The sequence below is a fragment of the Stegostoma tigrinum genome, chromosome 21 (genome assembly GCF_030684315.1).
Source record: "Stegostoma tigrinum isolate sSteTig4 chromosome 21, sSteTig4.hap1, whole genome shotgun sequence".
Classification (NCBI taxonomy): domain Eukaryota; kingdom Metazoa; phylum Chordata; class Chondrichthyes; order Orectolobiformes; family Stegostomatidae; genus Stegostoma; species Stegostoma tigrinum.
Window position 1 is genome coordinate 22,367,527 of NC_081374.1, and position 1,153,433 is coordinate 23,520,959.

The following is a 1,153,433-nucleotide window of genomic DNA, read 5'->3' on the forward strand; positions in this document are numbered from 1 at the left end:
TGTACTTGTACACGAATCACAAAACATTGTGGCGCAGGTACAGCAAGTAATTAGAAACGTAAACTGAACTTTGGCCTTTGTTATAAGGGAGTGAAGTACACAGAAGGTTCACTGGACTGATTAATGGGATGAAGGAGTTGACTTATGAGAAAAGGTTAAACAGCTGGACCTATACCCATTGCAGTTTGGAAAAAGGAGAGGTAATCTCATTGAAACATGGGGTTTTCAGTAGATTTTTGAGTAATGATGAGAGAAAAACAAGAAGTAATGGAAAAATTCAAAATCTGGCAGCATCATTGGAGAGAGAAACAAATAATCATTTCATGTTCACATGACCATTTCTTGGAACTGAAAGGGACTGAAATGAGTTTTATGCAGTGGATAAAGGTGCAAGGAGGAGCTAGTGGAACACATGGTCAAGGTGGTCCGGACCAGAAGGCAAAGGGAGTAATGGAGGATGTTTCATCTTCTGGGAGAATCTGGAGCAAAGTGGCACAGTTTAAAAATAAGGGCTCTCCCATTTTAGATGGAGGTGAAAAAGAATTTCTTCTCCCAAACAGCCATTCCATCTTTGGAATTATCTTCCCTTCACAGCAGTGGAAGTCAGACGATTGCCGAATATATTCAAGGCTGTTACACAGATTTTTGATGTGCAAAGCAGTTAAGTATTATGGGGAAGAGGAAGGAAAAGGTCACAATCGGATTTGTCATGATATAGTTGATTGGAGGACAAATTCAGTGGGCCAAATGGTATAGTGCTGGTCCTAACTCTTCTGATTTGAGAGGGCTGCATTTCCATGTTGGGCATGGGAAACAGGACTCATGATTGTTTTGGAGTTCTGAACCTGTTGCCCTCTTGGCCAGATATTTTCATGGAGTCACCCCTGCATTGGCATGGAGGCAGGGTCCCTGTCTTACTCGGGGCTATGGGTGGATTCTTGAAGCTGGCTGGGAATGTGGAGGGTAGAATCAGAGACCTCATAGCTTCAGCAGATCAACAACTTGTAGTAGATAGTCATAGAGACATACAGCATGGAAACAGACCGTTCAGTCCAACTCATTCATGCCAACAAGCCATCCTAAATTAATCTAGCTCCATTTGCCAATTTTTGGCCCATATCCCTCTAAATCCTTCCTATTCAAACACCCCTCCAGATCCTTTTTAAATGTTATAACCAGCCTTCACCACTCCCTCATGCATCACACTCTGTGTGAAAATGTTGCCTGTTAGGTCCTTTTTAGATCCTTCCCCTCGCCTTAAACCTATGCCTTCTAATTTTGGACTCCCCACCCTGGGGGAAAGACCTTGTCTATTTACCCTATCCATGTCCCTCATGTTTTTATAAACCTCGATATGGCCGTCCCTCTGTCTCTGATGATCAGGGAAAATAGCCTCAGCCTATTCAGCCTCTCCCTATAGCTTAAACCCTCCAATCCTGGCAACTGTGTTATAAATCTTTTCTAGACCCTTTCAAGTTTCACAACATCATTTCTATAACAGGGAAGTCAGAATTGCACACAGTTTTTGAAAAGTGGCCTAACCAGTGTCCTGCACAGCAGAAAAATGACGTCCCAACTCCAACACCCAATGCACTGACCAATAAAGGCCTGCATGCCATATGTCTTTTTCATTGTCCTACCTACCTGCAAGTCTATGAAGTAACTGAGTTGACATTTCAAAATAGAGGTGATGTCACCAGGGTTTTCAACAAACACCATAAATTTAAACTAGAAAAAGCCACAAAGACCACCACCACTGGATGGAGGGTAGTCTGCACAGGGCTGTTTATCATTACTGTCAAACCCAGGTAAGGTGCAAGGGGTTCTTGGCCTTCCTGAAGTGTTTCCTTGCATGTTACTGAGCATCTGCCTCCAGGTTGTTAAACTGACTCATTCTGGGTCAAGAAACTAGAAAACTGCAAAATACCGGTTATCCTCTTTCAGTGAGATGAACAAACTTCTTGTTTTACAATTGGCTGCCTGGCCTTGGGGACTGATCATCATGTTAGTCTCGATTTTCAGCAACAGAACCTGGTACACTGCCCAATGCAGATATTTATAGCCCCATCCACCTCTGTTCCTAACTTCATCAGGTCCTAAAATTTCGACCCAGAAAATGTGAAACTTCAAATAACCTGCTCAAAATTACAAAGCACTGTTCATAATGCAGTAGAGATAACAAGGTGTAGAGCTGGATGAACACAGCAGGCCAAGCAGCATCTGAGGAGCAGGAAGACTGACGTTTTGGTAGTGATCTTCTGTGGTAAATAATCGGAAAATCAATAAGGCAATTTTCTTGAAAGACTGTTGAACTCGAAGTTGTTTTAAAGTTGCGAACAATTTATTCCTCAAAATGCAATTGAAAACCTGCTTCACAAGTTGCACACACACAGGAGTAAATGAATGTTTATGTCAAATTATTTAGTATCAAATGATTCAAGCAGACAATTGATCTTGTACGGTTCACGAGAGTTTATTTAATGAACAATTTAGATTTTGGAGTCAAAGACACAATTTCAAAATTTGCAGGTGACACCACATTTTGTGGGACAGTGCATACTGAGGAGGACTGCAACAGCTTACAAGAAGACAGCAATAAACTTGTAGAATGGCATATAATTGAGAAATATTTAAATTGAAATAGTTAAATGTACGATATTACACTCTAAGAAAATAACAATCACGTATTAGTTTCAAAATAAGAATTTTGATGAGGTAGATGAGCAATGGGAGCTGTGAGCACAAACAGATACACCTTCAAGGCTTCAAAAGTCGATAAAGCTTCAGTAAAGCAAACCAAGCACTCAAATTTATTTCAGATGTGATAGAACTGAAAAATAAAGAAGCGACATTAAACTTGTATTGAATATTGATTGGACCTCACTAGGAGTATTCTGTACAGTTTGTTGTCTGTGCTTTGGAGACTTTGACAAAAGTATTAAAGAAACTTAACCCAAGTGTTCCCATTGGTGAGGCAGTCAAAAGGTCACAGAATTCAGTTCGTGGTTCAACTCGATTGTATTAATAGAATATTCCTTATTAAAAATACCATGTGAACATCTCCCAAATTTCAAAAATATTTAGTCTCTATCTGACTGAGAAAGCATATAACCTCCAATGATCCATATTTTTGAGCAGGGTCATTGGGAACTCATTACTCTCTGACATAGGGTAGGGTCTCTTCAACAATGGTGGGTTTTGCATGTCACTGTGGATCTTCTCCTGGGTTTTCTTGGGTTTCTGAATGGTCTTCTGCCACAAATCTTGCTACAAGTCTTTGCTGAGGAAATGGCTTCCAAGTGTGTGTTTTCATCACCCTCTTCCTGGACCTTACTGAGTTATATCTGGCTTTAGGCCAGTGGGGTCATGACTGGGGTTCAAAGCATCCAATAGGGTTGCACCAAAACCCTTGACTGTTGCCATGCTGAGGAGGTTGAAAGTGCACATTCTCAGGCGCTGGTTGGATGTCGAGATTGCACAAAGTTTGACCAATACTTCTCCAATACACAACATTTGGACTACTTGTAACTGGTTTCTCTTGAACCTTTATGACCTCTTTGATCTTGGTTTCCACTGTTCTCTATAACCAATAGTTTTGGTTGCTGTTTAATTTAGTTTGGTCAATTTTCTGTTAGGCCTGATCTCTCTGTCTGTGAGTCAATTTAGAATGTCCAATTTTGGTCCGGTGGTCATTATTGACAAGTTATGTTCGTTATGGAAACAGGTTGAAAATGATATGAAAACAGCTTGAGGCCCTGGAAAGAGTACAAGAAAAATTGTTTTGATATTTACTAGCAATCTTCAGCCAGAGATGCCAAGTGGATGATCCATCTCGACCTCCTCCAGTGGTTCCCAGCATCACTGATGCCAGTCTTCAACCAATTCGATTCATTCCATGTGATTTCAAGAAGGGGCGGCACGGTGGCTCAGCGGTTAGCACTGCAGTCTCACAGCGCCAGGGACCCAGGTTCAATTCCAGCCTCAGGCAACTGCCTGTGTGGAATTTGCACATTCTCCCCATGTTTGCGTGGGTCTTCTCCAGGTGCTCCGGTTTCCTCCCACAGTCCAAAGATGTGCAGATTAGCTGGATTGGCCATGCAAAATTGCCTATAGTGTTCAGGGGTATGTGGGTTATAGGGGGATGGGTGTGGGTGGGATGCTCCAAGGGGCGGTGTGGACTTGTTGGGCCAAAGGGCCTGTTTCCACACTGTAGGGAATCTAATCTAAGTGGGTGGAGGCACTGGTTACAGCAAGGCTACAGGCCCTGACAGCATTCTGGCAATAGTACTGAAGTCTTGTGCTCCAGAACTTGCTGTTACCGTAGCCAAGCTGTTTCAGTATAGTTCAGGTTCAGTATTCGACAATGTGGGAAATTGCCTCAAGTATGTCCTGTAATTATAAAGCAGGACAAGTCCAAACTGGCCAGTTACCACCCCAATTGTCTAATGTTGACCATCAGTAAAACGATGGAAGGCATCATCAACAGTGCTATCAAGGTTAGTGATGCCTACTTTGGGTCCCCCCAGGGACACTCAGCTTCTGGCCTCATTACAACCTTGGTTCAAATATGGACAAGTGAACTGAATTCCAGTGTTGAGATGAGGTGAGAGTGACAGTCCTTGAAATCAAGGCTATATTTGACTGAGTGTGGCATCAAGGAATCCTAGCAAAACTGGAATCAATGGGCATCAGGGGCAAACTCTCTGGTAGTTAGAGTCATACCTGACACTTAAGAAGATGGCCGTGGTTGTTGGAAGTTAGTCACCTCAGCGGCAGGATGCATCTGCAGAAGTTTCACTAATGATTACACAATGTTTAGCAACATTTGTGACTCATCAGGCACAGAAGCAATCCATTTCCAAATGCAACAAGACCTAGACAATATCCAAGCTTGGGCTGAAAAGTGACAAGTAATATTCGCACCACACAAATGCCAAGCTATGACCATCATCACCAAGAGACAATCTAACTACCACCCCTTGACATTCAATGGTGTTACTATCACTAAATCCCCCACTATCAACATCCTGGGAGATAGCATTGATCAGGAACTCAACTGGACTCGCCACATAAACACATTGGCTACAAAAGCAAGTCAGAGGCTAGGAATACTGTGGTGAGTAACTCACTTCCTGACTCCACAAAGCTTGTCCACCAGCTCCAAGGCACAGGTCAGGAATGTGATGGAGTATTCCCCACTTGCCTGGATGGGTGCAGCCCCAACAACACTCAAGAAGTTTGACACCATCCAGGACAAAGCAGTCCTCTTGATTGGCGCTCCATCCACAAGGATCCACTCTCTCCACCGCTGACGCTCAGCAGCAGCATGTCTGCTATCTGCAGATGCACTGAAGAAATTCACCGAAGATCCTCTGACAGCACCTTCCAAACCCATGAACACTTCTGTCTAGGAGGACAAGGGCAGCAGGTGTATGGGAACACCACCACCTTCAAGATCGCCTCCAAGCATCTCACCATCCTGACTTGGAAATATATTGCCATTCCATCAATGTTGCTGGGTCAAAAACATGGAATTCCTGCCCTAAGGCATTGTGGGTCTATTTCTCTCCATCTTCGGTCCGCCTCCCCTTCTCTCCCTATTTATTCCAGAACCCTCACTCCATCCCCCTCTCTGATGAAGGGTCTAGGCCTGAAACGTCAGCTTTTGTGCTCCTGAGATGCTGCTTGGCCTGCTGTGTTCATCCAGCTTCACACTTTATTATCTAAGCAGGTGGGCTGCAGTGGTTTAAGAAGACAGCTCATTGTCACCTTCTCAAGGGCAATGAGTGACAGGCAATAAATGCTTGCCAGCAGTAACACGTCTATCCCACAAAATAAATAAAATACTTGAACTTCATGATTATGCCCATTATGAAGAAATGAACAGGATGGGTATCTTTTCTATTGAAAGAGAGGTTGACAGATGGTAGGTTTCAAAAATTATTAATGGCTTTAACAGAGGAGACCAACATTGTGCTGATTTTTACCAGATCTTGAAGAATAGTTGTGAAGGAGGGGATTGGAAAATGTCAAGGGAAGTCTGGTTGAGGTGGGAGTGCCCACTGTCTTCCTGTGGCATGCCTTGTTTTGCAGCAGCACATAAGGTAGAGGATAACTTCTTACCCAGAGAACAATTGGGCCACTTAACTGACCAATAAGGAGACCATTTCGCCTGCCACTGGTATTTTACTTCTAATGGGTAAGATTCTGTCATTTGATGAGAATGTCTGGCAGCCCTCCAGAGAATCTGGGTGAGAGTGGGGTGGGGACATCTTATTTGGGAACTTGTTGTCTCATGGAGATAGCCTCCAGATAATGCCCTAACTTTGACTTTATCAACCTCCATTGAGATCTGCCTGACTGGTCGCACCATCTCTGGACCTCATTTAACTGCCTGGGAATGTGATATGCTTCCATGGATCCTATTTTGCCAGATACAGTTGCCATTGACACTGCTACGATCATGGAATTCCAATCCTCCAATTGCCTGGAAGCTCCTGTTGTTAGGTGGCAACCCAGGCAGCTGAAATAACTCTACAGAGGCCAGTATCCCATCACTAAGCCACCCTTAATTTACACATGGAAAGCCTTTGACGCTGAGCCAGGTGCCTCAGAATCAGCTCTTAGAGTGTCAGCTTGTCTGTCACTTCTGTTCTTATATGTCAGCCAGGAGTCCCTGATTGACTCAGATTTAACAGCTCCAATCAGGGAACTGATATCCCATGAGGTCGACTTGGCTAATCTTATTACAATCATCACATTCCTCCCCATCTGATTCTGAGAACATAGGCTGGTTTTTTCCTTCTTGTTGCTCCTCCTGATGGTGTTTTAGCACTGAATCAGTTTCCACCAACTTTGCCTCCGATATGAGTCACATGTAACACACAGTAGCTTGTCTCTTGAACCTGGGATGTCTCAGAAGAAATTGAATCTCTTCTTCAGGCGGCAAAGTCATTGAGTGCTAATAACGGCTGGGTTCCCCTCAGATTCTGAGGTCACTTCAACGCTTGATCAAAAGGGAGAACCAATGGATTCCAAAACAGTTGGAGAGACAGTCGAGGAGCCTGGCATGTTTTTCTCCTGCACTGCTTGCCAGTTCCATATTGTCCACGTGCTTGTTCAGGACTGTCGCCCCAACCCAAACCCTATACATCACTGGACCTGACCACATGTCAACGATGCCTCTAGCCCATGGCAGGGCCCCTTCTCCAGTTCCCACACCAAACTTTGTACCCTGAAGTAAACTGTCGCTGTCGCTTAGTGGAGTCGTGTGTCCAACATTAGCGTTCCTGATGCCGTTTCACCCTTGCCCTCCCTCAAGCCTATGAAGATCAGATTTGACTTGGTGTTGAGTCTTCTCCTCATCAGCAACTCTGCTGGAGCTATCCCCGTGGTTGCATGAGGGGTGGTTGGAGAATCAAACAGGAACTAGGACAATTTTCTATCTAATGAAGCTGTAGCCTGTTTCTTTAAGCCTGCCTTCAAAGTTTGGACAGCTCTTTCTGCCAGACCATTGGATGATGGATGATATGGAGCTATCCTTATACATCAAATTTGGGAAATACTCAAATCGCCTGCTGGGAAATGATGGCCCATTATGTGTGACTAACACTTTCAGGAATCCGTGCATTGCAAAAGATGTGAGTAGTTTTTCAATCGTTGTCCTAGTGTTTGACGAATGAATTCTGTGCACATCCAGCCACTTTGCATGGATGTCCACAATGACTAAAAACATTGACCCCAGGAAAGGACCTGCAAAGCTGATGGGTAACTGAGAGAGTTTAAACAGAGTTTACCCAGCTGTTCCTGCAAACGTAGGGGCTGCTGGCAGTAATTTTTGCCCTTGTTGGCAATTTTTTTTGCGCTTTTCAGCACAATTTGCATCTCTTTAGAAATTGAAACCCACCATCTCCAAATGCAACAAGACCTGGATAACATACAGTATTGGCTGGCAAGTGGCAAGAAATATTCATGCCACACAAGTACTTGGTAGTGATTATCTTAATGAGAATTTAATCATCACTTCTTGACAATCAATAGCAAAAGCATTGCCAAATCACCACGATTAACAACATAGGGGTTATTGTTGACCAGAAGCTGGATTGAACTAGCTATACCAATACCGTAGGTATAAAAGCAGAAAAGCAGATCAAAAGCAGTGTGCGGCCTGGTGGCTCAGTGGTCAGCACTGCTGCCTCACAGCACCAGGGATCCTGGTTCGATCCCACCCACAGGTGACTGTCTCTGTGGAGTTTGCACATTCTCATTGTGTCTGCGTGGGTTTCCTCCGGATACTCTGATTTGCTCCCACAGTCCAAAGATATATAGGCTGGGTGGATTGACCTTGGTAAATTGCCTGCAGTGTTCAGGGATGTATAGATTAGGTGGTTAATGTGGGACGAATCTGGGTGGGATGCTCTGAGGGTGTGGACTTGTTAGCTGAAGAGCCTGTTTCCATACCGTAGAGATTCTATGAGGGAAAAAAAATCACTGGGACTGATGGAGAAAAATCTTTCAAAGCCTTCTATGAGGAGGTATTAATCATTCATAAAGTAGCTAGCCTACAGCAAGTAACTCACTCCCTGAATCCCCAAAGCCTGTTCACCATTTATAAAGCCCAAGTCAGGCATGTGGAAGAGTACACTGACTGCTGCCTCATTAACACTACAGAAACTTAAAACTACCCATGACTAATGAGCCTGCTTGATTAGCAGTATATTTACAAACATTCACTCCCACAACTATAAACGTGCAGTAGAACCTGTGTCTACAATCTACAACTTGCAGTGCAGAAATTCACCAAGGCTCTCTAGATCCTGCCAAAACCATGAACAAGGGCAGCAGATAAAAGGGAGCACCACCACCTCAAAGTTCCTGTCCAAGCCACTCACATCCCTAACTTGGAAATACATTGCCATTCCTTCACTGTCGCTAGGTGAAAATCCTGGAACTCACTGCCTAACTGCAGTGTATCTACAACAAAGGAACTGTGGCAGTTCAAGAAAGCAGCTCAGTAACCATTCTCAAGCGCAAATAGTGATGGTAACTAAAGCTGACACAGCCAGTGACACCCACACCCCATGAATGATTTAAAAATATCCATCGGCAGTGGGCTTTTGCTGTCTCATTTCCTTTCCAGTTGCTAAAGGAGCTGAGGCCCAATTGCTGACCTGATTCAGGTCAACTAATTCAGCTTAAGCTGGACGGAAACCTGGGATCTTTTGGTCTTTGTGGGTTGGTATCAATCTGATCCTTATAGTTAATGGGCTGAAGAAGAAACAAAGAGGACTCCTGAAAGATGTCCTCACTTAAAAAAAAAAGTAGATTTCCAGGAATAGCTTTGTGTTGCCACAGTGTGCACCATAGTGTGACAAAATGCACGCTCATATTGGCAGCTGCCCATAGACTGATTCTAAATGAGTGAACGTTTTTGAGGGTAATGGAGGGTGAAAAGCACCAAGAAGGTGTCCTTGTTACTTTAGGATCACAGGGACAATCAAGTGTTAAATCATTTCGCATAGCTTTCTTGTGCCAACAGAGATCATCTCAAGTGTTACACTGACTGAAGATGGTGGGGGCTCAAATTGCCAGCCTTTGGAATCAGGAGATATTATCCAAATCAATCTGTCAACAACATTAATTTGCTTATTCATCACAGCTCTTCCTGTTCCATCCACTCGACTTGCACATCACTGATGAAAAATTGCTGATTTTTTCTTGTCTTCATTGAAGCTGCATAGCCTGGTGAGATTTCTCAGCATTTTCTGCGTTTAGCAGATTTCCAGCATCAGTACATTTGCTTTGGTCCCATTTAAAAACCTTAGTAAAATATCTCAAGGCACTTCACAAGAGTGTGATTAGACAAAATAAAATTCCAGTGCTGTTTCTCACTGTCATTACTATTAACTATAACACATAAACAGCAGCGATTCTTGACATTGACAAGTGAGATTAACTAAATTAGGCAATTCTGTCAATATTCATTTACATGAAGTCTGTGAAAACAATGCCTGATTTATTCAATCAGTAGTAAGAGTTTAATTTAACAAAGATGCAAGAATAGTACTTCCTTTCATTACCACATTTCACAAACCTACAAATGACATTTGCTCCTGTTTTCTAGTCCATGTCACACTCATTACATAAAAGTCCTATCTCTGTAAGGCAATAGAGACCATGTAGGAAAATAGTTTGTTATTTAAGGTAATTCCTTTGAAGAGGTTGATATTGAAATCACTTTGGCTCCATGCATTCTACTTCTGTCACACACAGTCCATGGATGATGGCAATGAGTTCAACTCTAGCTTTTGGAAAGATTAGATGCATCTGTGTTAACTCCCTACCTCTTAGTGATGCTTCATGATATATAATTTTACTTATTTCTATAAAGCTTTTTACACAAAAGTGAAACAGTTGTGATGTATGTTTATATATTATTATAATTTGGGTAAGTTAATTGCTGAATGTTTACAAATTTGAGTGTTGTGATATACAATCACATGATTAAATCTGTTAGTAGGCTGAGTTCAGCAGAATGCAGTCTTCTGGGTGTGAGAGTTGGTAGAAATCTCCAGGAAAGAAATGCCAGGCCACCAGAGCCGAAAAAACGTCTCAGGATCACCAGGACTGAAAAAATGTGATAAGCTGCTTCAGAGTTCAGGGAGAAGGGCTGGAAAAAGTCATTTGATAGCAAAACTAAAGATAAGAGTGATACTTCGCTGGGCTTGGGTGATTGATGGATATTACCAGATAATGGGTTAAATCTTTCTTTATGTTGAGATCTTTCTAAATTGTCTTAATATGGATTTGTTTGTTTTCTTTTTTGTGTAATAAGCATGTGTTTTTCTTTTATAAGGTAGCTTTGTGAAAGTATGTGAGTGACTGACCACCACAGTAACCAAACTGCTCAAATAAAACTGATGTTCCATCGAGCCTGTTGAAGTGTAAGTATGGTGATATAATTCCAGGGAAGAATGCTTGCATAACGTGAAAGAGAACCTGCAAGCAGAGATGTTTCCATGCATCTTCTACTCTATCCTTATAATGTATAAGAACTCAGGTTTGGAATGTGTTGTTGAAGGAGTTTTCATTTGTTGCTGTGGTATATCTTATAAATAGCACAGCACTGCTGCAGTCCACTTGTCATGTAAGGTGTGCTAATCAAGTGGACTACTTTGTTAGGATGTTGTTGAACCCATTCAGTGTTGTTGGAGCTGCACTCATTGAGGCAAGTGAGCAGAGCTCCATCACAAGGAGATAGTAAGAACTGCAGATGCTAGAGTCAGAGATAACACAGTGTGGAGCTGGAGCTACACAGCAGGCCAAGAAGCATCAGAGGAGTAGGAAAGTTGATGTTTCAGGTCAGGACCCTTCTTCAGAGTCCTGCAAAACTTGAACTTTCCTGCACCTCTGATGCTGCCTGGCCTGCTGTGTTTTTCCAGCTCCACACTGTGTAATCCATCACAATTCTAGGTTATGTACGTTGGTGGTGGACAGGGTTTGCAGAATCAGGAGTTGAGCCATTCATTGCAAAATTCCAGTCTGTGAATTGCTGTTGTAGACACAATAATTAAGTGGCTGGTCCAGTTAGGTTACTAGTTATTGAAAACCCCTGCATTTGCCCATTCCTTCAGAGCACATCCAATTTATATTACAACTGAGTTCAACTGAACTGAATATCAGGTAGGTTCTACAATATGTAGACAATGTTCCCTGCCAGTTCACCAACAAATAGGTGAAGAAGAAAAATGTACTTGTTCAGAGACTGAAGCAATTTGCTGTGAAGAACAAAATTATCTAATTTACTCACAATGATGTTTTTTTTCTGTGTTACAGCAGTCCAAACGCTTTACCTTGCATCTTAACTATTCTCAACAGGCCTGGAAAGTGGAGCAAAATTTACACAAAGCCAGCTAATAGAACAACCTGACACCAGCAATAAAAATCATTTTACCCTACATTGCCTGTTTCAAAAGGTCTATCATGATGAGTCTCGAATTTATGTTATTAGTGCACCCTGTGTTTTTTCATGTGTAGAAGGTTATTAATGGAATATTTATTGATATTTCTGTTTCTCTACAATTACTAGCTTACATTGACCTTTCAGTGAAATATCTCATAATTCCAGCTCTCAAATCTGAACATCTTTACTGCAAAACAATGGAAATGGAAGGAGCAGCAGACAACAGAAATCAGTCATTCAAACAAAATATGTAAAACAAAAATTCTTATTGTCTGAAGAAATCTAATTTGCAAGCTTTAAGATGCTTATAGCCTTAGAGACCCCATAACCTACTTATTGCTTTTTTTAAATTTTGCGTTCTTTTAAAACACCTGCTGACAATATTTTAAGTTTACTTGGACTTGCTTTTCACTTTTGAGTGACTCTTATGTTTTGCTGTTAACCTTTTCACAAACATAAGAGAAGTCCTTCAGGTTTCTGTTTCAATCTTTCATCTTTGTGCAATCAGTCAAATGTTGCACTTGAATGAAAGGTATGCAAATTAAATCTATGATGGTGACAAGATAAATAGAAATCTGTTCAGTCAGAGAATTCTAATGAGAAACGAGGAAAATCAAGCAAAATTTGCAATACTGGAAATCTGTATTACATTTTGAGCAGGTTAAGCAGTATCAAAAATAAAAGTTCATATGAACCTAGAAATATATCCAGATAGTGCTAATTGTTTGGTCCGTATAAGCTATCAGCACCTCGCCTGTGATGTTGATGTAGCAATTGGACCATGCTGAAATAGATTTTACATTCTTTGCCAATTTAAATAATAGAGCTAACACTTCTGACCTCGCAAAAAGCTTCTGCTTGTTCTCTGCTCCCATAATTATTGCTGATAACTTGCTAGTTCTGACAGTCTCTCAGTTGTCTTTTCAGTCTCTGCCTTAGTCACCTTTTGCAACCCTCCTGATCACCCCCACTTCAGGTTTAAATGAGGGTCACTGCTGGTGTTGCTGTGTCAAACCTTTGAATCACCTTTTCCAGTGAGTTATCCCAGGGAGACAATGAAGTTTCCACAGCTCACTAGCTGAACAATTGGAACAATTCTGCAGGTCCAATGTTAAAAGTGCCTAACAATTTTCATCTTACCTTTTGCTTGGCCTTTTTAAACGCTATCAAGATTTATTTCATGGAATTCTGATATGCTTTTTCTGTCATACAATGTGAAAGGTACCCAAAGTTCTACAGAGAGGCAGGGACAGATTAGAGATTAGGAGAAAGAATGACCAAAATCTCTATGGATGTGGTGATGAGATTCAGGGCAATTTTAGAAGAAAATGTATCTGAGAGGTAATTTAATGGGAAGTGAAGATAAAACCCTCCACTGATTGGAGTCATATCAAGCAAAAACAAAAGGTTGTTGTGGTTGTTGGATTTCAATCATCTCATATAATGTTGGCTATACTTACAGGAGTTTCTCAGGTCAAAGACTTAGCCCCAAATATCTTCACCTGCTCCATTGACAGCCTCCCATCCATCATAAGGTAGGAAAAGGCATGCAACAACTTGGATAACAATCCACTACGCAATAGTACCTGCTCAGTATGACACTGCTTAGATTTCTAAAGGACCAGGGACTGTGTTATGTCGTCAATCCATCAACACTTCTAGAGCAGGTGACCAATCTGCTCCAACTGGCTGCAGCAATGAGTTGTTTCCAAAGTTTTTTTTTATCACTTTCCTTGCTATGTCTGTGCATTAAAGATTCTCAAGACTACTAAGGAAGGTCATGTGTGAATAAACACAGCCAGTTGTCCATGCTATTATCTCCAACCCTCATACTCTTTATTGCTGGAGTGAAAACGGAAGCATCTTTATAGTGACAAGAACAATGAACTGCCCTCTCTTCAATCTCCAGCAATGATGTTGAAATTACTTTGCAGGCTTTGGTAAACATCATGTAAATAATACATTAGCCTGCAAAGATTCAGCATGTGTGATCGTGTGTATGTGCATATTGTTGCACAGAAGCGGTGACATTTGGTGGTGTTCAGTATCATTTACACTTCTTCAAATGTCAAAACCTCTCAAGTCCAAACACAGCAAGGTCTGGACAATATTCAGGCTTGGGCTGATAAGGGGCAAATAAGTTTCCTGCCATACTATCAGGCAATGACTATCTCCAACAAGTGAGAATCTAACCATTGCCTCTTGACATAATCAGCATTATCATCTCTGAATTTCTTATCGTTGGTATCCTGATTCAACCGGAAACTTAACTGGACTTGTCACCTAAATATTGCTGCTGCAAGATCAGATCAGAGGCTTTGGCAGTTCAACTAGATGGACAAGGGCAGGAGATGCATGGAAACAATGGTACTGTGTGTGTAGCTACACCCTATAGACTGCAGTAGTTAAAGAAAATACAAACTGGGAGCAGGAGGAGGCTCCTCAGTACCTTGCTTTCTTCAGCAATCAATAAGATCATGAATGATTATTTGGATAAAATTAATGTGTAAATGTATCTTGAAAATTAAAACAAACACAGGAAATTGGCACTAGGTAATGATGTTCATTTAAAGAACTAGTGCAAGCGTGATAGACTGAATGGCCTGCTTCTTGCGCTGTAACACTTCTGTGATTCCTTGATTTACCACATCTTTCCAGATTTGATCCCTTGCTCCTAATATTTAGTTTCAAGCTCTTTCTACCTTCCAAGTGAGGCAGCTGGCACAAACAGTGCCCCAGCACATTTCAGACGGAGACTGTTCCAGCTGGAAAGATTATACTTTCCCCTCTCCTAGTGTCAGTGCTCCATGAACTTAAACCCACTTCTCTCACAACAGGTGTATTTCTCTGTGAGGTTATTACTTTAAGGTTCTCAACTTACTTTGGTCCCTATTTGGTTCTATTGACTCTGCAGATCCTTCTCCCTTTTGTACTTATGCTGTTGGTTCCAACATGAACCAGAGATTTATAGAGTCATAGAATGTGCAGCTGACCAGATATCCCAGACAAATTGAATCCCATTTTTCAGCATTTGGCCCATATCCCTCTAAACCCTTTCTATTCACATAGCCCTCCAGATGCCTTTTAAATGTTGTAATTATACCAGCCTTCATCACTTCCTCTAGCAGCTCATTCCATGCACACTCTACCCTCTGCATGAAGAAGTTGCCCCTTAATTCCCTTTTAAACCTATGCCCCCTATTTTTTGACTCCCCACCACAGGGAAAAGATCTTGTCCATTTACCTTATTCATGCCCCTCACGATTTTATAAGCCTCTATAAGGTCACCTCTCAGTTTTCAATGCTCCAGGCTTATTCAGCTTCTCCCAATAGCTTAAATCCTCCAACCTTGGCAACATTCTTGTAAATATTTTCTGAACCCTTTTAAATTTCAGAATATCCTTCCTGTAGCAGGGTGACCAGAATTTCACAAGGTATTCCAAAGTGGCTTACCCAGTGTCCTGTACAGCTGCAACATGACTTCTCAAATCCTATACTCAATTCACTGACCAATAAAGGCAAGCATGCCATATGCCTTCTTCACTTTCCTATCTACTGGCGACTTCACTTTCAGGGAACTATGAAGCTGCACTCCAAGGTCTTTTTGTTCTCCAACACTGACCCTTACAATTAAGTGTCTAACTCCTGCCCTGATTTGCCTTTCCAATATGCAGCACCTCACAATTATCAAAATTAAACTCCAGCAGCTACTCCTTGGCCCTTTGGCCCATCTGACCAAGATCTTGTTGTACTCTGAGGTAACCTTCTTCGCTGTTCACTACACCTCCAATTTTGGTGTCATCTGCAAACGTACTAACCATACCTCCTACGTTCGCATCCAAATTATTTATATAAATGACAAAAAGCAGTGGACCCAGCACCAATCCTTGTGACACACTGCTGGTCTCAGGTCTCCAGTCTGAAAAGCAACCCTCCACGACCACCCTCTGTCTTTGAGCTGGTCCTGGGTCCAGATGGCTAGTTCTCCCTGTAATCCATGTGATCTAACCTTGCTAACCAGTCTGCCATGAGGAACCTTGTCGAAGACCTTACTGAAGTCCATATAGATCACCTCCACTGCTTGGCTCTCATCAATCTTCTTGGTCACTTTTTCAAAAAAACTCAATCAAGTTAGTAAGGCATGACTTCCCACACACAAGGCCGTATTGACTACCCCTAATCAATCCTTGCTTTTCCAAACACATGCAAGTCCTGTCCTTCAGGATTCCCTCCAACAACTTGCCCACCACCGACGTCAGGCTCACCGGTCTACAGTTCCCCAGCTTTTCCTTACCATCTTTCTTAAATAGAGGCACCACATTAGCCAACCTCCAGTCTTTCAGTACCTCACCTGCGACCATCAATGATATAAATATATCTCAGCAAGGGGCCCAGCAATCACTTCCCCAGCTTCCCACAAAGTTCTAGGGCAAGCGCATGGTAAGTTCCTCTTCAGCCCTGAGCAGATGACCCACGTTCTGGCAGCTGGCAGGCAAACACAGCCTCCTGGTCTCTTGCGCTTCGCTGCAGGGATAAGTGTCAATCCACCTCACTATACCATCCCCAACTACTATTACATTGTTACTTCTCAACATTGAATGGTTTTCTGCACCATGGTGCTATGGCCAGTTATCCATCCTGCAGTCTTACTGGTACCTAAGCTAGCTGAAAGAACCCTTGGAGATTTACAAAGGCTAAGGCTCCTGCATTCCTACTCTCGGGTCCTCTTACCTGCCTCACTCACAATCCTGCAGTCCTTCCCCCTAACCACTAACAAAATAAGATGACTCTATCCTAAGGGGTGTGATCAACTTTGGGAATTAAATGTCCAAGTAATGTTACCTCTCCCTGAGCTATTGCAGTGTCTGCAACTCAGTCACGATAAACTCCGAGATGATGTTACACACTGAAGGTGTGTTTTTTAGATTAGATTACCTACAATGTGGAAACAGGCCTTTTGGCCCAAGAAGTCCACACCGCCCCTTGAAGAATCCCACCCAGACTTATCCCCCTATAACCCACACACCCCTGAACACTACGGGCAGTTTAGCATGGCCAATCAGCCTAGCCTGCACATCTTTGGACTGTGGGAGGAAACCGGAGCACCCGGAGGAAACCCACACAGACACAGGGAGAATGTGCAAACTCCACACAGACAGTCACCCGAGGCTGGATTCGAACCCAGGTCCCTGGTGCTGTGAGGCTGCAGTGCTAGCCACTGAGCCACCGTGCCGCCCAGGCAGCTCACTATCACCATACCAAGGGCAACTTGGAATGAGCAAAAATGAATTGCTGTGACACTGACATCCTCTGAATGAATTTAAAAAAACAATAAGTGTGCTGCTGCTGCTAAGTCATTTACCAGGTTACAACCATATAATTTTCTCATCATGTCTTTGTATTTTGTTTTGTATATCAAAAGAACAAATCAACAATATTTGCTGTATTTAACATACTATGTCCATTGTTGGTGCCTGGAATAGGTTAGCTGTCCAATTTTGAAATGATATAAACAATATCTTGCTGTTAGGGCAGCTAATTATTACAGTGAGTAATTTATGCTTGATCTTGCGAATGGACTAAAATATATTTTGTCTAATTAGTAAATTACTAAATTACTTATAATTTTATTCTTAATTCAAGATCAGAATTGCAATTTATAGTGTGGCTTTAAACCCCTATAGATTTTCAACTTTATCTCAACTAACTGACTTTGATAAAATAAAAATAAACAAAAGTAAAAGCTCAGTTTTAGCAAACATTAACTGAAACATAATCCTTGGGGAATTCTATTGTTACAGGATCTACGGTTAAACTTTCCTTAAGGTAATTTCCCAACTGTAGGAACTATACCATATAAACTGAGGATTAATTTTGTATTTGATCTTCCCTTTGCCCAGCTTTGCCTATCAGAGAATTAATGGTGACTGGTTAAATTCCTATTATGTTTTCATTAAGGGAGAAGCTGTGTCATGAATACAAAATTGTAAAATTATCTCACAGAATTGCTAGACTCAATTCCTCAGCAAGTGCACCAACTGATCAGTTGAGATTCTCTAACTAACCTCTGCACACATGTAGTATTTAGGTGAGATTAGATAAAGTGAGTCTGCTTTCAAAGGTTTGATAGGGAGCCCATATGAAATAATGACAAAAGAGTTTAATCACAGGCTAAATTTTAACAGATACAGATTTACCAACCAATTATTAAAACCATTTGAAAAGCTGGCCACTACTGATACACAGTATTAGGTTTCCCTTCTCTTTTACGGGTGGTGCTCTTTGATTACAATGTTGAGGCTTTAAATTAAAATGTGGGAAGAACCTTCAATTTCGAATCTTGTGGTCAAGCATTACAAGCTATGATTGTCGTTTTCACAGCAATATTTCAGGTTAATAATCGTCAAGCAGGTTATTCTTTGTAAGTTGCTTCTGTTTAATTTTGTTTGCTTTCACAATCACACATACATGGCTATTTCAAAATTGAAACTGAATCGAATGAAATGAAACTAACGCAAAGTAATAGGCAATAAATAAAATAAAATTAGACCAAAGAGGTGGCTGGACAGGTGGATTTACGAGGAGCTAAACACAAATAATTATTCTATTGCTATGTGGCCAGTGTGGGATGGGGTGAAGAAACTGTCCATTCTACCATATCTTTCACCTTTTCACTATTTGTAATTTTTCTTTGCTTTTCTTTAGCTAATAACTGAGAAAAAATGTTAAAGAATCAAATCATTCTGACAATGAGCACTTGATCAATTTAGAAGAAGTTCTCTGGTTCTAAGCGATCTCGTAAACAAACACCATATTATAAAATCAATTCAAGTGGTGTGAGTGGTTGATGCAAAACACTCTCAATTCGGCATCAATTCCTGGGAATGAGCTCACAATGTTTTAATCCCTGTGGCATCTAACTGCGGGATAAAACAGCCCTAAATTCAGAACTGGCTGATAGCAGCCTGACAAACCTCAGTCTCAGAGACCATAGATTTAAAATGGGTTGATGGATTGCTGATACAGATAAGGTAATAAACAGAATAACATGTATGATTACCACAATAATCTAGCTAATGATCTTGTATGACAGCTTGAGATCAACAGCAGTTCACAGATTTCTGATTGGGCACAGCAAGTTATTTCTATAAACTGCCCTAAGACTTAAACTATCTCGATAAAAATGTAGTAGCTGTTGGTCATGTCTGGGTGACATGGAAATTCATTGGAAAGTTGATATTCCAAGTTTAAAAAATGACATCTTTTACAAAAAAACGCCACAGGATTTGCAATACAATTTGATCAAATAGATATTAAAATGGAAATAGCTCAAAATACAGCAGGTCTGGAACCATCTGGTGAGGCAGAAACATATTTAACTTTTCAGGTTGATGACCCTTCAGCAGAAAAGATATTGCCCTTGTCCCTGCTCATATCTCTTTCTTTGTGTCAGAATCTATTTCTAATTCCACCTCTATTATAAATGCATTGGGATTCTTTTTTCCTATGTGAAAGACACTATAGAAATAATTATTACTGTTTATCAGAAGTACAGAGGATAATATAATCTCTCCTCTTCAAAAGATAAGAAAGCTATTTTTAGCAGCTGTTAATGTGACACTCACCAGCTTACCTGGCAAACCCAATCGCCAAAAGCAGTCAAAATTTAGGTAAAATCAACAATATCCTTTGCATTATATTCATATTGATGAAACAGTCACGGAATGGTAAAATCAGAAGGTGGTTTCATTTCCCAGTAATTTAATAACTTATAAAAGTGATGACCAAACTTCTTCCCTTTTCAGAAAAAAATACATCTCAAGTATCCCATGGAAAGTTGCATAGCATGATGTACCTAGATATTCAGAAAACTTTTGACAATGTTCTGAATGAAGGATGGCCACCTAAGTTTAATTTGCTAGGAACTGAAAGTAAAATCTGGTAATGGAGCATGAAGTTGGATGAAAGGAAGGAAGCAGTATGCACCATAGACAAACACATGCATGTACACAGGCACAGATGCTTTATATGACAGTAGAGCCATTTATCAACATTCAAGTGTGAGAGTACAGATTGATTTTTCTATTGGTAGCTTTCGAAATGGTGTGGTGTTTGCTTGAGGTGCATTCAGCAAACCATCAAAACAGTCACAAGTTTTCAAAGTTGTCCATAATTTGTAACTGGTAAAATTGTGAATTGTAGCTCCTCAACTTCTAAAGATATAAGGAATGATTGTGTCCATCATGAGATATTCTGAAATGTGAACAATTACTTTGGTAGTAAGTTGAAACCTGGGAGTTTGTTTGAGAAGTTGATAATCAGAAGTTTTCTTGAGGCTTTAGAATGGTTCCAGGATTCTTCCCAGTATATCTCAGGATTAAATGGGGACACTTTTAGAACATTAGATTGATTCCAAAGAGGTTTATGCTGTTTCAGACAAGGAATTAGTAGATTCTGGAGGACTTCACAAATGGCTCAATTCACAATGTTAATAGGTTGATTATATCTATGAGTTACATTTATGCTTCTTTTGATATCCCATAAGGCAATCCAGATTGTGGCAGCCATTTTTCCTCAACAATAAGGGCTGAAACCTATTGTTTCTGTCCTTGACAAGGTCTGCTAGCTTTGCCAAGGGAAGTACTGGAATTATCACCAGATTTTGCTCTGTCCAGAGATTTTCCTCTCTCCACCTTTTGGTTTTATCTTTATTTCGGACACTGTCTTTAACCTCAACTACTTTTTGCTCCTGCTCGCTTCAACAGCCATCAATTCTGAGCAGCAGAAGAATTCTGTTCAGCAACATTCTGCATTCCTGCCTTCTTCATCATGATCAAAAACTCTTGTACTCCTCTTTTATCCTCTTGCTTGGCCCGTGCAATCCACCATCATGTGAAATGTTCAGAGTTGTATACATCATGAGCACCATAGACATGTATATTATTGCCAACATACAAATTTATTCCACCCATATAAACCTAATAATCAGAATACCCAATGGTTTCAAAGACATGTGTGCTATATGTTAGATGTGTTAGCTCTTAGCAAAATGTCTTAGAAAATCCACAGGTATTAAATTTCTTAATCAAGCCAACAAAACCAGGGAAAACAGCAATAACAAGGTGCAGAGCTGGATGAACACAGCAGGCCAAGCAGCATCAGAGCAGGAAGGCTGACGTTTCGGGCTCAGATTCTTCAGCATCTGCAGTTCCTGCTATCTCAAAAACTGCTGATGCTCACTGAACAGAAAAATGAACTCCCTTAACTGCATATATTACCATTTGATTTCAGTATGTCATATAATGTCTTTCTTAAAACAGCATTATTTATCAGGCTAGGGACTATGTATTCGCTGACAGAGTTGGAATTTTTTTTAGTACCTTATTTCATTCCTCATCTTAAAGATTGTGATGATGATTTTGTATTACGATCCAAGGTCAGATATATCTTTTCATGATCAAATGTGTCATATCACTTCTGCCATGCCCAGTGAGATGCCACTACCAGATGCATATTCCCTCTCCTTCCTTATCTGCCTTCCATAGGGATCATTCCCTCTGGGTCACCTGGTCCACTCTTCCTTCACTCCCAACTCCCTCCCCCTGCACTTTACCTGCACTTTGCACAATCTGCTTACAATATGGTCTCCTCTACAAACAAAGTATAGACTGAGTGATCGCTTTGCAGAGCACCTATGTTCTATCTGCAAAAACGACCCTGAATTTTCAGTAGCCTGCTACTTCAACACACCACCCTATTTCCTGGCCAACATCTCGGTCTCAGGCATGCTGCAGTGCTCCAGTGAACCTCAGCACAAGCTGGAAGGACAGATCTCGTTTTCTGTTTGGGGACGCTGCGACCTTCTGGACTCCATATTGAATTCAACAGCTTTAGGACCCGATCCCTCCTATGTCCTTACCCCAAACTCCACACACCAAGGCTAGTTATCACACAGCCTACTATTACACACAACCCATTGTTAGCCACTAACAGTTCCCAGCGTTCGAATTCGCCCTCCTGGCCAGATTATTATCCATGCCTTTGTCTGTCCATCTGTTCTTCTCTCTCTTTGAACTCTCTCCCTACCTATTGTTTACACCTTACTCTCTCCCCATACCCTACCTTCTGCATGTAAACTGCCATTTTCCTACCCACCACCTGTCCTGAGGTAAGGTCACCCGATCTGAAATGGTAACTCTGATTTTTCTCCACGGATGCTACCCCAAGACCTGCTGAGCCTTTACAGCAATTTTTGTTTTTGTTTCAAATATATCTTAACATGTATATGATGGAGGATCTCATGATTGCTCAGTTGAGCTTGTTTCTGTAACAGGATTATTTTCAGAATGAGCTTACATATGCCATTTAGAAAATAACTGTCTTATTTGTCAAGAAATCAAAACTTGTCATATTAGTTCTTCCATGGTTTAAAGTGAGTTAGTTCCCACTGTGTATCAACTTATCCTTGACAGGTAAATTCCCAGATGAAGAAAGGCAGCAAAAGTCACAGTGCCTGGTCTTTAGCTTTGTACTTGATTAGTCGCAAAATTTTCTAATATGGTTAGCCAAGAAAGATGAGATAATTTTGAAAAAGATCTATTCCACACCATTCATGTCATCAGGAGATTCAAATATTATGCTTTAGGTCTAATTCATTTGCCATTGAAGCACAATCCCAGTTGCTTTGCAGATGAATGTGATAAATACTGAATTTTGAACTTTTATCTTTAAGAATTAAAAACACATACATGAGGTTAAACTCCTACAGTCATATACTTTTAAAGTAGACAAAAACCCATTAGCTCAGAAATCAGACATGTTGGCTATGCTCAACAAAACTATTTTATGAAGACAAATGCCTCAAGGTCTTAGACTCTCACTGTAAGTCTTACAGGAAGGCACCAACTCACAAAATATCAGGGATCTGTTTGTGGTTTACCAGTCTGAAAGAGTCCCTTTAGAAATTTGAGCCAATATATTTTCATGCATCAATCTGACATTGCTGGTTCATTTATGTCTTTAAGATTAATAAGCATGTTGTTTTATATTTACACTCCCTTCAATATAATTCCTTTGACAAATACATGCAGTTTTGTATGGGGTTACCATGGGGTAAGTATTCTATAGAGAACCTCTGGAGTCACAACTTGGGCCAAATTTAGGGTCTGTAGGCCTATGCAAATTGGCTACATTTGTAAGCAATACCAAACGTGCACATTGTGGGAGGTAATAGTGTAGTAGAGTTAACAGTGGACCAGAAAGCTAGGTAATGTTCGGGACCTGGGTTTAAACTTCATCAGAGTGGAGTGGAAGATGATTGAAACTGAATTCAGCAAAATCTGGAATTGAAGATCTAATGCTAACTGTGAAGTCTTGTTGTAAAAACCCAACTCATTCACTCATGTCTTTTAGGGATTAAAATTGCCATCCTTATCTTGTCTAGCTACATGTGACTCCACGGCAATGAGGTTGACATTTAATTGTTCTCTGAAATAGCCTAGCAAGCCATTGAGTTATGCCAACCTCTTAAAAAGTCTTAATCAAGAAATGAAATCCCTGATGGACCACCTGCAATTGATTTAGGCATGGAAAATAACAACAGAAAACTCAGGCCTGTCAAGCCTAAAGAATCTCCCTTATTAACATAAAATAGGTGTTACAACACATCACATCTTTTTAACCCAATTAGTCCTTGCTAGCTTTTACCTTCAATGACAGCTAACTGTTCCAATCAGTCACCTAACCTGTTCTCATTCTTTTTACCTCCATCCACTTATACAACCCAATTTTTAATGCTCATGATCATTTCTGCCTCAACTACTAGCCCTGAAAGTGAATTCCAGATTGCCAGAACATCAGATTGACAGCAATCTGAACATAGCATACCCTATCCATTTTTGTTTATGTTCAGCAATTGTCTATTGTTAGCCAAAGCAACTTTTCTTCCTCTGAGGTGAAGGTCTGCAAGACAAGTTTTTTTTTCATTTATCTAGAGTGCTTGCATGTGTCTGTGTGTTTGTTTTGGTTTATAGGGATAGAGATTTATACCTTCATATCACAAACTGTGTGTGATAACCAGTTTTGCTCAATAGTTTTTTTAATGAAAAATCAATAATTTTATTTTTATGAAAGAAAGCTCATTGATAGATTTGTTTTATACTAAGTCTAATTTAGAAAAAAACATGGTTGTGCATATCAGGAACTGGGTAAAACAATTTGATTAATGTTGTGATCCATAGATTAGTGCGACTGGAGAAAGACAATGTATTCCTCTCATCACGGTTGTAACATATTTGAAAGCAAATATGATTGTTCAGGTTTTTCTTTGAATTTGCATATGCTTATTACCATACAGAATTCTGGTGAAAGTGTAATGATCCTTTTCTGGTGCCTTAATATGCCTTCTATACTGTAGAGCCTAATATTGCATACAAGAGGCCTTAATGTTTTGCATAAGCTTTATCATTACCTTTTGGCTTTTATGATCTGTACCTCTGGATATTAAACTAATTTTCCATTAGGTTTTTTTTGTCAGCCTTGTTAACCTGACATACTTCTTTAATGTCATGTGAGCTGGCTTCATGAAAATCCCCTGCTTGTTGACACCACCGACATAGTTTAATTCAAAGTAAGATTACTACTGCAATTTGTTTTCCTAAAATGCATAATTTTTCAGTTACTGATAGTGAGTTTCAGCTGCTAATTTGCAGATCATTTTGTTCCATTTTCTCATTAGTCTTTTGCAGCTTTCTTAGGTCTTCTGAAGATTTATCTATGGGAAGATCTCAGGAGACCTGTGAAGACTGGTTTGTGGGCATGGCTTGGAGGTAAGTAAGAATTGTCCATGACAGCCAACACATTTCCACTTCTGTGTTATCTTGTTGGGACATGATCATCTCAGCAAAGACCATTTACTCTGCTGCAGTAAGTGGTATAGCAATTATAAGAATAATTACAGAAACAAGGAGGATTCCGTTGGGAACTTCCTGACATCAGAAGATGGTTGCTCCTGGAGGCAGCCTCCTGGAGATTGGGCCAGATAGTCATCAGATCAGGAAGCTCCATGCCCCAATGGCAAGTCTGTGAACAGGAAAGGAAGCATCCATGAATCAAACAATCCCACTGGAGCATTTTTCTATCTGCTAGAGGGAGCCTTCCTCATCTTTTTCAAAATTTGAAGCACACATCTATGGGTGCCTCCATTTTGAAATTGTCAAAAAGTATTTAAAATAGTTTATGTGCGCACTTACAGTTAGATTGATTTTTTAAAAACCAAAACAGCCTTGCTTGAATAGGAATGATAAACAGCCCCCTGCTTTGTAACTGTATGATCTTAAGACAATGTGTTTGGTGACTGTCATTTTTAGATTATCACGAGCGTAGTTCGAATGCTAGTGGCAATGCTGCAATTAAATGAGATGCTTCCTGTGACAAGGAGAGATCCTGCTCCAGAGGTGGTTTCTCTCTGCTGCACTGCAGGCAAAGGGCCGTCAGTGTTAAACACAAACAGTCACCACAGATCACCAGTTTTATCACGCTCAAGGCAGCCTCCTGTTCAACTTTTACATTCCTGCCTTGCAGGGACATTCCTCTGCAATTAAATATGTTTCTTTGCAATGCCTTTAATTCCAGGAAAGCATTATTATCAATTGAATCACGTCCTAATGTCTCTAACACCAAATCTGACATCCTGATCCTCTCACAGTCTCAGAGGCCAGTAAAACAGACCAGGCTAATACTGAGATAATAGGAAGTGCAGATGCTGGAGAATCTGAGATAACAAGGTGTAGAGCTGGATGAACACAGCAGGCCAAGCAGCAGAGGTGCAGGAAAGCTGACATTTCAGGTCTGGACCCTTCTTCAGAAAATACCTCTGCTTTTCTTACTCTGGAGTTTTGAAGCCAATGGCTGTGCCACACTGTTGATTTACTGAACAATGCAAACTCTAAACTAGAGCTGTCATGATTGCTGGTTTAAGTCTTATGAGAGAGCAGTCAGTAAATTTACTGAAATAACAACAGGGAGCTGTGGAAGCTGGAAATCTGAAACTAAAACAGAAAGTGCAAGTAAAACACAGCAAGTTGGGCAGCAATGCTTTGAGCCCAGTGCCGTTTCAATAGAACACCATCAGAACATTTATGAAGTGTCTCTGGACTCAAAACATTAACTCTGTTTTTCTCTCAACAGATACTGCCAGACCTGCTATGGTTCTCCAGCAGTCTGTTTTTGCTTCAGCGTATTTATTGCTGAGCTTGTCAAGGTGTCATAGATCTATATTTCAAAAGAAGTATTTGGACAATAATGAAATAATAACATCACACAATAATGAAACTAAGAGTGAGCAGGCCTACCCAACTTGACAGCATTGGAGAGGGGTGGTGTAAGCAATCCTACCAAAGTCTGCAGACATGATAGTAGGATGAGGAGTGAAAGTTTATCTTTGTGCACTGTTGCATAGGATGCTATTTGCAATTTAGATTAGAGAGGTTTTGGTACCGTGAAAAGGTACAGTGGGAAGAGCAGGAATGGAACCTTGGTTGGAAGAATGTAAACACAGAATTTCTGAAAAGATGGCAATGGATTTTGGAGGTACCAATATATTCGAGACCTTTGGAAAGGAAAGGAAGGTTAAAGATGGAACTGTGGTTTGCAAGGGGAGCGAGGTCAAGTATTTTGTTGATGGAGGAAGTGAAGACACCAGACCTAAAGGAGAGACGGAAGGTGACAGAACCAAAAAGAGGGAAGCGCAACCTTTTCGTTGAGAATAACCTCCATCATGTTGTGCACCATCACCATGCTAAATGGGACAGACTTCAAACATAGCGAGCAACTCATTGCTGGACATCAAGAGGCCCTTACAAATGTCACCAGATCCAAAATGTTAACTCTGATTTATCTTCACAGATGCTGCCAGACCTGCTAAGTTTTTCCAGCAACTTCTGTTTTTGTTACGGACACCAGTCTTCAGCCAATTTGATTCACTCCATGTAATATCAAGATATAGATGAAGACGCTGGATATTGCAAAGCCTATGGGCCCTGATAAAGTTCCGAAGACTTGTGCTCCAGAACCTGCCACTCCCTTCACCAAGTTCTTCCAGTGTAGTTACAACACTGGCAATTATCCAAAAATGTGGAAAATTCACAGTTATGTATTGTACGTAAAAATCAGGACAAATCCACCTTGGCCATCTATCACCCCATCAGTCTACTCTTGATCATCAGTAAAGTGATGGAAGGTGTTATCAACAGCGCTACCAAGCAGCACCTGCTCAGCAATAACCTGCTCAGTGACACCTGGTTTGGGTTCCACCAAGACCACTCAGCTCCTCACCTGATTACAGTCTCAGTTCAAACATGGACAACAGAACTGAGAATGACTGTCCTTGACATCAAAGCTGCAATCAACTGAGTGTGGCATCAAGGAGGCTGGAAAAACTGAAATCAACAGGTATCATGGGGAAAACGTTCCACTGGTTATAGTCATACCTGGCTCATACGAAGATGGCCATGGTTACAGAGTTACAGAGTCATACAGCTTGGAAACGGAGCCTTTGGTTAAACTATCCCATGTGTGGGAAGTCAGTCAACTCAGCTCCAGGGCATCTCAGGGCAGTGTCCTTGGCCCAACTATCTTCAGCTGCTCCATCAATGACCTTCCTTCCCTCATACATTCAGAAATGGGGATGGATATTTGCTGATGATTGCACGGTGTCCACCACTATTCACAGCTCCTCAGATTCTGAAACGGTCCATGTTCAAATGCAACAGGATCTGGACAATATCCAGGCATGAGCTGAGAAGTGGCAAGTCACACCACACAAATGCCAGACTATAACCATCACCAATAACAGACAATCTAACCACCACCCCTCATCATTCAACAGTGTTACCACCGTGGAATTCCCCACTATCAATATCCTGGGGATTACCATTGACCAGAAACTCAACTGGACTCAACTTATAAACACATGGCTACAAAAGCAGTCAGAGCTAGGAATACTTCAGTAAGTAACTCAACTTGGAAATATATCACCGAATTTTCACCGTCGCTGGGTCAAAATCCTGGAATTCCGTCCCGGTGTCAACCCACAGCAGGTGGGCTGCAGTGGTTCAAGAAAGCAACTTACCACCTTCTTAAGGGCATCAAGGGACAAGCGATAAACGTTGGCCAACCAGCGATACCCATTGCCCCCAATTAATCCTTAGAAATGTGAATAAGCTGCAAGGGCCTGATGAATTGCTTCCTAAGGCATTGAAGGAGGTCAGGCTGGAAATAATAGATGCTCTCAGAGTTATTTTCCAATTTTCATCAGGCACAAATGAGGTGCTAGAGGACTGGAAAAATGCAAATATGGCTCAGTTGTTTAAAAAGGATACAAAGAAACTGCAAAACAATTGTGGGCGAGTCAGTATTACTTCAGTGGTGGGCAAATTGTTATAATCAACCCTGAGAGATTGGAGAAACTGTCACATAGAAAGGCATGGACTAGTCAGGGAGAGTCAGCATGGCTTTATTTGGGGAAGGTCACACCTTACAAAATTGACTGAATTCTTTGAGGAAGTAATAAGGAGGATTGATGAGGTTAATGCAGTGAATGTTGTCTACATGGATTTTCACAAGGCATTTGACAAGATCCCACATGGCAGACTGGTTAAAAAGTAAAAACCCATGGAATACAGGGTAATGTGTCAAATTGGATCCAAAGTTGGCTTTATAACGGAAATCAAAGCAATATTTGATGGCTGCCCTTGCAAATGGAAATTTATTTCAAGTGGAGTTCCACAGGGCTTGGTGTTGGGACCCCTGCCTATAGTTCTGTACATTAATGATTTGGACTTGAATGGGTGAGGGAACAATTAGGAAATTTGCAAAAATTGGCCATGTACTGGATAGTATAAAGGATAGGTGTAAGCATCAAAATGATATAAGTGGGTTGGTGGGCTGGGCAGGAAAGTAGCAGATTGAGTTCTTAACTTCATAAGTATTTTGGGACGTCAGGCAGTAAAAGGGAATTCACAATAGATGGGAATATGCTGAGATGGGTAGATGAAATGACAGAACTTGGCATTCAATGTACAGGTCCATAAAGGCAGCAGGACAGGTATATAAGGTTGTAAAGAAAGCTGACTGAATGCTCTTCTTCATTGGCAGAGGTATAGAATGCAAAAGTAGGATATATTGATGAAACTACATGAGACACTGATGAGGCAAAACAGGAGTGTTTTGTACAGTTCTAGTCACAGCATCACAGGAATGACATAAGTGCTCTGGAGAGTGCAGAGAAGATTTACTAGAATGTTAACAGGCCTGGAGAATTTGGATACAAGAAAAGATTGGAAAGATTGGGGTTGTATCCCTTGGAACCAAAAGGGCTGGGGCTTGATGTGACTGAGGTACATAAATTATGAAGGGTAGAGATGCAGTAGGCAGGAGGAACCTGTTTCCCTTGGCAGACAATTTAAAAACCAGGTGCCATAGTTTCAAGCTGAGTGGCAGGAGGATGAGAGGGGACGGGAAGAAAACCTATTTTTTACACAGAGGGTGACAGGTGTCTGTAATTTCCTGCCTGAGTTGATACTGGAGGCGGAGACCATAAATTATTTTAAGAAGTATCTAGATCCACACCTTAAGTGCTGTCAGCTACAGGCTATAGCCTGTGTGCAGGAAGATAGGATTAGAAAGGGCATCTGGATGTCGTTGGGTTGGCATGGACAAGGTGGGACAGATAGTCCCTTTCTGTGCTGTATCATTTCTATGGTTCTATGCTTCCATGGAATGAAGTCAGTGTTCTTTCATAGCTGCTGAATAAAAATTCTGGAACCCCCAAAACAGCTTATAGCTATATGTTTAGAACATGGACTGCAGCAGCTCAAGAAGAAAGTTCACCTTGACCTTCTCGTTGGCAGTTGGGATAGACGATAAGTGCAGGCAATTGATTTGATTTGATTTTATAGTCATGGGTATACAAGTACAAAAGTACAGGATTACGGTGAAAAGTGTATAATGTCTCCGAGGCACAGAATCTTAAGAACAAGATAGAAAGAAAAATCAAAGTTAAAAGTTAAACATTGCAGCAATTACAGTGCAACATAAAACATTTGGAATAAGGTTAAAAGGTACACATTGCAGACCCTCTTAAAAGTTCAAACATTACAGTCTTTCTTAGGTGCTTAGCCACAGTGGGACCACACCTTGAAGAATCACCTTGAGACTGGAAGTCCACACGCCACTCCAGGCTTAGGTTCTGACACACCAGGCTAAAAGACCACCATACCAAGTTGAAAGTTCACCACACCAGGCCAAAAGTCTGCTGGGCTGAAAGAGTAGCAATGAGCAGATCCCACAAAATAATCTGAAAAATGAGCAATTTTGCTCAAAGTGTTTGTCAGGAAATGCTGGGAGTATGAAGTAGGCCCATTAGAAAAATGTATGTTTTGACCAGAGAACTTCAAAGAGCTCCAACAAACGTGTTTTCTTAATTTCTCCTTTCAAGTCCTAATGGAGCCAATGAGTATTTTTGTATTGTTTTTAATTCTTCAACATATTTATTTCCAGGAATGACTCAAAACAGTAGAGGAATTTACCCGTGTTTTCTGTTGACTTCAATTTTGCAAGGTGTTCTCTATGCCATTCATGGCCTAATGCTGCCTTGACCTTAATATGGTGATCACTCTAACCTATCTGTAGAATTCATCTCTTTTATTCATAATTGGACCAAAGCTGTAAAGGAGGTCTGGAAACAAGTAGCCTGAGAAATCCATTTTATTTTACCACTCCAATACTTGCATTCATTTTCAAGTGTCATATTCATACAATTCTTTTGTTTGATGCTGCTATATTGACCCATAGTGCTGCTGTCATAATTCTCAGCAAGGAAACTAGAAGGGCTTAGGGTATTCAATTATGGGTGACTCCAATTATACCTTTAAACTTTATCTCAATTTTTTTTCTGGAAAATAATACCACTGTGCAACAATAGTGAAGAACAGAAATAGTTGACCTGTCAATATGTGGTTTGACCTGCCCTTCAACTCACTCAAATTGTTGAATACTGAATAGCATTTACAGCAAATAGATTCCTCCACTGCTGCTTTATTGATGCTACACCCTGCCGAAGGGAAACTAATGTGTTGTGATGCTTCGGTGAGGCTTTCTCTTCAATAGAAACACATCAACTGAGACAAATTTCTTTAAAGATTTAATATGAGAAAAATGTTAGTGAAGTATATGCTTAGCTACTTCTTTAACCAAATGGAATTATCCTGATCTATGCAGAGTGAAGCTTCACTTTAGAATCAAAGTTAGTGACACTGAATATCAACAACTTTCCATGGCTTTGCTAAATCAACAATGCTTAGGATTGGTACATTTTGGAAAGGTGTTACGAACGTTTACTTATTGCTTTTTCTTTGTATTATTGACATTTTCTTGTTTTGTTAGACTACAACTCAAAAGTATTTGCAGACTTTCTTTCACTTTTACTGCCAAAATGTATTTTTTTTATAAGCAAAAGGAGAGGGCTGCGACTGAAAAAAAATGACACATAAATTCAGTGTCTGAATGACTATGAGGCTTATTGATTGTTACTTCTATAAAGTGGCATGAAAGGAATGAACAAGAAGAAATAAAAAGGGTGCTGACTATCTTTATTTTTAGTAGAAAGCCACCTCTTGCAAACATGTCTATTATATCCTTCAGGAATATACAAAAAGGATTAAAAATCAACAGTAACATTGCTCAATCTGTGGTATTGACTGAATGCCTTAGTGTGGGAACTAGAGGTCCGTGAGAACAAAAGCTTCGATAAAAGCTACATTAAACAGCCTGACACTGTAGGTAAAATCAACAGAAAGATCCTCACTCTGATTGGTGGAATTCAGTCATTGCCAAAAGGAATGAGGACTAAAGAATTTTTGCCCACCTGCAAAACCAAGAATCTTAAAATTGACTGTTCAACTGCCAACGTTAACAGTATTTTGTGAGACTGGGAGGGTAAGCTGTGAGTGCTATTGCTCCCATGTGCCTTCGTCTCGTTCTTCCCAGTGATGTGGAGATGCTAGTGTTGGACTGGGATGGACAAGTACAGAAATCACATGACACCAAGTTATAGTCCAACAGGTTCATTTGAAAATACGAACTCACTTCACCTGACAAAGGGGCTCTGCTCTGAAAGCTTTTGTTTTCAAATAAACCTGTTGGGCTATAACCTGGTGTCTTGTGATCTGGAATAGTGATAATGGGAACTGCAGATGCTGGAGAATCCAAGATAATAAAGTGTGGAGCTGGATGAACACAGCAGGCCAAGCAGCATCTTAGGAGCACAAAAGCTGACCTTTCGGGCCTAGACCCTGCATCAGAGAGGGGGATGGGGAGAGTGAGCTGGAATAAATAGGGAGACAGGGGGAGGCAGACCAAAGATGGGGAGAAAAGAAGATAAGTAGAGAGGAGAGTAGAGGTGGGGAGGTAGGGAGGGGATAGGTCAGTCCAGGGAAGATGGACAGGTCGAGGAGGAGGGATGAGGTGGTAGGTAGGAATTGGAGGTGCAGCTTGGGGTGGGAGGAAGGGATGGGTGAGAGGAAGAACAGGTTAGGGAAGCAGAGACAGGCTGGGCTGGTTTTGGGATGCAGTGAGGGAGGGGAGGAGCTGGGCTGGTTTTGTGATGCAGTGGGGGGAGGGGAGATTTTGAAGCTTGTGAAGTCCACATTGATACCATTGGGCTGCAGGGTTCCCAAGCGGAATATGAGTTGCTGTTCCTGCAACATTCGGGTGGCATCATTGTGGCACTGCAGGAGGCCCATGATGGACATGTCATCTGAGGAATGGGAGGGAGAGTGGAAATGGTTCGCGACTGGGAGGTGCAGTTGTTTGTTGCGAACCGAGTGGAGGTGTTCTGCAAAGCGACCCCCAAGCCTCTGCTTGGTTTCCCCAATGTAGAGGAAGCCACACTGGGTGCAATGGATACAATATACAACATTGACAGATGTGCAGGTGAACATCTGCTTGATATGGAAGGTCATCTTGGGGCCTGGGATGGGGGTGAGGGAGGAGGTATGGGGGAAAGTGTAGCATTTCCTGCGGTTGCAGGGGAAGGTGCCGGGTGTGGTGGGGTTGGAGAGGAGTGTGGAGCGGACAAGGGATTCGCGGAGAGAGTGGTCTCTCCGGAATGCAGACAAGGGTGGGGATGGAAAAATGTCTTGAGTGGTGGGGTCTCTTTCGATTCCTCACCCTCAACAACTTCTCTTTCGATTCCTCCCACTTCCTACAGACAAAGGAGTGGCCACGGGTACCCGCATGGGCCCAAGCTGTGCCTGCCTCTTTGTAGGTTACGTGGAACAGTCCCTCTTCTGCACCTACACAGGCCCCAAACCCCACCTCTTCCTCCGTTACATTGATGACTATATTGGCGCCGCCTCTTGCTCCCCAGAGGAGCTCGAACAGTTCATCCACTTTACCAACACCTTCCACCCCAACCTCAAGTTCACCTGGGCATCTCCAACACATCCCTCACCTTCCTGGACCTCTCAGTCTCCATCTCAGGTAACCAGCTAGAAACTGATGTCCTAACCTGTTCTTCCTCTCACCCATCCCTTCTCCCCACCTCAAGCTGCAGCTCCATTTCCTACCTACCACCGCATCCAGCCTCCTCGACCTGTCCATCTTCCCTGGACTGACATATCCCCTCCCTACCTCCCCACCTATACTCTCCTCTCTACCTATCTTGTTTTCTCTCCATCTTCAGTCCGTCTCCCCCTGTCTCCCTGTTTATTCCAGTTCCCTCTCCCCATCCCCCTCTCTGATGAAGGGTCTAGGCCCGAAACATCAGCTTTTGTGCTCCTGAGATGCTGCTTGGCCTGCTGTGTTCATCCAGCTCCACACTTTGTTGTCTTGTGATCTGGATCTTGTTCTTCTCTTTGGCAGAGATTTGCAAGTATGGGAGTTTGTCCTGATGTAAATAATAAAAATAATAAAAATGCTATCATATCCAGAGCTTCAAAAAGTAGGTAATAAAATGTGAGGCTGGATGAACACAGCAGGCCAAGCAGCATCTCAGGAGCACAAAAGCTGACGTTTCGGGCTCTCTGATGAAGGGTCTAGGCCCGAAACGTCAGCTTTTGTGCTCCTGAGATGCTGCTTGGCCTGCTGTGTTCATCCAGCCTCACATTTTATTATCTTGGAATCTCCAGCATCTGCAGTTCCCATTATCTCTTCAAAAAGTAGGGTTTGTTTCATTAAACAGCTGGGTACACATTAGTGATATGCACCTGGGCCCCTAATTTTTGATGATAAACAGGAAGCAGAGAAGTGATTTTATATCTTTTATGCATGATATTCTTTGGCCTTTGCAGGTAAATCAGCAGGAATAATTTCTGCTACAGGCTCAGCCAAGGTTTACTTTTCCTCTCGGGCTTAGCTGTACAACATTTTAAACAAGCATCTGTATTTAATCTGTACAGTGATTGCTTCATTTACAGTTTTTATGGTGAACTTACATTTTGCTGTTTACTAAGGTATGCTACAAAATCTACTGATACCTTTTTCAGTTGTTACCCAATAAAATGAGACTGATCCTTGTCTTGCATTTTGCTGGAGCACAAGCGTTTTCTCTGGCCTGACAAGGTCTGCATTATCTCCAGGAATAGACAACATGTTGAATGGATCTTATAAATATTCTCACCTGTAGAGCAAAAGCAATACTCTCTTTCACACAACATCAGGGATATTAAACCCGTTATACCATATTCAAACCTTTTCATCAATTCTTTCACTTTTGAGGGACTGATGTAATGTTGCTGCTTATATTGAATGGAAGCAAGTAAGGCAAAGCTGATAATATATTACTAACATAGCTATACCGCACTACTTAACACAGGCGAAAATGGCTGCGTTTGCTTGAGGTCATTTGTTTCAGCTCTCGATCAACTCTACAGAAGTTCCTCAGGGTGGTGTCCTAGGCCCAATAATTTTGAGCTGCTTCAGTAATAACTTTCCCTCTTTTTGAGTTGACATGTTTGCTGATGAATGCACAATCGTGTGCACCATATGTGACTCCCCAGACACAAAAGCAACCATGTCCATTGACAGTAAGGTCTGGACAATGTCCAGGCTTGGGCTGATAAGTGTCAAGTGATGTTTGTACTGAAAAAGTACCAGGCAATGACTGTCTCCAACAGTTGAGAGTCTAAAGATCTCCCCTTGAATTTACATGTATTATTTACTTAACAAATAATGTTACAGAGTAAAAATCTCATGACTTGTTGAATTTATGATTCTTAATCTATCAATTTACATGGGCAGAGGGGGCACTTCTTGGAGTGATTTACAGTACTGTTTATAGCTCTCCATGAATACTTAATTGATTTTTACTGAGGAACAAGCAGTAGAGGTTTGTTGCCCAGTAACTCTGGCTTGTTCAGTACCTGCTTGGTAAGAACCATTCTCTCAGTGGTATTTCGAAGCCTGCCATTTCACAGAGAATGAAGTTTGTCACCAGAAACTTGTAGTCATTCCCTCTATTTACCATTCCTTTTTGAAAGGGATTGGAGCTGTATTCCTTGCTTGGGAAGGTTGCTCTCTATTGGGTGTTGAGATGGTAGCTGGGCATTAGACGGATTCAATAGGTAATCATGGAGTGGTAGATAAGGTGCAGAACAAATGATGATATTTACTTTACAAATTTTGATAGTTACTTCTTTTTCATCAATTAGCAGTTGTGTTGGGAATGATACTTGAGACTGGGTTGAGGCTTCCAGTTGTGATGTACATTGATATGTTCTGGGATGACATGTGGCAGTCACATGCAGAGTGCTTTGCTCCAAAGTCTGATAAAGCAAGTGCTAATGTCTAGAGGGCTTTGGCAGCAGAGCCTTATATAGATCTAGCAATTATTCCGATAACTATAGATACATAGAATATACTAGATCTAAAGTTATGGGGAGAGTCCTCTGAGAACCATAACTGAGTCAGCCACTATTGCATTTTCAGGCAGTATACTCCAGAAGATAGGCACTTGCTATAAAAATATAACTTACACATCGTGGCTAAGTGGTTAGAACTGCTGCCTTACAGTGCCAGGGATGCAGGTTTGATTCCAGCCTCAGACGACGGGCTGTGCTTACACATTCTTGGCACATCTGTGTGAGTTTGCTGTGGCTTCCTTCCACAGTACAAAGGGATGTGAATGTTAGGCGGATTGGCCATGCTAAATTGCCCATAATGGTCAGGCTAGATGGGCTAGCCATGGTAAATGCAATGTGGTGGGGGCGTGCGGGTGGGGGCGATGGGTCTGAGAAGGAGGGTCAGAGTGGCTTAATGGTCTGCTTCCACACTGTTGGGATTCTATGACTTTATGATGCAGTTGCTTCTTTTGCTAGTCACCTGGTGTAAAACCATCATCCATTGCAAAATGTTTCTCTCTATTTCCTAGACCAGGCTTGTCAAAATATGGGTCACGACCCCTTGTGGCACAAGGCTGACAAACTCTGTGTTCATAGCTACACTGTTGGTTTCTTAGAACTGGTTATTAACAACTTGATTCGCAAAAGTTCATATTAATTTGAAAAATATGTATAGATTTTAATTCCCTTTTAAAGATTTAATTCATTGTCATGAAAAATGCATCAAATACTTCTGAGCATTTCTTTAAAATATTTCTGAGCATTTCTCTTTTTCATGTCTTACATTTCAATTTATGGACCCATAAACATTTTTACTGGGAGTGACTCATTTTTAGCTATTTAAGGAATATTTGTACAATGAATATCATGAGCTTTCAAAGCATGAACTGCTTATTTGGGACCATAAAGTTGAGTTCACTAACTTGCTTCCCAAAAAGTTCCTATTTGAATATATAGCTTTCATACCCTGACGGTGTTTTGGGTAGATTGTCCAATGCAATATGTATAGTTTTACTAAGGAGCGCAGTGGAATCTTGTTAGGGCACCTGGGGCCTTGCCTTCCACTAGAGAGCCAGAGAGCGATCCTAAATGCCTAATTTCAGAAAGGCCCATCTAATGACACTCCAATCAGACAACAATGAGGCCATTGGCGGGCCTTCCCATGGAATCAAGTCCCCAGGAGAAAAGGAACAAAAACAAAGTTGCTGGAAAATCTCAGCAGGTCTGGCAGCACCTATGGAGGAGAAAACAGAGTTAATGTTCCGGGTCCGGTGACCCCTCCTCAGAACTGATGGTGGCTGGGAAAACATCAGTTTATTTGCAGAAAATAGGGAGGTGGGTGGGATAGGGAGTAAACGATAGGATAGAGCCCAAAGAGAGAGAAAGACAGTTGGACAGACAAAGGAGTCGCTAACGATCAGGCTGGGAGGGTGAATAGTTGTTAACAGGGACTGTTAGTGACTAACAACAGGGGCGTGTAGTGGCAGGCTGTGTGGTAACAAGGCCTGGTGTGACGGGTGGGGGGCTGGGACATGGGAGAGTTTAGGCCCCAAAATTAATGAACTCAATATTGAGTCTGGAGGGCTGTAGGGTCCCCAAATGGAAAATGAGGTGATGTTCCTCCAGATTGCACTGAGCTTCACTGGAACACTGTAGGAAGCCTGAAACAGAGATGTTGGCCATGGAGCAAGGTGGTGCATTGAAGTGAGAAAAGTCCTACCAAGCACAAGGTGCTGACTAATCAGAAGCTTCCAGCTCTTGCACTCAGAAATGCCACTAAGAAAGTCATTGAAAAAGCTCCACAGTATTCTGTCGCCTTTTCTTTACACATGGAGTGTCCTTGACACTGAGCTATTCATGAGCTTTTCAAAGCTCCCTGGAGCCAACTTTCAAAGTGAACAGGATGTCTCTCCTGTTTTTATCTGTCAGCCAGGGCTCCCTGACTGCACCAGATTAGCAGCCACAATCAGGGAACTCAGATTCTATGAGGTCCATCTGTCTGATCTCTTTACAATCACTACCATCATGATTGCTACCTTTACACTTTCTACCATGATGATGTAACAAATAGCGCCAATTTATAATCTCATACTGAAGGTCTTTTTCTCTTTATGTTTAATTTAGTTAATGGCAACAAATTATATTGCTGCACTTACTATACAAAATTGAAACAAATTATTGAAATTGAACTAATTACACAAAATGTATATTTCCACGTGTTATTACATTCATTTGTGAAAAATTTTATAAATGATTTAACTTTATATTTATCACATTTGCAAACATATATATTTACAGTGTTATTGCAATAGTTAAGAGAACATAATATCATACTGTTCATACTAATTATGTCATCTATTCAACTGGTAAGCTGTATCACAAATATTATAAAATGCAATAAATAAATGTGGAATTCAGTAGAATTCTTTGGTATTTAGCTGACTTTTTTATTATTTATTTTCACTTGTGGATTGTAGCCGATGTTGCTTTATAGTACTAGGTACTATCATGTTCATGATTATTATGTAAAGACTGAATGCTCCTCAGAGACTGATTAACTCCATGGAAGTTTATTTTGAATAATAAAGCACATTATAAGTTTTAAAGCAGATATGACAGCAAAGCAACTGGAAGGATAGAAAGTCACACCTGGAAGCCACCTTCTTAGTGAAGACTTGTAGCCAAGCTTGTGATGGAAGACCATATGGGAACCCAAGAAGAAGATCTGCCCTGACCTGCAAGATGCACGTTCATGGGATCGAATCAGCTCTATTTGGAGAGGTAGGATATTGCAATACGCAACTCAAATATATGGATCATCATGGGTAATAATCCCTTATCAGATGGATAGAGCTAGATAGGGAGTAAATATTGTGGGAATTTGGGAGATGCTCACACGGTGTTAATAACAAGGAATAATAATTGAATATTTTGTTCATAAAATTGAGTTGAACCACAAACCAAATTCTGTCACTCTTTGTCCCATCAAGAACAAGACATGGAAATGTTTTAACACATAAACTTTTAAAATGTCCAAAGCATGGACAACAGCATAACAAAATAAAAGGAATAATATTGATACCTAAATGTTTAACTGCATTGTCTTAAATTTTTGAGAAGTATACATTCTCATTTGCATATATACATCATAAACACCTTGTATTATAATTCCAGTAAGTGAATTTAGGAGCATCTATTATGCTTTACCATTTGCTGCAGGGTCACAAAATAGCTACTGAAATTCATCAGAATTTTTTAATAGCTTCTGTTAATATCCGTATATAGTTTTTAGCATTCTCATTGCATTTCCTTGCTCAATTTTTTGATTGTTTTAAAAAATGGGTTATCAAAATTCGGTGCTATATCTCACAGTTAATGTTCTACATATCTTTAGGTGACATGCTTGTGACATTTTCATAGTATGTGCCCTGATGGGAGAAAAGTCTCAATCCAGTTTCTTACTGGAGATACTTGCAGAATGACATGCTCTGAGAAACATATGCCACACTTTGTAACTGAATTACTTAGTACTAGCCCAGACGTGGCAGGCAAATAAGTAGGTAGAGTTGCCATAATCCTACCATACTTAGGGCTGCTCTTCTGTTAGAGAGAGACATTTGGGGTGGGTTAACCTGAGGGCCACCATGCCTCAAGTGAGGGGAGAGATTGAAAAGAGAATCTTTCATGATTACCTCAACCTCAGTGTGGGATTTGAACTACGCTGGTGGCTTCAATCAATATCATGAACCAGCTGTCCAGCCAACTGGACTAATTAACCGCCAAATCAACATTACCTGACTGAGAAGTGCTTATTCTTATATATGTAAACACTAGTAGCTGTGAAGCATTCCCTACTTCAAGTCATGTCTAATTCTTATGTTATGGAAGATGACATAAGTATTACTTCATCGGGTAAAAATACCCTGTTGAAGGTAAAAAATCCCATCACTACATCTATATCAGGTTATGAAGGCAAAACATAGTAGGTTACCACTGGTGCCATTGTGTAAAGACTCTCAGATCATAGATATCACATCATGGTGGCAGCACAGTGCCAGGTAGCAGTAACCAGTTGTAAAAAACTCCAAGATCTAATTGGCAGACCCTTGGAAATCCTAATGAAATTCAGCTGTGTATTTGAAAGCATTTGGAAGACGAACAGCAGCAAGAGTACAGATCTGTAAATTAAAAGCCTGAAGCCCTGTATTACCCTTCCATGTTCAAGTCCTCTCAAACTATAACCTGTAATGCTTTTACCGTAAAAAAATGCTTTCTCAATTAAAAGTAACATACCCCAGACAAAAGGTTTATTACAGGCTTAAAAAATTATTGCCAGCAAATGGATACTGTCAGTTTAAACATAGAGCCCTATTGTATTAAAAAAAAATTACTTTTACCAACTAAAAGATTGTCTTCTGAACTGAAGAAGGATTTTCAGCATTTTGTTTCACCAATCCAGTGCCAAAGCCTCTGTGATATAGTTATTCTTTATTTGGCACAATCTCTCTCCAACGGATGAAACCTACCTTTATAAAATTTTATTTTTTAATAATATAATCCCAAAATAAAAACAACCTTCACTTCTGGGGCTACAACACTAAAAATGGAAGAAATATAGAAAGAAACAAAAGAAGAAAATAAACAGACAGAACAGTATGTCAAGTAAAAGAAAATAATAAATTGACACTGTACTCTACTTCAATACAAAAAAAGGAACTGACTTTCAGCAAGAAATAGAAGGCAAGCATTTTATTATGGATTGGGTAATGAGTGACATCTTCACTGAATTATAGCTATTTAAGCAAAATATACAGGTTTACTTTGTGGATCAAGCCACAAATGATTTTTAGATGAAATCTCTGCAAATCTTATTGGGGCGAATTGGGGCTTCTTAGAATAAATATATCTGGTCTTTCCAGGGATGGTTTAAAAAAAAAAGAAGGGCTCTGAAGAGTACTTGAAGACTAGTTTAAGTTACAGATCAACTTCTGGATTAAATCGGTTTAATTCGTGTAGCCAAAGCCCGAAAGGTTTATTGATGACTTTGATGCCAGATGCTGCAACAAAGGACATAAGTGTGATTTCTCTGATGAAGGACTTACAGACAGGTTATTCAAGTTGGTAATCACCCTAACTTCAAACAAAGCCTACAGGAAAGAATTTCTGAGAAAGAAAAGGGCCGTAACTACTGCCTTTTACTTGAAGATGGACGCCAAGATAGAGCTATAGTGGCAGGCCAACATCAATTATATACTTTAGATCAGGTGAGCACTCTTGCTACAATCAGCAAAATACACAAAACCAGAAAAATCTGGTGCAGATTTTGGTTGTTGCACCTATCCTGAAGCCTTCCAGTGTTTCTTCATATCTGTAAGTCCTACGGTAGTAAAGGGATATTGGGCACCCATTTGCTGAAAAGCCTGGTCTCAAAAAGTCAAGCTGGAGCCTAGAACAAGAACCAGCTGACCAATAACATGGTGCAACATCACCTCAGTACCCACAAAGACAGTCTTAACAGTGCAAGCAAACATAAACAAATTGGCAATGTGCACAACCCATGGAAAAGTAATTTTCAGAAGACAAAACTTCTCATTGCTAACCTCATGTCAAAATTAGGAAGTTAGCAAAAGCTGTCATAACCATTAAAATTATATTCTGTGAAAAGAGTTAACATACTGAAAGCTAAAATCACCCCTAGCGACAACATATTTCCACAATGCATCCTAAAATACATATTCTCCAACAAGTTGCATTCCTTGACATAGCCTACAAGATCTTGAACTGTATAACAATTATCAATTCTGTGCTGTGCCGCAATCACATGGCAATGCCAATTTGGAAGCTCAATTTGTCTCCCAAAATCATTTAGCTGGTTGATGTAAAAATCCAGCAGTGGCAGGACAACCAGCAGCACAGATCTCGGAATGGTAACCATTCATGAGATTTGGCCCACAACCACTATGGTAGAACGGAACAAGCATGACTCAGCTGAATGAGTTAAATCTCAAATGCTTGTACCCAGATGGGTTTAACATGATCAGCAATTTTAAAGGTCATGTAATATTGGAACTCGAGGACAATGCAATCCTATTTGTTAATCCTCAAAGAAATGTTTATACTCAGAAGAAGGGATTATCATCCCCGGGACAAGACATGTTTAGAAAGTAAGTGTAAGTGACTTTGGCTAGCAAGCAATTGTCAATCATTCAGAGACACAGGGCATTCTTCTTTATAGACAAAGGACGATGTGGCCTATCCACAACCAGTGAACAGAAAGAGAACGAGCAACAACAAGGCAGTGGACACAGAGTATGAGTCAGAAATCCAAACAAATGCCCAGATATTTGCAATAATTTTGAAATTAATCAATCAGCCCAGTTGGTGCAACATTGTAAAGGAACTGAAGCCACTCCAGATCAACGTATAATATGCCAAACATGAATGCAGAGAATAAGGAAGAAAGTCACAATGACTTGTGCGATGGTGCTGAGTAACAGTTAGTAGCAGCAAAACAAGTTGTCAGCTAAGAGCAACCAAGAATAATACATACCTCTCCAAGACTGTGTGAAATCACTTGAACTCATTGAGTTGTAAAATCTCCATGACATTATATTGAAGTTTGAATTTTGTTAATTTTACCAGTTTGTATAATTATTGAATTATTGTAAAATCATTTTTTTGGAATAAAGGAGATGATCCATTATGCATAAGAGACATGCTCATGACATGATCATTCTATCATAACTTGTGACATTATCATAGAGAGGTCTCTGTCTCAATCTCATTGAGGCCACTTGCAGCATGACATGCTGAGGAAATACAACTTGTAATTGAATTGTTCAGCACTAGCCCAGGCACAGTAGTGCCTGAGATTGCAGCATATATAAAGACACCAGGAACTATAAAAAAAATCTATTGAATTTTTCATTACTTAAAGACTCATATCTAACTGTTAAGTTTTCACAAGCATAACATCATCAATACTGCTCATCAGTACATCTAAACCAGATGGCAAGAACAGAAAAGATCAGTGTAAACAGCAGTGTCCATGTATATGTAATGACTCCCAGATTACAGATATCACACCACCAAATCTGCTAAAATGTTGAGGAGATACATTTAATGTTTGTGGCTTATACAGAATTATTTTGCATCCTACTGACTAATTTCAGAGTCAAAAGCAGTGAAGCTTTGTAAAAGGGAAGATTTGTGTAAATTTGGAAATTGTGCAGCATGTGCTGCCCGTGAGTATTACTGATGGAGAATCAAGGGCAGCATACTGATCTTTTGCAATCCTTGTAGCCAACATGAAGGGTTTTCATATTCTACATTCTAATGCAGGGCATAACTCAGTAATTTATATACTAATTCCTAGCAAGAATAATTCCCAACTAAGAAATTATTAAACCCCCAATCAACACTTTAAACAGATTTTTATTCTTCAATCAGTTCATCAGATACCATTTTTTGCATTTTCTGTTTCTTGTACCGGCTGTTCAAATCTTAGTTCAGAATGTCAATGGCTAAATCACATGAGAATTTGACAGTAAATCATATCCTCTTTAGTAGCTCATTAGGTTGAGAGACACAGCTAATTGATCCTGAATCCTACCCGACATTTCATTTTTCACTTGTAAACATCAAATCGCGAAAGGGTTTGGATATAATAATGCCAATCACAAGGTGGAAGGGCCAGGTATTTTATATTAACCTCACTTTATATATTTTTGATATAAAGAGAAGTTGATAACCAATCTTTGTGTACTGGCTGTGAACACAATCTTTTAGTCTGTTAATGAGCAATGCCTATCTATGGTTTTGGATCTTTTCTTACTTTGAGAAAGTAACCCAAAAAACAGATTTTCCTGCAAATTAGATTTCACAAACTCCTGCAGCTCTCATTGCATTATGGATTTCTGCTCTTCCATTCACAGATTCGTTTCTTATCTATCTTCTTTTCCCTACCTGAATCATCTAATTAATATAAACAGGGAGGTGGGCAGAGGGGGTGGGGTTGCCTTGTTAGTTAAGAATGAAATTAAATCTACAGCACTGAATGGCAGAGGGTCAGAGGATGTGGAGTTGTGTGGGTGGAGTTGAGGAACCACAAAGGCAAAAAAAAACCATAATGGGAGTTACGTACAGACCTCCTAACAGTGATCAGAACCAGGGGTGCAAGATGCACCGGGAAATAGACAGGGCATGTCAGAAAGGCAAGGTCACGGTGATCATGGGGGACTTCAATATGCAGTTGGATTGGGTGAATAATGTTGCTGGTGGATCCAAAGAAAGGGAATTCGTGGAATGTTTATAAGATGGCTTTTTGGAACAGCTTGTGATGGAGCCCACAAGGGAGCAGGCTATTCTGGACTTAGTGCTGTGTAATGAACCTGACTTTATAAAAGATCTTAAAGTAAGGGAACACTTAGGAGGCAGCGATTATAATATGGTAGAGTTTAGTCTGCAGTTTGAAAGAGAAAAGGCAAAATTGGATGTAATGGTGTTACTGTTAAATAAAGGTAATTACAGGGGCATGAAAGAGGAATTGATGAAAATCGACTGGAAGCAAAGCCTAGCAGGGAAGACAGTAGAGCAACAATGGCAGGAGTTTCTGGGTGTAATTGAGGATACAGTACAGAGGTTCATCTCAAAGAAAAGTAAGATTATCTGGGTTGGGATTAGACAGCCATGGCTGACGAAGTAAGTCAGGAAATGTATCAAAGAAAAAGAGACAGCCTATAAAGTGGCCAATAGCTCTGGGAAATCAGAAGATTGGGAAGGCTACAAAAACAAACAGAGGATAACAAAGAGAGAAATAAGGAAGTAGAGGATCAAATATGAAGGCAGGCTAGCTAGTAATATTAAAAATGATAGTATAAGTTTCTTTCAGTACATAAGAAACAAACGAGAGGCAAAAGTAGATATTCGGCCGCTCCAAATTGATGCTGGAAGGCCAGTGATGGGAGATAAGGGAATAGCTGAGAAACTTAATAAGTACTTTGCGTCAGTCTTCACAGTGGAAGACATGAGTAGTATGCCAACAATTAGGGAGAGCCAGGGGGCAGAGTTGAGTATGGTAGGCATTACAAAAGAGAAAGTGCTAGAAAAGCTTAAAGGTCTAAAAGTTGACAATTCTCCTGCCCCTGATGGGCTACATCCTAGAGCTCTGAGGGAAGTGACTAAGGAAATAGCAGAGGCTTTGTTTGTGATCTTTCAAAAGTCACTGGATTCTGGGTAAGTCCCAGATGATTGGAAAATTGCTGTCGTAACCCCCTTGTTTAAGAAAGAATCAAGGCAAAAGATGGAAAATTATAGGGCAATTAGCCTAATCTTGGTTGTTGGTAAAATTCTAGAATCCATTGTTAAGGGTGAGATTTCTAAATTCCTGGAAGTGCAGGGTCAGACTAGAACAAGTCAGCATGGATTTAGTAAGGGGAGGTCGTGTCTGACAAACCTGTAAAAATTCTTTGAAGTGGTAACAAGTAGGTTGGATCAGGGAAACCGAGTAGATATTATCTATCTAGACTTCCAAAAGGCCTTTGATAAGGTGCTTCACGGGAGACTGCTGAGTAAGGTGAGGGCCCATGGTGTTCGAGGTCAGCTACTGGCTTGGATTGAGGAGGCCCTCTGACAGAAGGCAGAGAGTTGGGATAAAAGGATCTTTTTTGGAATGGCAACCGTGACAATTGGTGTCCCGCAGGGTTCAGTGTTGGGGCTGCAGCTCTTTACTTTATATATTAATGATCTGGATGAAGGGGCTGGGGGCATTCTGGTGAAGTTTGCCGATGATACGAAGTTAGCTGGACAGGTAGATAGTACTGAGGAGGTGGGGAGGCTGCAGAAAGTTTTAACCAGTTTAGGAGAGTGGTCCAGGAAATGGCTGATGAAATTCAACATGAGCAAATGAGAGGCTTTGCACTTTGGAAAAAAGAATACTGGCATGGGCTATTTTCTAAACGGTGAGAAAATTCATAAAGCAGAAGTGTAAAGGGATCTGGGAGTGTTGGTCCAGGATTCTCTAAAGGTTAACTTGCAGGTAGAGTCCGTGATTAAGAAAGCAAATATAATGTTGTTGTTTATCTCAAGAGGGTTGGAATATAAAAGCAGCGATGTGCTTCTGAGACTTTATAAAGCTCTAGTTAGGCCCCATTTAGAACACTGTGTCCACTTTTGGGCCCCACACCTCAGGAAGGTCATACTGGCACTGGAGCGTGTCCAGCGGAGATTCACACGGATGATCCCTGGAATGGTAGTTTTAACATACGATGAACGGATAAGGATCCTGTGATTGTACTCATTAGAGTATAGAAGGTTGAGGAGAGATCTAATAGAAACTTACAAAATAATGTAGGGCTTAGAAAGGGTGGACGCTGGGAAGTCGTTTCCATTAGGCGGAGAGACTAGGATCCATGGGCACAGCCTTAGAATTAGAGGGGGTCAATTTAAAATGGAAATGAGGAGACATTTCTTCAGCCAGAGAGTGGTGGCCCTGTGGAATTCATTGCTACAGAGTGCAGTGGAGGCCAGGATGTTAAATGCCTTCAAGGCAGAGGTCGATAAATTCTTGATCTCACAACAAATCAAGGCCTACGGGGAGAGTGCAGGGAAGTGGAGCTGAAATGCCCATCAGCCATGATTTACACGATGGAGTGGACTCGATGGGCCGAATGGCCTTACTTCCACAACTGTGTCTTATGGTCTTATAAAGTTAATTTACTTAAATAATAATCCATCCACAGATTTAATATAAACCTTATCCTTGAATCATCCAGCACTAGTTTTCGGAAGGAGACATTAATGAGCCCAACTTCTCTGCTGTTTCTCTAAAATCCCGCAATTCAGCTGGCTAGTCAGGTGATTTAGCAGCAACAGCCATTTGAAAATGGTAAGTAAAAGTTGGCACAGAGATTTTTTTCATTGTAGTGTGAACATTGAAATAACTCCCCAATGGTGGATAGCCTGTCACCAAGTTACTCATTATTTCCACGTGAAGTCCTTGACACTGATCCAGCTCCCTCAGAGTCAGCTCTCAGGGTGAACAGAACCTCTAGTACTCCTGTTTACATCTGTCAGCCAAGGCTTCTGAATTGGACAAGATTAACAGCCCCAATCAGGGAACTCACATTATATGAGACCCACCTGGCTGACTTGGTTGCAATCATTGCATCGATCCCTGTTTGTCTCCAAGGATGTAGACCAGTTATTTTTATTGTAGATCCTCCTAGAGGAGGGCTTTAGCACCCACATAGGTTCCTCCAATTCTGCCTCTGATCCGGGTGATGTGTAATGCACTGTAGCTCGCCTTTTGTGCCCAGAGTGCCTTGAAAGAAATTTATGGTCTTCTTCAGGCAGGAAAGGCATTGAGGTGGCAACATCTGCTGTGTCCAACTCAGGTTCTGAGGTATCTTCAATTCTTGATGGTGGGGGAGAACCCATGGGTTCTGACACAGTCAGAACCACTGTCAAGGGGCAGGGCATGATTTGCTCCAGCGCTGTTTGCAAGTTTGCAGCTTTCATATGGTCCACGTGCTTGTTTGGGATCGTTGCTTCTCCCTAAATTTTATATGTCACTGGGCCTGACCTGGCACAACCATTCCTTTTACTCATGCAGGGCCATTCCCCTGGTTCTTACACCAAGCTTCATCCCCTGAAGTAAACTGTCTCTCTCACTTAGCAGAGCCTTGTGTCCAGCATTGGCATTCCTGATGTCATTTCACCCTCCCTTGCAGGTTCGGGAATATCAGGTTTGACCTGGTGGGGTTCTTCTCCCCATGAGCAACTCTGCTGCATTCGGGGTGGTTCTATAATCAAATAGGAATCGGGACAGTTTGGTATCCAGTGGAGCTGTAGGCTATGTGTTTAAGCCTGCCTTCAAAGTCGGGACTGCTCTTTCTGCCTGACCATTGGATGATGGATGGTATAGAGCTGTCCCTTTGTATCGAATACCATTTGACTTTTGGAAATAATTAAATTCCCTGCTGGTATATGATGACCCATCATTTGTGACCAACACTTCTGGGAGTCTGTGTATTGTAAAAGTTGCACACAGCTTTTCTATCATTGTCTCTGTGTTTGATGAATGAACTCTATCCATGTCCAGCTCCTTTAAGTAGATGCTCACGATGACTAAGAACATTGAGCCCATGAAAGGACCTGTATAGTCAACGTGGAACTGAGTCCAGAGTTTACCCAACCATTCCCATGAATGTGGGAGTTGCCGCAGTAATTTTTATCCATGTTGGCACTCCATGCACTGCCCCGTCAATGCAGCTATGTCTGCATCCAATTTTGGTCCCTAGACATAACGTCTTGCCAATGTCATCATCTTGGATACCCCTGGATGACCCATGTGGATTCCAGCCATATCTGGTGGCAACCTTTGCTTGGGACAATCATTCTTGCTGCCCATAGTAATGGGTCATCCTGTACTGTGATCTTGTCCAAAAAGATTTCAGTTCTAGCTTTTGTGCTCCTGAGATGCTGCTTGGCCTGCTGTGTTCATCCAGCCTCACATTTTATTATCTTCAGTTCTGGTTGTGTTGGCCCTTTGGTTTCCCCCGTCACCAATAGCTGTTGCAGTTTTGCCACAACCGGATCTTTCTCCATCCAAAGTCTGATTGTCAGCTGTGACTGAAATTGCATCCAGAACATTTATAAAAGTCTATGGATGCTTCCAGTGGCTGTACCACTGGTGGGGTATCTGCAAGTGGGAGACAGCTCAATGCATCCGCATTTCCTACTTGGCCTCCCAGACAGTGTTCCAACTTGTAATTATACACATTTAGAATTAGAGCTGAAAAAGCTGTGGGTCTACAGGCTCTCAAGAGAATTCCTCATTGTTTTTCATCTGCTCCAATGTCATTTGTTCAGGAAAAATAATTTTTAATGGTAGGATCGACTAAGTCAAGCTTTCTTAATAACAGCACAATACCAGAAATGTTTACCCTAACTCAAAGGTAAATTTTGTGAACAAATATCAGCAGGAGCATACCTTTTTCTTGTTGCCTTCACAGAGGCCAGTGTCCTGCCACCAAATCACCCTTTAGTTACATGTGGAGGGTCCTTGACACAGATCAAGCTCCCTCAGAGCCAGGTCTCAGCGTGAACAAGATGTCTGACACCTCGGTTCTTATCAGGCTCCCTGACTGGACCACATTAACAGCCTCAGTCAGGGAATTCACATTCTATGATGTCCATTTTGCTGACCTCATTCCTATCACAACAAATGTGGCGGCACAGTGAAACCAGCAGCTGCATTTCCAAATGCCAAGCCCTGAATACAGCTCGAGATCTATGTTTAAGAACAGTAATTAGTTGACAACTATGCTCAGCTTGTCTTCGAAAAAGCAATTACATATTCTCAGAAATAAATGGGATTTCACAACTGATTCAGTTTAATTCATTATAGCCATGAGAAGTTAAGGTGAATAGTAGAAAGATTTTGAGAAAGTTAAGCCATGTCATGTAAGGTTACACTCCCTCCAGTTGGCATTAGCTTGATAAGAGACTCCACACATTGGAATGCAGCCCAAGTCCTCTGAGAGATGACAGAATTGAATATGTATGATTAGCAAGAAACCTTTACTCCAAGCAGCACATTCCATATAGGACAGTAACTTTGCTGGCATACTAATCATGGTCTTCTATGACTAGGACTGAGTGCCTGCATTTTAGATTAGATTAGATTCCCTACAGTGTGGAAACAGGCCCTTTGGCCCAACAAGTCCACACCGCCCTTTGCAGCATCCCACCCAGACCTATCCCCCATGGCCCTCACACCCCTGAACACGACGGGCAATTTTAGCATGGCCAATCCACCTAGCCAGCACATCTTTGGACTGTGGGAAGAAACTGGAGCATCCGGAGGAAACCCACACAGACACGGGGAGAATGTGCAAACTCCGCACAGACAGTTCCCCGAGGCTGGAATTGAACCCAGGTCCCTGGTGCTGTGAGGCTGCAGTGCTAACCACTGAGCCACTGTGCCACCCTAAACAACAACTGATCTCAAGAAATTCATCTGACCATCTAAGGAAGGAGGATTAATTGGAGAAGTTTATCCGCACAGCAGGAAGCTAATTTATTTGAACTCATGCCCAACTAATGCATTACAGATTGTACGATACAAATACATCAGGGTAACAGAACAGAGTGCAGGATACCAAAGTGTGAAGCTGGATGCACACAGCAGGCCAAGCAGCATCTCAGGAGCACAAAAGCTAACTTTTCGTATCTAGACCCTTCATCAGAGACGGTTAGGGTTAGGGTAATACAATGTTACAGCTGCTGAGAAGGTGCAGAGGGATCAACATTAACATTGAAGAGGCTGATTCAAAAGTCTGATAACAGCATGGAATAAACTGCTCTCTTGAATCTGCTTGTACATGTGTACAAACTTTACTTCTTCTGCTCCATGGGAGAGGGTGGAATAAAGTATAACCAGGGTGGGAGAAGTCTTTGATTTTGTTGGGAACAAAAACAGAAGTTGCTGGAAAATCTCAGCAGGTCTGGCAGCACCTCTGAAGAAAAGAAATCAGAGTTATTGTTTCCGGTCCAGTGACCTTTGCTCAGAGTTGATAGTAGCTGGGAAACCGTCAGTTTATATGCAGAAAATAGGGAGGGGGATTGGATAAGGAGTAAACGAGATTTGAAGGATAGAGATCAAAGATAGAGAAGAGTAGTTGGATAGACAAAGGAGGTGATAACAATTTTGTGGGAGGGTGAATAGTTGTTAATGGGGATTGTTAGTGACTAACAATAGGAAGTGTATAATGGCAGGCTGTGTGATAACAAGGCCTGGTGTATGGGGTAGGGGCTAGGACTTGGGAGAGTTTAGCCCTAAAATTATTGAACTTGACATTGAGTCTGGAGGGCTGCAGGGTTTCCAAGCAGAAAATGAGGTGCTGTTCTTCCAGCCTACACTGAGCTTCACTGGAACACTGCAGCGGGCCAGAAGCAGAATATTTGGCCAGGGAATACAACTGCGTGCTAAAGTGGCAGGCAACTGGAAGCCTTCATTTCTCTGGTTGCTTTCCATGGAGCGGGAAGTATAGATGAAGTCAATGGATGGAAGGCTCCTTTGTGTGATGGACTGGGCTGTGTTCACAATTCTCTGTAGTTTCTTGTGATCAGAGATAATGGGAACTGCAGATGCTGGAGAATTCAAGATAACAAAGTATGGGGCTGGATGAGCACAGCAGGCCAAGCAGCATCCCAGGACACAAAAGCTGACGCTCCGGGCCCAGACCCCCTTGTTGGGTAACATAGTTTAAATTTTTATTTTGTACAAATCTAATTTTGGTTATGGTGGTGTTAAACTGAAATCTACAGTTTAAATTCTGCAATTGCAGTTAACTAAAAAATAGCTGAAACGGGGTTCTCACTAAATGAGATAACAAGGTGTGGAGCTGGATGAACACAGCAGGCCAAGCAGCATCAGAGGAGCAGGAAAGCTGACGTTTCAGGTCTGGACCCTTCTTCAGAAATGGATCTGAAGAAGGGCGTAGACCTGAAACGTCAGCTTTCTTGCTCCTCTGATGCTGCTTGGCCTGCAGTGTTCATCCAGCTCCACACCTTTTTATCTCGGGCTCCAGCATCAGCAGTTCCTACTATTTCTCACTAAATGAGACGGACAAGCCTTCTGTCTTGGACCATATAAAACTAAGCAATTTATTGTGACTTGGCACTTGAGTGCTGAATTTAGGTGATGAAGGGAGTTAAGGAGAAAAAGGGAAAAATACTTGTGTGGTTTTTACTCTTTCTTTTCTTGAACCTTTTCAGTTCTAGAAATTAATTCTTACTCTGCTACAGCAGAAGAAGCTCGAAATTTAGTAAGTGTCTGGTATGTGGGTCAGGTTTAATCTATTCCTCAGGTTCACTGTAGTTTAGCAGCTAGTGGTAAGGTTGATTAAATATTGGAAAACATAAGCAAATATGTACTTGAAAAAAATAACTTAGTACTGTCTGCCAAATATAAGAATGGCAGGACAGGTGATATGTCACAGGTACAGTATGTAGGGGTTTCTTGATACCAATTTGGATCAGAGCAAGTACTTCTGCATGGAGCTCTTGAAGTTTGAGCAGCTTCAACTCTGAATTTACAAATGAGAGTGTGATCTACAGACACTGTGAAGTATCAGAAAGGGGCAGGTCGCTTGGAATCTTTGTACCAGGACGCAGTAGTACCTTAGATAACAAGTGTAGAACTGGATGAACACAGCGGGCAAAGTAGCATCAGAGGAGCAGGAAGGCTGACGTTTTGGGCCTCGACCCTTCTTCAGAAAACTTTCTGAAGAAGGATCTAGGCCCAAAACGTCAGTCTTCTTGCTCCTCTGATGCTGCTTGGCCTACCGTGTTCATCCAGCTCCACACCTTGTTATCTCAGATTCTCCAGCATCTGCAGTTCCTTCTTTCTCAGAGAGGTGGCTCTGTTACTTAATTATGGCATAAGTTTAAGAAAATTAGATTTGGCTTGTTTTGCTGGAGTTGGGTAATGATAAAAGCAAGAAGTTACTTGTGGGCATGCAATACAGGCTTTCTGATAGTAACCACACAGTAAGATTGAATTAATGAGACCTTGTCAGAAGGGCATGACAATAATCCTGGAAGATGTGAACCTACATATTGAAGAGAAAAATCAAATGGGCAATGGTAACCTAGATGAAGAGCTCATGGAACATTTTTGGTACAGAACAGCCTGTTCTTGAGCCAAAAACAGAGCAACCTAGGGTGGAATAAAATAAAAATACTGCACATAATAAATCTGAAACACATACAGAAAATACAAGCAGCCTGGTAGCATATGTGGAAGGAGGAACAGAATTAACATTCTGAGTCCAATATGACTCTTCTTCAGAACTGAAAGGGGTTGGAAAATAGTGTTTTCAAAAATATTTTTGACAGAGGTGAAGGTGGAGCAAGAGGTGTGGAGGCCCAGTACAAAACACAAAAGGATTGTTATCAGAATTTCCAGGTAACATTACCAGAAGATTAGCCTAGGGCTTGGATTGCTATCTTAGTAAAATCACTTTTACACCTCTGCCTGCCCAAACATGTTGGTGTATTGGTCAGTCTGTTTGAACATTGTCCATGAATTCTGCTCCTGGCATAATTTCCAAATAGTTACTAGTCTCTATTGCTTTTGTTATAACTGTTATCAAGCCCTACTCATTGATCTTTTTTGTCCTTGTGACCTATATTGCCTCACTATTTCTTAACATCTTAAATTTAAAACTCTAACATTTATATTTCAATTCTTATGTGGCTTTATCCCAGCTTCGTTCTAACACTACCTGTTGCCTTATGGTGTTCCTTGTATTTTAGTTGACAGCATCCCCATCTTTGTTCAACAGACTAATTTAAAGGCTGCACCCTCAGCCATATTTGATGTTGGACCAAGACTTTGAGCAATCCTTGGTCCCTCTCTCATCCGTTATCTCACATGATTTTTAATTTTGGCTCTTGAGAAGACAGAATTTTGATACTAAAGGTCTGACAGATCTGTGCTGAGTGAAGCAGGATGAATGAAGCGGAATTAATGGAGAATGCTATAATGTTATAAGCCCGATCAAATCTGCACTCTGCACAGTAGTTGTTTGGGTGTGCCAGCTCGCTGCTGTTCAAGAGGAAAGTTACTGCCACCAAAGGTGCTTTGTAAATGCAGTTAGCTCCAGAATTGTTGATATATAGCTCTAATGCCATTCCTCATTTTGGTTGACGAAATTTTCTCATTCAGACAATGGGGACAACTTTTGAACTATGATGGAAATAAACATGGCTTCTACTGCGTCTTTAAAAGTCATTTATTTTATTGTCTATCAGATTGTCCTGGCAAACAACACTGTCTCAGAAAAACTGTGGCTGCATTTTGTTAGCATAAGGTATTTGCTTCTGAAGGGGTGATGCTGTGGATTGCATTAAGCTTCACCCAGTATGATGATGTCATAAGAACTTAAGTGAGGAATATAGGATTGAGCCTTGAAGAAGGTAGACCTACTATTGAGGCCTGCTCATAGTCTTCATAAAAGTATATATTATACCAGGGTAACTTGTATCTCAATGCAATAGGCAATAAACCACGCCTTTAAAACAAGAGCGTCTTTTTTGTTAGACTGCTATGAGATTTTCCTCTATCACGCTAGACAAAACAGGTCCTCTAGATCCCAACCTAGCTCATTCAACATGAAGAGCAGTGGTGAGGATTATTCACACAACACATACGGGAAAATGTTTCCTTTCATTCATAGAGCAATAGTAGCGCAGGCAAATAAAAATAAACGCAAAAGCTGGAAATATTGAGCAAGTCTGACAGATTGGTGTTGAATGAAGCAGCGTTAATGAGTTGAAATGATTGGATCCCACTGGAGGATTCTGTAGTATGATGAGCAGTCCAATCAATTCTGCACCAACGCTCACTACCTTGTAAGATTGTGCCAGGTCACTGTACTGTAGGCACTGTCACCACCCTCTTTCAGGACAGGAAACAGTAGGGCCTGCTTGGCCTCGAGTGGTAGAGGAAAACCACTTTCTAGTCAAACTAGAAAAGATCTCTTATAGTTAACAACTTATTGCCTGTTAGCAACTTGTTACAGACACTTTGAGTAGGGCCAGATATTATTCCTCACTCCATCTGCCCACAAGTCCGCATCATTTTGAGTGGAGTGCCTCAGTATTAACCTTTTCAACAAAAAGGTACAGGTCTGTATAATTGCAAGGAAGGTTGCACATCCCATTCCCAACTTCAGGAAAATTAATTGAGGGGGCCCATCATCAATCTCAGGTGCATAAATGGCACCATTCCCTCTCCCAGTGATGTTGATGGAGAATGGAGAGTTTCCAGCATCTGATTTGCCTGCAATGCTCAGGGGCTTTGCTGTTGGAGTCCAAAATCACAGGGAAGGCCAAAGCTGGCCAGTTAAGTACCTGACAGAAATTAATTCATTTGGCCTTCCCCCATTACTGCAGCAGGGATCTCCAATTACTTCACTAACTGGCAAGTGGCACCAATGTTGGGGGCACTAAATCCTCCACATATTTCAGGTCTGTGGTCAGGCCAGTGAACTTTCTGTGGTAGTATTGATCAATTACCATACTGAAATGTTAACCTTGTTTCCCTTGCTTTGGAGCTGCTGCTTATTTCCAGAAAGGTATGTTTATTTCAGATTACCAAGCTTCAGCAATATTTTGCTTTGGAACAGCAGGTAAGCTGTGTTCACATGACGGTACAGTAGGTTGGCAGCAATATGAACTGATTTTGTGCATAAGAATCACCAAAGTATCCTCTTCTACCGAGACATTTGCTTTCATTTTGACACCAGAGACCGAGGAGGCTTTTGGACAATCTGTGGATTGTAAATTTGATGGTAGCAGAATGCAAAAATAGATTCACTTTTAAATTTCCATAAATCTGACTTTTTGAGTACTGAATGAGCCTCTATTCTCATTTCCCCATCATCTTTTAGATATATACTTTCACAGCTACAAATTATTTTTCTTTGGGCATCCACAATTATGCAATGCTGTATCATCAGCAGGAGAATCTTAACTAAACAATAATTCCTTCAGACTTACCTCTATTATTAAATAGGTTCACAGAATGAGCTGTAAGCAGAGGCTAGAAAAACTAAGGTTGTTTTCTCTGAAGCAGTGGAGGCTGAGGGGAGATTTGATAGAAGTTTATAAAATTATGAGATGCGCAGACAGGATTGACGATCAGAATTTTTTTCCGGAGTTGAAATGTCTAATACTCAGAGGCATGCATTTAAGGTGAGAAGGGGAAATATCAAAAGAGACGTGAGGGGCAAATTTTTTACAGAGAATGGTAGGTGTCTAGAATGTGCAGCCAGGTGTGGTGGTGGAGGGAAGTACAATACGGGCATTTAAGAGGCACATGAATATGCAAGAAATGGAGGGATATGGGCTAAGGGCAGGCAGAAGGGATTAGTTTAATTTGGCATCATGTTCAGCACAATATAGTGGCCTGAGAGGCCATTTGCTGTTCAATAGTATACAATGTTTTATGTTCTATTCGTAAATACTCAGACTGCAGTACTCTGAATTGGCCCAGTGTTAAAGAAACTGCTACAACGAACACATTCATACTGAGTACAGAGTTCAACAAGTTTAGAATGTTCATTACAGTTCAGATAGATTGAACTATGACCACTAATTGTCAGCATAAATAGGGACCATATATTGTCAGGTTGTAAACACAATTATCATCACGTTCAGGCCAAAAACTGTGGAAGGAAAGTGACAGTGGAGCATTTTACATGCAATTCATTCTGACAGATGCTGTTATAACTGGTAAACAATGCCTCAATAGTTGACCTAGTTATGCTTACGCTATACTTAAAATTTTTCTTCTTTGACTCCATTGTCAAGGTAACATTGACCCGACTCCAGTCCTTTACAGTTTCCACTTCAATGCAACCCCACTGTCAGCCAGCGGTCATGGTTATAACTGCTACAAGACTAAATATAAGACCATAATATGATCCTTTTAAAGAAGTTTGACATTTTGGAATATAGCAAGCCATTTGCTGCAGGAGAAACAATAATATTTGTCAGCCTGATGAGAATACCAATTTAAGGGGAAAAAAAAATCAACATTTATACTGACTTTATTCAGGAATAAATCTACATATGTTCATAAACATAGTCCTTAAGGTCCTATTTTCTTCAGCTAAGAAAAGATTAGTAGATGGTAAGGTTGAAAGTTTGGGAACATGTCTCCCTTATCAAAAGCTATCTCCAGGCCTGCAGCAGCTAGTGATTCCATTGAGATCTTAATCAGGAGCTGACCTGACCAGCTCTATAACCAAACATATAGTCTTAAGTACATTGAGCAATACTTTAGTCTGATTGCTTGATAAAGTGGTTGCTTCCTGGAGTTGTGCCCACTGCTACTGAGTCAGTTTGAGCTGGACATACAGGCTGCTGTGTCTGAGATAAGCTCACTTAAAAGTCCACTTCAATTCTCTGGAACTTTATCCCATTTGTGTTTTAAACATTATTTCCTCTAGCCCTCATTCATCAAATGCCCTCACTCCAACATACTCTCTGTGCCTCCTTAATGCCAATTCATGATAAACCATGCAGTCTCCCCCACACAATTACTTCTCAGGCCTTTCAAACCAATGGCCCCCATGTTAGCTCATGCCCTTCCACTTATCTCCATGACTGTCTTGACTCCATGCCAATTTGATGCATAATTTATAATTACCCATGTCCCAAGCTACTAACCTTTGCCCTTACACCCTCCATACTCAGTCATTCACCACGGTCATAACTCAGGAGGCATACTAAAATGAAACAATAATGTTGTCAGGATCTTTTCCAGATTTCTCAATATAATAAAAGCTCTCACTGATAAAGAAAACTACAGTTCAATACATTTAAATTCTCTCACGACTTCATTCATTCAAATACTTATATTCAAAATTGCCCATCAAAAACAGTTAATCCTTTGCCTCACTGCATTGTCAATGATATTATGTTATTATAGGCAAGTTGTGGATTCAGTTAAGCAGAAATAATACTACAATTATAGCCCCTAGAGCAATAACAACAAACAGCTTTTGAAACTGCAAGCACCGTTTTGTCAACTCATAGGCACAGGCATACTCTTTTATTTCCAAATTTAAAGGGCAGGGTATTTGAATAACTTGACAGCTTGACAGTGCCTACAACATTCCCTGCCTTTTATGCACATTGTTCAAAATAACTACAACTCTCAAACTACGGGGTAAGGCCCTCACTCCAACAATGAGTTCATAAGGTCCTCCTGAGTATGGCTTTCTTCTCCATGTGAGTCACATCCTATCACCATTCCTTTTCTACCAAAGATAGGATCTGTGAGGAATGATGGTGGAACAGCTAGATCCCAGTACAATTAAAAATAAGCTGTGAAGTCTCCATGACATGCAAAAATCTAGGTACATAAGCCTTAGTCTCTGTTTTATTAGATTGGTAACAAAACCATTATATTACCATCTTCCAAATCTTTCATTTGGTTGTGTTTCAAACTTTGCTGACATTGATGTTATGCTCACTTACTGATACAGAAAATGAGATTTAAAAATTAAAGTACAAATTCATAATACAGGTATAATGCTGTAATTGACCTGAAGGAACCCATACCTGAGTAATGTACAATAAGATTTGGTAGTGATGTAACACTGTATGTCATTAAAAGTCTTGCGTATCCAAATTACATCATTCTCGACAGCACTTTTCATAGAATCATAGAGTCATGAAGGACAGAGAGGCCCCTTGTCCTGTCAGACTGCACTGACAAAAAAAACCTACTTTAAATCTGCAGTCATCTGACTTTCAAGCACTTGGTCCACAGCCTTAAAATTATGACATTTCAAATCCTCATCCAAGTACTTTTTGAAGGTTGTGATGTTTCCCATCCTAACTACCCTCCCTGACATTCCATTCCAGATTTCAACTACCCATTGGGTGAAAAGGTTTTCCTCAAATGCCCTCTAATACTCCTGCCTTTCACCTTAAAATATACTCCATGTTAATGACCCTTTAACTAAGGGGAACAGCTACTTTCATAAGGAAGTGACTATAATCCTCATAGAACATAGAACATAGAACATAGAACAGTACAGCACAGAACAGGCCCTTCAGCCCACAATGTTGTGCCGACCATTGATCCTCATGGATGCACCCTCAAATTTCTGTGACCATATGCATGTCCAGCAGTCTCTTAAATGACCCCAATGACCTTGCTTCCACAACTGCTGCTGGCAACGCATTCCATGCTCTCACAACTCTCTGCGTAAAGAACCTGCCTCTGACATCCCCTCTATACTTTCCACCAACCAGCTTAAAACTATGACCCCTCGTGCTAGCCATTTCTGCCCTGGGAATCTTATAATCTTATCACATAATCTTTATCTGCAGACTTGGCTTAGAAGTGTTTGAAGAAATGAAGTGTGGACTGAGAAGGACTAATAACCAAGCAAGCAATGGAAATTTCCCTGAGAGCCATAACTGCTTTGAGAGAAATTCTCAACTGTGAATGTAACACTGTATGTCATTAAATCACATAATCTTATACATCTCAGTCAGGCCACCCCTCAGCCTTCTCTGATCGAAAGAAAATAACCAGAGCTTATCCAGCCTCTCTCCATTGCTAAATTGCTCCATCTCAAGTAACATCCTGGAGAATCTTCTTTTTAACGCCTGCAGTGCAGTCACATCCTTCCTATGATGTGGTGATCAGAACTGCACACAGCACTCCAGCTGTGGCCTAACCAAACGTCAATGTAACCTCCTACCCTGAGAATCTATGTCACAACTGATAAAGGCAAGTGTCCTGTATGTCACTTCAGCGAACCTATTAACCTGTCCTGCCCCCTTCAGGGATCTATGGACATGTACCCCAGACCTCTTTTTGCCTCTGAGCTTCCTGGTTTTCTGTCCATGTTTGCAATTCTAACTACCTTCATAAAGATTTACATGAGAGAATTTCAAAACCTTTTAAAAAAATCTTTCACAGTTGAGAATTTCTCTCAAAGCAGTTATGGCTCTCAGGGAAATTTCCATTGCTTGCTTGGTTATTAGTCCTTCTCAGTCCACACTTCATTTCTTCAAACACTTCTAAGCCAAGTCTGCAGATAAATATATCTTAGTCCATTAAAAGTACAATATCCCAGAATATCTAATTTTCCTCTGACTATTGACTTTCATCCTTGTTGTTTTCCTTAAGCTTCATTTCTTGCTGTCAGCCTCAACTTCATTATTCTTTGGTTAGGAAGAAGATAAAAGCATAGCACAAGATAAAAGAATACGCCCAGGAGCAAAGCTACTAAAAAAAAGGACAAAATACGATGAAATCAAATCATCATGCATATCGAGAATTTATTGCCAAGAATTGCAGGGAGGCCAAGTAGTGATACATCCCAATAAGATATCAAACATAATTTCTGGAATAAACAAATCAACGGTTATTGTAACTCAGCTATAACATTTGACATAAATCAGATGTACAGTGCAAAAAAATTACATTAATAAAAAATCAGCAGCACAAAAACAGATCTTTGAACTGTAAAATATATGAGTTAATACACATTCATCTTTCCATCAAGAATCATGAACATAAAATTAATCCAGAAAATACACCGTAAGCCACAATCATAAGGTACCGATCTCGAAAATTAAAATAAAATATCTGCTTCAGGGCGAAAGCTACTCCCTAATAAAGAAAATCTTCTAGCGATGCTAAGCAGATCTTTCTCAGCATCTGTGCCAGTTGCATTAGTTCACCTGTGCACAGACAACCATATATGGAACAGAAGGAATTCTATTTGATTTTTTAAAAACTCTGTTTATTTAAATGAAGGAGAAATGACTTTTATTTTCACAGAAGAAGACATCCAAAAACCAAAGGCGTCAACATGACCAATTGCTAAGCTTGTGATATGAGATAATTATCTCAAAATAATCTTTATGTTCAGTTGTTCCATGGGCTATAATGAAATAATGAATCTTATGCAATGCTGTAAATTACTTTAACTCATCCATTTTTACCCCTTTCAGGAGGTAAATTTTGTCACTTCCTTCAGACAGATCTGTGCCACCATGGCAAAAATAAACAGTGATGCTCATCCTGTCATGCTTTTTGGCTAGAGGCTGATTCACAGGACAGTTCATCCCTGATATTTTCACTTTTTTCATGTATACAAAATAGATAATTCCACAGTAAGGGGTTTTAGAAACCACATCCGTTGAGATTGGCCCTAAAGCAGACTTTTTAGAACAGATGATAGAAATTATTTCTGTGCCATAACAGATGTTTGATGTTTTCATGATAGATGTTTAAAACAGAAAGTATTTCATTTTTTTTAATAGCAATAATTTTCAACGGAGGAACACAGCACTTTATAAGGAAAAGTTAGAGAAGAATTCCTTTCTCTGACTACATGATTACTAAACAATTGGTCAGGCAGGCTGAGCAATCTATTTCTGTGTTTACATTTGACATAATTAAGGAGAAATAATGGTGAGTTTATACGTATTCTTGTTCCAAATGACCACATACTTGCATCAGCAGTTTTAGAGCTGCATCCTTCAATTCTGTACACCACTGTGTTCACCAGAATTCGATGCCTCTGCTCATTTGCATTGTAGGCATCCAATTATTACTGTGGGAGATGGCAATGTTGGGCCTTAAAACCAGAGCAACGTTAGTCTTTGCACACTTACATAATAGTTGCAGCACTTAAGAAGCAGCACATGTCCACATGCTTCTCTGTCTTCTTAACTCGGGGGGGTGGGGGGGGGCACGTGGCGGGGGGGTTTCAGCTTAGTTTTATAGTTGTACTCCCAGCTTTCCCAGAGTTAGGCACAGCAATGGTGTGGAAGGGAGCAGTAGGCCAATATAGCGGAAAATGATCAAAACGATGTCGATGTGGACAAGACATGGAGTTGTTACTTCACTATGTATCAAGCATGTCAAAGTTTGGTGATGATGATGAAGTCAGAGAGGAAGGTACTGCCAAGGCCACCCAAAATTCTTGACCAAATTCCTTTTCAACTTTTCCCTATCATAACCCCCCAGATCTTATCCTCTCCCTGAAGCAGTGTTTTTCATCATTTTACTCTGACAAAATCAGATAGTAACAGAAAGACTTTAAAATCTAGTCAGCAATACCCAAATCCCCGAAACAAAATTTAAAAAGAACATGTGGATTATCACTGGACCATGAGAACGGGTGAGGCCATGTTGCATTTCCTGCAGAGGCTGAGCAGGAGGATATCAATATCTTTGGGCTTGTGGCACTCAAATTTTAAGTGTTTTCTTCCTGGTTCTGAGTGGACATATGTTCCAGAAACATCAAACCCACATGTAGACTCAAAAGTTAATCTTTAAGGACAAGCAACAAAACAGCTGTAAGTCTGCAGATTACATCAAATCAGGGAAGTTTTTTTTCCTTGCTGTAATGCCACAACAATGGATCATAGATACAAATTATTACAGATAAGTTGAACTTTTAGGTAAGATAGGTTTTAAAAATTAAAATATAAAATGAATGTAGGAGTCAGAGTTGACTAGAAATGTAAAATTCTGAGGATATAATTCAGTAAGTGGTAGAAAAACACATGTATATTGTCACAGCTGGAGGCTTTTAAGGCCCATCAGACAGAAACAATTTGAAGGAAGAAGGTTAAAACTGTGATTGTCCATGGATGCTGGGATAATGGACCCCTATTACTGCTTCAGCTGAAACGATCTCCTGTGGATTATATCACAGACGGTGGATGTCATATGAGGTTTAAAAAAACAGTTCTAGGTAAAAGGCTTGTTTATGCTTCCTCCTTCCAGAAATACACGAGAGGAGTTAAATAACTGCAATCCGGGACTCTGCACTACTGTTACATTGTCGTTATATGGGACTGTGTGTGCTGTGAAAATCGCAGGTGAGGAACATTCACTCGGCACCCCTGCACTTACTGGTAGAGGGAAAAGTTTCTCTCTCTCTCTCTCTCTCTCTCTCTCACTGAGTGCTGGAAACAAGTTCCAAGTCAGTAACACTATCAACAAAAGGAAACAGGACAACTTCCTTCAACTGACTTGAAAAACAAAGAATCTCCCAACCAATTGCCTAACTGCCAGGGTCAGCACTACTGCAACTATTCAACTCAATGGCACAATGTTTCACTAGCTACTCCTCATGGACAAGCCAAAAACTGATTCATATATCTCTTCCAAACTGTTCTCAGTTTCCTTGCTTCTCATTTCTAATATATGTGTATGTGCATTCCCTTTCATTTATTCTTCCTTGCATTTTAACGCCTGGAAGAAATTTCACTCTTTCTTTTGCCAAGAAAGTTTTGTTAAATTGTCTCCTTTAAAAACATAAGTACATTGGAACTGTGAAAAGTATCCACCAGATAAGGAATCCTTTCTATTATCTTAATTTTGCTGTGACCAATGGAGGCAAGGGTTGGGTAGATGGATAAGGAAGGGGAGCCAGTCTCCCACCTTATCTGGGAATACAGTAATTTTGGGGTGACCCATCTGGAATCATGTGAACTGAGCACTTTTTTATCTATGGATTGTTTTTAACAATACTCAGAAAAGGCCAATCAGTTCCTTCATTGTCACATAGGCACAGGCAGTTTTGGTTGGTCATTTGAGACAACATGAACAACCCTTACGTAAATTTAATCATTTCACAGAATAATAGCTTTACTGGTAAGGCCAGTATTTGCTCATTCTTAATAACCCTTGCAAAATAGCAGAGAACCGGCATTCTTGAACCTGCATTCAATGCATGTGGTGTAGTTTCACCCACTACTGGTGAAGGAATTCCAGGAACTTGACCCAGAAGCATTGAAGGAACTGTAATATAGTTTCAGGTCAGGATGGTGTGTATTTGGAGATGAAGCTCAAGTTGGTGGTATTCCAATGTATCCATTGTCCTTCTCCTTTCTGTAGTGGAAGTCATGGGTTTGGAAAGAACTATGGAGTTGCTGTGCCTCATCCTCATTATGGTAAACACTGGTACCAATGTGTGTTAGTGATGCAGAGAATGAATGTTGAAGGTGATGGATGGGGTGCTAATCATGTAGGCTGCTTTTTTTCCTGGTTGGTATCAAGCATCTTGAGTGCTTTGGAGACAGACAGAGAAGGAGGATGAATAAACTGGGTAATTGCAGCCAAATCCGATGCAGAAATAGAAATAAAGAGATGCAAAGGAAGTCTGGATAAAGGTACAGCAAAAAAAACATACACAGGAACAAAAAGTAATGAAAAAAGTCGAAGAAAATAAAATTTTAAATCACTTGTAACATTTTGCTTCATGTAGGATTGAGACTCGTTTGTTCAGCGATATTTTCACATCAACCTATTAAAGAAATGTTACTGCACACCTCCAGAACTGGTACAACATGAACCCAGGCCTCCTGGTCCAGAGGGACAGAGAGAAGGATACTACCACTGTTCTGTAAAAGACCTCACTCATTTCTTTATATTGTTCCCATTCTGGCCAGAGAGATTAATTGGCATTGCATTACAATTACCATGTTACTAAAGGATGAGTTACATTGTTAATTACAAGTGGCAGCTTTCTGTGGTAGGTTTAATGGGTAATTAATGTGTAAACCCAACCATAAGGAGGCTAATGTTGGCAATTCCGTCATGCGAAAGAAACAACAGAGCATGTAAACCAACCAGCTGGAGATTCACATTTCATACTGTTTCTTGTATTTTTTTTCCTGACCTGGCTGACTGTTTTGAATACTAGAAACCATCAACTCTCCATTAATTTTCCAGCAGCATCTGGCTCCTGACAATTTATGCTCGTAAAATAGCTCGGAATGTAACGCATGGATAATGGGATGGGCAAAATGAATGCCGAATCACATTTGGAAAAAGACAACTGTCAATTTTGACATATGTCCCAATTTGTTGGCTATAGTAAGAACTTTATCCTGGATACATTGCAAAAAGGTGTGGAATCTTTATGGCTAGATTCATTAAGAAGTCTATGGTGGACTTTGTGTGCAGTTCTCAATGAATTATGATTAGAAATAAATTGATATCAGGCTGTGCAAATAAATTGCACAGGGACAACAGTTGAAACAAATTATGCAAAACTATGTAGCAATGCCCGTGTGGTGCAATCGTAGTGACCCTATTTCTGAACCTGGAGGTCTAGGTTCAAATCCCATCCAATCCAGAGGCATGTAGCAGCATCTCTGAATAGGTTGATTAGAAAATAAAAATATATGCATTAATGCTTTTCTTATGTGATTACTGACTGAATTCTTTTAAATTGTCATAGCTAGCTCTGAGAATGCTGTTTAGCAACTTAATTTTCTTTTTAGCCCAAAAGGAAATTTAAATATCTACTGAGCCAAATGATTTTTGTGTGAAAATTATACATCTGCACTAAAAATAATCTGATATTTATTGCATAAAATTATTTTCAAATCTTCCATAACCCTGTGGTCACGGCCACAAATTATATTTATGCGTGGGAGATGAAAATGGCTAAATAATGCTTTAATAACGACAATGAAGAACTCACGACACAGTATGTACTGCAAGATTTCAACATTAAGTCAGTATTGAAAAGTTTAACCAAGGCTTAACAAGAAAAAATTTCACAACGCTGAAGACAAAATTTATCTCTTCAGCTCAAATTTGTGGATTGAAGTTCACAGACCTATACAGGCCATGGTACATTGCAGTCATATAATCAACAAGAATCATAAAATATTAACAACACAGAAGGTTATTTGCCCAATTGTGCCTATACCAGCATTCTACAAGAATGAGATACATAGCTCCAATCCTCTGCCTTTTCCCATATTCTGCTAACATTTATATCTGCAGATAATTATCCAATGTATGTTTAGAATTGAATTTGCCTCCACCGGGAGGGATTCCAGACCCTAATCACTCACTCTGTGAAAAAGCTTTTCTTCATGTCACCAACTATTTTAAATCAATTTCCTCTAGTTCTTGACCCTTCCACCAGTGGGAACAGGTTCATAGGATCATCGATTCCCTACAGCATGGAAACAGGCTCTTTGGCCCAACAAGCCCACACCAACCCTCAGACCATCCTACCCAAACCCATTCCCATATAACCCACATAATCAAAAAATCCAATCCACCTAACCTGCTCATCTTTGGACTGTTGGAGGAAACCCACACAAAATGGGGAGAACATGCAAACTCCACACAAACAGGTCCCTGAGGGTGGAATTGAACCCAGGTCCCCATAATCCAGTACTGTGAGGCAGCAGTGCTAATCGCTGAGCTACCATGCCACCCAGGTTCACTCTCATGGTTTTGAGCAGTAATATTGCTGTGGATACTTTTCTTCCTGACTGACTACACAAGCCTACACTGTTGATTAGGAGCTTTTATAAGTTCTTTTCAGATATTTGGGCGTGAACTGTCAATGGCCACAGAAGCACAGACAGCAAGTATCTAAATTTCTGTCATGATGCTGTCAGTAGGTGATATTTCTTGTCAACAGCAATGGATCTTGAAATTATTATTTTGGCATATTCCCTGCTCAAAAGATGAGCAATTAACTTATACCTTTTATTGATTTAATGGCGACTGGTAGACTTAGGTAATTCCAGCATTGCCACTCAACAGCACCATGTCATTATTCAGCACACTTTTGAGTCATGTTTTACTTTGTCAGTTGATCTTTTCCGACGGCTTTTGAGACAGTAACAACCTCCACAGCTTCTGTTGTATCTCATGAAAATGTGTCCTGATTCGATCAGCCTCACAACTTCAATTCACTTGTGTCAGTTCAAAGCTTCATCATTCATCATTCTATCATTACATTCTACAAGACACCCTTTCACAAGAAGCTGTAATTGAATATTACCTTTAATATTACACATAACAAATAGATATATCTCATTATGTAGCTGCATGATATCCAATCATTCAGAGAAACTGCGCAAATTGTGCTTTTCATTTGATACAAGGAAAGATTTGCAATAGCCCAATTCCTTTCATGACCATCAGGTGTCTCAGAGTGGTTCACAGTCAATGGAGTACTTTTGAAGTATTATCATAATTTTAATGTGAGAAATGCAATCGCTAACATTGGCCTGATGATTGGGCATAACTTGCCTGTTGTTATTCAAAACAGTGCCATGGAACCTTTTGAGTCCACCTGAGAATACGCAAAAAAGTTTCAGTTTCTTGTCATCCGAAAGGCAGAACCTCTGACAGTGCAGCGCTCCCTCAGCACTGCATTTTTGCCTTGACCCAGATTTGAGCTTATACCACAAGTGGTACTTAAAACTGCAATCTTTGCTCTCAAAGAAAGTCCCCAACTGAGCAACAGCTGATAAATAATTCAATGGCTTACTATGTTGATTGGTATTCACCCAAAATAATAGTAATTGCCACATTCCCTGTAAAAATTGTTATTTCCTGTGTTACTGGCTCTCAGCTTTCTCTTGAACAACATTTATTGACTTTTTTTTGTCTGAAATGGTATGGCAAATATTCCAGAAACACAGTAAGATTTCTTTGTGGAAACTGATAATAAATATTCATACTATATTAATGAGGATGTTAGGTATACAAAAAAATTGAATTACTGAGTAGTATCTTCAGGGGACGAATATAAAAGTTTTGCAATTATAGGCATTTACATTCTTGAGGGTTATATCATGCTATTCTTGTTGAGTGTTGAACATAATGACATAGCATGATTAATCAAGGGGTGCAACATGATTAGCCAAGCCTTTCAGTTTGTGAGATTAGAACTCTCTGCACATTAGCTGATTGCTATTGAGTATGTCCAATCTGCTTTATTGAAGTCTTTAGAAAGGATGATTTTGAACACAAAGAATGAACATGTCGGTAGATGTTTTGATATCTTGTCCCATCCGGAGTGATTTCCCACATATTGTACAGATTTAAGTCCACCTATTGGGAATACAACTTTCCTGTTAGGTTTCCCTGCCTGGACATCAATCCCATTAACATCTTCAACCTCAAGATGAACTGGACCTGAGCCCAAGCCGGGAAGAGGCTGTTTACACTCAGGGATGAGGGAGTGCAATCACTGGGGAGGTGAGGTTGGAATGTAAGTAGCAGGAAAAGGGAAGGGAGTTGGCAGAGGTTGGAGGCATAAGAGACTTAAAAGAGTGTTGGAGGTGGGCGATAGTTCATAGTTGTGCATAAGAGAAGTTGAAGTTATTGGGGTTTGATTGAGGTTGGATGCATTGTATGTGGTGATCGAGGGAGTACTGCAAGGGTGATATTCAAACATAGGGGCCTGGGGGCAGGGTTGGTGAGGCAGATAACTGGCCCAGCAAGAAACTAGAAATTAACTTATGGAATCCCAGGCCCTAAAAAATGTGTGCTACGGTGAAAACTTTGGGAGAATTGTGTGAGAAGTCGAGTGAAGTTCTTCTCGACTTTGGAGCAACAAGTCAATTTTCACACTGATCAGCACCTGTTCTGTTTCTTCTGCTCCTCACACAGGGTTTTTGCAAATATGCCTAATGGATCCAAACACAAGAGATGTGATCACTGCTTTTGCTACAGTACAATGAAGGCACAGTGTAATGGAACAGGACTAGATGCACAAGTGAGCCCAGCACTAGCATAATCTCTGCATGAAGATGTAGCAGCTGAACATCCCCTTCAGGTGCATAGGAATTGTAACGATCCACAGTCTTTTGTCCTCTGTGCCATTTCATCCAAATGAGTGAGGCACAGTTTCATTGCAGACTGAGGATATCACAGGGCACTGTCACTGATCTGTGCCAACTGTTGAACTGGGACTTGCAACCTTGTCAGGTTAACAACTGCATTGAAATATTGATTCCAGAGTTGAGAGGGTTGGTTTATGAGGAGAGACTGAGTAGGCTGGGATTATACTCATTGCAATTCAGAAGAATGAGGGGAGATCTTATAGAAACATATAAGATTATGAAGGGATAGATAAGGTGGAGGCAGGGAGATCATTTCCACTAGCAGGTGAAACTAGAACTAGGGGGAATAGCCTCAAAATAAAGGGAAACAGATGTAGGACTGAGGTCAGGAGGAGCTTCTTCGCCCAAAGGGCTGTGAATCCATGGAATTTCCTGCCCAGTGAAGCAGTTGAAGCTACCTTGCTGAATGTTTTTAAGGCAAGGCGAGATAAATTTTTGAACAGTAAAGGAATTAAGGGTTATGGCGAGCGGGTGGGTAAGTGGAGTCTCAAAAAGATCAGCCATGATCTTATTAAATGGCAGGGCAGGCTCGAGGGGCTGGATGGCCTCAACCTGCTCCTAGTTCTTCTGTTCTTATGTCCTCATCTTATGTTCTTATGTTATGAGTTTGCCTCCTTGTAGAGACTCATTGAAAACCTGGGATCTCTCAGTTGTGCACCAGAAAATGCATCAAGCTTGTGTCTACTGATATTTGTGCCAGATTACATTGCTTCATCATGTTTCCCCATGATGAGGTCAGTGCTGCAGCCCAGGCAGGATAGCTGGTTTTTCCCAGGCATTTGACTGTGCAGACATGCCACATTGAGAGGGCCATTTCATAACCTAGCTAATTCATCAACAGAAAAGGGTTCCCTTCCATCAATGTATAAGATGTCTCTGGTCATCCTTTCCACTTCTTAGGTGTTTGCACTCAATACCTGAGAGTTGCTACAAAGCCTGCATCTTCGAGAAAATATGTTCATGCTGCATTTGAGGGCAAGATGCCTTACAAGAATGCTTACTAGAGACTAAGGCTAGCCTTCTTGACCACATTCATTGATGTTCATACCATACCCTGATTAAGATAAAATCCACATACGATACAACACATTTTCAATCAGGCCCATGGATGAGCAGATGATAGATCTGCTGAAGATGAGGTTCTGCTACTTAGACTGGCCCAGTGGAGTCTTGCAGCATCCTCCAGGCAGAATATTGCATAATCCTAACAAGCTGTACTCTGCACAATGAGAGCAAGCAATGATGGGGTGACATGGATACTAATGAACTGAGAATGTGGGAGCAATCTTCTGACGGGAAAGATGAGGTCATCAAACAGAAGGACTATCACATTGTCCATGGTAGCAGTGCAGCTACAATCCATACAGAACTTAGTTGACACCCAGTGCTAGTGGATGAGAGCTGGGTGCAGTGATCACTGATTGCTTATAAAATTGATGGTGTGCCACATGCAAACAGTTTGTTTCTGTTCTAAGAAACAAATGTGGGTTCTGTTTGTTTGATTACTGTTTGTTTTTAGCGCTTGTAAATAGAAGTTCATTTTTTGAGATGACTTTGTAAATGATGCTCCCACATTGAACCATGCTAAGATGTTGGTATAGAGATGACATAGGGGAAGAATAGCAGTGACTTTGAAAGGGCATTGGCCGTCCAATATTTATTGCCCATCCCTATTTGCCCTGGAGAAGGTAATAGTAAGCCGCCTTCTTGGATCGCTGCAATCCACCTGCTGTGGGTTGACACACAATACCAAGAGAAAGGGAATTCCAGGATTTTGATCCAGCGACAGTGAAAGAATGGGGATATATTTCAAATTCAGAATGATGAGTGTTTGGAGGGGAACTAAAATGTGGTGGTGATTCCATGTATCTGCTACATTGTCCTTCTAGATGGTTGTGGTTGTAGATTTGGAGGGTATTGTGTTATAGACCAGGCCAGAACCCCTTAAAATATTTTAAGAAGGTCGACTACGCCCAATTTTTTTCTTATTTTAGAGGTAGCTGTGAAGTGGGTGTTCCAGGTGCGATGCAACAGGTCAAGCACTCGGCTTTAAACAAAACAATATTTATTTAAACACCAGAATTGAAACATGAACAAAAGAAAGCTGAGTTTAGAGTAATTTAACCATTGGCAAACCTAACTGACCTGATAGCAACTTAACTAATTTACTGCTCCAAATTAGTAACATCCCATAAACGCATCCCTTGACAGAAAGGTAAATTCAAACGCAGATTCTTACAGGCAGGAGGAATCAACATCCAGAGAGACATTTCGGAGAAAGTCAGAGGAAGCCTTTACTGAAGCTTGCAACGCTTCTGGTACTCGAAATATCTTGTGATCAAGTGGGCTGCATTGTTCTGGATAGCTTCAAGCTTCTGGAATGTTGTTGAGGTCACACCCATCCAGGCAAATGGGGAGCATTTCATCGCACTCCTGACTTGTAGATGATGGGCAGGCTTTAGGGAGGCAGGAAGCGAGATACTCACTACAGTTTTCCTGGCCTCTATACTGCTCTTGCAGCCACTGTGTTTATGTGGCTAGTCCTGTTGAGTTTTTTGTCAATGGCAGCCCTTAAGAAATTGATGGTGAGGGATTCACTGATGGTAACATGGTTGAATGTCAAGGGCAGTTGTAAGATTGTCTCTTACAGTTGATGATCATAGCCTGGTATTTGTGTGGCACAAACATTACTTGCCACTTATCAACTCAAACCCGGATGTTGTCCAGATCTTGTTGCATTTGAACATGGACTACTTCAGTACCTGTGAAGTCGTAACTGTCTGAACATTGTGCAATCATCACCAAATACCTCACTTCTGACCTTGTGAGGGAGTGAAGGTCATTGATGAAGAGGCTGAAGATGCTTAGGCCTAGGACACTGTCCTGAGGAGCTCCTACAGAGATGTATTGGAGCTGAGATGACTGACCTCCAACTACGACCACATTTGTATGCACTAGTTATGACACCAACCAAGGGAGAGTTTACCTTTGACATTCATTGATTCCAGTTTTGCTAGAGCTCCTTGATGCCATACTCGATCAAATGTCAAGGGCTGTCACTCTTGCCTCATTCCTGGAATTCAACTCATTTGTTCATGTTTGTTCATGTTTGAACCAAGGCTATATTGAGGTCAGGAGCGCAAAGTGAGAGCCTGGAGGAACCCAAACTGGGCGATACTGAGCTGGTTATTGCTGAGCAGGTATTGCAGGATAGCACTGTTGATGACACCTTCCATCCTTTTACTGATGATCTAGAGTAGACTGATATTGATAGCCTATAATTGGCTGGGTTGGATTTGTCCTGCTTTTTATGTTCAGGACACACCCGAGTAATTTCCCACATTGTCGAGTAGATGCCAGTGTCGTAACTGTACTGGAACAGGTTGGCTGGGCAGCAGCAACTTCTGGGGCACAAATCTTCAGCACTCTTGTTGGAATGCTGTCAGGGCCCATAGACCTTGTAATATCCTGTGTCACCGTTCATTTTTTGATATCATGCGGAGTGATGCTGGGGACTACTGGAAGAGGCCAAGATGGATCACCCACTTGGCACTTCTGGCTGAAGATTGCTGAGGGTACTTCAGCCTTATCTTTTGCACTGAGTTGTTTAATTGTCCACCACCATCCATGGCTGGATGTGGTAGGGCTACAGAGCTTAGATCTGATCCCGATCTTAGGCCACTTAGCTCTGTCTATCACTTATGGCTTATGCTGCAAGTAGTCCTGTTTGGTGGCTTCACCAGATTGACACCTCATCTTCAGGTATGCCTGGTGCTGCTCCTGGCATGCCCTCCTGAATTCTCCAATGAACCAAGGTTGATCCCCTGGCTGATGGTAATGGTTGAGTGGGGGATATGCTGGGCCATGAGGTTGCAGATTGTGCTGGAGTACAATTCTGCTGCAGTTGATGGCCCACAGTGCCTCATTGATGCCAAGACTTGAGTTGTAAGATCTGCTTGAAGTCTGCCCCATTTACACAGTGAAAGTGCCACGCAACATGATGGAGGCTATTCTTCATGTGAAGGCAGGATTTCTTCTCCATAAGGAATGTGACGTGGTCACTTTTACCAATAATATCTTGGGCAGACTCATCTAGAATGGTAAGAATGAGGTCAAGTATGTTTTACCATCTTGTTTTTTTCCCTCAGTACCTCCTGCAGACCCAGTCAAGCAGATATGCCCTTTAGGACCCAACCAGCTTGATCAAGGGTAAGTTGTGTGCCCTGATAAGATGACAGGTGTAGGAACCATTCTCACTTGGAAATATATCACCTTCCTCTCACTGTTGTTGGGTCAGAAACCTGGAAATCCCTCACAAAGGTCATTACGGGATAACCACGGCATATTGACTGCAACTGTTTAAGAAGGCAGCTCACCATGCGCTTCTCAAGGGCGACTAGGAACAGGCAATAAAATGCTGGCCAGCCGGTGATGTCCGCATCCCATGTGTGAAGTTTAAAAAATGTTGATGGTGTAGCGCAACTCCACACTGCAAATGCTTCACCATCGTGCCCCTTGGGTCTTCTAAGATGTCACTAGCACTCTTGGTGTATTATAGGATATTTGACAATGGCAACTACTTCTGGCTACGGTCTGTGGGTGAATCAAAGAGGGGTGCCTGAGGACTGCGATAGGTAGTTAATGGCATGAATTTAAGTTGGTAGCACATGAAAACTCACTAGACCTAAGGGAAAAATGCCCCAGTGAAACTCAAAGAAAATGAGTTACATCACTTAATTCTTAGAACAAATGGTCCTCACTTTCCTCAGCCAAGAAGCCCAGAGTTAATTAGGAAAGCAGCCATTAAATGCAAGGCCTTCAGCTTCATTTCAATAATGAACCTCCAATTACTCCTAAGAACTGATTGATTACCTATCACCACTGCCCTCCCCCGACTTTAGGCACCATCCCTCTAACATGCCACCTCGCTGAAATAGTGACCTTCAGATCTCTACCACTTTAACTTGCCCTTGTATAAAACGAACCTATCCTATAACCTATGATAACAAGGTGTAGAGCTGGATGAACACAGCAGGCCAAGCAGCATCAGAGCAGCAGGAAAGCTGATGTTTTGAGCCTGGACCCTTCTTCAGAAACCCTTCACTTCTGAAGAAGGGCCCAGACCCGAAACGCCAGCCTTCCCGTTCCTTTGATGCTGCTTGGCCTGCTGTATTCATCCAACTTGTTATCTCAGATTCTACAGCATTGGCTGCTCCCACTATCTCTGAATCAATTTTAACCACTCTATAACCTGCCTGATAATTCCCTTGCCATCATCCATATTTAAATTAGGACTACACACATGGGACAGAATTTTATATTTCCCGCAGGTACAAGCTGAGAAGTTTGTGAAGATGTGGTGTGGAAAGCCTGTCACCTTCCAGGTTCCCCTCCTCACCAATTAAGCCAGATGAAGAGAGGCATGAGGATGGTCTTCCCAACATGTGGTCAATTACTGCTCAACCCAGTTGGAAGTTTGGATACCTTGGCGTCAGAAGTTTCACCTTTAAAGTGACAGGCTTTCTGAAGGCAGGCTGTCAGTTGTCTGACATACTGGCATATCTGAAAATAAGCACAGCCCGAGTTTATCACCGGGTGAGCAGGGTCACAGGGACTAAATTCAACCCATTGACTCTTCAGGTCCATTAGTCAACAGAGACGAAATTGTATTAACATCAGCACTTTGTCAAATTTGCAAGGGAGTTTTTTTTCACATTTATATGCAATGAGATGTTCATTTAAAAAACATATTTACAAAAGCAAAATTTGAAGGTTGATGTGTTGAAGCTGGAAACTGGGACTTTTTTTGAGGAAAGTTGGTCCTCCTGCTGTCAGGAATGTAGGTCAAAAAGCGTGGTCTATTATATTTCAACCCTTTCTCATAAACATGTCTTCATCCATTGAAAAATGCATTGCTTACATATTTGTTTGAACAAATATTAATTAAAATTTATGCAAATGTTTAATGTGAGAGGGACATGTATTACTGAATCAGTTTCTGAGTGCTGAGCCTTATTGTTTATGGCTAGAGGGGAGTTGTATCGGTCCTGAGTCCTAACCCATTCTCTCATTGTTTATCACCCCCAAGTTCATTAACCAACTACCTCACTCCTATGGTGTTCTTCTATTCTGGTTCTGCCTTCAGTGTCCACATGCTGTTCCCTGAATAAGTCGCCATTTAGCAGCTATCCCAGAATTCACCAGCAACCCTTATGCCTGTGCCATCTTTTACAAAGCGATTATGCACCTGGACAAGGTCTCAGCCTGGAGCTGCTCTGCACGACTCCTTACGTTTGGCCCAGACATGGTCGATAAAGGGAAACTGGTGTCTCATTTTACACTCACGGACCTGGAGGTCCTGTTCGATGGGGTGATACAGAGATGGGATCGGCCACGATAGCAGACCATGCCAACATTGCCACACAGTTTAAAGCAGTCTCAGTCACCTGGTGGAATGCCCAACACTGTTAGAAAAAGAGCAATGACCTTCTCCATTCCTTTTGTTACCTCACAAGCACTCTATCTCTGCTACTTTTCCTATCGTATCTCTCCTACTAGTACCTCCCTTTCTTGCCATCGCACCTCCCAACTTCCTTGACATCACTAACCCTGTTGAGTTTTCTCAATGATTATTTCTTTTGGGTGGGTTTTGTAAGACAGAAAGCTGAATATTGTTCAGGAAACGTGAGCTGTCAACAAGGTGTTTAAAATGCTTCAATCACTGACAATTGGCAACTCACCACTGCTTAACAAGAATCTCACCGTGCAGCCTGAGCAAAGTTAGATGCTGGTTCAGATCCACTTAAGATTACATCCTCTAATATTAAAATTGGCTGATGAAAATTTTGTCATTCAACATCTGAACTAATCTCTTTCATTTTCTCTGAAAATTAGTTAGTTAAAAAGCGCACATCAACATAAAGTACTTGCTTCATTGTCTGCAACTGTCTGTTTTGCTCCATTAACTCTCCAAATATCTCCTTGCGTATGACCTTGTCCTCCTGGTGTGAATTTAGCACAAGTTGAAATCACTTTGCATGTCTAGAGGGGGAATTATAAGACTAGTGATGTCTAAGAGCAAGAGACACAACTTCTTAAATATTTATGACAAATTTGGCTGCTTTGGAGGCAGCCTTTTCTAGCTTGCGTTAGAACGTTATAGGCTGTCAGTTCGTTTATCCCATCTGCACTTCTTTTATTGTCAATAGCTATTCACAGGCAGATTTTTAATCTTTCATTCTGTCACACACACACCTTATCTTTAGTCACTTACTCACCCACGCAGAAGTGTCCTTGGCCTTCTGTTTTCTCATGGGACTTTACTTTGTCGCTCCTGAGTGCACAAGACCAATTCCTTATTTTTCTTCCAGTCTTCCTGTGCTTCATAGTTTTCTAAATTAAAAATGACTATCTAAACAAGAAGCTTCTGAAAAAAAAAGTTTTAACTCCCAAGATTGAACTATTTGGAATCTTTCAAGAGTCTCATGAAAATTGTCAGCATGCTTCAGTTATAATGGGAACTGCAGATGCTGGAGAATCCAAGATAATAAAATGTGAGGCTGGATGAACACAGCAGGCCCAGCAGCATCTCAGGAGCACAAAAGCTGACGTTTCGGGCCTAGACCCTTCATCAGAGAGGGGAATGGGGTGAGGGCTCTGGAATAAATAGGGAGAGAGGGGGAGGCGGACCGAAGATGGAGAGAAAAGAAGATAGGTGGAGAGGAGAGTATAGCTGGGGAGGTAGGGAGGGGATAGGTCAGTCCAGGGAAGACGGACATGTCAAGGAGGTGGGATGAGGTTAGTAGGTAGGAGATGGAGGTGTGGCTTGGGGTGGGAGGAAGGGATGGGTGAGCGGAAGTACAGGTTAGGGAGGCAGAGACAGGTTGGACTGCTTTTGGGATGCTGTGGGTGGAGGGGAAGAGCTGGGCTGGTTGTGTGGTGCAGTGGGGGGAGGGGACGAACTGGGCTGGTTTTGGGATGCGGTGGGGGAAGGGGAGATTTTGAAGCTGGTGAAGTCCACATTGATACCATTGGGCTGCAGGGTTCCCAAGCGGAATATGAGTTGCTGTTCCTGCAACCTTCGGGTGGCATCATTGTGGCACTGCAGGAGGCCCATGATGGACATGTCATCTTAAGAATGGGAGGGGCAGTGGAAATGGTTTGCGACTGGGAGGTGCAGTTGTTTGTTGCAAACCGAGCGGAGGTGTTCTGCAAAGTGGTCCCCAAGCCACCAAGTGGAGGCTTGGGGACCGCTTTGCAGAACATCTCCGCTCGGTTCGCAATAAACAACTGCACCTCCCAGTCGCAAACCATTTCCACTCCCCCTCCCATTCTTTAGATGACATGTCCATCATGGGCCTCCTGCAGTGCCACAATGATGCCACCCGAAGGTTGCAGGAACAGCAACTCATATTCCGCTTGGGAACCCTGCAGCCCAATGGTATCAATGTGGACTTCACAAGCTTCAAAATCTCCCTTTCCCCCACCGCATCCCAAAACCAGCCCAGTTCGTCCCCTCCCCCTACTGCATCACACAACCAGCCCAGCTCTTCCCCTCCACCCACTGCATCCCAAAACCAGTCCAACCTGTCTCTGCCTCCCTAACCTGTTCTTCCTCTCACCCATCCCTTCCTCCCACCTCAAGCCGCACCTCCATCTCCTACCTACTAATCTCATCCCTCCTCCTTGACCTGGCCGTCTTCCCTGGACTGACCGATCCCCTCCCTACCTCCCCACCTATACTCTCCTCTCCACCTATCTTCTTTTCTCTCCATCTTCGGTCCACCTCCCCCTCTCTCCCTATTTATTCCAGAACCCTCACCCCATCCTCCTCTCTGATGCAGGGTCTAGGCCCGAAATGTCAGCTTTTGTGCTCCTGAGATGCTGCTGGGCCTGCTGTGTTCATCCAGCCTCATATTTTATTATCTAGCATGTTTCAGTTGTCAGTCCAGCTTCCTATTTGTTCAACAAAATGGAAAACAGTTAAAAATACACCTGTCATTATTCAGTGCTGACTAGACCTGTGATTTTAGATATTGTACATGTTATTTAAAATGCCAGGTATGAAAAATGTAGGAAAAGAATGAGGAGCATTGGAGGCAGGATTTGGCAGCTTGACATTGTCAAGTATAGAGAAATGAAAGTTATTAACAGATAATAAAAATGATAATTTTGGAAACATGCAGTACCTGTGGTGAAATTTAATCAAGCTTTATCTTTAGTTCTTTTTATCTCTGCTGATGCTGTCTCATCTGCTGGTTCCAGCATTTTCAAGATTTCTGACATCTTCAGTATCTTAGTTTCATACTGATAGGCTACAAATGAAGACAGTTCCTTAGCCTTGTGGGGTTAAGCTCTCTTGCTGCTTTCTATCAGAACTGAATGAGAGAGTCAGACAGCTTTTGCAAAATTATGGTATGTGGTTTTGAAATCAATCTGTAAAAAGAGGAGGAACTTCAGGTTCCTTTCTTTTATTCTCATCAAGACGCAAGAAACTACTTTTGATTTTATTTGCATGTTTACCCATGCCCTGATGTCAGATTTATGTTCCAAACTTTGCAGAAATTAGTTTTAAAAATCTGCACCTGTCGTTGGCTGTTAGCTGAGCCACAATGCTACCATAACTTTCTACACTTGATTTTCTTTTGCGCGACCCATTGAAGGAATATGTCAGTGTGAACATTGTGATTTTTTAAATGAGATTGAATGCTAAATACATAATTAAGGAGCTAATTAGAATGTCATGCTTTGTACCATTGTTGAAACCATTTATTTTAGACTTAAATAAATTGAACTTTGAAATATTACAATGCTTGGTTCATGGTTCCAATGTGTTTTATTCTGGTTGACAATGCTATAGTGTGCTATACTGAATATGGGAAAGACTCAGTTAGCTTCATTTTGTCAGAAAGAACTCTGATGACTTTGACCAACAAAAACATACAGGCTACATTTAATTATTTTTTACTGGTTATTTTGGAACATGGGGCTCAGGAACAGGAAGAGGTCATTTGGCCTTTTGAGCCTTCTCCATCAGGCAAAAAGATATTGGTTAACTTGGCTATGGCCTCATCTTCACCTTTCTGTTTGTCCACCATGATCTTTGTCAAGCAAAAATCTATTCAGTTGCCCTGAATGAATTCAATGATCCTGCCTCCACTACTTTCCTAGGAAGAGAAGACCATATGCTGTGAAAGACCACCTGAGAGAAACACATTGTCTTCTCTTTGTCTTAAAGGGCAGGCCTCATTTGACTGGACTGTGTGCTTTAGTCCTAGCGTGTTTCAGGAGAAAATGAGCTCCTTGTATCCACCTTCATCAAATCCCCTCAGGATTGCAAATGTTTCAAGACAGTCACTTCTACTTCTTCTAAATTCCAATGGATAAGGTTCAAACTGTTCAACTTTTCCTCACAATATACGCTGTTCATCCCAGGTATGAATGAAATCAATCTCATTCCAATTGCTTCTAAAGCAATTACATCTTCCGTCAAATTTGTTTTTCACTCACTATTTGAGTGTCACACAATCTTCAATATGCAATTTGGTTAGAGTAGTCTCCATCTAATGTTTAACAGTAGAGCCCTACCCTCCTGGGTTCCCTCTGATCAGAAGCATAATGAAACATGAAAGAATTAATGTGTTTTTCATGATACCTTCATAAGACCTCAGAATATCCAAAAGTGTTTTCTGCCACAGAATTATTTTCGTGTGTAGTCCTTGTCGTAATGTAGTTAAATTGGCACTCTGGAAATTCCCAATATTAATAGCAAATCTGTTTTTGGAGATGTTGATTAGAATGATCTTGGCTAGGTTATTGGAAGAAATTTCTGCTCCATATTAATTCTACTTTTCACACCTGAAAAATAACTTTGGATAGGATGGATTGAGTGAATAATATATCTGTTTATGATTTGGATTTATGGGCTGAATCTTACGCTTTCTTGGCTAAGTGTGAGTCATCTGTATCTTACCACATGACCTATCTACTCTGCCCTTATGGCATCCCTCAAGATGTGCCTGGTACCACTCTTTGCTGGTGGGATATCCCAGAATCAACTGGCATGTCTTGCACTGGTGCCATCTTGAAATGGCTGTTGAGCACAAAGATATAGCCTGTCAGTACGGACCTGCCCTGCAAGGTGCCTGATATTTTCCTGGGGCATTGTAGATAGAGGGAAATTTCAGCCCACTTCTGAGCAGGAATCTGGAGGTCTTGGTGGAGGACGTGGTGCCGAGGCAAGACATCCTCTATTCCCAGGGCCAGCAATGGAGGCCGTAATGCCAGACCTCAGATCATACCAGCCTGGTCTGAGGTTGCTACCTGGGTTAGAGGGGTTTCAGCTATGTGGAGGAATGCACTGCATTGTGGGAAGAAATTCAGTTATCTTTTCCATTCTTTTGACATAAGTGCCGCCATCTTCTCTCTGATATCTCACACTCACTCTATCTCTGGCACTGTACCCACCTTCTACCAAGGTTTATGCTCTACCACTCTCACTGTTGACTGCAACATATACCTGCTGGCTCTCACCCATCTCAAACCCCACCACTAATCCTGCATGTCCTCTGCGTTGCCTACTTAATCTCTCGAGATACTCAGGCAGACCACTATTGATAGAAGGAGTCAAAACTGGTGGTGGGCTGCCGAACATTTGTCTTCTAACCCCTTATGTGGAAAGCATCCTGACTTGGTCTGCCTAGGTGGCTGACTGACGATGTCCAAGCCTTTGGGCTGATATCAAGAGGCTTCCCTTAACTTACCATTCTTGCACTATTTGAAAGAAGGCTATTTCCCCTTTACTTGACTGAGACATGCTGACAGCCATGACAGCTTTCCTGGCTTTATGTCTGTGCTGGACAGTAAGGCAAGATAGAAGTAACATGAGCCTGGTATGTCTGGCTAAGGGGAAATGCACTCAAAAGCAAGGCAAGACAATGCAAAGCAGGGATGTTGTGAGCTTCCAGGCAGGCGAGTGAATAACAGTAAGTGAAAAGCCAAGAGCTGCAGCTTGGACAAGTCCATGAGCTGAGTGCCTGACCCTGAGTACAGAGGGTTATTTTGCAATATTATAACGACTGCTGCCAGTGCAGCCTGAGGTGCAGCATTGAAAGTCAGAAGTGTCCTGTAAAAGAATTGGAGATGTGGCATATGTGTTCTCTGAGGCTGGCACATATTGGATGCCAACTTTTGTGAATATGGTGTTCTTGTATACAGGGCCCTGAGATGTTAGTGCCAGGTATCCAACAATCCTTCAGATTGAATCTATCCAACTGCTCTTGTCTCTCTTCAAGCTCTATCTTATCATTTACCCCTTACCCCAACCCCTCTCTATTTTCTGCACATAAACTGACATTTTCCTAGCTACCATCAGTTCTGAGGAAGGGTCACCTGATTTTTTTTTCATACCTGCTGCCAGACCTACTCAGCTTTTCCAGCAATTTCCATTTTTGTTCCTGATTTGCAGCATCTGCAGTTCTTTCAGTTTTAATACTTATCGGATCCCTCCCACCACCTTAAAAACATTTCCTGTCATTCAGCCAAAAAAAATCAATTATTTTAGTCAAGTACAATCTGCCTCCTCAAATTGGTGCACACTTTCCAGAAACTTAAACCATTCCAAGAGTCTGATGACTTTCTTCCTGACCATTAACCCAAAACTCTTAACCATCACTGATGGCATACTAACCAGGTGGTAGACTCCCCTAGCCATTCTCAAGGAAGGGTACTCTCCAGTACAGCAGCACCTCCCCTACATTCAGGGAAGATTGAATGGCCAAGGATAGCCAATGTCCCTTATCTCCAACCCCAGGTCACCTTGGGGATTCAAACCATACCGAGTCTAAATTTTCTAGCATTTCTGTAGTGGTTACCCACGTAATAGGGAGTTCAACCTGGGCCTGGGCCACATCATCTTCCAATTCATCCTGGCCCTTAAGTCTAATTTGGTGGCAATGGGACAGACTGTTACTTATTGCCCCTTCTCAATGTTCATATTGTTTTGTCACGTTGACACAGCCGACTCTGCTTTATCTTGTTCTCAATCAGGTAATTCACTTTCCCAAGTTTTTTGGCTACTCTACATGGACCACTAACTTGGGTATTTAACATACAAACAAAGAACAAGAGTCGTCCTTCAAGACTCTTCCAACATGATCTGACTTTAACCTCAACTTTATATTTCTGCGCTTCTGCAGTAATCTTTCATTCCCATGGCAATCAATAATCTATCCATCTCTGCCTCAAAATATTTGAAGATTTTGTATCCATTGCTTTTTGAGGAAGGGAATTACAAAGACTCAGAGCCCCTAAAAAAACACATCCAAATCTCTGGCTGAAATGGCTGATGCTTTGTTTTCAAACTCCGACTCATAATTCCAGATTCTTCCACAAGAAGAAATATCTTTTCAACATCCACCCAGTTAAGTTGCCTCAGGATCTTATATGTTTCATTTAAGCCACCTCAAACTCTGTTAAACTCTGGGGGGATACAGACCTAGCCTGTGTAGCTTTTCACCTGAAGGCAATCCACTCATTTCAACTATTAGTCAATTAATCTTCTCTGAACTTCTTCCTACACATTAACATCCTTTCGTAAGTATGGTACACAATACCAATATCTTGTACACTTGAAGCATGACTTTCCTACGATGTGATTAAATTCTCTTTGCAACATACAATAACATTCTATTATCTTTCCTGATTACTTGCTGTACCTGCTTACTAACCTTCTATGATTCATGCAATAACACCCAGCTTTCTCTGCATCATCACACCAATTAGGTAATATTCTTCCTTTTCATTCTTTCTGCCAAAATGGGCAATTTGACACTTTCCCACATTTTATTCCATTTGCCAGACCTTTGCCCACTCAATTCACCATTTGAGTCCCTTTATAGACTTCCTGTGTCCTTTCCACAACAAAAGGATGAACAGTTCCTCTGGTGCCCTAACACATAGTCTCTTGGTTGAAAGGGTTGGTTGTAGAATGTTTGTTTTCCTTTTGTTTCATCATTGTTTAGAAGATTTTAAAGTGTTGTGGGCCACTTCACAGACTTGCAAGTGTTACTCTTGGATCTCTGTTATGTAGCCTAACATTGAGATTTTCTCCATATGGTCCAGTTTCAGAGGTTGTTGCCTGTAAATTAATTCTAACAGAGTAAACCTGGTGGACTCATTGGGTGCGTTCTTGTTGGTGAACTAAAGAAAAACTCTTCCTTTATCTCAGTGATGGGTGTGCTCACAGCAGTATGCCCTGATCATTGTCTTTAGGGTCTGGTGTTAGTATTCCAGTGCCTCATTGACTGTCATTGATAAGCTGAAGATGGCTGCTGGGTCATGCCAAGGCTTCCCATAACTTCCAGCAGTAGTATTGACATGGAATATGAGGCCTGATCCAATTAGATTTCATACCAGGTAAAGAGTTGAATCAGTTTCTGCATCACCGTTTTGCTGGATAATGGTTCTCAGGAGAACCACCCTCTGGGCAACAGGTAGCCAACCAGATGGAGTTTTTTTTTCCACAGGTGACAAACATTTCATGGTCATCAATAGACTCTTAATTACGTATTTTTATTGAATTCAAACTCCACTATTGAACCTGGGTCACCAGAGCATTACCTGGGTCCCTGGATAAATAGGCTAATGATAATACCATGAGGTCATTAGCTCCCCCATTTATCTTATTCAGCAGCTTTAAATGAACCATCTTATTGAATGCTCTTGGGATATCCAAATATATTATACTTGTTTTGATGTATATTGAGATGGTGGAAGCCGAATAATCAGCATTCATGCTCCTGAGCCCATAACTTGTCACCTCTTTCAGCTTTTTCTTTTTATCCTCCTTGGTTTCTTTTTCTTTTTACTTTTTAATTTTATTTGCCTTCTTGTAGAAAGCTCGGTTGCAGTGACATCATCATCTACGGTAGTGGCAAGGACCCAGCACATTGGAGGTCAGTTTGTGTTCCCAGCACCAGTGGAGGGAGGCAGTTTGGCCAAGTACAGGACCCAGCAGCACCTCCAGCTGCTTTTTCAGCCTGGTGAATCCAGCGTCACGTTTGAGACCAGTTTGGGACCCGGCAGCATGAGCGGCACCCGCGTTGCTGAGCTTGGCCCAGCACAGACTCATGGCAACAGCGACATCAGTGGAGTCAAGATGGTGCTGACGATTGGTAACTGTGTTCTAACTGTGGTAGTGCAGCAAAAGGGGCTCAAGGCTGGCTGACTGCTTAGTGCTGGTGTTGGTCTCAGCATTGGAGTGGAAGCACCCAGATCCAGGCCCATGGCTAAGCACTTAACAAGAAGGTCTGTAAAGTTGAACTCAATCTTATTTTCTGCTTTTATAATCTATGTTATAATTTAGAATAGAATCACTACAGTGTGGAAACAGGCCATTTGACCTAACTAGTCCACACCACCCCTCTGAAGAGCATCCCACCCAGACCCATTCCTTACATTTCCCATGTATAATCCAAACATCCCTGGGGACTATGGACAATTTAGCATGGCCAAGCCACTTAGCCTGCACATCTTTGGCTGTGGGAGGAAATCAGAGCACGCAGAGAAAACCCACGCAGACATAGGGAGAATGTGTGAACTCCACACAGTCGCCCAAGGGTGGAATCAAACCTGGGTCGCTGGTTCTGTGAGGCAACAGTGCTAATCACTGAGCCACTGTGTTGCCCAAAATCAACCTCTTCAGAGGTCTTATTACACACGTCCAGGGCAGGTGGGTCTTGAACCCAGGTATCCTTGCTCAGAAGTATGAGCACAATGACTGCACCACAGGACTCCTTGGTTTATTTTCTGTGTTTCAAGATGGGACCGGAGAGTGGCGACATTATTCAATACTTTTCACTGTAAAAAAATCAAATTAGCAGGTTCTCCTTTATTCATATTTTTTGTTAACTCCTTAAATAACTGTAATAAATTTATCAGGCATAATTACCCGTTCATGTAGCTTTGCTGATTCTACGATTCTATTTCTTATGTTTTTCTAAATGCTCTGCTATTACATCCTTTAGAACAGACTCTTAACATTTTCCCAAGAATAGATGTTGAGTGAACAGGCCTATTGCTACTTAGTTTTTGTTACCCTTTTTGAATATGGGTGTCACATAACAGTTTTTCAGTCCTCTAGGACTTTTTAGAATCTAAGTGATCTTGGAAGGTTACTACATCCATTTCTCTGGATGAAGTCCATCATATCCAGGGGACTTATCAACTTTTAGTCCCAAATGTTTACCTAGGGTTAAGTTCTTGAGTTATAATTATTATATTTACTGCCTGCTCCCCCATAGTCCCTTGACTATTTTCTAATTTGGAATACCAATAATGTCTTCTACCCAAGACTAATGCAGAATATTTGTTTAACAACACTATCACTCATGATATATGTCAGATATTTTCTGATATTGGAAGCTGAGCTAGTACACTGAAATTTTACACTGATATGATTAATTTAGAATGCCATATAAACTAAGTCAATGTCAGAATAGTATCAGACATAATGGGAACTGCAGATGCTGGAGAATCCAAGATAATAAAATGTGAGGCTGGATGAACACAGCAGGCCAAGCAGCATCTCAGGGATGCTGCTTGGCCTGCTGTGTTCATCCAGCCTCACATTTTATTATCAATGTCAGAATAGTTTTTTTTGCTAGTCACAGCTTCAATAAATTAGACTGTTTATCAGTAACTTAACTGGCAGTTAACTCTTGTTTGAATTCCATTTCCCGCTAGTTAGTAAATTACACCGTTGTATACCTTTCTGTCTGACGTTGTAATTCTGTTGCATACATTTAAAAAATAATGCTTTAATTATCTGTTCATGCACATGTGTTTGATTTATTTTATTGCTGAACTATTGTGTAGCATAAAAAGGCCCTTAACACCCATTCTACCTGAATGGATTCATTACCAAAGTCTAAACTGGATTTTCTGCATTAACTTGTTTAACTTATTGCCTTAATTCATGTTGTAAGATTTGGAGCAGATGTTAACATTGTTCCTTTTCTTCCTTGGCAGGTTCTTTATGTTCTGGGGCATGTGATAGACGGGCCCATTAGAATTGCTCTGCAGATAAGCTTTTCTTTCATGTTAATCTTCAAATGTGATAGCTCACTTAGGCCACTTGTTCATAATTCAATTCAACATTGTCCCCTCTCCAATGTGAAACTACCTTTGATTTTCTCTGTTTGTGAGACAGTTTCCTCTCACCTACTTGGAGAATAGCCTAATCTTTTCATTCTTGAATTTTTTTTATTTTTCTCTTTCAACAATTTTTTAGTCTGAACATTAATGTTCTGATCATGATGTGGTAAATGCAGCAACTAACAATTCAGTGATTACTTAATTCTCTTTACTGTTGTATCTATTACTATTCAAGGGGAGAAGTGCAAAATTAGTGGGCCTGGGTGTGGCACCAGTGGGACTTTAGTTGAATTTAAGAACTAGGAGCAGCTGGAGGCACTTCAGCCCCTCAGGCCTACTCCATCACTTAATACAATCATGACTGATTTCATCTCAGCCTCAACTCCACTTTGCTGCCAGCTGTCCACAACCCTTCAGCCCTTCACTAACTAAAATATGTAATATCATCCTTAAATTTACTCAGTATTCCAGAGTTCAACAGATTTCACAGATAAGCAATTTCTCCTCATCCTGTCATAAATATACTACCCCTTATCTTAAACCAATGATTTATCATTCTAGATTGCCTCACATGAGGAAATAGCCTTTCTATGTCTACTCTGTCAATTCCGTTTAGCATCATTGTACCTGAGTTAGATCTCCTCTTATTCTTCTAACCTCCGAAGAGGCCTAAGCCACCCAATCTCTCTTCTATAGAGAAACCCCTCACCTGGAATCAATCTAGTGAACCTCCTCCACAACTAGCTCCAATGCAACAACATCCCTCCTAAGGTAAGGGGACTAAAACTGTGCACAATATTCTAGGTGCGCTCTCACCATTGTCTTGCACTGGTGCAGTAACACCGCCCTACTTATATGCTCTATTGTTTTTTTTCTAAAAATGATAAAATTTCATTTGCTGCACTGATTACCTGCTATACCTGAGTATTAGTTTTCTGTGATTCATCTGCAATTGGATCTAGTGATTTTTTAGTATATTGGACCAGATGCCTCACGTTTGTTCCTCTTTTCATGATACGATTCACTGAGAATGCTAAGTGACATTAAGTTGCCTGTAAGGACACCAAAAGAAGACTTTGCCCAAGAACAATATTTGAAGATGTTGACACGTGTCATAAAATGAAATACAGGATTAAAGATTCAACAGTGCATCTGAAGAATTGGCATGCAGACAGGGGTTTTACAAGCTCTCTGTTGTATTCTTTTATCAAACATAAATGTATCTTTCAAAAAACACGAATTGGTGAAATTTTGTTTTCATTCTTAGGTTGTGGTTATCATTGACTCAGCCACCATTAATTGCTCATCTCTAATTGCTTCTTGATCTGAGTGCCTTGCTAGGGCCATTTCAGACAGTGGTGACGGGTCAACCATGTTGCTGTAGGTCTGATCTCACACATGGGCCAGACCAGGTAAGGACAGCAGATTTCTTTCCCTACTGGACACTAGTGAACCAGATGGATTTTACTGACAATCCTGAGATGGTTACTGTTGAGTTAACTTTTCATCCCAGATTTTATTGAATCCAAGTCTCATCATCTGCCATAATGGAAGTGAACCCCGATCCCTAGATTACTACTCTGGTTCTGGATCATTAGCCCAATTACTAGGTCACTCCCTCCTCTTCTTTACTGAAGATGAGGCTACATATATAAAATGTTAACCTGGAGCCTAAATATACATAACTGACTTTTTACCATCCATTGCTGTGGGCTGACTATGAGTGATAGGACTAATAGGTTACATCCTGTTGATGGTAGCAGTGAGTGACAGCAGTACAAGAAACATTCCCTTAAATGTACACAAAAATTCCTTTCTTAGTGGCAGCAGTCCCCAGAATGTTGGCAGCGGTGGGAGCAGTTCCTTCCTGGAGTATCGGCAGCTGCAGCTTTGCTGAAATGACGTTCCCGGGAGGTGGCTTCAGCAGAAGATGCACTGGCTTCTTCGGTGTAGGGGTCTGAGTGTTGAGTCTGAGCCCAGTTCAGGACCTGGCTGCTTCAGTGGCGGTGGCTGCATTGCTGAGATTTGCCCAGCATGGAGTCGTGGCAGTGATGATGTTGGTGGAGGCAAGATGATGCTGACGAATGGGGATGATGGTTTCACTGGCATTCCCAGACCATGGCTGGATTTAGGAACCTGATGGCAGAGGTGGGGGTGTTCCAGCTGCAGTGGCATGCAGGGACTCTGGGTAGCCACATGTTTGCAGACTGAGGGATGGGCTTTGCAGCTTTGTTTTACTCCAGTGAAGACTCACGGCAGAAGAGGGAGAATGATCTGGACGTATCCTTCTCCTTTGTCTGTTTCTTTTATTTCTGCTTCTGCTTCTAATCCTATCTTTAATACACTAAGATGGTGCCGAAGCATGGCAACTTTGCACACTTTTCGCTGCACTCCTGTATTCCTGTACTCGAGTACACATGACAATAAATTCTAAACCTAAAGAAAATATCCCAACATTCTGCAGATGAGCTGGGATGTTGGAGGGCTTTTTAAAAAGGTAGCGTCAGGAGGAAACTCTGATGCCTTCCTCAGAATATCTTGAAATCTGAAAGCATGAATGGCTTGGTTGTCCATCGACCATTGACAGGCAAAAAGTCAGATAATAGTCATTTTATACCTTCGCCAGCATTTTACAGGTATCAGACTGTTCCTTTGCTGCAGGGTAGACCATCATGTGCATCTTGGGTGACTCTGGGAAGTTTCTTGTGTGGAAGCAAGGAGAGGGTTTTCTTTCATGTGGGCATTATGTCTCACACTCTCCTGGATCCAGTGTATTGATTGGATTATTTATCCTTCCAATGACCATGGCCTGCCTTCCTGGCATCAGTGCATGAAAGAAAATTCTCTCCATTCTCATTTTCTCCTTGTCCTTATCGCCTCAGCAGCAGCCACCTCTGTAGGTGGTTCTTTCGAAGCTGTTGAGCTGCTGACCTTCTGTCTGGGTCACCAGTTTGGAAAGCAGGCTGCTATTCTTTCTGCAGCTATGATCCCAATGGTGCTCGTATCTTCGTGGCTGTTGTCAATAAAATCACTTTTGTAATGCTGCACACTTGATCCCAGTAGCAGGATCCACAATATCCCATTAAAATCCTGAGAACAAATGCTAAGTTAATGTGAAAATGAAATAATTAAATTAAGGAATAGAAAATTAGGGAAGGAAAAGATACAGCCAGCGGGAGAAAAAGTGTACATATATTTTTATTAAACCTGTCATAATTTTTCCTTATAATTTCATTTCAGTGGATCCACATCCTAGATTAATGAATTGATTTTAAAACTGTTGCAGCATGAGTAATTCTATTCATGTAACTATCTAAGCAGAGCCTCAGCATCCAAGCACTTAAGTTAAACTCTAATGAACGGATCAATCTAGAGAACCTGGGGTTCCTGGATAAAAAAGTGTGGAGCTGGATGAACACTGCAGGCCAAGCAGCATCTCAGGAGCACACAATCTGATGTTTCGGGTCTAGGCCCTTCATCAGAGCAGGGGATGGGGAGAGGGAACTGGAATAAATAGATAGAGAGGAGGGAGACGGACCGAAGATGGAGAGAAAAGAAGATAAGTAGAGAGGAGAGTATAGGTGAGGAGGTAGGTAGGGAATAGGTCAGTCCAGGGAAGATGGACAGGTCAAGGAGGCGGGATGAGGTGGTAGGTAAGAAATGGAGGTGCGGCTTGAGGTGGGAGGAAGGGATGGGTGAGAGGAAGAACAGGTTAGGGAGGTGGAGACAGGCTGGGCTGGTTTTGTGATACAGTGGGGGGGAGGGGAGATTTTGAAACTTGTGAAGTCCACATTGATAACATTGGGCTGCAGGGTTCCCAAGCGGAATATGAGTTGCTGTTCTTGCAACCTACAGGTGGTATCATTGTGGCACTGCAGGAGGCCCATGATGGACATGTCATCTGAGGAATGGGAGGGGGGAGTTGAAATGGTTTGTGACTGGGAGGTGCAGTTGTTTGTTGCGAACCGAGTGGAGGTGTTCTGCAAGGTGGTCCCCAAGCCTCGGCTTGGTTTCCCCAATGTAGAGGAAGCCACACCGGGTACAATGGATACAATATACCACATTGGCAGATGAACATCTGCTTGATATGGAAGGTCATCTTGGGGCCTGGGATAGTGGTGAGGGAGGAGGTGTGGGGGCAAGTGTAGTACTTCCTGCGGTTGCAGGGGAAGGTGCCGGATGTGGTGGGGTTGGAGGGGAGTGTGGAGCGGACAAGGGAGGCACGGAGAGAGTGGTCTCTCCGGAAGGCAGACAAGGGTGGGGATGGAAAAATGGCTAGGGTGGTGGGGTCAGATTGTAGATGGCGGAAGTGTCGGAGGATGATGCATTGTATATGATGTATATCGTGTATATGATGCATGGGATTTCTTGCAGTTGCTAATGAGTTGAAGATTCATGCATTTTAATGAAGCTGAAGCCAGAATTCTCTGTTTGTCAGTTATTCAGCACTAAAACACAACGTATACCTGAAAATGTGTTTTTTCTAAAAAAACATCTGAGGTGACATCATTGGAATTTAGAAAGCATACATTTAAATAATTGAGGAGGTCTGTATTGGCATACAAGTTGTTGTCATAGACTGGCTAATCACAGCCTGCCTTGCATTTGTATGGATTTGATATTTTTATTGTATTCAGAGTGCACAAAATTAAATCACGAGACTTTTATGACATTACAAGACTCAAAGTAGACTCATTTAAATGTTAAATCTTTGTTTATCCAAAGTTTTGCTTTCCATAAAGTTTATATGTGAAACTTTAGCAGAAATTAATTCTTTATTTGCTAAAATATAATGTTAATCAAACTATAATTTGGTTGTACTAGAGGACTTAAAATTGATTAAGTTGTTTTAATTTTTATTAAAGGTAATTTGTTTTAACATGACACATCCTGGATGTCTCATTAATTTTTATCTGACATGAGTTTTGATGCAGCTACAAGTTTTCCATAATCAGGTTTTGTCAGTACAGTTTTACTGTCCTGATCAGTGTAAGTGGTCTTATCCAACTATTCTGCAAAGCAGAATTTTTAAAAATGCATGAAACGGCAGCATATTTACAATCATTACATATAACCTCAAAATTCTAGCTGGGTAGGTTATAATTTTAATGCAAGCAAATACAAATCAAATTTTGATTCAAATGATTCACAGAACAGGGTGACGTGTCCTTGTAGTGATAAAATGAGAATTGTACTGCCAAGAATAAGAAACATGTTTTGTTAAATTGCTGATGGCTGTATGGTCATGTTCATCTTGTTGCCCTTGATCTTTTGTGATCGGATTGCTGCTTTTATCATAGAGTAATACTTATCACACTTGCTGTAACATGTTTGCAGCTTAGTCATACATTTGATTTAGAATCAGAACCTATATGCATCAAAGATCAAACAAACTTATCATCCAATTTTCACACTTCTGTAAGACAAATAGCTATGGTAGTGGAAGCTTCCTAGCCACTGAACAATGCTTGGCCAGAGACTTGGGAAAATAGGGTGAGACAGACAAGCAAAACATCCAATTACGCAACCAAGTGAGGTAAGCTCTTCACTGGTGTGTGGCAAGAGACTTATTTTCCCACATTAACTTTGTTATTAATTAATCTTGTATAATCTATATAGAGTTTCACTTTCTCCTACCCGTTGTTTAGAAACTTGATGGTGACAAGTAACAATTCCTGACCTTGCAAGTCAAAGTGGTTAACTGGTGATTCCAGCTCACTGCTTGTTCCTCTGCATCACTAATCTGGACACTAGTATCCAACACCCATAAGGCATGCTTCACAGGCAAGAATACTTGCACCCCACATCAATGCAAGCTGGCATCAGACACGTACCTCAATGCATCATTACGGCACTTCAGCAATCCACTTACAATGTAGCTCTTCACCTCAATGTCACATCTTGAAGTAGATTGCAACCTTTCACTGGAATGTTGCAACTCAGCAAATAAGCATGCGAGATAATAGTGCATTTGCAAGCATGGGTTGCTGTAGAAAGAGAGGGTCATCAAGGGTCGCCAACATTCTGGTACTAATGGGAGCACAACTGTTGCTTTTACTAAGCTGTAGGCCCTGGGCTTGGGTTAATGTTGAGAGATTAACTTGTAATTAAATTTGATGTGTGGAAATTCAGTACAGATGGACCTGACAGAGTGCTACGTTGAAAGGAACTTGGAGGTTCAGATGCATTCTTTCTTTACCAGGCTTAATCTGAGACTGCCTGCACCAAGCATGACTTCTGTTGTCTTTCATACACATGTGAATCATAAATGCACACTGGGAATAGAAAATAGTTCCTACCTGGAGTAGGCAGAGTAACTTTTTTTCTTGTCTGAGCTGAAATTGTGTGACCTAAAACCCATCAAGGGACAGTTGCATTAGTAAGGCACTTTCAGAGTGCAGGTTGAAGTCAAATGCATTCATCGCATCCTGCCTGTGAAATACATTTAGAGTTTAACTCTATGGAGTTCAAATTCGAGTCACAAGCAATCTTGATTATAGCGAGTTTTGAGAAGATTTGTAGCTCAGGTTGAGGTTCTGGATGTGAGTTTGCTCGCTGAGCTGGAAGGTTAGTTTTCAGACATTTCGTCACCATTCTAGGTAACATTATCAGTGAGCCTCTGACGAAGACTTTGTCAGAGGCTCACTGACGATGTTACCTAGAATGGTGACGAAATGTCTGAAAACTAACCTTCCAGCTCAGCGAGCAAACTCACATCCAGAATCGTGATTATGTCATTGGTTATTGTAGATTGAACATCATAATCTCTGCAATGCAGAAGTAATCATATGTGATCTTAAAAGTGTTACCTGCAGGCCAGGATTCACAAAGATAATGCAAGATTCCATATGTTGCATAAGGCCACAAATCTGATTTCCCACCTTGAACTGTAAGTATTCATCAACATGCTATTATATGCAATGCTGCCTTTCTTGGATGATATAAGGGTAGGAGGACAACATATTGGCACCTGTACAGCACTTAGAGTTTTCTATTTTAATTGCACGACTTGGCTTGTGCTGCATTCATTAGTGTAAAGTCCCGATTAGAGGTATTCTATGGCCGCCATTGTCAAAATTCTCCTTGTCTCCTCTAAATGGAGGAATCTTCAAAATTATCGTTTGTGAGAGATATGAATGCTGACTGCTCACATTATCAAGGACCTGTTCTACTTATTATAGTCCCTACACAGGTTCAATGAAAGCGTGACCAATGGATCCAGCCGCAGTAGTGTCTGTCATTGCTGCCTTTGCTGTAACAAGGCACAAATAAATGGAAGAGGAACAGATGCACCAGTAAGCTGAAGACCAGGCACAACAGCTTCCACGTGAAGAGGTCACAGCTGCAATTTTCCCTCTGGATGCCATATTCTCCAGTTGAGTGAGGTTCATTGCTGTTGCAGACTGAGGATGTTTCCAGACACTGTCACAGAGCCATGCCAACTACTTGACCGAGACCTGCAACATGAAGGAGTAGGTAGTCATCCTTTCCCAATTGCCGACAATAAACTTTTCATAAACCTTTATGCAGCTGGCCGCTTTCAGAATCCATTAGGGACCTGTGTGAGATCTCACAACTCTTGGCACACAACTATATTGTACCAATGGAATTTGTGCCAGATCACACTGTTTCAATATTTTAGCATGACTGAAGACTTTGTTTCATAACCCAGGTGTCAATAACGGAGGCCGGGCATATATACACAATGCAGTCATTTCTTTGACCACAACCATCATGGAGCTGATATTGGTCTTTGCAGATGTTTGGATCAGCTTGGGCTGGAGGTACTTGTAGTATTTTCCAGATAGAGTGTGCTGCACAATCCTTGTAGGCTGTGTTCTGCACAGCTGGAGCAGGCAATGAGGGAATTTGATGGACTCTGAAAAGCTAAGCTCTTTCCTTCTGAAGAGGAAGTTTGGGATATTGAGCAGAAGAGTTCGCACCTTCTGCAAAGTAGACTATACCAGTCTCAAGCTCAACAAGCCAGGCAGGACTTAATTGCCACCCAATTCTAGTAAATGAAAGCTGGGTATATTGGTCTGCAACTTTGTTGGTGCTTGAAAGGCAAACAGTCCCTACCTGTTCCAAGAGGCACATTGCATGTTCTGCATCCTGTTTGTGATGGCCCCACCTTGAACAGTTAGAAGATTTCAGGTGCTCTGGGCATTGGGGATAGAGTAGTACTTCCTTAGAAATGGATTGAGATTGCATGAGGCTAAGATGGTAGCCTGCGTAGCTTATTTCTTAAACAGCAATAGATTTACATTTGTGCACTTGAAGGTGCAATGAAGTGTCACCCGCACCACATGTGTGCCCTCAAAATAGTTCACTTTTGGTTGCCCTCTCATTCAACATTTCTGCTAATTTTGTTTCTTTCTGGCTGTATGTCTGACATCCATGTGTGGCACTGACATTTGGAACTTGAAGTCAATGCTATGAACAGGCCCGCATGTAGATCATTGTGAACATGAACCTGCAGAGCTGCTGCATGGTATTGTGGGCATGCAGCTTAGAGGGAACACTACCCCCACTACAAGCATCATAAAGGACAGCTCCTGATAGGCAATGCGTTGTCAGTTGCTTGGCTGGGCCAGAGAAATGGCACCAGCAACAGGGATCCCATGAAGTCCCAACAGTAGCAATGACTTCTGAATGTGGATATGAAGACTGTGGTGCCAAAGTGGTGTAGCGTGCAGACACAGTGAGGAAGATATTGTGAGGAAACTAGCTAGGCCTCATGGAGAGAAACCATCCACGAAACCTGGCAAAATTGCTGATTTCTAGTAAAATTCAGCCCACTGAGTTGCTGATCCCCTATATCTGAGAACCAGCTCATGTACAAGGTGTTGCCCTGGATAATAGAATTTCTTTTGGTGATGGTGATTGTCTACCTGCTTTCTTGAATTACTGACCCCGCAACAAGAAATAAAAGAATAAGATTGCAATAAAGTGTCTGCTATAAGTTGGACATTTTTCATATCTTTTGGGGCTACTTCAACGTCATTTTCATTTATCAAAACAATAATGATACCTTGTTTCACACCTTTCCTTGGTCATGATATAATCTGGCTGTAAGACAAGCACTTCTAAAACATCGTGTCACAGTATTATTACTAACAGGCCTCTTGAGAGGAACTGCCATTATGTCATGAGATTCTGTCTTCGGCACAGCAGGCTAATGAGCTTCAGATGGTTTTATTTCAGTTACTAAAGCTACCAATAGGTGTTGCATTGTAGTGATTGATTTTAGATATGTATCTGATCTTTGCTGTATTTCTGTGCTCCTCTATACCTTTTATATGGTAATGCAGGAGTGGAAGTCTGAATATATAAACACTATTGCAGATTTTCATGTACTTTCTGTGTCGCTGAAGCTTTTCCAGTTTCTGACATGTAAAAATCAGGAATACGTTGGAATATACTCTATTTGTCTCGGTGAGTAGTTTCAACAGCACTTAGTAAGTTCACCATCATCTAGGAAAAAGCAATCAGGTTGATTGGCACACTCTCTACCAAGTTAAACATTCACTCCCTTCACTCGAGGTCTTATCCTTCTGTGGAGGTCTTCTTCATCTTCAGCTTCCAAGTATTCCAGTGGCTTGTCAGCCAGTCTCATCCAGAAGTGGTGGTCTTGGCCCATCATGGCTGCCTTTGGTGGAGGCTATTGGCCTAGTTTTCAAACAGCCCGGATTGACGATCTTGTCCCAGAACGGCAGTCTCGTCCCAGCTGCCTCTTCAGGATATCCCATCATTCCTTAATCGGCCTTCCCTGAGCCTGGAAGCCATTAATTGAACTGTTTTGAACTTTCTTAAAAATTATGTATGACTTCTGTCATTAAAAAGGCACCATGGTGGGTGACTTATAAAATATTTTATTATATTTTTCATATAAAAATATAGGTGACAATAAATTCCTGCTGTATTTTATTCTATTCTGTTCTGTTTATAGTATGTGTTATCTCAAGATTGCACTGGTGCAACTCACTAAAGTTTCTTTGACAGTTTAGTCCATAGTTACAACTTCTACCAGCTGGAAGGACAAGGCCACAGGCACATAGAAGCATCATCAGCTCCAAGTTCCCCTCTAAGGCAAACACAATTCTAACTCGGAAATGTATCACTGTATTTTCACTGTTATTAGTTCAAAAACCTTGAACAGCCTATCTAACAACATTATGGAGGACCTTCTTTCCATAGGATATAGCAGCTCAAAGAAGTGGCTCACTACCATTTCCTCAAGGGCAATTAGTGATGTGTAATTGTTATAATCCCAGCTGATATTATGACTAACAAGTCAGATCTCAGTCAGGAACCCAGCTTGACAGACCATAATTTTATTGATTTTGGTTTTAAGAAGTGGTCTCTTAAACATGCAGGGCTGCAGACTTTGGTTTAACACCAGAATGGAAGTTATTACTAAAGGAACAAATATGAATCAACTAATCTAAATGCTCTACTTGTAATACAAGTTCAAAGATTTTAAACACACAGTAAACGTATAATACCATTAATCTCAAAAAAGACCTCTTTATCAATCGAAAGGAAACAAAATAGCTTTGTATAGTGGGATAACAAGGTGTGGAGCTGGATGAACACAACGGGCCAAACAGCATCTTAGGAGCACAAAAGCTGACGTTTCGGGTCAAGATCCTTCATCAGAAATGGGTGGGGGGGGGGAAGAGCGTTCTGAAATAAATAGGGAGAGAGGGGGAGGCAGATTGAAGATAAATAGAGGAGAAGATAGGTGGAGAGGAGACAGACAAGTTAAAGAGGTGGGGATGGAGCCAGTATTACAAGAGAGTTGCAGTGGGAGAGAGATCCCCTGTGGTTTGTCCGGAGGGAGGAGGTTAACTTCTTCAGGTTAGGCATCCTTAGAAGAGGCTTCGCAGTGGGGATAAAATTGTATCGGGGATAATAGGAACTGCAGATGTTGGAGAATCTGAGATAACTTTGTATAGTGCCCAGAACACCTCTCCTGGCACAAGAGCCAAAACACCGCTACTGCTACAGAGCACAGAACACATTATACTCGCACTAGTATCCTTGCATTTAACACCTTCGTATGTTTAAGTCACTCAGGACTTCAAATTTAAATATGAAACAGCAATAACTTTTTCCTGGAACATACACTGTAGCTTTACTGCATTTAGCTTACATAAAACCACTTCTGGACCAGCACTAACTCTGCACTGTAAGGACTCAATTCACTATACTGTTCTTTTCTCTGCAGCACTACTCTGTACACCCATTCTATTCTAAGAACGTCACAGGACTAAAATGTTAGCTAAGTTAACAGTTAAACGAAAAGTTTTCTCATTCAGCGATGGGCGCCTCCTTCCAGCTTAAATGTAATGGATTCCAGAACTCTCTAAAAAACCTTACAGGTCACATTTTTTGCAACCTAGCATGGTAAATAATCTAGGATAAACAAAAGTCTTAGTGCATTAGTGCATTTAGTGTATTTAAAAAAGTGCACTCTACAATGAAGCTTCGAGAACTGCTTTTTTTAAAAGAAATCACTAAGGTTACAGTGTTAATAATTGACTTCAAACACACAGAAAGGTGCACCAATAATGAGCTCACCACCAGAGATAGTTAGGCGGCACGGTGGCTCAGTGGTTAGCAATGCAGCCACACTGCACCAGGGACCTAGGTTCGATTCCTGCCTCGGGTGACTGACTGCGTGGAGTTTGCACATTCTCCCCGTGACTGTGTGGGTTTCCTCTGGGTGCTCCGATTTCCTCCCACAGTCCAAAGATGTGCAGGTTAGGTGGTTTGGCCATGCTAAATTTCCCATAGTGTTCAGGGGTGTGTGGGGTATAGGGGGATGGGTATGGGTGGGATGCTTCAAGGGGTGGTGTGGACTTGTTGGGCCAAAGGGCCTGTTTCCACATTGTAGGGAATCTAATCTAATGTAAAATTGTATACATATAAATTCTCATAGTTTACCCCACATAATAAAGGCTGGCCTTGTCAGCAATGCCCACATCTAATACATGAAGAACAAAACTAAAAGCTTTGGAACTATGCTGGCAGCAACAATAAAATCATCAACCTTATTAAAGGTCTTTGCAACTCAATGTGTGGGTGGATCTAATTGTAATTTTCAAAGGACATAGCAGCTGGCACATGCTTGACCATAAACTGAAAGAATAAATTGAAAGTTGAACATATTTATCAAAGAGAAGAAATGTCAATTCCATGATGACAATCTCCACAGAAATGATAACTAATTAACTAGTACAGTTTTACAATGTTCATGAAAATGGATTTCTTATTTTCCTTAAAATTATCTATTTTCATAAGTTTTTTTACATTAACTGGTATATACGTATGATTTATTTATGTTGAAGGATTGAAACTTCATTTTTTTAAATGGAATTAGAAATAGTGTGGTCATGACTGCTGCTTCAAGTGTCCACCTGGATCTGCGTAAAGCACACCCATTCTGTAAAAATGGTTTGACATGGAGAAAGGTTTTTATCCCAAATTATAACTAAAGCTGAATGTATCATTTAAAAATCCAAGTACTGTAGTACAACATGTAACACCTACTATTAGAATGTGCTAATTCTTATTAAAGAATCAGTCCACTGTCATCTTTAATAAAACTCACTTATCAGAGCAGGCATGAGCTTCACTGTGTATTTTCTACTTACAGATAGGAAAATGAAAGGCACCTGAGGGCTGATATTCCATTCAACTCTAATTATGCTATTTTTAGTAACCTGGTGGATTCATTATCAAACAAACTGGTCTTACTACTTAATTAAAATGGCAAACAGAGAAATGTCAACCTCCCGGGTGTTAATATCCCTTTGAGGAAGTAGAGCTATAAACCCTTGTTATTTTGCAATGCTAACAGTAGCAAATTAGTGGAGCTAGTGTTCAAGTGAACTGACACTAGATACTGGTATTTTGTTTTTAGCTGTCATGTTATACTGACTAGCTCTCCAGGCTTGTCCCTTGTATGGTAATTTGAGCCTTACACCAGCAGTGCTTGGAATTTCAGTCAAATCCAGTGGCTTGCAACATCTAGCTGTAAATTGAATCAGTTCAATCAATCACTTAACCATAGCTCATACTCCGCAGATGATCTCAGTGACAAGGTCAGTAGAATGTGAATAATCAGTAGACACTGATAAAAATTGTGTAATAACTATCGAATTTCACTTGAATTATTTACTTATGAATCAAATAGAATTTTAACTTCTTGGATAATTTATTGAACAAATTATCCCTGCTGAAGGCAACAATATTTAGAGTAAACGGTGTGAAGCTGGATGAATACAGCAGGCCAAGCAGCATCAGAGGAGCAGGAAAGCTTGATGTTTCAGGGCCCCGGCCCGAAATGTCAAGCTTTCCTGCTCCTCTGATGCTGCTTGGCCTGCTGTATTCATCCAGCTTCACACCGTGTTATCTCAGATTCTCCAGCGTCGGCAGTTCCTGTATTCTCTGTAATAATACTTAGAGTAACATTGTTTGTTTTCCACTCTTCATTTCCAGGCAACACTAGCAGCATTTATTGCCTATCCTGAGCTAGCTTTGGGAAAATAATGGTCAATTTCCTTCTTGGCCCACTGCAGTCTGTATTCTAAAGCTGTTCCCACAGTGTTGTTGGATAGGGAATTGTTGCAATTTAGCCATGTAACGATGAAGAATCAGCATTGTCAGTGAGGATGGTGTGTAACTAGTTAATATTCATGTTAAGATGTAAAAAGCTAACTGCGATTCACTGAAAAGAAAATCAACAAATGAATTCAACAGAAAAAAAATCTGTAATAAGAAATGTGATAACTGTTCTGACATTAAATCTTCGAAGGAAGAAAGAGACCTTGATGAAGAGAAGAGTGGGAATGGTAACAACGGACTGAAATAAAAGTTGACAGATATAAGTAAAGAAATGGTGATGACAGCTTAAATGGAAGACAGCTAGCAAAATTGTGCAGTGCAGTAGTAAGAGACAGTCATGAGACATATGCAAGTGATTAGAATATGGTTGCTTAAAATGCAAACTATAGGAGCAAGAAAAGCGAAATCATGCAGACAGATGTAAAGAAGGGTAATTACAAAGACAGGAGAATTTGAATAACGTTAGTACATTTACATTACATCTGTAAAAGCATTTAATTGTTATAACTAACTTTTCAGTATTAAACAATGTAATTGTAAGGTATATATTAAAATATTGGATCTGCTATTTGTAAACAGTGTAATTTATTTCTAAATGCGTTATTTTTGAAGGTGAAATTATACTTTCAGTATCACGTAATGTGGGATAATTACAAGCAATTGAAACTAATTTATTGCAGTGTAAAATACTGAACTAATATGTGGGGTAAAGTCTGCTGCAATTCAATTTCAAACTTGTAAAGGGATTTGAGGTCACTACAAGGTTATTACTCCTGCTGGATGAAGCTAGGATTCAGGGACATGGTCTGATCATTTAGGACTGTTATGAGGAGAAACCTCTTCAGTCAGAGGTAAAGATATTTGAGGATGTGATTGATAGATGTCTGGTCTGTCAAGGACTCAAATGATACGGGGAACACTCAAGAAATTTGATTTGAGGCGGCAGCTAGTGATATTCACATTAAATGGTGGAACAGGCTTCCACCACATGATCTGCTGTTGCTCCTGTTTGCTATGTTCTCATTTCAAACTGGCCAATAGATTGCAGTGCAAAGTACTGAACAAATGCAAGTATTTTTATTAACAGCAAACTTTGCTTGTAGTATTGGGTAACTCAGATACTTTTCAGAAACTGATCTAAAATTGACATGGTTACATGAGTTAACAGGAATAAAAAAGTTTCTTTCATGACTGGCGAGGAGGTTTAATGTGGGCAAGTGTGAGGTCATCCACTTTCAATCCAAACAGGACAATTAAGATCTATTCTTAAAAGTGTCAGACACCGAACAATGCAGGGACAGAAAGATTATTTTGTCAATGTACACGAGAGAATCAAACCTACTAGACAGGTACAAAAAGTAGTCAATCGCAAGGCTAATGGAATGTTGGTCTTTATCTTAAACGAGTTGGAATACAAGAAAATGAAGAAGTGATTCTTCATTCATATGTAGTCTTAGTTTGGCCTCATTTGGAATATAGTGTTCAATGTTCTGCACTGTACCCCAGGAAACATATAATGGCAAGAAACTAAATGGAAGGGCCACATGCTTGAGCACTAAGCCCCTAATAGCTATTGTTAACTCTTGAGATAAAATAATGTGTCACAATGTAAATGTCTTCTTCATATAGGAATTTTCTATTTGAATATACAGATATTCAGTTATTGGTCAGTTAGCAAAACCGAATCAATCCTTTTTGCAGAATATTTTCTTTGCTTTTAAAATGATTTAGCAATGACACTTTATTATGGTTAACCAGCTAATTTGGTATGATCATGTCAAAAGCTACACAGAATTATACCAATGTTATAATCTCAGCCCTTGCTCCTAATGCACAAGGCAGTTCCCAGACTGAAATCTGGCATGATAGTCTTTTATCATTTTATTTATTGTGGCAGTCATTCACAAAAAAGTCAGCACACAAAGCTGAAGGTTTTCTTTTTAAATAAAACAGAAGTTCATTATGCACAAAAGAAATGAAAAATAAAATAAATCAAACGAAAGATTCTAAGTATAACACACAGTTGAATGATTTCAAAGCACACAGCAGAAAAAAAAATCTATTCCCCAACACTATCATTTTATAGTGAATTAAAAGCCAGAAAAATTTCCTTTCCCTGACAAAATTGTAAATTCGATTTACCTGACTCTTCTCTGTTCTAGTCCTGAGCTGGGAATATTCGTTACTTGAATCTTATACAACTGAGGGCTTAGATTTTCTCACCATTTTGATAACCAGAAGAGTTCTGTTCAAAACACACTGTGGAAGTTTCACAAAGTACATCCTTTCACTGCAGTAACGTGTATCCTCAGCTGCTGTGAACAATCTCCTTTTCCAGGAGACACTATGTTTGCTTTTGATCCCTTCGAACGGAAGTCAAAAAGTTTTGAAATGTAAATAATACTGTTGTTTTATAGAGTGCGAACTTAAAAATTGGAAAATATGCTGCTTTGATTCAAGGGACTGAGGAAGATTATGCGTGAGAAAAACAAATAGTGAAAGGAACTTAGTGTCATAGCTGCAATGTTGCCTTGTTAAAACTGTGGAGAGAGACTAGGCACCTGGGCTTTGTGCATGTATCTCCAGGGCAGTTTTGCCCAGTGACAGGCTTTTGACTTATCTTTCAGTAAGGACCAGTTGTGTGTGTATGTTCAGGATGCTCAGCATAGTAACAACTTCTCGAATTGTTTCTGGATGAGTGGCTTCAAATTTGCATTTGGACAAAGCCACAGAAACATCGAGCCTGTGAAGGAGAAAGCATATTACTCTCTTTCCCTTCTTGAAAGGTGGAAAAGTAAAAGAAAATCCCAAGTAGCGCTCCCTCTATCTATGAAAATTCCCTTCTTGGAATGGAAAAGTGGAAAATCAGCTTTAAGGATGCTGAAAGGGTAGAATCCTCAACTAGCAGATTAAAAGTTGAGAATTAGCATATGCACAGTTTTCTGGGAGTTCAGAGTCAAAAGGAATTGGAAGTTCATCAATGCTGGCAATCCAGATGGGTGCCAGAATTTGTTTTACTGGCTTTTGTCTTTGGTTTTACCCCCACCTGTAATATTTTTGACTTCATACAATCCTTACAGTGTGAAACCAGGCCATTCAGCCCATTGAGTCCATACCATCCCACTGAAAAGCATCCCACGCAGACCCATCCCATAACCATACGTTTCCCACAGCTAATCCACTTAACCTACATATTTTTGGACTGTGAGAGGAAACCCATACAAACATGGGGAAGACATCAAACTCTACACAGACAATCATCCAAGGCTGGAATTGAATCCAGATCCCTGGTGTTGTGAAAGGCAGCAGTGCTAACCAGTGTGCCACCAGGCTGACTTGTCTCTCTGTGTGTCTGTTTGTATGTGTTCGGGAATTTTTTGAAAAAGGGGTTGACTTTAATTTTTAGCAAGTTATAAGTTTGCAATTCGTGTTTATTTTCTACCATCAGTTCAAAACAATTTGTTTACAATAAATAACAGTTGTCTTGTTAAGTACATAAATCTAGTGAGTATTTTCTTTTAACCAAGGTTTGCAAGTCAGGTAAATGGGGTACCATGGATAGTTTTGCATTGACTTGGAGAAGAGTAGGGTTTGATTTCAAATTCATAATCCCAGTGGGTCATGACAGTCATAAACTAAGTAAAAGTTTCCTTAACTTTGATTTTGCGACAGCTAATAACAATGTTTTCTGTGTCCTATTGTAAACCACCATAGCATACATAAACTTCAATTAACACTGTGGGAGTCTTTGTAGTCATCTGTTCTCTTTGATACATACAGGTTTATAAGTAATGGTTCTAGAAAGACAAACCTAAATCATTTTGAAGCTCCTTCACAAAATAGACCAGAGTCATTTGACACTAATTTGTAATCTAAACTGTTAAAAATTTATATTATTAAATTACACACCTTTCAGCACATAACATTGGCAATCATTTAGTTTTTTTCCTAATTTCCATAGACTTCATTGTAGGATAAATGAGGATGGATGTAGCACAGGTGCCCCATTTAAACCTACCTTGTTCTCACTGGGTAGCTTGGATAATAACTTTCTCTATCCACTTTTCTATTTTTTTTAAATATAGAAGATATTATGTTTATTTTTGATATTTCTTTACCATCAACATATTTAGTTTAGTCAATGAGAATGTCATCAAATATTCAAATGAATAAAATTTAAAATGCTGTTATTTTGCTCTGAAGTGTAATTATTTTTAACACATATTTTTAAAATATATGGCATAATAGTTTTAAATGTGAAGTACAAAGTGTTAAAATGAATGGTTTGTGACATTTTATTAAAGCATTTTCACTGCGAGACTGATTTATTTTTGGTCAGCTTTGTAACTGACACAATTTGAAGCTCACCACCATACTGAAGAGTTTCCAAAACAAACTGCTAAAAGATTCACACAAGTAGAATTTCTGTTTAGACCAATGTGGAATTCACTTTCTCTCTCTCTCTTTCTCTCTCTCTCTTTCTCTGTCTCTCCCTCCCTACCTCTGGCCATGCACCCCTGCAGCATCTGCTGCAGATACAGACAATCGTGCAAAAAGATGCATAATTCCGGGGTAAAAACCAAAAGAACTGCAGATGCTGTAAATCAAGAACAAAAACAAAGTGGCTGGAAAAGCTCAACAGGTCTGGCAGCATCTGTGAAAGAGAAAACAGAGTTAACGTTTCGGGTTGGGTGACCCTTCCTCAGAACTTCTGAATATTCTGAACCTCAGTACATTCTGAGGAAGGGTCACCAGACCCAAAACGTTAACTCTGTTTTCTCCTTGACTGATGCTGCCAGACCTGCTGAGTTTTTCCAGCAACTTCTGTTTTTGTTCATAATTTGCTCGGCTCCGCTTTGGACTTTCTTCTTGGCTATCTGGGTTTTTAATTTCTACTTGACTCTTCCAAACTATTGCCCTCAAAGGTCATTAATCAATAACTATCATGTGGTCATCAGAATTTGTGTCCACCACCTTCAGACTTTGCTTTGCTTGTAATAGTTTTATCACATGGATGTTCAGCTGTTAGAACCCAGTGGCCAACTCATTGTATAGAAGATCTTGGGTATATAACCTATGTACAAAATTTTGAACATTTTAAAAAATTCATTTCCAGAACTGGTGATCTGGATTGCTAGTCCAGTGACATTACTAACACACCATCACCTCCCCTAATGCACATGATCAAGACACTACAGACAATGTTAACTTAGAAATGAGTGAAGGCTAAAGTCACCATAGTCCCACTCTCCCATGAGAGAGAGATAGCTGGTGGTGAACTTAACCAAAGTGTCACCACACCTCAGGCATAGAGCGAGGTTGAGGAAGAAGGGCCTTCACAGTGCAGGGACTGAATCTACACTGTTGGTAATGATCTGCATCATTAATAACCCACCTAGCCTACTGAGTTAACTCATCTCCAAAGGAGCGTATGCTGATGTAATTAATGTGCTTCAGGCATCTGAGTTGGTGACCTTGTCCTGCCAAGATGTGGTGAGGAGACAGCAAAGGTGCAAACTGTTCAAAATTTTCTTTTATCTAGCTGACACTATCCAAGCCTCAACACTGTAGAGGAGTGCAGTGAAGTTTGCAGGCTTGGTGCATTCACAGTTTGGTGTTCTCAGTCAGCTTGCTGCTGTTCCGTATTTTCTTATTCAATTTGAAAATTATAGCTGCAGCTTCTGTGATGTGCCTGTTGGTTTCAGCACCGAGTACAGAGTTCTGGTATCAATAACCCCCAGCATTACATTGTCAATACTGCCACATCCTGCACCATAACATCTGTCTTTCTGATGCTAATGATCAAATCGCATTCATTAGAGTTGTAAATGATCCTACCCATTTGTTCCTTCATGTGCTCCTGAATATGGAATATTAGTGAGGTTTGTACAGAGTTGATGTTTTGATAAGGTCTTGCACGCCTTTATCTTGAATCTCAAGTGAGCAATGCTGAACAGCTTTCCATCAGCTTCAGTACTCAAGTAGATATCTTTTTGCAATGACTTTAGGCATATGACAGCAACAAGGCCAGGAATGTACCAAAAAGAGTCAGTGCTATAACATAACTCTATGTGAGTTAACATTTCGGGTCTGGTGACACTTCCTCAGAACTGGGTCACGGACCTGAAACGTCAACTCTGTTTTTTCCTTCACAGGCTTTGCCAGACCTGCTGAAATTGTTCCTGATTTACAGCATCCGCAGTTCTTTCATTTTTTTTTATAACTCTAATTATGGTACTAACATTGGCCCTAAGTTATTCCAGTATCATAGCTGGCCTACCAATCATGTTGCCAGCGAAAGAGATGATCACAGTGAACAGCATCAGTGGATAGCCAATTTTCTCAAGCAACTTAAATAGACCACCATCATAATAAAATGTGAGGCTGGATGAACACAGCAGGCCAAACAGCATCTCAGGAGCACAAAAGCTGACGTTTCGGGCCTAGGTCTAGGCCTGCTGTGTTCATCCAGCCTCACATTTTATTATCTTGGATTCTCCAGCATCTGCAGTTCCCATTATCTCTTAAATAGACCACCACCATGGTTGAATGCCTTGGTGAGATCAATGAGACAAAATATAACAACTTTCTTTGTTTGTGGCATTTCCCTTGCTGTTGCAGGCTGAGGAGGTAATTGTAGATCTCCCAGTTCTGAAACCACGCTGTGATTTGGGATTGATGCATTCAATCATGAACAGCAATCTGACCAAGGCAACAATTTATTGTAGATTCTTGTTGTGGTGTGACTTTGCTATAAATCCATCTGCCCATCTGATCCTGTGTTTTGTTCATGGACCAAAAGAAGTATTCCACAAAATGATTATACCAATGAATCATGAAGAGGAATTGCTCAAGACACCTCTATAAAACTGAATGGTTACACTGTTGGAACATGCTGTTTATAATGAAGAGAGAATCAACTAATAAGTTATCATGGTTTGGAAATGATTGTAATTAAGAATCAGTCCTTGGTCAACAGCTTGAATAACACTGTTCTTGTGATCAAAAAAACAACATTTAGTAAAACATTACATTCAATACCAATTTACCACCTGCTAATGGTTTGAGCAACCACAGCTTTCTGCTAAACACTTTCTCTTGCTCAACAACCCCACAACAAGCAGATCAGATCTTGCTCTGTACTCCTTTCACTCCCAGTTGTGAATAGCGGTGGACAATTGAACAACTCATCAGAGGAGGAGATTCCACAAATATCCCTTTCCTCAATGGCACAACAACTCAACCTAAAAGATGAGGTTGAAGCACTCTTAGCAATCCTGAGCCAGAAGTGCTGAGTAAATGATCCATGTTGGCCTCCTCAAATGGTCCCCAGCATTCCAGTTACCAGGCCCCAATCCCCAGTCAACTTAGTTCTCTCCACACGATATCAATAAATGGTTGAAGGCACTGGTTACTTCAAAGACTATGGGCCCTGATTGCATTCTGGCAATAGTACAGATGAGTGGTGGTCCAGAACTTGCCACTTCCCAAGCCAAATCATTTAAGTACAGTTACAACACTAACATCTATCAGAAAATGTGCAAAGTTGCCCAGGCCTGTCTTCTACATAAAAATCAGGACAAATCCAACCTGGCCAATTATCGCCCCATCAGTCTACTCCTTATCATCAGTAAAGTGATGGAAGGTGTCATCAACAGTGCTATCAAGCAGCACCTGCTCAGCAATAACCTGCCCAATTTGGGCTCCACCAGTGCCCCTCAGATCCTAACCTCATTGTGGCCTTGTTTAAACATCGACTGAAGTGCTGTATTCCAGAGGTGAGGTAAGAGTGACTGCCTTGACATCAAAACCTCGTTCAACAGTCTGACTTCAATGAGACTGAACAAAACTGGAATCAACCAGTATTGGGACAAGTTCACTGGTGGTTGGAGTCATGCCTGGCACATAATAAGATGATTGTGGTTGTTGGACGTCAGTCATTTCAACTCCAGGACATCTTTGCAGGAGTACTTTGGGGTAGTGTCCTTAGCCCAACCATCGTCAGGTGCTTCATCAATGACCTGCCCTCCATCTTAAGGTCAGAAGTGGGGATGTTCGCTGATGAACGCACAATATTCAGCAGCATTCATGTCTGATCTGATACTGAAGCAGTACATTTCAAATTTTGGCAAAGATGTGTAGCTTGGGTTGTGGGTGAAGTTATTGACTTGCTCACCGAGCTGGCTTGTTCTCGTTCAGATGTTTCATCACCATGCTAGGTATCATCAGTGGAGCTTCTGATGTTACTGGGACAAAGTAACCATAGTAGCCCAAGCCAAACATAAACACGCACAGGAATTCCTAGAGGCATAGTTCTCCATCCGGAATACAGTCAACAAACACATAGAATTGGACCCCATATACCACGCCATACAGATCAAAACTGGAAATGACACTACTCACCATAACAGAGCAGACAGTATAAATTCCAAGTGGAGTAGAATAACATCACTTCATTGGAGGCTCCACTGATGATATCAGCTAGCATGGTGATGAAATGTCTGAACAAGAAAAGCCAGCTCAGCGAGTAAGTCAACAATCTCACATTTCAAATACCACAAAATCTGGACAATGTGAAAAGTGGCAAGTAACATTTGAACCACTCAAATGCCAGACAATGACAATCTCCAGTAAAAGGCAATCTAACCACCACCCCTTGACATTCAATAGTGTAACCATAACTGAATCCCAATTATCCACATCTTGGAGGCTACCATTGAGCAGAAACTCAATTGGACCCACTACATAAATACCGCTACGAGGGCAGTTCAGTGACTAGAAATACTGTGGCAAATAACTCACTTTCTGACACCTCAAAGCTTATCCATCATCTATAAGGTGCAAATCAGGAGCGTGATAGAATACTCTCCACTTGCCTGGATGGGTGCAGCTCCAACAACACTCAAGGAGCTTGATTATCCAGGACAAAGCAGCCCACTTAATTGACACCATATGTACAAGCAGCCACTCCCTTCACCACTGATGCTCAGTAACAGCAGTGCGTCCCATATACAGGATGCATTGCAGAAATTCACCAAAGATCCTTTGGCGGCACATTCTAAACCCACGTCCACCTTAGCCTAGAGAGATAAGATTCTTGGAAACACCACCATTTGCAAGTTCCCCTCCATGTCACTCAGCATTCTGACTTGGAAAATTATTGTTGTTCCTTTATTGTCACTGAGTCAAAATCCTGGAATTGCTTTCCTAATGGTGTTGTGGCTCGACCTATAGCACATGGGCTACTGGGTTGCAAGAAAGCAGCTCACCATCACCTTCTCAAGAGCAACTAGGGATGGGCAACAAATTCCAGACAGCAGTAATGCTACATCCAATGAATGAATGTGAAAGAAAAATTATGCTTGATTCTCTGAGGAACCTATTTTGTGCCATGCACTCAGATTTAATTCTGCACAACTGACCATACTAGCCTGAAAAGCCTGATAACAATGAATATTATTGTATCCCCTTTCTGCATACTGAAAATCTCAAGGAATACTTATTTTCTCACTAATTGCTTTAATTTAACAACAAGTATGTACACATATGCCAGTTTGAGATGTATGAAGCTATCAATAGGAAGTAGCATTTGGAATGCTCTTCCTCCACATTTTCTTTCACCATTTGGAGCATCATTATTAGGACTTTATTTCTGTATAGAACCTTCATTCTGCTGCTAAAATTTTGTTGCGTAGCTGTGTTGGTGCCCCAGATCAGCCATCAATTATAATTGACATTCAAATCCTATTAAAAGAAAGCACATTAATGACGCACGCAACACTATAAATTGGTGAATTCGTCAACCTGCTGTCAAACTGCAACACTTTAATATAAGAGAAATCCAAGATAGGCAGGGAAATGGAAGATTGCAATGTCAAAGAGCCAGGCATACTTTTTGAAGAGCACTTTATTTGAGAAAGCAAAGCTCCCTGTTCTAAAAAATATCAATTCAGTACAACCAAAAGAGAAACAATTGTTAATATGATGTAGAGTGGGCAGGGGGTCACTGCTGTTGACGCATTTCTGCATCCTTTTTTTAAAAGAAGACTTTACGTAATAGCTAGCATTTATATCATTCCATTTGTGGAGAAAGTCCCCCACAAATAGAAATTAGGTGAATGTCTGATCATTTGATGAGTTTTAAGCTGTCTTTTGTAGGAGAGAAGGGAGTTGGTGAGCCAAGAAGCTCAGAAAGTGAACAGCTTACAGGTGGCAGGGACATGGTCACCGTGATGAAATGAAGGAGAAGTGAGAATACCACAGCAGCAGGAGAAAAAGTTAGCTGAAAAGAAAATGCTGGAAACACTCAGCAGAATAGGCAATATCTGTGAAGAGAAACAAAGTTAATGGGTAGAATTTCCCGTCCCTGATCTGAGTAATCATGAGAAACGTAAGAAACAAAGAAGGAATGATACATTCAGAAACTCAGTGTTAAAAATATTGGTTATTTCCATGTAATTGTGCCTCATTAAAGTCCCACCTCACCTTATTCATACAGCACTTCAAATTCTTCTCTCATTCCCCGAAAAACTGGATGGCACAAATTCTGACAAGTCATTCAGTGCAGGTATGTGTTCTCAGAGTAAGCCCTTCAATGCTTTACTTTTGATCTCAGGAAGACCCACAATTTGCATGCTTCTGTGACATTGTTTTGTGCATGGATAGGCACATGCATTTTCTGCACTGACACAGGATGCATTGTAAGGCTCTCTTATTTTGCTGTCTTTTGCTCACTCACTTTGTGCTTACTTCACATTGCCACCTCTGTATACTTCACATTTCTTTCTTAATAAACTCACATTGACACCAGCACAGAGTCAATGGGCTGCCAAACTCTTAGTGCATAGTGCCTCCAGTGCTCACTTAGAGTCTGCCAGCCTCTGTGGCTTGCATTGTTCCTAGCAAGAAAAGAGAAGGTTGTCACAGCAGGGAGAACAGAACTGCCAGGAGACGGACCTGTTGCTGTTCAGTATCATATTACATCAATGGCAGACCAGCGGCATTTTCCAGCAGTTTACACAGCAAAGGATGTGCTTCAAGCAAATTGTCTGTTGGAAAGCCAATGAAAAGCAGATCTTAATGGGGTGAATAGGGATTATGGTGAGTCAGGGGCACAGTTACAGTCATTCAAGAATCTTGTTGATTTCAACTAAGGGGGTTGCTGATGCTCAATTGGGTATCTCCCAGATTCTGGGGTTTCAGCCTGCGATTAGGCTACAGTCGGTCCAGGAGATAAAATGATTGAGATCGTGGATTGCAGGAAGGCCACTCTGAGTGCTGTGGAGACGCCAATCTGGGGGGTGGGACACTTGAGCCAAATGAGGGATTGAGTATTTTGGAAGTGGATGTAAGAACAGTTAGTGACATGTAGTGAGGTGTCTCTGATGAGTGAGTAGCAAGTGCAGAAGGCAAGAAGGTTATTAATTTAGGTGGGTGATGTGAATGAGAGCCTTCAGTGAACATGAAACATTCAATGGTTAGAGTTGTAGCCCATGAGCTATGGTGAGATACATGTGCAAAGACAAAGTGTGAGTAGATGTTGACTCTGTCAGTGTGAGCGGCATGCCACTGGATGTCTCTGACCTGTCCTAGATGACATTTCTCTTCCTTTTTTGCCCATCTGATTGTGTGGCTACTGACAGTGCATCTGCACATCACTCCCTCAAATGACGTCTTACCATTATTATTTCTTCTCTTTACCTGAACTGTTTCCATATCTAATCTTCTTGAAATTAGATAACCCTCTGTTTTGGAGTATTACAGTCATTACTTAAAACTGTCAATCCTCCATCTTTTCCTAGTTTCCTATCATTTCTAATTGTCTGGCACCCTTCGAGGTTTTGACTTCAATCAATGCCATGCTGCATTCATGTCTGTGGACCATTTGGCACTGACTTCGGCCCCAGAAAAAACAATGGCAGAAAAAGCCAGGTTAATGCTGCTATGCCCTCCTCACTAATATTTGCCAAAAGTGGGAGAGCAGTCTCACAGACCAATCAAGCAGCAGCCTGACTTGGTCATACTTGTAAAATCATACCTCACAGACAATGTCCCATCACCACCCTGAATATGACCTGTCCCACCACAGGACTGACCCAGCAGAGGTGGCAGCACTGTGATGTACAGTCGGTGGGGAGTTGCCCTAGGAGTCCTCAACATTGACTCTGCACATCATGAAGTTTCTTGGCTTCACGTTAAACATGTCCAAGGAAAGATTCCCACTGGTTACCATTTACCATCCCCCCTGACACATTGGTGTCCCTCCATATTGAACCACACTTGGAGGAAGCACTGAGGGTCGCAAGGGCACAAAATGTACTCTGGGTGGGGGATTTCAATGTTTCCCATCCAAGAGTGGCCCGGCAGCAGTGTTACTGATCGAGCTGGTTAGGTCCTAAACGACATAGTTGCTAGGGTGGGTCTGTGGCAGGTGGTGAGGGAATCAACAAGACAGGAAAACATACTTGACCCCATCTTTATCAATCTGCTAGCTGCAGATGCATCTGCCCATGATAGTATCAGTAAGAGTGATCACTACACAGTCCTTGTCAAGATAAAGTCCCGCCTTCACTTTGAAAATAATTTCCATTGTGTTGTGTGGCAGTATCACTGTGCTAAATGAGATAGACTTTGCATAGATCTAGCAACTCAAGACTGGGCACCCATGAGGTGCTGTTGGCCATCAACAGCAGAAGAATTGTACTCCAGCACAATCTGTAACCTCATGGCCCAGCGTATCCTCCACTCAACCATTACCACCAAGCCGGGGGAACAACCGTCAAATAATAGAGTGCAAGAGGGCAAGACAGGAGTTGCACCAGTCATACCTAAAAATGAGGTGGCAACCTGTCAAAGTTACCAAATAGGACTACTTGCATGCCAAACAGCATAAGCAACTATAAGATAGTTCTAAGTGAACCCAAAACCAACAGATCAGATCTAAGCTCTGCAGTCCTGCCACATTCAATCATGAATGGTGGTGTACAATTTAAAAATAAAAGTAGAGGAGGAGGCTCTACAAATATTGCTATCATCAATGATGGAAGAGGCCAACATATCACTATGAAGATAAAGCTGAAGCATTCACAGCAATCTTCAGCCATTAGAGTCAAGTTGATGATCCATCTCAGCATCCTCCAGCATTAAAGGTACATGTCTCTGATTCACTCCACATGATATCAAGAAATGGTAGGAGGCACCAGATAATACAAAGACAAAGGTAACAATCACACCAGACAAATGCCAGGCAACAACCATCTCCAATAGAAACAATTTAACCACCATCGCTTGATATTCAATTGCGCTACTGTTACTGAATTCCCCATTATCAACATCCTTGAGGTTACCATTGATCAGGAACTCAATGGACTGGCCACGTAAACATAGTGGCCACAAGAGCAGATCAGATGCTTGGAATACTACAGTGATCATCCAATCTCCTGAATCCTCAAAGCCTCTGTATAATCTACAAGGCATAAGCCAGGAGTGTGATGGAATACTCCCCATTTGCCTGGATGAGTACAGCTCAAATGACACTCAAGAAATTTGAGATCATTCAGGGCAAAGAAGTCTGCTTTATCGGCACCACATCCACAAGCATCCGTTCCCTCCACCCTTGACACAGTGTGTATCATCTGCAAGAAGCGCTGTAGAAATTCACCAGAGATCTTCAGTCGGCACTTTCCAAGCCCACAACCGCTTCCAGCTGGAAGGATAAGGGCAGCAGATACATGGAAACACTACCATCTGCAAATTTCCCTTCAGGTCACTCACCACCCTGACTTGGAAATATAGCACCTTTTGTTTATTACCACATGGCCAAATCCTGTAATTGCCCCCTTAATGGCATTGCGAGTCAACCCATAGCACATAGACTCCAGCGAGTCATGAAGGCAGCTCACCACCACCTTCTCAAGGGCAATTAGGGATGGGCAATAAGCGCTGGGCAGCCAGAAATTCCGATGTCCAACTAATGGTTTGATAAAAATGGCTGCCAGTTCACACTTATTCATTTCCATTTGCAGTCTCAGTTTATCCATTTTGTTCTGAATGTTCGTTCAGTTCAGATACAGAACCTTTAGTATTATTATTTTACTTTCTTTATAAACTAGGTAAATAAAGGATACAAATTAACAGCTAAAACTGTTAATTAACTCTTAACTTGTACTCTATTCTTGTTATGGTCTGTTCATCTTTTTCCACATTAATAATCTTTCCCTTTGATTTTGACTCGACTCTTTCATTGACTGCATCTTTCTAAATTGGATCCCTTGTCTCCACTACTTAGTTTAAAATTCTCTCTATTTTCCTGGACATGCAATTGGCAAAAAACACCTGGTCCACTATGATTTAGGAGGAGCCTATCCCTTTGGGACAGACCCTACTTTCTCTGCTACCAGTGTCAATGCCCCATGAACTACAATCCATTTCCACCAATATATTCTTTGAGTCACGCATTCATCTCTCTAAACTGATTTGTCAGGTTCCATTTGCATGTTGCTTAGGTAAAAATGCAGTGATTATAACATTTGTGGTTCTGCTTCTTAATTTAGTACCTAGCTTTTCGAATTGATTGAATTTAAACAGTGGATTTCAGTTTAATTCTAACCATAAACTGTAACCTAAATTCAATTAGTACAGAATTAAAATTTAGACTTTCTTATACAACAACTGCATGCATTCAGTCCTCAGCAGCCCACACAATTTTCCTTCCATTTCAATGGAATGAGAATGAAGTGGACCCGACCCAAAACAATAACTTTCCTGCTCCTCTGACGCTGCCTGGCCTGCTGTGTTCCTCCAGCTCCACACTGTGTTAATTCTGATTCCAGCATCGGCAGTTCTTACCACCCCACTTGAAGGGAATTGCTGCTTCTTCTGATGTCCATTAAATAACATCTTAGGGTGTTTTGCGTTTTTTTTTCCAAGCACCCTCTGGCCTATCCCTACAAGCTAGTCATCTGTAGGTCCAGAAATAAGCTTTGGATGTTTGTGTTTATTTCGAAAATGTATTGATCAATTTAAGTGTCCAGGTCTTATTGCAGGCTCAAAGGTTTTGTTCAGCAATTATACTTTATACTTTTGCTTTATTGGGGCAATCCCTGAGAACGCACATAACAAGATGCGCAAGAACTGTCCTTCTTCTTCATCGGAAACATGACCAGAACTTACTTGTCCTTTGCCATTTGGTATACTCATTTGGAACTGTTCCTTACTAGTCAAGCTTGTTTACTTCTGCTGGACTATAGCCATTGTACGGATTGGATGAGATAAATGTTAGGTTAACATTCCTCTGTATACCAGCAAAAAGGCGTTTCCATCGTGACTAAGTCCAGCATATTTACCTAGGTTACCCATGACCTGAGCAGATAATCAAATGAGGTGGGGAGGGAATAAAGCATAAGGTCAACAACACTTTCACACTGATTTTTTTTGCCTAATTCTTTTCCAAGCAACATATTAAATAGTTAGATGCAGGGACACACACTGTGCTCATTTGACTATTGAGATCATGTCCCCAAAAATGGTGTCTGTTGCATATTTTTATTTATCAATTAATTTTTATTTATTTATCGATTAATTTGTGATTAGCGACACATAATTAAGCATTGAATAACACTACCTCGGAGCAGTGGTTCAGCAACGGCTATCACAGTAGAATGTTAAATGGAAATAATTTGATAAAGGTTTATAATATATTCTAATTTAGCAATTTGCTTTTTAAAGTGAAGATAAATGGGCGTTTGGTTTTAGTTCTGAGAAGATTGTTTATTTCTTTCAAAGGTCAGAAGGTAACATTTGAACAGTGAGTTCAAACATAATTTCTTAGAAATCATATGATTCAAGATAAATTACTAGGAAGCAATTACTAGGAAGTACTAGGAATACTGGGAAGTTAATTGAGTCAGTGTTTGCAAAGGTGTGTTTTTATGATTTTTAGAAAAATAGATCAAGGGCTACAGTTGAGAAGAAGTTTCATATCAGCAGAAAAAAATCTCATTTGTGGCAGTCTAGCCTTTCAGAGCTGGAAAGAAGCCTTGAAATCGTTTATCATTTTAAGTGGACACAGCTTGTCTTGTCAAAAAAAGTTAATGAAATAGCTGGTGTCTGTATATCTGGGGTAAAATGCATTTTGACAGATATCACAACAGGTGAATATATAGACGTCACTAAAAGAAAATGCTTGCAACCTTGTCAGTTAGCAAGCAATCAGAGTTAAGATAGGAATAATACTTCACCAGGTTTGAATATCTATAAAGGATATTGCTAGGAAAATTGTTGTTGTTCCTTTTCATTAATGTTAAGATTTTTCTCAATTGCCTTATGCAAAGGCAGATAGTTTTGTTTTTCATTTTGCACAGAAAATTTGTGTTCTTTTGTTAAAACCTTTGTCAGTAAGTGACTATCGAAGTAACCAAAATGTAAAAGTAATACTTAAGGTCTACAAACCATGCTTCAATCTGAGATTTCACTACTTTTATTTTATCATCAGCTGGGATCATAACAGTACAAATTGATGATCTTTATTTCAAAGGGCCATCACTGCGAAGCAGACACAGAATTTGGAAACACATAAAATACAATAATGATCTCAGCAATGTCTCCTTCCTAAATGATTTGCTACTTTGAACAGCTAGGTTCTATATGTGAGGAACAATTCAAAGCATACTGAAGAATTATTCAGAATAAAATGACTGGAAGTCTCCTTTCGTGTATTAATTACATCATGGTTTGTTCAGATCATGACCTGCACAAATAATATTAATAGAACATTATTTCAAAAATGTAAGGAAACAAATTCTGTCAAAAAAAATCTTGGGCTTTTTTTTGGAGTAGCGTCTGCAGGCACATCTGCCTAATGGACCGATTTACATTTGAGCGACCCAGTGATTATCCACATTATGATCATGGTATTTCCTTGCTTTCCAAAACTGCTCTATTGCTAACAAAATGAACCCTCTAAAGATTTTAATTCAGTTTCTTTTGCAGTTTAATATCCCCCTCCTTAGCTTGAGACATTTTTGAAAAAATTCATCAATCAGTACTTTGCGTCAGATCTGCAGATCAGCACTGATCGCAATGTTCTGTCATGCAGGGAGAATCAATGTATTTTATTAGTCTATCAAGTTGTACTGATCTCCTATCATTTATCTTCATCCAGCTACTATTTTCTTGCCAGTAAAACATATGTGTTATGCAATCTTGGCCCCTCCATACAGTTCCTAAATATTTTAAATTAATCATGTTTTAAAGGTGGTAATTTTGACTGTAGAAATATATAGGTTTTATGACAGTTTTAATTATAAATTATTTTACCAAGAAAATTATTAATGTTCTTATCATTCTTGTAGATACTGATCACTTTTTAAAATGAAAAGAATTTCTATGATGCCAACAGAAATTAGTCGCTAGACAAGATTTTATTTCTTAGGATTTTCATTGTGATAAACTAAGTAAAACCTGCGTAATTCAAATATTAATTAATGGGTAACAAACATTTTAATGAAAATGTTAAATGTACATGTTAAATGCAGTATAACATGGATCAATATAAAGTTATCCATTTTAGTAGCAAAAGTGGAAGGCAAATAATTGTGTGAATGGCTGTAAATTGAGAGATGGGCATGTGCAAAAGACCAGGGTCTCCTCATGCACCAATTAATGAAGGTAAGCACATAGGTGCAGTTGGTGAACAAGAAGGCAAATGGTATGTTGCTCTTCATTGCAAAAAGATTTGAGTACTAGAGAAGAGATGTCTTACTGTAATTACTCAAGCCTTGGTAAGACTAAACCCAGAATTTTGCATGCAGTTTTGGCCTCCTTATCTGAGGAAGGATGTTTTGGCTATCAGGGAGTGTCGTGAAGGTTCACCGGACCATTTCCTTTCCTGGATTGGCAGGACTGACAAATGAGGAGAGGTTGAATCAGTTAAGATTATATTCACTGTGGTTCAGAAGAATGAGAGGGCATCTCATAGAAATCTGTGAAATTCTGACAGGACCAGACAGAGGAGGTGCTGCAAAGATGTTTCTAATGGCAGGGAGGCCCAAAACCAGGGGTCACAGGCTAAGGATAATGGATAAATCATTTAGGACTGAGATTAGGAGAAATTTCTTCACCCTGAGAATGGTGAGCCTATGGAGCTTGCTACCACAGAAAGCACCAAAACATTGTATAATTTTAAGAAGGAATTGGATATGCAGATATGAGGGAAAAACAGGAATCGTCTTTTGAGTTGGATGATTAGCCACGATTATGATGAATGGTGAGGCAGGCTTGAAGAGCCAGATGACCTACTCCTGCCTGTATTTTTTTATGTTTCTATGCTGTTTACATGTACAATGATATGGTCTCGCGTAGTTACAAGTACTTGTGTGGCTGCTTGTGAGTGAGTGAGTGAGTGTAAAAATGGTCCTTGCAACTCAGCCCTCGCTGTTCAGGTACTCTCTCACTTTCCACTCAATCAAATCAGCCCCTGAATTGCATTCGTTAGCACCATATTTCATCCGAAGTTACCATCACTAATTACCACCGACTTACACATTTATAAAATCTCTCTCTTTGAGACCAGAACATTCTTGCTGATAAAGGGTCCCCAGAGAATCCCTGCTGTAAATCCTTTATATACTCAGATATATTCTTGCAACACTGATATAACACCAGTTGGTTTTGTCCAATTGACAATCTATTGCTCATCTTGTCTTCAGCTCTCACCTCTTGATATTTAGATATGCACATAAAAACAGAGATGTGGGGCTGACGAACATGCCGTCATGTGTACATTAACATAGACGCACATATCCTTACATTTTCCATAAACTTTGCTTGTTTCCTCCATACAAAAATTCTCAGTGTTTTCTGAGCTGTCAAATAAATGCACTAAAAAGTGCAATGTCATAAACAAACGCAATGTCTTTACCTCTTGAACTTTCCAAAGCTCTGTCAGAAACATTTTCAAAATCTGAAACATAAACAGAAATTTCTGGAGAAACTCAGCTGGTCTGGCAGCATCAGTGAGGAGAATCGAAAGTTAACACTTCAACCCCAGTGAGCCTTCTTTAGAACTGTTCTGACTGCCAGTGCAAATGGCCCTACAAGACATCAACCATCAAGAATTCCTGAACACCATCAAAGACACAAAGATAGAAGAGGATGAAATAATGGTCTCCTTTGACGTGACAGCCCTGTTCACATCCATCAACCTGGCCAAAGAAACACTGACTACACTATTAGAAGAACCGAGGACACATACACCAGACACCACCAATCTCATCAGCAAGGACAACATCATCAAGCTAGTGGACCTATGCCTCACCACCCACTTCACTTTCAATAACAAAACCTACAGACAAACCAACGGTACACCCATGGGATCTCCAATATCAGGGTTCTTAGCAGAGGCAGTAATGCAGAGACTCGAATAAACAGCTCTGCCAATCATCCAACCCAAACTTTGGGTCCGTTACATGGATGACACCTTTGTCATCACGAAACAAAACAAATTAGAGGAAACCTTCAAGACCATCAATAATACCCTTTACTGCCATAACATTCACAAAAGAGGAGGAAAACAACAACAAACTGCCATTCCTAGATGTCACAGTAGAGCGAACTGCCAATGGGGAACTTCAAACCAGCGTCTACAGGAAAACAACACATACGGACCAAATACTGAACTACAGGAGCAACCATCCCAACACCCACAAACGAAGCTGCATTAGAACATTATTCCAATGAGCCACCACACACTGCAGCACAGAGGAACTACGAAGAGCAGAAGAAAATCACTTATACAGCGTATTCAAAAAGAATGGGTACCCAATGAACACAATCCGCCGATTTCTCAGCAACAAACCCAAACGAACAGACAAAACGGGGCCAGAAACCAGAACCACTCTCCTCTACATCAAAGACATTTCCGAAATGACTGACAGACTACTTGGACCTCTTGGCGTCAGGGTAGCCCACAACCTACCAACACACTAAAACAGCAGCTAATGAACTTTAAAGACCCTATACAGACAACAAGCAACATGAACGTCATCTACAAAATACCTTGCAAGAACTGTGACAAACACTACATTGGACAAACAGGCAGAAAGCTAGCCACCAGGATACATGAACATCAACTAGCCACAAAACGACATGACCCACTATCACTCGTATCCTTACATACAGATGAGGAAGGACACCACTTTGATTGAGACAATACATCCATCCTAGGGCAAGCCAAACAGAGACACGCACGAGAATTCCGTGAAGCATGGCATTCCAACCAGAACTCCATCAACAAACACATTGATTTGGAGCCCATCTACAACCCTCTGAGAAAAAGAACAGGAAATTACATCACCAACCCAAGGAAACCTAAACAGGTAAATAGAAAGCGGGACATAACGCCAGCGCTTCGTCGGAGGCTCACTGATGATGTTACCTGGAATGGTGATGAAACGTCTGAAAACTAACCTTCCAGCTCAGCAAGCAAACTCACATCCAGAACATCAACCATTGCACACAGCCTGGACTTTACGCAGATACATTCCTTCACAGTGAGCATCTGAAGCTGATGAGTGATATGGTCAAGCCCTTGGGCTGTTTGCAGGCTGTGCCCTTGAAAATGGTACTGGGACTCCTGCCCCTTCAACCCTAGCTGCTGGTGAATCCTGCAATGCATGTCTGTGTTTCCTAAATGGCCTGCAGCTGAATCCGAAAAATGCCATGTTGGCCATAAGGAATGACAAACTCTGGATACCAAATCCTATGGATGATGGGAGTGTATGTCTAGACACATGGCTCATGAACTGCCATATTATTTGGTGCTCAACACCATGGAGGCTCCTCACAGCCACCAAACAGTTTGCATTAAACCACTCATACCACTCTGATTCTCATGTTGAGATGTCTTGGTACCTCATTTAGTCCATTTGGTAAGATGTAGAGTTGAATATTAATAAGGTGACTTGTGGTATTAATAAGGCATTTAATAAGCTGTAATCAATAAACAGTTGTACCTCCCAGTTGCATACTATTTCATCTCCCCCACCCATTCCACAGACAACATGTCCATTCTGGGTCTCCTGCAGTGCCACAATGATGCCACCCGAAGGTTGCAGGAACAGCAACTCATATTCAGCTTGGGAAACCTGCAGCCCAATGGTATCTATGTGGATTTCACAAGCTTCAAAATCTCCCTCCCCCCACCACATCCCAAAAGCAGCCCAGCTCGTGCCTGCCTCCCTAACCTGTTCTTCCTCTCACATATCCCCTCCTCTCACCTCAAGCTGCACCCTCATTTCCTACCTACTAACCTCATTCCGCCCCCTTGACCGGTCTGTCCACCCTGGACTGACCTATCTCCTCCCTACCTCCCCACCTTTACTCCCCTTTACTGGCTCCATCACTGCCTCTTTAACTTTCTGTCTCCTCTCCACCTATTTTCTCCTCTACCCATCTTCTATCCGCCTCCCCCCTCTCCCTATTTATCTCAGAACCCCCTTCCCCTTCCCCATTTCTGATGAAGTGTCTTGATCCAAAACATCAGCCTTCCTGCTCCTGTGATCCTGCTTGTCCTGCTGTGTTCATCCAGCTCAACACCTTGTTATCTCAGATTCTCCGGCATCTGCAGTTCCTACTATCTCTAAAGTGGAATGGATTCTGCTGATGTTGAGATAGATCTCGCTAGACTTGTCATCTAATTGTGCCACAAATCTCACCATAGACCATGACACTCTGGTTCCTGCCTTATCCGATTTTCCTCTGGTAAATGTACAAAGCATTCTCCAGTCCCATTTGATCATCACCTACCCTCCCCTACCTTTTCTTATCCCATTCTTCCTAATTTCTCAAATTCTATCTGGCCTTTCCATTGTTTTAATTCATTTCTAAGGTCTTTATTTATTATGGCATCCTATAATAACATGCATTGTCCTTTCAAGTGGACTTTGCTGTGCCTTTTGTTGTCTTACTTAAAGAATCTCTCACTGAGACTCTATTGTCTTCTGGAAATTCTCCTAAACATGGTTGTAACTGGAAGTCAGCACTCCATCTGTCTTGTATCAAATGGGTTAAAGTTGTTACTTTAATGTGAAAGTGAATTATTCCAACATTTAATCAACCAAATGTTCGTCCCTTGGAACAGCGTTTCACAGAATCAATAAACTCATCAAATACCAAAGCACTGAATGATCCTTTTTATTCAATGAGTTTCCCATTGCTGATTCAATCATTAGATGTCTGGATGTCTTGTTGGTTAAAGAACTGATGATTGGTCTGCGTACAACAGTTGTTTACATTTTTTGTGCTGATTATCCCATTATTTTAGTGAGTGCTGTTATATGACCCAGGCAACCTGTTAAACTTTTAGTGTGTTTTAGCGTGTTGGTGGGTTTGTGGGCTACCCTGATGCCAAAAGGTCCGAATAGTCTGGCAGTCATTTCCGAAATGTCTTTGTTGTAAGGGAGCATGGTTATGGTTTCTGGGCACGTTTTGTTTGTTTGTTTGGGTTTGTTGCTGAGAAATCGGTGGACTGTGTTCATTGGGTACCCAGCAAACCCACCAACACACTAAAACAGCAGCTAATGAACTTTAAAGACCCTATACAGACAACAAACAAAACGAACGTTATCTACAAAATACCTTGCAAGAACTGTGACAAACACCACATTGGGCAAACTGGCAGGAAGCTAGCCACCAGGATACATGAACATCAACTAGCCACAAAAAGGCATGACTCACTAACACTGGTATCCTTACATACAGATGAGGAAGGACACCACTTTGATTGGGACAACACATCCATCCTAGGACAAGCCAAACAGAGACACGCACGAGAATTCCTAGAAGCATGGCATTCCAACCGGAATTCCATCAACAAACACATTGATTACGAACCCATCTCCAATCCCCTGAGAAAAAGAACAGGAAATGACATCACCAGCACAGGAAATGACATCACCAACCCAAGGAAACCTAACCAGATAAATAGAAAGCGGGACATAACACCAGCGTTTCACCGGAGGCACACTGATGATGTTACCTAGAATGGTGATGAAACATCTGGGAACAAACCTTCAAGCTCAGTGAACCAGCTTACATCTGGAACAAAATAAAGACCCACTCTCTTGTGGACCGAGAGGAGGAGAGTGCAGTCTTGGAGGTGAAAGGAATTCGTTGGGTTGGCTGTGCACCCTTGTGACCAGTGGATCTTAATGCTGGCTTCGGCCTAACGCTGGTTCAGGGGAGTAGCCAACCTGCAACGACGGCTGCGGCAAGTGCTCGTGCCCCAGGTCAGGGGGTCCGGAACACCATCCGTGTTTCCGTAAAGAAGGTGGATGAAGGTGCACCTGTGGACCGCACCTTCTTCGTGAAGAGGGTCCTGTTGGACTGTTGTGGGTTCGCTGCTGCGGACATTTACTGCCTGCAGGATTTCCCCGGAGGAGGTTTTAACGATGTGACCTTCAGGAATGCCAAGCTTTGCAAGCGCTTCCTGGAGGTTTTCAAGGAGAAAGGAGGTGAGGGCCCCCTCTCTGTATTGACTGCTGTCCCGCTGTTTGTGATGCCAGCACAGAGGAGCCGTACGGTGACTGTACACATGTACAACCCGCATGTGCCAGCAGTTGATGTCCTGACCTTCCTTGGAAGGTATGTGAAGGTGGAAGGGGACCTAACTGACATCATGGACCCCTTTGGCATCTGGACCAGTAAGAGGCAGGTCAAGGTGACGCTGAGGATGGGCGTGGACGGGAACGTTGTACACCCACTGTCCAGCTTTGCGATCGGCGGGAGCAAGGGCTACCTGACCGATGCAGGGCAACCTAAAGTCTGCCATGCCTGTGGTAGGTCAGGTCACGTGGCGGCCGACTGCAAAGCCACCATCTGCAGGAACTGCAGGGAGGAGGGACACCTTGCAAAGAATTGCCCACAAGAGAAAAGCTGCAACCTTTGCGGGGAAGCGGCCCACCTCTATAGGGCATGCCCGCAGCGGGGGAACACCTACGCCCAGGTCACTGGCAGGGGCAATGCGGGGCCAGCCCCCCCGGAGGAGAGAAAGGCACCAGGGCCCAGCAAGGACCCCACTAATGTGCAGGAGGGCCAGGCCGTGCAGAAGGGCCCAGCCCTGCAGGATGGGCCCAAGGCCAGCAAAGCGCCCCTGCAGGCTCCGCTCCCACCCCGGACAACTCGGAGTCGATGGAGGCGGCGACAGGCGACCCAGGGGAGTGGACAACGGTCCGGACAGCAAGGAGTAAGGTGCGTCGGCAGGCCCAGGAACCGCAACCATCAGGTGGGAAGAGGCAGCTACAGAGGGGCTATAAAAGCTCCTCTGACGAGGGGGATTTGGAGAAGGCCCACCCGAAGCAGAAGTTAAAGATCTTCAGGGAGAAGGAAAGCAGCACCACGCTTCCAGGTGACGGGAGGCGTCCTGAGGCTCCCTCCGACACCCAGTCACGTGCCGCTGGGGCACTGGAGGGCCCCCCGGAACCTCCAGGCGGGAAGGAGGAAACAGCGCATCCCCAGCCTGACCCAGAGCCGGAGCCTCCTGCCTCCGTACCCCCGATGGGGGGATGCCACCCAGAAGGCAGCACGGACGGTTTCCTCAGCCCGGAGAGCATCCAGCAGTTAGCCCGGGCAATGGGCATGAAGGGACAGATGGAGGGGCTGGACCTGGGACTTGGGGAGGGTACTGCGGTCACTGCCCACAATGGGGGTACGAGTTGCGAGCATCAATGTGCACAGTGTCAAGTCCTCCGCAAGATGTGTATCCATGCTGGCCTACCCGACCACCATCAAGGCGGACCTCCTGTTTCTGCAGGAGTGCGGGATAACACACCTCGGCAGGTAGGGGAAACGGTCCGGCGCCTGGACTTGTGGGCCTTCGATCTGGTCGGGGGGTAACGACTGTCGCTCCTCGGGCCTGGCTATTCTGCTGCGGGGGCGCGACTTCACCATCTCTCAAGTTCAGGAGGTGGTGGGGGGGGGGGCGCCTCCTAGTGGCTGACGTCACCTACAGGAATGCTCCCCTGAGGCTGATCAACGTGTACGCCCCAGCGGTACGGAGTGAGCGGTTGGCCGTCCTGCAGCGGCTTCCACCCCTGCTGGCTACGTCCAGGCTGGTCATCCTGGGCGGAAACTTCAACTGCATCATCGATGCAGATGGAAGATCCGGTGTGGGGACAGCGGGTGGGGGGAGTCAACTGGACGTCACGTCCAGATTCCTGATGGGCAGGGTGAAGGGCGCCAAACTGCTCGACGTCTTCAGCACCCCTGCAGACGGAGTGCAGTACACCTGGTCGCGGCCAGACGGGTCTATTCGCTCAAGGATAGACTTCCTGTTTGTGTCACGGGCGTTCTCGGTTAGGTCCACCGGCATCGAGCCGGTGTTCTTCTCTGACCACTGCCTCCTGCTGGCCTACTGTCACTTACAGGACGACCAGCTGGCCGGCAAGGGGACGTGGAAGCTCAACACGACTCTGTTGACCCCAGAGAACGTCGAGGAGCTTAAGAGGGAGTACGCCGGTTGGAGAACAGTGAAACCCCTCTTTGAGTCTCCGGGCGACTGGTGGGAGACGGTGAAGGAGAACATGAAGAGGTTCTTTGTCCTCAAGGGCGTTCGGAAGGCGAGAGAGAGGCGGGGAAAGCTGTCGCGACTCCAGAAAAGGGTGCAGAACCTGCTCCTTCTGCAGTTGATGGGGATCGATGTCACGGAGGACCTCCGCGAGGTGAGGGTCCAGCAAGCCTCGCTCTTCACCGCGGAGGCCTCCAGGATAATCTTCCGGTCCAGGGTCCGCTCCGTGGAGCAGGACGAGACATGCTCGCGTTTCTTCTTTCAGAAGGTGCACAAAGAGACCTCTGTGCTGAGCCCAGTGAAGGAAGACGACAGCTCAGTGACGTTGTCTCGGCCCAACATTTTGAGGATCAGCAGATCCTTCTATGCCGGACTGTACGACACGAAGCCCACGGACAGCACGGCCTCCGAGTCGTTCCTGTCGTCTATCACGGAGGTCTTAGACAATGGCACAAGGGAGTGGCTGGACCAGCCGATATCCCTGGACGAGCTGACCAGAACCCTCAAGTCCTTGGAGAGGAATAGGACTCCCGGGAGCGACGGCTTACCGGTCGAGCTGTATTCCGCTCTGTGGGACCTGGTCGGCCAGGACCTGCTGGAGGTGTACGATAGTGCGCTTCGGGCAGGGGAAACGTGCAAGTCCATGAGGAAGGGCATCATCACCCTCATTTACAAGAGGAAGGGGGAGAGGGAAGAAATTAAGAATTGGCGTCCCATTTCACTATTGAACGTGGACTACAAAATCCTGGCCAAGGTCATAGCCAACAGGGTCAGGTCTGTCCTGGAGTCAGTGATTCACCCTGACCAAACCTGTGATGTGCCGGGCAGGAAGATCGCTGAGAGCCTCGCGCTCATCAGGGATACGATCGCCTACGTACAGGACAAGCGGGTGGACACCTGCCTCGTCAGCCTGGACCAGGAGAAGGCCTTCGACAGGGTCTCTCATGCTTTCATGAGGGACGTCCTCTCCAAATTGGGGTTCGGGGAGGGCATCCGCAATTGGATCCGGCTGCTCTATGCCAACATCGTTAACGCAGTCTCAATCAACGGGTGGGAATCGGACAGTTTTCCTGTCAGATCTGGAGTCAGGCGGGGCTGCCTGCTCTCTCCTGCCTTGTTCGTGTGCTGTGTGGAGCCCTTCGCCGCATCCATCAGGAAGGACGTGAGCCTGATTGGCGTGACTATCCCAGGCAGCGGAGGCCTTCAGGTCAAGACCTCCCTGTACATGGACGATGTCGCCGTCTTCTGCACTGATCGTTGGTCGGTGAGTAGACATTTGGACATCTGCAGCCAGTTTGAACTGGCCTCGGGTACCAATGTCAATAGGTGTAAGAGCGAGGTCATGTTCTTCGGGAACTGGGACGACCGCTCCTTCATCCCCTTCACCGTCAGGACAGACTACCTGATGGTGCTAGGTGTTTGGTTTGGTGGAGCTGGGGCGTGCACTAAGACTTGGGAGGAGCGTATCACCAAATTGAAGCAGAAGCTGGGCAGGTGGACGCTCCGGTCCCTCTCCATCGCGGGTAAGAACCTGGTTGTCAGGTGTGAGGGGCTTTCGGTACTGTTGTATGTGGCGCAGGCCTGGCCTATTCCCTGGACCTACGCCGCTGCGGTCACCCGGGCCATCTTCCACTTCATTTGGGGGTCGAGGATGGACCGAGTACGCAGGGACACCATGTACAAAGACCTGGAAAATGGGGGAAAGGGCGTACCGAACGCCACCCTCGCCCTGACGGCTACCTTTGTGTGCGGCTGCATCAAGCTGTGCGTAGATCCTCAGTACGCAAGTCACTCCCATTAAACCCAGAGTAAATTATGTAGCTTCCCATGTACTACCCATTTCATATGCTGACCGTTATTCAATCCCTTCAAAAATGTTTGTGAATTTGCAATTTGCATGTTAATGCACATAGCACTTTGTATGTGTGCAGGTTTTGAACATCATGAGATATTCTTCTGCTCCCTGTGCACTGTGTAGGCCTCAGCTGCCAATACAGAGTAGGACTGTAGATGTTAAAGATTGGATTGATTCACAGAACAAAATTTATTTTTACTGATCCTATTTCTCATGACAAGACCATTCTACAGACTCTCACCATGCTTTTTCATAGCGCAGATTAATTCAGAAGCACCATTGGTAATGGTTAGATCATGGAGACTTGGGCATGTATTGTGCTTCATTAGACTGTGTGCTTCATTCACACGGTGCATTTTATGCTTTGGTTTCTTTTATCAAGTTTTCAGTGTACTAGCAGGATAGAGTAAGCTTTCGTAGCTGTAGCCTGAATCAATGAAATTTGAGCTCTAAAATTGTCAGTTGTTAGACAATTGGATAGTTGGGCTTTGCTGAAGGAGAGATCTGTTGCTCAAAATTTTTTGTAATGGTTTCATCAGGACAAACACAACAATGCCAAATTTTGAACAACGACAGCATTTAGCTCCACAGGACAAAAGAGCGCTAATTGTTCAGTGAGTCAACTCCAGTTGGCCCAGGTAATCCTATAAAGAAAGCAACGGGGAACTATAAGTGCCCTGTGTTTCTCGGTAATTCATAAATGGTTCTCACCTCAATTATATTTTCACTGAGAATGTGTTCCTGAAATTGTTATGGACACGGAGAGAGATAACCTGAAACAGCGCATTTCTCTGCCCTCCCACTTGTAATCAATTACATTTTTTTTTGCCAAGGTTGATAAGTGTGTTCCCAAACCCCTGTTAACATGTGGTCAATTTAAAAGTCGCCAGCAGTGGACTTTAATAATGGATTTAAACATGCTGATTATCTCTCATAATCTTATAGATTTTGCTAAGTTTTCTGCTGACCCAAAGGAAACAAATGTAACCCCACCATTTAAGACAGTGGAAGACCTGTTAGCTTGATGTATGTAGTAGGAAAATTATTTAAACCTGTTATAAAGGATGCGACATCTGAATATTTAAATCAAAATGGCATAACTGGGCAGAATCTACTTAGATGTATGAAAGAAAATCACGAGTTTGTTGCTTGTAGTGTATAAAGGAGAACAAAGATATTTTGTATTTGGACTCTCAGAAGACAAATGATAAGGTTCCATACAGGAGGTTAGTTAGTGAAACAAGAGTTTGTAGGATTGGAGAGAATGTACTTATATATTTGAGGATTGACTGATAGACAGAAAGTAGAGAGTAAGAGTAATTGTTCTCAGGATAGCAAGCTGTTACTAAGGTGGTACTATAATGGTCACTGCTAACTCCACAACTGTTCACAATCTACAGAAAAATATTTGGTGTGGGGACCAATTATAAAGTTTCCAAATTTTCTGATGACTCCAAACTGGATGGGAATGTAAATTGTGAGGAGGACCCAAAATGGCTTCAAGAGGTCTTTGACAGCGAAGTGAGTGTGCTAGAACATGGCAGGGGAATTGATTTAAATAACTCTGAAGTTACTCACTTCATTAGAACAGACAGAAAGGAAAATATTTTCTAAGTGGTGAGAAATTGGAAATTACAGGGATGTCCTTTACAATCATTAAAAGCTAGTATGCAGGTATAGCAAGCAATTAGGAAAGTAAAAGTTATGCTGCCATTCATTTCAGGAAGATTTGAATACAGAAATAAAGACGTCAAGGAGATTTGAGTACAGAGGTAAAAATGTCTAGGTGCAGAGGTTTATAGCATTGGTGAGATTGTGCCTGAATTATTGTGTGCAGTTTTGATCACTAGATTTCAGGAATGATATACTGGTCATAGCAGTTTAACAGAGATCCACGAGATTAATTTCAAAGATTTTTATGAGCAAGAATTGAAGAAACTGCATCTGTATACCCTATATATTTGAAAAATAGAATGTGGGATGAAAATTGTAAAATTCAGTTCATTCTGTCTTCAAGATGTCCTTATTTAGCTTTAAAACTAATCTTGGAGTCAGTCTTCTCCCCATCAAATTAATTGTAAAAATTGATCATATTCTAATCTTTTCAAGTGAGGGGCTCCTTCCCTATGAGGTCAGTAATTAATCCTGTCTCATTGCATGATGTTAGGTCTACAATACCTGGTCCTTTATTTGGTCCTAGAATCTGCACTTAGGCTGCCATTGCACTTCTGAATTTTATCGTCTAGATGAAAAACATGCATGCATATCACTGTACCTTTCTGACAAGTTCCTGTTATTATTTTTTTCTTTATACTTCATCCTACTACATTGTTTATGTTCGTGGGTCTATATACCTTTCCAGATTTGGCTTCTTGCCTTTATCATTTCTGATTTCTACCAAAACCAATTCTACATGCTCATTTCTTGAACATTGGCCATCCTTCTCTACAGCGCTGATATTATTAATTAACAGAACCAATCTTTCACCTTTTCCTGGCTTTCTAAGTGAAAATACTCATCACTATTCAGATCCAATCTCTCATACTGCAGCCTTGTCCCTGTAAAGGCTACAAGATTGCACTTTTTCTTTCTATTTGAGTTATCAATTCATCTCATTCTTATTGGATGCTATGCACAATAGTTTTATCGTTTTATTATTTTTGTAAATTCTAGCCATATCTGTGGATTTGCTCTTAAATTTAATTCTCTCTGTTCCTGTCACAACCTGCTGAACACTTTCCATATTATTAGCTTTCTGTTTATTCATACATGTTTATTTACTGCCCATGTCTAGTTGCCCATGAGCGTGAGTTGTAAATTGCCTCTTGAATCGGTCCTGTCCATTTAGCATAGGCACACTCACAATGCTATTAGAGAAGGAATTCCATGATTTTTGACTCAGTGACATTGAAGGAATAATAACACTTTTCTAAATATGGATGGTGAGAGACTTGGTGCAGAACTTGTAGGTGGTGGTATTCCAATGTATCTGATGCCCTTTCACTTCCAAATGGTAGTACAGTTTGGAAAATGCTTTTTAAGGAGCCTTGGTGAATTTCTACAGCACACCTTGTAGATCGTATAAACTTCTGCCACTAAGTGTTGATAGTGGAGGACATGAATATTTGAGGATGTGGCATTACTCAAGTGGGCTGCTTTGATCTGGATGGTGTCAGGCTTCTTGAGTGTTGTTGAAGCAGCACCCACCCAGACAAATGGGGATTATTCAAACACATTCCAGACTTGCACCTTGTAAATGGTTGACAGGCTCTTGGAGTTAAGTTATCCACTGTAGGATTCCTAGCCTCTGACCTGTTCTTGTAGCTGTGGTATTTCTATTACCAATCCAATTCAGTTTCTGGACAATGGTGACCCTGAGAATATTGAGGATACTGCAATGGTAATGCTATTGAACACAAAGGTGTGATGGTTAGAATCTCTTGTGTTGGAGATAATCATTGCCTGGCTATTGTGCGAGATGTGAATGTTGCTTGTAATAGAATCCCAGAATCTCTACAGCGTGGAAACAGGCCATTCAGCTCAACAAGTCCACACCAACCCTCCGAACAGCATCCCACCCAGACCCATCTCCCTACCCTTTCTTTGTCACCCTACATTTCCCATAGCTACTGAACCTAACCTGCATATCCCTGGATGCTATGCACAAATTAGTGTCGCCAATCCTCCTAACCTGCACATCTTTGGACTGTGGAAGAAAACTAGAGCTTTCAATGGAAACCAACGCAGGCATGGGGAGAATGTGCCCAAGGGTAAAATTGTCACTTATCATCCTAAACCTGGATATTGTCCAGGTCTTGCTGCGTTTAGACATGGACAGCTTCTCCCTTGCCCTGACTTGTTTCTATTCAATTTCCCACATTTTCCTGAATTTGATCCCTTACCGACATTATTGAATTTAGAGCCCTCTCTACTTGCCTGGCTATGTGGCTCGCTAGAACACTGGCCCCACACAAATTAGGTGTAGATCATCCCAACAGTACAGATCCCAGAAAAAGTGGCCAATGTGCCTTACAATCAAACCCACTAATAATGTACCAGTTTTTGAGCCCATAATTGTCTAATCTATTTGCCCTATGCCAGTTTGAATGTGGCTCAAGTAACAATTCAGAGTATATTGCCTTTGTAGTTCTGCTTTAGTAATTTTGTGCCTTGTTTCTCATTCTGACAGTACAGAAACTCTTTCCTGACCTGCCTATGTCACTGTTACTTGAATGGACACAAAAACTTGATCCTCTTCCTCTCACTGTTTCCAGCACTGAGCAGACATCTCGAACTTGAGTAACAGGCAGACTACACAGTGGTTGGGCTGGCCTTCCTTGCTGCAGAGAACAGTGTTAATTCCCTTCACTCTGTAAGAGACAATCTAACCACCGCCTCTTTGTATTCTATGGTGTTGCCGACACTGAATCTCCCACTATGGGGTCATCATTGACCAGAAACTCAACTGGACTTGCCACAAAAACACAGTGGCTATAAAAGCAGGTCAGAGTCTAGGAATACTGCAGCGAGTAGCTCACCTCCGGACTCGTCAAACCAGGTATAAGGCACAAGTCTGGCATGTGACGGAAGCATCCACTCCCTCCACTTCTGATGATCTGTAGCAGCAGTGCACTGCAGAAATTCACCAAAGATCCTCAGACAGCACCTTCCAAACCCATGACATTTCCATCTAGTAGGACATGGGCAGCAGATACATGGGAGCATCACCACCTTCAAGTTTCCATCAGTGCCTCTCACCATTCTGACTTGGAAATATATTATGGTTCCTTCGCTGTTGCTGGGTCAAAATCTTGGAATTGCCTCCCTAATGGCTTTGTAAATCAACCTGCAATAGGTGGACTGCAGCTGTTTTAGAAGGCAGCTTACCATCACCTTTTCGTGGGCAACTAAGGATGGGCAATAAATGCTGTTCAGTCATCAAAGTTCACATCCCACAGAGGAATCAAAAAAATGTTTCTTTGTCTAAAATATGTCATGGCTGTGTGAGTAAGCCTGAATATATCAGAGATTTTCACCCAATAATGTTTGTATTGTATAAGGCAAAGACATTTTCAAATTGTTAATCCATTATCTCATTTGTTCTAAATAACAAATAAGATGAGGAAGGAAGATAAAGGAAAAAGCTAGGGAAGAAAATCATTCCTCAAAACAAACTCTAATTATAGCATTTATTTAGTCATATCTGCACCATTCATAAATAACGTGACAAAAATAAATAAGATGTCATGTCCAATGAATAAGCCAGTTAGTCATAATTGGCAGCACATTTAATCCCAGCACGTCTAATTTTCTGGACATTTTGCCTGAACAAATTGCACAATATTAATGAAGCAGAAAATAGGCTGCAAAAGTTCAGTGTAACAAATTTATAAAAAAAGGCAACACTATCCTTAAGCTGAGTACAGCAGAATTAGTTGCACAAATTTACAAATGCTGAACAGAGTTAAGTGTAGCCTAATGCTGATTTAGAGACATCTTGTTTAAATCTGAGATCTCGGTCAGTAGAATGATAAAGGGATAGACAATGTCAAGAATCCCTTACAGTGAATGTACACATTCCTCCAGATGATTTTCGAGTCTTGAAGAAAAATAATGAGACTGAAACCAAATAAAAAAGAAGTGACATCCATTTTTATTTCACTTTCAGCTTTGTATTTTTACATTTCGCGAATATATAGCTAAATCTATATGCACAGAAATGTTGCTTTTTTTTTGTGAATCTGCAAAGAATATTGGAATAAATGATATCTATTGAGCTTTGAAGTCCATTTCACAGTTTAATAAGATGATGGCTGATCTATATCTTAATTTAAACTCTTTGGCTCCACATTTCTTATCACACTGACCTAGTTTAAAAAGTATTTATCTTAGAATAAATTCATTGTGCTGGCATCTGCTGCTTTTTGTGAGAAACTTCTAACTTTCTGATTTTGTGAAGAAGTGCTTCTTAAAAATTTTTTCTCTTGAATAATCTGGCTCTGATTTTCTCTAATCTCTTAGATAATGAAGTTACATTGGCAGGTTTAAAATTGAAAAGAGCAAATACTGAAAAATATGGTTAAAGAAGCTGTAAATTCCTCACATACCTCCTTTGAAGTCTTGGGACGAAAACCGTTGTTAGTTCATGGAGTTTTGTCAATTTTGTGCCATTATGTATACTCTACTGCATCTGAATTTGCATTAACTTTGGTGAATTCCTGTCCTTTGCGCATTTATTGTATCTCCAACATATCAAACATATTATTGTTGACCTCAACTTTGGAGACTAACACAAAATGATTATTTAACAAGTTTACAATTTCCTAAATTTTATTTTCTATGTTACTTGCATTTAATTTAAAGCATTCACAAATTTATTTTCCTATATCCTTTTCACAACATCCACCATTGTCTTTTTTTTTACATTGTTGTGCCTTTTATCTTTCCCAGTTCTCTGAATCTTTGCACCGATGTGTTCCTTTTGCCGAAGATTATCTTTCATCTTTTTTGTTGATCATAGCTATTGTATTTTGTAAATATAGTTCTTGTCCTTCTAGGGCGTGAATTATGGTTCTGTGTTAAGACAAATTATTTTGAGCAATCCTCCCCTTTCCCATTGTCCGCACTGTATCTGATTCCAATTTTGACCATGTTCCTCTTGGACCTTTGTCTCACCCTGCTGTTCTTTAGAAGGGAAGGACAAAGAACTTTAGGGCAGTAATTATAAAAGACTCTAGAGTTAGGGGCACAGATTGGCGCTTCTGTGGATGTAAAAGAGACTCCAGGATGGTGTGATCCCTCCCTGGTGCCAGGGTCCAGGATGTCTCTGAACTCGCAGAAAGCATTCTGAAGGGAGGCCGTGAATAGACAGAGGTCGTGGTACATATTGGTATTATTGATATCGGTAGGATGAGTGATGAGGTCCTGGAGCAGCAGTTCAGGGAGTTAGGTAGAAAGTTAATGAGCAGGACTTCCAAGGACTTCTCAGGATTACTCCCTGTGCCACATGCCAGTGAGGCTAGAAATAGGAGGATAGTACAGCTCAACACTTGGCTAATCAGAAGGTGTAGGAGGGAAGGTTTCAGATATCTGGATCATTGGGATCTCTTCCAGGGCAGGTGGGGCCTGTACAAGAAGGACGGGTTATATCTAAATCGGAGGGGCACAAATTTCTGTTTGGGAGGTTTTCTGGTGTTACTTGAGAGGATTTAAACCAGCTTGGCAGAGGGTGGGAACCAGAGATAAAACGATTGTAATTAGCCTTCCCCCAATTTAACATTTTCACCTGACAACTACACTTATCTTTATTCATCAGTGTTTTAAAGCTTACTGAATTGTGATCACTGTTCTTGAGCTGCTCTCTTACTGAAACATTGGTCACCTGGCCAGGCTCATTCCCAAATACTAGGACCAGGATGGCCCCTTTCCTAGTTGGACTACCTACATACTTGTTACAAGAATCCCTCCTGGATACTCCTTACAAAGAGATCCCAATGGTCCAGATATCTGAAACCTTCCCTCCTACACCTTCTGTTTAGCCACATGTTGAGCTGTACTATCCTCCTATTTCTAGCCTCACTGGCATGTGGCACAGGGAGTAATCCTGAGATTACGTTCCAGGACACAGATGTTTCAGGCGAGATAGAGGCGGATATAAAAGAGGTGGGGAAGTTGCATTACTTGTTAAAGAGAATACCACAGCTGTACTGTAGGAGGACACCTCGGATGGCTCATACAGTGAGGTAATGTGGGTAGAGCTCAGGAACAGGGAGGGTGCAATCACAATGTTTGGGGTTTACTATAGGCCTCCCAACAGCCAGTGGGAGATAGATAAACAGATTTGTAGCCAGATTTTGGCAAGATGTAAAAGTAACAGAGTTGTTGTGGGTGATTTTAACTTCCCAGATATTGACTGGGACTCATTTAGTTCTGAGGGCACAGATGGGGCAGAGTTTGTAAGGAGTATCCAGGAGAGCTTCTTGAAACAAGTATGTAGGTAATCCAACTAGGAAAGGGGCCATACTGGATCTAGTATTTGGGAATGAGCCTGGCCAAGTGGTCAATGTCTCAACAAAAGAGCAGCTCAAGAACAGTGATCACAATTCAGCAAGCTTTAAAATACTGATGAATAAAGATAAGTGTAGTTGTCAGGTGAAAATGCTAAATTGGGGGAAGACTAATTACAACAATATTAGGCAGGAACTGAAGAAGGTAGAATGAAGGCAGATGTTTGAGAGCAAATCAACATCTGGTACATGGAAGGCTTTCAAGTGTAAGTTGCTGGTAACTTAGGACCGGCACATTCCTGTCAGGATGAAGGATAAGCATGGCAAGTTTAGGGAATCTTGGATGCTGAGAAATATTGTAAACTTAATCAAAAAGAAAAAGGAAGCATTTGTCAATGCTAGGAGGCTGGGACAGATGAAGCCAGGGTGGAATGCAAGGAATGTCAAAAGAAACTTAAGCAAGGAGTCAGGAGGACCTAAGGGGCCATGTAAAATCATTGGCCAATAGGATTAAAGAAAATTCCAAGGCTTTTTATACATATATAAAGAGCAAGAGTGTAGCCAGGGAGAGGGTTGGCCCACTCAAGGACAGGAAAGGGAATTTATGTGTGGAGCCAGAGGAAATGGGTGAGGTATTAAGTGAATAGTTTGTATCAGTATTCACTGGAGAGAAGGGCTTGGTGGATGATAAGCCTGGGGAAGGCTGTGTAGATAGTTTGGGTCATGTTGAGATCGAAAGAGAGGATTTATTAGGGGTCTTGAAAAATATTAAGATAGACAAGTCCCCAGGGCCTGATTGGATATACCCCGAATACTGAGAGAGGCAAGGGAAGAAATTGCTGGGGCTTTGAGGGAAATCTTTGTATCCTCACTAGCTACAGGGGAGGTTCCAGAGGATTGGAGAATAGCCAATGTTGTTCCTTTGTTTAAGAAAGGTGGCAGGGATAATCCAGCTAATTACAGGCTGGCGAGCCTTACACCAGTGGTAGGGAAATTATTGTAGAGGATTGTTTGAGACAGAATTTACTCCCACTTGGAAATAAGTGGGCATATTAGCGAGAAGCAACATGGTTTTGCGAAGGAGAGGTCGTGTCTCACTAACTTGGTTGAGTTTTCTGAGGAAGTGACGAAAACGATCAATGAGGGTAGGGCAGTGGATGTTATCTTCATGGACTTCAGTAAGGCCTTTGACAAGGTCCCCCAAGGCAGGCTGATACAGCAGGTAAAATCACACAGCGTCAGAGGTGAGCTTGAAAGATAGATAAAAAACTGGCTCAGTCATAGAAGACCAAGGGTAGCAGCAGAAGGGTGCATTTCTAAATGGAGGACTGTGACTCGTGATGTTCCTCAGGGATCAGTGTTGGGACCTTTGGGCTGTCAGAGGGTGCAGCAGGATGTAGATCGGTTGGTGTCTTGGGCAGAAAGATACAGAAAAATATGAGATAATGCATTTTGGAAGATCTAATCCACATGGAAAATATACAGTAAATGGCAGAACCTTTAAGAGTACTGATTGGCAGAGGGATCTGGTTGTACAGATACACAGGTTACTGAAAGTGGCAACGTAGGTGGAGGAGTTAGTCAGCAAGGCATACAGCATGCTTACCTTCATCTGCTGGGGCATTGAGTTTAAAAATTGGCAGGTAATATTGCAGCTTTATAGAAACTTATTTAGGCCGCATTTGGAATATTGTGTTCAATTCTGGCGGCTACACTACCAGAAGGATGTGGTGGCTTTGGAGAGGGTACAGAAAAGATTTACCAGGATGGTGCCTTGTATGGAGGGCATTAACTATGAGGAGAGGTTAGAGAAACTTAAGAAACTGGAACGATGGAGGTTGAGGGGTGATCTGATAGAGGTCTTCAAGGTTATGAAGGGCATAGTCAGAGTGGACAGTCAGAAGCTTTTTCCCAGGGTGAAAGGGCCAGTTACTAGGGGCCATAGGTTTAGGGTGTGAGGGGCAAGGTTTAAAGGTGATGTACAAGGCAAGTTTTTACTCAGAGGTTGGTGGGTGCCTCGAACATGCTGCCGGGAGATATATCGGAAGCAGTTACAATAGTGACTTTTAAAGGGCATCTTGACAAATAAACGACTAGGATGGGATGAGACGGATACAGTCCTCAGAAGGGTAGGGGTTTTTTGTTGTGATGGGCAGTGTGTAGGTGCAGGCTTGGAGGATTGAAGGGCCTGTTATGTGCTGTAATTTTCTTTGTTCTTTGTATTACATCTTATTCACTATGTTAAGTTGCTCCTTTACAAACTTAGCTCTAAATTTAAACATATTATAATAAGTATTACATGAGTCTTTCTTTGCAGTTCAATTATGAACCAAATATGGCTTATTGTTCATTACTGGATTTTGTATGATCCACCCTCTGGTTATGTATTGAAAATATTATTTCAGGAAACTATCTTGAGTACACTCAAGATACTTTTCTGAAATCAGCTATTCTGCTCTTCTTAAGCTATTTGAAAAATAATTATTTCTGCCACTTCATTGGTGTTATTAGTGGTCTGGAGACATTCCTATTGCATTTTAAAGTCATGTCTTACTCCTCAATACTGACAATGGAATGGCTACTGATGTCTTTTCTGTGACTCTTTCCTCTCCCACTTAAGTTGTAATTGGTTCCACACTTAAAAATGAATTTGCAACTCTCAGTAAGAACTTTATTTAACAGTGTTCCGACAAAAAACATTCATAAAAATAACTTAACTCCCATATCCAGGATATTTTCCAACACAGGAAAACAAACCTAATGCTATGTAAATTCAAAGACATAATATTGAACATTTGTTGTCAGTTTTTCATCCTAATACAATAGGGTAAAACGGTGACACAGTGGTTAGCACTGCTGCCTCACTGCACCAGAGACCTGGGCTAGATTTCATCCTTGGGTGACTGCCTGTGAGGAGTTTACACATTCTCCTTGTGTCTGGGTGGGTCTCAAGCAGGTGCTCTGGTTTCCTCTCACAGCCCAAGTCTGTGCATGTTAGATAGATTGGCCATGCTAAATTGCCTCTGCAGTGTCTAGGGAAGTGCAGGTTAGGTGAGAGAGCCATCATTAAAACTTCATGTGGAGTTATGTGGGGAAATGGTGGGAACGTCTTTAGATAATCAGTGCAGACTCAATTGGCCAAAAGACTTCTTACTGCATTCTAGGAAATCTATGAAAAAAAAGTCAGGAATTATGTATCATAATTACTCTTTTTTAAGAACTTATATTCTGTAATAAACAAATGTAACAACTTGTCTCATGATCTCAGTAGTACTGTGGAAAATAATTTTAGTGTTAACATTGACAGACGTTTTCTCAATGAAATGTGACAAAGTATGGATGAGCTGGTGTTTTGGGCAGATCACTGGCTGGTTGAATATTAATATGACCTGGCTCTTAAAATTAACAAAATCTTCCACTGTATTTCCTGGGCAAGGAGCCCTCAACTTCCATTGGCTTTCCACCCAGAATTTGGAAATTCACTCTGTTGATCTGGGAATTAATTTTAAATCTATTCTGGTCCAGTTCTGTCCAAAGCCTCCATTCTAAACAAACCACAAAATTATGAAGTGAAATTAGTTTCCATAACTTGATTACAGTTACAGACAGTTACAGCACAATACTGAAAAGCACAGCAAAAAGTGGTACTAGGCTGGCTGTTGCATCTTGATGCCACATGTATAAGGGTGTGGAAAAAAGATTGATTGATTTGATTTGATTTATTGTCACATGTAAGTAGCTACAGTGCAAAGTTGTGTTTTGTATGCAGGACAGGCAGATCTTACCATACAAAGTGTATTATGGTAATAGAAGAGAGCAAAAAATACAATGTTATGGCTGCAGAGAAGGTGCACAGAGAATGAGATCAACATTAAATTAAAAATTTGAGAGGTCCATTTCAGAAATCTAATAATAGCAGGGAAAAAGTTGTTCTTGAATCTATTTGTATGCATATACACACTTTTATATATTCTGCCCATTGGAAGAGAGTGGAAGAGAGTATAACTGGGGTGGGAGGGATCTTTGGTTATGTTGGTTGCTTTCCTGAGGCAGCAGGAAGTATAGATGGAGTCAATGGACGGAAGTCTGTTTTGGATAATGGCCTAGGCTGTGTTCACAACTCTGTATTTTCTAACAGTCTTGGGAAGAACAGATGCAAATCACATTGTGATGGATCTAGATAGAATGCTTTCTATCGTGCAGCTGTAAAAATTGGTGAGAATTCTTGTGAACATGCCCACTGAATAGACACAATTAAGAAAGATATATGTCTTTTCAGACTAGAGCCTGTTGTGATGTATAATTACATCACTGTCTTCAAAGTGAAGCATAACTTTAATGCAGTTCAGATAATTATATTGCTTAAAGCGATTTCTGAAATTCACAAAAATTGTTGGAATTCTGTGCTTCAAAGCTTATTATAGGTGGTTTCATCTTCTGTTGTAAATTATATTCATGTTACATTTGGTAATTTTAAGAGCACTTTCATTTCAAAGAACAATGATGTGATAAACCCTCACCAAAAAAGAAACATTATTAATCATGAAATAACACAATTAAAAAAAGTTTTGAGAAGGATCAACAAAAAGATTAAAACATGAATGCCAGAGCCAGTCAGCAGCACAATGCTGAAATGTTAATACATCAATGAAAGAACAGCTAATGAATGCCATCATGAGCTGCCATGCTTCAGGCTCTCTGAAAGAGAGGTGCAGGTCACCAAACAATGAAGAAGAAATAAAATTTCACATCTGTTCAAATCAGTGATGCTATGAAATTCTCTGTTTAATAAATGCTGGAACATAATCACCTATTAATCTGAAAAATTTAAAGGGAATTACAGATAAGCAGACAAATAAAGAAAATTCTTTAGCTAACAGATTCTAACAAATGGCTGCAGAATGAAAAAAAATGAAATTATGAAACCGGAATTTTACCGCACTATTGAACACATGCTGCATCTGATATAGGAGATATGGGTCATCCAGTTCTCATCCACCTCCTTCAGCCATCCATTGACACTTGTTTCCTGCTGATCAAGACCTAAATTTTGGAATGCCTTTCTTACAACCTCTCTGCTTCACCCTTCACCTTTGCGATGCTAGTGAAAATATAATAATTAATTAAGCCCTTTGTCACCCATCCTAATATCTCTTTCTTTGACTTTGTCAATTTTTAACTTATTTCTCCACGTTGAAATCTTTAGAACTTTTTACTATGTTAAAGGTAATGTTTAAAAATACCCTTCAGAAGGTCATTGCCAATAAAATGAAACATATTTAGTTCCCTGTTCTGAGATTCATCATAAGTAAATTAACTTCAGAGTACAACTAATTTTGGTTTTCAAATGAATCATGCTGGCAGATCCCATTTCAAAATATCAGGTGATTTCATGTGCCGTAATACCAGGATAAGCCAATAGTACTGTAAAATACACATATCAGAATTGTATCAGAATTATAACTGAAGATGTAGTGTGAACTTTAATCTACCTATTTTTCCCATATTTGCTACATTTGGGTAATCCAATAGCCCCAGGCAGAGGATTAAGAATATTTGCTCTATTGTCACCTGGTCCTTTTACCCGGTTTGCCTGGTCAATAATGAATTGGTGCAATTGGATATGATCTGCTTGAGTTTATAATTCTGATTTTTAGTGTTTTCATCTCAATTCTTGCAACATGGCATCTTTGCAATATTGATATGGCTTTTCCAAATCTTTTGTATTTACTGATTGCATCCTTGCACACAGTTCAAGAGGTTAATTAGCTCCTTCAAATAAACTAAAGTAGCTTTCACTGAATACTGGTGATTATTATTCACGTTGAGTGCACCACAGTTCTGTGGGAACATGTCTGCTTGATCTGATCCAATATGTTTAGACAGAATTGAATATTGGCTTCCAATGTGACAAACCAGCTTGCAGATTCCAAATAAATCTTAACACGGATGTATTGATTCGTATAAACTAAAAGAGTTAAATCTTTAGGCAAAAGTGCAGTTTTCAACAAATTCAAACATCTTTTACTGATGTTGGACAGTCATAGTTTTGTATTTTGAGCAGTAAAGCAGCATGAGTGAAAATGTTGCCACATTTGTTCAAGAGCTTGTTCATGTGGAAAATTAATGCAATCACAAGCTAATCTATATCCTTCTAGCCTGAACTGTTTAATGCATTTCCTTTTCTTGGTCACTTGGGAGTGGGAGGAATGAAATTACTCTCAATAAAAGCATAAGCACATTTATAGAATACATTAAAGTCTTTGTGAGCTTGTTTACCTTAAGTGATATAATGAACAATAAATTAAACAAAAAGCAAGCAAGGGAACTGAGTATTTGAAACAGAGAAGAGAAAAAGCATGAAGGCTTCAAAGATGCCAATCACAAATATTGTCTAGACAATGTGCCTCTTCCTCCACTCCTCCTGAGGAAACATATCCTTGAGCACAAGGTACCAGTAATCAATTAATTCCATCAATCTATATTTCCCTGCCACTGAATCTAGCAGTGGTACTGAAGGGAGAAATCATATTTTAAAAATTGCACCTATACACAAATCTGTAAATGAAATCTTTAGAAAGCAGTTGGGACTCAGCAGGAATTTTAATAGACTTGTCCGATCATTATCCGCAATAAATGGAAAATGAGAAACATTTAGCGATTAAACAATTTAGTTTGGTCCTAATGTATGATTATCATTGGGCTCATAAGAAAGGTTTAGATTACTTAAAATCATCATAGTGGCAAAGGTTACGATCAAAGTTATGTAATGTATATTACATATAAGCATACCATGCCAATTAACCATTTTTTAAAGATAATTCATTCAAAATGGGATTGATCAAACTTAATAAAGTAATAAAGAGAAATGTTTATGTAGACTAACTATTTAAACTACTTAGGTTATGTTGAATTGAACTTTGAATTTACCTGTACACTGACTTAAGTTGCGGGTGAAGAAGTTATTTTTCCAAAGATTAGAGGGCTTTCTCAGCTCATGCACTGAATTTTTTTTAAATATATTCATTCATGGGATGTAGGCATCAATGATTGCCCACCCCCAATTGCCCTCAGGAAGGTCGTGGTGAGCTTTTGGAAAAGACACAGTCCTTGGGTTAGTGTGGTTGTAGGCACGCCCATAATGCTGTTATTTTCTACTCTTGTCCTCTTAGAGACTGGAAAAAATAACACAAAGAACTGCATGTAGTGGAGATCTGAAACTAAAATGGAAATTGCTGGCAAAAATCAGCAGCAATCGGAGGGCAGAAAGTGGAGTTAACATTTCAAGTACAGTGACTTGGAACTGATAAAGTCCCACACACTATCCTGGCTTGGAACTATATCACTGTTCCTTCACTGTCACTGTGTCAAATTAATGGGACTCCTCTCCTAACCACACTCTAGGTGTACCTCTACCGCACGGATTGCAGCAGCTTGAGAAGGCAGCTAACCACCATCCTTGCAGGGGAATTAGGGATGGGCAATACATACTGTCCTGACCAGCAGTTCCCACATCCATGAATGAATGAACAGAAATGGGAAATGCACAACCTTCACACATCTCCCAAAGGCCATTCCAGTAAGTTGCCCATGTACTTGTAGGCAGTTTCCTCCTTTCCAAACACTCCATGCCCATTCCAGGAATGAGGGAACTAATGAACACCATTGCACTACAGGTGATTCCAAACACTTTTCCACTTAACTGCCTGAAGGACAATTATTACTACTGGCCTTCCCTTTGGAACTGATGGCAGTTCCTATCTAGTCTCTGGCTACTGGTGACAACTCCCATCAGGCTGATTAAATCCAGCCCATGAATCAAAGTCAATATGATCCATCAGACTGGGTTTGATCACCTAAAGACATTGGAGAGAAATTTGCTCATTTGAAAAAAGAATTATTTCTCACTACTGCCCGGATATCATGTGGCTCTGTGTGGGTTTGGAATATCTGCATCATGTTGCATAGCTCACGCCAGTAATAAGGGACAGTCTAGGTAGACCCCACAAAATCCTTCTGGTTGAGAGGTGGGAATGCTACTAGTGAACTAAGGATGACAACTAATACCAGAGTTGTCATTACAACTGATGTATGAATACAAAATAGACACCATGGTTCATAAATTAAGTAAATTAACACATTTGAATTGTAAGTGGTTCATTGCACTAAATAATGTGTGAAATATCAGTTTATATGTGAATGTGATAATTATGTTAACTTGTGTACGAAACATTTTAGTTTCAGAATATATGCATGCATATATATACTCTGAGAATGCAATACACACAAGCTGCTGGTTCCTAGTCTGTAAATGTTTGAAAACCCAATAATCAATCTACATCAATACTTTTCATCTAAAAACTAGTGGATTTGTTAGGCAAGTGATGGCGCTTCATGGTGAAACTATTATATACATCATCCTTGGACTCTAAGTACACATCTCATTACTGCAAAAAGGCTGCTAAAATCAGCAAAGACCCCTCCCACACTGTTAATACACTTTCTCAACTTCTTACATCAGGCAGAAAATACAGAAGCTTAAACACAAGCACTAACAGATTCAAGAACAGATTCTTCCTTGCTGTCATTAGACTGCTGAATGGATCTCTCTAACTTCAAATAGTGTTGATCTCGCTTTGCACACCTCCTTCTCAGTCGTGATCTTGTCTGCCTCACTCTGTCTAAGCGCCCTATGATCTGTGCATCCTTGTTTACTATGATCTACACAAAACAAAGCTTTTCACTGTACTTAGGTATATGTGACAACAATAAATCAAATCAAATCACATTGATCCCTGCAGTGGCGTGATGTGAACTAGCCATTCCTTGTGCAAAAATGAAACATTAGCTCAAGTTTCAAGGTTCCTGAGGATGCATGACAGATGAATAATGTTTCTTTTAGGCATAATGGTCTCAGTTATTTTTTCAATTATACAATTGAAAAACATTGTAGGAACATCACTTCAACACGGTCCTTCAAATTTAAATTTGCTACATCATTGAAGCCAAAGAATTAACTAGCACTGAATCTGTTCAGTCACAGACTGTAGCATGACTCACCTGAAGAGAACTAGTCATAGTGCAGTTGCTTTTTAGCTTAGATTCCTGTAATGTATGGATGTTAGTTTTGTTTTCATTAGATTGCTAATTAAATATGGAAGTTTACTTTATGATACGTTTCCGCCTGAAGATTGGGGCATTTTGAACCACTTGCATTTCAAAGAGTCTGGTATGCCATTCAATCTTATAAAGTGCTTAATTATTATTTCAAAAAAAAAATTTGAGAATGATAAAAGAGTTTGGCATCGATGTACAATGTATGTCTTGAGTACACTTGTATGGGGGACACAGAAATTTAGCGTGTAGGTACAGCAGGCAATTAGAAAGGCAAATGATACGTTGGCCTTCGGTACAAGAATAAGAAAGGTTTGTTACAAGTGTATTGGTCTTTGGTGAGGATATACATGCACTGAAGACAAAGCTTTACAGTCTGCTTCCTGGGCCAAGGGGGTAATCCAATGAGTGCCGGGGTAAATTGGACCTATATATGTAATAAGACGTGGGCCCAATAAAACAAAGATTCCAAAGTATCATTAAATTTTGGACACTGAGACCCTGACATTCACCATGATAGAGTGCCCTCACTGTTGTGAAAACGTTAGAAATTGTTGCAAATCACAGGCCCTGCCCCTCAACTCAATATCTCCAACTTAGACCATAAGACCATAAGACACAGGAGTGGAAGGAAGGCCATTCAGCCCATCGAGTCCAGAGTTAATTATGGCTGATGAGCATTTCAACTCCACTGACCCGCACTCGACCCGTTGTCCTTAATTCCTTGTGAGATGAAGAAATTATCAATGTCTGCCTTGAAGACATTAAACGTTCTGGCCTCCACTGCGCTCCGTGGCAATGAATTCCACAGGCCCACCACTATCTGGCTGAAGAAATGTCTCCTCATTTCCGTTTTAAAATTACCCCCTCCAATTCTAGGCTGTGCCCACGGATCCTCGTCTCCCTGCCTAACAGAAACAACCTCGCAGCGTCCACCCTTTCTAAGCCATGCATTATCTTGTATGTTTCTATTAGATCTCCCCTCAACCTTCTAAACTCTAATGAATACAACCCAAGGATCCTCAGCCATTCATCATATGTTAGGCCTACCATTCCAGGGATCATCCTTGTGAATCTCCACTGGACATGCTCCAGTGCCAGTACGTCCTTCCTGAGGTGTGGGGCCCAGAATTGGAGACAGTATTCTAATTTTTGTGAGAATGGAATTGATGGGTGGTCCATATTTTACTCATGTGTGGTTCCCAGAGACAGCTGGGCCATTTAATGACTAGCTGCCTCCACTGAAATGGGATTTTGAAGTCCTTGATATCTAGATCCCGGATTACTAACATTACACCAGGTAACAGCAGATCTGCTCTCGGTGTATTTCTAACGCATAGCCAGATAAGGGAAGGTACCTGAGAAAACATAGTCCCTGACACCAGTGGAACAGGGGTGGAACTTTTCCTAATATTAGAATTGCTGGCTATCAAGTTCTTTGACATTTGATGGCTGTTGCAAACTTGGGTAGAGTACTTGTGGGTTGGGAGGCAGGAAGTTAGAATTTAACACTGCATGGAACTGGAAGAACACAGCAGGCAGGCGGCTTCAGAGGAGCAGGAAAGCTGATGTTTCGGGTCGGGACCCTTCTTCAGAAATGGGAAGTGGGGAGAGAACTCAGAAATAAACAGAGAGAGGAGGAGTGGGGCTGGGGAAGGTGGGATGGTGATAAGTGAGTGCAGGTAGGGAGTGGTGAGGATTGGTCAGTGGGATGGTAGAGGCAGATAAGTGGGAGAGAAGATGGGCAGTTTTTGTTGGGTCAAGGAGGCGGGATGAGAGGGAGAGTTTGACATGGGATGAGACCGGGATTGGGGAGATTTTAAAATTGGTTTAGGCCATCAGGCTGTAGGCTCCCGAGACAGAATATGAGGTGCTGCTCCTCCAGTTTGCGGGTGTTGTCATTGTGATACTGGAGGAGGCCCAGAATGGGCACATAGCCCAGGGAGTGGGGGTGGGGGGGGGGGGGGGTGGTGGTTAAAGTTGTTGGCGACCAGAAGGTGTTATTGTTTGTCATGTACATAGCACAGATTCTCCACAAAACGGTCTCTGAGTCTTTGCTTGGTCTTACTGATGTAGAGGAGGCCGGAGGCCACATCTGGACCAGCAGTAGACCAAGTTGACAAATGTGCTGGTAAAGAAGAAGATTTAAGGGTAATGATGGGTTTGGTTAAGCGGATGAAGGTATAGGTGGAGGGGGTCTGGTTGAGCCTGCAGGAGAGGAAGAAGCACATGGCTTTTACACCATCCACGGAGAGAATACAAGTGTACAGGGATTTGATGTTCTTTAACTCCTCCCGCTTCCTACAGACTAAGGAGATAGCCATTGGCAACTGCATGGGCCCAAGCTATACCTGCCTCAAAGTCCCTTTTCCGCTGTTACACATGCACTAAACCCCACACCTTCCTCTGCTACATTGATAATTATATCAGCGCTGCCAGTGCTCCCACAAGGAGCTTGAACAGTTCATCAGCTTTACCAATACCTTTCACCCCAACCTCAAATTCACATGGCCCATTTCTGATACCTCTCCCTCCTTCCTGGACCTCTCTGTCTCCATCTCTGGTGATCGCTTCAAAGCTGACATCTGTAACAAACCCACCAACTCTCACAGTGACCTAGACTACACCTTCTCTTACCCACCTTCCTGCAAGAGTTCAGTCTCCTACTCCCAATTCCTCCACCTCCACCACATCTGCTCACAAGATGGGGTGTACCACTCCCCCATATCCCAAATGCCCTCCTATTTCAAGGACCGTAATATCCCCCCTCTGGTGAATGGAAATGTGCTCAACCACGTCTGTTGCATTTACTGCACTTCTGCCCTCACATCCCCTCCCCCCTACAAAAATGAAGACAGAATTTCCTTGTCCTCACATATCACTCCCACCAACCTTTGCATCCAATGTATCATTCTCCGCTACTTCTGCCACCTAAAATCCGACCCCACAACCAAAGGGATATTACCTTCCCCACCCCTATCTGCCTTTCCTAGGGACTGCTCTCTCCGCAACTCCCTCGTCTGCTCCATACTCCCCACTCACCCCATCACCCTGGCACATTTCCCTGCAGCCACAGGAAGTTTTACACCTGCCCCTACACCTCTCCTCTCATCTCCATTCAAGGCACAAAACAAACCTTCCACATTAGACAGAGGTCACCTGCATATCTGTCAAATTGGTCTACTGTATCCGCTGCTCCTGGCGTGGCTTCCTCTACATCGTTGAGGCAAAGCATAGACTCCAAGACCATTTTGTAGAGCATCTGTGCTCTGAACACAACAAACAACAACACTTTCTGGTCGCCAACGATTTTAACTCCTCCTCTCACTCCCTGCGTGACATGTCTATCCTGGGCCTCCTGCAGTGTCACAATGACACCGCCCAGAAACTGAAAGAACAACACCTCATATTCCATCTTGGGAGTCTACAGCTCGATAGCCTAAACATGAAGTTTGCTAGTTTTAAGGCCACCCCCAGCCTCATCCCATGTCCAACCCTCCCTCTCATCCACGACTTCTTGACCTGACACAACTTGTCCATCTTCTTTCCCACCTATCTGCCCCCCCATCCCACTAATCATTCCCCACCACTGCCCATCTGCACTCACCTAAAATCATCCCACCTATATTCCCCAGCCCCACTCCTCCTCTCTCTATTTATTTCAGAGCTCCCTTGCCCCTCCCTAGAAGGACCGTGACCTGAAATGTCAACTTTCCTGCTCCTCTGATGCTGCCTGCCTGCTATGTTCCTTCAGCTCCATTCTGTGTTATCTTTGACTCCAGTATCTGCAGACCTTGCTATCTCTGAGGAAGTTAGAATTTGGTGTTTGTAAAATGCTAAGGGGGAAAACATTGCTTGGTGACTTTAAAAATAAAACATGTGCTTTTTCTATGCTGAGAGATTTAAAATGGATGTCTGAACACCAAATCGAATGTTTGTAAGTACATAGAATACCCAAATTGAAATATTTGTATCAAAAGGTTGTACAGTTAAGCAGGCCAAGCAGCAGAATTTTTTTTCAACCTAGATAACAGGCTTTTGAATTTAGACAATCAATTTGAACCAGGCACTTAGATACCAAAAAACCTATCAAATTTAAATCTGATGGTTTTGACAACATAGGCCCAATCCTATTGTAAGAAATATTGATGTATCATCAAGGGTCTAAAAGAAGGGGAGTTGGACATAGAGCTAACTGCCATCCTCCAAAGCTAACAGCCCTCAGCTCTGAAGAGAGACTCGCAGGCTCTCACAGCCTCCTCTATGTCTTAGAGAAAGCACAATCGAAATAAAAGAGGTACAGACAAGACATTCTTAACAGAAGAATTGACAGGGAAGGCACAGAACATTCCAGCAGACATGTAACCTGGTTGTAATTTCAAGAGACTAAATTCTATTATTTTATTTATAGTGGGAGTTATATTCATTGGAACAGCATATCATGAGAATCTTGTTTTATTCAGGAATAGTTAGTAGTTAGAATGGATTTATTCAGTTTATTCATTGTTTAGTTAATTTGTTCACTGGTAGAATTAGACAAATAAATTGCTATTTGGTGATTGTAAAGTGAATGTCAGGGTTTTTTTTTAACCACTAGAAGTTCCTGAAAGTCAGGCTATACCATTTTCACACTTTTTTTTTTACAGATTATGGGGCAAGGTGCTCCTCTTTGGGTGTTTTGGTGTTAGTTCTCACGGGGTGGGGGTAGTATTCAACCTCCACTTTATAACAATGGCATAATTAGGTAAGCAGTGCAGATGCCTTAGAATCATTCAAAGTTAGCCTGTATTAATTAGGATTGCACAATGAGAGATCCACAGGAATTTAAAACAACTGTTTCTGAGACAAAGCAAAAAATTAACATTGCCCACTATTTGACTATCAGTGCACTTGTATTACATTTCTAGAAATGAAGAAAATATTGATTGCCCATTTTGTAATTTTGAATTCGATCAGTTTTTTTTATTTCACAAAATTCTAGATGCCACTTAATTGCAAAGTCTGGTGATAGATATATTTCTCCAGATCTTGTTCAGGTTGGCTTCATGCGATAAATTCCAAAGCTAATACACTGCACTTTGAAGTAATTTCATTTACCCCTTGTCAGAACCTTTTGAGAACTGAATACATGTTTTTTTTACATTTAAGTGTATGCTAAAGGTGAGTACGTATTCATACCATTTGTGTATTTGAGAGTGCTAAGTTTTCAATGACAATGGGTGGAGCCCTATATGGTACTGAGTGGCTGTGAGATGTGTAGCGGAATAAGGCGAGAAATCCAGTGAAGACAATTCAACATTGGGAGCATCTTGCTCCATGTTTTATCGTTTAGTTGACCAGTGCGCGAAATGCTTCGCTCAGGGGGAATAATTGCTTGTAAAACACTTTATTAATGCCACAACTCTCCTTATTACTATTTACTTTCCACCTTATCAGTGACTTTGAATAATCTGGATATTGAGAATTCTCACTTTGAAACCAGAGTGGGTACTAGGGATTTCAGCTTGCTACTCACTCCAAAAAGGGCCTCCATATTCAACACTGAGCTCCAACATCTGAGGGCATGTTCTGTGGGGCCAGTTGCATGCACTTCACATCCACAGACATAGGCAACTGGCATGTACCAGCTTCTAAGAAAACTCATGTCACATCTCCAATCCACTTACAACATTTCATACTTCTGTACTTCAATGCTACGCATCGAGCCATAACAGCAACTATCACTGTAATCCTGCAGTAAGGACACTGTTCTCTTAAGGACACAAGCCTAGCTGATGAATAGGACTAGGCTGCATCTCTGGGCCAGAGATAATGGGAACTGCAGATGCTGGAGAATCCAAGATAACAAAGTGTGAAGCTGGATGAACACAGCAGACCAAGCAGCATCTCAGGAGCACAAAAGCTGACGTTTCAGGCCTAGACCCTTCATCAGAGAGCTCTCCATTTGCTGTCATTGTGCTCACTCAGCCTGAGCTTATCTAGATGCTGATTGCATCCCTGCCTGGCATTATCTTTTCTTGCTTTTTAAAGCTTTGTGCCTTCAGGCAAATATACAAGGTTCACATTACTTCTTTCTTGGCTTGCTGTTTAGTGCAGACACAAAGCCAGAAATCTTGTTATCATTGTCAGCACTCCTCAATCATCAAGAGAAGTAGCCTTGGTACAGGCATTGCTGGCACAGTAAGCCAAGAGCAGCCTCTAGGATATGTTCCTCATTCAGCTGCCCGAGATGGTTAGAAATTGGATGCTGTCTACATAAGGGGTGAGGAGACTAATGTTGAGCAGCCATCAGCCATTATGAGCTTTTTTGCCCTGTTTTGGGCTCTTTTCCATCTGCAATGAGAGATGCTGGTATTACAGAAGATGAAAGTGTGTGGCATAGTGGTTACTTTTAGTTCAGGTAGGGAGGAGTCCCAAGTGAGTGAGTAGGCAGCATGGAGGACACACAGGGTTTGTGACGTTTGATTGATGAACTGTGAGTGAGTAGGGAATATGCTGCAGGCACTTTGTAGTAAGAGCGGTAGAGCTTTGGCGAAGGATGGGTACAAGAGTGGAGATGGAGTGAGTGTGAGGTATTGAAGGGAGGATAGTGGTACGTATCCTGGCAGAGTGGAAAAGATCATTGATCTACTTTTGATACTGCTGTGCTTTATTCCAGACAGGTCTCACCAGGTGCACAACAGGATTTTAACATTGTTTTCGGAATGGTAGGGAGTAGGAAATAGATGCAGTCAGATGTAAGGGATGTTATAAGGATGGAGCAGGTAGTGAAGCAAGTCTGGTTAGATACAGTGAGAAATCGTCCTGGGTCTCACAGCGAGAGTCCTTCTGAAAATAGCACATCTCACACTTAGCCAAAAAATAGACAGCTTGAGCTCAATTATACAAATATATTGAACTGATAATGCAAATGCTTGTATTGTTCCATGAAGACAAAAAAAAAGACTCTTATTACAAACATAATATCTGGAATGCATGACTCTTCCAAATTATCAATTGTGAATTGTACCTACGTCAGGGACAGAACAGCTCATTGGTAAGAAAGTTATTTGCTAATTATTTTTCCTTTTTAACTTCCTGCAATATTTTTATTCTTGTACGAGTTGCTGCAGTCCTCAGCCACCTGGCCAAAACATCGATGGGAACCCCATCCAAAATCACAATGGCTGCCTGTCAGTGATTTAAAACTGGAGCAGTGTTTCTTACTTTGCAGTGAGAGTTCCCTGTTTTCTCGCAAAGAAATTCAGATGCTCAGCAGCTCTGTTGTCTCAGTAGCATCAGTTGGGAATGTTGTTCATTGTTGGGACTACAGACAACTCCATGGTTAGGAATCTTGGTGTGCAAGCGCGTGTGTGTGGATGTGTGGCAGAGACAGGTAGGGGGCAGGGGAGGCTGGGTTTAAAAGGCCGGGGTAAAACTTAAAGGGGAAATGCTCTGGTAGGTGGGAAAGAAATGTTGTCACTTCCAATGTACCAAACAAACTCAAGCAGGAGCCTCCCGACTTCTTACCTGATACTGGCTTGCAGAGCTGAAGTAAGTGGACTTCCTGCACAGTGTGGGTCTCCCCCTTACACAAACTGAAGCCAGTCATTGGCCTGAAGCTAGTATAGGGCCTAAATATGCTCGAGGCCCACTGATTTCTCCCTACTTCTGGTAACATTTCAGAGTGGTGGGGAAGAACCACTGAGATTTTACGTAAGTACCCTTTATATTCAAACCCATCAGCAGGAAGCGGGGGGTAGGAGGGGTGCGACAGTGGTTGATAGTAAAAGCCAGCCCATTATTAGTCTTTAGTAAGTAACAAACTGCCGAAGACATTTGGAGGCATAATTAGATAGTTCCTGAGAAATTAATCAGTGACTATTGTTCCCGTTACATGTTTACATGCAAAATTTGCACAGGCTGCCAGCACTAGGCATGATGCTGAGTTGCTGCATACCTCAGCGGTGTGTTTTTTTATTACTCATTCACAGGATGAGGGTGTCACTAGCTAGGCCAGCATTTATTGCCCATCCTTAATTGCCCAGAGGAGAGTTAATAGTTAACCGCATTGCTGTGCGTCTAGAGTTGCATGTAGGCCAGATCAGGTAAGTTTCCACCATCAGCTGTGGTCAGATTTGAGTCTCTGTCCCCAGAATGTTACCCGGGTCTCTGGATTAACAGTTCAGTGATAATATCACTGGACCATCATTCTCACAAACCACATCAAGCTAACCTGCATTTCTTAAGGGCATGGAAGCTTCCACAACTGGGTGCAAATGGTCTGAACAGAACTCTTTTAAGGAATCAAGTTTCTCCACATTACACACCACTCCCTTTATCTCCCATAACCTTTAACTTGTACAATCCTCCAAGCACTTCCACTTAACAAGTGCAATCCAATAGAAATTAATGAGCCACCATCTTGAAGGTGGTTGAGGATCTCTTTACATGGTGCCATTGTGAAGTGGTGGGTCATTCCTGTTGCTGAACATACAATCTGAAGTTAACAGAGGGTTTTAGTGTCAAATCAATGTGACATGCTGACTGGCTTCCTATCCAAAACCATATCCAGCACTGTCTGCTCCAAGACTGTTATTTAGGTCGACCATGACGACCACACAGTTTGGAGTATGAAGAATGCAGGCACTAAATACAACACTAAAATTATATGTGCCAAAGTTTGCAGCAAAAGATTCTTGCTATTTTGGCTAAGAGAATGAAGGTTACCTAGGTATCATTAAATATGATGACGATTTCCTTTAGGACAGGAGGTTAATTGTAGAAGAAATAACATCTTTGATTCAAATCACGTATAGATATCTTATCAAAATAACTATTGGATCTTCTCAAGCTTAAAATGATGAGTGCTCAGGGACATGTTCTTTGTATTTAAAGAGAGCACTGACTCAACCTGAGAAGTACAGTAACTGACTCTATCATCCTCCAAAAGATTAGCTCTAAAGCATTAGATCAAAGGCCAAAATGTAGAAGTAAAGATTTTGATTGAATTCGAACAGAACAGCAATATTTTCGTCAATAACTCTGTTCTTAAAATGAATTATTGGTTGATTTTGATTGACAGAGAAACTTGTATTTTTAGTTAAAGGACTGCTTCAGACAGAGTTTTGATTTCAATTAACATACAGTGGAATTGTGCTGAGTCAAATTCAAAATACACCAAATTTCGATTGCATCAAAGTTGCAAGAGATTCCTGCCAACAGAATAGCAAATCCAATAGAACAGCGCCTGTGCTAAGACAGACTTCTAAATTGGTAACTCCAGCTTAGCCAGATGATTGTAAATTTGTTATATAACTGCACCAACAATCAGAGCAGAGGTAGACCACACTACATGTGAAATCATGGCTTGGCAAACTATCATTTGACATCAAGATCTTCCTATGAAAGGATTTTCAAATCCTGTTAAAATGGTTAAATCTGTGAGATTGTTAAAAATGTTGCTGATTAGAGTGAAAGCGAATTTCCTACAATTGGAAAAACCTTTTGTGAACCTAAAAAAAAATGCCACTAAGCAGTGGGGGATTCCACCAGTGGGTTTTTTTAACCATTCTAGAGCAGAGATGCTCTCCAGCTAGGAAGACGATGACAATGGCTGATTATAGCAATGAGAATGTTCTGCTATTGTAATTCAAAGTGATTTCACCAGTGACTATTTCCATCTCTGTCCAATCTGGTCGGAAAGGGAAGTCACCCTTGCAAAGATGCTGGGTCACTAAGAGTTCAGCAGGTGGACCAATTCAAGACAAGGCTGGTGTTATTAAATAACCATGGGCCAGAAAAAATGGACATCTTAAATTGATCCACAGTTGAAAAAAATCAGGCCTGACAGAAAATTGGCCAAGCTAAATTAAACAGTAGTTAGTAGCTATCGGCTACAGAAAACAGTGGAAAACATGATTAAAGAGGTCACAAAGTTTCAAGGGAAACCAATTTCAACCAGCCCGAGATTTGAGTATTGGAGAAGTGTTGATCAGACATTCTGGCATCTTGGCTGCCTGAGTATATACATTTTATACCTCTCAGCATGGCAACAGTACTGGCATGAGCCCATTGTCATAGGAAACTGAAAGAAGTCACATAGCTTTATGAATGCAAAGGAGCTACACATTTAGAATGAGCTAATATACCACCTAGATGACCACCAAAATTTTTGAGGCATAGATCAGGAAAGAGGAGGAAATATATCAAAGGAGGAAAATAATGATATCCTTCATAAATTTACTGCTTTTTTTTCATTTTACTTTGGAATTGAGCACATTTATAGGAAAAGTGGGGACATTGGGGACTCCACGGCCAGTTTGAAGCTCTGCTTAACACAAATTTTTCAAGAAATCCCTTGGGATTCAATTCACTGTGAACTGGCTGTACTTTCCAGATGTGAGAGGAATCTTCTTCTTGAGCACTTCCCACCTCCACCATAGGTAGGTTAAGGAGACCGGTTGTGAATTAAACCAAGCCGGAAGGTGGATCAAACCTTGTGCTGTTGTCACCAATCTGATCTGCATTGGTCTTCCAACTGACTGGGCATACCATCCTACCAAAAAAGCCCATGTTGTTGTGGCAGTATTCATTTTTACATGCATAGCCTGGAGCTATGGATTGTGATGGTAGAGGCACAAATGCCTTTCTATGACTTGACTAACCAGAAATCTCTTCCTCATTTTATCACTTTCTTTTGGTGATTGTTGGAAGGATTTACAAGTTGCTGTATGTTTGGTTGTGCTATGGATTCTCCTTCCTTGGTAATCATGTCCTAAAGTAGGGCTCAAACCACTTAAACTGGAGTTTCTGGCTCAAAGACTGGGACATACTCAATACGCCACAAGTCCTCACAAAGCAAATTACCTTAGGATCCTTTTTGGCTCTATTACTTTTCTTGGTAGCAAATGCAGAAATAACACAACAATTTTTAAACACAATAACTTAATTGAGACATATAAAATAATCAGAGGGTTAGATAGGCTGGATAGGGAGAGCCTTTTTCCTAGGATGGTGACGGCGAGCACGAGGGGGCATAGCTTTAAATTGAGGGGTGAAAGATATAGGACAGATGTCAGAGGTAGTTTCTTTACTCAGAGAGTAGTAAGGAAATGAAACGCTTTGCCTGCAACGGTAGTAGATTCGCAACTTTAAGTACATTTAAGTCGTCATTGGACAAGCATATGGACATACATGGAATAGTGTAGGTTAGATGGGTTTGAGATCGGTATGACAGGTCGGCACAACATCGAGGGCCGAAGGGCCCGTAATGTGCTGTAATGTTCTATGTTCTATAACATCTGGTAAATATAAAATAAAGATCTGAAAATAAAACAGTTATTGCTGGTGAAACCCAGCAGATCTGACAACTTCTGTGGGGAGAAAGCAGAGTTAATGTTGTGAGTCCAGTCATTCTTCATCAGAACACGTGGTATAGGATCGTTTACCATCTGAATGGTTTTGGAAGTAAATAGTCCATAAGATCATAAGACATAGGAGCAGAATTAGCCTGTTCCTGTAACCTTTGGTTGGCATCATTGTGGCACTGCAGGAGGCCCAGGATTGCAGTGTCACAACAATGCCACCTGAAGGTTGCAGGAACAGCATCTCATATTTCGCTTGGGAATCCTGTAGTCCAAAGTTATCAATGTGGACTTCACAACCTTCAGAATCTCCCCTCCTGCGACCGCAACCCAAAACCAGCCCAGCTCATACCCGCCTCTCTAATCTATCCTCCCACCTATCCACTCTTCCCACCTCAAGCCTCACCCACATCTCCTACCTACTAGCCTCATCCCACCTCCTTAAACTGTCCGTCCACTCTGGACTGACCTATTGCCTCCCTAACTCCCCACTTACACTCAACTTGCCTGGCTCCAACCCTGCCTCCTTGACCTGTCTGTCACCTCTCCACCCATCTTCTTCTATCTGCCTCCATCTTTCTCCCTATTCATTTCAGAATCTCCTTCCCCACCACCATTTCTGAAGAAGGGTCTAGACCCGAAATGTCAGCTTTCCTGCTCCTCTGATGCTGCTTGGCCTGCTGTGTTCATCCAGCTCGACACCTTGTTATCTCAGATTCTCTAGCATCTGCAGTTCCTACTATCCTTGTATACATGAGTCTTATACAGTCATTTGTTATCTAGTATTTACAGTGATTCAATGGTGCTGTAGGATAGTAGGGGTAGTAGTCTATTTACTCATCATTCCTGGAACTCCATGATAGAATCCTATCAATCCAATTTCTTCCCGTTCCTCGCTATGTAATAGTAACAAAGATAAACTTTCCTCCACAAGCTTCTCAGTCTGTCCGCAGCCCTCAACATGGTTGACCATAAAACCATAAAACCTATGGTTCTAGGCGCATAATTGGGTCATTTGGCTCATTGAGCCTGCTCTGCCATTTGATCATGACTGAAATGTTTTTCAAACCCATTCTCTTGCTGTTTCTCTTTACCCTTTGATTCCCTTGCTAATCTATCCCTACATCTTACCACCACCTTTCTGAATCATCCATTATTGCTAAGTTATCAGTCTGCTCGTCCAATATTTAGTGTTGGATGTGCAGAAATGTTTCCAAATGAATATTGGGAGGCCATCATTTTCAGTGTCTCTTCTAAATGTTATTCCTTATCTACTGATCCTATTTATGTCCTTGGCAACGGTCTGAGATGAAGACAGTTTTTTTTGGTGTCTTGGTGATACATTAGATCTTGAAATGAGCTTCTGTCCTCATATTTGTACTGTCACTATAAACACTCATTTTCACTTTTGTATCATCACCCACCTTCGCTCCTGTCTGAGCTCACCTGCTGCTGAAAATCTCATTTAGGCCTTTGCTAACTTTAGCCTTGACTACTCAAAAGCACTCATAGCTGGTCACTCATATTTTACCCTCACTAAACTCATGGTCATCCAAAGCTCTGCTGCCCATGCCTTAACTCACAGCAAGTGTTCACAAAACTACACTAGCTCTCATTCAAGCAAGGTCTTAATGAAATTCCTTGCTTTAAAAATTCCTCCATGATGTTGTCCTTCCCTATTGCTATAATCCCTCAGATTCCACAAATCTCTGGGATATCTGTGCTCCTTTAATTCTGGCTTCATACATGTCCCAATTCTGATTGCTCCACCATTGGTTGTCCAGTTGGATCAATTGTCGAGATCCTAAGCTGTAGAATACACTCCCTGAGCCTCTGTGTCTGTACCTTGCTTTCCTCCCTTAAAATACTTCTTAAAATATGCCTCTTTCACAAAGATGTTTTGGGATCTCATTTCATCTGTCCATAAGATAAAGGATATTCTACACATTCTAATCTCTCCATAAATAGCTTAATGATGGATTTTATTTTATAATGCCTTTGTGTTATGTCTTGGGCTATTTAGTATATTAAATGTGTTCAGTAAGTAGAAACTTGCTATTGCTATTCACTGGTTGGGTAAATTTTCTGATGCTTTCTTGGGATATAGCTTTTTGAAAGAAGAATCAGCAGTCTTCCAAATGTTTAGGCCTCAAGTTGATATTTCCTATAACGTTTTGGGTGTGATAGGGTATAAGTTTATTTTTCCTCAGCCTTCTGAGAATGGGATCATTTGTGAATATCATCAATATTTCTGAAACCCAGTCATTGACACAAGTTAGAAACAATAATAGTCGTAAGTATTGATTATGAGACACAATCTCATTTTGAAATAATGAATTTCATGTTCTGTGGAAGTTTAATGTTATCTTCAGCACAAATGATGGTTCATATGATTGAAAAGAAAATAAGTGGATCGCTCTTCTGTGAAAATGTTGCCCCATTCTTTATTGAAACAAATGCATTCTTATTTGATCTTCCATAAAGACCAGTGACCAAGCCCTTCAGAAATTATACACAATTAAAACAACCCAGCTTTTGTAAAATGAGTACTTTAATATTTTTAAGGCAATTTTGCACAATACAAACTGCTTAACATCCAACAAATCACACAATACTGCAGTACAGTGTTTGGTTTAGAAAGTTGCCATGCAGAGAGAAAGTGAAATAAATTAAAAGCACCCATACTTATGGACATAGGTAACTCTCATTATAAATGACTACAAGGTCTGTGAACAAAGTTGTGGGTGCAAAATCACATAACCTGAAAAAAAAACTCGCTGTTGTTTTGCACTGGCATGCAAACTGTCAAAAAAGTAATGACAGTACAACAAAATTATACAATAGGTCACTGTAACAGTTTTTGTCATTTCTAACCCATTAAAATTTCACAGCCACATTGACTACCGTGGTAAAACTAAGAGAAAATGTCCCAAAGAAAGAACGGCTCACTACCTGTGTTATTGAACAAATAGCGCAGAAATCATCGAAATGTTAATGGTCTTTCTAAAGTCTTCAAAACATTTCAATTGAAATTATATCATTGGATCAATGGGATCTTTTACCTTCCTTTTACCAGGGTAAGTTAAGCAAACATGTGAGCCTAAAGAATCTACAATAGTTTGTGATGGCTATAGTCACATACAATAGGTGTACAGGTCTGGATTGAGAACATTTAGGCAATGCCTAACATCGTCATTGTTTCATTTTAGGCAGGTCCATTGACAAAATGCACAGCACAACTTTACATCAACATTGAGAAACATATCTTGGGAAGTATTAATCATTTGAAGATTTGAAAAAAAAAATGACAACAAACCTAAATTGGGGACATTTCTTACAACCACATGAGGCATTCTAAAAAATGTTGCATGATTCTGTTTTATTTTAATACTCTGCATTGAGAAATGCATGTTGTCTCTTTAGATGTTACATAATGTGCAATGTATGTGTTTTGGGAACCTTAATGAAATTTAGTCTTTGAAGATGATCACTTCCTTCAACATGCACAGATTATTAGTTTAAGTATATTCTGATGGACTAAGGAGCTGGATATCACCAGCCCAGTCCATTTTTATACGTTTTGGCAAAATCCAACAAAAGAAGTAGGTAAATAAACAGCACAATTGATTTTCTTTAAAATGGGTTTGCACTGTTTCATAAATTATTTGAGAAGAATCTAAAATAAAGAAGTACCCAACTTGTACTCAATAATCGAAACATCACTTATTTTAAAAAAAGAGATGTTTAATGTAACCATTAACACTTTATTGCAGCCGAGTGACTATTGGGTTTATTTCACCTATGCCAAAAGCAAAGGCATATTACTTTGTTAGCATGTTCAAAGTTTGCTTTAGAAAAAAAAAATCCCCCTTTTTGTAAACCATGAAATAATGGCTTAAAACTATTTAATTCCTACATGCACCAAATCAGGCCTACTATTGCAGCATTTCATTGCTGAAAACCATCAGAGAATGTGCCTGGCACAAAGAGACTGAAGTTGAATGGGAACATGCCTTGAAAAAATTTGTTTGGCTGGAATATGGTGAATAAAAATCACATGACAACAAATTTTATTGCAGCCATTCTTGTTGCTGGACTTTGCTGATGCTCCTTTGAGAGTTTAAACATATGCACTGTTCCTCAGGAAGAATGGATTGGTCTTTGTAGAGGAAGGTACAGATTTGCTTCACAGAATAGTACTGACAGTGAGAGAGCTGAATAATAAAAGAAAGTTGTTTAACCTGGCTTCTATTTCAATGAGAATAAAATAGGGAGAGGTAATCTGAAGGGGATAATATTGAAGCATGCAACACAGGAACGGAGCATTGAACTCACTGTGCCTGTTTGTGCTTAGGCCCAAACCGATGTAATTTCAAATTCCTCATCCTCAAATCTGTTTCCCTTCTAAAATTATTTAGGTAGAGTTCTAGATACTGACCACATGAAAAAAGAGAAGTGCCTCTTTTCCCCACAATGTCAAAGTGTTGCATCATCTAGAAAACCTCTCTTTCCTATTCATGTACCTACCCAAATGTTTTTTAAATGTCGTAACTGTATGTTCCTCTGGCATTTCATTCCACATACAAACCACCCGCTGTGCGAAAAAGTTGTCCCTCAGGTCCCTTTTAAATCTTTCTGCTCTCACCTTAAAATATGCCACCTAGCTTTGAACTCCCCAGCTTAGGGAAAAGACCTTTGCTATCCACGTTATCTATGCCCCAAAGGATTTTATAAACCTTAATAAGGTGACCCCTCAATGTCCAAGTGAAAAAGGTCCCGGCCGATGATAAAACTCAAACCTGCCAGTCCCAGCAACATTCTGGTAAAACCTTCTGAACACTTTCCCAAAAATAATATAATTCCTACATCAGGGCAACCAGAACAATACACAGTACTCTAAAATGGTCTCATTGATATTCTGTACAAAGTGACATCACAACTCCTCTACTCAATGGCCTGAGAAATAAAGGTAAACATGCTAAACGCCTTCTTAACTACCCTGTCTACCTGTGATGCAACTTTAAAGAGCTATGGTCATCATAAACTTACATGGGGATCAGCAAACGTCTCTTAAAATGTTTCAAAGATCTGTTTCAGTAATTACAATATCAAATATGTTGCAGTCTGTTCACATCATGCACGTCAAAAAAATGATAACTTTTGTCCTTATTCATTGTTTTGCAGTTGCAGTGTAACATAGTTGTACAATATGTAATAAAATTTCACTGGATAGTAAGAATCATCTGTAACAATTAGATACCTGGAAGCATGTAAGAAGGCAACATTTAGATTATGAGCTTTTCTATGATGGCAAAATTGTTACAGGAATGTACATGATAATGCTTAAAATTATTGCAAAGGTGAAATGGAAATAAGCTGACAGATCTTGATGTAACATGTTGTAACTTCAAGATTTCCAAAAAGAAATGTTTCTTTTCTAAGATAACAAAGTGTGAAGCTGGATGAACACAGCAGGCCAAACAGCATCTCAGGAGCACAAAAGCTGACGTTTTGGGCCTAGACCCTTCATCAGAGAGGGGGATGGGGAGAGGGTTCTGGAAAAAATAGGGAGAGGGGGGAGGCGGACCAAAGATGGAGAGAAAAGAAGATGCCCTATTCCCAATTCCTCCGCCTCCGCCGCATCTGCTCCCAGGATGAGGCATTCCACTCCCGCACATCCCAGATGTCCACATTCTTCAAGGACTGCAACTTTCCCCCCACAGTGGTTGAGAACGCCCTTGACCGCGTCTCCCGCATTTCCCACAACACATCCCTCACACCCCGCCCCCGCCACAACCGCCCCAAGAGGATCCCCCTCGTCCTCACATACCACTCCAGCAACCTCTGGATACAACGCATCATCCTCCGATACTTCCGCCATCTACAATCCGACCCCACCACCCAAGCCATTTTTCCATCCCCACCCTTGACTGCCTTCCGGAAAGACCACTCTCTCCATGACTCCCTTGTCCGCTTCACACTCCCCTCCAACCCCACCACACCCGGCACCTTCCCCTGCAACTGCAGGAAGTGCTACACTTGCCCCCACACCTCCTCCCTCACCCCCATCCCAGGCCCCAAGATGACCTTCCATATTAAGCAGATGTTCACCTGCACATCTGCCAATGTGGTATACTGTATCCATTGTACCCGGTGTGGCTTCCTCTACATTTTGGAAACCAAGCCGAGGCTTGGGGACCGCTTTGCAGAACACCTCCACTCGGTTCGCAATAAACAACTGCACCTCCCAGTCGAGAGCCATTTCACCTCTCCCTCCCATTCCTCAGGCAGCATGTCCATCATGGGCCTCCTGCAGTGCCACAATGATGCCACCTGAAGGTTGCAAGAACAGCAACTCATATTCCGCTTGGGAACCCTGCAGCCCAATGGTATCAATGTGGACTTCACAAGTTTCAAAATCTCCCCTTCCCCCACTGCATTCCAAAACCAGCCCAGTTCTTCCCCTCCCCCCACTGCACCACACAACCAGCCCAGCTCTTCCCCTCCACCCACTGTATCCCAAAACCAGCCCAGCCTGTCTCCGCTTCCCTAACCTGTTCTTCCTCTCACCATCCCTTCCTCCCACCTCAAGCTGCACCTCCATTTCCTACCTACTGACCTCATCCCACCTCCTTGACCTGTCTGTCTTCCCTGGACTGACCTATCCCCTCCCTACCTCCCCACCTATACTTCCCCTCCACCTATCTTCTTTTCTCTCCATCTTCGGTCTGCCTCCCCCTCTCTCCCTATTTATTCCAGAACCCTCTCCCCATCCCCCTCTCTGATGAAGGGTCTAGGCCCAAAACATCAGCTTTTGTGCTCCTGAGATGCTGCTTGGCCTGCTGTGTTCGTCCAGCTTCACACTTTGTTATCTTGGATTCTCCAGCATCTGCAGTTCCCATTATCACTATACAATGTTTCTTTTCTAGTATGTTTTCTCAAGTGACCTTTGATGCTCATTACTTGGGCAATCACACACCCATCTGAGAGCTATGAGTGCACCTTTTAGGACAAGGGATATTGTATGGCTAAACAGGCCAAAGGAAACAAGCTATGGAAAATAAATGAAATGTATGCAATATTTTGAAGTAAAATTGAGCTTGATGTGGATCAATACATCATATACTCTCAAAACTAGTCAAGGGCTTGAAGAAGGTTCAACATGAGAAAAGTTGCTCAACAGCCAAAGGTTAAAAATGTGGCTATGGCCCCATCTGAAATAAATCAAACAAGTAGAGAAATCTGCTAAAGAAAAGATCAGTCTAATGAAAGTCAGAATCAATTAACTGCTGTCAACTTTGACTACATTGGGAGTAACTGTGTTTACTAAAATTGCTTTTATAACTTTTTCAAATTTTAACTGTTTTATTGCTGGTGAAATCAATTGGGAAGTACTAGAAATTTTCTTGCTCATAAAGGAGGTTGGATTTGGACTAACATTGTATCAATTGTTGTTCTCAAATCTCTCATGGGCTCTAAATACAAAAATAGTGTATAATTTTAAACTAAATTCTGATAAAATTATCAGCTTTAATATCCCTCTTAATAATCTACATTTTGAGTGCACAGGATGATTTAATTCAAATATGTTTATTTTACCTTGAGGAAATTGGTGCTATCTTATATGAATGGCAGAGAGAGTTACACATTGAAAAGCTGTTCAGTGTCAGAGTTTCGATGAAGGTTGTTATCCCTATATTTCTTTAGTTGTTAACGTGAACTAATAAGCTGAGGCAATAATAAAATGGAGGAAGTTAAATTATAGAGGTAATAACTTACCCATTTATATTGGCAACCAAAGGAAAATAGTCGTATACCTAATTGGAATTCCTGAAATAAGACATGGCATTCAGACTCAGGCTGTCTGCTATTTTATAGGAATTGTTCTTTGGATAAGAGAAGTTTGTTGAAGAATGGTTTTATAACTTTTAACTGGTGATTATCAATGAAAAATATTTGATTGGAATGTGGGATGGAACGTAGTATAAACTCAGAAAAGTAACATACCATTACAGTTAATTTCAATTTACAATGCCCACTGTTTTAATTGTTGATTCTGCGAGATGAATGGTCTTTTTATTTTATTTTAAACTTAATATCACATGTTAAATTACGTAAAGGTGTGTACGTATTCCAATTCTTGTAAGCTAAGATCATTTCTTAAATACAAAATTTATCATTGTTAATACTAAAATTGTCATTGCTCTGGTGAGTGATAATGGGAACTGCAGATGCTGGAGAATCCAAGATAATAAAGTGTGAAGCTGGATGAACACAGCAGGCCAAGCAGCAACTCAGGAGCACAAAAGCTGACGTTTCGGGCCTGGACCCTTCATCAGAGATGAACGGTCTCTGATGAAGGGTCCAGGCCCGAAACGTCAGCTTTTGTGCTCCTGAGTTGCTGCTTGGCCTGCTGTGTTCATCCAGCTCCACACTTTGTTATCTTATCATTGTTTTATTGTTTTTTTTTGGTAGTTTAGGCTGTATTCTTCCTTTTGAGCTAATTTCTGTTGCAAAAGTGTGACTGACAAGACAATTGGGAAGGATCTGTTAAGGGCTACTGAATGAAACCTTGCACTGCTTTTGTAAAGACACTTTGAATCTGTATCTCAGAATTCCTTCCTCCTTTCCCCTTGTTTATCTGTATCTCAGAATTCCTTCCTCCTTTCCCCTTGTTTAAAAAAAAATGATAACCACAGAGCTAAACTCCATAGTGTCCACAGATGTAGGTGGTATTTTGGAATTGAAGTGACATCTGCAGCATGCGGAATGCTATCTAGGTGAGGTTACTAGCACAGGCAGTGCAAGTTTGAGGCACAACAGATTGCAACATCAAAACAGCATGGGCAACATTGATCTGATGCTATCACTAACCACAATATTATAAGACATAGAAGTGGGACTAGCCCATTCAGCCAGTTTTTCCTACCAAAGTACACAACCTTACATTTTCTCATGTTATCTGTCACATACTAAGCATTTCCCCACTCACCTAACCTGTCCACATCCCTCTCAGGCTCTTTGCTGACTTGGTTAATTCTTTTCTTGCCATCTATTTTTGAGTCTTCTGCAAACTTAGTGACTGTACTTAGTTCCTTTGTCCAAGTTTTTAAATGTATATTGTATAATTGTGGCCCCAGCACTGATTCTTGCAACTCTTCATTTGGCGAAGGTTGTCATCCCGAAAATGCCCCTTATCCCAATTCTCTGTTTTCTATTAAATAGTCAATCCTCAAACTATGCTAATAAAACATCTCCAACAACATGAGCTCTTACTTTATTACGTGGCCTGATGTGGAGTACCTTATTCAATGCCTTTTGAAAATCCAAATATATTACATCTCCTGCTTCACTTTTATCTATCCGTGTTACGGCCATACAGAATGATGCCAATCGTGGAGGTTTATTTTCCATACCAGCTAAGGTTATCATGAAGAACTCTCTTTCTCAATGTCTCCCCTCATCTGAGGCACAGTGACCCTCGGATTAAGCTACTCCCGGTCATCTTTCTCTGACAAGAGAGCAGTGTATAGTCCTCTAGGACTATGGTACCTTTAAATTGTTATATTCTGAAAGAATTCTTAAAATTTGTCAAGATGATTTCTCTTTCATGAAACAATGATGACTCTGCTTGATTATATTATTGTATTTCTAAACACACTGCTCATTATAAATCTCAACACACAATGAATGGGCACTGTGAACTTGTATATTTGAGCAGCAGAAAAGGAAACCTGCTCCCACTACTTTAAAAGGTTCATCAACAACTTGTAGGTTAATTGCTGAGTAATTTCTCCTGGCAATTTAAGAATTTTTAAAACTCCTGAGCGTCACGTTAATAGTAATGTTAAAATAATCAATCATTCATCAAGGATTGATTAATTCTGTGAATTGCTTTGCTTAAAGCAGTAAAACCCAGTTTAAGTTATGAAGCAGACACTTCAGCAACTAATTAATTTCCAAATGTGTAGCTTGCAAGTTCATAGCAAATTAATGGCTAAGCAACATGTAACACTCTTAACTGCAAGGTACGTATAATCTCCACTTAACATAATGATGAGCTGGGAGTTAAAATTGGTAATATCTGGTCAAACCATCTGCTCTTATTTATGATTCTACAGTTGTATTTCTCTTTGAGTGGGAGCATAATATGTAGATGAAGCAGAGGTAGCAAAGAACAAGGCAAGATTCTTGCAGAGGAAGTCGGAGTGGAAGGGAGAGAGGGGCTCGTTGAGGAGTTCTTATGCACCGAGGAGCTTCTAGAAGCATTTCTCTTATCTTCACACCCAGGAAGTGGTGTAAGCTTCAACTGTGTTTTATGAAGGAGATGATCATAGAACAATGCTGCTTAGTGTAACCAAATCTATAAGGTCAGGGCAAAGATGTCATTGTCAGAGGTTTTGATGTGAGTAAGGTCCAAGCTAGAGCAGGTGACATTTGAAACGTCTCCTCGCTGACAGAACTCTTCATTTGAGGAAAGAAGAATTGAGTGTGACTTTTTCTGAAGGTAGAGAAAAGCAGGCAGAGGGTGAAAACAGCTTTGCCATGATGGTGTACATCTTTGTGATGTTATCAATTGCGCATAAATGACCTTTTATGTATAGGATATCAATGCTGAGGTGTACCATAACTGCAAAGTTTACAATTTGGTGAACATACAGAAAGTGCAATTATACTCTGACAGCAATCTTGATGCTTTTATTCTAAAGCATCCTGATGTTCAGTCAGTCTTTCTTCAGCACATCGAATAAGAGAGGGTGCTGGCTGACAAGGCCTAACTACTTTCCGCCTGGTTAATGATACTACTTCACAAACCATCCACTTGTGGGCAGCATGTGTACAATGGAGTCTAGTCTTCCATGGGAGAACACATTGTCATACAGTAATGGAGTCATAGAGCACAGAAACAGACCCCTTGGTCAAACCAGCCCACACCAAATAAAATCCCATATTCGTCTAGTCCCACCGAATAAAATCCCATACTCGTCTAGTCCCACCGAATAAAATCCCATACTCGTCTAGTCCCTCCAAACCTTTCCTATTTACATATCCATCCAAATGTTTTTTAAATGCTGTATTCAATGCAGCCCACTTCATCAGGAAGTTCATTCCAAATGTGGGCTACCCTCTACGTAAAAAAATTGTCTCTCCTCCCGCCTTAAAAATCTGTCAGTCTTGAAATTCCCCATCTTACGGATAAGAAAACTAGCATTATCTGTATCTGTACTTCTCATTATTTTATCTATCAGGTCATTTCTCAACCTCCTATGCTCCATTGAAAGAAGTCCCAGTCTATCCAGCCTTTCCTTATAATTTAAACCTTCCATACCCGACAACAACCTGGTAAATCACTTCTGAACCCTCTCTAGCTTGGTAATGTCCTTCCCAGAACTTGGCTATCAGAAATTGACACAATATTCTAGAAGAGGCCTCACCAAAGTCCTGTACAAACTCAGTATAATATCCTAATCCTAAATCATACACTCAAGGACTTACCAATGAAGGCAAGCATGCCAAATGCCTTTTTAACCATCCTGTCAAATGTGATGCAAACTTTAAAGAATTAGGTACCTGCACCCCTAGGTCCCTCTGTTTTACAACACTACCCAAGGCCCTACCATTAATTGTATAAGCTCTACCTTTATTCGTTATACCAAAATGCAATACCTTGCATTTATCCAGATTGAACTCCATCTGCCATTTCTCAGTCCATTGACCCATTTGACGAAGATCCCTTTATAATCTTAGAAAGCCTTCTTCACTGTCTACAATGCCACCAGTTTTGGTGTTATCTGCCAACTTGCTAACCATGCCTTCTATGTTCTCATCCAATCATTTATATAAATGACAAACAAAACAGGACCCAGAACTGGGAAACATTTTAAATTCCTGGACTGTCCTCTCTTGGATGTATCCTAATTTATGGTGGAATATTGTACTGTCCACAATATAGCTATCATGACGGCAAAGCCCCTGCAACCAGAGAAATAATGAACAGCTCAGGATTTATAAAGGAGGAGGCTGCCAACACATCTTTATTTCAGCCAGGGTCACCTTATTTGGTGATGGTTCTGTGATCACAAGCCCAAAACCCATTGCATCTCAGTCCCACATCTTCTGATCCTTCTGTTACAAACTATTATAGTGTCCTCTTGGCCATGTTGGCTGTTGTAAAAGCTAGCAAAAAAAATCAATACTGACTTTATCCAAAAATTAATATTTCATACAATGGTTCATTAAGAGGGCAATGTAATCTCTCATTGCCTGTCTTACATGTACCATTGCCTGATTATTACTTCTGTGCAATTCTACACCAGTGGATGCAGCTTGGCTATTGAAAGGCTACCAATGACAGATTATTGAGCTGCTGTGAGACTGTGAAAACCTCTTCCTGCACCAGTATCCCACATTTTTGATTTTGCAGTCTGATTGCAGCACATAGATTTTGGGTTGCTTCCACTGATGCTACAACAGAAGCCAAAGCATTAACTATTAGACACTGAATCATCGTTAAGCCCATAAGACTTTCATAGATTTAGCTATCACTTAGAAACCGGAAAAAGTACACTCCAAATTGTAGAAAATGCTGTGCCAATTGGAACGGGATTCCCTGACAGTGACAACAGGCCTTTTGGTAGATCTGCCAATGCATCAAGCATTTCTTTATGCATGTCCACCAGCTTTTTTCTGTCCTTATCTGAATCCAACACTACATAATCTTTGATAATAAAATGTGAGGCTGGATGAACACAGCAGGCCAAGCAGCATCTCAGGAGCACAAAAGCTGACGTTTCGGGCCTAGACCCTTCATCAGAGAGGGGGATGGGGTGAGGGTTCTGGAATAAATAGGGAGAGAGGGGAGGGCGGACCGAAGATGGAGAGAAAAGAAGATAGGTGGAGAGAGTATAGGTGGGGAGGTAGGGAGGGGATAGGTCAGTCCAGGGAAGACGGACAGGTCAAGGAGGTCGGATGAGGTTAGTAGGTAGATGGGGGTGCGGCTTGGGGTGGGAGGAAGGGATGGGTGAGAGGAAGAACAGGTTAGGGAGGCAGAGACAGGTTGGACTGGTTCTGGGATGCAGTGGGTGGAGGGGATGAGCTGGGCTGGTTGTGTGGTGCAGTGGGGGGAGGGGACGAACTGGGCTGGTTTAGGGATGCGGTGGGGGAAGGGGAGATTTTGAAACTGGTGAAGTCCACATTGATACCATTAGGCTGCAGGGTTCCCAGGCAGAATATGAGTTGCTGTTCCTGCAACCTTCGGGTGGCATCATTGTGGCACTGCAGGAGGCCCATGATGGACATCTCCTTGACCTGTCCGTCTTCCCTGGACTGACCTATCCCCTCCCTACCTCCCCACCTATACTCTCTCCACCTATCTTATTTTGTGTCCATCTTTAGTCCGCCTCCCCCTCTCTCCCTATTTATTCCAGAACCCTCACCCAATCCCCCTCTCTGATGAAGGGTCTAGGCCCGAAACGTCAGCTTTTGTGCTCCTGAGATGCTGCTTGGCCTGCTGTGTTCATCCAGCCTCACATTTTATTATCTTGGATTCTCCAGCATCTGCAGTTCCCATTATCTCTGACACTACATAATCTTTAGGCAAGTTCACTGTCTGGCAGCCTTGCATGCTTCTCCTTTGCCACAGTGACAGCCCACATATGCCCAGAGACCACTTAACTATCTCCAAGTCATTCTACACAAGTTACCTGTCGTGGTGGCTGTAGTGTTAACAGTGTTAATGAATGGAAGTCTTTATTCTTCACCAGTCTCTCGTTCCTCATCTATTTTAGGTTTCCTCACCACTGCCTTGCCATGTGACAGTACTGAGTATCTGAAAAGATCCAGGTACAAAGGTGGCGAGAAAAGTGCCAGGGTTGAGAGGAAGGAATTGGGAAAGATGAAATGCATATTTACACCATCTCTAGAATGTATATCGGACGAGATTGCAGAATAAAGGAGGAAGTAAATGTGACCAAATTGTTTAATATCATCATAGTTCATGGTTGCACTCACTGTTGGTCATATCCTCAGTCATGGTCCCACCAAAGATAACCAGCACCATCTCTTTCAATGAGATGAGGATATGCAGCCACATTAGACCCCATTTGTGTCTCTGAGTTGGTTGCAATATGTTTGGCTGATGTTCTTGTCGTGTTTATGATATAGTACATACCTATGATCAGGCAAACTTGTACTTTTAAGAGCTGATTGATGACATCAGTGTGACATGGTGCCATATGATATTTGTGGAAAAGGTCCACATTTTCAATATCAGCTGCATACCTTTTGTAACAGGGAAGCCTAACATTACTGAGTTAGCAGTTCTCAGCCAGTGTGTGAATGGGATTGTCAGTACTACACTCAATGATTTTCTAGGCAATCTGCCACCAAATCTTCACTTGATTCCACTAATTTAACTTTTAGGAAGAGGAGTGAAACACAAGGAAGATACACATAATTTTATTTCCTCCTCTTGGCTGAAATAGTGGCCATCTTAATTCTAACTGAAGTCAATGAGATTGTAATCCATTTTCAGCACCAATCATCAATTTGCCACTATCTACCCAAAACCAGATGCAAACATCTGTCTCTCTTTCTCTCTCGCAAAAATAAAAAGAAATAGTAACCACAACTGAGAGGCAGTACAGTGAATCTCAGCACTCAGAAATAATGTTGCAGACATTTCTGCAAACACACAGTGAAGTTGCTGCAAATGCATAATATATAAGTCACAATGGAGGTTAAATTTCACAACACGGATGGTAAGCCATGAGCCTTGTAGCAAAATTCCAATTATTCCAACAAAAGACAATACTTTGCTTCACTTACTAACAAATAGTTGACCATGTAAAGAAAGCTGTAAGCCTCCTCACAGCTCTAGAAGATTAAGATTAGAGTTTATTATTTAGGTTTCTCTGACAATGACTGGAAAGACTCCAGAAGTTTTTTAATCTTACAGAGCATAGAACATAGAACATTACAGCACAGTACAGGCCCTTCGGCCCTCGATGTTGTGCCGACCTGTCATACCGATCTCAAGCCCATCTAACCTACACTATTCCATGTACGTCCATATGCTTGTCCAATGACGACTTAAATGTACCTAAAGTTGGCGAATCTACTACCGTTGCAGGCAAAGCGTTCCATTCCCTTACTACTCTCTGAGTAAAGAAACTACCTCTGACATCTGTCCTATATCTTTCACCCTTCAATTTAAAGCTACGCCCCCTCATGCTCGCCGTCGCCATCCTAGGAAAAAGGCTCTCCCTATCCACCCTATCTAACCCTCTGATTATTTTAGATGTTTCAATTAAGTCACCTCTCAACCTTCTTCTCTCTAATGAAAACAGCCTCAAGTCCCTCAGCCTTTCCTCGTAAGACCTTCCCTCCATACCAGGCAACATCCTAGTAAATCTCCTCCGCACCCTTTCCAAAGCTTCCACATCCTTCTTATGATGCGGTGACCAGAACTGTACACAATACTCCAAGTGCGGCCGCACTAGAGTTTTGTACAGCTTCACCATAACCTCTTGGTTCCGGAACTCGATCCCTCTATTAATAAAAGCTAAAACCCTGTATGCCTTCTTAACAGCCCTGTCAACCTGGGTGGCAACTTTCAAGGATCTGTGTACATGGACACCGAGATCTCTCTGCTCATCCACACTGCTAAGAATCTTACCATTAGCCCTGTGCTTTGCCTTCTGGTTACTCCTGCCAAAGTGCATCACCTCACACTTGTCTGCATTAAACTCCATTTGCCACCTCTCAGCCCAGCTCTGCAGCTTATCTATGTCTCTCTGCAACCAACAGCATCCTTCGTCACTATACACAACTCCACCAACCTTAGTGTCGTCTGCAAAATTTACTAACCCATCCTTCTACGCCCTCATCCAGGTCATTTATAAAAATGACAAACAGCAGTGGACCCAACACCGACCCTTGCGGTACACCACGAGTAACTGGTCTCCAGGATGAACATTTCCCATCAACTACCACCCTCTGTCTTCTTTCAACAAGCCAATTTCCGATCCAAACTGCTATATCTCCCACAATTCCATTCCTCCGCATTTTGTACAATAGCCCATTGCAGGGAACCTTATCGAACGCCTTGCTGAAATCCATATACACCACATCAACCGGTTTACTCTCATCTACCTGCTTGGTCACCTTCTCAAAGAACTCAATAAGGTTTGTGAGGCACGACCTTCCCTTCACAAAACCGTGCTGACTACCCCTAATCAATTTATTCTTTGCTAGATGATTATAAATCCTATCCCTTATAACCTTTTCCAACACCTTACCAACAAAGGATTCACTGAAAGTCATATGAAGTTGGTAATAGCTTCAAAATTAATCAAGTTATTCTGAAAAAAAAACACACTCAGACAAAATCAAATGACACACAAATGACATATTGCTGGGAGAATGCTTGAAGCCATTGTTACAGGACAACACCACTTTCGAGCTCTTGATCACGCTTCAACAATAGCAATAGTGAGGAAAGTTAATAAAGCAACTAACTTATGTTTATGTCATTTACCCAGAGCAGCATCCAGCATTCTTCAACACATGCAAAATATGTACTACAAAAGGACACCAGACAAAGATGTGTAAACTAAGATAATAAAATGTGAGGCTGGATGAACACAGCAGGCCAAGCAGCATCTCAGGAGCACAAAAGCTGACGTTTCGGGCCTAGACCCTTCATCTGATGAAGGGTCTAGGCCCGAAACGTCAGCTTTTGTGCTCCTGAGATGCTGCTTGGCCTGCTGTGTTCATCCAGCCTCACATTTTATTATCTTGGAATTCTCCAGCATCTGCAGTTCCCATTATCAAAGATGTGTAAACTGTCCAATCATCAGGAAAAGCAAGGCATTAGAAGGTCAACTCAAGTTCAACACAAAAGACCCTTGGAGCACATTGTCTACATGTACCCAATCATTCGAACATAGCATATTCTTGATCTGAACCATATTATACATTGGTCAATCTGACACATCACATTGACGACATTAGAAAAGCTCAAGAATTCACTACAAGCCAGATTATGTATCCCAGAAAACAACAGCGTGAACTCTGAGCCAATATTAACACAGGTGCAATGCTAACGCTATCCTGTTTCACATCCTGAGTGAAACATATCCACAAAATGGCACAGCGTTGTGAAGATCAGTTATCGCAAAAACATCTGCTGAGATACCAAATATCATGGACAAACTTAATATTGATTCATTCACTTTGTTCATAATCAGGCAGAATATATTCAACATGACGAAGATCAACTACAAGAGTTAAAATGTGTCATTAACAGATACTTGGCACATTAAGGAGGTTGCCAAACATGGGCGTTCATTTTGGCCATATGGAGTGGAGTTATTGATTGAGAAGAAATGTCATTTTTAAGGTAAACAATGTTTATTTCCAAAACCTTTCAACAAGACATGGCCAGCCATCTTCATATTGGCCATGCAGGCTAAGAGAAAACCAAAAGGATTGGCATGCGAATCTATAAATTAGCCTGGCAGCAACAATGATACAGATTGATTGGTACAAAAGTCTGAGTCATTCCAACCTCATCAATTCCATCAGTATAAAAAAACCAGTTGTGCTGCATGCAATTTCCTCTGCACCATGGTTTGAGATTGCTCCAAACCTGTTTTAAGTCCAGGCACAATATGATATATTGATGACAAATCACTTCAGCAAATTTTCTTTCATCAGACAAGTCAAGGATACTTCCAGTACCACAGTTATTGTCACATTAGCTGCTATTTTGAGCAAATCATATCAGACAATGGTACATAGAAAGCCTTTCCAAGATATGTGTAGAAATTGAGGTGTCAGATTGTTACCTCCTTCCTACATTATCCATAACTCAAAGGTCTAGCACAGCATACTGTGCACAGCGAAGGCAAATATCGAGAAGTATAAGGTAACTCGTCAAGATTTCTGCATTGCTATGTTGAATTTGTGAGTTGCATCTCAAGATAAGGGCCTACCTTCATCTCACTCATATGATTTTAAGTTAAGTTTGCAGTGTCTTTCCATCTCATACTCTTCATAACAAACAGTATTGACATAACTCCTTTGATGAAAAGAAGAGAAACAATGGTAAAGGAACATAATTGAACAGCATATTGTCAATTACTTCACTTTTCATCTGGTCAAAATATAAGAGCACAAAACTTGACTCCTCTACTTGGGATCATGGAAGGACACTGAGAAAAGCACAGATTTTATGAGAATGCCATGAGCAATGTTCTAAGATGAAACAGAAGCCACATTCAAACTGCGTACAATAATCCACTGTAACCCAAGACAATAATTCATAAACAAAGTATTGTGTTGACGCCAAATAACAACATATTCACACTGAACAGTTCACATCAATCTACGTTAGCAGGCAACACACAACAGTGCAAAATTGTGCAACAACATTCTGAGAATGGTATAAGAATTTAATCCAGTTATATTACATGCCTACCAAATCATTATTTCAAAGTGGAAAGATAATGCATGTAAATGCATCTCTGCTATTTTGATCTATATCCTTGGATAAGCTTCTCATGGAGAAATCCGACTTCTTGAAGGAAAAAGGGGTTGTTGTGGTAACACATGTATCTTTAAGACAGCACTGACACTATTGTGACATGGTCATGTCATGTGATATTCCATTATAAAGGTATCAGCTCCATCTTGAATAGCCATTGCTGTACTTTGTAATCCATCTGGAATAGCAGTTAGTCAACCAGCTTGAGACCAAACTAGATAAATGCTGCTTGTAGAATGGTGATGTATCTATTTGCCCTCTAAGTAAATCATCCAGAGTCACTGTCAGTAAAACTCAGTCTCAGCATTCATGTTTTGAAAGTTAACATAAAAGCGAAGAACAAAAACCCAATAACAGAATAGCTGGCAGGGTGTACAAGCTGTGAAATGTGACAAAGCAGCTTGCAACAGTGTGTGGGGATGAAGCAGGAAAATAAACATTAGTTTTAAACTGAGCTTGATAGAGGCTGTTGAAAGGTGTGAGGATTGTGGCGGTGAATTACACATTGTGTGAGGCTGGTGGTTCATTTGTAAGAATATAGCATTTTAAGATGCATTCACTGACCTTGATAATCCATGTGAGTCCACTAAACTTCTTGCAGCACTGAACCAAAATCTTCTGAGCTAGACTGATATATTGGCTGCGATGCCTATCTGCTTCACTGCCTTTGTGATGTCTGTCTGCAGTGTTCCCTGATTCCTTAAGGGAGAAGGGGCTTTTTCCTTCTGTCCAGGCTGACTGCAGTACTGAAGAGCTTTGGGGCAGATCTCTGACCTTCTAGTTCCACTTTCACCGCATACTGTTGTCAGACTGCACCTTACACCAATAGGTGCAGACTAGTGGTGTAGGCTGGCATTAAGTGGTATTAGCCTCTCAAGAACTTGGGACTCCTTCTAAGGCATACAGCATTTTTAAAGCCAGGATGTTTACCTATCATTTTAATAGGCAGGCAGCAGCCAACTGGTGAGCTGCCTACATTACTTTATTTGGGCATTGGTTGATTACGTATCACAATGCTTATTCCCACAGTGGACTCAATGACATTTCTCAATTGAAATGTTCTGCCTGTTCCCAAATGAGTTTTCCATGCTAACTTTAAATAGTCACACATACATTAATTATGATTTTGCATTTGGTCTGGCAGATCAATTTCACCGTTGTGCCAAACATTGGTTTAAGTGTTTTTCTTCTCATAGCTGAACCAAAATACGCTAACATTTTGACAGATAATTTAAGCGCCAATTCATATGATTTACACAATAAAATGAAAGGGAAGAAAGAGTTCAGGTAGGCACCATAAAAAATTATAAAGTGGCAACTGGTGAAAGAATTAATTAGATGGCGCAAGAACCATTTTTATACCTTGAATAATATGTTAAAAAAAAGACTGTGGAAATATTTGGTAAGAAAATATAGATCTCCCAATTCCCTTTAAAATATAGGTATGCTGATTTCAAAAAGACCAGACCTAGACTTCCAACCATTGTAAAATGCTTAGAATTCTGTGTAAGACAGATTCGAGTACTGTATAGGTTTCAGATATGGCAATGCAGATGCAAAATAATAAACCACATCCAAAATAGAAAAGGAACACATTAGATGCAGGGAACACAATTTACCTTACATCAGAACATAAGGATGCAACAGCGAGAATAAGTTAATCACTCAATCTAATCAGCCTATTACAGAAACTAGTCTGACTACTCTCATCTCTGAGATGCAACTCCATTTCAATGCTGGACTAGGAAACGAGCATGATGAATGTTTAAGTGCTGTATAAAGCATTTTACACAGAGAAACATTTAGTATATGAAAGAATACTAGTTGAGCACAGATAAATGACGTAGAAGTCATGCAGGGGACAACATGATTTTTTTCACATCTGGCGTACAAGTAATCTGGTCTGGCTTAAGATGAAGCCAATCTTTCTCTTCTAGCTGTCCAGATTCTTGCCTAAATTATATACATTTCTAGATGGTTAAATACTCTGGAAAACTACTTTTTTGCTAGTCTGGGCCAATGTTACAGACTTAGATATGAAATGTCATTCAAGCAGGCTCTTTATTTCATGAAATTGTAACAGAAAAAAAAATCCATGTATATCAAAAGAAAGGCATGATAATCATTCTGATTAAAACACTTTGGCACAGATCTTCAACCCTTCTTCCAAAATGTATTGGCAAAACGGGAGTTGGTAGGAGTAGAAAATGACACTGGAATAAGTCGATGCATAGCAATGATGGATGTCTGGAATGCCTGCCTGTACTTGGCAATAAATATTATTTTGGTGCTAGCAATGCTGCAAGGCCTGCTGCTGCAATCTGTTCACCAACTGCTTATAGTCTCTGGGTTGGAGACTTGGAAATATGTCAAGAATACTTCAATAGAATGGCCAGTAATGAAGCAATGGAATTTGCACAGACCTTGAAGTAATCTACACGTGAAAATAACTAAGATAACAAGAACTGCAGATGCTGGAGTCAGAGACAACGAAGTGTGGAGCTGGAGGAACACAGCAGGCCAGGCAGCATCAGAGGAGCAGGAAAGCTGACGTCTGCTGGCCTGGTGTGTTCCTCCAGGTACACATTTTGTAATCCATGAAAATTAGTTCTTCTCTGACCTGTATTTCCCTTTCCTGAAGGAATTTTGATTCTTTTGCCAATTTAAGGGCTACCTTCACATTCAGGGGCAATGCCATTGTCAAGCACATTAAATATCCAATTATATTGAAGAGTTTTCATCCTGCAAATCAGGAAATAAATACCACTAATAATCTTCCATTTCTTAGTCATAACATTGAAAATTGAGTAAAGACTGAGATGGTAGAAATGCAATTAATTTATAAGTTGAAATGTTAAGTATATATTTTAAAAACGTTTAAGTTTGTGAAACTCTTTATTAATCATTGAGGAATACTTTGGCATTCCACAAATATAAAATTTGATTTTCAGGTCAGTATAGTTGATCAAAAATCATTCGTTTACAATTGAAATTTTAATTACACCTTATCAACAGGGTGCAACATTTTTAAAAGGCTTTTACTAGCAATATTAATACCATAAAAGTGGAAGTTCATCAATCTAAATGCTTTCTGGTGACATGCAGGAATGTCAACTGTATGCCTGTGAAAAGCTAGAAAATTACTGGGAGCAACTTTTGGATTCCACATTTCAAAGCTGTGTTTAGTTGCCAAAAAATTTCTGTTTCTTAGTTATAATGATGATGAAAACTGGCAATTTCACCATCATTACAACCGCAAAACTGGGATCAATAAACCTGAGGCCATTAGATTGGCTGGGACGAGGGGCTCATTTGTATGGAGTGATGTGTAAGCTGAGAAGTCTCGTTAAACAAAATATGTTTTTCAAATTTGGAAAAGAGTAAGACCTGGGCCTTTAAGTGTTGTAAATTCATTATGCATTATTGTATGAACACTGAAAATGAAATTGGTCTGTGATGATAATGTACACCAAGCAATAATGAAACAGCAGCAATTTCACTTTCAAAAGAATTGAATAAAAGTTTAAAGTAGCTGCCAATCCTCTTTGCCATTCCCGTGAAAGACCAAATTTACCCATATTTTATAGTGCAAGTCTTGAAAATATGAGTTATGTTGCAATGGATTGCCATGGCACTGAGAAACATTGCATCAGTGGAAGACTTAGGCAATCAATGGTTAAGAGTTTAGGCTTGGTCTTTCCAAATCAGCACGCACTGCAATGAAAAGTAACCTTCAGACTTGTTCTTACATGGTGCCTTTGCAATAATGTCAACTTTATTCAATGCACAGTTACAGCTCAACATCAAGATGCAAGATGGCTTAATAGGGAACCATTAAATATAAAAACAGAACTTTTCACCTCTGTGTTTCTACTCTGGAAAATATGAAAGCTTTGGAGATTAATAAATCGTGAAGGCGGAGAGATTGCAAAGACAGAAAACTATTAACTTGTGGAGAGAGCAGAGTCTCTTGATGATTTTATTTCACTCTTTTTACCAGTAGAAGCTCGAAGGTCATTAGCAATGCTGATATAGTTTTTCATGGTGATTCAGGTTTCTCAACATTTGTGAAAAAATGGCAGTTAGAATTTTGAAAGCAGAATTGCCAGTACAGCAAAGAAATTACTGCTGTAATGCATCTCTTATGGAAATAAAACTCAAATCAAATGAAGCACTTTCAAGCATCAAAAACTTAGCATTTCTCAAACACAGAGCACAACAGCATTTCATATTGGATTTTACTTTTAACATCAGCAGTTATTACAGCCCTAAGAAGTGGGCATCTTCTTTTTTGCATTCTTAATATAATCTGTCTTATGCATGCTAAGAAAGAATGAAGTCAACTCAAATTTTTGGATTGGCACATTCAGTTAATTGCTGAGGTTAGGAAGTTGAATGATGCAGATTATGCAAGGATTCAGTAAACTTTGAACAGAACCATTTGGCTTTGAATGCAAATAAGTTGACAATTTCTTAAGAGAAAGGTTGCTGCAGAAAGGTGAGAATTACTAATGAGATGAGAACATAATTAACAGAACACTTACTATTTAGTGTAATACACATCCTAAAATCAGACTGTTAATTCAAACTGATGTTTAAAGCAATAATTTGAATTTAACTGGCACTAATACTGCTTAGTTCAATCATGCTGAAGGATAGTCAGGAAACCATTTATGTAATAATATTTATACGGTCACTTAGTAGCACAGAACTTGAATGTTGCTGAAAAAAGAGACACGCTATCAAAGCTTTTCATTTTGCATTCATCAGGACAAACACAAGAATGCCAAATTTCTAAGGGAGCAACAATTTATACTACATGAAACGGGGGCTAGTTGTTTGGTAAATTGACTCTGGTTGGTCGAGGCATTGTCATGTAGAATGCACCAGGGAACTATTATCACAATGTTTTTGCTCAATTCAAAAATATTTCAGAGAGGTTGCTATCCAAGTTAATAATATTGCCTAAAAAGCTATAGTTAATGCCTAGAATAGATATAATTGTAAATTGGAAACAGATATTTAAATTCTGCTGATAAAATCTGTTTGTGCTAATGTTGACGTTTGATGGCCCCAATGTTCTGCAGAGTGATAATCATCATTTGATTGCTGTTCTGCTCTTATTTTTGTCCATCTAAAGTGGCTCCTCATTTCTGGCTGGCTGTTCCTGGCCCTGCTTCTTTAGGAATTTGGTTTTTATCCTGAGTTAAAGAGTTGCCGGAGTGTCAGGAGATGAAAAAGGTACAAGGCCAAGCCATTTTCCCTTCCTGCAGCATGAGCTGCTACACGGTGAATATAAGTGTCCGATATAAAGGTTTCCGAATGGGTGAATGCAGTAGGCTGCTGAGGCTAGTCTGTAAATGGGTAGGGTGGTGAGACAAGTGGTTTTGTGGGAAGTGAGTGAGATGGTACTGGGTAGGATGGACTGTTGGGATATTCAGGTTGAACTAGTGCCAGTCAGGCAGTTGGGGATGTTAATCAGATGGTCAGAGGATAGTCAAGTCAGGGATTGTAAAGGGAGCAGAAAAGTAGTTGGGGTGTCAAGTGGGGAGCTGAAGGATCAGTGTGAGTGATTGGGGAAGTCAGTTGCATTGTTATCCTACAGTTAGACGAGGATTTTTCTAACTGACATTTTCTGGACAATTATTCAAGTAAATATATCAGACTAATCAAATGACTAACTGGCAGAGGAAGTGCTTTGGGGAGGGTTCCAAAATTACCCATTGGAAGTTCAAATTTCTTGGACGATTCCCACCAACATCAGCATATCAAACTTCTACTGGACTCCAGAATACATCTTGGGCCCTATGTCTAGACATCAACAATCCAAAGGCCAGAAAACCTGGAAATTGGACTACAGATATTTGAGATTCCAACTCCTGATGTACGACATTGTTTGGCACACAGACAACCTCATTCTCCTTTCCACAATGGATGAAAAAAATCCTGTTAAATTAATACCCAATTATCATGAAATTCATGTAACAGGTTGAATTCATAAGGTTCGGACTTGCACTTGATTTAACTTGGTACTTCAGGCTGCTATTGAGCCAATGGAAAAATGATACATTCTGAAGGACTAAGTAGTTTGTATTGCTCTACCTAGTTCTGACCAAGGCAATGTCCAGTTACATCATCTAAACTCACCACTCCGAGTCTTTGATATGCGCTTCACCATCAGAATCAAGATCTAACTGTGAGAATTATTCTGATTCTACTCTCTACAGTCAGTCAGCAAAGAACAGATTGATTGAATACGTCATTTGTTTAGGTCTCATCCTGCCAAGAGACTTGGTAATAGAAGCTCTTGGGATCTGAATGCCATCTTTCAGGGCAACAATCTGCTCAGCATTTTTGCTAATGCAACAGACATTTGAGAAGCAGTGTTTTACATTTATAACATTTGCTCTTCCAGAGTAACATTGCTCATCAAGAATTTTGCTGTAGCCTTTTGTACTGCAAGAAAACTGGGTATCTTGAGCATTAGTAAGTATCAGAACATGCAATGTCTTTGTACAGTTGAAGTGGTCTAGCGTTAGATTAGGTAGATTTCTCATTGTTGTCTCATGCAACTAATGCTAGAAATAAGAGAAAAAAAACATTTTTTGTCATTTCAATAGGTCAGTAATTTGTTCCTTCTACAAGAATTGCACATAAAAAGTGCCACAAGTAAACCTATTATCATTCATGCACCTCTGATAAGTCAGATTGTCAAATTGTCTTAAAAATAAAAAAAAACAGCTTTACACTGTCACTTATGCTTTAAGGTTCTGTGTGAAACTATATCGTAAATTTTATATTGAGAACAATATACAAGTGTCAAAAATGTAAAGATCTGATTACGTGATAGATAAAAAGGCAGGCCACAGAACAGGTCTGTCCAAATGAATGGATACACATTTATCTTAAACTAACAAGGCCATATTAAGGATAAAATATGAATTTGCATGCGAATTTAACCCTCACTCTTTAAAGATAATTTTGAATCAAGCTACAAATCAGTGTAATTATGCTGCAGTGTTTATCGTGCAGTAATTGTGCTTCTAACTAGATCTTCATATAAAACGTTTGTTACAATCTAATTGTTGATTGTCAATATAGTATGGAATGATTTCTTTATCCCCACAGGATTAGGATTGGGCTGGAATGCAGAAATTACTGTATTGAGATGAATCTATAACCCATTTTAAAATAAAAAAATGATTTAATACAATCCAAAGTTGAACAGAGAGTTGAACAAAGTTATAGTAAGCACAGTTGAAAATTTACCCAGTTCAAGCAGAATTTTCAACTTGGTGGGGAGCAATTGTGCATCGGTAGTTTGTAGGATACCCTTTTCATCTCCTTTTCCATTGGAGCCAATTGGAAGGACAACAAGGTAAATTGTCCAAGATTTTTCTAAACTCCTTGGGCTATTTAAACTTTAAAACTTGGGTTATGCACATTGATAGAAGGAAACTGTAAACAGCATCTGAAAGAATAATTCGTACAGTTTTTTTAATGTTACTGATATTACCCGTGCTGTCAATATCATGTTCATGATGTTGAAATTAACAGAAAATGGTAACTGTATAATAGAAACTTTGGAATTAAGATTAAACAATGTATCGCAAAAGGTAGAATTCATATTCAGGCTAGAAATGTGAAGTGTTAAGAATTCATGAATATTCTTTAATATGCCATTTGGAGTTTTCCTCTATCATTTAGTTATTAAAGTTATGAGAACCCTCTATTGTAGTTGGCGAAAAGCTGCTCATTTTGCATGCACATAGAAGCTGAAATTTCTGCTCTTTATGTCAAACAGAAAGTATTCTGTTTTGTGCAAAGAAGATCACATAGATCATTCTGTATAATTGTAATTATCACCTTCAATTTCAAATCTATCATTTTTGCATGGTTTGGTGGAGTTCAGGCTACAGAATTTATATTGAGCAGTTGATAATTCTCTTTAACTTATTTGGCCTAAATGAACTCCAAAACTAATCACAAAAGCTACAAAAAACCACTAGTGGATGCAGTAAACAATGAAACATGAGAAATTCCCATTGATTTTCCAAACAATTGACTAAAAGAGTTTCTGCATTATATAAACCATTCAGATTGTACAAAGAATCAATTTGTAAACTTCAAGAGACAAAACAGACAATTTTCAAATGGTACCGATATCATCAAAATATTCAGTAAGTAAACCATCTGCAAGTCCTCAACTTGTTCTGCATTTTCTACTCACTATATTCCACATATTTTATCTGACTTCACTCCTTGGGTGGATTGACATCCAATCCCTTCTGAAACTCCAGCAGAAGTCTTCATAACTTTTTCCAGTATTTCTTTGTTGTTTCATCTTCAAAGAATATGGATCTGGATCCTTTATTTCGGTGAACCTCAATCACTCAACAATATTGTACTTGTAGAACAAATCTTACGATTGAGCACATGAAACTTCCCAAGATGTTCTGCTTTCTTGGCATCTGGCTACAGCAGATGAATAATCAACACATTAAACATCACAAGCCGTTTCTGGCAAGTTTAAGTATCCCAGAAATGATGTTTTTCAGATCTGTGTGTGAACACCAAGGCCTGTAGGTGTGTATGGTGGTGGGGCAGGATTGGGCTTGATGCTTCGGGTTTTCATGTAGGAAATAAACTGGTCTGGAATCTCAGCTAGAACGTCTTTAGCCAGTCGAGCCATACTAAGCACATGATTTCCTGTGCGGTCAATATAATCGCGGAATGGCACAAACTGCAAGGAAATAATATTTAATACCACATTATTTAGTAGGTAAAAAAGATTACATGTAATTAACCTTTCAGCAATTTAAGGAAAATTATTCTCAACAGGAATGAACCCTACCAAAACTACCATAATTTTCTAAATATAAATGAAGACTAAACAAATGAACACAATATCATATAAATCTTTCATTAATCTCACTGCTGTTTGGAAAGACTTAATGCTCTCCATAATGTTTCATCTCTCTATGCCCGATTGTATGTGTTATCACATAATCTCGAAGTACCAGAATACTACTTCCCTTCTTGACAGCCCAAGCTATATTGTGTCTGACTTAGATTATGTTTTTTCTATTACAGCATCTAGTACACTATGGGGCCATCTTCAGCTTCACCTTTATCTTGAAGGGTGGATCATTCACAACCCATTTTAGAACTGAGCCAATTGCATCCTAACACGATGATTTTGTCAGGTCATAACTTAGGTGGGGAAGTTGAAAATTAGGTGAATTATCTGTGCCGTGTGGTATTGGAAATTTGTGCTATGGGTAACTAAACTATTGGCAGCATGGTGGCTCAGTGTTAGCACCTCACAGTGCCTCACAGCACCAGGGACCCAGGTTTGATTCCAGCCTCGGGTGACTGTCTGTGTGGAGTTTGCACATTCTCCCTGTGTCTGCATCGGTTTCCTTCAGGTGTTCCAGTTTCCTCCCACAGTCCAAAGATGTGCAGGTTAGGTGGATTGGCCATGCTAAATTGCCGTAGTGTTCAGGGGTGTGTGGGTCGTAGGGAGATGGGTCTGGGTGGGATGCTTCAAGGGGCGGTGTGGACTTGTTGGGCCAAAGGGCCCGTTTCCACACTGTAGGGAATCTAATGTAATCTAAATGCAATTTAAATTGATTCTTTCACATCTAACATTTATTGTTAATTATGAGGTTTACAGGTTCTATTTTTGTATTGTTTAGTTTTTACAACAGGTTTTTCTTTTAACAGCTTGTAATCTTTTCGTGTCTTTTAAAAATTTTTTTTAGGAAAAATAAAGTGTTTTATCTAAGCTAACTCAAGAAGGAAACCTTCTCTATCTTGATCAGAATCAGGTCAAATATCACACACCAGGTAATAGTCCAAAAGGTTTATTTGAAAATGCAAGCTTTCATTTTCAAATAAACTTGTTAGACTATAATCTGGTGTCATGTGACATTTGACCCTGTCCACCCCCATTCAACAACAGCATCCCTACATCTTGATCAGAATTGAGCACAAAAAAATGGTGCCAAAATTGTGGTACGTTAATCATAAATTTTGTTGCTAAAATGGGAATTTTTCAGTTTTTTGGGGTGAAAGTGACTTGTCGCCTGAATTTGGAATTACCTCAAATTGCTAGACAATTCATGCTATTCTACTTCTTGAGGATGGCATCTTTCCTTTAATGGCCATAGATTTTATAAATTAATTAATTTTCCATTGAGCTTGCCACTGAAAATTATGTCTCCTATAAGCATCCTCAAAATTACGAAATAATTGTTATTCACTGATAATCAACCTTGCTTTCCCAGAAAGTGATTAATGAAAAAGTGTGAAGTCCAATTTATTAGCCTTTTCACAGATTTTAAGTGTCTAATTTTAAATGAAAAAGCTTTTATATTTACTTTTTTCTCTCTTTTGCTTCATCCAATATTTTTTCTGCCTCTTTGGTTCTATAACTATACATGATTTGACATTGATATCACCTTTCACTACGCCCTTGCCCTGTTTTCATTTTTCAATTTTTAAATTTCACCAGTTTTGGAAGCACGCCGTTAGTCTTGTTGATCACTAAGATCTCAGGTGACCTGCTATCACAACCTACAGACCAAATCCCAAAGAGCTGAAGAGTGCAAGATGAAGTTTAACCAACCAGGTGCATTCCAGAAAATCATGGCTCACTTTTGTCTAATGCTTTGAAGACACTCTTTCCACTACTTGCACACAGCAGATGCTAAGTATTTACAACACACAAGCTGGTACTTTGCCGTCCATGGTTGGCTTTGTAATCTTAATGATAAGTGACATATTATCTGACTTCACCGTGCAATACTTACTTACACTGTATTGCTTCTGCATCCACACACATACCTGTACAATATCTCTCTCTGCAAGTTTCCCTCGTGAAGATACTCTGATGTCATCACCATCCAATTCCACCATTGCTGCAAACAATATATAAGTCGTTATAGCAAATGTACTGTTATATGAAAATTACATGATCCCCTGTGGTCTACATTATGTTGTAGTGCAGGTGCACTAATGTGTTGGCAGAAGACTAAATTTCATCTGTTACTAAGCAAGCCTGAAATGCTATAGTGATCAGTTTGATTATAATTAGATTTGCAATAATCTCTGTGTGTTATGGTCAATGAGCATCTCATTGATCAATGTCTGATTCCAGCATAGAATTTTATTTCATTACACTTGCTGGATAAAACACATGTTTTAATATCCAGCAAAATTGGCTAGAATATTTAACACATCTTTTCAATGAAAATAGTATGACTTAAACATGGCCAGATAATGTAGCACGGTAGAGCAGTAGGTACTGTGCCATAGTGATTAACAACAACTTGGTTTTTTATTTGGTGACTTACCTAACAACCCTGGTGATCAATGGTGAGGAAATGTTAGGGAACAGTGCATGTGGTGGGTACTGCAGGGAGTAATTAGAGTGCAAGTCAATCTGTCCTGTTGATCTTTACCTTGTTGACATCGTGACATTTGACTTAAATCACCAACTGGTGATGTGCATGAACACCGTAATGAAGATAGTTAATTTGTACATATTCAGAGCAGGATATAAAGAAAGTCTTTAAGTTGGCATTTCTAGACGTGCCAACTATTGTGGCTTTAAGAAAACAAAGCTGAATTCTTACTAAGGTACATTTGAGGTGAATGAGTCTATTAATGGGTAGTAGTTATGGTGTCAATGCTGAGGTTTAGATGTTTAAGACCCTCCAATCAAAAAGATATAAGCTAAAGTTAAAAACCAAAAGAACTACGGGTGCTGCAGATCAGGAACAAAAACAAAGTTGCTGGAAAAGCTCAGCTGGTCTGGTAGCATCTGTGGAGGAGAAAACACAGTTAATGTTTCTGATCAGTTCTGAGGAAGGGTCACCCGACCTGAAATGTTAACTCCATTTTCTCCTTCACAGATGCTGCCAGACCTGCTGAGCTTTTCCAGAAACTTTGTTTTTGATTGTAAGCTAAAGTTACGTTTTGTGGCGTGTCCACAGCAATCTTCCCATTGATCAAAGATTGAAAATACTGGACACAAGCTAAGTTCGTACTGTTGCAAAGAAACCAAGACTGCTCTCCACATTGGTCAGTAATTACATACATTTGATTAGAAGTTGTTAGTTACATTAACAAAGGTGCACATACATGGGCAGTATGTTGCAAGAGATGATTTTAAAAGAAATATGAAATGAGGTGAGCATTATGGGATCTGTGCATTTTCTAAGGGATCATACACATCATAGAACTCTTGCTAGGGCATTTGTTGGAACAGAAATTTAAGAGTTAGTGATAGGGCACATGAGATTAAGTAATTCGCATTTGCATAGGATATTTTCAATCAATGGTTAATTGTCCTGGTTTGGGGTTTCTATAAGGACCAGAAATGACTAAAGTAGTTTTCAAGGTTAAGGATTACCATAAGAAGCCAGTGTAAAGATTAGCATTTGAATCAAGTATTAGGGCTAATGTAAGAGAAAACAAGATATAGGGCTGGATGAACACAGCAGGCTAAGCAGCATCAGACGAGCAGGAAAGCTGACGTTTCCAGTCTGGACCCTTCTTCAGAAATCGTATTTCTGAAGAAGGGTCCAGGCCCGAAATGTCAGCTTTCCTGCTCTTCTGATGCTGCTTGGCCTGCTGTGTTCATCCAGCCCTATATCTTGTTATCTTAGACTCTCCAGCATCAGCAGTTCCCACTACCTCTTAGGGCTAAAGTAATTGTTTTAGAAGGAAGTAAACAGTCTTTCATTAGAAAACTTATTCCACTGGAGGTGGGGAGACAGGAAGAGTGAGGCACAGAAAGTGATCCCATTAAAGTTGAAGTCTAAAGCTGCAAATGATTTATATGTATGTTTGTGTTATATTAATCAAGTTAAAATCTCAAAGCACATTGTACCTCAAGAGACCAGATTCTAGTAAGTAGGTTAAAAAGTCCCAGAAGTCCCGTGATCCTTGAGAAAGACAGATTGACATCTGTCAAAAAATTGCATTCTAAATTAGTGATTGCTCTTTTTGCTAACAAGTTGATTCCTTGGCAAGAATATTTTTTACTCTGATATTTAATGTATAATCCAAATTGCTAAAATGTAGTTGAGATAAATAACCCTTTGTGGCTATTTTCATTAAGTACATGGGTATTAGTCCTGATGTCTCAACCAATATTTACCCCTCTGTCAACACCACCAAAACACATTATCTGGTCGTTATCACATTGCCCTTCATGGGAACTTACAATGCTCAAATTGGTAGCCACATATTTTACACAACAACATGTGCTTTAAAACAAAAGCTTTATTGACTGTAAAACACTTCCTAGATCCACTATGGTCACACATGTAGTCTATTGAAAGAAGTAACTAATTCTGCAAAATAGCTCCACAGGGACTGGCAGGCCCTTGGTATTTTTCTTTCTGGATAGAATCATGTGGCTTGGAAACAAACCCTCTTGTCCAACTAGTCCACATTGAACGAGTTTCCCAAACTAATCTACTTCCCCTTTCTTGCCTTTGGCTCATATCGTTCTCGACCTTTCCTATTCATGTACTTATCCAAATGTCTTTTCAATGTTGTAATTGTGTCTACATCTAACACTTCCTCTGGCAATTTATTCCACACATGAAGCACCCACTTGTGTGAAAAAGTCGCCCCTCAGGTCCCTTTTAAATCTTTCTCCTCACGACTTAAAAATATAACCCATAGTTTTGAACTCCCCCACCCTGGGAAAAAGACCTTTGCTCTTCACCTTATCTATGCCTCTCATGATTTTCGCAAAACTCTAAAAGGTCACCTCTCAATCTCCTCCCCTTCAATAGCCTATCTCGCCTATCCTTAAAACTCAAACCCTCCAGATAAACATGTATGAAACAAGTCATAATTCATTTTCTAGCAAAAGTATAATGTAGCAGTTTTGTTTCAAGCTTTGCAACTTTGATCAAACGTTGGAATGAAGTACTGAAATTTTGTCAGCCTTTATATTAACCATTGAAGGCAGTGCATCTGCATTTCATTGTAAAATTAAAATGGAATCCCCACATTCCTTTACAAATAACATTTTTTATTACACACAAACGAGGAAAAGTAAAAACAAAATGTTGTGAATGCTGGAAATCTGAAATCAGAAGATATTGAAAGGACTGAACAGACCTGAAGGTGTGTGTGTGGAGAGTGATGTGTTTTGTAATTTTCTACATGTCAGTTTACATAATACATAGCACAGAGTTTTTTTGTTGAGACAGATGCATTTAAGTATATTAGTAACACTAATTGTTTACATGGCTACAATATCACACTGGTGTATATTTAAGCTGGATTGGGGGATTATTGTACATTACATACGCATAGCTGACTCACTGAAGAAATGTCATTGAATCCATGATACAAAAAATGCCTTGTATTGGGGCAGTGGAACATCACGCGTTGTGATGTACTTTAAAGATACAGGCCTGTCACTGGAAGTTATGCCACAATGCTACAGAGAGAGAGGCAGAGTTAATGTTTCAGGTTGATGACCTTTCATCAGGAAGGTTGCAGACCTGTTTCTCTTGACAGGTGCTACCAGACCTGCAAAGTGCTTTCAGTATTTTCTGCTTCATCACAGATGGAAGATACCAAAGATGAATGCCATGTTAAATAGTGCAAAATGGGATCTGAAAGCATTTCCCCTCTTTGAGATCAGGATGTTACAATGTGAACAAACTGTAATCACAATCTCTTTCACTGTCTCACAGTGTCTTTAATTTTTTCCAGATCATTCAACATCAGAAGTTTTTTTTTCTTTAATGTGAAGGACGATAGAAGTGTGGAAGTCTATTTACCATGAAAGCAATTGTTCACTGAATAATTTTAAATCTGAAACTGATGGACAATGGCATTTAGGGCTATAGAATAAAGTTGAGAAGCTTCAGAATAATAATCAGCCACAATCTCTGAACGAGAGAACAGGCTAATTGGCATAATCGTGTCCTCATGTTCCGCATCACAATATGGCTAAAACAGAGACTAGATAACAGGACATTTCTGGGTTGTAACACAAGAATCTTCTTTATCTACGTACCTCAATGTCACATGTGAGGTTTTTAACTGAGTTCCTACCTTGGAGATCATTATTTTAAATTGTTTCAAGTTTTAAACCAGGCACAGATTAATCATATGGTAATGAAACAGTTGGACACATTGATAAGATCATAAATAAAAGTAATGTTGTTTTAAACACTAACTTTTTAATTATTTGCTGATACCTTTGTCAGATCATGGCTAAATACATATAACTTTTCAATATAAGAACTTGAGAAACAGGAGCTATAGTAAAACTACCAGAGCCTTTGAGCATGCTCCACCATTCAACAAGATCATAGCCGATCTTCAGTCTCAACAACACTACTTCTGCAACATTACGTTATTCTTTAATTCATTTGGTATCCATAATTCTATCAACTTCTGTCTTGAATGTACTCACTAACTGAGCATCCATAGCTCTCAGGGGTTGGGAATTCCAAAGACTCACAATGGTATGAGTGAGAGTATTTCTCCTGATTTCAGTCCCAAATATTCAAACCACTTTTCTGAGCCTTTTACCCTATGTTCTAGGTTCCCAGGCAGGATAAATATTTTCTCAGTTTCTACTCTGGTAAACACCTTAAGAATTTCAAGGATAGCCTCCCCTTTTGATAAACTTCGAGAAATGTAGCCATTTAATCAATCTCTCTTCATGAACGTAGTCCTCTATCTGCACAATTTACTCACCAAATGTAAAAGTCTTATAATGGTTAAATGAAAGAAAATCAGTGTGTCCAGCCACCAAAAGAAGTGGAGCAGATTAATTTGGTCTTAGGATGCAAGAGTCCATGGCAAGGCCTGCATATATTTCCCACACTCAATTGCTCTTGAGATGTTGGTGATGGTGACGAGTTATCTTCTTAAATGAATGCAGTCCATATGGTGTAGATATACCCATAATGATGTTATATAGGAAGTGCCAGGATTCTGATCCAGCAATGATGAACAGATCATGACTGCAATTAAGAATAGTACATGGCTTGGAGGGGAATTTCGAGGTGGTGCGCCTAGTGTCTTTCTTCTCCTTAATGGAAGAAATCATGGGTTTGGAAGCCATTGTGAAATGAGCCATAGTGGGTTGGGTTTGCTCCAGTGCATCTGGAATAGTGCACCAGCGGCAAGGCATTGAATGTTTAAGATGGTGAATGGGGTGTAAATCAAGCATTTACCCTGGATGGTGGTGAGTTCTTGAGTGTTGTTGGACCCGCACTCATCCAGCCAACTGGAAAGTATTCCATCATATTCCTAAGTTGTGCTTTGTAGATGGCGAGCAGGCTTGGGGAGTGAGGAGGTGACTTACTAACCACAGAAATCTCAGTTTCTAACACTTTTTAAAAAAATCTTCTGTTACTACTTTGTGAGATGTGGGTGTTGCTGGCAAGGCCAACATTTGTTGCCCTAATTGCTCTTCAATTGGCAACAAATGTTAACTTTGTTATCAATGTACTGACCTCACCAAAATTCTCAGGCTGTATTCCAAAGCCTTTTGCAAGTGAAAGAATGCTAACCATTAAAAAAAACAGAAAATTTTCAATTAAGAAAGGAAATGAATGCTTGATGGGGTCAGTACTTTGATTGTTAACAAGAAACTTCTTGTCTTCCAGAACTTTCCTTCATATGCTTAGATATAGAACTTTACATTCTTGGCAGGAAATGATATAATAAATGATACAAATGATAAAATTTCAATTTCAGTTTGGTTTTATGGTGCATTTCAATAAAAATGTATGACCGCTACTCACCATCAAATTCTGCTTGTCCAACTCCAACAATAATAATTGACATAGGAAGCTTAGCAGCCTATATAATGAGAAAAATGTAACAAATTTAGTGATGTCATGTTATCTATAGAGGGACATGTTAAAGGACATACATATAATAGATTTTAATTGCTCAGGCATTTTCAATTCTGCTTTTGTAATGCTTGCATACTGGCTGATAGTGACATTAAAGAATTGTTTTGAAATCACATAACAGATTTATACTAAGTTAGAGGAAGATCAAAAGATTGAATTGTCTGGTATGTGATTTCCGCATGAATCCGAAATGGTTAGTAATTGATTGAGTGCAGGAAACATCACATCATTTGAAATATCATGGGAACATGGTGAGAAGGTAAAGCAAGAGCTGGTAGGGCACAAACTGGAGGCTGGGTCTCTTAACAGTCCATGTAATGTAGATCATATTCATGTAAATTGTAAATATTTGTGGTAGTGCAATAAGCTTCATTTCATTCGTGAAACAAGATCCTTTTATTCAGGCCAGTAGGGTGGCTATTTTCATCTTCGGTAGACTGCTTCAGGCTTGGTGGAATCGACATACACAACATGAATGTTCCCTGGGTCTTTGATATTCCATGAGCTTCAAACACTGTGTTTTGCTCTGGGGTTATTGTCATGACTTTTTCTCACAATCAATTTTACACAATGACATACTCAGTCATACCATCACTGTACCACAGTCGATAAGATTTTAAAAAGATATTCCTATGATAAAAATCATGAAAGATTTATAAATAATAAATAAAGAGAGAATGCAAATGCAGATTTCAGATGATGGGCAATGGAAGGAGAGGGGAGAGGGAGATAAGGTATAACATTCTTATACAACAATGGTTGGATGCATTGCTCAACAGAATAATGTTTCAATAGTAGTCTTCAGAAAGGGAATTGATAAATACTTGAAGAAAATATTGGAGGGTTTGCAGAAAGAATAGGACTGTAGGACTTTCTGCATTGCCCTTTGAAACAGCGAGCACTCTACTCATTTAGCCACACAATAGGTTTCTGTATAAAGGTAGGATTTAGAGATGAGGCACAACTGTAAGCAAGGGATAACTTAAAACTAAATACATATGAAAATTAAATCATCCACTGGACCGGAGGCACTTAACTGTGTTTTTGAGTTTTAAAGACAACCTCACAAGAGATTAATTTCCCTTTCACAAACAAAACTTACAAACATGCAGCGAGTAATTTTCAACTTACAACGGGTGCATCGAACTAACACTGTAGACCAGATGCTTATTATTGAATCTGCCCAACTGTTCTTCTGTTTGAGATCAATACAAAGGAAGAGTCAGACTGTTTCTATAGTGAGTGTCCAACTCATTTTCTGCTCCAGAGCTAAGTTGAAAATTAGCCCCATAGTTTGTTAATGAGATCAAGTATCACTGGGTAGCATACACTGTCATTTTCCTACTAGTGTGAAACTGTTTCAGTACAAAATATACCAGCAGAATGACCGAGTTAAATCAGTAATTTCACTCCAAAATGAGACTCAAGCTATAAATGATAACCGGGCTGCTTGAAGCTGGCATTCACCTCTGACGTGAATTAACTAAGATCAGCGAAACAGTCCCTTGGACTCCATGGGACTTGCATAATCTTAACTGCAGTGCAAAAACTAACCTCCTGGAAATTGTATCTCCATTTCTTATAACTTACATAGAGCTTCTCCAGCATTGACCTCGGAGCAAGGTACTGCCAACAATATAATGTGAATCTGCAAAGTGAATATTGTGACATGTGACCACAGTTTGATCCAAAATAAGTGCATTCCTTGTGTTGTTTTGCTTCATCTATTCTAAAAATTTTGCGTGTCCTACTTTGGAAAGAGGTTGGATAACCGAACATTTCTTCCCTCTGCAGTTAGTCCCACTGGTATCTCACATGTGACACAGTCTCAAATCAGATGACTACATTACAATTGGTTTAAAGAACTAATTCGAAGATTAAGCAGAAGGACATACTGAAAGAGCCTCAGAAATTATATGGATTAAGACCAAGACAAGTTGAATGCAAGCACACATGTTAGGCCATTAGTAAAATCAAGTTAACACTGAATCTTATTGTTATACTTTCCACAAGCAATGTTCAATATTGAATTATTAAGGGCTACTCAAACAATTAATCTAATGAAAATAAGTTAATGTGTTTCTACATTTTATTAACTTTGGATTTTCTTTGTGTGCCATTTTTTCACTTTTCCTGCAGAAATGCAAAAGTTTGACATTCTCCAAAGGTACCGCGATTAATATAATTTCATTATATATTTGGTAAAATCAAGCCCTCTTACCAACTTTGGAGATGTTCTCTCCTTGAGTCCCTAACAGGTTTTCTCACACAATTTTACACAGTTCACCTAATTATGTACGTATCACATTTCCGGGCACAACCATTCTCACACCATCTTGTACTTGCCAGCATTAAAAATAATCACCACTGCCAGAATCCTCAAGGATTTATTTATTTATGCGCCAATGACATCTTTAAAACTCAATTGTACACAAAAGTAATTACTGCAACCCAGGAACTGCCCTTCACCAGTGCAGTGTCGGAGGAATTTCCCTAGAGACAGCTAATAGAGGCAGATTGACACCCACAGATCCTTGTGGACTCAGGGGTGCAGAGGATGGCCATTCTGTTTCCTCAGGATTGTCAGAGGAGACTATGGCACCAGACCCTGCCAGCCTGGTCTAACGTTGCCACCCAGGTTAGTGCAGTCACCATGAGTCTGGAGGTATGCCCAGCAATTCAGAAAGAAAGTTAATGGCTTTATCCATTATCTTCTCTTTACTATCCCACAGACACTCCAACTCTGCTATGGCACCCTCCTCCCAACTAGAGTCCAAGTCTACTGTTTTCACTAATGCATGCAGCATCTTCCCTTACCTGCTTTCACCTACCAAAGCCTCCACACCATCTCCCCAAGTGCAAAGTTCTTTCAGTTCTTTACTGCAGACACAGGGCAATTGGCATAATTGTGCAATCTCTCAGTCATCGATTGTTTACAGAGCTGGTGGGAGAGAATAGCCAGGCATCTTCCAGGTTTGGTTAATTTACTGCAGGGAGAGAGGTAGATGGATAGATGGAGAGATGGAGAGAAAGAGAGAGATAGAGGAAGAGAGAGGTCTTTTCTCTTTATCAAACTGGAGGCTTCTATCCATATAGTGTTCCCACAGTCTCTGTTCACCTGCGCAGAAGCCAATCAGGGAGTCATTGTCAAGGTGGTGACTTCTAGCCTTCATAACTGGTCTGACTGCACAAATCAAACATCAAACTGGGTGAAGGAGGTATCACTCCCAGGTGGTTGGTATGTTGTGACATCTTAGATGTCTTCCCCCATTGCTTAAATAAAACAGCAATGTAAATACAACTCACAATGAGCTAAAGTAACTTGTTTTTAAATGTGTAGAAACTCCTTGCAGTTTCTTTGGCTTACAGCAGGATCCTCTTCCCATTTCAATCCAAAATCCCAAAGAAAGAAAACTAAAACAATGTGATCTTCACATCACTGTACTATATGTAGACATCATGCATTAACCTAATGAACAAATCTTGAATACGTCATTCAACATTACAAATTAATCCACTAATGGCTATGAAGCATGTGTCATATGGGCTGAAAAAAAAATCTTTAGTTGCCATATTAGCAATCATGTTCCACAACCTGCCTAAGGTGCAGGAGTTGCTGGTCTCACACCTTGAGCTATGAATGTCCATGCAATACTGCCTTTCATTGGTAGAGTAGAGTTTGTTGCAAGAGAGAGGTCGTCATTATTGATGCTGCATGTACAACTTGCTATGTATGTGGGCAAAAGGCTTTAACAATGTACGTCTGATGAGAAAGAGGCAGCTGTACCATACTTTGTTCGGAGTTGGAGATTAAAATTCCATGTCATGCTGTCCAGCATTCTGTAATGCAACACTTCTTTTATTAGGTCTAATGACAGGCGTAAGATGGCCCCTCCACATCCATGTGGGTCATGTCTGAGTACTTATGCTGGCACTGTCCAGCGAGAGAATGGGCTTAGTTTATGAAATCTCTGCTCTGATCAAATGGAAGACCTGCTGATGGACAAAAGGATCCAAGGGAGCTGCATCTCAAGTAATAGTGTATCATGTCAAGTGACTGTGGCAGTGATAGCAATTGTCCTTCACCTATACGGTGTGTGTCTGTTTAATGCTACCAGAACGTGCCCCGAGATATTGAAGACAGCTATCCAAGATGGACCTCTGGACAGACAAGCAGCAAACTGGAACCACCAGGTACTCAAACTGACCGCCACGCCAGCAAGTGTTGCTGCCTAGTTTCTCTTTGCCATATTTGAGAAGAGGAAACTGCATTAAAATGAAGCAACATTAGGTACTAATGAGATATAAATGCAAATGGGCTGCTCACTGTTCATGAATGAGATTTTCATCTAACTGTTCAAACCTTGGTTAGAGTATCAGATTTTTTTTTGACACAGTCTCATTTTTCGAATCTTGTTATGGTCTTGGAAAATTCAGCCCATAGAATTGAAATCATTTGTAATAACACGTCTTCAAAATGTTGGTGACCTTTTGTATCCTGGAGGAAAAGCAATCACAAGTACATTGTTGATAATGTCAGTTTAAGGATTAGAAATTGAACAGCTATTAAAATTAGAATTGGTAATTTTGAATTTGTATAGTACTGTTAAACTGGCAAACTTCAATTTAATAAAAATCTACAGAAATGTAAATAAGGGCTGCTAACTTGTTATCAGCTGTTTCATGCATGATTACACATAAGCTCTTTGCAAAAGACATAGGGTCCGTTCTTTAAATCTCTAAGTTCAAATCATTATAAGAAATAAAATGCATCATCCAATGGTATGAAGATACAGAAATACAGAGTATATAACATTGCGGCAAGTAACTTTACAAAGCAGGCTTGCTTGTTAAAGGAAACAGTCAATTATTCACTTGCACTGTCAAGTCACTCAGAAGATCTCCTTTTAGTTTCATGAGCTCATGTCAAAATTGTCAGATTTGGAATTGATCAAAATCACAATGGCAAGTTTTCAGGCTTTTTTTTGGCGTTTAAGTATGACTTGGTAAGATGATGGGAAAATGTTAGGTATTACTGGCTTGCTGTCATGATCAAACACATAGAATGACCCCTTTGCTGGGCCTGAGGTCCACTCAAACTTCAAACTCAAACCTAAATTTACATTAGACCAGTGAACTGAAGAACATGCTGCACACTCCAGGCAGGTCCACGGTATCGTAGACATTCATTTTGAGCCTCTTTAATGGCAGAAGCTGTCTTTATTTTATTGTGGGATAGGTTTGGGAAAATAGGATGTTGAATGGGATTCGGCCATGGAGGGGGCCAGCAATGTTCTTGAAAATTGTTCCAGAGCTACATGAAAAATTCATGTCGGTTCCACCTTTAACTAAGTGTATTTTTAATTAACAAAACTTACAATGATTTGAGCATCTTCAGCAGTCTCTGTAGGTCGGATGTAAATCTGGTTACTTTGAACATAGCAGGTACAATGTCAATTATATCGACAGCGACCCAATTTTGGGAAGAAGTCATAAAACAAGTGTTCGGCTCTCTATTTGCATATACACTTGTCCTAATGTCAACTTGATATGTGGACCCTGGCACCAATATTGCCCTTTACCAATAGAGCCCATAATAAACTTTCAGAGCAGAATGCCACGTGCACCTATTCTTTGTATTAAGGTCTTAAGGCATCCATTTAATGCCATGAAAGCTAGCACATTACCAACGAAGCAAGAAGAAAAATAAATACATTTCTCATCTTAAATATCTTTGTCCTTCTGTTATTACTGTGCTAAATGCAGTTCCTTTGTCCAAATGACAAATACAAAAACAAATTAAAAACTTTTAAAATGTGCTACTTTTGCATATTCAGTCTCACAATGTGGCCATTATTGGCAAGTCCAGCATTCATTGTGCATTGCTAGTTGCCTTGAGAAGGTGATGAGTCAACTTGAACAACTGTAGTCTGTTTGATGAATATGTTTTCATATTGCTGTTCTGCAGGGAAGTCATGAAATTTGACATGATAATGATAAATGAATGCTGATTATGTATTTAAGTCAGGATATTGAATGACCTGGGAGAGAGAATTTGGAGAACTCTCGTAGTTCACAAAGGAGCAACAATTACAGGGCACATGTTTAGATAGTTGTAGGGAAGTTCCTCAGAAAAATAAAGGTGACTTGTAGATTTTATGTGTTTTACTAAGAGCTCATCCTTGAAATGTTAAGCTTCACCAAATTCAAGGGCTACTGGCTGCATGCTTGTTAGTTATCCTACAGTGTCAGAACTATGGCCCTAACAATAAGGACAGTAATGGAAAAGGGCTCGATGATTAAATAAGTCATTAAGGTAAGGGACTTCAAAGCAAAAAAAATCATACAATGCTTAACACCAGCGAGATTACTGGCTGTTGCTAGAATCACCAGTAACAAGTAATCTGCCTTCGAGGGTGAAAAAAAATCAAGTGAGGTTGTCATCTCAACGTTTTATCAGTGAAGCATGGGTTCAGACCAAATGGAAGGTACATACAAAGACCTGCATAAACCGCTGGGGACTTTCAGAACATTGCAGAGCAAAATCTAAGCATCAAATTAAATGAAGTAAACTTGACATTTGGAATTGGCTTGTTCAAATTATAAATGGTAAAATGAAACTATGGAAACTGTGATGATTTAAAGCAGTCTAATAAGTACTTGTTTAATTTAGAATTTTATGATTTAGTACAGTAAAGCACTGTATTTTAACATCTGTTAGACATTTCTGAACTTAAATGTTTGTTAAGCTTAAAATAAACACCATAACTTGGGGGAGAAGTTTTAGTTTTACTTTGTTTTGGGCAGTTCTGAGAGGTCCTTGCAAGGAAATGTATGTGTAAAGCAACAGTGCTGAGAAAGGAAGTATCCAATAAAACTAGATTACCTTAGAGTAAAGGTGTTAGTGATAGTCCCAGATGAAGGTGTTGGGATAATTCTCTGAAGAGGACTTGAAGCTGAGCTCATGTAATTGCAGATGTGAGAGAGTTCTCGGAATAAGTTATCAGAAGTTCTTGTCTTGGAGCTAAACTTACATTTATAAGTTTAAAGTAATTGTAATAGACTAAGGGCTTCTGATGTGAGTATTGTACATTTGTTGTTGTGTACTGTGCAAGGGATTTATAGACTTACAGACTTGTACAGCATGCAAACAGGCCCTTCGGTTTAACTCCTCCATGCTGAACAGGTATCCTAAATTAATCTAGTCCCATTGCCAGCATTTGGCCCATATCCCAATTAGCTCTTCCTATTCATGTACCTGTCCAGATGCTTTTTAAATGTAATTTTACCAACCTCTGTTATTTTCTCTAGCAGATCATTCATAAATGCAACACCCGCTTCTTGAAAATGTTGTCCCTCAGGTCCTTACTAAATTTTTCTCCTTTCAAGTTAATTTATGTCCTCTTGTTTCCCCTATTGTGAGAAAATAGACCTTGACTATTCACTGTACCCATGCTCCTGATGATTATATAAATGCCTGTGAGGTTACCCCTCAGCCTTTGACAATCCAGGGAAAATAGCCCCAGAGTATTTAGGCATTCCCTACAACTCAAATCCTCCAACCCTGGAAACATCTTTCTGAATCTTTTCTGAATCCTTTCAGGTTTAACAACATTTTTGCTATAGCAGGGAGACCAGAATTGATTGTAGTATTCCAAAAGTTGCCTAACAGATGTCTAATATAGCCACAACATGACCTCCCAAACTCTTATGCACAATGCACTGACCAATAAAAGCAAGCATACCAAATACCTTCTTCACTACCTTGTCTACCTGTGACTTCACTTTCAAGGGTCTAAGAACCTGTACTTCAAAGTCATTTGGTTTGGCAAATGATCATTAAGTGTATAAGTTCTCCCCTGATTTACCTTACCAAAATATCTCTTACTTTTTTTTCTGGAATTGGTGAAGAAGTGTTCTGGGATTAATGGAATCACGTGTTCATGATGTCTTCAAATTTTATTAGAAGTCAATAGTATGGTTTATTCAGTTTTATCTTCATTACTTTTGCTTAATAAACTTCTATCTTATTGTTAAAAATGAATCCGATGACACTGTATACTTGTATTTCAGTCAGAGATCGCGTTGAAACCAAAAAAGTTGTGATCAATCAAAACACCAAAGAACTGCAGGTATTGGAAATCAGAAATTGTTGGAAAAACTCAGCAGGCCTGGCAGCATTTGTGGAGAAAAAGCAGAGTTAACATTTCAGATCCAGTCACCATTTATTTAGAGCCATTTGTTGTAGAATCATACAATCCCTACAGTGTGGAAACAGGCCTTTTGGCCCAACAAGTCCACACCAACCGTCAGAGCATCCCACCAAGATTCATCCCCCTATAATCCACCTAAATGCACACATCACTGAATACAATGAGCAATTTAGTATGGCCAATCCACCCAGCCTGCACATCTTCAGACAGAGGGAGGAAACTGGAGCACCCAGAAGAAACCCACGCAGTCACCGGGAGAATGTGCAAACTTCACACAGTTGCCCGAGGCTGGAATCGAACCCGAGTTCCTGGTGCTATGAGGCAGCAGTGCTTTCTTGTGATCTATCGTGCCATATTTCAGTCTGAAATCTTACTTACGTCAGCTGGAATCATGACAATAAATATATAAAATGAAAGATATGTAATAGATTAAGCTAGGAAACAATGGCAGAGAATGGAGACTAGTCATAGCTGTGAACACATGGAAACTCTTCATTCCTGGGATGTGGGCATATTTAAGCTTACTGCATAGTTTTACTTAGCCTTCTCAAATTCTGCAGACATACCTACAAGGAAGGCTGGAAAAGAAATAATGGAGAGCCTTAAGGAAAAATATAAAATGGATAAAATCAAGTGTTATCAAACTAACTTTGAATGTTAGATTCTTGTGAGATGCAAAGAGATGTTTCTTTTTCAATGATACTTTGTAATAATGTGGGGGTTGTTTGGATTGATATTCTACACTATATAAATATTGACTGAGTAATCTTTTTCTAATTTTTTCAGGGCTTGGAATGGTGTGACAGAACCTAAATTGCCATATGTTCAATGAATGATGCCTTGAATCTTTGGATACTGTGAATATCAAAGGAGCCTCTTGATTGGACATCATTGATGCCAATGACTGCTTACATTTATGTAGCACCTTTAACTTAACAAAATATCCCAAAACAAATCAAATGGAAACAGATGGGACAGTCCTTTGAGGGAGAGCTAGCATTCAAGTTCAGGGTTAGTTACATTAATGGAGCAATGTCTGAGACAATATTTTTCAGCTTCAGTGTAGTTAAAGTGAAGAGTTCACATTGGTGAAAAAGTAAACATTGATTTTCAGTTGATTGTTCAAAGCACTCAATTCTTGGACTAGATACAATGGAAAAATTGACCAAGGATTTTTTGTCTTGGCATGGATTGGATTAGTCTTGAATGTTCAGTTTAGACACAAAAAAAACTAATATTAAAACCAAAGCAACATATGATGTTGAAGGAAGTTTAACATCAGATGTACTTTTAAATCAAAGTTCAATAAGGCTCACAATGTCAAGTTAAGAGACTAACATCGGATCATACAAAAGCTTTAGGCAACAATTCAAAACTTGTCCCTATCCGTACACTCACGTGGGACTGCATGGGCCAATTTAGGAGACAGCATTCTTCCTTGACTGCTACCAGTTTAAACCCACAGCAAAATTCCAAGGGTAGATTCGTGGCATGTACCCTCTTGCTGCTAAATCCATGTGTTGGCAGGTTGATGCCATTATGTAGCTATTTATTGGTGACTTAAAGCCTCAATTTTTCACTGATAGGTAGACATTAGGCATCTCTACCATGGCTGAAAATATTGTGGCAGTGCAAGGGTGGCTAGGAACTGAGCTTGGCATCTATGCTATTTTACAGGCCAGCCTGCCTATAATCTTGCAGCCGGAGGGTCATAATATCCACACCTCTTTATCTCTCTACTCTTTAGTTCAAAGTATTCCTGTCCTAGTGAATTCACACAGGGGCTTGTCTGCACTGTTGTGCAGATATCCTTGTCCTCAGTCTGTCCGTTCTGGTCACCAGCTACCTATCTGCATGCTTGCTTTCTATTCCCTGACTGGACTAGTTCTTGTATTTAACCAATTCTTAACTTCCCCAGTCTGTATCTCTGTTGTTGAGCTGCCTGTCTTACTTTATGTGGGGAATGAGTCAGAATTTTCTTGAACCACATTCTAGTAGGTTAAAGCTATCATTAACTCCCCAGCAAGTACATCCTTAGGTTGCACTTATTTTACACCCTTCATTGCTATTCACTCACACAAACCAGACTGTTATAAAACATTAACTTCCTCAACTACACAGAACAACAGAAACTACAGTCAAAAGAAGGACATTCGATCCAATACGTTTGTACCATTAATAACTAGAGCAACATAAAACTAATCCTACTACCCTGCTGTCTCCCCAAAGCCCGCAATCTTCCATTCCTTCCAATATTCAACTACGTAACCTTTAAGAGATATAATAATGCTTATCTCAACTACTTCCTTTACATCATTTTGTCACAGCAGAGAACATACTGATCTTCTGCTATCATTGCAGAGACAATCAGTTAATGTAAATACTTTAAAATTAAAACAAAAACAAAGGAAGATATATATTAAATGTGAAATTGTGATATAAAATGCATCCAACTGTGGTCAAAGTATCAGTATATATTAATTTGATGAGTGGAAGGGAAACTATATGACTGATGGGATTAAACTTGAACTTTGGTCTCAGCTGGCCAGCTTATTCCCAATTTAACAAGCAGCAGACATGCACATCTTCATTGCTTAAATAGAATTCTGCCTTACTGCTTCCGCTCCTTCCTTTTGTATAAACTTGCTGAAGAGGAAAATGAGCTGTCACATAGATCTGTGTATCAACTGCTCATTCACTGCTAAGCAACATGGTATCTTTGCAGAGAAACTCTGAGCTACAACACACCATGCTAATGCACACCACCTTTAAAATTTAAAGGCTGAGTATAGAATAGACTTCAATTCAATATAAATGGTTTGGGACAGTTAGCTTGGCAGTATGAGAATTGAAAAAATTAATGCTTTCAGAATTCATATTTCCGAGGGAAAACACCTCCTTTGGTTCCATTTGTGTTGGTGATGTTGACAATATAGTTGGAAGACTTTATATACCCACAAGCTTAGAAATCCAAATGTCCTCAAAACAGATGCTCAAGAGATATTTAAATGGGCAAACAGTATTGTTCCAGGCTTAAAAAAAAAGTTCTTAATGCCAATCATGCTATTTAATAGCTGTTGCCTGCTTGTGGAAACAAAACGCTGCCACAATATCTTAAAGGCGAAATACACACCACTGGCTCCAGACATTAGATACAGATGTAGAAGTCAGCCATCGGGCCCTCAAACCTGCTCCACAATTCAACAAGTTCATGGTTGGGAGCCCTTGGCCTAAACTCCTATTTAATGCCAGCTCACCCTAGCCCTCAACTCCCCAATTTTCCAAAAATCTTTCTACCTCCTCTTTAAATACTTACACCGATCTGACCTCAAGATCTCTTCGGGCAGAGAATTCTAACATTTTCTACCATCGCGGAGAAAAAAATTCTTTCAAATCTCATAAGTGTCCCCTTATTTTGTAACTATGTCCCCTCATTTGAGATTCTTTTATTTGTAGAAACATACTCTCAAAATATACCCTATTGTCTCCTTCTCAGAATCTTTTATTTTTCAGAGAGATCACTCTTCACTCTACTCCAAGTATGACCTTACCAACACCTCATACACTTGCGACAAGACTTCCCTACTTTTAAATTTCAACATCCTACCACTAATGGCCAAAATCCCATTTGCCTTCTTAATTATTTGCTGTAACGACATGCAAATTTCTTGTTTCATGCACATGGACACAAACTCCTTCTGCACTGCATCTTTTGGAATCTCTTACCATTTAAATAATATTCAGCCTTTATGTTCTACCCAACAAAGTGCATGGCCTCACACTTTGCTACATTAAAGTCCATCTGCCAAGTTTTTGCCCATCCACTTAATTACTCTATAGCCGTTTGCAGATTCTTTGTATCATCATCACATGTACTCTTACCTATTTTTCTATCATCAGAAAATGTGTATACATTGTACTCTGCTGTCTGCCATGTCATTAATATGGATAATAAATAAATGAGACCCTAGAACTGATCCTGTGCCACTCCACTATGTAAGTCTTTCCAACCTATAAAAGACATACCAATCCTGACTCTTGGGTCTTTGTGTGAAATCCAATCCTTGATCCAAACAAATTCATTACCCCAATACCTCGAGCTCCTATCCTTTTCAATAACCTTTTATATGGCACCTTATAAAATGCCTACTGAAATCCAAATATATTCCTAGTTCACTAATTTTCTTTCGGAAAACAAGTATACCATCCTTTTCTAGTCTTCGTTACATGTGACTCCAGATCCACAGAACTGTAGTGACTTTTAACTGCCTTCACGGCAAATGGATATGGGCAATAAATCCTGCCCTGATCAGTGATGCACACATCCAAGGTGTGAAAAAAGACTGTGTCCCATTATCAACTCTGCTTGTTATAGCCTCAATGACGTAAAGCAAATTTGTCAATCATGATTTTTGTTTCACAAACCATGTTGAGAGTATTTGATTACCTTCAGCTTTTCAAAATATACTGCTATTTCTCCCTTAACAATGGACTCTAGCATTAGACAAAGAAATGAGAGGGAATGAACATGAAGTAGACATTTAAGCAGATATTTTATTGTGCTCAGCAAAGATTTATTCGAGTCAGAAAGATGACTCAATGAGCAGGATGAAGCATTCGTGGTTAACAAAGATAGTCAATGCGAGTACCTAAACAAAAGTTAAGGCTTACAAAGTGGCAAAAAAACTGGCGGTAGGCAAGAAGATAGGGATATTTTTCTTTTTGGGGCCCAGTAGAATGTGCCTGAGAAAGCTAATGAAGTGGAAAAAAAAATGGAAGTGGATTAGTAGCAAATATAAAAACAAATGTTTTATTTTCAGAACTGCATAATGTTCATATGAAGACTTGCGCAGATATTACACCTGTTTATTGATGCTTGCATTTTTCATATTCGAACAATGAATGCTAATCTCTCAACTGGCTTATTAGCCCCAACATTCTCAGACATTGTTAATAATTTCCATTGCATGGGTAACATTCTCTTGTCTTGGAAAACCACAAATCATCTCCCGCCTGAGGAAACTCAGCTTTAAACCCTTTGATCATTATTTTAACTCCTGATTCTGTCAAAACTACCTAAATATATGACTACTGCTAGTTTCAGGCTTGGTTTCTTCTACGATCTCTCACCAAAATCCATTTAGTTCAATTTCAAATGAAAAGCCTTTGTTGAAGTCAATGTTATCCCCTTTGTGTTTGTAGCTGTAATGTATAACCATCCTCCACACCGTAATTTTTAAAATTTAATTCAAGGTGTGTGGGCTTCATTGGCTGGGTCAGCATTTATTGCTCATTCCTAATCACCTTTGAGAAGGTGGTGGTGAGTTGCCTTTTTGAATCATTCTTGTCCATGTTGTGCAGGTAAACTCAACAGTGGAGTCTGATATGGTCAACCTTTGCATTCTCCTGCACTACTGCTCTTTTGTGATCCACTTTACTGTGGCTGCTTTGATCATAATTATCCAAGTGGAGCCGGAACATCTCTATTAGTAGGTTATCTTCTTGCATTGAAAGGATACCAAAGTTCCGTGTCTGACCTGGTCTCATCCTGTCATTGACAGTATTCACAACTAAAAGGTCTAGTCGCAGACTCATACTGAGCACCAGTGTAACTACTTCATTGGGAAGTGTGGGCTGATAATCATGCCCAACTATTCTACCAGCTGTCACAAAATGTATAAAATCTTAATTAAATGATCAAGGTGACCAACTTGCCTGACTGACTGCCATTCGTGAACAAATCAATTCACACCAGGTTTCATCATTAACAGAAAAGAACTATTTATTGTAACACACTTAGAGTTAAGAAACGGAAATAACATAAAGAATTTGGAATCTACCATTAAGCAACTTAGACGGTACCCCTTGTAACATATTTCAAGTACACATACAATCATTCAAATTAAGAGAGACACAAGATAGTCAGTTTGACACAGGTACTATGGGTGGAAAAAAAGTAGATAGTGAACAAAATTCTGAAGTTCAGAAGTTTAGAGCACAAGGGTGCATTATATTGTCTCTCCAAATTTCTTTTGATTTCAACACTGATGATACACTGTTGTCTGTAGAGTAATAGTTATTCTTCACTTCAACAGTTGATTGGGTGGACCTAGGTCTTTTTTTATTAGAATTCTACTTTTTAAACTTTCTTGTTTTTATTTTGTCTTTTTACCTCAGAAGCAAGAGAGAAATGTATTCAGGTTGCAGGCTTTGGCTGTCCCTGGCTACCTTGCAGTCACAGCTTTGTAATAACCTGCATCTCACCAGGCTGTGTTTCTTTAACTCATAGACTCATAGTGGTTCTCCATCTCAAAGTTCTCCCCTCATTGCTTCAAGAAGCAACATTGTTTTGAATGTGTACCAATTGATTTTTTCCAAGCTGCAAAGTTCCCTCGGTATGTCAGCTATATCCAACTTCCATTTCAGCTCGTACTCCAAAAATAAGAATGTAAGATCCCTGCAGAAGCTGCTGCACTTCACCACTGTCATTCTTGAAATCAATACTAGCATTTTGCATTTTAGCATTTCCTCATCTCAGTTCTAAAGGATCATTTCTTCACTCTGAGGCTGTACCATCAGGTCCTGGTCTCTCCTACCAGTGGAAACGTCTTTTCCATGCCCACTCTATCCAGGTCTCTCAGTAATCTGTGAGTTTCAATCAAATCCCCCCTAAATTCTATTGAGTACAGACCCAGAGTTATCAACTGTTCTGTATACAACATGCCCTTCATCACCAGGATCACTTCTGTAAATTTCCTCTGGACCCCCTCCAATGCCAATGCATTTTTCCTTAGATATGGGGCCCAATTGTTCACAATATTCCAACCTTACAAAACTTTCACAGTACATCTCTGTTCTTGTGTTCTAGCCCTCCTGAAATTAGATCATTATCATACAATCCCTATAGTGCGGAAACAAGCCCTTTGGCCTAACAAGCCCCCACTGACGCTCAGACATCCCACCCAGATCCATCCCCCTATAATCCACCTAAACTACACATCCCTGAACACTACGGGCAATTTAGCATGGCCAAATCCCGTTAGCCTGCACGTCTTTGGACGGTGGGAGGAAACTGGAGCACCAGGAGGAAACCCACGCAGATACGGGGAGAATGTGCAAACTCTGCACAGACGGTTGCCTGATCATGGAATTGAACTCAGGTTCCTGGTGCTGTGAGGCAGCAGTGCTAGCCACTGAGCCACCGTACTGCTATTTATACTAACCTTGCATTTGCCTTCCTTACGATCAACCTTAACAGAACCCTGAACTAGAACTCCCAAGTCATTTTGTGTCTCATATTTCTGAAGCCTTTCCCCATTTACAAAATAGTCTATGCCTCTATTCTTTCTACCAAAGTGTGTAACTTCACACTTTCCCACATCGTTTTCCACCTGCTTCCACTTTCTTCACTTAGTGGAGGGGTGGCACGGTGGCTCAGTGGTTAGCACTGCTGCCTCATAGCATCAAGGACCTGGATTCGATTCCATTCTCTATGACTGTCTGTATGCAGTCTGCATATTCTCCCCATGTCTGTGTGAGTTTCTGCTGGGTTCTGGTTTCCTCTCACAGCCCAAAGATGCGTGGGTTAGTTGGGTTGGCCATGCTAAATTGTTCATAGTGTCCAGGGATATACAGGCTAGGTGGATTAGTCATAGAGAATGCAGGGTTACTGGGATGGGATGGTCCTGGGTAGGGTGCATTTAAGGGTGTTAGTGTGGACATGGTGGGCTGAATAGCCTGTTTCTGCACTTTTGGGATTCTGAAAAACAAAAGTCAGTCTACAAGTTCTCTACTTCCTCAGTACTACCCTCCACCTATCTTTGTATCATCTGCAAACTTAGCAACAATGCCCTCAGTTCCTTTATCCATATTGTTAATGTATAATGTGAATAGTTGTGGTCCCCACATGGATCCCTGCCACTGCTGCCATTCTGAAAAAGACCCCTTTACCCCTCTCCTGTCAGTCAGCCAATCCTCAATGCTGTAAATTTCTTGGATTAAACATTTACAATTTAATTGAGTGGCTTGCACTAAACATTTCATACATTACCTCTGACTCCAATCTATCCCTGGAAGCTCACTATGATTATCCTCTTCAAGGTGAGCATCATAATCACAAATCACAGTCTGTCTCTATTCTTATCTGACCTCCATTGTTGCTGAATTGGATACTTACTGCAAGTTTTATTTTTTGTTGGTTGCAAGCCAAATCAAACTCCTAATCATTTAAAATGGCAAATAAAGTAACTCACACTCATACCCAACTGTCCCTCAATCACCAGATATCTTGTCCATCATTCAGCTCTTTGCAGTGACTAGTTTTTTAGGCTGCAGCAACCTTCTCTAGCTCTACATTTCAACCTCGTACATTTGGTCATTCAAATCTGGTTTCACTTCCAATTTTACTGCTTCCTGAACAATGCAAAGTCAGAGTCATCTTTAACAAATTTGCTTGAATTCTCCTCTAAGTCCTTCTGGTTGCTATTTCTCCCCACCTTTGAAGGCTCCTTTAATGGTAATGTCTTTAATCATACTTTTGAATGTTTCTCATAACCTACTCACTCGGGTGAGAGATCTCTTTCTCCTCTGTGAAGTGCCATAGAACCATCACTCCTTTAAAGATGCTCAGTAAATGAAAATTGCTTTTGTCCTGCATTTTCAACAAGGCCCTGACCTTTCTATAAGCTGAGATGTCCATGTTGCACAGACATTTATTTAATCAAACATCCAATTCAATTAATGCCATTGGAATCTCATGATAGAAAAATAACATTTGCTGAAAAGTTTAATGTAGCAGAGACTGTTTTCGAGATGTGCAATGATGGCTGTATTACTCTGTATATTTATTTTGATAGCAAACAGATCAAAAATTCAATTGTAAAAGTACCCATGACATGGAAAGAATCCTAAAGATATTCACAAACATTTTTAAAATTGGCTTGTGATCCAGCTCTGAGATACTTAAGAATATTTCTAAATTCTAATTATTTATAAGATGTAACTTCAAGATAAAATTATGATTTGTTTCAGAACATGGCTGAAAATAAGATCATAGAACGGAAGTTGCCTTGAACAAACAGAGTGAGTAATCATAAGGATGATGATCAAAGATGCATTTCAAAATCTTGCCTCAGGAAAAAATTTCATGCAAAGTAATGTTTTCAGACAAAGAGGGAAAAACATCCTTAATGCTTATGCTGAGAGCAAGTTAGTAGGATTTAGTTACAGGCATTCATGTAACTTTTACAATATTACTTCCAGGGTTTACAGAGAACTAAGTTTAACTCCCAAAAGGAAGGCACTGGGACTAGATTTTAAAAACAAAATCATTCATTGGATGCGGGTGTAAGGTACGAGAGCAAATCCAGTGCTTTGGAACCAGATCTTGTCTGAGTTAAAGTGATGAAGAGAACACTGGAGCATCATACCATAAATATCTGTGGAATTTAACTTTTCATTCATGTACCTTGGAATTGTTATTCCATTATCATATGGTGTCAAGGTATATTTTGTAGAAGGCTCTATTTTTGGGAAGGTCACAGGTGCTTATTAAATAGGGGGCTAGTTCACTGGTACGTGCAGTGGAAGGGATGAGTCTTCTGTGTTGATAAACTAAAATCAGCATCTAACGCTTACAAAACAGTTACGCTACAAACAAAATACAAATTAAACTTACCTGTAATCTGTCTTGGCAATGGCCTATCACACGAAGTTCAGAGTATATCTTATTGCATCAATGAGTAATTTTTCAAATCCTACTGACCATACTTGATTTCCATCATGACCAACACTTGTGATTCTCAGAATACAGACCAAAATGGCAACAATCCATGTACAAACCTTTTGTGTATCTTTGTCAGTAGCAAACAAATGAAATTATTTCACAAAATTGTCCTACATGTATTTTAAATATATCAATTACAGTAGAATGTGTAGTCCTTCTAAAAACATAAAAACACACTGTAACTTGACTTTACGAAGGAATATTGTGTCACATTTCTGTTTATTATCAATATTACTTAAGTTGCAGCTCAATTAAAATGATTAATATTATGATGTGAGATAATTGAGATATTTGGAATGAGAATGTCTAATGTCCTCGTTTGTAGTCATTCAAGTGTTCAAGAGAACCTACTTACCAGAATAATATCTAATATATATTTTGGGTATTTAGTAAATCTTCTTTATCTTCACAATGGATACAAGGTTTGAGGTAATAACAATCTGCACGAATGTGGCCCCGAAAATTAACATTTAACTTCAATTGAACTGGATATGATTTTTATGTGATTGAGCATTGAATGATGAGTCTCATTTATTTGTAATCAAAGTTTTAAAAAATTTTTGTAGATTTTTGTGATAGAACTCAGTGATTCTAGCATTTCTATAAACAAGGTCATGTCTTACTTCACGCTGTACACTATATACAGAGTTATAAAATTCATTATTGCCTATTAAATATTCAGAAAGAAATATTATTATTCTGGATTCTGAAGAATGTCTGCAGTATTTAATTTCAAATAAATAAAGTGTCAACCATGTATGCTTTCCTAGCTTCATCCTTTTCCCTTTGTGCTATTGAGCTCACCTTCCAGCATAAATCATCTAATGAACACTATGCAGTCAAAATTTATTAACCTTTAAAAAAAAGGACTTGGGGTCATGATGTGTGAAATACTCTTATCTCTCCTTTCTCATGCAAGTAGTATGCAACCTTTGTGCTGTTTGATGATATAAATGACAGCAACGTTCAACTGAGCACCAAAAGTGGTGCTGAGTGTCTGCACGTCTACATAAAAGGCTCAAGATTGTGAAAGGGTAGACATCCCTTAAATCCAGTCTGCACAATTTAAAGCCAGCCTAAAGAAAAAAATGCATACTGGTTGTGGCAGGTGATGGAAACAGTTGTGGCGGTGCGGGGCTAGGAAAGAGACTCTGACCTGCAAGAACGCTTACTAATAGGAGGGACTAAACAGAAGGCAGGCTCTATATTTCTGCATTGGAGATTTTAGTGCAAGAGATGGACAGGTGGAGAGATGTTGTCCATTCGCATTAAACCAACTGTACCCTCAGATCCATTTTGAGATAGCAGTGGGAGCAAATTGCTCTCATTATTAATGGAAATGAAATAGCCCTGATAAGCTGGATGTAGTTACTGCAAGAAGTAGATTTGCTTGCATTGTCACAGTTGATTAGTGCATCTTCAAATGTCAGATCCTTAAAACTGCATCTTTAGTCTCAGAAACTGCACTGTTCACTCTCACCCTTAGAGACCCACCTAACAACAATCTGTGGTCACAACTTAGACTTCACATGTGCAACTTCCCCTCAACACCTAGCTCTGCTGCAAGCCTCACACTCACAGTACACAGTCTGCACTCACTGGTGCCATTCCAGCATGGTTGACACACTGAGCAGGCATATTGCGCCACACTCACTGACACATACCTGCTTCTCTTGCTTGAAGGGCAAGGTGTCACATAGCTAAGGAAAGCAGCAACTATTCATATGGAAACATACCAGCATGCATGTCCTTCCACCAGTGGAGGATTTGATTCTCACCATCACTGAAATGGCTATGACTGACACCACAGTCAGTGCTTGGGCTGATGTCATCCATCCTGGAGCATTTTCAGATCTAGTGTTCCTTTACTAGATTCCGCCGCCTCCCGCAAACCCCCCCTCCGCCCCCCCCCCCCCCCCCGTCGCCCCCCCCCCCACCCCCCCCGCCACTTAATCACAGACTGCTCTGGTTTATAAGGTGCTAGTAGTTTCTTGTTTGGTGCCTTGCCCTACATCTCTTGCTTGTCTCCTGTTCACAAGCTATCCTTGTGTCAGTCAATTTTCAGTTATGCCAAAACTTCAAGCTGCCAGCCAGTTGTGGAGGAACAAAGCACAAAGAAGAAGAAAATGCAGTCACTCACTCTCATACTCACTGACATCAACACAGATACTGAAAGTGCACATTTTTCAGAGGATGCTTAGAGCTGAAATCTGCATATGGTGAGGCACTGGGCACATAGGGCACAGGTATGACACAGATGCCACTCACCAGAGACCAAATTAGTACTCAGGTTTTGCTGCAGAAGAGTCAGTTGAGCATTTTCAAGAGTAAAGAAGAGGTTGATAGACATACATACATACACGGTCGGTACCTTAGCAAATGTGTCAGAGATGTTATGCTCACATTATATGCCCATGAATGTATGGAGACCATGGCATTTTACCTTTTAAAAGGAACACAGAATATGGACAATTTACCTGGACAGCGTTCTTTGTTGTGTCAATATCTCTCCCTTAGAAAGTGATTATCCTAGCTGCAGTGGAAATTCATCACACGCAGCTAAGTGGAACTCTTCTTGTACCAGCAAATTATAATTTTGTCAATTTACTATTCTGGGGCTCAGTAACAGCTTTTGGCAAGAAAAATCTAGACACAGGCAGTACCTTAAAGCAAACTATTATGAGCAATTCAGAAACATCTTACCTATTTCCATTCTGTGAACAAAAAAGGATTTTTTAGGCTTGCAATGCTTCCAATGACCATTTTGAAGAAACAACACAATAATGACTTTTGAACTTTCTTTAAAGATGTAAATGCACACTATTTTTCCACTGCCATCATCTTTTCTTGTATCAGTAAGAACTGGGCATTCATTGCAAACACATTTGGGCATTTGGAAAATGAATGTTTATTCTTTCTTTTGATTTCAGCTTCCAAGAAAGCCTTGTTCTGTAACTATTTTAAAAAGTAATAACACCAAAAAGGTCTGAACGCTCCCTGAAAATATATCTAAATGCAGTGAGGAGAGGGGTGAGAGAAAGGGCAGATTATCTCACCTTTCTCTCTCTAACCTTAACAGAATGTCTGTGGTGATTATGAAGGAGCATGGCGGTGTCATAGCAGTCCCGAATCTGTCCTCCAGCACCTACATAAATGCTGTCAAATGTTTGGGATGTCTTAGTCAGTGTGGACTCATTGGACTAAATGGTCTATTTCCACATTGTACAACTCTATTAGTCTATATCAGTAGAATTGCTGTGGTTAGCTCTTGGGACATGACAATGGCTTTCCTCTCTCAGGATGATAACATTTGAACTTGAGTCTGGGAATAAGTGTTTTGACCAGAAACCTTGAAGGGAGAACTGCTTCTCCACTTCGTGTTGACTTTAGCAACTTTAATTAACAGTATAAACCTGAAACATTCCTACAAGCTCAGCAATGGCTATCTGAAATCAATCAGAAACTAACATGAAAGTAATTGATGCAACCTTAACATAGCCCTAATGAAGGGATCTAGTGGCCTAGTGATAGTGTCCTTAACTCAGAGCCAGAAGACCCAGGTCAAAGTCCTACATACTCCAGGGGTCATTGAGGTTTACAGCATGGAAACTTGCCAATGCCCCCAGTTTTCTCAATTAGAATAGCTCCATTTGCCCCATTTGGTCCTTATCTCTCCATACATATCCTATCCATGTACCTGTCTAAATATGTCTTAAATGACAAAATTGTACTTGCTTCCACCATTACCTCTGGCAGCCCATTCTAGACACTCTGTGGAAAAAATTGCCCCTCTGAATCTTTTTATATCTTGCCCCTCTCACCTGAAACTTACGCCCTCTAGTTTTAGAATCTCCTAACATGGGAAAAAGCTGTTGTCTGTCTACCTTATATGTGCCTCTATTGATATTATAGATGTCCATAGGGTCATGCTTCGGTCTCCTCTGCTCCAGGCAAAGAAGCCTCAGCCTGACCAACCTCTTTTTACAGCTCAAACCTTTCAGTCAAGGTAGCATCCTAGTAAATCTTTTCTGCACTCTTTCCAGTTTAGTATTATTCTTTCTATGATAGGGTGACTTGAACTGCACACAGTATTCCAAATGTGCCTTCAACAATTTCTTGTACAGCTGCAACAAGACACCCCAACTCCTATACGCAATTCTCTGACCAACGAAAGCAAGCATGCTGAAAGCAGCCTTCGCCATCCTGCTTACCTGTGACTTTAATTTTAGGGAGCTCTGAACCCAAACTGCTAGGTTGCCCTGTTTGATAACACTCCCCTAGGCACTACCATTGACTGTGTAAATCCTGCTCTGGTTTGACCCACCAAAATGTTACACCTTGCATTCATCTAAATTAAATTCCATCTGCCATTCCTCAGCCCACAGTTGATCAAGATCTCAATGCATTTTCATTGGTTAGCATTGATGCCTTACAGTGCCAGGGACCAGGGTTTGATTCTGGCCTCAGGCGACAGACTATATGAATTTGCGTGTTTTCCCTGAGTCTGTGTGGATTTCTATCGGGTGCTCCGGTTTTCTCCCACAGTCCAAAGATGCGCAGGTTAGGTGACTGACCATGTTAAATTTCCTGTGGTTTCCAGGGATGTTTGGGGTACAAGTCAAGGTGGGATGTTATTTAGAGGAGCGGTGTGGTTTTTTTGGGCCCAATGGCCTGTTTCCACACTGTAGGGATTCTATGATGATGGTTGGTGTGGATTTGTTGGGCTGTACCACTTTCAACTACTTTCTTGGTCATTCCTTCAAAAAAATCAATTAAATTCTTGAAACATAATTTTCAAAGGCAAAGCCATGCTGACTATCCCAAATGAGTCCTTGCAGCTCCAAATTCCTGCAGATCTCATCTCCCAGATACCCTGCTAACAACTTGCCCAGCAGATCGTTAGGTGCAGCATAACATCACTGAACACGTTGATTAGACACACTCTCAGTATTACACTTTCTCACACACACATTCTCACTATTACACTGTCATAAAGACACATTGTCACTATTATACACACACACACACACACACACACACACACACACACACACACACACACACACACACACACACACACATACACATACACAGGCACATCCTTACTGCTGCTGATATCTTGCTCAGCTGTGTGTCTTTACAAGAGAGTATTAGTAGGAGCTTTGAACTCCAAAAAGGTCACTTGGACATTATTGTTGGACACTGATTGATGTCAACAATCTGCTCACTCTGCATGCTCCCTGCCTGTAAGATAATGCCCTCACCAAAACCGCTGTAACATTAGAGTTTCGGACAATGTTAATGCTATTTTGGAACAAGAATGGCAGCTATTGTACCAATGATACAGGCACTAAACGAGAAATATTGTGGGAACTAAATCCAAAGGTTTAAAATTAAATCTGAGTTTTAGTAAATATTAAACCATTCATTTTACAGTACAATCATGACCATTGATGTATCCCTAATACCTTCCATAGGGCACACAATGGATGTTAGTTGAGGCGCATTAGGATAATAATATAGTTCCTTTTCATCTTCATTTCAAAGCACAGTACAGACACTGAATTTAAAATAAAACACATGATTAGCTCTGATGATTAATGGATGTAACATCAAATGTCCAGTTGAATAACTCAGAGTGATTATATAAATGTAATCATAGATTTAATTGCATATCATCACTTTATACATTAGATGAAAGGCATTTTGATATTGATAATACTTTGATATTAAAATCATGGAACAACTATGTTGTTTCCTTTTCAGGTTGTTTGACAGTTTCAAATGAAACCAGCTGGAAACAGGATTGAGTCTTTTGAGGTCATATACTTGTTGACAGGTTTTCACAACCCAACTGTTTACAGCTACTTTCAAGCAGATTAAAAAGCTCCAAAAAAATGCTATTACAATGAAAGTAAGTACTAGGTATTTTATATCATTCATACGGCTGCTGACCCACATACCGAGAAATGCTTTTAGACAAAAAAAAACAGGCAAAGATTTCTTTTGGCATAATAAAGTGTGAAGCTGGATGAACACAGCAGGCCAAGCAGCATCTTAGGAGCAGAAAAGCTGGCGTTTCGGGCCTCGCAAAAGGGGGAGGGGGAGAAGGTTCTGAAATAAATAGGGAGGGGGGGAGGCGGATCAAAGAGGATAGAGGAGAAGATAGGTGGAGAGGAGACAGACAAGTTAAAGGGGCGGGGATTGAGCCAGTAGATGTGAGTGTAGGTGGGGAGGTAGGGAGGGGATAGGTCAGTCCGGGGAGGATGGACAGGTCAAGAGGCCGGGATGAGGTTAGTAGGTAGGAAATGGGGGTACAGCTTGAGGTGGGATGAGGGGATAGGTGGGAGGAAGGACAGATTAGGGAGGTGGGGATGACCTGGGCTGGTTGTGGGATGCGGTAGGGGGAGGGGAGATTTTGAAGGTCGTGAAGTCCTGCACTTGGTTAGCAGCTATTGTCAGAGTACTGGTATATTTAACCATTTACCACTCACTAGCAAAGACAACATAAAAAATAACCTCCTCCAAATTTGCCAAATCTGTTTCTGAATTACTCTTTTTTGCTCTCATACTTGGCGGTTGTGGAATGTTGCTATTCACTTCAAGTTTGTTAACTGGGCCCTCAGTTGGTGCATACCCTACTGTATGCCAGAATATTCTGGCATAAAGAATAGTCATTAGATGCTCCCATAAATCTCCAATCATCTCTAATTCTATTGATTATCAGCCAAACTTAGCCATTTCTTTCACATTTGGGTGAATCTAATTGCATCAAGCTTGTCAGTAACAATATGCCTTAAATCATCAGGTGTGGGGCTGTGATTCCAATGATATTCCTTATGGACAAATGCAAATCATGTTGTATATTATTGAATCTGCTCATAAACTATCTGGTGACCTTTATACTTTGTACGCTGGCTATGCTTTAAAAAGCATGAAAATACTTGCTGAGTCTGCCACTGCTAAATAATAAATTAGCTCTACATGATTTATTACCCTCTGGACAGCAGTTAAATATGGAGTTTTGCAGTTTACTATCTAGAGCAGCTTCTGCGTTGAAATATAGTATGAAAAATGATGTTTGTGGTTTGCATGGTTGTGTCAAACTTTTAGAAGAGTGAAAGAAGGGGTCAATGATAATAACTAGTGATAATGGCAATATGATGTTAATGATTACAATGATTATTTAAGCAAGTAAAAGAAATTTGGAGGAGATTTGGTACAATGAGAATTATGAAAATGACGATCACAGGACTCTGATCTCAGTCAGCAAGAAGAATGAGCATGTGAAGTGAGTGGTCTTGGACACTGCACTAATGAGCTGTATCAGATAACCTATGAAAAGATGTAACCTAAAGTCTGTAAAACAGTGTTTAAGGAATTGAATAGCCTTATTTAGAGATAATGAGCAAACAGCCTCAGGGACAGTGTATGCACAGGCATCTATAGCAGAAGGTGCTGCAGACTGGCATCTAAATGTAAAGCTAGCAGTATTGGCTGAAAGCACAAGATAAAACACACAGCATCAACGATTATCTAGATTTATGTTTGGCTGATGTACAGTGCATAACTTGTGTTTGGAAGTAACACAATGTGCAGGGTGTGGGGCATGAGCCTGGCATTGTTGTGAAGGTGAGTTGGAGTATCTGAATGGTCGCCATTAAGTCCTGAGTGTAAAAGAATGCTGCTCAGTGAATGATGGGGTGCTGAGGATTGAACGGTGTGAGAGGTTCCATGAGATGCCATATGATGATGCATTCACTGACTTTGACCATTCTTGTGAGACCATTACACCTGGAAGCTCAAGGACCACTACCAATTCCTTCGGTCTAAACCTAGGACGCTGACATCCCTTGTTACCTGCTTCCTTCTTGTGTACCTCCTCATCCCTAGTGGAACATATTGTTTCTCTTCATTCCAACTTCAACCTCAAATGTCTCCAGCATCAAATTCATCACCTTAGAAGCTTCCCTCTGCCTTGGCATTCAATGCTCTGATGTTTTAAATGCAGTAATTTTATTTAGTACATTATCACTTTCAGAGGGACAGCCAGCCTTTAAGAAGGGTCAGCAGGCTCCACCATGCACTTTGTGACAATCTCCATGGTTCCTCTGCTCAGTTGACAGGAAGCCAGAGGCATAAAGTGACAGGAGGTAGTGACTTGCTCACTTGGCGCTATGCCTGCATTGTATTATGTAATGGAACTGAAACAGTCAATATTTGATGATGTCTGAGTGAAGAATCAATCAATTGGACTCTTGGATGATTTTCTGATATAGCCACACATCATCTTCAGCTCTTGTTAGTAATAGTCAGTATCAATGTTAATGCAGCCTGTACATTGCTACTGAGACGGAAAAATAACACCTTTTTATCAGCCAATAACCTCTTCTGCTGTGATTTTTTTTAGAATCTCTTCCCCACCACAGACTAGTGAATAGCCCCTTGGACTAGCACAGGGAGGAGGATTAGTGGCAATACAAACCCTAACCACAAGCAACCAGTGGTTTATAGCCAGGTAACACATGTTGGAAGCAATGGGATCTGACACCCCACCAAGAGAAGGAGACCAAGAGGAATGTTGAAGCGCACTGCCATTTTAAGAAAGGCTCAGATAACCAGTCAGCAGCTGAAAACATGTAAACTGATGTCTGCAAAAGCTCGAGAAAATGGTCACTTCTTAGTAGCTGCACTCAGAGGTGATAAGACAGCCAGACTTCAGGGAAAAAGCACAGAGAAGCCAGCCAACCATGCGCCATCTCCGAAATGTAAAATGGGACCAAACTGTCAAGTTATGTTGCAGTAGGGATAATCAGAAACAAAGTTAAATATCATAGTTCTAATGCAGAAGAAGCTTAAGCCCATTCGGGTATACCAGGTAAAAGAAAAGTTCTAAAAAGTTGGAGCATTTAATGGAGGAAAGAGCACAAGCATGCCATTTTGTCAGGGTAAAAAAGTCACAAATCATCGCAAGAAGAATGGAAGAGATCACAAAACGCCATTTTGTTCAAGAAAGAGGGAAACTTCCCAAGAAGCCAAAAAGGTTGGAATTAAAACCAGAAGATTACATTAGTACTTCAGAAAACAAGTTTAGAAATTTTGAAACATTTAGAAGTACCTGAAAAGTTTCATTACAAGAATATTGTGACAACACAAAAATGCAAAACTTCTATTTAATTGTAAAAATACAAGCTTTACAAGATATAAAATTTGGAAGCATTTAACCACTGCAGTACAACCAGTAAATATAATTTAAAGCTTTATTGAAAGAACTTAATGATCAACATCAATAGAGGATTAATAATGTCTGGTAAATAAAGGGAAAGAAAAACAACAAAGACACTAGCAAGCTGAACAGTTAACTTAAAAATAATATTTCTGAGTACAAGACAACAAGATTATAGAGCATTAGGTTCAAAATAATATTGACGTGACACTGATTTATAATACTTCCAAAGTCAGAAGTTTAATCAATATAGTTATGAGAAATGGAAACAGACATGATACATCCTAGCTAACACACGATAAGAGATGGACATATAGAACATAAGATTTGGCTTCATCAAGAAAACAGTTCTTAAGATGTGAAGTTCTTAATTGCTTTAAAGTTGAATACCAAATCAAAAGCTGAACAAGTTAATAGACAACTACATTCAAATGAAAACAGCATTTCTGAGTACAAAGCGACAAGGAACATTCAAATCAGGTTCATCTAGCTTTTGGTGTTATAAATTTCACGAAGACAAAAAAACCTAAATACTTTTGGTGTCAGGACAGTGAAAAAGGGAGATCATCACAAGGATAAGTTAATGAATAGGAACGTTTGGAGGGATATGGGCCAAGCATATGGCAGGTAGGACGGGTTTAGATTAGGAAAACAGTCAGTGTGGACTGGACACATCAAAGGGTCTGTTTCCAAGCTGCATTACTCTTTGATTCTATGACTTGATATGACTGAACTTATTTATGTCAATGGACATCGCACTCAATTTAAGCTTGATACAGGGGGCAGTGCCACTGTCTTAGCTAATAAAATGTGAGGCTGGATGAACACAGCAGGCCAAGCAGCATCTCAGGAGCACAAAAGCTGACGTTTCGGGCCTAGACCCTTCATCAGAGAGGGGGATAGGGGGAGGGAACTGGAATAAATAGGGAGAGAGGGGGAGGCGGACCGAAGATGGAGAGTAAAGAAGATAGGTGGAGAGAGTGTAGGTGGGGAGGTAGGGAGGGGATAGGTCAGTCCAGGGAAGACGGACAGGTCAAGGAGGTGGGATGAGGTTAGTAGGTAGCTGGGGGTGCGGCTTGGGGTGGGAGGAAGGGATGGGTGAGAGGAACAACCGGTTAGGGAAGCAGAGACAGGTTGGACTGGTTTTGGGATGCAGTGGGTGGGGGGGGAAGAGCTGGGCTGGTTGTGTGGTGAAGTGGGGGGAGGGGATGAACTGGGCTGGTTTAGGGATGCAGTAGGGGAAGGGGAGATTTTGAAACTGGTGAAGTCCACATTGATACCATATGGCTGCAGGGTTCCCAGGCGGAATATGAGTTGCTGTTCCTGCAACCTTCGGGTGGCATCATTGTGGCAGTGCAGGAGGCCCATGATGGACATGTCATCAAGAGAATGGGAGGGGGAGTGGAAATGGTTTGCGACTGGGAGGTGCAGTTGTTTGTTGCGAACTGAGCGGAGGTGTTCTGCAAAGCGGTCCCCAAGCCTCCGCTTGGTTTCCCCAATGTAGAGGAAGCCGCACCGGGTACAGTGGATGCAGTATACCACATTGGCAGATGTGCAGGTGAACCTCTGCTTAATGTGGAATGTCACCTTGGGGCCTGGGATGGGGGTGAGGGAGGAGGTGTGGGGACAAGTGTAGCATTTCCTGCGGTTGCAGGGGAAGGTGCCGGGTGTGGTGGGGTTGGAGGGCAGTGTGGAGTGAACAAGGGAGTCACGGAGAGAGTGGTCTCTCCGGAAAGCAGACAGGGGAGGGGATGGAAAAATGTCTTGGGTGGTGGGGTCGGATTGTAAATGGCGAAGTGTCGGAGGATAATGCGTTGTATCCGGAGGTTGGTAGGGTGGTGTGTGAGAACGAGGGGGATCCTCTTGGGGCGGTAGTGGCGGGGGCGGGGTGTGAGGGATGTGTCGCGGGAAATGCGGGAGACGCGGTCAAGGGCGTTCTCGAACACCGTGGGGGGAAAGTTGTGGTCCTTAAAGAACTTGGACATCTGGGATGTGCGGGAGTGGAATGTCTTATCGTGGGAGCAGATGCGGCGGAGGCGGAGGAATTGGGAATAGGGGATGGAATTTTTTTTCCACTCCCCCTCCCATTCTCTTGATGACATGTCCATCATGGGCCTCCTGCACTGCCACAATGATGCCACCCGAAGGTTGCAGGAACAGCAACTCATATTCCGCCTGGGAACCCTGCAGCCATATGGTATCAATGTGGACTTCACCAGTTTCAAAATCTCCCCTTCCCCTACTGCATCCCTAAACCAGCCCAGTTCATCCCCTCCCCCCACTGCACCACACAACCAGCCCAGCTCTTCCCCCCCACCCACTGCATCCCAAAACCAGTCCAACCTGTCTCTGCCTCCCTAACCGGTTCTTCCTCTCACCCATCACTTCCTCCCACCCCAAGCCGCACCCCCAGCTACCTACTAACCTCATCCCACCTCCTTGACCTGTCCGTCTTCCCTGGACTGACCTATCCCCTCCCTACCTCCCCACCTACACTCTCTCCACCTATCTTCTTTACTCTCCATCTTCGGTCCACCTCCCCCTCTCCCTATTTATTCCAGTTCCCTCCCCCCATCCCCCTCTCTGATGAAGGGTCGAGGCCCGAAACGTCAGCTTTTGTGCTCCTGAGATGCTGCTTGGCCTGCTGTGTTCATCCAGCCTCACATTTTATTATCTTGGAATCTCCAGCATTTGCAGTTCCCATTACCACTGTCTTAGCTGACTGAATACCATGAATAGGCAAACTAAGTACTGACATATTATGAAATTGTGGAAAGATGCTTGGCCATTATAGGAAAACTCCATGATCATGAAACAAACTTAGCAATTGTCTAAAATTGTGTGTCATTTCCTGGGTGAAAATACTAACTAGGTGATGCATTGGCATGGTTACTGTACCCAAACCCATGAGTCTATCAGAGTACATGTCAATTAACACAGGTTGGCTAAGTGGCAGGGAATCCATTTGATTCTACTGCCACTGAGAGTTTTATCAAACTCTACATGTAGAACTTTTACCAAAAGTGGGTTCTGGTATGTCCCACTTGATGACTAATAAAGACTGCTTACACATCATTTGGGAGCCAAAACTGTCATTTTGGAATGTGAACAGAGAATCCATGCAGTGTTGAACGCCTATGGGCAGCAGGTTCTCCTCCCATATGAAGTGCGAATTCTCCAAGGAATTTATTTGCTTCTTGGGGCACATTATTGACAATGTTTGGATGAAGCCAGACCAAAGCAGAAGATGACTTTTCCAAGTTTCCTAGTCTAAATTCGGATCTTGACATGCAAAGATTTCCGAGCATGGTGATCAAATTTGCAAAACTTTAGCTTCACTTGGCAATAATAAGTGAATCCTTGAGATAGTTACACAAAAAGGCACAAGAATGATGTTGGGATTCGTATCGCACCAAAAGATCATGCATATCCGCAAATACCTTCACTCATTACAACTCATTACAGCTGCGGATGCTTCAGTATGGGCACAGGGTTAGTTCGCTTTCAGAAGCAACAGATTGGTGTGAGAAACTGGTGTATTATGCTTCCGGAACATCTTCATACAAGGAGATACATTATGCACTGATAGAGAAGGATGCAGTCTCGATCACATGGGCATCCAAGAGGTTCTCAGATTGATTCCTTGGCCTGCGGCTGACCTAGTAGTCTCCCTCTCAGATGAGAACTAGCTGGTAAAAATTTGACCTCCAAGCTATGACATTCATCTACAAGACCAAAATACATGTCAGGGAAGCTGGAAATGATACCGGACTCCGTCTCTAGAATTACTGTCTTATAACGTTTGATGTAGTATTTACGAGTGGATGACTACTCGGGCCAGAGTGATACAGTAGCCAACCACAAAGAACAGGCTCAAACACATCTGACAATCAAAAATAGGCCCAGAATGTGCCACCATTCATCTATATTGTGTCAGAGGCTGACTAGAACAAAGGTCTAGTGAGTTGGCAATGAAAGCATTTCGCCATTCAATATGTCCTGTTGGGTTTTGATGACAAGTTCAGCAATCCAGCAGCCTTCAAATAAAACCTGGAAAAATTACCCCAGAAAAACTTGGGCATTTTTAAGTACAGAGCTAGGAATTCGGAATTGGTTCGGTAGGCAGTGATGTCAAAGGGAACTTGCACTATTTGTAAGCTTGCACTATTTGTAAGCATTCAACTACTGATCCCCAATCCATTCCCCAGTGATGGAAAATAAAAATATAGGGCAGACAAAAGGTTAAATCTTACAGTGATCAGTAGGATGAAGCACTGAAATATGGAATGTTGCAATAATCAATGAAATGCTGTACCTTAATACAATGAGGTGCTTGAACAGGTCAAGGGAGTGGAGAACAATGGTGGTATAACTAGGTTAGCTATTAACGGCAGCTTAATTAGGTTGATTAAAGCATGTAACTTAGAAGCAAGGACTAGTATGATGTAATGGGGTCAACCTGAGGCGAAGGACCATTGTGGCAGATGTAGTAATAAATAATCACTATTTTATAGACTAAGTTTGGAGTAGAAGAGGTCATTGTGGCAGATGTAGTAATAAATAATCATTATCTTAATTTGAAGAAGAAACAGCCATCCTGGCAGAAACGGAAACATAACATAAACTAACAGCACTGACTTACTGCCGAAGTGTAGAAAGATAACCCGTACTGACACCATTGGGCATGCTGGCAACCTGAGAAAGAGCATGACAACTGAAAATGTATAAAGGATAACAAACCCCGAGGATCAGGGGCGATCGGGAAACCACTTTCTGGTTGTCACAGTTTTTGTTTGCAAATAAAAGTTTAACTTCCCGATGAATTCTCCACATCTCCTGGTAGTTTCTCCACTATACCACCAGAACATGGGAATGAGTCGGAACAAATGTATTTATGTTTGACAGGTAGTCTCACCTTAATGCTGAAACAGAGTTGCATTTAAAAAAAAATTGTATTCTACCACCATAGACACAATTGTCAGGATCTTACATGAAATCTTTACTACACATGGGGATCCCTGATGTGATCATATCTGTCAGTGGGCCGTAGATTGCTAACAGATTTTTCAGCCAGCTTGCAGCCATTCCCAGATTTCAGCATATAACCAGCTTGTTGAGATACCGACAGTCAAATAGGGTAGCACTGGGGTAGGATACGGGCTGCACTACAAACGACCAATTCTTTACGAAACAAAATATTGACATTTTTGAAAATTTGTTAATTACCAATCCACTCCATTCCAATGTGTCTTATTTCCATTAGGGTTCTGATGGGGAGGAAACTAATGACTTATCTTTTCATCCTACCTAATTCTAGATTCTGCAGTTGAATCCAAAAAAATGGAAAATTGTCCTCAACAAGGGACAATCTTACTGAGAGCAGCAAGTTGCACACTACAACAGATACCATTGTACATTATGGCTGTACTACTGGGAGCAATGTATGGATAAGGATCTCAGTAAGAATGGGATACTTATCCAAGGGGTCAGCAGAACAGCAACAGTTGTACCTTAGCTATACAGTGCAGAGAGTTGTATGGAAAGAAACACAGAACCTTGTCTCATTTTCAACCATGGTCCTTTAATGTTTCACTGGGATGGCCTCAATGACAAACATCAGGACAGTCATAGTTAATAGGCACTCAAACTAAAGATCAAAATCAAGGTCATTAATCCTCAAACTAATCACCCACTGATCTTTCATGTCTAAAACGAACAAATTCTGGAAGAATTGTGTCATCTCCACTCTGTTGGAATTTGTGAAGTTAGAGATTTGCGGATAGTAGGGGGTAATTGTAATACATATCACCAGAGGACCATTAGTTGCCATTTCCACCACCTCCAGTGAGATGGCACCACTAGGCACTTACTTCCCTCCCCTACCTTGCCATTCTCCTGCAGGGACCATTCCCTTTGGGACACCCAGCTCCAGTCTTCTTTCATTCCTATCACACTCTCCCCCTGTTCATTTACTTCCTCCCTCGTCGGCATTAGAGGGCCCAAACACACCTTCCAGCTGAAGCAGTGATTTACCAGTACTTCACATAATCTAGCCTACAGCACTGGCTGCTCACAATGTGGTCTCCTCTACATTTGGGAAACAAAGTGTAGACTGGGTGACCGCTTTGCAGACCACTTGAGTTCTGTTTGCAACAAAGACTCTGAGCTTCCAGTTGCCTGCCACTTCAACACATACTGTTCACTGGCCAATATCTCTGTACCAGGCTTGCTGCAGTGCTCCGGAGAAGCTCAGCACAAGTTGGAAGAACAATACGTGGGGACCCTGCAGCCTTCTGGACTCCATATTGAGTTCAATAACTTTAGGGCCTGAGCTTTCCCATGTCCTTACCCCAAACCTCACAACCTGGCCTTGGAATCACATAGTCTGCTATTATACACCACCCATTGTTAGCCACTAACAGCTCCTATTACCAGCTATTCACTCTCCTAGCCAGATCATTATCTACTCCTTTATCTGTCTAATTGTTCTTCTCTCTCTTTAGGCTCTACGCCCTCCTATCACTTACTCATTTTCCCCTACCCCCACCCTACCTTCTGCATTTAAATCAACATTTTCCTACCATCCCTCAGTTCTGACGAAGGGTCACTCGCCCCAAAATGTTAACTCTGATTTCTCTCCACAAGTGCTGCCAGACCTGCTACGCTTTTCCAGCAATTTCTATTTTTGACCCTGATTTACAGCACCAGCAGTTCTTTCAGTTTTTACTTATGATAGTATTATGCATTACCCAGCTTGAGGACTGGAGATGTTTTATGAGGTAACAGATTTGAAAGAGAGGTTTTGAGCCACTGTGAGATGACATCACACATCCTCTGGGTGGAGTGTCATTTGGACTCTGCGATTGTCTCCTGGAGGAGGCACACGTTTCTTCTCTGCCTCTTGTTATTAACAAATAATATGCAAAACAGTTAATGTGAATGAGTTACTTCGACCTACATCTTATCATCAAAGATAACAACTTCTCTGCTAACACTTCTTCATGCCGATCTTCCACTGTAGGTGACTGAACAGACCTTTAACCCAGTACAGGAAGGAGGGTTGGTGACAGCGCTCTAAAAATCACTAGCCACCCATGGTTAGTAACCAGGAATCATATAACAGTTCGTACATGTAAGATTTCAAAGTAAGGCATATGAATATTGCTTAGGGGCTAATCCAACAGCAGCAAAATTGATTCTGTTGCATCCAGTGTTATCCTACCTGGGAACAGCACAAGCATCAAAGAGTTAGAATCGAATATGAGACTTTCAGATTCTGCACAGCCCCAGTGCAGGCTATGTAAAGTTACTGAGGCAACAGGGGAGATCAATGTAATTAAATCGCAGAATGCTACTCTCAGTATGATATACAACAGTGGTATTTACAGCATGATAATCAAATGGCAAAGTGCGCCTCCCAGTGTGATGAACAAGGACAAAAATCTGTGGCCTGCATATTAATGATTTCTCCAATATGAAACGTGGAAATCCTTTTTTGAGACAAAGCTAAAATGTGTATTTAGAGAAAAATGAAAATTGGCAGACCAAATTAAAATAGATATAGGATATTTATCTTCTCAAACATCACTAAGATAAATTATAGATTGGAATGTGCAATTGAACAGTTTCACAGATCTGCAAATAAAGGTATCTCTTTCACACAACTATATTTTGAGGTTTGCAGCAAATCTCCAAGACAGTAAATTTAAACCTTAACTGAGGGGTTATTCTACAAATCAAATAAAATAAATCACACAGGATATAATTTAAGGCACAATCTTATTTTCAAATTGGCTTTGCTGTGTGCAAGCATCAGTATGATTTAGAAAGTTGCCCATTGCTCCAGAGGTATCCTCTACAACATTTTAATTCCTAACCCTCGTTTAAGTTCAATTAGATGACATCTCATTGGTCCCATGTGGGAAACAGGTAAAAACCACATTATTCTGCGGTTATCTGCAGGCAGTGGTTGGATGATGAATGCTGGACTGTCCCTGCATGGCCTTTAGGATTTGGGATGGGAATGAGTAACTCCAAGTAATTATTCTTCATTTGGATGCTCTCTTGCACACTATTCAGCCAAGAAGGTGGCAAAACTTAATGCAAACTTTTCTCACCAGATAAACATACACAGCCAGCAATCGTTGCAAGATAAAATCAGAAACGTGAGCTTTGATTGATTTCTGCTCCCTTGCCAGTTCACTGAGGTCAATTCATAAGCTGGTTCAGCACAGCCATTTGAATTGTACCTGGGACACTTCTGCTCTGAGATAATAAAATGTGAGGCTGGATGAACACAGCAGGCCAAGCAGCATCTCAGGAGCTTTTGTGCTCCTGAGATGCTGCTTGGCCTGCTGTGTTCATTCAGCCTCACATTTTATTATCTTGGATTCTCCAGCATCTGCAGTTCCCATTATCACTGATACACTTCTGCTCTGGACTGCTAAGATCTTATTGCATTAATCAGTTGAATCATCAGATACAAATGATTTTTATGAGGACTACACTGCCCTTTTAATCACTTCAAGGTATTAGATTGGGACAGGGCACAAATATTTACTGTGTGACCCAAGCCTTAAGATTTTTTTTCAAATATATTCTGTAATTACTGAGTTTTATGTTCAGGGCAGATGACAAAGTACCGCTATAAGATCCCGTTGTTAATTGTGTTCCAAAAACTTCAACAAAAAAACTATTTTTTGAGCAAACTAAAGAAGAGACGTCTTTGGAAAAGGACAGATTCAATTTTATACATTAGAGCAGCACAGTCGGACAACAATTGCTAAATTAGGAAGTGTGCCATGTGCTTGCTGCCACTATAATACTATTGAAAATTCCAATGTCATGCTAGAAAATGGCCTTGCAAATTACTTCCTGCTAATTGTATTTTTGGCTGGCCCTGGATGCAGAAGATCAAAGATCAAAGTAATACCACAAACAAAGAAGATACACCTATGTTCAATTATATTACAATCAAACTTATTCATTTGCTGAAGCGTTAACATGCAATCTTTCTGAAATTCACATTAATTTTTATCAAGGATGTCACAATGTAATTGGTATTTTAAATATTCCAACATGAGCTTTCTTAGAATAACATTCAAATCTTGTTGCAATTTTACAATATTTTATTTCAACGTTAACTCATATTCTTGTTTACTAATGCAAATCGTATACATAATTCACACTCACATTTAAAGATAATTGACTGTGTTAATATGAAGTTAACACAAGTTAAATCATACTCAAAAATATATAACTTTGAAACCACCGAGTTAGAAACTGACAAGCAGCTTGTTTGTGCTCGCAGCAAAAATCAATCATGTGTAGGTTCAAAGCTCAGCAGGCAAGGTGCCAAAGAATCTACAGGACCAATCATTTCAAGTATCAAGTAAGAAGCATCTGTTTATGCTAAGCTATATTTATGACCATCTTTCACAGTAGCTGCTTCTCTCTTCTTGAAAAGTCACTCAGCAATCTAAAGTTACTTTTGCTTCTCTTATCAGTCAGTGAAATAAGAAATTCAAGTAAGCAGAAAAAACTATTCCCCTAAAACAGATCAAAAATTTTACATGAAAGAAGTCTGCACTGATAGCTTTGAGCATTAAATAACAAACCATTGCTTGCAAATTGAAAGTCAATATGATTTATGCCTCTATTGGACCTGTGATAGAAATGTCCTACACAAAGCTATCAGTCAACAACTTTAAGGGGTGGATAGTTGATTAGGGGGCAAATCATTTTCCAAAATGGTTACTATAAGATATTTTTTTCGCAGTCAACATTCTAGCTGTGCTGCTGCAGTTCCTTGCATTTGAAGGTCTTCAACTTTGCTAACAAGCTTATTAAATGGCATTTTATCATACACATTTCGGAAGCCAATATGCACCACATCAGTTGTATTACCATCACCAACCCTACACCATCTCATCAGAAACTAAGTGTAACTACTTCTGATTTTCCTTCAAGAAATCTATGCTATTTACTTGTTTAATTCACATTTGCCCAAATTACTACTGAATTTATCTCGGTTTACTCTTTCTGAAGACATTCCTGTGAAAGAAACTACATTGCTCTTGAGGTCAAACTGACTGAACATGTATAATTTGGCTTTACTGAAACTCAATTATTCGAACATTTGAAATTGTCTGGTTCTCTGACACCACCCCTGCATATAGGCTTGGAAGATTGAGGTCAATGCCTCGTCACTCTCTACTCTTGCTTCTGTCAGTATCCTGCAATGCATTTTATCCAACTCTGGTGATTTACAAACTCTTTCACAGTGGCTCAGTGGTTAGCACTGCTGCCTCACAATGCCAGGGATCTAGATTCAATTCCACCCTCAGGCAACTGCCTGTGTGGAGTATGCCCATTCTCCCCGTGCTTGCAAGAGTTTCCTCTGGATGCTCTGGTTTCCTCCCACAGTCCAAAAATGTGCAGGTTAGGTGGATTGGCCATTATTCAGGGATGTGTAGGCCAGGTGGATTAGCCATGGGAAATGTAGGATTACAAGGACATAGGGATGGGAGTGGATCTCAGTGGGATGATCAACGGCAGGTTGGTGTGAACCTGATGGGGCAAATAGCCTGCTTCCACCCTATCAGGATTCTATGTTTCTTCTGCCAACCTTTCTAATACCTCCTCTTCATCGATTTAAAGCCCAACAGTATCAGCACTGACTCCTCTTTCGGTATAACATTTGTAGCAATAACTTCCTTCATAATGACAGATGGAAAGTAATCATTTCACACCTCAGAGATACCTTATACCTCCACACATAAATTTGCATTTTTGTTCAATGTTAGTTTTACTCCTTTTCTCACCCTTTTACCAACAATATGACTAAAGAAGATATTGGATTCACTTTTATGCTAGATGTCAGTCTTTTTTGATTCCAAATCCCATCTTCCTGCATCAACATTCCATACAAACATTAACTTGTTCTATTCTCCTCTTTCTATATTCACTAATGTGTGGCACTGGCAGTAATTGGAAAAGTGCTATGTCTATGGCCTGCTTGGTAACTTCTTCCCTTGCTCTTTAAATTCTGCCTGTAGGACATCACCCTTCTTTCCACCTGTGGTGTTAGTACCTGTATGGATCATGACTGCTGGCAGTTCATCCACCTCTTCAGAGTAATCTATCAGTAACATCCTTTACCCTGTCACCAGGGGCAAAACCAGAAGTCACACGACCCCAGATTCTCGTCGAACAGGTTTATTTGAAATCATGAGCCTTTGAAGTGCAGCCCCTTCGTCATTTTCTCAATCATTTTGAGAAAATCTAACAAGTTAGGGCTAACAGTGGTGCTTTGATTCTTTCTACTCAGCTTCAGCAAACCAAACAAGCTTGTTCTGTCATGGAAACCTGGTACTATGTAGAAGCCGACTCAGGTTCTATGTACAGTTTCCCCTTGAGTAGCTTTAGCTGGTTAAATTCCTGAATTACGTCCTAAGTAAATGAACAGGTAATCTTAGTTTCTACAGAAGATAACATGTGTCCTCTATGTTTAGGAACTGAAACTGTACTTGGAGGACATTATTAGTTCTCTGGCTCAGTGAATTTTAAGCATGAGGTTCTCTAGTGCATGTCTGACACCCAGCTGACTGAAACATATCTAGTTCAAGTAACAACTTTTATTTTTCAAATGTAAAAACTAATTTAATACAATTATAAGGCAGTTCAGCAAGACAGGAGTATGAGACTTGAGATTCCTTTCACACTTGGCTGCTTTAGCGTTTCTTGAAATGATAAACATACAGAAAAGCACAGAGTTAAGAATTAAACTTGCAGCATGATAAGCAGAATCACAGCGTTAAATGTTAGAATTGAATAGGATTGCCTGTTGAGGGAGCCTACACCAGATTCGCATTCTAGCTTAACTGGCAATTTATTGTCTGACATGGTGCAAGCAGAATTCTAGTGAGTTCCAATGCGACTTCTTTCCAAATACATTTCTGTTATATGTGATGACAACTGCCATGAGCCATCTTGTGTTTTCTGGTTGAATCGCACAGTTCAACCCTGCAGGTTTATGCCAAGACAGGGAAAGGTCGTCCTTTGACAGGAGTTGCTTTTATCAATGTTCAGAATGAATGTTATGGTACTACTAAAACACCAGATGACGTTCAGTTTCTTTGAACAGAGTAACAACAGTAGAAACTTTAGTTTATCACTAAGAAGCTAAAGCAAAAAGAAGATCTGGTCAGTTTCAGAGATAATGGGAACTGCAGATGCTGGAGATTCCAAGATAATAAAATGTGAGGCTGGATGAACACAGCAGGCCAAGCAGCATCTCAGGAGCACAAAAGCTGACGTTTCGGGCCTAGACCCTTCATCAGAGAGGGGGATGGGGGGAGGGAACTGGAATAAATAGGGAGAGAGGGGGAGGCGGACCGAAGATGGAGAGTAAAGAAGATAGGTGGAGAGGGTGTAGGTGGGGAGGTAGGGAGGGGATAGGTCAGTCCAGGGAAGACGGACAGGTCAAGGAGGTGGGATGAGGTTAGTAGGTAGATGGGGGTGCGGCTTGGGGTGGGAGGAAGGGATGGGTGAGAGGAAGAACCGGTTAGGGAGGCAGAGACAGGTTGGACTGGTTTTGGGATGCAGTGGGTGGGGGGGAAGAGCTGGGCTGGTTGTGTGGTGCAGTGGGGGGAGGGGATGAACTGGGCTGGTTGAGGGATGCAGTGGGGGAAGGGGAGATTTTGAAACTGGTGAAGTCCACATTGATACCATATGGCTGCAGGGTTCCCAGGCGGAATATGAGTTGCTGTTCCTGCAACCTTCGGGTGGCATCATTGTGGCAGTGCAGGAGGCCCATGATGGACATGTCATCAAGAGAATGGGAGGGGGAGTGGAAATGGTTTGCGACTGGGAGGTGCAGTTGTTTGTTGCGAACTGAGCGGAGGTGTTCTGCAAAGCGGTCCCCAAGCCTCCGCTTGGTTTCCCCAATGTAGAGAAAGCCGCACCGGGTACAGTGGATGCAGTATACCACATTGGCAGATGTGCAGGTGAACCTCTGCTTAATGTGGAATGTCATCTTGGGGCCTGGGATGGGGGTGAGGGAGGAGGTGTGGGGACAAGTGTAGCATTTCCTGCGGTTGCAGGGGAAGGTGCCGGGTGTGGTGGGGTTGGAGGGCAGTGTGGAGCGAACAAGGGAGTCACGGAGAGAGTGGTCTCTCCGGAAAGCAGACAGGGGTGGGGATGGAAAAATGTCTTGGGTGGTGGGGTCGGATTGTAAATGGCGGAAGTGTCGGAGGATAATGCGTTGTATCCGAACCTCCGGATACAACGCATTATCCTCCGACACTTCCGCCATTTACAATCCGACCCCACCACCCAAGACATTTTTCCATCCCCACCCTTGTCTGCTTTCCGGAGAGACCACTCTCTCCGTGACTCCCTTGTTCGCTCCACACTGCCCTCCAACCCCACCACACCCGGCACCTTCCCCTGCAACCGCAGGAAATGCTACACTTGTCCCCACACCTCCTCCCTCACCCCCATCCCAGGCCCCAAGATGACATTCCACATTAAGCAGAGGTTCACCTGCACATCTGCCAATGTGGTATACTGCATCCACTGTACCCGGTGCGGCTTTCTCTACATTGGGGAAACCAAGCGGAGGCTTGGGGACCGCTTTGCAGAACACCTCCGCTCAGTTCGCAACAAACAACTGCACCTCCCAGTCGCAAACCATTTCCACTCCCCCTCCCATTCTCTTGATGACATGTCCATCATGGGCCTCCTGCACTGCCACAATGATGCCACCCGAAGGTTGCAGGAACAGCAACTCATATTCCGCCTGGGAACCCTGCAGCCATATGGTATCAATGTGGACTTCACCAGTTTCAAAATCTCCCCTTCCCCCACTGCATCCCTCAACCAGCCCAGTTCATCCCCTCCCCCCACTGCACCACACAACCAGCCCAGCTCTTCCCCCCCACCCACTGCATCCCAAAACCAGTCCAACCTGTCTCTGCCTCCCTAACCGGTTCTTCCTCTCACCCATCCCTTCCTCCCACCCCAAGCCGCACCCCCATCTACCTACTAACCTCATCCCACCTCCTTGACCTGTCCGTCTTCCCTGGACTGACCTATCCCCTCCCTACCTCCCCACCTACACCCTCTCCACCTATCTTCTTTACTCTCCATCTTCGGTCCGCCTCCCCCTCTCTCCCTATTTATTCCAGTTCCCTCCCCCCATCCCCCTCTCTGATGAAGGGTCTAGGCCCGAAACGTCAGCTTTTGTGCTCCTGAGATGCTGCTTGGCCTGCTGTGTTCATCCAGCCTCACATTTTATGATCTGGTCAGTTTGTTGGGTTACCTTTTTCCAAAATGCATATTATTGTGTATTGTTCCCCAGTAAATAATTTTCCCATATACTGCTGTCACTGTTAAATCTACTGAAAACATTCTCATCATGCATATGCCTCAGTTGTTCAAACTTAAATCTTCTCACTAAATTTTCAGAAGGCAGTGCAGTCTAGTCAACAATCATTGGTCATTTTGTTCACTGCAGTCACATCAAAATCTTTTGTGATCACCTTATTTTCAGCAAGTTAACCATTAAGTTGTGTTCAGGAATTTCAAAGTACATTAATTAAGGATTGCAATTGATATATCATTTATAATTTGAGAGGATTAAAGTCACGACCTTTCGTGGGCTAGTCGCAAACTACATGACCATGTTACACAGTGATTTGTGTGAGAAACATTCTTGAATAAACAGCCTGTACCTTCCACTCAACAGTGTTGTTGTAAAACTGATTCTGACTGCAATGATAATTACTGCCCTAACTTTTTTTCATCCTCTTAGCTGACCTGTCCCAGCCACGTCAATGAACATTTGTTGCAGCCATCCATAGACAGCAATGAAGAAGAGTAGTGGAGAGGATTTAATAACTTCCTATGACACCAGCTGCCATGTTCAGCAATGTTTTGTGAAGTCTTAAATGCTTGTGAAGGGGCAGCTGGTGGACTGGACATTGCTATCTAATGTGCCAGATATTAAAAATTCTACGGTGTTGTCTGGGCTAAGTAAGACAAACAGATCTAAGTCTCCAATATTTAAGTCAGTGTTGCAAACCCCCTCCAGAAGAATCAACAAATCCGCCATTGGATGTTTAAACCCAATCAGGGCTTCTGAAGTATCTCAATGTGCGACAATAACAAATGTCTCAGCATTCACTGCTTTTGAAATGAGAAAATCTGGCCTTGGTCATTGCCAAGACTACAACAGAATGGGAATCAGAATTTGGACAAACGAGTTCCTGCACATCATTTGTGGACCTATAACATGGCTGGGAAGAGTACAACTAATACATGAGCTCAAACATTTGGCTAATTGTTTCAATTAATTAAAAAGGCAACACTGTGGCACTCTAGATGGCTGTGCCAATGAACCACAGTATGGCAAGACAAAACCCTATAAAAAAGATTTGTCTAGCAGTCACACAGATGATAACATCTCCAAAGTTTCCAAGACTTGCAGTATATTTTCCAGAGATTTCTTACGGAACAAACAGGTAAATACGTGGAAAGCCTAAGGAGCAGGACATAATGTAAAGAAAAGCTAAAAGGTCAGAAAACAGGTTGAAAACTTGAGGGAATAGAAAAGGAAATGTTGGTTAACTAGAACAAGTTGGATGAGATGGAATGAATGATTGACTGACCTTTGTAACAAGTCAGATTTGGAAGAGAAACAGCAAACCCAGCTCCCTTAATTAGAAATGCCCTATGATGTCTAATAGTTTATCAAATAATTTTAAGGTAATTTTCCTTCATTGCTTTGGTCAAAAGCCACATCAGAAACCATTCTTTGGATGTTCCGACATTGTGCTAATGAGGCTGGGTTCCCAAAGTTGGAATTACGTGCCACAACAGATCCAAAAGAAAACTGCTAGGATTTGCCAAGAGAAGTCGCCCACGTAGCCTGCTCACAATTCACTTTCTCTTCATCTTTTCATGTTTGCTGCTAGTTACATGAGAATCAAATCTGGAGAATCTGGCTGTGCCAATGAGGGTCTCATTACAGAGTGACATCCTGGTGTTCAGTTGCAAATATATTTTTGAATGCGTAACTTCTATGACTAGTCACATTCCATTCAATCAACTGCATGCTCTTGACACAAAAAAACAAGAATACTAAGTGCGTAATCATCTCGTAACAATATAGTAACAATACTTTAAAATTGTCCAAGGTTGTAACTGCTATGTAATTAGGAAAACAATTTGGAAAATAAAAGCTATTTATCTCTGCCATAGAGGTTGGTTTCTTCAATCGTTTTAAATGGTAAATTGTTATAATGATCTGGAACGTTGCAAGGCACTGCTGACAACAATATTTGTTCTTAAAAATGTACATGCTGTTTACCATAGGACAACCATTCTAAATACAGTTATTGAGAGAGTTAAGGCTATTTGATTAGTTAAACAGTCTCTCAGTATCTTCTTGCTTCATAGGTTTTCCTGAAGGTAATTATAGTGATTTATTTTTATACATGGCCTTCTCAGCTGCATGCTGCATTAATGGTGCCTTTGTAACATTATGGGAAGTATTGGTATGGTTAGCTCATCTTGAGTATACTCATCAAAAAGTTTTCAGTACAAAATTTCTGAATTTAAGTAGTCCACTATAAAAGCCCACTTCCAGTTTATTTCTTTTGTATCAATTTCACATTGGGCTGAATCTTGGCAGAAGTTGGCTAAGTTTTTGTCGAGATTTTGTGGTGGTGGTGGTTGGGGGTGGTGCAGTGTCTCCATAAGGCCGAGTACGTTCATTTTTGTGGTCAGCTCAAACTTGCCACTTAAATGTATACTATGCCCCTATGGTGTGCCTCTTTTGTCTGGTGTTAGCTTAATTCTCCCACTCTCTACAGGTGAAAGTACTCACCAGTGCTGGGATATCCTGGGATCCTTGGTGGCAGCACCATATTTAAAAGGCTGTCAGTCTAACAGTTGGTCTTGAGCAGCCCTACATGATTGGAAACATTCATCTCAGAAATGGAAGACAAAGGGAAATCATGCTCATGTTCAGGAACCTGGAAGTCCTGGTGTATGGGATTATGCAGAAGAAAGATGTCCTCTTTTCCCATGACTTTCAGAGGAGGCCAAGACAACAAACCCTGCCAGCCTGCTTTAGATTATTACCTGGGGCAATGTAGTGTCCATGGACTGGCAACATGTCCAGCAGTGCCAAAAGAAGATCAATTATCTTTTCTACTTCACCAGATAAATGCTACCATTTTCTCTTTGCTACCTGTAAGAAAGGCAATGACCTAGTGGTATTATCGATTGACTCTTAATCTAGAGACTCAGCTAATGTTATGGCTACCCAGGTTTGAAGCCCTGATGACAGGGAATTTGAATTCAATTTAAAAATATCCGGAATTAAGAATCTACTGATGACCATGAAATCGTTATCGATTGTCAGAAAATCCCATCTGGTTCACTAATGTCCTTCAGGGAAGAAAATCTGCCATCTTCACCTGGTCTGGCCTACATAGAGTCATAGAATCACAGAATGGAAACAGACCCTCCAGTCCAACTAGTCCATGTTGAACATTATCCCAAACTAAACTAATCCCATCTGCCTACTCCTGGCCCAAACCTTTCATGTGTCCATCCAAATATCTTTTAAACATTGTAATTGTACCCTCATCCCCCACTTCCTCAGGAGGTTCATTCCACACACGAACCACCCTCTGTGTACAAAAATTACCTCTCACATCTTTCTTAAATCTCTCTCCTCTCACCTTAAAAATGTGCCCCCTCGTCTTGAAATTCCCCATCTTAGGGGGAAGACAACTACCATCAACTATCTATAACTCTTGATTCTATAAACTCCAGACCCACAGCAATGCGGTTGACACTCAACTGCACTCAAATGGCTGAGCAAACCATTCAGTTGTACCAGTCATTACAAAGTCTCAAAGAAATGAAACCGGATCGATCACCTGGCATCATCGACCTAGGCACCAGAAAAGACAACAATAGAAACAACCCTGTCAACCCTGCAGGGTCCTCATTACTAACATCTGGTGGTTAGTGCCAAAATTGGGAGAGCTGTCTCACAGACTAGTTAAGCAGCAGCCTGACACAGTCATACTCATAGAATCATGACTTACAGACAATGTCCCAGATACCATCATCACCATTCCCGGATGTGTCCTGTCCCAGAGGTAGGACAGACCCAGAAGAGGGGTAACACAGTGATATACAGTCGGGAAGGAATTTCCCTGGGGATCGTCAACAGTGACTCTGGACCCCAAGAAGTCACATGGCTTCAGGTTAAACATGGACAAAGAAACCTGCTGATTATTACATACCATCCTCCCTCAGTTGATGAATCAATACTCCTCCATGCTGAACAACATTTAGAGGAAGCACTGAGGATGGCAAGGGCACAAAACGTACTCTGGGTGGGGGATTTCAATGTCCCTCACCTCGAGTAGCTCAGCAGCAACACGACTGATCGAGCTGGTCGGGTCCTAAAGGACACAGTTGCTAGGCTGGGTCTGCAGCAGGTGATGAGGGAACCTAAAGAGGGAAAACATACTTGAGCTCATCCTTAGCAATCTACCGACTGCAGTTGCATCTGTCCATGACAGTATCGGTAAGAGTGACCACCTCACAGTTCTTGTGGAGATGAGGTCCTACCTTCACACTGAAAATAAACTTCACCATGCTGTGTGGCACTATCACCATGCTATATGGGATGGACTTCGAACAGATCTGGTAACTCAGGACTTGTCATCAATGAGGCGCTGTGAATCACCAATAGCAGCAGAATTGCACTGCAACACAAACTTCAGCTTCATAGCCTGGCATATCCCCCATTCAACCACTATCATCAAGCCAGAGGATCAACCCTAGTTCAATGGAGAGTGCGGGAGGGCATGTTAGAAGCAGTACTAGTTATACTTGAAGGTGAGGTATCAATCTTGTGAAGTTACCAAACAGGATTACTTGCACGCCAAACTGCGAAAGCAGCAAGTAATAGACAGAGCTAAGCAATCCCACAACCACTGGATCAGATCTAAGCTCTGGCATCCTGCCACATCCAGTCATGAATGGTGGTGGATGATTAAACAACTCACTGGAGGAGGAGCCTCCACACATACCCCCATCCTCAAGAGCCCAGCACATTAGTGCAAAAGATAAGGCTAAAGCATGTACAGCAATCTTCAGTCATCGGTATCAATTACGTGATCCATCTCCTCCAGTGGTCCACAGCATTACAGATACTAGCCTTCAGCCAATTTGATACACTCCATGTGTCATCGAGAAATGTTTGGAGACACTAGATACTGCAAAGAAGCTACGGGCCCTGAAAACATACCTGCAATAGTACTGAAGACTTGTGCTCCAGAACTTGCTATTCCCCTAGCCAAGCTCTTCCAGTAGTTATGACACTGGCATCTATTTGACAATGTGGAAAATTGCTCAGATATGTCCTGTACGTAAAAAGCAGGACAATTCCAACCCAGCCAATTAGCATCAATCGATTCTCGCTCGTCAATAAAGTGATGAGTTCTATCAAACAGCACCTGTTGCTGATGCTCAGTTTAGGTTCTGCAAGGGTCATTAGCTGATGACCTCATTGCAGCTTTGGTTCGAACATCGACAGAACAACTGAAGTGCAGACGCGAGATGACAGTGACAGCCCTTGACATAAAGGCTGCATTCGATTGAATGTGGTGTCAAGGAACCCTAACTAAACTGGAATCAACGGGTGTCAGCGACAAATTCTCTGGTGGTTAGAGCTTTAACTGACACATAGGAAGCTGGTTATCGTAGTTGGAGGTCAGTCATCTCAGCTTTATGACATCTCCACAGGAGATCCTCAAGGAAGTGTCGTAGGCCCAATTATCTTCAGTTGCTTCATCAATGACCTTCCCTAAGTCATAACATTAGAAGTGGGGATGTTCACCAATTATTGCACAATGTTCAGCACTGTTCGTGGCTCCTCCAACACCGAAGCAGTCAATATCTAAATGCAAAAAAATCTGGACAATATCCTGGCTTGGGCTGACAAGTGGCAAGTCACACAAACATCACACTATGATCATCATCAATAAAACACAATCTAACCCTCACCTCTTGACATTCAATGGTGTTACCATCACCTAATTCCCTACTATCAACATCCTGTTAACACTGACCAGAAATTCAACTGGTCTCACCACATCAACACAGTAGCAACAAGGGCAAGTCAGATGCTTGGAATACTGTGGTGAGAAACTCACCTCCTGACACCCCAAAGCCTGTCCAACATCTATAAGGCACAAGTCAGGAGTGTGATGCAATACTCCCCAATTGCCTGGATGGGTACAGCCCCAATAACACTCAATTCATTCCCTCCACTACAGTACACACCGTTGCTACTGAGCGTCTATCTACAAGATGCACTGCAGGAATTGATCCTCAGATAGCACTTTGCAAACCCACAACCACTTCCATTTAGGAGGACAAGGGCAGCAGATACATGGGAACGACACCATATTCAAGTTCCCCTCCAAGCCACTCACCATCCTGACTTGGAAATCTATTGCCATTCTTCACTGGGTGAAAATCCTGGAATTCCCTTCCTAAGGTAATTGTGGGTCAACCCATAGCAGGTGGACTGCAGCGGTTCAAGAAGGCGGATCACCACCACCTTCTCAAGGACAACTAGGAATAGGCAATAAATGCTGGTCAGTCAGTGATGTGCATATCCCACAAATGAATAAATAAAAATAGCTCTCAGTCACTATCTCTGCCTCTGTCTCCAAGTCTCACCAAGGCTTGTGCTCTATCCCTCTCACTATTACAAACAACATTTTCTGATGTTAGCTCCTTCTGCTTTCAAACTCCGCACACCCCACCTCAGTACTAACCCTACATGTTCGTCTGCACTGCTTACTCACTTGGGACATCTTTACCACCACCTCACCACCCCCCTCAACCCTACCTGTACCATCACTAGCTGCTATATCACCCATTTTCATACCATGTCCTTCTATCCTCTCTGAAGAAGGGTCTAGGCCCGAAGCGTCAGCTTTTGTGCTCCTGAGATGCTGCTTGGCCTGCTGTGTTCATCCAGCCTCACATTTTATTATCTTCTATCCCTGCTGTTGTCTTACCACAGGATAAATTGGCCCAACATAGTTTGAAAGAGATAGGACAGATGGTGAACTGCTATATATTTGTCTCCCCAGTCCAATACAAGGCAAGAATCCTGGCCCTCATTGGTGAGGACTGGAACTTCTCGTGTGGAGATACTGAAAATTCCATTCCCTGGCAATCAAGTCAGAAGCATCATTCCTTGTTCTGTCACTCACCCACTGTATTATTATCATACTCCTGGGTCAAGACACTTTCTCTCTTCTGGTGTTTTGTGGTACAAGGGGGATATCCTCGGTCTTTGTAGTCAAAAGGACAGCACTGCAAGACATTTTCTCCTCGACCTCTCAGGAAGACAGCACAGATCCTTCAGAGGAAACACAGACAAAGCTGCCTCCTGCATTGCCTGTATGCACAGATTCTGACACCTTGGTGGGTATGTCATCTTTGTTACAGTCCAGAGGACCTGCTGGTGTGCACTTCGCTGCCATATCTCCACAAGTAGTCAAAAAGAAATGGACTAGGCCACTGGCACTGAAAGACTGCCAGGGAGTGGGTACCTCTTAGCCTTAGGCAGAAGACCCCTTAGTGTCAGCACATGGGGACTTAATTGACATGCTAAAGCTGCCACAGGAGCATCAGTTTATTCGGCAGCACTGGGCAATGCGCACAAAGGTTGCATGACTGTAGCAATGCCATCAGGACCCTGCCGCGTCAGGCAGGTGAGCATTTTGGCGCATCCACAGTCAGGTTGGCAGTTGCCATGCAGAGTAAGGTCCATTAAACTCAGGGTCTGCTGGAAATATGCAGAGTCCTGCACTCATTGCTCTCGCTATTGGTGCTTTGCACCAACGCTAAGGTAAGAGGGGAACAAGGGACCTTGAGCTCATTTCAGGTGTCTCTTCCTCATAAGGAGGTGTGGCAGGGCCAGACTCAGGATGAACCACACAAAGGCACATCCTCCCCAACCCTCGCACGTCTCTTCTCAGAACACTTATTCCACTTCCACCCTACCTGCCACCTTCCTCAGCTCTATGGGAGATCAAGTTGAGGAGGGTGCACCTGACTCTGGGTGGGAATCCGCTCAGCGTGGGCTCAGGGTTCTCTAGAACAGACAAGGCCAACCAAATGGCTGAGACAAATGTGTTTCACACTGAAGGCCCAGTTCCCTTGACCTCAGCTATGGACACGGACTACATTGATGCATACTGGAAGAGAAAGAAAGAAGAAGGCCATCTATGGTCACATAGGCAGTATGGACTTACAAACGTAAATGAGGTTTCACGCTGTAAATATTTTCTAACTTTTCTTCATCAACTATCTGTGAATGTGTCTAATATTGTAGTTGTGGCTAGATACAGACCCCAGACGTGCTCAGTGCTACATGATGTTCGATGTTCCAAGAAGTGAACTGAACAGCTCCTGCACCATGTGGAGGCTATGGGTAAATTACAGATTGCTGCTGCTTTATCATTTTTTCAAGGTATATAAATGTTGCTGTTGCATTATAGCCATTCTTGGGATTCATTCACGATCTTGTATGCGATAGTCAGGAGTGCCGGGGTAAAGACGTGGATTGCACACAGTAAGTTTCTTGCCTAATGTTTATGTAACATTTAGATGTCTCTCAATTTTACTGTATATGTGTCTGTGAAATTATGTTGCCTTTTGAAGGGTCTCATCACTCAAAACCCCTCTTTCTCAGATGGGAACATTAATTTTACCCAATCTGGACGTAACAGCAGCCATTTTCACCAAATGGAACACTTGTCATTGACAGCACCATTGGAGGCAGCAGTGGCTGCCTCTCAAGCAGAGAGGTTCAAGGTCAGCATCTTACCGTTGGTGACCCCCAAACTGTAAACATTGCATTGCTGGTAGACAAACCCATTAACAGCAATAATATTGAACTATCCCATGTCCCCACGAAACATGTCTACCCAAACACACATTTTAGCACTCCCACCACCGTTCCTCCTCCCAAAGTCCCAGGTGTATTAAGTAAACACTGCAGATTGGCTCTTTGTATCAAAGCCACAGCGCTGCTGACTGTTGATGACTTCCTCACCACACTAGTCCTTCTATGCTCTCCTATTGTCTCCTCCTCTTCTCTGACAAATTAACCCCAGTCACTGTTGTAATCCCCTCCACATCACAGCATTCTGACTCTAATCTCCTTAGTAAGTTCCATAGCCTTCCTGCACAGAAGTGTTGGATAACAAGGTGTAGAATTGGATTAACACAGCAGGCCAAGCAGCATCGGAGGAGCAGAAAGGCTGACGTTTCGGGCCTAGACCCTTCTTCAGAAATTTCTGAAGAAGGGTCTAGGCCCGTAACATCAGCCTTCCTGCTCCTCCGATGCTGCCTGGCCTGTTGTGTTCATCCAACTCTACACCTTGTAATCTCAGATTCTCCAGCATCTGCAGTTCCTACTATCTCTGCACAGAAGTATTCTCTGGTTACCCCAACGCCTTGGTTTTTAGAGGACAGACGCCCAGATCGACTATAGTCGACTCCCTTGAGAGACTTGAGAATACCCCAAATGATTCTCAAATGGCGAATGACAAGATCACCGACTGATATCTGTACAGCTGTCCTGATTAGACTGCATTGAATCCACAGAACTGACAGTCACCCACTCTCCAGGCTGCAGAGTTATTGACTCCATAATGCTTACTAATTACACCCATGATGTTAGATTGATATCAAAGGCTGCCCTTGACTTACTGTTTGGTGACCCCCTGACTGAAGGGTGTCTCCTTGGGCTTGACTGAGGTCAACTCTACTCAGGTATATCCATTTGTTTGCAGCACTTACTGTCCAATGTATGTAAGTAGTAGACACATAGTGACATAAGCACTGTGCCATACAGAAATATATCAATTTCCTTGATGTATGACTGACAAGTATTCAAAGTGCCTGGCTTTGTGTCTGTGTTAAACTGCAAGATAAAAAAGGAATGCTTGATCCTTTCAGGGGAAAACTGTAAAAAGGAAAAGCAAGTCAAAGCATTCCGATTGACACAAAGTGAATGAGTGCTGAGATATTTAGCAAGGAGCAGTCCTGTAATTAAATCCGGTCCAGTCATGAGCTGTGTGTCTGTTCAATTGCACAGAATGTCCTTGCAGCAGCTCCATAATGTGCCACACAGACATGCAGAACTGTCCCTTAAGCAGATTGGAGAAGTGATACTATGATGAGCTGGTGTTGGCGCATGTTGGATGGCATGATCTGTGGATGTGGGTGTATGCAGTCACTGGCAATGCAGCGTGCCTTGAGATTCTGGGACTGGATGTCCAGAGCAGCAAATGGCGAGCTGGAGTTGCTAGGTGCCTGCTCAGACCTCCATACCAGGAATTCTTTGTGTCCTGTTACTTTCTGGTGGGTGGTTGAGTGACATTAATGAGGTGAGATTAGATAATAATGACAATGACAATGAGAAATTATCACAGTCAATAGACTTCTTGCCACTCACTCATGAAAAACTCAAAGTCATGTCCTGGACTACTGGTCTCAGTATCAAGAAGGGTCATATTGGTTATCTCCTCTACATTTCCCATTACTTTCCTACAGCCACATTGCTCTAAGGCTGGGAAGATTCCACACGTCATTATTAAAGCTCCAGATCAATTGGCATCAATATCTCTTGTAAATGGTGTCATGCTTTCCAAGCTCAATCCACAGGAACATAGAACATAACAACGGCCCTCGATGTTGTGCCGACCTGTCATACCAATCTGAAGCCCATCTAACCTACACTATTCCATGTATGTCCATATGCTTGTCCAATGATGACTTAAATGTACTTAAAAGTTGGCGAATCTACTACCGTTGCAAGATAGTATCCAGCATGCAAAATATAAGAATCAGGAAGCAAGGCAGAGTAGTTAGCATCATGTAGTTGGCTAAGTTCTACCAGGGGTAGTGGATAGATTAGATTACTTTGTATTGCACTTTGGACATAAAGGTACCAGTTACAAGATTTAATGTGAGCTGGTGTGAGAATTGAATGTTATTTGCTGCATGACTCATAGAATGTTTAATGAAAAATAGGTAAACATGCAGGAATAATAAGCCTCGAGTTAGAAATCTAGATAGAAAAGAAAATGATGCTGTATAAGACAACTGTGGTCACTCAAAGTTTGAAATGTCAGAAGAACAGAGGATTGTAATAAAAGTCTGCAAAGTGGGGAAGCGAGCTACATGACTGTTATACACACACACACACATACACACACACACACACACACACACACACACACACACACACACACACACACTATATTGATGAATACATTAAGAGGGTGCTAATCTTTTAAGTTAATTCTTGCCTTACATAATAAAAAGCACAGGATATTTTAGGAATTTGATCGGTTCTTTCAAAAGGATCCGATGCAAAGTTTGTGGACTCATTTTGTGAACCCTGGTATTGTACTGATATGCTAATCAATGAATATTATTAATCAGATTACATGTGTGTAATAAAAATAATGTGAATGATCTTAAATTGAAAACAAATGGATCTTTTAATAAATGAAGACTCAATTTTACTATTTTTATTATTTCACAGGATGTTGACATCATTGACAAGGGCAGCATTTCCAGCAGATCCCCTTAATTATTCAGGAAATGTGAAGTCTTTTGAATTGTTGCAGTTGACACAGTGGAGGCGCTGTCTCCATACTGCTTAGGTAAAGGGCTCCAGTACTTTTACTCAGCAATGACGATAGAACAGTGATGTAGTTCCATGTTAGCACAGCAATTTATGGCAGTGCATATTGTTGCTGTTTTAGGCAGTGAATATTTGAGAACAAGAGACAGAGAAGCAGGTTTATGTAAAATGGCACATTGAGCCTGGTCTGCCACTCTTGTCTGATATAGCTGGACTTATACCGTCCTTCTACTTTCCCACCTATCCCCATTTGACTTGATTTTCTTTTACTGCCAAGAAATCTAATGATCTCTGTTCTTGAAAACATTCATTGACCTAGAACCTACAGCTCTCTTCCTCCCTTCATCATGGCAATTGGAGCAGATGATGCGGCTGTACATTGCAATCCGATGAGGGTAAACCACAGCAGCAACATCAACAGAAGTGGCACCAGCAGGAATAAAGTGCACCCCAATTGCCTTCTCCTTAACCATATAACCCTCTACAGGCAAAAGGGACAGATACAGATCCACCTCCAAATGACACCTCAGTATATAGTATACCTGCACCTTTACATCAGGGGGGCTTCAGGTCTTCAAATGGGTCATTGATAATATCTCTAGCCTTCTAGAACAGGAGCATCACAGTTTACATGCATTGTCATGGACTAAGGCAAGGACAACACTTGTGGAGGGTGACTGTGAGGCATGATTATGAGATATTAGTAAGGTGAAGGGTGAGGGTGAGTGATGGCTGTTTATTCAGGGATGTGAGGAGCCTGGAGATAGACAGAATAATGATTGTAACTGCATAGCATGTTGTTTTGAGGAGAATTATGTGGGAGAATGCTGGAAAAGTCAGAGTGCAGTGGTTGCGACCAGAAGCTTTTCACTACTCACCTTTCCCATCCTCTTCAGTTCTTGCATCCTCTTTGTGTTCTGTCTCCACTTTGTCATGATCACAATTCTTCTACTGGCATTTGCAGCTACTTCTGTTCCCACCAATTGATGGAAAAGTAGTCAACTTCTTCCTCTCCTTCGGATACAGCAGCTCACTGAAGTTAGTTTAATCTCAAAGCAGAGCCTCCAGATAAGAGTGAGACTTGAGGCCCTTTCCCAGGTCACCTTTCCATTACTTTGGCTGCAGCAATCTCTGAAGTCAATACGGAGTTGAGAGTTGGTTCTGGTCAAAGCCGTGGTCCCTTCAATTCAAAGTCCTTCCTTTGACAGATTCAACATGCGATTTAATCTACCTGTTCTAATTGACCAAGGAGCTAAGAAGTGGGATAGTAATCAAGAGCTCAATTAAAGGTCCAAGACAAAACCCACTGGCCATTTCAATGAATTCCCATCTGCTTGCAGTCCCATGATTTCAATAAAAATTAAGTATTGAAAATTTCACTCATACTTTTTGACTTTTGTTTTCTTTCTTGAATGATGGGATTACATATGCTACTTCTTAGAGCATGGTGACTATTCTAGAATCAAAGTAGTTCTGAATGATAAAACCAATGTATCCTTATCTCTGCAGCCATTCCTGGGATGTCAGCTATCAGATCCAGTCAATTTGTTGTCTTCTTGCCCCAACAAATTCATCCAGCATTTTTAATGTGCAGATTTATTTTTGAAAAGTGATGGAGATGTAACCCAGAAATACATAAAATTCACAGTACAGAAATTAAATAATTCATGGTACCTGCTACCTAAGATTTTCTCACTGATGAGAAATTAATGTAAATTGCCTGTTTAATTTCTTTCCCTTAATAGCCAAGATTGACAGCAGACGTTTACCATTAACAAAGACACCCATTATTACCGTACCAGACATCTCACCAGGAAAGCCCAGATGACTTACAAATATTAGATATTCACGAACCTCCCTATCCCAGCAACCATTCCAGTATAAACAATTCATGTCAGTATAGGTAAGGCGAAGAATCTGTCAGATTATAAAATGGCCCTCAAGGTCAATTCTCCAGAAATGAACAATTAATATCAATTTCTAACTAAGAGAAAACCTCTGGTTATTTTACTGAAAGTTGCATTTTAATTATTCAGCAAATGAATATATCACTGAGGTACATTTAATTCATTTCTTTCTCAAAAGTAAAACAACTAAGCAAAAGCAATGTGAATCTAAAAACATTGTGACGAGCACCATCACTGAGTCATTGTAGCTCTGGGAGAAATAACCAAGTTAATTTATTAGACTTCGAACATTTTCTTTCAGGAAGATATTAAGCCTGTGAATATGCATGTTATGGAACAATTTTTTTTATTGTTTGTTCATGACATATGAACATCAGCATTTGCTGCCTCCATTGCCCTTGTGAGCTACTTCTGGAATCTCAATAGTCCATGTAGTGTTGGTGCTCTCATGCAGCTATTAGGAAGAATGTGAAGGGACAGTGGCAAAATCCAAAATCAAGATGTTGTGTGGCTTGAAATGGAGCTTACAGGCAGTATGTTTCTATCATTGTAACCCTTAAGCACAGGTATTTATAAGTGGCTGCCTCCAATCCAAGGAATAGGGAACAAAATTCTGTTGTGTTCGACCTTTTAAATGTCATAGAATCTGCATATTTCTCAGATTTCCTAATAAGTCAAGCCCTTCATTCTTCATCTACAACTCCCTTAAGTATTTGGGTTTGACTATGATTTATAGTTTGTGTGAAATCAAGTCTAAAGCTTAAACTCTACAGATTTTAAGATTCTTTTGTGAACAGTTAATCTTTGTGCTCATGAAGGAGCGCCAAGTACCGTTTGAATAAAAAATTCAATCACACAAAGAAATACTAGGCTTGAACACATCACAATCAATCTGTTACACGAACTGGACCAGAATCAAGGTATGATAAAGAGTTGTGGTGTATCACAAAATCACAAGGCTGTATCCTTATTTTATATGATGAATTTAGAACATAATTGTTTCAAACATACAAAAACACAAGCATTGACAAGGCATCATCAGGGACTGATGTTCCAGACCTCATTTGGAATCCCTGAAAAAAAGTACAAGACCAAGTGAAGTAGTATAAACGGAATCATAGAATAGTTACAACACAGGAGGAAGCCATTCAGCTTCTTGTAAATGAAGAATTCACTTAGTCCATTCCCTTCTTTCATTCACCCTGCATTTTTTTCTGTTATGATAATTATTAGATTCTCTTTTGAAATATGTCCACTGTACTCAAGCAGTGAATTCTGAAATCTCCTTCCCATTCTGATTCTAAAGTGATTTTATACTGCATATAACACTGTCCAAAGGAAACCTACAGCAACAATTGCATTTATATTGAAAGTTAATGAAGAAAGCATGAGAAAGCAGTTCTCAGGCATGCTACCAGAAATTTTAAAAAATCTGCAGAGAATCAAACGAGGAGCTATAGAAACTACAGCAAAAGCTTAGCCAGAGGGCTTTAAATTTTTTTTTGAAAAAGCAAGTAGAGTATCTGGTATAAAAAAAATCCCACAGTTTATGGGCTTGGCAGCTGAAGACACAGCCAACGATGAAGAGGCTTAACAAATGGGGGATGTACAGAAGATCAGAGATGGAGGAACACAGACATCCAACAGCATAACAGAACTTGAGGAGGTTATGGAGAAAGACAAGGATGAAACCACAAATGAATTTGAAGAAAAGATTGAGAATCTTTAATTGATGATATTTCTGAATGAGGAACTGCCGGTAATCAGCAAGGACAGAAATGAAGGGTGAACAGAACCTTTTACAAGTTTTTATGCAGTTTTTGGACAGGCTTAAAGTTACTGAGGATGAAAGATGGAGACTGGCCAAGGCAGCATTTGATTCATTGAGACTAGAAGTAACAACATCGTGGATGTGGGGTTCAGCAGCTGATGGTCTGATGCAGGAATAGAAATGGACCATTTTCGGTAGACAGTTCTGTAGATATTTCCTGTTCAAAGCAGGATTAGTTTCGTTGGTCATTGTAATGGTTTAAGTAGACATCAGATTCACTTGAGAAGTGATGGAGGTGGAGGTGTTTTGGTGAAAGAGACAATCAGCTGCTCAGCTGAGGGCCACATAGGAATATCACAGACACAAGGGAAATAATATGTAATGGGTTTGCAAGCCAGAGAATTTTAATGGATCACAGCTTCACGTTCAGCCAACAATGAACTGTAGCAAAGCTATCCTTTGAAAACATGTGAGGCTGGATGAACACACCAGCCTCACATTTTATTATCTTGGAATCTCCAGCATCTGCAGTTCCCATTATCTTTGAAAACATGTGTTTGGAGAAGAACAGTTTTAGAAGCTGCAAGAGAAAAAGTACATAGATTCCAAAAATCTCCATCAGTGGTGATCGGGACATCCATTTATGGATGAAAATGACATTGCCCTAATATCATATCATGCTGCTGCTGGTATGATAATCATGCAGACTGACCTTATTTGCATAGGTGCAGAGGTAAAACAGCCAAGAGCTGACTGCAGAATTGATGTTGCTGCCTGGCATTCCAACACGATGAACAAGTCACCTTTGATGAGCAGAAGACTCAAAAGGTATTTGCATTTTTCTTATCTTTGTGGGAAGTAAATTAGAGTTTCTAGAATGATACTAGGCTCATAATAGAAGTCACCGTTCTCAGACTCAGAAAAGAAAAATGGCTGGACTACAACAGAATGACCTTCAAAACAATCTTTAATTAGACAGATTGATTTTCAATTATTTCTCCCTCAACTGAAATCTTGGCCAAATTTTCGATAAAAATGAGAATAAAGAATAAAATATGAACCCAATCCATACTGGATGTTAATATTGCTTTGTCTTGTGAATTTTATTCTGGTTTCTCTCTATATGAGCCTATTTCTTAAACTATAAAATCAATTTTGCAGGCACTTGGTATTTTAATGAAACTTGGCTTTAATTGAAGGTTAATTGGACTTTTTTGTCAAGAGACTGTGAATAGCTTTCATGGGAAAATTAGTAGGCATTCAGTAAAGGCTAGATTCTTGTTCTACATCTGCGATATCTGAATTAGAGCTGAACACGTCTTTTTTTTCTGAGCTCTTTCTGATGCCTTGTTGAGTAACTTGTTAGGTGGTGATGGTGGGAGAGAACATCCTTTTATTTGAAGATGGGTTCTATTGAAATTTGATTGGCGATTCTGTGGAATCGGATTTTCGAAATCAGAATGTCACGCTTGCCACATTATGCAATTTTAATGTTAACAATTGAAAATGCCAACATTTGTCTCTTCTAGGTGAGTCTGGCCTACATTTTGGGTTCCAAAATTCAGTCAATCAGGGCTCATTTGCAGTGAAACTCCCTCCTGCACTTCTCAAGTGAATCTGATGTCTACTTAAACCATTACAATGACCAACAAAACTAATCCTGCATTGAATAGCAGGAAATAAATCAGGCATTGAAATTATACAGCATAATTAACTGATAATAGCATTTGTCCAATATTGAAAGGCAATTTTAATATCTCACATTCTAGAAGCTAAGTATTGACTCTTATCTGTAGTTGATATCGAAGAGTAGACATCAAATACAAAGTTTTAATATTTTATACACTGTATGTATAATTTACTGGTGCATATTACCCTGATTTCCACATGCTTTAAGTTTTCTAACCAGCCTCTTCTGGTGACTTCATCAAAAACCTTTTGAAAGCCTCATTATTTTACGTCCATTGAGGATTGCTTAGATACATGATAGCATACCTGAGCCAGGCCTACATTGAAACCCCATATCTCAGATGTGTCATAACATGGCCAAACAGGTTGATAAAATCAAAATAAATACTATATCCATTTGATCTCCTTTATCAATTTCATGTGTAACATCTCCATAAAACTCCAACAAGCTCATCAACCATGACTTCTTATTCACAAATCCATGCTGACTATATCTAGTTTGATCATCATTATCGAAGTATTATTTATCACAACTTAGGCTCTAGCATTTTCTCTACTTCAGATACAAATGAAACGGATATGCAGTTTCCTGTTTTCTCTTTAGGTTCTTGCCAATGTCCTGGCAAGATGGGTCCTCTGCTTCTTATGTTCTTTATCTCCTCTTTTTGTCCCCCTCTGCCCTCCCTTCTGTCAGCCTCAGCCACTCGGCCACCTGGCCCTGGCCTCTGAAGCAGGATCAAAGGTCGGCAGAAACTCTGGTGGCTGAAACGTGGACACTAGCAACCAGAGGCCCAGCATGGCGGCAGTCAGTGGTCAGGCCACTGCAGGCATCCTGCGCTGGTTTGCTACAGATAGCCTTTGAAGGGAGACTGAGGTTTGTCTTTTAAACTCAGCTTCTCATTTTTCTGGCCAATGATTATACAGTGTATAGCTGTAACATTACTATTTTTTGTTTCATTTCTCTATTCTGTAACTAAGTGATACTGTAAATGGCAACTTATAAACTTTCCACAGTACTCATTTGAGTATGTGACAATGAAGCTAATGCCATTTAATTGAAAAGTGGGATGACATTTGTTACCTTCCAACTTGCAGGAATCATTTTAGAACTGATAGAATTTTGGAACATTACCAGTTCATCTACATCACCTCGTTGACAACTCTGGGATGAAGAATATCAGGTCCTGGTGATATATCATCCTGCAGCCCCATTATTTTCTCCAGCGCAAACTTCTCATTAATATTAATTTCCTTCAAATCCTCATTCTCCCTAGTCACTAGGATCTCTACTTCTGAGAGATTCTTGTACTTTTCTCAGTGAAAAGAAACAAAGTAATCATTTAGTTTCCCTGTCGCTTCTTTATTGTCTACTACAAGTTTTTCTTGCTCTGGCAGTAACAGCCACACATTCATTTCAGCTAAACATTTACTTTCTTCATATCTGTGGAAGTTTTCACAGTTCATTTTTATGTTTTGTGTGAAATTGCATTCTGATTCTACTCTTCCTTTGCTTGCTAGTCTCTTTGTTTTCTTCGCGATATGCTTAAAACCTGCTAATCATCAGATTTTTTGCTATTTCTGGGAACCTTGTAGGCCTTTTTTTTAAACCTATACAGTTCAAAACCTCCTTTGTTAGCCAAGGTTGACTGACCTCTTGAGATTTTCTAGCTTGAAGGAATGTATAATGACTATAATTCATGTAATACTCATTTAAAGTTGTCCATTGCTTACATACAGTCACACCTTTGATGTATAAATCAATTCAGCTAATTTGTGTGTCACGGTTTCATAATTTCCCTTATTCAAATTGAATGCCCTTGCTTCAGACTTAACTACCTCACTTTCAAACATTGTGTAAAATTCACTCATTTCTAAAAGTTCTCATTGCAGTAGGGTTATTAATTAGCCTTTTGACTGTTTTAGCACTAGGTCTAAAACAGCATGTCCTCCAGCTGGCTCCTCAAAACAAGATGTGTTCCTTTCAAAAAGCAGAATTGTGCGAGGCAGGGTGGGATCATGTTCGCTGCCTTGAAAACTCAACCTTTGAGAAACTGGCCAAGCTCATGGAGGTTGTGTGCAGCAACACTTATAATGGCTCAGCACTTTGACGTGAACTGAACAGTTGTAACATTCTGTAGCTTAAACAACTAGATGGTGCTGATGACACAAACATGCATGGAGTGAATGCCAGTTGTGCCCTACCTGCTGGTCCTCTCTAGTAATTCAGTGCACTATCCCATGGCTAAGCAGTTACTAAGGAGGATGAGGATGTCACCTTGCATGGTGTGCTATCACTACAATTGTTTTTCATCATATAATCAAAAGCAATTGAATAATCAAGTATTATAGCCAAATTACAATAATTTGTTGAGTACAGTGTTGAGAAATTAAGATGATGAAATGGTAAATATTGTGTTACCTACACCTTTCAGTCAAAGAACTAATTCCACATTTCAAAACATATGCATAGTTGTGTTACATAGAATCTTACTTAGTATGGACTTATTGCCAGTAAATAATACAGTAATCCTTAATGTGATCCTGACTTTGATTACATTTTTGGATGTAGGTATAATGAAATGTGAAGTGTTTCCAAGAATGATTTGCATTAGAATTCAATTCACACTGAATATGATCTGCTAGATTAACAGGAATAAACCGGGACTTACATTAACAATAGCTTCTTTAGTCTGTGCCATGTCTGAGATAACTCCATCTGTTATAATGAGCAGAACAAAGTACTGTGAGCCATCTTGTACTGCTGTTGCATATCTGTAGAAACCAGACAAAAGTTGAGATTAGAAAATGACACCAATAATTAGAACACAGTGCTGGTTAAAAAAAATTAAGTATCTGACAACTTTGGATGGATCGCATAACGCAAGCTATTGACTGTTCCAGGGGTAACAAAAAAGAAGCACACAGTGAAATATATTATTTATCTCTACACAAAATAAGTGTGTACTTCAGGCAAATGATTCGTTCTTTTGGACCTCAAAAGGTGAGATCCTGACTGAATCAATATATAATGAATCCCTCATAATTTGACATTATACACAGTAATTTCACTGCTGTAAACAGTTTACTTGGAATTTATATTTTTAAAAAATGCTGCATCACTTATTTAAAGAAGAATTCCATATTTAGGAAATTCCTCTCCTGTCTAATTTGCCTCCATGTTGCTCATCACTCAAATATGCTTATCTCCTCTCCAACGTCTCCCAATGGTTATGTAGTAGTATTTTCACAATGCAGTCGCTTCTGCTATAAAGCGTGTTCAGGAAGCACAAATTGGTTGGGGGAATGCTATTTCTATAAAGCAAACTTGTGTTGGCTATAATACGTTTCTATCGGCACGTAGAGTATACATCCTCATCACGTGAATGTTTTGCATGCATGGTCCTGAGCATGCTCAATGTTAGTCCTGAAAGAGTCCCCCCACCAGCATCACATGATCATTTCACAGGCTTTATTTTTAGAAAGTATTGCAGGAAAAATTTGGATTTCAAGATTCTCTTCATCCTGGATAATGCACCAAGCCATCTTCTCACCATTGGTGAGCTTTCTGAAAACATCAAAGTGCTATCTCTACCCCCAAACACTGCCTGTCTCCTTCAATTTAAACACATTTAAAAGGCTGAATGCAGCCACGGAGCAGGGTAAGGCCAGTATCCTTCAATTTTGGAAAATCTTTAACATCAAGAATGCAATTGACATTATTGTGGAGGCCTGGGGTGATGTCAGTAAGGACTGCTTCCATGCAGTTTGGCAGAAGCTTCCCCTAGGATTTTTTCAAGATTTTACAGACTTTGATCTGTCAGAGCAGCTCCCAAGAATCAAAGAACATTGTGTTGATCTTGCAAAGCAGTTAGATTTGAAAAAGGAGAGTGAGGATGTTGAAGGGCTGCTCGAGTCCCACTGAAAAGACCTCTTTTCTATAACGCAGTGCTGTGCAGGAACAAAACTATTGTGTGTTACAGCAGAACCAACTGTGCTGATTAACAACAATTTATCACTGAGGGGCAAGTGGAAGCTGGACATGAAGAAGAAATCCAGGATGTAGCACCACAAGCGCTTTCCATTTCTATTTTGTCTTCTATCCTGTGGGAAATTGAAAAGCAGTTGCAGCTCTTAGAGGACAATAATTACAATGCAGAACGGAGCAGGGTAGCACTTTGTGGAGTAAGGTCTTATTTGGCACTCTATGAACAGCTTCTACATGAAAGAAGCGAAAATTGTATGTATTTTTTTAAGCCAAACCCCAAGAAACAGTTAGAAGTCATGAGCCACAGCCATCCACTTCTGGATTAACTATTTTTCATACTAATGCTGCAACCACAACTACACCTGAAGTGATAATAATGATGGCCCTCAGCCTCTGCATTAACAACACAGCAACAACAAAACCTCCTTCCCCTTCAAGTCACTTTGACATTTTTTCCAAGATGTTAAATTTACTTTTATTTCATTATTAGATATGAATTATACATCTATTTAAACTGTGCTATCTTTAGGATTTTGAGTGGTTTTGAGGGATTTTGGTGGTCTGCCCCAACCCTGCTTTTCCTATAGGCCCTGTTTTTCTATAGGGGGATTTTCTATAATGCAGTGCTGTGCAGGAACAAAACTATTGTGTGTTATAGCAGAACCAACTGTGCTAAGTGAGGAGAAAGAAAGAAAGAAGGGATTTTCTTGGTTAAAAAAATACTGGTTTCTGCTCATCGTTGGAAAGGAACTAATTTTAATTCACAAGGGAGAACAGGATACCTATAGTTTCCAATTACATATTTTGATTGTCAATTTGACAAAGTTGTAACTCCACATTTGATAAGGTAATTGTAAGAATTCAGAGCAGATACATTCTAAAACTGTCAGGGAGAAATAGTGCAAGACATGAAGGTGTTCTGAAGCCCAGAGGTATTTACAATAAGTAACATAAGGGACAGAAGAGTGACTGGCAGAAGCAAATAGATCATTGATTTGCAGTTGCTGTAAGAGTCAAATTCACTGGGATTTCAGTATTTTTGTTGATCTTTTAGATTCTCATTGTCCAATTCCATCCTTTCTTTCTGTGCAAGTCTGAGGTTGTGCATACAAGAAGCATTAAAAGAATAAGAATAAGGAGAATTAAGTGGAAAGAAAAGGAAACAGAAATAGTGAAGACTCTGCAAAGAATTTAAGCAAAAATATGGCACATGTCATGATTCAGGCTAAGACAGATTGTTCAATACCATCTGCTGACTTCTCGGGATCACAGCATAAAAGACAGTCAAGCAGGATTGACTGTAAAAGTTCCAGCATGTTTCTGAAAGGTAAAATGGAGGAACAGTGGGGTCGCAAATATCAATGTTTCATTAGAGGGGCAGAGAAAGAAGACAGCAGATTTGTTTGGTCCATTGTTGAGGTTGTGGGAAACAGGAGCAGAATAAAAGCACAGGACTGAGCAACCCACCCTCTGTGGAGTAGAAAACTAAGAAGGCAAATACAGCAAAAACTGCAGAACGTGGAAAAACCAGGGTCAGAAATTACAACAAAGGGAACAGAATGCAGAGAAGAGAGTCGTAATGCTGAAAAGATATATACATTGTGCAACAAAAGGGTGTAGTTGGGATGTTAGCGAGAGAGAGGGAGACAGAAAGAATGCCGAGAGGTCTGCAATGAGTTTACATACATTTCTAATTTCATAATGGAGGTGCTGGGAGGCCAAGAGAAGAGTGATAAATATAGAGAAGTGGCAGGGAGGAACCCTGCAGTGAAAAAGGTGCTACGTACACTCTTGAGTTGGGATGTCTGCACAGCTGAGAGGTCTAGAAAAGGTCAGTGTAGCATGAGACCAGCCAAGGAAGACCGTATCAACAAATGTAGGCATGTTCAAGACAGATTGCAACAACTAAACAGGTCACAAATGTCTACACAGAATAGGGGAAGTTGTACATGGTTTCATATAGGTCTATAATTAAGGGATCAGGCACACTGAATTATACATATTACTGAAGTGTAAAAAGTTGTGTGACAAAATTCTCCAGTTGGGCATTTAGACTGCAACAAAAGCTTGCTGGAAAATAATCTTGAACTAATTCCTCATGAAGTTATTACTCAATGACATTACTACCATCTATTTCTTGACCTGTTGGTGATAATGTATATTAACAGTCGATACAGTAATAAGTGCATGAACTTGCTGATCTATTGAGTAGGTGTTAAGGTCCCTATCCCAGGTGACTGAACAAATCATTTCAAGAGAAGATTTGTAGCTTAGGTTGGGGTTCCAGATGTGAGTTTGCTCGCTGAGCTGGAAGGTTAGTTTTCAGACGTTTCGTCACCATTTTTTGATTTGAGAAAATATACTTTATTCATAAGATGTACAAAATAAAACATATTTACACACCAACCCAGTCATGCAAGCCGCTCCGGGTTACCCAGGGGGTACATACACCAACTAAAGGAAAAAAACAAACAAAGAAGGAAAAACAAACAAAGCGAAGAAAACACCCCGGCAGTCGTCACCCCGCACAGTCCCAGTTGGCCCCCTGACCAGTTGGGGAAGGCGCCAGCTGGGCCCAGGTATCAGATAGGGCCCTTTTTTCTATTCTGGACGAGGGGTTTCATACCGTGGTCTTTCCCCACCGCGCCTTGGCGGCGACTGCCCCAAGCTTTAGTGCGTCCCTCAGCACGTAGCCCTGGACCTTGGAGTGCGCCAGTCTGCAACACTCGGTCGGGGTCAGTTCTTAGAGCTGGCGGGCAGACCAAAGAGCGTCTTTCACCGCATTGATGGTCCTCCAGGTGCAGTTGATGTTGGTCTCGGTGTGCATCCCCGGAAACAGCCCGTAGAGCACGGAGTCCCGCGTCACGGAGCTGCTCGGGACGAACCTCGACAAATACCACTGCATCCCCCTCCAGACCTCCTGCGCAAAGGCACACTCCAGAAGGAGGTGATCGACAGTCCCGTCCCCGCCTGCAGCCACCTCGAGGGCAGCGTGCGGTGGCGCAGAGATTCCGGGCATGCATAAAGGATCTCACTGGCAGAACCCCTCTCACCGCCAGCCAAGCAAAGTCCTTGTGCTTGTTTGAAAGTTCTGGTGATGAGGCATTCTGCCAAACGACTTTGGCAGTCTGCGTGGGGAACCACACGACGGGATCCACCCTCTCCTTTTCCCAAAGGGTGCCGAGGATACTACGTGCCGACCAGTGCCTGATGGCCTTGTGGTCAAAGGTATTTCCTTTCAAAAATTTCTCCACGAAGGACAGGTGGTACGGAACGGTCCAACTACTCGGAGCGTTCCGCGGCAACGAGGCCAGGCCCATCCTTCGCAACACCGGGGACAGGTAGAACCTCAGTAAGTAGTGACACTTGGTGTTTGCGTACTGAGGATCTACGCACAGCTTGATGCAGCCACACACAAAGGTAGCCGTCAGGGCGAGGGTGGCGTTCGGTATGCCCTTTCCCCCATTTTCCAGGTCTTTGTACATGGTATCCCTGCGGACCCGGTCCATCCTCGACCCCCAAATGAAGTGGAAGATGGCCCGGGCGACTGCAGTGGCGCAGGTCCAGGGAATAGGCCAGGCCTGCGCCACATACAACAGTACTGAAAGCCCCTCGCACCTGACAACCAGGTTCTTACCCGCGATGGAGAGGGACCGGAGCGTCCACCTGCCCAGCTTCTGCTTCAATTTGGTGATACGTTCCTCCCAAGTCTTAGTGCACGCCCCAGCTCCACCAAACCAAACACCCAGCACCTTCAGGTAGTCTGTCCTGATAGTGAAGGGGATGAAGGAGCGGTTGTCCCAGTTCCCGAAGAACATGCGATAATGGGAACTGCAGATGCTGGAGAATCCAAGATCAAAAAACGTGAGGCTGGATGAACACAGCAGGCCAAGCAGCATACCAGTCCAACCTGTCTCTGCCTCCCTAACCTGTTCTTCCTCTCACCCATCCCTTCCTCCCACCCCAAGCCGCACCCCCATCTCCTCATCCCACCTCCTTGACCTGTCCGTCTTCCCTGGACTGACCTATCCCCTCCCTACCTCCCCACCTATACTCTCTCCACCTATCTTCTTTTCTCTCCATCTTCGGTCTGCCTCCCCCTCTCTCCCTATTTATTCCAGAACCCTCACCCCATCCCCCTCTCTGATGAAGCGTCTAGGCCCGAAACGTTAGCTTTTGTGCTCCTGAGATGCTGCTTGGCCTGCTGTGTTCATCCAGCCTCACATTTTATGATCCCAAAGAACATGACCTCGCTCTTACCCCGATTGACTTTGGCACCCGAGGCCAGTTCAAACTGGCCGCAGATGTCCAATAGTCTACTCACTGACCGATGATCGGTGCAGAAGACAGCGACATCGTCCATGTACAGGGAGGTCTTGACCTGAAGGCCTCCGCTGCCTGGGATAGTCACGCCCTTCAGGCTCACGTCCTTCCTAATGGATGCGGCGAAGGGCTCCACACAGCACACGAACAAGGCAGGAGAGAGCGGGCAGCCCTGCCTGACTCCAGATCTAACAGGAAAACTGTCTGATTCCCACCCGTTGATCGAGACTGCGCTAACGATGTTGGCGTAGAGCAGCCAGATCCAATTGCGGATGCCCTCCCCGAACCCCAATTTGGAGAGGACGTCCCTCATGTAAGCATGAGAGACCCTGTCGAAGGCCTTCTCCTGGTCCATGCTGACGAGGCAGGTGTCCACCTGCCTGTCCTGTACGTAGGCGATCGTATCCCTGATGAGCGCGAGGCTCTCCGCAATCTTCCTGCCCGGCACAGCACAGGTTTGGTCAGGGTGAATCACCGACTCCAGGACAGACCTGACCCGGTTGGCTGTGACCTTGGCCAGGGTTTTGTAGTCCACATTCAATAGTGAAATGGGACGCCAATTCTTAATTTCTTCCCTCTCCCCCTTCCTCTTGTAAATGAGGGTGATGATGCCCTTCCTCATGGACTTGCACATTTCCCCTGCCCGAAGCGCACTATCGTACACCTCCAGCAGGTCCTAGCCGACCAGGTCCCACAGAGCGGAATACAGCTCAACCGGTAAGCCGTCGCTTCCGGGAGTCCTATTCCTCTCCAAGGACTTGAGGGCTCTGCTCAGCTCGTCCAGGGATATCGGCCGGTCCAGCCACTCCCTCGTGCCGTCGTCTAAGACCTCCGTAATAGATGACGGGAATGACTCGGAGGCCGTGCTGTCCGTGGGCTTTGTGTCGTACAGTCCGGCATAGAAGGATCTGCTGATCCTCAAAATGTCGGGCCGAGTCGACGCCGGTGGACCTGACCGAGAACACCCGTGACACAAACAGGAAGTCTATCCTTGAGCGGATAGACCCGTCTGGCCGCGACCAGGTGTACCTCCGCTGCGCTCCGTCTGCAGGGGTGCTGAAGACGTCGAGCTGCTTGGTGTCCTTCACCCTGCCCATCAGGAATCTGGACGTGACGTCCAGTTGACTCCCCCCACGCCGGATCTTCAACTGCATCATCGATGCAGATGGAAGTCTCCGCCTAGGATGACCGGCCTGGACGTAGCCAGCAGGGGTGGAAGCCGCTGCAAGACGGCCAACCGCTCATTCCGTACCGCTGGGGCGTACACATTGATCAGCCTCAGGGGAGCGTTGCTGTAGGTGATGTCAGCCACTGGGAGGCGCCCCCCCACCACCACCTGAACTTGAGAGATGGTGAAATCGCGCCCCCGCAGCAGAATAGCCAGGTCCGAGGAACGACAGTCGTTACCCCCCGACCAGATCGAAGGCCCACAGGTCCAGGCACCGGACCATTTCCCATACCTGCCGAGGTGCGGTATCCCGCACTCCTGCAGAAACAGGAGGTCCGCCTTGATGGTGGTCAGGTAGGCCAACGTGGACACACATCTTGTGGTGGACTTGACACTGCGCACATTAATGCTCGCAACTCATACCCCCATTGTGGGCAGTGACTGCAGTACCCTCCCCAAGTCCAAGTTCCAGCCCCTCCATCTGTCCCTTCATGCCCATTTCCCGGGCTAACTGCTGGACGCTCTCCGGGCTGAGAAAACCATCGGTGCTGCCTTCCGGGTGGCATCCCCCCGTCAGGGGTGCGGAGGCAGGAGGGTCCGGCTCTGGGTCAGGCTGGGTACGTGCTGTTTCCTCCTTCCTGCCTGGAAGTTCCGGGGGGCCCTCCAGTGCCCCAGCGGCACTTGACTGGGTGTCGGAGGGAGCCTCAGGACACCTCCCGTCACCTGGAAGCGGGGTGCTGCTTTCCTTCTCCCTCGAGATCTTTAACTTCTGCTTCGGGTGGGCCCTCTCCAAATCCCCCTCGTCAGAGGAGCTCTTATAGCCCCCCTGTAGCTGCCTCTTCCCGCCTGATAGTTGCGGTTCCTGGGCCCGTCGATGCACCTTCCTCCTCGCTTTCCGGACCGTCGTCCACTCCCCTGGGTCGCCTGTCACCGCCACCATCGACTCCGGGTTGTCGGGGGGGAGCGGAGCCTGCAGGGGCGCTTTGCTGGCCTCGGGCCCATCCTGCGGGGCTGGGCCCCCCTGCACGATCTGGCCCTCCTGCACATTAGTGGGGTCCTTGCTGGGTCCTGGTGCCTTTCTCTCCTCCGGGGGGGCTGGCCCCGAATTGCCCCTGCCGGCGACCTGGGCATAGGTGGTCCCCTGCTGCGGGCATGCCCTATAGAGGTGGCCCGCTTCCCCGCAAAGATTGCAGCTTTTCTCTTGTGGACAATCCTTTGCAAGGTGTCCGTCCTCCCTGCAGTTCCTGCAGATGGTGGCTTTGCAGTCGGCCGCCACGTGACCTGACCTACCACAGGCATGGCAGACTTTAGGTTGCCCTGCGTAGGTCAGGTAGCCCTTGCTCCCGCCGATCGCGAAGCTGGATGGTGGGTGTATGACATTCCCGTCCGCGCCCATCCTCAGCGTCACCTTGACCTGCCTCTTACTGGTCCAGATGCCAAAGGGGTCCATGATGTCAGTTAGGTCCCCTTCCACCTTCACGTACCTTCCAAGGAAGGTCAGGACATCAACTGCTGGCACATACGGCTTGTACATGTTTACAGTCACCATACGGCTCCTCTGCGCTGGCATCACAAACAGCGGGACAGCGGTCAATACAGAGAGGGGGCCCTCACCTCCTTTCTCCTTGAAAACCTCCAGGAAGCACTCGCAAAGCTTGGCACTCCTGAAGGTCATATCGTAAAAACCTCCTCCGGGGAAATCCTGCAGGCAGTAAATGTCCGCAGCAGCGAACCCACAACAGTCCAACAGGACCCTCTTCACGAAGAAGGTGCGGTCCACAGGTGCACCTTCATCCACCTTCTTTACGGAAACACGGATGGTGTTCCGGACTCCCTGACCTGGGGCACGAGCGCTTGCCGCAGCCATCGTTGCAGGTTGGCTACTCCCCTGAACCAGCGTTAAGCCAAAGCCAGCATTAAGATCCACTGCTTGCAAGGGTGCACAGCCAACCCGACGTCCTCCTTTCATCTCCAAGACAGCACTCTCCTCCTCTCGGTCCACAAGAGAGTGGGTCTTTATTTTGTTCCAGATGTAAGCTGGTTCACTGAGCTTGAAGGTTTGTTCCCAGATGTTTTGTCACCATTCTAGGTAACATCAACAGTGAGCCTCCGACGAAGCGCTGGTGTTATGTCCCGCTTTCTACTTATCTGTTTAGGTTTCCTTGGGTTGGTGATGTCATTTCCTGCAGTGGTGATGCCATTTCCTGTTCTTTTTCTCAGAGGGTGGTAGATTGGCTCCAAATCAATGTGTTTGTTGATAGAGTTCCGGTTGGAATGCCATGCTTCTAGGAATTCTCGTGCGTGTCTCTGTTTGGCTTGTCCTAGGATGGATGTGTTGTCCCAATCAAAGTGGTATCCTTCCTCATCTGTATGTAAGGATACGAGTGATAGTGGGTCATGTCTTTTTGTGGCTAGTTGATGTTCATGTATCCTGGTGGCTAGCTTTCTGCCTGTTTGACCAATGTAGTGTTTGTCACAGTTATTGCAAGGTATTTTGTACATGATGTTCATGAGATACGCACGAGAATTCCTAGAAGCATGGCATTCCCACCGGAACTCCATCAACAAACACATTGATTTCGAACCCATCTACCACCCTCTGAGAAAAAGAACAGGAAATGACATCACCAATACAGAAAATGACATCACCAACCCAAGGAAACCTAAACAGATAAATAGAAAGCAGGACATAACATCAGTGCTTCACCTGAGGCTCACTGATGATGTTACCGAGAATGGTGACGAAATGTCTGAAAACGAACCTTCTAGCTCAGCGAGCAAACTCACATCCAAATCATTTCAAGTATCATCGCATTACTTTGAAGGATGTCTTTCCCTTGAAAAATGACTTTGCTTTCACAAAGCATATTAGATGAAAGGCAAGTGGAAACATATATTCAATTCTTCTTGGATAGTCTCAAAAACCTGTCGCTAGAGTTTTAAACAGTCAAATTTGGAAAGTATCTTTGAAAATTTTTAAATGGATTCAAATAATGTACAGATTGTTATGATTACCAGGCTGACGAAAAGCCTTGTCTTAGGTGCAACACAGAAATGAACATGTTGAGAATATCTAGTGGAATAGGACTGAATAAAGCACCAACTGTCTATCCCAGCAAGTTCACATGTTCTTTTTGCAAAGACTATGCACAGAGAAATATAAGACTAATCTGTATGGAACACTAAGAAAACCAGGGCCACTCAGACTTCTGGAGATGAATCATCTGGCCAAGCGACTTTAATAATGGAGTTAAAATCAAGACTATCATTATACCTATGTAGGGCATCATTAACTTACCCAGCCCATCACCCTCCCCTCCACCTGCCTGACCAAAGCAGCCAAGATTTCAGTAGTATCCAGGTACACAGTACTCATTCATTTACTTTCGTATACATTGGGATGCAAAATGCAATATTAATAGTTGTACCCTTGAAATTCTACAAGTCTTCAAAGTCCGCTCATACCAGAGACGAGGGCAAGGCTTCTGATTGGCAGCCTCCATTATTAAGTTGATAAGACAACTGTCTGACACACAGCTGAGAAAAGAGTGAAAAGCTAGACTTTTGGCTTTCCTGTCTTATTGAAACATTAGTCACAATGGAATTCAGAAATTGCTAGTCTGTTGGTGAATTTAGTCAGGTAACAGGCATAGCATGGGTTTTTTTTTATAAAATGAGGACTTATATTCATTTGTGAAAATTTCACGAAGAAGTGTACTTCGTGCTTTCATATGCTGGTGTGACATAAAATGGTTGTTGGTTTAAAATCTCAGTGTGTACACAACTAGCAACTTCCTAGGGATTACCATTGACTAGAAACTGAACTAGATTAGTCATATTATGATCTGTCTCCAACAGCAGATAAGTGGCTAGGAATTCCAGGTCAGATAAGTTACCTCCTGACTCCCCAAAAGCCTGTTCACTATCTACAAGGCAAAAGTCAGGAGGGTGGTGGAGTATCCACTGCCTCGCTAAATCCAGCAGCTCTCAAGAAGCATAACACTATTCAGGACAAAGCGGTTTACTACACTGGCACCCTATCGAGCAACTTAAACATCCACTGCTTCCATTAGTAATGCACGTACTGTATACAAAACACACCGCAGCAACTCAGTAATGTTTCTTCCAGACCCAGAACTTATACCACCTAGATGCACAAGATGGGCAGATGTATGGGAACAGCACCATTAACTTGCTCACCAAGCCACAGAACATCCTACAACTACAACAAACTTGGTTTTAACCAACACCTTATCAACCAGACCTCTTGATGAACTGGCAAAAATTATATGCCTCATTTACTGAGATCTACTGCGACGTCCAAGTATTTATGGTGTCAACTGGAATGTCAAACCTGCAGGAGCAAGCTGAGAAAACAAGGATGGCCAACATCAGTGCAATGATGCTGTGGCTTTAAGTGGTAAGTTTTGTCCTGATTTCTTTGAGAAAGATTGGGGTACAGGTTTTGAGTAGTCTATGAGAAGATAAAGAATTTGTGAGGTCTTAGGGTTCTTTTTAAAAGTTGGAGTAATAGGGGCAGCGTGGGTGGGTGATTTTGGGCTCTCAGGTCCAGGTTTTTGGTCAGCTTATGACAGTTGTTGCTGGAGTTTCGGCAGGTTTGGAAGGCAGGCTGCTAAACACGCTCTCTCTCAGGAGTTGCTGTATGTATCTCGTTCTATTTGATAGTTACGGGATGTTGCTTTACTGGAACAGTTACAATTTAGTGGTAAAATAATCTATTATTCTGTGAATTGTTACAATAGAGTTTAAATTATTCCAAGTTTTTTCTTTCCATTAGTGTATTTTAACTACAGTTTTGAATGAATTGTGTTTTGCTTAAATTGACCAGTCTGACTGATCTATTTGCATCTGGAACACAGCACCTCACATTTAACTTTGAAATAAGAAAAAGTTGGGGATTAGCCTGCCTCTTAATTTAACATTACTGACACCACCAAGGCAGTGGAGAAGGCCTTAACCGAGTAGCAGGAAATGGAGGTAATGACTCAGAAAACTAATGAAGTCTACGAGGCCAAGGAGCAAAATGACCAGACCAGGTTAGCGCAGTTTCTGGATGACGAAGTGGTGAAGGAGATGGTAGCCGCAGGCGCACTGACTGGCAGTACCAGAGGGAAGTCTCAATCATGGAGGAGAGATGGCCATGCCACTGGGGTAGTAGGGGAGTGGGGGTTTGCTGCTCAAAACCAAGTGAATACGGTGCATGCAAGCCTTTTGGTGCTACACTTAGTTTGCATGTGTCTATGGGTCGAGGCAGGAGGCGGGGGTGGGGTGGGGTTGCATTGGCTGAACTGATTAATTTCATCTCTGACCAGCTTGAGGTTTGCCTGGCTGAGTACACAGGTATGGAGGGGTCTCTGTATCTTACACACACGCATGTGCACAAGCACATGCACAAACGTGAAAACGCTGCTTTTACATTCACTTTAGGAGCCATGTTGATGTTTTTATATAGATTTTTTTGAGGGACATAGCTGTCTCAAAGCTTTGCTTAGTCAGGATTAACTGCAGTTATGCATACCTCTTGATTATCCAGAATATTTGATTTACCCATACAATCTTAGTCCTATAGGTACCAGTTAATAAAACGCTTGCCGCATATTGATACCTGTTTGCTGTCACTTAGTTAGAATCCTGAGGCTCCTTTCCTTATACAGTGTAGTTATACCTGAACTACAACAATTTGAAAATGTGGTGGCTCAATATTTCTCCTCAAGAACATTGAGGGTCAGGCAACAAATGATGGGCCAAAAACAGAAGTTGCTGGAAAAGTTCAGCAAGTCTGGCAGTATCTGTGATGAGAAAAATCAGAGTTAATGTTTCAGGTCCAGTGACCCTTCCTCAGAATGCTGAGTTCTGAGGAAGGGTCACTGGATCCAAAACATTAACTCTGATTTTCTCTTCACAGATGCTGCCAGACCTGCTGAGCTTTTCCAGCAACTTCTGTTTTTGTTCCTGATTTACAGCATCTGCAGTTCTTCCAGCTTTAACAAACATTGGGCCTTGCTCCTGACACCCATACCCAAAGAATAAAAGAAAGGATCTGTTTTACTGCAGCATTTTTTTTCAGTACCTCCTTTAAAAGATATGAGAAATGTATATATGGGTAATGGAAAGATTATTATAGTCGCGTCTTACTGTTATTGTCCTGAGGATATATTGCAATATACGTGGATATTGGGCAATACAAGAGTATAAATTATAAGGGAGCAACAAGATGCTAACTCAAGGAAATATATAATGTCGGTTCAACATTTGTAATGGCGGTATTACTGTTTTATGACAAAATAACAACTGGAAATTCACCCTTTTTTCCACGTTTTTAAGACTGTGAAAACATTAAAACATTTTCACCAGGCCAAATGCAGAAAACAATTTGCATGACTCTTCATACAAGTAACAGTCACTACCTCATACTGAAAGGTATGTCAAGCATTCTGATGCTTTCAGTAGAAAAAAGACATCTAGACAGATTACATATGCACTTTATAACACTGCTAAATAAAACTCAAACTAAACATGTTGCGTAAAGGACATTTTTGAGATGTTTGGAGGCAGAAATAGTTGCTGTAGAAATAATGGAAAGGGTGTTGTCTCAGCCCATACAATATTTCAATTGCTCTGGATTAAATATTTTTGATTTTATCCAACTATCCAATAATACAATGCCAGAAGATATGTCCATGATTTTTTGAAGTTTGAATTTCAGTGCTAAATGGATTTTTTTCTGAGGCAGATTAATATTAAAGTATAAAACATTTTCTGGTGGGTGATTAACCAGCAATTAAGATTCTTTGGCAATACCCTGCAGCTTCTGTACATAATGTAATTACATCTGAAGAAGCCAACTCAGCAGCGGACCAGTTTGGAGAGGTATTCTATGTGGAAATCAGAGTCTGTCACTGTCTAGAACTTGTGATTGATCAAGCTCTTAATTGTCACTTTTTAAACCATTCCTGGATATGAATAACTGGCTAAGATTTGGGATTTGAGAATAACTCTTTTTTTTAATTTAATGCCCAATAAGGTAATATTCAAAATGGATCTATTGGTATGCACAGGCACTCTCTCTAGAGAGCACACAGCCACATCAGATCAGCAAAATTAGCTCACACTGGTTACAGACCAATGGATACTGTCATTGTGACCATATCCTGATTGTTTAATGCAGAAGATCTCACAACAGATTTTTCAAACTTGCAATTTGAAATATCTGGGACATAAGCATGGACCAATTTAAGTGTATCACAAGTTGCCTTAAAAGTCCGATGTAATTTTCAGGGCTGAGGCTTTTGAAAAGCTTTTTGGGATTGATAAAGGTACAGGACAGTTAGAGCTATTGTCATTAAATGCTTATAAAAAATTTTAAGTCTCAGATCCCAGTATATTTGTACTTGCCACATCCAAATATGAGAAAATTTATTAATTTGCATGTAAATTACTTGGGTGGTATTTCTTTCAGGTATCAGTTTGCATTAGTCAGTTTTTCTTCATAAATGCATATTAATTTGTATTTGGAAGGGAATTACATTTCAAAGTAATATAGCACCTGTATCAATTTAATGAGAATAAATTGTTTCTGCAAATCAACACATCCAAGATTTCTATGATTTTAAAAACCAGAAGAAATGCAGATGTTGTAAATCAGAGACAAATACAGAAATTGCAGGAATAGCTCAGCAGGTCTCACAGCACCTGTGGACAGAAATCAGAGTTAACATTTCGGGTCCAGAGAACCTTTCTCTGAGGAAGGGTCAGTCTACCTGAAACGTTTATTCTGATTTCTCTCCACAGACGCTGCCAGACCTGTTGAGCTTTTCCACCAGTGTCTGCTTTTGAGTTCAATGCTTGTGTTTGGAATGACTACACAGTATTTTGTCATTGTCCTTCATTTTAAGTTCATTTTGCACAAATTGTAACACTTTCACTGCGATGATACATGTTGGGCAACCCAGGGAATTTGAACCTCTTGTCGACTTAATGTTTACAATACATTAAAATGAAATAAGTTAATAAGTTGCTAACATAAACTGTTTGGAAAACTATGCTAAATATTCTCACTGTTACCTCTTTTGCACAATGAAAATGGTAATCTTCAGAAATAGCCTGAATGCCAAGCTCCTGGCACCAATGAATCTTTAACCCTTAAAATTCTTCAATCTTTGTTTTTGAGGCATGTCAAGCTACTGCCATGATTATGCATATAAGATAAATCTTTCATACTGTAGCCTTATTTTACTATATTTTGCTTTTAAATACCTTGGAGGCTTTATCTCCTCTGATCTAAAACTGCTGTTCACAGGAGGAACAGGCAAAATTTGAACTCGAACTGTATTTCTTCTGACAATGAGATTGTTTGGCACATTTGGTAGCAATGGTTGGAGCTTGGTCAATGTAGTTACTCCTTGCTATCCCTCTAACCTGCCCACTATTTTCCAAACACTTAATTTAATGTAACACCAACATTCTTAAGTGCAGCATCATATTACTGGCTTGGATGGGAAGGGGAACCATAGTTATACTGTTTGCTGGAGGCTCTATGGAATCGAAAATGAGGAATCACAATTTATATCTACACAGACTATAGTGCACTGACTTCTAACACTAAAAAGATTTGTTGTGTTTAAAGAAGTCTAAGAAATGTTAACCTTTTATTTTGCGGTTCCTGTGTCACTGCCAGTCAATGAAAAAAAATCATGCTTTGAACTCAGTCCTCTAGAGGGACATTGTAACCTTACTCTCAATGTATAGCATGTCTGCTCAACACAGGCCATCTTTAATGGCTATGAGGGAAATTGTCAGCTCTTATATAAACTGGCCACTGGAAGCTTCTGGCCATGAGCTAGGTTATCAAAAATGGACTGCAAGGAAATACGCTGTTGCCATTCTCATTAATTAAGCAGCCAGCTCTGTGCAATTGTACTGTAGAAGGTTGAGTCAATATTGATGTAGATGCCAATTAAGATTCACACGATATCAATTCAGAGGACTTTTGTTCATCATGTTCCCCGCTAATATCCTCTTAAAATAGAGAGCTGTAGACGCAGGAAATGAATACTTGTCCAGACTAATGGTTTCTGTGGGATTGATCAGAATAGTAGTTTGGGATCCACGTCTAAAAATTTTGACTTATCAAATTACTTCCTGTTCCACATCAGCAGCCTGTGGATGCCTATTACCAGCCATAAAGGAGTAAGGGCTAGCAGACTGCCAAGTACATTTTTCAAAATTTGAAGAATCACTGAACCAGCCTTAATTCTAACCCTGTCTAAAAGATGGAATTCAATGAAACACCCATGACAGACAGAAATGGTTGAAGTAAAGGACAACTAGCTCCAAGTTCTTCAGAGCTAAAGGTAAATCTAGACAATCATATCACAGTAAAGCCAGAAAAATGGGAATTTAACTAATTGGGTAATACCCAAATGAATTGTACTGAAGTTATATTTTTCCATTTCTTTATTCTCAAAGTGGTGAAACAGGGTGGGTACAGTTACTGCAACAAAAGCAGTGTTTGATTGGCTGGTTGAAGTGTAGCAAATTCTGTTTAGTAAGTCAATTATGGTTCAAAACTAAAAATATGAAGTTACATTTAGCACAATTTAAATTTAATTGAAAAAAAACTTTTAAAATTTATATATACTTCACTCAACTGAACTACTGAGATTAATATGCCTGTAGTCTAGCTATACACAAATTTCTATTTGATTGTTTTTTAAAATTTTTAGTATGTTTTTATTTTAGGAGTGGATTTGAAAGATGACATATAGAATAGTCTCCATTTACCCATTGACCATGCCTGAATCAGCCATTAGACTAGTGAAAAGCAGAATCCTCAATATATTAACTCAATAAATGCTGCAAATCAATCGCAAAACAAAATTCTCCACTGTACAAATGAGAATTTCTATTCCTATAGTTTGCTTTTATAGAACTAGAGGATCTATCGTACATGTAGTGTACTGTTTTGGTCAATCAGCACGATTGGATAACTCATCACCATACGTTTCAATATTTATCTGTTGTGCAGGCTCTTTCTTCTTATTTAAACTTTAGATTGGTGATTTGTAATGGTGATGTTATAATTTCAATGTAAGCTACGCCATTTGGATTGATTGTGACCTTCCCTCAGTGATTAGTTATAAAAGGGGAGCAAAGTTTTTGGAATTGTCGACTCACTTGTTTGAAAATTCCTTTGGTTTCAAGTAGAAAATGTTGAAGCTACTAGCAGAACCCCAATGGCGTTGCTAAATGAGTCAAAAGTATGAAGGAGTAGGGATATTAAACTAAACAATTAGCAATGATGATGAGGAGATTGATCTTAAGATCCACTAGTGCAGTGCAGAGTGTCCAAAGTTTCCAAGGTATTTGAAAGGGATTTTGTATGAGATGCTGCTTCTGAAGAAATGTGATGTCTAACCTTTGGTGAGTAATCATTAGCAGGCTATATTAAAATGTTACAAGGAATTATGAAAGAGGACATACTGCTGAAGCTTTATTGACCCTGCTCCAGTCTTACCAGTGATCTGATGTCATGATGATATAGCTCCTTTCGCACCTGCTCACTGGGCATCTTTGGAATAAAGGTATTATAATCATTTACTCTATACTTTAACACCACTGGGAGAGGTAGTCTGGGATGGAGAGCATTTGAAGGTGAGATTCAGAATCTGCCATAATGCTGTTCATCCTCCAGCAATGTAAATATTGTCAAGTTGACCTCGAGAGCTGATAGTCAGTATTAACATGTGGATGGAGAGGTCCCAGAGAAGAGTCATGAGAATCTAGTTTTAATAGGGAGTACATTTCTTGTGAAAAGTATACCAGAATTAGAGCTATTTCAGGTTTATCGAAGTAAATAGCTGAAGGGCCTTACAGCTTTTTGCAGGGAAAGACCCAGCAGAATGTGATACTCATTGACCTTGTCCTTCTAGGATTACCAAACTCCAACTTCAAACACATTTCCATTTGCTAGTCTACTCATACACCAAACGAATGAATGGATATTTCAGAAATTTTTTAAAATGTGTGGTTTGGTTTATTTAAAATCTTACTTTGAGACTATAATTGTCCAAAATCTATTTCAGATATTAATGTTTGAAATAAAATTGGTAAATATTTTGAGTGATTCAATTGGTTCATCAACAAAATGTCAATGTCAGCTATTAATATTCTAAGTTCTTAATTAAATGTGGCCATAATTTGTGTTAAAAGCTCTAGTAAGGGAGATGTAAGTAGGAATTTTTTTGGATATATGGATGTGGTAACCCAAACAACACCAGGAGTTTAAATTGTATCAGAGATAATAGGAACTGCAGATGCTGGAGAATCCGAGATAACAAGGTGTGGAGCTGGATGAACACAGCAGGCCAAGCAGCATCTTAGGAGCACAAAAGCTGATGTTTTGGGCCTGAAACGTCAGCTTTCCTGCTCCGAAGATGCTGCTTGGTCTGTTGTGTTCATCCAGCTCCACACCTTGTTAACACCAGGCGTTTTCCACTTTTACATCGGTTTGAATGCAGGTCTATCAATTGTATTGTGTGTCATGGAAATTTATGATCTTTTCATCATTAGCGTTGTTTAAAGGACTCAAAGCATTGTAACATTTATCAACACAACAATCTGGCATTTTAGCTCAGACTGTGACATTTGCTAGAAAACACGGTTTATTGTAAAACATTAATCATCAACGATTTAATTCCTATGGTGCTCAATAATTCAACAGATTTACAATGTCTTTTTAATCTGTCTATTATCTTGTACCAAAATTTCTAACTGAAGTGAGTCAAATAAATCTCTGATTTACACATATATCAGAATAAAGGATTAAGACTGTAAAAATAGTGTACTAAAGATCTGCTAATATTACCTTGCTACGTGATTAATCACTGGTGCAAAATTTGTTGGTCCATAAAGCTGGACTGTCTTGAGACTCCTGTGATATGCTTCAAGAATTCCTTCGATACCATTACAATATGGGTTGTCAGGGTTGCCATTCTGTAAGATGTTCCGGGGAAATAAAGCACAATTGGAGATTAGCGCGAAACTCAGATTTTTTTCTGGTATTTGTTTCAGATACTGGGATATATTTCTATCATTAAAGTAAAAATATTATTTGTCACTTATTCACCTCTTATTGTCACTGATCTACTTCACAGTTTTGTCCATGTTTCAACTCTAATGCTGTTTCATTATGAAGTTTAACAGAAGTATTTTAATATTATTACTGAAAGGCACTGAACACGCCTAAATAATTTGGCACCGTTATGAATTTTGACCATCAATATTTGTACTTTACTATTAAATTTATGGAAACACAGAATCCCTGTTGTTCCTTTTGGCCGTATCCCTGTTGTGTGAATAAAATTTCAACATGACACTTGCATATCAAGATCCTTGATTTTGTAATACTACTGGAGTCTTACATTTTTGATTGTTATTATGAATGCTATAGTGAAAAGCTGAATGGATTTCCAACAAAAGTACCCCTGAACTTGTCATAATCAAATGAGAAAACTTAATCAGCTGCTAAAATGAACATCAAATTGAATACGATCCCTCTGATGAAACCTTAAGGTTATCAGTTCATTGCATGTTGTTAATCTGAATGTACTTTGCAAGAACAACATCTTGTTATATTAATTGGAAAATGTGAAAACATTATCAAAGGCGCTCTTCAGGTCAACATAAAATAATGGCTGCACGTCCAGGAACTTTGTCAGATATGGAAATATTTGTTTTTACCCAGCCTTATTTGTAATTGAGTTTATTTCCACTTTATATTCTCCACTTGTGCATCTACAAGATTGGGACAAGCTTGAGAGCAAATCAATGTCAATCATGAACATGCAGCTGAACCTGTAAGCAATAGCACAAATCAGTGACAACATTTTCTGATTTTGCTTTCACCCTGTGGAAAAAAAATTTCAACATCCAACCAAATCTTGCAAATGAGCAACTTTTTTTGTTTTCTTTTAGACCCAGAATGAACAATGATATTGAATACAGAAATGTAACTTTTGAAGAAAGAGCTCCCATTTATGCAGCACTTTTTCACAGAATTTCATAGAGGCTATAGCATGAAACAAATCTCTTGAACCAACTTGATTTTGCTGGCATTTGTGCTGCTTTACTTAAGCCAATCAGCATACCCTTTGACACTTTGCTCCTCATATGCATACCTAGATTCCATTTAAATGGTTTGATGTTCTTTTAAGAATTGCTGCTTGTTGTTACAGATTCCACAATCTTACCAATTTTGAGTGAAAGCACTTCTCTTCAATTTTGATGAATGCTATTGCACAATTGAAGGCCTCTAGATCTGACTTTCATACAAGTGGAGACAATTTCTCTCATTTTGAATCACTTTACAATCAATGAAGTACTTTTGAAATGTTGTCACTGCAAGAATGCTGCAGGTAAATACCAGAATATATGCAAAACGAACAAGCATCATATGGTAAAATCTTATGTGACCAACTTTCCAGGAATCCATTCACCCAGAGTTGACAACCCTAAATAAACACAGTGTATCCATGAGTTGGACTGTAGATGTAAATTGACCTCAAGGTTCTTGCAATTACACAGTGGGAAATCAAAGCCCACAAGGAACGGGCATTTTCTATTATTTACTTCACGCAAACATTATCCTTTGTTGGGTTCTTACTTTTTTTCAAGCATTTGTTCTATTAGTTAGCAGGACAGTATATGAAAATGACAGTGAAGCAGAAGATTAGCCAAGATCTGTTTGAATTGTGGGATTTTATGAGACCCAGGCCCTGCTCCAATTTCTTATTTCCCTGTCAAAGTACACTAAAGCTACTATACACACCTGCTCTGTTCCCATCCATACTTCAAATGTCTTTCCTCATATTAGACCTGACATTGCAAAAGCAGCGCATTAAAACATTTTACCAGAGCAAATTCATGTGAAACTCTTCCATCGGGAGGCAGTTTAGCTCCAAATCCCAAAGCTGGAAACATCTTATCACTGTCATAGTCCTGAATGATTTCCCCCACTGCTTTCAGTGCCATTGCATACGCATTCATCTGGTAAGGATTCATATAGTGTAATGAGGTGGACTGAGATGGATTTCCTGGTGAAGCAAATAATAAGAAAAACAATCTATTAAAACAAAATCTTTTAATAATTAAGACAATTATTATGTTTCTGTGGTTGTTAGCTATGTTATTTCAAGATATCAATGAAATTATACTGACTCATATTAATACCAACAACGTAGCAACTTATTTTCACAATAGGACAGATTTCCCTCAGGGGCCATCATCCATATCCCAGGGTTTCACTGCACTACAAGAGTATTGTGCCTGATTCACAGGTTTAGGTGATTTGCTTGACTGCACGAACCTTGACTCTGTAAACTGAAGGTTGGGCAGAAAAGCGCAACCCTAATCAAACATTTAGACTCTTCTAAATGGAGAGGGTCTAAATGAAGGTGTTTATTCCTTCTAGGCTCTCCCAACATAGTTATTCCCAGTTTCAATAGTAGAGCCCACCTTTTCTGTGCCTGGCCACCATGGATCAAGTTTTCCCTCGGCATAATTTGTAAGGGAATTATTAGTCCCATTCAATACAAGTCTATTGTCATTGAGGCAAATAGCAGCCTTTCCATCATTAGGTCAGCGGAATATATTTCTATGAATTCAATCATCAAATAACAATTTTTACTCAAGCTTTTACGTGGCTGTTTCAATTATACTATTTAAATGAAAGACCATTGCTGGGAGTTTCCTCAAGGGTATTCCCAAACAACACTTGCAGCACACTATCGACAATTTATCAAACAAAACATGCTCTTGTCATAAGATAATTAAAAACAGGTTTTGCTAAGCATTTTCAACATTTAATTTTGTAAAACATTAGCATTAAGAAAAGAAGTTCATTCCTGGTAAATGCTGCCTAATGCACTATATGTCCTTTCCATTGACATCAATCCTCTTCGTCTATAATTGCAGAAACATCTTTCCAGTGGAGTACAGTGATTATACAACAAATATAAATAAACTACAGATCAATGACTTAAAATTGTGTAAAGATCTCCATTGTAATTTGAAAGTTTTCTAATACATGATAAAATATTTACTAAAGCTTAATTTTTCTGAGGGTGATGACTTCAGCTTGTACAAGGGGGCATAGTTACAAATTGTGGGGTGATAGATTTAAGACAGATGTCAGAGGCAGGCTCTTTACTCAGAGAGTGGGAAGGGCGTGGAACACCCTGCCTGCCAATGTAGTTAACTCAGCCACATTAGGGGCATTTAAACAGTCCTTGGATAAGCATATGGATAATGATGGGACAGTGTAGGGGGAGGGGCTTAGATTAGTTCACAGGTCGGTGCAACATCAAGGGCCGAAGGGCCTGTTCTGCGCTGTATTGCTCTATGTTCTATGTTCTAATGTCCATTTAACCCATGGAAAAATAATCAAATGTTTGATCTAGACCATAAATCAGTAACTCATAGCCACCTGCATAAGTGAGACAAACTCAATTAGTAGTGGAGAGTTATCAAAAGCTTAAGTACTTACCATTAGAAGCTGTGAAATCGATAGCCACTGTAAAATTTATCTGAGTTCTGCAAGATTAAACAGGAAGACATTATGTTTTATCTCAAATATACTTCTTAGACATGATTCTGTGTTAGTTTTTATTTCAATAATGGTCTACAGAGCTTTTCTTGATATGCTGCAGTGATTTAGGGAGAGTTTAAAGATGTTTTTTATAAATGCAGATACATATTGAGATCTTTATCAACATCCTAGGCTCAAGTAGCACCATAAATGAAATGTTAACCATTTATCAGTACTTGTAAGACCTGAAATAAGCATATTACAGTAGACTTGATTCTCAACACATCTCATAATACAGTGCAGAAATATAAAAAGAAACTATATTCTGGTGTTTTCCCAAAGGGGGTCACGATCAGACTTCATAGCTCTCCAGTCAGATTTAGCCAAAAAATACTGTATACAGTTGTAGTTTCCAACCAGAAGGCATATAAATGCTGAAGACAGTGCAGAGAAAAGACATGACCCAACGCCAAACAATAAGGCTGTAAGATATGACTAGAGAAACAAGACTTTCTATTTTTAGGATGCATTTGTAAAATGATTTTAAAAGGTTCTTTCACTTAAACTGTTGTTATAGCATTATAGAACATGGGCTCAAAATAAAAATACAAGAGATCAGGGAAACACCCTTCATGAAAGTGTTTTGATGTTTGATTTGATGCATACATCTCTGAGTTTGAGTTCATGACAGACTGGTAGAAGCGAAGGCAAGATCAAGAACTGTCTTCAGGCTTGGACTTCTTTATAACACTTTTTAAAAACATATTAAGACTGAAACATGGTATTCTGAGATATATCAGTATCTAATATTACAATTACGTTCCGTAAACAGTTAGTCTATTCCACATGCTTCTCTGCGAGTATTTCAAAACTCACACAACTGGACAGCTGGCTAAAGCCTATCTCCCTGTGTCCTTCTCTCTTCTTCTCTTACTCTATTCACACCGTGCTATTTATGCTCAGCGAGGAGGAGTTCCAGAGCAATGTTGTTCCCGGGCTTTAAAGCCATTAAACAAGACAAAGAGTAATCAATATGGGGAATGAACTTCGAGACAGATTGCTGACCACAAAATTACATTTTAAAAAATTTGTATTTAAAGTAATAAGATGCTCCAACATGATTCACAGTAGATATTTCAAACAAGGCAAAACACTGAACATGGAAGAAGATTACTGGGGTAAGGAATCAAGAGCTTGGCTTAGATTTTGAGGAGCGCTTTGGAGGAGAGTGAGGGATGGACAGGTAGATGGGTGTACATGGAAAGGTTTCCGAAGTTCAAGGCTTGAGTCACTTTTAAGCTAATTGTAAAGCAATTAAAAAGCTGCAATGTTCAAGATGTCTGAACTAAAGAAATGCAGATATTTTAGAAATTGTTCTCAAAATACCTATACACGATCTGAAATAATAACTGACAGGAGACTGAAAGGTACAATAGGGAGGGTGATAGCATAATGGTATTGTTGCTGGACTAGTAATCCAGAGACCCAGTGATACTCAGGAGACTTGTGTTTGAATCCCACTACCATAGACGATGGAATTTGAATTCAAAGAGAAATCTGGAATTTAGTGAAGGAAATCTGCCATTGTTACCTCATCTGACTTACATGTGATTTCAGATGTACAATAATGTGGTTGACTCTGAATGATCTTCTAAAGTGGCCAAGCCAATTCAACTGTATTTTGGGGCTAAAACGTCTTTAAAAAAAAAGGAATGCACTGACTATCTTGCATTGGCCTAGGCACCAGAAACAACAGTGGCAAACTAAATACTGAGCCTGCAAAATCCTTCTTGCTAACATCCCAACTTAGTGCCAAAATTGGTAGCGCTGCCTCACAAATTAGTCAAGCAACAGCCTGACATCACAGAGTCACTCCTTACAATGTCCTCAACAACATCATCACCACCATCAGTCCCAGTATGTCCCACGGGCAGGACAGACCTAGCAGCATTATAGTATGCAGTCAGGAGGGACGTCAAAATTGATGCTGGGAGCCATGAAGTTATATGTCATTTAGTCAAACTTGGGCAAGGAAACCCCCTGTTGATTACCACATACCAATAACCCCTCACTGTGAAATCAGTACTTCTCAATGTTGAGCAGCATTTGGAGAAAGGCCTGAGGGTGGTAAGAGTGTAGAACATACACTACTTGGGGGACTTCACTGTCATTCACCTAAACTGAGTAGCACCATCACTAATGAAACCAGTGGAGTCCTGAACAGTATACCTGCTTGCCTGGGCCTGCTGCAGATGGTGAAAGAACTATCAAAATGAATAAACATACTTGACCTCATCCTTACCAATCTGTCTGCCACAGACACACATGTCCACGTACAGGTAGGAGTGATCATTACACACTGCTTAAGGGGATGGAGTCCCGATTTCACATTGTAAATACTTCCATTTTGTTCAATGGCAGTACTACAGTGCTAAGTGAGATAAACTTTGAACAGATCTAGCAACTCAAAATCAGGGCATCCATGACATGCTGTCACCAACAGCAGCATTATGCTAGTACTCCAATACAATCTGAAATCTCAGGGCCTGACATATCCCCATTCTATCATAATCATCAAGCTGGGGATCCAACTATGGTTCAATAAAAAATCTGGGAAGAATACCACGAGTTGCATTAAGTATACCTAAAAATGAGGTGTCAAACTGGTGAAGCTAAAGCCCAAGTCTACATAGGTGTTAAGCATCAGAAGCAGCAAATGATGGACATAGCTAGGTGACTGCATAAATAACGTGTCAATCAAAGCTCTGAAGTTCTGCCACATTCAGTCATGAATGATGATGGGCAATTAAAAAATTCACTGGAGCAATCAGCTCCACAAATATCCCCATTCCCATTCATGGGGAAGCCCAGCACATCAGTGCAAAAGATAAGTTTGAGACACTTGCAATGATCTTTTGCCAGAAGTGCCAATTGGATGACACATCTTGATCTCCTCCAGAGGTCCCCTGCATCACAGATACCAGTTTTAACCAATTCAGTGTCAGGAAATGCCTGAAGGCAGTGGATTCTGTAAAGTCTATGGGTTCTGACAACATTCTGGCATGACTTTGGAAGATCTATCATCCATATTGCCTCAACCTTAGCCAAGCTGTTCTAGTATAGTTGCAACGCTGGCACCTACCCAGCAATGTGGAAAATTGTCCAGGCATTTCCTGGACACAACAAACAGGATAAATCCAACCTGGCCAATTATTGCCCCATTAGTCTACTCTTAATCATCAGTGTGTGAAAAAGCAACAATTGCTCAGCAATAACCTGTTCAAGGGACAGGCAGTTTGCGTTTCTTATTGCATTTCTAAGTGGTTTGCTTAGTTTCTTATCTCATTAGAGCCTTGAGTTAAACACGGACAAAACTGCATAAGTCCAGCATTGAACTGTGAGTTGACTACTCTTGATAGCAAGGCAGCTTTTATCAAGTGGTTCATAAGGAAGCTCGAGCAAAACTAGAGTCAGTGGGATTAAGGGGCAACTCTCTACTGTGCTGCGTCATACCTAGCACAAAGTTGTGGTAGTTTGAAGCCAGTCAACTCAACTTCAAGGCCATCTCTGCAGGAATTTCTCAAGTTATCCTTAGGTCCAACCATCTTCAGCTGCTTCATCAACAAACTACATGCCATCATGAGATCAAAAGTTGGGCTGTTTGTTGATGATTGTAAAATGTTCAGGACTCCATTCAGGACTCCACAGATAGTGAAGCGGTCCGTGTATAAGTGTAGCAAAACCTGGTTGACATCCAGGCTTGGGCTAACAAGTGGTGAGTAAAATTCATGCTGCAAAAGAACCTGGCATTGACCCATTCCAACAAGAGACAATCTGAGCATTGCCTGCTGACATTCAACAGCATTATCATCCCTGAAACACCCAATGATCGACAACCAGGAGAAACAGCCCATTTGATTAGCATCACATCAACAAACATCTACTGTCATCTAGCCAGTAAAGTGAAAAATTCCTCCAATAGCTGCAGCGTGTACCATCTACAAGATGCACTATGAAATTCATAACGGCTCATTAGACAACACCTTCTAATCCCAAGACCACTATCAATTGGAAGCTAAATTACAGCAAATACATGGGAACACCACTGCCTTTAAGTACCTCGCTAAACCACTCACCATCCTAACTCGGAAATGCATCATTGTCCCTTAACTGTTGCTTGGTCAAGATCGTGATACTTCCTTCCTAACAGCATTGTGGATATACCTGCACTAAACAGACTACAATGGTTTAAGATGGCAGCTCACCATCAGCTTTTCAAAGACAACTTGGGATGGTCAATGAATGTTGATTGAGCCAGCGAAGCCCACATCCCTTGAATGATCCCTTAATTGGATCAACAATAAAGTGTGTTAGGAGTTGGCCTTTCATTTCTTGATTGGGTTTCATCACTGGTAGGATTCCAACTTAGAATTAACTTATGCCAGTTTCAACCATGTTACCGGTAATCCTATACCCTCAAAATAAAATTACTCTTAATTGGATACTTTCACTAGAGCCAGCCATAAGGTTTCCAGCATGTTAAACACAAAATGAGTTATGCAACTGTTAAAAACTTGTGATGTTCAAGTGAAGGAACATTGAGGGGTGAGTGCACAGGCAGCTATATTTAACACAGCAGGAAGTGCCAAAATCTAATACTGGGCATCCAACCTTTTTTGTTTAGAAACATCAGCATTTCTGTCATTTCAACAGGCTTCTTTCTCCTAAATTCAAATAAAATTTTGCAAATAAAACAAGCATGTTGTTTTAACGTCTCAGAATTTCCTAAGAGGTAACTATTAAGTAAGTTTGGCACCATATCATTTTTTCATCATAGATTTGAAACTAAAATAAAATCAGCACATCTTAGTCCAAATTTATCTGACGTCAGGATTTTTGAGATTCATGAAGCATTCCCTACTGATATGTATATTGCATTTCATGAAAATCTTGTCAATCCTGGTGCTCCAAAAAGTGTCTCAGACTCTGAACATCCCTTCATTTGAACTAATTAATCAGTCTTTACAATTAAAGGCCAGCACAGGCTCCAAGAATGATGTAACTGGGCAGAGGATAACAGAATTACCCATATTGGAGATACTGTATTTCTGCTTGTTTTATGTCAATTTCCAAATTTCAGTTAGGGCAAGAAAGTTTACATATATTTTTGGCATAAGTTCTTCGCAGCGAGATTGGCACAGAAACTAGCTTAGATTGTGGCACAATTCCTGTGTAAGTGTGATCCAGGAAACCAGGCACCAATATAAATAGAGTTCATGGCAGCAAAAAAAATCAATTTTTCACAGGATTGTTTCAGCTCAGGAGGCTGCCATTTAGTCCATTCTGCCTGAGCCAACTATCTGAAAGAGCATTATACCTACATCATCATCCCATTGTTCCATTATACCTCTGCAAACTGTTTCTATTTAAATAAGTATCAACTGCCCTCTTGAACAACTTGATGTTACATTCCAGGCATCACACTTGAAGACAATTCATTATAATCTCAAATTGCTCGCTGTGTGAAAAAGCTTTTTCCTCACATTGCCCTTTCTTCTTTTGCAAATTACTTGAAATCTGTGCCCCATTAATTCTTCATCTTCTCACTTTCTCCCTGTCTCCTCTATCCAAACCTCTTCTGATGTGAAAATTGCAACCAAATCTCCTCTTAGTCTTCGCCCATCAAAGGAATAAAAACAAAAAATGCTGGAGAAATTCGATACATCTGGCAGCATCTCTGGAGAAACCATGTTACTGATTCTAGTTCCATGATTCTTACTAGGAACTGCAGAAAATCCAAGGTAAATTGCTCCCAAAGTCTCTAATTTGTTTTCATAACTAAAGTTTTCTCATTGTTGGAAACATTTTTGTAAACCTCTCATGCACTGTCTCCAGTGTTCACATCCTTCCTAAAGCATAGTGTGCTCCAACTGAGTTCTAACTGGTATTTTGTACAGTTAAATGTTTAGAACAGCCTGTTTGAACTTATACTCTATGCACCATTCATAAAAGGTAGATAATTTATGCTTTGTTAACCACCTTTTACCACCTGTCCCGCTACCGTTAATAACTTACATAATTCTACAACCAAAGTTTTTCTACCCTTATACACCCTTTATAACAGTACCATTTATTTTATACTCTCTCAATATTTTTTTTCTACCAAAACGTAGCACATTATACTTGTCCACATGGAACCTGATCATTCACTCCACCAATTTGCTCATATCATTTTGATGTTCTACAATGACCTCCTCACTATTTCTAATGCTTCTAAGCTATGTATCATGCACAAACTTTGAAATCAAACCCTGAGTTCCAAGATCTAGATAATTAATTAATATGAATTAGAAAAATCAAGGTTTTAGTATTGATCCCTGTAGAAATCCACTATAAATCTTACCGTAGCCCAAAAAAATTCCACTGACCAATACTCTGTTTCCCATCATTTAGCCAACATTTTCTCCACATTCCCACTGTCCGTTTTAATTTATGAGCTGTAACTTTCGCACAAGTCTTTTGTGCGGTAGCATATTAAATCCCTTTTGGATGTACACCATATCAACAACATTTACCCTTAAAAACCAAATCTGCTACCTCTTCAATAAATTCCTTTTCTTTCTTCCATATTGTGCTGTCCTGTGTGTCCACTTATATCAGAAAATCATCCTTTTTTTTCTGCTCACAATATTTCTAACTCGGGAACTCTTAGTAAATGAGATTAATTTAAATTAAGATGTTTAAAAAACAAGAGGTTATCAGAAACCTGTTAATGGGGTTGTTGTAAGGCTTTAATTTAATTATGGGGATCAGATAACTCTTAGACAATTACTTGAATTTAGTACATAATTGAAATTTACAATGTCTTGTGAATTGTTTAATTTTAGATTACGGTAAAGCCTTTGTTTTGATTTTATTCAATATAATCAGAACTCAAAATCCTATTTGAAGGCTTAGGTAAAATAACTGATGGTTCGATATACAACTAATGCTGCCTGGCCTGCTGTGTTCCTCCAGCGCCACATTGTGTTAACACAATCTTTCTATAACTCAAATCTATAGATGGAAAAATAAATCTTCAAAATTGAATTATTTAATGGATATAAGTTCTCCAAGAATCATATTTCATGGTTCCAATATTTATAAGACTGTACATTAGAGCAGGAGCAGGAAATATGAACCGGAAATGTTTTCATTTGCTACAAATAAATTATCTGGATCTTGGAGAATAAAGTAAGATTTCAAAATTTGCCAATTATACCAAATTTAAAGGAGTGATATGAATTGTCTGCAACAGGTCAAAGATACACTAGTAGAAGAGACAAAGACAGCAGATGGAACTGCATATGGAAAAGTGTGAGGTGATGCCTTTGGGTAGGAGTGGCAGGAAGAGGCATCGATGTTTGAAGTGAGCAGGGTATGGTATACAAGTATTTTAAAAAAAATTGTGGATGCTAGAAATCAAAAACAAAATCAGAAATTGCTGTAAAAGCTCAGCAGGTCATGCAGCATCTGCAGGGAGAAAGCAGAGTTAACACTTCAGGTCCAGTGACCCTTCTTCAGAACATTCTGATTTTGCTCATGGAAAGCAAGTGCTTTGCATGGCATTTTGGGCTTCATAAATAAAGGCACTGAGTATAAAAGCAGAAAATTATGCTAAAACTTTATAAAGCCTTTAGGTACCAACAAAGTATTATATCCAGTAATTCTAGTCACCATACTTGAGGCCGACTGTGAAGAACTTTGAGAAGGAGCAGTGGAAATTCACCAGGAATGGGAGATTTTAGTTACGGGAGTGGAATTTAACAGAGAAGGTCAACACATTGCATTTACTCATTTTGAGAATGCCCAAAGATAGAAATGCCAATTGGGCACCTTAATAAGAAGCAGCAAGCTTTCTGCATGATTGAAACCTTCCAGACCAAGAGCTATTGGCAAATCATACATCAGCGAATCTTCATTATTCAGCAGGGACACAGGGTATTGAAATTGGTAGCTCCTGCTGGTACTCTACCCATCAGAGGGCCAGGTTCATTGATGAACTCAGACACCTGTGTGCGATAGCGGAAGGGACCGTTGTGGAAGGAGACTGCTGGAGAAGATAGAGGGCATCTGCAAAATGGCAAGAGCAAGGGTTCTGGCATCCAGCATGCCATCTTCTCCCCATGCTGGGTTCCTGAATCAGGTACTTTGAAAAAGTTGAATCGTTAACCACAACTGAAGACAATGATCTTTTGACAAGCTTAAAATAGAAAGAGCTCAAGTGGTTTGCCTTTTGAATTGATAGAAAATGTGGAAAAGATAGCTTTTACCTTGTTGGTTCTAAAATAACTCCATGGGGAGAGTCCTTGGCACTAATCAAGCTCTGAGCGTGTCAGGGCATTTAACACTTCTGTTCTTAACTGTCAGCCAGGGCTCTCTGATTGGACCAGATTAACAAACCTGATCAGAGAACTGATATTCTAGGATGAACAAAAAACAGAAGTTGTTGGAAAAGCTCAGCAGCATCTGTGAAGAAAATGTCAGAGTTAACATTTCGGGTCTGGTGACCCTTCTGCACAACTCTGCAAAGGAACATTCTATGAAGTCCACCTAGCTGTCCTTGTTACAATTACTACAAGATTATTGATTGTTTTCTTGGTGTAAACTGGTTTAACTAGTGCGGAATAAAACTCAGTCAACAAATGTAACTAGGCTGAGGTTAAAAGTCTCTATGAAGTTGGAGTGAGGTTAGCTGTTGTGAACTGCAGAATGAAGGTCACACAGTCACACAGCCAAATCCTCCCAGCAGAGGCTCTGATGAGAGGACTGAGCTGCATTGGGAGACTGCTCCAAATCAATGCTACCACACACCTCTTCCAGGGTCTTCCAGCATCAGCATCATGAAGAGACACTTCACAACATCCCCTGAGGAGCTTCATTGAGGCACAGCGGTGTTTGGAGCAGACAGAATGTGCATTCTCTTTACAGCAATATCTGCCATACAATCAAGTTACAAGGTCCAGTCTTTGAACACTAACGACTAAATGAGTGAATGGATCAGTGGATAGGGTGAGTGCAGTGAGCAGTTGGAGAGGGTCATGTGGGGAAAAGGTGGGTGGCTGGGTTGGAAGGGGCAGTTGGGAATGGGAGTTGGCCAGGTCTTGTCAGGAATTTAATTTGATTAGTTTAGATTGGGTCGGGGATTGAGGGTGTCATTGGGCTGGGTTGGGAGGTGGAATATTGATGGTTAAGAGGGATAATCGGGGTCAGCTTCAATTCCCCGCTACCCCAGTTGATTCCTGGGCTCCATCCCCACTCCCCAAGTCTCAGGCCTAATCCTTACTCACTGTCCTTATTGTCCACCCTCACTGCCGTGCCCAACAGCTTCGCTTAATCCTGTCTTGCTGCCACTCAACCTACTCCTGCAATCTCAGGGTGATTCTCTCTGGCTGCCACTTGTAATTGGAAGAGAAACTCCTCACTATTACTTTCCATTCTCTTTGCAGCTTGGGGATCGGTTAGCTCAGTTGGCTCGACAGCTGTTTAGAGACGTAGAGTGATGCCAACAGCACAAATTCAATTCCTGCACCAGTTGAGATTACCATGAATGTCTGCCTTTTCAATCTCACCCCTCACCTTAGCAATGGTCACCCTTAGCTTAAACTTACCACCAGTCATCTCTTGCTAATGAGGAAGGGTCCTCGAGGAATTAAGGCAATTTTACCTATTTACAACAGTGGATTTTCTCTAGTTGGTCATATTAGGGAGGGAATTTTCCTGGGTGATTTAGGAATTCTATGCCAGCACTGTGTATGACCTTGAAGTTGGTGAATCTCAACGTCTTCCCCTATTCATCCATCCTGCATGTAGCCGTACTAGACAAAATTTCAAATGGGAAATCCTTTAGGATGGAAAGAGGCCATTTGATCATTGAGTTGATGCTGTCCTCCCTGCAAAAGCATCTAACCAATTTCGTTCCCATTGTTGATTATTGTAATCTTATTTCCTTCAACCTCAATCCAGTTTCCTTTTGAAATCAATGATTGTTTATTGGGAGCATATCAACAGTATTGCTTATTGCTTTGATGATTGTCAGAGTTCTTTATTATTTATTAAGTATAGTAAAATTGTGTGTTCTTTAAGTATGTGCTAGTATCTAATCATAAACAAGGAAAAATTTCCTATCCCATATTAAACAGCAATAAGTTTCTTATTAGTTTCTTACATTAATTTAACTTCCATACTCTGGATTATTCTCTGTTTATGTTAACCAGCTAATGAAATGAAACGTGGCGCATTCGCTTTTAGCAATACCTGCAGAATAAGTTGTTGTTGTGTGACATATTCTGATGAGGTGACAAACATAAAATCATTTGATGAACATGACTCTTAATTATCACTTTTTTGCTCTGACAGCTGTCACCAGTGACATAACAAGTGAACTCTTCTGCTGTTAAATTCATTACGAAAGATTTATGGCATCAGTCAGAAACTGAATCCCTTGAATGGTTTAGCACCAGACTAGAACAGCTAACAGAATACTACTTTTCAGTAATCTTTTGCTTAATATTTTTTTCTTATGTACAAACAATTGTTAGAAAAAAACCGGATAGCATGACCAATCACTTTCTCTACTGGTGTCATTATCTGCCATAATTCTGGACTATCCGTTGTCAAACTTGTCTGTGTTAAAGTAGCCTTTTAATGTGGTGCATGGAAGCAGAATGAATTAAGGAAGGCAATAAAAATATATCTAAGTGGAAACAGAACTAATTCCAAATGCTGTTGTGATTGGAGAAGAGGAATAGATGGCTGAGGAGGAAAGGCTAGACACTTTGGAATATGCACTGTGCAGTCAACATCATGAGCTAGAAAGGAGGAGTCTTAGCTTGATGACACTGGTCAAATCAATGAATCTTCTTCAGTGCTGCTGCCAGCAATTTGGTCCAATGATGGTATGTAATATTCTGTGTGGATGCTTCATGCAAGGAAATTGTTTTTTAGCTCAATTCATACAGTGTGGAGCAGTTAGGGGAATGCTGATGAAAAATGGTCCCTCAAAAATATCATTGATGTGCACTGCCAGTTCCTTTCAATATACAATCCCTTTAATTTTATTTCGTGCAGCTGTGCACACAAAGTATTTATTATAGAACAAACGCCGCAGGGAGAACTTCAAGGCTGCAATAAGGCTGTTCACTACAGAGCTTTATACAAACATTTTTGTGGAAATCTATAACTCTATTCAGCACTCAGACCACCTGAAGAAAAGACACAATCCCCCTGAGCAATACTATACTCATACAACTAGTGAAACCAAATAATCTCTGGAAAAATTTGTTCGTGAAATATCATTAGCATTGCACCCAAGACGAACTCCAACAGCGAAGCTTAATCCTACAGGAGCAATCTAAATAATTTTGTTGAAATGAACATCATCATTAATCAATGCAAATATTTTCCTCAATCTTTTCTTGTGGAATAACAAACTGCATTTATAAAAGCGTTATTATGATGATAATGGCACCCATAAATTAACAATAGACAATCTGACTTATACAGTGGACTACTGATTAACAGATGCACAATTCTGTGTCTCTGTGATGTCATGGACATTGCAGTTGTATAGCATTATCCTCTGTACCACTATATTCTGCTCATTAAGGAATGATCACTTGTAATTAGATTTCCTGTGCTATATTCCCAGTGTTCATTGAAAGGGCTTAATTCCTCCTCGTTCCCACTTGCCCCACATTACTCAATCATTCTTTTTCATCTCAGCCCACTCCTTTGCTGTAGTTAATGATTCAGATCAAGCCATGTCAAATTTCTCTCAGTTCTCTAAAGAAATATGCACAGCAAATCACCTGGGCCTGCAGATATAAGGCAATAGATTGTGAGGCTCACAAATATTCACATTCAGTGGGTTGGGATTGATTTTAAAATAAAATGTAAATCACAAAAGCAAAATGTTGAAAAGCTCACAAAAAGGAAGTACTGGCTAAACAAAATGCATTAATGCTGGAGCCAAACAAACTGGATTAAGCCATTGTTTTTGTGTAACCATTGAAAGCACAGCTAGCACTAGGCTCAAAGCCAAAAAGCAGCTATATTATTGGTAATTTCATTCTAATTTTCAGCTCCATATAATTTGCTCTATCCATGATTAGATACTCTGTGCAAGAAGTTGTGAGGGGTAAATATTAAATATTGTAAATCACGATATTGAAAAGTTTTACCCTTCACTTTCAAACAGAAAATATTACAGATAAAGTAATGAAGAAAGAATATTCACAGGCCCAAAAAAGAACAGATTATGATATGATAAAGGAGTCCCTTCTCTTTCATTGTATTATCACAAAGAAATGGCACAGTAACAGGTAATTTGATTCAAACTGTCCAGTCTAGCATTTTTACTTCTCTCTTGCCTTCACTCATCTATATCTACTACCACAACCGTGTATTCCCTTCTCTCTTGTATACTTGTCCAGACTTCCCTTACATTCATCTATACTTTATGCTTCATCCAGTTGCTGTGTTAGCAAGTTTCACATTCTTGCAATAAAACACAACAAAGAACTGCAATGCTAGCAACCTGAAACAAAAATGGACATTGCTGGTGAAACTCAGGTCTGGCAGCATTTGTGAAGAGAAACCAGAATCATTGTTTCAAGTCCAGTGACTCTTCATCAAAGCATCAGCACTTTCTGTTTTTTGTTCCACATGTTCACTACCCTTTATGAAAAGACACTTCTTTAAAATTCACTATTGGATTCCTTCATGACTATCTTATGGCGATGGCATTCAGTGATGCTTTACACACAGAAGGAAACATTCTTTCCACATCAACTCAAAGCTTTTCCTTATTTTGAATACCTGTATAAGGTCAGCTCTGAGCCTTTGTTTTGCAGGAGGGAAGAAAAGAGATTTCATGAACTGGTGATTAAATTATCAATGCGGAACATGTCAACAAATAAAAATCAGTATCCTACCACTTAGGTAGAACTTTGGGGAAATTACAATGGTCCATTCTCCAGCGAATCCAGCATGGTTGCTACGACCATATCCTGAGACCCATATTAAGGAATGTTCATGCCTGGGTTTCCCCCACTTCCATGAAAAAAAATCCAAATTATTTCTTGTTCCCGCAACTTACCCACTTAGCCACTTGCTGCTACACATGGTTTTGGGTGATGAGTTAGCCAATGACATGTTATAAGGGCCTGATCAGTAAAATTGCCCAGAAGTCCTCCAATAGCACCCCTGTGGTTAAGGTCCAGTGTCTTCTGCCTGTGTCCAAAGTGTTAAAATCTCTACTCTAATTTTTTTTTAAACTGGTGATGAGCAGTTTTTCCAGTAAGTTGGATACAAAACCTTTTATCTTTTCCACACAAAAGCACTGTTGGGAAACTTGGGGAAATCAGTGTGATGCAGATAGAACTGGCTGTGACCCTTTGAGACATGACATTGATGCTGTGATAGAAACATTAGGCTCCAAAAGACAATTTACTGATGTGAAAGTCTTCACAACTCCTGGAATATGCTGGAAGCATCAGATATCCATAAAGAAGAGTTCAGCTTATTTACAAATATTGTTCACCGCAGTTATCAAATTTCATTTGTCTAGTGCATAAGGACAAACATTTTCAGAGCTTACAATATCAGTATCCTTTAACTGTTTAATCTGGAGTGGGAACAGGTATTTTTAATCCTTCTGTGGTCTACTCCAGATGACATTATGCTGGGCTATCTTGCTCAACACCATAACTTTCATTCCCATTTCCATAATATATTTTGCAATGTTACAACATTTCAATGGCATTTATGTGGACTACTTCAGGGCAAGCTGGCAAGGCTTTCATGACAAATGTTGAAAGGGTTTGGGGAGATATGGAGAAACTACATCAGCTGCTAGTGGTTGGGGTTTGGTTTTCAAGTGTAGCAGAGGGAGACAATGCTAAAATTAGAATAAGCTTGTTCAGGAATGAAATTTGAAAGTACATTTCACACAAAGGTAGGAGATATTTGGAACTCCATTCCCAAAAAAGCTGTGGGCTTTCATGACATGATTTTGCCAAAATATCAAAAAGGGATGTGAAAGGGGTTAGGAGAAAGTCTGACATAAATTATTTGAAAGGAGGAGCAGGATTGTGGGCTGGATAGGCTATTCTTGTTTGTAAAGTTGCTAATAATCAAACGTTTAAGTTATTGAAATGAGAATTCATTTTTAATTGAAAAACCTTGTCATATTTTATAACTTCGACTTTCATTTAGGAATTCTAACCATGAACATGTTAGATCAGAGGTTCTACCATTTGTTCTAAGGCACTTCCAGTAATGTTAACATTGTTGCAACGCTTTTAGAAACACAGAGCCATAGAACAGATGCAGCACTGAAGACAGTCATTCAGCTCATCAAACCCGTGTTGGCTCCCTGCAAGAGCAACTTAACTAGTTCCCCAGCCACTCCCCCTATATCCGCCTCATTTCCCTGAAATTGGTTTACTTTCAGGTGTTTATCAAATAAAGTCACGACAGAATCTACCTTCATCACACATTCAGGCAGTATGTTTCAGATCATTGCCATCTGGTGCATAAAAAGGTTTTTCTTGTGTTGCTATGGGTTTTTTTTGGCAATCAATTTAAATTTGTATCCCTTGGTTCTCAGCCCTTCAGTTTTTCTCGATCCACACTCCCTTGACTTCTCAGATTCTGAATGCCACAACAGTAGCTCAGTGGTTAGCTCTGCTACTTCACGGTACCAGGGGGACCCAGGTTCAATTCCAGCCTTGGGTGACTGTCTGTATGGAGCTTGCATTTTTTCCCTGTGCCTGCAGGAGTTTCTCTAAGGTCCTCCTGTTTCTTCTCACAGTCCATAGATGTGCAAGTTAGCTGGATTTTCCAGCTAAATTGTCTCATAGTGCCAAGGGATGTACAGGCAAGGTGAATTTGCCCCGGTAAATTCAAGGTTATGGGGATGGGTGGGTTCTGCTCTGTGTGGATGCTCCTCAATGGCCTCTATCTGCACAGTAGGGTTTCGAGATCAAACACTCAACCTTTTAACCAATCATAATCTTTTCTTCTCCAAGGGGAACAACTTTCTCCAACTTATCTGCGGAACTGAATTGCCTCTTAGAAACATTCTCACAGCTTCACTGCATCCTGACATAGCCTTTACGTTCTTCCTGAAGTAGAGTGTACAGGTTTGAAAACAATACTTTTGTTGAAGCCAAACCAATCTCATAAAGGTTGATCACCAACCCATCCCAACATGTACATGGCAACATGATGTCATCCCATGTATAGTACAAGAAACATTTAAATGAAAATTATTTCATGTTTGGTTTCAAAATCCTGTCACAAAACATCAAATGAGAAGAATAAAGTCACCGTAGTCCTGGAGGTCCATACAATGCTTACTCATTATAGAGAGGCAACTGGTGGTGATTTAGCTGAGGGTCATCATGCCTCAGGTGAAGGGAGAGGTTGAAAAGGTTGGATCTTCATGGTAACCTGAGCTGGCATGGAAATTGAACCTATGCTATTCTGCATAGCAAACCAGTTATCCACTCAATCCCATGGTTCCTTGGGACTATGGCAACTTTAGATAAAATGGAGCCATGAAAATGAAGAAACATAAATAAACATATACCGTGTTATCTAATTACTTAACTTTAAAATTGAAAACAACAGTTTTAAACAAAAATGGATGCACCGGTAGTTTGAAATTTTATTTTAAAATGACAGTGCATTTTTGGGTTTCAATCAGGCAATGATTTATTATAAACTACCATGGATTAACTCATCGCTCACACTGACAAATTCTTGGAAATTATAATGTAGGATACTACTTCTGAATCATGCTCTGCTAGTAAACTGTAGAATTTTCAATTCAGAGAGGATCTCAGCTTAAGCTGATCTCAGGTGTTTCACCAGTGTGTTACATTCAGATATGCTGCGTGCATTCCAATGAGATTACTCACAGAATCTCTTTAGATTTTGAAATGACACCCAATAAGAAAGGAAACAAATATATTCACAGCAGAATATCTGACACTTCAGTACAATGCAAAGAAATTAATCAGTTATCTGAATCAGGTGTGATTCTGTTTGATCTGTTTGGTTATATGTTTGTACCTAAATAAAATGATATTATCTATCTGACATGAACATGGAACATGTCTTTTCTGAAACTTTGGATGCGTGTTAGCCTTAATGTTTGTTTTGTTTAGACACATTTCCACATTCCAATTTCATTACAATACAAACTCCCGAAGTCCTTTGCCTACAGCAGTTACTTTACCTGATGCAGCAATGCAGATGTTATCCCTTGTAACGTAAGAAACTAAGCATAGCTAATGTGACATTGCAGAATGCAAAAGACATTTATTATAGCTAAGATAATTTACAAACATTACATTTCACAGTCACTGCATGTCTGGGCCAATATGAAGTTCATAAGTTACAACAGAGCATTCAACTCCACACCCCCTTCCTATACAGGTAGGAAAGTACGTCGTTAGGTAAACATAAGAATGTTGCTGTCAGAAATAGATATATTGAATGAGTCGTCAAAAATCTGGCGGATGGAGCATTATGTGGGAACATAAGAAGTTTTTCACACTGGTAGGAAGAAAATAAAGAATATAACTTAAACAAAGAATGACTTCAGAATTCCAAGGTACAGAGGGATCGAGATGTTCTTGTGCATAAGTCCCAAAATGTTAGCATGCAGGTGTAGCATATAATCAAAGAGACTAATGGCTAACTTTTATTACATGAGAAATTGAACATAAAAATAAGGATACTCTACTTAAACAGGCATTGGTAAAATCACATCTTAAATCCTGTGTGCAATGTTGGCCTTCTTTAATAAAGAATCTAAATGCATCAGTAGCTGTTCAGAGGAAGTAACTTGATTAACAACTAAAATGAGCCGATTGACTTACAACAATAAGTTGGACAGGTTGAAGTTGTTTTCACTGGAGTTTAGTACAATGAGGGATGACTTGATTAAAGCGTATATGTCCTAAACAGTCTTGCAGAGGTAGATGTGGAAAGGATGTTTCCTCTTGTGAGTCAGGCCAGTACTCTAGGGACTATTTTAAAATTAAAGTTTGCCCTTTCAGGCACAGATGGAGAGAATTTATTTTACCCCAAAGAATTATGTAACTTTGGAATTCTGCCTCAGATGGCAGTGGAAGTAGCATCACTGAATATTTTAAGACAGAAGTGGATAGATTCTTGTTATGCAGAGGAATCAAGGATTATTGGGAGTAGATGGAAATGTAGAACTCACAATACAATCTTGGTAATAGAGCAGCAGTGTTGAGGGAGCAAATGGTCCACATCCCATATATTTTATACATTTTCATGCAATCAGAAATCTCATAATAGTATTATAATAGTTGGCTTAGGATCAATACATCAGTTATTGAATTTGGAATAACAATTTCTTTTTACATGGACAAGCACATCTTATTGAGGGGCCGATACATCCAGTACAAAATCCATAGATCTTTGAATGTGACACATTCAAAAAAAATGAAGAACAGAGAGCAAAGCAGGGATGTACTTTTAGCTATGCCTTCCAAAAGCTTAAATACACACACAGTTGAAAAGGCAATAAGGTCTTTTATCAATGGATATAATGAAAGTTCATTGGAATAAAGGAAATAAGCACAATTTCAGTCAGATAACAAGAGCTAAAGAAATTAATGATCCACTTTGGATTAAGCCACCAAATAAAGGTGCAGTAAAGATGGGAGCTATGTTTGAGAAAACTAGGATTGTGAAGAGTTAAAGACAAGAAGCTACCTGGGGTTACCTTGCTACTGGAAATATATTGATTGGGTCCAGAAGACTTAACAAAGGGGGTGTGTTTAAAAATACAGTGGGAGTTTCATCCAGGTGGTCCAAGGAGATATGTTGCTTCTGAAGTCAAAAGGAGCTTGGGATTTTTAAACAAAGGATTCCACTAAACTCTCACTAGAAATGAAGTGTGTAAACATGGCGTGGGGTTTTCATTTGTGTTTCAAAATTAACAAGAAATACATTTTTTTTGCAATTTATTGTATCAACTGCCTATGCAACATTCAGTCCATGTTAATTTGACTCTGCTTGTAACAGTAAAAGTCTTAAAATCTTGTAGTGTGCTTTTTTGAGTTAGCCACTGGAAATTCATGTCTCCTTTGAAAAGATATCAGTCTCTCCAGGATTATAGCAATTACATTTTAAATTTGAACCAAATGGGTCTGAAGCTTTCACAGAAAAAAATACACCTACTTCTTGACTGCTTTAATTAATAAGGCGTCTGATACGGCTCAGGCAAGTAAGGTCCAGCTGCTTTTATAGTGTCAATAGGATGCACTGTCTTGTTTCCAAGGCTTTCTTTTCTGCACTGCAGTGATTATCAATGCTTGACAGGGCTTTAAAGGCCACAGGACATATCGCACTGGGGGACTGTGTTCACAGTTTGCTTGATAGAGGTTATTAAAAAGATCTTCTGTCTTTGTGGTGTAGTTACTGAACAGTTGTTGAATTTGAATGATCATATAAGAGGATTTAAGTTAGTTTCGATGAGTCTGGATTTTTAAGTATATTTGAAAGGTTATATTTTTTAGTTACAGGTGTATTTGTTTCAATAAACAAAGAACTGCAAATGCTGGATATCTGAAATAAAAACAGAAGCTGCTATAGAAACTCAGCAGATCTGGCAGCATCTGTGGAGCTAAAACAGGGACAATATTTTGGGACCAGTGGATCCAACTTCAGAATAGTTTGAAATGCATCAAAAGAGTTGGCTCAGCTTTCTCTCTACAAATGCTGCCAGACCCACTGAGTTTCCCTACCAATTTCTGTTTCAAAGTCCATTTCATAGGATGGCCTTTGCTATTACATTGCTATTGTTCCAGAGAACTGCACATAGTGGATAGTGGGGGAGTGGCTATGGATGATTACATGGGGTCATGGATGGGGCATTGAACTATGAGGAGACATGGATGGAGGGTTGAAGGGGTATGGGGTGTGGCTGGAGGAGAGTGACACAATGGTGGATGAGGGATGAGTAAGAACTATGGCAGAAACCTGGGCTGATAAAAACATTGGTCAGATCTTACATTCAGCTGTGACTCTAATTTACAGAAGTACATAGACTTTCTTTAGGCTCATATACTGGAACTTGCTGATGTTAAGAAATGATTTCAGCACTACAGCTTTTGGATGGAATTAAGGATTTGTGGGAATTCTATATCACGCTTAGCATTCAAACTGAAAGATTCATGGTGACCCACACAGAGTCTAAAACCAGGAGGGATTTGTTTAAACTTTTAAGAATGTGAATTCATAGACAGGAAACATAATAAAGCAAAGAATTTGATTAAGAGTGAAAGATGTAACAGACAAAAAGTAACCTTTTAAAAATTTCCAACAGTTAATTAAAAACAGCAGGAATGAATTTCCAAACTTGTGTAATGTAAATGTCAGTGGCAAGAGATATTATTTGACAGTAATTAATACTTAATACACTGCTAAAATTCTGTTTGTATTAGAACAAATAAACCTAACATTTTTGTTGCAAGTTTATTGTGAAGTTTCTTTTATTTTTAATTCATATGTGAGACATGGATATTTCAGCTGGACCGACATATCTTGCCCACCTCTAGATCTACCACCCCACCAACCTCCAGATACAACGCATCATCCTCCGACACTTTCGCCATCTACAATCCGACCCCACTACCCAAGACATTTTTCCATCCCCACCCTTGTCTGCCTTCCGGAGAGACCACTCTCTCCGTGACTCCCTTGTCCGCTCCACACATCCCTCCAACCCCACCACACCAGGCACCTTCCCCTGAAGCCACAGGAAGTGCTACACTTGCCCCCACACATCCTCCCTCACCCCCATCCCAGGCCCCAAGATGACTTTCCATATTAAGCAGATGTTCACCTGCACATCTGACAATGTGGTATACCGTATCCACTGTACCCGGTGTGGCTCCCTCTACATTGGGGAAACCAAGCCGAGGCTTGGGGACCGCTTTGCAGAACACCTCCACTCGCTTCACAATAAACAACTGCACCTCCCAGTCGTGAACCATTTTAACTCCCCCTCCCATTCTTTAGATGACATGTCCATAATGGGCCTCCTGGAGTGCCACAATGATACCACCCGAAGGTTGCAGGAACAGCAACTCATATTCCACTTGGAAACCCTGCAGCCCAATGGTATCAATGTGGACTTCACAAGCTTCAAAATCTCCCCTTCCCCCACTGCAGCCCAAAACCAGCCCAGCTCGTCCCCTCCCCCCACTGCATCCCATAACCAGCCCAGCTTGTCCCCTCCCCCCACTGCATCCCATAACCAGTCCAGGTTGTCCCCACCTCCCTAACCTGTTCTTCCTCTCACCTATCCCTTCCTCCCACCTCAAGCTGCACCTCCATTTCCCACCTACTAACCTCATCCTGCCTCCTTGACCTGTCCGTCTTCCCTGGACTGACCTATCCCCTCCCTACCTCCCCAGCTATACTCTCCTCTCCACCTATCTTCTTTTCTCTCCATCTTCGGTCCGCCTCTCCCTCTCTCCCTATTTATTCCAGTTCCCTCTCCCCATCCCCGTCTCTGATGAAGGGTCTAGTCCCAAAAGGTCAGCTTTTGTGCTCCTGAGATGTTGCTTGGCCTGCAGTGTTCATCCAGCTTCACACTTGGTTATTTTGCTTTCTTGAATGGTTGGGATCCATGTGCTGTAGGTACACCCCAATGCTGTTAGGAATTTCAGGATTTTGACCCTGTGACTCTGACGGAATGTGTGTGGCTTGGTAAGAAATGTGGTGGTGTTTCCATGTATCCATTGTCATTATCCTTCTAGATAGAAAATAGTCATAGACTTTGGAAGGTGTTGTGTAAGGAGGTGAATTTCAGCAGTGCATCTTTAAGATAGTACACACCGCTGCTATTGCATATCATCAGTACAGGAAGGAATGTCAGCTTGTGGATGTGGTGCCAATCAAGTAGGCTGCTTTGACCTGATGGTCGCAAGCTTCAAGTGTTTTCACAGAATCCCTGCAGTGTGGAAGCAGGCCATTCAACCCATTGCATTCACATCGACACTCCAAAGAGCATCCACCCTATCTCTGTAACCCTGCATTTGCCGTGGCTAACTAACCGAGCCTGTACATCCCTAGATGTTATGGGCAATTTAGCATGGCCAATCCACCTCATATGCACATGTTTGGGCTGTGGGACAAAACAAGAGCACCCCCACATAGACACAGGGGAATGTGCAAACTCCACACAGACAGTTGCCTGAGGCTGGATTTGAACCCAGGTCCCTGGTGCTGTGAGGCAGCAGTGCTAACTATCAAGCCACCATGTTGAAGTTGCACTTGCTCAGGCAAGTGGAGTGTATTCCATTCATGGATAATAAAATGTGAGGCTGGATGAACACAGCAGGCCAAGCAGCATCTCAGGAGCACAAAAGCTGACGTTTCGGGCCTAGACCCTTCATCAGAGAGGATTCCATTCATGTATTCCATTCATTCCTAGTTTATGCCTTGTAGTTGGTGGACAGGCTCTGAGGAGTCAGGAGGTGATTTATTCACTACAGTACTCCTAACTTCTAACCTGCTCTTGTAGCTACTGTACAAGGTGAGTCCAGTTCTGGATAAGAGCAACTCCCAGGATGTTCAGGACTTATGAAGGACATTGAACATTATGCAAATGACGGTGAAAATATCACCACATCTGACGGAGAGAAGCACTGATCCCCAACCTGACTGTGTTGGGTAGAATGAGGGAATACCATGCCTTGACATTACAGTTTGTGGTTGAATACAATTTTGCTGCTGCTGATGGCCCATAGGTGATGGCTAATAAATAGCAATCCTATTTAGGACAGGGGTAATGTTACATAACTTGAATAAACACGTCCTCAGTGTAAAGATTGTCAAGTAGTCACTCTTACTAGTACTGTCATGGACTGATGCATCAGTGGCAGGTAGTTTGGTGAGGGTGCAGTGAAGTAGATTTTTCCCTCTTGTTGGCTCCCTCACCAGCTGTCGCAGATTCAATCTAGCAGCTATGTTATTTAGGTCTCAGTCAGTTTGATCAGTAGCACTGCTACTGAGCTAGTCTTGCTGAAGGGCTTTGAAGAACCACATTCAAGCATCTTCCTATTGGTTTAACATGGATGAGAGCTGACTCAACAACAGTGTGGGGGAGGTGTAGTAAGAAGCAAAGGTTCCTTGTCCAGTTTAACCTTCTACCATGAAAATTCACGGGGTACAACGTTCATGCTGAGGGCACCCAGGAAAATTCCCTCCTGACTGCATACCTTGTTTGAGTGTAGCACTGAGTGCAGCGGGATCCCAGTCTGGTATGTAAGCAGTTCACTGGATTAAGCTCAAAATTTTTTAAGGGCTCTCACGACAGAGTTGTAGTGTTCCTACTCCTACCAGGAGGCCTAAGTTCAAGTCCCAGCTTCTCCAAAGATGTGTAGTAACATCTCTGAATAGGTTATTTGGAAAATATCTACCACAATGCTGCTTGCTGTGGTGGATCTGTCCTGCCAGGGTTGTTGTGTTATGTCTAATAGTCAGTATAATTTTATGAGACATGTTCATGACATCATCACTATATCACAGTGTATGACCAGCGGGTATGAAGATCTCATACTTAACTCATATCACTGGTCGCAAGACGCTTTACTTGAAGCATGCTGTTTTGTTGTAAATTTATAACTTTATGAGCCCAGATCCATATGTGTCTGAGGAATGTCATATTTGTACAGGCTAGTGAGTTGTAATAAATGTCTGTTAGATTTTTCAATGCCATAATAACCAAATCTAATTTCTTACAGGAGATAACATAAACATTGCCACATCAGGAAAAACATCTTGATTGAGGCAAACTCACATCAGGTGTTACAGAACATACATAGAGGTGGCAAAGGTGATCTGTTGAGCATGGTCTATAAGGTAATAATGCAGTGAGCATGACTGTATCAGGTCGTTGCATGACCTTCTGTGGATCGGTCTCCAAGTTTTGGCCCAAGATATTACCGAGGGAGACTTTATACAATTGACATGGCTAGGCTTGCCGTCGGTATTTCGGACATCTGAGTCAATGCTGTACTATCTGTATAATTTCCTTGAAATATAGGGCCAGCAAATGGCCATTCAACCCAATGAGTCTGCCCTGTCATTTTGTGAATCTTGGCTGATCTGACAATCTTCAACTCCACTTTCCTGCCTTTTTCCCTAAGGCTTTGATCTCCTGACTGTAACCATGGGCCTGAGCTGCTTGATTACTAACACTGACATTAACACTAATGTCAATGTCTCCCACACAGCACTGTTAATGACACTTTCCATAACATTAAACTTTGATTGTGTCATCATTATTTTTACCACAAACTCTGACTATTTTAAAAAAGCATCAGTAAGGTGCAAAAAAAATTCACATTACTGCCAGTAATCAGTGTCTCGTTTGCTTTGTCAAATGATACTGATTGTGAGATCCTTTTTGCTGTCAATTTATGTATTGTAGGAAGCCTCGTTATTGTGGAGAAGTTTCCTATGGTCATGAAATTACTCAAATGATTATGGAAAGTTAACATCTTGATTGAAAATTTGCATTCATACAATTTAGAGATGTTTTTAAAACTGGGATATCCTTGGTAGTTCTCAAGAAAAACATTTACTCTGTGTAATTCTGAATGCTTAATTTACATAAAAACTCAGAGGTCATTATTTGTAGCAGCAGGAAATCTAATGTGCTTGTAATTACTTAGACCTGCCCTGACCAGTTGAGGATCCGAGATTGTTTTTGCAGTCGATTAGTGAAATTAACTGATAACGGTGCTGCAAGGCAAAACTAGGCAGCTGGGACCTGCACAATGTGTGTCTCTTTTACAAATCATATTGAAGGATTAAGAAATTTAGAGCAGAAGAAATAAAGAAGGCAATGTATACCACGCTGGGTGAATTCCAGAAAAGGCAGAAATAAAGAAGGAAAGATAGCCTGGATTCAGGAAGAGACAGAAAGAAAAATTCATCCTTTTCTTTTAAAAATATTACATTTTTAAATATGTCACAACTGAAGAAATGAGACTCTACATTTCATTGTTAATTTTCACTGCCAGAGAAGTTCACAGCCAAAAATAATCCCTTACAATATAGTTTAATGGGGACTGGAATGGGTTTGAATCCCACCACTTCAGATGGTGGAATTGATTTGAAATTGAATTGAACAAATGGAATTACCAGTCTAATGATGACCATGAATCCATTGCCAATTGTCGTAAAAACCCATCTGCTTCAATAATGCCCTTTAGGGAAAAATAACTTCCTCATCCTACATGTGATTCCAGACCAACAACATTATAGTTGAATCTTAACTGACCTCTGGGCAATAAATGCTCGCCTAGCCTGTGATGCCTCATCCTTTGAATGAATAATATACAAAATCTACCATTTAAACAAAGCAACAACATGTCACTCAAAGAATTTCAATATTGATCAAGACAGCAAGAAGCTGCTATGTGCAATTAATGGCATTTGGAATAGTAATGCTTAGATTTTGTCACGCAATGGCTCTTACACAAAGTTGTAGTAGCATTACGTATAAGTAATAGTGAGCAACATTAGTGTCATCATGATTCTGACAACAAATTATGGGCTAGCAGTTAGATTCACCATCTAATGCACTCACCAATAAGTTATGGTACATTTCACACAGTTTCTCAATTTCTCAGAAATTAAAGCTCACAAAGGACTATCTGATTTTGTAAAAAATAATTCTTCCTTTACACATCCATGCACAATTTTGTTTCAAATTCGTTTGAGTCTCGTGCCTCAGATCCTTCCGGTCGGAGCACATTCCACAAATTCTGAATTTCTTCATTTCTTTTTGTTTATTCATATTTAACATGATTAGGACATTATTAGCTAGGCCAGCATTTATTGCCCATTTCTAATTGCCCAGAGGGCAGCTAGGAGTCAATCATATTGCTGGAGTCATGAGTATGCAGTTTCCTTCCCCTAAGGATATTAGTGAACCAGATGGATTTTTCCATCAATCAACAGCAGATTAATGATCACATTAGACTCTTAACTCCAGCTTTTAAAAAAAAATTGAATTCAAATTCCACCATCTGTCATGGTGGGATTCAAACCTGGGTGCCCAGAACATGAGATAACATGGTGTGAAGCTGGATGAATACAACAGGCCAAGCAGCATCAGAGGAGCAGGAAACCTCCCCAGAACATGACTTGGGTCTCTGGATTAACAGTTCGCGGATAATACTACTAGGCCCTCACTTTCCTTTTTTCCAATCTCTTCCTTTGAACTTCTAATGATAATCTGATATTCTGAATATTCCCTTTGTTACAGAGCCATTGTGACAGCAGAAACAAGACATCATCTTTCATTCACGCAAAGCCGCTTTTAATCTTGAAAATCTTGGCGAGGATCCCCATTCAAAACTGTGTTATATTTCTACTTTTACATAAGAACTATAATTTTTCACTGCTTGTATCCTTTTCATAACATTTTTCCACACTGTAAGCCAACAAGTGTGATACATTTTCTCAAAACGGCTCAAATAATTCTTATCTAAATTTTTACATGTTACATAAACACTTATTATTAACTACTAATTTGAAAGAAAATAAGCAACTCCAAATTTATATTCCCATTTAAATATGTTTAAGATTGGCCTTGTAATAAATGAATATTTCCTTCATTGAATGTGTTCATCACAGCCATTTATTTTTCTGCAGAGAGATTCATGGATTAAAAAAAACTGGATTTATAAACCACACTCTCTGGCAGTTGCAGAGTGCTTGGAAACCTATTATATTGTGAGTGTAAGATTACAGTAAGTGCAACAATCAATGCACAACTAAGTCTAAAAAAAATATTGAGATTAATGGCTAGTTAATCTATTTATTCAGTGATATAGTTTTTCAAAACTCTACTTCACAAATCAGACTACTTTATGGCTACCTGCCTTGGCAGATCCCCTTAGCTGAATATCTCAACTAATATCTCCATCAAAATTGCACACTGCTACTTTGTTGAAGTATTGCACATTAAAAACCTGTGGTGAGGCTTGAAACTATGACCTGTGATTCTTACACATAAAAGTGTAGAAGATAGGAGCAACAGTATGCCATTTGACCCCTTGAGTCAGCTCCGCCATTCAATAAGATTGTGGCTGATCATCGCACTCAATATCCTGATCTGATCCTCCACTCATATCCGTGAGTCCTTTTAGCTACAAGAGCTATAGCTACCTCCTGCCTGAAAACATAATGTTTGGCTTCAACCATTTTCTGTAGTAGTGAATTTCGCTGATTCACCAAACTCTGGGTGAAAATATTTCTGATCACAGTTCTAAACGTTTTACCCCTCACTTTAAAACTACAACTCCTGATTTTGGACTCCCCCATCATCAGGCACATCCTTCCTGCAATTAGCCTGTCTAATCCTGTTTGAATTTTATAGGGATTCTATGAGATTGTCCCTCATTCTCCTAAACTCAACTGAATACAATCCTAACAAACTCAACCGTGCCTCATATGTCAGTCCTGCCATTGCAACAATCAATTTGGTTATGCAAAGGTGTTAGAAATGAGCCAGGATGACATTACAAAAACCTACGAATGTAACAATGCACACCTAAATATAAATCAAAATAAAAACCGAAAGAACTGCAGATGCTTAAATCAGGAACAAAAACAGAAGTTGCTGGAAAAACTCAGCAGGCCTGGCAGCATCTATGAAGAAAAAAATTACAGTTAATGTTTCGAGTCCGGTGACCCTTCCTCAGAACTGACCCGAAATGTTAACTCTGATGCTTCCTTCATGGATGTTGCCAGACCTGCTGAGTTTTTCCAGCAACTTCTGTTTTATTGAAATAAGTTGACTGATTTCTGATATGCGTAATGTCCTGACAACCAATTGGACTGTGAGAAGCACCAAAATAAATCTTTAGAATATATCTTGGATATCCAAAATATCTTAGGTTTAATTAATTAAACCAAGTTTTACACAAATTGATTTAATTTTGGAGTCTTAGATGGGATTTTAAATTGATTTGTACTGTCGACAATTTTTGTAGAACGTAATAAAAGTCAGTCCTACATGGCTTCATAGAGAATTGAAGCTGTTATCAAGGAATCACGCTTCAAGCGCATCGATTTAACTTCACTGCCTGTTAAGATACTTTAACGTTATTGAGCATCACAGCTTATGCATCACATTATGCTCTTCTGATTCTTCTTCCTCCAGGAACATAAATCAATTTTGCGAGAAAAGCAGGTTTTGACTGACCATAGTATTACATTGCATTTGTGTCCAGCTTTTTTCAAAATTTACTCACCCTCCTTTAATATAATCGAGGAATGTATGCTCAGATTCAACTGTGAAAGATAACAATGTAACCTAAAGGGGAAGGGAAAATATAGTGAATTGAAAAAGACAAAGTTGTTTTGTGAAAAAGTTAGCACAATTACTTATCATTCAGAAGTTCAATTCAGCTGACAGCAGAAAAAGCTCTGCTGCAGTGTAAAAAAGCATGCTTATTTATAAGCTACATAGTAATTTACTTTTGAGTTTCAGAACAGGTTTTGTGGAGGTTTTGGTTGGATCCTGCAGCCACACAAAATCCACAAAGTACATTCATTTCACTTACCCTACAGTTGCATAGTTCTGTAACGTGGCTCTGTCTTTCAACTCAAATAATTAATATAATAAAAGATAGGTACCTATTTCTGAACGTTCATAACCATTGTGTTATGCCTAAATAATTGACTAAACCTGCCATATAAATAGTGGCTCTTTGACCCATAGTAAGTTATTTTAAAGAGCCATCCAAATTATCTTACTTGCCTAATCATACCCCTTAATAGGAAGTTTCGAATTTTTGAATTAAATGAAAATTTTACTATTAAATACTATTTACTATCAAATAATTTTGTTTTCACCATTCTTTTTGTTAGTACATTTAAGATCATCGTAATTGACTTGACTAACAAAATCTTAACCGTCTCCCTGAGTTTATGAGAATCATCTGGAACTTACATCCTCTGGTTACCAAGCTTACTGCTAGTGGAAATGTTTCTTCCTGTCTATATTATCAAAACTCCTCTTAACTTTGAACTTCTCCAAGAAATCTCCCCTTTATTTCTGTTTAGTCCTGCGTAAATTAAAATTGGAACAGATACTTTCTAACCTGTTGTCACATGACAAATAACAAGAATATTATGTTTCCATAGAATTTCTTGAACTAATATTGATTTCTTCATCACTTACCACATACAGTATAAGAAAGTTTTATGACAAGGATCAATGTGTGATATGCTGGGTGTCATACAATCCCTCTAGTATAGAAGCAGGCCATTCAGCTCATCAAGTCTACAAAACTCTCTGAAGAGCATCCTACCAGCACCCCTTACACCATCTCTGTAACCCTGCATTTCCTATAGTTAATCCACCTAACCCGCACACTACGGCATGACCAATCCACCCAAACTACACATCTTTGGATTGTGAGATGAAACTGGAGCACTCAGAGAAAACCCACATAGACATGGGAAGAATGTGTAAACTCAACACAGACAGTCACCCCAGGGTGGAATTGAACCTAAGTCCCTAGCACTGTCAGGTAGCAGTGCTAACCTCTGAACCTCTGTACAACCCCACAGGGCATGTCCTGTTTTGTAAGGTTGTAATGCTGGTAAAAATGCTGCCCATCATTGCACTGTCAAACTGATTCCACATTCTGGTACTTGCACATGTGCAGTTAATTGTGTGAAAAGCTTGTACCTGCTACTACTGATCCAACTCCCTCAACAGCTTCACTGTTGAAGAACCCAGAGACAAAAACATCGATAAAGCACTGCTGATATTATGTCTTTCAAATTTACTTAATATTGCTGTGAGGAGCCAGCGGATGAAAATCTGCCTTGTTCATGAAGGCTTTTAATGGTGTACTAAATCACAACTATTGCTGAACAATCTTTCTGGCCTCTGAAAGCTGACATTACCTTTGTGGTTATCAAATATCTCTTAATAAAAATTCCACAGTCATTGATTGTATGAGTTTTTTTCTGACGTTTGTGACATTAGTCACGAAGTAACCCACACATACCACTGTTGAGAAAAAGCACAGGATGGTGTAAAATCTCAAAGAACACCCACGTGAAATATAGCCCCAGTGACCAAACGTACAAGAATATTACTTACCGTTCCTGAATTAACATACTTCTTCTTCTTTATTTTCTTTTTTTGATTTATTACCTATTTGTAAATAAGAAAGTTAACATTATTTACATAACTATCAAAGGTAGCAGCCACAACAGTGTGTTCAATTAGGATATGACATACAAGAAAATAAACCAGAGTAGCACTGCTACCTCACAGTACAAGGGCCTGGTTCAATTACAGTCTCAGGCAACTGTCTATGTGGAATTTCCAATTTTCCCTGTGTCTGCACAGGGTTCCTCTGGGTGCTCCAGTTTCCTCCCACAGTCCAAAGCTGTGCAGGTTAGGTGGATTGGCTGTGTTAAATTGCCCATAGTATCCAGGATGTATAGGTTAGGTGGATTAGCCACGGGAAATGCAGGGTTACAGCAACAGGGTAGGGAGGTGCGTCGTGTCGGATAATCTTTGGAGAATCGGTGTGGACTTGTTGAATTGAATCGCCTGCTTCCACACTGTAGAGATTCTTTGATTCTAATATGACTCACATGCTAAAATCATACTGGTATTGGTATTAAGTTGACATGAGGTTGTATTTATGAGGTGGCATGGTGGCTCAGTGGTTTGCACTGCTGTCTCACAGCGCCATAGACCAAGGTTTGATCCCACCCTTGAGATCACATCCACTGTGTGTGGAGTTTGCACATTCTCCCAGCGTCTGTGTGTGTTTCCTCCGGGTGCTCCGTTTTCCTCCCACATTTCAAAGATCTGCAGGTTAGGTGGATTGGCCTGGTAAATTGCCCATAGTGTCTAGGATGGGAAATGCAGGGATAGGTTACAGGGTGATTCTGCGTGTGATGTTCTTCAGAGGGGCAGTGTGGACTCCATGGGCCACATGACCTGCTCCCACATCATACGGATTCTTTGTATTGCAGATGCTTGAGAACTACAACAGAAATTTCATGATAAACTCAGCAGGTCTGGTGACATCTGTGGGAAGAATAGTTCGTGTTATGAATCCGATGACTAATGATGAATCACTAGACCGCAAACATTAACTCTACTTTCTTCCCAAGAATGCTCTAGACTTGCTGAGTTTCTCCAGCAATTTTGTTTTTGTTTCGTAGTCACATGGGCCTATGTCATTTCCACAAGTGCATAACTTTGCAACTCACAAAGAAAATCACAAGCAGAATGCATTTAATCTTTTTGAATGAATTATTGCTTATTAAAATGTAATTGGAATAAGTTTGTACTTTGAGCAGGTAGAGACAATGCCACCAATTTTGATTAACCAATTTATACATGTTTACAGAATAAAGCAATATCACATAACTTTCAGCAGGTGAAATTATTTCCATGGTGTAAGCGTAACATTTACATTTCCCATACCAGCTGTTTTCTTTTCACTCTGTGGCAGATACTGCCGTTTATACTTTCAAGTTTGGACAATTTTGGGGTACTTCATTACTGGTAATGGAAAATGGCTTGAGATTGACCAACAAAACTGACTCATAGAATTTAAAGTAAAACAAATGTTTAAAGCACATTCATTCCATCAGTCTAGACCGTATTCAATTTGGATCTTATAAATAAACAGGCAATTTAATAATTCACTGTACCATTCACATCCCCTTTCTATTCGATCATAGGCTTTGAGACTTTGAAATTGACATAATAAAGCACACTATAAAACTAGAATAAATAATTTTGTTTAAAATGTTCTGCCAGTTTTGCTGATGGATGAAAGAAAGAAATCACTCATTTAGCAAAACTGAGTATATAAAGATCACCAATGTGTTTTAGAACAAATTAATAATGTAGAAATGTTATCTTTCCTGTGTAACCAAACACTGTACTCAATAGGTTCACATGAAGATCTCATAAACAATAAATTAGACAACCACCCAGCTAATATATTTCTTGTGCCATGACTTGACACAATGTTGGTCGGAAGAGTGGAGAACACAATGTCCTTTCAACAATCACAACATCTAACACATGAGATTAAAGGGGCTTTGGTTGCATCTGAAGAACTAAATTGTGAATAATGTAATTTAAGTGCCATCTTAGGTTCTATGCTGAGATACCTGAAGTCAAAAAATTCCATATCAAAGGCAAGAATACCACTGACGTGGATGTGCCAGTGTTGAACTGGGGTAGACAAAGGCAGAAGTCATTTAACACTAGGTTATAGTCCAACAGGTTTATTTGAAATCACAAGCTTTCAGTGCATTGCTCCTTCATCAGGTGAAGTGGGGAGAAGCGCTCAGGCACAGAATTTATAGGTGGAGAGATAATTGCAAGATAATTCTAGGTAATTAAGAGTATCAAAAGACAGTAGAAATGGTGTGGGTGGTGTGAGTGGAGTGATGGCAGGCTGAATAACAAGTCTTTACAGGTGATTAGAAGCATCAAATGATGTGAGTGCAGTGTTAACAGCTGAATTGCAAGTGAAAGAATGGCCAATGATCTAATTTATTGAAGAAGAGGTAATTACAGAAAATCAAAAATAAGATGGTGCTAAGACAAATTAAATGGCTGGAATAACAAATAGATATAAGAGTTGCATGACGACAGTCTAACCAAAATGTTTGGAAGGGGACATTGAGCAACTCTGGAAATTAAAATTGAAACACAAGCTCCCAATCTGTAATGGCGGGAGTAGAGGTCCCCTTCTAATAATTAAACCCCCCAAAAAACAGCCTATTCTGTTAAACTGTTAAGGAGAAGTGGAGATTAAATGAATGAAAATCTCTGATATTCCCTTTATAAGTAATAAGTAGCAATTTATTTATTTAACGCTAACAGTGATCAAATTAACAGAATTACTAACAAACTGAACAATTTCCCCTTAACTACAAGCTATTCCCTAACTGAATTAAATTTTACTGGTATGCTGTTTCAATAAACACAAGTCTCACTTATATAACTCAATTAATAAGAGGATACACTAAACCTTAGTCTCTCAAAATCTACATGCCTTTCTTTTGTTCAAAAGTCATAAACACCTGTTTTCCACTGATCCAGCTGTCAGGGATGTTTTCTCTGTGAGGTCTTCTGTGAGGACTCTTTGCTAGAAGTACTCTTAGCTAGAAGATGGTGCTTTCTTAGAGACCTTAGCAATTTCTTGTGAGAGCCAAACACTTATTTCTCAGGTAGCGGTTCACTCTCACACCAATCTTCAAAAACCCTTTCCTTATACATCTCAGATGACATATCACTTTTCTTACAATAGCATTGGTTCGAGATTGCTAAAACTATGAGATTTAAATTCAGTTGGCTTTCATTCATTCAGCACTTGGTTTAAATTTATTGGCTGATTCCAGCTAGTTGCTTAAACATTAAAACAAGCCTAAAGATTTTCAATCTCACAGCCCATTGATATATGTTTCAATTTTAGAAAGGGTTATATATCTTCAGCCACTTATAGACATTTTTTCTGTGTAAATCTTGAAGCTTAGAAAAGCACTTTCCCTCTTAAAGGAACCATAAACTCTTTCTCCCTATCATTTTTACAAACAAATTCGATCTTCCTGCCTTCCAATTCAGTAGTACTCCACACAACTTCTTAACAAAAGTAACAAGTAATGCTAAACTGTACAAACTAATTAAGGAAGGGAGATAATAATAAGTTATCAAGGTGATGGTGCCAAAACAGAACAGTAAGGAAGATTTTGCAAATACAGAACAGTATGTTGGTGTTATATTTAGCACAATATGAACCAAATATAAGGCTGTCCTCATGGGTATGGAACTGGGCTGTCAATTTCAAGGAATACTACTGTCATACCCGAATTAACTGCTACAATATCCTTTGAAAAGACTAAAGACTGGGCTGGTATGACCAGAGTTTAGAAGAATAAGAGATGACTTAATTGAAACACAAAATCCTGAAAGGATTTGACAGGATAGGTATGGAGAGGATGTTTCCGCTTATACGATCACCTTGAACTATGAGCTAATTAATTAAAATCAGATTTTAAAATAGAGATGAGGCAATTTTGTTTTTCACAGAATATCCTGAGTCTTTGGAACTCTCTTCCCAATAAGGTGGAGCAAGCAGATTTCTTGGGTTATATTTAAGGCAGAGTAGATAGGTCTTTGCGAAACAAGGGTGTGAAAGGTTGTCAGGTGCAGGCAGTAATGTGGCTTTGAGCTTTCGGTCACATGAGCCATGATATTTTTGGATAGTGCAGCAGACTTCATTGCTGAATGGCCTACTCTTATTCTACATCATATCTTCTTTTTTAGGTCTGTGTGGGGTCATAAGGCTGGTACAGGGGACCTGAGGGTACATGGGGTGGCAATGATCGAACTGGAGGTAACTGTGACCTGTGGATATTTTTCCCAATGAAGGACTAGCCCAATGTTAAGTAGAGAAAACGTCTTTGAAGGTAAAGAAAGTCAACTCCCATTAAGGATTTTGTTTCAAACAAACAAATGTTTTTGAAAATGGATGAGAGAGGCGAAATAATCCCGGTGGTCCTGTCAGGTTTGTACCTGTCAGGAACGTTTAACAATGTGCTCATAGAGAGTTTGCAAATCAGTGACAGGGCATTTACTTTCCATGTGTCTGTCTGATGTCAACATCATTGTGTTTGCATCTCCAAGGTACACTTGCTTGTCTTACACTGTGGGAAAATCCCCAGGACTTATTATCTTAATTCTGTAGGGTACTTGCCTTTTAAATTGAGTCAGAACATGTTTCCACAAGAAAACCTGTGAACTTCTACTGAGCTGCTTTTCTGGCTTGGGTTTTCCACCAGATCACATGCCCATTTGACACATTCCATCCAGTTAGGCATAGTGGCTTCTGTCCAATACCCTGTTCTTTCTGGATGAGGGAAATGGGAAATTCCAGCCAGTGTGTCTCTGGTCTAGAAAGAGCTAACCACCACTGATAAGGCAAACCAAACATTCCTACAATATCCTTAAAATGGTGGGTAACAAATAGAATGATGAGTCTTGCAGAACCCTTAAGATTATTTAAGTTCATTTTAATTAATAGACAATTTCTCCAATTTCAGCTGAGTTAATTGGAATCTCATTGAAGTGATCCGGTCATATAACTTTGAGTATTTTAGGCAAGACACATTAGATATAAAAAGTTTACCAATGCTTCGTCGTGTAATTACGTAGAAAATATTATGTGAGATGCTTGGTGGTTGAATAGAAGTTTTGTTTGTTGGCTGGTTTGGAAATAGATAAACAATTCAGTGACAATTATTTAAGTCAACTGATCTCCAAGTTTCAGATTTCCTTTGTTACAACAGTGGCAAAACGGATGATCAATTTTTGACTTCTGCGATTTGTTTTAAATACCTGTGACCTTTCATGAACTAAAGACATTTTAATACAAAACAAAACTGTCTTAAGATGATCCCAGTGGTCATGTGATCAGTTTAAGCTACCCTGTGAAATCATCAACTGAAAAAAAAACAAACAGTCGCTCAGATCAACATTTCTTGTTTGATTTACACCTTTCTGGAAGTTTCACGTATTTGGATTAAAGTTGCCTGCAGATTATCCAATCAAGCCATGGAATATATTGTAAGCACCATGTCTTTTTAATGTTGCATTTTCAAAAGCTATGGACTGAAATAAGAAAGAATTGTTATCATAGAACATAGAACATAGAACAGTACAGCACAGAACAGGCCCTTCAGCCCACAATGTTGTGCCGACCATTGATCCTCATGTATGCACCCTCAAATTTCTGTGACCATATACATGTCCAGCAGTCTCTTAAATGACCCCAATGACCTTGCTTCCACAACTGCTGCTGGCAACGCATTCCATGCTCTCACAACTCTCTGCGTAAAGAACCTGCCTCTGACATCCCCTCTATACTTTCCACCAACCAGCTTAAAACTATGACCCCTCGTGCTAGCCATTTCTGCCCTGGGAAATAGTCTCTGGCTATCAACTCTATCTATGCCTCTCATTATCTTGTATACCTCAATTAGGTCCCCTCTCCTCCTCCTTTTCTCCAATGAAAAGAGACCGAGCTCAGTCAACCTCTCTTCATAAGATAAGCCCTCCAGTCCAGGCAGCATCCTGGTAAACCTCCTCTGAACCCTCTCCAAAGCATCCACATCTTTCCTATAATAGGGCGCCCAGAACTGGACGCAGTATTCCAAGTGCGGTCTAACCAAAGTTTTATAGAGCTGCAACAAGATCTCACGACTCTTAAACTCAATCCCCCTGTTAATGAAAGCCAAAACACCATATGCTTTCTTAACAACCCTGTCCACTTGGGTGGCCATTTTAAGGGATCTATGTATCTGCACACCAAGATCCCTCTGTTCCTCCACGCTGCCAAGAATCCTATCGTTAATCCTGTACTCAGCTTTCAAATTCGACCTTCCAAAATGCATCACCTCGCATTTATCCAGGTTGAACTCCACCTGCCACCTCTCAGCCCATCTCTGCATCCTGTCGATGTCCCGCTGCAGCCTACAACAGCCCTCTACACTGTCAACGACACCTCCGACCTTTGTGTCGTCTGCAAACTTGCTGACCCATCCTTCAATCCCCTCATCCAAGTCATTAATAAAAATTACAAACAGTAGAGGCCCAAGGACAGACCCCTGTGGAACCCCACTCACCACTGACTTCCAGGCAGAATATTTTCCTTCTACTACCACTCGCTGTCTTCTGTTGGCCAGCCAATTCTGTATCCAAGCAGCTAAGTTCCCCTGTATCCCATTCCTCCTGACCTTCTGAATGAGCCTACCATGGGGAACCTTATCAAATGCCTTACTGAAATCCATATACACCACATCCACAGCTTGACCCTCATCAACTTTTCTAGTCACATCCTCAAAAAACTCGATAAGGTTTGTAAGGCATGACCTACCCCTCACAAAGCCGTGTTGACTGTATTTGATCAAGCCATGCTCTTCCAGATGGTCATAAATCTTATCCCTCAGAATCCTTTCTAACACCTTGCAGACGACAGACGTGAGACTTACTGGTCTATGATTGCCGGGGATTTCCCTATTTCCTTTCTTGAAGAGAGGAATTACATTTGCCTCTCTCTAGTCCTCAGGTACGACTCCAGTGGAGAGCGAGGATGCAAAGATCTTCGCAAGTGGCGAAGCAATTGCATTTCTCGCTTCCCAAAGCAGCCGAGGACAAATCTGGTCCGGGCCTGGCGACTTGTCAATCTTAATGTTTGACAAAATTTTCAGCACATCAGCTTCCTCTATCTCTATCCATTCCAGCATGCACACCTGCTCTTCAAAGGTTATCAAACCAGATTATAAAAGAGGTTAAAATAGTATCAGAGATAACGGGAACTGCAGATGCTGGAGAATTCCAAGATTATAAAATGTGAGGCTGGATGAACACAGCAGGCCAAGCAGCATCTCAGGAGCACAAAAGCTGACGTTTCGGGCCTAGACCCTTCATCAGAGAGGGGGATGGGGAGAGGGAACTCGAATAAATAGGGAGAGAGGGGGAGGCGGACCGAAGATGGAGAGTAAAGAAGATAGGTGGAGAGAGTATAGGTGGGGAGGTAGGGAGGGGATAGGTCAGTCCAGGGAAGACCGACAGGTCAAGGAGGTGGGATGAGGTTAGTAGGTAGATGGGGGTGCGGCTTGGGGTGGGAGGAAGGGATGGGTGAGAGGGAGAACAGGTTAGGGAGGCAGAGACAGGTTGGACTGGTTTTGGGATGCAGTGGGTGGGGGGGAAGAGCTGGGCTGGTTGTGTGGTGCAGTGGGGGGAGGGGTCGAACTGGGCTGGTTTAGGGATGCAATAGGGGAAGGGGAGATTTTGAAACTGGTGAAGTCCATATTGATGCCATTAGGCTGCAGGGTTCCCAGGCGGAATATGAGTTGCTGTTCCTGCAACCTTCGGGTGGCATCATTGTGGCAGTGCAGGAGGCCCATGCTGGACATATCATCTGAAGAATGGGAGGGGGAGTGGAAATGGTTTGCGACTGGGAGGTGCAGTTGTTTGTTGCGAACTGAGCGGAGGTGTTCTGCAAAGCGGTCTCCAAGCCTCCGCTTGGTTTCCCCAATGTAGAGGAAGCCACACCGGGTACAGTGGATGCAGTATACCACATTGGCAGATGTGCAGGTGAACCTCTGCTTAATGTGGAATGTCATCTTGGGGCCTGGGATAGGGGTGAGGGAGGAGGTGTGGGGGCAAGTGTAGCATTTCCTGCGGTTGCAGGGGAAGGTGCCGGGTGTGGTGGAGTTGGAGGGCAGTGTGGAGTGAACAAGGGAGTCACGGAGAGAGTGGTCTCTCCGGAAAGCAGACAGGGGTGGGGATGGAAAAATGTCTTGGGTGGTGGGGTCGGATTGTAAATGGCGAAAGTGTTGGAGGATGATGCGTTGTATCCGGAGGTTGGTAGGGTGGTGTGTGAGAACGAGGGGGATCCTCTAAGGGCGGTTATGGCGGGGGCGGGGTGTGAGGGATGTGTTGCGGGAAATACGGGAGACACGGTCCAGGGCGTTCTCGATCACTGTGGGGGGAAAGTTGCAGTCCTTGAAGAACTTGGACATCTGGGATGTGCGGGAGTGGAATGTCTTATCGTGGGAGCAGATGCGGCGGAGGCGGAGGAATTGGGAATAGGGAATGGAATTTTTGCAGGAGGGTGGGTGGGAGGAGGTGTATGCTAGGTAGCTGTGGGAGTCGGTGGGCTTGAAATGGACATCAGTTACAAGCTGGTTGCCTGAGATGGAGACTAAGATGTCCAGGAAGGTGAGAGATGTGCTGGAGATGGCCCAGGTGAACTGAAGGTTGGGGTGGAAGGTGTTGGTGAAGTGGATGAACTGTTCGAGCTCCTCTGGGGAGCAAGAGGCGGCGCCGATACAGTCATCAATGTACCGGAGGAAGAGGTGGGGTTTGGGGCCTGTGTAGGTGCGGAAGAGGGACTGTTCCACGTAACCTACAAAGTGGCAGGCATAGCTGGGGCCCATGCGGGTGCCCATGGCCACCCCCTTAGTCTGTAGGAAGTGGGAGGAGTCAAAAGAGAATTTGTTGAGGGTGAGGACGAGTTCAGCTAGGCGGATGAGAGTGTCGGTGGAGGGGGACTGGTCAGGCCTGTGGGACAGGAAGAAGCGGAGGGCCTTGAGGCCATCTGCATGCGGAATGCAGGTGTATAGGGACTGGACGTCCATGGTGAATATGAGGTGTTGGGGGCCAGGGAATTGGAAGTCCTGGAGGAGGTGGAGGGCGTGGGTGGTGTCACGGACGTAGGTGGGGAGTTCCTGGACCAAAGGGGAGAAAATGGAGTCCAGATAGGTGGAGATGAGTTCGGTGGGGCAGGAGCAGGCTGAGACGATGGGTCGACCAGGGCAGGCAGGTTTGTGGATTTTGGGAAGGAGATAGAAACGGGCCGTGCGGGGTTGGGGAACGATGAGGTTGGAGGCTGTGGGTGGGAGTTCCCCTAAGGTGATGAGGTCGTGAATGGTGTTGGAGATGATGGGTTGGTGCTCGGGTGTGGGGTCATGATCGAGGGGGCGGTAGGTGGTGGTGTCGGAGAGTTGGCATCTGGCCTTGGCGATGTAGAGTTCAGTGCGCCATACTACCACTGCGCCACCCTTGTCTGCGGGTTTGATGGTGAGGTTGGGGTTGGAGCGGAGGGAGCGGAGGGCTTCCCGTTCTGCGGACGAGGACGAACGGTCAGTCCTTAGTAAGGGGCTCATCTTTGTCCCCCTACAACCACACATCAACGAATACCAGTCACGGTCGGACATAGAGCAGTTTTTCTGCCGTCTTCGCCTCCATGCCTACTTCTTCAACCGGGAACCTAACCCTCCTTCCACTGACTCCTTCACCCGCTTCCAACACAAGTCCTCCTCCTGGACACCACCCCCAGGCCTCCTACCCTCCCTCGACCTCTTCATCTCCAACTGCCGTCGAGACATTAACCGCCTCAACCTCTCCACCCCTCTCACCCACTCCAACCTCTCCCCCGCAGAACGGCAGAACTCCGCTCCCTCCGCTCCAACCCCAACCTCACCATCAAACCCGCAGACAAGGGTGGCGCAGTGGTAGTATGGCGCACTGACCTCTACATCGCCGAGGCCAGACTCCAACTCTCCGACGCCACCTCCTACCGCCCCCTCGATCATGACCCCACACCCGAGCACCAAACCATCATCTCCAACACCATTCACGACCTCATCACCTCAGGGGACCTCCCACCCACAGCCTCCAACCTCATTGTTCCCCAACCCCGCACGGCCCGTTTCTATCTCCTTCCCAAAATCCACACACCTGCCTGCCCTGGTCGACCCATCGTCTCAGCCTGCTCCTGCCCCACCGAACTCATCTCCACCTATCTGGACTCCATTTTCTCCCCTTTGGTCCAGGAACTCCCCACCTACGTCCGTGACACCACCCACGCCCTCCACCTCCTCCAGGACTTCCAATTCCCTGGCCCCCAACACCTCATATTCACCATGGACGTCCAGTCCCTATACACCTGCATTCCGCATGCAGATGGCCTCAAGGCCCTCCGCTTCTTCCTGTCCCGCAGGCCTGACCAGTCCCCCTCCACCGACACTCTCATCCGCCTAGCTGAACTCGTCCTCACCCTCAACAAATTCTCTTTTGACTCCTCCCACTTCCTACAGACTAAGGGGGTGGCCATGGGCACCCGCATGGGCCCCAGCTATGCCTGCCTCTTTGTAGGTTACGTGGAACAGTCCCTCTTCCGCACCTACACAGGCCCCAAACCCCACCTCTTCTCCGGTACATTGATGACTGTATCGGCGCCGCCTCTTGCTCCCCAGAGGAGCATCCACTTCACCAACACCTTCCACCCCAACCTTCAGTTCACCTGGGCCATCTCCAGCACATCCCTCACCTTCCTGGACCTCTCAGTCTCCATCTCAGGCAACCAGCTTGTAACTGATGTCCATTTCAAGCCCACCGACTCCACAGCTACCTAGAATACACCTCCTCCCACCCACCCTCCTGCAAAAATTCCATTCCCTATTCCCAATTCCTCCGCCTCCGCCGCATCTGCTCCCACGATAAGACATTCCACTCCCGCACATCCCAGATGTCCAAGTTCTTCAAGGACCGCAACTTTCCCCCCACAGTGATCGAGAAACACCCTTGACCGCGTCTCCCGTATTTCCCGCAACACATCCCTCATACCCCGCCCCCGCCACAACCGCCCTAAGAGGATACCCCTCGTTCTCACACACCACCCTACCAACCTCCGGATACAACGCATCATCCTCCGACACTTTCGCCATTTACAATCCGACCCCACCACCCAAGACATTTTTCCATCCCCACCCCTGTCTGCTTTCCGGAGAGACCACTCTCTCCGTGACTCCCTTGTTCACTCCACACTGCCCTCCAACCCCACCACACCCGGCACCTTCCCCTGCGACCGCAGGAAATCCTACACTTGCCCCCACACCTCCTCCCTCACCCCTATCCCAGGCCCCAAGATGACATTCCACATTAAGCAGAGGTTCACCTGCACATCTGCCAATGTGGTATACTGCATCCACTGTACCCGGTGTGGCTCCCTCTACATTGGGGAAACCAAGCGGAGGCTTGGAGACCGCTTTGCAGAACACCTCCGCTCAGTTCGCAACAAACAACTGCACCTCCCAGTCGCAAACCATTTCCACTCCCCCTCCCATTCTCTAGATGACATGTCCATCATGGGCCTCCTGCACTGCCAAAATGATGCCACCTGAAGGTTGCAGGAACAGCAACTCATATTCCGCCTGGGAACCCTGCAGCCTAATGGTATCAATGTGGACTTCACCAGTTTCAAAATCTCCCCTTCCCCTACTGCATCCCTAAACCAGCCCAGTTCGTCCCCTCCCCCCACTGCACCACACAACCAGCCCAGCTCTTCCCCCCCTCCCACTGCATCCCAAAACCAGTCCAACCTGTCTCTGCCTCCCTAATCGGTTCTTCCTCTCACCCATCCCTTCCTCCCACCCCAAGCTGCACCCCCATCTACCTACTAACCTCATCCCACCTCCTTGACCTGTCCGTCTTCCCTGGACTGACCTATCCCCTCCCTACCTATCCCCTCCCCACCTATACTCTCTCCACCTATCTTCTCTACTCTCCATCTTCGGTCCGCCTCCCCCTCTCTCCCTATTTATTCCAGTTCCCTCTCCCCATCCCCCTCTCTGATGAAGGGTCTCAGTCCGAAACGTCAGCTTTTGTGCTCCTGAGATGCTGCTTGGCCTGCTGTGTTCATCCAGCCTCACATTTTATTATCTTATAAAAGAGGTGCCATGTTTTCAAACGCTATTAGCCTGACACCCATTGAAGGCATCATATACAACTGTTTGAACAAGTGGTAGTTGGAGATTTAACCAAAAACAATTTGGATATACAGAGATAATGGGAACTGCAGATGCTGGAGATTCCAAGATAATAAAATGTGAGGCTGGATGAACACAGCAGGCCAAGCAGCATCTCAGGAGCACAAAAGCTGACGTTTCGGGCCTGGACCCTTCATCAGAGAGGGGGATGGGGGGAGGGAACTGGAATAAATAGGGAGAGAGGGGGAGGCGGACCGAAGATGGAGAGAAAAGAAGATAGGTGGAGAGGAGAGTATAGATGGGGAGGTAGGGAGGGGATAGGTCAGTCCAGGGAAGACGGACAGGTCAAAGAGGCAGGATAAGGTAGTAGGTAGGAAATGGAGGTGCGGCTTGAAGTAGGTGAAAGGGATGGGTGAGAGGAAGAACAGGTTAGGGAAGCGGAGACAGGCTGTGCTGGTTTTGGGATGCAGTGGGGAAGGGGAGATTTGGAAGCTTGTGAAGTCCACATCGATACCATTCAGCTGCAGGGTTCCCAAGCGGAATATGAGTTGCTGTTCTTGCAACCTTAGGGTGGCATCATTGTGGCACTGCAGGAGGCCCATGATGGACATGTCGTCTGAGGAATGGGTGGGGTGCACCTCCCAGTCGCGAACCATTTTAACTCCCCCTCCCCATCTCCTCAGACGACATGTCCATCATAGACCTCCTGCAGTGCCATAATGATGCCACCCGAAGGGTGCAGGATCAGCAGCTCATATTCCGCTTGGGAACCCTGCAGCCCAATGGTATCAAAGTGGACTTCACAAGCTTCAAAATCTCCCCTCCCCCCACTGCATCCCAAAACCAGCCCAGTTCGTCCCCGCCTCCCTAACCTGTTCTTCCTCTCACCTATCCCTTCCTCCCACCTCAAGCCGCACCTCCATTTCCTACCTACTAACCTCATCCCGCCTCCTTGACCTGTCCGTCTTCCCTGGACTGACCTATCCCCTCCCTCCTTCCCCACCTTTACTCTCCTCTCCACCTATCTTTTCTTATCCATCTTTGGTCTGCCTCCCCCTCTCTCCCTATTTATTCCAGAACCCTCTCCCCAACCCCCTCTCTGATGAAGGGTCTAGGCCCAAAACATCAGCTTTTGTGCTCCTGAGATGCTGCTTGGCCTGCTGTGTTCATCCAGCTTCACACTTTGTTATGCTGCATATGAATTTAATGTTTATGATTTCTCAATGCAAATTGAGTCATGGCTTACCTTCTTAATAATGAAGAATTTCATTCTTGATTGCAGTATTTTAGGCAAGACTGCAATGATGCATACTTTCATATCAAAAGTTGCAGATATATTGCATTCTTGGAAGAGGCAATCAAGTACGTATGTCACTTTTAATATGCTTCCAATTACATGTGTGAACACATAAAGGGAATGAATAGCTACTGTCAAACCAAGTGTTTTGAAATGCTGAAATGCCATATACATATTTTAAACCAAATTGGGATCATGCATGGAAATACTGTGGTAGCAATTGGAATTTTGTGCCTAAATGTAATATGGTTAAGTGCAGGTCCAGTTTTGGGAACCCACAATCTGTACCTGATCCAGGCCAGAGGTCTGGGTGGGACAGTTAACAGCCAGGTGAAGGAGATAGGCTCAAATCATATCTAACTTGAATGATGCTGCAAGTTAATTCCAAACCTGATATGCTCAAGATTCTTCAGCAGCCTAAACAAAAAGAATAATTCTCATCTGCTTGCAAGAACTGCAGCATTCCTTTCAGAACCATAGCACTCCCAAGGATCTCTCTTGGCTTATGACTACATCCTCCTGCCAACACTATTGTCCTTCAATACCTCTAACGCCTTACTTACTATTGTAAACAGCTCAAAACTGACATTGTTACAAATGGGGAGCTTACAACGGGGATTTAACAGGGATTGACAGCTTACTGAAATTCACGCAAATAGGGTCAATGCCAGGCAAACCATACGCTTCTCAGTCAGTGTGGAATGCATGATGGTGGTTATGGACTAAAAATCAGACAAAACCAATTTTTACTCCTTTAATCTCTGAATACCATGACATTTGAAACATATACTGATGAACAGAGCTTCTGTCAAACAAATGTTAACCGTGCCAGCATAGCATGGAAACAGACAGACATAGAAGATAGGAGCAGGAAGTGGCCATTCAGCCCCTTGAGCCTGCTCAGACACTCATCACGACCATGGTTGATTGTCCAACTCAATAGCGTAATCCTGCTTTCTCCCCATAACAAGTGTGATATCTAGCTGTCTCTTGAATACATTCAATGTTTTGGCATCAACTACTTCCAGTTGTAATGAATTCCATAGGCTAACCATGCTTTGGGTGAAGAAACTCTCCTTAACTCCGTCCCAAATGGTCTATCCCAAATTCTCAGAGTGTGACCCCTGCTTCTGGACACGCCCACCATGCGGAATATCTGCTCTGCATCTACCCCATCTATGTCAGTTAGAATTTTATATGTCTATATGAGATTACCTCTCATTCATCTGAACTACAGCAAAAACACTCCTCACCTTGTCAATCTCTCTCATACGTCAGTCCCACCATCCCTGGAATCAGCCTGGTAAACCTTTGCTGCATTCCTCTGAGAGCAACAGCATCCTTCCTCAGAAAAGGAGACCAAAACTGCGCACAATATGCTAGGTGTAGCCTCACCAAAGCTCTGTATAACTGCAACAACACTTCCCTGCTCCTGCACTTAAAACCTCTCACAATGAAGGCCAACATACCATTTGCCTTCTTTACCACCTGCTGCACCTGCATACTTACCTTCAGAGACTGGTGCACAAGGACACCCAGGTCCCGCTGCACACTCCCCTTCCCCAATTTACAGCCATTCAGTTGGAATGTGCTCTCTTGCTTTTGCATCCAAAGTGAATAATATCACATTTATGCAAACTATACTGCATCTGCCATTGACCTTCCCACTCACCCCAACTGTCCAGATCAAGCTGAAGGATCTCTGCATTCTTGTCACAGTTCACTCTCCAACTCAACTTGGTATTATCTGCAAACTTTGAGATGTTACATTTTGTCCCTCATCCAAATCGTTAATATACATTATGAATTAAACATGTTGTAAATTTGCATTAATGACATTACAACTATTAGTCATGTAAAAGCCATTATCCATACTGAATGGATTATCCTACCTATTAAAAGATTCAAGATGCCCAATTCTAGGAAAAAGGGAACATATACAAAATAAAGACCTGCCTCAATATAATGTACAAATGGATATCTAGAAACAATTTCAAGGGCATAACATCATACTGTGATTTATGTTCTCGTATGAACAAATTCAATTATATTACTGGCTTGTAATCACTAGATAGATTTAGATGAAGATAGTATTTAGATGTGAGCATGTTTTCCATATTCTGGTTGCACCTGCTGAAATACTGATATGTTTCAGAAATCCATCTTGTCACATCCTGAACTTATGTCCTCTGTCCCACCTTCCTACAAAGTATGTTTTACATTTAATTTCTCTGTTTCATCTCAGTTTCTTAAAATAATAATTTTATGTTGCCACTCCTTGCTAAGTTCCATAGCAGACATTGTAAAATTTCACATGTGCATTTCATGATTTTCTATCTCAGGTATAAACAAGTTTATAAGTGTGTATACAAGTCTTGGTTTGTATTAACAGGGTCTTCTCCTGTGTATCAAAAGCATTTGGTAAATCTCTGGAGCGATTACATTTAAGATTAGAAATTAATGAGTTCCAGCTTTTGTTCAATAGACTATGTAGTCTCAAAACCAATATTGTTGTAATTGACTCTACATTGCACAGACAAAAAACTATTTCCTTTAAAATCAGATTATGTCACAGTTCTACATCTATAATGGAAAATAAGCCTTTATCACTTGCCTTAAGGTTCCTTTTTACTGAATACTGAAGTGATTGGCGTTCTGAAATGACTGAAATGACATAGCATGATATTTGAATATAATAATAAACATGAGCTTATGTAGAAATTTAGCAATGATCTATGCAGTAGGAAAAGATAAAGCAAAGAGAAGGTAAAAAATGAGGAGTGAAACATAATTTCATAATGGTATGGTCTTATTATGAAGTTCCAATTGGAAGTACAAAATAATTGACAAAGATTAAGAAAAAAGATGGCAAATGTATTATGTGCAATTATTCGAAGTAAAATATTTTTGTACAGTCCAATAAATTGCATCAGCTTAGAATTTTCTCGAAAGCCCATCATCATTGTCAGAAATTAACAAAAATGAGATTTCTCCTACACTTTTGATGAGATTATAGCACTTTACAGCCATTTTATTAAGCAAAATCTGACACAGGCCCATGAAGAGACATTAAACGAAACAACCAAATATTCACACACGGAAGGAAGATTTTAAGGAGTATCTTAGGAGGACAGATAGGCAAAGAGATAGAGAGTTTTACTGATGAAATTTCAGACAGGAGGGCCTAAACTGCTGTAGGCATGAATGGAGGTCAGAGCTACACAAGAGGGCAGAATTAGAGGAGCATAGAGCTCTAGCCAGTTTGTGAAGGTAGGAAAGGATGAGGCAATGGAAGTATTTGAACACAAGAGCAAAAAAAAATTCATTTGAGGCACACCTTGATTGGGAGATCAAGGCAGCGAAACAAGCAAAGTGGTGTTGGGTGAAGGTGATTTTGTGAAAGGCAATGAAGGTTTGGATGAACTGAAGTTTAAGGTAAGTGGAAACTGGCTATCAAGCTGTATTCGAAAATATTGGATCAGGAGCTCAGTTCAGAACCAAACAGATATGAAAGACGGGAAGCACCCATAAGGTCGTAAGCCATTTTATATCCTGGATTTCATTTAAAGTTGATTGCAATATCTCCCAAGGAAGCTGGCTCGGGTTATATGGAAGATAGCAACTACAAAAGAACGTTAATCTGCAATTAGATTTTCAAAAGGCCATCCAATAATTTATTGGATAACAACAGGCTGATGAATTATGTTAAAGCATGCAAGTCCACTGGCTAAAAGGGCAGAAAGCTGAAAGTAGTGGTAAAGGGTAGCTCTTCAAGTGGCAGAAGGCAAGACGTGAGATCTCATGAAGATTTTGCGCTGGAACCATACTGTTCAATCATGAACAATAGCTGATATTAAACGTGATTGCAAAACTCTGTAAGATGACATAAATAAGCCTGTTGAAGGGTCAAAAAACTTACAAATTAATTAGCACGAAGTATCACATTTCTTAGATGAGGAAGGATGTGGGTAGACTTAAATGGAGTACAATAGCTGGCATCAACTGGCTTGATTCTGTGTATCTTATATGTAAAATATGACCCAGAAACAGTAATAATGGTTTCTATTTACATGCGTGAACAGATTTCTTATCATCATGATCATAGAGGGGCTGAAGACTGTATTCTGAACGTTCATATGCTGTATTGATAATTGAGAATGGATTAATGTCAAAGTAAAACTTCAGAGGATGCATAACAGAGACTTGTAGAAGCCCTACAATGTGGAAACAGGCCAACTGGCAAGTCCACAGTGCCCCTCCGAGGAGCTTCCAACCCACGTCCATTTACCTACCCTTTTTTCTGTAGCCCCGCGTTTTCCATGGCTTATCCACTTAAAATACATACCCCTGAACACTACAAGCAATTTAGCATGGCCAATCCATCCAAACTATAGATCTTTGGACTGTGGGAGGAAACCAGAGCACCCAGAGGAAACCCATGCAGATATGGGGAGAATGTGCACAGATAGTCACGTGAGGCTGGATTCGAATCCGGGTCCCTAGTGCTGTGAGGCAGCAGTGCTAACCACTGAGCCACTGTGCCACACCAAAATTTTTCTTTTTATAAGCGTCCCACCCAGACCCACTCCTGCTACTCTCTTTCTGTAACCTAGCATTCCCCATGGCTAACCCAACTAGCCTGCACCTTCCTGGACACCATGGACAATTTAGTATGGCCAATCCACCTAACCTGCACGTCTTTAGACTGTGGGAAGAAACTGGAACATCTGGAGGAAACCCATGCAGACACGTGGAGAATGTGCAAACTCCCCTCAGAGAGTCGCCCATGGGTGAAATCAATCCTAGGTCCCTGGCACTGTGGGGCTTGGACTACCAGCTGCAAGTGATATCAAATAGTGCATTAAACGTTCATCCTTAGTTATTCTCAGTCACACTGAGAACTGTATTCATCAATGATCTTCACTTGCAATGGGAACGTAATGTTTAAAACATAATAACACTAACTGATTTATTTTAATATTACTGCACTGAAGTTAAAAAAAGCTTGTTTTCTATTTAGAAATATGTTCTTAAATCACATCTATCCACTTTTATACCTTAAAAATATATCAATTTCTCTCCCCTCTAGTCATTTTACTTCTTTTGAAGAAAAAACCTAAAATTGAGTCACAATGATGGTGAAACACTGATGTAAAACACATTGATTTAGATATTTGCAGGGGCCTCTTGTTGAATCATCCAAAATGATGAGTTCTTTAAAAATTGATAAATGGCAGAGGAAACCTATCAAAATATTGGGAATGATTAATCAAGACTCCCAAATGCACAGTATTATCATTATTTTCTGGCTACATAATAAAAAAAGTGATTTGAACTGGAATAAAACATAACATAGAATTTATAATGTGGAAACAGCCAGTCAGTTAGTTCTGCTGGTGCTTATGATTTATATGAATCTCTTCCTAATAAATTTCACCAACACACCCTTCCATTCATTTGTCATAGAAGTTTACCTAGCTTCTCCTTAAATGCATTAATCTTACTTGTCTTAACTATTCCATTCAAATTTTGGCTTGAGCAGCATAGTGGCTCAGTGGTTAGCACTGCAGCCTCACAGCACCAGGGACCCGGGTTCAATTCCAGCCTCAGGTAACTGTCTGTGTGGAGTTTGCACATTCTCCCAGTGTCTGCGTGGGTTTCCTCCCACAATCAAAAGATGTGCAGGCTAGATGGATCGGCCATGCTAAATTGCCTGTAGTGTTCAGGGGTGGATTATAGGGGGATGGTGTAGGGTCTGGGTGGGATGCTCCAAGGGGCAGTGTGGACTTGTTGGGCCGAAGGGCCTGTTTCCACACTGCAGGGAATCTAATCTAATCTGAAACTTCCCTTTGAATAAAGATTATATATGGCATTTTTGACTTTTGCTATAAATTGATGAGTGAGTACATTAATTCCTTATAGTGGTTCTAAGACAAGCTGGAAATCACTGTTAACATGTTTGATCATCACAGAAAATGACCGAATTGAACTGAAACTAAAAACTAAACTTTGCAAATATGGTCTTTAAATTTCTAAATAAACATATGATCACAATTTTTTGAGATTCTGAAGCCAAGTAACATAAAACAAATTCTATATTGTCACTGTCAGTTATAGCAGCATTGCAGCAAACCATGCAATCATAATACTAAATCAGGAGTTAGGAAGCAAGTTAAAAAGTATGGCCTCGAAGGTAGTAATCTTGGATTGCTCCCAGTGCCATGTGTTTATCAAAAATAGATACAGCAGGACATATCAGATAAATATGTTACTGGAGAGATGATGCAAGGGTGAGGATTCAGGTTCCTGGAATATTCTGTGCTGGTGTAACCAGTACAAACTTGTGGGGACCGTACAAACTGGTAGCAAAAGCCTGTATAGGTGTCTGAAGGGAAAAGGATGGCTTAAAACAAACATAGGTTTCTTCCAGTCTTGAAACAGGGAAAATTAAAATAGGGAGGTAAAGAGATAGCAATACTAATAAGCACATAGTTTGGTTCTGCCTGAACAAAGAAGGATGAAAATAATGTACCAAAAGCATTGGGGAACAGAGGGTCCAGCGAGAAGGAGGAAATGATGGAAATCAGTATATGTACGAAAATTGGGGAAATTAATGGGGTTAACAACCAATAAATCCCCAGGACCCGATAATCTACATCCCAGAGTACTTAAGGAAGTGGCCCAAGAAATAGTCAATGCTGGATTGTCATCTTTCAAGATTCTACAGATCCTGGAACAGTTCCTGTGAATTGGAGGGTTGCCAATGTAGCCCCACTATTTAAAAAAGGACATTGGGGAAAACAGGTAATTACAGGCCGATTAGTCTGATATCAACAGTCGTAGTTCCTTAACCACCATCCAGCTGGAAGGCCAACTCTCACTCAACGTGAGAGTAAAAATGTCAGACTGAGTAGGAGCAAGCAGCCCTTAGAACAATTTTTTAATTCATTCACAGAATGTGGCCATCGGGTAAGCATTTACTGTTCATCCCCAGTTGGGTACAGGGCCGTTAAGAATGAATAATATTAATGTGGATCTGGAGTCACTTCTTTTGTGTATCTTCCTTTAAAAAACATTAAAGCAAACAGCTCTGCAAGTAACTGGCTTTATTATTTTCTGCTTACATAATGAAAAAAAATGTGATTTGAGCTGGAATAAAACATAACATAGAACTTATATTGTGGAAACAGCCAGCCAGTTAGTTCTGATGGTGCTTATGCTTCATATGAGTCTCTTCCTAATAAATTTAACCAACATACCCTTCCATTCATTTGTCATAGAAGTTTACCTAGATTCTCCTTAAATGCATTAATCTTACTTGCCTTAACTATTCCATTCAAATTTTGTCTTATTTTTACTGAAACTATGAATCTTACTTTTGAATCAAGATTATAGCTGGCATTTTTGACTTTTGATATAAATTGATGAGTGAGTACATTAATTCCTTGCAAGTTCATGACAGCCAAAAAAATTGGACATTTGTTTCCAAATACAAAAATATAGATATCCTTTCACATCTACTTGTGATGAGATAAGTGATTGCAAACTTACATACAATGCATAAAACCTGGGCAATCACAGTCTCCCATTGGAAGAAATATGAGTGGCTCATGTGACAGTCAACCAAACGGACATTTAAAGCAGAGAGTAGACAGGAAGCCAGCAGTTTCAGGCTTCTAGCCCCAGTGTGTACTATTCCATCCTATATTAGTGAATAATCCATTCAAGAGTACCAGTGTGAAACCAAATGCTGTGACTGGCTGGAAGAAAAAATACTGCTAATAATGCAAGGATGATTATTGAATTGTTTCTATGACATAAATGGAACTGACAGGTTCTGCCATACTTTCAAGAATGGAGAGAATGGAACATTGTAAAAACAAAAAAGTAAGCAAAAAGTCATTCACACTGCAGTTAAGTAATGCTCCAAGGGTGAAGAGCTTCCATTGATGGGGCTGGGAGGGTATTGTTGGGATTCAAAACACCCAGAAGTATCTGATGAAATCAAAACAGAAATGTATTGATGGTTGGAAAAAATTCTGCAGATTGACTCATGAAAGACCAGTAACTGACTAGACAGGAATATAAAGCTCTCTCACAAATTCACAACATTGCAATACTTCCCAAACAGCAAACTTAATTTCAAACCCACACTGTCTATCATCAGAAAATGCAAAAGCTGCTAAACTAAATCAAATTCCCTTTTCAACCTAATAATTCTTTGGAAGTTAATATTTATGTTGAACTTATAATGTTCAAAATCACATTTTAACTATTTTACATTCAATATTTAATGAAGATATATTATCTGGAACCCTGGAAGAGAAATGACTCTCATCAATCAATTTACAATTTGCAACAATATCAGGTAATGCATACATATAGCCTTTAACATAGAAAGCAAAGTTCTTTAAATCTAGCTACTTGTTTCTTTATAATTACACACCACAATCTCCACCTCTGATAAAAAGTGGGCAGAATGGGGAAAAAAGAGAATAGAGATGGGCTGGTAATTTTAAAGACTATAATGCTGCAACCTGCAATATTAATGCCAGGGGACTAGGAGGGTTCTAAATAAGCATTCTCAATGCATTAAGGATCTTGTGGTAGTGCCCTTACCTCTTGGCCAGAAGATCTGATTTCAAGCCCGACCTAACTGGGACACGGATCTTAACAGATCAGTTCAAACCATTTATTTCAAATGACAACATAGTCATGATTTCATGGAAATTATACCATTATCAAACAACAGCATGATAATGACCAACAACTATATTTTTACAATGTTAACTACTGGGTAAATATTAAACAGGACACATGTGATAACTCCCTACTGTCTTTAAATCTACTGCCTTATGATCTTTAATGTCAACCGAGAAGGTGGAGCCTCTGTTTAATATCTCATCCAAAATACAACACCTCCGAAAAAATACTCCCTGTGTAATGTACTGAAACTCTGTATGTGTGTGTATATGCGCGAGGGAGTGAGCGTGTGTGCAAAAGCGAGCGTGTGCAAGTGAGCACAAGCGCACAAGTAAGCGCACAAGTGTATATGTGCCTCTGCCTCTTATTCTGAGACTGCGTCCCCTTGTTCTAAAACCCCTGGCTAGTGGAAACATCCTTTCTACATTTACTGTGAAACATACAACATTCTTACAGAGCTAGACAATGGCATTACCGCTCATTATCTAAATGCTAGAAAGTATAGGCCCAATCTCCTCAATCACTGCTCATAGGATAATCATGCTGTCTCAGTATTCAGTGTGGTGAACCTACACTGCACTCCTATAGCAAGTCTCCATTCTTCATTAGGTCAAGCGATCAAAACTGCACTCAATGCTCTAGGAACGGATCACTTGGGTTCTGTACATTTGAAGGAAGACATTTTTACTCCTGTACTCCTGGGATGGCTCTTTGATTGAATTAGCACAATAAAGAGGGGTGACCTAAATTTGGTAAACCACGATGTGGAAAATGGTTTAGCTTGAGTTGAGAAATGATGGCCAGACAGTTGTGACTCCAGTATAGATAGAACATGAGCACCTTGGGGAAATCCCATCAAAACACACTCAGAACTAAGTGCCCAGAAATTTGAAATTCCTCAGGACAATTCCCAATACTTGATAACTTCCCAAGAAGAGGCCATTTAAATCAGAGAATTCAGAGAGTTCAAACAAAATAAAGTTACAGTAAAGAGAACCCCACTCCAGAATAAACCTACCCTTGTGCTCCTCTGCCCCTGACACCTCCATTCCTGCACTCAAAACCTGATCCCCTCTTCACACCCCTGGGACCTGGCCATCGTTTATAATCCAGGACCCTGTGCAGGACCAGAACCTTTCAGCAGCTCCAGCCCTGAGCCCTCTTCTTGCCCAGTACCTGACCTCACTCACTTTGGACCTCTGTGCTACATGCGACCCTCCACTTTACCCATTTCAGCATCGACTCGTACTTACCTCTTGGAAGCCGACACCCAACCCCCACTCAGGACTTGAACCACTCTCACCTCTACAAGTCAATCCCCCTTTAACCAATAGACAATAGACAGTAGACAATAGACAATCACTACAGATCTGCTGCACCACTCCCTCAGGGCCCCGCCTCCACCCTTCTGATCTGCTTTCCTGCTCACCACTTCTGGTTCTGATGCCATTTCACCGTTCTGAAGAAGCCTTCGTTGGAAAATCCTGTCAGACGTGCAGAGTTTTGTCACTTAATAAAAAGCAGTGGAGTTGGATGTGTTGTGATCCCCTCTGGTTCAGGAAAAGCTTGAAGCCAGACTTTCCAGTTCAAAAGGTAGGGTCTTTACCCTTGTGTCACATCAGCCATTAGTCAACACATCCAAAACATTGAGATCAATTGTGCACAGCTAAGAGCCAAACACTCATCCTTACATAGGCCTCTCATCATAATTTGACAATCCTCAAAAGATTCAACTATTCATACTTAGTTATCTTCTCATCAACAATCGGTGTGTTCTTAGGTTGCACTGGGGAAACCACGGTAACTTAATGGAATCCTTATTCACTTGAGAATATCGAACATCACCTACTCCAAGCAGACAAAGTCCTGGGAATTATGTAGCACACTTAAAAGGGAAGACTGTCAAATGGGCCCCTAACACTTTACACAGACTCTTCCTCTCAAGAAATGGGCAGTAAACTGCCCATTTCATGTTAATTCTGCTCATAAGAATGAAGAAAGCAATTTTGAAATTTTACAAATGTTCTAAAATTATTTCTCTTAACTGAAATTTCACGAGCATTTAAACACAAAGAATCCAACTGTGATCTCTTGGTCACAAATGATGACTGCAATATATTGGATGTAATCTTGAATATTTAGATGAACAGTCATGAAGAGAAGTAGGAATTGATCGCTTCAGAAAGCAGTTAAGAGAAAAGGCAAGATACATGCTATTAACTGTGCAATTGTTCACTCTGCATTTGAGCTTTGGGTGATTCAACATCTTTGACACTTTGATTTATGTTGAAAGATAATGTATTTCTACATTATTTAAGGAAATGGAAGTCACCTGGAATTGATTTAGTGACCCACTCTGGAGTTGCTGACTTTAACACTCTTAATACTGTTGAGGAATCAACAGTTGGCCCTTGCTTTCAGAAACAATGTTCAGTTCACCCTCTTACCTGGGTGCCTTAAACTATTAAAATAACACTGAATGATACAGTGAAATATTTTGTGACTGTGTAGGTACATTATTTTACTGCATTGCCATGTTATTAGCCACTCCTGTTGCTTTTCCCCTGTTTTGTTTCTCTGTGTTGGCTGCATTCATGTTAGCACAGCCAAGGTGGCTGCATTCATGTTAGCACAGCCAAGGTGCCTTCACTCAACTGAGTAAATGGAAAATGGTACTTAACTCTCCTAGCCCCAGCTGACAAATTTATGTTTAGAGGTCTGGCCATAATTATTGAATAAGAAATGGCAAAGCTGGAAAACAAAGTACATCATGTTGGACTAGGAAGAAAGAATACACCTTGGAAATTTAAACAGATGATCACAGATGACAACCATCTAACAAGTGAATGGGCACAGCAATGCAAAATAAGGCTTTAACAACCAGGCATGCCTATCTGCACATAACAGTGCAGTCTCAGAGATTCTCTACTGCAAATACCTTGCATCCATGTCCTGCTGCTGTTACTTTTGATATCTGCAAAACATACTGGAGTCGAATCCTCATTCAGGCCTTGACCGTGTCTGAATTTCATCAAGTGAGCATCATTTATATTTTGTGAGTAACTTTTAGGTCGATATTGGACATGATGCCTGTTAGTCTCAGTGCAGTGGGGAAATCGAGTGAAAGGTGCCAAGAGTTTCTTCAAAATGGTGGTGAATAACATAAAAGCTATACCCCACAAATATGGATAAAGTAATTGTTGACAATTATTAAAGCTGAGCATTATTTTCTATCCTCTGTAAATACGATTTGATTAACAAAAGTACTGAAAAAAAACAAACACTCACTTGAACAGCCTCAATATCTTCTCATTCGCCACCAGCTCACTTCCACTAGCTATGAAAGGGACTGGGTGCATAAGACCCTTCACTACTTGACTGCAACATTTCTGCATTTTTAAAATGGTCTTGCGGGATGTGGGTGAAGATGGATGGTCAACATTTATTACCTATCACAAAATGGCATTGGGAAGGTTGTGGTAAGCCGTCTTCTTGAGGCACTGCAGTCCATGTGCAGTAGACAGACATCTTGTGGACGGTACAGACTGTTGTTATTGTGTATTGTTGAAGATTCCGGATGGATTGCTAATTACACAAGCTGCTTTGTTCTGGAAACAGTCAAGATTCTTAAGCCATGCTGGAGATGCTGACATCCAGGCAAGTGGATTGTACCTTCTACATAACAAAGTGTGAGGCTGGATGAACACAGCAGGCCAAGCAGCATCTCAGGAGCACAAAAGCTGACCTTTTGGGCCTAGACTCTTCATCAGAAAAGGGGGATGGAGAGAGGATTCTGACATAAATAGGAAGAGGGGGGGAGGCGGACTGAAGATAGATAGCGGAGAAGATAGGTGGAGAGGAGAGTATAGGTGGGGAGGTAGGGAAGGGATAGTTCAGTCCAGGGAAGACGGACAGGTCAAGGAGGTGGGATGAGGTGAGTAGGTGGGAAATGGAGGTGTGGCTTGAGGTGGGAGGAAGGGATAGGTGAGAGGAAGAACAGGTTCGGGAGGTGGGGACGAGCTGGGCTGGTTTTGGCATGCAACAGCCCAGCTCATCCCCACCTGCCTAACCTGTTCTTCCTCTCACCTATCCCCTCCTCCCACCTCAAGCCACACCTCCATTTCCTACCTACTAACCTCATCCCACCCCCCCTTGACCTGTCCGTTCGTCCCAGACTGACCTATACCCTCCCTACCTCCCCACCCATACTCTCCTCTCCACCTATCTTCTCCTCTATCTATCTTCAGTCCTGCCTCCCCCTCTCTCCGTATTTATGTCAGAATCCTCTCCCCATCCCCCTTTTCTGATGAAGGGTCTAGGCCCGAAACATCAGCTTTTGTGCTCCTAAGGTGCTGCTTGGCCTGGTGTGTTCATCCAGACCCACACTTTGTTATCTTGGATTCTCCAGCATCTGCAGTTCCCGTTATCTCTGTACCTTCTAGATATTGGACAGGCTTTGAGGAAACGGGAAATGAGTCACTCACCATAACATTCCAGGCTTCTAACCTGTTCTTATACCCACAATATTTATAGAGGTGGCCCAGTTCAGTTTCTGGCTATTTTAACCCCATGATGTTAATAGTGGGGGATTCTGTAATTGTGACTCCGCTGATGATCAAGTGGTGATGGTTGGATTCTCTCTTGATGGAGATAGTTGTTGGGTGGCACTGGTGTGAGACGAATGTTCCTTACCACTTATATGGCTAAATTTGAATGTTGTCCAAGTCTTGCTAAATACGGTCACAGCCACTTCAGTATCTGCAAAATGGTGAACAGCACTGACCATTGTGCAACAATCAGCAGCAGCCCCATCACTGAACTTACGATGGAGGGAAGGTCATTGATAAGGCAAGCAAAGATGGGTGGGCCTCATGAGCTACCCTGAGGAACTCTTGAATTGACGTCCTGCAATTGAAATGATTGATCTCTAACAAGTGCAATCATTCATTGTGCTGGTTGTGAAGTTAACCTGTGTAGAGTTTTCACCCTATTCACATTGGTTTCAGTTTTGTTAGGGCTCTTTAATGCCACATGCCATCAAACACTGTCCTGATGTCACCCTCACTTCCCGTCATGAGCTCAGCTCCTCTGCTCATGTTTGACCAAGGATTTGATGAGGCCATGGGCAGAGCGGGCTTGGCAAAACCCATGCTAATCATCGGTGAGTAGGTTGTTATTGAGTAAATGTTGCCTGGTACGACCTGTATTCCTTTCATCACTTTGCTGATGATTGAAGGTAGACTTATGGGTTGATAATTGGCTGGGTTGGATTTGTCTTGCTTTTTGTGGGAAAAACATATCTGGACAACTTTTCACATTATTGGGTAGATGTCAGTGTTGTAGATGTACTGGAACAATTCTGTCAGGGGCACAGCTTGCTGTGGACCACAAGTCTGCAGTACTATTGCTAGAATGTAGTCAAGGTGCTTAACCACTGCAGTGTCCAGCACCTTCAATATTTCTTAATGTCGTGTTGTGTGAATAGAACTGACTGAATTTGTGATGAAGGAAGAGGCCAAGATGGCTTATTTTTAGGCACTTCTGGCTGAAAATGCTTGTAAATGCTTGTGTTGATGTGCTGAGCTCCCTGGTTGTTGAGGAGAGGACACTTACGGATGACCATCACCAGTGAGTTGTTTCACTGTCCACGAGACTTGAAAGTGACAAGATTCCAGGATCCAAATCTGATCCATCGAATGCAGGATTGTTTATCTTCATCTGTCACACACTACTCACACTGTTCATCCTGTGTTCTAACTTTATCATGGTGACACACCATTTTTCAGCATGAAAGGTGCTCCTCATGAGCCCTGCATTCTTCCTTGAACCAGGGATGACCACGAGCTTGATGGTAATGGGAGAATGAAGGATATGTTTAGCAGCTACGTGGTTTAAGACTTGGCTAGCTTGGTCAGTAGTGGTACCATCTGGTTGAGGGATTTCACCATCCATCATTAAGAGTACATTGTCTCCTTGTCACCTTTGATGCTTCCTCCAAATGGTACTCAATGTTGAGTAGTACTGTTTCATCAGATGATGGATGTCGGTAGATAGTAATCAACATGAGGTTTCTCTGCCCATATTTGACCTGACGGCATGAGACTTCAGGAGGTCCAGAGTCAATGCAGAGGACTCACTCTCTCACAACTGTATACTCCTTTGCCTGGTGCGCCTGAATTGCCAGTAAATCAGGACATATCCAGGTTTGGTGATAGTAGTGTCTGGGACATTGTTTGCAAGGTATAATTCTTGCTATTGCTTGATTAGTTTGTGTGACAGTTCTTGCAATTTTGGCATATGGTTTCAGAGTTAGCAAGGAGGGCTTTGCTGTTTCCCTCCCTCAGTCTATTTGGTTTCAATCCTTTTATGAATGAGACTTTCTAATGGTTATTTTAACTGACTGACTTGCTGGGTACTGCTGTGGATTGGGAGTCAAATGTAGTCAAAGGGAAAATGGTACGTCTTCCTTCCCTAAAAGACATTAGTGACACAGATGAGATTTTACAACAATTGACAAAGGCTTATGATCACCCGTAGACTAGATTTTAGTTCAAAGTTTTTTTTTCTATTTATTTCAAATTTCACTCTCTCTCATAGTGGAATTCACCTCGGCATCTAGATTACAAAACCACTGAAAATACCACACTGCCACTTCCTTCCTTACACTAAACAATAAGTCATTTATGATTTTACCTGGATAATGGACAAAAGACACATTTACAGTGGTGAAACTGATTTTAGGACAGATACAGAAAATGAGTGATCATGTCTGAATATGATTCAACAGGAAAGGACATTTGGACAAAAAGACAACAGGAAATGAAACTATATTTTTAACCTCTCCTTTGGTATTAGTGCCCGAGTAAATTTTGCTTTAAAAAATTCTCCCATCTAGATCCATGAAAAAAGAAGCCCCAGAAAAGTAGTTTCAGAAAAACAAACAACAGTCTGTGGAAAGACTAAGTTCTCTTCTGTGCTATTTCCCAGAATGCAATGGCATTATCAGGAAGCAAGTTGAGAAGATTTGTAGCTCAGGTTGAGGTTCTGGATGTGAGTTTGCTCGCCGAGCTGGAAGGTTAGCTTTCAGACATTTCGTCACCATTCTAGGTAACATCAGTGTGCCTCCGACGAAGCGCTGGTGTTACGTCCCGCTTTCTATTTATCTGGTTAGGTTTCCTTGGGTTGGTGATGTCATTTCCTGTGCTGGTGATGTCATTTCCTGTTCTTTTTCTCAGGGGATGGTAGATTGGCTCCAAATCAATGTGTTTGTTGATGGAGTTCCGGTTGGAATGCCATGCTTCTAGGAACTCTCGCGCGTGTCTCTGTTTGGCTTGTCCTAGGATGGATGTGTTGTCCCAATCAAAGTGGTGTCCTTCCTCATCTGTATGTAAGGATACGAGTGATAGTGGGTCATGTCGTTTTGTGGCTAGTTGATGTTCATGTATCCTGGTTGCTAGCTTTCTGCCAGTTTGTCCAATGTGGTGTTTGTCACAGTTCTTGCAAGGTATTTTGTAGATGACGTTCGTTTTGTTTGTTGTCTGTATAGGGTCTTTTAAGTTCATTAGCTGCTGTGGGTACCCAATGAACACAGTCCGCCGATTCCTCAGCAATAAACCCAAACAAACAGACAAAACAGGCTCAGAAACCATAACCACTCTCCCCTACATCAAAGACATTTCCGAAATGACTGCCAGACTACTCGGACCTCTTGGCATCAGGGTAGCCCACGAACCCACCAACACACTAAAACAGCAGCTAATGAACTTAAAAGACCCTATACAGACAACAAACAAAACAAATGTCATCTACAAAATACCTTGCAAGAACTGTGACAAACACTACATTGGACAAACAGGCAGAAAGCTAGCAACCAGGATACATGAACATCAACTAGCCACAAAATGACATGATCCACTATCACTCGTATCCTTACATACAGATGAGGAAGGATACCACTTTGATTGGACAACACATCCATCCTAGGACAAGCCAAACAGAGACACGCACGAGAATTCCTAGAAGCATGGCATTCCAACCGGAACTCCATCAACAAACACATTGGCTCTAAATCAATCTACCATCCCCTGAGAAAAAGAACAGGAATGACATCACCAGCACACGAAATGACATCACCAACCCAAGGAAACCGAACCAGATAAATAGAGAGCGGGACATAACACCAGCGCTTCGTCAGAGGCTCACTGATGATATTACCTAGAATGGTGACAAAACGTCTGGGAACAGACCTTCAAGCTCAGTGAACCAGCTTACATCTGGAACAAAATAAAGACCCACTCTCTTGTGGACCGAGAGGAGGAGAGTGCAGTCTTGGAGGTGAAAGGAAGACGTCGGGTTGGCTGTGCACCCTTGTGACCAGTGGATCTTAATGCTGGCTTTGGCTTAATGCTGGTTCAGGGGAGCAGCCAACCTGCAACGATGGCTGCAGCAAGTGCTCGTGGCCCAGGTCAGGGGATCCGGAACACCATCTGTGTTTCCGTAAAGAAGGTGGATGAAGGTGCACCTGTGGACCGCACCTTCTTCATGAAGAGGGTCCTGTTGGACTGTTGTGGGTTCGCTGCTGCGGACATTTACTGCCTGCAGGATTTCCCTGGAGGAGGTTTTTACGATGTGACCTTCAGGAATGCCAAGCTTTGCAAGCGCTTCCTGGAGGTTTTCAAGGAGAAAGGAGGTGAGGGCCCCCTCTCTGTATTGACCGCTGTCCCGCTGTTTGCAATGCCAGCGCAGAGGAGCCGTATGGTGACTGTACACATGTACCACCTGCATGTGCCAGCAGTTGATGTCCTGACCTTCCTTGGAAGGTACGTGAAGGTGGAAGGGGACCTAACTGACATCACAGACTCCTTTGGCATCTGGACCAGTAAGAGGCAGGTCCATCTGCAGGGGTGCTGAAGATGTCGAGCAGCTTGGCATCCTTCACCGTGCCCATCAGGAATCTGGAGGTGACGTCCAGTTGACTCCCCCCACCCGCTGTCCCCACACATCAATGATGCGTTGAAGTCTCCGCCAAGGATGACCGGCCTGGACGTAGCCAGCAGGGGTGGAAGCCGCTGCAGGACGGCCAACCGCTCATTCCGTACCACTGGGGTACACGTTGATCAGCCTCAGGGGAGCGTTCCTGTAGGTGACATCAGCCACTAGGAGGCTCCAACACAGCACTCTCCTCCTCTCGGTCCACAAGCTGAGGATGGGCACGGACGGGAACGTCGTACACCCACCGTCCAGCTTCGCGATCGGCGGGAGCAAGGGCTGCCTGACCTATGCAGGGCAACCTAAAGTCTGCCATGCCTGTGGTAGGTCAGGTCACGTGGCGGCCGACTGCAAAACCACCATCTGCAGGAACTGCAGGGAGGATGGACACCTTGCAAAGGATTGCCCACAAGAGAAAAGCTGCAACCTTTGCGGGGAAGTGGGCCATCTCTATAGGGCATGCCCGCAGCAGGGGACCACCTACGCCCAGGTCGCCGGCAGGGGCAATGCGGGGCCAGCTCCCCCAGAGGAGAGGAAGGCACCAGGGCCCAGCAAGGACTCCACATGTGTAGGAGGGCCAGGTCGTGCAGGAGGGCCCAGCCCCGCAGGATGGGTCCGAGGCCAGCAAAGCGCCCCTGCAGGCTATGCTCCCCCCCCGACAACCCAGAGTCGATGGAGGCGGTGACAGGCGACCCAGGGGAGTGGACGACTGTCCAGAAAGCGAGGAGGAAGGTGCGTCAACGGGCCCAGGAACCGCAACCATCAGGCGGGAAGAGGCAGAGGGGCTGTAAGAGCTCCTCTGATGAGGGGGATTCGGAGAGGGCCCGCCCGAAGCAGAAGTTAAAGATCTCCAGGGAGAAGGAAAGCAGCATCACGCTTCCAGGTGACGGGAGGCGTCCTGAGGCTCCCTCCGACACCCAGTCAAGTGCCGCTGGGGCACTGGAGGGCCCCCTGGAACTTCCAGGCAGGAAGGAGGAAACAGCACGTACCCAGCCTGACCCAGAGCCGGACTATCCTGCCTCCGCACCCCTGACGGGGGGATGCCATCCGGAAGGCAGCACGGACGGTTTCCTGAGCCCGGAGAGCGTCCAGCAGTTAGCCCGGGTAATGCGCATGAAGGGACAGATGGAGGGGCTGGACCTTGAACTTGGGGAGGGTACTGCGGTCCTGCCCACAATGAGGGTACGAGTTGCGAGCATTAATGTGCGTGGTGTCAAGTCCACCGCAAGATGTGTGTCCACGTTGGCCTACCTGACCATCGAGGTGGACCTCCTGTTTCTGCAGGAGTGCGGGATACCGCACCTTGGCAGGTACGGGAAATGGTCCGGCGCCTGGACCTGTGGACCTTCGATCTGGTCGGGGGTAACGACTGTCGCTCCATGGACCTGGCTATTCTGCTGCGGGGGCGCGACTCCACCATCTCTCAAGTTCAGGAGGTGGTGGGGGGGCGCCTCCTAGTGGCTGACATCACCGACAGGAACGCTCCCCCGAGGCTGATCAACGTGTACCCCAGTGGAACGGAATGAGCAGTTGGCCGTCTTGCAGCAGCTTCCACCCCTGCTGGCTACGTCCAGGCCGGTCATCCTAGGCGGAGACTTCCATCTGCATCATCGATGCAGATGGAAGATCTGGCATGGGGACATCGGGTGGGGGGAGTCAACTGGACGTCATGTCCAGATTCCTGATGGGCACGGTGAAGGACGCCGAGCTGCTCGACGTCTTCAGCACCCCTGCAGACGGAGCGCAGTGGAGGTATACCTGGTCGCGGCCACACGGGTCTATTCGCTCAAGGATGGACTTCCTGTTTGTGTCACGGGTGTTCTCGGTCAGGTCCACCGGCGTCAAGCCGGTGTTCTTCTCTGACCACTGCCTCCTGCTGGCCGACTGTCACTTACAGGACGACCAGCCGGCCGGCAAGGGGACGTGGAAGCTCAACACGACTCTGTTGACCCCAGAGAACGTCGAGGAGCTTAAAAGTGAGTACGCCGGTTGGAGAACCGTGAAACCCCTCTTTGAGTCTCCGGGCAACTGGTGGGAAACGGTGAAGGAGAACATCGAGAGGTTCTTTGTCCTCAAGGGTGTTCAGAAGGCGAGAGAGAGGCGGGGAAAGCTGTCGCGACTCCAGAAAAGGGTGCAGAACCTGCTCCTTCTGCAGTTGATGGGGGTCAATGTCACGGAGAACCTCCGCGAGGTGAGGGTCCAGCAAGCCTTGCTCTTCGCCGCGGAGGCCTCCAGGATAATCTTCCGGTCCAGGGTCCGCTCCGTGGAGCAGGATGAGACGTGCTCGCGTTTCTTCTTTCAGAAGGTGCACAAAGAGAGCTCTGTGCTTAGCTGGCTGAAGAAGGATAACGGCTCGGTGACGTCGTCTCGGCCCGACGTTTTGAGGATCAGCAGATCCTTCTATGCTGGACTGTACGACACGAAGCCCACGGACAGCACGGCCTCCGAGTCGTTCCTGTCGTCTATCATGGAGGTCTTAGACGCCGGCACGAGGGAGTGGCTGGACCGACCGATTATCCCTGGACGAGCTGACCAGAGCCCTCAAGTCCTTGCAGAGGAATAGGACTCCCGGGAGTGACAGCTTACCGGTCGAGCTGTATTCCGCTCTGTGGGACCTGGTCGGCCAGGACCTGCTGGAGGTGTACGATAGTGCGCTTCGGGCAGGGGAAATGTGCAAGTCCATGAGGAAGGGCATCATCACCCTCATTTACAAGAGGAAGGGGAGAGGGAAGAAATTAAGAATTGGCGTCCCATTTCACTATTGAACGTGGACTACAAAATCCTGGCCAAAGGTCATAGCCAACTGGGTCAGGCCTGTCCTGGAGTCGGTGGTTCACCCTGACCAAACCTGTGCTGTGCCGGGCAGGAAGATCGCTGAGAACCTCGCGCTTATCAGGGATACGACCGCCTACGTACAGGACAGGCAGGTGGATACCTGCCTCGTCGGCCTGGACCAAGAGAAGGCCTTCGACAGGGTCTCTCATGCTTACATGACGGACGTCCTCTCCAAATTGGGGTTCAGGGAGGGCATCCGCAATTGGATCCGGCTGCTCTACGCCAACATCATTTGTGCAGTCTCGATCAACAGGTGGGAATCGGACAGTTTTCCTGTTAGATCTGGAGTCAGGCAGGGCTGCCCGCTCTCTCTTGCCTTGTTCGTGTGCTGTGTGGAGCCCTTCGCCGCATCCTTCAGGAAGGACGTGAGCCTGAAGGGCGTGACTATCCCAGGCAGCAGAGGACTTCAGATCAAGACCTCCCTGTACATGGACGAGGTCGCCGTCTTCTGCACCGATCCTCGGTCAGTGAGTAGACTATTGGACATCTGCGGCCAGTTTGAACTGGCCTCGGGTGCCAAAGTCAATAGGGGTAAGAGCGAGGTCATGTTCTTCGGGAACTGGGACGACCGCTCCTTCATCCCCTTCACCGTCAGGACAGACTACCTGAAGGTGCTGGGTGTTTGGTTCGGTGGAGCTGGGGCGTGCAATAAGACTTGGGAGGAGTGTATCACCAAACTGAAGCAGAAGCTGGGCAGGTGGGCGCTCCGGTCCCTCTCCATCGCGGGTAAGAACCTGGTTGTCAGGTGTGAGGGGCTTTCGGTACTGTTGTATGTGGCGCAGGCCTGGCCTATTCCCTGGACCTGCGCCACTGCAGTCACCCGGGCCATCTTCCACTTCATTTGGGGGTCGAGGATGGACCGGGTCCGCAGGGACACCATGTACAAAGACCTGGAAAATGGGGGAAAGGGCGTACCGAACGCCACCCTCGCCCTGACAGCTACCTTTGTGTGCGGCTGCATCAAGCTGTGCGTAGTTCCTCAGTACGCAAACACCAAGTGTCACTACTTACTGAGGTTCTACCTGTCCCCAGTGTTGCGAAGGATGGGCCTGCCCTCATTGCTGCGGAACGCTCTGAGTAGTTGGACCGTTCCGTACCACCTGTCCTTCGTGGAGAAATTTTTGAAAGGAAACACCTTTGACCACAAGGCCGTCAGGCAGTGGTCAGCACGTAGTATCCTCGAGTCCCTTCGGGAAAAGGAGAGAGTGGATCCCGTCGTGTGGTTCCCCATGCAGACTGCCAAAGTCCTTTGGCAGAATGCCTCATCGCCAGAACTTTCAAACAAACACAAGGACATTGCTTGGCTGGCGGTGAGAGGGGCTCTGCCAGTGAGATCCTTTATGCATGCCCAGAATCTCTGCGCCACCGCACGCTGCCCTCGAGGTGGCTGCGGGGGGGGACGAGACTGTCGACCACCTCCTTCTGGAGTGTGCCTATGCGCAGGAAGTCTGAAGGGGGATGCAGTGGTATTTGTCGAGGTTCGTCCCGAGCAGCTCCGTGACGCGGGATTCCGTGCTCTACGGGCTGTTTCCCGGGACGCACACAGAGACCAACATCAACTGCACCTGGAGGACCATCAATGTGGTGTAAGACGCTCTTTGGTCTGCCCGCAACTTGCTGGTCTGCCAGCTGAAAGAACTGACTCCGACCGAATGTTGCAGACTGGCGCACTCCAAGGTCCAGGACTACATGCTGAGGGACGCACTAAAGCTTGGGGCAGCCGCCGCCAAGGTGAGGTGGAGAAAGACCACGGTATGAAACCCATCGTCCAGAATAGAGAAAAGGGCCCTATCTGGTACCTGGGCCCAGCTGGCGCCTTCCCCAACTAGTCAGGGGCCAACTGGGACTGTGCGGGGTGACAACTGCCGGGGTATTTTCTTTGCTTTGTTTTTTTTTTCTTCTTTGTTTGTTTTTTTCCTTTAGTTGATGTATGTACCCCCTGGGTAACCCGGAGTGGCTTGCATGACTGGGTAGGTGTATAAATATGTTTTAATTTTTGTCCATCTTATGAATAAAGTATATTTTTTCAAATAAAAAAAAGTGACGAAACGTCTGAAAACTAACCTTCCAGCTCAGCGAGCAAACTCACATGCAGATTATCAGGAAGCCTTATAAAGCTCTGTGCTCTGATATATCAGGTACTGAATACAGAATCTAAAAGATTCAGGCAACCCTCAAAAGTACCTATTGTACGCTCTGATATATGAGATGCCCAGCTCCTCCAGTAAGCCTGAGGGCAGACCCAACCAAATCAATTCTCTTTTGTTTTAAAAAGCATGATCCACTGATATGGGGACATTTGCTATTTTATATTATTTAAAGACTAGGTTACATTAATTGACGTAAATTTAGAAAATCACATTAATTGCTCCATATCAAGTCGGGCAAAGTACATTTGGAAAAGGCATGAATACTTAATTTAACCCATAAGAAGACATTATATTTGCAGCTCTGAGACATAAGTACTCATGAGCTTGAATAAAATTCCATTAAAAATGGCTCATATGGCTTAATGACTGTTAATCACTGAACTCAACAAGGTATCCATAGCAGACCAAATTCATAACAATAGATTTGTAGCATTTGGAAGGATGACATGGTGGCTCAGTGGTTAGCACTGCTGCCTCACAGTGCCAGGGACCTGGGTTCAATTCCCCTCACCATTGGGTGACTGTCTGTGTGGTGTTTGCACATTCTCCTTGTGTCTGTGTGGGTTTTCTCCAGGTGCTCTGGTTTCCTCCCACAGTCCAAAAATGTGCAGGGTCGGTGGATTGGCCATGCTAAATTGCCCATAGTGTTCAGGGGTGCATCGAGCAGGTGGGTTAGACATAGGCAAATGCAGGGTTAGGGGGCTGGATGTGGGTGGGATTGTCTTCAGAGGGACTGTGTAGACTTGTTGGGCTGAATGGCCTATCTACACTAAGTATTCTGCATCCATATCACAGATGACTTGAAGAAATAGATACTTGTCCGATGGTGCACATTAGTTGTAGAAATCCTTGTAGAAAATGGTACAGCTCTGCTTTTGGTATTTTATTAACCTACAACCTACATAGTCAGCTCTGTGACAGGCTGGTGTTTTTCATCAAGTGCAAGCAGAAGGGCACTGCCAGACAAACATGTGCTATTTGACATCCCTCTGTTGTTCTTTCTTCTCTTTATCCAAAAATACTTGGAAGACCACCAATGGAAGCCCATTTTTCAAATAAAATGGGTGCACTAAATTGACAATGCCTGAAAATAAAGTCTCCTGATTGACTAAGCAGAAATAGACAATAGAACACAGGATAAAGGTCCATGTTAGAACTGAAACTCAGTATCATCATACTATATCCTCTTCAATGGCACTTAAAACAGTACACCTGAGCTATGCCAAATGGTTGGGTACCTGAGCATTGCGACAACATTGGACAATTGCCTGAATATCTAACTTACATCTCTGGAGCCTAATTTTTATAACCAACTCCAAATTGACATTCACATCAGGGAATCGTAATAAATTTGCCTAATGGTGCAAAAATAGGGTTGAAGTCTGAGCATGACCATTTGGAAAGTTTACAACTTTGTTTGCAGTAGCTATCAACATTTATATTCAGAACTGCAAAGATGCACTTTCCTAGTCAGTTCCATTTAGTTTACACTGACATAACTTAAAAGTAATAAAAGTGAACAGATAAAAGCACTGAAGGGATCTCCTTGCCATCAGGAACAAGATGAAGTGTCACAACCTACACACAATTATTAATCTGAGTGCAAGTCTTTCAAAATGACATTCTTTGATAAAAATTAGCAATTATAGTTTACAGCAATGGCAAATTCATGTAATGCTGCTCTTGTCTGTTGCAATTCTATGTTTAATATAACTCCCAAGGAGATTTGAAAAGAATGCTCACAAATGAAAAATAGCCACTAGTATATAAAACTGGACGATTCCCTGACTGCAATAGCACATGCTAGGCAACATTCTGGGAATAAATTATAGCCATGTTATGATTTGGAATAAATATTTCAAACATGGTACAAACAGATCGCATTTTTCTATAATTAATTATTTATCGGTAGAATATACTGTGGCTGAAAATCATGTTATTACATTAGTCAGATTGTATCTTGAAGAAATATCACTTGACATAACCTGCTTCAATTCTTTCCTCTTCTTGTAATGATGGCCTAGATGTGTCATACAGTATAATGTGCAAAACTCAGCCTTTTCCCCATAGATAGATTAGGAATCTAACATTGAGAAGAATGAAAAAAAGTCAGACTACATTACAATCTATTTTGATTACCTATTTTCATGTACACACAATGCACTCATATATATGCACACATATAATATTTTAACCTTTAAATTTCAGATTTTATTTGTTTCTATGCTGTATAATTAAATTGAAGCTGATCGATATGGGTTAGTACCTGGGACTTCGATGTTGTGGCCATTTCGGAGACTTGGATAGAGCAGGGACAGGAATGGTTGTTGCAGGTTCCGGGATTTAGATGTTTCAGTAAGAACAGAGAAGACGGTAAAAGGGGCGGAGGTGTGGCATTGTTGGTCAAGGACAGTATTACAGTTGCAGAAAGGATGTTTGGGGACTCGTCAACTGAGGTAGTATGGGCTGAGGCTAGAAACAGGAAAGAAGAGGTCACCCTGTTGGGAGTTTTCTATCGGCCTCCGAATAGTTCCAGAGATGTAGAGGAAAGATTAGCAAAGATGATTCTCGATAGGAGTGAGAGAGACAGGGTAGTTGTCATGGGGGACTTCAACTTTCCAAATATTGACTGGGAACACGATAGTTCGAGTACTATAGATGGGTCAGTTTTTGTCCTGTGTGTGCAGGAGGGCTTCCTGACATAATATGTAGATAGGCCAACAAAGGGCGAAGCCACATTAGATTTGGTACTGGGTAATGAGCCCGGCCAGGTGTTAGATTTGGAAGTAGTTGAGCACTTTGGTGGTAGCGATCACAATTCTGTTATGTTTACTTTAGTGATGGAAAGGGATAGGTGTATACCACTGGGCAAGAGTTATAGCTGGGGGAAAGGCAATTACGATGAGATTAGGCAAGATTTAGGGAGCATAGGATAGGGAAGGAAACTGCAGAGGATGGGCACATTAGAAATGTGGAGCTTATTCAAGGAAAAGCTCCTGTGTGTCCGAGATAAGTATGTGCTTGTCAGGAAGGGAGGAAGCTATAGAGTGTGGGAGCCATGGTTTACGAAGGAGGTGGAATCTCTGGTCAAGAGGAAGAAGGCGGCTTATGTTAGGATAAGATGTGAAGGCTCAGTTAGGGCACTTGAGGGCTACAAGGTAGCCAGGAAAGACCTAAAGAGAGCGCTCAGAAGAGCCAGGAGGAGACATGAGAAGTTGTTGGCGGATAGGATCAGGGTAAACTCTAAGGCTTTCTATAGGTATTTAAGGAATAAAAGAATGACGAAAGTAAGATTAGGCCCAATCAAGGATAGTAGTGGTAAGTTGTGTGTGGAGTCAGACGAGATAGGGGAAGTGCTAAATGAATATTTTTCAACAGTATTCACTCTAGAAAACGACAATGTTGTCGAGGAGAATACTGAGATACAGGCTACTAGACTAGGTGGGATTGAGGTTCACAAGGAAGAGGTATTAGAAATCGTTCAGAGGGTGGAGATAGATAAGTCCCCTGGGCTGGATGGGATTTATCCTTGGATCCTCTGGGAAGCCAGGGAGGAGATTGCCGAGCCTTTGGCATTGATCTTTAACTCGTCATTGTCTACTAGAATAGTGCCAGATGACTGGAGGATAGCAAATGTGGTTCCCCTGTTTCAAGAAGGGGAGTAGAGACAACCCTGGTAATTATAGACCAGTGAGCCTTACCTCAGTTGTTGGTAAAGTGTTGGAAAAGGTTATAAGGGATAGGATTTATAATCATCTAGAAAATAATAAATTGATTAGGGATAGTCAGCACGGTTTTGTGAAGGGAAGGTCGTGTCTCACAAACCTTATTGAGTTCTTTGAGAAAGTGACCAAACAGGTAGATGAGAGTAAGCTAGTTGATGTGGTGTATATGGATTTCAGCAAGGCGTTCGATAAGGTTCCCCACAATAGGCTCTTGTACAAAATGCGGAGGAATGGAATTGTGGGAGATATAGCAGTTTGGATCGGAAATTGGCTTGCTGAAAGAAGACAGAGGGTGGTAGTTGATGGGAAATGTTCATCCTGGACAGCAGTTACTAGTGGTGTACCGCAAGGGTCGGTGTGGGGTCCACTGCTGTTCGTCATTCTTATAAATGACCTGGATGAGGGCGTAGAAGGATGGGTTAGTAAATTTGCAGACGACACTAAGGTTGGTGGAGTTGTGGATAGTGACGAAGGATGCTGTAGGTTGCAGAGAAACATAGATAAGTTGAAGAGCTGGGCTGAGAGGTGGCAAATGGAGTTTAATGCAGACAAGTGTGAAGTGTGATGCACTTTGGTAGGAGTAACCAGAAGGCAAAGTACAGGGCTAATGGTAAGATTCTTAGTAGTGTAGATGAGCAGAAAGATCTCAGTGTCCATGTACACAGATCCTTGAAAGTTGCCACCCAGGTTGACACGGCTGTTAAGAAGGCATACAGTGTTTTAGCTTTTATTAATAGAGGGATCGAGTTCCGGAACAAAGAGGTTATGCTGCAGCTGTACAAAACTCTGGTGCAGCCGCACTTGGAGTATTGTGTACAGTTCTGGTCACCGCGTTATAAGGACGTGGAAGCTTTGGAAAGGGTGCAGAGGAGATTTACTAGGATGTTGCCTGGTATGGAGGGAAGGTCTTACGAGGAAAGGCTGAGGGACTTGAGGCTGTTTTCATTAGAGAGAAGGTGGTTCAGAGGTGACTTAATTGAAACATATAAAATAATCAGAGGGTTAGATAGGGTGGATAGGGAGAGCCTTTTTCCTAGGATGGTGACGGCGAGCACGAGGGGGCATAGCTTTAAATTGAGGGGTGAAAGATATAGGACAGATGTCAGAGGTAGTTTCTTTACTCAGAGAGTAGTAAGAAAATGGAATGCTTTGCCTGCAATGGTAGTAGATTCGCCAACTTTAGGTACATTTAAGTCGTCATTGGATAAGCATATGGACGTACACGGAATAGTGTAGGTTAGATAGGCTTGAGATCGGCCTGACAGGTCGGCACAACATCGAGGGCCGAAGGGCCTGTACTGTGCTGTAATGTTCTATGTTCTATGATATTAAGAATGGAATATTTGGGATAGAAGCTATTTTTGCTGCCAGATGCTTTGGTGTAGATCTTGACTCAGTGTCAAGTCTCTCACTGCATCCTCTACCATTGCTGAAAACCCCAATTCAGAGGGTTATGCATTCAACTCCATTCCAGAGATCTGAGCACAGACTCTTAGCTGACACTCCAGTGCAACAATGATTGGGGCTACTGTCTGTCAGTAAACATATGCACCTGTGTGTTCACCTGAATGAATGTGCAAAACTCCTTCGGATCACATGAAGTATCCTCGTCAATGTCCCTTAAAAGAAACAACTTCTGTATTTTTCTTTGTGGGACTTTAGGGTGCATGAATTACTCCCCTATTTGTTTCATGACAACAGTGGCTGCACCACAAATACTTCATTGGTTATAAGGAATTTTAGCACACCTACAGATTCTGAAAAAGTAGTTACATAAAAGCAAGTCTTTGATTTTAATTTGTGAACTAATTTTTATTCACCAACGTCAACTATGCTAAAGATTTAGGGAGACCATACCAGACCATAAAATGCACAAAGAAATAGTAGAATCCTTTCTAAAAAAATGTTGATTTGGCTACAATAATGATTCTGGGGCTCAGTTAGAATTATAACTGGTGACGTGAGTACTGCAATCCTGTGGCTTTAATGCCAGATGAAGCTAAAAGGAATAACTTCTATGGCACATTTACTGTTACAAAAATACTGTTGATACTTCACTGGCATATTATAAAGTAAAAAATATAAAACCACAGAACATGATATTAGGGTAACTTGCCAAAAGCTTGGTCAAATAGATAATTTTAAGGAGTATTATTACTTAGGTAAACACATGGAAAGATTTACACAGAAGTTATTGGCTTGCTCACCAAGCTGGATGGTTATTGTACAGACATTTCATCACCATGCTAGGCGACATCATCAGTGCAGCCTCCGATGAAGCAATGTTGTTCTTCTTCTCCACTTGCAGTTTATATAATACAGTCTGTAAAGTTGGCTTTGTCATTTCCAGTTCTTTTTTGCATGCGCTTGTATATGGGATCTAATTCCATGTGTTTGTTGATTGCATTATGAGTTGAAAACCAGGTCTCTAGGAATTCCTGTGAGTGTCTGTGGTTGGCTTGAGCTAGGATGGTCATGTTGTCCCAGTTAAATTGATGGCCTTCATTGTTCAGGTGCACAGAGCTGATGGAATGGTTGTTGTGTCGTTTTGCTGCTAGCTGGTGTTCGTGTATGCTGATGGCTAGTTTCCTCCTGGTCTGGCAGATATAACGTTTGTTGCAGTCATTGCAAGGTACTTTCTAAATCACACTGGCCCTGCATGTCATGGGAATGGGGTCTTTGGTTCTTGTGAGTGTTTGTTGTAGTGTGGCTGCGTGTGTGCTACTCTGATTCCTAGTGGTTGTAGGAGTCTCATTGTCAGTTGTGATATGTTCTTGATAGAGGGTAGCGTGACCAGTGTCATTATATGAAAGTACTACCGACCTGCAATGGACTACAATCCTGGAACAGGCCATCACTGTTACATAACACAGGACCAGAACAAGAAAAAAACACATTCTACAGGAGAAACTGGCCAAACTGATCTACCACAAAGACAAAGACAATAACACATCGGAATCAAGGATAGAAAGCCTAGCCAGAAGACCATTTACAGAAACTGAGAAAGCTGTCCTAATACTCTCACTAAACTATAACCACAGGGACGTGAACATAAGAGACTTCATGGCCATTCTGGAAACCTCACTAAAAGGTAACAGACTCACAGAAGAAATCCAACAAGCCATCCGACAAACTATAATATCTACACTGAACGGGAGGAATGAATGGGACACCTTCAACACATCAGTAAGAAAAGCACTCAAAGGGCTCAAGAAAGACAAGAACATTATAATCCTACCAGCGGACAAATAGCACATGCCTGTCATTATGAACAAACCGGACAAAATGAAAGCACAGGCACTGTTTGCACTTACACACTCTTACCGACAGTTGGAGATAGGCCCAACATCTCAGCTACCAAACAGGGTCACCCAAAAGCTAAAAAGACTGAAAAATGCTGAACAAATAACCAAGACAGACCATATGAAAACGAAACCGAAGGGCTCGGACACTCCCTGCTTCTATGGACTACCTAAAGTACACAAACCAGGCAAACTTCTCAGACTCACTGTCTCCGTACCAGGCACACCTACACACAAATTGGCCAAGGACCTACAACAGAGGCTGAAACAACTGGTCAACGGATCACCCCATTCCATCCATTCAACCCAGCAATTCCTCAACAAGGTCAAGAACATTAAAATCAATGACAATGAGATTACGGTATCCCTTGTTGTAACAGTACTATTCACGTCCAATAACATGTCACGAGCCAAAGAGACACTTGCCTCATTACTGGATACAGCAGGAACACTGACTCCAAATAGCTCCATCAGCAAGGACAACATTATCAGACTTCAGGACCTACACCTCACCACACACTTCATCTTTAATGGCCAAATATGCAAACAAATCAATGGTACACCTGGGGGTTACCCATCTCAGGACTTATTGTAGAGGCAGTCATACAAAGACTGGAATGCACGATCCTCCCCCTCATATAGCCAAAACTGTGGATCCAGTACGTGGACAACATGTTTGTCATCACTGAATGCACCAAGTTAGAAGTACCATACCATCTCATCAACAATGTTCTCAGGAGGATCAAATGTATGACAGAAAAAGAAGACAACAATCAACTTCCATTCCCAGATGTCACGGTAGAACGAATGACCGACTGAGTTCCAAACCACAGTATACAGCAAGGTAACCGACACTTGCCAAATCCTCAATTTCCACCGAAATCACCCCAACATCTACAAACAAAGCTGTGTTAGGACACAATTCAAATAGGCCACAACACACTACAACATGCCAGAACTATGCAAGAAGGAGGAAGAGCACCGACACAAGGTATTTGCTAACAGCGGGTATTCCAACAACGTCTTCCGCAACTACCTACTAGACGGACAATGCCAAGAGGACACAATATACCCAAAGACACTGGTCACACTACCCTGTACCAAGAACATATCACAACTAACAAGAGACTTTTACGAACACTAGAAATCATGGTAGCACACCCACTCACAGCCACACTACGACAAACATGTACAAGGACCAAGACCCCAAACCCATGACATGCAGGACCAATGTATTTTAGAAAATACCTTGTAATGATTGTAATAAACATTACATTTGCCAAACCAGAAGGAAACCAGCCATCAGGACACAGGAAGACCAGCAGGCAGTAAAACAACATGATAAACTTAGGAGAAAACTCATCACAGTGCACTTGGACAATGAAGGCCATGAATTTGACTGGGACAACGTGACCATCCTAACTCAGGCCAACAACAGACATGCACGGGAATTTCAAGAGGCCTGGTTTTCATCCTGTAATGCAATCAGCAAACATGTGGAATGTAGACCCCATACACAAACCTATGCAAAAAAAACAGCAAATGACACAACTCAACAGACTGGATTATACAAATTCCAACTGGAGTAGAACAACATCACTTCATTGGAGGCCGCACCGGTGATGTTACCTAGCATGGTGGCAAAATGCCTGTACAATATCCAGCCAGCTCAGTGTGCAAACCAACAACCTCAACCATAACCTGAGCTAGAAATCTTCGCAAGAACCTTAAAGCTTTACAAAAAGAATGCCAGACCTTGATGCTTTGGCAGCTAAAGGCATAGACACCAATAGTGTATCAAATAAAATCAAGAATCCTAAGAAACCTGAGGAGTAGTGGGGTTGGAGCAGATTACAGAGATAGGAGAATTGGTATAGTAACATAGCTCACAAAACTTCAGCTTTGTTTAGGTAGGGGGACTCTTTCCAATGAAAGCAAGATTTATATTTATATAGTACCATACACAGCCTCAAGATGTCCCTCACTGCCTTAGGTTGGTAAAATGCTTTTGAAGTGTAGTCAATTATGTGTTGGAGGAAACAAGACAATCAATTTTCCTGCAGCAAGATCCAAGAAATAGATAGGAATAAGAAGATTATAACTAAAAGAAGAACAATCTATACAGCTAATGGCAGAACATGCATTGACATGTTGGAGGTGATTTTTGCATCTGAGCAGCTTAGCAGCGTCAAATGATTAATATTTAAATGTATAATAGGATATCTTTGCATATGTGAGATTACTTGCCGATCTAGTGCTTAGATAATAAACTGTCATACCTTAGGCAGATTCCATGTCCAAATTAACTGTGATAAGTTTAAACACAATATGGCATAAGTGACAAATAAATTGGTTTCAAAGATGATGCATGAAGGATAAGTGATGGCCAGAATACCTATAATAACTTTTCTTCAGGTAGTGCTGTACTATATTCTACATCCACCTGAGAGAGAAAGTGGGGATGAATTTTCACATCTTCTCAAAAAGCCTGCATCTACTGACAATTGGGTATTCTCTCAGAACATCAGTGAAGTACCAGCCTGGATTTTGTATTCACCATACGAATGGGTGAACCAATGATTCTGGTTCAGCTCTTGTGGTCTTCTAGTAGTTGGAGATTAACATGGAAGCTTGTGACATTAGAAGATGAATTGTTTGTCATCCTTCCAGAATAAAACACTACATGGAAACAGTTTGCTTGCAGGTGTGGTTCACATTTCTTAAGAAGGATCATAACAGCTGGCCATGGCTGAGGAAATAAGGAGTAGATTGGAATCTGACGGCAGTAGTTACTGCTCATAGTTTGGGCCATTGGAACAGAATTCGGCAGTCCCTCAAGATTGTTCTGTTGGGCCATGATCTTTATTGCCCTGCAGTAGAGTAACATATTCAGATAGCTACTTATGAATATTTTATTCAATAGCTACTTCAGGGCATCAACATTTCAGCTGCTTCTGCGCTATATTGTGTCAAAGAAGTCGTTTAGATATGAAGCATTGATAACCAAGGAGCACTGAAAATGCTGGCGGCTTTTATGAGAGAAAAAAATACACATTGAAAGCTTGCCGTATCAGTATGATGGATTGTTTTTGAGATTTATGACATTTTAAATAGTGAACTACTCAGCAGAATCTTCTGGCTCCATCAATGGTTGGAGGGTCCGCTCAATTCTCCTGGGGCCTTTCACGCCATCCTCCCACTTACGATCTGTTTACAATTTTACATCAGGCATTCAAAACCTGTCACTCGGTCAGTGAAAAACAGGTGATGATTATTTTCTTTACAACATAGGCTGGAAAATTCTGAGAACAGCACAACCAGACATGCTACTGCTGTGTCTAGTAGTCCAATAGAGTTGACTCCAATGTTTCAAAGAGAGTCCAATGCTTCCTGAGATAACTAAGGTGTAGAGCCGGATAAACACAGCAGGCCATGCAGCATCATTCCTTCAAATTCTGAAGGGGGGTCCGGACCCGAAACGTCAGCCGTTCTGCTCCTCCGATGCTGCTTGGCCTGCTGTGTTCGTCCAGCTCTGCACCTTGTTATCACAGATTCTCCAGCATCAGCAATTCCTCCTATTTCTAGTGCTTTGAGCAGCTTCCTGGTCTGAGACACTGAGAAATGGTGGGTTAATGAGTGGGATTAGAGGCGCATTGGACAGTTTCAGTAACTTCCTGACTGTGCCTTCAGTGCTTCCTTGCTAAAGGGTTGCTCTGAACAATTTTAACAATCTTAGCACAATCGTCTTTGACTTGAGCTATGAATCAAACAGGTCTTCACATCAGATCAGGAAGCTCTTAGACCAAGCCTTTCCAACACATCCCTAAAGTAATAGCAACGGATCACCAGAGGGAATCTTCTGTCCCTCCAATTAAACTTTCTATTATAGCTGAAAAAAGACAGTTTATTAATGCTTTTCATCTTGCACTCAGACCAAATCATGGAGGAACCCAGATGTTTGCTGCAGGATAGAAGTGAGTTGACTGCAAGAAGTTTCTGATTGGTAAAGGCATTACCAAGGAAGATGAACATTGATGCTGATTCAGAGTTATCTGCCACACTTTGTTTCACTTTGAAACAGGGCAGATTGATTCCTATGAATCAGGGCACTGCCTGAGAAAGGGACCAGAAAATGATATTCATATTTTGTTGAGTTGAAATAGCACAGTACATGCATATGTTTCTTTGTCAGCAAAGAATAGGGCTTGTGCATGAATGCATGCAACTTCCTGTATATGAAGTATTCCATTACTGCAATTCTTAATTGCTTTTCAGCATAATTCCACACACATTCAAAATTATTCAGCAAATGTTAACTAACTGAAGCACCATATCTGACGTTGGACACTGTTTTGCAAGTTTGCAAAAGAGAGCAAGAGAGAGAGCGAGAGTCAGGGAGTGAGTAATATAACATTCAGAATCTGGGTGAATTGTAAATAAACAATCTTCTGCATTCAAACCAATGAAATGCTGGTTTTTCAAACTATCTGTACCGTCAGGTTAAAAAGCAGAGACCGGTTCCTTTATAAAAACCTCATTAATTAAAGGCAGTAAGAAAAGCAAACAGGGTTTTCAGTATTCTCTGATCCAATTCGCAGCAGTAAAGGGAGTTAGCATCAAGAGAAACATGATGCTGAGGTCTGTTTAAACACTATACTCTTAGTTTGTACGATCAAGCAATTTCCTGTTATGTGCAAATTCTCAATTTCCACACTCATGCAAATACTAAGCTTCACTCCTGATTAGAAATCTCTACTAAGCTTCACCACTGATTAGAAGTCTCTACTAACAAGTAAGGCAGGCATTTTGTCTAAAAATAGAATTAAGCAGTAAAACAGAAAAAATAGGCTTTTAACGCAAGGAACAGGATGATTGTCAGACAACCTAAATTGAGCAATTTTGAATTCTACTGAATTAAGAGCAGTAGACCACTACAATGTTGCTTGACTTGTTTAGAAATTCAGTGAAGCCCTGAAATGAGTTGGAAACTGCTCAAATGGAGAACAACAACATTGGAAGATGTGGCTAAAAACAGCAACACAATTAATCACAACTGCACAGAAAACCATGTCGGTACAATGATTTTATTCCTTTAGGTCAATAGAACATTGAAAACGAATTCTAGTTATAATGAAAATTGAAAGTACTCGATGTAAAATATTAACTAAATGTGCCAAGCAAGCATAATCTTAAGTGTAGTTATGGCAGAACAGCAAAAGGTGGCTTGAATTATATTGTACATTAATAACTGGTTATCTGCAATTGAGCAGAAACCTTTTTTGCCAGACCATGAGCCAGATCTGTTGTCATCTTCTCTGCTGCAGGGAGCAAAATGTACCAATATAACCATCTCCCTGGAATACCTCTCTTAGAACTATCTATTTTCAATTTTAATTGTACATACCAAAGCAGAACCACGCAAAGGTACAGTGGCACAATTTTTCTACTACCAGCACTGTATAATTTTGACTGCTTTTGGCACGCATCACTGACTGACAGCTTTTTTTTTCTTCATACATCAGTACTGGCTGTATTAAATGTCAATCTAGTTTATGCTATTTTCATGAAATTTGGGCATATTGCATATGCATATAATTTATCCGAGAAAGGTTTTGCTGTCTGTACAAAATTGAAATCAGCATCGAGATAATTAACTTCACTGGATGTTCCAAGTCACTAACATAAATTTTTAGCCCTTTGAAAGATGTTCGACCTGCATTATTAAAATGTAATAAGCTGACAAAACTTATGGTTACTTTTGCTATTAACTTGCTGGACCAAACATCATAGTGCTGACATACAAGAAAGGGGCTGTGTGTGTAAGGCTTTCGTTTAAGTAACAACTTGTATTTATGTTGAATCTTAAGTAGAGAAAACATGTGAAGGTGCTTCACAATGATGTAATTAGACACTAATCAGAACTGTGCCGAAGAGCCTACAAAGAAAGAAATAAAAATTATTGACTTTAAGTTAAAGACACTTTGGGAAGGCAGACTGGTGAAGGAAAAGATTTCCAAAACATCGGGTCAAGGCAGCTGGAAGCATTGCTAGTAATATCGGACCAAAGAGAGCTTGAAGATTCATCTGGGTTTCCTCTGGGTTCTCCGGTTTCCTGCCACAGTCCAAAGATGTGCAGACTAGGTGGATTCACTCTGCTAAATTGCCCATAGTGCCTGGGGATGTTTAGGTTAGGTGGGTTAGACATGGGAAATGCAGAGATAGGAGAATAAGTCTGGGTGGGATGCTCTTCAGAGGGGTGGTGTGGACTTGTTGGGCCAAATGGCCTGTTTCCGCACTGTAGGGATTCTATTAATCTATGATTCACAAGTGGCTAAAGGGAAGGAATGAGGCCTTGAAAAGAAAATCAAAGGTGAGAATGAAAACTAGCACCAAATAACTTCTCTCGCACGAAAAATACATTTTACAATTGTAGAGCCTCACTCCTTCAGATTTTACTTATTGTTAAATATTTATTAAAAAAACATAAAATTTCTTTTATCCCCCCCTTAAACTAATCTTCATTTTTATTTTAGAGATAATGGGAACTGCAGATGCTGGAGAATCTGAGATAACAAAGTGTGGAGCTGGATGAACACAGCAGGCCAAGCAGCATTTTAGGAGCACAAAAGCTGACATTTCAGGCCTGGGGTCTAGGCCCGAAACGTCAGCTTTTGTGCTCCTAAGATGCTGCTTGGCCTGCTGTGTTCTCCAGCTCCACATTTTGTTATCTCTTCATTTTTATTTTACGTTGATTTCTTATGCTTGATGTGACATTATATTAATTATTATATACGTCAGGCTCCTGTTTTAGGATTTACACGTCTCAGTGAGAATTCTTCATTTGAATTGGTTGAAGAGACATACGGCTGCTTAGCCAGTCACACATTCCACAGATTTCTTACAGACCATGAAAACAATTCCAATAACTGTGAATTGTCATTCAAATGTTCACAATAAGTATGGAGGCAGCTGTAACAGTAATGATCAGTGAGTGCCATTCTTTTGCCACAACCAGAGAAATAGTCATGGTGCATATATAGCGTGGAAAGAGGCCTTTTGGCCCATTGTGTCTGCACAGGTCATCAAGCATCTATCTATTCCTATTCCCATCCCATTTCCCAGCGTATGGCTTGTACTCTTGTGTGCAACATTGCTTTTAAGTGCTTAACTAAATACTTCTGAAATGTCTCAAGGGTTCCTGTTCTACCATCCAGTCAGATAGTCACTTCCAGACACTATCACCCTCTGGGTGAAAAAAAAACTTTCCTTAAATTCTTTGTCAACCTTTTGCTCCTTACCTTAGAAATGTGTACACTGGTTATTCACCCTCTGCTAAGAGGAAATATTTATTCCTATTTATTCTGCCTCAATCAGATCTCCCCTCTGCAATCTCTGCTCTAAACACAACAACCATACCATATCTACTCTCTCTTCATAGACAATTTGTTCCAGTCCAGGCAACATCGTTGTGAAAATTCTCGGCATCCACTCTTGTGCAATCACCTGTAGTGTGGCAGTCAAAACTGCAACAGTGCTTTGCCACGCATCCATAATGTGTTCCATTTTTTTTGTGACTTCAAATCATAAATTCTTGTACTATTCCTCACACATAGACACATCATAGCATTTGCTCAGCAACGAAGGCTTCTCTGCTCTATTCACACGACTTTTGGCTTCATTAATTGTTATAGGTACTTGTAATCATCAGTATTTTTCAACTTCACAGAAAAGGATTTGCACTGAATACACATTACTGTGAAACCCAGCTGACAATTCACAGCATGTTTTCATGTCGGACTGTATATTTCAGTGAGTCTCTACCAATCTGTGAAAAATGCTCCAAACACCTGAAGACAGAAAATGAATTTTACAAATGCAAATCTTTTCAACTCCATGCAAAACTTAATCAGCACAGGATAAAAAGTATCCATGGCAATTAAAATATGACCAACAATTACAGAATCTTACCATCCTGCGCACTGAGCTCCAGAGCGGGACAGATTCTTGAGAAATGCCTATATAGGGTTATTGGCTTGACATATTCCTTCTTCTGGGCATTTTTCTCAGAGACAGGTCAGCAGGAGTATAACTTAGAGTCCATCAATAGCAGACAGCCAATCTATCTAATTAACTGTCCACTGTAAGCTGTCTGGTCATGCTTCCGGGATCCTTCGTGTAGTGGTGATAGGAAGGACTGCAGATGCTGCAGTCATTCACAACACAGTGTGGTGCTGGAGGAACACGGCAGGTCAGGCAGCATCAGAGGAGCAGAGAGTTGATGTTTTTGGTCGGGATGCATCTTGAGGACTGGGGAGGGGGAAGGGAGCAAGGAAATAAATAGTGGGAGGAGGGGTGGGCCTGGGGAAAGGTAGGTGGCATGGCGACAGGTGGATGCAGGTAGCAATAGTGGGGATTGGTCAGTTGGAAGGGTAGGGCCAAGTGCAGATTCAGTGACTGATTCTATGACAGACCTGCACTCTATACGCTATAATCAATGACACCTTCTGGTGGCTAACCATTTTAACTCCCCCTCCCACTCCCTGGTGACATCTTGGGCCTCCTCCAGTGCAAAAATGATGTCACACATAAGCTGGAGGAACAACTCATATTCTGCCTTGGGAGCCTGCAGCCCAATGGCGTGAACATAGAATTAAACAGTTTCAAAATCTCTACACCCCCAGCCTTATCCCATATCCAACCCTCCCGCTCATCTTGCCTCCTTGACCTACTTATTCATCTTCTTCCCCACCTATTCATCCCACTCTTCTCATTGACCAATCCCTACTACCCCTATGTGCATCCTATTGCAGTCCCACTACCTTCCCCCAGCCCTGCCCCTCGTCCCTCCATTTACTCCCCAGCTCCCTTCCCCCTCCCTATTTCTGACGAAGGGTCCTGACCCGAAACATCAACTCTCCTGCTCCTCTGATGTTGCCTGAGCTGCAGTGATCCTCCAGCTCCATACTATATTGATTCTTTCCTGTAGTGCCACCGGAGGCATGCTGTGAACTGTCAGAGGTTTTTCACATTAACGTGCAATTCAGTGCAACTCCTTTCCTCTCGATGCTGATCATTGTTGATGGTTAAAAGTGCCCGTAACAGCTAAAAAATAAAGACAATAATATTGTGATCAGGGCACATCAGTTTTTGATTCTGAGTGAATGTTGTCATGAGGCGATGAGGAACTGTTCAAGAATTTTGGCTGACTGAGGACCAGCCAGTGCTTAGAGGTGGTTTGCTGACATTAAGCCTGGGTCCTGCAAAGTCTCCTCTTTTGACGAAAGCGAATTCCTGCAGAAGTGAGACATCTGAAATGAAAACAGGAAGTGCTGGACATACTCAGCAAATCTATAGCATCCCCTGTAGAGAGAGAAACAGTTAACATTCAATATTCAATGCTACTCTTTGGAACTCCTCTTTTAAGCCTCCACTAAAGGCTGTCATCAATGGGCTAGAGCCTGAGCTTGAGGTTATATAGTGGAGGAGATCCCCCTCCACAGTTGCACCTTGCAGCAATAGTCACTAATTATTTTATCAAAATTAATACCTCTTTAGAATGCTCTTCAAAGATCGTATCCCCATCCTACTGTATTCATACACATCTCTTTTGTAGGTGGGAGCTGTTCTGATTGGTCCTGTACCTTCAGGAGTTTACAGCCAATGATAACTGGCAGCCTGTCAACCAATCAACTCCAGATGACCACGCAGGCGGCTGTCTGAGCAGACAAAATTAGGTGGCAATCTGGAAATTACCCCACATCACACTTGCATCCCAACAGCGATAAAATTCTATCTTTGATTGATGAGTTGTTGTATGAGTTATGAAAATGCTCTCAGCAGCACACACCAACTGACAGTTGTTTATTAAAACAAGTAATGAAATACAGGTGGCTTCAAAGAGCTTGGTACATGATGTACTGTACCTTCATACCTACGTACAAAAATGTCTTTTTGCTCCTGCATGTCTACACTGGTGGTTGGCATCTTTAAATTATTGAAAATGGACTTAAAAGCAAAGTAAGTTAAACATTTTCCAGTGCCAGGAATAGACTTGAGCCATCTCATAGGCTCAACCTTGGGAATCCAAGTGCTCCTCAGGCCTGAACCTCTCTCTTGAATGATTCCAGAGGTTTCCCTCCACCATTGAACTGAAAGACTGTCATGGATATTCATGTTATTGAATGAAACAGCGCCTGTAGAAAGACTTTATCTTTTATCAGCTTAGACCATATTCCTCATCTCTGCAGAACAGTGTTTACGTTTTCAGCTACTATCATTTGTGCAATTTTTATTGTATTTGCATGGCACAGATGATCTTGAAATTTTGGATGTAAGTGAGTAACTGTGATCTCAGCTACAATATTATTGCTTTTTTGACAGCTGTCCTTCAAACTATATGTCCCACCAACTCTCAAAAATGAGTATCCTCTAGTTGTAAGAACCAAAAGAACTGCGGATGCTGTAAATCAGGAACAAAAACAAAGTTGCTGGAAAAGCTCAGCAGGTCTGGCAGCATCTGTGGAGGCGAAAAAAAGAGTTAACGTTTTGGGTCCGTGACCCTTCCTCAGAACTGATGGTGGCTGGGAAAACGTCAGATATAAACTGACGTTTTCCCAGGCACCATCAGTTCTGAGGAAGGGTCACCAGACCCAAAACTTTAACTCTTTTTTTCTCCTCCACAGATGCTGCCAGACCTGCTGAGCTTTTCCAGCAACTTTGTTTTTGTATCCTCTAGTTGTGCTTATTCTATGGCCCTTTAAACATTGTGTCCAGAGTTTCAGATGCAGGAGGGAGGACATTATTTTTTCCTGCTGCATCCTTCCAATTTTTGAAGCTTAATACGTCATTGGCAGAGATTTTTAAAGGGCCATATGGTCAGAACCCCTTGTGGGAATGTTTGAAAATTCTGGTTTCAGAGAATGTTTTGGCATCTCGATGCTTCCAGGGCAATTCCAAATATCCAAAGGGCTGGTAGTGTGCCAAAGTGGTGAACAGACTCTCCTCTGATTATTGATAATCAAATTAAACTTTTAAACAAGTATCTGTGGGCTTCACAAACAACAGCACGAGTTCTGTCCCTTACTTGTTGTGCAAGGTCACTGATGACCTCTTCTCCCTTTGAGACACTTCTCAAAGGGTCTAATTGGCAGTGAAATGGCAATCCTCAACATGGCTGCTGCTTGCCTTTGCCTCTGGGACCAGGCAGGCAGTTCCTGCTTTCTGGAGGTGCTCAATGCCTCAAACCAAATCCCAGCTCTTTTATGCCTCATTGTTATAGCCTGGAAACATCATTTGCAAGATGTTCCAGTGAGGGGAACTGGGCTTACATCATTACAACTAGTTTAATAAACTAACATATTGGCCAAGTGTGCATAGAACATAGAACAGTACAGTGCAGAACAGGACATTCGGCCCACGATGTTGTGCTGAGCTTTTACCCTAAACCTAGGGTCAATCTAACCTCCACCCCTACGTATACAATCATACATATGCCTATCTAATAGCTGCTTAAACGCCCCTAATGAGGCTGACTCAACTACCCTCTCCGTTAATGCATTTCACGCTCCTACCGCTCTCTGAGTAAAGAATGTACCTCTGACGTCTCCCCTATATCTACCTCCACTCACTTTAAAACTATGCCCCCTCATAATAGCTACCTCCACCCAAGGAAAATGTCTCTGGCTGTCTAGTCTATCTATACCTTTGATCATTTTGTACACCTCTATCAAGTTACCTCTCATCCTTTGTTGTTCTAAAGAGAAAAGCCCCAACTCTCTCAACCTTTCCTTGCAAGACCTTCCCTCCATTCCGGGCAACATCTTGGCAAATCTCCTCTGCACCTTTTCCAATGCTTCCATATCTACCGCCAATCACCCGAGAAGGTTTTGATAAGAGAATCCTGCCTAAAGGATTAGCTTTACCTATTGTCTTTGCAGCTATTTAGGGAGTTAATCTAGACTGATTCATGGGCTGAGACCTGCACTTGGCTTTATTCATTTACTGGGACAATCACTCTTTCATTAATGAGGCAGGAAATAATCATTTGTCTGTTCTTAGGCATTCTCTTGTTATAACCTTCTCGGATGGTTGGTGGTAGGGCCCTTTTGCTGACCTTGGAGTATTTTTGTTCAAAGGTACCATTGTGTTTCACTTATATGTTAGAGCAGGCTGTCCCATTTTGTTTTAATCCTTGTCGGCCATTTTGTGTCTTTCAAACATGAGCCGCTTTGGTGTAAAGTAGGTGCAGATCACTTTGTACGGAAATGTACAGGTCACCCCCTCCAGGATCCCCCCCCCCCCCATAATGGCATCGTGGTGTTACTAATTGTTATTGCCACTGCTTTATCTTATCCCTTTATATCAACAGGAGTCAAAATATGATGGATTTCCCTCCTGACTTGTTTGTTTAGTTGAATGAGATCTACACACAAACTTAGTTCTTAATTTGTCCTTGGAAACAGTTACTCATACTGAGCAACAGTCAGTTTCCACTTTCAATCATGGTGTCTAACAGAGATTTCACTTTTTCCATCTAAGGGTGAGGAATTTTCCTGGGAATGTATCTACTTGCAGAGTAATGTGATCGCCCTGTTTTAACATGCCTATGACTTTGAATAGCTTTGGAAATTCTTACCAAAAGTCTTTCTGTCTTCATTCTCAAGTACTGGACTAAGCTATCTTTAAGGGACCTAAATGAATAAACATTTCTCCTCAGAAATGAGTTATTCTGATTCCTCATTTTTTATAATGGCTCGAAGTTTCTGATGGATAACTATTTCTGCAAAATAAATGGAAATTGTGCATCAGAACTGTTTGAAATCCCACTTGTAGCAGACTTTGAGGTACTTGCCTGGGAAGTTAAGATTCCACTGGACAACCCGCTGCCACCTGAAAGTGTCCACTTAAACTGGGGCATTCAGACAGTTCCACTGCAGATAGGCAAATAGTTACACAGGAAAGATTAGGCTATTTAAAGCCGATCCTAACTCCTGGGTAGCCACTAAATTGATCCCCACAACTTACCACACATGGCTCTGGTTCCTTGCAACCCCAGGGCTGGGTCCAAAACTCTGTCTCTGCACAGCTCCCTGCCCGCCCCGCTAAATGTGGGAGCCTCCACCCACACACAATACCCGAGCTGGCATGTTCTGGGACCTGAATCCACACCTTTCCTCCTGGAAATCAAACTCCAATTGCTCCCCCCTCCTCTCTGCTAGGAAACCAGCAAATGTAATCAAGAAAACTCACCCGTCCGCTGAGGGTCTGACATTCCAACCCCCTGAATTCACTCAGTATCCTAACACCACTCCGTACCCATTAGAACTAACATCTCACTCCAACACTAGACCTGACAATACAATCCAGTGCCTGGTCCATGTCACAGGGCACAAACCTCCCCTTGCCCTCACCATTTGGCCTGCGTGCAATCTCCAAACACCATAAAACACCACGCTCCTTTCCCACCTTGAGCTCTGGCTTCCCACCCAGCTGACCCCCCGACACTTACACTTACCTCACAAACTTATCTTTACATAACAGGTGTCAACAAAATGGCTGTCTGCGATGCTGGACATTAAAATCACAGAATATAGCTGCTGTGTAAGCAGAGCATGGTTTCCCTTACCTCAGCAGTCCTGGAATAAGAGGGACCCATTACAATTACAGTATGCTCCGCATTTCTGAAAAAAGAAACCGTAATCGGAATCTCCTGCCAGGAATGTAGACCTGCTTCTTAACACATTAAAGAATGCACTGAATGACTATCTGAGTGAGATAACTAATGTTCAGCCGCACCCCCATCTACCTACTAACCTCATCCCACCTCCTTGACCTGTCCGTCTTCCCTGGACTGACCTATCCCCTCCCTACCTCCCCACCTATACTCTCTCCACTTATCTTCTTTTCTCTCCATCTTCGGTCCGCCTCCCCCTCTCTCCCTATTTATTCCAGAGCCCTCACCCCATCCCCCTTTCTGATGAAGGGTCTAGGCCCGAAACGTCAGCTTTTGTGCTCCTGAGATGCTGCTTGGCCTGATGTGTTCATCCAGCCTCACATTTTATTATCTTGGATACTCCAGCATCTGCAGTTCCCATTATTTCAGAAAATCCAGCCCACTGTTTCCCAATAAATAGGGTTCGTGGTGATTTTTCCAAGTATCTGAAGGTCTGTGCCTCCTGGACCTTGGAGGTTTGTGTTTGCTGTTCTGAGCCTCAGACTTCATGGTGAACAGTCTACTGCCATTAAAACACTTGCTTCCCTGTTGGATTTAAATTCTGTTTCAAATCCTTAAGCTTCAGTTCAATGGTCCAGAATCTGTTTTAATTCTTTGATGTCTGCTAGGAATGTTGTCTTCATCTTTTGTTCCTTACCTTTGACATCCTGAACTACTTCCTCATTGTACAATTTACATTTTGCTGGAAATTTTTGCAGGACCTGTGCATTACTTTTGAGGTGACAAAGTAACTATAACTCAACAATATTTTATAGTGTTTTAACTGGAAATACCGAAAATACTTAGCTCTTTGTAAAGTTGAACATAGATTGCACTTACGATTCAGTTTGGAATTATAACTTATATGACAGATGATGACGCTCTTTCCCACAATTTTCGTATTTTGGAGAGTTTGCAGAAGGGTGACTGCTGTTTTGAGTCCTACTTCTACACTTATTATGTCAGAAGAATCCTTGATGTTTCCTTACAATACAGATCAATTTTAAATCAATTCCCTCGAGATTTGGATTGGCCTTTCCAAACTTAAATCCTCCTTGGAATGAAGAAAGTTGTGTAATTTCTCAATACTTACAGCAACTATTGAACTATCTTTAATTACTGCATCCTTCAAATCTGCAACCATCTGCTGGATTAGATGAATCCACAAAAAACCTTCTCCATTGATCCTACTGAAAACGGAGATTGCTGATTCATTCTTACCTGTTCTGTAACTAAATTTCTTCTAGAGTTAATGTTCATAATTTAATCAATTCACCATATTCATTTGTGCTTTCTTGCGAGTTGGTCTTTGTGGAACAACAATTATTGGATCTACAGCATATAATTTATATGTTGCCTTGAAGACACTGCTCCTTTGTGTCTGAGCCTGAAGCTATTAAGTAAGACTCTTCAGCTCCTTGTGTACTAACATAATAACATTCCTTTATTTACTGCTCTACACAGAAGATGATCAAATATAGCTTTCCAGTCTAATGCCTAAAACATGTCTCTTCACATACTTATTCTAGGCTGGAGTCCTTCTCTTACTGATGTTAGAATCAGAAAATCAATTACCATCATTATCATTTAGATCAATCTCAGATACCACAATCACCACTAATTTATTGAGTAAAGTAAATTATTTTTTTTTAAAAAGCACTAATGGCATATGAGATATGTGATGATTGCTGAACTGTAAATTTGTTAAGCAATCAAAGGAGATGTGAGGGGCAAGTTCTTTACACCCAGAAAATGCGGCAGGAGTCTCGAACACGCTGCTGGGGTGGTGGTGGAGACAGATACAATAGAGGTGTTTAAGGGACTTTTAGATAAGCATATGAATACACATGGAATAATATGGACCAAGGACAGGCAAAAGAGATTAATTTGATTTGCCGTCATGTTCGGTACAACATCATGGGCCGAAGGGCCCGCTCCTGTGCTGTACTGTTCTATGTTCAATAACCTATGACATTCAAAAGGCCATTTTTAGGAGTCTTTTAGAAGCAAGACAGCAATTGAACCAGTCCCAAATCATTTTCTGAGACCATTAAGTACGTTCAAAGGTTTGACAACAGCTTCTATGAATTTACTCATTAGTATAATCAATGTTTAAGGAAATTTTTGCTCTGTAGAAATTTTGCATTGATATATAAATGACTTTTAAGCTTATCCATGACTAAATGTTAAGTGGAACTATTTTATTCCACTTCATAACGTGGTATATGATAGTGAAAAAGGGTGTCTGTTTAGACAAAGTAAAACATGGATAGAACAAAAGTAAAACAGGTATTTCTGATATTAATGTAAAATTACATGAAGTTTTAAAAAGTATCGATATTTATATGGTTTAAACCTAATAGACATGTATTATGCTGCACTATACATCAAATCAGCTAATTCATCTCCCATTGCATGGAATCAAAACCAAATAAAATCCCGTGGCCAAGTAAGGTTGGAGGGAGGACATAGGTGAAGGATGTTGACGAGGATGGGGAAAGGAAGGAGTAGGAAATAAAGTGGAGAGTAACAGGGCAAATTACATTGAATTCAGCAAGAAGCATATGCCCAAACAAAAAAGCAAGTCACTGCATATATAGTCTATGACTGGTAGCAATGTTTACAGAGAGTGATAACTTTGGTTGGATTTAGCAGATCAGATTACAGGAGCTGCTATCACGACAACACTCCTTTGTAGGTTAGAGGTCATTTCTGGTTATTTTTGTAAATTAGTTCATTTGCCTCTTATTTTAGATGCCAATATGCTTTTTTAAATTAGTTAACATTTTCATTGAAATAAAGAAATGACATATTCTCACATTAAGCATTTATTCATTAATGCTGGCAACCCTAGTTATTATTTATTCACTCATGGGATGTGTGTGTCGCTGGCTGGCCAGCACTGATTGCCATCCCAGGTTGCCTGTAAGAAGGTGGTGGTGAACTGCCTTTTTGAACCATTGCAGTACATGTGCTGTAGGTAAACCTTCAATACAGGGAATTCCAGGATTTTTGCCCAGCAATAATGAAGTAACAGTGATATATGTCCAAGTCAGGATGTTGACAAGGATGGGGAAAGGACGGAGTGGGAAATAAAGTAGAATGCCTCCAGAATGGCTTGGAGGGTAACTTGCAGGTGGTGGCTCCCATGCCCTTGTCGTTTTAGATGGAAGTGGGTTTGCAAGGTGCAGCATGAGGATCTTTGGTGAAATTCTACAGTGCTTCTTGTAATTAGTACAACCTGCTGATTCTGAGAATTAGTGGTGGAGAGGTAGATGCCCTGGATTTGATGCCAGTTTGTAGACTGATCTTCAGAAATCAGTGAAACATAACTCAAAAGAACCCATGTAATATTAAGTAGTGCTTTGGCCAGACCACACTTCGAACCTTGTATTCACTGCAGCCTTGTCCCAAAAAGTTACGAAGGAATTACTCAAACCTTGAAGATGATACAGAAGACATCCATGATACTAATCCGCCTTATCAAAAGAATGAGCAATGAGGGATAAGTGGGCAAACAGACTTTTACATTTTGAAAGAACAATCTTATAAATGAATGCATAGTAACCTCAAAGGTAATTTATTTAAGGATACATCACAGCAGTAGCACATGACAGCCACATTTCAATTGATGAAAGGTAAATTAGACTTGATGTTGAGTGGAATACCTTCAGATCAAGAGTGGCTAATGTTTGGAATTGACATCTGGATGGTTCATAGAGGTAAAAGCCTCTGAATAATTAAATAACTTCTGGAGGTTTTTAAATTGGAGAATTCTTTGGAAGCCGAATGGAATAATTATATTTTATTCCTCTGTTTTACTGTTGCCTTCTGTGCCCTGTTCCATAATTTGGGATATTCACACCCAGTTTGTTAGAGAGCTGGTAAATGTGGAATGGTTAGAAACAAGCTATTTTGATCTTGATCTTCACTGTTGACTTATGTATCCTGTTTACCTTTGCCATTACGCAATGGAATTCCCATTTCTCTCAGTCCCATTGGCAATTAAAATATATACTCAAAATTCAGATCTGCCTACCACAAACTGTTACCCAATCTGTTGTACTCACTTTTTCATTTCTCCTTCTGTTCCAAAATCTGGCTCGTAATAATCCTTTTAACACTTGGCATTCTTCAGACTTTAATTGCACAAGGCACAGCAATTTATTTCTGTTTATCAATGCAATATCTTCATTGAATTTGTGTTCTCGGTCATTGTCTGCTTTATGTAATAAATTGTTGTGTCCTTCAGCAAGCAATACATCAAAATATCCTGGGAGAAATATTTCCACTATTGGTCCAACATACTGGATTTGTACTGTACAGTTTATTCCCAACACACCCCCACCACCTCCATGGCAATTGTGCTGTGTTGCAAGTGCAGGAGCAAAAATTCAAATTATTTCATTGGGAAAGTGAATTTATTTATAACACAACATGAATATGCAGCTTTTGGACATCTACAAAGAATTGATTTCTAACACTGAACTCAGTTGCATGGAGTTTACCTCATAAACATTGAACTGACTTTGTCCTCTGGCAAGTTCTCGATAGCTTGTTGTAAATTCTCCAATGAAGTCATGGCTGAAATCACAAAGAGGATATCATCAGCTACAATCTATTAAGAACCGTTCCATCTCCAAAGTAAATAACAGTGATACAAACTTAACTTTACAAAGTTTAGCTCGATTCTTAAGTAATAACATCCAATGAGGATAAATATGATTGATAAACATAATTTAATGAATCACAATAAAAAGATGTTCACATCCCTTCAACTAAGTGTTTCTTACATTTGATTAGCTATTTTCTTGCATTTCAACTCACTCATTTTATTTATAACAATGCATTAATAATCAAATTAAGTCAAACTGTATTCACACATACAAACAAAAACTGAAATTGCTGGAAAAACTCAGGTCTAGCAGCGTCTTTGGACAGAAAGCAGAGTTAACGCTTTGGGACCAGTGGCCCTTCTTTGGAACTAATCGAGAAGGTTGGAATATACGCTGAAGATGGAGTAATGGGGGGGGGGGGAGAGGAGAAGTAAACAGTATTTACAGACATCATTCCAGCAACACACAATGCAAGTTATAAAAGGTAAATAAAATGAAACATTAGAAATATTTTAAAAGAGGAGCTTCTGCTGAATTACAATTCCAACTGACATGACGACAAATGACTGCCCGGTCTTGATTCAACAATCCTAACACATACACATGTTTATCTTAGAATCAAATGAAAAAAATGCTTTCAGTGACACCAGCTTAGCCCTGCAATACCACTGGCCAGAATTTAGGGTAGTTAGCAAATGAATAGCATCCACCATTGGTTGTCCCTGCCTCTTTTACTTCCAAGCGACTCTACATTGGAGATTGAAATGTTCTCTCAGTGATGCCTACAAACTTTGTGAACAGGGGAAGTGACTGTGAGGAATCTTCCCAATCAATGATTATTGAAGTAGTATGGAAGGAGCAGTACAGAATCTGAATGAGATAATATAAGTTTAGAATTATGAATTCCAAGGCAAATCAGGTATAGAATGCAAAATAGACTGAAGGGAGGATTGTGTTAGAAGACAGCAAAGAAGTAGAAAAAGAGAAAAAAAAACCGTAAAAGAATGCTTCGACGGCTAAAACATGAAGGACTGAAACACTAGGCTTGTAAAAGTTAATTTTGAATGACGATTATTTGCTAGTAACTAAAGCTTGGCACATCATTAGGAAAGGTACTTACAATGAAATGAAAATATCCTAATTTTCTATGGCAAGTTAACTTTATACCCAACATACAAGTACATGCTGTTCACTGTGTTTTAACAGTGAGGCAGATAGCAAGATGGTGTTTCTAGAGGCACATGGTGAACACCATTGAACATGCAATTTCCCCATATGAAGATTGAAAGTGAAATCTTCTCTGCCACTGCATGATGGAGGCATCAGAAAGAAAATTGAGTAAATACACGGGATGGACTGAGGGTAGCTTTCTGATATCAAGAGCAAAATCTTCCATTTTCCAACCAAGTTTAGATCAGTGAGACAAGATTCTTGCTAGTGAGTGGTGAGGTGCCTATTTGCAGGCATTAGAATCCTGATTATGCTGCCATATCGTTGTTGATATGCAATTTTTCATTCTCCCCACTATGAGATAGAAACTAGATAATGACAATTTATAACATGAAAGTCTCAGAGTGGTAACCTGGTGGCTCCCTAGTCCTGCCTTAATCACCAACATCTCAAAGTATGCGCCATGAAAAGTGACCAAATGTAATCTCCTCCTCTAATCAAGCAGTACCTCCAGGTTCCCAGTAGGCTGCCAGTTGGAGAGACCATTTAGACTTCACATATTCTGAAGCCGAGGATTTTATTATATAATGACCTGCAGGATGCCAACTTCCCTCTGCTCGACATGTTTGGTAGATGCCGACTGACAGTGCTCGACTGGTTTCACTGCTGAGATTTAAAGATGGCACCACTGGTCAATACTGCCACCTGCAATGAGAGGGACAATACGAGCGGGGTGCCACTGGGACCGGGTTCATAGGTAATGAGGTGAGTTTGGGAAAAGAGTGTGAGAAAATGAGGAAATTGACATGAGTTAATTATCTTTATATATGTCAAAAGTAAGGAGGAAAGAAATATCTTTTTACAAAGCTCTCAGTAAAACACAATCTCAAATAATGAAGCCCTGATATATTGGAGCTTGAAGAAATATGTACATTATCCAGCCGATCCCAATAACTGCTCTCATTTTTACAATTTCACCTTGACTAAATCTAATAGTTTTCCAAGTGTATTGGTTATTTGTCCCTGCAGCTGATGGATTATAAAATCCTTGGTTTTGCACTATATAAGGTCTAAAGGTTCACTATAATTGGTGCGGTAATAAATTGCCATTTCATCAGGCAGCTCAAATCAGTTCAAGAGAAGTCATAGGGTAAAGTACGCTAAATATAGACATGTCCAGACATAAACATCCCGATGACTTCCCTCTTCCCGTTACCCCACAAACACTGAATTTACTACTGAGCCAGTCGAACCGGACAACATGCATCTCTGCATTGTCCAAACTATCCCATTGCAGATGGAACTTCCAGGAAACTTAAAGATAGATAGCCATGTCTGAATTTCTGAATCTTAAGTTTGAAGAGGGTGAAAGAAAATTCAGGCTTTGCAAAATATATAATGAGCTTTCTCAGTTTATAGTGAAATGTTGGCATGAAATGTTTGGTTAGTTTTGACTGTTTCTGCACATGTGCTGTTTCGTATAAACATGAAAATCTTGAATATTCACTGTCCAATGTTACAAATGTACAGCTGAGCAGTACGGTGTGATTTTCAACAGTTTACTGCTGAGGTGCTGGTCTGAGATCTGGTTTTGAGTAAGCTGATACAACATTCCTGCTGCAGTCCATCTGCTGAAGCCTTGCCTTTTCTTGACTTTACTATTTCAATGCTTTCCATCCTCCATACACTCAAATTAATTGAAAACTCTGTTCCTTCTATTCCATCTTGCACAATGCCCCATTCACCCTTCATCCTTGCTTTTGTTATTATACATTGATTATTGAACTGGAAATTTCTCATATTTTATCATTTTTATCCTTGTGTTCAAATCCTTCCATATCTGTAATACCTTCTTCAGATCTGCAACCTTCTGAGAACTCTACATTCCTCCAATTCCAGTCTCTTGGACATCTTCGATTGGACATCTCTGCTTCAGCACTGACACTCTGCCACCTCACACTTATTCCCTGGAACTCCTTGCCTAAATCATGCGACTTTGCTTTCCCCCTTTAACCAAATTCCTTGAAACCTACCTCTTTGAGCAAGCTTTTGGTGACCTATCTTAATATCTCCTTATGTGGCTTCATTTTACATTCTGTCTGATAGTGCTCCTGTGAAATGCCTTGGAACATCTTACTGAAATAAAATATTCTTACTGTAAATTATGTTTGTGCTGTTAAATAGCCCCAATCTCAGTCCTTCCTAATGTTTCAAATTATAGTTACTGTAATTCACAGCAATCCATCGTATGCATGACATTCTTTTGTAAGAGAACTGAGAACATTCATTAAGAATAGAAGTTTATTTCCTAACATGCTGTATTTTAATAATGCAATAATTATTTGCTGTCGATATGAAGTATGTCTACATATATGGTAAAGACAAAAGGACATTGTCAGAAAGCATTTTTGGAACATGCTTGACAAGTTTGACAACTCCATCTCCTGTAGAATGGGTCATAATTAAAACTGTACTGGCATGTAATCACATAAAATAAATCAAGAGAAACAAACAAATGTCTGGAACAGGAATGTAACAAGTCACAGACTTTGTGATAATATATTTTGCAGATTTTGCTTCCGTATCAATGCTCAGAAGGTAAAACCATTAGAACTAGCTGGTGAGATGTCCTGGTCTGCCTCATTTTGAATACTTTAAAACAGAAGGCCAGGATAACCAGAATCTTCATTCAAAGTATTTCTTTAAAAAAAACCTCATTTTTCCCTCTGAGCAGGAGCATTGATGTTTGATGATAATAATTTAGTGAATGCTGGTATCTTATTTTTCCTGGATATATCTTAAGGCCTATCTTTTTTCCTGCCTTAAAAGGAATTAAATCTGATTAAGATTTAGCTTGGGAAAGAGAAAGATTAGAAGAACTAATGGGAAATCTGCATCATTTTTCTTGGAGAGGCCCAAACTATTTTAAGTGTACTCACAGATTCATACAGCACGGAAACAGATCATCCACTCCAACTAGTCCATACTGACCTTAATCCCAAACTAAACTAGTCCCTGTGCTTGGCCCGTATACTTCCTAACCTTTCTTTGTCATGTACTGATCCAAATGTCTTTTGAATGTAACTGTACCCACATCCACCATTTCCTCTAGAAATCAATTTCACACACAAACTACTCTTTGTGAAAAAGCTGCCCCATATATCTTTTAAAAGTCTTTCTCCTTCCATCTTAAAAATATGCCCCCACCCTTGTGAAAAGATACCTGCTTTTCACCTCATTTATACCACTCATGATTTTGAAGGCCAAAGCACTACAGTAAGCTAAGAAACAGTGCAGTGCTGTGGAGGAGATGGAGGCCCATACGAAGGGGATGCTGCTGTGAACCTACAAAAAGGTGCCACCAGGCAGTTGCCACACTTGCTCGTAACTTGGGCTGGTGTTTCTATCCTCCAGCAGCCTCAGTCACACGGGGCCCATCGCTGGCCAGAGCTTTTGTTTTTATTCACTTGTGAGACGTGGGTGCTGCTATATGGACAGCATGAATTGCCTTTCCCTAACTGCCCTTAAACTGGGTTTCTTTCTTGACCATTTCAGAGGCCAGTGGTGCCTGGTGGCACTTTTTTGTAGGTTCACAGCAGCATCCCCTTCGTATGGGCCTCCATCTCCTCCACAGCACTGCACTGTTTCTTAGCTTACTGTAGTGCTTTGGCCTTCTTCCCCCTCCTCTTGTCTTGAAATCCCCCACCCTTGTGAAAAGATACCTGCTTTTCACCTCATTTATACCCCTCATGTTTTTTTTAAAAAACTTCCACAAGGTCATCCCTCAAACTCCTACATTCCGGTGAAAAAAGCCCCAGTATATTCAGCCTCTCCATACAACTCAAACCTTCCGTTCCTGGTGAATCTTTTGTGAACCCTCTTCAGCTTAATAGCATCCTTCCTGTAACAGGCTGACAGGAACTGGACACAGTTCTCCAGTAGAACCTCACCAACATCCTGTACAACCTCAACATGACATCCTAACTCATACTCAAATTTCTGAGCAATGAAGGTGAGTGTGCTAAACACTTTCTCAACAACTCTGTCTTCATGTGATGCAAACTTCAAAGAATTCCGTACCTGAATCCCCAGGTCCCTCTGCTCTTCAACAGTGAATAATTATCAGAGTGGAGGCATTGGACTCATGGCATTATCGCTCGACTATTAATCCAGAAACTCAGCTATTATTCAAGGGACCTGGCACTGCAGATAGTGGAATCTGAATTCAATTTTTTAAAAAGGCTGGAATTAAGAATCGACCGATGACCATGAAACCATTGCCAACTGTCAGGAAAAACCCATCTGGGTCCTTCTGCCATCCTTACGTGCACAATGCCTACATGAGACTCCAGACCCAGGGCAATGTGGTTGACTCACCACTGGCCTCTGAAATGGTCAAGAAAGAAACCCAGTTTAAGGGCAGTTAGGGAAAGGCAATTCATGCTGTCCATACAGCAGCACCCACGTCTCACAAGTGAATAAAAACAAAAGCTCTGGCCAGCGATGGGCCCCGTGTGACTGAGGCTGCTGGAGGATAGAAACACCAGCCCAAGTTACGAACAAGTGTGGCAACTGCCTGGTGGCACCTTTTTGTAGGTTCACAGCAGCATCCCCTTCGTATGGGCCTCCATCTCCTCCACAGCACTGCACTGTTTCTTAGCTTACTGTAGTGCTTTGGCCTTCTTCCCTCTCCTCTTGTTTCACCAGTTATGGCCACAGCCTACTACAGAGACACTGTTGCTTCAGATACCACCTCAGGGGGTGTGAATAGTGGGGTTTGGTGGCGGGGTGGTGATGGAGAATTCCTTGCACAATTGTGGCTGGTGTCCCACGAGCCATGGCTGGGGGAGGGAGAGGGGAAGATAACTGCTGAGCTGACAAGTGGACATCAAGTCACAGGCCTGAAGGGCAATTCCAGGCATGTAGTGGGTGAGGGTGGCTCCTTGGAAGGGGATCTTGTCAGGCAGCTATGTGACTGGGATCAGGAGGCAGCTCCAGGTAGCAGACTGGTGTCTGGTGGGTGAGCACTCCCTAATGAAGGCCTTGGGCCGTATTGCAACACCAGGGAACACTGCAAGCCACAAGGTTGGGAGCCACTTCAAGTCTGAGAGAAGAAAAGGTTGTATCAAAATGGTGCAAATTGGATCAAATAAGGTATTACAATAGACAACACAAAATAAATCAGGTGATAGGAAGACCTAGAAACAGTATACTGAAATCTGACAAAGAAGTTCTTGTTGAAATCTTAGCTCATTTCTTTTTTTCAGAAGCTGATGGACTTGTTCAGTAAGCCAACCTTCAGTTTATCTTGAATCCATAAGAATGCTGCCTGGACTGGAGGGCTTATCTTATGAAGAGAGGTTGACTAAGCTCGGTCTCTTTTCATTGGAGAAAAGGAGGAGGAGAGGGGACCTAATTGAGGTATACAAGATAATGAGAGGCATAGATCGAGTTGATAGCCAGAGACTATTTCCCAGGGCAGAAATGGCTAGCACGAGGGGTCATAGTTTTAAGCTGGTTGGAGGAAAGTATAGAGGGGATGGCAGAGGCGAGTTCTTTACGCAGAGAGTTGTGAGAGCATGGAATGAGTTGCCAGCAGCAGTTGTGGAAGCAAGGTCATTGGGGTCATTTAAGAGACTGCTGGACATGCATATGGTCACAGAAATTTGAGGGTGCATACATGAGGATCAATGGTCGGCACAACATTGTGGGCTGAAGGGCCTGTTCTGTGCTGTACTGTTCTATGTTCTATGTTCTATGTTCTAATTGTGGAAATAATTTGCGAAAGTTCAAGATTGGTACATTGTGTAGCTTATAAAAGGGAACAGCTCTAAAAACAGAGTAGATATATGCATTAAAGAGTTACATCTTAAAATGGGACTTGTCAAATGTCAAGTTTATTTCATGATATATTTTGACATCCATACTTGGTAGTGACCCATTGACCAACTAAAATTATACCAGCACTTCCACAAAATTCAAAATGTCCATCCAGCTCAGAAGAAGTTAACTACTAAGTGACATTGAAGATTGAAAGTGCTTCTCTAATATTGGCATTTTATTAACTGAAAACCTTGTTATTGCCCGTTAATTGGTTTATTATACAGCAGAAACAAATTAATCTTCAGGAATGACAATTCTTTTTCACTTAACTGGTCGAACCATGCAATTGTAATAAAAGGTTTGTCACTGCATGATCGCTTGAATTTCACCCTAATAGATGCATTTGAATTGTGAGTAGGAGCATAAAACAATGAAAATATAGTTACGAAGAGCCTTATATTTGCATTGTATTGTCTGCCTGAAAATGCAAATACATCTAGCTAACTGTGACTTACACCTGAGGCAAAAATCTTTTTCCAAATGAACAATTTATGCAAATAATATATGTGAAGTGGGCTTGGAATTAAATAATGGATGAATTGGCATTTTAGAATCCCAATTTAGAATTTAGATTTGGCAATTTACTAGATTAAGTATTTATGCAATTAAAGGGAATTAAATAGAAACCAATTGTTAAATGCCAAAATTGAGAGCACTTTAACAAATTTATATTCAATATTTTATTTCGATATAATTGTATTAAAAAAGTTAGATGACTGGAATCATTGCTAATGTGGACAAAAAACTGACCGTATTGTTGCTAAGTTTGTGATGATACAAAGATACGGGGAGGAACAGGTAGTAGGGAGGGGAAAGAACTTGCACAGGTGAAGAGAGTGGCCAAAAATGTGGCAGATGGAATACAATGTGAGAACGTGTGAGGTTATGCACATTGTTAGGAAGAATAGAGTCACAGATGATTTTCTAAATGGAGAAAGGCTTCAGAAATCTGAATCTGAGTTAACAGTCCTTGTTCAGGATTCTGTTAAGGTTAACATGCAAATTCAGTTGGCAGTAAAGAAGGCAAATGCAATGTTAGCATTCATTTCAAGAAGGCTGGAATACAAGAGTAGAGATTTACAGCTGAGGCTGTATAAAGCTCCGGTTAGACTGTACTTGGAATATTGTGAACAGTTTTGGCCCTGTATTTAATGAAGGATGTGCTGGCATTGGAGAGGGTCCAGAGGAGGTTTACAAGAATGATCCCAGAGATGAAGGGCTCGTCATATTCACAGAATTCCTACAGTGTGGAAACATGCCCTTTGGCCCAACAAGTCCACACTGACCCTCAGAGCATCCCACCCAACCCATTCCCCCTATGAACCTATCTAATTTACACATCCGTGAACACTATGGGCAATTCAGCATGGCCAATCCACATAACCTGCACATTTTTGGACGTGGGAGGAAACCGGAGCACCCGGAGGAAACCCACGCAGTCATGGGGAAAACATCATCAAGGGATGACCCTTTAGATCTGAGATGAGGAGGAATTTCATCAGCCAGAGGGTGGCGAATCTGTGAAGCTCATTGCTGCAAAAGGCTGTGGAAGCCAAGTAATTGAGTGTGTCAAGACAGAGATAGATAGATTCTTGATTAGTAAAGGGATCAAGGGTAATGGGGAGAAGGCAGGAGAATGGAGTTGAGAAACACATTAGCTATGCTTAAATAGGACTAGACTTGATGGGTTGAATGGCGTAAATCTGCTCTTATATTGTACGGTCTTATTGCCTCTAAACACCTACAACTAGAACAATAGAAGCATGGAACCACCTGCCAGTTACCCTCCAGGTCACTCATCATGTCATGTATCATTCTGATTTGCAACTATATCGCAGTTCCTCCATTGTCGATGGGCCAGAATCCTTAAACTCTCTCCCTAACATAATTCTGGCTGAACCTCAATGGCTTAAAAAGGCAGCCTGCCCATTTCTCAAGAGGTTAATGTGAAACTTGTCAGTAACAGCCATGAACAAACCATATGATACTGATTAGCTGTTTGCATTCCACAGCACTGTACTGGAGCATACAACACAGAACCAGGATACTGGGGAATAACGTCAAAGAGGAGCTTCCAGTTCTGTGTTCTGCAGGAAAAGCGACCTTCCTTCAAAGCATTTTACCATATGTGGGGGACAGGCCAGAGACCGCTCTGAATTTGGCTTTCATATGGGGCCCAGTTGCCCCTCTAAATACAGCTCAGATTGTAGGTCAGTGACATTCTATCTTTCCGAATAAGGTACAGATTATTTATACATTCCCTGTTACAATGATTACATGAAACTTTGACATCAGTGCTTGCTACCTCCCTTCTGACTGTTATGCCCCTCCTAGACATTTGCCAGTTGCATCACACTAAGTGGTGCTGTTTCGTATCTTGTGAAGCTGTGATTATTTACTTTCCTGAGGTCATAATGACTATGCTTTGCAAATGCCCCCTTTCAATGCTAAATGTTTTCCACTGTACTTTCACAAGGTTATCTGTTTATACCATTTGTTATACATCATTCAGTCTTTGGTGTTTACACTATTTGTCCTTCAATCCCCTTGCTGATGGGAAGGGGGCTTTTCTCTAATATCTACAATCATTTGTCAAAAAGAATTTAGTTAAATTCCGTAATGTTAATTTTTTAGGTGCATTTATAGTTCCACTATACCTACATGTGTAATTTGTAAAGGCAATTGCTCAAAAAGCTTTTGATTATGGTGGGATCAGACTTTCCCTTTTATACTTTATTAAACAACAAGTTTTCTCTTTCCCACTATGAGGCATTTCATTATTTTGTCTGGTTTCCATAAGCATGAAGGCTACAATTCCAACTGTGGAAACTGTTGGATCAACTAACAATTCTCTTCAGCAATCGGCAAATTCAACACAGGACATTCAGCGTACCAGCCAGCCCATGTCAGCACAGATTCAGTGGGAGTCCCCTACCATCTTTCCTCAGCTAAGGCCATCAGCATGACACTCAATGCCCTTCTTCCTCTTGTGCTTCCCCAACTTCTTGAAAATTCCTCCATAGTATTCACCTCCAATCTTCACTGCAATGAGTTGTATATTCACACCATCTGTATTCTGTGCTTTGAAGCTATTTTTTTCCAATTTTGAAGGAAGGTATCATGATGGATTCTTTCCATTCCAGCAGATTTGCTACTGTACTTGATGACCTCTTTACAATGACTATCACCACTGTGCTTAATTTGGTATCCAGAACATTGGGTTGAGGTTATCAAGCATGAAAGGATGACAGTAATGATGGCATGCGCAGAGGCATATGTTGGAATGACAGATCATCAATTGGAAATCAGGAATTTAGGCACAATTTTGGTTTTCTGAACTTGTGTAAATATTTAAACTTATCATGCTTAGGAAGTGGGGTTGGTGTAGTGGCGGAGCTGACTCCAACTGACTCGGTTGGCACTGGAGGGAGTGAGTGAAGGGTTGGAAGTGAACTTGAGATTTGCTTGACTTGTCAGCAGCAACTATGAATTGGGAACTGAGGAACATGGATGCATCTACTTTAAAGATCAGCTGAAAACCGCACAGATTTTCAAGCTGAAAACCGCACAGATTTTCAAGCTGAGCAGTGGGAACAGATGTTCATGCAAACAAATGGACAATATCAGCAAAACTTAAGTTGAGCATTGTGTTGGAAATTAGAAGAAAGACAGCAGTTGAAGACAGATTTTCTTTGGTATATTGTAAATAAGTGTGGAGTTATTTTGACACCTTCCTATCAGCAATATTTCTTTTAACTGATTGGGTTTTCCCTGAAGAAAAATAAAGGTACACGATTTTTTTAGAATATGGTGTGGCAACAAAACTAGAAAATAAACTGGTTGAGAGCAGAAAACATACAAAGTGAAGCAATGGAAATTTGACAAATGGTTACCCAGACAGTATGCTCATTTGTGTTTCTAGTTGGAAAGAAATGCATCACTTAAATGCTGGTAAGTTCCCTGCAAGGTCATCTGTGATCAGATAATGAACATTCTTTTTATACATAAGATAGAGATAAAGAAACTCAATTCCGAGAGTCGCTTCGGAGTTACAGCCTGAAATTTCAACAGAAATGTTGACATAACAATTTACAATTTGAAACGTTGACATGGCCAACAATCATGACAACAGAAAACATGAATTATGTGTTCTGAACAAGTCTTTTCAAATAACATATTGATATTGCCATTTGTCAATTAGTCAATTCCACACAAGAATAAAAATGTTCTGCACTGATGTAACAAAGTTTTTTCCATACTGTATAATTTTCACAGTAATCAGGAGGTCCTCTACTGGAGAAACAACATGGAGTCAATGCAGTCCAAGGTAGTGGAAGGTTTTATGGTTAGTGCGACCAAGAATAAAAACTGCAACTCTGTGAAATGCAGCAGAGAATCTGTGCAAGAAATAGTAGCTTTCAAAATAATCAATTAAAGGGTCCATGCAAACAATATCTTCCAATTGATTTGGTTAAAGAATCAATGAGGGTAGACCAAGGATAAACTGTTATAATGCTGAAGGTAGAGAATGCCAACAAAACACATAAAACAGAATAAGATTCAGGCTTTCTTTGATTTCCTTCCCCTATTTAGCACAGTTGGTCATCAGATTAATATTAAATTTAGCTGTCAAATTAGGTACAGAGATTGAAATACATTGCCTTAGTAACAAATATGTTTTGACCAGCTAAGTTGTTCGAATGTCTATAGATAAACAATACAAGAATTTACAGCCAATTATGAGAATCCATACATCCCTTTTATTTTTTTTTCCAGTCTCATTAGTACAAACCTAATTAAAACAAATAATCAGTGCACAGGTGAGTGGTATTGAGTTTTTGTTATAATTCCCTCCATTTTATGCATAATGTATTAGGGCTGAGATGAGGGGAAAAAATCTTCACTTAGAAGGTGATAAATCTTGGGAATTCTTTTACGTCAGAGGGTTGTGGAAGCCAATTCACCAAGTATTTTCAAGTCAGAATTAATAGATTTCTAGGCGCAAGACATAAAACATAAATGGATATGTGGATTGTGTGGGAGGATGGCATTGAGGTGGAAGTTCAGCTATGACCATGAATGATGGAGTGGGTTGCAACAAATGGGAGCCTGTTCCTGCACGTACGTTCCTATACATCATTTTTGTGAGAATCTGTGATTGGGAGAGAGTGCTCAGACAGGAGAATGCATGTGCAGGATAATATATATGAGAAGGAGCAAGTTTGTGTTTGAGAAATGGGATTAAGTGTGAAAGAGATAATGAAAGAACGAGTGAGTGGGTGTTCATGAGTATATGTGTATTCCTATGCCAGTGTGAACGGCTGCCTGTGAGAGCATGTGCACAAGAGTGTAAACGAGAGAAAACGCAAAGATGAGTACATGTGTGAGGGTATGTCCGTGAGAGGCTGTACTTAGTGTGAGACAGGTACAGTGTGTTAATGTGCACATTAGAGTGTGTGTGTACAAATGGAGTGCACAGGTGTGGCGCAGACTGTGTGAGTGCAGATGAGTGTGTGTACATGTTCACGTGTCTGTTCGTGTGCAAGTATTGGATGACACCTCAAGAATACTTTCCTAAGGATGGAATAAAGGGTAAAGTTGAACTCTTCTTAACAGAAGCAAAAGATTTTTCAGAATGTACTACATTCTGGAAGTTTGAAAAGGGAGGAAACGGGGAGAAAGGCAGAAAAATAAAATTAAAAGTTAAACAATTCCAAGCAAAGTAAATGAAGTCACTCAACATACATTCATGTGCTGATTAGTAAGTTCAGTTAGCATAAGATAATTTTTTCAGAAACATTACGTAACAGAACAGACATTGATCATTATTTGCTTTAACAATGTTTTCCAAATTTGTTTTTCAATTTGTTTAAACTTGTTTTTATGCACACCAACCATAAGTACTCCCAGTTCTATACTGCCTGGGTGCTCTAATCCTTCATCATCCCAAAACTTCAACCTGTCCAAAACTGTTACACATGTCCCACATCACGCTGCCACTCACCTATCATCCACTTTCTCAGTGACCTACATTGACATGCCATTCCCTAATGCATTGGGTTAATGAAATAACTCCCTGGTGACCAATAGCCCCTCACCAAGTCAACCTTTATTTACACGTGCACGGTACATAGACTGTGACCAGCTAGCTCTGAGCCAGTCCCTAGAGTGAGGAGATTTCCTGTGAATCCTGTTTGTACCTGTCAGCCAGGACTCCCTGGTTGGCCCAAGTTAACAACCCCAATCATGGAACTCACACTCACAAAGATCCATCTGACCAACTTTGTTTCAATCAGTGCAGTTAAAAATACGTCTTCATTTATAAATATTTCCATGGCTCACCTTCTCTAAACCATACAACTTCTTCCAGCTTGCTATTCCCTCATAAGAGCATCAATGGCCTTCTGTACACCACCCTCTCCACAGTGACATTCCTTCCCCATTAATTGGTAGCACAGCCTTCACATCAATTGGTTTGATCCTCTGGACCCTCAGATCTCAAGAACATCATTTTGTCTGTTTGATATTTCCTTTGTATAATCAAAATGATTAGATTATGAAATTATACCTGAAGAAATAAGCAGTTTGAAAACTTTAAAATGGAGACTTAATTTCACATTATGTACATATTTGATTCAGGTCAGTGTACAATGAACTATTATTGATCTCCAGTTATGTGAACAGATCTAAGGCAGATTGTAAAAACTGAAAGAACTGAGGTTGCTGTAAATCAGGAACAAAAAAAAAGTTGCTGGAAAAGCTCAGCAGGTCTGGCAGAATCTGTGAAGATAAAAAACAGAGTTAATGTTTCGGGTCCGATGACCCTTCATCAGAACTCAGTCTGCGGAGTTTTTCCAACGACTTTCTTTTTGCGTCAGTACAAACTTCACATTACTTATTGTTGAAGAAAAATTGTGTGCAGTTGTTAACGATGCTGGACAGGTGTAAATGCTAGGATAATAGCAACAGTTATGCACACATCAGCATTAGGTTTATGCTGGAGAAAACAGTGCAATCTTGACCTAAACGTTCTGACTCTCACACACTTTCCACTCTGTCAAGTCTCATCTATTAAATTGTAGTGTGATGCATTGAGGATCTCTCCTACAAATGTTTTCAGACACAGAAAAAAATAAGACTGCAAAATAAAAACTTTCAGGTCGTCTGATACACTAGGGAAAGCCCAGTCTGTTAGACTACAGTCCCTACCCTCCATCGGTTCCATGTGCCTATCAGGAAGAAATACAGACATAATTTTTCGGCTGTCATTCAAACAATGTGCATGGGAGGGTGGAAATGACGTAGAGGGAAAGAAACCCTTACTTTTCAGTCTTTGGAAATTAAGTGCTCAGGTAATGCAACTAAACAAGCACTAGCAGGAAGGAACAGAGAGCTTAGGTAAAGGCAGACATTGACATTTGGATTTATGAGGAAAGGACCTCGGACATAGCACAATTTAGGATTAAATCCAATCTACTTTTCTAGCAAATTCTAAGTATATCTTTATCTGAAAAGCTAGCAATATGGAACTACGCATAATAGAATATTACTGATAAACAGCTAACGGAAGATGGGCAAGTTTTCAGGAAGGATAGAGCTATATGGGATTTAACAAAGAACACCGAAAATGATTGAGCATAGAGAAGCAACATAGGTACAGGTCTGTCAATACAGTAATCCCAGTCCATCCAGTGAAAAGGGGAAATTAGTACCAGTCTTTGTGTGCAGGCACCTGGACGTGAGGCTGGATGGGGTGGTGCAAGGGCTGGTTGAACAGGGGAGGTAACTACTGCAGTTAGGAACAGATAAGCATTGGGATCACGGCTGATTTCAAAAATAGAATCTGCAGGCAGCTGTAGCTGGCCACTTTAGCCGATTGTATAATCAAGTTACACGAAAACAAAAGAGAACATGGTGAAATAAAACTCAAGCAAGCAAAAAGAAAGGTGTTAAGATATTGGCTAATTTCTCACAGCTAGTTTATCAGTATACATTTAAGAGATGTGCTCAAGATATCATCACTGCACCATTGCATGTGATCTGAGAATCACTTGACTGCTACTCCAAAAACACTCAGGCAGCTTGAGACAATCACGACAAAGTAGCTCAGAGAGTCATACAGTCACAGAGTCATAGAGCTGTACAGCATGGACAAAAGACCCTTTGGTCCAACTTATCCATACTGATCAAATATCCTGTCCCATTTGCCAGCATTTGGTCCATATTCCTCTAAAGCCTTCCTATTCATATCCCATCCAGGTGCCTTTTAAATGTTGTAATTTTACCAGCCACCACCACTTCCTTTGGCAGTTCATTTCATACACGCACCACCATCTGAGTGAAAACGTTGGTCCTTAGGTCCCTTTTAAATCTTTCCCCTCTCACCTTAAGCCTATTATCTCTAGTTTTGGACTCCCCGACCCTGACAAAAAGAATTTGGCTATTCACCCTATTGCTCCTCATGATTTTATACATCCCTATAAGGTCACCCGTCAGTCTCTGATGCTCCAGGAAAAATAGCCTCAGCCTATTCAGCCTCTCCCTATAGCACAAACCCTCCAACCCTGGCAACATCCTCAATCTTTTCTGAGTCTTTTCAAGTTTCACAACATCTTTTCTACAGCAGGGAGACCAGAATTCAACGCAATATTTCAAAAGTGGCCTAGCCAATGTCCTGCACAACCACAACCTGACCTCCCAACTCCTGTACTCAATGCATTGTACCACATCCATAAGTGCACACTCCATCCATCACTGACACACAATAGCAACAGTATGTACCAACGACAAGAGGCACTACTGAAATTCGCCAAGTTTCCACCAATAACATTTCCGAACCCATGACCTCTACCATCTAGAAGGACAGAGCAGCAGATGCATGGATACACCACCACTTGCATTTTTCCTTTCAAGCTGTCCTAACTGGGTCAAAAACATGGAGTTCCCTCCCTTACAGCATTATCAGGATCCCTACAACATTTAGGCTGCAAACCTCAAGAGGCAGCTACAAAAGTTGGTGGAGTGTGGATAGTGAGGAAGGTTTATCAAAAGATACAACAGGGTTTGAAAGTTGGGCAGGGAAATGGCAAACACGATGCATTTCCGGAGGTCCAGTACAAGAGGAATATATACAGTAAATACAGGACCCTAAGGTGCACTGATGTTCAGAGGGATCTTCGGGTGCCACTCTACAGTGCTTGAAAGTGGCAACACGATTGGATAAGGTGGCATAGAAGGCATATGGCATGTTTGCCTTCATCAGTCAGGGCACTGCATTTATAAATTGGCAAGTCATGTTGTAGCTGTATAAGACTTCAGTTAGGACACATTTGGAGTTTTGCATGTAGTTCTGGTTGCCACACTACGGGAAAGCTTTGAAGAGGGTCCAAACAAGTTTTAGCAGGGAGATGACTGGACTGAAGTGTATTAGTTGTAAGGAGAGGTTGGACAAATTTGGATTGTTCTTGAGAGAACACCAGAGGTTGAAGGACAACTTGATAGAAGCATAAATGGGGAAACATTTAAAGCAGATGTGTGTGGAAAGTTTTCTTTCAAACAGAAGGTGGTAGGTGCCTGGAACATGTTTCCAGGTGATGTGGTGCAAGCAGGCACATTAACAAAATTTAAGAGGCACTTAGGCAGACACATGAACAGACAGGTAATAGAGGATATGGACCTTGTGCATGCAGTTGGGATTAATTTAGAATGGACAGACAAGGTCAGATGAAAGGCCTGATCCTGGGTTGTACTGTTCTATATTCACCACATTCTTCCCAAGGTCAACTGGGAATGAACACTAATGCTGACTCAGTATAATATTAAGGTATCTAAGAAATGGTCTTCTGTTGTAAATTAGTGTAAGCCTAGACATGCATATGCCTGACGAATGGAATGTTCATACATAAATGTCGTAAATGTCTGCTGAATTCTTCAATAACATGTTCAATAGCAAAAACTACAATACAGTTTTTGTATTGTAGGGCATATCAGAGGTAACCTTCCAGTTTTGCTGTGTATTCCTCTAGAGTACTGAGACTTGACTGATCCAAATGGCAACCTCAGATCAGGTAGGCATAGTCTGGAACCAAGGTTTCCACTGATGGTCCTGGGGGAAGATGATGGCTAGCCTGTGCACCATGACATTCAACAAGACTTTCAGGTTCTTGCCCACAAAGAGAACCACCAATTTTCCTACCTATGCATGTTCGGCACAAATGTCAGGAACTGTGTTTGGCAGTACTTAACAGGGTGCGTATGGGTTTTTAAAAGGTGGCGCTAGCAAATGGGACGCTGGGATATCCAGTGAGAGGAGGGTTGTTCCATGGGTACAGTGATGAGATGGGGCTAGAATCAGACAAGGGGTTCTCCGCGAGGCAAGGGAGGTAATATACAGCAAGAAAATCTGCTAGGCCTCACTGTGTAAAACCCTCCAGGAAACTCAACACAACTGGCATTTTGCTTAAAAATAATATTAAGATTCAGCCCTAGGTGGCTGAAGAATGTAATATTTGTCTGGAAGTGCAATCAATACCAGTTGCATTCTCCAATACTGTGATATCCACTCCCAATTTCTGTATCATGGGAGATAACAAATATTGTTTGCACAAGGTGAAATACCCTGTTGGAAGTAAACACACACTAATAAGGGAACATTTTAAGCTGATAGAAAATAATTTTTAGAATGGAACCTGTCTAAATTATTTTCATATCTGTCCTCGATTAAAACCCTGCTAGGAAAAGTCAAATGTTATACTGTAAATCTAATGGTGCAAAAGGATTTATAAATGTTAAAAGGTTGGCAAGTGCAGATGTACAAGGGGAGCTAGGTGTCCTTGTCATTCAGTCATACAAGGACAAGACACAGGTGTGGCAAAGTATCAGGAAGTCTGATGGAATATGTACTTTTAATGCAAGGGGATTTGAGTCTGAGAATAGTGAAGACTTGCTTCAATTATACAGGAGCTAGGTGAGTCTGCAACTAGAGTACTGTAAGCAGCTTTGAACTCCTTATCTCGGGAAGAATATTGCTGCCACTGGCAAATTGCAAAGGAGGTTCGGCAGACCAGGTCTCCGTGGTTAGCAGTGCTGCCTCAGTGCCAGGGACTTGGATTTGATTCTAGTCTCGAGTGACTGTCTGTCTAGGATTTGCACATTCTCCCTGTGTCTGTGTGGCTTTCCTCCAGGTGCTCTGGAGTATCTAGGGATGTGTGGTCTAGGTAGATTAGCCATAGGAAATCCAGGATAGAACAGGGGGTTGGGTCTGGGTGGGATACTTATCAGGAGGGTCAGTGTGGACTCAATGGGGTGAATGTCCTGCTTCCACGCTGCAGGGATTCTATGATTCTATTACTTGTTCATATGTTGGAGACAATGTCCTCTGAAGAGAGTGTATGCAAACTGGGCCTGTGCTCTCTGGAGTTTCAAAGAATGAGGGATAATTCCATTGACACCTCTAAAATACATAAAAGGAACAGACAGGGTCGATGCAGGAAAGATGTTCCATTCGTGGAGGAGCCGAAAACCATTTGACAATTCAAAAATAAGGAAGCTCACCATTTAACATAGAAGATTACAGCACAGTACAGGCCCTTTGGCCCTCGATGTTGTGCCGACCTGTCATACCGATCTGAAGCCCATCTAACCTACACTATTCCATGTACGTTCATATGCTTGTCCAATGATGACTTAAATGTACCTAAAGCTGGCGAATCTACTACCGTTGCAGGAAAAGCATTCCATGCCCTTACTACTCTCCAAGTAAAGAAACTACCTCTGACATCTGCCCTATATCTTTCAGCCCTCAATGTAAAGCTATGTCCCCTCGTGCGCGCCATCACCATCCTTGGAAAAAGGCTCTCTCTATCCACCCTATCTAACCCTCTGATTATTTTATATTTAGGACTGAGATGAGGTAAAATAGTTTCAGTTACAGCATTGAGAATCTTTCAAATTCTCTACCCCATAGGGCTGTGGAAGTTTAGTCTTGGAGTACATTTAAAAGGAGAGATTGATAGATTTCTGATTACCAATGAAATAAAGGATGAATGAGGTTATGTACGTAAAAAGCACAAAACATTGGATAAGCCATGACAATACTGAATGTCATGGCAGGTTAATGGTTTGAAAGGCTTACTCCTGTTCCTGTGTTTCTACTTAAAGTCAGAAGAAGATCTTAATGTAGGGTAATGTAGGTTCTCATTGCACTGGGACTGCAATGAGAATCAGGCCCCACAATTCTCGGAGTCATCACAAATGCTAAACATGTTAAAAGTATGCACAATTCCTCAATTTATCTGCCGCTCAGATCTAAGTTGACAGAAAGCAAGGACCAGATTTCTATACTGTTCGTTATATGTAAATTGGCTCTTGCCAAAGGTAAACAACTATGAAATGTCAGCATGTAACGCTTGTAACTAAAACTCATTCTCCTTATAAACTCCACCTCTATTCACATGCAGAGAGACAAAGACAGGAAAAAAAAAGGGTATTTTGGGCAGAGAGAAAAACTGAGAAAGTAGTTCAGCAGTCACTGTTCATAGAGTTGCTGAGATGATCCGTGTTCTGATTGGAACGTTGCTTCTTGATCTTCCTTCTCTAGATGATGCCATTTGTTTGTGTGAGACACAGGGTGACTGTGTATACCTACAAAGGTCTCGGTCTTATTTATGAAAGCCGTGTCTTAAAGGAACCACTGAAGTAAAAATAAAAACTTTATTTCTAGCTTGAGGTACTTTTATACTGTAGAGAGCAGGAACTGCTCCTAAGCTTATGGAGATTTGATTACATCTCTCTACCCTGTTCACAGTCCCAAACAGCTTAGCTGCCTCAAAGCTCTTACATAGCAGTTACATGGCTGTTGGAAGGCAGAAGGCCTCTGTCATTGATATCCGGTCACTCACCCACAGACCAATGATCTACTTGTTTCGTGCTAAATCTCCATTTGTACATGCCTCTCGACTCCAGCTCGTCTGTAAATTTCTCCCGCAATTGCTTGAAAAAGCAGGTCTGAAACAGCACCTAAAAAGATTGTCAGGTTACTGGCTTTCTAAAAAGCAGCAACCCCTCAACAATCCTGGTTGTTTAAAACTGTTCTTTACTGATTTCAGTCCACAAATAAAAAGACAGCACGATATAATCACTACAGCACACTGAAATTAGCAAGAGGCACAGTCAGTAAGTGTCTGCACTCATCCCACCCAACTGTGGTCAGTTTCCTTTCCAGGATGATTCTGGAGGGAAGATTAATTGCGTTCATTAGCTTGTTGGGTGTTATATCACAATTGGGCAAACCATTTTGCAATCCCTCGAGCAAATGCCAAAGATTCTCATTCAAAGCAACTCTTCCAAATGTCCTACCAACATTTATCAGCATCAGTAAAATTGACTAAATCATAATTACTCTTCGTAAAATTTTGTTACAGTGCCTGGCACTTTTTCTTAACAGTGACTGCAATTCTAAAAGTATTTAATTGGTTGCAAAACACAACAGAACATTTGGGAAGGGGAAAGGCGCCACAATGAAGGTTATTGCCTGCTTCGTACTCATGTTTGTTTTCTGTTGGCCTTGTTGCATAGCCTGTATCTTTTTATCCCTTTCAGCTCGCTAATAAATGTTACAGAGTCATAGAGTTGTATAGCATGGAAACAGACCCTTTGGTCCAAGTCATCCATTCTGACCAGATATCTTAAACTGATCTAGTCGCATCTGCCAGCATCTAGCCCAGATTCCTCTAAACCCTTCCTATTCATGTACCCGCCCAGATTCCTTTTAAATGCTGTAATTGTACCCACCTCCACCACTTTCTCTGGCAGCTTGTTCCATACACGCACCATTCTCTGCATGAAGTGTTGCCCCTCACGTTGGTCCCTTTTAAATATTTATTCTTTCACCTTAAACCTATGCCGTCTAGTTTTGGATACCCCCACATTGGGAAAAAGACCTCTATCCATTCACTCCACCCATGTCCCTCATGATTTTATAAACATCGATAAGGTCATCTCTCAGCTCCCAACATTTCTGTGAGTCTTACAGTTTTCTGTAGACTTGCTCCTTCTTTGTTTATTTTTTAAATGCACATGCTGAGAAGATCTTAGACACAAGATAGATAACCTGGAACACTGGTGTTACTTGATGGTCCCAGATCCATAAAAATCAAAAATTGTGCAAAAGAAATTCAATGCAGGTACTGTGGAATATCAAAAATTATTTTCTCTGGTAGCGTCTATGGAAAGAAAAACAGAGTTCCTAGTTCAAATCAAATATGGCTCATTCAAAACTCAAAAGTTCTAATGAAGTATCATATTCAGTTCGGAACATTAACTCTGTTTCTCTTTTCCACAGATGCTGCTGAACCTGGTGAGATTTTCCAGCATTTCCTGGTTTTATTTTGGACTTCCACTACCTGCAGTATTTTGCTGCTATGATAGCATGCTTATCTGGTCCAGCTTTGAAACACCAATTGACTCAACTCTCAACCTATGAGGAACATAGTTTAGTTCCCAAATTAAAACAGAATGCCTGTGTTAACAGAAGTAAATAGCTTAATCTATATAACTGCTCCCTAATTTAGCTAAAGACAGTTAAGTTCTCTTATAAAAACTGTCAAGTCGTTTCACTGCAGTTTTTGAAGGCATTAAAACTGATGTAGTCACTGGTGAGAAGTGACACTGAGCTTAATTCAGATATGCCAAGTAGTGTAATTTGCGTAAAGAGCACAGTTTTTCCAGAGCTGGCATTCACTACAAGTTTGCTTTCTGTCATAGTTGCCTGGGTAGCTATTAGCTGTAGTTCATTTCAGATGTGTTAATTGATTTCCTCAGGCTGGGTAATCAGAATGCTTCAGGTTACATTTCTAATTCCATCAACATTACCATTGCAGAAGTATCAGCTTGCGCACATTTTATTTCTTCTTAACCATTGAGAAATTTGCAGCACTTGCTGTAAAAGTTTCATTTAGCCCACTTATTCTTTTTAATTGGTTAAACTGCATTTTAAGGTTCAATATTATATGGTTTCTTGGAATGCCCAATACAGTTGTGTCTATTCATACAATTTTGTTTTAAGATGTGTTTACTGCTGTAAAACACATTTGGGGATTATTTGAATATTCTTAGAGGTTGGCTAGTTGAGTTGTTCAACAACAATACAAATTGAAGGCAGCTGGGCATTTGTCCCACAAATTTGCATTTGGCACACTTCACACTGCACACAAGTTCCTGCCAGAAGTAGTTTGCTACTATTCTTTCAGGGCTGCCGCTGGAATGCAAGTATTATTGCTGTAATAAGCAAAAATCCACCATCATTTTCCAGATTCAACATGAATGCCAGTCAGACACCTAAATAGCAGCTCCTGTTTTTAAAGTGATTTTCAGAACAAAGAGATAAAACATCAGTAACTTTAACAACAGTATTCCTATAAAAGTTGGGTAATATTTAGGTAGCAGTTAGCAGGGGAGGCAGTAGCATTGTAGTAAGGTCAGTGGGATAGCAATCAAGAGCTCCAGGTTAATGTTCTGAGGACATAGGTGTGAATCCTATGTAGATGGTGACATTTGAATTTAATAAAAGTCTGGAATAAATATCTAGTTTAAAGCAACCATGTTGTTTGTCACAAAAACTTATCTGGTTCACTAATGTCCTTACCAGGTCTGGCCTACATGTGGAGCTAAATACAGAATAATGTGGTTGACGCTTAACTGTCCTTGGGGCACTTAGGGATGGCAATAAATGCTGGACTGGCCAATGACATCCACATCCCCCGAACAAATGGCAAAAAAAACATTCCTGCCATCTTTAATGTACAGGCTCACTTTAGAAACTTTTTTTTTCTAAAGAAGGGTCTAGGCCCGAAACATCAGCTTTCCTGCTCCTCTGATGCTGCTTGTTCATCCGGCTCTACACCTTGTTATCCCACTTTAGGAGCTGTTCATTTTGTGCAGTTAACAACAAACCTGAACAATTACTTTCAATGTAATGGCAAGGAAAGGTTAGCTCCATATCCTTCTTCTGTATGCCAAGCTGAACTCTCACTATCTGGATGCCATTGTGCTTTACCCATTGTTAGGTTATACAATCCTCAAAGCCAGCAAGGAAAGTCCAAGGCCGTAAATGAACAAATCAACTTGTATTTAGATAATAGTAAAATATGGCAGGTGTTGGAAATCTGAAATGAAAACAGAAAATGCTGAAATATTGAATAAATCTAGCACTGGCAGTGGGCAGAGGAACACAGCTAATTGGCCGCCTTGATACCCATACTGCCAGATGTTTCCACCATAGCCTATTTGTAGAAAAAGTAACTTTAATTTTGTATTGTCAACAGCATGACTCATTACTGTCAATAAAGAAGCTTTGAAGTGTGTTCATTAATACTGTGCTCAAAACCTGGCTATTGGTGCCCTTCAGCGATGGCTTCGAGCCAGTCAAGATCCCCATCAGTGTTTAGACTAAGCAGCAGTGCAGGAAATCTCAAATAAGAAATGGATCAATTTTAGAATAAAACATTCAAAGCTATTTCAATTGCTGCTGGTTATGTCTCTCAAGGAACAAAAAGGAGATTCAAGAAATTTATGAAAAAAAAATCACTGGTGGTATAGAGGTGTCAATCTGTGTTAAACAGGAAATTATAAAATAATGAAATAAATGACTGTATCACCTTTTAGATAAATAGTTCACAGTACATACAACATCTAAAAAGCAGCTGGATGGGTATATGAAGGAGGGGTAGAATGGTATGGAGAAAATGCTGCCAAATGGGACTAGGTCAGTTTGGTCAATGCAGAACAGTTGGACTGAAGGGTCTGTTTCTATGCTCCACCTGCCCTTGAAAAAGTATTGTTGCATTGTCATCTTGAATAGCTGCCATCCTTGGGAGTATACACACCACACTGCCTTCAGGAAGGAAGTTCCAGGATTTTGGTCCAGAGAAGAGAAGGAACAGCGGAATTGTTTCAAGTCATGATGCGTGTGACTAAGAGAGCAACTTAAAGGGGATGTTTCTATACATTTTTTGCTTTTGACTTTCTAGCTGGTTGGCCATAAGCCCAAGAGAACTCCCCATCTCTTCAGCGAATTATACTGTTTGATTATGTACATCCACACAAGAGGAGAAACAGCATTTACTTTAATATCTGATCTGAAAGACAGCAAGCTGGATTTCCTGGGAGACCCTGAAATTCTACCTGCTGGGGACAAAAGTGGGATCCAACCTTGCTTCAGCAGTACACAAAATCTTACGTTGGCAGAAGTCAGCCGATTAAAAGGCCTACTTGCAAGATTTGGCACCCAATCAGATGGCTGATAGCTCATCAGCACCATCGATGGTGACAATTGCTGAGGCTGCAGTTCTGGGGAGCAGGTCCCTCAATAACAGGAGTGTTCAAAAACACGTATGTTTGGAGAGGGGAAAGTGAAACCACACAAGAAGATCCCAGTGATTGGAAGTTTGTTGTGATGCAATGATGTGGCATGATTTTTGGTGGGGTGGACGTTTCTGCAAGTGGGCGTTGCTGTGGGCCACAAGCATCCACTGTGTGGGGTGCTGCATGCAACACCTAGAAATCATTTGGTCAAGGTTTACCTAACAGCTTCCCCACACAGACATGGAAGCTCTTGATGCAGGTAAATGTCCACATACGTGCGAAGTTGTCCTTAATTAGCCACTTCATTGAATCAACTGGCAGCACTGTAGACTGTTGTCGCTGGTTTCACTTATAATAGGAACGCTTCAGGCTCCCCTCTTCGAGCTTTCCCTCAGCAGATTCTCAACCCTCTTATTTTTCATTCTATCACCATCCTATGGGCCAGTAACATCCAGTCCAATGTTCCTGACAACGCAGTATCCTCTCAGTAGTGCACTGAAGGGTCAGCCCTGATCATATGTTTGCTCATTCAGGTTGGGTCTTGACCTACAACTTTCTAACTCAGAGAGGTGTGCAGAAAATATGTCATTTAAGTCATAGAACCGCTTCTTCTTAGTTTGCACTGGCTCTCGAAAATTTTACAATCAAGGCAAGTGGAATAGAGTCCATTATAATGGGCACATTATAAAAATGACCACCAAGAAATTGTAAGGAGTTCTGTGCAGAGTATCCTGGAAAACTGAGGGCTTCGTGGTATGAAATCAATAAATCTTAGTTTTTTAATTGTCTTTTTGAATTTTAAAGCATAATCATGATATCCCTGACAATGCAAAACACTTATGGGTTGTGGGGGGGAGAAAGAAAGATTATGAATCTTATGCACTGGGGAAACTTCATGTAAAAGGAACCATATAAGTAATTGTTGTAATTTTTCAAACTGAAGAGCAGACCCAATGATTAAGCTGTATTTCAGTTGCCACAGTTGGGAGGCAAAGTAGCTCGGAACAACTTGCAGATATCTGGAAAGTGTAATATTCTGACTTGTTACGCTGATTTTGAAAGGATCATTTCCCTGCATTATTATTCATCATAACTCTTATTGCGTGCTTTATGTAGGAGGCAACACCAAAGCATATAAACTATTTGATATTTTTCAGTTTAGACAAATGCAGGAAAATGAACAGCTATCATGAAAAGGTTCGAAGAAAATGGGAGTGCAAATATTAAAGGTGATCTCTTCATGTTCATACATTAGTGTGGCAATGATGGCAATGTTAGTTTTGACACATTTACTGTTAAATTGAAAAGGTGAGACTTGTAACTTTAACAATACAGTTTAAACACTATCATAAAATTCAATGTTTCCTAAATCACAATATTTCAGTATAGTGCAAAACAAAAATGTTTATTTATACATGACTGCCAGAGCTCATTCTCCAGATAATAGTCTCATTTTATATTCTTTAATATATTCGTGAAAAACACTTGAAAAAGCACTTGTCAAACCAATGCAGTTATCCTTGGTTTGAGGTTTGTAGGCTGTGTTCAATTGCTGAAACAGTTGCAATCATAAATAGAGACTGAGGGGGAAAAAATAGCTTGTTGTGGCACTCATTACCAGCAGTAATAGGCATTTTCCTGTAATGTGAAATAGTTGCTTATTAATGTTAATTCAGAGTAACTTATTTCATCAGTCTTTCACAAAACAATATTTGGAATTTAGGACATTTTACACAATTAGAATGATGGGCATTATCAAGTTGTGGATCGTATATTAGGGTTGAAAACAACAAATGCTGGAGATCATAACAGATCAGCCAGCATCCACTGAGAGAGAACAAGCTAAGATGACTCTTCATCAGAGTTGAAGTGAAGTGTGGAGGGGACAGCATTTATGCCAAAATTGGGTTGTTGGAATGCTGAGGGAGATTGGAATGTGAGAATGTTACAACAATGGTGTGTCTAACTGCCAGATTTGGAAGAACAGACAGTTTCTCTGGGGTGGGGGGGGGGGGGGGGGGGAGAGAAGTAAAGGCATGGTGACAGAGAATGTAACAAGTAATGCTAAAAGAAAGGGAAGGAATAGGATTTGGTTCACAATTTGAAGGTGTTGAAATCAATATTAAGTCCAGAATGTTGTAAAGTACCTCGTCTGAAGGTGAAATGTTGTTTTTCCAGTTTGCACAATGAGTCACTGGTACACTGCAGTATGTTGAGGACAGACGAGTGGGCATGCGAGCAGGATGCTGTGTTAAAATGATCAGCTATGGGAAGGTGAGGGTCATGTTTTCTCTCACACACACACACTGACACTGATCCTCTCACACACACATACACACACACACATTAAAACCTCAGAGATAACAGGAATTGCAGATCCTGAAGTCAGAGACAACACAATGTGGAGCTGGAGGAACACAGCAGGCAGGGCAGCATCAGAATAGCAGGGAAGTTGACGTTTCAGGTTGGGACCTTTTTTGCTTTGTAGTCAGACATGATTTAACATGACTTAATATCAGATAGTTTAAATCAAAATAACAACTATTATGGAACAATTAAATGTGTAAGTACAATACCAGGACTCTGTCTGTAAAAATGATGTAATGATAAGCTTTTGAAGGAAGCCAATGTGGAAGCAATGGAGAGGATTTTTCAACAGGAGGATACTGACTGATTTCAGACTAATAATTTTGAACAGGTTGAGAAGCCATTAACATTTAAGACACCAGAAAAGGAGAAATAGAAGACAACAATGAGCAGGCCAAGCAGCATCAGAGGAGCAGGAAAGCCGATGTTTTGGGTCTGGACCCTTCTTCAAAGCCTCCAGACCCTTCTTGTGTTCATTCAGCTCTACACCTTGTTATCTCAGATTCTCCAGCATCGGCAGTTCCCACTATCTCTAGAAGGCAACACAGAGCTTGTTGCACAGGCCAGTCCTGACACAGACTCGTTGTTTGTTACAGTTGCGCTATTTAGCTGGGTAACACTTCTCATATTTTAAATCTATATAATCTATATTTATTGCTCCAATTAAATGCAACAAATTTGTAATACTGGTTGCAGCCGATCGATTGGGTTTATTGATAATTATCATGCATAAATTGCTTCATCTAAAAATATCTTCTTTTTTGACAAGGTGTGCCCATGTTTAATGTGTAGTCAATCTTAAAAATAAACTTCCTCATTCCTAAGCCCTCTCTTCCGAACTGAATGTAATATTTACATTGTTCTTTCTCAACTAAAATGAAGAATTGTCATCAATTAAAATCAAGTTAAGAATCAAACCAAACAACAGGAAATTAAATTATTCAAATTATCATTTTACCATTGGGACCATCAGAGTTGGACAGACTGACTCTTATTTGTTGGTTCCAACAAACATACACTGAATGAAAGATTCATCCCAAATGAGAAAATTCTATCTGTTACTTAATCACTGTTTAGAGACTATTTTCATCTGTATATTATTTCTGGCACACAGATTAATTTGTTCCCGTTACACTCAGTTATTTTACATGAATTAGTAAATGCTTAGAAGTAACTCAGACAAGAATTTAATGCAATGATGTTAATTAGGACACAAGAATTAATATACTGAGCCAATCATATTCTGCCACATCTAATTTTGGACAAAAATAGTCACATGAATTTTCAGCTAAATTGAAGCTTTTAGAAATTCAGTTCACTTTTGTTACATGATGAAGACTTCATGTTTAATATTTTTGATGACTTAAGTTTTGCAGGATTGTGGAAAAATTAATTTATTTCATGTTCTGTTGAGATAACTGGATTGGTTTACTTTTAAAGGGGTCACTGAAAGATCATTTTGAGTGTAGGGTTCTTTTTTTAAACAAGGCCATTTTGGATAGTGGATAGTTTCATCTAATTGCTTGAATTTACACCTGGGGAAACAGAGCATTACATCTATGGCTGGGTGTGGAATACTTCTGCTTAGACATTGTTCGGTTTTCAGTTGTGTAAAAACCTGCCTAGCTGATCCCTCAGCTTTTCAGAAATACCCTTATTGTGAGGGTAGTTTGGCACCTGATTGTTCATTTGAAGAGCATCTGGAACTCCTCTCAATAATGTGTTTTTGAGCAAGTTGCCTTTGCAAAGACCCCAAAGACACCTGTCAAGTGACTTACGTGTGCCAGAACACGAGATCGATTACCATTGTAATGGTCCTCGCCTCATCCATTTTTCCTTTCATTGTCCAAAAGTGTTCTTGGCAAAGATTCCCTTTAATATAACAAATCGATTTTCTTTCCTTTATCTGGTGTGTGTGTCTGTCTGTCTGTCTGTCTGTGTGTGTGTCTGTGTGTGCACATGCATGTGTCTGTGTGTGCATGTGTCTGTGTGTATCTGTGTGTGTGCCTCTGTGTGTTTGTGTGTGTGTGTCTGCGTGTTTGTGTGTGCATGTGTGTGTATCTGTATGTGTCTGTTTGTTTATGCGTGTGTGTGTTTGTATTTGTGTGTGCGCGTGTGCATGCGTGCGCTTATGTGAGTACACATTATGGATTATTTCGAACAGAAACCATTTGTAATTTTACATTACAAATTGGAAATTGACCTGCTTTTCATCTTTGATAAGTTTGTATTGATTCAAGAAATCTATTTGACAGATATTTTATTTAAATGTCAAATATAGAGAAACCATATAAGGTCATGGTAGAAACTTAATCAAACAATCACATTTGTGTTCTGATTAATGCAATAATAACACCAAAAGATGTTCCTCTCATCTTGATCATGATATAAAATTAGGCACTTGCAGTGAAGCACCAATATTAACTGTGGTGCTGACAGTGGGGTAATAAGAGCTGGAACATGATAAAAGAAAAAATGCTTGGTTTCTTATGCATTCTTCAACCAAAACATATTTAGCATTTGCTAAGACTTTTGTGGGGATGGAAGACTTATCCCTGACTGGTGTAAAGAAAAAAAACAAAACTAGGATACTAGAATTGGCAGACAAATTGAAGCGAGCTTACGGAAAAGAAAATCAGAAAGTGAAAGGTAAAAAAGAGGAGGGACATAGTGGCTCAGTGCTTAGCATTGCTGCCTCACAGCACCAGCAGATAATGGGAACTGCAGATGCTGGAGAATCCAAGATAACAAAGTGTGGAGCTGGATGAACACAGCAGGCCAAGCAGCATCTCAGGAGCACAATGCTGCTTGGCCTGCTGTGTTCATCCAGCTCCACACTTTGTTATCACAGCACCAGGAACTGTGTTCAGTTCTGCCCTCAGGCAACTGTCTGTGTGGAGTTTCTACATTCTCCCAGTGTCTGCATGGGTTTCTCCCAGATGCTCCAGTTTCCTGCCACAGTCCAAAGATGTGCAGCCTGGGTGGATAAGCCATAGGAAATGCAGGGTTACAAAGATTTTTTGAGTGGGATGCTCCTCAGAGGGTCAGTGTGGACCCAGTGGGCTAAGTGGCCTGATCCCACACTATAGCGATTCTGTGAGTGTTTCAGAAGGATGAAAGGGGGAAAGCATTTAATGGGGTGGAAGTAGAATTGCAAAGGTAAAGAGAGAGTGAGGCAGGAAAGTCAGTAGAAAAGTGAATGCCAGTTTTAAGAGCTAGAACAGGTAAAGAAGGATATTTCAGAGTCTGAGGAAACATTCAACAGGAAAGGATTTGAGTACAAATCAAGGCCCCCCAGGGAAATGTTTAATTTTTTGCAAATTATTCCAAAGTTCTCTTGAGAACAATTAATGTTAAATAGCTGAAATGGTGAAGAAGTTAGCTTGATTCTTTACTTGATGGAGATTACTGGAGATCCAGTCAGCTCTAGCTTTCAATTTTATGGCTAAGCTATTTTCAGGAAATTACACATAAACTGGGTGTAATATAATTAAAAGCCTCAGCATATCACCCACAGATCCAGAGTGTAGAAACTTCAGGTGAGACATTGGGAAGTTCCTGTATTGAGTGCAAATGAGTAAAACTATGAACAAAATGGAGCAAGTTCATTTCTAGGAGCATTCTCTAGGCCTGCAAACAGACAGGGAGAAATAGAATGGCAGTTTGTAGGCAGATTGATTGATTGATTTATTGTTGTCCAATGCACTGAGATACAGTGAAAAGTGTTGTTTTGCATGCTATACAGACAAATCGTACAATACAAAGTGCATCAGGTAGCAGAAGACAATGCAGAACACAGCGTTACAGCCACAGAGATGGTGCAGAGAAAGGTTAGAATTAACATTCAACAAGTCCTTTCAAAAGTCTGATGACACTAGGGAAGATAAGGTTCTTGAATCTATTTGTTTGGGTATTCAAACTTTTATATCTTCTGCCCAACAGAAAAGGGTGGAAGAGAGCATAGCCGGAGAAGGGTCTTGGCTTCTGGTGGTTGCTTTGTTGAAGCAAGGGAAAATAGATAGAGTCAATGGCTTGTGTGATGGACTGGGCTGTTTTCACAACTCTCTGTAGTTTCTGGCAATCTTGGGAAGAACAGTTGCCAAATAATGTTGTATGGATCCAGATAGGATCTCGTAGAAGTGCTAAAGCAAAAGGGTAATAATGGTGGGGCATTGCAACACCTCAGTACTAATGGGGATAGACAAAGTATGCAAGGTGTAGAGGACACAGAATTCTTAAGAGGTAAGTCAGATAGATTTTGAAACCAGCACATAAAAAGGTCCTGCAAGAGAGGGCGTGGGGCTGAACCAAATTTCAGGGAAAAAAGCCAAGCAAGTGGGAGAATGTATCTGTAGGAGAGTTTACTAATAGTGACCTTATCCCATTATAAGTTCTGATAATCATGGAAAAGAACAAAGATAAAAGGTTCTGAGTTGGTGCAAGACTGATTTTAATTTGATAAAGATAGGATCTAGTCAAAGTGAACTGAAATCAGCTACTTCTTGGAAATGCTACATCAGAACAGTGGGTTTTATTCAAAAAGGAAACAGAGAGAGTGCAGGGCCAACATGATCAATTAAAGTGAATGCCAGAACCAGTAATCTGGAGAAATCTGGCTATCAAGGTACATTTAAAATTGGATAAGGAAAAAAAAAGTGATTTATTATAGATATTATGAACTCAAAACAACAGATGTCTGAGAGGAGTAAAGAAGGCGCAACAGGATATTTAAAGAAATCAGGAGAGCAAAGAGACGGCATGAGAAAATACTGATGGATAAAATAAGAGAAAATCTAAAGGTGTTTTTTAAGTAAATTAGGGGTAAAAGGATAACCAGGGAAAGAGTAGCTAGAAGGCATGGCTGAGGTTTTAATTTAGCACTTTGTATCCGTATTCATAATAGAGAATATACATATAGAAATCAGGGACAATAATCACCACGTACTTGAACAGAGTAACATTGAGGGGGAGTTGGTTTTGGCTGTTTGAGCTGGCTTAGATCTGGATAAGTTTCTAAGCCAGTTGAGATGTATCCCAGGCTGCTGTGTGAGGTAAGGGAGGAGACTGAAGGAGATATGAAGAAAGATTAGAGAGACTGAACACCTAAGATTCATTGAATCACTCAAGCAATTTCAATCTTTTTGATTTGTGAATGTGAAATAAGAAGTCATCTGAAACTTAACTGCCAGTGGTAGGATAGATAAAAGGGAAATCAGAAGATGCGGCAAATTTGATTTTCAAAATTCATTTGATAAAGTACCCCACATAGGGCTATGTAATGAGATAAAAGGCAATGGTGATGAAGGTAGTATATTATTTTGAACAGAGCATTAGCTAACTAAAAGAAGACAGAGTTGGAATAAAGGGCTATTTTCTAGATAGCAACTTGGAATGCTGCAGGGATCAGAGCCAGGCCAACTTTATTTACAACAGTCACATAGTGAAGATAATACAGAGGTTACAATGGTTATAGGCAGGCTGTGAGAGTGGGCCAAAACTTGGCAGATTGAATGTAATGTGAAAAAATGTGAGGTAATGTATTTTGGCAAGAAGAATAGAAGAATTGAATATTATTTTAACGTAGAAAGATTGCACAAAGTTGAAGCACAGAGGTATTTGGAAGTCCTGGTGCATGAATCACAAAAATGGTAGACAAATTCACTGTGCAAATAGAAGGCAATGGACTGTTGACCTTTATTTCTAAGGGGATACAGCATAAAAGTAGTATGTTTTACTTAAACTATACAAGGCTAGTCAGACCACACCTGGAATACTGTGAGCAGTTTTGTTCCCTTAACAAAAGATAGGCATATTAGCATTGGAGACAATCTATAATAGTCTCATGAGATTGATTCTTGGTACGGAGGGCTTGTCTTATGTGAAGAAGCTGTTAGGCTTGTACTCATAGGAATTTAAAACAAAATGAGAAGACACTTTATTGGAACATCTAGAATTGTTAAGAGGCTTGACAGAGTAGATACAGAAATGCTGGTGCCCCTTGTGGGAGAATCTAAGACCAAAGGGCATAATCTCAGAGTAAAGGGTTGTCCATTTAAAACAGAGGATTTTTTTCTCTCAGATGGTCAACAGTCTGCAGAATTCTTTCCCACAGACAGCTGGCAAGGCTGGTTCTTTGACATAGTCAATGTTGAGACCGACTTTAATCAGTGAAGGAGTTAAAGGTAATGGGAATACGGTTGGGAAATAGTGTTGAAGATTATCAGATCATGATCTCATCGAATGGCAGAGCAGACTCAATGAGCCAAATACCCTACTTAGTTTTATTGTATGATGAAATCAAGGAAAACCTTTTAGAACAAAGGAATTGGCCCTAGATATTATGGGAGGAAGAGGAATGGTGTTAATGTAACTGGATAAGTCCATGGTAATAGTTTTTGGGCATGAGTTCAAATCCTACCATGAGAGATGGTAAAGGAGATAATGGGAACTGCAGATGCTAGAGAATCCAAGATAATAAAGTGTGAAGCTGGATGAACACAGCAGGTCAAGCAGCATCTCAGGAGCACAAAGGCCGACGTTTCGGGCCTAGACCCTTCATCAGAGGGTGGGGCCTAGGCCCAAAATGTCAGCTTTTGTGCTCCTGAGATGCTGCTTGGCCTGCTGTGTTCATCCAGCTTCACACTTTATTATCTATGAGAGATGATAAAATTTGATTTCGGTGAAATCTGGAATTAAAGCTAGCCTAATGGTGACCAGGCCATTGTTGATTGCTATAAATAGCCATCCAGTTCACTGACGTCCTTCAGGGAAGCAAAATCTGCTATCCTCACCTGGTTTGGCTTAAATGGGACTCCAGATCCACAGCAATGCTTTAAACTTCCCTCAGAAAAGACCTGAAGATCCAACTGGGGGAATTAGGAACAGGCAACAAATGCCAGCCTTGATCACAATATCCACATTCCAGACAGGAATAAAATCCTTTCATCTCCATGTTCAGAAAGCAGTTCAAGGAGCTAACAGCTCAACTTCAAGTTTCACAACCAAGATGAAGGAATGGGCAGAAAACATGCAAAGAACGCAAACGTTTCAACCAGAGGAGAGGTACTTGTATCATTGCCTTTATAGGATGAATCATGGAAAGCAAGGCTCAGCGGGTTATAGGGATAGTCAATAAGATTGGCAAGTATTTGATTGACATTCCAGATTGCTGGGAAGAATTGGCTGTATCAGGTCAATATGCTAAAGCAATACTACTGCTCAGAGAAGTACAAACAAACATGAGTGTGTCAAATAGTAAGGACAGTGGAGAAGAAAGAAATAATTAGAACGAGACAGAAGGAGAACTAAATCAAACCTGCTCCTAATCCGCTGGGTAACACTGAACTATTCTGGAAGCTACGTATCATTCTTTCATATTTAGATGCAAAACGAGAGAGAGATCTCACAAGGCCACTTTAATTCTGAAAGGAGCCTGTTGGGACCAACTAGGGTGTATAAGTTTTGCAAAACATGATGCGAATGTGAGAGAAATTGCTTCTATAAAACAGCAGTCTCAGGTCCACAGAAACAGGCCCACATGAAAACTGAAATCCAATCTTTTTTGGAAAACTGCTGAATTGAAGTCAATCAAAGCAGCTGGAATTCTCTAGAGATAGTAGGAACTGCAGATGCTAGAGAATCTGAGATAACAAGATGTACAGCTGGATGAACACAGCAGGCCAAGCAGCATCATAGGAAAATGAAGAAGGGTCCAGACCTGAATTGTCAGCTTGCCTGCTCCTCTGATGCTGCTTGGCCTGCTGTGTTCATCCAGCCCTAACCCTTGTTAGCTGGAGTTCTCCAGTCATGTTCATGCCTGAGTTTATGATTCAATGAGATTCTGTGTAAACTACACAAAGGTACAATGCATTTACAGACGGAGACTCTTATCTGATTCTTCATTTAGAAAACTGAACAGACAGAGTTGGCAGTGTGATATTTCAAACCATCATAGAATTGTTGCAGTGATCTTCTCAGCTTCCTCTAACATTCTGAGCTGAGAAGATATCAGCCTTTGCCATACCAAATAATCTTTTCTACTAATGATTGATGCCATTGGGGTAGAAAACGTCCCTGTCACATTTCAGAGACTAATTTCATCAAGTGGTAATCAGTGTTTCTACCTGCATATTTTATCTTGACAACGTGCTCGCATACAGCGCACTTGGCAAGGCCACTTGAAATAATTAGAAACTATGAATTGAATCGAATCCCTACCTTGTGGAAACAGGCCCTTTGGCCCAACCAGTCCGCACCGATCCTCAGAGGATCCCACCTAGACCCATCCCCCGAATCTACACATCCCTGAACACTATGGGCCAATTCACCTGACTTGCACAACTTTGGACTGTGGGAGGAAACCAGAGCACCTGAAGGAAAACCGCGCAGACATGAAGAGAATGTGCAACCTCCACACAGACAGTTGCCCAAGTGTGGAATTGAGCCCCGGTCTCTGGCACTGTGAGGCAGCAGTGCTAACCAAAACTTCTCACAAATTTGGAATCGACCAATTTAGTAATAAGCCTAACCAAAAGTGAATTTGAAAAAGTGTGGTAATTTTTCTGGGACACATATCAGGGTAAGGCCAAGTTCTGCCAACAACAATAAAAGTAAAAGCTGTGGTGGAATACTTTGTCTCTAAAATTATATGAACAATCGTGAGGTATTTTGGATGTGTGGTTCTGTTGCAGGCTTGTGCCAAACTTCAGCAATATAGTTGTTCCTCTGATAAATTTATCACAAAAGAGAGCAAAGATAATGTTGTCAGAGGAGTACTAAGTACGAATTTGAGCTGCTGAAAGCAATTTTGATCAACTAACCTGTGTTAGTTGACGTTAATTTCACTACACCCTTCAAAGATAATAATTGGCGCTAGTGATCTTCCATTACAAGAAGATGAGTCAAGAATAGAAAAGCCAGTGAGATACTTTCCGAAAAAGCTCATTTGACATCACAAGAAAATCTTTGCAGGGGAAAGGGGAGCCCTGGGATTGCTATTGCATACTGAACATTTTGAAGTATGTGTACACAGATTTACACAGACTCATGCTGATTGTAACCTTCAGCTTTTGTGTAAAAATTCAGCACGAGAATAGCAGAGAATAACCAGCTCCAATGTAGTTTGCTATTACAGTCTTATTACTCAAAGATTGTTCACATTGACAATGACATTGTTTCAATTGTGATGCTTTGTCAAGAATACAACTGTGTGAATCAATAAGTTCTATGAAAGTTTAAGCTGAGTTTATATGTGACATATAACGAAAGAATGAAAATTTGTACATGTCTGAATTAACTCATTTGAAACATTTTGCTTTCTCCAAGACTGAAGGTGTCATGAAGCCCTCAGGTTTAATATTTTGTTGAAGGCCCGAGAGTCAGTGAGAGCCACACAGCATGGAAACAGATCCTTCAGTCCAACCAGTCCATGTCAACCATAATCCCAAACTGAACTAGTTCCATTTGTCTGCACATGGCCCATATAGCCCCAAATATTTTCTATTCATGTACATATCTAAATGCCTTTTAAATGTTCTAACAACATGAACATGAACACTTTTGGGAAAACATATGACTGATATTATGACTAGGAGAGGGAGAAGGCTAGTTTAGTTGGAAATTGTTCGGCTCTCAGTTGTGGAAAAACCTGTGAAGGAAAATGCTATCCAACTTATCTCTCTACCTTTCTGACACACTCGTGGTGGGAATTCAATACGAAGCCTGATTGTCTGCTCAATAGCATCAGGAAAACGTTTCGATATTGCATTTCCTAAGCAAGTTGCATTCACGAAGACCCCAAAGATAAATGCTCATTTTCTGCATCTTTGATTAATTGGCTTTGCTTGATAATAAATCAAAAATGTTGTGCTTACTACAGAAATTTGGTTGATGGGTCTTTTTATTCTAAGTCTAAGCATGCATATGGCCATATCAAGAATTGAGTAAAACAACTAAATTTATTTTGTGTCCTGTGTAGTTCTGGGATTAGGAGACAGAACATGTCTCTTATCTTGATTGCAGCAATGATATAAATTCTTGGTTCATGCCATTTTGTGAAACTAAAGCAAGAGTCACACTAAAAATTAAGCAAGTTCGTCAACATTGACTTCACTGCAAAGTCATTCATATTGAACATTTCTCAAAAGGATGAGAAACAAACTCTTTTACTCTTTCCTTTGTGAGTACAATGATAGAATAATGCGCATGAAATTCACTTTTTTAAAGCCAAGCAGTGTAAATATACTTCTGGAAGTAAAACTTCTCAGCGAAAGTCTACTTCATGCTAAACATCTGAAACGTGGGTTTTGCTGTGTTTTTTCTTCACAGTGGCAGATGGAGTCATTTTCCTCCCAGCATGTAGGGTGCATCAGAATTAACTTCAGGAAAATGCAAACAGGACTTTAATTTCTTGAATTCAGTGAATTAAGAGACAATACAGATTGAGCTAATAAAAGAGTAACATTGAGAGAAAGCACCAACTAATTATTCAGCTTTACATAATGCTGAGTTAAGGGTTCTTATTACAAAGAAAATAAATAATTACCACAAGGACCATAAAAAAGTGGCAAAAATCAATTTGTTTTTGTTCCTCATTGAAAGCCATCAATGATCATTTTGCGCAATACTCCCAGCAACAAGCCAAACGTACAGGTAAATATTGAACTTCAAGCCAGACATGAAATTGATTATCTTATTGGCATGGGTGTTGACGTTAATAGTGAAAGAATAAATTTCAAAAAGAAAATTCCCTCAAAACCCTAACAACATTTCTAAAAGTTATATTGTGTCTTCCAAGTACAAAAATATGCCAATGTATTTCACTGAAGAAACAGCACACCAAGACAAAGGAGGAGTTGTTAGGAGGTGGCCAACAGCTTGGTCAAAGAGTCAGAATTCAAGATTGGCTCCAAAAGAAGCAAAGGGAAATTGAAAGGGAGAGGAATCTTGGGAGATAATTCCAGAGAACAGGCCTTGATGGCTGACATTGGTGGGCTGAACAGAGAGAGTGTTGCAGAGTTCAATTCCAGGTGTGATTTAAGAACTGACGGTCCATTTTGTTCTTCATAATGCATAATTATCACAGTTAACCACTATAGCTTTCAATCCCGTGCCAATCATATTCTGGTCCAGTTCTTTTTAAATATTATTTAGATCTATATTACCTGTTGTTTTATCTCATGTTCCTTTTGATATTTAAAACCAATGAAAACATAAATGTGAGCAATTTTAAAAGAAGTGAGTACATTGCAGAGCAAGAAAAAGCCAGTGTGCCAAGAGATATTGTACATTAAATTTAACTGAAACTCCTATTAGCACAAGTAGTCAGTACAGACAGTGAGACATATGGTGCTATATGAATTACACTGAACCGTGCAACTGTTAATCAGCAAGTTGCAGTGAGCCAACCATTAAGAAACCGCACGCAGCAAAATTCATGGTAAACGCTTTTATACCCGCCAGCCTGACACACAAACTGCTGCAGACCAGACGGTATCTGATCTTTCCAGAGCTCACAAGATGCTAATTAAGATGCTGAATGTAGCAGGACTTGGCTTTTTGGCTGATCAGATCTAGAGTAATAGTGTTCCAGTGAATTATTCTTATTTCACATGTTATTAAAATTCATAACTCTAAGGCTTACCTCCCATCTCTGTCCCAGTCATATACCTCCACCTTGATCGTTCTGCAAAGAAAGAAGAGAAATTAATTAATACGCTTTGCCAAACTAGAAATGAGTTAATTATTTCAGATGATCACCTGTTACAGTTAACATTCTCTGTAGAATTCCAAAGAAAGACACAGTGATTAAAATTTCTGTATGTTTCATGAATCAGACTGCGAAGCATTGTTGTGGCCTAATTATGAAAGAAGTTTAATCTTCTGATCTGTATTAACACATTTGTGGATTTCAGGCAAGTAACTGCTTACTTATATAGTCAGAAAGCAGGGAAACAGATCCTGGCAAAGTCATCTGATGAAGGGGTAGTGTTTCAAAACCTTGTCATTTCAAATAAACCTGTTGAACTGTAACCTAATGCCATGCACACCCAGTCCAACACCAGAAACTTCACATCATTTTTACATAGACGCATAGAGTATAACAACCAGAAAATTAAATCTACATAAAATACTAGGTTGGATTCAACCAAAGTAGTGTGTAAATTCTGCAGGATTTGGAAAATGTATGGAAAAAATAGTGGAATATTTCCAGAAATGAGGGATGACAGATATGCAGATAGATGGGTGAAGTGAGGTTTCTGTTTCTTATAGCAATGAAGGCTAGGAGTAGATTTGGTAGAAGAATTTTAAATCTGGAATAACTTAAACAGAGTGAAAAAGTACTTGACTGGTTGATAACCTAAATTTAAAAAGTGTTTGGCCACACAGCCAGAGAGGACATGACAAAAACATTTTGATGTAATAATTAGTGTTTCGATTGCACTGTTTGATGGCAACAGAATCAACAGAAGCTGAGGTTGTTCCAATTGGCCACTGTAACTTCAGTGTGGAAGAAGGGGAGAAATTCTGATTTACACCATTTGTTTCTGCCAATCTTCTGCCAAAATAGAGGAGCACAGAGAAATTTTCTGAGAAGGCGATGTGTTCACATAACTCTGCTTCTTGTGTTGCTATGCAGCATTTGTACTATTTCCTCTGAGGGAAGACAGTGGCAAATGTTAGCAGCAGGACAATCTTCATTGACATAACTGAAGAATATACATATGTGTTGCACAGGTAGGGGCACACAGTGCTGACTGACACTCGGGAATCAAAGTAATTCAGTGCTATGTAAACTAATTTCTCGTTTTATATGGGTTAGAAGAGGAAGAAGAAATTTAAAACAAAAACATGCTGAGACAATAAATAGGAATATTAAAAAAAATGTGCTGAAAGCATAGCTGGATTGTTTATACTTTCTTCTGATCTTTAAATTGTATTACTGTTTAGTTTTGCAGTTTGTTGCACTGAAACTACTCCTTATGATTTATTACTGAATTGATGCAGTGAGGTGCTCATTTACAAATGTTTACTACCCCCAGCTAATTTTTTCTTTTTTTGCAGAAAGTGACATTTCATCACATCTACTCTCTCTCCCATATTGATGTCTTATCTCATAGTAACATTCAACTTTATGGTGATATCAAACAGGCAGCCAACGAATAGGGTGCACATTATACACCTCGTCTTAGTTTCCTTTTCAGGGAAAATTGGACAGTCCAATAGACAGCAAATTTTCTATCACATTTCTCTTGTCCTTATTGAAGTGGACTTTACCCTTAAGAATTTGAAATGGAGACATTAAACATCTGTACGCCTACAGTCTTTTTTGTAATGACATAGTTCCAGTAGTTTTGCAGCATCAATATGTTGAAAAGTTGATGATGTACAAACTGCATAAACCTCAAACAAACACATTCATTACACCCTGCCAGTCTATGAGAAGGTCGGGAATGCACAGGAGAAGCAGATCCCAGTTGGGTGTGAAATGTAATGGGAGCACAGCCACTATGATCCTTATGTGAACGCAAGTGAACAAAATTAATTTAATAAAAATATATATCGTGCTTCAAAAATATGATGTTAGGATAGAGTTTCTAATTTGAGTATAATTACCAACCTGGCTGGAAAAATCTTTCAAAGTTGCACTTGATTTCAGAAATATTTTTATGCTCAAATTTCTGCTGATACTTATTTGTACATCAACAAATATAAAACCTTCCATGAGCCAGCACAGTCAGGTTACGTTTTTGAAAATAGTTCTTTACCAAATTAAGAATTATTCCTTAATATATTGATAAAGTATTAATCTTGTTCATATGAAAACAAGATTATCACACAAAAAAATTATTTCAGTCACCATTAATCCACCAACCTGTGATTGAACAGATTTTACATAACTATACAGAACAGTTTACTAGGATCATCCATGTGCACAAATTAGTTTTAGTCTTATTAAAAACATATTTTTAAAAGATTTTTTTCAAACATGTGCCAATCACCATCCTTGCACCTCAAGCTAATTATAATTTTAAAAGCCTCTTGAAAGCCCATATCAGAGCAAAAAGTGAAAACTTGTCATGGCATCTAATTCAGTTTGGGTGCATAGTCGTTTTTTTTGGGTGGGGCTGAATTTCAAAAAAAAGAGAAAAAATATTTTTTTCTCTGTAAATGTAGCTTTGGCCATCTCTTATACCTTTAAGATTTAAGGTGAGCTGAACTGAAAAGAAAGCACAAAATCCCACATTTTTAACTAAAAGTTCTGATTCCTTCAGCTTTGTGTTTATCTTCTCTTTGGCTGCTGTGATAAAATCACCTCTGCCTGATGTTCTAGAATTCCAATAAGCCTCACCTTACTTAAAACACATACCTTGACCAACTTCCTCATTTCTTTCCTCTTTTTTGTTGCTTTGTTATATTTCTATGAAGCATTATAACATAAATGTTGTTTCAAATGGACCAAATGAGTTGAGTTTCAATCTCTTGCATTGATAAATTTGCTTCAGATGGAGTGCAACAAAGGTTGACAAGAGTGTTCGAGATTTTAAAGTTAAGTAACAAGATAAAAGATGCTGAATCTTTGGGCACAAGTGGACGACAATCAGGTCTGGAAACTAGGATAATTCATGAGCCAGCTCGCAGAAATTAGATTAAGGCATATTTTGCAAAGGGGGCTCATACAAGACAGTTTGCAGGATCAATCTGATGGGTTGCACACTGATGTTAGTGGTGTATTGACAAGCCAAACTGACAGCCTGCTGTCATCATAAAACAGCATGGAAAAGTCGGGCCTCTACATGGCACAGGGCATCAGGCACAGGTTGAAGCTTATCTTTGAGTATGCAAGTGGTGACTAATTCCACGTCAGCACTTATGAAGAGCCCTTGTTGCAATGAACAGTCACTATGGTCTTAGCTTCTATTGCAGAACAGGCATATGCCATCCAAACTCTCAGTGCTGCAGTGCAAGTTTAGACAAACATCAGTCAGACAGACATTATGATATCCATCCATGCTGCCGTGCAGATTCAGACTGTTGCCATCATGGCAGGGGATTTCAGTGACTAAAAAACCATGCGGGGGACTTGAGGTAGTCCAACAGTCTACCCGTGAACAGATGGTTAGGATGTGAGGAGCATTCTCTGTGAGGATGGTAGTGACACCAGTGAGTGGTGGATGAGGGAACAGTGTGAGAATGGCATAAACACTCCTACCGCAGAACAGTCAGTTTATTGATTGTAGACAAATGAATAAAGACATCATCCACATTGAACACATCATTAGAGAGATTTCAATGAGAAAACAGAGCTGTAAATCAGGCATAGATTGTAACCTCAAGTGTAGGTAAATTATGTCAGGGACAGATGGAAAACCCCAGTGTAGAGGAGAAGCTATTTCATCCTTGGTCAGTAAATCCAGTCAAATCCATTCACTGGCTCTTCTAAACCATCCCTGCATCTTTTGTTTTCTCCACATTTTTCAAACAAAACAGCATAAATATTATTGAATATGCTTCCCCACCCATCAGCCAGTCCATTCCAAAGCTCAAAAATGAACTGTATGCCCCCTGCTGTCAACGCCATGAAAAGTAAGTTACTTTTTACTAGCAATGCCGCAGGCATGACGGTGGCTTTACAAAGGAGCACCAGAACAAATGTACCGAAAGAGATGGGCACTAAGATAATAGTCAAAGGTGAGAGTGTGTATACCGATCTTGGTGTAATGGTCACCTTATTGCTTTGCTTATATTGCATGATCTTGGCCAAGGCACCATAGCGACATATCCTGGATAGATCAACAGCTAGATATCCTGGATAGATCAGTAGCTAGATAGAAAGAAAGAGAGAGGTGAAGGGAAGTTCTCCTTTGGAAGGAATCTTTAAAACACTCACTCATGGGTCTTGGATATATTCTCTTTGCATCCTCTTCTTCTTCCCAAATGGCTTTTAGAATGCAGCCTCAAGGGAATACAGTTGTCCAGGGCATGGCAGACCACCATAAATCTGAGACAGCACCAGTATGACCTAATGGTCTCCCCCTGACGTGTGCAGGCACATTGATAGACTGCTGCATGATGTCGTTTACAACTCGTTGGCTTTTACTGGGTATATGGTTGGTAGGTCAACAGTATCGTGTCCATTGTTTCCAAAAAGCTGTCCAGGCATGAAGATGGTGTGAATGACAGACTTCCTAAAAACAAATGCATTTTGGCTGCACCCAAGATGGCTGGTCTTCACTGATATTACATTTTGTAGATGGCTACACATCAACTGCAGTTGGAGTGGAAAGCCAGTCCCATTCCTGCATTTTTCTGCTGCCATGTGGGGTCCAGAGTGCCACTTTACATGCAGTCGACAGGTCCCTGCACCAGGAAATAGGCTTTCCAGGAAATGAAGAGTCCTTGTGTTCGTGCCTTCTCTTTCTCTCCTCACTTAGAGGAGAGAGAAAAATAAAGGTGCATTTATATAGCAACTTGCATGAACACCAGTATCTCAAAGAGCTTGATGACAATGAAGTGCATTTGTAGTTTAGCCAAGAGGCATGGTGAACTGAACTCTTCTTATACCAAGCTTGTCAGCTTCCAGATTTCTGATGTGAAACAGACCCCTTATGCAAACCACTGCTAAAAATCAGAACCGGAAATGTCAACATCACTGTGACATCACACTAGAGGACCATGTAAATTCAGAACGGGGCAGAACACCAGTGCTTTGATTAGAGGTTGCACTGATGATGTTGCCTAGAATGGTAATGAAACATCTGCACAACATGGAACAGCCGGCTCTGTGAGCTAATGAACAACTGCATCCACAACTTGAGCAACAAATTTTCACTAAAGGCCTTGAAAGTGAGGCTTTTAGAACTCTATCTGGGTTACAAATGCATGAGCACTTTGCCTGAAGTTTTCAAACCTCCTGTGTCTCAACCCTGAACTCATCTGGGTTCTTCAAGTCTTAATACAAGTTCGGAACAAACTTCTCAGTAGCTGTTAAACCATGGTTACTATTAAACTGTGCTTCTTGGTGAGACTATAGAAAAACATGTTCTGAACTGTGAGGCTCTGATTTTTGAACTGAATGCAATTAAATGACTATCAAGATCACAGATGCATCACAGCTTACCTCAGAGCTTTATCTAAAACTTTGTTAATTCCTGTTTTAACACATTTGGAAGATGAACACACTTTTACCAATTTCCACAAAAGCATCCCTGTTGTCTTCCAATTGAAGAAACAAATTCAAACAGAGCACCAATTCAAAGACAAAATTATTAAAACACACAACATGCATTGATATTGCTGTTGGATCTAGATCACTTTAGCATTTTTCCTCCATGTTGAAAATACATGTTAGTCAAAGACATACGTGTATTTTGTTTCTGAATTGTTGCAATGGTGAGATGGCAAGGACAGAAGGTTAGGCATGGAGCTTCATGTAAGGAAACACTGAATTTCATTATCGCTTTGTCAAGCGAGAGCAGCAGTCAGTCATACACTGAAGGGAGAGGTACACACCAATGTCAGGTGAAATGAGGCACAGTAAAGAACATCAGACATTTACTTGATTTAAGATGCTCAAAAGAATAGGAGGAATAGGCCAAGATATCAAAAACTGCTGTGATTCCTGTTGAACACAGTGGGGTGATGGGAGAGTGTTGCAATAGGAATTGATATTAGTGTGTTTTGTGAAGAACAACTCAATAAAATGTAAAAAAAAAATCAACGACAGCATGCAGAGTAAGTTCACAACTGGTGCACTTGTGGTACAGATGGAAGTTCACATCAACATTACTCTAATATCATGACTGGTATGGCTGAAAATCACATAATTTATGCAAAATGACATAACAGAATTTCTTTTAATTCCTAAATGAAACATGGTTAAGACTGAGAGCAAGAGCTACCGATGCTGGAGTCATAGATAACAAGTGTGGAGCTGGAGGAGCTCAGCAGGCCAGGCGGCAGAGGAGCGGGAAAGTTGACATTTTGGGTCGGGACCATTCTTCAGAAATGGGGACCGGGAAGGAAGCTCAGAAATAAATAAATAGAGAAGAGGAGTGGGGCTGGGGAAGTTAAGTGGGTTGGCGATAGGTGAGTGCAGGTAGGCAGTGGTGGGGATTGGTCAATGAGGTGAAGGGGGAGGCGGCAGATAGGTGGGAGAGAAGATGAACAGGTTCTGCCAGGTCAAGGGGGCAGGGATGAAAGGGAAGTTTGGACATGGGACGAGGCCAGGGTCAGGAAATTTTAAGGCTGGTGAATTCCATGTTTGGGTTGTCGGGTTCTACGCTCCCGAGGTGGAATATGAGGTGCTGCTTCTCCAGGTTCCGGGCAGCGACATTGTCACACTGGAGGAGGCCCAGGATGGACATGTCACCCAGGGAGTGGGAAGGGGAGTTAAAATGGTTGGCAACTAGAAGGTGTTGTAACTGGTCGTGTGCAGAGCACAGATGCTCTCCAAAACAGTCACTGAGTAGAGTAGACTACTGCATCCACTGCACCTGATGTAGCTTCCTCTACATTGGTGAGATCAAGTGGAGACTCAGAAACCATATTGTAGAGCATCTCCTCTCCGTTTGCAACACATGAGAACACCTTCCCGGTTGTGAACCATTTCAACTCCCTCTCCCACTCCCTGGGTAACATGTACATCCTAGGCCTCCTCCAATGTCACAATGACCCCACCCGGAAACTGGAGACACAGCACCTCATATTCTGCCTCAGGAGCCTACGGCCCGATGACTTAAACATGGAATTCACCAGCTTTAAAATCTCACTGCCCCCGACCTCATCCCATGTCCAACCCTCCCCTTCATTCCTGACACAACCTGTCCATCATCTCTCCCACCTATCCACCCCACCCATCCCACTGACCAATCCCCACCAATCCCTACGTGCACTCACCTATCACCATCCCACCTACCTTCTCTACCTCCAACCCGCCTCTCTCTATTTATTTCTGAGCTCCCTTCCCCCTTCCCATTTCTGAAGAAGGGTTCCGTCACAAAACATCAACTTTCCTGCTCCTCCCATGCTGACTGGCCTGCTGTGTTCCTCCAGCTCCACACTTTGTTATCTATGGTTCAGACTGAAATATTTTAGCAGTACCACGGCCTATAGGGAATGATGGCAAAATAACGTAAAAAGTATATTTATGATTCTAGAAAAGATTTACAAACTTAATCCTGAGCCAGGTGACTGCTTTATCAATAAGCTTGGCTTTGAGAAGAGGTGGTTGAGCAGGGTGAATGAGGCCACTATATTTTGAATAGAAAATACAATCCTGAACATTATTACAAAATAAAGCATGAATGTAGGACAAAAGGACATTTCTATGAGGCAGTCAAATACAAGTTCAGGACTGATTTCATGAAATATGTCCTCATGCAAAAAGTGATTAATATCTGGAATGATCATATAGCTAGCAGAGCTGTCAAAACTGTGGAGCCATTCAACAGGTAATGTCAGTGATCATAGGTTTAATGGAAGAACAGGTTGAATAACTCCCCCCACCAATTGTTTTTACGATTGTGATCTCTTTGCTGCATTTATGTTCTCTTCCCATCTCCCCTTTGTAAGTTAATCTCATTGGGTGGAATCTTCACAGGGTCTGAGCCATGTTGGCTATGATGAGATGTATGGCAGAATCAGATGAGAAATCTGGTGAGTTCTATCTTGACGTTGGTAGTGTCTCGCATCACCTTTTAAGCTGATTTAACCTTTACCTTTTCTAATGATATAACATCCAAAAACAAATTACATCTGAGTAACTAGGCACATCAACAGCACCATGAGTCAGTTTCTGCCCTTTTATTTTTTCTGCGTTTTACTACTGAATCATTGTCAAATTTCCTGCTTCAGTAACTCTGAACTCATCTGGAATCTTTTAAGTCTTAATACAAATTCAGGCCAAACTTTTCAGCAGCTGTTCAACTATGCAAATATGGTACTGCACACGATGGTAAGGCTTATAGAGGAACTTGCTCTGAACTATTGTGAGCCAGGATGAGGTCACTAAATTGTGTTATGATCTTAGACCAGATGACTAAATTACAGCATAATTTGGTGAGTGTCCACCAAACTTTATTTTTGAAGTTGACAAAAGGGGAGATCTAGAGAATTTACTAAGAAAATAAAGCCATGAGATACCACAGCTTTGAAAAACAAAAACACTTTATTGCACAAGTTTGCATTGTTATACACAGTCTAGAAGACATGCAAAATTTATTTTAACACCCAAAATTAACATGTCTTATGATCAAGGATGGAGGAGTGCACTGTCACTCAAGACTCATTAATCTACATCAGGGTTTGGTACGTGGATTATTAGGGGATCTTAATCTGAACCCTGGGGTCTAGGAGGTCCTTTGTGCTTGGGTCAGAGGCTTAGCCATGAATTCTGTCCCTGTCCTGCTTCGAAGGTTATCAGATAATAAAAAATATTTTTCCAGCTAGCAAGATGACCAATTATCTGCAGCAGGTTTTTAAAAAGGCATCTATTGAGTGGAGCTCTTAATAAACACAATTATTGATTTACTATCAAAACAAAACATATTCAACAAAGATGCAATAATTAGTTAAAACACAGAGTGCAGTATAGAATGTATAAATGCTTATCCTTATAGACAATATATTCTTTAATAGACAAAAAGTAAAAATGCTGGTAAAGCTCAGCACGTTTGGCAGAATCTGTGGAGAGAAACCAGAGTTAGCATTTTGGGTTGTGTGACCCTTCCTCAGAACTGAGTTCTCTCCACAGATGCTGTCAGATTTGCTGAGCTTTTCAAGCATTTCTATTTTTGTCTCTGATTTAGAGTATCTGCAGTTCTTTCCATTCTTATCCCTGTTATAGCCTTGAAATACTCATTCAAACACATACAGGCACTCTTCTGGAAAATTTCTGGAAAAGATATTCAGTAAAATGCCCCACCACAATCTACAGTCAGCAAGAATTTACCACCAGGCATGTGATTTGTAGGAAATTTTGTTTAAAAAATCTCCAATGCACATTGTAACCTCTCCATTGTCTTTTTAAAAATATACCTTTCCAGGTATTGTCAAAGCACTTGTAAATAAATATTTTTCTACAAACCTTCACAACTGAAGTCCTCAAAGTAATATTAAGCATGAAGTATCTTTGTAACGTGATAAACCAGGGTAATATACTGTGATCAAATACCCACAGCATGCATCAAGTAGCAAATTTAATCAAGATAGATCCCATGGATTTTTCAGAAATTCTTCCCAGAGGTTAACAAGATGACAGGTCATTAAATCTCAAGAAGTTTCACAAGGGATTGCAATTTTCACTTCTGTCAATCTGGCCTCGAAACATCTTGTCAAAAGCCTTTCTATCACGGACTGCCTCAACAACTTCTCCTGTTCCAGTTGATCATCCACTTGCCTTGCATTCCTCCTCCCCTGGGCTTTATAACCAAACTCCAGTACTCTTCACTGGCTGTTAACTTCACCAATATCTCTTAGTTTTCCATGAGCTCTAATCTTATATAAAACAAATATTGCTTTTGGACTCTTTAATCCCCATTCTTTTAGTTACGCTTACAGATGAATGCTTGCAGGTTTGTTCTGAGCTGCTCACTACTCTCCCCAGTACAGAGCCAACAACCTTCCCATTTTGCCACCTCTGCATAGCTTCCTGTGATTCCCTATTCCAACTCGTAAATGCTTATAGGTTCCTAGAACTTCTTTATGAGTTTGTTCTAACGGCACAGAATGATCCAAGTGCTCATCTCCTTCACTGTAAAATCTAAAAATTAGCACTCCTGACAGAGCGCTTCCCTTTGTCTCTGCTTCTTTCTCCAACTCTTTGTCCTACAACTTCCTGATCTTGAATCCCATCTATATTTTTTTCACTACTTTTCTGTGACTCCTGAAGTATCTTGATTGGCCTTTTAAGAATTCAATTTTAACCTCCAAACGATGTTTGTGTTTGGGTCAGGTTAGAAGGAGAAAGTTAATTTCAAATCCAAGCCAGCCCAGTGTCAGGCTTAACCACTTCTGATTTAATTAAGGCAAGATGAATTCAACCTAAGGCAACATCAGGTTAATCTTTTAAAGTTTTTACAGAGGCAGGTATTTGCATTTTAACAAGGTTCAAATTTCTAAACCATCTCTGCTGATTTGTTTCTATCAAGCACTGCTAGTAAGTTCATGCATGTTTCCTTCAGGTTAAACCTGTAATTGCTGATCCATTAAAACAAATCTCTCTCCTAATCTCCCATGATTCTTGAGGTTTTCGAATCCATCTCCTGAACTCTCATAATCATCAATTTCCATATTCCCAAATACTCTCTGCCCCACCTCAGCAATCTTCCTTGCTACCACCATCCACAACATTCCCTCTCACTTCCCCAAAATCTCTCACTATGACACTCAGTTGGCGCCTGGTTGAGTTCTAGGCTATTTTTTGCAGGATCCTACTCTAAAAGGTGAAGACATAACTGAACTTTGCTCATCCACACATGATCACATTTTCAAAAAAATTCTCACAAATTTGTTAGGCACAACCTCCCTCTGACAAAGCCACACTGAAGATTCTCATGGGATTCCTGCAATTTGCTGGTTACTGTGCCCCTCCCAGCTGCTGCTGCACCAAGATAAGTGCCCCATAAAGGCTAGGCCCCAATCTGCACAGAGCTAGATTTATAGGCTTTACAGTTAAGTTGGCAAAGGCACTCATGTTGAAGTTTCAGGCAACCGGAAGCTCAGTGTCATTTTTACAGACAGAATGCAGGTATTCCAAAAAATCAGTTCGCCCATTTTGCAGAAAAAATACAAGTATTTTGCAAAGCAATCACTCAATGTAAGTTTTGTCTCCCCAGCGTAGAGCAGTGAATGCAGTAGACTGGATTGAATGAAGTACAGGTCAAGTGTTATAACACCTGGAAGGTGTGTCTGGAGCTTTGGATCCTGAGGAGGAAGGATGTAAATGGGCAGGTGTTACACCTTCTGTGGTTGCATGGGATGGTGACCTGGAGATGTGGGGAGGTGATGGGAGTGCAGGAAGAGTGGCTAGGGTGTCCCAGAGGAAAGGTCCCTGCAGAAGGCTGACTATGGAGAGGAGGAAAGTATGTGTCTGGTGGCAATATCCCACTGGACTGGCAGAAATGGCAGCTGATAGCTCTTTGGATGTGGATGCTGGTGAGATGTTAAGTGAGGACTGGGGAACCATATCGATGTTGTCGGAAGAAAGCGAGGAGGTGAGGGCTGGAGTGTAGTAGATAGGTTGGACATGACTGAGGGCCCTGTTGACCATAGTGGTGGAGAGTCCTCAGTTGAGGAAGAAGATGGATGTGCTGCCTGCTTGAAACTATCCTGTGTATATTCAGAGTCCTTGTAGAGTGGCTTCCAGGACCTGGCCTGCCAAGCTAGCTTTCCCAGCTTAGTAACAATTTTGCTCCAGTTTTAAAGAGTAACTATTTGTCTTTCTCTTTGTATTTATGATTTCTTACACTTGCACACTCTTAATGACAGTTCAAAGCTCAGTGCTTTCGCTGTGGCTGAAGAGATATGTGTGAAATCTAAAACAGTAAAGGTGTACGTAAATCACAAAAATAGGTTGCCTCAAAAACCTAGAGTGACTCAACTTAATGTTCCTCAAACAGAACATTTGCAGGAATCTGTACTTGATGAGATACAGTGAGAAAAATTGTAACAACGTAACTTCATGCTATTTCATCCTCCAAAAAAAACAAAGAAATAAACCCGAAATGCTGTTTCTTCCGTGCATGGCCTTTTTTGTGATGTTGTACTGACGTGATTCAGTCAACCATTAACCTACAACAACCCTCTGAACTAAAGATGGACTTTCTGTGACAGCCACTCCATCCCTTCAGTGCGACAAACATTAAGCATACGTTTCAACTGAACGGACTGATGGAAATTTATAATAGAACTGACAACTTGCAGGAACACAACAGTGTTTATAATGAGAAATTCTCTCTGTTTAGCTGCCACAAAAGAGGCAGCTGGAACTGTGAATTTCCTGTGGGTCCACCATATTAGGAAACGGAAGGACAGCTGCTTCATACAAGTAGTAATTTAACCGACAGTAAAGCACAATTTACTGCCAGTCGTCTTCAATTAATGAACATCACAATGAGCAACGGCAGCTACACAATGACAGAATGATACAGAAAGAATTGCTAACAAGGAGAGAAGTTACTAAGATTCAGGAATAAGTAAAAGGAAATGTCAACAGGCTCTGAAAAAGGAAAGCTGACAGTTCTTCCTAAATGACTGTTATTTAAACTTGTCCTATTGGCAGCATGTGGCCAGTGCTGCATCATACTTTTATTCAACAATGTGGAATATGGAAATTACCCAGGTGTTTTCTGGCCAGACCCAGGACAATGTTGCAGTTGTTCTTCATTATATTAACCTAAGCCTAACAATCTTCAGCTGCTTCATAAACGACCTTCCCTCCAACATAGTCAGAAGTGGGGACTTATTAACGATGATTGCACATATTCAGCAAGATTCACACCTCCTCAGATGCTGAAAATGGCAACATTCAGACTTGGACTGCTAAGTAACAAGTAATATTTGCATCACACACATTCCAGATGAAGGCCATTGCCAGAAACAAATAATCTATCGATGTCCCTTTGAGATTCAATGGTGTTACCTTTGTTGAACCCTCATCATCAATATCCTAGTGGTTATCATTGACCACAGACTTAATTGGAATAGCCACATAAATGCTGTAGCTGAAAGATTTGTAAGGGGATGGTAATTCTGCAGCAAGCAATCATTCCCTACCTTTCTCAAGACCCTCTTGTTTTTGGTGTGTATACATCACATGGACAATACTGATTCAAGAAGATGGCTCACCTGCACCATCTGAAGGAGTGGGCAACAGACATTGGCCTGACCTATAATGCACACATTCCTTGAATGAATTTTAAAAACTCAAATGAATTGAATTTTTCTCAATTCTTTAATAACCCGTTTTGAAATAATACTCTTAGTTGGGCATTTTAAACGTGTGAAGCATGGTAGAGAAGCTTATGTGTCAGATCACTCGGAATAGCAAAATCAACGAGTGGTTCATCTGTGCCCTGATTTGACCATAAAGTTTGTCATTGTGAAAACACCACATACATGGACCTCTCTGGGTCCATCTCAGGTAACCAGCTAGAAACTGATGTCCATTTCAAGCCTACTGACTTCCACAGCTACCGAGAATACACCTCCTCCCACCCACCCTCCTGCAAAATTTCCATCCCCTATTCCCAATGCCTCCGCCGCATCTGCTCCCAGGATGAGGCATTCCACTCCTGCACATCCCAGATGTCCACGTTCTTCAAGGACCGCAACTTTCCCCCCACGCAGTGGTTGAGAACGCCCTTGACAGCGTCTCCCGCAACACATCCCTCACACCCTGCTCCCGCCACAACCACCCCCAGAGGATCCCCCTCATTCTCACATACCACCCCACCAACCTCCAGATACAACACATTATCCTCCGACACTTCCACCATCTACAATCCGACTCCACCATCCTAGCTATTTTTCCATCCCCACCCTTGTCTACCTTCCGGAGAGACCACTCTCTCCGCGACTCCCTTGTGCGCTCCACACGCCCCTCCAAACCCCACCACACCCGGCACCTTCCCCTGCAACCGCAGGAAGTGCTACACTTGCCCCCACACCTCCTCCCTCACCCCTATCCCAGGCCCCAAGATGACCTTCCATACCAAGCAGATGTTCATCTGCACATCTGCCAATGTGGTATATTGTATCCATTGTACCCGGTGTGGCTTCCTCTACATTGGGGAAACCAAACGGAGGCTTGGGGACCGCTTTGCAGAACACCGCCACTCGGTTCACAACAAACAACTGCACCTCCCAGTCACGAACCATTTTAACTCCCCCTCCCATTCCTCAGACGACATGTCCATCATGGGCCTCCTGCAGTGCCACAATGATGCCACCCGAAGGTTGCAGGAACAGCAAATCGTATTCCGCTTGGGAACCCTGCATCCCAATGGTATCAATGTGGACTTCACAAGCTTCAAAATCTCCCCTTCCCGCACTGCATCCCAAAACCAGCCCAGTTCTTCCCCTCCCCCCACTGCATCACAAAACCAGCCCAGCTCGTCCCCTCCCCCCACTGCATCCCAAAACCAGCCCAGCCTGTCTCCGCTTCCCTAACCTGTTCTTCCTCTCACCCATCCCTTCCTCCCACCTCAAGCCGCACCTCCATTTCCTACCTACCATCTCATCCCGCCTCCTTGACCTGTCCGTCTTCCCTGGACTGACCTATCCCCTCCCTACCTCCTCACCTATACTCACCTCCCCACCTAGCTTCTTTTCTCTCCATCTTCCGCCCGCCTCTCCCTATTTATTCCAGTTCCCTCTCCCCATCCCCCTCTCTGAAGAAGAGTCTAGGCCCAAAACGTCAGCTTTTGTGCTCCTGAGATTCTGCTTGGCCTGCTGTGTTCATCCAGCTTCACACTTTGTTGTTATCTTGGATTCTCCAGGGTCTGCAGTTCCCATTATCACTCACACATACACCCAGCCTGATTTAGTGTCTCGGGTCTGAAGCAGGACATATGTTAGCACAAATGAAATCACTACCACTAGAAGGAGAGAAAGAAAAATAAGGACAAGGAAGGAAAGAAAGAAAAGACTAAGCAAAAGAGAAAAGAAAAGATTGAAAGGAGAAGTTCAAAAGAAGCTTGACATTTAAAATTTTGCCTTTTAGAATCTTTGTCAACAGTTAAACCTAAAGAAATAAAACTCCATACATGTAAAAGGTAAATTTAAAAGTAAGTTTAAAAGTAAAAAGAAAGAGACAAACTCTAACTTTCTGTTGTGAAATTAGTTCACATTTACTGTGCAAAAACACAACTTTCACATTATGAAGTGCATTTGAGGAGGGAACCATAGGGGCTCATCTTTGAAAGAAAAACTCAATTTAGATGTTTCACCACACATTTGCCCTCACTAGCTTGCCATAAAAGTTGTATTTAAATGCTGGTAAACACTACAAGCTTCATAATCATTTTGACACCAACTTCTGAGATATTATCAATTGCCTTTCAGAATTCAGAGATTCCATTTCAAAACCTTTCAAGTAATTTGCATGAATATTTACGCATTTTTACAAATTAATATATACTGTCAGCACTATTGTTTATAAACAATAAACCACACTCCATTTCATGAAATAGAACCTGTCTACATTACAGAACTTTGCAGTTATACAGATCTATCATGCTAGACTTGTTTTTCCTTTGAAACACATTTCATAATAAATTATAGATAACAAAGTGTGAAGCTGGATGAACACAGCAGGCCAAGCAGCATCTCAGGAGCACAAAAGCTGACGTTTCGGGACTAGACCCTTCATCAGAGAGGGGGATGGGGAGAGGGTTCTGGAATAAATAGGGAGAGAGGGGGAGGCAGACCAAAGATGGAGAGAAAAGAAGATAGGTGGACAGGAGAGTATAGGTCGGGAGGTAGGGAGGGGATAGGTCAGTCCGGGGAAGACGGACAGGTCAAGGAGGTGGGATGACGTTAGTAGGCAGGAAATGGAGGTGCGGCTTGAGGTGGGAGGAAGGGATAGGTGACAGAAAAAAAACAGGTTAGGGAGGTGGGGACAGCTGGGCTGGTTTTGGGATGCAGTGGGGGGAGGGGACAAGCTGGGCTGGTTTTGGGATGCGGTGGGGGAAGGGGAGATTTTCAAGCTAGTGAAGTCTACATTGATACCATTGGGCTGCAGGGTTCCCAAGCAGAATATGAGTTGCTGTTTCTGCAACCTTCAGGTGTCATCATTGGTGCTGCAGGATGAATGAGAGGGGGAGTTAAAATGGTTCACCACTGGGAGGTGCAGTTGTTTATTGCGAACCGAGCGGAGGCGTTCTGCAAAGCGGTCCCCAAGCCTCCGCTTGGTTTCCCCAATGTAGAGGAAGCCACAGCGGGTACAGTGGATACAGTATACTACATTGGCAGATGTGCAGGTGAACCTCTGCTTGATATGGAAGGTCATCTTGGGGCCTGCGATGGGGGTGAGGGAGGAGGTGTGGGGGCAAGTGTAGCACTTCTTGCAGTTGCAGGGGAAGGTGCCGGGTGTGGTGGGGTTGGAGGGGAGTGTGGAGCAAACAAGGGCACAAACAACTGCAAACAATGTCTTTCATTGATGCTGATATATGTGGTGTTTGATTTAAGTTTCTCACTCTTATGATTTTTCTTCAAGTATTCAGATAATTCCTCGCTTAAGCCACGGTAACAAAAGCTTTAATAACCAGTTGAAGCAGCACATTCAGACACACTCTCAGGCCTTTCCCTATCTGACTCATGAAAAATGGAGTAAGCATTGAAAAACTGCAGTCAAAAGGGCATGTGAGTTTCCAATTTAGACATCTGTATTACATATTCAGCCTTTTGTATTCTCCGAGACTGGTAGGATGGCACCAGATTGTTGATTGAAGGTCATCGTGCTACATTAAATGTAAGGGATTGGGAGAGGTGTGGGGAGCAGCCTCTCCAAATTTCAGACACAAAATTCGGTCCAAGTTCCACGTTTCCATGGCTCCAATATACTTTCTATAATTGAGTGCTTACACCTGCATAAATTCATCAGCATCTTCCTTTTACCTTCAAAGTTGCAGTTTAAAGTTCAGAATTCAGTGACTCTTTTCACTGCCCAAAATCACTGCTGCGTATCTGCATCAAACTGCAATGATACAGATCTGTGAGTCCCCTAATTTGCTTTTGCCTTTCTGTAGTTTTTCATAATCTTCATCAGTTTGATACACTCCCCCTTCTGTTGTATTTGTGACAAATTTAGCCATTACTTTCTCTACATTCTCATTCAAATTATTTTTGCGCATTAAAACGATAGATGTCTCCAAACAATTTTTTAGTTGCAGGTTGACAATATGGGAACAAATTCACTTATGCTTAATCCTTTTTTCCTAGCTTCAGCTGTCCCACACATCATGCTAGAACTTTACTTTTAATAACTGGTCTATTTAATGAATTTTGAAAACCCATCTTTGTCAATACAATCAGCAACTACCATGAAAAATTCAACTGAACCAATCAAGTGAGACCTGCCCGTTTCAAATATCTATGCAGTGTTTCTGCTTAGCCCGCATCTTTTAAAATGTACATTAGGGCTCTTGTGACACAGTGGTAGTGTTGCTATCTCTGAACCAAGAGGCCCTGGTTCAAGTCCCACAGGCTCCACAGGTGCGTAATAACATCTCTGAAGCGGTCAATTAGAAACAGGCAGTATTTTGCTGACAGAATCTGCTTGGAAGGAAAGAAGATGCTTTTGTGGTTCTCATGCCGCACATAGAGGACAGTTATCTCAGTGGAGATATATTTCCAAACTCAATGAAAAGGTATGGTGGGAGGAAGGTTAAAAATCTCAGTCAGCATTACAGATCCTTTTTATGCAATGACGTTGGCTTTTGATTAAAATTCTCCATTTTGCCTCCCTCAGAACAAACTCCATGGGTAAAGAAAAAAGGACTGAAAAGTTTATTTTGATGGCTTTGTCCTGGCACTGCACACTGTTAAACGTCAGTCCATGTCATTGTACTGCTGTCATGAGTAAAGATTGTGGTCATGCCTTTCGTCTAATACACAACTGTGATATCATCAGCTATGTAAACACGGCGAGGTACATTCTTAAATGATCCTATTCATATAATGCTTAAGTACGTATTGGTTAACTGATAACTCAAAATGGTAACCACCAGAAACAGTACTATCCAAATGGAATCTCAAATATCACGAGCTCTTGGGACTTTTCCTCATATATGGACAGACCGATACCCATGTTTCACAAGTAGCTTGGAAAAGAATTTGGCTCTGGAAAATTTAGGATCAAATTTTTCCAGCACCAGTTACTTTTGTGGACATCTTTTAAGTGAGAGGTTCAGGCACCTTGGATCTAGTCATACTCTTATGTTACCATCTTTCTTTCAGATGCAGGTGATGGAGCTATACAGATTTGGGTGGTGACTGACCTTCTGAATGATGTCATTTCTCTCCAGATCATTCAGTTCCACTTCTGAATGCTTCCCCGAGTGTGCACACTTCATTTCTTTGAAGAAACAATAAATGGGGTTGCATCATCCTTGTGATGAAATTCTGCATCGCCTTTGAAATAGCCAATTGCACCAAAATGCTTTGGGTATAGTTATTTGTCATCATTGATGGATTTGATTGTGTCACATGTGGTCTATGCACTACACAGGGTGTGGTTCGAATCTCATGAATTGTGACTACACAGCAGTGCTGCTATTTCTGCCACTGATGGATGATTGATTTGTATCTTACATATTTCCAGAAGTCAAGATGAGCCTGGATATTGACACTGGAGTGTGACTTTGCCAATGTATGGCATTGATGACACATTGCATGCTGTGAGGAGGTTGCTCATAGGCTGTGCCACAGAGTGCCCCTTGCTCAATGTAGATAGAGGTAATATTTTGGCTCTAGTTCCCATTTTGATTTTCTTCTGATCGCTTTGGTACTGTGAAACGTTTATGTGAGGTTAACAATATAGGAAATCCACTGATTGTCATGGAAAACAGACTAATAATTGATAAATATTAACATTAACCAGACATGTTTCTTCTTCTGTGCATATAATTTTTCAATTCTTTCCTATGCACCACATAAATAATTCAATTCCTTGTAATTCTGCGTGTAGTATGATATGGAGACAGACAATGAAACCAGATCAGCCCATTACTTCTGTATGCACAACATAGTAGTGACATTAAACTGTCAAACCCTCAAACAGTCACTCTAATGGCTCCTAGCCAGACTTTCAAATAACAAATATCAGGATTTGCAAATAATTAATTCCAGACACTGGTTAATGAATTACTGACACTGATTTCGTATCTCACACAAGAGACTCAACTATTTATGAACCACACAATAACTCAGCAGAGGAACAAACAAGGCAAACTGAGGTCAATACATCAAATTCAAAACATTTGTTTTCAGCGCAGTCCCCCCCCCACCCCCCACCAATACACAAGAAAACAGACAGACAAACCCAACTAAGAGATAAATAAAAGAAAATTACAAAACTCACTGAACCACTTAATTGACGTACATGATGCGTTGTTTCACAGGCATCAATGTGGGGTCCTTGGTAACTTTTATGAAATGAGATCGCCTAGGTAATGACAGCAGTACTTCTAACTCAGCTTTCCACTCCTTTGAGCTTTCGGAAGCCGGTGTAGCAGATTAGACAGGGAGCTTTAAAATCTTCACGTTGTCTCAGCAATAGCTGAAAACCGTGTCCCACAAAAAATGGTTCAATAAAACAACTTCACTTCTGGTATCAGTGATAATGGGAACTGCAGATGCTGGAGAATCCAAGCTAACAAAGTGTGAAGCTGGATGAACATAGTAGGCCAAGCAGCATCTCTTTGTGCTCCCGAGATGCTGCTTGGCCTGCTGTGTTCATCCAGCTTCACTTTGTTATCTTCACTTCTGGTAGACTGCTCGATTCCTCTCGAGCCTCAACTACCGTTCAACAACTGCCATCTGTTTGAACACAGAGTCTCTTCCAGACCTACTGGAACCAATTTTCAGGAAATCCCCTTGTCAAACGTAAACTTCTACTATCTGTTTAACCACAATGCTTCTCCCGGGTCACCGTGTCCGTTGGAACCCTTTTAATCAAAAATATCAGTCTGCAATTAGCCTCCACACCTCGCCTCAGAAACAAAGATTCTTTGGTCTGTCATTTTCCTTTTACCACTAGCTGTCGCATAGTCCACAAGTCATTTCCAACTCACAAACCAACACTGATAAGAGAATCTAAACAAAAATAATTAAAAATCATTTGGGGTTCTAACAGCAGCAATTACAAAACAAAGTGGAATGACAATAGTAGAGCATCTTGCTTCTGTAAGATGATTCATCAGACCATGACTCTGCTCCTTTGAGTAGAAGGCTCCACGAAACATGAGTGAACATTCCAATGTTTCTATTTCTTCAAACTGTTTTGGTTACAAAAGAACACAGGAACAGAGGTTAATATTGCAGTTGCCTAAAGATAACAACAAAGACATGAGGGAAGAGCAGGCCAGAGTTGATTGGGTGGGAAACCTAACAGGGAAGACAGTGGAGCAGTAATGGCGGACGTTTCGGGGGGAAATTTGGGAAGCACAGAAGAAATTCAACCCAAGAAAAAGAAGCATCCTGAGGGGAGATGGAAGCAACCATGTGGACAAGGGAAGTCAGGGGCAGCATAAATGCCAAAAGAACACATATAATGCACTGAAGATTAGTGGGAAGCCAAGCAATTGGGAAATCATTAAAACTTGCAGGAAATAACAACAAAAACAATAAGGGGGAGAGGATGAAATGGGAGAGTAAACTAGCTAGTAATATAAAAGATGTTTGTTATAGTTGTTTTAGATAGCGAGTTTTGAGAAGATTCGTAGCTCAGGTGGAGGTTCTGGATGTGAGTTTGCTCGCTGAGCTGGAAGGTTAGTTTTCAGACATTGTCGCCGCCATTCTAGGTAACATCATCAGTGAGCCTCCGACGAAGCGCTGGTATTATGTCCCGCTTTCTATTTATCTGGTTAGGTTTAGGTTATCCTAAACAGATAAATAGAAAGCGGGACATAACACCAGCACTTCGTCGGAGGCTCACTGATAATGTTACCTAGAATGGTGATGAAACGTCTGAAAACTAACCTTCCAGCTCAGCGAGCAAACTCACATCCAGAAGTTGTTTTAGATATCTGAGCAGTAACAAAGAGGTAAGAGTGGACATTGGACTGCTGGAAAATGAGGCTAGAGACGTTGCAATGGGGAACAAAGAAATGACGGAAGATCTGCATACGTACTTTACATCAGTTTTCACTATGAAACTAACAGCAGCATATCAGAACTTCAAGAGAGTCAGGGGACAGAGATGAGTGTAGTGGCCACCACTAAGGAAAAAGTGCTAGGGTAGTTGAAAGTTATGAAGCTGAATAAATACCCAGACCAGATGGTCTGTACCAGAGAGTTCTGAAGGACATAGCTGGGGACATCATAGGGGCGTTGGTAGTGATCTTTTAGTAATTACTGAGGTTAAGAAGGGCACCAGAAGACAGTAAAATGGATAATGTGATACCACTGTTTCAGAAGGGAGCAAGATAGCACTAAGGAAACCAGAGGCCTGTCAGCCTAATCTAAGGTCATTGGTCCTAATTTTAGGGTTCATTGTTAATGATGAGATTGTGAAGTGCTTGCAAGTGCTTGGTAAATCAGGGTCAAATCAATACAGTTTTCTCAAGGGGATGTCACAAGCAAGTTGACCAAGGAGAGCCAGTGGCTGTTGTCTATTTAGATTTTCAGAATGCACTGACAATATGCTGCACAGGAGGCTGCTAACTAAAATAACAGCCCATAGGGCAAGATAATGCATGGATAGAGGATTGGCTGACTGGCAGGACAGACAATATGGATAAAGGGGTCTCCTGAGGATGGCAGTCAATGGCTAATGGAATTCCACAGGGGTCTGTGTTGGAACCAAAACTATTCGCATTATATATTACCAATATGAACAAAGGAACTGAGGGAATTTTTTGCTCAGTTTGCAGATGACATGAAGATAACTGGAGGGAAAGGTTATGCTGACGAAGCAGGGAGGCTGTTGAAGGACTTTGATAAGCTAGGAGCGTGTGTAAAGAAGTGGCCGATGGAATATAATGTGAAAAAGTATGAGGTTATGCACTTTGGTAGGAAGAATAGAAGAGCACACTATTTCCTAAATGGGTAAAGACTTGGGAAAGCTGAAGTACATAGGGGCTTGGGAGCTCTAGCTCAGGATTCTCTTTAGGTTATCATGCAGGTTCAACTGGCTGTTAGAAAGGGAAGTTCAACATTAGTAATCATTTAAGAGGGGTAGAATACAAAAGCAGAATAAGTACTGCTGAGGGTGTTTAAGGGTCTGGTCAGATTGCATTTGGAATATTGCTTAGCAGTTTTGGGCTCCATATCTAAGGAAGGGTATGCTAGCAGTGGAGAGGGTGCTGACGAGGTTTACAAGAATTATCCTGGGGATGAAGGATGTGCCATATGAGAAGTGGTTGAAGAGTCATGGCCTGTACTTGATGGATTTTAGAAGGATGAGAATGGTCTGACTGAAACTTAGACAATAGCGAGAGTTGTGGATGGTGTAGACATGGAGACAAGGTTTCCATTTGTAAGAGAAACAAGGGCACAGCGTCAGAGTGAACAGACAACACTTTAGAAGTGAGATGAGATGAGGAGGAATTAAAGATAACACGGGGTGGAGCTGGGGCAAGACAGCAGGCCAGGCAGCATTAGAGGAGGACATTTTGGGTCGGGACCCTTCTTCTGAATTGGGGAGGGGGAAAGGAGCTCAGAAATAAATAGAGGGAGGAAGGGTGGGGCTGGAGAAGGTAGTTGGGATGGTGATAGGTGAGTGCAGGTAGGCAGTGATGGGGATTGGTCACTGAGATAGGAGGAGCGGATAGGTGGGAGAGAAGATGGACAGGTTGTGTCAGATCAAGGAGGCAGGGGTGAGAAGGAGGGATGAGACCTTGGGATGAGACCAGGTTGGGGAGATTTTGAAACTGATAAATTCCACATTTAGATCATTGGGCTGTAGGCTCCCAATGTGGAATATGAGGTGCTACTCCTCCAGTTTGTGGGTGGACTCCTCCAGTGTTACAGTGACATCACCTGGAAACTGGAGGAGCAGCTCCTCATATTTTAGCTTGGGAGCTTAGAGCTCAAAGGCCTAAACACGAAAGTCACGAGTTTTAAAATCTCCCCATCCCTGGCCTCATCCCATGATCAACTCACCTTCTCATCCCCACCTCCTTGAACTGACACAACCTCTTCGTCTTCTCTCCCACCTATCCGCCCCTCCCACCTCACTGACTACAGCTCACCACTCCTTACCTGCATCTACCTATAACCATCCCACCTACCTTCCCCAGCACCGCCCCTAATCTCTCCATTTATTTCTAAGCTCCCTTCCCCTTGCCCAGTTCTGAAGAAGGGTCCTGGCCTGAAATGGAAACTTTCCTCCTCCTCTGATGCTGCCTGGTCTGCTCAATTTCTAGTCATTTCTGTTCTAAATGATCAGCCCTACACTAAGACCCTGCCTTTGAGTTGAGTTGTTGTTTCCACGGGTTGGGAAACGCCTCTTAGAATTTGCTACATCAAGTCTCTTTAGAATCTCATGTTTCAATGAGGTCACAGCTCATTCTCTTTGAAATTCCAAAGGATATTTGCTCCACTTACTCAGCCTCTCATCATGAGGTGATTAAATTCAGCCCCGTGTGTGTGTGTTCTGAAGTGGTACATTTTTACTGTCACTGTTTCAGTATTACCCAGCACCTACTCCAATTTCAAATTTGGAGGGGGATTGCAGGCCCATGCTGGAGCCTGTGCTTTTTGCATTCCACTCTATTAAATTGCCAATTGGAGATGAACAATCCAATCTGCTGGTTCTCCCATTTTAGCTCTGGCTTCTTCAGGATCCTTTAAGGTCATTTGTAAAGGTGAAGATTACCTATTCTCATTCAGTGCCACTGCTTTTCATCTTGATATGCTTCAGACATAAGGGGAACCAAATGGCATAATAATTTAAGCTATATTCCGCTCATTTTCACTTCCACCCATCTCACATATTTTATTTGCAGTGCATCTCATATTGTCTTAAATTAATATTAGTCTTGAAATGCTTTACCCTTCCTGCAATATTAAAATGTCCAGCCTTTTATTTTTACACAGTCAAATGCTGAGTGATAATTTATTGCAATTTTCTGCAGCATGTTGCATAAAAATACCAACAAAAAATATTTGTTAAGTATTTTACAAACCTGCCTTCTTGTCCTACTCCCTCGATCCAATACGAACAATTTAAGAACCAAATTTGGCAAATCCACTTATGGATTGAATGACATTGAGCTGTGAATCATACCAGTTCTTAGCTGGAAAGTTCAAGGCAGCTGAAATGATTATTGGCAAAGAGGAGATATTGGCTTCCAAGAAAATGTGACAAAACATTAATGACTTTAATATAATGTGTGACACTATCCTGAAACAAATTTCTGAAACTGAGCATGCAAAGGTTCTTCATCAATAATGTGATCTCTTTTGTACTAAAAATTGGCCTGAATCTTAGCCAAAAATGTAAGTATCAGTTTAATCACATTTCATTGAGGGTGTCTCTCCATATCTCTCACCACATCTTACTACTCACTGGCTATCCCCTCAAAGTACAGCATCACTGACACCCACAGCATCTTTCAAAGGCCACTATACATCCATACAAACATATTGCACTGTACACCCACATTAAGCTCTCAATGTAATGGTAATCCAGTCATAAAACCATTCTGCTTCTGCTATGTAGCCACTACAGTTAACACTCCACCAGAAATATAACCCCATTCTCTCACTATAGTCACTGTTGAACAATCAGGCCACAACATTTACCTATAGCTATATCCTCTATAAATACTGCCTTTAAGTCATGACCACTCTGTTCCTAATGCTCACTGTAGATTTGCTTCTTACTATTGCCCCAGTACGGAAAATTGACATGCAGGCAAACAAAGATAATTCCAACGGTGACATTTTTGTTTTACAGTCAGCAAAACAGAAACTAAATGAATAGAGGCTGCAGTTTGCCCCAATCATGCAAACCAAATGTTGGCATGATAACCAACAATTATTTTACTGTCCATGATAGTTTGCTGTGCCCAACTTTCATTGACTGGAACCAGGTTTCAATTAGCTCCCATTTTCTTTGTAACACCTGACGCAGCTGAGCTCTGTCATTCACAAGGAGAATTTTCTCCTTCCTAAAATCAGCAAAATACCATGGATGCAGGGAATCTGAAATAAAAGCAGAAAAAAGCGGCAGAAACTCAGCAGGTCTGGCAGCATCTGTGGAGACAGAAGTACAGTTAATGTTTTGATTCTCATATGTCTCTTCTTGAAAGTAAGCTCATATTGCACTTGAAACATTAACTCTGTTGCCTTCTCCACAGATCTTGCCAGACATATTGAGGTTTTCCATCATTTTCCGTTTTTATTCCTGCTCCCCACTGTCCATATCCTCCGACTCAGAAGTCTGCTCACATTCCCCTAGTTCCCCAGCAACGAGCACAACATCCCACTGTCTGCTCCAAATACACAGAGCTCTGTCCTGAATATACTGGAGACTCCCAACCCAAGACTTGTCCAAGCAGTTGAATAGCATTTTCAGCAGGCCTGTCGTCTGCTCCCACACTGTCCCGGTTGAAGGGTGGCATTGTATCTGCACCCCACATCAGTCAGTGATTGGTGAAGTGTTTCATGAGCCATGTGGGTATCCCTCGCTTCCCCCCCGCACCATAACCAGCCCTGCAAGGCATCTGGACCCTCGATCACTAGAGGTATACAAGTGTGCTCCAGCATGTAGGAATCATCACAGCTGCCAGGGTAGTGGGCAGACACACCTCCATGAAGTAAAAACAGTGATCACAATTGCCTGTACATTAATCAAATGCAAGCCCTTCTGATTATGAATGTTTCGGTATTGAGATATGGCTGTCTTGGTGCACATTGTGAGATTAATGGAACCCTGCATGTGGGGAAGGACAGCTGTATTCCCCAAATCCGATTGCCTGGGCTGTAGCATTTACTGCATTAAGAGGAAATGAACTGAACCAGAATGATCGTGCAGATGATATCATTCATTGTCCTAATACATCGTGGGTACAGGACAGATAAACCCCACACAGGTTACCCTTCACTCCCTGGAAGGAGCCAATTGTATGAATGTTCAACATAATTGTTACCTTCACAATCAGAGAGGGAATGGCCTCCCACTCGAGCACTCAGTATAGTTCTATCACAATGCCTATATCTACACTGCTCCTTGCTCATTCCTAAGAAAGAGTGTCAGGGGCTAAAACATCTGCTCCTCTGGGCACCTGGCATATCCTGAGGGGTCTCTGACTGTGACCTTGGTCCAAACTGAGTGCTCCTCCACCCAGCATACATTCTGATGCTGTTCTGTATACTCCCATCATAACTTTAGAATCTCCCCATCACTGTTCTTGAACCCACCAACAGAAGCCTGTTTCCCCTTCTCTAGCCTTGATTGCCCTTTGACAATGAGTTTCATCTGCTCCCTCTGCCCTGGAGACAGCCATTGCATCCTCCACAAGACTATTCAATGTAGAACTTTGACTGGCTTTGCTGAACAAGACATGACTAACTGTTATATTTTTAGCTCCCCATTGATGTGATGCCATTCGCCTAACCGCTGTGACACTCTATAGGACTGACCATGGCCCGCTTCCTGGAGTGAAGTCAGATATGTTTTCTGACCCTGATCAGCCCAAACAGATGTCTCGATGTGGATAAGCCCCTGGACTGTATGAAGACTGCTGACCAACAGGGCCCCCGCCCGCCGGAGTGGACAATGGGCTACTCCTCACGTAGTATCCTTTGGTTGAATGTATGTGCAATGTATTTGTTATACAATCAGCTGGCATATGCAGAGTGTTAGCTTGACGTCTCAGTGTGGTGTACATCAAGATGTCACCCTCGCACTGCCCAACCACCAGGCAGATCCCACATGACAAGCAGCCTGGTTGAATGTCTGCCCAAACAGCATGTCAATGTGGTAGATGCAATTAGTCGCTCCCAATGTGAAGACAGTCATCTGTGGGATTCTCACATGGTTCTGTCATCGTCCACGTCATTAAGATTCAGTTGTTCGTGTTTATTATGGTTTATGTTATTTAAAACACTAATAATGTTTAAGGTTTTGGTAAGGATCTGTAGCTTGGGTTGTGGGTGAGGTTATTGACTTGCTCGCCAAGCTGGCTTGTTCTTGTTTAGATGTTTTGTCACCATGCTCGGTGACATCATCAGTGGAGCCTCTGATGGAGCGACGTTATTCTACTCCGCTAGGAATTTTTACTGTCTGGTCCGTTATGGTGAGTAGTGTCATTTACGGTTTTGTTCTGTATGGGATGCACAGGAATTCCTATGGCTTCTCCACCCATAGCGCAATCAACAAACATATAGATTGGACCCTATATACAAACCCATACAGAACAAAACCAGAAATGAGACTACTAACCATAACGTACCAGACAGTGTAAATTCCAAGTGGAGTAGAATAACATTGCTTCATCAGAGGCTCCATTGAAGATGTCAACTAGCATGGTGGCAAAACATCTGAACAAGAACAAGCCAGCTCAGCGAACAAGTCAGCAACCTCACACTAATAATAGGAGATAACAAACAGGCCAAGCAGCATCAGAGGAGCAGGAAGGCTGGCGTTTCCGGCCTCGACCCTTCTTCACATTAATAATGTTTTATGAAGTATGCAATATTGTGTAAAATGTTAATATCATTGTGTTTAATAGGGCACTTTATGACAAAAGTATTTCATATATGATTTAATAGAAACAAGTAAGTATTACAAGATTATATGTTGCTTGCATGTATGTTTAATTATTGGCAATTTAGAAGAAACTTTACCCTAATATAGCAGCATTTCTAATGGAGTAGTGAAAATGAATTTACTTCCAAAGTCCATTAGAAACGATCTCACTCATTCTGTAAAACTAGTAAATCTGTTGCAGTAGAATGCAAGTTAATCATGAGTATTCTTACCCTAAATACAATGCTGAGTGGTACACAGTGATGTACCAAAAATGGAAAAACAACAGACAAGTAGAAGCAGTTGGATATTGCTGTCAGAATTTTATTCTTCTGCTGTAGGTAGATGACTCAAAGTTCCAAAACAAATTTAGTTCATTGTTTAGCAAGAAGTACTGAAATATAAAAGACATACTTTGAATAACTGGAATTTGCATCAACAATAATTCCATGTAGCATTCCCTATATTACTTGAAAAATCACTAAAGTTTAATTTCAACAGGCTGTGGTCTGTCATGGTCATAAAATCAGAATGGTTATGGTACAGGAGGCTATTCTGTAAGAGTACTCTCTGTAAGAGTAACTCAAACAGTGCCATTTTCCCATCCTCTTCTGAAAGCCTCTTTCACCAGAAGTTCGGAATATAGTTTTTCTTGACAAGTAAGAAGCAAATTATTAATTTAGCATCTGTGCCATGTCCTTTGACTTCATATGTAAATCCCCTTTTTAGTCACACTCCTCCTCTTACTTTTATTAACTTGCCGATGGAAGACATTATTCCTGTTATGTTAGCTGCCTGTCGCCTCTCTCTTTATATCTCTCATTTCTTTTATCACTTCGCTTCTAACTTATGACATTTGTCATGCACATCTTTCTTTTCTTGCTTCATCTTTCTGTCTCTGATCTTTCCAGGCTCTGGCTTTCGGCGGTCGTCTTCTACCAGCCCCAACCTCCCACACCCCACCCAAGCGAACCATCTCCTCATTAAATGAAGCCCATTGCTACTTTACAGTTTGCCTATCAATATTTGACTCTAATTTAACTTGAACAGATCTGTTCACACTTTACTGAAATTGCTCTTGACCTTCTTAACTATTTTTACTCCAGTTTGCTTCTTATCTTTTTCCATGACGAACTTAAACCTTATGAAATTAATGATTCCTGTTCGCTAAAAGACAACTTCATCCACCTAAACCACTCATTCCTCAGAAACAGATCCAGCAATGCCTGCCTCGTCATTGGGCAGAAAACATACCGATCAAGAACTGCTGAACCCCCTTCAGGAACTCTTTGCCATTTATATTGTTGCTTTCCTAGTCTATATTTGGATAATTGAAACGTCCATTTAACAGTACAATGCTGTCGTTGCAAAGCTTTAATTTCCCTGAAAATTTGCTCCACTATATCATTTGCATTTGCTGGTGCCAACAGAATACACCCAGAGGAATAACTATTTGTCAATTCTTTCTGAACTCTCATCAAATGCAGTGAGTCCTTGATCCATCCAGAATATCTTTCTCTCTTCAGCACTGTGATATTGTCCTAATTTCACACTGTCACTTTTCATTCCTCTTCTTTCATGAATGCAATCCAACCTGTTATCAGTCCTACCCTTCTTTTTGGGCCAGATCTCAGTTATCATCACAATACCTTATTTCCATGCTGCTATATGCACTTTCAAGCCATCAAACTGTGTTTCTTTGAGTCTTCTTATGTCCCAAAAGAAAAGCAAAGAAATTGAAAACATACAAAGGAAAACTAGTGGATTGTTATGTCATTTCCAAGCGTGATACCAAATAACAAGATGTTTCAAGGTAGGAGCACCCAGAGTTTGTGTCATTAATAAATTTATACAAGGATAGCAATTCTATAAAATATTTATATATTTGATATGCAGACTTGAACTGTTTATTTAAACTTTCAGTAAATCAAAAGTAAAATCTTAATTAATTTCTTTCATTTTCAATTGTGACCGTCTGCATTATAAAAGATACCTTTCACTGAACTGACCATGCCCAGTCAATTATTTTCTTAAGCATAGATTCTGTGCATTACCATTCAAAAGCCACAATGCCCTGAACTTACCTATCATAGTCGCCATTGCAGAGGGCCCGCACTGGAATACAGAACTGGAGCCACACAGGATTCAAGGTATTTTTCACCACTTCTGTTTTATGGCAAATTGTGAAGCTAAAAATAGGAACAAATAGATTGTGAAAACAAATACGCTACTTAGAATATTAAAACACAGTAACAGTAATTGTGAAAATTTTCTATGGATTGTTCTGCAAGGTGACAAAATTTTTATAACCATTTTCTTATTTGCCTTAAAGACGCAAGAAGGCATTATGACATACTTTAGAAAGACCAAATGTTTTCCTAGTTTATGAGATCTATTTCAAAGACATGTATTTTTATTCTGATGAAAGGTTAGGTCTCAGTTTGCATTAACGTTGTGACAGAGCTACATATAATTAGTTTGGCTAGTTTATCAGAGATCAATACTGTGGCTCTCCAGAAGGCAAAGCTTTGAAATGCCCAAGCTTCTGATTTGGCAACAGCTAAAGTCAAAAGCATTTGAATATGGGCCTTATCATATACCTGACAGATATGAACTTACTTTGAGCTTGAATAGCTTGGAGAGAGAATGGTGGTGGAAATCAATGATGTCTAATTAGTTTCTTCAAATTGAACAGTTTAAAGAAGTATTTTTGACAGAATAAGCTTAAGCTTTGGTGCTCCTCTGCTTTGGAAAAAAAATGTTCAAAATAAAATTTTACATCAAAAATTGTACTTAATAGCTTAATGAATAATATTTTTGTTTATTAATTGAGTCTCTGGCTTTTTAAGCCAGTATTCAGTTATTCTAAAAGTCTGCAGCCTCAGGCTTCAAAGGCACTGTAAAGTTTTCTACAGTGCAGTATGGAGGGACACTGCATTTTCAACTTCTCAATTATTTAAAAGTAAGAGATTCTCTAGGCCAGTTTGTATGATTCAACTTAGAAACACAGCACTGATCAAAAAGAAAAATAGTTCTTTCTGGGTTACAACCAATACCCTAAGTCAAGATCAGTTTTTAGCTTAAAAGGAAGATGGGCAATGGTGTATGCATGATATTGTTGGACATTTCAGGACTGACAGCTTTATTACTTCCAAAGTGCAGCATCAAGAAATCAATATTTTCTGAACTTAATCTGGTAGTTTGCCAAAGGTGATCTATTTTAATACTAATATACAAATAGCAGTATATAACAGATGGATTATCTCACATTAACAGTTATGATCTTGAACGCATTATCTGAAAGAATGGAAGCAGATTCACTGGTGAAGCTGGAAAGGAAATTGGATATACACTTGAGAAAGAAGTATTTTCATAGCTATGAGGAAAGTGCAGGTGAATGGAACTAATAGCTCTTTTATTGGCACAGTGAGTCGAGCAAAATGTCTTCCAAAAATAAAGTTCAGAGAAAATCCACATATAAAATTATTTATCAATAATAGTATCAAAATAAACACACCAATGTCACACTCTTACATCTGAGCTACATACAGTTCTAAAGGAACTACAAGTATTTGAATGGGAAATGTCTACGTCATATACTCCGATTGAAGATTTCCCATTCCGGTCTACAAACTGTGATGATGATGCGACTTCAAAGAAGTTATTTTGTCTTGCTTTGTTTTTAAGCGAGGTTGAGAAGCAGAGGTTTGAGCTGGCGAGTTAACACCACTTGAGTGAACAGCTTGGTAGGTCTTGGGTTGTATTTTTAAACAGCCTGAATGGATATGGCCAGCGCTCACAGATCAGGATTTCTGGATATTTAGGTTTACTTTTAAGTAGAAGCTCCAGTGGCCTCAATTGAGTTGGAAGCTTCAGTGAATGGCTCCTGGCTGCTACTCTCTCTTAATTTTCTCTTGATGTTTCTTTCTTCATGGATTGGAGAACTGCATGTGAGAATCTGCATCTGAATTTTACTTTTTGTCAAGTCGGGTGTTTATGGGACATTACTATATTGGAACAGTTAATTAGTAATAGTAACTATACTTATCATTCTGTTAAGTTTTCCATTAGAGTTGTTATTCTAAATTTCTTTCTTCAATTGTATTTTAACTACAGTGTTTAAATAAATTATATTTTGCTTAATGTTGAGTTAGTTTGACTAGTCGCAATATATCTGGAAGAGGTACTTTACATTTGCTTCAAAAATTTAAAAATATATATTTTGGGTCTAAGCTACCTACTTAAACTATTTTGAGCGGCTCTTGATCTTGTCTGTAACAAGACTAAACACCAATGGCAATTTTGGTGGATATTGTCTCATGTTGTAGATTTATACAGAGCAAATTGTTTACATTCATGGACTCACTGCCAAATCATTGTTTCAAATACCACAGAGAAACAAACCAGAAGAAAGCATGCAGGAGAACAGGAAACAGTTCTGTTGTCAGAAGTGATGTCAGAAGAGGTGGTCTGCCTGCCACTTCAGTTTGGCAGGAAAGATCCCATGGCATGATGTGAAGTAGAGCAGGCAAATCTGCTCAGTAATTTGGACTGCAATTGACCTTCAACTTGCGTTTCGTAAAGCAGACTTCCTGATGATATACCTCATTGAAGTTTGTGGGACTACTAAACAAATATTTCTCATCTGTTTTCACTCAGGAAAAGGAGAATATTGTAGAGGAGAAGATTGAGTTACGGGCTACTAGAATTGAAAAGGATTGAAGTTAGTAAGGAAGGTGTGAAGGTAGATAAATCCCTTGGGCTGGATGGGATTTTTCAAAGGATTCTCTGGAAGCTAGGGAGGAGGTGGTGGAACCTTTGGCCTTGATTTTTGAGTCATCATTGTCTACAGGTTTAGTTTCAGAGGACGGAGGATTGCAAATGTTGTGCCCTTGTTCAAGAAGGGCAGTAGGAGATGACCCAGGTAATTACAGACCTGTGAGCCTTATGTCTGTTATAGGAAAAGTTTTGGAAAGGATTATAAGAGATAGGATTTTTAATCATCTAGCAAGCAACAATTTGATTGGAGATAGTCAGCATGGATTCGTCGAGGGCAGGTCGTGTCTCACAAACCTCATTCAGTTTTTTCAGAAGGTGACCAAGCATGTGGATGAGGGTAGGGCAGTTGACGTGGTGTACATGGGGTTCAGTAAAGCCTGTGATAAAGTTCCACATGGTAGGTAACTGGAGAAAATACGGAGGCATGGGATTGTGGGATATTTAGCAGTTTAGGTTAGAAACTGGTTTTCTGTAAGAAGGCAACGAGTGCTGGTTGATGGAAAATATTCAGCCTGGAGTCCAGTTACTAGTGGCGTGCCTCAAGGATCCGTTTTGGGACCACTGCTGTTTGTCATGTTTGTAAATGACTTTGACGCAGGCATATGTGGATAGGTTAGTAAGTTTGCAGTTGACACTAAAGTCGGTGGAGTGGTGGACAGTGTGGAAGAATGTTGCAGGTTGAAGGGGCACTTGGATAAACCGCAGAATTGGGCTGAAAGGTGGCAAATGGAGTTTAATGCGGATAAATGTGAGGTGACTCACTTTGGGAAGAATGATAGGAAGGCAGAATACTGGGTCAATGGAAAGATTCTTGGTAGTGTGGATGTGCAGAGGGATCTTGGTGTCCATGTACATAGATCCCTGAAAGTTGCCACCCAGATTGATAGTGCTGTTAAGACGACTTACGGTGTTTTAGGTTTTATTGGTAGAGGGATTGAGTTCCGGAGCCGTGATGTCATGCTACAACTGTACAAAACGCTAGTGTGGCCTCACTTGGAATATTGCATGCAGTTCTGGTCGCCCCATTGCAGGAAGGATGTGGGTGCATTGGAAAAGGTGCAGGGGGATTTACCAGGATGTTGCCTGGTCTGGATCGAAGGCCTTATTAAGAAAGGCTGAGGGACTTGGGTCTGTTCTCATTGGTGAGAAGGAAGCTAAGAGGGGATTTAATAGAGACAAAGATGATCAGGGAATTAGAAAGGGTGGACAGTGAGAGTCCGTTTCCGAGGATGATGACATCAGCTTGTACGAGGGGGCATAGCTACAAATTGATAGGTGATAGATTTAAGACAGATGTCAGAGGCAGGTTCTTCACTCAGAGTGGTAAGAGTGTGGAACACCCTGCCTGCCAATGTAGTTAACTCAGCCACATTATGGGCATTTAAAAGTCCTTGGATAAGCATATGGATGATGATGGGACAGTGTAGGGGGATGGGCTTAGATTAGTTCACAGGTCGGCGCAACATCGAGGGCCAAAGGGCCTGTTCTGCGCTGTAATGTTCTAGGTTCTATGTTATATGAACCTCATTGTGCACAAATTGTCTGGCACATTTCTCTATGTCACAACAGGCATACATCATTCACAGGTAGATATCTGAGAAAAACCTCAAGTTATGAAAGGTGCAAACACTCTATCTATTTCCTTTTTTTATTGGCACCAAGGACATTGAATTCAATTCACCTACAGTTAGGAAAGAAAAAGTAACTGCAAGTTAAAGAATTCAATACCATTTACCAAGTAATTGCTGTCTTAATACAATACAGCTCACATTCAAAAGCCCAAAAACTTATATTCAAGATGGATGAGGAATCTGATCGAGTACAACTTAAATCAGCAGAAAGAATTGGGCTAAGAAATTAAATTCTTTTCCTGTTGTTCTCAATAATGTCAGTTTTCTGGTTCCCCTTGGATCTTGCCATGTTCTATTTCTAGATTCTTCCCAAGTGGTTGAAATAAGTGAAATTACTGGTTGGTAATGGAAGCTTCCTTTTAAAAACTTGTTCATGGAATGTGGGTATAGCTGCCGGGCCAGCATTTATTGCCCATCGCTAATTGCTCCTTGAACTGAGTAGCAGACAGGCAGTTAAAAGTTAACTACATAGCTGTGGGTCTAGTATCACACATTGGTCAGACAAATTTCCCTCTCTAAAGAACATTAGTGAACCAGATGTGTTTTTTTAACAACAATTCACAATGCTAATCAATATTAGGTTAGCTTTTAATTCTAGTTTTTACTTCAAAGAAAAATATTGAGATCAAATTCCATCATCTAATATGACAGGATTCAAACCTATATCCCCAGTGTGTTAGCTGGAGTCTCTGGAGTGTTAGTCGAGTAATGTTATCACTACACCACCTTCTCCCCTATGGAGATGGCTTTCTGTCTGCTTGTGCTTATCCAGTTGTGTTACAATTGAATTCATCATATGGTGCATGCACAGTCTTGCTTGTTTTCTGCCCATCTGCTACTTAATCTTGTGGAGTGCTGGAGGGCCCACATGTGTAATCATACAGAGGCTGCAATCCTCATCTGTATCTACTCCAGACGTGCCCATGATGCTTGTACTCATTTAGCATGTTACTACCGTAAGTGGGAACAGATTGTTGGCAACAATTAAACCAGAAAGGTCACACTTAATGATTCTAACCAATCACACAGCATGTTGTAACTAGAAAAGAAAAGCTGCTGAAGATCGCAACATGAAATTTCTAGAACGCCGCACTGGTCTTTCAAAACTATTCCAACTGAGTCTGTTACTAATTCTACTGTAGAATGGCATGTTGGTATCATTAATTTCTCAAAGAGAAATCTTGCGTACAAGTTCACATGTATAGCAATGAACACTTCAATTTTTGTCATAAATCCTTTGAACAGTCATAATAACTGCATTAAGCATGGTTGCTAGCATAGCATCATTTTTGAAACATTGACCATCTGGATAAGAATACAAGGATCCTGTTGTTGAGAAATATTGAAATCTCCTGTCAAGTATTTGCTGCTCATCTGTGAGTGTTACCTGCTCCTGCTTACTGTACCCTATACCACATCGCATAACCATGTACGCCTTGCATTACTTGTACTTGTGATGTTCAGGGTGAAAGATGCCATGAGGAAAAACAAAATGGCTTTGTACAGGAAACAGTTGTAATTGCATCTTGGGGAATAAAAATGGAATGAAACAAGCTGGGCAATCAAACCTACCCTCACTTACCCAGGCAGAAACAGGCTTGAATCATGTCGGAAAGGCATTTTTGTCACATTATTTACTTAAGAGCTTGAGCATATGCTTGAATGAGGTGCATGTACAGGGACAAGATGGACACTTAAGCAGGGTAGAATTAACAAATCCATAAGGGGAAGATTTAGTCTCAAATTTTCTCTACTCTGTGTATGGCTTCTTAATGATTTACAGGGTAGTCACTTCAAAAAGAATGCACATCATAAGACATATTCTCAAGCATCTCTGCTCCATTCTGTTCTGTGTGCACTCGATTTGCAAATGGAGGAACACAGAGTTGAGCGTGACAGCCAAGTGGTCATGTTGCAACCCATGAGGGTCTAAGCATATGCATGCACCATGCAGCTACATTTTGTTTGATTTGTCTTCTTTAATAAAGAGTGAACATATAACAATGATTATCGTGGCAGTTCTAAACATAGGTTGTCGCTATACACTCCTGCAGAAAGAGCATTACAAACTAGGGCTGCTACCTCTTTCCATGTGTTTTGTAGCACATGCTTGTGAGAAAGGTGCCCAAAAGGACAAACATCATTTATCAGCAGCTGCACTGTTACATTTGAAAACCTTGCGTTATATCCACATCACCTCTCTATTTTCCATATAGTTGCTTTACCAACCAAACACTCATCTTCTAAACTACTGTTGCAGACAATTACATCCATGAAACAGCATTGGGTTGTATCCCTTAAACAGGGAGCTCCCAAGTGCTGATATATAACACATCGGGGACAGTATAAGGATAATCACACTTGACTCCAAATGATTTAGTAGGTCTCATGCCATGTGTAAATCTGATAACATAAAGCTCACTGCGCAAGGTTGAGATGTAAACACAAGTGATATCAGGCGGTCCTTCAAACAAAATCCTTTAACATCAGAACTTGTTTAAAATATGAAAATCAATTGCCAGAATCATAGAGAACAACTTAAGGTCGATGTTTAATTTTAACATGCTAGTTTCTAAAAATAAATATTTGTTTGAAAGACTGTTCATCGCTTCAACAAACCTAAAAACATACTTACGTTCCATCTTCATTACTTCTATAGAAAACCATGAAAGGATCAGACTTTCCAAAGAAATCTTTCTTGTCAAGTTTATTGGCACAGAATTGCATTGTTGCAACATCCTGCAAAAGAAATAAATTGTATTGGGCTTTAATAGGCAAAGTGCTTTTGATACGATCATTTTTGTTTTAAATCTCCAGCATACATACAAAGCTATAAATAAAATGCCTCCTGGACAGCATTAGCCTACATTTCAGTTTGCATCTCCATTTACTCATCCTTGAGTAATCATGAACCTTACATACCGAAATGTCATTCTGAAAGTAAAGCCTCAAAAATACATTATAAAATGTATGAACTAATGCTTGAGAACTAATGACAATATCACAATCAAATGTTAGCCTGACGTTCATTTGAATGTCAGTTCAACTGAGATCATGTTTAGAAAAATCTGAGAACTATTTGATGAAGTTTTGCTTCTGGCAGATATGACATTATTCATGGTAAGTCCACAAACATAAGAAACTAGAATGGATCTTGCAGTCTTAAAGTACCCAACACACATTTATTAGATTTAACTTTTATGTCAAAAATATATTCATATGTGCTTAAAGTCTGAGCCAGTATGAAGATCCTAGTTTACACAGCGGAGGAGTGTGGTTATGTTAGAACATCATGGTTCAAGTCATCTGAAGTAAGACAGAGTACAATACCTTGAAATTCTTAGGTCGCAAGCTTTGATGCAGTTATGATATCATGAATATATATCTGGAAGTGTTCCTGACACATTGACCACAGTATCTATTGATGCACCTTAGCAAGTGCAACTTGTCTTTGATTAATCCAGATTCAATTCCAGAGTTCCTTAAGATTTGACATCAATTTATTCCAAAATAACAAAGTTTCATTTTTGCCCAAGTGAACCAGATAATCATTTATTGTTTTTAGAATAGAGTTGGAGCTCGGATTGTGAATGTCATGTTTGGTTGGCTCGCTGAACTGGTTCGTTGTTCCACAGACGTTTCATTACCCTGCTGGGTAATATCATCAGTGCAGTCTCTGATGAAGCACCATTGTGTTTTCCCAGCTGTTACTTAAACTCTGGTGTCCATTGAGCTGGGTTACCTCACTTCCGGTTTTGCTTTGCAATGGAGTGTATATGGGGTCTAACTCTATGTGTTTATTGATGGTTTCTTTGTGAGAACCAGGTTTCTAGGAATTCCCATGCTTGTCTCTGCTTTGTCTGTCCCAGGATCCTGGTGTTGTCCCAATACAACTGGTGGTTTTCCTTATCCATGTAGATGGACATGAGTGAGTATATAAAAAGGACACCCATTTCCATCCACATTGGTGAAGAAAACCACTAATTTGATTGAGACTTACAGGGTACAGGGTAATGAAACATCTGCAGAACAACAAAGCAGCTCGGCGAGCCAACCGACTACAAATCATTTATTGACTGAACACCCAGTTTAATGCCACTATTGAGATTAGTATTGACAGTAGTAAAACAAAATTACAGTTAACATTCTTGTCAGCATTTTAGATAGCCACTGCAAAATTCACCCGGCTGTAGAAAATCAAAAAGGATCAGGATTCAGGTAGAAATCCTTTCTATGCACACATATTGATACTATTGGTGCAGGTATTCAAAAGGTCAGTTGGTATTCCATTTAAGAGGTACTGTCTGTGCAAGTATGTATTTCTGAGGATTCACACATATTTGAAAACTATTGGGTAAAAATATATCTTTGGATCAGGATACTTCGTAAACAATTCATCAGGCAATAAGCAATTTACCTTGGAAGGTACAAATCTTGCATAAAATTAGAGAAAGACTTCATTGTCACACTCAATAGGTCAGTATGAATTAAACAACATCAATAATCTTCTTAGCAGCACAATAGAACTTTCTTTTATCCTCATTGGTTTTCCACATTATTTTACTCCAAGACACCATCTCGCCCAATTATAGTGACCAGAAGTTTCATGGGTATTGTTCATTCTCGAATAGCTTGCTCAAGTATTAAAATTAGGAATCTCAAAACTATCAGCAGACTGCTGAAAAAATAGGTATCACATTCAGCTAATCTTGTCCTCAGCTGAACCTTCATGATTTGTTCTTCAAACAATGATTCTCATCCATACTTGTAGAATGTGAGTCAATGTACAGAGTTACAGAAAATTTGTGGGACCTTCACACAAAAGTTTATGGGAAACCTCTAAACAGCAGAAAGCAGGGAGAAACCACAGTTTTCTCATATTGTCATGGTTCAGCTAAACCCTGGTAAAATTCAGTCAGCCTTCAGGACAGGAATGATTCATTCTTTTCCTTAAATAAAATCCAATTAAGTAAGCCCTGTGCTTTTTTTGGAAACATGTTTCCACAATTTTATGCAAATACTGACAATATTTTCCTCCGGCAGAGCAGTGGTAACATTTATCTTTGACTAGCTTGACAAGAAAATTATGACAAAGTATGGCTACATGCAGTAAAATTTTATGCAAAAATCATACTGTATAGAATTGGTAACAAGAGAAAAGAGAAACAAAATCAAGTAAAATAATGAATGGAGTCTCTATCAGAAGGATTTACAAAGCTGAAATATTTATGTGCATTATGAGAGGTTAGCCTAACGTTCAGGTTGCATATATTTACGGAAAATAACATTTGGGAAATAACTAAATGATATAACTATGCACTGAAAATCCTTCATACAAAGGTCTGGATAAAGGTATCAGAATTCCTGCAATTCCAATTTCATTGTAAAAATACTGGAAAAAACAGATTGATTCTGAAGTGCCAAGTACTCCATGCAACATAACTCAACAGGCAATGTTCATCTTATGCTTTTTCCTGCACTATTTTCCTCAATGAGTTTTTAGGTAGGCATGAATAAGTTTATTCTTTATGCAAAAATGTCTGCATAAAAATGCAAACATGTTAAATATTGATAACTAACTCTAACATATCAGAAAATGCATCTCTTAGTATAAACAATCTCTCCAGCATTGCTTTATTTCAAAGCTGCAATCTTTGGCAAACCATTTGAGTAACATCCTTCTATTCTTATAATGTTTCTATTATTTTTAAATTTGTTTTTGGATAAATAACAAGAGCTAACATCACCAAGTCATCTTGAAGTTCATAGCACATTAACTCGGCTTCACATAGTAGTCAATGTGCACAGCTGAAATGACACACCAGCTGAAGCATGCTGAGCTAATGGTTGTACCTACTGGTGTTAATTTTATAACTCATCTTAGCCAATACCACTTATGATGCCATCATTCACTGTTAAAAATATAAGTGAACAGCCTACCCAGTACGCCTACCCAACAACTCACTCTTCTGATTTCCTTTCACACAATTACACACAACTTGGTCCCAAAATGTAAGATATTTGTACATGAAACATTCAGTGAACATCATGGAATCAGGAGGCAAATATGATAGTTAAATGTGCACTAAAGCTGAAAAAAGTACAAAGTACAATCTTAAACCGGGATAACTAGCTCTTGTTATGTCGAGTTTTAACAGAACATTATTTATTGGTCTGTACATAAATATACATATATGTGGTCCTGCTTCAAATAATAATATTCTGAGGAACATTCCAAGTTTTAAATGTGTTGTTAATTGTTGAAAAATCACCCAACAACACCGAATATATAAAAACTTCTTTTGCATTTCATTTTAGTTAGCTTTAAGTTAATACACTGAAAATAACCTGCAATACCCATTCACTAAGCCTTTGAATAACTGCAACAAAATGGCATTTGACAAGATTCTGATAAGGTGTCATCAGACTCGAAATGTTAACTCTGCTTTCTTCACACAGACATTACCAGACCTGTTGAGTTTCACAGCAATTTCTGTTTTTGTTTCAGATCTCCAGCACCTGCAGTTTTTTTATTTTCCTTCATTGATCTGGATGATCAGCCCTGATTATACTGAATAGTGGAGCAGAATCTAATGGTCAAATACTTAATACTGTTTTTATTTTCTTTATTTCTTTTGTAATAATCCTGATCTTTCAACTGTTTGAAATGCTTTTGGGATAATTAATTCTGTGCTGTTGCAAACACTGAAATGGCTACTTTCCTGTGAACTAAAGTATCCTCCATGTTCTGATCCAAAGAAAGATAAATTGCCAATAAAAATAATCCAATCAAGAAATTTGAGAAATAAATTGGTTATTTGGGGAAATTTCAACAAACCTGCTCATGTAGAAATATTTTTCCTTACAGTCTACCAAAATTTATTCTCCATTGAAGTCCATTGATGTGGAGTAAGATTGCACAGGGTTCAAAGTTAGTATTCCATCCAATCTGATCATTTCCTAGCAGGTCAGGAAAGCCACATATCTCCAAGAACTGCATTTCTACTGTTAACTGGGTCAAATATCTAATGTGATTCAATACAAAGTTAAACTCAAAGATTGGTGAAAGAACAAGCTGTGGGTTGAATCGCTGCATCCCAATCTCCCAGACTCCGCACTACCCACATCTGCCTGAAGGAGCCAATCTGCCAACTGGAAAATCATTTCCATTAGATCTCGAAAACAATTTCACGTATCAGTAAATAAACTCTCTGGGATAGACTTTAAAAATTTACCGTCTGGGTGCAGGACTTCACAATACTTTCAATGAATGAAACACCGTGCAATGAATTGCTCATTTTCGTGTCTCAATTCCCAAGACGTGACCCTAAACATACACAGCTCGGAGTGTAAATGAATGTAATTTACCATTCCCTGTTAAACAGTGATGAAAATTATGCTTAGTCCCGTAAAATTGGTAAAAGAAAGTGCTTAAAAAAACTATTACAGTGCAATCGATAGATGGTCTGCACAGAGTAAGATGTGGTTACCCTGAAGGTGTTTTTTGTCCCTTTGCTTCACCTACCCAAGTGAACACTTACATTAGTAACAGTTTGTGGGATTTTAATCATTTTGGTGTCTATAGTTGGGCTGAGAGGTTTACGTGCTGACCTGACGCTAAACTTATCCTCTTCCAGCAAATGAATACTGTCTTGCCTCTGCTTGAACCGTCCATGATGGATTGGCTGATTATGTTGGAAACCATAGCACAATCATGTATTCCACAATTTACAGCACAATTGAGTACAATAATACATTGCACAAAGAACCCCTGTAGAACTCATTTCAGCGACTGCTTAAGTTACAGATTTTTTGACTCTGCTGTTCCAGGAACGGAATCTGAAAAACGCTCCAAAATCTTGTTAAGATTTCAAGACCTGCAAAATACTGACCTTGACAGACTCAACTATGAGATGGAGCATCATGCTTGAATTTTGAATTGCAAATGGCATCAAACCTCACAGTCGCTCCATCCTCTGCTGGGGAAGGAAGACTAGGCACAAGCAGTCTAACCGTGCTGCTGAAGCAAACTGCCTGCCAGATCAACCAAAAAATGGCAGTCTGTGGAGAAATTTGACAGCAGGACTGTCTCAAACAATGAAGCAAGAAATGCTGTGTTAATTGCAGAAAGAAAATCTCAAGCAAAATGCACTTCAGCACAACTAACTTAATGTAGAAAATTTCTCCAATTGTGGGTGTTCATTAGAAGCAATGATTGCAGCAGGATTAATGTCAAGCAGATTTAATATAATCCTAAATATTGTTTATTTTCACCTATTCTTGAAGTAAATTCATTCCATTCTTGTCTGACAATGTTCAAGGCTGCAAAGAAACACACTTGCATTTGTAGAGCACCTTTCAAATCCATGGCACGTCAAAGAAATTTTGCAACATTTCAGTTGGTTGATTTTCAGGTGCCTGTAGCATAGATAACAGCAGTGTGAAAGAGTCAGGTTAGCGCATGACTATTCCAGTGGAATGAGTTCAAATCCCATGGTGTCAGCTGGCAAATTGAAATTCAGTTAATAAATCAATCTGGAATCAAAAGCTAACATCAGATCATGTGGCTATCATTTTGTGTTTAAAAGAATCTGATTTTGACCTTTATGGAAGACAATCTCAGGCCTTATCTGGTCCCCTTTAATTCCTACCTTTTGATTTGAATTTTTCACAAGGATCTGACAATGCAAACAGTCAAATATTTACCTGTAATAGCGTATCTCAAATTGACAACTTTGTTAATTCAGCACTCCCACAGTACTGCATTTAACTATTAGTTTAGATCAAGTGCTCAAATCTGGGAACAAGGCACCTAGAGACATGAATGCTATCACTAATCAAAAGCTGGCACTAAAATACAAAATGCAGCAGGAGCAGCAGCAGCAGCAAAATGTTGAGTCAACCTTCCGAAATTTAAAATACAGTGTATCTTTGCTCTGACCAGTAAGTAGCTTTGACACTAAGGGAGAACTAATGTCCACTCCCTTTCAGAGTTTGCCAATACAGACACTTTACTCTTACATCCAGGATTGGGATAATTGGCCCTGAAAGAGAGCACAGAATATCACAAGGTATTTGCAAATCATCATCTGACTTTCCCATTTAACATTTATTTCAATCCTTTAATCATGCCCCTTTTAAAAACTTTATCTGTGTTGGTTTTCCAATATTGAAATGTATTTAGGAGGAGACAATGGACTAGTGGTATTCACGCTGGATAGTTAATCCAGAAACCAAGATAACATTCTGGGTTTGAATCCTGCCATGGCAGTTGGTGGAATTTGAATTCAATTTTAAAAAAATCTAGAATTAAAAATCTAGTGATAACCAAGAATCCACAGCTGATTGTTGGAAAAATGGCATCTAGTTTACGAATGTCCTTTAGGGAAGGAATCTTCCATTTTTGCCTGGTCCGGGCTACATGTGACTCCTGACCTACAGCAATGTGGTTGACTTAGAGATGGGCAATAAATCCTGCCTAAAAGCGATGCCTTCTAGCCACGAATGAATAAAGCAATCAGAGTGTGACACAGCAGTCATTATAAAGCCTTCCACAAACAACCAAACCAACACCACTGGATCTTAATAATTTACCAGTAAGAAAATGTTCATCATTGACAACAATAATGTGGTTGATGATCTGTATGTGGACTTTCAAAGGAGATGTTATAAAGCACCCATGTAATAGATTTGTTAAGGTTCGGAGTTTTAAGGCACAGTAATGACATTGAGACAAACAGCTAAAGAATAGAAAGCGGCAGCAGTGACCAGTTGTCTTCCAGGCTAGATACACATGCACAGCAGCCCAATTCTTAAGCACAAACAAGGCTGTCGTTATATTAAAACCAGCCCCATTGTGTTTACAGACAAGAACTCAAACTGCAAAGCAGGAGTTCTTTCAGGGGCTCCTGAAATGTTACCATTGCAAAATTCACAGTGTGTTCAGCACCATATTGTGATACCGCTGGCATTTTAAACAGCACCCAGACATAACTGGGGAAGCTTTCCAATATTCACAGGAACTTGCATGCTTTCAGAATTTCTAAATCATCAATATTGCTGCTTTGGGGTATTACTAAAGCTCACAAGCAATTACCAGAAAAGAAAGAGCACAAACACTGGCTATGTTATCCAGGCCAAAGAGGAAAATCTCACTGTTGACTCCTTTCCACATTGATTAAGCACATCTGTTGAGTAGAGAGAAGAACAAGACAAATACCATTCATGGGAATCCTACCTTTGTCACTGTTCTTCTGTTTAATTTCCCTTCGTGAATGGTTAACAATACCAAACTTGTTTAATCTGTTCCGTTATCTTCCAAAGGCACTGCTTCGATTGTCAGTCAGGAGTTAGCATGCTAATTGCACTATGGAGTTCTACTTCCAAAGTCACTGCTGTGCATGGACTTCAGAGTCCCTTGCACAGGGAAAACTCAAGGGAACGCTGCTTACAGGGGCCTGAACGATGCACACTATGGTGAGAAATGCGGCAGAATCATGTCGGAAGTCTATCTTGGCCTATATCAATACTGTTGTCTTAAAAAGAATCAAGAAAATCAAGATTCTTGCCAGCCAAGTAGGACCTTTGCCTGTTAACAACTCCAGCTCCAACTGTGAGTAAACCGGACATCAAGAATTGTCAACTTGGAAGTCAGTGCAGGGTACCTGGTGGCTTCAGCTTACCACTGGTTGTGAAATGCCTCCATGCTCCTCACCACATAACAGCATCTCAGAGACTGGTCCTTGGGCACTGGCATCCAATAATAGCCAAACCCTCATTACCTCATCTCACTGATTCACTTACGGAGTGGTTTGGCACCACAGAGCTGCATGCAGGGCATACCGGCAACTAGCACCGAAAAGCTGCTAAAATGTCAACTTACAGCATCCATGCCTTATCTTACATTGCTTGTAGCACCATAACACAACCAGGCAGCTTGCCTCATTGGCCAGCAGTTCTCAGTAAAGTGGTAGGTCATCTTGCTGTACAGCCGTGCACTATTTCAGTCTGAAACCTTGCACCACGAGCCAGCAGCTTACGTGGCAAACACATTACACGTGGAGATAGTAAGTACTGCCGATGCTAGAGTCAGAGATAACACAGGGTGGAGCTGGATGAACACAGCAGGCCAGGCAGCATCAGAGGAGCAGGAGAGTTGACGTTTCGGGTTGGGACCTGAAGCGTGAACTTTCTGAAGAAGGGTAACGACCCAAAACATCAACTTTCCTGTTCCATTCCATGTTATCTATATACTACATGTGGAGAAAGGGAAAAGAAAAAAAGTCACGTCTCAATTTCACAGGGGAGTAGTACTCACCGAAGTCTGTGGAGGCAGTCTTCAGGGGACGGAGGCAGTGGAATGGTTCATGAGAAGTAACACAAATGTAGCCTCTAATTCTAGTCCAAATGGGTGGCAAGGGAAGGTAGGCAAGTACAAGCTCATGCAGACAGATTGCAGGGGTGGGTTGGGGGGCTGGTGGAGCGGTGCAAAGCCTATGGACTTTGTAGAAAGAGCTTTCAGAAAGAGGACCCGGATATTTGAGATTTCACCAACACAGAGGCAGTGGTTGCAAGCCACTGCACTCATTGTCACCTTCTATTGTGCTGGGAATCAAAAAAGTGTACAAATGGGGAAGAAAATGGCTATGATCACACCGCAGTGGATGGTAAGAGTTGTGACCTTTTTGGGGGAGGGAACTGCAAGACATAAAGCGAGGCCCCTGAAAGATCAATATTACGTACAGACATATACAGGATCCCCTGTGAGGTCCCTTCTCCTTGGTCATCCTCAATGCACTGGCTCCCTGCCACACATTATTGACCACTGCTATCACATCAACAATTTTGCACAGAGGCCTTTAAAGGAACAGGCACATTTTACTTGAGTGTTATTAATATCAGCAGAACCCATTGCTCTATCTTGCTTCCATGTGTTGTAACAAGCTCTCAACATAGACATCAAATCATGGTACACCACATACTGATATGAAGATAAGTATCATGCTGGCACTGTCAGGGCTATGAAGAGACTCAAACTTACCTATATACTGAAAAACAAATCATCTTTATGCACCCTTATGCAAATGTGATACTTCATGTACAGTGCATTGCCTCCCATGCCACCAAGGTGCCCTCTGAACAAGGGCCACTGAATCCAAACTGTCAGCTCTGATTTCATAGTTCTTTCGGTTCTTTTTCCCCAAAAAAGAATTTTTTTTCCCTTGCTTTCCTTCTCGCCACATCTTGGTGTTGTCTCAGGTTTCACAGCTGGGACGAAGAGAGTTTGCTCAACAATGAAGCCAATTGGTCTGTAGCCTTGGTCAGGCAAACCCAGCAGGGGCATGGTGTGTGTGCCTGGATGGCCCTGGTAATGTTGCAGGTCTTTCTGCTAGAGGGTTGGAGATGGGGCTGAGGGAGAGTGGAAGTGGAGGATACAGCCACCTTTGGAGTGTTGTGAGAGGATGTTTCTGAGAAGCCTGGATCAGATTCCTGGCACTGCCTTGTCTGCTAGTGATTAAAGGACTCCTGAAGAGCACAGGTTTCCCAGTCCCTGTCACCACGCCTTCAGTCTTGAAAATGAATGATTGGTGTAATGGCGTTTGTGTCTCTCCTGCAGATCCTAAAGATGTCAGACTACGGAGGCAGACCAGATGATTAAATGGGGCCTCATAGCGTAGTGCAGTTCTGCAGCCTCTGAGAGCCATTGCTTCCTACTTACCAGTCCACTACTCCTGTATCTCCTTGTCCATGAGGACAAAGTCCTAGCTAGCCAATACCATTGGGACCTCTCCTGGCTGGTGGTTGGTCTCCGCAGTTCTCAGTGTGCCAATGGCCTAGGGCGATTCTTCCTTGGCTAGCTTTTGCAGTGAGATGCTCACCAGATTGTGTTCCCAAACACTGAGTGTGCTGTTCCCACCAAATTGCTAATATCTGAGCTGCTGGGAGATGCAGGAGGCAGCCTCGTCAATTCTCCACATACTCTTCCTCAGAGATCCAAGAGGTGTCTTCGAGCTGAGCAGGCAGGTTCTCCTCAGAGGTCATGGATATTTTGTTGGCATCTTTGAGAGTGAAGCGACAGGCGGCATTGTGGCCGATGAGCAGAATGTGCAATGATTGACCCTGACTCCAAGGTTAATGTGAGAGTTGCTGTGGAACGAAGAGTGGCACTTACTCGACTGGCAGCTCAATTGACAGATCACGGGTGTCTTGGCATTCCTTAAGGGGTGGTCCTGGTTTTCTCCTGAGGGGTTTAGGAGTCCCTCCCCACAGTGGGTATATAGCTTGACATTGGGCATCCCTGCACCCTTTACAGAACCTTTCTGCCCTATTGTATACTTCCTTCTTCTGGAAAGAGAGAAAAGGAGGGACAGCATACAAGTGGGTGACACAACTGTTAGTGCTTGTACATGTGGTGAGGTGTCCCAGCCAAGTGATGAAGCAGCACAGAAGCCATGCACAGTTGGTTGGTCTGGAAAGTTGCAGGGACAAACAAAGCATGCAAGTAGGCTGTTGAAGAGGATGAGGTACCCCTCTCCTCTGGATCACCCTATCCATCAGACCCTTGATGAAGATTTACAGCATCATCTTCCCCTACTCTGATATCTTCAGATTGAGCATCCATCACAGAGCATGACAATTTCAGAATGCCTGAGCTCATCAGGCCTCACAGCAGCTTTTTAAACATCATGTGGGCAGCAGGGAAACATTCTGGTGAATGCCAAGTTCTCGGGGGAATGGTGCTTGGTAAAACAGGGCTAGAATCAGGCAGGATGGATGCCATAGGAGTGGAGTAGGTAATTAACAAGGCAGGTTTGCTAAAATTTAGTGAGGAATTTTATGAGTCCATGCTGTGAGAAAACTTCAAAAAGAAACTCAATGTAGCTGACACAATTAAAAACACCAAGCTTCAGTCCCCTAGTTATCAACATGCAGTTTCAGCCAAGTGTCACATAAATGCTTTCAAAATGCACCCAGACATAATCAAGTTAGCAATATATGGTTCCTCAGTTAATGGCCATAATTTATCTGGGAACAGTTTAAGGATGCAACAGTGTGCGCATTTTGTGTGTATGTAAAATGCTGAGTGGTGCAGTCTGCTACTGCTTTGCAGTGAATATCGGAGAGGACATTTATACAGATGGTGCAAGCAATATCTCTCATTAATCAATAATACTGCTGGGAGTTACTTGAAGTGAAATTTCACTGGTCTTGGAAAACAAAACACCTCATCCAACTTCAAAGTTGACAGCCTCCAAGTACTCCATTTGCTTTCGGGTTAGAGTTTTAAATTATTTATCAAATAATCGACTGAACAGCTAACAACACATCAGCCACTTTTTGCTATGTTTGGTCTGAATCATCGTGACCATATCATAAATGAAAGGCTCTTGTCAGATGAAGCAACAACCTTTATCTGAAATCATCCATCAACATCAACCTCACTAAGTTGAGCATAATTTTCATAAACAAGAATCAATAATTATTCATTCACTCGTCCCAAAAGAAAGAATATCAAAAAAAGACAGAATTTGTCATAACCCATATACAGAGAAGAATACTAAATAACCTCAGGACTGAGCCATTATTACAGTTCTCAAGATCTTTCTTTTTTTAAAATACATTCGAGGGCATTGTTGGCTAGACAAGCATTTATTGTCTGTCCCTCATTACCCTTGAGTAGGTGGTGGTGAGGTGCCTTCTTCAACCATGTAGTCCAGCTGCTGTCGTTAGATGCACATTGCCATTAGAGTCGAAGTCTGTTGAGTAGGAGAAATATGGACAGAGCTCAATTCTGTGAATGCTTTAAGTTACATCCTTTCCATTGTTTGCCTGCTGACACAAGCCAATATACTCTTATTGAGTGTGTATGGGGAAAGCTGTCTTCAAGAGATTGAACTGTCTCTTTTCTGCAGTTGAACTCAGTTTTTGATATACCCAGAGTCCGAGGGCCAGCATCAGCAAAATATGATATACCCAATCACAGATTTTCTTCCACTTTGAGGAGCCAGACATGCCTCTGTCCAGTCATGTAAAGATTCCTGGTTCGTGCGATTAGCGGCAAGGGTGATATTTTCCGGTGTTCCTATCCTGCTCAAGCCAGCAGGGGGCACTGCATGTAGGGGCGAGATGGAAACGAGATAGTGCGAACTGCAGGTGCTGGAGAATCCGCGATAAAAAAAAGTGTGGAGCTGGATGAACACAGCAGGCCAAGTAGCATCTTAGGAGCACAAAAGCTGACATTTCGGGCCTAGACCCTTCATCACAGAAGGGAATGGGGAGACAATTCTGAAATAAATAGGGAGAGGGGGCGAGGCGGACCAAAGATGGATACATGAGAAGATAGGTGGAGAGGAGAGTATGGGTGGGGAGGTAGGGAGAGGATAGGTCAGTCTGGAGAGGACGGACAGGTCAAGGGGGCACGATGAGGTTAGTAGGTAGGAAATGGAGGTGCGGCTTGAGGTGGGAGGAGGGGAAATAGGTGAGAGGAAGAACAGGTTAGGGAAGCGGGGACAAGCTGGTTTTGGGATGCAGGGGAAGGAGGGGAGATTTTGAAGCTTGTGAAATCCACATTGATACCATTGGGCTACAAGGTTCCCAAGCGGATATGAGTTGCTGTTCCTGCAACCTTCGGGTGGCATCACTGTGGCACTGCAGGAGGCCCAGGATGGACATGTCATCTAAGGAATGGGAGGGGAAATTGAAATGATTCGCGACTGGGAGGTGCAGTTGTTTACTGCGAACCGAGCCTAGGCATTCTGCAAAGCAGTCCCCAAGCCTCCGCTTGGTTTCCCCAATGTAGAGGAAGCCACACCGGGGACAATGGATACAGTATACCACATTGGCAGATGTGCAGATGAATATCTGCTTGATGTGGAAAGTCTTCTTGGGGCCTGGGATGGGGGTGAGGGAGGAGGCGTTGGGGCAAGTGTAGCACTTCCTGCGGTTGCAGGGGAAGGTGCCGGGTGTGATGGGGTTGGTGGGGAGTGTGGAGCAGACAAGGGAGTTGCGGAGAGAGTGGTCTCTCCGGAAGGCAGACAAGGGTGGGGTTGGAAAAATGTCTTGGGTGGTGGGGTCGGATTGTAGATGGCGGAAGTGTTGGAGGATGATGCGTTGTATCCGGAGGTTGGTGGGGTGGTATGTGAGAATGAGGGGTATTCTTTTTTGGCGGTTATTGCAGGGGTGGGGTGTGACGGATGAGGTGCGGTAAATGCAGAAGACACGGTCAAGGGTGTTCTTGATCACTGCGGGGTAATGTTGCGCACCCTGAAGAATGAGGACATCTGGGATGTACGGTAGTGGAATGCCTCATCCTGGAAGCAGATGCAGCGGAGGCAAAGGAATTGGGAATAGGGGATGGAATTTTTGCAGGGGGTGGGTGGGTGGAGGTGTATTCCAGGTAACTGTGGGAGTTGGTGGGCTTGAAATGGACATCAGTTTCTAGATGGTTGCCTGAGATGGAGACAGAGGGGTCCAGGAAGGTGAGGGATGTGTTGGAGATGGTCCACGTGAACTTAAGGTTAGAGTGGAACGTGTTGGTGAAGTGGATGAACTGTTCGAGCTCTTCTTGGGAGCATGAGGCGGTGCCGATACAGTCATCAATGTAACGGAGGAAGTGGTAGGGTGAGAGTAAAGGTCGTTTTGAAACTCTTTGTTACAGCAAGTTATGGGTAAGGACGTCTTTTTTCTATTATCTGAAATAGATTTCCAATAATCTGGTTTCTTGTTGTTAAAGGAACTTGCAAGGAGCCAAGAAGAGATTTACATTTTCCTGCATCCCAAGTAACTGACCTTCCCCCAATATCCTCTTAAGTTCTTCATGCAAACATACAAACCAAGTAACTATAGAAACCATGTACTACAGAAGGAGGCCATTCTTATTCATGCTGACCAAGAACACCAAGATGCCTCTTCTAATCCCATCTTGCTCACATAGCCCATAGCCCTTCAGCTCCCAGCACTTATGGTACGTTTTAAAAGAATTCATGCTCACTGACTCCACCGCCAACACTGGCAGGTAACTCCAAACACTCATCTATCTCTATGTAAAAAATGACCTCTGCATGTCCCCTCTAATCCTTCTGCCACTTAGCTTGAATCTATAACTCCTGGGTTTTTGAACTCTCTGACAAGGGAAGTAGTTTCCTTCTGTCTGTACTATCTCTACTCATCATTTTTGTATACCTGAATCACATTACCCCTCAGCCTTCTCTACCCCAAGGAAAAAAAGCACAACCTCTCCAATCATTCCTTGTAGCTACTGTCTATTCAAGTAAGTCTTCAGTATATTGTGCAGAAAAATGACATCCTTCCTGCCATCTGGTGACCAGAATTACACACAATACTTTGAATGTGACCTCACATACAGATACAGTTTCATCATTATATCCCTACTTTTGTATTCGAATACATCTGCCAATGAGGGATAGCACATTACATCAACAGCAACTGGTCATTACTCTTTCTTTCCTGTTACTAAGCCAATTTTGGATCCAGTTCGCCATGTGACTATGTATCCCATAGACTTTTACTTTTTTGACCAGTCTGCCACATGGGGCCTTGTCAAATACCTTACTAAAATCCATATAAACATCCATGGCACTACCCTCATTGGTCCTCCTTGTCAAGTCCTCAAAGAATTCCATCAAATTTGTAAAGCATGGCCTTCCCTTAACAAAACCATGCTGACTACCCCTGCCTATTCCTTTCTAAGTGACAGTTTATTTAGTCTCTCAGGACTAATTCTAACAATTTATCTACCACCAAAGTCAGACTAACTGGACTACAATTCTTTGACATTTCCTTTGTACCCTTTTTTAAACAACAGAATGACATTTGCACTCTTTCAGTTCTCTGGCACCTCACAACATACAAAAAAATATGCTTGCAACACAATATCCTGTTTCAATTGAATATCTGCTATTTTCTCCCCGACTTTCTTTGGCATCCCAGAGAACAATCAATCTGGACCTACTGAATTATTCACTTTCAAGGATTCCAACTCCTCTTACATTTCCCTCCCATTTTGATTATTTTGCCCAATATTTCATAGTGTTCCTCTCGGATTACTACACCCACATCATCCTGTCCTTTGTGAATACAGAGGCAAAAAAAAATTAAATTCTTCCCATAACCTCTGCATCTTCACACATTCTTTTTTACATCTCTGATAGGTCCCACCTTTTCCTTAACTACCTATTTGCTCTTTATAAACTGATCAAACAACTTTGGGATTTTTTTAATCTCACTTGCTAATATATTTTCATGCACTGTCTTTGATCTCCTTATTATTTGTAAACTTAATCCCTACACTTTCTATTCTCTTCTCGGCTATCTGCAGTGTGGAGTCTTTTTGTCACTACTATAAGGTTTCTTCTTCTGTTTAATCTTCCCCTGTATTTTTCCACGGACAACTATGAGGGGTGAGCAGGGTGGCTCTAGGTTTGGCAGCCCCATTCTTATTTTTGAAGGGAACATGTCTGTTTTGTGCCATAAGTATCTCACTTTTTAGTGCCTCCCATTGGTTTATCACTTATTTATCCTTTAGCAGTCTTATCCAGTCCATCTCAGCCAAATCAATTCTCAGGTTTGTTAAATTTTCCTTTCTACAGAACAAAACATTTACTCTTAATTTATCTCTGTCCTTTTCCAATATCATACCAATATTTAAACTGTGGTCACTATTCCCAATAGGGTCGCTCACAGTCACTTCACCCATTTGCCCATCTCCATTTCCCAAAAATAAATGAAGAATCATCTTCTCTCATTAGGGATGTCATACATTGTTTAAAAAAAATTCCTGGACACATTTCATGAATTTTTCACCCTTAATACTGTTTGAAACCAAGGTGACGTTGGGATATTTAAAGACTTCTCCTATTATTGCCCTCTTATTCTTATAGGAAGAAAGTTGTCTACATATATGTTTTTCTATCTCTCTTTCACTATTTGGGATCTGTAGTATGTTCCTCCTAGTGTGACTGCCCCTTTTTTGTTCCTAAGATCAACTCATAAAGCCTCATTTGGTAACCTGTTGAGTATATCATTCCTTCTCACAACTGTAATTTGTTCCTTAAATGATATTGCTACCACCTTCACAAACCCCACCCTCCCCAATTACCTTACCCTCCTTTTTCTTGTCAGGCACTCTAACCTGCCTGAAAACTCAATATACAGGATACTGAGCTACCAATTTTTTCCCTACCTTTCGCCAGTGGTCCATTATAGCTATGACATTGAGCTGCCATGTGTTTATCTATACCCTTAATTTATCTGTCTGGTTTGTAATACTTCTTGCCTTGAAGTATAAGGAGCTCAACCTCATCAATTCCTTTTGCAGGATGCTTTTTAATAATTGTTTGTTTTGTCTTTCAGAGTTGCTGATTACATCACAAACTCATGTTCTACCTCTCATTTCCTGATCTGAATCTGACTCTAAGCTGACACTTTGTCCCCATCCCCTTGTCATACGAGTTTAAAACCTCATTAAATGTACGAATCAGGACGAGTAGGTAAACCTTGAACCCTCAAAGCGACTCTGTCATTCAATAACATACACCCTTTCAGCGTTCTTCGGTATCTTATTATGTTTCAATCAAGTTGCCTCATCTTCTAAACTTCACTGCAATGCATTGCCTGCACAACTTCCTAGTTACAGAAGAGGAGGTGCTGGACATATTAAAATGTATAAAGGTGAATACATCTCTGGGGCCTAATCAAGTGTGTCTCAGAGCATCGTGGGAAGCTGTGGAACAGATTGCTGGACTCCTTGCTAAGATATTTGTGTCATCAATAGCCACAAGTGAGGTACCAGAAGATTGGAGGTTGGCTAATGTGCGGTGCCTTTATTTAAGAAAGGTGGTAACAAAAAGCCTGGAAACTATACAGCAGTGGGCCTGACATTACTGGTGGGTAAATTGTTGGAAGGGATTCTGAGGGAAAGGATTTACATTCATTTGGAAAGGCAAGGACTGATTAGGGATAATCACGTGGCTTTGTGCGTGGGAAATCATGTCTCACCAACTTGAGTTTTTTTTGAAGAAATAACAAAGAAGACTGATAAAGGCAAAGCAGTAGACATTGTCAATGTGGACTTCAGCAAGGTTTTGGACAAGGTTCCACATGATAGGCTGATTGGCATGGTCAGGATGCATTGAATCCAGGGAGAACAAGCCATCTGGATACATAATTGACTAGAAGGTTGGAGACAGAGGGCGGTGTAGGGTTGTTTTTTGGACTGGAGGTCTGTGACCAGCGGCGTGCCACATAGTTCGGTGCTGGGTTCACGGCATTTTGTTATTTATATAAATGATTTGAATGTGAATATAGAAGGTATGGTAAGTTTGCAGGTGATACCAAGGTTGGTGGTGTAGCGGATAGCAAAAAAGGTTGTGCCAGGTTATACAACAAGACCTTGATCAGATCAGCTGATGGGCTGAGGAGTGGCAAATGAAGTTTTGATTTAGATAAATACGAAGTGTTGCATTTTGGTGAGGCAAATCAGGATATGACTTACACACATAATGGTAGGGCCTAGGAGTGTTATCGAACAAAGAGACCTGGGGATGCAGGTGCATATTTCTTTGAAAATGGAGATACAGGTACACAGGGTCGTGAAGGCGGCCTTTGGCATGCTTGCCTTCATTGGTCAGTGCACTGAATATAGGAGGAGCTATATAGAGGAACACAGCAGTCAGGCAACAGAGCAGCAGGAAAGTCAATGTTTCAGGTTTACACCCTTCATCAATGCTGGGGAGGGAGAGGGAGATCGGAAATAAATGGGGGCGTGGGGCTGGGGGCTGATAGGTGGGTTGGTGATTGGTGGATGCAGGTAGGGAGTGTGGAGATAGGTCATGGGAAGGGGGAGTGGATAGGTGAAAAAGAAGATGGACAGGTCGTGTCAGGTCAAGAAGGCAGGGGATGAGAAGAATGGTTGGACATGGGATGAGACTGGGGCTGGGGAGATTTTGAAACTGGTGAATTCTATGTTGAGGCCATCAGGCTCAAAATCCTTCCCAAAATCCGCAAACCTGACAGCCCCAGTCAACACATTGTCTCTGCCTGCTTCTGCCCCACTGCCTGCTTCTGCCCCACTGAACTCAGCTCCACTTACCTCGAGGCAGTTCCTCAACCCCCACCCCACCCCGGTCCAGGAACTCCTCATCTCCATTCAGGACACTACCCATGCCCTCCATCTCCTCCAAGACTTTCAATTCCCCAGCCCCCAAAATGTCATCTTCACCATGGGCTTCCAATCTCTCTGCACCAGTACTCTCCATGAGGAAGGCCTAAAAGCCCTTCACTTATTCCTCTCCTGCAGGCCCAACCAGTCCACCTCCACTGACAGTCCCTTAACAGAACTTGTCCTTCGCCCCAACAACTTCTCCTTTAACTCCTCACTTCCTACAAAATAAAGGGATGGTTCTGCATGCCCACATTAGTCCGAGCTGTGCCTGCCTCTTCATCGGATACGTGGAACAGTCTCTTCCGCAATTACTCTGGTACTATCTCTCACCTCTGCTATATTGATGACTGTATCAGTGCTGCCTCATGCTCCCATGAGGAGATTGAACAATTCATCAAGCCTACCAACACCTTTCACTCCAATCTCAAATTCACTTGGACCACCTCCAAAACCTCCCTCGCCTTCCTGGACCTCTCCGTCTGCACCTCCGGTAACCATCTCAACTCCAACATCCATTCCAAACTCACTGACTCCCATTGCTATTATTATCACATCTCCTCTCACCGAACCTCCTGCAAGAATGCAATCCCATTCTCCCAATTCTTCTGCCGTTGCCACATCTGCTCCTGAGATGAAGCGTTCTACTCCCAGACATCCCAGATGTCCTCCCACTTCAAGGACAGTAACATTCCCCCTCCAGTGATTCATAATGCCCTCAGCCGTATTTCTTGTGTTTCCTGCACGTCTGCCCTCAAATCCCCCCACCTGCCAAAGTAAGGACAGAGCTCCCCCGGTCCTCACATACCCCCAGCGATCTTTGCATCCAGTGCATCATCCACCACCAGTTCCACCATCTACAATCCAACCCTGTCACAAAAGAGGTATTTCCCTCCCCACCATTATCTGCCTCGTAGATACTGCTCACTCCTCAACTCCCTTGTCTGCTCCACACTCCCCACCGACACCTGGTACCTTTCCCTGCAATCACAGGAGGTGCTACACCTGCCCTGTCTTCCCCACCCAAGGCCACAAACAGTCTTACCAAATTCATCAGGGATTCCCCCAAATGTGCTCCAACCTGGTCTACAATATCTGCTATCCCCAACGGGTTCTCCTCTGTATTGGTGAGACCAAGCACAGACTCGGTGAACAATTTGTAGAACATCTACGCTCAGTATGCTATAAGCAACAGCAGCTTCTGGTTGCCAATCAGTCCTGACTGCTCCTCCCACTCCCTTGGTGACACGTCCATCCTGCGCCTCCTCCAGTGTGACAATGATGCTACACATAGAGTAAAGTATTCTGCCTTGGAAGCCTACAGCCCAATGGCCTAAACACAGAATTCACCAGTTTCAAAATCTCCCCACTCCCAGTTTCATTCCATGTCCAACCATCCCTCTTATCCACATCTCCTTGGCCTGTCCATCTTCTTTCTCAACCCTCAACCTGCATCGACCGATCAACATCCCACATACCTTGCCCTAGACACACCTCCCCATTTATTTCCAAGCTCCCTTGCCCACCTTTCCCCTCCCTGCTCTCCAGTCCTGATGAAGGATGTATACCCAAACCATTGACTTTCCTGCTCCTCTGATGATGCCTGGCCTGCTGTGTTCCTCCATCTCCACAGTGTATTGACTCTGACTCCAGCATTTGTAGTTCTTGCTATGACTGAGTAGAAGAGTTGGGATGTCACGTTGCGGCTATACAGGACATTGATGAGGCTAGGTTTAGAATGTTGCATTCAATTCTGGTTTCCTGCTTTAGAAAAGATGTTGTTAGACTTGAAATGATTCAGAAAAGATTTACAAGGAGGTTGCCAGGATTGAGCAATTGGGAGATGCTGAGGGGAGACCTTATAGAGATTTAGCAAAGCATTATGGGCATGGATAGGGTGAATAGACAAGGTCTTTCTCCAGGTTAGGACAGTCCAAAACTAGAGGGCATAGCTTTAAGGTGAGAGGGGAAAGATTTAAAAGAGACCTTAGGGGCAACGTGTTCACATGGAGGGTGGCGTGTGTATAGAATGAGCTGACAGAGGAAGCAATGGTGGCTGGCACAATTGTGACATTTAAAAAGCATCTGGATGGGTACATGAATAGGAAGGATTTAGAGGGATATGAGGCAAATGTTGGCAAATGGGACTAGATCAGTTTAGCCTACATCTGTCAGCATGGGCGAGTTGGATCAAGAGTCTGTTTGAGAGGTATGTCTCTGACTCTGCCAGAGAACTCACCCATTACAAATATTAGACTAGCAAACCTACACTGTTCTGCTTCAAAAACATTTTCATCCCTCCTTAAATAATGAAACCAATACTGTACACAGCACTCCTGATGTCAAAGTCTTTTTCTTAAATCAAACACAACATTTTTGCTTTGGATCAATTCCCCTCACAAAAAATGATTACATTACATATGAAATATATAAATTATGAGCAGAAGTAGGAAATTCAGCCCATTGAGCTTGCTCTAGTGTTCAACAACATTGTGGCTGATATGTTTACGTTTTGAATTCCATTTTCTCGTCTACCCCCAATATCCTATGAACCCCTTGCCTAAACAAAATTTATCCCCGTCTTAAAAATATTCAATGATCCTTGTTTCCAATACCTTGTAAGGTACAGCTCCAAAGTCACACAAATCCATGAGGGCAAATTTTCCCCTCAGCTCTGTTCTTAAAAGGTTGTCTTCTAATTTTAAAAGGGCCCCATTGTTCTGGACTCACTTACAGGGGAAATATCTACATTTATCCTGTTGAGTTTTTTCAGGATATTATACACTTCATATACATGTCGGTTTTTTCTGTGTGGCTGGGTCACAATCCTAGAATTCTCTCCCTAAACGTCTTGCATCTACAACAAATGAACTGCAGCAGTACCAGAGGCAGTTCACCACTAGCTTCTCAACTGCAACTAGAGATGGGCAAGTCATACACGCATCCTGTGAGTGAATTCAAACTATAATCAAGCCATCCATCACTTTTAGGTTCCAGCAGAAATAAGTCTAATTCATCCAAGCTTTCTTCATAACACGTTCTTTCCCAAGGATCAAGGCTCCTTTGAACCACCTCCAACATGTTTACATCTTTCAGAAAGTAAGGAGGCCAAACCACAAATAGTATTTGAGATATGGCCTCAACAGTGTTCTTCACTTTTATGTTCAATTCTTTTCATAATAATGATAATATTTCATGAGCCTTATGAATTATTTGTTGCTTTCACAAAGTTAATTGGTCACACTCACGCAACATGGAGCTACAAAGTATAAACTTGAAATGCACGCTGTTAAAACAAAATAGGTTTGAGAGGTCAAATGACCTTTTCTTTCCTGCCATCTACATGGAATAAGACCCTCCAGTTAATCTTCTTCATTGGGCAAGATTTGACAAAGTCATTAAAATGCAAGTAATCTTTCTAAATATAGCTACGAGCAGTTATCAGAAGATATTTCCTGTGATGGCTATGTCTCTCCAAATCAAAAGAAAAAAATAGTCTCACAATATTGCTTGAAGACTCTTCAAATCCAGGAAACTGTTGAAAAGTATCCTGCTTTATCTCAATGTTATGAGAGTGGGTGATATTAAACTTCAATGTTGACAATCGCTCCTGGCCATCAAAAAGCAGTTGCAAGGACAATGTAATGAGATGTTCTGATCACATGAGTGAAACTAAGTCTCTGTACAAGAGATTTAATAGTCCACATTTCTGGAGCAAATGGAGGAGAGACATTCAAAGCGAAGGAACGAAAACCTGCCTAAGGAACAACATATTGGTCGAGATTTGGATGGCTGTGACATCTTGCCTAAGGAAATGGACCAGGATTTTACTACAGAACTTTCATACTCTACCTTGTCTGAAGTAAAACAAGAGAAATTTGCCAGTGTAATCAATACACAACAGTGAATCCATCCTTGCAACACTTCCAGACTCTTCATCAGTGAACCAAAAAAAATTACAAGGCCTGTATTACATCAAGCCTTCACACTGGGTAAAATCAATTATGACAAAGAATGCTTGATCACTTAAAACCTAAATTCCTGCTACCTTTTGCAAATGCAATCGTTTCTTGAGTGTATATGAACAAGTGCGCAAGTGGGTGTGGTTCAGTGTGTATTCGGCTGTTGAAAATGAGACATTTATCTTTCTTGTTAAACTTATGAGGAAACTTGTCATTCATCTGTTCCTAGCAATTACAGCATTAGGGATTAAAAGCATTTTCTGAAAATCATGCGATGTTCAGTCAATTGCAAGGTGGATAAAAGGAGGTTCATTCCTTTCCTTTCTCCCCTGTCTGTAACAAACAGAAGAACAGCACAATTTGGATAGCAAATCTCTAATTCCTGACATTTACCAGACATGGCCTCTTGGTTGAGGTTTATGTATCATTTCAACATAAATAATGGCAAATGCCACTAATTCTACTCATTAATTTAATCAGTAAGATATTTAGTCATTGGCCCAAATTTTGATGCTGATGAGTTGCATCCATTATGCCAATGAGAAATGGTTTGACAAGGATTAGTTCTTATGTTTCCTCTCATGTGTACTCATTGGATGCCAGCACCATTTAAACTGTCTATTCAACTGCTAAGGAAATAAAATAGCACTTGGTAGCCCAGGCAGCATCAGAAGAGCAGGAAAGTTCATGTTCCTGTTCCTCTGTTGCTGCCTGGCCTGCTGTGTTCCTCCAGCTCCACACTGTGTTAACTCTGACTCCAGCATCTGCAGTTCTTGCTCTCTGAGCACTTGGTAGTCTCTTGCTTGACTCTCAAATAAATGTTTAGCTGCTTATCTAACAACTTCTTAATCCCTTCATGACATTTTTCAATAATAATAACATAATGTCAGTGTGGTAGAACAATAAACGTCTCTGATTTTATAACCTGGGACTGTTAACTGTAAAATAATTTTTAAAAGGAAAAGCATTGACTTAAGCTGCTTTTAGTGACCATTTGCTCAGAGGCTGAGGCAACTCAGGAGGCCATCAATACGTAAGAGTTGAAATTGACACTGCCTCCTTTGGCCAAGGCTGAAGACGTGCACTGAGACTCCTGTGCCATTACTGCATGAGTCACAACATAAAACAAAAATATTTTCCAAGATGGTCTATTCATTACCTCATCCATATCAGGTTTTACATTTAATGATCTATCAACCAGATTTGTTTAATTATCACAATTATTGGTTTATCAAGACCAATTTATGTAAAAAAGATGGAATAATTTGTTAAAACCAGTGAATAGATTTATCAAATTGTGGAGCTGAATGAACACAGCAGGACAAGCAGCATCGTAGGAGCACAAAAGCTGATGTTTTGGGCCCAGACCCTTCATCAGAAAAGGGGGATGGGGAGAGAGTTGTGAAATAAATAGGGAGAGAGGGGGAGGCGGACAGAAGGTGAATAGAGAAGAAGATAGGTGGAGAGGAGGCAGATATGTTAAAAGGGACGGGGATGGAGCCTGTAGAGGTGAGTATAGGTGGGGAGGTAGGGAGGGGATAGGTCAGTCCGATGAGGACGGACTGGTCAAGGGGGCGGGATGAGGCTAGGAGGTAGGGAATGGAGGTGCGGCTTGAGGCGGGAGAAGGGGATAGGTGAGAGGAAGAACAGGTTAGGGAGGCGGGGACAGGCTGGGCTGGTTTTGGGATGCAGTGGGGGGAGGGGAGATTTTGAAGCTTGTGAAATCCACATTGATACCATTGGGCTGCAGGGTTCCCAAGCATAATACAAGTTGCTGTTCCTGAAACCTTCGGGTGGCATCACTGTGGCACTGCAGGAGGCCCAGGATGGGTATTTCATCTAAGGAACGTGAGGGGGAGTTGAAATGGTTTGCGATTGGGAGGTGCAGTTGTTTGTTGCGAGCCGAGCGTAGGTGTTCTGCAAAGCGGTCCCCAAGCCTCCGCTTGGTTTTCCCAATGTAGAGGGAACCACAACAGGTACAGCGGATGCAATATACCACATTGGCCGATGCACAGGTGAACATATGCTTCGCTTTGCAGAACACCTACGCACAGTTCACAACAAACAACTGCACCTCCCATTTGCGAACCATTTCAACTCCCCCTCGCATTCCTGAGATGAAACACCCATCCTGGGCCTCCCATGGTGCCACAATGATGCCACCCGAAGGTTGCAGGAACTGCAACTCCTCTTCCGCTTGGGAACCCTGTAACCCAATGGTATCAATGTGGATTTCACAAGCTTCAAAATCCCCCCTTGCCCCACTGCATCCCAAAACCAGCCCAGCTCGTCCCAGCTTCCCTAACCTGTTCTTCCTCTCACGTATCCCCTCTTCCCACCTCAAGCCACACCTCCATTCCTTACCTCCTGGCCTCATCCTGCCCCCTTGACCAGTCCGTCCTCCCCGGACTGACCTATCCCCTCCCTACCTATACTCACCTCAACAGGCTCCATCCCTGTCCCTTTAACATGTCTGTCTCCTCTCCACCTATCTTCTCCTCCATCCACCTTCAATCCGCCTCCCCTTCTCTCCCTATTTATTTCAGAAACCTCTCCCCATCCCCCTTTTCTGATGAAGGGTCTGGGCCCAAAACATCAGCTTTTGTGCTCCTAAGATGCTGCTTGGCCTGCTGTGTTCATCCAGCTCCACAATTTGATAAATCTATTAACTGGTTTTAACAAATTATTCCATCTTCCATTCAGATCTCCATCTCAGGTTTGAATTATACCCTTCTGGAAGTTTCACACAATGGGCTGAAAGATCAATAAATCTGTAATAAAAACACTGAAGCCAGACAAGGAAATTCACAAATGAACCACATATTTGGCCTTTGCTTTTAGGCCCAGCAGACAGAAGAATGGTGGGCGCTCCTCCTTCTCAAATAAAAGCAAAAAATGGTGGATTTTGGAAATCTGACATTAAAAGAAAAAGTCCTGGAGGAATTCAGCAGGTCTGGCAGCAGTCTAGCAGTTCTGAAGAGTTGTTTTTGTTCATTTTCCATTTTCTCCCCTTTGGTCCAGGAACTCCCTACCTACGTCCGTGACACCACCCACGCCCTCCACCTCCTCCAGGACTTCGAATTCCCTGGCCCCCAATACCTCATTTACACCATGGACGTCCAGTCCCTATACACCTGCATGCCGCATGCAGATGGCCTCAAGGCCCTCTGCTTCTTCCTGTCCCGCAGGCCCGACCAGTCCCCCTCCACCGACACCCTCATCCACCTAGCCGAACTCGTCCTCACCCTCAACAACTTCTCTTTCGATTCCTCCCACTTCCTACAGACTAAGGGGGTGGCCATGGGCACCCGCATGGGCCCCAGCTATGCCTGCCTCTTTGTAGGTTACGTGGAACAGTCCCTCTTCCGCACCTACACAGGCCGCAAACCCCACCTCTTCCTCCGTTACATTGATGACTGTATCGGCGCCGCCTCTTGCTCCCCAGAGGAGCTCGAACACTTCGTCCACTTCAACACCTTCCACCCCAACCTTCAGTTCACCTGGGCCATCTCCAGCACATCCCTCACCTTCCTGGATCTCTCAGTCTCCATCTCAGGCAACCAGCTAGTAATTGATGTCCATTTTAAGCCCACCGACCTAGAATACACCTCCTCCCACCCACCCTCCTGCAAAAATTCCATCCCCTATTCCCAATTCCTCCGCCTCCGCCACATCTGCTCCCACGATGAGGCATTCCACTCCCGCACATCCCAGATGTCCAAGTTCTTCAAGGACCGCAACTTTCCCCCCCACAGTGGTCGAGAACGCCCTTGACCGCGTCTCCCACATTTCCCGCAACACATCCCTCACACCCCGCCCCCGCCACAATCGCCCAAAGAGGATCCCCCTCGTTCTCACACACCACCCCACCAACCTCCGGATACAGCGCATCATCCTCCGACACTTCCACCACCCAAGACATTTTTCCATCCCCACCCCTGTCTGCTTTCCGGAGAGACCACTCTCTCCGTGACTCCCTTGTTCGCTCCACACTGCCCTCCAACCCCACCACACCCGGCACCTTCCCCTGCAACCGCAGAAAATGCTACACTTGCCCCCACACCTCCTCCCTCACCCCTATCCCAGGCCCCAAGATGACTTTCCACATTAAGCAGAGGTTCACCTGCGTATCTGCCAATGTGGTATACTGCATCCACTGTACCCGGTGTGGCTTCATCTACATTGGGGAAACCAAGTCGAGGCCTGGGGACCGCTTTGCAGAACACCTCCGCTCGGTTCGCAATAAACAACTGCACCTCCCAGTCGCAAACCATTTTTACTCCCCCTCCCATTCTTCAGATGATATGTCCAGCATGGGCCTCCTGCAGTGCCACAATGATGCCACCCGAAGGTTGCAGGAACAGCAACTCATATTCCGCTTGGGAACCCTGCAGTCTAATGGTATCAACGTGGACTTCACCAGCTTCAAAATCTCCCCTTCCCTCACTGCATCCCAAAACCAGCCCAGTTCGCCCCCTCCCCCCACTGCACCACACAACCAGCCCAGCTCTTCCCCTCCACCCACTGCATCCCAAAACCAGTCCAACCTGTCTCTGCCTCCCTAACCTGTTCTTCTTCTCACCCATCCCTTCCTCCCACCCAAAGCCGAACCTCCATCTCCTACCTACTAACCTCATCCCACCTCCTTGACATGTCCATCTTCCCTGGACTGACCTATCCCCTCCCTACCTCCCCACCTATCTTCTTTTGTCTCCCTCTTCGGTCCGCCTCCCCCTCCCTCCCTATTTATTCCAGAACCCTCACCCCATCCCCCTCTCTGAAGAAGGGTATGGCCCGAAACGTCGGCTTTTGTGCTCCTGAGATGCTGCTGGGCCTGCTGTGTTAATCCAGCCTCACATTTTATTATCTTTGTTTTTGTTCGTTCTGTTTCTATCTCCACAGATGCTGCCAGACCCGCTGAGTTTCTCCAGCATTGTCTATTCTTATTTATTCTCTTTTCCTATTCTACATTCTACTTTTTGAAGACCATACCAAGTGCAAAGCATATCAAATTAACATCCATTCACCAAGAATGTAATGTTAGCTACAAATTTCACTATTTCAGTGGAGTCAAGTCATTAATTAAATAACCACGGTCACGCACTAAACTTAACATCTCAAAGATTCTAAAAACTGTCTTTTAATTTTTTTTTGTACAAGATACTGTCCCCTCTTTAGACTTTATACCCGAGTTTGTGTATGTATGTTTGTTGCCACATTCATTATTTTTCTCAGGATTAGCACAGAAATAAGCTCTGATTTATCACTCAAGTAAATGTTTGTGATTTGTTTCTTCGTTTTTGCATGAGCAAACTCCATCTTAATTCAAGTGAGATACTGCTGCATGCTAAGCAAAAATTAAAAATCTTTGCAGTGGTCAAGTAAGTGGTTGAATAAAAGGATGGGTGATTCACTTCTCATGACAAATGGTAAGAACACAACTGAATATGGATCAATTACACAAGAAAAATGTTAAACTTTACTTATTCAGATTTTTGAGCTCAACTATAGGAGACCGGAAGTAAGGAGAATCAATACCTTGACATATGGGCCAACTGGAACCTTTTTCGGGCTGAATAATTCACCTTATCATTGGATACCCCTTACTCAGCCATGCTAAGACACCATATTAAGAAGCCCTTTATTTATCAACATCACAAACCATTGAAGGAAATGTGCTCAAAGTTTTATATTTTTTAATCTATTTTGAGGTTGCATTTATGTTGGTTGAAACCAAGTCGTAGAGTCAGAGATATACAGCACACCAGAAGATCCTTCAGTCCAACTCATCCATGCTGACCAAATATCCTAAATTAGTCCAGTCTCATTTGCCAGCATTTGGCCCATATCCCTCTAAACCCTTCCTATTCATATATCTATCCAGAGGCCTTTTAAATGTTGTAATTGTATGAGCTTCCACTAAATCCACTGGCAGCTCATTCCATACACACACCACCCTCTGTATGAAAAAGTTATCCCTTAGGTCCCTTTTAAACCTTTCCTCTCTCACCTTAAGTCTACGTCTTCTAGTTTTGGACACTCACATCTTGGGTAAAAGAATTTGTCTGTTTACCCTATCCATATCCACGTTCCCCCCTCTCATGATTTTTAAAAGGCTCTATAAGGTCAACCCTCAGCCTCCGATGCTCCAGGGAAAATAGCCCTGAGCCTATTCAGCCTCTCCCCATAGCCCAAATCCTCCAGTCCCAGCAACATCCTTGTGAATCTTCTCTGAAACCTTTCAGGTTCACATCATCCTTCCTATAGCAGGGAGACCAAAATTGCATGCAGTGATTGTGGCCTAACAGCCACAACTTGACCTCCCAACTCCTGTACTCAGCGCAGTGATCCGTAAAAGCAAGTTTTGCAAAACAAAGCTACACTGGAAGAATTTTCATTTATACTGCTCCTTCCTTTAAGTACTGATATTGTGGCTCTAAAAGTACAAACATTACATTTAAGTAACTAACAGGAATGTAACTTGCCACTGCATACAGCAGGTTAAGACAAACAACCTCTGTTTTATTATTCATCTGAAATTATTTTAAATTGTTTCATGAAGTGGTGTGAGGAAAACAGCAGAAAATAATTTGCTAGCAAAAGGGCTGAAGTTTTGTTAAGCTGTGGAGGTGCATTTGGGCAACAACGATGATTCTGTGTGTTTTTGGAGCATTCTAATTTTCCTCTGAATTCCGAACTCTACACCTGTTTACTATGAACTTTTTGTGAGTCATAAATGTCTAGGTGAACAAAAAACAGAGCCATCTCCATTGAAATCTAGTACCCTATTTTACATGGAGCCTGAAAATTGGATTGCTTCTTGCATTTTCGTTTTGTCTAGTTCTGCAAGCTTTTCAGAGGCTATTAAAAATGCATGCCATGTCTGAGGGTTTGTGAAGAAAAATGGAAAGCTGCTGAGAAGCACTGAAACACTTTGAAATGCTAAGATAAAATATTTTAACACATTCAAATGCCTCTGTTTAATTTCGTATTGTAACTTAGACATCTTTTTAAAGCAGTGATTCATCATGTGGATCTGCCCTTCAAAGCTAATTCTTACAAGGACCACTCTCGAATACTTATTCATGTGCATTACAATTTGTTCATAAAAGCTGAAGTCACCATAATGAAGTGAAAAAAATGTTATTTTTTTCCTGTTATTTTTATTGCACTGTGATTTAAATGGGTCCACCTGGCAAAAATAAACTGGTTTTAATATTTGTGAAAAAAACCTAACCTCCTACTCCCTTACACTGCTTGACAAACACACTGAAATCGAAATATGCACCTTCTGTTATTTCTTTCCCAGAGAATTGCCTATTGTTTAGACAGCTGTGGTCATTATCAATGCATGGCTGAATTCCAAGCGCTAATGTGTTTTAACACTAGGTGTTCCATTCGTCTGAGAACGAAGTTTCAGAAATTTGGAATAACAAACATATTGCTCATTGATGTTATTTCTGACTTGTTAATGAAAAAGAAGAACCCTGTCCAACAAGGTGGAGGGGAACCTTTGGTCGAGGGCAAAAAAAAACAGCATATTGTTTCACTGACATCATTACTGATACATTTAAGAACTAGGAGAATTGAATATAGTCAATAAAAGAAGCAGAATGGGAAATGTAGTCAAGGTGGGATTTAGAATGCTCATTATGAATATTTGAAAGTCTATCCTGGAAAATGATGACAGAAATGTGAAGGATGGGAGGGGAAGAGAAAAGGTAGAGATGGACCACGTGAAAGGAGGGAAGAGCGAAACTGAAGCAACGTTGCTGCAATTTCTCAATTTGGAGAATGAAGGGTAAATGTTTAAAAGCTATGGCTGAAGTCTGTTGTGTGGAGTTATTTTTGTATATGGAGTTAGATTGCACATTGCTTATGATAACACTGAATGGCACAATAGGCTGGAGGAACATGCCATATCTACATCAACAGAGTGGAGGTTGAGAGGTTGGAGACCATCAAGATCCTAGGAGTTATGATAGCTGATGATCTGTCTTGGACTTCACACATAGATGTAACAGTCAAGAAGGCACAACAACATCTCTCCTTCCTCAGGCAACTCAGGAAATTTAGCACAACTATTAGGAATCCCACCATCTTTTACACATGCACCACGTGAAGCATATTGTCTGGGTGCATAACGGCCTGCTACGGCAACTGCTCTAAGAAACTACAGGGCAGTGTTCACAGCGCAGACCATCATGGAAGCCAAACTTCTAACCAAAGACTCTAGTCACACGTCTCGTGGCCACGGAAAGGCTGTCAACATCAAAGACCAATTCCGCTCCGGTAATGCTCTCGTACAACATCTTCCATCAGGCAGAAGATACAGATGCTTGAACACACAAACCATCAGGTTCAAGAATAGCATCTTCCTTGCCATTATTAGACTGATGAATGGACTCTCAAATTTCAAATAATGCTGATCTTGTTAATAATGGTCTTGCCTCGCTAACATCCTGTGCAGCATATACTGCACAGCATACTCTGTGCAAGTTATTTTCACCCTATAATCTGTATGTTCTTGATTGCTATGATTTACGTGTACTGCTTGCAAACAAAGCTATTCACTCTACTTAGGTACACGTGACAATAAATCAAATCAATCAGGTGGTTAACTCCTGGCTCTGAGGATCACCAGGGGCAACAATATCATAATCCACTCCATTGAGGATGCTAGGGCCCACACATTAGTGAACATCACCAGGCTGAAGCATTTGCAAGCCAGAGGTGCCCAGAGGACATTCCATCTTGCTGACTTCCTGGGGTCCCTAGCATCAGGGGTGCCTGTCTCTAGCTGATTTCATTCACTCCACATGATGTCAAGAAATGCTAAAGATAACAAGACTGTAAAAACTGTGGACACCTAAACATTCCAGCAAAGATACTGAAAAGTTGTGCTCCAGAACTAGCTGCATCCTTCATCAAGCTGTTCCAGTAGAGGTACAACACTGACAGATACCTATCAATGTGGAAAATTTTCCATGCGTGGCCTGTCCAACAGAAACAGAATTTATCCAATCTGGCAAACAACTCAAACAGAGTACTGCAAATCATCAGGAAACTGATTAAAGGTATCCTTGAGAGTGCTATCAATATCCTGGAGCCATACCATTGACCAAGAGTTGAGCTGGACTAGCCATACGCAGAGAATGGTGTGTGTATGGAACAAGCTGCCAGATTTAATGGTGCAGGTGGATATAATTACAACATTTAAAAAGCATCTGGATGGGTATATGAATAGAAAGGGTATAAGGCACATGGGCCAAATAACAAATACTGGCAGATGGGACTAGATCAGAATGGAATGTCTAGTTGGAAAGGATGAGTTGGACCGAAAGATCTGTTGGGGTGCCTGGTTGGTACAGCTGAGTTGGGCTGTAGGGTCTGTTTCCAAGCTGTACAACTCTATGACTCTACATAAATATTGCGGCTACAAGAGCAGGTCAGAGGCTTGAAATTCTGTAATGAAAATCTCACATCTTAACTCATCAAAATCTGCCTATCACCTACAAGGCACACAGTCAGATAAAATATTCCCCATTTGCACTAGACAACAGCAGCTCCAACACCATCCAAGAAAAAGAAACTTTATTGACATCTCATCGAAGACCTTCAACATTCACTCCCTCCACCTCCAATGCACAGATAAAGCTCTATGTGCCTTCTATAAGATGCACTGCAACAATTCACGGAAACTCTTTCAACAGAACCTTCCAAACCGGAGGCCTCTGCCAACTGAGGACAAAGGACAGCAGATACTCAGGCTCATTGCCTTCTGCAAGGTCCCTTCAAAGCCACACACCAACCTGACTTGGAATTAGATTGCCATTCCTTCAGCACCTCTGGATTAAAATCCTGAAACTCCCTCCTTCACAGTACTGTGGGAGTTCTTATCTCCAAAGATCGCAAAGATCCAAGAAGGCAGCTCATCCTCACCTTCTCCAGGGCAATTAGGGATAAATAATAAATATGGACCTAGAAGGAAAGGTCCAAGTCTCAAGAATTAATCAAAAATAAAGGTGGAAATTTACAAATCCATGTGGAATATATGGACCATTACAAGTCACCTGACTTCAGTCACTACAGTCAAACCCAAATATTTTTTAAAATTAAAATAATATAAACCAAACTACTCTTGAAGGCTCTGAATTTTTCTTGGCTATGTTTTATGGATGTTAAAACCCCATCATCAATTGATGAATTCTTAACTTTGAGTGTAGGTAATAGATTTCACCACTGCCCTCAAATTAAACTCAGTTTTGCACATCATGACATGGAGTAGAACACAAGCTCAGACTATGTGGGACAAACAGCTTGCTTTTGTATCTTGTGCTGTACAATTCATCCAATACTCATGAATCACATGTCAAACAGCAAGTGCTGAATGGTGGATGGGAGAGTTGGCTGTCACAGTACGGCAATACTTTAGTGGTTATGATGTAAAAGATGATGCTGCTCTGATATTACCAAAAGGTTCTGGATTGAGAATCGATGAGGAAAAGAGAAACACTGTACTAGAGAGCTGAGACAGCACAGGGTGGAGCTGGAGGAACACAGCAGGTCAGGCAGTGTCAGAGGACCAGGAAAGTTGACGTTTTGGGTCTTTGACCCTTCTTCAGAAATGGGGGAGGGGGAAGGGAGCTGGGAAATAAATAGAGGATGGGTTGGGCTAAGGAAGGGAGGTGGGGTGGTGATAGGTGAGTGCAGGTAGACAGTGGTGGGGATTGGTTACTGAGATAGGTGGGTAAGCAGATGGACAGGTTGTGTCAGGTCAAGGAGGTGGGAATGAAAGGGAGGGATGGACATGGGATGAGGCCGATGAAAGCAAATGATTGGCGATGACAGGCTGGGGGTGGGGAGACTTTAAAATTGGTGAGTTCCATGTTTAGGTCATCAGGCTGTAGGGTCCCTAGGCCCCCTCCCATTCCCTGGGTGACATGTCTACCCTAAGCCTCCTCCAGTGTAACAATGACACCACCCACAAATTAGAGGAGCAGCACCTCATATTCTGCCTTGGGACCCTACAGCCCGATGGCCTAAACATGGAATTCACCCCATTCTCGGCATCATCGCATGTCCAACCTTCCCTCCGATCCCCGCTTCCTTAGCCTGACACAACATGTCCATCTTCTCCCCTATCTATCTGCTCCACCCATCACACTGACCAATCCCTAAAAATCCCTACCTGCACTCACCTATCACCATCCCACCTACCTTCTCCAGCCCCACCCCTCCCCTCTATTTATTTCCCAGCTCCCTTTACCTTCCCCATTTCTGAAGAAGGGTCACAACCCAAAACGTCAACTTTCCTGCTATTCTGATGCTGTCTGGCCTGCTGTGTTCCTCCAGCTCCACACCGTTACCTCTGACTCCAGCAACTGCAGTTCTCGCCATCACTGGAGAGCTGAGTTCAGTATAATGTAGAATATACTGAAATGAACAATTTGAAGAACTCATTGGGAGTGACTCAGCATTATTCTTAGGTAAGGATAAGTTGAAATGCAAGGGACTCAGAACAAAAGCAGTCCAAAGAGAGACAGTGCAGCCCCTAAGAGTGCATTGCAGACACAAAAAAGCCCATAGTAAATAGAATGCATTAAAAGATAAATAGGCAAACATGATTTCAATGAAGAAGTACAATCCTTAGATATTGCTGCAACAATCTATGGTGTCACAGTGATATTTTCCAAGTACACCCAGAGTATTTCCTCTCCCGATTCAATGTGTCCATCACTGAGATCTGAAAGCTCAGCATGGCTAAGGCTGTGAACCTGAAATCATTTGAACGTCTATGGTTTGAATGAATGCACTGTATTTATCCAATGATTAAACTGATTAAAGGTTTCTATGGATTGAAAGCCATTTTGAAGCATAAAATACTAATCCCAATAAGAATTTAAAGTAGAGACAAAAAGGAAGCAATGAAAAACAAAATTGGAAATGAAAGGAAAAGAATGTATGCAGTTATTCATCCTATAATATTGCATCCTTAATACTGAGCTTTTTGACTATTGCAATTCTAATTCCATAGTAAGTTGAAATCCTAATAATACTATTAATTGCTGTTAGACACACAGAAACACTCAGACAATAGGCTTAAAGAATCCAAATTTTGTCATTACATTTACACAAATAGCACAGCTGCTAGCCACACTACCATCTCATGACTCATAGTTCAATAACCTGAAGGCAAGTAATATTCTGCCAATGTTTAAAATTATACACTTACTAACTCATTGTTCAACAAAGAAGCTTTATCAGCCCTTTCTGTGTTTCAAATTACAAGTCAGCTTTTCAGAACATATGAACACAGCATACTTTGACATTAGCTGCTACTGTAATGAACATTTTTGTGTTATTTTTATATGAATTGAAAAATAAAAATTATAATATAGACAGAAAATGTAACTCCACAGTTATCTGAGAATCATTTGGAACCATAATTTCTTGTCTGATTGAGTGAAGTGAAAGGTTTCCACTGTTATCAGTGAAGCAAGCCCCAATGCAACACATCTGAGTACCATACAGTACTGATGCGCACATTTGGTCTATTTCTAGACCTTTGAGAGCCATTTCTTTTTTGCATTCTGAAAAAAAAACCATTACTTGCTGAGTTTTTGTTAAATGCAGGGAATCACAGCCCTACAGTAATTGTACAAATTCAAGTCCAAAACTGCAGGCACGCCCAGGTAAAAAAAAAAATGCATATATTTGTGACACTGATTCTTCCTTAATAATAATGAACAATTATGCATTTTTTAAAAAAATTACCCACAATAGCAAATATAGTCTGAGTAAATGACAATCCCTGGGTAAAATTCTACATCAGTTTGCACGCTTCTATATTAGTGCGGTTTTACTGTTTTGTACATCTAATTTTCGGCCAATGTATACATTCTCCAAACAAACTATTACAAAAATACAGTCATTTACTTTTTAACTCCAACTCCAAATATTTACATTTTCATATTTCCAGTAATCCTGAAGTTAGTTAAGAAATTTATTGTTCTATTTATCTCTAATATCAAATATTGGATTAAGTAGAAAGTGTTTTGCATTTATTTATTACTGTCTCTGTGCTCAGCAATGCTCACATTTCCATGTTACCTTAGTCACTATCCCTGCACCTATTTCCCTTGCAATTAGAAAGGGGGCATCTCATTCCAAATTGTATTGTGTCATAATTGCATAAATCCAGAAACTAGACAAGTGTGTAGCAAAGCCAGGGCAGTATTAATGGAGGATTTTATCTTTAACCTCGATTGGGAGAGGCAGAGAATCACCTGTCAGAAAGGTGGTGAATTTCTGGAGTTGGACATAATTTCCAACAGTAATATATCCTAGATGTAACAAAGGGACAAGTATTATTGGATTTAGTAATAAGTAATGAGCCAAATTTAATTAGTAACCTATTTGTATGTGTAAAATAGTGATCATAATATGATCAAGTTCAATATAGCATTTGAAAATGGAAAGCAAGAATCAGCTACTTGGGTTTTAGATTTAGGTGGGGGTCAACTTTACAAGATGAGATAGCTGTTCACAGTAAACTGGGAAAATCTGGTATCAGAGATAATGGGAACTGCAGATGCTGGAGAATTCCAAGATAATAAAATGTGAGGCTGGATGAACACAGCAGGCCAAGCAGCATCTCAGGAGCACAAAAGCTGACGTTTCGGGCCCTTCAAAAGGGTCTAGGCCCGAAACGTCAGCTTTTGTGCTCCTGAGATGCTGCTTGGCCTGCTGTGTTCATCCAGCCTCACATTTTATTATCTGGAAAAATCTGGTAATGGGTAAAACAACTGAAGAATTGTGGAGGATGTTTTAAGAAACACTTCACACATTACAACACCAGTTTATACCTGAGAGGAAAACGCTCCAATTCATGGATAAAACAGCTGTAGACAACCAAAGAGATAAGGAGGAGCACAGAATTAAAAGGAAAGGCTTACAAAAACACACACAAAGAAAGAACAGATCTAGCTGAATGCAATAGATACAAAAGACCAGGAAAGGGTCACAAAGCAGCTTATAACAGCTACTGAAGGGGACCATGGACAGGAAGCTTGCAAGGAACATCAAAATGGATCATGGCCAGAAGCAATATTTGCCTGCTAAAGGCTGAAAGTGAAGCTCTTGTTAATGACTATGGAAAAGTTGCAGACATATTGAACAATTACTTTGCCTCAGTATTTAGAGTAGAAAAGAAGGATAGCTTTCCAGAAGCCCCAAAGAGATTAATAGTGGAATGGGGATAGGGACTGAATAAAATTAACATTAGGTAAAATATTTGTAATGAGAAAATTAATCGAATTAAAAAGAGTGCCAAGTCCCTAGGACATGGTGATTTCCAGCTGGGGGTGTTAAAGGAACCAGGGAAGCGCATTGTAGACTCCCTAACTACAATCTTTCAGGGCTTCTTAGATACAGGAGTCATCCTTCTGGATTGGAAAATTGCATGTCACTCTGCTTTTACGAAGTGTGAAAGTGGAAAACCAGGGAATTATAGATCTCAGCCTAACACCTGTGGTGGGAAACTGTTGGATCCTACAGACAATTACCACATTTTTAAACAGCTTGAAATTTTTCAAATCAAGGAGAGTGAGCATGGATTCATGACAGATAGGTCATGTCTGACAAACCTTACTGATTTTTTTGAAGATACGACTTGGGTGTAGTGCACAGAGGAATGTCTATGGATACAGTTTGTATTTGATAAAGTCTCACTTAGGAGATTGTTAACAAAGGTAGAAGGTCACAGAATGGAAAAGAAATTACTGATGTGGTTGGGAAATTGGTTGAGTAGCAGGTGACAGAAACTAGGAATAAGAAGTACTCATATTAGCAGGGTGTGACCAGTGGTGTCTCATAAAGGATGTTATGTTAGGACCTAATTTATTCACATCGTTTACAAAGAACTTGGATAATGACATAGAAAGTCATCTATACCAGCATGTTGACGACAGAAAGGTAGGTAGTATTGTAGACACTGTAGATAATATCATGAAATTACAAATGTATATTGATAGATTAAGTGAATAGGCAAGGACTGTGACAAATGGAGTTTAATGTTGGGTCCAGACCCGAAACATCAGCTTTCCTACTCCTCTGATGCTGCTTAGCCTGCTGTGTTCATCCAGCTCTACACCTTGTAATCAATGTGGATGTCCAAACTGACTTGGGGGTTCAGGTTCATAGATATTTAAAATGTCAGAACAGGAAAATAAACAGGAAAGCTAACTGAATGCTGGCCTTTACACTCGGAAGGTTGAAGTACAAGGATGCAGAATTTATGTCACAATTACACAAAACCAAGTTAGAACCCACTTGGAGTACAGTCAGCAGATCTGGGCTCCACACCTTAGGAAGTATATAGTAGCCTTAGAAGGAGCATAATGTAGGTTTACAGGAATGGTACTTGGTCTTCAGCAGTTAAATTATGGGAGAGATTATGCAAATTGGGCCTGTTTCCTCTAGAAATTAGGAGATTAAAGAGTGGTCTGACTGATGTCTTCAAGGGAGTTATGAGAAATGACAGGGTAGATAAAGATAAACTAATTCAACTAGTTGGGGATTTGGGAACTAGGACAACAATGTCTGGGAATTAGCACCAGATTGTTCAAGAGAGATATTAAGAAACAGCTCTATACCCAACAGTGGTAGATGTTTGAACACTCCTCCACAAATGGCAGTGCATGCTGGATAAACTGTTAATTTTAAATTTGAGATAGATTTTTGTTTTGTTCAGCAAAGGTAAGGGCCAAAGGTGGCTTTACGGAGTTAGGCCACAGATCAGCCATGATCTCACTAAACAGTGGATCGGGCCCAGGAGTGGTGGGGGGGGCTGGGAGTGGGGCGGGCTGAATGGCCTACTCCTGTCCTACGTTCTTAAATAGCGATTTTCAGTGAAATTTTCAATAGCAGATGCCACAGAAACAGAAGTTAAAATCAATTCAGTCTATTTTCACTCCATGGCAGGTTAAAATAAACTGTTTTTGGTGGCATACTAAGCCTGGAGCCAGGCCAACTGGGATCCCATGCTATATCTAGGCATCCTATAGTGCATGTCAGGTCCAAACGTCATTTTAGCCAGAAATCTGAATCCATCAGGCCGGAAACAGAGGCCTTAAAAGGTGAGTTCTAATTGTGTTTATAATGTGGTCAAGTGAAGAAAGAGTACTTTTTCAGGCCTGCAAGGAAGATCTGGGCATCTGCTGTTGCAGATTCCATTTTTTTCCCAAAGTCGTGTTGATCATCCCTCCCTGACGTTATGATTACTAACAGCATAAGGCCAGCCAATCCTCAGCTGCTGCTTTGCGCCTATTTCATCTTGCTGGTCTGAAATGAGAATTGGAAATTAATGATGGCCAGACTTCCCACTGTTGCTCCCACATAAATTGAGGCTTTCTCTTGTGTATCTAATTTACTTAATGGTACAACAGTGATAGAGGAGAAAATACATTAAAAAAGTATCTTATCAAAGTGTTGTCAAGTCACTTTTTTAAAAACGGATTTCAAATTCAAGTCACACACGTTTCTCGAGATCCAACTCAGAATTCTAGAAATTCTGCAACTGACCTGAATGAAGGGATACTTTATTAATAGTTTCTTCACTGTTAAATGTAATAACATTATAATTTTCGCCGAGAGTGGTAGCAAAAATAATGGTGACAGCTAGACTGTCTACTGCAGAACAGATACATGCTCCTTCATCTACCAAGTTAATAAGTCAAAATCAGCCCTTTTGCTAATTAACAATATTCAAGATTCTGAAGGACCTTGACAGGAAATACTAAAAGATATTTCACCAATATAAAAGAAGCTTGTTTGGGTGACAGTGCAGAGGCAGAGCTGGCAGTGGAGATGGGAGGGTGCAGTGTCAGGGTAAGCTGTCAGCATAATTGTGAATCATTGGAGTAATATCACCAAGAAGGTTGTGAATGCTCCATCATTGAATATATTCTGCACTGACATTGGCAAATTTCTCATCTCTCAGGAATTCTAACAATTACCAGAGCAGGCAGTAAAGTGGAGTCAAGGTAGAAGATCAGTCATGATTATATTGAAAGGCAGAGCGGGGCCAAGGGTTCGCTCCTGTTCCTGTATTCTTATATCCTTTTGAGAATATTGAACAGTTAATCAAGATCATGACCAAATCAAACATATTTCCACCATGAGCATTCTTTGAGATGAGGAGGTGCCAATGTTGCACAGGGATGGACAAAATCAGAAGTCAAAGGACACCAGGTTATAGTTCAACAGGCTTATTTGAAATCACACAAGCTTTTTGAGTGCAGCGAGAAAGCAGAGCATACAGACTCACAGTTTATAGGCTGAAAGATCAAGGGCAGAGAGATCAAAAGATCAAATGACTGGTCTGAGTGGAATGCTAGATGTTAAGTCTCTGCAGGTGACCAAAAGTGTTAGCCGGTGAGTAAAGTGCCAACAGCTGAATAACTAGTGAAGGGATGACCTATAACTCACTAAATGAGGCCAAAAGATATTGAAGGTGATGTTGTCAAAACAGGACACTAAGGAAGATTTGAGAAATGGTGAATATGTTTGCAAATGCTGCTTACTAATACTGCTGACAATTTACTCCATCCTTTTGCTGATAATTGGAAGTAGCATGAAAGGGGGTCATCAGCTGGAGATTGCAGACAGGATACACCTGGGCAATTTTCTGCATTACTGAATGTCAACGTTGTAGGTGTGCTGGAACAATTAAGCTTGGAACGTGAAATTATACTCACTTTCCCTACAGCTACAATACCACAGGCTAGATAAAATAACCAATTTGTTTAAGTCTTAAATGTTAATAGGTCTTGTACTACAGGAGCATATTTTGAAGTAGCAATCACATCGAATCATTCTAAAGCAATTTAGAGTACAACTGATCCATTATTCATTTTTACATTGGTTCATATTGGCGTAAATAGGCCTAACCATTTTTAACCTAGATCCTTGGAAGAAGTAATGTGTTTTTAAAATGATTCCAATTTTAAGAACAAAACAGAAGTGATCACTTTAAACAGACATTGTTAACCATTCTTAATTAACTCTTTAACACAGTGGGAATCTGGAGATCAACAGCTCCTCTCATTACATAAGTAGAAAAAACCATAGCCTACAACAAATAGGCTCCACTTTCTTAATTCTTTAGACAAAGAATTAAGAAAACAGGTAAAATTTATCAACTGATTTTTTTCATAATTTTATTGGCTGCTTTTATGTTCTTCAATTACGTTATATTCATAAAATTGTCATAATTTATCAGCAGACTAACCTGCAAAAGAGGCCACCAAGAAAAACACAGCACTTCAACTTCCACTAACTGGAGAGGTTCAGAAAGGTGACCCAAATCCACCTTCTCAAAAGCAATGATGGAAAAGAAATAAATGCAATCTTTCTAGTGATATCACATCTGAGAATGCATAAAAATAGCCTCAAGATAAGAAAGTTGATGGAGGAATAATACTACTGCTTGAGCTGTTGCTCTGATGCTTCCGTGCATAAATAAGTGGAGTGGTACTGACAAGAAAGGACTTGATCGTTCATGTACTGAGTAATAAAAACAAATTTCCCTCTTTTGGAATTTGTTGCCAATACTGCTGGTCTTCTACATTTAGAAATGAAGCCAATTTTCAAGAGTATGACATGCTGGCCCATTTTGCAATATAGATTCAAGAATCTGAAGTCTGGCTTAGATATTATCTCATGTTCAAGGGTGATCACTCAAATCTGAAGATTTTATATTATTGAGTGTGTCCAATATCTAATCGCTCATAGTGCAGGCCAGGGGTTTCACAATTGGACCACATTTGACCTTCAACACTAATGCTTTTCCAATCTTTCAGTTGGCAGACTGAAAATACCAAGTGACACATGACCAGTTTATAATCATTAAGCTTCTTTGTTTTACAAATTGTAACTGAAAGTACACAGTAACTGTAAAACACAAAACTTAATTTTATTTCAATCTCCTCGTGAATAATAAAATAAACAAAGTTCCTCATGGCTGGTTTAAAATTTGGTTGACGGGTAACTTAAGAAAAATGTAGCTGGTATGTCAAAGAACTCCGGCACCTAAAGCAATGCCCAACAATTTGTCCCCCAGTCAGTGCTCACCCCCTGACAAGCCACAGGCAATTTTTGCAATCAACCTCTTTCTAAATCATAGATAGTGTATCCCTCACTGACCTCCCCATCCCAGATCACTGGCTGATCACTTAAGGGACTCAGTTAGTGACAGAGCATGAAGCTACATCATGGAACTGTGGAGATGGGAAAGCAACAAGGTTCAGGTATGTCATCATCAGGCATTATTAAAAGCCCTTCCTGATTCCGGGCTCATTACAGAAACAACAGAAGATTCTACTGTTCTGAGGAAGGGTGATGGGACCTGAAATGTTAACTCTTGTTTTTTCATTCACAGATGCTGCCAAACCTACTGAACTTTTCCAGCAAATTTGTTTTTGTTCCTGATTTATAGCATCTGCAGTACTTTTGGTTTTTACTTAGAAGATTCTACTGTCTAGTTTCTAACTGAACCCACTGCTAGTGCATTCTGTCCATGAGCCCCCATGCTTTCACCTCGCACAAGAAAATTGGTACAATTTAACCAAAAAGATTCAAAGAATTTTGTTGCTTGTTTCAGAAATTTGTCTTGGAAAATATGCATACAAGTAATGTTTTCATAAATGAGGCAATTACAAGGTGATTCATTAATAAAATTCTAGAAATAAGATGCAATAATAGTTTGCTGCTTCAAACCAGTTATCAGTCTGTTACCAGAGAAACAAAGACAAGTGATCTTTGTGCTGCACTATTCTTATTATTACATGCTTTTTCATTCACTGGTTACTCATTTTCCAGAAAATTCCCATCCTTTGTCTTGCTTTAATTGTTTTTTGTGCATCTATAGAATACGTGGCAGCAGTTTGAGCGCTGCACTGGGTTTATGTCTGTGCTAATGAATCACAGATTTACATTCATCAAAAGACCATTCACACTACCTGTTAACTCCATGGCCATGATTTATATTCCCATGTCCCGGAGCAGAGGTGGGAGGATTCCCAGGTCTACAAACCCAACCTTTAAAAATGGCTACCTGCATTCCCCACTTTTGTTCTGGGGGTGGACAGGCTGGACTGAGAGTTGGACCAGGTTATCAGAGCTGAGGAGTTTGTCAATTCCAGAGGGAAACTGCAACAGGGCTTCAAAATGGAGTGCAAAAATTAATGGTTTAAAATAGAGAATATTTCCCCGAGCCCTCACACCTCCTTCAACTTCATGTAGACCCCATGTCACTTAAAGCCCTCTGTCCACTAAGCATAATCACTCATACTCTATGCTGTCATATCCAACCCTCTTAGCCCCTTATATATCATTTATATAACCTCAGCACCTCCTTGCACTCACCATCCTATCCCCCCAACCAACCGCACCAACTCACCAAACACCCACATATACAAAACAAGGAAAAAAGTTGTACTACTTCAAGTTCTATACACAAAGTCCTCGCAAAGTTGTGGTCGCATTCCTGAAGATCACAACTTTGAGACATGATTAAGTGAAACATTGCTATCAACCCAAACCATGAAAACTGGAGTCAGATAGATATGGCATTCCTTACAGTCTGGTTGGTAGGGGCTCCTTGGTGCATTCTTAGGCAGTGACGCATCATGGGGAGAATCCATCCACTAGGAGCAGTCTCAAATCTGAGAGTGTGTGAGGCCACCTCAATTAGATCAAGTAATACAGTCAACAAGTTAAACTGAATCTTGCCACCCTCAGAGAGATCTCAAGCACCAATAACTTAACGAAATTAAACCAAAACAATACTAAATAGGGGAACGCTAAAAATGGGCTCCCTGCATATACAGACTGCACTCTATTGAGCAAAGCACCCTCATTTATAAAAACACTTTGACACAATTCTTATCAAGCTGGATAGCTGCAAGCAGTTTAAGCATCTTTGATATACAATTTTGTGCACAGCTAACAATCCCAAAGAACACCTGACTTCCCATCCCCCTCCGCAAGGGATTTCTGATCCCTATCCCCAAAGTTTTTTGGGACTATATCCAGAGGGATACCTTAGCTCTCCTAAAGGTACCCTCACTATCTGAAAGCAATACACTGAGAACATAATTGCTCCTATCTGATCCAAACTGAACACTCCAGTTCCAGACACCAGGTGTTATATTGCTAGTTGTCAACTGATTGAAGCAGGAGCCAATATTAATTCCAGTTTGTCCTCTCCCCTTCCTAATTAACTCACCTCACTGGAGAAAAGCAACTCTTCAGTAAATATTCTAAAGAGTATCAACTACACAAATAATTCCACAGAGGCTAGAATCCCATCAGCAAGTTACCCTTGATTTATACATTGAGAGTCCTTGACATTGATCCTGCTCCCTCAGCCAGCTCTCAGTGCGAACAGGATGTCTGACACTTCAGGTTTTAAGAAAAATGTTTGGACCATATTCACAGCCGAATCAGGGAACTCATATTCTAAGAGGTCCGTCAAGTTGACCACACTGCAATCTTACATCCCTTTCGCTCTGAGTCCCAAGACATAGGCCGGTTCATTTCTTTTTCTGGACCTACTTCTGGGGCGTTTTAGCACCGGTTCATGTCCCACCAACTCGGCTTCAAATACAATGGTGTGTAATACACAATAGTTTACATCTTACACCAGGAGAACCTTGGAAGAAATCCAATGTCTTCTTCAGTGTAAAAAGGGGTTGAGGCAGCAACATGTGCTGTGTCTATCTCAGATTCCAAGATCTCTATGCTTGGCAGAGAGGTAGAACTCACATGTTCTGACAGCCTTTCCAAATGTTCCACGGGGCAGAGCACGGTTTGTTCCTGACCTGTTTGCAAGTTTACAGCTTTCATATGATCCACCTGCTTGTTCAGGGCTACCACAATGACCCAAACATTATGTGTCACTAGACCTGACCTTACGTCGACCACATCTCTTATCCTAGCAGGGCCATTGCTGTGGTTCCTACACCAAATTTCATCCCCCGAATCAAACTGTCTCTTTTGCTTTGCAGAGTCTTGTACGCAGCACTAAATTCCTGATGCCATTTCACTCTCTGCCCTATCAACCCTCCCCCCACCAGGTCTGGGAAAATCAGATTTAATCTGGCACAGAGTCTTCTTCGTATTAGCAGCTCTGTTGTATGTGCCCCTGTAGTTGCACGAGGGGTCATCCTAAAATCAAATTGGAACCGGGACAGCATTGTTTCTAGTAAGCTGTAGGCTGTTTCTTTAAATCTGTCTTCAAAGCTTGGACTGCTCTTTCTCCTAGACCATTGGATAAATGGATGGTATGGAACTATCCTTATGTGGAATGTTATTTAATTTTACAAAATACTCACATTCCTTGCTGGTAAATGATGGCCCATTACGTATGACCAACACTTCTGGGAATCTGCCTATTGTAAAAGATGTGTGCAGATTTTCAATCGTCATCCCCCATGTTTCATTAATGAACTCTATGCACATCCATTCAATTTGAATGGGCATTCACAATGACTAAGAACATGGAGCACATGAAAGCACTTGCATTGTTGACATAACAGGGTCCAGGGTTTTCCAAGCCATATGCACATATGTGGGGAGCTGCTGGCAATATTTTTTATCCTTATTGGTACTCTTGAGTACTGCCCCACTAATGCAGCTATGTCCACATCCATTTCTGGCCACCAGACATAATGTCTCAAGGTTTTCATTTTGGAAACCCCTGGATGTCCCTGTAGTTCAGCCAGCATCTAGTGGTGACCTTTGCTCGGGGCAATCACACCTGCTTCCCATAGTGATATGCTGTTCTCCACAGATTGTCACTTATGGCTGGAAGTGTGTGCATAAAAATTAGAACTATTACGGTTTCTTCCAGTGGTGGTACTACCAGTGGTGTATCTGTCAGCAAGAGGTGACTCAATGCATCCAAAATCATTACTTGGCTTCCCAGACGGTATTCCAACGTATAATTACATATATTAGAGCCCACTGCTGAATTTGACCTGAAGCTATGGGTGACCTCCCACCCACAGCCTCCAACCTCATTGTTCCCCAACCCCGCACGGCCCGTTTCTATCTCCTTCCCAAAATCCACAAACCTGCCTGCCCCGGTCGACCCATCGTCTCAGCCTGCTCCTGCCCCACCGAACTCATCTCCACCTATCTGGACTCCATTTTCTCCCCTTTGGTCCAGGAACTCCCCACCTATGTCCGTGACACCACCCACGCCCTCCACCTCCTCCAGGACTTCCAATTCCCTGGCCCCCTACACCTCATATTCACCATGGACGTCCAGTCCCTGTACACCTGCATTCCGCATGGAGATGGCCTCAAGGCCCTCCGCTTCTTCCTGTCCGGCAGGCCCGACCAGGCCCCCTCCACCGACACTCTCATCCGCCTAGCGGAACTCGTCCTCACACTCAACAACTTCTCTTTTGACTCCTCCCACTTCCTACAGACTAAGGGGGTGGCCATGGGCACCCGCATGGGCCCCAGCTATGCCTGCCTCTTTGTAGGTTACGTGGAACAGTCCATCTTCCGCACCTACACAGGCCCCAAACCCCACCTCTTCCTCCGGTACATTGATGACTGTATCGGCGCCGCCTCTTGCTCCCCAGAGGAGCTCGAACAGTTCATCCACTTCACCAACACCTTCCACCCCAACCTTCAGTTCACCTGGGCCATCTCCAGCACATCCCTCACCTTCCTGGACCTCTCAGTCTCCATCTCAGGCAACCAGCTTGTAACTGATGTCCATTTCAAGCCCACCGACTCCCACAGCTACCTAGAATACACCTCCTCCCACCCACCCTCCTGCAAAAATTCCATCCCCTATTCCCAATTCCTCCGCCTCCGCCGGATCTGCTCCCACGATAAGACATTCCATTCCCGCACATCCCAGATGTCCAAGTTCTTTAAGGACCGCAACTTTCCCCCCACGGTGATTGAGAACGCCCTTGACCGCGTCTCCCGCATCTCCCGCGACACATCCCTCACACCCCGCCCCCGCCACAACCGCCCCAAGAGGATCCCCTTCGTTCTCACACACCACCCTACCAACCTCCGGATACAACGCATTATCCTCCGACACTTCCGCCATTTACAATCCGACCCCACCACCCAAGACATTTTTCCATCCCCTCCCCTGTCTGCTTTCCGGAGAGACCACTCTCTCCGTGACTCCCTTGTTCGCTCCACACTGCCCTCCAACCCCACCACACCCGGCACCTTCCCCTGCAACCGCAGGAAATGCTACACTTGTCCCCACACCTCCTCCCTCACCCCCATCCCAGGCCCCAAGATGACATTCCACATTAAGCAGAGGTTCACCTGCACATCTGCCAATGTGGTATACTGCATCCACTGTACCCGGTGCGGCTTCCTCTACATTGGGGAAACCAAGCGGAGGCTTGGGGACCGCTTTGCAGAACACCTCCGCTCAGTTCGCAACAAACAACTGCACCTCCCAGTCGCAAACCATTTCCACTCCCCCTCCCATTCTCTTGATGACATGTCCATCATGGGCCTCCTGCACTGCCACAATGATGCCACCCGAAGGTTGCAGGAACAGCAACTCATATTCCGCCTGGGAACCCTGCAGCCATATGGTATCAATGTGGACTTCACCAGTTTCAAAATCTCCCCTTCCCCCACTGCATCCCTAAACCAGCCCAGTTCATCCCCTCCCCCCACTGCACCACACAACCAGCCCAGCTCTTCCCCCCAACCCACTGCATCCCAAAACCAGTCCAACCTGTCTCTGCCTCCCTAACCGGTTCTTCCTCTCACCCATCCCTTCCTCCCACCCCAAGCCGCACCCCCAGCTACCTACTAACCTCATCCCACCTCCTTGACCTGTCCGTCTTCCCTGGACTGACCTATCCCCTCCCTACCTCCCCACCTACACCCTCTCCACCTATCTTCTTTACTCTCCATCTTCGGTCCGCCTCCCCCTCTCTCCCTATTTATTCCAGTTCCCTCCCCCCATCCCCCTCTCTGATGAAGGGTCTAGGCCCGAAACGTCAGCTTTTGTGCTCCTGAGATGCTGCTTGGCCTGCTGTGTTCATCCAGCCTCACGTTTTATTATCTATGGGTGGCACTACCTTGTCCTTTTTACACAGACCTAGAAGGGGTTTGTGGTTTGTAATTATCACAAATTTATGTCCGTAAAGGTATTGGTAGAACTTCCTGACTCCAAGTATGACTACCATACCTTCTTTCTTTATTTGGGTGTATTGACACACTCCATTAACTGAAGCTCTGGATGTATACACTACTGGGTGTTCCTCTGCATTGGGCCACCTATGAGCTAATAGACCCCCAATGCCATATAGGGAGGCATTGCATGTCAGTACTGGATCTCACTTAGGATCACAGTGGGCTAACACTTCAGAGTTAGTTAACATTTTTTTTCACTTCCTTAAAAGCCATGGCTTGGCTACATGACCATTTCCAAGGCTGATCCTTTTTAAGAATCAATGCAAAGATGGTAGGATAGAGTCCAGGTTATGTTTGAACTTTCCATAATAATTGACCAGCCCACATTTTATATTCCAATGGATGTAACTCAGTCTTGTTGACTCTATTGCCCAAGTAGGTCACTTAATGTGCCTGAAAGACACATTTTTTTCATTCTAAAGTACAGACTCACCTGGAAGAAACACCTAAGGACTATGTTCAGGTTCTCTAAGCACTTCTTATTGGTCTTCGTGGTTATCAGCATGTCAACAACTCAAATGGTGATCTTGGGTGGACTGACTCTTCAATAAATACTCCAATCAGCATCAACCAAATAACTCCTCAGAGGCTGATATCCTGTCACCAAGTTACCCTTTGCTTACACATGGCAATACTTTGACACTGATCCAGCTCCCTTAGAGCCACCTCTCAGAATCACAGGATGTCTGACACTCTTCTTTTAAAACCTGTCAGCCAGGGCTCCCTGACTGGATGTGATTAATAGCCCCAATCAGGGAACTCATGTTGTATGAGATCCAGAGATAGTAGGAACTGCCGATACTGGAGATTCTGAGATAACACGGTGTGAAGCTAAATGAACGCAGCAGGCCAAGACCCAAAACGTCAAACTTTCCTGCTCCCCTGATGCTGCTTGGCCTGCTGTGTTCATCCAGCTTCACACTGTTGTATGAGATCCACCTGGCTGATCTCATTACAATCACAACACACATATTATCTTCCGAGAGTATTCTACTTCATTCTGAAAGGGATTATCATGAACACTACTGTCACCAGGGACTCCAAAGTCTGGTCTGAATAAAGGCAGCGAGTCATTTAAAGCTCGAGCTGGCTTTGCAGAATGTGCATGCATGAAGTACAGGACACACACCACCCTCCCCATGTCCCCAGCACCAGCCTGGCCCTGTGAAAATTACAAGTGTGGGGCTCAGAGGGTGAACTTAAGGTTTCCAATACTCTTGGCCATTTTTGCTACATGGAGAAGCTCTTTGTCAAAGTGAAAATCTGTGCAAGTATTTTGAAATTAAATGGCTCAATAGAAAATGAATTCCATTGCTCAAACATTCAACCAAAAAGATGTTGGGGTAATAGTCGATTTCTGCTGAAATGACATGGTGTTGGCAGAACTGAAACACAGTCCACTTGAAGTGACCATTCAACATTTTAGTGAATGCCATGCTGGGGCATCAACTGGGTACTCCAATGTGACCTGAAAGTAACAGCAAGGCAGAGGCTCATCTTGCTTAGACACAGAACCATACCAGTCAGGCCAGCTCTAGGTGGGGAAACTGATTTTACAAATATTGGCTGGTCAGAGGTCCACTGGTTCGGTCATTCAGTGCCTGCTACAAGTAGGCAGAATGAGCATAGCTGCCTGCTAGCATCTTAAAGTTGAGAAAAAGGCTCTTCAGCAAGTATTGAATCCAGACTTAGACATATAAACAACCTTCAATTGAAACAGAGAGTTACACAGTCTTCCATGTACAACTTGCTTTAGAATTCCAAGGTCTGACCTTGAGTACCAAAGGACTGGGGCACTTCCATTCCAGTTCTCAACTGACACATATGGCTAAAGAGTAAAATAACTTCCAATGATTTTAGAAATACAAAAAGTACAAAGTGACATGACATTCTAAAGTAATAGTTACACTCAGGAGGCATTTTCTAATCTTACTTTCTTTTGTGACAATAAAACCTTTTACTTACCCGACAATTACCAAGTTCTTCAGCCGACAGTATGATTGCCCCACATTTCTTTCCTGGAATTCCACTGGGGAAAGATAATAAAAGAAATTAAAATGTGACTTTGTAATTATTACTTTTCAACTGCTTTTCAATTCTTAGCAAATAAAAAAAATCATGCCCAAAGAATATGCAGCATAAAGTAAAATATTTTCTGTAACTCAGAAGAATCCGATTGACTATAGAGTTTGTTTCTCTCCATTGCAATTTGTAGTTAAATAATTGACTGTTAAAATAAAAAGAAATTCTACTGTTATCTACATCTTTGCTAACATTTAGCAATGTAATAACATAATGTAATAGCAAAATAATTATTTCTTACAGAACTATTTATTTTCTACAGAAAATTTCTGTGCTTATGCAGATTATTCAGTTGGTTTATTTTTCCCTTTTGATAGATTATTTTATCAACGATTCTGTTGGAACATTGTACAAGCATTAGCATTTAGCAACTTGCTTCACATTTTTCTGGAAGATTGATGGCGATAATAGAAAACAATAGCAAGTCTCTTCTTGTTTTCAGAGTCAGTAGTGAGCATCAATGTGCCAAATTTAGCACAAGTGACTGCAGTAAAGACATGTTCCAGTTCTTAACAGATGTACTTCAAAATGCAGCAGATTGTTATTTCTCCTCACTCTGTTGCATGTTTTCATACCTTCAGTTTAGTAAATAGTCGCAGTTAACAGTCATATTTTGGATGGCAGAATATTGTATGCGATGACTTCATGTCGAGTGGCATGTGAAGTAAATTCAATCAGAACATTATCTTTGATACACTTTTCATTTGTTATCTTTTTGATTGGAAGCCTTTTCCCAAGCACGACCTGTGCCGAAATCTTAAACAGGAGCATAAAACATACGCTCATGATTTTGATTCAAATGGAAACGGAAGAAATGGTCCTCGCTCTAGCAGATTCCAAAACTGATCAGGCAGCTATATCTTGGGATAATGACTTGATTACATATTTAATACTTTAGTACCCCATCAAGTGACCAACTGAATCCTCAGCTGTTTAATGTTGCAGACCTGGTAAAAATGTATACACTTACAGTGGGAGATTTGTTCCTATCCTTCTACGCCTACTGCAAATCTCAGATTTGCATACACCTGATAGTAGTTACTGTGGTAGAGATAATATCAAATTATGTTTCCCATTAACAAATAAGTTGATAAATATTACAGCAGGAAGTCAATGGAATGTGGGACCAAAACAGCATTGAACTATTGTAGCACTGTGGTTTTCATTTTGCTTCGTGTTAAAGTTAATAAAAATATACATAGCCCAGAAAATTCATAACTCTTGCATTGCATTATATATGTACTTGGGTGACATCAAAACAATTCAGCCAAAGCAAATTACTCAGCTTGTACTGTTTTGAAGATTTTCATAAATTTGGAAATATTTCACGGTTAGTTATGTCTGGATTATTCCAGTGTCAGAGAAGATCAGAAAAGAAATGGCATTTAAATATAAATATTCTGGTTCAAGCATTTTGCATCTATTTTAGCTGACTGATTTTGAGAGGTGAACACAGTCAAGAACAAAGAACAAAGAAAATTACAGCACAGGAACAGGCTCTTTTGCCCTCCAAGCCTGAACTAAAACCCCCTACCCTTCCAGGGACTGTATCCCTCAATTCCCATCCTATTCTTGTATTTGTCAAGATGCCCTTTAAAAGTCACTATAGTATCTGCTTCCACTACCTCCCCCAGCAGTACATTCCAGGCACCCGCCACCCTCTGCTTTGTATATCAACTTTAAACCTTGCTCCTCACACCTTAAACCCATGGCCCATGGTAACTGAATTTTCCACTCAGAAAATGTTTCTGACTGTCCATGCCCTTCATAGTCTTGTAGACCTCTATCAGGTCGTCCTTCAACCTCTGTCATTCCAATGAGAACAACCCAAGTTTCTCCAAACTCTCCTCAAAGTTAATACTCTCCTTACCAGTCAACATCTTGGTAAATATTTTTTGTACCCTCTCCAAAGCCACCACATCCTTCTGGTAGTGTGGCAACCAGAATCAAACAAAATATTCCAAATGTGGCTGAACGAAGATTCCACAAAGCTGCAACATTACCTGCCAATTTTTAAACTCAATGCCCCAGCCGATGAAGGCAAGTGTGCCATATGTCCTGTAGACTATCTTTTCCACTTATGTTGTCACTTTCAGTGACATGCGTACAGCACCCACAACAACCCTGTTACTTTTACATCTTGCCAAAATCTGCCTACAAATCTGATTTTCTATCTCCCGCTGGCTGTTGGGAGGCCTATAGTAAACCCCAAACATTGTGATTGCACCCTCCCTGTTCCTGAGCTTCACCCACATTGCCTCACGGTATGAGCCATCCGAGGTGTCTACCCACAGTACAGCTGTGGTACCCTCCTTAACAAGTAGTGCAACTTCCCCACCTCTTCTATATCCCCCTCTATCCTGCCTGAAACATCTGTGTCCTGGAACGTTAAGCTGCCAATCCTGTCCCTCCCTTAACCAAGTCTCTGTAATAGTAATAACATCATAGTTCTAAGTACTAATCCAAGCTCTAAGTTCATCTGCTTCACCTGTTACACTTCATGCATTGAAACAGATGCACTTTGGTTCACCAGACCTGCTATGATCAGTAGCCACACCCTGCATACTCTTCCTTGGAGTCTTACTGGCCCTATTCTATGGTTCCTTTTCAGTCCATTCACCTTTGCTTTGGTTCCCACCCATCTGCCAAGCTAGCTTAAATCCTCCCAAGTGACACCAAACTTCCCAGCCAGAATATTTGTGCCCTTCCAGTTTAGATGCAACCCGTCCTTCTTGTACAGGTCCCACATGCCCTGGAAGAGATCCCAAGGGTCCAGATATCTGAAACCTTCCCTCCTACACCATCTGTTTAGCCATGTGTTAAGCTGTACTATCCTCCTATTTCTAGCCTCACTGGCATGTGGTACAGGGAGTAATCCTGAGATTACAACCTTGGAGGTCCTGCTCTTTATCTTTCTACCTAACTCCCTGAACTGCTGCTCCAGGAACTACCCATGTCATTAATACCAACATGTAATATGACCACTGGCTGTTCACCGTCTCCCTTCAGAATGCTTTCTGCCTGTTCACAGACACCTTGGACCCTGGCGCCAGAGAGGCATCACACCATCCTGGATTCTCTTCTACATCTACAGAAGCACCTATCTGTACGGCTAACTCTGGAGTCACCTTATAACTACTGCTCTTTGTCCTTCTCTTCTGAAGAACAGAGCCAACCGAGGTGCCGCCAGTCTGGCTGTTGCTGCTGTTACCCTTGATAGGTCACACTGCCACCCCCAGCCCCCAACCGTATCCAAAACAGTGTACTTGTTGCAGAGGGGGACAACCACAGGGGATTCCTGTATGGCTGACTGCCCCTTCTAGAGGTCACCCATCTATCTGCCTGCACCTGGGGTGTCACCACATCTTTAAAACTACAGCCTATGACACTTTTCGCCACCTTCATGTTCCTAATTGCATCCAATTGCTGCTCCAACCCATCCATATGGTTTGTGAGGAGCTGCAATTAGGTGCACTTCCTGCAGAAGTAGTTGTCCGAAATAGTGGAAGTGTCATGGATCTCCCACATCTCACAAGTGCAGCACTTAAACCCACAGACTGACATTTTTATCCCCTGTTGAATCATTCAACTAGGTTATTTGTATTATGGCCATACAGTCATTCCCTCATGGAGCTGTTATAAAGGGAAGAAAGCAGAAAATGCTGAAAGTCACAGCAGTTCTGTCAGCATCCGTGGAGAGACAGCAAGCTAATGTTGAGTCGAGATGACTTCTTCATCTGACGTGAAGTGTAGAAGGGGCAGCATTTATCCATTTTCAGAATATGAGAATGGCTGTACAGATTCCAGCATCTGCAATAATTTTCTCCTACATTGCGTTAAAAAGGGATGTTGTTTGCACTTCAAAACAGAACTGTGTAAGGTCGAAAATCAGAAATTGGATTTGAATAATTTTGAGGTCAAAAAAATAAGAGAACAACAGATAATGGGAACTGCAGATGCTGGAGAATCTGAGATAACAGAGTGTGGAGCTGGATGAACACAGCAGGCCAAGCAGCATCTTAGGAGCACAAAAGCTGATGTTTCGGGCCTAGACCCTTCATCAGAGAGACCCATTTGAGAGGGATGTGCATGAAATGGCATTGCAGAATTCATTGGGAAAGAAGCTACTTTGGGGTTAAGGGTTCTCTGCTTTCAGAGACAATGTCAGGGAATTCCTGAAAAAAGCTTCTTAAGAGTTAGGAACTACTGTTGTCACAGAGCAAATGAATAAAGAATAAAGCTCTCAGATCTCCAAAAATGCAAAATTGGCCACTCTAAGTAAGCGGTGGCCAAAACAAAAGTAAAATGTCAAAGATAACAAGGTGTGGAGCTGGATGAGCACAGCAATGCCAAGTAGCATCAGAGGAGCTGGAAGGCTGATGTTTCAGGCCGAGACCCTTCTACAGAAATTTCTGATGCTGCTTGGCCTGCCGTGTTCATTCAGCTCTACACCTTGTTATCTCAGATTCTCCAGCATCTGCAGTTCCTAAAATCTCCAAAAATAAAATGTCAGCCCTTTATACACCTTGCCCCTATGTTATTTTCCACTGACTGTATGCCATTTCATATTGTTGTCAGAAAAGAGTTACGAACAATATCTGATGGCAAACAATGTTTTCACCTGGCAAGTATCACTGCTGGACATTTGGAAGACTCCACTGCTGTTCAAACTCAAAGCCCACCATCAACTCACAAATATAACAAAGTGTGAAGCTGGATGAACACAGCAGGCCAAGCAGCATCTCAGGAGCACAGAAGCTGACATTTCGGGCCGAGACCCATCAGAGAGGGGGATGGGGAGAGGGCTCTGGAATAAATAGGGAGAGAGGGGAAGGCGGACCGAAGATGGAGAGAAAAGAAGATAGGTGGAGAGGAGAGTATTGGAGCGGCGGTGGGGGGGGGGGGGGGGGGGCGGGTAGGTCAGTCCAGTGAAGACAGACAGATCAAGGAGGCAGGATGAGGTAGTAGGTAGGAAATGGAGGTGCGGCTTGAGGTGGGAGGAAGGGATGGGTGAAAAGAAGAACAGGTCAGGGAGGCAGAGGCAGGCTGGGCTGGTTTTGGGATGCAGTGGGGGGAGGGGGGGGTTTTTGAAGCTTGTGAAGTCCACATTGATACCACTAGGCTGCAGGTTTCCGAAGCAGAATATGAGTTGCTGTTCCTGCAACCTTCGGGTGGCATCATTGTGGCACTGCAGGGAGGCCCATGATGGACTTTAACTCCCCCTCCCATTCTTTAGATGGCATGTACATCATGGGCCTCCTGCAGTGCCACAATGATGCCACCTGAAGGTTGCAGGAACAGCAACTCATATTCCGCTTGGGAACCTTGCAGCCCAATGGTATCAATGTGGACTTCACCAGCTTCAAAATCTCCCCTCCCACCACTGCATCCCAAAACCAGCCCAGCTGTCCCCACCTCCCTAACCTGTTCTTCCTCTCACCCATCCCTTCCCTTCCTCCCACCTCAAGCCGCACCTCCATTTCCTACCTACTAACCTCATCCCACCTCCTTGACCTGTCCGTCTTCCCTGGACTGACCTGTCCCCTCTCTACCTATACTCTCCTCTCCACCTATCTTCTTTACTCTCCATCTTCGGTCCGCCTCCCCCTCTCTCCCTATTTATTCCAGAACTCTCTCCCCATCCCCCTCTCTGATGAAGGGTCTAGGCCCGAAACGTCAGCTTTTGTGCTCCCGAGATGCTGCTTGGCCTGCTGTGTTCATCCAGCTTCAAATTTTGTTTTCTTGGATTCTCCAGCATCTGCAGTTCCCATTATCACATCAACTCACAAATACTTGTTTAACAGTCTTTACTTTTGATTTCCAATGGTTTGCCTTTAGTAGGCATCTCAAAGTTGATTTGAATTCATTCTAACTGGTGGAAGCAGCTCCTCAGACAACTAAAACCACCTCGACAAAATTTACTGCATTTATCCACTTAACCAACAGTCTTGAAAAGCAAAATCATGTTCGCCTGCTGCCCTGCAATGCTTTAATGAATGCACCACAGTAACTGTATCAAGTCTACAACAGAATTAAATCAGAGTGCTGGGCAGCAAGTTAACAGTTACACAGAACACTAGTCAGCCTATCCTGACTCCATTATTTAGATATTTCTACTACTGAGTCCGTGGATACTTTCCATCCCAAAACCTACAGAAGTCACGATGTAGTGCTTTTGAGTTGAAAACCTGATTGAACAATGGCCCAATATCAATTCCCATCCTCCACACATGTTAAAATGCATAGGCCTGCTCTCCTCAAAGCAGACAATTGCGAATCAATGCATTGGACTTATTAGATTAAGTTAAGTATTGTTAGATCCTCAGATCACTGTTTTTCAACAAAGAGAATCTCACCAGCTCTCAAATTATTGCTGTCTCTTTAATGCATTTCCTATTCTGTGTGTTGCTCAAATGCAAATATTTACCGAACTGACTACATTAATAAAAGTTTGCCACTCTTGAGCAAGTCTCCATCAGCAAACTAACAGATGAAGTTAACTCCCCTGACTGTGATAAATATTTTCTAGACTCTTGATCAAAGTTTTATTTCGAAGTGTTTGTTGGTCAATGTAATACATTATCAACATCTAAGTCATCACAATTTTTGACAGAAAGGATGGGAGAGATATGCTCAAGTTATGAGTTTATAGGTTAGTGTTTTTTTTAAATGCGTTACAGTGTGTCACACAGTCCGGGTGTTACAATTTAATTGTGGGGAATAAGCAAACCAGCATCTTATGAATCAAAATCCAGTAAATTCCTATTCTTCAGTCTCAGTGAAAAAGTAATGGATTGGCTCAATTTCAAGCTGCCAAGTGATACGATGATACATCATGATTTAGTATACTTCTGACAATTGTTTCTGGCTATCAGGATAAATTGTGGTCAGTAAAATAAACATTGTTAAAACGATCATAATAACTCAAACTAGTCAAAGCAGGTGAGGATCTGTAGCATATAAATCATTCATTTCTGTCCTAATTTAACCAGTATGAAGCAGTTTTCAGGATTCAATATCCTGAGAAAATCTTTAAGATTTGCAAACCACAGAAAGTCTTCAAACCATGGGACAGTGTTCATTAATCTTCTAAAAGGACTTTCAACAATCAACATTCTGGTCTTACAAACTCAAATTTCTTTTTCAGTTGCAAGAGATAAGTGCAGACAAAGATTAGTTAATAGGATTTATTTCTGAAAGAGAATAATGTACTCAATGTCAGGACTCTCATGCATGAAGATGAGACATTTACCAACATCACAGGCTGCATTCAGAGTAAATTCATGCAAACTGTTTAAATGTAACACATGATTTCCCTCTCACAGCACCCATAGATCCTCTCTTTTTTCACCTCCATAGTTTTCTTTGTAACCTTGGTGGCTAAAGTAACAACATCAACTTATTTTTTGACCATCTTTAGCAAAATTTAATAGGAGTGTTATCAAACAAAATTTGACATTGTATCTCTCAAGCAGATACCTGAAGTGATAAAACATTTACTCAAAGGAGCAGATTTTTAGTACTGTCTTGAAGAAAAGGCAGAGGGGTGGGGTGGTGAAATTATATTGGAGATAACAGGAACTGCAGATGCTGGAAAATCCAAGATAACAAAGCGTGGAGGTGGATGAACACAGCAGGCCAAGCAGCATCTTAGGAGCAGGAAAGCTGACGTTTCAGGCCTAGACCCTTCATCAGCTTTCCTGCTCCTAAGATGCTGCTTGGCCTGCTGTGTTCAACATCTAAGTCATCACAATTTTTGACAGAAAGGATGGGAGAGATATGCTCAAGTTATGAGTTTATAGGTTAGTGTTTTTTTTAGTACTCCACACCTTGTTATCTGGGGTAGGGCGGTGGAAAGGTTTAGGGAGAGTATTCCCAAGTTTGTGGCACAACCACTGACAGTTAAGCAATTAAAATTAGGACAGGTCAAGACACCAGATTGGAGAAGCACAGCTGGCTCAATGAGGGATGAGGGGGATGGGAAGGATTAGAGAACATTACAGTGAAAAGGTGGGGTGAGGCCTTGGAGGGACTTGAAAAAGTTGGATAATAATTTTTAAGTGGAACCATTGTTGGATGGGGAACCAGTTAGTTCACTGAGTTCACGGATGGTGGATGAACAGCACATGATGAGAGCTAGCATACCATCAGCAGCATTTTGGATGAACTCTAGATAACACATGGTAAAAAGAGGGCTGGCCAAGAGACTTATAGAAGTGTCAAAACTAAGGCTAACAAAGACATGAATGAGATTTTCAGGGACAGATAAGCTGAAATCGGTTTGGGTGAAGATGGGCAAAGTTAGAGGTGAAAACATGTGGTCTCGGTATTGGAGCAGATCTGAAACCAGATCTTGTCTAGTGATCAAATTTATCACCAAAGTTATCCACAGTCTAGTTCAGCATAATCACCAGGGAAAGGGATGGAAACAGTGAAATCAGTAGGCCACGTGAATTGGTCTTCCCAAATATTGAGGTGGGAGATATTGCTGATCATTCAAGACTGTCAATGAGAAAAAAAATCAAGTAAACTGAAGGTGGAATCAAATAGGATTTCTACAGCTAGACAGGAAGATTTTTTTTAGAAGTCTAGGCCAGAGTGACTGAATGCAGTGACAATATAATAATCAGTGTGCTTTCCTATCTCGTGCACAACAAAACACAATTGAAACAATGCTATTTGCGACGATTGGAAGTAAAGTAATAGAACAAGAGGGCTGATTTGTATATGAGATATTACATCTGCATAAAAAACTATTTTAACATCATGATCTGGCTTTTTGCTGAGTAATTTGTAAAAGGACAATATATTTAAAGTACTAAAGGATAATTTCTAATAATGCAGTATGGAACTGAGGCAGCATGTACATGACTGTATCGATCCACAGGGCCTGTTCTTCACTCAGCCCTTTCTCCTCTGATCTAGAGTGGTCCCTGAATCTATTATTTCACACTGATCAGTTCTGGTCATTATTCATCAATGCTTGGGATATTGCATTAATGCTTAAGAATACCAAGATTCAAACTAATTAAAAGACACATTTTAGAATGTTATTAACAGGATCTTCCCAGTAGATAGATTAGATTCTCAAATGGAATGGGAAAATATGGAAATGTGAAAATGAGTTACTGAAAGCTATTTGAATGGAATGTTGTTTTCTACTACGTTAAATCAAAAGGAAATGTCACTACTGAATCATTAGCAACATTAAAAACAAACCTAACTTGATTCTGGCTGAATTGTGTAAATTAATCTCAAGCAATTTTAGAAATGTTTACAGGGGAGAACACCACAACGTGTTAAAAGGAAAATTAAAGGATTTTTCCAGTTTAAAATCTGCAAGAAGCTTCAAATGTGGACTTGATGGTTCACTTACCACAAGAATTAAACTATACACCACTTTAAGATAGAGCAAAGGCAGGACTCAGCATGGTCTTTCCTGTTCTACTTTGGGCAGTTTGCTGCCATCAATCCTCCATTCTCTACAGTGATTTTATGACTTGTTTAATTATCAGTGTTGTAGGTCGGATTACTGCTTAATTGAAACAGAACAGCCACTTGTCCTATATAACAAGGTAATTTACTGCATGATAGCAACAGGTACAGTTTGCATTAACTTGCCAGACATTATTATTTCGGACTATCAGGAGCTGTACAGAGCACACCCTCCTCTCTCTGGAACTCATGTAGATCTCCACTGTTCTGTATGTGACATTTTCAGATTGAATGGAGCTTCACACAAACAAACTCTTTCACAACCATTACTTTAGATAGCAAAGTCAATCTGCAAAGTCCTTCCTCTAACATCTGAGGAATAATGCCAAAATTGGTTGAGTTGTTAAACAGACTATTCAAGCAACAGTCTCACATGGTCATTCGGGCAGAGCCAAACTTTCTTCAATGTCCCAGGTTCCTCTAACACAATCCTTGAGTACATTCTCTCTCACCGGCAGGAACAGACCCACAGGAAGTAGTTACATAGTTAGATAGTCAAGAGGCAGCGCAGGAGCTTTAAAGATTGATTCTGGATGCCATGAAGTACTAAGAAGAAATCTACTAATTACCATCAACCATATTCCACTGGCCAATGAATCAGTATCCTTTCATTTTGAGCACCATTTGGAAGAAGCACAGAGGGAGGTAAGGGTATAGAACACAATTTGGTTGGGGATTTCAATGCCTATCCCAAAGAATGGCTCAGTTTGACATACAACTGAAAGAGGCAACGAAGTTCTGAGAGAGGCGGATGCTAGGTTCAGCTTATGACAAGTAGTTGGAGAACCAAACTGATGGTAAAAACTGACTAGGCCTCATTGATGTGTATTTACTGGTCGCATTCATTAGTTTTGTTAAGAGTGATCACCACACAGTACTTAGAGATGAAATCCCTTGCTAACCTTCAGACACCCCAAATATGTTGACAATATCACCATGCTAAGGGGAACAGGTTCAGAACAAATTCAGCAGTTCAAAGTAGAACACCCACTAGGCAATGTATGTGTTCAGCATCTGTAGAATTGAATCCCACTACAAATAGTGATGTTATGGCTCATATATGCCTCATTCTGTCATTATCATCATGCTAGAAATATGCTTATTTCATTTTAAAAAGCATGTCAACAGCAGAATGTGTTGCACCTAGTAAAACTACGATGTTGGATTACATATATGCAGGGTAGTAGAACCAGTGTACAACATACAGAACTGTACAGTATAAACAAATAGCATCATTCTGTAGATAATAAAATGTGAAGCTGGATGAACACAGCAGGCCCAGCAGCATCTAAGGAGCACAAAAGCTGACATTTCGGGCCTAGACCCGATGAAGGGTCTAGGCCCGAAACGTCAGCTTTTGTGCTCCACAGATGCTGCTGGGCCTGCTGTGTTCATCCAGCCTCACATATTAGCATCATTCTGTAGACCTGCCATATCCAGTAATGAATGATGATGAGTAATTCATAATTTAATTGGAGGAGCAAGTTCTATAATCATCCTATCTACAACGGGCCTACCACATCAGTGCAAAAGACGGGTTAAAGCATTTGCAACCATCTTCAACCAGAAGTGCTGTACAGAAGATCCATTTCAGTCTTCTCCTGAGTCCTCACCATCATATAAACTAGTCTTCAACTAATAATTTTTGGTTAGCTCAGTTCACTGGAATGGCTGACTTCTGATGCAAAGTGATGCCATACAGAGTGGGCTCAATTCCTGCAATAGCTGAGGTTATTATGAAGGACTCTCCTCCTTAATCTCTCTCCTAGCCTGAAGGACGGCAGCCCCCAGGTTAACCCACTACCAGTTGTCACTTTCTAATGAGGGAGCAATTGTCTGGGACTATGGTGACTTTATCTTTTACACACGAGCAATCTGTATCTTAATATCCTTGGGCTATGCCTTCAAATCACATTATAGTCTTGATCCAAACAGAGAAAAGAGCTATATTCCAAAAGTGAGGTAACAATGTCTTCCTTTGATATCAAGATTAATTTGAACAAGGTGCCGTCAAACAATGATTGTAAAACTGATATCAATTCTAATCAGGGCAGAACCCACTATTAATTTATATCATGCTTGGAACTATTCTTAGTTTTATAGTGACTATATTTCAGCTATCTTCCATAATTACTAACAGAGATAAGATTCTTTGCATTGCTATTGATTCAGATGGAACCAAGTAATAGCCCTTTAATGATGTGTGAACCCCTGAATGAAGTTGCTTGACATTTCCAGAAATCAGAGGATCTCAAATCATTACGCACAGGTGATTAGTGAAGTGTCCAGATCATCAATTTGGGGGTATTCCCTACAGTAATACAAATAATTTATTGAAGTACATGAAGCAGTTGGCATACTTGGTACATTAAAAGCGGCTTCTCCAAATAGACTCCTGTGGTATTGATAAATATTTAGTGCAATTTGCCCAACACAGGAAGGTTTAAGTAAGGATTGTCTAAGTGTTTGTGACTGCACTTGTGTTACAGTAGAGGTGTCAGGTGTGGAAACAAGCCAAGGTAAGGAGAGCTCAATGTTGAATGCAGATTCAATGATACAAGTTAAATATCAATCACAATGATGCTTTTCTGATGAAACCAAGTCCATCATTTATTAAATATAATTTGTAATGCTCTTATGATGATTCATTCAAGTACCTAATATCTCATCAACACCAAAATAACTTATCAATCTGAATGTAAATACACAGGAGTGACTATGCATGACTCACTCAATAATTTCAATTCTTCAGGGTGCACCAAAAAATGATGGAAAATTGTAAAATAACAGGATGGTAAACAGTGGGTATCAATGCACTAGACCAATATATAGCACATTATCACAATATGGTGTGCTTTGATACCACTCATAATAAAGTATTTCTAAATACCATCAGACAAGAGGACACGCACATCCTACTGTTTCATAAAATGGGTCAAAGCATTAACAAGTAATTTATTTTCAACCAAAGAGCTTTTCAATGACATATGCGTACCTGATTAGAAATCCACACACCTTTAGTCGGCCTGGGAAATGAAGTATTTTAGTTTAATTGAGCTACTTTATATTCAATTAAACTAAAATACTTCATTTTTTTACTAGTCTAGATTCCAGATATTAACAGAAATATCTTACATTGCTAACCATTGAGGATAGCATAGTTATTACAGAATAGTACGGATGATTATCCAAAATTGTTTACTAATGAAGCTATTCAACCAAGTCAAAAGTGCTTCAGATCTCTTCAAGTTGGACTACTGTGGCTGCTGATAGCTTGTCACAAACTAATGTTATCAAAAGTTCCCAAAAGTTGTATCTGACTGACAAATTACAAAATGCTTGAATTGTGCAAATTTTCAGAATATAAGAGACTTTCATCAGATTTGTTTCAAATTATATGATAATTCTTGATTCAAAATTCTGGACAAAGTAACCCCAGGGAAGGAAGGCCTACGCGTTGGCATGGAAATTTGATCCATAGATTGTTAGGTTATGGGAAAAGCAGTCCAAGAGTTCCCTGGAGGGGCATGATGCAGTGAGATTGCACTCGGCCTTACTGCTTGGCATTTCTGACATTTTTTTTGAAATTCCATCCAATTTCAGAGGACAAATCCCTTCATCTACTCCCATTTCAACTCCAAGCATCCTAGTCCAAATGCCACATTAATAGATGCAGATAAAGCTCATTCCAACCCTGCATCAACCACATCTACTTAGTTTCATATCAGGAACAATGCTCAGTGTCCATAATTTTTAGGAAGTAGGGTTCATTCTGTTCAAAGCTGTATCAGTTAGAGCCCTCTAACCAATTTGAGCAGATTAAGAAGCAAAAGGACATTGGGTTTACCTACTGTTACTTGCTATTCACACTAATAATCACAAATGTTCCATTACCTAATTGCACTCTTTATCCGTTCGATATTCCTTTCAGAGGGAGCATCGAAAACATGTAGCTCATTAAGATTCCATCTTAAAATCAGCCTTTATTTATTCAAAAGTGAAATTAGGAAGGACTTTTTCCACATACAATGTAGTGAAAATGTGTAATTCTCTTCTATAAAAGACACAGAGCCACTCTGAATAGATTTTTTTTAAGTGAGGACATCAAGGGTTTTGAATGTAAGGCAGGTGGATAGAATTGAGGTACATTTCTGATAAAATGGGACTGATGAGTGGATCAGGCTCAAGAGTTAAGGGTTCCTATGAGCTGGAGGGTGTTAAGTGTTCTATTCTCTGCCTCATAATCAAAACTGTTACTGCTTCCATTTGCTGTCTTTTTGATATTTCTCACATCACTATAACTAAAGCTGTAAGTGACAAGGACGCAAAACATTAAAACTTAGTGTTCAGGAAATTATTCAGTGGTGAAGTCCACTGTCAGCTGAAAATTAATTCAGCATCTAATGTTGGCCTGTAAAAGAATGTCCTGGTCAAATAAGGAGGCTTTGCTCCACAGACTTCAATTTTCCTGCCCAATTCCATTAGCTTTAACGTATAGCCACAGGCCACAAAGATGGGACAGTTCTTCAAAATTAAATTCCACGTCTAAATATTTCTCATTGCATTCGATATTTCTCACATCATCGTTGACACACATTAATAGATACTGGGGAATTAGAGACCATTTCTTTTACTGGCAATGTTATGCATTTGCCTTCACACTTTATTGATTAGTCATATCAGTGACCAGTGTCGGAGTCATCAGTCTCTGGGACATGGCTGAAGTTGCAGATCAGCTGCTCTACCCTTCTATGTATTCAAGTCCAACAGCAAGCATAATTAAAATGTCGTAGGACAATTCAAAACCCTGTAAGGACTCTGTTAAGTAATACATTTGGACAATAGTAACATATCCCTTCTGGTTCTTCATTTTCTTGATTGATGCTCCACAGCAACCATGCTCCTAACACAGCCAAGATGCCGGGCTCTTCCCTTTCATTCCTCCATGCCCCTGACCCCCATTCCACAATCCCTCTGTTCCTACCAACTCACCCTCATTGGTCCTAAGTCTCCACGTGAGATGACATTCTCCCGCACCCTTCCCTTGCGCTGGCACTGACCTCACACACAAATGCACAAAGTTGACTGATACATACAAAAGTAGACAGACTTTTGGATCATAAAGGAATTCAAGGCTATGGTGAGAGGGTGGCTAAGAGGAGTTGTGTCCAAGAAAAGATCAGTCATGATCTCATTGAATGGTGGAGCAGGCTCAGTAGGTCAAATGACCTACTTCTGCTTCTTTTTCTTAAGCTCTTATGCTGCCTTTAAATGATCATAAATCAGATGTCATGAGATTTGTGTGTGCCACCAACCTTATGCAGAATGTAGGACTTTATTGAAACCTGTTTCATGGTCTTGAGTATTTACAGAAAACAAACTGTCTGAAGCACTCTGAACCTAGAATACTCTCCACTTGTCTTGATGAATGCAGCTCCAATAGTATACAAGAAACTTCACATCATTCAGGACAAAGAAGCCCATTTGATTGACACTATACCCTCAAAAATCCACTCCCAACTTAGACCCTTAGACAGCATCTTCCAAACCTACAACCATTTTCATCTCAAGGGCATAGGGCAGCAGATACATGGCAACACCACCCGCTGAAAATTTACTTCCAAGCCTCTCACCCTCCTGATTTTGAAACGTGTCGCCATAGCTTCACTGTTGCTGGGTCAAAATCCTGGAATTCTATCATTAACAGGGTTGTGGGTGACCCTACACTTCATGGACTGCAGTGGAGGCAGGCACCAACACCTTCTCAAGAACAACTAGAGATGGGCAATAAATGTTGGCCAGCCAGAGATGACTACATCCTGTGAGTGAATAAAAAAGATGTTCCAGTGATCTTGCTTAGTCATTAAGTATGATCGAGGCTCGCTTGGGTTTCAATACCAGCTGAGTCTCTATATCCCTTAATTCACTAAGAAACCGAAAAAAACTGTCTAAGCCAGCCTTAAATATATTCAATAATACAATATTCACTACCCTCTAGGTTGAGAAATCCATGAATTCACAACAGTTTGCATGAAGCAACTGTTCTCCACTTAACTCCTAAATGATTGAGCCTTCATCCAAAGGCGACAGTTGGTTAGCTCATTTGGGTAGATGGCTGATCTGCAATGCCAAGTGATGCCATCAAAACATTTCATTTCCCAAACAGGCTGCATAATAATAAGAACTCTTCCTCTCAATCTTTCCCTTTGCTTGAGGCAATTTGGGTTAAACTATCATCAGTCATCACTGTCCAAAGAGAGAAAAGCTCTATGGTTCTTGAGGAAAATCGCAACATTATTTTAACTTCCCCTAAGACTGTGGCCCCTTATTTTAGATCCACCAACACCACTAGCAGAAACAATCTGTTCGGATAGAATCTATTGGGTTGATGGCAAGATGGGTGAAAGATTCGGGCAACAATTCCATAATTCTTTATTCATTCAAGGGGTGAAGGTGTTGTTGGCAAGGCCAGCATTTATTGCCTGTCCCTAATTATGAGTCACCTACGTTGTTGTGAATCTGGAGTCACATGTAGGCCAGGACAGGTGAGGATATCAGTTTCCTTCCCTAAAGGACATCCGTGAACCAGATGGGTTTTTCTGACAATTGTTATCATTAGACTCTTAATTCCAGATATTTACCGAATTCCATTCCACCATCTGTGTGGTGGGTTTTGAACCCAGGTCCCCATTACCTGGGTCTCTGGATTAACAGTCCAGTGATAATACCACCAAGCCATTGCCTCTCCACAATTACAGTGAGGTCAACTTTAATGTCGTGATCACCTCACTCGATCTTTTGTGCTTTTCAGAAGCAGCATGGCTGGATCATTGCTCAACAGTGGCAAATTGCAAATTGATGGTCAGTTTTGATTTTAAATGCATTATTAACAGCCCAAGTTGTCTCATTAATATCCAGACTTCCATCTTAGCAAACTCACTAAACAAACATGATGTCAGGAAAACCCAAAGAAATCAGAGTACCTGATAGATTCAGCTTGCCTATTGCTCTGAATGGCCGCCATGTTGAAGACCTGCCACCAAAACAACAGGGCTCTGACCACATGCACTCCATGTCCACAAACACTGGCACCCACCATGTGTCAGCCTCTGAGAACCTTCATGATATATGACCAATCCATTTCAGGATGCTTCTGCACTTCAATGCTGCACCAGCAACTATCATTGTAATAGCTGCAGCAAGGACCCTATGCATTCAGAGACACACACCCAACTGATGGTCTGGGAGGCTGCATCTTCACACAACTCCAGAGCACTGATTCACCTTGAGCCTACCTGGGCACTTACAGCATCCTTACTTTGCCCTGCTTTTTGCGCTTTGTTCCCTCAGCAACAGATATCAAGCTAAACTGACTTCAGACTTGCCTTGCCTTTTATAGCAGACACAAAGCCAGAAAGTTTGTCATAATAAGTCATCAGCCCTCAGTGTAGTCAGTTTAATGATATCTTTCCTTTAGCAGATATCAGAATGTACGCTATACTCCAAATGTGGCCTTACCAATGTATATTTGTTGCATTAAAAGGAAAAAAGTCCTTTTTCCTCCCACAATCGTTTTGTATTCTACAAATATAAAAGTTTTAAAATTGGAGTGCAAAATCATTAAATTTTTAATTTTTCATATTTTCAAAAGCTTCTCATGTATCTGTGTGCTATAAATTCCTGCAAGCTTCCTGCCACCAGCAATCTCCAAGCAGTCAGTTGAATTATACCTTCTGCCTCTTTTCTCTTCCCACAGTGGTCATTAAAATTTCCTTTTGCCGTTACATTTAATGCCAATCTACAGGCAGCCAAAGTTAGTCATAGATTAGCGCTCTTCTGCATTTAATAGGATGCAGTTTAAAGCTGATGGGAGTTTGGGCTGTGTCTGATTTGAGTTTCCTTGTCACGAAGAAATCAGCAGATTGTAAACAAAGTAATTGGTGTTGGATTTTCTGCCAATTTCCTTTCACCTTGCTGATTAATAATTGAACTGTCTAACTCTATGTATGCATGACTTCTGCTGGATAAGCCCAAGTGAAAATAAGACCAAATTGTAACTTCTTTTAGTAGAATGAAGAAATGAAGTTACCATCAATAATAATTGTCCTACTTTTGGATAATAAATCCAAATGTACATGCAAGCAATGAACGACAGAGCAAAATCTTTTCAAAGGTATTAATTATTCATTTAAATTGGCAGCTTGATGACAATAGTAGATTTGAAGTTGTCTGAAAGCAGCAGTGTGAATGAGTTGACGGTTTTGATATCAGAGATAGTGTGCAGATTCAGAAATTACAGTTTTAGTGCATAACTGCAAGAACTGTATGTATACAGATAACATAAACAAGAAACAACTTCCTTCACAAAGACAGTTGTGTCGTTTTTGAGCGCTGTTCAGCACCTATCCCCATATTCTGTCAGGCAATGAAATGGGTTCACTATTGTTGTCCTGCATACGGAACTTTCTAAGTTATTATTGGAAGGTAAACGTTGTTGATGCACAGTTTGTCTAAAGTGGGTCTACCACTGAAAAAGCTACCCTGTAGAACACATAAAGCAATTACTATTGTAACAGGGAGGGCAGCTAAGATTGTAAAAGTGATCTGTAGCTTAAATGCAGTCAGGAACAAAACTGTTCCATGTTTTATGTGAAAAAATACTCTGATCAGATACAGAAACAAATTTGAAGTAAGATTTAGTACCAAGGAGTTCAAATCAAACTTTACCATGATGACAGGCATACAAACAGACATTTTAAATGCCAATAGTAGTAGAAAATATAAAACGTACATAAAGTATGGTGCTCATTTCACCTAAATTGAGAAGGTTTAAGCTTAGATTCATGACAAAAAAAAATCATGCCAGCAGGCTTGGAAAGGGCCCAAATTGTGTCACCAGTACCTGGAAGGAGTCAGTTAATTAGAATCGTAGCATCAAGATAGGTATATCTATCTGGATCAGAGTGCCCATAATAGGTCATGTCAGAAACCAGGTCGAAACTTTATTTTGTTGCATTGTAAGATAATTTAATGGTCTTCTACATTTAGAAAGCCTGTTTTGTACTTGTTTTAGGTAATAAACGTCTGTTCAATTGTTAAAACAAAATCTGTAGCTTCATCTGAATATATCTCAGTGACTAACGACCAAGTTAACTAACTGAACAAAAAAAAGTATCATCTATCAGGTCAGATTTTATTCTGATATCTGATTTGTTCAGTGGTTTCATTAACTGGAATATCATGGTAAACAGGCAGTTTAGATTTTCCTGGAAAAATTTATACACTTGATTTTATCATGCTTAAGCTCTTGTAGATATTTAATACTGTTCATATTTACAAAAAAAAATAATGGAACATAATAGTTAATAATTATGGATTGAATGCTGGAACTTTATCAAGAAAAATGTTTTGTACTTCTAAATAGTGGATAAGAGTCGAAAGCTGGGGGAAATTCATCTGCTTTAAAATAATGACTCGAAATCAGAACAATTAAATAAATGAATGTTTCCCTCAAGCACACTCCTAATATGCAAGGACATGCATTTAAAGTTGGTAGAATTTCTGACCATGGTAGGTAACATAGCTAGATCTCTACACTGGCTGGCGTTTCCACCAGACTGCACTGGATTTTTCGGCGGAACTAACACAAAATCAGTCAAAAAGGCTGACAAAATTTAGGCATCAGATGTATTTAGCACAAATTGAACTTCTGTCAGTAGAACTTCTAAAACAGTCCGCCATACCCCAGATCAATCTACTGATGATCAAGTTTCATTAGAAGCACCTTTTATGACCTTCAAGGAGGCTGTAAAATTTGCATCTGTAGTCAATGCCATTTGTAGCTAGAGAACCACACGCGCAAAATGACAACACATCACCATAAAATTTCAGTGGCTGATATTGTAGGTTGCTACAGCTGGACAATTTTGTATTAAGACTTTGATTTTGTTATAAAATAGTTTGAATAAGATACAATAAATGTCAATAATATGTGGTCATTTAGCAATGGACAAGGTAGAAATTAACCTCTGTCAGTTTTGTGTGTTTTGGACAGTGCAGTAGTTTAGGAGAAAGGTGGATATTTCAAGGTCTTATGCTACTGTCAATTTGTAAATATTCAGCCTTTCTGATACAATCTTTCACAATTTCTTCTGTGATCAAGATTCACTGGATGTCACAGAAGATACTTGCACAGGTTGTTCTCATCTGCTGTTCGTACTTTGGGATCACTCTCCCTTAAAATGCACGCATTTTCAGTCACAAAAACACTTACGTATTTATTTTTAAACAATTATATCCCATTTTGTTTCTAATTTACTTAGAAACTGATGACTGCATATCAATATAGCTAGAAAATGCTGCTGCCAGGTTTGTGTAGGGGAAGCAATGGCTGAGTGGTAGTATTGTTCGACTATCGATCTGGAGACCTGACAACATTCTGCAGTCCTAGGTTCAAATCCTGCAACTGCAGCTGGTGGAATATAAATTCAACAAACATCTAGAGTTAAGAATCTAATGATGACAATAAATCCATTGTCAGGGGAAAAACCTGTTTGGTTCACTCATGCCCTTTAGGGAAGGAAACTGCCATCCTTACCTGGTCTGGCCTCCATGTGACTCCAGACCTACAGCAGTAAATGCTGCCCCTCATCCTGTGAATGAATAAAGGAAGTCTTTTTCAGCAGATCCTAATTCAAAGTGGAGGTCAGGAGGCACTTAAGACATTAAGAGCAGTGCAAACCTGGAATGCTTTTTCCCAAAAACATGGAAGCTAGGCCACCAGAAAAACTGATGCATTTAGGATAGGCAAAGTTTTTAGGTGTTACATTTATCAAGTTGGTTTAAATGAAGTTGAGATACAGTCATTTTTGATGGAACAGAGCAAGGGAATAAGCTTGTGGCTGCGAATGGCTGACTGTTCTGCACAATAGTTTGATGCATTCTTTAGATTCTTTGAACAGACCACACTGATGAATATGATTTATCAACTGATTTGAAACTTTAGAATATTTTTTCATTAGGTGAGAACAAATTTGTGAAAATATTAAATGCTTCATTCATTGTAAACGGTTTTCATTAAAGTTCACTTTAAAAATATACTTTCTCCCCTATACATATGTTATTTTGGAAGTCATGGTACTTAATACGTGTTTCACTCTTTAAATTTGCCCAATGTTAATGGCTTCACACTTCCTGCAGGGAAAATCAAAAAAAAATTCCAAGTGGCAACAAAAAACACACAATAGGAAGCATTAATTAAAATACTATTTAAATATGCTGTTTGAAATAACTCCACAAAGACCAGTGTCCCATCATCAAGTCACCCTTTATTTACATGTGCACAGTACTTGACGCTGGCCTAGCTTCTTCAGAGCCAGCTCTCAGATTGAGCAGAAACTCTGATATTCCCATTTATATCTGGCAGCCAGGGCTCCCTGATTGGACCAGATTACCAGAACTGGCTGACTGTTACAATCACTACACTATTGACATTCTGAAAACTAATGAAGTAACATCGATCCTAAACTAGAGGAACAACACATCATATTCCACCTCAGATAACAAAGTGTGAAGCTGGATGAACACAGCAGGCCAAGCAGCATCTCAGGTGCACAAAAGCTGACATTTCGGGCCTAGACCTCTCTGATGAAGGGTCTAGGCCCGAAACATCAGCTTTTGTGCTCTTGAGATGCTGCTTGGCCTGCTGTGTTCATCTAGCTTCACACTTTACTATATTGGATTCTCCAGCATCTGCAGTTCCCATTATCTCTGATCACAATATTCCACCTCAGGATCCTTCAGCCCGATGGCCTGAACACTGATTCACCAGTTTCTAAATCTCCCCAGCCTCGGCCTCATCCCATGTCCAACCATCCCTCTCATCCTCACCTCCTTGACTGGATACAATCTGTCCACCTTCTTCCCCACTTATTCCCCCCACCCTTCCCACTGCCAATCCCCACTACACCCACTTGCATTCACCTAGCACCATCCCACCTACCTTCCACCAACTCCACCCACTCCTCCCTCTATTTATTTCCCCAACTCCCTTCATCCTCCACAGTCCTGATCCGAAACATCGACTTTCCTGCTCCTCTGATGCGGTCTGGCCTGCTAAATTTGTCTTTAAATTGAATGCAGTTTTAAACAGAACAACCTGATGGTGGATCAGATCTTAATAAATAGATTGTGAACTCTGCTAAATAGAGCTTCTTTTGCATCAACTCCATCTTCCTGCACTATTCCATATCTTTTCATTTCGCGAGCACCCCAACAAATCTTCCAACCTCTCTCTTAAAGATAGATATTCAGTGACTGAGCACCAATGTCTGCCTGGGATAGGGAATTTCAAGCATTCACCACTATTCGGTTGAACAAATTTCTTTTCATATCTGTCCTGACTAGCCTAGCCATTACTCTGATCTCAAGTTCTAGATTCCTCAGCCATTTTTTGAGAGCATCTATTCATTGAAGACTCTTCAGAATTTAAGCATTGCAATTAAATTGCTTCCCATTCCTCCAACTTCCAAGGAATAACTGCCTGGACTATTCAGTCAGAATCAATCCAGTCAACGTTCACTGCACTTCCCATAGGGTAAGTTGGGCTTTCCTTATGTAAGAAAGCAAAACTACACACATCCCAAGGTGCAGCCTTACCAGTGTCTGTATAAATCTTACAAGTCATTCACCATTTATTCTAACATAAAATTTAAATTCTTAATTGATTTCTGCTGCTGTGTATTAGCTTGCTGTGATGCACGTACAAGAACAAAATTGTAGGAGAAGCCTGTATTAAAGCTCCTTGCACATAGAAGCTGGTATATCTGGTGGTAGTCTGTCAGCACAGCAGGAAAAGCATGAAGCATAGCTACCAACTGTGCATTCTCTAGGCTGCTGTATGTCAACCAGAAATGCACCAAAAATATAGATTTCCATCACAAACTGACATTTTACTGCTGCTACTTGCCCATGAATAACAAAAATCAGAAGTTACTTTTCTCATCTGCTGCTTGTCATGCTCAGCCAAGCAGAGTGGAATGAAGCATAGAGGGATTAAAACAAAAAGTCCCCTCCAGTCACACTGCTACTTATGCATTCAACTTGAATGCTTAGTGCTCTTCCCCAACAGAGATGTATTTCCAGTGGATGGGATACAATGGGCAAAATGAGGGACTGACATATGAGCGAGTAATTCTTTCTACAGAAATAAAACACGAAAAGATAAATCTTCAAAACAAACGGCTGAGGAGGAAAGCTTCCTGCAGCTGTGTATGACTAGAGTCATTGGCAAGTTAACAGATTCAGACAAAACTGACACAAGTTTTCCACTATTAATTCTCTCCCCCCATCATGCTTAAAATTATTCCTGCATTTCTTCTCCTCTCGTACCATATGCTCTTCATTAGAGAGATGGGATAGAACAGACTGCAAACACCCACAGAAATGCAGTCGCACCAGAACCTAGTCTAACCAACAGATTTCACACTCAAGTATTCTGATAAACAAGATTGTCACAAGATTTAATCTTTCAAGATAAAATTGAATAAAGAAGGGGGTGTGACACTCTTCAAAATCTCCACGGCTTTGCAGTCACTGCCTACAAGTTTACATTCTAGCAGTGATTGACATAACCAGTGAAATAAGAAACAGCCATGCTTCTGAGTTACGCAGAGGAAAGATTCACAAAGTCTTTTGAACATCTTCTCAAAATTAAGGCACTGACAACAAAATTGACTGCATGTAGTTCATGCGAAAACATTTTCATTTTGTGGAATTAAAGTTTGATAGTAGAAAATGGGATAAATGCAATTGAAGCACATGGAAATCTATCCCATTTAAAAGGCTAAGGTGATGTTGCTTTAAGAGATTAACAGCTATATTGTGAGGATCAAGTGTGTTTGCTGAGCACAAAACAATGTCTACACTTTGTACAACTGACAGTCCAGAAACACAGTTTGCTTCAGGAGTGAAAACTAAATGAGGTAAAAGCATTTATTGCATGATGAATATTGCGTTTAATTCATCAGATCAAAGACAAAGTTGTAAATGAGAGATATCTCACATGAGAAACAGGTTCCGGATAGCTTGGTGTGAGCTAATTTGTGGCAATGGTTGGAGCTTAAGAAGGCTCTTTGATTTCCATTTATTCAGGTGTACATTTGTTTTGAGCATTTAGCTGCAGTTTGGATCTGGGCAGGTGCTGAAGCAGAAGTAGTGGCTCCAGGCAGCAAAAGTGCTGCTGTTAGCAGATTCCAGGCAGTTAATGCACAGGAGAAGTCCGAAGATGTGTTGGCTCCATGCCTTCGGAAAAAATTAGTGCTAAACTGTAGCCCAAAGAGCAACTGACAATGCAATCGAAAGTGAAGGGAAGGAGCCGGCAAGCAGTATTTGCTCGATGCAGCTGGCAAAGATCAGGACTTGGAAAAATTCAGCAGCAGCTTGGTAAAGCCAACAGTTGGTCAAAACTGAAGTTGTGCAGTTAATTGGGAGCTAAGAGAAATCTCAGGCTTCATACTGAAGATAGTATTCCAAGGCATGATCTTTGAAAGTGCAGAATTTGACTGTTTTGCAAAAGAGACAGAGTTTTAATGACAAATGGTATACCCATAGCGTCACTGATGTTTGGGTGGGTTCCTAAGGAATCAGTGGAACCTAATTTGAATATGACTGTCATGTAAAGTGCAGTCTATGGGTGTTCCACCTTTCTTTGCCTGTTAACTTATTTTCCTTAGAAGACTCCAAGATTTAGAACATAGAACATAGAACAGTACAGCACAGAACGGGCCCTTCAGCCCACAATGTTGTGCCGACCATTGATCCTCATGTATGCACCCTCAAATTTCTGTGACCATATACATGTCCAGCAGTCTCTTAAATGACCCCAATGACCTTGCTTCCACAACTGCTGCTGGCAACGCATTCCATGCTCTCACAACTCTCTGCGTAAAGAACCTGCCTCTGACATCCCCTCTATACTTTCCACCAACCAGCTTAAAACTATGACCCCTCGTGCTAGCCATTTCTGCCCTGGGAAATAGTCTCTGGCTATCAACTCTATCTATGCCTCTCATTATCTTGTATACCTCAATTAGGTCCCCTCTCCTCCTCCTTTTCTCCAATGAAAAGAGACCGAGCTCAGTCAACCTCTCTTCATAAGATAAGCCCTCCAGTCGATATTCTATGTATATAGAATATACATTCTATATGATATAGAATGTTTAACCCCTCCATTTGGGGTTAAACATTCTATATCATAAATATATAAAACATTTAGTTTAGAATAATCTATTTACTTCTTCACTAGACTGATTCAACATTATTTGCTTATATTTCCTTCGTTTAAGTTGCAGAACAAGTTTTTAATTTGACTTTTCAAATCAGTCTTATAATCCTGCTGCTTACTAACTTACCCTTGGTTCTTGCAGCACATTATATTCTTGAATAAGAGATTATGATCTAGCAAGCCAAATCATTAAGAAGAACCCACTTGTTCAGTATTTTCATAACTGTGTCCAAATAAATGACATAATTGTGAAAACCTTGAATAATATTTAAAGATGATTAAAAATAATATAAACCTCTTGGGAAAAATAATCTCCTGCTTTGCACTTTGAAGTGTAGAAGATAATTATTAGAAATTCATTGGCGACAAATGTAACACATTTACACTGTACCTTATCAACATGAACACAACACTATTTACTGGCTCAAAATCAATGCAGTACTTTGCAATTTGCTATTCAGGAACTTCCATTATGATCAGGGTTCAAATTGTTTTAACTTTCATCAAATAGAAGGCTTCATCTGAAGGTCATAAAAGCTCAACCTGTTGGGCTTTCTCAATTTCTGAAATGATTGTTTTGCCTCTATGATTGCCTGCCAAATGAAGACTGACAGATTTAAAACTTTCATATGTTATGATGCTACTTGGTGGAAAAATAACACACCATGTTGAGTTAGGATTCAGTTACACTCCCGCTACTTTGTCCTGTCAGTGTAAACCTCCATTTCCACAAGTATGACACAGAACATGAAATAATTTATAACAGAAGACCACAGCATTAAGATAAACCTTTTGTGACTGAACTAAACTTTGGGGATCATACGGATAAGGACAGTAAATGAGTTGAAGTACATATGGTTTCATGTAAATAGATATTATCAACATACCATGTTGAAAATAATAATTCAGCAGCTAAATTTAACATGTGCAGAGATGTAACTGAACTTTTTTTATTTGCTAAAGGTAAACAAGCGAAGGAGGTTTACCAGGATGCTGCGTGGACTGGAGGGCTTGTCTTACGAGGACAGGTTGACTGAGCTCGGACTTTTCTCTCTGGAGAGAAGGAGGAAGAGAGGTGACCTGATCGAGGTGTACAAGGTAATGAGAGGCATTGTTAGAGTCGATAGCCAGAGACTTTTTGCCAGGGCAGGATTGACTGCCACGAGGGGTCATAGTTTTAAGGTGTTAGGAGGAAGGTATAGAGGAGACGTCAGAGGGAGGTTCCTCACCCAGAGAGTTGTGAGAGCATGGAATAGTTTACTAGTGGCAGTCATGGAAGCGGAGTCATTAGTGACATTTAAGCAACTGCTGGACCTGCACATGGACAGCAGTGAATTGAGGGGAATGTAGGTTAGGCTATTTTTGGATAAGGATTATTCCACGGCACAACAGCGCGGGCTGAAGGGCCTGTACTGTGCTGTACTTTTCTATGTGCTATATAAAGAATAACAGACATCCAGAACAATAGATTAGGCTTCAAAATATGTGACATATAATCCTTTTGTGCAAAGTGACCAAAAGATTAGTAATCATATGTACTGACCAGAAAGCAATTTATTACGGTGTAACTTTATTCACCCTCAGTGCCGCAGAAGGTGGTTATACTAATCTACTCTCAGAATCGTGATTCCAAGTCACCTGGCTCAAAGGAAATGTGTTTGAAAACATTCAAACAGATGAACCCATCAAATCAGAAATCTTAAAACCACGGAATCCTCAAAATATACACTCAATGCATTGTATTGCCTTCCAAGATATAATATTTATCATTTCACCATAATAAAAAACATATGTAGTTTTTCAAACTGAATTACCATAGAATTGTTTGGGGCTAAAGGGAAAAGAGTGGAGAGGTTCTCCCCAGTGACCATGCCAATATTTATCCGTTAACCAACATTATTGAAACAGATACTCTGGTCATTATCACATTGGTGCTCATGGGACCCCATTATGTGCAAATTGGCTATCATATATTCTACATTTCAACAGTGATTTCATTTTGCAACTTGTTGACTCTGAAGCACTTCGGGACTGGGTGTCAGGAAGGGGCTAAATATTATTGCATTAGGTGGGCATAAGTACAAGCAAATGACTAAATCACTGAGATAGAGCTTGCACCAAGAATGAGGAGGGAAAGAGGTAAAACAGCAGATGTTGCATTGCCTGTATTTTGGAAGGCATCACAGGAAAAGGTGAATGAGGAGTGGGCTAGGGCGTCTCAAATTCAATGGTTTCTTTTGAATGGTAAAATGGGATAGAAAAGTTCAGTGCTGCGACAGAAGTGGCAGACAGTAAGCCTTTTAATATGAAGGTTGATAGGTTGTACAATATATTCATTTGTTACGGGCAATGCCATTGTTGTCGCCACTAAACATGTGACCTAACCAACTTATTGTTTCTCTTTTCACAAGATGTTCCCAAAGAGAACAAGCTGGACCATGGAAATCTTATTGTGGTTTTGTGGGAGAGGAGAAACAGTGTGCAAGGAAGCATGGGAAACACTGCCTGGGACGAAGGCCCTGTCAACCACAGGGATGGAAGTGGGGAAGCTTTTGGTTAGGAGAAAGGAAAGACATTTCTGAAGTGTAGGTGTGAAAGGCTGTGTTTTCAAATCCAGTGGACAGGCAGAGGAATGAGGACTGGAGAATGGAGTCCTTGGAGGAAGTTTAGTCCAGACAGCTGTGGAAGTGAGCGGGCTTGTGAAGTATGTTTCTTGTTAACCCACCACCAGAAATGGAGACAGTAAAGTTGAGCAAGAGTTGAGATTGATCATCCAAAACTGACAGAAAAGTGCGAAATGAAATCAACATTTTGCTCGAAGAGACAATCCCAAGTCCTCTATCCTGGCTAAGAGACGATATATGATGAATGGAATAGAATATAATGAACCAATATATATGGTCCGAATAGATGGGATCATGTGAAAGGCCATTCAGAGCTAAGTAGCAGTGCTAAAATCCAACTTGGACCTTACAACATAATGGAGTATGCAACCCTCGGCTGAGGTTTTAAGTGGGCCATATAAACTGGAAATATACCATGCAGACCAACACCAGAGAGTAATGTCCAGTGAATTCATCATCTTGAGCAAGAAAGAAAGGATTGTGCCCCCACTGTATACCAAGTGGATCAGTGCCATAATCTAACCTATTCTGTTGTATCAGGTACGTCAGTTTATTTCAGTCTGTTTGCAAGGATTGTGGTGCAGCATTTATAAAATATAAAGTCATATAATTAGCTAACTATTAAGCAGGATATAAGACCATGCAGTAACTCAGTTGTTCTTATATTTGAGTACGACATACTGCCTTTACCCAAATATTTCAGCAAATTAATATGTTAAATCACTCCTATAAGCATGATTGTATTTTGATTCAGACTGATCATGAAAGTTAAAAGTTGAAGTAAGGGATAATTCTTCCTGGCAGTGGTTAGGGATGAATTAGGGTAATTTAGGACAGCACGGTGGCTTAGTGGTTAGCACTGCTGCCTCACAGCGCCACATGGTTTGGGCCTGACTGTCTGTGTGGAGTTTGCACATTCTCCCCGTGTTTGCTTGGGTTTCGTCCGGGTGCTCCAGTTCCCTCCCACAGTCCAATAATGTGCAGGCTAGGTGGACTGGCCATGCTAAATTGCCCGTAGTGTTCAGGGATGAGTAGATTTGAGGGATGGGTCAAGGTGGGATGCGCTGAGGGCTGGTGTGGACTTGTTGGACCGAAGGGACTGTTTCCGCACTGTAGGGATTCTAAGAAATAATTCAACCCTGGAAAAAGTGTACACTTCCCACATCTTGCTAATATCCACCAACAAACCTGCTACTAGAAAAAAGAAAGACAAAAATAACTGCTAACAAAGGTGGCAGTCTTCAATTGATAATGATTGTGGAAACATCTCAGTGAATTTTCAAATATTCACATAGATATTTGAGGAAATGACTGCAAGACAGCGATGGCATTACTAAAAATTATTCTCATCTGGAAGCACAACTGTATCAACTATCATACCCTGCAATAAACTGCGCATCATGCTGACAACATCACATTTTTTGTTGCCTTTTCTCAGAGCAATGTTCCTGAACTGAGACAAAGCAGCAATAAATAGGCAACACTACCAGAAAGAAACAAAAGCTTAAAGTCAAGAAATCAATGCAGAATTTAATTGCTGTCAGCCCTTTCACGCTCTCCTCAGTGACTCTGCTACTTAATTGAACTATCAGTCTCTGATAGGTCAGACTGTCATCCCCAGATAGCCTGATCCCGAGGAAGGCTCAGTTAAGTGTTTTGCATGGGCCCTCCATAAAAGAGGTGATGCAGGGCTCTCCAACCCTCCACCGCACAGGCTAAACCTTTATCACCTCAACCAAATTCAGCCCATAATCTCAGTTTCTCTCCACAGATGCTATCTGACCTGTTCAGCAATTCTAACATTTCAATTTTTTATTTTGGATTTGTAACACCTACAGCATTTTTCTGATATGAAAGAGTGGCTGATAAGGTTTAAAAAGGATGATAATCAATTTAAAGTCAACTATACTCAAGTGATCACTGGTATCTTGTTTGCTTGATATAACCAAACAATTAATAGATTTCTTTGCAGTGAAAAAGCATACCTTTTCAAGAGATATTTTGAGTGAATCTAATTAAGTTCAGTTGCTTGAGTATACTTCCTATAATTCTGGACTGGACAGGTGAATAAATAAAATACATTATTCCACCCTTCTTTCACCTTAGCATGATCCAACTCTTTCCCTTCCTCTACGTGTTTGTCTCCAATTCAGGCAATAGATGAACCATTGAATCCTACAGCTACCTTGATTATACTTTTTCGCAACATGTTTCTGGAAAAAATGATATACCATTCCCCAAGCTTCTTCATCTCCATCGTATCTGTTTTGATCAAGCAATATTTTATGACAAAACGTCTAATATTTTACCGAGGTGTGAAGCTGGGTGAACACAGCAGGCCAAGCAGCAAAGTTGATGTTTCGGGTCGAGGCCTGACCCGAAATGTCAACTTTCCTGCTCCGCTGATGCTGCTTGGCCGGCTGCCAGCTTCACACCGTGTTATCACAGATTCTCCAGCATCGGCAGTTCCTACTATCTCTGTAATATTTTTCTGATCATTGATTACGCTAATTACAGTCTACCAGACTTGAGTTCAATTATTACAATCTGTAATCATTGTTCCCAGTATGTTTTCTTTGAATCTATTTTGGATTAAGATTGTTCATCATACCGTCATTCACACATGCTCAAGGTGTGTTTCTTACCTTGCCCCATTTATTACCCTCTTTGTCCCTGTATAGCAAACAGAATTGTTTAATCCCTTGGCTTTCACCTTATCATCAACTTTCCCTTTTGTTCTTTTTCCCACCCTCCACCACTTTGTTGCCTAATGTGGCTGAGGAGAGCATTAAGCACCCCCCCATAAGATCTAGCTATCAGCTGGGACACCCTCATAGTCTTAATAACAATGTCTATCATATCAATGTAATTTGTATTCTGATTGCTATCGTGCAATGTAATTTTGTTTAAAACACATGATAGAGTGGTTAGCACTGCAGCCTCACAGCGCCAGAAACGCAGGTTCGATTCCAGCCTCAGGTAACTGTCTGTGTGGAGTTTGCACATTCTCCCTGTGTCTGCGTGGGTTTCCTCTGGGTGCTCCGGTTTCCTCCTACAGTCCAAAGATGTGCAGGGTAGGTGGATTAGCCATGCTAAATTGCCCCTGGTGTTCAGGCATGTGTAGATTAGGTGGGTTATAGGGTGATGGGTCTGAGTGGGATGTCTGAGGTTCAGTGTGGACTTGTTGGGCCGAAGGGCCCGTTTCCATACTGTAGGGAACCTATGAAAGAGTAGTTAGACTTAAAGTAGTTTTCATCTACCATCATCAACTAATCAAGTGCATTAGATTCTAACCTAAGAGGAGGATATTGTCTACATTTCTACCCAATGTATCCTTCTTCAAGGTGACTGTAGTTAGGATCCATCATTAAACAAATTCTACATTTTCCCAAATCTGATGAAATTCAGCAATGAGGAACATTAATCCATTTTCTCTCTCCACAGATGTTGCTACAGTTGCACTGTATTTCCAGTACTTTGTCGTTATTTCTGATTTCCAGCATCCGCTGTATAATACTTTGATATTTTTAGAACTGTTCACCATACTAATAAACGGATGCTGACTATTGATTCAGTTTTTATATCTGTAAATGACACTGAATATTGAATCAATCAATGCTGCATGTGACATTTAAGTGGAGTGATATATTGATTTTATATTTTGCATCTAACATTAGCACATGTGGATTTATGGACTTCACTGATATGCCGGAAACAAAAACATAGGTAACATCAAACAAAGATTTCAGACATTGGAAGCATGATGAAAATATTATTAGGAGAGGGTTGAGCTGTGAAGGCTGCTCAAGTTTATATCAGCAATTTGAAAACGCTCTATCCTTCAACAAATCTAATTCTTCCCTTGTGCACTTATGCACAAAGTGTAATCTCTGAAGCAAATCAATGGTGTTGACTTTTAAAGCTTTGGATAACATATCACTGAGGAGGCTTATGATAAATGTTTATGTATGCTGAGGAGGACAATTAGCTGAATGGATAGCGAACGTGCAAAAGTAAAGAAAAGGCTAAGGAGTAGTTGTTCAAATTGGTGGAAGAATGGAACGTAATGCAATAGAAGACAACATTCAAAAACATATAGCCCAGGCAATTCATGGCAAATTAAATTTAGAAGTAAATGTGAGATGACGCACTTCAGTGGGTGAAAAAATAGAAACATCATATTGGAAATTAAGAAAATGAATGAGGTAGAAGAGCAAAGGGATCCAGTAGTGAGAATGCATCATCGAAAGCAACTTGACAGATCAGCAAAAACAATTAGAAGTAATAACCAAGTACTGGGATGTATTTAGAACATAGAACATAGAACAGTACAGCACAGAACAGGCCCTTCAGCCCACGATGTTGTGCCGACCATTGATCCTCATGTATGCACCCTCAAATTTCTGTGACCATATGCATGTCCAGCAGTCTCTTAAATGACCCCAATGACCTTGCTTCCACAACTGCTGCTGGCAACGCATTCCATGCTCTCACAACTCTCTGTGTAAAGAACCAGCCTCTGACATCCCCTCTATACTTTCCTCCAACCAGCTTAAAACTATGACCCCTCGTGTTAGCCTTTTCTGCCCTGGGAAATAGTCTCTGGCTATCAACTCTATCTATGCCTCTCATTATCTGTATACCTCAATTAGGTCCCCTCTTCTCCTCCTTTTCTCCAAATGAAAAAAGTCCGAGCTCAGTCAACCTCTCTTCATAAGATAAGCCCTCCAGTCCAGGCAGCATCCTGGTAAACCTCCTCTGAACCGTCTCCAAAGCATCCACATCTTTCCTATAATAGGGCGACCAGAACTGGACGCAGTATTCCAAGTGTGTAAAGATTTCAAAAGTTATTCTTAAATTCATAAAAGATCTTGTTTAGTCTGCACTTAGAAGATTGTGGTTATTGCCACATGATGAAGGAAGTTAGAAGCACTTGGGGAAGTGAAAGTAGTAATATGGTGATAACAATCATAAAAAGGACTTAGACATAATCACGGATGTTTTAAATAAGGAATGGTTTGGATAAGTCAAGGTTAATATGGAGATAATTTTTGTATGAGGGGGAGAATCCAAACCAGGTGCGGTAAGTACAATAACAGAACACATCAAATAAGAAAATCAAGAAAAGGTTCTTAAATAAGAGGAGCTGTGCATTTTATACAGTTATAATCTTTTCTCTTCATTCATTTACAGGATGAAGGTGTCACTTTTATGCAGCATTAATAGCCCACCCTAATTGCCCAGAGTCCACCACATTGCTGTGGTTCTGGAGTCACACGTATACCAGATCAGATGAGGATGGCAGTTTCCTTCCCTGAAGGACGTTAGTGAACCAGATGGGTTTTTCTGACAATCGACAACGGATTCATGTTATCACTAGATTCTTAATTCCAGATATTTACTGAATTCAACTTCCACCATCAGCCATGGCAGGGTTCAAACCCAGAACATTATTTGGGTCTCCGGATTAACAGTCGAGCAATAATACCATTAAGCCATTGCCTCCCCCTATAAATCCTATGTAATTTATAGGATTTAAACCTTGTACAGCCAACACCAAAGCAACTGCTCGTCAGTTCATAAGAGCAGAAGGAAAGAAAACTGATGGGTTTCCTCCTTCTGATTTAACACAGGAAACAGGAAGAAGCCATTCAGCCCTCCAGTATGCTCTACCACTCAACTCGATCATAGTGGTTCCAGCATCTCAATATTGTTTGTTCATGCTATTTTCATTTCCCTTAATATCTTCACCATTTTGTTTTTAACTTGATATCTATTTATGAATATACATTATAACTGAGCTTCCACAGTCCTCCGGCCAGACAATTCCAAAGACGCAATATCCTCAGGTTCTGGTCTCCAATCAGGGGAACCATTATTTGGTATCTGACCCCTGTTAAGGTTTTATGTAATTAAGTGAAATCACCTTAAATTCTTCAAAACTCTCAAGAATATGGAGTCAAATTGGAATTCAAAAACTTGTTTGCACTTAGCTGTGATCTCCTGCCCTCCCAAGCCCAGAGGACAATATTCATAACTCAATATAAAATAGTCACTTGAGAATGATAACAAAAAGCAACCACAGAATAGATCAATCCCAACATACAGAGTGGAAAGTGGGCAGAATTTGAAGGTCAGAAAAGGAAAAAAGCAAAATCCTACAATTACCTCCATTCACCAGCTTTAGATCACTAGACATTTGTGGCCTTGCAAAAAAAAACTGCATTGAAAGGCTAACAGACAGCCAACACATCCATCAAAATAAAGGAAACATCGTTAATTTAAACTGCCAAGTCACAAGATCAGTAATTAGAAAGGGGTTCAGCTGTAGTTGGCATCTGATATAGTACTCTATGTTGATGGTCCAGAATTTTCTAGAAAAATAACATGACTTTGATGGGTACATTGTTATCAAGGTGCAAATTAAACTTGTGACAAGGAAGTGATAGCCTGTGACTTGTCAATCACTACAAATTACTGGACTATTTGCACCTTTCCATCATTATCCCAGAGGAAATGGTAGTTTTATGCCTCCTGACCAGGATTTTCCAGAGATTTCTGCATTTGAGAGACTGCTGGACATGCATATGGTCACAGAAATTTGAGGGTGCAAACATGGATCAATGGTCGGCACAACATTGTGGGCTGAAGGGCCTGTTCTGTGCTGTACTGTTCTATGTTCTATGTTCTATGTTCTAAGCTCACCGCAGAGAGTTAGAGACAGCACACTACAACACAAACACTCTTTTTTAATGAAGAGATTTAAATTTCTGCAATGCCAATCAACATCTCTGGCCCAGAAATAGAACAAATGATACTGTAGAGTCTCAATACCAAGGGAAACAAAATGAAAGTTTGGAAAATATGATTTTCTTTTTCTCTGTGTTTCTTTTCTTTTTCTCTCTCAATTGATTCTTCCCTACCCTTCCTCTGTACTTTTCCCTCTCATTATCAATCATTGATGAAGATGAGAGATGACCCATCATTCATGAAAGTCCCAACTGCCCCAATGTCCTCTCCAAGCAATTCTCAGGGTGAGAGATAATGGGAACTGCAGTTGCTGGAGAATTGCAAGATAATAAAATGTGAGGCTGGATGAACACAGCAGGCCCAGCAGCATCTCAGGAGCACAAAAGCTGACGTTTCGGGCCTAGACCCTTCATCAGAGAGGGGGATGGGGAGAGGGAACTGGAATAAATAGGGAGAGAGGGGGAGGCGGACCGAAGATGGAGAGAAAAGAAGATAGGTAGAGAGGAGAGTATAGGTGGGGAGGTAGGGAGGGGATAGGTCAGTCCGGGGAAGATGGACAGGTCAAGGAGGTGGGATGAGGTTAGTAGGTAGATGGGGGTGCGGCTTGGGGTGGGAGGAAGGGATGGGTGAGAGGAAGAACCGGTTAGGGAGGCAGAGACAGGTTGGATTGGTTTTGGGATGCAGTGGGTGGGGGTTGTTCCCCAACCCCGCACGGCCCGTTTCTATCTTCTTCCCAAAATCCACAAACCTGCCTGCCCTGGTCGACCCATCGTCTCAGCCTGCTCCTGCCCCACCGAACTCATCTCCACCTATCTGAACTGCATTTTCTCCCCTTTGGTCCAGGAACTCCCCACCTACGTCCGTGACACCACCCACGCCCTCCACCTCATCCAGGACTTCCAATTCCCTGGCCCCCAACACCTCGTCTTCACCATGGACGTCCAGTCCCTATACACCTGCATTCCGCATGCAGATGGCCTCAAGGCCCTCCGCTTCAACCTGTCCCGCAGGCCTGACCAGTCCCCCTCCACCGACACCCTCATCCGCCTAGCTGAACTCGTCCTCACCCTCAACAACTTTTCTTTTGACTCCTCCCACTTCCTACAGACTAAGGGGGTGGCCATGGGCACCCGCATGGGCCCCAGCTATGCCTGCCTCTTTGTAGGTTACGTGGAACAGTCCCTCTTCCACACCTACACAGGCCCCAAACCCCACCTCTTCCTCCAGTACATTGATGACTGTGTCGGCGCCGCCTCTTGCTCCCCAGAGGAGCTCGAACAGTTCATCCACTTTACCAACACCTTCCACCCCAACCTTCAGTTCACCTGGGCCATCTCCAGCACATCCCTCACCTTCCTGGACCTCTCAGTCTCCATCTCAGGCAACCAGCTTGTAACTGATGTCCATTTCAAGCCCACCGACTCCCACAGCTACCTAGAGTACACCTCCTCCCACCCAACATCCTGCAAAAATTCCATCCACTATTCCCAATTCCTCCGCCTCCGCCGCATCTGCTCCCACGATAAGACATTCCACTCCCGCACATCCCAGATGTCCAAGTTCTTCAAGGACCGCAACTTTCCCCCCACAGTGATCGAGAACGCCCTTGACCGCATCTCCCGTATTTCCCGCAACACATCCCTCACACCCCGCCCCCCCCCCACAACCGCCCAAATAGGATCCCCCTTGTTCTCACACACCACCCTACCAACCTCCGGATACAATGCATCATCCCCCGACACTTCCGCCATTTACAATCCGACCCCACCACCCAAGACATTTTTCCATCCCCACCCCTGTCTGCTTTCCGGAGACACCACTCTCTCCGTGACTCCCTTGTTCGCTCCACACTACCCTCCAACCCCACCACACCCGGCACCTTCCCCTGCAACCGCAGGAAATGCTACTCTTGCCCCCACACCTCCTCCCTCAACCCCATCCCAGGCCCCAAGATGACTTTCCACATTAAGCAGAGGTTCACCTGCACATCTGCCAATGTGGTAGATCGCAAACCATTTCCACTCCCCCTCCCATTCTCTAGATGACATGTCCATCATGGGCCTCCTGCAGTGCCACAATGATGCCACCCGAAGGTTGCAGGAACAGCAACTCATATTCCGCCTGGGAACCCTGCAGCCTAATGGTATCAATGTGGACTTCACCAGTTTCAAAATCTCCCCTTCCCCTACTGCATCCCTAAACCAGCCCAGTTCGTCCCCTCCCCCCACTGCACCACACAACCAGCCCAGCTCTTCCCCCCCACCCACTGCATCCCAAAACCAGTCCAACCTGTCTCTGCCTCCCTAACCGGTTCTTCCTCTCACCCATCCCTTCCTCCCAACCCCAGCCGCACCCCCATCTACCTACTAACCTCATCCCACCTCCTTGACCTGTCCGTCTTCCCCGGACTGACCTATCCCCTCCCTACCTCCCCACCTATACTCTCCTCTCTACCTATCTTCTTTTCTCTCCATCTTCGGTCCGCCTCCCCCTCTCTCCCTATTTATTCCAGTTCCCTCTCCCCTTCCCCCTCTCTGCTGAAGGGTCTAGGCCCGAAACGTCAGCTTTTGTGCTCCTGAGATGCTGCTTGGCCTGCTGTGTTCATCCAGCCTCACATTTTATTATCTTGCAATTCTCAGGGTGCATCTTCAGCTGTTTAGAGTGTAAATTATTTGAGTTGAAGGGGGAAGAAAAAGACATAACAAGGGAATATGCGACAAGAAGCCGACTTTAACAAATTTGGGTCATCAGTATTTCAGTCTATGGCACTGTTCTCTGATTTTAATGAGCACCAAAAAAGGAGTTGTGAGGGAATAAGACAATTAGAAAAATGCGTACTACTCTACAAAATTACAGCACAAATTCTTCAGGGCATTACATTTAATAAAGAGATGTTGCACCATTTAAGTTTGCTGTTTGAATAACAGCAAGGGGAGCTTGCCAGATAATATTAGGTAGAACAATTTTCAAGGTAAAATGTAATGTTGGACAAATTAGTAGTCTTTGGATCAGACCATCAGGTCAAAACAGGAACAGATTGCTAATATTCTGTTACACCTTCAATGGCCTCACTGGGGAATTAAATTCAACTTTGTGAATGGGCTGCCCGAACCTTCCTGATTTTCCTTTTGATTTATATGGGAAAAGTGACTGAGGTGCCTGTTAGATGGGCAATCAGCTTCTGCTGATACTAGAGCCCTGGCCAAGTTGACTTTCACTCTTTGTTTGAGCTGATTTAATAAACATAATTTAAAGAAGAAAAAAAATTCTCTTTTGCAGCAAATAACATGCAGAAGTACCACAAACATATATTGGAAATGATCAGGTTCAGGAATGAAAGAGGAAATCATTGCAAATGAAGTTTTTTTTAATGGAGCATCAGGCACTAACATACCACAAGCACTGTGGAGCTGTCTGTGATTACCACCCACTGCTTGCTAGCTGCTTAAACCTCTGTGGATTGACAACTTCTATATTCTTTATATTGCTGCACCCTTGAGCAAATTCAATCACACACAGCTGGAAGCATTACTCTTATCAATTTAAGATCAACCCTGATACACAGCAGATCCATACATTGAGCAAAGCCAATCATAATCAAGCACTCATTTCACAGAGTGACTACAGGGTATGGTAAAGGTCTGCAGCATATAGATCCAGGAGCTGCTATTTTCAAGTTGCTAAATTAAGACAGGAAAGCCAACTATGGTAATCCCACAATCCCAACTAAATCCATTAAGAAATTCAGAAGAAACCTCCAGAGTAGTGAGAAAATGAAATTTATTGTCACGTTGTCGGAGCTGCTTTTTTTGTGTCTTTAAAAACTGTGAACTGCAAGGAGAAAAATTTCTTTTGAAACAACAAGGATTATCCAGAATTGTCACACCACTTCACAGGAAGGAACTCAATTCCTATTATGGGCTCATTTTATAGCTGAAAGCTCCTGTAAAGTACAGATGATCAGGAGCCAAGGAGTTGTTTATAAGTGAAGCTGATCTGTTCTTAGCTAACTGAGCATGCTGGAATTAGAAAGAAATTACAGAGACACAGACACACACAGAGAAAACAGAGGGGTGTGCTCTCTTGCTCTTCCTAGTGTAGCTGCCTGTTCTCTGAATAAAAGAAAACTCAGATTAAACTTCAAGTAAACTAGGAACCTTGCTTGTAGGATTTGCTTCAGCTGTGACTTCAGAAGTCATAAATCAGAGACTTTTTCCAAGTGAATCAGTCATTCTGCATTTCAGACAAACCAGTGAAATCTTGCAGAGAAAGCAGCTGAACACCAAGGTCCTGGCTAGCTCAACTGTCATAAAGGACAATGAATATTGGAATCAGGAAGCATCATAACGAGAGAAAATGAAGCAAATAACATGGATATATTTAAGGACAAACTGAATAGGCACTTGAAGGATAATTGAGTGAACGATAGGTTGATTGGATGAAACGAAATGGGAGAATATGTGAGGAGCACAAACATCAAGACAGTCCTAGGTAACAAAGTGTAGAGCTGGATGAACACAGCAGGCCAAGCAGCATCTTAGGAACACAAAAGCTGACGTTTCGGGCCTAGACCCTTCATCAGAAAAGGGGAAGGGCGGGGAGAGGGTTCTGAAATAAACAGGGAGAGAGGGGGAGGCGGATCGAAGATGGATAGAGGAGAAGATAGTTGGAGAAGAGACAGACAAGTTAAAGAGGCAGGGTTGGAGCCAGTAGAGGTGAGTGTAGGTGGGGAGGTAGGGAAGGGATAGGTCAGTCTGGGGAGGACGGACACGTCAAGGGGGCGGGTGAGGTTAGTAGGTAGGAAATGGGGGGGGCAGCTGGAGGTGGGAGGAGGGGAGAGGTGAGAGTAAAAACAGTTTAGGGAGGTGGGGATGAGCTGGGCTGCTTTTGGGATGCAGTAAGGGGATGGGAGATTTTGAAGCTTGTGAAATCCGCATTGATGCCATTGGGCTACAAAGTTCCCAAGCGGAATATGAGTTGCTGTTCCTACAACCTTCGGGTGGCATCCTTGTGGCAATGCAGGATGCCCATGATGGACATGTCGTCTAAGGAATGGGAGGGGGAGTTGAAATGGTTCGCGACTGGGAGGTGCAGTTGTTTACTGCAAACCGAGCGTAGGTGTTCTGCAAAGCGGTCCCCAAGCCTCCGCTTGGTTTCCCCAATGTAGAGGAGGCCACAACGGGTACAGCGGATGCAGGAGACCACATTGGCAGATGCGCAGGTGAACATCTGCCGGAGTAGTCCTGTTGGATGGAATTCACTCATTATTTAATTCTGCTGAATTAGGTTTTCTCTAAACTTACATGCATGCTAAATTCAGACTTGCAAGTAGGGACGCAAACTATGTCATTGATATTTGCAGATCTGTATATTTTCATATTATATGAGGTGATAACGGATGAGTTTCAAATGCAACTCAAGAAATTTGACTGGAAAATCAGTAGCCCTCCCTTTCCTCTTCACTGTCCATCATGAGATTCTGTGATATGGGTTGTATGATGGAACTCAAGCCTCAAAGAAAAGGCGAGAAATTCCCAAAAACAGATCTTGCTTCCTGAGGATCTCTCTGAAGAGGGAGGAGGGAGGTTAGTGGGTGGCCAAACCTGTGTGCACCTGTGAAAATGCTCAAAAATCTTCCAAAGCTTCCCATTTATGCTACCTTTCAATTTTGCTAGCTGCTGCCTGAAATCTCAAAATAATCATTTTTGGTCACGTTCTCTTTCTCCTCAGTATGCAATACAATGGCCAGCAAGAATCCCTCTACATTGTACAACTGCTCCACGATGACTGGCATTGGCAAGTCAACCGCAATATTGGCTTCTGGTCCCAGAAGTCCCTGATACCCATGGACCTTGGAGGCCGGCGCAGCCAGAAAGAACACTTTAGGGAACACTGCTAGGCAGGTGAAGTCAGTGCTCCGTTTTGGCATGCTGCCAGGTGCCCTCAGACTCTCGAGTCTAAGGTGGACTCTTGATAGCATTCCTTCGACAGTAAGTTTCATTTTTGGAAGCCAGCCAACTAACCACAGAACAAAAGGTGGGAAGCCAGTTACATAATTGTTCACAAACTCTTCACCATGCACAATTCAAATAAATCAATGGTCCTCTATGCATTACCCTCTTATAAGTTGAGCTAATTTAAAGAGGAAGCAGATAGCTGTGCAAGAAGGCTAGAAAGACGGCAAGATATCTTGTGAATTACCCAAAAGGAAACAGTGATAGATACAATGTTGGACATTTTCAAGAAAGTTGAGAAAGTTGCAAAGGGTGGCTATGAGTCCATTCAAGGAAAATCAAAGTCTGGGAGGATATCAGGAATTTAAGATGACAATGCATAAATGCATAAATCCTCCAACTTTCAAACTGTTGGCATGGTTTCCTAAAATTTCAAACTTGATCCTTCCCTAGCATCAACCTTAGTCAAATTCTCTCAGAATCAGCAATTTATGAATTCCGGTTCTACTTTCTTGGATGATAGTAAGTCATGGCTTTGTCTCCTTGCATGAATACAATTAAAGTACCCAAGATACAACATGGAAAAACCAGGTGAAGTCCTGACCAAGATTTACCCTACAAATGATAACTCTGAAACAATTTAATTTCAATTCATCTCATGGTGTTTGCCGGATTTTGCTGTGCAAATATTGACTGTCACACATAACAGTAACTCTCCTTCAAAAGTAATTAACTGACTGGGAAACACTCTGGCATGTCACAAGCATATAAAATCCCTTTACGAATGCAAACACTTGCCATTTTCATATTACCTCTCACTAATTATCCCTATAAATAGAAATCAAGTTCTATCTGACTACTGAAGTCAACCCATTCCACCTTCTATCAGTATCCTGTTGTCAGATTATTTATCTATCACTGTACCATGAGCGAAAGCTTTCTCTAATTGAACACTGTCAAAACCTAACCCAGTATATTTGGTATTTTTCTTCCCCAGATGGTGTCAGTCACGACTCAGTTGAAAGCACTCTTACCTCTGAGTCAATAGGTTGTGGGTTCAGGTTCCATTTCAAAACTTAAAAGTAACAAAGTATTCTCGGTACACAAGCCTGAAGGGAGCTGCAATATTTGAAGTACCATGTTTTAGATAGGACATTAAAATCAAGGGCAGTTTGTCCTTACAAAACAATTAGAGAAGACCAATGGTTCTTACTTTCAAAGAACAGCAGTCATCCCTGATGTTCTGAACAATATTAAGCCCTCAATGAACATCAGCAAGAACAATTTGTCTGGTCACCTCTTTGCCTATAAATTTCTTTATGGCATCTGTTGGTCATGAAAAATGTCGCTTCAGTGCAAGTGTTTTTGTTTTCAAATACATGTCCCTCCCTATTTAATCATTCAGGATAAATCAAAAGCTGCAATCTCATTCCCTGTGCCTACCAAATTATGATTGAGCCCCCATTTCTCATCTTTCAACAATCTTGGTCATTTCTGCATTTGCAACATTGTCATTCTGTGTCCAATCTCAATCTATCACAGTTGAAAATATAATTCCCTTTTTAAAACACTCCAAACTTGATCATTTCAAAGATAATGGGAACTGCAGATGCTGGAGAATTCCAAGATAATAAAATGTGAGGCTGGATGAACACAGCAGGCCAAGCAGCATCTCAGGAGCACAAAAGCTGACGTTTCGGGCCTAGACCCTTCTCTCTGATGAAGGGTCTAGGCCCGAAACGTCAGCTTTTGTGCTCCTGAGATGCTGCTTGGCCTGCTGTGTTCATCCAGCCTCACATTTTATTATCTTGATCATTTCAATGTCTATTTCTGCTCATCACTTGTACATCTTGTACTTATGATCAGCATGAAACATTCCTCTGGAAAACATCTGGGCAGCTTACCACATCCAATGCCAACTGTTACATTCACCCATCACAGAGTATAGAAACAGATCCTTCAGCCCACCATATCTAAGACAATCAACAAACTGTGCTAATCCTATTTACCTGCACTCCGTTCACAGCCTAGTATACCATGGCTTGTTCAGATTCTTCTTAAATATTGCAAGAGTATCTGCCTCCACCACCCTCTCAGGCAGTGAGTTCCATATTTCTACCACTCTCTGGGTGAAAATACTTTTCCTCAGCACCCCGCTGAACCATTCATTCTTCACTTTAAATACATGTCCTCTGGTTTTAAATATGTCTGTCATGGGGAAAAGATTCTCACAAAATACCCTATCCATGCTTCTCATAATTTTGTACACTCATTCAGATGCCCCTCAGACTCCTCTGCTCCAGGAAAAACAAACCCAGACTGTCCAGTCTCTCTTTTATAACTGAGACTTTCCATCCCGGGCAACATCCTGATCCTCTGCACCATCTTCAGTGTATTCATGTCTTTTTGATAGTGTGGCGATCAAAACTACACATAGTATTCCATCTGTGGCTATCCAATGCTCTGTAAAGTTGCAAAAAATATTCCCGCTCCTATATTCTACATCTTGACTAATGAAGGTGTGCACTCCACTCGCTTTCTTCATGACCCTATCTACCTGTGTTAACTTCTTCAGGCGGACTTGTACACCAAGATCACTTTGTTCCTCAGTATTCACTAGGGACAGTCCATTCATTGTGTAAATCCTTCCCTTATTAAGCCTCAAAAATGGCTCACTTCACATTTATCAAAATTAAATCCCATCTGCCATTGTTCTGCCTAATTTACCAGTTGATCAATATCATACTGTAATCTCAGACTATTCTCCTTACTATCAACAACAGCACTAATTTACATGTCATCTGAAAATTTACTAAGTAAACTTCCTTCATTCATATTTCACTCATTAATGTACATAATAAACAGAAAGGGTCCAGCACCAATTCCTTTGGCATACCATTGGTCGCAGGTTCCAATCACAAAACCAACTCTCTAATATCACCCTTTGGCTCCTATTTGCCAACTTGCTTTGGATTCCATGGGTTCTCACCTTTTGGACCATCCTTCCATGTGGGGCTTTGTCAAAAGCCTTTACGGAAGTCCATATAAATTGCGTATGTCCAATTTCACTAATCACTGCTGAAATATAATTATCATTGTAATCAATTCCAATCTTGACCAATACAATGTCTGATGCACTGACATTCTGAACCCATTCAAAATTCTGCCACTTGCACACTGTCTGAAACAATGTTTTATTGCCCAACACCGATGTCCTTACTGCCCTCCGTTATTTTATAATCCTCAGTCCATTCAATTTCTAATGCTTCTTCCAATTCACCATCCCCATCAATATGTTTAGTCATCTTTTCAAAAAAACTCAATTGAATTAGTCAGACAGGATCTCCATCCAACAAATCCATGCTAATCCTGCCATTCTAACTACTGATTATTGCTTTCAGAATTTTTCCAATAAATTTCCCAGCAACGGGCATCAGACTAACTGGTCTGCAATTACTTGGCTTATCCCTGCTGCCCTACTTGAACAATCCTTCTGTCACCTGGCACTTCATCTGTGTCCAGCAAAGTATTAAATATCTCTGCCAGGGCCCCAGCAATCTTCTCAATGTCTCCCACAGCAACAAAGCAATGCATCTCATTAGGCCCTGAAGATTTATGCATCCTCTTCCTCATTAATCTTAACATGCTCTGGAATCCCACCATCCCAAGTGAAATCTCTAGCTACAATGTATTTTTCCATTGTGAACATCAATGAGAAATATTTATTTCAGACTTCCCCCAGGTCCTCTGGATCGACACAGACAGCCACTTTGGTCTCTAATAGGCCCCACTTGTTCCCTTTGTTATCCTTCTACTCCCATTATGATTTGGCTTCCCTTTTCACACACGGCAGAAAACTACACCTCATTCTCATGCACCAGAGGCATTTTAAATGCACGGTTACAGACCATATCTATAATAGCCTGGAAAGCAATTTAAAAAGTGCTGAAATAAAGAATTGATCACCTGCCTTTCTAGCAAATTAAAAGTACTCTAATGATTTTTATTTTTAGATTTCCTCTTCCTGGCACTATGCCTCCACACTTATGTCCATTAGCAGCGACAAAAGGACAAGTCTCTAATGTGGACTTCTCTGTATGCGCAGGCAGTGCCATTCCAATTTAATGAGCTTTTAACAGCTGGCATACCTATTGGGCCAGAATCTTTGCCTTTGGTTTAATTTTAATTTTTGTGCATTCTTTCTTCAAGGGACCCACTGTGCTGGGCATTTACAGCAATGATTGTGCCAAATATCGTTTAAGCTTCCCATAGAAATATAACTGCATTTACCAACTGAATTAGTATCATTATAAAGATATTTTACATTGAATATGACATCAAGATCTTTAAATCTGTTTTCCACAATGTTTCAGAACTTGTTTCAAGTTTCATAAAAAAATTACCCGGAGGGTTTCTTTAAAAAAGTTCACAGCGGACATTGGAGATTATCTTTTAAACAAATCTTCCTTTACGTTACATGATTGATGATAACTACTGGATTTGCTCTAGACCTCTGCAGAGACTGTTTTGAATAGTGACCAACTTGGTGGGTGGGGGTGGGTGGGGGGGGCGGGGGACGCTGCTTGTTATATTTGGTTCCGCTAGACAGAAACCTGTTAAAAAAGAAAAACAATGAACTTGAGTAAAGCTTGCTAAGGATAAGGATGTCCGGCTGATCGTTCTATTTCCAAAAAGAAAGCCTCTTTGTTGAATTCGGGGGGAAACCTATTTTCTCTTTTGGAAGAGTGATTGCAAGAACATCTCAAAACCTCATTTCCTACGCAAGCTGTATCTGAGAAACTGAAGTGTGTTTAGAGACTAAATCACATATGCCAGAACATCAGAGCAATAGATTCCACACCATTTTGCACTTTATTCTTTTTTTTTCCTTTCAGAAAGCCAATTCTCAAAAAAGCTTATTTTCTTTTTAATCTTCCTTTGAATGTGTGTGCATGTATGTCTTTCTGTATGTATTTGAGGATATTCAAAGGTAAAGGCATCCATAATTCTATGTAACTGCTTTTGTCTGTAAGATAATTATTGTGTCTTTATTGGTAAACTTTGTTTTGATATTAAACCTAGAATTGTGTTCATTGATCTCATTGTTTTAAATCTGATATGGAAAGGTTAATTAATTGGTCTTCTTGGAACTGTTTTGTTTCATGTTGTGACCCATGGAACAGGAGACTAAAGTGACAATGCACTTCTCCAGCCTCAGTGATAACAGCATCCTGAATTGGAAAAGCATCTTTTGTATTAGCTTTATCACCTGAATACAAGTGAAAAGTTTACAAGTCACCAGTTCATTGAATCCCTGCAGTGTGAAAACAGGCCCTTTGGCCCAAATGTTCCACACTAACCCTCAGAGTATCCTACGCAGACCAATCCCTCAAATACCACCTAACTTACACATCCCTGAACACTACAGGCAAGTTAGCATGGCCAATCCCCCTAGCCTGCACATCTTTGGTCAGTGGGAGGAACCTGGAGGAAACCCATGCAGACACAGAGAGAATGTGTAAAGTCCACACAGACAGTCACCTGAGGGTGGAATCGAATGCGGGGCCCTGGTGCTGTGAGGCAGCTGTACTAATCACTGTGCCACCGTGCCACACATTACAGTACCATCTTGGGTACAATTGTACCCAGGTGAAAAGTCTTAAGTACAAATTCGTAAGAAAATAACATAGAAAGTTAGAGAAATGAAAATTCCAGAATTATAGACCTTTGCATCATCTTATGTACAAAAGTAGAAAGTCATAAGAATAAATGAAAAAAAAAAAAATTTTCAGAATAACAGCCCTTCCAACCCAGCCCATGCTGGCCCTTGCTTCCGCACCACACTTCAGCTCAAGGCTAGGAGTCCGCTTTGAGGTTAGGAATCCGCAGTGAGAGCGGGAGTCCGTGCTGGTTGGTAGGAGTCCATGTTAAGTGTGGGAGTCTGAGCTGAGGTTAGGATTCCGTGCTGAGGTTGGGACTCCATGCTGACGGTGGGAGCCCGTGCTAAGGTTGGGAATCCGTGCTGAGGATGGGAATCTGCGCAGAGGTTGAGAATCCGCACTGAGGGTGGGAGTCTGCACTGAGGTAGGGAGTCCGCGCTGAGGTTGGGAGTCTGTGCTGAGGTTGGGAGTCCGCGCTGAGGTTGAGAGTCCGCACTGAGGATGGGAGTCTGCACAGAGGTTTGGAATCTGCACTGAGGGTGGGAGTCTGTGCTGAGGGTGGGAGTCCATGCTGACAGTGGGAGTCCGTGCTGAGGTTGGGAGTCCCTGCTGAGGTTGGGAGTCCGCGCTAAGTGTAGGAGTCTATGCTGAGGTTGGGAGTCCGCGCTGAGGTTGAGAGTCCGCACTGAGGATGGGAGTCTGCACAGAGGTTTGGAATCTGCACTGAGGGTGGGAGTCTGTGCTGAGGGTGGGAGTCCATGCTGACAGTGGGAGTCCGTGCTGAGGTTGGGAGTCCCTGCTGAGGTTGGGAGTCCGCGCTAAGTGTAGGAGTCTATGCTGAGATTGGGAGTCCGCGCAGAGGTTAGGTGTCCGCGCTGAGGGTGGGAGTCTGTACAGAGGTTCGGAATTGGCACTGAGGGTGGGAAGCCATGCTGAGGGTGGGAGTCCGTGCTGAGGTTGGGAGTCTGCGCTGAGGGTGGGAGTCTGTGCTGAGGTTCGTAAATTGCGCTGAGGCCGGGGGTCTGAACTCAGCGTTGAGGGTGGGACTCTGGGCTGAGGTTGGGAGTCTGGGCTGAGTGTGGGAGTCCGGGCTGAGTGTGGGAGTCCGGGCTGAGTGTGGGAGTCCGTGCCTGTTTCACCTCAAGGCTCAAGAAAGGGTAAGAAGAAAGAAGAAAAAGTACATGAAAAGGGAGAAAAAATAGAAACAAAACAGACAGAGTGGATAAGTACTGGCTGAAGAATGGTACTCCACTGCCTTCTTGGGGTAAAATCTGAACCAATCCACAGACTGAGCATTAAAGGCAACCAGCTAGTTTACATATTTTACATTGATTATATTTGATCACCTCGGTGTACTGGCTTGTATTATAGCTTTGCCTGAGGTATGTTTGCAACTACTTGCCTCAATGCGCAGAATAACAGTAGAATGATTGGTTCCCTGACCTCAAGTATTTAGAAAAGTCACCAATGATTTGTGATCATAAAATAAAATGAGATTACTCAAAATAATTGCACAAGTACCTTGAGCTAGAGTGTTGTTTGACTACGAGGGAATTGCACAAATCCTCATGGATTTATACTTACCTCTGTGAGCTATTAAATGTTGCATAAAATTAAAAACAAACCACATACGTATGTCAAGTTGCATTCTTACAGCATGTTTAACATAGAAAAATGGCCAAGGAATTTCATTCATGAGTTCCCAAATCATACTTCAGATATCACAGTCGAAACTTGCACACAGAATCATAGACACAAAGCAATCTTTGGACAAGGGAAAATAAAGGCAACTGGCTTGTGAAGAAAAGAAAAATCAGAAATGCTGGCAGTAACAAATCAGTGAACATCTGTTGAGAGAAAAGAGAGGATATAATATTTTAATTATGCCCCTGACAATGTAACAGCGCTGTGGATTAGAGTTTCCAGGAAGAAATAATTAGGAGCTTTTGAGAAAGTTACAACAGTAATCACGGGTGATCTTAATTTTTATGTAGATTGGAAATATTACAACGGCACAGATAGCCTGAATAATGAAATTAGGGAATATTTTTAAGACACCTTCTTGTGGAAATTGCACTCAAGCTATGTTCTAGAATGAAAGGATATACTCGATAGAGTAGTATGTAATTAGATTAGGTCAGTTAATGCCGTCAATGAGCCCCTAGGTTGCAGTGGTCATAAAATTATTAACTTTCATATTCAATTTGAGCCAGCAAAGCGCAATTTGAAGTCTAATGTTTAAACTTAAGTAACAACAATTTTGTGGGCATAAAGACAGAGGTGGCTAAAGTGAATTCAGACTTACTCCACAATATTCAAGTAAGACCTTCTAGTGGGAAACAAAATAACTTTAAAGGAAGAACTATGTATAGTGACCTAAGGAAGCCAAAAATCAAAACAAAAGTTACATAATTCCACAAAGATGAATGGAAAATCAGAAGACTGGACAGAATATAGAACAGTAAAGACTGAGTGAGAGATGAATAAGGACGAATAAACTAGAAAGAGACAGCATGTGAGAAATAAATAAAAAGAACGTAAGAGTTTCCACTGTATTGATTATAAATGTCTTAGAGTCTAGAGAAAGAATAATGGAAATTAGGGAAATGTCGGATGAATTGATTAAATATTTAACATGAATCTTTAAATAGAGAATATAGACAGCATCCCAGATAAAACCATGAATCGGAATGTGAAAGTAATGGAAGAAATTAAAACAGTAACTCTACCAGGGAAATGATACCAAAACAAAATCCTGGATTCTTTTAATTTTATCAAAGTTTTAGTCTTCTGTTGGTCCAGTATATTTTTCTCTCCTTGCAACATGTTTTACTAATAGTCCAGCTCAGTATTTTTTGTGTCTTTGAAACCACGGCCTCTTTTGTTAGCTACTTTATTGGTTTTTGTTTTTGATTACTTCTGCATCCTGCTTAGATTCTTTCATGAGAGCATTTTTGCTGGCATTTATTTCTGAAAATATTCTCTTCTAAGTGTTTTGCAGCATCTTACTGCGTGTGCCACTATCGTCCATCCTCTTGGTGAAGGTCTGCCATCTTGCCAGTATGGCTGTGAGCTTGAGCCAAAGTTTTAGTAGCTGCTGCTGAGCCCGTCTGTTTTACATGGAAGATGTTTTAGATCTTCCTCTAAACCAGCAATCATTTTCATTAGAGTGATGATACACAGCCAGTAGTTAAACTTTCTTCTATTTTCTTTCACCTGTTCATGCAACTTTCTTACCTGACTAGAAGCAATCCTGAGGAATGTCATCTCAGAGACGGTATTCTCAATTTCAGATTTAGACTGAGCGGATTTTTCAGCCTTTTCCTCTTAAACGTTCATTCATCTCTTCATAAGAGAATTGAGTTTAACTCCATTAACTCACAAAAAAGTCGTGGCTTTTTTTTCTTTATTCTGTTCTGCACTTGTTTTTTTGAATTCTGCTACAGTTACTGTTCTGTCTCCGATGTTGGATCGATTCTATGGATAATGATTGCTGTGAGTGCTGGTACACTTGAAATGGCTGGTCGAACAGTGTTTGCTATGTAGAACATATGTAAAATCTAGCGGGATTGATTGTGCTTGCACTCTACCACTACAGGCCCTGCCCAAGGAGTTAGCGAATTGTTGTATGCCTAACATTTAACATTCATCGGGCTTTATCATGGCTTCCCATATCTATAAGTACATGTGTTTTAGAATTTGTAGGGTTAAAGTGACAGTGGCCCCATGGCAATAAAGAAGTCGCTAACTTTTTGAGAACAAATCTTTTGAATTTTTGCAAATATTTCAGGTAGTGTAGTGACACTGATCTTTTCCACAAAAGGAGACAGATTGACAAAAAGACATGAAGGGCATTTAGTTTTACACAGAGGGTGGTTTGCGTGTGGAATGAAGTTCCTGAGGAAGTTGTGGATGTGGGTACAAATAAAACATTTAAAAGTCATTTGGGTAAATGCAGAAATAGGAAAAGTTTGGAGTGATATGGGCCATGAGAAGGCAGGTGGAACTATTTTAGTTTGGGATAATGTTCGGCGTGGACTCGTTGGACTGAAGGGTCTTTTTCTGTGCTGTATGACTCCATGACTTTACGAAACTGACAATGGAAAACATGTGTTCACCACTCTTTAGTGTGATCAGATAATGATCATGGATGTATATGTCTCTGCTGTGTTTCCAGACAATCTATTTTATACCTTGAAGATATTCCCTACGTGATATCTGTTTGAGTCAGCTCACAGTTCAGTGGCGTTGCTTCAACTTTTGCTCGACTCACTCTGCCATTTGCCTCTTTTGCCACAAGCTTTGCAAAAATGATCGAGAGTTGGATATTTCCTTAGTGCATTCAAAAGGTCAGACCTCCCATACGTCTTGCTTTTTTTTGAGTGCTCACCTAATTATGTCAACTGTCACATTTGTACTTAGAACCTACAAGCTTCATCAACCTGCAAGGATCATTTTGCACATACATCCATCCTTCCATGTTCTAAGACTTTGAATTGTATAGGAAAGCTTTTCAAGAGTTTCTGTGTGCATGGATATGATCACCAATTCAACAAATATGTTTGCTTGCTCACCAAGTGAAACAAATCGCATACAGGTTCTTTCTTTGCATCTATTCCATAAGTGGCCTATAGATCCTGTAGGCTTCTAACTAAATGACATGGGTTCCATCATTGAATGCAGAATTAGTTTTTAATGTGGTCCATATCTTTTGGGGATCTTATAGCTTTTTTAGCTGTTAATCCTGATTTTAATTATGTGTAGATCTTTCTTTTCAATTGCTGAGCAAATTTTAAAGACTTGCTTTTCTGCACTGGATATGTCAAAATCTAGAAACTATTGCTCTGGACACAGTTTGAACATTTTGAATGCTGTTCGGAGGCCTGCTGTGTCTAACTTCAAACCAGGGAATTTTGTGGACATTCTGACAACATTCCTTTGACTTGTTACTGCTTGCTATTAAGTTAGCACATATCCTGATTGCTTGTCTTTCTCAAGTGTGAAAGTCTGTCCTTTTGCTATGATTTGTTTACGTACCAATAAAGCTTTCCATGAATAATCTTTGATACCGTAACAAACAAAACAGAAGATTATTTCATGTACTTGTGCGTGATCCAAGACTGTTCACCACATTTTTCACTTGTAAATTATCTTGCTTGTTGACTGTTCAAGCCACTTAATATATCCCACCATTTTCTTACTTATCCACAGTGGACCAACTGCTAGGCAGAGTCACATCATTGCGTGTGTACAGCACCTGGAACCCTTAGAAGTGAACTTCCTTAAAAGCAATGTACATATCCAAGAGCAAATGCAGGTAATGGTGAGAAATGACTCCTTGCAGTCCATTAGGTGTGAAACCACAATATCATAGCAGAACAAAGGCAACATTCTGTATTAATCATTTTGTATTGTTCTCAGAGATTGGAGTGAAATTTTTGACAAGGGGATTTACAAATCAGTTACATCTTCCTGTTTTTTGTCGCCTCTCCCAGGAGGTGAGATTGATATAAGTTTGGTGAAAGTTAAGAGGATACATTCTCTAAAATGTCAAAGCAACAACTTTTCCTATTCACAAATTGTCTATTGATTATGAACATTCTAGAGAGTCTGGAGAATTAATAATGGGAGCTACAGAAATGTCAGATGAATTGCTCGAATATTTTACATTTATCCTTGCTGTTGAGAATGAAGACAGCATCACAGAAATAGCAGTGAATCAGAATGTGAAAAGGAAGGAAGAATTTCAAACAGTCACTCCACTAGGGAATATGTACCAAAAGAAGTCCTGGATTCTTATAATTTTATCAAAGTTTTAGCCTTCTGTTGGTCCAATATATTTTTCTCTTTATTATCTGTATCAATAACTGTCCAGCCTCTTCAATTTTCTTTTCTTTTATGTTTCTTTGAAAACTGGGCATCTTCCAGTTTCTACTTCATTGTTATTTTTGCTTCCACAATGTCTTCAGATTCTTTCATGAGAGCATGTTTGCGGCTAAGAATCCCAACAGATTGTGGTGGTTTGAATTTCTAAACAGCATAAAACTAATTTAGTTTAGCTTAAATCAAACTTAAGGGATCCGAAAGGTTTTTAGTGCATATTTCTAAAATAACATGTTGCTTTTCCATTGCATGGTAGATTTGGTTTTACTCCAAGGTATTTCCAGTGCACTAATGTCAAGTTAGAAAAGCTTTGAATAGACTCAGTAATAATTAATCGGTGATACGAAATAATAACTCTCTTCTGCAAATAAAACACAAAAAGGTGTTGCTCAAGGTATTGACAAGTACCATTCATGGGTGGGAAAGCACTGGAAAGAAATAAGAGGCAGCCTGCAGTTTACTGTGAGTCCCTACAACTTCTACATTGACTAAAATCAAATGCTTCGCGATGCCTGAATATAGTTGGGGAAGCTCATTACCACCGCACCACCAGAAGGGGTGAGTGTAGTAAATAACATCAAAATTTTGGGAGTTATCCAGCCTGCCTAATTACATTTTATTATTTGCAGTACTTACAGAATAGAAGCAGACCATTCACCTCAACATGAGCAGATTGTAACTACATGTGCTACTTATATAAATAGGACAAGGAATAATTCCACAGCCTAAATTACTGATGCACAATTGTGCTCAATAATATCAATTGAAATTTAGACTTCATACTTTTAAATCTGAAGTGAGGATCTGGGTTCAAAATTCACAGGACAGCAAGCAATTACACTTCTGAAAGTCAAAGTACCTGCTGACATTCATCCATAGCAGTAACCATGGGAGAAAAAGAAATGACCCCATTATTAGAGCAGACTGAATTTGAGTTTTTTTTCCCAGTCACAGGCTGCTTTTCTCCAGCTTTTGCTGTTTATAGACTTATTAACAAGCAGCAATTGAAAGAGAGAACCAGATACGGCTGGGCAAAGCAGGAGTCTGCAGGGAAGACAAGAGAAGGGCTGCATGGATGTTGGGGGAAGAGAAGGCAGCTGCAAATGAAAGGGTGTGTGATGAGATTTTAAAAATATCAGCATTTCGGAATTTAAGTTTTAAAGTAGTGGCAAAGTGTACTTTGGTTTCAGTTCTGGGCGGGTGACATACTTTCTACCAAAAAATAAGTTCAGAAAGTGATTTGGAACCTGAAGACATCAATTCAAATAAGGTACATGATTTAAGTTAAATGCCTTGAGCAGATATCTGAGCACTTAGCTACTGAATCTTTGCAATGTTGAGTTTTATGATCGACACAGAAACAAACAGTCAGAGACCAGAACCAGGTTTCAGTTCAGAATAACAGTTCTGTGTCACTGAAATATAGAAGATAGAAGCAGGAGGAGGCCATTCAACCCTTTGAGTGTGCTCTGTCATTCATTACAATCATGGCTGATCACCTAACTCAATATCTAATCCTACTTTCTCCCCACAACCTTTGATACCATTTGCCCTAACTGCTTCATTTAGCTGCCTCTTGAATACACTCAATGCTTAGACATTCAACTACTTCCTATGTAATGAATTCCACAGGCTCACCACTCTTTGGCTGAAGAAATGCCTCTTTATCTCCATCCTAAATGGTCTACCCCAAAACCTCAGACTTTGCCCCCTACCCACCAGTTCTGAACACACCCACCATCAGATAATCCTCCCTGCACCTACCCTGACTAGTCCTGTTAGAACTTTATGCATTTGTATGAGATCCTCCCTCATTCATCTCAACTACAGCAAAACAATCCTAACCTAGTCAATTTCACCTCATATGTCAGTTCTACCTGGTAAACATTCACTGTACTCCCTTGAGAGCAAGAGCATCCTTCCTCAGAAAAAGAGACCAATACTGAGATACAGGCTACTAGACTCGGTGGGATTGAGGTTCACAAGGAAGAGGTTTTAGAAATCCTTCAGACGGTGAAGATAGATAAGTCCCCTGGACCAGATGGAATTTATCCTCGGATCCTCTGGGAAGCCAGGGAGGAGATTGTCGAGCCTTTGGCATTGATCTTTAACTCGTCATTATCTACAGGAATAGCGCCAGACGACTGGAGGATAGCAAATGTGGTTTCCCTGTTCAAGAAGGGGAGTAGAGACAACCCTGGTAATTATAGACCAGTGAGCCTTACCTCAGTTGTTGGTAAAGTGTTGAAAAAGGTTATAAGGGATAGGATTTATAATCATCTAGAAAATAATAAATTGATTAGGGATAGTCAGCACGGTTTTGTGAAGGGAAGGTCGTGCCTCACAAACCTTATTGAGTTCTTTGAGAAGGTAACCAAACAGGTACATGAGAGTAAACCGGTTGATGTGGTGTATATGGATTTCAGCAAGGCATTCGATAAGGTTCCCCACAATAGGCTATTGTACAAAATGCGGAGGAATGGAATTGTGGGAGATATAGCAGTTTGGATGGGAAATTGGCTTGCTGAAAGAAGACAGAGGGTGGTAGTTGACAAGAAATGTTCATCCTGGAGACCAGTTACTAGTGGTGTATCGCAAGGGTCGGTGTTGGGTCCACTGCTGTTTGTCATTTTTATAAATGACCTGGATGAGGGCGTAGAAGGATGGGTTAGTAAATTTGCAGACGACACTAAGGTCAGTGGAGTTGTGGATAGTGACGAAGGATGCTGTAGGTTGCAGAGAGACATAGATAAGCTGCAGAGCTGGGCTGAGAGGTGGCAAATGGAGTTTAATGCAGACAAGTGTGAGGTGATGCACTTTGGTAGGAGTAACCAGAATGCAAAGTACAGGGCTAATGGTAAGATTCTTAGCAGTGTAGATGAGCAGAGAGATCTCGGTGTCCATGTACACAGATCCTTGAAAGTTGCCACCCAGGTTGACAGGGCTGTTAAGAAGGCATACAGTGTTTTAGCTTTTATTAACAGGGGGATCGAGTTCTGGAACCAAGAGGTTATGGTGAAGCTGTACAAAACTCTGGTGCGGCCGCACTTGGGGTATTGTGTACAGTTCTGGTCACCGCATTATAAGAAGGATGTGGAAGCTTTGGAAAGGGTGCAGAGGAGATTTACTAGGATGTTGCCTGGTATGGAGAGAAGGACTTACGAGGAAAGGCTGAGGGACTTGAGGCTGTTTTCATTAGAGAGAAGAAGGTTGAGAGGTGACTTAATTGAAACATATAAAATAATCAGAGGGTTAGATAAGATGGATAGGGAGAGCCTTTTTCCTAGGATGGTGACGGCGAGCACGAGGGGGCATAGCTTTAAATTGAGGGGTGAAAGATATAGGACAGATGTCAGAGGTAGTTTCTTTACTCAGAGAGTAGTAAGGGAATGGAATGCTTTGCCTGCAACGGTAGTAGATTCGCCAACTTTAGGTACACTTAAGTCGTCATTGGACAAGCATATGGACGTACATGGAATAGTGTAGGTTAGATGGACTTGAGATCGGTATGACAGGTCGGCACAACATCGAGGGCCGAAGGGCCTGTACTGTGCTGTAATGTTCCATGTTCTGCATGCAAATATTCTAGGTGTGGCCCCACCAGGGCCCTGTATAATTGCAACAACACATCCCTACTGTTACCATTTGCCTCCTTTACCGCCTGCTGCACCTGCATGCTTACCTTCAGTGACTGGTGCACAATGTCACCCAGGCCCCACTGTACACTCCTCTCCCAATTTACAGCCATTCAGGTCATAATTTGCCTTCTTGTTTTTGCTTCCAAAGTGAAGAACCTTACATTTATCCAAATTATACTCCATCTGCCATTGATGTGCCCACTCACCCAACCTGTCCAGATCATGCTGAAGGATCTCTGCATCCTCGTCATAGTTCACCCTCGCACCCAACCTGATATCATCTATAAACTTTGAGATATTACATTTTGTTCCCTCATCCAAATCACTAGTATATATTGTTGAATAGATGGAGTCCCAGCACCAATTTCTGTGACACCACACTAGTTACTGCCTACCAATATGAAAAGGACCCATTAATTCCTATTCTTTGTTTCCTATTGGCCAACCAGTTTTCTATCTATCTTAATACAATTCCCCCAAACCCAGGTGCTTTAATCCTGCACAATAATCTCTTACATGGGACTTTGCCAAACCTTTTCTGAAAGTCCAAATATTACCACATCAACTGGAGCCCCCTTGTCAACTTTACCAGTTACACCTTCATTGAATTCCAACAGATTTCTCAAGCATGATATCCCTCCATAAATCCATGTTGACTCTGGCTGATCCTGCCGTAGCTTTCTAAATGCTCTGCTATAAAGTCCTTGATAACGGATACGAGAACTTTCCCCACTATCGATGTTAGTCTTACTGCTCTGTAATTGCCTGTTTTGTCTCCACCTCCGTATCTGAACACTGAAGTGACCTACCCACCAATCTGCAGGGATTGTTCCAGAGTCTACAGAATCCTAGAAGATGACAACCAATGCATTCATTACTTCTACAGCCACTTCCTTCAGTTCTCTGGGATGTAGATTATCAGGCCCTCTGGATTTATCTGCATTCAATCCAATTAATTTTCCCAGCACCAGTTCTCTACCAATTTTGATTACTTTCGTACCGTATTTACCCCTTCTTAATCAATCTCTTGGTCCTTCTTTGCTGAATTCTCAACTGCTCCCAATTTTCAAACATGCTATTTTTGTTTGCCAATCTGTACGCTTCTTCCTTGGATCAAATACTATCTCTAATTTCCTGTGTAAGTCATGGATTGACCCTCTTACACATTTTGCCTTTATGCCAGTCAAAAGTTTATTGCACAAAAGGAAATTTAGGAAGAGTTTAACATAACCAGAAAAATTCAAATTCAACTGTTTCCTCAGCCATATCCTTGGCATGTATCTAATCCTAGTGAAGTGACACTGCAATCTTAAATTTAACATTTGAACAGCTGAAAGGCAGGTTATCTTGTAAAAATTTCCAGACTGAGAATTTTTAGTTGATAGAACTCTTTAGTTTTCAGAAGTAAAAAGAAGTCTAGGCTGTCAGGACTGGAATGAGACTGCTCAACTTCAGAAGGGGAAATAAAACCTGAGGACATTCAAACTGGAGTCAGTTGAGCAAGAAATGTTAAACTTAAGATTGTGGTGACACTTCACTCAGAATAGATACATGTAGAGGATATGGCTTAGAAAAAATTGAATCTTGATTTTTTCTGTTTATGTCAAGCTCTTCATAAATTTCCTTCTGTGCAAGAAACTTTCGTATTTGTGTTAAATAATATTGGCAGCCTTGTGTGAATACAGTCACTGACTAATCATCAAGGTTAACAATATGCAAAAATAAATCTTATGAGCCATCACACCAGGGTTCACTCTGGAATCTGATTTGTCCATAATTAATATCAGCTGGACCTTAACATAACAGAAAGGAAGGTTATGAGTTGAGCACAAAAGGTTACAAGATCAGAAAGGAAATTTATGAAATCAAAGGAGTGATCAAATGCTCAAAAAAATGAAATTATTTGAAAATTATGCTAGTTTCCAAAAGAATATGTGCAGGCATAAAGAAGAGGCTAAACTAACTTAATGCCCAGTATCTGCAAGTTATATTCATCTCAGTATCGAACAACATGGCTGGAAGACAAATTCTGTGTCATATCGAATGGTGACAGCTTGTCTCATACTGCGTATTTTACCTGATGTAATGTTTATGTTATCCCCTGTCATAAGAGAATCCAGGCATGGGGATTGTGAGATTGAAGAATCCAACAGACAGTTATTGCAAATAATTTTTATGCATATTCTTCAGACATAAATGTCTCAGGGAATTTTAATGAATGGTATTGTAACAGGAGACTATGCTTCAAGTGATTTAGGTAAGACAGAGTATGAGATCTTTATACCTCAAGTCACATGCTAAACTGCAATGAAAATATCTTGATAATGTCTGTTAGAAGTACATAAATAATCATAAATTTTGTGATGCATTGAAAAATGTACATTGCACTAAAAAGCAAAGTATGCATTTAAAGTTCAATGTAGACGGCTAACTTCATCATTACATAGGAAACTTCTTGTTAAGCTGTGAAACTGACATACTGAAAAAATATCCATTTTGTCTTTTGCCTAATATCATTGTTATAGCAAATATTAGCAAGATTTATAAAAAAACTTTTCTCAATTTCTGATGTCTGATGTTCAATTTTGTTTGAAATGGTACAAACAACATTGTAGAGCTAAAACGAGGTTGAAAAATTACTCAGGCTGCGATGGAGCTGAATTAATAGTAAACAACATCATTAAATAGCATGAGTTTTAGTTCATAATATTAATAATATGAAATGAATATTAGGAGATGGTAGCATCAACCTAGATTTCTTTAATGGCCAATTAATCACTTTCAGAATATCAATATTCAGTACTCTTCATTCTTTGCTTTCATAAAACTTGTAAGCGCCTTTTAAAAAAAAACATACTGTACACTCTAGATTGTTTTTAAAAAGGTACCAAGTCCCTGAATGATTGATTGCTGATATTCTTGCCTGAAACTAAATGTCCTTTTCCTTTCATATTTCAGTGTTAGCTTTGTGTGAATGGTGTTATAACACTCTCACTATGGTATCTGGCCATAATCATGTTTCATTAGACAGAAGTGACAAATGCAACAACAGTTTCTTTTTGTTCATTAATGCGAGTGAAATACCAGCTGGAAAAGTCCCAAATGTCAACATCTTCAGCTTGAATCCCTGGCAAAGTTGCAAAGCAATGGAAATGTGCTGCCTGATCATGTTGTGGTTGGTTATAAGAAGCAAAATTATGAAGTCAGTGATCCTGGTAAGTGACAGAGTTGTGACTGTCTGATACATGTGTGAATTGAAATTAAGGAATTTTCAGGGCCCTCACCAGGCTTCCTAAATTCTGGAAAACTTCATTAAAGAGACAGCACCCCTATGAGGTAACTGGTAAACGGACAAATATTCCTGTACTTGCTGGTCAGTCTCAGCTAATTGCACTGCAAATAGTACAATTAATTCAATACCACTGCTATGTGACACTGCAGCATTTTGTTGTCGCTCATCTGCCAGTCACAACCATACAATCAGCAATCACCACTGCACAAATTAAAAAATTGAATAGGAAAAAGGTGCAGTTTTGCACGTGAATTTATGTATTGGTGCAATTAATGGGTCTAAAAACCATGTAACATTTAATGAGCCTGAAAACCATATGCAGCATTTTACATGCTAACAAGCCACCTCACTTTGACAGTCATTTAGCCATGTGCAACTGAGTTTAAGTATCTGCTGCCTTGACCTTCTGGAATTACTTCTGGACTGGTGGAATTTGAATTAAATAAAAATATTTGGAATTAAGAATCTAATGATAATGAATCCATTGTCGATTGTCGGAAAAAACCCCATCTGGTTCACTCATGCCCCTTAGGGAACGAAACTGCCATCCTTACCTGATCTGGCCTACATATGACTCCAGAACCAAAACAATGCGGTTGACTCTGAACAGCCTTCTGGGCAATTGGGGATGGGCAATCAATCCTGCCTAACTAGCGACACCCTCATCCCATTCATGAATGAATTTTAAAGAAAGCTGCATTGTTAGCACTGTTGATGAAAGACTGTTATAAACATACTCTATCCTCAATCTTTCTTAGGGACCAAGAAGAAGCACATTCTGTAGATATTCTGAAAGCACAGAATGCCGAGTGGACAGAACTTTTGAACAGTATGTGTTCAATATTAAGACTCAAAGTGAGAGAGTCCATTGATCAGTGGATTACCACATGACAACAGCTCACAGAATGCTGACAGTTTGGTGAATGAAAAGCTGAGCTAATTAAAAACATATTATTAAGCAAATTTGTTATATTAAGCAAGAGAATCTGCAGTAAAAGCACATGTATTGAGAGAGGAGAAAGTTACTCTTAGGAAAACAATCAACACATGCAGAAGCACTCAGATTGTGATTCATCAGTTAGAATATATCTATGACAGAAAAGACCACGTTCTGCACTGCTGCAGATACATCATGGGGAAAGGGCAGAATGCATGTACTGCAGATGACATCACACAGAGAAAAAGTATGCATGTGGTGAAAAGTCCTGATGAAGAGTCACTAGACTTGAAATGTTAGCTCTGCTTTCTTTATGCAAATGCTGCCAGACTGGCTGAGTTTCACCAGCAATTTTCTGTTTTGCTTTCAGATCTCCTGCATCTAGAGAAGTTTGTTTTATTTCCTTCCTTGGCCTCTGAAAAATACTCAGATTTTGGTTCCACATCTTATTTAACAAGGTACAACTTACTCAAAAGTATTACAGTAAGACTAATAAAGTGCAAGATGGCAACTTCTTATCTGTTTAGGAATTGATTGCAGTCAATTAAGAGAATAACTAGGGAGAAGGTAGGAGGACTTAAGGATAAAGGAGGGAATTTGTGCTTGGAGGCGGAGGATGCAGGAGAATGGTCCTTTACATTAGTATTCACCCAGGAGAAGGGCATGGAGGACAGTGGGATTAGTACGGAGCATGCTTATATGCAATGGCATTTTGAGATCATGAAAGAAGTGGTGTTGGGTGTCTTGAAGAGCATTACTGTGGACCCAATGGTCTCTCCCCTCAGTTATTGAGATTGCTGGGGCCTTGAACAAGATCTTTGTTTCCTCACTGGCCACTGGAGAGGTCCTGGAGGACTGGTGAGGACCAAATATTGTTCCTTTGTTCAAGAAGGGAAATCAGAATAATCCACAAAACATATAGGCTGGTGACTTTCAGATCATTGGTTGAGAAGCTGATGGAGAAAATGATTTACATGCATTGGAAAAGCATGGCCAAATTTGGGACAGTCAGCATGGCTTTGTGTGAGGCAGGTCATGCCTTACTAACTTGTTTGAATTTTTTGAGTGAATGAAAATTTAGATGGGTGGTTAGTAAGTTTGCAGATGATAAAAAGATCGGTGGAAGTGTGTATAGTATAGAAAGCTGTCAAAGAATACAGCTGGACATAGATCTTTTGCAGATATGGGCAGAGAATTAGCAGTTGGAGTTTAATCCAGGCAAGTGTGATGTTCTGAGGTTTGGGAGATCAAATGTTAAGGAAAATATGTGTTTAACAGCAGGGCCCTGAACAGCACTGATATACAGAGGGATCTTGAGGTTCAAGTCCATAGCTCCCTGACAGTGGCTATGCAAATAATCAGGTGGTAAAGAAGGCAAACAGCATGCTTGCCTTTATTGGTTGGGGAACTGAGTGCAGGATGTCATGTTGCAGCTTTTTAGGACTTTACTTAGGCTACACTTAGAGTACTGCGTTCAATTCTGGTCACCGTATTACAGGAAGGGTGTGCAGGCTTTGGAGAGGGTGTAGAAGAGGTTTGTTATGATGCTCCCTGGATTAGAGGCTATCAGCTATAAGGATAGGCTAGAATAAACTTGGAGACTGTAAGTACTGCAGACGCTGGAAGCCAGAGTCAGTAGATGTGAAACAGGGAAAGCACAGCAGATCAGACAGCATCTGAGGAGCAGGAAAGTCAATGTTTTGGCCAATACCCTTTGTCAGGACTGGGGAGGGGGGCGGGGAACCCAGAGATATATAGTGGGAGGTGGTGGGGCTGGGTGATGGGTAGGTGGGATAGTGATAGGTGGGGATGCAGACAGGAGGTTATTGTGGTTGGTCAGTGGGAAAGGTGGAGCGGACAGGTGAGTAGGAAGATGGACAGGTTAAATCAGGTCAGGGATGTGAGGAGAAGGAGCAGGACTGGACATGGAGGGATTTTGAAGTTAGTGAAATCAATATTGAGGCCATTGGGCTGTAAGATCACAAGGCAAAATATCAGGTGTTGTTCCTCCAGTTTACATTTGGTCTCAGTCTGACAGTTGAGGAGGCCAAGGATGGACATGTTGCCAGGGGAGCGGGAGAGGGAATTAGACTGGATGAGAACTGGAAAGTCGGATTGCTTGATGTGTGCAGAGCACAGGTGCTCAACAAACCGGTCCCTGAATCTGCATTTGTTCTCCCCAATATAGAGGAGACCACACTGAGAGCAACTAATACAATAGATCAGAAGGAATGATGTGCAGATGAATCTCTCCCGGATCTGCAATGATTGTTTGGGGCCTTGGATGCAGGTGAGAGGGGAGGTGGAGGGTCAAGTGTTGTACCTCTTGTGGTTGTGGGGAAAGATACCGTGTGTAGTGGAGAAGTTGGTAAGGAGGGTAGAGGTCACGAGTCACTGAATGAACTGTCCTGTGGAAAGCAGACAGGGCTGTGGAAGGAAATATCTTTCTGATGGTGGGGTCCAATTGTATGTGGCGGAAATGCTGGAGGATGGTGTGTTAGATTCAGAGGTTGGTGGGGATCTCTATCCTTATTTTTGTTCAGGGGAGGGATTTTGAGGACAGAAGTGTGGTTCCAACTTTAGTTCCAACTTTTGGAACTGGAATTTTCCCTCCTCTGTAATTAAAGATGCCCTTGACCACATCTCCATTTCCCACAGTTCTGTCCTCAAACCTCCTTCCCCCAACACCAATAATGATACAGTCCCTTTAGTCCTCACATACCATCCTACCAACCTCCGAATCCAATGTATCATCCTCCAACATTTCTGCCATCCACAATCAGACTTCACGGCCAAAAAAGATGTTTTCTTCTCCATCCTGTCCTTTTTCTGCAGGGACCGTTCATTCCACAATTCCCTTGTTGGCTCGACACTCCCCACCAACTTCTCCACCACACCTGGCACCTTTCCCTGCAACCACAAGAGACACAACACCTGACCCTACACATCCCCTCTCGCCTCTGTCCAAGGCCTCCTGCTCCCCTGGTGACATGTCCGTCCTTGGCCTCCTCCATTGTCACAGTGAGACCAAGTGTAAACTGGAGGAACAACACCCGATGTTTCATCTTGGGACCTTACAGTCCAATGGCCTCAATATTGCCTTCACCAGCTTCAAAGTCCCTCCACCTTATCCCATGTCCAGCCCTGCACCTCCTCCTCGCCTTCCAGATCTGACCTAATGTAGCCTGTCCACCTTCCTACTCACCTATCCACTCCACTCTTCCCACTGACCAATCACAATGACCTCCTACGTGCATCCACCCGTCAGCATGCCACCTACCTCACCCCAGTCCCCACCCCTGTCCTGATGAAGGGTTTTGGCCCAAAACATTGACCTTCCTGTTTCTCAAATGCTGGCTGACCTGCTGTGCTTTTCCTAACTTGACATCTATTGACTCGTGAAAACCTTGGGTTGTTTTCTTTGGTGGGGCAGATGATGAGGGGAAACTCGATGGAAGTTAATGATATTATCACAGGTATAGACAGGATTGATGGTCAGAATATTTTTGCCAGAGGTGAAATGTCTAAAACTCGGGGGCATGCATTTAAGGTGAGAGTGGGCAAGTTCAAAGGAGATGTGAGGGGCAAGTTTCTTTTTACACAGAGAATGGTGGGAGTCTGAAATGCAGTGCCAGGCTGGTGGTAGAGGCAATGTGATGGGTCATTTATGGGACTTTTAGATAAGGACATGAATATGCAAGGAATGGAGAGATGTGGACCAAGAATTTAGCATCACATTCGGCACAACTTCCTGGGCCAAAGGGCCTTTTCCTGTGCTGTACTGTTGTAATGTTCTATATGCTACGTTCTGCGTTCTCATTTCTTAAATTGGATCCCTATGTAGAATTTAAAATCACTGATAGTCACAATTGAATTTCCATATTAAACCATGACTGGACTCTAGCAGAAGTTGTTTTCAGTTTCAGAGAAGTAATGACAACAAATACTGTCAATTTCACCATCATTAAGACTACCAAATCTGGGTCATAATGTTACATCATGTCTAGCTGATCAAACTGCCAACGACAGGTTCAATACCTGTTGAATATTGCTATTGCTCAGCATCTTAACATATAATCAAAAGTTCATAATTCATTCCAATAATTAGGTTTGAAGGTAAATATGTGGCATCAGTCTAGCTTGTTACAAATAGTTAAAGTTGCAATGTTTGATTTTATCAATCATTACACTAAAAGCTGCATACTCTCAGGTGTTACAAGAACACTCTCTTGAGCTATATTATTTGTGGGAGCTGTGTATTTTTTTGAGCCAGATGTTCAGGTCAGGAAGAGGATGAATTCATCTGTTTTAAACTTGATTATCTCCCCAGACATTGTAAGTGAAGGTTCTCTGCAGTAGAGGCAGTCGAGTCATGTAATCAATATTTCTTCTCAACACCCACTTGCAATTATAATTTCTTATTTCCTTCATCTTTTATTTTCCAGAGAGTCAGACTTCACCTGCCCTACTCCTCTTATGTTCAAGCTGTAAAGAAATATAACCATTATAGTTTGATCACGACATGTAAAGCTTCATTTTCTGCTCTCTGTAAAACAGCCAATGAAACAGTGATCATCATGTGTGAGAAAACATTGAGCTAAACTTCTTGGTTGAAGGATAGAAACAAATTTAACTTAAGGGCCAGATTTTATGAGGAATGGCAATTTCACACATAGCACCACACTGCTCATTTTCTTTATGAAACTGAAGAGCTCATCTTTTTTTGGCATTAGAAATGGACAGCCAAACTTCCATTCAAATAGATCCCTTATAGTACAGAACATTTGTGGGGAAGGCAAACCGCACCCTGTTTTTCACAGCAATCAGTTACCATATTCTCTAAATTAACAATGTTACATTCAGAGATAGCTACTTTGACAGTTAGTGCGAAAGGATAAGCAAACAAAGCAAGTGTGGCGCTCAGGCTCTGGGAGGTTAGGGCTCGGGCTCTGGGTAGGTAAAACATCAGGTGGATAGGATACCAATGAGTAAGGTACAAGGGAGTAGAAGCAGGTTTCAGGCGATAGTATACTACTGCACAAGATGGCGAAAAGGCCAGCCAAGCTACAAAATGTTTAAGATAGATTGGTATGGGGAGGAGATATCAGGGTGGGTGGGGGTCAAATAGCATGGATGGTGATGGGTCTGTTGAAAATAGAAAGAGTGTTGTGACCCAGGGCAGCAGAAGGTTGTCCGGTCTGGAATGTGAAAGGGAGGGGTGTGGAGGGTGTAGTCATGGGGATGTAACAGCACAAGGTAATGGGGTTGGGTCTGACAGTAGGGGTGTGGGGAGGGAGGACAGGGGGAAATCATCAGATTCTCAGGATAGAGCAGTGTGTTGGATCTAGTGTCAGGAGTGTGGTCTGTCACGTCCCAAGAGGAGATGAGGTGTCTTGGGCCAGGATCTGCAGGGTATGAGGATCTGGGGAAGCACAGTTGAGGGTGTGTCAGGTAAGAAATGTGAGTTGAATAGACTTGGTATCTACTCACATTTTTTTATGTTAACTATTCACTGAACTGCAGCAGAACCCTCTGAATTCTCTGATTTTACCGATATTTTCAGGTTCCAGGTTTATGGGAAATGCCAAACAGAATCTTCAATTTCATGGATAATACCCTCAGTCTGCTACATCGGAGATTCTGCACAATTCCTGTTGACGCTTCAGGAAGGATAATCTGGCTATTAGAAAATCAAATTAAAAGCTTTTAAAAAAAATAAACAGCATAAGGAGAGGGAGAAATATTGGAGGCAATGTGATAAGATTAGCTGGTAGCTCTTAGAAAGATCCAGCACAGGTCCAGTGTGCCAAAAGACCTCCTGTGTTACAGTCGTAATATGATTCTATTCATTAATTTCATTAAAATATCCATAATTGAATAAATACATATTCAAAACTAGGGAACAAAGGTGTAAACTATTCATGAGTTTCTGTAATGAATGATGGCACATTGCTATGTACTATTGAACAGACATGGATATCTTCACAGAAGTTTTGGAAATGGTTCTCAAAATAATATAGACAATTTTAGTTGAGCCAATTTTAATCCATGCGCACTGAGTCATTACATTTTTTCAAGAACAATAAATGACCAAATTAAAGCAAGAAAGACACTTTCAATTTTAAATTGCCAACATAGAGAATCAAAAAGAACGAAACTAGAAAAATGATTGATTTGATATCTTGTACATCTCAACTCCACTGCTGCAGAATCACAGAATTGTTTCAGTGCAAAAGGGGGCCATTTGACCCATTGTGTCAGCAGTAGCTCTCTGAATACATGTAATGACTTAGTGCAATCTTTCTGTCTTTGCTCTGAAACCCTACATATTCTTCTTTTTCAAATAACCATCCCATTTACTTTTGAATGACATTGATTGAACCTGCCTCCACTACATTCTCACACAGTGCAATTTCGACTCGAATCATTCACTGCAGGACAATTTTTCTCTCTGTATTGTTTTTGCTTCTTTTTGTGAATCATTTCTTCTGTGCTCATTTAGAGTCATAGAGTCATAGAACATAGAACATAGAACATTACAGCACAGTACAGGCCCTCCAGCCCTCGATGTTATGCCAACCTGTCATACCGATCTCAAGCCCATCTAACGTACACCATTCCATGTACGTCTATATGCTTGTCCAATGACGACTTAAATGTACCTTAAATTGGCAAATCTACTACCGTTGCAGGCAAAGCATTCCATTCCCTTACTACTCTCTGAGTAAAGAAACCACCTCGGACATCTGTCCTACATCTTTCACCCTTCAATTTAAAGCTATGCCCCCTCGTGCTCGCCGTCACCATCCTAGGAAAAAGGCTCTCCCTATCCACCTTATCTAATCCCCTGATTATTTTATATATCTCAATTAAGTCACCTCTCAACCTTCTTCTCTCTAACGAAAACAGCCTCAAGTCCCCCAGCCTTTCCTCGTAAGACCTTCCCTCCATACCAGGCAACATCCTAGTAAATCTCCTCTGCACCCTTTCCAAAGCTTCCACGTCCTTCTTATAGTGCAGTCACCAGAACTGTACGCAATACTCCAAGTGTGGCCGCACCAGAGTTTTGTACAGCTTCACCATAACCTCTTGGTTCCAGAGCACGATCCCTCTATTAATAAAAGCTAAAACACTGTATGCCTTCTTAACAGCCCTGTCAACCTGGGTGGCAACTTTCAAGGATCTGTGTACATGGACACCGAGATCTCTCTGCTCATCTACACTACCAAGAATCTTACCATTAGGCCAGTACTTTGCCTTCTGGTTACTCCTACCAAAGTGCATCACCTCACACTTGTCTGCATTTAACTCCATTTGCCACCTCTCAGCCCAGCTCTGCAGCTTATCTATGTCTCTCTGCAACCTACAGCATCCTTCGTCACTATCCACAGCTCCACCGACCTTAGTGTCATCTGCAAATTTACTAACCCATCCTTCTATGCCCTCATCCAGGTCATTTATAAAAATGACAAACAGCAGTGGACCCAACACCGACCCTTGCGGTACACCACTAGTAACTGGTCTCCAGGATGAACATTTCCCATCAACTATCACCCTCTGTCTTCTTTCAGCAAGCCAATTTCTGATCCAAACTGCTATATCTCCCACAATTCCATTCCTCCGCATTTTGTACAAGAGCCTATTATGAGGAACCTTATCGAACGCCTTGGTGAAATCCATATACACCACATCAACCGGTTTACTCTCATCTACCTGTTTGGTCACATTCTCAAAGAACTCAATAAGGTTTGTGAGGCACGACCTTCCCTTCACAAAACCGTGCTGACTATCCCTAATCAATTTATTCTTTTCCAGATGATTATAAATCCTATCCCTTATAACCTTTTCCAACACTTTACCAACAACTGAGGTAAGGCTCACTGGTCTGTAATTACCAGGGTTGTCTCTACTCCCCTTCTTGAACAGGGGAACCACGCTTGCTATCCTCCAGTCGTCTGGTACTATTCCTGTAGACAATGACGAGTTAAAGATCAATGCCAAAGGCTCGGCAATCTCCTCCTTGGCCTCCCAGAGAATCCTAGGATAAATCCCATCTGGCCCAGGGGACTTTTCTATCTTCACCCTCTGTAGGATTTCTAATACCTCATCCTTGTGAACCTCAATCCCACCTAGTCTAGTAGCCTGTATCTCAGTATTCTCCTCGACAACATTGTCGTTTTCTAGAGTGAATACTGTTGAAAAATGTTCACTTAGTGCTTCCCCCATCTCCTCTGACTCCACACACAACTTACCACTACTATCCTTGATTGGGCCTAATCTTACTTTCGTCATTCTTTTATTCCTTAAATACCTATAGAAAGCCTCAGGGTTTAACCTGATCCTACCCAACAACAACTTCTCATGTCTCCTCCTGGCTCTTCTGAGCTCTCTCTTTAGGTCTTTCCTGGCTACCTTGTAGCCCTCAAATGCCCTAACTGAACCTTCACATCTCATCCTAACATAAGCCGCCTTCTTCCTCTTGACCAGAGATTCCACCTCCTTCGTAAACACGGCTTCCGCGCTCTACAGCTTCCTCCCTGCCTGACAAGCACATACTTATCTCCAACACACAGGAGCTTTTCCTTGAATAAGCTCCACATTTCTAATGTGCCCATCCCCTGCAGTTTCCTTCCCCATCCTATGGTCCCTAAATCTTGCCTAATCTCATCATAATTGCCTTTCCCCAGCTATAACTCTTGCCCTGTGGTATACACCTATCCCTTTCCATCACTAAAGTAAACATAACAGAATTGTGATCACTATCACCAAAGCGCTCACCTACTTCCAAATCTAACACCTGGCCGGGGTCATTGCCCAGTACCAAATCTAATGTGGCTTCGCCCCTTGTTGGCCTATCTACATACTGTGTCAGGAAGCCCTCCTGCACACTCTGGACAAAAACTGACCCATCTATAGTACTCGAACTATAGTGTTCCCTGTCAATATTTGGAAAGTTGAAGTCCCCCATGACAACTACCCTGTCTCTCTCACTCCTATTGAGAATCATCTTTGCTATCCTTTCCTCTACATCTCTGGAACTATTCGGAGGCCGATAGTAAACTCCCAACAGGAAGTCCTACAGCATGGAGACAGGATCTTCAGCCCAAATGGGTCCATGGCAACCAAAATGTCCATCCACGCTAACCCCATTTCCCTGCACTTGGCCCATACACTTCTAAACATTTCCTATCCATGTATTCATCTAAATGTCTTTTAAATGTTGATGATGTACCCACCTCAACCACTTCCACTGGCAGCTCATTCAATATGTGTACCACCTTCTGTGTAAAAAAGTTGGCTCTCAGGTTCCCATGTATTCTTTCCCCTCTTACCTCAAACTGATGCCCTCTCATCGTCAATTCCCCAACCATGGGAAAAATTCTGAATGCATTCACCAATCTATGCCTCTCATTATCTTACACACTTCTATAAGATCCCATCTCAGTCTCCAATACTCTGAAGAAAAAAGTTCTACCTCGTCCAATCTCTCCCCATAACTCAGTCCTTTGAGTCCTGGCCACATCCTTGTAAAGTTCTTCTGCACTCTTTCCAGTTTAACAACATCCTTCCTCTAGCAAGGTGACCAAAACTGAACGCAATACTCCAATTTTCCCCTACCATAATCCTGTACAACTGCAACATAACTTCCCAATTTCTACACTCAATGCCCTGATTGATGAAGGCCAGTGTGCTAAACGCCTTCTTCACTGCCCTGTCTACCTGTGACTCTACTTTCAGAGAACTCTGCACCTGAACTTCAAGGTCCATCTGTTCCACTACACTCCTTAAGGCCGTACCATTCACCATGAAGTTCCTACCTTGATTTGGCTTTCCAAATGCAACACCTCACACTTTAAACTCCATTTTCCATTACTCGGCCCACTTCCCCAGCTGATCAAGGCCCTGCTGCAATTTCTGATAGCCTTCTTCACCACCCGCAAGACCGTCTATTTTAGTGTCATCCATAAATTTACTAATCATTCCTTGTATATTCTCGTCCAAGTCTTTGATATACATAACAAATAGCAATGGGCCCAGCACTGACCACTGAGGCACACCATTAGTCACAGGTCTCCAGTCTGTCAAGAATCCTTCGACTGTTACCCTCTTCTTTCTACCATCAAGTCAATTGTGTATCCAATTTATCAGCTCTCCCTGGATTTCATGCAATCTAACCTGCCTCAGCAGCCTACCATGTGGAACCTTTTCAAAGGCCTTACTAAAATCCATGCAGACTACATCTATGCCCTGCCCTCATCGACCTTCCTGGTCACTTCATTAAAGAACTAACAAATTTGTGATGCTTGATCTCCCACACATGAAGCCATGCCGACAACTCCTAATCAAACCCTTTGCTTCTAAATGCATGATATCTTATCCCTCAGGATCTTCTCAAGTAACTTACCGAACCACGAATATTAAGCTTACTGGTCTATAATTCCCAGGATTTTCTTTGCAGCCCTTCTTGAATAAGGGCATAACATTCGCTACCCTCCAGTCTTCCAGGACCTCACCCCTGGCTAATGATGATGCGAATGCATCAGCCAGGACCCCTGCAATATGGTGATATGGATTGTCCCCAAGATATCACCACTAAATTTGCCAGGTTCCCAAACCTTAAAGTCTTTCTCCATGGTAAACACAGAGGAGAAATATTCATTGAGGACCTCGACCATCTCCTGCAGATCCACACATACATGTCCACTTTGGTCCTTGAATGGTCCTATTGTCTCTCTAGTTATTGTTTTTCTTTTAATATACTTAAAGAATCTCTTTGTACTCACCTTAATCTTCTCAAGAAAAGCCAGCTCATGCCTCATTTTCTTCCTTCTGATTTCCTTCTTGAGAAAACTCTTGCATCCCCTATATATTTCCAGGATTCCCTTAATCCCAGCTGCCTGTACCTGAGCCATGCCTTTTTTTTCTGGACAAAGCCTCAATAACTCTTGTCATCCAGGGATCCCCACTCCTGCCAACCTTGCCCTTCACTCTCACAAGGACATATAGACCTTGAACTTCTCTGGCCTCCCACTTACCAAAAGTTCTTCATCTGCAAGCAGACTGCTCTAATCAGCCCCTGCAACCTCAGACAAAGATAAGCCTCAGTTTTATGCATTCACATTTCTTTACCCACAAATAGGGCAGTATGTAGAATCTCTCAGTCTTTCCAACATTGCCTCTGCCATTCAATTGTTTTAGTTGTCTGATTATATTCATAGAATCATACAGCACAGACAAGGCCCTTTAACCCATCATGATGGCATTGACCTATCTAATACCACGTTCAAGCACTTGGCCCATTACCTGGTACTTCCCAGACATGCTTGCCATGGACAAAGTACATATCTATGAATCATCAGTCATAACAATCCTGCTGGCATCGTATACACAGAAAGTCCCTTCAGTAACCTCTTTAAATTGTCTAGTCGGTTCTAACAACACTGATAGTAGGAACTGCAAATGCTGGAGAATCTGAAATAACAAGGTGTAGAGCTGTATGAACATAGCAGACCAGGCAGCATCAGAGGAGCAGGGAAGCTGACATTTTGGGCCTGGACCCTATTTTCAGAAATGGGGGAGAAGGGGTTTTTGAAATAAATAGGGAGAGAGGGGGAGGTGGATTGAAGATGGATAGAGGAGAAGATAGGTAGATAGGAGACAGACAGGTCAAAAAGTCGGGGATGGAGCCAGTAAGGGTGAGTGCAGGTGGGGAGTTAGGGAGGAGGTAGGTCAGTCCAGGGAGGACGGACAGGTCAAGGGGACAGGATGAGGCTCGTAGGTAGGAGATTGGGATGGGGCTTGAGGCTCCCCTCCTCCTACCGCATCCCAAAACCAGCCCAGCTTGTCCCCACCTCCCTAACCTGTCCTTCCTCCCACCTACCCCTTACTCCCACCTCAAGCCCCACGCCCATCTCCTACCTACTAGCCTCATCCCACCCCCTTGACCTGTCCGTACTCCCTGGATTGACCTATTCCCTCTGTCAGGTTCGTTTTCGGAGACCCTCACGGACTTGATGCAATAACAAGACACTGACCTGTTTAGAAAAACTCAAATCCTTTATTACCAAGCAAGTACAAGCTGTGGAGAATCACTGTACTTAACCCGGCACAGAGTGCAAAGTCTCGTAAGTAATTCTCCCCGAGCAGCGGACAGTCCCCGCATTTTATACTTTACTAAGTATATAATACATAAAACAATTTCACATCTCACAATGACATGATACATGAAACAATTATTACAACAGACAAAGACAGGATACAAAACAATTATTACATCAAAAACAAAAGATCGGGGATATTGTATTGATCATTCGTGAAGTGACTGCTAATGGCAGGAGGCGATTTCAAGTTCTTAACTTGAAAGATTGTAATTTCAAGTTGCCGATGTGTCTGCCTTGAACAAGCCTTGGCCCCTTTGTCAGAGACAGAAGTGACATACTTCAGAAGTCTCACACCTTTACAAATGTTCCTCACTTAACCTTAGTTGAGACAGTTTCCACATACCCCTGTGCAGGAAGATAAAGACTTGCACAGTTTAACTCTAATTCTATTCAGGCAGGAAGCTTAAAGCAATGTCTGCATACTGATGTGTAAGAAGATAAGGAGTTACAAAGTTTTGTGCCTAATTTCTAGTTGGGCAGGAAGTTTGAAGGCAGTGTCTGCATACCTATGTGTAGGCAGATAAAGGACATTAATTTATAGAAGTATAGAAATCAATGGGATGTTATCCCAATAACATCTCACCTCCCTAACTCCCCACCTGCACTCACCTTTACTGGCTCCATCCCCGACTTTTTGACCTATCTTCTCCTTTATCCATCTTCTATCCATCTCCCCCTCTCTCCCTATTTATTTCAGAACCCCCTTCCCTCCCCCATTTCTGAAGAAGAGTCTAGGCCCGAAATGTCAGCTTTCCTGCTCCTCTGATGTGGCATGGCCTGCCGTGTTTATCCAGCTCTAAAGCTTGTTATCACTGAAACAACAGTAATGGCTTTTATTACAATACACAAACCCTTGTCCTTCCAGTCTTGAGCTCTCTGTTCTTTCCAACTGGCTGACATACATAGCACTCCTCCAGTGTATTGTCAAAGATGGCTTCATCACCAAGGTTAGTTCAAACTCATCCGAACGAAAAATATTCAATTCATAGAGGACGTTGTTTGTTTCTACTAAAATTTTCAGTACGTCCTGAATTGCTAAATAGACACATAGGCTGAAATCCAATAACCTTTCTTTTAATCCTTTCCTTCTTAGCTAGTCATCCCAATGACAACCACTGGTCACTTGGGGCATTTCTTAGATTTAATGATTTTGTAATCAGGACCGCAATTAACTCTCTTTCAGAAAACTGCCCCGTTTTCTTGGTCTTAGAAAAAAACAAAATTACAGGTGTTCCCTAAAGGACATGCGTCATCACATAATAATTACAATGTGTCAGCATTCAATATGATATAGTAAATGTAACTGAGATGTTCACTGGGGTTTGTTTATCTGTACCATGGTGAAAATGCACAGTTAGTTTTTGCAAATAAGCTTCAAATCCAAGAATAGCAAGCCTAGTTCAAGTATAGCTGGCAACTTCTATCAGCTAACCGTCAGGAGCACCCGAGGGTATTCCCTCCAAAGAAACCTTCTAATGGCCTTGACTTAAGTGATGTTGTGCTATTCATAGCTTTGTCTCTGCCCTTTAGAAAATGCAATGAAGCAAGTGCATATAAAGATATCAAGGCTTGCAATACATTTACAATTAAACCATACACAAATGACTTGAATCCGTCACTAAACACTAAAATAATGACAACTTTATGAAACTTGCTTTGAAGTCCAGCATTCTCTTTCTTAAAGCAAACCTTTTCTATTTTTTACTGTGCTACTTATGTTGTGATTGTTCTTTCCCCATTCTCCTAATTTGTCATGGTTACTTTTCTGACTTTATTTCTGGAATTATAACAAACAATATTCCTTTCAGCATTCCAGCAGAAATATATCATTTTGGTGAACATGACAGATGCATTTAAAGAACATTTATTGGTTTGAAAACATGTTATTTTATTTTGATCAATATTTAAATCACCTGATATTGTTATTAGCATGCTACAATTCTCTCCAGACTATAAGTAATCATTTTTTAAAAATCTCATCTCAGGCATTAATAACCTTTTAAAATGCGTGGAAAATTGTACCTTTGCCTTTTTTAATTCCACAACTCTGAATACATGGATAACATTTTAGAATAGTCTTTAATTAAATAATTCACCAGGAATATACAACTTTCCACAGGTCAGGCAACACAAGACCATGGTTCAAGGGTGTCACCTGAGTCAGTGTGATCTCAGCCATCAGGAGAGAAGTCCAATATTGTAGGGAGAAAATCAAAGACATTCCCTGCTCTGACAGGGTAAGTACCACATTTTCTCTACACTACCTCACACTTATTTGCATATGTCTCCCATTATAGGCTCATGCTCTACTGCTCTCACTACTGCATGCACTATTTTCCTCTCTCACTTTTACCTACCCAATTTCCCCCCCTCACCATTAACATTGCATTGCCTCTGCACCGCTCACTCATTCGCTTGGGACAACTCACCACCTTTCTCCCACACGTTCCAGCATTAACAGCTGTGACACCCATTTTCATCTCACCCAATCCCATCTTTTGTTTCACTCCAAGAGCAAACAGGCCACAGCTGGGATCCAGGATGAATGTGGGGTGCCCAACATATAGCTCCTGACAAGAGGTTCCTGATAAAGACAGGATCCTGACCCTGAGCAGGAAAAACCATGCTCCAAAACACTTCAGTGATATTGGGAGGCTGCTGTTGATTTACTGTGTCTGGACCTGCTGACAGAAGGTGTTTTCCCTTGATTAGACTGAGGCCTACTCCTGTCAGACTTTGACACATGGCCATTTGATACAGCATTTATTGCATACACTGATAGTACATGGGGAAGCACAATGCCATACAGCAACATGTCCACTCCCTTGACTTATGATTACTGCCAAACATGACAACTCTCCTGGATTTGTGTCTGCACAAGACAAGAGAGAAAGTGCTGTGCACCTAGTAACTCTGACTGAGAGGGCAAAGTGCTAAAATGCAAGGAAACACAGGGACGCAGTACTGGGCAAGCATTCAGAAAGCAAGCAAGCAGCCTTAAATGTGCAGAAATTAAGAACTTCCAATGCTGGAGTTTGCTGCCTGGCCTGCTCTGTTCCTCCAGCTCCACACAGCCTTAAACGTAGCCTAGTTCAATCTGTCTGCTGAGTGCCTGTCCCTGCATGTAAAGTGTTCATGCACCCCACAGTGCAGCATTAAACTGCCAAAGTCTACTGTAAGCACATCGGAGACATCCCATGATGTTGTGGAGGAGCTGGTATGTGTCACATGACAAGATGCACAGACACAGAGTGCATCCAGCTTTTGCCAATGGGCAATGCCCGAGAAATTGGTCTCAGGTTTCAAAGTTGGAGGTCCAGAGGGACAATTCGCGAAATGGAATTGCCAGGTAACCACTCTGACTTTTACGTCAGGGATTCCTGATATCTAATTTCTATCTGATGATGGTAGGATAGGAGATTGCATATCAACAAAGTGAGATTAAATAATAAGAAAGGTGACAATCAACAATAATCCTTGTTAATAGGCCTCTTGCCACTTCTTAGTCAGAATCTCATCTTAACATCTGGAAGTTGGTTGGAAAAAAAGAAACTTGTTGCTCCTGACATTGGGAAAGGCCTTGCTTGACTTGTCTCATAATCGTTCCAAACCTCTTTCTGTAGCCCACATCCAAATTGAAGCCATTTCTTCATTATAGCTGTTGTACCATATTGCTTATAAATGATTAAACCATTTAACTTTCCACAGAAAATTTGACGCACAGAAATGAATCGCAAACGTATCATTTTTTAAAATATAACTACATTGCTGCATTTAATAGTTTTGAATTATTTTTCAACAGTTTCTGCTTCCTATTCTCCATAAGTTCCGCAAGCCTAAACTTGTACTTATTGAATTGACTTTCCTTCCATTTTTACTTTATGCTCAAGCTTCATCATATACGTTGTTGTGATGCTTCTCAAATCGTAATAGTTCTTTTTTAAAAAACTTTGTTGAACTACACTTTTTATTGCTGCAAAATTGTTTTCAAAATTTACATGTGACTTTCTCCTGAGCTTGGTAACTTGGCTTCTTCCCAAGGCTGGAGAGTTAGAAGCAGCTGCCAACCCACAGAAAATTTGCTCACCAATTAGCCTCTAATTAAGTTCAGTGCAAGCTTATGTATAATTACCTTCCTACAGGGAATGCAGCAGTAGTGGTCTTAAAGGGCAGGCCAATTTTTAAAGAAACTCCACTTCAGTAAAGTAACAGCACACATGTGCTTCAATCCACAACTGCCTGTGCAAAATGCTGCAGTGAAATATTTAAACAAGAAAGTATGATTTAAACAAAAAACAATTATTAATGGTCTATTTTGTTTCATTCTGTATCATCAGATTGAACACTGTGTTCTTGAAAATTTACTTTTTGGAGTATCAGCCGACTTCATATAATTGCTCTTAATCTTTGAATAATTATAACACACTAATGTGAAACACAAAGCTATAGTGATCAAGTTATGACAGCATGGCAATTATATTTATCTCCTTCAGAGAGCTTCAGCCTAAACAAAACATGAATGAATAAATCTTGGATTAAAAATGCTAAGTAGTTCAACAGGGTATATTAGAAACAAAGTACAGCAAGTTGGAACTTGTGTGAAAGCAATGACCAGAAACTGGAGCTCAAAAAACATTTACATCTGAGTTTTGCATACAACATGTGCTTATATAAAAAGACACATGCGACAGCAGGAGAATTTATGCCCTAAAAAGCCATAAAGTACCCACAAAAATTCAATCATAAGGGCCAATTGAAGAACAGTCTTCCCTGTAAATAGAAGAAACACAAGGAGCTGTTCCTCTAATTGTGTTTCTAATGCTGCCGCTCCATTTCTATCACTCAAGTGTCCCTTTTCTGCTACTCTCACTGCTCTTCCAGGGCCAAAATCTCCAATTCATGGAGCAGGAGTGGAAGGAAGGTAATTGGTGATAGATAAGCCAGACAATTTGCTTTGGTTGATCCTGGGTCCAACATACAGCAGAGTTACAGGAGGTTATAGCAATGCTGTATTCACATAGGTGACTGCCCATCAGGGCTGGGCCTGAGTGCTGGTAGGGTAGTGGTAAAGCTCAATATTGCCCAACTGACAGCCAAGCTGGTGGGGAAAGCAGAGCCCAACAATCAAGCAGGCAGGGAATGGCAGAATGCCAGGTCTGGTGCCAACTGATCCAGCAACAACTGGATATTACCATAGCTTTTAGGTATAATTACTCATGTTTAATACATTTACACGATGGTTCATTAAAAATATGATGAGGATCAAAGGATTTAAAGATCCAGAACATTACTACTTGATTAAGATCAAGCCACCTCATAACTGACCTTTTCACTTAATACTTGTGAACATTATGACTCAACATCTACCACTCAAGTTCCTTTGGGGTAAATAAAGACGACAATGAATTACTTTTTTGTTTGTAAATATCTGCCACAGTGAGTTAGAGCACAGTTTTATTAACAGTAGTTAATATAATTAATGGTCAAAGTGCCTGAAAAACAAAGTAAAGCCTAGATGTACACTATAAGTAACCAGCTCTCTCAGTAGACATCATTTCATTTTTCTTCAATTTTGGCCGAAAGTTAATTATTCTTTTAAAAACAAAGTATTTTTCAAGTTTTTGAGACAGATAGCCCACAGATTCCTATGCGTAATCTAGTCTGTCAACAAGGCCACATTATTTATTTTCTCAATAGGATTAGCTACCTAGAAGAATTGCTTGTTTACCCTCAAGGTAGAACACTTCAGTCAACAAACAATAAAATTTATTACGTGAGAGTGAAAAGATTATCAATCCTAGCACAATTGGTTGAGTTAAGCATCTAAAAGCTTTGGTGCAGTTCTTGTTATTCTTGAGGATTCAGCAAATTGTTAAATGGAAATTCAATTCTTCCAACAAGCCCGTATGATTTTAATGTGCATAAAAATAATATTTAGCACTAGGCAGATTGAGTCAAAAATGAAGTATATCATGACAGCACGGATGGTATAATTTTTTCCATGGAAATGTTTGTATTGTTTTGTGTAATTTGTGTGTTAAACATTTTAAAAGATTATAGCAAGTGTGAAAAAAAACACTACGCACAGTGAAAAATGGCAGACAGACAGTATATTCGTGCAGCAGATTAGAAAATATTTTGTTGTATGACAAATTAAGTTTGACAACATAGAGACAAATTAGAACAGGTGAGAGTCAAAGAGAGGGGCTTTACAGAATGCCTTAAAAGAAGGGAAGTGAACCAGAGGGTGTTATTGGAAAAAATGCAGAGAACTGACAACTGAATGATGGGGAGAAACATACATGGCACATCTGCAGAAAGTGACTAAAAGGAAATGCTTGTGACGGCAGCTGAGATATTGAAATTTTAAAGTGAAGACAAAACTGATATTTTACTGGGGTTGAGTGTCTATAAAAGACACTGCAGCAGAAAAGCCTTGCATACTTTCATTTGTGCTTTTTTACAAAATCTTGACAAATGATGAGAGACAAATATATATGAGAGCTTTGCTTTTTATTCTTTGTCTTTGAGTAATAAATTTATGTTTTTCTTAAATTAAATTTACATTAATTATATTCATACAAGGCAGCCAGTGGCAAAAGGTGCTATTGGTGCAGCTCAGTTTTTAGGTTCACATGGTTACCAAGTCAATCTTGGGAAGTATTTTTTGTCTTCCTTAGAAGGATATTTCCCTTGCTGCATTGTATTAATTTAGTACATTCTATCCTGCGTGGAGCATCCTTGATTGAGGATGGTTACACAGAGTACATATCTTGTAGATCCGTCTTTGTTCTTTAAATGTCACTGGACTAGCAATCCAGAACTCAGACTCATGTTCAGTGGACAGGGGTTCAAATCCTACCATGCCAAATAGTGATATTTGAATTCATAATGTGGAATAAAAGCTCACCTAATGGCGACTATATAAGCATTGTTGATTGCTGTAAAAATCCATTGAGTTCACTAATATCTTTTAGGGAAGGAAATCTGCCATCCTTACCTGGGCTGGTCTACATGTGACTCTAGACTCATTGAAATATGGTTTACTCTAGGCAACAAATGCTAATCTAGACAGTGACACCCACATCTCACGTAAAATTAAAAAGCCGGTATGATTTTAATGTGCATAAACCATGATTCTCCCAGCTCTGTTCTCTCATCCTGCAAGGGCTTAGGGATTTTCAGTTTATGGTCTGAGTCAAGTCAGTTTCATTCTCTCCCTAGGTTAAAATATATTGTTGTTTTGGCGCTTTCTATTTACCTACTGCAACATAGTGTTTTTATAAGCATTTTTGGTACAATATTCAAGCAGCTAGGCCTCATTCCTACAATGACTTAAACATGTTTATCATTCTAAAAAAATAACAAACTTAAAGTGTTTCTCTTGAATTTTAAACAGGCTGTCAGCAAACTAATTTGATCGCAGCTGATGTTATTACCAAACAAGTCAGATCTTAGGCTTGACAGATCATAAATTTATTTGTTTTGGTTTTAAAGAAGTAGTCTCTCCCTGAAATAGAACCACACAATGGTGCAGAGTTTGCTTTAAGATTAAAACAGAAGCAATTATATTACTAAAAAAAATAAGAAATAAAATAAATGTAAGATGATAAGAAAATTAGAATAATCCAAAGGCTCTTTCTTACAATACAAATTCAAATATTTTACACACATAGTAGGCATATATTCCCATTAAACCCAGACATTCATTTATAAATTGTTAAAAAAACATAGCTTTTATATAAGTGACCAGAACACCCCACCTGTTACAGTCTTCAAACAACACTCCTCATATTCATGCTAAAGTCCCTGTACCTAACACCCTGGTAAGTTTAATTTAATTTTAAACTGCAATAGCTTCTTCTTGAGCTGCCATATATCTGAGTTTCAATGTACTGAGCTTACATAAGCACATCCCTGTTTTATCCCAATACTTTTGGTCTGGGACTATTAATAATTTTTCACTCCAAGACAATATAATTCACCAAATCTATCATTTCCTCCTGAGAAGCACCGCTGTTTACAACTGAGATCTTCATAGGACTAACATACTCAAAGACAAAAGTGAAACTGAAAATCTCTTAGTTATGGACACTTCCCTTAAGCTAAAAAATACACATTCCAGAAGTCTCTAAAGAAGCTTTGAGGGCTCATTATACACCATTGTGGGTCACACGCAATCTAAAATACACGCAAGGCCATCACAAAAATCATTCACTCTACAGCCAGGCTTCAAAACTGCTTTTTAAAAGAAATTGCCATGGTCACACAACTATTAACAGTTAAATGCACCAGTTAGTCATTCAAAATCAAATGTCTTATCTTATGGCAATTAATATTAAAAATTTTACGTATATGTATCCCAGAAGTTACATCATAAAACCTCAAAATGTTATACAAATTACTCCTTTCATTTAACTGTGAAGTGTTGTATTTTGCTTTCTTCTTCAAAATGAAAACTTTGTACAATTTTTTGACAATTCTAATTATGAATAGACAGTCTTAAACAGCAGGAAAGGTTTCTACAAAGCATTTGCCCAACAGTAAAAGACCGTGTCCAAACACAGGCGTTGATGCTTCAGACAAGCCTTCTTCTACTTCATTTCATCTAACTCTATCATCTTTGTTTCTTTCTTCCTCACATTTATCTAACTGCTCATTTAAATATTACAGTGGATTTTAGTTTATTTTACATTATGTTCTGCTTAGCATTTAAGTGTAAATAGAAAAGGCTGTATGATTTTGGCAAGAGAAAGGCCCTGAGTCCTAAAGCTCTGCAGAACTGCAACAAACAGATTATTCCACACAGTTTGAGACAACTGTCTTTTTAAAGGAAAGCCACTTCCACAATTGCTAGAATAATGAATATTGGTGATTTTCATTTTTTAAAAATTTAAACTGTTCAGAATTGCCATAACCCACCTCTGGAACAGGTGAAACTTAACCCAGCTCATATGTGGACTGTGCCACCAAACCCTACGTCTATTGAGGGGACTTGAATATTTACCTCTGGGCAGACCAGCAATTGAACAAACATTCACATTTGTCTGAGTGTGACAGGTACCTTCAGGTGCACACTCTATCGTTTAACAACTCAAACAATTGCATATTAAAGAGACTAATTCCCAAGCATTTTGTATCGAGCATTACATGTATATGGTGCAGTTATGATATGGTCCCTATATTAACATTTAAGTTCAAATCTGGGACACTGAGCTTGATTATTATTAATGAGAAGCTTTCACCAGCTGCAGCATTGTCTTTGTACCCAGTTCTGGTGTCTTATGAGAATAGCTCTGCTGTTGCTGTGACCTCCCTAACAAAATCATTTAATGCCTTGTACAATTAATTTTACAACTGAACTAAAGTAGATATCACATGAGTTTCTCAGGATTTAATGGAATTTAGCAGCCAAATCATATTCTGTGCTTTGAAAGTTCCCTATTTATTGTATTAGCAGGTTCAGTGTTTTGGCTGCTAGGTAAAATGGATCACATATTTGGTGAAGGATCCAATCTTTTTTGGCACATGGAGTAAAGCATTCCATGTAAGGCCAAAAAACATAGGAACAGGAGTAGGCTACTGGGCCCCTCACGCCTGTTCTGTCATTCATTAGAATATGTAGTGACACATAACAACGTTCTGTAGATGATGCAGTATCTATATGAATGATAATGTTGAACTTCAAGGGTTTCAGTGAGTTCAGGGGACTTCAGCAATTTGCAGACAAAAGCAGAGTGTCACTGACTTTGGCAGCCAATATTCTCGAAGTAAACATAATTTTACTAACATTAAATTAGAAATCATTATGACTTATGGTTCACAGAAGTTTGAAATGATCACAAATACAGGAGATTTGCATCAAACGCATTTGATGCAGCTCTGCATCGCTGGTGGGCTGATAGATTGTTGTTCAGTATGCTGACAAGTGTAGTAATGAACAATATGGCAGTCTGGATGTATATGTATTCCTACACACTGAAATCTAATTCTTTAATCATTTTGGAATAATATAACAATGAAATCTCAAAATTATCTTTCTCCATGCAATGCTGCCTGTAGTGGTGTTTTATGAGATTAACATTAAAGGCTTATACCTCTGGCAATATAGTATGCTTCATCTGAGTACACAGTCTGTGTAGATGCTGCCATTTTTCTATCCACTGCTATCACTTACTTAGAAATTTGCTACTTTGAAAGAAAGAAGGGAGGGCAATGGAATCCTTAAATAATAATATTAATTAATCCTTACAGTTCTTAATTGGTGATGGAGTGAAAAAGTTTACCCTGGGCCTTTAGAGCTTAATTATGGTAACATTCATAAGGTAGCAGGATTCAGATACAGCACCATGCCACCTATTTAAATGCCCTTCCAAGATTCATAACCATTAGGAGAAGAACATTTTGAACTATATCATTTTAATTGCATCATAAGCCTAGAAATGTTATCAAGAAGGCCATTCATGCAGCCATATCCATTCTCAGCTCTACAAAAGCAATTGATTTAGTTCAACTCATTCATCCCACCCCTGTAACCCTGACTTCTCTTGACAAGATGTCATCATATACTTGGATAAGACAACCTACAATGTAATGACTCTGCAGAAATGGTCTTGCTTATTTTGATATGGGCTCATTAGCCAATATCCTTAAATTATGTCCTTTGCTTCTTAAGTCTTTTTTCAATAACAGTAGTTCTTTTCCATTTCTTGTGTCTGGATCTCTTATGATTTTCAACACCTCTCCAAAATCTGCCCTCATTCTTTACTTCTTCAAGGAGATCAACCTCAGCTTCTCCAATCTATCCATGTAGCTGAAATCCATTACTCTTGGAAGCATCCAGTTAAACTTATCCTCATTCTCGCCAAAGCCTTTATATTATCATGCACAATACTGGTATGTCCTATTTTAAACTACAAACCAATTTTAAACATTAAAAGGCTAGAAAGCGTAGCTTCCTAAAAGGCTAGAAAGCGTAGCTTCCTAAAATCATCTGAATTAATTTATAGATTAGAACCATTCCTCTCTATCAAAAAGGGACAAAGAATATTTCAGATTGATGGGAACAATTTTTTTCTTTCCAGAAATCAAGCAAAATTTTTTTTTTGTATTTAAACACTTGTTCCTTGCACAGCGAGACCACACAGGATCCCAAATCCTCACTCAAAATTTCACCGTCACTGCGGCAAATGCCTCAGCATGTTCCATTGCCCAAGTAGTCGCAGCCAAAAGGCTATGCTCTACCCTAACAGAGTGGCACAGTGGTTTAGTCATTAGACCTGCTGCCTCACAGTGTCAGGGTCTCAGCTTCAATTCCAGCCTTGGGTGACTGTGTGGAGTTTGCACCCAGTGTCTGGGGAAGGTTTCTGTCCTGTACTCTGGTTCGATCTCGCAACCCAAATATGCGCAGGTTAGGTAGATTAGTCGTGGTAAATGCAGGGCTATTGTAATAAGGATGGAATGTTCTTTGGAGGATTAGGCAGACTTGATGGGCCAAATGGCCTCTTCCCACTCTGAAGGGCTTCTAATTCAATTCAATGAAAAAAAACTAAGTTTTGAGCTACTATTCTAACTTGTAAATATGCTACATCATTCACTCAAACTTTAACCTCAGGTATTTGGTGACAAGAGGGTACAAGAGAGATTAAAATGTTTATAAAATCTTTCTCACCTGATTCGCATGACGTTCTTGTCATCTACAAACCCCCTTGCCTCAATCAAGAAAAGATTAAAACCACAGTCAGAGGTTGCAGATTAATTGCATCATTTGTTATCCCAAGATTATTTTAACTATCACCGGACACATTCAGTACCTGTTGCCAGCCTTGCCAGAAGAAACAACCATCACTCTCCAAAAAATAATGAAATGCAGGTCAGTTTAAATTTTGTGAAAATGTTTCCTGTGGGACAGTAAAAACAAAGGCTGTGCGAGGCTCCACAAGGAAACCAAGACTTAATTTCTTCAAGTGCTAGATTTTAAAGAGTATTTAAACCACTGTTAAATTTTCAAACTCTAAGAAGTTCATATCTAATATGTGAAATTTTTATATATATGCACTATGCCTGCCTTTCATATTTCAAAAATCTGATAGCCTTCAGAAATCATACACTCCTCATCTGGCTTGTATTTCCCTGCCTCACTTACTCAAAAATATAAAGAAACAAAGGTAGTTGTTGATATCCCTTTTGAGTGACTAATAGCAAAAGAAAATCATGTGGCAAGTATACTGGAAGTTGACCCGTTACTGCCCATTTTTCACACAATGAATGTTGAGTTTCAATCTTAATTGACCATCTTTAGCTAATACATCAAAACAAGGCCTCTCATCATCTCATGTGGGTGGAAGTGTTCCCAGGCGTGCCTCCCCCCAGTCAGATTACCTGCCCCTCTCCTTTTTAAGCTGATGATCCAAGACAATTTTGGATCCACATTCTCTCAATGCCCACCTACCAACATGACATGACTAGTTTCAGGCAGACGTCAAGCCTGAGGCATGGAAGTTGAAAATGGCTGGCACCATATTTCAGGCCCTATGATCAGTCTATTCCTCTCAGTAAAACTGGGCTGATTATGTATGTGACACAACGTCTGTTACCTTGGTCTAAAATCAACCACAGGAAGATTATTCCTGAATTCCTTTTCTTTGAAAGATGAGTCATTTATTAAAAAAAGCCTGTCAACCATTTATGACATAAAGCAGATTGGAAATGAAACAAAAAGTAAGCCATAAATGTTTCCTATGATCATATTTTCAGAATCTGTTATCTTTTAAAGTAGAATAAGCTCTTCAAGCTCCAGATTTTAGACACTATTCAAACCACCGTTAACAGTTCAAGCTCCCAAAAACTCATATCTAAAATATAAAATTTTTACATAATGCACAATTCCTGTCTATCATATTTAAAACATCTGTCACCCTTCACAAATCATACTCTCTGACTTGAAATTCCTTGCTTCACTTCAAAATATAAAGAAATGCAAGCAGTTGTTGATATCCCTTTTGAGTGGCTAATGACGAAGAAAATCATGTGGCATGTATAATGGAAGTCGGCTCTTCACTGTCCATTTTCCACACAATGGAAGTTGAATTTCAGTCTTAATTGACTGTCTTCGGCTAAAACATTGAAGTGGGGACTCCTATCAACACGTGGATGGAAACGTTCCCAGTGCACTTTAAAACAAGGGGATGGAAATTAACCTGGCAAACCTGTATCTCTCAATCGACATCATAAAATGAAAACACATTATCGAGTCATCATCAGACTGCTGCTTAAGGGCATTTGGCTTGAGCAATTTTGGCTGCCACATTTCCTAATTTAAAACAGGGTTAATGCTTCAGAAGTACTTCAAAAGCTGGAAAACACTTCGGGACAAACAGCAGTCCTGAAAAGTGCTACACAAACGCAAACATTTTCCTGTCTTCTTTACATTCATTCCAAAGACAAATTCAGTAATTGTAGGAATATAGGAACTTCAAGATGGTCAAACCATGTAAGGGCTGACTCAAAGGTTCGAACTATTAACGTTCACTGCCGATTAAATACATTGTTAGCGTCATCTCAGCCTCAAGTGATCTGACATCATAGTAAGAGTCCTTTATGCAAATACTCAGTAGCTACTCTCATCATGGTGTTGTGGACCAGACCAAACCCTCTCAAAATATATTCTAAAGACAATCCAGACATGAACTTTATTCCTATTTGAAAGTTGCATTCCAGATTCAATTCGATTGGTCAAATTACCAGGCTTGAACCAAACACACTTTATTAATACACTATTGTTAAAATACAATAAAAGAAAGAAGGAATTGGAATATCTTAGACAATAAAGTGTGGATGAACACAGCAGGCCAACCAACATCTCAGGAGCACAAAAGCTGACGTTTCGGGCCTAGACCCTTCATCAGAGAGGGGGATGGGGTCAGGGTTCTGGAATAAATAGGGAGAGAGGGGGAGGCGGACCGAAGATGGAGAGAAAAGAAGATAGGTGGAGAGGAGAGTATAGGTGGGGAGGTGGGGGGGATAGGTCAGTCCAAGGAAGAAGGACAGGTCAAGGAGGTGGGATGAGGTTAGTAGGTAGGAGATGGAGGTGCGGCTTGGGGTAGGAGGAAGGGATGGGTGAGAGGAAGAACAGGTTAGGGAGGCAGAGACAGGCTGGGCTGGTTTTGGGATGCAGTGGGGGGAGGGGAAGAGCTGGGCTGGTTGTGTGATGCAGTGGGGGGAGGGGACGAACTGGGCTGGTTTTGGGATGCGGTGGGGGAAGGGAGATTTTGAAGCTGGTGAAGTCCACATTGATACCATTGGGCTGCAGGGTTCCCAAGTGGAATATGAGTTGCTGTTCCTGCAACCTTCGGGTGGCATCATTGTGGCACTGCAGGAGGCCCATGATGGACATGTCATCGAAAGAATGGGAGGGAGAGTTGAAATGATTCGCGACTGGGAGGTGCAGTTGTTTATTGCGAACCGAGCGGAGGTGTTCGACAAAGCGGTCCCCAGGCCTCGACTTGGTTTCCCCAATGTAGAGGAAGCCACACTGGGTACAATGGATACAGTATACCACATTGGCAGATGTGCAGGTGAACCTCTGCTTAATATGGAAAGTCAACTTCAGGCCTGGGATGGGGGTGAGAGAGGAGGTGTGGGGGCAAGTGTAGCACTTCCTGCGGTTTCAGGGGAACGTGCCGGGTGTGGTGGGGTTGGAGGGCAGTGTGGAGCGAACAAGGGAGTCACGGAGAGAGTGGTCTCTCCAGAAAGCAGACAAGGGTAGGGATGGAAATATGTCTTCGGTGGTGGGGTCGGATTGTAGATGGTGGAAGTGTCGGAGGATGATGCGTTGTATCCGGAGGTTGGTGGGGTGGTGTGTGAGGACGAGGGGGATCCTCTTTGGGCGGTTGTGGCGGGGGCGGGGTGTGAGGGATGTGTTGTGGGAGACACGATCAAGGGCGTTCTCGATCACTGTGGGGGGAAAGTTGCGGTCCTTGAAGAACTTGGACATCAGGGATTTGCGGGAGTGGAATGCCTCATCCTGGGAGTAGATGTGGCGGAGGCGGAGGAATAGGGAATAGGAGATGGAATTTTTGCAGCAGGGTGGGTGGGAGGAGGTGTATTCTAGGTAGCTGTGGAGGTCGGTGGGCTTGAAATGGACATCAATTACTAGCTGATTGCCTGAGATGGAGACTGAGAGGTACAGGAAGGTGAGAGATGTGCTGGAGATGGCCCAGGTGAACTGAAGGTTGAGGTGGAAGGTGTTGGTGAAGTGGATGAACTGTTCAAGCTCCTCTGGGGAGCAAGAGGCGGCGCCGATACAGTCATCAATGTAATGGTGGAAGAGGTGGGGTTTGGGGCCTGTGTAGGTGCGGAAGAGGGACTGTTCCACGTAACCTGCAAAGAGGCAGGCATAGCTGGGGCCCATGCGGGTACCCATGGCTACCCCCTTTGTCTGTAGGAAGTGTGAGGAATCGAAAGAGAAATTGTTGAGGGTGAGGATGAGTTCGGCTAGGCAGATGAGGATGTCGGTGGAGGGGGACTTGTCGGGCCTGCGGGACAGAAAGAAGCCTACGGAACCCCGCCCGCAGGCAACGCAGACGGAACCCCGCCCACGGCCGTCGCCGACGGAACTCTGTCCACAGCCGACGCCGACGGAATCCCACCCACGGCCGACGCTGACGGAACCCCGCCCACAGCTGACAACCTCATTGCTCCGCCCACAACCTCCATAGCCAGCAACCCCAGAGGAGACAGCCACACTGAGCCCTGCCGAATCTTCACCATCGCCCCCAGACCTCCCACTGACTGAGGACGAATGGTCAGTCCTAAGCAAGGGGCTCACCTTTGTCCCGCTACAACCACACATCAACGAATACCAGTCACGGTTGGACATAGAGCAGTTTTTCCGCTGCCTTCGCCTCCATGCTTACTTCTTCACCCAGGAACCTAGCCCTCCCTCCACTGACCCCTTCACACACTTCCAACACAAGTCCTCCACCTGGACACCACCCCCAGGGCTCCTACCCTCCCTCGACCTCTTCATCTCCAACTGCCGTCGGGACATTAACCGCCTCAACCTCTCCACCTCTCTCACCCACTCCAACCTCTCCCCTGCAGAACGGGCAGCCCTCTGCTCCCTCCGCTCCAACCCCAACCTCACCATCAAACCCGCAGACAAGGGTGGCGCAGTGGTAGTATGGCGCACTGACCTCTACATCGCCGAGGCCAAACGCCAACTCTCCGACACCTCCTCCTACCACCCCCTTGATCATGATCCCACCCCCAAGCACCAAACCATCAACTCCAACACCATTCATGACCTCATCACCTCAGGAGACCTCCCACCCACAACCTCCAACCTTATTATTCCCCAACCCCGCACGGACCGTTTCTATCTCCTTCCCAAAATCCACAAACCTGCCTGCCCTGATCGACCCATTGTCTCAGCCTGTTCCTGCCCCACCGAACTCATCTCCACCTATCTGGACTCCATTTTCTCCCCTTTGGTCCAGGAACTCCCTACCCACGTCTGTGACACCACCCACGCCCTCCACCTCCTCCAGAACTTCCAATTCCCTGGCCCCCAACACCTCATTTTCACCATAGACGTCCAGTCCCCATACACCTGTATTCCGCATGCAGATGGCCTCAAGGCCCTCCGCTTCTTCCAATCCCGCAGGCCCGACCAGTCCCCCTCCACCGACATCCTCATCCGCCTAGCCGAACTCATCCTCACCTTCAACAACTTCTCTTTCGATTCCTCCCACTTCCTACGGACAAAGGGGGTGGCCATGGGCACCCACATGGGCCCCAGCTATGCCTGCCTCTTTGTAGGTTACGTGGAACAGTTCCTCTTCCTCACCCACACAGGCCCCAAACACCACCTCTTCCTCTGTTACATTGATGACTGTATCGGCGCCGCATCTTGCAAGCGAGGAGCTCAAACAGTTCATCCACTTCACCAATACCTTCCACGCCAACCTCAAGTTCACCTGGGCCATCTCCAACACATCCCTCACCTTCCTGTACCTCTCAGTCTCCATCTCAGGCAACCAGCCAGTAACTGATGTCCATTTCAAGCCCACCGACTCCCACAGCTACCTAGAATACACCTCCTCCCACCCCCACTCCTGCAAAAATTCCATCTCCTATTCCCAATTCCTCCGCATCCGCCGCATCAGCTCCCAGGATGAGGCATTCCACTCCCGCACATCCCTGATGTCCAAGTTCCTCAAGGGCCGCAACTTTCCCCCCACAGTGGTCGAGAACACCCTTGACCGCGTCTCCCGCATTTCCCGCAACACATCCCTCACACCCCGCCCCCGCCACAACCGCCCAAAGAGGATCCCCCTCATCCTTACACACCACCCCACCAACCTCTGGATACAATGCATCATCTGCCATCTACAATCCGACCCCACCACCCAAGACATTTTTCCATCCCCACCCCTGTCTGCTTTCCGGAGACACCACTCTCTCCGTGACTCCCTTGTTTGCTCCAAACTGCCCTCCAACCCCACCACACCCGGCACCTTCCCCTGCAACTGCAGGAAGTGCTACACTTTCCCCCACACCTCCTCCCTCACCCCCATCCCAGACCCCAAGATGACTTTCCATATTAAGCAGAGGTTCACCTGCACATCTGCCAATGTGGTATACTGTATCCATTGTACCCAGTGTGGCTTCCTCTACATTGGGGAAACCAAGCCGAAACTTGGGGACCGCTTTGCAGAACACCTCCGCTTGGTTCGCAATAAACAACTGCACCTCCCAGTCGCAAACCATTTCAACTCTCCCTCCCATTCTTTCGATGACATGTCCATCATGGGCCTCCTGCAGTGCCACAATGATGCCACCCGAAGGTTGCAGGAACAGCAACTCATATTCCGCTTGGGAACCTTGCAGCCCAATGGTATCAATGTGGACTTCACCAGCTTCAAAATCTCACCATCCCCCACCGCATCCCAAAACCAGCCCAGTTCGTCCCCTCCCCCCCTCTGCATCACACAACCAGCCCAGCTCTTCCCCTCCACCCACTGCATCCCAAAACCAGCCCAGTCTGTCTCTGCCTCCCTAACCTGTTCTTCCTCTCACCCATCCCTTCCTCCCACCCCAAGCCGCACCTCCATCTCCTACCTACTAACTTCATCCCACCTCCTTGACCTGTCCTTCTTCCCTGGACTGACCTATCCCCTCCTACCTCCCCACCGATACTCTCCTCTCCACCTATCTTCTTTTCTCTCCATCTTCGGTCCGCTCTCACTCTCTCCCTATTTATTCCAGAACCCTGACCCCATCCCCCTCTCTGATGAAGGGTCTAGGCCCAAAACGTCAGCTTTTGTGCTCCTGAGATGCTGCTTGGCCTGCTGTGCTCATCCAGCTTCACACTTTATTATCTTGGATTCTCCAGCATCTGCAGTTCCCATTATCTCTGATACAATTGGAATATCTTGACTGTTTTGGAAAACTTACCAGAAAACTAGATTAATAACTACTGATTAACTGTTCCAATACAGTTACAGCCTGTAAACACATCTTTGGCAAAAAGAAAGTTCAGAAAAATAGATTGCCTCACAGGCAATTCTAGATGCAGGAGGAAAACATTCAGAGAAAACTCAGAGAAAGCAGGGAGCGATGTGCTGCAGCTTCCACCCAGCTGCAAGACCCAGCAACACTGCGACTGAAAAACCAAATAACCAAAAATCCAGGTTCTACGGGAGCTTGACCTATCCGTTCAGGCTGCTTCTATTATTCCAATTTGAAGTAAAACCCAAGACCTCACATTATTGTTCACTTTATTGGATTATGAACAGGCAACTCCCTTGTTCTAATATATCTCTTCAAAACAAACAAAAATTACCTCTTAAAGCCAAAGTATTGTTACAATGGTTGTACAGTTAACCCTTTAGCCCACAAGCTGATCTGAAGCTCCAGCAGGCTAACATTTGAATGAATTCACTCAAACGTATCCAACTTAAATTAAGCTTTGTAACCTTAGAAAGGTACAATTATACATTAGCAGGAAAATAACTGATTGGCACTCAACCTTCTGAAGGTTAGAAGATCGATGAATATCTTAGAACTCACAAATGGAATGTTTAGCCTTCTTGTTTCTCGGAAAAAATGTGACCTTTAGTTATGATTTTACAGAAGCTGACTCAATTGAGAAAATACGTTACTTTCATCACTTTGATTGAACCTTGTGTGTTTTTGATGTGCATAAAGAAAGTCTGGAACGTCAATTATATATATATTTTAAAATATTTTGGTTTAGAGTTTGAATTTTGAACTATTTGAGTATGGCCTAAGGTCTGTTTGTCTGAGAGAGAATTCCTAGCGTGCTAATGGAAATTTGTTTGCATTGTGAGTGTTTTATGAATGGACAAAGTAAACATCAAAAAGCATTGGATTACTTTCAGTTAGAAGGATCGAAAGCTGGCAGAAGCAACTAGTTCAAAAATTTCAGTGTAAAGGTTTTAGTTTGAAAGTTCTGGACCAGAAATATATGTTGAAGTATATCGTGGAGGAAGGTTTTGTAACTCTGTTTAAATAAAGGAAGGTTGCTGATGAATGTTTATGTCGGCTGTAAGTAGTGGAAGTGGGTCCCAAACCTATCTTTATGGGGGACAAAGGGGAAAGTGGCGGATTACAGTGCAGTGACAGCACAGGGGCTTCACTGAATCTTCAGTCACTGAGGAATACAGAGCTTGTTTGAGACCTACGTGACTATGAAGTATTTTAAAATTACAGATTTTCATATTATGATGTTGTATGTTGATCAATAATATATCAACTTTATTGAACAATCCCATTTTGTTTTTATTTGGTGTCTGGGATCATGTTAATTGTTCAAGTGCCAAGATGAAGACACATTAGAAAATTATTTTGGAAGCTTAGGTCTGAAGTTCCTTTCTTTCATCACACTACAGAACAGGGAATTGAGAAAAGGAAAGCTTTCTGTTTCACAATGCCACCTCAGCCATATGCAGTTATTCCCCTCCCTTATATTTTGGATCCTTGGCTATCTCAACACTGATCTAAGCAATGCTTGGCTTGGCTTTGCAGGAGAGAGTACTGTAATCAATCACTTCAGTCAAAATGCATATAACTCATGGTGCTGTATCAAACAATTGAAACTGACTGAACAGGCTTTTATTTTCAAATTTTATTGTCTGCTCATGAAAAAAATCCAGGAGCAAATGGCTGTTTGGAACTGCTCACACCCCATGGTTCATGACCCCTCTGAAGTACCTGGAGTCAGATTACAGAAGGGACTGGATTCACAAAATTTATAGGGGGAGGGCATTGGAATGCCCATCCTTAAAATGGAGCCAGCAAGAACTTGCAGACTACCTTCCACCTTATACCATAGAAACCAAAATCACTAGAAACAGGAACAAGCATGTCAATCCAAGAATAAGGCCCCATGCACCATTTTGTAATGGTTCCTGAGTTGGGAGTTCTGGTGAAAACCTTGGTCATCAAGTTGTCCACATCTTCTCAGACTGGACACTGTAAATCTGTGAGTCACTGATGCAATGTGCCCTGGTGAACTGAAGAGCCCAACCTTACATAGCTTGGTAATGCTGATCCAAGTTACCCAGGTTTATCATTTCTCAATAAATGATAATCAAAACAAAATAAGATGAGAAGGTTTTCTATTTTACTAAGTTTTTAATATATTATGATAGTTACTCACTCAAGACAATTAGACCTAGTTATTAAATAACTGGTGCGGCTATATTTGGACACACATCAACTGAATCTTTGTTGAGACTCACTCTACAATTTAGCTTATGGTTGACTTGCCCTGTTAATTATGTGTGTTCCTGTAAGAATTCGCTGTGGTGTATCAGTCTAACCAGGCAGAAAAGAACTATCGCTCTGGGCTCCCACTATCTCATCTGGCTGTCAGGTTTCTGACTATTCCATTGAATAGTTCCATGAAGTGATTGGAAATTTATTCATCACTGCTAGGTTACATTATTAGACAGCAACATCTTTAACTCTCAAAACACTGGTGAAATTTTACTTGGTTAAATCTTTCTACCATTTAATTCCTTTCGCATCTCTTTAAACATACTTAGAATGGACATATATAAAATAAGTTAGATGTGAGGTACAATAATTAAGAGGGAAATATTTTTCTGAAATATTTTCACAAGTGGGCTCTTAAACTTTCAATCCACAAGTTATTGAAAGTAATTATGGATCACGAATATAAGAAGAAAGGAGGGAGGGCCACAAAAGAAGAGAACGAAGAATTTCTAAGGGCCTGAATGACATGAGTTATGGTGAGAAATATGGCAGAAATACATGACAAGTCCAGCAAGGCCTATCTCGATGTCAGGAACAACTTGTTGCTTCTTTTTACCTGAGTTCCATGTGCTGAAGTGGGGTTCTTGCAAGGAATCAGTGAGCTGTCTATTAAGCAGATTAATGCCAGTTAAGGGCATAATTAACTGCACATCTCAACTCATTAATATATAACTTCCTATCCTACCACCCATTGCAAGCAAACTAGATTCCCCGCATTCTAGACATGGAAGTCACAGCAGGTATCTCGTGACTTCAGCTCACTGCTGACTGTGAAAGGCCTCCACAATGATCGTGATGCAACTCAGCACATGATCCATGGATACAGAGCCCTTCTCGATGATCATTAGCATCTGATATTTACCAACACCTCAGGGCCTTCATGGCACCTCTTGACCTCATTGCAGGTACTGCAGAAGCATTCACTTGCTACTGTCGTGCTCACTGGCAACCAGCATTGAAGGGCAGCTGCAAGGACACTTTGCATGCTCAAAGATTGGACCAACGTGCATATAAAAGTTGCTCACTTGCTGTCTTAGTGCTTCTTTACATGGTGCCCACCTACATAGCTTAGCACCCAAACCTTGTATTGACTTGCCACTCCATACCATATCATGCCGTTAGATTGCTGGCATTTCAGCCAGAAACCAAAGGCTCATTGTATTGAAATACTCCTCAGTGCTCACACTGACATGCTGCTTGTCATGTTTGTCAATAAGGCTCTATCTAGGGTTGCAAGGGAGAGAAAACTTGGATGTTAGCTTTTTCTGTTTCATGTATTAGGGCTCCCAACTCCCTGTGCTGCAGCTTTCTGCAGTCTTTTCCCATGTATTAGTATGCAGCTCCTCTATGTGTTCTGCCACGGCGCAGAATCTCACATTTTCCCACATTACATTCCATCTCCCAAGTTTTTACCCACTCACTTAACCTGTTTGTAACCTTCGTTAGACTCCTTGTGTAATCTTTACCACTTAGCTTTTCACTAATCATCAGTCATGGTAGATTTGGTGAAAGTATATTCACTTCTGACATCTAAGTCATTAATATATTCTGTAAAGGATTGTGGTCCAAAATTTGATCCTTGTCATACTCCATTCATTCCAGGTTACAATCCTCAAAATGACATACTTCTCCATCCCAAATATGTCTTCAATTAGTTTGCCATACCTCTATCTGTGCTAAAATATTACCCTGATACCATGGGTTCTTTTCTTGTTCAGTAGCCTTATGGGTGATATCTTATTGAAACCCTTATTTGAAATACAAATATATTACCTGTACTGTTTCTATTTTATCTACTCTGTTAATAGATAACATGTTTATATTTTTGGGGTTATGACAGGCAGAGTAAATATATTAAGGCAATTAGTTTTGTTTCAACTCTTCAGAGCAGAAGAGTCGAGTTTCTTCTGGAAGGATCTCAATACCAAGTGCATATTTCAGAGCAGAGAAATCACTTTTTCATCAGGCATCACACCCAGGAAGAGATCCAGAAATTCTCTTTACAGTCCATGGAAAATAAACTGGAAGGCATCAGTGAAGTAAAACTTTAAAAAAGCTAAGAGTGGTATCATATTCCTCTGAGACTGAATTGTAAGATATGGAGTTGGGAAATAGGTCACAATTTTGTTTCTGACTGTAGTATATGTGTGTAGCCTTGTTTTATTTTTTTCTTTATGTAATACATTGATGTTCAGTTGTTAAAGAATACATTTTTAAGAATGATGTTTCAATGACTAAATACCATGTCATACAATGACAAAAACTTTCATTCACACACACACACACACACACACACACACACACACACACACACACACACACACACACACACACACACAGCAAAATGCAGATTGTTGTTTAAAAATTGCCAAGTTGAATACTTTAACACAAATGCAAGTGATCAAATCTACATTCCAAATGACTGCATGACTTGTTCTGATGGCAAAACCACTTTCTTTTTACCTCTCTCCCAAATTAATTGCTCATGTATTTAAAACATGCATATACAAAGACAGACTCGGATGCAGGAGCAAGGTAGAGGTAGTTGGGCTATGTTTAGAACACGGTTATATTTCTCACAGAAGATAATTTTGTTCTGACTGAAAGATTAATTTCCATTAAACTTTTAAACTTTATAAAGTTTGCAGGCTTCTATGCTGCGTTCAGGAAGGAAATAAATCACAATGTCATCTGGCCAAACCTAATAATAACCAAATCCTAGAGTGCAAAACAAAAATAACAGAAGTTAAGCAAAGTAAAGATGAGAATTACATACCAAAACAGAATAACACCTCTGTATTGGGAACTACATGGAGAGTCATTAGGATGACCAATTTTATTTGTATGTTCCAAAAGAGAAAATAATATTTGTATAAAATTGTTTAAAGGTCTTTGTTTAGTGAGAAATCAACGCAAAATCCTTGAATGATGAGGTATTGTGAAGGATCATTAATTTGTCAGATGTTACAATACAGGGACAGACAGCAAAACCAAATTGGCCTTTCTACCTGTGTTTGCAACAAAGTAAAATAAATCCATCAGAGACCCTCAATATATATCCAAGGGTTCCGAAACAGACTTCTGAATAACCAATCCCCAACTTTGTGAATAATTAATCCCAGACACCAGCTTTGTCTCTCAAACAAAAGACTTAACTGTTTATTAAATACCCAGAGAGGAAAAATTCAACAAGGTTAAATGATTAATGTCTATGCATTAAACCTAAAACATTTGTTTTCATTCTCCAATCACATAAAAGACAGATAGATAGACAAATAAACACAGTTAAGGATAAATAAAAGAAAATATCAAAACTAGCTAGATAACTTAAATGGCTTTCATGTTGCGTTGTTTCACAAGTATAAAGATTTCATAGCAACCTATTTTACAGGTTGATATTCTGGAAACACCAATTAGGGTCACCTTCTCAACTCATCTAAGTATAGTCAGTACTACTTTTAACTCAGTTTTCTATTCTGTAGGCTTCAAGAAGCTGGTTTGCAGATTAGGCAGGGAACTTTCAAATTTTATGCCATCTTATCAATAGTCAAGTTTGTTTCATCCAAAACATCAATTCTGATTCTGCCCTGGTAGACTGATCATCCCTTCCCAATACCTCAATTCGCATTCAATATCTGCCATATGCTTGAACATAGGGACCCCTCCAGACTTCCAGAACCAATTCCCAGCTACTGACCTCATCATTAGCCTACTTCTGCTCTATGTTTAAACACAACACTCTTCGCTTGGTTGCTGTTTCTGTTGGAACCCCTTCAATCAAGAATCAGCCTACAATTATTCTCCAGGCCTGACCTCAGGAACAGACAATGCTTGTTTGGTCTGTCGTTTTCCTTTTACCATAAGGTATCCCGCAGTCCACAAATTATTTCCAGCTGACAGTTGTCAGTTCACAACTCCAAACCGAAACTGATGAAAAAATAAAACTAAAAACAATGAAAAATCAACAAGCTTTCTAATAAATAAACAAATTAATTTTCAAGTATTTGCTGTTAAAGATAAACCTTAAAGATAGACCTTAAAATACAAAGGTTTTACCTACGTCCTATTCCTAATCACTGTCTTCCAACCATAAGTTTTGAAAATACTTTCTATACAATAAATAGGCCAGGAGCTAGTGCAGTCAATTGTCAAGGTGAAAATATGAACACTAAACATTTAAGTAACAGTAGCTTAAATGATACATTGTTCTAAAGATTATTTGAAATTCAACCAACCACCAGATAATTTTGGATTTCTGTTTATGTTCCGATATTGAAGCTAATCAAGAAATAGCATTACTGCCCAGAACCAATTACTGCACTAAAGAACTTAGTTGAATAATGTTACATTTAGTGGTAATCAGCATAAGGCCATAAAATGAAAGTTAACATATTACAGTTATATCCAGAATAACAGACATACGGGGATTGCAATAATCAAGTGCTCTGACTTGTACCCTTAAGGCCATTATTATTGATGTTTGCAATTAGGAAGCATAATGAGTCCAACAGAAAGTAGAGAGCTTGCTGTGAAATTATCAAGAATGCTCCAAGCTGCTCAGTTACTCAGAAATTCTGTCAGATATTAAGATTTTTTTCTGGATAGTGGCTTGGGTTAAATCCTTATCTGTATTACCTTCAAACTGCATTTCATGAGAACTTAACTACTTGGATCATGATAGTGGTTAAGTGTTGACAATCAATTTTCAACTTCAAAAATGTCATTGAAGTTTAAAATGGAATAAACAAGGGTCTAAATTGGCTTCAGCGATCATATGAGAAAAATTGAGACAAGATCACAAAATCAATGTGGAATAAACAAATTATCTGGAAGAAAATCATCATTTCACCTGGAGATATTGAAACCAAACACTGGATCAGGCATCAAGAAACTTGGGTCTCCTTTTTCAACTGGCACTTTCACGACAAGTTGCACGTGTTGAATGTGTAAGATTCATGAAAAGTTCCACCAGACTGGAAAGCAGCAAATATAACTGTTTCTCTTAGCGTCTCAAAAAAACCACACTCCGTGGAAAAGTACTCACTGAGAACTATTTCGGTAACATAGGAGGCAGGTTGTATATAATCTGGTTCATCTTAAGGCTGTTATCAGGGAGAGGGATGAAGTTGGTAGCTGAAGAAAGGAGTTTGTAGCAGATGCTGAATTTCTCCCAGGAGCCTAATGCTGCGACTGAAAGGGAATCCTGAGTCTGCACTTGACCATAGCATGTAGGGCTGACTCAGCATTTTTCCAAGAACCAGCCTCTCATTTGGTTCTTCTGTTCAATTAAGAATGATGAACATGCTCCCAAAACAACTGGCCCCTTAGGTGGGCCGGCAGTTCTAGCAGGACTGGTTGGCACTGCTAAGGCATGTTGGAAAAATGACGGCTTCTGAAGATGGAGGAATTCTCAGAGATGCAAGTTGAAAATAAAAATCCAGTCGAACCAAGCATTCAACCCCTGTTACCACAAGACAAACCTTGCCAGATATTTGACAGCCTTCCCCTATGCAGTCTCCTCTTGGCATCACAGAGCCTCTGGACTGCCATAAGGGAACCATGGGCCCCAATAAACCTGACAGTCTCTATAGCAACCAAGAGCTGTTCTTCTGTCAACAAAATGTCAGTGTGAGCCAGTAATGTTGCTCCTAATTGAAGTCTTAGGGTCAATGGAGCTGAAACATTGTTATCCTGTCCTGGGAAACTTCTCACTGTGACAGGGGTGAGTCATGGACCTGTTCTAAAGTGACTCCTGCACTGGCCTGCACTTGTTTACAGAGACCTTAGCGGCAATTTCAGGTTAGATAATTGACAGTTTGTTTCTTCTGTAAATAGCTTACACAATTAATAACTTCATAAATGAATAAAACTAATTTTAGAAGTCAAAGGCTGAGTGAATTATTGGTAGAAAGTTAACATGGATGTATAGTGTTAGGGTACATTTAAAATTCATAAGCATTTGAATATCCATTAAACATGACATGTGGTTCTGCTCAGGAATCCTGAATGTGTGTAAGACGCTAACATGCAAAAGAACCTGCAGCTACAGATCTCCACATGCAGAAGACTTAAAACCTGAAACAGACGATATGGGCATTTGAATCAGAAAAATATATACAGAAACGTCACAGTAGCTAAATCCATCTGAGCTGCTGGGTACTGAAAACTGGCTTCCCTAGCATAGTTTACCTATCACACCAACATTGGCTCCTTTATTAAAATAGCTAACATTTGGCATTCTCAGACAAGGCACAGAACCCGCTACATATTTTTTAAAAATAAAATTGCATAAAATCTTTAACATGAATCTCAAATCAATTGCTAATTGAAAACTTCTAGCCCATGAAAATAACGCACAGAAATATAAATATTTACAGGTGCATGGACTTACTCACAGATTTATGTTCTTCATTCAGCAACCTTAAATATCTGGGGGTAGCAGTCTCCCATAGATTGTGGCAATACTCTTTCTTATTTATAAGATGAATGAGCTCCACATTTCTGACAGGAGATTCCAATCATTTCTCCACCAGAATGATGGAGCCTTACTTCTATTCTGACAGTTCCCTAATAGTGCAGAACTGCCCAGGGAAGGCAAACCAAGCCCTGGCTTTCTCACTGCAGTCAGTTACTGTGGTCTGAAATTTAAAGGCCCAGTACCAGAGGGAGGTACTTTGACAGGTGATGTCAAAAAATAATGACACATGGTGAAATGCGAGACCAGGATTCAGGGACGGTAGGGTGCCCAGTGAGCAGGGTGCGAAATAAGCGGGATGCCAAGTGGATCTGGGGCAGGGTAAAACATGGTCTGTTCAGACATGGAAGGCTTATGTTAGAGTAGATGGGAGATCCTGGGTGTAGTAGATATCAAGTCTCAGAGGAACAGGAGGGCATTGAGAGTCACTCGGGATTGAATAGGTCTTGTCCAGAGTCGGGAAAGTGGGTGGACACCTGTTGGTGGGGCAGGGAGAAGGTGTGCTAGGGTCCGGCAGTAGAGTGGGTGTCACTTCTTCGAGACCAAGAAAGAGAGAGAGCTAGGAGTATCAGCGGGATCGAGGGTATCAGTTCCTGAATGGAGGAAGACGGGGATCAGGTCCAAAGTAGGGATTGGACATCGAGCAGGGAAAGGGAGGGTGAATTTTGGGACTTGGGCATGAGGCAGGATGTTGGGTCCAGTGGCAGGGGTTTTGTCAGGTCAGGGTCTGGAGGTGGGTGGTTTTTGGGATGTGAGAGTTAAGTTGGAGGCGTCAATTGAAGAGTTACTAGAGTGTTAGACTAAGCAGTTATTTGTCTATTTTTTCCTTGGTAACTATTTGCTTAACAGTAATGGAATTCTCCAAGTTCTCTGATTTAAATGAAATATTTCAGGAAGTTCCAGACATTGGGGTGTGTGAAAACAGAATATTCGATTTTCTAGGGTCAGTTCCTTTGCAGTCAGCTATACTGCAAATTCCACAGAGTCCTTTTGCACAACTCCCATTGATACTTCAGAGATGATTATCTGGCTATTGAAGAATCTGCGCCATCGTCCTGTAATTGTACCAGCAAGATACAGTGTCCGTTGCCACTTTAACTCCAAACCCAATGGCTGAATCCCACTATTTTAAGATATCAATCTGCAGCCTTGTCAAGACTAACAAACTGCTATACAATTTGTACTGGGATTTTTTTTTTCAAGTATAAGACAGCTGCTGCCAGAACACCACCTCTGGGCTGAAACATTTTCACTTTCTCTGGTAGCTTTCTACATCACAAATCTGTTTCCTCAATTTAACACATTTCCTAACCTCCAGAGTTAACTTTCTATTTGATTTTTTTTCACTGCAGGACAGAGGAGATTTTATTATACTTCATAAAATGTCTCACAAGAACATTCCATTGCCAACCAGCTGCCCCCGTGGGAACAGAACCCTGTAATTTAGCCCTAATTGAATTTTTTTGTCATTTGACTTACGGTTTTCTACTGCTAAATTTAAAAATAGAAATGCAAGAAAGAAAGTGCTTTTAATCCTTATTGCACAGAGCAACGTATGGCAACATTAGTGACTGATGTGCTAATAGGACTGTTCAGCAATTCAAAGCAATACCTGCAAATTATTGATGCTGGGTATTCTTAAAGTGCAGGCCTTAAAGATTGATAGAAAAATGCTCCTGACAACTAACTACTCATGTTCATCTTTGCTATACAAACAAAATGAATCTGAGGTACAGTCATTAATTTCTGCTGGGATCTTATGAATGCCAAAGTTTATTTCAGCATGGATTCTTTGGCCAGATTCAGTATCATCTGGAAAAGACCACCAAAACACATTCTTTGCTCAAGTGATCAGCATCGTGTACGAGCCATTTGGTGTTCATGGAAGAGAAAAGGAATCATTTAGAACAGAAAAGCATCACAGGAACAACAGTATAAAAATAGATGTCGATAGTTGAGGGAATTCTGTCCCAACACAGTTGTTTTATTAGTCATAAATTAGATAATACAAGCTACCAACATACAAAAAATCTGCTTTTTCACAGCCTACAAAATTGAAGTGCAAAGAGCTTATGCATTGCTTTGTTGCAAAGACTGAGGCAACTTCAACTTCACCTGCCATATCCCTCCTATTTTCCCATCCAAACCCAAATGTGCATCTTATTCTACTTCTTTTTATTTCCCCTCACACCCTTGCCACCTATCCACAAAATCCACCTCTTGCTCTCCTTACCCTATTCCTTCAGAATGCCTGGCAATTTAAGTTTCCATCTGGCCCCATGCTGGCTGATATTGATAATTCCTTCTCCCTGTGCACTGGATTCCTTCCCATCAAAGCTGCTAGCACCACCCATCTCCTCACGAGACCGGTCTTAATTCTCCCAGCCTTGCAAAGTTCCACCGCATCTCCAACATGTATAAGTCTCTTAAAATTTCTTGAATCTGTCACCACCTTACCCTATATCCATATCGACATCTCTGTCCATCTTTCCAAAAATCTATACTCAAATCCTTCCATTCAGGATCCTGTCCCCACCGACACTAAAACAGCCCTATTTGAAGTGACCAATAATATTCTACTTGACTGCGATTATGGCATACTTTCTCCTCAAACGTACGAATCTGCCTACAGCATCCAATGCCTTATAATCACAAGGGATCCTAAAATCACATGAAATCCAAACAGGAGACGGCAATTCAGTCCCTTGAGCCTACTCTGACATTCAATAACCTCATGTGCTGCATTAAGCTAACTTTATTGCTGGTCCACAAGAACCGTCCTTACCTCACCCAGTTCTTACCTAATCATAGGATCATGCAATGGCTTTGCTTCCTATTCAGTTATTATTAGGGCTCTCAAGAAGATAAATTGACCTCTTTATATTTTTCATCCACACACTGACGCTTGACAATATCCAAAATCACATCATTTGGTTCTACATATACATCAACAAAACCCAGCTCTAGCTTTCCAATATTTAACTTGGATGTGCCACTGCATCTGTTGTTGTACCACTGGATGAGCAGGAATTATCACCTATTAAAAAGTGGGATGACCAAAGCCATTGTTGTCAGTCCTACCACAACTCTTGTTCCGTAGTAGTGGCAGGGAAATGAATTTGTGGCAGCTCCCAAAAGCAATCAATTTGGTCAACTACTCCATTCTCTGGCCATTGTCTCAGGCACTGTCTAAAATCTCAATTTCACTTGATTCTCCCGTGAAGTGGGCACATAAATGTTACAATTCCCAAAGATATGGATAACTTGTAAAAAAGAGTTTGGTTACCAGTGACAGACCAGAAGGATGACATGATCAGATTTCTAGCTTTAAGATGTTTAATGCAACAAGCAAACTAAAGGCAATACTAGCTACAATGTAATAATAGAAGTCACAATGACTTGGGCTTTTTATCCTGGTAGAAATGTAAGTTAGTTGTCCTCAAGATTCTTAAATCAATTGGACCATGGAATTAGACAATTTAAGGAGTAACAATTTTACAAAACATTTCCTTTTTATCACTTTCATGTGACTTGAAAAGTAGTAGTCTGTCCATTGTCAAGGAAGCTACCCCAGTCAATTTCTTACAACTTCTTCTCAGTGAAGCAGCCTGGGTATTTCTTTTATCTTCAGCAATCATGACACTCCACATCAAAAAAGAAAAGCATGTTATCAGGCAAAGCAGATCACATGACATTCAATTTTATTCTAAGTTAGCAATAGGCAACTAATGCTGATTTCGCTGACAATGCTCCCATTCCCAGAATGGATGGGAACAAATAATTCTCAAAAAGGACAAATCTATTCAATTTTTGAAGCAGGTGAACAGAAATCTAACCTTTTACCAGCTGGAAGATTGGGTAAAATTTATCAAAGGGATTAGTCATTGCAATTGATAAATACACAATCCCACAGCATAACAATCATACAAATGTCATATTTGCAAAAATAAATGGAACACATGTTCCCAACTGAACATGTGCAGAGTACATGTGATTACCTGACAGCCTGAGAATGGTGAGACTGTGGAATTCATTGTCACAGAAGGCTGTGGAGGCCAAGTCACTGATCGTCTTTAAAACAGAGGTAGATAAGTTCTTGCTTAGTAAGGGAATCAAAGGTTACAGAGAGAAGGCAGGAATGGAGTTGAGAAACATATCAGCCATTATTGAATGGTAGAGCAGTCTCAATAAGCTGAGTGGCCTAATTCTGCTCCCATAGCTTACGGATTTAGATCCAGGCCAGCAGGCAAATCTCCATAACTGTAGCATGCATTCATAAAGTTGACCCTTGCAAATGCAATTTTGAGCACAGCTGTCATACATTATTGACATCAGATCTCTGTCTCAATCACTTCAGGCAAAAATGGGCTTCTATTCTGCGCTACCAACAAACTCTTCTCACTGCAAAGCATGAGAATCACTGTCAGGGTTCCTCTCCTGCTGAGTTTATAAAAAACTCTGAAGAGTTGAAAGAATAATCTCCACCACTACAAACTAGCAACAAAACATGAGACATATAATCAAAATTATTTGATCAAACACTGTTGAATTGTTGGCTGCTACCCCGTTTTTCACTGGAACTGCTGAATGAATTTGAAATTGCCCCTAAATACAACCTTGCTGACAGAAAAATGGAACATGGCAAACTATTTTGAAAATTCATGGAAAATGCTGTCATAAAAAGTCATTGTTGAAAACAGTAAATTTTACATACAATAGCACGGAAATGCACAGAAAATAATCTTCAGCGTGATGTCAATTCTGAAACCAACCTATCAGTAATCATTTATTGGGATATGATTTGACTAACATTTCTCCCAAAGCCTTCACAAACATAATGTTGTCTGTATCTGCTAGATCTGTAAATCCTTTTTGAGTTATTTATTTCCATTCATTCAGGGTATGGGCTTTGCTTGCAGTGTCAGCATTTATTCTAGACTGGTTTATTCTAGCTTCTTCTTGAAGCAATTATGTTAATATTTAAGTGTATTCTGGCTTAACTAATCTCATCACGCTTTTGAATGGTATGCTTTTGGCCTGGGACTAACATTAACTTTTTACTCTAAAGTAACCTAGTTCACTATATGTCCTTCCCTTCTCAAGAGCATTGAGCATTGTCATACGCAGCCATCCTATTCCAAGCACTTCACAGAACTGCCCAAAACTCAAAGTAAAACTGAAACCAAAGTCCCCCTTCCTAAACAATGTGCACTTCCCTTAATATTAAATAAAACCTTATATTCCAGAAGCGTTTGACAAATCTCAGGACCCCAGTATTTACTTTATTGAGTTGCAAAACAATGCAAGACAAAGAAAGAAGTCCTTTTGTGGTGCACTGCAAATGTTAAACCTCAAAAACTGTTCTACAAGAAATCACCATTCCTACTGGACTTCTCACAAGTTAATTATTAAATTCAGACACATAGAAAACTCCATTTATGAGTATAGATGTCAGGGAAACAAATTTAAGATAGACCATAGTTTACATCACAATTTTCCCACTCTGCTTGAGACAACTTTCTTCATATCTCTGAAATTGCCCTTATTTAAGTGGGGGATATTGATTTGAGATCCATGTTGCTCTCCCCTAAATTGAACTCAAAACTCCACTATATCATTACTTCTACTCCCCAGAGAGGATCTTTAACTAAGAGATCTCTTGTTATTCCTATCTTATTACACATTACTGGATCCAGAATAGCCTGTTCAGATGATGCACTCTACAACTTCATCTTCAATCCTATACATGTCCATCTGATTTGCGTGGTCAACATATGGATTCAAATCAGCCATGTCAATTTTAGTGGGTTACTTACATGCCTCATTATTTTCCCATTTATACTTTCCACCACAATGATGAACTCTTTGCAAGTCTACAGAGAACTCCCACTTTTTACTTCTTTCTCTTGGCTATTCCTTATTTTCACCCAAAACAGATTCTACATCACAATTTATTGAACATATATCATTATTTACCACTACACAGATAGCTTTCTTTTTTAACAATGCAAACCCACCTTTTTTCCTTTTGTCTATTCTTCCGGAACAAATACTCTTGAATATGGAACTCCCAGGCTCAGTAACTGTGCAACCATAATGCCATAATAAATGTGACATCATATTCATTTATTTATATTTGTGTCATGTACTCATCTATATTGTTACAAATGCTACATGCACTCAGGCAAAATGTCCTAAGCACTGATATGTTTCAATATCATTGCTTAATTTGATTCTAATTCCTGCTGTGCTCTTCTGCTCATATTTCCCTTCCCTGTCAAACTTCACCACTTGCCTTTTCACTACTCTGCACCTCTGTTCTCTTATTTCATTTTTATTTATTCAACTTCCCTTCAGTTGAACCCTCTCCACTGATGAATTACTTTCACGTTCTATCTATAACCCTAGTTATGTGACTCACTGGTCCCAACATAATCCAAATCAGGCCCATCCTAAGTGAACAGGTCTCTCCTGCCCCAGCACTGGTGTCAGTGCTCAATAAATAAGAATCCATTCCTGTTTCACCGATCATTCAGCACACACTTACCTCTCTAGTTTTATTTACCCTGTGCCAATTTGAATATGGCTCAGGCAGTATTCCAGAGATATTAATTTAGTGTTTTGAATTTAGCTGCTTGTTATCCCTCCGCAGAACTTTTTCCCAGTCCTACCAATGTTGCTGGTACCTATGTTGACAAAAGCAACTGAATCCATTTCCTCCCACTCCAAATTCCTCTCCAAACTTGATTTCCTGAACTTTGGCACCAGGTAGGCAACATGATGACACTCCATAAATGATGGAAACCAGTAGCATCATGCAACATGCTATGAAATAGGTGCTGTGAGATTGCTCCAAATCAGACTAATGCACAAGCCTGACATATTTCCACCATGGCTTGTGAAATAAATGATACTGAATATCAAGGAATTGGTTAGGATTCTAAACATGGCCAGATTATATTCAGTGTGAATAATTCACAATCTCTCATTATTGATGACAGTTTTAAACAGTAAAGGGAAATACAATGCACATGGAAGAACATTTTAAAAGAGATTCTGCACATTGCAGCTCCTTTAGAAGCAATTATGCACTGCTCATATTTATTTTTGATTACATTCATTTGGCACTTTGACCCCTCCCCTACTATCCCGCAAAGTTGAAAGTATATGTGCAGCATTAACACCTAAAGAAAAGCCATAAATCTTCAGTTAAATTATGTGTAAAGTACTAAGTCCAAATTTAACATTATACATGACAAAAGCTCATAGCTTGATGAAACCATATCCTTTATGCTAATGTATTTCTCTTCACTTCAAAATAAATACCTCTGCAACACACCATTTAAAATAAATTTGCTAAGCTTTATTTGGTCATTCAAGGCTCTGCCATTAGATTTACAAATCATGCTCAATTTAAACACAATGATGTCAAAACAGTGAAGTTGGTGCTTGTTAAATATATCTTAATAGTCGAATGAAGATTTGGTAATTTTGATACATTTTAGTAAGGTTTTCCCTCTAATGGTGGGATTTATGCCATGGTGATTCCAGCTCATTTGGCTGGAAGGTTGGTTTGTGATGCAGAGGGGTGCCACAGCATAGATTCAATCTTTGTACTGGCTGAGGTTACCACGGATGTTCTTCCTTCTTAATCCTTGCCTGAGGCGTGCTGACCCTCATGTTCAGCGAATACTAGTTGCCTCTCTCTAATGAGAAAGCAGCCCTACGGTCCTCTGGGACTGTGCCTTTATGCCACACGATGAGTTTGGGTCTTGACAGACTAGTCAAGGAAGGGCAAGATCAAGGAGTGTTTTAGACTCAAAGCAGTACTACTTATTGGTCAATTGTATTCAATCTGTGAAACATAGCAATGATAGATATACCAGGCTTTGCTTTAAAATTGTGTTAAGAGTTTATGTTAACAGTTCATAATTATTCAACCGTGTTTAGGATCTATTGTAATAAACAGTGGTTCTTGTTTAGTACAGAAACCCATTCCATGATCTTGGTTAGAGATAATGGGAACTGCAGATGCTGGAGAATCCAAGATAACAAAGTGTGGAGCTGGATGAACACAGCAGGCCAAGCAGCATCTCAGGAGTACAAAAGCTGACGTTTCGGGCCTGGACCCTTCATCAGATGATGCCTCTCTGATGAAGGGTCTAGGCCCGAAGCGTCAGCTTTTGTGCTCCTGAGATGCTGCTTGGCATGCTGTGTTCACCCAGCTTCACACTTTGTTGCCATGATCTTGGTTAATCTGGGTCTATTTGATGGGGGTACACTGGGAACCTTGTGTACTTTCATAAAGTGTTTAACTTTGTAACAATTCCAGGAATGGCAAAGCCTTGATTTCCACTGTGCTACCACAGTGAAATGTGACCATAGGTTGGGTAAGAAGGAGGTACAACGAGACGTCAGGGTGTCCTCACTTACCAGTTACTGAAAGTAAGCATGCAAGTGCAGCAGGGAATTGAAGAGGGCAAACGGTACGTTGGCTTTCATAGTGAGAGGGTTTGAGTATAGGAACAGAGATGTCCTGCTGCAATTGTGAGACCTTGGTGAGACCACACCTGGAGTACGGTGTGTAATTTTGGTCTCTTTATCTGTGGAAGGTTGTTTTGGATAAGGAGGGAGTGTATCAAATGTTTACCAGACTGATTCCTGGGATAAAATAAAACTAAAGAACAGCGGATGCTGTAAATCAGGAACAACAGAAGTTGCTGGAAACGCTTGGTCACTGGACTCGAAACCTTAACTCTGATTCTTTTCTTCACAAATACTGCCAGAACTGCTGAGTGATTCCTGGGATAACAAGACTGAAGTATTGAGAGAGATTGGACCCGTTACAGCTATATTCACTGGAGTTTCAAAGAACAAAGAGGGGTTCACATAGAAATGTACAGAATTCTTACAGGACTAGACAGGATAAATGCAGGAAGGATGTTCCCAATGATTGGGGAGTTTGGAACCTGGGGTCACAGTCTAAGGATACAGGCCATTTAGGTCTTAGATCAGGAGAAACCTCTTTTCCAGAGAGTGATGAACTTGTGGAATGTCCTGCTAAGAAAGTGATTTGAGGCCAAAACACTGAATGGTTTCAAGAAGGAGATAGATATTGTTGTTTGGGCTAAAGGAATCAAACGATATTTGGAGAAAGTGGGTGGGAGCAGGTACTGAGTTGGATGATTAGTCATGATCATATTGACTGGTGGAGAGTGGCCAAATGGCCTATGCCTCTGTGTATTTGCTGTGATTCTATGTTTTGCATTAAGAACAGACTTCAATGGCTGATAGGCTCTTTGCGATAACCTAAGGTCAGAATAGGTGATATGAAAGTATCATTTTTCTTTTCCCTTTATTAAGGCTTTTAGTTTGGTAACAGAACACTTTGATTTTATTGTTTAAAACAATCTACATATTACTGATTACACACAACCTCTTCTTCACACCTGGGAGCCTTGCAATTCTAGTTATCTGGCACTCTTGAGAGCTGACTTTCCATTTTTAATATGTGCTGTTAATAAAAATTGTTTGTCAGACCATGTTGTTCTCTTGGGCCATTAATTACAGCATATTGCTACTGTGCAGGATTATTATTAGACTGAGCCAAAGGAAAGCCTCCTTACTTTCTAATTGTTTCACACTTCTAAAGGACTGCAAAAGCCAGGCAAAAATCAAACAAGTTGCAGCTAGCACTCACTAATCAGAAGCCTGACTACTGCAATTGAATGAAGGCAGGACGGAACTATGAAATGGAACTGAAAAATGCAGTCATCGAAAACAGGGATACCTTAAGTGCCCACCAAAAGTCAGGAGAATCTTAGTGGTTGCATGCAAACCTCAGAGTGAAAATTATATTAAAGGTCCTACATCATCGAGAGAATTGTCAGAATATATTTGAAGATTCATAATTATCCAGCTGATTGACATGTTCCTTCTATGCTCAGCCAAATGTTGACACTCAATATATTGAGTCATGAACCTACACTCAAACCAAGAGTAAGTTTTCCATCACAGAGATTATTCTGAGAATGAGAATTTTTTAAATGGAGTATGAACATTAAAATAAATTGTCAATGATGTTCAGATGGCAAATTATACTTCCTTATAAATGAATGACCTCCTCCAAAACAACAACAGTGTTATTTTAGCTGCACAGGGATGCCTTCTCTTAGCAGACTCTGCATAATTCAGCATGAGGGACTGAAAATATGTAAATATAGAAAAAGGTTCCTCCAGACTACAAAATCTACATCTGGCTGGTACCCAGTCAACTTTTTAAAACTGAAAATAAAGATCCCTCATTGTTGTCCCCCTTAAACACTCCCAGGACTGGGACAGCATGGTGAGATACACAGTAGATATCCCTCTACTCTTTTAAACAGAAAGTGAAGCATTCTCAACACTTTTTCCATCAAATGGTCACAAAACAGGGACAACACAGCATTAGATATAGAGTAAAGCTCCCTCTTCTTTTTCAAACTGAAATTAAAACTTATCCACACTGTCCATATCAGGCTAAAAAGATAATATAGACAGAAAAAAAACAAACTACGAAGTGCAAACTAGTGAAGAATATTTTTTAAAATCCTGACAATAAGTACTTTTTAAAAAATGTATAAAAAAGGAAGAAGGAGGTCAAAGTGAACATAAGCCCCTTAGAAAATGAAGCTGGAGAACAAGGAAATGGTAGAAGAGTTAACTAGATATTTTATACCAGTTGTTACAGTGGAAGCTGCTTTAAGCATTCTATTAATACTGAAGTGTCCAAGGCAAGAATTAAGTACCATCACCATCACTAAGTAAGTAGTATTAGATAAACCTAATGAGGCTAAAGGCAGATATGTTTCTGTACCTGACGGTTTATATCCTAAGATCCTAAAAGAGGCAGAAGCAGAGTTAGTGGTTGTAATTTGCCAAAAATAATTGGATTCTGGAGAAACACCACAGGTTAGAAATCTGCCAATGAGTTACCCCTATTTAAAAGCAGAGGGAGGAAAGAAAATAGGTAACTATAGTCCGATTAGCCTATCGTCTATTGTAGGAAAAGTACTGGAACCAATTATTCAGGAAGTCATAGCAAAACATTTGAAAAAAATCATAATCTGATCAAGCAAATTCAGCATGGCTTCATGAAAGGGAATCATGTTTGAGTAATTTATCGAGTTTTTTTGATGAGGTGTAACCAGTGTGGATAGAGGGGAACTAGTAGCTATGTTGTATTTGGACTTCAACATGTCTCACTAAAGACATAAAAGCCTATGGTGTTGGGCTAGTATATTGGCATGAATAGATCATTGGCTAATGAGCAGGAAACAGCGAGTAGGGGCAAGGAGTGCTTTTTCAGGTTGGCAACATGAGACTAGTGGAGTTCCACAGGGATTAGTGCTGGGACCAAAAATGTTTACAATTTATATCAATGACTTGAAGGTAGGAAATGAATGTACTACAGCCAAATTTGCAGATGACAAAAATAAGGTGTAAAGGCAGTTTGTGAAATGGATATAAACAGTTTACGGAGAAAAGTTGGCAAATGGAGTATAATGTGGAAAAATGCAAAGATGTTCATTTTGGAAGTAAGAACAAAAGATTTTAAATTGGGGAAAAGAAAACTGCTGAAAGCTGCAAGACAAAGGAACTTGGGTTACTTGTGCACAAGACAGAAAGCTAGCGCGTAAATACAGGAGGTAATCAAGAAGGCTAATGATAGAATACTTCAAGAGAGTTGGCAAGAGTAGGGAAGTCTTACTGCTGCTGTTCAAGGTGCTGGTGAGACCACATCTTGGAGTACTGTGAGCAGTTTTCATCCCCTTATTTAAGCAAAGACACCATTTCAAAGGAAGTTCAGAGGAATGCTCCCTGGAATGGAAGGGTTGTTTAATGAGAAAATGCTAAACAGTTTGGGACTCTACTCATTGAAGTTTAGGAGAATGAGAGGTCATCTCAGTGAAACATATATGATTCTGAAGGGGCTTGACAGTGTAAATGCTGAGAGTATGTTTGTTCTCATGGGGCAGTCTGGGACCAGAGGGATTAGTCTTGGAATAATGGGTTACCAAATTAAGACTGAGATCAGGAGGAATTTCTTTTCTCAGAGGGCTGAGAATTTGTGGAATTCCCTGCCACAGAGAGCTGTGGGTGTAGACTCCTGGTGTATATTTAAGGCTGAGATAGATGGATTCTTGATCAATAAGATAATCAAGGTTGGAGAATGGGCAGGAACGGGGATATGAGAAAGGCTGTCAGATCAACCACGGACCTACTGAATGGCAGACCAGGATTGCGTGGCTGAATGGCCTGCTCTCCTTCCCATTTTCTACGATCTTGAACATTCCCAGGACAGAGACAACACAGGTTAGTATGGAGTAAAGCTCACTCCTCTCCTTTTAAATGCAAGTAAAATTACCTCTACCACTTATCAACTTTCTGTTTGAAAGAGTTAAACAGCACTTACTAGAGGGTTGTCTTAAAAAAACACAAACAATTTAACAGCATATTATACAATAAAACAGACACTTACAAAACTAAAATAACATTTTCCAGGATAATGATGCACCCCAGCCCCATGGTTTCCACCAGTCTCTAAAACCTTCTTTCCTGCAGGTGGCCACATCTCCTGGGACATCTGAGCACGGCTACGACTGTGAAAGAGGGGAAGACAGTCAGGAACAACAACCCCCTCCACAGCCCACTGCCTGACCTGTTAATGGCCTATTTAGCCAGGCCCAGGAGCAGGCCTCCCCTCATAGGGCACATATAGAATATGAGTGTGTGGCTGAAATGCACCCAAATACTGAGAAGCAGACCCTTCAAAAAGCTAAAGAAGACGTATAAATGAAATCAATGCAAATGCAAAAGAAAAATTTTGTCCACAAAAACTACGTTGAATTGAATTAGCTTTACTGTCACATGTACTCAAATGAGTATAGTGAAAGGTTTACAGTCACCACATTACAGCACCATCTTAGGTACAAAGGTACATGCGGTGTGACACCCACTGAACTATTTCTTTCTATAATGAGTATAACAGCCTGTTTGGTTAACAATAGCAAAGAATTTAACCACTCGTGAATCTTGACAAGAGGTACTTGCCTTAACAACAGAATGTAATTTGAGGCTGTAGAGTTGCTCACTGAGCCCGTGTGTTGATTGCAGACGTTTTGTCACCCTGCTAGGTAACATCATCAGTGCGCCTCCAGTGAAGTGTTCTATCCCGCTTGTTATTTATAGACCTCAGTTTGCTGGGCTGGGTGGCATCATTTCCAGTTCTGTTTTTCAGTGGTTTGTATATCGGGTCCAGTTCAATGTGTTTGTTGATAGGGTTCCAGTTGGAATGCCAAGCCCTTATACATATTAGTATGGATGTGTTGTCCCACTCAAATTTGGAGCCTTCTTCATTCATGTATATTGAGACCAGTGAGAACTGGTCATGTCTCTTGGTGGCTCACCAGTGTTTGTGTATCCTTACTGTCAGTTTTCTTCCAGTTTGGCCTACGTAATGTTTCACATATCTTTGCATGGGACTTTATTTATTGCGTTAATTTTATTGGTTGTAAGTATGGGATCCTTTATCCCTCTCCTCATCCACAACCCAAGCTACAATTCTTCTCAAAAACTTAGAATGTAATTTATTGCATGATATTAATAGATAAAAGTTACATTGGTTATTTAGGCATAATTACTGAGACTGCGACTATCAGGAGCTAAAGATGACTTGCCCGACTCAATCAGGATCTTACATTAGACTTCCTTTTACCCAACCAAGATTATACAGCATGATCAGATTGAATGAAGCTTATTGTAGTCTCCAACATTAACCCTTACAGAAATATTACCTTATACAAAAAGGTGCTCCGTCATATTTGAAGTCAAATGTTAATAAAGTTGGACACCACTTCTGTGCTGAATAGAAAACTATTCCAAGCTTTCCATAAAGACCTGAGTACATTGGGTGCTGAACTCCTCAACATGCACACAACCTTCCCAGGTAGCCTCCCAGTGCCCCAGATATCTTGTTGTGCTTACCTACCAGCATTTTTTTTTAACCATATGCCTGATCAAACTGCTCATCTCTGTCCTCTTAAGTAGAGCTTATGTACAATCTTGTCCTCCAGCGTGCTGACAACTGCCCTGACTACAGCCCATGTAGTGTCACATCTTGTGCAGGTGCTGACTTTCCTCTAACTTAGCCATCGTATCAGTATCAGAGTTGATGGTTCTGAGAGGGAGCATTTGAGTGATGTTGTTACTTTGTCGTCAAATGTTGTCATTTTGTTCTTTCACCACTGGATGGAAAGATGGCAGATCTTGGACATATAAAGGAGAAAAGACATAGTACATAGCTCTTGTGAGAGGACGGAGAAAGCAATCGGTCTATTCATACACCATCAATAACTAATAAATCAACAGAAATGGTGGGATAAGAGGAAGGTGGGTTGTGAACAACAGGCTTAGGTGTAAGGATAAAGTCATCTTCTAAGATTTTATCTGCATTTCTGGTTACAGACTAAGCAATGGCCTCTGCAGTGATGGCCTACAGGGTCTTTTGAATGGGAATTAAGAGCATGCATGCACCACTTTAGCATGTAAGAGAAACAGAGGTGTGCCAGTGAGTGTGGTTCATGGTGTTTAAGTGAAGGGATGGGTGGACAGGTCACAGGGCCTTCCCATGGGTCAATTACTCCTGGGCATGGCCAGATTGGCCATTAGCAGGTCAAACCAGCAGACCATGGAGGGGGCCGTTATTCCTGACTGTCTTCCCCTCTCTCATGGTTATTATCCACGCTCGGGTGTCCATTGAGATGGAGCACATTGTGCTAGCCAGCATGATACAGGCCTTTAGAAACTGTGGGCACCATAGAGGCTGGGGTGCTTTGTCAACCTGGAAATGTTATTTTAGTTTTGCAAGTTTCTGTTTTATTATGTAAAATTCTGTTAAACTGTTAATTTGTCTTTTTGGTACAATGCCCTCTCAACGGCTGTTTTAGTTGAACAACTATCAGTTTGTTCCACTTGTGAGCTGTAATAGCAGCTCTAAGAGTGTATGGGTGCGGTGGAGCTATGAATAAGGCGCATAGCTCCGATTGATAAAGATCAAGTGATGAGTGAATGGTATGAATGTGGCGTACTGAGAAGCTTACTAAGGTGGTGGTGTAATTAGCGGACAGTGTCATTTGGAATTACATTCTTATATTTCTGTTTGACATACAAGTGGTATCCAACTCTACTAGCTTAATTTTGGACTCAAACATGATGCAGCATCCTACTGCATAAAAGAATACTTCTGGAAGGGGACAATGAGTAGAAGATACATTTGGACATACCTTGACAGCTCAGATGATGTCTTGGAGCATTTTACAGCATTGTATTTTAGTCCTCAGTGCTTGACCCCAGACATTGACTGCCATTATTTTTTTTCCCACTGCCTCACGAGCATTTGTTTTATGTGCATCATGGGTGTTAGCTGATAAAGCATTTCTTCCTACCAAGGAACTCCAGTTCAACATGTGAGAAGCTTGAAACAAGTCATTGTTCAATTCCCTTTCCAGGTCAAAGAGACTTTCAGAAGCATGTCCTATACAAACTTCAGGTTTCATAAAACCTCCCTTTTATGACCTGCAGGCTGGTTTTACGAACTGCAGGTTTGTTTGAACTTTTACTAACCTCTCAAAATTTTGGGGTTTATTGAGAGCTACAGCCACTTAACAGCATGGTTATCATTGACGTCACACTACATATGGGGAAATAAGCAGGCACCATCAGCTTAGCATGGCTTGGTCACTTTGTAAAGCCACAGGGTGATCACACAATGAGAGTCTCATTTTTCAGAGGAATTTCATTTATCTTAAACCAATAGGTAGGAGATGGAAGCCATTAAAATCTATGAATATAATTAAAACCTACAGCTAGCCTTCAGAATTTCCTCTCATCTACACATCAAAGCAACATGTCTTTTTCACAGAACTGGATTGTTGTCACCATGAATGAAGTTTAGTCAAAGGAAATAAGCTTTAATCTTACCATAATTTCTTCCAAAAATTGCAGAACAAAATCTGCAAACAGCTTCCATAATTCAATGCAAAACAAAGTCTCCCATTGGGCTGCCTCATAAATGAAATATTAACTGCCACATAGGGTCAAAATATAATCATGTACATACTTTGGACATCAGTTTGATCAAAGTCCTCTTAAGTAATTGTCTGTTTTTGCTCATTGTCAGGTTAGACACATATGAGATATATTTTAAAAGCTGTAGAAGGAAACAGCTGTGATAGTCCAAGGCATAAAAAAATTGAAGCAGCTAATGCCTTAAGTGTCAACAATGGAGATGTGCCAATTTGAGATTGAGGACTATGCATGTGCAAGATAACAGAGCTCATTGACATTATCTGTGTCATCAAAACTGCTACATGCTCTAGTCTTGCAAATTCCTGATGGACTTCCTAGATCTTTTAATTGTACTTCCCGTTTTGTGCAAGGAAGCACTGGGGGCATTCTGTACAAATTTCTATATTTTACATCTCATTTACATTTTTGCTCAGTTGAGCATAGCAAGTTGCACATTCTTTATTCAAAAAGCTAAAGAATTCAGCTCATATTTCCCTACAATTAAGAGTTCAAAATAGATGCAACAGGAACATTTGCACTGATAAGTTTAGTTGTCCCATTCCTCATGAATTTTACAGTCCATGCTGATGAGCACAATGCCAAAATTGCTACAACTGCAAAACTTTAGTTTCATGGATCGTAGCTGCAGCTAAAACACACAGTCTTCCTTTCACCTCAGTCACTGCACATATTTACTAGTTGCTCTTGCTGAATTCATCCTGTGGACATATAAGATTACAGCTGATATGATTGTGGATTTTACCTTAAACTCCCTTGTTGATCAAAAATCAGTCTTACTTAGCTGCTTGCTGGGGTTGGGAACTCCATTGATAAACAACTCAGAAGAAATTCTCCCTCAAACCAGTCTTAAATGGGAGGCTGACACTTGTGAAACAGCTCACGCTAATTTCAGATTCTTCAATGATGGGAAACCAGGTGCTTTGGTTTCCTGCTACAGTGCAAAGACGTGCAGGTTAGGTGGAATGGCCATGTTAAATTGCCCATAATATCCAGGGATGTGCAGGCTATGTGGATTTGCCATGAGAAATGCTGGGTTATAGGTGGATCTAGATGGGATGTTCTTCAAATGGCTGGCATGGACCAGATGGAATGAATGGCCTACTTATGCCCTATAGGGGCTCTATGATTATCACAGCATCTACCCTGTCAAGCCCCTTCAGAATTGTATGTTTCTAAAATATTACTTTTGGTTTTTCTATATTTCAATGAATATAGGTCCAAGTTGCTCAATGTTTCTTCATAACCCACACACTCATTTCCAGAAATCAAGCAGGTGAAGATTCTCCAAATCTCCCAATGCTAGTTTACCCCTAATTAGACATCAATACACACCCCTGGACATCCATGATATACCACAAGTTATATTTCGTCAAAATTAAACAGATCCATTTACACATTTGGTCACTGCCTCATGGCCTGCTACATGTAAATAACTTCATGAAAGGACATTGTTAGCTTACGCTGACTATGACAAATGGAAGACAGTTGCCAACAGCAGTGACCCCTAGAGGTAATGGGAACTGCAGATGCTGGAGAATTCCAAGATAATAAAATGTGAGGCTGGATGAACACAGCAGGCCAAGCAGCATCTCAGGAGCACAAAAGCTGACGTTTCGGGCCTAGACCCTTCATCAGAGAGGGGGATGGGGAGAGGGAACTAGAATAAATAGGGAGAGAGGGGGAGGCGGACCGAAGATGGAGAGTAAAGAAGATAGGTGGAGAGAGTGTAGGTGGGGAGGTAGGGAGGGGATAGGTCAGTCCAAGGAAGACGGACAGGTCAAGGAGGTGGGATGAGGTTAGTGGGTAGCTGGGGGTGCGGCTTGGGGTGGGAGGAAGGGATGGGTGAGAGGAAGAACCGGTTAGGGAGGCAGAGACAGGTTGGACTGGTTTTGGGATGCAGTGGGTGGGGGGGAAGAGCTGGGCTGGTTGTGTGGTGCAGTGGGGGGAGGGGACGAACTGGGCTGGTTTAGGGATGCAGTAGGGGAAGGGGAGATTTTGAAACTGGTGAAGTCCACATTGATACCATATGGCTGCAGGGTTCCCAGGCGGAATATGAGTTGCTGTTCCTGCAACCTTCGGGTGGCATCATTGTGGCAGTGCAGGAGGCCCATGATGGACATGTCATCTAGAGAATGGGAGGGGGAGTGGAAATGGTTTGCGACTGGGAGGTGCAGTTGTTTGTTGCGAACTGAGCGGAGGTGTTCTGCAAAGCGGTCTCCAAGCCTCCGCTTGGTTTCCCCAATGTAGAGGAAGCCGCACCGGGTACAGTGGATGCAGTATACCACATTGGCAGATGTGCAGGTGAACCTCTGCTTATTGTGGAATGTCATCTTGGGGCCTGGGATGGGGGTGAGGGAGGAGGTGTGGGGACAAATGTAGCATTTCCTGCGGCTGCAGGGGAAGGTGCCGGGTGTGGTGGGGTTGGAGGGCAGTGTGGAGCAAACAAGGGAGTCACGGAGAGAGTGGTCTCTCCGGAAAGCAGACAGGGGAGGGGATGGAAAAATGTCTTGGGTGGTGGGGTCAGATTGTAAATGGCGGAAGTGTCGGAGGATAATGCGTTGTATCCGGAGGTTGGTAGGGTGGTGTGTGAGAACGAGGGGGATCCTCTTTGGGCGGTTGTGGCGGGGGCGGGGTGTGAGGGATGTGTTGCGGGAAATACGGGAGACGCGGTCAAGGGCGTTCTCGATCACTGTGGGGGGAAAGTTGCGGTCCTAAAGAACTTGGACATCTGGGATGTGCGGGAGTGTAATGTCTTATCGTGGGAGCAGACGCGGCGGAGGCGGAGGAATTGGGAATAGGGGATGGAATTTTTGCAGGAGGGTGGGTGGGAGGAGGTGTATTCTAGGTAGCTGTGGGAGTCGGTGGGCTTGAAATGGACATCAGTTACAAGCTGGTTGCCTGAGATGGAGACTGAGAGGTCCAGGAAGGTGAGGGATGTGCTGGAGATGGCCCAGGTGAACTGAAGGTTGGGGTGGAAGGTGTTGGGGAAGTAGATGAACTGTTCGAGCTCCTCTGGGGAGCAAGAGGTGGCGCCGATACAGTCATCAATGTATCGGAGGAAGAGGTGGGGTTTGGGGCCTGTGTAGGTGCGGAAAAGGGACTGTTCCACGTAACCTACAAAGAGGCAGGCTTAGCTGGGGACCACGCGGGTGGCCATGGCCACCCGCTTAGTCTGTAGGAAGTGTCCACACTGCCCTCCAACCCCACCACACCCGGCACCTTCCCCTGCAACCGCAGGAAATGCTACATTTGTCCCCACACCTCCTCCCTCACCCCCATCCCAGGCCCCAAGATGACATTCCACATTAAGCAGAGGTTCACCTGCACATCTGCCAATGTGGTATACTGCATCCACTGTACCCGGTGTGGCTTCCTCTACATTGGGGAAACCAAGCGGAGGCTTGGGGACCGCTTTGCAGAACACCTCCGCTCAGTTCGCAACAAACAACTGCACCTCCCAGTCGCAAACCATTTCCACTCCCCCTCCCATTCTCTAGATGACATGTCCACCATGGGCCTCCTGCACTGCCACAATGATGCCACCCGAAGGTTGCAGGAACAGCAACTCATATTCCACCTGGGAACCCTGCAGCCATATGGTATCAATGTGGACTTCACCAGTTTCAAAATCTCCCCTTCCCCTACTGCATCCCTAAACCAGCCCAGTTCATCCCCTCCCCCCACTGCACCACACAACCAGCCCAGCTCTTCCCCCCCACCCACTGCATCCCAAAACCAGTCCAACCTGTCTCTGCCTCCCTAACCGGTTCTTCCTCTCACCCATCCCTTCCTCCCACCCCAAGTCGCACCCCCAGCTACCCACTAACCTCATCCCACCTCCTTGACCTGTCCGTCTTCCCTGGACTGACCTATCCCCTCCCTACCTCCCCACCTACGCTCTCTCCACCTATCTTCTTTTCTCTCCATCTTCGGTCCGCCTCCCCCCTCTCGCTATTTATTCCAGTTCCCTCTCCCCATCCCCCTCTCTGATGAAGGGTCTAGGCCCGAAACGTAAGCTTTTGTGCTCCTGAGATGCTGCTTGGCCTGCTGTGTTCATCCAGCCTCACATTTTATTATCTTGGATTCTCCAGCATCTGCAGTTCCCATTATCTCTGAATTGTGCACCTTCCCAGTCTACTGAATTGTTTCCATGCCAGAGCAGAGCACCTCAACCACATCAAGCAATGTCTGGCTCAGAGCTGATTGCCATAGCGTAAACCATCATCTTACAATATTAAAGGCCACCAAAAGGGATGGTGGGGGAGAAAAAAAATTACAGATCGTACAATTGCAAGTAATCGTGTTCAAATTGTGTTTCTTTTCCTTTGCAGGATGTCAACTTATCCTAGCTTCTGTTGCAGACAGCAGTTTCTCCTTCTTCTGCCTTCACTTCTGCTCTTGGCACATTTTGGCACATTACTGTCATATGTGAAGCTGAACCATGTTTATATTTGAACATGCTGCTACCATCCTCCAAGTATAGGGATCTAAGGGGCCTGTTTGGTCCAGTGAAGTCGAGAAAACCCACTAATTCATCTAACAAGAGGCTCTTGTATTCAACAAGAAGTAATGCATTCTATATTATCAACAATTGGTTACACTAATATAATGGATATTTTTACAGAGATTACAAGGATATCTTGATGTTCGGTTTCACTTCTATACAATCCTAAATTGTTCTGCCCACCAGTGCACATTACATCATCACAGATGTCGTGGCTCAAGGTAATTTTCAGTATTAACCCTTTCAGGTCCTTATACCTTTATACACTGACTAGTACTTGTGCCAGTTTGCATAACTCTTGTCAATTAGTCTCTCCCATTGCCCATCTCATCACAGGCCCTCCCTTTTATTTGTCCTCCCGACTGCTTTCCTATTTCAGTGATAATGGGAACTGCAGATGCTGGAGAATCCAAGACAATAAAATGTGAGGCTGGATGAACACAGCAGGCCCAGCAGCATCTCAGGAGCACAAAAGCCGACGTTTCGGGCCTAGACCCTTCATCAGAGAGGGGGTTGGGGAGAGGGGACTGGAATAAATAGGGAGAGGGGGGAGGTGGACCGAAGATGGAGAGAAAAGAAGATAGGTGGAGAGGAGAGTATAGGTGGAGAGGTAGGGAGGGGATAGGTCAGTCCAGGGGAGACGGACAGGTCAAGGAGGTGGGATGAGGTTAGTAGGTTGGAGATGGAGGTGCGGCTTGGGGTGGGAGGAAGGGATGGGTGAGAGGAAGAACACGTTAGGGAGGCAGAGACAGGTTGGACAGGTTTTGGGATGCAGTGGATGGAGGGGAAGAGCTGGGCTGGTTGTGTGGTGCAGTGGGGGGGAGGGGACGAACTGGGCTGGTTTTGGGATGCGGTGGGGGAAGGGGAGATTTTGAAGCTGGTGAAGTCCACATTGATACCATTGGGCTGCAGGGTTCCCAAGCGGAATATGAGTTGCTGTTCCTGCAACCTTCGGGTGGCATCATTGTGGCACTGCAGGAGGCCCATGGTGGACATGTCATCTAAAGAATGGGAAGGGGAGTGGAAATGGTTTGCGACTGGGAGGTGCAGTTGTTTATTGCGAACCGAGCGGAGGTGTTCTGCAAAGCGGTCCCCAAGCCTCCGCTTGGTTTCCCCAATGTAGAGGAAGCCACACCGGGTACAGTGGATGTAGTATACCACATTGGCAGATGTGCAGGTGAACCTCTGCTTAATGTGGAAAGTCATATTGGGGCCTGGGATAGGGGTGAGGGAGGAGGTGTGGGGGCAAGAGTAGCATTTCCTGCGGTTGCAGGGGAAGGTGCCGGATGTGGTGGGGTTGGAGGGCAGTGTGGAGCGAACAAGGGAGTCACGGAGAGAGTGGTGTCTCCGGAAAGCAGACAGGGGTGGGGATAGAAAAATGTCTTGGGTGGTGGGGTCGGATTGCAGATGGCAGAAGTGTCGGAGGATGATGCGTTGTATCCGGAGGTTGGTGGGGTGGTGTGTGAGAACGAGGGGAATCCTCTTTGGGCGGTTGTGGCGGGGGCGGGGTGTGAGGGATGTGTTGCGGGAAATGCGGGAGCCGCGGTCAAGGGCGTTCTCGACCACTGTCGGGGGAAAGTTGCGGTCCTTGAAGATGTGGACTTCACCAGCTCCAAAATCTCTCCTTCCCCCACCGCATCCCAAAACCAGCCCAGTTCGTCCCTTCCCCCCACTGCACCACACAACCAGCACAGCTCTTCCCCTCCACCCACTGCATCCCAAAACCAGCCCAACCTGTCTCTGCCTCCCTAACCTGTTCTTCCTCTCACCCATCCCTTCCTCCCACCCTAAGCCACACCTCCATCTCCTACCTGCTAACCTCATCCCACCTCCTTGACCTGTCCGTCTTCCCTGGACTGACCTATCCCCTCCCTACCTCCCCACCTATACTCTCCTCTCCACCTATCTTCTTTTCTCTCCATCTTCGGTCCGCCTCCCCCTCTCTCCCTATTTATTCCAGAACCCTGACCCCATCCCCCTCTCTGATGAAGGGTGTCGGCCCGAAACATCAGCTTTTGTGCTCCTGAGATGCTGCTGGGCCTGCTGTGTTCATCCAGCCTCACATTTTATTGTCTTGCTTTCCTATTTCATCTGCATAAAGTTAATACATTACTAACTTCCCCCTGTTCTGATTAAAAGTCTTTAATTTGAAATGTTAACTGTGTTCCTCCCTGCATAAATGCTGCCAGGCCTCCTGAGTATTTGCAGCATTTTCTATTTTTTTCAAATTTCATTCACAATGTACATTGTTGCAGAGTTGTCCAAGGTTAACAGAAATCTTTCTACTGGATTTAGCTCAATGCAAGTGGCACAAACCCTAAAATGTTCTTCAGATTTTCAAATAGGAGAAAAATGAACTCCATCAATCCATACGATTTAAGCTTTCGTTGATATTATTTGGTAATTAAGTATATGTCCCGCTCACCTTACAGCAAATAAAACTTAAGGTGGCCAATCAGTCCTCATACATATGAAAAATCGAAACCTTTGGACCAAATTCCATAAATTTTCCTGTATTCTCCTATTATAAACTGCAATTGTGCTTTTAGTTAACATTTAAGTGAAATCTACAGTTTAGATTCTAAAGTTGCCAGGCATAAACAGGCTTTTAACATGGTCTCCAGTGGAAGAACAGCTGGGCTTAGTTTATTAAAGCAGCAGCTGAAACTGGTCCACAGTGACACACCAATTGGTTCTTCTGTGTTAGAAACATTGAAAATCATTTAGTACATCCTGGCACTTGACTGCAGCTTACAATAGAGTGTTGGAAACTAGTAGTTATGGGCTCTGAAGAAGGGTCACTGGACTGTAAATATTAATTTTGGTTTTTCTCCACAGGGGGCCAAGACTAGGCAGGTAGGACTGGTTTAGTTTGAAATTATGTTCGGTATGGACAGGTTGGACTGAAGGGTCTGTTTCTGTGCTGTATGGCTCTGTGCTGCCAGATCTACTGAGTTCTTCCAGCAATTTCTGTTTCAGGTTTCCAGTATCTGCATTTCATCATTTTGTTGCAATAATTAAGGGGGTTAAATGAAGAAAGAAGAGGAAAGAAGAGACGTTCCTTTGTTTTGCCAATGATTTTTGTGACTTTTCCAGCCTCCTGAAAATGATCTTTACCATGCTACAAGAAAAACAATGCCAGTTATTTGGTGAATATCGACGAAGTGACTATTTCTCAAACTATTCCTAAGGTTTAAAACAATATAGTAAATGCTGGCAAGGTTATTAATTCATAGCAAAAAAACAAAAAAAAACAAGTAAAATAATTTCATTACTTCAAGAACATTGAGCACAGGAGGACAGATTCTTTCACACAATATTTATTTTTGTTAATTCAAGAAAGCCAATTAATTTGGTTCATTTTAAAAATTAGATACACTCAGAATTGGGGCAAAAGATATTCATGTGGGAGGGTTTCTTTCTTAGAATAAACTTGTTACCACCAATCAAAGAGACTGGAAGTATAAGGGGAGCCAGTTTTACACAGTCCTAACAACGACAGATTAATCTTTCAGGAGGAGCACAGGAGGTTTAATCCCTCTTTCTTGAGAAAAGTGTCACTGATTGGGGCATTAAAAAAAAGATTATTTTCAATGCAAAGCAGTTAGTGCTGGAGGCATACCTTCGGAACTTACATGCACCAGGAAACGACCTGAGCAGTATTTGAAAGGCTTACAAAAGTGGAAATGTTTTACCATCGGCCTCTCACCCATGCCACCTCTGTGCCCTCAAAAGGTTTCTTCTCTCTTTTCTTCCCAATATGCCTCAGCGCAATCCCTAGTTCTACAGCCGTACTGGTGGCAACCTGTCCTACAGCAAAACCCTTTGGCCCTGGAAATTTGGTAAGGTGGCCTGGTAGCTTTTTTTTTAAAGAGTACAGACATGCTAAGTGTGTCATGGTCAAGGCACAGAGGCTGTGGAAGCCTAGTCACTGAATATATTTATGAAAGATGAATAAATTGTTAGATTTTAAAGGGGTATGTAGAGAAGTGGCATCGAGACAGTGGATCAGCTATGATCATATTAAATGGTGGAGCAGGCAAAAGGCCTACTCCTGATTCTATTTTTTTCATTTTTATGTATAGAGCACAACAGAGGCTCTTTGTAACCAGTGAGAAGCTGAGGTTGTCAGGAGACTTTTGTGTCAAAAGTTCTCTGTCTGGTTTGCTCAGGGCAAATGGTAAAATAGAAAGCTGCATAGTAATGAGGCAAGCCATGCAGTATAAAAGGTTATTAACACATGTTAATAGCCCCAATAGGCAACTCATCACCGACATGGGCATCAAGACCTAGATATTGGTTAAAAGATGTGGCAAGTTGTTCACAACATCACAATGGGCCATGCATGATCCCAAATTGTAAATTTTCTCAAGTGATTCAGCCACATTTTTCATTATAGCCCACATCACTCCAGCCCCAGTAAGAATCTGCCCCAAATCTCTTCACTTGCAACTTCTGAAACTGCCAAAGTGGAATCTGAACGTGAACCATTGTCAGCAAATGTGACCATGAGGCTGCTGTGCTGGATTGTCCACAAAACCCTCATGGTTTATGAACAGCAAGGAATCCTGCTACCTTGTCAATTTTGGTCAATTTGTCACTGAGGGCACCCCAAAATATAGTCAACTCTTGTCTGCCTTCATAAGAGGTCTTGCAAGCTATCTGGCTGTACATATGCAGGAATGCTGGCCTCACAAGTGATCGAAGATCCTGCACCTGAATTTTAGAAATATTAATTTCTTTCTTATCACAGTGTTCAAGGCAGCAGTATTGTGATATGTTAACAATAGTCTTCTGATGAATTTATTCTGCTCTTGGCAGAATAGGTTGGATTTATTTTTCTCCAATGGGAATACAGGTGTCAGAATTCATTTTTGGAGAAGTCCTTTCACAGGGGCTTCAATCATTCACTCAAGTTTTGGAAGCTTATCCTCTCTCTAGAAGGCAACGCAGAGATTGAGCAACTGTAAGCAAATCATGAAAAGTCAAACTGCTAAACAACTAAATCCAGAAGCTTTCAATCAGGACATTACACTTACAGTACTAAATAACTTTGACAAATTGTAAGCTAATTACTACTTAGTAATGGACTCTTCTAGATCAGTTTAGTTAAATAATTCTAAAATCTACTCCCCCATGCTAAATGATACAATTAAAATTATTGATATCACCTATGATCCCAAGTGATGAATTGAAAATTGTTTTCAGTTAAATGGTATTATTATACATGCAAGATACAGCTTATTAATTACAATTGAATTCCTAGTTATTTCCAGTCAAAACACAGTGGAAATAAAAACACCACAAGTGAAAACTGTTTCCAAAACTGTTCTCATAGAACAACAACTAAAAACATGAACCTACTGAATTCCAGGGTTTTAGTTTGTACAACGCTTCATAATATCTTCATGATTTCCAAAATATTAGTAAAATTAAATACTTTGTTAGTGCTCTAACTACAATTATGTGCAATTTGCAGGGCAAATAAAATAGATATGAATGATTTAAGGTTCATCATAATGAAAGACCAAATGAGAGGAATGATGACAATTTCAATCAACTCAGCTACTCAATTGAAATCTTCTGGAGTTCTAATTTTATTACTTACAGTCTTTAATCTAGGATTTTAATGTTACTGCTCATGATATCAATACATAAAATAATTTGTCTAATCAGCATTCTAATCAGACCAGTGTACAGGAAACTGGTTGTGTAAAACGTAACCTGCAAAAGAAACTTCAAGGAAATTTGGACTGACGGGAGCAGTGTGAGAGTTCAGGCAGGCAGAAAGGAAAATGGAGAAGCAGCAGATGGATCGAAGTTGCTTCAGGATACATTATCCATGATAATCAGGAACCCACATTTTCTAATGTATATGCTGTTTAATCCGCAGTCATTTAAAGTGTTTTAAAGAAAGAAAAAATATTTATTGAGCTACTGATTGGACAGAAATTCCTCAAAGTAGATGTGGGAAGTTGGCACTCTCTTTTACAGGAAACTGAACAGAAACATCCAGGAATGAAAAAAGGCCCCTTAATTCCGTAAGAATAAGCATGGAAGAAGTACAACAACGTGGGGGAGAAAAAGGGCACAGAGGACACATAATTATTGCCCCTTTCATACTTATATGTGGGGACATCAAAAGACTTGTGATGTGGGTGGAGGTTTTTGGGAGGATGAGGCTTTGGGGGATGATCTTCATCATTAAACAGGGCGCATATCCCAGTAAACAGAGACAGGGTCACTGGCCTATCAGCCTTGCTGCCTTCCAAACCCCTCACTGCTACATTTTTGTTTATTCTTTCACAGAATGAGGGCAGGATACTTCCTCATCCGAAAGGATGGGGATGGGCAATAAATGCTGCCCTAACTCGCTGTCGCCATCCTTTCAGAGGTTATTGCCCATCCCCATCCTTTCGGATCAGGAAATTTCCTGCCTTTACATTCCCACCCGTTTCATGAAAATCAAGTCAACTGTGTCATGACAAAGAAGCCTCTAAGAATACATTCATCCAGAACTGACACTCCTAGAAAGAATGGATGTGCAAGGAGAGCCAGAATAAAATGGATTCTCAGGGAAAAGGAGAGAGTGAAAACAGGGCCAGGCAGTTACTCCAAACTGAATGCATTGCCTTCCCATTATGGTCCATGAACTTGCTATTTTGAGTGAGACTGGAGTGGGAAGGAGGGTCTGACATTAACTATGCAGGTTAAGTCCTAATGACATCACCCAACTCAAACGACAACTGTCATCAAGAGCCTCACCAAAGAAGCTGAGACAGCTTCCAAACGGCCAAACTTGTCAGGAGTTGGATTGTGTTCTGGAGGATGCTGGATAAACATTTGACGTAGTCGGAGTTTGGCTGACTTGTGCTACAATAAATTTATCCCACTTAACAAAATTGCAGAAAATATAGAAATAGTCTTCAAACAAATGGGCCTCATGATCTGACATCTCATGGAGATCCCAAACTTTGAATGGAAATTTTCATTAGATATGAAGCCTTGTATTGTGGGTTTTGTAGGTATTGTATTTTCCTTTGACACAGGCTTAGATTAAAGTAAAATGTGAAACACAGCTTCTCACAAATGACAAGAGCGTAGCTTTGCTAGTTGCACTTAAAAGCGTATATTGCTCAGGGAATACAAAAGCCATCTGAAAACTTTAGTCCATTAACAAGCTTTCTGAATGATATTCCCCAAGGCTCACTCTGACTCTCACAAACAACAGCAGCATTAAGCTCTCACAACCTTTCAACTCCATGTCTCCTTTCTCAGCAGCACTGATTAACTATCCTGCCTTATCATATCCATACTGTGACATAATGGATCTAGTCCTTTTATTCAAAAATGGCAACTGGAAATCTAACAAACTAGGAAAAAGGAGACAAACAACGCTCTACCACAAATTATCAATGCTGCAATTCTGTTAGCTGTTTCATGATTCACTTCATAAAATCTAAAGTAATTGAGGTAGAAATTGTTATACAATGCACCTTTTCAGCATGTAAAATAAGCATGAAGGATACCATACTAATTGAGTTATTGCCTGCACCCAATCTGTGTTCATGTTAATCCCAGTGTCAAATTTTGACGGACATCAATATTGGTAATGGACCCCTTAAGTATGTAAATTAGGGGTCTACCTGCTGTTAATGGATCCCTCAGAAATATCAGCTAAGTTGTAGATGCTCAAGATTTTTCAGAAACAAGATCACAAAAGTCTGGAAAATTTCAGCAGGCCTGGTAGCATCTGTGCAGAGAAAACAGAGTTGATGCTTGGGAGCAGGGACCATGCTTGAGGACTGATTGTAGTTAGGAGGAGGTTGCATACATGGAAGAGAAGGAGCGGTGGGAGAAGTAGGAAAGAATAACCAATTGGTGGAGAGACAGCCCAGATAGACAATGGATTGTTTGTGGCAACAGCCCAAGTGATGACAAGGTCTGGTTTGTGAGGGTTGGGGTAAGGAGATGGGTGAAAGTGGTCAGGCCACAAAGTGATTTAACTTGATACTGAGTCCAGAAAGTTGCAGGGTTCCCAAGCAGAAAGTAAGGTGCTGCCCTTCCAGCTTATGCTGAACTTTCCTTGAGCGTTATAGCAAGCCCAAGGCACAGATATTGGCCAAAGAAATATGGTGGTGTCTTGAGATGGCAGGCAACTAGATGTTCAGGGTCATTTTTGCCGACAGATCAGTTCTAAAGAAGGGTCACTGGACCCAAAATGTTAATTCTGCTTTCAATCCACAGATGCTGTCAGATCGGCTGAAATTAAAAAAAAGCTCTTCAAGGGTCATTTTCTCTGGATTGCTGCCTGAACCATGTGCAAATTTGCTTAGGGAGGCGAGGATCAGGGAAGTAAACATGTGGCTAAAAGTGTGGTGTGGGAAAGAGAGCTTCCTTTTCATGGGGCACTGGCATCAGTTCTGGGACAGGAGGGATCTATACTATTGGGATGGGCTCCACCAGAACATGCCAGGTCCAGTGTTCTGGGGAAAAGGGTAAACAGAGTGGTTAATAGGACTAACCTAGTAAGTAGGGGGAAAGGGAGAGGTGAACGTACAGGGAGTACAACAATTAATGTAAGGCAAAGCAGCAGGTTAGCAGATGATGAGGAAGCTTCAACTCCTTTGAAAAGTAGGAAAAAAGTTAAAGGGAAGGAGAATTCATGAGCTGTAGTAATTGAGGTAATAGGGCCCAAAAAGGTGTAAAAACTGGCATAAGGGCACTTGATCTGAATGCTCGGAGCATACGGAACAAGGTGGATGAGTTGATGGCACAAATCATGGCAAATGGGTATGATTTAGTGGCCATTACAGAGATATGGTTACAAGATGGTCATGACAGGGAGCTAAATATCCTGGGGTATCAAACTGTTTGGAAAGTCAGACAGGAAGGTAAGGGAGGTGATGTTACTCTGATTTTTAAGGATGATATCAGGGCGCTAAACAGAGATGATATAGGTTCTACTGAACAAACGTTTGAGTCCATTTGGGTGGAAATTAGGAATAGCAGGGAGAAGAAGTCACTGATAGGTGTGGGCTCTCAGCCACCAAATAATGACATTGTGGTGGGGCGGGCCATAAACATAGAAATAGCTAATGCATGTAAAAATGGTGCAGCAATTATCATGGGGGATTTTAATCTACATATCCATTAATCAAGCCAGGTCGGTCATGGTAGCATTGTGGACGGGGTCATAGAATGCATCCGCAATAATTTCTTTGAATAACATGTAATGGAACCTACAAGGGAGCAAGCTATCCTAGATCTAGTCATGTGTAATGACACAGGAATAATAAATGATCTCACAGTTAGGGGTCCTCTCGGAAGGAGTGATTACAGTATGGTTGAATTTAAAATACAGATGGAGTGTGAGAAAGTTAAATCCAGTACACATGTCCTGTGCTTAAACAAAGGAGACTATGAAGGAATGAGGGAGGAGTTAGCTAAGGTAGAATGGGAGCAAAAACTTTATGGTGGGTCAATTGAGGAACAATAGAGGACTTTCAAAATGATTTTTCCAGTGCTCAGCAGAAGTATATTCTAGTGATAAGGAAGAACTGTCAGAAAAGAAATGGTCAGCCATGGATGTCGAAGGAAATAAAGGAAAGTATCAGATTTAAAAAAAACATACAAAAAGCAAAGATTAGTGAGAAACTAGTAGATTGGGAAATTTTAAATAGAAAGCCACAAGAACAGTTATGAAGAAAAGTAAGATTATGAGAGTAAATGAGCTCAAAATATAAAAAAACAGGCAGCAAAAGTTTCTATACATGTGTAAATCATAAAAGTGTGGTGAAGGTAAACATCAGTCCTTTAGAGGATGAGAAGGCCAATTTTATAACTGGGAATGAGGAAATAGCTGAGAAATTAAACAGTTATTTTGAGTCAGTCTTCACAGTGGAAGGCACAAATAACATGCTGAAAACTGATGGCAAGAAGGTTAGAGCAGGTGAGGACCTAGAAACTATCATTATCACTAAGGAGCAGTGCTGGGCAAGCTAATGTGGCAAAAGGTAGATAAGTCTCCTGGCGCTGATGAAATGCATCCCAGGGTACTAAAAGAGGTGATGGGAGAAACAGCAAATGCGCTAGTAATTATGTACCAAAATTCTCTAGACTCTGGGGTGGTTCCTACAGATTGAAAAACAGCCAGTATGATGCCACTGTTTAAAAAAGGAAGTAGACAAAAAGCAGTTAGGCCAGCTAGCTTAACTTCGGTAGTGGGGAAAATGCTTGAATCTATCATTAAAGACGAAATAGCATGACATCTGGACATAAATTCTCCCACTGGGAACATCCAGCATGGGTTCATGAAAGATAGGTCATGTTTAATTAATTTGGTGGAATTCTTTGAGGACATTACTTGCATGGTGGACAATGGGGAACCTGTGGATGTAGTGTATCTGGATTTCCAGAAGGCATTTGACAAGGTGCCACGTCAAAGCCTGCAACATAATATAAAGTTGCACAGTATTACCAGTAATATGTTGAAAAATGGAATTTTGTCTGCCATTGCTAGAGGGATGGAGTTTAAAAACAGGGAGGCTAGGCTGCAGCTGTATAGGACCCTGGTGAGGCCACACCTGGAGTACTGTGTGCAGTTTTGGTCTCCTTACTTGAGAAGGGATATACCATCATTGGAGGACGTGTGGAGGAGATTCACTCGGTTGATTCCAGAGTTGAAAGGGTTGGATTATGAAGACAGACTGAGTAGGCTGGGATTATACTCATTAGAACTCAGAAGAATGAGGGGAGATCTTATGGAAGCATACACGATTATGAAGGGAATAGATAAGGTGGAGGCAGGGAGGTTGTTTCCACTAGCAGGTGAAACTAGAACTCGGGGGCATAGCCTCAAAATAAAGCGAAGCAGATGCAGGGCTGAGGTCAGGAAGAACTTCTTCACTCAAAGTGTTGTGAATCTGTGGAATTCCCTGCCCTGTGAAGCTGTTGAAGCTACCTCGCTGTATGTTTTTAAGGCAAGGCGAGATAAATTTTTGAACAGTCAAGGAATTTAGGGTTATGGCGAGTGGGCAGGTAAGTAGAGCTGAGTCTCAAAAAGATCAGCCATGATCTTATTAAATGGCAGGACAGGTTCAAGGGGCCAGATGGCCTACTCCTACTCCTGCTCCTAGTTCTTTTGTTCTTACTATGTTTTTCTTTCCAGTAATTTCTGATTTCCAGCATTGCAGTTCTTTGACTCCTTTTCTGTCTCAAGATTTTTCAGCAGCCCCTGTGGCAGCAAGGGAAATAAAGATAGTTCTGAAATGTTCTTTATGAGAAATAACATTGCATGGAGGCAGGTAAAGGATTTTTCATTGTTCCTCCACAGAAAACGCAATCATTCCTTCCCTGTAGCCATTTCTAACCACCACCACCACTACCACACCACTGTTTCACAACACTTCTGAACGTCACCTTTTCTTTTAAATTCATTTTAGGTGTCACTGGCTAGGCCAGCATTTATTGCCCATTCCTAATTGTTAAGAGTCAACCATGTTGCTGAGAGTCTGGGGTCACGTGTAGGTCACACCAGGCAAGAATGGCAAATTTCCTTCCCTGAAGGACATTAGTGAATGAAATGGGTTTTTCTTGACAACCAAGCAATGGTTTCATAGTGACTATTACACTTTTGATTCCACAGTTTTTTTTCCATTGTTTTCAATTCAAATTCCAGCAATTGCCACTGCCAGATTTGAAGCCAGATCCCCAGAACATTACCAGGATCTCTGGATTCATAGTCTAGCGATAATATTACTAGCCCATCACCTCCCCTAATGCTCACTCAAATAAACAGATGAGGACCAAACAATACATTCTGTTGATCTTTTGTTCTTTTGTTTTATGCACACACTGCCTCTGCAGCATTCAGCTTCAACTTCAATAATATATCAATTAAATCCACCTGTTTTACATGGTTAATGGCATATGTAACTTCTGTTCAAAATGGAACCTCGACATCAGCTACATATGAAGAATAACATTCTTTAAAAAGTTGGTAGAACAATCAACAACTTCCTTTGTAATTAATCATTGCAATAAATTGAACACCAAACTTTCTGATATTTATTCCGGTCATGAAATTATTCAAGAAATCACTCAATTAACAAAATGGCTGGTCTGATATTCACATCATCCATTTTTCAAAATAGGAATCTTTTTAGAGGAATATTTGGATAAGAGATAGCCATTCTGCTACTTGAACCTGTTTCAATTACATTATAGATGATTTACTCATTTAAGCTCTATATATTTCATGCCATTATCTGATCAACCTGCATATTCCAATTATTCAAGCATTATAGCCTCAGGAAGAAATTTTAGATTTCTACCAGATTTGTTTAAAGCATAGTATTGTATGGTGTTATTCAGCACTAATGCCCAAATGGGATGGCTGTGAACAGCCTATTCTTTTCAATTTCATCCAATATCCCATCTCTCATGAGGGCAGAAACATATGACAACGTTGTTCTAGAGCCGCAGTCAGCACCCCAGTCAGCATACTTTACTCTTACCCAAGATTCTGATTGACAATGGAGTATTTCATTCTGCAAGCACTAGTTGAGATCAATCATGTGCTTATCATTTATCTTTAAGCCCTTTAAGCAAAAGTGACAGAATGGCAAATCAGAACATGAACACTGCATTCTGTTCTGCCTCCTGAATCTGAGGACACAAAGTCTAACTCTGGTCTGCATTGGCTGACCTCAACTGAAGCATCAACTAGAAGGCAAAGTGGATAAAGTACACAGCAAGTAACAATTATATAATCTTCAGTGCAATGAAACATGGCAGGGCGCTCCAGGGAACATATTGACGTTTGAGGACAGATGACCAAAACTTTGGAAAAAGAGTTTTTTTCTGAAGAAGGAAAGTAACGTAAGGTAGAGAGGTGTAGAAACATCTTCCAAACCAGACAGTCCATGCAAATGAAGTTATGCAGTAATTCCAAATTAACATACATTAATTCAGCAGGCATTTCACTTAATCGTGGGCCAGTGTGATTTTGCTTGTTTAGCTTTTAACAAAATAATTTCATTTGATTAGGAAAGAAAACAGAATTACAGAAGAATCTAAGAATTTTGAAAGCAGGACTGCAGCATATGAGGCTTTCTGCCCTTAAGAAATTCTTCTGCTGTCATTAAGGCTGATTCTTTTATTCATAGTGATCTAAAGCAATTTAGGAATGCAGATCTGAAGGTTTTCTGCCTGAAAGTTGTCATCAGGGTGCTGACAGTCCTAAAGCAAATCTCCTTATTAGAAAGTGAAAACAGATATCGTTGCTTCTCAGCAATTCAAAGAAAATACATCTTCACCGAATTGGGACAAAGTGCTCCAAGCCGACTGCACCCTAAATTTCACAAAAATATACAAAAACAATGTGAAGGTTTGTAATTTGGAAATCAGAATGAAGATGTGATATTAATCAAACTTATAGCTCTTTTTGATATTATTTTATTGACAGGGTAATTTGGAAGAACTAAAACAGATTTTTCATATTAATTTAGCTGCATTTGGCAAAGAATTTCATCTTTGTTGCCCACAGCATTGGTGTAAGGAACTTTGCTGACTTAAGTTAAATTTAATTTAAATTAAGCACAGGTCCTAATGTGTTTGTTCTTCTTGGAACAAGCAATTGAAAATGCCAACCATGCTTCAGTAAGTATCTTCATAGTAGTAATCATGAGCATACTCCTTCTTTCGAAGTGCCCTTGCAGTTCTCCAACCATTTTTCTTGTCATTCTATTTTCCACTCTCTCATTCTCTCACACTTTTTCTTTGGGCTTTGTTCTACTTCTGGCGAAGCAGAAGTCTTTCAATTTCTACAAGCTGGCAAAAGACCAGCAGTGTTGTAAGAGGCATACTGACATCATGGAAATGAAACCCAACCTCTAAGTGTGGGGTTTCTGGGTGGAACATGCAATTTATAAAGATTTATTCATGGGATGTGAATGTTATTAGCCGTGCCATTTATGGCAAACTGCTGGTATGGACCCAACACGCACCACATAGAAATGGGGTTCAGGGAAATTTGGCTGTCTGGTTACAAAACTGGCTGTCCAATAGAAATCAGAGGGTGATACTAGATGGAAAGTATTCAGCCTGGAGCTCAGTGACCAATGGCGTTCCACAAGGATCTGTTCTAGGACTTCTGCTCTTTGTGATCTTTATAAATGACTTGGATGAGGAAATGCAAGGGTACGTTACTAAGTCTGCTGATGACACAAAGGTTGGTGGACTTGTGGACAGCGTGGAGGGCTGTTGTAGGTTGCAACGGGCCAATGACAGGATGCATAGCTGGGCAAAGAAGTGGTAGATGGAATTCAACCCAGAAAAGTGTGAAGTGATTCATTTTGGAAGGTCAAATTTGAATGCAGAATACAGGGTTAATGGCAGGATTCTCGGCAGTGTGGAGAAACAAAGGGATCTTGGGGTCCATGTCCATAGATCCCTCAAAGTTGCTACCCAAGTTGATAGGGTTATAAAGAAGGCGTATGGTGTGTTGGCTTTCATTGGCAGGGGAATTGAGTTTAAGAGCCGTGAGGTTATGCTGCAGCTCTATAAAACTCTGGTTATCACCTCATTATAGGAAAGACGTGGAAGCTTTAGACAGGGTGCAGATGAGATTTACCAGGATGCTGCCTGGACTGGAGGGCAGGTCTTATGAGGAAAGGTTGAGAGAACTAGGGTTTTTGTCATTGGAGCGAAAAAGGATGAAAGGTGACTTGATAGAGGTTTGCAAGATGATGAGAGGCATAGATGGCGTGGATAATCAGAGACTTTTTCCCAGGGTGGAAATGGCTATTACGAGGGGGCATAATTTTAAGGTGATTGGAGGAAGGTATAGGGGAGAAGTCAGAGGTAGGTTCTTCACACAGAGAGTGGTGGGCATGTGGAATACGCTGCTGACATGGCAGTGGAGTCAGATACTTTAGAGACTTTTAAGCGACTCTTGGATAGGCACATGGAGGATAGTTAAATGTAGGGTATGCAGGGTAGATTAGTCTTAGTAGGATAATAGGTCGGCAAAAGATCGTGGGCCGAAGGGCTTGTACTGTGCTGTACTGTTCTCTGTTCTATATTCTATAGCCAATTTACATCCCCTGCACAACATCACAATTTTCTTCAAAACCAAAGATCCAAAGGGGAGCTTTTGATTTTGAGTGACCCATAGCAAATATTTTACATTTTCATACATAGCAAGTAAAATTCTTCTAAGTTATTTTCCTCAAAAAAATCAAAGTCTAAATTTTGTTTTTGTACAATAGGATTGTTCTAAACTAACTCATCTAATAACATTAACAGAAGGCAATTCATCCAAAGAAGGAGGAAATTTGATCTGAAAAATGAGACATTGGGGTTTCTTGTAAATTGCAATCCATGTTCTTTCAAGTTTACCCAAGCTCTCCAACAGTCTTCACTCATATCAGATGTTTGTGTGCGATTTGGAATAAACATGAGTCTGCATGAGGAAACCACACAATGTCTTAATTTCATTTACTTAAAATAGTATAACTGCCTCAGAACCTTTCACATTCTGAAGGCCAGCACTGGGTACGACAGATGCCAGGTGGTAAATGCAAGTGAGAACCAAGCTGAATACTACATGGTGTTCAAAAAAGATGGGAAAGGTTAAAAGGGAGGAAGAGTTCCAAAATTGGCTGAGGAACAGGGCTAACTGTGGGCTCGAACAGGAAAGGGGGTGGAACTCCCTAGGGGTTGCAATCATGACTGTTGCTTTTCCTGCGAAATTTAAATGACCTTAATGTAGAAATGCTGTGACCATCCAAAAAGGAGTAAAATTAATGAGTACTAAGGGAGCAAATGAGCAGACCTGAGCTGCATCTTGGTCAAATTCACATGATGATGCTTCCCCTTGTGTATAAAGGTCTGGTAGCAGAATTCCAATATTAGACGCCGGAGTGCTCCAACGTACAGAACTAAATTGTAGAACCATATCTGATGTGGGCTGGAGATATGCCTTGCAGATGCAGAGGATTTAATGCCTGGCAACTGTCAATATCTATGGATGGATTGTACATGCTTGTTGCCCATGGAGAGTACTCTGAGATTGCTGTCTATGATGGAGGGCAAGAGAAATAAATGGTGAGCTGGAGTCATCAGGTTATTGCTCTAACTCAGAAACTGTCGCTGTTCAATTTCCATCGAACAAATGGAAGAATGTAAAACTCCTTATAAACGAGGCAGGATTAACTCACAATATTATGCTGATACATGCAAATAGGCCACTGGTGACATTTTCATGACATTGTTCAACAAGTGGTAAGAAAATGGGACATTTTGCTCCAGGCAGCAAGAAGCTCCACACTGTCAATCTTTTGGTTTTTCCAACTTTCTTGCCAATACTCAATTCATTTTGTACCTGGTAAGGAACTGCACTATGTATCAAAATACTCATTTACCTGGCTTCTGTTTTGAGACATTCTGGGGTAGTTAAAGCCACCATGTTCATGCAAGCTATTTTTTTAACATCAATTCTTAATATCATTAATAAAGAAAATTAGATTTAGTTGAATGCTAAACACATTTACAAATTGTCTTTTCCTTATATTTTTGTTATCTCTTTCCAAAAAAAACCTGTTCCTGATTTATTCACTTAATATTTCCTACATGTTGTAGGGTCATCAAATCCTTTTCTCAAAGTGCCCCAGTTTACCTGTTCCGTTTTGTCTGAATTTCAACATGTCTGCGTGTTATACAGTTGCTGCATTTCAATTTTTCTTGAATATTTTAACTTTTTCAATTTGCTTTGCTTATTACTTCTTTTTAATCTTCCCTGCCTTTGGTTCTGTCTTTTCTTGTAGCTCACTTGTAATTTGACATCTAATGTTCCTCTTTCTATTCAATTATTAAGCTTGAGATTCAAGATTGTGTTCACAAGATGGGGAGACATGAATTAGGTTGGAATAAGATTAGACTAAATTTACTGAGTAATCATGAGGCTCATGTGACAAATCATTCCATTTGTGAACAAGTTACTACAGCCTCTTGGAAGGAGAAAAATGTTGCAGGAAGAAAAGCAATGGAAGGGGTGTGCTAAAATATAAAAGCAAAAACAAGAGAATATGAACAAACAAGTGAACAGGAGATCAAAAAATAGTCTAAAAATAACTCTGCCAAGTGAGCTTGAAATTCCTGCATCAGATGCTGTGTGACTTGTTTCAAAAGATCCAAATACATCCTATAAATTTATATTTAAAAGATGGCACCGCAAAATAAAACAACACATAAATTCTACTGGAAATCCACCAGATTTCGAGTGAAGGAATGGAAAATTGGAGAACAATCTATTTCTTGACCCTTACTTATTATGTTGAAAGCTTCTGGTAGAGAGATACAAGTTGTCAGCTCATTGTTCTACCTTAACATTATTTCCACAGGCATGCTAGACAGAATCCCTGCTTCTCACAGGAAACCACACCAACATTGCCAGTCTAACAAGTGCCAAGTGCCATAGAGGATACATATGAGCCACAATGTACAATGATGAGCTGTTGTTAAAATGCAGGGTCAAGTTACATGTGTACACACTAATGAATCATTCTAAAGTTAGGAAAGGAGGGGACTATTGCATACCTCATCCTCTGCACTGTGATTGCCAGAAAAAGGTTTAGAAATTTGATGTGTTTTGTGGCTTTCCACGTGGTCGTTTGCATGACATAAATCACACAGTTGGATTGTTGTCAAGACAGATGTTCATTGCAACACCAACATGCCATAATATCGCGTAGCTGTCTTAAAATGTACAGACCAGTCTGATCTGGAATCTATACCACAACACAACAAAATCCTTCCGAGAAATTGGGATAATTCCTTTCCCTGTGAGGTGTTACACTTGTGAGGTTTACAAGTTTATTATGTTTTGGTGATATGTGTGCAAATTTAGGGTAAATCAAGGATGTTGTATTTGCCTGTTCTAAAGTCTGTCTCTCAAGGCTGGGTAGTTTAATTATTAGAGAATAAAGAGAGCCCTCGACTGTTTTAATGGTAAGAAAGTGCAAGATGTACAAGCAGCCTGTGTGCTAACAGAAGAATAAATCTCGCCAAAGCCCCAAAAAAATAAGGTGAGAATATTAGATTGTAAACTACTGAGCTTTGAATTGTCCATTTAGTTCCAAGATGAAAGAAAAATGGGCCCCAAGAAAACTTAATCTGTATGATTACCTTACACAGGCTCATGTGATCCAACTTGCCAGGAGAATTTCTGAGAGGTGAAGAATTTCTATGATATCCCTATGCAGAGGTAGTTAGTCTACCAGGGTGTCGGTGTGAAACAGAACATATGCTGAGGCTCTTAATGGTTTTTGTATCAGAAAGCAGTTTGAAATTCATGCTTAGATTAGAAGGAACAAATTCATAGGGAGTTCAAAGGAAGCCAACGGATTTGCTGGAGGCATACATTTCCAGGAAAACTTGGTTGATAAATCACAATTCTGGATTTTGAAACGTGAAATCCTGTACAATTCCTTTAGCCAACTGCTGGAAGTTCAAATTTGTCTTTCGAAGTTTTGGACTCCAAGGGAAGCATTACAAAGAGGATGAAGATTATGCTGTGAATGGAAAGTTAAATCTCCTAAAAATGAAGCCGAGTTTGGATACAACCATCATCCCACAACTTTACGAGCTTTCACCTGATAAGTCACCAGGGTCATGGAAGTGAGTGCACAGCAGGGAGAACTATTCAAGTAAAGATGATAAGTTAGGCAGTGATCAGTGAAACTGTTAAGCTGAAGCTCCTGTCAGGTGAGAAGCTGCTACCAACAGCACTCCCTCTTCTAGTGCTTTAATTCCTTTGGAGGATACTGCCAATTTCTTGGTAATCACATCATTTGTCTTATACTTCATTCAGCTGACAACTTCCCCAACTACACTTCCCTGCTGACAACTTTCACTGTAGTACAGAAGCAGTTTACACAGTTTTACGCTGCACCTCTAAAACAGCAACAGGAGCAGCAATATCAGCACCGATAGCAGCAACCATGGCACCTGTGCCTTTTCCTCAGCCACATGCTGTTCCACTGGGCAAAGGGAATTGACACACCAATCCAATGCAAAGGATGCAAGACCTCAACACAGGGTCCGCAGGTAAAGGATCCGCCCTCCTGTCACATGCAAACAGATGGGTAACTGATGGCACATGCAGCCTGCTGGAATTAGATCTACTTTTTAAGTGGGTCAGGTGGGCAGAAATTCTCAGTTAGCACTGAAATGCCTGACACTGGAAGTTTGCCCTAACCCAGCCCTGTGTCTCTGTTGCAGCCTCACCCATCTATGTGCAAGAGGAGCCCTTCCTGCTCAGGTTGTGATCCCCTTCATGAGCGATCCTCCCTTTGACAGAAACAAACTCGTCACCCTCCTGACTGGTGAGAGAACTCCAAGGTAGGATGCTTACACCTTGGCTCAGTTAAAGAACATCAGCATTGCATGCTAGAAAGTTCAACAGGTTGCTAACCTGCCAATGGTCCAATAATAAAACAAACAACTATCGATGCTGGTGATCTGAAACAAAAACAGAAATTACGAGAGAAACTCAGCAGGTGAGGCAGTATCTGTGAGAAGAAAGCAGAATTAATGTTTCGAGTTCAGCTACTCTTCATCATCTGTTAGTCACCAGCAAAGAAAGAATGGGAAGGCTTTTGTTGCAAAGTTTCAGGAGTTGCCCTTCAAGCTTTCTTCGATGCGCTTGCTCCTCTGCTAAACCAACATTGTAATAGGCATCCACTTAACTGGGTTTCTACCCTCAGCCACAATTTAAGGTACAAATGCTGGATCGATACCAAGTCCCTCTCCATGGTTCGGGCATTTGATGGATTATAAAGTGGGAAAAACTGGATAAGCAAGCAGAAACACACCTGGGAATGTTTCAGCTGCTTTTGCTCCTGTCTAGAAGATATGTCTGGTCCTGGGGAGCCTAGAAATATTGAGGAAAAGCTTGTAGAAGTGAATGTATTGTGTGATTGACATGTCAAATTCTAGTCATTTTCTTTTCACAACTATTAGAATCCATTACCAGCACTCTCTCACATTCATATGACGCCACATCATTAACCTTCACAAATAGGCTGTCAGGCTATTGAAATGAGTTAAAATACAGACAGTACACAGACACTTAAAAATCATAGAGATTTAACTTTCATCGAACTCAACTTGACTCCTAATCTTTATTTGTGTCTATTCTGCAAAGTTGACAGCACTGAAATGTTGACCGTGGGAACTTATCCACCCTCAGCTGTTTTGCTGACAACAAATGGGAGCCATCAAGGGCACAACAGTTATAACTGTGGCCACACAATACACAGCAATATTGATTACAAAAACAGGAGACTGCCAAGATTAGTACATCTTCTCTTGATCAAATTTTAGCCCTTAGGTATCTCAACTTGTCGCTCTCTCACTATGGATTTTGTAGCATTTTCGTTCTTGGTTGAAGCAGATGCAAAGTACACATTTATGCATGAGTTTTCCAAGCAGAGATCCCCTTTTGAGACTACAATCAATTCTATCCCTTCTCTTACTAGTTATATGTTAGTAGAAGAATTTTGGATTTGCCTTTATGTCATTTGCAAGCTTCTTCTTACATAATGAATTTCTGTCTAAAATCTTCAATTTATAACAAACATGGTAAAGCAGATCAACAGATCATTCATCTTACTAATTGAGGGATCTTGATGTTCACAAATAAGCTTCCACATATTCCTACAGAGTAATAGTGAATGCATTTTGCCAATACTTTGTCAGCAATGAAGCATCTTTAATTTCCTGAAGCCTTGAATGAAGCTGGATTCCTCTCTGCAGTTTTAAGTTACCTGTACACTGGGTTTTGCATGATATTGGAGCCACCAGCTCCTTTTCTGCAAGGTATCTGTCATCAGCGTGGAGCTGCCAACCTTCTTGGGTGCCCTGGAGTCTCCAAGGGTTTAAGTTTCTGAGCACTTCTAGGAGTCACCCACAAGAAAAAAAGTCATCGATTCTATTGAATATAAGTTTGTTATTAATTTTATAGCAACTTGAACTAAGCTTTCTACTTTAGTACTGAGTGGGTGTTCAGATAAGTGGGATATGGATGCGAGGGCAGTTGCTTGCTCCTCCTGCAGAATGTGGCAGGTGGGAGACATGGCACACGTCTCCGCTGGCTACATCTGCGGGACGTGCACCCAACTCCAGCTCCTTGAAAACCGTGTTAGGGAAATGGAGCTGGAGCTGGATGAACTACGGGTCATTCGGGAGGCAGAGGGGGTAATTGAGAGGAGTTACCGGGAGTTGGTCACTCCTAAGGCTCAAGACAAGGATAGATGGGTAACAGTTAGGGGGAGGAAAGGGTACAGACAGACAGTGCAGAGATCCCCTGTGGGCATTCCCCTCAGCAATAAGTATACCGTTTTGGATACTGCTGGGGGGGATGACCTACCAGAGGAAAGCCGTAGTAGTCTGTTCTCTGGCACTGAGCCTGACACTGTGGCAAAGAAGGGAAGGGGGCAGAATAGAAAAGTACTTGTGGTAGGGGACTCGATAGTTAGGGGAATCGACAGGAGATTTTGTGGTCAGGATCGGGATTCCCGGGAGGTATGTTGCCTCCCTGGTGCCAGGGTCCGGGACGTCTCCAATCGGGTGTATAAGGTTCTAAAAGGGGAGGGCGAACAGCCAGAAATCGTGTTACATATTGGCACTAATGATTTAGCCAGAAAAAGGATTGAGGATATAAAAAGTGATTTCAGGGAGTTAGGATGGAAGCTGCAAAGCAGGACGAACAGAGTAGTGTTCTCTGGTTTACTACCGGTGCCACGAGATAGCGAGGCGAGGAACAGGGAGCGGGCACAGCTTAACACGTGGCTGCGCAGCTGGTGTAGGAGGGAGGGCTTCAGATATGTAGACAATTGGGATGCCTTCTGGGGAAGGTGGGACCTGTACAAGAAGGACGGGTTGCATTTGAACTGGAAGGGGACCAATGTCCTGGGTGGAAGGTTTGCTTGAGTTGTTCGAGAGGGTTTAAACTAGTATGGCAGGGGGTGGGAACCTGACCTGTATACCGGAGGTGAGAGTTGATGCAGGTGAGGCAGTAGCAAGAGGTAGACCAGCTAGTGGGAAGGATTTTCCTGGGAAGGAACCAAGGGATCAGTTAAAGTGTGTTTGCTTTAACGCAAAGAGTATCAGGAGTAAAAGTGATGAACTTAGGGCATGGATCAGTACCTGGTGCTATGATGTTGTGGCCATAACAGAGACATGGGTTTCTCATGGGCAGGAATGGTTGCTGGATGTTCCAGGGTTTAGAACATTTAAAAAGAATAGGGAGGGGGTAAAAAGAGGAGGGGGTGTAGCACTACTAATCAGAGAGGGTATCACAGCTACAGAAGCTTCCATTGTCGAGGAAGATCTGCCTACTGAGTCAGTATGGGTGGAAATTAGGAACAGCAAGGGAGCAGTCACCTCGTTAGGGGTTTACTACAGGCCCCCCAATAGCAGCAGGGAGACTGAAGAAAGCATAGGTCGGCAGATTTTGGAAAAGTGTGGACGTAGTAGCGTTGTTGTAATGGGTGACTTTAACTTTCCTAATATTGATTGGAACCTCCTTCGAGCAGAAGATTTGAATGGAGCTGTTTTTGTAAGGTGTGTTCACGAGGGTTTCCTAACGCAGTACGTTGACAGGCCGACGAGGGGAGAGGCCATTCTAGACTTGGTGCTCGGAAACGAGCCGGGGCAGGTATCAGATCTTGTGGTGGGAGAGCATTTTGGTGATAGTGACCATAACTGCCTCACATTCTACATAGCTATGGAGAAGGAGAGGATTAGGCAAAATGGGAGGATATTTAATTGGGGAAGAGGAAACTATGATGCGATTAGACATGAGTTAGGAAGCATGGACTGGGAGCAATTGTTCCATGGTAAGGGCACTATAGACAGGTGGAGACTGTTTAAGGAACAGTTGTTGCGAGTGATGAGTAAATATGTCCCTCTGAGACAGGCAAGAAGGGGTAAGATAAAGGAACCTTGGATGACGAGAGCGGTGGAGCTTCTTGTGAAAAAGAAGAAGGTGGATTACATAAGGTGGAGGAAGCTAGGGTCAAGTTCAGCTAGAGAGGATTACACACAGGCAAGGAAGGAGCTCAAAAATGGTCTGAGGAGAGCCAGGAGGGGGCACGAGAAAGGCTTGGCAGAACGAATTAGGGAAAACTCAAAGGCATTTTACACTTATGTGAGGAATAAGAGAATGGTCAAAGAAAGAGTAGGGCCGATCAGGGATAGCATAGGGAACTTGTGTGTGGAGTCTGAGGAGGTAGGGGAAGACCTAAATGAGTTTTTTGCTTCTGTCTTTACAAAAGAAATGAACTTTGTAGTGAATGAAACCTTTGAAGAGCAGGTGTGCATGCTGGAATGGATAGAGATAGAGGAAGCTGATGTGCTGAAAATTTTGTCAAACATTAAGATTGACAAGTCGCCAGGCCCGGACCAGATTTGTCCTCGGCTGCTTTGGGAAGCGAGAAATGCAATTGCTTCGCCACTTGCGAGGATCTTTGCATCCTCGCTCTCCACTGGAGTCGTACCTGAGGACTGGAGAGAGGCAAATGTAATTCTTCTCTTCAAGAAAGGAAATAGGGAAATCCCCGGCAATTACAGACCAGTAAGTCTCACGTCTGTCGTCTGCAAGGTGTTAGAAAGGATTCTGAGGGATAGGATTTATGACCATCTGGAAGAGCATGGCTTGATCAAATGTAGTCAACATGGCTTTGTGAGGGGCAGGTCATGCCTCACAAACCTTATCGAGTTCTTTGAGGATGTGACTAGAAAAGTTGATGAGGGTCGAGCTGTGGATGTGGTGTATATGGACTTCAGTAAGGCATTTGATAAGGTTCCCCATGGTAGGCTCATTCAGAAGGTCAGGAGGAATGGGATACAGGGGAACTTAGCTGTCTGGATACAGAATTGGCTGGCCAACAGAAGGCAGCGAGTGGTAGTAGAAGGAAAATATTCTGCCTGGAAGTCAGTGGTGAGTGGTGTTCCACAGGGCTCTGTCCTTGGGCCTCTACTGTTTGTAATTTTTATTAATGACTTGGATGAGGGGATTGAAGGATGGGTCAGCAAGTTTGCAGACGACACAAAGGTTGGAGGTGTCGTTGACAGTATAGAGGGCTGTTGTAGGCTGCAGCGGGACATCGACAGGATGCAGAGATGGGCTGAGAGGTGGCAGATGGAGTTCAACCTGGATAAATGCGAGGTGATGCATTTTGGAAGGTCGAATTTGAAAGCTGAGTACAGGATCAAGGATAGGATTCTTGGCAGTGTGGAGGAACAGAGGGATCTTGGTGTGGAGATACATAGATCCCTGAAAATGGCCACCCAAGTGGACAGGGTTGTTAAGAAAGCATATGGTGTTTTGACTTTCATTAACAGGGGGATTGAGTTTAAGAGTCATGAGATCTTGTTGCAGCTCTATAAAACTTTGGTTAGACCGCACTTGGAATACTGCGTCCAGTTCTGGTCGCCCTACTATAGGAAAGATGTGGATGGTTTGGAGACGGTTCAGAGGAGGTTTACCAGGATGCTGCCTGGACTGGAGGGCTTATCTTATGAAGAGAGGTTGACTGAGCTCAGACTTTTTTCATTGGAGAAAAGGAGGAGGAGAGGGGACCTAATTGAGGTATACAAGATAACGAGAGGCATGGATAGAGTTGATAGCCAGAGACTATTTCCCAGGGCAGAAATGGCTAACACGAGGGGTAATAGTTTTAAGCTGATTGGAGGAAAGTATAGAGGGGATGTCAGAGGCGGGTTCTTTACACAGAGAGTTGTGAGAGCATGGAATGCGTTGCCAGCAGCAGTTGTGGAAGCAAGGTCATTGGGGTCATTTAAGAGACTGCTGGACATGCATATGGTCACAGAAATTTGAGGGTGCATACATGAGGATCAATGGTCAGCACAACATCGTGGGCTGAAGGGCCTGTTCTGTGCTGTACTGTTCTATGTTCTATTCACTTCAACCAGATGATCCAATAAGACAGCAATTCTTCCAGGATGCAATGCGACCTTGGCACGTCGATGCTACAGCCAGTAAAACCATTACAATCAATATCAATGACAAGAAATTGGGAACCAAATTTACAGTAGCTAAATTCACTGATGACACCACAGGTAAGAAAGTATGCTAAGTGGAAGTAGAGAGTCTAAATGCGGCAAAAGCATGTTAAGTGAGTAGGCAAATATTTGCAAATAGAATATAATGGGGGTGGTGAAATGTGAAATTGTTCACTTTGAAGGAGAATAGGAAAGTGGGCTACTGTTGAAATAGATAGAGATTGCCTAACTCTATGATGTGGAATGATCTGACTGTCTTGTTGCGTGACTCACAAAAATTAGGGAAATCTTACTTCAGCTCTGCAGGACCTTGGTAAGAGTATATCAGGCGAGGGAGTACAATTTTGTTTCCTTATTTGAAAAGGCACATAATTGTGGCAGAATCAGTTCAGAAAAGGTCCAGTCAACTGTTTCCTGGGATGAAGGGGTTATAATGAAGGCAAGTTGAAGTTTGGCCATTTACACATTGAAATTTAGAAGAATCAGAGGCAACCTTATTGAAACAGACACAAGCCTGAGGGGATGTTCTCCTTGTAAGATACACATTGGAACCTTTTTTCTCCAGAAAACAGAGGAGGTCGGGTCTTTAATCTTGATTAAGGCTAAGTTCGATAGGTTTTTTTAAAGATTAGGGGGCCTCAAACAGAAAAGTGGAGTTCAGACCATAGCCAAATCAATCACATCCTTACTGAATGGCAAATCTAACTTATGTTCCGATGTGATGGATCAAAATTTGATAGCCTCCAAAAGCAAGTACAGAGATCAGGATGCATAAAGAAACCACAAGCAATATCACTTTGAAACAGCCCAGCAAGTGGAATCTATTTGAACTTGCCAAAACAGTTGATTTTTGGGAAGAAATGGTGATAGAACCAGGGACAGGAATTTGGAATTAAAAAAGCTAAACATGATATGGTGGCAAAATAGTTGAGAGTGGTTGATTGTAGTTTTACTTATGATTTTTTTTAGAAGACTTAATTTAAATTTCAATCTATATTGTTTGAATCCAGAGATAATGGGAACTGCAGATGCTGGAGAATCCAAGATAACAAAGTGTGGAGCTGGATGAACACAGCAGACCAAGCAGTATCTTAGGAGCACAAAAGCTGACGTTTCGGGCCGAGACCCTTCATCAGAAAAGGGGGATGGGGAGAGGATTCTGAAATAAATAGGGAGAGATGGGGAGGTGGACTGAAGATAGATTGAGGAGATGATAGGTGGAGAGGAGAGTATGGGTGGGGAGGTAGGGAAGAGGTCAGTCTGGGGAGGACGACAGGTCAAGGGGGCGGGAAGAGGTTACTAGGTGGGAAATGGAGGTGCAACTTGAGGTGGGAGGACGGGGTAGGTGAGAGGAAGAACAGGTTAGGGAGGCGGGGATGAGCTGGGCTGGTTTTGGGATGCTGCTGGGGGAGGGGAGATCTTGAAGCTAGTGAAATCCACATTGATACCATTGGACTGCAGAGTTCCCAAGTGGAATATGAGTTGCTGTTCCTGTAACCTTCGGGTGGCATATTATAGCACTGCAGGAGGCCCAAGATGGACATGCTGTCTAAGGAATGGGAGGGGGAGTTGAAATGGTTCACGATTGGGAGGTGCAGCTGTTTATTGCGAACCGAGGGTAGGTGTTCTGCAAAGCGGTCCCCAAGCCTCCGCTTGGTTTCCCAAATGCAGAGAAAGCCACACTGGGTACAGCGGATGCAGGATACAACATAGCGGATGTGCAGGTGAACATCTGCTTGATGTGGAAAGTCTCTTGGCACCTGGGATGGGGGTGAGGGAGGAGGTGTGGTGGCAGGTGTAGCACTTCCTGCTGTTACAGGGGAAGGTGCTGGGTGTGGTGAGGTTGGAGGGGAGTGTGGAGCGGACAAGGGAGTCACGGAGAGAGTGGTCTCTCCAGAAGTCAGACAAGGGTGGGGTTGGAAAAATGTCTTTCATGCTGGGGTCAGATTGTAGATGGCAGAAGTGTCGGAGGTTGATGCGTTGTATCTGGAGGTTGGTAGGGTGGTATGTGAGGACGAGGGGGATTCTCTTTTGGCAGTTATTGCAGGGATGGGGTGTGAGGGATGAGTTGCGGGAAATGCAGGAGACATGGTTGAGGGCGTTCTCGACCACTGCAGGGGGTAAGTTGTGCTCCTTGAAGAACAAGGACATCTGGGATGTGTGGGAGTGGAATGCCTCATCCTGGGAGCAGATGCGGCGGAGGCGAAGGAATTGGGAATAGGGGATGGAATTTTTGCAGGAAGTTGGGTTGGAGTGTGCTCCTACGATGCTGCTTGGCCTGCTCTGTTCATCCAGCTCCACACTTTGTTTGAATCTAATCATTTTTATTTCCTAATATGAACTAACAGAACCCACTAAGACCCAATATTTGGTCAGTCCCAAAAGCCAAAACTATTAACACTGGCATGAGCTCAAACTTTCACTGTTCCTTTTTGTTTTACATACTAGATCGTGATGTTACCTATTCATCCTTTGCATAAAACAATGATATCTAAACCGAAAGCCTATATTTAGCCTCCTAACTTTGACCCTGTCTTCTCTGGATTCCACATGATAATTTCAAATGTAGCACTGAGGTATGGGTTTATCCCCTTAAGACTTTCAAATGCTACTTTCTCTGAGCTTTCTCTTTTCAAGAGCTGGATAGCAATACATTTGCTCTTATCCTGGCAGCATACAACATTGTCTCAGATGCAATGTGGTATTATATCAAAATCCAGTCTTCTGCTGCAGGTGTGTGAGAAAGACTGTGTGCCACTATTTTGAAGGAGAGCAGTAGGGTTACCCCGATGAATCAACATTGCAAAGCCAAAGTATCAGGTCATATGATATTGTTGTTTGTGGAACTTTGCTCCACACAAATTAGTAGCTGTGATTTATTTTTTGGTTTAAAAACAAGTGACAACATTTCAATATTATTTCTTCGCTGTAAAGCACTTTGGAATATTCAGTGGTCATGAAAAGTGTGTCACGTAAATGGCAGGTTGACTATGCTTAATTCCTGACTATTTTCTTGTCAAGCCTAGCTAGCTTTATTGTTACAGCTACTGTATTTTAAATTTTAAAACGCACACACACATATAAGCACATGCATTCATTACCTCACGCCTTCTAAACAGAACTTTTAACCAAATTCCAAGTCTGACAGTAATCATGCCCTGTGACTTTCCCTTGACTAGAAACTGAAACTGAACTGTTCAATCCCGTTTCATAAAACATCCTTACAGGCAGCACACGAAAATGACATTAAAACTGAAAGAACTGCGGATGCTGTAAATCGGGAATAAAAACAAAGTTTCTGGAAAATCTCAGTGGGTCTGGCAGCAGCTGTGAAGGAGAAAAAAGAGTTAACATTTTGGGCCCAGGTTCCAGTTCTGAGGAAGGGTCACCAGGCCCAAAACATTAACTGTGTTTTCTCCTTCATAGATGCTGCCAGACCTCTGAGCTTTTCCAGCAACTTTGTTTTTGTACCGAAAAGACATTATCTAACTCTGTGCTGTTAACCAATTCACTTCTGTCACTAATTTTAAACTTGTGGTGTTTGATTCCATTCCATAAAATATCTTTGTTCCTGTCTCTGCCATTTCAACTGTACCTGAATTTTTCAGACTTGGAACAGGTCCTCTCAACTTCATTTCAGTTTAGGTAATATTTCATACAAATAATTTTGAGTATTAGGTAGAATTAATTTTCAACTTACATTAGTGGTTTCTCTAATCGGCTTCCTGACGAGCCCACAATTTCTCCCAGAGTGCAGAATGTCTGTCCCAGAAAATCCTACAAAATAGCAAAGCACATTATAGTTCAGTTATATATTTTACTTGCCCTCAATGGCTTATCAAATGCAATCATCACCTCTAGGATACATTGCTCTAAGGATGACAGATAACTGAATGCCTGAATATTTTATTATTGTATATAGGGGATAAACTTCTTGATAAGCACTAATATTACAACAAAGTCTTTAATCTTATTTCCAATTTATTAGCGATTGTATTAAGTCCATAATAATGGGCCAAAGCTTTCCAGAAACAGCAATCATGGTCAGATTGCTTTTCTGCTTCTACCTTCTGCAAACTGGAGATGCACATTTGGTTCGGTTATGGGGGTGGCAAGGGTAAATGAGAGAGTCAGCTGGAGTGGTGTGTTGGGAGGGGTGTTGGTGTGGTGGGAGTGTGGGGAGAAGAAGTTAAACTGTACAGGTACTCAACTATTTCAGGAAGAATTTTCTACTTAACAACTTCCAGGTAGCTACTCGACAAGTCGCAACTGCCTGGAAATTGTAACGCAAAGAGAAGCTTTCAGATGGTCCCAGGCAGAAGGCGATTTTTTGTCAGAATTTCGGAATGTATGTGCAATTCCCTCTGAGTTTGAGCATCCAGGCTTCCAGAGGTCCCGAAGCCACACCTCTGGTTTCCAACTATCTGAAGACTGGAAGACCTGGGTCATTATGTTGTACTGATTGTGTCAATTAGAATGCATTGGGAAGATAAAAACCAGTAAACCACTAATTGTAATCGTCAGCCAATTCGTCAAATTAAAGTCTTGAATTCCCTGGTACAGTAAAAATCCATGACAGAGATAATGGGAACTGCAGATGCTGGAGAATCCGAGATAACAAAGTGTGGAGCTGGATGAACACAGCAGGCCAAGCAGCATCTTAGGAGCACTAAAGGTGACGTTTCGGGCCTAGACCCTTCATCAGAAAAGGGGGATGCGGAGAGGGTTCTGAAATAAATAGGGAGAGAGGGGGAGGCGGATAGAAGGTGGATAGAGGAGAAGATAGGTGGAGAGGAGACAGACAAGTTAAAGGGGCGGGGATGGAGCTTGTAGAGGTGAGTATAGGTGGGGAGGTAGGGAGGGGATAGGTCAGTCCAGGGAGGACAGACTGGTCAAGGGGGCGGGATGAGGTTAGGAGGTAGGAAATGAAGGTGTAGCTTGAGGTGGGAGGAGGGGATAGGTGAGAGGAAGAACAGGTTAGCGAGGCGGGGATGAGCTGGGCTGGTTTTGGGATGCAGTGGGGGGAGGGTGGATTTTGAAGCTTGTGAAATCCACATTGATACCATTGGACTGCAGGGTTCCCAAGCAGAATATGAGTTGCTGTTCCTGCAACCTTCAGGTGGCTTCATTGTGGCACTGCAGGAGGCCCAGGATGGACAAATCATCTAAGGAATGGGAGGCGGAGTTGAAATGGTTCACGACTGGGAGGTGCAGTTGTTTGTTGCGAACCGAGCGTAGGTGTCATGACAGTTTCATCTGTATGAATGCTCCATTCTCAATATTCCAAACTCGGAAATTAGCATTCTTGTTTTGATAGATCTACCATTCAGAAATACAAAAGCTGAAAAAGACACAGTTTCCAACCTTTGCCTTCAACAGTGTGCGCTGGTTCTTGGTGATACAATTTGCACAAATGTTCCCTTCTGGGAAACTGGAAAATGTTAGAATCATAGAACATAGAACATAGAACATAGAACAGTACAGCACAGAACAGGCCCTTCAGCCCACAATGTTGTGCCGACCATTGATCCTCACGTATGCACCCTCAAATTTCTGTGACCATATACATGTCCAGTAGTCTCTTAAATGACCCCAATGACCTTGCTTCCACAACTGCTGCTGGCAACGCATTCCATGCTCTCACAACTCTCTGCGTAAAGAACCTGCCTCTGACATCCCCTCTATACTTTTCACCAACCAGCTTAAAACTATGACTCCTCGTGCTAGCCATTTCTGCCCTGGGAAATAGTCTCTGGCTATCAACTCTATCTATGCCTCTCATTATCTTGTATACCTCAATTAGGTCCCCTCTCCTCCTCCTTTTCTCCAATGAAAAGAGACCGAGCTCAGTCAACCTCTCTTCATAAGATAAGCCCTCCAGTCCAGGCAGCATCCTGGTAAACCTCCTCTGAACCCTCTCCAAAGCATCCACATCTTTCCTATAATAGGGCGCCCAGAACTGGACGCAGTATTCCAAGTGCGGTCTAACCAAAGTTTTATAGAGCTGCAACAAGATCTCACGACTCTTAAACTCAATCCCCCTGTTAATGAAAGCCAAAACACCATATGCTTTCTTAACAACCCTGTCCACTTGGGTGGCCATTTTAAGGGATCTATGTATCTGCACACCAAGATCCCTCTGTTCCTCCACGCTGCCAAGAATCCTATCCTTAATCCTGTATTCAGCTTTCAAATTCGACCTTCCAAAATGCATCACCTCGCATTTATCCAGGTTGAACTCCATCTGCCACCTCTCAGCCCATCTCTGCATCCTGTCAATGTCCTGCTGCAGCCTACAACAGCCCTCTACACTGTCAACGACACCTCCGACCTTTGTGTCATCTGCAAACTTGCTGACCCATCCTTCAATTCCCTCGTCCAAGTCATTAATAAAAATTACAAACAGTAGAGGCCCAAGGACAGAGCCCTGTGGAACTCCACTCACCACTGACTTCCAGGCAGAATATTTTCCTTCTACTACCACTCGCTGTCTTCTGTTGGCCAGCCAATTCTGTATCCAAGCAGCTAAGTTCCCCTGTATCCCATTCCTCCTGACCTTCTGAATGAGCCTACCATGGGGAACCTTATCAAATGCCTTGCTGAAGTCCATAAATCCACATATAAGTCCATAAATCCAAGAATCCACATGCAAAGGCAATGAAAATATTTAGAGACCCATTATGACTGATCATTGTCTCCATTACTTTGGTCAGGGTTTTTCTAGAGATCCTTGAAAAAGGAAAATAAATGCTAACATCAAAAGTAAACTGTCATGTAGAAACGTAGGAGGAGAAGAATATTAACTCTTTCAAGTCAATTCCTCACCAATATTTGGATATGTTTATTGGAAGCTAGCCTGTCTTTAAACTCAAGTCAAAGATCACAATAATTAACTCAGAGCATTGCAGAAAATATGCAAACAATTGCCTATCTCCTGAAAGTAACAAGATAACAAAGTTTGAAGCTGGATGAACACAGCGGGCCAAGCAGCATCTCAGGAGCACAAAAGCTGACATTTCGGGCCTAGACCCTTCAGAGAGGGGGATGGGAGGGGGTTCTGAAATAAATAGGGAGGGGGGAGGCGGACCAAAGATGGATAGAGGAGAAGATAGGTGGAGAGGAGAGTATAGGTGTGGAGGCGGGGAGGGGATAGGTCAGTCCAGGGAGGACGGACAGGTCAAGGAGGCGGGATGAGGTTAGTAGGTGGGAAATGGAGGTGCGGCTTGAGGTGGGAAGAGGGGATAGGTGAGAGGAAGAACAGGTTAGGGAGGCGGGGACGAGCTGGGCTGGTTTTGGGATGCAGTGGGGGAGAGGGAGATTTTGAAGCTTGTGAAGTCCACATTGATACCATTGGGCTGCAGGGTTCCCAAGCGGAATATGAGTTGCTGTTCCTGCAACCTTCCGGTGGCATCATAGTGGCACTGCAGGAAAATGTAACAATATGTATTTGTTTAAATTTCAAATAAATTGATGATTAAGGAGAACAGTAAAGCAAGGCAAAGTTTTAGTGGAGGAGCATATTTTGGAAACAGTGACCATAATTCTGTAAATGTTAAGATAATTACAGATAAGGATAAGGCTGGTCCTCAGATGGAAGTATTAAATTAGGGGAAGCTTATTACAACATTATTAGGCAGGAAGTGTAGAAATTACACTGGGGTAAGCTGTTTGAGGGTAAATCCATATCTGACAAGTAGAAGTCTTTTAAAAGCCAGGTGATCAGAGATCGGGATGATCGTGTTGCTGTAGGGATGAAAGATAAGGATGGCAAGATTCTGGAACTCTGGATGCCAAGAGATATTGAAAGTTTAGTCAAAAGCAGAAAGGAAGTATATTCAAGGTTTAAGAAACTGGAATCAAGCAAGGCCCTTGTAGAATGTAAAAAGAGCAGGAGAGAACAGAATTAGGAGGGCTAAAAGAAGTAATGAAATATCCTTTGCAAGTAAGATTATGTAGAAACCCAAGGCATTTTATCTGTGTATTTGAAAAGGGTAGGTGGCTAGGTCTATCCGAAGACAAAAGAGTGAATTTATGCATGGAGCCAGGGCAAGTAGGTGAGGTCCATAATGAGTATTTCGCATCTGTATTCACTGAGGAGAAGGACTTGGATTATGTTAAGATTTTCGAAGGGTATATCAATATTAAGAAGGAGTTGGTGTTGGGCATCTTAAAAACATTAAGGTCAATAAGTTCCCAGGGCCTGATGGGATCTATCCCAGGATACTCAGTGAAGCAAGGGTGGCCATTGCTGGACTTCAACAGAGATCTTTGTCTCCTCTTTAGCCGCAAGCAAGATCCCAGAAAAGTGGAGAATAACCAAAGTTTTCTTTTATTTAAGAAGAGCAACAAGAATAACATCAGAAATTATAGATCAGCAAGCCTTACATTAGCGGTAGGGAAATTATTAGAGAAGACTTTTGGGGACACAATTACTCACACTTGGAAAAAAATGGTCTTACTAGGGATAGATCGCTTTCTGTGGAGCAAGTCTGATCTCTCAAATTTGATTAAGATTTTTGAGGAAGTAACGAAGATGATTGACGATGGTATGGCAGTGGATGTTATCTACATAGACTTTACTAAAGCATTTGAAAAGATCCCTCCTGGTAGGCTGGTCCAGAAGATTAAGCACACAGGATCTTCAGTAAGTTGATAAGCTTGATGCAAACCTGACTTGGTCATTAGAAGATAGAGGGTATTTGAGGAAGGATGGTTTTCTGACAAGAGAGCTGTGACCAGTGGTGTTCCATAAGGATGAGTGCTGGGTCCTCTGTTTGCAATACAAATAAATCAATGGGATGAAGATGTAGGTGGTCTGATGAGTAAGTTTGCAGACAACATGAAAATTGGTGTCATTGTGGGTAAGGACAAAGGTTATCAAATGATACAGCAGGATACAAATCAGTTGGGAAATTAGGCATAGAAATGGCATATGGAATTTAACCCAGACAAGTGAGAGGAGGCTTTTTTTTAGGAGGCCAAATGTAAGAAGAAATTACATGATAAATGGCAAGGTCCTGAGGAATATTGATATTCAGAAGGATCTTCAGGTGCAATTCCATAGTTCCCTCAAAGTGGTGACACCATTGGATAAGGTGGTGAAGAAAGCACTGAGTATAAAAGTTAGCAAGTCTTGTTGCAGCCGTACAAAACTTTAGTTGGGCCACATTTGGAGCATTGTGTGCAGTTCTGGTCCCCACGCTATAAAAAGGATGTGGAGGCTTTTGAAAGGGTACAAAAGAGGTTTGCTGGGATTTTGCCTGGATTGGAGTCTATTAGTTACAAGAAGTGGTTGGACAAACTTTGACTATTTGGCTAGGCTGCTGGAAGCAGAGGGACAATTTGACAGAAGTATGTAAAATTATGAGGGATATGGACAAGGTGGCAAGTCAGGAACTTTCAGGATGGAAATGTCAAATAGTAAGGAGCATAGGTTTAAAGAGAGAGTGAGAAAATTTGAAGGATACATGCAAAGTAGCTTTTTTTAAGAAAGTGGTAGGTGTATGAAACACATTGCCAGAGGAAGTGATAGAAGCAGATATGTTAGCAACTTTTAAGAGCCATTTAGACAGATACATGAGCAGTAAGAGAACTGAGAGATACGGACCATGTGCACATAAGATAGAAATTAGTTTAGAATGGCATATTGGTCAGCACAGACATGGTAGGCTAAAGGGCCTGTTCATGTTCTGCACTGATATATATTCTAACAGTTAGCCAGATAGATATTCAGCTGAAACAAACATATACAATGCTGAAGAAGCTCATTTCTGAACAGTCATACACGACTGGAAACAATAACTGTTGCTCTCTCCGCAGATACTGCCAGACCAGCTGATTTTTCCAGAATTCTGAGTTTGTTTCAGACTTCCAGCACCCATAATATTTTGCTGTGAAATATTCAGCTGTTGAGTTTTTTGCTTCTTCTGGGAATGTGAGTCAACTATTCCATGCTCATAACTCTTCAGGCATTCATTTAGAATTTGGCTGATGTCCAGTCCAAAGATGTGCAGGTTAGGTGGATTCATCATGCGAAATTTCACCATAGTATCCAGGAATGTGCAGGCTGGGTAGGTTAGCTATGGTAATGGCAGGGCCTCATGGACACGGTGGGGACTTGGTCTGGGTGGGATTCTCTTTGGAGGGTTAGTGCACCAAATGGCCTCTTTCCCCACTCTAAGGATTCTACAATTCTATAATCTATGTCCTAAACTCCAATTACTTGCATAATCTATTGATATTTTTAGCAAATTAAAAGATATGTATTTCAGTTGTGCAAATTTGAAATGAATCAGTATTTATAGTCTTCTTGGTTTGAGGTTTTCACATACCCTTTGTTGTTGATAAGGTTTCATTCCTGGATGGTTGAGGTCTATTGATAAGATCATGCCACCTTGTTCTGGACTCACTGAATGAGGAGAATAATTTTCTTTCATCTTCTCCAATGAAACATTCAGGATATTATATTCAAGGAAATTCAATCTAATTTACATGACTTTTCCTCATAATGAAAACATCTTTATGCCAGCCATTTGTAATATACCTTAACAAGACATTTTCTATTCTCTGCAGTTGAAACATCACAGTAAGTCACCTGGCACTTAGATTAAATTGAAATCAAATAATAGAACACTGTGTAAAGATGGAAAGGATCATAGTACTTACATGTTTTGATAAATCTGGACTTTTTGAATCAACATCATATCTAGAAAGAAACAGCAGCAAAAAATATTTTACAGAAAATGTGATTCAATTAGGATATATGTTAAGCTAATAAAAGGTAAAACAATGTTTTTTTTCTCCCTGGGGAGCTTTCAGGAATTTCATATGTTTTGCCAGCACAGAGACTCAGGGTCATACAGAAAGCAATCAATTTCTGTAAGATTAACACAATGGTTGAAAATTGATGGGATGCATTAGCTGAGGAATTAAAGTTTACCTCTCTGGCTTTCTTTTCCCCAGTTTTACTTATATTTTTCCTTATTCTCACGTTTTTCATTATAAATCCAAACTCTCAGATGGTTAATAAACAAAGTGAAACAATTTCCACAGGTTTTCATTCTTAAGCATTTGTATTTGAGCAAAGTTAGAATAAATAGGTAAACTTAAAGAGCCAGCATTCAGTTCCAAACATGGATTTCTTGTTATTATTTCAGCTCCTTGATTCTCAATTAATGGATGCTGCTGTGCAATTTATTGAAAAACAATACTTGTAATAGAAAAATTCCCTTGTTACATAGGATGCTTGATGGGATGGTTAGTTGAAGGTGTAAAAGTAGATAAATCCCCTGGGCCAGATGGGATTTTTCCAAGGATTCTCTGGGAAGCTAGGGAGGAGGTGGCGGAGCCTTTGGCCTTGATCTTTGAGTCCTCATTGTCTACAGGTTTAGTACCAGAGGACTGGAGGATTGCAAATGTTGTGCCCTTGTTCAAGAAGGGCAGTAGGGATGACCCAGGTAATTATAGACCTGCGAGCCTTACGTCTGTCATCAGAAAAGCTTTGGAAAGGATTATAAGAGATACGATTTATAATCATCTAGCAAGCAACAATTTGATTGGAGATAGTCAGTTTGGATTCGTCAAGGGCAGGTCATGTCTCATAAACCTCATTTGATTTTTTGAGAAGGTGACCAAGCATGTGGATGAAGGTACGGCAGTTGACGTGGTGTACATGGACTTCAGTAAAGCCTTTGATAAGGTTCCGTATGGTCTGCTATTGGAGAAAATGCAGAGGCTTGGGATTGAGGGAGATTTAGCAGTTTGGATTAGAAACTGGCTTTCTGTATGAAGGCAACAAGTGGTGGTTGATGTAAAATATTCAGCCTGGAGTCCGCTTACTAGTGGTGTGCCTCAAAGATCTGTTTTGGGACCACTGCTGTGTGTCATTTTTATAAATGACTTGGACGCAGGCATAGGTGGATGGGTTCAGAAGTTTGCAGACGACACTAAAGTCAGTGGAGTGGTGGACAGTGTGGAAGAATGTTGCAGGTTGCAGGGACACTTGGATAAAACTGCAGAATTGGGCTGAGAGGTGGCAAATAGAGTTCAATGTGGATAAATGTGAGGTGATTCACTTTGGGAAGAATAATAGTAGGGCAGAATACTGGGTCAATAGAAAGATTCTTGGTAGTGTGGATGCACAGAAGGGTCTTGGTGTCCATGTACATAGATCCCTGAAAGTTGCCCCCCAGGTTGATTGTGCTGTTAAGAAGGCTTATGGTGTGTTAGGTTTTATTGGTAGAGGGATTGAATTCTAGAGCTGTGACGTCATGCTGCAATTGTACAAAATGCTAGTGCGGCCTCAATTGGAATATTGCATGCAGTTCTGGTCGCCCCATTTCAGGAAAGATGTGGAAGCATTGGAAAAGGTGCAGGGGAGATTTACCAGGATGTTGCCTGGTCTGGATCAAAGGCCTTATTAAGAAAGGCTGAGGGACTTGGGTCTGTTCTCATTGGTGAGAAGGAGGCGAAGAGGGGATTTAATAGAGACATACAAGATGATCAGAGAATTAGAAAGGGTGGACAGTGAGAGTCTTTTTCCGAGTACAGTGATGTCAGCTTGTACAAGGGGGCATAGCTACAAATTGAGGGGTGATAGATTTAAGACAGATGTCAGAGGCAGGTTCTTTACTCAGAGAGTGGTAAGGGTGTGGAACGCCCTGCCTGCCAATGTAGTTAACTCAGCCACATTACGGGCATTTAAACAGGCCTTGGATAAGCAGATGGTTGATGATGGGATAGTGTAGGGGGCTGGGCTTAGATTAGTTCACAGGTCGGCGCAGCATCGAGGGCCGAAGGGTCTGTTCTGCGCTGTATTGTTCTCTGTTCTATGTTCAGTTGGGTGGACCGCTGGTTTACTTTGCAGAGTGACACCAACAGTGCAGATTGAATTCCCACACTGACTGAGGTTATGATAGAAGGTCCTGCCTTCTCAGTCTCACATGAATTGTGGTAATGCTCACATTAAACCAACACCAGCCAACTCTGTCACTTCTCTGGGACTATGGCAACTGTTACCTTTATGTGTTTTGTGACATAGTGCTCTACGATTTTCCTAATTTTAGTCCTTAAATGGAACACTGATACAGGTGGATACCAACCTCAGCAATAAAATGATGAGAGTGTGTAATCCATTGGAGATAATGCTTCTTCCTATTTCTAGTTGTTGGAAAGGTCTATTAATTTACAAAGCAGAGTACATAAGAAAAAGATTCCCTTTAAAACATGCGCAAGGACTATATCCTGTGACTAAGCTGCCCCTCTTCAATATAATGCAGGGAGCATGCATCTATCTTTGTGCTGCCTGCTCATTTGAATGATCTCTCATGCAACCGTATAGCAGTGCTGTTGATTTGCAACACGTAACAGCATGGAATGTAAGATCAATACTTGCTTGTACTGCTTAATGCTGTACTGCTTAAAGGGGTGGTGCATTATGACTAGGCCAGATGCAGGGAATCCTGGCTGACCTGGAACTCCCCTAGAAAACATGTCTGTTTTGGATCTCACCTGGGGAAGATAAGAAGAATGGCTGACAAAGGAAGAATGCACATCCAAGTTTTCTGATGTTGCAATGGAGTTGGAAACAAGAAGTGCCATCCTATTCCTGCAAGAGATTCAAGGCAGTCTCCAAACAAATACAGAGAAGATTACGGAAACAGGCTGATCTGGAGGTGAACACCTTGCACTCAAGGACCTAAATGCAATGCTATAAGAAGTTCAGTGACTTCACAGGAGTGGTCAAGGATAGTTAATGCATTGACAAATGCAGTATTTCATCAAGAAATGACTCACTAGCTACAGTTACCACACCTCTATAGTTTCTATCAATACAGCTTGTATGCAGCTTTATGTTTCATCTCATCGTCAGGCACATAGCACTACCACATGCCTGACATCCATATTTCAGACCTTGCCAGCCATTCAAACATATAACCCAACTGCCCGACAGAACAACTCACTAAAATAGTGATAATGGGAACTGCAGATGCTGGAGAATCCAAGACAATAAAATGTGAGGCTGGATGAACACAGCAGGCCCAGCAGCATCTCAGGAGCACAAAAGCTGACGTTTTGGGCCGACACCCTTGATCAGAGAGGGGGATGGGGTGAGGGTTCTGGAATAAATAGGGAGAGAGGGGGAGGCGGACCGAAGATGGAGAGAAAAGAAGATAGGTGGAGAGGAGAGTATAGGTGGGGAGGTAGGGAGGGGATAGGTCAGTCCAGGGAAGACGGACAGGTCAAGGAGGTGGGATGAGGTTAGTAGGTAGGAGATGGAGGTGCGGCTTGGGGTGGGAGGAAGGGATGGGTGAGAGGAAGAACAGGTTAGGGAGGCAGAGACAGGTTGGGCTGGTTTTGGGATGCAGTGGGTGGAGGGGAAGAGCTGGGCTGGTTGTGTGGTGCAGTGGGGGGAGGGGACGAACTGGGCTGGTTTTGGGATGCGGTGGGGGAAGGGGAGATTTTGAAGCTTGTGAAGTCCACATTGATACCATTGGGCTGCAGGGTTCCCAAGCGGAATATGAGTTGCTGTTCCTGAAACCTTCGGGTGGCATCATTGTGGCACTGCAGGAGGCCCATGATGACCATGTCATATAAAAAATGGGAGGGGGAGTGGAAATGGTTTGTTACTGGGAGGTGCAGCTGTTTATTGCGAACTGAGCGGAGGTGTTCTGCAAAGCGGTCCCCAAGCCTCCGCTTGGTTTCCCCAATGTAGAGGTAGCCACACCGGGTACAGTGGATGCAGTATACCTGAACTCACTGAAATACTTCCCTTTCTAATCAGAAATGGTTCAGCGCAACTGAAGATAGCAGGAACTCACTTGAATCCAGAGACATATGCCTGAATGGGAGAAATTCCTAATACCTCATACCTAATCATCTTCTTCCCTAAATAATCTCGTGAGGTTTGGGAGGTGCAGCCAATGAAAGAACACACCCCTTGCTTTTTCCCTTTACTCACCAAAACTTTAATCTTCTGTCTGATCCTTTGGGTATGTTCTAAGTTGAATCTGGCTAGTTAGTGGAGGAAGAACAAAGAACCATATGGCACAGGCCCTTGAACAATATGGCACAGGCCCTTCAGCCCTCTAAGCCTGTGCTGACACATTTTGCCCTTCTGTAAGAAAACTGTCTTCACTTATGGGACCTGTATTCCTCTATTCCCTTCCTACGCATGCGTTTTTCCAAGTACTTCTTGAAAACTGGGAACAGCATTATTAAGGCACACTGCCACGTGATTTCACTAAAAACGCTATCACCTCTGACACGAACATTGAGCTGACCTCCATTTTTGCAGCAGCAGTGGGAGCAGTGAGAGCAAGGACCGGGGGGATTGCCGAGAAGGTAAACTTCCCACTTAAGTAATTACCACGTGTAATCAGCAGCCTCCATTTTTGCAGCAGCAGCGGGAGTGGTGACAGCGAGGACCAGGGGGCTGCCAGGAAAGTAAGTTCTTCATTTTGGTGGCAGAGCTGAGTGGGAGCAGTCGAATTGCGCTTTGGGAAGGTGAGTGAACTGATATAGGTCAGCTGTGCTGAAGCAAGGCACTATCAAGCAGTGAGACAATATGGGCACAGATCAGAAATAGGAAGGGTGTGGTAACAATATTGGGGCCTCCCAACAGTGAGTATGAAATATAGGTACAAATATGTAGACAGATTATGGAAAGATGTAGGAGCAACAGGGTGGTAGTGATGGGAGATTTTAATTTTCCCAACATTGGCTGGGATTCACTTAGTGTTAGGTGTTTAGATGGAGCAGAATTTGTAAGGAGCATCCAGCGGGGTTTTCTAGAGCCGTATGTAAATAGTCCAGTTCGGGAAGGGGCCATACTGGACCTGGTGTTGGGAAATGATCCCGGCCAGGTGGCTGAAGTTTCAGTAGGGGATTATGTTGGGAATAGTAATCACAATTCCGTAACACTCATGGGCAAACACAAGAGTGGTTGGGAAGGAAGAGTGCTAAATTGGGGGAAGGCCAACTATAGCAAAATACGGCAGGAGCTAAGGAATGTGGATTGGGAGCCACTGTTTGAGGGTAAATCCACATTTGATATGTGGGAGGCTTTTAAAGAGAGGTTGATTACAGTACAGGACAGAGTTGTCACTGTGAAAATGAGGGGTAGAAAGGGCAGGATTGGGGAATTATGGATGACAGGTGAAATTGTGAGACTAGCAACAAGGAAAAAAGAAGCATACATATGGTCTAGGCGGCTGAAAACAGACAAAGCTTTGGAAGAATATCAGTAAAGTAGGACCAATCTGAAATGAGAAATTAAGAGGCTAAAAGGGATCATGAACTATTTTATGGAAACAGGATTAATGAAAATTTGAAAGCCTTATATTCTTACGTAAGGAGCAAGACGGTAACTAAAAAAAAAGGGTTGGCCCACTCAAGGACAAAGGAGGGAAGTTATGCAAGGAGTCACAGAAAATGAATGAGATTCTTAATGAGTACTTTGCGTCGGTATTCACCAAGGAGAGGGACATGCTGAGGATGTTGAGGTTAGGGATAGATGTTTGATTACTCTAGGTCAAGTCAGCATAAAGAGGGAGGAAGTGTTGGATATTCTAAAAGGCATTAGTGTGGACAAGCCCCCAGCTCCAGATGGGATCTATCCCAGGTTACTGAGGGACGTGAGAGAGGAAATAGCTGGGGCCTTAACAGATATCTTTGCAGCATCCTTGAGCACAGGTGAGGTCCCGGAAGACTGAAGAATTGCTAATGTTGTCCCCTTGTTTCAGAAGGGTAGCAAGGATAATCCAGATAATTACAGACCAATGAGCCTGACATCAGTGGTGGGGAGGCTGCTGGAGAAAATACTGAAGGATACGGTCTATTTACTTAAGGAAGAAAATAGGTTTATTAGTGATTGGCAGCATCATTTTGTGCAGAGCAAGTCATGTCTTACCAACTTGATAGAATTTTTTGAGAAAGTAACAAAGTTGATAGATGAGGGAAGGGTTGTAGATGTCATGTACATGGACTTCAGTAAGGTGTTTGATAAGGTTCCCCATGTAGGCTAAAGGAGAAAGTGAAGTCGCATGGGGTCCAGGGTGTACTAACTAGATGGATAGAGAACCGGCTGGGCAACAGAAGACAGAGAGTGGTGGTGGAATGGAGTTTCTCAAAATGGAGATCTATGGCCAGTGGTGTTCCACAAGGATCTGTGTTGGGACTACTGTTGTCTGTGATACACATAAATGATCAGGATGAAGGTATAGATGGCCTGATTAGCAAATTTGCAGATGACACTAAGATTGATAGTGAAGGGGACTGTCGGAGAATGCAGCAGAACATAGATAGATTGGAGAGATGGGCAGAGAGATGGCAGATGGAGTTCAATCCAGGAAAATGCAGGGTGATGTGTTTTGTAAGATCCAATTCAAGAGCGAACTATACAGAAAATAGAAAAGCTCTGGGGAAAATTGATGCACTGAGAGATATGGGTGTTCAGGTCCGTTGTACCCTAAAGGTGGCAATGCAGGTCGATAGATTAGTCAAGAAGGCATACAGCATGCTTTCTCTCATTGGACAGGGTATTGAGTACATGGCAGGTCATGTTACAGTTGTATAGGGCTTTGGTTCGACCACATTTGGAATAATGCATGCAATTCTGGTTGCATCATTACCAAAAGGATGTAGATGCTTTGGAGAGGGTGCAGAGGAGTTTCACCAGGATACTGCCTGGTATGGAGGGCACTAGCTATGAAGAGAGGTTGAGCAGATTAGGATTATTTACATTAGAAAGACGGAGGTTGAGGGGGGACCTGACTGAGATCTACAAAATCATGAGGGGTATAGACAGGGTGAATAGCAAGAAGCTTTTTCCCAGAGAGGGAGACCCAATTATTAGGGGTCATGATTTCATGGTGAGAGGAGTAAAGTTTAAGGGAGATATGCATGGAAAGTTCATTACGCAGAGGGTGGTGGGTGCCTGGAACGTGTTGTCAGCAGAGGTGGTAGAGGCGGGCACGATAGCATTATTTAAGATATATCTAGACAGATATCTGAATGGGCAGGGAGCAGATGGATACAGATCCTTGGAAAATAGGCGACAGGTTTAGATAGAGGATCTGGATCAGCGCAGGCTAGGAGGCCGAAGAGCCTGTTCGTGCGCTATAATTTTCTTTGTTCTTTGTCCTTACAGGGAGTTGCACGTGCTCCTGGTGAGAACCCAAGCACTAGCAGGCTGCAGATGTGCAGTTGCCAGCTCTTCAGAGAAATAATATCCCCCATGAATTCTACTACAGAAGGCTCATGAGGGCCCACACTGGAGTGGGTTGAGGAGAAGACTGGCAGGCACACACTAAGATGCAACACAAAACCTGCCTGAAAGCTGATAAATGATGTCCAGGAATAAGGAGAAGTTCAGCACCAACTTGACAGAGGGTATTGGATATAGCTCAGAGTTCATCCTGCCCAATGTGACGCAGTGATGTTTTCAATCAACATACCCAAGTACATTGCAGCACCTGATCGCTGATACATCATCTTTATTTGCAACAGAAGCGGCTTCCACCAAAGTGTCCACATGCTGCCTTGAAAGTTCAGCATGTAAGGTCAGCTCACTGTCATGCTAGCTCAGATGGCTACCACTGTGGCTGCAGATTATGGGCATGCAGAACAGTAGTCTGGGCTCCACCAGATTGGTAGAATCATTAAGGTGTTATTCTAGCAACTAACTAAGAAGTTTGTGATCCTGTTAAATTTCAGCCTGGTATGAGAACATGTTGTTGCTTGATTAATGGGAAGCGATATAAGCCTAAGATATGATAGACATCAGATCATATTGCATGCCAAGTGGCATCATGATCTGCTTTCTCTGGTCTCTGGCAGATATTCACTACATTTTCTCACACATGCCAATAAATAGGCTCTACAAAGCACAATTTCTTGCCCATAATCTCAGGAGTAGAGAAGATGGAGATCTCAAGGTTATAGTTTCAGGTCTGGAGTAGGGTAATGTCTCCTTAACTTGTGCTCAAGATACCCAAGGTGTTCTTCCAATATTTAATGCTTTATGTGGAATTGTAATTGTTTGTAGATAATGTCACATTCCTCAAAGGAATTACTCATCAGCTCAGAGTTGACAGCAAAGAGATCTTGATCAATTGGGTTAATGGACTGAAGAATGGTAGATGTAGTTTAATATGGATAAATGCAAAGTATTGCATTTTTGTAAAACAAGCAAGGGCTGGCTTATACAATTAATAGAAGGGACCTTGGCAGAGGTGTAGAACAGAGATACTTAGGGGTTCAGGTATATAATTCCTGGAAATTTGCATCACAAGTAGTCAGGGTGATTAAGGATGTGTTAGCACGCTTGCCTTCATTGCTCAGTCCTTTGTGTATAGGAGTTGGGATGTCATATTGAGGTTATACAGGACATTTGTGAGGCCTCTTCTAGAGCACTGTTTGTAGTTCTGGTCATCCTATTATGGGAAGAATATTATTATAATGGACAGGGTTCAGAAAAGATTTACCAGGATATTGACAGGAATGGAGGGTTTGAGTTATAAAAATAGGCTGGGCCTTTTTTTTCACTGGCATATAGAAGGTTGAGAGATGACCTTGTAGAATCTTATAAAATCATGAGGAGCACAGGTCTCTTCCCTAAAGTGGAAGAGTTCAAAACTAGGAGACACACTTAAAAGGTGAGAAGAGAAAGATTTGAAAAAGGGTATGAGGACAATTTTTTTTGCACAGAGCATTTGTTATGTTGAATGTACTGCCAGAGGAAATGGTGGGTGCAGGTAGAGTTGCATCATTTAAAGACATTTGGATAAGTGCATGAATAGGATAGGTTCGGAGGGAAATGGCCCAAACACAGACAACTGGGACTAGTTTAGTTTGGGAACATGATTGGTGTGGAGTAGTTGGACCACAGGGTCTGTTTCCATGCTGTATGACTCTATGACACTATTTTTATAGAAATTATTAAATATTTCTTCAGAGTCTGAATATAAGTAGAGACTGTAAAAAATTAGTGTTTGCCTGAAAAATAAATTGGTGCCAAGTGCTTTTTAGTCAAATGTGGTTTTTGTGGCATCTAATCAAGAAGAAAATTTAAATTGAGAAGGGTTCACTGAGAATTGATGTTACTCAGAAAATTCATTAAAGAGAAGGCAAGTATATCTAATGAGGAAGTGGGGAAAAATTGCATGCAATTATATCACAATTTTCCCATCCACAAAACATTCTAAAGAGCTTTGTAAGCAGTGAAATTCATACAGTCCCTCCAGTCCCCATGCAGACATGTGGGGACTGTGCAAACTCCATATAGTTGCCCGAGGGTGGGATCAAACCCAGGTCCCTGGCAATGTTAGGCTGCAGCACTAACCATTGTGCCGTGCCATGTTGTTGTCACTGTTTTTATTTTGGAAAACATAATGCAATTTGCTCACACCAAGGTATCAAAAACAACAATGAGATAAGTATTTGTTTAATCAGTTTCACTTGCATTAACTGAAGGTTCAATATCATACCAGCGAAACCTCCTGCTCCTCTTATTTTTGGAAGAGTGCAATTGGATCTCAGCAGCCATACAGTGCCTTAGCATAATGTTTTATCCAAAAATAATCATTAGCAGTTCAGTTAATTGTCAGCACAAATTGTGTTCAAGTTCTACCATGTGTACTACAATTTATAGTTAAGCTTACACAACATTTAATTATAAAGATCATATATTAGGAAAGTGCATAGAATAGGTAATGTCCAGTTTATTGACTTGAAGATTATAAAATTTTCTAAGAACATCCTTTCTAAACTTAATGCAGAAATTCCTGCCCCAAATCGAGACCTTACCACTTCTTTACATGCACCGAACGTTGAGAAGAAACCTGCATCTATTTTAATTAGAATTGTAACCATAGGCTAGTTTAAAAGCATATCTGTGCAGTCCTAAAGATTATGCTTCCTGATTGCATACATTGAATAATTTGGCAAAATAAATTATATTACAATTTATGTAATTTACATTTTGTGGATGGGTTGAATATAATCACAAATGCAGGCAATGACTACAGGATTGTGATAATATCCTCAGGTTCTAATGGAATTCATAATCTGCACAACATTGTTGGCATTATTAGTTCATCTCTATCTTTTAACAACTTTAAAATCATTGGCAAACTTCCATTTGCCTCGCTATAAGTACTTTCCACATAGCAAAAACAATTTTTTTATCCTGAGGCATTTTCTAAATTAATTCCATTAATATATGCAAGCAGAAACCATTGGTAATGAAAAGGAAGTAATTATAAACAGCCTCTAATCAGCAAATACATGCAATCTCCATTCTGCGTTGATCAAAACATGCTGAGGTACATCTTACTTTGGGAGTTGGTGTTCCTGTTAAAAAGTACAGAAATTAATGCTACATTGAGGAGGTGACACCAATGTGCCACTATCAAAAGTTAACTGTAAGATTCAGGTGCCAGCAAGTATCCACCTCAGGAAAAGGGGGTTGTCAATTTCAATATGTTAATTGCAGCATCAACATGGGTCCAAGGATTTTTGTGCATGGGTTTCTCAGGCTTTCAGAAACTCAGCAGTAAAAGAAATATTGACTTTCTTTCACTGTAACAAATAAAGAAGTTGAAGAAACAACAGGCAAAAATTCCACTAAGTATCAAAACTCTCTTTCTCAACTTGAAAGGCTATTCTCCACGGTTTGGAGTTTGATACAGCTGATGTTGAATGCTGCTGTTGCTGGTTTTCTTTTCACTTCAAATGAAGAAGTAGCCAGTGGAACACCAAAAGATCACCAACAGCATAAACATGGCCAAGAGGACCAGTAACAATCTAGTCCTTACACACCTGCCTTTCCACATTAGAGAGACGTGTTTAGAACAGAGATAGCTGCAATTTGCAAGAGGTGATACCCACAACATGTTACACTAAGAGGATAAGTATCCTAGACATGTTGAAACACCAGTCTCTCAGAAGACTCAGGGTCTCTCGTCAGTTGTTACCAACTGAAGGACAATTTACTACCAAGGGCATTTAAAGCCACACTTCGTCTATCACCACCACCCACAAATTATCTGCATCTGGCTCCTTATGCATCTCTGCTGGAGTCATTTGCCGATTATCAATGCTTTACATTCTGTGCTAGTATACCATCCCTGACCTCCTCATGCCTTGACTTGACTGGCTGGTGGATTGCCAACAAGAGACAATCATTTGAAATGTGGTTAAAAAGCACTCATCAGGAACCCTAACAGTAGAAGTCCTGTGATAACTAAATGTATCACAACCAAGGACAAAGCTAGAAATTCCATTTCAGCTTCCTTGAAAAATCATGAGGGTCCCTTCAAATCTCCTTCTTTGGCATTGTGTTAAGACCAGGAATGGATTTCTTCCAGATTCAAGTTGTTTTGAGCTGAGTAAACAGTCCAGTGCCAGATCTGCACACCCTGACACGTGGCATAGTTGGGTTGGTGGGACGCTTGGGTTTTTGTATACTCCTTCTGTTATTTGTGCTTGACCTCCACCTGGTCTTGCTGGAGATGCCCAAGCTGTGTGACATCTTCGCAGGTGCTTCTTCTCCAATTTGAGCATTCTTGGACAAGAGATTCCCATGAGGAAGTGGGAATACTGCATTTTTTCATGGAGGCTAGGAGGACATTTGTGAAACATGTTCTTAGTTCTCCTTGTAATCACTTGTAGTGATGAAACTCAGAGTAGAGTTTATTTTGTTATTAATTTCCAAGATATATCCCCACAGATCCATCACTTACTTTAGCCACTGTTTTTATGTGCCTGTGGAAGCTCTTTTTGTTTGCTTTTATATCTCTCATCAATTTCCTTTCCTAATCAATTGTCTCCCTCTCCATTTGCTTTTTAGTTATCCACTGCTGGTGCCTTAAAAAAATCCCAATTCTCTAGCCTAACACTGTCTTTCACTATTTTGTATGCCTCAGTTTCTCACTGGATACTCTTCTTGACTACCTTTATTTACTATGAATGGTTGACATTTTATATAGCTGCTTGACAGCATTTCGCTCAGTTCCTTCATTGACAATGTTTGGTGACCTACATTTTTCTTGAGGGTTGATACGTGACTTCATGTTTCTTTAAGGTGATTTTTAATCCCTAAAGTTATGCTGCCTCAGGAAAGAGTACTGTTGCACGCTGTAAGTTTCATTGTGGGGCAGGAGAGTTCGATCATCAGAAAATATACGTTGGTGATTGAGGTTTCCTTGTGTCCTTGTATTAGAATGATGATGCTGGAGATTGAAAATGACCTCCTGGAGTCCAGGAGCATACATAAACCTCCTCCTTAAGCTCTTCTGTTGCCTGCTGCAGCAATATGAAGGTGGGAGTCAACACAGTTACAGCAAACACACATCCTTGCTTTATTTCACTGCAGGTTGAAAAAAGATTTAATGCCTTACTGTTATACTTGATTTGTCCAAAATGATGTTGATTATTTCATTACGGCCAAGAAGCTGGGGAGGTATCTAGGTCTTACAAGGATTTTCTAAGGCCCATTTTTGCTCACTGTTTCAAACGCCTTAGCATGGTCTAAATGTGACTTTCAGTCCTTTGTTCATGACCTTTCTCTTGTATTTGTCTGAGAACAAATACCCAGATTGTGGTGCCTTGGTTTGGGGAGGGGGAGGGGGGAAGAGGTAGGGGGAGCAATGATAGGTGGAGATGGAACCCGGAGACACAGAAACAGTTCGGCAAAGGAATGAGTAAAGGTCAGCCTGGGAGAATGAATAGTTGCTAACAGGAACAATTAGTGGCTGACAATTGGCGGTTTGTAGTACAGCCCATGTGATAACAACACCTGGTGTATGGGGGTCGGGTAAAGACATGGCAGAAGGTGTAGTAGCCCTAAAATTCTTGAACTTGATGTTGAGTCCAGAAGGTGGATTTTAGTGCTTCATTGAAGCCTATGAGTTTATTCCTCCACAAAATATGAGCATCACTAGCAAGACTAGCAATTGTTGCCCATCTTGATTTGCTCTAGATTAAATTGGAGTTGCATGTAGGTCAGACCAAGTGAGGGCAACAGGTTGTTTTCCCCTAAAAGACTTGGTGAACCAGATGGGCTTTTACAATTATCAATAATAGTTGTCATGGTCACAATTGACCAGCTTGTACATTTCAGATTTACTTACTGAATTTAAAGTCCACTAATAGTCATAGTGAAAGTTTGACCCACATCCCCAGATAATTATCCTGAGCTTCTGAATTACTAGTCCAGTAACATTGCCAAAAATGCACCAATTCTCCTAATGTCACCATTGCCAGCATACTGATGAGTTTTTTTCACAAGTGTTATCCACCAAACATTTTGGTTGTTATAGAGTGCTGCATGCATGGACGCAATCTGAGCCAGGTCAGCAGGTTGAGCTGACCTTTTTTTAATCAAAAACACACCTTGGATTTCTTTTATAATTTTTAATCAGACAATTCCCTGTACTTCTAGGTGCATAATCCAATAGTCTTGTCAGAAGTATTCTGCACAGCAGCTTGAATGTGTTCCCAGAGTTCTCCTGGAGTGGATTCAACAGTGAGGTCACTCTGCTCCATAAGGTTGTTTCATATCTATTTCTTTAAGATGAGCTTTGCAAATTTCGGGCTTATAATTTCTTTGATGGGTTGTTGTCTCTCGGACTGTTCTTGTGCTTAGTCTTGAAATCTTGGCTTTAAACAAATAAGATGGTGGTCTATACAAGAGTCTGCATTCGGCATGATTCTAGTATGCAGGGCATTCTTTGCAATGCAAGGAAAGTATACTGTTCTGTCGGGCTTCTTGGCCTGAGAAGTGGAGCTCACTCATTGCAATTATATCAATGTCTAGTCTGGATAACTTGTGAACCACCAGTACTTCTCAGTGTTTCTCTGCCATATTACCTTAAATCCATGTTGACATTCACTTTAGTCAACTTTGTCTTCATACCCACGTAATTGCTTTTATTTCTGCGAAGACAGCATATTTAGTCTTCCATTTCCGATCCTCAAACAGAACAGTGCTTTCTATCTCCTTTGTCTTCTGCTCATACTTTCCCAACCTACCTATTGTCAGTTCTCACGCGCATTTTTTTCTTTCACTCTGTGACTAGTGAATGAGAATATACTTCAAAATTTTCTCAATGCACTTGGTTTTAATTATGTCCCTTTTACATACTGAATAGAAGTTAATATAAATTTATTCTTGGGAAAAAAACATACAAGTTGCAATTACTTGCTGATGGCTTGAATGCAACAAAGTGAGTTGTTTGTTCATGGAAAATGATCCACCGTTTGAAATCAATGTAAATTTGAATTGTGCCTTGTTGCGGAAATGTCAACTACATTTTTGGAAAAACAAACTGAATGTTGTAAATCAAATTTAATGAACTCAAAACACAGGTTGTGCTTTTGAAACATTTCAATGATTGTTTGTGTTTTTCTCATTTACAATTTCACCTATATTCCCTTATAATAACTTGAGAAATACACATGTGCGATTGCAAAGAGCGAAGGGCAACTTACAAATCAAATCGGAGATTTTGTCGCTCTTCAAAGAAGTAATCTAGAATGAATTTCCGTACAAAGTCTGGATTTAAGGTGTTGTCGATTACTTCTGTTCTTCCAAACTGCAAAGAAACATAAGAGTGTTAGCTTCCCTGTCTACATTAGACAGATTGTAAAAGCATGCACAGAAATTGATTTGTAAATGGATGGTTTATTGGGTTCAACGCTGCCTTTGAATTCTGAGACCAAGATTCAAATTCAGTTCAGACTGCATGATAATTGTAACAGTCCTGTAGGACATTAGGTTTTGACTGTTTCAATCCAGTTAATGCCAGGATAGACCTATAGCCTGAAACACCCTTCAACACATGCTATCTAGAAAACTTATGCCAGGATTATTTGTATTGGGAAATGACAAAATGTCGCATTAGGGCAGTGGAACATGATTTTCTGAGGTAGCAACTGAAGCATGTTATTAGGAATAAAGTAAAGGCAACGTTACTCTGTATCAGGCAATACAATCCTACAACTTTGATTGTTTGGTGTCAATTATGGATGCTTGACTTGTAGAGTTCTACTTTCTAGCTGTGGTATCCCATGCCCAAATGACCAGAAAACAGTTAAAGACAATAAATGATGCAATTCCCTAACTGCCTGAAAAACTTGTACCTATAAAAACAGTTCCAAGAAATTGAAACATGGACAAAAAAGAAAAATTGCAAGCAACCGGGTTGGCACTGTGCCTCACAGCGGCAGGTTCAATTCCAGCTTGTCTGTGTAGAGTTTGCACATTCGCCCCTTGTCTGTTTGGGTTTCTTCCAGGTGCCCCAGTTTCCTCCCACAGTCCAAAGATATGCAGGTTAGGAGGACTGGCCATGCTAAAGTGCACATCATGTCCACGGTTGTGTAGGTTATGTGGATTAGCCATGAGAAATGCAGGGTTAGAGAGATAGGATTGTGAGGTGAATCTGGGTGGGATGCTCTTTGGACAGTGTGAGCTTATTGGGATAAATGGTTTGTTTCCACACTGTGGGGGCTTTAGGCCCTATATATTAAAGGATGAACCATCTCAGTTTCGGTTACTCTTTTTCAGGACAAAATTTAATACTCAACATAAATGTTACTGCAGCTCACTGAATAATCACATCATTTGTTCACATATTTGAAATGAAGCAGCGTATTTGGAATGAAGGGTAAATGCTTCACCTTGCCTTAAAATGGAGACGTTGCACGAACCACTTTAAAGATAAAGATGAAAACACAATACAAAAAAGCCATTTTGGCTATCAAGACTGCTAAGTTGACAGGTCTCGTGAGACTTTCAATCCAATGGCCTTTATAATTACATATACTCTCTTTGATGGTAAAAATCTAGGAAAGTGCATATGCAAAGGTGTTTTGTTGAGAACTCCAGCATTACAGTTTAACATTAGATTTTCCATAGTTCTGGTTCAAGTGTTTGTATTCTATGGATGGCATTTCCCTGTCCTAGACAGAATAGGAACCAAAGTGTCTATTGAACGTCTAATCATTATAGTTAGCTAGCATTTCTAAATATAGCAACCCAACTCTCATACATTAAGATAACAACACTCTGACCAGAGTTGACTTATCTGGTTGAATTTAATCAGCTAACTAAAAGTGAAAGTTAACTATTCCTTCTATACCTAATTTTCTTACCGGCTGCACAAGCTTGGGAGTCTGGTGCACTGCAGCGGCTTCTGCAACTGCAGCTTTGAGGAGAAATTGCCTTTATGAGAACTCCCTTAGCAAATACATCATGCCCACCAACACACGGGACTATCTTTCCCGTAGAAGACACAAACTGGAGAACAGTCATCTACAAAAGGCGCAAACCGTTACAACTGTCACTGAGTGAGCACATGGATGCCGAGCGCAAGCAGCAGAAGCAGCACACAGAATACAGAGTGATCCAAACACACACCTCATCAAACACTGCCAGCCCCATTTATGGCAGAAACTACAGCTCCAGGATTGGACATGACGAGTATGCCGACAATTAGGGAGAGTCAGGGGGCAGAGTTGAGCATGGTAGGCATTACAAAAGAGAAAGTGCTAGAAAAGCTAAAAGGTCTAAAAATTGATAAATCTCCTGGCCCCGATGGGGTACATCCTTGAGCTCTGAGGGAGGTGGCTGAGGAAATAGCGAAGGCTTTGGTCGTGATCTTTCAAAAGTCACTGGAGTCTGGGAAAGTCCCAGATGATTGGAAAATTGCTGTTGTAACCCCCTTGTTTAAGAAAGGATCAAGGCAAAAGATGGAAAATTATAGGCTGATTAACCTAACCTCGGTAGTTGGTAAAATTCTAGAATCCATTGCCAAGGATGAGACTTCTAAATTCCTGGAAGTGCAGGGTCAGATTAGAACAAGTCAGCATGGATTTACTAAGCGGAGGTCGCGGCTGGCAAACCTGTTAGAATTCTTTGAAGAGGTAACAAGTATGTTAGACCAGGGAAACCCAGTAGATATTATCTATCTAGACTTCCAAAAGGCCTTTGATACGGTGCCTCACAGGAGGCTGCTGAGCAAGGTGAGGGCCCATGATATTCAAGGTGAGCTACTGGCTTGGATTGCGGATTGACTGTCTGACAGAAGGCAGAGAGTTGGGATAAAAGGCTCTTTTTCAGAATGGCAACCGGTGACGAGTGGTGCCCCACAGGGTTCATTGTTGGGGCCGCAGCTGTTCACCTTATACATTAATGATATGGATGAAGGAACCGGGGGCATTCCGGCGAAGTTTGCTGATGATACGAAGATAGGTGAGCACGCAGGTAGTACTGAGGAGGTGGGGAAGCTGCAGAAAGATTTAGACAGTTCAGGAGAGTGGTCCAGGAAATGGCTGATGAAATTCAATGTGAGTAAATGTGAGGTTTTGCACTTTTGAAAAAAGAATACAGGCATGGATTATTTTCTAAATGGTGAGAAAATTCATAAAGCAGAAGTACAAAGGGATCTGGGAGTGTTGGTCCAGGATTCTCTAAAGGTTAACTTGCAGGTAAAGTCCGTAATTAAGAAAGCGAATGGAATGTTGTCGTTTATCTCAAGAGGGTTGGAATATAAAAGCAGCAATGTGCTTCTGAGGCTTTATAAAGCTCTAGTCAGGCCCCATTTAGAATACTGTGTCCAATTTTGGGCCCCACACCTCAGGAAGGACATACGAGCCCTGGAGCATGTCCAGCGGAGATTCACACGGATGATCCCTGGAATGGTAGGTTTAACATATGTTGAACGGCTAAGGATCCTGGGATTGTTCTCATTTGAGTTTAGAAGGTTGAGGGGAGATCTAATAGAAACTTACAAGATAATGTATGGCTTAGAAGGGGTGGACGCTAGGAAGTTGTTTCCGTTAGGCGGGGAGACTAGGACCCGTGGGCACAGCCTTATAATTAGAGGGGGTAAATTTAAAACTGAAATGAGATGACATTTCTTCAGCCAGAGAGTGGTGGGCTTGTGGAATTCATTGCCATGAAGTGCAGTGGAGGTCGGGACGTTGGATGCCTTCAAGGCAGAGATCGACAAATTTTTGATCTCACAAGGAGTCAAGGGCTGCGGGGAGAGTGCAAGGAAACGGAGTTGAAATGCCCATCAGCCATGATTTGAATGGCAGAGTGAACTTGATGGGCCGAACTGCCTTACTTCCACTCCTATGTCTTATGGTCTTATGGACTAATGAGTCACCGTAGAACCCACTTCCCCAGAGTGGAAGCAAGTCATTCTCAACCTGAAGAGACTTCCAAAGAAAAGGACTAACTAATCATAGGTAATAAAATGTGAGGCTGGATGAACACAGCAGGCCAAGCAGCATCTCAGGAGCACAAAAGCTGACGTTTCGGGCCTGGACCTCTCTGATGAAGGGTCCAGGCCCGAAACATCAGCTTTTGTGCTCCTGAGATGCTGCTTGGCCTGCTGTGTTCATCCAGCCTCATATTTTATTATCTTGGAATTCTCCAGCATCTGCAGTTCCCATTATCTCTTAGACTAACTAATTATCACTGTTTTCTATTGTGTACTGTGTCCTTTCTAAAATTGGTTTTCTCGTATTTCAGCTTTTATACGTACAAGTTGAAAAGTTTCAACTTCATGCGTCGTTTTTGCAATGTTTAAGTTTCTTTTACTGAGAAGCAAATTGTTTTTGGAAAGGGTTTCATTAATGGACAATCTACTGTGAATACATACTTATTATTTTATGAAGAATAAAGGCACGTTCTGAATTATGGGGAAATACTAATGGTTAGCTCTTGAAAGAAACAAATGATAAAGTGTAGGTCTTGGGAAATACAGTTCCGGAATCATGGTAGTAAGACGTTTTCAAAAGAATAGTAAGGTTTTACATAGACTTTCACTGATGGACTTTTCAGAAACAGGAAAGAGATGAGCTCAGAAGCCATTTCCAAGCAGGTGTTTCCCAAGCTGAAACCAAAACCAAGCAACTTCAACTAAATATTCAAACAGAAAATAGCTGTCTTTCCATTCTAAATTCTATTTTCCCAGAACTAAATCCAAGCATTCAAACAGGTTTAACAATGAGATGTTCAAGATATGTCTCTATTTTATAAAAAAGATAAAAGTCTCACTGATCATCATGTTCTTCTAGCAATCCTTCTAAAAAGAAAACAAACCAGATAATTTCACAAGACTTGACATCAACTGTTCTTCAACAATCCTTCGGTATGAAGCCGACATAAATAAGAAGGTGTTTGAAACACTCAGGAGAAAGGCAATATCTGTCATGAGAAAGACAAAGTTTTACTGTTTCATTGTTCGTGATATAACTTTTGTATTCTGCACACTGTTTAGTATTTTAAAGGATTTGATTTTAATTTTCTTGGTTTTCTTTTCTTCAATGGGAGTAGCTGGACAAAAGTTGGTGATACATTTGAGTTTCAACAGAGAGAAGCAGTTGTCAGCAACCTTGGACCATTCTACAAAGGGGCAATGTCACTCATTTTCTTTCTTCTTATCATCATGTCTACAGTCAAGGAACAGTGTCCAACCTTGAGAAAGTTGAAGATATAATCCCTCATTTTATAATTTTAAAAATGCGTGCTATAGGTACTCAAATACTGGCAAGACGTTGGATGAATGCAATAATAATGATTTATGGCTTGGATTAGTCATAAGCCATAAGAATGGAACTGAACAATTCAGAGATGTATTACTACTAAATGTTAATTTATAGACAAATGCTAACTGAAATATTTCCTATTTAATCACTTAGCCTTTCTATTCCAGATTTTATTGTGCATAGTTTCCAGATCTATATTCAAGAGAACAGAAACAGCTTTGAACATTATTTTCATCACTCATTAATTCACCTGAAACTCTATGTTGTAAGTTGCCTTAGTATTTATTGGTTGCTAATAATGTAGTGCAATTGGTTCCTTTATGTTTGCTTTCAAGTGTAAAGTTTGTACTGTTGTGGATTACTGCCTAATATGTATTGTGCAGAAAGGAAATAACCAGATAATACATCTTGGAAAAGTATAAAAATTCCTTCTTGAGCCCAGATGAAACCATACAGCAAGAAAAAGAAACCAGATTCACATTATTTTATACCTTCCAGTGCATTCTGGGCCAATCAGTTTTGTATGGGGACCCTCAAATGGATCTCTTACACTTATACAATATGCAGCTCAAAATGGCATTGATTTTGCCAGCCACGCTTAAGCTTTACCAAGGAGCATAAGACCTAGGAACAGAAGTAAGCCACTTGGCACTGAGACTGGTCCGTTATTCAATTGGCTCATGGATCAACAGGTTTCATTTGGATTTTCAGTCTGCCCCTCAATCTCAAAGCATCAACTCACATACATCAAAAATCTATCAAATTCAGCTTTGAGTAATTGAAATGGGCCACTTTCCAATGTTTTTTCCTCATCTGTGCCTCAAAAGGGAGGCCTTGCATTCTTCAGCTCATGTTTCCCTAGTTCTAGTCTCCGCACAAGACAATATATTTTCCCAATCTCCACTCTTTCTCAGGATCTTACATACTGAAATAGGGTTTCCTCTCTATAGGTAAAGGCCCAACCCATTCAGCTCTTCTTCTTCAAAAAATATCCTTCATCTCAGCAATGAGTCCAGGAAATTTTCTCTGAACTGCTTCCATTGCAACGACAATAAATGTTTTATGATCCTGCACCGTTGGGATTAGGAGTGTCGGATTCATCAAATATTCTGGTTTATCAAGAGATCCACACAATCAGTGTAAAAACACACATTAAGTAATAGAAACAAAGTGTAGGGGGTATATACATCATTGTTATACATTATTCACAGCATAAATCACTTAAATAATAATGGAATATTGCCTTAAATAAAGCTTAGCATCAGAAAGCCTTCTCACTCGCACTCTCAACTGGTTACTTGGATATCGTGGCTGATTGTGGAATTTGAGAAGAAATTGACTCAAAATTGAATCAATTTTGAGATTTTGTTTGGGCATTTGTTGAACAATTATATTTACATGACAGTAAATAAATTAAAAATTTACAATAATCGGATGGAATAAATGGACAGGTATTTGAGGTATACAGTTTTTGTTGGTTTATCAAGACTGCCTTTGCCAGTTAAAACAAAGTTTGCTGTACATTATTTTTGCAAATAAAACCAAAATAAATGAGACAGTTCTCCCGATTTTCCATCAGAACTGCAACAAAATGTCCTCATATTTACAAATAGTCCTCTTGCAATAAACCCTGTATGCTTTCCAGATCACTTGCTGTTACTGCAAACTAACTTTTTGTGGCTAATGTAGCTCAATACTCAAATGGCTTTGCACCACTCAGATCTCCACGCAAATATCATACTGTTTTTCTGTTCTTCATGAAGTGAATAAGTTCACCTTTTTCACATTATAATCCATTTTTACGTGCTGCGTTTATTTTCTTCCCACATACTTTCTCCTACAGTGTAACTATTATTAGGAGGCGTTTTACATAGAACATAGAACATAGAACAGTACAGCACAGAACAGGCCCTTCAGCCCACGATGTTGTACCGACCATTGATCCTCATGTATGCACCCTCAAATTTCTGTGACCAGATGCATGTCCAGTAGTCTCTTAAATGTCCACAATGACCTTGCTTCCACAACTGCTGCTGGCAACGCATTCCATGCTCTCACAACTCTCTGTGTAAAGAACCTGCCTCTGACATCCCCCTCTATACTTTCCTCCAACCAGCTTAAAACTATGACCCCTCGTGTTAGCCTTTTCTGCCCTGGGAAATAGTCTCTGGCTATCAACTCTATCTATGCCTCTCATTATCTTGTATACCTCAATTAGGTCCCCTCTCCTCCTCCTTTTCTCCAATGAAAAAAGTCTGAGCTCAGTCCACCTCTCTTCATAAGATAAGCCCTCCAGTCCAGGCAGCATCCTGGTAAACCTCCTCTGAACCGTCTCCAAACCATCCACATCTTTCCTATAATAGGGCGACCAGAACTGGACGTAGCATTCCAAGTGCGGTCTAACCAAAGTTTTACAGGGCTGCAACAAGAGCTCACGACTCTTAAACTCAATCCCCCTGTTGATGAAAGCCAAAACACCATATGCTTCTTAACAACCCTGTCCACTTGGCTGACCATTTTAAGGGATCTATGTATCTGCACATCAAGATCCCTCTGTTCCTCCACACTGCCAAGAATCCTATCCTTAATCCTGTACTCAGCTTTCAAATTCGACCTTCCAAAATGCATCACCTCGCATTTATCCAGGTTGAACTCCATCTGCCACCTCTCAGCCCATCTCTGCATCCTGTCACTGTCCCGCTGCAGCCTACAACAGCCCTCTATACTGTCAACGACACCTCCAACCTTTGTGTCGTCTGCAAACTTGCTGACCCATCCTTCAATCCCCTCATCCAAGTCATTAATAAAAATTACAAACAGTAGAGGCCCAAGGACAGAGCCCTGTGAAACACCACTCACCACTGACTTCCAGGCAGAATATTTTCCTTCTACTACTACTCGCTGTCTTCTGATGGCCAGCCAATTCTGTATCCAGACAGCTAAGTTCCCTTGTATCCCATTCCTCCTGACCTTCTGTATGAGCCTACCATGGGGAACCTTATCAAATGCCTTACTGAAGTCCATATACACCACATTCACAGCTCGACCCTCATCAGCTTTTCTAGTCACATACTCAAAGAGCTCGATAAGGTTTGTGAGGCATGACCTGCCCCTCACAAAGCCGTGTTGACTGCATTTAATCAAGCCATGCTCTTCCAGATGGTCATAAATCCTATCCCTCAGAATCCTTTCTAACACCTTGCAGCCGACAAGGTGTCTCAGAGGGACATATTTACTCATCACTCGCAACAACTGTTCCTTAAACAGTCTCCACATGTCTATAGTGCCTTTACCATGGAACAATTGCTCCCAGTCCATGCTTCCTAACTCATGTCTAATCGCATCATAGTTTCCTCTTCCCCAATTAAATATCCTCCCATTTTGCCTAACCCTCTCCTTCTCCATAGCTATGTAGAATGTGAGGCAGTTATGGTCACTATCACCAAAATGCTCTCCCACCACAAGATCTGATACCTGCCCCGGCTCGTTTCCGAGCACCAAGTCTAGAATGGCCTCTCCCCTCGTCGGCCTGTCAATGTACTGAGTTAGGAAACCCTCCTGAACACACCTTACAAAAACAGCTCCATTCAAATCTTCTGCTTGAAGGAGGTTCCAATCAATATTGGGAAAGTTAAAGTCACCCATTACAACAACCCTACTATGTCCTCACTTTTCCAAAATCTGTCGACCTATGCTTTCTTCAATCTCCCTGCTGCTATTGGGGGGCCTGTAGTAAACCCCTAACGAGGTAACTACTCCCTTGCTGTTCCTAATTTCCACCCATACTGACTCGGTAGGCAGATCTTCCTCGACAATGGAAGCTTCTGTAGCTGTGATACCCTCTCTGATTAGTAGTGCTACACCCCCTCCTCTTTTTACCCCCTCCCTATTCTTTTTAAATGTTCTAAACCCTGGAACATCCAGCAACCATTCCTGCCCATGAGAAACCCATGTCTCTGTTGTGGCCACAACATCATAGCACCAGGTACCGATCCATGCTCTATGTTCATCACTTTTATTCCTGATACTCCTTGCGTTAAAGCAAACACACTTTAACTGATAATAAAATGTGAGGCTGGATGAACACAGCAGGCCAAGCAGCATCTCAGGAGCACAAAAGCTGACGTTTCGGGCCTAGACCCTTCATCAGAGAGGGGGATGGGGGGAGGGAACTGGAATAAATAGGGAGAGAGGGGGAGGCGGACCGAAGATGGAGAGTAAAGAAGATAGGTGGAGAGGGTGTAGGTGGGGAGGTAGGGAGGGGATAGGTCAGTCCAGGGAAGACGGACAAGTCAAGGAGGTGGGATGAGGTTAGTAGGTAGCTGGGGGTGCGGCTTGGGGTGGGAGGAAGGGATGGGTGAGAGGAAGAACCGGTTAGGGAGGCAGAGACAGGTTGGACTGGTTTTGGGATGCAGTGGGTGGGGGGGAAGAGCTGGGCTGGTTGTGTGGTGCAGTGGGGGGAGGGGATGAACTGGGCTGGTTTAGGGATGCAGTGGGGGAAGGGGAGATTTTGAAACTGGTGAAGTCCACATTGATACCATATGGCTGCAGGGTTCCCAGGCGGAATATGAGTTGCTGTTCCTGCAACCTTCGGGTGGCATCATTGTGGCACTGCAGGAGGCCCATGATGGACATGTCATCAAGAGAATGGGAGGGGGAGTGGAAATGGTTTGCGACTGGGAGGTGCAGTTGTTTGTTGCGAACTGAGCGGAGGTGTTCTGCAAAGCGGTCCCCAAGCCTCCGCTTGGTTTCCCCAATGTAGAGGAAGCCGCACCGGGTACAGTGGATGCAGTATACCACATTGGCAGATGTGCAGGTGAACCTCTGCTTAATGTGGAATTTCATATTGGGGCCTGGGATGGGGGTGAGGGAGGAGGTGTGGGGGCAGGTGTAGCATTTCCTGCGGTTGCAGGGGAAGGTGCCGGGTGTGGTGGGGTTGGAGGGCAGTGTGGAGCGAACAAGGGAGTCACGGAGAGAGTGGTCTCTCCGGAAAGCAGACAGGGGAGGGGATGGAAAAATGTCTTGGGTGGTGGGGTCGGATTGTAAATGGCGGAAGTGTCGGAGGATAATGCGTTGTATCCGGAGGTTGGTAGGGTGGTGTGTGAGAACGAGGGGGATCCTCTTGGGGCGGTTGTGGCGGGGGCGGGGTGTGAGGGATGTGTCGCGGGAAATGCGGGAGACGCGGTCAAGGGCGTTCTCAATCACCGTGGGGGGAAAGTTGCGGTCCTTAAAGAACTTGGACATCTGGGATGTGCGGGAGTGGAATGTCTTATCGTGGGAGCAGATGCGGCGGAGGCGGAGGAATTGGGAATAGGGGATGGAATTTTTGCAGGAGGGTGGGTGGGAGGAGGTGTATTCTAGGTAGCTGTGGGAGTCGGTGGGCTTGAAATGGACATCAGTTACAAGCTGGTTGCCTGAGATGGAGACTGAGAGGTCCAGGAAGGTGAGGGATGTGCTGGAGATGGCCCAGGTGAACTGAAGGTTGGGGTGGAAGGTGTTGGTGAAGTGGATGAACTGTTCGAGCTCCTCTGGGGAGCAAGAGGCCGCGCCGATACAGTCATCAATGTACCGGAGGAAGAGGTGGGGTTTGGGGCCTGTGTAGGTGCGGAAGATGGACTGTTCCACGTAACCTACAAAGAGGCAGGCATAGCTGGGGCCCATGCGGGTGCCCATGGCCACCCCCTTAGTCTGTAGGAAGTGGGAGGAGTCAAAAGAGAAGTTGTTGAGTGTGAGGACGAGTTCCGCTAGGCGGATGAGAGTGTCGGTGGAGGGGGCCTGGTCGGGCCTGCGGGACAGGAAGAAGCGGAGGGCCTTGAGGCCATCTCCATGCGGAATGCAGGTGTACAGGGACTGGACGTCCATGGTGAATATGAGGTGTTGGGGGCCAGGGAATTGGAAGTCCTGGAGGAGGTGGAGGGCGTGGGTGGTGTCACGGACATAGGTGGGGAGTTCCTGGACCAAAGGGGAGAAAATGGAGTCCAGATAGGTGGAGATGAGTTCGGTGGGGCAGGAGCAGGCTGAGACGATGGGTCGACCAGGGCAGGCAGGTTTGTGGATTTTGGGAAGGAGATAGAAACGGGCCGTGCGGGGTTGGGGAACAATGAGGTTGGAGGCTGTGGGTGGGAGGTCCCCTGAGGTGATGAGGTCATGAATGGTGTTGGAGATGATGGTTTGGTGCTCGGGTGTGGGGTCATGATCGAGGAGGCGGTAGGAGGTGGTGTCGGAGAGTTGGCGTCTGGCCTCGGCGATGTAGAGGTCAGTACGCCATACTACCACTGCGCCACCCTTGTCTGCGGGTTTGATGGTGAGGTTGGGGTTGGAGCGGAGGGAGCGGAGGGCTGCCCGTTCTGCGGGGGAGAGGTTGGAGTGGGTGAGAGGGGTGGAGAGGTTGAGGCGGTTGATGTCTCGACGGCAGTTGGAGATGAAGAGGTCGAGGGAGGGTAGGAGGCCTGGGGGTGGTGTCCAGGAGGAGGACTTGTGTTGGAAGCGGGTGAAGGGGTCAGTGGAAGGAGGGTTGGGTTCCCGGTTGAAGAAGTAGGCTTGCAGGCGAAGACGGCGGAAAAACTGCTCTATGTCCGACCGTGACTGGTATTCGTTGATGTGTGGTTGTAGGGGGACAAAGGTGAGCCCCTTGCTAAGGACTGACCATTCGTCCTCAGTCAGTGGGAGGTCTGGGGGGATGGTGAAGATTCGGCAGGGCTCAGTGTGGCTGTCTCCTCTGGGGTTGCAGGCTGTGGAGGTTGTGGGCGGAGCGATGATGTCGTCGGCCGTGGGCGGGGTTCCGTCGGCCGTGGGCGGGGTTCCGTCGGCCGTGGGCGGGGTTCCGTCGGCCGTGGGCGGGGTTGCGTCGGCGTCGACCGTGGGCAGGGTTCCGTCGGCGGTGGGAGGATCGGGGTGGGCGGCAGCAGCTGAGGTGAGGGTGGTGTGTGGGCTGTAGTACCTGGACGTGGAGGTGGTGACTGCAGCAGCGGTCCCGGAAGTGGTGTGGCCGGCGGAGGCGGATGTGACGTCATCGGTGGGGTCTCCGGCCGTGTCCTCATGGTCAATGGCGGCGGGTGCATGGTGGGGGAGGGGCAGGGACAGAGTCGGGATTTGGGAGGCGCAGGAATCCTCTTGTGGGTGGCAGGGGCCAGTGAGTTGGTTGTACTTACGATTTTTGGTGTCCAGTAAAGCTGAGTGGAACTGGGTGTTCAGTCTGTGGATCCTGCGGAGGATAAAAAACAGCAGGGGTCCTTTGCAGGTCTGGGAGAGGGAGGCTCTGAGCTGGGGCAGGCTGGATTGCAGTGCCTGGAGGTGCCGGCGCATGGCTGCAAGTGTCTGTTTCAGGACTCGCAGAGAGAACTGCTTCTGAAGGGTCTGAATGTTCTGGGTGCAGAGGTGGTCACGGTTGGGGCCAAATTGGGAAGGCTGAAATGTGGACTGTAGTCCCTTGGGGATGATCTGGTTCCGTAGGCAGGTGCTGAGAAAGGTGATGTGGCTGTGGTACCTGGTTTGCTTCAGGACATGGTCGAGCAGTTTCAAGGCCGAAGAGATTACAAGAGAGTTGCAATGGGAGAGAGATTCCCTGAGGTTGGTCCGGAGGGAGGAGGGTAACTTCTTCAGGTTAGGCATCCCTGGAAGAGGCTTCGCAGTGAGGTTAAAATAGTATCAGAGATAATGGGAACTGCAGATGCTGGAGATTCCAAGATAATAAAATGTGAGGCTGGATGAACACAGCAGGCCAAGCAGCATCTCAGGAGCACAAAAGCTGACGTTTCGGGCCTAGACCCTTCATCAGAGAGGGGGATGGGGGGAGGGAACTGGAATAAATAGGGAGAGAGGGGGAGGTGGACCGAAGATGGAGAGAAAAGAAGATAGGTGGAGAGAGTATAGGTGGGGAGGTAGGGAGGGGATAGGTCAGTCCAGGGAAGACGGACAGGTCAAGGAGGTGGGATGAGGTTAGTAGGTAGCTGGGGGTGCGGCTTGAGGTGGGAGGAAGGGATGGGTGAGAGGAAGAACCGGTTAGGGAGGCAGAGACAGGTTGGACTGGTTTTGGGATGCAGTGGGTTGGGGGGAAGAGCTGGGCTGGTTGTGTGGTGCAGTGGGGGGAGGGGATGAACTGGGCTGGTTTAGGGATGCAGTGGGGGAAGGGGAGATTTTGAAACTGGTGAAGTCCACATTGATACCATATGGCTGCAGGGTTCCCAGGCGGAATATGAGTTGCTGTTCCTGCAACCTTCGGGTGGCATCATTGTGGCACTGCAGGAGGCCCATGATGGACATGTCATCAAGAGAATGGGAGGGGGAGTGGAAATGGTTTGCGACTGGGAGGTGCAGTTGTTTGTTGCGAACTGAGCGGAGGTGTTCTGCAAAGCGGTCCCCAAACCTCCGCTTGGTTTCCCCAATGTAGAGGAAGCCGCACCGGGTACAGTGGATGCAGTATACCACATTGGCAGATGTGCAGGTGAACCTCTGCTTAATGTGGAATTTCATCTTGGGGCCTGGGATGGGGGTGAGGGAGGAGGTGTGGGGACAAGTGTAGCATTTCCTGCGGTTGCAGGGGAAGGTGCCGGGTGTGGTGGGGTTGGAGGGCAGTGTGGAGCGAACAAGGGAGTCACGGAGAGAGTGGTCTCTCCGGAAAGCAGACAGGGGAGGGGATGGAAAAATGTCTTGGGTGGTGGGGTCGGATTGTAAATGGCGGAAATGGCATCATTCTCTTGATGACATGTCCATCATGGGCCTCCTGCACTGCCACAATGATGCCACCCGAAGGTTGCAGGAACAGCAACTCATATTCCGCCTGGGAACCCTGCAGCCATATGGTATCAATGTGGACTTCACCAGTTTCAAAATCTCCCCTTCCCCCACTGCATCCCTAAACCAGCCCAGTTCATCCCCTCCCCCCACTGCACCACACAACCAGCCCAGCTCTTCCCCCCCACCCACTGCATCCCAAAACCAGTCCAACCTGTCTCTGCCTCCCTAACCGGTTCTTCCTCTCACCCATCCCTTCCTCCCACCCCAAGCCGCACCCCCAGCTACCTACTAACCTCATCCCACCTCCTTGACCTGTCCGTCTTCCCTGGACTGACCTATCCCCTCCCTACCTCCCCACCTACACCCTCTCCACCTATCTTCTTTACTCTCCATCTTCGGTCCGCCTCCCCCTCTCTCCCTATTTATTCCAGTTCCCTCCCCCCATCCCCCTCTCTGATGAAGGGTCTAGGCCCGAAACGTCAGCTTTTGTGCTCCTGAGATGCTGCTTGGCCTGCTGTGTTCATCCAGCCTCACATTTTATTATCTTGGAATCTCCAGCATCTGCAGTTCCCATTATCTCTGATACACTTTAACTGATCCCTTGGTTCCTTCCCAGGAAAATCCTTCCCACTAGGTGGTCCACCTCTTGCTATTGCCTCACCTGCATCAACTCTCACCTCCGGTATACAGGTCAGGTTCCCACCCCCTGCCATACTAGTTTAAACCCTCCGAACTACTCAAGCAAACCTTCCACCCAGGACATTGGTCCCCTTCCAGTTCAGATGCAACCCGTCCTTCTTGTACAGGTCCCACCTTCCCCAGAAGGCATCCCAATTGTCTACATATCTGAAGCCCTCTCTCCTACACCAGCTGCGCAGCCACGTGTTAAGCTGCACCCGCTCCCTGTTCCTCGCCTCGCTATCTCGTGGCACCGGTAGTAAAATAGAGAACACTACTCTGTTCGTCCTGCTTTGCAGCTTCCATCCTAACTCCCTGAAATCACTTTTTATATCCTCAATCCTTTTTCTGGCTAAATCATTAGTGCCAATATGTAACACGATTTCTGGCTGTTCGCCCTCCCCTTTTAGAACCTTATACACCCGATCGGAGACGTCTCGGACCCTGGCACCAGGGAGGCAACACACCTTCCGGGAATCCCGATCCTGACCACAAAATCTCCTGTCGATTCCCCTAACTATCGAGTCCCCTACCACAAGTACTTTTCTATTCTGCCCCCTTCCCTTCTTTGCCACAGTGTCAGGCTCAGTGCCAGAGAACAGACTACTACGGCTTTCCTCTGGTAGATCATCCCCCCCAGCAGTATCCAAAACGGTATACTTATTGCTGAGGGGAATGCCCACAGGGGATCTCTGCACTGTCTGTCTGTCCCCTTTCCTCCCCCTAACTGTAACCTATCTATCCTTGTCTTGAGACTTAGGAGTGACCAACTCCCGGTAACTCCTCTCAATTACCCCCTCTGCCTCCCGAATGATCCGTAGTTCATCCAGCTCCAGCTCCATTTCCCTAACACGGTTTTCAAGGAGCTGGAGTTGGGTGCACTTCCCGCAGATGTAGCCAGCAGAGACATGTGCCATGTCTCCCACCTGCCACATTCTGCAGGAGGAGCAAGCAACTGCCCTAGCATCCATACCCCACTTACCTGAACACCCATTCAGTACTAAAGTAGAAAGCTTAGTTCAAGTTGCTATAAAATTAACAACAAACTTATATTCAATAGAGAAAGTTTAGAATGAACCTTACCTTATTAACTGGTTTCTTTCTTCTGTCCAGATTGATGTTATGTTTTGCAACTTTAGCTAAGGCCATCTCTCATTGCAGTCCTAATGTTATGCTGAACTAATATATCTACCCCACCACCATTTCCCTCACTTGCTGTCATTGCATAAAATCACCTAACCTTTAAAATCGAGGTCTCATCATGTCACTGTAACAGCAACCATATCATATATATTTATTTGCACCTGTGCTAACAATTTATCCATTTTGTTATGAATTCTGTACATACATGCATGGTCTTTAATTTTGTATTTCTGCTTTTTTTGGTGTTATCTACTCGTGCATACTTATGCTTGCTTTCTCTCCCCCATCCTGGCACATTTGACTAATCATCATCCAAGGTGCTATCTTGATCTACATGCTGTTTCCCTGTAATTTATCATATCTGCCCCGTCATAATCCTGCTCCACCTCCTTTATTTACAACAAAGCTTCCTTTATGGCTCTATTATATGATGGAAGAGGTGATGGCCTCGTGGTATTATCACTGGGCCGTTAATCCGGAGACACACAGATAATGTCGTCGCGACCTGGGTTTGAACCCTAACAGCAGATGGTGGAATTTGAATTCAATAAAAGTCTGGAATTAACAGTCTAATGATGACTATGAATCCATTGCCGAACGTTGGCAAAAAAAACACCCATCTCATTCACTAATGTCCTTTAGGGAATCAAACTGCCATCCTTGGCCTACACATGAACCCAGACACATAGCAATATGGTTGACTCTGAACAGCCCCCTTGGATAAGCAATAAATGTTGGCCTAGACAGCATTACTCTCATCCTGCAAATGAACTTTTTTTTTTAAAAAATCATACAACATGGTCTGGATGAAGATCCAAGTCTTTCTGGTCTTGTGCTGATCCAAATAGGGACAACCAGATGCTCTCTCTTTCACTTCATGTTCCTCTCCAGCCCAGAGCAGCAGTTCCTAGCCCTGGCACTAGGTATGCAATCTTTAGTACTCACGCTCTCAGCTGTAGAGAACCATAGTCAATTAACCTATATTGTAGGCTACATTATTCTCTACCACCACAAAATTTATATTTCTTCATTTCACTAGAATGGCTTCTTGATCCATGGGCCTTGGTCATTCACTCATCTACCCTATAAGTCCACACGAATTTCAAGCTGCAAGAACCTCAAACTTTTTGGGCAATTTCAATGGCTGAAGCACTCAGCTTCTACCTTCTTGATCACTTGACATGCCTCATTCTCCGTCACACCCTCCTGTCTCTGACTACTGACCAAATCAGAAGGCCTTAACCTAAGGGGTGTGACTGTCATCTGAAACAAAGTATCACCCCTTTGTGATGTATCACAGTTTCTTTAGCTCAGGCTTCAGCTCATTATTTTAAAACTGAAGCTACTGAAACTATAGATGCATGTTCACAATGGATCACAGTGGCATCAACCAGCGCCCATATACTGCAGCTGCAGCACATCACCTGCCTTGCCATCTTTGTGTTTAACTAACTTAGAAAAATAAAGTATGTTATGTACAAACATCAAAGGCACTTCACTTTTAAAACAACTACATGGCATCATATGTCATTCGTTTAAAAGGTATCCAATCTTGTTCCACACACACACACACACACACACACACACACACACACGTATTCTCTGTAACAGGTCAATAAGTCACTCTGTTACAGCCTGTCTGTTAGCAAGCCAGTTGGACAGACAGCCAGCCAGAAAGTTTGTCCACTACTCAGTAAACTTTGCATTTTGTGCAACTGTAATATAGGGAACCAAGTCTGAGTGGTCATATTAGCATACATTGTTAGTTGCATTAAATTTCATGGTACTTGTCTCAATAAGAACCTGGGACTCTGTACTTTCTGTATTGCAGGCTAACATACAGAAAATCACAGAAAATCAATTTAAACAAGGTCCCTGCCACTGAGTAATATTAATAATACATTTTATGAGTAATTGCTGGTAAAATACATGTTTCAAAGGATTGTTATAATTTAAACTAATGTTTTACTTAGAGTTTGAGTCATACAGTGCAGAAACAGATCCATCCATCCAGCTTGTCTAAGCCAACTTGGCTTTCCCAAAACAACGTAGTCTCATTTGCCTGCATTTGGCCCATATCCCTCTAAACCTTTCCTATCAATTGCCCTCAGTAAAATTCCCCAATCTAGATGAGAGAAAAAGGAAATGGCTGACTAATGAATTGATCATGTACCTTCTTTGCTGTCATGCCACATGTCAAATTTCTATGGGATAGTAGGAAGTGCCGATGCTGGAGCCTGAGATAACAAGGTGTGGAGCTAGAGGCACACAGCAGGCCAGGCAGCATCACAGGAGCAGGAAAGCTGATGTTTTAGATCGGCAACCCTTTTCTGAAGAAGGGTCCAGACCCGAAACATTAGCATTCCTGCTCCTCTGAGGCTGCCTGGCTTGCTGTGTTCCTCCAGCTCCAAACCTTGTCATCTCAATTTTCAATGGAGTGTTCTGAACCCACAAATGGATGTCATGGCCATTTCTAACTCTTTTGTTGTCTTTAGCTTGATCTTCCATTTCTTGGGGAAAAAAAATACATCTTTTAAGCTGTGAACATTGTAGACAAAGGAATCCTCTTTTGCCATCTTTACCAAATTCTGATACAATCAAAGTTTCTAACTGTACACTTGGTCTACACTTCACTCTGAGTTTTCACACACTGCGAAGTTATTTACATGCCTGAAGTATTTTCAGTGTGCTAATAAACACACCAGAATGCGGCACCTATGAGTAAAAGTTGCGGTTTGTCTGCATCTGCCAATCCTGCGTTATGAAGGAAGATACTGACATGAGGTACGGTCGACATTTCTGAAGAAGCTGGGTTCAGAAGTCTCAGTTAGAAATGCAGAGCCTGGTCATAGCAAAAGAAAGAAGGAGCAAGAATAGGAATTGTGTGGTGATCATTACTCTCAGAAGATTCAGGTCAATGTGTTGTCGTGTCTGAAGTTTAGATTAGGGTTGTACGTCAGATCAAGTTTCAACAAATCTTCCAGTTAAAGGTACATCAGAAGTTTCAGCAAACTTTCAGTGCTGGGGCTTCTGTGGCAGTATGATGAAAGATTACTATCAGAAGGTTTAAGATTCTAATTATCAGCTCTGAGCATCATTTCAATAAATATCCCACTACCGCACAGCACAAATGGCAATCATGTTTAAATGCCAGAAATCAGGCTTACTCTAAAAAGTTACATTTCTTGACAAAAAATGTTCAGCAGTCACCCAGAAAATTACTTTTAAGAAAAATGGCAAAATAAAGCTGCCAACCTCACACATCTCAAGAAGTGCAATGAGTAATGCTTTAAAAATATGCAAGTAGAAAGATGCAAAATGGAGGAAGAGACATAGAGTAAGTACATAGAAAAGTAAATGAAACTTTAATTTTAAAAACTGAGCCATGACCTTTTAGTATTTTGAAATTTTAATCATCTTTTTAAAATTAGACATAGAATTAAGTATAAGTTCTATTACATTTTGCTTACATCTGGTCTACATACATTTGTTTACACAAGCTGGTTAGATTTTTTGCATGAAATGAAATATTTAAAATCTTAAATCTTTTTTAAATTTCTAAAAATAATATCCTGAACAGAATCCCATGTTCTTCAACAAATTTAAACGTGAAGATTGTGATCTAAATCTATGACGCTCTAAAATTTTAGTTTGCCCTTTACCCATGAAAACTAAATGTGTATTTTATGTTGCGTTAGGTTCATCAAGTTCATAAAAACATTAGATAATGAAATAGGTTTCATAACGGTATGAGACAAGAACTTTCAAAAGTTGATTAGAGTAGACTATTTGCAGGTAAAAGGACATCTGACAATGGGAGGCATTCAAGAGAGTAATGACAAGAGTTCAGAGGCATTTTGTTCCTATTAGAATCAAGGGTAAGGCTGGTAAGATTAAGGAGCAATGGATGAATAAAGATGTTGAGGTTCTATTCAAGAATAAAATCAAATCTTCTTAGATATATAAAACTTGGTTCAATGAAACTCTTAATCACTCGAAAGAGTGTAGGAGCACTCTTAAGAGAGAAATCAGGAAGGCAAAGAGGGGATTTGAGATAGTAATGGCAGATAAGGTGAAAGATAATCCAAACAGGGTAACTACATAGACGTTTGAGCCTCTTGAAGATCAAGAAGGTCGTCTTTGTGTTGAACCCCAGGAGGTGGTAGAGACACTAAGTGAATGCTTTGCATCAATTTTTACTGTGGAGAAATAAATAGAACCTAGAGAATGCAGAGAAATAATCTTTCATGTTTTAAAAAAAAGTTCACGTGACAGAAGAGAAAGTTCAGGAGGCTTTAGGGAATACAAAGGTGGTTAAACTTCCAGGACCCAAGCTAACGTATCCCAGAATGTTGTGGGTAGTAAGGGAGGAAATTACGAGCCCTTTGCAGAAATATTTGCATTGTCTACAACCCCAGGTGAGGTGCCTGGAGGGCGGCTAATGTTGTACCTTTGTTTAAGGAAGATTGTAAGGAGAAACTGGGGAACGATAGACCTGTGAATCTGACTTCAGTTGTGGGTAAATTGTTGGAGGAAATTATGACCAATCGGATTTACCAGCATTCACACAGGCAAAAATTCATTAGGGATAGTCAGCATTGTTTTGTATGAGAAAAATTGTGCCTCACAAACTTGATTGTTTTTTTGAGGAAGTTACCAAAATGGTTGATGATGGCAGAGCAGTAGACATTGTTTATTTGGATTTTAGTAAAACCTTTGATAAGTTCTGCATGGTAGACTAATTAGAAAAGTTAGGTCATACGGGATTCAGGATGAACTTGCCAATTGGATACATTATCAGCTTAATGGCAGAGGCAGGGGGTAATGGTGGAAGGTTGCTTTTCAGACTGGTGGCCTATAACCAGTAGTATCCCACAGGCATCGGTTCTGGGTCCTCTTCTGTTTGTCATTTATATAAATGATTTGGATGAGGATATAGAAGGCATGGTTCACAAGTTTGCGGATGACAGTGCATTGTGGACAATGAAGAAGGTTTTCTAAGATTACAAAGGGATCTTGATCAAATGGGTCAATGGGCCAAAAAATTGCAGATGAAGTTCATTCTGGATAAATGCCAAGTTTTGCATTTTGGTACAATAAACAAGGGTAGGACTTACACAATTAATGTTGGGGCCTTGGGTAGTGTTGTAGAACAGAGAGGTGCAGGCACATAATTCTTTAAAGTTTGCATGACATGTAGACAGGGTGGTTAAAAAGGCATTTGGCATGCTTGCTTTCATGTTCAGTCCTTTGAGTATTGAAGCTGGGACATTATATATGACACTGGTGAGGCCTCTTCAGGAATACTGTTCTGGTCTCTGTTATAGAAAGAATATTATCAACTTGGAGAGGGTTCTGGATGTTGTTGGGTATGGAAAGTTTGAGTTAAAAGGATAGGATAGGTTGGGACTTTTTTCACTGGAGCATAGGAGGTTGAGAGGTGACCTGATAAAATAATGAAAGATACAGATAGAGTTCATGGGAGTTATCTTTTCCAGAAGATGGGGGCTTTTAAGTCCAGGGAGCACAAAAAGGCGTAAGAGGCCTTTTTTTTAATAGACAGGGTAGGGTTCGCATGTGGAATGAACTTCCTGATGAAGTGGTGGATGTGGGTCCAATTACAACATTTAAAAGACATTTGAATGGATACATGAATAGGGAAGATTTGGAGCAAAATGGGCCAGGAGCAGGTAGATGGGAGGAGTTTAGTTTGGGATTATGTTCAGCATGAACTAGTTGGACAGAATGGTCTGTTTCCCTGCTGTATAACTCTATGACTCAAAAACCCTATTCAATCTGAGCACGTGAATAACATTGAAATCTGACCCTAATAATCATAAGATTATATTATAGCAATCTAAAATTCTATTTTCGACTGTAACTCATAATTAGAAAATTACTAAATTGCTGTCATAATTGGTGTTATTTATTTTGGCAACTAACAGTGTATACAAATTTTTTGTATTTTAAGTGTTGTTAATAGTGACATACCGCTTTTAAAAGGGAGTTTTATCTGACTTGTCAATGCTTATATCAGCTCCCACTGCAGAAGAAACTTGGGTGTTGTGATATTGAAGAATCCAATAAAAATTGATCACAACTACCCATTATGTACAAACAATAAATTCTTCAGCCAACATTAAGCAATGAAGTGACAACAGTACAGAATGTTCCCACTGAAGTGTCATGTTCCAAATGGTGTGAGATAAGATGGAATGATATAATCAATGTATCATTAAATGTCTCATAAGTGTATACTAACCAGTGTATAAAAAAATTGCTGCTCCATGGCTTACAAGAAAATAAATATGAAGACTCTGAAATTGTTATATAGGATAGGTCAGGATGCCAATTTTAAATACAAACTGGATAGTAACCCTCAGCATATTTGTTAAGTGATGAGATTAAGGATTCGTCCAAAGTCCTTGTTAAAAATCCTTGGATGGTATTAATTTTAAATTGTTAATGGGAAAAACTTGTTCACGTAACATATCTAGCAACGTTACTACTCCAGCTCTTAAGTTTGTTTGATTATGTTTTTGGATTGTTTCTCTACTTTAGGAGAATATGTAGTGGGTCATGAATCTTGTTCTGAAGTTTGATTAATAAAAGAGGCGTGGGTGAGATGGTTGTAAAATATGAATGGGAAGCCTGGTTGTTTTGCTTAGTCGTAAGGTATTCAGATGTAGATATAATGGCAGCACTACAGGAGTTTGTCATGGTGAGGCTGCCAGAGTCCCAAGAAGCAGTTGGGAACATTAGATAAACAGTTATACTTATTGTCGATCATTCACTTCCAAAGCAGAAATAATTGTCAATCCACTTAGATCCAGGGCCCAAGTGTTTCACAATCCCAGGTGGATGAACTTTGAGATGAGGGTAGTGCAACAACACCACGGTTTTGACAGGTGCATTTTGTCCTAGTTTTTTTTTGTGAGGAGAGGTTAAGACAGAGGTGACAGGCAGTCTGCCCAGAGCCAGTAAAATAAACAGCTTGTGAGCCTTTTTTTTTAATCTCCCATGGAACCAGGGTTTTTAGCTTAATTTTTCTGTAGCTTGATGTGGAAGCTCTCTCTGTTTCAGTTAAAGTTGCGGTTCTCTTCCTTCTGCTAGAATTGCATGTGAAACAATCTATTTCATTGAATTTGTCTTGCCAAGGGGGTGTTTATGGAATGTTAATTTATTGGAAAAGTTAATTAGAAGTAGTCTACACACACACTATATATATAAAAATATATATATCATTTTGTTTAGTGTTTTGAAAGAGTTACAGTTCAGCCAATTCTTTTCTTCTATTTTTATTTTGTCTGCATTTTCACTATAACATAAAAATAAAGTATGTTTTGTGAAAAGTTAAGCAGTTTGAACAATGAAATTTAATCTGGAATGTAACGCCTTACACTTACCTTTAAAATAAGAAAAAGTTCGGGTGTAGGCTATCATCTTGTTTATTTTGAGGAGATTTGGTCAAGTCTGTAACAGCAGGAAGTGTCCTATAGGTATATCTAAAGTGTCAGGTTGCAGGTTCTGCTGAAACACAGAATCCCTACAGTGTGAAAACAAGCCATTCAGCCCAACAAACCCATGCTGCCCCTCTCTGAAGAGCATTCTTCCCAGATCCATTTCCGTAAATTCCTATGTTAAACCTACCTAACCTAAACATCCCTAGGCACTACAGGCAATTTAGCATGGCCAATCCACCTACCCTGCACATCTTTGGGCTGTGGGAGGAAACGGGGCACCCACAGGGAACCCACACAGACACAGGGAGAATGTGCAAAATCTACACAGACAGTCGCCCACCAGAAGCTGGAATTAAACCTGGGTTCCTAGCACTGTGAGGCAGCAGTGCTAACCACTGAGCCACCGTGTCACCCCAAAGTATCACCAAATCTTCCAGACACTGTCTGAGAGAATCCAGTGAGAGGAGAAGTTAGTTAGCAGTTAGCAGCAAAGCATCTTTTATGGTTCACTTTGTTATGGAGATGGTAACAGCTCCCACTCAGATTTTAATAAATTCAACAGGATTTAAAATGGGCTGAAAATTTTCCTTAGCTTGAGAATTAGGGAAACACTCGAGAGAAATCTCTCTCACTGAAAGTTAGATCTAGGGTTAAAAGCTTCCAGGCTGGAAAAGAAAAATACCACAATTTAGCTCTAGGGAATAGAAAATAATTTTTGACTGGCTCTAGAATAATTGAATGTTTAGCACAGAAACTATATAAAATATGCCTGGGAAGCAGGATTTTTGGTTGTGCTAAAAGTAAAAAGGGGCATCCTTTTCAGTAACTTAAAGTCACCTAAAATTAGTGTTTATTATTGCTACTGAGTAATGCTGCTCGATGTAAGGCTTTTACTTTAACAAGCAAACTATGTGATGTGTTCTTTTGTCACCTTTTCATCTGGTAACTGGAAGTTCAAATTCCATTTTTCTTAAATGTATTGGTCCCTATGCGGGTCATTAACATTACACGTATTTGCATTAATTCCTTGTGGACAGCTCACACAATAAATCACTAACTATACAGGCTACACAGTGTTCTTCATTGATATAATTTAGAATGCTACATGGTCTGTTCAGGAAGCAAGCCACGGTTTTGTCTGCCCAAGAAATTGGCAAGTCTGCGTATTGCAACCAAATTTCTTTCCTTCAGTATTTACAGCGTACTATTCAAATTGCCCCTTCAGTTTACTATTCAATTATGTTGATCTCAAAAACTGATATTAAAAAATTATAACTTCCATTCTCAAAAGTTGATAAACATTTAAGAAAAATGATGGGGACACAGAAATAAAATCAGGGTCTGAGGAGTATTTAACTTGTAATTTGATGATTTGCTAAGATATTGAAGAGATGAACAAATGAACACAAAATAACTGCCACACCTCTTTGGTTTTCCTTAGGAATATGCAGGCAGCTGAGCTTTACGTCTAGCAGCTAGTGAATCTTTCTTCATAATTCCAAGTCTTAAGGTAATATTTCATTTTTTACTTTATATCATTTGAATGCAGTGTAATTTTTTTCAAGAAGTGCACATTATGTCTTTCATATGTAAAAAGTAATTAAATATTGACTGCCTAATTCTAATCAATCCAATATTAAACAGTAAATGTTTTATTCCCAACCAACTCACACTGATTTTAGCAAACTGATTTTGAACAGTGCTACATCAAATGCTAGAAGGATTAGAAACTGTATTACAAGCACTGGAACAAGCAGAAATCAGGTGCATTTATAATTACAGAAGATTAAGTGCTAAATCCCATCAATTATACAGTTACTAATTATACGTCATCAGTTATCTCTGGTATTTGAATTACTAGCTGGACTTGAAGTCGTTCAAATCTTACCAATTAATGTCACAAAAGTTCTAAGAATATCACATGGACTTTGAAATATGATTGGATATATAAAGTTAATGATCTGTACTTTGAAAGAATAATATTTATCAATTCAATTATATATTGGGACTTCTAATAAAGAAACAGTACAGAGCATTGTGTAGGATGGCATCAGTTATTTGGCTCAAACTGCTGTTAACAATTTTGGTGTGGGAGCTTGCAATAAACATCCTTCTTCCTGAAATGGACAACACTATACTAGTCTCCTACAATTTCACATTCTGAGGAGAAATAGGAGTGAATGTTAACAGGTGAATGACATTGTAGTCCTACTAGACCATGGGGGTGTTCTCTAATCAGAATGAGATGAGTGGTGGTAGTTTAACCTGAGCGTTACTTCAGGGGAAGAGTGAGGTTGTGAAGGAGAGTCCTTCATGGTAACCTCCAGGGCCAATATTTAGGAAACATGGGGAGTCTGGGTTTCCTCACATACTCTAAAGGTTTAATTCCTTTATTTTTGGTCAGGTTTCCTGACAGAAGTCAGCCTTATTGACTTCCAATTGCAGATGTTGAAAATCTGAAATGAAAAGAGAAAATGCCCAAGAAACTCAGCAGGTCTGCCAGCGTCTGTGAAGAGAGAAGCCCAATGAACAGGAACCGAAACAAAGCTGCTGGAAAATCTCAGCAGGTCTGGCAGCATCAGTGAAGGAGAAAGCAGAATTAACGTTTTGGGTCCAACGACCCTTCCGCAGAACAGTTAAAGACCCTTTCTAAGCATAGTTAATTTTTTTTTGAGTCCGATAGGATTCTTTCTCAGAATGAGAAGGCGTTGGAAAATGGTGGGTTTTATGCTGTTGACAGACAGTGAGGAGGAGGAGGAGGAGGGGTTGGAGTAGAACAAATAGTGAAGGTGCCCAGAGCAAAAGACAAATGGAGTGCTAATGGTGGTAGAGGACTGATAGATACGTATAATCGTGCAAATGTTAGATGAAAACGGATCCACGTTGTGAGGGCAAAACGAGCAAGACAACTGCAATCAAAATGATGTGCTGCTTCCTGCTTTCATCCGGAATTGGGAAGACTCAACAGTTTGGCTTCTAATTCCTATTCTTCTCTCACTTTCACCTGGTCCATCTCTGACTCTTCCCTTCCTTGTCTTGACTTCACTGTCTGCATTTCTTGGGATAGGCTCCGTGCTACAAATCTATGGACTCTGACAGCCCCACCACTTCACATCCAGCTTCCTGCTGGGACTTCATTCCGTTCTCCCAGTTTCTCCAACTTATCTGTTCTGGTGGTACCACCTTACACCAGGGTGTGTCTGACATGTCCTCCTTTTTCCTCAACTGAGGATTTCAAACCCCCATTATTGTTGATAAGGTCCTCAGTTATATTTGATCCATCTCCTGCACTTCTGCCTTTATCCCTTCCCCTTTATCCTGGAACAACAATAGGGTTACCTTTGACCTCAGATTCCACCCCACCAATCTCTACATTCAAAAGATAATCCTTAGCCATTTCGATCATCTCTAGGATACAACTACCAAACACAACTTTCCATCTCCTGCTATTTCATCAGTTTTCAGGGAACACTCCCTCTGCAATTTCCATCATTTCCTCCCACACCTGCCAACACAATTGCAGAAAGTATAGCACACGCCCTTTCACCTCATTCCTCCTCATTATCCAAGGCAGCAACACATCTTCTAGGTAAAGTAGTGTGCTCCTAAGATGCTGCTTGGCCTGCTGTGTTCCAGCTCCACACTTTGTTATCTCAGATTCTCCAGCACCTGCAGTTCCCATCATCTCTGATCACAATTTTAACCTCACTGTGATGCCTCTTCCAGGATGGCTAACCTGAAGAAGTTACCCTCCTCCCTCTGGGCCAACCTCAGGGGATCTCTCTCCCAAAGCAACTCTCCTATCCTCTATCTATCTTCAGTCCTCCTCCCCCTCTCTATTTATTTCAGAACCCTCTCCCCATTCCCCTTTTCTGATGAGGGGTCTGGGGCCGAAACGTCAGCTTTTGTGCTCCTCTGACGCTGCTTGGCCTGCTGTGTTCATCCAGCTCCACACTTTGTTATCTCTTTTACTTGTACTACTTTTACTTTAAATCTGCTGTTTTCTTGTATTCATTACTCACAATTAACAAGACCAACCACAGAGTGGGTGATCAGTTTGCTCTGCTCTGATACCAAGTCTGATACCAACCTTCCAGTTGCTTCCTATTTCAACAAATCACCTTGCTTCAGTAATGACATTACAATTCTGGGCCTGTTACAGTGTTCGAACAAAGCACATTGCAAGCTAGAGGAACACCACTTTATTTTCAGCTTAGTGAACTTACTGGCTCTAGGTCTCCATGTTGAGTTTGGCAAGTTCAATGTGTGACCTCTGTCCTCCTTCTTGATTAAAATCCCTGACGGCCCTGCTGCTGGCTTTTCCAAAATCGTAGGAAAACAGGCAGCTACTGGGTAAATTTACAAAGCAGTTACATCAGAGTCATATTAACAAGCTTCAAATGTAAGTCTGCCCAACAGTGATTAGTTTTTGTCACTCATAGCCCAAGTTGAGTAAAATGCAGCAAAAGGCAAGTTAGAGATAATGGGAACTGCAGATGCTGGAGAATCCGAGTTAATAAAGTGTGGAGCTGGACGAACACTGCAGGCCAAGCAGCATCTTAGGAGCACAGCAAGTTAGCTGGCTTCCCATCACACTTTCATTTCAGCCCACTTAACCCCGAATCCAGGCCCACTCCCACATGCTCAGTCAGATGTCATGCTCACATGTCAGATGTCATGTCAAAGTACCTGTGGTTTTCATTTGATTATTGACTTCCATTCTATAGATGCTGATATCATTATAAACAAAAAAAAACCTTGTCCTGTCTCAAGTTAGTTGTTGGACCTGTAATTATTAATTTTGTAATCATTTAGAAATTGAGACAATTTTCTTCAAACAAGTTAAATAGCAAAAGTTGGACTTGCTCGGTGTATACTGGCAGGTACTTTTATCTGAAATAGCACAGAAAATTTTGGCTTTCATGTCGCTGAATGGATTACACCAGTTTTAGTGCAATACTAGTATGAAAAATGCACCAGATTAGTCTTTTCAAAGACTAATCAATAAAGTCATTTTGGATTATCCAATTGACTAATGGACATCCATGATCTGGTGATTTTCAGTCACAATATCTAAGCAACATTTGGAGCATCGATCTGAATTGTTTGATTGACATTGGGAGGCAGGCTAGGTGATAAACCTGACCTTTGGACTTGGACAAATAGCCCCATGGTATGTGTAAACAAAGGTTTTTGGGAAGTTTCCCATAACCTCAATGAAATGGGCAGTACCACCATTCCTGGGATTGAATGGTTCTCGAAGAAGTTTGTAGTTGTCCCACTGACTGACTTATTGAAACAGTGCAGAAAATCTCAGTGGATGGTGGAATGTCAGAAGGATTTGACAGCCAGAAAGCTGTGTTAACCACTGTCCCAGTGTTAGCCACATGCAATTTTGCAAAGCTATTCAAGGTGGCTATTGATGTGACTAATTTGAGAGTCGGCGCTGTACTCTTGCAAGAAGATAACGAGGAGGTAAAAGATGTCTATTAGGAATTTTTCCAGAAAATTGAAGTATCATCAATTTTTTTTTTACATTTATATTGTCAGTATTGTGTCTGAGGCAATTACATATACTGATCATAACCCCTTAAAGCTTTTGGAAAAATTGAATGATAAAATTTCCAGATTGTTTAGATGAAGCTTATTATTGCAGCCATTCAATTTGAAAATTACACACTTAACAGGACGAGAAAAAGTAATTGCCTAAGCATTGTTGTGACTTTGATGAAGAAAGATGGAGGCGATCAGTGGGGGGAAAATATGGGCCTGAAATGGACTAGTGTAGTAAATGTTGGCACGCTTAGGATCAATGCAATGTTTCTGCATTGTAGTGTACTAGTGTGCGAAACTTAAGGCTTTTAAAAAAGTGAAGCCATCTTGGTAAATTGATGGGTTTTTTTAACTGGGGGAGGTGTGACAATACTGTGGCTTGAAGAAGTGCATCTTCTTCTTTCTTTTAATGAAGAAAGATTGAGAAAGAGGTACCAAGCAGTCTGCTTCAGTGGCCGTAAAGTATACAGCTTGGGAGGTCTTCTGTTTTGTTTTGAAAATTGGAACAATAGAAGCAGCCTAAATGGGTGGGATCAGCCTCTCACAGAACCAGGATTTTGGTTTTAGTTTTTCCATCATATTTGCTGGGGTCTTGAAGCTGGGTTTGGAAGCTGCGGTACAGCTCTCCCTGCTACTCTCTCTCTCTCTCTCTCTCTCTCTCTCTCTCTGTCAGAGTTTTCTCTTGATCTTTTCCACTTGGACTGGAGAATTACATGTAAAACAATCCATTTTACAGAATTGGTGTTTGCCAAGAGTGTGTTTTTAGGATACTATTATATTGAAACAGTTACTCTTTAGTAGTTAAATAAGCTATCATTCTGTTAAGGTTCCAATTGAGTTAAGTTATTCCAATTTCTTTTTTCTTTTGTTGTATTTTAACTATAGTGTGTAAATAAAGTATGTTTTGCTGCAAGCCTGGCAGTTTGACGAATTGAATTGTATCTGGAACACACAATGCCTGGCGCTTGCCTTTAAAGTAAGGAAGATTAGAGTCCAGACTATCTTTTTAATATCATGTGAGAGAGTTTGGTCTGGTCCGTAATAGGAAACAAGGTCTGAAAGGGAAAATAATGAAGAGTTTCTTTGACACCACTCACTATAATGATGACACATGGACTTGGGGAACAAAAGGTTAGGATCACAGGAAATAAGCCCAGAGGTCTCGTCAAGCCATTATGACAGAAACTATCATATCACTACAACATTTAATTAGCGTCAAACTTGCATAACACCACATTTTGCTCAACACAACAGCCTCTTCCAGATAGACCAGCAAGTGGTTTTCCTCTCCTATACTGGACCAAGCAGTCCCTTTAAATCCTTACATTTCACATTACACATCAAGGCTGACAGTAAATCTACAATATGGTGAGCTGTAGACTCGGTTTCAGTGCACATACACAACGTGGCGAGCAGCAATGCAGACTTCATTCAGCTGCATTAAACAACATGTTGGAAATCTGCAAATTAGTCAGCATCTTCAGGCTCAGATTTATGTCATCTGTTCATGTAGATGGTCAGCAGCAGAGAACAGTTCAACATTTAAGAACCTTATAGAAGGAATCCTTGTGGCAAAATGCAACAAGGAAGAATCCACAAACAATGGCAAAACAATTTCAGACCTGGTAACAAACATACTTCAGTAGGAATCCCCAGGGAAAGGAGTATTAGTTACTCTATCAGAGATAATGGGAACTGCAGATGCTGGAGAATCCAAGATAATAAAGTGTGAAGCTGGATGAACACAGCAGGCCAAGCAGCATCTCAGGAGCACAAAAGCTGACGTTTCGGGCCTAGACCCATCAGAGAGCCACAAAAGCTGACGTTTCAGGTCTAGGCCCTTCATCAGAGAGCCACAAAAGCTGACGTTACAGGCCTAGACCCTTCATGAGAGAGCCACAAAAGCTGACGTTTCAGGCCTAGACCCTTCATCAGAGAGCTCTCTGATGAAGGGTCTAGGCCCGAAACATCAGCTTTTGTGCTCCTGAGATGCTGCTTGGCCTGCTGTGTTCATCCAGCTTCACACTTTATTATCTTAATTACTCTATATCAGCCACAGGCTGCTTCATGTGGCAGGTTTAGCCCGGGAGAGAATTGGCATTCGAGCTCTGTAAGTTAAAATTCCTGTGAGCAAGGAAAATCTTTGAAAAGCAGCAGTGTATTATAGGTGAGAAAAACAAAAGGTAAGGCAAGTGTTTAGATTTGGGTTGAGTGTCATTGCTTTAGTAGGGGACAGGAAACAGTGTGAGGGAAGGTATTGTGAGACACAGCTACAGTAAAGAAAATCAATAAGGACCACAGAAGCAAATTAATCATAGGGTGCCAACCCGAGGATACAGAAAATCCTAGCTTAAAGCTATAACATCGCAGTTTAGAAGGCTAAGTAGCCTTGATCTAGCAGGAAAACCAAGTTAATATATTTTATTAAAGCCTCAAAACAAATGGAAGATTCTTCATAAATACTATGTTAAAAAGTGTTTATTTAATTCATGGCGAACAGGAATCATCGTTGTGTAAAAACATACAAAGAAGTGGGTATCATCTCAAAGTCATGAATACTCCAGTTACTTAGTAAAACCATGGCAGCAGAATTAATTCATTAAAGAAATTAATGCGAAACAGGGAATACCAGTTACAGCCGGGAATAACAAGATTTATCTTGCAAAGCCTCAAGAAAAGTGAAAGTCATCCATTTTAGCTGCAGGAAGTGAGAATCCTCCAGTGTAGCCATAAAACATGGGAAAATGGTCCAGTACAGAAATTCAGCTGTTGCTGCAAAATAGAAAAGACTTTTGAATGGGAAATAAATGCACTAGGCAGATACGGTATCAGAAATAAAGTTTTCAGGAAGATTTAATATCAGAGAATAGCTAAACAGAACTGAGAATTGAATGTAACAAGGTGTAGAGCTGGATGAACACAGCAAGTGAAACAGCATCAGAGGAGCTGGAAAACTGATGTTTCAGGCCTGGACCCTTCTTCAGAAAGGTGGAAAAACTGTTCAATGTCCAAATGTCCTACTATCATGGAGTTGGACATCTTTGAGAAAACAATTCTCAGGATGTACAATACAAATTAGATTTTAAATCAGAAACTAATCAAGTAAATACATTTCAGGGTATAAATGACAATGTTGTAGCTTATAAATATGTAAATGAAGTGCCAGAAACTTTAGAGATAGTACTGAAAGCCCAGAACAACAATTTCAAGTTCAGAAACAACAAAATGCTTGAAAGCACAAGCATTACGAGAAGACCTTAGCATCCAAGGGAATCATCAGATAATTTCATTCAATATCTCTACAGATTAATGGCAAAATTTATTAATGGGTGATTTAACGTCAGAATTCACACAAGACAGACTGGTGTTAGAACTGCTGATGAATCTTTGTTATATTTGTTACGGTAAAAGCAAGATTTAGATCTCAACAATGCTATTTGAATGGTGAGTGAAGCAGAAGTCTGGAAGCAACACAGGTCAATACAAACAGGGAAACATGAGTGTTGGCCAAAGTCCCCTCTCAGCTGCATGGCAATGTTCTATGCACTGTGATCAGTGTCAGCACACTGATGCCGGGATTGATTTCTGCCTCCAGAAGTCAGTACTGCGGAATAGGTCTCAGATGCCTGCATAACTGCCAAGAAAATTAGAGGAAACACTTGTCCTGGCAGAGGATATGAGTGGACTCCATTCTGTTTTTAAGGTACAAAACCACAAAAGGAACACATGGCAACCTAATATAATGAGCAGGACAGGTACCAGACACTAAACCTCCTGATCAGTACTGTGAAACAAAGAAGCCTCAAAAAGGTACAAACTGTGCTTTATCTCTCACATAATTAGTCTCAAAATAAGACACATATTCAGAAAAGCAGAAAATCAAATAGTTACCCACACAAAGAGGTCAATGAGATATATAAGTCGACAATAGAAGAAGAGCTTAAATTATCCCTCGGGTAAATGGTTATCATGATCTTACATTTTGGAAAACCCAATTCAAGGAGATTCAAGTTAGACACAAGGGAGTGTCTCACTATCTTATCAGGAATTGAGGCATGATTGAAAATACACTGTCTACGACAACCCATATTGCGAATATTTGTTCCAGGTAGCAGAACACTTAAGATTAAATATATCCTATATATATGCTACATTGATGAGAAGATAAGCTTAGGGGCTCAGAGCAGGAAAGCAATTCCATGCCCTCAGAGCTAGAAAGAAGTCCCTCAGTTATCAAAACTGAAACAGTCAGTCAAACAAGAAATTAAAGTGTTAGAAAGGAGTTACGTTTTCTTGGTATTGATTATTTATAAAGGATATTGCTGGAAGAAAGTGAGAAACTTTTTTTTTCCTTATATTATATCATTTCTAAACTCTCAGCTATGTTTTTTCCCTAAATATGTCTAAAAGAAAAGCATGGCTTTTTAAAGAACATTGGCAGCCTCATGAATACGAATTAACCACCACGTAACAAATTGCAAAAGAGTAAACTTGTAATTTATCAAGGTAGATTTCACTCTGGGATCTGATCATTTCAGTTTTACCATCAGCTGGGGTCATAACATGATGGTAAATGGTATGACAATTTTTTTTAACCTCATTTGGTGAACACCACTGAGTCCTTGAGTCACAAGGATGGTGTTGGAGCTCACATTCACAGGGTCAGAAACGTATTAGTGCCCATAGATGTTCTGGTCCATTACAATCTTCCTTTCCTAACATATAGCAGTTATTGCTTCAGCTTAGGAGCAGCGCTTTTCAAAATATAACCAGATGGTTGTAGAAACCAGATGGTTGATTACACATTATTAATGCTATCGGATACCGAAACAAGATATTCCATGAGTGAAAAAGAGGTTCTCTAGGTTACATGGACTTTCTAGTTATTTTCAGATGATATCCTCTGGAAGGAAGTGCTCATAGAAATGGATAACAAATGTTTAGTGTTTCCAATGAGCATGAATGAATGAGCAATAATGCCTCAAAAAAATACAGATATTTTTATTTCGTCTCAGGAGATACGCCTGTGAGATAACATACGTGCAATGGAAACAGCAGATGACAGCAGATGCACACTATAAAGCAAAGGTTGACTCCTCACCAGTCTAGGTATCAAGTGCATTCATGAAGCTGAGACACATACGCTGTCATGTGACCAGCAAACGAAAATCAATTCAACAAAATGAAACAGATTCAGAAGAGGGAACAGGGATGTTTTAACATCCATTTTATTGTGTACAAGGTTGGCCAGATCATTGGGCGATCCAATCAACACATGTTGGTCTTTGCATTTGGCAACCGATAAAAAGTTAAAGTGATGGCATGAAGTACCACCATTTTACCAAAAGTCCATAAGACAAATAATAAAATCAGCCTTCCATTTCCAGAGATCCAGTTGGAAACCTGAATGGAGCTGCAGACTTCATAACTAATGGATAGAACTCACCTTTTCAAAACACTACTTCACCAATTAAATATATTGAATGCAACATCTGGTGCAGTATCCATGAAAATTTTGCAATGCTTACTTCTTCCAAGAAAAAGTCATTTGTCAGTTCAAGGGAAATGGAAAATTATGTAAATAACTATTGAGTTTGGTCCACTAGCCACTGCTCTTTTGTTTCTGTTTTAGCTTGAGAAGTAATTAAGTTCTTGAGTCATTGTTACAACAGCTGCAGTCTCAGTTTCATATCAAATATAACATCAGGCTTACGTTGTTTTCTAGTCACACTAAGTCCACATGACTGTCATCAGAAAAAAATATCGTCAAACCTCCTATGGTGTAAGCAGCTGTGAGACAAATCTAATGTTTCTTATTGTCACTCCAACCTGCCAAATGATCTGTGCGTGGCTTAAGTGGGGACATGGATTCTTATTTATTTCACAGCTGGAATTTTCTTCATTCTACTATCTGCCTGCATTTGTCATAAGCTTTCTGCTTACAGATCTGATTTAGGATCTTTGCTGGATCTTTTAACTGAATGATGTGTTGCCAAAAAGCCTTTTTCTCTCTCTTAAAGTTCCTTCCCTGACCTCACATCTGAAATATGCAAATTGTGACTTTGAAATGGAATAAATAAAAGTAGACTTTTGGAAGAATTTCATTCATAGCAAGATGCTTTCGTCTGAAGAGCAGGAGAGATGAAACTCTAATTCTCTCTTCATCCAGAGAAATCAGCACAAACCGTATGTGCATTCTTTCAGATGTTTTTTGAAATATATTTAACAGCATTGGTGATCAGAATTGGTAACATGAAACCACTAAGCCCCCACAAGCCCCACCCCACATATTATGAGTATCAATTTCTACATCTATAACGTATAAAATAACAAACAGGATTGGCTCATACAACCCCTCAAAGCCTGATGCCATTTTAATGTCCAGCTGCACATCACTTCAGATGCACCAAGTCAGGTACTATTTTGCATTGTCCCCTCAGGAAACCAAAATATCTCTGAAAGAAAAGGTAGTCCTTTGTTTTCCAGGTACAAGTCTCAATGTCCTTCTTGGTGAATGGGACTCAAAAGGAGGGCCATTACCTACACAGTAAATCGTGTGAAGGCTCCAAATACTGCAGTCTGAACACAGATAGTGCTCTGGGCCAGTGTTATCTCCGAATCAGATGGCATGCACAACAATGCAATCAATGATCTTCTATGTTTCATCAGGTTCAGTGTTACCATCTTCTCTGTGCTCCTCACACTCCTCAAACTCTGCCAGTGCACAACAAACTTTGCCAACTGATTCGCGACCTCACTGTTGCATGCAGCGTCTTCACTCAGCAGCTCTCACCTACCTCATCCTCCACACTGCTCACCATTCTCTGTGAAGTTTTGGTCTCCTACTTTAAGGAAGGATGTAAATGTTTTGGAGATGGTGCAGATGAATTTTACTGAGCCAGTTGCCTTCTGAGGCAAGGTTAAACAGGTTGAACTTCTTTTTATTGAATTTTAGAAGAACAAGGGTTGATTTGATTGAAGTTTATAAGATGGGCTTCAGATTGTTATGGCAGGTCGGCACAACATCGAGGGCCGAAGGGCCTGTAATGTGCTGTAATGTTCTCTGTCTATGTCTATGGATGCGGAAAAGGGATTTCCTCATGTGCGTGGGTTCAAAGCTAAAGGGCACCATTTACAACTTAAGTGATGAGATAGTAGGAACTGCAGATGTTGGAGAATCTGAGATAACAAGGTGTAGAGCTGGATGAACACAGCCGGTCAAGTAGCATCAGAGGAGCAGGAAAGCTGACGTTTCGGATCTAAGAAGGGTCTAGACCCGAAACGTCAGCTTTCCTGCTCCTCTGATGCTGCTTGGCCTGCTGTGTTCATCCAGCTCTACACCTTGTTATCACAACTTAAGTAATGCTCTTTTATGACAGAGATGAATGGAACTATCTTCTTTCAAAGGACTGCGCAACTTTGGAATTGTCTGCATTAGAAAGTGGTGCAGGTACAGTCATGATCATTTCTAAGGCAGAGACAGACAGATTCCTATTAGGCAAGGGAATCAAATGTTACTGAGGGCAGATTGAAATGTGTGGAGTGGTGATTAAGTTGAATAGTGGAACATCCTTGAAGGACTTGGCAATTTCTTTCTACATAGAGAGTGCTTCATACGTGGAATGAACTTCCAAAGGGATGTAGGTACAGTTATATTTAAAAGACATTTAGATCAATTCATCTATAAAAAAATGATTGGAGGGATGTGGCTATGTTCAAGCAGGTGGGGCCAGTTCAATTGGGGATTATGGTCAGCATGGACGAGATGGACCAAAGGGTCTGTTTCCATGCTGTACGACGGAGTAGTCTATTTCTGTGTCAAATCCACCAGGGCTGGCAGCCTCCATGTCAGTGCAAAGCGCTAAGAAATATAGCTTAGAAGCACAAAATTCATTCTGTGCAGACACATGAGATGCAGAAGCTAATGTGGGAGGAGAATGTAAATCAGAAGTGTCCCGAAGTTTCAAAGTTAAGTGCTGAAGGGCTGAAATAGATTTGGAGTTACAGTAGAATCGTTGGCAATAATATGGTGAGGTTGCCAATGTCAATTTCAGTGAATGAAGGGCAGAGGAGGATTCTGTATATGGATCAACTAAGGATATATTGGCAAGGAACACTGAAATGGATGCCAGGAAATAAGTGGTGACCTGCATCGACAAAATAGGCAGTCTGGCTTTCATGTCAGGAGCTGTCACCATCTAGTTTTTTGGGCAGGGGAAGAATTACACGCTGCATTGAAATGAGATGTCACTGTCTTTGTAATTAGTATCTAAATAATGACGTTGAACACCCCTGTCAATATGAAATGTCCTCACAACTGTCTCTTTTCAAAAGAGAGACATGGTTTCTCCTATCTATTCATGTAATTAAAATCTCTCATCTCTGGAGCCATTCTTGTAAACCTTTCTGCAATTTCTCCAATGATTTCACGTCCTTCCAGAAGCATGGTCTCAGATTTGAACAAACACTCCAATTAAGGCCAAATCAGTGTTTTCATAAAGTTTGACTACTGCATTTCTGTTTTTGCACTGTATGTCTTTGTTATTCAGCCCAAGCTTTGGTATTCCATCTTAACCACTTTCACAACTTCCCACCTTCAGCAATTTATGCATGTGTACCTTTAGGTCTCTCTTTAGGTTTCCACATCCTTTATAGAATTGTATCTTTTATTTTATATTGTCCTTGTTTTTCCCTCACAAACTGTATTCCTTCATTACTTCTAAATATTAAATTTTCATCTACCAAGTCTCTCTATTCTACTTGACTGTCTCTCTTCCTTATACCTGTCACCATCCTTTTTGCAATTTAAAATATGGATGTGAGTTTGCTCGCTGAGCTGGAAGGTTAGTTTTCAGACGTTTCGTCACCATTCTAGGTAACATCATCAGTGAGCCTCCGACGAAGCACTGGTGTTATGTCCCGCTTTCTATTTATCTGGCTAGGTTTCCTTGGACATCACCAACCCAAGGAAACCTAACCAGATAAATAGAAAGTGGGACATAACACCAGCGCTTCGTCGGAGACTCACTGATGATGTTACCTAGAATGGTGACGAAACGTCTGAAAACTAACCTTCCAGCTCAGCGAGCAAACTCACATCCAGAAGCTCAACCTGAGCTACAAATCTTCTCAAAACTCGCTAATTTAAAATATTCTAATCAAATTGTCAAGGGCAAGTTCCCTTTCATGAGACCAGTTTGATGGTGAATAATCAAACGAAGATTCATTAGTGGTCTTTCTCCAGTATTGATAACTAGACAAGCCCCAGAATCAGTGCAGAGACAGAAGGGTCAGCAGCAGTGAACCAATGTTAAAATATTCTTAATAGTAGATTCCAGCATTTTCCTAATGGCCGATATGAGACAAACTAACCTTAGGTTTCCTAGTTTTCTCTCTCCTTCTTTTATTCAGTAACATTTGGTAACCTGTAATTCAATGGGACCATTCTAAAATTTAAGGAATTTGGAAAATCATATTTATATTTGTCAAATTAGGTGAGTGTTTTGTCTGTTAAAGAGGAAAATTACAATCAGTGAATTTGCATCAAATTTTACTTATTAATAATTAAAATTCTTTAGGTACCAGGTTAAATAATCGAGAGATTATTTCACTCAAATTTTGTGTCATGTATACTTTATAGTCAAGTGCCAGTTGTGGGAAGCATGATAGAAAGCTTGTAACATGTGAGGCTCAGAAATAGCCCTGACAATGACATTAAAATAAAAAGTTGGCTGAGGGAAAAATATTAGATGGCGTTCAATCAATTGGACTTTGCTGAAACATCGAGTGTACAACAATCATACACATAAATAAAATCAAGATGATTCACATGAGACTTCATTTTAACAATAAATATTACAATAAAAAATTTTGTTCCATATTAAACAGCTATAAATATCAATTACATCAGAAAATGTTATCTTTAAACAGTTTAAGAGGGCAGATATCAACATATTTTTCAACTACATTCTTTGAAAGATATTTTTTGAAGAAAATAATCATTGACTGGAAATGACATCAACTTGTCTTTGACATTCTTGGCTACTAATGTTGAGATACTAGGGAACACTAACATCAGAATACCCCAGGCATGAGTGGTGATTATAGAAATGTCGTGGAAAATGAGGATTTTTCACTGCTGCTTGTGTTCATGTTGATATGTGGAATTGAAAATTTGTCCTGTGCTGCTTGTCACCTATTAAAAACCTTACATATTTGTTCAGCAAATTGGTAGTTGCAGAGTCTATCTCAGATCGTTATTCAGATAAAGCCTTCCAAAAACTGATTTGAAATGACAAATGTCCATTTGAATCAATTTTATTTCATGGTTATGGAAAAATATCTCACAGATCTCTGTAAGGACCAACTGAATTGTTAATATTATGACTTTGCATTCATTTGCATTTGCCCATCTGGGTGCAAACTAATTACGAAGCCAAAAATGTTGAGCGCCTTGAATTATATGCTGCTACAATATGCCAAGTCAGTTTCATCTTTCAAGTTTGTGCATCAAATGCTCTCTGCCAAATGAATACAACTGACCATGCCTAAGACTCAGATGAATACCTTTTAACTGTATTTGTGTGAGTAAGGTTGGGATTTGAGGAAATCTTCAGCATTAATCTGTTTTATGCTGTGCATGAAAATCAATGTCATTTTTTTCCGGTCTTTTAGTTGTAAATTTGAGCACTAAACACATTTGTCTGTATCTTACTCAGCTTTTCGCATTTATCATACATTTGTATAGCATAATGGAAAGCCACATTAGCAACTGAAAATCCTTTGAAAATTGCAGGCTCATAAACATGCCAATTCCAAAAAAGATTCACAGTCGACTCAAAACATTAACTCTATTTCTCTCTCTCAACAGATAACACCAGACCTGCTGAGCTTCTGCATAATTTTGTTTTTAAAAAATTTTAGATAGCATCCAAAGTATTTTGCTCTTCTCTGAAATGTGCCAGATATGCATAAATGATTGTTATATTGAGTTGAAAATTAAATTTTAATGCTGACAGAGGAAATACACGGTACTTCCTTGGGTACTAATTGTTTGCATTGATTTATACAGCGTGCTGTCATGTGATTGGGAGGATAGAAGACAGAAAAGTTAATGCAACATGGTACATAAAAACAGGGCCAAAGTCTGGGTTGTGCCGAAGAAAGAAAACTCTAGGCTCAAGCCTCTTGGGAGATTTTATGATGACCTTCAATTCAATGTATTTTACAAATGTTTCATACACATGATACTAGTGTTGGAGAACTGGGCAATGAAACAGCAGTAAAACAGGGTTAGATGTTGGCAAATTACAAATAGGTGCCTGAAGAATGTGAGAAAATTGAGATTTTAACCTTCAAGTATTGAAAAAGAATTTAATTTGGATTTCAACCCCATTCAGGTAAATATTCATTAAAATATTGATGTGAGAGAGATGATGGGAACTGCAGATGCTGGAGAATCCAAGGTAACAAAGTGTGGAGCTGGATGAACACAGCAGGCAAAGCAGCATCTTAGGAGCACAAAAGCTGTCATTTCAGGCCTAGACCCTTCATCAGAGAGGGGGATGGGGAGAGGGTTCTGAAATAAATAGGGAGAGAGGGGGAGGCGGACCAAAGATGGATAGGGGAGAGGATAGGTGCAGAGGAGAGTACAGGGGATAGGTCAATCCAGGGAGGACGGACATGTCAAGGGGGCGGGATGAGGTTAGTAGGTAGGAAATGGAGGTACGGCTTGAGGTAGGAAGAGGGGATGGGTGAGAGGAAGAACAGGTTAGGGAGACGAGGACACGCTGGGCTGGTTTTGGGATGCAGTGGGGGGAGGGGAGTTTTGAAGCTTGTGAAGTCCACATTGATACCATTGGGCTGTAGGGTTCCCAAGCAGTGATGTGAGATTTCCTTTTGCCTGAGTACAGAAAAATGATATTTTTATGATCCAGCTGATATTACTACTACAAAAGTGAAATCCCAGATTGAAACCTGATTTGAAATATTTGTTATTGCTTTTAACAGGGTGGTCTTTCACTGAACCATGAACACACAATACCGCAGGTTTGGCATCAACAATAAAACAGAAATTTATTATAGAATCATAGAGGCACAGCATCATATAGCATGGAAACATATTCTTCGGTACAACCAGTCAATGCCGATCTTAATCCAAAACCAAACTAATCTCAACCACCTGCTCCTGGTCTATATCCCTCCAAAACTTTCCTATTCATGTACTCCCCCAAATATCTCTTAAAATGTTCTAATCATATCCATATCCACTACTTCCCCAAGTAGTTCATTCAACACACAAACCACCCTCTGTGTAAGAATTTATCTCACATAACTTTTTAAAATCTCTCTCCTCGCGCCTTAACAATGTGCCCCCTAGTCTTGAAATCCCCCATCCAAGGGAAAAGACAACTACGATCAACTCTATCAATACCTCTCATTATTTTATGAACTTCTATCAGGTCGTCTCTTAACCTCTTACAGTCCTATGAAAAAAGTCCCAGCCTATCCAACCTTTCTTCATAACTTAAACCTTCCACACCTGGCAACATCCTGGTAAATCTCTTCTGAACCCTCTCCAGCTTGATAATATCCTTCCTATAACTGGGCACCTAGAACTGGACACGGTATTCCAGAAGTGGCCTCACCAATGTACAACCTCAACATGACTTCCCAACTGCTATAGTCAAAGGACTGAGCAATAAAGGCAAGCATGCCAAGCACCTTTTTAACCACCCTGTCCATATGTGACGCAAACTCCAAGGCACCTCTGTTTTACAACACTACCCAAGGCCCTACCATTAACTGTATAAGCTCTACCCTTGTTTGTTGTACTAAAATGCAATACCTTGCATTTATCCGGATTGAATTCTATCTACCATTTTCCAGCCCATTGACCCATTAGATCAAGGTCCCTTTGTAATCTTTGAAAACCTTCCTCACTGTCTACAATGCCACCAATGCTGGTGTTATCCACAAACTTACTAACCACGCCTTCAAAATTCTCAACCAAATCATTTACATAAATGACAAACAAAGGTGGACCCAGCATTAATCCCTGTGGGGGAACACAAAATAAATGAAGGTAAAATAGAAGGAAAAATTATTTATATAAAGCAAGTTTAAATATATCAAAACACATGACAACTGCAATTCCATTATTCTCAACAGCACTCCTTTACACTGTCCACATGAAAGAATTCTCTTTTCCTTCATATCTCCCAGACTTGAATTAACTGTGGCTTCAACTCCCCTTTATCAAAGGCTGATAGTTTCTTCCTTGAGCCTTCATACAACTGACTTAAACTATCTCAGCTTCAAACAATCCCTTCAGGGTTGTAATTAAGTACTTCTGGACTAGACCTTTCAAACAAACCTGTTTTCATTGAGGGAATCTGTTTTCTAACAGTTCTGAACCATTTCCTTTCATCTGGAGCTACTGTTATATATATCCAGCTTCAGCCAAGACTCCTGCAAACTATATCTCTGGCCTTCTAAACCAAAAGTCAAATGCTCAACTGTTTACTTTGTTTGCTTATAAAGCTAGCACAATGAAAACAAAACATCATTATTCTTCAGGAAGTATATAAGTAGTGATGCCTTGCTACAGTTATAGAAGGCATTGGTAAGGCCACACATTTAATATTGTGTGTAGTTTTGGTCTTCTAGTCTAAGGAAGGACATTCCTGCTATTGAGGGAGCTCAACGAATTTTCATCAGATTGATTCCCGGGTTGGCAGGACTGGTTTATGAAGAAAGATTGGATCAACTGAACTTGTGCTCACTGGAATTTAGAAGAATGATGGGGGATCTCACAGAAACATATAAAATTCTGATGGCACTGAACAGGCTAGATGCAGAAGAACGTTCCTGATGTTAAGGAAGTCCTGAACTAGGGGTCATAATCTAAGAATAAGGGGTAAACCATTCAGGATTGAGATATGGAAGGATTTCTTCACTCAGTGTTGAACCGGTGGAATTCTCTCCCACAAATAAGCTGTTGGGGCCAGTTCATTAGGTATATCCAAGAGAGAGTTGGACATGGCCCTTGTATCTAAAGGAATCACAGGATGTGTAGAGAAAGTGGGAGTGAGATACTGAAATTGCATGATCTGCCATGGTCATATTGAATGGTAGTGCAGACTGGAGGGCCGAATGGCCCATTCCTGCACCCACTTTCTATGCTTCGATGTTGCTGTTTTAAAAGAAATTATTATTATTACAGAAAGGTTCCAAGCTAATCCTTATACCCTTTCAGACACAATGACCAAACTGACATGCCACTAGTTCAAACACAAATTCTAAAAATTATATTAAAATATAGATAAATTACACATCTTACTTCACAAAATAAAAGATACAATATTTAATAAAAACATATTTGATTACATATCCACACCAGTTTTCAAGGCTTATGTTCCTGCATTATCTCAGTTGTTCTATTTATTTTAATTTATTGATTGCCGATCAATTCATTGTCTCTGGCAATTTTCTAACTGGTCATTTATCCTTTTACAAATAAGTCCCTCTCTGATCCAGGCAGGTTTCTTTTTATTATTATTCATTCTGCCTTCTCCTTACATTTTATCTTCTCTTTAAATTGTTTTCCATCAATATCTCATGTTTCTTCTAATCCATTTGGCCCATTCAAACTCAACATCACATGTTTTAGTTATGTATCTATCATCTAATTAAAATGATTGGAATAATTGCAAGTCTTTCTCTTGCCCTAGGTCTCACAAGGAACTTAAATTCAGTCTGTGAGGATCACGTGAGCCCACTGCTTAGCATTACTTGCAATATTCATTTAAATTAAAATAAGCCTTATGCCTGTTGCAGGAAATGTTTTGGAAAGGATTATAAGAGATAGGATTTATAATCATCTAGCAAGCAACAATTTGTTTGGAGATAGTCAGCATGGATTCGTCAAGGGCAGGTCATGACTCACAAACCTCATTGAGTTCTTTGAGAAGGTGACAAAGCATGTGGAGGAGGGTAGGGCAGCTGACGTGGTGTACATGGACTTCAGTAAAGCCTGTGATAAAGTTCCACATGGTAGGCTATTGGAGAAAATGCAGAGGCATGGGATTGAGGGAGATTTAGCAGTTTAGGTTAGAAACTAGCTTTCTGCGAGAAGGCAATGAGTGGTGGTTGATGGAAAATATTCAGCCTGGAGTCCAGTTACTAGTGGTGTGCCTCAAAGATCTGTTTTGGGACCACTGCTGTTTGTCATTTTTATAAATGACTTGGACGCAGGCGTATGTGGATGGGTTAGTAAGTTTGCAGATGACACTGAAGTTGGTGGAGTGGTAGACAGTGTGGAAGAATGTTGCAGATTGCTGGGAGCCTTGGAAAAACTGCAGGATTGGGCTGAAAGGTGGCAAATGGAGTTCAATGCAGGTAAATGTGAGGTGATTCACTTTGGGAAGAATAAGAGGAAGGCAGAATACTGGGTCAATTCTTGGTAGTGTGGATGTGCAGAGGGATCTTGGTGTCCATGTACATAGATTCCTGGAAGTTGCCACCCAGGTTGATAGTGCTGTTAAGAAGGCATACAGTGTGTTAGGCTTTATTGGTAGAGGGATTGAATTCCAGAGCTGTGACGTCACGCTGCAATTGTACAAAATGCTAGTGCGGCCTCACTTGGAATCTTGCATACAATTCTGGTCGCCCCATTACAGGTAGGATGTGGAAGCATTGGAAAAGGTGCAGAGGAGATTTACCAGGATGTTGCCTGGTTTGGAGCAAAGGTCTTATGAGGAAAGGCTGAAGGACTTAGGTCTGTTCTCATTGGAGAGAAGAAGGCTAATAGGGGATTTAATAGAGACATACAAGATGATCAAAGGATTAGATAGGGTGGACAGGGAGAGCCTTTTTCCTTGGATGACGACGTCGGCTTGTATGAGGGGGCATAGCTACAAACTGAGGGGTGATAGATTTAAAACTGATGTCAGACACAGGTTCTTTACTCAAAAAGAGTGGTAAAGGCGTGGATTGCCCTGCCTGCCAATGTAGTTATTTCAGCCACATTAGGGGCATTTAAACAGTCCTTGGATAAGCATAAGAATGATGACGGGATAGTGTAGGGGGATTAGTTTATTAGTTAAATTAGTAAATTAGATTAAATTAGTTCACAGATTGGCACAACATCGAGGGACAAAGGGCCTGTTCTGCTCTGTATTGTTCTATGTTCTAATAATGTAAATGTTAAAAAAGTGATAAGATATATATCAAGGTTGTAAGGTTAAACACTGCTGCCAACTTAGCACCTTTAAATAATGCTAGACCTTGTAGGAAACTGGCCATGTATTTGGCAACCAAGATAGATAAATATCATTGTGATAGTCGTGGCAAAGTAATGTTCTACAAGTTAATGTTGTTTTATTGGTACATTCTTGAATTAACACTTAATTTAAAGCTATAAAACCGCCTGAACTACCAAATATCATTTAATACATTACAAATAAAAAATGGAAGCTACAAAATTGGCTTAGCAAGACAAAAGTCACAAGCTGGACTCCAGGTCAGTGACTAAGTTGATTACGAACCCAGCCTGCTGTGGAAAGTTCTAAAAGTCTCAACAAAAACATTTCACCAGATAAAATTCATAAAGTTTAAAGTAAATACCAGGGTTATTTATCAAATTTAGCTATCCTGATTCTACAAAATTTATTTCATGTAATCCAGGTATTAAAAATTCAAATCCCAATTCATTCAGAAGTTTATTCAATGGTAAATAATAGTTTTGATTGAAATATTTTGATAAATGTTAAGTTTCCATTTGTGTTGATCCATACTGAGGTCCAGTTTACAGATAGTGGCCATTATTCATTTCGTGAAAGAAAGCATAAGTATATCAGTGCTGTCTAGACAACTGGTGAAAACTTAGAAGCATGGGAGACACAATAAAAGTAACAAAGTCGTAAATGTAGTTGAGATATAATCCGATCAGGTAAGAGTAGTTTTATGTACAAAATATTTTAACTGAAGGAGAAAGTTCTTTCTTACCTCTCTCCACTGTATAGTCTCAATTCCTTGTACATATAGAACACAAACTGTAAAAATAAGATAAGTTTTCAATCAGAAAAGACAAAGTAACAATGAAAACTTTTCCAAAAAAATCAGCAAACTCAGCAGACGTGAATTTATTCAAGTAAAGTTCCAAGTAACAGGCTTAGCTCGTGTGCTCATCACAACAAAAGGCATTCTCTGCATATAAATAATTGAGGAATGGACCATATTCTTCAGTGCACAGCTTTGAGGTCAGACAGCAAAGTTATTTTCAAATGGAATGGACCGGGTGCTAACAATATCTCCAAAGTTCGACAGCAGAGTTATTCTTTAGTTCACCAAGTGGAATAACTTTTTTGCTCTAGGTTTAGTTCCATTTTGCTCAATCAGGGTCTCACTGATTGGAGAGATCTTTTTGATAATCATTAAATCCAGGTTCCTGTGGGCAGGTGAAACTCACCTTCTAACCTCTCTGACACTTGAATTCAAAAGCCACATTCATGCTTTTGTTTTAGGTTCAAAGCTAGCTTTAGAAGATCTCCCATTTGAGGAGTGTTTTACTTCTCAGAGGCTTTCAAAACATTAGTGCCTTCAATCATTTTGTAAAATATCATGCGCAATTTAAACTTTTGCTCACTTGTATTGGCAGTCAAATACCTATATCACACAACCTATTGTGCCTTTCTTATTCAGACATGCACGGAAATAGGTTTTATGACAATATCCCTCTTTCTCTAGGTTAGCTTTGAAAGAACAGGTTTTAGTTTGAATGTAGTTTAAAAATTCCACAACCGTTTAGCCTTGCTCTACTTATCTATCAAAAGCTGGTTTATTTCAACTGCTAAAAGGATTAAAGCCCTGATAGCCAGCCTCTGAATTGGCTACTAGCCTTGAAATTAAATTTGTCTGGTAGCGGATGAGAATCAGTGACATTTTAGACTGATTGAAGGTAGATAGAGTTTTGGAAAAATTTCGATTTATAGAAGGTGGAAGATTGGAGACTGGCTACAGCAGCACTTGAGTATTTAAACTCCAGAGTAACAAGGCATGGATGGGGTTTTCGAAAGATGAGCTGAAGAAAAATTGGAGGCAGGTGATGTTACAGAGGTGGAAATCCGCACTCTTGGTGATGAAGCAGGTACGTGGTCCAAAGTTCACTGCTGAGTCAAATACCAAGGAACTGACCTGTCTAGTTCAGCCCTCTTTAGCTGACAGGGACAGGGATGGAGTTTTTGGTGAGGGAACCAAGTGTGTGACAGGCACCAGAAATAATGGCTTTGTCATCCCAGCATTTAGCTGATAATTTCCATATCTGCCAAAGCATGCTCTATAGGTTGAGTGGCCTATTTCCACATTAAGTCACATCATGAGGTGTGGATTTAATTCTTTATGGGAAGGAAAGTGTAACAAAGATGAATTAACAGTACCAGCAATATTGGTTATGAGGGCTTTTTTTTTGGCTCATGCTGCTGTCCAGCCTAGCCTTGACCAAACAGGTAGAAGTGAGAAAATATTGTCAGAAATACCCACAGGTTCTGAACAGTTTTGAACTTGCTACCATTTGCTGACAATCTCTAAATCCTCCCTGCAGTGGGATTTGCAAGAATTCAAAACAGAGGCCATTAAAGTAAATTTTACATTACGGAATGTCTCCAATTTATAAACTGAAGTGGTAAATGAAATAAATTAACATGTGCCAGATGCTGAATAGAAACAAAAATGCCAAGATTAAATTGCGCTAAATTTATGAGCACCATCATAAAGCCAACAATCAGCTCAGTTCTTTATCTTTATTTATAACGTTGCAGCCCAAATGTGTGTTCAATCCATCTCACGTCTGAACACGTCAACAACTTTGCTGCATGATTTACATTTTCTCTGTTCCAGTCCTCTGACACCTTTTCATATAGTTGCATCTCAATTTAAAAATGAATGTCTTTGATAATCTGACCTATCAGGTCCAGTTGTTAACTGAGCTTTATAGCAAAAACTAACACAGCAGTTACACTAAAGTGGGCGCCATGGCCACCAATCAAGAATGAATGTAACTTGGTGAACAGTATCAAAGGAAAGATTCCTAGAGATGCTGAATTTCCAATTCAGAGAAAGAAAACCTCTTTCTAAATGGCTTAAGTGTGAGATCAAGACATTATGTCAGGATGCAGCACTGTGTTAATCTGGACTTGCTTTTACAGGTAGATGGACAAGACCGAAACTGAAAGTTTCTATCAAACTCTGAATTCCTCTTTCCTCATTACAGCTCTGTTGTAAGTGAAATGAGAAAAAAAAAATTGATCACAGATTTAATTTCTTTGTAATGGATAATTTTCAAATTACTTTCATAGCACTAAGCTGGAACTGTAGGTCAAATGGAACGAATTAAAATGGGTAACTGAGCACGCTATACTGCTGTCTGACATATGCTATTTTTAAGGTCCAGTGTTAAGTTAAAAACTAATGCCCTAATGTCACTGATTCTTCTTTCTCTCATAGTTGATCATGCCAAATGCTTCCTGCTCTCTGTATGAAGTAGGTTATTTCTCTAACATATTTAAAATTTCTACTTCACTGATCTATTTTTTTTCAACTGGTATGACTGACCTTAGGAGTTATACTGTGTGTGCACTTTATCTATTCCACTTAATAGTTTACATACATTAATAAAATTCTAGCTGAGTCTTTTCTATCTACTTAAATGGTCCATTACCATTTGTTCAATTTACACATAGGGTCATTCCTTTTGCACGCCTCTGCACATTTTCCAACAACAATTTCCAATACTTGCAACATCTGGTGACCTGATTGCACTCAATATACCTGAAGTCTAATTACTGCATTATGAAGTTTCACATAGCTTCTATCAGCAAACCTGACCCAATATCATGTTTGCTCTCCAGTGATTCGCTTTCATCTGAGTCACATGGTCACAGGTTCAACCTCGTTTGAAAACCTAAGAAATAATTGAGGCTAACACATCACTGCACTTTTGAAATTGTTGCATTGTCTAAAGATTATTTATTTTGAGTAAACATTAAATTGAGTCCCTGTCTGCTTATTCAGATCTCATGGCCCAGTTCAAAGAACAGGTTGTTGGGGGAGGGACGGGGCCTGAGAAATATTCTGTTGCCTTGACAAACAACTCATCTCAACTAACATTAGCACAACAGATTACGTTAGGTGTACTTCAAATGCACCCAGGGGCTTTGCTGTCAATTAATTTGTGGCCTAAATAACAACTACCACACTTTACAAGTAAATCATTGGTTTTGAATTATTTTAAATTGTCCCAAGGATAAAAGTAGCACTGTTTTCACTGCTAGATAATAAAATGTGAGGCTGGATGAACACAGCAGGCCAAGCAGCATCTCAGGAGCACAAAAGCTGACGTTTTGGGCCTAGACCCTTCATCAGAGAGCTGATGAAGGGTCTAGGCCCGAAACGTCAGCTTTTGTGCTCCTGAGATGCTGCTTGGCCTGCTGTGTTCATCCAGCCTCACATTTTATTATCTTGGAATCTCCAGCATCTGCAGTTCCCATTATCACTGTTTTCACTGCACCATTTTTTAAAATTAATTGCAAAAGCCAATGTGTGTTTTATTGACCAAAAGTGACAAAGGTACTGACACTCTGTTTCAAATTTTCCATGGGCTAATGTTAGTCACATCATTCAGTTACATCTATGCAATGGTAAGTAGTATTCGTGCTACAAAAGTGCCAGGCAATGACAAGTGAGAATCTAGCATTTACCCTTGTCACTCAATGGCATTGCCATCACTGAATCACCCATTATCATTATCCTGCAAGTTACCATTGACAAGAAAGTGAACTGGACATATAAATACTGTGGCTACACCAGCCAAGAGGCTAGCAATCCTAATACAAATAAGGCATCTCCTGACTCCCCAAAAATCTTTCTACCAACTACAAGAAAAAAAGTCAGGAATGTGATGGAATACATTTGACGGTTGGTGGACTAATGCATTCTGGAAGAGTGCAGTTCCAAAAACAGAAGAAGCTTGACGCCATCCAAAACAACACAGCCAACTTTACTGGTACCATATTCACAAACATCAACTCATTCTATCACTGACACTCAATAGCAGCACTGTGTAACAGCTACAAAATGTATTATTGAAATCACCAGGGCTCTTTAACAGCACCTTCCAAAACCATGAACGCTATCACCCAGAAGGACAAGGGCAGCAGATAGTGGAAACACCATGACCTGCAAATTCTTCCCCAAGGCATTCACCATCCTGACTTGGAACTATGTGACCATGCACACAGTGGATGGGTTACAATCATACAATTACCTCCCTATTAGCAGTGAGAGTGTACCTACATCAAATGGACTGCAGTAGTTCAAGAAGGCAGTTCACCACCTCCTCAATGACAACTAGAAATGGACAATAAATGCTGGCAATCATAGCAAAGCAAATATTCCCTGAATGAATTATGTTTGTCAATGCTATATCACAGTATGGTATTCTTCATAAATAGCTTGGCATGAATTCTTTTTCAATGCACATCCAGAGTACTGCATTTACTGTTGCTTTGCATGCAATTACAGTGCATTGATGCATTAGTCCACCAACCATCTCGGGAGCATAAGTACCCTTCATGAAACTGCAGCATGAAAAGCATGATCAGTTTGAACTTCTGGAGCCATAACACACAACAAATACAATTTAATATCATCATTTATTTTTCTACCCAGTAATAAATACATAAGAATATAACAAATTAGAGCAAGAGCAAACCTTTTGTCCTCTCAAACCTGCTCTGCAATTCTATAACAGTGTGGTTGATGGAACTGAGGACTCAACTTCTTTTTCATGTCAGAACTTCATAGCTTTTTGCGATATCAAGGATATTGCAAAATTGCGAAACCTCTTAAAATACATTGTGTCAAACCCCTCAGGCACGCGTGCATTTCAATAAGAAGCATAATATCAACAGATATTGAAATGTATAAGACTCTGAGAGGTTTGACACAGTTTTCTGGATTCTCAGATTTCTAGGCGTTCAATACTCTGAAAAACAAGATTCCTTCACATCATACTCTTAAATGAGTATCTCCCTATTCTGTACCAACATGCTCTACCGGTCATTTGAGAAGGAATGTCTTCTCAACATCTACCCTGTCAAACTCGTCAGAATCTTCCTGATTTCAATAAGAATAATACCAACAGGTATTGAATTATACAGATCTGAGGATCCAGAGAATTGTGAAGGCTGGATAAGTGAATATGTTTAAAAAGAAGGTCGATAGCCTTCATCTCCTCAATTTTGCAAGAAGCTATGAAATGTTGGCATGAGAAAGGAGTTAAAGCCTCGGTCATATGAGCCACACTCTCACAGAATGGCAGTAAAGCTCGAGAGGCTGAAAGGCTTACTCTTGCTCCTTCTTTTTATGTTCTTATAATTTCTTAATGGGTAGAAAAATTAGAATATAAGGAATAGGAACAAGGGTAAGCCTCTCAGCCTTTCAAGCCTACCCCACCATTTTGCCTCTTATTGTTCTGAACTCTAATGAATGAATGCCTAACCTGAAGAGCCATTCATGACAAATCCAGACCTTCTTTTCAGGAATCAGTCCAGTGAGTCTCTTTTGAACTGCCTCCAATCTCAATGCATCCTTATATAAATTCTAAAAATTATACACACTACTCCCAGGTCATCCTCACCACCTCCACCCTGCACAATACTAACTCAATGTGGCATGGTTCACAAGGCAGCGTGATGGCTTAGTGGTTGGCACTGCTGCCTCGCAATGCTAGGGACCTGGATTCGATTCCCACTTCAGCTGACTGTCTGTGTGGAATTTGCACATTCTCCCTGTATCTGCGTGGGTTTCCTCTGGTTTCCTCCCAGAGTCCAAAGACATGTGCAGGTTAGGTGAATTGGCTATGCTAAATTGCCAATAGTGTTGAGGGATGTGTAGATTAGGTGCATTAAAGGGGTGGGGGTATGGGTCTGGGTGGGATGCTCTTCAGAGGGTCAGTGTAAACTCATTGGGACAAATGGCCTGTTTCCACACTACAGGGACTCTATGAAGTATTTCCTATACTTAAACTACAGACCCGAGCAATTCCATTTGCTGTCCCAATTACTACTGCCATTTTTGTGCTACACGCACAGGAGAGCTTTGATCCCTCTGCATTGCATTGTTCTAGAGTCCCTCTCTCTCTCTCTCTCTCTCTCTCTCTTTCTCTCTCCATCCAATGATGTGGCGTGCATTTAAATAATAGGTTGCCTTTTGATTCTTCCTATCAAAGTCCATGATCTCATACAATGTGCATTAAAATCCATCTGCAAATTTTTTGCCTGCTCACTCAACATATTCAAATCCTCTTGTAAACACCCATTTAAACATACCTTCTTACCAATTTATGGTATTGTGAGAAAATTTGGATATTTTATAGTCTGGCTCCTCCTCTTTCAAGTTATTAATGTCAATCATTAATAATTGAAGCCCTAGGACTGAACTTTGTTGGCACTCCACCCGTTACATCTTGCCAATCTGAAAAAGGCCCGTTAATCCCAACTTTCTCTGTTCTCTGTGTGTAAGCCAAGCTCAATTCATGCTTGAACATTACTGTAATACTGTGACACCAATAGTGCGTAATAAAATTTTCTGTGGCACCTCATTGAATGCCTTTTGCAAATTCAAGTACACTATATCTCTGGGTTCCTCTTAATCAAGTCTGCTTGTTACATCTCAAAGGACTCTAGCAAATTTGACAAACATGGTACTCCGTTCATAAAACCATGTTGACTCTGTTTCATTGAGTTTGCTTTTCTAATTTCTATTTCTTTTCTATTTCTTCCTTAAGAAGACTCAAGCATTTTCCTAACAATGGATGTTAGGCTAACTGACCTACAGTTTCTTGCATCAGAGATAATGGGAACTGCAGATGCTGGAGAATCCAAGATAATAAAGTTTGAAGCTGAATGAACACAGCAGGCCAAGCAGCATCTCAGGAGCACAAAAGCTGACGTTTCGGGCCTAGACCCTTCATCAGCTGAAGGGTCTAGGCCTGAAACGTCAGCTTTTGTGCTCCTGAGATGCTGCTTGGCCTGCTGTGTTCATTCAGCTTCACACTTTATTATCTTACAGTTTCTTGCCTTCTGTCTCCCTCCTTTCTTAACAGGAGAATCACAATAGCTGTTTCCTAATCCATTAGATTGCTTCTGGAATCCAATGAGGTCCAGAATATTGACTACAGATCCAATAGTTTATTAAGGACTTTGTTCTTTGTGATGGACAGTATTGCAAGACATTTTCTTCAACAGGCACCCTGCTTATCTGATATCTTTGGGATGTTCATAGAGTCTTCCACCATGAAGACCAATGAAAAATACTGTTTCACATTATCAATCCCCCAGTTGCATTGTTTGAAGATGTCAAAATCACCTTCACTACACTTTTTGCAGACCCATAGAAGGTCGTGCTGTCTCTTGCCAATCTATTTTCATAATCGGCTTTCTCCCTCTTCATTAGCCTTTTTAGGAATCCAGTGCTGATTCCTTTGAAAAATCCCACTCCGCTGGCCTACCACCAGTTTTTGCCACTTTGTTTGGCTTGTTTTGATTGGATACACTCATTAACTGTCTTTGTTAACAACCTTCTCACTGAGTCCCTCTTTTTCTCTGGAATAATTTTACGTTGAATGTTATAAAATATATGCTTAAACGTCGGTCACTGTTGATGAACTGATCTTCCCCTTGGTATACTTTCCCTGTCACTTTAGGCAGTTACTTCTTTATATTTCTGCAATTACCCTCAATTAATATTGATGAAAATAGATTTGGGAGAGACAGCAAGGGCTTCTATGGGTCCGCAAAAAGTGTAGTGAAGGAGATGAGGACACTGGTTTGAGACCCAAGCTGCTCTCCATCAACAAAATTTGAAATTATACCATGCTAATATTCACTGCCCCCTCGTATTCCACAACTACAAGATCTCTGATTAATCTTACCTCGTTTCACATTGCTAGTTCTAAAGTAGCCTGTTCCTGGTAGGTTCTGCAATGTAATGCTCTAATGAACAATCCCTGACACACTCAGTTTATGTTGCATCTTTCCCTTGCCCATCTGATTCATTCAATCAATACAGAGATTAAAATGACCCATGACAATTGTACTGCCCTTCTTGCACACCTCAATTTTTTTCCAATTTATGCTTTGCTCTACAGTAACACAAGTCTTCTGGGGGCTATAGTTGACTCTATACTTCTTTACTTGATATTCTCTTAATTCCACACAAACTGATTCCATATCCTGCTCTATTGCAAATCTATCACTACTCATTACTTGACTGAGATGTTCATCAAATAATTGAGCTGCCCCATCTCTTTTTCATTTCTGCCTATTTTTCTGGAGTAGTCTTGAATATTGTGTTCTTAGTCCTTGTCACCGCCAACCACACCCCCCCCCCCCACCCCGCCCCGGCCATATCACTGTAATAGCTATCAAGCCATATTCATTTGTTGCTATTTATGCCAACAACTCATCCACCTTGTTATAAAATCCGTATACATGCAAATAAAGAGTTTTAAGCTTTCACTTACCATTATTGTTTATTCTCCTCCCAATCTCTTCCCTACTCTTTTGCTTTTCTTTACCTCTTCCAGTCAAACTGATTATTATTCACCAGCCTGCATCTCTGTACACATTTGCTTTTCGTTTTTTTCAAGTTCCCCTCAATTGAATCTCTCCCTCCAAATTAATTAAAAACCCCAGTGATAATGGGAACTGCAGATGCTGGAGAATCCAAGATAATAAAATGTGAGGCTGGGTGAACACAGCAGGCCCAGCAGCATCTCAGGAGCACAAAAGCTAACGTTTCGGGTCTCAGCCTGAAACGTCAGCTTTTGTGCTCCTGGGCCTGCTGTGTTCATCCAGCCTCACATTTTATTATCTTAATCAAAAACCCCATCTAGTTAAATGATTCGTCAGGACAAAAGTGCCAGCACAGTTCAAATTAAGCCCATCCCAATGGAATGCATGGGCTCAAGCTATGCCTGCCTCTTTGTTGGTTACATGGAACAATCCCTCTTCTGCACCTACACTGGCCCTAAACCCCATCTCTTCCTCTGCTACATTGATGACTGTATTGGCGCCGCCTCATGCTCCCACTAGGAGCTTGAACAGTTCATCCACTTCAACAATACCTTCTACCCTAACCTTAAGTTCACCATCTCTAACACCTCTCTCTCCTTTCTGGATCTCTCTGTTTCCATCTCTGGCAACCACCTCGAAACCAATGTCCATTTCAAGGCCACCAACTACCAAGCTACCAAGAATACACCTGCTCCCATCCGCCTTCCTGCAAAAATGCCATCCCCTATTCTCACTTCTTTCACCTCCATCACATCTGCACCCAGGATGAGGCATTCCACTCCCGAACACCTCAGATGTCCTCATTTTTCAAGGATCGCAACATCCCACCCTCAGTGGTTGAGAACGCCCTCAACCATGTCTCCAGCATTTCCCGCAACTCATCCCTCACACCCCTTCTCCGCAATAACAACCAAAAAAGAATCCCCCTCGTCCTCACGTACCACCCCACTAACCTCCGGATCCAACGCATCATCCTCCGACACTTCAACCATCTGCAATCCGACCCCACTACCAAAGACGTTTCTCCCTCCCCAACCTTATCTGCTTTTCGGAGGGACCACTCCCTCTGGGACTCCCTTGTCTGCTCTACACTCCGCTCCAGTGCCACCACACCCGGCACTTTTCCCTGCAACAGCAGGAAGTGCTACACCTGCCCCTACACCTCCCCTCTCACCCCCATCCCAGGCCCCAATAAGACTTACCACATCAAGCTGATGTTCACCTGCACACCTGCTAATGAGCTATACCGCATTCACTGTTCCCGTTGTGTCCCGCTCTACATCGAGGAAACCAAGCGAAGGCTTGGGGACCACTTTGTGAAACACCTATGCTCCATTCGCACGAAACAACTGCACCTCCTATTCGCAAACCATTTCAACTCCCCCTCCCATTCCTCAGACAACATATCCATCCTGGGCCTCCTGCAGTGCCACAACGATGCCACATGAAGGTTGCAGGAACAGTACCTCATATTCCACATGAGAACCCTGCAGCCCAATGGTACCGTTGTAGACTTCACAAGCTTCAAAATCTACCCTCCCTCTACTGCATCCCAAAACCAGCTCAGCTTGTCTCCCCAACCTGTCCTTCCTCCCACCTATCCCCTCCTCCCACCTCAAGCCCACGCCCATCTCCTACCTACTAGCGTCATCCTGCCCCCTTGACATGTCCATCCTCCCTGGACTGACCTATTCCCTCCCTAACTCCCCACCTACACTCACCTTTACTGGCTCTATCCCCACCTCTTGGACCTGTCTGTCCCCTGTCCACCTATCTTCTCCTCTGTCCATCTTCTATCCACCTCCCCCTCTCTCCCTATTTATTTCAGAACACCCTTCCCCTCCCCCATTTCTGAAGAAGGGTCTAGGTCCGAACCGTCAGCTTTCCTACTCCTCTGATGCTGCTTGGCCTGCTGTGTTCATCCAGCTCTATACCTTGTTATCTCAGATTCTCCAGCATCTGCAGTTCCTACTATCTCTGAACCAACGGAACAACTCTCTCTTTCCCCAGTACTAATGCCAGTGCTCCTTGAATTGTAACCCATTCCATGCACACTAATCTTTTAAGCCAAGCATTAAGCTCTCTAATTTATTTACCCATGCAAATTTGCATGTGGTTCAGGTAGTAATCTCCAAATTAGTACCTTTGTGGTTCTGCTTTTTAATTTAGCCACAAGTCGCTCATAATCCTTAAGGAGATCATCTTTTCTCATCCTATCCATCTCATTGATGCTCATAATGGGCCATGACACTGGATTCTTCCCCTCCCACTCCAAGTCCCTTAATCTTAGTACAGGGTAAAAGCACATCCTTTGAGACTCTGTGTCCATCGCAGAGAAGGTAATCTATTCCCCAAAATGTGCTATCCCCTACACCCATCAGATTTCTCTTACCTTTCCCCCAATAACTGGGATGCTCTTCACTACACTACTTTGGTCAGTTAACTCATCCGCCCTACCGTCTGTGCCCTTGTTCACAATGTAAGCAAAACCCTTGTACCTATTGGAAAAGGATACTGTCTGAAACTCTAAGCAAAGGAAATTCTAGATCAATATCTGTCTCACTTGCAGTCATACTCTCTTGAGCATAATCATGAACCAAATTTGTTGTAATTAATTTAAGGTGTGACTGTCCCCTGAAAACGTGTCCAGATGCATCTCCCACAGCGTCAACAGCTCCAAATCGAGCTCATCAACTCCGAGCTAAAATCCTTGAGCAGCCAACACTTTCTTAAGATATGGTTACCATAGATCGCAACAGCATTCACCAGCTCCCACATATTAGAGTTTAATACATCACTACTCTGTTCTATCTATCTAAGTAATTTGAAAGTGAAATCTTTGAAAGTGAATTTCCTAACAGTACTCTTCAGCTGAAATAACTCATCATTTGTAAAACCAAGAGAGACAGAAGAAATGCCCTAATTCACTAATCCCCCAGTTTGCCTCACAGTGATGCTCACCTGCTGCATACTCCTCACGGTCTGCTTCACAGTGATGCTGGCCTACTGCACATTCCTCCCGGTCTGCTTCACAGTGATGCTCACCTGCTGCACATTCTTCCTGGTCCACTTCACAGTGATGCTGACCTGCAGCAGATTCCTCCCGGTCTGCTTCACAGTGATATTGATCTGCTGCACACTCCTCCTGGTCTGCTTCACAGTGATGCTCACCTGCTGCACACTCTTCCTGGTCCACTTCACAGTGATGCTGACCTGCAGCAGATTCCTCCCGGTCTGCTTCACAGTGATATTGATCTGCTGCACACTCCTCCTGGTCTGCTTCACAGTGATGCTCACCTGCTGCACACTCTTCCTGGTCCGCTTCACAGTGATGCTGACCTGCAACAGATTCCTCCCGGTCTGCTTCACAGTGATATTGATCTGCTGCACACTCCTCCTGGTCTGCTTCACAGTGATGCTCACCTGCTGCACACTCCTCCTGGTCTGCTTCACAGTGATGCTGACCTGCTGCCCACGCCTCCCGGTCTGCTTTACAGTGATGCTGTTCACTTTTCCCACTAATGGCAGAGAAATCATTTTTGAAATCCTTATTTATTTCCCTATTCCTATTGCATTCTCCATTTCACCCACAATTAATAAGCTTTCATTTTGACATTCAGGTTACATTTATGACAGACTGATAAAAGCAAACTGCACCTCTTCAGCCCTCTTGTCATATGTGGTGCCTTTCAGATAGTCAATTGTCACTTTCTTCACTGTTGACCAGCTAAATATGTCAGCATTCACCCTGTTCACTTGTTCAATACCAAAGTAGCCAGAGAATCACCTGCCATTGTTTCTCTTCCGGTACCTACACAGTTAGCTCTACTGGTCCCCAAGTACCTATCCTTACCCCCTACACCTACTTCTCATTTGCATACTTCCCTTATAATGATAGCTAAAATGCCAGTTTCTCTATATACTTTAATGTCTATTCACCTCCACCACCACCAAAACGCTTGACCTTCCCATAAGCCAGATGCTATATTGCCAGATAGATTGTTCAACTGGCATTTAATATTGGATCAACAACAATCTTCTCTAGTTACATTTAGGCAAATGTAGGTTGAAGTCTGTTTAAATGCAGGCTTAATTTCTGCTACAAACTCCATTCTCCAGCCATCACCCCTGTATTTGCTAACTGCCAATGATATTAGCTAACAACACATCAATTTCACAACACTGTTGTTTTCAAGTGTTTCCATGATTTCAATCCAAACTGACTCCAAATTATAATCTATTGAATTATATCACGACTACACTGAGTTTACGGGCCATTTAAAATAACCTCAAAATCAATTTCGCCAATACCTTGTATTTATTTTATTCTTAGCTCTATTTATAATAAAATTAGAAGCTTAGAAATGTTTGTTGAATAGAACTACCAGCCAGTCGATTTTACATGGTTTCATGAGAGAAAACTAATCAGCACCAATGAGTGGTCATTTACATTCTATCCCAATATTTTATTAATTACAAAACCTGCTCTCAAAATCATGGTGAATAAAACATTAGATGCAAAAACTGCATTGATTATCATCTTCCAGTTAATTATAAGCATTTTTTTCCCAAGCTCTGGAAGCACATTGAAATCCTGCCTTGCGCTACATCAATTTGATCAAAACTAGAAGTGCTAATTAGGGCTCATTTCCCATTTCATTTTTGGAATTCTGACAGCTAATTTCTTGGCTGACAGAATAAGTTATAGTTTGTTAAAAGCCCTATCTTTATCATGGACATCTGAAACATTTGTTATGATCCTAGTTGATGTTATTACTGCACATTGTCAGTTCCTAGAATGAAACATGGCTCAACAGAAAATATTTCATGTTTGTTTTCTTTTGTTTTAATGAGGTGATCTCTCACTGAAACACAGTGAAACTCAATGATGTAGATTCTGTTTTAATAATAAAACAGATACTAATTAACCAAAAGAAATAAAGACGAAATAGAATAAATCAATCTACTTTTAACACAAATTCAAAGAGTTTTAAATATGTACCAAAACATTCCTTGACAAATTCCAAAAAAAAATCCATCATACACTCTCCAAAAACATCCCTTTTGTATTACTCAGACCAGAAAAAAAATTTTTTACCTAACAACGCAATTGTTTTCAGGCAAGTTTGACTTTAAGTCCTCAGCTGAAAACGCTGATAGTTTCAGGAAGAAGCTACCATATGCCTCAGTTTAAAATACTTATCTTCAGGATTTTATCCCAACACTTTGGGTTTGGGGCTAACTCTTTTTTCCAACAGATTCGAGTTTTAGTATGATTTTGTTTTTCTTAACTGCCCTCCTCTAGACAACCACCTCCATTAAAAAAAATCACTAAACTACGCGCAACAAAGTCAAACTTGAAAACAAAACAAATTCAAGGTGCTTCCCCGAAGCTTCAAAAACTCCTAAGACGAGAAATTTCTGACATAAATTAAAGCGCCATAGTTCACTAAGATGTAAAGCCACCAGTACTAGCAGTAGTACCTTTAGTAGTAGCTCTGAAAACCTTCTTTAAAAAAATCACTATGGCCACAAAAATGCTTACAAGTTAACTTCAGACACATAGACAACCCAGATATCGCTGAACAAAATCCAAAATTAAAATAAATGGTATCTTATAAATAAATAGGATAGTTATCTCATCCATCCTTGTTCATTATTAGGCAAAAGGCCAAATCTTCCAAGGAATGGCAATTATGGGTCGCTACTCTATTCCTCATTTTCTTACCTTGCCCAGGAGCTCCGCATTTTTGGCCTGAGCTTCTGAATCTGGCCTCCTGAGAAATCCGGAGTGTACCTGTTCTGGGGGTCTTCCAGCGAAGTGAATGATCAATGTTGGAGGCCAAGCCATGCCCCCTTTTTACAGTAGTAGGTTCTGTATTCCGGGGTTTTAAGGTCCCAAAGGTACTGTGACAAACTATGGAGAGAAGTGTGTAAAGTAAGTAGGTGAGGGGGGCAGGGTAGCAGGTGGGGATGTGAGGGGGGCAAGACAGCAAGGGTGTAATAGGTGAAAGTGGCAGGTTAATGGGAGGGTAGCTAGCGGGAGAGGGGTTGCACCTTAATGAGTTATAGATCAGGTCAGTGGGTTGGTGAGGTGGGTTAGGAAGTGAAGGGGGTCAGTTTGATAATTAGCCAGGAGTTAGGGCAGGTTTTAATCCATTCCTGGTTAATTATTCAAATAATTGAGTTGGAAGATTCAAATCTCAGATTCAGGTCAGGTGGTTCGGGCCACGGGAAAAAGTTTGGTCAGGTGAGGTTAAGGGTCAGGGTCACTTGAAACATGGGGTAGAGTGGTGCATGAAATGGCTTTTATGCTTGGATTGAATTGCTATACAGGCCGTCTCCCGGTTGCGAATGGGTTCCAATAGAAAAGGAGCCATTCATAAGTACAGGAAATGTTCATATCCAGATCTTTACAATTACACCCCTGTATGAGATCACACTCAAAAGCACAAGTGTTCATTGAGTCAGACGTTCGCAAAATTGGGGACTCCCTGTATAGCTCATTCATCTGTGTTTTTAATCAACTGGTGTTGGGTGACACAATGATTGCATATGGACAGAAAGAAAAGTCCCATCTTTACAAGTTAACCATCTAATCTGAGCAAAAAGCAATAACTCATGACACACATCCTGAGGGTTGCCAGTCTTCAAAGTCCAGTCCACACAAGGACAATACTGTGATCAATGCGTCAGTCTACCCATGCATGCTTACTGACATGCATCCACTTCCTCTTTGTTGGCCCTGTGCACAAGCTGACGTTGCCACACATCACACTGTCGAATCATTTGCTCAGGCACAGTCATGTCTCCATGCTGACTGTGGTGCACATGCAGGAGGCAACACCATTGCTCACAGTCATAACATTATCAGCACATGCACACATGTCCCACAGCATTGAACCACATGTGGATTTGTAGGTGCTGTGACATCGTCATGCATGCACGGATGAATACTGGTAATACAAGTTCCCCATTGCTGCTGACTCATGTCATGTGGGTCATCTGTGCATGTGCAGGCTATGGCTGCCATTTTTAGCATTGGAAACACATAGGCAAATCTTATTTAGTTCGGTAATACAGAGTTAGTTGCATGACTTAATATTCCATAAAATTTTCAACAAACATGTAGTGATAGCAATGGGCAGCCGGTCTGATCTCTCTGTCAAATTCTCAGAGTCAGATGTCAGACACTTCAGTACTCACCAGCTCCACCTATAGGCTAAAGCAATCAAGCACAGTACAATGAGCTGTGATGAGGCAAGCTTAAACAAAAACTACGGCTGTGAAACCTGTAACAAGTCTGGAGACAGACGGAGCTTTTGCAGGATCTAGCTGAATTGTCCAGATTTTCTTTAATGACATTCAATTAAAATTGATGCATGGGCATTCATAAAGATGGTTGATTTTCAGATTCTCAGATTTGAGGTACGCCACATGCAATATGAAGTTCTTCAGTATTTGATCTCCATCATGTTGTTCTTAACCCTAGCCACATCCAAAACTCTTTCTTATTCTGATATGGTGAGACGTTCAATGTGCACACCTTAATTGATGAATTTAACAAAAATTATTTGTCCATTTTTTAATTGAGGCAAGACACAGAAATGTTGCTGAGAGCTTAACAAACATTAGTTAATCATAAAATGACAGAATTATTGCAGCACAGAAAGCAACCATTCAACCTAACATGTCTATGCTGGCTCTCCAAAGGAATATTTTGCCCTGTGCCACTCCCCTCCTTTTCCACCAACACCTCCTCCCCCTCTGTCTTCCGTCATAGAGCAAATTTTGTATCTAATTGACAAGCTCACCCTGAATCTAACTTTACTAATTAGTCTACTGTGCAAAATGTTGTCAAATGCTTTACTAAAGTTCAAGTAAACAAGGTCTATCACTCTGCCATCATCAATCTTTTTGATTACTTCATTAAAAAACTCAATCAAGTTTGTGTAACATGATTCTCTTCACATAAAACCATGTGTCTATCCTAATCAATCCTTGCCTCTCCAATTGCATATAAATCCTATCTTTCAGAATCACCACCAACAACTTACCCATCAGCAATGTTAGACTCACAGATCTATTGTTTTCAGGCTTCTCCTTACAGCCTTTCATAAATAATGGCACATTATTAGGAAGCTACCAGTCCTCTCATACTTCACCTATGTTTAGGTGAGACGTTCAATGTGCACCTATGTTTATAAATGGTACAAATATTTCTGCTAGCGCACACAGTTTCCTCCCTAACTTTCCACAATGTCCTGGGATACACTTAATCAGATCCTGAAGATTCATCTACCTTTACATTTTCTAAGATCTCCAGAACTTCCCCTTCCATAATGTGAACTGTTTCCCTACCATTGGGAACATTTTCCCCCATCTGACCCGTCCAGACTCTTCGTGGTATTTAACAAAACTCCTCCTAATCTTCTTCAAGGAAAACAGTCCCAGTTTCTAATTCTAATCTGAAATTCTTCACCGCTGGAAACATTCTCATGAATCTTTTGTTTATTCCCTCTTATGCCTTCAGTTCTTTATTAAAGTGCAGTGCCCAGAGCTATACAAAATACTCCATTCGAGGCTGAACCCGGGCTTCATACAAGTTTAACACAATTTCTTTTGTTCTAGACTTTTATGTTGCTGACAATGGAGTCCTGCATACTATATGCTCTACAAATTGTTCTCTCAATTAGACTGTGTGTTTCAATTATTTGTCCACATACATCCCTCTGCTCTTGCATCCTATTTAGAATTGTATTGTTCATTTTATATTCACTGTCCATAGTCTTCCTACAAAATTTATCACTTCACACTTTCCTATATCAGATTGCCTCTGCCCCTTGTCTGCTCATTCCACAATACTATCCTCTTTGAAGTTCTACATGATTCCTCTTACGGTTAATAATGATTCAAATTTTATAACATCTGCAAGTTTTGAAAGGATGGAACGTTCAGTGCATCTACTGCAGAAGAGGCCTAACAATTGCAATCAGTTAAAAAGCTAGGTACTCACGTGGGTCGGACTTTGAGAATGTATCTTTATCCAAAAGATTCCTGTGGAGAAAATGAGATAGGCTGTAAGACCATAAGACAGTGGAATAGAATTAGGCCATTCAGCCCACTGAGTCTGTTCTACCACTCAATCAAAGCAGATATGTTTCTCAACTCCATTCTCATACACTCTCCTAGCAATCTTTGATCCCCTTACTGATCAAGGAGTTAAATTACATTTGCTGGAAAATAGCCAAAATTTAGAAAGGTGGATCAAAGCAATGTAGGGTAATTTTTTTCTTCCCAGTGCCAAGATTGTTCACGTTTTACTGAATATCAAATCAATATTCAATAATGTACGTAAAATAAAATTAAGTATGCTTCAATTCAAAATAATTTTTAATTTTGTTTTTAGTTTTGCTTTCTCTCCTCAATCCTTAACTTTCTGTTGCCACTTTTACACTTTCAGCATTTCCTTCCCAAATACCATGGTACCTCCTCAATGGAATGTCAAATGATCCAATCTCAGATTTCTGCGATTTTACTTAGTAATCATTCAGGCACTAAAGTAGGACCAAAGTCAGTTCTTCCACGGGATGTTCTTCTAACTCTTGAGGTCACCAAATGATGGTCTTCCATAAGCCATTCAATTTGGTTGAAAGAAATTCTAAGAAATGGCTTAAGATTGAGTGACCTATACTTTGTCAAACATTAATAATTGGCAACTTGACAGAGATTTGACAGCACCAGTTTTTTTCTCATATTTAACTAAAGCTTGTTTTCTGGAAAGTAGATAATGAACTTATTTTTTTCATGACTATGTGCCCTGCTTTTCAGAATCTGTACATATTAATTTATTAATATGCAGTACAGAGTTACCAGTAACACACTTTATAACTAAACTGTAGGTGTGTGGATTTCTTTAATTTGATCACACCTCACAACTTAACCACAGAATGTAACTGCAGTACAACAGCAACACATGACATGGCAGTGAAACATGAATTAAACAATAGTGTTTTAAATAAAGCAAAGCCTAACTCTTAAAATAGAAAATAAACTGCCTAAGAACTGGTATTTTTCCGTTAATAAATGTATTTGTCATGCTTGGCTGTGCTTTGAATCTATTTAAAACATAAACCACCTCAGTTTTTTTTTATTTTGAGATTGTTGAATACCAATTTAAAATTATGACATTTTCAATCTAACCCCTGTAATCCCTGTTCTTTTTTTAAATATGTGCACCAAAATATCTTTTTGCAGATCAAAAAAGTACATTGTATACAAGGCAGCAAAGTATGAAAGTTTTTAAAAAATGAAATGCACTGGATGGAGGCGACAGAATTAGAAACTCAGGAAACCCCTTGAACTTGATTAACTTGAAATTAAAATGTATCAGTTTCTACACAGCAAAAAATATATGAACACAATTATGTTAATGCCTCCTTTAAACATGCTCTCCTGAATTAATGAATGTGTGAAATAGACTGTTAGGATAGGTTTTGACACATAGAAAATTAATACATTACACTATATTAGTGTCAACCTGAATACAGTATCACCTGAAATCTTGAGGACCCAATGCAATAACACTTTAGATGTCAACTTCCTACTGGAGTGAAGGTTTCCCAACTAGATTTTAAAATTAGTTTGTAACTGCCAAGGTTCAGCAGGCCAATACTTCAAAATGCCAATGTTGCAGCCAGCATTCACAACTATTTTAAAACTCTTAGTATGGATTATTGATCCATTTCCTGAGTCATAGCTATATACTCTCAGATATGGGGGAGTTTTCTAACGATTGCAGAGTGTCCAGTTCCATTCATGATTCCACAGATAATGAAGCAGTTCTTGACACTCTGAAGCAAAATGTGGACAGTATGGAGGTTTAGTTTGCAAAGTGTAAGTGCTAGGCAATGATCATCAAAAACATACAGTCTAATCGTCTCCCTTAGCAGTCAAATGACATTATCACCCAAATCCCTCAATTAAGATGTCAGTGGTCACTACTGACAGAAAACTGAATAGATCGAGGTACATAGTTACTATAGCTCCAACATCAAGCTAGAGTCGAGGTATTTCTGCAATCAGTGACTCACCCTAACTTAAGAACATAACAGATGGGAGCAAGGGTAGGCCATCTGACCCTTCAGGTCTGCTGTACCATTCAATAAGATCATGGCTAATCTTTTACCTATCCACTCATCATAACCCTTCATTTCTTTACTGGTCAAAAATCTATCTTTGCCTTTAAAAAATCCTACAAGGTGTCCTCAGATGCTATACTGGGCAGGGAATTCCACAGGTTCATAACCCCTTGGGAGAAGAAGTACCTCCTCAACTTAGTCCGAAATTTGCTCCGCCTTATTTTGAGGCTATGCCCCCTAGTTCTATTTCACTGACCAGTGGAAACAACCTCCTTGATTTTATCTTATCCAGTCCCTTCATAATTTTACATGTTTCTATAAGACACCCCTAATTCTTCTAAAGTCCAATCAGTATAGTCCCAGTTTACTCAATCTCTCCTCCTGAGCCAAACCTTTCAACTCTGTAATCAACCTAGTGAACTTCGTTTGCACCCTTTTCAGTGCCAAAACTGTACACAGTACTCCAGGCATGGCCTCACCAGCACGCTATACAGCTGCAGTATAGCCTTCCTAGTTTTAAACTCCATCCCTCTAACAATAAAGAACAATATTCTTTTTGCCTTCTTAATTACCTGTTGCACCAATAAATCAATGTTTTGTGATTAATGCGCAAGGATATCCAGGTCCTATGTCCCTCTGCACAACAACATGCTGCATTTTTTCACTATTTAAATTATAGTCCATTTTTCTGTTATTCCTACCAAAATGGTTGACCTCACATTTACCACCATTGTAATCCATCTGCCAGACCCTTGCCCACTCACTTAACCTATCCATATCTCTCTGCACACTTTCAGTTTTCTCTTACATGTTGCTCTGTCACTCTATCACTCATCTTAGTGGCATCTGCAAACTTTGACACGCTACACATGGTCCCCAACCCTAAATCATCAATGTAAATTGTAAACATTGTAAATACTTTCCACAGATATAAAGCACAAATTAGAAATGTGATAAATACACTTGAGGTGTAAACTGAGTATGTATATATTTCGATACCATAGTGGTAACATCACTGTAGCACCTGGTAATCCGGAGCCCAAGGCTAATGTTCTAAGGACCACCAGTGCAGCTGGCAAAGTCATAAAAGTCTGGAATTTAAAAAAAACTATTCTAATGGCACCCATATAATCACTATCAATTGTCATAAGAACTTAATGGTTAACTAATGTCCACTAGGGAAGGAAATCAGCCATCCTGATCTGGTTTGGACCACATGTGAATTCTGATACAAGGCAAGGTGGTTTCCTTCGTAAATACTGGCCCAGTCAGTGACATCCACATCCTGTGAATGAATAAAAAATATTGCATTTTACAGCTTACACATTGAATTAATGGTGTGTGTATAGGCGTGCGCATGTGTACACATGTGTGATGATTAACTTGTAAGGATTTCTGAAGTGGTGGTTTGTAAAAAAACAACATGTGAGATGTACAGTCCTTGGATGTTATGGCGAGCCTCTTTACATTGGGAGAGTTCTTATGCATGAAAAATATAAACAATGCAGAATATTAGGCTTCAGTTAGTAGGATCAAGAAAGGTTTTTTTTTGGTTAGGGAAATGAAACACACAGCTTGCAAGACTGTTTTGGTTTCAGCTTTGTTGAAGCCTTGGTTGAATTTGGTGAATTTCCAAACCAGGCATCAATCTGATCCATTCCCACAGTCGCCACATTTCCACGGTTTCTCCACCATGAGCTAATCAAGACCAATACAGCCAGAAGATTAGATCTCCTCAGTTCGGGTCACTGACACTGAGCTGGCTGGTCATGGCCAATGTACTGATGTGCTGGTAAAGGGTGACTGGGTGATGGGGCCCAGCCTCTGTGCCACTGTTTCAGTACGTGGGCCCCAGGCTGAGCCTTTGTGCGTGGGCAAGCCTTCATGCGTGGGCTGGGTCTCCAAGTGTGAGTGGGCCTCTGTGTGTGGAGACTGATAGCTTTGCGTGTAGGCCAAAAGCCAAGCATGTATGTTGAAAACCCAGTGTGTAGGTAGAAAAGAGATAATGGGAACTGCAGATGCTGGAGAATTCCAAGATAATAAAAGTGAGGCTGGATGAACACAGCAGGCCAAGCAGCATCTCAGGAGCACAAAAGCTTACATTGCGGGCCTAGACCCTTCATCAGAGAGGGAGATGGGGTGAGGGTTCTGGAATAAATAGGGAGAGAGGGGGAGGCGGACCAAAGATGGAGAGAAAAGAAGATAGGTGGAGAGAGTATAGGTGGGGAGGTAGGGAGGGGATAGATCAGTCCAGGGAAGATGGACAGGTCAAGGAGGTGGGATGAGGTTAGTAAGTAGATGGGGGTGCGGCTTGGGGTGGGAGGAAGGGATGGGTGAGAGGAAGAACAGGTTAGGGAGGCAGAGACAGGTTGAACTGGTTTTGGGGTGCAGTGGGTGGAGGGGAAGAGCTGGGCTGGTTGTGGGATGCGGTGGGGGGAGGGGAAGAGCTGGGTTGGTTGTGTGGTGCAGTGGGGGGAGGGGACGAACTGGGCTGGTTTAGGGATGCAGTAGGGGGAGGGGAGATTTTGAAACTGGTGAAGTCCACATTGATACCATTAGGCTGCAGGGTTCCCAGGCGGAATATGAGTTGCTGTTCCTGCAACCTTCGGGTGGCATCATTGTGGCACTGCAGGAGGCCCATGATGGACATGTCATCTAAAGAATGGGAGGGGGAGTGGAAATGGTTTGCGACTGGGAGGTGCAGTTGTTTGTTGCGAACTGAGCGGAGGTGTTCTGCAAAGCGGTCCCCAAGCCTCCGCTTGGTTTCCCCAATGTAGAGGAAGCCACACCGGGTACAGTGGATGCAGTATACCACATTGGCAGATGTGCAAGTGAACCTCTGCTTAATGTGGAATGTCATCTTGGGGCCTGGGATAGGGGTGAGGGAGGATGTGTGGGGGCAAGTGTAGTATTTCCTGCGGTTACAGGGGAAGGTGCCGGGTGTGGTGGGGTTGGAGGGCAGTGTGGAGCGAACAAGGGAGTCACGGACAGAGTGGTCTCTCCGGAAAGCAGACAGGGGTGGGGATGGAAAAATGTCTCGGGTGGTGGGGTCGGATTGTAGATGGTGGAAGTGTCGGAGGATGATGCGTTGTATCCGGAGGTAGGCGGGGTGGTGTGTGAGAACGAGGGGGATCCTCTTTTGACGGTTGTGGCGGGGGCGGGGTGTGAGGGATGTGTTGCGGGAAATACGGGAGACGTGGTCAAGGGCGTTCTCGATCACTGTGGGGGGAAAGTTGCGGTCCTTGAAGAACTTGGACATCTGGGATGTGCGGGAGTGGAATGTCTTGTCGTGGGAGCAGATGCGGTGGAGGCGGAGGAATTGGGAATAGGGGATGGAATTTTTGCAGGAGGGTGGGTGGGAGGAATACACCTCTAGAATACACCTCCATCCCTTCCTTCCACCCCAAGCCGCACCCCCATCTACCTACTAACCTCATCCCACCTCCTTGACCTGTCCGTCTTCCCTGGACTGACCTATCCCCTCCCTACCTCCCCACCTATACTCTCTCCACCTATCTTCTTTTCTCTCCATCTTTGGTCCGCCTCCCCCTCTCTCCCTATTTATTCCAGAACCCTCACCCCATCCCCCTCTCTGATGAAGGGTCCAGGCCCACAACATAAGCTTTTGTGCTCCTGAGATGCTGCTTGGCCTGCTGTGTTCATCCAGCCTCACATTTTATTATCTTGTGTAGGTAGAAAACTCTGCTTGTCGGCCAAAAGCTTTGTGTGTGATGTTCTGTGAACTGAGCTTCAAATCTCAGGCTTTACTTGGATGCTTTGTTATGCATTTTTACTTTTGGAGAAAATCAAACTAAAACAATTTTTTTTGAAAGAGTGCAATAACTTGGATTGCCAAATGCACAAAATGAATAACCTCAACATTTATCCAAATTATACTTCATCTGCCACACATTTGCCCACTTACTCAGCTGTCCAAATCACACTGAAGCATCTCTGCACACTCCTCATTCATCCTCTCTTTCTCACAAATGCCCCAAGGACCCATAACTCTGGAGTGAAAGAAAGTCATTTCCAGAGCAGTGTCTAAACAGTCTGATGTAGGACCCACACACCTGGCGACAAAGAGGTGTCTACTGAAGCAGTTGGGTGGGTTTTTGCTTCATCTCCACCTGAATCTGTCAAGGATGCTCACAACGGTTGGCACTTTTGCAAATGTAAATGTTTCAATTTCACTGGTCTTGGTGGGCAAATCGTTCTTAGTGGGAATTGTATAATTTTTCGGGAGGCTTTGAGAACATTCTTCAAGTGATTCTTCAGCGCTTCTCGTAACCACTGGCTGTGATGAAGGTCAAAGTCATTTGGAAGTCGTTTGTAAAACAAGTCAACAATTTTGCTCACTTAATGCAGTGGATTGGGAGTGTCAGTGTCCCAGTGCTGGCCATGTTGGTCTGACAGAGGACACCAATGCTGGAATACCTATTCTACAGTTAGATTTGCAAATTTTACAGCAGATTTTTTGTCTAGGGATTTCAGATATCTGACATATTTGTCCTTGTCTAAAACATGTACAGACTGTTGCTGATAGATCATAAGCTGCAACCCAGATCTGAAGATTTTCACAGACTTCAATATTGAAATTCAACATCACCTGAGCCAGCATAGCCTTTGGCTGTCTTAGGAGCAAACTGCTTGATGACAAAGACCTCAAACCTGGCACCAAGCACACAGACGATAAGGCAGCAGTGCTTCCTGTCCTGCTGTCTGCATGAGAAACTGGAAAACGTTAAGGACAAGAACAACAAATGTTTCTACATCATAATTTGGTAGCGTGTTCTTGGACTTTGATCAAATAACAGAGCGAGATTCCCCTCATTACAAACACTGAAACCTTTCAAGGTGGCGACACACTGAAGGCAATAAATAGTGGCCTTGCCGACAATATTGATGTGAACATATGGTTTTGAACGAGAAGTAGGCAATTGTGCCCCTCAAGTCTGCTTCAGCTTTTGCTAAGACGATGGCTGATTTGATTGTGAGCTCAACTCCACTTTTCTTCTCAATAACTCGTTGATTGTCAGTCAATTTCCCTTTAAATAACATACTGCTTCTTTTCTTCTTGCCAAAGGAAACCAGTTCACATTATACTTTTAACTGCCAAATTTTTGCCTGTTCACTCAGTTAATCTATCTTTTCGTTAATGCAGGCTTTGATTCCACTTCATAAGGGGATCCACTTCCTGCAAATGAATATGATTGCACAAGACAAAGTCCATCAAAAAGTCCTCCGTACCTTTTGAAAATTAAGCTGCTTTAATGCTATAAGAGTGAGACATAAATCATAAATACAAATCATAAATTATTATGCGATAGGAACCCTTCAATTCCATCGCCAGATTTGTGAAATAATTATTTGTGGTGCAATGAGATTCATGCAAATCATGATAATGTACCTGATCACACAACTTTGACATTAGTCAAAGAGAAGACATCAGTCTAGAACGAACATATGGAAAGCAAGGTCTGAGATACAATAGTTAATTGTATAAGACAGTTAGTACCTGAAGGGTTGACTGACGACAAGAAATAAGTTCCAGTCATCAGGATACAATGGACTTCTTTTTGAGAGGTATGAACTATTCCACTCAAGAGCTAAATAAGTGACTAACTTATCCAAAATATATTGAAGAGAGCACATTTTCTGTAATCCTAAACAAATGATATTAGATTCAATCTTGGAAACTCAGACCAAATGCATGTTTTTTTTCCGAAGAGTGTATATATTTTCTTAGTTATAAATGAAGCAAAAGTAAAAACAAAGCAAGTATACAATTCTAACATAGCAAATAATATGTCAGAATGTAACCTATTTATGTACGAGGTTGTAAGGTGACCAAACTCCATTCACTTTTTAATATTCTGATTGTGTCCATTCCATGCCAAGAAATGTTCTTATGTTTTATGTTTGAAGTCCAATTTACATAAGCTAATCACCTATTCAGTCATGAAATCTAAAGTTTATCGTTAGTCTGACAGAGGGCACCAATGCTGGAATACCTATTCTACAGTTAGATTTGCAAATTTTACTGCAGATTTTTTGTCTAGGGATTTCAGATATCTGACATATCTGTCCTTGTCTAAAACATGTACAGACTGTTGCTGATAGATCATAAGCTGCAACCCAGATCTGAAGATTTTCAGATATCAAATCAATTTCAATGTCTCCAAGCCAGACTAACAATCATCTGCCAACTTTCAGCTTCAGCAGAAACTAGTAGTTTAAATTTGCTATGGCCTCATAAATGCTACAAAAGCGAAATACGACAGATGCTGGAACTCTGAAATAGGAACTAGCAAAACTGTAAAAACCTTAAGATAAAAGTCAGATAGCATCCATAGGGAAAAACTAAGTTATGTTTTAAGAGCCAGAAGAAATGTCATTGACCTGAACCACAACTCTCACAAATGCTGCCTGACCTGCAGAGCTTTTATTTTACATTTTTCTGCTTTTACAGGATCTCCTGAAAATGTTCAATTCAACATTTTTTTTATTTCACTAAATGCAAACTCTGCCATGAATCAGAAAACTCAGTTATCATTTAAAACATTTTTTAAATGCTTCAAATTGATGCCTCGTTACATTATTTGTAGAGAAACAGTAATTAATTGTCAATAATTGTTGTAAATGTGCATCCAATGTGTCAGATTTACTGCTGCACTGAAGTCAGGTATTAAGCAACACTGCATTAGTCCACCAACCACCTGGAATTCTGACTAAAAGAAATATATTCAACGAAGCTTCAATATTTCAAGTCTAATCGTGCGACTATTTTGTACTTCGGGGAAGCAATGGACATAATACTTGTTACATTTAAAAGTAGCAGCTTGATACAGTCTGATTAAAACAGGTAAAACAGGTTTATTATAAAGTAGTTTAAAACCAAAATATCAATATACTATCTGTAAGTAAGATGATCTTCAATTCCTGAAAATCATTTCCAAAAAACATACCCCAAAAATTTCTGAGACAGTAGGAACTGCAGATGCTGGAGAATCTGATATCACAAGTTGCAGAACTGGATGAACACAGCAGGCCAAGCAGCATCAGAGGAGATGGAAGGCCGATGTTTCGGGTGTAGGTCTTGCTCCTCTGATGCTGCTTGGCCTGCTGTGTTCATCCAGCTCTACACCTCGTTACACCAAAAATTTCTGGTCATATTGTCACAAAAGTGATATTTTTGAAATTTGCCCCAAAAATTTATAGAAACTCAATTTGGACTGAATGTATTTTGTTGCATGTAAACTGACAAAGGAATGGTGATGAAAAAACCCAGTATCATCAAGGAGAAAACCAAGAGTACCAAGAGATTGTCTCATCAAACTAAGTAAATTTAGGCAATATTCAGACAAACTAAACATTTCTACTGAGGTAACTGTGCTTTCCCTAAGCTGTTTTAGACTCCTTGCTAGGTGAGAAGCTATATTCATCTCTGAGACTCATCAGTCTCCTCTGAACTCTTCAAAGCTTGGCTTTCTGAGCCAAAATTCAATCCTTGATTATCCTAAACCAAAAACAAAAACAATCTGTTGTAAACCAGCAGAGTAAAAGCAATTTTCCATCAACACTTCAGGGGGTCCATGTTCTCTGACAGATACTCAATTAAGTCATTGTTCTGACCTGGCAGTCTGACCTAGTTTCTTTTATAATTTTCACTAAAATAACCGACCCAGTAAACCACTACTTTCAAATGCAAACTTTAAAAATGATATCCAAATATATAAATCATGTATCTTTTCTCAAAGTATGTATACTCACACAACATCTTAGACTTACACATACAGTCTGAGTCATAGATATTTTCTAGAAAGCCTGTTTGCAAGTGTTTTTTGACATTTCCCTGGAGGACATGGGACTTGAACCTTGGCCTTTGGGCCCAGAAGTACAAAAACTACAATTGTGGCATCAGAACCATGAGCTTGAGTTATATGTTCGCTTAGATTCATAGGATCCCTACACTATGGATATAGGCCATTTGACCCATCAGGTCCACAGTGACTCTCCAGAGAGGATCCCACCCACGTTCTGTAACGCTGCATTTCCCATAACCGTGCTTTTCCCACCTAGTCTGCACATCCCTAACCACTATGAGCAATTTATCATGGCAAATCCACCTAACTTGCACATCTTTGGAGAGTGGGAGGAAACCTGAATGCTCAATAAAAACCCACACAGGCATGGGGAGAAAACACAGTGTGGGGGTGCCGGCCTGAAGCATCAGTTTTCCTGCTCCTCAAATGCTGCCTGGCCTGCTGTGTTCCTCCAGCTCCACACTGTGTTATCTCTGACTTCAGCATCGGCAGTTCTTACTATCACCTAGATGGGGAGAATATGCAAATTCCATACAGTCAGTCGCCCAAGAGTGGAATCAAACCTGGGTCCCTGGTGCTGTGAGGCAGCAGTGCTAACTACTGAGCCACTGTACCATGCCAATAGTATCTTAAATTACTATTTATTTAATTCATTGTTGACTACCTAACAGACTGATTAACAAACTGACCTGGTGCTTCCTTACAGATTGTAAACTGAGGGTAGAGAAAGAAGGCTGCAAAACTTTTATTCCAGAGCATCATGTCACAATGTTCTATAGTTATCTTAAAAGGTATAGTTCTTCTTAAGATCTATGCATTAATGCAACATCCCTCCTTTCCTTTTAAAGAATTGGAAACCTTAACTGATTGCTATATGCCAGGATGCACATCAGTATATTATCCTTATACACTGAAATTACACTTTGGCACTTGAACAATATGACCACCTATGTGCAAATTCTGTGGATGCTGAGCATTTGAAAAAATGACAGAAAGCACTGGAGAAATTCAGAAGGTTTGACAGCATCTATAGAGGAAGTAAAAGAGTTAATATTCAAGTCCAGTACAACTCTTCTTCACAACTTTAACAGCTTTAAAAACACAATTTTCCGGCCTACTTGTCTGCACTTGCTTTCGCTTTCTTCTGGTATCCAACTGCTTTCAAGATGTTATTGTGGTTTTCTACATGTTAGACTACATAACACATATTGCAGCAAATCAGGTTTGCTTTGAGATAGAAATTATGGACAACTATCTACACTCATATGATATTTCAGACTTACACATATGGTCTGAGTTATAGGCTGAGATTACTGTTATGGCATAGACTGATAAGCAGACTCACTGCCTGCATGCTAACAAATTGCTAACTGAATGTACAGAAGTGAGATGAAGGACTTGAATACTAGACCGTGTCAAGTTGCAATGTCAACTAGATGTCTAAAAGGTATGGTGCCTTTCTGAGATCTGTGCAATAATACAACAAAATTTACCTGGTTAACATTGCTTTGTACACTTGAGCCATTAACAGAAACTAGCAATTAGTATTGACACCTTTATGATATACATGTAAAGGGTTTAACAGAAATATTAAATAATTAACTTGGAACAGGTAAAGAAATAATTCAACGCTATAAGGTTGATTTTACTGGAAACTGTCTCAGGTTCTGTTTCTCTAAAAACAAAGCTGATGGAATGATAATTCTTAGATCCGAGAAGGGAAGCTACAGCTAGAGAGAGGTTTGTTCAGCTGAGGTCTGAGCAATTATAAGAGATTAATTGGAGAGATACTTAAAATAAATAACCATACATCAAGACGGGATAGCATTTTCAGTTATTTCAGATTGACTTCTACGTTTCAGCAAGCATCTATACGTGGAAATAAAAGGTTAGTGAATCACTTTATGAATCACTCATGCAATAAGGAATTAGACCAGTCAGACAAGTATAGGTTCTGAACAAGACTTATACAAGGCTTGAAACATTAACTCTGTTTTTCTCTCTCCACAGATGCTGCAAGGCCTATTGAATTTCTCTCGTGTTCTCTATGCTTGTTTGAGAAAGGTATGGGTACTGCAAACAGTTTAGATTATATTAGATTCCCTACAGTGTGGAAACAGGCCCTTTGGCCCAACAAGTCCACACCGCACCTTGAGGCATCCCTCCCAGACCCATCCCCCGAAACACTATGGGCAATTTAGCATGGCCGATCCACCCAGCCTGCACATCTTTGGACTGTGGGAGGAAACTGGAGCACCCGGAGGAAACCCACGCAGACGCGGGGAGAATGTGCAAACTCCACACAGACAGTCGCCCGAGGCTGGAATCGAACCCGGGTCCCTGGCGCTGTGAGGCTGCAGTGCTCACCACTGAGCCACCGTGTTGCCCATTAGCAGGCTTTTTAAAGAATATTTACTAATCAACCTGTTCAGGTTATAACACACCTCTGGAGCAGGTGGGACTTGAACTCAGGCTTCCTGGCCCTGAGGAAGGGGCACTACACCGCACCACAAGAGCTCCTTATGAGGAGATAGTAGAAACTGCCGATGCTGGAGAATCTTGAGGTAACAAGGTGTAGAGCTGGATGAACACAGCAGGCCAAGCAGTGTCAGAACAGCAGGAAAGCTTTTCTGAAGAAAGGTCCAGACCTAAAACATTAGCTTCCCTGCTCTTCTGATGCTGTCTGGCCTGCTGTGTTCATCCAGCTTGACACTTTGTTACTCATTCTGAGGAGGCTTTTTTGTTTGAAAATCAGACTGTTCAGACAATGTTAAGACATATCTTGACCAGGTCAAACTTGAAACTGGGTCTTCTGACCCCAAGATAGGAACACTGTCACTGATCTTTATTAGCAGGCTTTTTTTTCCCCAATATCCTGAAGTTCACTTCCACAGAAATGAACAATTATTTTTCTCCCAATCACCAAATCACCGGTGGTATTTCTTTTTTGTTCTTCATCTATTAATCACACTTTCACCAAGCTTCATGCACAAATTTATGCATAGACAGCTGACAACAGGCAAGCATGAACAACAAACCCCTGGAAAATTAATTGAAAAGTCCGAGAGTAAACAGAAGGCAGAATTATAAGACTGATAATGGGGACCAGCATTGGGAAAGTTGATGTGCATGTCTGGTTGATCAAGAACAGAAAGAAGATGTAAAGTTTATGAGGACGTGGAAGTTAAAAGTGACCCATAGTTAAGCTTGTACTCCACGCTTTGAGGCTTTGACACATCATTTGACACTTTAAGATCTTTTGAAGGGCAATTTTGTAAAGTCCTGTGAATAAAACAATTCCTACCTAGAAAAAAATGCAATGAATAATATATTTTACAAATGAGCAATTGCAGGGTGATGGACAGGAACTCTCCAAGAATGGACACATTGTGGTTTCAGTGAATTTTTTTTAGCAAGTTTGGAGATCTCCAAGTTGTAGCAAAACTCTGAGAAAACAGAACAGAATTTATTCACACATGCCAGCCTTCCTACTTTAGCTGGATTGATACTCACTGCTTGACATGGTTTGATGTCTTCGCTGTATTACTGAAGCATTTTATTCTCTCTCAACTTCAATTAGATTCAACATATTCAGTGGTTACAGTCAAAACTGACTGATTAGATTTGATTGATAACAATAAATTGCACTTAAAATAACAAATTGGCAAGCTTAGAAACGAGCGTCCATTCAAAGTCAAGTTCAAATACAGTGGAGTCCTGATCATCCTCCCCATTCACACTGTGAATTAACTGCCAAAATGCTTCTTGGGTTGATGAGACCAAGATGGCTAGGATTGACAGAATTTAACCCCCCAAAAAATCTATTAAAAATAAAGCTACAGAAGTTCAAAAGAGTCCATTTATTTAACAGATTCATAAAGACTCTCAAAAATATTCAGCACTCAATACAAGAATGAGTTACTCAAATTGTCAACTCTACTTGGTGTTCATAAAAGGATAATTGAATGTTCCGATACCCCAAACATCAAGCAGAGATTTAAAACAAAAGGGTTATTTCAGTAACTGACCATCCATCAAGTGAGGCTTACTGCTGGGAACACAAGTCTCACAAAATTTACCTGCATATTGACACTTTGATTTGATTCAATTTGATTTATTACTGCCACATGTACTGAGGTACAGTGAAAAGTTTGTTTTATGTGCTTTACAGGCAAATTGTACTATATAAGTGCATCAGGATAACAGAACAAGGTGCAGAATACAGTGTTACAGATACACTGAGATGCAGAGAGAGAGATCATTAATAACATTTGACAAATCTTTTCAAAAGTCTGATAGCAGCGGGGAAGAAGTGTTCTTGAATCTGTTCATACATGTGTACAAACATTTATGTCTTCTGCCCAATGTAAGAAGTTGGAAGAGAATATAAGTGAGGTGAGAGAGGTCTTTAATTATGTTGGTTGCTCTCTCAATGCAGCAGGAAGTATAGATGGAGTCAATGGATGGGATGCTGGTTTATGAAATGGACCGGGCTGTGTTCACAAGTCTCTGTTGTTTCTTTCAGTCCTGGGAAGAGCAGTTGCCACACCACAATGTGATGCATCCAGACAGGATGCTTTCTATGGGGCATCTATAAAACTTGTAAGATTACGAACATGGCAAATTTCCTTGTCCTCCTGAGGAAGTAGGGCTGTTGCTGTGCTTTCTTGACTATAGTGTGAGGGACTCGGGACAGGTTGTTGGTGACAGGAACTTGATTCTCCACCATCTCCACCTCAGCACTATTGATGCAGCAGGGGTTTGCCCTCTGCTCCACTTCCTGAAGTCAATGACCAGCTCCTTCATCTTGCTGATGTTTAGCACTGACACATAACTGAAAATAATTTGACAGGGGCAAAATCAATCTCGCATCATGAGTCAACTTGGTCAATAGGCTGATTTTTATTTCTTCATTATGGTTACCGTTTGTGCTACTTCCCCCAGGTCCGACTTTATCCCAAGCAACCTGGAAGTTATTAAGATGTCAATTCATAAAGAAGTACAACATATATAACTGACCTAGTTCAACAAAATCTATTTTTCAACAGAGCTGCCTGAAATTTGAAATAATATTTTGAAACAAATAGGTATCGAGCAGTTTTATCAATAAACAAGACAATTCCATCTCCATTTCTATATTTTAAAGAATGTGGTCAGCACAATTTCACCATTGTCAACCAACCACAAATAAGTTTGTTTGACTTGTTCAGAGGTGTCAATGGTGTCACTTACAAGATTTGTATTTATTTTCCAGGTCAAATTCCCCTTAGATGGTCGTGGTGGAAAGCTGCCTTCTTGAATCATTGTGGTACATATTGTACAGGTTTATCCAAAGGCCTGTTAGGGAGGGCATTTCAGAATTTTGATCCTGTGAAGGAACAGTGACATACTGCAACTCTGAGTCAAGATAGTCTGCAACTTGGAGGTGAACTTATCGGTGAAGATGTTCCACTGCAGCTGCTTTTGCTATATGAAGTGATAAAGGCTTGAGATTTGGAAGAAGCTAATGAGGAACCTTGGCACATGGCCACAATACATATTATAGATGGTACACACTGTCGTCATACACACTGGTGCTGAAGAAGTGCAAGTTTAACTTGGAGAACAAGGTACTAAACAAGTTGATAAAATGTGAGGCTGGATGAACACAGCAGGCCAAGCAGCATCTCAGGAGCACAAAAGCTGACGTTTCGGGCCTAGACCCTTCATCAGACAGGGGGATGGGGTGAGGGTTCTGGAATAAATAGGGAGAGAGGGGGAGGCGGACCGAAGATGGAGAGTAAAGAAGATAGGTGGAGAGAGTGTAGGTGGGGAGGTAGGGAGGGAATAGGTCAGTCCAGGGAAGACGGACAGGTCAAGGAGGTGGGATGAGGTTAGTAGGTAGCTGGGGGTGCGGCTTGGGGTGGGAGGAAGGGATGGATGAGAGGAAGAACCGGTTAGGGAGGCAGACTCTCCCCATTTATTCCAGTTCCCTCTCCCCATCCCCCTCTCTGATGAAGGGTCTAGGCCCGAAACGTCAGCTTTTGTGCTCCTGAGATGCTTGTTGGCCTGCTGTGTTCATCCAGCCTCACATTTTATTATCTTGGAATTCTCCAGCATCTGCAGTTCCCATTATCTCTGATACTAAACAAGTTGGCTGCTTTGTCCTGGGTGGTTTTGAGCTGCACTTATCTGGGTAAGGGTGCAAGGAAGAATATTCAGCACAGTCCCGATGCATGTCTTACAAATGGTACACAATAATGATTGAGGAGCATGAAGCATTGAATCTGCTCTGCTCTTATAGCCAGAGCATTTATGAGTCAGGTAAAATTCACTCCCTAGTCAATGGAAAAACTTCTAGGATGTTAATGATGGGGCTCACTGTCATAATCATTGAATCTCTACAGTGTGGAAAGAAGCCATTTGATCCATCAATCTGCACTGATCCCCCCAAGGTCATCCTATCCAGACCATGTCCGCCACCAAGTCCTGTAACCCAGATTTAGCACGGCTAATCCATCTTACTTGTGGGAAGAAACAGGAGCAGCTGGTGGAAACCCAGGCAGACACAGTGAGAATATGCAAACTCTACACAGTCACCCAAGGCTGGAATCAAACCCAGGTCCCTGGCATTGTGAGGCAGCATTGCGAACCACTGAGCCACCATGCCACTCTATAACTGAATATCAAAGGAAAGATAATTAGATTCTCCCTAGTTGAAGATGGTCACTGTCAAGCCCATACCGAAACATTGTGTAAGTTATAATAGAACATAGAACATAGAACATTACAGCACAGTACAGGCCCTTCAGCCCTCGAAGCTGTGCATGGATATGATTACAAAATGGTGATGCACATTGTGACACAAGTGATATCAGAAGTCAAGTGCAAGAGACCGAACAAAAGATGGAATCATCAGAACTTCAAGGGAACAGTAGCAAACAGTGTAAAGAAGAGTTTATAGAAAACTGCCAGAGACATACAACAGTCACTCATAGTCAAAGGAAAACTGTTATAGATCACAAATGACCAGAAGCAACAAAGATAAAATATTTCTTCACTGTGTAGAATAGAACCTTGAAGCATAAGCCCCATCAGAGTATAAAACCACAGATCTTGGTGCATTAGGCAGCATACTATTTCAGTATTTGAGGGATTTAAAAATGGTACTGAACAATGTCCAATCATGTATAAAATCCTCCATTTTAAATTCATGGTGGAGAAGTGCTCATTGATAAAATAAATTTGATGATGGTTAGACCTACAACATTACCCAAAGGAACACTTGCAGTAATGTCCTGAGGTCAAGATGGTCAGTGTCCAATAAGAACAACAATCTTTCTTTTAGGCATGACTCTAGCCATTGGAGAGTTTTCCAATTTCTTGAAACTTGAATTTTGTCAAAGCCCCATCATGTCACTCTCTGGAAACTGTTGCCTTGAAGTCAAAGGATGTCACACTCCCCTCAACTTTGGAATTGAGCTCTTTTGTTTACATTTCGACTAAATCTATAAAATGGTCTGGAGTAGCGTGATCATAGAAGAAGACAACCTAAACATCAATGAGCAAGTTATTGCTGTATAACTGTTGCTATATAAGCAATGATAACATTCTTCATTATTCTGCACATGATTAAAAATGGCTGGATCAGATTCAACCTGTTCTTTGTGGATAGGGAATACCTGAGCAACATTTCACATTGTCAGATAACAAATATGCTGTTGGTGTACTGGAGCAGCTTGGCCAGGAGTGTAGATTTTTTTCAATCAACCCACAAATTTTTAGCACTTCAGTATCTCCCTTGTGATATTTAATACAAAAAGAACTTCAAAAATCTGGAGAATTAAACAAGAGAGGCTTCCAAAAAATGAAACCAGATGGATCCAACACACCACGCTTCTACAGACTACCCAAAATTCACAAACTAGGAGCCCCCCTCAGACCCATAGCGTCACTACCTGGAACACCAACCTACAGATTAGCCAAGGAACTACACCAAAGACTAAAACGCCTAGTAGAAGACTCAGGCCACTCCATTCACTCCACCCAAGAATTCCTGAACACCAAAGACACCAAGATAGAAGAGGATGAAATAATGATCTCCTTTGACGTAACAGCCCTGTTTACATCCATCAAGATCAACCTGGCCAAAGAAACACCGACTACACTATTAGAAGAACCGAAGACACATACACCAGACACCACCAACCTCATCAGCAAGGGCAACATCATCAAGCTAGTGGACCTATGCCTCACCACCCACTTCACTTTCAATAACAAAACCTACAGACAAACCAACGGTACACCCATGGGATCTCCGATATCAGGGTTCTTAGCAGAGGCAGTAATGCAGAGACTCGAACAAACAGTTCTGCCAATCATCCAACCCAAACTTTGGGTCCGCTACGTGGGTGACACCTTTGTCATCACGAAACAAAACAAATTAGAGGAAACCTTCAAGACCATCAATAATACCCTTACTGGCATAACATTCACAAAAGAGGAGGAAAACAACAACAAACAGCCATTCCTAGATGTCACAGTAGAGCGAACAGCCAATGGGGAACTTCAAACCAGCGTCTACAGGAAAACAACACATACGGACCAAATACTGAACTACAGGAGCAACCATCCCAACACCCACAAACGAAGCTGCACTAGAACATTATTACAATGAGCCACCACACACTGCAGCACAGAGGAACTACGAAGAGAAGAAGAAAATCACCTATACAGCATATTCAAAAAGAACGGGTATCCAATGAACACAGTCCGACGATTCCTCAGCAACAAACCCAAACAAACTGACAAAACGGGCCCAGAAACCATAATCACTCTCCCCTACATCAAAGACATTTCGGAAATGACTGCCAGACTACTCGGACCTCTTGGTATCATGGTATCCCACAAACCCACCAACACACTAAAACAGCAGCTAATGAACTTAAAAGACCCTATACAGACAACAAGCAAAACAAACGTCATCTACAAAATACCTTGCAAGAACTGTGACAAACACTACATTGGACAAACAGGCAGAAAGCTAGCCACCAGGATACATGAACATCAACTAGCCACAAAACGACATGACCCACTATCACTCGTATCCTTACATACAGATGAGGAAGGACACCACTTTGATTGGGACAACACATCCATCCTAGGACAAGCCAAACAGAGACACACTCAAGAATTCCTAGAAGCATTCCAACCGGAACTCCATCAACAAACACATTGATTTGAAGCCCATCTACCACCCTCTGAGAAAAAGAACCGGAAATGACATCACCAACGCAGGAAACAACATCACCGACCTAAACTGATAAATAGAAAGCAGGACATAACACCAGCGCTTCACTGGAGGCTCACTGATGATGTTACCTAGAATGGTGACGAAACATCTGAAAATGAACCTTCCAGCTCAGTGAGAAAACTCACATCCAGAGCCTCAACCTGAGCTATCAATCTTCTCAAAACTTGCTATATTTAATACACTCAACCATTTTTGGGGATATTTTTAGCATCTTCTCCACCTGTGCAGTATTTATTTTACCACCAATGGATGTGAAAAGTAACAGCTTGAATCTGTTCCACAGAAACAGAAAATAGGAGTAGGAATAGGCCATTCAGCCCATCAAGGTTGCTCTGCTACTCATTGTGATGGTGGTTGATCATCCAACTCCACACCAGTTTCACCTTTCTCCTCATATCCTTCGATCCCTTCAGCTCCAAGATGGATATCTAACTCTTTTTTTAACTTGTAATGTTTTGGCCTCAACCACTTTCTGTGGCAGAGAATTCTAGAGCCTCACCTGTTTCTGGACAAAGAAAATTCTCTTCACCTCAATCCTAATTGGCCTACACCGTATCCTTAGACTGTGACCCCTGGTTCTATACTCCCCAGTCATCGAGAACATCTTACCTGCATTTATTCCATCCAGTCCAGTTAGAAGTTTCTGTGAGATCTCCACTAGCCCCATTCTTCAAATCGTCTGAAATCCAGTGAATATCCTCCTAACCAGTCCAGTTTCTCCTCATGTGTCAGTCCTGTCATTCCAGGAATCAGTCTTGTAAACCGTCTTTGAGCTCCCTTGATAGCCAGAAGATCCTTCTCCAGGTAAGAATAGCAAAAACTACACAGATTATTTCAGTTGCACTATCACCAAAGCTATATAGAATAACAGCAAGACATCTCAGGCCTTACACTATGAAGGTAAACGTAATATTTGCCTTCTTCACCATCTGCTGCTCCTGCATGCTTACTTTAGGCAACTGCTGTAAGTAGGACACCCAGGTATCACTGCACCTTCCTTTTCTCAGTCTTTCAGATAATAATCCACCTTCCTATTTTTGCCCCCAAAGTGGATAACCTCTCATTTACCCACATTATACTGTATCTGCCCACTCACTCTCATTGTCCGAATAACACTGAAGCTTCACTGCATTCTCCTCATAGTTCACCCTTCCGCCCAGCTTTGTGTCATCTGCAAACTTGAGGATATCACAAGTAGTTCCCTCATCCAAAACGTCAATACATATAGTTAATAGGTGGGGTCCAAGCACTGTTCCCTGTGGTACCCACACGTCACTGCCTGCCAATTGGAAAAAGATCAGTTTATTCCTATCTTTGTTTCCTGTCAGCCAACCAGTTCTTTATCACCAACAAGAGAATCTATTTCTCTTTGACAATGGCATTGCCATTACTGAATCTCCCACCATCAACTTCAGGGGAGTTACCAGAGACTGAACTTAACCAGCCATATAAAAACAATGGATGCAGAAGCAGGTCAGGAGCTCTGAATTCTTCAGCAAGTTACTCCTCTCCTGAAGCCCAAAGCCTGTCCATCATCTCCAAGGTACTGGTCAGGAGTGTGATGCAATAGTCTCCACTTTCTGAATAAGTGCAATTACATCAACACTCGAAGTTTATCACACAGGCAAAGCGGTCTGTTTGTTTGAAACCTGATCTAGTAACTCCTCCACCACCAATGCACAGGAGCAGCACTGTCTATCATCATGATGCACGGCAGTGACGCATCAAGGCCCCTTGGACAGCATCTTCCAAACCCATGGCCTCTACCATCGAGGAGGACTAGGGCAGCAAATGCATTGGAACACCACACTCTGCAAATTCCCCTCCAGCCAGACACCATCATGACTTGCACAATATTGCCATTCCTTCACTGTTCCTGGTCAGAATGCTGGAACTCTTTTGCTACCAACTTTGTGGATATGCCTGCGCCCTAAGGACTGTCGTGGTTAAAGCAACACCTTCTCTGGGTCAAGTCAGGATGAGCAATAAATCCTGTGGCTGGGCCAGTGATGCCCACATCCCATGAGTTAATTTAAAAAAAAAGCTTATGGCCTTATGAGCAAGTATGTCTACTTTACATGTGATGCAGGGTTCGAAAGCAGGACTTGGAATTCCTGACTTCTTCCAGCAACATGCCATGGCCACAACCCTCTCCCTCATAGTAAACATCTGGGCTGCAACAGTCTCTGCCTCAATCATCTCAATTCTCTGGGCAAAGCATTCCATGCTCAAACTTCAGTACAAAGGAACTTCTCGTAATTGCCCTCCCTGACTATTGGCCATTTTAATATGATGACCTATGGTCGCAGACTCTCCAACCAAAGACATAGCCTTTCCTGATTTAACTAAAAAAGCTTGAGCAGCCTCTGATTTTTCCATTCTGTCACCATTTCTACTAAAATAGACAGTCTCTCAAATCTATAGCCACAGTGAGCAAGTGACCGAAGAGTAAAATTTTAATGTAAATGATAGCAACACAAAACAGTGATCTCAAAACATTTATTAGTCTACAATTAAATATAGCATAATGCTCTATCCCTGATAACTCTAATTACCCATAATTTCCATAACTTGCATCCATTATTTTATTTATACCATTGATTCCACAACTTCATGAAATTTCCAAAGAAAGTGTGTAACATCTACCAAACAAGTTATACTACGAAAGCCAGAGACATGATTAACACAGGCAAGTTTAAAATACTTGTTCACAGGACATTAATGTGCAACATAGACAGACAGACAGGCACACACACATACACACATGCACACACACACATCCTCTCTCATACCCACAATATCTCAAACACACACACACACACACACACACACACACACACACACACACACACACACACACACACACAGCGTGGCCAATCCACCCTGATCCATTTGCAGTGAATGAAACAATGTAATTCCAAGTTCGGATGTTGTATAACTTAAAGAGGAACTTGCAGGTGCAGGTGTTCCAATAAGACGGCTCCACAATCCCACTAACTAATAGAGGTCAGGATTTGGAAGATACTGGTAAAGGAACTTGGTGCTGTGCGTCTTGTAGAAAGGCAGCCATGATGTTGAAGTGCCAGTGTTGGACTGGGGTGGACAGCATCTTAGGTTTGTTTAATACATCCTCATCAGTGGTGTGACCCTTTGATCTTTTACTTATAAATTTTGTGTCTGATACCACCTTTTTCACTAACACCTGAAGAAGGTCTAAGACTCAGAAAGCTTGTGTTTTCAAATAAACCTGTTGAACTATAACCGCGTACACGCATGCATGCATGTGTGTGTATGTCTGTGTGTGTGTGTCATGTGGTTTCTGAACTTGTAGAAAGGGATGATGAAGGGGGTGAATGTTTAAAGTGTTGCCAAATTAAGGTCTGAAAGTGTTGAGCTTTTTGCATGTTGTTGGAAATCCATCTAACCAGACGAGTGATTAACCAGGCATCAAACTCCCAACTTGTACCTTGTGGATAATAAATTATCTGTGTTGAGTCGGAAGATAAGTCACATATCACTGAATGCAGATATCTAAAGTGATTACAGTGTGGAATCTTGCAGCCAGCACAATTGAGATGGATAGAACTCCCAGTCCTAGAGATGAAAGTCTTTGATATAATCCAGTAAGCTGTGCTCAGGTAATGTACAGTTTGATTACATATTTTTGAAATAGTTTAACTTTGTGAAAAATGGAGTCTCATTGTGTTACTAAATAAAGACAAGAGATAACTTTTGGTCAAAGAGGTCTTGTGTGGAACTTAAAAACCTCTGTAGGCTGTTGGAGCAAGCAACCAATTCTGAATCTGTAGGCTAAATTTTCAAAGTCCCAAAAAGAAGTGAAGCCCAAAAATCAAGGGTGGGAGAAGGCAGGGAATTCTGTTGGACCAAGTGAGGCTTAATTCAGGGCACTCTCCTGACATCTGGATTTTCCAGGTGACTCGTGAGGTATCCGTCAAATCAGACCATCTGACAGATTGATGTGATTGTACCAACTGACAATGCAGTGACAACTGACATTACAGCTTGACATTACCAGACTTGGAGAAGGGGCAAATGAGGCTCAACACAGCCATATGTGAGGTTGCACAGGAAAAATCAGGAGGTCACTTTAAATTGAAAAGTGCAAGTCACAGGGTGCTGGAGTACAAATGCATCAATCACAAATTCTTGCCATGGATTAACAAGGCCATAAAAGAACCAAAACTCAAGCACTCCGCTTTATTTTAGAGGGAACAAACTTAAAAGCAGGGATGCTATCCCGAATTGGCATCAAAACCTTATTTGATTGCAGTAGGAAGTAACTCATGGCATTCTGCAGGCTACGATATTACAAAATTCTAAAGGCCATAGCAATGACAAAGACAAAATTTACAAGGATGATATCAGAAATGTAGATACATACCTGTCAGGAGGGTTGATTGGGAAGGAATAGATCCCTTTACTATTGTAAAAGGTGAAGCTGATGGTGTGATCCAAAAAAGACACCAAAAAAGACAGTCAGCAGAGGCAGAGCATTTCCACTTGTGCAGGACAGCATAACTAAAAGCCACCAACATGAGAATTCACCAAGAAATTCGACTGGAAATTCACAAGGTACTTACGCAACTAAAGAATGATGGCTATGTGCGATCAGAGGGTGAGGTTGAAACAAATAATAAATGTGGTATTAAAGGGAATTTTAGCTAAGCAGTTAAGGGAGAAAGGACCATGTGGTTAGGATGCTACATTTAAATGATTGAAGATTGAAGGGGGCTCAAGTGAAGGGATTGGTTCTGATAAACAGGCTGTGTGAGATCCTACAGAATATAGTCAGAATCCCAACTGAAGGCTGGTAAGGCAGAGCAAAGGCGTCAAACATGGAGGTGATGTTCTAAAGTACTGCTCCTGCAGCTACAGTGAAAATCACTGCAAACACCTTCTCCCTCCCTCTCCGTCCATGTCCAACAACATCTGGCAATCTCATTTGTTCCATTTGTGGCCAACAATGGAGGCGCCCTCACACCTCCCCACCTGCTGCTGCTGATCAGGAAAATGTGAATTTGTCATTTTGAAAACCACTTCATGGTTAGCACCACTTACAAACTCATTTTGATTCACAGAAGCTAAAACAACTGTTATGGATGGCCCAACAAAAGAATAACTAACCACTGATACAGAGTTTTACAGTAATAGATGTATACAGCACAGAAAAAGGTCCTTCAGCTCAACTTGTCAATGCTACCAGGTTTCATAAACTGAACAAGTCCAATTTGCCTGTATTTGACCCATATCACTCTAACCCTGTCCAATTCATGTGCCCGAGCAAATACCTCTTAAATGTAGTAATTATACCTACCTTTGCCACTCTCTCTGGCAACTAATTCTGTATAATCACCACCCTCTGTGAGAAAAAGTTGCCCTTCAAGTCCCTTTTAAATCTTTCGCCTGTCACCTTAATTATATGCCCTCGAGTTTTGGACTCCCCTACCCTGAGAAAAAGACCTTGGCAACTCACCTTATCTAAGCCCCTCATGATTTTTTAAACATCTGCAAGGTCACCCCTCAATCTCCTATGTCCCAGGAAAAAAGTCCCAGCCTCTCCTACAACTCAGATCTTCCAGTCTGAGTAACAACCTTTTTGGCATTCTTTCCAGTTTAATAACATCCTTCCTACAGCAGGGCAACAGGTGAAAAAATGGCTAAGTCCACTATTTTGGAGCAGATCATCTGTTCAAAGTACTTGTTCTAAATAAAAACACTGAAGTGCATTGACTTTTCATTGAATTTCTCATCAACTGAGAAACTAGCATTGGCTACTAAAAGCTTTGGAATGTCCACATAAAGTGCTTTGCGTGAGATGTGGGGAATGAAAATGAACACAATTCAGAATGGACCAAGACATGTCAGGGATTAATATACAAGCTGGCTGTTTGGTACTGGCACTGAGTACGTAACTGGAACAAAATGAAAACTGAGAAGTTACAGACAACAATTGAAGGTTTAGCAAGAAATAGGAAATATAAAACCTACATTTGGCAATAGCAGAAAAGATCAACATTACCAATGGCGATCTCATAATATCCAAAAAAGGCAACATGCTTTGTGCTTAGGAAATCATGTCTCATTAACTTGATTGAGGTTTTTAAAGAAGTAATGAAAAGGATTGATGAGGGCAGAATTGTGGATGTGATCTATATGGACTTCAGTAAAGGTGTTTGACAAGCTTCCTCATGGTAGACTGGATAACAAGGTTAGATCACATGGAATATAGGGAGAACTAGCCATTTGGATACAAAATTGGTTCAAAGGTAGAAGACAGAGGGTGGTGGTGGAATGTTGCTTTTCAGACTAGAGGCCTGTGACCAGCAGTGTGGAGGATTGGTGCTGGGTCCACTGCTTTTTGTCATTTATATAAATGTTTGGATGTGAACATAGGAGTATGGTTAGTATGTTTGCAGATGACACCAAAATTGGAGGTGCAGTAGACAGTGAAGAAGGTTACCTCACAGTACAACAGGATCTTGATCAGACAAACCAATGGGACGAGGGGTAGCAGATGGAGATTAGTTTAGAAAAATGTGAGGTGCTGTATTTTGGAAAGGCAATTCAGGGCAGAACTTATATACTCAATGGTAAGGTCCTGGGGAGTTTTGCTGATAAAGAGACCTTGGAAAGCAGCTTAACAGTTCCTTGTCAGTGGAATCGCAGGTAGATAGAATAGTAAAGGCACCTGGTATGCTTTTCTTTATTGGCAGTGCATTGAGTATAGGAGTTGGGAGGTCTTATTGAGGCTGTACGGGATGTTGGTTAGGCCACTTTTGGAATATTATGTGCAATTCTGGTCTCCCTGCTATAGGAAGGATGTTGTGAAATTTGAAAAGGTTCACAAAAGATTTACAAGGATGTTGCCAGAGCTGGAGGGTCTGAGCTATAGGTAGAGGGTGAATAGTCTGAGGCTACTTTCTCTGGAGCATCAGAGGCTGAGGGGTGACCTTATAGAGGTTTACAAAATCATGAGGGTCATGTATAGGATAAGCAGACAAGGTCTTTTTTTCCCTGGGGTGGGGCAGTCAAAAACTAGAGGGCATAGGTTTAAGGTGAGAGGGGAAGGATTTAAAAGGTAACTAAGGGGCAACCTTTAAACACAGAGGATGGTGCATGTTTGGAATGAGCTACCAAAGGAAGTAGTGAAGACTGGGCCAATTACAACATTTGAAAGGCATCTGGATGAATATATGATTAGGTAGTGTTTAGAGGGATATAGGCAAAATGCTGGCAAATGGGATGTGATTATTCTAGGATATCTGGCTGACTAGGACAAGTTGGACTGAAGGGTCTGTTTCCGTGCTGTGCATCTCTATGATTCTAAGACTCTAAGAATGACACAATATTAAACAAAAATTTATACTATATGAGAATTTTCATTTATTCAGTTATTTGCTACTGGAAAAGAAAATGAAAATTGGCTTAAATGCTCATTAGCCAAAATAGTACATCCAATTACTTTTACCCAATTGCTATTACATAGAACTATGCAGCATGGAATCACTGGGCCTGTGCCAGCATACAAATGAGTTATCCAATTAGTCCCATTCCCTGGGCTTTCCATTTAGCTTTGCATTTTTTCGCCCTGGTAGTAGAAGCTACTACTGAAGTTGATTTCAGCACCATTTTCAGGTGGTTTATTGCAGAGCTTAACAAGTTGCTGCATAAAAACTAATCTGATCTCACCTCAAATCTTCTGTCAATTATTTTTATCCTATCACTCCTGACATTTTTGCTCAGTGAAACAGTTTCCCTTCCCACCACACAGCAAAATGCTTCAGGCTTCTGAAAGCCTTTATTAAATTTCCTCTTAACCTTTCTGTTCCAACGAGAACAATTCCACATACTCAATCTCCCCACACACTCAAAGGTTATAATATCTGGATTGCCTGAGGTGCCATGTCTAGGGAGCGTAGGAATAGGATGATAGGGCAGATAAATCAGTGGCCGAGGGCACGCTGCAGGAGGCAAGTATTTAGACTTTTTGTTCATCGGGATGTCTTCTGGGACTGAAGAGATCTGTTCAAAAGTGATTAATTTCACCTAAACTGTAGGGCTCAAATATCTTGGCAGGGAGATTTGCTAGCACTACTTGGGAGCCTTTAAACTAGTAAAGAGAGGGATGGGGGGGATCCTAAGCTGTAGTGAGAAGAACAAGGTAATTAGGCAAGGCAGGCAGGAACAAGTCAGTGAAAAAGATAACGCTGAAGAATTAAACTGTATTTATTGCTATGCAAGGCGTCTGACAGTTAAGGCAAATGAAGTCAAGACATGTATAGTAACATGGGACTGGGATTTAAAAACTATTACAGAAACATGGCTGAGGGTGGCACAGGACTGGCAACTCAATGTTCCTGGTTTTAGCTGCTGTAGAAAGGATAGAAAGGGAGGCAAGGCAGGAGGGGGGAGTAGTGTTTTTGATTAGGGAAAATGTTATTGCTGTGTTTAGAGAGGATATTACTGATGGATCATCGGTGAAGCTGTATGGGTAGAAATTAGAAATAAGAAAGCGTGATCACCTTGATGGGATTGTACTATAGGTTCCCCAATAGTCAGCAGGAAACTGAGGAGAAAACATGTAGAGAGATCTCAGATATGTGTAAGAATAATAAGGATGTAATAGTAGAGATTTTAACTTTCCAAACATTGCCTAACACTGCCATAGTTTTAAGGGCATGAATGGGGAGGAATTTGTTAAATGTGTTCAAACAATTTTTCATTATTAATATGTAGATGTACCTATTAGAGAAGAAACAAAACTTGAACTTCTCTTTGGAAATAAGGCAGGGGAAGTGACTGAAGTAACAGTGGGGGGTCACTTTGGGACCAGCAATCATAATTCTACTGGTTTAAAAATAGTTATGGAAAAGGATAGGCTTTGTATAAATGTTAAACTTCTAAACTGGAATTTTTCTTTTCTTTATTCATTCACAGGATGAGGACGTCACTGGCTAGGCAGCATTTATTGCCCATCCCTAATCGCCCAGAGGACATTTAAGAGTCAACCACATTGCATTTGAGAGCCAACCACGTCACATGTAGGCCAGACCAGGTAAGGATGACAGTTTCGTTCGCTAAAGGACATTGGTAACCAGATGGTTTTTTCTGACAATTGACAATGGATTCATGGTGTCAAGGTGCATATCATTGATTGTAAACGTGACTGTTGAACGTGCAATATGAAATGGAAGTGCTTCCTTCCAGCTTTATTTTCATAGCTAATGGGACTGCCTGTATATTTTCTCTCTGTTTCACATACCTGTCACTTACATTAAAAACTTTTCTTCTCCTGATCTTTTATAATACATTCAGAAAATTTAAGTACAATTTTTATTAAGGGGGAACATAATGTTTTACCTCCTACAAGATTACATAAAATAACATGGGTAATGCAAGAAATTTAAGAACTTGCAAAACCTTGCATAGAAATAAAACCGAACAACTTGCTTTCCAATTAGATCCATATTGTTAACCACACAAAGTAGCACAATGAGAGAAAAGGTTACTTAGTGAAAGTGACATCTGGAAACTACACACACCTCTCATCAACCTGTGTGTAAACATTAGTTTGTCAAAAGAATAATGGCCAGGGTTTGGCATATTAAAGAATATCAGTTAAAGAATGGCAGTGGGCATCTTATGTAGCATCACATCCACCATAGTCAAAGGTGAGTTTTCCCAAGCGATCATTCATTCCTCAGTTCATTACATCTATACCAAGTTCTATGGCAAGTTAAATGGAAAAACTTCATACAGTGAGCAGACATTTTCACCCTGATAGCAAAAAGTATCGAAGGTTAGCATGTGTTACAAAGCATACCCTTCAGCCAGTTGTGGCTCAGTTTGCCAACTGGGCTTCACGATGGTCCAGGAGACGCTGTACCTTGCTCCACTTGGACAGTGATAATTGGAACTGCAGATGCTAGAGAATCTGGGATGACTAAGTGTGGAGCTGGATGAACACAGCTGCTTGGCCTGCGGTGTTCATCAGCTCCACACTTTGTTATCCACTTGGACAATGATTGCATTTGCAGAATTATAGTGCAAATGACTGAAAGCATTATTTAAATCCGTCTCACAACAAAAGTAGAAAAAACATGTACTTGCCCTGAAGTGGATGAAGAAGTGAAACAGACAAGATACACACATACTTTTGCTGTCAGGTTTCTGAGTGAATTGAGCTTCTGAACTGGGTAGAAGTTCATTAGGAATGTAAAATTCATTCCAGTGAGTTGTGGTATTCATGAATTGCAAATGTTACAGATAAACTAGTGAAATGGTTACCTGAAGGGTAGAACATAATTGCTGAAATTTATCTTGATGAAAATAATCTGACTTTCTGCCTCCTGTCTCTCACTGGGTTAAGTTCACCTGCCAACCATTCCTACATGGTGCAAAATGGAATTTCACACAAACAAAAGTATGTGATATTAGCACTAATAACTGCTTATTTGCTGTGGTGAAATATACCATGAAACATTTATGGTTGATTACATTATTTTCTGAAAATGTACAGCAAATGTGCTGGACCAACGTGCATGATTTCTAAATGTCAACTGAAACACAAATAATTCCACTAAACCACAGAGAGCCATTCTGTGTCAATATGTCAGAACCTACTACAGTAAATAGGCCATATGATTCGAGTTCCAATAGAAAAGGTTTTAGTTTTCAGAGTGCTTAAAATCTAGTTTTTGCTCACTTGGCAGGACTGTAAGCAGCACATGCTACTGATCTACTATCATTTATTACAACTAGTTCCATATTGGAATAATGGCAGCTCATTGTCAGAGCACATCCACTCTTACAGATGCCACACAGCAGCAGAAAAATAGATTCAGATAATCAATTCCTTCGGTTGAAAATTCCTAACTTTTGTGGGGTCAAAAATTTTAAAAATGCTTTCTTGCAATGGTAATTCTTCACATCATTGTGAAGTGATAGGAATGAAGTTAACTCATTACTATTACAGAAGTTCTTCCTCCATGTTTCACTATAGAGTAAAATAATTACAAACGTAGTTAAGCAAATGAAATCTTTTTTTTATTTCCTCCATACCCCAACAGACACAGACCACAAAGTAGAAAGTGCAACAAAATAGGTAAATAGGTTACACTTTCAAACTAAACAGCAGTCACTCTTACGGTGAGATTTGATATTTCTGCCCTGTGGCCAAAATAAAAACTGTATTGGTTACAGCATGCATTAATCACTTTCCTTGTCTATTGGTCAGAGATTTGTAAATAGGAATGGGTAATGTTATATCAGGAATAAATCCAGTAGAGAAAGACAGTTCCAAAATGTATTTTTCACAAAGATTGTGTCCATCAGAACTTGTAATAACATTTAAGCCATTTTAATGTAAATATTGCAATATTCAGATTACCACATCCATTATCCCTCCCATATACCCGTATATGCTACTATATGCCACAAAACGTTGGAAAGGGTGGCTTAATTTTCACTGACAAGCTTGGAAAAGGACACCTCACCAATTTCCTTCAGATAAACCACATACTTATGTACTTTAGCAGTATCTGTATATTCAGTGATTTCTCTGGAGAATTCTAGTAAAAAGACAAGCATGACTTACCATTTAAAAAGTAAGGCAGGCTTTCCAACATTTACAAGCTAAATATTCCTAATTAATTTTTAATCTTTCTAAACAGGAATTAAAATTTTATTCTACATCGTGACCTCCAGTGGCCTAAACAAAAATGATGCTAGACCGATCAATCCCCTTCTTTTCCCTGAACTGCATCTGCAATTATCTGAGACAGATTCCACATTCAAGGATGGAGGAAAGACTATTACCAACAACCCTGGCTTTCCACCAGTATTCTAAAATTCATTGTTTTTCCAGATAGATATCTTCTACAATTATTCAAACTAATTACTACACTGTCTCTTGAAGCAGAAAAATTTACTATTAAATGTCAATGTACAAGAAGAATTACGGCAACAATTATCATAAAGAGAAAATAAACAGTAGAAATTATTTAAATTTTGCTCTGAAGAAGCATACGACCCAAATCTGTTATCTTGCACTCATCAGGACAAATACCAGAAAGAAAAATTTCAAAAAATCACAAATATTTCCTATGGGTGATGTAGGGTGCTATTTGGTTGGCAAGGTGATTAATTGGCTAGTACATTTCCACAGAGAGAACAATGGCAAACTATAGGAAATTGCAAAAAAGCACAATGTGTTTGTTTGCTGAGGGCAAGCTGCTGAGAACAAATATGCCTCATTTCTAGCAAGTGTGAACTAGTTATACCACAAGTTTAACTGATTACATTACATTAGTAGTTAGTTTAACTACGAGTGCACTCTGATTGTTGAACCAATTAGAAAATTATATTTAACAGTACTGGCAAATGGAGTTTAATTGAGATAAATGTGAGGTGCTGCATTTTTGAAAGGCAAATCAGGGCAGGACTTACACACTTTAATGGCAAGGTCATGGGAGCATTGCTGAACAAAGAGACATTGGACTGAAGGTTCATAGTTCCTTGAATATGGAGTCATAGGTCGATAGAATAGTAAAGAAGGTGTTTGGTAGAAGGAGAAGGAGAAGAAGAAGAGTCCCGACCTGAAACATCAGCTTTCCTGCTCCTCTGATGCTGCCTGGCCTACTGTGTTCCTCCAGCTCCATGCTGTGGTATCTCTGACTCCAGCATCGGCAGTTCTAACTATCTCTGTTTGGTATTCTTATCTTCATTAGTTAGGGCATTGAGTTTGAAGTTGGGAGACCATGTTGCAGCTGTACAGGCCACATGTTTAGGCCACTATTGGAATACTGCACGCAATTCTGTTCTCCCTGCTATAGGAAGGACGTTGTGAAACTTGAAAGGGTTCAGAAAAGATTTAACGGTGTGTTGCTGGGGTTGGAGGGTTTGAGCTATAGGGAGAGGCTGAATAGACTGGAGCTATTTTCCCTGGAGTATCAGAGGCTGAGGGGTGACCTTATAGGTGTTTATAAAATCATGAGGGTTATGGATAGGGTAAATTTTTTAAGGTCTTTTCCCTGGGGTTGGGCAGTCCAATACTAGAGGACATAGATTAACTGAGAGGGGAAAAACTTAAAAGGGTCCTAAGGGACATCATTTCAATGCAGAGGGTGATGCATGCATGGAATGAGCTGCCAGAGGAAGTGGTGGAAGCTGGGGCAATTACAACATTTAAAAGGCATCTGGACAGGTGTATGCATAGGAAGGGTTTAAACAGATATGGCAGATATGGGCCAAGTGCTGGCAGATGGGACTAGATTTATTTAGGATATGCAGTCAGCATGGATGAGTTGGACTGAAGGGTCTGTTTCCGTGCTGTATAACTCTATGATTTGGTTTAGGTTTGGCCGGTGTCAGCTGGTTGAATATGGCCAACCTTAAAATTTGTCAAAAATAAAGTGTACACCACAAGTTTGTGAATTTCATATAATGTTTAATCCAATGTCAGTGACACATTGCATTATTTTGCAAAGATTTCTATATTATTGGAACAATTAAAAGTTGTATGGAGTCTACAATGGGACTACACTAAATAGTGAAAACTGCACTTGTATCCCAGACTTTTAAAAAAATTGTTTATGAGATATAGGTGTCATTGGTTAGGCCAGAATTTAGTGCCCACCTCTAGTTGCCCTTGAAAAGGTGACGGCAATCTGCCTCCTTGAACTATTAATGGTCCATTTGGAGTGGTTGGCTCGGTTGGCTAGACAGCTGGTTTGCAATGCCAGAAGTGCTTCTAGATGGTAGTGATGTTGGGTTCGGAAGGCGCGGTCAAAGGAGTCTTGGTGAATACTTGCAGCGCATCAAGTGGATGCAACACACTGCTATGAGTGAGCATCAGTAATTAAGGGAGCACATATGTTTGTGGATGTAATGCCAAATCAAGTAAGCTGTTATGTCCTGGATGGCTAAGCTCCTCAAGTGTTGATAGAGTTGGACACATCCAGGCAAGTGGGGAGTATTCAGTCACATTCATGATTTGTGCTTTGTCGATGATGAACAGGCTTTGAGGAGTCAAACTGCAAATTACCTAGGCTCTGACCTCCTCTTATAGTTACAGTTATTTATAAGGCTAGTCCAATTTAACTTCTAGTCAAGGTAACTCCCAGGAAAATAATAGTGGGGCATTCAGTGAAGGTAATACCATTGAATATCAATGGGTAATGGCTGGGTTCTCTTTTGATGGAGATGGTCATTGCCTCACACTCTGTAATATGAAATCTTCCTTGCTTACTGGATCCACTACTCCACAAAAACTTTTGGTCATTCACAAAAATGATTCTTGAGAAGTAGTTTGCAAAACTTTTCCTGAGAAAAGATTCATCTGGGAACCACATATTTTTCTGAAAAATTGAAATACTGAAGGTTTTCTAGTTCTACCATATGCCTCACAAAATCCCTGAATTGTCACAGAACAAAAAAGGCCATTCGGCCCATACCTGTACCACTCTGCAAACAAGCATTATTACCTTGTACCAATTTCCCGCTTTCTCCCTGTAACCTTGCACATTACTTCTTTCCAAATAATCATCCAATACCCTTGTGAATGCTGCAATTGCCTCCACCACACTTCCAGATAATGCATTCCATACCCTAACTACTTGGAAAATGAAAAGAAGATTTTTCTCACTTCACTCTTTATTCTTTTGCACACCACTTTAAATGTATGCCTTCTTGTTATTGTTCTTTAATGAACAAGAACAGTTTTGCAATACCTACTCTATCTAGACTGCTCATGATTTTGAAACCCTCTATCAAATCTCCCCTCAGCCTTCTTCCCTCCAAGGAGGACAGTCCCAACTTCTTCAATCTATGCACACAACTGAAATTTCTCATTCCTGGAGCTATCCTTGTCACAGAGTCATACAGCATTGAAATCGACCCTTTGGTTCAACTTGTCAGCGCCAACCAGATATCCCAATCATCAACATTAGAACTGTAATAAATCCAAGTTTGCTCAATTTACATTTATGCTAGAGTTGTGCTTATCTATTTCTTAACCAGACAGCCCATTTAGCTAAAACCTCAGATCCCAAAACCAGCAGATATATTACAAAACAAATGACTTATAAAGCAGATTTTTGCAACAGATAGTTCTGTTCTTTAATACCGAGCCTGTAGAGATATATAGATATATCTACAGCTTTAAAAATGTAAACCATATTTGGCTATTTCTGCAGTGTTTTCCTTGTTTGTTTCCATTCTGTAACAGGCAACGTGAAGGGAGTTGGATGACACTTTAAAATCCCACTACTACTGTTTATAATGATGAGAAAGTCAAGCGTGTTTCTCAAGTTACCTGTTTTTGGAAATCCATCAAATCATTCAAAAGGATTTTTGTTTAAAAGATCATGTGGATTCATTTTTCTGATGCTTCTAATTTCTACTACGAACTAGATATTTGTCAAACCTACTAAAGGTTCTACTTTAGGGGTTTGTAAAATCGCAATTTGTTGTACTACGCTGAAATATTCTTGGGCAAAATCAGAAATTGTGAATAAGAAAAATGATCATTGCCCACTATATATCTTCTGTAAAGATCAAAAGATAGGTGTATTTTATTCCCTAACATGTTCCAATTTTAACTGCAGCAAGTGTGGAGGAATGAACAGTAAATAAAGGAGTAGGGGGATAGAACACGAATGACAAAAAACAATCTACAAAAAGATCATTATTTTAAATTCTGCAAGCTTGTCAAATTATGTAGAAACCCACATTGTGTACTTGGATTCTAAAACAAAGCATATGCAATTCTACATTAGATAAATCACTACCTTTTAACTTAGGTCCATGAACACATGCTTCATGCATAAGCAACATATGGAAGAAATATCCCAAGTTGAGATAGGATAGCATGGACAATTGTGAAAACAACCAGAAAATGGATCACTTGCTATTAGACAAGATAGCAAGTGAATGTCCATTCTAAATTGCAAAGTGCACTCAGCGAGAATTTGAATGAACGTGGATTTTCAAAGTAACTGTAAAGAAAGTACAATTCAGTAGCGTATGTCAAACTGTAGCCTGTTTATAATCAGTGCTTTGTTACTGAGTACTATTGACTATCTTGGCCTGAAATCAGTTAAAATTGGTTGTGGCTGTAGATTGAACCAAGATGATAAAGAAAGGCAATCTAATTGATTTAATCTCTGTCCATAAAATTCTGAACCACTTAATTGTGGGTTGTGGGAATTCAGATTTTCATTCAATTTCGAAATGGCTTTGATATGTGGGCCAACCCAAAACAGGAATTGATCAAAGAATTATGATAAAACAATCATATAATAGCTACAGATGAGCAAGTAATGGCACAGTATGTTATAGCAATCAATCTCAGAATTGCTACTGTGTGGGAACAAGCCATTCAGCCCACTGAGTCACACTAGCCCTCCAAACAGCATCCCACCTAGACCCACCCCCCCAGTATTTCCCATGGCTAATCCATCTAGCCTACACATTCCAAGACAAATTGGCAGTTTAGCATGGCCAATCCACCTAATCATCAAATTTTTGGATGGTGGGCGGAAACCTGTGCCCAAAGGAAACCCAGGCAGACACAAGGATAATGTGTAAACTCCACATGGAGAGTTGCCCAAAGGTGGAACTGAACCTAGGCCGCTGGTGCTGTGAGGCAGCAATGCTAAGCACTGAGCCTCTGTGCCACTGCAGATCACAGACATGAACAGTAAACTGCAGGTGCTCATTTTATATTCATGCATTCCATCCTAAGCTTAATACAATATATTATTTATGCTTAGGTAACAAAATGTACTGCAATTTGGGAAGCAGAGAATTAGATTATGACTTCTTCTGAAGTACAGGATGCTAGTAAATCAACGTCATGACAGTATGGTTAATGGGAGGCTGTGGTTACAGTATGCCAAGTTTTTTTTTGAAAGCAAGCTACTTCCATTACAATAAACAGATAAATTGACAATAAAATAGGTGTGGAAGAACAAAAAGTCTTTGCATGCTTAGCAAAGCAGTTATCGTCTGGGCCCACATTTTCCCTTTTTAACTATAAACTGGAGAGTGGAATTTGGTCACCGCTATATCACTGAAAAATAGCAGGAGAGAATTTTTTTAAATTGCAATTTGAAGATCAAGTAGTATTGTGTGGTGTAAACTTTAGCAATGCATGGCTATGTGACTTTACGGAGCAGGGATACTTTATGCGAAAGTCGCACCAAGAATCTTTGGGTTGAGAAAAAACTGCCCGACAATGGCCTTTAGATGGGTCCAACTGCAATTTATTACAAACCTGTGAGTGCAGTATAAGAAGAGACATCTAAAGGCCTACAATCAAAAAGCATCTGTCAGCAGGGTCAGATATCTGTTTGGTCCAGAGAAGGTTCCCTAAACTGATACCAAGTGTGGACTGAGTGACGGATGAGCAAGGGTTGAGTAGGTTGGTCTTGTAATTGTTGAAATTTAGAAGAATGAGAGTAAACATACAAATTTATTAGGGGAATTGGCAAAGTAGATTCAGAAAGGTAGTTTTCCCTTCTGGAATAGTTTAAGACCAGAGGGCATAGTCTCAGAATGATGTCTCCCATTTGAGACCAAAATGAGGCAGAATTTCTTTTCTCTGAGGGTACTGAATCTGTGGTATTCTTTACCACAGGGAACTGCTAACTTGAATCATTCGGTAAATTCAAAGCTGAAAGAGACCTTTTTTTTAAAATCAGGAAGGGAATCAAGGGTTGTAGGGAAAAAGTGGGAAACTGGAGTTGAGGATCATTAGATCAGCCATGATCTAATTGAATTGATGGGCTAAATGCCTACGTTTGGTCCATTTTATGGTCTTTTGCTGCCATGACATCACCAAACTGTAAGTTCACCAAAATTGCAAGCTCTGAACATGCCACAACAGCAGTGAGACTTAGACAAAAGCAAGATAAAATTAGGAGAAAAATACTGAACAGTTTATACAGCCTCACTTGCATCCTCAGAAACTACTGACAGGGCAAGGTCAGCCATGAGATTTTAGAACATGCTAATTCCATCAGTATAAACTATTAAGTCAAAAATGCTTACACTGATTTGATAACATATTGGCTTTGGACATATGTCTGTCATCCATCCAAATAATGGTAAACCGGCCATAGGGCTATGACTCACTGGGCATCGAAGGACATGTGCAAGTGAGATATAAAGTTGATAGACATTATCATGACTGCTAGATCATTGCTCCTGGCAAGGACCTCTTGACACTTAGTATGTGAAGCATTGGACAAGTTGGGCCAAACGACAGCTGAGGTATTGCTCATCTTTTCAACTCACTGTCTTCTATAGTAAATGTTGCATGGATTTCTATTCCAGAGTAAGGTTCCTGAGCCACACCAGGCAAGGTTTTACCCAGAATTGACCCTGGTGACAGAAAATTGCAATGGACCAGTGTCTAGGATTCAAGATTGTTTAAAAATATCTGTAACGATCTGTTGTTAACATGGGGGCAGGTGGGACTTGAACCCAGACCTCATGACCCAGAGTTAGGGCCACAAGCACTACATCGCAAAAACCTCTATTCCTGAATGGTTGAAATGTCAAAATATTTAAATAAACCTCAGATACAAAACAACCAGTACATTTTTTTATGCAATGCATCAAACTCCACTATTTCAAAACTGAACAGTCAGTGAACAGATTGGAAGAAATGATCAATGTGAGATATTTAACACAATACACTACCACCCGCTGTCTTCTGACAGAATTTTAAAATGTCTACCACAGTTTCAATGATTCCACCTGTCTAGTGATTAATAGGTGGTCCAACCTAGCTGACTTTTTTCTGTATCTGTGTGTAACCCAATGTAGCAGATAAATAACTTCTCTCTATTCCTAACTTATTCTTTGAAAAAAGTATTAATTATTGTAAAATTTGAGGGTAGTGTAAAGATGCCAAAACAAAGTTATATGACTCTGACAAAGGTAACTTCATGAAGCATTCTTAACTGTTATGAATAATATTGGATTTGAACACGTACACCACAGGTAAAATGACCTTTATAAATAATCAGTTAAATCAATTATATGTTTAGCAATAATGCACATCTAAATGCCCTGAAAGGCTTTGAAATCTATGATAGACCTGTTATTCATATGTAAATTAGAGAGATAATTGATAGACCTATTTCACAGTGTTTACTTCTCCAGTTGCACCAGTGGGTTTCCTTCATTTGCTTCTGAAGTCAATTTTACAGTTTGTACTGCATAGAAATCATTCTTCCTCATCCTAAATCGCCATTTCTCAGTCATGATTTTCCCTTTTCCTCAGCAAGTGTCTCTGTTCAATGATTTTCCTCCCCTCTGCAGTTTTTTTTAAATCCATCCTAGTTCAGATGGTCCCATTTAATTGCTTGTTCTTCACTCCCAAATTGAACTATGAAAGCAAAAAGATCCCATCAGCATTGAGAACATAAGATCAAAAAGGCCGAACTGACAATGCTGGAAAAAAGCAAAGAACAGTTTGACACAAATTTTCTCAAAACCTGACCCTGTTCAGAAAACACACGGGAATGGTTGATGGTATGTAAAGAATTTGTGATATAGGTAATTTCTGTACAGTTTTCCCTAATTCATGGTTTACTTTGTGATTAAATACCTAGTATTATGCAACATTCATGTCAATGGAAACATTAATTTCACTTGAAGTCTTTGGTATAATGTCAGGGGCGATTACTCTGAGTTAATGCAGTATGACGTTGGAGGAACACAGCAGGTTAGGCACCATCAGAAGAACAAGAGAATTAATGCTTGGCACCTAGATCCATCATCAGGAGGGGTAGTTACTCAGTTTCAAACACTAGATTTCCAGTGGACATGAATACGTACTAAACAGCAAAATTCATGTAGAACAGTTCCGAAACTTTATTGTCATAATGCACACAAAGTAAAGTTTTAAATTGTTTATTATTTCCAAGTTTAGCTTATGATATCAACAAGGCATTATATATTGATGACAAAGGTCCATTGACATCAACATTTAAAATGATGTGAAAAGCTATTTGATACAATGTAAAAGTACTCCAAGTTCATCTCATCATTTCAATACTCTAAATGGTTACAATATAAAATCTGAAATACCTTAATGAACAAAAGTAATTATTTTGTGAAACGTCAGATTGCCTATTGGAATATATGAGAATAGAAAAATGTTACATGCAAGGAGTCATTTTTCCCCAAACATGACCTCAACAATTCACCTCAATCTATTTGCCAGAAATCTAAATCATCTCCAGAATCTTTTCAAGTGTCCATTTCTGTCATTTCTCAGTAACATATTGCACAGCATGATTACTCTTCTGAATGAAAAGAAAGATTACCTGATTTCACACTGACTCTTTTACCTGTCCTTCCTTGTAACTGAATCCTTCATTATAATGAAAAATAGGGGCAAAATGTGTCTTAGGTGGTCGAGCAAAACAAATGAAAACTAACCTGAGCTAAATGCTACATACTGTTAAATTTAATTTTCCATTTATGCCATAGTCTATTCAGTAGAGTACAAAATAGGTTGCATATTTGCTATTGTTGTCCTTGTGTTTCTACCTAAAACATGTATAACTATGTATGTGTGAGGATTGTTTTGGGTTCTCGGCAAATTAAAAATCAATGTGTTTCAAGTTCATCAATCATTAAAATGTGAATAAGAAGTGATAAAGGGAACACAAGTTAAAAATTCAGAAGTGAAATCAAGCAGTCTTTCTTTTCATTCCAAAGGGTAAGCATCTCGTAATGAAAGTTACCGGGAAAAGATTTGAAAAGACACAAAAAGATTCTAGAAATAAGTTAGATTTTTGTAGAATAGACTGAAGTGAGGATTATTACATCATTTCTAAGGGGAAAAGTATTTTATCTATTCTCCAGAAGTTATTGTCAATGGAATCTTATTATGCTTAGCAAAATTATGGGACAATTCCTTCTCTTAGGTACTTCACAGACTATGAGTTTACAATGTAAAATAAGTTGAAGAGCTTAACTAGATTCAGAAAATAGTCACTATGTATAATGCAATCAAAAACTTCATACAAGCAGGAAAAGATTACAAGAGAGTAAACATCATGTTTCAGCTCGTCAAAACTCGAAGATTAGAGGGCAGTGTTTGAAATTAGAGCCAGATCATTCAAAAGTGAATCTGGAAAAGGGTGTTAGATATTTAGAATTCTCTTCTACAAACACCAATTGACCTTTGTTAACTTAAAATGAAGACTGATGGACTTTGCTAACAATAGACATTCAGGGTTATGGAACAATACCTGATATTACAGAGTTGGGTCACAGATAAGCCATGATCCCAACAAGTAATAGAACAGGCTCGAAAGGTAAAGTAGTCTAATTGTGTCCCTGGTGTTCCTAATTTTCAGCTCCAATAGCTGGATCAGTTTTGTTAATTTCCTTCAGAATACTCGACATTAAATGACCCAGCAAATGTCATTCTTGTATTTAGGCACTCTCTTCAAAAGGCACATAATTGAATGGTGTAGTCTAATGAAAGAAATGCGCAATTTTGTACAACAAGGGAACAGTAAGTGTATCTGAATATTGAAATGCAAGTTGCCCATTAAATTCTACCCTCAGGATGTCTGATTGTACACTTGTTAAAATGTATGCAAAAAATGCCCTAATTTTCTGAGATTGTAAACATACGACAGCAACAATGCAGTCTGCATGGGAGGATAAGTTGCATAGCTAATCCTTGCATTTTAAAGTATGGTGACTTTGAAGAATGTTTGTTTTACGGAGACAGTGGGCGAATTTTCTCACTATTGAGCTATATAACACAGTAAGAATCAGGTGAAGTCAAGGCACATGTCTTCACACAAAGTCCAGTGGGAAACCTGAAGACCTCTTCCACCCAACTAAAGCTGTTGAGGCTGGATCAACAGAACATTTCTCAACTGGAGTTCCACAGGCTGTTGTCAGGTCATAGGTTAAAGTATCAAGGTGGGTAAATGGAACGAGAAAACAATCTAGCGAATTTTGAGAAGATTTGTAGCTCAGGTTGAGGTTTTGGATGTGAGATTGCTCGCTGAGCTGGAAGGTTAGTTTTCAGACGTTTCATCACCATTCTAGGTAACATCATCAGTGAGCCTCCGACGAAGCGCTGGTGTCATGTCTCGCTTTCTATTTATCTGTTTAGGTTTCCTTGGGTTGGTGATGTCATTTCCTGCGTTGGTGATGAAGAACAGGAAATGACATCACCAACACAGGAAATGACATCACCAACCCAAGGAAACCTAAACAGATAAATAGAAAGAGGGACATGACACCAGCGCTCCACCAGAGGCTCACTGTTGATGTTACCTAGAATGGTGACGAAACATCTGGGGACAAACCTTACAGCTCAGTGAACCAGCTTACATCTCAAACACAATTAAGACCCACTCTCTTGTGGACTGAGAGGACGAGAGTGCTGTCTTGGAGGTGAAAGGAGGACGTCGGGTTGGCTGTGCACCCTTGCGACCAGTGGATCTTAATGCTGGCTTCGGCCTAACGCTGGTTCAGGGGAGCAGCCAACCTGCAACGATGGCTGCGGCAAGTGCTCGTGCCCCAGGTCAGGGGGTCCGGAACACCATCCGTGTTTCTGTAAAGAAGGTGGATGAAGGTGCACCTGTGGACCGCACCTTCTTCGTGAAGAGGGTCCTGTTGGACTGTTGTGGGTTCGCTGCTGCGGACATTTACTGCCTGCAGGATTTCCCCGGAGGGGGTTTTTACGATGTGACCTTCAGGAGTGCCAAGCTTTGCGAGCGCTTCCTGGAGGTTTTCAAGGAGAAAGGAGGTGAGGGCCCCCTCTCTGTATTGACCGCTGTCCCACTGTTTGTGATGCCAGCACAGAGGAGCCGTATGGTGACTGTACACATGTACAACCCGCATGTGCCAGCAGTTGATGTCCTGACCTTCCTCGGAAGGTATGTGAAGGTGGAAGGGGACCTAACTGACATCGTGGACCCCTTTGGCATCTGGACGAGTAAGAGGCAGGTCAAGGTGACGCTGAGGATGAGCGCAGACGGGAATGTCGCACACCCACTGTCCAGCTTCGCGATCGGCGGGAGCAGGGGCTACCTGACCTATGCAGGGCAACCTAAAGTCTGCCATGCCTGTGGTAGGTCAGGTCACATGGCGGCCGACTGCAAAGTCACCATCTGCAGGGAGGAGGGACACCTTGCAAAGGATTGCCCACGAGAGAGAAGCTGCAACCTTTGCGGGGAAGCGGGCCACTTCTATAGGGCATGCCCGCGGCGGGGTACCACCTACGCCCAGGTCGCCGGCAGGGGAAATGCGGGGCCAGCCCCCCCGGAGGAGAGGAAGGCACCAGGGCCCAGCAAGGACCCCACTAATGTGCAGGAGGGCCAGGCCGTGCAGGAGGGCCCAGCCCTGCAGGATGGGCCCGAGGCCAGCAAAGCACATCTGCAGGCTCCGATCCCCCCCGACAACCCGGAGCCAATGGAGGCGGCGGCAGGCAACCCAGGGGAGTGGACTACAGTCCGGAAAGCGAGGAGGAAGGTGCGTCGACGGGCCCAGGAACCGCAACAATCAGGAGGGAAGAGGCAGCTACAGGGGGGCTATAAGAGCTCCTATGACGAGGAGGATTCGGAGAGGGCCCACCCGAAGCAGAAGTTAAAGGTCTCGAGGGGGAAGGAAAGCAGCACCCCGCTTCCAGGTGACGGGAGGCGTCCTGAGGCTCACTCCGACACCCAGTCAAGTGCCGCTGGAGCACTGGAGGGCCCCCCGGAACTTCCAGGCGGGAAGGAGGAAACAGCACGTCCCCAGCCTGATCCGGAGCCGGACCCTCCTGCCTCCGCACCCCTGGCGGGGGGATGCCACCCGGAAGGCAGCACAGACGGTTTCCTGAGCCCAGAGAGCGTCCAGCAGTTAGCCCGGGCAATGGGCATGAAGGGACAGATGGAGGGGCTGGACCTTGGACCTGGGGAGGGTACTGCGGTCACTGCCCACAATGGGGGTACGAATTGCGAGCATTAATGTGCGCAGCGTCAAGTCAACCGCGAGATGTGTGTCCACGTTGGCCGACCTGACCACCATCAAGGCGGACCTCCTGTTTCTGCAGGAGTGCGGGATATCGCACCTCGGCAGGTACGGGAAATGGTCCGGCGCCTGGACCTGTGGGCCTTCGATCTGGTCGGGGGGTAACGACTGTCGCTCCTCGGGCCTGGCTATTCTGCTGCGGGGGCACAACTTCACCATCTCTCAAGTTCAGGAGGTGGTGGGGGGGCGCCTCCTAGTGGCTGACATCACCTACAGGAATGCTCCCCTGAGGCTGATCAACGTGTACGCCCCAGTGGTACGGAGTGAACGGTTGGCCGTCCTGCAGCGGCTTCCACCCCTGCTGGCTACGTCCAGGCCGGTCATCCTAGGCGGAGACTTCAACTGCATCATTGATCCAGATGGAAGATCCGGCGTGGGGACAGCGGGTGGGGGGATTCAACTGGACGTCACGTCCAGATTCCTGATGGGCACGGTGAAGGACGCCAAGCTGCTCGACGTCTTCAGCACCCCTGCAGACAGAGCGCAGCAGAGGTACACCTGGTCGCGGCCAGACGGGTCTATCCGCTCAAGGATAGACTTCCTGTTTGTGTCACGGACGTTCTCGGTCAGGTCCACCGGCGTCGAGCCGGTGTTCTTCTCTGACCACTGCCTCCTGTTGGCCAACTGTCACTTACAGGACGACCAGCCGGCCGGCAAGGGGACGTGGAAGCTCAACACGACTCTGTTGACCCCAGAGAACGTCGAGGAGCTTAAGAGGGAGTACACCGGTTGGAGAACCGTGAAACCCCTCTTTGAGTCTCCAGGCGACTGGTGGGAGACGGTGAAGGAGAACATCAAGAGGTTCTTTGTCCTCAAGGGTGTTCAGAAGGCAAGAGAGAGGCGGGGAAAGCTGTCGCGACTCCAGAAAAGGGTGCAGAACCTGCTCCTTCTGCAGTTGATGGGGGTCGATGTCACGGAGGACCTCCGCGAGGTGAGGGGCCAGCAAGCCTCGCTCTTCGCCGCGGAGGCCTCCAGGATAATCTTCCGGTCCAGGGTCCGCTCCATGGAGCAGGACGAGACGTGCTCGCGTTTCTTCTTTCAGAAGGTGCACAAAGAGAGCTCTGTGCTTAGCCGGCTGAAGGAGGACGACGGCTCGGTGACGTCGTCTCGGCCCGACGTTTTGAGGATCAGCAGATCCTTCTATGCCGGACTGTACGACACGAAGCCCACGGACAGCACGGCCTCCGAGTCGTTCCTGTCGTCTATCACGGAGGTCTTAGACGACGGCACGAGCGAGTGGCTGGACCGGCCGATATCCCTGGACGAGCTGGCCAGAGCCCTCAAGTCCTTGCAGAGGAATAGGACTCCCGGAAGTGATGGCTTACCGGTCGAGCTGTATTCTGCTCTGTGGGGCCTGGTCGGCCAGGACCTGCTGGAGGTGTACGATAGTGCGCTTCGGGCAGGGGAAATGTGCAAGTCCATGAGGAAGGGCATCATCACCCTCATTTACAAGAGGAAGGGGGAGAGGGAAGAAATTAAGAATTGGCGTCCCATTTCACTTTTGAACGTGGACTACAAAATCCTGGCCAAGGTCATTGCCAACCGGGTCAGGTCTGTCCTGGAGTCGGTGATTCACCCTGACCAAACCTGTGCTGTGCCGGGCAGGAAGATCGCTGAGAGCCTCGCGCTCATCAGGGATACGATCGCCTACGTACAGGACAGGCGGGTGGACACCTGCCTCGTCAGCCTGGACCAGGAGAAGGCCTTCGACAGGGTCTCTCATGCTTACATGAGGGACGTCCTCTCCAAATTGGGGTTCGGGGAGGGCATCCGCAATTGGATCCGGCTGCTCTACGCCAACATCGTTGGCGCAGTCTCGATCAACGGGTGGGAATCAGACAGTTTTCCTGTTAGATCTGGAGTCAGGCAGGGCTGCCCGCTCTCTCCTGCCTTGTTCGTGTGCTGTGTGGAGCCCTTCGCCGCCTCCATCAGGAAGGACGTGAGCCTGAGGGGCGTGACTATCCCAGGCAGCGGAGGCCTTCAGATCAAGACCTCCCTGTACATGGATGATGTCGCCGTCTTCTGCACCGATCGTCGGTCGGTGAGTAGGCTGTTGGACATCTGCGGCCAGTTTGAACTGGCCTCGGGTGCCAAAGTCAATAGGGGTAAGAGCGAGGTCATGTTCTTCGGGAACTGGGACGACCGCTCCTTCATCCCCTTCACCGTCAGGACAGACTACCTGAAGGTGCTGGGTGTTTGGTTTGGTGGAGCTGGGGCATGCACTAAGACTTGGGAGGAGCGTATCTCCAAATTTAAGCAGAAGCTGGGCAGGTGGACGCTCCGGTCCCTCTCCATCGCGGGTAAGAACCTGGTTGTCAGGTGCGAGGGGCTTTCGGTACTGTTGTATGTGGCGCAGGCCTGGCCTATTACCTGGACCTGCGCCGCTGCGGTCACCCGGGCCATCTTCCACTTCATTTGGGGGTCGAGGATGGACCGGGTCCGCAGAGATACCATGTACAAAGACCTGGGAAATGGGGGAAAGGGCGTACCGAACGCCACCCTCGCCCTGACGGCTACCTTTGTGTGTGGCTGCATCAAGCTGTGCGTAGATCCTCAGTACGCAAACACCAAGTGTCACTACTTACTGAGGTTCTACCTGTCCCCGGTGTTGCGAAGGATGGGCCTGGCCTCGTTGCCGCGGAACGCTCCGAGTAGTTGGTCCGTTCCGTACCACCTGTCCTTCGTGGAGAAATTTTTGAAAGGAAACACCTTCGACCACAAGGCCGTCAGGCAGTGGTCAGCACGTAGTATCCTCGAGACCCTTCGGGAAAAGGAGAGGGTGGATCCCGTCGTGTGGTTCCCCACGCAGACTGCCAAAGTCGTTTGGCAGAATGCCTCATCGCCAGAACTTTCAAACAAGCACAAGGACGTTGCTTGGCTGGCGGTGAGAGGGGCTCTGCCAGTGAGATCCTTTATGCATGCCCGGAATCTCTGCACCACCGCACGCTGCCCTCGAGGTGGCTGCGGGGGGGACGAGACTGTTGATCACCTCCTTCTGGAGTGTGCCTATGCGCAGGAGGTCTGGAGGGGGATGCAGTGGTATTTGTCGAGGTTCGTCCCGAGCAGCTCCGTGACGCGGGACTCCGTGCTCTACGGGTTGTTTCCCGGGATGCACACCGAGACCAACATCAACTGCGCCTGGAGGACCATCAATGCGGTGAAGGACGCTCTTTGGTCTGCCCGCAACTTGCTGGTCTGCCAGCTGAAAGAACTGACCCCGACCGAGTGTTGCAGACTGGCGCACTCCAAGGTCCAGGGCTACGTGCTGAGGGACGCGCTAAAGCTTGGGGCAGCCGCCGCCAAGGCGCGGTGGGGAAAGACCACCGTATGAGCCCCCTCGTCCAGAAAAGGGAAAAGAATCCTATCTGGTAACTGGGCCCAGCTGGCGCCTTCCCCAACTGGTCAGGGGACCAACCGGGACTGTGCGGGGTGACGACTGCCGGGGCGGTTTCTCTGCTTTGTTTTTTTTTCTGTTTTGTTTTTTTTTTCCCTTTAGTTGGTGTACGTACCCCCGGGTAACCCGGAGTGGCTTGCATGACTGGGTAGGTGTATAAATGTTTTATTTTTTGTACATTCTATGAATAAAGTATATTTTTTCAAATTAAAAAAAAAGGTGACGAAACGTCTGAAAACTAACCTTGCAGCTCAGCGAGCAAACTCACATCCAGAGAAAACAATCAGCTGTGATCTAACTGAATGAAAGAAACAGCTCAGGAAGTCACAGGCTGTGACTTCAGTTCCTGTAGAAGCACAGCATCAGACTAAAGTCAGAATCCTTTTCAAGTAATATTTAGAGCAGTGAAGCAGGCCACTTGGTCCATAATGTTTGTGTTTGTTTACACAAACTGAATATTGTTCCTAGCGTTCATCAGCAAAACCATTCCACCTTTTGCTCATCTGTATTTCTATTCTGATATAAAAACATTGGCAAATCTAACAGCATCTGTGGAGAGAAACAGTGTTAACATTTTGGTCAAGTGACTGCTCTTGGCTCCTGAAGAATCATTTTACTTGAAATGTTACTGGTTCTCTCCACAGATTCTGTCAAATATGAGCTTTTGTACAACCTTCTTGTTTTCACTTCAGCATCCACAATATTTTGTTTTACCATGTTTCTGCTCTTCTGTTTTATTATCAGTTTACTACTGGTCACTTGACTTCACATTTTGATTTCACTCATGAGTCCACAAAGCTACACCTTTTTGGAAATCTTTTAGAAAACAAAATATATGCTTAACATATTGTGATCAATTATCTTAGCCTCTGCCTCAAAAAAAATCTCTACTAGGTCAAACATTGCCTTCCTGTTTAGAACCTATGATCATTTTTGATACTATTTCCAGTTTCTAGTTGTATTATTGTAAGACCTGTGCATAAGGATTCCACATTCTCACATCCCAACAATCTGGGATAATCACCCAAAGAAAGATAGAATATGTGTCCATTAGAGTTCAGAAGAACAAAGTGACCTTAGGCCATAAGACCAGAAAATACAGGAGCAGATTTAGACTATTCAACCCATTGAGTCTTCTCCACCTTTTAATTATAGCTGGTACATTTCTCAAACTCATCCTCCTGCCTTCTCCCTGTAATCCTGTATCCCCTAACCAATCAAGAACCTATCTATCTTGATCTTTAACACACTCAATGACTTGGCCTATACAGCCTTCTGTCGCAATAAATTCCACAGATTAACCACTCTCTGACTGAAGAAATTCCTCCTCATATCCAGCCTAAAGGGCCACGCCTTCACTCTGGGGCTGTGCCCTCAGTCCTAGTCTCTCCTACTAGAGGAAACATCTTTTCCATCCATGCCTTTCAAAATTCAGTAAGTTTCAATCAGATCCCCCATCCACCTATGCTTCTAAATTCTACTGAGTACAGACCCAGACTCCTCAAATGCTCCTCATATGACAAGCTCTTCATCCCCGTGATCATTCTTGTAAACCTACTCTGGGCCCCCTCTAAAACCAGCACATTGTTCCCTAGATATCAGGGCCAAAACTGCTCATAATATTCCAAATGTGGTTTGGCCAAAGTCCTTTGCAGCTTCAGCAGTGCATTCCTGCTTTTGTATTCTAGCCCTTTTGAAATGAATGTAAACGTTGCATTTGCTTTCCTAACTGTCAACTGAACCTGTGCATTAGCATGAGGAGAATCCTGGATTCAGACTCCCAAGTCCTTTTGTGCTTCAGATTCCCACAGCCCTTCCCCATTTAGAAAATAGTTTATGTTTCTACTCTTCCTACAAACTCACACATTCCCACGTTGTGCTCCCTCTGCCACTTATTTGTCTTCAATCCTCATCTAAGTCCTTCTGCAGCCCTACACATCCACAACACTGCCTGTTATTCAACCTATCATCTGCAACTTAGCAACAATGCCCACAATTCCTTTGTCCAGATTGTTAAAGTATAATAATATCAACAGGTGTGGTCCCAACACCAACCCCTGTGGGATCCACAGTTATCAGTTGACCTCAGCCAATCCTATATCCATGTCAGTATCTTGCCCCTATCATCAAGGGCTCTTATCTTATTTAGGAGCCTTCTGTATGGCACTTGTCAAAGGCTTTCTGGAAATCCAAATAGATCACATGCTCTAGCTCTCCTTTGTCTAACTTGCTTGACTCTTGCTCAAAGAATTTTAACTGATTTGTCACACCGAACTTCCCCTGGATAAAGCCATGCTGACTCAGCTGTAGTTTACCATGCACCTCCAAGTACTCTGTGATCCCATCCTTAAGAATGGACTGTAAAATCTGACCCATAACCGGGTTCAGGCTAACCAATGCAGTAGCATGTGTGTGGTGACAACATTGGGCAACATGCTTTCATTTATTTTTTTTCATCCATTGTGTCAGCACTGGCAAGTTTGCTGTTTTGATTAAGTGGGATATGTTTCACCTGGAATCGGTCGTTCACCACTTTAATCATTCCCCACTGCTGTCCTGTTTCCTTTCCTAGATTGGAACCATATTGAATTATACTTGGCTCACAAAAATGTTTCAACAACTGTATTCTGTTTTTAACCTGTCTAAAGGTTTTGCAAACAAACATTATTTTGCTTTCAGCTTTACCCAATTGGGAAATACTAAGTAAAATGATTCACTCACACAGATTAAACATAACAGCTGCCAACTTAATTCCAACCAGAAACAATTCAAGTGATGGAATTGTCTGATTTATCTCAAGCTGAACATAATGCTCAAGCCCCCCAGATATGCAGCAGTTATCTCAGTGCATGGAGAAAAAAATGAACCCAGTTATGCTTCAATCCAACTTCATCTAGCCAAATCAAATATGATTATCAACACCAGCCAAAGAGGAGATATACAATATCCCTAATTCAAACTTTCCTGATCCATCTTTAGCCAGTCTTAACGTGAAAATAAATGGTAAAGGTAAAATTGCCTTAGTCTTAACAAATTGTGGGCTGTTTTCTCATTAGAGAGAGATAACTGGTGGTGGTTTAACTTTAGGGTCACCATCCTCAGGCAAGGAGAGAGGGTGAGAAGGAGTGTCCTATGCAGGGATTGAGCCCACACTGTTGACACCTCTCTGCATTGCAAACCAGCCACCTGAGCTAACCAGCACCCATTATGCATGTGGACAAACACTTAAACGTAAAACCAAAATTAGTATATGAAATGCTAATTGTTCCCCAACAATTTTCCGAAATTGCTTATCTCTAATCTTGAAGAAAGCAGAATTCATTGTTATAGTTCAGTGACACTTCTACATTAACAGGACTCTTATTGCAGAATGAGACTAGCGGCAGTCTTTCATCTGATCATGTTCTATGTACATAAAACTATCCATTCTTCACATCTTGTAAATTCTTTTACCGTTTGTTGTTTAAATAGCTTAGCAGTGACCAATGGCAGGTGTGTGGTATTTCATGTGGTCTATATGGGCATTCATTACTTTGTGGAATCCAGATGTTGGACATACAGTTATCAAACGGTGTGCACGAAGTCCATCACAATGTAAAGCCTTGCAGCAAATTCTACATTTAACATACCAATCTGTAATACAACATAAGTGTACCAGTGAATGCTTGGCTGTCATTGCATCTTGCAAGATTCGAAAAGTGATTAAAAGAAAGTCATTACCATGTATGATTTTAACATCTTTCAATGTCAACTTCCAGTGTTGTAGACCTCATTATACTTAGACGCCATTCTGCCTGCCAGCTTGGTATATTGGTCAGTGTAATTTGTGTCCTAAGTCACAAAGTCTTTGTTGACCTTATGGGTTTTTTGTTTTCCCTCTTCAGACTTTGTTTAGAATTTGGATAATTTAAGCCTAAAGTCCAAATTTGACTGCTTCTCTTCACCATCAGGTCTGTAATTCAACATTCGTCACAAGAAAACAAGGCAAAAATAAAAATATTCCTTCACACTCCTCATGCTGTGAAATGGTTTTGTCAAAATGACTTAGAAAACCAATCAACTGACAAGCAACATTGCTGGTGTTGTCTCCAACACATGTAATTCACTGCAGCTGAAAGGGATGGTTGCAGTTTCAACAATCATTGCCATTTCAAAACGGTACTCTTTGATCAAATTTAATTAAAACTAGTTGTGTGAATTGAATAAGGTCCTTCTCAAGTTGATACAAAATATTACTAATGAAAGCTAAATGCAATCTCAGATTACTAGTAAAATATAAATTAGCTTGAGACATCACCACCTATAAGAAGATAATGGGAAAACTGTTCGGTTACACAAGTTATATTATCATTCTCAAGCCTAAGCTTGAGCCTACTGAAGTCAACTTTAGATGACAGTGTTGTCAGCAGAAAGAGAAGTATTGTTCTCAAGCTTGTGTGATGCAATATTGGGAAAATGTACAAGGCAAATAAGGAAAAATTAGCGCTGGACTAGGAGGAATTAAAGTTCACAGGAAGTTCTAGTGCACTTGTTGATAAAAGGGGGGTGTTCAGTTATCTGAACAGCATTTGATCTCCTCACCTCAGCGCAGACAGCAACAGATAATTTCAGAGCAGTAAGGACTGCCGCTTCTGGAGTCTGAGATACCACAGTGTAGAGCTGGAGGAACACAGCAGGCCAGGCAGCAGCAGAGGAGCAGGAAAGCTGATGTTTCGGGTCAGGGTCCTTCTTCTGAAGAAGGGTCCTGACGCAAAACATCAGCTTTCCTGCTCCTCTGATGCTGCCTGGCCTGCTGTGTTCCACCAGCTCCACACTGTGATATCTTAACTGGAAATGTAAGTTGGAAGAATTACATGGAATTGGGTTTTAAAGCTAACACAATGCAAATGGACAGATTTTGCTTCCCCTGAATTTGTACAGGAAAACAGAAGAGTTGCTGGAACCTGGACTGCCAGAACAATGAAATCAGACCATCTAGAAAACTGAGGTAGTAGTGAGATGAGGGAAGGCTATATATAGGGCAGGGTAATGCAGATGACAATAGCAATGGGTGAACATAGGGTGAAAAATCAGAAACAATCCTCAGCTGAGATGTAAATTTCATTTCTGTTCTGGTGATATCCTAAGATTAACAGAATAGCAAGAAGAAAAAGATAAAGCCATTAATAGATGTTATTTAGGAAGCAATAAGCCCAGGTAGCTATGGGAACTGGTGCAATGGATTGACAAATGGGATCAGAAGTATTCCTATCAACACAAAATCAAGATGTTAGATGTTGGAAGTCTGAAATAAGCACAGAGTGTTCCATTTGTTAGACACTAACAAAAGAATCGAGTTAACATTCCAAATTGATGCATTCTGATGCAAGATCAATGAGCTAAAATAGTAACTTTGTTTTTTTGCGGCTCGTACGCTGCCCAACCCATGAGATTCCAGACTTTCTGTTCTTTTTTACAGATCTAGTGATATCAAGAAATCAGTGGAACATTATGAAACATAATTTCCCAGGGTAAAAAGACAGCAACAAGCAAATTTCAATGAAAACAGTAAGACAGAACAGGGAAGCCTGGGGTGAGAATAAAGATGATTCATTATATCCAGAAAATAAAGGGATTAGCTGGAGTTCTTATGGATTCATGACACTTGTTCTCAGAAGACGGTAAGTGAAGTTTTCAAATATATTGTTCAAGTTGATAACAACTGCTATGTAGAGGATGATTGATGTCATCCAAAAAGTCATCCAATTTCTCAGCATTCATTGTCTCTATATGGAGGTGTCTACCTGCTTCTTCTAAATTGTGCACTTTTTTTGGGAGGTAAGGATTCCTCTTTGTAGTGATCACTACATCATTTGATTGGCTTCATATAATTTCCCATGGCTTTGTTTTCGCCACTCCTCCAAAAGCAGAGAAAAGGTTCTTAATTCCAATGTTCACCATGCAATTACCTTACAGCATCATTGCCAATTATTGGAAAAACCCACCTGGTTCACTAATGTCCTTTAACAAAAGAAAGTGTCATCCAAATATAGTCTGGCCTACATGTGACTTCATACCCACAGCAAATATGGTTAACTCTTGACTGCCCTCTGGGCAGTTAAGAATGGGCAATAAATGCTGGCCTAGTCAGCAACATTCATACCCTGCAAATGAATTTAAAATTACAGGCTGGGTACACCAAACAAAACTGGGAGGGGGCACTTGTAGTGCCATGGTAGTGTCCTTAGCTCTGTACCAAAAGGCACAAATTCAAGTTCCACCAGCTTCAGAGGTGAGTAATAACATCTTGTAAAGGTTGATAAAGAAAATACCGAGGAAAAGATTATTAAAGGCACCACTCTACCAAAATGACCAGTCACTAGCAGTTGGTTCTGCAACACATGAAAATGGTCGCAATGACTTGATAGTTGCTTAAATACCTCAAGGTAATAAATGGTGCAAAATAAATTCTATTTATTCCAGGAAGATAGAAGTTTCAGAAGAAGTGAGTTTGCCCATTTTAAGATGACAGATGAAAATGGGTTATCAGGCCAGCTGTCAGCAACACTTGTGGGAAGAGCAAATGGAGCAAAAGTAAAATTCCAGGAGAAAATCTTCACATCAGGACTGGCAAGAGGCAAAGAAGAGGGTAGAAGTTAGGAAAAGAGTAGAATCTAGTTACTGGGAAATGACAGAGTCCTTAAAGAAAAACTATGGGAGGTCCATAGTTTGAAGTCCCTATGGGCAAGGGATTAAAATTAATTTTAGTAAATGGTACATAAGACCAGGCTGGGAAGGATAGAAAGTGAAAAGGAGCAATTCCCCTTCAAAATGAACATCACTGGCATTGTGAGCAGAATCTAGGAGGAAGAGCTACCAATCAAACAAGGGCTTGAAGATTAATATATATTGAGGCTATAGCACAGGAAAGTTGCAGTGTAAATTTAAGGTAACTAAGGTGCAAAGTAGTTGATCAGAAAAGATTTACAGTTTCAGTTTGGTCACCACAGTAGTTTGTCAATGAACATATTGACATGATGCTGACAATCTTGTTTAATCCTTCTTCAATTCCGGTGAAGTATCACTCACATCTTAATTCTTGAAATTTCTTACTGAAATTGCTGTGAGTAAGGCTTTAAAGTAAGTAATGGGGGATGGATTCAGTCATATGGAAAGTTCTAGATAAATGAAAATTGTGGGTGAGGGTGTTCAGCAGGGCTGATTAAAGTTTCCAGAACACGTAGTAGGTCAAAGAATATGGAAAAGGTCCGGAATCTAATGTCAGGCATGGCACACAACAGAACAACTATGAGAAGGTTACAGGCAATGCTGGATTGAAGGTGTTGCTCTTAAATGCGCATAGTGTACAAAGCAAGGTAAACGAGTTTGTAGCGCAGATTGAAATGGGCAGGTACAATGTTGTGGTCATCACAGAGATATAGCTGCAAGGGAATTAGGGCAAGTTTTATGCTAGGGAGAATAGTGAGTTGTGAGGATGATGCTAAGTGACTGCAGAGGAATACTGACAAGTGGCTAAATGGACAAGCACCAGGCAAATGAATTGCAATGCACTGAAATGTGAGGTAACACATTTTGGTAGATGAAATACAAAGCTCAATGGTGCAATTTTGAGGGAAGTAAAGGAACAGAGGGAACTCAGGGTTCACGTAAATGATTCCCTGAAGGTTGGCAGGCAAATTGAAACTGTTGTTAAGGAGATATATAGGATCCTAGGGTTTATAAATAGAGACATTGAGCATAAAAGCAAAAAAGTGATGCTACACCTCGACAAATAATTGATCAGGTAACATTGGAGCATTGTGTTCAGTTCTGGGTGCCTAATTTAAGGAAGGATGTTAAAGCCCTGGAGAGAGCGCAAAGAAGATTCTGACAGGGTAAAGAAGGAAAGGCTGAGATGTTTGAAGTCTCGCCAGAACTGTATGAAAGCAAAGAAATCACTTAGAAACTGGAACTCTTCATCAATCAATTCAAGGACAGGATGGCATTAATAGTCCCAGAAGTGGATTATGAAGTTGCAATGGAAGTAGTCAGGCCATTCAGTTTCCGCTAATGGGTATATCAGTAACGAGACCACAAGATGTCAGCAAAGAACCAGGAGTGAGGTGAGGATAAATTTCTTTACTCACAGTTGTTAGGATTTAGAATACACTGCCTGTGAGAGTGGTGGAAGCAGATTCCATAGAAAGTTTCAAACGCGAGCCACTAGATACATATTTGAAAGCGATGAATTAAAAGGGCCAAGGAGATGGGGCTGGAAGATGGGACCAGCTGGGTAGCTGTTTCGGGAGATGGTATAGAAATGTTGGGTTGAATGGCCTCCTTCTGTTCTGTAAATTCCATGACTCTATGAATTGGATAATACCTGAGGGACATAAAATTACACAGCTGTGGGGCAAGTTCAGAGCAGTGAGGTTAGTTGAGCTCCCCTTGTAAATAACAGGTGCAGGCTTTTCAGTCTGAATTACTCTCTTTTATATTCCAACTATTCTACAGTTCTCAATTATATCCATTAGGAAGTTTTGAACAGGCCGGGCTATTTTTCTTTAAAAAAGGGAAGACAAGGATGATCCGATTATGGTGCAAGATTCTAACAGAGATTGACAGAGATGATGTTTCTGCCTTTCAGGGAAAGAGGAACTGGAGTTTATGAATAAAGACGGTGGTTAATAAATCTGAAATGGATTTTCGGAGAATTTTTTTCTGGGGGGGAGGTCAGAATGTGGAACTTTTGACTCAATAAACTAATAGGGGTTTATTTAAAGAGGAAATGCAATAAATAAACCAAGATGAAACAAAATGATATATTGATAGCTTTACTTTTAATGGTAATGCAATGTGACTGTTGCTGACCAAGACAACATTTATTGACCGTCCCCAAATGCCCTTTAAAAAAGTAATGATCAACTGCTTTCTTAAATCATTGCACTCCATGTGGTGTAGATTCACTCTCAATGCTGTACTGGAGGGAGCTCCAGGATTTTGATGGGGAGACTGGAATAACAACTAGGCTTGGATGAAAAAAAAATTGCAAAAGACGTTCCCAAGCATCTATTGTCTCCTCCCTTTGAAACGGTACAAGTGATTGGTTTGGAAGGTATCACTGTTGAAGGATTGGAGCATACTGTAGATGGTACACATTGCATTGATGGTGAATCATTGGCGGAGACAGTGAAGCTTTAAAAGGTAGTGCATGGGATGCTGATCAAGTGGATGAAATGCTTTATCTTAGCTGTTGTCAAGCCTCTTGAATTTTGTTGCAGCTTCCCTCGTCCAAGCAAATAGACAGTATTCCATCATGATCCTAATATCCTAATTTGTATCTCGATAAAAAGGAAAGTCTTCTGGGGAGTTGAGGCATAATGCACATGACACAGTGGCCAATCTCAGATCAGTTCTTGATGCTACAGCATTTATATGGCTTTGTACAGTTTCTGGGCAATGGTAATTACTAGGTTGTTGGCAGCAGGAAATTCAATTGTAGCAATTCCTTTTAATTTCAAGTGGATATTGCGAGATTCTTTCTTGTTGGTGATGGTCTTTGTCTGGCATTGTTGTGGCATGGTTGACATTTCAGCTGTGAAATGGGAAGATCCAGTAGTCACTGTTTCGAAATAGCCAAGCTTTTACCAGGTCTGTCAAGGTTACAGAGCATGAGATTAGCTAATCAAGGACTGTCACATCTTTGCTCAAAACATTTCTCTTAGCATTGGGAATGACAATCAGGTACAAAGAAGAGTAGTCCTAATCTGTGCTATTTTTTCTCTGTCAGCCAGATCTCATGAACTGGATTTGACCTTTGTTTATGGACAATGCAAACCCTGGCCAATTTTTGACCAGGGATAAATATTGATGTTAGATAACATGATGTACAGCAGGATGAGCACAGCAGGCCAAGCAACATCTATGAAGGGTTTAGACCTGAAATGTCAGCTTTCCTGCTCCTCTGATGCTGCTTGGCCTGCTGTGTTCATCCAGCTCCACACCTCGTTATCCCAGATTCTCCAGCATCTGCAGTTCCTACTATCTCTAAGCATTGATGTTGTTGTTTGAGTCAAACAATTTGTTTAGGCACAGAGAGCTAGTCCCGGAGCTTTAATATTACAGCTGTGATGTTGTTACGGTCCCTGGCCTTTACAGTGTCCAGTATTTCAGCTCATTGTTGATATTACATGAAGCAAATCACACGAATCAGTGATGCCAAGGACCTCTGGCAGATTCCTAGACAGATCAGCCAATCAGCACATCTAGCTGAAGGCAGTTACATCTATTTCAGCTTGTCGCTTTCACTGTGTGAAGGCGATGATAAATAAAGGAGGCTTCCACTCCTCCTTAGTTGTTTGATTGTCCACCATTATTCATGATTGGAGCTTTGATCAGATATCTATAATGTGTTGCCTCCACTATCTTAGAAACATATCTTGTAGTAGGAGCACCAGGATGACATTGCATTTTTAGGCAAGTTTTATTTGCAAAGGAAAAGTATTGGTGAATTTTCTTTGCCCTCTAAGAAGGGATGATTGCTAATGGTTTATTATGTGTCCAATTTCAGAACCTAAAGCTTTCTATGTTACAGAAAAAATAATTGAAAGAAAACTTTGCCCTGGATGTCCACAGGAGGGCACTCTATCATACGGCAAGATCATCCTTTGCGTAAGGAATCTTCTGTTTGATTAACTTCTCCCCCATGGCCCAGTTTATATTAGCTAGGAAATGGGGAGATCCAGTAGTCACAGTCTCCAAATAGCCAAGCTTTCACCAGGTCTGTCAAGCTTACACAGCATGAGATCAGCTAATCAAGGACTCTCACATCTTTGCTCAAAACTTTTCTCTTTGCTTTTGGAATGACAATCAGGTACAAAGAAGGGTGGTCCTAATCTGTGATAATGGGAACTGCAGATGCTGGAGAATTCAAGACAACAAAGTATGGAGCTGGATGAACACAGCAGGCCAAGCAGCACCTCAGGAGCACAAAAGCTGACGTTTCGGGCCGATACCCTTCAAAAGAGAGGGGGTTGGGGTGAGGGTTCTGGAATAAATAGGGAGGGGGGGAGGCAGACCAAAGATGGAGAGAAAAGAAGATAGGTGGAGAGGAGAGTATAGGTGGGGAGGTAGGGAGGGGATAGGTCAGTCCAGGGAAGACAGACAGGTCAAGGAGGTGGGATGAGGTTAGTAGATACGAAATGGAGGTGCGGCTTGAGATGGGAGAAACGGATGGGTGACAGGAAGAACAGGTTAGGGAGGCAGAGGCAGGCTGGGCTGGTTGTGTGATGCAGTGGGGGTAGGGGACGAACTGGGCTGGTTGTGGGATGCAGTGGGGGAAGGGGAGATTTTGAAGCTGGTGAAGTCCACATTGATACCATTGGGCTGCAAGGCTCCCAAGCGGAATATGAGTTGCTGTTCCTGCAACCTTCGGGTAGCAAGACAACAAAATGTGAGGCTGGATGAACACAGCAGGCCAAGCAGCATCTCAGGAGCACAAAAGCTGACGTTTCAGGCCTAGACCCTTCATCAGAGCTTTGCAGAACACCTCCGCTCGGTTCGCAATAAACAACTGCACCTCCCAGTCGTGAACTATTTCAACTCCCCCTCCCATTCTTTAGATGACGTGTCCATCATGGGCCTCCTGCAGTGCCAAAAGGATGCCACCCGAAGGTTGCAGGAACAGCAACTCATATTCCGCTTGGGAACCCTGCAGCCCAATGGTATCAATGTGGACTTCACCAGCTTCAAAATCTCCCCTTCCCCCACCGCATCCCACAACCAGCCCATTTCGTCCCCTCCCCCCACTGCATCACACAACCAGCCCAGCTCATCCCCTCCCCCCACTGCATCCCAAAACCAGCCCAGCCTGTCTCTGCCTCCCTAACCTGTTCTTCCTCTCACCCATCCCTTCCTCCTACCCCAAGCCGCACCTCCATTTCCTACCTACTAACCTCATCCCACCTCCTTGACCTGTCCGTCTTCCCTGGACTGACCTATCCCCTCCCTACCTCCCCACCTATACTCTCCTCTCCACCTAACTTCTTTTCTCTCCATCTTCGGTCCGCCTCCCCCTATTTATTCCAGAACCCTCTCCCCATCTCCCTCTCTAGGCCCGAAACGTCAGCTTTTGTGCTCCTGAGATGCTGCTTGGCCTGCTGTGTTCATCCAGCTCCACACTTGGTCCTAATCTGTGCTTTTTTTCTCTGTCAGCCAGATCTCATTTACAACATAACTTGTAGAATACATCATGTATTCATTCAGGGCAGTATACTTATTCTGTTAATCCTTCACTCAGATTAGGGCACACAATTATTGCTCATCTTGCTTGAATAATCGGCTTTGAAGGGACAGAATTAGTCACTTCTCATTCCTCAAACACTGGGTAGAATCCAAATTAATTGAACTCCTATGAATTCATTTGAAGGGGAATAACAGTCTGTGGGACAGGAGTACTTTTGATTAAAGTGCTTTCCCCAGAAGTATAGGAAATATTAAAAAAAGGTCATAAGCTGGTCTTGTTCCATTTTTGTAGCTTAGCATGAAGTTGCTCGTATAAAACATTCCCTACCTGGGAAACGCATATTTGGATAATGAGGCTGGAAGGGTCAACAATGGCTTACATCTGAGAGGAGGCTTTCTGAAGCCCCATAAGCTGTTCAACCTTCTAAAATATAATCCAATTTTGCATGTGAAGTGCCTAAATGATTTTAAACGTAAGTTATAATTTAAAAAGGCTGCTTCTTTGAAACTGTGATTTTAAATTGCAAAAGGGAACCAACTGAGGTGCAGAAAGATAAAATTGATTGAGGAAAATAAACAAACGGGAGACATTAATGAGTTTCGTGTCTAATTATTCCAGCCATTCTGTTACACAGTACCATCACGCATAGGCAGACAAAAGTACTATCAGCAAAACACTTTATCATTGTGTTAATTTTGCTTTTAAGATTGCCATTGTGTGAAAACCTTTTCCTCTAACTGCAATCTGTTGAACATGCTTTTTTTCATACTTGCTATAAATGAGGGGTGCACAAATTTCTGTGTTTAAATTTAATTAAAAATATCAAATTATTACAAACATGTTACCGCATTTTTTAAAATAACTTTCAAATTTCTTTGGCTATGTTACTCAACCATCTGTTTTTACTATTACAAGACTATTTATAGAGTTAGAGTGAGGAAAAAAAGATAAACAGAAATACAGAAAGTGAAATGTTGTGATGTTAAATTAAAGAACGGGATGGTGTTTTGAATATTATTCCAAATAATTTCACAGGAGTTCAGCTAGTAATTTATATTGGATATCTGAAATTTTGGTTCATGTTCACATTTGGCATGAATAGCTAAGGATTAGACCATTAAAGATACGGTTTAGGATAAAGGTGCAGGATTTGCTAATTCTGTTTCTGATGAAGAGGTCATCTCCATTAATTAGCAAACAGTTTTTGGTCTTAACAGTACACAATTAACTACAAAATTTTGTAACATGAGATTTTTCAGGGCTTACAATCAAGCTTAATATCACTGCATTATAAATGCACACTACACTGTTGAGAATACACAATGTGAAGTATGAGACATTCACAGTTAATTTCTGAAATGGAAAACTTTAAGGTTCCTAGATTTACAAAACTTCTGCAAGTTCAAGTTAAAAAAAAAACTTCCATTTGCATGAGCAGGAATACCAGCTAGGTCTCCTCTGAAATTATGGTATCTAATTGAGAGTACATTGTATTTTCTGTTGACAGTCACAAAAGACTAAAAAGATGGCCAAAACTAATACAATGCTACTGTTGATAACTATTAGTAAAAAGCAATCTTTATTATTCAGTTCTAGGTTGGATTGAGCTCTATTTCCACAGTCAGCGACATAATTAGTAGGCTTTTTTAAAAAATGTTATTTTCTATATATAAAGTTTTTAATACAAAGCACAGATCATGAGTTAATTAATCAAATATATCAGCTTGGAGTGATTGGAGGGCAATGATAAATTAGACCAGTGAGGTAGCAACTCAATCTGACTTTTCAAAATTCAATTCTGGCAACACAATGCACAAATTAGACACTAAAATAAAGAACGAACTGTGGATGCTGGAGATCTGAAACAAAAACAGAAATTGATAAAGAAACTCAGCATCTCTGGCAACATCTTTGGAACGAGAGCAGAGCTAACATTTTGAATCCGGTGACTCTTCATCCAAACAGTTAGCAGCTGCTGAAGCCAAAGTTGGTAAGGGAGTGGGGAGGGGGCTGAGCACATCAGTAGAGACAGAGCCGAGAGAGAGTTTGTGATAGATATGAAAAAGGTAGATAGACAAGGAGGTTATGGAGAGCAGGTCAGCACAGAAGCAGAGCTGAATAAGTGATAATAAGAGCTGAGTGTTGGAAAAACTGAGTCAGTTGTGCAAAATGAAACCCAGATACTGTGATAATAGGTCTGGAAGAATTTGGATATGGCTGACTGTGCCATAGGTAACCCATGCCATAATGGGACTGGGTGTGGGTGAGTAAAAAAAATGGAAGAGTGAAATTAGGCTTTAGTAACTGAACTTGATGTTGAATCCTAGAAACTGCAGGTCCCCCAAGGTGTAAAATGAGATGTTTTTCTCCATGCTTGCACTGAGGCTGGCTGGAACACTGCAGCAGGCCTGCAACAGAAATGTTTGCATGGGAACACAGTGGTGTTCTGAAGTGACAGGCAATTAGAAGCTTAGGGTTATTTTTGTGGCTAGAGTGTAGGTGTTCCAAAAAGTGGTAACCCAGTCTACATTTGGTCTTCCCAACATGGAGGAGGTGACATTGTGAACAGTGAATACTGTGGGCTGAATGAAGAGCAGACAAATCACTGCTACACCTGGAAGGTATGTCTGGAGCCTTTCATGATGAGGAGGGAGGAAGTAAACGGGCAGTAATTGCATCTTCTGTGATTGCAAGAGAAAGTGAATGGGGGTATGAGGAGGTGTTGGGAATGGAGGAGGATTGTCCCTGAGGGAACAGCCCCTGCAGAATGCTGACAAGGTAGGGGAGGGGAAGGGACTGTGTCTCTGGTTGTGGCATCAATTGGAAATAACAGAAATGGCAGTTTACAATCCTTTGGTTGTGGAGGCTGGTACAGACCCTCTGGTCCTCACATAGACCCCATTATTGTCACGGGAGGCAAGGGCTGAGGGTAGCAGTGCAAGAGATGGATCAAACACAGCTAAGGGCTGTGTCAACCATGTTAGTGGGGAATCCTTGGTTGAGGAAAAAGGTGAACATTTCTGTGACTGCCCTGTGGAAAAAAATGGTATCTTCAGACCAGATACGATGGAGATGGAGAAACTGGGAGAATGGGATGGAACCCTGTGGGAAGCAGGATGTGAGGATGTATAGTCAAGGTAACTGTGGGAGTCAGTGGGTTTCTACTGGCCATTGTTGGATGGTCTAACCCCAGAAATGGAAACAGGAGACATCGGGGAAAGGAAGGAAAGAGTCAGAAATGGGCCAGGTAAAAGGTGAGAGCAGGGTGGAAACTGGAAGCAAAATAGACAAACCTTTCCAATTCTGAAATGAGAGGTAAGAATATACCAATGATGTAGTAAAAAATGTTGTGGGTGGTGGCCTCAGTGGTATTGGAGCAAAGAGTATTCCACATATTCCACAAGGAGACAGGCGTAACTGTGGTCCATATGGGCACCCCTTGGCCACACCTTTGGTCTGAAGAAAGTGAAAGGAGCTAAAAGAGTAGTTTTTCTAAGTGAGGACGAGCTCAACCAGGTGGAGGAGGGTGGTGGTGGATGGGGACAGTTCAGGCCTTTTTTTCCAGGAGGAGGTGGACAGCCCTGAGACCAACCTGATAGGGAATGGATGTGTAAAGGGACTACATGTTCATGGTGAAGAGGCAGCCACCAGAGCCAGCAAACTGGAAATTTGTGGAGTTAACAGAATCACAGATGTGGGCGAGGACAGGTTGGACAAGGGGAGAAAAAAAGAGTTGAGGTCGTAAGAAGTAGCTAGGGGTCTACCTGGGCAGTCCTATTTGTGGATTTTTAGGTTGAAGGTAGAAGCAGGCTGTATGGGGTTGGGGTGACTGAGAGTTCAGAGGCTGTTGCTGGGTGACCCTGGATGATAAATTAGACAACTTGTTGCAGCAGGGTGAAGTAGGTTGGTAGTTAGGTTTCAATTCAATGTCTCAATGCAGACTAGAGTTACACAGCCAGATTTGCAACAATGATTCATACTGAAGGTAATAAAACAAAATAAAAATAAAAAGAACTGAGGATGCCATAAGTCAGAAACAAAAATAGAAATTGCGGAAAAGCTCAGCAGGCCTGGCAACATCTCTGGAGAGAAATCAGAGTTGATGTTTTGGGTTGGATGACTGTTCCTCAGAATTTCCTCAATCTTCAATTTGTTGTCAATAATAAAACAAAGCTGCTTTGGAGAGATATTTAATAAACTTAGCACCTCTGGTGGCAAAATGTCAAGAGTGCAGCATTCAGATATATTTTAATCAGAAGAAACGGTCTTAATGGTTATTCAAAATAATTGTAGATTATGATAGATACAGACAAGTAAATCTGCAAGCAAATGGCAGATGTAAAAAGGTAAAGAGCAGAGAGAACTTTAATATCTTAATATAGACTCCACACAACAATAGACAGAAGTGTGGACAAGGTTTTTAAGTACGCTCACGTTAATGCTCCGCTCATTCATTCTGCCAAACGAGGAAGGAGGAGCATTGAGTGAATCAGTTATCAGTAGCAGAATGTTTAGGGAACAGTGATTAAAGCATAAGTTAACAATGAAAAAAGGAGCAAACTAGAGTGAAAGTACGTCGTTGGCGGCTACAGGTATGCAGGGTGGGCTGCAATTTCAAAGTGTTGTGCAAACAACTGTTCCAGAAAATTGAAGGTGGTTAAGAAGGTGCAACAGGTGCTTGGACCAAATTTCACACTGGCCCCAGTACCCTCACCTCCTCTCACGAACCCACGCCTCACAATATGAGCCACCTCTTCGCCACATAGAGTGTGCAAAGAAGTGGTTTTTGTATAGGTCACTGCCGCACACTATCCACCTCAAAGCCTTTGTTCACTGCCCAGCCTTGGACTATTTGTTTACTGCTGGGCAGTGGGGTCCTCAGTGGAGGCTTCTCTACACCGGGGTCGTACTACTTTCCACCGAGGGCCTGGGCGGAGGGTTTTGCACACAGCAGTCCCACATAATCACAGATTGCGGTGGTTCTCAGACTCCCAGCCCGACTGCTTCATTTGCAGCACTGTGAAGTTTGTGTGTGTGTGTTTGCACACCCTTTTTAGCTATTTGAAAAATTTTTTATTGTGTTTTTGGTTGCATTTCAGCCCCAACCTCCAGATCTTTGGGCACCCCGTGCAGAGGGGTGTGGGCAGATTGGAGGACTTCCTTGTGGGTCTGCGTGCGGACCTGGCCAAGCTGGTGATAAACAGCTCCAGGTAGCGGGTGGTGGAGGGGGTAATTTCTGCCAAATGTCTGCCTCACTTTCGTCGTTAGGTCCATGATTGGGTGTCCCTTGAGAGGGAGCACATGATATCCATCAATGCTCTCAATGCCTTCAGAGAGAGGGGTGGGGTCCATGGTGGATATAGCAACTCATTTCCCCATCCAATCCATTTTGACTTAGTCCCTTCCTGCTCTTCATAACCCTACCTGATTTGGATGGCTTGCATTACCCTAAACAAGCTTTGCATGTTTATTTCTAATCAGCTACATAGATGATTACTGTTAATAGTTAATACAAAAAAAGGTAATAGCGATTTAGTTGTGGGATAGCTGTTCTATGTATGTGATAACACTTCCAGATATAAAAGAAATGCAACAAGAATAAGGTCTGGCTCTCCAATATTAGGGATATTTATATTTCGATGTCTATATTTTTGATCAAGCCAATCTTCACACTGATGCACCCTCTTTGTATCACAGTGAGAAGTGTGTAATGGAGTCTACTGCACTTTCTTCATAAATCCTTCGCTTCAGCTTTGCTTCTTTACGTATTGGACTGTCTCAAGCTGGTTTTCTCTGGAATATCTCTCTATTCCCTCAAATAAAGAATTATTTTTCCTTACTTTTGCCTAGTTCATCTTCCTAATCATGCTGGCCTTGTTGAAAGTTTCCTAGATTGTAAAACATACAATACTGTTTTGTCTAAAACTTTAATGATCTGATCTGTAATTAGGTCATTTTTAAATGCTCTAATTTTGAAGATATCTGTTAAATGAAGTAAGTCGTAGATTCCTTTATCATTGTTCTCTCCTACTTTTCACTTCTGTTGATTCTTGATGATTATATTGTGCTGAAAACTGAAGTTTGTATCAAAAGCTCAATAAACTCATTGTAAATGGTTCTTCCATTTACGACTGTCTTGCTAAATGTCATCTTCATTGCTGCCCCTGAGCTGGGCCTTATTTGATTTTACTGTTAACCCTGAAGCATTCCCGTATTGAGTCGATTATCTGTGCCACTTCTGCTATTTCTCAGCTATCTGTGGCTGTTCTACAGACTTAAAATATTCTGGTATTGTTAAGTCTGTTCCATGGCTTACGCTCGTTGGAGCTTGCTTCCCACTTTTTGTCCTGTTATTCACCACATTGCTGGATACTTCTCAGCCTCTGAGCTGCTCATTGAGGCTTTCCCACTTCTCCATCCTGATGGAGTTGCCTTCAAGCTTCGGCACAATGTGATAAAGTGCCAGAAAATAATTGTCCCAGCAAAGTTAATGAACTATGAAATAAAAATGGGAGTAGCAGATAGGATATGCAGCTGGCTGAATGACAAGAAACAGAACAGAGTGGAATGGTTGTTTATCAAGCTGGATAAAAACACTAGTCCTCTTACTGACCTTCCAGTGGTGTTCACCAAAAGGTTAACACTGGGATATTTTTTTTCTTCATATTTACTAAAGCCCTGTGCTCATTCTCACGAGAAATAATTTCAAAATTCACTGATGATTAAAAACTTGGAAATATTGTGAACTGTGGCAGAGGGTAGTGACAGACATCAGGAGGACATCGGCTGGTGGAATGGATGGGTGAGAGATCAAATTTAGCAGAGAGAAATTTGAACTGGCACATTTCCTCATTCTTCTTACAGCGGTAATGTAAAATAAGAAGCACAATTCTAAATGGGTACAGAAAGAGTCATTTTGGGATGTATCATGGAAGGGTAGATTGAGAAAACATTTTCTTTTTAAATGCTGGACCCACAACTTTTAAATTAGAAGCTTGGATAACAAAAGCTAGAAAGTTTTGGTTGAAGATAACAGAGTGTGGAGCTGGAGTAACACAGCAGGCCAGGCATCAGAGGAGCAGGAAAACTGACGTTTCAGGTCGGGACCCCTTTTCTGAACAATGGTCCCAATCCAGAACGCTCGCATTCCTGCTCCTCTGATGCTGCCTGGCCGGCTGTGTTCCTCCAGCTTGACACTGTGTTCCCTCTGACTCCAGCATTGGCAGTTTGTTTCTTTCTTAATTCATTTCTGGGATGTGAGCATTACTGGTTGGCCAGCATTTCTTGCCCATCTCTAGTTGCCTTTGAGAAGGTGGTGATGAGCTGCCTTCTTGAACTGCTGCAGTCCTCCTGCTGTGCATTGACCCACAATGTGATTAGGGAGGAAATTCCAGGGTTTTGATGCAGCGACAGTGAAGGAACAGCAATATATTTCCAAGCCAGGATGGTGAGTGACTTGGAGGGGAACTTGAAGGTGGTGGTGTTCCCATATATCTGCTGCCCTTGTCCTTCTAGATGGAAGTGGATGTGGGTTTGGAAGGTGCAGTCTGAAGTTCTTTGGTGAATTTCTGCAGTGCATCTTGTAGATAGTACACACTGCTGCTAATGAGTGTCAGTGGTGGAGGGAGTGAATGCTTGCGCATGTAGTGCCAATCAAGCAGGCTTCTTTGTCCTGGATGGTGTCCTGGAAATAGTTCTTAATATCTCTAAGTTTTTGTTTAAGATTTGCTCATAAAATGCAGTTGTCACTGGCTAGGAATTTATTAACCACCCCTAATTGCCCAGAGGGCTGTTAAAAGTCAATTAAATTTCTGTGGGCATGTAGGACTGTCCAGGGAAGGATGGAAAATTTTTCTGAAAGAGATTAGGGAGTCAGATGGATATTTTTATGATAATACTCAATAGTTATACAGTTTGGTTTTTTTTAATTTCAGGTCGTTGATAAACAATTGAATTTGAAACTTCACAATCTGCCATGATGGGATTTGAACCCATGTCCTCAGAACATTAGCTGAATTATTGACATTACCACTACGCTACTGCTTCCCCCACCAACTGATGCACATGTCCTTTCATGTCACAAGTGGTCAGTGTCCGAAACGTACAACTCAAGAGGATGCGAGAGACAGGTTATATCCTGGTTTCCAGAAGAAAATTCAGTTAAACAACTGAAGGGAAATGATTTGCAAGGCTCTGGGGCAAAGATGCAGTGATTTTGTTGTAAAATCCATAAATCATATTGTAGTTATGCCTTAAACTGTCTTATTTAACGGCAAGGTAAAATGTAATCATTTGGAGTGGAGGAGTAAGATGGCCTACAGAATTTTCGTAGTAGAAGTCCATATAATCTGGTTGACACTGGGGCATGTGCCCAGGCCAAAACTTACAGACAATAACTCACAAAATTTAATACCTGAATACAAGGAAGATAACTGGTCTTGCTATTTATAAACTCCAGTCATTTGGACAAATGTGTTTTGGGAAAGGTGTCCCACAGTAGGTGCTGCTGTGTCTCACAGAAGGAAATAACAGTTTTTGGATTAACCAAAGTGAAAGTTAGAATGCAGCTGCTGTTCAAAACAAAAACAACTATTGTGGAGAATTAAAGACTAATGAGTTTCAAGAGGGTGCCTTGAAACTTGGAGTCCATTTAATTGTACTCAGATATCAATTACAAAGACTGCCAGAACTGTGGAAGATTTACCTTGGTCAGCCTACGTGGAGCTAGGGACTTGTTTCAGGACAGCATTTGTCTGTCAATAGTGCGCTGTTATATGTAAACATTGTATAAGTTTGTGGTATAATTATATAATATAGTGGTAATTTTCAATTCTTTCATGCAGTTAATAGAACAATCTTTTCTGTAGTTTGGTTTATTTGTTGACAAATGTTACTTGATAAGCGATGTTAATTTAAATTTGTTAGTTACAGGAAGAGTCATAAATGTGAGATCTTGTTTGATGCTTCACATTAATCAGGAGGAATCTCAATGGGCATCGTAAGTTGCTCTTGCAAAAGAACTGCTCAGCCACAAATGAGTCAGTTTAACAGTTAGACTGGAGCTACTGCAGGCTTTAAATTCCTCTAGTTTTTCCCGGCTAAACATTTAAAACTATGCAAAGTCCCCAATTTTAAGTCAGAACTGCGAGCATTTTCAGAGGGGTGCTGGTGCTGGAAATTGCCCACTCGAATTTTAAAACTCCCAGGAATTTTTTGCAGAGTTCAGTGGCATCAGGATTTCCACACAGTTTCAAGCACACTGCTGTAACAACCATCCTCCCATTAGCAGAACTGGATGAAGAATTCATATTTCCTCACCCTTCTAATGCTCTGCAGACAATTGTTGACTGACAGCCCAAGAGATATTGCATTTTTAAAATCTAGATGAGCATTCATAGTCATCAAACAGGTGAAGGGACAGGTAGCAGTGAGGAAGCATAGAGGCTACAGAAGGACTTGGACAGCTAGGAGATTGGGCAAAAGAAGCAGCAGGTAGAATACAATGTGGGAAAATATGAGGTTATGCACTCTGGTTTGGAAGAATAAAGGCGTAGATTATTTTCTAAACAGGGGATGAACATGGAAATCTGAAGCACAAAAGGGACTTAGGAGTCTGGTTCAGGATTCTTTTAAGGCGAACATGTAGGTTCAATTGGCAGTCAGGAAGGCAAATGCAATGGTAGCATTCATTTTAAAGAGCTTTGGACTACAAGAGCAAGGACAAACTGATAAGGTGAGATAACAAAGTGTGAAGCTGGATGAACACGGCAGGCCAAGCAGCATCTTAGGAGCACAAAAGCTGACATCTTGGGCCTAGACCCTTCATCAGAAAAGGCTTTTCTGATGAAGGGTCTAGGCCCGAGACGTCAGCTTTTGTGATGAAGGGTCTTGGCCTGAAACGTCAGCTTTTGCGCGCCTAAGATGCTGCTTGGCCTGCTGTGCTCATCCAGCTCCACACTTTGTTATCTCAGATTCTCCAGCATCTGCAGTTCCCATTATCTCTGATCACATACTGATAAGGCTCTGGTCAGACCACATTTTGAATAGTGTGTGCTGTTTCAAGCCTCACATCTAAGGAAGCATTTGCTGGATTAGACAGGGTTCAGAGGAGGTAGACAAAAATGATCCCATGGATGAAGTGCTGTCGTATAAGGAGCAATTGTAAGTACTGAGGACTCAGTAAGTACTTGATAGAGTTTAGAAGGGTAGAGAGGGTTCTCATTGAAGCTTACAGAACACAGAGGCCTGGATAGGATGGATATGGAGAAGATTTTTCCACTAACCAGAGAGAATAGGAGCTGACAGTGCAACCTCAGAGTGAAGGGACAACCCTTTAGAACAGAAATGAGGAGGAATTTCTTCAGCCAGAGAGTAGTGAATCTGTGGAATTCATTGCCACAGGAGATGGTGGAGGCGAAGGCATTGATTGTCTTTGAGACAGATGTGGATAGATTCTTGATGAGTAAGAGGTTCAAAAGTTAGCAGGAGAAGGCAAGGGAATGAGGTTGAGAAACGTATCAGCCGTAAATGAATGGTAAACCAGACTTGATGGGCCAAAATCAAAGACAACATAAAAGGTAGCAAACATTAAAGATATAACCATCATCTCCAACACCATTCATGACCTCATCACCTCAGGGGACCTCCCACCCACAGCCTCCAACCTCATTGTTCCCCAACCCCGCACGGCCCGTTTCTATCTCCTTCCCAAAATCCACAAACCTGCCTGCCCTGGTCGACCCATCGTCTCAGCCTGCTCCTGCCCCACCGAACTCATCTCCACCTATCTGGACTCCATTTTCTCCCCTTTGGTCCAGGAACTCCCCACCTATGTCCGTGACACCACCCACGCCCTCCACCTCCTCCAGGACTTCCAATTCCCTGGCCCCCAACACCTCATATTCACCATGGACGTCCAGTCCCTGTACACCTGCATTCCGCATGGAGATGGCCTCAAGGCCCTCCGCTTCTTCCTGTCCCGCAGGCCCGACCAGGCCCCCTCCACCGACACTCTCATCCGCCTAGCGGAACTCGTCCTCACACTCAACAACTTCTCTTTTGACTCCTCCCACTTCCTACAGACTAAGGGGGTGGCCATGGGCACCCGCATGGGCCCCAGCTATGCCTGCCTCTTTGTAGGTTACGTGGAACAGTCCCTCTTCCGCACCTACACAGGCCCCAAACCCCACCTCTTCCTCCGGTACATTGATGACTGTATCGGCGCGGCCTCTTGCTCCCCAGAGGAGCTCGAACAGTTCATCCACTTCACCAACACCTTCCACCCCAACCTTCAGTTCACCTGGGCCATCTCCAGCACATCCCTCACATTCCTGGACCTCTCAGTCTCCATCTCAGGCAACCAGCTTGTAACTGATGTCCATTTCAAGCCCACCGACTCCCACAGCTACCTAGAATACACCTCCTCCCACCCACCCTCCTGCAAAAATTCCATCCCCTATTCCCAATTCCTCCGCCTCCGCCGCATCTGCTCCCACGATAAGACATTCCACTCCCGCACATCCCAGATGTCCAAGTTCTTTAAGGACCGCAACTTCCCCCCCACGGTGATTGAGAACGCCCTTGACCGCGTCTCCCGCATTTCCCGCGACACATCCCTCACACCCCGCCCCCGCCACAACCGCCCCAAGAGGATCCCCCTCGTTCTCACACACCACCCTACCAACCTCCGGATACAACGCATTATCCTCCGACACTTCCGCCATTTACAATCCGACCCCACCACCCAAGACATTTTTCCATCCCCACCCCTGTCTGCTTTCCGGAGAGACCACTCTCTCCGTGACTCCCTTGTTCGCTCCACACTGCCCTCCAACCCCACCACACCCGGCACCTTCCCCTGCAACCGCAGGAAATGCTACACTTGTCCCCACACCTCCTCCCTCACCCCCATCCCAGGCCCCAAGATGACATTCCACATTAAGCAGAGGTTCACCTGCACATCTGCCAATGTGGTATACTGCATCCACTGTACCCGGTGCGGCTTTCTCTACATTGGGGAAACCAAGCGGAGGCTTGGGGACCGCTTTGCAGAACACCTCCGCTCAGTTCGCAACAAACAACTGCACCTCCCAGTCGCAAACCATTTCCACTCCCCCTCCCATTCTCTTGATGACATGTCCATCATGGGCCTCCTGCACTGCCACAATGATGCCACCCGAAGGTTGCAGGAACAGCAACTCATATTCCGCCTGGGAACCCTGCAGCCTAATGGTATCAATGTGGACTTCACCAGTTTCAAAATCTCCCCTTCCCCCACTGCATCCCTAAACCAGCCCAGTTCATCCCCTCCCCCCACTGCACCACACAACCAGCCCAGCTCTTCCCCCCCACCCACTGCATCCCAAAACCAGTCCAACCTGTCTCTGCCTCCCTAACCGGTTCTTCCTCTCACGCATCCCTTCCTCCCACCCCAAGCCGCACCCCCAGCTACCTACTAACCTCATCCCACCTCCTTGACCTGTCCGTCTTCCCTGGACTGACCTATCCCCTCCCTACCTCCCCACCTACACCCTCTCCACCTATCTTCTTTACTCTCCATCTTCGGTCCGCCTCCCCCTCTCTCCCTATTTATTCCAGTTCCCTCCCCCCATCCCCCTCTCTGATGAAGGGTCTAGGCCCGAAACGTCAGCTTTTGTGCTCCTGAGATGCTGCTTGGCCTGCTGTGTTCATCCAGCCTCACATTTTATTATCTTGGAATCTCCAGCATCTGCAGTTCCCATTATCTCTAATGAAATTCTACAAAGATTACTGGGGCCTCATATTTATAATATATATTGATAAGTTTGATATTATTTCGTCTTTGTCTCAGTTTTGTGACAACACAAAGTGAAGTGAGAAGGTATGCTGTGACAGAGACAATAGATATAGACAGGTTGAGTGAGAGGGCAACAGTCGCAGAGGGAGTATAATGTGGGCAGCTGTGAATTTATTCACTTTCCTGGAATGCAGAACATTTTTACAAACTAAAGTGAGAAATTCGTAAAATCAGTACTCCTCAAACATTTTTCCTAACACTATTCCAATAATTTCTACCTGGAAGTTTGCAACTGCAAGAGTTAACATCATGACTTGCGAAACCTGAGCTCCACTTTGGGAACCCTGTAAGGGTGTGAGTAAGTAGAAAACCAACAAGACAGCATGGAAGCACAGCAAACATTTAAGGGAATTGTATCTTGGCAATTTGTGCAAGATTGAATTCCACATGAATCAGACACATTTCAAACAATTATAGAGCTTTGGTGAGCCCATACCAGGAGAAATGTGCACAGTTTTGGTCTCCATCTAAGGAAAGAGATCTAACTTGCATTGTTAGCAGACAGCAATTCTTCAGTTTAGTTCCTGGGATGAGCAAGCAGTCTTATAATGAGAATAAATAGGTCGTCACTGGGGTTGAGAATTTAACCAATTTATTTGAGAAATACAAGATTCTGAAGGGACTTAATAGGGTTTAAACAGTGTTGCCCCTGGTTGGGGAAATGAGAGTTGAGTATACAGGCAAAGTTTGACAATAATGTGCTAGTCATTCAGATTTGAGGCAAGGTGAAAATTTACAGTCTAAAAAAAGTTATGAACCTTTGGGATTCTTTACACCAAAAGGTTGTGGATACTCTGTCATTGGATACATTTAGCACTGAGGTAGACATGGGGATGTTAACAAATCACAGAATATGTGGGGCAAGCAAAAAAAAATCGATTTCAGGCCATCAGACCCCTAACATTATGCTCCTATTTCTTATGTAATTTTTTGCCCATTGTGAAAACATCAATGCAAATACCACAGTATTAAAAAACACAGTTTACCATCAGTCCTTTCAATTATCTAGAAATAAACAGCAAAGATATTTTTGCCAGTATCACAAATATCTTCAACATTTTTTTATAAACTGGTCCAGATAAGTTCCTGAACTTTTCCCTCACAAAACCTAATCATTGCCATAAACAGGAATGCTATAATAACTCTACAACTCTCAATCGCTCCCGAAATAAAAACCAAAAGAACCATGGATGCTGTAAATCAGAAATAAAAACAGAAGTTGCTAGAAAAGCTTAGCAGGTCTGGCAGCATCTGTGAAGAGAAATCAGAATTAACATTCTGGGTCCAGTGACCCTTCCTCAGACCTGGTTCATTTTTCCACCCGGGTAGTTCAACCATTGAAGAAGTGTCTTGTCAAGTGGTCAGTTATAATTTTAATTCCAGATTGGAAACTGATAGCATAAAACACAAACAATATTGTAATGGAGTCACATTTCAGAGAAGAACAGTAGAATTGTAAATGTTGCAAAATTGGCTTTCCTTTCAATCATTACTAAAATGTAATGAAAATAATCTCAGTCTAAACTTCTGGAATTGCAATGTGAAGCTCTAGGTCAATTACAGGGATAATACTTGAAATATTAGGTGATTTGCTTGGATATGGCATTATCTGTAATCCCTGAAGACCTTGCGCAAGGGCAAAATTAAAGGAAAATTGAGTGCACAGTTCACACTGAGTGTAAAAGATAATAAAGTGTGAAGCTGGACGAACACAGCAGGCCAAGCAGCATCTCAGGAGCACAAAAGCTGACGTTTCGGGCCTAGACCCTTCATCAGAGAGGGGGATGGGGTGAGGGTTCTGGAATAAATAGGGAGAGAGGGGGAGGCGGACCAAAGATGGAGAGAAAAGAAGATAGGTGGAGAGAGTATAGGTGGGGAGGTAGGGAGGGGATAGGTCAGTCCAGGGAAGACGGACAGGTCAAGGAGGTGGGATGCGGTTAGTAGGTAGATAGGGGTGCGGCTTGGGGTGGGAGGAAGGGATGGGTGAGAGGAAGAACAGGTTAGGGAGGCAGAGACAGGTTGGACTGGTTTTGGGATGCAGTGGGTGGAGGGGAAGAGCTGGGTTGGTTGTGTGGTGCAGTGGGGGGAGGGGACGAACTGGGCTGGTTTTGGGATGCGGTGGGGGAAGGGGAGATTTTGAAACTGGTGAAGTCCACATTGATACCATTAGGCTGCAGGGTTCCCAAGCGGAATATGAGTTGCTGTTCCTGCAACCTTCGGGTGGCATCATTGTGGCACTGCAGGAGGCCCATGATGGACATGTCATCTAAAGAATGGGAGGGGGAGTGGAAACGGTTTGCGACTGGGAGGTGCAGTTGTTTGTTGCGAACTGAGCGGAGGTGTTCTGCAAAGCGGTCCCCAAGCCTCCGCTTGGTTTCCCCAATGTAGAGGTAGCCACACCAGGTACAGTGGATGCAGTATACCACATTGGCAGATGTGCAGGTGAACCTCTGCTTAATGTGGAATGTCATCTTGGGGCCTGGGATGGGGTGAGGGAGGAGGTGTGGGGGCAAGTGTAGCATTTCCTGCGGTTACAGGGGAAGGTGCCGGGTGTGGTGTGGTTGGAGGGCAGTGTGGAGCGAACAAGGGAGTCACGGAGAGAGTGGTCTCTCCGGAAAGCAGACAGGGGTGGGGATGGAAAAATGTCTTGGGTGGTGGGGTTGGATTGTAGATGGCGGAAGTGTCGGAGGATGATGCGTTGTATCTGGAGGTTGGTGGGGTGGTGTGTGAGAACGAGGGGGATCCTCTTAGGGCGGTTGTGTCGGGGGCGGGGTGTGAGGGATGTCTTGCGGGAAATGCGGGAGACGCGGTCAAGGGCATTCTCGATCACTGTGGGGGGAAAGTTGCGGTCCTTGAAGAACTTGGGCATCTGGGATGTGCGGGAGTGGAATGTCTTATCGTGGGAGCAGATGCGGCAGAGGCGGAGGAATTGCGAATAGGGGATGGAATTTTTGCAGGAGGGTGGGTGGGAGGAATAGACCTCCTAGAATACACCTCCAGAAGGGCCTGTACTGTGCTGTAATGTTCTATGTTCTATGTTCTATGTTATGGTACTGTAGTCTGTATTGAGTACCAATGAATAACAGAAAAACAGTTAGGATCATTAGCTGGGGTGATTATTCAGGTAACCTGCAACAATACAAGTTCATGGGTCTAAATTTATGAATGCCTAAAATTGCTGGTTATGAATGCAACAAAACAATAAAACAGAACTCTTAGAGATATAGCGGTGCTTCATGAAGCAATGCGAAAGCGTTTTCTAGCACTTAGGTCCTTTCTATAGCTGTGTCATACAAATTCATTGATCTGGAAAACTTAAAGCATTTGCAAAAGATAAGACATATCTATGTAAAAGTCAGGCCATCTGTTTACTCAGTGCGGCAATGAGACGAGGGCTTAATGAGTAAAAACTTTGCATATGAGATAACGTTCTAGAAACAATAAAGAGCAACAACTAAAGCAATATTAACCCTTAAACAGTGTGGAAATAGGCCATTCAGCTCATTGAGTCCACACCAACCCTCCGACAAGCATCCTACACAAACTCAACACAAATCCTGGCCCCACCCCATCCTAGTAATCCTGCATTTCCCATGGCTAATCCACCCAGTTTGCACATCCCTAAACTCTGTGGGCAATGTAGCATGGTCAATCCACCAGGCCTACACATCTTTGGGCTATGGGAGGTAACCTGAGCACCCAGAGAAAACCCACACAGACACAGGGAGAATTTGCAGACTCTACACAGACAGTTGCCCAAGGGTGGGATCAAATTCACATTCTTAACACTGTGAGGCAGCAGGGCTAACCACTGAGCCACCATCTTGTCCTGTGGAAATATAGAAACAGAAGCTATAACAACTAAATAATGAAATAATTAAAATAACTGTTTTAAACCATAAGAACATCAAGCAAAACAAAATAAGTAAATTAACAATACGAAAAATTGAAGGTCTGTTACTTTCAGCAGCAATGAGATCAATAGTGAAATCATTTGGTTGGAACTATTTGCACGTACTTCCAAATGTATTTAAAAATGGCATGTGAACATTGGAAGTGTCTCATTCCCAATAATAGGCCTCTGAAAATTGATTAAAGTCTATTTTAAAGCACAGCTTTGTACATGTACCCAGTAAGTAATTACCATTCATAAATGATTGTGCAGCCACTCAATTTCAGTAAATTTAAAAAGTGGTTCCAGCTCATTCCCTTCGATAGAAAAGAAGTGTAACTGCTTCAGGTTGTCTTGGTAACAAGAGACCAAAGTTTCTGAAAAGAATTGTGAAATCCAAAACAACAATAGTCATAGTCATACAGTCAGAGCCACCAGCATGGAACCAGGTCCTTCAGTCCAACCAGTCCATGCTGACCATAATCCCAAATGAAACTAGTCCCACCTGCCTGCGCTTGGCCCATATCTATCCAAACCTTTCTTATTCATGTACTCATCCAAATGTCTTTAAACATTGTACCTGCATCCACCACTTCCTTCGAAAGTTCATTCCACACACAAATCATTGTGTAAAAAAAAAGTCCCTCGTATCATTTTTAAATCTTTCTCCTCTCACCTTAAAGACATGTACCCCAGTCTTGAACTTACCCACCCTAGGGAAACACAACTGCCATTCACCTGATCTATACTGCTCATGATTTTACAAACCTCTCAAATGCCACCCCTCCACCTCCTACACTCCAGTGAAAAATATCCCAGCCTCACCAGCCTCTCCTTATAATTCAAACCCTCCATTCCTGGCAACATCCCAGTAGATTTTCTCTGAATTCTCTCCAGCTTCCTATAATAGGGTGACCAGAACTGGGTACAGTACTCAACAATCTCACTCAGGGACAAATCAGGAGTACCAATCAGAAAATTCAAATAAACAATGGTATACCTGAAACATTTGAAATGTATTTAGATTGCAGCAAGTTCCTAGAATGCCCTTTGTAAGAGCTCTAACACTACAAATTTACAATCTAACATATTCCTGAGTTCAATAACTTTAACAGGATCGACCGTTATATTTCCAGAAGACTTCTCAAACCATAGATCATTCTTGTAAATTGCTCACTGGGGTAAGAAAAACATTAATTCTAAACCCTTGTCTTATTCTTGCCCAGAACTAAATTATTCCAATCTAGTAATTAAATCCCTTGGCAACAGTTATGTGATCATGCAACATTAGAAAATCCAAATGTACAAATTTCCAGTGATAACGACATGAATAACTATTAATCAACGACCCCAATCACAAGCATATTCTTAGATTTTCAAGCAGATAGAACATCTGGATTACACTAATAAAAAGAAACTTATCCAAATTGAAACAATCAACTGTGTGACAAAGAGACACATTAATCATTAGGTCATTGACAGCCTTCTCTCCACAGATACTGCCAGACCTGCTGAGTTTCTCCAGTAGTTCCCATTTGCATTTCACATTCCCACATCTGCCCATATTTTGCTTTTATTTAACTAACTGAATTCAAGAAAGATTCACTGTAGCTGTCTATCATTTGTGGTAAAAGAATAGCGTGTTACCTATATGTTTTTAGCAAGAAGAGGAGGATTTGCTGAAAACTTTAAAGTATTTATTAAATGAGACAGAGTCAGACAATAAGGACAGAAAAAGGGGACAGGCTTTCTGAAGCTCAACAACATTTGAGAAACTCAATACCATCCACCGAGGGCAAAATCATCATTTGACCAGCTTTCCACTCACTACCTTCCAGCGCACAGTCTGTACACGGTACACACTGCAGTCAATGTACAAAGAAGGAATTCACCAAAGCTTTTTTGCAGCATCTACCGTTTCATCTGTGACCCACAGAGACAGAAAGCAGCAGATGCAGGGGGACAAGCAGCACCATGTAACACACCAGCATGGACATGAATCACCATTTCATCATTCCTGAAAGCACCTTCATCACACCAACTGCAGAGATGCACTCAAAAGACCCCCCACCTTCTCACCTGGGATAGGCAACCCCTATATCCGAAGAAGGAATCAAAAAACACTACACAAAACACCTTCAACGTGGATACACAGTAGACTAACTCAAAGCGAGAACAGTCTTCAGTACAATAACCCAGCCATTCCACACGCTGTGTAGTGATGGAAGGAATGGCAGAATATTCGGGTCGTGTTCCTGTAAATTTGCGGAGAAAATTTCATTTATCCAGGGATAATCTGACAGTGCAGATCTAAAAGAAAATGCATGCCTAGGGCACGTATATATTCTCAGAAAGTGTCTTTCCCATTATCACTTATTAATAGCGCGGGCTGGGCTATATTAATTATTGATCAGTCGGTTCGCATTGTTGCGGCTTAACAAGACATATAACGACAAAGAATCACAAACTCCCAAAACTTGATAGGAGACTCGATCAAAAGGAAGAATGCCTGACGTTCTGCAACAGACCAGAAAGAAAGACATCGGATTTCACGCATTGTCTTTCACTTTCCGTCCAAACGTCCATTGATAGATTCCAACAATACAGACATCGTAACAAAAGCTACCCAAGACGGGAATTCCTTTGATGCTGATAGTCCTGGCTGACTCATTCGGAGACCAATAAAGATGGAGCAGTACAGACAACGCGAGGGAGCGCGAAACTGCCCGGGGACTGGATCAGGAAAACCCAAACTCTTCACATCCCTCTCTGTAGCAGGGTCGTCGTCTGGGAATAGAGGCGAGGGTCGTAAAGGAAATAATTAAACACAAACAGGCAGAAAATAACTCCAATTTACCACCTGTTTTAAAATACAGTATCTTTAAGACATACACCAAACTGAAGAAGGGTTAGTTATCAAGGGAAGGAAAGACGCCAAATCAAAACACGATGCGTTGGGGTTGGACAGAAACACCATTTCGACCTTTAGCAAAAAAAAATCTTTTTGATTGTTAATTGCTTCGAAGCTAGCCCAGAGACAAGCCCCAGGTGAATGCGTTGGAGACAGCTGTTAGTTTCTGGGCTCAACATGTACAATCTGAATCCGAGCTGGTTATCGTATCGGGAGCCTGAAGTGGTTTGTATCAGAACAAGAGAAGGTACCAAAGTTAGCCCGTCACATTCCCTCCACAAGCTCGCAGCTCACTCACCCTGTCGTTTTACAGAAACTGTTTCAAGATTCATGTCTTAACTCTACAAGTCGATGAATTTTCAACAGCAGTCAACTTTATATATAAGGCATCAAATCTTAAGCAGAGATTGTGATGCTGCCAGCTTAATGCACAACACTGGTCCCAGCAAATGTATGCTGTTTTGGCTTCTATGCGTGTGAAACTGCACTTAAAGCCATATTTGTACCACGTTCATACTTGAAAAATGAAACTTAGACCACCTGCAGCATCCTTTACACAAACTGAAAAGAACAGCCGCTCTGTCTTAGCATTTTACAGCCGCACATACCTGCAGGACACGGTAATCTCCACTTTCGTGGCCGGGATGCTTCCTTGAATAGGGTCGAACTCGCTTACAGAAGCCATATCATCAAATTTGTCCATCGCGTCTTCCATCGGCATTCAGTAATTCCAGGCTGGTTCTCCCAGCACCAACGTCACACCACAACAAAGCCAACGGACGGCAATTAAAGGTTGTCTGCCTTACTGAAAAGAAAGAAAAAAGACAGGAATCGGAGTTAGGGCGAACCACAGCAGACTTTGCCTACCATACTGAACGCTGCTACACTCGAATTATTGAGCGCAACCTTTTTTTTCCTCCCCTCTTGGTCTAATTGCAGAGATCAGACGCTGCTTTAATTACAGTTTACGGATTGAAATGATATGCTCCACCCTCCGGTCTAAAGATAACTTACATTGCTTATCACTGTCAGCTTTCAGGAAAGTACTGGAAACCGACTATTGAGGCATTATTAATGTAAAGGCACAAACATTATTCTCTCGCAACATTGATTGTCACACGTTAAAACAGTGCCTCAATCATGAATATGTGCGTTGTTTGTAGGACTCAATAATGAACAGTGTGCAAATAAAAAAAATCATGTGAACAAAATGGTAACGACGCCTTATTATTTGTGTGCATCAAGACTAAAACAAGGCTCTTGTGATGTTCGAACTACAATTTTGACCAAGATTTCCCCGTGTGATACATAGCTCGAACAAAAACTGCATATACGTTACGGTCAGAATGTATTCTCCATCCAGCTTCCCATGTTGTATGTTAAACGTGAAACTTGGCCAAATGACAGAGTTGTTTAGCTGCTTCGCGCTCTCTAATGCTAAGGGCTGTTGAGTCCCGTGCTTCCCATTCTAACTTGATCACACCTCGATCCAATTTGTGAAAATGAATTTCTGCTCTAGAACAGCACCCGCGACTCCCTCCCTGAAATGTGTTTTGTGGCCAATGCTAACATGTATAATTCCGAATAGCTGTGGCACTGAAAACAGAAAGCCAAATTTTGACTCGTAATTCTTCCGCGCCCCCTAAAGAGCGAACTTCGAGGAACAAGAATTTGGGGATTTCACAATAACTAGTAACTATTTGAAGGCATTTTCATGTCACACTTTATTGACAATGGATTAAAATCAACCCCAGTAAAATAAGATAGGATTCTAGCAGTGTGCTATTATATATTGAGGGACAACCACTGCAGCTATCTGCATAAGGGCGGTGCGAACCTAACTGCCAGCAATGTGAAGCAACTTAATTCCACTCTCAGCTGTTTCACCAGGTTCTGGGCTTTTTTTTAACTAAAGTAATCGCCAAGAATTAGCATCAATGTCTGCAGCCTGTAAACAATCCTTGTTCTATATTTCGACATGTTTGTATATTTGAGCAGAACAGATCAAGTGTGCATTAGAAGTTGCATTTCACAACTGAAATCCGCATCCTTCTGCAGTATGAAGCGAAACATTACGTAACTGTTTAATTAAACCATATGTCCTGCAACATCCCAGATGTATTATCCCTCATCCTGCTTGATTGTCATATTGCAGCCTAATTAAACGGTTGTGGGATCAAGTTCCTGACACTAGAGCAGAGAATCTACAGCAAAGGGAGTACTGAACTGTCAGAAATGTTAAACCACTCCCTACCACCTCAGCTGGAATTAAAAACTCTACGGCACTATTTTGAAGAAGAATGTTGGAGTTTATCTCCAATGCCTGCTCAACACCTTTCTCTGCCTACGTCACACACTAATTTTCTAAAAAGATGAACAATTATGGGTTTTTATCCTCAACAAAGATTTCAAAGTGTTTTGCGGCCAGTGGAATACATTTGAAATTTAGTTTTAAACATTAGCCTGTTCCAATTTCATAAACGAAGCTGCTAACTTGCACACCAGTGAACTCCCACCAACAGCAGTGTGATAATGTCCAGGTAGTGTGCTTCAGTTATGTCAATTGAGGGATTGCCCAAAGTAATGGAGATAACTGCCCTACACTTCTCATAAATAAGCCTTTGCTATCTTTTACACCCAGTGGAGTAGGCATCTCCACCAGACAATGGCACTTGCAATGATGCAGCATTCCTTTAGTATTGCACCTGCATCACCTTCATTACTGTGCTCAAATCCTGGAGTAGGACTTAAACCTGGAGCCAGTGACTCAGAGGACAGAATGCTACCAATATCTGCTTGCTGCTTATGGGAGCCTGCTGTTCCTAAACCAGCTGCTGAGTTTGTATATCACAACAGTGACTACACATAAAATACTTATCAGTTGTGAATTGCATTGTGAAGGCCTGAAAGGCACTATAAAAATACAAGTTACTTCTTTATAATGAAGAACCACTAGTTTTACTGTCTCCTAAATAATATGGCTGATCAATCATAATATCAAAGTTGTTCACATACTGCTGTAAAATGCTACCAACTATCCTATGTTATGGTTTTAGTTGCCTACTGTTGTTGCCAAAAATTGATTTTTGAAAGTATACTACTGTTTTCAGGTAAATATTGCAATGGATAAGATCCGCAGGAAAGACAATTCTTGTCAAGCCTATGGTCTCAGGATGCACTGGCTAAAGTAACTCGTGATATTCTGATGCTTAAATAATTTCCACAAAGAAGTGAATAAGTTAGCTGAAGTAATAAAAGGTAGAAAAACAAACCTTTCAGAACAATCCACCAACAATTACAGATATGGTTTGTTGGTGCTGATCACAGAAAATTTGAATCTCAACTGAATGCAACTGTGGTTTTGTAAGTAATTCATTCATTACCTGGATATAGTCTCATTAGGGAAACATGCTGGTGTTGTTCAGTCAATCCTGTAAAAAATCAAAAGACTACAGTAACATTTCCCCCACAAGTAATACAGCAGAATAGCTGGGAAGTGAAACTTGGATGTGAATTGCATTTTCAATGAGCAGCATCTATTTTCACATCTAAGGAACATCGTTACAAAGGATGCTCAACAAAATTCAATGAACACCTAGAACATGAAAATTTATTTCCTAGGCTGATGATGGGCATAAGAAGATTTTCCTCTGGATCTTTAAAATTACATTATGACAGACTCCTCATGCCAATGGCATAGATTGACAGCTATTGTGGTAAACACAAATCCAATTTGTATGTCAACTCTTATCTGAATGGACAGTTGTAATCGCTTTACAAACTTTTTAAAAGGTATTTCATATGTGCTACTATTCAGACAGTTGATCAGATATAATCAAAAGGTCAGTCTATATGATTATGACTATAATGAAAGATGAGTTTGTTTCATCTTCTCAGAGCAACAGGGACAAGAAGCTCAAGTGATTAAAACAGTGGTATTGTCACACATTTTTGCGACTTTTGTCTGTAATCCCAAATTCATTATGAACTAGTGAGCATTATTGCAGTGTGAAACTACAAAGTTTGGTTTGTTGTATTACTTAATAAAAATAGCCTGGTCTCTAGTTTTATTTATTTAGCAGAGTGTCTTACTTCTGACAATTCTGCAAACCTCGCTGAGAAACATGTTTGGAAAAAATCCTTGGAATTTTCAAGACCATTCTATTTTTCCGCAATAGCATAGTAGCCAGGCTGTGTAGCTTTCTTTTCAAGGAACTGCTCAAATTTATGAATTTGTAGGATGTGCTTTTGGTAAGAACTCAAGTAATCTTCAGTTTTTGCAAAACCTATGATTTTGGAACTACTAAACTTATACAGATCTGTAGTGTATTGTTGGAGAGCCCTCTAATGGTCAAGGTCAAAATAACCACTTCCGGAGACAAGTACTTTACTGTGATTAAAAACAAAATGTTTATCTTTTTAAAAAAGTTTGCACCTTATCAGTATAAAAGGTAAATCAACATTCGGAAAAGAGGGCACAGGATAGTTATGGAGGTGTGCTTTTCTGTCTGGAGGTGTATGACTGCTGGTCTTCCACAAGAATCAGTACTGGGATCTCTGTTGTTTGCAACATGTAAATAATTTGAATTAAAATGTAGGTGTCTTGATTAGTATGTTTGCAGATGGCATGAAACTTGGTGGAGTTGTGGATAGTGATGATGGTTGTCAAAGGATACAACAGGGTATAGGCCAATTGGAAATTTGAGTGGAAATGTAATGCATTTTGGGAGGACAAAGACAGGAGAAAGGCATGCAGTAGATGGCAGAACTCTCAGGAGCACTGATATACGGAGGGATTTGGGGGGAGTAAGTCCATAACTGCCTGAAAGTGGCAACACAAATGGATAAAGCACATAGCATATTTGCTTTCATCAGTCGGGGCAGTGTATACAGAAGTTGGCAAGTCATGTGACAACTTTATAAAACTTAACCTCCATTTGGAGTACTGGCAGCTCTGGTCGCCACACAGTAGAAAGCATGTATGAGTTTTGGGGAGGGTGCAGTGGAGGTTTACGAGATACTGCCTGTTTCAAAGTACATTAGCTATAAGGATAGGTTGGATAAACTGAGATTGTTTTTGCTAGACCATTGGAGGCTGAAGGGTGATCTTGTAGAAGTTTATAAAATTATAAGGGGTATAGATAGGGTGGTTAGTCGGAGTCTTTCCCAGCATGGAAATCTCAAATACTAGGGATGTGAGTTTAAGGTGAGAGGGGCACGTTTCAAAGGAGATGTGCGAGGCAAGTTTCTTTTACTTAGAGGGCAGCAGGCACCTGGAATGTGCTGCCAGGGGAGGTGGTAAAAGTTCCCTTGGTACAGTTTAGGACCAGAGGACATAGTTTCAGAATAAACATGCACCAATAATATAAACTTGAAAGAGGCATTTAGACAGTTACATAAACAGACAAATGGGATTAGTTTGGACTGGCATCCTGGGCTGCGCAGACAGGATGGACTGAAGGGCCTGTTCCTGTGCTGTACTGTTCTTTGTTCTATAGCTCAACATTCCTAATACATTCATTTTTGTTAATTTAACAGATGCTTAAAAATTAGAATACTCCAATCTACACAACTGAGCTAACCTGTGATCAGAATTTTGCTTTAAATTGCAGCTGAGTCCCTTCCCCAAAAACATAGCTTTTCCCATACATTTATTTTAAAGAATATAAGGCTCACTCAGATGATCCCTGATATGGAGGGATTGCCTTCTTTAAGAATGAGATGAGCAGGAATTTCTTTTCTCAGAGAGGTGTGCGTCTTTGAAACCCTTTGCCAAAGAGAGCTATGAGGGCAGATTCCTTTGTATATTTAAGTCTGAGTTAGATATAATCTTGGTCAGTGGGGAATTAGTGGTGATAGGGAAAGGCAGGAATGTAAGAACTGTCAGATCAGCATGACGCTATTGAATGGCACAGCAAGTTGAGAGACTGAATGGTTTCCTCCTCTTCGTCTTCCTTATGGTCTTCTTGCTTAACTTAGGTGCAGCAGGTCACAGTTCATAATTCCAGAATGCACAAAACCAGACTGTATCAAAACATTACAACAACAAACTGAAACTTTTTCCACCTTGCTTCGATCTATGAGGATCAGTCTCTAAATAGTGGCAATGAGGCTGCTTAGATCCATTTTAGTTTTGATCTTGAAACCAAAATTTTAATTTGTGTTTGCAATAATGGTCCTGAAACTGCCCTGAGTTTCTTTGAGTCTTGGGACTAACAGAAACAAGTCTGTGGGTTCACCTGTCTGAAAGAATATTAAAAAATGTATTTTTTCTAAAAATCTATTTGTACAAAACAGCAAGTTTGACGTAAACTCATTGCACTTTATTCTTTATTCATTCACAGGATGAGGGCATTGCAGCATTTACTTCAGATGAATTAATGGTTGTGGTCTGACAAGTCCTGCCAGGTAATATTTTAATTTCTATCTTAAATGTAATGATAAATCAAGTTTCTATCATTTTGATCAGTAAGATAATCATTTCCTTCCAAAAAGACCTCACCAAACTCATTCCGAGATAGTAAGAATTGATGATGCTGGAGTCAGAGATACCACTGTGTGGAGCTGGAGAAACACAGCAGGCTAGGCAGCATTAGAGCAGCAGAAATCTTCAGAAATCCCGACTTGAAACATTAACTTTCCCGCTCCTCAGATGCTGCCTGGCCTATTGTGTTCCTCCAACTCCATACTGTGTTATCACCAAACTCAATTTTTGTTGTTTCATATACCTAACGTAACATTTTCTTTCCTTCATTACGCCAACGGAAATGGAAATACAAAATGTCCCCAGATATTACCACAACATTCCCAAATATTAATCCAACCATTGACTCAAAGGGGTACAATAAAATTGGGAAAGGCCAGGAAACCTGTTTTTTTTTAACGTATGTGCTGTGTCGATTAGCTGCCAGCGAAAATCTGCTACAGATTCTACTCACAGCTTACACTAGTATTCAGAAAATACTTTGAAATCATTACTCGAAAGAAATCTTGTTATACAAAGGAGGATAACTTTTAAGTGCAGCTGTTCACTTTGGCTTTAAATACAAGTGTCAAGAACTAGCAGTCAAATAGTATTTATATATTATCCTTCGGCCTATCACATTATTCTGCAAGATAAATTGCCAAAAACATTTCCAAAATCAAAATTTCAAGATTTTGTTTTTGCGAAAAATCACAATTTCCGAATGTTTATGTTTCCAAATATTGTATGCATTCTATGCAAGGATGCATATAATTATCAAGTCTGTCAGCATCTGTGGGGAGGAAAACACGGTTAATGGTACAACTCCTGCATGACTTCTACAGGATAGGTTCAGTTCTGAGGAGTTATATTGGACGTGAAACATTGTCTCTGCTTCTCTCTCCACTGATGCTGCCAGACCTGCTGAGTTTCACCAGCATTCTCTGTGTTTGTTTCAGATTCCCAGCATCCACAGCATGTTGTTTTCTTGTGCATATAATCCCTCTGTTAAAACAGCGAAACAGGGCTATTCCAACCAACTCACAGCTCTAAGATATCAAAGTGTGGAGCCGGATGAACACAGCAGGCCAAGCAGCATCTCAGGAGCACAAAAGCTGACGTCTCGAGTCTAGACCCTTCATCAGAGAGGGGGATGGGGAGAGGGAACTGGAATAAACAGGGAGAGGGGGAGGCGGACCGAAGGTGGAGAGAAAAGAAGATAGGTAGAGAGGAGAGTATAGGTGAGGAGGTAGGGAGGGGATAGATCAGTCCAGGGAAGATGGACAGGTCAAGGAAACGGGATGAGGTGGTAGGTAGGAAATGGAGGTGCGGCTTGAGGTGGGAGGAAGGGATGGGTGAGAGGAAGAACGGGTTAGCGAAGCAGAGACAGGCTGGGCTGGTTTTAAGATGCAGTGGGGGGAGGGGATGAGCTGGGCTGGTTTTGTGATGCAGTGGGGGAAGGGGAGATTTTGAAGCTTGTGAAGTCCACATTGATGCCATTGGGCTGCAGGGTTCCCAAGCGGAATATGAGTTGCTGTTCCTGCAACCTTCAGGCGGCATCATTGTGGCATTGCAGGAGGCCCATGATGGACATGTCGTCTGAGGAATGGGAGGGGGAGTTGAAATGGTTCGCGACTGGGAGGTGCAGTTGTTTGTTGCGAACTGAGCGGAGGTGTTCTGCAAAGCTGCACCCAAGCCTCCGCTTGGTTTCCCCAATGTAGAAGAAGCCACACCGGGTACAATGGATACAATATACCACATTGGCAGATGTGCAGGTGAACCTCTGCTTGATATGGAAGGTCATCTTGGGGCCTGGGATAGGGGTGAGGGAGGAGGTGTGGTGGCAAGTGTAGCACTTTCTGCGGTTGCAGGGGAAGATGCCGGGTGTGGTGGGGTTGGAGGGCAGTGTGGAGTGGACAAGGGAGTCGCGGAGACTGAGAGGTCCAGGAAGGTGAGGGGTGTGTTGGAGATGGCCCAGGTGAACTTGAGGTTGGGGTGGAAGGTGTTGGTAAAGTGGGTGAATGGTTCGAGCTCCTCCCCAGTCTCCATCTCAGGTAACCAGCTAGAAACTGATGTCCATTTCAAGCCCACTGACTCCCACAGCTACCTAGAATACCCCTCCTCCCACCCACCCTCCTGCAAAAATTCCATCCCCTATTCCCAATTCCTCCGCCTCCGCCACATCTGCTCCCACGATGAGGCATTCCACTCCCATACATCCCAGATGTCCAAGTTCTTCAAGGACCGCAACTTTCCCCCCACAGTGGTCGAGAACGCCCTTGACCGCGTCTCCTGAATTTCCCGCAAAACATCCCTCACACCCCACCCCCGCCACAACCGCCCCCAGAGGATCCCCCTCGTTCTCACACACCACCCCACCAACCTCCGGATACAATGTATCATCTTCCAACACTTCCGCCATCTACAATTCAACCCCACCACCCAAGCTATTTTTCCATCCCCACCCTTGTCTGCCTTCTGGAGAGACCACTCTCTCCGTGCCTCCCTTGTCCGCTCCACACTCCCCTCCGTCCCCACCACACCCGGCACCTTCCCCTGCAACCACAGGAAGTGCTACACTTGCCCCCACACCTCCGCCCTCACCCCTATCCCAGACCCCAAGATGACCTTCCATATCAAGCAGATGTTCACCTTCACATCTGCCAATGTGGTATATTGTATCCATTGTCCCCGGCGTGGCTTCCTCTACATTGGGGAAACCAAGCGGAGGCTTGGGGACCGCTTTGCAGAACACCTCCGTTCAGTTCGCAATAAACAACTGCACCTCCCAGTCGCGAACCATTTCAACTCTCGCTCCCATTCCTCAGATGACATGTCCATCATGGGCCTCTGCAGTGCCACAATGATGCCACCTGAAGGTTGCAGGAACAGCAACTCATATTCCGCTTGGGAACCCTGCAGCCCAATGGTATCAATGTGGACTTCACAAGCTTCAAAATCTCCCCTCCCCCCACCGCATGCCAAAACCAGCCCAGCCTGTCTCTGCTTCACTAACCTGTTCTTCCGCTCACCCATCCTTTCGTCCCACCTCAAGCCGCACCTCCATTTCCTACCTACCACCTCATCCCGCCTCCTTGACCTGTCCATCTTCCCTGGACTGACCTATCCCCTCCCTACCTCCTCACCTATACTCTCCTCTCTACCTATCTTGTTTTCTCCCTATCTTCGGTCCGCCTCCCCCTCTCTCCCTATTTATTCCAGTTCCCTCTCCCCATCCCCCTCTCTGAAGAAGGGTCTAGGCCCGAAACGTCAGCTTTTGTGCTCCTGAGATGCTGCTTGGCCTGCTGTGTTCATCCAGCTCCACACTTTGTTATCTTGGATTCTCCAGCATCTGCAGTTCCCATTATCACTGATTCAACTCACTGCTCTATTTGTGCCTGTGACTACTCAGTCATCATATACAGATGCAAGCATAGATTCGCCCCTATAAGGTCGAACCACATAGAATATTTGATGCTGAACTTTACAAATGTGCAACAGATTGTTGGCTAAGCAGAACATTTAAGAAAGTTCATGCGAGTTGTGAATTTCTGCACAAATCAACACTGACCAATTTGCCACTCTGATCAATCATTTTAGTTTCACAAAGGGAACCCAGTTACAGACTCAGAGATATGTACAGCATGGAAACAGTCCCTTCGGTCCAACTTGTCCATGCCAACCTGATATCCTAAATAAATCTCGTCCCATTTGCCAGCATTTGGCCCATATTCCTCTCAAACCTTCCAGTTCCCAAGTTGTTATTCACAGAGGCTCAATTATCCAGCGTAAGTTCAATCTGCTGGCACTTGGTGATGATTTTGTAAAAGCAGATTAAAAATTGTATTCAATTCACTTCATCAATCTTGTCCTTCAAATCGTGTTGTTATTCCGCTTGATTTTTACAAACCGACTAAGCTTAGCAGCATTTCAACAAAATAGATCTATTATTATCATGAAATCTATACACCAGAGACTATTTCTTTAAATGAATTAATTAGTGGGTTATAAATTCAACTATCAATTAAATTGATTGTGTGAATGATACTGTTGAGCCAGAAAACAAAGAACACAGGAAAAAAAATCTACACAACATTCATCAAAACACGGGGAAAAAAAACTCAAAGCAGACTCCAAATTGTAAGGAAGAACTCAAGATGTAGCTAGGAAATGGAAAGCGGCAGATTAAAAACAGGGCAAGTATGTGGGTGAAACAGAAAAGGAGAAATATGGAAGAAAAAATGATAGCAGCAATAAAAAAAACAAAAAGAAACGATATAAACAAGGGGAAAGCAACTACATAAGCAAAGAACTGCACAGAAACTGACATCCGTGCTATCAGTGCAGGTTGTAAACCTACAAAGTCCAAGATCAATAAAACACGAAACACAGTTCTGTTAATTATTTACCTGTCAAGCTCGGAGGTCACAATCTATTACAGACAATCTCAGTGACACGGACGGAGAAAACCTCTAATCTGTTCCATTTTCTTTTCGAAAAAGAAACAAAATGATGCACGATCAGACAGTGTTTGCATTGATCGCTTTGATTTACTTTTACAAAGTCGTCACCAGTTGCAAGAAGAATGAACTAATACTGGATAATCGAGCCTCCGTGAATGTGGCCTGTCTCTTCCTGATTGCCCAGCCTCTTTGCGTGTTGCTTGGGGGGTACCCCGGTATAATGGCTTACTTCACTACTGCTACTGTCTCCTACAGTCTTCTGCCAAGGAATACAGGAGCTGCTGAAGAAAAGGAAACGGCTATTCCGCCCCATAAATCACTGCAAAGAAAGAAAGCTAACTGATGTTGCATTTCTTCTGTGCAAAACGTGAGCTCTGGAGTCGAACTAAAATTTCTGTACCTCATGCATCAAGTTGTGGCAGCACTTCAGGGATTCGATTTCACCCCAGCACTCCAACAGGAAGCGCCTGAATCAGAATAGTTTCCATTAGATTTAAATTTCAATAATCACCGTTTGGAAGGAGTTCATGATTTTTTTTTAAATCTTGCGCTTACGATATGTTACTGTTGTTGTGAATGCAAATATCATTGTGTGAGTATTATGTTCAATAACTATAGAGACACTTGCAACATAATCTGAGTAACGACAAGCAAAATAACATGAGAGCTGGGCACCTGGTGCAATTTATCAATGAATAATCTGCTGTGATATTTTGAATTGACTAAAACCATTCACTGGTGTGGTAAGGCAACCTATCCTAAAGGCATTTCTGCTCTACCTGCACTCTGTTAACATGAGAGTGTGATACATATGTTTTATTTCTGGGAAAGTCAACTGAAGGAAACTGCAGTTGGAATATGACTTGCCATCCTGAAGTTCAAACTCAAAATCTAAAAGAACACTATAAACTAGGAGACTTTCCGAAGAATTCCAAGATGTATGACTCAGGCTGGTCTCGGAGATTGAAGTAGACAACTTACTTTGAGTGATGATGAGAGAGACTGGGAAATATACTAAGGAGTGGAGGAACAGTGCAAGAAATTCAGAGGGTGACTATCATTACAGGTCATCTTTATTCTGATGAGGAATTTCTGTTGCTTCTTTAATTTGAGAAACTCATCATTGGATAAGACATTCATACATTCATACCAAATGAGTGAATCCTTCAAATGTCTTCAAACTAGCAGATAATGCAGAAACCAGAGAATACCTAATTAAAGCATAGGATCCAATTATTGTATTTCTTCATGAAACACTTAAAAATTAATTAATGAATGAATTAAAAATGTAATCCTGTTTAGGAAAGGAGTTGCATGAACTGCAGATTAAAAGTACCTAGTTTCAAACATTTATACTGTAAATCTTAATTGTATATGAGCATGAACATAAACAAAATAATTTAATTTATATGCTCAAGTGATTAAACATTATCATTGTGTCTTGGTGGAATGTAGCTGTGGATTATTTACTTAGTACAAGAAAAGAAAATTCTTATATCGTGCCCTGTCCAGTTTCTCAGGGCTAGCTTGTAGTGAGGATACAAAACTGGCTAGTACATTGTAAAGTCTTAATGTAATTTGTATATAAATGCTTTGAGGTAGTTCTGACTTACAGCCTAGCATTGTATCAACTTATTAATTGTTTTGTTACATTGTATAGAATTAGCATGTGCACTAATATCTTTGGTCCCTTTCTAGTCATCTAGTACTACTTCAATTCCATTTGGTATAGACTAATGAAGCAACCTTTTGCCTATATGCAATTCCTTAACATCTGGGTCATTTGGGTTAGATGGCGAGATTGTATGTGATGGGTGCCAATGCTGTGGGCTCAATCCCTGTGTTCAAACATAGAAGCATTGAAAATAGGTGTAGCAATAGCCCATTTGGCCCATTGAGCCTGCACTACCATTTAATATATTCATGGCTGATCATGCAATTTCAGTATCCCATTCCTGCTTTGTCTCCATATCCCTCAATCCCTTTATCCGCAAGAACCACATCCAGCTCTCTCTTGAATTTATCTAATGAACTGACCCCAACAGTTTTCTGTGTTGCTGAATTCCACAGGTTCACAACTCTCTGAGTGAAGAGCTTCTTCCTCATCTCATTCCTGAATGGCTAACCCCTTATTCTTAGACTATGACCTCTAGTCCTGGATTTCCTCAACATCAGGAATATTCTTCCCGCATCCAGCCCGTCCAGTCCCATCAGGATTTTATACATTTCTTTGAGATACCCCCATCATTCTTCTAAATTCCAGTGAGTACAAGCCTAGTCAATGTCAGTCCTGCCATTCCCGGGAATTAGTCTGGTGAATCTTTGCAGGACTCCCTCAATAGCAAGAATGACCTTCCTCAGACTAGGAGTCCAAAACTTCACACTTGCATTTATATTGCATACTTCATCAAATAAAATGTAGCTTTTCGTGATGAAGGACATTATTGTGGTTGTATTAAGAATTTTATATGTAGGTTCCATCTGATTTGGCACACCAATGCCCTGTATAACTGCAGCAAGACATTCCTACTCCTATACGCAAATCCTCTCACTGTGAAGGCCGGCATGCTATTAGACTTCCTCGCCACCTTCTGTACCTGCATGTCAACATTGAGCGACTGTTCCACTGTGACACCCAGGTCTTGTTGCACCTCATCTTTTCCTAAACTGCCATTGTTCAGATAATAGTCAGCCTTCCTGCTTCTGCCACCACAGTGGATAAAATCATATTTATCCACTTTCTTTGCATTTGCACAGTATTTGCCCACTCAGCCACTGTGTCCAATTTACCCTGTAGCCTCTTAGCAACCTCCTCACAGCATATGTTGCTACCCAAGTTAGTGTCATCTGCAAATTCGGAGATATTGAACTCAATTTCTTCATACAAACCATTAAGGTACATTGTGAAAAGCTGAGCTCCCAGCACTGAACCCTGTGGTCCCCATTCATCACTGCCTGCAACTCTGAAAAGGACCCTTTTATGCCAACTGTCTGCTTCCTGTCTGCCAACCAGTTCAGTATACATGTTAATACATTACCTTTGATACCATGAACTTTAATTTTACCTAGTAACCTCTTGTGTGGAACCTTGTCAAAAGCCATTTGAAAGTCTAGATTCACAGCATCCACTGATTAACCCTTGTCCACTCTACTGGTCACATCCTCAAAAATGTCCTCAAAAAATGGTAACTCATGCAATTAATTCAGGTAACCTCCTTGCCATGCTTCATGCTTGATTTCGAGTTGTACTCCTGAAACCATATTTAGCCACTTGCCTCTCTCTGTTAGAGAGAGATGCCTGTATTCCCACATGGACTATGACTACTTAGCTGATCCATAACCCTTGGTATTTTGTTGATGTGCTATTTCCCCGCAATTCTCTAGTTACGTTGTTAGATCTGTTCATGATCCTATTTTAGCATCAAGAGTTTGGGTTCGTGTACAGTTAGTTCCAGAATTCATATCTAAACAATAGAAGCCTGCAGAATACACATCAACTTGACATCGTGCTTCAAGAAAAACTTGCATTTATATTGCATACCTCATCAAATAAAATGTAGCTTTTCGTGATGAAGGACATTATTGTGGTTGTATTAAGAATTTTATATGTAGGTTCCATCTGATTTGGCACTGACAAACAAGGAGCAGTTATTCATCAATTTGCTCCTTAGTAGACTAAAACTAAGAGATATGAAACCCACCATCAGGAAACAGTTTCATATGACTGCTTTCACACTGCCTGGAGTGTAACTGCACCCCGATGCAAAGTTACATTTGAGTAGTTTCTATTTGGTCTCTTCTACCTTCAGATTATGTTTTGTGTTGTTCCTGCTGACTCCCTTTCTAATTTCAAGACTTAACCAGCACTCTCTGCCTATATACTTGTACTGTTGAAGAGAACTTATCACTGAGAAGAGTAAAATGTTGAATGAGCTGTAAACGCTAGCTTGCAGTCTTCTTGTCATATTCTGAGACAGATACCTGTAAATAACTGCTTTAATTGAGATGAACGGAAATTAACTTTGCACATAATGTTACACAGTTGAATCATACACAGCAGAAGCTTTCTCTCAACAACTGGGCTGGGATATGAGATTGATGGTTGAGTAAGGCTTTCAAGGCTCAACCATCTATCTTGTGTCACAATTAGGAGTTCAGAATAATTAGTTCTACAATCAAGATACCGATAATAGTCTGCCCATGTCCTGGCTTAGATATTTCTTCTCAGCATGCAGTGACATTCCAATTTGAACAAAATGAGTTTTGTTAAAAATGGCACTATGTTGTTGGTATTTGATCATGCAATTTGTGCTAGAATTCATTGTAGTTATTCTTATAATTTAACATGTATACATTAACAGAATGGTGAATACCATATTTAAACATGATTATACAGTTACTGATTCATCAGATACTTGATTTATAATTGCAACTGAACATTTTAAACAAAGGACTGTGAAAAAATCTTCATATAAAATCAGAATGGCATTGTTGATTATAGACAATCTCCCTTGATTTGTAAGGTATTTGATTTACACAATACATTTACACAATACACCAACCTGTAGAATATATGACATCAATCTGAATAACCCTATCATAGAATTCCTACAGTGTATAAACAGGCCCCTCAGCCCAACAAGTCCACACTGAACCTGACAGCATCCCACCCAGACCCATCCCCCTATAGCCCACCTAATCTACTCCTCCTTGAACTTTATGGGCAATTTAGCATGTCTAATCCACCTAACCTGCACATCTTTGGACTGTGAGAGGAAACCCACGCAGACACGGGGTGAATGTGCAACCTCCACACAGACAGTTGCCTGAGGCTGGAATCGAACCCAGGTCCCTAGCATTGTGAAGCAGCAGTGCTAACCACTGTGCTGCCCCCATCTATAAAACTTCTACAGTGTGAAAACAGGCCCTTCAGCCCCACAAGTTCACACCTATCCTCAGAGCATCCCACCCAAACCCATTCCCCAGTAACCCACCTATTCTACACATCCCTGAACATTACGAGCAATTTGGCATGGCCAATCTACCTCACCTACACATCTTTGGACTGTGGGAAGAAACCAGAGCACCCAAAGGAAACCCACGCAGACACAGGGAGAATGTGCAAACTCCACACAGACAATCGCCTGGGGGTGGAATCAAACGCAGGTCCCTGGTGTTGTGAGGCAGCAGTGCTAACCACTGAACCACTAAGGCACCAAGCCAGCCTTATTCTTTTATAATGAGTAGTCTAAAAATTATAATACAAAGTAGTTTGAATCTTGGTTCTACCACACAAGAACATCTGTTCATCATTGCCTCAAATCATATTCACTTCAGTTTAAGTGGGAAAATCAAACATTCGCATTGTACAACTACCTTCTTGGTTAGTTCATCTCTCTATTCATGCAAATTTAGGTACAGCACAAACGTTATACAATAATTTAAGGAAAGATTAAATTAACCTCATATTTTGCAGAATAGGCCCTAGCAGAATGTAATGACTCAAGATTGATTATAGGATAATGGATTAAATAATTGATTCTTCATGACATAGATTCTGAACACAGCACATTACATGATCAGTGTAATAAAAGCATTCTTTTCATGATATAATAACATCAAACTTATCTGAATTATAGAATTAAAGCAATTGTAGCAGCAGATGAAATGAGAATTTTAGTTTCCCCTAGCACTGAAAATAATGGGGAAAGTCTTCTGAAAATTATCCTGCCGGGGTTACAGACATTTTCTCCTCCCAATATTTATGAAAGTGCCCACCATGACGGTATAAACACCAGACACATCTTTAAGAGCTTCTTATGGATGTGAAAATACCAGCTTTGAGTCACAAGGCCACATACTTCTAACTATTCATTAGACATGGTAGCGGCATGAGTCCGGTGCTTGCCACTGTGCTCTTCAGTTTGTGAATATGCTGTTCTTAGTACTGTAGTATTAAGAGCAAGTTCAGGAAACAGAACTTAGTAATAATTGTAATTATTGCATGTGATGTTACACTTGAGGATTTGTGGGTCCTTTCACAAAGAGGAAATTGAAGAAGAAACATTATCAGTCTTTGACAATACCTAATTGTGGAGAAACTGCATACTTGAAAGAATGATAACTTTAACTCTATCCTCACACATTCATTAATGTTGTGGAGGCTTTTAGACTGTGGGGCTGATTATATTCATATGAAATCACACAGTGTAGTAGGAAGAAAATATAAAAACCACAATATATTTTAGCATGAGATTACACGTACAAGGTTAGTCACCTGAGTCCCAGAGGACCATTTTTTCATTGGAGAGAAATGGCTAGTGGTGAATTTAACTGAAGGGTCATTGCACCTCAGACGAAGTTCAGTCAAAGGGACCTTTGTGGCAAGCTCAGATGATGTGGAAATTAAATGTCACTTTTGATAGTGAACCAGCTGTCCAGCCAACTGAGCCCACTGACCTGATCCCTTCATTACATATATATGCTTAAAATGAGAAACGTATATGCCTTCCTAATTAATTTTGTAGGTGGTGATCTTCTTTTCTAATAATTTATTTATTTATACAATCAGGATGTATCTTCTAAAGCCAACATTATTGCCATCTCTAATTTCCTTTCAGCAGAAGACTTTAGGCCATTTTCTTGGATCTCTGCAGTCCATGTGCTATAGGTACACCCATACTGCTATTGGGTAGAAGGTTCCAGGATGTTTATGCAGTGACAGTGAAGGAGAGAATATATATTGTTCCAAGTGAGGGTGATGTATGACTTGAAAGGGAATTTAAGTGGTAGTGGTTCCCAATCATCTTCTGCCTGTGTCTCTGTAATTGGCAGAGGTCAGGGGTTTGGAGAAAGGAGGCATGGTGAACTGCTGCAGTGCATCTTATGGATGTCACCCACTGATATTACTGTGTAGTACTGCAGGAGTGAGTGAATGTGTAGGATTGTCAACTGGGGCTGATGAATGGAGCTGCATGGTGTCAAGATCCTTGAGAATTGCTGGAGCTGCATTCATCCAGGCAATTGGAGAATGTTCCATTCTGGCTCCTGCCTTTGAACAGTGGCAAACTTTAGGCAGTGAGAAGGTGAGTAACATACTGGAGAATTTGACTGATGCTAAATTATTGCAGAAGACGCAGAAGCAGAAAATAAGGACCTCGGCCATCATCGTAAAATTCCTTCAAAAACTTTTGTCTTCACAACATAGTAATCATCATTTTGGATATATCAGGACACAGAAAGTATCACTTTACCAGTCAGTTCCGATCCTGCAAACATTCATCATGCTGCCTTTGTCCATTTACTATCTAAACCTGGCATGTTTACCAGATATTAGTGAACAGAAAACTCATTAATTCAGGTGCTTCAATTTTTAACCTACTAACACCCAAACATTTGGTTAATTCTGTAATTTATTCTCACAACATTTTCAGGGAAAGATTTGTTTATGAAGATTGTACACTGGATTCCACAGTAATTTTGCAAATGAGTTGGTGGTGCTCCTTTCAATAATACTTAAGAGATCATAAATGCCACCAGTTAGGGTAGTATTGCATCTGCTTACAGGAGATCGACATTCAGATGATTTAGAACTGATCTTTGGATGCCTACACAGTTAAAGCCATCATTAAGGAACTGAGCATTAATGAGTCAATTGTGCGAGAGTGCTCAGTAATATGTACAGTTAAGTTGACAAAATTGTCGAAACATTCTAGTTTTATGACTTGATCCACCCATATTAATTTAACTCTCACTTAGAGGAGTTGTTATTATCTCCATGTTACTCCACTCAAATATGCCACACACAATCACAGCTTAAGCACAAATGTGGAATAAAAGTAACAGAACTGAAAACTAATCGGTTATTTTTTAGCAGGTTGATGTTTTGAGAATGACATTTCCTTTGTTATGCAAATAAAATTGAATGCGAGTCAATCTCAGAATTTTATTTGTGTGTGGTTGCGTGGTAGGGTTGCCGTAAACTTCACAGTTTATTGTGTTTTATAACAGCTGCAATACAATTGGATTTCACACATTCTGGTATTTAAAGGGTAGCACTGGGCTTCTCTCTTATTTCTATTATTGGAGAGATTTTTGATTTTATTAAAACAGAGATAACAATTCCTTTTGTATGTACATGCAACAAACCTGCAGAACTCAAATAATCCAAACTTTTCATTTGGTTACATATGCCACACAGCAACTGTGCTCCCATGATACTCTCCAAATCCTGTACTTTATGCTAGCATGACCTCTACACAAAAGTTATTTCTTTACTTCATTGTAAATGACAGAATGATATGTTACAATTTTCCAGAGATTCTAGCAGACGTTAACAGTGAACCTTACACAATATGAATCCAAATAACAAAACTAATTTCTGTAATTCAATATAATTCAATAACTATTTTGATATTGTCAGTCATTCAAACAAGGTAAGTAGTTTAATGATAAATCTCTGATGGACAAAGCCTGAAATATTATGATGCAAGGAACAACACAGAGGAGAAATTAAATGAATCATAAGGAATAAAAAAAAATGCATTAGAATCAGGAAAACAAATCAAGATGCTCTTAAATGGAAAGGAAAAGAATCAAACAAGTTAATATTCAGATATTAAATGATTGCAGTGTTAAAATGTATGATTACTATTCAGACATCTCGGGATGTGTTTATATGAAGATTGTCTGTAACACCTTGAGCTATTCTTCATGCAAAGTCACAAAGGTAAATACACAAAAGGATCAGCCTAATTCCATGCACAGGATGGATAGGCAACTGACAGAACAGTTATACGTACCTGCTACCGGGAGGGCTGTCCCATTTTGAGAGCTATTCCCCATTACCCTGCAGCCAGAAAGATGTATACCTGAAAGAAGTATTCGGCTGCATGAGGGTCAACCTGGCCAGTGGAAATGTCAAAACAGGGGCAATCAGTGTAGCAGTGCCCCAAGTTGTTCCGGTAGAACCTGCAGGAGTGCATCTATGAAAGTAATATACTTAGCTTCTTGAAAACCATTCTTCATCACTTCAAAGTTCAGCAAAAACAATCATGTCTGTTATGTGCTTTTCCTGGTAATCTTGAAATCTCATCTGTGTCCTGTGCATGTCATAGGATACAAGGCTTCCACTTGATTCAGACAGGGACCTATGCTAGATCCCAGTACATACAATGGAAGCACAGGAATGGGTCCATAAATGGCGTATGGCACAATAACACTGTAACACCCTATTTTTATCCACATTAAAAATAGTCTGTAAAGGAAAATTTAAAAATCAGTCACAACAATTTGCCTTCATATGTTACTCTTAGTGCAATAAATATCCCAAAAATCTATAAAGCAAAGCAGTAAGAAAATTAATCTTGAGTCAATCAGGAGGGATGACCAAACAAGAAGGTTGAAGAGAAGAATTTTTGGAAAGTGTTTACAAAGAGTGGAAGTTGTAGAGACTGCATAGGCAAAGACAATGAGCAGGTGCATTCTACAGGCTTGAGACCTTTGATGATTTTGATCCAATGCTTGTATGAAATGGACTGTAATGATTCAGCTGCTTGTTATTTATCTCTCCTATCTCCCAACGTTCAATGAATCAAAATTATCAACTTATCACCAAGTCAATCCAGTTGCTTTGATCAAACGTATTTTCATAAATTTATTTATTTTCAACATAGTTTCTTTGTTGAGAGCTATCACCTAGTTAGTATCTAGAATCAGCCCAGTTTGAATTGATGAGATTGAATTCTCGTCCAAGAATAACTCAATGGGCCATAATACAGAGAGGTCTGAAAAAGGGTCTAGGCCTGAAACGTCAGCTTTTGTGCTCCTGAGATGCTGCTTGGCGTGCTGTGTTCATCCAGCCTCACACTTTGTTAACTGTAGTTCCCTGTTAGGCTATAATATAGCAGGATGTGTTTGCAGCAGCCATTTCAATGACTAGTTGGTAAAAGACTTAATATAATAAGCTAGTGGCAGGATGGTCACTCCTTTCCCCATGTACAGTGGTCGTTTAGTTTGAATGTTACCCAACATCAGGCAAGGGCAGAGGTTGAGAGGAAGAGTCCTTCACAGTAACGTCAGCCTGTGGGGGAAATGAATTGTCACTCTGCACCACAAACCAGCTATCCAGCCAACTGAGCAAAGTGACACCCTCCTTTCCTATGAATTAAAACTTTCATCATCATTGTAACCTGCAATTTATAAGTATGTTTGAGAAATAACAAGATCATGTGAACAAGATGATGAAGTTCTAATGGATGCAGTTTGAGGAAACAAGAACTCACTCATTGGCGGAACCCCAAAAATTACATTAAAGAGTGACTGAAAATAGGATAAAACATGTTCGTAATTGACCATCATATGGATTATGATCAGATTAATAAAAAGAATACATGAATAAGGTTTCTTCAAATTTTAAAATCTGGAATTTAATCTTATAATTCATATATTAATAAATCAATACTTAAAATATCAATTGCTTAAAATATCCACTAACTCCAGCTTATTTGAAATTACACATTTAGTTACTGTGTTTCAACGCTAATATTTTACTCATGGGACAATAGCAAGAAAAGTGTATTTAATTAATTATAATCTAGATATTTATTCTAAATATATTTAGATCTTTACAATCTCAAAAGTGTTACTGACTCTAAAATTAATCATTGTGCTGACCTCTGTCAAAATGGCAAAAGAAATAACTTCACGATTGCCTGTACCTGTCACCAATTCACCCTTTACTTACACGTGCATAGTATTTGACACTGGTCCGGCTTCTTCGGAACGAGCTTTCAAATTGAATAGAACCTTCGACACCCCTGTTCATATCTGTCAACCAGGGCTCCCAGATTAGACCAAGTTAATAGCCCCAATCAGGGATCTCATTCTCTGAAGTCCACCTGGCTAACCTTATTGCAATCACTATGGTAAAGTTAATTTTAACAAGTTAGTAAATAATGGATTCCCCTATAAAAACAGACCAAAAGATACCTGAGGTAGCCATCCAAAATTGTGCAGTGGAGGAATTTCTGATCCAGTGAGCAACCTGACTTGATACCAGAAATTATGTTTTTAACTACATTTTACCCTTGGCACAGTGATATGATAAATGCTGGTGTTCCTGTGATAAATTGGCTTTTAGTACCATACATTTAAGCTTCACATTTTAAAAAAGTTAATATTTAAAAAAAAACATTTGTGGGATGTGAACATCACTGGCTGGCCAGCATTTTTTGTCTCTCCCTAGTTGCCCTTAGGAAGGTGGTGGCAACCTGCCTTCTTGAACAGTTGCAGTCCACCTGCTGTGGTCTGATCTACAATGCCATGACAGAAGGAATTCCAGGATTTTGATCCACTGACAGTGAAAGAACGGTGATATACTTCCATGTCTAGAGGATCAGAGGGAGTGGTGTTCCCATGTGTCTGCTGCCCTTGTCCCTCTAGATGGAAGTGGTTGTGAGTTTGGAAGGTGCTGTCTAAGGATCTTGGAAGAATTTTTGCAGTGCATCTTGCAGATAGTACACACTGCTGCTACTGTGCATCAGTGCGGAAGGAAATGGATGCTTTTGGATGTGTTGCCAATCAGGCGGGCTGCTTTGTCTTGGATGTTGTCAAGCTTCTTGTGTGTTGTTGGAGCTACATACACACTCCTGACTTGCACCTTGCAGATGATGGACAGGCTTTGGGGAGTGAGGGGATGAATTATTGCCACAGTATTCCTAGCTTCTGACCTGCTCTTGCATCCACTATGTTTATGTGATGAGTCCAGAGCAGTTGAGTGGTGGTGGTGGTAGTGTTGTGTGTGTGTGTGTGTGTGTGTGTGTGTGTGTGTGTGTGGGCGGGGGGGGGGGGGGTGTGGTGTGCATGTTCAATGATGGTAACACCATTGTATGTCAAGGGGCAGTGATTAGATTGTCTCTCATTGATAATGGTCATAGCTTGTCAGCCCAAGCCAGAATATTGTCCAAATCTTGTTGCACTTTAAGATAGATTGCTTCAGTATCTGAGGATTTGCAAATAGTGCTGAACATTTAAAAAAATCAATTCATCATTAAGAGAAACAATTTAGGATTTGAGCTAATTTGCTCTTGATTTCACTGAAGATTTGCTGAGCAGATCAACTACCAAATATTTTCTTTGTGCTTTTGCAGTACAATATCTATTCAGGAAAACTCAATAAAATTTGATTTTCCAGAAACCTAAAACAAAGAAGTGAAATAATTGATATTGTATGGGCACTAAAAGTCAGGTGAAGTCTTCACAACATTCAATAACATTTTTAGTTAATGATTAGACAGATTTGTGATCCAAGATGTGTTTTTATTTAACATTCATGCTCAAGCGACTCAATGATCTAATCCTGTTCTTATTTTCCATGATCTTCTTCTCAGTTGAAAAGGCACATATGACCTCTGAGGTCATTTGAAGTAGTCTATCTGTTGATGGCCAGGCTTTGAACTACCACAATGAGTGTATCCTTGCTGGACAGGTTCAGGATAGGTAGGGCCTTATACAGTCAACATTCACATTTTGGGCATCAGTACTTACACACTCATGAAGAGACACAAAACGTATCACATATTATTGAGCAGTGGCTTCTCAATGACTAAGTGGTAGACTAATCACTTTGAACTCTACAAATGAGAAGGTTATTGCTTGCTCTGGCGATGTGTAATCACTGAATAAATAATTTGAAATTCTCTCTTAAATTCCACAATGAGAGCCGTTTGAACAAAAAGTTGTATTTTTGTTCATAAGAACATATGGTTAATGAATACAGAATAGCCTGGGAAGAGTTTAATCTAAGTACTTTAACGTTGCAGAGAAGACAGTAGCAAAATTAATCTTTTGCTTTGAAGCTTGAAAGAAAAGATCAAGTTTGAAATAGCCTCAGGCTGCACTTTTGGTGGAATATGTCAGCTGTCAGTAATTTATATGAACACTGGCTTAATATGTCAATATTAATTAAATATCAGTTCATTCAGCCATCAAGATTCTAAAATTGATAGACTTGAGACCACAATAACATTTAGATATGCAGGGCACACATTTTAAACTACTCGCCTTGCATTTAGGTTTAACTCCTAGGTATGATCAAGACATGAGTCCAGTATTTTCAGAAGCAGCAACTGAAACAAAATAGAGGAGGCCCAACATTTGCTTGCAAAGCTCAAAGAATTAATCCTGATTATCTCAGCTCACAAAGAAGCTACTGTAACTATTGTGTGTATATTAAATCTCTCTTTATTCTGCTTCTCCTGGCCATAGCTGTTGTTCACAGCATGTTCTTTCGAGGGGATGGCCCCTGTTCAGGATACAGCATAAAATGATTAGCCAGCTGTAAATTGAGGAAGGACAATATTTCCTGTCTTGAGAATGGTATCCTTACAATTTTCAATTAAAAATTGTAGTTGGCCAAATGGAGAGGAAGAGTTGGTACATCACATACTCCATTATAACCTTCCCATTAATTGACTACGTAAAGGCTTTAATCGATGGTAAGCCAAGAATGACCCCAGTGTATTGGCAAAGGCAGCAAGAAGGTGATGAGCATCTCTGTAGGCCAGCTTGTCCAATTATTTCTCCTCTTGTCATCTCCAGGGAGGAATTCCATCCCAACCCTCAAAAGGGGTATTCGTGTGTAGTCAATAGGTCCCTGAACAGTTTAGAATCCCAACAATTCTAGCAAATCCACGTACGTGCCTGGTGACAACCCAAAATAAGTGCTACTTTCTGTAAATATGACCTGAGTCAACAAACAGATGCAACCATGTACAACCTATTGAAGGTGTTGGCTACATCACCCACTTCCGCCTGGCATTCTCCTGCATTGATTAATTCTGAGTTCCAAGGAGATTAATCAAATCAGCAGCAAGTCCAATACCATTTTATATTTTTTGTGCTTCGATAGTGCTGAAACCATGACATCCAATTTTAGGGCTGAAAATTTTAATAATGGTATAAATTGGTGAATCACGAAAGTGACCATTCAAACACTTTCCATTCATTACCCTTATCTGGTATAGACCTGAAATTATGGTGGGGGTGTGGGACAGTAAACTATCCAGTTACCCCATGAATAAGCAGTCAGTCAGAGACTGACTAACAAAGGAAATGTCTGCTCGACAGCAATAATGTGGGGTGGGCAAGATTAGCAGGTTAAAAGTGAGGCAGGCTTTCATTTCTGATGGAGAGAATGTTTTGTCTTCTGATTGGTTGGCAGCTTTAAGAGATCCTGAGCGCCAAAAGTTTGGTAGTGAGTGCTACTGGGACTGCATTCCCATGAACCAAAGCATGAGTTATGTCAGGGTAATAATGGGTCTGGGAAAGATAGTTTTAGGTTTAGAATTATAGATAGGTGGGAGAAAAGGGAGCTATCTCCTGGGATGGCTTTCAATAGATTTCACAGGCACCATCCAAAGACTGTCCCACCATTTTAAATATTTAATAAAAATAGGCTGCTTATTCCCAGATAACAAAGTGTGAAGCTGAATAAACACAGCAGGCCAAGCAGCATCTCAGGAGCACAAAAGCTGACGTTTCGGGTGATGAAGGGGCTAGGCCCGAAACATCAGCTTTTGTGCTCCTGAGATGCTGCTTGGCCTGCTGTGTTCATCCAGCTTCACACTTTGTTATCTTGGGTTCTCCAGCATCTGCAGTTCCCATTATCACTGCTTATTTCCACGTGGCTCCTCCAGCCAAACATATTATTATATGAGCAGGATAACATTGGGGTCAATTAAGCTTTTAACAAACACAGTTAACCTTGACTTACTTCCTTCCATCTAACAGTTGGGTTACCAATTTCAGCTTATCCATGTTACAGGTGTTCAATATACAGATGGCAAGGAAGTTGGTGCAGGAGACACCGAATTCTCTGCCACAGAAAGTGGGTGAAACCAAAACATTGAATGTTTTCAAGAGTTTCAATACAAAGCATCAGGGTTAAGGAGAGAAAGTAGGAACAGGGTACTGAGTCAGATAATCAGCCATGATTATAATTAATGGCAGAGCAATCTTGATGGGCCGAAGGGCCCAATGTTCCTATTTTCTTTTTTTTAAATCTGTTTTGTATGGCCCCACATCAAAAGCACACATAGTAGAGATACGAAACCTCCATCCACAGCTTCAAGCCCTTTCCTTAAACTGCTCTCAAAGGAAACAATGTTGAAAGTATGTTGCTGGGGTGTATTATAAAACATTATATTGTATGGTTTGTCTTTTAACAAAGGAAATAATAGATAACATCTTTTGTATACAGGTGTAATTTGAAGAGGCGATTTTCAAGGGTGTTCTTTATTATACAGCCATCTTCATTGATTTTTGTAGAAGTTATGATCAAAGAAGAATTTGAAGGCGCAGAATTTGATGCTGAGATTGGAGACAAATGTTAACATCAATTAAATTTGCAGATGGTAATGTACTTGCAACAAGCTCAGAAGGAGTACAAGAATTGGTGGACAGATCTAGGCATGAACTGTAGGATGAAAGTGAATATTGACAAAACTAACAATGCACTTCTCAAAGTCATCAAGAAATATTCAGATATGCATAGAAGGAAGATAAATAAGAATAAAGACAAGACTTCAAGTGTTTAGGAAGCACAACATCTGCAGGGGGAGGATGCAACAAAGAAATAGGATCAAGAATAGCACAGGGAGACGTTAAATTTGGCAAAAAATAGTTACTAACTTGGAGACTCAATAAATAATTCAAAAAGCAACTTGTAAAGAGCCTGATTTGGAGTTTGTTGTATATAGACCTAAGACAAGGATCGTATGTGTTGGTTTTTCCCAGCCATAAAATAGCTTGGAAACATGGGTTTGTTGGAGAATGGAAAGATCTGCTGGATAGAAATAAAACAAAAATAATGAAGTGCTCTTCAAAGTGAATGACTAAAGACATTTGTTGAACGCAATTAAGTAAAAGCAGAGAGACTGCACTTGAGGGAATAGACTTGCAATAGAGAGAAGATTCCAAGGACAAAGAGGAAAACATGGAATAACAATATTGGATGGCTTGAAATTGAAGGAAATTATTTATTTATTGGCAAATAAAAATAATAGCACAGCATACTGATAAATGAAAAAGATTACAAGGAGCCAAAGAACTACCTTCAGAGAAGAATGCTTGATGATGATAATATATAGGTATGTTATGTACGTGAGATGATTATTCTGAATAAAGTTCAGTCGAAGGGCAAACAAAGCTGAAAATAAATGGCAATAAAGTGGGAAGCTGGATGAACACCGCAGGCCAAGCAGCATCTCAGGAGCACAAAAGCTGACGTTTCGGGCCTAGACCCTTCATCAGAGAGGGGGGTGCGGTGAGGGTTCTGGAATAAATAGGGAGAGGGGGGAGGTGGACCGAAGACAGAGAGAAAAGAAGATAGGTGGAGAGGAGAGTATAGGTGGGGAGGTAGGGAAGGGATAGGTCAGACCAGGGAAGACGGACAGGTCAAGGAGGTGGGATGAGGTTAGTAGGTAGGAAATGGAGGTGCGGCTTGAGGTGGGAGGAAGGGATGGGTGAGAGGAAGAACAGGTTAGGGAGGCAGAGACAGGCTGGGCTGGTTGTGTGATGCAGTGGGGGGAGGGGACAAACTGGGCTGGTTTTGGGATGCGGTGGGGGAAGGGGAGATTTTGAAGCTTGTGAAGTCCACATTGATACCATTGGGCTGCAGGGTTCCCAAGCGGAATATGAGTTGCTGTTCCTGCAACCTTCAGGTGGCATCATTGTGGCACTGCAGGAGGCCCATGATGGACATGTCATCGAAAGAATGGGAGGGGGAGTTGAAATAGTTCGTGACTGGGAGGTGCAGTGCAGTTGTTTGTTGCGAACCGAGCGGAGGTGTTCTGCAAAGCGGTCCCCAAGCCTCCGCTTGGTTTCCCCAATGTAGAGGAAGCCACACCGGGGACAATGGATACAGTATACCACATTGGCAGATGTGCAGGTGAACCTCTGCTTAATATGGAAAGTCATCTTGGGGCCTCGGATAGGGGTGAGGGAGGAGGTGTGGGGGCAAGTGTTGCACTTCCTGCGGTTGCAGGGGAAGGTGCCGGGTGTGGTGGGGTTGGAGGGCAGTGTGGAGTGAACAAGGGAGTCATGGAGAGAGTGGTCTCTCTGGAAAGCAGACAAGGGTGGGGATGGAAAAATATCTTGGGTGGTGGGGTCGGATTGTAGATGGCGGAAGTGTCGGAGGATGATGCGTTGTATCCGGAGGTTGGTGGGGTGGTGTGTGAGAACGAGGGGGATCCTCTTTGGGCGGTTGTGGCGGGGGCGGGGTGTGAGGGATGTGTGGCGGGAAATGTGGGAGACGCGGTCAAGGGCGTTCTCGACCACTGTGGGGGGAAAGTTGCGGTCCTTGAAGAACTTGGACATCTGGGATTTCCGCGAGTGGAATACCTCATCCAGGGAGCAGATTCGGTGGAGGCGGAGGAATTGGGAATAGGGGATGGAATTTTTGCAGGAGGGTGGGTGGGAGGAGGTGTATTCTAGGTAGCTGTGGGAGTTGGTCGGCTTGAAATGGACATCAGTTACAAGCTGGTTGCCTGAGATGGAGACTGAGAGGTCCAGGAACGTGAGGGATGTGTTGGAGACGGCCCAGGTGAACTTGAGGTTGGGGTGGAAGGTGTAGGTGAAGTGGATGAACTGTTTGAGCTCCTCTGGGGAGCAAGAGGTGGCGCCGATACAGTCATCAATGTAACGGAGGAAGAGGTGGGGTTTGGGGCCTGTGTAGGTGCGGAAGAGGGACTGTTCCATGTAACCTACAAAGAGGCAGGCATAGCTGGGGCCCATGTGGGTGCCCATGGCTACCCCCTTTGTCTGTAGGAAGTGGGAGGAATCGAAAGAGAAGTTGTTGAGGGTGAGGACGAGTTCGGCTAGGCAGATGAGGGTGTCGGTGGAGGGGGACTGGTCGGGCCTGCGGGACAGGAACAAGCGGGGGGCCTTGAGGCCATCTGCATGCAGAATACAGGTGTATAGGGACTGGACGTCCATGGTGAAAATGAGGTGTTGGGGGACGGGGAATTGGAAGTTCTGGAGGAGGTGGAGGGCATGGGTGGTGTCACAGACGTAGGTAGGGAGTTCCTGGACCAAAGGGGAGAAAATGGAGTCCAGATAGGTGGAGATGAGTTCGGTGGGGCAGGAACAGGCTGAGACAATGGGTCGACCAGGGCAGGCAGGTTTGTGGATTTTGGGAAGGAGAGAGAAACGGGCATGCAGGGTTGGCGAATAATGAGGTTGGAGGCTGTGGGTGAGAGGTCCCCTGCGGTGATGAGGTCGTGAATGGTGTTGGAGATGATGGTTTGGTGCTCGGGGGTGGGGTCATGATCAAGGGGGCGGTAGGAGGAGGTGGTGGTGAGTTGGCGGGGCCCCCAGTGCCACAATGATGCCACCCGAAGGTTGCAGGAACAGCAACTCATATTCCACTTGGGAACCCTGCAGCCCAATGGTATCAATGTGAACTTCACTAGCTTCAAAATCTCCCCTTCCCGCACCGCATCCCAAAACCAGCCCAGCTCATCCCCTCCCCCCACTGCATCCCAAAACCAGCCCAGCTCTTCCCCTCCACCCACTGCATCCCAAAACCAGCCCAGCCTGTCCCTGCCTCCCTAACCTGTTCTTCCTCTGACCCATCCCTTCCTCCCAACCCAAGCCGCACCTCCATTTCCTACCTACTAACCTCATCCCACCTCCTTGACCTGTCCGTCTTCCCTGGACTGACCTATCCCCTCCTTACCTCCCCACCTATCTTCTTTTCTCTCCGTCTTCGGTCTGCCTCCCCCCCTCTCCCTATTTATTCGAGAACCCTCACCCCATCTCCCTCTCTGATGAAGGGTCTAGGCCCGAAACGTCAGCTTTTGTGCTCCTGAGATGCTGCTTGGCCTGCTGTGTTCATCCAGCTTCACACTTTATTATCTCGGATTCTCCAGCATCTGCAGTTCCCATTATCTCTGAAAATAAATGGTGGCTCGATTAACTGACAATTGTATGTCCCTAATTCATCTCAATAATAAATTTGAAAGTGACGACAGAATGTAGAATACAATTAATTACCAATGCATTTTAAATCAGTTGCTGCTAATTGCTTAATTAAATATACCTCTTGTGTGATGTTACAATACTAAGTTATTTGCTGCATTTGAGATGTGTGCTAAGTTTAGACATTTGATGATGTATATTAATAAGACTTTCCATTTAACACATTTATTTCAGTTGACAACAGTATTTACATTCAACAACTATGCAACATCATAAATATTATTTTTACATTTTTAACAATTTATACATCTACCATTTCTAAAACATTTTACGTAACATGAAATTTTTACAGAAATGTACAAGCAAAATTGTAGAATGATAAAGGCACTTATTATATTTACAGTAGTCTTAAAATTAACACTGCTTACAGTTGTGCTAAATATTACTAATTATAGCAAAAATGGGAGGAAATCCCTCTTGCCTGCAATGTGAACGACTTGTCAAAACTGACAGGAGATTTGCCTCAAATTCTGTTCCATGGGAATATAATATTTTTTTTAAAAAGTACATTTCCACTGGACAATGTGGAAAGTTCAGAAAACAGTTCAGCAAAACAAAAAAAAATGTTGAGTGCCAACGGTAGATTCTTAAAATCTATGTATCATTTCCCACAGAAATTAGTGACTTGAAAGCTGTAAAGTGTATTGACAAAGTGAAGACTTTTGAAACACAGTTTACAACATGTCATTCCATGGTATATGAATCATCTCCTGTACAACTAAAACAATTCAATTTTTCTTACACCTTGAGCACAAGAAAATGATCAAATACCAAAAATTATGTTGAAACCCATCTGAATCCTATTGGAGATGCAGCTCACATTTTCTCAAATGAAATGTCAAAGCCTCCAAACAAAAGATAATTTTATGAAATTTTGAGCTCAGTTCCTATGAACTGTCTTGCCAAGAATAGTTAAAGGCTTTTCAAGCTTGCAAAATAAACTGTCAACGGAGGTATACACAAATACCCAAATTACAACATCCACATTTACGACAGTAATTAGCCAAATATTGTTTGTCCAAGTCCGTTTATTGAACCTCACGCTCCCCCCATCAAAATATTACTGAGTTGTCATTATCTTGATTTCAATTCAAGTGGTGTGATGCAATAATTCACATATTAATTAAAGAACAGCAGAAGACTTCAGAGGAATGGAATGAGTACCAATGTGTACCAAGGCAGCAAGAAATTACATCTGGGCACTTTTTCCTAAGTTGCCGCAGTTTTAATTTTGTTTTGCTAAATACATACACTGCCATATTACAGTAAAATATTGTGTGTTTTTTAATTTCAAACGTTAATATGCCAAAAACATTATACTACCTTTTTATTTACAGGTAATTTCTAAAATGACTTCTAAGCTTACTGAATTCTAATCAAAATGCAACGTGAACAACTTTCACACAGAAACATTTTCAAGTCAGATGTATTTCAGTGGCCATTTCTTTTCAAATGGCTCAGTACAGCAGACAAAATAATATTACAGTGTTCTGATCAGAAGAGAAGTACAGTATACCCAGAACTGCAAACAAGAAATAATTTACACACAATTCTGTCCAACAAAGCAACATCGCTGATATCAAAAATTTACATGCTCCTAACATATTTAAGGTCTCAGAGAGGATACTTATTGCCATGTCTCTTGAGTTGTGGCAAGAAAGTTTCATTTTCATATAGAGATATACATAGTTATAAAACATGAATCAAACAAAACATCTTCCTTTAAATAAAATGTTCCATGCTTATCTTGTACGATGATTAAGATCAATTCATTATGTAAGGACCATTAAAAGAAAGGTTTGTCTATCACAAGACACAATGTAAAATAATTCCCTGAAGCCTACAAGGCAAAACAAAAGAGATTTTGGGTTGGATCTTACCCAGTGAGAGGACAATTCACTTCTTGGAAGGAAAGTTTGCTGGAAGCTGGCTTGGTGCTAGCAAGCCAGAAATTTCTAATATTGGGACATTGATCCCTCACTTGGCAAAATAGTCCTTCCCTCACCCAGGAGGTGTCAGCCACTCCTGGCAGCTCCAGCATTGTGTAGTGGGCATTGGAGTGAGTTTAGCAATGAGCAGGAGGAAGCTAATGGCTGCATAAGCTGAGTCCCAGGGTATTCCTACAATGCAGTAAGAAGCTATGCAGCCCATCAAGTCTACACCAACTCTCCAAAGACCATCCCAAAGACTCAGCACTACACCCTATTCCCGTAACCCTGCATTTACCATGGCTAAGCCATGTAGCATGCACATCCCTAGACACTACTCAGCAATTTAGCCTGGCCATATTACTGGTGGAGGAAGGATCCTGGAGTCAGGCAGGCAGATAAGAGTTGAGTTCTGGTAAAATCTTAATGTGGCACATTCCCAATATCTTTCCCTTTTTGTTGTTGTAGGCCTTTTAAATGGCATGCACACTCTCACTGGCTTTGCTTCAATTGTATTATGGCATGAGCACAGTATTATTCAAGTCAACAGGTTTGTTAATATATATATTTTTTTAATTATGGAGGATGGCAACCAATTTTGGCACTCACCATCGAGCACATTATGGAACTCAGGAGGGGGGCAGCGTGATTGGGGCACATAAAAGAATCCCATTATTTCTAAGAAATAAATAAAATAATTTTCCTAATATTGCATAAGTCACATGGATCCACAGGACAAAGAGAAAAAATAAAAATGGTGGTTTTACTTATCTATTTTACTAATTTTGAAGGAAATTTTATGTTTTTTCATCAAATGGGACAGGTAGTTACAAATCATGCCTTTATTCTGCATCCAATACATACTGCTCAAAGGAACTGCTCCGGGAAACAAATACTGTAATATTGATAATGTTGATATCAATAATTTCCAATAGGGATTAAAGGCAGAGTCAAAGAGCTGAATTGTTTGCTTAGAACTACTAGAGGTAGGAGAAGTGAAAATCCCTGTGAGTTGTGATCTTTGCATACAATTGTATGGCTTGAAAAAGCCAAAATTGAACGAGTGCCTTTAACAGCATTCAGCAACAAGGGTATACTAACACTGACTCCATCAAAAAATTCAGACAAAGTCTGAATCTATTAGATACAGGAAGTCATATGGACCAGAGCCTGAGTCTGATCAGTGAATAATTAACATCAGCCTCCAAAGTTCTCAAAACTATGCAATCTCAACTGCTAGAGACAAGCTTTGATCACTTTGGTTAGCATGGTCACATGTACTTCTATGAAAAGAATATGTGAATAAAGGTAGAACTGAAGATATGGGATATAGGTGATTAGAAAAATATAATAGTTACAACACCTGTAATCATTGCACGATTATCCAATTTATCCTGATCAGTGAAGACCCCAGAAACCCAAAGGCTTGAAGGCTGAAGATTTGTGGCAGTACTATATCAATGTATCTGGGGAGCACTGTCAAGCTTATAGGATGCAGGCATGAAATCTCCATTGGGATCCTCTCAAGATAAACCTTTACGGAAAGAAGTTGAACACTTAAGAATGCTCTTAACTTGTTCCTCAGTGCACTGGTATGCTTTAGGTCAATCCAAGAAACTCAATTCCACTGGCATCGCTCAAACTGCCAATGGCACGGTGATTGAAGGCAATGTATTCAGACACACTGACTTCTAGTCTAACATTCACATATATCTGACAGAAATAGCAGCACAAAGCCCGGTGAAAACTATGTTTAGTTCTTATGATGACAGATTTTACACTGAAGGGTTTTTTTCCCTACCTATCCCACTCAATTGATGTGATGCCAGTCATAGAGATTTGATGATGGGATGTGTTCCAAGAAAAAATTAAGATCTCAAATTTTCTACCTTTCAGGTGTCAGAGAAAGCGACTGATAACCATTGCTTTGTGATTTATGCGGTTTTATGAAAGATTTCTCTGAACTATAATGTTCCGTTTGATTATTCATTATTTGGATTAAAAAGACCATTCTGCAGACCAACTATTCCAGGGCACATATATGATCTGAGTAAACTGGTCTTACGAATATGTAGACTCAGTGCTAATGCCTGCAAGGGATCACAATGATGAGCTGCAATATTTAATTACCACCAGCACAAGATGGCATACAACCATGCAAACCTTGAACTGTTGTTTTTCCTCTGAAAATTTCACCAATTCATTGTAAAATTACTGTGAAAACTGTTGAAGTCAAGGATAAAGATTTTCAGGATATTTGATTAGGAATATTCTGTCTGCCTAAAGGACATGTGCATCTAAAGCTTAACATAGTACATTAATTACTCTTTGACAGAAGTCTTCCTCCATCTAGCCCAACAGTACAAATGGTGATAAAAGAGAATTGAGGGCTGAGATCAAGGATGAAAACATGGGATTGATAATAGGTTGCAGTGTAATAAGATGTAAACTACAGACAATAACACAACAATAAAAAATCTCCACTCAAACTTACATTAGCTTTGTAAGACAGGCAAAAACAGAGTGCAGCTCAATTTTTTTGTTACTAGGACATCACTGTTAATTCTGTTCAGAAATACATTTGGAACAAGATACTTGCAGAATTATTGCTTTCAGTCTTGTCTTGCTGCACATCAAGTCACATTGGCAAAATATGCTTTTCTTCCTCTATTCAGAAAACCTTGAAAGCACAACTTTCATTTTATTCCAATCCACCATATTCTCAAATATATTTTGGTGAATTAAGTACAGTTAGATGCTGTCAGTCAATTCCTGATTAATGTCTCTAATGTCCAACGTATGACCATTTGTTAAACCTTTTGAGTTCCATGTTTTTACTGTGCAGTCACTGAAAGAAATAAGTTAAAGACATGTTAAGAAAATAAGTTCTAATAAATAACTACAGTAAATCCTAATTCTGGTTCTGTAATGAGGTATTATTACATTATCAAAATATGTTGTTAGGAAAGAATTGAATTCATTTCAATTTTCCACCTTGTGGCATTATAAACACAAAAAAAGGGCTCAAAAGCCATAGAATCATAAAATGGTTACAGCACAGAAAGTGGCAATTAGACTTGTCATGTCTGTTCTGGCTCTCTGCACGAGTAACTCAACTAGTTCCAATCCTTTGCTTCTTCTGTGTAGAGCTGCCTTTATTCCCCCCTCACATGCTAATCCAATTCCCTTTTGAATCCCACTCTCTTAGGCATCACTGTAAACTGGTGTTCACTTGGTCTTGATTCTTCCGTAAATGAAAACAGACTCTGATGCCTCAAGTATTTCAGCTTCTCTATCTTCTCTACGCTCTCTTCTCTGAGATCATCGACATTAGCTTCTCCAATCTACGCAACTCAAGTGTGGAACTATTCTTGTGATTTTTTTTTCCCACTGAACTTTGTCTAAAACCTTCACAATCTTTTTTCATGAGTCGTGCCCAGAATTTGAATCAAATTCTTTAGTTGGGGCTAAAACAGTATTTTATAAATGTCTTTCTAATCTCCTTGCTTTTATACTCTGTCTCTCATGATCAAGTGCAGGGCATTTCAACTAATCATAGTTCACAACACTTCCAAGGTTTCTATCATCTTCAAATTTGAAAATGCACCTTGTACACCCACGCCATTAATATATATCAAGAAAATGAGGCGCCCTAGTCTGGACCCTGGGGATTTCCACTGCATACCTTCTTCCAGTTTAAGAACAAGTGTTCACAACTCACATGCTGCCACTCAACTTCAACTTTACTGGCAAGCCAATAATGTGGAACATAATCAAATCCATTTTGGAAGTCCATGCCTACTATCAGCAATTGCAATCCCCTTTTCAATTCTGTTGGTAACATCAAAAATATCCTCAATAAAATTAATTGTATATGAATTGCATTTAGTAAATCTTAATCTACACGATTTATTGACCGTTAATTTTGTCTAAAAGCTCACCACCATTTAAAACAAATAGTTGAACTGATCTATAGTTGTTGGGTTTATTTTTACTCCTTTATTTGCATTTATCCAGTCTTTAAGGAGAATTAGAAGATCAATTTCAGTACAGATAGTCTTTTGAATAGTCGCTTTATCAATTTTTAGCCCTACCAGTATCTCCATAACCCTCCACTGACTATGATTTTGGAAACATCTTTTTCTTTGTCAATGACAAATACAAAGTACTAATTTGGTAACTCAGCCATGCCCTGCACCTCTGTGGGTGGATCCTCTTTTTCATTTCTAACTGACCACACTCCTCACTACAATTATATGTTTCATAAGCCTACAAATTGTTTTTGATTCCTTTTTATGTTGGTTGCAGTTCTCTTCTCATTGGTTCTCTTTGTCTTCCTCATTTTCTTTTTAACTTCCCTTTTGTGTTCTCTACATTCAGCCTGAATTATCCACCTGATATCTATCATATGCGTCCTTTACTTCTCCCTTTCAATTGCTTTTAGTATCCAAAGAGCTCTGGCTATGATTGCCCAAGTATTTCCTCTGCAATAATGGACTTCAACTATGCCTGAATCACCTGCTCTTTTTCTGGAACCTTTATTTATTTAGTTTTGACCAATTTTTAATTCCAATTTACCTGGAACTGATCAGTGCTCATTGCACCAAAACCGGCTTTCTTCCAATTCAGTTATTCTTACTCTGGTTGCACCCTGTCCATTCCTGGAGCTAAGAATTTTTTTGGCTGTCCTTCTAGTGTTTACCATCAATGAGACAGGTTCAGGTCAGGTGGTACAGCTTTCAAGACAATACACTTTTTATGATTCTCTCAGTACAGTTCTGGTTGGCTATCAAGAGTTTATAGTGACAGATTGTCTGATCATTTCACCAACAAATTACTTTAACGAGCCACTCGAGTCTATCGGTCTGTTTCAAAGTGACCACAAACAATTCATGTCTACTTAGTGCTTGTCGGTCTCTACTTAGAAATAGATATTTCCTCCCTTTTCATGTTTCCCCAGAAAAAAAAACTGTGATTAGCTTTATTTGAATGAATTTAATTCCATGCTTACAGCAAATCCTCAACTGTCATAGAAGTTGCCTATTAACATTTTGTCCTCCTCTCCATGGCTGGGAAGTTTCCTTAACAATCATTTATATCACTTTCTGATGGGAGAACAATCATTGACTAGCTAGGTTTGGTCAACAGAAAGAGAACTTAGACAAATATTTCGCCTCTCTACTGTGGTCTCATCAACCACATTTTGTTCAAAATTAAGTGCAGTTAAGAACATATCATTCAAAGGTCACTGGCACAATTAATTGTAAGGCTGCAAATGCTTGAATTTTGTCAAAAGAGGAAGCATTTATGACATTATTCCAATCCCTTAAAAAAGAAACATTTTGCTTAAGTTGCTATCATACGTGCAACTTTCTACATACATCAGAACATACCTTTATTTAAATTCCAATAAACTGCGACATATGTCATATTGTACTGCCAGGGTTCATTTAAAATTTGACTTCTCACTACCTTCTAATTTCATTCGAGGCTAAATGTACATTGTAATTTTAGGTAACAGATGCCTTCACAGATTCTGCTCACCTATTCAAAACTCCAAGATTTATGTGAGTACAGTGAGGAAATAATTCAAGAAGTTGCATGGATTAAAAAAAGATAAAACAAACAAGGAATGAAATAAAAATATTGAAAATAAATGTGCTAGATGTTAATATTATTCACGCATCTCAAATGATTAAAATAAAACAAGGAAAGGAAATAGTAGAAGAAAGAAAATTGAATCCTGCTTAAAATTTCAACTTTCCTGTTTGAAGGTGACATGAGCATATATATGTATATGACTCAAATTCACTTCAAGTACTGTCACAAATTTCACATGTTTCTGTAAAATGGTTTGAAATTGGACAGATTTGCCAGTATGGGGAGGAAAGTTCAAAAAGAGATTTAGATTTGCATCTATGACTGGTAGAGGGTCTTGTACAATTTACTCCCATGTTTGAGTCTACTGATTAGAAACGCAGCATCCCAGTGGCATAACCTGACAAACATGATCTAAGATAACAAGGTGTGAAGCCGGATGAACACAGCAGGCCAAGCAGCATCAGAGGAGCAGGAAAGCTGATGTTACGGGCCTAGATCCTTCATCAGAAAAAGTGTCTAGAACATGATATAATTTATTTTGTGACAGGATAATTAGCACTTCTTATCATAAAAGGCTAAAAGCACTTTGAAAAGAATTTAAATACTTGAATCGGACAAAAGAAACTGCTCCAGGATAATCAATTTCTTCACTATCCCTCAAAATTGAGTTGTGGGAATTAAAAATGCATACTATTGTCAAAAAAATCTTCTGGATTTAACTTTCACAACAGTGAAATTTATGGCTTTCACTTTTATTCAGAAAGGCTTAAAAGACAAATCATCATACCAACGAGCAGCAAAGAAGAATCAAGTATGGAGCAGAGCAGAAATCAGGAGATTAAGGTATACTACTGGCACGACTCTTAATGGCAAGGACACGTCGAGGTAAACAAGGAGTAAGGCCTGCAACATAATTCCATAGCTTCACCCGGCAATCGCTGTAGCAGACAGGAAAGAGAAAAGAGAGATAAAGGAATATAATACAAGTTTGGAAGATGTGAGAGGGAAAAGAGACCCAAGGATCCATTGATGCCCACTGAAGGACCTGCAAATAAAGATTTCTCAATTTTATCATCTAGTTCTTGAATGAACACAAATTTTCACAAAGTGAAGTATAGTTATATCGTGAAATTAGGCTGGCTTTTCTGAAACACTCAGCAAAAGTACCCAAAACCTTCTTGGCTGAGATGAATGCACAGTTAGATAAATACAAAACTTATTTTCCACAATCAAGTTAAATAATGCCACGAAGCTAACATTATTTTAAATTACATCTAAAGTCTTGATAATAGATTTGTTTAAGGTCCCTTACGAGCAAAATAATTTGATCACAATATTAATACCATTTTAAGCGTCCATCTTCATAGACGGATAATGAGGCATTAAGTTTCGGGATTAGAAAGAAAGAATGTCCTCTGGAATTTATTTGCTGGCAGCAGTTTGATTGCTTTAGAAATTCTGTCTCATACTGGACATTGAATATTTTAATTTCCATCATCTGACTCACACAGTTGACATGTTCTTGCCTTTAGCCTCATACGGCATAAGTTCTTTTGAATTATTTTCTCAAAATAGCAAATGCAAATTCACTAAAGTATTTTTTAAAAATCTGATTTGAATGATCCCATTAATTTTCGTCCTTAGTTAAATTCACCTTATGTTTTCATATTTCTATGCTGAGTACTAAAAAACAAAATGACAGTTTTGCATTACAATGTATGAAATGCACCTTTGGGAAACTTTATAATCACGTTAATATTTTTCTCTCTCCTGTGAATAAGGTTCCTTGTAGTCTAATGCCGCTACATTTTACATGACAATCAAAAGATACAAGTATTCTTGGCCCAAGAAACATCAGGCATCCTGAAACAGTCCATCCTGAATCATTTACCGAAGAAAAATGGATATCAATACTATATAGAGTACTCCAGAATGGGGTCTCAGCAATGGTTTGTACATCCATACAAGACTCTGACTATCTGTTTTTATATTTCAAACTAGCTTTTTACTATACTCTTAATTTTTCCTTCCTTTAGTCATTCTTTGTTTTTTTTAACATTTTGATCAGCCATCTAAACTGCCATCCATCTCTGAGCAATTTTTTTTTTTATGTTTCAAATGATGTTTATTTTCCTTTTGGAATTCATTTGTCCCATGTGTTCTGAAAATATTCCTTAAATATCTGCCACTGTATCTCTTTAACCTATACCTTAAAAACAACATGTTAACAAGCTTATGTACACCAGTCATCAGAACCAAGGTTCTTCTGCTTCTGAAAATCTGCAGCAGAATTTCCTCCCTATTTCAACAACAATGACCTTTCTTGGCAGAGTCACTGAATTGACTCTCATAAACCTGCATGATTGCTCATGACATACCTCGAAGCAGTGAAAATCCTGCTGGAGTTTGTGCAGATGGCATTAATGGGGCTGTCATGGCCTCTGATCTCTCCCAGTGGTGTAAAGTTGTCTATGTTCCAAACTTTAAGCATTCCTCCTCGGCAACCACTTAGCAACAAATCACGACCAGGGACAAATGCCAGTGCACATACCCAATCCTTGTGAGCATTAGGTATTTGCTAATGGAATTAAAATATATACATTAAAAACTTGTTTGGAAACGTAAAATGTACAACACAAAAAATAACTTATTGTTCTAGAAATTCTAATAATAATAAAGCAAATAAATCTTTAAATTGAAACGTCATTCTTGAAATAGCCACCTGTTATGATTAAATTATAACTGAAAATATAGAATCCGTACAATGCAGACAGAGGTCATTCGGTCTATTGAATCTGCATGACCCACAGAAGAGTATCGCACATCCCTACATACTATCTCCATAACCCGCATTTACCATGGCTAACCCAGTTAGCCTACATATCCACGGGCACTACGGGGTAAATTAGCATGGCCAATCTGCCTAACCTGCATATCTTTGGACGGTGAGTGGAAACTGAAGCACCCAGAGAAAACCCATGCAGGCATGGGGAGAACATGCAAACTCCATACAGACAGTCACCCAAGGCTACAATTGAACCCGGGTTCCTGGCACTACAAGGCTAACCACTCAGCTACCATACCACCCCTACAATCAGATGGAGTGAAGAAAATTTGGCAGCTGTGATGCTGAGGACAACTGCCGGAGGCGAAGATAGATCATCCACTCAATGCTTCTGGCCAAAGATTGTGATGACTGCTTCTTCCTTATCCTTTTCACTGATGTGGTGGGCTCAATATTGAGTTCAATAGCTACTGAGCCTGATTCAGTCCTTCTATGAGTTTTACCCACTGTCATAGTCGATACTGTTTGACATGGGTTGCTTTTAGTGCAGCCAACCCATTTTAACTTACTCTCAGCACTCCTATTATCACATCACATGATTTGTTTTCAGCACAGACTACCCATTTACTGCTACCCTCAGCTCTCATTATCACTTATTTAGCTTCTCTTCTGTCCTGGCCTGCCATCCATAATCCCCTCATTCATTTACAACTTTCATATCTCTATTCTTCTATTTACTTCTATTTGTCCCCCGCATCCCCCACCGTTTGCGCCCCCCCCTCCTCTGGGCTGCATCTCCACCTACGTGCTCATCTATCTTATTCCCACCTGCAACCTGGTTTTCAACATAATTACGAGTGTTTCCTAGCTGCTAACATTTCCAGACTCGAAATGCCTACACAGATCTACCTGACCTGCCAGCAATTTATGATTTTATCTGAAAACGATGATTGATCCTGGGAATGAGATGACTGACATGGATAGTTTGCATGGGCAATGGGTTCAAATCACGGAAGACACCACTGTATTGGAGGGCACACTGCCTAGGGCTCGATTGGCAGAACAAAGAGTAGAACTGATTAGCTTCACAATAAGCAAATGGAAGACCTGCACAGAAGAATGTAAAAATGACCACATATATCTTGTAACTTGGGGATGGCCAGAACGTCAATATAACCAATGTGATTGGAAGATGTATAAATATGTGACTCAAATTATGACTGCTGAAGCAGTCTCTTGGGATGTGAGAATAAACTATTGCCTTGTTTGGACCCACAACTGCCTGCATCTCCTATGTAATTTGAACAAGATCACATAATGCAAGTCCCAGTTAAGTCCCAATAAAAGTTTCAATAATGGGGTCATGTTTTGTAGCAAGTGTGCCTAATAGATAGGCAAATGATCATGTGATGGAAATGCATCTAAACGAGTAACCCAGAGCTGGAGGAGCAACACCTCATCTTCTGCTTGAGGATGTTACAGCCTTTAGGACTCATTATCGAGTTTAATAATTTTAGAGCATGACACTTCCTTCCATGTTCATTACCCACACCTACACCCCAGGTGTTCTCATGCTTTCAGCACAGCCAACCCATTTTCACTCATTCAACTTCTCTTCCATTGTTTATTATCTGTAACTCCTTGTCCACATAACGTTTTCCCCTTTCTCTTTGGCTCCCTTTTCACCAGTCCGCTCACATCCACTCCCCCCCCCCACCCTTAAATAGAAACTTTAACTCAGCCTCTTGCTTTCATATGTGTGTTTCAGATCTTCAGAATGCAATTCTCTGTCTCATTGAGGTAATCCAGAAGCCTAGGGTGATGCTCTGGGACATTGGTTCATATACCATTACTACAGTTACTGGAATTTAAATTTGATTAATAAAATCTGGAGTTGAAAGCTAGCCTCAAAAGTAGTGATCATGAAATTAATTGTCTTCAAAACCCCAACTGGCTCACTAATGTCCATTAACGAAGCCAATCTCCCATCCTTATCGGATTTTTAAAAAATTCATTCACGGGAATGAGAGCGTTGCTGAGGTAGGCCAGCATTAATTGCTCATCACTAGTTGCCCAGTGGACAGTTAAGAGTCCACTACATTGCTGTGGGTCTGGATTCACACGTAGGCCAGATCAGGTAAGGATGGCAGTATTTCCCGGCAATTGACAATGAATTCACAGTCATCGTTAAACTATTAACTCCAGACATTTTATTGAATTTTACCATGGCTTTGAACCCAACTTTCCCAAAGGGGCTGTCTGTGTCTCTGAATTAATGGTCCAGTGATAATACCACTAGACCATCAGCTTGCCTCTAAATGACTCTAGATCCACAGCAATGTGGTTGACTTTTAACTTGACCTCTGAAGTGGCTCAGTCAGCCATTCAGGGATGTTCGTGATGAGCAACAAACTTTGGCATAAATGGCAACACCCACCTCCCATGGATGAGTTGTTTTTCAAAATAGGTGATCCAATAATAACCTTCGAAATCTTTGCTCATACTTGAATGCGCATATTAAATTAATGTGTTATAGTTTGTGCACAGAACTCAGCTTTATCAAACAGGTATTGGCTGAAAGTTCATAACTGAATTAACATGATTGAAAATTTCACAAAATTACAGATTCTATTAATGACAAGAACCAAGGAGAATGCATCAAGAAGCTGTCATGAATAAATTAGGAACAATCATTTAACACTCCAGGTATACTTCTTCTCGATATATTGGAGAACAATAATTACATGTAGCCTATTTGTTACAGAAGAAACTGTAAACTAACAAGGAGAAAATTAACTATAAAGCAAGTTTGTAGCCTTATGCTCCTCATACAGAGATCAAAGATGAAGCTTTGTACCTGCATTTGTTCTTGCCGTTCCAGGTCCCATTTTTTAATTCCATTGTCTCTAGATCCACTAAATAGAATATCTGCATGAATTGCCAAAGCTTCAATTCCATCATAATGGGGTGGTTCAAAATTATGAGTGGGACCAACATTTCCAAGGGTACTTTCAGCTATTTCAAACTTCTAGAGAGCACATATGTAGTTAATATTTCATCAATTAATGCAAATTCAAATGTTTCATAATGCCATTTAATAAAAATGTTGATTATACTCTGAAGGAACTTATTATTCTAGAAATTAATTTTATGAAACAACCAGTAATGGTTTAATCTATGAATTGAAGCTAGACCATCGCAATAAATATGACAAATTGTGCTTCAATAGGCAAATAATCTGTTCTAAGGTAAACGTCTGCACTAAAGTTGAAGTCAGTATTAAATTTTTAAAAATAATTCTATTTCAGAGTTAGATGTACAGGCCCTCTTCATGCTCAACCAGGTCAGCTCCAGTGTTGCTGTGACAGCAGTTGCGCTGATAAATCTGTATTTTTTTGCAGATTATAGTTCGGCCCACAGCAGTGTTGTAACTTATTTGTTTAATTTATCAAACAGGAGATTTGAAGCTAGGTCACAAAGAAAGTATCTCAGAGCTGAGTTCTTGAGGGTTCTTGTGGCACAATGGTAATGTCCCTGCCTCTGAGCCAGACTGTCTAGGTTAGTGTCCTTCCTGCTCCAGACGCACATACATTGTAAACTGCCTTGGTTTTATTCTGTTAACTGGATGACTTGGTATTGCTTTTATACAAAAGAGCTGAATTCTTGATTAGATGTTTAGAGAATGTGTTTATAAAATTGAATAAAAAACTGAGTTATAGGCTCTTATGTATGCAATGTAGAGTCATAGAGATGCACAGCAGAACAAAGGCACTTTTGCCGTTCATGTCCATGCCAGTCAAAAACAACCATTTTGCAGTACTTGGCCCATGGCCTTATCTGCTTTGGCATTTCAAGTGTACATCTACATGCTTTTTTAATTGTTGTGAAGGTCTCTACCTCTACAATCCTTATTGATTTCCACCATCCTCTGGGTAAAAATATTTTTCCCCACATCACCTCTAAACCATCTGCCCTTAACTTAAATCCATGCACCTCTGTCACTGATCCTCCCATTAAGGGGAAATGATTTCTTCCTGTCTAATTTATCCAAACTAATTTTATATATCTCAGTCATGTCCCTTCTCAATCTCCTCCACACTAAGGAAAGTAGTGTAATGTTCCTAAGCTTGGGCCAGTAAGCCTGGGTTCACAATTCACCTTCTCCAAATGCATTTCAAGAAAATATCTGAACAAGATGATCAGAAGTATCTACAGATCAAGCTTAGAGCCTTACCTCATTCCTAATTTTCAAAAACAAAAATAAAATTGAGCTCTAGGGTCATGTGGTGCAGCGGTAGGATTTCTACCTCCTCGGCTAGAAGGCACAGGTTGGAGTCTCACCTGCTTCAGAGGTGGGTCATAGCACACCTGAACAGGTTGATTAAATATAAAATAAAGCTACGTTTTGAGATCTGGGTTCAAGTTTCATCTGTTCTGCAGATGTGTCATAGCTGTCTGGATAGGTTAATTTAAATAACTAGGATCTGAATTCTTTAGAACCGTACCCAGTTGCTGAAGTAGCCATCAACAGATGGTGGGTCCAGATAGTGAGAAGTGGAGTGGTCATGAGTCACAAATGCCTGCGTCTCTCCCAAGACGATGCCTATGCCTGTGCTTGGGTGACACATGGCATGTCCAATGTTACCTACAAAGTTTTGAGGCACTATGAAGGCTGGAGTGCATTGGCTCCCTCTCTAACAGTATTTTGACTTTGCCCCCTCCCTTCTTCTCCCACTCTCCCTTCTTGATTTTGTCACTTTGACTCTAGGGGTACTTTTTATACTCAGGTGATTAGGTATTTTGTTCAATTGGCACTTGGTGATTTGAAAACAAAGAGCTGAGTTCTTCTCCACTAGGGTGCTGACTTCTGTACAGAAGAAAGGTCCAGAATGGAAAGGTGAAAAACTGATGGATAAAAGCTTTGCAAATCTCGAAGTATTTTTCTGCCAAATTCGCTATATATTCAAATATTGATGCACAAAGCACTGTGCAACCCAGGTAATCATTAAGTTTTATTCAACTGATAGATAATCCACAGTACACTTGTCTGTGTAATAGCACTAAACTTTACTTAAAATACTGCTTGTTTTTAATTAAACCAGTAGTTTCATGTTGCAAAAAGATAGACATTTTAAGATTGTATTGTTACTGAAGGGTTGCTACCAGGACTGGATGAATTGATGCTGGCTTATAACACTGTGTATGGATCACAAAGAACATCACCTTCACATAGTGATCCTTGGATCCAGTGATGACCAAGTCATGTTTTGTTGCCATTCTCTCCACTGTGAGGCACATTACTGGACCAATGTGGCCTGTGAGTTTCCCAACAGGTTGTATTCTAAACAAAGAAAAATGCAAATCTTAATATTCGAGCTAACCAAAGTTAGTTAAGCATTCAGACAGACAATCAACATGTTGCATAATCAGCAAATCATTCTTCTAAAAATATGCAAGCCTGACAAATAGGCAGTGGCTTCATGGTCACCACTATTGTTGGATTCAAGTTCCACCATCTGCCGTGGTGGGATTCAAATCCAGGTCCATAGAACATTGTCACTATGTTAATAATCCAGCGATACAACCACCAGGCCATCTCCTAGCTCAAAGGCATATAACCAGTGAATTACCATGCAAGGCAAAATTCTAAACAAAAAGTAAAATAACTTTTTCACAAAGTTTTTTATTCACAAAAATTATTAAATTTTAAAAATTCACTCTCAGGTTTGAATGCAGGAACAAAAGTGATATTTATTGACCATCCCTCTTTGTCCTTTAACGAAATGGTGGGCCTCCTGCAATAAAAAGTTGAATTCTAGTATTCTGAATCAGTTTCAATGAAAGAACGGCATCCATTTCTGGATGGCATGTGACTCAGACACAAACTTCGGGGCGATGGTATTCCCATATACTTCTTTCTTCTAGGCAAACTGCTAATAGATAGTATATACTGCAGCCAAATATGGTAGTGGTGGAGTTCATTGAATAGTTATGCTAGTGTTAGAACTACTGATTAAGCCAAATTTTCTGTTCTGGCAGATAATATGATTCTTAAGGGTTGCTGCACGAGTCATCAAGAAGGAAATGACCCCATTCTGATTTGTGGTTTGTAAGCGATTGAGGGGCTTTGGGAGTCAGCAGCTAAGTCTGACAAATTCACTTTTTGAAGATCGTAGTCTTTTTCTATATAATAACCATATCTGCATCTAAATTTCTATATCTAATAACTATATTCATCAAATAATGAAGAATCAAAATATCTGTTGGAAATGTTATTTAAGAATGTCAATTTTTATCATATGCACTGAAGTTAAAATTATCAGTAAGACACACAACAATGAATATATTCATGAAAAATGCCTTACTTTTTAAGGTCCCAGATCCGAACAGAGTTGCCAGTAGCAGCATAGAGGAGTGTGCCAGCAGGATTCAGTGCAATCTGATTGATCTGGTGCTCACCTTGTGCAATTCTCACAGTGCGACTGGTTGTGCTGGCACAAGCATCACCTGAAGTCACTTGACCAGAGGAACTGATCACATAAAAAGAGAAATTGTTATTTGTTTTCAAAGTGGTACACACTGACATCTTGGAATTTATTAGTTTCATTGCATTCAATCTCTGACTTCATGAAGTGGTTTGACACCTGCAAGTCACTATCATCCTAGAAGGTGTTGTATGTGAGCTGTTATAACAGCAGGGACTAATTAGATGTCCATTCTGCATTCAAAACAATATCTCTTGCTCTCTCTCAATAAACTACTGAGCCAAAATACCTTCTAATTTTCACATGAATAAGCAAGTAAAATAAGAAGCCTTGTGAAACCACCAACTTAATCTTACTTTTCTTTGCTGAACTTCCTCTTTCCTCCACCCTAAAAAAAAAATTAAAATTGATAACTTACAGCAAGGTAAGGAGGACTATTATGATTCTGACTGTATTAATCAATTAAAATGTCACTTAAAAATCTTCAAAATGTTCTTTATTTCTTGGTGTACATTGTCTTTAGAGAATCTATTACTTGAATCATGTCTTCAGTACAGTACTGCTATGGAATTATAGTTGAAATTGTAGTTCTTGATTGATTAATTCAATTGAGTTTCCTTAATACTTGAAGTCGATCTTTTGTATTTCTCTGCTATACTTTCTGTTGCTAGCAGACTTTCTGATATAATGAATATGAGCAAACATATTTTTTCAAATATGGTCTGATTAGGACGTCATAAACTTTGAATATAATCTCATTAAACCTGCCTTAGCATCTCTATGTATCCATTCTGTTTTCATTACTAATTAATTTGGGGAGGTGGTATCACTCTAGTACTGTCTCTAAACCTGTAATTCAAATCCCCAGGCTAACGTTCTGGGAACATGGGTTTGAATCCTACCATGGCAGATAGTGAAATTTGACAATTCTAATAAATAACTCAATGTCAAAAATAGGTTCCAAAAATGGTTTGCATATACATGGGAGAGTGACACTCCCCTCCTCCACCAGTTACATATCTTCTATTCTGCCATTCAAATTTCTGAACTAATATCACTCAGCCAGGCTATGCTTCACTCATTTGTATTTTTGCTAATAATCTCTTGAGCAGAATGTTTGGAAGATTCTAAAGGCAAATCGAAAGTTAGCTCCCTGTCCACTGTGTTAATGGGCCACATTAAAAAAATACAACTAAGGTTTATCGGATCTGGCATACTCTTCACAAATACATCCTGATTTTCTGAAATCAGATCATTCTTGTTCAAGCAGTTAGTTGCACTCCGCATGATGACAGAGTCCAGTGGTCACTGAACATTAAAGTGACAGTCTGTATTTTCCTGTTTTCTTCTTCCCCCTCTACTTAACAAAAGGAAGAAAAGCAATTTTCCAATCCAGTGCCATAATCTTGTTGAGTGGAGAGTTTTGTGAGAAACCACGAAGAACATATACAATTTCAGTCTGCAGTATCTCAAGAATTCTCAATTTCATCATTATTTTTTAAAAATCCAATTACATGCTATACTGTAGATTCCTGTAAGTGTTTACAAATTCAGAAAGATTTTCTGCAAAATTGTGTGAAAGGCATACTGAAAATCCAAACTAACTGCCTCGATTATGGCCTCAAGAAAATTAAGCAAATATATTAGACAAGGGCATTCCCCCTCCACACTAATTTTCTGCTTCTGATTATTTATGTTAATGCAACAATTATTCAGGTTTTGGCAGTTTGTATTTTGTGTCACTGTAAGTGCTCATTTCCATATCCATGGATCCTCAATCATACATAATTATTCTTTATGTGAAAGTCATTACAATAGGGCTCCTCTAATGTCTCAAGAAATCAGGTGCATGTGATTTACTAATCATGCTTCCTTTTCAACTTAATCAGCATCTACCGCATATTTTAAAACCCTTTGGGATAGGGAATATACCAGTTTAATTGATGAATATGATGCTTGTTTTACTGAACTGTTCCAGAAATGTATTTAAAATTATGAACATTTTTTTCTTCCATATTACAGCATCTTGTATAGATTTTAGACTTTTAGCTCACTATACTGCATCCAAGATTTCTGAAAAAAAAATTAACATCTATTTCAGTTTGTGCTGTACTCCTCAAAGTTATCTCCTTTTAACATGTTAGTTTTTCATAGTTCATTTTTCTTTCTTACTGTCCTTCAATTTAACTATTCAATATTTCTGGGAATGTTTGTTTATTTGACTTATACAGGACATTTATTTCATTTCTTCAAAATGAGCTCCCTTTTAATAAAGTTTCCAAGTTGATGCTGATATTATTATGTGCTTGAAACTTGTTCCACATGATTTTTTAAAAATATCCCTGACAGATGCATATTAGCAAATAGCCTTACAAATAATTATATATCCAGCAGAAACAAGTTAATTTAATATAAAAGTGACAGCTAACTCCACAAATAAACCTTTTCCAGCAAGCTGGTCCAATCAAAAGGTGATGCGTGTTAGGAATCCTTTTTAAAGCTGCTGATATCAAGGAAGTACTGTTTCCCAAAAGAAATGAGCTGGATATAAATAACAGAATTATACTATATAGATATTGTATTGTTTCACTCAATGATCTTCATGATTTTTCAAACTTGCACTCAGGACAACACAAAGCGGGGCAACAGCTTATGGGTTGTACATGTTCTGTGGAAGGACTAGACAAACTGAATGTTGTTCCATGTTTCATAGAATCACAGAATCTCTACAGTGTGGAAAGAAGCCATTTGGCCCATCGAATCTACACCAACCCTTGAAACAACATCCCACCCAGAGACTCAGCCCCCTACACTTTCCCTGTAACCCCACATTTAAAATAGCCAATCCACTTAACCTGCACATCTCTGGGCTGTGGGAGGAAACCAGAGTACCCAGAGGAAACTCATGCAGATATGGGGAGAATGTGCAAACTCCACACAGACGATCATTCAGGGCTGGAATAGAACCTGGGTCCTTGGCACTATGAGGCAACAGTGTTAACTAATTGAGCCATCATACCACCCCATTTCTTGTTTTCATTAATAAACCTCAAGTTCGGACATTAATAGTGATGGGGTTTAACATATGTGCAATCGATAGCCTTTCCATTAGACTTCTTATGGACCAGATCAAACCCCCTTCAAATATTTCAAGGAGATAGCCTAGCCCCTAACTTTTATCTTATTTAAGGCAAGTGTTAAGGTGTTGTGCTCCAGATGTAATTCAGTTGATTACACTACTCAGTTTTAAGTGAAATACACTTTATTCTTAGCACAGAATTAAAACACAAATCAAAGAAAGATGATTTGGTATAAACTTAACTCTGCTGGAAAACTTAACAGAATAATGGGTTATTTAACTAATAAACAGCAACAGTTCCAATATAGTAACATCCCATAAATACACCCCAGGCAAAGGGAAATTAAGAACAATAGATAGCCTCACATGCAATGTTTCTCCAGTCCAGAAGGAAAGAACATCAAGAGAAAATTCTGGCAGAGAGAGAGAACCCAAGCTTTTTAGCTGCAGCAGAGAGATGAATCATGAATTCCACTGCCAGCTTCAAAACCCCAAAAACAACTGAAAGCTAAACTAAAACCCTAGTTCTGTGGGAGTCTGACTCTACCCATTCATACGGTTTCTATTGTTTCAACTTAAAAGAAAACCGAAGCCCTCAGAAGCTGTTTACTTCTCTAGCTTGGAGGAACAACTTTATGGCATTTATGGCTTAAAACCTCTCTTCAAAAGGAAAAAATAAACAGGACAAAATAAACATCCTAAACCATAGTATCGACACAGACTACAGGTCGAGTTCCTTACGTTAGTGTCCTGATGCATTTGGGGCTCTCTCGGATATCCCAAACTTTGATGTACGATGTCGAGACAGTAAACACGAGACTGGAGTAACTACAGTATTTGACGGAGACAACATTGTTTGGATGCCCTTTCAGGGTACTGATTTCCTGCCCAGTAGCCAAATTCCACACTTTACAAGTTCGATCTGAATAAATTATACAGCATAAAATTAAACAAGGAACAGAATGTTATTTTCAAAAATTGTGTTTTTTTTTAAACTGTTGCAGAAGGAAATTAGAAACAAAATTTAAATTATTTCTCCTTGCACTTAAATAATTTTCTCAGTGATCAACAGACATATACATCTAAACAAGCATAGAAAGGTCTTCTTGATGGATAAAGGAAGCACCTTGATTATTTGTTTTGTCTTTGACTGACTCAAGGCAATATCTGTTAAAGCATTTCAAATTAATCCTAAAAATACATGGGGACAGCAGGAGAATCAACCCCCAAAATTTCCAAAATGCACACAAAAATTTACTCATGGAAATACTAATCAGAGAAAGGTCCCTTCCATTCTCTTCACAGATTGAGAGGGGAAAGCAGGTGAAAAGCTACTCCTCCAGTTGGAGGCTGATTTTCTTCCATGCTTGGTAGCGATATGTTCATTGGTGATATTATCAGTTTCAAACATCAGAGAGAAGCAGCCTGTCATTGCAGGAGCAGTGATAGCTGGCTAAGTAAGTGCAGGCATCGATGGAGTTGCTGGACAGCGAGGCAGGCTGGGACTTGTGAGCATGAAGGTTGGTGGCCAGGGCAGGGAGCCAGCTGCTTTTTTTGTCCAGGCTGAAAGGCAAAGCTTATCTTTTTTAGGGAGAGTAGGAGGCAGCCCTTCTGCCTGATTGCTTTGGAGGTTTTGTGAGAAAGTGAAGACTGCAGAGAGCTTAGGGTCTGAAAAGCGGCAGTAAGAAGGCTATGTGGAAACTGGGAGTCTGGAATGGGTTTGGGAGAGGGTTTAAGCTGGAGAAAACAATGAGGCAAGTCAAGAGGGCTGGTGGGAGAAAGAGAGGTCACAAAGGTAGAGGGACTTTTGTTTGGGCGTGGTTAAGATCAATAGACTGCATGTTGCAAGGGAAAGAGAGTGAGTGAGAGTGAGAGGGAAGTTGCAAAGAGCGGAGAAAGAGGGATCAAGTACAAAGAAGAAAGAGTTTCAAACCTGGTCAACAAAGCAACACTCCACTAACCAGTATAACAAAGTGTGGAGCTGGATGAACACAGCAGGCCAAGCAGCATCTCAGGAGCACAAAAGCTGACGTTTAGGGCCGAGACCCTTCTTCAGAGAGGGGGATGGGGAGATGGAACTAGAATAAATAGGGAGAGAGGGGGAGGCGGACCGAAGATGGAGAGAAAAGGAGATAGGTAGAGAGGAGAGTATAGGTGAGGAGGTAGGGAGAGGATAGGTAAGGGGACTGCTTTGCAGAACACTTCCGCTCGGTTCGCAACAAACAACTGCACCTCCCAATCGCGAACCATTTCAACTCCCCCTCCCATTCCTCAGACGACATGTCCAACATGGGCCTCCTGCAGTGCCACAATGATGCCACCCGAAGGTTGCAGGAGCAGCAACTCATATTCCGCTTGGGAACCCTGCAGCCCAATGGTACCAATGTGGACTGCACCAGCTTCAAAATCTCCCCTTCCCCGACTGCATCCCAAAACCAGTCCAGCTCATCCCCTCCCCCCACTGCATCCCAAAACCAGCCCAGTTCTTCCCGTCCCCCCACTGCATCACAAAACCAGTCCAGCTCATCCCCTCCCCCCACTGCATCCCATAACCAGCCCAGCCTGTCTCTGCCTTCCTAACCTGTTCTTCCTCTCACCCATCCCTTCCTCCCACCTCAAGCCGCACCTCCATTTCCTACCTACTACCTCATCCCGCCTCCTTGACCTGTCCATCTTCCCTGGACTTAACTATCCCCTCCCTACCTCCTCACCTATACTCTCCTCTCTACTTATCTTCTTTTCTCTCCATTTTCGGTCCGCCTCCCCCTCTCTTCCTATTTATTCCAGTTCCCTCTCCGATGAAGGGTCTAGGCCCGAAACGTCAGCTTTTGTGCTCCTGAGATGCTACTTGGCCTGCTGTGTTCATCCAGCTCCACACTTTGTTATCTTGGATTCTCCAGCATCTGCAGTTCCCATTATCACTCCACTAACCAGTAGCCTGGTTTATTAGAAATCACTGAGTTAATGAATTACTTGCAAATGAATATGTGGTATGTCTTGCTTAAGGCTGTGAGTGGACTGCTCTACAGGGAAGACTGTAGCTGATGCTATTGTATTGAAGACTGTGTCAGTTATTAAAAAAAACTTAAGACTGAAGCTAAGATACAATAAAAAAGATAGTAGTTGCTTGGTTTATAAATTCTACCTTTGCAAATATATTATGGAAACAGGTCAGTTGCAACTTCAGCAGACAATGTAAGGTGTGTTTAGTGTCATAGCTTTTTGTGTATAGAAATTATGTGTAAGAAATTAATACTTTCCTGATATAGTTTGTCTGTATATTTAATGAGTTCATAATTATTGAGGATATTAATGAATTCTTCGACTTCTGCTTCTGTGTGAGACCAAATAACATGCATCATGTCAAGTACTGAAGATAATGTTACATGACTGCATTAGCGAAAGCAGAAGTTAGGAGGAATGAAAAAGTGGCTCCCAAAGATCAAAGAAAATGCCATCCAGAGGAGCCCTTGAAAATTAAAATTGTGCCCCTTATATTTGATAGTGCTTCCTAATGGTTAATGTAGGAGCCTTTGCTTACTCCATTTTTACTTCTCAAAAATATCTAAATTATACCTCTTTGGCATGCTAATAATACCTTCAACTTGAACGGCTATGCCTTTATATTTATTAGATTCACACTTTACACATCAAATCATGCCAACAAAGAAATTAGCATTCAGAAATCCTTGCACACTGGGGCTGAAATCTCAGCCAATCTGTCCCCAAGCTGATGCAATGAAATGGAAAAAAGAAATTAATCTGCACCATTCCCTGCAACTTTCAACCATCTGGTTCGATTGCAGTGTTGACACAGCTCTATGTACATGACATAAGGTGGTAGCAAGAGACAAATGTAGTTTAAAAACTATTTTTTTCTCCATCTTCAAATACCTGTTACCAGGACAAGTTAGTAGAGTACCTGTTCCTTAACTGCATAATGTCAGAATTAGAGAGTGTTTTTACAATTTAAAAAAGGTGAATATGTTCTATCATTTGCAAAAACACAGCATATATTGTTGCGTTAAAAACAGTGATTTAATCAAAAATAGCAAATAATCTTACATCATTTGGGCTTGGAAGTAATTGAGAATGAAAACATAGCCCCTGAAGATCAAATCTCGAGGAGACTGTAAGTTTCAATGGTGGAATTCAAAGGGGAAGTGGATGTGCACCTCAAGATGAATAAGACGAGCAGAATCATGTGGAAGCCAGGGGGAAATAAGCTAGCTGAACTGCTCTTGCTGAGACCCAGCGTAGACTCAACCAACTGAATGGCCTTCCTCGGAGGTGAAACTATTCCAAGAATCTTAATCGAACGAATGGTTGTTCCTTTCAAAGTCAATATTTCTGTAATCAATTTTCAGGCACTGTGCATTTAAAAGGCACATGAAATATTGAGCATATTACGAGAAGGAACAATTTTCATTGTCTGAACAAAAGCAAAGTTGCTGGAAAAGCTCAGCAGGTCTGGCAGCATCTGTGGAGGAGAAAACAGAGTTAACGTTTCGGGTCTGGTGACCCCTCCTCAGAACTGATGGTGGCTGGGAATACGTCAGTTTATATGCAGAAAATAGGGAGGTGGGTGGGGTAGGGAGTAAACAATCAGATAGAGCCCAAAAAGAGAGAAAGACAGTTGGACAGACAAAGGAATTGCTAACGATCAGGCTGAGAGGGTGAGTAGTTGTTAATGGGGACTGTTAGTGACTAACAATGCGGGGGGTGTAGTGGCAGGCTATGCGGTAACAAGGCCTGGTGTGTGGGATGGGGGCTGGGACATGGGGGAGTTTAGGCCCTAAAATTATTGAACTCAATATTGAGTCTGGAGGGCTGCAGGGTCCCCAAGTGGAAAATGAGGTGTTGTTCCTCCAGCTTGTGCTGGGCTTCACTGGAACACTGTAGCAAGCCGGAGACAGAGATATAGGCCAGGGAGCAAGGTGGGGCATTGCAGTGGCAGGCAACAGGTAGTTCAGGGTCTTTTTAGCAGGCAGAACGTAGATGTTCTGTGAGCCGGTCGCCAAGTCTATGTTTTGTTTCGTGGCAGATATGGCGTCTGACAATCTTCTGGATGTGGATGCTGGTGGGATGGTAGCTAAGGACAAGGGGTCCATATCACTGTTGTGGGAGGGAACAGTGATAGGGTCCCCCTCATCTTCACCTACCATCCCCATCCAGAAGACCATCAGACGCCATTTCCGCCACCTCCAACAAGATGCCACCACCAGACTCATATTCCCCTCCCTTGTCCGCCTTCCACAGGGACCGTTCCCTCCGGGACACCCCAGTCCATATCTCCTTCACCCCCAACACCTCCCCACAGCCCTACGGTTACCCCTGTAACTGGCGAAGGTGTAACACCTGCCCATTTACCTCCTCCCTCCCCAGTATCCAAGGGCCCAAACATACCTTCCAGGTGAAGCAACACTTCACCAGCACTTCTAAGAATCTAGTCTACTGCATTCGCTGCTCACAATGTGGTCTCCTCTACATTGGGGAAATGAAGCGTAGACTTGGCGACTGCTTCGCAGAACATCTATGTTCTGCTCGCAAAAAAGACCCTGAACTACCTGTTGCCTGCCACTTCAGTGCACCACCTTGCTCCCTGGCCAATATCTCTGTCTCTGGCTTGCTACAGTGTTCCAGTGAAGCCCAGCACAAGCTGGAGGAACACCACTTCATTTTCCGCGTGGGGACCCTACAGCCCTCTGGACTCAATATTGAGTTCAATAATTTTAGGGCCTAAACTCCCCCATGTCCCAGGCCCCATCGCATACACCAGGCCTTGTTACCACATAGCCTGCCACTAAACAACCCCCCCACTAAACAAACCCCCACTAAACAACCACCCGTTGTCAGTCACTAACAGTCCCCACCAACAACTATTCAGCCTCCCAGCCCGATCATTAGCAACTCCTTTGTCTGTCCAACTGTCTCTCTCTCTATTTGGGCCCTATCCTATTGTTTACTCCCTACCCCACCCACCTCCCTATTTTCAGCATATAAACTGACGTTTTCCCAGCCACCATCAGTTCTGAGGAAGGGTCACCGGACCCGAAATGTTAACTCTGTTTTCTCCTTCATAGATGCTGCCAGACCTGCTGAGCTTTTCCAGCAACTTTGTTTTTGTTCCTGATTTACAGCATCTGCAGATCTTTCAGTTTTCATTGCCTGAAACTTGCACAGTAATTTTGTGCTGGTTCAATGCTCAATATAAAATACAACAAAAATGCAGCTAAGAAATACAGGCACATACATCAGGTCTCAACACTGAAAACAACTGGAACCAGTTAGAATAATTTGTAATGGCAAAATGCCAAGTTACAGTCGAATGAGATGGATTGCATATGCTTAAATAGTAATGAGAAACAATGCTTTAACAGTGAGAATCAAATGTTCCTTTCCAATATCATCCAGTGCCCACAGATTATATTAAGCTTTTCTATCTTATTGCACAGTGAGACATGATAACCAAGTTTTAAAATATTGTTAAACATTTTACTGATGGCAAGTGACCCTGTGGATAGAAAGAGAAAGAAATTGAAATTGCTTGTTACGGAAGGTTATATTTTTCTGTGGAATGAAGCAAAGTACAAAATTGATGAAAACTGTGTGCAAGCTGGACATGGGACACTTTCGCTCCAATTCTAAGGCAAGCCAGACTCTTTTACAGCGGATAAAAACCAGAAGAACCACTGATGCTGTAAATCAGAAGCAAAAACAGAAATTGTTGGAATAGCCCAGCAGGGGTCTGGCAGCATCTGTGGAGAGAAATGAGAGTTGTGAGGAAGGGTCACTTGACCTGAAATGTTAACTCTGATTTCTCTCGACAGTTGCTACCAGATCTGCTGAGATTTTCCAGCAATTTCCGTTTCATTGTTTCTCTTACAGTGGATCCTTCCAACCAGAAACAAAGTGCACCGCATTGGTTTAGAACAAACATGAAATCCCAGAGGTAAAATGTCAGCTTGGATGTAGCCGTGCCAACCAGCCTCACGCCTCTCCTCCTCTCGCTGAGTTCTTACCTTTTGAGCCTGTGAATAACAGGTCATTAGTCGCATCCAGACACAGCACAGGTTTAGAGTGACCTTCAGCAACAGAAATGCATTGGAGTGGGGCAGTCCTGCTGCCTTTGGCACCACCAACTGGATTAATCACACCCCTGATAAAAGAACAGAAGATTGGTTCATAAATGCCTGATCTCAAAAACTGCCTCATTGGAATGGCTTCTATTTACTAAAATAACAAAAACACATGAGATGATTTTGATGGAAATCCTACACTACTTTCACTTACTACAACCAAGGGGCAAAAACAAATTGTGACGGTGGTCAATCAATCATGCACCAATATTCCAGATACAGAACAACTGATCATCGCAATATATCCGATACAAATACCATGTTTGAACAATGTTTAGAAGCACACAAACAAAAACAAAATTACACAAAGGGAATGTTCAATATTTCCTACTTTTGATTAATTTGGATGAATTTGCACGTGGCTATTACATAAATACTTTTATTCAGTACCATTTTAAAATTACAAGATGTTGCAATGATAAAAAAAATCATAGAATCCCTACAGTGCAGGAGGCCATTTGGCCCATCAAGTCTGCACCAACCCTCCAAAGGACATTCATTTATTTTTACCATGCTTTAGATGCCACTGAATGAAAACGCGCATTCAATTAAACTACTTAAAGGAGTGAATTTCCCAGCTTGTCAGTTAAATAGAGCCCCCTGCCACCAGTGCCCACCAAGGTAACAGAGTTGACCTTTTCTTTCTGCCAAGCTTCTATGGGAGCAGAAAATCTCATCCAATGCAGCTGCTGGCCAAACAAAGGTTGGGAGCTCCTGCACTCAACAGCGCCATGGAAGTAACTGCTGGTGGAAGAACACTTACGATCGTGGATGAATAAAGGAGTAATGCAAGCGATATTTGTGTATGTGTGTTTACGTGTGTTTGTGCGTATGTATGCATGTACGTGTGCGTGCAGAAAGTGAGTGGTGTTAAAAAAGAGAGAAATGCTAGAGTTGAGGTTTATAGTGAGAGGAGACAGGAGAATCAGAAGCAGTGGCCTGGGTGGAGTGAGACAGTGAATGACCTGACAGCAGCTCTTCAGTCAAGTAGCTGTTGTGACAGGTCCCCATGCAACTGGATTTAGTTGAAACAAACTGAAGCCTTGAAATAGTCCTTATTTCCAATTAAGGGCCTCAACTAGTAAATGTGTGAAAGATTGAATACAGGCCTCCCTGCTTGCGTCTTAATTCTGGTGGAGGCAAAAAGGTGTAGTGTTGTGGGAATGCCTCCACCCCATCCAGAATTCCATCGACTTCTCGCCTCCAGGTTTACCACCTCTGGGAGCAAGGCTCCTGCCCTCGCTTATTCTCCCAAAGACACAATATCCAGACCTGAATATATACCAGTGGATACCACTTACCCTCTCTAGATTTTTATATTTAGAACACATCAGTGTGATATTGTGTATCTCAGTTTTCTGCTCCTCTCACTCAGTATAATGTGTCCCTCTGAGGCTGAGGTAGACCTTCTCTACAAGTTTAATCCTAAATTCTTGAGAAAGGGTGCACTGTTGCTTTTTTCTGCCAAACGGACTTTTACTGAGGGAATGCTGAGGGAAACCCCAACCCTCAGTCACCTCCTTATGGCTCTCCACACATCACCAAGTGGTCAGCTATTATTAACAAGCCTGCTATTAACTTCATCTTAATTCCAGATCCAACCTAAACCCCTTAACTCTGTACATATCACTTCTAACTCCTTTCCAAAGTCCACAAACTAGGATGTCTTGGTAGACCCATCATTTCAGCCTATTCTTGTTCCCACAGAACTGATTTTCTTCCACCCTTGTCTTTACTTAATTTCTTCACCTCCCAGCTAAATATGTGACTCTCTTCATCCCTATTGCCATTTTAATACTTTCTAGTGTCCTGTATTTCATGGTGTTTAGAAATTATGGGATTACCTCATTGAAGTTTCCACAATGGTACAGGCAGCAGATAAGGGGGATACAGAGAAATTATTTTCATGGGTTGGGAAAAATCAGGGACAAGGCCTAAAATTTAGAGCTAAACCTGACAAAAATGAAATTTATGAATTCTTCTCAGTGGCCAACAGTGACAGAAATTTAAAAGTATTTTTTAAATGGCAATTAATGCCATTTCAATTGCTAATTCTAAAGCTGAGATTGAAGCTTTTTGTTACCTAAAGTTATTGAGATATACGTCAAAGTATGACATTAGGTTACTGTTTAGCCATGATCTAATAAAATGGTAGAACAGACTTGAGGGGTTAAAATGCCTGTGCTTTAATATTTTCACGGGTTTTGCCTCTGCTTTCTATATGGAAATCTGATCCATTTTATATAATAAAGGATTTCCTGTTTTCGGTCAAAATTAACTTCACATGGTTTAAACATGTTTTGCTCCCATGATTTAGTTTATTTCTTGATTTATGCTTTTCATTCTGTAAATAATTTTACTCACTTCTTCAACAACATTTTAAGGATCCCTTTTTGCTAGACCAAAAATTAATTCCACTAACAGTCCTGTAACATGAAATCAGCCACATGGTTCTTCCCCCTTTTGCTACCAGTACTTTAAAATCTGTCTTGCTTCAATGTGATCAGAACATGCTGTGACATTCAAGGGGAAATCTAATTAAACACTTTGAAATTTGAACAATACTTCCTCGGATTCACACTCTGTTGTATTATTTAATTGTTCAGTGTTTCATTGGTTGCTAGTTTATCTATATTGGGCATCAAGTCCACTACGGTGCCTACATTTCTTTCAACTTCAACCTAAGCTAGAACATATTTGTCTCCATAGATTTTCCTATCTCACAACCAGCTCTCACCTGCAACTCCCTACCCCAAACCCTTTGTAACTTTCTGCAGCTTAACATCTCCAGATGGTTTTTCATTCTCTTCTGGGGTGTGGGAGTCACTGGCTGGTCAGTGTTTATTGTCCCCCGGGAAGGTGGTGCTGAGTTGCCTTCTGAACTATTGCAGTCCATGTGCTGTAGGTAGACCCACAATACCCCGAGGGAGGAATTCCAAGATTGTGACCCAGGGACAGCGACGGAATGGCAATATATTTCCAATTCAGGAGGATAAGTGGCTGGGATGTGAGCTTGTAGGTGGTAGCGTTTCCATGTCTCTGCTGGCCTTGTCCTACTGACGCACATGGGCTTGAGTTTGGAAGGTGCTATCCCGGGATTATGGGCTAATTTCTGCAGAGCATCCCAGATAACTCCACACTCTAATTCTTGCCTCTTGTGCATCCCAAATTTTCCTGGCTGCACCACAGCTTGCTGGGTGTTAAGTTAGTTATGTTCCTAAATTCTGGATCTCCCATCTTGAACCTCTCAATTATTTCTCCTTTTAAGACATGTCTTAAAACATATCTCTTTAATCAAGATTTTGGTCACCTGTGGTAAACTTCAATTTTGTGCTTTGGTCTCAAATTCTGTTTGACAAAATGTTGCTGTGAAGTGCTGTGGGACGTTTTACAACATGAAAGACTCAATGTAAATACAAGATGCTGTTGTTGCATGCATCATAATGATATATACTTCCAAAATTCAGTCATTTATATTTGCCTAAAAAAAGACTTTTTGTGCCATTGTCAGAGATAACAAGAACTGCCACTGCTGGAGTCAGAGATAACACAGTATGGAGTTGGAGGAACACAGCAGGCCAGGCAGCATCAGAGGTGTGGGAAAGCTGATGTTTTGGGTTGGGACCCTTTTTCTGAAGAAGAGTCCCAACTCAAAACGTCAACTTTCCTGCTCCTCTAATACTGCCTGGCCTGTGTTCCTCCAGCTCCACACTATGTCATCTTGTGCTGTTGTTTTGTCCAATTAAGAAGAAACATCTCGGACAGGACTGGACATTGAGCACCTTGAGCCTGTTCTGATGTTCAGTTAGACTATGACCAATCTCCTTTGCTTTTTTCCTGGATATTTAACCAATATTTCATGACCCTTCATGTGGAAAAGTACAGATTTTTTCCACTTAATTTTTATTTTGTTCACTGCTTCATAATCGGCTACCCATCCTAATTCATCACCATATGAAAATTTAACCACTTTGCATTGGGATTATGATCCAGGTCATTGCTAGTTAAATTTAGGAACAGTAGTAATCAGAGGGGCACATATCTATTCTTCAAATCTGTCAAAACTCCTCAAATGAGTACTTGTCATTCCTATCTTTCAACCAAATGTTTTAGCCACTCCCAGTATTCAACCCACAAACATTAACTCAACTAACACTGTTTTGCATGGAACTTTAGCAAAAACATTTTAAAAGGTGAGAAGTAGGTTGCAGGTCAGAACAGTTTTATCCCAGCAGAAAAGCAGTTCAGTTTTTGCTGTCTTAAGGCCAGAGACAGAAAAAAAAGTCTTAAGCTATTTTAGCAGCCCTTAGTTGTTTTTCTCCTCCGAATTCATTGAGGAAAGTCCGTGAGGTAGACTCTGTCTGTATGCCTCAGTGAGCAATGGTGAAAATCATATCTAGTGAATGTGCAGAAAGCCAACAAAAGGAAACACTTGCAACCTTTGTATGTGAATAAGGAAGTCTGAAATACAAAAACGGAGTGATATTTCACTGTGGTCAGATATTCGTAGATAATATTGTTGGGAAAATAGATTAAAACTTGCTGCTTGCTCTTTCCAGAGATTTTTCCAAACTGTCACAAAATATACATAGTTCAATTTCCCTTTCTTTTTATGCAATAAACTTGCATTCTTTGGTAAAAGTACACTGACAGCCAAAGTAGCTAAAAATAAAACTTATGATCTATCAAGACTGCTTTCACTCTGGAAAATGACTTGTCCAGTATTACCATCAGCTGGAATCATAACAGTGCTTACAAACAGTGATTCTAAAATAAGGTTCTTCATTGTGATGAACAAATCAACAGAAAAATATTTTAGTTCCATTTTTGTTTCTGTAAATTGATATGTCTGATGATCACACTGACTTGTAAGGCAGAGGTTGCATTTACAATTCTTAAAAAGAGATGCAGTGTCGACAGTCTGGAAAATATATTTTGAACAACTCTGTCATTGTTGTTTTTTCGAATCCTTACCTTCATTTTGAATTTGAAATCACTGAATCCTGTGAGTAAATCCATACAGTCAAGTCTTTATTTAACCACAGTTACAAAATTTTAGTTCTGGATCCAATCATTCCATTTGTTCATGTTAATACTTCCAATGAAAAAATTACCAACGCCCGGTGACTCAACATAACAAGTATTGACAAATAATTTCTACTTTGACTGTTTCAAAGCCAAATAAAAGGTGCATGCAAATCAGCCCAACCAAAAAAACACAAACCAAACCATATTGAGAACTAAAACCGTCCTTACATTAGAATTTTTCACTGAAATATGCAATAAAGTAGTCAACAACCAACCAACTAGTGTGCCGAATGACGTTGCTTTTTGGAACAAAATGCAGTGCAGACCAGATGTAACACAAATAGTAACATGCAAAACAGCAAAGCAATCAGCTGCGTGGACCAGTTAGACCAGAAGCGAGAGGCCTGTGCAATGCAAGAGGTGACAAAAGAAACTTGTACCTGGGAACCTCCGAGAGAGAGGAGTCACTGTCATCAGACCTATGAACAAAACAGCAGCAGGATTATGGGGAAGAAAGATAGAAGAGCTCCAGCATGTTGGACTGTTGAGTAGAGTAATTGATGGAAACAAGGTAGAGCAACAGTAGGTGTGCCAAGTTAAGCAATATTGAATGCCACAAAAGACAGAAACTTATATAGAGGAAAAGCTAAAAATTTTGTCTTTTTGTTTTGTGTAGTTATTTTCTCACACTCATCCATTACATAGACTTCTGAACAAGCTAGATAATTCTAAGAGATGACTGTAGTCTTAAAAATATATGGACGGAAATTGTGCCTTGGCAATATTAAATACATAACAACACCAAGATTTAAATGGTGCATGTGCGCAGACTGGTGGTAAAATCATCATGCTTTTGGAGGTGTCTTTCTACTCAACATGTCTGAGTTCAGGAATACAACTGAGTAACTTAGCCTGCCTCTAATTACTCCATTAAATTTGTATGCTATATTCTCCATTAACTGCTTTTTCATTAAGAAGAAAATCTGTATTGTATTTAATAATGGGATGTCAGCCACATCACTTCACTGAGTGGAAAAGGTGAAGGTCAGAATGTGTAGGAGTACAGAACACATAACCTTGTGTCATGTACAATCTAGGCCATGTATGAGGTTGCTTTTGTTCCTCAATTTTGTCATCTGTGATCACCCATACAATCTGTCCCTCACTTTAATCACCTCAAGCACTTCTCTCTTTCTCCTCACTGTTTCCAATTGCTGCCCACTTTCTGCTCTATTCGTCATGTCCAATTCTAATATCCAGTTTGTGTCTGTGTGTGTGAGTGAGACAGAGAGCGAGAGAGACAGTGTGTGTATGTGTATACACACACGTGCATGTGCACATACATGCATGCATGCATTGTTGGGTAAAGAGGCAGACAATAGAAGTTTGATAGGAATCTCTCAAACTAACACCTCAAAGAAGGGTCACTGGACCCAAAACATTGATTCTGCTTTGTCTCCTCAGGTGGTGCCAGACATGCTGAACTTGCCAAGGTCCTTCTATTTTTGTTACCCCAAATTTAAAGTGTGTACTGATTGAATACTTCAATTTCTTTGCCAATTTCCCACATGATGCCAATTCTCATACTCACTGTGGCAGCTCATGGATATCTGTATCCTCAACATTCCCCACACTATACAATGCTACCACTCAAGGTATATCTAGTCTATTGCTTCTTTATATTAACAAGAAATGCTTATGGTCTTTGTGGACTATAACTAATAATTAGAAAGAAAATTTGGATTAAAGTATAGTTTTGTTCGTGGTAGCCAAATTTCTAAGGAACTCCAATTGTATGTCTTAACTTTAATCGTTTATATTGTGAACCTTCTCTTCCAAACCACTCTCTGAATGCTTTACTGACAATTCTCAGCTTTTTTTTACATTTAAGAGATTGAAAATGTATGAAAGTTACGACAATGATGCAACTAAAAACAGCAATGTCAAGAAAGTTAGGATACAAAATTATATACTACAATGAACAACCCTAGAATAATTTCTAAAGACCACTAAATTAATGTACAAGTAAACCAATATCAATGCGCTTCTGCAGAAAGCCAGCCGAACAATCTCAAAATTGGTCCCAAGCAAAAGTGTTCTTTCAGAAGCCAATGTAAATGCGGGATTAGTTTGCAGAATATTGGGTACATAATGAACTCGGAAATAAATTGCCTCAGGTGAGTAGTACTTATAACTAAATCTGTTGCACTCTATATCAACAGATACAGATGCTGACCCTAGCTATGACACAAACTTTGGTCAAGCCGCTAAGTTTCGAGTAGAAATACTAGAAGCTAATTTTGGTTGAACAAAATTTTCTGCGACTTTAAAAACCATACTGAAATACCAATGGGGAAGATCAATTCGCTTACCAGCTTTCATTTCTTTGCTCTAAACGTTGTGACTTAAATCTTCTGATTTATTATTAAAAGCATGTTCAGGAGGCATGTAATCCACTATGGACTGTAAGTGAGCTACAGACATGTATTCAAGAATAAAGCACCAAAAGCAACACATTATTAAAAGCAACTTTGAATGTGACTTGGCATATCTACCATAGTATGACAACTAAGACATGTACACGCACAGCCAACATTGTGAAAAAGAAAAACTTTGATGACACAGACAAAGTTAATGTTATCAAAATAAGTAAACATATAGAATTTGTGAACAAGAAACACAAGTGTAATTTGTATATTCTAGATACCAATTGGAATGTTCACTAAAAGTCATGCTTTCCGCCACAGATAAACACAGCATTGATTGTCATCCTTTAAGTTATGCTTCCTGAAGGACCTTCAGAAGCAAGACAAAGCACAATACATATTCCCAAATTATATCTAAGTAAAGAAAGTCAGTAACTGTTAGTTATGCAAACTGCACATGAACCTCATTTCAGCCAAACTGTTCCTAAAAATCTATGGCAAACAAGGCTTAAGTGTTTAAAGAATGGAAAGATCCAGTGTTCTGTATTGGATATGGAATATCTAATCATACAGCCTTGGCTTTAATGGACAATATATTCTGAACATCAGTGATAAGAGGTCGTGGTGCATCAGGGTCCATGTTTACCACATTCACTTTAATTACAGACCCCGCCTCATAGGCCATTTACATTTATAACAAGCAATCACTTATTGTGTATCAGACAGAATGTGATAACTATTATTCACTTCCTTTCATTTCAATTTCAAAGCAGCAGTCATATGTTCAGTTTATTTTTGGGGTGGATAGAGCTGATGTTATTCATAGAATAGAATCACAGAATCCCTAGGGTGTGGAAGCAAATCATTCGACCAATCAAGTCCACACCGATCCTCCGCAGTTGAATACAATCATCTTGTTGAATACAATCAAAAAGGCCCAAAAAATCTTCAATGGAATTTTTTTTTAGCCCATTGAAATTATGACCATTAAAATTTAAACTAACCTTGGTCATAACATTGTTCAAAATTGCAGATATTAGAAACAATAGTGAATTATTGTCTGGGGTTCAAACACAGCTGGTAATCTTGATATGACGCCAAAAACTTGCATGAAACGTATAGGATCGGGGAATTGGAAATTCATGCATGAAAACTTCTACTGGCATGTTTGGAATTACTTCAGTGAAAAATAAATATACAAATCTTGTGCTAATTGATTGCACATTGATAAAAAATGATTTATGATTGTGTTTAATTCAATCACTACATTTTGGGTAAAATAGCCAAAGGGAAAGTTGCAATAGAAGTGTCGTCTTTCTTGTAATAAATGTGCAGAATCACATTGCTTTGCTTGTGAGAAAATTTCATTAATAATTTCTTTTAAATAGTACTCACAATTTTAAACCCCAACAAACTGCGTTTATTTATGCTTGAAGGAAACTGCTGGTCAGCTAATTTTTGTTTCATATATGAAGGTGATAAAAGACATTTTAACAAATATTTAGGTTCATAATGTTAGCCTAAACTGTGGTTCGCCATTATTGCTGTGTGTACAATCATGCTTATTTTTATTACTGCTATTGTACCATTGAGCATCACATATAAGCAGTGAGATCTGTTGTTTGAAAAGCACATGAACTCACCACCCCAGGTGCTCATTAGTATAATTTTAGGCAGCTTTCCATTTCCAATGACTTTAAGTATGGATAGAAAATTTTCATTTTCATTTTGAGTTCATAGGCGGTAACAGATAACTGAGGATTGGTGAATTGTTGTGTCTAGTGAACATTTGCCCACACAGATTAGCTGGTTTGTTTCTGTGAAAATGTATTGATCATTTGCCCAATTAACATTGAATAGTCATTGGAAGAGTGGTACAAAGTAAAAATAACCTATGCGTTTGCACTTTTACCAAACAACTGTTATCTACCTCTAACCAAATTTCAAAATCAATGTGTTAAAACACCCATTATCAAATAGGGAACACAATTAAATTCTCTTTTTATCCTTGTAAAGGATATCCCAATCAGCTTAGATGGCATAAACAGCAAATATAACGACCTATTGACTGCACAATGGCAAACAGAAAAAAGCTGAATTTCGAAATGGATTGCTGGGGCTCAAATCATGTAATAGGAGACCTTTTGAAAGCCTTATCCTTAGGACAGTATGGCGTCATAAGTCAAAATTAAGGCTGGAATGGAGTTACCATCATGATGTAACTATTCTAAAGTTTTGGACTTTCTCGAAGAAAATTTAGAAACTCTACCTCAATGTAAATTAGAAAGTGATTATAATTCTTGCCTGTAGCGAAACTTAGACTGAATTAAACAATTCCATGTGAAACATGTTACAAATCCCTGAAAGGACATGGCTTGTGGATGAAAACTGCCCTTTCAGAAAGTATTGGCTTCACTTTTACAATCTTCAATGAAGACATGTTAACAAGCCAGTTTATAAGAACTGTATTTTTAACTCTAACATAAACAGATATCAACATGTAGAATTGTATCATAGAAAGTGCTATTTAGTCAGAGGAAAAAAAAGTATAGATTATATCTAACAATAGTAAAAGCTAATTATTATTCCCACTGCATTCTTCATGTGATATAATTAATCCTTGGTTGGCATAGAAGAATTAGAATTGAGAAAATTGACAGTAGTGAACTTCTGGGTTAGTTTAGCATCCAAAATGATTACATATTTTATAACATATCTGCATCCTGCAAATAAAGGATTAAACTGTTGATTTCAAAGTTCCAACTAGAAGATTTCATAAAGAGTTATTATCTACTTTATAAAAGAACATTTAAATTTTTTAGAATTTGCTGGGAGTGAATAAATTTGAATAAATGTTTATACATGGACCAATACATGCATCAGAAAAACAACAGGAAACATTCTTTTTGTTGTGTGCTTACTTGTCATGTGCGGGGAATGTCTGAAGTTGAGTGCTGGTGAGTCGGGAGAACACATTCCTGTCATTACGAGCTCGGGTTGGAGGAGAAGAAGGAGGAGTTATATTAATTTCAGAGGGCCTCCAATCAGTCCTGCAAGGAACAATAGTTTTGGTCAGAGCTGAACAATTAAACAGTCTGCAGTATTATAATCTAGTAAGTATTAACATTACTCATTGGCTCCTTCAGTTACCTAACATCTCTCCTTTGTAAACATGACAAATTGAGAATAAGCTGCACAACTCAAAGCAATTGCATGTAGAAGAGGCTAATCCAGTTTAACTGTATTCTGCACACATTAGAAATTTATTGACTGCAGGGTGTAATGGTCTGCAAACCTTGACTTGTTGATTATAGCACAAATTAGAAAAGTTTTAAAATGGTAAAGTTAACGTGCACCTTATGATCTGGAAACTAAAGACTAGTATTGAAAAAGTAGTGGCAAAACAAAGAAGATGGCTTTGTTACACTTGAATTAAAATGGACACAAACTGACAAACCAGGATGCCCTACTACTACTTTTAATGTTTTTTCCTTTGAAACTGGTTGAAAGATAAGACATTCTATCTAATAGTTCAGAAGCAAACTACTGAAAATGGATAGAGATCGAGCTGTTAGATTTGTACAGAACTTTATTTAACAATTATTTCAAGCACATATTTCACAATGTGCTTACAGAACAATCTATATATGCAACAGGCCTCAGTGCAAACTTCAACATCCTTTGAAGGTACTGTGTTTTGGAGTAAATTTGAAATTTAGCACCCAATTTATCTTCTAAAGCCTAGAATTCCCTCACATACTCTCGTGAACATCCACTGTTGCAAAAACACTGCAAACAGATGAGAAAAATCTGTTTCCTTTATTTCTGTAAAATTTTTGCCAAATTTCTGCTGACCTTATGAAAACATAGAGTCATACAGCATACAAACAAGCCCTTCAGTCCAACCAGTCCATATTGAATAATTCCAAACTAAACTAGTCCAACCTGTCTGCACTTGGCCTGTATCCTTCCAAACATTTCTTTTTCATGTACTCATCTATATGTCTTTTAAATATTGTAACTGTATCCGCACCCACCAATTTCTCTGGAAATTCTTTCCACATTCGAATGGCTGTGCAAAGACATTGGCTCTCATGCCTTTTTCAAATCTTCCTCCTCACACCTTAAAAATATGCCCTCAGTTTTCAAATCCCTGACCTTAGGGAAAAGACACTTACATTCATCTTATTCATACACCTCATGATTTTATAAACCTCTCTGAGGTCACCCCTCAACCTCCTACAGTGCAGTGAGAAAAGTCATAGCCTATCTGCCTCTCCTTATAACTAAAACCTTCCATTTCTGGCAACAACCTGGTAAATCTCTTCCGACTGGATTTAGTTCTCCCAACTGCCCTAAGTGATTTCATCAGTAAACTGCACTACAGTCTCTCAATATAGCATCGAAAATATGAGAATATCCACTGAAAATGAGCAACATATAAATTAGCAGAGATAGTGAAGTAGTGGTGTCCTCACTGAACTAGAATCCAGAACCCCAACACTCTTATTCCCCATTCTTCACCAAACCCCATGGCAGATAGTGAAATTTGAATTGGCTAAAAATCTGTAATTTAAAAGGAATATAGACTGTTTAACAGATGTAGTTTGAACCAGGTAACGCCATTAATGAACTAGATAGGCTTTTATTTCATTAGTGTCCTTACCTGGTTCAGCCTACATGTGACTCCATGCCCAGGGTAATGTGGTTGATTTCTAAGTGCACTCTTGACAACTGAGAATTTGCAACAAATACTTGCTTACCCAGTGACACCCACATCTCATGACAAATACAAAACTTTGCTAAATATAAAATAATGAATTTTAGGACGTTATCAGAAACCTACAGAAATATGGAATTTCCTCACCTAAATCAAGCCTGAAGGACAGCTTCCAAAATAAAAATTTGCAACAGAACAAGTACCTACAATTGAATCATATGCCAGCAACTGCTCAGAATATTCTGAACTCTTGGCATTCCAAGCTTTGCACTAATGACAATCCAGTTTAATTGTGAGGTCTAACGTGCAGCAATAAGGTAAAGGAATGATCGCATTAAAACTTCGCATCATATCTGTGTATTTACTCTTGCTGACGTAATGTTTTATAAATACATTATTCATTTCCCCTCCATTCAGAGTTCATTACAACCTAATATGTTGACATGGCACACATCATGATACTTGTTACTGTGCTTGTGTTCAGATGGCAAAAGTATCAGAAATTAATGTAGTTTTACTCTAACTACACTTGTAAAGCACAAATGCCTTCATTCCAAATATCGATATTTTAGCAAAGTCCCCTCCTTTGGCATGCTTTTTAATACTATACTATATTCACCTGGATTTGTCAGTTGACATCTGTACTTTTTCATAGGACTTCCTCCTCAAGAGTGGTGAAGTGTCTTGTAGCTTTTTAGCAGATTGCCTAGGACTTGAGAAGAGGGAGATTTTCACTAGGTGTCAACGAAGCTTTTGAAAAGAAATCAATAAACTGCAGTGTCAGAGATAATGGGAACTGCAGATGCTGGAGAATTCCAAGATAATAAAATGTGAGGCTGGATGAACACAGCAGGCCAAGCAGCATCTCAGGAGCACAATGTGCTCCTGAGATGCTGCTTGGCCTGCTGTGTTCATCCAGCCTCACATTTTATTACCATAAACTGCAGTGTACCAATTTTCCTACGACTATCATTTATTACCACAGATAAAATACATTCTGGTTCAAAGAGACACATTAGAGATGTGCATCAGATATAAATTACAATTTGCACTGTTCTGACAGAGTCTCACATGACCAATCCTGTTATGAAGGAGTGGTCGGCCTCCCTCTGATAACTAAAACTGAACCACCCGGAGGAGCTCGCCTCACTTTGTAATTGGTTAAAGGAAATGTGTTGTAGTACCTTTACTTAGATGGTGCTTACTCTGAGATCTTACAGATTTCTGTAAAAGCAAGTTATTTTCACTTTCTTTAAAGCTGATGGCTGTTGAGAACCTTTCTCTTAACAGATGACAGTTTACTCTCATACCGATTTTCAAATGTACTCTTCTTTTATACCCATGATGACCTATTACATTCTTACAATGGGATTGGTTAAAAACATCAGCTCCGAATCCAAGTGGTTTATGGTATCTTGGGCCCAGTTTAAATTAACTGGCTAAATTCAAAACTGCTATCTTGTAAAAATGGTGCTTTGCTTGCTAAAAGTATATAACTTTGATACAAATCTTTCAATTCAAGAACTCTGTGTAGCTGTTGCTGCTTGCAGACTTCATTAAAACTTCCCAGCTAGAGAAAAAAATTAGCATTTTTTTTAAAGGGAACATACACTACACTCTTCACCTCTTATCATTTTACAAACATTAAATATTCTAACATCCTGCCTTCTAATCCACAAATACTCTACCCAACTATGCCACTATCTACTTCACACTGAATATGGAAATAGCACTACTTACTGCAAATACATAATATCACTCCTGTGCAAGGTGCAAGTAAAGTTGCTGTACAGCAGTGTCCTCATTACTATAAGTCTTCTATTCCGTCTGAGGTTTCTTTACTACATGTTGCTCTGCTCAGGAAGGCTAGATTTTCTTCACATTCTGAACAAAGTCAGGGAGCTGGCTCATTAGAACGTGGCTGAATGCAGATCAGGGTTCACCTGACAAATTTCTATTGCTGTTTAAGAACTGGATGCGCAACTCTTTAGCCAACATGCAGCTACAAAACCCTGAGACAACTGAATTTAAATGTAAACTTTTGAATAAATGAACATGGTACAAATGGATTTACAAAGAGATTTTACTGGACTTAATATTGAAGTTAGACAGAAAAATATAAATACCCAAACATGCCATGCTCAGAGTGCAGAACACAAACCCAACATTCAGAGATAAAAGTAGCAAGACCTGAAGTTATTTTTTTTAAAATAAATGGTTTATGCAATAATGTTTAGCTTCTATATACTTAGGAAAGAGTGGAATCTTGTGACAACTTGAAATAAGTTGCAAAAACATTTTAGTATTTCAGTTTCAAATTGTTGAGAAAAAAGGCCTTTATCTGGCTCAAGTGCATTGTTTGGTCACATGCAATATTTATAAGTTTATCTAGAAAACAACTGAGCTTACTTGACTTATTTCTGTCTTGCATTAATTAAACATTTAGCAGGTTGATGTTTTCTAATCTGTGGGACATTTCATGATATTTTGAAATAAAACACAGCATATGATTGTTCAATGCAAGAATAGTACAGTGACTTACAAAGTGTTTCCGGATCTCGGCTGGAGAGTAATGGATTCTGTCTCCTTTGGAACTCGTGAGAGGGCATCGACTGACAGAAAGCCATTTTCCTTTATATCAGCTGATCTTATTAGACTTGAAGTGGACAGGTCCACAGCAGAGCCATAACCTTCCCTATAATGCAACTCTGTTTTTTGCTCTGTCTAAAAATAAAAACAAAATCAAAATAATGATGCCACATCACGAGTATAAATTGAATATGTTAGTTTAGGAATAGGTTGTGCATGGTAGTGACAGTACAGGTATAATGCCTACCAGGTCCTGACCCAACCTTAAGAATGCAGTTAAAATCTGAGATAACTAAGCTTTCTCATGAACTGTAATTAGTTGTAAGTTGTACTTTTGTGCGTGAAATAAAGGGTAATTGTAACATTTGGAACACACATGCACACGCACACATGCATGCACGCACACACACACACCGAACCAAATGTTTTTAAAAGCATCTTAATTTTAGATCTGTAATTATGGATTAAACTTAGCTTCTGAAATGTCACAAATTATTAAAAGCTCAAAAATGTCCTGTAAATTGGCATCTAAATGATAAATCAAGGATAATACGGTGCTGGGGTATATCAAATATAGTATCAAGTCAGCATTAAAAATATACCAAAGGAATAATGCATCAGTTAGTAAACTATGCATGTAAGCGCAACACATTTTGATGATAAAATAACAGTTGTACCTTTATTCTAAAATCTCCTTGACTAAGGGAATGCTTTGAATAAGAACTGGATAGTAAACTAGAAAGAATAAACATAACACTTATTAGAATAAATACTTAAATGTATAGATTCATTGTTTCCCCATCCTTTCTTCAAAGGATGCAAAAATCTTAAGATACATACCATTGTTTTCAACCGTGAAAGCACAAGATTGGCAACTATACTTTAATAATTTGACATAAAAATTCAATACATTTAATTTAATAAATTCGTTTTGTTGTTTAAAATGACACAGATGTTGTTGTCAATAGATGATTCATAGTCAATTGTCACTTAGCTTATTTCACCAAACGTAATCTTAAAAATGCTTGACCAGAATTATATAAAGGATTTCTATCAGTGGCTGTCAACTCATTGTGGCCTCTTTTGACTCCAATGACAAGTGCTTTCATTCAAAATACAAATACAGTGAAAACGTACAACAAACTTTCATTGTATCATTGACAAATTAATATCAATAGCCTAGCAGCAATAAGAAGATTCCAGTTACATTCCAAGATAGGAGCATGAAATTCAAGGGGCAAAATCTGTGATGAATCTGCAGTAAGCTGGATCTCTTTTAGAACGTTTGATGTTAACTTTATTATCCTTCATACTGAGCAGGGGAAAACATGAGCTATGGCAACTTGTTACTCTTATGCTAAAAACAAAAAAGCTACCAGCAACTTCAAAATATAAAAGTCAAGTACTGTGGATGCTAGAAATATAAAACAAACCCAGAATTCTTAAGAAACTCAGCAGGTCTGACAGCATCTGTGTAGAGAGAAAACAGAGTTAACATTGTGAGTTTGATATGACTTCTTCAGAACAGAGAGCCATATTGGACTCAAAACATGAACTCTGTTTCTCTCTCAATGTTTAAATATACTGTGATACTATTTGAAAGCAATCAAAACTATTTTGTAAGCAAAATAAAATCTGTATTCTGGCATTATGAGCACAGAACCTAAATTGTCTGAAACTGAGTTAATTCAAATCATTTATTATTTTACACCAATCACTACTTTACCACATATTTTTCCTGTAGGGAAAATAAATATTGCCCATCAGTAGATCAATATTTAAGAATAATTTATACATTACATTAAATATTGCTGAATTTATTAATGAGAGTATTCCAAGAATTTATTCTTTTGTGCTCACTTTATTGATTGTATGGTACCCATGAACTTTGAGAGCTCACTTGTACCACATCAAAATGACAATTCTTGATTTTAGGTTAGGCAGAAAGTATCAACAGTTACCTTTGTTTGCAGCAACCAGTCCAGTGCCCAATCTAAATACACACACAAACACGGGCACATTCAAAACACTTGTTTGGTAACAATAAGAACTCGGAAAAATAGACAATTTCTGCACTCCCTACAACCTATGAGTTTCAAGGATTTTTGTAATATTCCGACTGTTGCTTAGTTATAACCCTCGATTTTTCTGAGCTGTTACTACTTGTTGCCCTAATCAACCACAGAAAATGCTAGAAAAACGTGGCAGATCTGATTGTGTCTGTGTGGACAACAACAGAGTTAACATTTTAAGTCAGATATGATTTTTCTTCAGAGTAGGAAAGAAGGATCGTATAAAACTTGAAAGATTAACTTTGTTTTCACTCCGCAGATCTGCTAGAGCTGTTCAATTTCTCTATGATTTTCGATATTTGTTTCATAGTTCTGACATCTGAAATATTTTGCCTTTAGTTTGAACTTTAGCCAATTCGCAGGAAGGTCTGAATGTACATGTTTAGCTCATAATTTGTATTGATAGATTGATAATAGTTCCGAAACAACATTTTCCACACAATTCTTGTTTGTTGCAGGCCATCAGGGACAGCAACATAACATTGGAGGTGTGCTTTAGAAATTTACCCAATAATAATAAAGTTTATTGTGATCATTTCTCAAAAGCTTACCTGCTATCAAGACCTGAACTGCACTCAGAGATTTCCTCATCACTGCTGAGCTCTCCATTTTCTGAAAGTTACAAATATTAGATATAAAAATGTTGTTCATTCAATTTATCAAAGTCTTTTGTTCAGACCATCTCCTAACTCTTATGTAAAAACAAAAAAACCTTATATTTTTAGTTCTATGACCTTTCTCCTTGATGTTTATAAATCAAAGAAGAATGGTGTAGGATTTAAAGATATTTTTCTCCTTGTATAACAGAAGAACGGATATCATCTGTTCATGTCCAAAATTTGGAGAAAAATTCTTTTTAAAATCTTTGGAGAATTATAACAGCCTTTTGTATTAATTTCTATAAAGTAGTCGCAACAGTCTTTTTGCATTAATTCACACGATTTAGACATCACTGGCTCGAAGGCAACAATCATGAATGGATAATGAACTCAAACCTTCTGGGTGAATATGTTTACAAAAAATTCAACCTCTCCTACTTCAAACAGCTGAGAAGAATAATGGAGCTACGTATGTGAGGAAGCAGGTGCGAAAAGATGTAAAACCATAAAACCCTCAGTTTCTGCACTTTTAATAAATATTTAATTAAGAAGTATGTAAAATCCCAGAGGTGTTGTGAGCAGTAAAGTGCACATTACCTTGTGAAACACTTTGAAGCAATGTCTGTAGTTCAGGAATAGACTCAGCTTTTTCCCGCAATATGTTAATAAGCTGAGTTGGAACAGAATCTGTCACATCTATTTGCTTTAATCGACCTTCCAGCAGCTTGATCTGAGCCTCTTTTTGAGCGACCTGCATGCCCTGGAGTTGAAAACAATGGAATTTAAAATAATGGAATATAAAAGATTTTAACAATTTTTTTTGAACAACTGAACCTATCTTCGATCATTCAAACAGGCACCAAGACGTTCCAATCTGTTATTTTGTCAGTCCGTATCTACAAATAATGCTGAGGACTAAACTATTACATCAGTACAAAATGAAAATTCCAATTTGAATTTTAGCCAAATTTCAGGAATTATGATGATGTCATTTTGTAGTAGTTTTGCAATGGGTTGTCTTTTTAAACAAATGAACTAAATGAATTTAAAAACTGAGCTGCCCAGTGAAATAGTAATTAATGTCAATCCAAACTTTCAGAGTGGACACCCCTGAAGTGAAGCAATGAACACAGTTGAGAAATTATAGGCGTAGTGCTCTTCATCTTCCACTTCTGATAAATATATTAGGCATACTATTCAGTCGTTCCTGTAAAGCACTCTTCCATATTCAAGTTGCCTAATCGGGTTACCTGTCAATATAGGGACTACTTGCACATCAAAATCCTTCTCCCTGTCTTCAAACTGTGCGTTATTCATTATCTATTTACTGTCAGGAGAAAATATTACATCTTTTAAAATGGCAAAAATTTCTACCTTGGGGAATTAATACTTTAAAGAGCAGATATAAAATGCTACTCTTTATTTATTTATCAAGCACGCAGTATTCCTTTCACCCCCATTTACCTTCATCTGTTACAGACATCAATTTGAGAAACAGTCAGATACCAGTTGATTTTCAATGTGTCACCCACATGTTAGTTTCAGGTGTCCCACTGAATGAAACATCTATGTATGCTCTTAAATTTAATCTTTTGGGATTATAAGTAATTTATCTAAGGCCAGCACAATCTCTGTTATTCTGGGCTCTTTGTTCTTCTGATTAGGTGAGACTCCAACAAAACTCCATTTCCCACAAGATTTACTTTTCAGTTCAGCACACATCACTTTCTGGAAATGAAGGCACCAAAGCTGGTTCAGTCCAATAGTGTGGGCTAGTTGAATGGAAAATCTGCACAGGTGTAATACTGGATGGTTTTATGAAAATGTATCAGATCAGGAATGATAAGAAGGACTGAAATTAGTTGGTTACAACGTAAATACTTTTGGTTAATGACAACTAGAAGATGCTTAACCAAGGTATCTCTATTATACAGAGAAAGGAGATCATTGGGAATCTGTTACCTTGTCAATAGACATTTTAAGGAAGTGATCCAGCAGATGGCGCGCTTCAGCCAAGGAACACGAACTAATGACAACAGATGTGTCTGTTGAATTAATTTCATCCTGCAAGGAACAGTCACAAAGAAATCAATGTAAAACAAATGGATCTTGCCTTGCTGAACTTTGAAGAGGCTCTTGTAAGTCAATGGTAGTTTCCCTACCTCTGGATCGGAAGACCTGAGTTCAATTCTCACCTGCCCTGAAGGCACGTCATAATGTTTCTGAACAAGTTGATTAAAATAACTAAAACTAATGGCTCAGAGACAGTAGGAACTGCTGATGTTGGAGTCTGAGATAACAAGGTGTAGAGTTGGATGAACACAGTGGGTCAGGCAGCATCAGAGGACAGCAAAGCTGACGTTTCGGGACTGGACCCTTCTCCAGAAATGGGGGAGAGGAAGGGGGCTCTGAAATAAATAGGGAGGGGGGAGGGGATGATAGAAGGTGGATAGAGGAACAGATAGGTGGAGAGAAGATGGACAGGTCAAGGAGGCGGGGATGAAACCAGTAAAGGTGAGTGTAGGTACGGAGTTGGGATGAGGGTTGGTCAGTGAAGACTGAGGGATGGGTCGGTGGGAGGGAAGGTGGACAGGTCAAGGAGGTGAGGATGAGGCTAGTAGGTAGGAAGTGGGGTGGGGGTTGGTCAGTGAGGTGGAAGGAGCAGAGAGGTGGGAGAAAAGACAGACAGGTCAAGGAGACCATTGGACTGCAGGGTTCCCATGCGGAATATGAGGCGCTCTTCCTCCAGCCTTCAGGTGGCATCGTTGTGGCACTGGAGGAGGCCCAGAATGGTTCGTTGTGGCACTGGAGGAGGCCCAGGATGGACATGGGTGTCTTTGGCTAGACCAGAATTACTGGCCTTCCGTAGATACCCTTGAGAAGGTGTCAATGTTTTTCATTCAGAGCAGGCTGGCAGTTAGATGGCATACATGATGGTCACCATAATGGCCATTTCACTATAGAGCAGCTGCAACAAATTGGAACACTAACAAGAGCATTTACATCAATCTTCAACTTTCATTTCTCCTCCATTCACACTTTATACTATTGTCCTATTTTGAATTATTCCCATTCAATATCGTGCAAATCTGCACAACAAGCAGCCAACATATCTTTGGACACTTGCAGAGTACCAAATTTCACTTTAGTTAATTGACTCCAGTTACTTTTTCATGCAATCTCACTTCGGCAGGCAACAATCGGGATTTTCCCACATTACAACAGCAACAGAACTTCAAAATTGTGTCATTGGCTATGAAACACTTCAGGATGCTCTGAGGTTGCAGAAAATGGACCTGTAAATGCAAGTCTTGTTTTTCTTCTGTCTGTTATTACTACTTTTCATAAAATAATTGATGGAAGTCAATGAACTCTGCAGTATCGATATGGGTCATTTGTCAGAATTTCTAGTGCTCAGTTTAAAAGTCAAGGGATTTCCAGAGGTGCGACGGCCAGCTGACGTTCCTCATTTCTAGTCATTCGTGGGTAATCCTGAAATAGTTTTTTTTTTAAGGTCAATGCTTTTTAAAAATTTTATGAAATTAATGATTACTCTTTAACAATGCACTCCGTGAAGCACACAGACCTCTTGAAAAGCAATAGGCCATTTGGAACCTGTGACAAAATTCTGAATTAAGTCTGAGACAAATCATGTTTGTACTTCCCAGCCCTCTTTTTTCAGCTTAACCATAAAGTACTAAAAAGATGAAACTGTCAGTGCAAGCTATTAATGAATCTATTCAAAATGATATTGCAACAAGCTCAGCTCTGTTTCAAGTGGTTTACAAAGAGAGGCATCACATTTTAACTCAAAACAGACTATTCAAATAGATATAATATCTCACATTTACCTGAGCTGGACCCTCCTCTGTTCAGACAACTTCTCATTGCCATTTTAAGTCCTGCTTACTCCCATTGCCTCGGTTAATCACAAACCCCTGACAGTAGCCAGAGAATGACTTGCAATGCTCCTCTTCTTGCGCCGCACCATTTCTCCAATGCTCTTACAACTACACTCGGCTCCTTCTCATTTTGCGTCGACATGTTGCCCCGGGTGAAATCACCGAAAGGTACAGTGCTTGTTTTCACAAGTACATTTACAAGCACAACTCTACCTCACTACCATCTCTCTGACTTTCCATTATTTATAAGTTACCAGATTGCTTGTCCAACATGCTGGAGAGATGGTGACATAGAGAAAAAAAGCCACTGATCTAGTAATTCAGAGACCCAGGCTAATACCATTTCACACAACATCTAATATCTCCTTAGGTAGTTCTGCTTCATCTTCATGCTTCATTTCATAATGTTACCTGGAAAGCACTTTGGGATGTTTCATTACATTAAAAGATGCTACAAAAATACGTTGTCGTTTCTTTAATTTCTATATCTATGTTTTTCCACACAACACTGTCTCATGTTAAGAGATAATGGGAACTGCAGATGCTGGAGAATCCAAGATAACAAAGTCTGAGGCTGGATGAACACAACAGGCCAAGCAGCATCTTAGGAGCACAAATAATGACGTTTTGGGCATAGACGCTTCATGAGAGAAGGGGGATGGGGAGAGGGTTCTGGAATAAATAGGGAGAGAGGGGGAGGCGGACTGAAGATGTTCAGAGGAGAAGATAGGTGCAGAGGAGAGAAAGGGTGGGGAGGAAGGGAGGTGATAGATCAGTCTGGGGAGGACGGACAGGTCAAGGAGGTGGGATGAGGTTAGTAGGTAGGAAATTGGGGTACAGCTTGAGGTGGGAGGAGGGGACAGGTGAGAGGAAGAACAGGTTAGGCCGGCGGGGACGAGCTGGGCTGGTTTGGGGATGCAGTGGGGGGAAGGGGAGACTTTGAAGCTGGTGAAATCCACACTGATACCATTAGGCTGCAGGGTTCCCAAGCGGAATATGAGTTGCTGTTCCTGCAACCTACGGGTGGCATCATTGTGGCACTGCAGGAGGCCCAGGATGGACATGTCGTCTGAGGAATGGGAGGGGGGAGTTGAAATGGTTTGCGACTGGGAGATGCAGTTGTTTATTGTGAATTGAGTGGAGGTGTTCTGCAAAGCGGTCCCCAAGCCTCCACTTGGTTTCCCCAATGTAGAGGAAGCCACACCGGGTAAAGCGGATGCAGTATACCACACTGGTGGATGTGCAGGTGGACATCTGCTTGATGTGGAAAGTCATCATGGGACCTGGGGTGGGGTGCGGGAGGTGGTGTGGCGGTGTCCCCCGCACCTCATCCCTTACACCCCACCCCCGCAATCACTGCCAAAACAGAATACCCCTAGGCCTCACAAACCACCCCACCAACCTCTGCATACAACGCATCATCCTCCGGCACTTCCGCCATCTACAATCCGACCCCACCACCCAAGCTATTTTTCCATCCCCGCCCTTGTCTGCCTTCCGGAGAGACCACTCTCTCCGTGACTGCCTTGTTCGCTCCACACTGCCCTCCAACTCCACCACACCCAGCACCTTCCCCTGCAACCGCAGGAAATGCTACACTTGCCCCCACACCTCCTCCCTCTCCCCTATCCCAGGCCCCAAGATGACTTTCCACATCAAGCTGATGTTCACTTGCACATCTGCCAATGTGGTATACTGCATCTGCTGTACCTAGTGTGGCTTCCTCGACATTGGGGAAACCAAGCGGAGGCTTTGGGATCGCTTTGCAGAACACCTACGCTCGGTTCGCAGTAAACAACTGCACCTCCCAGTTGCAAATCCTTTCAACTCAACCTCCCACTTCTCAGACATGTCCATCCTGGGCCTCCTGCAGTGCCATAATGATGCCACCCGAAGGTTGCAGGAACAGCAACTCATATTCCGCTTGGGAACCCTGCGGCCCAATGGTATCAATGTGGATTTCACCAGCTTCAAAATCTCCCCTCCCCTCACTGCATCGCAAAACCAGCCCAGCTCGTCCCCGCCAGCCTAACCTGTTCTTCCTCTCACCTATCCCCTCCTCCCACCTCAAGCTGCACCTCCATTTCCTACCTACTAACCTCATCCCACCCTCTTGACCTGTCCGTCCTCCCCGGACTAACCTATCACCTCCCTACCTCCCCACACATACTATCCTCTGCACCTATCTTCTCCTCTATCCATCTTCAGTCCGCCTCCCCCTCTCTCCCTATTTATTTCAGAATCGTCTCCCCATCCCCCTCTCTGATGAAGGGTCTAGGCCCGAAACGTCACCTTTTGTGCTCCTAAGATGCTGCTTGGCCTGCTGTGTTCATCCAGCTCCACACACTGTCTCATGTTAATATCACTTCAAAACTAAGTTCTCTCCTTTCTTTAGAAGAAGTTGACAAGTCATTTTATGCAACCTCCTCTACCACATGTTTCTCATTCTTTGTCTCTTCTTTCTTCTGAACCTTCTTTCATTGTTACCTGTCTTTGTCATTTCGAGTGATGATGAAGGATTACTCCTGAAACATTAACTTGCCTGTTTGCTCCATTAATAATGATGAATCTGTTGAGTGCCGACAGAATTTTTGATTGCTGTCTTAGATTTTTAGTTTTTATCCTCTTTTTTCACATACATCTTCAATGCAGATACCAGTTTCAGGTACCAAACCAAACATTATACATTCTCTCCATGCTGCAATGTGTTAACTTGATTACCTTGGTCTCCTCTATCTGCATTATGGTAGCCTGGCATTCAAAAATGCTGTCATTTATATAGTCGATATTCGCATTTAAAGCCTCGAGTTCCTCATTTATTTCCTGAATGGACTTATCTTCCGGATTTTCCTTTAGAATCCGTTCCCTTTTCCCAAGGAGCACTTCATGTAGGCCATTTAATTCTTCTCGTTTCTGGAAAAGAAATAGCATTAACGCTTTAAAAAGACGTTAAAAACACTTTAAAAAGATGAAATGCAAGGCAAGAGTATTTCTAGAGTGTTTGTTCATGGAACAGTGAATCAGAAGAAAAAAACAAATTTGAAAATTTGAATTCTAAGGCACTTGATAAAGGCTGAGCCAAATAGTCTTCTCACGACTGAAAGCAGCAGTGAGCATCCTATGGTGCACAAGTGTTGTCAGTTAAAAATGGAAAGTTTTGGGAAGTGTTAAGTGCAAACGTTTGGGAAGTAACTTTGCATGTCTGTGTAATGACTAAATATGAATACCCCAAGCAGGCGATTCATATCCGCTTCTAAGTTCGAAATAGTCATCCTTTGCATCACAATGTCGGATATTCTACATTCCAATGCCTGCCATTTTAGCCGGGCTGTCTTCGAGAAGCCCTCGCCAACTCCCTTTTTCTGATACTTGACTTTTCTGCTGAAAAATAGTCAACAAAGTCAATAAGAAAAAAAAACCTCAGTACCAATACTAAAAGGATATACATTGATTATGTTACTAGTTGGTGTTGTGGATACTGAGACAGTATAATATTTTCACTTACTTTAGAGAAAATACATTTTCTTATATTGCAACTCTTATGTCAACAATAAATAAAGTTTAATGAAATACAGGATAACAAGATGTCGAGCTGGATGAGCACAGCAGACCAGGCAGGCCTACGTTTTGGGTCTGGATACTTCTTCAGAAAACCCTTTTCCAGGGTCCAGGCCTGAAACGTCAGTTTTCCTGCTCCTCTGATGTTGCCTGGTATGCTGTGCTCATCCAGCTCTACACCTTGTTATCTCAGACTTCAGTATCAGCAGTTCCTACTATCTCTTAATGAAATACAGCCCACTGACAGTTGAACTGATGTAGTTGAACTCTTTTCTTCCCCAGTTCACGTGCTTTTTTAAATCTTCCTTTCATGTACATTCCATCAATCCAGTCTGTACCTGGTGTTCTATCCAAAAGACACAGGTGATTGAATCATAGAGATGTACAGTATGGAAACAGCCCCTACGGTCCAACTGGTCGATTCCAACCTAAGTAAAATTGCCAGCATTTGGCCCATATGCTTCTAATCCCTTCCTATTCATGTGCCCACCCAGATGGCTTTTAAATGTTGCAATTGTACCAGCCTCCACCACTTCTTCTGCCAGCTCATTGCAGGCATGCACTACCCTCTGCATGAAAAGGTTGCCCTTTTGTTCACTTATGTATCTTTCCCCTCTCACCTTAAACCTATGCCCTCTAATTTTGGATTCCCCTATCATGGAAAAAAGGCCTTAGCTATTCACCTACAAATCCCTCATGATTTTATAAACATCTATAAGGTCACCCCTTAGCCTCCGATGCTCCAGGGAAAATAGCTCCAGCCTATTCAGTGTCTCCCTGCAGCTCAAACCCTCCAACCCTGGCAACATCCATGCAAATCTTTTCCGCACCTTTTCAAGTTGGACAATGTCTTTCCTAAAGCAAGGAGACCAGAAATGAATGCAGTATTTCAAAAGTGACCGAACTAATGTATCGCACAGCAGCAACATGACATCCCAACTCCAATAGTTAATGCACTGATCAATAAAGCCAAGTGTACCAAATGCCTTCTTCACTATCCTGTCTACCTGGGACTCTGCCTTCAAGGAACAATGGGCCTGCACCTCAAGGTCTCTTTGTTCAACAACACTCCACAGGACCCAACTATTGAGTGTATAAGTCCTGCCTTGATTTGCCTTACCAAAAAGGAAACCCCTCACATTTATCTAAATTAAACTCCATTTGCCCCTCCTCGGCCCATAGGCCCATCTGATCAAGGTCCCATTGTACTCTGAGAAAACCTTCTTCACTATAAACTAGACCACAAATTATGGTGTCATCTGCAAACTTACTAACCGTACCTCCTACGTTCACATCCAAATCATTTATATAATAACAAAAATCAGTGGATCCAGCACCAATCCTTGCAGCACCCCTATGGCCACAGGTCTCTAGTCTAAATAACAAACCTCCACCACTACCCTCTGTCTCCTACCTTCAAGCCAATTTTATACCCAAATGGCTAGTTCTCCCTGGATTCCTTATGATCCAAGCTTGCTATACAGTCTACAGTATGGAACCCTGTTGAACACTTTGCTGAAGCCCATACAGACGATATCCACCACTTTGCCTTCATCACTTTTCTTTGTCCCTTCTTCAGAAACTCAATCAAGTTAGTGAGGCATAATTTCCCACACGCAAAGCCATATTGACTATCCCTAATCAGCCCTTGCCTTTTCAAATACATGTAGAACCTGTGCCTCAGAACCCTTTCCAACAACTCACCCACCACTGACATCAGGTTCACCGGTCTCTAGTATTTCTTGAAGTTAATCAGCTTCCATACCCTTCCCCACAGTTAATATGGACATGAAATACTTGTTCAGTATCTCACCTATCTCTTGCGGTTCCACACATAGAGAAGGTTTAGTTGAACTCTAAGGGGTCCTATTGTCTCCTTAAATACTATTTCACCCCTACAGTATTTGTCGAATCTCTCTGGATTCTCCTTAACCACATTTGCTAAAGCTATCTTATGTTCCCTTTATGCCCTCCTGATTCCCCTCGAGTTTCCTCCCACTGCCCTTCTATTCCGATTCACTTGATCCTACTTGTCTATACCTGTCATTGGCCTTCTCCTTTCCCTTGATCAGATCCTCAATTTCTCTAGTCACCCGGTACTCCCTGCACCTACCAACTTTGCCTTTCACACTAATAGGAAGATACTGCCTCTGGGCTCACTATCTCATTTTTGAAGGCCTCCCACTTTCCAACCACCCCTTTACCTCTGAATACCCTCTCCCAAATAACTTTTGAAAGTTCTTGCCTAATAGCATCAAAAAAAGGCCTTACTCTACTTTAGAAATTTAATTTTTAGATCAGTTCTATCCTTGTCCAGTAGAATGTAATAGGTCAATAAAATATTTTACACTAACCATCTTACGCATGATATCTTCTATGAGCAAAACCAGGAAAAAAATAAACATTATTTTAACATTAAATGAAACTTCCATAGTTTAGAGAGTGAGCTCTGACTGAGCTTTTATTGTAAATTTGGAGCAGTCCTGTGAAATCCTTGGAATGGAATGAATGTATGGAGGAATGCTCTTGAAAAGGGAATGGTACATGGCATCGCAAAGAGTGAAGCTGGATGAACAGAGCAGGCCAAGCAGCACCTCAGGAGCACAAAAGCTGACGTTTCGGGCCTAGACCCTTCATCAGAATAAATAGGGAGAGAGTGGGAGGCGGACCGAAGATGGAGAGAAAAGAAGATAGGTGGAGAGGAGAGTATAGGTGGGGAGGTAGGGAAGGGATAGGTCAGTCCAGGGAAGACGGACAGGTCAAGGAGGCGGGATGGGAAATGGAGGTGCGGCTTGAGAAGTCCGCAGTGATACCATTGGGCTGCAGGGTTCCCAAGCAGAATATGAGTTGCTGTTCCTGCAACCTTCGGGTGGCATCATTGTGGCACTGCAGGCGGCCCATGATGGACATGTCGTCTGAGGAATGGGAGGGGGAGTTAAAATGGTTTGCGACTGGGAGGTGCAGTTGTTTATTGCGAACCAAGCAGAGGGGTTCTGCAAAGCGGTCCCCAAGCCTCCGCTTGGTTTCCCCAATGTAGAGGATGCCACACCGGGTACAATGGATACAATATACCACATTGGCAGATGTGCAGGTGAACATCTGCTTAATATGCAAAGTCATCTTGGGGCCTGGGATGGGGGTGAGGGAGGAGGCGTGGGGGCAAGTGTAGCACTTCCTGCGGCTGCAGGGGAAGGTGCCGGGTGTGGTGGGGTTGGAGGGGAGTGTGGAGCGGACAAGGGAGTCATGGAGACAGTGGTCTCTCCGGAAGGCAGACAAGGGTGGGGATGGAAAAATGTCTTGGGTGTTGGGGTCGGATTGTAGATGGCGGAAGTGTCGGAGGATGATGCGTTGTATCTGGAGGTTGGTGGGGTGGTGTGTGAGAACGGGGGGAATCCTCTTGGGGCGGATGTGGCGGGGGCGGGGTGTGAGGGATGTGTTCCCTGCAGCCCTTTGGTATCAATGTGGACTTCACAAGCTTTAAAATCTCCCCTTCCCCCACCGCATCCCAGAAACAGCCCAGTTTGTCGCCTCCCCCCACTGCATCACAAAACCAGCCCCACTCGTCCCCTCCCCCCAGTGCATCCCAAAACCAGCCCAGCCTGTCTCCGCCTCCCTAACCTGTTCTTCCTCTCACCCATCCCTTCCTCCCACCTCAAGCCGCACCTCCATTTTCCACCTACTAACCTCATCCCACCTCCTTGACCTGTCCGTCTTCCCTGGACTGACCTATCCCCTCCCTACCTCCCCACCTATACTCTCCTCTCCACCTATCTTCTTTTCTCTCCATCTTCGGTCCGCCTCCGCTTCTCTCCCTAATTATTCCAGAACCCTCTCCCCATCCCCCTCTCTGATGAAGGGTCTAGGCCCGAAACGTCAGCTTTTGTGCTCCTGAGATGCTACTTGGCCTGCTGTGTTCATCCAGCTTCACACTTTATTATCTTCGATTCTCCAGCATCTGCAGTTCCCATTATCAATGGTACATTGCGTGTTAGGTTATCTTAGTGTGAAGAGATAGTGTTCTTCCCACATCAGAAAAGTTGCACTAAATCCCTAAAGAGGTTAGTTAAAGTGGAGTATGTTTGAGCAGGTGTACAATAGCACCAAGAAGAAGCTATCTGTAGCTCATTTATAAAAACTGATGTCACAAGTCAATTAAATCTACGACAGTGATGAACAAAGGAACTCTAGGGTATTGCATGAGTTCTGGGATATGTTTGGATACTTTCCAAAAGTTGTTTCAATTTATAACGTTGCACTTAGAGATTAATGGAATTACACTGTACGTTTAAAAATCCTTTCATCGTTATTTTAAGTAAACAGGTTAGTTCATCCCACTTTGGTTTTTTGGCAAAGAAAAATTTGTAGCATGGAATGCTTACAATCCAACATGAGTCAACATTATTAAAACGAAAACAAATAAAAGTGTGATCTATCAAGTCAGGTTCATATCTGGGAATCGACTTGGTTGGTAATACCAGCTGGTATCATAACTCCTTGGTTAAAGAATTAGCAGACTGGAAATTCACAGTAGATATTCAAGACTGAGACAGCCACATTTTGTGTTACTAAGGGAAGCAAGGATTATAGGGAAAAGATGAGAAAGTGGGCTTAAGGATTATTAGATCAACTATGATCTCATTGAATGGCGCAGCAGTTTTGACACGCTGAATATCCTACTTCTGCTCCTGTATCTGGAAGCAAAAGTTGGTGAAAAGTATTAAATATAATCACAGTAATCAATCATATTTAGTCTAAAAACAAAAACAGAGAACATTGAAATTGAAAGGAAGGCTATGCAGTGAAACATGCAGAAGAACTTATTTATAGTGACTGAAAAAAGTCATTATTCTTGTTTAAAAAAAACTATTCATAGTGCTTCTTTTGAAGAGCAATTACAAATGCACTGCTTTTTCAACTTCTGGCAAATCACATTACCTACCTATCATCAGAAGTGACAGTTCATTTTTTAAAATATCCATCTATAACAGCATTTACACACAAAATTCAAGCCACCCTGCCCCGAGTTGTAAAGTTGATTTGTATATTTATGTCCTGAATATAAAATTCTGATGCTATGTAAAGCCAACTAATTAAAACAAATAATTGGGCCGAGGTTTTGAAGAAAAATGCTTTAATGCTTTTACGTTGTTTACCCTCAGATCTCTTCCTTCGCCACCAAACATTTAAAGAGGTCAGATTCACAATAGGACTGAGAATAAGAATGACTCCAATCACTATTATTAAATGTTTTCTACATCCTCTTATTGTGAAACACTGAGCTTATCACATCTCATTATTCCAAAATAGTTTTTCCATTAATAGGAATTCATTGATATTGATTCGGTTACACATTACTTGCTTACCTTGCTGCCCTTGTTCCATTCACTGCAGAAACTGTCTCATTCCAGGCTGCATTTAACTTTCTGTTCCACTGTTTAACAATATTGGAGACGGATTTCGAGGCAGATTCTGGTTCTGAAGATGTGGTACTGGCTGAAAGCTCTGTTCCAGAGTCGAGGACATTCTGCTTCCGGCTTACACGACCAGCGACTCGGTTAGACATTGGTTTGGCTAACCTTCGTAGAGCACTAACCTAAGCAAAACAAAGGAAAAGTTAGGATAATTACAGAAATGATGCAAAATGCAATGAACTATAAATATTGTCTTTTAAAGGACACTACTTCATCACTGATGCCTCTGACACAAATAATTTTATTTTGAAAGGTATTCTATCAATCACTGATGCATATTTTTAAACCCTTGTCGAAGTAAAATCATCTGATTAACGTTCCCATTGATAGCGTAACTTTTTTAAGAATATTTCTCATAATTTCTGCCTTGGGAGATGGAGCTGAGAGCAGTGGCCTAAGCCATCCGAAACATGAGAAAGGGTACTCCAGAGTATGGCAATGAATTACTTTATTTCTGCTACACATCCAAGTAAATTTCTAAAATCCCTTTTGTATACAAGTTAAATTTTCTTTTCCTTTCTTAAAGTTTGCCAGCTAAGGTTTGAAATTGGATCTTTCTCTGTAAACTTCAGTTTCAAGGTCCTCAGCTGGTGGGAACTATAGTTATATGCAAAGAAATCAACATTTCATGGTAGAATAGTGTAATTTTCACAAATACCAACTAAGTAATTGCAATCCTCTGGTAATCAAACAAGAATGGTGGTATTATTTCTCAGTTACTTCGGACTAAGTCAACAAATTTGTGCAGCATAGAAATATTAATACTGGGTCCTTTGGTAGTCTCATTGTTTGAATAGTGTTGGATTGTTCCACTTCCTTCCAACGTTGAGCTTTACAGCCTGTCTACTTTCTAAACACAATGTATTTGTCTGCTATTTTCTGAATACTTTAGTTTGTTTGAATCAGCAGGCTCAATTTAAGAACAATGTTACATCTAATAAATACTTATAAGGATCTTTTATCATAAAAATATTTCAGACAATGCCACAATGCAATAATCACAATGCCGTATAAATGAAAAAAAGCTAGGATGCTGAAAAAGTAAATTAAGATAATGCAAGCAACAGAATAAAATGCTTTGCAGTGGTATAAAGCAAGCAAACAACTATTCTAACTTGCATTCCTCTCATACTGACTCAGCCAGGAAAGAGAATCTGGATTTTTAATAGTAAATTCACACCTCTTGCGTTTTTCTGCGGAGGACAATTTCTTGTTGCCGTTTCTGAGACTCCAAAGCCCTGATCTGGAACTGAAACGAAAATTGATAAAAACAGTCAGCCACTTAAAAGCCATCAGAACTGACTAAAAACATACACTTAACAGCAGATAAAAGATAGTAACCTGCAACATCCCATTTTCCCATTTTAACTTCAATTTGAATCCAGACATTTGGGATCCTCTGAGTCATGCCAGCAGATTGGAAATCCCATCGAAGGATACCCATGAAAAATCAAACTTTTGGATCTGTAACTCAAGATTATCCAAACTTGTTCATGCTTGTCATACTCCACCAAAGTAGAGGAAGGCAACTCTGATGCACAAAATCATAGTTAAGACTGTAACAGTGGTGCAAAATAATCTTGCCCATGTCCTGAATGAGTATGCACCAAGTGACATTTTTAATGCAGATGAAACTGAACTGTAGTACTTTTTTTTACTAAGTTGCACATTAATTGCTCAAAGATAAAAAGTGCACTGGTGTCTTACTGCTGCTGTCTGAGCAAACATGAATGGCAAGAAAAGCTGTTGCATCTCATGATGGAATCTTTTGCAAATATCGATATTACCGATGCAATATGAGGCTGAATGGCCTCCAGCGTTTTTGAGGAACAGTTCAGCAAAGGGGACAGAAATGTATCACCGGAAGAAAAGGAAGAGAAAATGCTGATGACCCTGAGGAGTTGAACAAATATCTGTCTTTTCACAAATCTGTTTCTCTAGCAGAAGCTGCTAAGGGAGACAGATGCTCCAGGAATTCAACCACAGCATGTTAACTTGGAAAACAAGTTTCACTGCAATGACAATTTCATGCGCCTTTCCGAAAGCAGTGCAATATGCAAAGCCAATGCTTTTCAAAACCTTGTAATATAGATAGGTAATTGTAATATATGATAAATGTGTTTTTGTTTGGCTAAAACATGCTTTATGTCAAAACAAAAATCAATCAGGTCACAAAGGTGCTTCCTCGGCTATCTCATAGTTCTGCTCAGTACAAATTTATGGGGCTGTGTCCCTGTGATTCAAATTATCATGATGTCCTGTATTCTTGTTTGATGTAACAGCAATTTAAAATTTTAAAATCTGTAATACCTACAGCATTCTATTTATCTGTCCTTTTCTCCCCACAATCAATGGATTTATTTGATTTTAGTTGATGATTCACTTAATCTAAACAGTTTTTCTCACTGCTCCAAATTAATGTTTTGTAGCCATTTATATAGAAAACATCAGTGTTAGAAATGGGACTCGTCCTTGTCATGTACGAAGCCTGACTGAGTAACAGCCTATTATTGCTGTACTTGTTGCCAAGGCTTTGCTGAAAATAGCTGTGGGAACATGAACAAACTTTATCTAGAGTGGCAAACCACTGCTGGTGATTTTCTTTGCCTTACTGGATCTTAGGTTTGAATTGCCTACTCCCGCTTCCTCATTGTATCTTCCTTGATGGTTACAGTTTGGCCTTTACTTAACATTGTAGCCAATTCCCTTTCCACCAGCCACCTATTAGCAATTTTTGACCTGGTGGTAAACATTAAAATCTGCCCTTGCCTTAGAGTTTTGATGTTGTTACATAGGTGCAGTGTAACCACTTTGGACATCCACTATCAGCATCAAGTGACCTTAAAACAGATTAAATCCAATCTCTGTCGATAACTATTGTGGGGGCTCAGAAGATACTGTGTGCCATTAATAATTCAGTACAGCCAAGGGCGAGGGTTGAAAATTTCACAAGCAGCATTCTCTTGATGCAACAAAGGAAGTTCAATGAAAAACTGAGTGGTATATCTAGCTTCGTGGAGCTAGCTGTCAGTGAAAATCTGAAGTTGTGATTAGGCGTAAATATAAGAGTGAAATTTCCAGAGTCCAAGGGATTGTTGGTCTCAAAACAGGTGGTGATCAACCAGAATGCAAGCAGTTGTCTCTTGAATGGGAGTTTCAAGGCCAGATTTGCAGAAGTGAAAGAACTTTCAACCCATGTGATGAGATTTGGTGACCCATTGTGTCATTAATATCTGGGAAAATTTGCTCAGAAATCCATTGCAGGTGTTTTAATTATATTTGCTTTGTCACATATATTGTGAGGTGTTCAATCACAGATTATTACCAGAATTAACTTGTGTGAAATATGTTGTTAAAATACAAGTTGTATATACAAGTAAATTGTATTACTGTTCTAACATTGTACAAAAATGTTTACTGTTGTTTATTCAAAAACATAAAAACTTGGGTCTTTATGCTCTAAGTCCCTTGAAACTCTAAGTTATCTAAGTTCAAAGGAAATTAGTGGTCCCTTGCTAAATTGTAAAATAAATTTGGTTGTCTGATCCAAGCTTGTAATAGCTTTTTAACTAGACTGGTGACTAAAAGCTTAGTTGAAGAAGTCCGTTTTAAAGAGCACCTTTTTTTTTAAAATTATGCATTCACAGGATGAGGACATCATAAATTTGGTCAGCAATTAATATTAACAGTCAACCACATTGCTGTGGGTCTGAAGTTGTGTGTAGGCCAGGCCAGGTAAGGCTGGAAATTTCCCTCCCTAAAAGGAAATTACTGAAACAGATGAATTTTCCCCCGGTAATTGACAGCAGTCATCGTTAGACTCTTAATTCCGGATTTTTTTCATCAAATTCCACCATCTACCATTGTGGGTTTTGAACCTGGGTCCTGAGAATAGTACCTGGGTCTCTAGATTAGCAAACTAGCAATAGTACCTCACTGTTACCTCACCTGAGGATAGAGGAGAATAGAGATAGAAAAATTCAAGGAGGGAATCACAGAGAATTAGGCTTTGGTAATTTTTAACACAGAACAGTCCATTAGACAATAAGCCCCTTTTCAATCTTATTTGTGAATATCCTCCTTGCATGCCATTTGCCTTCAATGTGAATATTGTTGCCAGTCCTCAACTTTTCTGCTGATCAATGTCCCATTCATCAGTACTTACTTCTTGTCGCCTCTGTTCCTTTTTCAACTGTGCAATCTCACGGTTTCTCTTGCTTTCAATCATCCTCATCCGCTGCTGATCCTCCCTCATCTGTTTCATGAGTGCTACCTAACAAAAGCAAATTTCAGGAAAAATAACTAAAATATTGCACAATAAGGACCAATATTCTTATAAAACGTTAGTCATACGAAATGTCTTGTACAGTTAACAGGAATACATTTTCAGAAATAAACTTCTTGATCTACATAAAGTGAGATGTGAACAAAAATTCTATTTTGTTTGCTATCTGAAGGTAATAACTTTTTTAAATTAAAAATTAGCTGCATGCTTAGGGTTATTACATCTGTGGTCAGCAAAATATCACAGTTACATCAATGAGGTATTAAAATAAGCTGACAATAATGAGCATATAAAAGAGGAGCAGAGGTAGGGTATTCAGCTTCTTGAGCCTGCTTCGAAATTTAACACAAGAGCTGATTGGTTTTGGTTCAAATTCCACAATCCCTTCTAGACCCAATGACCTCTGTTTCCCTGATCTAAAAATAAATCTATTGAGCCCTATATTTAAAAACTACTTCAATTTATTTATTTATGAATAAAACATTTCACTCTTCATGCAAAAGTGACCAACTTCATTTACTTTCCCATTCACTCAACCCAACCATACCTACCTGCAACATTCTTACATTTTCTTCACCACAAGCTTTCCTTCCAATCTCATTGTTGTCTGTGAACTTAGCTACAATGCCTTTACTCCACTCATCCACGTTGTTGCTGTAAATTACAACATGTTGAAGCCCTAGCACAGATCCCAGTGAGAGATTCCACTCAATATATCATGTGAATCAGGCAAAGATCTGACTCCAGCATCGGCAGTTCTTACTGTCAAAGATCCATTATACTTGTTTCTTTCTGCCAGCCAGTCAACCAATCTCCATCTGTGCTCAAATGCCACTGCCTACACCATGAGCTTTTATTTTCTGCAATAAACATTGACATGGCATCTTGTCAAATGCCTTCTGGAAATTCAAGTGCAGTTCAGCTACAACTCCGTTTCATGCACAGTGCATTTTTCTCATTCGAGGATCTCTAATAAATTGCTGGAACATCATTTCCCTTTGATGAAACCACACCTACTCTTCCTGATTACCTTGGATTATTCTAAGCACACAACAATAATCTCTTTCGTGATCAATTCTAATACCTTCTCTATGACAGACATCAAGCTCCTGCCTCCCTCCCTTCTCAAATAGGGGGCTTATATTTGTTATTTTCCAGTCTGATGGAATCTCTCTAGAACCTAGGGAGTTTTGGATAATTAACACCAAAATATCTACCATCTCATTAGTAACCTCTTTTTAAAAACATATGAAGTAGTCCATCTGGCCTCAGACTCTTGTCTAACTACAGTCTTACTAGGAAGATTTGTACATCCTCTATAGTGAAGACAAAAGTAAAATATTTGTTCATTACGTCCACCATTTCCTTATTGTCTACTATTAACTCCCCATTCTCACCCTCTAGAGGATCAATACTCACTTTTCTTGCTCAAATGTCTGTAGAAACTCTTGTTATGGACCAGACCAGAATCTACGTCCCACCCTCACTAACAAAGTATTTTAAGGAGATAGCCTAGACCCTAATTTTAATATTTAAAGACAAGTCTAAGGTGCCGTTTTCCAGTTGTGATTCAATTGGTCCACCACTAAGCTTTAATTAAAACACACTTTATTCTATATGTCACTAATCATTAACCGTTTCAATATAGGCAGCATTCCATAAACACACTCTTTGGCAAAAATTCAATTCATCAAAAGAGCTATGATTTTCACGTGCTGTTTCTCTCCATTCCAGAAGAAAGAAACAGTCTGCTCCTTTCGAGTTTTAAGAGGAAGCCTCATTACCTAAGACTTCACTCCAACATAGTACTCACGCTTTTAGCTCAGCAGCTGGAAGGCAGCTTCAACTAACTAACTGAAAGCAAAACTAAAAATCTTCCTGGATCTATGACAGCCCTGACCCTGCCCACTCATGCTTCTTTTGTCTAAACTAAAATAAAACACAAATCTTATTTACTTATGCTTGCCTGGAGCAGACACCTTTGCCTCAGGGTGACAAACTCCTCTGCCTGAGAAACAGGGCAGAACACATATCTAAAAGGCACAGTACCATCCCACTCTTGCAATCTATTTTTATGATTCCTGCTAGCTTCTTCTCATATTTCAATTTCTTCCTCCCGATTAATCTTTAGTTATTCTCTGTCGTCTTCCTATTCTGATCAATGATGTGGTCTGAGCCTCATCTTTGCAGCAATACATTTTTGCCTTAATTTTCACATTTTCCTTATCTTCTTTAGTTAAACACAGATGATGGGTCCTCCCATTATAATTTCTCTTTATAGTAGAAGTAAACTTACATGTGAGTATTCCGAAAATTATCTTAGAAGTCTTCCACTGTGCCTCTATTGATCTATTCTCCTAGTCTAACATACCAACACACTTCTGCTAGCTCAACTTTCATTCCTCAGTAGTTGCCCTTAATTTTTATTTAAAATACTCGTCTTAGACCCAATCTTCTCCCTTTCAAAACATATGTCGAATTCAATCACATTATTGTCACTGCTACCAAGGAATGCCTTATGATTGTTCAGTAGTCTTGTCATTTTACACAATCCCAAGTTTAATTTAAAGTTCTGAAGAAGAGACTTTTAACTCAAAATATTAAGTGTTTCTCTCTCCATAGACGCTGACAGACCTTTCTGATTTTATTTCAGATTTAAATCTTCTGCTGTATTTTACCTTTACTTCACTGAGTCTAACATAACCTCTTTTAGTCAGTTTCAGAAAGTTTCTTAGCCAAGCACAATCCTGAAGGCATTCTATGAACTTACCTAGACTCCTTCTGCCAATTTGATTTTTCTAGTTTATGTGAAGATTACATCACCCATGCTTTAATACAACGGACCCCCAACGTTCTTTCTAGTCTATGTTGTCATATATTGTAGTTACACAGTTAGGTGACCTGAGACCACTTCCACTCATGACATCTTTCCTCTACTATTCCCCAAATTGACCCAAGCTGACTTGACATCCTGATCCTCTCCAGAAATTGTGAAAATGCCATCCTTGACTAACAGTCCAACTCTTCCACATTTGCCTATTTTCCTACATTTTCTGAATGTCATATACCCCTCAATGCTCAGGACCCAATCCTGTGCTGAGGAGGACTGGCAGACCAGAGGAGTTTGAGGGATGCCTTGGCAAGCCTGATGGGGTGATAATCCAAGCAGTTCTGACTTTCTCTCAACTTCCCCCCCAACTTTATCTCCAGCAACCCAATTCCATCAGCCCCCATTTCTCTGATGCCCCCAACTTCTACAGTGTTATCATCTACACTGAGCCCTAATTATCAGCCACCAGTGAAGAGTGCCTCACATTCCTCTCCCAGCATCAGTCACCCTTGTAGCCCACAATGAGATTTCACCCAGACTATTTAAAGGATCAAAATAATCATGGAAATTGGATGTTAAGATAGTTTCAGTCAAAGAACATGTTTGCGTACCTTTGTTTTCCTCATTTCAGCCACTTCACTCTGCAATTTCCTTAGCTCTCGTTCATATCGAGTTTGATTCTTCAGCAGACGTGCATGCTCTTTCTGTGCTAGCTGTAGCTTCTGCAGCTCTCTGTTCATTTCCTTCAATTTTTTCTCATAGTCTGCTTTAATCTTGCTGGCTTTCTCTTCTGTGTTGCACTCCATAGATCCTGAGCAAATAAAATCACACAAAAAACTTCACCAGTTTGAAATTCCATCAATTTCTGGAACTGCACAATGATGCTGTGCTTGCGAATCTAGAAGATGACATTATAATTCTAGTTGGGTGGGCTGGCATCTCGTGCCCCTAAGTATTTAGTGGTAGGGGTCATTTTAAATCAGATGGGAAGATGGTGGTGGGTGGAAACTGGCGTGTATTCCCACGTTTACCTTGGTGATGTCAGGGGTAACATGGCCACCGCAGCGTGTCACCAAATGAGATTGTTAAGTGGATACTAAATATCCATTCACGGGCCTTATCCATCGATCGCAAGCGGTGGCCAGCTCTTAGTGCTGGAAGAACATCAAACAAACATGTCTATGGTTGTCTGTCAGCTCCTGGGGGCCCTGCAGATCCTTCGTTCAAATTCATTCAATGCCTGACTAAGGAACATGGCATTGAGAATGGGAGTCCCTACTGATTGTGACTCCACTGCTCTTGCTGTCTTCCCCATCCCATTCTATCCACCCGTAATCTCCTTCAATCCTATGATACTCTCTGACCATCACATAAATGTGGCCTGGGCTTCAGCCTCAAGACCAGCCCTTAAGTGTCATACCAGCTGCAGCCACTACTTCCTCGGTGGTGCTACCATTCAATATCTCAGCAGGCAAGACCTCTGTCCTTGGGGTCCTAATTTCCAGAGACAGGCTGTCTGCCGGCCTTCCTAATGCCCGAGTGAAACAAAACATAACCGGCCATCCGAAAGGAGGCTGCACAGGGCTCCTGCTGGCTCTCTAACAATGGCTGAGACTCCTACCACCTCCTCAAGAGTTCACCAAAGTTTTCAGATTTCAGCTCATCCACCATGTGGAGATACATCAGTTTGGGAAGAAGTAGGAAAAATATAAAGTTGGTGAAAGACGGGAAAATTATGAACAGTTTAAAGGGGGCATTGTCGCACCTCAGGGGAACTCCTGATATTTGAGAATGCAGTGTCCTGAAGATGCAGCAAACTCATATAATACATTGAACCACATTGTTACAAAGGCAAACCAGATGATCTGATTAACTACTGATAGCAGCTTTGGCTTTGAATCTCTGTACCAACCCAGCAATTACTGGAGGGCTGCTTTAAGAGCTTACAAATAGTTTCTGTAATTCAGAAAGAAAACATCTACCAAGCCAACCACAAAGTGCACAATTCAAGGTGGTGATCCTGGATGTGTTTGCCTCTGTGTTCCCAAAAGCCAATTACTTGCAAAACCTTGGTTGTGCTCTACTTGACCTCTCACTCTAGATTTATTTGAAAAAAGCAAAGTTGGCTCACAACCAAAGACAAGAAAGTACTACCTCAATCCCCAGCAGACCCTGGTATAATTCATCAGTCATCTCAGAATATCCAGCCACTTCAGAAGAACTAAGAGACAAAGATTGAAGGGGCTTACAAGGGTAAGTACACAAGGGAATCACAATGGTCTCAAATAGCAAGAACACATTTGCATTGTTGTTAATGAAATGTACACAGATCAGATGTGCGCAAATTTAGGGAAAGATGAGGAATAATTATCATAAAAGGAAGCAGATTAATCTCCACACAGCAGCAATAGGAGTTATGCAGGAGAGGTACATGTCAGCATGCAATCAAGTTGAGTTTGTTGCCATTACAGGTCTGCATGAACTGCAATTATTTAGCAATGTGCTCTTAAGTCTGCAGAATATTTTCCTTTGCGGTGTACCTATAGCTGTACAGCAGATGGCATAACTGAAAGCTTTGCAGGCAAAACACAGCTCTTTTGTATATCAGTCTTAATTCCAGTCAACTGTTTAGCATCTGAAGTTAGTGGAACATGGATACCATCAGATAGGCACTAGACCTCCTGACTGACCTCCTCAAAAAGGAGGAATAAAAGAAGGGAGGCCATTTATTTTTGATGCACAGATTGAAACCACTAAACTTAAAAAGAAGTCAGAAAGCCTTTAATAATACTTATTATTACATATTATATAAAAATGTGTGTTTTGAAAGGAATTTGAAGAAACAAAAAAAAAATTAAAAAGCAGTTCCAATTATTTAAAATGAGCCGAGCTATATTTTCAAAAAAATAGACAGAACAAATTATAAACAAATTAAAAATCCTTTGAAGTTCCAGAGTTTCACTGGCATTCTCAAATTTCCCACACAATGCTAATCACAAGCGTCCTTAACTCCTGTTCCCCAAAGTCTTCCCGAATGTAAGTGGGAGAAGGTTAATAAACGAGAGAAATTTAACCTAACACAAAACCTCATACCTAACTGATTCATTCATACAGTGAGGGAATGGTGCAGCAGCAATCTAAATAAATCTACCTCTAAAAAGGAATATTATGTCGATGTTAGATTTCAAATGCATCTGAACTTGGGTTGCAATTAATTATGGATCTCTTCTTCCTTTCTACTTGCTATTCACCTTATTATTTAAAGCGTAACGATACCCAAACTTTCCATGACTATGGTTTCCCACCCACTGTGGTTGACAGGGCCCTCAACTGCATATGACCTATCACCTGTGCTTCCACCCTTGCCCGTTCCCATCATTCACAACAATGGGATCGCGTTCGCCTTGTCCTCACTTTTCATCCCACCAGCCTCTGCGTTCAAAGGATCATTCGTCACCATTTCAGACAATTCCAGCAGAAGACCACCAACAAACATATCTCCCCCTCACTGCCCTGTTTGCATTTTGCAGTGATCATTCCCTCCAGGACATCCTAGCCTATTCCACAACCACTAACATCAACCTGCCTCTCCATGGCAATGTCCCATGTAATCTTAGAGAGTGTAACACCTGCCTCTTCATCTCTTCCCTGCTCACCATCCAAGGGCCTAAACACTCTTTACAGGTTAAGTAGCATTTTCCCTGAAACTCCTCCAAACTTGAGCCTTATATTCACTACGCCCAATGTGGTCTACTCTGTGTTGGAAAAGCCAAACACAGGCTGGGTGACCGCTTTGCTGAATTCCCACAGCCAGTGATTTTAACACAGTGTCCTGCTCACACGCCCATTTGCCTGTTCTCAGCATGTTGCATTGTTCCAGTGAATCACAGTGCAAACTGGAGGAACAGCAGCTCATCTTCAGACACTTTACAACTTTCTGGACTTAATATTGAGTTCAACACCTTCAAATTGTGAACCACTTCTTCCCTTTCTTTTCACCTCCTCTCTTGCACCCTCCACCCACTACCCCCAACCTCCCCAACCTATAGCATAAACGCTGCCGCCTTCACATTTCACTTCAGCTCTGACGTGTCATCTAAGATTCAAAACACTGGCTTGCTTTCTCTCTATGGATGCTGCCTGACCCGCTGTGATCTCCAGCATTTGTTGTTTTCAGTACAGGTTCCGGTATCTGCAATAATTTGCTCGTAATTACTCCAACTCTCCCACCAAAAAATAATTGCAAGGCCAACCAGTTGTTTTTTTTTGGTTTGGCACGAGTAGAGGGGTTGATGGCATGTACCAGGGTTGTTTTTTCACCTCCTACTTACTGGATTAGTCTGTCAACTCCATGTGAAATTGTATATGTATGTGGAAATGTTAGAAGTGATAACATAAATATATCATACACACTTAATACATAAATAACATAAGAGCATAAAGAACATGAAAAGCTAGGAGCAGGCTCGGAAGGGGTCGGGGTGGGGGGGAGGGGGGTGCTGCCCTGCCACTTAGTAAGATCATGGCTGGTCTTTTTGAGACTCAGCTCCACGTACCCGCCCACTCACCATAACCCTTAATTCCTTTAACTGTTCAAAATTTATCTAGCCTTGCCTTAAAAACATTCAGTGAGGTAGTTTCAACCGCTTCACTGGGCAGAGAATTCCACAGATTCACAACCCTTTGGGTGAAGAAGTTCTTCCTGACCTCAGTCCTACATCTGCTTCCCTTTATTTTGAGGTGATGCCTCTAGTCCTAGTTTCACCTGCTAGCGGAAACAACCTCCCTGCCTCCACCTTAACTATTCCATTCATAATCTTCTATGCTTCTTCAAGATCTCCGCTCATCCTTCTGAATTCCAATGTGTATAATCCCAGTCTACTCAGTCTCTCCTCATAATCCAATCCTCTCAACGCTGAATCAACCAAGTGAACCTCCTCTGCACCCCCTCCAGTGCTAGTATATCTCTTCTCAAGTAAGGAGACCAAAACTGTTCACAGTACTCCAGGTGTGGCCTCACCAGGACCCTACACAGCTGCAGCATAGCCTCCCTGTTTTTAAACTCCATTCCTCAAGCAATGTCAGATAAAATTTCCATTTGCCTTTTTAATTACCCGCTGCACCTGCAATCCCACCTTCAGTGATTCATGCACAAGGACACCAAGACTCTTAGCACAGCAGTGTGCTGCAATTTTTTTTACCATTTAAAACATAATCCATAAGATTGGAAATTTAAAGACAAAAAATGACAAAGGGCTGGGAATTCTCTTCTTCCAGCTGTGAAAAATTGCACATCCTTACACATAAAAGAGACCATAACCCATACCAAGGTTCTGGAGAACACGGTCTCGCTCTAGCTGTGTGTCCCGGATCTTATTCTGTAGCAGGATCAGTTTCTCCTCATACTGCTGTTTCAATATCTGTAATCGCCGCTGGCTATTCTCGAGTTCATCAATGAGTTTCTGCTTGATTTCAATCTCACAAGTTATGTCAGCAAGGTCAGCCTGGTAATTAACTGAGAATTAAGCCAAGAAACAACCCATTAAACCATTATCACAATTGAGGAATCAACAACTCAAATTTCCACATTGCATTATATATTATGTAACTATTATGTTATTCTAAAGCATTTAAACCAACAAAATGTAGACAGCTCACCACCAAACAAAAACTGCAGGTCACATCTCAGATCGAGTTTAGGAGATCTGTCTGCATAATCAACAGGTGGAAACTGGACTAAATGTATTGAAAAATCACACATCGCAGACATTTCAGCCACCTCTGTAACTCGGTTACATTCAGACAGTGTTTAACATGCAGAACAGGTGTCAAAATGGTAATGGAAAAGATTTGGACAGTAATGGAAGGAATCTTCTGCTCCATCTGGTGGTGAACTTTGAGGCAGGAAAGGTATTAAATAGGCAGCATAGTGACATACTTGAATTCTAGCCTCCGCTCGAAAATAAGAGCAGCTAAAGACCTCATTCAGCTGGCACCAGTCTTAACTAGGCCTCAGGCAGGCCTGTTGCCATGCAGCATGCACAGTAGGTCAACAGTATGGCCAACATGTCGCCTCCAAGTGAAACACCACCCTGCTCAAATGTATTGCTCACTGCCAGCCTGGGCCATCATTGGGACTCTATTAAATGTCATTCTGGCAGCAGGCACAGTCTCCCCAGTGGTGCTGTTGAACAAAAGAGCTGCTGGCCTCTGGTTGGCAGCTCTCGATAGAAAGGTCTTCTGCCCCCAAAGTCTTGATTGCATAGGTGCGCTAGTCTTGCCGCTGACTGATGTTGTTGTGGTTCAATGGGTCTTCATGAAAGAGAACAGGAACTCACTTGCCAGCTCTCCAGTCAACAGGTGAAGTCTCCCATCCTCCACACCCCAACTGCTCAACATGATTCCACCCAGTATCTCTCAGAAAGTTAACTCACCTATGTTTGTAACGCAGAATTTGCATAACTACTGAGTACTATGTTCAACAGACAAAGTACAGTCTGAAGAAACTGACAGGAAGAATGTTACAACATTATGTTCAGCTCAGGACCAAATCTAACACAGACCACCTGGTGAACCTTAGTACACTGCAAGATACATGGCCAAGAAGGAAAATCTGAATGCCTCTTTGAGCCAGAAAGAACCATCACTGAAACCCCATTGATATTAATATAGGTTTATTTCAATGTTGGTAAATGATGATAATCCTATGAACCAATTAAAATTGTCCTAAATCATCTGAACTCATGCTTATCCAGAATCACGGAAACTCATTCAAAATCAGCTATTCATTAAAACTCTTTTTTGCAGATGTGAATCAGGTTAAATAAGAGTTCATGCCAAGTGAACTTTATTAACTTTAAGCTTGCCTTGCATGAGGACTTGTCAACATTATAATGATGTCTTCTTTCTAATTTGTAATCAGATATTAAACTGAAGGATATGCATCCAAATTACATGAAAGCTTTAGGAATTTTTTAAAGATTTAGATTTCTCTCTTCTTAATTTTTTTCAACCTGCACTAAATTTTGAGGGCCAGAATATTTTAGGAACTGTTTGCCAATACAATCCTCACAAAGGGCCGAGAGATTGGGAGTTCCCGACGGAGGGCATGATCCAGGTACAACACGCATTACACCTGCCTAAAGAAGCTACTGGCCAGCCAATGGGAAAATTGGCCAATTTTGTCTCTAATACTTTGGTGATGAGCAGTGGGTCCCAATTATGGCCCCAAAGTCGCTTGTTAATCGCCACCCGAAACAGCAATCAATCAGGATTACACCCAACAGCAGCAAGTAAGTTTGTGAGGTATGTTGGAAAACAGTAACTACAGCATTCTGCAATTCGAGTACAGACAGTATGAAGTGCATTTCTTCTCTTCCTGGCTCCTTATTAAAGCAAAGCAGCCTCCATTTTAACAGACGATGAGTTTAATACCACATGCGAGCAGGTGCTCTGAATGATTAGAAATACAGTTAATCAACAAGCAGAGTTCTTGTGATGCAGCGAGTGCCCCTACCTCTGAGCAAGGAATCCAAGTTCAACCTTCACCTGCTTCAGAGGTGTGCAACAATGTCACTGAACAGATTTATTAGAAAATACCTTAGCCAACATGTTGCTGTTGTAATTGTCTTGCTGCTGGAGTAGTAATCCAAAGATGCACATAATGCTCTGGGGACTTGGGTTTAAATCCCATCGTGGCAGATGATGGCAAACACACAGAGAATTCTGAAGTTAAAAGTCTAATGATGATTTTGAAACCATTGTTGATTGTTTTGCAATCCTTACAGTTAACAAATAATGATCTGTATTCACCCAGTGTAGAGTGAGCATATGTGCACCACGGAACATCAAGGGTCTAGGCCCAAAACATCAGTTTTCGTGCTCTTAAGATGCTGCTTTAGGATGCTGTGTTCATCTGGCTCTACAACCTGTTATATCGGATTCTCCAGCATCTGCAGTTCCTATTATCTCTTATAATGAACCTAGTGCCCATTTTCCCAACAAAGATATTTTAGAGTTTTGTGAAGATAGCCTTGCAATAATTATCAACTGTATTTCTAACAGTCAAATGGTGACACTTGACACTTTCTATTTACATTAAAACTTTTGATCTCTCCTGCTACATTTATAAATCAGCCTGTTTTCACTGCACTCTTCACAAGAATTTTACATTAAGCCCAATTAATTTCTTATTACCTTTATGTTCTGGCTCTTCACACATTGAAAACTAATTCTCCTTGTCTTGTACATTATTCTCAAATGTTCACCTGTTGTTGATGGATTTTGTTATACTTTAATTCTTTTCTTGTTAAAAAAACTTATGTTTATAGAAAATAACAAAGTGTGGAGCTAGATGAACACAGCAGGCCAAGCAGCATCTCAGGAGCACAAAAGCTGACGTTTCGGGCCCAGACCCTTCATCCTGTGAGGGATGTTGGAAAATAGTAACTACAGGGCTGGGAATTCTCTTCTTCCAGCTGTGAAAAATTGCACATCCTTACACATAAAAGAGACCATAACCCATACCAAGGTTCTGGAGAACACGGTCTCCTGAAGGGTCCAGGCCCGAAACGTCAGCTTTTGTGCTCCTGAGATGCTGCTTGGCCTGCTGTGTTCATCCAGCCTCACACTTTGTTATCTTGGATTCTCCAGCATCTGCAGTTCCCATTATCACTTATGTTTATAGAAGGTTTTTTTTACAAAATCAGGACATCCCAAAATGCTTTCTTGTTGCAACAGAAGACTATATTTTCTGCTATTAACTACAATGGATTAACTCTAGTCTGAAGCTTAATCCATATAGTTTTAATGTTCTTAATGTTCTGAATGCCCTCCTGGTAGCACGGTGCACAATGGTTAGCACTGCTGCCTCAAAGCCCCAGTGACCTGGGTTCAATTCCAGCCTTGTTTTGTTAAAATCAATCGGGTTAGCCAATAATGGTATGCGTACACCCAGTGTAGAATGCAGCCCCAGCCTCAGGTAACTTTCTGTGTGGAGTTTGTACATTCGCCCCATTTCTGCATGGTTTTTGCCCGGTGTTCTGGTTTACTCTCATAATCCAAAGATGTGCAGGTTAATGCGTGTTTATGGGAATGGGTGGTGGGTCTGGGTGGGATGCTCTTTGGAAAGTTAGTGCAGACTCCATGGGCTGAATGGCCTCATTCAGCACCGATTCTGTTCTCAATCCTACTTAAACTCATTCTAATAAACTCAGAAAATTCCACTATGGTTTGTGATTATTACCCTTTTCTTCTGATTCTGTATCGGTTTCATCCATGCTGCCATCACTGTCAAATTCTTCATCATCTCCACCTTCCTCATCTTCACAGCAACTTTCTTCATGCTCCTCCTCCTGAAATTATACAAAAACACAACGGAGCTAGCAGAATGGGTAAATTCGTTTGCGATTACTTAAATTTATGTAGCATGACAGAAATACAGGAAGATACTGGAGGACTCTGCATGATGTAGAAAAAGCAGATAAAATTACTATCAAACATGAGGAGAATGGGAGGAGTCGGTGCTGTCAACATAAATATTAAGTTAGTGTCCACTTAATTTAGATTTTAATACACTGTCTAAACTTAACTTGGAATTTGATTTTCTACTAGACTGTGTTCTAAGCAGATTTTTTTAAAGCCCTCCTGTTCCATTTAGCTTCAGGGCAGAGGACAATTAACAAACGATGCTCACAGACAGATTGGCGCCTCGTAGGAGAACAATATCAGCTTCCAGATAATAAAACATGCTTGAACTGTGGTTAGTTCACCGAGGACAGAAATGACAGACTTTATCAACTGGGTTTTCCTGTGGTTTACTGTTTGACTACTGATCTTGGTCAATGCAAAGAATATATCCTTAACTATACAGCGATAGTGTATGTCTTACAGAGTTTCAGAAGCACAGGAGCTTCAGTTTGCTCATAATTGCAGGTTGACAGACTGGAGCCAGTTAACGAGATTAAAGCTGATCTGCTACCTCAGTTCGACCTTCCCAACTCCTTATCCATTGTTATATAAAAATGTTTTGTTCCCTGTCTGAATACATTTAGGAAGTGAGTATACTCAGCCCTCCGGGATGTGAATAATAAACACCTCTGATCTCAGGTCTAAGTATCTTTATTCTGAAACTGTAACCCATGTTCTTAATTCTCCAGCAATAGGACAAACTTTCTCAGCGTCTACTCCATCAACATATAAAACATATTTTATATGCTTCATTTAGATTACCCGTGAAAATATTAAAAATATATATAATACTAAACACTAAGGCATATCCCTCCACATGTATAATTCCCTCATTCCAATGTAGTAAACCTTTGCTTCAATTCCTCTCAAACAAGTATGTTCTTCCTTTGGTAAGAAGAACAAAACTGCACACACGACTCCCAACACGACCTGACTAACTGCACGTGTATTTGTAGCAAAGCTTCCCACTCTTCCACTCTAATCCCATTAAAGCCAACTGTGATTAATTTGCTTTTAAGGAAACAGTAAAGTTATTCAGGTATTCGATTAATATTTGTGCCAACTGATCTGTTAATATAGCTTAGTTTTATAATAGGAGCCGCCAAATGTAACCATGCCCTGTAAAAGTAAGACATGTGCATCTATGCCTGTAGTTCAGGTATAGAGAGCAAAGGTCTCCAGTACAACCTGATCCATCTGCCATTTCATTGTTGACCCAATTATTCGTCTTCAAAATTATCAAAAGGAAGATTTCTATTGAATTTGTGTCACCAAGGATGCACAAGGATGTAGAAAACAAAAATGTCAGAATAACTATTGACAAAAGGTACATAAAAAAACTGAACATTAGCATTCAGAAATCTTGGTTTTTGAAGTAAATATTTAAGATTTTCCTTACCCCTTCCACTTCATTATCGTCCGTCTCTTCCCAATTCTCTTGCTGTAAATTTCCTCTTCTTTTTTCTTTCACTGGGCTTTAAATAGAAAAAAGAACAAATAGCAGAAAATTAAATATGTAGCTGACCCAATTTCAGCTTTGCATTTTCTTCAGTCAAGTGATTTTCTGTTTGTGAATGTGATGTTGACTTTCTCTATCATGCCATTATTACAGCAATTTTAAAAATTGTTTTTACCATGTTACCAAATTAGGTAAATGGGCAGAATTAGTCTTCTAAATCTTCTAACATAAATGATGTTGAAATAGAAATTACAACGCTGATAAGAATAGAATTACTTACACAGTTAACAGAAATAAACACTAGCCAGAATAGTGTTGCACAAATTTAACATCTACTTGAGAAGCAAAATGTGTCCTTGATATAATGGTCACCTGACAGTTGTACCACTGACGGTGTAGCACTCCCTCACAACTTACTGAAATGTCTATCTACTTTCTGTCAAGTCTCTGCAGTGCAGCTTGAATCTACAACATTCTGAGTCCACCAAGGCCAACTCATCTAGTCAATAGATCAGAGGGACAAACATTGAAGTAACCTATATGCAACAGGTATGAAAATAGCAATATAGGTTTACCCAGTACACATCTGAGTTGCTTTAAAATTAAGTGATTATTATGTGCATGCAACTAATACTAAATTCAATAATAAGTGGTTAAAATTATGACAGGCCAGTATGTGGGGGGAAGGCTAGTCTGCACTAACTAAAGCCAATTTACAGTTTTTAATGGCGAAAGTGGGCACTGAAAGACTTTCTAAAAAATGATTTGAGATGGCGTCACTAAATAATAGCGGATCGTGGCTAAGATCTTCTAATATTGCATTGGTGGTTTTGGAGGAGTTTGACAGGAGAGAATGTTTCACATTGACCGTCACTGAATCGGACCATGCCAACAGGTCACGTCTGCACTCCTAAAGTAGTGGCTGGCACGTGTTTAGTATCAGAACTATATGTTCCTATATACTGAATGACATTTTAAGGACAGAGGCTAGCAAAAAACGAAATTGGACATCGTGGAACCAAGTTTCACAGACGAAAAACTGATGCATGCTGGTCTGAAATCTGATGGTTTCTATTTCTGAAGGTTTTGCCTATAAGTTATTAGTTTCCAGGAGCCCCAGAGTGGAAACTTTGTCACCACTGTACAACCTTTAGGCACAAATTGCTGTGGAATTTGCTAGTTTATTAAATGTGTGCATTATCTCAAAAAATTATGCACAAAAATTACCTATTTCTTTTTCGTATTCTTTCCCTTTTCTTGAGCAGTTCTAAGTCTTTTTTTGCCATTTCAACAATTTCAGAAGTATCGGATTCCAGGGAACCAACGAGACTGGACATTGAGCAAGGCATGGGAGACAGTCCGGCTGAATACGAGGACCTGGACGTCAATCGAGATATATTGCGTCGGAGGGACTCATTCATTGCTTCACTCTCCAGTAGTTTGGTCCTGGAACAAAATAGCTTTTATTTCTTTTTCTGAGGAATCAGAGAGCTTTGAGAGCATGTTTCACATAGAAAAGAACAATATAGTTGTAATACTCTTAACAATTACAATTTACATTCTAAACCATATGTCCCAAGGGCAAAACATGTCAACTTGAAAATAATAGGGAATGGATTAGCAATAAACTTTTCTCCATATACTATTTTCCACTCAGATGACCCAGTGCTTTTTCAATACTCTCAATGTCCTGAATTAAATTCTTGTCAAGCATGCAGCTAAAGAGATTTTAGAATTTCCAGTCCCAACATATACCATGGCTGGAAGACTCTAGGCAGCAACAATTCCCCACTGTGCTTCTATGGCAGGTGCCCCAAATTCTAGTGCATCAGTTAACACGTAGTCCTGGACCTCGGAATGCGCTTGTATGCAACAGCCAGTTGAGGTCAACTCTTTGCATTGGAAGACCAGCACATTTCAGGCAAACCAAACGGTGTTATTCATTGGTGTATATGGGGCAGCACGGTGGCTCAGTGGTTAGCACTGCTGGCTCACCACACCAGGAACCCAGGTTTGATTCCAGACTTGGGCGACTATCCATGTGGAGTTTGCACATTCTCCCTGTGTCTGTGTGGGTTTCCTCTAGGTGCTCTGGTTTCCTCCCACAGCTCAAACATGTGCAGGCTAAGTGACTTGGCCATGTCAAATTGTCCATAGCGTCCAGGGATGTGCAGGCTAGGTGGATTAGCCACAGGAAATGCAGAGTTACAAGGATAGGGTAGGTAGTGGGTCTGGGTGAGATACTCTTTGGAGTGTCACTGTAGACTCGACGGGGCGAATGGCTTGCTTCCCAATTGTAGGGATTCTATGAAAAAAAAGCTGGAAAAACTTAGCAGGTGTGGCACCATCTGTGAACAGAAAACAGAATTAACATTTCAGGACCTGTGACCCATGTTATTCATTGATTTGCTAGCCCTCCAGCCACAGCTGATATTCATCCTGGTGGATATGTCTGGTAGTAGCCTATAGCACAGAGCCCTGTGTCACAGAACTGCTCAGAATGAACTGGAATAAACACCATTTCCTATCTCTCCAGAAATTCATTGCAAAGGTTTATTCCATTAGGTGGGTAACTGCCTTCTCTGCAGGAAGGTGTAAATAAAGCTGGTTCAATAATTGTTGCCAACAGTTGGCCATGTGTTTGTCTTACTTGGTGCAATATTGTACACTACAAAGTACACTTCTGATAAAGAGAAAATGTGAAAAATGACAGTGTCCCATTCAGCATTATTAAGACAAACATTTCAAATCTGGCAAAAAAAACCTTTTGTTTTCCAAACATAGAATCGGAAAGATTAACAATAGTTTTGTTAAAATGACTTAGAGCGATTTTTAAAAAAAATTCATCCCTTAATTGTCCTGAGACCAGTTAAGAGTCAACCACATTGCTGTGGGTCTGGAGTCACATGTTGGCCAGATCAGGTAAGGATGGCAGTTTCCTTCTCCAGAGGATATTAGTGAACCAGATGGGTTTTTCCTGACAGTTGACTAGGGATTCATGGTCATCATTAGACTCTTAATTCCAGATACTTATTGAATTCAAATATCACTATCTGCCATGGCAGGATTCAAACCCAGGTTCCCCGAACATTACCTGGGTCTTTGGATGACAGACTACTGATAATACAATGGGGTCATTGACTCCCCAGTTATGCAGTTGCTAAGGAAGCACTGTTTTTTTTTTAACGTGGGTGAGCATCATGAAGTAAACATTTAAAATGGCTTGAATAATAAGTTTACATTGGCATCTCAATAAATGAAGACACTTTCATTTTAACAATTTTGAAGATGATTTTAACAGAGGTGCCAGACGTGAAAAGATAGAATTCTGACACAGTTTCATGAGCCATACTTTGATTTTTGAGAAGTCCTTAAAAGACAACTCTCATCAGATCCAATCATATTTTTATTGGATGCCAAGCAGTGAAGGGATGAAATTTGAGTGGCAGTGTATCCAAAGGATACTCTTCTGTTGGAAAGCTTCTTCTGTTGGAAGGAGCGATCAACACCAGCCAACATGGACCATACAAATTCATGGACTAACCTGAGATCCTGTATTTCTCGAATATAGTTTTGAATTAATGCGCCTATTTCCTCATTGTTGTCTCCTGCAGAAAAATAAAACCATGAACCATTGGTCATGCAAAAAAAAATCACAGTGGAAACATTGCTTTGGTGAAGATCCATGTGCATTCTTTTTAAGCATAGCTGAATAGGCAGACCACCTGTGCTACAAGATTAACTCTGGTGGTGCAGTTAGAAACACAAAAACAGGAGTAGGCCACACAGCCCCTCGAGCTTGCTCTGCCATTCTAGATCATGACTGATCATGTACCTCAATACTACTTTTCCATGCTATTCCCATATTCAGAATCACTGAACTGTTACACCTTCATTCCTCCTTCCAATTTGGATTGCCTCACACTTATCCAGATTATATTCCATTTTATATGTTGTTGCCCAATTTTCCTTGAAGTCCCTTTGCATCCTCCTCACAATTCTCATTTCTACCTAGTTTTGTGTCATCTGCATTCTTAGAAATATTATATTCTGTCCCCAAATTCCATTCTTTGACACAGATTGTGAACATTTGGATTCTAAGTAGCGATCCCTGCGGTATACTGGCCTCACAGTTTGCAAAGCTGACTATAACCAATTTATCCCTGCTCTTTTTTTATTTCCGTTAACCAATCCCCAATCTATGTCAGTCTGTTACCACCTATTCCTTTTCAAAAGCTTTCTGAAAATCCAAATGTATAACAACAACTGTTCTTGCTTATCTACTCAGCTAGTAATATCCTCTAACAGATTTGTGAAACATGATCTCCCTTTCATAAATCCAAGCAGGTTCCTTTTTTTCAGTATTCAGTTGTCACTTCCTTAAAAAAAGTGATAAGGTCCAGCTAACAGGCTTGTAGTTTCCCTAATTTCTCTCCCCCTCCTTTCTTCAGTTGTGGGGTTACATTTGCAAACTTCTGATCTGTGAACACCATTCCGGAATCTATAGAATTTTGGAAGATGGTCACCAATACATCCACTATCTGTACTGCCATCTCTTTCAACACTCTGGTATGCAGATGATGTCCCAGGGATTTCTCAGTACCTTCAAACTGACCAGTCCTACTTCTTTACTGATATAAATTTCATTCAGATCCTCATTCTCACAAGTTCCTTGAATCTCCATAATGTCTTGTACTTCTTGTATTTTCCTCCATGAAGAAAGATACAAAGTATTTGTTCAGCTTAGAACACACAACAGAGAACAATACAGAACAGTGCAGGCCTACTGGCTCACAATGTTGTGCCGACCTATTATCCTACCAAGATCAATCTACCCTGCATACCCTACATTTTACTATCATCCATGTGCCAATCCAAGAGTTGCTTAAAAGCCCCTCTGCTTCTCTGCTAATTTCCCATTTCTCATTAAAATCTCTCCTGTCTTTGCCCATATCAGACTCACATTTGTCTATACTAGCCTGTTCCTTTATGCATACAACTATTACAAAATATTTTTAATTTTTTGCCATCTTACATTCATACTTTGTTTCTTCATCATCAGTCTTCCTTTGTTAAATTCTAAAGTGTTCCCAATCCTAAAGTTTGATACTTTTGTGGTGGCTTCATTTGATTTTTTCTCTAAACTAACATAATCTTTAACTTATGTTGTTAGCTACAGGTAACATCTTCCTGTTTGGGTTTTGTCCCTTAAAATAATGTATATTTGTTGAAAACTATGTATAACCAGCCTCTGTTTGTCACCATCAAACATTTTAATGCTTTTTTTCCTAGTTCACTGAAATTAGTTGTCATGAAATGCAATTTCAATCCCTTAAAAACTACCCATGGTATGCTAGTTCAAGTAATAATGCAAATACACTCGTATGGTTTATGGACAAGCAACTAAACTGAACCAGTAACTTCTATTTCTTAAGGAAAGACTGCTGAGCAGTAACCAAATAAATTCCTTCAGCCATCAGTAATCTGCACTATTCAGTACAAGTGAAGTTAATCACATCATGAGCAAAGAACTTCATTTCACAAAGCCACTCAAAGATGAAATAAAAGTGGCGGAACAGAAGGTGGGAAATAATAAAAACACCATGATTTGATTGAAATAAATTGTCCTATTACTTAAACCTTCAGAAATTACAGTGCAATTTACACAATAAATTAGTGTCATAAAATGCATTTACTGAAAACATTTGATCTGATTTTCTCATGGACCATGACTCACAGGCACTTGTTTAAACAAAATTAGAAAAATCCCATCATGGCCATCAATCTCAGTTTGTAGCAATTATGGTGACCTGTAAACTTAAATGTTGCTCGGTCAATAGCTTTTAGCTCCCGAATCATGCTTAACATCAGGAAAACGTCTCAGAACTGATAGGATTGTAACCTAGAAATCTTCACCTAGTCCGCGTTGAAAAATGAGGATTCTAATTATGAAACATGCCATCACCTTCAAGCCCAGTGCCATGAAATTGACAAACAGATGGCTAAGAGGGACTTTAAAACCAGGAATTGAGTAAGTCAATAAATGACATGAATTTGCCACCACAACTGGACAGTGACGAGAATTGCCTATTAAATGAAAAATGTCTCAACAGAATTCACAGCAATGTATGAAATTTAATGAGTTACTTGTACCTGCACTGGCTATTATCTGAGTGGCTTCATTACTCAAGAGCTGCGTCACCCTGTTATTTAGTGCGTCAATTGTTTCTTGCATGGCTTTTACTCTCATTCTCAGTGTGTCATTTTCTTTCTGTAACATTGCATTTTCTTGGCAGAGGTCGTTGTAACCTTCTGAACCATCTTCCCCGATGACTCGTTTCCCCTGAGAAGACGAGCAGAAATGATTTAGCTGTCAGTTTTCTCATTAACTATTTAAGCCATGAAAAGAACCAGAATATTTCAGTGCTGGAGGTTATAACAACATATGGGTCAAATCTTCCCATCAGGATTGAAAATCCGATTTTGATCCTGATCAGATTATAAGAAATACACTCTTAACCTTTGAAGAATTCTCTGTGCAAACTTCTCGCCAGGAGCCTCCTTAGCACAACCATGTCAGTCCTGGCCAGGAACTTACACAAGTAGCAGCAAAGTGAACTGGCAGTGAAACTACCCTCTGTTTGATAAAATTCTTACTATGTTCCAAGTTCCAGTGGTCCTCAAGTCACTTTCACAGCCATTGAGAGAAAGTAAGTGTTTAAGGTAATTGAGAGGCAGGAACAAAAACAGAAATTTTGGGAAAATCTCAACAGATCTGGCAGCATCTATGGAGAGAAATCAGAGTTACTGTTTTAGGCCCAGTGTCACTTATTCTGCCAGACCCGGAGAGCTTCCAGCAATTTCTTTTTTTGTTTCAGATTTCCAGCATCAACAGTTCTTTTGGTCTTTTGTCAAGTGAAAGACAGGCGTGTTTCAGAGATAGTAGGAACTGCAGATGCTGGAGAATCTGAGATAACAAGGTGCAGAGCTGGATGAACACAGCAAGCCAAGCTGCATCAGAGGAGCAGGCAAGTTGACGTTTCGGGCCTAGAAGAAGGAGGGTCTGGGCCCAAAACATCAGCTTTCCTGCTCCTCTGATGTTGATTGGCCTGCTGTGTTCATTCAGCTCTAAACCTTGTTATCTCAAAGACAGATGTGTGATGAGGCTGGGGTCACAGGGGGATTGGGACAGGCCACAGCAGATACGATAGTGGGGCTAGTCTTAGTGTCTGGGTGGCACGGTGGCTCAATGGTTAGCACTGCTGCCTCACAGCACCACAGACCCAGGTTCAATTCCAGCCTCAGGCAATTGTCTGTGTGGGGTTTGCACCTTCTCCCCATGTCTGTGTGGGTTTCCTCCCACAGTCCAAAGATGTGCAGGTTAGGTGGGTTGGCTGTGCTAAATTGCCCATAGTGTTTAGGGATGTGTAGCTTGGATGGATTATAGGGGGATGGGTCTGGGTGGGATGCTCCAAGTGTTGCAGTGGATTTGTTGGGCCGAAGGGCCTGTTTCCACACTGTAGGATTCTATGATCTATGATATAGCAGTAGTAGGGTAACAGGGATGACAGTCAGAGCAAGTTTTTTATCTGTGGAGAGAATGAAAAAGTATGTGTGCTGTGTTATCGGGGTACCTGTCAGGGTGCAGCAAGGGAGTTGAGCAAAGGGTCTCAAAGGAGAGGTCAGTGGTAAGGAGATGGTGGTGGGAATGGTTTCGAATGTAATATTTACACAAAATTGCAGGTTAGATCATAACAACATCATAAGATTGCAGAAGCTTTTAGTTACTCTCAACATTATTTGGATGACTACTGAGCTAATTGACTAAGTTCTGAAACTCTAACACAGGGTTGGAGACTCCCAGTTGGCAAGCACTTGGAAGTTTCAATTTTCAGGGGAATTCCCAGTGAGCAAGTAGTTTTGACGCTTCCATATCCACATGAACCTTATGTGCAACTCCTGGCTATGTCATTCAAAAAGCTAAGGCCAGATGCTTATGCAGTTGAGACGCACAGATTTGTTTTATTTTAAATCATCATGTTTTGCAAGCAGAGTTATGGTAAACTACAACTTATTTTGCAAAATGATGTACCCCTCTTTTAAAGTAAATAAATTTGGTACCTGAGTCTATTTAAACAATTAAATTAATGTTTATGCAATGTGCTTTTGCAATTTATGCCTAAAATGCTGTTTCAAGTCTATAAAAATCCAAAGTGTAACACATATTTTGACAGTTTGGCATTTTTTGAGCCAATCAATCCTTTGTTTAGTTCAATCCACTGAGAAAAGGATGATATCATTTGAAAAATCCCGATTTGGATCTTTAGTGATGAAAGACATCTTGCCAACTGATCCCTAAAAATTCACCGCAAACATTTATTACCGTCTTATATTCCATCAGCTCCATTTGAAGCCGAGCAATCTCAGCTCGCAAGGCACTGATCTGCTGGCTGGTCTTATCTTGATTGACCACAACTTTGTTCTTGATGTTACGGGCTCGGTTTGCATATTTGAGAGTGTTCAGAGTTTCCATGAAGTCGCGATCTGAGGGGCTTATGCAAGCAATCATGACAGTTCGACTGTAAGGAATACAATAATTTTCAATCCCTTAGTGCAAGATATCATGGTCTTTAAATTCAAATGACTAGAATAGGACAACTTCTTTACGATTATCGCTATTAATGTGATACCAAAACAAAATTTATTAAACAGAAAAATCTGGAGTTGTCAGTTTAAAAATTAGAGTTCAGTGGATATCTATGCTACTCAATTAGACTTGAGGCTATTCACCAAGAATAAATAAAGGCACAACTAGACACAAACTTTCAAATTCGAGGCAGAGATTGCCATTCAGCCTCTCAATTCTGCTCTGCCTTTCAATAAGATTATGGTTGATCTCATTAATGCATAAACCTCCCTTTCCTGCCTACCCTAGATACCCTTTGACATCCTTGTTAGTCAAGAATCTATCTCTGCCTTAAAAATATTAACATTAACCTGCATCCAAAACACTTTGCGAAGAGTTTCCACATAGTCACCTGTTAAGATAAACATTTTTTCATCATTGTCTTCAACAATCTCTTTCTAAGCAACTTAGTTCTAAACAATTTCAATCACTAAGTGTTACCATAAATTTGCCTCTAATGTATATAGTTGATAGTCTAACGATATTCAGATGACAGAAATGTAATTCTCCCAATCTGTATGTTGCTCAGAAGACAGCATTTAAGATACTTTATCGACTTTTAATTTGAAAACCTGCATTTTGAAACTGCTTTCAATCTACCAATATAAAGTAGATTTTCTTTTTCTGGAAATTTTATCTCACTGATGATTAAAAATAAAGACAGGTCTTTGCTTCCTCTATAGGTGTTTTTATCTTTGTACCTGTTTCCTCCCAGAGAGTCTTGTAGAAGCCTGGTGAGTTTGGAATCTCTGTATGGCACATGATGGCTCTTCTTACTTTGGTCTCCCAATGCACTGATGACATTCCCCAGTGACAGCTTTAGTCAAAGTTCAGAAGGAAGGAGAGGAGAAAAGTTAACTGCAAAGACATTTTTTTTTTACCCTCATTGTTAATTTAAAACTACGATTTTAATCAATCAATATGACACGTTATTTGGGGGTTTCTTCAACTAAGATTTGAAAAGCTTTCAGAAGAAGGGTCAACTAGACCTGAAACATTAACTCTGATTTCTCTCCACAGGTGCTGCCAGACCTGCTGAGATTTTACAGCAATTTTTGCTTTTGTTTCAATTTACAAATCTGCTGTTCTTTCAGTTTTTGAAAAGGTTTGTTGGCTTTGCTGTAAAGACAGTGGACCCATTTTGTCCTTTCACACTTATTTACACCTCTTTTGCTCTATTTTAACCACCATACCCTTTGCCTTTTGTTCTGGGAACTCTCAATCTGTTCCACTCACGCCTACTCCCACTCTTTCAACGGCATTAAATCGCCATTTTCCAGCCTTTTCAGTTCTAATGGAGAGACACTTTGGACTCAAAACACTAACACCATTTCTCTCTGCACGGATGCTTCCAAATCTGCTGAGTTTCTCCAAAATTTTTTGTTTGTCTTTCGGATTTATTCGATTTATTTCAGGACCTGTTAACAGTAAGATGCATTTCTACAAACTACATTCAGAGGAGAATGTTGTCTGTCATTTTAACCAGAAATGCAACATAATATAATTGTACAGCATTTATACCCTAAATTAACACAAAGTAACAATTGGAAAGGGGATGTGTTAATATAATGGTCCACTGGGTGGTACTATTCACAGCTACTGAGCAGTGCATTGCTAAACGACAATAGTTGGTAAATTGGAATACTCCTTAAGTTACAGAGGTGAGACAGAACAATAAAACAGAAATGTAAGGAAGATGTACGATTTCTAACCCACGAGAACACTGAATCAATAATGGACAAGCTATGAAAATATTATACGAAATTTAAGTGGTATCCACCACACAAAAAAAGGACAGGAAAAATATATTGTAGAAAAAAAATGTACCTGACTGAAGTCAGATGATACATGTTTCAGTTTTACCATGAAATTTGCTAAGTTAGTAGAATTTCACCCTCACTTTATATCTTCATCTTGCCTTTACCATGACCCATCATCTTTCAATAAATCCAATCTTCAAGTCACCATTGGTTTAGTCAAAGACAGAGTATACAGCACAGAATAATATTCAGAATACTCTCCCATCCTAAATGAAGGAGCAGTCTGAAATGGCTCCACAAGGCTGATATCCCATCACTTATTCTTTATTTACACGTGAACCATACTTGACACTGGTCCTGCTTCCTCAGAGCCAGCTCTCAGAGTAAACAGAGCCTCTGACACTCCTGTTTATATCTGTCAGCCAGGGCTCTCTGATTGAGGCTGATAACCTGGCACAATCAGGGAACTCCTATTCTATGAGGTCCATCTGGCTGACCTCATTAAAATCATTACACACTTCATTCAAAGAACACATTCATTTAGTTGTCAAGGCCCAGCACCATTAAAGCCACATGTTAACACATGAACACTCTAACAAGAATACCATAGTAATCTGAAACTGAAATTACCATATTATACCACAACTTAATTTTCATAGTAAATTAAATAACCTGCATTTCCACATAACAGTTTTCATGTCCTTGGGACAATCCAGAATATTATGCAGTTAGGAATGAGCGTCATACAATGTTGTTATTGGAAATTGCAGCAGTCTGTACAATTACACTTTGAAATGTTCAGGTTCTGTGGATATTTATAATGAGTTGATTTTTAAATAGCTCTTGTAAGCATAATATGGTCCTTGTCTTTTATTTGTGACATAAACCCTTATACTCGATGGTTGGAAGTATATTGGCAGCATCTTTTAAATGTGTTCCCTTACTGACTTCCACAGAACACAAAAAAACAAAAAAAAACTTAATGCCTATCAAGTCAGATATCACTCGAGTTCTAACCTCTCCATTATTACCATCAGCCTGGATCATAACGATCTGTTGTCATTTATTAATGTTGTTCACTCCCTTGAGTGTTTGTTCGTTGACTCCTATAACATTTAGTTGGAAACAAAAGCCTTCCTATGCTCAGCCAACAAAAGACAGTTGATATTTACTCCTTTTATTTAATCTATAATGATTTGTATCTACTTTGGGAATTCATTTATCTGCTTCCATTATTTTCAATTCCTCCTATACAAATCACCTTCAGTTAATAAAATAAATAGGTCAAAATCTTAAAAAGTAGAGTCATATGTCCTTATGCTGTGTATCACAAAGCAAAGCAGCTTCAGCTAACATGCTCTAGATAGTTTTATAGATCTCCTTAAGTTTCTTTATTTTAACTTGGCCATTGGCAAAAAAAAAATGAATAGATCAGTTAAAACACAGCTATGTTAAACTATTTCAAACTTGGAATCTAAATTAATTGAAAATGTCACAAAAATATATTAGCCTTCATTTAGCTTATAAGGCTTCCCTGCCATCACAGCACTCTGTTAGTTGGGATGTAGATGTCTTGATCTGGGGATCTGTTACTCTGGCATTCAGCATAAGCTGAAAGTGTCTGTTGTAGTGCTGGGAGATCCCAACCAAACTGGGAATGGGATGAATGCCTTTCAGACTGAAATTCCATTCATCCTGCTACAATTGTTAATGTCTGAAGTGCAGGAGCATGGTAGAGAGATGGAGCAGCTCATGAGTACTTAACATTGTGATTGAGAGATGTCCAGGATTATCACCTCTGGCTACAGGCGCATGTGAAGCTTTAACCGCATGATATTTTGACCACACAACATCTGAATCCCCGCTCTTCCTCTGTCTCTGAAACAATATACCTCAGTCCTCCCAGTTTTCCAATTTCCAGGCTGCACATCTCCCACAGGCCCTTCTCAAAATCTCCACTTCTATCTTCTTCCGTCATCTGACCCAGTTTGCCCTTTTCTAAGGCCCTAATCTCCCACTCATTCTCCATGAATGCCTTCAACGTCTATGGACACATGGCTCACTATTCCCCAGATCTCCAAGACTTTGATAGTGCGGGTGGAATCACTGGGTTAAATCCAGTAAATTATGCATTGGAGTCTTGTGTAATTGAAATGTGATCATTACCAAAAAACTGGATAGAATGGAGAGATGCTTACATAGCATTAATAGTCATGAAGAAAGTGTTATATCTCCAGTTCAGAGCTGTGGAAGCATTTAATCCCAGAGACAGAGCAGTTTCATTGTACTTTGGATGCTGGGTAAAGGGATCACCATTCCGTGAAAGCCAATTTGGTTACCCAAAGTCATCTTGTACCTGTCTGCATGTCCCCATTACTAATGGTTTTGTGGGTTAATGCATTGTTGGCTAACTGTGATATAATGTGCAAGTGATTGCAGTTTCAAGATGCAGTTTGGATCTATCACAAAAACACACTGAAGCTAAGTGTCTGCTTTTGGGTGCGCACAAATATTTACAGGTTTTATTCTAAATTATGTAATACTGTTCTCAGCACATGGCACACTGTGCCTACTGGGCTGCAGGCTGGTCAAGTGTTTGCAGCATTTTCCCAAAATAGAAAACGGTTCATGTGAACATACTGAAGAATTGCTCAGGACATTTTATCTTCTTATATTAAGGCCTTTCCTAAAATACCTGTTCTAGTAAGGTATGGGGAGTAACCTACAAGAAATGAGAGCAGTTTCACAGTTAACACGAAACAGGATAGGTGAGCATAAGACTAACTAAACTACAGGTGTTCATATATACCTAGGGAATAATTAGAATTACATAACAGGATTGTCAAATGATGGATTGAATAGTTATTAAAAGTTGGTTAAATTGCTTGTACATTAATCCATAGATAAACTGGAAACTATAAACATATTCGAAGGATCCCAGTATAGTAGGGATGACCGAGAAAAGAAAATGAAGGGACTGCGGATGCTGTAAATTAGGAACAAATAACAGAATTTGCTGGAAAAGCTCAGCCGGTCTGGCAGCACCTGTGAAGAAAAGTCAGAGTTAACGTATTGGGTCCAGTGACCCTTCCTCAGGGATGACTGAGAAATTGCAAGAGAAGAATCTCTGAAGATGGCAGAGGCGGTAGAGTAGGAGGTATTCAGGCTCCTGGGCTTGTCTGCTAACTCTCACGTGACCGGCTATATCTTACTTTTTGCTTTAATTTTATATCCTTTCTTTAATTTATGACTCAAAATTAATCTTTTCTTCTTTCTGTAGCTGAGGTGGTGGAGAGGGGTTGCGGGAAGCAGTTGAGTGGCGGATCTGATCCGTTCCTCGTAGCAACAGTGATCACAGCTTGAGCAACTCTTCCAGTGTTAATGAATTAGGGGTCTGTCTTTTCCTCCGGTGTTTCAGCAGCATCTGCAACAGCAGTGGAGCGAGTGATCTTGAGTGAATAAACTCTTGGTCTCAGGAGTTAATTTGGACGGTCAGCCGGGTACCTTTCGGTGCTGTGACCTCAGGGACAGCTTTGGCGGCTGCAGATTGTGGCAATATCCTGTAGCCGCTAAAGAAATCAAGAAGCCGTGGATGGAACAAAAAAAAATGACATTTGTCCTAATGTTAAATGATTTATTTCTTTGTATAATTTAAGTAATTAAAATGGTACTAGCTTATGGTGGCTTACTCACATTTTACCATATTTTTATAAATATATGTAACGATAAATGATTATACTGTTATAGTACACTATAAGAATGAGGACTGGGAATTGAGGTCTTATAAAAAATACAAGAATAGAGCCAGAAATGGGAATTTGCATGCATAATGCATGAACAGGCTGGGCATTCTTTTGCTTTAAAAGTTGACTGTGAAATCATCAAGGTCTTTTATCAAAGGTTCTGATAAAGTAGATGCAGAGACAGTTATCAAAAAATTCAAAATGGAATTGAGAGTGAATGAGAACACTTTGACAAGGAAGGGATCGAAGTGCATTGTAACTTGCATTTGGGGAGCTAATTGAACATATGGGGGTAAATGGAATGGGGAGTTGTGCTAATAGAGTTAGGTGACAAAATGTAGGAGGAGGATCAAGTGGAGCATAAACAGCTGCACAGCTGGTTGAAAGAATGACTTATGTCATTGCTGCATATTCTGTTTGATTCTATTGGGACTCTATTATGCTGGGATGTTGCTCAGACCCTTCAGCTGGAGTACTAGGTGAGCCTCTCACTGAGATTTCCTGTGCTCTTCACACTTGGCAACTACCTTTAGACTTTCTAGGCACCTTTGGCATGTTATAGGCATGTTATTTAGTATTTAACTCACTGCCATATCTCTTCCATACATGCTCACCTTGAAGAAGTTCTGCTCCTCAATCCAATGGGATTTCCATTCTAATCTCTCTTCTTACCCACCGACATTAATTTCACTGTCACTCCTGGTGTTTGACCAGGTATTTGCTAAAACTCGTTTCCACAGCATATAACATTCCTCAGTGACTGCCTCCAGTTCAGACTCACCCTACGTGGATTCCAACTGAAGTTTCATCCCTCATGTTTTGAATCCTCCCAGGATCACAGATATCTCCGTAATGCTCAACGTTCCACGGACAGCTGCTCTCGCCGCATCCTGAGATCCACACTCGGTGCCATGCGACACCAGATGCCCACTCTCAACCTCTCTCTCCAACAGCATTGCAAAGTGCTCGCTCAGGGCTGCACCACTCCGCAATTCCACTTCATCCTCCGGCTCATTTGTTGTGCTAACAAGAAACTTTTTCTTTTCCTTTCAGGCATCAAGGGCCTCAAGATGCAACAACCCAAAAATATACATGGCCTCTGGAACCTACTTCTCCTCCCCTTCCCTCTGACTCTATCCCCTCCCCAACGCCCCCCACCCCCTATTGGGTATTCACCATCCCTCCTAACCTTCTGCTCTCAAATATTGAACGCTCTGTATTCAGCAAAGGCCTCAACTTATCCCTCTGTGTCCACACCTTGACGAATTTCTGGCATAACATGACGCCAAACTGTTCTTCCGCCGTCGTTGCCTTCATGCTCATTCCTTAGGACGTTAGTCCTCTCCCTGTCCCACAGACCCCTTTGCCAAACTCCCACACTCTCCCTCTACCTGGACCCCTCTCTCCAGCCTTTTACCTGCACTCGCTCTGTTCATTGAGAACTGTCGACGGGACATTAGTTGCCTCAATTTCACTGCCCCTCTCTGAGGAAGCGTCACTGGACACAAAACGTTAACTCTGTTTTCTCCTTCACAGATGCTGCTAGACCTGCTGAGCTTTCCCAGCAACTTTGGTTTTGTTCTTGATTTATAGCATCCGCAGTTCTTTTGGTTTTCATGTTATAGGCTTGTTGTAATTAGGCGAGGTAAAGTTATGCACTGAAACATTGGCTGCTGTAAGTAGACATAAATAAAATGACAACATTGATAACAAAGTGTAGAGCTGGATGAACAGAGCTAGGCAAGCAGCGTCTTAGGAGCAGGAAAGCTGACATTTCGGGCGTAGACCCTTCATCAGAAAAGGGTCCAGGGCCAAAACGTCAGCTTTCATCCTCCTGAAATGCTGCTGGGCCTGCTGTGTTCATCCATCACTACACCTTGTTATCTCGGATTCTCCAGCATCTGCAGTTCCTATTATCTCTAAAATGACAACATCGCCCATTTTTGTGGTTCTAAGAATCTGTGGCAAGGCTAAATAAACGAACTTTAGCAAAATACAGACTAGAAGCTAGCATTTTGGCACCTGTCTTCCAGATTCTAAACTACAAATACAATAGTATAAAAGCAGTTATAAATAGCTCCAAAATTACATCAAAGGTTATTTCTGGAAGGAGGCCAATGGAATCCTCCATTAATTTTATACATTTTCAGTCTAATTCTCAATGGTGCAATGTAACCTCTTTACAGAGTAAATAGGATTCATCATTGATATGTCAAACAATTTCAGGCATACTGTGCAAAAGTACAATTTTGCCTTGCTCCTAATTGCAATGGGCCCCTATTTACTGCCATTTCAAACAGACTTCCCTCTCCACAGGTGAGAAGGCTTCTAGTAAGCTACACAATTAAGGCTTCAGAAGACAAAAACACTGATTCAAAAACAGTTTGTGCTATTAGTTGGTTTATATAAATGACCTAATGAAATGATTTGAAAATAAGCATTTGGAAGCAGTAGTGTAACACAGAAATAAAATAAACACGTTTCTATTGTCTCTTTTACAGGGTATCCCAAAGCATTTGACAACCAAACAAGTGTTAGTGTAAGCGAGATAATGGGAACTGCAGATGCTGGAGAATCCAAGACAACAAAATGTGAGGCTGGATGAACACAGCAGGCCAAGCAGCATCTCAGGAGCACAAAAGCTGACGTTTCGGGCCTAGACCCTTCATCAGAGGGTAATCATTGTTGTTACATATTGCATGATAGCAAGTTGTGCACAGTAATTTAATAATGACCACACATTTTGTTTTGCGTGCTGTTGACGTCCATAAAAATGCATCAAGAATCGAACCTTTTGTTTTACATTTCCTAAAGCTGGTTATTAATGAATTGCATCTTTGAAAAACCAAGTGGCTGTTTTTGTAGCTTTCCAAAATCTATACCAGTATGTCAGCTCCAGTTTACCTGGCAGAGAAAGTAAACTTGCAAGAATGCTGTCGGTGTAAGTCCGTATATCGAGTTTTGATACATATTTCTTTATATTTTCAATATGCAGCAACAGGTACAAATATGTAACAAAAACAGAAATTGCTGTGTCCACAGTTGTTTTTTTTGTTTAGGTACAAACATGTGCCTTGTATCAGTTCCTGTGCTCTGTAGGTGGGAAATCAAACAAGGCAGCCCAGCAATGTCACTCTGAGGAAATATAGTAGGGGCTTATTAGATATTAGGTTATGTATTTAGAACTGAATGCTGCACAGCTCCTATAATCTTGTTATAAGCATTTTGTCAAGACTTATTGTTAGATTTCTACCAGCATGAATCACAAAGGCTCAACAGGTCAATCATTATCAGAGTGTCAAAGTGAATTCTTTACAGTTAGTTCCACTACAACGCGTGTTTCATTAACGCAAATTAACTGTAATGCCATTGATGAATCATGAATGCTGTTTGGATAACACAAACTTTCTGAGATTTTCTATAGCAATTTCCCTACAGCATGATTTTCTATAGTGTGAGATCACACAAGAACACACATATTGTGTTATAGAACTAACTGCATTTCATTGATCTGAAACATAACCTGGCTGTTCTCAGCTATATCAAAACTACTGCATATATTGGGAAAGCATAATCGATGGGAAATGTAAAAGTTAATCAGTTTTGTTTTCCTACTTACCAGACCACAGTTGATGGAAATGCCTTCTTTGGCTCGCTCTCCTGTTGCTCCAGTGCGTTTTAGCCTCTCTGAACCAGCAAGGTCGACAAAATGGAATTTGGCTGTGAGTGTTTCATACTCATTCACTGGTTGTGATTCATGTACCACTCCATTCAGCTCACCATTTACCTAAGGTGTAGACAGGCACAGTGATACAAATACTGATTCAAGGACATTTTACTGAAAAAAATTGACTTTCATTTTGATAAATTTCACTTTTCATTTACATTTATTGTTTTACATATCACAAAGCTCTTCACCAATTCCTTTGAACCATACTTTGTGTCTGTAGGCAAATACATCAGCCATTTGCCAACAATGACCCACAAACGCCATGTCAGATAAGGTCTGTTAATCTGTTTTATTTGTTTAAGTATGAATGTTGCTCAGATGATGATGACAAGATGCCTAATCTTATTTGAATAATGACATGATATGGTAGATAGGATGGTGAAGGTGGCATACAGGATGCTTACCTTCAGTGGCTGGGTCACAGAGTAGAACAGCAGGGATGTCTTGTTGCAACTTTATAAAATATGGGTTAGACCACAGATGGAATACTGTTTACAGTTCTGGTTGTCACATTATTTGTAAGATTTGATTGCACTGGAGAGAGTGCAGAGGAGATTCACCAGGATGTTGCCTGGGATGTAAAGTCTCAGTTAACAGGAGAGACTGGATAGGTTGGGTTTGTTTTCCCAGGAGCAGGAGAAGCTGAATTCTCTCAATGTTCGGTTCGCCTCACCCTCTGTCCCTACTTATTCCAGAAGCCTCACCCCATTCCCCTCTCTGATGAAGGGTCTAGGCCCGAAACGTCAGCTTTTGTGCTCCTGAGATGCTGCTGGGCCTGCTGTGTTCATCCAGCCTCACGTTTTATTATCTGAGATTCATGGCAACTGGTCCACCATGGCTTGCAATGATTTTTCTCACATATCTTTCCACTTTTCACCATATCAGTTATGCAATTGGGCTCTCGTGCATCAATCTAGGGTAGTTGTATAGGGAGAGAGGCTGAAATGCTTGCCACTGCCAGGACATTTTGCTTTCACACCACTGCTGCCAAATTTTAGGCCCTGCTACACACCACTTCAAATGGTGCAATCCAGGAACCACCCTTCACACTGTGGTACTTGATCTTCCACATTCAAGATGTGGTGAAGTAGAGAAGAAAGCTTGCTCTTTGTTTTGCAGACAGGGACCTTGATGTGTTGGGGGATGGGCTGGTTGAGAGCAGGGCTGTCCTTGCTCCAGTCCCAGCAAGCCAGCCTGGACACAAACTGCAGTCTAGGACAGTGCTGTGTCCTGGATGGAAAGGAATGCCCAGCAATAGAGGAAGAAGATTAACGATCTACTGAGCTTCTCAAGGGCAACTGCCATCAGCTTCTGTCTGCTACCCCACACTCACAGTGCTAACACTCATCCAACTCTGCCACTGCACATGCATCTCACCTAGGCTCATGGACTGCAACTCTCACTCTTGCATCTATCGTCGTGTCCACTCAACCTTTCTCATCCATCTCATCCTTTCAAACTACTAAGTCTTCCTGTTCTCTATACCCCGAATTCACTTACTGAGGACACATTATTAATTCTTTTGTTCCTGCACCAGCATTAGCTGATCTTCTGCTGTTTCTACCATACTCCAACAAAAACTTTGCTTCACTGCAGGTTCCCTGTCTCAGGCCAATATCTTGTACACGTAAACTGAACTGTCTGTAATCCTCAGACTGTTTGCTCAATCGCCAGACTGCAAGAACATGCCTGGGTTCTGTAGGACCAAGCACTTGACTGACCATGGCCAAACTCCTCAACTGGAGCAGGATGAGCTTCTTGACTGAATGTGGCTATTTGTTTTTATTCACTCACAACATGAGGGCATTGCTGGCTAGGCAGCATTTATTGCCCATCCCCAATTGCCCAGTGGACAATTAACAGTCAACCACATTGCAGCGGGGTCTGGAGTCACATGAAGATCAGACCAGGTAATGATGGCAGTTTCTTTCCATTAAGGACATTAGTGAACCAGATGGGTTTTTCCTGACAATCGACAAAGGATTCAGAGTCATCATTAGATTCTTAATTCCAGATATTAATTGGATTCAAGTTCCACCATCTGCCATGCCAGGATTCGAACCCAGGCCCCCAGAACATTATCTGTGTCTGTGGATTAACAGTCCAGCGAGAATATCACTAGGCCAATGCCTCCACCTAAGATGTACTCCCAGTAGTATTCCTGCACTGGTTGCAGGTCTCCCTTCACCCTACTTAGAATTGCTCTCTCTCCCTTAACTTTCTTTTCTAGCCATTTGCTTGAAGTGCCTGCAAACCATTAGCTGTAAAAACTGCTGGTATATGCTGCAGGCATTGCATCGCATAGTGGCATATACATCCACCTGAGCATTCAGTGCTCCCCACTGGGACAAGCCGAGTACCTCTCCCTCCATGCTAAAAAGCAATCCGGCCCACAGAGGCAAGCAGCCTGTTACCAAACTCTAAAGACCTGTACACAATGAAAATAATACAATCCACACTGAGGCTGCAACCTTCAAATAAGCTGCAAAGTGAATGAGCACTAAGAAAAACTAATCGCAAGGAGACATACGTGTCTGTACCAGCAGAAAAGAATCCTAGGCATATACATGAGGTCCGTGTGTCCCCCAAAGTGCAAAGCAACCTACCAGAAGTGTAAAAATTATAGGTGTCCTTGAGCCCCAAAGCAAAGTGTTGAAATGGTGCCTGAATTGGTCTGGGAGGAGGGATGGTGAGGTGGTGAAGCTGGTAGTTTGCCAATGTCAGCATGAAAGGATGAAGGGTTGAGAAGGTTGCTGGACATGTTGGATGCGCAGTCATTGTTCTGAGGAAGCAGTTGGACTGGGCCAAACATTTAATGGTCTAGGTACCTACATTGGCTAAATGCCAGGAATTTGTGCAATATCTAGCTTCATGGTGAAGGGCAAGAGAATTAGAAAGTGGTGCATAAATTTGGCAAATCTTAGGCTTTAATGAGATGCAAATACATGGAAATAACCTCGCTGCAATGAAATAAGGACATTCTGAAGTTGCTATTTAAAGTTTGAGCATAAAATTAGGAATACTTTTCTTCACATTGAGAATTAGACAGTTTCATTCTCACTACATTTTCCCACCTTTCGTATCACTGCTCATGCCACACCACAGAGGGGAAATTTTGTCCATAACTTCTAACATTTACTGTTTAGAAACTCAATTGAAAAAAGTTGTCTATGTGAGGTACCAAGCCGTTACCTGTCCCAAGCAAATGTCTTCTGTGAGCTACCACCTTTGGAACAGTGGCGTATCAAAAAATACAACAAAATTTGGAAAGTTTTACTTAATTTAGTTTCTGTAAAGTGTACAACACAGATAAGTTGCACACATGGTTTTGTGTCAATTAAGAGTATTTAATGATCTCCAACTCACGAGAGAGGGGGTTAATTTTGATTAAAATCCTATTGGGGTTGATAGTATAGTTAACACAAAAACAACACTAGAGACACTAGATCACAAATGAATGGGATTCAGTAAAACAAAGACTTGATTGTTAAAAAGGGTGGAAAACACATTATGTGTTGTTATTTTGATGTGATCTGTTGTTCCTGTGTGGAAAGAGAGAGCTCGCTTTGCATTGTTCTCCCCTTTTAACAACACCAGATGACCACCAGACCCAGGGGTCTCTGCAATAAAACTGGTCCGTCAAATTCCTTGAAAGAATTTAAGTGGAAGGATCTTTTCTATGTGCTTACTGGCTCCTTTACATTTGATAATAGATGTTAAAAACCGGGAAAGTCTACAATAAATTCAAATCCTGAAACTTCAGAAGGTTTATAAAGGAGACCCTTAATATTCATTTGCTTCAGGTTTCACCAAACTATAAAATAACCCTTTATTTTAGCCCAATTTACAATTCAACATTACCATGTCTGAGGAACGTACCATATCTTGTCTGGAGCAGACCCTCATTTGGCAGATGTGGATTGTAAATATAGCATGGGAACGGGAACTCTCTGCATTCATCTGTGTACTTGCAGTACTGCGAGCAAGAGCACCCAGCTTCAAGCATTGTATCATCTGGAAACAAAAGTTAAGAGGATGAATCAGTCTTTCACCAGCTTCCTGCTTACTGGAATTAATTTGACAAAACTAATCAACAAATAATTCCCAATTGTAATTGTCAGAAACTGTAAAAAGAGGAAAATACTTAGAACTGCAGCAAGCAGTTATCAAGAAATGTCATGTTTCTAACAATCCAGGACCTTGCTACTGTACAGAGAAATTGAAAGCTTAGAAGGTGTTTATTGTAAAAGAACTTCCATGAGCAAGGTGATTGACAATTAACAGATTAATGGTATTTCTGCAACTGGCCAGTAAGAAAAAAATGGATATTGAGAAAAATGTCATTCATATTCTCCATACCTTTTGTGCTTTCTTTGACGTATTTAAATTCACTAGAGGTACATCCCTCAAACAGAGATTTTTAACTTCAAAATAATTATCCAAGTTGTATTATATACCAAACAAATGCAGACTTAGAATATATTCAAATAATTCACCAGTGAGGTAATTCCTTCTGTTAAGGCAAAAAAAAATGCCAGCAAAATGGAGTCCAAGAGGAAGAATTAAATCAGAGTGAATTTTATTTTCAGATTGCATTATAAATTTGGATACCAGAAAGAAATGCAACATCTAAAGCAAAAATTCTAAATTATTTGTTATTGAGAAAAAATTAGGTTGTTGGTATTGACGTGATTCAAACAAAAATCGCTCAAATTCAAATTAGAAGCTACACCTGTAGCCAAATATGTAGAAGAATTATCAGGTGCCACTGAAGGGCTTAGTTTTGATTCGCAGTCTGGACTGAGTCAGCTCATCACAAGTTAAGAATAGGTAAATTTGAACAGCTAGATTAACTGCCTTTAAAGTCTTGAGTGGGAGAAAATTCACACGGATATTCAGTATTCCATTTCTGCACACTATCTGTCCTCTGTTGGAAAGCTTGAAATGGTAGCCACTGTAAGAATCCAAGATCAGGTTAAACACTCACACATTGCATTGTTGAATGACCTGCTGATACTCATTTATGAATGGGTGCTTGAGTAAGCTACTTAAAAAGGGATGGTGGCTTCATTTGAGCCAAACCCCAGCAAAATTTAATGTCATCTAGCAGAGAGGAAAAACTGCCATTAAATTTAATGCAAGACATTTTGTTAAGGTTGACACATCTACTTTACTTCATCCAAAAAGTTATAAGTACTTTTTATTAAAAAAAATAGTTGAGTACTATTTCCCATACCTGAATATATAATCTGTCTTGCCAAAAATCTAAACAAAATTATATTTCATAACCTAAAAACAGTATTATTCCAATAATGAATGATATGTCTCAAGATGCATCACTTGAAAAATGTAAAATAATACCTACTCATCCAAACCGCACATAAAACGCAGTTAATTATTGGTTTAAAATAGCCCTGTCAAGTTCCATCATCTGCAGGTCATCATGCAAAATTGAAAGTAGCATAGGTCAAACAAGAAAAAATAATCTAGGTCATAAGGAAGCCTGAGTGATTGTAAAGTGCTTTGCTCTTGACAGGACAAGTCATCTTTCATTAATTCATGGTTGATTACAATTCATTCACCGCTGCCAACCTCCTCTACTGAAAGTCTATTATCTGTTGTTTCCCATAGCATGATTGCCATTATTCATGCCCGCCCCCAGTACACACAGATCTCATCAACATTTTAAACAACAGCTGACAAAATAAAGCGCAAAACATGGGACAAAGTGCTGGAATGGCAATTTTTTTTACACTTTTCATGACAATGGTTGATTAAAAATCTCTTAAATAATCCATCAGAAATACGATATGAATCATAATGTGCTCAGTTGTTTCTGTACTAACCTCTTGCTCTGAATTAATAACACGTGAGACAACCCCACTAGTGTAAATTGTTCCATTGGCACCTTCATGAATTTTTATGTTGGATTTCCTCTGCCGTGAATCTAGGTCGCGCGTATTATCAAATAGATCCAGTATCTCTTCATTATAAAGCTGCAAAGAGATATACAATACATTTTACATACAGGTCTGAACATAACAGGCTTGTCTGGAATCCAAGTCTCCAACTTAAAACATTCACTCCCTCCAGTGATGTACAGTGGCAGCAGTGTGTATGACATTAAATAAAACGCTGCAGCTGTTCAGCAAGGCTCCCTGAAATGAATCTTCCAATGAAATGTGCCTTCCAAATGCACAACCTTGACATCCTAGAAGGACAACAACAACAGATGCATGGGGAAAATCACCCCCTGCAACTACCCCTCCAAGCCACCTGCAGCCATTTATACTATATTGTCATTCTTTCACTGTTATGGGTGAAATAGCTCCACAGAGCCAGTATCCCATTGCTAAGTCACCCTTTATCCACATGTATATCATACGGGACACCAGTCCAGATTCCTCAGAGCCAGCTCTCAGGGAGAACAGAACCTCAGACTCTCTGTCAGCCAGGGCTTCTTGATTGAGCCAGGATAACAGCCCAGTTAGGGAACTCCTATTCTATAACATGTCCATCTTCTCTCCCACCTATCTGCTCTTCCCACCTCACTGACCAATCTCCACCTGCATTCACCCATCACCATCCCAGATACCTCTCCCAAGCCCCACACCTCCACTTTCCATTTATTTCTAAGCCCTCTTGCCCCCACCCCCAATTCGGAGGAAGGGTCCCAACTCAAAGCTCCAACTTTCCAGCTCCTCTAATGTTGCCTGGCCTGCTGTGTTCTTCCAGCTCCATACTGTGTAATTTCTGACTCCAGCATCATCAGTTCTTACTAACTCATATTCTATGGTGTCCACTTGTCTGCCCTTGTTACAGTCGCTTAAATAGGATCAAAATCACAAAATTCCCAGAAGCATGGGAGGGTATATCTACACAAGGTGGATTTCAGTTAGTGAACAATGCGGCTTACCACTACCTTGCAATGAGCAGTTAGGGATGGATAACAAAATGCGAGTCTAAAGCCCGTGAAAATAATTTTAAAAATCTTTGTTGAAGGTTCTCAATTAGGGTGCTCTTATTTATTTACTGGTATTCTTGCAAACTGTCCTGATAAGTACAAGACAAAAATCTTTGACAAAATGTTTGTTTTCACCAATACTCAACCATTATTTATTTATAGTATTTTAAAATTCAGCACATATTGGTCACCCATTTCATGCACAATTTGAGCTGTTTGAGTGTTAATCAGGTGGGTAACACAGTCTCACTGACCAATTGCTATCAGTAGAGAACAATAAATCCAGTTTCAACATCTGTACAAAAAGTGAACAAGATGGACAACTACACTGGGTCAGAAGTTTCTCCTTAAAATCGTGGTATCTGACTAGAAAACTCTTCAGAGCAGTATTCACGTGGTGGAACACAGTGGAAATGAGGTTACTCTAATACTCAGCTACATTCCCTCGTTAGTCTCTTCGCAGTAAAGACCCAGTAATGTTGTTCCCTGCGTCACTACCCATCCACACGTGTTATTTCTTGTCTAGATTATTCAAAGAATCCATTCCAAACCCAGAGAAAATTCAGCAACATTATTTCATTTGGTTTTGAGAAATGAACAAAGTATAGGGCTTGCTGATTTTGACTTCAGTTAACTTGCATTCTTCAAATAATTTTTACTTCTGTAAATATCAAAAACTGCCCATAATGACCCCTTCTTCCATGATCAGAGATACGGCACGTGCACAATATGGAACACACGTGATCACGTGTGATCACAAGCATGTGAATATAATAGAGCTCAAATGCCTAAGAACTGGGTTTAATCTGCACTTAGGCATGGATAATATTTAGTCCCAGAATTATGAAACAGCATGAACTCAAACTGAAACTTTTTTTTAATAGAAATCATTATCGTCATTAAACTTAAGTTATGCGAATTAGACAATGTTGATATTTGGGAATACATCAAGGCCTCTGAAATCGTTTTGTGCAATGCAATGAAGCTGCTGACAAACCTCCAGAAACTGAGCTGTCACTTTGAACTCTGGCGGCGGTTTCTCTTGCTCTTGAGCAGCTTGCTTTCTCCCTGCGATTCCTTCAAAAAGATGCCTGACTGCACGTGGAATTATTCCTTGTTCTTCCATTGTGATATTCACATCAAACCCTGTACCCATGCTGTAGGTCTTCCCAGAGCCAGTCTAGAAGCAGAAGAAAATGTAACACAATATAGAAATTTCACGAAACAACTCAATGTGGAATACTGATAAAAATACAGAAATTGCTTAAGAAACTCAGTAGGTCTGGAAGCATTAGTGGAGAGAGTGCAAAGTTAAATTTTCTGTTTCAGGGATCCTTCTTCAGAACTACCAGTAGCTAGCTCAAGTTCAATATCAAGTTCAATAGTTTTAGAACCTGAGCACCTTCTTCTATGTCCTTTACCCACCTCCATTCCTCTGGTTTTGTCATCACATAGGCTGCTTTCAACACAGTTATTTAGTCTCACCGACTTATGGTCCCCATTAGCAAATTTCCTTCCTTCAAGGGTTACCATTATCCATCCCTTTCGCTGCCTTTTCTCCCTCTCTGAGCTCCGTCTCCACTTATTTGCTTGCTCACACCTATCCCTTGTGTTCAACATATAAATCAATCTTTTCTTAGTTATTAGTCGTTCTGAAGAAGGGTGGCTGGACCGAAAACATTAATTATATTTTCTCTCCACAAATGCTGTCAGACCTGCTGAACATCTCCAGTAATTTTAGCTTTTGTTTCAGATTTCCAGCATTTGCAGTTCTTTGTTTTCTTTTAGAATAGTGATATTTGGCAAACAGGGGCATAAACTGTAACAAGATTTTTAAAACAGGATTTTAAACAGGTTTGAGGCTGAATCTATTTGTTCATATTTGCAAAAACAAGACACTTCAAAATAAATTATATAGGACACACATCTGAACAGAATGAAACAGTATATGCAGAGCACAACAACATTCAGTATTAAGGTTGTATGTAATTTATTCTCATTTACATGTGACTGCTTATATTTTCATTTTAAGGTTCATAATTGTAAACACGACCTTTTGAAAAATATTACCAGATTTCAGAATCACTGCATATATGTTTTTTTGACAAAGCATCAAAAGCTCATAAAAATTAACTCCAAAGCATCTTTATTTTTATTATAAAATAATACAGATGAAATGAAATATTTTAAGGCTGCTAACTTTGATTTTTATTTTGTCTCGTGTAATTGCAGTCAGCTTAAGTCTTAGCAAGGACATTAAGTTTATTCATGACAAATCAACAGTGACTGGTTAAGGATTAAGATAATGGGATGCTATTCATTCTCTGTGCACTAGTATCCCAACTGAGTATTTATGAGGTCATAGGAACACAAGACTAAATTACATCCTAATAATACATTGTCTGGTATTATTATGAAATCTTGTGAAATGTAGTACGGATAAGTCACCAGCTCACTTTCACTGATATGCTGTCACTTTTCAGGAATGTCAGAATTTAGTTCTTACCTGTCCATAAGCAAACACTGTTGCATTATAGCCTTCAAAACACCCTTCCACAAGTTTGTGCACACAAGATTTATAGATCTCATCTTGTTTGGCATCTATATCAAACATAAAGTCGAATGTGAAAGCCTTGTCTTTTCCCAGGATGACTTGTGGCTCCCCACGTGTAACCAATGTACAAATATGGCATCCTTCGATTTTCTCTTTGGCTGACTGTGGACGTATTCTGTGGAAGGAAAACATAAAACAATTCTGGCATCATTCCAAATGCATAAATCACTGGCTAGAAGTTTTCATTCGGAATGGCAAATATCAAACAATAAAACAAAATAAACCAGTTTTTAAAATATTGATTACTTCAAAATAAATGCATGACATGGACAGAGAATATTCAAATTCTGTTCCCCTCATAAAAGTTCTTACCTTCAAAACTAACTTTACTTAAATAATGCATGTCTGAGAGAGATTGTGTTATACTGAACAGTATTAAAGTCTCACTGTAGCACGGCATTTACAAAATTCACTGGGCAAATTTCCCAGTTTTAACAATGCATTTAAGAGCCTAAAATGATGCATTATGGAGAGGATTCAACATTCTAATAGGTCAACCCTTCAGGCTAAGTAAAATGCTTGACAATAGATGCCTTATCAGAAATCAACCATTTCCCATACCTGGAAACAACAGATTCATGGAATCTGACAACACAGGACTAAAAGTGAAAAAAAAACCTCTGTATCTCAGTTAGCGATGAAACTGATGTATAAATAGTCATTATGTTACAGAAGATACCACAACAAAGCAACAGCATGTTAAATTGCACTGGCATTTTGTTTTCTGTACGCAGAATTAGAAGTTATCAAATAAAAACACGTGTTGAAAATGCTCAAGAAACACTCAGCTGGTCCGTCAGCAGCTATGGAGAAGGAGACAGAAACAATGTTTGAGTCTGATATGACTCTTCTTCAAATCAGATATGCTCAATACTGCAGCTGGGCAATGAAAACTGACCGAGCCAACAATGCCCACATTCACAAATGAATTAAACCAAAACTGAAAAAAAAATTTGGAAGCCACTATTAATCGCATAAAGCTTTTCAATCCATGAGACATACAAAGAGGAGCATTTGAGAAATTAAGAGAAACGTAATCAGGATAACCGTTGATAGTGCAATTATTTAAAAGGCTGATGGCTGTGGCTATTTGGCTCATCCTTAAATAGCACAGATCCGTGTGGGTGGATGTGCAGGCCTGCTTGCCTGTAAAACTCCCTTCTAATAGTTTGAATGCTCCTATGAAAATCTGCTCCCAAAGTTACGACATAGATCCCATGTGTCTTTGTTAATAAACTGTTGTCATTATGAAAGCAGTTCATGTTTATCAGTGTTTTGAATAAAAATTGATTTTTGTGACTCAGGGTCAGTTGCTGAAAGTACAGTCTTTTTCTCATATTCAGGGAGACTATGTGCATTCAGTACTACAAATTGTCCACTTTTGTGGCAAAAACAACAGCCAAAAATTCTCTGGATAATCCAAGACAAATGATTTTATCAGTTATCTCAGTAATTATTTCGAGTTGAGTAGGAATCTTTCTTCTCCCTTCTGCGAAGCTGTACTAGTCCATATTGTTTTAACTAAAAACTGAAATGTCTCACTTTACCCTTACTCAGCTTCCTTCTATTCACAATGGTGTACCTATGTTCATTGTTCCTTCACCAACAGATTGACACAATCAATCTGTTCTCGTATGGAGATCCTTCAAAAGCAGACTAAGGAGCGCCTTGGTCTTCTGACTTGTGTGTTCTCACTATCTTAACCATGGAAAACCAACTTTCCTTGTTCCAACATTCTGATTCCAATCAATGTCACATCTATGCATTAGACGGAAAATGCCATGGTGGACAGAGAAACCAGAAAAAGCGTTTTTTTAAAAAAAACATCAATGTTGAGGGGCTTCCTGTTGTTTTACTTGTACAAACATATTCCAGAAAATAATCAGAATCATGTGAGATATGATTGATTTTTACCCACAAACTCAATGTTTAATCTTGCTGCAGAGGATCACACAAAAAAAATTCTTCTTCTTTGTTGTCACCATATAGAACATTGTGGTTCTTTATTATGAAGCAAAAGATTAGACCAGTCAAGTCAAAGTTGATGGCAATAACTCCATCCAAGAGAGAGAACTTTAGAACTGTTTTTTTTTCTCTGAATTCCAGATTTGGGTGCCAATTCTTAAAAGAACAATTTCTTCCTAAATGAGTGAGAGAATAGGTACAGACAATTCCCAGAGGAAGAGAAAGCCAGTTAGACTAAGAAAAGAAAGGATAATGATTTGCCAGCAATTGAGAAAAACATGTAATTGGGAGCATAAATAGGTGAAAATGGGTTGGCTGCGCTCCCAAGCATGTCAGATACCTGCCTTTTTCAAATAACGCTTTTCCCCCCACTTCTGTCATCCAGGCAGCCCTCCACCATGTCTCCTCCATTCGCCACTCCACGGCTCTTAACCACCATCCCCTCTCCAAACACAGTAAAGATAGGGTACACCATGTCCTCACTTTCCATGCCACCAGCCTTCGCATCCAACATATCATCCACAAACATTTCCACTAACTCCAATTAGACCCCACCACCCAGAACATCTTCCACTCCCCACCCCTCTCTCTTTCCGCAAGGATCATTCCCTTCGCCACTCTTTGGTTGGTGGCACACTCCCCACCAACTACGCCAACCTGCCTGGTACCTTTCCCTGTAACTGCAAAAGATGCAACACATGCCAACACGCCACCTCCCTCACCTCTATTTAGGGCCCTAAACAGCCCTTCCACGTGAGGCGGAGCTTCACTTGCATCTCCTCCAACCTAGTGTATTGCATCTGGTGCTTCCGGCGTGGTCTTCTCCACATCAGTGAGGCCAAATGTAGACTAGGTGACATTCTCGCCGAGCATCTCCACCTGGCCCATGACAGCCAACCTAACATCCTGGTCACCGCCCATTTCAACGCCCTTCCCCACCTCACCTTCCAACAAGTCCATCCACTGCCTCCTCCAGTGTCGCAGCGATTCGCGACACAAATTTGAAGAACACTCATCTTATCTTCTGCCTGGGCACCTGGAGAACTCAACATTGAGTTTTCCAAGTTCAAATAACCTTCCTCATCCCACCCCTGCCTTTCCAGCCGCAACTTCTCCCTTCCATTCCACTTTCTGACCCTTCCTTCCAGCCACCAACTGGATTCATCCCTCCCATTGATCAACCAGGTCGTACCTACCACCAGTGTCTATCTTTCACCACCATTCCACCTCCATCCCTTCCCTCCCTCTTTATCTGCAGCTCCCTTTACCCCTACATCCAATCTTGAAGAAGAGTAATACCTGAAACATTGACTGCTCCTTTCCTCCAGAAGTTGCCTGGCCTGCCGTGTTCTTCCAGTTTCCTGTTTGTCTACCATTTTCCCACTGTTATTCTGTTCTCCACTATTACATTTTTATAAAAACCTTTCAAAGTGGCAAATTCATTTTTTTAAAAATTGTGAATTGTCATATAACTTCATTGTATTTTTAAATCCCTTATGTTTTTTCTAATGATATTTGAAAAAAACTATTTTGACTTCTGTGAACGTATCATTTTCTCCCAATTTCTTAAACATACAATTTTTTGAAAATCAACATTTCAATGAAGCAAAATAAAACTAGCATCTTTGCTATATGTTACAGTCTCACAAGGTTCTTTTGATGCTGCTATGTAACTACTTGGAAGGTTTGACTCATTTCCCATCTTCTTCACTGCTCTCCACCCCACATGCTCTGTGATACAAGCATCCTACTCTCTACAGACTTCACCCATCTCTTCAGCTCGTACCAAAAACCAATGCCTGCTCATTTGCCTGTCATCGTATAATAATATGTATGGAAGAAATGTTTCTGTTAAATTAGGACTTAAAATTAACACAACTGGTTAAATTCTGAATGAACCGAATATCAATTTGACTAGCCATTGTAAATCAACATCATATCTTCTGAGAGGTGGATACTATATCATACCTGTCAATACACCAGAGTCCAGCGCTGAATCCTCTTGTGACCAACTACATAGCTACCATTTGATTCTTCTACAAAATACTCTACATTTTCAGCTGCAACAGCAGTGAAGCTATCTTAATGTCCATTAGTGCATCTGGTAATATCAAAATCAGACACAAAGTTTCGTTGCAAAAATTTTCATTACTGATATTATGCAATGGTTACAATATCATCACCTGAGATCATTCACACTCCCACCCAGAGTCTGGTGTGAAAACATACATACTTGCAATTATCTGCTGTTTTCACAATGAGCTGACATTCAAAAGGATTTTACAGTACATGAAGAAAACAAGGTGTAGAGCTGGATGAACACAGCAGGCCAAGCAGCATCTTAGGAGCAGGAAAGTTGACGTTTCGGGTACATGAAGGAAGGGTTGTCAAAGTAAAGTTGGAAATGCCCCACAAACAGCAAGTGACATTAGCCAGATAGTGTGTTCTTGATGGTGATTGAGGGGTAAATGTTGGCCAGGACAATGAGAGGGCACTCCTGCTCTCTTTAAAATAGTTCTATAAGATCTGTTATGTTCGCCTGACAAGGGTCATGGATCAATGTGAAAAATACAGTTTGGGATGGAGGCAGAAAAGGAGGTGAAGCTACGCCCCAAATTCTGGGAAAATTTACCCATGGGGTCATCCAGAGAAAAAGTGCCTCCACAACTAAAATGGAGGGAAATGGGTGAGGAGCTGCTTTTCTGATCATGGAGTCACTCCCTCATAAGCTAGCTGCTGATAGGCTCCAGCGAGCTGTGGCCGTGAGCATCCAGGTCAAGCAGGTTTGGGGAGGTACAGCAACAGCAATAGCAGCAGTCTAGAAGTGGCTCCAAACCAGGGAGCCATTTGCTGAGGGAGCTATCCGTCTGTTCGGTCTGGATGCACTGGGGAACTGGTTGAAGATAGTGAGGCTACAAAGGTGGCGTGAAGGAAGACACGGAGGCCACAAGGGATACAGGAGACATCCAACTGGGTTACAAGTGGCTGGAAGAAGTCATGGAGGTTGGTTGGAGGCTGTGAGGACAGTGGTAGAAGGAGGGAGGGTGCACAGGTAGGGGAGACCAGAGCAGCTGCGAAAGGAGAGAGAACATTGAGAAACCTGTCAAACACTCCACAAGCTAAGAATTATGAGAATTTGAAATCACAGCGAACAAATTATTTGTAAGAGAAACTCTATTTCTAGCTGAAGGTTGCATACATTCAGCACATATATGGGGAATCATGTAATGGATGTCATTGTCATGAACATTTTGTCAATTGTCACACTTTGAGATCCGAGATGCAATAAGAAGGGTAGTAACTGCCAGGTTATAGTCATAGAATCATTCAGTCATATAGCACTGAAATGGCCCCTTTTGTCCAACCAGTCCATGCCAGATATTTTAGCTTTGTGCACGTGCAGTGAAAGCATATTCACTGTGAAGTCACCAGTCTATGAAAGTGTGTTTTGGGTGACAGCTTTTTCCTCGCAGAAGTATATGTCAATTAATTTCAAAAAGAATTTTCACAGAAGGTTCAAAAGAATTCTGATTATTTTAATGGACTACACCCGAGAAACATGTGGTCTCAACTCAGCAACAAGTTGCAACTTTTAGTTCTTAAAAGCTTTGTCAGATCCTAATGAAAAATCATTGCTCACTTTACCAATGCATATCCTACAAAATCTATGAAGGTAAAACATTAAGCCAACTGCATTCTTCAAAGACCACTTACACAATTTTGAAACATTAAAAAAAATCAATAAAGTCTTTCATATAAAATTGCGTTGGCTTAAAAACATACCATCAACTACGTTCTGCAGTAATACGACATTAACGAGTTGGCAAGGTTAATTTCCTGATCAATTACCTTCAGATTTATAATGATTACAATTGTACAACATCTAATGAGCAAGAATGACCTGCATGCTGATGCACTGCTGACTCGGCAAAGAGCAAGTGCATCTCAGTGTTCTATTATTCTCTAGAGATGTAGATCATTCACTTGCCAGGAAGTTCCTAATACCATTGCATGCTGCAGCTGTAGTACAGCAATAAAACTCAATAAAAGGAAACAGTGGCAATGTTTGTGAAACTGGTCACATATTTTGTTCACAATCTTTTTTCACCATTAATGCAACTTTTCTGGAGCAAAAAGCAATTATTTCAACCAGAAAGAATGAATAAGGCAATGAAAAAATGTGTATATTCATTTTATGCATTTGTATAATATATAACACAGATATACACACAAATACATTCAACCAAATATATTCAACAATTGGATACATTTGCTTGCGTTTAGGAAAAGATAAGTCAATTCTAAAATTAGTTTGAGTAGAGAATAAAAAAAATTCACGCCTACTTCTATAATTGGGAAGGAGGGAAGGTTATTGTTACAAAATAACAAGTGCCTTGGGACTTGTAATACAAGTTCATATTACTGTCTGAAACATTGCAGTTTAATTTTCTTTAGTTAATTCGAATCCAACAACATTCTGCCTAATTTCTCTCCTTTGCAGAAGGTGGTAATATCAATGTACTGGCAATTCAAATTCCCAGGATAGTGATCTGCGTACTCCAGTTCGAATTCATTGCAGGTGGTGAAATTTGAGTTCAATAAATATTTGGAATGAGAAGCTGACCTAATAATGACCATATGTCATAAAAACCAATCTGGTTCACAAATTTCCTGAAAGGAATGAAATCTCCCTTCCTTACTAGCCTGACCTTCGTGTGACTCCCGAATCAGAGCATTATGATTGATTCTTAACTGCCTCTGAAATGGCCTACATCAACCTACTTACTTGTTTCAAATCACAACAAAATCTAAACATAAGAATAAAACCAAAATGGCCTAAGTGACACCAAGCTAGGCACCAGAATTGCTGTTGGCAAACAGCCCTGTCAACCCTGCAACGTCCTCCTTCACCAACATCTAGGCATAGACTTGTTGGGCAGCACCTGACACAGCCATCTATAGAAGCATACAGTGCAGAGAATGCCATACACACCACCATCACCAGTTCTAGCCCACTGACTAGACAGATCCATCAGAAGATGTGGCACAGTGGTAAACAATTGGGAAGAACTTGCACTGGGAGTCACCAGTGTTGATGCTGGATCCCACAAAGTCTCATGGCTTTGGGTCAAACACAGGCAAGGAAACCTCCTGCTGATTACCGGACTAATGTTGCCCTACCACAGCTGATGAACCAGTATCCCACAATGTAAGGGTCTCTCTAAACTGAGCAGCTGCATGTGCATGTAGCTGCTCCAATGTTCTGCCTATGAGCTGTGTGCTGATTGCTTCATTAACTTTTTCCAGATGTCACAGCTGTGCATGGCCTCAGAGGCCCATGCAGCCAGTAAGAAAATCTGGGCGAATGCTGGTTCCATATTGAACACCACTTGGAGGAAGGACTGAGAGTGGCAAGGGTACAGAATATACCGTAGGTGGCAGACCTCAAAGTCAAACACCAAGAATGGCACAGTAGCATCACCACTAATTGAACTGGACAAGCCTGAAAGCGCATTGCTGCTGGACTAGGATCTGGGACAAGCGGTGTCAGAACCAACAAGAGAGGAAAATGTTCTTGACCTCATCCCCACCAATCACCCTCATCAGTTTCAGATGTGCCTGTCTATGTCAGTATCAGTAGGAGTGACCGCTGCATAGTAATTGTGGAGACAAATCCCTGTCTTCATAGTGAACATACCCTGTGTCAAACTGTGTGGTGCTACCACCATGCTAGATAGGAAGAACTTCAAAGCAGAACTAACAACTCAAAATTGGGTGTCTAAGTGGTGCTGTGAGCCATTAGCAACAGCAGAATTGTATTCACCCACAATCAGTAACCTCATGACACAGCATATTCCCAGTGCACCTCTGCCATCTGCCTAGGAGAACAACCCTGGTCAAAAGAAGCATGCTGGAGGGCATACATAAAAATGAGGCATCAACCGAGTGAAGCTGCAACACAGGGTCACTTACATGAGAAACAATGAAAGCAGCATTGAATAGACAGGGATAGTAGAAACTGTCGTGCTGGAGAATCTGACATAACAAGGTGTAGAACTGGATGAACCGAGCAGGCCAAGCAGCATAAGAAGAAGGGTCTGAAGAAGAGTTCTGAAGAAGGGTCTAGACCTGAAGCATCAGCTTTCCTGCTCCTATGATGCTGCTTGGCCTGCTGTGTTCATCCAGCTCTCCACCTTGTTATTTGGAATAGATAGGAATAGGTTATTCCATAACAAAGGAACCTGAGCTCTGCAGTCCTACTGCATCCTTGCATGAATAGGGGTGGACAATTAAACAACTAAGAATAGGTGAAGCTCCATAAATATCCCCGCCTTCTAGGGCTAGAGAACTCCACACACCAACGTTAAAGTCCAAGCTGAAGCTTTTGCAGCTACATTCAGCTGGAAGTCCTGTGTGGGTGATCCATCTCAGCTTCATCCTTAGGCCCACGGCACTACAGATGCCAGTCTTCAACTGTTTCGATTCACTCCAAATGATGGTGTGGCTTAATAGTTTAATACTCTCGATACTGCAAAGGTTCTAGGCCTGGAAAATATTCTGGCAATCATAGTGAAGACTTAAGCTTCAGAACAACCATACCCCTAGTTAAGCCGTTCCAATACAGCTGCAACACTAGCCCCTAGCCAACAATGAGGCAAACTGTCAAGCTATAACCAAGAGCAAAAATCTAAACTGGCTCAATACTATGCTACTCTTAAATCAGCAAAATAATGGAAGGGGTCATTGGCACTGTTATGGAGCAACAATTGCAAAGCAATAGCCAACTGACTGGTGATAATAAAATGTGAGGCTGGATGAACACAGCAGGCCAAGCAGCATCCCAGGAGCACAAAAGCTGACGTTTCGGGCCTAGACCCTTCATCAGAGAGGGGGATGGGGGGAGGGAACTGGAATAAATAGGGAGAGAGGGGGAGGCGGACCGAAGATGGAGAGCAAAGAAGATAGGTGGAGAGGGTGTAGGTGGGGAGGTAGGGAGGGGATAGGTCAGTCCAGGGAAGACGGACAGGTCAAGGAGGTGGGATGAGGTTAGTAGGTAGCTGGGGGTGCGGCTGGGGGTGGGAGGAAGGGTTGGGTGAGAGGAAGAACCGGTTAGGGAGGCAGAGACAGGTTGGACTGGTTTTGGGATGCAGTGGGTGGGGGGGAAGAGCTGGGCTGGTTGTGTGGTGCAGTGGGGGGAGGGGATGAACTGGGCTGGTTTAGGGATGCAGTGGGGGAAGGGGAGATTTTGAAACTGGTGAAGTCCACATTGATACCATATGGCTGCAGGGTTCCCAGGCGGAATATGAGTTGCTGTTCCTGCAACCTTCGGGTGGCATCATTGTGGCAGTGCAGGAGGCTGACTGACTGGTGTTGAGTTTGGTTTCTGGCGAGAGCCAATTGACTCCTGATTTCATGACAGCCTTGGTGCAAACATGGGCAAAACAGCTGAACTCCAGAGGTGAGGTGAGACTAACCGCCCTGATATCAAGGCAGCATTTGGCCTAGTATAGCATCAAGGAGCCCGAGCAAAACTATGAGAATCAGTGAGGAGAAATTCTGTACTGTTTAGGATGTCTGGTCAGTCGGTTGTAGTTGTTTGAGGTCCATTATGTAAACCCTACGACATGAGTCAGGAGTTCCTCAAGTTAGTGTCCGAGGCACAACAATATTTAGCTGCTTCATCATTGGCCTCCCCTGTATCATAGGATCAGAAGCGCGGACATTTGTTGATAAATTGTACATTTGTTTCGCAGTCGTCACAATACCTCAGCCATCGGAGCAGCCTTTGCCAATATGCAGGGAGACGTGGACAACATCCAGTTTTGGGCTGATAAGTGGCAAATAACATTAGAGCAATTATCATTCCCAACAAGAAAGAAACTAACAATCAACCCTTGGCATTCATCTAATCACACAACAAGAAACAGGTGGAGTCATAGATTCATGCAGCATAGAAACAGAGGATTTGGTCCAACACATCTGCACTGACCAGACATCCTAAACTGATCTTGTTCCATTTCCCACCATTTGGCTCAGATCTCTCAAAACCTTTCCGATTCAAATACTCATCCAGGTTACATTTACATGCTAACTGTACCAGCCTCCATCACTTCCTCCGGCAACTCATTCCCTACACGCACCACCCTCTGTGTGAAAGGGTTGGCCCTTAAGTTCTTTTTAAATCTTTCCCCGCTCACCTTCAACCAATACCCTCAAGTATTAGACTTCCTGATCTGGGAAAAACACTTTGGCTATTCGCCATATCCATGCCCTCATGATTTTATAAACATCCATAAGGACACTCCAGGGAAAACAGACCTAGCCTATTCAGCCTCTCCCTAGAGCCCAAACCCTCCAATCTCAGGATCCTTGTAATTCTTTTCTGAACCCTTTCAAGTTTCACAACATCTTTCATATAGCAGGGAAACCAGAAATGAATGTAGTATTCCAAAAATGGCCTAAAAAATGTCCTATACAATCACAACATGACATCCCAGCTCCTATTCTCAATTCACTGACCAAACGCCTTCTTTGTTACCCTATCTACCTGCAACTCCACCTTCAGTGAACTCTGAACCTACCCCTGCAGTTATTTGTTTTCTGGGTACAGAGTTTGAATCCCGCTAAAGCAATTGAATTTTAAAAAAGAATTGCAGTTAAAACAGCTCGTCTATTGGTGAGCATGTGGCCTTTATCAATTGATGTAAAATCCCATCTGGCTCACACGTATATACGGGAGGAAATCTGCCATCCTTATGTGGTCTGACCTACATGACTCCAGTCCCACAGCAATGTGCCAGACTGTTAACCGTCCTCTGAAATGGCTGACAGAGGCAATCAGTTTAAAATATAACTAGAGATGGGCAACAACTGCTGTCCTTGCCAACAACTACTACATATATTTCAATTTCACATTCCCATCCACCACCTATATCATATGATGCCCTTCCATATGAAGAACCCATCCATCTTGGTCTAAAAATATTCAAATGATTAATGATGGCTTTCTGAAGTGAGGAGTTTCAAAGTCTGATGACCTCCTGAAAGAGCAAATGCATCATTCCGTCCCAAAGGGCCACCACCAACTTCAATGTCCCCCACTACTGTACTCGCCCACAAGAGGTAACATTCTATGTCCATCTTGTCAAAGCCATTCAAGATCTTGAACACTTCAATCAGATTATCTTTCATTCTTCCAAACTCCAGTGTATACAAAAGTCCAGTCTGTACAATCTATCCTCATTAGACAATGCACTCCAGACACAAACCTGGTAAGCCTCAAATGAACCACCTCCAATGCCTTTGTATTCTTCCTTAAACAAGGAGATCAAAACTGCACGCAGTATTCAAGATTTGGTCACACCAATGCCCATATACCAAAAATATGTGCATTCAATTACCATCGTCAAATTCATCATTGTCAGCATCTTCAGGCTTGTTAAATATTACACTTATGACAGATTGTACCTTTAGCATGTGATAATTTCGTAATTCATTTGTGACATTTTCTTTTTACATATTCTGCTTCCAAAACATAACATATGAGCTTCATAAGACTATTTCAGGGACATGCATAAACTATTTATGAATAGGCTTAAGATTTTTCTTTTAAAAGTGGTTACATTATTGTTTATCACATCCCAGTGAGAAAGAGGTTTTTTTTTTAACTAATGTGCTTAAATTATTCCCAATATTATGCCCTTGATTTCTGCTCTGCCTGTTATGATATGTTCTCCCCTTCCCCACCCAACAACGAACAGAAAAGGAGCAAATTACTGCAAATGTTCGAATCTATACTGAAAACAAAAAAATTGCTGGAAATCACAACAGCTCTGATGAAATCATCTGGACTTGAAATGTTTGCTTTCTCTCTCTCCACAGCTGCTGCCTGACCAACTGTCAGCCACAGCATTCTTGGTTTTCAGTCCATGAACAGAAGAGGAGTGCTGGATGAAGGAAAAAATATTACAAACCGTGATTTGAATTATTTTTAACCTGGCACTTTCTCAACCACTGTCATATTAAGACTGATGGTCCAGTAGAGCTACTCATTGACCAGCCTGCTGCTATAAAGGTAAGCTGAAGCCAATTCAAAATGCAAATGTCATGAACTGATAGTGTAATCAGCACTGGAAATATTACAGCCGTGGCTAGCAAAGTGGAGCTCTGTACCTCCTGCTGCTCAGTAGCAGATCCACAGTGGGTGAAACTAGAACAGGCCAAGCTAAATTTAAGAGATTTGCCTTTGTTTGAACTCCCTTCCTTCATGGCTGATTGAGATCCCCCTGCGCTTCTGCTACATGAGAACACCATACTTCCTGTGGCTAAACCTATTAATTCCGTTTAAATTAGAAGACTGTACTGAAATTCTTGCTCAGTGTATATTTTTCTTTGCACGTTTTACTTCTCTGCAGCTGAAACAGCACATAAAAAGTCCCAAGATCAAGTACCATGTGGCAGATGCAGAAAGCGTTCCAGTCACATTGGAAGCCACAAGCCAATTTCCCTCAACTCTCTGAAAAGGTGCAGCTGCCTTGTAATTCATTCAAACTCATTGCACACAATATGATCTATTTATTTACAAGATACACCAAGCTGAGTTTGTTCGTCTCCTAAATGTGTATTTTGACAAATACTTGAAAACAAAAATGGTACAGAATTAAAAGTGGAATAGTTAAGTTATTTTTGCATCCTAAAATAGTCTTCAGGGAAGAATTTTTCATTCGTCTTAAATCGGTCAAAATACAATAAGTCAATGAATCATAACGAAATGTTAAATTTCTGCAGTGTTTATCTGTTTCACCACTGGACCGAAGGGAAATGACTGGTGAAATCAATTGAAACAGTCACTACTTACAAAGTCAATTTAAGATCAAAATATCCGGGCAGGCCTACTTATGCAATTATGTTCAAATATTGTGCTAATTTCCTCTTGTGTTACAATACTTCAAATAGTTTATAATGTAGTACTTTGTAAAGCTTTTGATTAAGAAAATGATTAAAATCCAGGCTCAAGCAATTTAAAACAACAGAACTAGGAAACAGATGTAATTATCGGGTAATATCTACAAGCAAGATTTCACTACCTTCCAAATTGAATAATTCACTTCATTTAAAATCCTTCAAAAAGCTAACTTGAGCATAGTGTATCCTCAGCATGGAATATTGATCAATGTAGTGATATGGCAACAACCAAATGTCATATCCCACATGTTGAAACAGAACCACGTGTGGAAAATGTACCCCGTATAGGAAGCCAATAAAGTAAGCAGCACCAGGAGCAGCACAGTGGCTCAATGGTTAGCACGGCAGCCTTGCAGCACTCGGGACCTGGGGTTAGTCCCACCCTTAGGCGAGTATCTGTGTGGAGTTTGCACATTCTTCAGGTGTTGGTGCGGGTTTCCTCCTCCAGGCACAAAGATGTGCAGGCTAGATGGATTAGCCATGCTAAATCGCCTATGATGTGAAGGCTACGTGGATTAGCCACAGGAAATGCAGGGCTAACCTAATAGGGTGAATCTGGGTGGGATGTTCTTTGGAGGGCTGGTGTGGACTCAATGTGCTGAATGGTCTTCTTCCACACAGTCAGAATCTTTTGACTCTTTACCAACATTTTCGCCACCATCCACTTATTTTTGGAGGTATTGCTCTTCATCGTCCAGCAATAAATAATTTAAATTAATTAATTATCATTCCTCAAAAGTTCAATAAACTGTAGTAATAGATGACAGGGTGACAGCAATTCACTAATGGCAGAATCGGATCAGACAATTTTCATTTTACTCACAGGAAGCAGGGCCATTAGTAATGTGTTGGAGCTCTCGGGAATTAATCATTTTACACCCGAAGAACAAGAGCTTATTCTAACAGTCTGAATAATAAACGAACACGATATGCAAATTATGGAACAGGATACACATTATTTATGTGACTAAAATCAGCATTTCATTATCTGTACTTAGAAGAAATTGCCCCATGGATAAGCAAATAGACTTGTGGGATATGTAAAAACACCTAAAAAGAACAAACATATAACTGTGAGATAGTAGGAACTAAAGATGCAGGGTTACAAGGCTTAGGATGGTGGGGGTCGCAGTGAGGAGTTGGGTCTTGGTGGGTTGCTCTTTGGAGGGTGGGTGTGAACCCAATAGGCCAAGTGGCCTGTTTCCACACTGTAAGAATTCTATGATTCTAGTGACAGGGGTGTTAAACGCATTGCTTATTAATACTACAGACAGCAGAGGACCCCTACCAGTGGGTTGCAATAACATTATCGTTTGGTGGTGTGAGGTGGTTCAAACAAGCACCACTTGATTGTGCTCATCAATAGGCTGCAGAAACTCACTGTAACCTAGTGGAGGCTGAACCCTGCTCCTGTTTCCCTGCAGCTGGTGGCTGCCATCAGTGAAAGCTAGGTGCAGTCGTTGCAACTCACGTACCAGTGGCACAGTTCACAGAGGGCAAACCAGAGCTGCAACGGTGTTCAAGTTGGAGTTTGTGGATCCACTTGCCCCTCGTCATGGCAGAAGGGCCCGACAACAGCAATGCACATGCACCAGGAAGGCCAGAATATCACAGTGACGCTGGTAAAGCACGTGAAGTGGCTCCATTTATAATCAGAGTGTGCACTATTGCTCAGTGACCTCTACCTGCTCTTACTACTGCAGATGGTGTCCTACTGGTGATGGCATCAATTTATCACTGCGACAGTTTCAATGTACCAGGTCTTGGGAATCAAAGGAAGTCTCAGGCAGAGTTAGATCAAGGATCAAGGTTTCAGACCAAGTCACAACGATTTTTCTCATTGAAGGAAACTGGTTTTAGTTTTTGTTAACTAATGATGCAGATTGTACCGTACCATTTGACTAGCACAGTGCTTATACTGTGCTCCTTCGTTCTGACACTGCTACCACTAAGACCAAATGATACCATAGCCATGAAAATAAAGTTCACCAATTCTACTCAAAAATATTAGATGCAGCTCCCAACTGTGGTAGGATTGTAGAATGTTCAGCTACCATATTACACAAAATTTCCTTTGTACTGACGTCAGTGAAGTGGAAGATTAGGTGGGTATGTAATGAGCAGCTAAACCACGAGATCCCATTTTAGAATTATAATAATACAGAAACGAAGTACAAAACTTGCACTTCTGCCACTCCTTTCATGGCCACGAACATCAAAGTATATTACAGCCAATTAAGTACTTCTAAAGTACACTCTTGAATGTAGTGTAGGAAATATACAGTGTTCACATGACCAAAATCAAATGGAATGCTGGCTTCTTTCAGAAGGGGGATGAAGAGGAGAAATTTAAGGAATTAATAAAACTGGATAATACATTGGTGAGACGGCATGTAGAGAAACATTTGTTCAGTGTTGCTGTCCTTACCTGAGAGAACTACTAATGAACCAGTTCAGAGTAGGTGCACTAGGCTAACTTTCGATGTCATGCCTAGTATAGGAATAGAAACATTTATAAAGTTTTAAAAATCTGTTATTTTTACAATGACTCTGATGAACTGTTGTTATGTGATAATGGGGTCAGGTGATCTTTGTGTCTTCAACTCAGATGAGCAAACTTGCAGAGAGTGTTCCAATTTGAATCCTACTTGGGGGAGGATGCTGGAGGGGGGGGCATGGCCCTCTTGCATGCACATGTCTAAGCAGCATAACTTTGTAACATTTACACCTGTTACAATTCAAATCTTAGCTCAAAACACAGAAGTCAACGGACTCTTTTATTATACAGGCAAGGTCTCCCAATAGGTGCATGGTCATTACAGCAACACTAGTAGGAACTGTCCCACAACGCAAGTAGGGAGTGTGTATTGGGACCATGCAGATACTTGAACACAGCTACCACTGTGGAAACCACCCATCAAGCTGAAACTTCCAAAGACAATTACCCAATAGTTGGAGCATGCTGAAAAAGTCCCCAAATCTTGAGAGACTTTGAATGGTACCAGCATAGATAGCTTAATAATAAAATGTGAGGCTGGATGAACACAGCAGGCCCAGCAGCATCTCAGGAGCACAAAAGCTGACGGTTCGGGCCTAGACCCTTCATGTGCTCTCTGATGAAGGGTCTAGGCCCGAAACGTCAGCTTTTGTGCTCCTGAGATGCTGCTGGGCCTGCTGTGTTCATCCAGCCTCACATTTCATTATCTTGGATTCTCCAGCATCTGCAGTTCCCATTATCATAGCTAGCTTAATAGTCAGCCAGGACATGTTAGACGAAGTAAAAATAAAGAATCATTGGACTCAAAATGTTAATTTTATTTCTGTCTCCACAGATGCTGCCAAACCTGCCGAGTTTCTCCACCACCCTATTGTTTTATTTCAGATCTCTAGCATCTAAATTATTTTGCTTTTGTTAGTAGTAGTGAAACCAACTGTAACTCCTGGCTAACTACAAAACTGATCCTCCGACTCACCAGTGACCCCTCCTTGACAGCTCCCAAAGGACACCTGAAATCCCACACTCCATACTCAACATTCATCCCCATTGCTCAACCAACCTTCAATGAACCGCACCCTCCCCAACACTACCCTGACCTGGCATGACACTGACGCCCTCAAACCCTTACTTCTGTACACTCCCTCCTCCACACACTCCACTGGCACCACCTCAACAACAGTCACAATCCCAACACTCCAGAATCCTGTGAGATAACCCCATCTCAACCTGACGAGACCTGGTTTTTTTCATCTCCTTTCGCTAACTTGACTCTGGTTCTCCCAATCCTACCAATGACAGCCCCCTATCCTGACCCCAGCTACTTGAGACCCTGACTTAAGTGCCTATCATCCTGCCTGGCTACCCTATTCATTTGCCACCCTTCCCTCACTCATTTATCTCATCCATTCGCCACTCCTTTACCTAAATCACCATACTCTATTCCCAGAAATCATGAAATAACAGCAAAGTCAGAAAAGATGACAAAAACTATTTTTGCTTAAAATTTCTATCAATGGCACTCAAATTAATTTGAAAATCATTACTCCTACAAATAATCAATAAATGAGCATTACCTAAAGGGACAGAAAATCAAACTGAAAAACTCTAACACCTATACAAGTTTCATATTACACTTACTTTTCAGTGTTAATATCCATGGTGTTTGCTGCTGCCCTTGAGGGGCATTATTTCTGGTATCAATTGGGGTCCGTTTGGTTTCACGTCTGCTGCACTGTGTTAACGATGAGACTGCAGTTTGCTTTGAAAACATCGAGGAATAGCCTGGCACCAAAAACCTAAGAAGCTAAGCGAGCATTGCTGACATGACTAACCTTGGAAGAATCTCTTGTGGAAAGCTGATAAGACCAGTTACCTACAAGTTAGGTCCGTGGGCAGATACAATAGTCTAGTCGTGTATTATCGCTAGTCGCAAACGAGAGGCCTAGATAACACTGGCGACCCGGCTTGGAATCCTGCCATAGTAGCTGGTGGAATTTAAATTCAATCGAAAAATCTGGAATCAAGAGTCTAATGATGACCGTGAGATGGTTGTCAATTGTTGTGGAAAAGCCCCTTTTCTTAGTTTATTCATGGGTGAGGGCATCACTGGCTATGTGAGCATGTATTGCCCATCCCAGAGGGCAGTTAAGAGTCAATCACATTGCTGTGGGTTTAAAGTCACAAAGTCCAGATCAGATAAGGATGGCAGTTTCCCTTCCCTAAAAGGGATTAGTGAACCAGTAGTAAACCATTAGTGAATCAGGTTCACTATTGTCCTTTGGAGAAGGAAACTGTCATCCAATGTGATTCTAAACCAACAGCAATCAGAGATGACAATAAATGCTTGCCTAGCCAGCAATGCCCATGCACGATGAATGATTTTTCTTAACAAGACCATCCTCTGTCGAACATGAATGGCTATTGATTGAAACAGTTTCTCTGAAGCTGAAATCCTCTTATCCCAAGAGGTCAGAAGAGATCTGGGGCAGTTTTCAGAATGACATCAACAAAGAAACTGCTGTAGAGAAAGGTTATGCTTTTTTGAGAATTGAGAGACTTAAAAGTTGTGAAAAAAGCCTCCTAGCTACATTCCAAATCTCCACGTTTACTTGTAAAAACATTAGGTCTCTGATGCAACAGCCAAGACAGCCTGCCTCCACAAACTCTGAATATCCTTCACTTGAAAGGAACCTTGCAGTTAATCTGGACACCTGACTCCAGCTATCTTAATTTATCTGAAGTACAAGTGAAGAGTGGGAAAAAGCTTCCTTCTTCACTGGAACCTCAGAAACATGAACACCACTCTTTTAGTTTAATAGATCTGCCTTGCTCTTCAGGGTGTAGAGTGTGACATATTGGGGTGGGTCTTCTGGATTGTGATAAAGTAAATAATACGCTTGCTTAAAACCAATCAAACGCTGTTGATATTTTAAAACTGACAGCACTCTAAGGGTGGTTTAGAGACATTCACATTTGCCTTTTCAGAAATAAACCACAAAAAACACGAATAGAAAAGGAATGGAACAGAAATTCACTGTGGCATCCAGAATTTCAACCAATTGGACAAAAAAGTTAAAGGGGCGATTTCGATACCAGATGCTTGTTTTTAAGAGTCAAACCAGGCTGCTGCAATAGAAGGGCTGCAGTAGACTGCCATATGTGATTAACTCATTATATTGTCTCTTGTCTCAGTAAATTACTAATCACATCATATCAAAGCAAACCTTTTACCACTGTACACTAACTTGATCCAATTGTGTTTCAAGTACAAATAAAAAGGCACTCGAGAGAATTACGCTCAAACTAGCTAATACAATTTAATTTCCATACATTATGTCCGATCACAGGTATAAGGGACAAAATAATAAAAGGCTGATTTACCATTGTTACTTAATGAATATATAATAGCAGGCCCATGATGCACAAAGAAATATGATGCTTTAAAAAATTGAAGCTTGTGGTTTGAAAAGAGAATAAGAAACAAGGAAAATGCTTGTATTGGTCCTTTTATGACCAAACTCTGTCCTAAGGAATTTACAGACAAAGCATACTGAAAGCTTAGACACTGTCATAATGCAGACAAAGTTGCCAATATGTATACAAAATGATTCCACAAAAAACAAATTGATAATAATCAGATTATCGACTATAGTGATATCAGCTCAAAGCTAAATATTGACAAGGGTAAGAAGAACTTCCCAGCGCATTCCCAAAAATACAAGTAATTTAACATCTACCAGAGAGGGCCAGCATTGAGTTAGCATCTCATCCAGAAGTCGACAGCATTTAATCTAACTCTCCCTCAATGCTATACAAAGTGGCTACTATGGATTAGGTGCTCAAATCTCTGGAATGAGTTTTGAATCAAAGGCATTCTGTCTCAAGAACAGGCAGTGCTAGCATTCAGCCATGACTGAAGATCACAATGAGCAGTTGTTAATCATTTTTGACATTAATGTAGTTGTATAGTTTAACAAGCAAAATTTATTATAAATTTGTCTTTTTTTGGTTAACAAAAGGAATTATAATTACTCAGCGCTTAAAAAAACCCCATAAAGCTACTGTAGGGTTAGCCCATCATCTCTACAGAGTCATAGTCATAAAGTCACAGAGCTCAACAGCACAGAAAGGACGTAGCTTTTGGAGTGTATGATCAGGCGACTTCTGACCTCCAAAACTGATACAGAAATATTGACATTTTTCCACCAGTACGAATAAAAGCTCAAAATGTGGAAGTCAGTTTAAACTGAGCCAGACTCTGCAATTTGAAAACTGCAGAGCTGGAAGAGACAGCATTCATGAGGCCAGATGTTGGCCAATCAGCTTCCCACTGAAACCAAACAGGCCTGGATCTGCCTGGCCAGGCGCTAACAGCTACACTGGTTCAGAATGAACTGTTGTTTCCACCTGCAGTGAACTTGTGCTGTTAACCTGACAGGGTCAGCACTTGATAGATCTAACCTCATTAGATCTTCCTGCTCGTACCTGATGCTAGTATTAAACTCGGGTCACAGAATCTTCAAGAAAGACAAGGGGCAACCTAGACCCCAGCTCTCAGTGCTTTTTCCATCTTCTGCAGCAGCAATTGGTAGCTGAGCCTCCAGCACCTCCAGCTCCTTGTATCTCGTGGTGAGCATGATCTGACAGGCCAGGCCCAGATGACTACCTCCGAGACAATCTGCAGACCAGAATGAGCTAAACGGGAAGGGGAAGCTCAAATTGACAACTGCAGATCCTGGAACACTAGCCAACGCTCAAAGACTGAGGAACAGCATCTCTCAGCCTTACTGAATGGCTATTACCAATCCTTTCAAACGAACGGTTCAAATCCAGCAGTAGGGAGCTGTGGATGGAGTGTAGCAAATCCTCAGAAATGTGTGTCAGTAATAGATAGCCAGTATAGATTTGAGACTGTTGACTGAAGAGTCCTCTGAAGAGACTGACAGAGTTCAATTAAAGCACTGTAGTAGATTCTGATAAATATTGTTTTTCTGTCATAAAGTTTTCAATAAAGTTATATTGAGCCTTCCCCTAACTCCTGTATCCTTTGACTATCTTGCTACACAACACACTGGAGTCCAAAAAGATTCCTGAAAATTGGTCAAGGTTAGTCATTGTACATTTACCCAACTTTCACTTTATAATAATTCCTATCCACAGGACAAAAATGGGTTCTAAAAGTTATACCTTCTCGTCTAAATGTGAAAATTAACTTTTCTGGATCAAGATATGGCCATCACTGAGTATATGACACCAGTTGACTAATTGATGTGAATAAATGTGAAGTTATTCACCTTGGTAGAAAAAACAGAAAGGCAGAATTGTTCTTAACTGGTGAGAAATTGGAAAATGCAAGTGTCCAAAGGGACCTCACTGTCTTTGTTTATGAGTTACTAAAAGTTAACACGTGGGTGCAACTAGTGACTAAAATCATAGAATTTCTACAGAGTGGAAGCAGGTCATTCGGCACATTGAGTCCACGCTCACCCTCCAAACAGCATCCTACCCAGATACACACCACTACCGTATCCTTGTAATGCCACATTTCCCATGGCTAATCCACCTAGCCTGCACATCCCTAGATAGTACGTGCAAATTAGCATGGTAAATCCACTAAAGGTGCACATCTTTGGACTGTGGAAGGAAAGGAGAGCAGCCAGAGGAAACCCATGCAGACATGGAAAGAATGTGCAGACTCCACACAAACAACCATTCCCCAAGTCTGAATGGAAGAACAACCTATGCTTTTGTCTTAACCTAAAGGGAGATATGATGGGTTTGGGGGTGAATACATCATGGTATATTTCAAAAAAAACAAAGGAAATAACACTAAGAAAAGTCTTGACGAGAAAAAAACACTGCTGCTTACAGACAAACGAGAACAAATAAGAGAATCCAAATCATCTCTCCTTGTAACAGGACGTAACAGTGCCGTGTTCCCATTCACATGGAAACGTGAAAGAGAGGACGATTAGGCCATTTGATCCCTTGAGCCTGCTATGCTATTCAACACGGGCAAGACCAATACTCAGCCCTCCCCATCCTGTATCTCTCAATCCCTTTAGCCACAAGATATAGATCTACCTCCTTCTTGAAACCACATTGCTTTGGTATCAACTCTTTTGTGGTAGTGAATTCAACAGGCTTATCAGTTTCTGGGTGAAGACGTTGCTCATCTCAGGACTAAAAGGTTTATCATTCATCCTTAAACCATGACTCCTGCTTCTGGAAAGGTGACCCTTGCTTCTGGGAATAGCATCTATACTTACAGAGATCTCAATTACCTATGCATATCCAAGAAACACTCTGCATGAGTTTTTTTCAAAATTGTCTTTCTACCTGTTCTCTGTATTAAAGCGTTTGTTATATGAAAGAGCAAAAGACAGAGAAAAAAAGAGATTTCCAACTTTGCAAAAGACTAATATATTCAAATAGTAAAGGCTGTATTTCCACCCAGCTCAAAAGCTAATGCACTTGTTGTTTAAACACCTGAAAAAGTCAAATTAACTTTATTTGGATCTAAATATTAAACACTGTGAAATTAAATTGCCATAGACTGTCTAACTTGGCCTTCATACATTACAGAATCGCAGTACCAGGCTAAAGGTTATATATGCAAATCCTCATAATAGCGCAGGGAGGGAGAAACACAGACACAAAAAAAATATAAACCATAGAATTAATTGAGCCACTGATAAAATGTAGAAATGCTCTGGAATTCTTTGTACACACTTTGATTTTCATTTGCTGTGTTAAATATTTCATTGTTCATCAGCAAGAAACGTTTGCCAACGCTGAGATTTTAAGCTTCATTGTTTCAGCTCTAATTGCCTGGAGAAAGAAGGAATAGATCTAACAGACTTCTACATGAACCAACTAATTACTTCTCCAAGAAACTGGTTAAAAACTCGATCAAAAATAAATGGACTTTTGTGTATCTAAATCCATTAAACCAGCAAAATGTCCTGGTGCTAACAAACATCGTCAATGGAAATGTACACATTTCAAGCACTGCCTAGCATGATAATGGGTATTGAACCATGGTAAATGTTGTAACTGCAAGTTAAGTTACAATAGCTTCAGTCCAGGTCAGGGATTTGAACTCATGTTCTTGGCTCTCGACTGCACAGAGATTTTGATTGGTTCAGATTTGGCACTCCATCCATCAACCTTGAACAATCACTTTCTCCACCAGTGGTGCACCACAGTAGTAGCGCTAACTATCTGCAAGATGCCCACAGAAACTCAAGGGGCTCCTTTGAAAGCACGTTTCAAACCTGTGACTTCTACGAATCAGTAAGACAATAGCAGATTATGTATGGGAACACCATCATCTTAAAGTTCCCCTCCAAGCCATGTGCCATCCTGACTTTGAACTATGTCGTCAATCCTTTACTTTCTGTGGGCCAAATTCCTGGAAGTACCTTCTAATAACACCTACTGAATTAATTGAGATTTTTGAAGAAGTAACAGAGGATTGATGAAGGCAGAGTGGTCGACGTGGTCAAGATGGACTTGAGTAAGGCATTTGATAGGTTCCACATGGCAAACTGGTAAGCAAAGTTAGATCATATGGAACACAGGAAGAACTAGCCATTTGGATATCAAGCTGGCTCGAAGGTAGGAGACAGAAGGTGCTGGTGGTGGAGGGTTGGTTTTTAGACTGAAAGCTTGTGACCATCAGTGTGCTACAAGGATTGATGCTGGTCCACTGCTTTTCATCATTTATATATAATGATGTGGATGTGAACATAAGTGGTACAGTCATTAAGTTTGCAGAGATAACAAAATTGGTGGTGTAGTGAACAGTCAAGAAGGTACTTCAGAGTATAACGGGACATTGATCAAATGGGCCGGCGGCCCTAGGGGTGGCAGATGGAGTTTAATTTAGATAAACATGAAGTGTTAGATTTTAAAAAGGCAAATCAGGGCAGGACTTATGCACTAAATGGTAAGGTCCTGGAGAGTGTTGCTACACAAAGGGACCTTCAAGTGCAGGTTCATAGTACCTTGAGAGTGGAGTCACAGGTAGACAGGATAGTGAAGGTGGTGTTTGGTATGCTTGACTTTATTAGTTTGTGCATTGATTGTAGGAGTTGGAGGTCATATTGTGGCTGTACAGGACAGTGGCAGGGCAACTATTGTAACACTGCATTCAATTTGGATCTCCCTGCTATAGGAAGGATGTTGTGTAACTTGAAAGGATTCAGACAAGATTTACAAGATTTGCCAGGGTTGGAGAGTTTAAGCCATAGGGAGGAGCTGAATATGCTGTGGCTATTTTCGCTACAGCGTCAGAGGTTGAGGTGTGATCTTATAGATTCTTACACAATCATGAGGGGCATGGATGGGGTAAATAGACAAGGTCTTTTCCCTGGAGTGAGGTAGTTAAAACTAGAGGGCATAGGTTTAAGGTAAGAGGGGAAAGATTTAAAAAGAACTTTTTCACACAGAGGGTAGTGTGTGAGTGGAATGGGCAATCAGAGGATAGCATTTAGAAGGCATCTGGATGGGTATATGAACAGGAAAGTTTTATAGGGATTTGGGCTAAATGCTGGCAAATGGGACTAGGCTAATGCAGGACAACTGGTTGGCATGGACTTGTTGGACCAAAGGGTCCGTTTCCGTGCTGTATAAGTCTATGACTCTACGATTCTACATCACTTCAGCTTCAGCAATTCAAGATGGCTGCTCAACAGGACTTTTAGGGCTGAGTAATAAATGCTGGCATAGCCAGTGACTCTCACATCCTGTGAACAAAGAAAAAATTGCTGAAATGGTATCAATATATATTCACAATGAAAGAAATCTTGAAACACATCATTTGGACACTTTCAGATTCCCATTGCAGGTGTGGTCTCTAATTAACCCTGAAATAGAGACAAAAATCAAAGATTCTAGTGTGTCATTCATTCTTTTGTGGACACTGACCAAATAGTTGTGCATTTCTAGTAGGTGCAGTTTTTAAGGGTTTTTGATGTAACTATTGTCTGAGCACAGATTCCAGACAGTTTACACACCCCTGTAAATTTAACACAGATTGAAAAAAAAGACAATATTTCTGGTCAGAAAGGATCCAAACCAAAAGCCCAACATAAAAGTAGCTTTCAGTTCTGATTTCTGACCGTATTTTGCTCATTTCCTCGACATTTGTCTGTTAAAACATATTATTACTACTTCGAATAGATTTTATACTCAAGATAAATGAATCAAGACAGATAGTCTAGACATAACCTAATTACAAAAAAATTGTAATGAAACTGAGCAGACGTAGATTGATATTTATTATATTCATTCACAAAAATGTTTTTACTCAGGTGATTGTCTCTATCAGGATGACTCTAATAAAACATATTGTATGAATGCACTGCATTGGTAAAACCAGTCTTCATATGTTAGTGAATTATATATTTACACCCAAATGAAGTGAACATGATCTGTATTTAAAAGATGTATAGTTGCAGTCAAAATTCTGTTCTCTGATACAAGACATCTTCAGCAGATTACAGGGATATACACATCTCCATTTTGTAATTTTGTGATACAATGGGTCTTTGTGTTCCAGCACTCCCAGTACCCAAAGAAAGATCAAAAACTGAAGCATAGATCATCAATTTTTTTTTAAAGTACAGTCTGCATGGTAGGATAAGGCAGCTATTACTTTTGCCCACATTAAAAGAATGTACATACTTCCTTTCAATGCCACAGGGATACAAACAGACAGGATCAACATAATGGTTATGCCTTTAAAATGTCAGTCATTGAGCAGTCCGTATTACCAGTTAATCAAATGTACTATTTACAAAACAGATTTCAAAATTCAGTTTCGATCTGATCTTTACCACCATTTGTATCTTTTCAAGAGATTGGCGACCAGAGTTCAGTCATCAGTGTAAATCATATAACAGCCACAAATCAAGCAGTGATGTTGTGTGATAAATTCATGCATTTATCAGTCAGCTCTTTCAATGAACAACCTATGACTCATCTGGATGGGTTCTGCAAGGTCGAGCAGGTTATGTTTTGAAATTCAATCTCATGTGCAAGAATAATTGAACAACATTGTCCCAAACAGTGCTCATGCTATTTAAATGTGTTGAAGGGGCATTTTGCTTTCTATTCAGTGAATCCATTAAATTTCCTTAAAAATCTTTAAAATTTCTTCATGTCACTCCTATCATTGTGTGCTTTCTCTTGACTTGCAGAATAAAACATTCATCCCACGAACCTCTCTAAGATATTCCAGAGCAGGGAAGACTGAGCTAGTACCTAAAATCTGTCACAGTGGGGCAACATCTGTGTTCCATTCATGGAAATGGAAAACCAGAACCGACAACCAATACCACTATGGCAAGAAATAATAAATTACAAGCATCGATCACTGCCACAATACTGTGTGAAAAATTTCATCATTACTGAAAGGGGGTGGGACGAGTGTTGTAGGTTCCAGATTTAAGAAAATGTTATATTTTAGAAAAATGAAATATTCCTAATGAAGTAAACAGCGTGAATCTTGCCATTTCCAGCCAATAAACCTTATGATTCTAATAAAGCCTAGATTCAAAAACACCAAAAGCATAATTGAGGAGTAACAGATCACGGTCATTAACTGAAATTTATCTATTTCAAGATATTTGCTTTTATCACAAGTAAATGCCAGAGGGCAGCTCCCAGTTTTTAAGAAAATGTCATTTTACGACAAATCCATTGCAAAATTTTAATTGATGAGTACTTGTCAGCTATTTCTTATTCCTTCCCTTAGAACTTGGTAATTAAGTTGTCATTTTCTTAGCTTTCTATTCAGAAAGGTGACTTTAAAATAGTCCAGATGGCTGTAGTTACTGCCTTAAAATACACCAGCTGTCATAAAACAGTCAGATAATCACTTCATGGTGGGATGGATTAAGACATGAATGAGGATAGACTTCGCATTCAGAAGTGAATGTGTGGTGCAACTGTTCATTGCACTTACTGACAAACTATCCATGTGACTTTGCACTGGGACTTACTGTGGATGAGTGTCCAGATCGCAGAGCACTCTGTAAAGAGGATTTGGGTCCAAATGAAAAAGCCAAATAATGTGAATCTCTTTAACCATTCAAACTGAAGAACTGTATGAACACAGACTCTGAAACAGGAAGTGTCAGTGATAATATTTAATTCACCATACGGGATATGAGCAAGTTAACCAAGCATTTGGAAAATCAATGATACTGGATTTTGTGGCAAGAAGGGAAAGATATTCTGAAAGCCCCAACTCTCCTTGATCTCTCCGTAATAGCCGGAGGGTAAGCCAGAATGTTCACAACCACAGTGTCATATTTGACCCCAAAATGAGATGCTGATCACATAGCTGCATCATCATTAAGTGCACTTATTTCCACTTCTAACTTCATCTGACTTCATTCCAGCCTCAGTTCATCTGCTACGAAAACCTATAGACCTTTCTACAGGTACTGGGAGTACTTGTCATTGGAATAGACAATCAACATCTTAATTATCAGTAACAGAAGCCTCAAGAATTTCTTTCAGAGATAATAGGAACTGCAGATGCTGGAGAATCCGAGATAACAAGGTGTGGAGCTCGATGAACACAGCAGACCAAGCAGCATCTCAGGAGCACAAAAGCTGACGTTTCGGGCCTAGACCCTTCATCAGAAATGGGGGAGGGGAAGAGTGTTCTGAAATAAATAGGGAGAGATGGCGAGGCAGATAGAAAATGGATAGAGGAGAAGATAGGTGGAGAGGAGACAGACAGGTCAAAGGTGGACAGGAGACAGACAGGTCACAGATTAGGGAGGTGGGGATGAGCTGATCTGGTTTTGGGATGCGGTGGGGGAGGGGAGATTTTGAAGCTTGTGAAATCCACATTGATACCATTGGGTGACAGATAAAAACAGGAGTTTCACAGTGTCGCCTAACACTCGATGCCTTTAGGGAGAAGTGGGCACTGAAGGAAATAGAATGCTTTATTTCCCCTTCCAATTCTATTTTGATTTAGACTCATGTAAACATTGTCCCTACTGAGCTTCGCTTGTCACTGGTTCCTTAGCCACATGAGTGCTTTTCAGTGTTTCTCACTGTGTTCTGTACACACACACACACACACACACACACACACACACACACACACACACACAGTGTCGGCAAATAGAAGCACTACTGCTGTATGACAGTAGCGTTGGGTTATATAAAAAATAAGTATAACCAGGAGATTAGTGTCTCCTAGAAAAAAAAAGGAGTGTCAGACATCCTGTCTCTCCGAGAGCTGGCTCTGATGGAGATGGATCAGTGTCAGGGACTTTCCATGCGTAAATAAGCTCTGTGGAGCTTTTCAGTGACGACATAATGATTCAGGTTTAAGAAGTCAGAAACTGCTTGAACCCACGCTTCCTGAACCCAAGGTACAGATCCTGTACCAAGTTACAATTATGTTATATGAACTGGAAAGCACTGCCTCTTATAAAAAGGTGCATTGGAAGCTTGAGAGCAATTTGCTCTAACTATTCTACACACCTCCTGTACTATATCAACGAGCAACTACATCAAGAGCCATTGTGCAAATAATTTTCTAACTTGGCAAGACAGATTGGTGGTCTCAAGCACCAAGTGTCAATATCAGAACCATGGGCCTTCACTTCCCCAGGATCTCCCAATGCCTTTATATTACAGGCTCAAATATTGCACACTCAAAATTCTGACATGCATTTCCAATGGGGAAGCAGGTAGTAGGTTGGAAAATGATTCCTTACATACTCAGACATACAAATGTACATTGTTAGATGGAGAGATGAAAGGTGATTCTGAAACCAAGCCAAAACACAAGTCCACAATACAAATACCACATTTCTACAAAGCCCAGACAAGAGGGACATTCAAGTTACTTATTTATAAATAGAAATCTGGCTCAAAAGTCAAGTTTTAACACTGTACTTACATGTATGCAAGTGTAATAGCTTTGAAATACAAGTACTATGCTCAGCAAAATTGGTGCCAGTCACAGTCACTGTTGATGCTGTACCTGTCTGGTTACTGAGTCTACTATGTGACATCTCTGGCTAAATAAATTCAGGATGGCACTTCAAACATTCCAAAGCCTGGCAGGACACAAACCGGAGATTGGTCAAACTCAGAAGAGATTGAATCTAATTACTTCAGAATTCTGTTAGTAATTGTATCATTTAAAATTATGGACAATATAGTGACTTACACTCTTATCCTGTTAATCTTCCTCCTTTCCAGCTAGGCTTTATCTCATTTTAAGGTGGTAAATTCCTACCGAGGTACTGGAGGAACTTAAAGGTGTAGGCAACGGCAAGACCATGGCAGGGTTAAAATAGGAAGACAGGAATGTTTTCTAAAAAAAAATGGATGGGCCATGAAACATAGGAACAGAAGTAGGCTATTTAGCACAGCAAGTCTGCTCCACCAATCAGTGAGATCATGGCTGATCTGATCATCCTAACTCCATGTTCCTGCTTTTCCCTAGCTCACTTTGAATCCTGTTCAAATCAAAATTCTGTCTATCTCAACTTGAATACACTTAATGGTTAAGCCTCAACTGCCCTATTGTAAACACTTCCACAGATTCACAACCATGCCCAAGGCTACAGCAAAATGGTGATGGTCAAAAAGGATTCTGCTTCATGATGACAGCAAACATCACGACCAAGGGCCACTTTCATTCTGAGTAAAAAGGTGAAAGTGTGATTAGAGAGTTGCTTTGAGGGGAGGAGTGTGGTTTCGGAGGAAGCAACGTAACGGATAAGCAGTGTGCCAAAGTCTCTAAGCATGCCATAAAGGCAATGTCATGGAGTCACACAGCATGAAACAGGCCCTTCATTCCAAACAATCCATGCTGGTTGTACTAATCCCAGCTACAGCAACACATTCAGTTGCTTCAGAAGCAGACTACATTGAAAAGCTGTATCAGTGATAATGGGAACTGCAGATGCTGGAGAATCCAAGATAATAAAATGTGAGGCTGAATGAACACAGCAGGCCCAGCAGCATCTCAGGAGCACAAAAGCTGACGTTTCGGGCCGACACCCTTCATCAGAGAGGGGGATGGGGTGAAAGTTCTGGAATAAATAGGGAGAGAGGGTGGGGCGGACCGAAGATGGAGAGAAAAGAAGGTAGGTGGAGAGGAGAGTATAGGTGGGGAGGTAGGGAGGGGATAGGTCAGTCCAGGGAAGACGGACAGGTCAAGGAAGTGGGATGAGGTTAGTAGGTGGGAAATGGTGGTGTGGCTTGGGATGGGAGGAAGGGATGGGTGAGAGGAAGAACAGGTTAGGGAGGCAGAGACAGGCTGGACTGGTTTTGGAATGCAGTGGGTGGAGGGGAGGAGCTGGGCTGGTTGTGTGGTGCAGTGGGGGGAGGGGACAAACTGGGCTGGTTTAGGGATGCAGTAGGGGAAGGGGAGATTTTGAAGCTGGTGAAGTCCACATTGATACCATTGGGCTGCAGGGCTCCCAAGCGGAATATGAGTTGCTGTTCCTGCAACTTTTGGGTGGCATCACTGTGGCACTGCAGGAGGCCCATGATGGACATGTCATCTAAAGAATGTGAGGGGGAGTGGAAATGGTTCGCGACTGGGAGGTGCAGACATTTATTGCGAACCGAGCGGAGGTGTTCTGCAAAGTGGTCCCCAAGCCTCCGCTTTCCCCAATGTAGAGGAAGCCACACCAGGTACAATGGATACAGTATACGACATTGTCAGATGTGCAGGTGAACCTCTGCCTAACATGGAAAGTCATCTTGGGGCCTGGGATAGGGGTGAGGGAGGAGGTGTGGGGGCAAGTGTAGCAATTCCTGCGGTTGCAGGGGAAGGTGCCGGGTGTGGTGGGGTTGGAGGGCAGCGTGGAGCAAACAAGGGAGTCACGGAGAGAATGGTCTCTCCGGAAAGCAGACAAGGGTGGGGATGGAAAAATGCCTCGGGTGGTGGGGTCGGATTGTAGATGGCGGAAGTGTCGGAGGATGATGCGTTGTATCCGGAGGTTGGTGGGGTGGTGTGTGAGAACGAGGGGGATCCTCTTTGGGCGGTTGTGGCGGGGGCGGGGTGCGAGGGATGTGTTGAGGGAAATGCGGGAGATGCGGTCAAGGGCGTTCTCGACCACTGTGGGGAGAAAGTTGCGGTCCTTGAAGAACTTGGACACTGGGGATGTGCGGGAGTGGAATGCCTCATCCTGGGAGCAGATGCGGTGGAGGCAGAGGAATTGGGAATAGGGGATGGAATTTTTTCAGCTGGGTGGGTGGGAGGAGGAGTATTCTAGGTAGCTGTGGGAGTCGGTGGGCTTGAAATGGACATCAGTTACAAGCTGGTTGCCTGAGATGGAGACAGAGGTCCAGGAACGTGAGTGATGTGTTGGAGATGGCCCAGGTGAACTTGAGGTTGGGGTGGAAGGTGTAGGTGAAGTGGATGAACTGTTCGAGCTCCTCTGGAGAGCAAGAGGCGGCGCCGATACAGTCATCAATGTAATGGAGGAAGAGGTGGGGTTTGGGGCCTGTGTAGGTGCGGAAGAGGGACTGTTCCACGTAACCTACAAAGAGGCAGGCATAGCTGGAGCCCATGCGGGTGCCCATGGCCACCCCCTTTGTCTGTAGGAAGTGGGAGGAATCGAAAGAGAATTTGTTGAGGGTGAGGACGTGTTTGGCTAGGCGGATGAGGGTGTCGGTGAAGGGGGACTGGTTGGGCCTGCGGGACAGAAGAAGCGGAGGGCCTTGAGGCCATCTGCATGCAGAATACAGGTGTAGAGGGACTGGACATCCATGGTGAAAAAGAGGTGTTGGGGGCTGGGAAATTGGAAGTTCTGGAGGAGGTGGAGGGCGTGGGTGATGTCACGGACGTAGGTAGGGAGTTCCTGGACCAAAGGGGAGAAAATGGATTCCAGATAGGTGGAGATGAGTTCGGTGGGACAGGAACAGGCTGAGACAATGGGTCAACCAGGGCAGGCAGGTTTGTGGATTTTGGGAAGGAGATAGAAACGGGCATGCGGAGTTGGGGAATAATGAGGTTGGAGGCTGTGGGTGGGAGCTCATGAATGGTGTTGGAGATGATGGTTTGGTGCTCGGGGGTGGGGTCATGATCAAGGGGGCGGTAGGAGGAGGTGCGGAGAGTTGGCGGGGCCCCCAACACCTCATTTTCACCATGGACGTCCAGTCCCTATACACCTTTATTCCGCATGCAGATGGCCTCAAGGCCCTCCGCTTCTTCCTGTCCTGCAGGCCCGACCAGTTCCCCTCCACCGACACCCTCATCCGCCTAGCCGAACTCGTCCTCACCCTCAACAACTTCTCTTTCGATTCCTCCCACTTCCTACAGACAAAGGGGGTGGCCATGAGCACTGGCATGAGCCCCAGCTATGCTCGCCTCTCTGTAGGTTACGTGGAACAGTCCCTCTTCCACACCTACACAGGCCCCAAACCCCAACTCTTCCTCCGTTACTTGATGACAGTATCGGCGCAGCCTCTTGCTTCCCAAAGGAGCTCAAACAGTTCATCCACTTCACCAACACCTTCCACACCAACCTTCAGTTCACCTGGGCCATCTCCAGCAAATCCCTCACCTTCCTGGACCTCTCAGTCTCCATCTCAGTCAACCAGCTTGTAAATAATGTCCATTTCAAGCCCACTGACTCCCACAGATACCTAGAATACACCTCTTCCCACCCACCCTCCTGCAAAAATTCCATCCCCTATTCCCAATTCCTCTGCCTCCGCCGCATCTGCTCCCACGATGAGGCGTTCCACTCACGCAAATCCCCAATGTCCAAGTTCTTCAAGGACCGCAACTTTCCCCCCACAGTGGTCGAGAACGCCCTTGACCGCATCTCCTGCAACACATCCCTCACACCCCGCCCCCGCCACAACCGCCCAAAGAGGATCCCCCTCGTTCTCACACACCACCCCACCAACCTCCGGATACAACGCATCACCCTCCGACACTTCCGCCATCTACAATCCGACCCCACCACCCAAGACGTTTTCTCATCCCCACCCTTGTCTGCTTTCCGGAGAGACCACTCTCTCCGTGACTCCCTTGTTTGCTCCACACTGCCCTCCAACCCCACCACACCCGGCACCTTCCCCTGCAACCGCAGGAGATGCTACACTTGCCCCCACACCTCCTCCCTCACCCCTATCCCAGGCCCCAAGTTGACTTTCCATATTAAGCAGAGGTTCACCTGCGTATCTGACAATGTCGTATACTGTATCCATTGTATCCGGTGGGGCTTCCTCTACATTGGGGAAACCAAGCAGAGGCTTGGGGACTGCTTTGCAGAACACCTCCGCTCGGTTCGCAATAAACAACTGCACCTCCCAGTCGCGAACCATTTCCACTCCCCCTCACATTCTTTAGAATGACATGTCCATCATGGGCCTCCTGCAGTGCCACAATGATGCCACCCGAAAATTGCAGGAACAACAACTCATATTCCGCTTGGGAACCCTGCAGCCCAATGGTATCAATGTGGACTTCACCAGCTTCAAAATCTCCCCTTCCCCAACTGCATCCCAAAACCAGCCCAGTTTGTCCCCTCCCCCACTGCACCACACAACCAGCCCAGCTCTTCCCCTCCACCCACTGCATTCCCAAAATCAGTCCAGCCTGTCTCTGCCTCCCTAACCTGTTCTTCCTCCAACCCATCCCTTCCTCCCACCCCAAGCCGCACCTCCATCTCCTACCTACCAACCTCATCCCACTTCCTTGACCTGTCCGTCTTCCCTGGACTGACCTATCCCCTCCCTACCTCCCCACCTATACTCTCCTCTCGACCTATCTTCTTTTCTCTCCATCTTCGGTCCGCCTCCCCCTCTCTCCCTATTTATTCCAGAACTATCACCCCATCCGCCTCTCTGATGAAGGGTCTAGGCCCAAAACGTCAGCTTTTGTGCTCCTGAGATGCTGCTGGGCCTGCTGTGTTCATCCAGCCTCACATTTTATTACATTGAAAAGCTCACTGTTTTTCCTCATTGGTTTGCCAGCTCAATGGTTGTCAAGTTAGACATCATCTGATGGCAACACAAAAAAATACAATAATGATATTTTTAAAAAAAGACATAGTTCTCTGGTCTTCATGCTGTCAAGTGAAATGGATTATTTCTTTCCATGTCACATGAACTTACAAATGTTCACCAGCATTGGAACCAAACCAAAGAAAAACACTTCACTTCCCATCTTCAAATACATCCCAGTTGTGCTGATTGCTGCCAAGCTACCTCAAAGCTTTCTCTTTTCCCACTGCACCAATCCACCTCCGCCCACTCTACAGCCACATGCCTCCTCCAGAGCCTCACAACACACACACACACACACACACACACACACACATTTCAATTAACCATCAGTGTCGATCCATTGCTCTCAGGCTGATATGCTACCTTGTACACTGCCTCTTACTCATGTAGAAAAAATACATCTTCTTCCCAATTAAGCAATCAACTTTCCAGAATATGCTTCAGAAATAAACACAGGAAGTCAAACCAAGCTAACCCCACACTTATCTCAAAGTATTCATTCCAGCCTGTAATAATCTAGTCACGCCCAGTTGTTCAATCACACCACATAGGCCAAGGTCAAAAAAATATTTCCTTAAGCTGATGAAAAGAAGATTTTCTGACGTCCGCAATCTAACTTTTCCCCACATTTAAACTATAATTTTTTGAAGAAAAGTGACAATAGGACCACCCAACTTTTTTAGTAGTACTTGCAGTGAAATAACTTTTCCCACTTCATGTTAGTCTCCTCAAATTTGCTACTTTGTGTCGTATAATGTAATGCTTTGTCAGGATACTACAGTCGACAAGGGAGCACGGTGGCACTGTGGCTAATACTACTGCCTCACAGCATCAGGGATTTGGACGTGATTCCAGCATTGTCTGTGTGCCATTTGTACGCTCTCCTAATGTCTGTGTGTGGGTTTACTCCAGGTGATCCAGTTTTCTCCCACCGCCCCAATGTGCGGGTTAAGTGGACGAGGTGGTTTGGCCTGCTAACAATTGCCTAGTAGTGTCCAGCAGTGTTCAGATTAGATGGTTTAGCCATGGGTGGGTTGCACATCAGAGGATCAGTGCAGACTTGACGTACAGAATGGCCTTTTTTCTACACTGGAGGGATTCTATGAATTTAGCATTCTCCCATCTAAAACAGAATTAAGGCAAAGAATTAAGACAATCTTATGACATAGGATGATCATGTGCAGGGCAGATTCATAGTCAGAATGTGAGTACGTCTTTAAAGGATATGCTTATGGCATTATTACTGTACTGCAGCATGAGAGCTAGAATGTGAAAACTGGTTCCATTCTGTAGTCCACTTGCAAGTTGATTTGTATGCAAATTGGAACACAATGTGGGGGATAATGGAAAGCAACTTTTGTAAGTACAGGAAATGTTCCTATGTCGAGTCTTTAAAATTACAAGCAGGTGTGGGATTGCATTCTAAGTATGAGCATTTGTAAATTGGACATTTGTAAATCAGGGACACTGCACAAAGATCATACAATCCATCTTAATTTGGATCACTTGAAACATCTTCTTCTGCTGTAAGCAAATAGCCTAATATTCGCCCAGGCACTGATGTGCCTAAAATTATATATATTAGTAAGGTGGGATGGAAGTATGTTGGATGTTTCAATACCACATTTCCCATGTCTACTTTCTTACGTTATGAATGATAATGTAAACATTGCCACATCAGGTAAAGATACCCCACTGGAGGCATTAACCATATCATATGTGATCCAAGTCCAAAATACCGTTGCTGATAGAAATTCAAGACAAAATCTTTCTATAATGCCTGAGCAAAAAATAAACCAATCTGAAAGTGCTGTATTATTGCAACAATGTTTAAATCAGCAGGATCTCAAACAGGTAATTTGGTGACATACCAGTAAATAAATATTATAATACAGTTCAAATAACTCTTAAGAGAATGCTAGAAAATGACATCTTAAATGTATACAAAAAGTCATAACCCACACTATTAACTCTCAATGGAAACACAAGGATCAGTGAAATGTTTAATATAGCTATAGTAAACACCCTTACATATCCAATATGCTTAATTTAACACGCAACACTTTAAGACAAAGCAAAAAGGGGGAGGTGGAGGAGCACGGTGACAAACTCTACTGGACCAGGGTGGGGGGAAATTGGCATTCACCCCCTCTGCCCAGACTAAACTCCATCAATTCCCTACACCTCTCCATCAGCTATGAGCCATCAACCACCTAGGGAACCCCATTACACCAGCCACCTCAGCAGACAGACAGAGAGAAAGAGAGAGAGAAAAAGAGAAAGAGAGAGAGAAAAGGAGAGTGAGACAGTAAAAGAGAGAGGGAGAGAAAGAAAAGAGGGGGGGGGGAAGAAAGAGAGAGAGAAAAAAACGACAGAAGTAAAGAGAACGAGAAGGGCACCGAGCAACAAAGAGAGGCAAACAGAGGCACAGATGGAGAGAGGGAGAGAGAGAGAGAAATAAGAGAAACAACGAGAGAAAGGCAGTGAGTGCCAGAGAAGAAAGAGACAGAGAAAGAAAGGGGGAGGGGGAAGAGAGAGAGCGAGAGAGAGAGAGAGAGAGAGAGAGAGAGAGAGAGAGAGAGAGAGAGAGAGAGAGAGAGAGAAACAAAGAAAAAGCTTCACCGGAGGCTCACTGATGATGTTACCTCGAATGGTGACAAAACATCTGAAAACTAACCTTCCAGCTCAGCGAGCAAACTCACATCCAGAACCTCAACCTGAGCTACAAATCTTCTCAAAGCTCGCTAACAAAGAAAAAGAAAGGCAGAGAGTGAGACAAACAGAGATGCAGAGGGAGGGGGAGAGAGACAGAAAGAAAAAAGGAAAGAGAGAGAGAGAGAAAGCGAGAAAGAAAGAGAAAGAATAGGGCAGTGAGCAACAGAGAGAGAGACAAACAGAGACACAGACTGGGAGCGAGAGAGAGGGGAGAGAGGAAGAGAAAGAAATAAAGACAAAGAGAGGGGACAGTGAGTGACAGAGAAAAAGAGAGGGACGGAGAAAGAGAGGGACGGAGAAAGAAAGAGAGGGACGGAAAGAAAGAGAGGGACGGAGAAAGAAAGAGAGGGACGGAGAAAGAAAGAGAGGGACGGAAAGAAAGAGAGAGAGAAAGAAAGATTCAGAGAGAAACAAAGAGAAAGAGAAAGGCAGTGAGCAACTGAGAGAGAGAGACAAACAGAGACACAGAACAAGAGGGAGGGAGACAGAGAGAGACAGAGAGAAAGAGAGAGAGACAGACAGAGAGGAAGAATAAAGAGAGAAAGAAAAAAGAAACGGAACTAAAGAGAAAGAGAAGAGAGTGAGAGAGAGAGAGAGAGAGAGAGAGAGAGAGAAAAGAGAGAGAAAAGAGAGAGAAACAAAGAGAAAGAGAGGGGACAGTGAGTGAAAGTGAGAGACAGAGAAGTGAAGAGAGAGAGAGAGAGAAAGATAGAGAGAAAGAAAAAAAGAGACAGGGAGAGAGAAAGAAAGAGAGGGGCAGTGAGCGACAGAAAGAGAGATGGAGAGACAGAGGGAGAGGGGAGAGAGAGAGAGAGAGAGGTGGGGGAGAAACAGAGAGAAAGTGAGGGGACAGTGAAAGTGAGGGGACAGTGAGTGACAGACAGAGACAGAGACACAGATAGAAAAAGAAAGAAAGAGAAAGAGACATAAAGAAAGAGAGAGCGCAAGAGCAAAAGAGACAGAGAGCAAGAGAGAGGCAGAGAGAGAGAAAGAAACAGAGAGAGAAAGAGAGAGGCTGCAGTGAGCAAGAGAGAGAGACAAACAGAGACATAGACAGCGAGAACAAGAGAGAGAGTGAAAGACATACATACACACACACACACACACACACACACAGACAGATACCCAGAAAGACACAGAGAGAAAGACAGAAAGCAACAGAGACTAAGCGCGACATACAGAGACAGAAGAAAAACCGTTATGGCCAACAGCCATCATTGACACCCTTCCAGCCAAGAGGACGAGGAGGAAGGTTGAGGAACACCAGCTCTGCCCAGTGGTAGTACAAGTGCCCCCCAGATTCTTCGGTATCCAGCCAGAAAATACACCATAAACCTCCAAAAAGACACCAGAAGGCAGCAGCCTGAGTTTGGCCAGAAACAAGTGATGGTCCCCATCGAGCAGCCAGAGCCCAGTGAACAAGTGCTTCTGTGTCCCCGCTCTCGGCAGCAACGCCTCTTGCCCCACTCTCAGATGGCCCACTAAATACTGCACTTCAACCTAGCAGGCACAGGTATAATATGTTAATTTTTCTCTGCTCACCCCCAACTCAGGTGTTAAAATCGATTCCTGTGGGAATTAAGGCTTAAAGCTGTTTCACCTAATTTCATGAGTTTCAGGAATACAGCTTCATCTCCAAGAGAGGATCTCTAGCACTGCAAAAACAATGACAGTCCCAATATGATGCCACACTTATAATAAAGTTAACATCCAAAAGCTGATCAGATTTAGTTCCATTTATAAATTGCCAGAGTCATCCATTTTAAACTGTTCTTACCATGAGTCAGAAACAGTTCCATGTAAGGTGAGGAAACACATGGAAGGATGTTAAATGTTTCATCTGGACATACTGTAAAAGGATAACAAAATGTGAGGCTGGATGAACACAGCAGACCAAGCAGCATCTCAGGAGCACAAAAGCTGACGTTTCGGGCCTGGACCCTTCATCAGAGAGGGGGATGGGGAGAGGGAACTGGAATAAATAGGGAGAGAGGGGGAGGCGGGCCGAAGATGGAGAGTAAAGAAGATAGGTGGAGAGAGTATAGGTGGGGAGGTAGGGAGGGGATAGGTCAGTCCAGGGAAGACGGACAGGTCAAGGTGGGATGAGGTTAGTAGGTAGCTGGGGGTGCGGCTTGGGGTGAGAGGAAGGGATGGGTGAGAGGAAGAGCCGGTTAGGGAGGCAGAGACAGGTTGGACTGGTTTTGGGATGCAGTGGGTGGGGGGGAAGAGCTGGGCTGGTTGTGTGGTGCAGTGGGGGGAGGGGACGAACTGGGCTGGTTTAGGGATGCAGTGGGGGAAGGGGAGATTTTGAAACTGGTGAAGTCCACATTGATACCATATGGCTGCAGGGTTCCCAGGCTTCACCAGTTTCAAAATCTCCCCTTCCCCCACTGCATCCCTAAACCAGCCCAGTTCGTCCCCTCCCCCCACTGCACCACACAACCAGCCCAGCTCTTCCCCCCCACACACTGCATCCCAAAACCAGTCCAACCTGTCTCTGCCTCCCTAACCGGTTCTTCCTCTCACCCATCCCTTCCTCCCACCCCAAGCCGCACCCCCAGCTACCTACTAACCTCATCCCACCTCCTTGACCTGTCCGTCTTCCCTGGACTGACCTATCCCCTCCCTACCTCCCCACCTATACTCTCTCCACCTATCTTCTTTTCTCTCCATCTTCGGTCCACCTCCCCCTCTCTCCCTATTTATTCCAGTTCCCTCTCCCCATCCCCCTCTCTGATGAAGGGTCTAGGCCCGAAACGTCAGCTTTTGTGCTCCTGAGCTGCTGCTTGGCCTGCTGTGTGCATCCAGCCTCACACTTTGTTATCTTGGAATTCTCCAGCATCTGCAGTTCCCATTATCTCTGATACTGTAAAAGGAGGTGGGTTGGGGGGTGGGGTTTGGTCAATATCGTGCACACCCACACCACAATGTGTCTTCAAGGTTGCTGAGTGAATAAGGAACTTGATGTTCTGGTACATAAAATCACTCAAATACGTGTTGCAAGTTTATTTCAAAGGCACATACAGCATTAGGATGTAATGTCAGGACGATTCAACGTAAAAACAAAAATTACTGTTTTGTCTCTGCACATGACCTTGTCTAAAATGCCGTTTCAATTTTAATGCCCTTGGTATGCGACATTGAAAGCGTGCAGGACGTTCTTAAAAGTATAACTATGTTTTTAACTACAACAGGCTTATATTCTAAAGGGTAATTGTAAAATCTGAGAATCGGAGGAGGATTTGTAAATTAGACATCATCAATATGTATGTAATGTGATTCTATATTAAGCTCATAATGTACCTCAAGGTCTCTGGTTCAATTTGAAACAGGTATCTGAAAGTGTTTTTTTTTAAACTCAATCATAGCATTTGGTTGTTACCGGCTGGACTAACATTTATTGCCTCATGTAACTGATGGGGAACTGCTTTTTTTGAACCACTGCAGCGAATGTTTTGTAGGTAGACTCAAAATGCTGTAAGGAAGTGAGTTCCAGGATTTTGATCCAGTCACACTGAAGGAACAGCAATGTATTTCCAAGTTAGGATGATGAGTAGCTTGGAGGGCAACTTGCAGATGGAGACGTTCCTTTGTATCAGCTTCTCGAATGCTTCCAGATGGAAGTAGTTGTAGATTTAGAAGGTCTAAGAAGACTTGGTGAATATTTTATAGACGGTGCACGGCAGTGCTACAGAGTGTCTACTGTCAGGACAGTGGATGTTCGCAGAACTGATGCTGATTAACCAGGTTTGTGCTGGATAATGTCAAACCTCTTGAGGGTTGTTGGGGCTGCATTATCCAGCCAAGTGGGGAGTATTCCATCACATTCCTGACTTGGGTGATTATAGGTGGTAGACACAGTTTGGAGAACCAAAAGTTGAGTTACTCACTACAGGATTCCTAACCTCTGACCTGCTCTTGTACTCACTGTAGTTATATGGCAGGTCCAGTTAAATTTTTGTTCAATGGTAGCCTCCAGATTATGGATAATGGGGGATTCAATGATAGTAATACTAATAAATGTAAAAGGACGATGATTAGATTCTCTCTTGCAATTTTTTGTGACACCAATGTTGCTTGCCACCTTCCGGTTTCCAGCTGAAGTTGAAGATTGCCCCGGTCTTGCTGCATTTGGACATGGACTGCTTCAGTATCTGAGAATTTGCAAATGGCATTGAACATTGTGCAATCATAAGCGAACATTCCCACTTCTGGACTTGTGATGCAGGAACAGCTAATTGATAAAGCAGCTGAAAATGGTTGGGGCTAGGCCACTAGTCTGTGGAACTCCTGCAGAGATGTCCTGGAGCTGAGATGACTGACATCCAACAACCAGAACTACTTTCCTTTGTGCCACATATGATTCCAACCAAGAGTGTTCACCTCCAGAATCCCATTAACACCAGATTTGCTAGGGAAGGGCTCCTCAATGCTACACTCAGTCAAACGTGAACTTTGTACAATCAGAGAGTCATACAGCATGGAAACAGGCCCTTCGGTTCAACTCGTCCATACCAACGATGTTCCCAAACTAAAGTAATCCCACTTGCCTGCGTTTGGCCTGTATCCGTCCAAACCTTTGCTGTTCATACACTCATTCAAATGTCTTTTAAATGTGGTAGTTGTACCTGCATTCAGCATTTTCTCTGGATGTTCACTCCACATACTAACCACTCACCATGTGAAAAAGTTGCCCCTCATGTCCTTTTTATATCTTTCTCCACTCACCTCAAAAATACGACCCTAGTTTTGAATTCCCCCACCGGAAGGAAAAGACCTTTGCTATTCACCTTATCTATGCCCCTCATGATTTTACAAAACTCTGTAAGGTCACTCCTCAACTTCCTATGCTCCAGTGAAAATAGCCCCAACCTATTTTTTCTAACTCCAAAGCTCAATTCCCAGCAACATTCTGATAAACTGTTTCTGAGCCCTCTCCAGTTTAATGATATCCTTCCTCTCTAGACGGTGACCAAAGCTGCACGTAATACTCTAGAAGAGGCTTCACCAATGTTCCATACAACCTCAACATGACACCTCAGCTCCTATACTCAAAGGTCTGAGCAATGAAGGCAAGAGTGCTAAATACCTTCTCAACAACCCTGCCTACCTGTGATGCACATTTTAAAGAATGCATAAAGACAGTCATTTTCATCGGCACTTCTGGCATTCAGCTCTATTGTCCATGCTTGAACCAAGGCTGTAATGAGGTCAGCTGCCAAGTGGCCCAGACAGAACCCAAACTGAGCATGCAGTGATGCTTTCTCCCATGTCTTTACCTCGTTCCCATACACCAGGCCTTGTCATCACATGGCCTGCTACACAGACAACCCATTGTCAACTACAAATGGTCTCTATTACCAGCTACTAATTTGTCCCAGTCTGATATTTACCCATTCCTTTGCCTGCTGTTCTCTCTCTCTGGGCTCCAACTCTGGCCATCATTTACTCATCACTTCTCCCCATCTTCAGCATATATATCAGCCTTTCCCTAGCCACAATCAGTGTTGAAGGAGGGTCATTGGAATCAAAACATTAACTTTGTTTTCTCGCCACAGATCCTGCCAGATCTGCTGAGTTTTTCCAGTAGTTTCTTTTTTTATGTTAGTAAGAAGATAATTGCTAAGCAAATGGTGCTTGGTTGCATTGTTCCATCACTTCTATCACTGCACTGAAGATCAGGTTTGGAACTAAAGGAACAGTCATTGGCCTGGCAGTATCTGTACTGCTTTGTGTGTATAGGACATAGCTAGACAACATTTTACATTGTCGGGTAGATGCCAGTGTTATAGCTGTACTGGAACAGCTTGGCTACAGATGCAGCAAGTTCTGGAGGACACGTCTTCAGTACAATTGCTGGATTCTTGTCAGGAGTCAGAACCTTTGCAGTATCCAGTGCCTCCAGCTGTTTCTTGATGTCACATGGAGTGAACTAAATTGGCTGAAAATTGGCAGCTGTAACACTGGACACCACTGAAGGTCATCAATATGGATCATTCACTTGGCACTTCTGGCTGAAGATGGCTGCGAAAACTCTGGTATTACCTTTCATGCTGACGCTCTGGGCTCAGTGAAAAAGGTCCCAAGCTATTTTTATAATTCAAATGCTTGATTCCTAGCAACGTCCTGAGATCTGTGCAATAATTCAATTATTGCTCGGCTGCATAGGTTAAAGATGATCATAGAACACAAATGTCTGTTAAGATGAAGGTTAAATTAGAGGTATTTTTCTCTGTAGAGTCATTGACCTCTAGAACATGTTATCATCATAAGCAATGAATGCCATTCCAAAGGAGCTAAACAAGTTTCTGAATGGGCTCAATGTAACTGTCTACAAAAAGTTAGCAGTGCATGAGAAGGCATCTGTCAGCTCTTAAGTTGACCTGGAATTTTTCTAATCTTTGGAGATCAGAGTCAATTTCTTAGAATTTGTTTCCCAATTTTTTTTTTACATGCCTGCTAGATGGCAGTTTGGAAACAGTAGAAGATTGCATGTTTTGAACTCACAACATGATAGCAGCTGCATTTTCAATGCTCATGTTCCTATCAGGCAGATAATACAAATGTATGTTGGTGCTAGGTTACCAGGATGAGCGTATTCTCTCACATGTAGATACTAATATTTCTCATTGATCTCTCAACTAGCACCTAGCATGGTCAAACTTGAGCTCATTTTCGATTATAGGTATTTTCTAATCAATCTGAAGGTTGTTATGACACCCATTAAAGCAAGTGGGACTTGAATCCCAAATATATACACAGATTAAAAAAGTCTTCACCCATCACCACTCTCAACCGAAGCTAAAATTATTGTATGTTCTACACTATTTCTGTCATTGAAGGAATATTTACCAGATCTGAATGTGAATTCTAGTCTCAACTCACCTTTCTGTTACATGCCAAGTCTTATCCACTTCAAATCAAAACAGAGAGAGAAAAACAGGGCTATAATTATTTTTACCTGCATAAGAGATGTGTAATCGTAACTAGTTAACCCTAGTATCCTGTTAGAAAAAGTCGTTAGCTGACGCATTCAGACTGATGAATTTGCAAAGGTGAAGCCATGAGAAATCTCAACACTTACAGGGAATGCAATGTTACCAAGTTCTGAGTTAAAAGTTAAGAGATGTCCAACTATGTTTGGTCAAATAGAGACGGTTACACCCACAGAATGCTGCAAATAATATCAAACCAATTTATATATCGCTCAAAGGGCATTTTTTTTAAACACACAACAGGTTTTAATCCAATCTATCTTTTTTTTTACCTTCAGCACAATGTTTCAAAAAACCATTATGGCTTTGGCGGTGTTGATGCTTTGGAAAAAGTGCAGAGGAAAGCCACTAGATTAATTGCCAGTTGAAGTACCCTAGTTTTCAAATGGACTCAAAAAACCGAGACTTAATGAGTTAGAGAAGGCGAACAGAGGTAATTTGGTCAAGATTTAAAAGATTAGGTTATAGATATATTAATATAGATAGTGCGTTTCAAATCAGTAGATTGGAGTGTGCCAGAAATCACAATTCCAAGTCATCCTAGACCAGAATGAGACAAGATAAGAGATGATGTTTTTCATAGCTCTGAGAGCACAAAAATTTAATGCTCAAGGAGCAATTTTCAGTTTGGAATCTTCACACTCAGAGATCCAGTTCTACATTGTTTAAAAGGAACTACCTATTCATAAGACGTCAGGAAGACAATTTTAACACATTTTCAAAAATATGTGGAAACAATAGGCAAATGAGACACATCAAAATCCTTGAACATAGATACTCATACACCACTAAAGAAAATGTGAATCACTAAGTTCTAAGTCTAGCATGAATGCAGCCCACTGATCAATATGATGAAAATGAATTTTTTAATTAAAATCTAGACACTAGATTAGACACTGAAATTAGACACTAAAACAGCTTCAAACTTCATGAATGTACCTAGCTGTGCAGTGCAACCTCATGGAATACAGGTGTATTCCAAAATTTAAGTTTATTCAGTGGACATACTACAATTAAAAAGGTATATACCACCATAAGATATAGTGCAAAATTAGGCCATTTGGTCCATCAAATCTACTCCATCATTCGGTCAAGGCTGATATGTTTCTCAACCTGTTCTCCTGCCTTCTCCCCCTAATCTGTGATGCTGTCACTAATCAAGAAACTTATCAATTTCTGAATGGCATTCCATGACATCTGCTCTTCAGCCTTTCGTGACAATGAGTTCCACGGATTCATGACCCTCTGGCTGAAGAAATTCCTCTTCAACTTGGTTCGAAAAGCTCATCCCTTCAATTTGAGGCTGCACCATTGGGTCTTACTCTATCAGGCTAGAGAAAACGGAGCAGGATTAGGCCATTCGACAAGGCCCCCCAAACCTGCCCCACAATTCAACAAGATCATGACTGATCTACCCCAGATCTCAACTCCTCTTTCTTCCCAGCTCATCATAGCCTTCAACTCCACAGTATTTCAGAAGTCCATCTGTCTCCTCTTTAAATATTTTGAGTGATCCACCCTCCACAAATCTCTAGGGTATGGAATTGAAGAAATTTGTTCGCACATATTTAAACGAGAGCCCCTAATTTTCAAATTTTACCATCTACAACGTAGAATCTTTAGTACATTTGTCATTGCCCACAAATACTGAATTTGAATTAGCTTCTCCATTTGTCTAATGCCCAAGTGGTTTCTCACTAGCTAACAGTATAAAGTGGTATCTGGGGACTTTTTTCAATTTGCTTGTGGAATGTAGATGTGGATGTTGGTGATACTGGCTAGCCAGCGTACAATGCCCATCCCTAGTTGCCTTTGAGAAGGTTATAGTGAGCTGTTTCCTTGAACTGCTGCCATCCATATGCTGTAGATGGACCCACATTGCCCTTAGGGAGGAAATTCCATGAATTTGACCCAACAACAGTGAAGGAACTGTGATACATTTCCAAGTCAGAATGGTGAGAGTCTTGGAGGGCAACTACAGGTGGTGCTGTTACTGCAAATCTGCTGCCCTTGACCTTCTAGATGGAAGTGGTCATGGGTTTGGAAGGTGCTGTCCCAGGATCGCTGGTGTATTTCTGCAGTGCACCTCCTAGATAGTGTACACTGCTACGATTGCGCAGCTGTGATGGAGGGAGTGGATGCTTGTAATGTGTTGTCAATCAAGCAGGCTGCTTTGTCCTGGATGGTGTGAAGCTACTTGAGTGCTTTTGGAGCTGCACCTATTTGGTGAAGTGAGGAGTATTCCACTACACTCCTGATTGTGCCTTGTATGGGTCGTGAGGTGAGTTACTCACAGCTGTTTTCCTAGTGTCTGACTTGCTCTTTTAGCCACTGTATTCATATAGCAAGTCCGATGAATCTTTTATCCCATCTTGGGATAGTTTTATCGAGTTTGTTCGGAAATGACAGAAATAGACCTGTTGATCCTGTAAAGTCCTCCTCACTAACATCTGGTGGTTAGAGTCAAAATTGGGGGAGCTGTCTCACAGACTTGTCAAACAGTAGCCTGACATAGTCATACGCACAGAATCAGACCTTACAAACAATGTCACAGACATCACCATCATCATCCCTGGATATGTCTTGTCTAACCAGAGGACAGACCCAGCAGATGTACTGGCACAGTGCCACACAGTTGGGAGGGAGTTGTTCTGGGAGTCTTCAACATTGACTCAGATGCCATGAAGTATCATGGCTTCAGGTTAAACATGGGCAAGGAAACCTCCTGCTGACTACCATGTAGTGTCCTCCCTCAGCTATGAGCAACATGTTGAACAACACTTGGAGAAAGCACTGAAGACAGCAAGGGCACAAAATGTACTCTGGGTGGGGGATTTCAATGTCAACCACTAAGAGTGGCCCGGCAGCAGTGCTACTGATGGAGCTAGTCAGGTGCTAAAGGACATAGCTGCTAGACTGTGTCCGAGGCAGGTGGTGACGGAACCAACAAGAGGAAAAAACATACTTGGCCTCATCCTTACCAATCTACCAGCTGCAGATGCATCTGCCCTTGACAGTATTGGTAATAGCGACCATTGCACAGGACTTGTGGAGATGAAGTCCCACTTTCACATCGACAATAACCTCTATTGTGTTGTGTGGCACTGTCACCATGCTAAATGGGATAGACTTTGCACAGATCTCGAACTCAAGGCTGGGTGTCCATGAGGGACCGTGGGTCATCAACAGCAGCAGAATTGTACTCTAGCACAATATGTAACCTCACGGCCTGGCATTTCCCCCATTCAACCATTACCAACAAGCCACGGGATCAACCCTGGTTCAATGGAGAGTGCAGGAAGGCATGGCAGGAACCACACCAGGTATACCTGAAGAAGATGAGGTGTCATACTGGCAGAGGCACCAAACAGGGCAACTACCTACATGCCAAATAACATAAGCAAGTGATTGACAGAGCTAAGTGGTCCCATAACAAACAGATGAGATCTCAGCTCTGCAGTCCTGCCACATCCAGTCGTGAATGGTGGTGGACAATTAAACAACTCATTGGAGGAGAGGCTCCACAAATATCCCCATCCTCAATGATGGGAGATTCCAGCATATCAGTGCAAAAGATAAGGCTGAAGCATTCGCAGCAATATTCAACCAGAAGGGCTGATTGATGATCCATTTCGGCCTCCTCCAGTGGTTCCCAGCATTACAGATACCAGTCTCCAGCCAATTCAATTCACTCCACATGATATCAAGAAACAGTTAGAGGTACTGGATACTATAAAGGCTAAAGGCCCTGACAACATTCTGGTAATAGTACTGAAGTATTGTGCTCCAGAACTTGCTGCTGCTCTAGCCAAGCTGTTTTAGTACAGTTACAACACTGGCATCTAACTGACAATGTGGAAAATTGCCCCAGTATATCCTGTACATAAAAAGCAGGACAAATCCAACCCGGCCAGTTACCATCCCATCTACTCTCAATCATCAGATGGAAAGTGTCATCAACAGTGCTAACCAGTAGCACTGCTCAGCAATAACCTGCTTATTTTGGTTTCTGCCAGGGCCACTCAGCTCCTGACCTCATTTCAGCCTTGGTCCAAACATGGAGTAAAGATCTAAATGCCAGAGATGAGTTGAGAGTGACAGCCCTCAATGTCAAGGCTGCATTCGACAGACTGTGGCATAAAGGAGCCCTGGCAAAACTGGAATCAATGGGTATCAGCGGAAAACTCTCTAGTGGATAGTCATTACCTGGCACACAGGAAGATAGTCATGGTAGTTAGAGGTAGTCATCTCAGCTTCAGGATATCTCTGCAGGAGTTCCTCACAACAGTCCTAGACCCAACCACCTTCAGCTGATTCAATGCCCTTCCCTCCATCATAAGGTCAGGATGTGGGGATGTTCACCAATGGCTGTACAATGTTCAGCACCATTTGCAACTCCTCAGGTACTGAAGCAGTCCATGTTCAAATGTAACAAGATCTGGACCACATCCAGGCTTTTACTGACAAGTGGCAGGTAACATTTGCGCTGCACAATTGCCAGGCTACGATCAGCTGCAACAAGAGACAATCTAAGCACCAACATTTGACATTCTATTGTGATACCATCACTGAATCCCCCACTATCAACGTCCTGGGAGTTATCATTGATCAGAAACTCACCTGGACTCACCACATAAATGCAATGGCTGCAACCGCAGGTCAGAGGCTTGTGTTAAGTAATAAACCTCCTGACTCCTCAAAGTCTGTCCAAAAGGCACAAGTCGGGAGTGTGATGGAATACTCCTCACTTGCCTGGATGCGTGCAGCCCCAACAACACTCGGGAAGCTTGATCCCATCCAGGACAAAGCAAACGACTTGAAAGGCACTACATTCACAAACACCCACTCCCTCAGTGAACAGTGGTATAGGGGCAGAATGACTTACAATTTCACAGAATTCTGCATGTTCCATTAAGAAGTGTGGTCTCGATTAAACATGTAAATTTAATACAAGCATACCAGATAATTTAAAAACATGTTGAGTATTCACTTGTGACTATTACATTCTCTGACATTACTGAAAAGATATGGTGCTAGAAATGGACTGGTGAATTTTAATATAAAACAAAGGAACTGGTGACCTCCAGCAAAGACAGCACTTGAGGTAGCCATCCACATAAACTACAAAGACCATTTTCTTCCAGAGCTGCTCACCAACTGTCTTCCTTCGCAAGGACAATCCACAATGGAATAAGCTGCCAAAGAATATAGTCAAAACCACATGACGAGATCTTCAAAACCCAATTTCAGATTATTTCCATTTAAGAGTTTTTATCATCAGAAAAGCTGCCTCAGCTGATCATACCAGTTAGCTCATGCTAACCATAGAAACTCTGTTGGAGCACAAATATTAATTTGTGCTGCTGAAAGAATTCAAGCGGAAGCTGGAGCTCTTCGCTGAGCATTATATAACCATGTTGGTCAAAATCCAAGTAAATGATGTCAACATATTGGAACAGATATTCAAATATCTGTATACAATTATTTATTGTCCAGCAGTTAATATGCTCTTCTTAGCAATTTGAAATGTTTATGTCACATTACCTCAGTGATAATAACATCACAATTGGAACTACAACTTCATTTTACAGAACTTTAAGGATATCTTGACAGAACAACAATTTGCAGCATATTAGCAAGACATCATTTCTTCTTAAATTAATTCATCCCATTTTAAACACTGTCTTAACAGCATTCCATGTTAACAACAGGAGGAGAGAGAGGAGCAGCAGAAACTCCCTTCCCCGGTTAGAATATTGCCACAGGATTTTAAGCAGCAGACTTCAATTTATCAATTCAGCCAAGGGATTGCACTTCAGAACTGTGCAACTGAATGTCATTCAATTGTCAGCCTAGTTTATGTACATAAACCCTGCTTTTCCAAATGAGAGCCATCATTGCAATGTCAAGTCGGTGCTATCTTTTGAATGCCAGTCAGCACCTACACTGACACTTGGATCAACTCAAAAAGAAAACTGTTGTCTCTTTTCTTTCGCAACTTTATCTCCCACCTTAGCTTCAAACACCTCAGACAGAATGTGATAGAGGCCTGCATGGGAGCAATTCACTGCATCTTTTATGCCTCTCCCAGGCATGGAGCAGTTTCACACGAGGCACAGCCAGTTGCCAATTAAGTGGGACTCTTGTTTGTTAAATGCCTTACTTACTGCTCATTTCACCTCATTGATAATCAGCTTCCCATCTTACTAAATGCGCTGAACAAACTAGACATTGAGAACTTTTTTCATGGAAGCCAGGCCAAGTGTCTGGCAAATTCAGTTGGCTGTGAGGAGATTCCAAGTTGTTTAGCACAGAGCAGCATCTCAGAGTTTGATTTATATGCACCAGCATCCGTCATTCACAGAAAACACCATCTGACATTTGTCAACGTGACAGGATCCTTTTGGAGGGAATCCATTTGGAGGATTCTGAGGCAGTACAGAGCTGTATTGCAAGGTGTGGAAAGGGTGTTGCAAGGACACTTTGACAGAGGACAGGTGCTGCCAGCTCTTTAGACCAAGCACATCAGGGTACCGACAGCCACGGCACAATCTGCTCACAGTTCAGGGCTTGACTACAGTCGATCATCCACCTGGGCCAGTCACACAGTCAGGGCATTGTCCAACTATAGTTCAAGGGATGGACAATGGTCAGTGCTGTAGGGTCATCACAGGTGGTCAGGGAAATCACGTATTATCGGTCAGGGAGCTGCGAAGACAGCAGTGAAAAGCCTGGTCACTCTTATCGAGGGGCTTCTTGTTGCAGTCAGACAGAGGCCTTAGATGAATAAAGCCTTGGGGAGCACACAATGATCGACAAAGTCAATGAGGGTGGGAAATCACAACCAGAAGGATGAAGAAATTGAGGCGGGAGGTGGGGGGTGTGGGGCAGGGGGGAGATATAATCCAGATAGAATGAGACACATCATGCTGTGCCCTGTATGATTGGAGCAGGCAATGATCAAAGGCCCTGGATGCTAAGGAATTGGGATGTGGCAGCAGGCTTCTGAGAAGGAGGATGACAAGGACACTGGGGAGAAAGGAGGTCTCCTCACAGATGACAGAGCTTCGCTTTTAGATGCTACAAGCCAGACAGCACCTGAATGACATAAAAACAGAAACTGCTGAAGAAATTCAGCTGGCCTGGCAGTACCCATGGAGAGAAAGCAGAGTCAACATTTCAGGTCCAGTGAGCTTTCACCATAGACCTGCTGACTTTCTCCAACAATTTCTGTTTTTGTTTCAGATTTCTAGCATCTGCAGTTCTTGATTTTATTTCAGCATCTAATTGACAACTTGTTCCAGTAGATGACAGCTGGGTACAGAAGCCAATTGTAGAACGGAAAATAGTGACTTGAATTGTGTGGATGAACAGCAGCTTCTATTCATTTTTTTTTGTTTGTGTTCCCTTTTGCTCTCTGTAAAAGCAGCTCACGATTGGAATTACAAGGTGTAGAGCTGGATGAACACAGCAGGCCAAGCAGCATCAGAGGAGCAGGAAGGCTAACGTTTCGGGCCTAGACCCTTCTTCTAGGCCCAAAATGTCAGCTTTCCTGCTCCTCTGATGCTGCTTGGCCTGCTGTGTTCATCCAGCTCTACACCTTGTTATCTCAGATTCTCCAGCATCTCCAGTTCCTGTTATCTCCCACGACTGTGACTGCCTGCTTGTTTACCTGTGAGGGATGTTCCCCAACTGGGCAATGACAAACTGTGAGTCTCCAGTCAGCACTGAGGACACAATTGTGGGCAACTTAGAGAGGGTGTTTAGACAGGATGTAGCAAAGAACAGACAAACTGTGTGACCTGGTGGTTAAACAGCAATTAGGGTGAGAGAACAGGCATGTGTTCGTGTGGGAGTGTCAGTCACGTTGGCTCACGTGTCATGAATAGCATGTCATCGTGGCTGCTGTGCCGTTACTTTGCCGGTGAGGGGCATGTAGATTGTCATCACTCCTCTGTGTGCCCAGTGGCCTTATGAAGATGGTGCTGGTTCCAGGGATGCTAGTCTTTTGATGGATATCTTGTAAGCGGTGAGCACTCGAGGGAGCAGTGTAAGGTAAAATGGTTCTAGAAATTAAGGGCACAGTGGGTGGTTAACAAAGGGAATTTGGGAAGATACAGTGAGATATTTCACTCCGCCTCACGGTGACAATCCCTTCAAAATAAAACTAAACACATCTAAAACTCAGAGAGAAAACCTTAAGATTAAGCCAAATAAAAACTGAATCCTGTAAATTAGGAACAAAACAAAAACAAAGTGGCTGGAGGAGCTCAGCAGGTCTGGCAGCATCTGTGAAGGGAAAAACAGAGTTAACGTTTCGGGTCCGGTGACGCTTCCTCAGAACCGGACCCGGAATGTTAACTCTGTTTTCTCCTTCACAGATGCTGCCTGACCTGCTGAGCTTCTCTAGTAACTTTGTTTTTTGTTTTGTTGTTAAGATTAAGCCATTTGATATCAATGAAACACACTGTCGACTTACTAGTCTTGGTTACCTGTGCAACTGTTACATATACACTATCAATGAGATGAAAATTCACCAGAGAATTAACATGCACTTTCATGCAAAAACTTCAAAGAGTGTCTTCGATAGAACCATAAGCACTACTAGACTGAGTGGCCTGCAAGTCTGATAAGATTTTGTTTCTACATGCAATATGGTAAGAGTGTGGTATGATATTGAGAGGGAGATAAAAGAAATGCAATAAATTTCAACATGTAGAACAATTATATCAGAAGATTTGGAATGCAACCTTGACACAGAATGAAAATTTTCATAAAATATTTTTGCCTTTTCAACTCCTCTAAACATCTGGTTCAGCGTCAACGGTTTCAGAATCTCACAGTTTCCATCAGCTCAAAACCTTACGTTCTTTACATGTAGAAAGGACATGACTGAATTGGGGGAGAAATGAGAAGAGGGAAAAATACCTTGGATATAAAATGCTTGTCCAGTTTATGGGGAAATTAATACAATTTTAATTCAAATAAATACATTATTTCCTTCCTTCACCAGTAACCTGCTGCAACCCTGGACGTTCATAGCTGGGAGATGGAAATAATGCAATAAATCAGCTGATGTCTGGAGATCATTAATTAAATTTTAACTCCATTAGCCATCTGCTGATGATATTCTCTATCTTTGGAGCTTCAATGTACAAGCAATCTCTTGCTATGAAAACCGTATTGTCCTGACAGCAAAATTGATATGATGCAAACAGAAAATGTCTATGTCACCTGCCACAGGAAGCCCACCTGAGTCAAACCCGAAAGAACTGCAGACGCTGTAAATCAGGAACAAAAACAGAAGTTTTTGGAAAAGCTCAGCAGGTCTGGCAACATGTGTGAAGAAAAACAAAATCAGAGTTAATGTTTTGGGTCCGGTGACCCTTCCTCAGAACTGGCCCGAAACATTAACTCTGATTTTTTTTTCCTTCACAGATGCTGGCAGACCTGCTGAGCTTTTCCAGCAAGATCTGTTTCATTCTCACCTGAGTCATACAGGAGAAACCACTCCCACCACCCCCCCACACAACTGAAATGCAGCATTGCAGCATCTACTCTGACAGATGGAAAATAGGAAAAGAAAATTCTATCCCCACATAACACAGAAATCTCCTTTGAGATTAACAATAATGTTCCCCAACCACCATCACCATCCTCTCAAGCCCAATCTGTGATCCTTGGAAGAACCCAGTTTGCTGATCACTGTACTGAATGGTACAACTCCACAGCACTGGTTTGTCAAAACTCCATTCTGTTTCATTAAGGGAGGCTGCTGTCAGGCAACAAGGCTGTAAGTCACAACCCTCAAGCTCTGCTCTCTATCATGTGTCCTCATGGGAGACCATAAACTAGCAACAGCTGGCAAGTGGCTGATCCAGAACTGGGATCAATTTCAGCTTAATTCACCAAGGTTAAATTCAAACCCTTGGGATGGACACCAGATTCCAAAGACACGCAATAATGTGTTATACAACATTCAACAAATCAAGGATTGTTAAATTTCCAGTCCCTTGAGTGAAAAACAAATCTATTGACTTTCTCTGCAGTGGCATTTTTCAGAACAAACACTTTGTTAACATGACCCAATGCAAGAAAATTTGAGGATTTTTTTTAATTTAGGAAAAATGGCAGATGATGAGAACTACAAATTGTTGTCAAAGTATATAGAACTACTGTGTATCAGCACTATTCCCTCGATTCAGGATTTTCTTTTGATTATTGGCCTTAGTCAAGGAGAGAACATCTTCCGCCATTGTTAACTCTGTTCAGAGTTTCATCATAAGACCATGGATGCAGGAGCAAAATTAGGCCATTTAGCCCCTCAAGTCTGCTCTGCCCTTCAATCATAGATGATACGTTTCTCAATACCATTCTCTTGCTTTCTCCCTATAACCCTTGTGTAACAACACATCAAGGTTCCTTGAACAATATTTCCAAACCAGTAAACTCTACTGGACGGGCAAGGGCAGCAGATACATGTGAACACTGCAAGTTCCTTTTCAAGCCACACACTATCCTTGGAATATTATTGCTATTACACCACTGCCATTGAGTCAAAATTTTGAAACACTGTTGCTCACAGTACTGTCAGCGTACCTACACTCCAAGGACTGCAGCAGTTCAACAAGACAGTTCACCATCGCCTTCTCGGAAGGCACTTAGGGATGGGCAAATAATACTCGCTCGCTCTCAATACCATCATCCCTGAACAGATTGTTTAAAAAATTGAATTGGATAGCTTAATGACAGTTTTCATCAAATTTTCTTACTGGAATGAGAGTGGCTATGGTGACTGATGAAGAGATTAAACTCTGTCGCTGGGCCGCCAGCTAAAGAAAATCTAATTAAATGGAGATAATGAAAGATGAAATTACTAGCAAAATGAAGTTTTCTTTGATGTGAACGTTGCACATAACCACACATAAATTAGCATCAATGAATCACAATCGCTGTCACACTGAAGAAGCTAGCAATAACAACTTAACGTGTTGCTCAGCCCACATCCGTTAACTGGTTTAGAATTTAGACTCAGTGTTTTTGTAGCATGGAAAGAGGCCCCTCAGCCTATTATATCCATGCTAGTCATCAGCATACATTTACTCCCATCCCAGTTTCCAGCATTTGGCTTGTGGCTTTGTGTCCTGTCGCATTTCAAGTTCTCAACTGAAAATTTCTTGAAATATTTTGAGGGTTCTCAGCTCTACCACCTTTTAGGCAGTGAGTTCAGTTTATCCAGCACCTTCTGGGTGAAAAAAAAGAAATTTTCCTCAAAACTTCTCACATATGTGGTTGCAGTGCCTCTGACATCACAGCTAGAAACCGCAGTTAGCAGTCTGCATCAAGGAACAATGCCGTGAATCCCTGTCAAGGACTATCACAAACCCATCTCCTTGCTGTTTCACCTACTACCTTGCTCGATACCTTCCACTCGCTGCCCCTCTGTTGACCATCTGGTTCGCCCTGCTCTCAAACATGGAACACTTGCTGCCTCGCCTACAACCTGTATCTCTGTCCCTGACACAAGCAGCAGATGAGAGGGTGGGACAATGATGATAGGGCATCAAGTGAACCAGTGAGTGAAATCGAGAGCAAAGCAGAAAGAGGAGCAGCGAGTGAAGTACATCAATGGGCAATGATAGGGATTGACAAGGGGGAATGAGTGAATCAAAGAACAGGGCAACGACAGGGAATGATAAGGCAACAGTGAGTGAAGCAAAGAACAGGGCAGTGAGGGGGAAACAGCAAGGGGGAACGAGTGAAGCAAATAACAGGTCAACAACTGCAAGGCAGCAACATGCTGTCAGAACTGTGGTATCAGCAGCACCAACTCCTGGTCCCAGCAGCGTGGCAGGAAATAATAGTGAATTATGAAATACAATATATAACTGAATTAGACCTTTGTTTGAGATAATGATTGTGGAAAAACACCATTTCATCTTTTATTATTTATCTTTAGATGTGAAATTACTGACGAGAAGTTATCGGCGTTGTGATGCATCAAATGTGCTTCACGGTTTTTCCAAGTTGCAAATCAATTTCCAGCAAAGCAATTGCCATTGAAATGCAGTGGCTCATTTTGATGATTTAACAAAGTGGAACTGGAGGCAGGTACAAATATACAGAAGACTAAGATATATGATACCCCAGCTTTAATATATTGTCCGCATCAATAGCGACTGGAGCCGATGCAGTCTAAAATAGAACACAAGTTGCAATTTAGTCTCTACTGCGCTCACATGAAAAGATTTTGTAATAAGAATCTGCTGTTGCTACAATTTCTAATACTCAGATCCATTTCCAACTACTAAGCTAAATTTGTACGGATTAATGAAAAATAATTGATTTTTGGTCAAGGGGTGAGGAGTGATTTATTGGAATATTTATTTAACCCATCTTACATAGTATGCCCACCCTGAGTGGTTTTCCCAAAGCCTAAGGACGACAGATGTTGTAAACCTGAAATGAAAATAAAAAACACTGGAAATACTTAGCAGGTTGGGCTGCAGTAGTGATGGGACAGGCAGAGTTTAAGACATGAATTATCAGTGGCCCGTGTGGCCAAATCTGAAGAAGGGAGAAGGACAGATCAAAAGCAAGAAAGAAATCCCATCAGGTGAACTCCCTCTCTGATGAAGGGTCTAGGCCCGAAACGTCAGCTTTTGTGCTCCTGAGATGCTGCTTGGCCTGCTGTGTTCATCCAGCCTCACATTTTATTATCTTGGAATCTCCAGCATCTGCAGTTCCCATTATCTCTTATATAGGTGAACTCCACAACACATTTGCACATCTGCAGGAGTCGGAATGATGGTGGGAGTGGTTTCCTGCTCAGCTGCAGCAGGAAAACAAACAACTCCCTTGAGGACTTAATTATGGGTACATTCCTGCCAACATCTGCATTTTGCAGCCAGCACATGGATTCTCCAAGTCAGGAGGATGCCTGCAAAGCCCACCTGTGGCAGACCGGATAGGCTTTGGAATCAGTGACTCCATTCAATGCAGAAGATGCAAACACATTTTTGTAATTGCAAAAAAAAAATTTATTCATTAAAAAATCTTTATCTACCTACAAAAAGTATTAAAGCAGTTCTGTAATCTCTGCATATGAAGAAAAACATTTGAAATTGACATTGCCTGCAGTTGCAAAACACAAGGCATTTCCTATTCATGCAGGGAACTGTTTAAATACATTCTGAAGCAAAGAGAGGGTCCAACAACTTAACAGATCCTCACTGTACTTTGGTGGAAAGACATCAGACATTGGTCTTTCCCCACTGCACCTTTGCAGCAGCTGCCCTAAGCTTCAGTGCGTCCCTTAGCATGTAGTCTTGAGCCTTAGAATGTGCCAGTCTACAACACTCAATTGAGGTCAACTCTTCATACTGGAAGACCAACTAGTCTTCCAGTTTTGGGCAGACCAAAGAGCATTTCTCACCAAGTTAACAGTTGATGTTTGTCTCGGTGTGTATCCTGCAGAGCATCCCGTAGAGCACAGACAGCTGCATCACAGAGCTGCTCAGGACAAACCTCAACAAAAAACCATTGCATCTCTCTCCTTTGCAAAGGCACATTCCAGAAGGAGATGCAACTGTCAACCCCCAGTCCCCGCCCAACCAAGGATCCCATAGGTAGTACCCTTCTCATCACACACACACAGTTAAGGAGCATACGGCTCTCAGAGAGCTTCCTGCCAAGTATAGCACAGGTTTGGTTGGAGTGAATCACTGATCCCAGAGGACATCTGATCCAGCTGGCGATGGCTTTCAATGAGATTTTAAAATTGATATTCAACAGTGAAATTGATGGTCAATTTCTAATTTTCACCCTCTCCCCTTCCACTTACAGATAAGGCTGACCTCATGGATTCACACATGCTACCTGTCAGAAGCATACCACTGTACACCTCCAGCAGGCCTTGGCCAGACAAGTCCTACAGAGCTGAATACAACTTGGCTGTTAAGCGGTCGCTTTCAGGAGTTTTAGTCTGTTCCAAGGACTTGAGGGCCTTGGTCAGCTCATCCAGAGATAATAAAAACTTAAAAAACTGGAGATGCTGTAAATCAGGCAATAAAACAGAAACTGCTAGAAAAGCTCAGCAGCTCTGGCAGCACCTTTGAAGAAAAAAAATCAGAGTTAACATTTTGGGTCCTGTGACCCTTCCTCAGAAGGAACTGTAGATCTATGGTTGCTGAATAGTATTCCTATTGGTTCTCCAGATTTAAGAGCACACCCATTATTGTCAATTCGACTAGGTTGCCTGAGGTGGTGATTCAGGAATGAAAATGTCACCTTTTGTTGTAGAGTTCTGATGGAACGTCACTGACCTAAAATATTAAGACTGTTGAATAATATTTGCGACCTGCTGTAGTGCATCTGATAGGATTCAATGTTACTAGTGTTCTGTGTGTCAGTAATGGAGGACGTGAATGCTTAAAGCACAAAGCAGCACTATTAAGCTTCTTGACTGTTGTTGCGGCTTCAAACATCACGTGAGAAAGTACTCAATCATAGTCTGACCTGTGCTTTTCAGATGGTGAACAGGCTTTGAGGATTAAGGAAGCAAGTTAATCACTGGACAGCTCTTTGTCTCTGACCAGCTCCTGAAGTCACAATATTTATATGGTTCATCAAGTTTAAATTTCTAGTCAAAGGTAACCATAGGAATTTTATAATAGGCAGGATCTTTATACTAGGCAATTCCAATCTGATATAACAGTTGAACACTAAGGCAGACGATTAGATTTCCCTTTCTCGGAGTTATTGCCTGTCAATTGTGGAAGATAACTGCTATTTATCATCTATTAGCCCAGGTCTGAATGTTTGAAAGTATAGACTGAGGAGTTCTGAATGGTAATGAACTGTAAAACTATCAGTTGTCATCCTCACTTGTGACCCTATGATGAAGGGAAGGTCACTGATGAAGCAGTTGATACCCTGGCCTGAGATGAATGATCTCCATGATCACAACATTTGCCCTGATTCCTAATCATTTACATGTTGGGAGGGATTCTAAGGCTGCACTCAGTCAAATGCTACCTTGATGTCAAAGGCAATCATTCTTTTCTCACTTCCAGAGTTCAGCTCTTTCATCTATGTTTAAACAAAGGCTGAGGTCAACAGCCAAGTGGCTATGTCAGTCCCTATTCGAGCATCATGCGTCTAATATATTTTAGCAGGATCCAGTTCAATATCTGAACAAGATTTTGAATGCATTTGAGCTTCATAATACACTGTTGGGATTGTTCTACGTTAAAATTAAATTTCAATAGCTAGCATTTAGCACACATCACTGTTCACTGATACAATAAGTGTACTATACTCCTGCAATAACTTCAGTCTACATTTTTGATCTTATAAATTGGTCAAACACCAAATACTTCAATAATAGCCATCTTCTCTCTTGGTAAGAGCAGCTGGAACTTCTAAGTCCATTTTTTGGGCTCAGACTTGACATCACACAGCATGTGCCCAATTACATAGGTGCAGTTATGAACCAAAATTGGTCAGAAAACCTTCACAGCAAAACGACTGGCTGCAAATGCTACAAGGTGCTGGGCATTCCTTTAGCTATATAATGGGTGTGTGTAGCACTTAAAGGGGGCATCATTTTAATTCTAAGCAATAGTCACTTAGGGTTTCTCTGATTGGCAAAGGGGTAGAGGATCTCCACGAGTCTGTGTTTCTCAGGCACTTCTTGGAGACAACATAAGCAGAAGGTTCTTATGAAAAAGTCAACAAACTGAAACACACTGTTTCTCTCCAGATCTCTTGACTAATTCTAGCATTTTCTGTCATTATTAGTGGGAGGAGAGACCTCATCACCTCAAACGTTGACACAAAGATATTCACATAAGTTGCTCAAAAGTGGTGAGCAGAGGTGACACAGTCAGACAACAGCAAAATTATTGCACATATACCTAACTGCAAAACCAGGAAAAATGTAATGAATTAACTAAAACTGCGAATGTAAGAATATTAACTCAGATATCAAGTTATTCTGGTCAAGACTGGGCTGTCTGCAAACCTAACAGTTATACTTCTATCTCCTTGTCAAATCTCTCATATTTTAGATGCCAGCCCCATAATTCTGAATTTCAAAAGGTGTTGAAAGTGGATGTTATTAACAAACCCATAGAGTCACATCAAATCACACTAAGACTCATTCATTACTTCTAACATGTGCAGTTGGGCTAGATTCAATTGCCCATTGCATTTCACAATGAGCCACTTGAGAGGCAATTTGTAATTGCTGGCTGAACATTGAAACAATATTGTTTCAATCAAAGATGTTAGCTGATGCTCTGACAGCGTTTCACAAACACAACCATGCATTTTATGAGATTTCAATGTAACTTATTTTATTAATTGCGCACTGGTGATTTCATCAGGTCTAGATGACTGCAAATAGACACCATCTGGCATTTTCCTAGACTAGGCACTGCAAAAGGAATGGCACCAAATGCTGCCACTGCTGACAAATTAGAGGATCATGAGTGGGACAAATGGTTGGTGTTGATACAAAAGCAGTTTGTGACCCAATTCACCTTCCAGAACTCAAGCTTTAAAAAACTGCACTGTGGTACTGACTGTGCATTTCAAATTCAGACTGCTTTTGTTCCAAGCACAATATCTCCTGATGGAGCATCATAACTCTTTCCCTCTGAATGTTAGAGACAGGCGCTAAACTCCCGAAATACCCATTTATAAATTAAACGAAAGCTCTATGAATTCTTATATTAACACTATACAAAGTAGTTTCCTATAATCAAAGCCACATGTGTAAATTATATTCTTTAAAATGAATTTTAGTCAAAAGGTTAAAGAAGTAAAATATTTACAAGGCACAGATACTTTCCCTGAATTCAATTATATAGTGGCAAAAATGAAAATATAAAATCTCACCGACTTCAAGGAAATATAGAGAATGTGATTTTAATTTTTTGAAGAAAAAGGTCATTGATAGAGGCAGGAGCAATTTACTTCCAAACATTTCATTTTCAGGTCACTCGCATGAAAGGTGTCATAAATATAGTTTAAAAAAATGAACAATTTCAACATGTATTTCTATATATGTCACTATTTTTTTAAAAAATGCATTAAACATCCCAAACAGGGTTGCTACAGTCATGTGACTGGGCATGGCAATCTTCCAGAAACTTCTCAACAGTCAATATCACCCAGACAATCAACATCCAGGTATTTCCTGATAGGTCTGAAATATTAACCACGATATTACAACCTGCTGCAGATGAAATAACTCCACAGACACCAGTAACCTGTCACCAAGTCACCCTGTATTTATATGGGGGAAGTCCTTGACACTGATCCAGCTCCATCAGAGCCAGCGACAGAATGCCTGACACTCCTTTTGTTTCTGTCAACCAGGGCTCCCTGACTGAACCAGATTAACATCTCCAATCAGGGAGCTCATATTCTATGAGCTCATATTCTAGCTGACCTCATCACAGTCACAGCATCAATGTTCACCTCCAAGAAAATTCCTGCATGGCAGAATTCCAAGTTACACATCCTACATTGTACTAACTTCTGGATTAGACACTGGTTGGTTATCTGCAGTATAAACCTGAGTCTTGAGATAATTGCTCCTTCAGCCCACCGCAAATGAGCTTGGTCTCATCACTCACACAGTACTGAATCTAACTGCATATTTAACTATGCAATATTTAAATTAGTATTCGAGGGGTCAGTGGTCTTGCATACTACATCCATTAACAATATCAAATCCCTAACTCCAGGCTAAGAGGAAAGGTGTCTGGCCTGTTGGAAGCAGCTAATATCCTGTACTTGTGGTGTCTGCAAGTCAAATTTTATTTTCTCACTCTTCCTAGAATCATTTGCCTACAGCTTAACAGGCAAATTAATCTAAAATCTCACCGAAAAGAAAGCACATCCAAACACGCAGCGCACCCCTAGCATTTGCACTGAAGTGCAATCATAAACTATGCACTTAATATTCCAGAATGTGTCATGAATGCTGACCATTTGGGTTTAGGAGGTGCCAGTGTTTTTGATAGAGCCAAAATAAATATCAATCTATAATATCGGTAAAAGCTATTTAAATAATGTTATGATTTTATGCAGTGAGATCACTCTCCAGTTATGTTTAAGATTAATTAAAATCTAACTTTGAATCAAAGTCAGAATATCAGGTGAGTGCAAAGTTGCTGGAGGATCTTGTGGGACAAAGTTAATGGAACCTCAACGCCAAATTCAGCTTCTGATCTCATTTGAAATGTTGTTTTATTTTCCAAGGTCAGAGAAATAAATATTTTATTTATAAATGAGGTATAAAATGTACAAAGCATATCCTTCTGTTGCCATTTCTCCAGTATAAGACAGAGCAGCAATTTTGTCACTCATTCCTTGGTTCTTTTGCAAGAATCTGCTTCCTTGGTTTCACATTTTCAAGTACACCAGCATCTCTCACGGCCTCAAATGCCTTCACAGAATCATATTTTTTTAAAACGTCAGGATATGCTTTCTTCCTGGATTCATCCACTGTATACTTGAAAGTGTGGGCTACTGTAAAATCGAAAGCAAAAGCCACTGCCAAATGAAACCATAAATGTTTGACCAACAGGCCTTGCAGCACAGCTGAAGACACAGTTTATTTTCTCTCTTGTTCCAGTGTGGGGTCTCCTACCAAAGTCAGTGAACTGGGGTGTCTCAGGTGCAGTCTGATGTAGTTCCTTGGTGGGGGACGATAAAACTTTAGCTGGACTTCATGTGTTGGAGTAACAACAGAGAGGAATTCTTCAGAATCAAGTTGGTAGAAGTACTATGGTTGGAGCACACCTATACAAATTATATTCAGGTCTAATCACCATAGCACAATCATACTTACCTTATTTGGCGAGAATGTAGAAAACAAATCCAAAGATTAAACTCACATAAAGGGTGAACTCAGAAAAAAAGGCCAGCAAAATGTAGAACATTACAGCACAGTACAGGCCCTTCAGCCCTCGATGTTGCACCGATCTGTGAAACCAATCTGAAGCCCATCTAACCTACATTATTCCATTATCATCCATATGTTTATCCAATGACCATTTAAATGTCCTTAAAGTTGGCAAGTCTACTACTGTTGCAGGCAGGGCATTCCACGCCCTTACTACTCTCTAAATAAAGACCTCTGACATCTGTCCTACATCTATCACCCCTCAATTTAAAACTATATCCCCTCACGCTAGCCATCTCCATCCGAGGAAAAAGGCTCTCACTGTCCATGCATAGGGACCTATGCACATGGACATCGAGATCTCTCTGCTCATCCACACTGCCAAGAATCTTACCATTAGCCCAGTACTCTTTCCTGTTACTCCTTCCAAAGTGAATCACCTCACACTTTTCTGCATTAAACTCAATTTGTCACCTCTCAACCCAGCTCTGCAGCTCATCTATGTCCCTCAGTAACCTGCAACATCCTTTCGCACTATCCACAACTCCACCAACTTTAGTGTCATCCCGCAAATTTACTAACCCATCTTTCTACACCCTCATCCAGGTCATTTATAAAACTGACAAACAGCAGTGGCCCCAAAACAGATCCTTGAGGTACACCACTAGTAACTGAACTCCAGGATGAACATTTCCCATCAACCACCACTATCTGTCTTCTTTCAACTAGCCAATTTCTGATCCAAAATGCGAAATCACCCTCAATCCCAGGCGTCTGTATTTTCTGCAATAGCCTACCATGGGGAATCTTATCAGACGTTTTAATGAAATCCATATACACCACATCAATCACTTTACCCTCATCCATCTGTTTGGCCACCTTCTCAAAGAACTCAATAAGGTTTGTCAGGCACGACCTACCCTTCATAAAACCGTGTTGACTATCCCTAATCAAATTATTCCTTTCTAGATGATTATAAATCCTATCTCTTATAATCATTTCCAACACTTTACCCACAACCGAAGTAAGGCTCACTGGTCTATAAATACCAGGGTTGTCTCTATTCCCCTTCTTGAACAAAGGGACAATATTTTCTATCTTCCAGTCTTCTGGCGCTCTTCCTGTAGACAATGATGACATAAAAGTCAAAGCCAAAGGCTCTGCAATCTCATCCCTAGCTTCCAAGAGAATCCAAGGATAAATCCCATCCGGCCCAGGGGACTTGCCTATTTTCACACTTTCCAGAATTGCTAACGCCTCCTCCTTATGAACCTCAACTCCATCTAGTCTGATAGCCTGTATCTCAGTATTCTCTCAACAAATTTGTCTTTATCATGCGTGAATGCTGACGAAAAATATTCATTTAGCGCCTCTCCTATCCCTTCGTACTCCAAGCGCAACTTCTCACTACAGTCCTTGACTGGCCCTTATCTTACTCTAGTCATTCTTTTATTCCTGACATACCTATAGAAAGCGTGAGGGTTTTCCTTGATCTTACCTGCCAAAGACTTCTCATGTCCCCTCCTGGCTCTTCTTAGCTCTCTCTTTAGGTCCTTCCTGGCTAGCTTGTAACTCTCAAGTGCCCTAACTGAGCCTTCATGCCTCATCTTTCCATAAGCTGCCTTCTTCCTCTTGACAAAAGATTCAACTTCTTTAGTAAACCACGGTTCCCTTGCTCGAACACTTCCTCCCTGCCTGACAGGTACATTCTTATCAAGGATACACGGTAGCTGTTCTTGAACAAGTCCCACATTTAAACTGTACCCAGCGCCTGCAGTTTCCTTCCCCATCCTGTGCATCCTAGATCTTGCCTAATTGCCTTTTCCACAGCTATAACTCTTGGCCTGCGGTATATACCTATCCCTTTCCATCACTAAAGCAAACATAACTGAATTGTGGTCACTCTCACCGAAATGTTCACCTATCTCCAAATCTAACACCTAGCCTGGTTCATTACCCAGTACCAGATCCAACGTTGCCTCACCTCTTGTGGGCCTCCCTACATACTGTGTCAGGAAACCCCGCTGCACACATTGGACAAAAACTGACCCATCGAAAGTACACGAACTACAGCGTCTCCAGTCAATATTTGGAAAGTTAAAGTCCCCCAAAACAACTACCCTGTTACTTTCGCTCCTTTCCGGAATTACCTTTGCAATCCTTTCCTCTACATCTCTGGAACTTTTCGGAGGCCTGGAGAAAATTCCCAACAGGGTGACCTCTCCTTTCCTGTTTCTAACCTCAGTCCATACTACCTCAGTAGACGAGTCTCCAAAGAAAAAGGGCAGAGTTGACAACTCAGTTATGTAATGGTAAGGTGGCCCACCACATTAAAGTAGAGTAATAGGGCCTGGTGGTATAAAAGTCGACCATCAATATGTGAATTGTGCATAAATTTTGAGATGGTATATTTTATTTGCCTTTCACTTACAATACTGACATCAAGCTCCACACCTGAACATTAGCCCATTCTCTAAGGTGAAAATGCAATACTCTTAGATTAGATTACCTACAGTGTGGAAACAGGCCCTTTGGCCCAACAAGTCCAAACCGCCCCGTGAAGCATCCACCCAGGCCAATCCCCCTATACCCCACACAACCCTGAACACTACGGGCAATTTAGCATGGCTGATCCACCTAGCCTGCAGATCTCTGGACTGTGGGAGGAAACCGGAGCACCCGGAGGAAACCCACGCAGACACGGGGAGAATGTACAAACTCCACACAGACAGTTACCCGAGGCTGGAATCGAACCCAGGTCCCTGGTGCGGTGAGGCTGCAGTGCTAACCACTGAGCCACTGTGCCGCCCCTGAAGTACTGAAGTATCAAAAAGGTGGCATCTTTGGTAATGCAATTTGAATTTATTGGCCATTTATCTATCAAGATTGATGTCGAAGGGCCCATGGTATTTTGCAACAAAAACAAAGATTAATATTTATATTTTAACCAGCACAATAACAAATTAATTGGTCATTTATCTTTGCTGCTTATGGGACCTAGTTGTGCAAAAATTTGCTGCCATGTTTGCAAGCACAACAACAGTAGTTATACCTGGATAGAGTGGCTGTGAAGCTGTGGAATGACCCAAGATGCTTTGTAAATGCAGTCTAGCTCTTATTCAAATATCAATGTTAAGAAGCTACCAGGGAAGACAGCTGAATCAGAAACGAGGGTCAATGTCACCACTCCTTATAATTGGAATCTGAGATATTAGAAGTGTGCAGGTATGGGGCAGAGAGCTGTCTTACACTCTGTCCATATTCTTAAACGCTGTATTGCTTATTTGTAACAATTCTAAATAACAAAAATGAAGTTTTAGAAACAAGTACAAATCTGTTCCTCAGCCTAGTGAGTACAGTAATCTTAGGATTTCTTTCAACCATTCTTGTTCCAGTAAGTTAAATTTAATTTTTTTTATATGAAGTATTCAAATTGCAGATCTTAGTATGTAAAATGTGTCCTCACAGTAACATCATGCATAGTAACTGAATACAGCCAGTGGTCTTTGGGTAGAAGTCTCAATTTATGATATCATCGGAGAGTTAAGTCAGTTTTAGTTAGTGCTGTATTTATCGTATGAATTTTCAGTGCTAGCCAATTTTAGTCAGTGACTTAATGCCTGATTGTGCAAACAGTCTAAGTTTAGGGTTCTTACAGTTCTTAGAGGTTATCCATTTCAGTTTAGATGAGTGAAAAGGCAAAAGCCAGTAATTTACTTAATTCACTAGAGCACTTTATCGCATCGATCAGCAGTTGTAAATCCATAAAATCTGGCAACGAACTAAAACTGAATTCTTGAACTAGTACTTGTGTCGATTAATTCAACAGATTACTGTTTTTTTTGCCTTAAATTACACCCTTCATTTTGGCAAAAAAAAGGAAGCCTTGTATTTATACAGTACTTTTCAAAGACATTGCAAAGCATCTGTCACTGGACCATTTTTGAATTGGGAATGCAACTGCCACTTTGGGTACAGCTGGATCCCGGAAACAGCAATGAGATAATATGTTTGAGAGAGGTTCCCTGCTCACCTTCAAGCAAAATCTTGATGCTGGGTTCAAATCCCAATCTGATACCTCAGAAGAAAATGACATCTAAATGAGTGGTCCATTTCAGAATACTGCTCAAAAAGTACTCACATTTACCTTCAGCTCAAGATATTTATTTTGGCCAACTATAGCACTGCATCAGGAATGCACTGGCAGGGCATATGCTCATTTAAATTTTAAAATGCTCAAATCTCACTCTTTTCTCCTCTTGGTCTCTGCCAATCACTCTTAACAGAGATGGGAGGGTTTCTGCATTGACATCAATGAGACTATGTTGTCTTGTGATCACCTCTTTAAGCTAATGCTGAAATTAATACTTCAGCTGCAGATAAACTGAGATGATAGTCAAATCGCCCATCCCATCCTGCACCATTAATAGTCTGATATACCAACTTCCTGTACCAGGGTGCCTTTATGTTTATCTTACAAGATATAAACACACCGTCATTTTAAATTTACATTTTCAGTAATGGGATCCCATTGATATGCTGTACTATATTTTCCATTATATAATATATAAATGCACACAGTGATGAAGTTAATCTAACCCTGTGTAAACTGAGTGTGTTTGTTTTGTAAACATTTTTTGCAATCACTCTTCTCACAAACAGACGCAGATAAACTCTTATCACATACCATGACTGCATGAAAGTTTGGTTTTAAGTCAACAACAGGCCTATGTCCTTCCTGCGATTGCAATATTACTGACACTTCCTGATTCTTTACTGTGCTGCTTTGAACCTTAATGACAGGAAGTAATGTCTGTGCACTGAGTTCATTAATACTAGAATATGCCAAAACATGCATTCTAAAAGTGTGACACCTGAGAAATTGATTGCATTGAACAGATCAATTGCTTTGCTTCAAGATAGCTGGTAGAAATTGAGTTTTCTTTTAAAGTAAAATAACTCAGTTCAACAATAATGTTTACAAATGATTAAACCTCATCATTTTGTTTAACATAAACTTCCTTGGCCTCCTGCCACCTAAAATGGTATAACTTTCAAATAATTTAACATTTTTTGTGTTTCATAAATATTTTCAGTTTTATGCTATTGTCCAAGTCAATTTGTTTGAAGAAGCCATTTCTCATTGACTGTCTTTTCAACATGCATACCAAAGAATGAATTAGGATTCTTGTCACTAATCACATTTTCTTTGTATGTTGTTCAAATATTATCAAACAGTATATGCCACTGACTTTTGTGATCTGTGTGAGATACAAAAAAAAGTATATTTAATCCCACATACACAAAACCCAAGAGGGAAAACTACGTGCATTAGAAACCTTTACTTCATATAAAAACTCTGCCTTCAGCTCAGCAAAAAATTTATTTCAAAATCAGGAATTTTGTTACGCATACCTTTAAAGAGAGAGGAATTATTGATTAATCAATTTGAAATTGACTTCAAGGTGGATAGATTAAATACAGATACCCTTTTCATAAGAAAGTGCAGAACTTTTTTTTCTCCCTGATACACAATTGGAACAATGTCAGAACAAATTCTGAGATCATAGTCCAAAGAACTAGACAGAGCTATGCTCAACGCTTGTGATCGAAGTTTCAAAAACCAATTTACTTCAATGTCACTAAGCAAAGTAACACCAGTTATTTATAAAGATATAATGCTTTTTGATCCCTACAATCATGATCTTTATTTCGCTGGATGTTAAAAGTGAAGTCCTATTCTTTGTGATAGTTGGGCCCCAGGTCAAACCAGAAATAAAATATTAACAAAGCAGGCTGTGACATTCAATCTGAAGCTGGTTTATCATTATTTGACTGAAACTACATTATCCATTTATCTTTGTTAACAGATGACTCATAAATTATCCATTTAGTATATGAGATAAAATTAAAACTCATTTTGTGAAATGGCTGAACGGGCTTACAAATGGAAGGGAGCCAAGGTCAGTAGCCATAGAATAAATTAAATCCTATGCAGTCAATTGACTGTCATCACATCCTTTTGGCACTCCACCCTCCCGTCTTTAGGCTGTTCTCTATTAGGGTTTCTCTCTTCTGCATATTGTGAAACTGTAATTATAATTCTATTGGCACTTTTCTGATCAAACTGCTTCAGCCAAAGCAAAAGCTCTTTGTTCTAATTCTCCATTGGGCTATTTGAAGGTTTCACAGTTTTTTAAAATCATTACCATAACCAAAATTTATTAAAACGAGCAGCATAATGGTCATTATAAAACATCAAGAACATATTTTACAGTACATTTATTCTTAAATTTTTTTTGGCTAGTGATCAACATTGTAAAACTGTCACTGTCACCATCTTGAAGGAAGAGTGTGGTCAAATACTGGAAAAGATATTACAAAATAATTATACTATGCCATTATCTTTACACTACCTTCAGCTTATTAGCAAAAAGCTCATTTGAGTTAGCTATGATCCTAAATCCATGAAAGCAAAGCAGTAATGTATTATTTGTCCCCTGTATGATATTGTTTCCATACCTATATAATAATTCCAATTATTCACCATGTTAACTCCTGCATGGACCGAACTCAATCTGATAAACAAAGACTGAGCAGTAGAGCTGTGATAGCATGTGCAGAAGTATATTCTTTGGAAAGAATGTGATGTCAAACGTGCCATAATAACATGGGTGGTGTCATTTAATGCAGTTCCCCAATGACTAAAAAAGGTTATTCGTAGTTCTTTTCCACGAATCTTTATTTCTTGGAATAATCCATTGTCTCCAAATATTACAGCCAACCAAATTGAAGAGCATGTTATCAATGTCAAGCAAGAAGTCAACGCCAGTCAACATGAAATTGTTTGCTTCGGAGTCAAAATGACAAAATAGTATAACAGAGTCAACAGATTTAAAAATGCAAATTAATGAAGTTTCCATCACCTATTCTAGCGAGCAACTGAGCACAACATCACTGAGCACAGACACAATGGATTAAGCGTTTTACTGGCCTGTTATATTATCCTGACACCGACTCAACGCTGTAATAAATAAGAAGCTGTCTTACCTTAAAGCGACTTTGACACTACAGCCGTCTTGATTAGTCGCCATTATTTTTGTGCAGCGTGCGCTCTCCAAGTTTCATTCAATGAAAGGGAAAATCGCTGACCTACTGAGACGGCAGCGCAGTGTGTCTGAGGTATAAATAAATACAAATATTTTTTTCACAGAACTTGAAGCATGTCATCCTGCAGTTAACGGGATCGGGACGGTAGCGACATGGTTGCAATTGCAACATCCTGTGTTACATTGTACTCTCTACAAATCCGCAATGCAACATCTGAAATCAGCCTCCAGCAGCTCAGAGTGCTGATTGCCAGGCAACCGAACCTGCTCCGAGGGGGCGGTGTCCACTCTAGAGTGACATCTACACCAACCAATCACATCCAGACGCCCTGGAAATGGACGGGCTCAAGATGACTATTGTCCATTCAGAGTGGAGAGAGCTTCTTGAAACATCAAGATAGTTTGACTCCGTTACAAAAAGGAACTGTTTAGGGGAAGGTCGTCGGCTCAGAACCCCTGTTCCCTTTAAAAGGCATCTGATCAATTCTCTTTTGTGCGTTAATTTTCTCTCTCAAAAACGCAGAGATCTCTTTTAATTTCACAATTTATTTTCTAGGAAAAGGCTCCATTTCCAATGCCAAAAAGCTTGATCCAGGCAAGGTAATTGTCAAAGGGATCAGTGCCAAAAATCCTTTATTCATTCTTTTGTAGCTGCGGATTAAGAATGTCTTCGAGGCACGTATACATTTGAATTACAGTGGATGCTAGAAAGCCTAGCTGCAATTACTCTCGTCAAAAGAGACTGATGAGGCTAAAAAAAAAAGCATCCTTCATAATTCATTTTGTTAAAGCTTCTAATCAAGTGATGGGAGAAGAAACGGATGCCCAGGTGCACAACACAGAATGTTTGATAGAAGATTAGCCTTTTATTGGCGTTAATTGGGACACAAATGTAATGAATGGATGCTTTAGTTCTAGAAGCTTGGTCAGAACTCACCAAGACTTCTTTAAGCTTAATTGCAGTTGTGCAATGCTGGTTGGTCACACTTTTCTCTCTCCTCTTGTCGGTTATCCATTCTTCTTCCAATCTCCTCTTAATGGCATCTCTATCCATTGCTCTGCAAGGACACTTGTGTTGCTTGAAGATTGAACCTGAGCATGGGTGACATTTCCATTCAAATCATAAATGGACTTGGCGTGTGGCTTCACAACTAGATGCCCTTCACATCACTAACCTATTCATTTAATTACCAAAGGAACTGAGGGCATTGTTGCTAAATCCATAGATGACATAAAGATAGGGTGGACAGACAAGTATTGTATTGCAAGCAGGGAGTCCAAAACCGATTTGGACAGGCTAGGAGAGGGGAAAGAAGTGGCAGATGGAATGCAATGTCTGAAAAAGAAAGGTTATATACTATGGTAAGAACAATAGAAGAGTATAATATTTTCTGTGTGGGGAAAGTCTTCAGAAATCTGAAAGACAAAGGGACTTAGGAGCTCTAGTTCAGGATTCTCTTAAGGTTAACATGCATGTTAACCTGTAGGGAAGGCAAATACGACGTTAGCATTCATTTTGAGACGGGGCTATAATACAAGAGAAGAGATGTTTATTGAAGCTGTATAGGCTCTGGTCAGACCATTTTGGAGTATTATGAGCATTTTTGGGCCCTGGATCTAAGGAGGTGCTCGCATTTGAGATAATCCAAAGGAGGTTTACAAAAATGATCCTGGAGATGAAGGGTTTGTCATATGATGGGCGGTTGGGGACTCTGGGTCTGCACTCAATTAGAAGGCTGTGGGGGGTGGTGTGCATCTATTTGAAACTGACAGAATATTGAGAGGTCTGGATAGAGTGGATGTGAAGAAGATGTTTCCACCTGTAGGAGAGACTTGGACCCAAGGACCCACACTCAGAATGAAGTGATAACATTTTAAACCTGAGATGAGGAGAATTTCTTCAGCCGGAGTGTGATGAATCTACAGAACTCATTAATGCAGAACTTTGTGGAGGCCCAAGTCATTTGTGCATTTAAGGCAAAGATAGATAGGTTTTTGAATAGTAAGGGGTCAAGGGTCATGGGAAAAAGCAAAAGTATGGGTTTGAGAAACATATCAGGTATGATCAAATGCTGGAGCAGACTTGATAGGCCAAAATATCTAATTCTGTTCCTATATCTTATGGTCATTTACAAAGCTTCAGTCTGGCAATGACGGACACTGGCTTGCCTTCAGCAGTGGCTGGGGTTGAGGCCATTTTGAATTCTGCCTTCAGTTTTGGGCGCAAGCACCAGAAAACACATCTGAAGAAAAATAGAATGCAGAACCTTTTTGCTAAAAGCTCATGAATTAGAAATATTGGGCAGAATTTAATTGGAAATGGGGAGTGGCTAACACCTGATTTGTCAATCGTTCCCATGCAATGAAATTTCTACTTTTGGGGTCCTAAATGCCATGCTGGCCAGTCAAGTGACGTATGGGTAGTTCCATGTATTAGGTTCGCCCACAGAATTATAAATGCGAGGTGATGCATTTTGAAAGGTCGAATTTGAAAGCTGAGTACAGGATTAAGGATAGGATTCTTGGCAGCGTGGAGGAACAGAGGGATCTTGGTGTGCAGATACATAGATCCCTTAAAATGGCCACCCAAGTGGACAGGGTTGTTAAGAAAGCATATGGTGTTTTGGCTTTCATTAACAGAGGGATTGAGTTTAAGAGTCGTGAGATCTTGTTGCAGCTCTATAAAACTTTGGTTAGACCACACTTGGAATGCTGCATCCAGTTCTGGGCGCCCTATTATAGGAAAGATGTGGATGCTTTGGAGAGGGTTCAGAGGAGGTTTACCAGGATGCTGCCTGGACTGGAGGGCTTATCTTATGAAGAGAGGTTGACTGAGCTCGGTCTCTTTTCATTGGAGAAAAGGAGGAGGAGAGGGGACCTAATTGAGGTATACAAGATAATGAGAGGCATAGATAGAGTTGATAGCCAGAGACTATTTCCCAGGGCAGAAATGGCTAGCACGAGGGGTCATAGTTTTAAGCTGGTTGGTGGAAAGTATAGAGGGGATGTCAGAGGCAGGTTCTTTACGCAGAGAGTTGTGAGAGCATGGAATGCGTTGCCAGCAGCAGTTGTGGAAGCAAGGTCATTGGGGTCATTTAAGAGACTGCTGGACATGTATATGGTCACAGAAATTTGAGGGTGCATACATGAGGATCAATGGTCGGCACAACATTGTGGGCTGAAGGGCCTGTTCTGTGCTGTACTGTTCTATGTTCTATGTTCTATGTTCTAATTGACATAACATTCTCACCTGTTCTCCATCCATTAGGGGGCTTTCCCCTGTTGCAGGAACAAAATCCCAGACATTATCATAAGACCTTAAGATGTAATAGTGGAAGTAGGCCATTCAACCCATAGAATAAGCTGTGCCATTCAATGAGATCATAGCCTACTTGATCAACCTCCACTCCAATAAAATTCTGTTTACCTCAGCCTTGAATATACATAAACCTGTTACTGGATACTTTCTGGGGAAGTTCAGCAGGTCTGGCAGTATCTGTGAAGAAAAAAAGCCAGAGTTAATGTTTCAGATCTGGTGACCCTTTCTCAGAATTGAACCCGAAATGTTGACTCTGATTCTTTTCCACTGATCCTACCAGACCTGCTGAGCTTTTCCAATAACTTCTGTTTTTACTCTGATTTGCAGCGTCCGCAGTTATTTTGAGTTTTACTGGATACTTTCTGGTCGCCCCACAAAAAACAGACAGAGAATGAGATTTTTGTTGCTTTCTCTTTATAGGCTATGTGTTTGTGCTGCAGTTGCCTTGCAGAAACCATAATCGCCTGTTCAGGAGCAATTCAAAACTCCGTTATCAAACAATTGTCCCCTAGTTCAGAACCCATCGGTTCCATTGTGCCTGCTTCTGCTCTCACTGTTCCATTGAAAGCAACATTGTATGCAACTTTCAACATGCTCAGTAAACTAGATTTTTAATCTGCGGCTATTTCTTTGCACAGTCCCTTTGGCCTTAGTGGTATCTGTCTTTATAGTTCAAATGAGAAGTGTGGGATTTGAAGTTCAAAGCCCATGTGATTTAAGTTGAACATACAAAGGATTGACGCATTGTATCTGTTCATCTGTTTGCAACACGGGAGTCGCTGTATTCAAGCAATTTCAAAAGAAAGAGTTCAAAATTAGATATGATTCTTCAATAAGACAACATTTGCAAAATGAGTGTATTAAATGTTATGGTGGCAACCAATTAATACGTATCAGTTAGCCTCGCTGAATGAAATATATTTGCATGTACTGTAAGCTACATATGCATTTTTTTACGCGTATTAACACACAGGGTCCAGTTCTTGGCAGACAGAAAAACATGCACACATTGTGCCCATTTCAACTGGTGATCAAGTGTAAGTTCTGAGTTGCATGATATGAGAGGATTTTAAAATTATCGCTGGATTGTGCTTGAACGTTGGAGCATCGTCAGTTGAGCTGAGATGCTATTGGTCAATATCACAGTGAAGCAGTCTGGGAGCAGTATCTTCATCATCATCAGAAGATCGTGAGATCATTGCTTGCTCGTGATTCCAAGCTGAATTTGGAGGATCGTTGGTTGAGCTGAGCTGCAGTTGGCAATTTTTATGCCGGCTAAGGCCGAACACCAATTCAAGGATCAGCCAACCAGAACGACTGCCTCTGCTAGCGTCCATGCCCCAGGTCAGGGGTCCTCAATTAGGTCAGGGTGACTGTGAAGAAAGTGGAGTAAGGATCACTGATTGAACGGACCTTCTTCGTGAGGAGGGTCTTCCTCGATTGCTGCAGTATCCAAGTAGCAGATATTTTCTGTCTGCAAGATTTCCCCAGAGGAGGGTACTTTGACATGACTTTCAGAAGTCTGAGGCAATGTGAGTGTATCCTGAATGTATTTAAAGAGCAAGGAGGTGAAGGCCCTGTTTGCATACTCTCAGTGGCACCATTGTTTGTTCTCCCTCCACATAGGATCCGCGTTGTTACAATCCATATGTACAACTCCCACATCCAGGCAGCAGATGACCTGACCTTCCTCAGAAGGTATGTACAGCTTGAAGGAAGTAGCACTGACGTAGTTGGGACCCTTTGGAATCTGGATCAGCAAGCGGCGGGTCAAGGTGACAGTGAAGGTGGACACTGGTGGGAATATCCTCCACCCACCCTCCAGCTTCACATTTGGCGGGATCTGAGGCTCCCTGACATACATGGAGCAACTTGGAGCATGCCAAAGCTGCAGGAGGTTTGGACACATGGCAGTGGACTGCAAAAATAACTGGCTGCAGGAACTGCAAGCAGGAGGGGCACCTGACTAAGGACTGAAAGGTGTCCAAAGTTTGCAACCTATGTAGGGAAGAAGGCCACCTACACAAAGTTTGCCCCAAACCGGGGAAGGGCACATACACTCAGAAGACCAGAGGTGACAACATGTGTCATGGACCCTCAAGGGACAGTAAGGTGTCACTCTCCAGTAAGAAAACTGAAACAAGGAGCATCCAGAAGGAGGAACAGGCCAGAGAACAGAAAAAGGTGGCCAGTGTGGAACACAGCCACTGACACATCCTCCAACCGAACAAACACAGTCAATGGAGGAGGATGAAGCAAAGGAGGTGGGGAAGTGGCTACATGTGAGAAGCAAGTGGAAAAGGAAAACAAATCAGGCCCCCACAGCAAAATGGAACGAGGCAGCTGTATGATGGATGCTCCATTAATGATAAGGACATGCGGTGAGATGGCCACAGCACCACAAAGGAGGAGGAGAGGAAACCCAACAATGTGGAAATCCTGGACTTCGATTTGGTTGGGGGAAACAATCAACGTTCCTCTGGCCTGGGTGTTCTGCTGCAAGGAGGCAACTTCACTATCTTCGAGGTTAAGGAGGTAGTAAATGGATGCGTCCCAGTAGCAGACATTATATAGATAAACGCTCCCCTGAAACTAAGTAAGGTGTATGCCCTGGTGGTAAAGAGTGAGTGAGCAGCTGGCTGCCCTGTGAGCACGTCCAAGCTGGTCATTCTAGCCGGAGATTTCAACTGCATCATTGATGCGGATGGACAACCCAGAGGCGCTGACAGGAAACCAGGCGCTACATCCAGATTCTTGATGGAAACAGTTAAAATCACCAAGCTGCTCAAAGTCTTCGGCATCCCTGCAGATGAAGCTTGGTGTAGATGGGCCAGATGGGTCTATCCATTCAAGGATAGATTTCCTGTTTGTGTCCCACACATTCTTGGCCAGATTCACCCACAGCAAGTTGATGTTCTTGTCTGACTACTGCTTCCTGCTGGCTGATTGTCACCTACAGGATGATAAGCAGGCTAGGAAGGGAATATGAAACCAGAGAAAGTGAAACAGCTGACCTGAGAAAACATTGAGAAGCTCAAACAGGATTGCACAAGTTGTGAACTGTGAAGCCCCTCTTTGCGTTTCCAGCAGACTCGTGCGAAACAGTCAAAGGGAAGATGAAACATTTTCTTTATCCTCAAAGGCATTCATAAGGCATGAGAGAGATGGACAAAACTGTCCAAATTCCAGAAAACCATGCAGAACCTGCTCCTGCTGCATACAAGGGGTGAGGTCAATATCACGGAGGATCTCCAGGAGGCTCATTCTTTGCCGCGGAGGCCTCCAAGATAATCTTCCAGTCCAGTGTCCATGCTGTGGAACAGGATGAGACATATTGAGGTTCTACCAGTCCCTGGTGTTGCAAAGGGTAAGATTGGCTTTGTTGCTGCAGAATACTTCCAAGTAGTTGGCTCATATCATGTCACCTTCATGAAAAAATTTGCAAAGAAAACCACTTTTGACCACAAGTTCATCAGAAAGTGGTCAGTGCATAGTGTTCTCATGACCCTACAGAAAAGGAAAGGGTGTATCCTGTTGGGTTATTCCCTAAGCATCAGACTGTCAAAGTCATTTGGGAGAATGCCTCATCACTGGAACTTTCCAACAAGCACCAAGACATCACTTGGCTAGCGATGGGAAGGGTGCTACCTGTGAGATCCTTCTTGTATGCCTGGAGTCTCTGTGCCACCTTACACAGTCCTCGAAGTGTTTGCAGGAGGTAGACACTGCCACACATTTCATTCTAGAATGTGCCTATACAAAGGAAGCCTGGAGAGAGATGCAATGGTTTACGTAGAGGTTCTTTCCAAACAGCTCCCTGTCGCAGGACTCTGTGCTCTATGGTCTATTCCCCAGGACACACACTGAGATAAATATTCACTGTACTTAGAGGACCATCAACTTGGTGAAGGGCACTGTTTGGTCTGCCCGAAACTTGTTGGTCTTCCAGAGCAACGAGTTGACCTTGATTGAGTGTTACAGACTAACATATTCCAAGGTCCAGGACTATGTGCTGAGGGATGCATTAAAGCTTGGGGCAGCTGCTGCCAATATGCTGTGGGGAAAAGTCACTCTCTAAGGTCTTTCTGCCTGAGTAGAATAGTGATCCATTCTGTTGTCAGAACCTCATGATGCCTCAGAAACAATAAATAGGACCTACTACCTTGCATAATTAAGAAATGTCTTTGAATTAGTTGTAACTGTCAAGAAATCAAACCCCAATGTTTGTTTTCTTCTCCATTTTCAAAAACTGTACAAATCTAAACTGCTTTAGTAACTGTGTATGCACAGAGAGATTTCATTTTTATGAATAAAGCATATTTTTGACAAAAAAAAGAATAATTTCCATCTGCAGGATTTTCCTAGTGCAGGGTATATGGATGCGACCTTCAGGAGCATGAAGCAACATGAGTATCTTGTGAGGGTATTTGAGGAGAAAGGATGTGAGGGTCCTCTCTCTGTCCTGTCTGTACCACCATTGGTTGTTCTACCTGCATAGAGGAACCAGGTTGTTACGATCCACACGTACAACCTGACATCCCGGGAGCAGATGTACTGACCTTCCTGGGAAAGTATGTGCAGCTTGAAGGACACAGCACTAATTTAGAGGATACCTTTGGAATCTGGACCCACAGGTCAAGGTGACTCTCAAGGTGGATACTACTGGGAATGCCCTCCACCCGCCCTCCTGCTTCGTGATTGGAGGGAGCTGCCTGACACATGTGGGGCAGCTTAGAGTGTGCCATAACTACAGGAGGTTAGGGCACATGGCACCCTCTACAGGAACTGCAAACAAGAGGAGCACTTGACTGAGGACTGTAAGGAGTCCAGGAGCTGCAACCTGTGTGAGGGAGCAGGCCGCCTATACAAGGCCTGTCCAAGACAAGGGTGATGGTGGCGGGGGGAGCTATGCACAAATGGCTAGAAATGGCGACACAAAGACAGTAAGATGCTACCGTCCAAGAAGACAACTGCAAAGAGGGATAATCAGAAGAAAGGCAAACCTTGCAGTAAAAGAAAGGAAGATGCGCCAGAGAGTGATAAACCAATTGAACCTCCACCTGAAATGAAGATGTACAGGAGGATCGCCACAAACACAAGAAGAGGCAAAGAACCAAGAGTGGGTAGGGAGAACCCCCCGCCGAACCAGAAATGCTGTACATGGCAAGGGACCCAGTGAAACCCCAACTCCTGACATCACCATTCCTCTGGCCTGAATATTCTGCTCTGAGGAAGTATCTTCACCATCTCTTGGGTTAAGGAGGTGGTGGGAGGGCACATCCTCAAGTATATACAAAAAGGCTCCACTGAGATTAATTAACATGTACATCCCGGCGGTAAAGGCGTGTGCTCCAACTGCTGGTCAGTCAGGCCGGAGATTCTGGCTGGAGACACCCACCACATCATCAACACGGCTGGATGACCGAAGGGGCTGACAGCAAACTGGATACCATGAGCAGATGCTTTACAGAATCGATTAAAATTGCTAAGCTGCATGATGTCTTCAGCACCCCTGCAGACAGAGCGCAGTGTAGATACACCTGATCACGGCCAGACAGTCTATCTGCTCCAGGATAGATTTCCTATTTGTGTTCCCCCTTGCTCTCAGTCAGATCCATCAATGTCAAACCACCGTCTTCTGTTGGCCAACTGTCACATGCAGTATGACCAGCAAGCTGGCGAGGGAACACGGAAGCTGAATGTGAGAATGTTGACCCGAGAGAATATTGAGGAACTCAAAAGGGACTACAAAGTACAGTGAGAGAATGTTCAATTATTCAACCCTCTTGTTGCCTCAAAATGTATGTAAATGCGCCCTGCACGAGTAAAAAAAATGCCTTTGTTTGCAATGGAGGATGTCAAATTCCAATGTGCTTTTATTCCCACTGCAAAGACTTACAGACTGTTTCAGTACCTTGTGTATGAACATAAAGACATTTCTTGATGAATAAAGTACATTTTTGCAATAAAAATACTATAGAAATTAGAATACTGATCTGGTTCATTCTTCAGGACAATGTCTTGAAGAAGAATCAACCTGCCTTGTTTAAATCTCTAAAAATTTGACAGTTAAGTCAATGCCTGTACCAGTCAGATTCTACCTGCCAACCAATCGGCACTGTCTCCTCATACTGTATAAAACATTGTAGCCACTTTATGTCAGTATTCTTATGAAAGTCCTCATGAAAAGTTGCATGGTATGGAGTGTTTTTTTTAAGCAATACATAAACTGAAAGTTATAATGCTCTATTGCTCATACATGGGGCTTGTGAATTTGTCGTCAAGGTAAAATATACACATCGGAATTAAATGAGGCAGTCAATCATTTCAACTTTCTTAAAAGAGTGGTGAAGTAAGTTGGAAACTGCTATGCCACTTTGTCAAAATTCAGTAAGAAACACCAGAGCTGAATGATAAATTTTGTCAAGGTGCTGAAAAAAAAGTTGGAAAATTCATCTCTTTGCTTCAACTGGACCGAGAAATGCACGATAACATTATAACCAAATAATCTAATAGCCTGGTTAACTGCAATTGGAACCACCCTGTAGGAGAGGGTTTTTTTGTCATCACAGCAGCGCTTGTTTAATATTTTTGCTTGATGGAATTATACAGATCAAAAATGAAAGGAAAATACAAAGGAAAATGTTTAGCATGCTTTAAGTAGTAGAAATTAAATCCAAAGGCTACAGACCATGTCAAGTAGTTTCCTTCACCTCCTCCTACAAAGATTTTCAAATATTCATCTGCCTTGCAGCTAGTATCTCTCCAGTTCAAGGACATGGTAAGAATGGCAGTAATTACCTGTCATGATCCAAGCCACTTGCAGAGTTAACAAAACATGTGAATGAGTTATTTGCTGCTGATTTGTTCATGTGCTCACCTGCATCTCTATAAAACCGATTTTGCATAAAATCTTCATTACATATTTTGAACTGATACTCGTGTTTCCATTTATTTCTTCAATGGGTTAGAATACATAATCTATATGTCTTTCACCTGCACCATTTAATATTTTGAATACATCAGTAGATTTTGCGTTGTCTTTCTAATTTAGGCTAGAGAGAAGAAAGTTTTCAAATTATTCCTAAAAACCAAAAGAATGGCAGTTGATGTAAATCGGGCACAAAAACAAAGTTTCTGGAAAAACTCAGCAGGTTTGGCAGCATCGGCGAAGAAAAAAATCAGAATTAACGATTCAGGTCCGGTGACTTACGAACCGAGGAATGGTCACCAGACCTGAAATGTTAACTCTGATTTTTTTCTTCACAGATACTGCCAGATTGGCTGAGTTTTCCCAGCAAATTTATTTTTGTTTCAAATAATTCATCTCCTTCACAATCTTTGCTCTGTTCTCCTGTTAAAATTGTAGTAATAGTGATCAAGAATCAATTGTTAAAGTCTGCCATATCATAGAAATTTATGTATTTCCTTATTAATTTTATACAATTAGAAATAGAAATCAGCGAGCAAACTCACATCCAGAACCTCAACCTGAGCTACAAATCTTCTCAAAACTTGCTAGAAATGGAAATAAGTTGATTACCTCTAAACAGCACTGATATCCAGTTCTGGAGAAGGGTTATGGGACCTGAAATGTTAATTCTGTTTTCTCTTCACAGATGTTGCCAGACCTGCTGAGTTCCTCCAGCAATATCCATTTTTGTTACTGATATCCCATTCAGTTACCTGCTGTTATCAATTGCTTCAACTGAATCTATTAACAGGAAATATTTGTTTTGAATCAGGCTCTGTTTCATGAAAAATACATTTCCATTGCAACATTGACCTTGTTGCTAATTTATTTTTGTATTTTCTCCACATTGACTATACACATCTGTTAGGTATATTCTCTTTCCAAGCACACAATTCCACAAACGCTCAAACTCTCCATTTCTCTTTCTTTGAATTCAATGCTAAAAGCATGACAATAACAATGTATCTCTTTAGTTTCTGGGATTCTAGTGACACAGTGTTAATGTCAGTTCCTCTGAGCCAGAAGGTCTGGTTTCAAGTCCAATCTGACCCAAAGATGTGTCACAGCATATTTGAACAGGTTGCTAAGAATAACTGTTCCTTTTCTGTCTGTAATCCCGATTAGCACCATTACGAATGCTAATCAGTTCATTGTTCAGTGGATTACTGGAATTTAGACAGTCCAAATATATGCAAAGCTCTTTAAGTTTCAGAAAACTCTTCTAATGACTTTGTAAAAATTATTTTTTTAAGTTTAAATAACTATTTATATGACCACTTAAAGCTGAAGTTAAACTTCTCAATGAATCAATGTGGTCTAAAAAAAATCCAAGTGACATTGCCCTTCAAATTGAATTTTTTTAAAGCTTTTCGATTTTTTTGCCACAGGGATCGATAAAAGCCATAAATAATTTTACAAATAATTCCACAAACAATTATGTGAACATAGAGGTTACTGATTCAGGTTATGTGGTTGTTAATCTTGTAAAAAATGTTAACAGTACAGTAAAAGAAAACAATGCCATGAGTCAGTCAACATCAACTTGCCCTCTGGAAAAAACCTGAACTATCTTTGAAGGCAAGATAACAAAGTGTGAAGCTGGATGAACACCGCAGGCCAAGCAGCATCTCAGGAGCACAAAAGCTGACGTTTCGGGCCGGGAATGGAGGGGTGGCTTGAGATGGGAGGAGGGGATAGGTGAGAGAAGAACAGGTTAGGGAGGCGGGGACGAGCTGGGCTGGCTTTGTGATGCAGTGGGGGGGAGGGGACGAGCTGGGCTGGTTTTGGGATGCAATGGGGGAGGGGGAGATTTTGAAGCTTGTGAAGTCCACATTGATACGATTGGGCTGCAGGGTTCCCAAGCAGAATATGAGTTGCTGTTCCTGCAACCTTCAGGTGACATCATTGTGGCACTGCAGGAGGCCCATGATGGACCACCTATATTCTTCTCTCCACCTATCTTCTCCTCTATCCATCTTCGGTCCGCCTCCCTCTCTCCCCATTTTCTTCAGAAACCCCTCCCTATCCCCGTCTCTGATGAAGGGTCTAGGCCCGAAACGTCAGCTTTTGTGCTCCTGAGATGCTGCTTGGCCTGTTGTGTTCATCCAGCTTCACACTTTTGTTATCTTGGATTCTCCAGCATCTGCAGTTCCCATTATCTCCTATCTTTGAAGGCAGTTGAATTTAGAAAGGCATGTTGTTTTAAAACAAACTTCTGTTGATGTTACTCGGATATGGAAAGCACTTGATTATGGAGACCTGAAGTTTTAGGCTGGTGCCCCTCAGCTATTATGATAGCCTAAGCCAGTGCTTTCCATGAAGCCCGAAGTTGTGGAACTTGTTTATTATCTGTCATTTTGAGTGTCTGCTTCTATGTTGTAATGTCAAACAACTGTATATGTTACTTTCACTTCCATACTGCAGAATTGCGCTGCTACCGAATTAGACACTAAAATGTCTGATTTGCTGACTGAGATCAGCACCACAGATATAAGCCTGTTAGCTCAATCCCAATGCCTGTTTTTTTTTAAGTCAGCTACTGTTACAGCAGGTCTCCAGCTGCAACTGCTTCTCTGTTATTGCAAAATTTAATGGCTAAAAATTGATTTGAAGCAAACCTAATCATCAAATAGTACAGAGATCAATAGATTGGTACTAGGACTTGTTAGTTACTTGAAGGTGGTAAATGAGAATAAAGTTCTTTTTAAAAATGATGAGGCAAGGAATTCACGAACAGGGTGAGCACATGTCATTGATCACTTGTTACCCTTGGGAAGGTATTGTGACCATAGAATCTTGACAGTGCAGATAGATGCCGTTTGGCCCATTGAATCTGCACAAACTCTCCAAAGACCATCTCAACCCTGTAACCTCGCATTTACCACAATTTATCCACCTAGCCTGCACATTTCTGAACACTGTGAGGCAACTTAGCATGGCCCATCCACCTAATCTGCATGTCTTTGCACTGTGTCAGGAAACCAGAGCACCCGGCAAAAATCTGCACATATTCAGGGAGAATGTGTAAACTCCACACAGTCACCCAAGGCTAGAATTGAACCTGCATCCCTAGTGCTGTGAGGCAGCAGTGATAACCATCGAACCAATGTTAATTAGCCTCCTTTCTTTGCAATTTCCGATCATAACACACACAGACATCTGTCACCATACTTAAAAATCTGCAAGCCAAACCTCAGAGAAATGCAAGATAACAAAGTGTGGAGCTGGATGAACACAGCAGGCCAAGCAGCATCTCAGGAGCACAAAAGCTGACGTTTCGGGCCTAGACCCTTCATCAGAGAGGGGGATGGGGAGAGGGAACTGGAATAAATAGGGAGAGAGGGGGAGGTGGACCGAAGATGGAGAGAAAACAAGATAGGCTGAGAGGAGAGTATAGGTGAGGAGGTAGGGAGGGGATAGCTCAGTCCAGGGAAGACGGACAGGTCAAGGAGGCGGGATGAGGTTAGTAGGTAGGAAATGGAGGTGACCTGAAGAAGTTACCCTCCTCCCTCCGGACCAACCTCAGGGAATCTCTCTCCCACTGCAACTCTCTTGTAATCTCTTCAGCCTTGAAACTGCTCGACCATGTCCTGAATCAAACCAGGTACCAGCCCAGTTCTTCCCCTCCCTCCACTGCATCACAAAACCAGCCCAGCTCGTCCACTCCCCCCACTGCATCCCAAAACCAGCCCAGCCTGTCTCTGCTTCCCTAACCTGTTCTTCCTCTCACCCGTCCCTTCCTCCCACCTCAAGCCGTACCTCCAAAATCCCCTCCCTACCTCCCCACCTATACTCTCCTCTCTACCTATCTTGTTTTCTCTCCATCTTTGGTCCGCATCTCCCTGTCTCCCTATTTATTCCAGTTCCCTCTCCCCATCCCCCTCTCTGATGAAGGGTCTAGGCCCGAAACGTCAGCTTTTGTGCTCCTGAGATGCTGCTTGACCTGCTGTGTTCATCGAGCTCCACACTTTGTTATCTTGGATTATCCAGCATCTGCAGTTCCCACTATCACTCAGAGAAATCCATGTAGTTCTCCCTGTAGGGCTTGTCTAAATCAGATTATGGTACAGCCAAGAATCAGGCCAATGCTGGAGTTTAGCAGCTAAAGACAGGCAGCTTAATAGCCCAGGACACTGTAAGGTTTCTACAATTTATTCACTGGGAGACTCGGATAATTTAGTTATCTGGAATGAAGTGAGGAGAATTCCAGTCTCCAGTGAAAAGAACTTCCTGGTTTCAGACTGACTAATCAACAAAGAACTGTAATGAGTATTGCAAGGCTGTCTTGCTCAATCTAACAGTTTAGAAGCTTTAGCGGGTTTGACAAATTGAAACACAAGTATTAGTTATGATTAACAAAGTGCGTGATATTATTCCACCTGGGGTCACCAGCATCACAAATGCTATTCTTCAGCCAATGTGATTCATTCCACTTGATAGCAAGAAGATGCTAAATGTATAGTATTCCGTAAAGGCCACGTACCCTGGCCAACATTTCCTCTGATTTTCTTAACTGCTGCGCCAGTGTCCGGGGCTCATGTGTGGCAGCGACCTTGAGAACTAGGAGTCAATGCCATGACCAGTGCGCTACCTCCATCGCCATGTGTAGAAGATCAGAGTGGCTGAGTGTGTGCTCAGTATCAGTTTCCCAATGGCCACTGGCCACATGAACTGAATTCACCCACCGTCAGGTGAAAGTGATAGCCTTTGACATCAAAACAGTGTTTGACCAAGTGGGACTTCAAAGTGCATTGATAGAAATAAGGTCAGTGGGAATTAGAGGGGAATTGTTACACTTGTTGGAGTCATACCTAGCACAAAAGGAAGATGGTTACAATTATTGGACGTTGTTCATCTGAAAATATATATATTCCTCAGGCTAATATCCTATAGTACCTTCAGCCATTTCAAAGGCCTTCTCCCCATTTAAAAATCAGAAAGGGAGAATTTTGTCGACGTGCAACATTCAGTACCATTCATGCCACCTTAGATACTGATGCAACCTTTGCCTGAAAGAAGCTTAGACTAGTAAGTATTTTTTAAACTGATTCACACGAAGAGGACATCACAGGGTAGGCCAGTATTTATTGCCCATCCCTAATTGCCCAGAGGGTTTATTTAAGAGTCAGCTACATTGCTGTAGGTCTGGAGCCACTTGTAGGCCAGACCAGGTAAGGATAGCTGCTTTCTTCCCTAAAGGGCATTAGGGAAGGACACAGGGGGAAATCAATCTTACTCTCACATGAAAGATGAGTTATTTTAATGTTAAGGGGACATTTTAAAAGAATTAAAATCATAGACAACTCAATGAATGTGCACTTCTAATGAGCAAATAATGAGCCAGTAATTTCTATGTGGAGCACTTTAAAGTGACAATTTTTCTGAAATTCTGGCAAAGGATTCATGGTACTCAGTAGGCTTTCAGCTCCAGATACTCATTGAATTCAAACTCTACCATCTGCTGTGGTGGGATTCAATGTTATCTGGGTCTCAGGATTAACAGTCTGGCGATAATACCACTAGGCCATTGCTTCCTTATTTTTCCAGACCAAAGAGCAACCATGGGTGATCTACAGGAGTTAATCAATAAAACAATTGAAGTGATATACAGGAATAAAACACTATTGTTAAAATCCGGAATTCTCTTCCAAGATATTGCCCTGCTGTCCCTTTCTATTTACAAAACTTTTCTCTAAATATAGGTTTCAATATTTTTGTTCATTTCCACCAATTCACAATTACATGGGACATTACATCGGGGAGATCTCATTGCATAAAAGTGACCAATAATTGTATTGTTTACATTGTTCCTTTCATTATTGTGCATTTTGTGTTTATAGTTATCACTTTAAAGTGCTCCTCACAGAAATTACTGGCTCACTATTTGCCCATTAGAAGTGCACATTCATTGAGTTGTCTTTGACTTTAATCCTTTTAAAATGTCCCCTTAACATTAAAATAACTCACCTTTCATGTGAGAGTAAGATTGATTCTCTCTGTGCCTATTCACAGTGATGATAAATGCACTGTTAGATGAGACAGATGAGCTGTTGTGTTTTACACTGAGAGAGGTGACCGACAATGAGTCCCAGCTGCAATCTGCCAAAGCTGATTATATGCAAGGCTGGTCATTTGAAGTAATTGCTACAGGTAACCCTAAACTAATCATAGCAGTGTAAAGTGAATACTTTGACAACAGGCTGCTAAATTTGTGGACTATTATAGTTGTTGAGTTCTGGGTTTACTGTAGGGCATTCACTACAAACTAACAAAGTGCAGGATTATCTTGGATAGAATGGATTTATGGGAATCCTCTATAATTTTAAAAAAGCAAATTTTATTGATAAGTGATATTGTTGAAGAAAACAGCGCACAGTGGTATATCTAAATCCTCATCCTTTTGTCTAATATTTGTATTTCAATAAGGGACAAGACAGACCTGCTATATTAACAATGAAAGAGGGTGCTGTTTATTCATTACTTCTGATCAGAATTGCACTGAGGTTCAGGACCAGTAATTAAGTAAATTAACAATAGCCAAGTAATTCAATTTATCACATACATCGTATGTTTGAAAAGCCATTTTCATCTATTGAATGCACATTCTCAGCTTCAATATCAATGTTGCGTTGTTCTTGAATATTTTGCAAATGCTGCATCATATTAATTTTTCTAATAGCATACAGCAAAAAAGTGCATAAAAAGAATCTTAATAGAATACAGTTTTTTTCCTGTAAGAATCACAAAATAACAGGAATTGCTATCAATGTTGTATTTGTTTTTGTAATAACTTTGTACCTTTCTCTTATCTCTGTAACTTCCCAAGCTGGCCATTTATTCAAACACTTAAAAATTTTAACTAATTCACCTTCATAAATGTTTCAATGCTCTGGCCTCAGCTGTTCTTCATTACATGTGACTTACATGAATCCCTGAACAAATTAGTGTAATGTGCATTGGTGTCCATTATTTTGACATCTCCAGTAATCTGATAGTTTTCTTTAGAATTTTTTGTATTTTTTTTTGAATGGGACATGACAGCTTTAGCCAGAGGGACTAAACAATAACTTATAGTCAGTTAATTAACGAAGGATTATATACAAACCTTCGTCTACTCTGAAGTAGAGCTAAGTAGGTACCCTGGATTTATCTGCAAAGACTACTTCAATGTCAAGAGAGCCTAAAGCCGTTGCAGTTGCATGCTGAGTCTTTTGTTACAGCATGTACATTCTAACAATCTTCTCAGTGGAGAAAGAAGGAGAAGCAGTGCATATCAGCTGTTCCTGACATCTGCTCAATAAAATATCAATAATTCCTCTCAGACTGATTCATTGTCTGAGTATAAATTAGTTGACAAAATCAATGTTACAGATTTAGCGCACCAAATTCTAAGACATATTTAGCTTAGCAGCAATATCCAAACAAGAATGCAACAATTGGAAAAGTAAGTAGAATGTGAAACAAACAAATAGTTGTAGTTTTGGGGAATTCAATGAAGAAAGGTAAAGTCTGTATCACTTAAAAAAATGTTTTAACTTTGTCCTTACCATGTATGGGATATGATCATAAACCAATGCTTTTCAAGATTTGAACATTAAGTATCTTTATCACTATATTTGTAACAGTAAGAATAGTATTCCAGATCTGATTAACACATGGGAAATTGCTGAATCAAATTAGAGCTTGGAGTTCTGTTTGCATCTGATGAAATTTCCCTTTTGTCTCTTTTGCTTTGTTCTTCTTCATTGCTTTCATTTTCACTTTCGTGTTTGACTGTGGACAAGGTTTTGCGTTTCAGTTTGGAGCCTTGATGTCAGCGTCAAGTGTGGGTTTAGATTCCACATTGCATGGCAGATAAGCACCTGCCAGTGAATTTGCTTAAGTGGCCAATAAGTTGCCACTGAGCATATTTGCTGTCCAATTAAGAACAAAGTCTTTAAGATAACACCAGGAAATGACAGGATAGACAAATATAAACTATTTCCACTGGTTGGGGATTCTAAAACTAGGGATCCAGTCTGAGAATTAGGGCCAGATAATTTAGGAGTGATGTTAGGAAATACTTTTCCACACAAAAGCTGGTAGACGTGTGGAACTATCTTCCACAATGGACAGTTAATTTTAGATCAGTTATCAAATTCATCCATCTCAGAAATTAGATTTTGTTTGGCAAAGGTATTAAATGATATGGTCCAAAGACAGGTATATAGAGTTAGGTCACAGATCAGTCATGATCACATGAATGGTGGAACAGACTCAAGGGGCTGAATGGCTTACTTCTGTTCCAATGTCCCATGATAAGTGTGCTGTCAGAGTGTGAGGGTCAGGAGGTGTGCCAGCATTGAAGGAGATGCCTCATGCCATTACAGGTGAGGGAGGCGAAACATGCCTCTAATTTGAGATGTATTCTCAAAGTTTAACAAATTTGAAATTAAAAACAACTGTCCCCAGCTGTTGGGGGCCACAATATGGAGGAGGAAGTCCTCGATAAGAGGTCTGGTCATATATGTCAGATTGGGTGGGGCTTCGGTGACAGGCTGGAGTACTACCATCACTTTTTAATGCTACCAATAACTTTGGGTGGAGTGGAGGGTGTAGTTTGGTGGGATGGGGCAGTGCTACAGGTCCAATCAGCCTCTAATACATAGTTTTAATTGGTCTATTAATTAGTTTAATAGGTTTTCCACCATTTTTGGACTCATAACTGTTCTACCCCCAATCGAGCCATCAGCAAAATAGTTCAGGCATGTGATGGTGCCAGAAAATGGAATGCCAGGTGATGGACCAATCCTAGGCAGCTTGCTGTATCAGATTGAAAATTCCAGACATTTACCAAAAATTGCTTTCACAGCCACCTTTTCTTTACTGATCATCTGTCACATAGACTTCAAAAGAGATCCCACTTTCATGTTTTGGATCTACTCTGATTTCAGATGACTCCAAGATATTTGTCCTTACTTGAACTACTGCTGTTATGACACTTGAGATTCTTGCTCATCTTCACATTCTGTCATATGTATGTTCTCAACATTTCTCTTCAACAACACTGGTTCATTATCTAACACTATCTGGACCACAGTTCCATTTAAACCTTTGCCTCATCTGTAGCTTCAATAAAAAGAATGATTTCCCTTGCTTTCAGATATCATAGAATCCTTGCAGTGTGGAAGCAGGCCATTTGGCCCAACATGTCCCCACCAACACTCCAAAGAGCATCCTATCAAGACCCTTGCCCCTGTAACCGTTCTTTTCCCATGGTTAACGTACCTAGTCTACACATCCCTGAACACTATGGGCAATTTAGCATGGCCAATCCACCTAGCCTGCATATCTTTGGACTGTGAAGGAAACCAGAGCACCCAACAGAAACCCAGGTAGACATCTGGCGAATGCGCAAACTCCATTAAGACAATTGCCTGAGGGTGGAATCGAACACAGGTCCCTGACATTGTGAGGCAGCAGGGCTAACCACTGAGCCAGTTATTCATAGATCCCTCCTGATTCCTCTTTTCCTTTTTCTTACTCTGACTTCAGACCTGACTCCAATCTCTGTCGTAGGGAACAGACAAATAAACATCAACTTTATATGCCCAGTGACTTCCACTGCTACCTTGAGTATATTCAGTTCTTATTCTTCAGGTTTCTAGTTTATATCTGGCCTGTGGTAGAATCAGAAGGTATATATTAATGAGACAAGATTTGGTGTTCATGAGGATGATAGAGTTATAATTGCTGTTAATGGGCATCTCACTGCTACTGAGGAGAATTTCATCTTGAAACATGGAATTCTGTTGGAAAATGTGACTCGTTGCTCCTGACATCATGACAGGCACCAGTGGACTTCTCATGTGATTCTCCCAGATTTCTTGCCACAGCTCTTTATATTCAAGATTCAATAAGATTATGCCTCTTGAAGCCAGTGATTCTGTATTAAATGGGTTGTTTGAAGCTGGCTGAATGACTTTGATTTAAGGATGGCATCAAAAAAGCTCCTCCATGTAATTAAGGGCTAATTCTATAAAAATCATCAGGGAATGTTTTGCGTTTTGCAATTCTATAATAATAAGTAGATGAATATATGAAAATGATGGTAACAGACATGTCTTCCTTTGACAATAATAAATAAAAGGAAAAGCTTCATGTGGTTTTATCAAACCAGTGATTACTTTGACAGGAGACCAACTGGAGACAGAAAAGTGACTGTGTAAATATTTTATTCTTCACTCATAAAGTACATCGTTATTGCAATTAGATTAGCCACTCCATTCTTCAAGTGTACTACAATTGCCATTTGAACTAATACTTTTGTTCGTCCAGATTTGTGTCTATGAATGTGAAGAGTTAAACAACATCTAAACTTCTCTTGGTCATCATTCAAATCAATAGAGACAAGTGAAACACTAAATTAAAACAAAAAGCAAAATTCTGGGTAATTAATCCAAGGGAAGGGGGGATGGTTTTGCAATTCTCTGATTATCACAATATTGAGAGTCGATGACATTGAACAATACTAAAACGCTGAAATAAAGCACACTGGATTTTCTGAAATGATGTTGCGAATATTCACACAATGTTAAGAATAACAGATACTGCAGGACGAAATGCAATTTACATCAAAAAAAAGATTCTCCTAACACGGCTTCAAATTATATTTTCCATTTTTCCGTCAGTTGAGGCCATCATGGTACTAGTTAGATCTGACTTTAAAGTTCATGAAAGGAATCATTACTTGACAACAGCTACACTCGAATGCCTCTGACATATGTGAGCAGACCAGAAGGATGTGTGAACAAAAACACTACTTCCGATCTGTCAGGGTTCCAGTGAATAATTCAGTCCATATTGCCAAATTTCAAAGTATGTTTATGAATAATTGAAAGGCCATGTGGACAGACTGATTAAATCCAAACACTTCAGTTATAAACTAACCTGGAGGCAAATGGAGAGTTTACTAATCCCTTATATTTTGGATATAACATTTCTTTAATTGATTATAGTACTTTATTTTCTTCCTGAAATTTTCTAGCACAAATATAATGTATTCCGCTAAACAAGATGCAGAAATAGTCATACATTTAAAGCGAAATATGTGATGTGACAACGTTTATGCTGAAAATCTAATTGATTTCTCAAGCTGTTACACATTTTGGAATTAAGACCTAGCTTGTCCCCAGGCGAAATGAGGTTAGAGTGTACACCTTGACCTAATTAGGCCTTCCACCTTTGATGTCTATTTCCCTTTAAAATAATTAGAGTCTCACAATGTGGTCAGTCCCTCAGGAATGGCTGTCATTTTTTACTCCCTTAAGTCCTAGGGGCACAACCTACTGCAAAGAAAAGACCATTCTCCAGCAGACTTGGACAAAACATATAAATCACAAAAAGTCCAGCTTTTATCTCCATAAACTGCTCATTATTTCAGGATCGCACTGGAACTCATGCATTTCCTTGTTACTAATATTGTGACCACTTAGTGGGTTTTTCCTATCTCCTCTTGCTTATCCCCTATCAAAGAAACCAAGCCTCTCCACAGTCTTTGCTGGCCTCATCTCAGCTTTTACGGCTTCTCTGCCATCTCCCCTCATGCCCTCTGTGAGCTCATCGTGTCCGTGAAACACACCAGCAACTCCCATCATGCTATTCCCAATTTACTGTCAACCAACCAACTTCAGTTCTTGGCTCTTTCCTCAGCTACTGAATCCCTGTCATTAAAATTTGCCCTCCTTCTGATAAAATTCATGTTCAACTATTTCCAAACACAAGGTGTAGAGCAGGATGAGTACAGCAGGGCAAGCAGCATCAGAAGAGCAGGAAAGATGACATTTCGGGTTTGGATCCTTCTTTAGAAAAATAAAAATCATTCTTTTCTGAAGAAGGGTTCAGGCCCGAAATGTCAGTTTTCCTGCTGCTCTGATCCTGCTTGGCCTGCTGTGTTCATCCAGCTCTACACCTTGTCGTCTCAGATTCCCCAGCATCGGCAGCTCCCACTATCCCTCTTCAACTATTTCATTCTTTCAAACATAAATGCAGTCCCTGGGTTGTGAAAGGGTTCCATTTTTGAGTATCCTCACAATGGTTTCCAGCCATTCGTAAATATAGGAAATTTTTGTATGGTGCATCTTTAAAATTACACCCCTGGAGGAAATCGCTTTTGTAGGTACAAGTGTTCAAAAGCCTATTGTACATGTATTGGGGACCCCCTTTACAGTTCCAAATTTCCTTTCTTCTCCAGTATTTTGGAACATCCCCACCCAAATCCATTCCCATCATTTCTGGAAACCCACATTTAAATTATTCCAATCAGGTTCCCATCCCTGTCACAGTGCTCGAGTGGCTGTCTTAAAGGTAAATTATCCCTCCTTGGTCCCCTCAACCTGTCTGCAGCCTTTTGCACGTTGACATTCCATTCTATTCCAACACGGTTCTTCAGTGGAACCAGACTCCCCTGTCCTCGTTTTACTGATCTAGTCTCTGCCAGAATTAGATTCTCTTATGGCTCCCATTCTGTTATATCCAGGATTTATCTTTGACACCTTTTATTTATCATCCAAAGAAGTTCACATGTTCAGAAAGCATAGAAGGAGGAGTGACCCATTCATCTTGTTCAATCTGCTTTACCTTTCAATTAGATCATGGCTGATTTCATAGACCTTAATTTTCCTGACTTTTCTCTCAACTTTTGATGCCTTGATTACATGCTGTCCCTTGGTAGCTTCATCCAATAATATAGATGCAATTTGAACTTGCATACAGAAGACAGCCAGTTCTATCTCATCTCCATATCTTCTAACCTCTTGATTTTCTCTAAATCGTTAGGCTGCTTGTGCAAAATTCACTAGAGGTTGAGCAGAAATTTCCTGCCATGAAATCTTACATTTCTACCTGGCTTACTTTCTGTGACAACAATCTGAAGTTAATCAGATGAACTTCCAACCAGGATTTCAAACTATCATTTAGGCCACTTATTTTCACCTCTCGAACAATTCCAGGTTTGTTTCCTTTTTTTAAATTCTTTTATGAGAAAAGCTAGCATTTGCTCCCCAACTCTAATTACCCTTAATAAAAACCGAAAGAATTGCGGATGCTGTAAATCAGGAACAAAAACAAAGTTGCTGGAAAAGCTCAGCCGCTTTGGAAACATCTGTGAAGGAAAATACAGTTAATGTTTCGGGTCTGGTGACCCTGCCTCAGAACTGGACTTCCTCAATTCTGAGGAAGGGTCACTAGACTCGAAACGTTAACTCTGTTTGTTCCTTCTGATTGCCCTTAAATTTGATTTGTTCATCTGCTGCTGAAACACTTATCTAAGTTTGAATTACTTCTAGATTTGGTAATTCCAACTTATTTCTGGCTTCCTGCATTTTACCCTGTGGAAATTTGAAAACTTTCCATGCATCTGAACTTACATCAAGTTCAATCACCCTTCATCCCTATTCTCACCTACGTTGGTTCATGGTTTTGATTTGATTTTCAAATCTCTCCATGGCCTCATGTCTCTCTATTTTTGCAATCTCCTCCATTCTTAATCCTCCAAATTTTCTGCATTCTTATAATGTTGGCCTCTTAAGCATTCCAGATTGATTTGCTTTATTTTGCAGAATAAGTTTTTCTTCATAAAATTTACAAAAAGATGTGATTAAAAACATTTCAAATTGAACATTACGGTCAGTAAATACATTTTCACTTTTCTCCAATACAGCATGTTTAATTCTGACATAGCTTAATACAATTGTAAATGCCTTGAGTTTTACAATGTACAATCCATGACAGGTATAGAACCTACAGAGTTCAGTACAGTTTCTGGTTTGAAAAGGCTAAAACATTGATCTTTCTACCATATCAGTCCCATGCTCAATGCATCCTTCAACACATAGTCCTGGAATGTGCAATGCCCCAGTGTCCAAAATCTGGTTGAGGACAACTCTTAACCTGCATATTTCAGGAAGACCAAAAAGTCTCTTTCACCAAGCCAATGATCCTCCAAAGATGTTTACCTGGCATATTTACCTGTTAACTTCAGCTGGAGCAAGTGGCAGTGCCTTCTACTGCCGAAGCTCTGGTATTCCCTTGGTTCATTTTGTAGAACTCTTTTCTCCTATAAGGTGGTCTTTAGAATCTATTTGTTCATTCAGCCTAATACATTTTGATGCAATGCAGCAACAAATCTTGATTTGTAACATGCCTTTGAAAGACTTTAGGTCATTTCACCTCTCAAAGATACCATATAAATAGAAGTTGTTGTTGCAGGCTGGTGTCAAGTTGGGTCAGAGTGGCAAGGTGGGTGCTGCGGCAGGTCAATTGTGGCAGATAGGTTGGATGGTTGGGTGATATGTTGGAATGGTGTTAAGATTGGTATGGTGACAAGGTGGATAGTTAGCGTAAAAGATGGATGTTGGGTGTGAGGCATGAGTGAATGAGGACTTAAGCTAAGTTGGGTGGGGCCAGGTCATGTCAGGGGCAGTCCGGGGCTATCAGAGCACGTTTAAGCTGTCAGAAGAGTGAGTAGACTCAGGTCAGGTTGTGTTGGCATTGGTGGGGCAGGCTAGTAGGGGCCAGGGGGTGGGGATGAAAGTTTGCATGTCTGTATGGTGTGGGAGATATATAATGGTGAGATTTTGGGAATTGTGGGTGGGCAAATTCAGTGGGGGGAGGAATTGTGTTGAATCTTTTGGGAGAGGAAGATAGAATGCTAGGTGTCTGAGAGAGTTTGTGGGAGTTTCAGTGGTGAGTCGAGGAGTGGGTGTCAGTTTATTAGTCATCCAGGTGCTAGAGCTGACTTTAATTTCTCTAACATTTTCAGGGTAAAGCTAAGTACACCAGAACATTTCAAAGTCTCCCATTGTAATTCAATGTTTGGGACATTTACAGAGGGCCCAGATGTCAGATAACAGAATTACAAATTGGTGGGCATTTCCTGATTAGTCAGCTGCATTGAGATTTCTGTATGGTCCCAATGGCCAATTACAGTCCACATTTCTGCAATGATCATTGTACTGTCAGAGGATCCAGGCTGAGCAAAGCTGCAGAGCCACCAAATGGCTAACTGGTATAATTGCAAGTTGTAAAAGTATTCTGATTTTATAACTGTCGTTCAAATTGTTAAAAGTTGACCTGTGTCTAAAAGCATGACAAACAAATATACACACTCAAGTGCAATATTACAGGTGAGATAGATACGCAGCACAATATTTTGATCTCATATGTTTTTCTAGGTGCCTGTCGAGAAGCTTGGACAAAATGTATATGCTTCATTGCTCTTGATTCTGAAGTACCCTAGCTGTTTCAGTCATTATAATCCATTTTAACACTGGCTATCTAATGCTTCCTTGCTTTTCTGAGATTTCATGTTCCATGTGCTGGTACTTCTATGAGCAAGGCCATGGAAGGAACTGTAGCTGGCTCGACTCTTGAAATGAACCCCAAGCATTCCAGTTGTCTCATTGTATTCTGTCCCAAGCTCATTCTTTTTACATCATCCTTGATCTTTTCCATCCTTAGAACTGCCAGTGTCTTCCTCTGTCTGATGTTAGTATCTTGCACTCATCAACTTTTCTCATCTTCCCAATGAGGATTGTGGATGCATTGAGGAACAGTCATTGTTTAGACAACTCGATACACATGTAAAAGGCCTTATATCTGTACAGCAAATTGGGAGGGTTCTGTAAGATGACACTTGGCTGATGCATTTCAAAAGTCAAAACAAAACATATTGAGTGTAAGTTTACTTCAGAACTGCTCAGACCTAGATGAGACATGAACTGTTTAACTATACAAAGAAGCAGTGATCTAATAAGGATGAATGAAGATTGGGTGCAGACAATAGGTGAAAATTGATTGTCAGGGCAGAGCATAGAACATAGAACAGTACAGCACAGTACAGGCACTTCCGCCCATGATGTTTTGCCGACCTATTATTCTACTAGCATCAATCTACCCTGCATTCCCTATATTTTACTATCCTCTATGTGCCTATCTAAGAGTCACTTAAAAATCTTGAAAGCATCTCATAGAATCATCATAATATCGCTACAGTGTGGAAATAGGCCCTTTAGCCCAATAAGTCCTCACCGAACATCAGAGCATCTGACCCAGACCCATCCCCCTACAACCCACCTAATTGACACATCTGTGAACACACTATGTACAATTTAGCATGGCCAATCCACCTAACTTGCACATCTTTGGACTGTGGGATTAAACAGGAGTACCGAGAAAACCCACGGAGACATGGGGAGAATGTGCAAACTCCACACAGACAGTCGCCCGAGGCTGGAATCAAACCTGAGTCCCTGGCGCTGTGAGGCAGCAGTGCTAACCGCTGAGCCACTGTGATTCCACTACCACCGCCAGCAGCACATTCCCCAACCCCACCACTTTCTGTGTGAAGAACCAACCATCTCCCCTATACCTTCCTCAATCATCTTAAAATTATGATAACCTCCCCCCCCATTCCCGTAATAATCATTTCCATCCTGGCAAAAATTCTGACTATCCACTCTATCTATGCCTCTCATTATCTTGCAAACCTCTATTAAGTCACGTCTCACCCTTCTTCTCGCCAATGAAAAAGCCTTAAATCCCTCAACATTTCCTCATAAGATCTGCCCTCCAGTCCAGGCAGCATCCTGTTAAATCTCCTCTGCACCCCCTCTCAAGCTTCCACATCCTTCTTATAATGAGGTGACCAGAACTGAAAACAATATTCCAAGTGTGGTCTAACCAGTGTTTTATAGAGCTGCAGCATATCCACACAGCTCTTAAACTTAATTCCCCTGCCAATGAAAGCCAACACACCATATGCCTTCTTTACAACCCTATCAACTTCGGTAGCAACTTTGAGGGATCTATGGATGTGGACCCCAATATCCCTCTGTTCCTCCATACTGCCAAGAATCCTGACATTAGCCCTGTATTCTGCATTCAAATTCAACCTTCCAAAACTGATCACCTCTCACTCTTAGTGCGGTGGGTAATAGGAGGTATGGAGACTCTGTGAGGGACCTGGTGACCAGGCAGGGCCCAGTGCTCATGGTAAATGCCACAAGCTGCTTCCCTTGCCATCACTTTCTATTCATCAGGTGCAAAATGCTGCTAGAAAATACCTGCAGCAACACCCAGGTTGGGTGGAGTCATTGTCATGGACATCCACATATCATGCATATTTGCTGGGTGCTTGGACATTGAAGGAACAAATACATAAAGCAGCCATTTATAAACACCAAATGCACTCAATTTACCATCAATTCATCTCTCATTTGCTATACTTGCTGAGCTAAAGTACTTAGGGGTCAGAAGCTGGTCAGAGGCTGGTCAGAGGTGATTAGCAACAAGCAATTAGTGCTTCCAAATTAAGTTTGGGGACCTGAATGGGATGGAAGTTAGCACCAAGGATGGTAAATATTGACAATGCTGTCCAAAGGGGAACTGTTACACTTGTAACTTCCAAGTGTGCTATGTGAGGTGCATGGCATTGCTTCATCATTTGTATTATAAGTATAAAGATGTACTGAACGCAGTGGGAAATGGAGCTTTTGATTTCTGCGTAGGGGTCGGAATGGCATTGAAACACTGCGGGTTCTCCATTCTTGATGACGTTGAGTGGCTCCTCAGGTAGTAAGTCAGTGTCACTGAGTTGCTGCACAGGCTGAAGCTGAATGTGGATGGATGAAGGAGAAAAGTCCCTTGTTATCAAGGTGCAGCCTGTCTCATCAGTTGAAGAAATGGGCATTGCCCTCGTCTGCTGGGTATACTATTCTGAGACCTGAAAAAACTCTTTTGCTACTTCTGTTCCCAACTTTGGGCCTTTCCCTGAGAGTCATTGCTGCTGCTGGCAAGTTGGTGGCTGTGGTTACCTTCATAAGAAGGCCAAGACAGATGCAAGAGGAACAGGATGGGCAGCAAGCCCAAGTGCAGCAGTGGGCACCCGAGGAGGATGATCAGCATGCAGCTTAGGAAGAGGGTACCCTCAGCATATGTGGGATCCACTGGAGGCCGAGATTGTTTTGGCACTGACTCTATTTCCTGAGACTTAGTGAGGGACTGTGACAGAACTTTGCCAGATGGTGGAGTGAGGCCTAACAGGTCCAGCAATGCAACGCCATTATCTCTCAGAGGTGACGGCCAGTTTAACCTTCTACACTACTGGAACCTTCCAGGGTGGCCTGTGTGGGGCCTCTCAGTCATGAGAATATGCCAGGCAGTTACTGCTGCCACCTGTGCAAGACCAGACAGGTTTATGTGAATTCCCCCATGAGGAGGTCAGTGCTGCAGTCTGGGCAGTAGAATTTGGGAAGATAGTTGAGTTCCTCTGGAGCAGGGTGCCATCAGTTACACCGAGAGGGCTGTATCACAATACAGAAGAATTTATTAACAGGAAGAGCTTCCATTCAATTAATATTCAGGTCATTTGTGAACACTGTTACCACTTCCAAGAGGTGCGTGTGCATTTTACTGGCAGCTGCTACCTACAACCCCTCTAGTTCTGCTGCTGTCCAAACTCCGCAGTCTGTGTGTTGCAATAGCTTCAGGAATCAGAAATAAATTTGTTCACATGCCCATCGTGTGAGCCAACTATTTGAGGGAGCATTGGCTGTCATGGCTCCCACATCCTAGAGCATTCTTGTGGACCTATTATGTTTGAGGGTCTAGGTGCTTTACAACGATGGCTACTGGGGTCAAAAGCTACCCACTGCAACCATGGCTCATGACACCATTGCGCATTCTGCTGACTGATGCAGAGAGCACGTTGCCTGCCACCCAAGCTTTGCCAAGCATTGTGACGGAGCAGGCAAAAGGACGACTGGAGTTGGGGTTCCACCAACTAGACTGGTCTGGAAAGGAAGGGAGTTTTCCAATATTATCCAGACAGTGTACCACATGATCCTGGCATTTTGTGCTCTGCACAGTTGGAACAGCTAACAATCTACTGGATCTTGAAGTGATGTGTAATTTTTGAAGAGGAGATTGAGGATAATAGGGAGGAAGAAAGAAACTCTCCTGGTCCATGATTGAATTCAGTTGCTTTGGGTGTACAAGCAAGACAGAACAGCACTGACGACAGCTTTCAATAGATACAGGTAGGTGCAGCAGGCAATCATGGGCTGAAAACATATTCATGGCCACAATGCCAAAATCTGCTTTATATTGGGGGAGTGAACTTTGGCCTGTATTAGTTTTGTTTGTGCTCCCTTTGCATTCTATAAATAGAGTTCAAATTTGGATTTGTCCTATTGCTTGCCTGTTTGTGATGTTCCCCTAATGGACAATGATAAACTACAGGTCTACAGAAGGTGTTCGGGAACAGGGAGTACTGAATTAGGGAGGCTGTTCAGGTTGGATGTGACTATGGACAGGAACAAAGCATGGTCTGGTGGTTAAACTGCAGCAAGGATGAGATAGTAAGGTTGTATGTTTGAGGGACTGTCAGCCATGCTGCCTACGTGCTATGAGTTGGTTGGCTTGGTGGCTGCTGTACCATGATTTTGTCGGAGAGGGGTATTGGCAGAGTAGCAACGCGTGTTCAGATAAACAATGGCTTTTCAAGGATTTTTTATTCACTTGTAGGACATAGGCCACCACCAAACGGTGGAGTCCATGAGAAGGTGGTGGTGTTCATAGTGTCATAGAGGTCAACAGCACAGAAAAAGGGCCTTTCAGCCCAGTATGTCTGAGGTGGTCAAAATCAAGCACCTAAATATTCTAATGCCTACTCAAATCTAAGCATGTTTGGTGAAATTCTACAGTTCATCTTGTATCAAGCTGTTGCTTCTTAACACTGGTAATGGAGGGAGTGGATGCTTGTGGATGTGTTGCCAATCAATGGGTTGGTTTGGCCTGGACAGTTTCATGCTGCTGAAAATTGTTGGAGCTACACAAGACATATGGGAAGAGTATCATAACACTTCTGATTTGGGGAACAGGCCTTGAAGAGTCAGGAAGTGAGTTACTCACTTTGGTATTCTGAGCCTCTGATGTGCTAACATAGCCATTGTACTTCTATGGAAAGTTCAGTTCAGTATCTGGTCACTGGTAAAGCCTAGGATGTTGATAGTTGGTTTTTCAGTGATGCTAACGCAATTAATGCCAATTGGTGATAGTTAGATAATCCCTTATTGGAAATAGACATTTCCTGGCACTTTAGTGGCACAAATGTTACTTGCCACTTTTCAGCCCTGTATATGGTCCAGATCTTGTTGAATTTGAACAAGGACTGCTTCAGTATCTGAGGAGTCACAAATGATGCTGAACTCTGTGCAACCAGCAAACATCTCCACTCCTGGCATTATCATGAAGAAAATATCATTGATGAAGCACATGAAGAAGGTTGGGCCTAGGTCATGACCCTGAGGAACTCATGGAGATCAGATTACTGCCCTGGTGCAAGTATAATGTATCCTATTCTTTTGGTGGATGTCTGCTGAGTAAGAAGTTGTACATTAAACAGCATGTGCAAAGTTGGTTTTGGACTTGCATATAGGAGACCACATAGGGGTAGGGTGTAAAAGAGTGAGTTTGTTAAGAGAGAATGAGAGAATTTGTTTCCCCATGCAGCAAACTTGGACATTACTTGGACTTAGCCAAGTAGTGTGAGATTCAGTGCATCCTTTATTTAGAATGGTAGGAATGGTGACACACAAGAGAGCTACCTTGTATAACATCCATCTGCATGGGTCCAGCATGAACTGAAAGAGGCTGTCAGCACCCTTGAAAATTGCCATTGAGAATTTGGATGTGGGATAAATTACAAGGGCTTGCAACCAAAGATCTTCAGCGATTCATCTGAATGGTTATGTCAATTTTGTATCCAATTATCATCCATAACTGATTGAAAATTCTACCATTGTAATTCATAAAGTGGACCATTACAGCTGAGTCTGAACTTTACTTTTGTAAGCAGACAACACCCTTGCACCTTTCAAAAATGGTCAATAGATTGTGATGTGCAGGTGGAATTTCTTATTCACAGATCTGACTGTCAAGCCCTGAGGCAGAATCTTCACAGGTTCTGAATGATGTGGGTTATTGCAAGAAATTTGGGAAAATCTGGTGAGATGCTGAGTAAGGCCTTTCTCGATGTCACATTTTCAATCAGGTCCTAGATATTGACCCAAGATTCTCCTTTGTGAGAAACACGAGGCCTATTACTGGGGATGATCACTCATTATTACCCTCATTGTGACTTAATCACACCTCATTAATAAGTGATCTCCCATTCACCCACTTGCCAAGTCGAAATCTGACACTGAGAATTCCTGAGGTAAAAGGCAGAGCTGATCCCTGGAGACTCCAGCTTGTTGCTTGCTCCCGCACACCTCTACTTTGGACACCAAGCACTAAAGTTTCAGGGAATATTCCATGGTTTGTGACCACGTGCACATCATGTCCTCTGATGCTGTCATCAGAAATGTGCAGCCTCTCCACATCATTATGGCATTGTCAATTCACTACTGCACTTCATTTTGGAGCTCACCAACACAGTTCATTGCATTGCTGCTGCAAGGACATTGTGGATGCAGGGACAAGCATCCAGTCACTGGCTGCAAGAGGCTGGAGCTCGGGGCTGCTTCGTGGTCTACTTAACATTCACTCACTCTGTCCCCATCTGGATGTTCACAGCACCTTGCCTCACCTTTTAGTGCTTAACAACTTCAGCTGCGCTTTATAGGTATTGCCTTGCAGTCTGCTGCAGATAGAAATCCAGGCAGCTTGTCACATGTATCATCAGTCAGGATAGTGGACGTGAAACTGTACGCACAATGCTATGTCAATCTTACATCTGTAGCAAGCACCTGTCTGCTATCAAATTCATCACATGTACAAATAGTCATGTCTCAAAGTTGAAGGGGAGTATTCTTCAGTTATGTCAAAAGAGGGTGTCATCAATAAGGATGTGCCGGTACAATCTGCTAACAGTTGTATCCTCAATCAGTCCATGAGCTTGGGTAAGGTCAGGTGACCATTTTTGTTTGTAAGATCAGGGAGTACATTTCACTGCTGTCTGGAATGCGGGTCACGCTAAGTTCTGTATCTCCAACGTAAGCAGTCATGGGGATTTTCAGATCCTTAGGCAGCTAGATGCACCAAGATCAGTCACGGGTTCGGTCAGTGATCTGTTGTGGCTACCCATCCAAATTTGGGGGTGGGGGGGGCGGGCGTTGGTCATGGTTAGCATTGGGTGTTAGTGAAATGAATGTTTGGGACAGATGCTTTTTATTAGGAAAGATTGTAATGGGAGGGAGTTGTGGTAATCACAGTACTGGGTTTTGGAGGCAGCAACCTCAGTTGTGGAGAGGACAAAGGCAGTAAAGGAGAGTATATTTGGCACATAAGGAGCATGGAGCTGGTAGTGCATGGGAAAGAGATCATACACATCCCCAGCATTGTGGACTTGATGGTGGCACTGTGCAGCTTGATGGTGGGCATAAAGAAACTGTAGTTTCAGTGCTCAGAGGGTAGCAATGAGAATTGGAGTTGTATTTCGAGCTGGTGGTGGGAAACATGTGGATTCAGTAGAGATAGGGTGTACTGAGGAGTGCAGGTAGAAATTCATGTTGTATGAAGTGTAAATGCTGGTCACAAGTAATATTGATTAATGTCAATCATCCTTGAAAATTGCTCACAGACGTCTTTGTGAAGCAGATGTAATCACAGGTGGACTTAAAAAGACACTTCACAAAACACACAGCTATTCAAGACCTCATAATATGCACAGCTGATTCCCTGTCAACCTGAACTTTAACTATGACATAACACAGGCTTCTAGGAATGAGATCCTTTGTGGGTGATGGGGGTGCTGAGAGCACCTACAGCCTCCTGCTATCTTTTTATGCCAATGCATTCATTGGAGTTTGGACTAAAGCCAAAGTTTGTCGTGGAGTCATTCCAAGGCTGTCTTCGTTGGAATTCTCCATGTCCCACTGTTCAGGACAGTATGTTACGCGGTCATTTGTAAGTGTGGTGAATGCTGACTGTTCAAAATACTAAGGAACCTGGTTTGTTTCTCCTACTCTCTTTACTGGTGCAAGCCTGGCTGATGAATCCAGGCACATCGGTATGGGGTTATACAGCTACAATAGTAAACTCAGGAACAGCAATTGATGCCGACTTGTTTCCCACACATGACGAAGTTGCAGCGAAGGCCTTCCAGGATGCGCAGGGGGGCCAATGTCTTTGATCCTCAATGCCGTTTTCTCTGGACTGCGTGATCTGTAGTGTTACGCAGACTGCTTATATCCTGGAGCACTGTCACTGAACAATGCCAACTGTGACCTGATGAAATGGGTGGCTATCCTATCCACGTGGCCCTCAAAGTCACAACTACATTGAACTTTTATGTAACTGTTTCCTTCCAAGGGATCACTGGGAAGGTGCGTAGGATCTCTCGATCAACTGGCAGCAAAGTATCAAACTTGTGTCCATTGAGTTTTGTGCCCAATCACATTCATTGGGTTTCCCCTCGACAATGTCAGTGCTACAGTCCGGTTGGAGGATTCGGTTTTTTCCCCAGTGTGGACAGTGCACACATGTCACATTGACAGGGCCATATTGTAACCTGAGTTCGTCAACATGAAAAGAATTCCCTTTGTCAAGATGCAAATCATCTGTGATCATCAGTACCACTTATTAAAAGTTTGTGCATGATACCCAGAAAGCTACCATGATGTCTACATCCTTGGGAACTGTTATTTGATGGTACAGATGTGCTACAAGGAAGGTTACTGGCAGACAAGGGCTACCCTCTGTAACCATGGCTGATGCCTCCATCATGCACCGCTGACTGAGTGGACAGTAGATGCACTGCAGCCTATTCATCAACAAAGACCATAGTGAAAGCAGATGGTAGGTGTCCTGAAGATGCATGGATTGATCTGTGGGAGACCTTGCATTACAGTGTGGACAGAATATGTCACAAATTCTGAGCATGCTGTGCTCTGAACAACTGGAGAAAGCAAAGAGGGGAGGTGACGGAGGCTGATGAACAGGGACATTCACTGACATAGCAGGAGATAAGCTCACTGAGCAGGAAGACCATCATCTTCTGCATGGTATCAGTTTGAGTTTGATTTGTTGTAGTCCCAAGTACCGAGAAACAGTGAAACATTTTGCTTTGTGTCTTATACAGGCAGGTTGTACCAAACAAAGTGCATCAGGGTAGCAGAACAGAGTGCAAAATACAGAATTACAGCAGCAAAGAAGGTGCAAACAAAGTTCAGACTTAATATGTGGGAGGTCCATAAGTCTGATAACAGCGGGGAAGAAGCTATTTGTAGGTGTTCAAACTTTTATATCTTCTTACTGGCAGAAGGGGGAGGAAGAGAGTATAACCAGGGTGGGAGAGGTTTCATTATATTGGTTGCTTTCCTGAGACAGTGAGAAGTATAGATGAAGTCAGTGGGTGGATGGCTGGTTTCAATGATAGACTGGGCTGTGTTTACCATTGTCTATAGTTTCTTATGGTCTTGGAAGGGCAGTTGCCAAACCAAGCTGCGATGTACCCAGATAGGATATTTTCTATGGTGCACCTGTAAACATTGGTAAGAGTTTTTGTGGACATGCTGCATTTCCTTAGCCTCTTGAAGAAATAGAGACTTTACTGTATTTTCTTGACCATCACATTGACATTGTGGATCAGGACAGATTGTTTGTGATCATCACTCCCAGAAAATGCTGTGGATCATCTCCACCTCAGCACTTTTTGATATAGAGATGGGTTTGCCCTCCACTCTGTTTCCTGAAGTCAGTGACCAAATCCTTTGTTTTGCTGACATTGATGGAGAGATTGTTGTCTTTACACCATACAGCTAAGCACTCAATCTATTTCCTGTATTTTGTTTCATCATTATTTGAGTTCTGACCTATAACAGTGGTGATGTCAGCAAACATAAATGGAGTTGGGGAGGAATTTGGCCACACAGTCATAAATATATAAGGGATATAATAGGGGGATGAGTACACAGCCTTGTGAGGCAAAGGTGTTGAGGATTATAGTGGAGGAGTTGTTGTCACCTATTCTTACTGCCTCGGCCTATGGGCCAGGAAGTCAAGGATCTAGTTACAAAGTGGGGAGCCAAGACCGATGTCTCAGAGTTTAGAAATGAGCTTGTTTGGAATTATGGTGTTGAAAACATATGTAGTCAATAAGTAGGAGCCTGACGTAGGTGTCCTTGTTGTTCAATGTTCCAGGGATGAGTGTAGAGCCAGGGAGATTGTGTTTCCTGTGGACTTGTTGTGCCAGTAGGCTATTGCAAAGGATCAAGACAATCTGGTAGGCTGGAGTTGATGTGAGCCATGACTAACCTCTCGGAGCACTTCATAAATATGAGGTCAGAGCCACTAATTGGCAGTTATTGAGGCACACTACAGGATTTTCCTTTGGCGCCAGAATGATGGTAGTCTTCTTGAAGCGCTTGGGGGCTTTAGTTCATAATATTTAAAGATTAAAGCCAACTGATCCACACAGGATCTAAGAGCATGGCCGGAGCACCACTGGGGCCAATCGCTTTTCTGCAGCGGTGACTGTGGGTACAGGTGCATCCGAAGTTGTTGGGATAAGCGACATTGTTTTACTCTTCAGTTCAAAGTGAGTGTGGAATGCATTGAGCCCATTGGGGAGGGATGTACTGCTGCCACAATTCTGTTCAACTTCCCTTTGTAGCCTGTTATGTCATTTTAAACCTTGCCACAACTGACTGGTGTCTAACTGCTTAGTCTGGGTCTCAAGCTTAGTTTATTATTGCCTTCTGGCATCTCTGATGACCTTACAAAGCTCATACGGAGATTTCCTGTGGAAGTCAGGGTTGCTCAACTGGAACACCTCAGACCTGGTAGGGGATGGATCTCCTCGTTCATCCACGGTTTCAGGTTGGGGAACATTTGAAGTAACTTGATTTAATTTATTATTGTCAAATATACCTAGATACAGTAAAAAGTTTTGTTTTGCGCGCAGTGCAGTTAAATCATACCATCCCATAGGAAGATCATAGGGTGTTTGAACAAAGCGAGGAATACAGAGTTATGGCTGCAAATTAGATGCACAAAAAGCATGATCAACATTAAGTTTGAAATTTGAGAGGTCTATTTGGAAGTCTAGTAACAGTGAGGAAGAAGTCATGTGCATGCAGTCATCTACACACATTAATGAAGTCTGTCATGGTAATGGCATACTTGTTTAGGTTGGCAGCTGAGTTCTTGAATATGGGCTAGTCCACTGACTCTAAGCAATCCTGTAGAAGCACTTACTTTGCCTGAGACCAACACTGCACTACTTACTGCACTGGGTCCTCGCGCTTCAATTTCTGCTTGTTATATAAGGCAAAGCATCGGATCCTACAAGCCAGACAGGACATAATCATCACCAAATTCCAGTAGATCATGATGCAGTGATCTCTTGCTGGCCGTAAAGTTGTTGTGTTCAACATACAGGCAGTTAGTTTCTGTTTCAAGAGGTAAATGCTTCTGCTGATTGTTTGTTTGTTTGTTTGTTTGTTTGACTTCTGTTTATTTCTGCTGTTGGTAAGTAAAGTAAATACTTTTGATGTGATTGAAAAGTTTCCTGTAATATAATAGCCTCATATTGAACAATAAAATTCTGGGCAACCATAGCTATCAGGGAAAGAATAGGGCTCTAAGATAAATTATAGCTAAGGATGGGTGAGTTGTGTGCCTGGATGTTTAATCAACAACTGGGATTGGAATGTATCATTGAATGTGCAAGGAGGCATCGGCCATGCCATCTCCGTGTCATGGGACATGTTGGTTTGTGCCTGCACAGGGATGGGGTACTCTGACCAATGTTTGACTGGGTGTATAGTTAACAGGGCAAGTTTGCTATGATCATGCAAAAAGAAAAACCCCACCTGGCCTGGCAAGGGGAAACCCACCATGAAACTTGATAAAAATTACACTTAATCAATTCCTTAGATTCAAACTTAGATGTTTCCTGTCCCAAACATCTATTTTTCATATTAGGCGCTACATTTCCTCATGAAGTTTTAAAGCAAGTTCAATCCTAAATGGAATCAGCACACTGTTTAAGCATTATTTCTATTGGTAAAAATGGCAAGGAATCAACAGGCTTACACTTGAACTGCATGAGCAACTTTCCATTCAACTTTTAGCATCATTTTGGAATAATGTGAATATAGCTAAAAATGAACCAGATTTAACAGTATAATAAAAATCATAAAATTTGATATGTTTATATTCTATTTAACCTTCCTACAATCTTTGTAGATTTTCAAGCCAATTTTTAACTTGATTTATGTCTAATTATTTTCCTGCTTGATTCTTTTACACTTGTTAACTTATCTACAATATAAACTTCTTCATACTACTCATTTGGTTAGCCTGTTGCCCAAATTAATTTTGTTACCACAAATCTGGTCAGCTTCAACTTCAATAGTCATTGCTTGTGAATGTAGAAATGTGTAGGATATTGACTGCAGCAAACTGTTTCCTGGTATTAACTCCTGAATAAGAGTGCACTCTGATCTCTTACGTTCATGGTTAATAAGCATTTAAATTCTGTTGTTATATCTGCATAACCTTTTCTCAAATGTTATATTTTATTGCAGCAATCTGTTTCTAAATGAGCGTGAGTCATGCGTTTTGAGTGGTTATTCATGTTTAGCTCTAGTGAGAACACGCAAACTTCACAAGTCAACTGCTGGAAGATTTGTACAAAATGTACAATCTGTTTTTCCATGTGCATGATGATGCACCATGGAAGAAAAATAGGAAGTACTGAAGAAGCTAATGAGGGAAACAGTGCATATTCATTTATGTTCTGACACATTTAGTTCTGTTTCAATACAAAGCCAAGAAAATCCTAAAATTGGCCCAGAAATGCCCACATAGATATTCTTACGCATTAAGGAGAAGAATAGATTTTAGAAGGTGGAATAGAAGCCTAATATATCTTATTCTCTTCATTAATTAGGTGCAGAGGATGCGTATGTTCTTCATGAAAGGAGTAAATTTAATGGTTCAGTCAGTAGTTAGAGGAGAATTTTGTTGGTGATCTATTATACTTCTTTAAATGTCAATGCGTCCACTCAGTCTTCCAAATTTTCTGCAGTGAATGACTTCAAGATTTTTAAAGCACAAAATCAGTTTATAAAAACAACAGGCTTGAAAACAAACTAATAAATCAGCTGAAAAAAAATACATTCACACTTGTTCTGAGAAAGCAAAGCAATCCTTTTAACTAATGTTGCTGGAAGGTGTTTATTTTTCTTTACATGTGACACAGAGAATCCACAGGAGCTTTGAGAGTAGCCATTTTGTTTTAACACCTTTTTTCTATTGAGATAGAACAGCTTCATTAATTTGTATTGTGATTAAGTTGAAAATATTAAATACGACAGTAAACTTTCTTCTTAATTGTTAGATTGCAACCACTTCTCTTTGCTTTACTTTTACCATTTACTTGAATGCTTTTGGAGAATGCATAATAGCAATGAAATTTCCAAAACAAAATGTTAAGAAATGTTGAAATAAGGAATGCTAAAATTAGAAAAAAAACTGACAAATCCCTGAAAGCAAAAGAAAACAGAGCCATGCAAGAGAAAAGAAATAAAGAAAGTAAAATCTTCTAACATTTTTAATAATTTGGCTTTATGTTGTACATGTATGTACACACGGGCATTTGGAAACAAAAATCAGATGCAAGTATGCACCGTCAGAATTTATTATTGGATGATTCGGTCAATATACACGCTCTCTTACTTGAAAGAAGTGCCCACTACATTTTTTTTTGTTTGGTCTAGTTCATGCACAGGCTGAGGTTACCATGAAAAATATCTCCTTCTTAACTTCTCCCCTTGCCTGAGGCATAGTGATCCTTAGGTTAAGTCACCATCAGTCATTTCCCTCTAATGACAGTGCACCCCTATGTTCTGGTAAGACTATGGCAACTTCACCTTTTACACCCCAGCCAGTTTTCAGCTGCTTTCATTACTTGCCACTAGATGGCAATGCCAAACTTTGAAAAGAGAGGAAAACTGTATGGAAATAAAGTAGCCCAGATACACAGGCATTGTCAGCAGATGGCAAGTATGACGCAGCAAGCGACAATTTTCCAGAGGAAAACAAGAGAAAATGTTTAAGGATGAATGTAAGTCAAAACAACAACCAATTCATTGCATAAAATGTTCTGGAAATCAATGTAAATGAACAGTGAATATTTTCCATGCATTCAAGAGATAAAGTAGAGTGTGCAACTATGGCTGCAAGATATTTATAATTCAATTTTATGTATGCATTGAAGTTTCATTGAAAATCAAGCCACTTCTATAACTTGAAGATAATGCACTGTAGAAAATCACAGAAACTAAAATGCTGATAATCTTACGAAATATCCAGGAACATATTTCAAAACAGTAATGGTAGAAGCATATCATTAATAAATATAGTGAGTCTGATAAACTCATATAATTGCCTTCCTATACATTTCCAAAAAGAGATTTTATTCAACAGGTTGTCTTCCTTTCGTTAAGAGGAATTGCAATTGGAAGTTTTAGACAATACGCCAACTTTGTGCTGCCTGTGTAATAACATATTGTGGCATGGAGGCAGTAGTAACCATTCACTGGGTGCAACTCTCAACAGAGCATTCAGAATTATGAGAGATTAGCGCCAGTTGAAGTTAATTCACACAGTCCATGTTGTGATGGGAAGGGCTCTGGGCACAGAGCTGGTTAGTTACATTTGGTCTTTCCCACTGATAACAGCAAGTGCTGTTTGATCACAATGTCGAGTCATGCAGCATTTAATAAACTGCCATGAATCTTGGCACCAGCTCTACCAAATACTAAGGACCCCTCAGGGCTGGTCTAGGCAACTGAAGCATTGTTTCACCACTAGTGGTTTGTTCTTTCACACGTGGCAGCATAACTATCACAATGTACAGGCTGCCAACATGTGTACCAAGGTTGCAATCAATGTTACCACCTAATAACCACCCTTTCTTTGTCAAGGTGGCACACACACAGCTGGCACAGGGGACATTGGAAGAATGAAGGCATTGTGATGTCAGGGTATTAGGCATTGGTACATATTATATGTTCAGTTGCACACCAACTAAACATTGAAAGAGTGGAGTTCCTTCAAATTTAAATCTCAGAATTGCCGAGCAATGTCCATAAGGTGATGTGCACACAGAAATGGATACACTGGTCCATGGGGAAGGCTGCAGCTGGTTTGCATACTCCTGGTGCTCTCTGGCTGGTGAGAATTAAATGTAATTAGCTCTCTTTGAATCTCAAGATCCCAAAGGTTCCCTTATAGAACAATGGACAGCAAATTACAAGATGGTGCCATGGCTTCCAACTCAAGCCTGGAGGCTCTAGATACAAGTAATATTATTAACGAGGTATTCTTCATGACCATCAGCAATATGGGCCTTGCACTGCTCTAAGCTTTCAGTTATAGCTGCAGCAGATTAAAGATTTCAATGAGAATGCCACCATTGCAGATCTAGCATCTCACACACTGTGCTTTGCTAAGGCTAAGCAAGGGAATTTGCTCCTAAACAATTTGCTCTGTGTGATTTCTATTCATTCTGCAAATCATTCATATTCCTTGGTGATTGTGTCATGTCCGGGAACAACTTGTTTGACGAGAGAACCAAGTTCTTCTGTATCTCCTGGGACATTTTTTTCACTTTAAAAGACTCTGCAAAGAAGCAAATACTTCTACAACCATCAGTGTACATGATAGAAATCATAGAGCAACTAAGCAGAAACGAGTTGATGTTTCCTTTAAACGAAACTACTGGTTGTGATGTGATCTGGGTGGAGAGGTTGTAGTGGAGGAGACTGGTAGGGGGAGAGTGTGTGGATGGGAGATTGAGAGACTGATATCTTCCTGCTTCTTGTCAACTGTGTGTGATTAAGACATCATAAAACCATAAAATATCGGAGCAGTATTAGGTCATTTAGCTCATTGAGTCTGCTCTGTCATTTGATTACTTTGATTTTTCTGACCCAATTCTCCTGCCTTTTTCCCAATACCCTTCGATCCACTTACTAACCAAGAACATATCTATCTCTGTCTTAAATACACTCAATGATTCGACCTCCACAGCCTTCTGCAGCAATGGTTCTACGGATTAATCACCCTCTGTCAGAAGAAATTCTCCCTTGTCACAGTTCAAAAGCATTGTCTCTTCACTTAGAGGCTGTGCCCTTAGGTCCTCTGCTCTCCTATCAGTGGAAACATATTATCCACCTTCAATCAATCCAAGCCTCTCTCTCACTCTACTGGATGTTTCGATCAGATGCCCTCTCATCCTTCTAAACTCCATGTACAGACCCATAGTCCTCAACATTTCCTCATATGCGCAGCCCTTGATCCACAGGATCATTCTTGTAAACCTCCTCTGGATCCTCTCCAAGACCATTCCTTAGACAGGGAGCCCAAAACTCCTCACAATCTTCCAAATGCAGTCTGACCAGAGCCTTATAAAGCCTCAACAGTAAATACCTGCTCTTGTATTCTCATCTCCTTGAAATGAATGCTAACATTGCATTTAGATTTGATTAGATTCCCTACAGTGTGGAAACAGGCTCTTCAGCCCACCGAGCCCACACTGCCCCTTGGAGCATCCCACCGACACCCATCCCCCAATAACCCACATACCTCTGAACACTACGGGCAATTTAGTATGGCCAATCCACCTAGCCCGCACACCTTTGGACTGTGGGAGGAAACTGGAGCACCCGGAGGAAACCCATGCAGACATGGGGAGAATGTGCAAACTCCACACAGACAGTTACCCAAGGCTGGAAATGAACCCGGGTCCCTGGCATTGTGAGTCTGCAGTGCTAACCACTGAGCCACCATGCCGCCTCTTTCTCCCATTTACCTTTCTCACTGCCAACTGAGCCTGCATATTAACCTTAAGAGAATCCTAAACTAGGTTTTTTGAACTTTTGCCCCATTTAGAAAACCGTCTATGCCTGTATTCTTCCTACATGACTGCATAACCACATACTTTCCCATATTGTATTCCATCTGCCATTTTTTTGCCCAGTCTCCTAGCCTGTCCATGTCCTTCTACAGCTTCCCCACTTCCTCAACAGTACCAGTCCCTCCGTCTACCTTTTGTGCCATCTGCAAACTTAGCAACAATACCGCAGTTCCTTCATCCAAATCCTTTTTACGTAAGAGTGTAAGCACGCCAAAAACACTGTTTTGGATCTGTAAACAGACCTAGAAAAAAATTTAATGCTATAGGTCATTTGGTCATTTTCTCTGTCATTATCAAACTTTCATCCTCTAAGTGTGCAATATCATCACCATTATCCTTTTTGTCACGCTTTTTTATTTTTTTAACATCAATGTTTTTCACCAGTGATTGAATCCTTTATGTATGATGGTAATTTTATATTCTTATGTAAAATTTCAGTGAATTGGCAGCTCATTTTACATCTCGCCCAATTTTTATTGTTGTTGATTTTGTTTGATTTCATCCTAATTAAACAAAAATCTTGATTTTGCTTCTAGCATGAGTAACATCTGCTTTTAATGAATGTAGTAATGTAATTGCGATTTTTCTTCAAAAACAGAACAACGTGGAACTTTTGTCTTAGTCTTAAAAAAGTAATTCTGAATGAATGATTGAAGGATCTGGGCTTTCCCATTCTATGACTGATTGTAGATATTGTGCCTTTAGCCTTTGGCACTTTTTATGCACTCTGCCACTGTTCATTTTAATTAGATATAATTTAGCTTGTAAAATTCCTTTTTGTTTCTGAAATCAGCCAAATCAAGTTTGCACTAAACAAAGGAAGATGCTGTAAAAGATTTCGCTGCTGTAATTTTGGAAAGAAATGCAGTCGTAAAAGCTGCTGTTAGATCACGAAGGGATAAATGACATTTTCTCAAATTCCTAAAGTTGTAGAAACGTAGAAGAGCCATCAGATTTCAAAATAAAACCTCTCATTCAATGTGCTTCGGCAGGTGGCATATTGCATATTTACCACCAAAACATTCTGTGTGAATCAATTTTATTGCAGTGTATTGCTTTCCTAGCAGATGGCAGCCATTGATTAGGCATTCTCTTGAGCTTTGTACATTCTGTTGTTTGACTATACGGTAAAAGTTTTCGATTGCACTGCAGGGACCTGTGTTAACCAAGCCCCCATTACGTCAGATATATTCCAATTAATTGGATCTACAGAAAAATTGTGACATTTATCTTAACCTTTTATTCACTGCAAACTATTTTTAATGCATTTTTAAGTATTGAAATATTTCCTTCCTGTTTCTTTCATCTAGATTTGTTAACTCATTCTTAAAACCTTTCCAGCTCAAAATATGACTTACATATTTTGATTTGTTCAGCTTTTGTCGCCTACATTTTGATCAACTGCCTCCATTTCAGTATGCTTTTCAAGTGGATATGTTAAAAGTTCAGTAATATATTGAGAAACACAAGCAGCCAATTTACACTTTATTATTCACAAGCAGGTAACAAGGTCACAAGGGAGCCAATAATTGATTTGTTGTACTAAAACTCTCTAAAAAACTAAAGTTTTCTCAAGATAATTTTGTCCTTCTTTTGTTCTCATTTGATTTTACAGCATATTTTGCCTTTCTGTTCTGCTAAGAATTTGCCAATAATGGTGCCCATCCCCTGGGATCTGAGCTCTTAGAATTTCCAATTGTGTTTTTGTTAATTTTGTGAATACATTTTCCTTTCTTTTCAGTCAACAATTTTTTTTATACTAATGATTTGTACATACTTAAGTATCTACTAGATGATTATCTGTTCTCTGTAAAAATAACAAATAGTGGATATTTAATATTGGATATTCTCATCAGTATCTCCAATGTGTCTCATAAAATGCTTAGAAGTAAAAAGCAATTCCAGATGATCGAATCTGAGTTCACTGGATGAAATATGCAAGAGTGGCAGTCAGTCTGCAGGAAGTATTTATGATTCAGCCAAAGTTTACATGTTTCTTTCTGCATGCTCGTAGGTAACTGACAAGTAAGGACCCAGTTGTTTTTTAATCTGGCACGGATGTGCTGAAGAGAAAGTTAATTAGTTGATTTATAACAGGATTCACGAGAATCTGAACCAGGAGTCCTAAGAGGCAGCTGAATGGTTTTAATTGAATTGCTTCTCCATCTTTGTAACAGTATCCGAAAATGTGAACATTGGAATGTGGCCAGGAGTTGTGGTGGAGCTAACTGATTTTCCTGTGGTCTGCTCAGCATCTTTGTATTCAAACAAAATATAACATAGAACAACACAGCACAGTACAGACCCTTCACCCCATGATGTTGTGCCAACCTATTATGTCACTCTAAGATCAAACTAACCTGCATGCCCTCCATTTTACTGTCATCCATGTGCCTATCCAAGAGTCGCTTAAATGTCCCTAATGTATTTGACTCCACTACCACCGCCAACAGCACATTCCACACACGCACCACTCTGTCTGTGTAAAGAACATATCTCTAACATTTACCCTATACCTTCATCCTATCACCTTAAAATTATGCCCCCTTGTTACAGCCATTTTGACCCTGGGAAAATGACTCTGGCTGTCCACTCTATTTATGCCTCTCATCATGTTTACATGTCTTAAAAAGTCACGTCTCATCCTTCTTCACTCGAATAAGAAAAGACCAAGCTCCCTCAAACTTCCCTCATAAGACCTGCCCTCCAGTCCAGGCAGCATCCTTTTAAATCTCCTCTGCACCCCCTCTCAAGCTTCCACATCCTTCCTATGAGGTGACCAGAACTGAAAACAATATTCCAAGTGTGGTCTAACCAGTGTTTTATAGAGCTGCAGCATAACCACACAGCTCTTAAACTTAATTCCCCTGCCAATGAAAGCCAACACACCATATGCCTTCTTTACAACCCTATCAACTTCGGTAGCAACTTTGAGGGATCTATGGATGTGGACCCCAATATCCCTCTGTTCCTCCATACTGCCAAGAATCCTGTCATTAACCCTGAATTCTGCATTCAAATTCAACCTTGCAAAATGAACCACTTCACACTTTTCTGGGTTGAATTCCACCTACCACTTCTTTGCCCAGCTGTGCATCCTGTCAATGTCCTGTTGCAACATACAACAGCCCTCCACACTCTTCACAACCTCACCGACGTTCATATCATCGGCAAACTTAATAACCTACCCTTCCACTTTCTCAGCCAAGTCATTTATAAAGATCACAAAGAGCAGAGGTCCCAGAACAGATCCCTGTGGAATACTACTGGTCACCCAGCTCCAGGCTGAATACTTTTCATCAACTACCACCCTCCGTTTTCTACTGGATAGCCAGTTTTGTATCCAGATGGCCAGATTTCTCTGGGTCCCATGCCTCCTTACTTCTGAATGAGCCAACCAGGAGGAACCTTATCAAATGTCTTGCTAAAATCCATATACACCACATCACTGCTCTATCTTCATCTATGTGTTTTATCACATCCTCAAAGAATTCAATAAGCCTTGTGAGGCATAACCTGTCCCTCACAAAGCCATGCTGACTATTTCTAATCAAGCTGTGCTTTCCAATAATCATAAATACTGTCTCTCAGAACCCTCTCCAATAATTTGCCCACTACAGAAGTAAGACTGACTAGTCTGTAATTCCCAGGATTATCCCTTTTCCCTGTCTGGAATAAGGGAATAATATTTGCTATCCTCCAGTCATCTGGTACCACTCCAGTGGACAGTGAGGATGTAAGGATCATCGCCAAAGGTGCAGCAATCTCTTCTCTTGTTTCCCTTAGAAATCTTGGGTGTAACATGTCTGACCCAGGGAACTTATCTATACTGAGGCTTTTCAAAATTTCTAGCACATCCTCCTTGCTAACATCAACCTGTTGAGCATATCTACCTGTTTCATGCTGTCCTCACAAGCGTCAAGGTCCCTCTCACTGGTGAATACTGAAGCAAAGTATTCATTAAGGATCTCCCCTCCCTCCTCTGACTCCACACACAAGTTCCCTCCACTATCCTTGATCAGCCCTACGCTCACTCTAGTCATCCCCTTGTTCCTCACAGAAGTAAAGAATGCCTTGAGGTTTCCATAATCCTACCTACGAAGGCTTTTTCATACCCCCCCCCCCGCCCAGCTTTCCTAAGTCCATTCTTCAGTTTCTTCCTGACTGCCTTATAACTCTTTAGAGCCCTGTCTCATATTGTTTCCTCAACCCTGAGTAAGCTTCCTTCTTCCTCTTGACTAAATGTTCCACATGTCTTGTCATCCAAGTTCTTTCACCTTACCATCCCTTCCTTGACTGAGTTGGACAAACCTATCCAGCATTCGTTATAGATGGAAAGCAATACTCAGGGAGGTGACAGACCATATAGTTGTTTCACTCTGGAAAGGAGTGACATCCAAGTTTATATAATGAACTTCACTAGCTGTAGATCAACAAAGAAGATGCTGAAACAAAAACAAAATACGGAAGATGCCAGTGAATTAATGATGCACTCAGTAAAACGGTTGTGACTGAGGTTGTATAAGAAATATAGAGGGAAAAATGTCTTCTTTTAACACCTGAATAATAAATAATTGCTTCTGTGGAGAGGATGGAGGCCAATCAGGTGGGTTCCATTATAAGTAATGCTTTTTGCCCAATTTTCAATCATGTGCAGCCCCTCTGTTCATTTAACACTGAAAACTAAGGCAGAACGCTGCAGCACTATTTCTTTAAATTAGTTCCTCTGTCCATAAGTCTTATTACAAAAGGCCCCAAATAAACTACTTAGTGCTACCACAAAAAGTTAACAGAAAGTGTTTTAAATGATTTATGTCTTCTTATATTTGTTACCTTGCACTTCCACAACTTTGAAACATATACAAAGAATGTGCATATTCAAAAGTATTATCTGGATACAGTTTTCACATTTTCTCAATCACTTCCCAGTTTTAAAGCAATATGCTCAGTCTTTGTGTCTTTCAGTGTTCAACTTGTTACATATTAATGAGATTGAATCAAAGAACTGGTCTTGGCTCTTCAGTAAGCAATAGTATTTAAGCTGGCTGGGTACTGAAGCTGCTGACAAACTAGAGTAACAGGCACTGCTGAAATAATGATGGTAATAATTATTGCCTTGTTTTTTTTTTCTCTTTTTATTGGAACATAATGTTTCTTAAGTATTTCCCTTGGGAATCTGAATTCTCCGTGAATGTTAGCCATGAGAGTGAGAGCCTGTCATTGTGGTTATCCATTTATGGTCATGTTTTGGCAGGCAGAAACTGTAGCTACAAAAGCTGTTCGCCACTCGTATTCACGTGACACGAATAAGATCCTGTTTCCACTATACTGGTCCAATAAATAAGGTATTTTCCACTTTCATTTGTGAAAATAAAGTTGGGATCTCAATTATGATTGCCTTAGAAAAAGGAATTGTCCAATGCACCTATTACATTAACACACAAGTCCTGTGTATATAAGACCTTAAAAGCGAAGGAGGGCGACATCCTCCGTAACTAAATGTAACAAAAGCTAATGACCATTATTAATAAATGCTACAAATTTGAATTTTAGCCTCCACTTTTGTTAATAGCATCTGTGTACATCTGTTAAAGCACTGGTTGACTGGAGAGGATCCATTTGATTCTAATACCAACCTTAGGATGCTTATCTGATTAAATTTGCCTCGATTTCACTACAGCCTTATAACTTGAAAAAGAGAAGACTGTCAACCTACCAGTCAGGTGGTAGCTTTGCATTCTTTTATTGTTGGCACACAGACAGTCTAGCCATCAATGACACTCTAATATGAATTCAATCACAAAATCATTGATTATATCAAATAAACACATTTTTCTTCTGTCTTTTTGAGATTTCATTGAACATCGGTTAAAACTGAGTGTGAAATCACATCCCATTCTTTTTAACAATGGGCACTATGGGCATTATGGACCTTAAGCACGGATTTTAACTCCTGGGATGAGTTATATTTCTCAGGTGGGAGAAGGAAGTGAATTGTTCGATTCTCCATGGTGTAAGGTTCATGAACCTAACTCTCTTGCTTCACCTAAGTTAAGCCAGTCTTTCAACTGGACCGAGTGGGAAAGTGATATTAGGCATCTGAAAGTTTTGTTAGGGGTCAAAGACACAAGGCCCTGAAATCAGGCAAGTAGTTAGGAGGAACATCAGGTTGGCACTGGAGTAGATCAAGCAGATGAGCACCTTGATGGAAGAAGTCATATAGTTTCTGGTGATCTGATGAAACACGAGCTAAAATTTCATTTGAACCCTGATGATATCATTCAAGCCTGACCTGGACTTTACTTCCTTCTAGTGTGAGACATACTGACTTGGTCAAAAAGTGGCCTAAAAACTTGGTCTAAAATTCCAACAAATAAGAAATCAGTGGAACCGAAGGAGTCAATTTGTTATGACTATTTTACAATTTGCTGGCTCGATTTCTGCCAGAGAAACAAAAGTTAGAATCAGGTCTTTAGTCTTTGATGAGAAGAAAATCTAAATGGGGAGAGACACAGGTGCAGGCCATAGGCATTGATTATCTTTACTCATACTCTTTCCTGGATGAAGGAAATTTAATTATTATTTGTTGTGAGATTCATTGATACGATAAATTCGCTTGACTGAATTCTGGAACTCTCACCATCGATAGTGTTAGGGGTTAGTTATTATGAAAAAAAGGAAAGTCTGAACTTCCCAGCATAAAAAGGGAACAAAAACAGAAGTTGCTGGAGAAGTAGTAGAAGAAGTAATAGCAGGAGTAGTTTATATTTAAATAAAAAGGAAGCATGGTGGAGGTGATTTTATAAGGCACATGGCAGCAAATTGTGTAGGAAAGCTCACTCTGAAGTATTACTCTGAATAAGATGAAGGAACATTCCTTACATGATCAATATTTAACATTTTTTAAAATTTATGCTGGCTGGGCTAGCATTTAATGCCTATTACTAATTGCTCTTGAGAACGTGGCTGTGAGCTGCTTTCTTGTACCATTGCAGAACATGTGCTCTTACAGAAGGAATTTCAGGATTTTCATCCAAAGACGCTGAAGGAATGGTGATATAGTTCCAAGTCGGGATGGTGAGTGGCTTGGAGGAGAATGTGCAGATTGTCATATGCCATGTATCTGCTCCCCTTATCAATTGAGATGGAAGTGATCATGAGTTTAGAAGGTGCTATCTAGCAACCTTTGGTGAATTTCTGTAGTGCATCTTGCAGATAGCACATAAAAACCGAAAGAACAGCAGACACTGTAAATCAGAAACAAAAACAGAAGTTTCTGGAAAAACTCAGCAGGTCTGGCAGCATCTGTGTAGAGAAATCAGAGTTAATGTTTTGGATGTGGTGACCCTTCCTCAAAACTCAAGAAGTGTCGCTGGACCTAAAACATTAACTCTGATTTCTCTTCACAGAAACTGCCAGACCTGCTGTGTTTTACCAGCAACTTCTGTTTTTGTTGTAGATAGTACACACTGCTGAGAAATCAGGATGGTATTTGGCGTGTCCTGGGTGGTGTCAAGCTTCTTGTGTGTTGTTGGTGTTGCACTCATTCAAGCAAGTAAGCAATATTCCATCAGACTCCTGACTTGTGCCTTGTAAATGGCTTTGGGGAGCCAGGAGGCAAGTAACTTGCTACAGCATTCCTAGCATTTGACCTGCACTTGTAGCCACTGTATTTATTTGGTTGGTCCAACTCAGTTTCTGGTCAATGGTTATAATTAGGATGGATTTCAAAATGGAGCTTAGGAGATCAACTCTGGAATTATTTAAAGATTCAGCAATGGGGATCAATAAGATCATGTTGAATGGATGAAATAAAATGATCCACACAGCCTTGCTGACCCATAAGAACGCGTGATTCTGTGATCTTAATTATGTTATTATCAAAATATTGTTCAAAATAGAATTTCAGCATTTCGATTTTGTAGATATTCCTTTCAATCAATTATAAATGCTATCATGCATGAGAATTTAGGATATAAATGAATGCCAAAATACACTGGCAATTTAATTCTAACTAATCAATGTCTCACAGGTTGATTCACTTACTACAGATATACATGCAAACATTTGATTAAGAATTTGTGTAAATGAATGAAAGTTATTAGTTACACTTTACAACACATATAAATTTAGAAAATATTTAATTTTAATTAAGTTTGTCCCATAACAAGTTCAATTGGTATTAAATCGTTGTGTCCTACTGCATTGGGCTCGTTGTTTATGGGAAATGTTCTGGTAATTACAATTGGCATTACATTTACTTCAATTGTATCATGTGGTGAACGTATAATAACACTATGCGTCAATGGCCGGATTTCAACATTGTAAATTATTGGTAATAAATATACTTTTAAAACTTATGGAATTTAATTTAATAGTGGATTATTATAGGCTCTTAGATGTCATCCAAACTCATTGTGCTATATAATTTAACTGGCTTGTCAATGTTTAAATAAATAATTGAATAATGGTTTAATGAGAGATTATTTTGCAATATCTATATAAAATATTTGCATTTGTTTTTGTCGTAGAAAATATATGTAAATAAACAGACAAGATAAGTTTTGCACTAATGCAAATATACCAAAACATGTTATGATCAACAATTAGTGATAAAGACAGGTTTAAATATAAGCATGTTGGTGAGGTTGGGCAAGTAACTCTAATGTTTAGAATCTGAAGTGATTTGGATTGCTGGTGAATTTCTTTCAATAACAGTGGCTCACAGGATTTTCTGATACATTTTTAGATGCGCACACAAGATGGCACTAGTGATCCACTGTACAGGAAAATTTCAGAATATTTGCAGGTTTAAAGATCAGCTACTTTGGCTGCTTCTGAAATTTTATCTTTAGAAGTGCATGGACTATAACTTGTGAAGACCTGGGAAGGAATTCAATTTTGGTGGCGCAGAGCATGCACAGTAAGTGAAATGGCTGGCCTTTACGCACCCTGTCCACTGAAGGTGAGTGCGATGTCAAATGAGCTGCTCTCATACTGTCATAGATTTGTGCCTACACCGCTAAAATTGGTGCTCAGGACTGTTAGGCATTGCTGTAAAGGCAGAAATGAGCTAAACAGTCCAAGATATATATTTAAAGATAATTGTGGAATTCCTACACCTCAACCTATTTTGGAGATAATTTACCATTTGTTTGCTTTGCTTCCCGATAGTTTATACCCTGCTTTTCCAGAAGGGAAATCCACTAAAATCTGTGAAGGATACATACTCGTTTGCCTTGTCTTGTATACCTCAAAATGAAGCTCTGGTAGGACCAGTACATTTACGTCCAAGCATTACTAGTTATTTTCCTCAGGTTTGTTCTATTTGATTTGGGTGGGAATTTCCTCTTGCCCATTTCTAAGAAGAAACAATGGTTTGCCCATTTGAAAGTCCTCTGCTCCTTGATAAAGCCGAGATGCTTGACTTTAAGAAACACAGCACCCAACCATGTTTACTCTCAAGACCAAATTTATAATGGAATCGTCAATGGCCCCTTCCATCAGTATGCTGATGATTGTGAGTAGGTCAGGTTGCATTTGTTTTCCTTTTTGTGAACAAGACATAACTTGGACAAAACATTCCTTTGTTGAATTTTCCAAGTAGGAATGTCTGCGATGCTATGTGTGGAGAACTGACCACGGCCACATCCATCACTGTCATATAGCACTGCTAGTGGCTGCTATAATCACAACTTCATTGACCTTCTAAACTGCAAGGCCATTGCTGGTTACCAGAGGAACACACTATAAGACTTGAGACACAGAATAGGTCTGCAGTAAAAATGTGTGCTTTTAAGTGACTCAAATTAAAAATGTTGATTTACCTTTGTGGGTTACCATTTGCAAGGATCAATTTAGTTGCGCTGTTCGGTACTGGATACCTCAATGACTATGGGCAACATCCTGGCATCAGTAGCAAAGACTGACACTCCAGAAATAGTTGCTTCTTTAACCATGCTCTTCCAGTACAGCAACAACAGTGGTCTCTATCTGGAAAAATGGAAAATTGTCCAAGATATGCCCTGTTCACAAAATGCAAAACAAATCCAACCTGATTGACTTTCAATCATCAGCATAGTGATGGAAGGGGTTCTATCAAGTGGCACTTACAAAGCAATAACCTGCTTACAAAAGCTCAGTTTGGTTTCCATCAAGAGTCCATCAGCTCCTGACCTCATTACAGCCTTTGTTCAAACATGGCCAAAAGAGCTGAACTTGACATCAATTTGATTAAGCATGGCATTAGGAAGCAGAAGCAAAAGTGGAGTCAATGGGAATTGGGGGGGAGAGTTCTCTGCAGGTTGTAGTCAAAGTAAGATGGTTGCAGTTGTTGGCGGTCTATTATCTGAGTTTCACGGGATATTTTCAAGTGCTCCTCAGGGTGATGCCTTTGGCCCAACCATCTTCAGCTGATTCTCTATTGACATTCCCTCCAGCATAATGTCAGAAATGGGAATGCTCACTGATGATTGCATCATATCAATACAATTCTTCAGATAGACAAACAATCCAGGTTCATAGCCAACAAAATCTTGGCAACATTTAGCACAGGGCTGCTATAAGGAACATTAACGTTAGACAAGTACTAGGCAATTGTCACTTCTACAAAAGATAATCTAATCTCCTTTCCTGGATGCTCAATTGCATTAACTTCACTGAATCCCCAACATCAACCCTTTGGTGGTTGCCATTGACCATATATTGAACTGGTTTAAAGTAAAAATATTACGAATACAAGGGCAGATGAGAGGTTAGAAATTCTGCGGCGAGTAACTCAACTCTGGGTTCGCCAAAGCCTCTCCACCACCTACAAGGTACAAGTCAGAAATGTAATGGAATGCTCATTACTTGCCTGGAAAAGTGTGGCTCCAACAACACTCAAGAGGACTTCTGCTAGGACAAAGCAACACACATGTTCACACTTTATCCAATAACTTAAACATTCACTTTCTACCTGATTGATACACAGTGACAGGAGTTGGATTATACACTGTACCGCAGGAACTCACCAAGGCTCTTTCAAGAGCAGTATGCAAACCTGCCCTGTACCACCTGGAAGGAAAAGGGCAGCAGATGCATGGGAATACCACCACCTGCAAATTCTCATCCAAGACAGACACCAAGCTGACTTGGAACTATGCTGCAGTTTCCTCACTATGGTGGGATCAAAGTTCTGATTTTCACTCCCTTAAAGCATTTGGGTTATACTTGCAGCAGATGGGTTGCAGCAGGTCAGAAACAAAGATCACCACTACCTTTTCAAGGTCAATTAGATGCTAACAAAAAATGCTGACCTATCAAGTATTATCCAAAATTCAATCATAGAAGTGTTAAAAATCTAAAGCACGAATAAAATGAAATTGCAATCAATTGCAATCACTTCCTATGTAGTTATTGCATTTGTTCCTTCAGAATTATCCTTGATCTTTTTGTTTTTTAAACATCAATTTTTGTAAACTGCAGCAATTGGTATTTCAGGGTTTGGCTATTGTTAAATTTATGAACACTGGAGACTGCACCATGAGAAGTACACCTTTTAAATATGTTGATTTTAATTCACACTTCCGAAAAAAACATGAGAATTTAATAGCCCTCTGTAGTTTCTTATAAACATCGCACATGCTGTGATACTGGCAAATTGTCAAAAATTTGAAAGAACAGATATTCATAGATGTCATTAAAAATCACCAGGAGTTACCCTTACATTTATTTGCTAATTTTAAGAAAAATAGTACAACAGCGGTAAACATTAAATTATTGATTTCTATTTAACGCTGCCGCGAGTATTCCTACGCTTCCAAAAATTGCTTGTCAAAAATTAACAATGAGCCCAGTAAAAGGATGTTTTGAGCTTGTTAAAACATTATCAAGCTCATTAATATTTTTAAAAAAAACATACAGCATTCTCCAGCTGCACAGTCATCCAAAAGTGAGCACCTAACTCCCCTTCAGAGCTGGAGTTGGTGACCTGAAGGTCTGAGAATATCATTACAAAGTAACAAAGGTAAAAACAAAAAGCAAAAGCTTTTTACTTGTTACCTAACGTGAATCTCAGGGACAGTGAGCTGACTGCTTCATAGTGTCGCTGACTGTGCAGGTCAGGCTGCATTTGCTTCTACACCACATAGCCATTCAATGCCACCACAGGGATGTCTTACTCACATGTCAGCCACTTTGGTGACTCTAGTCGAGCAACTGATGCTTGTTTAATGTACAGTAAAAGAACAGCAGATTGTAACTGCAATAAAAATAAATTATTTTTGTTTTGATCTGTGCTTAATTTAGTTTATCTCTTGTGTAATTTGAATTTATATGCCTTGGTTGTTGCAATGTTCTATTAATACTTGCTCTAGCTGTAAAGTTTATCACTGGATAATTACATGTGTAACCAAGCAGAAGCTGCAAGGGAAATACTAAAAAAATACATTTTTTAATAGTTTTAATGGTTCTGTTTTATTTTGTGGGTGGTGTCGTTTAGATACTTTATTGAAACTTCTGTAAGCTCACTGCTTTTAGTGCAAGGCCGCATGATGCTCGCAAACTGATCTGAAATTAATTCAAACTGGTTGTTCCTACTCTACTCCAGACGTGCTGTTGCTGGAGGGCAACTCCTGATATCACTCACTCGTTTGTTTGAACACAGAACAGTGGTCATATACATGGCTTTGGAGTCCCTCCCTCATAGTTTTCTCTAACTATTCTCCAAATGAACTGAAGATGGTTGTAACTACATTTATGGGGTTTGGACCACAAAACCTCCGAAGCATTGGAGTCTTAATTAGTGAAATAAGGAAAGAACTTGCCCTTTATTGTGTTTTTTACATCCTTAATTTGGATCAAAGCCATTTGCAGCCAGTGAATTACGTTTGAAGTGCAGTTACTGTTGCTCAGCAACAGGCCAGCAAATTTCTCACAGTAATGTACCACAAACAGCAATAAGGAAATGGGTGAAATCTTCTGCACTTAGTCCTTGGCAGTACAACAGGAACATTTTGTGTCAGGAACCTGATTTCCTACTGAGCAGACTTTGGCAAGGCTCTTTCCTTGACAAAGAGCACTAACATTTTGCCTCCAGTCTCCCCAGCTATTTAGGGAGGTAGGAAGCGTTATGTATTCATTCCGCATCGAAGAAAGATGACTAATTAAAGGGACCACAGCATGTGTTCATCACACGAACTCAAGGCTGCAAAAACCACAGGAATGGAAGGCAAACCTGGGAAGGATGGGCCACAAATCTCTTACTCTCATTTGGACTCCTTGTTGTGGAATGTCAAAGACTGCAGTGAAGTGATATCTCCAAGTGACAGAAGAAAGGGACAATTGATCTGAGTAAGTAAGTAGCAAAGAAAATGAGCAGCTGGAGTGTGATTTCTTGGAAGCAACAAAACTGAGGATCTGAAACCCCAGGAGGGTAGGAAAATTAAGTGATATAACACTTGCAAGTGCCTAGTTCCACACAGTTGCTCAGTATTCTCTTGAACAGCAGGCCTCTGGTGAACACAACTTGTATCTCCATTCATTCCTCTCTCTGGAGGCATCTCCTATTCCCAGCTAAATTTCCAAAGCTACTACCACTACCCTACCAGTTGGACTTCAGTGGTCACTTCCTTTGCCTTGTGGAGGGGCATGTGGCTGAGGAGAAAGCAGCCAGTGCTACCCTTGACATTTCTCGCTGGAGTGGTTGACATTATCACGGCTTCTCCTCTTGCCAATCATTAGCCGTGAAGGTTAGAACTGCAGAAGTTGCTCTTGTGCCACATTAGAGGCTGGCAGTTGTGAAGTGCAGCTGTAGATGAGTGAGGTGCCTTCCAGCAAGTTGACTATCACCTATCAAATAAAGTAAAAAAAAATTGAGAGAACAAATGTCCTTCATAGCAGACTCTTACCGAGCCATGGCTCGAGCTCTGTAGTGTGTGTATGATGAAGGCACCTGTGTAAGTTATTCAGCCAACTCATCAAAGACTTCAGAGCCTGTCAGCTTCACTGAAATAACAAGGTGTAAAGCTGGATGAACACAACAGGCCAAGAAATGCAAATGAAGGGTCTAGGCCCAAAATGTCAGCTTTCCTGCACCTCTGCTGCTGCTTGGCCTGCTGTGTACCTCCACCTCTACACCTTGTTATCTCAGATTCTCCAGCATCTGCAGTTCCTATTATCTCAGCTTCACTGAAATAATGCCTTCCAACATGGTTACTGTGGCCTGTAAGTGAAGAAGGAGTCCACGATTAAGATGCTTTAAATTGCCTTTTTAATTGATCCACACATTGTTTCTCCAGACCCAAGGGGGCTCAGAACTTGCGCTGGCCAAAACTGGGAGAAGATGGCATGACAGGATAAACCTAAACTTCTTTTGTGTTCAGAAGAGCATACCTGCATGTACAAAAACAGAAATGGACCTTGTTGGCTCTAAGTGGGTTTTCTCGCTGAGTTGGTCCACTTGTTTAGATCACAACGGCTCACAGGCAGAACAGCAATGTAGCCTATCTTAAATGTTTTGTATAAAAATGTTCTCTGTGCATGTTTTAAGTTACTGAATAGACCAAACTCCATCAAAAAATTCAGAAGAACCCTAACTTTTTCTTGCTTTAAAGGCAAATGGAAAGTATTCTGTTCCAGGCGCTATTCAATTAGTCAAACTACCAGATTTGAAGCAAAACACGCTGTATTTATACACTACAGTTAAAATTCAACAAAAAGAAAGCAACTGGAATAATTAACTTCCTTGGAAAACTGAAAACTGAAAGAACTATGGATGCTGTAAATTAGGAACAAAAACAAAGTTTCTGGGAAAGTCCAGCAGATCTGGCAGCATCTGTGAAGGAAAAAACAGACTTAAAGTTTTGGGTCCGGTGACCCTTCCTCAGAACCGATAGACTAATAGATTATTTAGCTACTAACCAGTGACTATTCCAAAATAGAAACATCCCATAACCACGCCCTTGACAAAGGCAAATTTAGGAAACAGATTGTCTGGCAAGCAACTCTGAAGCAGGAAGAAAAACATTAAGAGAAAATTCTGACTGAGAGTGTAGCGGGGGAGATGTGCTGCAGCTTCCAAACCCTGCTGAGACCCTAGCAACAATTGCTACTGGAAAACTACAACTAAAAACAAAAAATCCTGGTTCTACAAGAGCTTGCCTCACCCATTCAGGCTGCTTCTATTGTTCCAATTTTTAAAAAGGCCTCACAAGCTGTTTACTTTACTGACTTCCAATTGACAGCTCGAGCTTTTGTCTTCAAACCTGTCTTCAAAATAAATGGTCAAAATCCACCTCTTAAAGCCATAGTGTTATCACATTTATTTACGGATTTCTTTGTCGTCTTGTGTTTTTCTTTTTATGCTTATGAAATTTATCACCTATTCATGTTCATATTTTGGATGGAAATTTATAGACTTTGGATTTAACAGGAATGGAGACAACAGCAGTGAGAGACCCAAAAGAGGCTAAAATGCAATTCATTCACTGTTGCTCTGGTGTGTCCTGATTTGTTATCAGTTTTCTAAATAAACTACAAAAACTTCTGACATTTGTTGTTTGATTCTAAAGATAAAATACAGAATAGTTTTTCAATAAACAAATCAGCTTGTTTCTCTTCAGGTTTTTAATAACTGTTTTCCCCTTCAGTTTTGGTTATGGTGATGCATGCTAGAATATGAAGCAGTGAGTGAATAAAGGTGAGTCCTACAAATTCTAATTGCATATGTGCCAAAGTGAATGACTGCCATATTCATGCAGTGATCCTGGCATGTTAGGAAGTACTGTGGAGGAGCATTATACTCAAGATTCCCAGAATGTACAGTGTTCATTCACAGATTGCAAACGGTTTTTGAAATAGATTGACAGTAATATTCCATATGTATCTGACCCTTTATTCACATTGACGTTTCATTGCTGAATCTGGGTGACAAGAATGTTTTCCTTGACATATTTTCCTGAAAACACCTCAACAATGTAAATAAGGCTTCCTGCTCGGTTCACATTTTTATATGCTAGTGGTATGTGAATAGTCCATCTATTCCAGTTATGAGAGCAATTCTATTTGATTGACATGTTTGTTAAAGTAAACAAGGCCCTAAAACCACAATTTTATCATGAAGTGTATAACAGTCTGTGATGTTTTGGTGATAGGCAGGTTCATATGTTGGATTAGGTTATGTATTAAACCTAAATCAGTCTGCTTTCTTTATTTTGTTAGTTGTTTGTTATATTTTATCCATTATTTTGTTTTGCGTGTTGTAGCAGCCATCTGTACCATTGCTCACCATGCTATTAAGGCACCATTGGTCCCCAGGGGTTAAATAGCTGCCACTATTCTCTCTTTGGGCACAGATCTACAGGAATTGTTTGGTCTGATGTAACAGAGTAAAACCTTAGATTAGAACTGGCTTTGCTCAATGGGTAATGTTTTAGAACTTTGTGTCAGGATATGAAAACACAATTATCTGAGAAGGTTGGAAATAATTCAGTTTGTTGACTATAATAGTCTGCTCCCTGTACCATATATATTGTTTTGGGGTACCTCATCAAGCCTTTTTCAAAGATAGTCGAAACTACAGATGCTGAAGAATCTGAGATAACAAGGTGTAGAGCTGGATGAACGCAACAGGCCAAACAGCAGCATAGGAGCAGGAAAGTTGGCATTTCAGCCTAGACTCTTCTTCAGAAATGCTGAAGTAGGGTCTAGGCCCGAAAGGTCAGCTTTCCTGCTCCTATGGTGCTGCTTGGCCTGCTGTGCTCATCCAGTTCTAAGCCTTTTTATAAATCAGCTTCCAATCCTGTGACTTTGACCATCTCAAAGGACAGGGGCAGCAAACACATGAGAACACCAACATCCACAAGTTCCTCTTGAAGCCACATACCAACTTGACTCAGAACGATATCACTGTTTCTTCATAGTTGTAGGATCAAAATCCTAGGTTTCTCTTCATAAAAGCACTGTGAGTGCACAAACACTAGTTGGATTTGAGCCATTTTGGAAGGTGGCCCATCACCACACTCGCAAAGACAATTAGAGATGGCTAACATAACGCTGTACTTGTCAGTAATGCTGACATCCCGAGAAAGAATCGCATAAAAAGGCTTGCATGTGACAATTAAGGCATAATTTACATCTGCTTTTGCATCTTGCACTACCTGAGTACAGACATTTTGTGAAGCCTGATACAGTGTGTTCATAAACCATCAGTTTTCCATCAGCAGAGAAAATAAAGAATGTACTCAATTTTGACACAGGAAAGATGTTTATGAAGTGAGGTTGGTCTTTGCCAACTGTAAAATGGTCACATTCCACTCCCGCACATCCCAGATGTCCAAGTTCTTTAAGGACCGCAACTTTCCCCCCACAGTGATCGAGAACGCCCTTGACCGCGTCTCCCGTATTTCCCGCAACACATCCCTCACACCCCGCCCCCGCCACAACCGCCCCAAGAGGATCCCCCTCGTTCTCACACACCACCCTACCAACCTCCGGATACAACGCATTATCCTCCGACACTTCCGCCATTTACACTCCGACCCCACCACCCAAGACATTTTTCCATCCCCTCCCCTGTCAGCTTTCCGGAGAGACCACTCTCTCCGTGACTCCCTTGTTCGCTCCACACTGCCCTCCAACCCCACCACACCCGGCACCTTCCCCTGCAACCGCAGGAAATGCTACACTTGTCCCCACACCTCCTCCCTCACCCCCATCCCAGGCCCCAAGATGACATTCCACATTAAGCAGAGGTTCACCTGCACATCTGCCAATGTGGTATACTGCATCCACTGTACCCGGTGTGGCTTCCTCTACATTGGGGAAACCAAGCGGAGGCTTGGGGACCGCTTTGCAGAACACCTCCGCTCAGTTCGCAACAAACAGCTGCACCTCCCAGTCGCAAACCATTTCCACTCCCCCTCCCATTCTCTAGATGACATGTCCATCATTGGCCTCCTGCAGTGCCACAATGATGCCACCCGAAGGTTGCAGGAACAGCAACTCATATTCCGCCTGGGAACCCTGCAGCCATATGGTATCAATGTGAACTTCACCAGTTTCAAAATCTCCCCTTCCCCTACTGCGTCCCTAAACCAGCCCAGTTCGTCCCCTCCCCCCACTGCACCACACAACCAGCCCAGCTCTTCCCCCCCACCCACTGCATCCCAAAACCAGTCCAACCTGTCTCTGCCTCCCTAACCGGTTCTTCCTCTCACCCATCCCTTCCTCCCACCCCAAGCCACACCCCCAGCTACCTACTAACCTCATCCCACCTCCTTGACCTGTCCGTCTTGCCTGGACTGACCTATCCCCTCCCTACCTCCCCACCTACACTCTCTCCACCTATCTTCTTTACTCTCCATCTTCGGTCCGCCTCCCCCTCTCTCCCTATTTATTCCAGTTCCCTCTCCCCATCCCCCTCTCTGATGAAGGGTCTAGGCCCGAAACATCAGCTTTTGTGCTCCTGAGATGCTGCTTGGCCTGCTGTGTTCATCCAGCCTCACATTTTATTATCTTGGAATTCTCCAGCATCTGCAGTTCCCAATTATCTCTGATATCATTTTGAATTCATTTGTTTAGCCACTTTAGGCTTGCACATCATTCTCATCAAACTTTGGCAACTTTAAACAGATCCCTGCAGTCTTTTAGCTACGATGGGTTTGCTCTTCATTACTGCTATAATGTCACTCCTGTCACTACTCTTATTTTCTCCCTTTGCCATTTTAAGTCAACTTCCCTCTTTCATTCCCAACTTCTGACATTTACAACTTTTCTTTCTCCCCTCTCTCCTACTGGGGCCTTCCCCTCTTTTTCCTCTACTTTTAATTGTTATTTGTAATTCAAACTGTTTAATTTCTTTTTCACATTAAAGCTGTTTCATTTGCAGTTCAATTTTAGTCATTTCCAAAGATTCGGTTTGCATTCCTGGCAATTGTAAATATAGAGCTATTGCCTCAATTATCACTGCTTTTCTCACAGATACGGGCAACTCCAACTTCAACTTGCTTGCCAATTCCGAAAGTAAGCAAGTTTTACTTTGCTTATGTTCTGTAATATTCTCAGAGCGCCTTCTTTCATCCTCAGGAAACACTTAATGACTGAAAAACCAGTCAAATACAACACCTGAAAAAGAAACACCAACACTCAACACTCATTGTCTATGAGTTCAAAAACCCTAAACCACACCTGGAATTATAGATTTTGATCCTGGACAACCCCCTAATTTGTTATGGACCAGACTAAACCCACTTCAAATATATTAAGGAGACAACCTGCATCCTAACTTTTTCTTATTTAAGAGGCAAGTGTAAGTTACTGTTTTCCTGATGTGATTTGATTGATTATAGCACTTAGCTTTAATCAAAGCACACTTTATTCTTACTCTATGGGTAAAATTCATACACACTCTCGGCAAAGGCAATTTCAGTAAAATAAATTGTCTCATATGCAATATTTTCCCAGTCCAGGAGGAAAGAAAATCCAGAGAAAATTCTGGAAAAGACAGAGAGAACTCAGGCATTTTGCTGTAGCAAAGAGAGATATATGGCAGCTTCAAAACCCCAATAACTACTGAAAGCTAAACTAAAATTCTGGTTCGATGGAAGTCTGACTCCACCAGTCATGCTGCTTCTATTGTTCCATTTTAAAAAAAAGAATGAAGGCCTCAGAAGTTGTTTACTTTATTTACTTGGAACAGACTGCTTTTCACCTCTGCCTCAATCTTGCTTCATGAAAAAAAGGACATTGTATGCCTGTTAATGCCATAGTATTATCATACAAGCCAAAACATAAAAACTAGTTTAGGGAAATATCCAGTTTATCTCTTTTGCTTGCTAGCATCTAACATCTCATTCTTATTCCACTTGTTAAAGAAATAGCAAAATTCCAAAAGTAACTGAATATCCCATTGTTAACACAATGTTTGTGATGCTTTTGTTTGTAGCACAGAAACAGAGGGTTATTACTGAGTTCTGCCTTTTGGATCCTCAAGAAAAAAACGGATGGGTTCTGTAAAGAGTAAAAAATCCGCTCTATAAGATCAAGTGGTAGTGTTGAATAGTTTTCCTCAGAGAAAGGAGAATCCAATTCTTCACCAACTCAAAGTTTGGAGGCATTCCTGAATTGGAATATAAATGATCACTGAACAAATAGGTGATTAGGAGTAATTTGTCTTCTTTCTTTTTAACCTCACTCTAAATCACAATGTATTTTTAAAATTTTCTTTTGGTATTATGATGCCAGCTGGTGTTATTAATAGACAACACAGAATTAGGCAGCACAGTGGCTCAGTGGTTAGCACTGCAGCCTCACAGCGCCAGGGACCTGGGTCCAATCCCAGCCTCGGGTAACTATCTGTGTGGAGTGTGCACGTTCTCTGCGTGGGTTTCCTTCGGGTGCTCCGGTTTCCTCCCACAGTCCAAAGGTGTGCAAGGCTAGGTGGATTGGCCATGCTAAAATTGCCCATAGTTTTCAGGGGTGTGTGGGTTATAGGGGGATGGGTCTGGGTGGGAAGCTCCATGGGGCAGTATGGACTGGTTGGGCCAAAGGGCCTGTTTCCACACTGTAGGGAATCTAATCTAATCCAGACTGAAAGTTAACTTGATAGATCATATTTTGTTTGCATTTATTTACTGAGGTGGTTTGTCACTGAAACACAAGCATGAAATGCTGCCGGTTTGGTTTTAACAATGAAACAGAAATTTATTAAGCAAAGCAAATTACAATAAAATGGAATAAATCAAACTACTTACATATAGTACCATTTGAAATATTTCAAAATACATATTAAAAATACAATACCAACTATCCCTAGTCTACTTCACAGTACTCAATCTCTAGAAAGAGTTTCCTTCGCTATCACATCTATAGATTTGTCCTAACTACTTCTTTCACTGTAACCTTTCCAATTTATGAGTTCTTCCCTTAAACAAAATAAGTCAATTTCTAACTCTCCTTAGCTGAGAGCAAGTTGATATTTTTAATCTTTATTCTGTCCAGTTGTAACACTCTCACAATGCCAACACAATTCCATTATCCCTCCGGGAGCCCCTCTCTCTGACTGTTTTTGAAACAACATGGCTCCAAACTCAAAAGAAACCTGATTAGTACATATATCAGTCACGTATTTTACATCATAGTAACGTGAAGCTTCAATTCAGCACTTCAATTAAAGTTGCAGGTAGCTAGATCAAAATAATGGAATCTATTAGAATGTCTTCTTGAGCGAAAGCTGCCGAAACATATGTTGTGGATTATGTCCTATGTCTTTCCTAGTTGAACGGTTTGAGAGTAAACTTTGATGTTCAAGATGTACCTAGCAAATGTGAATTGAAACAGGACACAGAAAATTTCTTGATGCCGATTCAGTGGCCGGGTGTCAATGTCTTTAGATAAAAAAGATCATTTAACCTGGAGATGATTTTGTTTGTTACACATGGGTATCAATCTGTGATCAAATTGTCACAACAACCATTTTGGATCAGTGTTTCGCATTTTAAAAACTCAAGTTAGTTGTCTAAGTTGCAGAGGAATCTGAATATCCTACTGCACAAATCACAATACATTAGTACGGAGGTAAAGCAATTAATTAGGAAAGCTAATAGAATGTTATCATTTCTTATGAGCAGGATTGAATGCATGAGTAGGAAGGTTATGCTTCAGTTGTTTAGGGCACTGCAAAAACTGCATCTGGAGTACTATGCACAGCATTGGTTATTTTATTTGAAGAAACATGTGAATACATTGGAAACAGTCTAAATAAAGTTTACCAATTGAATACCTGGATTGAATGGGTTGTCTTATGAGGGAGGGTTGGATATGTTTGGCTTGCAGAAGCTGGAGTTTATAAGAGGAAGAAGCAATTTGATTGAAACTTATAAGATGCTGACATATGAGGAAAGACTGGACTGACTGGTCTTGTACTTGCTGGAATTTAGAAGAATGAGGGGTATCTCATAGGAGCATAAAATCCTAATGGGACTGGATAGGTTAGATGTGGGAGGAATGTTCCCAATGTTGGGGAAGTCCAGAACTTAGACCCACAGACTAAGTGGTAAGCTATTCATGGTCAAGATGAGGAAGAATTTATTCAGAGAGTTGTGAACCTGTGGAATTCTGTCCATTGGGAAGCTATTAGGGTCCGTTCATTAGATATATTCGAGAGGGAGCTAGATGTGGCCATTGTGGCTAATGGCATCAAGAGGTATGGAGAGAAAGTGGAAATGAGATATTAGCCATCATCATATTGAATGATGGTGCAGGCTCAAAGAGCTGAATGGTCCACTCCTGCACCTATTTTCTACGTTTCTATGCTGAGAAATTTTCGCAGAGTGGATGTGAAGGGTCGAGCATTAGGGTCACTGTTTAAAAATCAGGGGTTACTCACTTGCAACTGAGATAAGGTAATCGTTCTCTCTCCGAATGTCATGTGTCTTTGGAACTCTTACTAAAAAGGTGGTGGAAGAATTGTCTTTGAATATTTTTAGGAAAAATATAGAGACTTGTTCAGCAAAGCGGTGAAATGTCCTCAGTGGTAGGTGAGAATGAGGATTTGAGATTATATCAGATCGGCCATAACCTTCATGAATGGCAGAGATGGCTTGATGGGCTGAATGACCTATTTCTGCCCCTTGTTCATATGTTCATTCGAAAAGTCTCAGGTTTAGCAATCAGACGGTGGAAGTGGAAAATTATCCAAATCTACTACTATCCTAATGACACAAAAATAAACAGTAGGTACTCAGGTTGCAGCTATCATGTAAAGTGCTAAAACAGCTGGAATTTGACTTTCTCAGTTAATATAAAGACACAATCTATGAATGGGTTAATAATCATGGTAACAAAAAAAAACCATGCTGAAAATAGCACTTCTATTTCTATCTTTATGCATCAAATCCTAATCCTGCTAGAGAGATGTAAATAACTGCGCTAACTGTTGCCATTTTATATTCCTTCAGCTTACGAATAATAAAAAAGCAATCCTTCAAGCACTCTATTAATTTGTCAGTAATGGCCACATGGTGTAGTATTCTGTTACGACAAAGAATAGCTCGTCTTGCGAGTGAAATGTGCCCCATGTAAATGAGTCTTTAGGGAAATGAAGTAGGGAATGAAGGCAGTGCTATTCATTTTATTTTATTAAAATGCTGATCTGTGCAATTTACTCTATGCAGAAGATTTTTTATAAGGTTGTTAAGAATAATGTAAAAGCCCACTAAAGATTTGGATACCACTGTAGAAATGCTTCACAATAATCATGGGCAGAGAGATGACAGAAATGCAGCAAGAAGCATAATTTTAACTCAAAAACAAAACTCTGATTAGAGGGCTTCAATAACAATTCGCACATTGCTTACTTCAAGAGGAAATCTTGAACTGAACAGAATGAACAGAAAACTGAAGTGCACTGAAGTTGAACTGTAAGAATGTACAAAGGTAAGAAAAGGTAATTTTGCCAACATTCCGGAGCCATATGTAGCAAGCTTCAACTTTCTAATGTCTCATTGTCCGGTTTATACCACTGTGCCATTAGCCTTATTTTTGATTGACAATAAATTAGTTATGGCGTGCAATTATTTATCACATGAGATGTATTCATTTATTGAAGAAATTATTCCCCAGTATGCCTGGTTCCTTCGCATGAGATCACATTCCTTGGATCTGATCACATTGTTTCTTATTCACATTCATTTTTGAGATTCCTTTCACAACTATAAAACCCAGATTATATTCTCTTCTAAGAGAACAAGGTGTAGAGCTGAATGAACGGAGCAGGCCAAGCAGCATCAGAGGAGCAGGAAAGCTGAAGTTAAGGGTCTAGGCCTTTCTTCAGAAATGGGGGAGGGAGAGGGTGTTCTGAAATAAATAAAGAGAGAGAGGGGGAGGCGGATAGAAAATGGATAGAGGAGAAGATAGGTGGAGAAGAGACAGATAGGTCAAAGAGGCAGGGTTAGAGCCAGTAAAGGTGAGTGTAGGTTGGGAGTTAGGGAGGGGGTAGGTCAGTCCAGGGAGGATGGACAGGTCAAGGAGGTGGGATGAGATTAGTAGGTAAGAGATGGGGGTGGAGCTAGAGGTGGGAGGAGGGGACAGATGGGAGGAAGGACAGGTTAGGGAGGTGTGGACGAGCTGGGCTGGTTTTGGGATCTGGTAGAGGGAGGGGAGGTTTTGAAGCTTGTGAAGTCCACATTGATAACATTGGCTGCAGAGTTCCAAAGCAAAATATGAGTTGCTGTTCCTGCATCTGGTTTCCCCAATATAGAGGAGGCCACAAAAGGAACAGCAGATCAGTATATCACATGAGCAGATGTGTAGGTGAACATCTGCTTGATGTGGAAAGTCTCCTTGAGGCCTGGGGTGGGAATGATGGCGGAGGTGTAGGGACATGTGTAACACTTCTTGCAGTTGCAGGGAAAGGTGCCGAGTGTTGTGGAGCTGGAGGGGAGTGTGGAGCAGACAAGGGAGTCACGGAGAGAGTGGTCTCTCCTGAAAACAGATAAAGGTGGGGAGGTAAAAATGTCTTTGGTGGTGGGGTTGGATTGCAGATGGCTGAAGTGTTGGATCCGGATGTTGATGGGGTGGTACATGAGGATGAGGGGGATTCTGTTTTGGTTGTTATTGCGGGGAGGTGGTGTGAGGGATGAGTTGCGGGAAATGTGGGAGACATGGTCGAGGGTGTTCTGAGACGTATGGGAGTGGAATGCCTCATCCCGGGAGCAGATGCGGAGGAGGCAAAGGAATTGGGAATAGGGGATGACGTTTTTGCAGGAAGGTGGGTGGGAAGAGATGTATTCTAGGCAGCTGTGGGAATCGGTAGGCTTAAAATGGATATTGGTTTCTAGGTGGTTGCCAGAGATGGAGACAGAGAGGTCCAGGGAAGGAGAGACAGGTATTAGAAATTGTCCAGGTGAACTTAAGGTTGGGGTGGAAGGTGTTGGTGAGGTGGATGAACTGTACGAGGGAATACGAGGTGGCGCTGATACAGTCATCAATGTAACGGAGGAAGAGGTGGGGTTTAGAGCCAGTGTAGGTATGGAAGAGGGATTGTTCCACATAACCTACAAAGAGGCTGGCATAGCTTGGGCACATGCAGGTACCCATGGCCACCCCCTTTGTCTGTAGGAAGTGGGAGGAATTGAAAGAGGAGTTGTTGAGGGTGAGGATGAGTTCGGCTGAGCTATTCTCTTCTTATCCTTTTATCTCTTGTGAAACTGCCTTTTTCATCCTTTTTCCATGATTCACTTTTCAAGAGCCTCTTTACATTCTTTGATTCTATCCCGGATAGTATCATGGATGTAGACTGCTATCAATAGTCTTTCATCAGCTAAGAGCGTAACTTCCTGCAGCTTATACTGTACAGGTAAAACCACTATACCATAATCCTGTGATAATCTTGCATTTACTGCACTGTTCTACTCAATACCTTAGCCGTACTTTAAGGATAGACAATAGATATCAGCATAGCCAGCGATGCCTACGTCCCTGGAAGGAGTAAATGAGATCATTTGTTCTCTTAGACACATCACTCAAAGAAATTTGTTGACAACTTACATAATTAAGGTAGCCACCTATGCATAAATCTTTTTTTTCTGACTGACGCTGTCCAATATCCAAAGGAAAAATTAGGTCTGATCAGAAGGTTATGAGGAGAAATTCAATTCATTCCTATTGTAGATTTTATATCTGACACTGTGGAGGGGTGTCATTTGTTTCCATGTGTGCAATAAATTTGTTCACTGTGCTTTTATAGCATGGTGAGGGCAGCACGGTGGCTCAGTGGTTAGCACTGCAGCCTCACAGCGCCAGGGACCTGGGTTCGATCCCAGCCTTGGGCAACCGTCTGTGTGGAGTTTGCACATTCTCCCCGTGTCTGTGTGGGTTTCCTCTGGGTGCTCCAGTTTCCTCCCACAGTCCAAAGATGTGCAGGCTAGGTGGATTGGCCATGCTAAATTGCCCGTCGTGTTCACGGGTTTGTGGGTTACAGGGGGATGGGCCTGGGTGGGTTTTTCCAAGAGGCGGTGTGGATTTGTTGGGCCAAAGGGTCTGTTTCTGCACTGGAGGGAACCTAGTCCAAGTTTCTGCTCGAGCTAAAGTTTGTTTGAGTGCAAGTGGTAGTACTTTAGAACATAGACGATTTTTGCTCATAGCAAGAACCCTCACGCAGAGCTGGTCAAGTTGGGGAGTCTGTTGCTTATTTACATTTTGATGATAAACCTTTTTGGCTGCATTCTAGTACATTTTCTACGGTTATAAACTCCCGAGGTGGGACTTGTCCCCACTGATCTCTTTCCTAGGGGTAGGGACACAACGACTACATCGCAAGACTTTCTCCCCCATTTGCACTCGAATTAAACAGCCACTTGAAAATTTGGTTTGAGGTCATGCACCCATCCCACTGACGCCCAAGGCCCACCAGATGACAAATTTCAGCTTGGTTTACAAATGATTGAGTAGCCAGCCAAAATCATGCATCAGCTTACTTTACAATCCAAACCAGGGTGCTGGGCTGGTGTCAGGAATCTATGTAATTTTCAATACAAAAGGAGGGAGCCTATAGGGGGCAAGCGGTATGCTTTGCCTAGATTTACCCTGTCTTGAGTGATCCAACAAGTGGTCCTTCAAAAATTGGGCAAATGCTTTATTTGGAGTTATATTTTGGAGATCTTTGCAATAACAATGCAAACTACTCATGTTCTTGGCTCGATTCTTTTGACTCCATGTCCTCCTCTCCTTCTGTCATGCAAAGACTCAGCGTTAGTTGTGAAGAAAAGTCATACTGGATTTGAAATGTTAACTCTATTTCTGCCTCCACAAATGATACCAGACCTGCTGAATTTCTTTAGCAATCTCTGTGCTTGTTTCAGATTTTCAACATCCGACGTATTTTGCCCATCTAAGAGACAAAACTATTGGTGACCCTAGAATCACATATAGAATATTCACAAAAGGATGCTAAAGGTTTTATGACAACCCAAAAGTTTCACGTTCATTACTATTGATACTATGTTTCTCTTCTAGCCTTTATTAATTAACAGAATTTAAACACCTAGCTGCCATGATCGGGATTACTAGCCCATTAACATGTCTATTATGCTACAATACCTTTTTTATCGATTCATTCTTTGAATGAAGGAGTCACTGGCTAGGCCATCTTTTGTTATTCATCCTTAATTGCCCAGAGAACAGTTAAGTGTCAACTATGTTGCTGTGGGTATTGCATCACATGGAGGTTGACAATCGACAATGGATTCATGGTCATCATTATACTCCTAATTCAAGATTTGCTACTGAATTCAAATTCTACCATCTTCGATGGTGGAATTTGAACTCAAGTCCCTGGAACATTATCTGGATCTTGGGATAAACAGTTTAGCTACAATACCACTTGACTGTCACCTCCCTTGTCTTTCCTGCATCATTTCCAACAATATGTTTTGGATGCAGAGAGAATTCAGTGGAATGATTTAGCTGTCGTATGAACTATTGATTAGGAGTAGGTAATTTTGAGTTTAAAGAAAAGTTGTGCGTTTTTCAGAGATTGATCTCAAGTATTCACTAGCTTACTTCAGATGCTAAGGTCGCAATGAGCTGGACCATTACTACCTTGTCAGATGCAGATCAATGGAACATTTTCAGCTAATTACAAAATCAAGAGATCACTTGGGAATTGTTTTCCATTTCTATTGCCTTGATCTGCATCTACTACATTCCTATTTAATGAGAACGGCTGAAAGGCTTCTGCAATGTGTTTACTTTTCAATACACATTAGGTTGCATGTCATAGTCCTTGGAGTTCAGTCCTTTTACACCTAAAACTTGAACATATCTCAGACAGATATCAAGTTAATAGTTAGAAATGAAGGTGTTTTGTAATCATAGTTTCCAAACCAAGTTAGGCATGGTTATTAGCTCACAGGGTGAAATTATCTATCATTCAGTACGACTTAGATAACCCGAGCTATAATTGGACTGTAAAAGATGGATAACCCTATACTGTTGGAACTTTCTTTTTGGGTAAATGAAAATAAATGCGCTTGTATTTGTTCTGTCAGGATTTACAAAACGAATCAAAACTATATTTGATTCACGCTGTGCTTTACCTAGAACATGTGATCATGGTATTGATTTGTTGTATATATATATTTATTAATGCGATAAGCTCAATGGTTCTCTATTTGTATATTCAGCACATATGCCATTACCTGAACAAAGTATTGCAATGTAGAGTTTGTAACATTGTTCTGTTTTGGCAATGTCTTCTTAATTTAGGATCAAATCAAGGGGGGCATCTGACTTGTGCTGAAACCTGTCTGATAGCACATTTCAATGCTTTGTTTGTTAAAAGTTAAAGTAAGCTCAAACTAAATTATTGTGAAGAAGGCACAAAATATTTACATCTATCGACAAAGATGAGGACATGTAAGATGGCTCCATGTAGTCTGTTCATCTCCAAGTCACAGGGCTGTGTTTGAAATGTCATGTTTTGCAAAAAGTTACACTTTGAATTAAATTTTAAATTTCAAGACAGAATGGAGTTGATTATTTGAAGGATAATGAGGTAGCATTTCTACCTGGATACGAGGTCCATGTGTCTCTTGGTGATCAATGTAAGATTGCAGGTAGGATGTCATGATCAGCTGGAAGAGATGATGATCATAAGGGTGTTCATAGAATCATAGAATCCCCACGGTGTGGAAACAGGCCCTTTGACCCAACAAGTCCATACTGCCCCTTTGAAGAGTGTCCCATCCAGACTCATTCCTCCAATTTCCCATGTCTAACCCATCTAACCTAAACATCTCTGGGCACTATGTGCAATTTAGCATGGCCAATCCACCCACCCTGCACATCTTTGGACTGTGGCAGGAAACTGGAGCACCCAGAGGAAACCCCCACAGACACATTGAGAATGTAAAAACTCTAGACAGTCGCCCGAGGATTGTGTTAATGAGCCTAGAAAATTTTCCTAGCCCTGCAAATATGGCGGGATCTTGTGAGTGATGTTCACTATAAATGTCACTTCTGGGAGAAATTATCTGAGTAGAAGAGTAGGAAGGAAGCAAGCCATCAGGAACTGAGAACAGTTTTAGGGTGCTCTTGGAAAATGAAGTATCTATTTATGTGATAGTGTAAAGTATAAGTGTGTCTATATGTAGCAAAACCTGAAAAACATTCAGGTTTTGATAGAACAAAGAACAGTACAACACAGTACAGGCCCTCGGCCCACAATGTTGTGCCGAACCAACACCATACTAAGATCAAATTTCCCTGCATACCCTATATTATGCTATCATCCATGTACCTATCCAAGAATTACTTAAAAGTCTTTAAAGTACCTGACTCCACTACCACTGCTGCCAGCGTATTCCACACGCCCACCACTCTCCATGCAATGAACCTATCTCTGACATCTCCCCTATACCTTCCTCTAATCACCTTAAAACTATGCTCCCTTGTAATAGTCATTTAACTTTTAACAAGCATATCAATTTCGCTGATAAATGGTAAGAAACATTTATGCCATAAATGTCAAGCAACGATTATCTCCAACAAAAAAACTGATCATTTCCCTTTGGCACTTAATGGCATTACCATCACCAAATCCTCTACAATCAAAACCTGGGCATTACAATTGACCAGAAACTGATCCAGACCAGCCAACCAAATATTGTGGGTACAAATATCAGCTGGAATTTGGGAATATTATACCTCACCTGCTGACTCCTAAAGTTTGAGCACCATCTATGAGGCAAAAGTGAGGTGCACAATGGGATAATTTCCATTTACTTGGATGAGTGCAGATCCAATAACAGTCAAGAAGCTTCACACCATTTAGGACAAAGCAGCCTTCTTGATTAACATCTAATGTACCACCTTAAACATTCATTCACACGATCAGCAATACAGAGTGGCAGCAGTGTATTCTTTCTACAGAATGGTGCAGGACTCACAAAACATGTGACATATTCTAAATTCCTAACACTAGGAGGACAAGGAAACATGATATTGGGAACAACAATAGCTGTGAACACCTCTACCTACAGGTTCCCTTCCAAGTTACAGATCATCCTGATTTGTAACAGCAACCGCCACTCCTTCATTTCTCTGGCTAAAGTAAGTGTACCACTCTTTCTAATAGTACTGTCGGCATACCCGCACCAAATGGACAGTAGCAATTCAAGAGGTAGCTCATTATAATCTTTGCAAAGACAAGTAGGATGGGCAACAAATGTCCTCAACCCATTAGGGAATGAATGAAAAAGAAATTAAAATGAATCATGAATGGGAACTTTTCATTAAAAGCAATATATAGCTAAAACTGGATTTCTGAAATTTAAACAGAAAGTACCAGAAAAATCTAGATGTGATTTACAACACCACAAAGACTCCAAAGGCAAAATTCCCTGAGGCCCTAATCATTGTGGACTGTGACTTCAACCAAACCCACCTCAAGAGGGTGATACCAAAGTACCACCAATACATCTCCTGCCCCACCAGAGGACTGAATATCCTGCACCACTGCTACACAACCATCAAAGACACTTACTGCTCCATCTCCTGCTCGCGCTTTGGAAAATCAGATTGCAGCGCTATATTCGTTGTCTGAGCTTACAAGCAGAAGCTGAAATGGGGGATCCTTCATAAAAAGAGGTACAATGCTGGCCCAAGGCTGTGGAAGACTGTCTCTGGGACGGCTTAGAATCAGTGGACTGGACAGTGTTCAAGTATTCAGTAGAAAACCTAGATGAGTATGTCACCATCATCACTGGCTTCATTAGCAAATGCATAGAGGACTGTGCACCTAAGAAGCTAATCCAAGTGTTCCTCAACTGTAATCTTTGGATGAACCAGGAAATCCACTCCCTGTGAATACCAGACGTGCAGCATTCAAGTCGGACGACCCAGGCCTGAACATAAAATCCAGATATGACCTCTGCAAAGCCACCAGGGATATCAAGAGGCAGAACTGGACCAAGTCAGATGACCAAACCTACCAAACAGATTCCTGCCACCTATTACAAGGTCTAAACAACATTACAGGATACAAAATGAAGCAGAGCAAGATAGTAGATAAAGACACATCCCTACCTAACATGCTCAATGTTTTCTATGCTTGGTTTAATCAGAATACTTAATCCCTCCATCACTGCTGCAAGCATCAGATCGGTCTTCGTAGGAGTCCATCCATGGAAAGTTACGGGCCCGGATGGTGCCCCCGGCTGAGCACTCAGATCCCGTGCTGACCAACTGGCGGAGAGATGTACGGTCAGGGCTGTGCACACCACCTTCTGTAGTTTCTTACTGTCCTGGGCAGAGCAGTTGCCGGACCAGAACAACACTGAGATTTTCAACCTCTCCCTCCTACAAGGCAAAGACCTACCTGCTTCAAAAAGACCACCACCATCCCCATTACCTCGGAAAGCACATGCAGTGTACTTTAATGCCTATTGTACAGTTGCTCTGACTTCAATAATCATGAAGTGCTTCTAGAGGCCGCTTATAGCCCACATCAACTCCAGTCTCCCAGCCTGCCTCAATCACCTACAGTCTGCCCACCAGTGTAAGAGGTCCATGGTGGATACCATTTCGCTAGCCCTACATTCATCCCAAGAACATCTGGACAGCATGAGCACTTATGTCAGTCTCCTGTTCATTGACTGCAGTTCCACCTTCAACACCATTATTCCCTCCAGACTGATCTCCAAACTGTGTGACCTTGGTCTCAGCTCCTCCCTCTCCCTCATGGATCCTTATTTTACTGATCCATAGGCCGCAATCAATGAGGATGGGTAACTGCACCTCCTCCACAATAACACTCAATGCTGGAGCGCGCACCCCCCACCCCCCCCACCACCACAAGGAAGCATCCTCAGCTCCCTACTGAACTCCCTGTATACCCACAACTGTGTTGCCAAATCCCAAACAAAGGTCATGTACAAGTTTGTTGACGACAGCACTGTAGTGGAACAGATAGCTAACAATGATGAATCAAAATACAGAAGGGAGATAGAGGGCCCAGTGATGTGGTGCAATGAAAACAGCCTCTCTCTTAATGTCAACGAAACTAAAGAACTGATCATTTACTTCAGAAAGAAAGGAGGAGAACATGCCCCTATCTACATTAAAAGAACTGAGATTGAGAGGGTGGAGTGCATCAAGTTCCTCAGAGCAATGATAACCGGCACCTGTCCCGGACCTCCCCAATAAATGCGACGGTCAAAAAAGCACAACGATGCCTCTTCTTCCTCACGTAGGTTAGGAAATATGTTATATCCAAGTGCAGCACGGTGGCTCAGTGGATAGCACTACTGCCTCACAGTGCCAGGACCCGGGTTCAATTCCAGCCTCGGGTGACTGTCTTTGTGGAGCTTGCATGTTCTCCCTGTGCCTGTGTGGGTTTTCTCCAGGTGCTCCAGTTTCCTCCCACAGTCCAAAGATGTGCAGGTTAAGTGAATTGGCCATGCTAAACTGCCCTTAGTGTTCAGGGGTGTGTAGATTAGGTGGAATACAGGGAGATGGGTCTGGTTGGGATGCTCTGAGGGTTGGTGTGGACTTATTGGGCCGAAAGGCCTGCTTCCACACTGTGGGGATTCTATGATTCTATGATGACTCTGACTCTCACAAAATTCTGAGATGCACCATTGAAAGCATACTATCCAGGTGCGTAATGGTCTGCTATTGCAACTGCTCTGCTCAGGACGGTAAGAAACGACAGAAGGTGGTGTGCACAGCCCAGTCTACCACAGAAGCCACCCTTCCACCCATGGACTCCATTTACATATCTTGCTGCCACAGAAAGGCTTCCAGTATCATCAAAAACTCATCACACGCTGGTAATGATCTCCTACAACCTCCTCCATCAGGCTGAAGATGCGGAAGCCTGAGCACATGCAGCCTGCTGAATGGAATCTCTAGCCTCAAATAGTGCTGATCTTGCTAATGTTGATCTCACCTCATATATATCCTGTGTAATGTAACCTGTATGGCTCTGTCTAAGAGTTTTTGATTTGTACATCTTGCTTACTATGATCTGTTTGTACTGCTCGTAAACAAGCTTTTCACTGCACTTCAGTACACATGACGATCAACCAATCAGCCAACCAGTCTCAGCAGTTCTGGCAGCACCTCTGGTGAGAGAAACAGAATGAGCACTGTGAATCCAATATGATTCTTGCTCAGAGCATGAGGAATTTTATGTTCTTTCAGAAGTTAGATGAGGGAACTTTTCTGTAGGCCAGAGTTTAAGTTATCAATAAACAGTGTCTAGTTGATAGAGATAACACGATGTGAAGCTGGATGAACACTGCAGGCCAAGCAGCATCAGAGGAGCAGGAAAGTTGACCTTTCTGATCGAGACCCTTCTTCAGAAATGGGTGAGGGGAAGGGGTTTCTGAAATAAATAGGGTTAGATAAAGTAAGTAAGATCAGAAATGCCCTCAACCACGTCTCCCGCATTTCCCACAACTCATCCCTCACACCCCGTCCCCACAATAACAACAAAAACAGAATCCCCCTCATCCTCACGTACCACCCCACCAACCTCCAAATCCAAAGCACCATCCTCTGACATTACCACCATCTGCAATCTGACCCCACCACTAAAGACAAATTTTCCTCCACACCCTTATCTGCTTTCCGGAGGGACCACTCTCTCCGTGATTCCCTTGTCTGCTCCACAGTCGCCTCCAGCCCCACCACCCCCTGCACATTATACTGCAACCGCAGGAAGTGCTACACCTGCCTTACACCTCCCCCCTCACCCCCATCCCAGGCCTTAAGAAGACCTTCCACATCAAACAGATGTTCATCTGCACATCTGTTAATGTGATATACTGTATCCGCTGTTTCCGTTGTGGCCTCCTCTCCATCGGGGAAACCAAGTGGAGGCTTGGGGGCCGCTTTGCGGAATACCTATGCTCAGTTCGCAACAAACAACTGCACCTCCCAGTGACGAAACGTTTCAACTCCTCCCCTCCAACTCCTCAGACCACATGTCCATCCTGGGCCTCCTGCATTACCACAATGACACCACCCGCAAAATGCAGAAACAGCATCTCATATTTTGCTTGGGAACCTTGCAGCCCAAGGATATCAATGTGGACTTCACAAGCTTCAAAATCTCCCCTCCCCCAACTGCATCTCAAAATTAGCCCAGCTAGTCACCACCTTCCTAACCGTTCCTCCCACCTCAAGCCCTACCCTCTTCTCCTACCCACTATCTCATCGTGCCTCCTTGACCTGTCTGTTCCCCCGCACATCCCTATCCCCTCCTTAACTCCCCACCTACATTCACTGACTCTAACTCCACCTCTTTGACCTGTCTGTCTCCTCTAATGCTATCTTCCACTTTCTCCATCTCCTATCCACCTCCCCATCTCTCCCTGTTATTTCAGAATCCCCTTCCCCTCCCCCATTTCTGAAGAAGGGTCTTGACCCGACACGTCAACTTTCCTGCTCCTCTGATGCTGGTTGGCCTGCGGCATTCATCCAACTTCACACTGTGTTATCTCAGATTCTCCAGCGTTGGCAGTTCCTACTATCTCCGTGTCTAGTTGATGTTCTTTTGAATTGTTTGTTACAGTAAAATTCTTAAAACTTGAAATTTCATCATGCAATTCTTTTGGTCAGTTACTGGAAATTCAAATATCTTTTTAAAAGATATCTTTCTCTATAAAGATCGTAATAAGGGGAATGTGAAGAATTTTTTCGACATACTTGTATGACGGACAAAAGAAATAATAAAAGACTGAAGCAAACAATATTGTTATGGGCTTCTGGAGATAAAAATTTTGAATGAACAATCCATCAAGTTATTTTCTAATGTTATGCACATACCCGAGACTTGGAATTTATGAGGACACACTGAAATAGATCCATAATATTAGCAGCACTCTGGGGTGAAAATGAGACATTAGCTTCCTACAGCAATTTCTTAGTACGATTATTCTGAACTAGTTAACAAAGTCAGCATGTAAAATTACAATTGTGAATAAGACATCAATCATGGGTTGAATTGGAAGTGTGAAGATGCTTATAAAAGTGACAGGAAACATCATGACTGCTAAGTAGCACAAAAACTTCACATAACTCACAGGAGTGCAATAAGATGTCTTTGCCAATGAGTTATGGAGTTATATACCGTCAATATATTTATTAATTATGCATTGACAAGAGAGCACTGGAGGATCTCCCGACTTACAGATATGTATGGATCAGCAAGCTGCATTTTGACATTCAGGTTAAATTCTTCCATGTCAAGGTTATATTCACCATCATTGATATTTTTGTTGATATTTTTGTAATAAGGTCACAACACGCTGTGGGAGAAATAATGAACATATTAACCTTAATTTTTGCAAAAATACCTTTAATATTAAACAAGGAAGAAAGTTAGAATTATTTGATGACTGGGCATTTGAGACAGGAGTCAAAAATGCAGCATCATGAAATCCTCATAAGTCGTGATGTAGCAGGTGGCATGACTTTGACATCAGTGAGAGACAAGATACCAGAAAAGATATGTCTTAAATATCACTTGGGAGAGCTATGTTTCATAATCTACTTTGTATAGATGTATCTACAAATGGTATAGCATGTAAGTCGAAAAGCCCTACTTAGTCATAAGGAGCAAGCAGCAGTTGGGATAGTGTACATAAGAACATCCACACCCCAGATATGTTCCAGACTGGTGTTTCAATGTGCAGTTAATAGTATTGGCTTAAAGTGCAAGGTAAGCAGAAAACTTTAACTGAAATTCTACTTCCAGCGTAAACTGTTAGAAGAATGCTTAAATACTTTGTACGATCTTTGGAGATGTTCAATGCAGCAGTTCCTATATATTATACATTCTACTTTTTGAGTATTTCAGAGAGCCTTTCAAGCTGGTCAGTACAAACAGCATACAATATGATAAGATTGGTTGAATGCAATGGATACAAACTTGATTGTAAAAGATTTACGTTATATTTTTTGTGTGATTAAAAATTTTGTCTTTCCCCAACAGAGAAGGTGATGGCCTAGTGGTATTATTGTGAGACTATTAATCCAGAAACAAAGATAATGTTCTCGGGACCCCACCAAAGGGGAATTTGAATTCAGTAGATGTCTGGAATGAGAGTCCAATGATAACTATGAAACTATTGTCGATTGTTAAGTGTCAACCTGGCTCACTGAGGAACTTCAGGGAAGAAAACTGCCGTGCTTACCCGGTCTGGTGTAAATGCGGCTCCAGACTCATAGTAATGTGGTTGATTCTTAATTGCCCTCTGGGCAATTACAGATGGACAGTAGCTTCTGGATTGGCCTTATAAAACTCACTTCCTGTGATTGAGTTAAGAAAAACGTCTGACTATGTGGAGGTGTATTTAATTTGTTCTAAATAATTCCTGTTCATTCTTTCAAGGAAGAACTAAATTATGAAAGCCTCACAGCGTGATCTACAAATTAAAAATCTGAACTGTCTATCCATTTTCTGTTCTTTGTTGATTTATCCTATTTTAGGTGATAAATCTAGATGTATCTGAAATTCCTCAGTAAATCGGGTTGATATTTTCAATCGACAATGGTTTCATAGTTATCGTTAGGTGATAAATCTAGATTAATATATGGCTGCTGGTGAACTGTAAGGGGGAAAATTCAGGTAAAGAGATCAGATAATACTGTAAACTACATGAACTCAGCAAGATGCAAATTCCCTTGTGGCCAGTTTGGAGTTTAGCTGGCAGTGAAATAATCATTTGCATGAACACAGCAATCTCGTGCAAAATATTAGCTTTGCAAATAAGCCAAGGCTGAACACAACTGGAGCTTTCCCACTGCCAAGTGCAGATTTTCTCCCTTCTATGTCGATATGATCTTGAGATCAGAATAATGAGGCTGCAGGGCAAGGAGAAGATCGTAAGCTGGATGGAGGTAGATTTGAATGCCCGACTGAAGAGACCATGTGAGGCTGAGTGTTAGGTTGTCCTTCAGTTTTTTTTGGGGGGGTGGGGATGCAGTACACTTGGTAACTGGCCAAGTTGGTGGCAGTATTAGCAACAGTAGTGGTAGTGAGGTCAGAGTGACAGCTCTTGACATCAAGGGGCATTTCACTGAATGTGTCAATGAGGAGCCATAGCAAAATTGCAGTCAATGTAAATCACTGATTGGAGTCATCCTTGGTTAAAAAGGGGAGATTGTTTTGTTCATTGGATCTTGGTTATCTCAGCTCCAGGACACCTGTGCAGGAGTTCCTCAGGGTAGTGTCCTAAGCTAAACCATCTTCAGTTGTCCTCAACTCATCTTCATTATCAATGATCTTCCCTCCATCATAATACCAGAAGTGGGAACGTTTCTTGATGATTGCACAATGTTCAGCAGCATTTGCAAATTCTCAGCTATCAAAGTGGTCCAAATGCAGAAAGATCTGGACAATATCCAGGCTGAGCTAAAAAGGAGCGCGTAATACAAATGCCAGGTAATGACCATCTCCGAAAGTCTGTCGAGGTTCCTGATCTTACTGCTTGGTAGGGTAACAAAACCTAACCCTTGATGGCATGACCATTACCGAATTCCTCCCAAACTGTCAATATTCTGGTGTTACCATTGACCAGGAACTGAACTGAACTAACCATAAAAATACAAGGTTTGAAATACTACATTATGACAGCAACGTCTAAACTCATGGCCATCGTCATATAAAAGTTCAAGAGCAGCATAAAAATGGAAATGCCACCACCTACAAATTCACTCCAAACCACTCAACATCTGACTTGAAAATTTAACATTTCTTCATTGTCATTTGGTGAAAATCCTGGAATTCCCTCCCGAACACCATTGTGGGTCTACCTGAAGCATGTGGACTGCAGCAGTTCAAGATGGCAGCTCATCACTACCCTCTCAAGAGGCAACTAGGAACTGACAATAAACACTGGCCCAGCCAGCAACATATAAATCCCCTGAGTGAATTAAAAAAGTAACAATGGATTAAATAGCTGGCACTGGATTTGGGTATCATGGTAGTGAGCACGGAGGGTAGAATAATTGTGGAGTAAAGGGTTAACTAAATTCATTATTCAAAGAATAGTTACAGAGCACATGCATTTCAATCTATATCATTATAACATCAAATCAGATGGACCTGGTGCCTACATTTGTGGGGTTCCAGGTATGCCGTTCTTCTGAAGAAGGGTTCTGACCTGAAATGTGGACTTTCTTGCTCCTCTGATGCTGATGACCTGCTGTGTTCCTCCTGCTCCTCATCATCTGCAGTTCTTGCCATCTCCAAGTGACTTATAACCCTATAGTAAAACTGTTCCAAAAATGCCCACCTTGAAGAATTTGTCCTCCTCCCTCTGGAAAGACCTCAGTGGATTTCTCTCCCACTGCAACCCACTGATAATCTCCTCCACCCTGAAGCTCTTTGACCTGAGTTCTGAAGAAGGGTCCTGACCCAAAACATCAACTTTCCTACTCCTCTGATGCTGCCTGATCTGCTGTATTCTTCCAAGTCCACACTGTGTTGACTCTCTTGTATGTGGAGATGTTTAATAAATTCTGCTGCAGTTCACTGTCCTGAATGTAGGCCTGATCTTACTGGTACGTCGGGTAACCAAATCTACAGAATTGGGACAATGGGAAAAGAGCACCAGAAGTGAGGTCTAGGGATAGCACAGTGCTACGTGGGAAGCTAGCCCAGTAATCTGAGCCTAGAACTGGCTGAAAAGGTTTCCATAGGATCTTAGCACCAACAGGAAATAGAAGTTGATGGAATTCAAAGTCCAACTAGATATCCAACTACAAGGAGAAAAAGCCAATGTCAGGCAAGAAAACATGGGAGAAATTCCACAGTGAGATCAAGAAAGCCAAAGATGGTGCTGAATGGAGCACTCTGAATATTCGCTAAGAGAACGTGCAGTAAGCAGAAAAGCACAGTTGATGCCGTTGGGAAATCCAACCAGTCTGAATTACCTCCAAGTAGTACTATAGAGGACCATTGATTTTCAAGAGAAAGGCCATTACAAACAGCATTGGTAGCATTGAAAAGACAAAACAGCATAGGTTCAGGCATTGAGGAGCATCCATGAAATCTTCTTGGGGGATATGGGATGGTGCTCAACTCCACTGATCTTACAAATCCTATGCAGATATCATAACTAATGGCAAGTAAATTAATTTTAAGTTGGATGCAAGGGCAGTTGTATTTACTCTTTTGGATGCTTGAAGAAGACCTTCTGTTAGCTCATTCATGAAAGAACAAAAACTAAAATTCAAAAATGTCTACAGCCCAGCAAAGTGATCATGACAGTCTCAGAATATGGAGTTAAAAAGGGATCTTCAATTGTTCAGTGTTGGGGCCGCAGCTGTTCACCTTGTATATTAATGATCTGGATGAAGGGACTGGGGGCATTCCGGCGAAGTTTGCCGATGATATGAAGATAGGTGAACAGGCAGGTAGTACTGAGGAGGTGGGGAACTGCAGAAAGGTTTAGACAGTTTAGGAGAGTGGTCCAGGAAATGGCTGATGAAATTCAATGTGAGTAAATGTGAGGTTTTGCACGTTGGAAAAAAGAATACAGGCATGGACTATTTTCTAAATGGTGAGAAAATTCATAAAGCAGAAACACAAAGGGCTCTGGGAGTGATGGTCCAGGATTCTCTAAAGGTTAACTTACAGGTGGAGTCCGTGATTAAGAAAGCGAATGTAATAAAAACAAACAAAGAAACCTACAGCACAGGAACAGGCCCTTCGGCCTTCCAAGCCTGTGCCGATCAAGATCCTCTGTCTAATGTTGTTGTTTATCTCAAGACGGTTGGAATATAAAAGTGGCGATGTGCTTCTGAGGCTTTGTAAAGCTCTAGTTAGGCCCCATTTAGAATACTGTGTCCAATTTTGGGTCCCACACCTCAGGAAGGTCATACTAGCCCTGGAGCGTGTCCAGCGGAGATTCACGTGGATGATCCCTGGAATGGTAGGTTTAATGTATGATGAACGGCTAAGGATCCTGGGATTGTATTCATTAGAGTTTAGAAGGTTGAGGGGAGATCTAATAGAAACTTACAAGATAATGTATGGCTTAGAAGGGGTGGACACTAGGAAGTTGTTTCCGTTAGGCGGGGAGACTAGGACCCATGGGCACAGCCTTAAAATTAGAGGGAGTAAATTTAAAAGTGAAATGAGATGACATTTCTTCAGCCAGAGAGTGATGGGCTTGTGGAATTCATTGCCACGGAGTGCAATGGAGGCCAGGATGTTGGATGCCTTCAAGGCAGAGATCGACAAATTCTTGATCTCACAAGGAATCAAGGGCTACAGGGAGAGTGCAGGGAAGTGGAGTTGAAATGCCCATCAGCCATGATTTAAACGGCGGAGTGGACTTGGTGGGCCAAATGGCTTTACTTCCACTCCTATGTCTTATGGCCTTATGGTCTTCGTTGTACAAGAAAGAGGCCTCTTAACTCCAGTGCAGATTAATTTATAATTGAACTTTTGGCAAGATGAATAATGCCCTACTTGAGTTGCCAGAAGCCCTCATATGCAACACATCATTGCAAACATGTACAAGGAATGTAAACAGGAAATTGGCACCTTCAATGTAAAGCTTCAAATCTCAGTACGAGCCCAGAAAATGGTGGAGAGAAATTGCAAGCAGCCAATTAAAAGTTACCAAGGAATAGAGAAGCTTAAGTCAAAATTGCAACATGCCAATATTCAATGTTCAGAAATTATTGATATGAACAAGTTGCGACCAATGGACTCTCATCAGCAAGCAATCGAAATATTCAAGGTCCTTTTCAATCAACAGCTTTAGGAGCAAGCTATAAAGATCCTGGAAATGCAGTATGCCTTGCAGAAGATTAAAATTTGACATCAAAAGGAGTTTAAACAGACTAAAGTTAATGTATTAGAATTGGAGCACTAACTACCTTAAAGAACCTGCTGATCTAAGATCACAGCTATTGGTAATCAGAAAAGATTATAAAAATAAAAGATTATAAAACATTTCTAAAACTCCTGAGCAGAGACAGCCAGGGTTCTCACGGATCTTTGTAATAATAGAGATCATTGCGTACAGTCATAGAGTTGTAGAACGGTACAGCATTGAAATCGTCCAACTTGTCCATGCTTACCAGACATTCTACATAAATCTAATCCCATTTGCCAGCATTTCACTCAAATTCCTCTAAACCCTTCCTATTCATGTACCTATCCAGGTGCCTTTTAAAAGTTGTAATTGTGCCAGCCTCCACCAATTCCTCATTCCATACATGCACCAGCCCCTGCATGAAAATGCTGCCCCTTAGGCCCCTTTTAAATCTTTTCTCTCTCACCCCAAACCTATACCCTCTAGTTTTGGACTCTCCCTGCTGGGGAAAGAAAAAAGACTTTTTCTATTTACCCTATCCATTCCCTCATGTTTTTATAAACCCTTATAAGGTCACCCACCAGGCTCTGACACTCCAGGGAAAGTAGCCCCAATCTATTCAGCCTCTCACTATAGTTGAAACTCTCCAACTTTGCCGCATCTGATCTTTTGAAAAATGCTTAGAACTGTATAGGGAGATAAATCAATTTGCCATACATCCTGGAGACTACTGTGCAAAACAGGAATTTCAGACAGATTCTGGTCCGGAAGTGCATTTTGTTTTTGAAGACAATACACTTCTATTTCTGATATTCTTGACAACAGAGGAGAAATCTCATATTGAAGTAATTATCTACAGAAAATGAGATTCCCATTCTAGAACTTAGCAGGGAGGTCATCATTCTCTCAAGTATAGATTGTTCTTTATTCTTAGAGTGCGGTACAGATTGACTTGAAAGAAATAAATTTCAATTTGCTGCATTGCTTTTCAAGGATTTGAGATGGTTTCTGTAACAGTGCATTTTCAAACAATCAGATTTTCCTTGATGGGTTGTCACCACTCTATATCTTAAGAATAAGCTGTTTCTGATGAGCTACTACCCCACTCCATCCCTGTGCTTATGGTTCCAAGATAACATTAAAGGAGTACATGTTTCCTATGTGGCCTGCAAGAGAGCTGAGATTTCTGCTGGAGAGTGTTGCTCCAAGCAAAAGAGAATTGTAAGGAATGAGAATGGGGTGTATGGGGTGGATAATGAGAGTAAAGAGTAAAATGTTCATGGTTAATTATTGAATTTTTACAGTGTGGAAGAAGGTTATTTGGCCCATTGAGTCCACACTCACCCACTGAACAGCGTTGCACCCAGACCCACCCCCCCACCCTATCCCCATAAACCTGCATTTCCTCTTTTAATCCAACTAGTCTGAACATCTCTGGACACTATGGGCAATTTAGCATGGCCAATCCACATAACCTGGGCATCTTTGGACTGTGGGAAGAATCTGGAGCAGTTGGAGGAAACCCACTTAGACATGAGGAAAATGTGCACATTCCACACAGACAGTTGCCCAAGGCAGGAACCGAAGCTGGGCTGCTAGCTCTTTAAGGCCGCAGTGCTAACCAATGCTGCCCGTGCTAGTGGTTAAAAGAATTGTTGCAAAACAACTCGCGGGAGATGTGGAGTAAGGTGTTAAAATACCTTTGCTTTTCTGAGCATGTGCATATTGAGCTATGTCTGGTTATCATGGAGGCTGAGTCTGAAGCATAGCAAAATCTGCTGGTGCTTACCATCCCTTATCTGTACTTACAATTAATAAAGCCTGTCAATATTCATTGTCTTATGTGTAGACCTTGTTTCACCACCATTGTGCCAACACCTGGTGTAAGGAGACAGATACAATAATCTGCATTGTTCGATTGTCTGGTCACAAAGGATATTCCTGCCCTACCTGACTCTACGTTTATGTCAGTATTTTATGAGTGCTTTTCTACCAGTGAGAACCGCAATGGGATCTGCATGCTTGGTACAATGCCAGTGCAAATTAGAAATTAACCCTCAAAAATGCACAGGATCCTAAATCAACCATTTTGTCCTAACTTGTCCTCTGCCATGAGTGCTTGTATATGATGGTGGAGCTCCTTTAGCTGGAAATGTGAGTAATTGCCTTGTTCCCTGTGTTGAGAATTGAATGGCATGTTGCTGATTTTTTTGGACTAGCATATTTAAGACCTTGGACTTGAGAAAACTGTTCAATTTCAAATGCTCGTGCTTACGTCTTGTAAAAGAAAGTAGTACTTTGCAATATATAACCAGGTCACTCACCTTGATATTGCAGCTTAGTTGCTATTAAAATCATAATTTTGCCAAAGGCTTTTTGGCCAATAAGTTGCAATGTGGAAATGGGCTGCAGGTGACATCACCCAAGGTCACATTTTCTCTGAAAGCTTTTCCAATCAGTTATTAAAACTCTTTGAATGCTCCTGAAGATTGTTTTACATGGACAGCTGGAGATACTCCTATAGAACAACTAATTGGAAAACACTTCAATTTTTCATGTGAATATTTTTATTTGTACTAAAACCTCCTTAATAAAATGGAAACTTTCTTTTCTTGTGAGGATAAAGGGTCACTTGTAAGGACACTAACAGGCCATTATCACAATAAATGTGCAAAACATTTTTGTGTGTGGAAACTGATCAGCAAAAATACTGCCATTCATTAAGAAAATCATTTGCCGCACCCAGTGTTTCCAGTGTTATTGTCCAAAAAGCTTCTTGAAATAGCACATTTAATGAGGGACAAATGGCACAGCTCATTACACTGATTATGGCCCTGCTGATGTTCACTGCGTAGAACAGAAAAATAATTATTCCTTACTAATGGCGAGTTATTTCAGGTAAATCACTTAGGGGATTGCATGTGCTCGTTGTGGTCCACTAAGGCATTTGTGAATTTGTAGGCGTTTTCCAAGTAATACAAACTATATCCAGATGCTTAGTGTCTTAGATTATTTTCAGCAGGAAAGATTAACAAACACTTGAGGCAGGGGTGCAGGAAAACATGCTATTTGGACCTATTAAAACTCCGCTGAATGTTAGATTTTGGGCAGGAGCTCATTTCTGTGGGTGTTTCTGCCAGTTCACTCTTGGAATTGTAACTTAATCATGGATGGTAAGCCTTGTTGCCTTAATACTTTGTAATAAATAAAATAATTAAACTGTGAAGGATGCTGTAAGCACAGATACAATTTTCTATTATGTTTTTACTTTTAAATGTGAATCCTTTTTGATTTAGGATTTACTCCAGTCAACGTATAAGAGAAAGAATTGAAAACTGTTGCTGTTTCTGAAAGGGTGGAGTTATAGTTGTCTGGCAATACAGAGCTTTGAGTATTTCTGAGAAAAGGAATACACTGTCAAAACTTTTCTTCTTGAACTCGTCAGAACAAATGTAAATTTCGAAGGAAGCATGATTGGTTGGCACATTGGCTGTAATTAGTTGGGGCATTGACATTCAGAAAGTGTCAATGACTTATTGTTCCCCACGTTTTTCTTTTATTCAAGAAAGGTGCAATGTCTAGACATGTTCTTTTTCTCTGCCGAGGACAGGTCCTTGGTGAATGAAAACATATATTTTCTGGTGGAATATATTTTCTGAGGAAGGGTCACCAGACCAAAAATGTTAACTCTGCTTTTTCCTTCACAGATGCTGCCAGACCTGCTGAGCTTTTTCAGAAACTTTGTTTTTGTTCGTTTTAGATATTTTATGATATGCATAAATGGGTGATATTGCAAAAATGATTTATATTTTAAATTGTATTTTGTATCATTTTTAGTTCCCTTGGTACTGTTCATTAAGTGCTAGCTAATCATGGAATTACAACTCATTTCCCACATTATGTTCTGAGTTCTGCAAGCTTGTGCTGTTTGAACATGGTCAGGATGTGTTGTACATTCATTGGGATGTACAACCGTACCTTAGCACTGGTAGTAAAATTTATATTTCATAACACTCACTTGTCTTATGGGCAGAATGCCTTTTCATTTGACAGCAGCAACCAATTTGTGGAAAATATCACTTGTGACGCCACTGCATGGTAGCACTGTGAAATAGTTAGATTCATCTGTTGCTCGAAAGTTTCACACAGCTTATTCTTAGTAAAAGTGGATTTTGTGTTCCTCTTCCAACTGTTGATTGAAATAGAGGAATGCTGATGATCAACTAGGGAGAACTATAGGTAGAATCAGCTGAAGATTTTTTTCCCCAGGTTGCTGTGATGCTATGAGGTTCATAGGTTCTAGAGATAATCTTGACTACCAGGATGTTAATCTCCTAACTGTATACCACTTTGATGCACCCTTGGCGAGATCTTCCCTGCTAATGGGAAGGACATACACAGGTCTAGTGATTCACCTGTCTGAGATTTTTTGAGGATGACTACATCAGGCTATTGCTGATCGTGGGCCAGAACTCCCAATTTTGGAAAAAGCCCTCAGATGTAAGTTCGGAGCATTTTGCCATTTCCACTGAGCATGGTATGTATTTGCTGTTTCTAGTGCTTCGGACAATGCTGAATCATTGACCCACTTTTATTCTTTTTGTCTACTGTTCTATGTCTATTGTTGCCCTGACCTTAACTTCTCTTTCATCTTTCAATGTTATATTCACCCCATCTATTTCCTGTGTAAAGGTAGATACACAGTTTTCATTGCAAACATTGACTGTGAGTTTTATATGAAGTTTCCCTTTGGATCCCTTGGCCCAAATTTATTTCCAACTTAATTTTTTATTCTTTATTATAGAATGTCTTAGTATTAATTTTAACATTGCAGACTAATCATTCCTTCTGACTACACTGCCTCCCAGATTAACTTTTTCAATTCCCTCCCATACCTTCCATAATTTCCCTGGTTAAATAACTGAATCTCAATTCTGATATTTTTTCATAAGGTTTATTTGTCTGGTTTATGTGTAATTTTTATTTCCTTAATAGTTAAAGGTGGATCAGTTTTAGTTGCTCTGCCGTTCCTAACAAAAGAACATGCCCTTTTTGCACTTAAACTATTTTTCACTGAATTCCCTCCATTGATCTGTAACTGTTTTATACTGTAATTGCTATTTACAAACAAACTGACCACAGCAATCAGCTGACCATACAAGTTAGCTAAGTTTCATGAAACTAACATTAAATGAATGAAATTGCTTGAATTGAAGTGACCATTTTTATCAAAAAATACTAAAACTTTTTTATTCAGTCATGCATGAATAAGCACATATCTCTTATTTGATTTAGAACTTTATGGCAATTTTAATACATTGGTAATGAAACAAATCACCTTTCTCACTGAAGCTTGAAGACAACAAACACAGGCATAGAAATACACAAATTAGTTTATATTTCAGAAACCTGCAACTGACAGAGCAAAGGAGGTGGAGCTGTGACTGCTGTACTGTCTGTATCTTTTTAATTTTCTGTATTTTTGGTTGTCGACAAAATGGGAAATGACTAAATTACAAATGAAGGAATATTGAAGGATTCTGAAGAAGAGTCATCGGACTCAAAAAATTAACATCATTTTCTCTTCACAGATTCTGCCAGATCTGCTGAGTTTCTCCAGCAGTTTCTATTTCTGTCTGTTTCAATTCTCCAACATCCACAGTCCTTTGTTTCATATTGTTGAAGGATTAATATTCTTTTTACAAGTAAGTTACTTGATATTCATTGTAAATGTGATTTACTCAACTGTTTGTGCATGCAATGGGGGAAGGTTTAGTTCTGATGAGGCAGAGCCAAAGTGAGGTGTATGAATGGAGATTTGACTGGTAACAAGTAGCTGATTGATCTGCAAGTGATAACCCAGTTAAAGGCCTTCTGCTTGCCAATAACTATGTAAATGCCTCCCAGATAACAGAACAGCCTGAGGGTGTGAATGTTCAGTTTAGAAACATCTGACTTCTAGAAGGGAAGAAGCTGTTTATACTCTGCAGTGAAAAAGCTTCTCAAGGTCAGGGTAGACAATTCCTTTACTTTCAGCAGTTGATGTAATCTGTTTATTTAAGTTAGTAAGTTAGAGGTTGTACAAGCATGAAGCGACCACCCTATGCCTCCTGCAAACAAGCAATAATACCTGGAACAGGAAGACCAGCATCCTAATAAATCAAAAGGATTATCTCAGTGAATCCTGTGAGTAGGAACATGGAACTGTCTTTCCCAATTTATAAATTTGATTTGCTGATGAAGATTATTGTAATCAAAGGGAGTATTATTAATAGTTGGTCATTTGGATGGCCAACAGTGGTTGAAGAAGGCAGCTCTAGGCACCTAGGGGTGGGCAACAAATGCTGGCCCTGCCAATGAAGCTCACATCCCATGTATGTATAAACAATATTTAAGACAGCAGTGTATATTTTTCATCTGCGACAAAGGAGAGCTCATCAAGATTGGGTAAAAGATTAAGTACAAGAATACATTACACAGCTTAAATCAGGAAATATAATTTACAACTGCTTTCATTTGTATGCAAAATGTATGTTTTGCAGGACAAATTTTAAAGAGTAGATCAACATTAAAATCTTCCACAAAGCTATCACTAGAGGGGCTGTCACTTAACTTTGCCTCAGAAGTACTGACTAGGCAAACATTTTACAGGATTGAAAACATCCATGATCTGTGTATAGTGGCAGACAGCTATACAAGAGACTGACAACTGTCTAACTGTGGAGGCAACTCAGCAACCAACACTAAATTAAGAGATAATAAAATGTGAGGCTGGATGAACACAGCAGGCCAACTGTACCCGGTGCGGCTTTCTCTACATTGGGGAAACCAAGCGGAGGCTTGGGGACCGCTTTGCAGAACACCTCCGCTCAGTTCGCAACAAACAACTGCACCTCCCAGTCGCAAACCATTTCCACTCCCCCTCCCATTCTCTTGATGACATGTCCATCATGGGCCTCCTGCACTGCCACAATGATGCCACCCGAAGGTTGCAGGAACAGCAACTCATATTCCGCCTGGGAACCCTGCAGCCATATGGTATCAATGTGGACTTCACCAGTTTCAAAATCTCCCCTTCCCCCACTGCATCCCTAAACCAGCCCAGTTCATCCCCTCCCCCCACTGCACCACACAACCAGCCCAGCTCTTCCCCCCCACCCACTGCATCCCAAAACCAGTCCAACCTGTCTCTGCCTCCCTAACCGGTTCTTCCTCTCACCCATCCCTTCCTCCCACCCCAAGCCGCACCCCCAGCTACCTACTAACCTCATCCCACCTCCTTGACCTGTCCGTCTTCCCCGGACTGACCTATCCCCTCCCTACCTCCCCACCTACACCCTCTCCACCTATCTTCTTTACTCTCCATCTTCGGTCCGCCTCCCCCTCTCTCCCTATTTATTCCAGTTCCCTCCCCCCATCCCCCTCTCTGATGAAGGGTCTAGGCCCGAAACGTCAGCTTTTGTGCTCCTGAGATGCTGCTTGGCCTGATGTGTTCATCCAGCCTCACATTTTATTATCTTGGAATCTCCAGCATCTGCAGTTCCCATTATCTCTGATACTAAATTAAGTGATATTGGCTGTATTGAAGCCAGTTTAAAACATTCTGGATGGAAGCAATTTTCAGAGCCTTGAATTCCTGAGATATTCCATCTTCTGGAAATACATGATAAGTTGACTGGAGGGGAAAATTGTGCTTTGGGGAACAATACCTGACCTCTGTCACTGATTTACTTCTTCTTTTTTACACATGAACTCAAGTTAGTGCTATGAAAAATCCTGCGTAAAATGTACTATCTACCAGGATTTCTTGATAGTCTGACTGTTCTTCTTCCTTATCCTTTGAATACCGCATGAATAATAACGATTCTCTTCTCAGTTGAAGATCCTGGCTTGATGTGGTATTTATTAGGTTGACATTTTAAACTATCCTGCTGACTGTAATCATTTTTAAATGGCTTTGCTTTCAAATTTCAATCTGTTACTGCTAAAGAAAACATATTCTAATAGTCAATAATGTTAAAGCTCATTTGCAGTTGTTGATCTGATTTGTTTGGATTCAGGTTACTATGCTCTAAATAGTTTAATTTACTAATGTGTGTAATACTGAACTTGCAACAGTGCTAAATCATGTGTTGTCATTTAGGCAGTAAATGGGTGCTGGTATAGTGATGTATCACATCAATACTCTCAACAACTATATGATGAATAATCCTGTCAAGTAAGCTTTGCAACTTTGCAATGAACTGACCTTTAGTTAATTAAAGATTTTAATTGTGTAATTGCCCATATACAATTAGGTTAGACAATAAATAGCAGACTAAAATTCATGAAAAGTAAACACAATACTCTTCATTATCATTCACCATCAGATGCCTCATTCAGAGACAGTGAGTCACATTGCTTCCTGTTAGATAACCAATCCTCTATTCAAGCTAATATGTTACCCCTGCATATAAACACTTACTCTGTTAATAACCTTTGAAATGATACCTTTATCCAGATGTATTGGTTTCCCTTTATCGAGGTTGCTTGTTACTTCCTCAAAGAACTCTAATAAATTAAATACACTTGTTTACTGAGATAATGGGAACTGCAGATGCTGGAGAATCCAAGATATCAGAGATAACACTTGTTTACTGTTTTACAAGATCACATTGTCTCTGCCTTATTGCATTATGCTTTTCCATACATCCTGTTATAACCTCATGAATAATGAATTTAATCTAGCACTTTCCCAATAGCAGATATTAGGCTAAAAGGCTTGTAGTTTCTTGCATTCTCACCTGTCTTTTCTTGAATAAAGAATTTATGTTTACTGTTTTCAAACATGGGAACATTCCAGAATATAGGGAATTATACAAATTTATAAGCAATTTATTTCATATCACTGCTCTTAAGATAATAGGATACATCAGGTTCTGAAGACTTGTCAGGCTTTAGTTTAAATCATTTTCTCAGCAAGCATAGGATTATAGAAAATAGGAGCAAGAGTCATCAGTCACTTTGAGCCTGTTCTACTATTCGTAACGATCATGGCTGATCATCCAACTCAATAGCCGGTTCCCATTTTACCCCATGTCCTTTGAATTCTTTACCACCAAGTGCTAGAACCAACTCCTTCTTGAAATCACATGTTTTGGGCTTGAATGTTTTCCATTGCGGCAAATTTCACAGGCTCCCCACTCTCTGGGTGAAGAAATCTCTCCTCATGTCAATCCTAAATGGTTTACCCCATATTCTTAGACTGTGACCCCTGATTTCTAGTTAACTCATCTGACACAGAGCTTTTCATGCCAAGTGGGAAGCAGCTGTGTAACATCATCATAAGGTTACTCCTGAGTCCTAAAACACTTACAACATAGGTACAAAATGACCTTGCTGCAACTTTCAGGGTCTATGCGCCAGATCTATCTGTGCGTTCAGTCATGCAGTTCTACTGTAGCAACAGCATTGACATCAATGTAGAAAACAGGACAGATTCAATCTGGTCAGTCGTTGCCCCATCAACTACTTAGTAATAGAAAAGGTCACTGGGACAGTGCTGTCAAATAACATTTACACACAATAGCCTGTTCACTGATGGACAGTTTGGCTCCTGTCAGACCACATGGCTCCACAAGTCATCACAGGTTGGTCCAAACACATGTGAAAGAGCTGCCTTCTAGGGGTGAGGTAAGAGTGACTGCCCTTAGTTGTTGTAAATAATAACGTTGGCCAACAATATTATGTCAAATTAAATCATTTGAGTTAAAGTGAAGCCACCATGTAAAACATGTAAAGAAGGCATTAAAAGAAAAAATAAAAGACAAAGGTTAAAGTGTGGGACCTGTAACTTAAGAAACTTTTATTTTGTGATAAATTTTGTTTAGCCCATTGGAATTTTCATAATTGAGGAGGACAAATATCGTAAGATAATTTTTGGGTGACTGAATAATTCAGTTGATTTTTCGATAATGCAGGACAGTGACTGTTGATCCAGGTTTTTCTAAATGGAAGATGTTACCTTAGTGCAGCAGGTTGTCACAGAGATTTACCATGATAACAGTGAGTCATATGGATGACTTTAGATAATGCATGGCCATGCCAACAGGTTGCACAATCATACACTCCTTTTGCAGAATTGCTGAAAGAAGATATCTTTTCTATCGTTTCCTTTCTAGCTTGTAGCTATTCTACCAGGAGTACTGCAATAATGTCTGCCTGTCTGGTGCCATCCTCATGCATCCAATGTAACTGATCCGTAACTATCATGTGATGCCTGTCATACTTCCACACATAGGTCAGCTCCTCTTTCTATTGCTCTCTTTGTTCTTTAAAAGAGACCATTGGAAGGCAAAGTGGAGAGCAGCAATAAGAGGAGTTGCTCTCTAAAAATAGTTTTATTCACATGAAAGGAATCGTAGAGACATTTATGTCACAGAAGTAGGTTGCTTGGCCATTACGTCCATGCTGGCTTATTTTAAACAAGATGTGTTCAAGTCAAGAACAAAGAAAATTGTACTGACAGATGTAAAGTTTGGAACCTATCATTAATGGAAACCCTGCATTTAGCTAATTGGTAGAAAATAGGAGTCGATCAGCAAGATAGAATTAAGGAGATTTTTAAATAAATCAATCTTAAAACTATGAATTACGCAACTTGGTTAATTTGTAAATAACAAACCTTTTCTATCTGAGACTCTAAGACATTCCATTGTTTGTTTTTACTGGCAAATTACTTATTTACCTGTTACAAATGATGGAAATCTAATTCTTTGGGAGTTGCACAAGTATTTGTGTTCAGTCGTATGTGGCATTATATTGCTTTTGATTAAGTCATGTAAAACTTCACAAGATAAAGAACTCGCTAGCCTTTGAATGTGGCTTGGCTGGCAGACAAATATTCATACTGTGAGCTGGCCACTGCCTCATAACAACCTCTGCAAGTTTGCAAGACAGTTCAAACAGAAACAGATTCAGCGAAGCAGACTTTCCGTGCTTCTATTCAGAATGTTTGTTGAATATTGCTGGAGTCTCAGCTTTTTCCATGGTGACTTTGTAGGCAGGAAGTCAACTGTCCAAAATACGGATGACTTAGGGATGGGAATTCTTAAATAAATGATCTTTCGAAAAAGTAAAATTAATAGATATGGATAGCTAGGCTGAAGGGATTTAATTTTGTTTGTAGACTTCAATTGAGCCTCCAAGTGATAAAGAAGTGATAACTGGAAATTTAGAAAAGAATGATAAAGTTTGGCAGAGCAATAGATTATGAAAGGAGAATCATATTTTTGAGGCTGTTGTTTATAGAATAGATATGGTAAGACCAGTGAATGCAATGTATTTAAGTTTTCAGAAAGGCTTTTGATAACATTCTACAAAGGAAGCAATAAATTAAATTAGAGAGTGTGTGGTTGGAGGGAATATAGTAATATGGATTGAGAACTGGTTAACAAACAGAAGGAAGTGAGGAGAAATAAACAGATCATGGTCAGAGTTCTGAGGAAAGGTCATTTGACATGAAACTTTGATTTCTCTCCACAGGTGCTGCCAGATTTGTTGAGCTTTTTCAGCAATGCCTGTTCTTATTTCTGAATCAGAGCATTCACATTTCTTTTGGTTTTTAGATCACTGTCAGGATGGAAAGATGTCAGTAATGAGATAACATGAGGATGCGGCGAGATTCATAACTGTTTACAATCTACACAAATGTTTAACTGTGAGACCCACTTGCAATATTGCTAAATTTGTTGATGGCATTAAGTCAAGTGAACATATTGCTTGAGAGGACGATGCAAATAGACTTCAAAAAAATTTTGACAGGCTAGGTGAATGGGCTGGGATATGTGTGGAAAATAATATGAATAAGTATAAAGTTATTCAGTTTTGTGATAAAAACAGGGAGGATATTTCATATGTGGTGAAAGATTAGGTAATACACTTGTCTAAAAGAATTTGGCTGTCCTTGTCTGTGACCACCTCAAAGCTAGTTTGCAGTTCCAGTAAATAATTAGAAATACAAATTGTATGTTGGCACTTATTTCAAGGGGCTTTGACCATCAAGGTAATTATGTCATGCGACATTTATAAAGCACCTTGGTGAGACAACACCTGAAGGATTATGTACCGCTTTAGTTTCCTTGTCTGGGAAAGTATATAATTGTCTCAGAGGTATTTCAACCGATGTTCACCAGATTAAACCCTGGAATGGCAGAATTGCCTTGTTAGGAGAGATAGCGAAAACTGAATCTATTTTCCGAAGGATTCTGAAGAATGAAAGATGACCTCAATGAACCTTTGAAAATTCTTACAGGACTTAACAGGGGAGATTTATATAGAATGTTTCTCCTTTCTGGTGATTCTAAAACCAGGGACATAATCTCAGGATAAGAGTTCGGCTCTCGAGGATTGAGATAAGGAGAAATTTCTTCATTCAGAGGGTGATGAATTGATAGAGTTCCTTCATGCAGAGGGCTGTGGAAGCCCAATCATTGAGCATGTTCCAAGTCAGAAATTGATATGTTCCTGGAGACTAATGACATACAATGACATTGAGGTAAATGATCTAACTGAACGGCAGGGTAGACTCACTGGGCTGAATGGCCTGTTTTTATATTTCTAAATGTTGATGTGCAGTGTGATTTGAAGTAAGTCAGCTATTTCGACAGCAACTTTTGGAACCATTTTTACTACATTGTATTTGGTAATCCTAAAACATTTATCTATAATGTATCCATAATCTATACACCATCTATAATGATCACAGAATAAAACTTTTACATTTCTCGCATAGAATTTTGTTCGTTACTTCTAAGAACAATGACTTTCTGTGCCAACAATCAAAAAAGAATTTTTTATTTAAAAATGAATATGATTTGCTATGTTAGCTTTTACTAGCATTGAACAACAAGCCTTCCCATTTACCCAGAATACAGTTATAATGGTGAAATAGTGGACACTCTATAACAATTACAGAGTGGACTTTGCTCTATAATCCTGCATGACATCAGGTAATGATACATGAGTAATTTTGAAGTTTACTTTTTGTCCTATGAGTCAAAGGTATGCTCATATTAGCAATAGTAATGATGAGAAGTGTTTGAGAATGAAATGATATAAATTGTAACTTAGAGAGATTAGGGCAAAGCTGGTTCACCCGACTGATTCCTGGGATGAAGGGATTGTCCTCATAGAATCACTGTAGTGTGGAAAAAGGCCCTTCAGCCCAACAAGTCCACACTGACTCTCAGTGCATCCCACCCAAACCTTTTCCCCTGTAACCCACCTAAGCTACAACCCTGAACACTTCTGGCAATTTAGAGTGGCCAATTCACTTATCCTGCACACCTTTGGACTGTGGGAGGAAACCAAAGCACCCGGAGGAAATCCACACAGACATGTGGACAATGTACGAACTCCACACACAATCGCCTGAGTGTGGAATCAAACCCAGGTCGCTGGCACTGTGAGGGATTAGTGCTAACCACTGAGCCACCATGCCACCTCTTATGATGAGAGATTGGGATGGACCTAAATTCACTAGAATTTAGAAAAGTAAGCAGCAATCTCATTGAAACAAATACCATTCTTAAGGGGCTGTGATGTTAGATGCTGGAAGAATGTTTGGGAAATATAGAACTATGGGGTCACCGTCTCAGTCGAAAGGATCAATCATTTAAGAATGAAATGAAGGGAATTATATTTAGTTAAAGGGTTGTGAATTGAATTTTTTAATCTTAGAAGGTTGTGGATTCTCATTTGTTGCGTGTATTACAAACAAAGAGCAATACAACTTTGGTACTAAGGGACTAAAGATTTATAGGGATAGGATGGGAAAGTAGACTTGAGGTAGAAAATCATGATGGTATTGAATTATGAAATATGCTCTAAGGCTGAATGGGCTATTACTATTAGTAATTCTCACTTTCTTATTGTCTTTATGTGTAACAGTATTGTAATTGATTGCAATTACTTCTAAGAAACAAATTAGTTAATCTATTTCCATTGCAGAACATTCTAGGTAAACAAATTTTGTGAAGAATAGATGGCTTAGTTGAACATGTCATTCTATACCTTAGACATTAGCCACGTGGGGTGATGGGGATAGGATAGTGGGGTGGGTTTGGTGGCTCTTCAGAGGATTAGTGTGGACTTGATGGACTGAATAGCCTACTTCCACACCGTAAGTACTCTATGATTCTATAGTTACCCTGCAATGAATGGACAACAAAATGACATTCATTGCAGCCTCAGATGGGATGCCACCATGGAATAGTTAAACTTGTATTCTTAAATCCAAGGATAATATGCGTCATCATCACTTATAAAAATGAGACTTGATTTTATAATGTGGTACAACTTTGAATCCTTTATTGATCACAGAAAATTAATCATATTCACCAATTAGTTAGCAATGGAACTGATCTCGCTATTTTAATGTAACAAAGGAAAAGATCAGCCAGTTATTATGCAGATCTGAAATCCAGGAACTGATAATAGAAGGAAAATCTATTTTGTCTTAGTTATGCAAGGAAAACAATAATTTACAATTAAACATGTAGAATTAATGCTTCCGGTTTTGTTCTAATTTATATAGTAACCACTCCCGGAGTGTTTTTAGGGGAAAAGTATGCCTGTGTCTAGATGTAAAAGCAGGCTTTTAGGAAGTGAGTTTATGCTATTGTTTATGCTATAGTTAAGGCTATCAGCTTCTCTATTCTAGAAAAGAGGCAAAGTAATTAACTGGTGTCGAAGATCTTGCCTCCTATCAACCCACTTATCCTTCACCCAATCCTTAGTCAGTAGTTAAACATATGTCAAGGAATAGGTGTCTGATTTCTCTGCTGGGTAGAAGATTAAGATTCATAGTGGCGCTAAGAAGGATAGGGATCCAACTGCGTTATTCTTTGTTCCATTTCCCTTCAATTTCCATGTCCTTGCAGTCTACTTGCCTGGTAAATTGAGGGTAAATCAAATCAATGATGTTCCTGAGATTTTCTTCAATGATTCTTCCTAAGATAAATGAATGAGGAATAAAACCTCACTAAGCACTTATTTACTGGTCAATGGACACTTGAATGTATTTGGTAGAAAAATATCCTCCATTAACCAACAATGAGTACAAAGGTACTGGACTGTGAAAGAGAAGATGGATAAAAAGTTACAATCAATAGATGTCATGCAATTAACTGTTGATAAAGTGATCCTTGGACTTTACTGTTTGAAGCAGTAGTACTTTAAAATAAAAGTATATACATGTATCCATTCACTATTTTTTCTAATATCTCCATTATTACAGAAATAGATAATACTATCAAATCGCTATGGTCATACATAGAAACAACGCCATTAGACTGAAAATAGCCTGTTTCTGCCAACTAACAAAGAAAGAAACACAAGAATCATTGGATATTTCTATAAAAAAGACACATTCAAATATAAATGGTGAAGGGGCACAGTTTCTTAGGATGGGTGGATGAACGCTCCATTACATCCTATTTTTATCCTCTCCGTCTCTATAGTCCCGTTTATCTTTCAATTCTAAAAAAGAATAGACACTGTGAAGACCTCTCTGGAAATGAATGGAAATTGGAAATTAAAAGGCAATATGCATCATCTTCAAGATAATAAAATGTGAGGCTGGATGAACACAGCAGGCCAAGCGGCATCTCAGGAGCACAAAAGCTGACATTTCGGGCCTAGACCCTTCAACAAAGAGGGGGATGGGGAGGGGGAACTGGAATAAATAGGGAGAGAGGGGGAGGCGGACCGAAGATGGAGAGTAAAGAAGATAGCCGGAGAGAGTATAGGTGGGGAGGTAGGGAGGGGATAGGTCAGTCCAGGGAAGACGGACAGGTCAAGGCGGTGGGATGAGGTTAGTAGGTAGATGGGGGTGCGGCTTGGGGTGGGAGGAAGGAATGGGTGAGAGGAAGAACCGGTTAGGGAGGCAGAGACAGGTTGGACTGGTTTTGGGATGCAGTGGGTGGGGGGGAAGAGCTGCGCTGGTTGTGTGGTGCAGTGGGGGGAGGGGACGAACTGGGCTGGTTTTGGGATGCAGTGGGGGAAGGGGAGATTTTGAAACTGGCGAAGTCCACATTGATACCATTAGGCTGCAGGGTTCCCAGGTGGAATATGAGTTGCTGTTCCTGCAACCTTCGGGTGGCATCATTGTGGCACTGCAGGAGGCCCATGATGGACATGTCATCTAAAGAATGGGAGGGGGAGTGGAAATGGTTTGCGACTGGGAGGTGCAGTAGTTTGTTGCGAACTGAGCGGAGGTGTTCTGCAAAGCGGTCTCCAAGCCTCCGCTTGTTTTCCCCAATGTAGAGGAAGCCACACCGGGTACAGTGGATGCAGTATACCACATTGGCAGATGTACAGGTGAACCTCTGCTTAATGTGGAATGTCATCTTGGGGCCTGGGATGGGGGTGAGGGAGGAGGTGTGGGGACAAGTGTAGCATTTCCTGCGGTTGCAGGGGAAGGTGCCGGGTGTGGTGGGGTTGGAGGGCAGTGTGGAGCAAACAAGGGAGTCACGGAGTGAGTGGTCTACATTGGGGAAACCAAGCGGAGGCTTGGAGACCGCTTTGCAGAACACCTCCGCTCAGTTCGCAACAAACAACTGCACCTCCCAGTCGCAAACCATTTCCACTCCCCCTCCCATTCTTTAGATGACATGTCCATCATGGGCCTCCTGCAGTGCCACAATGATGCCACCCGAAGGTTGCAGGAACAGCAACTCATATTCCACCTGGGAACCCTGCAGCCTAATGGTATCAATGTGGACTTCACCAGTTTCAAAATCTCCCCCACCCACTGCATCCCAAAACCAGTCCAACCTGTCTCTGCCTCCCTAACCGGTTCTTCCTCTCACCCATCCCTTCCTCCCACCCCAAGCCGCACCCCCATCTACCTACTAACCTCATCCCACCTCCTTGACCTGTCCGTCTTCCCTGGACTGACCTATCCCCTCCCCACCTCCCCACCTATACTCTCTCCACCTATCTTCTTTTCTCTCCATCTTCAGTCCGCCTCCCCCTCTTTCCCTATTTATTCCAGTTCCCCCTCCCCATCCCCCTCTCTGATGAAGGGTCTAGGCCCGAAACGTCAGCTTTTGTGCTCCTGAGATGCTGCTTGGCCTGCTGTGTTCATCCAGCCTCACATTTTATTATCTTGGAATTCTCCAGCATCTGCAGTTCCCATTATCTCTGATCCATCATCTTCAGTGCTGTTCTTTTTTTAAAAATTAACTCGTCCAATTTTGGAATATATATCAACTGAAAGAGTGGATGTTCCATTTGCTTTTATTATTTGAAATGGGCTTGATAAACATGAATGGCTATTGAAGTGATTGTTTACAAATGAAGATTTGTGGGAAGGGACATTCCTAAGTGTTATTACGAACCAACCACAATTAGCTGGAATTTACTGGGTGCCATTTTCCTCTCCCCTGGTTAGCAAGCTGGGGCAGCCAACCCTGATGGTGGCCTACGTCCAGCAATTTCACACATGAAGCAATGTTAATTACTTTAACATTTAAAGTGAGAGCTCCATTCCTTTCTCAACAGGAAATCCTGTCTGAGTGAACTGCCATCTTACTGAATGGCTGGAAACTCCACAGTTCCAGGAGTGAGACCAGCACTACAACGATCAGAAGTCTCAAGATGCCAAGGAGGCTAGGGAAGTTGGTGGTCAGTGCAGTGTTACTGCTTTAAGAGCTGAGTATACTAATGAAACAAGTTAATTCCACTTATGCGAGTTTGAAAGAAAACATTTACCTTGCCAAAAATATTTATAAATGAATGAAAATGTCTCATGTTATTGTTGGCTTTGTGAACATGTTCCCCATTTTAACCTAACAGAATTCCACATGGAATATAACTCCAACCGGCTGGGGTATTTCCGAGTAATCATGAAATGCTAACGAATACAAAATTATTCCTAACTATCAAAGTTGGGAAAAGCAATCCACCAGAAGGGTTCTGAGAACTTATTATCGAACTACCAGCCTGCTTTCAGGAAACTGAATTTTTGCCTTCCACTCAATTAGAATCTCGCACCTGCTGTTCTAAAAGCTTCATGTGAGTCAATGAATGAAGTCAAACAATTAAAAGCTTTTGCCACTATTAATCTTATGTGCCAGTTGAAAACTTATAAACACACGTTAGATTAAAATTGACACAGAGCCTAGTGCAAGCATCCTACTATTAGAATTCTGAAGGATATGTGCCTGGAAGTCAATGATATAAATTACAGCAGGAAAAATTGACTGCATATAATGGCTAAGCCAGCTCTTGCCTTGATATTGCAGCCATGGCAATCTTGCAAACAAAATAGTGAGTTTTCCACCAAGTGGACACAAATGGACATGTAAGAGCGGGACTACGAGCAGGTGCAGAACTCAATATTATGGTAATTTACAAAACGACCAAAATATTAATCGCAGCAGAATAAGTCAAGTGTACGCATATTAATACCGGCTACTCGCTGCCCCCATTACCTTCCACTGCCTTCAAACATACCGATGGTAAATTATAAAATATTGCCTAAAAGTTCATATTTTACAATGCTGACATCTAAGATCATTTCCATTACATTAGTCTACTTATTTCTATTTCCTCAGGATAAACAGGCTGACTGTCTTGGAAACTGCCGAGACAGACGACACTGCCAGTCCGAGAGGTGGACAGGTCTGTAAGTCAAAAATTGTTGTCGAGGCAGAGCCAAGAAGTCAGACATCACGGAGAACTGTGGTAATAGGGGACTCCATTGTGAGAGGGACTGACAGGGGTTTCTGCGGCAACAGGCGAGATTTGAGGATGGTGTGTTGCCTTCCTGGTGCCAGGATCCAGGACGTCACTGATAGAGTGCAGAAAATCCTCGAGGGTGAAGGTGAAGACCCAGAGGTGGTGGTGCATGTTGGCACTAATGACGTCGGGAAGAAAAGGAGGAGCATTCTACAGCGGGACTTCAGAGAACTCGGAAGAAGGCTGTAAAGCAGGACTTCCAGGGTGGTTTTCTCTGGTTTACTTCCAGTTCCTCGGGCTGGAGAGGGCAGGAACAGAGAGATAATGGACCTGAACGTGTGGCTGAGGGACTGGTGTCAGAAGCAAGGATTTAAATTCTTGGATCACTGGGGTATGTTTTGGGGTAAGAATAAATTGTACAGGAGAGACGGTTTGCATCATAATAATCGGGGGACCAGGTTTCTGGCAGGCAGGTTTGCCACTGCAACACAGGTGTGTTTAAACTAAGTAATGGGGGGGAGGGGCCAAACTGGAAATTTAAGAATGAAGTTAAAGGGAAAGTGAGAATAAGAGAGGTTAAGAAGGACAACAGAGTCAACAGAGCAGAAAACTCAAGAAGGGATCGTACAGTATGGCCAAGTGAAATAGGGATTGATAGGATGGGTGAGGGGAGAAACAAATTAAAAATATTATATATGAATGCACGAAGCATAAGAAATAAGTTGGATGAGCTTGAGGCACAATTGGAAGTCGGCAAGTATGATGTTGTGGGGATAACTGAGACGTGGCTTCAAGTGGACAGGGCCTGGAAAATGAATATTCAAGGCTATACGTGCTATAGAAAGGACAGATTGGTGAGCAGAGGGGGTGGGGTAGCCCTGTTGGTGAGGAATGATATTCGGTCCCTTGCGAGGGGGGACATAGAGTCAGGAGATGTAGAGTCAGTATGGATAGAGCTGAGAAATTCTCAGGGTAGAATGACCCTAATGGGAGTTATCTACAGGCCCCCAAACAGTAGTCAGGAGGTAGGGTGCAGGTTGAATCAAGAGTTGAAATTGGCCTGTCACAAAGGTATCGCTACAGTTGTTATGGGAGATTTCAAAATGCGGGTAGACTGGGAGAATCAGGATGGTACTGGACCCCAAGAAAGGGAGTTTGTGGAGTGCCTCCGAGATGGATTCTTAGAACAGCTTGTACTGGAGCCTACCAGGGAGGAGGCAATTCTGGATCTGGTGTTGTGCAATGAACCGGATTTGATCAGGGACCTCAAAATAAAGGATCCATTAGGAGGTAGTGACCATAATATGATAAGTTTTAATCTGCAGTTTGAGAGGGAGAAGGGAGAATCGGATGTGTCAGTATTGCAGTTGAATAAAAGGAACTATGGAGCTATGACAGACGATCTGGCCAAGTTCAGTGGTACAAAACCCTAGCAGGGATGGCAGTGGAACAACAATGGCAGGTATCTCTGGATATAATGCAGAAGGTGCAGGATCAGTTCATTCCAAAGAGGAAGAAAGATCCTAAGGGGAGGCAGGGGCGGCCGTGGCTATTGAGGGAAGTTAAGGACTGTATAAAAATAAAAGAGAAGTATAACATAGCAAAGATGAGTGGGAAGCCGGAGGACTGGGAAGCTTTTAAAAAGCAACAGCAGATAACTAAAAAGGCAATACACAGAGAAAAAATGAGCTATGAAGGAAAACTGGCCAAAAATATAAAGGAGGATAGTAGAAGTTTTTTTAGGTATATGTGAAAAGAAAAAAAATGGTTACGACTAAAATTGGGCCCTTGAAGTCAGAAACAGGTGAAATTATTATGGGGAGCAAGGAAATGGCAGATGAGTTGAATAGGTACTTTGGATTTACCTTCACTAGGGAAGACACAAGCAATCTCCCAGATGCAATAGTGGCTGAAGGACCGAGGGTAATGGACGAACAGAAGGGAATTTATATTAGGCAGGAAATGGTGTTGGATAGACTGTTAGGTCTGAAGGCTGATAAGTCCTCGGGACCTGATGGTCTGCATCCCAGGGTACTTAAGGAGGTGGCTCTAGAAATTGTGGACGCGTTGGTAATTATTTTCCAAGGTTCTATAGATTCAGGATCAGTTCCTGCAGATTGGAGGGTGGCAAATGTTGTCCCACTTTTCAAGAAAGAAGGGAGAGAGAAAACAGGAAATTACAGACCGGTTAGCCTGACGTCAGTGGTGGGAAAGATGCTGGAGTCAATTATAAAAGATGAAATTACGATTCATTTGGATAGCAGTAACAGAATAGGTCGGAGTCAGCATGGATTTACAAAGGGGAAATTGTGCTTGACTAATCTTCTGGAATTTTTTGAGGATGTGTCTATGAAGATGGACAAGGGAGAGCCAGTGGTTGTAGTGTACCTGGACTTTCAGAAAGCCTTTGATAAAGTCCCGCATAGGAGATTGGTGAACAAAATTAGGGCACATGGTATCAGGGGCAAAATACTGAGTTGGATTGAAAATTGGCTGGCTGACAGGATGCAAAGAGTAGTGATAAACAGGTCCCTTTTGGAATGGCAGGCAGTGACCAGTGGGGCACCACAAGGTTCGGTGCTGGGACCGCAGCTGTTTACGATATATATTAATGATATAGACAAAGGCATTAGAAGTAATATTAGCAAATTTGCTGATGACACAAAGTTGGGTGGCAGTGTGAAATGTGAGGAGGATGTTATTAGAATACAGGGTGACTTGGACAGGCTAGGTGAGTGGACGGATGCATGGCAGATGCAGTTTAATGTGGATAAATGTGTGGTTATACACTTCGGTGGCAAGAACAGGAAGGCAGATTACTATCTCAATGGAGTCAAGTTAGGTAAAGGGGAAGCACAACGAGATCAAGGTGTTCTTGTAAATCAGTCAATGAAAGCAAGCATGCAGGTACAGCAGGTAGTGAACAAAGCTAATAGCATGCTGGCCTTCATTACAAGAGGAATTGAGTATAGGAGCAAAGACGTCCTTCTGCAGCTGTACAGGGCCCTGGTGAGACCGCACCTGGAGTATTGAGTGCAGTTTTGGTCTCCCAATTTGAGGAAGGACATTCTTGCTATTGAGGGAGTGCAGCCTAGGTTCACAAGGTCAATTCCTGGAATGGTGAGACTATCATATGTTGAAAGATTGGAACGACTGGGCTTGTATACTCTTGAGTTTAGAAGGATGAGAGGGGATCTGATTGAGACGTATAAGATTATTAAGGGATTGGACACTGTGGAGGCAGGAAGCGTGTTTCCGCTGATGGGTGAGTCCAGGACCAGAGGACACAGTTTAAAAATAAGGGGTAGGCCATTTAGAACAGAGTTGAGGAAAAACTTCTTCACCCAGAGAGTGGTGGATATATGGAATGCTCTGCCCCAGAAGGCAGTGGAGGCCAACTCTCTGGATGCTTTCAAGAAAGAGATAGACAGAGGTCTTAAAGATAGTGGAATCAAGGGTTATGGGGATAAGGCATTGTGGATGATCAGCCATGATCATAATGAATGGTGGTGCTGGCTTGAAGGGCCGAATGGCCTACTCCAGCACCTATTGTCTATTGTCTATTGTCTAAACTATGTTCTTGATTAGATTCCTACTTTTCATGTATTTGCTACCCCTCAGTGATCGCATATGGAAACATAGCGTCAATTTCTACATGCATGTTGACAACACCCAACGCAACCCCACCAGAACCTCTCCCATTGTCTCTAAATTTTCAGACTTGCCTGAGCTTTACAAAGAGATGAAATTCCTTCCATCTAAATATTGGGAAATCTGAAACCATCTTTTTCTTTCCACACCACAAGTGTTGTTCTTCACTATCAGAAGAACATTGGGAATAGGAACAGAAGTGCACCATTGGCTCCCTGAGATTATTTTGCCATTCAATTGGGGAGGCAGTGGCCAAGTAGTATTACTGTTGACTGTTAAAACAGAGACCCAGATAACATTCTGGCAACCTGGGTTCAAATTGTGCCATAGCAGATAGTGGAATTTGAATTCAATAAAATATCTGGAATTAAGAATCAAATGATGCCCACCAATGCATTGGCGATTGTTGGAAAAACCATCTGGTTCACTAATATCCTTTAGGGAAGGAAACTGCCATCCTTACCTGGTCTGGCCTACACGTATGTCCAGACATACAGCAATGTCATTGTCTGAACTGCCCTCTAGGCAATTAGGGATGGGCAATAACTACTGCCCAGTTAATGAATAAAGAAAAAAAACAAATTAACTCAAGGCTGATCTTTTACATGAGCTAAATTTTCATACTCTGTTCTCATGTCCCGTGAGGTCATTAGTACATAATAATCATTAGATCTCTGGCTTGAACATAATGACTCAGCTCAAAATTACTTGGGGTGGAGAATTACAAAGAATTACTATCTCTTAATGAAGAAATTCCTCTTCATCTAGTCTTAAATAGCTTATTGTTTCATGTCTTATTCAATGTCTGGTTCTAGATTCTCCAGCCAAGGGAAACACCCTTTGCTGATCCATCCTCTCAAGACCTGGCAGAATTTTATATGCTTCAATGTGGTCTTGTCTTAATCTTAATAACTCTTGTAATTACAGACTCAATTTCTCCTCCTGGATCACTTCTGCTATTCCCAGAAATCAACCTGATTAAGTTTTGTTGTGTTCCCTCTGAGACAAATACATCTTTCTTTTAGGTCAAGAGACCAAAACTATACATAATACTCCAGGTGTGGCCTTGGTAAGCACTGTACATTTGCAACAAGGCATTTTTACTCATGTAATGAAATCCCCCAGCAGTAAAGACCTACCTATCGTTTGCCTTCCTTAATGTCTTCATTCACTTTAATAAACTAAAGCTGTTACATAAATACGAGTTGTTTATGTCTGTAAATCTTATTGGTTATCTCAAAAGCATAAATTTATTTTGGTTACATAATCTTTCTAGTTGTTTTGTTGTTCTTGAGAAATGGCCCAGTATCCTAATTAAACTTCCAATCCGCTTATTCATTCATGCCATTTTCACTGGTGTTGGTAGCCACCATACTGGCACATCACCCAACTCAGGAAAGGCACAGGGGTTTCTTTTTAACAATGACTTCAAGAATTGCGCTTTGACATTTTCCAAGCTAAATAGAAGTTTCACAAAGCCCATCGGTCGGCGTGGAGGTGAATGGGATGGGATACAAATGCAATTGATTTGCATTTTCCCTCTAGAAACTGGCATGTGGGTAACATGGTTTTGAAACAGATGCCAAATCACTAATGTATACAAATAGTACTTCATACGTGCATACATCTCGGCTAACATTAATCTGCTTGGCTTGGAAAGGTAGTTTGCTTTCATTAATGCATCATGAGTCAAGTGGTGTGAGTTAAGGTGGAATCTCAGACCTTTATACACTCAGATTACATGCTTAGACACAATGATGATATCATGAGCATGTATCTTAAAGATACACCGCTATACTAACTGTGAAACATCACACAACAGGAATCACAAAACCCATAGTGTATTTGGTGCAACCTGATTTCAATGTGGATACCTCATTTAATTCAAGTTTTGTGTCTCCAGTGAGTGGACGTGATACTCTCTCACAAGATATCTTCTCAATGGGGCCATTAAAGGTCAATGGAAAATGTAGAGTTGTTTGGAGCCATCGTAAAATTTGACATTCAAAGGCAATATTCCTTTTCAGTGACCACTACTTCTTGCAGGAAGAAGGCAATATACCCAAAGATTAGCAGGACAAAACTTGCTGGCATCAAGAAAATTAGGTCAGAGGTTGTTGAGGAAATCAGTAGCTGGGGCATACCACTCTGTAACTGCTATTTGAAAATTTCCAAATCTGATAAAAGTTTTATAAAGCTTATCGGGGTAGGAGAAGTGGGAGGGGTGTGGATGTGAAAGCAATTGATTTGCATTTTCCCTCCAACAGGTCCTATGCATGAAATTGTTTTATATTCTGACCATTTCAGGGAAGATAAGTTCAGTTTCATGTTTACCTATATCCTGCAGCCTTAGTTCTCAGATAATAAAATGTGAGGCTGGATGACTTTGTCTGTCTTGTCTAGCGTTCTCCAAAATATCACTTCTCAGAGTCACTTAAATTTCGACAATGTAGTACCTGACCTCTCCATTTATCAATACAATACTGCACCTCAAATCAATCTTCACACAATGTGATGCCACTTCAGTCAGCTCATTCTGTTGAAAGCAAACATTTATAGCCATGTTAGAGGCACTTGTGATGTATCTGTCCGTTAGTCACATCTTCCTAATGCACTGTATTCACGGGCTGAACATGTGGCTTACAGACAGTTAGAGTTTTACCACTCCCCATTGCAGGAGAAGGGAGCAAAAAATATAAGGGAGAGAGAGAGTGCCATAATTGATCCACCATGAAATGCACACCTAACATTGAAGTCCTGGAGATATCTGCATCCTTGAACATTAGAGATAGAGACACTGCATAATGATAGCAATAAATATTTGACCCACATCTCATACTAGATTCAATCACATTAACTCAATTTCAGCATCGAATGAAATGTAATCATTTTAATTAAGCTAAGTAGCAACCCTTATACTGCCCTGTTAATAATTTATATCAATTAATTTTCTCTACCAGAGCTGGCATGTAAAGAACAAAAGCTCAGCATTAATTCAGACGATAGGCCAGAAGATACACGTGTATCAGGCACCACTGCAGTAAGGAATGTTTTGATGGGCCCTGTTATTAGATCATTAACTTAAAATGTTAACTCCACCAGAGCTGCCAAATCTGCTAATTTCCTCAAGAATTTTATGTTTATATTTCAGATTTCCAGCACGAGTAAGATTTTAATTTCATATTACTGCTAAATCCCCTGTTACTTCTTTTCTATGATTGCTCAGTTTGAAATTTGTACTGCTCTTCAAAGAGATTTATATTTGTATCTTTTATCATGTTTATGTTCATCAGTTCCCATTTCCCTCCTTGTGTTTGATCAGGTATTTTACATTACTTGTTTTCAAAGCCGCTTCTCTTTCCTCAGCAATCATCCCAGGGCCCAACTTATTTCATTTGGGTTCTAACTGAAATGCTATCCTTAATGTTTTGGATCAATTCACGATCATTTCATGATATTCAGTATTCCCCAAACTATGGTATTCACCATATCCTGAAATCATCGTTCGCGCATCACCACACGACAGCTTTCAGCCTCTTCCTTCAGCAGCACTCAGGCACTTTACTTGAAAACTGTTCTATTTCTTTCTTCTCATGTGGAGTGGAATGACAGCTTCAGACTGAACTTTGGGCTATGCCACTCAAAAAGACTGAATGGAGCAGCAGTTTCTACCTGTGATAATGGGAACTGCAGATGCTGGAGAATCCAAGATAACAAAGTGTGGAGCTGGATGAACCCAGCAGGCCAAGCACCATCTCAGGAGCACAAAAGCTCACGTTTCTGCTTCCCTAACCTGTTCTTCCTCTCACCCATCCCCTCCTCCCACCTCAAGCCGCACCTCCATTTCCTACCTACCACCTCATCCCGCCTCCTTGACCTGTCCGTCTTCCCTCGACTGACCTATCCCCTCCCGACCTCCTCACCTATACTCTCCTCTCTACCTATCTTATTTTCTCTCCATCTTCGGTCCGCCTCCCCCTCTCTCCCTATTTATTCCAGTTCCCCCTCCCCATCCTCCTCTCTGATGAAGGGTCTAGGCCCAAAACGTCGGCTTTTGTGCTCCTGAGATGCTGCTTGGCCTGCTGTGTTCATACAGCTCCACACTTTGTTAGCAGTTTCTACCTGCCTTGTTCTCTAAGGGAAGGAGTATCACTTTCTTTAGGTTGTGGTATCACCTAGACACTTTCTGCAGTGTGATGCAATGGCATCTCAGAGTTTCCATGAGGTAGTAGAACTGTATCAACATGGAAAACAGAGTACGTTTTCAGAGGATAGATGATAGGCAATTCGTCTATAATTCTCCGATCTGTAGGGCTATTTAAAATGTTGACACATTCTGCAAGAGATTTCAGTCGATAATAAGGGAACAAAGATTCTTGTTCTGTCTTGTTTTGTGTTGAAAGGCTAGGTCATTGCTCAGTAATTGTAGCAGAAATTTTTCTTTAGTTAATCATTCACGGTGGTCTTCGAGTTCAAAACTTTTCTGCAGCACAAAGACTTTTTACTCCATCAAATACATCTATCTGCTGTGCCACTTGTGCAAAACCAATGATTTTCCTTGGAGCCTGCAAAGATTGATTGTATTGTTTCACTGCTACCAGGTGGAGATTTAGCCCAGTATTTACACTGGACTGGCTGAACTATCCCTATTCTTGTAGAATTTGGATTTATTAAAACTTATTCTGATACACAATTTTTTTTTAAGTTTTGTTGAGGTATTCTGCATCTGTCGGACCCCAAAAGCTTGGTCTTTCAGGCTTTGACAGAAAATCTCGCTGTTTCCATGCCTCGCTAATAGTTTTGCCTTGCATCTACTGCCATTTAGTCAGATAAACAATTTTGCACACTGAATATTTACCTTGTATATAAGTTTTTTTTCCCCTTCTTGGATAACTTTTTATTAGCTATTTGGAGCGTTTATACTTCTCTTTGATGGACATTTTCTGAGAATTTAAGTTTGTTTTTGTGAAAGACAAGCTAACTTTGATGTTTTTTCTGCACAATTGTGAAGATGCATTGTGTATAGTTGGCTTGCTTATATAACTGGGCACAGTCCACACTTTCTTGAATCTTCAGTGGTGCTGAATTTCTTTTGAATCTCCAAGAATTTTCTGCGCATGATTAAATATTGCCTTCCAACTCCATACACCTAAGTATCACAGATTCTGTCAGTGTCTGTTTCAGCGCTGTAAGACTATATAACTCTGTGACTTTACTTTTTGAAGCATCCTTCCCTGTGGGTGGTCCAGGCTTCTACTACTGGGGGAACATTCACAGCTGACAATGGTTGCAGTTGCTGTTACTCTATTTGCTTCTGTGCAATAAGCAGGCAATCTTACTTTTTTTTGATTAAGGACTAACTCTCCCTTAAGGAGAAAGCTGTGTTTTCAAGATCAGAGCTACCTGTATCCAAAGGTTCAGGATGGTTCAGAGTTTCAGACATCAATAAATTAACAACCCGAGTGATGGTTTCCCTCTTGTAACTATACGCAGAAAAAGCAACACTCTTGTGGCAGCGTGGTGATGCCGTATGGGTCTTGGTCCCACTGACCCCAGATAAGTGTAATAGGTCATTTAAAATTATTTATCTTATGCTGAAAGAGCAAGCCACTGCCTGGAATGCCCACTGGTTGGCACTTGCTTTTACCTCTATTTTCAGCTTCTGTTTTGAGAGTTTCTAGGTCTGGAGCATCAGTAATGGAGAGTGATCGTTGATATTCTGAGTGTAGATCAACATCTTTAGCATCTAATAACTGATGAAAATTTAAAGTCATGCAGGTGAGTCCACTTAATAAAGAATCATAATGATTAGGAATCAAAAACAAGATCTCCACATTATCTCTTCCATTGCAGCACAGTGAAATATGCTCTTACTTTGATTCTCGCACTTAACTGAATTACAAAGTTGAATGGAAGATTGTGTAGGCATTATTGGGGTAAAACTCAGTGCAACATCTGGCAGACCTAATATATCTCCCTGGTATCTAACTTAAAGGTAATTCTCCTGCTGTTTTAAGTGGGCATTGGAGGCAGTCAGGAGAAAGTTCACTAAATTGATCCCAGATATGGAGGGATTGTCAAATGAGAAAAGCTTGAGTAGGATGATTCTGAAAAAAGAATAAGGAGCAGGAGTAGGCATTTCAATCCCTCAAGCCTACTCCACCATTTGATACAAACATTGCTGATCTCATGTTGATCTCAGCTCCAATTTCCTGCCGACTTTACATAGCCCTTCAACCCATTACTGATTACTTCTCATTATACTGATTGGACTTTAGAAGAATGAAAAGTGACCTTATTGAAACATACAAGACTCTTAGAGGACTTGACAGGTTAGATATAGAAAAGTTGTTTTCCTTTCTGGGAGAGTCTAGGACAAGACGGCATTATTGCAGGATTTCTAAGAACACTTTTAAAGTACTGTTGAGATCCCTATGATAACTTACATCCTTAATTAGAGATATAACAGGCTCCTGCTGGTTTCTAAGATAACAAAGTGTGGAGCTGGATGAACACAGCAGGCCAAACAGCATCTCAGGAGCACAAAAGCTGACGTTTCGGGCCTAGACCTCTCTCTGATGAAGGGTCTAAGCCCGAAATGTCAGCTTTTGTGCTCCTGAGATGCTGCTTGGCCTGCTGTGTTCACCCAGCTCCACATTTTGTTATCTTGGATTCTACAGCATCTGCAGTTCCCATTATCCCTGCTAGTTTCTGCTGGGTATGTTCTGCAGAGGTGGTTGTTCCACTAAAAAATGGGATCAGTGAGCTCACACAAAGAGGAAAGAAGGTCAGTGGCTGATCACACCAACACCCTTGCGTTGATATTATCCATTAGTCTGTCTTAGTCCTATGGAATAGACAAATTTGGAGCCAAAATAAGTTTTGGAAATTTACTCATGTTGGCTACCTACAGCCAGGTTCAGACATGTTTGCACAAGTAGACACTTCCAGTTATCAGTATTGAGAAGCTTGACAATTTCTTTGCCTCTAGAGACGGGGATGCTGAGGTCCATTTTAGGCACTGCACTTGCTGAAAATTGGTGAGCATGACAGAAACCAGGAATCAAAACTGGCATCTTTCTGACCTTGAAAGGTTCAGTACCACATCCATATCATTCTTTGTTTCCCCAGACAATAAAACTGGAAAGCTAACTTATTCACACCAACAATGTAAGTCTCATGGTAGATTTTTATTAACCAAATTATTTTCCCTTCAGCATTATTACATCTTGATATGTTTCTTAATGTCAGAATTCCATTCTGTTTAGGTGCTCAGATTTCAACAAAATTATTAAAGGCAATTGTGTGACAATATAAGCAAATTAATTTGCAAACCTACAGAACCTATGGCATTAACAATGATTCAAAGACAGTTCTGGCAAAAAAAATGCATGAAGCCTTTTGGAAAGACAACTGTATTTAGCTTAAAATATGTGCAGACTGTGAATGCGAAGAATAGGTAATGCAAAGTTAGCCAACAGAAAGCAAATTTTAGGATGGAAAATTTTAAACAGTGGTGCACCACGGGTATCAGTGCTGAGGCCTGAACTCTTCACAGCTGACATATCTCTAGAATGTTGAATGGTGGCTAAACTTGCTGTAAACATAAGGAAAGAGGAAAATACTTGATGAACCAGACCTAAAGATCCAGGTCTTCTGAGGAGTGACAAACATCATCAGAACTTTCTTCAATTTGATGCTGCTTCCCACTTCCTGCTGGGTCTCCCAAGCCCAACTTCACTGGAAATAAAAACAGCAGAACTCCTCAAAGAGGTCCACTGAATTGAAGTAAAATCAGGTGGGATTGTGCATGGATTTTGAGCTGTGGAGTCTGGACATAGCTTTTCTTTACAACATTAGCTGCTGTGCAGTTTGCTTAAAAGTCCAGTGTGAAAGTGAATGGGTGAATGGATGAATGAGTAAGTGGTTAGGTTGGTAGGTGTGTGTGGTAAATGCATAGTGTAAGTGATGTTGTAGGTCGGTGAAGTGGCAGGTGCGTGAGTTGGAAGCTGGTAGGTGTGTGAGATAGTAGATGGGTAAGATAGTGGTTGGGTCTAGAGTAGCCACATTGTTGGGGATGGTATGGATTTTGGTTGTGCTGTCTGGTATTATCTGAGATGCTTTGACTAGATTCTGTGCCACCAATCGTTTTTCTTGGGTATGGAGAAAGTTAGTAAAACCAAGTAAGAAATGATGGCTATACGAAGGCAAAAGAGAGAACAATGTGAGTTTATCACATAGTAGTTAATACCCAATTATCTTACATCTGACTTATATGAGAGTCTGTTATGAGATCTCAAGCTGGACTTAAGAGTAAGAATATACTACTGTTTAGCTAACCCAGAATTAGAGTCCATGGTAGGAGTTTCTGAGGAGAAGCAGATTTCCCATAATAGTTGCAAGACCCAATAATTCAGTTCGTCAGAACTCCCAGGAACTCTCTGGTCTCCAATAATCCAGAAACTGGAAAATGTGGTAAAAGTCTCCCAAGATAATTTAGGCAGGTTAGGTGAGGGGACAAAAAAATTGAGGATGGAATATAATGTTGGAAAATGTGTGCTTGCCCACTTTGGTAGAATAATTTAAAAGTAGCATATTGCACGTGAATGACAATGCTTTCCTAATGTAGAAATAACAAGAGATTAGGGATGTAACGGCACATTGTTGCTTATTCAAAGAGGAATAGAATATAAAAATGGGGAAGATGTGATACATTTCTACACGCTTTGGTGAGACTACATCTGGAATACTTAAGGAAGGATATAAACGTAAAAGAAGCAATTCAGAGAAGTTTCACCAAACTGATTCCTGTGACAAAAGGGCTAACTTATGAGGAAGCCTATTCATCCTGTACCCAGTGGAGTTGAGAAGAATGGAGGTGATTTTATTGAAACATTTAAGATCCTAAGGGAACTTGATAACTTAGACACGGAGAAGATGTTTAAGCATAAACTGTCTTCTATTTAAAATGACAAAGGGGAAAAATATTTTCTCTTAGGCCGTTATTTTCTGTGGAAATCTCTTCCTCAGAGAGCAGCGGAGCCTGTGTTATTGAATATTTCAATGGCTGAGTTGGATAGCTTCTTGATTGACAAGGGTGTCAAAGGTTGTACCGGCTAGACAGGAAAATAGAATAGAGGCTACAATTAGATCAGCTGTGATCTCATCAAATGATGTACTGGCTTTGAAGGGCTCAGTGGTTGACTACTAGTCTGAATTTATACATTTATATGAATGTTCACACGTGTGGATTGCTTGTTGAGTGAAGTTGGACTGCTTTAAGAACAACTCTAATTTAATCTATCCTAACATATTTAAAACTTTACATAATTTAATACATGGTGCCAAATTTTAAATCTGCATAAGTGGACTGGTCTTGAAAAGGTTAAAATTAGGCCCTATTGTGTCAATTTATATTGCAAACATAGAAGGATAATATAATTCTTTTCATGATGCCTCAGCATTATGCTTTAGACATGAGGTTAAATAAGTAGAAAAAAGTTTATTTTCATTCCAGATTTCTGCATGACCTATTTAAGGAAAATTCCCAATTTAATAACAAATTATTGGCAGTTTGTGCTATCAACCAAGCCAGCAGCAAATTGAATAAAACCTGCCTTTTTAACTGGAACACTGAGAGAAACAAAGGAGAATTTTTGGATTGGATTCAAGTTGAGGTTCCGGAGTAAAGGGGCTTCCATTGCTCAGGAAGTTTAAGATACTGTGAGTTTCAGTTTTCTTTGGAAAGCTCAAAATCACATTCCTCGGAAAGCTAAATTCAAAATTGATTTTCAATAATGTTTTGTGTATAGTTCATCAATCAAAAATATTACTCAAAATTCCTTGGGGAATGAACGGCAGAAGGGAGCAATTTTTAAGCATACAGCAGACAGTGAACTCACTATTTCTGATCCAAAATGACCTTGTATGGTTTTATGCCTCCAGATAGGAGTTTGCTGAAAGGGGAAGCAGGGTGATATGAGCTGCAGCAAAGAGTTAATGGGATGCAACCACTTGAGAAGTAATTGTTCAGACGTGGGATGAAAAAGAATTTCATCCTTTCCAAAGACTGAAAGTAGTTTTAAAATACTAGCCAACCTTTCTAAGACGTTACATTAGTGGCTGCACTGACTGGCTAACATCAAAGAAGGATGGGAGACATGGTGACAAGGCAGTAATGTCACAGGATTAGTAATTTAGAGACAAAATCAAAGTTTCTGGAAAAGTTCAGCAGGTTTGGCAGCAACTGTTATGCAAAAAAATCAGAATTAACATTTCAGATCTGATGACCCTTCCTCAGAACTATACTGTGTCAGCAATTGGGTCCGGTGACCCTTCCTCAGTTCAAGAAACATTAACTCTGATATTTTTTCTTCACAGATGCTGCCAGACCTACTCAGTTTTTCAAGCAACTTTGTCTTTGTTCCTGATTTACAGCATCTGCAGTTCTTACAGTTTTTATTTAGTAGCTCAGAGACCTGGATTAATGCTCCGGGGACACAGGTTCAAATCCTAACATGGCAGCTGGTGGAATTTGACTTCAATTAATTATTAGTGCTAATTAGCAAAAGCCAGAATTACGAATAGTGCCATGAACCAACCAGAGGTTCTGATAAAGGCCCATCTGGTTCACTAATGTCTTTTTTCTCAGAAATGTTCTGAGGAAGTGTCATCAGACCCGAAACTTTAACTCTGCTGTTTTCTTCACAGATGCTGCCAGACCTGCTGACCTTTTCCAGCAATTTCTGTTTTTGTTCCTGATTTACAGCATTTGCAATCCTTTCAGTTATTATTTGGTATTCACTTATTACAAGTTGACACTTTGAATGGAAAATCCTGGAAAATAGCAAAAATCGGATTCCCTTGTTGATAACTGAATAGCAAAGAATTGCAATTTCCAAAGTTTAGAGATATTTGCTATCATTAAATTGATTCCTGACTTTCATGTTGCAAAGGAGCATAAACATCTGAAAAACTCAATACTGAGGAGTACCTTAAACCCACGACAATGGTACCACACGGACTTGATGGGAAAACATTTTAGGATCGCAAAAGAAAAGACCAACCATTCAGATCTTCTTCATAGCCACTGTGATGATGTCTGTCATATCAATGCAATTTGTACCTAGTTGCTTGCCTGCAATAGCTTACATATTGTCTGAAAGACAAATGGTTTTCCTCTACCAAACTTGATCATGCAGGCCATGTGGATCCCTACCTTAAAAGACGTTGGTAGCAACAAATGGTGAGTAATAACAAGGATTGCTGATCTAATAGCTTCAGCAAAAGTAAAGCATATTTACTATTTGGCAAGGCCACGGTAGACGATAAGAGCTCCTGTGAAGCTCCTGTTGGTTCTTGTGAAGGTTTCTTCTCGAAGACAAATTGTGTTCCAAAATTTCGAAAAATGGACGGAATGAGTAACATGGAATGGGATTTAAAACAGAATGGCACAGTTACTGAAGAAACACTGAATACTGCAATGGATTGATTAACATTTCTTTATGGACAATGAGGCAAATTTGGTCAAATGGTCACCCGGCCTAGTCTGCAAGCAGTACATCTTGAAATGTATTTTTCCATTGTAGTAATAATAATACTGTGCATATAAATTACAAGTATGCTTTGTAATGAAAACATCAAAGTTCGTTTTTCTAAGCCATTTTCAGCAAGTTTATCCAAATTGGTAATCAAAGTTTAGAAACTGTCACTGGGGCACAGCAATGTGCCAATAGTGTAACAATATTCAGGTTTAAGAAAACTGAAAGGAACATTCTGTGCCCACAAGTTTACAGAATGACTACTAGTAAAAGTGTTCCTGAAGAAGGGTCTATGCCCGAAATGCCAGCTTTCCTGTTCCTCTGATGCTGCTTGGCCTGCTGTGTTCATCCAGCTCCACACCTTGTTATCTCAGATACTCCAGCATCCGCAGTTCCTGCTATCTCTGCTGTGAATTAGAGATAACAAGGTGTGGGGCTGGATGAACACAGCAGGCCAAGCAGCATCTTAGGAGTAGGAAAGCTGACATTTCAGGCCTTGACCCTTCATCAGAAGTGGGAGAGGGAAAGGGCGTTCTGAAATAAATAGGGAGAGAGGGGGAGGCGGATTGAAGATGGATAGAGGAGAAGATAGGTGGAGAGGAGACAGACAAGTCAAAGAGGCAGGGATGGAGCCAATAAAGGTGAGTGTAGGTGGGGAAGTAGGGATAAGAAAGGTCAGTCCAGGGACGATGGAAAGGTCAAAGGGGCGGGATGAAGTTAGTAGGTAGGAAATGGGGGTGCGGCTTGAGGTGGGAGGAGGGGATAGGTGAGAGGAAGAACAGGTTAGGGAGGGCGGGGATGAGCTGGGCTGGTTTTGGGATGCAGTGGGGGAAGGGGAGATTTTGAAGCTTGTGAAATCCACATTGATACCACTGGGCTGCAGGGCTCCCAAGTGGAATATGAGTTGCTGTTCCTGCAACTTTTGGGTGAGATCGCTGTGGCACAGCAGGATGGACATGTCATCTGAGGAATGGGACGGGGAGTTGAAATGGTTCGCGACTGGAAGGTGCAGTTGTTTATTGCAAACCAAGAGTAGGTGTTCTGCAAAGCAGCCTATAAGCCTTCGCTTGGTTTCCCAGATGTAGAGGAGGCCACACCGGGTACAGTGGATGAAGTGTACCACAATGGCCGATGTGCAGATGAACATTTGTTTGATGTAGAAAATCTTTTTGGAGCCTGGGATGGGGGTGATGGGGGAGGTGTGGAAGCCGGTGTAGCACTTCCTGCTGTTACAGGGGAAAGTGCAGAGTGTGGTGGGCTTGGAGGGGAGTGTGGAGCAGACAAGGGAGTCATGGACAGAGCGGTCCCTCTGAAAAGCAGACAAGGGTGGGGAGGCAAAAATGCCTTTGGTGGTGGGGTCGGATTTCAGATGGTGAATGTGTCGGAGGATGATGCTTGGGATCTGAAGGTTGGTGGGGTGGTATGTGAGGACAAGGGGGATTCTCTTTTGATTGTTATTGCGGGGACAGGGGTTGGGGGATGAGTTGCGGGAAATGCGGGAGACATAGTCGAGGGCAGGTGGTGGAGGGTGGCGTGGGCGATGTTGTGGTCCTTGAAAAATGAGGACCTCTGAGATGTACGGGAATGGAATGCCTCATCCTGGGAGCAGATGCGGCAGAGGCAAAGGAATTGGGAATAGGAGATGGCATTTTTGAAGGAAGGTGGGTGGGAGGGGATGTATTCTAGGCAGCTGCGGGAGTTAGTGGGCCTCAAATAGATATCGGCTTCTAGGTGGTAACCCGAGATGGAGACAGAGAGGTCCAGGAAGGTGAGAGAGATGGTCCAGGTGAACTTGGTTGGTGAAGTGGATGAACTGTTCGAGCTCCTCGTGGGACCATGAGGTGGCGCTGATACAGTCATCAATGTAACGAAGAAAGAGGTGGGGTTGAGGGCCATTGTCGGTGCGGAAGAGGGGTTGTTCCATGTAACCTACAAAGAGGAGGCATAGCCTGGGCCCATGCAGGTACCCATGGCCACCCCCTTTGTCTGTAGGAAGTGGGAGGAATTGAAAGAGAAGTTGTTGAGGGTGAGAACGAGTTCGACTAAGCGGATGAGGGTGTCTGTGGAGGGGGACTGGTCAGGCCTGTGGGACAGGAAGAAGTGGAGGGCCTTTGGCCATCTACATGGGGAATGCAGGTGTGTAGGGATTGGATGTCCATAGTAAAAATGAGGTGTTGGGGACTGGGGAATTGGAAGTTCGGGAGGACGTGGAGGGCGTGGGTGGTGTCACGGATGTAGGTAAGGAGTTCCTGGACCAAGGGGGAGAAATTCGGGTCAAGATAGCTGGAGATGAGTTTGGCAGGGCAGGAGCAGGCAGAGACAATCGCTCGACCAGGGCAGCCAGGTTTGTGGATTTTGGGCAGGAGATTGAAGTGGGCGTTGCGGGGTTGGGGAACGATGAGGTTGGAGGCTGTGGGTGGGAGGTCACCTGAGGTGATGAGGTTGTGGATGGGTTTGGGAGATGATGTTTTGGTGCTCGGGGATGGGGTCATGATCCAGGAGGCTGGAAGAGGAGGTGTTGGAGAGTTGGTGCCTGGCCTCAGCAATGCAGAGGTCAGAGCACCATACCACAACTGCGCCTCCCTTATCTGCGGGATTAATGGTGAGGTTACAATTGGAGTGAAGGGAGCAGAGGGCTGCACAGAGGGGGAGAGGTTGCATTGGGTGAGAGGGATGGAGAGGTTGAGGCGATTGATGTCTCGAGGGCAGTTGGAGATGAAGAGGTCAAGGGAGGGTGGGAGGCCTTGTGGTGGTGTCCAGGAGGAGGGCTTATATTGGAGGCAGGAGGAGGGGTCAGTAGAGGGAGGGTTAGGCTAACGATTAAAGAAGTAAGTGTGGAGGCGAAGGCGGCAGACAAATTGCTCAATGTCTGAACATGACTGGTATTTGTTGCTTGGGGACCGCTTTGCAGAACACCTATGCTCGGTTCGCAATAAACAACTGCACCTCCCAGTCGCGAACGTTTTCAACTCCCCCTCCCATTCCTCAGATGACATGTCCATCCTGGGCCTCCTGCAGTGCCAAAATGATCTCACCCGAAGGTTGCAGAAACAGCAACTCATATTCCCCTTGGGAACCCTGCTGCCCAATGGCATCAATGTGGATTTCACAAGCTTCAAAATCTCCCCTCCCCCACCTCATCCCAAAAGCAGCCCAGCTTGTCCCTGCCTCCCTAATCTGTTATTCCTCTCACATATCCCCTCCTCTCACCTCAAGCCACACCTTCATTTCCTTCCTACTAACCTCATCCTGCCCCCTTGGCCTGTCGATCCTCCCTGGACTGACCTATCTCCTCCCTACCTCCCCACCTACACTCACTTTTATTGGTTCCATCCCCGCCTCTTTGACTTGTCTGTCTCCTCTTCACCTATCCTCTCCTCTATCCTTCTTTGATGTGCCTCCCCCTCTCTCCCTATTTATTTCAAAACCCCCTTCCCCTCCCCCAATTCTGATGAAGGGTCTAGGCCTGAAACATCAGCTTTTCTGCTCCTAAGATGCTGCTTGGCCTGCTGTGCTCATCCAGTTCTACAACTTGTTATCTCGGATTCTCCAGCATCTGCAGTTCCTATTATCCCTGTTATAAATTATGTTGGTTCTGGTATCATAATCGCATTTCTCCCTATCTACCTTAAAATTGTACAAATAGTTTTGGGAAGTTATGAAATGTGTTCTTTTTCATTTATATTCTGTTTGTTAGATTTGAGTAAGTTTAGTGTATGGATAATTTGGAAAGGATATCTTATAGGCTTCTGTCAAAGTACTAAGGATAAAAATATGCCAGAGGAATGAGGCAGCTTCTTATTAACAAAATAGAAATCTATTGATGGAGGGCAAAAACATTGGTTCAAGTATTTTGCATTCATATTTATTTTAAAGAAGACTTTGTCAAAAGTGTGGTAAATGGGGAGGTTAGTGGTTTTTACAGGCTGAGATAAAATTAGATTGAGAAAGCACCAGCAAAACTGATGATACTTCAAGTGGCTATGTCACCTCAAGCAGTAGCATGTATTCTGGGTTGCTGAGGAAATTAAGGGTAGGAATTTTAGAACTTTACCTTTGATTTTGCAATCCTACACAGATACAAGTTACCAGATTATCGGAAGGTTAAAAATGTTACACCCTGATCAAAAAAAGCTGTCAATGTAAGCTTTTAGAATTTCTGAGTAGAATACATACAGCGTTTGAATGACATTGGCCTGATGAGAAAGTGGAGGGAATATGGCAAGAATTAAGAAAATGGGATTTCATGATGTCAAGAAAAGAAGCCTATTTTCTAAGGTTGCGTTGGCTGGACGAGAAGCTTGCTAGTGAGCAGAGAAGGCCCTATTGGCATGCATTAACAATTCATTATTACTCAATCTGCGATAACAAGGTGTAGAGCTGGATGAACACAACAGGCCAAGCAGCATCAGAGGAGCAGGAAAGCTGATGTTTCGGGCCTAGATCCTTCAAGAAGGGTCTAGGCCTGAAATGCCAGCCTTCCTGGTCTTCTGATGCTGCTTGGCCTGCTGTGTTCATCCAGTTCTACACCTTGTTATCTCAGATTCTCCAGCATCTGCAGTTCCTGCTATCTCTGAAACCGTTACCCAATCTCACTTGTTTTAAACGCAGGCTGTTATTGATGAGAAACTAGATGATGCCAATTCCTGACTTGAAGGCCACAGAGGCTACCTGCCAGCTGTAGATCAGTGGATCTTCTCCAGGCCTCCACTTTGGTTAAATTTCCCCAATACCTCAGGATATGCTTCATGTTCAGTGACCACTTCCACCCTCCAGCCACGTAAGTCGATATCAGCAAAGTACCAGTATCAAAGTGGCATAGCTTGAACTATAATGTAGCACAGTTTAGCACTTCACCATTTCACCTCATAGCGCACCAATACCTTACAGTGCAATGCTGCTGTCAGATCACTTCACACTCAGGGATAGGTACTCATCCCATACATAAGAACTGGGTGGATCTCAGAGTTCTTAGCTCACATTCCTATTGCTTGCTCTTCACTTACTTTGATGCCTGCAGCATCTCTGCCTTCCTTGCTTTTCAGAGCAGACAAAATGCCAGGCAGCTTGTGATGCTTGCCAGCATTGAACAGTTGACGGGTGGACATGTGACAAGGGGTGACACTGTGCAATCATGCTTTTACAGCATGTAACAACAGCTTATATAGCAAAGAAACTACTTAAGCCAAATAGATGTGTATGAAAGTCTAAGGGGAGTAGATCTGAGTCAAGGGGGCTTATGGTCTGTCAAGGGGTTTATCTGTCCTCGTGCAGGAAAGGTGATGATGTGTCTTGAGTGAGTATGAAGTTCAATGGGCATGAAGTGTCAGTAGTTTGGGGTGAGGGAGTGGGTGAAAGCCATTGAGGTAAGATGGTGCATGTAATAGTGAGAATGCTAGTCAATAAGCATTGTTGGGAGATGGGTGCAGCAGCAGATTTAGAATCTGTGTGAGGTAACAAACAGAAGATGATAGCACTGACCCTTCTGGAGTGTATGAGGTCATTAACGTTTGTTGCCTGTAAAATATTTTACACACATGCTTTGACCAGTTTATTATTCATAAAACACATTGACCTGGGTTCTTTTTCTGTATGAGTCTTGCAAAGGATTGTGGTTCAAACTTCGTTTTGATAAAACACCCACAAGTTAAAGATAACAACTCATACAAATTAAGTTAACTTCTTCCAAACTAGGTTGTCGAAAAAAAAATCACTATTGACTCTGGTGAACTTGATTGGGCTGCTGGATCCAATTCACTGAGGTCTGTCGACACAATACTCAGGGTCTTCTTAGTGCAAAGGTGGGCCTTGCATGGAGTCTTCATTGAGAGGATGGCCACTGGTGTACCTTCTTATGTTTTACTTCTCATTGAGTTATGCATTTTAGTAACATCTCCAACAACAGATTTTAAGCATATGCCTGCATTTTGGAGAAGTTTTCATTAAATGTTCATTTTGTTGTGTCAAGTTGCTTATCTCACTGAGTTATTGCACATTCTTAATTGCCCACAGTATGCAAGTCAACCACATAGCAGTACGTCTGAAGACAAAATATGCCAGACCATGCAAGGATGGGAGATTTGCTTCCTTAAAGGTCATTAGTGAACCAGATGTCCTCTTTTTTTCCCCAAAAAAAAAAATCAGCAATGGTTTCATGATCATTAAACTCTTAATCCCATATTTCCTGGCATTACAAAATCCTATGGTAAGATTTGAACCCAGGTGCCCAGAATATTTGCTGGATTAATGGCCCAAATAATATCACTAGGCCATCTCCTCCCCTGACCAGCTTGATTTTGATGAGGTAACAGAGGGATAACTGAAGGAACTACAGTTGCTACTGCATTCATGAACTTTCAAAAGATCACGCAGTGGACTTGTTAGCAAATTTGAAGTGCTTTGAGTAACATAAATGCAAGATAGGCTAAGGAATAGGAAGTGAATAGTTGCTTTTCCAGCAAGAGGGATGTGTGTATGGCATTGCTTAAGGTTCTGTCTGAGGACCAATGTTGTTTATACATTAATTACTTAGACTTGTGCGGTAACGTTTGGGATTTGAAGATGACATGAAATTTGTTAATGTAGTAAACATCTGGGAAGAAAAGCTTTAAGGAGAAATCGAGAGGTTGGTGGAATGAATGTATGATTGACAAATGAAATTCAACAGAGGGAAGTGTGTGATAATACATTTAAGACTAAAGGTGACAACAGACAGTACATGTTATATGGAACATTTTAAAGGGAGTTTAAGAAAGAAGAGATTTTGGGGTGTCTGTATGCCAACTTAAAAGGTGTAAAGACAGTTTCACAAAGCAGTTAACAAAACATGTACACTTCTGAGATTTATAACTGTTGGCAAAGAGTACAAAAACCAGGAAAAAATGCAAAACTTACATAACACCCTAGTTTGGCCTCAGATAGACTGTTACGCCTAATACGAGGCACAAATCTGTCAAAAAGGTGTGCAGACTTTGAAGAAGTTAGAAAAGAGATTTGCAGCACTGGTTTTGGAATGAGGAATTTAACTCGTGAATAGATGAGAGAAATTGGGCTGGTTTCCTTATAGCAGGGAAAGCTAAGAGGTGCTTTGTTGTAGCTTTTTAAGAATGTGCATGATACAGATCGAGCAAATTAGAAGAGACAATTTGCCACAGCTGAAGGGCAGCATCCAGGGGGCACAGATTAAAATGATTGCCTAAAGGACCTGAGCCAATTGAGGGGAAAAAGCATACAACGCATCAGATGGTTCAAATTTAGAATTCATTGTTTGATAAATTTGTGGATACAAGTTCAATAATAACATTCAAAAGGAAATTGGATAAATATGTAAAGGAAAAATTCCAGGAAAAGAATGGTGCTTGGCGCTGAGTTGAATAACTATTTCAGAGAGCTGTCACTGATTTGATGAGCTGAATGGCCTCATTCCGTGTTGTAACATTCCACAAATCTTGAAACAAAGAATACATTCCTGATCAGATATCTTCTCTCACCTCAACTAGACATTGTCTGTTCCAGAGGATAGTCCAGTTAGCAAGAAAACCAACAAAGTTCACTTGATATAGATGGAAGGGACTGCGTCGGAACAAGGGCTTGATTTGAATTCCAGGAATCAAAGAGAAACTGAAACACTCCAGAATTAGAGCTGCAAAGCCACTGTGATCCATTTTTTTTAAAGCATCCTATGTAAACTCAACAAGCAGCTATCCATCAAATGAAACAAAAATTGATTCCAAATGTGATCCAATGCAAAACAAAATGATTCAACTATGTGTACTTCATAAAAATGCAATTTCTATTCCTCTTTCAATAACAGAGAACAGTTCAGTTCAGTTTAATTTCAATAGCAGTGAACAGTTCAGTTCAGTTTAATTTCAATAGCCGTGAACTGTTCAGTTCAGTTTGTACTCTGCTGTCGAAGCAAACAATTTCAAATCGGCATGTCAATTCAAATGCAGATCATTCCAGTGCTCTTCATCTGGAATGGAATGGCACCACTGAGTTAAATGCTACACACTGTGCACTTAACAAGACCCCCCTTCCTCTCATGGATGTTGGCCAGATCTTATGAAACCCTTGGTCTATGGGATAGGGAATTTTCTTTTTTTTAAAAAAAAAGAAGCATGTTCTTTCTTGTAGAGTAAACAATGACATCATTCATTGATCACAGGAAGCAAAGCAATGAGAAAGATTTGTGGGAAATCTTTGAAAATGATCTCGTTCAATGCTGACAAAGAGGTGCCATGAGAAGATGCACTTGCTCAAAAGCTGCTTGTGCCCTAAAACCAAAATGAGGCAAAACAGGAAATGGAGCATCACTCAGATATTTTGTTACAATAGTTTGTTGACTGACAGATGTGGGTCACGCAGCAGACTGGTTAAAACTTGCAGTTTCCTGACACGGGTGGAAAGGATCCAACTCAGAACAGTGAGGTTAGTTTCAACTGCCTTAATAAAATGTGGGCTGAGAACAATGACAATCAAAATCACAAGCCAATATCAAGACCATTACTTTTTTTCATGCAAGTCATTAGGATGTCCAAAACCTATGTTTTGCATTTATTTATGTGTCATCTGAATAGAACAAACTAGCAATTCCATTAGGTGACTATGTGGATGATGTTAAAACTGAAAGAGGTCAACTACAATTCAAAGCAATTATATTTTGAAACTGAGTTTTTAAAGAAAGATTTATTCACAGAATGATCTCTGGTGATGGCAGTTAAGAGTCAACCATATTGCTGTGGGTCTGGAGTCACATGTAAGCCAGGCTAGAAGTTTCCTTTCCTAAAGAGATACTTGTGAACCACATGGGCTTCCCCCCAACCCCGACCCTCAACAATTGGCAACACTTTCATTATCATCATTAGATCCCTAATCTCAGATCTCTTTTTTTTGTTTATATTGGATTCAAATTCCACCATGATAAGATTTGAACCTAGATTCCCAGTTTGTCTGGATTAGTATTCTAGCAACAGTACTACAAGCTATCACCTCCCATTAAATTTTGTTTTAAATCGCAAAGATAAATTTGGTTCTGCTCCAATATCAATAGTACCAAGTTTAATTTTATTTTTAACAATTCACTTTGCACTTTAAAGTCATAAATACTATTTTTATTAACCTTTCAGTTGCTCACATGAAACAAGAATGCTCTTTGATGGAAATATTAACCCGTTATCTTTAATCCCGGACCCCTGTTACTCCCAGGCTACCAGCTCTTAAATTAAAGCCAACCTCAACTCCATATAAGATAATAAAGTATGGAGCTGGATGAACACAGCAGGCCAAGCAGCATCTCAGGAGCACAAAAGCTGACGTTTCGGGCCTAGACCCTTCATCAGTGCTCCTTATTATCTTGGATTCTCCAGCATCTGCAGTTTCCATTATCTCTCTCAACTCCATATGTTGCTTTTCTTCTTATGCTAAACACACTCTGAAACATTATTCTCATCCTATCTCTGGCTGGTACTTGTGTAAATGCTATGCAATTGCATCCCCTGGAAGAGGTAAAAACGAATAAAGCTATCAGGGACAAAATATCTAGAAAGGTTTTCTCATGCTTCTAAGAAAAAAAGAAACAGTCCAGGTCACTGTAACTTTTGCATGGTGTTTCAACTGCCTTAGTAAAATCTGGGTTGAGAAATTGGGACTATTTGCATTCCCATTTTTGTGGGTGCTACAAGTGCATTGTGAACTGCAAATGGTATGAAACATGTGTATGAATGTTTTTGGGTAAATTGTGCTGAGGCCATCAGCTTGTTCGCAGACATGGATATTCAAAATAGGGAGAAAATGGTGATAATCAAAGTGTGAGTGATAATGGGAACTGCAGATGCTGAAGAATCCAAGATAACAAAGTGTGGAGCTGGATGAACACAGCAGGCCAAGCAGCATCTCAAAGTGTGATCCTGATTGAATGCCAATAGTGTTATTTGGACCTAAATATTTCAGTTAATGGTCCCTCATACCTCTCACAATTGGACGTACGTTTAGAAAAGGGCGCCTCCCCACCAGCTGGGAATACAGAATGGCTTGGAGAATGAGTGGAGAAGCTACAGAAGAGCTCAAATTACAGGAAGAGGGCAAGGGGTGTAGAAATATGAAGGGGGTACAGTCTCAGGACCCAGAGGTTCAAGGAGCAATTCTACGTGAATCTCAGCAAGGAGCAACTGCTCAGATGTTACGATGGCCAAACAGTCGTTATTCCAGTATAGATGGGAGTTGTGAATGGGGACTCTACAGAATCCTCATGGCAAAAGATCCTGAAGAAATTGTCCAGGAAATTAAAGATTCTGCTGGGGAATTCTTCTCTGACAGAAACCCTCTGAAAATCTCCAGTCAAATCAGAGAATTCAGAGTTCCGACAAAATTAAGTAAAATGGATACTCGGGAAAAGTTAGACTATTCGATGTATAGTTAAGTTCCTGAAAAACAATTCAACAGACCCACATACCTCACCCCTCACCTGCCCAATTATTCATCCCTCAGAACACCCTCAGCCCCTAGACCCTGACCTCATGTCCCGACTGTGGTGCGGATCTGGCTCTGCCCTTTCACCCACTCTGGATTTGACTCCTCCTCTCACAAGACCCAATCTCCCTTCACCTCCTGATACTGGAACCCTCCTTTAAGGCTCTCTATCACTCAAATATTCCTCTCCTGCTCAATTCCTCCTCCGCTGCTCCAAAACCGTTGCTCTTTCCCCTCTTCTGGATTGACCTCTCTATTTCTGCCAATCCACAACCTGAATTCTTTTTGTCCTCTCCAGAGCCAAAACCACTTCCTCCACCCCCCCTACTCCCATTCTGGAAGCAATCTGCCACTGGACCTCAGTGCCCAACCAAGCGATCCGAACCCTCCTATCTGCCACTGCCAGACCATTCCCTCTTACTCGGCACCCATCCACTAGTGCCTCTGCCAGGCCTGATGTATCACACCCATCCTGACCTATCATAAATTCTGCATCACTAATGTGGCTCCCTTGCCTCCTTACATCCTACCTACCTGACACCCTACCCCTTACCCAACTGGCACATTACACACTTAGCATCCTGGCACTGTACTCAGCTGGCACCCTCCTAATATTTCCCCTACCCTACCAGCACACTAACCTCATATTATGTATTTGCCATTTGATAGCAGCTGTCAATGTAGCTGCCTGATTCTGGACCTGTTAAAACAGCAGCTGTCTACTTTGAAAAGGGACCATGATTTGCCTTCCCCTGACAGCTCTGTACCCGGAAAGAACTGTCAAAATGGAAGTACAGCACTAACAAAAACACAAAGTGCTGCCGAAACTCAGCAGTTTTGGCAACATTTGTAGAAAGAAAAACAGAGCTGATGTTGAAAGTCCGGTGCCCCTTCAGTGTAGAATTGACTTGTGGTTCCCACAAAATATGCTGCATACAAGGACATTCTGCATCCTGGAAAAACCTGCATGAATGAGATTGCTACTTCTTGGAAAATTCATCCCAATGTGCCAAATGTCTGTGCTTCAGGACAGATGCCTTCAATGAAACCTGTTACTTGTTGCTGCCACAACTACAAGATGACAGATGTCAACATCCCATTGCCTGGCTTCTTCCAAGCCGGAGATATTTGCAATATATCAAATTTTTCCAATTACTTTGCGTAGAGGAGATTTTTGGGGTTCTCTGTTGAATTCTATCTAATTACATGTCTTTTTGCCTTGTTAAAGAAAAAGCAGATGAGTAAGTGCATTGCTTCACTGGGTTTCAGGTTTTTCTGTGGCACAGAATGCTCGTGACTGCACACGCATTTTGTGGACACCAAAATTCAATTCTGCCCTATACCATAACCATAAAGGACGCCACTCCTACAACATCCAGCTGGTGTGTGACCACAGGCAGTGACTCATACAGATCAACGTCAATATGCGCACCCCTGAAACATTTACGCTGTGGAAATTTATAGTGTCAGTGCCATCTGAACAGTGGTCCAGAATTTGCTGTAACCAGTCAACAAGCCATACCTGTGATGTTAACCTTGTACTTGCCTGCTTCATCGCCGTGCTATTCTGCACAGTATGCTTTTGCAATGAGCTAACAATGACACAGTGATTCTAGCAAGTGCTTTAGACATACTTGAACATGTTATGGATCCAGATTGTCAAAAGCATATCGAGGCTTGAAAATTGACTATCTAAATTTCAGTGAGTTTATAATTAATTTGTAATGCCAGCAAATACACATAAAATAATACTTGCCAATGGTGAGATATACAGTGAGGTGCCATTATCATGAAGTTAATAGTAGATGGTATATCTCAAATAATACTGTTTCAATATCCATGTTTAATCACATATCCTTTTTCCCTTAAGTTGCTATATGATTTCTACATAAGGGGAAGGTGCTGCTTCTTTGAAAGCAAATTATGGGTCAATGCTAGCATCAAATAATGTCAGATGTGCAAAGGAACCCTAAGTGTGTTCATTTAGCAAGCTTACTGGGTTTATCAGATAATTGAAACTCAGAGCTCAAATTCAGATTCAACAGTGTAATTGTTATCATAGGCAGGCATAGCTCTTAGTTCAGAACAAAATACTAAGTTACAACAAGCAATTGAATTAGACATAACCACTTGAGGTTTGGAACAATACTTCTTCTCCAGAATAAAATGGAGCACTGATCATGGATAGGAATTTCGGAGGCAAGTTAAAAAGGTTTTTGTAAGAGGAGAAAAGATGCTCTGGTTATGGGCAAATGTGTTTAGGTCAGTTACATTGTTACTATGTATAACTTAATTTTTCAAAAATATCATTCAGCTTAGTAGCTCATACAGAGTTTGTGAAATATGAACATGAAGGATTCAGTAATAGCTCATCTATTAGAATTTATTTGCTGTTATAATTCGGTGTTCAGATAGAAGAAAGTTACATCGTAGAGGCCACATTGACAGCTTGGAAATTGAGCAACTAACGAAACATATGTATAAAACTAATTTTGTTGAACTGTCTAAATATTTGACAGCTCAGCTCAGCTGGATGCCACAGGAATGCATTATTGTCACCAGAGTCTCTGCCAGTAATTTCGATGCTATTTGGCCAATTAATCAATGAGTGAATGTGTTACATTTGCACCTCTGCTCAACCATGAAAGCACAGGGCAACTGCAGCCCTGTTCTCAACACTTCCCACTTGGTCATGGATTTTTTCATGGGCACTACATTGTTTCAGTAAAAAATATATTTCTGAAGTTGACTTTCTGAAGAGAGATATGTCGTGAACTTATCAGAAAAAAAGATATAAAGAATGTCAAGTTTCAACTTTTATTACTAGAGAAAAGGAGTGCTGACAGGTTAGCAATTCAACTGAGATGTTGGCATGGGGATATGAAAGGGGAGCTATGGGTTGTCCTTGGTTCTGCATAATTAAAAAAAAAGGATGGCATGAACATCTGATTGTATTTGCATGATTTCAAGATGGAATTATAGCACTTGATGGACAAGCTGTTGAGCTGGATGATCAATCTCGGTCATAATAAAAGGCAAAACAGGCTCAAAGGGTCAAATGGTGTACTCCTGCTCCTACTGTGAATATTTCTGTATTCCTTCTATTTGCAGAGACTGAGTCCCTCCACATAAATGTACACGTATGAAGTATAAATAAGCTATATTACAAGTCTCAGAGTTAGTAAGAACTGCCGATACTGGAGTCAGAGATAACACAGTGTGGAGCTGGAAGAACACAACAGGCAGGCCACATCAGAGGAGCAGCAAAGTTGACACTTCGGGTTGGGACTCTTTTTCAAAAATGAGTGAGAGGGAAGGGAGCTCCAAAATAAATAGAGAGGAGGTTGGGGCTGGGGATGGTAGATGGGGTGGTGGTAGTTGAGTGCAGGTAGGCAGTAGTGGGGATTGCTCAGTAGGATGGGTGGAATGGATAAGTGGGAGAGAAGATGGACAGGTTGTGTCAGGTCAAGGAGGCAGGAATGAGAGGGAGGGTTGGTCATGGGATGGGGCCAGGGGTGGGGAGATTTTGAAACTGGTAAATTCCATATTTAGGCCATGGAGCTAGAGGCTCCCAAGGTGGAATATGACGTGCTGTTCCTTCAGTTTCCGGGTGGCATCAATGTGACACTAGAGGAGACCCAGGATGAACATGTCGCCCAGAGAGTGGGAGGGGTGAGTTGAAATAGTTTGCAACTGGAAAATGTTGTCGTTCATCGTGAACAGAGCGCAGGTGCTTGACAAAGCCATCTCCAAGCCTCCATGAATTCTCTTTGATATAGAGAAGGCCTTATCGGGAGCAACGAATGCATCAGAACACATTGATGGATGTTCAGCTGAACCTCTGTCTGATGTGAAAGATTTGTTTGGTGCCTTGGATGGAGGTGAGGGAGGAGGTATAGGGGCAGGTGTAACACTTCCTGTGGTTGCAGGGAAAGGTGCCAATTGTGGTGGGGCTTGTAGCGAGTGTGGAGCGGATGGGGGAATTGCAGTGAGAGAGTGGCCCTGACAAAAGGCAGATGGGGTGGGGAGGGAAATGTATCTTGGGTTGTGGAGTCAGATTGCAGGTGGCGGAAGTGGGAGAGAATGATAGATTGAATACAGAGGTTAGTGAGGTGATAAATGAGGACAAGGGGGATTCTGAATTTGTTTTCATTGCAGGGAGGAGATATGAGGGCAGAGGCCTGGGAAACACAAGAGATACGGTCAAAATTTAAGTTGCTAAACTGTTAAATTTAGTGACCCATATAATACTTCCATGGAATTCCTATACAGGGTCACCTTTACAGTTTATTTTTCAAGTTTATCTGTCAACATTTTTATGACTTTAAGTAATTGCATATAATTTGATTTAGTTAAAAAGAGTTGCTGTAAATTAGGTCTGTACCCAAGAAGTGTCAATTGAACTGTTTTGCTTTACACTCTGAAGTTGTTAAGCACCATAAATGAAGAAAGTCAACCTGGATCAAAGCCAGAAGTGTAGTGCAAAACAGCCTGATGCAACAAGTCTTGGGGAAAGCCTCACAGCACAGAATCAGATATCCAACTGAATCTCCCTTTGTTGGATGTTCAAGCTGACAATTGAACACAATAGATAGTAGGAACTGCCGATGCTGGAGAATCTGAGATAAAACGGTGTGAAGCTGGATGAACACAGCAAGCCAAGCTGCAAAAGAGGAGCAGTATTTCTGAAGAAGGTCTCAACACGAAATGTCAGCTTTCCTGCTCCTCTGCTGCTGCTTGGCCTGCTGTGTCCATCCAGCTTCACACTGTTTTAATTGAGCACAATACATTGCTCCACAAATGTCCACCCTGCTTCAAAAAGATAAACCCAGGAACTAGTTTTGGTGATGGGAGTGTATCTATTAATAATAAAATGAAAAATTACATTGCAAAATGGTTTAATTATGGAAAATGAGCATCGAGTTTTTGATGCATATTCTTTTGAGGAATGTGGGTACCGTTGAGAAACCAGCATCTATTACCCATTGTGAACTCAGTGGTGAGCTATCTTCTTGAACCGCTGCTGTCCAATTATGCTGAGACAGCCCACTGTGCTGTGAGGATGTTTTCCAATTTTGACACATCAACAGTAATATGATTCCAAGTCTGGCTTTGTGGAAAATTTGCAGGCAGATGGTCCCATATATCTACTGCCCATGTGCCTCTAGGTAGCAGAAGGAGCAGTTTTGAAAGGGTCTGTCAAAGATCCCATGGTGAATTGCAGTGGTGCATCTTGTAAATATATCACATGCCTGCCCATTTTCTGAAAAAGGGTCTAGACCCGAAACGTCAGCTTTCCTGCTCCTCTGATGCTGCTTGGTCCGTGTGTTCATCCAGCTCCAGACCTTGTTATCTCAGATTCTCCAGCATCTGCTGTTCCTGGATCTCTGCCCATGTGCATCAATGTTGTGTTTAAGTAGGTAATGGGGTGAAGATCAAGAAGGCTACTTTGTCCAGGATGGTGATAAACTGCCATAATTTTGTTGGAACTGCATTGATCCAGGCTTGTGAAGAGTGTTCCATCACAACGCTGCCTTGTGCTTGGTAAAATGCTTTGATAACCTGCTTTGGGGAGTCAGGAGGTGAGTTATTTGAGGCAGAATTCCCAGACTCTGACCTGCTGTTGTAACCACAATATATGTAAGCATCAACTCCATAGCAATGTGTTGTGTCAAGTATTAATAGTAGCCATTTCTCAGTTATGTGGACCCTCATATTTGCTGTAGATCTTCCATATGTATAGGTCAATGTTTTGGCACCGTGACTGACATACATGGAACTTCAGAGAAGGTGCATGCTGCTTAGACGAAACATTGCCATCAGCCATTCTTAGTGCCCAATATTACAAATGTCATAAGGCACATCTTCTTGATACATGTTCCTTCAAAAATCTCTATTCAAAAATCTATTCCATATTGGAGAGGACAAATACTGTGCATCCAAGATGGGAATGTACAGCGATAGGGTAGAATATGCTACGACAGAATACGCCCTGACCATTTTTCCACCTCTTGCTAACCTGGGTCTATTACAGAATTGGGATATTTAGCAAGCAAATTACAGACTATGTCTACTGGGGTGCTGGGCTACTTGAATGACATTTGAATTGTCACCTGCTAGCAATATTCCAGACTGATGTACTCCCAAATATTTGATTCAAAAGATGGAAATAAATTAACCTGTCAAGAAGACACTGATAGAGCTTCTATCATATCAAAGGATCACAGACTGTTGTCTTTACATCTTATCTGGTAATTGAGTAGAATACAGTTCTATTCATAAATCTTTCTCCAAACATGCTGAATAAATTGTTTCTTAGAATTACCCTACAGCTGCAAAGTAGTAGAATTGTGTTTGTGATGAAGGTTCCTCAAACATTTTTCTTGTTAAAACTACTTCTCTTTTTAGAAGCACTTACATAATTTTAAGATGAAATGAAACCATATGTGAGTTTATGTAAGAATGCAGATGTGTTCAGTTTCACTGCGCAATTACATGTTGCAACAAATAATGTTGAATGACGTGATCTGTATGTTTTCCATTGTGAAAATATATTGTAGTGGAAAGTTGTTTTAAACTCAAACATGTTGTTCTTGCCTGGAAGAGCATTATCGTTCTTTCTTTTTCCTTTTTCATATATTGCACGCCATAATTACATTGAAACATACAGGAAAGAAGTTTACTTACTAACTTATTTCCAAATTCTGAAACTGTGTCTTCTCAAATTGTCTCTCAGCTTTCTTTTTCTCTTCAACTGTCCCACCTAGTGGTCAATCTAACAACAGGCATAGCTTATTTGATGCATTATACAGTGTACGTCAATGTTAAATTGATTTCTGATGCAGGGTGAATGAGTATAATTACTCAATACGTCCAATTGTAGAGCAAAGATGAAAGATAATAGTTGTGTGATATTTATCCACTTTAGCACTTCATGTGGATCTAGCTATTGAGGAATATATTTTCCACATTTACCAATGTGTTAGTTCCTGTATAAAACATATACAAAAGTGTAATGTACGAACATGCCTCAGTTTAACGCTATACCATTGGTTCAGGTGGATGTTAAAGTTTCCAAAATACTACTTTATGTGGTCAAGGCCAACTTTCTTTCCAAAGATAAGTAGATAAGAGCATTTTCCCTGATAATTTCTCCATATCTTTTGTTTTGTAGATCACTGTTGTTTGCAAATACTTTCTGTGCCACTGATACAACAAAAAGCACATGCTTCAAAAATGATCATTTCTGAAACACACTTTGCGGTGTCAGTTAAGAATGTGTTCAGTGCTACTAAAGTATGTTATTTACTTGTACTGATGTTTATTTTCTTGATAATATTAAAGAATGTCAGGAAAATATACCCTTATCTCAAATTTAATCAGCAGCCATCCAGATTCAGAGATACATCTGTTTTTGCAGACCACTGAGTTTTATTATTTCAGATTAGAAACTGAGAATACGTCACTGGGGAAATATTGGTGTCAATAGGCAGTGAATAATAGCAACATGCATTTGATATAAGGCTATTGTCTCGCTATGATACAAAGACCAGAAAAATCTGCTAAAAATATTTTTTAAATTTAAATATTTCAGCAATATTGTTGTGTGTGCCCCCTCCTATATATTCTAAGGGTACATGTTCTTTAAGGGCTTATATGGTCAAGTGTGTGCGAGGGTGACCACCTTCTAGTCTGATAAGAACAGTCTGGTAGAGTAAACAACATGCAGTTTATTGCATCTCTGTAAATATAACAAAAGATTCTACATTTCTGCAAAGGTTGTAGGGATGACCATTTTGTTTTTACATGGGATGTGGACATTGCTGGCAAGGATTGTATTTGCTGCCCATCACTTATTGGACTTGAACTGAGTAGCTTGCTAGGACTACTTCTGGTGCCCATCAAGAGTCAACCACATTGTTTTGGCTATGAGTCACATGTAGGCCAGATCGGGTAAAGACCTTGTCTGTGTCCTGTGAGATCCTACTAAACCCACCACCCAATCCTCATGATAGGATCACAGTGGGTTGTAATTATTGCACTTAGTCAACTATTAACCTTTTCTGACCTTTTCAGTCTCATATACAAGATTTTCCTCCAAGCTTTTTCCTGAGAACTATGATTGTTATACATTTGTTTCTATAATTAAATTTACCACTGGCATATCCCTGCAGCACCCAACAGTCTCTAACTTTACAAATACGGACTATCTGGAAGTTTGACTATTCTAACTGAAAATGTTCTCTTCAGACTTGGAAGAATGTTATTTTGCTAGGTGACGGTAGTTGTCTAAAACTGTCTTCTTGACTGTCTGACTGCCTCCTCTCCCTGGAGCAGGAACATTTTTTCTTTGCAGTATCTTGAATCTTTAGATGTTGCTTAAATCTTCTTAATGTTGTCATCAATAGAGTTGTATGCATCACATCTTCAGTTTGTATCAGTAGATTTCTGTTTTCATTTTGCTGGTAAACCTGTGTTGTAGCATGTAATTTTTTTTGTCTTAACTTATTGATTAGTTTGGAATTTCTCCTTCAGTCTTAATTGGTGAAATCAACTTGTTCACTTCATCAACTATGTTACCTGAAGATCCCTCCCACCCATCGGCACCGTCATTGCTTGATGTGATATCCATTTTGGTTATTCAAGATTTTTCTTTGAAATGTAGAGAGGTGCAATATTGTTCCTGAACTTGCCTCTTCCTATTCACCTCAACATCTAATATGTGATTTAGATTTGGCATTATCAGTTGTTCACCGTGCAGTGTAGCAATCAGACTCAATTCAGTTCTAAATGCTTCAGATATCTTGGTCAGAATATACTGTTTGATTGATGCCTTTCAGCTTGCATTTCTTCTTGAAGTTCATTGGCACTCGGAATCTGAACTGTCTGCAGAATTGATGGCAGTAGAAAGCTTTTCTGCTAAATCATTACAGTCACAGCTTTCTATTTCATTGATAGTATGAAACAAGTTTCTTATTGCAAGATAATTATCCTCAGGGATTTATATATTTTGTTTAAGTTGCACCATGAGCTTCCTGAGCACCGTAAAATCTTCTATCAGGTGTTCCTTAACCAACTGTGACTTGATGGCAAAGTGTGAAGCTGGATGAACACAACAGGCCAAGCAGCATCTCAGGAGCACAAAAGCTGATGTTTCAGGCCTAGACCCTTCATCAGTTGTTTGTTGACATTCTGTTGTTGAACTCCTTCAAGTTTTTCAATGAAATTGCGGTCAATACATACTGTTCTGCTTAGGGGTGAGAATTATTGGTTGTGAAGTACGTATATGTTTTCGAGGCCCCTACTGGGGAATTGATTGTTGAATATTGTTACCATTAAGCGTGATGCCCCTGGATCAAAAAGTTGATTTTCAGTCAGCTGTAAACAATGTTTTGCCCAAGAGGACTCACTCTCTGATAATGTTTTAATTTGACATTCACGAGATGCCCATTGTCAGAAATGCCAGTTTATCAACTCTTTTGGTCGATTTCATCAATTTTCACAAGGGAAACATTGGGTTTATCTTCTAGTGGACACTGTTCTACCTTATTTAATCTTTTGAGTGGGTATTTCCTTGGTATTTTGCATTTCTGAAAATGATGTACAGTATCGTTTTCCAATAAAAACTTTTAGTTTAGTAGCTGAACAGTGTTCATGACTGTGAGGTTACTTTGCTCCATTGCATTGACAAAGAGGTTTAATGCTTGGTGCCTGTCTTACCCATGACAATAATTAATCACATGTCTCTTTTGTCATTTTCTACTTTAAGAATTAAGTAGATTTCAGAATCTTCCGTGCCAAGTTTAAACTTCTCCCCTGATATTGCATTCATATGATTTTTAATATCATGCCTGGCTAATGTGAGTAGTTGTTTTATTTTGTTTAGAACTTTTATTTTGCATTCATGTCAACTCTCCCACACTTTGCTGCTGTTCTGAAGCATTTTTCTTTTCTGATAATATTGCTTTTCATATATTGCTGGCTTGCTTTCATGATCCTATCTGAGAGCGATTTTCATTGAGGCTTGCTTGGTGGGCTAATAGTTACGCCTCCATGAGAAGCTAGTCAGGCCAATTAAACTGTTTATTGAAGGTGCTCATTTGTCAGAAGTCATATGGGATTTTTGAGATGACAGGCAAGTCCTGGCTTGCACCGAAAACCAACTAACAAACTGAAACAATACTCCCTTGGTACACCAGGCAGCCTTTGATATCTCATTATCTTTAATGTCTCCCTTCCCTCTCTTTCGTTTTGCCAGAAGACTACTGCTGTGGTCACAGACCATCAAGAGGAAGGTTTCTGTTTCCACAAATCCTGGTTTGGCAGCAATGGTCACATTTCATTTCAGTCTGTGAAGGGGTACTCTCTTGTTCTGCCAGCTACTTTAGCTGCTCCTATATCCAGTCATGGGTCTGCTGATGTTACAGTGCTTGAGAGCTAACTAATGGACCTCCAAATTTGTGAGCCCAATCTTCATCCTTAAATGTATGGGCATTGGAGATTACCTCCTCAGAAATTGCCCTCTGGGTCTTGGCACCAGAATTTGTGTATTTGCGACATGCATTTCCCATTAATGGCAGGATTTTGGGTCACCCAGAAAAAATTCAGTCCATTAAATTGTTGGTAACTAACATCAATGGTATTTTCCAAGGTTACAACTGCATATTTCAATGGTGTACATAGAAAATACAACACAGAAAAGGTCATTCAGGTGAACCAGCCATTATTACTATTTAGCCTTCTCATGAGAGCATCTTAATCCTGTCTCCTGATCCTATTCATCAGAGGTCATTTTCCACTGAAAAGAATGAACAATTGTTAATGTAGCATATCAGCTAAAACAGAGAATCTGGAGAACTTATAACTCTTCATTGTCCATTCTTACAACAAACTACCAAACAGTTGCTTAAACTCTAACTTGTTCTCTTGCTCCAAGCAGTAAATCTGGTGGTACATTGCGTAACTTTAGTATTTTTAGTATAAGTCAGTACGGACATTACTGAAGGAGGTCTTGCTTGCCCAGTTTAGCTTACACATGACGACAGTTCCATTTCATTGTCGTTGACTTTTAATTATCGTCATGAGTGGCCTCTAAAATAATTCAAAGATAAGTTATCTCAACAATTACATTACTTTTCAATTTCTCAGAACACATAAGAACGGGCAGTAATTGCAAACATTGTCACTGGGAGACATATTCCAACAATGGACAAAAATACTTTGATTATTATTCATTAAAATTTGCTTGCATTCACCTGAAATTGGTTTGAACTATCATTTCATTATTTCTTCATCATCTCAGACTTCCTTCAGCATAAATGCTTTCCAAATTAAAAATGGAGCATTTTTTAAAAACCTCTTAGTTCTGATATAAGACCCGGGTCTGTCATTTTTCTTTGCAAGACTAAAGAAACTTGCTCCTCTGCACACATGTCCTGCTTAACACATTTACCCTGTCTTTAGTCAATGGGCAGACCTCAAATGTTGTGAATTACTCTTACGGCTCTATTGTATAAAGATTCCAATGGCTGAATGATTTAGATTGTAACATGTTCATGAAAACTGGACTAGAATCTGAGCAGAGCATTATAAAAATTCTATTTGTATAATGAATATGCACAAATTATTTTTATGTTTGCTAAAATTGTCATCATGGTTTTAAGACCTAATGGCCTCCTGTATCAATTTTTGAAGACTTTCAATTCAAATGCAACTTTGCTAAAACTCACATCACATATTTTTCAGAAATATCTGCAGCTCCTTGTGTTGCTGGTTGATGATGGCTCCCTGGTCTCAGAATCAGGATACATCGAACCCAAGCCCAGGCCACAGCCCATTATGTGGCTCTGTTCTCTTGGCATCCGTCCAGTGGGGATGTGCGCAGGACATTGTGGGAGGACTTGCCACAGGTCAGCCCAGGGGACACCAGGATGCTCGATGCTCCCATCACTTTACAGGAGCTGACTGGCACACTTACCAGGGTCTCAAGGGGCAAGTCTCCAGGGCTGGATGGACTGACCATGGAATTCTTCTGGGATGTCCGGGAGTTAGGTGGTCGTGCGACAATGCACGTATCCTGGAGGGATGTTTTGCAGTCAGAGTACTGCCCCTTTCTTGGTGGATGATTGTCATTGTCCTAATGTCAAGAACTGGCATCTAGTGTGCCTCCTCTGCGCAGATGACAAAACCTTTTCCAGGATCTTGTTATCTCACCTTGGATCCATGCTGGACCACATAAGCGATCTTGACGAGTCTCAGGCCAGAGGAACCATGACAATATCTATCTGGTCTGGGACTTGATTCATTTATCTCAGAGGACTGGTCTGTTGAGCCCCTTCCTGTCTCTCAATAGGAGAAGGCACAGGTAAGATCACGAGTATCTGCTTGGGACTCTGCTGGCATTCAGGTTTGGGACACAGTTCGTCACCCCGATACAACTTTTGTGCACTGCCATGGAGCGCCTGATTAAAGTGAACTCATCCCTGATGAGGAGAGGAGTGCTTCAGATCTGCTCCTTGTCCAGCCAGCTGTTCCCTGAACAGGAAGCCTTACCTCTGCCTTTTGTAGAGGAGGTTGTTGGGGCTGGCTCATGCTGGTTGGGCATGGAGGGATCGATTCTTTTGGCTCGCGCCGAAGACGTGCTCCTCGTGTTGCATGACCCAGCTGACCTCGGGAGGATATGTGACTGCCAGGTGGTGTACTCAGCTGCATCTTCCATGAGGATTGAATGTTCCAGGTTGCTGTCAGTCCATGGCAGTGGATTCCTTGCTGGAGGAGTTATGGGGATTCAGTTGGAGAACCATTTGACTTCTCTGCCAGGGGGTTCTACCTCAGCCTGACTCAGGCGTCCTTACCAGTGAATTGACAGGAGCTGGAGACCAGCCTTGCATTGCCTAGGCCACTGGACAGGACGGCTCCAAGTCCTAGATTACAGGAGCCGAGTGCAGGCCATAAGCCAGCTGGTGGCCTCTATGCTGTGGTACCAGCTGGTTCTTTTACCCACCTCCTGGTTGTGTCACAAGATTCCGGAGGGTATTGGTTGGTTCCTTCTGGGACAAAAAGATGCACTAGGTCATGGCAGAAGTTTGGAGCCTCCCCACTGATAATGACGGTCAGTCGCTTGTGTGCCTCCACACTCAGGTGGCAACACTTTGCCTTTGGACCCTGCAGCAAGATCTTTATGTTGAGCCTCCACCTCGGTAATGTGTCCTGGCGATGTGTTTCTACTGATGGATGTGTGATTTCAATTACGACTCACAGCTCTTGTTTATCGATTGCGAGGGTCTTCATATCTCTGCTGCCTATCTTTTACCAGGACCTGGTTAATGTATCGAACATGGTCGACTCACACTGGGTGTTCCCACTGTCAGGGGTTGAGATGCACTGCTCAAGAATCCGAACCTCTGGCATAGCTGGTTTGACAGGCTGGCAGAGGGGAGGGCCGTGGCTATGAGGGTGATCATAGTCATGGATGAACACCCTTGAAATAAGGGCCAACGTTCCATTAGCCTTCTGGATTATCTGCTGTACCTGTGTCCTAGTTTTCTGTGTTTCACGCACAAATACCCAAGTTCCTTTATTCTGCAGCTTTCTGCAGTTTCTCTCCACTCAAATAATATTCTGTTTTTTCGTTTTCCATTCCAAAATGAACAACTTCACATTTGCCCACGTTATACCCCATTTTCCAACTGTTGACGACTTAACCTATCAATATCTGTCTGTGAACTGTTTGCATCCGTCTCACAAGCTGCTTTCCACTTATTTTTATGTTGTTCGTAAATTGGATCAGGAAGTCAAGGATCCAGTTGCAGAGGGGATACTTAATTTCTCCCTATATTCTTTAGTATTAATGGGATGTGCAAAGTATCTTCCACTGTCATGGCTGATGTTAAATATCTGTTTAACTCCCCTGCCATTTCCTTGCTCCTCATAACCCTCTCCCCAGATTCATTTTCTAAGTGGCCTATGTTCACCCTGAACTCTCTCTTCCTTTAAATATACTTAAAGATGCTCTTATTGTCAGTTTTTATATTTCTCACTAGTTTACCCTCGAAGTTTACTTTCTATTATTTTTTAATATTTTTAGTCCTTGTTTTCTGGATTTTGAATTTATCCCAGTCTTTAGGGTTATAACTCACTTTTTTCTCGTCATTTGTTTTTCTTTCAACTTAATAATCTTCTTAACTTCCTTGGTTAGCCATGATTGGTTTATTCCTTTCTTAGATTCTTTCTTCCTTACTTGGATATACTTTTCCTGAGGGTCATGAATGACTGTCGCTGCTTGCTTATTGTAATTCCTGATAATCTATCTGCCCAGATCACTTCAACTAACTCTATCCTCATTTCATTGTAATTCTATCTCTTTAAGTTAAACATAATTGCTTCTGACACAAGTTTTTTATTCCCAAATTAAGTACTAAATTCTATCATGTTATGATCATTCATTCCTTGGGGATCATTTACTCTGAGGTCATCTATTAAACTTGCCTCGTTACCCATTATCAGAGTCAAGATTACCTACTCCCTGACTGGCTCCATGGCATATTTCTCTAGTAAATTATCCTTAATGCACTCTATGAAGTCACCTTTCCAATTCATTCAACCCAAATAAAATGAAGATTGAAGTTGCCCATATCATCGGTCTGTTGTTTTAACATTGTCCTGCTATTTGTTGATTTGTAGCCTATCCTGCAGATTGGCTACTGTTTGGGAGTCTGTTCGCTACTTCTGCCAATGTATTTTATCCCATGGTGTTTTTTTTTGCCTCCACCCAAATGAACTCTAAGTCTAGATCATCTCTCACAGCTGTCCTCATTTAATTTCTTATTAACAGTGCTACCCCTCTACCTTTTCTTACCCTACAGTCTCCCTGGAAGGTCAAATATTGCTGAATGTTAACTCCCCCGGCATTTTTTTTAAAGTTCAGGATATACATTTATGTGTCCAACCAATGAGGGTGTAAAATTAATATTTTAGATCATACATCATCATAACAATGCACAAACATAGAATGCATGCAGTTAATTTATAGAAAAAAGTTTCAGAATGCTAAAGTGAAAAATACAAATAATGGACAAGGCTAAAATAAATGAACATTGGCAATCCAATCTAGAATATTATTTACTGTGAATAGAAAATTTACTCTTATAACATGGAAAGTCAATGGGAGAAAAAAAAATCAATGCAGTTCTCTGCTGGCAAAGCCAATAGGACATATTAGAGAAATATAATCTGTTTGCCATGATTTCAGTGCCAAATAAGCACAATATAAGTTGGCATTTTCTATTTTATTAGAATATTGTAAATCAACCATATGGTTTCCACATTCATAAAAATCAACCATTTAAAGATGCTGGAATGAATTTTGCAGATATTCTATGACAAAGAACACAGCTGTTGCGAAAAATGCAGAGTACTTCAAGGGTTAGGAGAATGGAGTCATTCTTCACTAAGTAGACATTACTGGAGCAGGCAACCATTTTCCATTTTGCACATTTTATAAATCTTATATGTTTGTCATGTTTAATACAGGGTCTGATCAGGTTACATGTATATTAAAATATTCACATGAATCAAATGTAACACACAATTTCTTTTTAAGTTCCCTGCTGATGCAACAACAATATAAATCATCAACAGAAAGGATCTAAAGAGTAGAACAGACAGCGTGACAATTACTAGCATTTTATTGAATTCCTCTTTCTCTAATGGAACTTCTCGCAAAATGTTTCCTCTATAAACTAGAATTTACTTTCTTATTGATAGTCTGCCCTTCACAAGGTTGTGAACATATGTGATTAATTGTCCTTACGTGTCGTGTTCTACTTATAACTTCAACCAGAGCGTTACACAAGAATGCCCTGCACAATAGATTGCTTAAATACTAAGTGCAGCTCAAATTTATTACCAGCCATAATAACTAACAATATTGCTTTATGATTAAATGTTAATATGAACACAAACATACTTTGTCAAATGGTATTAAAGATACAATTAATTCGTTGGGAGAAAAATGTACCAAGTTTTTCTCAATTGGACTTAAAACTTCATCTAAGATCAGGCAGGATTTTACTAGGGTTTGAACAATATGGACTTTGGTGGTATTTGTAGGAGAAATGAGTGAAAAGTCGAAACAGGTCTATTTTGTTTTTTTTTTACTCAATAGGAACTTTCCCCACAGTATACTGGCTGTGGCCAGCCAACTCAGAATCAGTCCCCTGAAATGAGGAGATTCTAAATTCCCTGTTTATTGTTTTATTTTGCTTACAGATATTGTACAGCAGTAGTGTTCCTTTCCCCCACAGCAAACGTGTTGTGTGTGTGTAAGTGCAGAGATTCAGTGAAGACATCACTGTGCAAATAATTTTAATCAATATTTCTGCCACCAGGAAAACACCCATGTGGCCAGGGAACCAGTAACAAACAAACCCGAAAGGGGCAATGCTTATGTGAAAAATGTGAAAGGGGAGGGCTCCATTTTGGGAGAAACTCCCTGCATCTTTAATGCATTCTCTGAGTGGGGAGATGAGTTTCTTATTCGGCATTGGTGAGTTACAAATTCAGTGAAAGTAAAGCTTGTTAAAAGCTGTATTAAAGGCACATCATTAATTTTCAGCTTCCTATTCGATGAAATGCAGCAAACAAGCTAGATAACAAGGGTTTTTAACATGGAAGCCAGTGTGTTTACCTGGTGGCTTTAGCTCATTGTTGGCTGTGACCATTCTCCATGTTGGACAGCACCAAACAGCATCTCAGGATCTATGGCCACCAGCCAAATGCAACACTCATCTGCATCTCATATTGACATTTCACTTTAGTCAACCTTTTGCGATTATCCTGGAAGTTCTCCATTTGCAGGACTTTCACAAGCGCAGACTTGCATGGCAGGGCGCAGTGTCAACTAACATTGAAGGCTGCTGCAAGGATACTTTGCACACAGGGACAGATATTCAGCTCATGGATTAGACCAAGTTATATATCAGGGTCAAGGGGTGAAATGGTAAATTGTGGATGGGAAGGTTGGTCACAGAGCAGGGGGAGGGGTTGTGGGTTATTCTGAGGTCAGGTGCATGGTGGCTTCAAGGGAGTATAGATACGCCTGGCATATATTTGAGTCTGAAAACCAGAGAGTGGTTTCAATGTGTTTATTAACAGCATGCTTCATGGAGCGCCATGTTTCTGGGAATTCTTGTGTAAGCCCAAGTTAAACTGACGACAACTGCTCACCCGAACTAAGGGCCCACTCCCCGCCATGGACAGGACCAATGTCATCTGCAAAACCCCCTGCAGAGACTGCGAGAAACACTACATCGGACAAACAGGAAGGAAACTAACAACAAGAGCACATGAACACCAACTGGCTACAAAAAGACATGACCAATACTCACTCATCTCAATCCACATGGACAAGGAGAACCACCAATTCGACTGGGACAACTCCAAGATCCTGGGACAGGCACGAGAATTCCTAGAAACATGGCAGTCCACTAAGCATGCTATTAATAAACACATTGAACTTAACTTATATACATCCCACTCCAAAGGAAGACCGGAAGTGAGGCAATCCATCTCAACGGACCCCAGAGTTTAAAAACCAGGCGGGAAAACACACTGACGCTTCATTGGAGGCTGCACTGAGGATGTTACCAAGCATGGTAATGAAATATCTGTGAAACAAGAAACCAGCTCGGCGAGCCAACCAACCTCAACAACCTCAACACATTGTCTCCCTGTTTGCTGTACAGCTCACTGCTCCAGGCATCAATGACCTCATCTTTCAAACAGCACTTTAGGACAAAGAGGTCAGGGAAAGAGGGGACATTGGGTAGGCATAGTGGAGTTGGAGTCCCTGGCAACCTCAGGTGTGTCCTGAGAGTGAGTTTCTGAGAGGCCTGTATGGGGATCTGCCTCCTGGTACAACCTGTCTCCTTGTGAGAAAGTGGCCTCTGGAGTGCTCATCAACTTTCTCATGCCCCTAGCACTATGACTTTGGCCCTGAGGGCCAATCGCTGAGGTGCAGATTTTTGTGTCTCTCCAGCAGACCCTGAGGGTGTTGGTCATAGTTGTTGAATGCAGCCACCAACCTGCCCATTCTGCAACTTTGGACAATGTGGGCCGTTGCATCCCACATTCCTGTCTGGCACTCCTGTTCCTCCCTGTTCATGAGGAAAAATTCCCTGATTGGCAACACCATTGGGCCATCTCCTGCCTGTGGTGGCACAGATGCCTGGTCAATGGCAGTCCTCCGAATACCAACGATCTGAGCATTTCCTCCCTGGCAAGCTGTGGAGCTGTCACAGTGAGGTGCTTACCAGTAAGTACTTCCAAACCTTCTAAAAGTGATGTTCCTACCAACATTTCAGTATCTGAGTTGATAAAAGTTGTAGGAGGCAACCTTGCCAATGCCTTCTGTTCATGCTCTTATCCTCAGGGGTCAGGGAGGCAGTTTGTGGCAGAGCCAGCAGTTTGACTGCTGAGGTGGTAGATATCTCACTGGAATCTGAAAAAAAACACAATGAAAAGGAGACATTGTGATGAGTGGTTAGAAGTAGTGTGCAATGAATGACACTCAAAATAGTGTTACTGTGAGAGTTACAGTGGAATGAAGACTAGTAATTATTCAGTTGGCAGAAACCGAATTATTACCCAGGCTGGAGCAGTTTGAATCTTCTCTTCTGAAGGCCCAGATTCTCTACTCATGCAGGCTGAGCAGTCTAATGGCAGGTGATGTTCCATGTGTCTGGTCCCTTTCAGCCCTGATAATGGCCTGCCCTGTCTCATGCTGAATGAAGTAGAGAAGCTGAGTGAGAGGAAATTTGGCATCATGGCTGTTACCGCTGGTGCAGGTGGGGAAAAGTGGTGAGGTTTTCTGAGGAAGTTAGTAGGTGGCACCGAGGTCATTTAGTTAGTTGTGTGGGATGTTGTGGGAGTTGCAAGCAGGTGATGGAAGATATTTCAGGCAATAGTGAGAATGGGAGAGCATGAGCATTGTTGGGCCGTGGGTGCAATTTTTGAGATAGAGTGAGTATGAAATAATAAAGAGAATAATTGGGTGCTTATCCTACTGCAGTGGAGGGTGCTGACTTTTTTTTTGCAGGGCTGCTAGCTGTTCCTCTGGCCTACTGAGACGGCACTCATTCAATTAGCGACCTTGGACTTGACTTCCAGGTGGTGTGACCTCTTCTGCAGCTCCATTTTTTGCATCATCCCTCTACTAGGGCATCCAGGTCCTGTTGAAGAATCACTGCAACATTTTCCTCTTCTCTGGCATGTTCCAAATCTGTCCATCTGAGCAGCATAACTTCAGAATGTCATGCCTTTTAATTATGTGCCGGTGCCAGTGATGCTGGTTTCCAGTAGATATCCAGTGAGTGGATAATTCCTTTGCACATGCCAAGATCAGGATAGAATCGGACATAAGGGATACCATATAGTGGGTTAGGTAGTTAATAAGATGGGGTGGTAAGATATGACCAACTATCTTGTTAGGCCTCAGGGAGAGAAGCTTTCAAAACTCTTGACTTAACTGATACTTAGCCTCAAAATCATAACATTCAGTCCATAAATTTTATATGCCATCCTATTGAATATTGAAACATGGAAATGAACCATTGAACTTAAAAAAAAATTTCAGCTTTGATATGTCTGAGCGTGAAAACCTTTGCCCTTTCACCTGTATTCTCCAATTCCAAAAATGTCATTAGACAGACAAAATTGGCTCCCAGGCAAACAGTTAAAGCTCAGTAGCAATACGTCTATCTCTGTGGATTTGAGTACATAAATTAACACTAAAATCACAAAGCAGTAAAAAGAAGCGCTGCATTGTCAGAGGTGTCGTCTGTCTGTTCCAATGAATGTGAAAAGTCTTGTGGTCCTATGGACATTAGAGAGTGCTTGGTGTCCTCTCAATCGACAGCATCAAAAACAAATTACCTGGGCATTTATCCCATTGTTATTTGAGGATTCTTACTGGCATAAGTTGTCTTTGAAATACATGAGAAAGAGAATTTTAATTTTATTGACAGACAGCAGCTTTGGGAAATCTTGAGGCCATGAAGTATATAAATTCAAGTGAATTACTTTGCACTTCAAGACAATTTGAAAAAAATACAGTTTGAAAAATGCACATTATTTAGATATAATACTCTGCAAGAAGTTAAAACATATTTTAATTTGCATGAGGATCTGTGATGTGTCTATGCAAATACAAAAGATAAAGTTTAATTACATAAATAAGAGCACTAAAAATATACTCTTGGTAGCCATTACAAAGACTACAGCTGCCATTAGAATTTCCACTACAAGTAAATCTCCTTGTTAGCAATGTTAAAGGTAGTGTGCTCCTGAGATGCTGCTTGGCCTGCTGTGTTCATCCAGCCTCACATTTTATTATATTAAAGGTAGTTAGAGTCTGGTGTATTGTTTGTAGTAGAGATACTAGACAATGCAGAGTAAAATACAACAATAACTTCGTAGCACACTAAATGTTCTTTTGCTGCAGACAGATCATAACGTTCCATGAATTTGAAGCTATTGATGGCAAGTCTAATACATGTAGAGCATTTGTAAGTGCCAATGTATATGTTCTGAAGAAAGACAGGCTGATGTTCAGTATTCACCACGAGGCAAAATTACAACAGTTCCATGGATCTTAAAAGGAAATAATAATTTCTTATCACTGTTGTTTACAATTACAAGTGTTGGTGGACAAAAAGTGGGGTCCTGCTCTGGTGGTCATGGGTGGAAGGGCTTTATTCATGTACAGTCCATATTTCTTTCAATTAAGAATTTAAATACAATTTTGAGTCTTCAGCAGTTATTCGCTAAATTTGTTTCTATCAGGTGACAGACACCAGCTTTTTTTGTGAATGTGGTCATTGGTTTAATTAATAAATCCAATGTTATGACAGTGTAGACACACACACAGGTACCCTGTGCTACATAATAATGTTCACCCATCACATGATGTTTGTTAACTAGGTCCCTGTCCTCTAATGTAATCATTTAAAATGTTGTGCTCATCTAATAAGTTTTCCTTATCTCTGCAACCTCCTTCAGCCCATTAGCACTAATCAAATATCTTGTTGGTATGATTTTAACTGTCCATATCTCTTCCCCTTCCTTTGCTTCACTTCAGGTTGTTCTGTTTTCATTCATTTCTGTCTCTTTGGACCTTTTTTCCCTGAGTCCCCCTGCCTCTCCACCTCTTTTTCTCATAACCACCACAAAATTTATCTTTCTGACCAAGCTACAGTCATCCAACGTAATTTATTCTTCTTGATTGAGGGACAGATTTTCACCATTGTAGTGAACAGTTTGATCAGGACATTTCCCAGCCTGGTAGATTTGCTTCAATTTAAAACGTACCTTTAGACCCAACTTTTGGTCGGGTTGAAGATGGGAGTCAACCAGCTCTGCTATCCCCAAAAGCAGATCATCAGTGGCCATGGCCTTGGGCAGTTGGTTAGAAAGCACACATCAGTCCTTTGGGACTGGGTTCCAGTTGTTTTAGAAGCCATTGGACTCCCTTCTCTCTTCACTATCACCATCTACCCGTGCATGTCAATCCATGCCCTACAATCCTGCTTAAAATCTCTATGACTCCTTCCATATCAGTTTATGCTCTCTTACCCTACCACCATATATCCCTCTTAAACCCCATGGATCCTCCACGTTAATACATGCCCTGATCTAATTCATGCCTTGTCATGTCTCCCATGGCCCTTCATTTTTCGACTCTACCTTCAAAGCTACAAATCCAGTATCCTGCATTGGTATACCTCAGGAACCATATGGAAATGAAAGAAAAACTTATAACAACCTCATACAGCTCCCAGTCATATATGCTTCTCAGAAAAACTCCTATTCAGAAACCTATAAAAAGCATTTCAAGCTCAAGTGGTTAATCTATTACATAAAATATAAAGCTTGTATTCGGATGTGATGTCAAAGATAGGCAATCACTTAATAGTGTTTTTAAATTGTTAATCAAATTGTGCTGAGATAATGAAGTCAATTAACCAATTAAGTATTTTAGATGTATGGTTATGTCAATTTATACATAGTAAGATTATGCAAACAGCAATATTGTAATGAGCCAATAATCCTCTTCCATGATGTTAATTGAGCACTAAATATTAGCCATGACACCAAGACAGCTCCTTGATCTTCTTCAAAGTGGTGTCATTGGATCATTTATGTTAATCTAAGCTGGCAGATACGGCCTCAGTTTAACATTTTGTCCAAAAGGTGGCACCCTAGCCGTGTGGCATTTCCTCGGTGCTACAGTGTCAACTGTCAGTCCAGACTATACGCTTTCATCTCTGGTGTTG

General features: G+C 41.2%; 2 protein-coding genes across 10 annotated transcripts; both read right to left on the reverse strand.

Moving 5' to 3' along the window:
- Positions 1–176,258: 176,258 nt before the first annotated feature.
- On the reverse strand, positions 176,259–812,988 carry LOC125463008 (copine-8-like). 5 transcript variants are annotated; one of them, XM_048553605.2, is made up of 22 exons: positions 812,442–812,988; positions 804,953–805,000; positions 802,178–802,374; positions 722,991–723,031; positions 705,348–705,394; positions 659,701–659,804; positions 644,875–644,914; positions 637,910–637,986; positions 489,412–489,475; positions 439,685–439,788; positions 432,724–432,828; positions 402,863–402,904; positions 364,333–364,408; positions 302,896–302,949; positions 301,031–301,092; positions 273,621–273,667; positions 271,988–272,169; positions 269,943–270,070; positions 251,249–251,351; positions 190,102–190,159; positions 184,151–184,224; positions 176,259–182,045 (listed from the first exon to the last, which is right to left on the reverse strand). In XM_048553605.2, the coding sequence occupies exons 3-22, from the start codon at positions 802,288–802,290 to the stop codon at positions 181,857–181,859; spliced, it is 1,710 nt and encodes a 569-aa protein (XP_048409562.2). In that variant the 5' UTR covers positions 802,291–802,374; positions 804,953–805,000; positions 812,442–812,988; the 3' UTR covers positions 176,259–181,856. The 5 variants fall into 5 exon arrangements, with proteins under 5 accessions (XP_048409562.2, XP_048409563.2, XP_048409564.2 ...); XM_048553606.2 differs by lacking the exons at positions 804,953–805,000; positions 812,442–812,988 and adding an exon at positions 802,909–803,050; XM_048553607.2 differs by lacking the exons at positions 804,953–805,000; positions 812,442–812,988 and adding an exon at positions 802,584–802,682.
- An 18,838-nt stretch (positions 812,989–831,826) lies between these two features.
- On the reverse strand, positions 831,827–1,003,884 carry kif21b (kinesin family member 21B). Of its 5 annotated transcripts, none has more exons than XR_009447006.1 (36): positions 1,003,579–1,003,884; positions 934,347–934,569; positions 932,838–933,020; positions 930,723–930,872; positions 928,756–928,890; positions 924,766–924,933; positions 916,345–916,460; positions 915,341–915,536; positions 913,111–913,300; positions 910,502–910,565; positions 908,185–908,403; positions 906,898–906,973; positions 905,275–905,383; positions 901,357–901,545; positions 896,642–896,841; positions 893,081–893,188; positions 890,096–890,164; positions 888,808–889,037; positions 883,114–883,264; positions 882,608–882,799; positions 877,947–878,048; positions 876,582–876,744; positions 875,937–875,997; positions 873,991–874,048; positions 873,267–873,448; positions 871,344–871,436; positions 868,926–869,054; positions 864,019–864,057; positions 858,434–858,570; positions 852,153–852,333; positions 848,213–848,377; positions 847,071–847,188; positions 844,705–844,875; positions 841,441–841,640; positions 839,850–840,000; positions 836,197–836,309 (listed from the first exon to the last, which is right to left on the reverse strand). XR_009447006.1 is itself a non-coding variant. In XM_048553218.2 (35 exons), the coding sequence occupies exons 1-35, from the start codon at positions 1,003,620–1,003,622 to the stop codon at positions 836,213–836,215; spliced, it is 4,911 nt and encodes a 1,636-aa protein (XP_048409175.1). In that variant the 5' UTR covers positions 1,003,623–1,003,884; the 3' UTR covers positions 831,827–836,212. The 5 variants fall into 5 exon arrangements, 1 of the variants encoding a protein (XP_048409175.1); XR_009447005.1 differs by having other exon boundaries at positions 883,114–883,267; XM_048553218.2 differs by lacking the exon at positions 839,850–840,000 and having other exon boundaries at positions 831,827–836,309; positions 883,114–883,267.
- Between the last annotated feature and the right edge of the window lie 149,549 nt (positions 1,003,885–1,153,433).

Coding starts and splice junctions, on each gene's coding strand:
- LOC125463008 (XM_048553605.2), bottom strand. CDS start 802,290: ATGCCGATGGAAGACGCGATGGACAAATTTGATGATATGGCTTCTGTA. Junction 272,170..273,620: donor CGATTTCACAGCTTCTAATG/GTAAGTACTTAA, acceptor TTGCTTCACCAG/GAAATCCATCTCAGTCCACC. Junction 190,160..251,248: donor CTAAAGAAGCTATTGTTAAT/GTAAGTCCCGGT, acceptor CTCATTATATAG/GCTGCTAAGCTTCCTATGTC.
- kif21b (XM_048553218.2), bottom strand. CDS start 1,003,622: ATGGCGACTAATCAAGACGGCTGTAGTGTCAAAGTCGCTTTAAG. Junction 874,049..875,936: donor AGTTCAGGTCTTGATAGCAG/GTAAGCTTTTGA, acceptor TATTCTTTCTAG/TTTACTATCCAGTTCTTATT. Junction 864,058..868,925: donor ACATTCCCCGCACATGACAA/GTAAGCACACAA, acceptor TTTTGTTCATAG/GTCTGATGACAGTGACTCCT.